The sequence below is a fragment of the Microcaecilia unicolor genome, chromosome 1 (genome assembly GCF_901765095.1).
Source record: "Microcaecilia unicolor chromosome 1, aMicUni1.1, whole genome shotgun sequence".
NCBI classification, from domain to species: domain Eukaryota; kingdom Metazoa; phylum Chordata; class Amphibia; order Gymnophiona; family Siphonopidae; genus Microcaecilia; species Microcaecilia unicolor.
Genome location: NC_044031.1, coordinates 470,449,885 through 471,603,317, shown reverse-complemented (window position 1 = coordinate 471,603,317; position 1,153,433 = coordinate 470,449,885). Strand labels below are relative to the sequence as shown.

At 42.2% G+C, this 1,153,433-nt stretch overlaps 1 protein-coding gene across 1 annotated transcript; it reads left to right on the top strand.

Annotated features, from left to right (window-relative positions):
• The first annotated feature begins 283,768 nt into the window (after window positions 1-283,768).
• On the top strand, window positions 283,769-1,048,937 carry ZNF521 (zinc finger protein 521). The gene is given in 23 exon segments (XM_030213661.1): window positions 283,769-283,954; window positions 284,641-284,681; window positions 321,468-321,527; window positions 350,960-351,139; window positions 584,952-586,491; window positions 586,493-586,817; window positions 586,819-586,971; window positions 586,973-587,035; window positions 587,037-587,084; window positions 587,086-587,217; window positions 587,220-587,293; window positions 587,295-587,331; window positions 587,334-587,363; window positions 587,365-587,425; window positions 587,428-587,465; window positions 587,467-587,775; window positions 587,777-587,807; window positions 587,810-588,145; window positions 588,148-588,305; window positions 643,405-643,489; window positions 911,614-911,745; window positions 953,034-953,149; window positions 1,048,129-1,048,937. Coding segments are annotated over 22 exon segments (3,978 nt in total). The 5' UTR covers window positions 283,769-283,954; window position 284,641; the 3' UTR covers window positions 1,048,159-1,048,937.
• Window positions 1,048,938-1,153,433: the final 104,496 nt, after the last annotated feature.

Sequence of the window (1,153,433 nt, the reverse complement as noted above, 5' to 3'; positions counted from 1 at the left end):
GCACAATCAAAATTGATTTAATATACATAAACCTGAATTAAAGTGTGTTAAGCTGATTTGTACATAGAAAAAATTTCTAAAGCATGTTTCAAATATTTTTTTTGAACCAACTGTTTAGAAACACTTGAAAATAAAAAAAATCTTTCTAAATAATTGTGAAGTGAAATATGTTGCATGTGTACATCACTAGCTTTTCAAAAAGTACTCTGATGAGATTAAAAGTTGATTAATTGAGTTGAATGTATGTCAACATTAGACTGTTTTTACAAATCTAGCAGTCCTGTGCACAAACTCTGAAAGAATGCTATATAATGGAGAAATAATTCCAACTTCTCCTCCATGCAGCCTTTTACTGTTATCAAGCAGACACACTGCACTTGAAAGTAGCTCTGGAGGTAAACATATAGGTAAAGATATAGTCACTGAGTGGCACACCACTCGTAAACCTAGAAGCAAATATTGAACACGGCATTATCCATGTACCTTTACCTGGGTAAGATAGCTGAATAGTGATAACATATATTCAGAAATGGTATACCTGTAAGGGCTGCTGTTAAATAAGAAGGTATACAAAGTGGCAAGAGAAAGGGTGAAACAGTACACAAGTCCAGACAATCAAAGAAAAAAAGCACAGCTGGACCTTCAAGACTGAGACAACAGGAGTCCTTTATTTCTGAAATACCCAACACGGGCCGTGTTTCAGCACATAAAACGCCTGCCTCAGGGGTCTATTAATAAACTAGTATAAAAGGCCCGTTTCGGTAGGCAATGAAACGGGCGCTAGCAAGGTAATCCCCCCCCCCCCCACAGCGTCCTTCCTGTCTCCCCTGCCCTCCCTGCAGCCCCCATCTGGTCTCAGGACCCCCTCCCCACCAACCCTCCTCTGCCCCTGCAGCCACGCATGTGCAGCGGCCCTCCTCTCTCCCCTGCTCCCCCTGCAGCCACCCATGTCCAACGACTCTCCTCTCCCCCTGCCTCCCCTGCAGCCACCCATGTCCAGTGACCCTCCTCTCCCCTGCCCCCCTGCAGCCACCCATGTCCAATGACCCTCCTCTCCTTTCCCCTTGCCCCCCCTGTAGCCACCCATGTCCAGCGACCCACCTCTCTCCCCTGCCCCCCCTGCAGCCACCCATGTCCAGTGGCCCTCCTCTCCCCCTGCCCCCCCTGCAGCGTCCCTTCTGTCTCCCCTGCCCTCCCCTGCAGCCACCCATCTGGTCTCAGGACCCCCTCCCCACCTCCCTCTTCCCTGCCCCCCCGCAGCTATCCATGTCCAGCGACCCTCCTCTCCCTCTGCAGCCACCCATGTCCAGTGACCCTCCCCTCCCCCCTCGGCGCATCACCCAAACCCCTACCCCCCCAGCGCATCACCCAAGCCCCTACCCCCCCAGGCACATCAACCCCCTCGCCACCCACAGCCGCCAATACTAACGCTGTCCGGCCACTGCTGCGTCTCCTGTTGAGCAGCAGCGGCCGGTACAAAAAGAAACAAGCCAAAAAGATTTTAAACCTGAAACACGGCTCCGTGGACAGCCATCTGGCATTGGCTGTCATCTCTGCAGCCACTCCTCCTCTCCCCTCTGACGTCGCTGCGCTCCTCTGGGGTCTTCCTGCAGGGGCAGTGACGTGGAGGGGAGAGGAGGAGTGGCTGCAGTGATGACAGCCAATGCCAGATGGCTGTCTACGGAGCCGCGTTTCAGGTTAAAAATCTTTTTTTGGCTTTTTTCTTTTTGTACCGGCCACTGCTGCTCCACAGGAGAAGCAGCAGCGGTTGGACAGCGTTAGTATTGGCGGCTGTGGGTGGCGAGGGAGTTGATGTGCCCAAGAGGGGGGGTAGGGGCTTTGGTGATGCGCTGGGGGGAGGGTCTTGGGTGCTGCGCCAGGGCGGAGGGGCTTGGGTGTTGTGCCAGGGGGAGCACTGAGAGCTGATTGGTAGGCAGGGGGAGGCATAGGGAAACACGCGGTACTCCTCCCCCTGCCTGGCTCGCGGTTTTGCAGGGCAGGGGCTTGGGTGTTGCGCCAAGGGGGGGCACTGACAGCTGTTTCCCAGGCAGGGGGAGGAGTAGGGAAACACACTCCGCGTGTTTCCCTACTCCTCCCCTTGCCTTGGAATCAGCTGTCAGTGACATCACTGACGTCAGTGCATTATAAACTGCCTAGCAGACCACTTCTGAGGGAGCCACGGTACCAGGCACATTAGAACGTTGGAGGTGAGAATTATTATATAGGATGAAACAAACAAATTATACATTAAAATATAAAAGCATATAAAAAATTATTCTTTAAAGAACACATACATAGAAAAGGTGCACACAAATATTGCATATCATATATCCAATCGAGCCTGTAAATACAGAGTTTGATATTTCAAAAGAAACTGCATGTAGATCCTGGTGATATGTGCATGAGAAGAACCCTATATAAGTGTCAAGAGGATATGGATGTGAACAATAAAAGATTAATGAAAAATGTTGTGCAAGAAACTGATCCTATGCATGTTGTCTTGTGAAAGAAAAAAAAAAGCGAGGAGAATAAAATTGTACCTATCTTACCCAAATCGTATATAAAAAAAACATAAAAAGGAACACTGTTGTCAAGGAGGCTCCTTATTGTATACATGTAAAAGTGAAGGAAAGAACCATACATACCACAATAAGAAGGTATAAAAATCCCCCCCAACACACACACATAACTTATTCTGATAGTAGATGAATGTCTCCACTATCTCTATATGTTTTGTGCCTGTCCCCTGCCCACCAGAAATTCCACCCATAATAAAAATGGCTAGTTTTGGCCATATAAGTGATTTATATGGCTAAATGTTAACCATTTTTGAGAGAAATGTTTCAGAAAGAATTTAAGTGGGCAGCACCTAATGTCAGCTGCACACAACCTTTTGAATATCAGCACTTTATTGTTTTATGCTAAAGAACACATGATATTACATTCTCTAACTTTGATTTTCAATATATGATGCAACCACAGAAAGGTTATAGTTTGTTTCAGAAGTCACATATGACCTAAGTTGCTGGTATTCAAAGTTAGAACTCTAAACTCAGTGTAACAACACAGATAATCATGATATCCAGATTCACATCTAAGTCTCACCCCATCACAAAACAAAAATGGAGAGAACCTTCCTATGTCTTCTCTCTTCCCACTCCCAGCCTGTGTTCCCTCTAAGCTGTGCATAGGGGCAAAGATTGTCTCCTTAGATGGAAGGATGCCCCCCTGTTGGTAGATTGCTTCTGTCCCAGCCCACTATACCACCTCTGGGCAAATCCTAGAGGTATTGACCAGACTGGGAGTGTGTGGGCAGGGTTTCTATTGGTACTTGTGGGCGTGGCTTGGGTTCAGGGAGGGGCTGAATCAAATGATGGAATGTGGGAGGGGGAGTCAGAGTGTTGAGAGTTGACATTGGGGATATTGGGTGAGTTCAGGGTTGTGATCAGTGGTGACAGGGGTTTTCAGTATTGTGATTAGGGGTGTCAGGAAGGTTGTGATTAGGGGTGTCAAGGGGAATAAGATGTTGAGGAGAAGGCAAACCTCCACTATTTGGTCTGTGGCCACGTTAACACACTGCAGGTAAGTGAAGCTGCACTTTGTTCCCCCTCTTGAGATGGTATGTGCATCTGTGCTATTGGTATGTGCAGCTGTGTTATTGGCACTCTTGACGGCTAGCACATGGTACCAACCTAGCTCTCACAGCTGGCCACATCTTTGATCAGTTCATGTCACACATAGCTCTCTTCCCTAGCCACATTAAGCAGCTGGTGCAGGTTTTGTTACTGCTCTGCTGGCTTTAACCACATGGTAGATGTTAGTGCGGGTTCACGCTAATATCTAATGTGAGATCAAACCTGTGTTTGCTGCTTAACACTGCTTAGTAAAAGAACCCTTTAGTTTACCATATTCCTGCTTTATGATCATATATTTGGTAATTACATTTAAAACACTGAGGAGAGGATTTTGACAAATAATCCAAAATGACACCCAGATCCTTTTTGTGGAACCCAGCATCATGTAGTTATAGTTGGGGGTGTTCTTCCCTATGTGCATTACATTGCAGTTGTCCACATTAAATTTCATCTGCCATTATTTTTTTATTACATTTGTACCCCACGCTTTCCCACTCATAGCAGGTTCAATGTGGCTTACATATTATATACAGGTATTTATTTGTACCTGGGGCAATGGAGGGTTAAGTGACTTGCCCAGAGTCACAAGGAGCTGCCTGTGCTTGCAGTAGGAATTAAACCCAGTTCCCCAGGACCAAAGTTCACCACCTTAACCACTAGGCCACTCCTCACCCAGTCTCACAAAGTCCTCCTGCAATTTCTCACAATCAGCTTGAGATTTAACAACTTTGAATAATTTTTATCATTTGCAAATTTGATCAACAAATTTGACTTTTTGTTCCCGTTTCCAGTATTCATAAAAAGCGCTAGTCTGAGTACAGATCCACAGGGTACTACACTAGTCACCTTTCACCATTGATAAAGGTTTTTCAACTAGTTCTCAATCTGTAATAGGACATTGCCTCTTATCCCATGACTTTTTTTAATTCCTCAGCGGTATATCATGGGGGCTTGGTCAAAGGCTTTCTGAAAACCCAAGTATACTATGATCAACTGGCTCTCCTTTAGCTATATGTTTATTCATGCCTTCTGAAAAAATGTAACATATTGGTGAGGCAACGCTTCCCTTGGGTAAATTCATGTTGTCTTTGTCCCATTAAACCATGACTATTTATATGTTTAATAAATATTTTCTTTGTAAGAGTTTCTACCATTTTGTCTGGCACTAAGTTCAGGCTCACATGTCTGTAGTTTCCCAGATTACCCCTGGAACTCTTGTTAAAAATTAGAATTCCATTTTCAGGTATTATTGATAAGTTTAATTATAGATTACAAATTACTAATAGTAGGTCTGCACTTTTATTTTTTAATTATTTTGGCTCTCTGTATTTACCACCCTGTCCAGGTGATTTGTTATCTTAGCCTGTTTTTGTTCAAATTTTTATTTTTCACCTTAGATTTCTTTATCAATTTTGGAGCACTGAACAAAAATGGGATAGATTGAGGGGCATAATCTAACAGAAACGCCTATCTCCATGGGCGTTTATCTCTGAGAACGGGTCCGTGAAGGGGCGGACCCAAGCGTATTTTCGAAAAAATTAGACGTCCATGTTTTATTCGCCAAGTTGTGAGCTGGGCGTTTTTGCTTTTCAGCGATAATGGACAATGAAATCGCCCAGCTCAAAAACGAATAAATCCAAGGCATTTGTTCGTGGGAGGGGCCAGGAGTCGTAGTGCACTGGTCCCCCTAACATGCCAGGACACCAACCAGGCACCCTAGGGGGCACTTTTACAAAAACAGAACAAAAGGTAAAAGAGCTCCCAGGTGCATAGCACCCTTCCCTTGTGTGTAGAGCCCCCCAAATCCCCCTCAAAACCCACTGCCCACAAGTCTACACCATTACTATAGCCCTAAGGAGTGAAGGGGGGCACCTACATGTGGGTACAGTGGGTTCGGGGGGGGTTGGACGACTAAGCATTAAGCAGCACAATTGTAACAGGTAGGGGGGGATGGGCCTGGGTCCACCTGCCTGAAGTCCACTGCACCCCCTAACAACTGCTCCAGGGACCTGCATACTGCTGCCAGGGAGGTGGGTATGACATTTGAGGGTCAAAATAAAAAGTTGTGAAACATCATTTTTTGTGGTGGGAGGGGGTTTATGACCACTGGGGGAGTCAGGAGAGGTCATCCCCGATTCCCTCCAGTGGTCATCTGGTCATTTAGGGCACTTTTTGGGGCCTTATTCGTGAAAAAACAGGGTCCAGGAAAAGTGCCCTAAATTCTAGCTAAAAACGCATACTTTTGTCCCATTATCTGTGAAATGCGCCCATCTCTGTTCGGCAGATAACCACGCCCCAGTTCCGCCTTCGCCACACCTCTGACACGCCCCCATCAACTTTGTCCGCATCCGCGACGGAGTGCAGTTGAAAACGTCCAAAATCGGCTTTCAATTATACCGCTTTATTCGTTTTTGTGAGATAAACGCCCATCTCCCGATTTAGGTCGGAACTTGGGCGTTTTTCTCGTTCGATTATAAGCTGGATTGTCAATTTTCCCTCTTTCATCTCCCAGGTCACTGAGACTTGTTTCAATTCATCCTAATCATCAACATTAAATACCATTTGTGGCATGGGTATCACTTACATCTTTCAGGTTCAAGTGGGAGTATTGGGGGATGGGTAGCTGATATTGTGGGAGTTGAGGGGTGGTGTGGGGGAGTTCTTGGGAAATCAGGGGTTAGGGAAGTTCTTGATGACAGAGTGGAAGAAGATTGGTAGTACTTGTTGCTAGGGGGATTAAGGGGTGGTGGTTTGTTTTTTCTACCACAGATAGTGGGCTGACCCAATGTTCCTGGCAGCAGCAATGCAAAGCAACTTAATGCATGTTACTTTTTTAGTTCAATGTTGGAGATGGAGTTAGAATCACGTTACATGCTAAGGACCCCCATCTCCATACATTAAAGAATATTTATGTTCATATAATATTTGTTAGAACAATCAAACTTACAGACCTTTCCCTACCATAAGGTGCAGTGTAATCATTCAACTTCTGTTAGTCTGCTCTCCGAAAGAGTTGTTTTTGCCTCTGTTACAGTCATAAAAGCCTGCCATGTTCCTTGAGTGAAAACTCTTAACGGTACCGGATATTGCAATGCAAAACGAACTTTCTTGTTTATCAGAGCAGAGCAGAGAGGATGAAACCGTCGGCGTAATTCTTGAACAGCTGGGGAAAAATCCTGTAAAATCATTATTTGATACCCTTCATATTTCAGCAATTCTCTCTTTATTTTGAACCCGTGAAGAATCTCAAGTTTATGCCTATAATTCAGAATTTTTGCTACCACAACTCAAGGCCTGTTTTGGTCCTCCACTCTACGTCTGATGCGGTGCGCTCTCTCCACCACCACCTAGCCCATAGAATCTGTGAGGGCCAGTTCCTTAGCAAGCCAGCTTTCCAACCACGTTTCCAAGTTCCGTTCTGGAAGTTTCTCTGATAGCCCAACAATGCGTATATTATTCCTCCTGGAACGATTCTCAAGATCTTCTAACTTGCTCTCCTGTTCTTTTATACGTTCTTTTAATTGCGCTATGTCAGGCCCATATCCATGGGAATCATCCTACAAGGCAGACATCCTGGTTTCTAGATCTCCCATATGGGTCCCCAAGCCATCCAGCACTGTCTGAAAGGAATCCAACTTTCGGTCTAATGCTGACCACTTCGGTTCCCACACTTTCTCAATTGCTTTCGTTAGCAGCACCAATTGCGTGTCCATGAAGGCTGCTGGCTGCAAAGAGTGATTCTCCGCAATCTTGGCCTCTGTGTGTCCGGTCTTTATTTTTTCTTTTTTTAACAGCCTTATGCGTCATCTCAACCGGCGACTTACTCAAATATTTGTCCATAAAGCAGTTTTCACTACTATCCAGCCTCTGATGAACATAAAGTAGTGTTGATAAGCTGAAATGCAGACGAGGGTCCCAGAGCTGCTGCAAAATGCTGCTACTCAGCTCATAGCATCACGTGACTCCACGGTTATTCTGTATTTTAAAAAGAGGATTATTCCAAATAGTGACTGTGGTAGTAGAGAGCCAAGGGGTTTGGGTGCAGCTATTAACTTCCTTAAAAGCTGCCTGTGCAGATATTAATACTGCCTTAGTATCTTGTTCTGTTAGAGATGTCCAAGGAAACTATTGCAGTGGTGTGGTACTCTCAGCTTCCACAGCGGAGCATTAGACAGATCATTAGCAGTAATCTGTAGAGCATCTTGACGCATCAAAAGGCTATATGATACTCATAGAAACTTGGAAAATTAACTGTTCCATTGACGTTTATACTTTTCAATCATCTTAAAGCAATATGGGGAGTTATATTGGCCCGCAGGACAAACAATAAAATTTTCTCAAAAGCTTTATATGTCTTAGCATAAAGTAGGATAGATAACATATTAAGGGGTCCTTTTACCAAGATGTGGGAAAAGGGCCTCCTGCTAGTGGTAAGGGCCATTTTTCCCGTGTGCCAGGACCCTTTTTACCACAGCTGTTATAAAGACCCCAGGCACACACGGCCATGCGGTAAGAGAACTCTTACCGCATGGCTAGACAGTGAGCCCTTACCGCCACCCACTGGGTTATTGCCATGCAAGCCATTTCCGGGAGTTTTAAATCATCACAAAAGCCAGCACTGTAACATCATATTACCACACCCAACACCGACAAGATTAAAAAAAGGGCATTTCAACTTTCTGCCTGCTTCTGGAATATACAACGGGCCACCAGATCTCCTTCACGGGATTTTGTTATTGCAAACCTCATCACGCAAACAGTGGATCATCTCATCTTAAATTTTGCTGTTCAGTGAATATAGCCTATGAGAACAGTAGAGTTACCTGTGTTTGTTGAACTCGTTACTGGTCTCCAGCCACGAGAACAGTGATGAGTTGTGTCCTTTTAAACTAGATATGAAGCTTAAGCTAGTAGCAATTCTTGGTGAACAGATATATGTCTCTTCCACAATAGACTACTTGTCATCCCATAGGAAATTTTACATTGGAGTGACTGTCCACTGGATTGATAACAGTCTTTAGAAAGGAAGTTTGCTTGTCTGGCCTTAAGACTGAAAGGTTCCCACTTGACGTTCTTGCATCACTTCTTGAAGATATTCATACAGAGTTTGCCATCAGATGAAAAATTGTTAGAATGACACAATAATTCCAACTTTGTGAAAGCCTTCTCTGTAACTGGACAGCATGATGATGATGATAACAAACATAAAGATGAAGATGCAAGTGATGAATTAACTGATGCTGATGATAATGACAATAATAGTGATAAGATACTCTTTGCTATATAGAAATCAAGTGTTTCAGAGATTCCTTTGATCATAACCTGCAGATCCAGTCAGAAGACATCAGTAATATTGTAACCTGACCTGATTTGAAGGAACTTTTTATCAGACTGAACAATCCACTTTCTGCTACTACAGTTGTTGAACCTTTTTAGCTGTGCTGGATTAATGACTCACAAGCACACTCACATGACTGACGGTCATTTGAAAAATTTAGTTTTACTAAAAGCAAAGTGGATTGAATTGTAAAGCAATAAAGTTGTTGGGATAAAAACATTAACAATAGTGGCATTCGTTGTAGTTGTGGTACTTCTTTTACTCATGCACTTAGGTATTCATGCTTATGCCAGCTTTATGGCTGGTGCAAGTGTCAGTGTGTAAATGTTAGATGCATCGATACTGGGTTATGCTAGTATTCTATTCTACTCCATGCACTCGGGATGCCTAAATGAAGGCTCTCAGTGAATTGCCCTGTTAATGTGGTCATTGCACTGGCCCTATCTACTTAGTTTAGGACTAGCTTAATTCAGTTTAGTTTAGGCCTCAGTTTAGTTCAACAGGCCTAAATTAAATGGATAAGTTATTTGAATAGTGGCTAAATATCACTTCTTTCCAGATCATTTTAAAATTCTCCCTCCCTCTACTCCAAACCAGGCCCCATATTATACAGATAGTATCGTGACATTCAGCCCACTGCTATGCATATAATGTTTGAAAATATATGGATAATGAAGTTATATATATTTACCAGCCCTGGTAGATGAATAATTTAATTTGAATATCAGCCTGTCAGTTTATTCCCAGTGTAAACCAGTGAAGTTTAAAGTTGTTGGTTTTTTTTAAAGAAAGCGCTTGCTGCAATGAGTGTGGTGCTGAAAGGGGTTAAGTTTGAGCCCAACCTGCAGCTAGGTGCTGGGGGTCATGGCAATGTTGTGGAGCTTGTGCAGAGTGAGTTATCAGGGATAAAAGCAAAATTTTAAGTTTATTCATAGTTTATTTTGTGCTTGTAGTGAATGGTGTTGAGTTAGAGAGAGGAATATATGTACGTATTATTAAAGGGGGACTTAAAAGTTTATTTTCAGCTTATTGTTGGAAAGCCTACTACTACTACTACTACTACTACTTATCATTTCTATAGTGCTACTAGATGTAAGCAGCGCTGTACACTTGAACATGAGGAGACAGTCCCTGCTCGACAGAGCTTACAATCTAATTAGGCCAGACAACAGGACAAACAAGAGATAAGGGAATATTAAAGTGAGGATGATAAAATAAGGGTTCTGAACAAGTGAATAAGGGTTAGGAGTTAAAAGCAGCATCAAAAAGGTGGGCTTTTAGCTTAGATTTGAAGACGGTCAGAGATGGAGCTTGACGTACCGGCTCAGGAAGTCTATTCCAGGCATATGGTGCAGCAAGATAAAAGGAAGGGAGTCTGGAGTTAGAAGTGGAGGAGAAGGGTGCAGATAGGAGAGATTTACCCAGTGAATGGAGTTCCCGGGGAGGAATGTAGGGAGAGATGAGAGTGGAGAGGTACTGAGGAGCTGCAGAGTGAATGCACTTATAGGTCAATAAGAGGAGTTTGAAATGTATGCGGAAACGGATAGGAAGCCAGTGAAGTGACTTGAGGAGAGGGCTAATATGAGCATAATGACACTGGCGGAATATTAGTCATGCAGCAGAATTTTGAACAGATTGAAGAGGAGAGAGATGGCTAAGTGGGAGACCTGTGAGAAGCAATTTACAATAGTCTAAGCGAGAGGTGATAAGAGCGTGGATGAGGGTTCTAGTAGTGTGCTCAGAAAGGAAAGGGCGAATTTTGCTGGTATTATAGAGAAAGAAATGACAGGTTTTAGCAGTCTGTTGAAAGCCTGAAGGTTGGAACTCCGTGATGTCAGAGGAATATGATTTGTAGAGAGACAGGGGGTCTTTTACTAAAGATTAGCTCAAGTTGTTTGCAGCAGGGCCCATTATATTCCTATGGGCCTGTTGCAGATAACTCAAGCTAACCTTTAGTAAAAGACCCCCACAGTTAGAAACAGTGATTGAGAAAGATCAGAGGTTAGAGTAGGATGTTACTGTCTGAATGGGGTCTTGGAGAATTTGCCTCAAAAGTAATTAAATTTGTGAAAGTTGCTGAAATGGGTGATTAAATATTTATAGGGGACATCAGAGAAGGAGGGTGTTCAATTGTGTTCAATTCTGGTCACTGCATCTCAAAAAATATATAGTGCAATTAGAAAACATACAGAAAAGGGCGATGAAAATGATAAAGGGGATAGGACGACTTCCCTATAAGGAAAGGCTAAAGTGGCTAGGGCTCTTTAGCTTGGAGAAAAGATAGCTGAGAGGAGATATAATAGAGGTCTACAAAATAATGAGTGGAGTGGAATGAGTAAACATGAATCATTTGTTTACTCTTTCCAAAAATACTAGGACTAGGGGGCATGCGATTAAGCTACAAAGTAGTAAATTTAATACGAATCAGAGAAAATTATTTTTCACTCAATGTTTGTTTATTTATTTTACATTTGTACCCCACACTTTCCCACTCATGGCAGGCTCAATGCAGCAGGCAATGGAGGGTTAAGTGATTTGCCCAGAGTCACAAGGAGCTGCCTATGCCGGGAATTGAACTCAGTTCCTCAGGACCAAAGTCCACCACCCTAACCACTAGGCCACTCCTCCACTAATTAAACTCTGGAATTCATTGCCAGGAATGTGGTAAAGGTGGTTAGCTTAGCCCCTTTGGACAGCTTACTAAAGTAAATGTCCATATTAAAATGACTTGGGGAAAATCCACTGCTTATTTCTGGGATATGCATCATAAAATGTATTGAACTTTTTCTGGGATCTTGCCAGGTATTTGTGACCTGGATTGGCCACTGTTGGAAACAGGATTCTGGGCTTGATGGACCTTTGGTTGGTCCCAGTGTAGCACTACTTATGTACTTATGTGTTTCTGAAAGGAATCCTACTTTAACTACAGAGGCTGGTAGGAATGGGTTTTAAAACTGTGTAAATTGAAACAGCTTTGACAGCTTTAATAGCTGATGAAAACAAAAGCTAATTTTTAAGTAGAAGTTCTGAATTGGACAAAGACCACTCTCTAGTGAATTGTGGTAGTAAGTAGGGACTGTAGCTCCTCTAAAAAGAGAATTTATACTGCCATCTCTTATGAGAGAGAGTGCTTAAAGTGCTGAAAAATGAAGAATTTACTAGTTTGAGGAGGGGAACTATGTTGGTGGTTTCAAACCCTTAAAAAAAGTTGACTTTGGTGGAAAGCTGGCTAACTCAGTAAAGGGTGAGAAGTTATAATCTAACAGGGGGGGGGGGGGAAACTCATACGGGAAAATATTCTCTGTTGTAAAGCTTGGAATAGTGATATATCTGTAAGTAATAGAAGTCTACTGGTCACATTTCTCTTTTGAATTTTTGAAGTAATTAATATTCTTTAAACAATATTGTGTAATAAAAATACATCCATTTAACATTTATTACCATTGTAAATCTCCTTCCCTTATCCTTGAGCGCAACTGAGGATAACACACACCTGGCAAGTTTTTATCGATAAGGCGCTTCAAGTTACTTGGGTGAACATGAACCACTTTCTAGGGGAAATATCTGCCACTTGTCCATTGTGATAACAGAACTTCTGTTTATCATAGATAACACCCAGCAACACAGCACAACCAATGATCGTACTGGACAATATACAATCTTCATTCCCTTCGACCTTCACGGTGCCTGACACACACCTACCTCATTCGACCACAATACAACCTTGTATTTGTTATCAACCGACTGGCGAACGCTTTTACAGTATTATGTAAGCCACATTGAGCCTGCAAATAGGTGGGGAAATGTGGGGTACAAATGTAACAAATAAATAAATAAAAATAGTGGTCTCACTGCAGCCGTAAAGGGTCGCTACACCAGCATTTGGCTCCAGAAACCAAAGCAATTCTGGGGTGAATCAGATCTGTTTTAATAACTCTAAAAATCACTTACATTATGATTTTTAACACATTCTTTTAAATGCTACACCAATTGTATTTTTCAGCTTTCATGAGAATCTTCTGCTCCTTTCTGATGTAGGTGCCACTATATCACCGTATTATCAAAAGAAAGCTTTTGAAGATAAAATGGAAAAATCTTAGCTGCAATATTTGACCACATCCATGATGAGGTATACAGAATAAAGACACTTTCTGTCTGATTGGGGTGATGAAGGTCAGAAGATAGTTTTAAAGCTAGTGTTTTTATGTCGAGCAATAGTCTGTGCCCTTTGCTGGGTAGCACAGATAGCAGCAAGTAGCTAAAATAATTCCTTCCTGAATGAATGGAGAAGGTGTGAACATGAATTCCAGAAACTCATAGCTGAAGGAAATATGAAATCTCATACCTGGTGAGTTACAAATGACTTATGACAGTGCCTCTTAAAAAAGTTAGCAGTTCTGGGAAACCCCCTGCATGTTAAAGCTTTTACAAGGGCAAACTTCAGCAAACATATTTGTATCAAACATCCTTTTTTATTTTCTCCTTCAAATGGCCTATCTCGTTTAACACATGTGAATATCTGAGCTTTCTGACTACTAATAGAAATCCACAGTGCTAGTAATCCATTTTACACAACTAACAGAATATTCTTATATCTTTTTCTATATAAAATAATCATTTATGTTGTGCTGTCTGATGCATGTTGTCTGTGCTGCTGATACTAGAGGGAAGCTTTGCCCCACATGTTCAGTGTCACCAAAATTCATCCCTTCCTTTCTGAGCACACTACCAAAACCCTTATCTACACTCTTATCACCTCTCGCTTAGACTACTACAACTTGCACCTCACAGGTCTCCCACTAAGCCATCTCTCTGTTCAAAATTCTGCTGCACGATTTATATTCCACCAGTGTCGCTATGCTCATATTAGCCCTTTCCTCAAGTCACTTCATTGGCTCCCTATCCATTTTCGCATACAGTTCAAACTCCTCTTAATGACTTACAAGTGCATTCATTTTGCAGCTCCTCAGTATCTCTCCACTCTTATCTCTCCTTACACTCCTCCCCAGGAAGTCCATTCATTGGATAAATCTCTCTTATCTGTACCCTTCTCTTCTATTCCATTTCCTTTATCTTGCTGCACCATACACCTAGAATAGACTTCCTGAGTCAGTACGACAAGCTGCATCTCTAGCTAACTTCAAATCTAGGCTAAAAGCCCACCTTTTTGAGGCTGCTTTTAACTCCTAACCCCTATTCATTTGTTCAGTACCTACGTTTGTTTTATCATTCCCACCTTAAGTATTTTCCTTATCCCTTATTTGGTCCTGTTTGTCTGTCCTGATTAGATTGTAAGCTCTGTCAAGCAGGGACTGTCTCTTCATGTTCAGTGTACAGCTCTGCGTATGTCTAGTAATGCTATAGAAATGATAAGTAGTAGTAGTAGTGGCACAATGATCACATGGGACCTGTAGCAAGTTTTCATTTGAGCCACCCAACACACACCCCTATTCTGTGCCCCTATGTCTAGTGAACCATCACCTCCTATTCTCCCTATACCCAGTGCTCTCACACATGTTGCCCCTTTGCCCAGTGATCACATCCCAAACTCCCTCCTCTATACAATGCTCTCACTTTTCCTCTCCCTGACCACAGCGCTAATCCTCTCCCCTTATCCAGTGCTCTCTTCTTCGCCCTACTTTGTGCTTTCTCTCCCATAAGGACTCTTACTATTCTCCACTCCATACATTTACCCCTCTCCGGAAAATGTAAATACACTACATCAACCAGCTCACCTCTATCCACATGTTTATTCATGCCTTCAAAGAAATGAAGCAAATTGATGAGGAAGTCTCCCCTTGGCTGAACCCATGATGACTGTCCCATTAAATCATGTTTGTCTATGTGTTCTATAATTTTATTATTTATAATAGTTTCCACTATTTTGCCCAGCACTGAAGTCAGGCTTACATATCTGTAATTTCCAGGATCACCCCTAGACCCTTTTGTAAAAATCGGCATTATATTGGCCCCCTCCAACAGATGATTTTAACAACAGGTTACAGATCACTAACAGCTGATCCTCAATTTCATCCTCAATTTCATATTTGAGTTCTTTCAATACCCTGGAGTGATTTAACACTCTTTAACTTGTCAATTTGGCTCAGTACGTCATCCAGGTATAAAGAGATTTCTTTCAATTCCTCCGCATCTTCACCCTTGAAAACCATTTCCAGTATAGGTATCTCACTTACATCTTCTTCTTCCATAAAGACCAAAGCAAAGAATTTATTCAATCTCTTCACTTTGGCCTTGTCTTCCTTCAGTGCCCCTTTTGCTCCTTCATGACTTAGCAGTCACATGGATTTCCTCACAGGCTTTCTGCTTCTGATGTACCTGAAAAAGGTGTTACTATGAGTTTTTGTCTCCGCATCAAGTTTTTCTTCATATTCTCTTTTAGCCTTCTTTATTAATGCTTTGCATGTAGCTTGACTGTGCTTATGTTACTTCTTATTTTCATCATTTGAATCCTTTTTCCATTCTTTGAAAGATGTTCTTGGCTCTAATAGTCTCTTTCATTTCACCTTTTGGCCATGCTGGCTGTTGTTTGCTCTTTTTTCCACCTTTAATAAATGGAACAAATCTAGGAATTTTACCTCCCTAGCACTCCCTCATATAACATTTATTCAGTCACCACACCAACCCTCCCAGATACCAAAATACACCTCTAACACTACCCTATCCATTACTTTCTTCTCTAATTCCTCATCCAATCTCTGCTTATCACTGATTGTATCTAAGATCCTGTCATGACTATGTCATAACAACACTCTGTAAGCCACATTGAGCCTGCAAATAGGTGGGATAATGTGGGGTATAAATGCAATAAATAATAATAATAATAATAATATTGGAGTAGTTGAAATCACACGTCAAAAAAATACTAATTCTACAAAAATGATCTGTATCAGAAGGAACATCCATATCTTTAAAAGTAGAGAAAAAAGACCTCAGTGAACCAAAGGAGACACTCCTATCTGTAAGGCAAGCCTTCAAACTATAGGTGGCTCAGAATAATCATCAGTCATAAAAAAACTCCACTGTTATATCTGGATCAAAGTCATCCTTGTAAGGCAATTACTCTTACTGATACAGTATCTAATTTGCAAACAGTACATAATCATCAGTTGCACGTATACATATATTCTACAACACTTATCTTGGTAAAGTCCACCAAAATGTCTCTTTAATCCTGACAGGAGGTCCCTGTTTCACAATCCAAGCTGCTTCAGGAGGAAAAAGAAGACTTTAAACAGTCCAAGATAGTGAAAAAAATGATTGCAGGTAGTAATAAATGAAATACAGGCACTCACAAAATGGCAGTAGGATGCTACTGCCTCACCCCATGCTTGGAATAAACTCCCTGAGCCCATACGCCAGGCCCCCTCCCTGCCCATCTTCAAATCCTTGCTCAAAACCCACCTCTTCAATGTCGCTTTCGGCACCTAACCACTACACCTCTATTCAGGAAATCTTGACTGCCCCAACTTGACATTTCATCCTTTAGATTGTAAGCTCCTTTGAACAGGGACTGTCCTTCTTTGTTAAACTGTACAGCGCTGCGTAACCCTAGTAGCACTCTAGAAATGTTAAGTAGTAGTAGTAGCACAAGGACGCCCCAATTTAAAAACCGGCATCTCCCATCCACATGCTCAACGTATTGACATCACACAGCAAAAGATCACATGTGTTTGTAGCTATTAGATGTGTGGTGCTGGAGCAATTGCATTTGACAGAACGGAGAGGTGATATCAGATGCTTACTTAGGCAACATGAACAGTGCTGGATATTGTTTTTGTGCAATCTATGGCCCATAGAGGGCTGAATACTGCTCTGGAATGGAAAACATTTTGTGATAAACTAGAGGAGAGGGCTAGGGTAACAGAGCAGAAGATGACTGGGAATTGGTGATTGAGTTGGGGAGTGTTTGGAGAGACACGGATGGGAGAGATAGAGACTTGAAGGGTGAAGATCTGGCAATTAGAAGGTAAGAGTGGGAATGTATTGATGGGTTGGGAGAATGAGTAAGGGTGTGAAATAGGAGAGGGGTAAGAGAGAGGGGATGAAATGAGAGAGGGGTAAGAGAGAGGGGATGAAGTGTGGGGAAGGCTGGGGGAGATACATAATTTGAATGACCTGATAGACTGGAGAGAGGATGAGAAGCACTGAAAAGTGATGGGGGTCCTGCGGAGAGGTATTGGAAGAAGGGGATGGGTCTCTGAGGGGGTGGAGTGAAGGTGGAAATTAGGCTAAAAAGGAGTTGAAAGAGAGGCAGTATGAATGGGGTACAGAGTAAGAAATTAAAAGAATAGCCTGGAGGCATGGGAAGAAAGGAAAGGCATGGATGGAGCTGGGACTGGTGAGGGAATGAGATGCAGGGTAGGTGAGGGCTGAGAGGGACAGTACAGAGGATACTGAGCAGACTGGATGGACTGTTCAGGTCTTTATCTGCTGTCATCCACTATATTACTATGAAATGGAGGACTAGGGAAAGAGACAGAGGGAGCAAGGGGAGTGCTGGAGAGGGGATGTGAGGGAGATGGAAAAAGCTGGTAGGTAGAAGAGAGGTAAAAAGGAGGAGACTAAAAAGAGGGTCAGAGAAAGGAAGAATTAGGATATAAAAAGGAAGAGAAGAGAAAAGTAGAAAAAAAACATACATCAGTGGCATCAGAAGTAGAGAAGACAAGATAAGAGAGAAGAAATGGAAAAGCAAACTTGGGAAATAATTTAGGAGAAGACTGACACAAGGAAAGCAGAAGAGAGACTGGGTCCATCCCAATTAGAAATAAAATGCCAGACAGCAAAGGTACAAAATAAAAATATTTTTAAATACTTTTTAAAGATTGGAATGTGTCCACTTTGGGAAATGTACAACTCTTCTAGTTCTGTATACTGCAGAGTACAGGAGAAAATGCATTTCTGTTTCTCTTTTACCAGTATTGTATTGCTTATAGAATTTGGGTTTTTTGGACAGAGGGACGAGGGAGGTCTCCATTTCAGTTTTTGTGGTCCCCTGTTTTGTATCAGGTAGGTCTGTCCATGTTCTGCATGTGCGATGGCAGTGAAAGATTCTGCTAGCATGTAATGTCTGGGTAGGAATCTGTAACAATACAGCTTGTTTTAGTTGCCCAGAAGTAGGTTTATTGGTGCTCTAGGACCCAGTGTAATATTTACAGTACTGTTTAGTGGGTTAGGCCTGTTATTGTTTGGTAAGTTTGCTGTCTAGGTTTTGAATGTATTTTGCAGGGCTTTGTGTTATTTTGCAAAGCGTCGAGTTCTATTTCAAAGGAGGTCCTTGGCACTCAAAATTAAAATGTTGAAAACTAGTGGTTTCTACATCCTGTAGAGTACCACACAAACAAAAACTCATCTGCTTTAAACAAAGTGTCTGGTAGTGGAAGGAATGTGTGCTGTTCCTGAGATGACAATCACAATAGAGGCTGACCGAATTTCAGTTTCAATTTTGGTTACAGTGCCAAAACTGACCCCAAATCCTTTTTTCTGCCTGGTTTCGATTTTGGTTTTGGCTGAAAGGCTATATCAATAGTTTCATTTTTGGATGAAACTGACAGTGTGTTTTCAGTGGAAGCCAAAAATTTGTGTTTTGTCCTGTTTGTCTCCCTTCTTCCAACTCCCTCCCCTCCAAACAAGACGGGCCTATCTTACAATCTCTGATGTTCTAGTGGTATAATCAGGGTAGGAGTGATCCCCAGTCGCTCCTGCCTATACTGGCTCTGCTCTCAAAATGGCAGATAAGACCTCTAGTGGCAAGATCATAAGACTGCTGCAAGAGGTCACAGCAGTAATTTTGAGAGTAGTGCACACATGGTAGGGTTACCATATGGCTCCAGAAAAAGGAGGACAGATTGAGCCAGCCGGGTTTTACTTCCATTGCTTTGAAAGGAATGGAAGTAAAACCCGGCTGGCTCAATTACTTCCATTGAAAGCAATTGCTTTCCATTGAAAGCAATGGAAGTAAAACCCGGCTGGCTCAATCCGTCCTCCTTTTTCTGGAGCCATATGGTAAAGGTAACCCTACACATGGGTAAAAGTGACTGAGGATCACTCCTGTCCTGAATATACCAGTAGACCACCAGGGATTGTAGGGTAGTCTTGGGGTGGGGTGGGGTGGGGGGGCTACTTTGCATTCTTGTGTGTGTGTGTGTGTGTGTGTGTGTGTGTGTGTGTGTGTGTGTGTGTGTGTGTGTGTGTGTGTGTGTGTGTAATGTGATTGCAAGTAATGCAGCTATGATCTTGCATAGTAGTTTATATGGTATATAGAGTGCTCCAAATAAATGCTTTTGATAAAAAAAAAGTTTAGCAGGAATTTAAGTCTGTAAATTTGGAATAATAAAACTACCAGAAAGCTCTATGTGTTAGGCTTTCCTACTGTTTGTAAATTAAACGCATTATGACCCTCACAATCTTTCTTAACATACCAAGCAGACTCTAGTTAGAATTCTTTACCTTCTTCCCTTAGGCCAGTGGTTCCCAATCTTGGTCCTGGAGGAACTCCAGTCAGGTTTTCAGTATATCCACAATGAATATTCATGAGATCGATTTGCAACCAGTGGAGACAGTGCATGCAAATCTCTCTCATGAATATTCATTGTGATTGTGGGTATCCTGAAAACCTGACTGGCTGGGGTGCCTCCAGGACCAGGTTTGGGAACCACTGGCTTAGGCAAATAGGTACTATTTCCAGTTTAGGAAGCTATTAAAGGCTTTCCTTTTCTGGAAATACCTTTCTTAATTTACAGATTTTGTACTTTTGAGTCTGTGACTATCTATTGTATAATTGTCTGGAGAACGCTTCTTCTCTTGATTGTTATCCGCTTTGACCTTGTTAGTTGTAATGTACAAGATTCCAATGTAATGTAATACAATCAACTGTCACTCCAAATGCAGTACAAAGTCAGCCATTATAAAAGCACTGTGGGTTTTGGTTTCAGTTTTCACTCACAGAGGTCCATGTGTGCAAAGGCTGTTTTGCTTGGAGGTAAAATATGGTTTTTCATTGTTTAAATTATACACTGTGTCCAGAAAACAGTGACCCCTAAACATTTTGCAGTAACAACCGCAAACCGGCAATGAATAAACATTTTACGTGCACAAAGTGACATGTATTTCAAACAATGTTGTGTGGTTTCATAGAAATCCACATTAGCATTACTGAGATGACACATTTTAAATAACACTACCCAAAAGTTAGAGTTTCTAACACAGTTAATGTCCATCTGAACCTGAAATATTTAAATCTGATCTTTTAGCGCCATATCCTTTTTCAACTCTGAGCATTTTAATTAAAACTCGATCTTCTTTTGACAACATTTTGTTTGTTTACCAATGCACAATATCATCATGGATGACATCATCGAGTAAGCAACCCCCCTGTCATGCTAGTGGCTGCCGCGTGGCAATGCCCACATAGCCCATTCAAAGTGAATGGGTTGTGTCAGCATTAGCGCCAGGCAGCCACTAGCGTGGCTTAGTAAGCAAGGGGTAAGTAATTAAGTCGTGTCAGAAAATGAGATTTATGACAGCAGTTTATAAAAGTTAAAAATTTCTTAAACGGGACAAGAGATTCCTATGTAATATGGCATTGGTGGCACATAGAACTTTAATTAATTTGGTGCAGGTTTAGGAGGCTCATTTTTGTTTCCAGACACAGTGTACATGTCCAGGCTTGGATACTATTTGGGTGATTCTAAAGAATTTCCAGGCTCCCTTGAGTATAATGAAGATGCAGCATTTTAATCAAACTTGTGGCGTGCAGAAGCTAGACTCTAAGAAAAAGGATCCTGCAGTGATTGTTTTGAAGTACAGTACAAGTACTGGTCAGCTTATGATGTTAGTAGAGAAATGATATTTATTTGTTACATTTGTATCCCACATTTTCCCACCTATTTGTAGGCTCAATGTGGCTTACATAGTACCGGAGAGGTGTTTGCGGACTCTGGTGTGAACAAACACAAAGTGATGTTGAGGTAAGATAAAGTTCATGTGGCACAGCCACATTAGGGAATTGTATAATGGAAGAGTTGTGTCACGTCCATTATGTTCTTTAGTTTTGTTGTGTAGCTGAGATTGGGCATTTAAGTTGGATCAGTAGGGTATGCCTTTTTGAACAGGTTGGTTTTTAGTGCTTTACGGAATTTTAGATGGTCATGTGTCATTTTCAAGGCTTTTGGTAATGCTTTCCACAGTTGTGTGCTTAAGTAGGAGAAGCTGGATGCGTAAGTTGTTTTGTATTTAAGACCTTTGCAGCTTGGGTAGTGCAGATTCAGATAGGTTCATGCTGATTCGGATGTGTTTCTCATTGGTAAGTCAATCAAGTCTGTCATGTATCCCGGGGCCTAGTGGTTAGGATGGTGGACTTTGGTCCTGAGGAACTGAGTTCAATTCCCTCTTCAGGTACAGGCAGCTCCTTGTGACTGTGGGCAAGTCACTTAACCCTCCATTGCCCCATGTAAGCTGCCATGAGTGGGAAAGTGCAGGGTACAAATGTAATAAAAATAAATAGATAATTTTGTGAACCATGGTGCAAAGTTTGAAAGCAATGTGTTCTTTGATTGGGAGCCAGTGTAATTTTTGCCGGAGGAGTTTTGAGCTGTCGCGTTTTATCAAATATAAGTCTAGCTGCCATGTTTTGAGCGGTCTGAAGTTTCTTTAAGATTGAAATGAAATGAAATGAAGTTTTTATATTAGAAAATAATTCTTTTATCCAGATATTTTATTGAAAAATTTTAAATATAATAACAATAAGAGTACAACTGTATTGACCATCAGAAAAACTGTGTCAACAGGATGCAAAGTAAAGTGAAGCAAGACAAATGTATCACAAAAGGAGGTTCTTGAATAGATTCATGAGTTAATTGAATTTTGCACATTGGAGCCTAAGGGAGACCATAGTTTCTTTTTACTTGGAATTGTGCCATATTTTTGTGCTAAAGCCAATTCCAGTTTTGATGTAAAAGAACAGCTTGCTACAAAAAATGAACATTCAACAAATTAAAGGATTTCCAATTAGAAAGGATTGCTTTGTGTGCAATAGTAAGTAGAATATCAAATAATTTTCTGAGAGTCTTGAAGATGTACGCTTGGTGATAAAGATTTGAAGATAACAATGGAAGGCGATATATCACAGTCAATGTGAAAACTTTTCTTAATAATTACTACTACTACTACTATTTAGCATTTCTATAGCGCTACAAAGTGTACGCAGCGCTGCACAAACATAGAAGAAAGACAGTCCCTGCTCAAAGAGCTTACAATCTAGTAGACAAAAAATAAAGCAAACAAATCAATTAATGTGTAGAGGAAAGAGGAGAGGAGGGTAGGTGGAGGCGAGTGGATACAAGTGGTTACGAGTCAAAAGCAATGTTAAAAAGGTGGGCTTTCAATCTAGATTTAAAGATGGTCAAGGATGGGGCAAGACGTAGGGGCTCAGGAAGTCTATTCCAGGCATAGGGCACAGCAAGACAGACGGAGCGAAGTCTGGAGTTGGCAGTAGCGGAGAAGGGAACAGATAAGAAGGATTTATCCAGGGAATGGAGTGCACGGGAAGGGGTGTAGGGAAGGACGAGTGTGGAGAGATACTGGGGAGCAGCAGAGTGAGTACATTTATAGGTTAGTAGAAGAATGAACCATACATATGTCCTTCCAGTAGGCCAACACTGCCTCGCATTCATGGAGCATGTGGAGAAAAGTTCCAATTTGTATATTACAATTCCAGCACTTATTAGTCGATGTTAGGCCTGCAGTAAAAAGCTTTCGTGGTGTCCAAGACGTTTTATGGTAGAAGAAATACATGGATTGAAGAGTAGAGGCTGAGGCCAATGATTTTATTGTTTATATCCAAAAATAAGACCACTGATTTTTCTGTAATACTGTGACCAGCGTCCACTTGTTGCGATGCTTGAAGTCCATGTACTTCATTGTAAATGTTAGCAATTAATAGCTTATAGAGAGCAGAGGCAGTATGACCAGAGATAAGAAGAGACTGAACTAATTATCAGTAGGTAGGTCAGTAGTTAATTAGTAGCCAGGCAGTGTTGAAGTTGAAGCTATCTATACTGAATAGCGGAAGTTAACAGATAACGTTGTTGTGAATCAGACAATGCGAGTAATTTATTAGAAAATAATTTCAGAAATTTATTGCCCTTGATAGTAATTTTTCTAAACAAACTCCTTGCATGCAGTAACATTTATGTGCTTTTTATTCTGCATTATGCATCAGGCTGGTATAACATCCACAGTGTAGGCCAGTGCCCAGACTCTTTTACCATATCTTAGTAAAAATTTATATCATTCTTGTCCTTAATCAGTTTTATAACTAAATCAAAATGGGAAACATCGCAATGCTACTCATTACTTGTGCACAGTTTGGGTAAGCATAAAAAGCTGACAATCATGAGTTTTTTATGCATTCTCAAAAAGTTCTTCTCTCAGAATTTATTTAACTACATCTGCATTGACTTGGAAACCTAAACATGCCAGACTTGTTGAGAAGTCCTTGTTAAAATGGCTCTCCCAGTTGTCAGCCTGTGCTTGCAGGTCCTGGGACTGGAGGGTAAGATTTTCTGTGGGTTTAACAGAAGGCTTCTGACTGCAAGCTCTGACAGCTCCCAGTGAGCTCATTGGTTCATATTCACACAACCAATCTTTGGTTTTTGATTTTGGTTTCGGCATCGGCTGAAACCAGGTACGTTTTGGCTGCAGTTTCGGTGTCGGGCAAAAGTGTTTAGACAATTTTGGTAGCAGTTTCAGTCGGCCTCTAAATCACATTGAATATTTTTTGTATAGCATGTTGTAAGAGGGATAGATCCATTGTTGGGGGAATATGGAATTTGTGATACAGAATTGGATGTTCAAGGAGTGGAAGAGTGGCCTAGTGGTTAGGGTGGTGGACTTTGGTCCTGAAGAGCTGAGTTCAATTCCCAGCACAGGCAGCTCCTTGTGACTCTGGGCAAGTCACTTAACTCTCCATTGCCCATGTAAGCCACATTGAGCCTACCATTAGTGGGAAAGTGTGGGGTACAAATGTAACAAAAAAAAAAAAAATATTGAGACCCTGAGCAATCCTACACAGAAGAATTTGTTGAATGATGCTATATATTATAATGGGATCTGAAACTAGCTGGAGGGGGAGAGTTTCTTTATGCATAGAAGTTCATGGTGTCTTACATTGCAAATTTTAAAAAGGGGGTTGGGATAGGAGTGTGTGATGTGGTGGATTGCATGGTATGTAGAAATGTTGTTCTGACTTGTCCCCCTCCATATCTAGCTTGGCCCCCTGTTGCCACCCCAAATATTTCTGTCTAGAGACACCACTGACACTATCACCTCCTTTTTCTTGCTGGCCATTACTCTCTCTATGCACCCACATTTAATTTAAGTTAATTTAATGTCAGCGTTTATATCCCACTAAACCCTAAAGTTCAAAGCCAGATGAGGAGAATAAAACTTGGGACATTTGCTGTTTATTCTGAGAGCTGATGAAACTTAGTATTGATAGTGAAAATTGAAAAAAGTGAATCTTAGAAAGTGCCAATGGTGCATATCATTTGCAATTTGGGTGCAGGCTTCTTTTATATCAAAAGAGATTGTCTCCTCTCTATAAAAATTATGGGTAGAGAAGTAGTCTAATGGATAGTGCGGTCAAGCTCCTTCTGACCTTGGGCAAGGCACTAGCCCTCCATTGCCCCAGGTACAAAAACAGATTGTGAGCCCTCTAGGGACAGAGAAAGTATCTACATATAATGTATAAAGTGTTGCATACATCTAATAGCACTAGAGAAATTATTAGTAGTAGTAGTATGTCCTAGGCAAGGATTGTCCACAAGATGGTTGTGTAGGACTTCTAGAAGTCCTGAGCCATGCTATTGTTCCTGCAGCAATGGCTGCTGCTGTGTGAGAGGCAATATTGTAAGTAGCATAAGTACATAAGCATTGCCATATTGGGTCAGACCGAAGGTCCCTCAAGCCCAGCATCCTGTTTCCAACAGTGGCCAATCCAGGTTACAAGTACCTGGCAAGATCCCAAAATAGTAAATACATTTTATGCTGCTTATCCTAGAAATAAGCAGTGGAATTTTCCCAAGTCTTTTATAGGCTTTATTTAAGGAAGCTATCCAAGGGGGTCTTTTACTAAAACTTAGCTCAAGTTATCTGCAGCAGGGCCTATAAGAATAAAATGGGTCCTGCTGCAGATGACTCGAGCTAAGCTTTAGTAAAAGACCCCTCCCCCCAAACCTTTGTGAATAAGATGGCAAGTGCTATGGTATTGAGGATCCACAGATGAAGCAAATTGAGTTCTCATAATCTGTTGGAGGAGTGAATGATGGTAGTGCAGTATCTGGAGCTGGGATACTGGCACTTCATTGCGAGCTTTGCTTCTTTGTAAACCCTCTTTCCTAAATGTCTAAATTTTGTGGCCTTTCCTGACAGGGTTAGCACGTAAGACTTGGATGACTTGTTTCTGGGGCAGCAACTTTGGTCATGGCCCGGAACAGAATGAACCTTATAAATCAATTTGAAACATCTGGATACTGTCTAAATTGAAATTAGGGTATTCCAGTTGTTGAGCTGAAGGTCCTGAAAGACTTGATGAATTGTAAAAGCAATTATTTCTTTTGGATCACCTAGTAACAGTAGGACGGCCTGGATGCTGGTGAAGTTCCTACCTGTAATGCTTTGGAGATCTTAAGCAGGAACTATGGATAAGAATGGTCCTCATTCCGGTCTTTAAATGTAGGGCTGTCAGTTATTATTTGATACAGTTTTTGATTTGCAGTAGGTTCTGACTCCATATTGTCACAGTCACAGGAACATGGGAGACTGTAGATGGATTCGGCAGTATCTGAGTCAGGAAAGTTTTAATCCTGAAATGAGTATTTCTAGGGGACATGAAAAGACAATGAGACTGTTGTAGGAAACATTGAGGAAGATACTGACCCATGTTGGTGAATTCTGCTGGAGAAATAATGTTCTGCAGAAGCACAGAGCCATTCTTCAATGCAGTCCACTGTGAGGAGGCCATTGGCCTGTAGAGGGAGCTGGTGCTACCAGCAGTGCAATCAGCAGAGGCATTAGTTGTTCAGTTCTGATGCATTTGAACTAAGTGAAGGAGATAGGGGTCACCAGACCACCATGAAGCCATTCAGAGTTGGGGGGGATGCTTGGGAGGTGGTCCACTGGACCATCAGGAAACTTTGGTTTGGGGGGCATCGGGGGCATTGGGAGGGGTCCACTGGACTTCCAGAGTTTTTGGGGGAGCTCTGGAGTGGTCCATTAGACCACCAGAGATTTTTTTCTGGGGAAAGTGCAGCAAAGTAGCGAGCACAAGCAGGCAGCCTTTGCAGCTCCCTTTGTTCCCCTTTACCTGATGAGTTCCTTTCTGACAGCTCCAGAACTGCCATAAAATCTAGGTCATTAAAGTTAGGTGCACCTTTCTGTGAATGGCATGGAATGCTCATTATAATAGTAATGAGCTCATTGTTATATATTTGCATAGGATTCTCGGTAGCTGCTAGGGTATTATTATTATTATTATTATTATTATTATTATTATTATTATTATTATTATTATTACACTTGTACCCCACACTTTCCCACATAATGCAGGCTCAATGCGGCTTACATAGTAATTTGAAATACAAAGTTAATAGAATTTTAATAAAACAGTAGAAAACAATGTAAAGTTGGGCTTAGTAGTGTATGATAAGTTGAGCTAGATAATATATGACTAGGATAAAAGAGGGAAGACAGAATAGGATAGTGTAATTTGGGAGAAAGGGTAAGGAGGGATAAAATTAAGGAGAGATGGAAAGAGAAGGATGGGAGGTTGGTATTTAAGTCAGAACAGAATTGGGGGTGGAAGTTGGCGAGATTAGGTTGGGGCATTTAGGTAGGCTTGCTTAAAGAGATGAGCTTTCAGCATTTTTCTAAAGGGCAAGAAGTCGTTTATTAATCGGGTAGCATGGTTAATCTATCTGCCCCGTACAAATCATTTGTGAGGCCACATTTAGAGTATTATGTCGAGTTTTGGAAGCCATATCTTCCTAAAGACAACAAAAGACTTGAGGCAGTTCAGAGGAAGGTGACAAAAATAATATGGGACTTTTGACAAAAGACGTAAGAAAAGAGTCTTGATTGTCTGAATATGTATACCCTAGAGAAGGAATGGAAAGACATGATACAGATGTTTAAATACATAAAAGGTATTATTAATATGCAAACTAATATTTTTCAGAGACAGGGACGTGATAGAAATAGAGGTCAGGAGTTGAAGTTGCAGGGTGGAAGACTTAAGAGCAACATCAGGAAATACTTTTTCATGGAAAGTGTGGTAGATGCCTGGAATGCCCTCCAAGGGGAGGTTGTGAAAACAAAAATGGTAATGGAGTTCAAGAATGCATGGGATAAACACAGAGAATCTCTACGCAGAAAAAGGATGGAATCTAATTAAAGCAAAATTTCAGAGGTTGGGAAGTAAAACCAATATTGGACAGACCTCTACAGTCCGAATCCTGTAAATGGCAAAGACAGATCGAGGCTGGAATGGGCTTTAATGGCAACTTCATTGGTTGGAAAGTAGGACCAATGCCAGGCAGACATCTATGGTTTGTGCCTCAGAATATGTAGGGAGAGAGAGATTAAGTATGCCAGTGTTTAATAATGAAGAAATGCAACCTGTGCAGAGTGCCAGATAAAATTCTGGCCACCTTTTTGGGCCAATTGGGTGGACCATGCAGGTTTATCTGCTGACATTTGCTATGTTACTATGTTATTATCACAAAGCCAACAAAGGACATAGACCTTGGACAAGCAGTACTGCATAACCTTTTTGCTCACCCCCCCCCCCCCCCCCCACACACACACACCCTTTTACAAAGCCATGCTAGCGGCTGCTGGTACAGTAATGCTGGCACAGCCCATTCAAAGTGAATGGGCTATGTCGGGATTACCACATGGCTTTATAAAAAGGAGAGGGGTTAATATTAATAATAATAATAATAATAACATGACAATATTTTTTTTCTACTACCAACGTATTCTTTCTGGGTCACCTGCAGACATTCATCCAGTTCACCTTAGTTCTGAGATGATCCTCAGCTTTGCAACTGCCATTCAGTGTGCCTGCATCTTCCCTGCCAGTTTGCTTACCTGTAATGGGGGTGCTCCATAGACAGCAGGGGAATGCAGTCACAATTACCCTCCCTCCATCCCCTCTAAAGAAATCCAATTAAAATCTTCTCAGAGGAGGGGGAGTGAATCCTATCTAGAGCCAAAAAGGCTTCCTGGAGCTAGAGGAGAGCTTCTCACACTTGCTCGTCAGGAGGACATCGCCATTCAGTGTGACAAAAGATGAATGAGAGCAGTTTGGAAGACCTGAATGTGTATACCCTAGAGCTGGCTTGTCCAAGTTCAGTCCTCAAGGGCTGCAAACAGGCCAGGTTTTCAGGATATCCCTAATGAATATGCATACTAACCTTACTCTGAGTTATCTAGATTTCACTCTGATTATACCAATAGCATAAATTTCACAATAATCACTATAATATATTCCAATTTTTATTATTGTTAATATCACAACTTCAATTCAAAACTGTTTCAATGCTTGATACAATATTTCTTACTCTCATTCATACCCACACTCACTCACAAGCTACGTTTATTGACTGTACTTTTTTCAACCATATTAATAAAGTTTTTTCTATAATTCAGCTTCCTTTGGAATGTTCAATATTTATACAACAGATTTTTCTAGTTCACAAGATGTCTTCTTGAATTCAAACCAATCCTAGACTGTAACTGGACCCTATCATTCGCCGTTTGTCTCCTGATCCCAGAAGAGAAAACCTCTCTAGGCAAACCTGTAAGATAAAGAAAAACTAAACATATGTCACTACCCCTGATGACGCTACACGGTGAAACACAATTGTGTAGGGAATGACAGAGGCAAAAATAAAAAATGAAACAGGCATGCAGAGGACTTTTGGAATTAGAGACTTAAAAGATGAAGTTATAGAAAACACACCATATTAAGGTTGTGTTTCAAGACAAGCTTTGGATTTGGCAGTACAGCGAAATATAAGAATGAACAACAAACAAGAGACTTTTTAATTAAAGAAAGTCTATAAAGAGAAGAGTAAATGCAACAGAAGTAAAGGAGGACCCGAATGATAGGGTCCAGTTACAGTCTAGGATTGATTTGAATTCAAGAAGACATCTTGTGAACTAGAAAAATCTGTTGTATAAATACTGAACATTCAAAAGGAAGCTGAATTATAGAAAAAAACTTTATTCATATGGTTGAAAAAAAGTACAGTCAATAAACATAGCTTGTGAGTGAGTGTGGGTCTGAATGAGAGTAAGGAATATTGTATCAAGCATTGAAACAGTTTTGCATTGAAGTTGTGATATTAACAATAATAAAAAATTGGAATATATTATAGTGATTACTGTGAAATTAATGAATATGCATGAGATAGATTTGCAAGCCCACTACATCCATTGTACGCAGATTTTTCTTATGCATATTCATTAAGGATACCCTGAAAACCTGGTCTGCTTGTAGCCCTTGATGACTGAACTTGGACAAGCCTGCCCTAGAGGAAAGCAGGGGCAGAGAAAATATAATTCACATGTTTAAATACTTTAAACATATTAAATGCAAAGATCTTTTTCAGAGCTGGGGAAATGGTAGAACTTGGAGACATGAATTGAGGTTGCAGGGTAGTAAACTTAGATGTAACATCAGGAAGTATTTTTCACAAAGAGAGTGGTGGATGATTAGAATACCCTGGTGCCAGTACGGCAAAAGTTTCTGCAAGTCATTCTGTAGAGAAGTCTTCATTGAGCGGACTTATCGCCAAACTTACGATTCTGCTTTAACATACACTTCAAGTGCTGTTTTTTAGATTGACCCTTGACGCAAGCACTGTGACACCGAAACACAGCCTGTGTAGGGTCTCTGAATAAAGCATACCTGTCTGCTCCAGTCTTGAAGCCCTTTGTGCTGTTTTTTTTGCTAACACTTATCTATAACAGCTCCCTTGTGTCTACGAAAGAGAAAGACAGTATTCTACCATTGCTGCATAATTAAAATAGAGGTATCCTTCCAATGAACAATAATAAGATTCATAGCAACAGTTAACAAGAATCCAACAATCTCTCATCCCCCTGAGAGATAGGGTTATTGCATCCCATGGACTTCCAAATTACATTAGAAGTAAGCGGCTCCGAAATTCCTAAGTCTATAGAAATCTGGAACCACACCATGTCCCAATATTCCACAAGGGAGCCACATTCATACAACATATGTGTCAGAGTCCCATCTGTACTTTACAAATCCAGCAACGATTTCCTGCATCAACCCATTTCGCCTGCTTCTTTGGTGTCCAATAACTTACGTGGAGCAAGAAATAAGATGGTTGAGTAGGAGAAGCAGACCTATAGATTTTGAACACCAACTTCCATAATTTGTCCCAGCAAAATGGACTCCCAGAGTATCTAAGGTCCTCCTCCCACAATTTCTCTACTCCAAGCAAAGGAGAGCTTTTGGGAAAATGCAAATATTTATATAACACAGATCCAGAATGAGGGAGTGATGTGACTTTGGAGTAGCCTAGTGGTTAGTGCAGTGGATTTTGATCCTGGAGAACTGAGTTCAAGTCCCACTACAGCTCCTTGTGCCTCTGGGCAAGTCACTTAACCCTCCATTGCCCCTGGTACAAAATAAGTAGCTGAATATGTGTAAACTGCTTTGAATGTTGTTGCAAAAACCTCAGAAAGGCTGTATATCAAGTCCCATTTCCCTTTAATAATGATGCTGCATACAGGCCAGATCTCTTGCAGCTCCTGTTAGATATAGCCCACTATGTAATAAGGAATGTTGTAGCTAAAACCAGCAAAAATATTGCATAGTAGGGAGGTTAAATTAAATTTCTCTTGCAGTACTGGAAACTCTGCACCTCTGCACGTGCATACCTACAGAAAAGCACATAGTTGGATTGTTATTTATGTGTGTCTGTGTTCACATGCATGCGAATACTGGTACTTATGTATGCAGTTGCTACTTAAACCTAAGCTGTTCCTCTTGAGAATTATCTCCATTGCCCGTCAAAAATTAGAGGGAGGATTGCCTTTTACAAATCCATTTTACTTCAGTATTTGCAAACTCTTCCCAGCTGAATAAAACACCCTCACTCTCCTCCCTGTTTACCAAGCCATGCTAGCGGCTGCTGTGAGCTAATGCTGACACAGCCCATTCTCTTTGACTAACAGGGGGGTCTCTGTTCACATTTTATTTTTGTTACATTTGTACCCCGCACTTTCCCACTCATGGCAGGCTCAATGCAGCTTACATGGGGCAATGGAGGGTTAAGTGACTTGCCCAGAGTCACAAGGAGCTGCCTGTGCCTGAAGTGGGAATTGAAATCACTTCCTCAGTTCCCCAGGACCAAAGTCCACCACCCTAACCACTAGGCCACACCTCCACTCCACTTCTAAGGTCAAGTCTAAAAACAGAGGGGTCCTTTTACTAAGCTGCGGTAAAAGGGGGCCTGTACTAGCGTAAGGCCCCCTTTTACCACAGTGGGTAAAAGGCTGTCTTTTCTTCAGGAAAAGAAATGGCTGTGCAGTAAGTGAACCAGGGGTGTAGCTAGGTGGGGCCAAGGGGGCAGGGGCCACCACAGATTAAGCCCCGGCCCCCTCTACTTTGGACCCCTCTCCCGCCGCCAACCCCCCCCCCCCCCCGCCACCGCCAACCCTCCCCCATCGCTGCCGACCCTCCCCCGTCACCACCGCTGCCAGGTACCTTTGCTGGTGGAGGTCCCCAACCCTCGCCAGCCAAAGTCTTCTTCAGCGCCAGTCGACTCCGGCACCTTCACTGATGATCTGTTTCTGAATCCTGACGTCCTGCATGCATGTCCTGCAAGGGGCTACATACAGGACATGCACGGAGGACGTCAGGAGTCAGAAACAGATCAACAGCGAAGGCGCCGGAGTCAACCAGTGCTGAAGAACACTTCAGCTGGCGGGGATCGGGGACCTCCACCAGCAAAGGTACCTGGCGGCAGCGACGGGGGACGGGCAGCGACGGGAGAAGGGCGGCGGAGGGAGGGGGTCCAAAGTAGAGGGGACCAGGGCTTAATCTGTGGGGGGGGGGGTCAGCGGCTGGGGGAGGCGGGCTAAACTGTACCCCCCCACACACCTCAGGCTCTGGAACCCCCTCCCGCCGAGGTCTGGCTACGCCCCTGAAGTGAACCACTTGCCGTGCGGCCATATTGAGGGGGAGCACTTACCCGTTCAGGTGGAAATAAGGGCTCCCACACTAACCCAGTAGTAACCGGGCAGCACGTGGCACTGCCTGATTACTGCCAGGCAAGCATTACAAAAAAAATATTTTTGTAGCACCAGAAATGGTGCGAGCTGGGGGTGGGAACTACTGCCGGGATCCTGCAGAAGCCCGGCAGTAGTTCCGGATTGGCATGTGGCAAGCCTGTTGCCGCACACCAACCCTTTAGTAACAGGGCCCCAAAATGCCATACAATCCTTTCCTTGTTGCTGTAAAGTATGCATATGAATGATACCTTCCCCAGCTGTACTGACTTTAACTGTAGACATATGTTTTTCCTTCTGGCAGTAGTTTAATATCACAGTTCTAGATGATATGATGATAATTTCTCCTTGAGAGCACAAAACTAACTTTCAGCTCTGCTGTTTTGAACAAACAGTACTGAACCTTAGTCCTAACAATTCTCCTCATTACTGCACGACACCCTCAGGGTTGCTGATCCTAACACCATTTCAAAGGTGAATATGTAACTCATGACATGTTGGCAGCTGTACTCAACACCTTCTCCTGAAAGCTTATTCTGTAAAGAGAACAGCTCCAATGTATAAATAAATACAGCTCACCACACATTCCCCCTATGCCAATTTAATGGTGGCTAGATTGCATTTCCCAGCTAGATTGCCTTTCCCTACACATTTATTAAATACATTTATACAGGAGACAGATTGTCTTATCATAGCCGCAAAAGTATGTGCTCATTTCGTTTGCTAAGTGGTGCATACATGGCTTAGTATAAAAAAAATATATTAGAGAACAATGACCTTCAATGATTCCTCTTTAAAGCACTGTGTGGGCTCACCAACAAGATCAAAGAGTAAATCTGCAGTTCTTTCCTTCTACCTTTCTTTCTTAACTTTTACATTGTGATCTAAGGTTAGGATTGAAGGATAATCAGGATGAAGTTTGTTTTTGGGTTGGGCTGGATTTCTTGTGAATGATTTTCTTGTCCTAATTTGACATGCTGTAAGCTTTATTATTATTATTATTATTAATTATTATTATTATTATCCATCTCGGGTGTGGTTTCAAAAGGGCAGAATGTGTTAGCAAATTAAGAATGCAAATTTTTAGAGTGCATTTAATCCATTAGGATGCCTAAAAAAATTTGGATTCAATATTTCAAAGCCATTTATATTTTAACTGGCCCCAGATATCAAGTTAGCGCACCCAGGGGTCCTTTTATTAAGGTGCGCTGAAAAATGGCCTGCGTCGGTGTAAATGCTTGCATTGGACGCGCACAGGTCCATTTTTCAGCATGCCTGCAAAAAAGACCTTTTTGTTGGCCGAAAATGAACGTGCGGCAAAATAAAAATTGGTGCGCGTCCATTTTGGGTCTGAGACCTTACTGCCACCCATTGACCTAGCAGTAACTTATAAAGGTGACTTACAGTAGGCCAGTAGCATTACCAGAAGGCAATTTTTGGGTGAGTCAACAGGTAGGATGAGTAGGTTCCATTTACTCTTCCTACCCCCCCACACACCTGCCCCACTCCCATACCAAATTTAAAATTTGAATTAATTAGCTGGCAAGGATCCTCAAGCCCCACCAGTTGAACACATCAGCAGCCTGCTGAACCCCCATCAGAAAACAACAGCAGTCAGCAACAGTGCTCTGAACCACCAATGCCAGCACCCCTGGCATGCTCAGTTCTCGAATGTGAAATGAACGAGCATGAAAGCTGAGCATGCCCGCAGTGCCAGCATTGATGGCTTGGGGCTCTGACCAGGGGTGTAGTCAGACTTCTGTGGGACGGGGGTCCAGAGCCCGAGGTGAGGGGGCACATTTTAGCCCCCTCCCCGGCACCGCTGACCCCCTTTTGCCATTTTTGACCCCCCCCCACCGCCACCACCACCTTTGACCCCCCCCCCCCCCCATGGCGCCAACCCTGGGAGGGGAGGACCCAGGGAGAGAGGAGAAATTGCTGGAAATGGATATAGAGCAAGAAATGAAGAAGAAAGGAGAAAAGTAAAGAAATAAATGGAAAGGAAGCCCTGGAAATGGAGTTAAGAGGACAGATAGCAGCAGAATCAGATACTGGACCAGCATGATTGAAAAGAAAGTCACCAGACAACAAAGGTAGAAAAAAATTATTTTATTTTAATTTTAGCGTTTGGAATATGTCCACTTTGAGAATTTACATCTGCTATCTTATTTTGCAATGTATATCAATTTGTTTCTAAGAATATTGCTGACAATTCCTTTCAGTGTGGCAAGTGGTGAGTGATCATTTTCATGGGGGGGGGGGGTGTGATCATTTTCACGGGGGGGGGGGGGGGCGCCAACTGATAGTCTGCAGGGGGGCGCCAGAGACCCTAGGCATGGCCCTGCTTCAGTGTGTCATTGCTGGGTGGGCGTAAGGCAAAAGAGGATGGGCTGAGGACCACCTATGCTACACCCCTGCAATAGATGCCTAAAAATGGTTTAAAACTAGGTGCCCCTATAAAATTACCATCTTAGATTTCCCTGTAAATGCACTGTACTGTGTCAGTCTAGTACATATATAGGGTCCCTTTTATTAAGCCTTGGTAAAAAGTGGCCTGCGGTAGTGCGAGCGCATCTTTTGGGCGCACACTGGGAGGGACCAGAAAATGGACATGCACTAAAATTGAAACCGTTGCTCACCCATTCTTGGCCTGAGACCTTACCACTACCCATTGGCCTAGTGGTAAAGTCTCACACGCTACCCGCACGATAAGCATGCAGTGCACGCCAACTGCTGTAGTGACCAGCAGTATAAAATAGAAAATTAATTTCTACCGCGGGATTTGGTGCACACCAAATTCTGAATTACCTCCCGACTCACGTGCTAGTCGGGCGGTAGTGCCAATTTGGAGCGTGCTGAACACGCCTAGGCTCTGACACAGCTTAGTAAAAGGGCCTCATAGTTTGGGAACCATCACATCTAACTTCTTTTTTGGCTTCTAAAAGATCTTCACAGCTGATTCCCTGTGCTGCGATTACGGAAGGTATATAGAATATTTTGCTCACTGCAACTGTCAGTGTAAGGCTTTTTTTCTTTCTTTAATTAATTTTATTTTCTTTATATATATCCTCCTATTGTATTGAATTTCCCCAGTTTAATTGTGGACTTTAGCTGTAAAGATATTAGATTGTAAGCTCTTTGAGCAGGGACTGTCTTTCTTCTATGTTTGTGCAGCGCTGCGTATGCCTTGTAGCGCTATAGAAATGCTAAATAGTAGTAGTAGTAGTAGTATATATTCTTTTCCCTTACTTTATGAGAATGAATAAAGTTTCTTATTTAGGTTTACTTGTTGTCTTGAATATTACAGCTTTTCTGTACAAGTATTATTGCTTGATTATGTTTTTGTTGAAGCTTACAAATGTTTTTTTTTTTTTTATTATTATCATCTTAGAGCCTAGTCACACTCTTGAATTAACTCTGGGCTCGGCTTTCTTAGCAAATGTTGTGCTTGCCTACCTCTAATCTGTAAGTTCTTGTTTACTTTCTTCAGCTCCTTCACTTGTAGTTTTATCTTTCACTTCTCCGTGTGCCAGAGAGAAAAAAAAATGAACAATAAAATTGTGCTTGTTATTTTTATCTCATTCAGTATTAGGTGTTTTTTTTTTTCCTTCACAGCAGAAATAAAGATGTCAATGCACTTTAATTATACCCACATCTTTTCAGACTGTCAGCACGGCTTTCCTAATTGCTCTTCCTTTCTCACTAAACAGTGACCTTTTTGCGTAAACAATATGTTCTTATTTCTTACTGATATCATTTATTCTAAGCTCTCTCTTACCATCTTATCTTGCACAAATATCTCACTGTATTTTCTCTAAGAACTTTAAATTCTCCTTCTTTTCGTTTTCTTAAGCAATTAAGGGCCCTTTTACCAAGCAGCGGTTAAAAGGGGCCCTGCGGTGGCATCGGTATGTGGATTTGCCATGAGGCTCCTTTTACTGTAGCGGATGTTTTTTTTTTTTTTTTTTTTTTTAAGAACTGCTCTGCAGTAAGTACAAACTTGGAACACAGCCATTTCCTGGGGAAGCCCTTATCACCTCCTACTTAGGAGCCGGTAAGGACTCTTGTTCAGAACCCTTACTTTATCATCCTCACTTTAATATTTTTCCTACATGAGTTCGCAGTTGATGAATGGATTACCATTTGATGTGAAAACAATAAGCGATCTAATCAACTTTTGGAAATCACTGAAGACTTATCTCTTCAACAAAGCATACTACAACGATCCATCATAAGAACTGTAACGCATTAACGCTTTTTCTATTATTCCGAATGTGACCTCTTCATACTGATTGCTTAATTCTATTATGTCACCCATGTTCTTTATGTAATACTAATTGTATCTTTTACTCTGGAATGGTGACTGCCATGACAGAACAATGTAAGCCACATTGCACCTGCAAATTGGTGGGAAAATGTGGGATACAAATGCAACAAATACATAAATAAATATTCCTTTATCTCTTGTTTGTCCTGTTTGTCTGTCCTAATTAGATTGTAAGCTCTGTCGAGCAGGGACTGTCCCTTCATGTTCAAGTGTACAGTACTCCGTACGTCTAGTAGCAATATAGAAATGATAAGTAGTAGACTCCCATGCTAACCCGGTGGCACGGCCGAAAAGCCCCTGGCAGTAAAAATAAAAAATATTTACAGTTGCACCAGAAATGGTGTGCATCGGGGGCAGCACCACCACTGGCTCCTCTAGTGGGCTGGCAGTAGTGCCAGATTGGCACGCTCCAGCACCACTGTAGGTCTACTGCAGCATTGTAAAAGGGCCTCTAAATGATGAAAGATAGCCAATATTTGTCTTCTCTCATACAGCTGGACTTAAATTCTACTTTTCACATGTTTAGGCGGTGAGAAAGTACACACTAAGGGGTAAATTTTATATGTGGCAGCAAAACATCTGTGCCAAGAAAAAGCACTGTTCTATAAACCGAGCTTAAAGTTGGGTGCGGTTTAAAGAACAGTAGTTATGCCTGGGAATCGCAGCTAACTTTAAGCGTGACCATTTGCACCCACTGAAACAAGGTGCAAATGCATATGCCTAAATTAGGTGCATATCCCCCTCATTCTATAACAATGCGCGTAAATGTTAGGGACAACCCCGTTCTGCCCATAATCCTCCCATTTCTGCGCCCCCTTTTTGAACTCACATGCAAAAATTTACACATGGATCCCATGCCTAAATTTATGCACATGTATTTCAATTAAATCTAACTAGTGTCATTAATTAGTTAACAAGCCATTTATCAGTGCTAATTAGCTTGTTATTAAATTAAACTGTGCGTGCCGATTGGGCGCATGCACAAATTTGCACATGTCATTTTTTGCAACTTTGATAGAATACAAGGGTAAGCAGTTATTCAATAAGTATATGTGCACTTTCTGTTAAAGAATAACAAATAAATCTGCATTTACCTGGGCCCACTTATGCAGCTCAAAGGCTGGTATAAATGCAGGCACCTAAATGTGTCAGATGCATGCCTAAATGCAGGTATTCTATAACCTATGCACATATATTCTAGGCATGCCCCTGACCCGCCCATGCTCCTCCCACATTGACACCCCCACCCTTTGAAGATGTGCACCCTAGAATTTACGTGCGTAGGTTATAGAATAACAACTATGAGCAGTTGAGTGCGCAAAGGCACATAACTGTTTTATCTCACTTTATAGAATTATCCCCCCCACCCCCACCATGGGCTAGATTTAAGTTCCAGACAAAAGTATGTGGGATAGGAGCTGCAAATCAGTTTGCTTATAGTATAGAAATTGTGAATCTTTTGACTGATAATTTAATTCCCTGCAAAGATCTGAAAGGGTTAAAATTTACCCAGAAAAAATATGGCAGCAATTCTATAAATTGGCACTTCAGTTTAGGTGCCCCAAGGCCATGCATTTAGTGCCAATTCTATAATGGCATCTCAGTGCCAAGATTCCACTATAGAACACTGGTGAAAGTTGAGATTGTCTGTTCTTTACTTTTGTTTTCTATTTAAATTGTTGTTTCTTTCCTGTGTGTTATATGTTTTATTTTTACATTTGTACATCGCTTTGAACTATATATTAGCAAAGGCAGTATAGCAAGTCTAAGTAAATAAATAAACTGCAAATTGATGCCAATTGGCACCAATTAATTCCAATTATTAACTCTAATCAAGTCCAATTAACTGCCAATTATTATATCACATTGCACACACAACTGACTTTATTCTATAACAGCTTGCAGAAATTTGGGTTGCTAATAAGTGTCAATTTGTGTGCACTTTTTTTTTATAGAGTCTGGGGGGGAAGTGACTCAAACTGGTCATGATACAAGGAGATTTTGAAATGATTGTGGACTTGGACTGCATGATCAGTGTCTCTACTGTCTTTTCATCTCATACTGTGTAATAGCTCTATTAACCCTAAAGAGACTGATCTCCTCTGCTAGGTTAGGCATAAATACTCACAAAGAGACGTATGCAATAAAATTCATTCTAAGCCTATTTTATTGCGGGCTCACAAAAATGTAAAAACTTTGTGAGAAAACCATCCAATGATTGATACACAAAAACTAGTGGTAAGATTGATGCTAAGAGGGGCGGAAGCAGGGTAATTGCTCTGAGTTCCCTGCCACAGGGGGATCTAAGCCTGCCTGAAACTGATGGAAGACAAACCAGCAGATCAGTATAATATCCAAAAAACTTTATTGAAGATACCGTATGTGAGACAATAAAGCTTTTTGGATATTATACTGATCTGCTGGTTTGTTTTCCACGTTGGATTTTGCAGATCGTCTGCCTTGTTTTCTGAAACTGATGGAAGTACAGCCTATTGATGGACTTTGGTGTCCTCTCCTAAGTTTCTGCCCTTGGTCCCAGCGTGGCTAACACGAACTTTGAGTGAAGCAGGTCACAAATATTATCTTGTGGTGCAAAGCCCAAACCATTTTTGTCATTTTTCTATGAACCGCTTCAAGTCTTTTTACTCCTTAGCAATATATGGCCTCCAAAACTGAACACAGTACTCCAAGTGGGGCCTCACCAATGACTTGTACAGGGGTGTCAACACCTGCTGGTTATACCCTTCTCTAGGCAGCCCAGCATCCTTCTGGGCATAGCCACCACCTTGTCACATTGTTTTGTCTCCTTAAGATCCTCAGACACCATCATCCCAAGGTACCTCTCCTGAGCTGTGCTTATCAATCACTTACCTCCTATAGTGTACATCTTCTTTGGATTTCTATGCCCTAACTGTATCACTCTGCAGTTCTTCATGTTGAATTTTAACTTACAGATGTTTGGCCATTCTTCTAATTTTTGGAGATCTCTTCTCATGGTTTCTACTCTCTCCACTCTTTTGGTGATCTTTGTGTCATCCACAAAAATGCAAACTTTTCCTTCTAACCCTTCAGCAATGTCTTTCCCAAATATATTAAACATAATCTGCCCTAGTACTGACCCCCTGAGGCACTCCACTACTCACTTTCCTTTCCTTGAATGAATTCCATTTACCACCAACCTCTGTTGCCTGTTGGTCAACCAGTTTCCAATCCAGTTCACCACTTTGGGTCTTAAATTCAGCCCTCTCAGCTTATTCATGAGTCTTCTGTGAGGAACCATATCATAACCTCACTTTCTGAGCTCTGGTATGTTCTCTTAAGCTCCTTCTGTACAGCTAGTATCAAGCTATCCAACTCATCACAATATGCACAAAGAGAAACACCCATCTAATAATGTCAACATTACAAAGAATAAGAGGAATATATTTCTCATACAAGAAAAAATATCATCTTTTGCTTTCAGGACTCTGGAAATTGTAGCTTCCATTATCATGTTATTACAAGAATATATTAACCTTGTAGTGTGATCTCATTTCAAATTCTTCTTTACACCTGAATTCTGCAATAAGCATTGAGAGTTCATATCTACAGCAAAATCTGCTTGTAGCTTATAATTTTGTAATTTTGTAATTACAGACTCTGTATATGTGACAAATACCAAGTAATTAGTAGATACTATTATTGTTTTCTGTAGCTACACAATTGCCCAGGTGTTTCTTTACTGTCCATTCAATTTATTTTGTTCAAAATGTAGTATATAATTTTGCCACCTGTTATCTGTGGAAAATCAAGTAGCATTTGTCTTCCCCCTCCCGAACCTGCAGTACATTTGTTAATGCAGTTCAGTATTGCTAATAGCTCCAGTAATTGTAGCAATAATACACATACATTCCCATTTGTATTGCGTTTTATTCTACATGTGTTCCTATAGCTTAGGCTAAACAGAGCACTTAGGGTCCCCTGAAGGAAACAACTGGTATTGCTCTGGAGTTGTTAACTGTACTAATCTGACTGACTGCTTGGTTGAGTTCCTGAAGGACCTTTATCCTACCTTGCAAGATACCAGAATTTGTTGGAATTCCTGCTGCTATGATAAGGTAGAAATTGGAGAAAGAGAGAAAATCTGTAGGTTGACTCGTAAGAACTAAGAGGTTGAAATTTGCCATAGAGCACCTGTCTATTGCCTTTTATTTATTGATTGATTGATTGATTGATTGATCTAAAATTTTATAAACCACATGATCTGCATTTCTCGGTGGCTAACAGTAAAACTGTATAATACATGGGCCAGTATAATACAATTGGTCAGCCCAGGCTGAGTGGAAGATGAATGTGGGCTGAGACAGGTAGTAATTAAAATAAATAATGAATACATCTATGAGATTCCCTGCTATTAATTCACTCTCAATCAATCAATACAAACAAAAACTACTATGATTCCTTAGTAGTATATGTGTGTCATTCTACAAAGAGCATAATTGCAATGTAGATAGTTGGAATGGTTTGTTAGGGAATCCCTTTGTGAGATTACTGGAATGGATTATTATTGCCATGGTATGCAGAGATTGCTAGAATTTTCTAGAGACATGGATGTTGAGGAATTCAAAGTTGTATTGAAAAGAAAGAAATCAATTTTCTCTCTTCCCCTTGCAGTGACCTGCAAAAGACATATAGCACAGGAGCTGTTTATGAAGAGCAGAAGCTAAGACCCAATGAAAGGTGCTTGCTGACCTTTCCCTATTTTTTTTTCAAATTTTGAAAATTACATTTCAAAAAAATCAGGAAAAAGCCTTTAAGGATTACAAATATATACGAACTATCAATCAAGAATACTAAATCCTCCAGCTACAGGCCCACATAATTAAGGCGACATCAGTTCTGCCTTTTTTTTTTTTTTTTTAGCAAAGAAGGGGCAGCAATCTGAAGCTTTGCATTCTTAGTTTTCTGTAAATCCTAAGGTCTGGGACAGAAGGCAAGAGCTGAGGGTTTCCCAATGTAGTGGAAGAAAGCTCTCACTCTTAGAGTTTTCTTAGAGAATCCCATCTCTGACATGTAATAAGTTCTATTTTTCAGAGTGGTCAGTTGAGATGTGGGTGGAATGGGTAGACGTGAATCACTTGTTTACTCTTTCCAAAAATACTAGGACTAGGGGGCATGCGATGAAGCAAAAAGTAGTAAATTTAATACGAATCCGAGAAAACATTTCTTCACTCAACGTGTAATTAAACTCTGGAATTCGTTGCCAGAGAATGTGGTAAAGGCGGTTAGTTTAGCAGGGTTTTAAAAGGGTCTGGATGGCTTCCTAAAAGAAAAGTCCATAGACCATTATTAAATTGACTTGGGGAAAATCCACTGCTTATTTCTGGGATATGCAGCATAAAATGTATTGAGCATTTCTGGGATCTTGCCAGGTATTTGTGACCTGGATTGGCCACTGTTGAAAACAGGATACTGGGCTTGATGGACCTTTGGTCTGTCCCAGTGTGGTTTTCACTCTGAGGGTCCTTTTACTAAGCCACATAAGTGCCTATGTGCGCCCAACGTGAGCCAATTCTGAGTTACCACCCGGCTACCACATGGCCCAGGCAGTAATTTCATTTTTTACATGCATCCACTATGCGTTCTGGAAAATATTTTTATTTTCTTGAGCGCAGGCGGTAATCAGCATTTGAACGCACATTGACCATTACTGCCCAGTCAAGATGAGCATGTAAAATAGTCCTTTATGTTGAATATTTTTCCTTCCACCCTTCACATACAAAAAGATCCATTATTTACAGCCAAGCCACAAGATACCACCGTATCTGCTGGGACCCAGAGGATAGAGACAGACACCTTGAAACCCTGACTGCATCCTTCAAACAGAAAGGCTACAACCCCAAAATAATCTCCAAGAATATTGCCTCCTCCCTCAAAACACCCAGGGAAAATCTGCTACAGTACAAAGAAAAATAAGCCACAGACAGAATTCCCCTTGTAGTGACATACAACCCAGAGCTGGAAAAACTGAGGAAAATCATAAGAGAACTACAGCCACTACTCCAGAAAGATGAATTACTGAAAGAGATATTCCCATCCCCACCAGTGCTGGCCTTCCGACAGCCACCAAATTTAAAACACAAGCTGATCAGAAGTAAACTTCCAACACAGACGGAAAAAGAAAAGGGCACGTTTCCGTGTAACACAGCCAGCTGCAAACTATGCCAAAACATTTCACAAGACCCCACAGTCATTCACAAAGGAAAAATATTCAACATAAAGGACTATTTTACATGATCATCTTCCAATGTGGTATATATCATTCAGTGTAAAAAATGTAACGAAGGATGCTATATTGGAGAAACAGGCCAGATGCTTAAGACAAGATTTAATCTGCACAGACATCACATGAAAATAGCCGTGCCAGTCAAGCCCCCACCCCTGTGGGCCAACACTTCACAAGACCAGAACACTGCACCAGTGATTTCACAGTAAGAATACTGAAAGGTAATTTTAAAACAATACAGGAACGTAAGACCTTTGAAATAAGAATGATTGAATATTTTGACACACAACAAACAGGACTTAATAAGGATCTGGGTTTTCTAACCCATTATAAACCATAAGCTGTATTTCTGTTTATTTCTCTGTTTATTACCCTCCTCTCACCTACCAACACCCATTCTGTTAGAATATCAATGAAATGCTTTGATGTCCCCATGCATACCCCCACCCTCCCACTCTGTCAGACTGTCAAAGTAAGGCTTTGATGTTTCTCTTATATATACTATCTGCTACCACATTTGCTTATTTCCGATCTGATGAAGAAAGGCAACCTTCAAAAACTAATCAAGAAATGTATTAAGTTATGTCCAATAAAAAAAGGTATCATCTTATTTTCTTTTCCATGTTTTATTTTGTTTGATTTATATTGATAACCAGTGAGAAGTAGGAAAGGAAATGAACTAAAAATATAATAAGAAAAGGCAACTGACCAGATACCACATTCAAATGCAAAAAGAATAATTACATATTTCCTTCAAAATTGTTCTTCTAAAGACCACAGATGGATGCAGTAGGCTTCACCACCCATTAGGCCTCCCACAATCCACCAATGGCAACACTGAAGAAACATGTTGTTAAGTTCATCCTAAATTACTTACAGGAGGGTTCTGAATGTAAGTATAAGTATAAGGGGAAGGGTGTTCCAAAGGGTAAAGATTGAACGGGCCCCAAGTGGAAAAATTAAGATTTCCTCTTCCCCCTGCCCCCCCCTCCCCCATAATGCCATCTCTCCCAAGGCAGTGGGAACTGAAAGCGGGTGGAGCAGGAGAGACTCCTTCAAAGCTGCAGTAAACAAATTCTGCAAAAAAGCAAACACGTTCTGCACCTATATTGAAACCCTATCATAGTAATAGAAAATAGAAACTGAAATGCAAGATATTAGAGATGCACATTTCCTAAAGCTGATACATTTCAGTTAATACATTCAGGGGAAAAAAGACACTTTTTTAACCTTGTTTCTCTTTTCTGCTTTTCTCTGTTTTTTTCTTAACTCTTTCCAGCATCTCCTTTCATTTTGATTGTTTTTCTCTTTCTCTGTCTACTGTTCATCCGTAGTCCCTAGCCCTATTCTCCCCGCATGTTCAGAACCTGCCCTCTTAGTGTCCCTATCTCTTCCTTGTGTCCAACATCTCTTCTCTGTGTTCCTGTCCGTCCTCTTATCCAACTTGTCACCTCTCTCTTCCCCTCCTTCCACACTGCCCATCCCAGGCCCAGCATCTCTCCCTGTCTCTCCCCTCCCCCCTTTACAGACTGGCATCACTGTCTCCCTCCACTAGTTCAGCATTTCTCCCGCTCAGGATCTCTCTCTTTTTTTCCCTCCACTTATCCAAGGGTCTGCTCTCTCTCTCTCTCTCTCTCTTCCCTGTACCTCTGGATGGTGCTGCCAGAGCCTTCCCATTGTCATGTCCCACACATAGGAAGTTACATCAGAGAAGTAGGACACAGCAGCTTGACGGCTGCTTGTCATGGAGAGGGGGGATAATGGACCTATGAGGGGGTAGAGAGAGAGGGATAGAAATGACAGGTCCTGCGGTGGGGGGGGGGGGGGGGGCAACAGTAGGTGGCCTCTAATATTGGCAGCCCTGGACATTTTGCTGGGTTCCCCTGGACTAGTCTATGATCATTTATGGAACAAGGACAGATTGTAGGAACATAGGGGATAGCATGAGAGGCCAGATAATCAGGGGTACCATCAGGAACTGTTCTATGGATTAAAACTAATACTTTAAATGTAATCCTATTTTCGATGGGCAACCAATGTAGATGCAAAACAATGATATGATCCCAAATCTTTGCCCAACATAAAAGATGGGCTGCCATATTTTGTAGAGTTTGTAATCTCTTCAAATTGGTTTTTGGAGATACCCACATAGACAGCATTAAAATAATCATAATAGGATCCCACAAAAGTGGGAAAAATAGAATGTACTGCATTATCATCCAGGTAACCGCATTCTGATCTTATTTGAAGGAGGGCTAAAAAGCATGATTTTGGAACTGAAGATATTTGTTTCGAGAAAGAGCTGAGAGTCCAAAATCACTCCAAGGTATCTAATGCATAGAATGGTAGTAACAGGCAATCCATAAATCCGTGTGGGAGATGGAAAAAATATGGCCAGTGATCCAGCAGGCAGTGGTTTTTGTGGTTTTCAGCATTATGGAGCCAGGTTGAGAAGGCATCCCTTTTTCTTCCTCCTGGTCTCTTGGTAAGGGACCATCAGGCAACCAAAAAAACTGACCTCATGGGCATAATTCCACTCCCCATCAGCTGGGCTTCCTCCCACTCAGGGCCACCCTATCATTCCGGCCCTCTAGCAGGGACCTCTCTCCCCCCACGGCTCTGGAAAAATCTATCACTTTAGTAATACCCATTCCACAGGGTATTACACATGTAAGCCTAAAAGTTTATCTTTCCCTCTATTCAACAATCAAGCTGTGCCACTGTAAACCACCCTTCAGAGCAAGAACACAGAAAAGATGTTACATCACCTTGAAGTATATATAGTTATAAGGAAGGAAAAAGTGAATTAGCATCACCACTGAATTAATTAATACCCATATTGTACAAAGGGTATTTCTTCAAATAAATTCCTATGGAAACGTTTGTGCAGAATCTGGTTGTATGGTTTAATAGGCAATTGCTCTTTGATACTCATATTTTAAAATTGGTGTAGGTACCAATTTTAAAATATGAGTATCAAAGAGCAATTCCCTATTCAACCATGCACCCAGATTTCTTGAAAGAAGATAAAATGAGGGTATTACTTCATGTCTAAGTCTGGTCTAGATTGGATTAAGTGATTGTGTTGTTGGTGTGTCCACCAAAGAAATCACCATAATGATTACATTTCCTTTAAGGAGATTTGGAGATGAGGGACCATGTGTCCCCTTTGCTACAGAGAATATCAATTAGTTTTTAAGATCTTGATGTTAGCAATTAAGGCAAATAATGGTTTGTGCCTACATGATTTCATGGATTGTTTAATTCTCTATCATCTGGGGTGTAACTTACACTTCTCACAGGAGTTTTTTTTGCTTGAGCCTTCAGTTAAAGTGATACATTTGAGGTGGACAAGAAAGAAGGCTTTTTTGTGCTGGGGCCCAGTTTAAAGAATAAATTTCCAGGTCATCTCTGAGAAAAACACATTTTCTTTGTTTCTACAAAGAGGTCAAGACATGTTGGAAAATGTTAAATGAGGGAGTGAGGGATTGGTTTCATTTAATATTATGAATTAATGATTATGTAATCAGGACTGAAAGTTGGTGGTTGAGTGATTTTACATGTATGATTTTATATATGCATTTTAATTGTGTATTGTAAATCGCACCTAGCATATTTGTAAAGGCAATTAATAAATTATTTATTTAATAAACAAATAAATACACTTGGGAACAATTCTGTAAAGGGTGCCAAGATGCAGCACGCTGAGTGCCCAGATTCCATTATACAATACTAGAGCATTGGCATTTATGTGCTGATATTTAGGTGTATCTACTTACGCCATGTCAATAGCTGGCATAAATGCATGTGCCTAAATGCAGCACTTTAGAGCATAATTTAACAATATTCTATATGTTACATGTATAATTGTTAGACATTATTATAACAAAAGGGGTGGTTCTCAGAGTACAAGCATTTCTTGAACAGGGAATACTTCAGTTTGCCTCAGGACAAGACTAGAACCCAGGGGAGTAAGGAAAATCTGGCCTGGCACTAGGAAGGCAGTAGTTTGTAGCATAAAGGGTCTTCCTAGGAGGCAGCCGCCAGTCTTCAGGCAGTGGGAGGAGTTTGGATGAAGGTCAGTTTCCCTGGGTAACAAAGCAATATGTGTTAGAACCAAAAAGAGTATCTGAAGCCTTTTCCCCCAGATTCTAAAAAGTGCACCCAAATTTGTGTGCTCAAATTTGGGCGTGATCCTGAGATGCATGTGCAAAGTGCCAATTAACAACAATAATTAAGTGCTAACAATCAATTATTGATGTAAATTGCTACCAATCTGGATTTGCATGCACATCTTGTTATTTTAACACTCGATGCCCAAATCCCATAGTATGCACCCCAAAAGTGGGTGTGGCTATGGGATGGGTATGGCAGATCAAGTGTGTTCTAAAAATTTGTGCACAGTGTTATAGAATACCATGGATGTGTGCCCAAATTGGGCATCAGGAATCACACCTGGTTTCAGCTGGCAAAAGTCCTGGTGCCCAAATATGGGTCGGTGAATCAGCACTATGCACTATATTCTATGAAGGGTGCTCAACCCTGATTGCTCTTGAAAGAATAGTGCTGGGCACCAATTTTTTCCAGTGCCCAAATTTGGGTTTCATTTATTGAATCTAGCCCTTTTTGCATTCCAGCCATGGTATTCCAAAAAGTATCCAAAGTTATATAAGAAGGTCTTACCAAGAAAAGGGAGGCCCTTAAAGCTGCTATGCCATCTCTCCCCCCCCCCCCCCCCCCTGCCTCTGGTGAGAGATCTCCCAAACTCTTACCTGTAGAATACTGTTGAAATGTGATTGTATCAATGACCATCTCCTCTGATTCCTTTCTTCCTGCAAATATTGTCACATTAACTTCTTGATCATCAGAAATAAAACTTCCCATGGGAATAAGCTCATCAGCACCATCCACAGCAGCTCCTTCTGAATGAATTCTTTCACTCCCCAAGACAAACCACGTTCTGGAGGTATTGGGGAACAGGGCCATTAGGAGTCAAAGAGGTTTCATTTTCCAGCTGGTCCCTCACCCCCCAGTCAGCAACCCTTTGGATATTTCTATGTCCAGGTGAATTTGAATAACTCTCATGGGATCCTAATTAAGAATATATAAGCAACACAATGGGGTAATTTCATACAGAAGTTTCCTAATATAATGCACATGTTTATAAATTGCTCCTGTAAATTATCCCTTTAATTATCAGGTCTTCATTGATTGGTAGACAAAGTTGGTGTTCGTTTAAAACCGGGCGCCATTTTGACTGCAAGTAGTCTCGCTGAAAGAACCAGCCAGACATATCAAGGTAGGCAAAAATTCAGAAAAAATGCTATATGGCTGTTTCCAACCTGTCTATTCGCTCTCAAACAGCTAAATGTGCAATTTCTTCCTAGGGCATATCCAGCGATCGAGGGCATAGCTCCTGACGAAGCACTCGGGAAACAGAGGCTCTCTGTCGAGCACCCCTTTTCGATGATGCTACAGCCCAGATAAGTGAAATCAAACTTTACAAGTTTGATAGAATCGAGAATTTAAAAGACACTATAGGGAAGAAGCACAAAATTAATTAAAATGGAGGTTTTTTGACTAATGAGGAGCCTTTACCATAGTCTCTCATAGGAAAAGTCTATGTAATGAGATATGTGGCAGTCTGTCATTCACGATATTTAAGACTGTGAATACAGAGCTTCTGAAGTCTTCCTAGGGCTCATTTTTCAGTTCTATCAGTACTCTGGGATGAATACCATCCGGTCCAGGAGATTTGCTACTCTTCAGTTTGTAGAACTGCCCCATTACATCCTCCAGGTTTACAGAGAATTCATTAAGTTTCTCCAACTCGTCAGATTCGAATACCATTTCCGGCACCGGTATCCCACCCAAATCTTCCTCGGTGAAGACCGAAGCAAAGAATTCATTTAATCTCTCCGCTACGGCTTTGTCTTCCCTGATCGCCCCTTTTACTCCTCGGTCATCTAGCAGTCCAACCGATTCTTTTACCGGCTTCCTGCTTTTAATATACCTAAAAAAAATTTTTACTATGTGTTTTTGCCTCCAACGCAATCTTTTTTCGAAGTCCCTCTTAGCCTTCTTTATCAGCGCTTTGCATTTGACTTGACATTTCTTATGCTGTTTCTTATTATTTTCAGTCAGTTCCTTCTTCAATTTTCTGAAGGATTTTCTTTCAGCTCTTATAGCTTCCTTCATCTCACTTTTTAACCACGCCGGCTGTCGTTTGGTCTTCCGTCCTCCTTTTTTAATACGCGGAATATATTTGGCCTGGGCTTCTAGGATGATGTTTTTGAACAGCATCCATGCTTGATGTAAATTTTTGACCCTCGCAGTTGCTCCTCTAAGTTTTTTTTTCACCGTCCTTCTCATTTTATCATAGTCTCCTTTTTTAAAGTTAAACGTTAACTTATTTGATTTCCTATGTGTACTTACTTCAAAGCTAATATCAAATCTGATCATATTATGATCACTGTTATCCAGCAGCCCCAGCACCATTACCTCCCGCACCAGATCATGCGCTCCACTAAGGACTAGGTCTAGAATTTTTCCTTCTCTCGTCGGCTCCTGTACCAGCTGTTCCATAAAGCAGTCCTTGATTACATCAAGGAATTTTACTTCCCTAGCTTGCCCTGATGTTACATTTACCCAGTCAATATCGGGGTAATTGAAATCACCCATTATTATTGTGTTGCCCAGTTTGTTTGCGTCCCTAATTTCCTTTAATATTTCTGCATCCGTCTGTTCATCCTGGCCAGGTGGACGGTATTACACACCTATCACTATCCTTTTCCCCTTTACACATGGAATTTCAATCCACAGTGATTCCAAGAAGTATTTTTTGTTTCTTGCAGCATTTTCAATCTATTTGATTCAAGCCTCTCTTTAATATACAATGCTACCCCTCCACCAATTCGATCCATCCTATCACTACGATATAATTTGTACCCCAGTATGACAGTGTCCCACTGGTTATCCTCCTTCCACCAGGTCTCAGAGATGCCTATTATGTCTAATTTTTCTTTTAGTGCAATATATTCTAACTCTCCCATCTTATTTCTTAGGCTCCTGGCATTCGCATATAGACATTTCAAACTATGTTTGTTGTTCCTATTTACATCATGCTCAGTACTTGACAGTATTAATTTGCAATCTTTTGTCTGATTTTTATTTTTATTTAGGATAACTGATCTACTACGGTCTCTTTTGCAACCTCAATATCAGGATACCCTATCTTCCCTGTTTTGGTGATATCTATGGAAGATACCTTATCCCGAACCATGTGCTTTTGAGCGACTGTCGGTCTTCCCCCTGTTTCTAGTTTAAAAGCTGCTCTATCTCCTTTTTAATTGCCGAGGAAAAGTCCATAGTCTGCTATTGAGACAGATATGGGAAGCAACTGCTTGCCCTGGGATTTGTAGTATGGACTGTTGCCACAATTTGGGTTTCTGCCAGGTACTTATGACCTGACTTGGCCACTGTTTGGAAAACAAGATACTGGACTAGAAGGACCACTAGTCTGACCCAGTAATGCTACTCTTATGTTCTTATGTGGTGTGATATATGTGAATATTTTATAAAATCTTAAATGATATGACATGTTGCTTATATACTGCCAACTCCCATCTAATGGTGCTTCAAAGTAGTTAACAAAAATAGGGCTTCTTTCACAAAGCCATGCTAGCAATTCCCACAGCAAATGAGGGGAAGCCCATAGGAATTCAATGGGCTTCCTCTTATTTGCCGCACGGGGAATCAGTAGCGTGGCTTTGTAAAAGAGGGCCTTAAAGCATTATTGGAAAAGAACTAAGCATGACATTTCTTGAACAAGATCTTTAGTTCTTTTCTAAATATTATCAATAGAAATCAAACAAAATAAAACATGGAAAAGAAAATAAGTTGATGCCTTTTTTAATTGGACATAACTTAATACATTTCTTGATTAGCTGTCGAAGGTTGCCCTTCTTCGTCAGATCGGAAATAAGCAAATGTGCTAGCTGACAGTGTATATATGTGAAAACATTCAAGCATTACTATGACAGTCTGACAGGGTGGGAGGATGGGGGTGGGTCGGAGGTATGCATGGGGACATCAAAGCATATCATTGATATTCTAACAGGATGGGTGTGGATAGGTGAGGGGTGGGGTGTTCAACAGAGACATACAGCTTTATGGTTTATAATGGGCTAGTAACCCCAGATCCTTGTTAAGTCCTTTCTGTTGGGTGTTAAAATATTCAATCATTCTGACTTCAAAGGTCTTACGTTCTTGTATGGTTTTAAAGTTACCTCACCTATCCACACCCATCCTGTTAGAATATTCCTGGGCGGGGGTTGGGGTGGGTCCACAAAGGACAAGGTGGGTGTACCCATGTGATGTTGAGTATATGAAAAAAGCAAACTAGGAACCGTCTAAAAATACTTGATATAAAGGTAGTGCATATGACATATATTGCAGACTGACATCTTTTTAACTTAACTACATATGGAGAATAAGGATAAAATATGCATTCATCACCGGGCCTGCCTGCAAAACATATTTTTCCCAATTACTGCAGAAGAAATGAAAAGTGCTAGCAGTACAACTACGACCTGTAATCATACGATAGAGTAGTTACTTTGAAACTGTCCATTTTCCTAGCAATCACTGACAGGATTATGTGTCTTTTTTTTTTGAGGATGCATGAGAATGAAATTGCACTTGTGCTGAAGATGTGGCAACTTCGTATAAATCAACAGAAGTAAAAGCAGATGTTGCAGCCATAGAAGTCTTTTCAGCAAGAGTAATGGCAACTCTCAATGCTTTCAAAAGAGCAGAAGTCTGGGACTGCTGACAACATGCTAGCCAAGGCAGCCCTTGAAGAAATTTGTGCTGAAATCAAGTCCTACAGGATTGGCTCTCAATAGTGTCGGAGCAAATTCTTTTAAAACATGCAGGGGATTTGATCCCACTCAAGCCAAACAGCTCAACCCGATATCAATTAGTATTATTTAGGTCTACTCCCATTTTTGAAAATCAGGCCTTGGTGAAAGCCAAGATTTCTAACTATTGCAGTGCACTTATTAAACTGAAGTGCCTGGTGCAACCTGAATGATCACTTTCCATATTTGGTTATAACTGTAACAACATGTACTGTACATCCTCTCAGGGAACAGTGAGGTCTGGGAGAGATGCTTTTCCTTACAAAAAAAAAAATGTATTGAGTGATGACAGATGCACAGTCAAAACTAACAACCTGGAGATATACAATATGTCGATTCAGAACTGTGGCAACCAGCTATAGGAAAGTAAGTAAGTATTTTTGAACTGCAAGTAATCTTGAATACAATTTTGCAAGCTGATATTTTCTTCTAGCTGAAATGACAGATGCACAATATAAAGTAACAACCAGTAAAAGAACTTTTGCTGCTAACAATGATGTACTGAGAGGCCCAATTTGGCAAGCTGCAATATGACAGCATGTGCAAAAGAACAATGTGGTGTTTACAACAATATTCATTGCACAATAAGCACTCCAAGCATAACAAATAACAAATTCAGAAATAAATAATTCAATTGATTCAAAAGCCACATACAATAAATAACATTATCAAAAAATGCACCACATTTCTTACATTAAAATTCTATAAAACCAAATACATATTAGTTTAGAGACCTCGCTGTTCTTTTGGTTTCTCTGTTTTGTGTCTGCTGTTTTGTATGTAGTAAACATATTAAAATATTAGCAAAATGAATAACATAGGGGCCCGTTTACTAAAGGGTTGCAACCCGGAGCTACTGCTGGCCCAACATGGGTTCTAGCGGTAGTTCCACCCACAGTACACGCCATTTCTGGTGTTAGCAGCAATATTGCAAAAATATTTCCGTAGGGGGTTATTGGTGGTAATCGAGCAGCGTCGCATGCTGCCCAGTTACCACCGGGTTAGCACGGGAACACTTACCGCCACCTCAATGGGTGGTGGTAAGTGTTCCCTCTGAAGTGGCCCCATGTCAAGTGTGAACTTACCGCACGGGCATTTATTTTGTTGGGCTTTTTACGCGCTGCAGTGAAAGGGGCCCACCATTAGCACAGGGCCACTTTTACTGCAGCTTAGTAAAAGGACCCCATAGCAAATGATGGCACATGAAGATTTGTTTGGTCCATCCAGTCTACCTAACAAGGTAACCTGAGTTGTAACTGCTATTCCATGCAGATAATTCCCCTATATTCTCTGTTTAAAGTGTGATGGTCATTTAGAGGGGAATTCATCAAGTACCATTAGGGACTTAAGTTGTGTTATTTGGCCTTTAAATGGTCCTAAAGCTTCCTGACTAAAAATAGTGCAGCGATATTTAATTCGCCGTCAGTTAATCAGTAATGAGATGCAAAACCCATTTTGGGTTACATGCTATGGGTTTTGGGCGACCTGTGCTACAGAACAGTGTGCAGCTAGTCCAAGAAAACATCAGGGCAGTCTATCTGCAAGGTCGAAGACGGCGACACAAAAAGCAGAACAAAGAAATCTATATGAAGATGAATTTATTCAACCAACAATGCCCGACACAGGCCATGTTTCGCCCACACATGGGCTGCCTCAGGGGCAAGGGAATCCACACGATGGCTCTGTGAATCCTCCAGTGTCATTGCTAAAACAGCTGGATGTGGGCGAAACATGGCCTCTGTCGGGCATTGATGTTTGAATACGTTTATCTTCATATAGATTTATTCGTCTGTTCTGCTTTTTGTGTCACTGTAGTGCACAGCTAGTTACATGCACAAATCTCAGTTGACTTGCTTGTTAACCAATTAGGTTGTGTGCACAACTCTGAATTGCATCTAATTTTGGGTGCACAACTTTCTGCAACCATTATAGAATCCAAAGGAGAGTGAATATATTATCAGCTTCATCAATATTATTGCTCCATACTACAGGAATAAGCAAGTCGGAACAAACGTATCTTTAAGTACTTTCTAAATTCCATCATATTAGGAATCAGATTCAATGGTACAGTGTTCCACAATGTTAGCACTGCTACAGAAAAAAAATTTGTTTGAGTCTTGCATAATCGGACTCTTTTACTAAATGGTTTTAAGCCCTTATCCCTAGATTCTACATAGCGAGAACTTAAGTTGTGTGCACAAATCCAGTCATATTATGGATTTGCATGTGCAACTTAATTAGTTATCAAGCCAATCAGTGCCAATAATTGCCAATTAACAAGCAATTATTGACATTAATTGGCATTAATTAGAATTTGCGCGCACAACTGTCTAAGCATATTCTGTAACATGACGCAAGTACATTTTAAGTTGCATAGTTGAAAAGGGAGTGTGACCATGGGCGTGGAATGGGCAGGTCGTGGGCTTTGCTAGAATCTATGCGCATTGTTATAGAATACACCCGGTCCATGCCTAAATTAGGCATCTGTCAAATATATTAGGCACTTCTCTACTGTTGCTATCCTGTATACAAAACTAAATGCAGTAGAGCACTCCTTGGAATAATTTTACAAACACTTGATAACACTTATCTGTATCCACCAGTGTGCTCATATTCCTTGACAGGTGCCTGTTTTGCTGTACAAGCTTTGTCAAGGGGGAGTCATAGCACCGGACTGTCTTGTTGCCTTCCTATGCCTTCACACATGTCAATAGGAAGGCAACAAGACAGTCCGGTGCTATGACTCCCCCTTGACAAAGCTTGCAGAGCAAAACAGGCACCTGTCAGGGAATATGAGCACACCGGCGGATACAGATAAGTGTTATCAAGTGTTTGTAAAATTACTCCAAGGAGCGCTCTACTGAATATAGTTTTGTATATAAATTAGACATCAGCATTTATATCAAGTTTAACTTGGTGTAACTGCCCGTGACTAAATTTAGTTGCGCAGATGGGAGCTTGGTATATTCTATAAACCATGCAGAAATTTAGGCTTATAAAGTATGCTTAAATGTAGGTGTACTATATAAAATATGCCTAGGTGTATTTTATTTTCAGCGCCAATTCTTTAGGCATGATATGTAGAATCTAGTCCTTAATGCAAGGTTAGTGTGTGTGAACAGGCTACCACAGAAGTATTTCACCTGTTTGCATGCATTAATACACATGCTGCAGATTTTTAAAAAATAGTTTTGGAGGCAGCTTGTAAAGGGCAGAGAGTGGATATGGAAGTGTTAACCAGCTAGGTATTTTATTAACACATGTTAACTGACTAATAAAATGTTAATGCAGGAACAATTAGTGCCACCTAAATTCTGCATGCTAATAACAACATTAGCACACAACCTGCAATATATATATAAACTAATATTGTAACCAGGTACCTCTCTTGTGCAGCCAAGGATAGAACAATCTCCTCCAGCCACAGGCTCCCGGGTACAATGAAGAAATAGATGTCCACCAGTAACTTCAATCTTAAGGACTTTTATTCCATGCAGGTTTCTAGTACACAGTTCCAACAGCAGCATAGCACATACCAGGATTCAATACAGGCTTACAGGCTCCAGTCTGGGCTCTTTATCCAGTGCACAATAAACAGTAATTCAATTCCCAAGACAAACAGTTCTTTCAGTTCATCATCACAGTTCAGTCACCCAGCAGCATTTTCTACCTTCCATCCTCTTTACCTTCAGGAGAGTTCAATATTTTAGGGACTCCTTCTACCCAAGGGTTTTCCCCTGCATCAGCTTCACAGTGAATTCAATACTTTTGATTCTCAATACTTGCTCTCACCCAAGGAATCTCAGCCTGCTTCAGTACTTTAGGGACCTCCCTGCCCAAGGATTTTCAACCTGCAAATACTTCTCTCCTTCTGCTTCTCTCTCCTGAACTGAACTTCTGGGACTCCTTCCCACCTGCCTAATCAATCCCTGGCTTCAGCTACCACCACCACCAATCATTCTCCTTCCATTAGCTTCCTCACACCCAAACCAGCTGAGTTAAGCATTAGACTACTGAGACCAACGATGAGCTCCTGCGCACAGGGTTTCCTAACTCTCTTTCCGCCTAGTGGCAGCCACTCTACACAACCTGCCAGCTTACACCCATGTCTTCCCCGATTGCAGCTAGGAGTCCAGTCCGGGTTCTTCATGGCTCCTTGCCTGCAATGCATTCTGGGACTTGTATTTCAGACTGAAACTGCCTTAACCCAACTATCCTGGAGGTGACTTTATCACAATATATAACCCATAGCAAAAATCAAAATGGAAAACTGCATAGATTTTTAAAGCTCGAATAAGGCTTCAAATGGCATAAAGTCAACAACTTATTTAAAAAAAATAAAACTTTCTAACAGTGATATGGTGATATGGTCCTTCATTGTTAACTGAGAAATCTATAAATCTTAAGTTCCTAAAAAAGAGTAATATAGTGGCGATTAATCATAACAGATTCAGGAAACTGAGAGATGGAGGTTTCTTGTGAAAACATAGAGGGGCATTAAAAATAAAATCTAAGGAAAAAAAAAACCATTCTGCTCATAATGTCCAAAATAACCATCCATCTCACAGCCACAATTAAACAGAAGATGGCTGTGAGAGGGACCTTTTTTGCACAGAAATGTCCAAAACGAATAGCCATTTTCCAAAGTGAAACATCCAACTTTTAAATGACAAAAAACCGGGGACATGAACATTTGTCTGCTATCATTTTCAAGAATATGACCATACAGATGTCCCTGCAGAACAGAGGAGTAGCCTAGAGCAATGGTTCCCAAACCTAATCATGGAGGCACCCCAGCCAGTCAGGCTTTCAGGTTATCCACAATGAATGTTTATAAGAGAGATATGAATGCAGTAGAGGCACTGCATGCAAATCTCTCTCATGATTATTCATTGTGGATATCTTGAAAACCTATCTGGATGGGGTGCCTCCAGAACTGGGGGGGGGGGGGTTACTAAAGAATATAATGGGTGTCTTGGCGTTTACCGCCAGCTGATTTATACTGCAAGCTAAAAACACTACCACGGCTTGGTAAAAGACCCCCCCCCCCCTAGGTTTCAAAGCCAGTGGCCTAGAGATTAGTACAGTAGACTAACCTGTTAATTCTTAGTAACCTATAGAATTAGATTGTAAGCTCCTTTGAGCAGGGACTGTCCTTCTTTGTTAAACTGTACAGCGCTGCGTAACCCTAGTAGCGCTTTAGAAATGTTAAGTAGTAGTAGTAGTAAGTCTAAATGCTTTGAAAATGAGCCCCTTAGTAACATAGAAACACAGAAACAGAAAAATGTAGGTGGATAAAAACCATATGGCCTTTCCAGTCTGCCCATTCATACCATCTACTCTCCCTATCCCTCCCTTAGAGATCCTACGTACTTGTCCCAAGCTCTCTTGAATTCAGATACTGTTTTCATCTCCACCACTTCCACCAGGAGGCAGTTCCACAAATTCACCACCCTTTCTGTGCTCTTCTCCTGCCTCCAACTTCAAAAGGGCTTCCTGTGCAGTTCGAATTCCTCTCTCCTCCTCCCTTGCTCCTCCCCTTCTTTCCTGCCCCTCCCTTTTGCTACCTCTTGTTTCCCTCCCACTACTACCTCTGCTCTCTAGCTGGCCCTCCGTGTACCCTCCCCCACACTTCTGTCTTCGCTGGCCTTCAGCCCGGTTGTGGTCGGCCCCCCTTTAATGGGTGTGCCTGGTTCTTTCCTCAGGTTATTTCTCAGTCTTTCTCCTTTCACCTTCATCTTATGCCCCCTCGTTCGGCTCCTGTGCATCTCTGCCATGTAAGTATTTAAATGTCTATATCATATTTCCCCTCTCCTACCTACTTTGAGAGTGAAGCGTTTTAGAGGCCGACCAAATTTCAGTTTTGGTTTTGGTACTGGGCCGAAACTGGCCCAGAATCCTTTTTCTGCCTGGTTTCAGTTTCAGGCAAAAGGCTATAGCCATAGTTTCAGCCAAAACTGACTATCCTGCTTATTTTCGAAGGAGACGAGCAGCCATCTTCCGACACAAATCGGGAGATAGCCGGCCTTCTCCTAAAGCCTGCCAAATCGGTATAATCGAAAGCCGATTATGGCCAGCTTCAACTGCTTTCCATCGCAGGGCGTGTCGGCAGTGTACCGAAGGCGGGACGGGGGCGTGGTTAAGAGATGGCTGGCTTCGGCCGATAATGGAAAAAAGAAGGCCGGCCATGACGAGTATTTGACCGGTTTTACTTGGTCCCTTTTTGTTCACGACCAAGCCTCAAAAAGGTGCCTGAACTGACCAGATGACCACTGGAGGGAATCAGGGATCACCTCCCCTTACTCCCCCAGTGGTCACCAACCCCATCCCACCCAAAAAAAAAAATTTAAATACATTTTTTTGCCAGCCTCTATGCCAGCCTCAAATGTCATACCCAGCTCCATCACAGCACTATGCAGGTCCCTGGAGCAGTTTTTACTGGGTACTGCAGTGCACTTCAGGCAGGTGGACCCAGGCCCATCCCCCCCCCTACCTTTTACACTTGTGGTGGTAAATGGGAGCCCTCCAACCCCCACCCCAAAACCCACTGTACCCACATATAGGTGCCCCCCTTCATCCCTAAGGGCTATGGTAGTGGTGTACAGTTGTGGGTAGTGGGTTTTGGGTGGGATTTGGGGGGCTCAGCACCCAAGGTAAGGGAGCTATGCAGCTGAGAGCAATTTGTGATGTCCACTGCAGTGCCCCCTAGGGTGCCCGATTGGTGTCTTGGCATGTGAGGGGGACCAGTGCACTACAAATGCTGGCTCCTCCCATGACCAAATGCCTTGGATTTGGCCAGGTTTGAGATGGCCACCATTAGTTTCCATTATCGGTGAAAACCAATGGCGGCCATCTCTAAGGCCGACCCAAATGTTGAGATTTGGCCGGCCCCGACCGTATTATCGAAACAAAAGATTGCCGGCCATCTTGTTTCGATAATACGGTCGGGTACGCCGCTTTACAGGGCTGTCATTACAGATAGCCGCCCTTATAGATGGCCGGTCCTGTTCAATTATGCCCCTCTATGTGTTTTTGGTGGAAGTCAAAGATTTGTGCTTTGTCCTGTCTGTTTGTTTGTTTGTTTGTTTGTTTGTTTGTGTCTCTCTCTCTCTTCTCTTCCTCTCTGAACAGGAGTTGCCTCTCCCCCTGCCCTACTATAGATGCTCCCCTCAAGCACATCTTACAATCCCTGGTGGTCTAGGGGTATAGTCAGGACAGGAATGATGCCCAGTTGCTCCTGCTCATGCTGGCTCTGAATTCTCAAGGCAAACTTGCGAGACTGCTGTAAGTGGTCAAGCAGCCATTTTGAGAGTAGAGCTGACATGGGCAAGAGTGATTGGGGGTCACTCCTACCCTGACTAAACCATCAGGATTGTAAGGTAGTCGGGAGGGGGAGGAGGAGAGGCTACTCTTTGCATTCTTAGAACATAAGAGCAAAAGAGTAGCCATACTGGGTCAGATCAATGGTCTATCTAGCCCAGTATCCTGTTTCCAACAGTGACCAAGCCAGGTCACAAGCACCTGGCAGAAACCCAAACTATGGCAACATTCCATGCTACAAATCCCAGGGCAAGCAGTTGCTTTCCCATGACTGTTTCAATAGCAGACTATGGACTTTTCTTTGTGTGTGTGTGTGTGTGTGTTTCCTGATTGCAAGTAATGCAGTTATGAACTTGCATAGTATGTATGTATGCATTTATTTGGATTTATTAACCACCTTTAGAAAGAGATGTACAGTAGGTAGAGTTTAACATCACACTTACAATTTTGTTAGCAGCATAACAAAAGTAAAATGTACGTGTAAACATAAATGCAATAAATACAGCAAATTGAAACCTCATAATAGGACTACCATGAAACAGGATAAAAAATGTACACATTTAACAGCACTGAAATTCAAAATAAAGAGATATAATATGATGTAAGCATAATAATGATGGAATATCTAAAAAGCTCACAATTGGAACATTCAAATAACATTGCAAAGGCACTAATGTTTTTCTACAATACAGCTTACCATATAGCTGAAGGACCAAATGCAGATATATAGATGGGGACAAGATGGGTGGTACAGAGTCAGTTGGGATAAATAAATGGGTGGCTAAACTAAAGGCAAGTTCTTCGTATAGTAATTTATATGGTAAATAGAGTGCTCCAAGTAAATGCTTTTGATACAAAAGTTAAGCAGGAATTTAAATCTGTAAATTTGGGGTGATAAGTTCTTTAGGAATTAGCCTCTCTCTGGAGATATGACATCAGCTGTCACTCCAAATGTGGCGCAAAGTCAGCCATTGTAAAAGCCCTGTGGCTTTTAGTTTGTTTCATTCACTGAGGTCCATGTGTACAGAGGCTATTTTACTCGGAGGTAAATTATGGTATTTAATAATTTAAATTATTATGGAGTCCTTTTGCAAAGGCGCGCTGAAAAATGGCTTGCAGTACCATAGGCGCAGATTTTGGGCACGCGACGATCCATTTTTTAGCGTGTCTGTGAAAAAGACCTTTTTTTACATTTTTGCCAAAAATGGACATGTGGCAAAATGAAAATTGCCGCACGTCCATTTGGGGTCTGAGACCTTACCACCAGCCACTGACCTAGCGGTACAGACTCACGCGCTAATCGGGCGGTAATGACTTTCATGCACCAAATGCCACTTAGCTGTGACTCCATTTTGACGTATGTTGGACATGCCTAGACACTTACACGGCTTAGTAAAAGGACCCCTATATATATTCTACCTTGGATACTGTTTGGGTAATTCTAAAGAATTTCTAGGCTCTGCTGGGTATGCTGAAGATGCAGCATTTTAATCAAATTTGTGTGGTGCACAAGCAAGATTCTATGAGGAAGGAGCCTGCAGTAATTGTTTCCAAGAACAAGTACTGGTCAACTTATAGGGGCTCTTTTATGAAAGTGTGATAAAAAGTGGCCTGCTCTATCACTAGCGTGGGGTTTTCCAAATTGCTGAGGCCACTGTTTGTGCAACTGTAAAATGGCCACATTTTCCATTTCCTCTATTAATGGCCATGGGCTAATTCCCTCATTAGCACATGACCATTAGCGCAGGAACACTTACCGACACCTATTTTCTCGGTAGTAAGAGCTCCCATGTTTAACAGTAACTGATTAGCACAGAACATGCCTACTCTCTGCCCTCAAACCTGCCCCCAGCATTAAAAAATAAAAAGTTTTTTTTTAGCGCATGGCAAGCACCCACCAATCCAAATACAGCCGCAGGATGCCTGCGTATGCTCTGTGATATTGGTTTTTAGCTTGTGATAAGCACACATTAGTGCTTATCACAGCTTAGTAAAAGGGTCCAATAGTGATATAGGGAAATGATATTTACAATGAAAATGAAATTTATATATTAGAAAATAATTTGAGAAATTTATTGCTCTAGATCAGTGATGGCGAACCTTTCAGAGACCGAGTGCCCAAACAGCAACCCAAAATCGAATTATTTATCGCAAAGTGCCGGTACTCATTATGGGCGGGGTCACCACATATGACTCCGCCCCTATGATAGCCACACCCCTTACACCAGCCATGGCGCATATAAACAGACATCATTGAAAATATTATACTAGGAGAAAAAAATAACATGATTTTCTTCCATTATAAATCATTTCTGTAAGCTGTTACAGCTCCAGTATACCCAGTGCAAAATAAGACAGCAGATGTAAATTCTCAAATTCGACATATTCCAAACACTAAAATGAAAATAAAATGATTTTTCCTACCTTTGTTGTCTGGTGATTTTGTTTTTCTATCCATATTGGTTGTAGTCGCTGATTCTGCTGCTCTCTATCTGTTCTCTTAACTCCGTTTCCAGGGCTTTCTTTCCATTTATTTCTTTACTTTCCTCCTTTCTTCTTCATTTCTTGCCCTCCATCCATGTCCAGCAACCATCCTCTCCCCTCCAGCCACAAATGTCCAGCAACCCTCCTCTCCCCTCCAGCCACAAATGTCCAGCCACCCTCCTCTCCCCCCTGCCCTCCCTCCCAGCACCTGGCAGCACCCAGCACCAGGCCTCCCTCCCACCCAGCACCCACCATCAGGCTTCCCTCCCACCCAGCACCCAACATCAGGCCTCCCTCCCACCCAGCACCTAGCATCAGGCTTCCCTCCCTCCCAGCACCCAGCATCAGGCTTCCCTCCCACCCAGCACCCACCATCAGCCTTCTTCTGACGTGTTTCCGCAAGGGCGGAGCCATGCGAGGGAACGCTGGAGCCTGCTGCTGCTTGCAATGCCGGCGCCACCCGCTCGAGGAGGATTACACTATTTTAAGGTAGGGCGAGGGCAGGATGGGAACGAGGGCCATCAGGCAGACATCAGATGATTGACGAAGGCGACAGGGGGGAGCGGGGATCGGAGGGCTGGAAGAAGGCAGGAAATGGCAGCTGAGGGCAGACGGGGAAGTCTGCAGCTCGCGGGGTTGGGGCAGTGGTTGGGCTGGGGAGGCTTAGCCTCCCCAAGCCTCTTATACCAGGTGCCTATGGTGTAGACCAGTGCCTGGACTCCTTTACCTTATTTTAGGAAGAATCTATATCATGCTTGTCCTTAATGAGTTTTATAACTAAATACAAAATGGGAAACATCTCAATGCTACTTGTTACTTGTGCACAATTTGGATAAGCATAAAATGTTCCTGTCTCAGAGGACATTTAACTACATCTGCGTTGACTTGGGAACCTAAACATGCCAGACTTGTGGAGAAGTCCTTGTTAAAATGTCTCTCCCAGTTGTCAGCCTGTGCTTGCAATTCCCGGGACTGAAGAGTAATAATCTCCTGTGTGTTTAGCAGAGAGCTGCTGACTGCAAGCTTTGACAATCCCTAGTGGCAGTAAGCCTCATCGGTTCACATTCACACAACCACACTTTAGTTTTTGGTTTCAGATTCGGATTCAGCCGAAAACAGACAATACATTTTGGCTGCAGTTTCAGATTCAACCGAAAGTGTTTAGATAGTTTCGGTAACAGTTTTGGTTTCGGCCGAAACTGAAAGAAACAGTTTTGGTTGGCCTCTAAAGAGCTTTTCAGTACCTGGCAAATGTACAAAGGCAACCTTCTTTGTCAGAAAATTAGCAGAACAGGAAAATATCTCTGATTAAAGAATGTCACTTAGAGGAATTTGAGTGGGAAGGTGCATATATTATAAATATCTTGGAGGAGAAGAAAGTGCAACAATCCAACACAAATTCTCAAGAGAAAAGATCAGCAAAGAGTATCACAGGAGACTGAAACTGATATTGAAACGTGTTTTAACAACATGCAATAAGACACAAGCCAACAATTAATTTACAAACCCCATACACTCGTACAAACAGTTGAGTATAAGAGCAAGAAAAATCCTCCATACCTACAATGTAACCTACAGGAAATAGTGTATACAAAGATTGTACTTCATAAGAGCTGAAGATAGTACAGGTTGTATATAAATTAATTATATATTTACTGTATAAAGCTGCTATTCGTTTCTCCTGAGCAAAGGAGATTAGCACTGATGCTTTACCTCACTCTTTCGGAGTATCTGATTTTGTTTTGTTACCCTTGTCTTTATATAGTGCATCGGTTCACGTATGCACGTCTTTTTAAAGACTACTATTCTCACCTAGCAGTACAATCTTATCGTCATCTTCACATTGTCAGACTCCTGAGGCAGGTACGTTTTATGCAGAAACACAGAGCTGTGTCGAGTCTTGAGTACTGATTTTATGTTATTGTATACTGTTTTAATTTATACATGCCATAGCAATAAAATTTTAATCTCATCGATCCTGAGGTTTGTCTAGCCTTCCTCCATTCCCACTCATTGGTACACTACTATTGTTCTCGTGGGACTTTTCTGTTCGATTACCTTTTCGTTTCAGAGCGTAACACCATAAGCGGGTCCAAATACTCAACAATTCTTAAAGTGATCCAAATCTGTTGTCGTTCTTAAATTTGGATAAGCATTCAAGTGAGTGAGAGTCTAAAAGTACACAAGGGGAGAAAGTAACAACATTTGCAAAATAAGATTTAAAAAATCTTGAACGAGTTAGGCCAGCAAAGAAAGATAAACAATTAACTAAAGAAAATATAGAGGGAAACACAGAGAGGGCTACATTCTGTAAATGACACTCAAAGATAGTGTAATATCTATGCATAAATTTAGAGCTAATAGAGTATCCCACTGTTTCCAATAACTCATTGATGAATTAGATCTCTATTCATATAACATCCGATGTGGTACGTTCATGTTAGATGGAGGAAAAGCCTCAAATACAGATAGACACTCCTTTGTTGATTAGCTACTCAACCTAAGGGAGCTCCATCTAATCATCACCAGCTGAAAAACCTCCTTAATTCTAAGTATGTAATCCCAAAGACACTTAATTCTACTGTTTAATAGTGTTGTGTGGATCACTTATCTCTCCAGCTGTTCAGTCTTCTTATCACCTTCCACGGCCCAACTTCGGCCCGAGTTTCGACTCCTGCATCAGGGTCCATGGTGCCCATCGACTGTTGTCTGTAAGAGAGCAGATTAATCTTACCACATAAATTCTCAAAATATGACCTCTCCCTTAGTAACAGATAGTGTTACTCAAAGATAGTGCCCATAATGTCAATGCCTAAACTAGAATTCTGTAAAGGGCTGTCTGTGCAGATGCAGAATGACCTGTGATGTTTGTGAGCGCTTGGCCCATAGGCGGCTGTGTGAGGATCATTCAACCACCTCTGGGTAGACGGAGTCCCAAGAGTATCCCAAAGAACTAGACTGAATTGCAAGTGGAGGTGAACTAAGGTAGCTTTAATGGCAGCAAAAGAACACAAGTCAAAAAGGCAAACAAACAGCTCAGCTATAATGTAAGAGAAGAAAGGACAATAAGCAGCCTAGCTGCAAGTCAGGACTATCATGTAAGCCGCGGGACCTCCGCAGTAAGCTCTCTCAGTAGCAGGAGAAGAGCAGCAGCAAAGCAAAGGAATTCAAAATAGTCTCTTGTAGAAATAAACAGTCTCTGAAACACCTGAGCCAAATGCTCCCAAAGCAAAAAAACACACACAGGCACAGCGCAGCAAACAAGAACCAGGAACAGCTCATGTGGATCTCTCCACAATCCAAGCACAGCCACCTCATCCAGGGATACTTCTCATCCCAGCACACACGATCCAAAACACAGCACAGGGCCTACTCAGTGCAGCCAGCAACCAGGGACTCACTGTGGACAACTGGGGACTCAGCTTAAGGGCAAGAAGCTCTCAGGATTCCAAGGCTAGGAAGCAGGCTTCACTGGAACTGAGCTCTCAGGACTCCAAGGCTTGGAAGCAGGCCACTGGGATAGATCAAGAAGGTGAAAGCTGCAGCAAAGCTTCAGGCCATGCCCTGACCGGGAAACAACAGTTGGCACTAGCAGAGCCTCAGGCAGACCTGAGCTCAATCAGGAGTTATTGCCAGAACACTCAGTGCACACAGAAGCCAGCTTAAGAAGAGCCTAGCACTGATGACATCACCAGCTTGGCTTTCACCACTCTACAGTGACCCCACAGGTCACTGGCTAGAACTGCAGGTAAAACTAATGAGTCTAGGTGGAATAGGGCACTGATGAGCAAGGACGGACATCGACGACTGTGACATGACCTTTACAAAATACTAGCTTAGTGCGCATTTTGGGCTAGATTTTATATATCACACCTAAAAAATTGGCACAGAAAAAAAATACACCTAGGCGTATTCTGTAAACTGTACCTAAATCTAGACGTAGTTTATAGAATACTAGCCGTTGAGCCCGTAAAAACGAGCTAGTATAGGAAAGGGGGGGTTGAAAGCCCCTTCCCGTCACCGCTGCAAGGCCCCCCTCCCCGAGTCGCCGCCACCCCTCCATCCGGGCCGGGCCCTCGCTCCGCTATTGAAACAGCGAGGGAACGCAGCACACAGCTCTGCTCTGCTGAGCTGCCGTTGGCCTTCCTTCTTCTTCTCTGCCTGTGTCCCGCCCTCGTGTGATGTAACATCATCGAGGGCGGGACACAGGCAGAGAAGAAAAAGGAAGGACGGCAGCTCAGCAGAGCAGAGCTGTGTGCTGCGTTCCCTCACTGTTTCAATAGCGGAGCGAGGGCCCGGCCGGGTGGAGGGTGGGGGAGCGTTAGCGACGGCGGTTTCATCCCTCGCAAATGCGCAATACAGACTCTCTCTGTTCCGCCCCATCATCACGTATTGACGCAGGGCGGGGCAGAGAGGGTCTCTACTGCGCATTTGCGAGTGAATACAAACTCGCCATTTATATGTTTGATGCCCAACACCCATTTTCTGTGACTATATATAGTCACAGCCATTTACGCCAATTAAAACCTGGTTTAAATACTGATACCTTAAATTATGCACAGAACAGGCATATTCTATAACAGTAAGTGTAAATTCTAGGAATGCCTATGATCCGCATCTTAGAATTTGTGCACATTATAGAATATACTGAGACATTTGTGCACATAAATTATAATTAATGCCAATTAGTTTTAATAATTGCTTGTTAAGTTCAATTATCAGTGCTGATTGACTTATTAAACTAATTATGTTTTGTGTGCAAATCCAGAATACAACTGGATTTGCGCACACAACTGAAGTCGCACTATATGGAATTTGGGGGTTTGCACCTAACTTTGGGCATGAGAATTTATGCCTGCCAAAGGCTGGTGTAAATGCTCGTACCAAACTGATGCGCCTAATTTCTGGGAATGACCTGACTCGCCCATGCCCCTCCCATGTCTACGCCCCCTTTGGAGTTATGTGCATGTCATAGAATAGGGCAAAGGGCAGATCTTCACATAACTCCTGATTACTACCAATTAAGTGCTTTTTAATGTCAATAATTGATTGCTATCACCTAATTAACTAATTAATTTAAATGAAGACCCAACTTTGAGCAACCTATACAGAATCTAGAAAAGAGTTACTTCAGCAACCAAGAGTATAGCAAAAACTGGCCCAGGAATGATTAAGAAGAAGTGAACTTAAACCTAAAGATGGGAAATTAATAATTGAAGCTGGAAAACTGACAATAGTTCACTACCAGCATAGAAAAAAACTAGCAAACAGAGACAATATCAAATTCCATAGGACTGAAATGGAAACAATTATCATTCAATGTCATGTGCTGAGTGACTAATATCTTGTACGATACTTTATGGGTAGAGCAGTAGATATTACAGCTATAAAGGTACCACTTGCTAAGCATCCCTATTTTCTTATTTTGAGCCATACTATATTTTTATTTGCCCATCTTGCATACTTCCTGAGTAACCCGTCTTACAGTTGATACTCAGCAAAACTCAAATTTCTGAAGATATTTACCCTCTAGAACTCACCATGAGCCAAAGATGACTAGACCTTTGTTAGAAAGCACAAACACTTTGCCGCATTTAGAGCAGAGGGAGTTCTAGCAATCTGTGACTCCTACTGGATATACACTGAGAAAGCTAAGAGGTGGAATGCTTGGAGGCAGGGGGGAGGGGTAGTCAAGAGGGGAAATGAACAAATAAACTCTACATGCACATTTTGTTTGTTCTTTTCCACAGTTTGGCTCCTGATTGTCACTTTTGTGCCTATGAGCTGCTCAGGAGGTGAATGTGAGGTGGTTTCATTATATAGGCTTCTATTAACAGGGATCTCTCTCTCTCTCTCTCTCTCTCTCTCTCTCTCTCTCTCTCAGTTGAATCCATCAAACTAAGTTCCGCACATCCTGAGCTACAGTTGATTATGAAACCAATTTATTGGTTGTGCTTTCCCTTTGGCAATGTATTCTTGGTCTTAGATACATGTACTTATCTACTTGCGAAAGATCAGCATTATAGCATGGTTTATATTTTACAGAGTAACATTGTATGTAAAACAATTTTTAAAGAAAAATCTCTGAAAATAATGAACATTTCTAAGGCATTAATTCACCTGAGGGATCATCCTCCAATAACTTATACCCATCAGCAGAACCCTCCAAGGTATAGCTGCTGTTTCTGCACAAGAATAAATAGACAAGTACTCTATATATCATTTTAAGTAAGACAAATAAAGCTGTGTTTCCACCTTTGGTGATGTCATTGTCAGTTATGTAAGAATAAATCTGTGAGGTTTTACTGGAGTCTTTGGCTGTGCAGGAACTACAATGGCCTAATTTTATAGGGTGCATGTTATCAATAAATGTCCTTTTGCAGCACCCAATAGTCGAGGCACGGTTAACTCAACTTGACCATATGTTGGGAGGTGTTAATTTTGCATAGCTCTTACATTTTCCCTATGTTCTCTTCTGAAATTATTTTAAGTGCCAGTTCACCTGGGAAAAGCAGGGTACATTCTGAACAAAGGTGGTTCTTTTTTAGTCAAGTTTGAAAAATGGTTCCTGTAGACCTCATGGGGCAGATTAATAGTGATTCTTCGTGAAGTCTTTTTTTTTTCCAGAGTCAGAGGCTACATATCACTAAGGAACATGAAGAGTAACTCAACTGTGCTTCTAAAAGCCAAATAACCTATGATTTCCAAGAAGCAAAGAAACAAAGCACTGTAACCTACTTAATTGTCATTTTCTCTTCTGAGGATTGGGTAAAAGCTTTAATTTTCTCTATTTCTCCTGTTGTTTAATCATATATACTAGGCTGAGAACTTATAAGGTTTCTGCTGTCATAAATTACAGGTAAACAGCCCCATTAGTCATAGCAACGATTTTAAAAAATGTTTTAGCCTAGGTGTCTTAAATAAGAGACTGTAAACCCTTCCTATAGATATACAATGGCAGCCAATATTAAAAGAGAACTTTAGATAGTAAACATTTCCATTCAGCAAATATTAATAGTTTATGGCTTAATTAAGCTATTGATTGAATCATAGCTCACCTTGTATTGGTGAGGCATGTGGATCAAGTGTGTGAAATATATAATATCATATTGCGAAACAATGATGTCATTAGTGATGCTAATTGAAATAGAAATATTTAACATATTTATTGTACATATTTATTTCTGGAAAGCCACATGAGGAAAAATAAAACCATCTACAGAGGTAAAAGAATACATTGTCATTGATGACATCACACGTTTTTAAATCATTTCATATTTTTATTGAGGATAAAATGCATTTGCATCAGAGTTGGTCTGTTATGACTTCAATTACAGTCAAAGGCTTGAAAGTCCTACAACTGAGGTTAAGGAAGGTTTCAAATCTTGAAAGTATTTAACCTACTTACCATAAAGTTTTAACGAACAATAGTATACAGCTTACTTCACTTTCCGCCTGGCTCAAAAACAAGATTACAGCAGTTCACAATCCTAAAACATTAAAAGCAAAAATGAAAGCAAAGGAACTCCAAATTAAAATAGAAAAGACACAACCATCCAAGACCACAGGAAAAACAGAGGAGGGGGGGGGGGGGTTAGTGGAGGAAGCCCACAAATTTCCTTAGTTGTCTGCAAGAGGACTAATGGCCCAATTTACCAAATACTGCATTTTAAATTTTGCAGTTACCAAACATAAATGGCTGGAATTAATATATGGTAAATGTAAAGCCTCTGCATAAATGCAGCATCTTCCCATATAGTCAACACAAAGACAGTTCACATGATTGCATATTATCTGCATTGCAGATTTGGGTTTTCACTTCTTTTTTTTCTTTTTTTCTTTTTATATTTATTTATTGAAAAGCTTCTATATTGCTCTTACAAATAATAATCATGGTTCACTGGATTAAAAAAAAACACAGACTCAACACACAACAACCTACACATACACATATCCCAGAAAACAACACCACCACCACCACCAATAAATCACTCCAACACACACTGGCCCAAATGCACAAACCTTACTAGGCTGGTAACGATCGTTTTCAACCAGTTCCAGCTGGTTTAGCGATCATGTCGTCACTTACTATATTACTATGTTATGTTATGGTGTGGTATTGAGCCGTGAATGAGCTAAAGCCTACAGTAACCTATTTACCACACTCACAAGCACACAACAAAAATGTAATGCGAATGTATGCCAATTAGCTGTTTCTAATTCAAATTATGTCAACACACGATGCACAGCCATTTACGGGCGATACACACAAAGGACCGCACACCTTTAACATGATAATTTTACGGGTGCTCAGGAGCTGCCGGTAACTTCATGAGCTGTAATCTGCCATCAACATAAGCACGTCCATAAAGTGTGTGCTTAAGTGCTGTCATCAACGTGTTATTTGTGCGTGCATGCGTGCGTGCACATTAGTGTAGGAGAAAGCATGGCTGCACAGCTTGGTCCCCGCAGCCGAAAGCCCAACTTCTCTGATATGGATGTGCTGTGGCTGGCACAGCTTATTGTAACAAATAAGAAGCGCCTCTTCCCCAGCAGGAGAAGAGGAGAAATATTAAAAAGATGGACGAGAGCTGGGAACTGGTGCAGTGCCTGTTTAACAGAACATCATCATACCCAAGATCTGTGAGTATTTCTGCCATTTCTCTCTGTGCACCTCCCACTCTCCCTCTTGCCTCCATTATCAAATAATTGGATGCCTGTCAGCATATCATATGGTATTATATACATTCATAATGTGGGTGTAAAAAAAATTGTATTTTGCTGTTATGTTAATTCCCTTTCCTATGTTTTATTATTGCCTCTACTTGTTTTGTCCACCTCAGGATGATAATGACACCTGCAGGCCTCTTGTTTTCCAGGTGGAAGAACTGAAGAAACATGCTAGGGCGCTCTGAAAAAATAATAGACCCTGGCTCCTGGAGGTTAAAGTGTACCGTGATAACAGCCCAGGTACTCATTGGTTGGCCATGGGGTTAACTACAATGAGTAACCTGAATGCTCAGGGGTTGTGACAGTTTCCCTCTTGCCTCTCTGCAAAAGTGTCTTCAGAAGAGGAGAATGCAGATGATGATGAGGAGGAGAATGAGGAGGGGTCCCTGGCAGGTGTCGCTCCTCCCCCTTTCTGGTCTTGCCCCTGATTGCCATCCCTGTCCTTATTCCCTCCTCCATCCTGAACCTTCTTCCAGTCTCCATCCCCCCAAGAGACTCCTGAAAACCACCCACCCCCTTGTGAGACTGCTCGCTCCCAAACCCAGCCACACACAACTAACCTCTCCCCCTCCCCACCCTGAGATGAGCCCCCTGCCTCCCCCCCCCACTGCAGAGCCACACACTCCTGCTTCCCACCCTCCTTCACCGCAGCCCGCCACCCCTACTTCCTCCCGGTCCACCACCCCTACTGACATTCCTCCTGGCATCTCCTCTCCAACCCATGCTACCCCCTCCCAAGCTCCATGTCAGACTTCCCCCTTCCCCAGATGGAACCACTCTTCCACCCATGCGCCTTTGCCGGGGGGCCCTCCGAAGGTCCCTCTGAAGAATTAACCCCCCCCCTCCTGGAGTGTTTTAGGTCATACTTGTCCATGATGAGTTGCATAGATACACTGGTGTGTGCGTGTCTGAGACAGTCTGTGTGGAAGCTGTCTAACATGTTTTCTCTTTACTTGCAGGTGGCATGGTGGACCTCTCAGGAGAAGACATCCACTCTCACCCCTGTCAGGATTTCTTGAAGTCAAAATTATTGCTGGACATACTCATATTAATATGAAACCAGCTTGACATAATATTAAACCAGCTTCTGACCTCTGAGAACTCTCCCCCCTCCCTCAGGAACCACTGAGGATGAAATGGTACAAATTGTGTTGAGGGCCTGCTAGCCCTGTGTTTAATTGCTCTTGATCAGCATACCTTTTGTTCCATTTGAGAGCAGGGCTCTCTCTAAGAACAAAGGAGGCCAGACATAGAGGCTCCATGACTAGTGACTTCAAAAAGGACAACCTGTGAAATTGCTCACCTCTCCTGGCTTCAAAGAAAGCAAATTGAGTTTTGGCTAGGAAGAAAGATAAGTTTTGATCTCTTTCTGTTCTTGAGGTATAAATGCAAAGCACATGACATCCGCCTCCCTAAGAAAACTTTGCTGTAAAGTTTGAACTATTTACAGAACAGTACTTGGTGCAGTCATACACCGCTGGTGTCCATCACCATTAATGAGACAACATATTCTGCACCTCTGGTTACCAATTACTCTATTGACATTCCAGATTTTATTCCATACGCTGTACATCCACTCCCTCTGGGCATGGGAGAAGAGACTTTACACAAACTACTGAACTTTACTAAACTTCATGCCTATATGGACCATTTGAAAACAACCTCCACAGAAGTGAATCATACCATCACTTATGAGAATGGACAAATTAGACAAACTGTTCAAAATTTGGTACAAGACTCCCATGTCTCAGTTTGGGAACTATTCTTTGGATATTCACCTACTGCTGATCATGTCTTTAATGTTTTAATTCACCCTATCATTATTGTAACTGGTGTACAAGTATTGCTATGCATTGGTATGATTTCATGTGTTGTAAACTTAGACATATGTACAACTCTGTGCAAAGTTTAACCTATAAAATACCCTCACCCCTATAAGGCAGCTATACACACACACACACTACTTTCCTTCCCATCTAAAAAAATTTTTAACTACTTTCTTCCCAGCATTTACATTTTTAATCTGGCATGATAATTTGGTTTTTTTTAACAGTCCCATCATCTACTTTGGAGCCACTCTAGTCTGGCAGGATAATTTGAGCTTTGTATAATGGGCATCCTGGTACCAGTAGGCCTTAACCTCCCAAATGCCTGCATCCCTTTTGCACTGTCCATTCTGCTCTAAGACGAGTAAGGTGGCATATTAAGGACTGCCCAACCTAAGACATGAGGCTTGGACTCATATTGGGATTTAAACATCTCACTACTGTGGAGATATGAATTAGCAGGAACAATATAACTGGAGGTATGGGAATAGTCTGTCATTACAGTGACAGATCAGGTACCCAGGTTTGCTTCCATCTTGCCTCCATGAAAAAAAAAGGGGGTGGAGATGTCAGGATTGCTGGAAGTCAAAATTATTGCTGGACATACTTATATTAATATGAAACCAGCTTGACATAATATTAAACCAGCTTCTGACCTCTGAGAACTCTCCCCCTTCCCTCAGGAACCACTGAGGATGAAATGGAAGAAACTGTGTTGAGGGCCTGCTAGCCCTGTGTTTAATTGCTCTTGATCAGCATACCTTTTGTTCCATTTGAGAGCAGGGCTCTCTCTAAGAACAAAGGAGGCCAGACATAGAGGCTCCATGACTAGTGACTTCAAAAAGGACAACCTGTGAAATTGCTCACCTCTCCTGGCTTCAAAGAAAGCAAATGGAGTTTTGGCTAGGAAGAAAGATAAGTTTTGATCTTTTTCTGTTCTTGAGGTATAAATGCAGAGCACATGCTTAGGGCACTTCTCTTTCTGTCCAGGGCACTTCTCTGTGTCCAGGGCACTACGTCTCTCTCTTTCTTTCCCTCTGCCCACCACCATCTTGAGCCCCAGAGTACAGGGCTCTGGGGGGCTGGCAGCTTCTCTCTCTTCATTTCTCTCTGCACACCTCCATCTTTAGCCACCACAGCACATGGCTCTGCTGGCTTAACTGTTCTTTCTCTTTCTCTAAACACACACACAGAGACAGTCTTGTACCCTTTGTGATCCTATACCTATATGCAAATATAATATACTTTACATATCCAAACCCGTGTGGATTGTGCATTCTTTGAGAACCCACTGCCTCTGCGAACTGGATCCGGGACCAACCCTAGACAACGATTGCTGACAACCCCCCCTGCCCTAGTCGACCACAGCACCTCCCCCATTCCTTCCACACCCATGCTTGTCCACAGATCCACCTCCCCTATCCCTCCTACTCCCATCCTTGTAGATCATGCATCCTCCCCCATACCTCTCCCCATCCCGACCATAGCGGAGAGGAGTTGATGGAGGCAGCACAGCTGATGCTCATGGGAGGGGAAACACTCGAACACCTTTCCCAGGTATTCGAGTATCTCTCTCCCACCTAGGCCCCGCTGTGTTGCACCCATGACCTTCTCTCCTCCCCATGGCTCCCATCTACAACCCCCATGCTTCTTCCCCACCACTGTCTATATATTGCATATATTCCCCTCCTTATATATATTCCCCCAATCTTTTTTTGTAGAAGTAAAATTTTTCTTAGAAACCTTATGTGTGTTCTTCTTGTGATTTATGGTAATCCGTTGTTGAAGTAGCGAGGAAATTGTTTACAACTGGCTCATGTAATGCTGAGGGATGGGGATGGTTTTCAATGACAACGCAGACAGCCTCTGGATAAAAATTCTGCATGAAGGAAGCCCCAACCTTATTATTCAATACATATATGTGAAATAGTTGTAAAAAAAAAAAAAAGCTGTTAAACTTTCAACCAAAATGTTTTTTTTCTAAATTGTGGTTATAAATAGTATGGCTGATTCTCAAGTACCTGATTCTCATAATTTCTCTGTCTTGGTGGACCCAGGTAAAGACATCTCTGCACGAATACAGGGGATCCCTATAGCCAGCCCACCAGATTTAAAATGTTGAACAAATGAGAACTCTAACTGATGAAACCAATCCTCCGTGTACAACAGTATGCTGCACACGCCAGCATGTTTGAAAATATAACTGAGATATGAAAATACCAGCAATGATAAATAATGACGAGGAAACATGTCAAAGGTTTGCTTGATTTGTGAGTGTACTACATGACGATTGTGTGGGAGAGGGAAAACATAGACTAGCCAATCAACTTCAACTTTTTGATGTCATCACGTCTCTTTGCATTGGCCGTGTGGGTGCATGCATATGACATGGCAATAGAGGTTGTGCCAATGAAGACTGGGAAGGTTTCACATCATAGAAAAGCGACATACAAACCTGAGCGTGCTACTTGTGCGTTTGTCTTATACGTGGCTCGCTGCGACTGGGAAATAGATGGTGGATTCTACCTGGTGCAGCTGGACTTTGTAGACGAGAGGCAAGCTTACAAACCAAGTTGGAAGCCAATGTGTCCTGTGCTTGCACCCCTGCCTGTCCCTGCCACTGGCCTCATCCCTGGCCCATCCCCATATGTGTTCTGTCCTTGAGTGGCATTGGAACACATGTCGGACAGGAAAATCGTGGATGATTACCACCTGACCCGAATGACTGTATATGAGCTACATGTGGAGATACGAGCCGATATTGACCCACCTACGTCAAGATCTCATGCAGTACCTGACCTGTTGAAGCTGCTGGTTGTTCTGCAGTTCCTTGCCACAGGGACATTCCAGCACGTGATAGGGGGTAACAGCAGTGTGGACCAAGCTACAGTTTCAAGACATCTAGCACAGGTAGTAGTTATCTGTCCCCCCTCTCATATCCTCTCTCTCCTTTCTTCTTACCTTTCCACTCTTTGGTGGCCATCCCCTCCCCAATCCATTCTTTCACTTCTTTTTCTTATTTCCATTGTTGTGTTATGCACTTGTATTTATTTTTGGAACTGTAGACCTTCCTGGCTGTGGTTGACAATAGAGAGTTTAGAAAGTGGAAGAAAGAAAGACAGAATAGATCACATATATTAAGACCCCCCCCCCCCCCCCAATACACACACACACCCTTTGCTCTACATTTGAACTTCTGACTGGCAGTGGTACCCAGAGAACAGTGACTTTGGAGGCCCATGTAAATGGTTTTGCACCATCACCAATTCTATGGTGACATATATTTCACATGCCTTGTACGCATGTCTATGATGTGACCTTTTTAGACATGCATGCAACAGCTGCAGTGCTTGCCATGTGTTTAGCGAATGGCTATTGTGTGCATGTGTTTGCAACCTTGCTACCATGGATTTCCACAGATTAGCAGGACTTTCATGCATCAACCTTTGAATTACCATGAGGCTCATTTGCATTCAATTTCTTTTGAACATCGGTTGTTTTTTTCAAAATCGGTAACTTCTAACATAGTAACATAGCTTAGGAAAATGGAGAAAGTACTTTTTAGTAACATGTATTCTCATCTTAATTAGTTGGTTAGAGTATTTCAATAAAAAGGTGACAAGCATTAAAATATGTAGCAGTTAGGTTGATTTTTGGAACAGGTAAATTTGAGAGAGTCACTCCTTTATTGACTAGTCTAAACTGGCTTCATATTCAGGCACAATGCTATTTTAAAATGTGTGTTTTTGTTTTTAAGATTTTATGGAATCAGACTCCAGAATATTTAACTGCATTTGTAGAATTATCTTCCCTTTAAAAATCTGATCTCGAAGGACTTTTTGATTCTCCATTACCCATCGGCAAAAAACTTAAAATCTAAAAGATTATGGGGCTCATTTTCAAAAGAAAAGAACATGGAAAAAGTGGCACAAGGAGCAGATGAATGTGTTTCTAACATGAACATGATTACGTTTGATATTCTCCAAAAGAAAAATGTTTTGAGAGTGGGGGTTTCAGGGGCAGCAAAATGATTTCCATGTGCCTGACTGAAAGATTAACATTGTGAATTAGACCTGCTTTAAAAGTGGCTAGCTCAATATCAGACATATCTTTAGACCCATTTGTGATTTTACTGAGTTGGAGAATGGAGAGGTGGAATTGTTGGTTTGTGCAAAGAGTGAAGAGCTGCTGAGTGGTCTGCTACCTTTGTTTGCCCCTGTCAGAAATTTTGGACCCTCACATTTCCTGCCTTACCTTCTCTGTGTCTCACCTCCTCAAGTCTTTGCCCACACCTGCTAGCCCCCCAGCCATACCCGTCCCTTCCTCTGTACCTTACCCCTTTCCTCCACCAAACCCTCACTGTCTCCAAACTCCCACAACTCAGGGTCATCTTCGACTCCTCCCTCTCCTTCTCTGCACATATTCAGCAGACTGCTAAAACCTGTTGTTTCTTTCACTATAATATCAGCAAAATTCACCCTTTCCTTTCTGAGCACACTACCAGAACCCTCATCCACACTCTTATCACCTCTCACTTAGACTATTGCAACTTGCTTCTTACAGGTCTCCCACTTAGCCATCTCTCTCCTCTTCAATCTGTTCAAACTTCTGCTGCACAACTAATATTCCGCCAGTGTCGTTATGCTCATATTAGCCCTCTCCTCAAGTCACTTCACTGGCTTCCTATCCATTTGCGCATACAGTTCAAACTCCTCTTATTGACCTATAAGTGCATTCACTCTGCAGCTCCTCAGTACCTCTCCACTCTCATCTCTCCCTACATTCCTCCCCGGGAACTCCGTTCACTGGGTAAATCTCTCTTATCTGCACCCTTCTCCTCCACTGCTAACTCCAGACTCCGTTCCTTTTATCTTGCTGCACCGTATGCCTGGAATAGACTTCCTGAGCCGGTACGTCAAGCTCCATCTCTGGCCGTCTTCAAATCTAGGCTAAAATTCCATCTTTTTGATGCTGCTTTTAACTCCTAACCCTTACTCACTTGTTCAGAACCCTTATTTTATCAACCTCACTTTAATATTCCCTTATCTCTTGTTTGCCCTGTTTGTCTGTCCTAATTAGATTGTAAGCTCTGTTGAGCAAGGACTGTCTCTTCATGTTCAAGTGTACAGCGCTGCGTACGTCTAGTAGCGCTTTAGAAATGATAAGTAGTAGTAGTAGTAGTCTTCTGTTCCTCTGTTTATCCACTCCCAGTTAGTCACTGTGCTTTTTGTTGCAGCCAGGGTAACGAAGATGCAGTCTATTGTACAGTGGAGACAATCCTTGGCATAGCAGTTTTGCGAAACATGAGTTCATGTCGGTACGAGAAGTCGCCTCCAATCTAATATGGGGAAACTAAGAATTGAGAGGCTTTTAAGCTAAGTACTTGAAGTTTGAAAAATAAGTCTTTTGATAACAGATAGATTAAAAATAAAAAAAAAGTTTAAAAAATACTAAAATTTGGATCAGTGAAGAATACATGCCCACTCTAAGCAATGCTTGGCTTGATAGATTGAATCATAGTAGTGGTGACATGCGCATCCGATAGATCCAGTAGTACTACTAGACATAAATGTTATTTATGAGAAGAATTTGTAATTGGTCTGCAGCTGGGCGTTGTTAATGGAAGATATAGGAGCCCCCTCCACTGAGAGATGTCACGGATACTGTTAATTTTGAGCATAGAAATATATGGGCATCTCTAACGCTTAGCGCATGCTTATTTTAGCGCACACTAAAAACGCTAGTGCACCTTTGTAAAAGGACCCCTAAGTGCTACTACTACTACTACTATTTAGCATTTCTATATCGCTACAAGGCGTACGCAGCGCTGCACAAACATAGAAGAAAGACAGTCCCTGCTCAAAGAGCTTACAATCTAATAGACAAAAAAAAAGTAATCAAATCAATTAATGTGTACAGGACGGAGGAGAGGAGGGTAGGTGGAGGCGAGTGGTTACAAGTGGTTATGAGTCAAAAGCAATGTCAAAGAGGTGGGCTTTCAGTCTAGATTTAAAGGTGGCCAAGGACGGGGCAAGACGTAGGGGCTCAGGAAGTTTATTCCAGGCGTAGGGTGCAGCGAAACAGAAGGCGCGAAGTCTGGAGTTGGCAGTAGTGGAAAAGGGAACGCTAGTGCACCTTTGTAAAAGGACCCCTAAGTGACTAGTTAGACCTGCTAAACAGAGGACCTGAACCAAATGTATTGTGGGAGCGGTGGTTGCTGCACTGCAAATATATTCAATGCCACTGACTATGTCTACGGTAGCACTGAATAAATGGATTAATTTAAATGCCATGGCCTACGTTTAAATTAAGATGGTGACTGCTATCACTGAATATTTCCCCCATGGAAATTAGAAACCAACATTTCAGATAAGTGCACAAAGGAAGGTTGTTTTTTTTTTTTTTACTGATATCATCTCTGCCTTTTCTGTATATTCAGTATTCAGAACATTGCAAAGCTCTATCTACAAAAAGAATTCAAGTCACCCTGTAACAGATTTAAATAACATTCAGTACTACAGGCATCTCTTTTTGTTTCACACGAGTAGCTCCAGTCTAGTAAACAAAATAATACAAACATGTCTTTGATTTCAAAATGTCTGGGAGAAACTGAAAACAAAAAAGTAATACCGGTGAATACACTGTAATGAAAGAGAGAGCCAGGCGATGGGGACACGGTTGAGTTTGCAAGGGAATTGCCTGCTGAGATCTGTTGAAAGTAACTCATGTAAGAATCAGGAAACAAAGAAAAGAAGATAGAAAAACAAAACAAATATGGAAGAGACCAGAAAAGAAGATTCAGACTAAAAGAAGGAGAGCAAGAGAGATTCTTAAAAAAAAAAAAAATGGAGAAAAGCGAGGAAAAGTTTTAGTGTTACCTGGTAATCACTGGAAATTTTAAGGGCAATTGATACTGAGCCAGTCGCTCTGGGGCATATCACAGCTATGAGAACTTTGGCAGTTGATTCAATACTGTGTCAATAAATACGCGATTTCTTATTTATTTATTTATTTATTTACATTGTTTATATCCCACTCAATTTTGCCATTCTCAGCAGGTATCAAAATTAACCATACATAATTAAAATTACTTTAAAATAAATGACAAAACTATTTACCAAAAACAAAACAAATTATTTGCTTTCTACGTCTTTTGCATTGAGTGTCACATGTATGATTATCTCCCAGTTGGTGAGATGTCATATGTGTGTGCCCGATGTAAAGAGCTCCCAGCTCTCAGACAACGTGTCCGTTCTCTTGAGGCTAAAGTAGCAGACTTGGTGGAGCTGAGGGAGACAGAGAGGTACATAGAGGAGACCTACAGGGATGTTGTAGAGAAGTCCCACCTCCAGTCTGGTAGCCCCTGTGCTACCTTGGAGGAGGGAGGTCTCCTAGAAGGAGAGCATCACCCTGGTGAAGTTAGGAAGTACTCCTGTAGCCAGGACCTACCCACCAGGGGATGTACTATCCTCTCACACCGAGGATAAGTCTCCAAGTGCTGACCAGGAGGGAAAGGTTAGGACAGCTGTTGTAGTTGGTGATTCGATCATTAGGCATATAAATAGCTGGGTGGCTGGTGGACGTGAGGATCGCCTGGTGACTTGCCTGCCTGGTGCGAAGGTGGCGGATCTCACGCGTCACCTAGATAGGATTTTAGATAGTGCTGGGGAGGAGCCGGCTGTCTTAGTACATGTGGGTACAAATGACATAGGAAAATGTGGGAGAGAGGTTCTGGAAGCCAAATTTTGGCTCTTAGGTAGAAAGCTCAAATCCAGATCCTCTAGGGTAGCATTTTCTGAAATGCTACCCATTCCACGTGCAGGGCCCAAGACAGGCAGAGCTCCGGCGTCTCAATGTGTGGATGAGACAATGGTGCAGGAAGGAGGGTTTTAGATTTGTTAGGAACTGGGCAACATTCTGGGTAAGGGGGAGCCTATTCCGAAAGGATGGGCTCCAACTTAACCAGGGTGGGACAAGGCTGCTGGCATCGGTATTTAAAAAGGGGATAGAGCAGCTTTTAAACTAGAAATGGGGGGAAGGCCGACAGTCGCTCAAAAGTGCATGGTTCAGGATAAGGTATCTTTCAAAGATATCACCAAAACAGGGAAGATAGGGTATCCTGATAGTGAGGTTGCAAAAGAGACCGTAGTAGATCAGGCGTCCTTAAATAAAAATAAAAATCAGACAAAAGATTGCAAATTAATACTGTCAAGTACTAAGCATCATGTAAAAAGGAATAACAAATATAGTTTGAAATGTCTATATGCGAATGCCAGGAGCATAAGAAATAAGATGGGAGAGTTAGAATATATTGCACTAAATGAAAAATTTGATATAATAGGCATCTCTGAGACCTGGTGGAAGGAGCCTAACCAGTTGGACACTGTCATACCGGGGTACAAATTATATCGTAGTGATAGGGTAGATTGAATTGGTGGAGGGGTAGCATTGTATATTAACGAGAGCCTTGAATCAAATAGATTGAAAATTCTGCAGGAGACAAAACACTGCTTGGAATCACTGTGGATTGAAATTCCATGTGTAAAGGGGAAAAGGATAGTGATAGGAGTGTACTACCGTCCGCATGGCCAGGTTCAACAGACGGATGCAGAAATGTTAAAGGAAATTAGGGACGCAAACAAACTGGGCAACACAATAATAATGGGTGATTTCAATTACCCCGATATTGACTGGGTAAATGTAACCTCGGGGCACGCTAGGGAGGTAAAATTCCTTGATGAAATCAAGGACTGCTTTATGGAGCAGCTGGTACAGGTGCCAATGAGAGAAGGAAAGATTCTAGACCTAGACCTTAGTGGAGCGCATGATCTGGTGCTGGGGCCGCTTGATTACAGTGATCATAATATGATCGGATTTGATATTAGCTTTGAAGTAAGTATACACAAGAAATCAAATACATTAGCATTTAACTTTAAAAAAGGAGACTATGATAAAATGAGGAGAACAGTGCTGGGACCGCTGCTTTTAAACATATTTATAAATGAGCTAGAGATGGGAGTAACTAGTGAAGTAATTAAAGTTGCTGATGACACAAAGTTATTCAAAGTCGTTAAATCGTGGGAGGATTGTGAAAAATTACAAGAAGACCTTATGAGACTGGGAGACTGGGCATCTAAATGGCAGATGACATTTAATGTGAGCAAGTGCAAAGTGATGCATGTGGGAAAGAGGAAACCAAATTATAGCTACGTCATGCAAGGCTACACGTTAGGAGTCACAGACCAAGAAAGGGATCTAGGTGTCATCGTTGATGATACATTGAAACCTTCTGCTCAGTGTGCTGCTGTGGCTAAGAAAGCAAATAGAATGTTAGGTATTATTAGGAAAGGAATGGAAAACAAAAATGAGGCTGTTATAATGCCTTTGTATCCCACCATGGTGCGACCGCACCTCGAATAAGGTGCAGAGAAGGGCGACAAAAATGATAAAGGGAATGGGAAGACTTTCCTATGAGGAAAGGCTAAAGCGGCTAGGGCTCTTCAGCTTGGAGAAAAGGTGGCTGAGCGAAGATATGATAGAGGTCTATAAAATAATGAGTGGAGTTGAATGGGTAGATGTGAAGCGTCTGTTTACGCTTTCCAAAAATACTAGGACTAGGGGGCATGCAATGAAGCTACAATGTAGTAAATTTAAAATGAATCTGAGAAAATATTTCTTCACTCAACATGTAATTAAACTCTGGAATTCGCTGCCAGAGAATGTGGTAAAGGCGGTTAGCTTAGCGGAGTTTTAAAAAGGTTTGGACGGCTTCCTAAAGAAAAAGTCCATAGACCATTATTAAATGGACTTGGGAAAATCCACTATTTCTGGGATAAGCAGTATAAAATGTTTTGTACTTTTTTGGGATCTTGCCAGGTATTTGTGACCTGGATTGGCCACTGTTGGAAACAGGATGCTGGGCTTGATGGACCTTTGGTCTTTCCTAGTATGGCAATACTTATGTATTATGTAACAGTCTTTATAGTGTCTTCCATTTTAACCTGTATCTCTTCAGTCATAAATTGTACCATATGCTTACTCAAACAAAAAGGTCTTCAGATCCTTTTTTTTTTTTAAAGATAAGCTTTCAACACATCTTAATCGTAAAGGTAAATCATTCCACATTTTTGGACCTATCACTTTGAACATAGGCTTACAATATTCTTCCAACCTGTTCTCCTTAAAGGAATTTCTAGTAAAGATCTGGTAGCAGATCACAGAGAACAAGGGATTGATATATCCTCAAGCTAGCTGCAATCACTGGAGATACTAAAGTTATAAACAACTTTAAAAACTACGGGGCCCTTTTACAAAGGCGCACTAAAAAATGGCCTGTGGTAGTGTAGATGCATGTTTTGAGTGCACAAAGAATCATTTTTCAGCACACCTGTAAAAAATGGGGGGTTTTACATTTTTTCCGAAAATGGACATGTGGCAAAATGAAAATTGCTGCAAGTCTATTTTGAGTCTGAGACCTTACTGCCAGCCATTGACCTAGTGGTAAAGTCTCATGTGATAACCGGTCGGTAATGACCTACATGCATCAATTGCCACTTGGAACATGTCCAATGTGCGCATCCGAAAATAAAAATTATTTTTATACACGCGTATCGGACACGCCCCAAAAATGAAACTACCACAAGAGCCATGCCGTAGCCATACAGTAACTCCATTTTGGCGCTTGTTGGGTGAGCGTAGACATTTACACAGTTTAGTAAAAGGGCCCCATGCCTAAAAAAAGAACTTTAAAAACAACCCTTTGCTCAACAGGTAGCCTATGCCTATATAAACTCTTGAGAATTGGTGAAATGTGAATAAAACATTGACTACCACACAAAACTCTAGCTATGTTCAGCATCCACGATGAATTGTAAGCCACATTGAGCCTGCAAAAAGGTGGGATAATGTGGGAGACAAATGCTATAAATAATAAATAATAATTAAATAAACTGCTCTTAAAGTTAGATGCGGTTAATAGAATAATGCTGATGCCCAGGAAGCGCACTTAACTTTAGGTGGGGTTATTTGCACCAACTAAACGTGGTGCAAATCCCCATGCCTAAATTAGGCGTGTATCCCCTTTATGCTATAACTATTGGGCTCATTTTCAAAAGAGAAGGACACTCATCTTTCGACATAAATCGGAAGATGGACATCTTTCTCACAGGGTCATCCAAATCGGTATAATCGAAAGCCGATTTTGGACGTCCCCAACTTCTTTTTGTCGCAGGGACGGCCAAAGTTCAAGGGAGTGTATCGGAGGCGTAGCGAAGGCGGGACTTGGGCGTGCCTAACACATGTACGTCCTCCACCCATAATCGAAACAAAAACAAGGACGTCCCTGACGAACACTTGGGCGACTTTACTTGGTCGTGTTTTTCTTACAACTAAGGCACAAAAAGTTACCCGAAATGACCAGATGACCACCGGAGAGAATCAGGGATGACCTCCCCTTACTCCTTCAGTGGTCACTAACCCCTCCCACCCTCAAAAAATATCTTTTAAAATATTGATTGCCAGCCTCTATGCCAGCCTCAGATGTCATACTCAACTCCATGACTGCAGTATGCAGGTCCCTGGAGCAGTTTTAATGAGTACAGTGCACTTCAGGCAGGCAAGCGGACCCAGGCCCATCCTCCCCCACCTGTTACATTTGTGGAGAAAACAGCGAGCCCTCCAAAACCAACCACAAATCCAATGTACCCACATCAAGGTGCCCCCCCCTTCACCCGTAAGGGCTATGGTAGTGGTGTACAGTTGGGGGTAGTGGGTTTTGGGGGGATTTTGTGGGGCTCAGCACACAAGGTAAGGAGGGAGCTATGTACCTGGAAGCAATTTCTGAAGTCCACTGCAGTGCCCCTAGGGTGCCCGGTTGGTGTGCTGGCATGTCAGGGGGACCAGTGCAGTACAAATGTTGGCTCCTCCCACGACCAAATGGCTTGCATTTGGTCGTTTCTGAGATGGACGTCCTTGGTTTCCATTATCGCCAAAAATCAGAAACGACCAAGTGTAGGGACGACCATCTCTAAGGACGACCAGATTTCATGATTTGGGCGTCCCTGACCGTATTATCGAAACGAAAGATGGACGTCCATCTTGTTTTGAAAATACAGGTTTCCCCGCCCCTGGATAGGGACGTTTTGCGAGGACGTCCTCATCAAAATTTGGAAGTCCCTTTCGAAAATGCCCCTCTATGTGTGTATAATTCTAGTAATGCCCCTGATTCACCCCTGACCTGCCCATTTCCATGTTCCCTTTTCAGATTCACATGTAAAATTTAAATGCCGTTCTGGTGCCTAAATTTACACATGTAACTGCTAATTAAATCCAATTAGCACTAATAATTGTTTGTTAGGATGCCAATTAGTGCTAATTTATTTATTTATTTATTTATTTATTTATTTATTTATTGCATTTGTATCCCACATTTTCCCACCTCTTTGCGGGTTCAGTGTGGCTTACAATAAGATATGAATAATGGAAATACATTTGTTACAACTTGGTTATAGGTTACATTGTGCAAGTTTTATGAATTGACTCGTTATTCAATTAAGTTGCAAGTGCAAATGGGGCCCACACCCAAATCTGCATGCACATCTCAAAGTACCATATATAGAATCCAGGGGAATAGGGTCAATATTCAGCCGGTGCAGTCACAGCATTAATTTAAGCACTGGCACTATCCAGTTAGGTAGCAGTATTGAATATAGGTATGGTGTGATGCCATGTTAGAATTCTGCATATTGGAACTATGGTTTACCTTAAGTATCCATGTAAATGAATAGTGAGGTACAATAGCTAACTCTTTTTGTTATAAGATAAACCTTTTGTCATTGTTTCTGCTTCCACCCCACTTCCAGAGGTAACCCCAAGACAGGTGTGATAAAAGCTATCTAGTATTTTGTTCAATCCATCTTGAGACAGTTTCGGTTTTCCTTCTCTGAAATTGTTTTTTCTCTTTAGTAACGACCTCTTTATTTAATGGATTACTATTGCCCAGTATTGTGGACTATAGTGTATCATGGGGTAATAGGATTTTTGTTTTTCGTTTAATTTTTCTGTTTTTGTTATCATGATATACTCCTTGACTGTGATAAAGATTTGTTCTTGAATTTTTCTATCAAATTCTATAAATAAAATTTTTTTAAAAGCTGGAGGGATGGAAGATTTTCACTGGTGACCAAATTCTGTTGCTATGAGGACATAGGATTGCATTTTTCTAGAACACAAGAACAAAAGAATAGCCATACTGGGTCAGACCAATGGTCTATCTAGCCCAGTATCCTGTTTTAAAACAATGGCCAATCCAGGTCACAAGTACCTGACAGAATCCCAAATAGTAGCAAGATTCATGCTACTGAACCCAAGGACAAGCAGTAGCTTTCCCCACGTCTCTCTCAATAACAAACTATAGAGGCTGGCAATCAATATTTTTAAAGATGTTTTTTTAGGGTGGGAGGGGGTTAGTGACCACGGGGGGGGAGTAAAGAGAGGTCATCCCCAATTCTCTCCAGTGGTTGTCTGGCAACTTTTTGTGCCTTGATCCTAAGAAAAACACGGCCAAGTAAAGTTGGCCAAGTGTTCAACAGGGACATCCTTGTTTCTTTCGATTATGGGTCGAGGGCATCCTAGTGTTAGGCACACCCAAGTCCTGCCTTCGCTACACCTCCAATATGGCCCCTTGAACTTTGGCCATCCCTGAAACAGAAAGCAGATGGGGACGTCCAAAATTGGCTTTCGATTATACCGATTTGGACGACCTTGTGAGAAGGACGCCCATCTTCCGATTTATGTCAAAAGATGGGCGTCCTCTTTTGAAAATGAGCCCATAAGTGCACCATTCAAGATAAGACTATTTAAAGTGCTAAAAATATCATCTTCTACAATAAGGCCTTTTTGAGCACCTTCAACTGGGGTCAGAAGATGTTAACATGTATATCTTAAATTAGCATATCAAACCATGTAAATAAAGGCACATCAAATGAGAGTTAGGATTCAGCATGTGAACAGTGTTTTATGCTTTTCTCTGCTCACTATTTAGCAAGTATTTACTAAGGGCTAAAATTGCATGTTAACTTTGTACCAGCTGCCAGCAGGCATTGCACCTTCCACAATGTAGACTGGAGAGTAGTTTTACTGAATCTAATAAAGCACCAATCCACTATTTTCTATCAAATGGCACGGCTGCGATGAAAGCCTTTTGACTTTCATACCACTCACTAGGACCTTTGGGTTTTTTATAATCTCCTTTAATACCACCTGCTTTTCATACTGAAATCAAGCATAGGGTTTGTGCTGTGAGCTTAGAATGGTTTCTTTTTAGCAGTTTGTCTGAGTCCTTCCCTTTACCCTGCAGTTCCCTTAGAATGCGAGTTGTGTGGTGCACAAAATCCAGTACTGTTTTTAAAGTCTCTTGAGAAAACACTGTTCTGGCTTTTCATTTTCACCCTTGGACTGCTGACCTAGCTTCACCTTCTCCCAATGGCTTGCAAGTAAATTCTAGTACAGAAGAGTTTTTGCAGCATATTTATTGCCACAGCTGTTGTCTTTTATGATGACCTTCCCTGTGTTTCAGGGAAATATGCAATTATGGGAGTTTATTCTCAAAAGGTCACCTAAAGTTAGGCACCAGGATGATGCACTAAACACAGATTCTATAACGGCAGTTGGGCACGCAAATACTATTATTAGGGTTACCATATATCCAGTTTTACCCAGACAAGTCCTCTTTTTGAGGACACTGTGGGACATCTGAGTGGGTTTTGCCAGTCTGCCTGTTTGTCCGGGTTTGTGGGTGGATGGACAAGTTGGCTTGCGGGTGGGCGGGGGGCAAGCGAGCGGGCCTCAGGGTGTTCTGTCCTCCCCTCCCCTCCTGTACCTTATTGTCATGCTCCGATGGTCTAGTGACCTCCTTGGGGCAAAATACAGCCCCGCTCTTACCTGCCCAGTACTGCCACAGACCTCTCACTCCCAGAACCACTTCAAAATGGCTGCCGAGAATTCAAGCAGCTGCCTCGTGAAACTTCCCAGGAGAAGGGGGATAGGAATGGGGGCTGTTCCAGGGCAAATGGGAGGGGATCTGAAGGGGGGGCTGTTCTAACAGGTGGGAGGGAGATTGGAAGGTGGACAGCCTCAATCCTTCCCTGCTGCTACCCAGAGGTTAACCATACTGGAACCCTTATGTTTCCAAAATGGGTTTTAGCAAATAATTCTATAGCCATTTCATAATATAGACATTCATATACTGCCACAGATGTGTTTATGTTCCTGTGTTGCCTGTTGATATTTTACATGTCTATTTTTCTAGAATGAATGTTCTTGCTGCATGTCACCAGCACACGAAAATCCATTTCACCATAAATTTTACAACAGGCTCTATGTTAGCAGATCCTATTCTAATATACTAGCGGAACTTCATACATCCCATCTTGGATGACTAAATTCTGATTTGGACATCCTTTCCAAAATGCTTCTCCACATGTGGACTCATTAATTATGTGCAAAATTCTGTAGCCACATAGGACTAGATTCTATATAGGGCACTGAAAAAAGCGCTATTCTATAAACCGCGCTTAAAGTTAGGCACAGTTTATAGAACAGCTCTTACACCTGGAAATCGTGCGTAACCTTAGGCATGGCCATTTGCACCAACTGAAACACGGTGCACATGTATGTGCCTAAATTAAGTGCATATCCCCCGTATTCTATAACAACATGTGTAAATGCTAAGAATGCCCCCATTTCGCCCATGACCCTCCCATTTCCATGCCCTTTTTTTTACTTGTATCTAAATTTACACACGCAAGTTCCAATTAAATCTAATTAGTGCCAATAATTTCTTGTTAAGAAGTCAATTATTGGTGCTAATTAGCTCATTATTAAATGTATTTATTTATTTATTTATTACTTATTAGGATTTATTTACCACCTTTTTGAAGGAATTCACCCAAGGCGGTGTACAGTAAGAATAGATCAAACATGAGCAATAGGCAATTACAGCAGTAAAAATAGTCAAATAACAATACAAATTATGGCATAGTATACTACTTACAATGTCAACACAATACGTAATAGAGCATTACAATTGATAGTGAAGGGTAAAGCAAAGATGAAACATATGGATAAGAGTTAGAAAGTAAGGTGACTAGTTTAAAGAAAGTTGCACATGATGGTTAAATATTATCTCAGCTAGGGTAGGAGTGGATAAAAATGTCCTGCTGCAGTATGTGCAGCCCGTTCCACTCCTTGTGTGTGTGAGTGAGACTAACAAGTTAGTTAACTCTTCCATTAAAGATAGTATACACAATTTTTGGTGACTTTTATAAAATTAGGGGGATAATGGTGTAATTGCCCCAGGTGTAAACATTTTAACACACTAAACATTTTAACACTCACTAAAATGAAATGATAATAAGATGCACTTCCCTATTCATAGTACATTGCCAGCGTTCAGAGCATTGATCCAAAGCAGCGTCGATACCAGCAATGTTCTTGTTTGACTGCAAAGCCTTTTTTTTTCAGTAAGATTTGGAGTCCTCCCAGACTATGCCCTCTAATTTATATTAGCATTGTAAAATAGAAGTGGCAGCAGAAAAAGACCAACTGAATTATTTTGTCTGCCAACTATTCCAGTTCATACTGCCAAGCCGATATGCTAACTGCCAGTTGCCAGCTATTCAGCATAAACCATTTGGGAGGTAATTTTGTAATACCACAGTAACGTTTATACACTGATTATGAGTGTAAACTCTCTAGAATCATGGCATTTATGAATGTATATGTGCATATGTGTGTGTGTGCCTAAAAACTATTCTGTAAATATCCGCTTAACTTGCATATCATGTATTTACAAGGGAGGAATACACAAAGGCGTAGCTTTGGCAGGGCTCAAACTTATGTGCATAACTTATAGAGTACAGTAAGTTAAGTGCTTATCTGCAGCACTTAGGTACTAACATACCAGCTCTACAGCTCATGTTAAATGCTCACATGCTTACACCTAAATGTTAAATGAGTAAAATAACTGGTTAGGCTATTATTCTATAAAACAAAGTAGAAGCCTACATTCCTTTATAGGTTAGTTGCCTGCCAGATGCTCTATTCTAGAATTGCCATCTTGTGGATTCCCTTCTTTTCAAGGCAGCTGTTTGTGATCTTCTTTTAAGTTCCCTTTCTGGGTAACCAATTGTAAGGTTTCTTTGAGAATTCTTTCTACCCAGTTTCTGAACCCAATCAGAGAGAATACTATTACTAATCATTTCTATAGCGCTGTACACATTATATACAGGTACTTTCTCTCTCCCTAGAGGGCTCACGATCTAAGTTTTTTGTACCTACGGCAATGGAGGGTTAAGTGACTTGCCCAAGGTCACAAGGAGTTGTAGTGGGAATTGAACCCAGTTTGCCAGGATTGAAGCCCACTGCACTAACCATTAGCCTACTCCTCCTGTGAAAAAGGAGGTGTATACTCTTCTGCTACAGCATCCACTGCTAGGATAGCTGCAATGGTTCTTCTTGCCTTTATATAAGCCAGAGGACAGAATGTAGTGGATTTGCATTGAGAAGTAGCATGTGTTTAAGGTTGAGCTTTCAGGCTTAGTTAATTAATATCCAGTGTGAAACTTCTCTTAAGTTAGTGTCTTGCGTGAAGTGCATGTTAAGGTCAGAGGCTTTATCTACCCCTCTGCCTGACTGCTGAAGCAAGGAGTGAATGTGAGAGCTTGAGAGACACAAGCACAAGGAAACAAGAGAGAAACATCAATCAGGAGCTTAACTGTTGCCAGGTGGCGTAAAAGTTTCCAGCCCAACTAATGCCCAAAAGGTAACCCAAAAATAGCAACATGAAGTGAGGTGAGGGTGGGGAGGTCCGTCTGTCCTATGTACTCTGCCTTCTCCTCCTTGATCCGTCAGTCCATCCCCTCCTCCATGTGTACTGCTCAGCTGGCTAGCTCTCGTTCTACATCCCCCCCTCCTCCGTGCCTGCCTAAAATGGTGATGATGACTTCACATGAAAAAATGGTGATGCTGAATTCACATGACTCACCTACAACAGTCTCTCCTGTTGCTTGGAGCCCCAGAATGACATTGGACAATGAAAGAAGCTATTGGAGCCCCAGAATGAGGCTTGAAATGCAAATAGAGCTGGAACCGGAAATAATAGCCTTGTTTGAATACCACCCCCCAAAAAATGCACAGCAGGCTAAAGTAGCCCAAAAAACAGCAACCACTGGAAAATTGCCTGCTACCAACTATAAAAATCAGCCCAATTAGGCATGAAATTAGCTGAATTGCCAACTGGTATTATGCAGAAAGATTCTTTTTTAAGAGAGTGTGTAGAGAGGATCCCAGAAAGGTCAGACTATAATTATTATGTTCAGAAGGGAATAGGTTTGCTCGGTGCCAAAGAAACCTCTGACCTCAAAGAGACTGATATTTACTGAAAGGGATCACATTCACAGATGAAGGAGACATATATATGCTTATACATTGTTTACTTAATGCTGTACAACCTCAGACCAGTAGACTACCTGAAAGCAAAAATTGTTTTGCGCCAGTAATCTGTAAAATTAGAGTACCCTATATTTGACTCTAATTATTTGAGTGGAGAATAGGGAAATGTATCCCTAGGTTATGAAAGGAAATCCCTTCCTCCTTGAGAAGACTGTGCATGTTCTGAGTGAAGGGGGTGGAGAGGACCAAGATAAAATAAATGTTCTTTGGGGTCCTCAAATAAAAGGACTCCCCCCCTCCCCACACATACACACAAAGTTCCCATGTTTTGTTCACATCAAGTACCTGTCTCCTCCCTTTTCATATCTAATCATAAACAGTGTGAATCTTGTCTAAATGTTTGGCTGCTTAGCTCCCCATTGCCTTCCTAGGCATTGCACACAGTCCACCAGAAGGACCTGGCTATATAAGTGCCTGTATATCGGTCCGATTTTACTCAATTTACAGCCTGCCAGAAAAACCCACTTGATAATTCTTTTGCTATCTCTACATTTTTTGCAGCTAAGGATTGTCTGTGCTTACTCCATATTCTCTTGAAGTCAACAAATGGGCAAGAGGGCATGAGATCGATCAGCACAAGGAATCTTTTGTTGCAAAAAGATGAAGAGATAACAGAAGAATTAGTAGAGGACCCTGACTTGCAGGATGAACTTTCCTCCACATCTCCCTCTACATTCTCTGCCTCCTTGGAAATCATCTTGGTCTGCCTTTTCTTCTCTTCTTTTACATTTTCTTCCTATGCCCAGATGTTCTCTCACTTCAACCATAAACAAAGAAACACAGCTCTATGTGTCAGGCTTTGATTTGTGCAGTTCTGCAGCAAGGAGACAGAGAGGAGAGAAAAAGAACTAGTACAGTCAACTTATCATGTGCACGCTATTTTCTTTTCCCAGTACTAAGTGATATGTTCACACTATTTAGATAGTACTTTATCAGGTTAAAGTGTCTGATAATAATGTGGACACATGGGGAAACGAGGCCATCCCAGACAATGGCCCACCTGCTGCATATATAGATTTGGTTAGGGCCAGATTTAAAATGTTAGTACCCATAATCAAATCAGACAGCAGATCCTAGAGAGTGGGGTGGAAGAGTTGGAGTGGGTGGTGGTGGTGGCAGGGAGCTGTCAGAGATCCCAATGATTTGAAAGCTAAAAGAGGAGCAGAAGAAGTCAGTAATATCATAGTGGGGAACTCTTTTTTTATTTTATTTGTACCCCGCGCTTTCCCACTCATGGCAGGCTCAATGCGGCTTAAATGGGGCAATGGAGGGTTAAGTGACTTGCCCAGAGTCACAAGGAGCTGCCTGTGCCTGCAGTGGGAATCGAACCCAGTTCCCCAGGACCAAAGTCCAACACTTTTGAAGCAACACTTGCAAATAACCCTAAAGTAAGCAGAAGCAGGCTCCAATTTGGCCTGGGTATTTAAGCCTTTAGAAATTTGGCACCCTAGGTAGTTGACTATGTTGTCTGTCCCTAAATTGGGGTCTGGATTTAGCAAAAACTTTAAAAGGGGTAACTGTGTTAGTCTGGTGCAACAAAATTAACAGAGGCAGGTAGAACATTATAGACCAGTGATCTTCATTCATTTTTAAGCTGGGGTCAATTTGGATTCTAATCAGCTGAAGGAAAGCCACCAAATATCTTCCCATATGAAGCCCTGACACTGCTGACCAGTATGTGTCAGTGACATCCATCCCCTCCAGCCCATCTTAAAACTTCATTTGTGGGTATGCTGAAGGTTGTGAGCATTTCCAAATGTCTGTTGAGAAATGCCCTGTCCTTCAATCATGCAGTTCTTTCCTCCATCCATTTTCCCCTTTCTGTCTTGAGCCTGGGTAGAAAGGCAGAGTAGCAGAAAAACCCAGAAGGCTAATGGGGGCTGCTCCAGAGGTCTCCAGGGGCCACCATTGGCCCCCCGGATCTTGCATTGAAGAACACTGCTATAGACTAACCAGTTTATTGAGGTATGAGCTTTCAAGGACCATAGTCCACTTCATCAGATACATGAAGTTCGGGACATGAATACATATACTGGAAAATGTTCAGGGGGATAGAGAGGGGTGCAAAAATAAATTACTGAAAAATGCAGGGCAGAGGATGGAAAGGGACAGAAAATGACTGCATAGTTTAGTTAACTGACAGCTGTGGTGGGTGATAAAGAGGACAAATGATCTCAGAGTAATTAAGTCCATTCACACCTGTGGTGTGCCAGGAATCCAGCGTAGCACTATATAAATGACTAGTAAAAAAGGCCCGTTTCTGACACAAATGAAACGGGCGCTAGCAAGGTTTTCCTCGGAGTGTGTATGTTTGGGAGAGTGTATGTGAGAGTGACTGTTTGAGAGTCAGAGTGAAAGTGTGATTGTGTGAGAGAGAGCGTGAGTCTGGGTGTGAGTGTGTTTGTGAGAGAGTGTGTGTGTGAGAATGAGAGTGTGTGCAAGTGTGTATGTGAGACACAGTGTGAGTGAGAGTGTGTGTGTGTGGGCGAGAGAGAGAGTGTGTGTGAGACACAGATTCTCTGTTTGAGTGAGTGTATGAGACCAAGCGAGTGTGTGAGTGACTGTGTGGCACATAGAGAGTGAATGTGATACAGTGTGAGACAGAGTGTGTGAGAGTGAGAGTCAGAAAGACATTGTATATGAGAGAGAGAGTGTGAGCCGTGCCCTCCCAATCCATGGCCATCTGTCCCCTGCCCCCTCCATTCATCCTTTTCCAGCAATTCCCCTCTGTCCCTGAGCCCTGCCCTCCCAATCCATGGCCATCCATGCTCCTCTGTCACCTGGCCCCTCCATTCATCCCTATCCAGCATTTCCCCTCTCTGCCTGAGACCTGTCCTGCAATCCATATCCATCCATGCCCATCTGTCCCCTCCATTCATCCCTATGCAGCAATTTCCCTCTCCCTGAGTCCTGCCCTTCCAATCCATGCTCCTCTGTCACCTGGCCCCTCCATTTTTCCCTATCCAGCATTTCCCCTCTCTGCCTGAGGCCTGCTCTGCAATCCATATCCATCCATGCCCATCTGTCCCCTCCATTCATCCCTATCCAGCAATTCCCCTCTCCCTGAGTCCTGCCCTTCCAATCCATGCCCATCCATGCTCATCTGTCACCTGGCCCCTCCATTTTTCCCTATCCAGCATTTCCCCTCTCTGCCTGAGGCCTGCTCTGCAATCCATATCCATCCATGCCCATCTGTCCCCTCCATTCATCCCTATCCAGCAATTCCCCTCTCCCTGAGTCCTGCCCTTCCAATCCATGCGCATCCATGCTCCTCTGTCACCTGGCCCCTCCATTTTTCCCTATCCAGCATTTCCCCTCTCTGCCTGAGGCCTGCTCTGCAATCCATATCCATCCATGCCCATCTGTCCCCTCCATTCATCCCTATGCAGCAATTCCCCTCTCCCTGAGTCCTGCCCTTCCAATCCATGCCCATCCATGCTCATCTGTCACCTGGCCCCTCCATTTTTCCCTATCCAGCATTTCCCCTCTCTGCCTGAGGCCTGCTCTGCAATCCATATCCATCCATGCCCATCTGTCCCCTCCATTCATCCCTATCCAGCAATTCCCCTCTCCCTGAGTCCTGCCCTTCCAATCCATGCGCATCCATGCTCCTCTGTCACCTGGCCCCTCCATTTTTCCCTATCCAGCATTTCCCCTCTCTGCCTGAGGCCTGCTCTGCAATCCATATCCATCCATGCCCATCTGTCCCCTCCATTCATCCCTATCCAGCAATTCCCCTATCCCTGAGTCCTGCCCTTCCAATCCATGCCCATCCATGCTCATCTGTCACCTGGCCCCTCCATTTTTCCCTATCCAGCATTTCCCCTCTCTGCCTGAGGCCTGCTCTGCAATCCAAATCCATCCATGCCCATCTGTCCCCTCCACTCATCCCTATCCAGCAATTCCCCTCTCCCTGAGTCCTGCCCTTCCAATCCATGCCCATCCATGCTCCTCTGTCACCTGGCCCCTCCATTTTTCCCTATCCAGCATTTCCCCTCTCTGCCTGAGGCCTGCTCTGCAATCCATGCCCATCCATGCTCCTCTGTCCCCTGCCCCCTCCATTCATCCATTTCCAGTAATTCCCCTCTCTCCCTGTGCCCTGCCCTCCTAATCCATACCCATCCATGCTCCTCTGTCCCCTGCCGCCTCCATTCATCCTTTTCCAGCAAGTCCCCTCTCGCCCTTCCATGACCCCCCCCCTTGCATCCATGCTACGCTCTCTCCCATGTCCCAGCCTGGCCCGCCCTCTTCTCCCCCCCCCCTTCGCATCCATGCCCCCCCTTCGCATCCATGCCTCGCATCCATGCCCCCCCCTCGCATCCATGCCCCCCCTTCGCATCCATGCATCCCTTTTTTTTTTTTTTATTCTTTTTAACTTTACCTCCGTGGCGGTTCGTGCAGCGAAGCGTCAGGGAAGGAGGCGGCGCTCCCGACGTCTAGCTTTCCCTTCGCTGTGTTCCGCCTTGTTTTGAAGGCGGAACACAGCGAAGGGAAGGCTAGACGTCGGGAGCGCCGCCTCCTTCCCTGACGTTTCGCTTCCGGATTTGTTTGTTTTGTCGTGAGGGCGGGGCAGAGACGGCTGGCTGGCTTGAAGGCTTCACACCACGAATCCACGAACCCTTCAGCCTCAGCCTGGGAGTGACGTCAGATGGCTTCAAGGCTTCAGGCTTCAAGCTTCAAGGCTTCAGGCTTCAGGCTTCAGGCTTCAAGGCTTCAGGCTTCAAGGCTTCACAGAACGTTGTCCTCAGAACGTTGAGGGTGCGTTTTATTATATTAGATAAGTAGTAGTAGTAGTAGTCTCTATTCAAGCCTAGGGTGATGGTGTCAAGCTTTTAGATGAGTTCCAATTCAGCAGTTGCACACTGGACTTTCCCTTTGAAGTTCCATTGTAGGAGTATGGCAACCTTAAGGTTAGTCAGAGAGTGTCACTGAAGGTTGAAATGTTCCCCTACTGATTTTTGAATGGTGCCACATCTAATATCAGATTTGTATCCATTTATCCTTTTTCTTAAGGACCGACCTGTTTGCCCAATGTAGACAGCAGATGACTCTTCTTGCAAACCTAGCAATATCTTTAGAGTGCTCATACAGGACACAGCCAAGACAAAATCTGCCACTTGTCCCTTTAATGTAACTGTTAAGTGGCATAGTCGCATGCAAATTGCATTTTTATTGGTTTACATTTTAAAAATTAATTGCTTTGCACGACTTCTGGTCTTTACTATAATTTTCATCAAATAATTTGGTGAAAAGAAAGTTGTTAGAAATGCATCTTATGTTTCAGCAAAACTGTATTTTCTATTTATTTATTTTGCTCATATTTTAAGGTTTTTTCATGTGAATTGCAATTATCAACCGGGGGTCACAAACAGACCTAGGGAATGGTCTGCCTATGTGGAGGGGCATAATTGAACGAAAACGTCTATCTCCATGGGCGTTTATCTCCGAGAACGGGTCCATGAAGGGGCGGACCGAACCGTATTTTAGAAAAAAATAGACGTCCATGTTTTATTCGACAATTTGTGAGCTGGGCGTTTTTGTTTTTCAGCGATAATGGAAAATGAAAGCGCCCAGCTCAAAAACGAATAAATCCAAGGCATTTGTTTGTGGGAGGGGCCAGGATTCGTAGTGCACTGTCCCTCCTCACATGCCAGGACATCAACCGGGCACCCTAGGGGGCACTTTTACAAAAACAAAAAAAAAGGTAAAAGAGCTCCCAGGTGCATAGCACCCTTCCCTTGTGTGTTGAGTCCCCCAAATCCCCCTCAAAACCCACTGCCCACAAGTCTACACCATTACTATAGCCCTAAGGGGTGAAGGGGGGCACCTACATGTGGGTACAGTGGGTTTGGGGGGGTTGGACGACTAATAAGCATTAAGCAGCACAATTGTAACAGGTAGGGGAGGGATGGGCCTGGGTCCACCTGCCTGAAGTCCACTGCACCCCCTAATAACTGCTCCAGTGACCTGCATACTGCTGCCAGGGAGGTGGGTATGACATTTGAGGGTGAAAATAAACAGTTGTGAAAAGGCATATTTTGTGGTGGGAGGGGGTTTGTGACCACTGGGGGAGTCAGGGGTGGTCATCCCCGATTCCCTCCAGTGGTTATCTGGTCATTTAGGGCACTTTTTGGGGCCTTATTCGTGGAAAAACAGGGTCCAGGAAAAGTGCCCTAAATTCTCGCTAAAAACGCATATTTTTTTCCCATTATCGGCGAAAGGCGCCCATCTCTGATCGGTCGATAACCACGCCCCAGTTCCGCCTTCACCATGCCTTCGACACGCCCCCGTCAACTTTGTACACTTCCGCGATGGAGTGCAGTTGAAAACGTCCAAGTTCGGTTTTCAATTATACCGCGTTATTCGTTTTTGGGAGATAAACGCCTATCTCCCGATTTAGGTCGCAATATAGGCGTTTTTGTCTTTCGATTATAAGCTGGATAGTAACATAGTAGATGACGGCAGAAAAAGACCTGCACGGTCCATCCAGTCTGCCCAACAAGACAAACTCATATGTGCTAGTTTTTGTGTATATCTTACCTTGATTTGTAACTGTCATTTTCAGGGCACAGACTGTACAAGTCTGCCCAGCACTATCCCCGCCTCCCAACCACCAGTCCCACCTCCCACCACCAGCTCTGCCACCCAATCTCGGCTAAGCTCCTGAGGATCCATTTCTTCTGAACAGGATTCCTTTATGTTTATCCCACGCATGTTTGAATTCCGTTACCGTTTTCCTCTCCACCATCTCCCGCGGGAGGGCATTCCAAGCATCCACCACTCTCTCCGTGAAAAAATACTTCCTGACATTTTTCTTGAGTCTGCCCCCCTTCAATCTCGTATCGTGCCCTCTAGTTCTGCCGCCTTCCCCTCTCCGGAAAAGGTTCGTTTGCAGATTAATACCTTTCAAATATTTGAACGTCTGTATCATATCACCTCGGTTTCTCCTTTCCTCCAGGGTATACATGTTCAGGTTCGCAAGTCTCTCTTCATACGTCTTGTAACGCAAATCCCATACCATCCTCGTAGCTTTTCTTTGCACCGCTTCAATTCTTTTTACATCCTTAGCAAGATACGGCCTAGGGAGTTGTACATGGAACCGTCCCATACTGCACTAGAAACTCATGAAAGTCAGCTCGTACAATATATTTATTTTGGTTGATGTGTAAGACACAGAGAAGGGAATTGTTTTGCATCTCTCTTTGGCAATGCAGAAGCAAATCCAAGGCAGGGGAGCACCTCAAATCAGTTGTAAATTGTCAGTCATGTTACATTTTTTGAAATCTGCAGTGTCGAGGCAGAGAGAGGCTATCTTTGCTATAACACAGCAGTTCTTTAAAAAAAAATCCATTTAATTTAGTTTTTGGGAAGAACTGGTGGAGTTGCCTTTGGGACCTGAGCAACATCCCTGTGTGTTCTTAGCAAATTTCCTTTAGCTGGAGGTGGATGAAAAGTTATGTGACATGAAAAAAGAGCAGGTAACTACTCCTCAATTTCTTCTGCCTGAGGGAGAGTTGAAGCTTTTGCTTACCCCTTGATTGGTGAATTCTTCACCTCTCCTGACCTATAAAGGTAAGGAGGAAAAACTCCTAAGGCAAATAGCAACCATTTCTTTCACTGTAAAACTGTTTCTTTATATTTCTTAAAGACACAGACAACAGCATAAGGTTCATTTTGAAAGGAGCTCAAACTGAATAAAGCCAAGATTTTTGTAATTTGAATTATGATTTTTTAAGATACCTCTCTTTGCAAATCCCATAGACATAATAGTTTAATTATATATTTTAATGTGTTATTAATGGGCCCTGATTTGACAGTCTGCCACAATTAATGATAAGATCCATTTTTGTTCTTTAAGGATATGAAAGTGCTGAAATGAAAGTGCTGTCTTAACTATCCCCCCCTGTTTACTAAGCCATGCTAGTTGTTGCCGTGTGCTACTACCGATGCAGCCCAATCCTCATGAAAGACTCACAGGAAATTGGAGAGTCATGGGATAGGAGGTAATGTTCTATTGTGGATTAAAAACTGGTTAAAAGATAGAAAACAGAGAGTAGGGTTAAATGGTTTCTCAATGGAGAAGGGTAGATAGTGGGGTTCACCAGGGGTCTGAGCTGAGACCATTGCTTTTTAGCATATTTATAAATGTTCTAGAGTTGGGAGTAACTAGTGAGGTAATGAAATTTGCTGAATGCACAAAGTTGTTCAAAGTTGTTAAATCACATGAGGATTGTGAAAAATTACAAGAGGACCTTAAGAGACTGGGAGACTGGGCATCCAAATGGTAGATGACGCTTAATGTGAGCAAGTGCAAAGTGATGGATGTGGGAACGAGGAACCCGAACTATAGCTATGTAATGCAAGGTTCCACATTAAGAGTCACTGACCAGGAAAAGGATCTAGGCGTCATCATTGATGATACATTGACAAGATATACCACAGAGATCAACACATGTGAAACTCCCCACATATATCCAGAAATGTTTAATAATGCCTTCTGTTATATTACTAAACAAAAAAAACAGCACCACGGGCCTTTAAAAATGGAACACAGTTCTTTAATGAATGAGCCTTGACACAGAAAGTGAAGTGCCTTGGTGCTTTGTAGCTTTTACTACATGAGACGTGGGGTAAGGAATAATATATTGTAGAGGAATATATTCAAGTTATTCCCCAAGTTTTCCACGTCATCACTGTGACCCCTGACGCAGGTGCTAGTCACCGAAACACGGCCCGTGTCGGGTCTTTTTGTCAAGGCTCATTCATTAAAGAACTGTGTTCCATTTTTAAAGGCCCGTGGTGCTGTTTTTTTTTGTTTGGACTTTAGTTTGTATTTCTGTTATATTACTATCATGTATTCCATTACCATGCAACCCAAAATCCATCTGTAATACCAAATATCTATTCTCTTCTTACTTCCACTATCCATGATGTATTGTAAGCCACATTGAGCCTGCAAAGATGTGGGAAAATGTGGGATACAAATGCAATAAATAAATAAATAAACCCTCTGCTCAGTGTTTGGCAGTGGCTAAGAAAGCAAATAGAAAGTTAGATATTATTAGGAAAGAAATAGAAAACAAAAATGAGGATGTTATAAAGCCTTTGTATCGCTCCATAGTGTGATCGCACCTTGAATATTGTGTGCAATTCTGGTCACTGCATCACAAGAAAGATAGAGTTGAATTAGAAAAGGTACAGAGAAAGGTGACAAAAATGATATAAAGGGATGGGACAACTTCCCTATGTAGAAAGGCTAAAGCAGCTAGGGCTCTTCAACTTGGAGAAAAGACAGCTGAGGGGAGATATGATAGAGGTCTATAAAATAATGAGTGGAGTGGAACGGGTAGAACTGAATCACTTGTTTACTCCTTCCAAAAATACTAGAACTAGAGGGCATGAAATGAAGCTACAAAGTAGTAAATTTAAAATGAATCAGAGAAAATATTTCTTCACTCAACGTGTAATTAAACTCTGGAATTCATTGCCAGAGAATGTAATAAAAGCAGTTAGCTTAGCAAGATTTAAAAAATGTTTGGATAGCTTCCTAAAAGAAAAGTCCATAGGACATTATTAGAATGTAGATGAGGAAAATACACTGCTTATTTCTAGGATAAGCAGCATAAAGTGTATTGTACTGTTTTGGGATCTTGCCAGGTACTTGTAACCTGGATTGGCCACTGTTGGAAATAGGATACTGGGCTTGATGGACCTTCTGTCTGTCCCAGTATGGCAATACTTAAGTACTTTTGATGTATGAACTCCTGCTTATGGAGTGTTACACGGTTGATATAAGAGGACCTCGAGCAAAAAAAAAGATTCCTTAAAGTATAGACAGCGTACTTGGCCACTTTGTCAATGAGAGTGCATTCCACCTTTTTGAATGCACTGGAGATGTAAATTTCCACTGACTATTTATACTAGGTATTATTGTTATCAGGGAGTGTGGGGCACCAGGGATGCTGGGATGGGAGGTGGGGGTTAGGTTGGAGTGGGAGTGGTAGAGGGTTGGGGCAGTTAGCTTGGGGGAAGTATACTTTGACAGGGGGGGTGATTATCTTGTCACATGGCTTGATGTCATTGCTTATGAAAGTGAAATTGCTGTTCATTTTTTGTGCTTGGTGACTTAAATAAAATATATTCAAACATAAATTACATAAATCTCCAGGCCCAGATGGGAACTGCGGAGAATTGTTTTAAATGTTACAAAGCCATATTATGGGACCCCTGGAGGCATACTATATACAAGCTATTTCCATGGGCAGTTTCCCAGCTCACTCGAACCATGCATTAATTACTGTTTTACCAAAGCCTAGAAAAGATTATCTACTCCCAGAATCATATAGGCCTATTTCTCTTATTAATGTCAACCTGAAAATATTAGCACATATTTTGGCTGAAAGACTAGTAAAGAGAATGCCTAGGTTGGTTGGAGAGGAGCAGGTTGGAGTTGTCAAAGGAAGACAAGCAGTGGTAAATGTGAGAAAATTTCTGTTAGCTTTAGAATGGTGTCTGCAACACTCTTTACCTACATTGGCCATAAGCTTTGCTTCCTAAAAAGCTTTCGATAGAGTGGCCTTTTTTTGTTTCCTCTTATGAAAAGGATAGGTTTTGAGGGCTTTTTCTTGGCAGTTCTACATACATTATACAACTCCCCAACGGCAGCAGTTTTAGTTAATAGACATTCATACCAGGCACTCCCTCTCTGCTGAGTACATAAGTACATAAGTAATGCCACACTGGGAAAAGACCAAGGGTCCATCATCGAGCCCAGCATCCTGTCCACGACAGCGGCCAACCCAGTTCACAGGCACCTGGCAAGCTTCCCAAACGTACAAAACATTCTATACATGTTATTCCTGGAATTGTGGATTTTCCCAAGTTCATTTAGTAGCGGTTTATGGACTTGTCCTTTAGGAAACCGTCTAACCCCCTTTTAAACTCTGCCAAGCTAACCGCCTTCACCACCTTCTTCACCATGTTCTCTGGCAACGAATTCCAGAGTTTAATTACGCGTTGGGTGAAGAAACATTGTCTCTGATTTGTTTTAAATTTACTACACTGTAGTTTCATCGCGTGCCCCCTAGTCCTAGTATTTTTGGAAAGCGTGAGCAGACGCTTCACATCCACCTGTTCCACTCCACTCATTATTTTATATACCTCTATCATGTCTCCCCTCAGCCATCTCTTCTCCAAGCTGAAAAGCCCTAGCCTCCTTAGTCTTTCTTCATAGGGAAGTCGTCCCATCCCTGCTATCATTTTAGTCGCCCTTCACTGCACCTTTTCCAATTCCACTATATCTTTCTTGAGATGTGGCGACCAGAATTGAACACAATATTCAAGGTGTGGTTGCACCATGGAGCGATACAACGGCATTATAACATCCTCACACCTGTTTTCCATACCTTTCCTAATAATACCCAACCAGACAGGGTTGCCTTCTGTCGTCTCTTTTCTATCCTTTATTTCTGGAACCTTTATTGACACGATTGAAAGAAGGTTAGGCTACCCTGGGAATCCCTATTAAGGCTGCTAGTATCAAATGCACGACATCAGCTGATGATATGTTAATGCTGACTCAGCCTGTTTCCACTTTTGCCCCAACATTAAGGACACTTGTGGAATTTGATACAGCTCTGGACATAAGCTTAATGTTTGCAAGTCTAAGGCTCTGCCCTTGAATATTTCCATATCCCAACTGTGGATTGACTTTCCACTTAAAGAGGGGCAGAGGCAATTCATTATTTGGGTTTGAGAAATTACATGTGTGGGAGGTTTTACCAATTTCTCTCTCAGGCCATATATTCCTGTATAATACTCTCCTTGTGCCAAGGTGGTTATTTAAATACAATCTCTCCCTAGGTGGTCATGGCCCAGCTGTTTGGGGATGCTAAAGGGCTCAGGGCCAGGGACAGAGCTTACATCCATAATTGTCTGTTTCCTGGATCATCAGAGCAGCGCCTTGGCTTCAACTCTCTCTCTCTCTCTCTCTCTCTCTCTCTCTCTCTCTCTCTCTCTCTCTCTCTCTTTCTCTCTCTCTCTCTCTCTCTCTCCCACAGGTTCAGCAAGCTCTCTTCTGCCCCTTCACCCCCCCCCCCCCATTTATAACTTGTCTCCCCTTCCAGGGTCCTGCATATTTTCCTCCTCCTGCCTGCCTGTCCTCCTTCCCCACCCCACCCAGGACCATCAAAGCAGCATCTTCAGCTCTCTCTTCCAAAGGTTCAGCAAGCAAGTTCTTTTCCAACCCCACCCCCCACCCAGGACAATCAGAGCAGCACCTTCAGGCTTCTCTCCCATTTCAGCCAGCAAGATCTTCCACCACCCCCTATGCCCTCAGTCCATATCTATAATTTGTCTCCCCCTCTAGGGTCCTGCATATTTTCCTCCTCCTGCCTGCCTGTGCTCTTTCCTCACCCAGGACCATCAGAGCACCTTCAGCTCTCTCTCCCAAAGGTTCAGCAAGCAAGTTGTTTTGCACACCCATCCTGAAACATCAGAGCATCACCTTCAGGTCTCTTCCACTTAAGCCAGCCAGCAAGCAAGCAAGCTGTCTTCTGCCCCAGCCCATGTCCCCCATTTCAGTCTCTTCCTCTTAGTCCCACTTCTTCCCTTTCTCTGCTTCCAGTTTCTGCCTTAGTCCTGCTCCTTTCCTCCTCCCTCAGTTCTAGTCTCTCGCTTTTAGTCCCACTTCTCCATCCCCCCCCCCCCCCCAGTTTCAGTCTCTCCCTCTTAGTCCCAGTCCTCCCCTCCCTCTCTACCAAAGAAGCAGTTGGACTCAGACACTTGCCTTCTTTTCCTAGATGAAGTGGATCAGTCTGCGGTGTGCCATGCTGCCAGTAGTGGTCTCCATCCTAGCGATTGCATCAGGCCTGCCTCAGGGACTCAGCCTTCTCCCTGTGATGCGTCCTACCCTCGCAGAAGCAGGAAGTCACATCAAAGGAGGAGGGTTGCATGCATCATAGGGGGAAAGCCAAGTTCCCAAGGCAGACCTGCTGTAATCGCTAGGGTGGAGACCACTTCAGGCAGCAGTGTGAGTTAGGGGGAGGGGGAACAGGAGTCTTGAGTACTCCTACTATCATTGCAGCAGAAGGTGGTGCACTGCAGAAGTGGAAGGTCCCATGGCCGCAGGTTGCATCTGTTCTAATGGGCTCTTCTTGCTCTTTGTGTGCTGTTGTGCTGTGCTGTATGGTGCTCTTGCTACCTTTGGGGAGGCTTGTTGGGTCAGTTTGTGGCTGGGGAGGCTTAACCTCACCAAGGTTCTTATACTGGGCAGCTATGAATCTCTCCCACTCTATAAAAAAAATACAGAAAGTAAAGAAAATACAAAAAGCTCTTCAAACTTTCCGTGGGCAGGAAAGCGCCCAAGAATTCCTTTACAAATATTGATGTTACCACGTGATAAAGGTGGATTGGGTCTATTAGATTTAAAGCTATAGAATTTGGCTTGTGGGCTTCATTTAGTGAGAGATTGATTCTATAATACTTCATACTTTACTCCTGCCAGGTTGGAATCTCTTATCTTACATCCAATAACTGGTTTGATGACTATTTTCCTCAACATGTGATATGGTCGTATATGAGAGGAAGCTGGCAGAGACCACGTTATCGCTTGCACAGCAATTCTTCTGTTTCACCCTTACTTTCACTAATCTGCAATGAAGATTTTAGACCTGGTCTTGATTCAGCAGCTTTTCAGGGATGGTACCATAAAGGGTTAAAATGGGTGGGACATATGTTTGATGGGCAAGGAAAAATTCATACTTTTGCTGATTTGCAATTGTTATTGATCTCTCACCCACCTCTCTATTTTTCTATCTTCAGGCATGTCACTATCTTGCCGGTTTGAGGGGACCAGGACTAAATGTACATAATGCAAAAGTCCTTGATCAGTGCTTTCAACTTCAGGAAGAGCAAGAAGTTTGGTTGGCTTGGCAGTAGCCTTGAGTGGGGAATTGGGTTGCTCCATTATGATAGAGTTTCTGAAACAGAATCTGTTGCATATCCCAAGTCCAGTGCTGTGCTGGAGCTGGCTCACACCAGCTCACAAGAGCCAGTTGTTAATTTTTTAAAGATCTTGCGAGCCGGTTCTTCAGCACAGTGAGCCGGCTCCGGTAAACGAGGCAAGCATGGCAGGAGGGCGCCACAAGCCATGCTTACCCCGTTTACCTCACCTACCACCACTGCCTTCATTTGCCTGTGCCGCCCTCATTTTCCTGCACTACCCAGCGATTCTCCTCTCTCCCCTCTCCCCTGATTACCTCCATTGAAGTGGCCACATCATTGAAAGCCCTGCCCGTCTCTAGCCTTCCCTTTGAGTTCGTTCCCTCAGTCCCGCCTTCTGACATCATTTCACCTTTCCGTGAGGGGGGGGACTCTGAGGGAACGAACTCGAAGGGAAGGCTAGAGATGGGCAGGGCTTTCAATAACACGGCCGCTTCGACGGAGGTAATCAGGGGAGAGAGGAGAATCGCTGGGTATGGGTGGCTGGAGGGGGGGCAGGGGAGAGAAGAGAATCGTTGGGTATGGAGGGGGGGGCAGAGGAGAGAAGAGAATCACTGGGTATGGGTGGCTGGAGGGAGAGCAGGGGAGAGGATAGTTGCTGGACATGGGTGGATGGAGGGGAGGGGAGGGGAGAGGAGAGGAGAGTTGCTGGACATGGGTGGATGGAGGGGAGGGCAGGAGGAGGGTTGCTGGACATGGGTGGATGAGGGGAGGGGAGAGGAGAAGAGGGTTGCTGGACATGGGTGGATGGAGGGGAGGGCAGGGGAGAGGAGGGTTGCTGGACATGGATGGAGGAGAGGGAAGGGAGAGAGAAGAAATGCTGGGCATGGATGGAGGGGAGGGAAGAGTGAGGAAGGAGATGAGATGAGGGAAAAGGAGGAGAGGAGAAAAAGTGCACATAGATGAAGAAAATAGGCAGAAGCTGGATCCACTGGACAGTCAAGTCTGTGGAGGACCCAGCTTTTACTTACAGATGTAGGGCAAGAAATGAAGAAAAAAGGCGGAAAGTAAAGAAATAAATGGAAAGGAAGCCCTGGAAACGGAGTTAAGAGGACAGATAGCAGCAGAATTGGATACTGGACCAGCATGATCAGAAAAACAAAGTCACCAGACAACAACGGTAGTAAAAATCGTTTTATTTTCATTATAGTGTTTGGAATATGTCCACTTTGAGAATCAGGTGCTCAACATTAAAAGTTTATATTTATTTACTTATTTATGGTATTTTATCCCACATTAAACATGAATTAGATTGGAACCTGGGATCATTTAATTTTTTTTCCTGGAGTAGTGCATTGCCCCCCACTCCCCCCCCCAAAGCTCTCTCCCCAGCTATAGCCAGCTCTGCAATTTGGGGGGGGGGGGGCGCAGAGGTGGACCGGGGAGAGAGCCTGTTGTTAAACATTAACAAGCACACCACTGCCCAAGTCTATCGGTTCACATATTACTCAGGGAGCTTGAATATAAATTTATACTTAGAATTTATGTTTCACCATGGATGGCTTTTGAGGTACACCTGTCCATTGATGGGAACAGTCCCAAAAGTGATTCAACAAAAGTCAATTTAGGCCAAATATTTTGAAATTGTACTTTAGTAGAAGGACTATGGAAACAGATCTGGACTTACTGCTGTCAGTCTCTACACACTGAATTTTTTTTCCTTTTCTTCCTCCAATATACTCTTTCAGGGAGAGGCAGATTTTGTTCTACTTATGGAGAATCATAGATTCTTCCTGGAAAATATTTTGTTACTTGGGGGGGGGGGGGGGGGGGGAACTATTTTGTGTTTTTGGAGAGAAAAACATCTCCCGGGATTTACCCATTGGAAAACTCCTTGTTTGATTTAGTGCTTATGGAATGTAAAGATGTAGAAAATAGGAATGAAATGAGATGGACACATTTTCATAATATATGGGAACCTTATTGGATGGCACGCCCACATGAAGATTGCAGTATACTATTTATAGATAATTTTCTCTACTCTCTATGTTCTATTAAACATATGTTTTGACATATTGTTTTCATATCTCTTATATTTTCAGCTGTTCAACTACAGTTTTACAATGTATTTTACCAGACCACTGTTTGGGGTGGGTAGATGGAAAGGGGGAATTATTGTTATTCGCTATCTGTTCTTTGTCCTTAGTCAAAACTGTTAGCTGGGGAATATAAAAGAAAATTACTTTATTTTGGCATGATCTTTCACAATGCATACTGTCCAGAGAACTCTGACACTCCTCAAACTATGCCTCACACACGTGGCTAAGAGTACACCACATGTGGTGTTAGTCTTTTTGTTGAATGTATAATGTGCAGAGTTGTTTCCTGCTGTTTGATAGACTTCTTGTTTGTACTTCTTTTGGATGTATGCCAAGAAAAATGATTTATTTTAAAAAAATTGTGGGTAGCAGCTATCATTTGCAAAATTTAGCTATGGAATCGAAATAATACTCCTGGACCATTTGCTACATGCAGGTAAATTTTGTAAGAAAAAAAAAAAAATATATATATATATATATTTTTTTTTTGCATTCCTTGTCATAGCAATGCACCAAAATGTTCATTATATTTATTCAAATTTGATTATTTGCTTTAAACCCAGAGGAGTGCTCCCTTATTTAGCATAATGACTGTTAAGCGGTACATTTCAAGACACCAGCAGAGGTTAAGTGCTACCAATTTGTAACACACTGGCACAGATTCATTCCTACCCACTTTAGGATTGTGCACATTTGGGGTGAGTCATGGCTTGGGTAGCAGAGGTGTGGCTGGTCAAGTGCCCAAAGCAATGGTTTATTTTTTTTAGAAGGGCAAAGGACTTGTTGGAGAGAGGGACAGGGGCTCAGAAAAGGCGGGGAGGAGCACTAGATTGCCAAGGAATCAAGGCCTCATTCCAGTGGACCCTTAGACCTACTGACCCACTAGGAATGCGAGACTTCCTGTAGAGTGGCCTATAAATTGGAATCAACAGAAAGTCCTTAAAAGGGGCTGCTTGCTCCAATTTAGAGACCACCCCACAGAGGGCCTCATAGTCCCCTCAACTGTACTCCTTACAGGACTTTTGATTCCTTGCTGGCCTAGTGCCCCTCCCCTCCCCTCCCTTCCCTTTGAGCAGATTCTTTCAGCGTCCTTACTCTCAGTAAGCATTTGCAGCACATTTCATTTACTCTCTTGGAAAAGTCTTGGTCTTTTGTCACAGACATTATTATACCCTCAACTTAATACAACACTTACTTTCCTATCATAGAGTTTATGGGTTCATATCATTTCCCTGGTTTATTTTTAATTTTATTTGTTTATTTGGAATTTGAAATACCACCACATGACATAGGCTTTGAGGTGGTTTTCAACCTTAAATATGAACAGGTAAAAATGGAGAGACATGAATATCATAACAATAGCACATTAATTGACTGGAAATCAGTGGAAATGAATAGCACAACAATAAAATACCTTAGCCATTAGACATATAACTATGCCATACTAGAGATCTGGATAAAAGAGGAACAGGGTAAGCCAGAAACCCATTGTAGTATTATTAAGACACAAGCAAAGGAATCTTTTAAAAACAAAAGGTAACCTTCATAATCCTTTTAACAAAGCCAAAACTACTTTAACGTATATTCAGAATCCTTGCATGCCATGAAAGAACATTAAGCTCTCCTATTTTTCTCATTTCCTTGCATGTTGTGTATGCACAGGGGAGCTTCCCTTCCAACAAGCCTGAGAATGATTCCGGAATGGCAGCCTTCTTGTCTACAGGGAGGTAATATAGATTGCACTGCTCTTGATCATTAACTGTTACCAAACTGTGGAACCAGTGCCAGATTTTCAGCCTGGAGTGCCAGCTAAAGCAAAGACTGTCAATGTCTCAGCTGCTGTTACCATTGTTCATTCCTAAAAGGTTGACAGTGACACACTGACATGCTTAGGATTGACAAGGGAGTCACTTCTAAAAAGATAGTAAATGTGCCTCCTAGGCTAACCTCATTTACAGAAAGCATCACTATCTCAATGAAGAGAGATTCCCCCTTGGCATGTGCCATTGTACAGAAAGGCAGGCAAAAGGCAACCCACATGTACAACAGTGTGATAGCAGAGCTGATCAAACTCAAATTTCAGAGCAAGTCTGATAATAGCACACGAGAAAAGATTATTTTGGATGTGGAAGCCAGGCACAAAGCTATACAGCACTTCAGCAGGACAACTCACAATAGCTGGAAAATATTGAGTACAAACGCTCACATTCTAAGACACAAAACTCTAGAGCTGCAAGCTCTAATGTTGGAAGACGTGGAGGGGCATAATTGAAAGGGGCACCCAAGTTTTCCTGAGGACGTCCTCGCAGGACGTCCCGGCGAAGGGGTGGGGAAACCCGTATTATCAAAACAAGATGGGCGTCCATCTTTCGTTTCAATATTACGGTCTGGGATGCCCAAATCGCGAAATTTTAGGTCATCCTTAGAGATGGTCGTTCCCGATTTTCGACGATAATGGAAACCGAGGATGCCCATCTCAGAAACAACCAAATCCAAGCCATTTGGTCTTGGGAGGAGCCAGCATGCGTAGTGCACTGGTCCTCCTGAAATGCCAAGACACCAACCGGGAACCCTAGGGGGCACTGAAGTGGACTTCACAAATTGCTCCCAGGTGCATAGCTCCCTTACCTTGTGTGCTGAGCCCCCCAAACCTCCCCAAACCCCACTCCGCACAACTGTACACCATACCATAGCCCTAAGGGATGAAGGGGGGCACCTACATGTGGGTACAGTGGGTTTCTGGTGGGTTTTGAAAGGCTCATATATACCACCACAAGTGTAACAGGTAGGGGGGGATGGGCCTGGCTCCGCCTGCCTGAAGTGCACTGCACCCACTAAAACTGCTCCAGGGACCTGCATACCACTGTCAGGGAGCTGGGTATGACATTTGAGGCTGACATAGAGGCTGGCAACAAATATTTTAAAAGTTTTATTAAGGGTGGGAGGGGGTTAGTGACCACTGTGGTAGTAAGGGAAGGTGATCCCCGATTCCCTCCGGTGGTCAACTGGTCAGTTCGGGTACCTTTTTGATGCTTGGTCATAAAAAAATGGACCAAGTAAAGTCACCCAAGTGCCCGTCAGGGATGCCCTTCTTTTTTCCATTATTGGTCGAGGACGCCCATGTGTTAGGCACGCCCCAATCCCGCCTTCGCTATGCTTCCAACACGCCCCCATGAACTTTGGTCGACCCCACGATGGAAAGCAGTTGAGGACGACCAAAATCGGCTTTCAATTATGCCGATTTGGGTGACCCTGGGAGAAGGACGCCCATCTCCCAATTTGTGTCGAAAGATGGGCGCCCTTCTCTTTCAAAAATAAGCCTGAAAGTCACTATTTCAGTAGTAAAACAATCACAAAAAAGTGAAGAAACACCAATCCATGCGATTCGGCTTTGTCTGATGCTCTTTTTTGAGATTGCATGTGAGTGAATTCACAAGTTTTAACTGTTTATTATATTTCAACACATCTACTTTCGAACTCGTGAGGCAGGCACCTTGAGCACTGAAACACAGCTGCTGTGTCGAGTCTTTTGAGGTGCTTTTAATAAACACCATTGAATTGGACTGACATATCTTCCCTGTGGTTTTTGGAAGTTTCAACTCTTCACCTTACTCCTTGGTTTGTCATCACTATTTCAGGGCATGGTTCAATGAGTCAGGTGAATGGCATTCAGCCATAAATGGCAGCTTGCATGTATGGGTCCCTTGTGCACATAAATATTTAGAATAGTAGCATTTATATGCAAAGAGGTAGATTCAAGAAAGTACGCCAAAAATTAAGCATGAAAAATATGGACACTAAGTGCCAATTCTATAATGGCATTTGCATGCAAACTTGCCATTGTAAAATAGAGCATAAGTCAGCATGTACTTGCCTAACTTTAGGTGCAAGCACTTACGCCATGTCAAAGGCTGGTATAAATGGTTGATTGTAAGGTAGGCAGTTGCTTACATAAGTGATAGTATTCTATAAGTTACTGATGCACACAACTGCAAGATATGCCCCTGATCCACCCATGTACCCACCCCCTTTGTAATTGCATGCTATGGTGTTTAGGTGCAAAGTGTAAGAACATAAAAATAGACATACTGGGTCAGACCAATGGTCCATCTAGCCCAGTATCCTGCTTCCAACAGTGGCCAATCCAGGTCGCAAGTACTTGGCAGAAACCCAAATACTGTAGTAGCAACTTTCCATGCTACAAATCCCAGGGCAAGCAGTGGCTTCCCCATGTCCATCTCAACAACAGATCACGGATGGTTCCTACAGGAACCCGTCCAAACCTTCTCCAAACCCAGATACACCAACCACTGTCACCACATCCTCCAGCAATGAGTTCCAGAGCTCAGCCACTCCATGAGTGAAAAGTATGTCCTCCTACTTGTTCCAAAAGTATTTCCATGTAATTTCATTGAGTGTCCCCTGGTCCCCGTACCAAAACATATGGCCTAAATTGGCTTTTGTTGAACCACTTTTGGAACAGTTTCCATCAATGGCCAGGTGTGTCTTAAAGGCCCTCCATGGCGAAGCATAAGTTCTAAGTATAAATTTATATTCAAGCTCCCTGAGTAACATGTGAACCAATAGCCTTGGGATATGTAGCAGATTCTGTTTTAGAATCTCTGTCATAATAGAGCAACCCAGTTCCTCACTCAAGGCTCCTGCCAAGCCATTGAAATAGTATTCAGGAAGGAGATCCAGCATACATTTATGAAAATGTGTCAAAGATAGTTTTTCCTCTTCCTGAAGTTGAAAGCACTGATCAAGGACTTGTGCATTAATTTGTAGTGCTGGGACAGTATGCTGCTGTGGGGACCCCCATTGATATCATGGGCATTGATGCTTGTAAAATGGATGCTCTTGCCACACATAACCAGTGCATGCATATCCATTCCTGGATGTATTTTAGAACAGGCTCTACATCAGCAGACCCTGTGGTGTTTTGGGTTCCTTGCGGCACTTATCTGCTGCTGGGAAGAAGAAAGGAACAATGTTATTGCTCTGCATGCAAATATATCTCATGCATATTCATTGAGGAATATCTAGAAAAACCAGGTTGGCTTGGGGTTCCCCAAGGACTGGGTTAAGAAATCTGCTGTATAGTCTATGATTAATTCTTCTTCCCAGCAGTTATATAGCATATAAATGATACAGCATTTGGCATGTGTATTTGGTCATGAATACATGTAAGAAGCCAATACCAATTGAGTGCATGTGCCAGTGGCGTAGCCAGACGGCCAATTTTGGGTGGGCCTGAGCCCAAAGTGGGTGGGCACAAAATTTTCTCTCTGTCTCAGCCCCCTGCACTCTCCTCATCTCCCCTGGCACCTCCCAATTCAAAATATAATTTAGCTCATAAAGATCCCCAAGTTCTGTCAGCTGAAAACTTCCTTCGAAGACAGCCACAAATCCCTTTTACCAAACTTGGCAGGCAGCAATAGCAACAATGCCTTGAGTCACCGATGCTGGCACCCCATGCGTGCTTAGTTATCGGTGGCTCAAGGATGTTGCCGCCATCTGTCAAGCTTAGTAGAAGGGAGTTTTAGCTGCTTTTAGAGGAGGTCCTCAGCTGATGTAGGTTAGGGATCCCCACCAGCTACAGCAAGGGTCGGGACTAGTGTTAGACATGCTAGGGCCCAGACTCTCACCAAATACAGAACAAGGGATCACAAATTAGAAATAAAAATATGTAGACAAAAATTGAACTCGGAACCTCGGTATGTTACAGTGGAGAAATAAAATCAGAAATATATTTCTTTTATTCTTCTGAACACAATAAAATGATATCCGCTGTGCACATTTCTCAAGCTAACAAATTTCAGTTAATAAATTCAAAATAAAATGTCTTTCCTACCTTTGTTGTCTGGTCATTTTATTTTTCCATTATGTTGGTTCAAATTTCTCTTTTCCACTTCCCTGTCTTTCTGTTAATTCTCCTTCAAGCAGCTGCTATTCATTTGTCTTTTCTCCACTCTCATTCCATTCCCTCACTACACTGACATATTGATGTTTGTTTCATTTTAGCTCTTTCCTATCTTCCTGCTCTCTGTCCACTCAAATTTCATCTTCTAATCCTTTTCCTTATTACTTTTCAGATACCTGATTTCCATTTCCTTCTTTCACCCACTAGCTCTCCTATTCCCCATCTCACTCCTTCTCCAGCCTTCATCTTCAGTCTACTCCCCGTAATCACTATCATCCTCTCGTTCATTTCCTTACCACCCCCTTGGCCTTCCACATGGTTCCACCATCCCAGTGTCTGCCTCCTTCCAACCCTTCTAGCCCAGCATCTGCTCCCTCTTTCTCCTCTCTCCACCCTCTATCCCCTCCTAGCATCTTCCTGTCCTTTCTCTCTTTCCTCTTGCCCCTTCCCCCAGGGGCCAGCATTTCTCCCCCTCTTCCCTCCCACCCGCATTCCAGCATTTCTCCCTCACTGTCTTCTACCCCTGGATCCTACATCTCCCTCCTTCTTCCCCCTCCTCCGCCCTCATGTTCAACATTGTTCCCTCTTTTCCTCTTCTCTCTCACCCTTGCATCCCAAGTCTAACATCTGTTTCCCCCCTTGCAGCATCTCTTCCACCACCATGAAACATTTCTCCTTCATCCCTCTCTCCCCTGTGCAGTACATTTTCCTCCCCTCCCTCCCAGGTCCAACATTTCTCCTTCTTTTGTCATTCATCCCTCCTTCCCTCCCCACCCTACCCTACATCCAGCAATTATCCCTCTCTCTCCCCAATAATGATCCCATTTCTTCTACTCTCCCATGCATGTCTCCCTCTCCTACACACCCCTGCATCTCTCCCTCCCCTCCCTAACAATTTCCCTCACTCCTACACCCCCTGTGTAGCATCTCTTTTCTTTCCCTCCCCTCCACTCCAATGCCCAAGCAGCCCAACAATTTTATCCTCGCCAACCCCCCCCCCCCCTCCATGCAGCATCAGGAGCATCACGGCACCGCAGCACGTTTCAAAGGGTTGCTGGCAGCATGTAAGAGAGAATTGCTGCAGTGCTGCTGATGACCCAGAAGCCTTCCCTCTGTTGCGCGGATTTCAGGTCAGACTCAGCCAGCAGCAGTGATTCTTACACGCTGCCAGCAACCCTTTGAACCGGCACAGCAGAAGAAGGAAGGCAGCTTCAGTCCCTGCATTTTTTTTCTTCGATCGTCGCCGGCAGCGCTGCCATTCACACAGGCAGCTTCGCTCCCTTCTGCCGCGTCCATCCGGCCCATTCTGATGCACTTCCTGTGTACGTAGGGCCAGATGGACGCAGCAAAGGGGGGCGGAGCTGCCTGTGTGAATGGCAGCGCTGCCGGCGACGATCGAAGGAAAGAATGCAGCGCTGGCGGGGAGGAGAACGAATTTACGCGATCGACGCGGGCGGGCCTGGACGGAAAGTGGGTGGGCCTGGGCCCACCCAGGCCCACCCGTGGCTACGCCCCTGGCATGTGCTATACAAACCCTAGAAAGAAAGGCTTAACTTACTCAAAAAGTACTTATTGAAGGAGAGAAGGGAAAGTGGGGATATGATAGAAACAATCAAATATTTGACAAATTTCAAGGTGATTTTTTGTTTGTTTTGTTTTGTGTATGTGTGTTTGTTTTTGAGTGGGGAAAGTTCAGAGAAAATAGGAGGAAATATTTCATTACTAACAAGGAGAGTAGAAATTGCCTAGGATAGCTACCCAGCAGAGGTATTGAAAACCAAAACTGTGACAGAATTCAAGCATGTTTGGGACAGATGTAGCAGCCAAGCTTGGAAGTTGCAGTATTTCAAACACCTCAAACCTTCTTTCCCAGAGAACTGAGGCAAGGAGAGAGGTGACAGTGATAAAAACAAGGGAAAGGAGAGATAAAGGATGCACAAGTTAGTAACAGTATAACAGGGTAGTCAGGTGACAGCTAGCAAGCTACAACTGCCCAGAAAAGAACCAGTTGCGTACAGGCATGTTATGTATGGTTGGGTACCCTTTAGCAAGGTAAAAGAGGTAGAAAAAAGGGACAGATGAAAGAAGCATGACCTAGCAATGTCATAGGTGGGATCAGCCATGTTTGGTTTTGGTTTAGGCATGTTGTTACTAAGTAGCTCAGAAGCAATAGGAAACCAGTTGAGATAGCACTAGCAGGTTGGTGGTGGCAAGGTACCCCTTCATTCAGTGCTACTTATTCTAACTCTTCCATCTATTTTTTTAGACTCCTAGTATTAGTATACAGATATCACAAAGTAGGGATTTTTTTTTTTGGTTGTACTGTAGTTTAGGGATGGGCATTCATTTGCAGTGATAGGGTAATATCAATGTTATCCTATGCTGTTGCTTGTCATTATCAAATGAAAATGAGTAGAAAAAAACAAGCTTGGCTCAGGAGAGGGACCTTGGGGTGATGGTGTCTGAAGATCTCAAGGTGACAAAACAGTGCGACAAGGTGGTGGCTGTGGCCAGAAGGATGCTAGGTTGCATAGAGAGGCATATATCTAACAGAAGAAAAGAGATGTTGATGCCCCTGTGCAAGTCATTGGTGAAGCCCCACTTAGAGTATTGTGTTCAGTTTTGGAGGCCTTATCTTGCTAAAGATGTTAAAAGACTTGAAGTAGTTCAGAGAAAAGTGACGAAAATGGTAGGGTGTTTACGTAGCAAGACGTGTGTGAAGAGACTTACTGACCTGGAGGAAAGGAGAAACAGGGGTGATGTGATACAGACGTTTAAATATTTGAAAGGTATTAATCCACAAACAAACCTTTTCCAGAGACGGGAAGGCAGTAGAACTAGAGGGAATGAATTGAAGTTGAAAGGGGGCCAACTCAGGAATAAAGTCAGGAAGTATTTTTTCACTGAGAGGGTGGTGGATACCTGGAATGCCCTCTCATGGGAGGTGGTAGAGATGAAAATTGTAACAGAATTCAAAAATGGGTGGGACAAACACAAAGGAATCCTGTTTAGAAGGATCAGATCCAAAGAAGCTTAGGTGAGATTAGGTAGGAAAGCCAGTGCTGTGCAGACTTCTACAGTCTGTGCCTTCATCGAGGCTGAATCGGTGGGCTTGGATGTGCTGGAGTGGAGTTTTTCAGGGGCTATGACAACAACTTCAGAAATTTTACAACAATGACAGTGCCAGGCAGACTTCTACGGTCTATGCCCTAAAAAAGGCAAGGATAAATCAAGATCAGGTATACATATTATGAATCACTTCATAACATATGTAATGAGTTCACATGGTATCACGTCATACTGTATACAATGGGCAGACTGGATGGACCATACTGGTCTTTATCTGCTGCCATCTACTATGTTGCTATGTTGATGTTTTATCATTTGATAAGGACAGTGCACACTCTTTCAAGAGAGTGTGCACTATTTGCAGAGGTTGCCCATTGCACATTCATGAACCACTGAACATGTATGCATAGTGCCCACTCTTTCAGAAAGAATGCACCCATTTTGCACATAATGCACCCTCTTACAAAAAAAATGAGTGTGCGCTCAATGACTTTGCTCCCATGGCAAAAACATAGCCAAAGAAAAATAAATAAAATGAACATTCCCAGAAATGAAACAGGAAATGACATGCTGCCCACCCCCTAAGAGGGAGAATTTGAAATTTTTCAACTCTGCCCGCTCTTTACTTAAAGTACAATCTATTAGCAGAGTGAAAATCCTTTCTCTCTCTATCCTCAAGTTTTACCACACTCTCAACAATTCATTATTAAATACTTCATATAAAGGATCATCAGACTTCACAGCATCCACATTGCTTATCAAGTTTTCAAAAGCAGCGATGTGCAAATCTTCATCGATCCATTTTTTTTTTTTTTCATTTTTCACTTTTCTTTTTTTCATTTAACCTTTTGTAACTTCATAAGCAATGTTGATGCTGTGAAGTCTGACTTTAAGAATAGTCCAAACTTTTTAAAAAATCGCATTAGCGCTGCTAAGCAACGCTGATAAGCAACGTTGATGCTGTGAAGTCTGGTGATCCTTTATATAAAGTACTTGATAATGAATTGTTGAGAGTGTGGTAAAACTTGAGGATAGAGAGAGAGAGAAGGAATTTTCATTCTGCTAATAGATTGTACTTTAAGAAATAATTGCCTGGGACTCATTACTATTTCAGTATTAGATACGTCCCTGCATAAAAAGATCTTTTGTCCTATCTATTGGATTTATCAGGTACTGGACTTGACTTAAAGGCACTTGGACACTTTTTGGCTTTATTGCAATCTCTCTATTGGAATAAAGGGAAAGGAATTTGGATTTAACTCACACCTTTCTCAGTAGTTCAAAGTGAGTTACATTTAAGTTGTGATGGGTTGTTCTGTCCGTTGTGTAAATCTTTATGATCTATCTAGGAAGTGCAGGGTGTACCTGAATAGAATATATCACTTCCTGTTGTTGCTGTGAGTTATAATAAAGCAAGTAGCTGAAACTGTTTATCTACATGGTTTCAGTAGTAAATTACAAAGAACAAAAAAAGGAGAAACTCCAAACCTGAACATATGCGTAAAAAGCCAACAGTCAGGATTGAGGAAACATAAAAAGAGGAAACCAAAGCTAATCCAAAGCTAATCATACTATAAAACTAAAATAGGGCCAAATTACAAAGACGCAAAGAAACTATACAAACTCGTGACCAAATTACTAGACACTACCTTGGTTACCACAACCAAGGTTCCAGAGGAGATCCAGAAGGGTTCCAGAGGAGATCCGGGAAATTATAGACCGGTGAGTCTGACGTCGGTGCCGGGCAAGATGGTGGAGGCTATTATTAAGAATAAAATTGCAGAGCATATACAAAAACATGGACTGATGAGACAAAGTCAGCACGGATTTAGTGAAGGGAAGTCTTGCCTCACCAATCTAATGCATTTTTTTGAGGGGGTAAGCAAACATGTGGACAATGGGGAGCCGGTTGATATTGTATATCTGGATTTTCAGAAGGCGTTTGACAAAGTGCCGCACGAAAGACTCCTGAAGAAATTGCAGAGTCATGGAATCGGAGGTAGGGTATTATTATGGATTAAGAACTGGTTGAAAGATAGGAAGCAGAGAGTAGGATTGCGTGGCCAGTATTCTCAGTGGAGGAGGGTAGTTAGTGGGGTCCCGCAGGGGTCTGTGCTGGGTCCGTTGCTTTTTAATGTATTTATAAATGACCTAGAGATGGGAATAACTAGTGAGGTAATTAAATTCGCCGATGACACAAAATTATTCAGGGTCGTCAAGTCGCAGGAGGAATGTGAACGATTACAGGAGGACCTTGCGAGACTGGGAGAATGGGCGTGCAAGTGGCAGATGAAGTTCAATGTTGACAAGTGCAAAGTGATGCATGTGGGTAAGAGGAACCCGAATTATAGCTACGTCTTGCAAGGTTCCGCGTTAGGAGTTACGGATCAAGAAAGGGATCTGGGTGTCGTCGTCGATGATACGCTGAAACCTTCTGCTCAGTGTGCTGCTGCGGCTAGGAAAGCGAATAGAATGTTGGGTGTTATTAAGAAGGGTATGGAGTCCAGGTGTGCGGATGTTATAATGCCGTTGTATCGCTCCATGGTGCGACCGCACCTGGAGTATTGTGTTCAGTACTGGTCTCCGTATCTCAAAAAAGATATAGTAGAATTGGAAAAGGTACAGCGAAGGGCGACGAAAATGATAGTGGGGATGGGACGACTTTCCTATGAAGAGAGGCTGAGAAGGCTAGGGCTTTTCAGCTTGGAGAAGAGACGGCTGAGGGGAGATATGATAGAAGTGTATAAAATAATGAGTGGAATGGATCGGGTGGAGGTGAAGCGACTGTTCACGCTATCCAAAAATACTAGGACTAGAGGGCATGAGTTGAAGCTACAGTGTGGTAAATTTAAAACGAATCGGAGAAAATTTTTCTTCACCCAACGTGTAATTAGACTCTGGAATTCATTGCCGGAGAACGTGGTACGGGCGGTTAGCTTGACGGAGTTTAAAAAGGGGTTAGATAGATTCCTAAAGGACAAGTCCATAGACCGCTATTAAATGGACTGGAAAAATTCCTCATTTTTAGGTACAACTTGTCTGGAATGTTTTTACGTTTGGGGAGCGTGCCAGGTGCCCTTGACCTGGATTGGCCACTGTCGGTGACAGGATGCTGGGCTAGATGGACCTTTGGTCTTTCCCAGTATGGCACTACTTATGTACTTATGTACTTATGTACCAACACAGATATCCCATCGGCAGACAAACTTGCCAAATACTTTTATGAAAAAATTGCAAAACTACGCAACACGCTACCTCAGAACACCAGTAATATTGAATACTTCATCTATGGCTTTGGATCCAACCCCAGGAGAATACCCAGCGGACCGAACCTGGTCCAACTTTGCCCTCCTCACTGCCGAAACAGTTACCCAGGCAATTAAAAGGTTCACCGACACTCACTGTAGACTGGACACCTGCCCCAGCTACTTATCAAAATCCGCTCCCGAATGCTTCATAGTCGATCTCACATCACAACTAAACCACATGCTCCAAGAAGGTCTCTTCCCTAAGGAAAATGGCAATATCCTACTCACCCCAATACCAAAAGACACCAAGAAGAAAACAAACTAAATCTCAAACTACCGTCCAGTAGCATCTATCCCATTGGTAGTTAAACTGAAGGAAAGTATGGTAACCAAACAACTCTGATTATATAAACAAATTCACAATACTACATGAGTCACAATCAGGATTTCACCCCCACCACAGCACTGAAACAGTATTAATCACTCTCCTAGCCAAATTCAAGCAGGAAATAGCAACAGGAAAAAGCTTACTCCTCCTCCAATTCGACATGTCTAGTGGATTCGACATGGTGGACCACAATATATTGCTAGGACTTCTCGATTACTTCGGGATCAGCGGAAACATAATTAAGTGGATCAAAGGTTTCCTTACCACCAGAACATATTAAGTGAAATCAAATACAAACATATCCTTACCGTGGAAACCTGACTGCAGAGTACCTCAAGGATCACCACCAATCCTCTTCAATTTAATGATGAAGCCACTAGCCAAATCCTTAGCCAACAAAGGCCTCAACCCTTTCATCTATGCCGACGATGTCACAATATACATTCCTTACACACACGATCTGACAGAAATAACCAACTAAATCAATCTAAGTTTGAACATCATGGACTCATGAGCAAGCACATTTCAATTAAAACTCAATACGGAAAAAACACACTGACTCATCCTCTCATCCCAATACAACGTGAGAAAACCCACAAATATAATCACCCCAGACCACACTCTCCCTATCTCAGATAGCCTGAAAATCCTCAGCGTGACAATCGACCGAGACCTCACCCTAGAGACCCAAGTAAAAACTACAACAAAGAAAATGTTCCATTCAATGTGGAAACTCAAACATCTGAAACCATTCTTCTCGTGAGAAACATTCCGCAACTTGATACAATCAATGGTACTAAGCCACGTAGACTACTGCAACAGCATCTATACAGAATGCAAAGAACAACTTAAAAGAAACTACAGACCGCCCAAAACACTGTGGAATGCACTTCCAAAACCCGTGAAAACAACATACGGCCATCTAAACTTCAGGAAATCACTAAAAACCTACCTATTCAAAAAAGCATACCTTACTGAAATAACCTAAAAGCCTGAACCCTGCTACACAACTAACTAAAGATAGTAATGGGCTCGACGCAACTCCTCTCTACGATTCCCAAATGTGTCTGTAACACATGTATCTTATTCTTCCATAATACCACTTTGTATTTGTTCTTTACCGGCTTGGAGTACGCCTACGGTATTATGTAAGCCACATTGAGCCTGCAAATAGATGGGAAAATGTGGGATACAAATGTAACAAATAAATTAAATAAATAAATAAATCCAATAAAGCAGGTCTTTACTGCCTCAAAAGTAATGTAAGTCAGTTGTCGAAAGGCTCAACATGGCCGTGTTTCAGCAGACCTGCCTTCATCAGGAGACTTATCTTATTGACCACATAAACAAAAGTGTAAAAATGAAGATTAGTACAAATGTAGTACACATTAGACTTAAATGCATCAAGCATGCTTGACGCATTTAACTCTAATGTGTACTAATTTTGTACCAGTCCTTGTCAGCAGTAAATTAGCCATGAAAAGTCACACATCTATTCCGCTTCTACTATCACTGGGTCTGGCAGGAGATTTCTCTAAGAGACCCTTTGAGAATGAGGCAGACATGACTGATGTGAGCAAAACTCTGGACACTTTCAAAATTTTCTGTGACAGAAAAACTAATGTGACTTCTGAAAGGCATATCCCGAATAACAGGCTACAGGAATCCAATGAATCTTGTGATGCATATCTCACAGAAGTTAAGTGTCTAATAAAGTTGTGTAAGTAAGACAATTTAGAGGACTCGGTCATATGTGACAGAATTGTTATTGACATCAGGGATGATGCTATGTGGTGGAAACTCCTCCAGATGAAAAGGGTAACGTAAATGATGCCATCACAATGTTATGCAAATAAAGTTGCCTCTAAGCACTTGAAAGATGTGATCGGTGAGGAAAAAGTGCAGGAGCTATCCCAGCCCAAGTCAGGACACAGGTGGTCACAAGCATGCTGGGACTTCAGGTGGTAGACACCAGCCATAAGGGCACTACTACTGTTATGGTAGCCATGAAGTGAAGAAGGAAGGGGGAAAGGTAAATGGAATGGAACTTGATATACCACCTTTCTGTGGGTTTTGCAACTACACTCAAAGCAGATTACATAGTATATTCAGGTACTTATTTGTACCTGGAGCAATGGAGAGTTAAGGTGCCCTTTTACTAAGGTGCGCCGAAAAATGACCTGCGCTGGTATAGGCACATGTATTGGACGGCGCAGGTGCATTTTTCAGCGTGCCTGCAAAAAAGGCCTTTTTGGGGGGCCGAAAATGGACATACAACCAAATAAAAATTGGTGCAAGTCCATTTTGAGCCTGAGACCTTACCGCCACCCATTCACTTAGCAGTAAGGTCTCACGCGTTAACTGGGTGGTAATCATCAGTGCACGTACACTGCCAGTTACCACCTGGTTAGCGCCATGCATATTTTCTGCCGCGCATATTGGACGCACATAAAAATTAGAATTACCGCCCGGGGCACAGGGTAGCTGGGCAGTAGTTCTAATTTGACACACGTAGGGGCCTATGTGCCTTAGTAAAAGGGCCCCTAAGTGATTTGCCCAGAGTCACATGGAACTGCAGTGTGAATCGAAGCATGCCCGACATATGGAAAACTCTGCAAGCTTTGCATGAAAAAAAAATTACTTTGCCAGTGCATGCAGAAGTCAGCTTAATGTACACTCCCTGGCTGATGGCAATGATGACAGAAAAAGCCTTTTAGCCTTAAGAAGAAGCAAAAACAAAACCCAGAGAAAGTGGTATACATGCTTGCAGATTGGAAACAAGCTGGTAAGGTTCCAGATGGACACAGGGACCATCATAAATGTCTTGCCAGAAGAAATGGCCAGAGAAGCTCTTGGATTGGAATATGTTCCTCAGTCTCCTGAAGCTAATGACTGACTGATGTCTCTTTGAAAATGTTCTACTTAGTGCTCGCAGTTAAAGTAGTCAGGGCCGTGCCTAGGGTCTCTGGCGCCCCCCTGCAGACTATCAGTTGGCGCCCCCCCCCCCCCCCCATGAAAATGATCACCCCCCCCCCCTCATGAAAATGATTGCTCACCACTTGCCACACTGAAAGGAATTGTCAGCAATATTCTTAGAAACAAATTGCTATACATTGCAAAATAAGATAGCAGATGTAAATTCTCAAAGTGGACATATTCCAAACGCTAAAATGAAAATAAAATAATTTTTTTCTACCTTTGTTGTCTGGTGACTTTCTTTTTTCAATCATGCTGGTCCAGTATCTGATTCTGCTGCTATCTGTCCTCTTAGCTCCATTTCCAGGGCTTCCTTTCCATTTATTTCTTTACTTTTCTCCTTTCTTCTTCATTTCTTGCTCTATATCCATTTCCAGCAATTTCTCCTCTCTCCCTGGGTCCTGCCCTCCCATCCATGTCCATTCTTGTCCCTCTCTGCCCTTCCCTCCTCCATCCATAGCCAGCAATCCTCCTCTCTCCCCTCCCCTCCATTTCCAGCAATTTGTCCTCTCCCTGGGCCCCCATGTCCATCCTTGTCCCTCTCTGCCCTTCCCTCCTCCATCCATAGCCAGCAATCCTCTCTCCTCTCCCCTTTCAGCAATTTGTCCTCTCCCTGGGCCCTGCCCTCCCATCCATGCCTCTCTGCCCTCCCATCCATGCCTCTCTGCCCTTCCCTCCGCACCCTGGGGCCTTTAAATCTTTTACTTCCGGTCGCAGCAGCGTCAGTGAAAGCGGAGCGCTGCCGATGTCTCCCTTCCCTTTGCGCTCTTGGTTCCCTCAGTGTCCGCCTTCTTCTTCAGAAGAAGGCGGGACACTGAGGGAACCAACGAGTGCAAGGGAAGGGAGACGTCGGCAGCAGTGGCGTAGCTAGGGTAGTTGACACCAGGGGCCAGTCATTGTTTAACACCCCCCCCCCCCAAAATCCAGTACTAGGCATACCGAGAATATAAAACACTCACGACCTATAGAGCAATTTTACCATACCATAAGCAGTCGTTTCTACGAGTCACACAAGGAAAAGGAAAGCATCTTAAGCACTACAGTGAGCACTAGAACATCAATTCACCTATTGTAAAACGAAACCAGACAGAATAGTACAGATCGTCAATCCTGCACAGTCAATGCCAACTGAAAGCCATGTCTTTTTCACAAACACAGATACACCCTAATCCACTATAGAATAGTTAATCATAAACTTTCTATTTAAACAAAAATTAAACTGAAACCCTGATGCCAGACTCTGCATACAATGCAACACCACAGAAACAGAAAATGTCTCCTAGTACTCTGCAAAATATAAAGACAGCAGATGTAAATTTGAAAAAACTAACAAATACCAATCACCACTTTACAAATTAACAAATAGAAATAAAACAAATACAGAAAATAAAATAATACCATTTTATTGGACTAATACATTTAGCTTCCAGAGGCCAAAATCTCCTTCCTCAGGTCAATACAGTATAGTGCTATTACAGTATTCTATCCTGATCTGAGGAAGGGGGTTTTGTTCTCTGAAAGTTAAGTCAAAATGTATTAAAATTAGTCCAATAAAAAGATTACCTTATTTACATGTTCTATTTATAAACATTTATTAACACAGCTAAAATACTATATCCTAAAGCAAAATAATAAAAATATATATTTACAGTTTGTCTTTGGTTTCTGCTTTCCTCATCTTCTTTTCACCGTCTTCCTTCCATCCAGCATCTGTCTTCGCTCTCTCTCTCTGCCATCCAGTGTCTGCCCTCTCTAATGTCTCTTCCATCCACATCTGCCCTCTATTTCTGCCCCTTCCATCCACCATCTGCCCCAGTCTGCCATCTCTCTCTCCCCCTTCCATCCACCATCTGCCCTCTCTCTCTCCTTTCCCTCTAGCATTTGCCCTCTATCTCTGCCCCCTTCCATCCACTGTCTGCTCTTTCACTCCCTTCTATCCACTTTCTGCCCTTTCTCTCTGCTCCTTCGATTCACCATTTGCCCTCTCTCTTTCCCTCTCCCATCCATTCAGGGTCTGCCCTCCCTCTCACTCCCCATTCCATCCAGGATCTATCCCCCCTCTCTCACTGCCCCCTCTTTTCGGCTCCCAGTTCCCACCTGCGGCTGCCCCTAGTTCCAGATCCATTGATTCTCCCATCCACCCCTGCCCCAGGCATGACCCCATTCTCCCTCCTGCTCACTTTTCAGACCCCAGTTCCAGCTCCATGCCCCTTCTCCCATCTGTCTCCCACCCAGTCCCTTCTGCCCATCCGAGTCCCCCTCACCCCATCTGTCTCCCATCCAGTCCCTTCTGCTATCCAAGTGCCCCCCACCCTCACCCCATCTGTCTCCCACCCAGTACCTTCTGCCCATCCGAGTCCCCCTCACCGCATCTGTCTCCCACCCAGTCCCTTCTGCTATCCGAGTCCCCCCCACCTTCACGGTCACCCCATCTGTCCCCCACCCTCACCCTGCCTCGTCTTCTCCCTGCCACCCGTCTTTAAAAAGAAATTGCCGACGCGATAGCAAGCGCAGCACCTCGTGTGCAAGTAAAAGAAGCGAATCCGATCATCTCATTGGGCCTTCCTTCACTGTCCCGCCCTAGAGGAAATAGGAAGTTGCGTCAGAGGAGGGCGGGACAGTGAGGGAAGGCCCAATGAGATGATCGGATCCACTTCTTTTACTTGCACACGAGGTGCTGGCTGCGCTCGCTCAGCAAATAAATTTAAAGGGCTGGTGCGGGAGGGGGGGTGCCAGGATGAAGAGCAGCGGGAGCGGCGGCACCCCCCTCTCTGGTGCCAAAAGATTTAACGTCCTCGGCGGCGCGGGGCGAGGGTAAGCACCGCGGCGGCGCCCTCCAGAGGTGGGCGCCCCCCTGCGGCGCTTACCTCGCTTACCGCATCGGCACGGCCCTGAAAGTAGTCATGCATTTTGAAATTACATGCTGTAGGTTGTTTGAACACTAACCCCTTGATAGGCATAATTGTAAATACTTTTGTTTTTTGTTGCCTGATAGTAACTCAGTTGAAAGTATAATCACTTGCAAATTTTTACTCGTTAAAAGAACAACCAGCACCAGAAGAAAACAAAAGAGCTTATTTTTGCAAAGAAAACATAGGTGGCCTCACCCACTGGAGCAATCTGCTTAGTAGGTTTTCAAAATATTTTAAAACTTAAGCTTTTAATGTTCCCTAGTTATGGTTTATAGACTGAAAAAAAGTCTTGTTACGTTTATGCTCACCCTTCTAGGGAGCCTATTGTAACCAATCATGCCAAAAGATCACCTCCATTTCAGGTCAATATTTAAAAGCAGTTATGCGACTAGCAGTGGTGCTGTTAAATTATCTGTTCAGCAGTGTAATCAAGCTGCTGAATGGGTAACATATGCATTCAACTCTGAATTCAACTAGGAATACCAAATATAACTTTAAATAGAGAAAAAGTCCACTTAAAGTTATACATGGATTATCAGCAGTGGCACATACATGCTTAAAATGATTTTTTTCCTTTAATGTTATGCAGTGAACCCACCACTTGATAGTTACCTCTATATCTTTTATACTTATATGCACATTAGTAATGATTCTTTATAAAACAAAAATGTGCAGTGCCGATAGAGATAACATTATGTCTGTCAACAAATTCCATCATCGGATTGCCCTGACGTTGGAAACAGTTCCTTTCACTACTTCTACACTACAGACATTCAAAGGTTGATACTTTGCTGCATTGTCCTTTAGTGACATCAGCAAATGAAGTAAGTTTATAGCTGGCTGTTCCTCACTACTAATTATGTAAATCTGAATTCCTAAACGGTCCACACAGTGCTCCTGTTGGGATCCCACTCATCCCATCTGTAGTGTGTGACATTGTATCTCTTCCCACAGCTCAGCGGTTCTGCTTTTCAGCTGTGCATTTTTATCTTCTCCCCTGCTCTGTTCTGAGCTCCTGCTGCTTTTAGCTTCTGCAGTAGACTGTCATGTGGTATTTTATCACAAGTTGTCCAAAAACTCATATTAACTGTGTCATACTGTTCATTGAGCCTGTCAGCCTACCTGCAACCTACTCAGAAAGTTTTGGTGGTTTGCCAGCAGTTATCTTCTGTTTTTTATTGTAATGATTGTCCCTATCTAGATGTGCATGTCCAAATAGGTAGATTATTGTGTCTAGTAGAGTTTTCCATTCAAGTCACTGTATTTTACAGTGGTCTTGTCTTCCGTGACTGTGCCTTTCACAACTAGAAAATTCTCTGTAATCATCAGCACATGGCACAGATTTCTTTTTTTCCATTATCAATTAGAGGGTTATTCCCAGAGGACACCTATGTGGTTCCTACACTATAAAGAAAAGTTGGGGCTCTTATGCAGCCACAGAGCTGGTGTAAGTACTTACACTGCAAGGACTGCAAAAGCCAGTGGAACCGTGCCTACGTATGGTGCATTTCTGGAACTAACAAAGTTTATTTTAAACAGCTCTGCCGCAGGTGCCAAAAGACTTACAATCCTTATCGTGTAGAAGCAATCCAGTGCCAGACTTGCTCAAAGACACGCTGCACCTGTCCCCAGAAGAAAAGGCACATTGACCTGAAGAGATCTCACCGCCAGGAGTTGTGTAGTCGCTGCAGAGACACCTAAATGCTGGAGATACGTACATAACCTTAGAAGATTCTATAACTTATGTGCATAAAACCACCCATGCTCCACCCAGACTCCACTTTTGATTACGCTTACCTATAAATACAAACTATGGAATATCCCCCAAATTCTATATATGGTGCCATTAAATTGGATGTTTTTGAGGTGTTCCCAAAATTTATGCACATAAATATAGAATCGCATCTAAATGTAGGTGTCTGCATTTAGGCCTGCTCAGAGCTCCAAACAAAGTTTATTCGGACCCTACACGGTCCATGTTTCGGCAAAAAGCCTTCTTCAGCGGTCAATAAAACCTCTGCTGGATGTCAAGTCCACCCTGTGTTTGGTTTGCTTGCGTTACTGTGAAAGGAGTGGACCCCCCTTGTCCTTGGTTGCCCTTGCAATCTAATATACATTGGCAGAAGTAGACACTTGATCAAGTTCAGACTATCCAGCTCATTTTCGAAAGTGATTGCCGGCCATCTTCCGACACAAATCGGGAGATGGCCGGCGATCTCCTGAACCCGAAAGCCAATTTTGGCTGGGTTCCACTGCTTTCCGTCGTGGAGCCAGCGTGTCGGTAGGGTAGTGAAGGCAGGATGGGGGCGGGACGGGGGCATGCTCACGAGATGGCCGGCTTCGCCCGATAATGGAAAAAAAAGCCAGGCTTGACGAGCATTTCGCCGGCTTTACTTGGTCCCTTTTTTTCATGACTGTCACATTCTCAAAGCAGGAACTAGGTTTGTGAACCCTTTGGCCACTGTCGAGGAGCGGCAGCAGCAGGCAAATCACCCAAGCAGAAAGCAGTGCTGAACACAACAGGCAGGAACCACAGAATATAACTAGAAGAGGCTTTAATAGTAGACAGTAAACATTATCCAGTAGCACAGCAAGGTCAAAGGGGCCGGTAGCAAACACGGGTAATCCATAAACTAACCAGAGTCTATAGGCAGGCGAAAAGCAAAGTCCAGGTCCAGGTCCAGGCCAAGGGTCACAGGCACAGGAAGTAAGCAAAGTCAAAGTCCAGGAACAGGCAGGGTCCAACACAAAGGAAACTTTCAGAGGAACTCCAACAAACCACCAGGAACTCATGGATGACCTTTGATACCAAGGCCAGGCAAGCAAGGCTCACAGAAGCTAATAAGCCCCTCAGCAGCTGACCCACAGCTGCAGTAAATCACCAGCCAAGTAAGGGTGCTGTTCCAGAACAACCCAGCAGAGCAAGTCTGGCAACCTGGAAAATCCGGACCGGACTCACTGAAGTCTGGAACATGGAAGACAGCAGAAAACAGTCCATAGCAGCCACCAGTTCTGGCCACCAGAGGGCAAGGAGAGCACCCACATGGAAAGCAGTCACAAACGTGACAACGACTAAGCTTCAAAAAGGAGCCCCAACTGACCAAATGACCACCAGAGGGAATCGGGGATGACCTCCCCTTACTCCCCCATTGGTCACCAACCCCCTCCCACCCAAAAAAAAAACCAAAAAAAACCTTTTTTGCCAGCCTCTATGCCAGCCTCAAATGTCATACCCAGCTCCCTGATAGCAGTATGCAAGTCCCTGGAGCAGTTTTTAGTGGGTGCAGTGCACTTCAAACAGGTGGACCCAGGCCCATCCCCCCCTACCTGTTACACTTGTGGTGATAAATGTTGAGCCCTCCAAAACCCCCCAAAACCCACTGTACCCACATCTAGGTGCCCCCTTCACCCCTTAGGGCTATGGTAATGGTGTAGAGTTGTGGGGAGTGGGTTTTGGGGGGGACTTGGGGGGCTAAACAACCAAGGGAAGGGAGCTATGCACCTAGGAGCTTTTTTTTTTTATTATTTTTAGAAGTGCCCCCTAGGGTGCCCGGTTGGTGTCCTGGCATGTCAGGGGGGCCAGTGCACTACAAATGCTGGCTCCTCCCACGACCAAATACCTTGCATTTCGCCAGGTTTGAGATCGCCGGCATTTTTTTCCATTATGACCAAAAACCGATGCCGGCCATCTGAAACCCGGCGAACTCTGACATTTGGCCGGGCCCAACCGTATTAGCAAAGAAAAAGATGGCCGACCATCTTTTTTGAAAATACGGTTGGCTCCGCCCGCTTGCCTAGATGTAGACATGTTCCCCCCAAATTCTACTCCTCCCATGGTCGTGTCCCCTTTTCAGCTATGCACGTTGGAATTTATGCGCACCTCTTTTTAGAATACGCCTAAAAAGAAACGTGTAAATTCCAACTATTGCCAATTAGTGATGATAATTGATTGCTATTGACCAATTATCATCACTGGTTGGCTCATTATTCAATTGAGTAGTGTGTGTACATTGGCTGTATGCACAATTTAATGCACGCTACTTGCTGCGCCTTTTGTAGTCCACTAATCTGCAAAAAGACTGTCCTAACTTTATCCAACAAGCTACTCAGGCATCCAATGCCTAGACAACTTCTGGGTATCCGCAATCATCTGGCTATTCAATGATGGTGCTGGCATTGAATATATAGGCTTAATTCAGCCAGTGTTGTCTGCAGCTTAAAATCCACTGGCTGCCACAGGATGAGTATCAGCCAGAAAGGATTTTAGACAATGATATACAAACACAGATCATGGTTCCAGTGGCAACCTTGCCTGATACAACAGGGTCTTGGTCTTCACTCCCAGATCTCTATGACCACTAACATGTCATAATTTCAGGATACTCCAAATGAATATGTATGAAAAAGATTTGCATAGAATGGAGATAGTAGACCTGCAGATCTCTCTTATGCATATTTATTAAGGCTATCATGAAAACTTCACCTATTTGTGGCCCTCAGGGTCTTAGAGTGAAGACAAAAGCAAAGTGCATTGTCCTATGGAGATTTCATTGTCACATGAATTTTGTGCATTGTGTAAATTACTGCAACTCAAGGAGGCTATACAATCAAAATTGACATTTCTATCTTGGTGAGAAAATCTACCACATGTGCCTTGAAAACTACATCATGAGCCTTCTGTTGTATCTTAGCTGTCAAGTCACCTGGGATTTTCAGATATCTTGTTATGTTATGTTACACTTGCAGACGCTGCTAATTAACATTTGATTTCAGTCACATATTGAATGTGGGTTTGGATCAAAATGCCATCTCCTTTATTCACAGGCTTTATGACACATTTACTCTTGGGAGACCTACTTCCCTAATGCTTCGGTCTCAGACTTTCATAAGCTGAAATAAGTTTTATGTGATTTGTTTTCCGTTGCCAAAACTTCCTTCAGTAGCAGTTTGCTAAATGCCACTATACTGGATCCATCAGCCATGGAGGGTCCCAACATAACTTAGGTTTTACTACTGAACAATATTAACAAAAAAAATGTTAATCCAAAGCTATCTAATAAAATCTATGTAGGCCAATTGAAACATTGAAACAAATCATGCAAAACAGTGGGAACAAACAATAAATCTTTATCTAACACTGTTCCCTGGTCCACCTTGAGTAATTCAATACTATTGCTTCATTCAGAATTTTGATGAGTTCCATTTCTAGGACATTAGATGGGCGATCAGAGTCGCTAACATTGAGATATTCTGCATGTGAAACAGGATCAGCAATTAGGCAATGCTAATAGTAGTACAGATTTGGTGGACTGTTCACAGTGGTGGAAATTTTATATCAGGGCATCTGTTAAGCAGTTGAGAAGTGCATCTCTGTTTTACCTGTTTTATTAAAACAATAACCATACACTGATCCAAAATTGTGAAACATAAAAAAAAAAAAGAAGGAAAAATCAAGAAAATATAAATCATCTAGCTCAATGTATGTATTATACCAGGACATCACATATGGGAAAATAATGATCATTTTGGGGCCCATTTACTAAGCCATGGTAGGCACTAGTGCATGCCTATCACATGCCAGAAAGCACTGCCACGGAATGCGCTGAGGCATCACACAGTAGTGTACCTATCGCCATGGGCTAATCCCGCACTAAAAAACAGGTTCTGTTTTTTAGCATGGGAGAAATGTCTATGGGTGGATAGTAGACATACCCTGCACTAATTGGGTGGCATGGGTACATTGCCACTCACTGCCAATTGGTGCTGGATTAGCGCAGGAGCCCTTACACCTAGTAAATAGGTGGCGATAAGGTGTTCTGCACTAATAGCCACTTGCTAATTGGGAAAAATACAAATGTGGCCACTTTACCACCAAGCTTCAAAAGGCTGCAGTACACATTAAACCCATGAGCTACAAACAGCGCCAGCCACTTTTTAGCATGGCTTTAGTGTTAAAAACCTCATCTCGAACACCCATATAGAACCAACTACTGTCCATTTTTTTCCATATTTTCTCAGTGCTCTAACAATTTTTTTTAATACATATAAAGAAGTGAAAATTATGACTTATCTTTTACACAAAGTTCCTTTTTCTCTTATATATTAGATATCCCAACATGAATTCATGTTTTGAGCTTCTGCTCCGTCTTAAGGGAATGTCAAGGGAGTAAAACTGACAGAGGGCAGATGAAATTTAATGTGGACAAGTGTAAAGTGATGAACAATTGAAAGAATAAACCATATTATAGATACGTGATGCTAACTTCCACATTAGGAGTCATCACACCCAGGAAATAAATCCTAGGTGTCGCTGTGGACAATAAGTTGAAATACTAGTTGCGAGTCTGCTTGCCCCATCTGAAAAAATATAGCAGAATTATAAAAGGTACAAAGAAGGGCCACTAAAATGATAAAGGAGATGGACCTCCTATCATATGAGGAAAGGCTAAAGTGGTTAAACTCTTCAGATTGGAGAAGAGAGTGGGAGATATGATACAGGTCTATAAAATCCTGAATGGGGTGGAACAGATAAATATGAATCCATTGTTTGCTCTTTCAAAAAATAGAGAGACTAGGGGGCACTCCACAAAGTTGCTTGGTAGTATATTTAAAACAAAAAGAAGAACATATTTTTTCACTGGAGATAAAGTCCAGAAACCGCTAGTAAGCTAGACCTAAGGTAAGCCACTGTTTATCCCTGGGGTAAATAGCAAGGAATCCTCCTGTTTGGTGGGATTCTGCCAGATACTTGTGACCTGGATTGGCCACTGTTAGAAACAGGATACTTGGCTAGATGGATCTTTGGTCTGAACCAGTATGACATCTCTTATATTCTTTTGTTCTTATCAACCCCTTTAGCCCCTTCATTTTGCCCTTATTTGGAAGTCTGCCCACTAGTGATAATACCACAAGATTACTGCTATGGGGCACAGTGGCATCTTGTGAACCTGGAGCCAATGAAAGGGGAATGACTGTGGGTCCCTTCTGCTCCCAGTAGACACCAGGGACTCCTATTAAAGCTAGGGGATGGGATTGAGGTGTGGTGGGTGTTGAAGAGGAACCATCAGAGTGTTGTTTATAACACACGAGAGTCCAGTGTATGGGGAGGGGCCTTTATAGGGAAATCATGGATGTCAAGGGAGTGATCAGAAGAGGGATCACCATCAGGGAGTGATCGCTGTCGGGTGGGTGATCAGAGAAGGGAAAACCTTGGCCTTTACAGCTGCCTCTTCAAACAGGCACTTATTTGTGCCAATCTGCATATGTAAGTACTGCTATATGCACATGGAAATGCTTCCTGAATAATCCCCATTGTCTCCTGTCTAATGACTTTTTAATATTCTGACAACTTTCTTGTGAGATACTGGGGCTCATTTTCAAAAGAGAAAAATGCCTAAAAAGTGGCGTAAAGCCGTACTTGGACATTTTTCTCACAAAAACATCCAAATTGGTATTTTCCAAATCTTAGTCCATCAAAAGTGTGTTCAATTCACAATGGGACATGTTGGGGGTGTTTTGAAGGTGAGATTAGGGTTTGCCTAACACTTCTATGTTTTATAGCCATAATGGAACAAAACAAAAACATCCAGGACTAAAACCAAGATGTTTTGGTCTAGACCTGTTTTCAGAACAAATAAGGCACAAAAAAGTGCCCTAAATGACCACTGGAGGGAATCAGGGGTGACCCCCCCCCCCCCCAATACCCCCCAGTGGTCACTGATTCCCCTCCCATCCTCCAAAAAGGTGAATACAAATCTGACTTAACAGCCTCAGATGTTAAAGTAAGGTCTATTAGAGCAGTATGCAGGTCCCTGAAGTAGTGGTCAGTGCAGTGCACAGTGGGAGACCCAGGTTTCTATCTCCCTCTACCTGTCACACTTGTGGTGGAAACTGTGACCCCCCTCCCCCCAAAAGTCACCAAAACCCTACTGTGCCACATATAGGTGCTCCCTTCACCTATAAGGGCTATTGTAGTGGTGTACAGTGGGGGGACAGTGTGTTGTGGGTGGGTTTTGGAGGTCTCAGGGACAAGATAAGGGAGCAAAGGTGAGATGTATACTTGAGAGCATTTTCATGGAATGCACAGAAGTGCCCTCTAGGGTGCCCCATTGCTCTCCTGAAATGTCCGGGGACCAGCCTACTAAAAATGCTGTCTCCTGCTACATCCCAATGCCATGAATCTGTATGTTTTGCAATTATTTGTTTGTGTTTTTTCAAAAATGGACCAAAAAAATGGCCAAAGCACAAAACCTTGTTCGATACAGTATTTCTGAAAAAAAAGAAAGACATTTTTCTTTTTTGAAAATGACCTTCTTTCCTATTCGGATTTTGGACGTTTTATGCAAACATAAAATATCGGACCTAGATATCATATCGAAAATGCTCCTCACTATCAGATGCCTTCTGAAACTTCAGCTAAAATATATCCACTGACTCACCCTTGTTCATATATTTCTTAACCCTTTCAAAAAAAAAATCTAACAGGTTAGTAAGACCTTCCTTTTACTAAATCCCTGTTGGCTCTTCTCCACTATTCTTAGCCTATTCAGATGGTCAGTAAATTGGCTTTTAGAATAACTTCCACCATTTTACCCAATGTCAGCCTCACTGGTCTGTAGTTTTCTGGATCGCCCCTGTAGTCTTTTTAATGGGTGTTATGTTGACCACCCTCCAATCCTCAGGTGTTTACCATGCATTTTTGCCTCCAACGCAATCTTCTTTTCAAAGTCTCTCTTTGCCTTCCTTATCAGCGCTTTGCATTTGATTTGCCATTCTTTATGTAGTTTCCTTTTTTCAGTTGGATCCTTCTTCCATATTCTGAAGAATTTTCTTTTAGCTGGATTTCCAGTATGAACAGTCTTATGGGTTAAACATAGGATCTTTAATTAGATTCTATTGGACAGGAAGCCAGTGTAAGTTTTGAGAATAGGAGACTTATAGTTATTTCTGTGAACATTACAGAGGAACTGATCAGCAGCATTTTGAAATGGCTGGTCTCTTGGGCTGGCATTTAGCAATCCCTGAAAAGGCTAATTTAATCTAAATATTGAACAAAATATATATTTATTTATTTATTTGTGACACATATCCCATATTATCCCAAACAAGTTTGAGTTCAATGTGGCTTACAGTAAACAGTATAGGATACATAACAAAGAATAATGCATAAGAAAGTAATTTGTTGTAAGAATCCAATTTTACAATACAATATCATAAAATACTGGGATAGCTATGGATGTTTAACATTTAGAAAATCTATTATGAATGAAAAATTGTACATGAAGCAAAGAGAAAGTTAATGGTAAGTAGAGTAATAACCAATTCAAGTAATAATTAATTGTTTGAGATATGGTCATTTTTTATGAGAGTTTGTTTGAATAGGAACGATTTGAGGATTTTGCGGAATCCAGCATATTCCTGTATATTTCTTATTTTGGATGGTAAGGAGTTCCACCATTTGGTTCCAAAGTAAGTGAAGGCTGCAGAGTGTACAGTTTTGTAGATCACTTTTTTGCAGTTTGGGAGGTGTAGTCTGAGATAGTTTCTTGCCTCATATTTAGTGTTTCTTTGATGTAAGTTTATTAATGGTACCATATAGTCTAGAGCTGTGCCATTTAGTATTTGAAAGAAAAGTACATAATTTGAAGGTGATTCTTGCTTTGATGGGAAGCCAGTGTAATTTGATTAATAAAAGGAAATCACTTTCAAAATGAGAGGTTTTATAAATGAACCAGGCTGCAGTGTTTTGAGCTGTTTGGAGTTTTTTCAACAGGTACTCCTTACAGCCAGCATATATGGCATTACAATAATCAAATTGGGATCATGTTAATGATTGTGCCAATAGTCTGAATGTTTCTGATGAGAAATAGGGTCTGATCTCTTTTAGTTTCCAAAGAGACCTGAAAGATTTTGTGATTACTGAGGAAACTTGAGTATCAAATGTTAAATATTTGTCTATCATTATACCTAGTATTTTCAGATTATTGTCAATGGGGAATGAAGTGTTGTCAATTGTGAAACTGTTGTAGTTGTTTTGGTCAAATAGGTTGGTAATGACCATGAATTTGGTTTTCTCTTTATCTAGCTTTAGTTTGAATTCTGAGGCCTAGGTTTCCATCAAATTTAAGCCAAGTTTTGCCTTTTTAAAGATGTCTTTAATGTTCTTTTTGAAGGTTATGTATATGGTAACATCATATACATAACCTTCATATACATAATGGAGAACCCTGAGGGATGCCACAGTCCGGTGACCAAGGAGAAACCTCTAACATATATTTCAGCAAGTATAACCAATTCTACTTCTCTTTCAACAAGGAGGAAAAGGCTTCAGATGCTCAGCTATTCTTTATGGATTTTTCAATTTGCCGTGTGAACTTCGTCATTAGCCAAAAAACCTCCTGTCACTCACATTTTTCATGTTTATCCTCTTTCTTTTTATTTTTTAAAATGTTATTAAATTTTCTCCTATATGCAGTCTATTATTATATGCCTTTCATATCAGACCTCTAATTCAAAGCATAAGGACAACAAAGCCACTTATCTTAGTTTAAATTCTCTTGTCGTTGGTTTGCTCAACAGAGCGCCTCCGTTTCACTGCTTGCTTCTTCAGGAGACAAACCACCTGGCATATATTCTTTGTGTCCAACCCTGGAGCAGGAGAATCCTGGAGGCAGGGGAATAGAAAAGTCTCATGGTATGGTACAAAAGAAGCACTAGAATGACTCAGGATTGCCTGGCATTGAAACATCCCTAGTGAGGAGGGCATATCAGTAATGGCCATAGACACATCAATCTGGAACCACATCTGCTCAGACAGAATTGTCCTCATTGTAGATAGGAACCATAGAGAAGTCAAGGGTACAGACATGCTATGTGGAAAGGGTCTGCTGGAGGCCAGATAGGGAAGGCAAAAGGGCCTGCTGAATCCATTTATATGGCAATGGGTGGGCCCATGAGAATCAATCAGAAATTGTCAACACAGGGGAAATTAGAATCCCTCTTTAGCCTGAAGAGGCATGGCTCATCAGAGATGTACAGTGGCATCTGATTTCAAACTGAAAGCAGCAAATGCCATTAAGGCCAGATACTTTGTAAAGAGGCATAAATCCACAGTCTACTATTAAGTGACTAGAAAATGAGCACTTGTTGATTGAACATATACACACATGATTGCTGCTACTTAACACATATCCTTATAAAATAGGCATTTGTACATATGAAGGCTGTATTCAGACCGCAGGAGTTAGCCCAGCTTACTCCCGCAGTCCATAGTGATGCTGGATATCCAATACCAGGCCGTTTCCAGTGACTGTCATTGAATATCTGATTTATTTTTGGCCGGTGTGAACTTAACTGGCCAAGCCAATAGGTATGCACTCGGCCAAACATGGTCGCCAAACTCACACTGAAAATCACATGATATAACCAGCTAGCCACCAATTTTCAGTGGGTCATGGTCTGCCATGTCATGCTGAAAATTTGTGGATAGCCAGCTGAATACCATTTAACCAGCCAGGTGCCATTCCTGAACAGTTTTAAATGGTTTTACATATCGGAGGCTTTCCTCTTATCCAGCAACATGTCACAGTGAAGGGGAGCTGGTCTGAGGAAACCTAGTTTCAGCCAGGGTGAACTGAGACTTCTTATGTGGGAGGTAAGGAGGCACTATGGTGCTGCATGGGGCTGCTAGGTCCAGGGGCAGCACCAACCAAAAGATTTCCATGTGGAGAGGCATATGCCAATGCATCAACACGGTTTATCATCAAAACCACGAAGTCGAGGAACTGAGTTAAAAATGGAGAGAGAAAAAATATCCGCCAGAAGGCGGAGAACTCTAGACGCCCCATGGACAACAACAAGAAATGAAATAAAAGTGGGAGGGCGACCAAGGATTCCAAAGACTGAAAGGATATATAATAATAAAGATGTTTATTGAGGTATTCTATACAAGCGTTGTGTCAGAGGAGACACAACGAAGCACGCTCACCTTCACAACGGTCTTTCTAAAGACCTCCCTTTGTTGAGGATTTGCCTTCATCAAATAGTTCTCAAAAGCATTTGGCATTAAGACTCCTGATGCAGGCCTAACGGCCGAAACACGATGTTGTGTCGAGTCTTTATACCTCAATAAACATCTTTATTATTATATATCCTTTCAGTCTTTGGAATCCTTGGTCGCCCTCCCACTTTTATTTCATTTCTTAAAAATGGAGAGACCTGCAAGACAGTGTCTGCAAGAAGCAGGGTACCCAATATTGCAAGGGCCCTGGCAGCAACATATCTCTCACCCCCACTGAGAGAGATATACTGGCCACCTGTGACCATGACACCATCATAGGGGTCAGCCAGCACTATACCACATGGAGATCAGATGAGAGATGTTCTGTGCTATCCTCTACTGTGCACCTGTGAATTATGCATTTGCCTACCCTCTATAGTTGTAGTCCATGGTTGTGTATTCCTTCCCTCCCTAAGCTCACATCTCCCTCCACAGATAGAGCCTTATTTTGAGTCATAAAGACAACATTGACACTTATCTCATAGATTTACCAACCAGAAACACAAAAAGGTCAGCATGCACATACTTAAATCTCCACTACCCAAGCTGCAAAGGATTAAAATATAAATCAACATATGCATCCAGCTTCTCCTACATAAGCATGCAACTATGGAATGCACTACCAAACGTCATGAAAACAATGCACGACCTAACAAACTTCCGGAAATCATTAAAAACCAATTTGTTTGAAAAGGCATACCATAACAATCCAAACTAGTCACCTGAACCCTACAACACAGCGAAACTTATACCAGATCTGGACAAAACTTAATTCTCCCTCCTTGACTATCTAATTCACTCTGAGGGGCATAATCGAACGTTGCAGGAGAAATAATTCGCCAGCGATCTATTTTGGCGGCGGCGCAACAGCTGGCTGGAATCGTATTATCGAAAAAGATGGCCGGCCATCTTTTTTTCGATAATAATGTTTAGCCCAGCCAAATGCCAGAGTTTGCCGGGTTTGAGATCGCCGGTTTTGTTTTTCAGTCTTCTTTTCAAAGTCTCTCTTTGCCTTCCTTATCGGTGCTTTGCATTTGATTTGCCATTATTTATGTAGTTTCCTATTACTTTCAGTTGGATCCTTCAAATTAGAAGGCATATCTCCAATAAGGGATCAAAAAACTACTGAACTCAACTTAAAATAAGATCTTGCCATAATAGGTAGCCAATAACGCTTGCAAAAATAAGGTGATTTATGATCATTCCTTTTCAGCAGAGGTTATCAGTGGAAATCAGACGGGATAGAACATGGAGAGGAAAGTGGGCTACCTTTTTTGTTGGACATAACTTGATACATTTCTTGATTAGGGGTGTGTTGAGTTGTGTCCAGTAGGGGAGGTGTCTTGTTTTTTTTCCATGTTTTGTTTTGTTTGATTTCTATTGATAACCTTTAAGAGTAGACTAACACGGCTACCACACCTCTCTAATTTTCAGCAGAAAAATAATTTGTACAGCAAGATTTTGAATAGTCTGAAGTTTTCTCAACACTTTCTTTGGCCAGCTAACATAAACCAAGATTACAGTAATCCAATTTAGATAACAGTAAGGCTTTCACTATTAATCTAAAGCAAGATATTTTAAAATTCCTGCGAATAGCTCTTAACTTTCTTAACAAACCAATGGAACCTTGAACTACATAAAATAGTGGTGTGGAATGAGTAGAAGTGAATTGATTATTTAACTCTTTCAAAAAGTACAAAGAGCAGGTGACACAATAAAATTATGTGGAAATATTTAACAAATGGGAGGAAATGTTTTTTCTCTCAAAGAATAGTTAAGTTCTGGAACAGTTGGCAAATCTGGGTTTAAAAAAAAGGTTTGGACGGGTCACTGGAGGAAAAGTCTATAGTCTGCTATTGAGACAGACATGGGGAATACACTGCTTGCCCTGGGATTGATAGCATGGAATGTTGCTGTATGGGTTTCTGCCGGGTGCGTCTGGCCTGGATTGGCCATTGTTGGAAGCGGGATGTGGGCTGGATGGACCATTGATCTGACCTAATATGGCTATTCTTATCTTGTAAATACAGAGCCTTTAGATATGATGGATGTGGGGAAAAAAGAACCCGAATTATAGCTACATCATGCAAGGTTCCACGTTAGGAGTTACGGACCAAGAAAGGGATCTGGGTGTAGTCGTCGATAATACACTGAAACCTTCTGCTCAGTGTGCTGCTGCGGCTAGGAAAGCGAAATAGAATGTTGGGTATTATTAGGAAAGGTATGGAAAACAGGTGTGAGGATGTTATAATGCCGTTGTATCGCTCCATGGTGCGACCACACCTTGAGTATTGTGTTCAATTCTGGTCGCCGCATCTCAAGAAAGATATAGTAGAATTGGAAAAGGTGCAGAGAAGGGTGACTAAAATGATAGCGGGGATGGGACGACTTCCCTATGAAGAAAGATTAAGGAGGCTAGGGCTATTCAGCTTGGAGAAGAGACGGCTGAGGGGAGACATGATAGAGGTATATAAAATAATGAGTGGAGTGGAACAGGTGGATATGAAGCGTCTGTTCACGCTTTCCAAAAATACTAGGACTAGGGGGCATGCGATGAAACTACAGTGTAGTAAATTTAAAACAAATCGGAGAAAATGTTTCTTCACCCAATGTATAATTAAACTCTGGAATTCGTTGCCAGAGAAAGTGGTGAAGGCGGTTAGCTTAGCAGAGTTTAAAAAGGGGTTGGACGGTTTCCTAAAGGACAAGTCCATAACCGCTACTAAATGGACTTGGGAAAAATCCACAATTCCAGGAATAACATGTACAGAATGTTTGTACGTTTGGGAAGCTTGCCAGGTGCCCTTGGCCTGGATTGGCCGCTGTCGTGGACAGGATGCTGGGCTCGATGGACCCTTGGTCTTTTCCCAGTATGGGGCATTACTTATGTACTTACTTATGTAATGCCGGCCATCTCAAACCCAACGAAATCCAAGGCATTTGGTCATGGGAGGAGCCAGCATTTGTAGTGCACTGGTCCCCCTCACATGCCAGGACATCAACTGGGCACCCTAGGGGGCACTTCTAAAAATGTTTAAAAAATACACAAATAGCTCCCAGGTGCATAGCTCCCTTACCTTGGATGCTGAGCCCCCCCAAATCCCCCCAAACCCACTCCCCACAACTCTACACCATTACCATAGCCCTTATGGGTGAATGAGGGCACCTATATGTGGGTATGGTGGGTTTTGGGGGGGTTTGGAGGGCTCAACACTTAGCATCACAAATGTAACAGGTAGGGGGGGATGGACCTGGGACTGCCTGCCTGAGGTGCACTGCACCCATTAAAAACTGCTCCAGGGACTTGCATACTGCTGTCAGGGACCTGGGTATGACATTTGAGGCTAGCATACAGGCTGGTAAAAAAAAAAGGGTTTATTAAACATTTTTTTAGTGTGGGAGGGGGTTGGTGACCACTGGGGGACTACGGGTAGGTTATCCCCCATTCCCTCCGGTGGTCATCTGGTCAGTTGGGGCACCTTTTTGAGACTTGGTCGTGAAAAATAAAAGGACCAAGTAAACCTGGCAAAATACTGCTTAACGCCACTTTTTTTTTTCCATTATCCACGAAAGCTGGTCATCTGGTAGCCACGCCCATGCCTGCCCATGTCCCGCATTCACTATGCTGCCGACACACCCCCTTGAACTTTCACCGGCCCGGCGACAGGAAAGCACCAATGCTATCAAAAAAGCCGCTTTTGATTATACCGATTTCACCGCTTTTGAGAGATCGCCGGCCATCTCCTGATTTATGTCGGAAGATGGCCGGCGATCACTTTCGAAAATAAGCCTGTCTGTCACTTATGCAATACCACTCTATATTTCTCAAACCGGAATTGGCAATCGCCAATATGGTACTATGTAAGCCACATTGAGCCTGCAAATAGGTGGGAAAATGTGGGCTACAAATGCAACAAATAAATAAATAAATATGGCTTTGTAAAATAGGCATCCAGAACCAACTCCATTAACACACAAATCCTCACACACAAATTTACAGCTGCTCCAAAGACGGTGTACATTTATATGTATATTCTATACTTCTGCTTTGCACACTCTATAAAATACATGCATACATCACAACTTTGTCGCCATTCTACACAAACTGCACCCCCAGGAATGCCTACACACAGCACTTATTTACATATTTATCCATGCAATTTCATAAGAGACATTTTCTGCAGGTAAAACATGTCACACATGTAGAATAATGCTTCATAAACTTTACACCTAAATATGAACAAATGCAGAAACACCTTCATAAACAATTGCTAAGTTAATTGGAATTAGTGGTCACTCCCATTTGCCACTGTCAGGGATACTACAAGGAAAGGCTGCTCCTTTCTCTAATGTTTTTTTTTTCTCTTGTTGAAGATCATGTTAAGTTTACCTCAGCCAGCCTTTTATCCCTACCTTTTGCCTTTGGGATCCAGTTAATAATTATAGTTCCATGGCATTTCCTGCAGAGTTTCCTGTGGAAGGCCCTTGTGGAATTTCTTCAGTTCTCAGAACTTAGCAGCATCCCTTTCCTTTTCCTTTGCCATGCTGAGCAATGAATAATGCACCACTTGCTTAGTTATCTACAGGGTAAGAATGTTTATGCTTGTTGTCATTTGATATGTCACTTTTCTTGGGGACAAAACAAAGTGGTTTACAAATAAAGTAAATACAACAGAAAGGAACACCAATTCATTGGACAGGAAGGCTGAAAGAAAAGGAGTACTAAGGGATTGGAAAAAATGGAACGGAGGTAGGGGAGAGGCAGAGACATCTTTGTACATGCTTGAAATGTTATCAATTCATCTTTTACTCACTGCCAATGCAATTTTGATCAATACTGAGTTCTTGATCAAAATGGAGGGAAGGGTATGCTTAAATAATGATTTTTAGGGTCAGTTTGATGACATCCCCTAAATCATAATTCAGTGTTCTGACTACTAAAACACTCTTCTTTTAGGGGGTCTTTTTCAAAGCCGTGCTAGTGATTTTAGCTCATGGTAAAAATCAGCTGGCAGTAAATACTGATGCCCATTATATTCCTATGAGTGTCTTAACATTTAATACCAGCTGATTTTTACTGCAAAATAAAAATGCTAGCACACCTGTGTAAAAGGCACCCCTAGTTAGTTCTCTATAATGGCCGAATTACACCACATACCAACTATTTATGAAATACATGGCAGGATGTTCAAGGGACCATTTACCCCTGATGCAGGCAAATGAAACATGATTCATGTTGGCTGGTTCTCCTGTATTTTTTGCTCAGATAAGTGAATTATTTTCTATCTTTAGTGATTAGTTAAAGATGATGACATTGAAGATAAAGTTGAGGTTTTAAATAAATTTGAAAAAATGGATTGATGAAGAAATGGCTGATTCTCTTGAGATATATATAAAAGTATAATATAAGAGTATTATTATTATTTCTTTTTCTTGCTAAGATAAATGAATTATTTTATATCTGGAAGTGAGTAAGTGAAGATAGTGTGATAAGCATCTCCCCAAGGTGATATGACACAGCCTGCTGAATATAACAAGCAGAGCCATCCACACACAGTAGGCGTTTTCCCTTCTCTGTGGTCTTTATTTCATGTTCCTATTTAACTTAAGGGGAAAAGTAGATTAAAGTCCTATCCACCAAGCTTAACATAAACACAAAACGGTTCACATCTACCTGTTCCCCCAACTAACATATAAAGTTTGGATTTCCTCTTCCAGGGTATAAAAAACAGAAAAAGAGTCAGATAAAGTAGATTAGAAGTTCTATGCAAATGAGCCTGCAAGCTCCACTGGTGACTTCTAAACCAAACCCTCCAGAAGTCTTTTCCAGCTTCTGTCTCTAAGAAGCTCTTCAGGCAATTAAGGATAATTCTCCTTTTCCCAGAAACAGTTTATTTAATATCTGTTCATGTTTCAGCAGTCCCTCAGTGTCTGAGGAAAAGGCTGGGTTGCAACAGTTTGGAAGTCAACCAGACTTCACAGCTCCTGCCCTAGGATAGTAAAAAGCAACAAAACAAACATTACTATCCTCCTTCTCCATGGCTGTTTTACACTGAAAAAAAATATCAGAAGAAAATGATTCACCTGGTTTCACTGCTTTGGGTAAGAATCCTTACTTAGTACTGTGCCATTGTCCCAATTCCTTCCCTTTGACTCCTTTCCTTGAGCTGTACAAAAAAAATAAATCACAAAGCTATCCAGACACATCAGTTTTGTCTTTCATTCTAGAGTTCCTGCAGAGTTCACTCAAGTGAGAAGGGCTATATGTACCTCCCCTAACTATCCCTGATAGGAAGTTATAGAGGTTTGGGGAAAACATAGGATCCCCCTCTTTTTCCTGATTGGGGTATTGTCAGTCCCTGGGTGGAGTAATGAACCCAGTTTCCTAAGGTTTCAGGATCTTGCTGGTGTGCTCCCCTCTCCCAGCTTTTAAAGGGCAAGACTCCGTTGGGTTTTCTGAACTCCCAGAGTTGCCTGGCCAATCCTTGTTTACATGGATAGAGACAATACAAACTTCTAATTTAACAAGGGAGCACTGCCTTTTGCCATTATAGGGTCCTTTCTCTTGTAACATCTCCTCCTCCTTCTCAGAGTCAACAGGAATATACTGTAGTTCCCCCATCCATTTCTTGTGAGTTCTGTGGGGATTTTCTCTCCTACCCTTAGATGTATTCCACTAATCTCCCCTTCCCCTCCAAAGTCTCTGACATTTCCTTTCAGGTAGGGAAGAAACACTGCTCAGCAGGAAGGGGATGCTGACTGGTAGGGAAGGAAAAGAAAGAGATAGGGAGGAGATGCTGACTGTGAGATGAAGGGACGAGAGAGTTAAAGAGAGAAAAGCTGCACAGTAGGTAGGAAGGGAAGGAACAGAGGGGTGCTAGGCTATAAATGTAGGGGGATAGAAAGAAGATGTTGGGCTATGTGAGGAGTTGGAAAGAAGAAGATGTTGGGCTGTGGAGAGGAGAGAGGAAATGCTTAGCTACAAAGTAGAGGGAGAAGAGATACTAAACATAATGGAACCATGTGGGAGAAGCCAAGGAGGGTTGTCAAGGAGACGAGTAAGAAGAAAATGGTGAGTGCATTGGTAAAATGTAATAGAGAGTGGGCAACAGAAAAAATAGGAGACTTGGGAAGGAGCGAGAGTGGAAATGGGAGATCTAAGGACTGAGAGAAGGAGATGGAAAATTGATAGGTAGGTGAAAAATAAAAAGAAGGAGGTGGAGAACTGGAGGGTGAACATAAGAATAGCCATGCTGAGTCATACCATTGGTACATCTAGCCCAGTATCCTGTTTCCAACAGTGGCCAATCCAGGTTACAAGTACTTGGCAGAAACCCAAATAGTAGCAAGATTCCATGCTACCAATCACCGGGTGAGAAAGAAGGTGGAATTTGAGTGGATAGAAAGGCAGAAAACAAAGTGAAGAAAGAGCTAAAATGGAAAGATCAATATGTCAGAGACAGATATGAGGAAATAGAAGAAAACAGGAAGAGCACAGAGAAAGGACAAATGGACAGCAGCCACTGGAAAGAATTAGCAGAAGACAGACAGGAAAGCAGAAGAGAGAAACTCACTGGTACCAACATGGTTGGAAAAATAAAATGCCCAGACAGCAAAGGTTAAAAAAAAAACACCCTGTTTTTATTCTGTCTTTGTATTGTGCTCAGTACAAGGGAAAATTAATTTGTTTTCTCAGTTTCTCCCCAGTGTTGTGGTAAACCACTTGAATTGTTGCTTTTATTTTTTTTTTTCTAATTTGTGATCTGTATTTGGTGAGGATCTATTTGTGCATAGGAATCAATGTTTCAAATGATTGGGAGTGTCAGATACAATGCAAATAACCCCTCCTCGGGACACAGTGTAGACGCTTACTCAATATTAGGGACACTCAGCACCCACTGGATTCACAGGGCTGGCTCCTATGTGGCTGTTTTGTCTGTGATCAAGATGTGGTATTCTGTTTGCATCTACTTTATACACAGATCTATGGCAGTCCCACTCATTCTGTTTTACCAGTAGTAGGTGTATTGGTGTTCTAGGGCACAGTGTAATATTTGTAGTGCTGCCTATTCAGTAAGATTCTTGTTGTACGAATCATATGAATTAGTGCTACTGTTGTATGTCAGGTTTCTATATGTATGTTGAGTTGGAATTTGTTTTCAGGTTTTGTATTTCACAGTGTACCTTGTAGTGGAGAGATTTAAGGCCCTGTTTACTAAGCCATGCTGAAGGCACACAAACTTTTTAGTATGTGCTAATATTAGAGACACCCATAGGGATATAATGAGGGGCATAATCAAAAGGGGCGCCCAGGTTTTCCTGAGGACGTCTTCGCAGGACGTCCCGGCGAAGGGGCGGGAAAACCCGTATTATCAAAACATGATGGGCGTCCATCTGTTGTTTCGATAATACGGTCGGGGATGCCCAAATCACGAAATTTAGGTCGACCTTAGAGATGGCCGTCTTTAGAGATGGTTGTCCCCAATTTTCGGCGATAATGGAAACCGAGGACACCCATCTCAGAAATGACCAAATCCAAGCCATTTGGTCATGAGAGGAGCCAGCATTTGTCGTGCACTGGTCCTCCTGACATGCCAAGACACCAACCAGGAACCCTAGGAGGCACTGCAGTGGACTTCAGAAATTGCTCCCAGGTGCATAGCTCCCTTACCTTGTGTGCTGAGCCCCCCAACCCCGCCCCCCCCAAAAAAAAACCCACTCCCCACAACTGTACTCCACTACCATAGCCCTAAGGGGTGAAGGGGGGCACCTACATGTGGGTACAGTGGGTTTCTGGTGGGTTTTGAAGGGCTCACATTTACCACCACAAGTGTAACAGGTAGGGGGGGATGGGCCTGGTTCCGCCTGCCTGAAGTGCACTGCAGTACCCACTAAAACTGCCCCAGGGACCTGCATACTGCTGTTATGGAGCTGGGTATGACATTTGAGGCTGGCAAAAAATATTTTAAAAGATTTTTTGAGGGTGGGAGGGGGTTAGTGACCACTAGGGGAGTAAGGGAAGGTCATCCCCGATTCCCTCCCGTGGTCATCTGGTCAGTTCGGGCACCTTTTGAGGCTTGGTCATAGCAAAAAATGGACCAAGTAAAGTCGCCCAAGTCTCGTCAGGGACGCCTTTCTTTTTTCCATTATCAGTCGAGGACGCCCATGTGTTAGGCATGCCCCAGTCCCGCCTTCGCTACGCTTCCGACACGCCCCCGTGAGTTTGGTCATCCCCGCGACAGAAAGCAGTTGAGGACGCACAAAATCGGCTTTTGATTATGCCGATTTGGGCGACCCTGGGAGAATGACGGCCATCTCCCAATTTGTGTCGAAAGATTGGTGCCCTTCTCTTTCGAAAATAAGCCTGAATGTGTGTCTCTATCGTTAAAGCACACTAATTTCTAGCAAATGCTAAAAAGTTAGCACGCCTATAGCGCAGCTTAGTAAACAGGGCCCTTAGGTTGCTCTTGCTCAGATGACACAAGAATTAGCATACATTTAACACATAAGAACTGCTATACTGTGTCAGATCAAAGGTCTTTGAAACATTTAAGTTATGTTTATAGTATAAAAAATGTTCTTATTGTTTTTATGATGTAGATGTCATTAGCATTAAATCAGTTAATGGTAAATTACAAAATTTTTGCCCTGAATTATAAATTTACTTTAAATATATATGTGTTTGAAGAAAGTGTGGGTGCATTTATTAATAACAGAAAATTTTAGAATACCATGCGGTATTCCTCCATTCCCACACAGCTTTCTATTTTATGCTACCAGGCTGCCATAAATTTCTGGGGAGAACACTGTGGTTATAAAAAGTATAAATGTTGAGAAACATTAGTCCAAGTTCATAATGTTGCAATTTTGTACTACAGTTGGTGATAACTTTTTTTTAATTATCAAATATGAGTTTTTGAAGTTTATGTATATACCAACTTCCTTTCTATCCACAAATGAAGTATTGTGTATGAGTAAATTCAATCCCAGACCTGGCCCCACTCCCATTCCACAGGTGGCACTCTGCCCTCCCTCCTCAATCCTTTACCTTGTTTTTTTCCAAAAGGTGACACCGGCCCCTTCTTCCACTGCTCCCCACCTCTTGACATAACTTCCTGTTTCCTCAGAGACAGGATGCAGTAGCAAAAAGGCCAGTGAAAATTGCTGCCGCTGCTGCCTTTTGAAAAAAAAAATAAAGTAAGCGCAGGGAAGGGGAAAGATGCTAGTCCGGGAACAGGCATAGGTGAGGGGACTGGCATCATATCATCCCTGCATCGGGTGGCAGATTGCCTTGGACCACCCCTGGCTACTAATGCCATCTTGGGTCCCATCCTGACAAACACAAAAGTCAAGTATTCTGAATACAATTCAAGGTATCTCCTACCTTGTCCATCTTCCTTACGCGTACATAAAATCTTTAGAGGGTGAGAATTAAACAGTTTCCTACCTCAAGGAAACTACTGAGCTCTGGCCACTTCTTTTTCCTGTCACTTTCCTCAGGTACTGTAGCTTCAGTTGCCACTTCCTTGGAGACCTCTTGCCTTAAGGCCTCCCCCTTGGAGGCTTCTTGAGTTGAGGCCTTCCTGAGCTGTTCTACCTCAGGGCATTTAACCACCTCCCTGCCTGAACCCGCCCCTCTGACCCAGCAGATGTAACTCCACCTACCCTAAGTTGGCTCAGTCTCAGTTTTAGTGAGGGAATGATCCTAGGGGAATCTGACCATGTACCACATAATTCCTCACACACTGCTAGTAATATACTTGTATTACCAACCATAGTAAAACCATCTTAACATAATAGTTTTCGTCCAAGATTTACACCAGGGAAGATGATTTTCTTATATTTTTCCTTTTTATAATGTAAGATTTTTTATGAGCCTTTTCTTTCTCTTGAGATGTAGACTAGTATGCTTCTTAAGTGCACTTTTTAGTTATTTGTTAAAATTTCAATTTAAAAAATACATAGTAGTTTTCAGACAATAAGATACATGGAGAGCGGAAGGCTGTACCTGTCAGGAACAGAGGAAGTTTTGAACTAGGATTCCAGGTAGGGCTAGTCATTTAAGTCTAAGCTGTAACAAATATATGTCAACCCTGTTTTTTTTTTAACACATGTTTAATTTTGGAAACGTACTGGTATAAATAACTTTGAAAGAAAATTTGAACAAGCATTGATTCATCTCTTCCTTATCATCTGATATTAGCAAGGAGATCCATTGAAGTAGGTTAATTCTAGCATGAGATTTTATAAGGAGAGGAATAAAGAAAGAGAGATAGATCTAGATAGAAACTAATGAGACAACATAAAGGTTAGAAAAGACTGAGGTCTGTGTGGAACCATTGGAGCTAATTTTTCAAAAGTATTGGGGGTGCTAAACCCAATGAAAATTATCTCTCCCTGGACAAGGTCAAGGAGTTTATTCAATTGTGGGAGTGCTCAAGCACTCACAGAGCTGGCTCCTATGTGTGGAGCATTACTTTCCAAAGAAACTAGAACTTAACCACTCAAAAAATAAAAATTAATCCCAATCAGCAGTGGTTACCTTTTGGTACTGTGTAGCTCAATAAACAGTTTGGCTTATTTTTTGTTTTTTGATAGCTTAATTTTTTAAATTTTTTCGACAGCTGATTGAGAAAGAAGAAGCTATGACACAAAGCTATCAGAAGTATAGCTTTGATAGTACAGAAAAGAAATGTTAAAAAGTCATAAGAGAATAACAACAACATATATAAGGATTTCCCTGATGAAGCCCAATGAAACTAATAGGCGAAACAGGACTCGTTGGTGGTTGAAACCATTGAGAGACAAAGAATTAAAGATAAGTTCATTATATATGCTTGATTTATGAAGCTGATTTATTCTATTATTTAAGCTATACTTGTTAGAAAATATATATAGAGAGAAGAGAAAGAGATACACTGAACTATAAAGAGAAACGACATCTATGAAAATAGAGGGGTTTTGCCAGTGAAGAGTGGCTGTTCAGCGTGTCTGTTAATACAAAAAGATTCAGACCGCTGACATACAGAGGCATTTTCCCTCTTTCAAATCTCATCTCTTAACAATATAAACAAAACAATTAAATCTCATCTTTTAATAATATCAAACAAAATGCTGAAATTAAGAGACTGGATATATGAAAAAATAAGAAAAATTAAAAAAAATTAAAAATTAAGCTATCAAAAACAAAAAATAAGCCAAATTGTTTATTGAGCTATGCAGTACCATAAAGCAACCACTGCTGATTGGGATTAATCCTATGTGTGGAGCACAATAGAGGGAAAAAATGAAGGGACCTCCAATAAAATGTGATGTTATGAGAGGGGAGAAATCAGTATTAAAATAATGTATAAATGGGACTTCGCAGCTTTCTCTAAGACCATATAGATGGTGGTGCAAAACATAACTTGCCTTGAACTTCTATCAAAAAGGTGTGAGCTAAATTTTCAAATAAATAGGTGGAACTTAACCTCTTGGGAGTGATCACAGCAGTGGTAACCCAGGGACTTGGATCTCGAAGTAAGTGAACCCCTAGTACCCAGAAGAGAAATTACATACAAATGCAATTTCACACTCTGCATTACCTACGCCATAACCTGAAACATTTTACTCATCTTATCTGTTTGCCTTGATGGGATTGCAAGTTCCCCAGAGTAGGGACTGCCTTTCATGTGTATGTGTATAGTGCTGTGTACATCGAGTAGTGCTATACAAATAGTAAGTAGTAATAGCAGCACAAGTAAAGATATAGAAAGAACCCAAAATAACAGTTCTCAAAACCTGAACAGAAATATAGCTTAATAGATCATTATTGAGATTGGTGCTAAAAATTCAGTGCTCCACAAATTAGTTTAATTTAAATATGCTTCCCTCACACTGGGGGACTGTCTTCTTTCAGTGTGCTTCATTAGTCTAGTTTACTACCACAAAAACTGGCTGTATTGAGAAAGATTGCACCATTATCAAATAATTAAGAAGAGCCTAAGCAGGTGCACATACTTACCTTGGTAATTAAATCCTTGTTAAAAACACCAAAACCCAGAGACTTAAATGCTTACCATTTCCCAGAGGAAACAGCCCAGAAAAGTATTCTATGAGGGAGCTGTCATTTGGGAGCAGTGGTACTGAGTGGAGAATCCGTCTCCTCATGGGACATTTTCAAAACACATCAGTGTACATCATGAGATGCAATGCAAATTGCACTGACATTACTAGGCAAACACCTAACAGACATTAATCTCAGCAAGCTAGACATGAGTTAGTACAGAATCAGATGTTGTTCAGCTCTGCTGTAAAAATTCTATTTCTTTTGACTGATTATTATTACTGTTATACAACAGCAACAAAAAAAAATTGCCAAGCGTTTTTTTTTTTTTGTTCTTTACTATTTGCTTCCATAAATTACATGGAATCTTTCCATTAGGGCTGAGCCCTAGCATTTTGCTTACCTAAATGGATAAACATGAGCTAATTTTAATTCAAAACCAAATATCTTAGAAGAAAGGAAGCTGAGTCACTGAGTCAAATGTCTATGTACGAAAGTCAATGCATTCGGGCTGGCGGAGTTTAATTCTTAAAAACACATCACAGCTAGATGAACTTTTAACCGTATTTTTACTCACCTTGTATATGTTAGTTAGGAACCCTGTTACTAAAAGGCATTAAGGGCCAGATTATATATATGGCGCCTGAAAAATCTGTGTGGTAAACATTTCCGCCTAAGTGTATTCTATAAGCTGCGCCTAGATTTAGGTGCGGTGTACAGAATATGCTTAGTTCATATCCCAATGCCTAAAACTACGTGACTCCGTTTACACCAGCGAAAACATGGTGTAAATACCTGTGCATAGATATATGACACTGGCCTATATTCTATAACTACACGTATAAATTTTGGAATGCTCATAAAACACCCATTTCCCTGCGCCCTAACCATGCCCCTTTTGAACTGCACACATTAGAATTTAGGCACAGTTCATTACAGAATATGCTTAGCAAGCTGTGCGTGTAGATTCTAATTATTGCCAATAGTGCTCATTATTGCTTGTTAAGTGCTATTATCAAGCTTGTTAAGCCAATTAAGTTACGCACATTGTTTCAACGCGGAACCCTAGGCGCACTATATAGAATCCAGCAGTAATCCCTTAATGCAGTGGTTCCCAAACCTGGTCCTCGAGGCACCTCAGCCAGTCAGGTTTTCAGGATACCCACAAAGAATATTCATGAGAGAGATTTGCACGCACTGCCTCCACTGCATGCAAATCTATCTCATGAATATTTATTGTGGATATACAGAAAACCTGACTGGCTGGGGTGCCTCGAGGACCAGGTTTGGGAACCACTGCCTTAATGCATTGTTAGTGCATGCAAACAGCCTACCACACAAATGTGTTCGAGTGTTTGAGGTATTTTGCTTGTTTGCGCGCTAATCTGCGTGTTACTGATTTTTCAAAAGATGTGTCACTGGTGGAGAGTGGCTAGTGCATTATGATTAGCAAGCACTAACTGAATAATGCAGAGTTAACATGAGAGTATTTAGCACTTCCTGCCTAACTCTTGTGTTAATTTTCTGCAGGTACCATGTGCTAATAGGAACATTAGCGCACAACCTGTACATTTTTTTAAAAGCCCTAAAAACATGCCATGTTAAATCTGGGCTTAGCACATGGGGAAAGTCCTACCTTAAAAACACTTTAGAGGCAGAGTTTAGTAAAAAGGACCCCTAGGGGTTCTTTTATGAAGCTGTGGCAAAAGGGGGCCTGAGCTGGTGGCATGTGTTTTTGACATGTGCCAAGGCCCCCTTTTACCACATACTTCTCGATACCCTGTCCTCACTTGGATTCCAGGGCTCTGTCCTTTCCTGGTTCTCTTCCTACCTCTCCCTCCGCACCTTTAGTGTTCACTCTGGTGGATCCTCTTCTACTTCTATCCCTCTACCTGTCGGCGTACCTCAGGGTTCTGTTATTGGTCCCCTCCTCTTTTCTATCTACACTTCTTCCCTTGGTTCATTAATCACATCCCATGGCTTTTCCTACCATCTCTATGCTGATGACTCCCAAATCTACCTTTCTACCCCTGATATCTCACCTTGCATCCAAACCAAAGTTTCAGCATGCTTGTCTGACATTGCTGTCTGGATGTCTCAACGCCACCTGAAATTAAATATGACCAAAACCGAGCTTCTCATTTTCCCCCCCAAACCCACCTCCCCGCTCCCCCCGTTTTCTATTTCTGTTGATGGCTCTCTCATTCTCCCTGTCTCCTCAGCTCGTAACCTTGGGGCCATCTTTGACTCTTCTCTCTCCTTCTCTGCTCATATCCAGCAGATTGCCAAGACCTGTCGTTTCTTTCTTTACAACATCCGTAAAATCCGCCCCTTTCTTTCCGAGCACTCTACCAAAACCCTCATCCACACCTCTCGTTTAGACTACTGCAATCTGCTTCTTGCTGGCCTCCCACTTAGTCACCTCTCCCCCCTCCAGTCGGTTCAAAACTCTGCTGCCCGTCTCGTCTTCCGCCAGGGTCGCTTTACTCATACTACCCCTCTCCTCAAGACCCTTCACTGGCTCCCTATCCGTTTTTGCATCCTGTTCAAACTTCTTCTACTAACCTATAAATGTACTCACTCTGCTGCTCCCCAGTATCTCTCCACACTCGTCCATCCCTACACCCCTTCCCGTGCACTCCGCTCCATGGATAAATCCTTCTTATCTGTTCCCTTCTCCACTACTGCCAACTCCAGATTTCGCGCCTTCTGTCTCGCTGCACCCTACGCCTGGAATAAACTTCCTGAGCCCCTACGTCTTGCCCCATCCTTGGCCACCTTTAATCTAGACTGAAAGCCCACCTCTTTAACATTGCTTTTGACTCGTAACCACTTGTAACCACTCGCCTCCACCTACCCTCCTCTCTTCCTTCCCGTTCACATTAATTGATTTGATTTGCTTACTTTATTTATTTTTTTGTCTATTAGATTGTAAGCTCTTTGAGCAGGGACTGTCTTTCTTCTATGTTTGTGCAGTGCTGCGTACGCCTTGTAGCGCTATAGAAATGCTAAATAGTAGTAGTAGTAGTGGGTAAAAGGCTTGGGTTTTTTTTTAAAGAAATGGACATGCAGCAAGTAAAGCACTTGCCATGTACCCATTTCGGGTGGGAGCCCTGTAAGGGTTCTCATGCTACCCTGGCAGTAACCGAGCAGCGTACAGCGCTGCCCGATTACTGCCAGGTACATGCTGGCACTACAAAAATAAAAATATTTTTGTAGCACCAGAAATGGCACACACTGGGAGTGGGAACTAGCACCAGGCTGCTTCGGTAGCCCAGCGGTACTTTCCTTTTAGCAAGCAGAAGCTCGCGTTGGGCTTACTGCCGCTTTATAAAAGGGCCCCTTAGGACTCCTTTTACAAAGCCACAATAGTGCGCTAAATGTGACGAAGCCCATAGTAATTGAATAGGCTTCTTCATATTTGCCATGCCAGAATCATGTTATGACTCTGTTAGAATTCTGCTAGTCAGGCAGGGGAATGCTTGGAACCGCTCCTGACTGGCCGTCAGGGGCTGAGCTGATGTCAATCTGATCTCCTTAAGCTTACCTTTCCCTACAACCCCTGCTTTGACGTTATTCCTAATATGCTGAAGCCTTACCTTTGCTCTGTCTGAGTTACTAGCTCTGTGCTTGCGTGGAGTTTGATTACTCCTTTCCTTGCTTGCAGTTTCTGTTGCTCTGTCTCTGTCTGCCAGCTGCTGCCTGCGTGTGTCTAATTACCTCTCTACACTGCACCTGGGATTCTCTCTGTTTGGCTGTGGTGCTGTGTGGTGAGTTCCTTCCTTGTCCCGTTCCAGTTTGTTTGTTTTGCTTCACCTTCCTTCGGAGTTCCCTTTATGCTGTGTTTGTTTTCTGCTTTGCAGGTCCTGCCCTTGTAGCAGTCTCGGGACCCTTTGTTTCTCTCCGTAGGGGTTGTTTGTTTGCTCTCTCATTGTACTCCTGATTAACCCCTTGTCTGCAGTGTTCCCTGCCTCTGGTTGCTGTGTGTGTGTTGAGCTTGGTTTAACCCTTTGCCTGCAGAGTTTCTTTGCTTCTGGCAGTTGTCTGTTTACTGCAGTCTTCCCTTTGTGACCATTTCAGTCCTTTCTTTGCTGTAGCTACCTCCTGTATTACACAGCACTGTCCCTTTCTATGCTGGGTGTGTGTTAGGCTCCGCGCTCCATTTTGCGGACTTTGCCCTTCCCTGTCTGCTGAGGGTCTCTGCCTACAGTATCTTTATTTTGCAGTCCCTCACTTTCTTTGTGTGTGGTGGGGTACTGGTTGACGTGTTTCTGTGTATGCTTCCCTTTCTCCTTGATTGCCAGCACCAAGGGTGTTGCTGGTGCTCCGGTCCCCATGGGGGACCCCTCATTTAGTCTCTTTCTCCCCTCCCTACATATGAGTCAGTTCCGGTTAGGCCGTGAGGCCCGTATGCTTGAATTCTGAGTAAATGGGTTCCCAATAGGCCTTGAGGCCCGCCTGATTGCCCTATCTTCCCTTTTCTGGAGGTGCAAGTTGGTTGCTGCGTGTGTGTACAGGGCTTGGTAGTGGGGTAGTGTGTAGTGCCTGCTCGGCCCACCCTCGGCCTTGGCATAACAGCCTTGGCCTGGGCTCAAGGGCTCACAACCAGACTAACAAATCATTAGTATGGCTTTGCAAAAGGAGTCCTTAGGTATGGGACCTTCTAATAAAATGTGTTAAGTAATGCAAAAAGAAGCTAATGCACAACCCCATTAAAGCATTTTGCGGTAGTTTGCTTGTTATCCTGGGGTAAACAGTACGTTATTGCATTTTTTAGAAATTTTCTCTGAGGTACTGTGGCATTTATGGGCAGACAATAGGCGTAGAAGTCTTAGCCAGCTAGACGGTAAGTGCTCCCTTGTTAAAGCTCTGCAGGTACTCTGTGCAGGCGGTAATGGTAACATTAACACATGATCTGCAATTTAAAAAATAGAGGCAACACCCCCTAAGTTGCCATATTAAATCTGAGTTTAGTGTGTAGTAAAATCCTACATTGCCACACATTAAACCCAGATTCTAGAGCACTTTAACCCATTAGTGCCCAATGTTCCCATAATAAGCTATATGGGAACAAATTGATTTGTTGGGCACTAATGAGTTAATAGAAAGGCCCCTTAGTTAATAGTTAGGATTTATTTACCATCTTTTTGAAGAAATTCATCCAAGGCAGTATTTTTAGTAGTGTGTCTGCCTATACTGATAAACTGAGAATGAAGGGAAATCATTTTCAGAGCCTTGAGTTAACTTTTTAATCTTAAATGAAACTGATTATTTTACTCACTAACCCAAAAATAACATTGTCTACAAATTTCAGTAGACTGAAGAGTACTCTGCAGGCATGTCTTTTAGTGAATCACACATACCAAGTTCTTATGAAATAGTAATCACAATTTCTAAAGTGTCAAAATAAATCAATAACAAGTATTGTATGGTACCAAAAATATTACCCTTAATTGAAACGCTAGGTTACAAACAACAAAGAAAATTGATTTCAACAGCTTATGAAACAAAAGCACTTGCTACTAAAACACTACCCCCAACAACGGTCATTGAAATATGGTCACTGTATCTCAAAAAAAGATATAGCGGAATTTAAAAAGGTTCAAAGAAGACCAACCCGAATGATAAAGGGGATGGAACACCTCTCAAATGAGAAAAGGCTAAAGAGGTTAGGGCTCTTCAGCTTAGAAAAGAGATGGCTGAGGGGGCATATACTTGAGGTCTACAAAACCCTGAGTATTGTAGAATGGGTAAAAGTGAATCGTTTTTTTTACTTTTTTAAAAAGTACAAAGACTAGAGGACACTCAATGAAGTTACATGGAAATACTTTTAAAGAAAAAAGGAGGAAATATTTTTTCACACAACAATTAGTTAAGTTTTGGAACTTGTGGTAACAGAGATTAGCGTATCTGGGTTTTAAAAAGGTTTGGACAAGTTCCTGGAGGAAAAGTCCATAGTCTGCTATTGAGACAGACATAGGGAAGCCACTGCTTGCCCTGGGATTGGTAGCATGCAATGTTTCTACTATTTGGGTTTCTGCCAGGTACTCATGACCATAGGAGTCAACTTTCAAAATTATTGGGGGTGCTAAGCCCAATGGAAATAACCCCTCCCTGGACATATTCAAGGTATTTTCTCAATATTGGGGGTGCTCAAGCACCCACAGCACCCACAAAGTCGGCTCCAATGCTCATGACCTGGATTGGGTCCAAATAAAGTTTGTTTCTGGAGCATCTCACCCTGGTGCCTCGGATTGATCTCTTGAAGTTGTGTTTTCCACTTCCTTTGGTGTTGTTGAATTTTTTGTGGAAACTGCGAACCCCATTTGTTTCTGCATGACCTGGATTGGCCACTGTTGGAAACAGGATACTAGGCTAATTGGACATATCAAATCTCTGTAAAGAAAACAAGATTACAGCATTGCACATTAAACATTATTTTCATCAATATGTTTGCAGAAAAAAGTAGTTCTAATCAAAAGTACTGTTTTTAAAAGTAAAGTACAGTGCAGTGCTGTATTTCTTGTACATACTGTATATACACTACTGTACACTAAAAAAAAGGAAGTCATTCTTAATTGCTTCAAGGCCGATTTTCATTTCTCTGCTGCACGATCACGTAGTCTTTTCAGAAAAAGGAGCTGGATTGCACTGCTTTCTTCCTGCTTTTCCAGCCAAGCCCTTGCTGTATTCAAAAGTTTCTGCATGTGTTGGTCCTGCATCAACATCAACCACAATATCAAGTTTCTCTATTAATAACAAAATGTGCTTTTTTCGCTTTTTTTCCATTTCCAAGCAGCAATAGCAAGGCTATTTCCTCTGCCATGTCCCCATAAGCAGCGATAGCAAGACTGTGTCCTCTTCCACTTCCCCGCAAGAGCAAGGCAGAAAGGGCTTTTCTTCTGCTACATATGGGTCAGGAAAGGGCAGGACTTTTCTCTGCGTGGATCCTGAAGATTGGCAGGGAAGGTATTGGCGGATAATGGGTCTGGATAATTGGAAATCTGGATAATCAGCGTTCGGATAATCGGCGTTCTACTGTATATTAATTTAGCAGCCACATTTTGCAATATTTATAAGTATGAGATATGTGAATTTTAGAAGGGTTAGGTGGCCTTTTCATGTGTATCCTATACTAACAGACAAAATCACAACTAATGAAATTTTTGCCAGCCCCTGAATCAATTAGGACTACTGTCTCCACATAATCAGCAGATCAACAAAGGTTGACTGAAATAGAAAGGCATTAAGCCTCCTATATTCAGAGTATACCCATGTCCAGTATCAGACTCAGACTTGCAGTTGTGGGAATATGTCGTATTCAGGGTAAGAAGAGACTAAGGGCCCTGTTTACTAAGGTGCGCTAGCATTTTTAGCATGTGCTAATGCTACAGACACCCATATATTCCTATGGGTGTCTCTAGCATTAGCGCACACTAATGTTTTATTCAACTGTACATGTAATTTGCCATCTATTTAGCCCTCTGATTTTCAGAAAGCTTTGAAAACCACTTGTTTAAGAAGGCATATGGAGTTCTGCTTGAATAGGAACTTTGGCTTTTAAGTTGTCAGTTACAGAAGGCTGATCCCTAATGGGGATTGTTTTAATATTGTGCTCAGTGGTTGTTGCATTGGTTCTTTGTTTAATGTTTTATGTATTTTTTTTTTATTTTGTATGTTTTTTTGTACTCTGCCTTGGATAAAAGCAGAATGCCAGAAATAAACCATAAACTGTAAACCATATCCATCTTGTCTCATCTACAGTATATATCTCAATTGCACTTGCCCCCTAGGTTATCTATTAAGATGTTTCATTGTACTGTGTATGTTATTTGAATGTTCTAACGTGTCTATTAGATGTTTCATTTGTAATATGCTGACATTGTGAGTATAATATCTATAGTATATGAATTTTCTTCCATGCTATTATTGTATCATTTATATTCTGCTGACATTTATCATATTTCTGTTATATCATTGTTTTTACAATGATATTAAATATTTATAATTCTGATACTGTACCAACTCCTAACCCTTATTCACTTGTTCAGAACTCTTATTTTATCATCCTCACTTTAATATTCCCTTATCTCTTGTTTGTCCTGTTTGTCTGTCCTAATTAGATTGTAAGCTCTGTCAAGCAGGGACTGTCTCTTCATGTTCAAGTGTACAGCGCTGCGTACGTCTAGTGGCGCTATAGAAATGATAAGTAGTAGTAGTAATTTCTAGGATTCAATTTGCCATCTCCAAATTTACCTCTTTGATTGTATCTATTTACTGTATATGAGAGCTTTTATTTGGTTATTTTACTATTGTTATGCTGTTAACAAAATTGTAAGTTTGGGGCACTTTTACAAAGGTTACCAAAGGTTAGGTATTAAGATGCAGCATGCTAAGCACCAGTAGCACAGCCACTGCGGGGCTCAGGACCCTCTCCAAATGTGTAGCTCCCTTTAAATGGCTGGAAGGGATGCTGATGCCCTGCCAGCCAAAGAAACTTGTTGCCAAGCTGCTCCCCTTTTCCTCGTGCTGCTGCAATACAAATGTTGGTGACATGCTTCCAGCTGCTGACACGGAACTCCTCACACATGCTCAGTTCGCACAAGAATAAATATACTTAGTGAGTCCCGGCATCAGAGGCTCGAGGCATGGTGGCGACTTCTGAACTGAAGCAGCATGAGGACGAGGTTTGGCTGGCAGGGCTTCAGTTTCCCCCTTCAGGATAGGTATTATTTTTAATATTGGCAGGACTAATTCTATAACAGCAAATGGGCACCTATATTCTTTTACTAAGCATAACTCATCATTTATGTGCCAATATTTAGTCATGTCCACTTATGCCATGTCAATAGCAGTCGTGAATACGTGTGCCTAAATACGGCACTTTAGCAGGTAACTTATGACACCTTAGCAGGTAATTTATGTGCTTAAGTGTGGGACCTGCCCATGTGCCCCCTACACCATGTATGCCCCTTACATTTATGCAGTAAGCGAGTTGTGCCACAGGGATCTGTACTGGGACTGGTGCTATTTAACATATTTAAAAATGATCTGGAAATCGGAACAACGCTTGAGGTGACTAAATTTGCAGATTACAGAAAACTATTCAAAGTTGTCAAAACACATGCAGATTGTGAAAAATTGCAGGAAGACCTTAGGAAACTGGAAGACTAGGCATCCAAATGGCAGATGAAATTCAACGTGGGCAAATGCAAAGTGATGCACATTGGAAAGAATAATCTGAATCATAGTTACCTGATGCCAGGGTCCACCTTAGGAGTCAGCACTCATGAAAAAGATCTAGATGTCATTGTAGACAATATGCTGAAATCTTCTGCCCAGTGTCTGGCATCGGCCAAAGAAGTAAACAGGATGCTAGGAATTATTAGGAAAGGGATGGTAAATAAGACTGAAAATACTATAATGCCTCTGTATTGCTCCATGGTGCTACCTCACCTTGACTGTTGCGTTCAGTTCTGGTCACTGTATCTCAAAAAAGATATAGCAGAATTAGAAAAGGTTCAAAGAACAGCGACCAAAATGATAACAGGGATGGAACTCCTCTCATATGAGGAAAGACTAAAGAGGTTAGGGCTCTTCAGCTTGGAAAAGAGACAGATGAGGGGAGATAAGATTGAGGTTTAAAAAGAGACAAGATAGATGCCTAGTTGCTGGCTAGAGAAGGGGACAAGAGGGAGAGATGCTGGATGATTTTGGTGGGAGTGGGGGAAGATAAGGTAGATGTTGTACTATTTTGTGAGGGGGGAGGAAAGGTAAAATGCTGGACTCTTTGTGAGGGGGTGTGCCTTTATAATTTTAGTGCTGTATTGGTGTGCCGTGAGGTGAAAAATGTTTAAAATCTCTGATCTAAGGGGTCCTTTTACTAAACCATGGTAAAAAGTGGCCTGCAGTAGTATGGGCATGTGTTCTTTTTTGATGCACACTGGACCATTTTTTTATCGTGGCTAGGAAAAGGGGCTTTTTTTTTAATAGGCCTGGAAATGGGTGTGTGATGTGGGGTACAAATGTATCAAATAAATTAATTAATTATACCACTTAGCTATACAAATAGGGCCAGATTCTATATAAAGCAGGGGAGTAGCTAGGTGGGGCCACGGGGGCATGGACCCCTGCAGATTTGGCCCTAACCCCCCTGCTTTCAATCCCCCGCTGCCGACCCTCCCCACCACATTTGACCTCCCCCTCCCGCCACTGCCAACCCTCCCCCCACCCGCCGCCGTCAGGTACCTTTGCTGGCGAGGGTCCCCAACCCCCTGCCAGCCAAAGTCCTCTTCAGCGCCAGTCTCCGGTGCGTTGCTGATCTAGATTCTGTTTCTGTGAGTCCTGACATCCTGCACGTTCCTACATGCAGGACGTCAGGACTCACAGAAACAGAATCCAGATCAGCGAACGCGCTGGACTCGGAGACCGGCGCTGAAGGGACTTCAGCTGGCGGGGGTTGGGGACCCCCGCCAGCAAAGGTACCTGACGGTGGCGGGGGAAGATTGGCGGCGGCGGGAGGGGGTCGAATGGGATGGGGAGGGGTGGCGGTGCCAGGGGGATCAAAAGTGTGGGGGGGTCGGCGGCACCCTTATAATCTATTTGTTCACACCAGAGTCTGTAACCACCTCTCTGGAACCATATAAGCCACTTTGAGCCTACTAATAAGTGGGAAAAGGTGGGATACAAATGTAACAAATAAATTCTAGTTATTGTCAATTAGTGCTCATTATTGCTTAAGTGCAGTTATCAGTGTTGATTAGCCTGTTAAGCCAATTAAGTTATGCATGTTGTTATGGAATACTCTTAGATTTTTTTTTTTTAGTTACATTTGTACCCTGTGCTTTCCCACTCATGGCAGGCTCAATGCGGCTTACATATACAGGTACTTATTTGTACCTGGGGCAATGGAGGGTTAAGTGACTTGCCCAGAGTCACAAGGAGCTGTGCCTAAAGTGGGAATTGAGCTCAGTTCCTCAGGACCAGAGTCCATCACCCTAACCACTAGGCCACTCTAGGCGCGCTATATAGAATCCAGCAGATAGTGAATGAATATCACTGCTGACCATTGAGCTGGTGACTGTTAACAATCTATACACATATTCACACTCCTGACTGTCTAGATATCAATACTGAACACACCAATTTTCTTACATGCCATGGTCAGTGTTAAAAAAATACACTTTCCACATCAGCACATCAGCTGAACATTGACTCAATGTTTTTTTAAATATAGTTTCATGATCATAGGCGTAGTTTGACTGTTTCATTTGGGGAGGCAAAGGATGGGGCGGAGCATATTAGCATATTCATTTGCATATATACATATGCAAATGATATGCTAATATGGAGGGAGGAAGGAAGGGAAAAAGAGCTGGCTTTTTTTGGGAATAACCATAATGAATATGTATGAGATATCAAGCCAGCTCTTTCTCCTTTCCTTCTTACCCAGCACTCCCTTTTCCACTCCAGTAGTATTTCCCCACCCCCTTTCCCATACCATGCCAGTGTTGACCTGTTAAACAGGAAGTGCATCAGAGAGAGCCGGAGGAGTGGACGCGGCAAAGGGGAGCGGGAACGAGGCTGCCTGTGAGAGAATGAATGGCAGAGCTGACGGCGACGGGTACAGGACGGGTGAAGACAAAAATGCTGCAGGGAGTCAGGGACCGAGGCAGCGCCAGCGGGGAAGACACATTTAAGCCCCGCCAGTTCGCCGGTGCGACTTGTTTGGGGGGCAATGCCCCCCTCGCCCCCCCAATCTACGCCCATGTTCATGATTTGCATTTCTTATTTCCTTTATACCCATTATTTCATATAGGAGTTTATTAATTTTCATTTATTTCTCATCTGACATTCAGGTGCTTCCAGCAACCTAACAAGTATATTTTATGCCACTTAATGAGTCAGTAGGATGAATGAAGTGTAGGCAAGCATTTTGACTTCTCTCATTGCTTTTTTGGTGACATCACAGTGGGAGCATGGGGGTTACCTCAGTGGCATAGCCAAGGGTGGGCCTGGGTGGGCCCAGGCCCATCCACTTTGGGCTGAGGCCCACCTAGTAGCAGAACACCTGTGATGTGGCTGGCAGAGATTCCCAAGCCCCACCAGCTGAAAACTCCCAACAACTTTCCCTCCTGCATACCTTGAAAAATAGCAGATCTTTGCCTGCAGTGAGCAGTGACTGATACATACTACTTGCACCAGCCCCATAGCCTTCCCTCTGACATATTCCCACCTATGTGGAAACAGGAAGTTGTGTCAGTGGGAAGGCTGTGAGGCCAACATGAGCAATGTGTATTAGTTGCTGCTAGCTGCTGGTGAAAATCTGCTATTTAAAAGGTATGCGGGACAGGGGGGATGTTTGAGAGGCCGTATGGCATGCAGGTAAGAGAAGGAGAGACCAAATTACCTGGGGGATGGGGCGGGGTTCTTCTGCCCACCCATCTTGGGCCCTGGCCCACCCAAAATTGGGTGTCTGGCTACGCCCCTGGGTTACCCAGTTCCTGATTCTGATGATGTCATGAGAGCAGATATTATGATGAAGCTAATAATATGTTGCAAGTTTGTAAGCCTAAAAAAAACATTAAGGGGTTATATTTTTTTCTTCCTTACAGGTCCTCTGAGTTGCATAATTATGATATGATTTTATTTTTATTCTCCACTTTCATTCAATATCTTTCTTGGGCAAATCAGGCACAAAATAAGTATCAGAGTCCTCCTCTAAGAGCAAACACAGCACAGATTGTAATCTTCCCACTTCACTGAGCTTTGGTGCACTGAGCTTTGTGTCTCTCCACATACTAGATTCCTCAGTGGCTTGTCAGCCCAAAGAAAGAGAGAGCTGCCCAGTGCAATAATAATTATTTCTCCAACCATATTATTGGAAGTTTTCACATTCTGGAGATCTTTGCTTCTTTGTAAAAAAAATATATAGATATATTTTTACTATTGCATTGTTTGATCTCACAAATGTTTTTCTTTTCTCATGTAATTTACCTTGGGCATTTTCATAAAGACATGCAAAATACTGAAATAGGTTAAATTAACAAGTCCCCTTAACCACTGTTCCCTCTAAGCGGAGTGAGAGTCCTCCATCTATAGCCCTGCCAGTGGGGGATGCTGTTTCACTATCATATTTTCAATAGTGAGGGACAGCCTGTCCCTAGCAATTGAAAATACAATATTGAAGCAGCAACCCCTACTGGTAGCAATGCAGTTGGAGGACCCCCCGCTCGGCTTTGAAGGAACAGCGCCCTTAACCCCGAGAAATAGACTATAAGGCTGTAATTCAACTGCATGACTTTTGTACATAATGTAATATGGTTCTTGTGTCCCACCAAATCCCAGTAGTAGTGTTTCAAAGCAGGTAACAAAGAAAAAGAGAAATAAAATCACTGAAAAATATGTAACAATCACTTAACCAACATTTGTTTTTAATATAAGTTTTATATTTCAAAAAACATGTTATGGAAAGAAAAATAAGAAAAAGATGAGCAAAAACAAGAGGGAGGAATAACCAAAAATGATGAACTTGATAACAGAAAGAATCCTCTAAAATACTTTCAAGTTTGGCACCCAAGAAAGAGGGCAGAAATAATTGAAATGGATCTCTAGCTTGTGAAATACAACAGAGGGGAAACAAAACAAATTAAAAAGATAAATGGAGGCCAAAGCATTGAACATTTTTAAAACTATGCAGGCCAATTTGAACAAAACACGGGCCTGGACTGGTAGCCAGAGAAGAGAAATAAGCGCAGTCGTGGCACTATCGGATCTCTTAAGACCATAGATGTTTTTATCTATGATGTTCTTTAGGATCTGAAGCTTAGAACAGAGTTTAGTCATAAGAGACAAATAAAGAACATTACAATACTCTACTTGGGCTAAAACAACCAAAATCCAGGAGTGCAATATTCAGATGACGGTGGTCAGTGTTTTTCACGTGTTGGCTGCAATAGACCTGGACATAAGAAGAACAATTGTTTAACTAGGTAACTGTGGTTACGCACCCCTTGCATGCATAAATGCACAGAAAGGTAGCACATGTGCTAGTGCGCCAAGCGCACAACCACAGCAAAGGTGACAATGAATGGACAGATGACACTGTAAAATCCAATTCTTTATTATATCCACTGACTCAATATGGGCCTGTGTTTTGGCCAAAGGCCTGCCTCAGGGGTCTAAAAGAATATACAATGTATAACACATCATATTGTTAAAAAATACTAGTGTGCCAAGACAAAGCCATAGCAGAGAGATTAAATGAATTCTTTGCTTTGGTCTTCACCAAGAAAGATTTGGGAGAGATACCAGTGCCAGAAATGGTATTCAAAGCTGACGAGTCAGAGAAACTGAATGAAATCTCTATAAACCTGGAGGATGTAATGGTGCAATTTGACAAATTGGAGAGTAGTAAATCTCCTGGACCAGATGGTATTCATCCCAAAATACTGATAGAATTGAAAAATGTAATTGCGGAAGTATTGTTAGTACTAAGTAATTTATCTTTAAAATCAAGCATGGTACCGGAAAATTGGAGGGTGGCCTATGTAACACTGATTTTCAAAAAAAAGGTTCCAGAAGAGATCTGGGAAATTATAGACTGGTGAATCTGATGTTGGTTCTGGTCAAAATGGTAGAGACTATTATAAAGAACAAAATTACAGAGCATATTCAAAAGCATGGATTAATGAGACATGGAGGGGCATTTTCGAAAGGGACGTCCAAGTTGCGATTTGGACGTCCTTGCATAACGGCAAAATCCAGGGGCAGGGAAACCTGTATTTTCGAAACAAGATGGACGTCCATCTTTCGTTTCGAAAATACCATCAGGGGCATCCAAATCCTTAAATTTGGACATCCCTAGATTTGGTCATCCCTAGACATGGACATTTCTGACTTTTGGTGATTTTCGAAACCAAAGATGTCCATGTCAAAAACAGCCAAATGCAAGCCATTTGGTCATGGGAGGAGCCAGCATTTCTAGTGCACTGGTCCCCCTGACATACGAGACACCAGCCAGGCACCCTAGGGGGCACGGCAGTGGACTTCATAAATTGCTCCCAGGAACATAGTTCCCTTACCTTGTGTGCTGAGCCCCCCAAAACCCACTACCCACAACTGTACACCACTATCATAGCCCTTACGGGTGAAGGGGGCACCTATATATGGGTATAGTGGGTTTGTGGTGGGTTTTGGAGCACTCGCTGTTTCCTCCACAAATGTAACAGGTGGGGGGGGGGGGTTTGGGCCTGGGTCTGCCTGCCTGAAGTGCACTGCAGTACCCACTAAAACTGCTCCAGGGACCTGCATGCGCTGTCATGGACCTGACTATGACATCTGAGGCTGCCATACAGGCTGGCACAACATATTTTGAAAGATGTTTTATGACGGTGGTAGGGGGTTAATGGTCATCCCTGATTCTCTCCAGTGGTCATCTGGTCATTTCAGGCACCTTTTTGTGCCTTAGTCATATGAAAAACAGGTCTGGGTGAAAATGTCCAAGTGTTCATCAGGGACGTCCTTGTTTTTTTCGATTATGGATCAAGGACATCCAAATGTTAGGCAAGCCCAAGTTTCACCTTCGCTTCGCCTCTGACGCGCCCCCTTGAACTCTGGCCATCCTTGCGACGGAGTGTAGTTGGAGACGTCCTAAATCGGATTTCGATTATACCGATTTGGACGTCCCTGGGAGAAGAACGTCCATCTTCCGATTTATGTCGAAAGATGGACGTCTTTCTCTTTCAAAAATGAGCCCCAAAGCCAACATTGTTTTAGTGAAGGGAAATCTTGCCTCACCAATCTATTACATTTCTTTGAAGGGGTGAACAAACATGTAGATAAAGGTGAGCTGGTCAATATTGTGTTTGACAAAGTAAATCATGAAAGACTCCAGAGGAAATTGGAGAGTCATGGGGTAGGAGGTAATGTTCTATTGTGGATTAAAAACTGGTTAAAAGAAAACAGAGCGTAGGGTTAAATGGTTAGTATTCTCAATGGAGAAGGGTAGATAGTGGGGTTCCCCAGGATCTATGCTGGGACCACTGCGTTTTAACATATTTATAAACGATCTAGAGATGGGAGCATCTAGCGAGGTAATTGAATTTGCTGACGACACAAAGTTATTCAAAGTTGTTAAATCACAAGAGGATTGTGAAAAACCACAAGAGGACTTTACAAGACTGGGAGACTGGGCAACTAAATGGCAGTTTAATGTGAGCAAGTGCAAAGTGATGCATGTGGGAAAGAAGAACCCAAATTATAGCTATGTAATGCAAGGATCTAGATTAGGAGTCACCGACCAGAAAAGGGATCTCGGCGTCATCATTAATGATATGTTGAAAACCTCTGCTCAATGTGCAGTGGCAGCTAAGAAAGCAAATAGAATGTTAGGTATTATAAGGAAAGAAATGGAAAACAAAAATGAAAACATTATAATGCCTTTGTATCACTCCATGGTGCGACCACACCACGAATTCTATGTTCAATTCTGGTCACCGCATCTCAAAAAAGATACAGTGGAATTAGAAAAGATAGAGAGAAGGGCAACGAAAATGATAACGGGGATGGGACGACTTCCCTATGAAGAAAGGCTAAAGCGGCTAGGTCTCTTCAGCTTGGAGAAAAGAAGGCTGAGGGGAGATATAGAGGTCTCTAAAATAATGAGTGGAGTGGAATGGGTAGACGAGAATTGCATGTTTACGCTTTCAAAATATACTAGGACTAGGGAGCACACAATGAAGCTAAATTTACAATGAATCAAAGAAAATATTTCTTCACTCAATGTCTAACTGAATTCGTTGCCAGAGAATGTAGTAAAAGCAGTTAGCTTAGTGGAGTTTTAAAAAGGTTTGTATGGTGTCCTAAAGGAAAAGTCCATAGACCATTATTAAAATGGACTTGGGGAAAATCCACTGCTTAGTTCTAAGATAAGCAGCATAAAATGTACTCTTTTTGGATCTTGCCAGGTACTTGTAACCTGGATTGGCCACTGTTGGAAACAGGATGCTGGGCTTGATGGACCTTCAGTCTGTCCCAGTATGGCAATAATTATCTACTTATGCACTATTCTGTAAGGACATGCATGCTGTAGCATGTAAATGCAAGGGGCATACATGAGAGACGCATGAGTGGAGCATGGTCAGGGCTCCCAGTTATGCATATAACTTACAGAACACTGTGAGTTATTCCCATCCCTGCTGCATTACACAACTGCAGTTACTCTGGTTTAACTGCAGTTGTTTGAACCAATGCTGGGTTACTCAAGTAGTCTATAACAACATCTGTGTGCTCAGAAGCTGTTATAGACAGGCACTTACCATGCTGCATTGGGGCACCTAACAGCAAGTGCCCAGTTATAGAATTTTCCCATCAGTACCAGCCCATCTCCAGGTACCAACACTGAGTATCTGGGTCTAAGGCAGCAGCTGGGATTTACCTGGATATGCTGGGTAGCTACCTGGCTAATTTAGGACAGCCGTTTTGTTGTCCAAAGTTAACTGGATATCTAACTGGGTACCAGTGGCATAGCTAGGTGGGGCACCAGGGGAGCGGCCACTCCCCCAAACGCAGTTCTGTCGGCGCTGGCACCTATTTTTTCTCATCGTGCTGCACTGAAAATGTGCGCCGGCGCCAGCTCCACCCGTGCCATCAACCTGGCTCAACTTGGCTCTGCTTCTGCTGGGTACTGCCTCTGAATATTGCAGGAGCCTGGATGACTCTCAGCTGTGCCCTGACTCAGATCCCTGGACCACACCGGAACTAACCAGAAAGTGCCATGTCAGTGCAGATATTGAGTAGCACCCTCCAGTTAAGTGCTGTTGAATATCTGCTTCCAGCTCAGTCAGTGTGCTTGAACCATGCCGAATATCGACCCCCCAGTTTTATATTTCTTATAGGAACTCTAATTCACTCGCTACATCAGAGACACACATACATCAAAGAAGAAATCACCACAGTGACCTGCGTTGCAGAGCTTCTTTGATTTCTCCAAGACTTTTAAAGGTATTTTGCCATCATTTCTTCTTCTTGGTAGACGTATCTGACTTGCAATTATGTACTTGTCACTGCTCATGGAGGCATATTTTCAAAGCACTTAGACTTACAAAGTTACGTGGAGGGGCATTTTAAGTCGGACTTTGAACATTTTGCGCTAAACATCTCAAATCCAAATAGGAAATATGGCCATTTTTGAAATAGCAAAACATTTATCTTTTTTTTTTTTCAGAAATGGGCAAATACAAGATGTTTTTATGCTCTATGCGTTTATCTTTTGGGGCCATTTTTGAAAAAAGGTCCAAGTGAAAAACACAAAATCAAGCCATTGGGATGTAGGAGGAGCAGCACACTTAGTAGACTGACCACACAGACATACCAGGAGAGTAATGGTGCACCCTAGGGGACACTGCAGTGGACTCCAGATAAAAGCTCCCAGGTACACATCTCACCATTACCCCTTATACTGTATGCTGAGCCCTCCAAATCCCACCACTTTCCACCACAAGTGTAACAGGTAGAGTGAGATATGGGCCTGGGTCCTCCCCTCTCTATACTGAACTCCACTGACCACTACACTACTCCAGGGACCTGCTTGCTGCTCTAACAGACCTGGCTATAACATCTGAAGCTGCCGTAGAGGCTGGTAAATAATATTTTTAATCACATCTTTGGGCAGTGTGAGGGGGTGAGTGACCACTGGAGGAGTAAGGGGGGTCATTCCTGATTCCATCCAGTAGTTATCTGGTCATTTAGGGCACCATTTTGTGCCTTATTGATTCCAAAAACAGGTCTAGACCAAAACATTGATGTTTCAGTCCTAAACATTTTCGATTTGTTCCATTATAGCTGTAAAACATCGCCCCTGAAATACCCCAACATGCTCCCTTGTGACATGGACACACTGAAGATGAATTACATAGATAAAAGTCTGCAAAATAGGTTTGGAAACTACTGATTTGGACCTTTTGAGAAGAAATTTGTCCAAATGCTGCTTTATGACACTTTTTGGATGTTTTTATCTTATGAAAATGAGCCCCATTGAGGGGCATAATCGAACGGCGCCAGGCAAATAGATGGCCGGCTATCTTCGGGGCTGGCTCCGCAAAGGGGCAGAAGCAACCGTATTTTCAAAATACAGTTGGGGCCGGCTAAATCAATCGCCGGGTTTAGAGGAGATGGCCGGCTTCGTTTTTCAGCCATAATGGAAACTGGGCCTGGCCATCTCAAACCTGGTGAAATGCAAGACATTTGGTCATGGGAGGAGCCAGCATTTGTAGTGCACTGGCCCCCCTCACATGCCAGGGCACCCTAGGGGGCATTCTAAAAATTAAAAAAATAAATATAAATAGCTCCCAGGTGCATAGCTCCCTTACCTTGGGTACTGACCCCCCCAAATCCCCCCAAAACCCACTCCCCACAACTCTACACCATTACCATAGCCCTAAGGGGTGAAGGGGGCACCTACATGTGGGTACAGTGGGTTTTGGGGGGTTTTGGAGGGCTCAACATATACCACCACAAGTGTAACAGGTAGGGGGGTGGGCCTGGGTCCACCTGCCTGAAGTGCACTGCACCCACTAAATACTGCTCCAGGGACCTAAATACTGCTGTCATTTGGGTATGACATTTGAGGCTGGTATAGAGGCTGGCAAAAACAATTTTTTTGTGGGTGGGAGGGGGTTGGTGACCACTGGGGGTGTAAGGGGAGGTGATCCCCGATTCCCTCCGGTGGTCATCTGGTCAATTGGGGCACTTTTTTGTGACTTGGACCTAAAAATAAATGGTCCAAGTGCAGCCGGCGAAATGCTTGTCTGAGCCGGCCATCTTTTTTCCATTATGGGGTGAAGCCGGCCATCTCTTAACCATGCCCCTGCCCCGCCCCGCCCATCCCGCTTTCTGTACTCTCCCTTGAAGGTTGGCCGGCTCCGCGACGAAAAGCAGTTGGGGCCAGCCAAAATCAGCTTTCGATGATACTGATTTGGCCGGGATCAGTAGATCGCCGGCGATCTCTTTCGAAAATAAGCTCAATAGTAACCTATGGAACTTTGTAAGTCTAAGTACATGGAAAATGAGCCCCAAAGTCCCTTTTTTTTGTACTCTGCAATTTTCATCTGTGTACTTTTCTTCTGTTTCAACATATTATCTGTTTTAATCCACATCTGGTTGCTGAAAACTGACTTTCATTCTGGGAACAGCATTTTCAGGAGTTTGGTTAACAAAGAGCTCACATCAGTGTTACTCTGAAAATCCAGATGAATTATTATCTCTACAGTTTAATGCACATCACGTAACAGAAGAAGCACAGACACTGAAAACAGTGTTTATTCAACAAAATAGAGAGGCAGTAGAAATTTTCTAGCTTGCTGCAAGTTCTCCCATACACTATGGGGTCAATTCACCCAGTTCACTGTCACAAAGCAGCCAGAGGCAAAACACTGTTCAGACATCTTAGAAAATAGAAATATTTACTCTGCAAAGCTGGAGCCAGGATTATGTGTAAGACCAAACAGCAGGTAACCGAAGGGGTCTGTGTCAAGCAGAAAGAAGATGGTGTCAAAATCATACATAGAATCTATGTAGAGGGGTGAGAACAGTTTAGAGCAGAGGAAAATCAGACTACAATTAGAGGAAAGCAAGACACAGAATAAGGGTGGTTGGAAGACCACAACTGGCATTGGGGAGCAGAGAAAAGACAGGAAATGAAGAGTGAAGAGGGATAGAAGGAAGACCAAAGATGGAAGAAGAAAAGAGAGAAAATCTAAGGTAAATATCTAATCTAATCAAAGGTACTTTTAGACTGCTAGCTCCCTAAAAAGGTCCAAAGTGGTTTACATTAAGATATACTTATTGAACTATGATAACAAAGACAATTTACATACAATAAATATTTCTGAAACAGATGAGTTTTCAGATTTTTACAGAAAAGCATATAGATGGGCAAGTCTGAGCCGGGATGGTAGAGAGTTCCAAGTTCCATGTGTTTCAAACCTCGTCAGCCACTATCTAAGTCTGTCAATGAGGCTGTCTCTTCCTATAATACTATTCGCTCCTCTGCTATAGATACACTCCTCCCATTCCCCATTCTGTAAGGCGTACCAAACCCTAGCTTTGGCTGGCCTCTAGAATCCACTACCTACGTAGTGGATTCCAGAGACCCGATCTGCTGAATGCCTTTGGCTGAAATCCCGTGCCCATGCTAACTTCATTCATTTCAAATTTTTGCTAACTTCTTTCTAGTCTGCTCTTTCCCTTGCCAAACAGGACTACTACATACAGTTGACAAACTCTCTTGGCTCAAAGCCTCAACATCTCTTTGCCACACTGAACTCTCTCCTCAAAGTGCCTTCACCTCCAACTCTCCCTTTACTTTCTCCCCAGACTCTGGCTGAGTACTTTCATGATAAGGTTCTCAAGATTAACCTTGAATTCTCAACCAAGTCACCTCCACCCCTCCTTCCCTAATTCCATTTTCTCAACCCTCCTTCAACCCCTGCCTCATTTTCTTCCTTTTCTGAAATCACTGAAGAGGAAGCTGCAAATTTTCTTTCCTCCTCAATCTGACTACCTGTTCCTCTGATCTTATTCTTACCTATCTACTTAGCACTATCTCTCCTACTGTCATTTCTTCTGTCATATCCTCAATATTTCACTTTCCACTGCAACTGTTCCGGATGCCTTCAAATATGCCATAGTCACAAATAACCTTCATTGGCCCCACCCTATCCTTCCAACTATCACCCCATCTCCTTCCTCCTTTTCCTATCCAAGATACTGGAACGTGCTGTTCACTGCCATTGTTTTGGCTTTCTATCATCTCAAGCTATTCTTGATCCACTTCAATCAGGCTTTTGCCCTCTTGATTCAAATAAAACAAGCCCTTGCTAAAGTCCCCAATGACTTGTTCCTGGCCAGATCCAAAGGTCTCTATCCTATCCTCATCCTTCTTTATCTATCTGCTGCTTTTGACACTCTTGAACACCACCTACTCCTTGGTCCTCACATGGATTTCAGGGCTCTGTTCTCTCCCATCACACTTTTATTTATTTGGATTTTGCTCACACCGTATTCAGTAGTAGCTCAAGTGAGCTACATTCAGGTACATTGGGTATTTCTCTGTCCCTGGAGGGCTCACAATCTAATTTTGTATCTGAGGCAATGGAGGGTTAAGTGACTTGCCCAAGATCACAAGGAGCAGCAGTTGAATTTGAACTGGCCACCTCTGGATGTCAAGACTGGTGCTCTAACCACTAGGCAACTCCTCCACTTCCATCCCACTATCAGTTGGTGTATCTCAGGGCTCTGTCTTGGGACCTCTTCCCCACTTCTTCCCTTGGTGCTCTGATTTCATCCCATGATTTTCAGTATTACCTTTATGCTGATGACTCTGAGATCTACCTCTCCAAACCAGAAATTTCAGCAGGAATCCAGGACCAAGTATCAGCCTGCCTGTCTGACATTTCTGCCTAGAAGTCTCACTGCCATCTGCAACTAAACATGACCAAGACTGAGCTTCTTATCTTTCCCCCTAAACCCAACTCTCCTCTCCCCCCATTCTCTATCTCTGTAGATAACACTCTCATCCTTCCTGTCTCATCAGCTCATAACCTTGGGGTCATTTTTGACTCATCTCTTTCTCTGCCCATATTCAACAGACTGCTAAAACCTGTCATTTCTTTCTCTATAATATCACCAAAATTCACCCTTTCCTTTCTGAGCACACTACCAAAAGCCTTATTCACACTCTTTTCACCTCTTGCTTAGACTATTGCAACATGCTTCTCACAGGTCTCCCACTAAGCCATCTTTCTCCCCTTCAATCTGTTCAAAATTCTGCTGCATGACATATATTCCACCAGTGTCGCAATGCTCATATTAGCCCTCTGAGTCACTTCATTGGCTCCCTATCCATTTCTGCATACAGTTCAAACTCCTCTTTTTGACTTACAAGTGCATTCACCCTGCAGCTCCTCAATACCTTTCCACTCTTATCTCTTCCTACACTCATCCCTGGGAACTCCATTCATTGGGTAAATCTCTTATCTGTATCCTTCTCCTCCACTGCCAACTCCAGACTCTGTTCCTTTTATCTTGCTGCACCATATGCCTTGAATAGACTTCCTGAGCCGGTACATCAAGCTCCATCTCTGGCTATCTTCAAATCTAGGCTGAATGTCCACCTTTTTGATGCTGCTTTTAACTCCTAACCCCTATTCACTTCTACAATACCCATGTATGTTTTATTTATTTATTTATTTATTTGTTACATTTCTACCCCACATTTTCCCACCTATTTGCAGGCTCAATGTGGCTTACATAATACGGTGAGGTGGTATCTACTTCCGGTGATGAAACAAATACAGAGTAATGTTATAGTCAGTAAAATAAATATGTTACAAACACTGTAGGGAATCATAGAGAAGAGGGGTTATAATGTGTTCATTATAAGTTTTTGTTTGTTGTATTGCTGAGTTAAGCATTTAAGTTCGATCAGAAAGGTATGTCTTTTCGAATAAGTTGGTCTTTAGTGATTTCCGGAAGCTGAGGTGGTTGTACGTTGTCTTAACGGCTTTTGGTAGTGCATTCCAGAGTTGCGTACTTATATAGGAGAAGCTGGATCCATAAATTGATTTGTACTTAAGACCTTTGCAGCTAGGGTGGTGAAGATTTAAGTATGTTCGTGATGATCTAGTTGAGTTTCTGGTTGGCAGGTCTATGAGGTCATACATATATCCCGGGACATCGCCATAGATAATCTTGTGGACCAGAGTGCAGACTTTGAAAGTAATACGTTCTTTAATTGGGAACCAATGTAGCTTTTCTCGAAGGGGTTTGGCACTTTCGAATCGCGATTTTCCAAATATAAGTCTGGCTGCTGTATTTTGGGTGGTCTGTAACTTTCTTATGAGTTGGTCTTTGCATCCCTAGTAAATTCCATTGCAGTAGTCGGCATGGCTTAGTACCATTCATTGTATCAGGTTGTGGAACATTGCCCTTGGGAAGAATGGTTTTATGTGTTTGAGTTTCCACATTGAGTGGAACATTTTCTTGATTGTAGAGTTAACTTGGCTTTCGAGTGTAAGGTTCCTGTCGATTGTGACACCAAGGATTTTCAGATTATCTGAGATAGGGAGGGTATAATCTGGAGTGATTAAGTTTGTAGGTAGGCTTGTGTAGTATTGAGATGAAAGGATAAGGCAATGTGTTTTTTCTGTATTGAGTTTTAGTTGGAATGCATTTGCCCATGAGTTCATGGTGTGCAAGCCAAGGTTGATTTCATTGGTGATTTCTGCCAAATCATGTTTGAAAGGGATATATATTGTAACATCGTCTGCATAAATAAATGGATTGAGGCCCTGGGTAGATAAGGACTTGGCTAGTGGGGTCATCATTAGGTTGAAAAGGATTGGTGAAAGTGGTGATCCTTGAGGTACTCCACAGTCTGCTTTCCATGGCGATGATATAGTTGCATTTGATTTCACTTGGTATGTTCTGGTGGTTAGAAAGCCCTTGATCCACCTGAGTATATTTCCACCAATCCTGAAGTAGTCTAGGAGTCTTAGTAGTATATTATGGTTTACCATGTTGAATGCACTAGACATGTCAAATTGAAGGAGAAGTATGTTATTGCCTGCTGCTATTTCCTGTTTGAATTTGGCCAAGAGAGTGATTAACACTGTTTCGGTGATGTGGTGAGGGCAAAATCTCGATTGTGATTCATGAAGTATAGAAAATGTATCCTTTATTTTTCCTGTTTGTCTGTCCTGATTAGATTGTAAGCTCTCTCTGTCTCCTCATATTCATAAGTACATAAGTATTGCCACACTGGGACAGATCATAGGTTCATCAAGCCCAGCATCCTGTTTCCAACAGTGGCCAATCCAGGTCACAAATACCTGGCAAGATCCCCAAAAGGTTCAATACATTTTATGCTGCATATCCCAGAAATAAGCAGTAGATTTTCCCTAATTTAATTTAATAATGGTCTTTGGACTTTTCCTTTAGGAAGCCTTCCAACCCTCTTTTAAACTCCACTAAGCTAATTGCCTTTACCACATTCACTGGCAACGAATTCCAGAGTTTAATTACACGTTGAGTGAAGAAAACGTTTCTCTGATTCGTATTGTAGCTTCATCGCATGCCCCCTAGCCCTAGTAATTTTGGAAAGAGTAAACAAATGATTCACATCTACCCATTCCACTCCATTCATTATTTTATAGACCTCTTTCATACTACCCCTCAGCTGTCTTTTCTCCAAGCTGAAGAGCCCTACACGCTTCATTCAGCCTTTCCTCATAAGGAAGTCATCCCATCCCCTTTATCATTTTCGTCGCCCTTCTCTGTACCTTTTCTAATTCCACTATATTTTAGATGCGGTGACCAGAATTGAACACAATATTCAAGGTGCGGTCGCACCATGAATTGATACAAAGACATTATAACATCCTCATTTTTGTTTTACATTCCTTTCCTAATAACACCTAACATTCTATTTGCTTTCTTAGCCACTGCAGCACAATGAGCAGAGAATTTCAACGTATCATCATCAACAACGAAGCCAAGATCCCTTTCTTGGTCAGTGACTTCTAATGTGGAACCTTGCATTAAGTAACTATAGTTTGGGTTCCTCTTTCCCACGTGCATCACTTTGCACTTGCTCACATTAAATGTCATCTGCCATTTAGACACCCAGTCTTCCAGTCTCCTAGTCTCGTCCTCTTGTAATTTTTCACAATCGTCTTGCGATTTAACAACTTTGAATAACTTTGTGTCGTCAGCAAATTTAATTACCTCACTAGTTACTCCCATTTCTAGATCATTTATAAATATGTTAAAAAGCAGTGGTCCCAGCACAGACCCCTGGGGAACCCCACTATCTACCCTTATCCACCGAGAATACTGACCATTTAACCCTACTCTCTGTTTTCTATCCTTTAACCAGTTTTTAATCCACAATAGAACACTACCTTCTATCCCATGACTCTCCAATTTCTTCTGGAGTCTTTCATGAGATACTGTGTCAAACTCCTTTTGAAAATCCAGATACACAATATCAACCGGCTCACCTGTATCCACATGTTTGCTCACCCCTTCAAAGAAATGTAATAGATTGGTGAGGCAAGATTTCCCTTCTCTAAATCCATGTTGGCCTTGTCTCATTAATCCATGCTTTTCAATGCGCTCTGTAATTTTATTTATTTATTTGTTACATTTGTATCCCACATTTTCCCACCTATTTGTAGGCTCAATGTGGCTTACATAGTACCGGAGAAGCCTTTACAGGCTCCGGTGTGAACAAATACAGGGTGATATTGTGGTAAGATCAAGTTCATGTGGCACAGCCACATTAGGGAATCCGAGAACGGAAGAGTTGAGTTATGTTCATTACGTGCTTTAGTTTGGTTGTGTTGCAGAAATTAGGCATTTAAGTTGGATCGGTAGGGTATGCCTTTTTAAACAGGTTGGTTTTTACTGATTTCCGGAAGTTTAGGTGGTCGTACGTCGTTTTCAAGGCTTTTGGCAATGCATTCCACAGTTGGGTGCTTATGTAGGAAAAACTAGATGCGTAAGTTGTTTTGTATTTAAGTCCTTTGCAGCTTGGGTAGTGCAGATTTAGATAAGATTGTGTTGATTTGGATGTATTTCTAATTGGTAAGTCGATCAAGTCTGTCATGTAACTCGGGGCTTCTCCGTAGATGATTTTGTGAACCAGGGTGCAGATTTTGAAGGCGATGCGTTCTTTGATTGGGAGCCAGTGTAGTTTTTTGCAGATGGGTTTTGCGCTTTCAAATCGTGTTTTACCAAATATAAGCCTAGCTGCCGTGTTTTGAGTGGTCTGAAGTTTCTTTAAGATTTATTCTTTACATCCCGCATAAATTCCATTGCAGTAATCTAAGTGGCTTTTTACCATTGATTGTATCAAGTTGCAAAATGTTTTCCACAGGAAGAATTGCTTCACGCGTTTGAGTTTCCACATCGAGTAGAACATTTTCTTTGTTGTGGATGCCACTTGGCTCTCTAGTCTTAAGTTACGGTCCATTGTAACGCCGAGGATTTTCAAGCTGTCTGAGATAGGAAGGGTTTGATCTGGGGTGTTGATACTTGTGGGGATGTCTGCTCTGTGTTGGGATGAGAGGATGAGACAATGAGTTTTTTCTTTACTGAGTTTTAGTTGAAATGACCAAGGAGATTAAGGAAAAGGGAACAAATACTAAATCTACAGTGTGAGGGAGGAAGGGAGGGCAGGGCGGGGCGGGTGGGCGGACAGGGAATCAAGCAACCAAACCAGATGCTGGAAAGGGAGGGAGTGAGAGGGTGAGAAGCTGGATGGGGTAAGGTCAGAGAGGGTAGAGATATATTGGCACTGGGGATGAAGAGAGGGGAGAAGCTGGACAGAGAAATATAGGGACACAGGGAAAGGGAGATACTAAACATGGAGGAAGACAGAGGTACAGAGATGGAAGAAGATGGATAGTGGACATGGAGAGAGAGAGTAGAACTATCAAATGGACATGAGACCTTGGTGAGTGAGTTAAGAGAAGGATGTAGAAACCAGAACCTGAGACCAACATGAGCAGACAACAAAAGATAGAAAAAAGAATTTTATTTTTCTATTTTGTGACTAGAATATGTCAGATTTGAAAAGTACATCCTACTAGATATGGCTGGGGCCCATGGCAGAAATTTGGGAGGGGACACAAAAGCTTACTAACAGGCTCCACCTTCTTCAGCTTCCAGCTGCCTGGGGTTCTCTCTGGCTAGGGGGCCAAACGCAGTTGCCCTAGTTGTACCTCCCCTAACACTGTCTCTTGCATGTGATTTTGCACAGTATAGGAGAAAATGCATCTCTTTGTATTTCTCTGTGCTGTGCTAAATGCAAGGTCTGGCCTCTTGGGATTTTGATTTAATTTGTTTATGGTTTGTGGTCACTTATTCTGTATTTGTATTCTGTGTGTGGGACCAAAGTATTCTGTGAGCATCAATTTTCTATGTAGTATTCTATAGTACTTTGGCTTCTTCAGTTTTCTTGATAGATGCATTAATATTTTAGGGCCCCACTGTAATAGTTAGGTCATATTTAAGGGAAGACTATCCACCTTATAATCGAAAGAGAAAAATGCCTATATTCCGACCTAAATCGGGAGATGGACGTCTTTCTCTCGCGGGTGCCCAAATCGGTATAATCGAATAAAGTTGATGGGGGCATGTCGGAGGTGTGGTGAAGGCGGGACTGGGGCGTGGTTATCAGCTGAACAGAGATGGGTGTCTTTAGCTGATAATCGGAAAAAAAAAAGCGTTTTTACCGCGATTTTGGGTCACTTTTTTTGGACCCTTTTTTTTCACGAACAAGTCCCAAAAAAGTGCCCCAACTGACCAGATGACCACTGGAGGGAATCGGGGATCACCTGCCCTGACTCCCCCAGTGGTCACTAACCCCCTCCCACCAAACGAAACCCACTTTACAAACTTTTTTTGCCAGCCTGTATGCCAGCCTCAAATTCCGTACCCACCTCCATGACAGCAGAATGTGTTCTATCCTCTGACAGCCTTTCCCTGGTTCTGATGTGGGTCTCAGGTGAGTGTGACACCTTTTCTGTTAAGGGCACTGCAGAGTCACATCAGCAATGCATTGTGGTGGGTGTAGGGTATTGGGCTCCGTGATTCCACTAGCTTGTGTTAAATGCTCATGATGTTGGTAGGTGGTAGGCTGTACTCCCATGGTGCTTTTCCCTCTGCTTACTGGGTCAGAGTGTGCCCTGTTGTGTTTCTGGTAGTCCATGAGGTAGTGGCCATTTTTGTAAGCCAGTTTTAGATCCCTTTCATGTGTTAGCCACGTTACAGCACTTAGTTCTTACCTTGAATGTTGCTGAAAGAGGGCATTGTACACCATTCTGCCAGCTCAGACCTACTGCTAATCTCAGTACCAGCGAGACTCGTTGCCAGTGGGGCACAACCTGTGATCTGCAGTTAACTGTGAGTAAAGGTGCTTATTCAAATAAAGGACGTTTTCAGCAAGATTAGTCTTCAGGTGTCAACTGTTGTGCCAAGGTTATACACCAGCAACAAGTCCTGTCCCTGGAGCACTTTTAGTGGGTACTGCAGTGCACTTCAGGCAGGCAGACCCAGGCCCATCCCCCCTACACCTGTACCACTTGTGGTGGTAAATGGGAGGCCTCTGAAACCCACTGTACCCACATCTAGTTGCCCCCTTCACCCCTAAGAGCTATGGCAGTGTTGTACATTTGTCCCTCCCACGACCAAATGGCTTGGATTAGGACATTTCTGAGCTGGGCATTTTTATTTTCCATTATCGCAAAAAAAAAAAAGCCGCCCAGCTCAGAAAGGACCAAATCCATAGGCATTTGGTCCGGTCAAAAAGTATTTTCGAAACAAAAGATGGACGCCCATTTTTTTCAAAAATACGGTCTGTCCCGCTTCTTCACGTACCTGTTTTCGGACATAGACGCCCATGGAGATGGGCGTTCCCGTTCGATTATGCCCCTCCACGTGTGTTGGTGGACCGTGGCTCAGTGGAGGACGAAGAGTGCACCCTCTTATATTTCCCCTAGCTCTCAATGTGGCCTGCAGCCACAGAGGCCAGCACTGCTACTCCCATTGAAGTTATTGGGAGTGGGGTAGGTGTGTGGTAGGAGTAGGGGCATGGGCAGGGCATATCAGGTGGCAGGTGTTTCTCTGGTGCCCATCCACCCAACCTGTTGGCCCACCCAAAAATTGCCATCTGGCTATGCCACTGGTCCTGGCATGTGAGGGGGACCAGTGCACTACGAATGCTGGCTCCTCCCACGACCAAATGGCTTGGATTTGGTTGTTTTTGAGATGGGCGTCCTCGGTTTCCATTATCGCCGAAAACCGGGGATGACCATCTCAAAATCGACCTAAGGATGACCATCTCTAAGGTCGACCTAAATTTCATGATTTGGGCGTCCCCGACCTTTTTATCGAAATGAAAGATGGACGCCCATCTTGTTTCGATAATATGGGTTGCCCCGCCCCTTTAGGAGGCTGTCCTGCGAGGACACCCTCATGAAAACTTGGGCGCCCCATTCGATTATGCCCCTCCATGTAAACCTTCCTTCACCAGGACTTTCAAACCTATTGTTTCTGGCAGTCCCTTTCAAATTTCAGAGATTGTAGAGGAACAGAATCTGTTAAGAATGGAGGAACACAGGGGCAGTGGAATATTTTGGTTGGAGAGGCCAAATAAACCAATCTCCAGCCCTGCCCCTAAGCACTCTAATTGCTGATGGGCAAAATATTAGTGGGGCAATGACTCTCTGTGGCCTACCCATTCCATTGCCTATGGAGGAGCAGAAAAAGTCATAACTGCATAAAGAAGAAAATAATTGCTTTTAATAGGGTTTACAGCACAGTATAACATACGAGTACTGTATAATTTTTGTGATTGCTCACTGTTACATATTACAAGTGACTTTAAGTTGGCAATGTTTAACTGATGCTTTAAAAGTAAATAAAAGTTCAGCTTTTCAAATCTTCTTCAGCACCATGTCTCCCAAGCTCCCAACCTGACTGACATCCCTGCTTTAGCTTCTGATGTTTCAATATGCTGCAGTCCCTACGGTACTGTGCAACTGAAGTTCTACCTGCAAGCCAGAAAAGTAAAGATGCAGTGGCTAAAGGGGAAATAAAACAAAACACAAAGGAAATAAAACACAAAGGTTTTACAGGAAAACGTATCTTTCTCAAAACCTACATTTCTTGAATTTAAATTGCCATGTTTCTTGTCTGTCTTTTCCTTTTCTACCTTTACTTATGTGTCTCTCTCTTCATTGCATCTGTTAGTGACCACATCTGTGTTGCATGATATACAGTGGGGGAAATAAGTATTTGATCCCTTGCTGATTTTGTAAGTTTGCCCACTGACAAAGACATGAGCAGCCCATAATTGAAGGGTAGGTTATTGGTAACAGTGAGAGATAGCACATCACAAATTAAATCCGGAAAATCACATTGTGGAAAGTATATGAATTTATTTGCATTCTGCAGAGGGAAATAAGTATTTGATCCCCCACCAACCAGTAAGAGATCTGGCCCCTACAGACCAGGTAGATGCTCCAAATCAACTCGTTACCTGCATGACAGACAGCTGTCGGCAATGGTCACCTGTATGAAAGACACCTGTCCACAGACTCAGTGAATCAGTCAGACTCTAACCTCTACAAAATGGCCAAGAGCAAGGAGCTGTCTAAGGATGTCAGGGACAAGATCATACACCTGCACAAGGCTGGAATGGGCTACAAAACCATCAGTAAGACGCTGGGCGAGAAGGAGACAACTGTTGGTGCCATAGTAAGAAAATGGAAGAAGTACAAAATGACTGTCAATCGACAAAGATCTGGGGCTCCACGCAAAATCTCACCTCGTGGGGTATCCTTGATCATGAGGAAGGTTAGAAATCAGCCTACAACTACAAGGGGGGAACTTGTCAATGATCTCAAGGCAGCTGGGACCACTGTCACCACGAAAACCATTGGTAACACATTACGACATAACGGATTGCAATCCTGCAGTGCCCGCAAGGTCCCCCTGCTCCGGAAGGCACATGTGACGGCCCGTCTGAAGTTTGCCAGTGAACACCTGGATGATGCCGAGAGTGATTGGGAGAAGGTGCTGTGGTCAGATGAGACAAAAATTGAGCTCTTTGGCATGAACTCAACTCGCCGTGTTTGGAGGAAGAGAAATGCTGCCTATGACCCAAAGAACACCGTCCCCACTGTCAAGCATGGAGGTGGAAATGTTATGTTTTGGGGGTGTTTCTCTGCTAAGGGCACAGGACTACTTCACCGCATCAATGGGAGAATGGATGGGGCCATGTACCGTACAATTCTGAGTGACAACCTCCTTCCCTCCGCCAGGGCCTTAAAAATGGGTCGTGGCTGGGTCTTCCAGCACGACAATGACCCAAAACATACAGCCAAGGCAACAAAGGAGTGGCTCAGGAAGAAGCACATTAGGGTCATGGAGTGGCCTAGCCAGTCACCAGACCTTAATCCCATTGAAAACTTATGGAGGGAGCTGAAGCTGCGAGTTGCCAAGCGACAGCCCAGAACTCTTAATGATTTAGAGATGATCTGCAAAGAGGAGTGGACCAAAATTCCTCCTGACATGTGTGCAAACCTCATCATCAACTACAGAAGACGTCTGACCGCTGTGCTTGCCAACAAGGGTTTTGCCACCAAGTATTAGGTCTTGTTTGCCAGAGGGATTAAATACTTATTTCCCTCTGCAGAATGCAAATAAATTCATATACTTTCCACAATGTGATTTTCCGGATTTAATTTGTGATGTGCTATCTCTCACTGTTACCAATAACCTACCCTTCAATTATGGGCTGCTCATGTCTTTGTCAGTGGGCAAACTTACAAAATCAGCAAGGGATCAAATACTTATTTCCCCCACTGTAGACTGTCCCTTAAATGTCATATACAGACAAGGAAGGCAAGTCCCCACAGGAGGCAGGGCAAGGGGCCAGGTTTATTACTATAAAACATAGGTTCCCAACATGTGGTACACGTACCCTAAGGAGGTACGTGGTGCCTGTGCTGAACCACTCCCTTCCTTACTATGCTGCCCATCTGTTCACTTACCTGCAGCCTCCACAAATCTGGGGCCACAAAGAAACTAAAATGAGGCACAAGTCCATAGCTTTGTGTGTACCATTGAAAGCTCTTGCCAGTCCTCCCCCTTCAAAACAGAAAGTTACATCATAGAGTTGCATCTGTTTCTGCAAGTCTGACATCCTGCACTTAGAACAGAACGAAGCCTTGCGCTGGAAGAAGAGGACCTCGGCTGACGGGGGTTGGGGTCCCCAGCCAGCAAAGGTAAGCAACGGCGGCGGCAGGGGAGGGTTGGCAGCGGGAGGGGGTCGAGAGGGTCAGCGGCGGGGGGGGGGGGCAAAGTTGGGGGGGGAAAGTTGGTGGGGGGGCGCCGGCGCCAGGGGGGGCTAAAATGTGCCCCTTCACCTCGGGCTCTGGACCCCCCCTCCTGCTGAAGTCTGGCTACGCCCCCTACCACACCCTCTTTTTTAGGAAGGAATCCTGAGCATATATTTGTGTCTTGGTCCCAATTAAATCTAATTAGTGTCAATAATTGCTTGTTAAACACTAATTGGCTCATTATGCTATTAAATTGCATGTGCAAATCAGGGGCATGCCTAAATTTGTGCAATTTTTGGCAACTTTTATAGAATCATGGGGTTAGTGCATTTTAACATGGGACTTTCCCGCACTAAAGCCCATATTTAAGGTGCCAGTATTTTAAGGATTTTCTTTCTTCCTTTCTTTTTTTTTTTTTTTTTGCAGGTCCAGTGCTAATTTTCACATTAGCATGTGAGACTTGCAAAAAATTAACACAAGAGCACTTACCAAAGCGCTCACACATTAATCTTGCATTATCCAGTTCTCACATGCTAATCTGAATGCACTTGCTGGATAATGCTTCCACACCCTTGACACGCCCTCTCCCCCCCAAAATTACCAAAAAAATACATAGGAGTCCTTTTACTACAGTGCACTAATGGATTTAGCCAGCGTTAACAAATTAGTGTGCGTTAAATGCCATGCAGCCCACAGGTATACAATGGGCTGCACAGCATTTAACTGACACTAATCATTAGCATGCATTAAATCCATTAGCAGCCTTAGTAAAAGCACTCTACAATGTGCAATGAGCACAAACTAACAGACAAATCACTTTAACAGAGTGGAGGAGTGGACTAATGATTAGTGCAGCAGGCTGTGAACCTGGCAATCCTGGGTTCAATTCCCACTATAGTTCTTTGTAACCTTGGGCAATTCACTTAACTCTCCATCGGCCCAGGAACAAAACTTAGATTGTGATCCCTCTAGGGACAGAAAAAGTAAGCACATAAGCACTGCCACGCTGGGAAAAGACCAAAGGTCCATCAAGCCCAGCACTCTGTCTCCGACAGCGGCCAATCCAGGCCCCAAGAACCTGGCAAAAACCCAAAATTTAATAACGATCAATGGACTTTTCCTTCAGGAATCTGTCCAGACCCCCTTTGAACTCAGCAAGGCCAGCTGTCGTCACTACCTTCTCCGGCAGTGAGTTCCAGAGTCTAACTAAGTGCTGAGTAAAGAAAAACTTTCTCCAATTTGTTTTAAACCTACCACATTCTAATTTCATCTTGTGTCCCCTGGTTCTATTATTGTTAGAAAGTGTAAACAAATGCTTCACATCTGTCCGCTCTACCCCACTCATTATTTTGTAGACCTCTATCATATCACCCCTCAGCCGCCTTTTCTCCAGGCTAAAGACTCCTAGCCGTCTTAACCTCTCCTCATAGGATAGTCATCCCATCATCCCTTTTATCATTTTTGTCGCCCTTCTCTGCACCTTCTCCAATTCCTTTATATCTTTTATAAGCAGTACCTGCATATAACGTGTGGCTAGTAGCACTATAGAAATTATTAGTAGTAGTAATTCACTTTTCAGTAAGCTTCTTTTCCCACGTTAGTGCTTAACATGTTTTAGTAAAAAGATCCCTTAATAAGGACTGGTGTCACATGATAAAATTTTGCCAATCTAATATAATAAAACTCACCCTCAACGTTCTGAGGACACGGACGTCACTTCCGTATATAAAACTCACCCTCAACGTTCTGAGGACACTGACGTCACTTCCGAAATGAAGGGTTCGTGGTGGTGAAGCCACCGAAAGCACCATGTCGCTGGGCCCCGCCCTCGCGTCAAACGTGATGACGTCGAGGACGGATCAATCGCGTCACGCATCGAGGGCGGAGCAATGGCGTCAGTGGATTCACAACCAAGAAGCTGATGAAGGTGCGTTCACGAGGTGCGGACCTATGGCGTCAGTGGCTTCAGAACGACGAACCGGTGGGTAGGGAGGGAGGGGGTGTTGGGGAGGAAAACCTTGCTAGCGCCCGTTTCATTTGATCCAGAAACGGGCCTTTTTTACTAGTCTTTCTATAAAGGCAGGCTGTAGTATTTTGTATCAACGGTAAAAGAACCCACATTACAGTAATCTAAACACAGTAATAGTAAATGCCCTTGTGGCATTTATCAAATCTGCATACAAGAAATAAGAATATAATAGATGGATCATATGTAACACAAAAAACACAGACTGAAGCATCCTAAAGTTGTGCTCTCAGCCACAATTGAGGGTCTTCCAAAAATACCAGCAGAGCTGTAGGAAAACAAACCTATCATGATAGAGACTTTGTACTTCATAGTAGATCTATTTCAAAATCTAATTTGTTTATGTTTTCACCTCTACTATTACATTTCAACATATTTTGAATATGCTTATTTAGTTGAAGGAAGGCTGGGTTGTAATATTATCTGGAACGTTGCCCATATATACCATTGCATGCTTACATATGTTGTTAGTGATTTGGCAACTGTCAGGCAATGGGAAAAAAAAAAGTTTCTGTAGCTGCCTGCATGCCAATCTTCTGATTGATTCAGGTTTCAAATATTTTGCTTTAACAAGTAGTCAAAAGAACAGACAAGAGTGATAAGCAGCAAATCCCAGACAGGCTGTTATAGGTGACTGGTAGAAATGGAGAACAGAAGAAAAGATGTAATGCACAGTACTTTCTAACCCTCTATCATCATGTCTTTATCACAAGTCAGTCATGAGGTGTGCAACAGAATTCACACATTCGTAGGAATCTGACAGAAACTGGGGTATGAATGTTTCAGTGACCATTCCCCTGAGCCATCCAGCCCCCATTCTAAACTGTCTTAGCACAGTACTTGCCAAGTTTAGCAAAGGTATAGGAAATGCATCTTCACAGAAAGGTGGCAAATACATGGAATAGCTTCCTAACTGAAGTGGTGGAAACATCTACAGTAACAGAATTTAAGAAAGCATGAGAGAGGGGATTGGATGTGCTCCATAACTAAGGATCCTTGGAGTTGACTCGGAGTCAAATGTATTTATTTATTTATTTATTTGTTGCATTTGTATCCCACATTTTCCCACGTATTTGCAGGCTCAATGTGGCTTACATAGTACCGTGATGGCGATCGCCAATTCCGGTAAGAGAAATACAGAGTGGTCTAGTGTTGATGTTCATAGATGACAGAGTATTTTAAGTGATCAAGGAGAGAGAGTTAAATTTTGTCCAGTTCTGGTAAGAGTTTATTTATTTATTTATTTATTTGTTTGTTTGTTTGTTTGTTGCATTTGTATCCCACATTTTCCCACCTATTTGCAGGCTCAATGTGGCTTACATTGTTCCGTAATGGTGATCGCCATTTCCGGAATGAGAAATACAGAGTTATATTGCATTAAGGTTCATAGGTGACAAAGAGGGGCGTAATCAAACGGCGCCGGCGAAATCGATCGCCGGTGATCTATTTTGGCGGCGCCGCAACAGCTGGCCGGAACCGTATTATCGAAAAAGATGGCCGGCCAACTTTTGTTTCGATAATACGGTTGGGGCCGGCCAAATGCCACAGATCGCCGGGTTTGAGATGGCCGACTTTGTTTTTCAGCGATAATGGAAACTGGAACCGGCTATCTCAAACCCGGCCAAATCCAAGGCATTTGGCCATGGGAGGGGCCAGCATTCGTAGTGCACTGGTACTTCTGGATCTTTAGATCTTGCTGATCAGTTATGTTATGACTTACTTGTTCAGGAGTGCTGTATTTTGTGATACTGTTTTGAGAAATGTTCAAGAAAGACTTCATACAAATGAAAAAAGTCCCTGCCGTGCACTTCCCTTAATAGCCGTCTTTCTCTTGATGGCCGTCTTTCTCCCTGAACAGGGAAATCAAAAGTCTTTGCACACTGCTTTTTTTGTAGTAACAGTGGGATTTGAACTAGCCACCTCTGCATTACAAGACCAGTGATGTAACCACTTGGCCACAGCTCCACTTAATTGGGTGTCCCTCCCTTTTGATTATACCCCTCCAGGTCTCTCTCAGCCACTCACAGGCAGCTTAACGCACTGTGATTGGCTGAGAGAGACCTGAAGGGGTATAATCAAAAGGGAGGGACAGCCAAGTAAGTGGAGCTGTGGCCAAGTGGTTGCATCACGGCTCTTGTAATGCAGAGGTGGCTGGTTCAAATTCCACTGTTACTACTAAAAAAAAAAAACCTGTGAGTAAAAACTGTTTTGATTTCCCTGTTTGGGGAGAAAGCCGGCCATTAAGAGAAGTGCACTTTCGGAGAAAAAGACGGCTATTAAGGGAAAATGAAAGGCAGGGATTTTTTTAATTTGTATGAAGTCTTTCTTGAACATTTCTCAAAACAGTATCACAAAATACAGCACTCCAGAACAAGTAAGTCATAACATAACTGATCAGCAAGATCCTTTTTTTTTTTTTTTACGAGCTGGCCGACTGGCTTCCCCTCCTAGGAAGGAAATGTTTTAAAGGTTTTTTTTTGGGTGGGAGGTGGTTGGTGACCACTGGAGGAGTATGGGGAGGTGATCCCCGATTCCTTCTGGTGGTCATCTGGTCAGTTTGGGCATCTTTTTGAGACTTGGTCGTGAAAATAAATAGACCAAGTAAAACCGGCCAAATGCTCGTCATCACCGGTTTTCTTTTTTCCATTATCAGCTGAAGCCGGTCATCTCGTAAGCATGCCCAGATCCCGCCTTCACTACCCTGCCGACACGCCCCCTTAAAGTTTAGCCGCCTCCGCGACGGAATGCCAGCGAGTGTGTCCAAAAATCGGCTTTCGATTATACCAATTTGGCTGGTTTTAGGAGATGGCCGGCAATCTCCCGATTTGTGTCGGAAGATGGCCAGCTATCACTTTCGAAAATAAGCTGGAAAGTAGATTAGGCAATCAAGTTTCGATTGTGTTGCAGAGTTTAGGAGTTTAGGTTGGTTCATTCTGGTATGCCTTTGTGAACAGGTTGGTTTTTAACAATTTCCAGAAGTTTGTTAGGTCGTGCATTGTTTTCATGATGTTTGGAAGTGCATTCCACAGTTGCGTGCTTATATAAGAGAAGCTGGATACATATGTTGTTTTATATAATCCAAGGATCCTTAGTTATGGAGCACATCCAATTCCCTCTCCCATCTCCCACCCCCCTGGAGCACTTCTGATCCTCATTCCTGCCCCAAAGACCACTAGACCACCAGAGCCAGTAAGTAACATGAGTAACATAGTAGATGACGGCAGAGAAAGACCTGTACGGTCCATCCAGTCTGCCCACAAGATAAACTCATATGTGCTACTTTATGTGTATACCTGACCTTGATTTGTATCTGCCATTTTCAGGGCACAGACTTTAGAAGGCCTGAGGGTGCCTTCTGAGACTTTGTGGGGAGGGGGGCAGGGGCCGGGGATCATAAGTGCCCTGTGGGGCCAAGAAGGGAAATTGGATGTGCTATGCAGGGAGAGGAGAGGAGTGATGATCCTCGGGCCATGACTGACAGCTATGTGAGCACTGTCCGATATTCAGTGCCTGGTTAGCTATGTGGGTGGGTACTGGCTCTGTGTATTGCCAGCACCCGCATAACTCCTGGCTCTGCCCCCTGTAAGGCCCCTGGCTTGGAACATGGCCAATGAGTGCCGATATTCAGTGGCACTCTCCGGTTAAGTACCACTGAATATCAGTGGCTAGGCAGGTACAAATGATTTAAATGGGCAGGAGACTTTCCTGCCCATTTAAATCACTTTGAATAGCAACTGGTAAATTCGTAAATATAAAAAGTGGGTGGCAACAGGGATGGATTTAGGGTGGGGAAAATAGTTGCTTAGCACTGATTTTCATATTTCACATTTCAATTTATTTTATATATGGTAAATAAAAGAATATATAAGCGGTCTGAAATAAAATAAAAAAATTAAGGGAGAAAAATGGATAACACTTGAGGAGGCCAACAATACAATTAAAATTAAATAGGATCAATAAAATAGATAGAGTATGTTACATTTACCACAAGACACAACAGGAAGCCACTAACCAGGATATTCAGCAGGAGGTAACCCTTTGGGTGCTTAAACACTATTTAACTGGCCAGAAGCTATTCCTGGCCAGTTAAATAGTTTTGAATATCGGGGGAGTTAGGGTATAAGTATTAGGCACACCGCAGACCTGTTCATGCTCCTCCCATGTCCACACACCCCTAGCAGTTGCATCCTAAAGGAATTACATGCTAAGGTTATAGAATTGTGACTAAGAGGGGAAGTTATCAACATGGGCTACAATGAATACTGTGTCCAAATTGCACAACTTGTGGTAAAATAACCCGTCTTAATGGTAGCCCACGTTGATAACTTCTCACTAAGTACAGTTACATGTGTAACTGCAAATTAGAGTCAATTAACTCTAATTATATGCAATTATTGATTATTAAAATCAATTAAGTTACATACGTAACTTTAAAGTATTCTATAACCCGAGCATGCAATTTTGTGTACTAAGCATGCAAGTTTATAAAATGAGAGGGTTGGTATGCAAAAATAAGGACCTTAAAAGAGATCTGAAAAGATATGGGAAGCCAATGCTTTCCTATGAACAGTGGGGTAACATGACCAAATTTCTTTGCACCATTTATTGGTTTCACGGCAGTGTTCAGTAATAGTTGTAATCTCCTGAACTGATACTCAGGCAAATCTGGTAAGAGAGAGTTGTAGCCATCGAATCTTGGTGTCAAGGAACAAGCAGGCAACCCAAAGCTGCCAGAATGTAAACGAGGTTTTCCAAATCAAATTTGAGATGTGATGAAAAGATCAAATCAGTATCAAATGTGATGCCAAGAATTTTTAGAGTCCTTCAAGAGGATCTTAGTTCCTTGTATCTCATTGGTAAAGTGGGCAAGGTCAGAGAGCCAGACCAAGGAAAGAGTAATGCCACAAATTTAGAAACATTTACAGGACTAGGCTCATAAATCTAGGCAAATGAATAGTGGGCCTGCATGTTGAGCTGGCAGTTCGACAGAGTTATTCCCGGATATTCAAAGCCAGGTCCTGTCTGGGCTTCTGCTTTGAATATCCAGTTATTTTTTTGCTGGCTAACACATAGGTAGAAAAAGCAATGGTGAAAGCTAGAAGAATGCTTGGGTGCATAGGAAGAGGAACGAACAAGAACCTCACGTAAGCTTAACTCGTTACCATGGTTCAACGATGTTCTGAAAAAGCTAAAAATGCAAACCAGGAAACTCGAACAAGCATGGAAAAAATTAAAAGATGAACACTCACTCAACATATGGAAACAAACCCAAAGAAAATACAAATACGTAATAAGACAGGCCAAAAGATCATACTATAAAACTAAAATAGGAATAGACTACAAGGACCCGAAGAAATTCTACAACTTGAGAGCAAACTCCTGGACTCCACCTCGGTCACTACAACAAATACAGACATCCAATCCGCAGACGAACTTGCTAAATACTTCAATGAAAAAATTGTAAACCTACGCAAGGCACTTCCTCAGGACAGCGCTGACATCGAAAACTTCCTTAATGAGTTAGACCCTACCTCTGGAGAATACCCAGCCGACCGAATCTGGTCAAACTTCACTCTCCTTACTGTAGAAAGTTACCCAGGCGATTACTAGGTTCTCCAACACTCACTGTAAGCTTGATACTTGTCCCAACTACCTAATAAAATCTGCCCCTGACCACTACATCACAGACCTCACATCCCACTTAAATTACATGGACTCTTCCCTAAAGAAAATGGCAATATCCTACTCACCCCAATACCAAAAGATGCCAAGAAAAAAACCAAATGAAATCACTAACTACTGTCCAGAAGCATCTATCCCGCTGGTAACCAAACTGATGGAAAGCTCGATAACCAAACAACTAACTGACTACATAAACAAATTCTCAATATTATAAGAATCACAATCAGGATTCCGCCCCCTCCATAGCAATGAAACAGTACTCATTACCCTCCTAGCCAAATTTAAGCAGAAAATAGCAATAGGCAAAAGCATCCTTCTCCTCCAATTCGACATGTCTAGTGCATTCGACATGGTAAACCATGATATACTACTTAGACTACTCGACTACTTCAGGATCTGTGGAAACATACTTAGCTGGATCAAAGGTTTCCTAACCACGAGAACAAATCAAGTGAAATCAAACTCAAAGTTATCATCATTGTGGAAAGCTGACTGCAGAGTACCCCAAAGATCACCGCTATCACCAATCCTTTTCAACCTAATGATGACCACACTAGCCAAGTCCTTATCCAACCAAGGCCTCAACCCATTCATCTATGCAGACGATATCACCATATACATTCCCTACAAACATGATCTGACAGAAATCAACAACAAAATCAAACTCAGCTTCAACATCATGGATTCATGGGCAAATGCATTTCAACTAAAACTCAACAAAGAAAAAACATTCTGTCTCATCCTCTCCTCCCAATACAGTGTGGATAACTCCACAAGTATCAACACCCCAGACCACACCCTCCCTATCTCAGACAGCCTGAAAATCCTCGGCGTCACATTAGACTGCAACTTAACATTAGAGAGCCAAGTGGCATCCACAACAAAGAAAATGTTCCATGCAATGTGGAAACTCAAACGCGTGAAATCATTCTTCCCGAGGGAAATATTCCGCAACCTGATACAATCAATGGTACTAAGTCATGTAGACTACTGCAACGGAATTTACGCAGGATGCAAAGAACAAATCCTAAAGAAGCTTCAGACTGCCCAAAACACGGCAGCCAGGCTGATATTTGGCAAAGCATGATTTGAAAGCGCAAAACCCCTCTGTGAAAAACTACACTGGCTCCCAATTAAAGAACATATTGCCTTCAAAATCTGTGCCATGGTCCACAAACTTCTCTACGGAGAAGACCCAGGATACATGACAGACCTCATCAACCTACCAACCAGAAACATATCTAAGTCATCACGAACATATCTAAATCTGCACTACCCTAGCTGCAAAGGCCTCAAATACAAATCAACTTATGCATCCAGCTTTTCCTACATAAGTACACAACTGTGGAATACATTACTGAAAGCCCTGAAAACAACATACGACCACCTAAATTTCCGGAAAACACTAAAGACCAACCTGTTTGAAAAAGCATACCCTACCGACCCAACCTAATAGCCTGATCTCTGCAACACAATAAAAGCAAAGTACGTAATGGACATAACACAACTCTTCCGTTGACTGCTTCACACGAACTCTTATTCCCACAACACCACTTGTATTTGTTCACACCGGAGTCTACGAACGCATTTCCGGCACTATGTAAGCCACATTAAGCCTGCAAATAGGTGGAAAATGTGGGATACAAATGTAACAAATAAAATAAATAAATGCATAGGAGGCGAGTCTCTTTCAATTGAAAGGGAGCTCTGGAATGAGGAAGCATATGATGAAGGTGAAAGGGGATAAACTCAGAAGTAACTCGAGGAAATAATTATTCATGGAAAGTGAGGTGAATTAGTGGAACAGCCTCCCGGTGGAAGTGGTGGAGGCGAAAACAGTGTCTGAATTCAAGAGAGCTTGGGACAACTACATAGAATCTCAAAGGGATTGACAGGAAGAGTAGATGGCATGGATGGGCAGACTGGATAGGTCCTATGGTCTTTATCTGCCTACATTTTTCTACTTAAGCGGCCATGGGTTAATACATAAAGATAGGACAGACTTTTATGCAGTCTCATATATGTACTGAACCTGCCTGCTTAAGGGCTGAATATCAGCACTTAAGTGGCCAAGTGCTGACTCCATGCCCAGTACACCCCCAACAATTGAGTTAGGCTTTGAGTTAGGCGCTAATCGTGAATTTCTGCAACACTTAGATGGGCATTTTCGAAAGAAACGTCTAAGTTGAAACTTGGACATCTTTGTAATATGTCCAAATTCAGAGGCGGGGAAAAGGTCATTTTCGAAAAAAGATGGACGTCCATCTTTCATTTAGAAAATACCAAGGACGTCCTTAGATTTGGATGTCCTAAGATTTGGACGTCTTTGATTTTTGGCGATTTTTGAAACCAAAGATGTCCAAGTCTAAAACGTCCAAATGAAAGCCATTTGGACGTGGGAGGAGCCAGCATTTGTAGTACACTGGTCCTCCTGACATGCCAGGACAGCAATTGGGCACCCTAGGGGGCACTGCAGTGGACTTCATAAAATGCTCCCAGGTACATAGCTCCCTTACCTTGTGTGCTGAGCCCCCCAAAACCCACTACCCCCAACTGTACACCACTACCATAGCCCTTACGAATGAAGAGGGGCACCTATATATGGGTACAGAAGGTTTCTGGTGGGTTTTGGAGGGCTCGCTGTTTCCTCCATAAATGTAACAGGTAGGGGGAGAATGGGCCTGGGTCCACCTGTCTGTAATGCACTGCACCCTCTAAAGCTGCTCCAGGGACCTGCATGCGCTGTCATGGACCTGAGTATGACATCTGAGGCTGGCAATCAATATTTTTAATAATGTTTTTGAGGGTGGGAGGGGGTTAGTGACCACCAGGGGAGTAAGGGGAGGTCATCCCCAATTCCCTCCGGTGGTCATCTGGTCATTTCGGGCACCTTTTTGTGCCTTATTCGCAATAAAAACAGGTCCAGGTGAAAACGTCCAAGTTTTAGTCTTGGACGTCTCTGCTTTTTGCCATTATGGCTCAAAGACGTCCAAGTCTTAGGAATGCCCAAGTCCCGCCTTCACCACGCCTCCGATACGTCCCCCTCAGATTTGGACGTCCTTGCGACGGACTTTCTCTAGAGACGACCAAAATCGGGTTTTGATTATACCGATTGGGACATCTCTGAGAGATGGGCGTCCAAGTGCCGATTTATGTCGGAAGATGAATATCCATCTCTTTCGAAAATGAGCCTGTTAGCCAGTTAAGTGTCACTGAAAATTAGCAGCTAGCCCCAACCAAGCGATTTAACTGGTCAATGGCCAGCTAAATCACTTTAAATATTGACTGGATAACTTTTAAGCTCCTAAATTATTTTCAGATAAAAACATGGAGGGGCATTTCTGAAAGAACGTTCAAGACAGAATTGGAGATGCCTGCTCATAACAGTTTTTTAAAAACAGTGCATCTCATAGCCATTTTTGAACAAGAAAAATGTCAGGATTTCCTGTTCAAAAATTCATGACAAGGACATTCTTGCACTGAAAATGTCCAAAATGAATAGCCATTTTTCAAAATGAAACATCCAAAATATGAAAGCCAAAAAAAGCGGATTTGTACAAAAATGGCCCCATAGACGTCCCTGCAGAGCAGATGGGGAAGCCTAGAGGTCAGTGAAATTCCGGATGTTCCTCCAAGTCCTGCAAAATCTCCTCCCAAAAGAAGCATTTTTTCAAGAGTGACTTTTTCAATAAAGACATTTGTATTATTATTATTTCTGGACCCGCTTTGTGTGTTTTTCTGTTTTTTGTTGCAGATCCAAAGAGCCTCTTTGTTTTGTACAGCTGTTTTTGTTGAGGCCATGTCTTTTTCCCCTTGAAGAAACATCCTGAACTTCAGTGAGGAAGTCTTGCAAGATCTCCTCCCCAAAAGAAGCATTTTTTTCAAGGGTGATTTTTTTCAATAAAGCCATTTGTATTAATATTATTTCTGGACCCGCTTTGTGTATTTTTCCACATCTGAGTCATATCCCCTTCTTCCCCTTACTCATTCTGATTCCAACCAAAGAAAACAAAAGCTGCGACCACATACCCACCCCAACTCTACCCCCCAAACCCAGACACGAACAGATGAACAATCCCAATGGGAGGGAGGGCGAGAGAATTCCTCTCAACTTGACACCCACAGCCCTCCAATTCCCCAGCTCCCTCACCTCTCCCTCTAATCAGCTTCTCTCCTCCTTTTACCCAATCAATTCCAATCCTTACCTCCTTTCCTCCCAATAACATCCCATTTTGCTACCTAAATCTAAGCTCCTCTTCCTAACTAGCATCTCTTCATCTTCATTTCCTTCCCTCTCCCCCCCCCCCCCCCCCCCCACTTTATCCTACCAAGTCTTTCCAGATTCAGCACAATCGATCTTATTAGCCCCCAGCCTAGCGCCAAGGGATCCCTATATAGTAGGCTTCAGTTTAAACCAGTGCATTTTTCTAGCAAAAAAGGTGCCGGTACTCAAATGCCAGGCCATTCTTCAGGGGTGGGGTGATCACTGAGGGACCCACCCCACAATAGCCAGGCCCCCTGCAACCAGTCACAGAATCCATGACAAGGCAAAATTTGTGTGTAGAGCCTACACTCTTTCATTAAAACTTGGGGACCATGGGTCAATTTTAGCAGACAATGGAAAAGGTGCCGGTACTCAGTACCTCCAAGTACCCCCTCAAAAAAAAGCCCTGGTTTAAACAAGCAACAGCTATGTTAAATCACTATTCAATGGTATAGCAATTTGTTTCATTATAAGTTATAGCAAATGCTGCATTTATTCCCATCATATCCACTAATGTTATCCTATTTAACAGTGTTTATTTCAAACAAGTAGGAATAGTACGTCATTACTGTATTACACAGAAATCTTAAGTAGAACTGCATTTCGATTAAAATTTTTAATCACATGGTTAAAAGTGGGGCATGGCTAGCAGGCCACTTGGGAGGCATACAAATGGACTGGGGGGGGGGGCATGCATTTCCTCTCCCTCCCCACCCCCCACATTAGATATCATACCTTCACTGATAGGGATGCCAAAGCCCCACCAGTGGTCCCCTTCGTCCTTGTGCTGCCTCAGAAGCAAGGAAGTCAGCGGGGGTGCCTCCAGCCGCTGATTCCAGTGCTCCCTGAGCATGCTCAATTCATGCATGACTGAGTATGCTTGAGGAGCCTAAGTGTTGGTGGCTGCGGGCACAACTCTGACTTCCTTGCTCCTGAGGCAGTACAAGGAAGAAGGTGGTGACTCAGGCAGCAGATTTCTTTGGCTGGCGGGGCTTCAGCTACCCCACCATCCATTGAACAGGTACTGCAGCTTTGGAGGGGGCCTGAGCTCATTCTCTCTCATATGTACACCCCACTGTCACCCGTTATGTCTCTCATATTTGCTCCCTGTGCCTTCATCCATCTCTCTCACTCTCAAATGTGTCTGCCATGTAGTCCCCTATTCTCTTTCTCATATGTGCCCCCGTGCCTTCACACTTCATCCATTCGTTCTCTCTCATATGTGTCCCCATGCCTTCCCCATTCTCTCTCATATGTGCCCCCGTGCCTTCACAGTTCACCCATTCTCTCTCTCTCTCTCTCTCTCTCTCTTTCTCCCCCTCTCTCTCTCCCTCACATACACACATGTCTCCCTGCCTTCACTCATTCTCTCTCTCTCAAATGTGCCTCCTCCCCTCTCCCATAATTTTCTCTCCCTTAGTTCTTTCTCAATGCCCTCCCGTCTGCATTATCAGATTGGCATCTCTCCTTCACCTCCCAGACTGCTGGTGGCTTTCTCTCCCCTCCTTTCCCCTCCTGATTTACCTTTTCATTTGCAGTAAGTCTTTGCCCTGCAGTGGCAGCTGCACTGAACACTGCCTTAGCCTGCATTGGACCTTCCCTTCTGACCCATCCCACCCCTTCTGAAAACAAGAAGTTGCATCAGAAGGGGGCAGGACAGGTCAGAATGAAAGGCCTGGTGCAGGCCGAGGCAGTGTTATAATATGGCTGCCACTGCAGGGCAAAGATTTACTGCAAATGAAAAGGTAAACCAGGAGAGGGGAGGAGAGGGGAGAGAGAGCTGCCAGTGATCCGGGAGGGGAGGGAAGGGAAGGGAGAGATGCTGGACCAACTGTGCGGGCGAGTGGGGGAGGGAGGGTGGTTAATTAATAATGCTAAAAAATGTTAATCACGATTAATAATTTACATATTAATCACTGCGTTAATCATGATTAACATACAGCCCTAATCTTAACATTTCAGCCCAAACTCAGTAGTTAATTTTCAAGATTAGATACCTTGTGAAATGTAAATATAACAAAACACACACAAGATTAAAGAAATTCCCCATAATTAATCTGAATAAGGATTTAAAAGCAGGTGGATGTTCAAACGTTTTGGCTGGTTCACTTTGAGGGGAATAATCGAACAGCGCCAGTGAAATAGATTACCAGTGATCTATTTTGGCGGCACCGCAAACAGCTGGCCGAACCGTATTATCGAAAAAGATGGCCGGCCATCTTTTTTTTCGATAATACGGTTTGACCTGGCCAAATGCCAGAGTTTGCCGGGTTTGAGATGGCAGGTTTTGTTTTTCAGCGATAATAGAAACAAAAAGCGGCCATCTCAACCCCGGCTAAATCCAAGGCATTTGCTCGTGGGAGGAGCCAGCATTCGTAGTGCACTGGTCCCCCTGACATGCCAGGACACCAACCGGGCACCCTAGGGGGCACTTCTAAATATATATATATACAAATACCTCCCAGGTGCGTAGCTCCCTTACCTTGGGTGCTGAGCCCCCTAAAACCCACTCCCCACAACTCTACACCATTACCATAGCCCTTATGGGTGAAGGGGGCACCTACATGTGGGTAGAGTGGGTTTTGGGGGGGTTTGCAGGGCTCAACACTTACCACCACAAGTGTAACAGGTAGGGGGGGATGGGCCTGGGTCCGCCTGCCTGAAGTCCACTGCAACCAACAAAAACTGTTCCAGGGACCTGCATACTGCTGTCAGGGAGCTGGGTATGACATTTGAGGCTGGCATACAGGCTGGCATAAAAGATTTTTATTTTTATTTTTTTAGTGTGGGAGGGGGTTGGTGACCACTGGGGGAGTACGGGGAGGTCATCCCCCATTCCCTCCGGTGGTCATCTGGTCAGTTCGGGCACCTTTTTGAGGCTTGGTCGTGAAAAAAAAAGGACCAAGTAAAAGCAGCGAAATACTCATTAACACCGCTTTTTTTTTCCATTATCCACGAAAGCCGGCCATCTGGTAGCCATGCCCATGCCCACCCATGTCCCGCCTTCGCTACGCCACCGACACACCCCCTTGAACTTTCGCCAGCTCGGCGACAGGAAACCGGCGAAGGTGTCAAAAAAGCACCTTTTGATTATACCGATTTTGCCGCTTTTGAGAGATCGCCGGCCATCTCCCAATTTGTGTCGGAAAATGGCCAACGATCACTTTCGAAAATGAGCTGGTTTGGCAGTTACCTAGACAGAGTTTAACTTTTACTTTCCTTCTGCGCAGACAATTTGTCTCTGCTACAGGTTATTTGGTTAATTATGGGAATGCCAGGGGGCACAGTGACAATTCAACCAGAAACTGTAGATATTCAATACTATCCTGTATCATATACTAGTTAAGTCTGCCCAGAAATTACCTGTTATAAAGTCAACTGGGTAACTTTTCCAGTTGCCTTTAACCATATATCCCAAGGCTGAAAATTGGTCCTCTTAAGTAGAACAAAAAATGTGGATAATTCTTATGTTGCCCTATTAAAAAGGCATCATAATCCAGTTTTGACTTGGCCCAATATAACTCTATTAAAGTCATATAGCTTTTTCACTATAGTGCTTTTGGTTTAGAGGACCTAACAAAGAAATCATCAGCTGAACTTATGCAAAAGGCAGTTTGCCCTCCTGCCTTAATGTAACACAAAACCTAATTCTATGGCTTCATGAATGTAAAACCTTTTTTGGAAAATAAAATTTCATTTAAGCTGACAATGTGCCTACTGAGGTTCCACTCAATGTTATTCTGAAAGTCAAGATATATTAGGCCCCCCCTAAAATCAGGGGTTGTAATGTAAATTCTGGCAGACCCTGAAAAGTGGCAATTTAACAATAAATATGTAATGCATTAAATACCCATTAGAGCTCATGGAATAATGTAGATGTAGAAGGAAGAAGCCCTGAAAGGAATATATTTTCTGTGCAGTAAACCAAAACATATAGGGTAATATAACAAATTCCTTTCAGATAAGCACTTATTATAAAAAAATAATCCTAACATAAACCTACATTTTCAATGCAGACTTTGGATGCACTTGATGGGTTTCAAATATATTTGCTCCTGGGTTACCACGAACATCGAATCAGATAATGAGAATTCATCTAACTCATCTTTATAGTGCCTTAGAAAAGAGTAATCACATGGCCTTATTGTGAGGCAAAACTGAGACAGTTATGAGTAAAACAGGGCAAGTGTTAATGCAATGGAGACCCACATTCATTTGATATAGTATAAAGGGAAAATGCTTTTCAGCCATCACATGTGAAACGTACTCCGCTTCCTTCTGGCAAGGTGCTCCCTGAGACCCAACTGCTCACCTTCTTCAGCATATAATGAATGTTATTCCACTAGCAAGTTATGACATTCAAGATTTAATAACTCTTCAGAGAAAAGTCGAGGGCAGATACTTTGAGCAATGCTGATTTAGTGGTCTGCCTTGAGTTTTGGCTTGGCTTCCACAAATGCTCAGTTGTTGATGTTAAGTTTGGACTCTCAGGCCATTCCTATGAAACACAGCTTAGTCTGGTCTTGGAAAACCATCTCATCAGGTTTCCTTTGGGACTTCTGGAAAGCAATTTATGTTACTTGCAGTGATACTTTGGTTCAATCCTGCAAACAGACTGGATGACAAGATTTGTATTATGGTTTGGATGCTAAACAACAGAATAAAACATTGCGAACTATAGAGCCTTTTTACTAATGGAATTAATGCGCGTGAAATACTAAGAAGCCCATAGGTATAAATTCGGCTTCTTAGCATTTAGCGTATGCTAATTCTGTTAGTAAAAGGGTCGCTATGTTTGATAAATTATATATTTCTGTCATTCGTGTTTTCACAGTACAAGTCATGCAGACTCCCTATTTCTCTTTTCCATACTATGAAGCCTATATAGCAGGGCTGTTTTTGAGGGGGTACTGAGTACCGGCACCTTTTCCATTGTCTGCTAAAATTGACCCACGGACCTCAAGTTTTAATGAAAGAGCTCAGGCTCTACACATCAATTCTGCCTTGTCATGGATTCTGTGATTGGTTGCAGGGATCCTGGCTATTGTGGAGTGGGTTCCTCAGTGATCACTCCACCCCTGAAGGGTGGCCTGGCATTTTTGGAAAATCCTGTCTTGGCTATTGACCCTTCTATTACGCTCTTCGAGTATTGCTGCAGACTTTTCTTGGATCCAGTTCTGCGGACTACTCCCGAAGCCAATGCTGAAAGAAGGCGTTTTAGAAGTCCCGAGTTCTTGGCTCACCTGTCGCCTTCTTGGAGTTCCAGCCAAGATGCTGAGTCCAAGCCGAGTTCCAGCTCCAGCCAAGAGTCTGAGTCCAGTCTGAGTTCCAGTTCCAGCCGAGATGCTGAGTCCTCTTCGAGTTCCAGATCCAGCCGAGATGCTGAGTCCAAGCTGAGTTCCAGTTCCAGCCCAGATGCTGAGTCCAGTCCGAGTTCCAGATCCAGCCCAGATGCTGAGTCCACTCTGAGTTCCAGTTCCAGCCAAGGTGATGAGTCGTCCTTGAGTTCCAATTCCAACCAAGATGCTGAGTCCAAGCCGAGTTCCAGCTCCAGCCAAGAGGCTGAGTCCAGTCTGAGTTCCAGTTCCAGCCAAGATGCCGAGTCCATCCTGAGTTCCAGTTCCGGCCAAGATGCTGAGTTCAAGCCGAGTTCCAGCTCCAGCCAAGAGGCTGAGTCCAGTCCAAGTTCCAGATCCAGCCAAGATGCTGAGTCCACTCCGAGTTCTAGTTCCAGCCAAGATGCTGAGTCTACTCCAAGTTCCAGATCCAGCCAAGATGCTGAGTCCACTCTCAGTTCCAGTTCCAGCCAAGGTGCTGAGTCGTTTTTGAGTTCCAGTTCCAGCCAAGATGCTGAGTTCACTCCGAGTTCTAGTTCCAGCCAAGATGCTGAGTCCACGCTGAGTTCCAGTTTCAGCCAAGATGCTGAGTCCACTCCGAGTTCTAGTTCCAGCCAAGATGCTGTCTACTCCAAGTTCCAGATCCAGCCAAGATGCTGAGTCCACTCTCAGTTCCAGTTCCAGCCAAGGTGCTGAGTCATTTTTGAGTTCCAGTTCCAGCCAAGATGCTGAGTTCACTCCGAGTTCTAGTTCCAGCCAAGATGCTGAGTCCACGCTGAGTTCCAGTTTCAGCCAAGATGCTGAGTCCAGGCTGAGGTCTAGTTCCAGCCAAGATGCTAAGTCCAAGCCAAGTTCCGGTTCTGGCCAAGATGCTGAGTCCAGTGCGAGTTCCAGTGCCAGCCAAGATGCTGATTCCAGTCCTATACTCCAGGCTCATGTTTTGAAACCCATCAGTAGGTTTCACCATAGCTACCCGTGGAAACCTGAATCTTCTGTGGAGACTGGAGTGCCCTTGAGAGGGAGGTACTGTCACGATTGTGACTATATTCCCTGTCGGACTTGCTTTGGGGTTCTTCCAGCCAAGCCAAGTCTGTGTGTAAATCCTGAAGCCTGTGTGAAAATCCTGAAATCTGTTCCAGTCCAGTCTAGTCCATTCCGGGATCCTGTTCAGCTAAGCTGTGCTCTGCTGTTGTGTTGCTAAGTCCCACCCTGCTGGTGACCTCACCTGTAGTGCCTTTATTACCAGCTGGGAACTTCCTAAGTTTGCCTTTGCATCGCTATAGGTCAGTCGGTGTGCTGTTGCACTTCTGCTTGGTTCTGTCTGTGGGTATTTCTGCCTTCTGCTTCAGTGTGTCTGTTTGTGGGCATTTCTGCCTTCTGTTTCAGTGTCTGTTTGGGTCAGTGGTGTTTGTTATATTCCTTTTACTTGTAGTTCTTGCTCTGTCTTCTTATGCTGGCTGCTGCCAGTGGGTGTGTAATTAGCCCTCACCATACTACACCTGGGATTGTTCTCTCCAGTTGCAGTATTCTGTGGTGAACCTGTTTCTCTCTAGGGTTTCTCTGTATGTTTTGTGGCTGCCTTGTGTTCAGCCTTCTGGTAATGCTCTGGTTTTAGTTTGTAGTTGTAGCCTAGTTTTGTGTTCTGCCTTGTCTGTCTTATTCTGTGTCTCTAGTTCCTCTCTGCCTTTCCCTCAGTCCCTGTTTGTGCAAGCTTGTTATTGTATCCTGTTACCTGAGGAAGTACCCTCAGTTCTGAGTCCTGATTCCTAGGTCCTGTTTAGTCAAGCTTGCTTTGGAGTCCTATTCCCTGTATGAGTTCCTGTATCCTGTAAGTCCTGCCATCTGCCCGCACCTAGGGGCTCAACCCCTGGGGAACGGCAGTCAAGTGCAGGTGAAGTCTTGTTCCAGTTCAAGTGTTCTAGTCCAGTGTGTCTGCTTTGCTTATCTACATCTGCAGTCCCTCTCTTGTTGGTGTTTTGCCCAGTTCTGGTTGGGGGGTTCTGCCTCCCACTACCACTCTACGGCTGTGGTCCAAGGGCTCACAAATCCAGTTTTTCCCTTGAGAGGCCTGACATGTACATTGGAAAGAATAATCTGAATCATAGTTACCTGATGCTAGGGTCCACCATGGGGGTCAGCACTCAACAAAAAGATCTAGGTGTATCACCCCCGAAACCCAACATGTAGTGGAGTGGAGGAGTGGCCTAGTGGTTAGGGTGGTGGACTTTGGTCCTGGGGAACTGTGGAACTGAGTTCAATTCCCAGCACAGGCAGCTCCTTGTGACTCTGGGCAAGACACTTAACCCTCCATTGCCCCACGTAAGCTGCATTGAGCCTGCCATGAGTGGGAAAGCGTGGGGTACAAATATAGCAAAAAAAAAAAAAAAAAAAATACACTAAAATCTTCTGCTCAGTGTGCAGTGTCAGCCAAAATAGCAAGCATGATGCCAGGAATTATTAGGAAAGGGATGGTGAATAAGACCACAAATACTATAATGTCTTTTTATCACTCCATGATGCAACCGCACCTTGAGTATTGCATTCAGATCTGGTCGCCACATCTCAAAAAGTCAGGGCTTTTTTTGAGGGGGTACTGAGTACCGGCACCTTTTCCATTGTCTGCTAAAATTGACCCATGTCCCCCAAGTTTTAATGAAAGAGCTCAGGCTCTACACAACAATTCTGCCTTGTCATAGATTCTGTAACTGGTTGCAGGAGGCCTGGCTGTTGCGGGGTGGGTCCCTCAGTGATCACTCCACCCCAGAAGGGTGGCCCGGCATTTGAGTACCAGCACCTTTTTCGCTAGAAAAAATGCACTACAAAAAACATATTTAGCGGAATGAGAAAAGCTTCAAAGAAGAGTGACCAAAATGATAAAGGGGATGGAACTCCTCTTGTATGAGGAAAGGCTAAAGAGGCTAGGGCTCTTCAGCTTGAAAAAGTGACAGATAAGGGGAGATATGATTGAGGTCTACAAAATCCTGAGTGGTGTAGAACGAGCAGAAGTAAATTGATTTTTTACCTATTCCAAAAGTACAAAGACTAGGGGACATATGAAGAAGTCACATGGAAATACTTTTAAAACAAATAGGAGGAAATATGTTTACACTCAATGAATAGTTAAGCTCTGGAACTCTTTGCCAGATGATGTAGTAACAGTGGATAGCTTATCTGGGTTTTTTTTTATTTTTGTTACATTTGTACCCCGCACTTTTCCACTCATAGCAGGTTCAATGCAGCTTACATATTATATACAGGTACTTATTTGTACCTGGGGCAATGGAGGGTTAAGTTACTTGCCCAGAGTCACAAGGAGCTGCCTGTGCCTGCAGTGGGAATTGAACCCAGTTCCCCAGGACCAAAGTCCACCATGCTAACCACTAGGCCACTCCTCCATTTTAAAAAGGTTTGGACAAATTCCTGGAGGAAAAGTCCATAGTCTGCTATTGAGACAGACATGGGGAAGCAACTGCTTGCCCTGAGATTGACAGCATGGAATGTTGCTGCTAATTGGGTTTCTGTCAGGTCCTTGTGACCTGGCTTGGCCACTGTTTGGAAAACAGGATACTGGACTAGATGGACCATTGGTCTGACCCAGTATGACTACTCGTTTGTTCTTATGGGAGTGACTCTCCAAATCTTCTACATGCTCCTGTTGAGTTTGAATGAGGTGTTCCAGCCAGGTGAGGTCTGAGGCCTGGGTCTGTTGGATGTCCTCCACTTCTACTATCTGTGCTTCCAGCTCACCCATCTGGCGAGTAAGCTCAGAGGGAAGTGCAGTTATACCAGATAATTGCTGAGAAAATTGAGTGAACCGTGAATCCAATGCCTTTACTACCGATTCTGTTAGCTCTGTGATTAGAGCTGCAAACAGTAGAAATGGTTGCATAGTTGGAGGAGAAGCCACCATGTTGCCATCCAGAGCCCAACCGCGTTCTTCCTTTCTTTTTGGCAGTTTTGAGGCCAATGCCATTTGTGATCTCGTTAAATATTTGTCCATGTATTAATAATGCTCTCCAGCAAAATACATTTTTGTTCTGTTGTTGATTGGCACTTGTAAACGATGATTTAGAGATGGGGACCCGAGCAGCTCACAGATGCGGTGAAGCTGTTCACCATATCACATGACTCTCTTCAAGTAATTTTAAAAGGATAACTATTCTTCAAGCAATCCTAGTATCCAGGTTTTAAAATAATCACAAAACTGCAGACATTTTAATCAGTGCAGAGGTCGGTGTGTAATAACATGATTCATGGGCCTTGACAGCAATGCTTCTGAAAATCCCACAGGACTACAAAACACAAAACTCTGCATGTGTTCAAATTCTACTGCCCACAGCTGTAAAAGAGGGGACAAATTAAAAAAAAACAACAACATTGAAATCTTTAGCTTTAAAAGCCTTAAGAGATACTCCCTGGTGAATTAATCAAATTGCAATGTGCAACATGTTTTTGGTTTTTGTTTTTAAGCCAGTTAATACGTATGCAGAATAATATGGCTGCCTTTGATTATTGTGATAATGCAAACAATGGGAATAAATCCACTAGTTTGCAGCAATTTTCTAATTTTCTAAATTCTTAACTAAATTCCAGCCCCATATTTCTGAAGCTACCCAACACAACCTATACAATCAACAACTCTAAACAAATATCAGTTCCACAGTGCCAGCGAGTAACTGTTGTGTTGTTTGCCAGTATCAGTTAATATATAAATCATCATGATAAAATAACAAGCAGACTGTTTAAAAAGGGAAAAATGTGACAAAATGTAGTCATGATCTTTGGACACAAATATTATAATGCAGAGATGCAATCTGAGGCCTGTAGGAAGAGTTAGTGGGTACTTCAGAAGTGTAGGTGGGAAAAGAAGTGACTGGGTTGTGCCCAAAGTTTAATTTTTGACGTAAGAGTGGTAGAGAAGAGATGTTGGGGGTACAGAGGCCTTATGCTTTTGTGTCAGAGGTGTGGGAGTGTGGGGAGGATCCTTGTGCTAACTGGACCCTGCTCTCCAGGCTGGTTGAGTCAGAGAAGTCCGGTGGTTAGAGCAATGGGCTGTAGACCAAAGAGGTCAGGACCCAAACCCCACTGATATTTCTTGTGACTTTAAACAAACCCTTTAACCCTCCATTGCCTCAAGTAAAACCTGAAGCCTCAATTAAGTCATGTGAGGTACTACAGGTAGTGAATCTCACAGTAAAATCTGGGTTCAATCCCTACTGCAGCTCCCTATGACTGTGGGCAAGTCACTTAATCTTTCATTGCCCCAGGAACAAAACTGATTGTGAGCCCATCAAAGACAGAAAAAGTGCCTGCATATAATAAATATAAAACACTTTGATTGTACCATAGAAAGACAGTATATCAAATCCCATTACTTCTAGATTATACCTGAATCTAGTTTGCTTTCAGCTACCAGAGTTGAACTAAATCTAAAATAATAATTACATAGAGAATCTCAAGAGGAAGAGCATGTACCCTTTCAGGGCATGATTTTACAAAACCTTTTCTATCTGTTTTACATGAGAAACAGTGCTTTTATACAATTGCATGGTTTCATACATGCATAAAAAGTAGGTGTACAGAAAGAGTGCACCTACCTTTATGTGATCTCTCTGTGTAGGCAACCAGAGAACATAGATTAGTAGGTGCAGAAGTATAGTTACGATGTACATGTATATTTTATAAAATATGTGAGTAGGCCCATAGAATACATGTACTAATTTACACCATCTTTAGAACAGGTGTAAATTTGTGTGCATGAATCCGCACACTACTGGAACTGGTGTAGGGAAATTGATATACTGCCTTTCTTGGCAAGCATATCAAGGCGGAGCACACTACAATACAATTGAGAAAGAAAAGAAATCCATCATTGAACAGGAAAGTACTTTATTTTATTTATTTATTTGTTACATTTGTATCCCACATTTTCCCACCTATTTGCAGGCTCAATGTGGCTTACATAGTACCGTAAAGGTGTCCGCCCATTCCGGTATGAACAAATACAAAGTGATATTGTGGTAGAATAAGGTTCATGTGTAACAGACATATTAGGGAATTGTGGAGAGGAAGAGGTATTTTATGTCCATTACAATCTTTGGTTTCGTTGTGTTGCAGGGTTCAGGCATTTAAGTTGGGTCGGTAGGGTATGCCTTTTTAAACAGGTTAGTTTTTAGTGATTTCTGGAAGTTTAGGTGGTCATACGTTGTTTTCACTGCTATTGGTAGTGCGTTCCATAGTTGTGTGCTTATGTATGAAAAGCTGGATGCATAAGTTGATTTGTATTTGAGTCCTTTGCAGTTTGGGTAGTGGAGATTTAGGTATGTTCGTGTTGATCCTGTTGTGTTTCTGGTTGGTAGGTCTATGAGGTCTGTCATGTATCCCGGGGCTTCGCCGTAGATAATTTTATGAACCATGGTGCAGATTTTGAAAGCAATACGTTCTTTGATTGGGAGCCAATGCAGTTTTTCTCGGAAGGGTTTGGCGCTTTTGAATCGCGTTTTTCCAAATATGAGCCTGGCTGCATCCATAACACAACAAAGAGACACGGACAAGGTTCAGGTGCTAACTAAGGGATCCTTTTACAAAGGCGCGCTGAAAAATGGCCTGTGGTAGTGTTGCCGCAGGTTTTGGGCATGCGCCAATCCATTTTTCAGCTCGCCTGTAAAAAAGGGAAGTGGAGCTGGCTAGAATAATTTGTTGAATGGACTGATTTGGTTTTAACAGCACTTATGCGAGCATGATATATCCTCCAAGTGAAGTGGTAAAACAGGTCTGTTTATTTGGGTATGATTTGTTTTGGGAGACTCTTAAGAACTGTATGTGGGTTATATATGCAATGTTATCAAGTGCACTGTACCTCTTTTTGAACATGCTAGGTAGTTATAGCATGTAGATTTGAAGGTTACATTTGTTTGAGCTCATTAGTCCAGTAGTGAGGAGACTTATGTATATTTTGAATTTAGGGCATTGTGAATATGTTCTTTTAATATATTGAATATATGCTATATACAGAGAGTTCTTTGGTTTAATCTATGCTATATGCGTAAGAGTTCAGAATCAACCTAGATGTATGTACATACACGGTAAGGAGGTGGAACACCAAATGTGCAATGATGGTTCCATCTGTGACATCACCACATACTCCCTTTGGGGATATAATGGTTGGAATGGGTATGGTCTGAGCACATTCAAACACTTTATAATTGCATTATAAAAAATTAAAAAGTATAGTGTTTATCCAAGGTAGTGAGGTTGCAGACTTGGTATTGTATATTTTGTGGTCTTCCGTTGATATTATTTTATGATTTACTTTTTTTATTTTTGCCAAAAATGGATGTACGTCAAAATGAAAATTGCTGTGCATCCATTTTAGGTCTGAGACTTTACCACCAGCCATTGAAATAGCGGTAAAGACTCACAAGGTAACCAGGTGACAATGACCTACGCATGCCAAATGCCACTTGGCGTGCGTCCGATATGCTCGTCTGAAAATAAAAATTATTTTTCAGATGTGCATATCAGACGCACGCCAAAAATGAAATTACCACAAGAGGCACGTGGTAGCTGGATGGTAACTCCATTTTGGCGTGCATTGGGTGCGCAAAGACGCTTACGCAGCTTAGTAAAAGGGCCTCTAACTCAACTAGTAGGCTCCTGATGACATCAAAATGCAAATGAAGTTCATGATGTCAAGGAAAAGGATGCTATCAGTGGTGTGTCACAGGGTTTGGTCTTTGGACTGGCTCTTTTTAACATTTTTGTGATTCAAATTGCAAAAGGTCTGTCTAGTAAAGTTTGCCTCGTTACAGATGACACTAAAATTTGCAATAGGTGTGGATACTAATACTAATACAATGCTTATATCCCACATGTACCTAAGCAAGTTCAATGCGTATAACAAATTACAAGAATTCAGGCATGCCGAGGGAATATACAAAATAAAATGACTCAATAATAATAATCTATCCAATACAAATTTCTGAACTAGCGAAGTCTTTAAGGGGGTCTAGCATTTTTAGTTTGTGCTATAAATCAGCTGACACTAAATGCTGAGATGCCCACAGGAATATAATGGGTGTCTCAGTGTTTAGCGCCAGCTGAATTTTAGCATGAGCTAAAAATGCTAGTGCACCTTAGTAAAAGACCCCCTAAATGTTTCCTAAATTGCAAATAATCATCAGATGTTCTAATATTCAAAGGAAGATCATTCCACATCTTACTGGCTTGATAAAGAAAGGTAGCTATAAAAAATTGTTTATACCTAACTCTTTTCCCATGTACAGCATAAAAAGAGACCTGGCAAGGCTTGAAGAATGGTCCAGGCAGGGGCGTAGCCAGCTACAGATTTTGGGTGGGCCTAGGCAAGAAGTGGGTGGGCACCAAGTGCTCTCTCCCACCCCGCTCCCACCACCAAAAAAATATCTCAGCAGGTGAGAAAATGCTAATTTCTACCTTTTCACTCTGCAGCAGGCATGTGCAGAAAACTGAACATGAGCAGGTGCTGGTATCGTGGAGAGCACTGTTTTCGTTACCATCAAGGGGAAGTCTTCAGCTGGCTGAGCTTGGGATCCCCACCAGCTACAACCAAACGTGTGCTACTGTTGGTGGGCCTGAGCCCTAAGTGGGTGGGCCCTGGCCCACCCAGGCATACGTGTGGCTACACCACTGGGTCCAGGATTTAGCAGCTAAGATTTAATGCTAAAAAATGCAGAGCCAAGCCAAGCCTGGAGAAAAGGCGGCTGAGGGGTGATATGATAGAGGTCTACAAAATAATGAGTGGGATAGAGCGGACAGATGTGAAGCATTTGTTTACACTTTCTAACAATAATAGAACCAGGGGACACAAGATGAAATTAGAATGTGGTAGGTTTAAAACAAATCGGAGAAAGTTTTTCTTTACTCAGCGTGTGGTTAGACTCTGGAACTCATTGCCGGAGAAGGTAGTGACGGCAGCTGGCCTTGCTGAGTTTAAAGGGGGTCTGGACAGATTCCTGAAGGAAAAGTCCATTGATCGTTATTAAATTTTGGGGTTTTGCCAGGTTCTTGGGGCCTGGATTGGCTGCTGTCGGAGATGGAGTGCTGGGCTTGATGGACCTTTGGTCTTTTCCCAGCGTGGCAGTGCTTATGTACTTACATACTTATGTACTAAATCCCAAAGGAGAAGTACTTCTGTGCATGAAAAAGAGCAGGACTTAGGGATGATCATATCTGATGATCTTAACATAGCCTAACAGGTAGAAAAGGTGACAGTAAAAGCCAGGAGGATGTTTGGGTGCATAGGAAGTTGAATGGCCAGCTGGAAATGGAGGTGATGATGCCTCTTATAAGTCTCTCTAGTGAGACCTCATTTGGAGTATTGTGTGCAATTCTGGAGACCACATCATCAAAAAGATATAAACAGGATGGAGCCAGTCCAGAGGGCAGCTACTAAAATGGTCAGTGGTCTTCATCATAAAGTATATAGGGACAGACATATAGATCTCAGTATGTATACTTTGGAAGAAAGGTGAGAGCAGGGGCGTAGCTACGGGTGGGCCTGGCTGGGCCCAGGCCCACCCAATTTCAGCCCAGGCCCACCCAGCGCCAGCCCCAGCTCCCATTGCCGGCCACTGCTGCTTTTCCTGTTGAGCAGCAGGGCAGTAACGTAAGAGACGGGAGGAGCCTGCGAGCCAGCAGCCAATGCCTCAAGGCTGCCAAGACAGTGCCTGCCGGTGCCGCGCTTTTTTTTAAAAACATTTTTCGTCCTTAGCGCCGTTAGCGCTTCTTCTTTTTGTAGCGCCGGCCCTGCTGCTCAAAAAGCACGACACCGGCAGGCACTGTCTTGGCAGCCTTGAGGCATTGGCTGCTGGCTCGCAGGCTCCTCCCGTCTCCTACGTCACTTCCCCTGGAGCGACGCAGGGGCAGTAACGTAAGAGACGGGAGGAGCCTGCGAGCCAGCAGCCAATGCCTCAAGGCTGCCAAGACAGTGCCTGCCGGTGCCGCGCTTTTTTTTTTAAACATTTTTCATCCTTAGCACCGTTAGCGTTTCTTCTTTTTGTAGCGCCGGCCCTGCTGCTCAACAGGAAAAGCAGCAGTGGCCGGCAATGGGGGCTGGCGCTGGCATGCAGGGCGGGCCTCGTCGAAGAAAAGAGGGAAAACATGGAAGGATGGGGAGAAAAAGAGGGAAAACAGATGGAAGGATGGGGAGAAAAAGAGGGGAAACAGATGGAAGGATGGCAGAGAAAGGGAAAACAGATGGAAGGATGGCAGAGAATGAGGGAAAACATGGAAGGATGGGGAGAAAGAGGGAAAACATGGAAGGATGGGGAGAAAAGAGGGAAAACAGATGGAAGGATGGCAGAGAAAGAGGGAAACAGATGGAAGGATGGCAGAGAAAGAGGGAAAACATGGAAGGATGGGAGAAAAGAGGGAAAACAGATGGAAGGATGGCAGAGAAAGAGGGAAACAGATGGAAGGATGGCAGAGAAAGAGGGAAAACATGGAAGGATGGCAGAGAATGAGGGAAAACATGGAAGGATGGGGAGAAAGAGGGAAACATGGAAGGATGGGGAGAAAGAGGGAAAACAGATGGAAGGATGGCAGAGAAAGAGGGAAACAGATGGAAGGATGGCAGAGAAAGAGGGAAAACATGGAAGGATGGCAGAGAATGAGGGAAAACATGGAAGGATGGGGAGAAAAGAGGGAAAACAGATGGAAGGATGGCAGAGAAAGAGGGAAACAGATGGAAGGATGGCAAAGAAAGAGGGAAAACATGGAAGGATGGCAGAGAATGAGGGAAAACATGGAAGGATGGGGAGAAAGAGGGAAAACATGGAAGGATGGGGAGAAAGAGGGAAAACAGATGGAAGGATGGGGAGAGAAAGAGGGAAAACGGATGGATGGGAAGAGAGACTCTGGATGGAAGGATGGGGAGAGAAAGGGGAGAGACTGGAAGGATGCAGAGAGAAAGGGGAGAGACTGGAAGGATGTGAAGAGAGAAGGGACACTGAACAGAAAAGGGTAGAGTGATACAGAGACACTGGTTAGAAAGAGGGAGAGAGAGACATTAGATGGAAGGATCAGGAGAGAGGGAAGATGGATGGAAGGATGGGGAGAGAAAGAGGGAAGACGCTGGATGGAAGGGTAGGGAGAAAGAGGTGACACTGGACGGAAGGATGCAGAAAGAAAGAGGGGAGACTACTGGAAGGATGGGGAGAGAGAGGGGAGACTTGAAGGATGGGGAGAGAGAGGGGAGACTGGAAGGATGGGGAGAGAAAGAAGAGAGCTGCAGGATGGAAAAGGAGAGTAGTGAAAGACTGGAGAATAAGAGGAAGGGGCATGGGGAGAACAAGGGTGAGAAAAAGATGAAAAGCCATAAGTAGATAAAGGAAATTAAAGAATGGATAGTAAGAATGAATTAAATCAGGACAGAGAGAGAGAGAGAGAGAGAGGCAGAAAAATATTGAAGAAAGCAAAGAAAAAGGAGAAAAAAATGAGAAATGGCCAGGAAACCGTGGCAGAAGAGTTAAGCGAAAACGAAGGAAAGCAGAATCTAGAGACTGGGAGCGACACAATGAGAAAAAGTAAATGGCCATACAAGAAAGGTAAAGAAAATAATTTTATTTTTAATTTAAGATAAAGTAATATGGTACCTGTGTTAATGAAGTTTCAGAGACCAATACTTCCTTCCTTAGGTCAGGCGAGGATACCGTAACAGCATTTTACTGACCTGAGGCAGGAGGTTTTGGCCTCTGAAAGCTCACTGAAAAGGGTGTTAGGCTATTAAATAAATTTTCTGAAATCTTATGCACTGAAAAGCAGCACTTTACCCTGTGTGACTAATGCATCTGATTAGCGTGACTAAATTTTTGCTGGGGGAGGGGGGTAGAGAGAAAATTTTGTGCCCACCCACTTTGGGTTCAGGCCCATCCAAAATTGGCAGTCTGGCTACGCCACTGGGTGAGAGAGGGATTATTTGTTACATTTGTATCCCACATTTTGCCACCTATTTGCAGGCTCAATGTGGCTTACATAGTACCGGAGGTGTGTTACAGTCTCCGGTGTGAACAAATACAGAGTGATTTGTGGTAATAAGAAGTTCATGTAGGACAGTCAATGGACTGGATGTGTTCTGGCCATTACTTGCTTTGCTTTGTTGTGTTGCCCAGATCAGTCATTTAGGTTGGATCAGTGGGGTATGCCTTCTCGAACAGATTAGTCTTTAATAGTTTATGGAAGTTAAGGTGGTTGTATGTTGTTTTCACAGTTGCTGGTAGTGCATTCCACAGTTGTGTGCTTATGTAGGAAAAGCTGGATGCGTAAGTGGATTTGTATTTAAGACCTTTGCAGCTAGGGTAATGCAGATTCAGGTATGTTCGTGTTGAATTAGATGTGTTTCTAGTTGGTAGGTCAATAAGGTCTATCATATATCCCGGGACTTCACCATAGATAATTTTGTGGACCATGGTACAGATTTTGAAGGCAATACGTTCTTTAATTGGAAGCCAATGTAGCTTTTTACGGAGAGGCTTTGCGCTTTCAAATTGTGTTTTTCCAAATATAAGTCTGGCTGCTGTGTTTTGTGCTGTCTGAAGTTTCTTTAAGATTTGTTCTTTGTTAGAGACATTTAAATACCTATGTGGCATAAATGCACAGGAGGTGAGTCTCTTTCAATTATAATGTTCTAGTACATATTGTGTAATCATTGCAAGTAGTATACCATGCCAAACTTTGTATTGTTGTTCGAATATTTTTACTGCTCTAATTGCCTCCTGTTCATGTTTGATCTATTCTTACTGTACACCGCCTTGAGTGAATTCCTTCAAAAAGGCAGTAAATAAATCCTAATAAATAAATAAATAAAGGAAACTCTGGAATGAGGGGGCATAGGGTGAATTGGAAAGTGAATAGACTCAGATGTAACCTGAGGAAATACTTCTTCACGGAAAGGATGATGAATTTATGGAACAGCTTCCTGGTTGAGGTGGTGGAGACGAAGACAGTACCTGAATTCAAAAAAGAAAGCGCTGGAATAAGGAGGCATATGATTAAGGCGAAAGGGGATAGATTCAAGAGTAATCTAAGGAAATACTTCTTTACTGAAAGAGTGATCAATGCAGCCTTCCATGGAGGTGATGGAGATGAAGACTGTATATGAATTCAAGAAAGCATGGAACAAGAACGTAGGGTCTTTAGGGGGGAGGAAAGGATAGTATACATATGGATGGACAAACTGGATATGCCTTATGATCTTTATCTGCTGTTATTTTTCTATCTTTCACATTCAGAACTTTCCTGCATTCCTTAAGCCATATGTAGACTCAAACAGATGAATTTTCACACCTGCCTTGAATTTCTTGTAACAGGTTTCAACTCGCAGAAACAGGGAAAGAGCATGCCAAAGACTAGGAGCAATGAAAAAAAGTATAAGGACATAAGAATAGCCATACTGGGTCATCAAGCCCAGCATCCTGTTTCCAGCAGTGGCCAATCCAGGTCACAAGTACCTGGCAAGCTCCCAAAACTATACAATACATTTTATTTCCCCAAGTCCATCTGAATAATGGTCTATAGATTTTTCCTTCAGGAAGCCATCCAAACCTTTTTTAAACCCCACTAAGCTACATTCTCTGGCAACGAATTCCAGAGTTTAAGTATCTTGTAGGCAATTGCAATCTCTCTACTTTAAGGAACCAGGAATAGGTTTTCTGAAATAGACGTTCTCCTTTATTGTTGAATGAAGGGTTTATAGGGAAGGCCAGTGGATTGCTCATGATCAGAGAATACTTCTTACCTGTAGACGTAACCTCAGGACCTTTTATAATGAGTCATAATAGTACTAAATTGGAGAAGTCTGAATAGAGCATGATCAGCAAGCAAAGCCTCTGTGAGGACTTCTCTTACTCATTGAGATTTAGAGCCTAATGCTTTCCATTTTGTTGGAGAAGTTTCCTCATTCAGTGCACTAGAAACTGACATCAGAGTTGCCTGCATCAACATTGAGACCCTTTGATATCTTAGCTTCAGCATTGTACATCCAGGTTACTTGCTGTCTCCAGTACATACTCAACCTTCTTCTGTACTGGCTTTGATACAGTGTACATTGCCCTCTCAACATGGATGAATCCTCAGCATTCATTGCAGCTCTATGTTTTATCAGGTCAATACAGTACATCTAATTGCAATACATATGCAATTAGGTTGGACTTAGAACTGCCAAAAGGTGTTTCCTCATACTCTGTGAAGGCACGTGTATAATTGAGTGCTTCCAATTAGACATCCTGGGAATGTGTAGTGATAGTCTATTCTATAATGTCATCTGGGTGCCAGATTCAACTATGGAATACTAGCATAACCTGGTATCAGCACACATGTAGATAGAAGCCCTGCCCATTGTCCACCCATGCGCTGTACGTATGCATGCCCCCTTGTATTTATACTCTGTGCCACTTAAGAACCCTGCTAGCACTTACATAGGTAAGTGTTCGCTTACATGTGTAAGCATTAGTATTCTTTAAATTTATGCATGCAAGAGGTACATCTATGCGGGCACCTAGATATAGAATTGCTCTTAACATGAAGACCTGTATGGTCCACATTGAAATCTCATGATTGGGCACGACTGGAGAGATACAAATAACAGGTGTCCATGTCCATCATTATGTTATGGCACCCTTTGCATTTTTTAAGCCACTGAGATTTGTTTTCTTATGGACAATGGTCTAAAAAAAGACAGCTGCTGCAAAATCAAACATCTCAACAGTGAAAGCTCCATCCAACGCCACTCAATGCACTGACATTGGTACAGACTGTAGCTGTGGCAAAAAAAAAAAAAAACAATAAAACTGATTTGCAAAATTATCTGATTAGGGGTAGCTGTGAAAAATGGGTAGGTTTTTTTTTTAGAGGTTGCCACACAATGAACAGTGAAAATATACAACCACAGTAATATTCCACTGCAGAAGAGTGGCAGAAATATATCCTTTGGGCCACCAGAAAAAGTGAAGCTGAAGTGGCTCCACACACTGATGCCAGCACAGGAACTTGCAAACTAAACAGTGGCAATGGAAGATAATTATAGAGAAAAAGTTGACCTGAAGGCGAAACATATTTAATGAGAGAAAAGAAATGGTTTTCAGTAGCACTTTATCCCTGTATCTGGAATCTTAGTACAGCTAATCTAACTGTATCCCAGTGTCTGACAACCTCTTGACAGTTCCAAATATTAACACAGTTAGGGGCTCAATTCACTCCAAATTTGATGCTTAGGAACTTTTTAGCAGATAGTTATTTGATGACAAATGAATAACAAAGATAACATTATATTTTTGGAAAATGAGACCAAATGGTCATGCATATCTAGAGGGAAATTCTACGTAGTTTTTTAGACAAATCCATCTAGAAATATACAATACACATAGAACAGTTTTAAAAAGAATGTTTATGCAAAGATATGAATATGGAAAGTGGAGGCATCATTTCACAAAAGCAGCTATAGGCGTGGAGGCTGTTTGTAAAATATACATATCTCCACCCCCTGACAACAATGAGCAGCAAGATCCACATGCAACTATTTCAAAATGCCAGCAGATACACGTGAAGCAGGGGCGGCCCAAAGCAATTTGTCGCCTGAGGCGAGAGATGAGATGCTGCCTACCCCCACCCCTCAAGTCCAAATTTCTCCATTCACACTCTCATTTTCTCTCCCAACTCTTTCCCCCTCCCCCTCACAGCCATGGTCTGGCATCCCCCCCCCCCCTTTACTTCCTCAACCCCCCCTCCCTGAATCTACCTTGTTTTCTTGTTTTACAAAAGTCAGCAGTGGCAGTGATTCCCATAGGGTGTCCTGCCACCGGCAACAGCTTCCTCTCTCTAGTGCGGCTCATGGCAGGCAACAGCAGAATGAAGAGGCCAGTGCCAGCGGCAGGGCAACCTATAGGAATCACTTCTGCTGCTGACTTTTGGAAAACAAGAAAAGAAGGTAGATTCAGGGAAGGGGATTGAGGGAGGAAGGGCAGGGGGAGATGCCAGATCGTGGCTGTTGTGGGGGGATGCCGCTCCATGAAAAGTGCCACCTGAGGCCCCCACCTCAGTTGACCTAATGGTAGGAACACCACTGTTGTGAAGCACAATTCTATAAGTTATAGGCCCTTGCACATATAACTGCACCCTAATTGGCACTTATGTGCACAAGTGCACTAAGCACTATTCTGTAACAGACGATTAAGTACTATACTGCGTAACTGCAAGGGGAGTGTGCACATGACTGGAGCTTGGGCATGTCTCCTACTTATGTATGAATATTATAACTGCACAATCTGCATGGCATACATGCCAACTTATGACATACTTATTTCTGTATTTATTTATTTATTATTTATTAGGATTTTTTTTATAGCCGTTTTGAAGGAATTCACTCAAGGCGATGTAAAGTAAGAATAAATCAAACATAACATAGTAACATAGTAGATGACGGCAGAAAAAGACCTGCATGGTCCATCCAGTCTGCCCAACAAGATAAACTCATATGTGCTACTTTTTGTGTATACCTTACCTTGATTTGTACCTATCCTCGCCTCCCAACCACCAGCCCCGCTTCCCACCACCGGTTGAGTTGGTTGTCTGTTGAGCACTGTGTCTCTGTAAAGAATCACCGAGTGCAGCAGACTATTGAGGTCTTTTCCTCCACAATTTTGGATTTTTTTGAGCTTTTGAAAGCAATAGACAATTACAGCAGTAAAAATATTCAAATAGCAATACAAAGTATGGCATAGTATACCACTTACAAAGTCAACACAATACATAATAAAACATTTTCATAGACAGCGTAGGATATAAGCAAAGATGGAACATATAGGTAAGAGGAGTTAGAAAATAAGGGGACTAATTTAAAGAAAGTTGCACATGAAGTCAGAGAGGTGATTAAATATTATCTCAGCTAGAGTAGGAGTGGATAAACATTTAGGTGTAAGTAGGCACACCTAAACATAGGTGTATTGATATCAACTTACGGGAGTATTCTATATTTGAATCTTGGCTCCAAGATGCTGCTATAGAATTTGGGCTCAGCATGCAGCATCAAGGTGCCTAACTCGAAGCATCAAGTTATAGAATTGCCCCTGTAGAGTGTCCTTGAACAACAGCTGTGGCAACATGCACAAGCTGAAGGAAGATCAGGATATAATTGGATCCCAAGTTACAGGGTAGTCTAAACATGAAAAACAGATGGTGGGTAAATGGCAATATCCACATATGAGTGGCATCATTTTGCACCAGTTCAATATGTAACATACATATGTAGATAGCATTGTGTCCCTGCCATTTACATGGCACATAGGCACCATGATGGCTTGTTTCTAGTCCTGGATTCTGCAGTGGCTCCTAGTGAACCTTCTTCATAGAGCATGAACATGGCCGCCAGGAGCAAGCACAATTTCTCTGTGGCTGTCAGAAATCAAAGAAGGTGAGACCCTTGAGCCGCAGCCGTGTTGGCGCTACCTGGTCAACCTGAAGGTTGGCCAGGCCCTGGCTTGCAGCAGACAAGTCACCCAGACTATGCAAGGTGGGCTGGACTAGAGACAGGCAAGGCAGGCTCAGACTGGAGACACATAAGGCAAGCGAGGCTGGGCAGGAGACAAGGCATGCAAAGTTGGGCTGGCGACAAGACTAGCAAGACTGGGCTGGAGGCAAGGCTGAGCTGGTGGCAAGGCTAGGCTAGAGACAAGGCAGGCTAGGCAAGACTGAGGGAAAAGCAGGCACGGTGGAGGTCAGACGAGGCAAGACAGAAGATCAGGTAAGACTGTGACTTACAAGGACAAGTGACCTGTTGCAAAGGCCCCTAGGAAATGCCAGGGCCTTCCTTAAATTCTATGGGGCAAGAAGTGACATCCCCCGTGGGGTTTCCCAGCATCGCCACAGCAGGGAATAAGGAAGGATTCTTCGGTGCATGCATGCCATAAGAGGCCAATGGCTGCCAGTGCACAGCTGCAGGAGGAAGGCGGGCTGTAGCCCAGAGATGCGTCGCAGAAACAGCTCACCCTGAGATTATGGTGAGTCAGGGTGTGGGGCATGGCGATGACCATGACAGTACCTCCTCCTCAAAGTTCCCACCTGCGCCTTGATCCAAGTCGAGCACTGCTGGAACTATAAATTGAGTACTAGGAATCGCGGGATGTGGGTTCAGCACTGTACCAACTTGGTTTAAGGGTCCAGGCTTGTTAGGGCATTTAGGAGCATAATGTGCTTTTTCACCACAATAGAGACATAAATTCAATTTCCTGCACCTCTGCTTCTCCTGAACAGAGAGAGAGGAGTGGTCCACCTGCATAGGCTCTTCAAGATCAGGGGGTGAGGCTCTTCAAGATCAGGAAGTGGTTCCTCCCTCTGACTGGAAGTGCATTGAAGGTACTGGTAGCTAGGCACCTTCAACGTCGTCTCCTCCGAGGAGCACAGTTCCTGGGTTCACTCCTGGATCTGGATATCTATCATATTACAGAGACTGATAAGGTCATCCAGAGTAGTAAGAAGGTCTTGCCCAGCCAGCTTATTCTAGATTTGGGGTGCCAAACCCTGCCAAATGGCTGAAATAAGGCTCTTGTTATTCCAACTTAATTCAGAAGCTAGAGTGCAGAACTGTATAGCATAATTGCCCGGGTCCATGTCCCCTGCTTCAATCTAAGAAGCTCAGAAGCTGCTGATGTGACTTTCCCAGGTTCTTCAAAGACCCACTTGAACTGTCCTAAAAAACTATGGATGTCATTGAGCACTGGGGCCTGTCAGAGGAGAAATCCGTAGCTTGGAGTTCAAAAATTATCCGACACTGTTAATAAATCCTCTGTAGTCTTTGAGGTTCCCATCATATCTTGGTGGGGCCACAAGCCAGATACCTGGAGTTACTGGGGCAGCCGTGGGAACTGGGTCAGGGCCTGAAGGAGCTGGAGCCTGTTGCACCACAAGCACTTTGAAATGGTCCATCCAGGCGGACAGGTCCTGGACTAAACCAGCGAGCTGCTGGACCTGAATAGTCAATTGCTGGAGAAACTGCAAGGCAGATGGAGTGACTCATCGGAGCTCATGGCCTTCACAATCTGTCACAACTCAGGGAAGCCACATTGCCACTACCTGGTCAACCCAGTGGTTAGCCGGGTCCTGGCTGGTGGCAGACAAGTCACCTGGACTAGGCAAGGTGGCCTGGACTGGAGATAGGCAAAGCAGGTTCAAACTGGAGACAGGCAAGGCAGGCTCGGACTGGATACAGGCAAGGCAGGTGAGGCTGGGCAGGAGACAAAGCAAGCAAGACTAGGCTGGAGGCAAGGCTGGAAAGGCTGGACTGGAGAAAAGGTAGGCAAGGCAAGACTGAGGACATAGCAGGCACGGTGGAGGTCAGGCAAGGCAAGACAGAAGACCAGGCAAGGCTGCAACTTACAAGGACAAGCAACCTGTTGTGAAGGCCCTGAGGAAACGCCAGAGCCTTCCTTAAATTCCACGGGGCAGGAAATGACACCCCCACAGAGTTTCCCATTGTCATCATAGCAGGGATTAAGGAGGGGCTCTTCAGTATGTGAGTGCCCTAAAAGGCCGGTGTCTGCTGGTACAGCAGCAGGAGGAAGGCGGGTTGCCAGACAGAGGAGTGCTATAGGACCTGTTCACCCTGAGAGGACGGTGAGTCAGAATGCGGGGCACCACGATGGCCATGACATTGGCTGAGAGCAATTTTTGATATACTGTGTGCCCTTTTCTGGCCTTGGGGGAGTGGGAGGGGAGCAAGAAGCCAGTCCATGCTGCAGCAAGAAAGGTCTGGAAAGGAATCCAGATGACCCTGGCCCGGTAAGCAAACACATGTGCCTCCTATGAACCCACATCCAAACCTTCCAGATACCCATATAGCTGAGGGGTGCCACATATAGGGATGTCACATCTAACCAGCAAAAATGTACTGCTCCCTGCATCATAACCCCTTTTGAAAAATACAGTACCATGGTGTTGCAAGCAATGAAAATCAAAAGAAGGATTCAGCCACAAAATATAGGTGTTACCTAATTTATATTTTGGAGTAGGTGATACAAACAATGAAACACATCTGGCTGCCTGAGTTGCACATGAAAATCATATAGTCAGAAAACCAGAAAAATACAGGTGTGGTGCATATGTAGACAACAGCCACAGTGAAACTGTATTATGTTTGAACAATTTTATAAAAGGATCAAAGGAACGATCTGAGCAATCATTAGCAAAGAAATGCCTCTTTCCTGAGCTGCAGGATCTAAGAAAGTGAAACCAGCTCAATTGCTCCTTTGATCCTTTTATAACCATGTTCATAAATAAGACAACCTCACTAGGACTCCTGATGAAGGCTTTGATGCTAAAACACAGCCCTGTGTTCAGTCCCATTGTATCTCTACAATATATTATCCTGAACATATGTGAATTGTGCACCACCGCTGAATAAAGGACATCTCTTGATGGATTCCTGGTTCACTCATTTGGTCATTCCTACTGTATTCTCTCTGTGTTGGTTCGTGTGGGATTATTTTGGTTTTCTCCTTCCCTTGTACTGAGATAAAACATTCCATATCTAAATAGCAGATGATAAAGCAAGGGCCAGGAGTGCTAGGCACCATTTTCCAAAACAAATACCATCATGGGTTGTCAGTAGCAGGACTCAAACACAGGCCATCTAAGTGCCAGAGTTCTCACTCTATTAACTACACCAACACATATCCTTCCTGTGCCCTGACTCTGTAGATGACCATGCAGGTCTTTATCTGCTGTCATTTACTATGATCACCCAATCGTGATCTGAGGGTGGCAGAGAGCAGCCATTGGGAGGTGGATGTAAACATATGATATTTCTCTCTTCTGCTGTAGACGCTTTAAGATCATAAGGGAACTTGAGGGCCTCAAAACAAGGTTCCAGGCCATCTGGAGAACCCAGCCCTTCCTGCTGCAGCAGATACACCAACAGCTGGTAACTGAAGAAGGTATATAGCAGCCATACCTGCATCATAACAACCAAGTGGGTGTCTTCTTGTCAATCATGATAGCAAAATAGGAAGACCCAATTCAGGACCAGGATATTTATTTATTTATTTGTTGCATTTGTATCCCACATTTTCCCACCTATTTGCAGGCTCAATGTGGCTTACATAGTTCCGTTAAGGCATTCGCCAAGTCCGGTAGAGAAACAAATACATGGTGATGTGGTTGATTAAGGTTCAGGCACAATGGGGATCGAAGAGAGGAGAGGTTATATAGATGCACACCCATACCATGAAGCTAGGGCAATGACCATTTCAAAGGTATGCACACAGTTACAACCATGTCCCACAATTAATAAGCTGCCAGTGTAGCTTCACTCAGACAGTTACATGTTTGATGACACACATGCACTAACAACACCTATTCAGGGGTATAAAATGATACCATCATGCCATGACATTTGTGGTCTTCTACGTGATCTTCCACTTCCATGTTTAGGGACTGAAAGGATTTTCTGCTGCAGTAGGTCTCTCCCTCCTTGTGGTGGGCAGATGGCCACATGCATGCAGTCAATGATCACAGCACAGATGGAAGATGAGCTACATCATAAAACTGCATCATAGCGCGTGAGATGTGGGTGAGAAATGCCTCAAGAAACTGTATGATGAAGACTGAGGTTGCAGACTAGCTGAGGCCCACAGTGACTGCCAACACAGTCTGAAAGCTGCCAGAGGCTAGAAAGGCAAGGACTGTGGTGACCTTCTGGTGAATGGCATGGGCTGTCCCCTCTGTGTGGTGCAGTGGAAAAGGGGTTCAAAATATGCTGACAGAGATGGTAGCTTGCACCCTTATCACAAAGAAACCTGCTGAGATACTGCTAATCTGTGAGATCCAGAAACTGGCCTATATTTGCTCTCATAGGGCTGACTCCTCCTTGCCCTTCTCTAGAAACACAGAAAAATGTAGGCAGATAAAGACCATATGGCCTATCCAATCTGCCCATCCATGCCATCTACTTTCCCTATCACTCCTTTATAGATCCTATGTACTTGTCCCAAGCTCTCTAGAATTCACACTTCCACTTTGAGGCCGTTCCACGAATTCACCATCCATTCCGTGAAGAAGTATTTCCTCTGGTTACTTCTGAGGCTACCTTCTTTCACCTACATCCTATGCCCACTCATTCCAAAGTGTCCTTTCAGTCCAAAGAGACTCACCTCCTGTGCATTTATGCTGCATAGGTATTTAAATGTCTACACCTCTTCTCTAGGCTCCCTGATTTCTTCTCATGGTTTCCACTATCATCTTTATGCCGACGACACCCAGCTTTATCTCTCCACACCACAAATCACTGCGGATACCCAGGCCAAAGTCTCGGCCTGCTTATCCGACATTGCTGCCTGGATGTCCAACCGCCACCTGAAACTGAATATGTCTAAGACTGAACTTATTGTTTTCCCACCCAAACCCACTTCCCCTCTCCCTTCACTCTCTATCTCAGTTGATAACACCGTCATCGTCCCCGTCTCATCTGCCCGCAACCTCGGTGTCATCTTCGACTCCTCCCTCTCCTTTCTGCGCACATCCAGCAGATAGCCAAGACCTGTCGCTTCTTCCTCTACAACATTAGCAAAATTCGCCCCTTCCTCTCTGAGCACACCACCCGAACTCTCATCCACTCTCTCATTACCTCTCGCCTTGACTACTGCAACCTACTCCTGACCGGCCTCCCACGTAGCCATCTATCTCCCCTTCAGTCCATCCAGAACTCTGCCGCACGTCTTATCTTCCGCCTTAACCGATATACTCATGTCACCCCTCTCCTCAAGTCACTTCACTGGCTCCCAATCGGATACCGCATACAGTTCAAGCTTCTCTTACTCACCTACAAATGCACTCGATCTGCGGCCCCTCCGTACCTCTCTACCCTCATCTCCCCTTACGTCCCTACCCGTAACCTCCGCTCTCAAGACAAATCCCTCCTTTCAGTACCCTTCTCCACCACCTCCAACTCCAGGCTCCGCCCCTTCTGTCTCGCCTCACCCCACGCCTGGAACAAACTCCCTGAGCCCATACGCCGTGCCCCCTCCCTACCCATCTTCAAATCAATGCTCAAAGTCCACCTCTTCAATATCGCCTTCGGCACCTAACCACTTCACCTCTTCTCAGGAAAACTTATCTACCCCAACTTGACATTTCGTCCTTTAGATTGTAAGCTCTTCCGAGCAGGGACCGTCCTTAATTGTTAATTTGTACAGCGCTGCGTAACCCTAGTAGCGCTCTAGAAATGTTAAGTAGTAGTAGTAGTAGTAGTAGTATCACATCTCCCCTCGCCCACCTTTCTTCCAAGTATACATACTGAGATCTTTAAGTCCATCTCCATACGCTTTATGATGAAGACCACTGACCATTTTAGTAGCCACCCTCTGGACCAACTTCATCCTGTTTATATCTTTTTGAAGGTCCGGTCTGTAGAATTGTACACAATATTCTTAGGGCCCCTTTTATGAAGCTGCAGCAAAAGGGGGCCTGCGCTGGCATCATTACATGTTTTTGATGCATGCCAAGGCCCCCTTTTACCACAGTCTATATTTTTTTCAGGAAATGGCCATGTGGCACGTGAAGCACTTGCCGTGTGGCCATTGTTTGGGGGGACACATACCGCCACCCATTGAGGTGCTGGTAAGGGCTCCTGCGCTAACCCGTCAGTAACCGGGAAGCGTGTGGCAGCGCCTGATTACCTCTGGGTACACACCGGTGCTACAAAAATAAAAACATTTTTGTAGCGCAGGATTTGATGTACCCTGGGGGTGGGAACTACCGCCAGGCTGCTGCGGTGGCCCAGCGGAACTTCCCTTTTAGACAGCGGTCAGCCTGCGTTGGGCTTACTGCCACTTTGTAAAAGGGGCCCTAAATGAGGTCTCACCAGAGTCTTATACAAGGGCATCATCATCTCCTTTTTCCTACTGGTCATTCCTTTTCTTTTTCATGAGTGTCTGCAGCAGCGTGGCTTGCACAGTCCAGCTATTGAGGTCACTAATATTGACTCCTCTGTTCCACTACCAGCACTCTGTGTGACTCTCCACCAGCACCCACCTGTGTTGAACAATGGCCGCCCATGCATACTGATACACTCAGGAACACTCACTGTGTGACAGGTAAGCACAGAAACAAGCATAGACACACATATACACGTATCCACACACAGAGTTATCTAGTCTCTCACTCAGCATGACAGCCACAGACAGAGCCGATGACAAGATGGCAAACACTAGACATTTGAGAACCTGGCAAGGAGAAGAAGGGGAGACTCAGAGTTGGAATGAAGGGGCTTCAAAGACAATGAGAATGGGCTAGGAATAGAGCAGAGATATGAAAGGTAGCCAAAGACACAATCGAATGGACACAAATGTATGTGTATGTATGTATGTATGTATGTATGTATTTATTTATTTATTTATTTATTTATTTATTTATTTTCAGCACTTGATATACCGCAAGTGATCCCTGAGGCGACTATGCGGTTTACAATTTCTATTACAGGTACTTTGCACTGTCCCTAATGGGCTCACAATCTAAGTTATATAATGTACCTGACAATGATAATCAGGGCCTTTCCCACAACACATTAACATGTAAATTGTGGCTAGTACAGTTTCCATGTGGATGTATTTTCACATTTAAATGCAAGCATTTCCAAGTAAAAATCATGCATAGGGCTTCTAAAATGACTACCCAACTTCATTGGAGGCATACCCTAATAATTGAGCAGTGGGCTAACAACCAGGGAAACCATAGTTCAATTCCCTCTTCTGCTCCTTGTCATCTTGGGCAAGTTACTTAACCCTCCAGATTGCATGCACTCCAGGAAGAGGGAAATGCCTACATTAGTTAAATGTAACTTGCCTTGAGCTAGTACTAAAAAGGTGTATCCTAAAGCCAAATCTCTTCCCTTATAGTTATAATTAATTTGGATTTGCTATACCGCCATTAACAAACTAACAGATCACAGCGATGTACAACACTAAAAACAAAACAGAAGGCAGAAAGGAATTAAAATAATTAATAGGGCAGATTCAAGAAACTCAATCACACAAGAAACAATCAAATATACAATGAAGGAAGTGGGGAAGGAGAGGGAGAGAGAATATTGCAGGAACAAAGGTGAGAGATAGCATTCTTAGGTGAGATTGAATGTTTGATGAAACAGCTATGTCTGAAGGCCACTTTGAATTTTTTGATTTACAATTTTACATACTACGCAGAAGACATGTTCCTTGGATTCTATATATGGCAACTAAATTTTTGCATGCAAATAGCACGCATTGCCAATTTCCGCATGCAAATTGCTTGATTAATGAGCCAATCAGTGCCAATAATTGACTGCTAACAACCAATTATTGGCGTTAATTGGCCTAAATTAGGATTTACACATGCAGCATATTCTATAACTATGTCTGTGGAAATCCTATAGCATGTAAATTCAAGACGGCGTGGCCGTGGACATTTCGAGGACGTTCCAGGGGTGTTCCCAGAATTTACGCAAATTGTTACAGAATAGACCTGATCGGCGCCTAATTTACACCTGCTTTTCAGCAGGCATAATTGCCGGCACCTTAAGTTATATGCCATTTATGCACTTAGCCGCTATCCTATAAAGGGTGTGGATCCTTTATAGAATAGTGCTCAGCGTTTACATTTTTCAGCACTATTGATAAAATCTAGTCTAGTATCTCTTTTTTGATGTGCAGTTACTCTCCTGAATTTGCCAACATCTGACATTTGAATGGCAAGATCTGAGCATGCTCCTGCTGTGATGTCAGCTTGGACTAAGGACAAAGAGGCCAAGCACCCTTGCCCACATTTCAGTCACTACAATGACTCGTTTCAATATGCTCAAAACGGCTTACTTGCTTCTACTCTCTAGGAAGCAATAGGGAGAAATGAAATGTAAAAGAGAACGAGAAATCTATCATTCCTGGTGGAAAAGTGCTATCATAATCAGAAGGAAGTTAAACAGAGTACCATACAGGGATTCGGGTAGGCTTTCATATATGCAGAAAAATAAAATGTTTCATCCCCTTTGTACACTCTGTCTTGCTTTTATTGCCTTATCAGCAGTACGGCACATCAAGGAAGAACAATCTCTTTACAAGTAACACATGGTTGTTTTTTAACTATTCTTTTTTTAATAACTTTTTTATTGAACAAGTCAATGGAGACAAATCTAACATCAGACAAAAGGGAAAGAAAAAAGATAGAATATAAAATAAAATCTTAAACATTATGATATTAAATGATTCTTAAATCATAATATTCATTCCGTATTGACCACATCTAATAACTCACATTTCCTTTATGCTTTTTTTCTTCCCTCACAGGCATACTCCAGATATACCAATATTCACACCATTCTTTCAGGGGCCTTTTACAAAGCAGCGGTAGGACTACCACGCATGCGGGGCACACCAAATCGACACTACCACCCGGTTAGCGTGCCCATCTGGTGGTAATTTCTAAGTTGGTGCACGCTGTTTCCCGCGGTAGAAAATATTTGTCTATTTTCTTCCACAGGGGGGTGTTCTTGGCGGTAATCAGCTGCACGGCCTTATTGGCGTGTGCTGCATGAATACCGCACATGTTGTGCATGAGCCCTTATGTTATGTCAGTGGGTGGCGGTAAGGACTCGGGCAGTAAGTATCCACGTGCTACTTTTAATTTTAGCAAATGGCCATTTACTGGCCACATTTTTAAAAGAAACTTTTTTCCCATCCACGGTAAAAAATGGCCCAGCGCATGCCAAAAACAAGCGCCCACACTATCGCAGGCCACTTTTTACCGCAGCGTAATAAAAGGACTCCTCAGTTTTTGAATTCTAAGTGCATCTTTAGTCCAAGATTCTAAAAATTAATACAGGGTCTTTTTGCCAAGCTGCAGTAAGCAGTAGTGCGTGTTTACCACAGTTTTAAAGGGATTACTGTGGGGCATGCTTATTATTATTATTATTATTTATTGCATTTGTATCCCACATTTTCCCACCTTTTTGCGGGCTCAGTGTGGCTTACAATATGATATGAATGATGGAAGTACAATTTGTTACAACTTGGTTATGGATTACATTGTGAAGAGTTATGCGAGACAATCCTGCGGTAAGTTCCGGATTAGCACACGTACACATTGTGGTAAAATTATTTTAATTTTTACCTCAGAGGCTGCGGCTCTGCAGGCAGAGAGTGGGCATGTCTGTGGTAATCAGTGCAGCTGCATTGCAGCATGCTAACTGGTTAGCGCATGAGCCCTTACTGCCTACAAAATAGGTGGGGTTAGGGCTCACACACTCATCCTTTTTCATGGCAACTTTAGCACATGGCTATTAATACAAAAATTTAAAAAATTGGCCATTTTGCTGCTGCACTAAAAATGACCTTAGTGTTTCGGAAACACTCAAGTAAGGGTGTGCTAAGGACACCTTTTAGTGCTGCTTCATAAAAGGACCCCTAAAGGAGCTATCTGTGAGCCAAAGTCAAAGTATCAAAGGCTGCCTTTGCTTTCAGGAATAAACTGTTAGTGAAGTGTCCCCAAATTCTCATAAAATTAACAAATTCCTAAATAAACTGACTTTCTTTTAATTTGTAAAATACTAAGGGGGTCTTTTACTAAAGCTTAGCTCAAGTTATCTGCAGCAGGGCTCATACGAATAACTCTAGCTAGATAACTCTAGCTAAGCTTTAGTAAAAGACCCCCTAAGCATTAATCCTTTCTACAAGCCAATCTTCTGAAATTCATTTGATCAAAATACACTTCGTGATGCAAAGAGCAACAGAGGCAAAAAAATTGTGTGATATATGTTTTACTTATCACTAAGGGCCACGTCTCAAATATATGATGGGCAGGACTGAGAGGACAAGGGAGAGAGGTACTAACTGTTTCCCCCCGGCTGGTGAGAGGTCACCTATCCCCCACACTGCCTCTTCCTCTAGGGTCTGGAGGACCTGCTGCTCTATAGCACTCAGTGTCTCATTGCGGAATTGGGAGCTACCACTTGCTTTCAGCTTGGCATTCCTATGGAGTTCCCTCCACTTACACTTCAGGTCCTCCACTTCCTTTCTTTGATGTTTTAGAAAACCTCTCCACTTCCTCTGATACAGGGAAAATGAAAGGGGATGGGATTTGATATACCACCTTTCCGTGGTTAAAATCAAAAAGTGGTTTACTTATTACGTATTGGTACTTATTTTGTACCTGGGGCAGTGGAGGGTTAAGTGACTTGCCCAGAATTACAAGGAGCTGCAGTGGGAATCGAAGCCAGTCTCCCTGGTTCTCAACCCACTGCACTAGCCATTAGGCTACCTGTTGTTTAGGAACCATTCCCTGTAGCACAAGATTCAGAGATTTTAAACTGGCAATATGCACGTTTATATCTGCATCAGAAAAACTTTGAAGTTAGAGAGCTGAAAACAATAATCAACACATGGATATTTCTAAAATTGCCTGCAGCTGTGAATGGTTACAGCCCCAAAATGTGCATGCCTGCCATTTTACAATTAGCGTCTAAACATTGAAATTGAATGCATGTGTGTACCGTTATTATGCTTGGATGCTTTGTATTATGCTTGGATGCTTTGACCCATGCCTTTCAATTATTAGCCTATAGGTTCACACCAACTATTGGATGTCCAAATTAGCACTGTCAGCAACATTCTGTAGATCTGAGGACTGTGGGCTGGGCACCCTACTAGACTACCAGGAATCTACTTTAGGAGGCAGCCAAGGGAGATATGATTTTCTCAACTGCAGATTTGGCCTACAGATGTGGCAGCACTTTCTAGAGGAAAATGCTTAAAGGCATATGTATGTGTTTTAATAATAGTGCCTTCGTGTCCATTTCTTTTCTGACCCTCAGACTGCACACCAGGAAGTACAGCGGAGTATCTCTAGAAAGACATCTGAATATAATACTAAACAGCTTGAGAATATCTCCATTATGTGGGCTTATTGGTTGGGGGAGAGGGAAGCAAAGGGATAGATTTCGGGTGGAGAATGTGTTTAACCCTTTGTACATAGTTTTAGTTCTTTGGTGAGGGGTACGCTGTTGCATTTCGGTAGATGTATGTAAAGGGGTGTGAGGGAATAAGTGACATAGGGGCAGGCATCCCTGACAACACTCCATCACTGAGGTTGCAGTTCAGCCATTTAATGGCAGGTGGCACTAAACCTGCCAGGTCAGAGACTGAACTGCAGAAACAAGGTAGTATAGAGAGTAAAGTTGCCAATTCTGCAGAATTGGGCTATTTCCCACTTCTCCCCATGGCTTTGTTTGAACACCTGTGGGTCATGGCTTTTTGGGCTATTTTTGGCAGCTTTGGGTGATTTTTAATTGCCACAGCCCACAGGTTGGCTGCTCCTTTACAGCTCGCCTTCCTATTGGTCCTAATTGGACCAATAGGAGATGAGATCTGGCCCTGTTTAAGCTGAACCATCTGCAGCACAGTGCGTGCCGCACGCCTTTTTTCTCGTTCACATGGCCGCCTGTGGCTGTGCACGAATGGAGCAGAGGCAACTGCAAGGCCCGAGGCAGGCTGCATCAGTCAGGACGGTCGGTGTTGGCTCTGGTGGTGGGTCCCCTCCTGGTCTGATCTCTGAGCCAGAGAGCAGATCATCAGGAGAGGGGACCAGCGGCCGCCACCAGAGAGGAGGACAGAGGCAGAAGTCAACAGCAGTGCAGTGAGTCCAGGAGGAGGAGGAGGAAGTTGGAGAGAGCTAGAGTACAGGGGGGTCCAAGGGAGGGAGGCCCAGCTATTAGCTGCAACTGATGCTACTGCTACTGCATCCATATGGTCGTGCTTTATTGCTGGTAGCATTTTTATTTAATCTGATATTTTCAAACATGCCAGCTTGCAGCATACGGATGTTCACATAGGATGTATAGTAACGGAATAACTTTTCATAGGTAGAGTAGTAATTTGTTATAAATCGTAATCAGTGTATCATTTGGAAGGGCTGGTTATAGGGACACCCTAGCATGTGTTATATCGTGAAAATATGTTTTTTCTCCTGGTAAAGTTTTCACAAAAACAGGCATCATGTTATGAGAATCAAGTGCTCAACATTCAGATTTTCTATCTATTTATTTACTTATTTATAACATTTACAGTGGTGGAAATAAGTATTTGATCCCTTGCTGATTTTGTAAGTTTGCCCACTGACAAAGACATGAGCAGCCCATAATTGAAGGGTAGGTTATTGGTAACAGTGAGAGATAGCACATCACAAATTAAATCCGGAAAATCACATTGTGGAAAGTATATGAATTTATTTGCATTCTGCAGAGGGAAATAAGTATTTGATCCCCCACCAACCAGTAAGAGATCTGGCCCCTACAGACCAGGTAGATGCTCCAAATCAACTCGTTACCTGCATGACAGACAGCTGTCGGCAATGGTCACCTGTATGAAAGACACCTGTCCACAGACTCAGTGAATCAGTCAGACTCTAACCTCTACAAAATGGCCAAGAGCAAGGAGCTGTCTAAGGATGTCAGGGACAAGATCATACACCTGCACAAGGCTGGAATGGGCTACAAAACCATCAGTAAGACGCTGGGCGAGAAGGAGACAACTGTTGGTGCCATAGTAAGAAAATGGAAGAAGTACAAAATGACTGTCAATCGACAAAGATCTGGGGCTCCACGCAAAATCTCACCTCGTGGGGTATCCTTGATCATGAGGAAGGTTAGAAATCAGCCTACAACTACAAGGGGGGAACTTGTCAATGATCTCAAGGCAGCTGGGACCACTGTCACCATGAAAACCATTGGTAACACATTACGACATAACGGATTGCAATCCTGCAGTGCCCGCAAGGTCCCCTGCTCCGGAAGGCACATGTGACGGCCCGTCTGAAGTTTGCCAGTGAACACCTGGATGATGCCGAGAGTGATTGGGAGAAGGTGCTGTGGTCAGATGAGACAAAAAGTGAGCTCTTTGGCATGAACTCAACTCGCCGTGTTTGGAGGAAGAGAAATGCTGCCTATGACCCAAAGAACACCGTCCCCACTGTCAAGCATGGAGGTGGAAATGTTATGTTTTGGGGGTGTTTCTCTGCTAAGGGCACAGGACTACTTCACCGCATCAATGGGAGAATGGATGGGGCCATGTACCGTACAATTCTGAGTGACAACCTCCTTCCCTCCGCCAGGGCCTTAAAAATGGGTCGTGGCTGGGTCTTCCAGCACGACAATGACCCAAAACATACAGCCAAGGCAACAAAGGAGTGGCTCAGGAAGAAGCACATTAGGGTCATGGAGTGGCCTAGCCAGTCACCAGACCTTAATCCCATTGAAAACTTATGGAGGGAGCTGAAGCTGCGAGTTGCCAAGCGACAGCCCAGAACTCTTAATGATTTAGAGATGATCTGCAAAGAGGAGTGGACCAAAATTCCTCCTGACATGTGTGCAAACCTCATCATCAACTACAGAAGACGTCTGACCGCTGTGCTTGCCAACAAGGGTTTTGCCACCAAGTATTAGGTCTTGTTTGCCAGAGGGATTAAATACTTATTTCCCTCTGCAGAATGCAAATAAATTCATATACTTTCCACAATGTGATTTTCCGGATTTAATTTGTGATGTGCTATCTCTCACTGTTACTAATAACCTACCCTTCAATTATGGGCTGCTCATGTCTTTGTCAGTGGGCAAACTTACAAAATCAGCAAGGGATCAAATACTTATTTCCACCACTGTATATCCCACATTAAACATGATTTAGGATGAAACCTGGGAACGTAAAATCTTATTTTTCCTGTGACTAGATCAAAAGAGAAAGATGGTTTGTGGTTGAAGCTTGCTCCTTTTGTTTTGTGGGTGAGTGGATGGATGGATTATGAATTTGTACTAATTATGATTATGATGATGATGATGATTATGGTGCTAATTATGCTAATTATACTGATGCTGATTATGATTATGCTGATTCTAATTCTGATGATTATGATTACAATTACCTTATCAATATTCATATTGACCTTATTACTATTAATATTGGCCTTATTAATATTTATATTAATATTGAGCTATTTTGGGGCTACTTTTGTGCTGGAAAAGTTTTAGAGAGGTTAGACTGATTGGTCAGGAGAGCAGGGCTTCACAGTGAGCCAGATGTAAAAGCCCTGAAGCAGGACAGAACAGGGAGTCTCTGGGAGAAGAGAAGCCACCCTGGAGTGTGGGTCTCCACAGCTTGTATGTATGCTACCCAAACCTGATATAAGGTAGGCTAAGCTCGACTTTAAGCTTCATAAGGATCCTGTTCTTGACGTCTGGCTGGAGGCAGACCTGTGTGGTAAAACCTGGCAAGTAGATGTGCATATACTGTGGGTTTTAAGCTGAGAATCGAAAGCCTGTGTAAAGTTGCCTCTGAAGTAAAGAGACTATCAGGCTCATTTTCAAAAGAGAAAAACGTCTAAAAACTGACATAAGTCTGCATCTGGACGTTTTTCTCACAAAAACATCCAAATCAGTATTTTCAAAACCTATTTTTAGACATTTTTCTATGAAGTCCGTCAGAAGTACATCCAAATCTCAAGGGGGCATTTCAGGGGCGTGTTCAGGGCAGGACTTGTTAATGGCTTGTTAATTAATTAATGTGCATGCGTATCTGCCCTGCATGCCTATATTTGGGTGACCTATATAGAATCCAGAGGACAATGTGTGCAAAAACCACAAATGTGTGAAAATACTTGGAAAACCATGAACATTGCTGAAACTTTGTTTAAACACATTCTAACTAACCATGCTTCAAAATTACGTGGAGGAGCATAACCAAATGGGGCGCCCAAGTTTCCTGAGGGCGTCCTCGCAGGATGTCCCCGCAAAGGGGCGGGGAAACCCATATTATTGAAACAAGATGGGTGGCCATCTTTCGTTTCGATAATGCGGTTGGGGACGCCCAAATCTCAACATTTAGGTTGACCTTAGAAATGGTCGTCCCCGATTTTCAGCAATAATGGAAACCGAGGACGTCCATCTCAGAAACAATCAAATCCAAGCCATTTGGTCATGGGAGGAGCCAGCAGTCGTTGTGCACTGGACCCCTGACATGCCAGGACACCAACCAGGCACCCTAGGGATCACTGCAGTGGACTTCAGAAAAAGCTCCCAGGTGCATAGCTCCCTTACCTTGTGTGCTGAGCCCCCCAACCCCCCCCCCCAAACCCACTCCCCACAACTGTACACCACTACCATAGCCCTTAGGGATGAAGGGGGGTACCTAGATGTGGGTACAGTGGGTTTGTGGTGGGTTTTGGAGGGCTCCCATTTACCACCACAAGTTTAACAGGTAGGGGGGGATGGGCCTGGGTCCGCCTGCCTGAAGTGCACTGCAGTACCCACTAAAACTGCTCCAGGGACCTGCATACTGCTGTCATGGAGCTGGGTATGATATTTGAGGCTGGCACAGAGGCTGAAAAAAATATTTTAAATTTTTTTTTGTTAGGGTGGGAGGGGGTTAGTGGTCACTGGGGGAGTAAGGGGAGGTCATCCCCGATTCCCTCCGGTGGTCATCTGGTCATTTAGGGCATATTTTTGTGGCTTGGTCGTAAAAAAAAAAAAGAACCAAGTAAAGTCGGCCAAGTGTTCATCAGGGACGCCCTTCTTTTTTCCATTATCGGCCGAGGACACCCATGTGTTAAACACGCCCCATTCCCGCCTTCACTATGCTTCTGACACGCCCCCATGAACTTTGTTCATCCCCACGACAGAAAGCAGCTGAGGGCGCCCAAAATCGGCTTTCGATTATGCCGATTTGGGTGAGAACCTGGGAGAAGGACGCCCATCTCCCGATTTGTGTCGAAAGATGGGCGCCCTTCTATTTCGAAAATAAGCCTGTCTAGATAACGACCGAGTCATATAATGCCTTTTCCTAACATAGGTGCGTATGAGAAAGAAATATGCACCCATTGCACAGGACCATAGAGGTGAGAATGGTTCAGTGGCACAGGGCATATTTCTGACAGGGGCATAGACTGTGTGTGTTATAAGAAATGGTATGTAGTGGCAGCACTGTTATTGCTGCCCACCTGGTAAAGGGCAGGAGGGGGGATGCTGCTTCTTCTTCTTCTTTTAGTATAAATCAGTTATTCTCTAACTATGGCACTGCCAGCTCACATGGACCAGATTATTTCTATCCAGTGGTAGCTGTTGTAGTGTTTGTTGGTTATGCACTGTGGACAGGAGCACAAGTAACCAGGAAATTAATTGCAAGGAGTCTGAATTATATATGAGCAGAGTAGTATGCAGTCCTCCGCTCCTCCAGAGTAGAGACAATTTTACCAAATGGCTTCCATTTCCACAAACTACACTTTATTTTTTCTTCCCGTTAGCTACTTTTGTCTGCTTCTGTTCCCTGGGGTTCTGAAGATTGCTTCACTGTCTTCTTCTAGAATCTCAAAACCTATACATTTCATTTAAAACCCAGCTTTAGGAAAAAACCTGGGAGACATCTAGTGAAAGTCTGAAGCTATCATGAGTGTTTATTTCTGCAGGTTCTAGAAATTGCCTATTACTAACGTTTTATATATATTTTTTGTTTGTTTGTATTTTTTTCATTCTCAGTTGCTTTACAGTAGTATTTCATTTTGCCCCCTTTGTGGTTTTTTTTTTTAATTATTATTTTGGTTTGGTTATAGTTTGAGCAAAACTAGTGTGACACTTGCAGAAGCTGCACAACATAGCATTTATGACCTATTAAAAACTGAAAACGCATCGTGGAACAAAAGTCTCAGGACACAATAGAGAGCAGATCGGTCTACATTCTTTCACTCCTTTCAATGAATACTGAAACTTATCAGCCTTTGAAAACAGAAAAAGGAGGATTATAGTTTCTTGAGTAGGGATAAATTGATAAATTGCCCCCCCTGTTTACTAAGCCGTGCTAGCAGCTGCCGGGTGGCAATGTCGACACAGCTCATTCAGCAGCCGCTAGCGCAGCTTAGTAAACAAGGGGGTTGGTATTGTTTCATTTTTATTTTAATTTGTTTCAAACATACATCAAAAAGAACTCTGAAAATGAAACATAAATTCTTCACAAAAATACACTTAAAAAATTTAACTAAATAGTTAACATTAAGAATAGAAAAACATAGAACCTATGAAAACAGCCCACCAGCCTGGGAAGCCCAAGATGCATAACAACAGTAAGCTTGAAATTAAAAGAATAATAAATAAAAAGAAAAGCAAGACAATCACTATTCTTAAAGTCTCAAGAATGCAGTGCCCCAGATATAAAATGCTTGAACTGACTGCCACTTTAGGTTCCAGAACAAAAACTGAAGCTGTAATGGTTCATAAAACATAGAGGTCTTAGGGGTCCTTTTACTAAGTTGTGAATTTGCCATGTGCTGAGGCCCCTTTTACCACAGTGGGTAAAAATCACCAAAAAAGAAAATGGCTGAGCGGTAAGTAAACACTTGCCGTGCGGCTATTTCTGGAGGTGCCCTTACTGCCACCCATTGCGGAGGTGGTAAGGGCTCCCACGCTAATCCAGTGGTAGTTCCAAGGCAGTAAAAATAAGAAAAAATTTCCAGGCCCGCCGGAAATGGCTCACATTGAGGGTGGAACTACCACTGGCATCCGCATTATGCTGGTGGTAGTTCCAATTTGCCGCAAGGTAAGCCCACTGCTGCGTGGCAACCCTTGCCCTTGAACAGTACCAAACCCCCTCGCCACTCCCCCTCCCCAGGAGCATGTGCTCCTTCCCGACCATCCCACAAGAGCATTTGCCCTCCCCAGCAGCCACCACACGGACTCCTCTGATATGCCTCAAACCTCCTGAAGGGCCACATCCAACTCTAGGCCACCCAGGCCTACCTTAGTATCCCTGGTGGTCTAGAGTGGGCCAGACAGGAACAAATTCATGCCATCTCTCATTGCAAAAAGAGACTTACAAGGAAAATGTAACAGAAACTTAGCCCACATAGATGTTACCTACTGATGAAATGCTTTCCTCCTGTGAGACATCAGGAAAAATCTATAACTTGCCTCCCAAAAGAGAAACTTCTACAGATCTAAAAATATAAATGTAATAAAACTTATTTATCCTGAAGAAAAACAAAAGACATTAATAAAGTAGCTCTACAAACAATCTCATCCGCAGAACTCTGAAGGAAATCTGCCATATCCAAAAGGCTCAATATTTAAAATTAGCTGAACTCCCAAATTCATGCTACTAAATTAGGCTCTTATTTGTGCTCTTTTTTCAGCCAAACTTAGGGTTTGTTTGTTTTTTTACAAAGGTAACCTAGCGGTTTTAGTGTGCGCTAATGATGCCCATAGAAATATATGGGTGTCTCTAATGTTTAGCGCATGCTTATTTTTAGCGCACGCGAAAAACACTAGCATGCCTTTGTAAAAGGACCTCTTAGAAGTTTAAGGGGTCACTTTTCAATGCAATTTAATCAGGCAGGAGTGGCCCTGCCCAGTTAAATTACACTTAGTGGGTCAACTACCAATATTCAGTGACACATAACCAGGCATTGCCGCTGAATGTAGGCTAAAACCACACAAAACAAATCTGGGCAGTGGAAGATCCAAGAGGTATGCAGATACCATCAATATTTAGTGCCAGTGCCTGCATAGCTAAGTGTCTAATTAGGACCACACAAAAGGCTGTTCTAACTTTGGGTGTTTAACTATGTAGCTGCCATCCACATAACTTCTGGGTAGTAGCCTGATTCCTCCTCTGGTCTCCCTACCCTTGCCCTTGAACAGTACCAAACCCCCTCGCCATTCCCCCTCCCCAGGAGCATGTGCTCCTTCCTGACCATCCCACTAGAGCATTTGCCCTCCCCAGCAACCACCACACGGACTCCTCTGATATGCCTCACCCCTCCTGAAGGGCCACATCCAACTGTAGGCCACTCAGGCCCATTGGAGCCGACTCTGTGGGTGCTGTGAGTGCTTGAGCACCCCCAGTATTGGAAAAATTCCTTGTATGTGTCCAGGGAGGGATTATTTCCATTGGGCTTAGCACCCCCAATAATTTTGAAAAGTTGGCTCCTATGCTCAGGCCTACCTTAGTATTCCTGGTGGTCTAGAGTGGGCCAGACAGGAATAAATTCATGCCATCTCTCATTGCAAAATGGCGGCCCGTGACCTCTAGACCCCCTATCACAACCCACCTCCAGAAGACTGCCCCATCACAAACCTTCCTAAACAGCCCTCCCTTTCCCAAGAAAGAACCATCCACTTTCTGATAGGGCTCCCTCACCTGGGCCTACCTGTTGAAATCCCTTTAACTCATTGACTGTCTAGCAATTCTCTCTCTCTCCCCCGTCCTCTCCAACCCTTTCCCTGCCCCCCCCCCCCCCCCCCGGCTGTCTAGTCTTTCTTTCTCTTTCTCTCCCCCTCCTTCTGTCCCCTCCCCCCATCACACCTACAGAACCTTGGATATGGGTAAAAGCAACAGACTCTATATTGAACAAGGCCAATGCGAAAATGCCAGGGTTGGGAGAAGTGAAAGGCTACAAATACAGGATAGAAGAGAGTAAAACTGGGTAAAGTGATTGTATCATTCTGGTGATATTTCTTTGTGAAGGGTAGATAGTGAGGGTCCAGAGAGGATGAGGTTGATGTAGCAAGCACATGAGAGCTTTACAAGGTGATGTCACACAAACCATTCATAAATCATCCTGTGTAGGACAGTGAGTGAGCATATAAGCAGCAGCAGGTTCAGATGTACAGGGGAAAAGTTTGCAGTTCTTACACCTGCCCCAGGGCAGTATGCTTGCAATATATGCACAATTTACATCACTTACATTAGTACTTTATAAAAAGTACTTGTCTTTATAAAACTGACCTAATATTGGCGCCTGGAAACATGCTTACATTAGGCATCCCCTTATAAAATTACCCTCTTAACAGCCATCCCTAGCAGCCGAACCACAAAGAGCATGAGAGAGACCTCCTCAATAATAATTCACACCTAGCACTTGTACCTACCACAGGACAAACTTCTTTTTTGTCTACAATCGTGACTTGATTTAGACAAATTATCAACATCTAATTTGGTAACTGAGCTAATTATAAAGTCTATACCCGTTTATGTTCCATCTTATTCCCCTTCCCCCTTAATCCCTTCCCCTATTCCCACCTCACCTAACCTGATCAAAGAAATACTTATCTGGTCTTTAAAAGAGCACCTGCCCCAAATGCTCTATTTGCTCAGTTTCCTGTATGGCTGTGAATCAGGAGTTTAGAATCCTGATCCTTCAGAATCACAACAATTCAAACTAACCTGGGTCTCAGACCAAATGTATGCGAATTTGCTTCATCACTATTCATTGTGGATCTCCTGAAAATCAGACTTGCCTGGGGCCCTTAAGGGCTAGTTTCAAACACTAGCAGGCTGATGCTCAAAACTCCAGTGCTGTACAAAACAGGGCCAGAAAACACTGCCAAAACAGCACCAAAAAAAACTTCCCAATGCTCAGCATTAATGGCATGCAAATTTTATGCAAGCTGTTAGCGCTGAGCATTGGGAAGTAAGGAGGGGGTAACATGCCTAGCACATGTGCACAAGAGCTGTGTGGTAAGCACAGCTCTTGTGCTCATATGCAAACTAGGAAGCAGAGAGCCCTGCATGGCAAAAGTGCAGCAGAGGTTATGGATTCTGGATTTAAATAATGCAACAATCCAGCTCACTGTACACAGCTCGGGAATTAACGCGTGCTTTTAATATGGAGGATGGAAGAAAAACTACCCCAAGATGTGGTCAGTATATCACAGAAAATGCCCAGAAACTTTTCTCCTGATCTTTTTGAGATTCCAATTCATTGACTCTGGAGCTGTTTAGCGGTAGCATTTGCACTAGTGTCTGACTGGCACAGTGGTCCCTGTGAGTTACTTTTTACTTGGGAGATAAACAGAACATAAAGAATGCCTCTCCAGACACCTTAAAACCAGCTCCAAGCTGGCATTAGGTTTCCAGTGGTAAGGGTGCCCTTGCTTGCTGTGCTGTTCACTGAGCATCGGAGTCAATATGAAATGACCTCATGTAAATATATTTTGACTATATCAGCGTTTTTCAACAAGTGTGCCATGGCACATTGGTGTTCCGCAGGAGTTGAGGGTCTGAGGGTCAATAGTAGGGCCAGTTTAATTTGTGCCAGAAAAGAGTATACCTTTTAAAAGATTTCTTGTCTCTAGCGGTCGGTGCCAGTGAGCAGCGATTCATACAGACTGCTTGCGCCAAACATGGAACTTTCTCTCTGATGTAACTTCCTGTTTCTACATAAGTAGGAAGTTACATCAGAGAGAAGGCTCCGAGGTTTGCATGAACAGGCTGTATGAATCGCTGATCGCTGCCTCTGACCACTGGAGTCTAGAAAACTATTAAACGGTACATGGGGGGAGGGGGTCACTAGAGACAAGGGAAGATGCCTGTTCACTGGCTGAAGAGGGAACAGGAAGGAGAGATACTGGACTATTTGTGAGGATGGAGGAGCGGAAGAGAAGGTAAATGCTGGACCATTTGTGGGGGGGGGGGAAGAGAAGGTAAAATGTTGGACCATGTGTGGGGGTGCAGGTGAGGGGGAGAAGGGAAATGTTGGACCATGTGTGGATGGGGGGTAGGGGTAGAAGAAAAATGCTGGACCATTTGTGGAGGTGTGCCTTGACAATTTTAACGCCATGTCAGTGTGCCTTGAGACAAAAAAGTTTGAAAATCTCTGGACTATATTACTATGCGACTACTGCTGATCGTTTGCAAGCTCCTTGTTTCCCGTGGTAAGGGTGTCTGATCATCGTGTGCTGGCAAATGTGGGTCTAGACCAACACTAATGGCCTCTAGTGCCCACATTTGCTTCTGAGCATAGGGGCATAACTTCTTTGTAAACAAATCCCTTTTGTGTGCTTGAGTGACCTTTAGTAGACATGAAAAGGAGTTCCTTCTGTCTATATAATGATTCTACATATGGCACCTTAAAATTCCATGCAGAAAAATGTACACCTAAATGTTATAAAATATGCCTAAATTTCTGCATGGTATATAGAATACACCGAGTACCAGTCCACGCGACTAAATTTAGTCATGGTCAATTACGCCAACTAAACCCTGGTGTAAATCCTGACGCCTAAATTAGGCACAGGGCAGATGTATTCTATAGCATTGCTGCTTGGATGTCTCAACGCCATCTGAAGCTAAACATGACTAAAACTGAACTTCTCATTTTCCCCCCTAAATCCACCTCCCCTCTTCCCCCATTCTCTATCTCTGTTAATGGCTCTCACATCCTCCCTGTCTCCTCAGCTCGTAACCTTGGAGTCATCTTTGATTCCTCTCTCTTCTCCTCTACGCATATTCAACAGATTGCCAAAACCTGTCGTTTCTTTATCTACAACATTAGCAAAATCCGCCCCTTCCTTTCTGAATACGCTACCAGAACCCTTGTCCAAACCCTTGTCACCTCTCGTTTGGATTATTGCAATTTACTTCTCACTGGTCTTCCTCAGCCATCTCTCTCCTCTCCAGTCTGTCCAAAATTCTGCAGCACGACTTATTTTCCACCAAAATCGCTATACCCACACTAGCCTACTCCTCAAGTCACTTCACTGGCTTCCTGTCCGCTTCCGCACACAATTCAAACTTCTCTTACTGACCTTTAAATGCATCCATTCTGCAGCTCCCCATTACCTCTCCACTCTCATCTCTCCCTACATTCCTACCCGTGAACTCCGCTCACTGGACAAATCTCTCTTGTCATCCCCCTTCTCCTCCACTGCTAACTCCAGACTTCGTTCCTTTTCCCTCACGGCACCTTATGCCTGGAATAGACTTCCTGAGCCTGTACATCTAGCTCCATCTCTACCTGTTTTCAAATCTATGCTGAAAACCCACCTTTTCACCACTGCTTTTGGCTCCTAGCTACTACTCAATTGCCTCCCCTTGTTCCTTCTCACCCAGTACTTCCCCTTGCCCTTAATTGTCTTGTCTGTCTGTATTATTTTTAGATTGTAAGCTCTATGGAGCAGGGACTGTCTCTCTATGTCAGGTGTTCAGCGCTGCGTGCGTCTGGTAGCGCTATACAAATGTTAATAATAATAATAATAATAATAATAACAATGCCCATAGATTTTAGAAACACCCATAACCATGCCTACTTTTCAACTATGCGACTTAGAATTTATGCGCACCACATTACAGGTTACGCTTCGACAGTAGTGCGCATAAATGGAATTATCGGCGCTGATTAGCTTGTTAACTAATTAAATTATGCACATTGTTATGGAACACACTTTGATTTCTATGTGGAAATCTCGGTGTGATATATAGAACCCTGGGGTGTATGTTTTAGTATTCTGTTAGAATATCAGTATTATAGGCTAACAATGCATTTATTTTAACTTTTATGGGAATGAAAGAATTGTTTATAGCAAGGCCAATGTTCTTTGTTATTAAACAACCACATTTCTCATCACTACCAGCATAAGGCAGTGGAAAGTGAAGTCCATATCTCCCTGCCATTTCCCTTTCTCTTCCCCCTCTTTTACTTTTAATTGGTAAAGAATTCTTCTAAACTTTGCTATAGACAGGGCTACACTGTGAGACGCAGCAAAGGAGATTTCTCGAACACTTGTCCATGATGTAATCATCAGATTGATTTGCTGGTTTTCTACCTTTCTTCTCAGTGATTTCATATCTACTGCACTACAGCAGAAACCTGAAAGCTTAGGTACATACATTTTTTTAAAAAAAAAAAAGCACTAAAATAGCGTATTTGGATTTGTCCATCTGATTTTTTTAATATATAAAACATTATGAAGAGGGCTGGCTTCTGTAGTCTGAGGCAGTGTGCAAGAACTTTGTTTAATTTCCAGGTCAGGTATTTTACTCCCTGCAATGGGGGGTGTTTGAGAGGCTGTAGAAGCAGCATTCGCAGCACCTGCTAGAGGAAAAGTCACAGTCATCATATAATGTGATATCTAGGGTATAATAGGCCAATTGAATTTCAGTTTTGATTTCAGCTTCAATGCTGAAAGTGGCCTGAAATTCCGATTTGGACATGTTTCGGTTTCAGCTGAAAATGTCTGTTCAGCTGAAACTGAAACTCCCCTCCCCCCCTCCGACCAATCTGCAGTCGCTCCTGTTCCTGCCATCTCCACTGTCAAAATGGCTGCAGAGACCTTCAGCTGCAGTTTCGCAAGAGTGCCACTAAAGGGCTCGACAGCCATTTTGATAGCAGAGAACGCAGGGGCAGGAGTGACTGGGGATTGCTCCTGCCCTGGTTAGAGCCTCCTTCCCCTTCCCCCCCATGACCAGACAAATCCCCCTTTTGGACCCACCCTTGAGTCCCTCCCACAGGCCTACCTTAAACCCTGGTGATTAAACAGAGCCTCCTTCCCCTTCCCCCCCCCCCCCCCCCGTGACCAGACAAATCCCCCTTTTGGACCCACCCATGAATCCCTCCCCCAGGCCTACCTTAAGGGGAGGGACTCATGGGTGGGTCCAAAAGGGGGATTTGTCTGGTCACGGGGGGGGGGGGGAGGGGAAGGAGGCCTTGTTTAGTTATGGGAGAAGGGAGTGGGTGCTGTTCAGGAGGTAGGGTGGGGTGGGCCAGTTTTGGTTTTAGCTTTGGTTTTATCCAAAACCAAGCAGCAAATTTCAGCCACTAATTTGGTTTTGGCCGAAATTGGAAAAACCTGGTTTCAGCCAGCCTCTAGCCTAGGCCCCATGTTTGCAAGGTTTTGGAAGGAGATACCTGGGGCATGGTCCCAAGCTGAAGATCATAGTCTCAAGGACAGGACTACATGAGTGGGGAAGGCATATAAAGCAAACAGAAAAGCTTATGGAACCGGATCTCATTCTCATTTTCAGTTGGAGTTGGAAGCCTAAAGAGTTGGAAGCCTAAAGGAGAAGGAGAACACAGACATGCCCCCTCCCAAAAAATAATCAAAATATTACGAGAAAATAAAGCCTAGCATTGCTGCTTTAAGTTATCAGAAAATCCATTTAGTAGCCAAAGCAAATAAAAGTGAGGGGCACGTACTTTTTCAATTTATACTTCCCACTAAAGGACAGATACTGATGATAGTTATGGGTGACTAGAACACAAAAGCTAGGAAAAAAGAAGGCCAAGTGGATGGAAATATGGGCTGGGCAACAGGAACAAAGCTGGAGAACGTTTGATAGAATTCTGCATGACCAACAATCTGTTCATTTCAAACACCTTATTCCAGCAACACAAGTGGCAACTGCATACATGGACTTCACCCAAATGAATTGTACAAAAATCAGACTGACTAAATCTATGGATGTCAGTAGTGGAAAAGCTTAAGAACATTAACAAAGACAAAACCTGGAGCTTACTGTGGTACAGAACACTAGCTACTAGTATACAAACTCAAGCTATAGCTGAAAATGAGGAAGCCTGTTGTAAATGTGTGATCTTGAAAGTATACCATCAGAATTTAAAGACTGCCTGCAAAACTGATACAAACTCCACACCTCTCGACTCCCGGCAAAAAAACCAGTGGAAATAACAAGTGAAACACCACAGCAACCAATGATACAGTATTCACTTTATTGGTGTCCTCAATATTGACTTGTCATAGGCCTTGTTTCAGCTGAATGGCCTGCATCAGGAGTCTGACATCAATAGTTGTAGAAATTATGGTAACTGTGATACACTAGTAAATCCAAACAATAAAGTACTATTGTGGCCGTAAGGTCAATGGATATCAAATATATAGTTTCGTAGAATTGTCGCGCTCTGTTCACTGCCGCGTCAGCAGTTCTATCTATGTTTGTCAGAATAGGAAATGCCGCAAGTGTTCAGTCTTTTCATCCTCCTAGGGTCGTGATCTCTGTGGGGGGTTTTTTCAGTTACACTGCATTTGGAGATTTACAACTTTTATTTTACAAAGTGGGTTAATATAAAATAGGGCAAAATTCAAAGGTGATCTAGTAATTGAACCCACAGAAGATACAACAGATCTTAGAAACCTGGTAGCACTGCAGCAAAAGCAAAAGCAAAAAAAACCCAGTAAAAACTGTTGTGGAAAAATTCAGAAAGATAGTAGGCCTGGGCTGGCTTTAGGAAGGTTCCGATGTGCATTTACACAGGATGCTGTTATTCCCAGTTGTGTCAGAAGATCACTGTCACTGACCACTAACCCCATTTGGGAGGACAGCCCCAGAGACTGGGGTGTTGCTGCTTCAGAGGTGCAGTAACATCTTCAAAAGGTCACCAAGTGCACAGTTATCCTCATTCAGAAGGTGCTTTTTTGTTTCTTGCAAAAGGCACCATCTATATAAATAAAACCCACCTCAAACATTCTGAAGCTCACTCCGTGGCAGTAAAGCACTGAACTCCTGCACTCTTGGTAGGACTCTTGGTAGGCTAGGGTATCAGGAACACTCACCCTCACTCATAGGTCCGCCCTCAGCCACGCCCCATCTGTACATAAAACGCACCCTCAACGTTCTAAGGCACACTTTGTGGCTTCAGGGTTCGTAAGTTCGAAGCTCTGTAGCCACTTTTAAAGTGCCCCACCCTCGCGTCAAAACGCAGTGACGTCGTGCTGACGTCGTGCCCGCCCACAGTCAGCTTCACAACGTTCAGGTCGTCTCCTACACAGACTACAACGCACTGACATTTGTGACAGCTGATTCCAAACCAAAGGGGAGGAGGTTTCCCTACTCCTCCTCCTATGTCGACATCAGCTGTCACTGCACCGGACCAAGTATCAGGGAGCCGCCAAACACAGACCCCCCCCCCCCCCCCACTAGCCGCATCAACACACGAAACTCCCCACCCGACGAACATGCACATCCCCTGTCCCCTCACGGCCCTGCCACCGACTTCCTGGCTGACACTTGCCTCCATTTTCAAAACCTCCGCCCTGCACGTTACGGCCCCCTCTACCCCCCTTCCGCCACCCTGTCCGACAGTTATCTTCCACAGCCCGCCCTGCACCCTGTGCCATACACCTTTTAGCTATACCCGTCAATAACGGACAACTCCCCGCCCTCAGCTCCGTTCCTCACTCTAAAGATAGCCAATAAGAACGGACCTCTTCAACTCTAGGCCACTCCCCACTCCTCAATTCAGCCAATAACAGTGCAGCTTCTTCAACCCCCTGCTCCGCCTCAATTTCTTTTATCAGCCAATGTTCCTTTTACATCATTCTACAACAGAGCCTGCCAGTTCCCTCCCGCTCCGCTATTGAAGTTGTGGACCGAGGCTTCTCTCTGGCGACGAGGTGGGCGCGTTGCAGCTTTACATGCTGCAGCTCCGGTAAGGGGGTTTCACTGAGCTCTGCACCACTTGCCACTTATTTTCATACAGCTTTATGGAAGTCCTTCAGGTTTTGGAGGGGGGGAGGCGCGATGGCACCCTGTTGGGGGGGGGGAGAGGTCAGCGGTTGTGACTTCGGCAGGGGCGTGGCGGCAGGGGCCGGACCTCAGACTACAGAGGCGGAAGGGGTCCTCAGGCCACAGGGGACGGGGGTCCTCCCACCACACAGGAGGGGGAAAATAAACATGAGAGGGAGTGGCCATACGGAGGATGAGGTCCACAACGGCTCTTCACACCACAGATGGGGGGGGGAGCGGGTCCTGAGACCAAAGACGAACGGCGGATCAAGACACCTGACAGGAGGGGTGGAGGGAGACCTGTGAGCACGGCGACTGACAGCATGGGGGAGGGGTCCTGCGACCACACAGCGGAAGAGGCAGGGGGAGCGGGTCTACCCAACACAGAGAGGCAGGGGGGAGGTATCTCTGTCACACACACAATCTCTCTCTCTCTCTCTCTCTCTCACTCACTCACAGTCAGTGTCTCTCTCACTCTTATACACTGTCTACAACACACGCTATGTCTCACACTGTATCACATTCACTCTCTCTGTCACACAGTCACTCTCAAACACTCTCAATCTCATACACTCGATCTCACAGACAGTATGTGTATCGTACACGTACTCTCTCACACTGTCTCACATACACAGTCTCTCAAACACTGTATCTGTGTGAAACACTCTCTCACACTCACTGTGCCTCACATACGCACTCGCACACACTCTCAATGTCACACACACATACTCTGTAACACACACACTCTCACTCACACAGACACTCTCACACACACTCTATGAAACATACACACTCCCAGGAAAACCTTGCTAGCGCCCGTTTCATTTGTGTCAGAAACGGGCCATTTTTACTAGTCAATAATAAAACCAGCCTTGAGTCTATTTCCAATATATATATTTTTTAACAATATGCTTAAATTTCACACTTTGCCCTGCAATCAGTACATCTCTCTCTCTCCTTTTCAAAACAGCAAAACACTGTAGACATATTTTTATTATTTAGGGGGGAAGTTATCAACCTGTGTTGATACCCAAACGACTCAACCTAAATGCCTAACCCCGCAACACAACAGTATAATTGTTCATTCTGGACATAACCTAACCTACTTTTCCCCTAGACCCCCAATACGTCCATCAATTCTGATCATTAGTCTGTCATAACCTCACTTTGTATCTGTTCTTGCCGGTATTGGCGACTGCCACTACTGCACTGTGTAAGCCACATTGAGCCTGCAAATAGGTGGGGAAAATGCAACAAACAAATAAATATATAAAACCTGGACTACCAGTTATTTTACCACTAACTCCTGCTATTTTAAGAGGTCCCATTTTCTGCAGTGTGACCTATTTACTGTGTTAACTGCAATCCACATTGATAACTCTCCCCACCCCGATTAATGACTTTTGCATTGATATTATCCCTTTAAAACCTGCAACAAGTAAACTGGCAAAATGTAGAAAATACTCTGGAAAATATTTGTGCAATGGAAATTGTGCCTCTGAGCAAATTCCAAAACCATCTTCTATGATCATTTCAAAAGCTGTCTTTATTGGAGCTAGTTTCCACCGTTCCATAACAGGCACTGAATAAGATACACAAGGCCCCTGCGTGTCCGTTCTGTTCTCTAGGAATAAAAAGCTAATCATATTTACAGCTCAGATCTCACTGTAAAGGATCCCGTGGATCCTAAAACCAAGCATGCCTGAAGGAGTTATTGTGAACACAATTGTTTGCCGGCCTGGTGTTTGCCAGCTCGGTGGGAGGTGTACGATGCACCCATCTTTCTAAAAACAGTGAGATTTCCTGCTGCTATTTTTCAACACTGACCTAGAAGGAGGTTAATGATTCCAAAGAATGAACTTTCCCTTAGGGAAAACTTAATCTTCTGACCTTTTTCCCCTATCTGTCCGTTCCTTTCAAGTCACGGGAGCTCCCTTCATTTAGCTCATATCAAGCTGTTCTTTTGGGGGGAAAAAAAAACCTGGTTGGAGGCACTGCTTTTTTTTTTAACCCTTGAATGCTGAACTTTCCAGTCATCGTCTTCCGTCCCTCCTTCTTCCCTCCCCCTCCACCCCACCTTTTAAATGAGATTACCAACAATCAAAGTGGCATTAGCAAACCAATGATTATGAAGTACAAGTTGTTCTTTGCAGCATTTTCTTAGAAATTTGCTTTAAAAAAAAAAAAGGCTGTTCAGCACTGCAGTTGCACAAGGAAATTCAGTAAAAATCGCAGTAATAGGAATTATTTTCTCATTCTTTCCAAATTATCTTTAAATAATGAAATCATTTTAAAACAATGCCATTGCTCATTGCTGCATGTTTCGAGCTTTGTATTTTGATTGAACTACGCTGACATTAATGGCTTGGGTACAGCATGAAATACTAGTACAACAAAATCGTAATTACCTTCCTATTCTCTGGGGGAAAGAGCTGCGGGTGCACGGAGTCCTTGAGGGCAAGTGAAAACAGAACCCTCGTTGTGCCTGAAACTAGCAGTTTTCTGTGCTCTCCAGCAGCCCTAGGTACTTTTGTGTATTGTTACATTGCATGGTCTTATTGGCAAAACTTGAAATGAATATTTCCGTCATTTATTTTGTTGTGTACTTAATGCTTGATGTCGACAGAATGACAAACTATTTTAGCTCTGCAGCAGAAATCTTCAGGGATTCTGTTGCTAAACAAGAGACTGAAATAATGCAACACAATTTTTTGTCCATTGAAATAATTAAATATTCTATTGATAGTTTGCAAAGCAATAATGTCATACTATCTATTTAAAAAAAAAAAAAAAAAAAAAAATATATATATATATATATATATATATATATATATATATATATATATATATATATATATATATATATATAATGGCCCTTATTTTGGAAGCATCCCCAAGTGTAAATAGCAGCTTTTACACATGTAGATTGAAAAATGGTTTTCCTGTATGCCAAAGGATGTTCACCACGTACACATTGCCAGGAGGCGTGCTGGGGTGGGAAAGGAGTCATTTAGGCATGTCTGACATATGTGGATTTCTATTTCACAAGAGAAATCCATGTCAATCTCAAATAAATAGACATTGGCATTTGCACCTGCCTCCAGGCATGAATAAGGGTCTGCTGTAAGTGCCTGCTGAGGTTCAACCCCACCCTCTCACCTTTCAAGTATCTGAAACCCTCCACCTGCATCTGTCAAAGCACTGCTTAGAAAAAAGATTGGCAGCATGAATCCACCCCTCCCCCGAGGTTCCCTCCTGTCTTGTGCCCTACTCCCATCCCCAGCTCTTACTGGGGATTCCTGGTGGTAGTCAGAGTGGGATGATTGAAAGCCCTGTGCTGTTTCAAATAGTGCTCTAAAAATAGCGCTGGAAAAATGCAGGGCTTTACCACCTTTATGATCAAAGATAATAGCATGCAAATTTATGCACAATCCTCCCGCAGATGTTTGACTGGTCTGGGCTGTCAAACACAGGGGCTGGATGTCCATAGGACCACCAGACCCCAAACAGTATGGCCCAGGTGGCCTAGTACTCCCACCCCGAGCCAAGCGACACAGGGGCTGGAGGTCCGGCGTAGCATCCCCTCACTGGTGGCCCAGTGGGCTGCGAATCAACCCCTCCAACTTGGTGGTCTAGCAGCCCTCTTCCCCACCCCCTACCTTTGTTGGAGGAGGGAGGTGGCCTCCCTCTTCCATTGGCGTCACCTTGAAAATGGCGGCACCCAGCCCTGCCCAGTGCATATAAGGTGTTCCAGTGCTATTTTTAGAGTGCTGTTTGGAACAGCACAGGGCTTTCAATCATCTGCACTTATATGGTGGTGGAAAAAGAGGGAGGCCACCTCCCTCTTCCAACAAGGTAGGGGGTGGGGAAGAGGGCCGCTAGACCACCAAGTTGGAGGGGTTGATTTCCAGCCCACTGGGCCACCAGGGCTCTTTGAGGGGATGCTGTGGGGATTAGGGGGGGGCTGGAAACCCACAAGATCTTCAGTCCCCCCTGATCTTGTGTCGGGGGGGGTCAGGGGGACTGGAGGTCTGCCGAACATCCAGCCCCCATGTCGTTGGGGAGGGAGTCGGGTCGGGATTCCTGCTCCTGTGGTGGGGGCTGCTGCATTGAGGGGAATGGGGGGGGGGCCTGCTAGCATACAAATGCATTCTGGACAGGGCTCACCATTCCTCCCCAATGGTCTGCAAACCCTAATGCCAGCTCTGAGCACTGCTCACTGATCATTGGGGAGGGATACATTTAGCATGTGTTTACATGCTACTTGAGCAAAGAGCCCTGTTTTGCATGTGTTTGCATACTAGTTGCATGCAGAGCCCACGAGTGCATTTCACGCACTCAGGGGCTCTGATCATGGGCCAGTAGCAAACGCAGATCCTAGTATGGCCCTAACAGCCTCTAACACCTGCGATTGCTTCTGATCATCGGCCCATAATACCCTGAGAGGACAAACCTTTGCTGTATAGTTGCAGTGCAATCCAAAGCAAAGATGACAAAGCAAAGAGCAAATTTATTGACTCAGAACAATACAAAGGGGTATAAAAAAAAGGCCCAATAGTAGTTGTGTTTCTGCATCAGGGATCATACATGAATATCATCCCAATTACTGCAAGGTGTAATTGAAAGAAATGGATAACGATGGTCCAATTATATTGGCCAATGAATTTGATGATCCTATCTCCTTGAACTTTCCCCTAGAAAATGTTTTCTTTTGGTGCATTATTGACATACTACTACTACTACTAACTAACATTTCTAAAGCGCTACTAGGGTTACGCAGCGCTGTACAATTTAAACATAGAAGGACAGTCCCTGCTCAAAGAGCTTACAATCTAAAAGACAAGAGAACAATCTAAAGACAAGTGTACAATCTAGAGGACGAGTGAACAGTTAATCTGATAGGGTGGATAGATTGGGGCATTCTATATTTCTCAAGCGGTTAGGCGCCGAAGGCAGCATTGAAGAGGTGAGTTTTAAGCAGAGATTTGAAGATGGGTAGGGAGGGGACATGGCATATGGGTAAAGGAAGATTGTTCCAGGCATAGGGTGAGGCAAGGCAGAATGAGCGGAGCCTGGAGTTGGCAGTGGTGGAGAAGGGTACTGAGAGAAGGGATTTGTCCTGTGAGCGGAGGTTACGGGCGGGAACATAGGGGGAGATGAGGGTGGAGAGGTAGTGAGGAGCCGCAGACTGAGTGCATTTGTAGGTAAGGAGGAGGAGCTTGAATTGCATGCAATATCTGATTGATATTTGCATGTTTTACATGATATCCCCCTTTTCACTCTTTGAAATACATCTTTAGCTCCTTTAAGATAGATAAATAATTTACCCAAGTAAATTGACTGTCTTAATACTGCACTCCATCAATCCCCCTAAAAGTTTACATATAACAGCATTTAGGGGAGGTGATATTGGGATGTTCGGGGCACGACTGGAAAATAGCACATGGACATTGGATTTTCATGTCTATGAATGCTGTTTTCCCTGAAAAATCTGTCTGTATAAAAAGCGGGCACAAACATTTTGGGCACTTTCCCTTGAATTCTACAAAAAGAGCTAAAAATTGCACACACAAATTTTGGTATGTGCCTAATTTGTGCATTCATTTTAATTGAATATTGAGCCAATTAGCACTGATAATTAAGATCTTAACAAACAATTATTGGTGCTAATTGGAATTAATTAAAATTTACATAGTAACATAGTAACATAGTAACATAGTAGATGACGGCAGAAAAAGACCTGCACGGTCCATCCAGTCTGCCCAACGAGAAACCTATAAGTGTATACCTTACCTTGAATTTGTACCTGTCCCCTTCAGGGCACAGACCATACAAGTCTGCCCAGCCCAACCACCAGTCCCGCCTCCCATCAGCGGCTCTGGTACAGACCGTATAAGTCTGCCCTCCCCTATCCTCGCCTCCCAACCACCTCCCCCTCTTCCCCCCAACATGCGCAAATTTTACACTCGGGTCCAAAAAGAGAGCATGGCCATGGGCAGATCAGGGATGTTCCTTTAATTTATGTGCATTATTATAGAATAAAGGGGATCCATGGCTAATTTAGGCATGAGGATTTCCACCAAGATTTCATTGGTGTAAATGGTCGCACCTAAATGTAGTTGCAATCTCTAAACAGCACCTAAATTTGAGCACTGCTTATAGAATACCACTAAGCGCTATTTTTTCAGCACCAGTTTTTTAGATGCCATTTATACAATTTAGTCCTTTGTACCCAAATTAATTTTCAAAGAAAAAATGAATATGTATATTTCCTTTTGCAATCTGAAGTCCATCAGTAAAAATGTCCATGAACTTTGCAGTTAGTTAGAAAACTGCTCCCTCTTTCCACTAGCAATATATTTTTATAAGCATCAGGTCTAGGATTGACTTTCTCCTCTGCTAGTCATACTAACGGGCTACTTTGAAGTCATCAGAGATGATGACCATCAGGTCTCTTTTCTTCTTGATGACTGTCAGTTCTTCCCCTCCAAACAGCTATTTCACATGAGATTTCTGCTTTCGTAATGCATGATTATGTTTTTTTGGTCTGTTGGTTTGACCATTCTCCAAAGTTTTTAATTCATCTCACTGGAATGTCTAATGTGTTGCAGATTTGTAGTTAATCTAAAAACAGCCACATTTTTGTTTACATACTTATTTATATATTCATTGCTTATATTTATCGATTGCAACTACATCTCTGCTGGATGCAATTTACACTAGTTTCCAAGTTTATTTAAAACTTACTACCACACCCTGCTTTTTGCTTGGAACATCAAACTTTTCACAAACACAGAAATATATCAATACATAGTTACTGAATCAGCATCTGACTCAGTGAAAAAATATTAGCCCACAAACAGACAAACACACACATTGGTGGATTTCAGTGCTGTGCTATATGCCTTTATTTTTTTCTTATGATGACTAAATAAAGATATTTCTATATAAAAAGAAAAAAATAAAGGCATATAGCACAGCACTGAAATCCACCATACAGCTTTGCAAATAACAAAGCAAGCTCTAGAGCGCAGACAAATACATTTTGAATATAACCTTCCTCCCTTCACAGACCTCTCAAAAACTCCCCCCCCCCAACTCCCCTTACATCCTCCTAACAGAGAGAATGCAAAACCTATGAGGTTTAATAAACCTCACAAGTTTGTTACTGTTTTCAATAGCAATAGCAATTGTTTTGTTCTGGCCAATATGGTGCTTCAACTTTTTTACATCATATGCACTCTTGTCATTAAATGTCCTTGGTGCTACTCAGTCAGTCCATCTGATTATCCTATCGGCTCATTGGACTCTGTATAAGGCACCTTCTGATTGGCTCCCTGTATCTATATAACCCTAGAACTCCCAATCCTCTCTGCCCTCCTTGTGGATACTCTGAGTACCTTATTACAAACCTGTTGTGTCTGTCCCAACTTCTACCTGTTCCTGGATGCTGTCTCTGCCTGTTGTTTGTTTTTGATTCTATACCCAGTTCTTCCCCTGCCTCCTCCTTCTTGTGCCCAGTGTCCATTCTGCTCTGCTGGAACACCTATGCTTCAAGACTTGAGTATCAGAAGGTGCAACCCAAGAGAAAAGAGAGCTGTTGTGGTTGAAGCTGCACTTCCTAAGTCCCCAGTGTTCCCCTAGAGTGGACCTGGCCATGACACAGATAGATAACAAATCCAATAAGAGCATTTCATTTCCTCCATCCAAAAATCTGGACATCATTCAAAAGATAAACTAAACCTGTGTTGATGCCATTTTAATCTCTAAACCCCAACCACCAGTCATGAAAGCCAAAAATTGCCCCAACTACCCTCTTCCCCAGATAAGGGAAGATTTGTGATAAATCTAAAATGGTCCATTAATTGCAGGTCAAGACATGACTTCTTTGATAGTGGACAGGTCGGATGTTCCTTTTACCAGATCAGAAAATAAATATTCAGAGATCAGTTTGAATGTTCAGGGTCGTCAAGTCGCAGGAGGAATGTGAACGATTACAGGAGGACCTTGCGAGACTGGGAGAATGGGCGTGCAAGTGGCAGATGAAGTTCAATGTTGACAAGTGCAAAGTGATGCATGTGGGTAAGAGGAACCCGAATTATAGCTACGTCTTGCAAGGTTCCGCGTTAGGAGTTACGGATCAAGAAAGGGATCTGGGTGTCGTCGTCGATGATACGCTGAAACCTTCTGCTCAGTGTGCTGCTGCGGCTAGGAAAGCAAAAAGAATGTTGGGTGTTATTAGGAAGGGTATGGAGTCCAGGTGTGCGGATGTTATAATGCCGTTGTATCGCTCCATGGTGCGACCGCACCTGGAGTATTGTGTTCAGTACTGGTCTCCGTATCTCAAAAAAGATATAGTAGAATTGGAAAAGGTACAGCGAAGGGCGACGAAAATGATAGTGGGGATGGGACGACTTTCCTATGAAGAGAGGCTGAGAAGGCTAGGGCTTTTCAGCTTGGAGAAGAGACGGCTGAGGGGAGATATGATAGAAGTGTATAAAATAATGAGTGGAATGGATCGGGTGGATGTGAAGCGACTGTTCACGCTATCCAAAAATACTAGGACTAGAGGGCATGAGTTGAAGCTACAGTGTGGTAAATTTAAAACGAATCGGAGAAAATTTTTCTTCACCCAACGTGTAATTAGACTCTGGAATTCGTTGCCGGAGAACGTGGTACGGGCGGTTAGCTTGACGGAGTTTAAAAAGGGGTTAGATAGATTCCTAAAGGACAAGTCCATAGACCGCTATTAAATGGACTTGGAAAAATTCCGCATTTTTAGGTATAACTTGTCTGGAATGTTTTTACGTTTGGGGAGCGTGCCAGGTGCCCTTGACCTGGATTGGCCACTGTCGGTGACAGGATGCTGGGCTAGATGGATCTTTGGTCTTTCCCAGTATGGCACTACTTATGTACTTATGTACTTATGTACAGTTAACAACACAGAGAAGTTGTTCACATAATTCTTCTCCTGCTCCTTGGAATAAAAATAAGTGTAAGGATCTCTTTTTTACTGTCCCACAAGTTCACCTAACATTTGCAGGTTAACCAAGGAAAAACTAGTCCAAAATTCAAAGAATGTTTGTGGTTTCAATTCATTATCCTTGATGTATGCTTTTGAATGATATTGAGGGTTCCTTTTTTGTTGCTAACCTGATATTATGTAATGTCTGACATGCCATTTCTTTTGATGACGTGAAATGTTTTGATTATGAGAAATATTAGACTTCATAAAATGTAATTTAAAAGACGGAAGTATATGAAAAAAAAACCTGTAACCACCCTATAACAAGGTACTGGTTTTACTAGCCATAGACAAATGCCGCAGTTCAATGCCAGGTTTTATAACAGGAGTCTAGATTCCATTATAAAATACTAACAAAACTCGGCTTCGGCATGTCTAATCTTTACATGTACACGATGTAAGTTTCCCTGCAGCACCGCCCATGCCCTTCCCTTCACTCTGTGAGCACCCTCTTGCATTTGCGCACCCTGGGCCCCTTTTATTAAGGCAAGCTTTTTTAGCACACTAAATGCTAAGATGCTCATTATATTCCTATGGGTGTCAGCATTTAGCATGTGCTATTTGTTAGCGCATGGCTGCTAAATCTGCTAGCAGGCCTTAGTAAAAGAGGCCTTATGCCAGTTACAGCATAGCACTTAGTCGTTTTGCTGCCACTTTACTCGTAGAAGTGTATGTTAACCCACAAACATGCCAGTATTATGTACATTTATATACTCAAGTGGCACATGAATGTGGGCTGAAACAGTCACAGGAGTGGAAGAGAATAAGCATCAAAACGGTCCTGTCTTGTAAAACACGTAGGTTTATTCTGCATTCAACTTAAACAAAGTCCCAGCCAAGTGAACTCAACTCAGGCCGTGTTTCAGCTCAACAGCCTTCATCAGGAGTAACCTGCTGATTCTTTTCTGAATATGAATCTTCGAGAAAGTATTGTGCAAGAAGAATAAACCTTGTGACCAGCATCTGGTGAATTATTTAAAAACATTTTTCCATAAAACCGCTGTATAGAAACCGCCAGTGTTCCCGCCAACAATAATTCACCAGATGCTGGTCACAAGATTTATTCTTCTTGCACAATACTTTCTCTGAAGATTCATATTCAGAAAAGACTCAGCAGGTTACTCCTGATGAAGGCTGTTGAGCCGAAGCACCGCCTGTGTTAAGTTCACTTGGCTGGGACTTGTTTAAGTTGAATGCAGAATAAACCTACGTGTTTTACAAGACAGAACCATTTTGATGCTTAATTCTCATCCACTCCTGTGACTGTTTTGTTTGACGTTTTTGTGCAAGCTTTTGGTTTTCTCTTCTTTTGGACATGAATGTGGGTGCCCTGTTATATAACTGCCCTTTTAACCCTCCATTGCTTAACTGCAAAGTTAGGGCTAAATGTACTAAAGGGTATTACCATATTACCACACATTATTTACAGCAGGTTACAGTTTATGGGCTGTACGAAGTGTTAATGGTGCTAGGTAGCACAAATTAGTAACTCTAGCTGTTAGACTGTAAGCCCCCTGGAGAAATGGAAAATACCTGAATGTAACTTGTCTTGAACTACTACTGAAATGGCATGAACTAATACAAATAATGATAAGTACGTCTGTCCCTGTGTCTGATAAGTGTAAACCATTCTGCCTATACAACTCCTTATATTAAGTCCCTATTCATTTGTGCCTGATAGCGAAGCTTCCAAGCTCGATATGAACGCTCCGGTTTAAATATTTATGCTCTTCCTAGTTATGTACGGTGAAGCACCTTCCCAGATTCTGATAAAAATGATATTGGACCAGAATTGCCACACTGTTAAATATTGCCAGCATTTATATCATATTCTATTCTAGTTTCTGAATTAAATCTACAGTCCTTATTTTCCTAAGGACAGTATGCCCCAGGTGGATTGTTATAATGTGCTGCAGGGCATGAGATTTCCTCACTTGAAAAATAAATGGAATTAATTGGTCCCACGTTGCATTCCTCTGAGTCCCAACCAATGTATGCAAACACATGAGATGACCAGACCTAGCTGTTCTTTGTGATGTTTAGGTAATGACCTCTTCTGCTCTCAAAATATGAGCAAATGGCAGGCAAACATTGACTTCTTAATCAGTGTAACCTGTGTGGGAATTCACCAGTTAAAACTTAGACATAATTATTTTAAGTGATTTACTTGCTTCCCTTCAGATCCATTCTATTCTTTTAACTTCTCTGTTCTCGTACAGATCTTGTGAGCTTCTAGGAGCTTCAACATCCCAAACTGCTACTTTTGCTCTCTGGCCTTGCTAACATGGCTGCTGAAATTGTTATACTGTGCAAAAAGAATGCCCCAAAATTATAATCATTTTATTATTTATTAGGATTTATTCACCACCTTTTTGAAGGAATTCACTCATTTTAGAAGCAAATACACATGTAAATACTAGCCCTTATATGTGTATATAGCACATAGGTATAAAACACAATTTTTGAAAGCTCAGTATTTACCTGTGTATGTCTTGTCTATGTTTATGCCAAAAAGGGGTGTGGATTGGACAGTCCATAGATGGGATCAGGGCAGGACTGAATATTACATGTGTCTTCCCTATCTCAGAAGGGGAATGGACATGTATGCCCCAACACCCCAACATCCAGATTTATACCTGTTCCCACCCATGCACACGTTGTGGCAAGGTGCCAGTTTGAGCAGGAAGTAAGGCTGCCTTGCGTCCTGCCCAAACAAGCACCAAGACATAACATATTTGCTTGCCAATTTGACCCTCTTCCCCGTCATCAGATTCACCTGCCAACCCCCGATCAGCATTTCCTCTTTCCTGAGCATTTCCCTCAGACCAGTCATCCCCAATCCTTTCTTGAACCCCCTCCCATGAGAAGCCCCTGCCCCCCACACACACCTACCTATCCCCAGGGCTTAACTGGAGGGGATCCTGATGGTATAGGGGTGGGGACTGGGAACAACCCCCTCCATTCCTGCCCTGTCAAGTTCTTGGGGGAAAATGGTTCCCATGACCCTTAGTGGTAGTCTTGTGGTACTATCACTAGGGGGTCAACTTTTCATATAAGGGCGAAAGACCCAGTCTGCCCAATAAGAGTTGTGCCTGCTGCTTGGTGGGGGTTACAATCTTCTATGCCTTTTGTGAGTATAAGTCATTAAGTTTTGCTTTGGTCCATCCTCTTAGGGGCAATATCTCCAAATGGATTAGCTCTGCATATATTATGACAGTAATTAAGCTCAATCTTAAGGGAGGAGTTTACTAAAAATAAAAAAAATCTACAAAACATGATTTGGTTTAGATTTTGTTACATAGGTTTTGGATTAATTGAGTCTTGGATGTGTGTTATATCTGTCTTATCTGAAGTTAATGAAGTTCCTTTTCTGTTATTTTATTATTATTTTTTAAATTGTAAACTACTGTGTACTGTGAAGATGTAGTGGTATATCAAGTTTTAATAAAACATATGTGGTAATGTGAACAAAGGTGGTCCCAGAGCCTGGATAAAACAGAGCCACACTACTGTTTAAGGTGAACAGAAATAATATTTATTAAAGGTGTCAGGTAGCTGTTCAGTTCACGGGTGGGGAGAAAGTAAAGGGCCACAGCATGCACTGCTGTCTCTCAGCAAGGCAGCACACTCTGCTTGACTCTGGTCTGGATCCCCTGTGTTACTGTTACAATCTTTAGCAAATAACATAGGCTGGCCTGTGTCTGGCCAGGTCAAAGATACAAGTCTCAAGGTCCCAAGTTGAACTTGGCTTACTTGACCGTCGCAGTTGATGTTCACACATACCTGGTGAAGACTTATGCACTCAGGAGTCACTGCTCCCCTTTGGATCCCCTTAACCTTGCGGTGCCATGAGCCTTTATATTTCCTGGACCATGCCTTACTGGCTCTGTCCCTCCCATGTCACCTCCCCACCAGGCAGGACTGTGAGTTTTAAGGTGGTTCTGCCACTGTGAGGGAGTATCATTAAGGAGGAGTGATAACATCCTACAGACTCCTTTACATACTGCCTTTCTGTGGTACAACCAAAGTGATTTACATGTGTATTATATGCAGGTGCTTTTTCTGTCCCTAATGGGCTCACATTCTAAATTTTGTACCTGGGGCAATAGAGTGTTAAATGACTTACCAAGGTCACAAGGAGCTGCAGTGGGAATTGAGCCCAGTTCTCTTAGTTCTCAGCCCACTGTACTAACCATTAGGCTAGTGGAAGCAGGCAACCTCATAGAATTGGGTCATAGTTTCCTCATGAAAGACTTCAGAGGAAATTGGAGAGTCATGAGATATGAGGTAGTGTTCTATTGTGGATTAAAAACTGGTTAAAATATAGAAAACAGAGAGTAGGGTTAAATGGTCAGTATTCTCAATGGAGAAGGGTAGTTAGTGGGGTTCCTCAGGTGTCTGTGCTGGGACCGCTGCTTTTTAACATATTTATAAATTATCTAGACATGGGAGTAACTAGTGAGGTAATTAGATTTGCTGACAACACAAAAATACTCAAAGTTTCAAGAGGATTGTGAAAAATTACAAGAGGGCCTTATGAGACTGGGAGACTGGGCATCTAAATGGCAGATGACATTGAATGTGAGCAAGTGCAAAGTGATTGATGCATGTGGGAAAGAGGAACCCGAATTATAGCTACATGATGCAAGGCTCCATGTTAGGAGTCACTGACTAGGAAAGGGATCTAGATGTCATCGTTGATGATATGTTGAAACTCTCTGCTCAGTGTGCATCGGCAGCAGCTAAGAAAGCGAACAGAATGTTAGGTATTATTAGGAAAGGAATGGAAAACAAAAATGAGGACATTATAATGCCTTTGTATTACTCCACGGTGTGACCGCACCTCAAGTATTGTGTGCAATTCTGGTCACTTCATCTCAAAAAAGATATAGTGGAATTAGAAAAGGTACAGAGAAGGGCAACAAAAATGATAGACGATGGGACGACTTCCCTATGAGAAAAGGCTAAAGTGGCTAGGGCTCTTCAGCTTGGAGAAAAGACAACTGAGGGGAGATATGATAGAGGTCTATAAAATAATGAGTGGAGTGAAACAGGTAGACATGAATCACTTTACTCTTTCCAAAAATACTAGAACTAGGGAGCACGCAATGAAGCAACAAAGTAGTAAATTTAAAATGAATCAGAGAAAATATTTCTTCACTCAACATATAATTAAACTCTAGAATTCGTTGCCAGAGAATATAGTAAAAGCGGTTAGTTTAGTGGGGTTTAAAAATGTTTTGGATGCTAAAGGAAAAGTCCATAGACCATTATTAAAATGGACTTTGGGAAAATCCACTGCTTATTTCTAGGATAAGCAGCATAAAATGTATTGTACTGTTTTGGGATCTTGCCAAGTATTTGTGACCTGGATTGGCCACTGTTGGAAACGGGATGCTGGGTTTGATGGACCTTCAGTCTGTCCCAGAATGGCAATATTTATGTACTTATGTAGTCATAATGTGTTATCTCTGCTGCTGGATCTGGGGAATGGAAAGTACTCAGTGGTATGTGAGAGAAGGGTTATGAGGAACTGTGTGATGAACTAGGAGATGGCTGACTGGCTAAGGCCTGTGGTGACTGCCAGGATGGTCTGGAAAATGCCAGTGTCATGAAAGTCAAGTGCAGATCTGATATTCAAGTGGACAGGCACAGGTTGTCCCCTGTGACTGATGAGGTGGAGGAGGTTCTCCAGTTGTTGGCAGAGATGGTGAATGGCTTCCTTATCAAACAGAAGCACCCTATGAACTGCTGTTCAGTGAGATCAAGGAACTGTGTCCTGGGTCTATATATCCTGTGATAAGGATGTGTGACCTGTTGGCTTTGCTCTCCTCCTGGTGTGCCTCATGCAGGATGGCCTCAAGAGCCCAGATGTTCTGGCAGCTCATGGTCAACAACTCCTACCACCAATCCAAGAGTGCTCGCTTTTGTCAACACCAAGAGTGCTCCCCTCCAACAACACCTGCCACTAACACCCAGAGTGCTGTCCTCCACTCCAACCCAGAATGTGGCATAGTGAAGCAACACAGGTACTGACAGCAACAGGTCACAACTCTGACACCACCTCATTTGCCACACAGAGAAGCACAGACACTGACTGCCGATGGGGTTAGGAAGTGGGAGGCAGCATACACAGACAGAGAGGGTCTTTGATGGGACAGAGTCAAGGTGGGATGTGGAAGGTGGGTATGGGAAAGGGTGGAGGGGTGTGTTTGTTGGGGCAGGCAGAGCAGAGGGGTAAGAGCTGGGTTGCAGAGTGCAGGTGGCACAGGTGGTCCCAAGAGAGGTTCTAGATGACAGTCCTGGGTAGACAGAGATGGCAATTCTTTTATTATTTATTTATTAAGATTTATTTACCACCCTTTTAAAGAAATTCACTCAAGGCGGTGTACAGCAATAATAAGTCAAATATAAGCAATAGACAATTACAGCAGTAAAAATATTCAAGCAACAATACAAAGTATGGCATATTGCATGCTACATTACAATTGCAACACAATACATAAAACATTTTCATAGACAGCCTACAGTATAAGCAAATATGAAACATATAGATAGATAAGATAGAGTAACAGGAATAAGAAAATAATAGGATTAATTTACTGAAAGTTGCAAATGAGGTCAGAAATGTGCTTGAACATTATCTTAGCTAGGGTAGGGTAAACATGTCCTGCTCCAGTAAATTCAGCCAGTGTCATTTACATCTTCCATTAAAGACCTGGTTGAAGATCCAATCTTTCACCTGCTTCCTGAAGTAGAGATACTCTTGTCTTAAGTAAAGCCTTTCAGGGAGTGCATTCCAGAGTGTGGGGGCTGCTCCGGAGAAGGCTTGCTTGCGGGTATCACACTGTGTGATGTCCTTTGGAGAGGGTGTGGTTAGGGACACTCCTTGGGAGGACCTTAGCTCCATTTTCAAATTTTCAAGTTTATGGAGAACTAAATTGGCTCCTTGCAGCAACTAAGTTTCCACCTCCTTTACTTGGGAGATTAAAGATTCAACCACCTTAAGCTCAGGGCCGTGCCAATGCAGTAAGCAGGGTAAGCAAGGCAGGGGGCGCCTGCCTTCGAGGGGCGCCGCTGCCCTGCCGTCCCTGCCTTCTGCTCACTTGCAAAATCTTAGACTCCACCAAATCACAGATTTAAAGTCTAAATATCACATTTCAATTTAGTTAATCTAGACATTTAGGCCGGTGTCTGTTTTCTACACATTGGAATCTATCAGCAAGAAAAAACTGTTATCAAGCAATTGGAAAAATCTCTACATAAAAGACAGATAGCCTTTCTATGGCTTGGATCGAGTTATTTGTGTTTTATCAGAAAAAACAAATTGGTCTCTGTAATTTCCATATATATTCTGACAACTACAATATACTATTTTACATAAAACATAATTCAGAAAATCAGTAACTGATTCATGTACCTTTGTGTATGTCATCAAAGTTTGCTTCGGTAAAACTGACATTTTTAGAAAAATACAATTATAACCACCACCACAAAAATCAATAAACTACAGAAACAGTTTCTTTAAGTATAATATAGAATATCTTATAGCAACAGTAATTTCTTCTGAAATTCCATTGTTTTCTTTAAACATTCTGGAGCTTAGTCAACACTTTATAATTTTGGTTCTTATATAGAAATGTTGACAAACTTCTATCAGACTTTTTTGAATAAAGGAGCAGGAAATGATAGAGGGAGCATACTAAAGTAGTAATTTATCCTTGGGGTAATTATCATTTTGATGGCCTCCAGTCTTGCCATCCATAACTTATAACTTTTCTCTGTGTTGTTGGAAGAAAGAGGTATGTTGCAATTTACGCAAAAATCGTGAGAAGACCACGCACAAGGGATGAATTTCAAAGGAGTATAACAAAATAAGAGCTGTCTAAGATCCCTTGTTTGTTAGTGATTCCACTTTTTGCAGATTATCCCTCCCTGTTTACTAAGCTGCGCTGTGTCGGCATTGCTGTGCGGCTTAGTAAACAGGGGGAGTACGTCTGGTCTTTAGTATTTAACTTAAAATATTATGGAGAATATAAAATAAAATAAAAAGCATCTGCACATTCAAATATTTAAAATAGGATTTTGAGTTCAATTAAAGGTGAGGAAAATTCTTTCTGTATTTGAACCCTATTGCTTTTGACCTTTAGTATTAGGCAAGAAGGTTCACAATTTTGTTTTCCTCATTTTAGTACTGAGTTTTGAGTAAACAAGGCACACCCAGCTTCCTGACTTGATAGCAAATTATGGGTCCCTTTTATTAAGCTGAAGTAAGTGCTAGTATGCGTTTACCGCAGGTTAAAATGGCTTCCTGTGGGGAGCACTCAGGTATCCAGTGATAAGTTTCAAATCAGCATGCACTAACCACACAGAAGAAAATATCTATGGGGTCCTTTTACACAGCTGCGGGAAACAGGGCCCTGCGCTAGTGATGGGGGCCAATTTTCTTGTGCGCCAGGGCCCTTTTTACCGCAGCGGGTAAAAAGCCCCCAGACACACATGGCTATGCGGTAAAAGAACTCTTACCTGATGGCCATGCTGCGGGAAGCCCTTACTGCCGCCCATTGAGGTGGCGATAAGGGCTACCTCGCAAACGTGGCGGTAACCAGGCAGCACGTTGCAATGCCCAATTACCACCAGGATACTGCAGTGCAAGCAATTTCCTGGGGTTTTCTTTTTTCCCCCGGAAATGGTGCACGCTCAGGGCAGGACTACCTCTGGCAGCCATGTTGGGCCAGTGGTAGTCCTGGAAGAGTGAACAGTAAGCCCTCATTGGGCTTACCGCCGCTCTGTAAAAGGGCCCTAATATTTTTTGTTGGAGGGGCATATCTAGGGTCAGAGAGAGAGAGAATTCCTGCGCTAATCAGTTAGTGTACCCGTACTACCACAGCCTAACTGGTTAGCGCAGAATTACCATGTGAGTCCTTACCATGTTGATAGGTGTTGGTAAGTGCTCATGAAGTGATTGCTAATGGCAACATTAGTACATGTTCAATTCAAATATAGAGGGAAAACTCAATTTATTGTAAACAAACCCCAAAAAAAGGGGGAGTAGATAAACAAAGGAGGAAAAAGCCTCAAGAAGCTCCCTTCCATACACAAATGTATTGTAGGAGCTAGGATGCTTCATCACTGGCAAAAGAACCTCCTTTATAGTAAACAGCCCGCCTTAACTAGACTTTCAATATTAATTTAAATGTTCACTTAGCTTAGTCTGTGAAGTCACTCTTCTTCTCTCAGATTGTTTGAACTATTCAATGACCGTGGTTACATTGGCCATCGTTTCACCAGGGCTGCATCAGAACTATTAGTCAATATCGGAGTCCATTCAAACTGCCAACGGTAGGAAAGGCTAAAGAGGTTATGACTCTTAAGCTTGGAAAAGAGATGGTTGAGGGGGGATATGATAGAGGTCTACAAAATAGCGAGTATTGTAGAACGGGTAAACGTAAATCAATTTTTTACTTCTTCAAAAAAATACAAAGACTAGGGAACACTAATATGCATATTTTCAAAGCACTTAGCCTCCCAAAGTTCCATAGAAAACTATGGAACTTAGCCTCCCAAAGTGCTTTGAAAATATGCCTCTAAGGAGGTTACATGGTACTATTTGTAAGGAGAATAAACAAAAGGAGAAGGTAATCGTCCTGCGATCAGTAGCACGAATCTTGCTACTATTTGGGATTCTGTCAGGTACTTGTGACCTGAATTTGCCACTGTTGAAAGCAGGGTACTTGGCTAGCTGGACCATTGGTCTGACCCAGTATGGCTATTTCTTATGTTCTTAGTGGAGCTGGCTGGGGGTGGGGGGGGGTGGGAAGGAAGCTGCTAGACCAGGAGAAACAAGAGAAGGAAAATGCTGGACCAAAGTGGGCCCTGTGCTCTGGATCGCTTTTACCTATGGACCCTCTGTTAAACTGAGCCTAGGGCAGCTACCATTTTTGCCATAGGTAAAAGCAGCAAAGGGCCTAGAGAGGTGCAGCAGTAGGCGGTTTCTCATCTCCCCTTTTCCTTGCCCTTCTGCCATTGTTGTTGCCCCACCTCTTCCTGGTCACTCCAAAGCTACTTAGAACCAGAGTGAGACATTTCAGTAGATGCCCATGCTCAATTGCTGCTGTGTCCCTCTGTCCCAGGTGCAGCAGGATGGTACTGGGAAGAGGTAAGCTGACAGTGGCAGGATCAGAAAGGGCAAAAGTAGGGGGAGGGGAAGGGGAGATGCTGTATTCAGGTGCAGCGGGGTGGTGTAGGGAGTTATTGAATCCGGGAGAATATGGAGGGTAAGGAAAAATGTTAGACTTAAGAGGGGATGGTGCACCTCAGGAGTGGGGGTTGGGAGATGCTGGATGGGGGGGAGGGAGAGGAAGGAGAGATGCTGGCTACCTGGGGACATGGGGAGGGCCTTGAACTGCCATGGAGGTGGGGGCACATGGCTGAGTGTTCCTGGGTCATGCCTGCTCTCCCACATATTTCCACTACCATTTAGCTCTACCCTCGATCCACCTGTATGTTAGGGACCTAGGAACACCTCTCCCCCCTTAATCCATTACTGGTGTCAGCTATAAATGTTTGAATCAAACCACGTTTTTCATCATGGCACAGGCTGATTCCTGTAAACTTAATAGGCATATTCCAATCTGTAAAGGGCAGTACATCACCTCATACAGTCTCTAGTAAATTGGATCCTAAATCAATACATTCCTGCTCTATGTCACTGTGATTTGCCTGGCTATTAAGAAAATAAAATGCATGCAAACTCAAAAAGCAAGGGTCTACAAATAACATGTATTTAGGTGATACCTTTTTATTATGTATCCTTAAGAGCTAATGTCAACTGCCCAACTTTATTAAAGCTGGGAGATAGAGATTCTAATCTATTCTTAGGTGTTTGCAAATTGTACATTTAGGTGTTAATTTCCCAGCTAATTAGGGGATCTTTGAGGGCATATACAACTGATGTTTATTGATGTTTTGCAGTACAGTTACAATTGTTGGGTACCCTTTCTGGGAGAACGAAATGCATACATACAGTTGTGCAGCCGAGATGTAACACATGGAGCTAGGTCTTGTCACCCCTCAGTTCAGTATCCCCCCCCCCCCCCCCCCTTTTAAAATCTTTTTATTGACAAGTTAAACACAACATATCAATAATACAAAACCACCAATGCCTGTACACAGCGAAAAGTACAAAGAATTAATAATCCGGAATGCAAAAATGCTAGCACATCCTTATGTCACACCAAATATCTGAGAAGTGCTCCACCTGTACTTCTCTATTTTATTTTTATTAAAAAAAAAAAAGGAAATAAAATATCCCCTCTACCCACCCCCTCCCCTCCCAAACTTATCCCATGTCTCACACTTAAGTACCAACAACCTTAGACAACTACAACAATCGTTCCTGGCAGCACTGCCATAGGCTACTATATGCATGTGCACGCTTTTGGGTGGGTTCAAAAATCCCTCTGATCTCCCATTCTGCCATCTGTGCCATACTAGCATATCCCCCTTTAAAACCCATTTCTACCCCCTCCCCCTGCCCCCAATATTTACAAAAACAGCACAATACAACAGCAAGAATGGTAAATAGGCTGCAGCTTTGCTTTTTTAAGTTTAACATTCCAGAATTCCAAACACCAACTTCCCCAAGCTACCTTAAAATATTTAATAATTTACTAACCTTTCACTCTTTCCAGCCAGACATGACAGCTAGGGCAAGGGTACAGCATGGTCTTCTGTGCCTTACCTAATCCAGGTCACCTGACCCTCCTTCACTTATCTTAATGCTAAGTGCTCATCACCTGATGAGCTGCAGCCCCATAGCTCAGGCATCCCCCCTTAGGGAATGGAGGGGAATCAGCAAATACTTGAACCGACTCCCCCCCTTCCTCTCAAGACACAAAGCTGCGGCCCTGCATTATGAAACAGACAAAACTCTCTATCACCTCCTGAAAGGCATTCAGCAGCACATCTAGATGTATGTCAGAAAGGTGGACTCTATCTTTCCCAAAGAGTCCGACACAGTCTGTGTCCACCCAATCATGCAATATCTGCACCCTCCCCCCGGGCTGTCAACCAGAGCCCAATCTGGCAGTTGACCTTAACCAGGCCCTGCATCCATTTTCGGTTTGGAAGACAAAGGGGCTTGGGGATTATGTCCGACCACAGTGTGGTTGGGAACCATGCCAGAATCAAGTGCATATCATCCCATACAGTGTCAATCAATTGCTTGCCCATCCAGGCATTAATTTCATTCCGTCCCAAGAGCACAATCGGCAGTGTTGGGTGTCTAGGCCTGGACCTCAGAGTACAGCAGCAGTGTGAGCTATGTCCACTCCATGCAGCATCCCCACTAGGAGGAGAATTAAGAATAGATACCACATACCAGAGTCAGTGCTGCCTACACCACTGCTAACCATAACAGACTGTGCACCGCCACACCCACCTGGGCTTGCTAACTCCACCTTGAGCTACAAGTCCGGCAAGCAGACATAACCCTTGTAAGCATTCGATGACCATCTGTCTAACCGCTTGATGACATTGATCCCCAAGCTCGCTGCTGTTGCACTAGTCGCTCCCCCAATCTGGAAGGAATGAGTAGTAACCACTACTCCCAGCAGGAGGGCCAATCTCTCATGAATAATTGGCAACCTAGAATCTGAGTGCGCCGGCACCTATCTCCCCCATCCCACAAACATCTTGCGCACATGGAAACCCAAGGAAGTGCTACCTCAGCCCAAAGCATGGCTAAAGAATGTAAATCCTGCCATGTGTCTGGATAAGCCCATAGCCTTCGCCTCTGCAATATATTCTGCCATCAGACCACCCTTTGTCCTTTAAAAGCATCTGTATTGTCTTGCAACCATTCATATAACGTTCCCACATGCAGGCACCAAGGATCTCTTTAATAATGACCACATTGCTGTGTGCCCAGGTCTCACAAGTAGCCTGGCATCTTCTCTCCTTCCACTGCCACAGTAGGTGTCAACATTGAAAATCTGGCAAACTGTAACCCAGACAGTCAACTACTCCAGGCACATGCCGTGCCCTAATGCACAAGTGAAGCCGCAAGCAGTGCAACACCAGCTCCCTCATCAACACATTGACTTGCAAGCACTGTGCCACATGACGACTAACCACCTCTATCATCCCTTTGTTATCACACCAGAACAGGATGCATTTATTGCACAGCCTACCCGGCCAGAGGACACAGGCCATCACCAGTGGAAATAACTTCAGGAAGGTGATGTTCCTGGTGAGCCCACTCTGAACCCAGTCATCCAGCCAGGTGGCAGAACACCAGTAATCCTGGCAATAAATGCCAAAACTCACCCCCCAGTTGCATTTGAGTATAACTCCAATTCTGCATTAGACACCTCCCCCCTTGTATGGCCTGCATGCCATTGAAGCCTTTCAAAAAACGATGCCTCATGCATAAGTCGGCACGCACCCCAGCGGGCAATTGGATAAAATGATGTTGTTGGCATATCCCCGCCATGACGACCACCAACCTCCTGGAGAAGGCCCTTCTCATTGGAAGAATCCTACTGCCAGTAAGAGTTTGAACCTCAGGCAAAGTAACTTTCTTGGCTCCTAAGGCCGAGTCAGAGCCAAGAAAGCCTGGGAGCCTTTTACCATAGCAACCAAATTAATCTCTATGCCCAGAAATTTAAAGACTGAGGCCAGGCCCTCCATTTTTCCCTCTGCCAGGGGAACCCCAAGTCTTGAGCCATGTCCATGAATGCTACCATGTGGTCACAGCAAGCATCACAATCAGGCGGGCCGACGAAGAATAAATCATCCAAATGATGGACTAAAGTGTCCCTGCTGGCTTTGGAAGCCGTCACCCATTGTAGGAAAGTGATGAAAACTTTGAAGGAGCACGAGATCAAGCATCCTATCGGTAGGCATTTATCAAAATAGAATATCCCATTGAAGTGAAAACCCAGAAGATGGAAAGAGGTAGCATGTATCGACTTTCACCATAAGGACCCCCGTACTGGCACTATGCACGAAGTGGATCAAGCAAATCGCCTTGGGGATGCCCTCATTCACTGAAGTACCAGGAGGGTAAGAAAGGTTATGAATTAACCAGAACTTCCCTGGTTCCTTTTTGGAAATTGTAGCCAAAGGGTGAGCACCAGAAACGATTTGTCCCGGAAAGGCCCCACTATCTGCCCCCTCATGATTTCCTTCTGCAGCTTCCCATGAACCACCACCTTAAAGTGATTAGCTGAGGCAGAATTCACAAGCACAGAATCCTGAAAGTAGCCCTAACAAGGAATAAGAAACCTCTGCTTCTTTCCAGCATCTCTGCTGTGCCCTGATCCCTGTACTCCCTCAACCAAGGGAATATGACCTACAGATGCACCGGGATGGGTGCTCTGGCAAAGACCACCTCACTTTCCTGCCGAAGGAGCAACTGCCCCTTCTTTCTTGGGGCACTTGGCCGTTGGGTGTCTCTGTTCACAATGGGAGTAGGTGTGCCAGAATTTAAAGTCTGGGAAGGGGTGTGAGGACTTATTGTACCTCCAGCAAACGACAATACCCCCGCCTGCTCCAGGAGCAGTGGCTGCCCAAAAGGGCCAGCCCACCCTTGCACCCAAGGGAACACCCTACTCGCCCCCTAGCCAGAGATACCACAGGCCAGGATGCCATGTGGGTCAACCACAAGTTGATGTCTTGGGTGCCCCAGGACATGTGGAGGTTCTCCTCCATCTTATCTCAAAAGACCTCATTGTAATTGAGCCAGGCCCCCCCACCCCCCAAAATGCTGGTACACATCAAGCACTGAATCGGCATAAGACAAAACAAGGCAGTATTGGTGAGGGGTGCTATTACCCCAAATAATGACCAATCTCAGAAAAGATCAAACCCAGTTAATGATATTCCAGGGTACTTTATTAAGCCTATCCTCTGCCACATCCTGTTTTGCCTTTTTCTTGTCCTTTCTCTGCACCATGCCCTCCATAAGCTTGAAGATATCAATGCACTTCCGCTTCCTGATCTTTTTGAACAAGGCACGTGGTACCTTGTCCCAAAGCTTGGATAGGGCCACTAACTCAGGTGACCTCCTGTCCCCACTAGTCTCTGTCCCTCGAGCCCCACCAGGACCAGCAGACTCACCATCATCAATGGAAGAAGCAGAGGAGGGGGAAGAGCTAGAAGAGGAAGAAGTAGAATATAAGTCTTTATGCCTCTTGCCCTTGCCCTTTTTCTTTTTCTATGCTGTCCCCAAAGCCCCTGCACTGCCAGCTGCATCATTACCACTAGCTCTGGGTCCTCCACCCGCTGTTCCAGTGCTTGATGACAAAGCAGCACCCTTCTTAGCTGCTGCCCCGTCATCACTCGCATCCACTGGAGCTGATGCATCTGCCTGTTCTCCTGCCCCCCATTGTGTACAGGCTGCTCGAACAGACCAAAAGGAGTCCTGCAGGTACCAAAGTCACAGGTGCCCTCTGCATGCTACTTGTAGTTGGCTGCTCTCCTGATGCGTCTCCGCATGCCTCCATCTGGAAGAGTCAGCAGCACCCAGACCAAAACCTTTGGGCAATAGCTCAGGTAGCACCATAGTATTGCCCAAACCAAGCTCCCACTTGCCAGGGGAAACCCTGCCAACCCAGCCCAGTGGGCCACAAAGAACAGAGTCTCGTGTGTGTACCCACCTTTGGCAGGAAATCCACTCCCACAGGTGAACCGCCCGGTCCTGCTGGAAAGTCCCCTCCAGTCCGCACCCCCACTCCACAGAAGTGCCTGCCAACCAGACTGCCAGCCCCAACTCGAGAATGTGCCGGCACTTTAAGCCCTCAGCCCCAGCTTCCTCCTCATGCCAAGCAAGCCCCTGCCAGCCTCCCCCCCACAGAATGTCAGGTTCCCGCACCATGACCAGGCCCCAAGGACCCTACTGAAACCAGCCTTCAGGCCCCATAAATCCAGCAGGAATATCAGGCTGCCCCTGCACTGGGAAACCCTGTGCAGCTGTATCTGCCCCTGCAGTGGGAAACCCTGGGGAGTAGCTCTGCCTTCGACCACTGATCTGACCCAAGGAGGAAAGCTTAATGCCTGAACCTGCACTGCTCTACTGCAAAGCATGACTCTCACTCTCAGCAAGGGGTGCTATCCAACCAGAGGGATCCGCTACAATCCCGATTATGCCACACCCACCTGCCGTAACTAGAGGCCCTCCAAGGGGGCCTGCCTGCTCCTTGCAGTTCCAGTCTGCCTGGGCCTCACCGCCTGCATAAGAGTAGCCATACTGGGTGAGACCAATGGTCCATCTAGCCCAGTATCCTGTTTTCCAAACAGTGGCCAAGCCAGGTCACAGGTACCTGGCAGAAACTCAAATTGTGGCAACACTCCATACTAAAATTCTAGTTGCTTCCCATGTCTGTCTCAATAGCAGACTATGGACTTTTCTCCAGTAATTTGTCCAAACCTTTTTAAAACCCAGATAAGCTAACCGCTGTTGACACATTCTCCGGCAAAGAGTTTCAGAGCTTAACTATTCGTTGAGTGAAAATATATTTCCTCCTATTTGTTTTAAAAGTATTTCCATGTAACTTCCTTGAGTGTCCCCTAGTCTTTGTACTTTTGGAACGAGTAAAAAAATCGATTTACTTCTACTCGTTCTACACCACTCAGAATTTTGTAGACCTCAATCATATCTCCCCTCATCCGTCTCTTTTCCAAGCTGAAGAGCCCTATCCTCTTTAGCCTTTCCTCATACAAGAGGAGTTCCATCCCTTTATCGTTTTGGTTGATCATTTTTTAACCTTTTCTAATTCCGCTATATCTTTTTTGAGATACGGCGACCAGAACCGAATGCAATACTCAAGGTGCGGATGCACCATGGAGTGGTACAAAGGCATTCTAGTATTTTCAGTCTTATTCACCATCTGTCAGACCTGTGAGTTCTTGTACCAAGTGCAGCGCTGCCGAGCCCGGTACTCAGACCAGGTTCTGCTTGGTGGACGGACAACCCCGGGTTTCACCTGCGCTGACAGCCGTTCCCCAGAGGTTGAGCCCCTAGGTGCGTGCGGCCTGCAAGGCTTACAAGATGGAGCAGGAAGCGGGGTGATGAATGTGATGGCCAGACAGGCAGCAGACAAGAGAGTGATCCAGGTACAGGCAGAGTCAGTTGGCAGGCAGCAGGTATAAGAGTAATCCAGGTACAGGCAAGGTCAGTAGGCAGGCAGCAGACACAAGAGTATTTCCAGGTACAGGCAAGGTCAGTAGGCAGGCAGCAGACACAAGAGTAATCTAGGTACAGGCAAGGTCAGTAGGCAAGCAGCAGACACAAGAGTAATCCAGGTACAGGCAAGGTCAGTAGGCAGGCAGCAGACACAAGAGTAATCCAGGTACAGGCAAGGTCAGTAGGCAGGCAGCAGACACAAGAGTAATCTAGGTACAGGCAAGGTCAGTAGGCAGGCAGCAGACACAAGAGTAATCCAGGTACAGGCAAGGGCAGTAGGCAGGCAGCAGACACAACAGTAATCCAGGTACAGGCAGAGTCAGCAACGAAGAACAAAGTAGAGGAGAAGCACACTACTGAGCAAGTAACACCTACCAAAGTAGAAGCCAAAGCAAGGAGTCTAGGGAGAGCTCAGCTGATAAAGTGCTGGCGTCTGACATCAACAGGGAGAAGGGGCACAGCCATAGGACAAGAGAAAGAGGAAGGAGGAACCGGAAGACAAATAGGAGAGAAGCAAGGGAAGCCAGGCAGAGGAAGAGCAGACCCAGGTGGATGGAAGCAAAGCAATCATGGAGCCTGGAAGCCAGGCAGAGAGAGAGAGCAGAGCCAGGTGCATGGAAGCAAAGCAATCAAGTAGCCTGCATCCAGAGAAAAACTACACACACATGGTTCAGGGCTATGCCACTCAAGTGTCTGTGTCAACGGGACCCTGCGCAGCCCAAGGACACCCTTTGCGTTGAGGTAGGGAACATGAGAGTACCTTAAGGACCCCCCTCTGCCTAGGTCCGGGTTTAGATGGGTAACGGGTATGGAACTCCCAGATCAATTCAGGTGCATGGACGCTGGCAGCGGGCTCCCAGGAATTATCCTCGGGACCAAAGTGCTTCCAGGATAGCAAATAGAACATCAATTCCCTTTGATGTTTGGAGTTCAGAACCTCATCTACCTCAAATTCAGGATCCGGCTTGGAATCAGGAACGATGAACTTCTTTGGCTCTGGGTGCCATTTTGAGGTAAAGAATGGCTTTAGCAAGGACACATGGAAAGCGTTGTGGACCTTGAGATTACCTGGTAACTGGAGATGATAAGTGACGGCTCCCACCTGAGATCGTACTGAAAAGGGTCCAATGTATCGGGGAGCAAACTTGGAGGGTAATCCGATTCAAGTATTTGGTACTAAGCCAAACTTTTTGTCCAGGTTGAAAGGTCGGAGCAGACTGCCTCTTACGATCTGCGAAAAGCTTGTAACTATCAGTGGCTCGCTGAAGATGTTGTTGGACCCTGCTCCAAATGTCTCGGATATCAGTGAGGGTCTGTTGGAGCTGAGGCGAGGCTTGGGTCTGAGGGATTGGAAGTGGTAGTCATGGGTGGCGCCCATATACTGTAAAAAATGGTGACGTACGGCAGTGGAGACCGTTGTTATAGGCAAATTCTGCCCAGGGGAGTAATGTGGACCAATCATCCTGTCGGTTACTAGTATACATTCGCAGGAAGGTCTTGAGAGTTTGATTGACCCGTTCCACCATTCCATTGGTCTATGGGTTGTATGCGGATGAAAAATGGGTGATGATGCCAAAAGCAGAACACAGTACTCTCCAGAACTTAGAAGTGAAATGAGATCCCCGATCACTTATGATCCGGAGAGGTAGACCATGAAGCTTATTTTCAAAGCACTTAGCCTCCCAAAGTTCCATAGAAACATATGGAACTTAGCCTCCCAAAGTGCTTTGAAAATATGCCTCCATGTAAACAAAAAATATGCTGGATGGAATTCTTGGCAAGAGTAGCGGCCGAGGGGAGAGATTTCATGGGAATGAAATAGGTCATACGGGAGAATCGATCCACCACTACCCAAATGACTGTGTGACCTTGGGACAGTGGTAAATCAGTAACAAAGTCCATGGATACTTCCTGCCAAGGGAGCTGTGGAACTGGCAGTGGCTGTAAGAATCCCCACGGCTTGACAGGAGAGGATTTGTTTCGTGCACAGATGGGACAGGTGGAAACAAAATGTAAGACATTCTGAGCCATGCATGGCCACCAATAGTACTGAGAGATTAAATGAAAAGTCTTGCGGAATCCGGAGTGACCAGCAAACGTGGAGGAGTGTCCCCATTTGAGAACCTTCTTCCTGGACTGGGGTGGAACAGAGGTCTTCGTGCTGACGGAAGAAACTACGGTCATGGAGGCAACACAGACAGGATTAAGCATGGGGTAGGATTCCTTGGGAGGGTTGAAGGCCCTGGATAGCACATCAGCCTGAATATTCTTTTTAGCAGGTCGAAATACCAGGCGGAAGTTAAAACGGGCAAAGAAAAGAGACCAGCGAGGAGATTCTTGTGGTCGATGATTACTGTGATGGGGTGCAAGGCCCCCTCCAGGAGATATCGCCATTCCTGGAGAGCCAATTTAAGGGCCAACAATTCCCGGTCGCCAATGGTGTAGTTATGCTCTGCCGGAGAAAATATTTTGGAAAAAAAGAAACAGGGATGACGCTTGCCAGAGTCTGAGGTTTCAGACAGAACGGCCCCTGCCCCCAGCGAAGAGGCATCCACCTCTAAAATGAATGTTTTTTTGATATCCGGGCTTCGAAGCACAGGAGCAGAGAGAAAGGCTTGCTTTAAGGTGGCGAAAGCCTCCTGGGCCTCCGGTGTCCAGTTCCACACATCAGCACCCTTCCTGGTCAGTGCGGTAAGAGGGGCAGTGATAAGGGAGTATTGATGGATGAACTGCCGGTAGTAGTTAGCGAACCCCCAAAAACGTTGCAAGGCCCGGAGACCCTGGGGCATGGGCCAATCCCGGATGGCTCAGAGTTTGGTGGGGTCCATTTGGAGCCCCTCTGAAGAGACGATATATCCCAAGAATGGAATAGACCGTTGATAAAGCGAACACTTCTCTAGTTTGGCGAAGAGACGGTAGTCCCGGAGGAGTTGGAGAACGGTGTGGACATGATGAGGGTGGTCTTGAAGAGAAGCAGAAAAAAAACCAAAATATCATCCAGGTAAACTATGACTGAGGAATACAGGAGATCTTAAAAAATGAAGTTAATGAATTCCTGAAAGACCGCAGGTGCATTACAAAGGCCAAATGGCATGACTAGATATTTGAAATGTCCTTCATGGGTATAAAGGCGGTCTTCCATTCATCCCCATGTCAGATTTGGACCAGATTGTAGGCGCCTCGGAGATCCAGCTTGGTAAAGATAGATGCTCCCTGGAGACGGTCGAAAAGTTCTGGAATCAGAGGGAGTGGATACCGGTTCTTAATGGTTATTTCATTAAGACCCCGGTAGTCTATATGAGGTCGCAGAGAGCCGTCCTTCTTGGTTACAAAGAAGAAACCTGCCCCCACCGAAGAGGAGGGGGAGGGTCTGATGAAGCCCTTTTGGAGGTTTTCTTGAATGTATTCCCGCATGACTTTAGATTCCTCCCGGGACAGGGTATACAGCTGACCCCGAGGTGGTGTCTTGCCCGGAAGTAATTCGATAGGGCAGTCAAAATGACGATGCGGAGGAAGGGAATCAGCCTCCCGGGCATTGAAAACATCTTGGAAATCTCAATATTCCACAGGAAGGGAAGCATCGCAGGAAAGCAGGCCCACGGGGGAGGCAGAAATAGTCCTCGGAGGAACCACCGGCGTGAGACAGGAAGCAAAACATTGGGAACCCCAACTGTCGATATCGCTAGTGGTCCAGTTGATACTTGGTGTGTGTTGTCGTAACCAAGGCAAGCCTAAAATAACAGGATGGATGGCCCGGGGAAGAACCAGAAGCTGAATCTCTTCCTTATGTAAAATTCCTACTTGCATCGGCAACGGCCGAGTGACATGGGTAATGGGGTAGGGTAGAGTCAATCCCTGAATGGAAGTCACTTGTAATGTAGGTTTACAGGCCATTGAGGGAGTTCCAAGCTGGACTAGGAGACTGGCATCAATAAAATTTCCTCCAGCCCCTGAATCGATCAAAGCCATGGTAGTAATACAAAGTTCCTTCCAGCGCAGGAAAATAGGGACGGAGACAAGATTATCCGTAAGAGGTGAGAATCGACCCAGGGCCATCCCCTTCAGAGGCCCTGGGTCAACGCATTTCCTGGTTTATTCGGGCAATATCTCAGGAAATGGCCAGCCTGTCCACAATAGAGGCATAGAGGCAGAGTTGATTGTCCTGTCGGTGAGCCCTTTCCTTCTCAGAGAGGCGATGCCGCCCGATAACCATCGGCTCTTCGGAGATTCCAGAAGTGGTGCCAGTAGCTCCTTTAGGAGAAGAAGGATGCAACAACCGAGGAGATGGTCTCTGTGATTGACGCTGAGCAGAACGTTCCTGTGTCCTCTCTTGAAACCGAACGTCGATACAGATGCAGAGAGTAATCAGGGCATCCAATGTGGTCGGAAGTTCATGGCCTGCCAACCCATCTTTGATTCAGCCCATTAACCCCTGCCAGAAGATGGCCGTGAGGGCCTCCTGGTTCCATCTCACCTCGGAGGCTAGGGTTCGAAAGCGTATGGCATATGCCCCTACAGTGCAATTGCCTTGTTGAATCCGTAGAAGTTCTCCGGCTACCGAGGAGGGATGTCCAGGCACATCGAAAACTAACCTAAAGTGGCAAAGAAATTCCCCAAGATCAGTGAGTAGAGGGTCCCGCTGCTAAGGAGAGTAAATAAAAGCAAGAGAAAAAGGAAACCGATATGATTCTCCAAGCAAGTGGCTGAGAAAATAGAGGCTAAAGAGTTGGCGTTCCTGAAATACAGAAAAACTCAAGAAGAGGAACACGGAGAGGAATACCGGATGAAACTAAAAGACACCAAGAGAAGAACAAATGGCTAGAAAGGTAAGGAGAGGTGACAAAAATTTCTTCAGGTATATTAGTGAAAGGAGGAAGACTAAAAAGGAAATTGTGAGACTGAAAGATGCTATGAACCGCTATGTAGATATTGATGAAGAAAAAGCAAATTTGCTAAACAGATACTTTTGTTCTGTTTTCACAGAAGAAAATCCTTGAGAAGGACCGCGATTGACTTGCAAAAGTACATATGAGAATGGAGTGGATATAGCACCGTTCACGGAAGAGAGTGTGTATGAACAACTTAAAAATCTAAAGGTGGACAAAGCCATGGGACCGGACAGGATCCACCCCAGGATATTGAGGGAGCTCAGAGAGGTTCTGGCGGGTCCTCTTAAAGATTTGTTTAATAAATCCTTGGAGACGGGAGAGGTTCCGTGGGAGTGGAGAACAGCGGATGTAGTCCCTCTTCACAAAAGTGGTGATAAGGAAGAAGCTGGAAACTACAGGCCGGTATGCCTCACTTCGGTTATTGGAAAAATAATGGAAGTGATGCTGAAGGAAAGGATAGTGAATTTCCTGGAAGCCAATAAGTTGCAAGATCCGAGACAACATGGCTTTACCAAAGGTAAATCGTGCCAAACAAATCTCATTGAATTCTTTGACTGGGTGACCAGAGAATTGAATCATGGATGTGCTATAGACGTAATCTACTTAGATTTCAGCAACGCTTTTGATACGGTTCCCCACAGGAGGCTCTTGAATAAACTAGACAGGCTAAAGATAGGACCCGAAGTGGTGAACTGGATTAGGAACTGGTTGACGGACAGTCACCAGAGGGTGATGGTAAATGGAATTTGATCGGATGAGGGAAAAGTGAGCAGTGGAGTGCCTCAGGGATCGGTGCTGGGGCCGATTCTGTTCAATATATTTGTGAGTGACATTGTCGAAGGGTTATAAGGTAAAGTTTGCCTTTTTGCAGACGATACTAAGATTTGTAACAGAGTGGTCATCCGGGAGGGAGTGGAAAACATGAAAAAGGATCTGCGGAAACTAGAAGAATGGTCTAATGTTTGGCAATTTAAATTCAATGCGAAGAAATGCAAAGTGATGCACTTAGGGAGTAGAAATCCACGGGAGACGTATGTGTTAGGCGGTGAGAGTCTGATATGTACAGACGAAGAGAGGGATCTTGGGGTGATAGTATCTGAGGATCTAAAGGCGACAAAACAGTGTGACAAGGTGGTTGCCATAGCTAGAAGGTTGCTAGGCTGTATAGAGAGAGGTGTGACCAGCAGAAGAAAGGAGATGTTGATGCCCCTGTATAAGTCGTTGGTGAGACCCCACCTGGAGTATTGTGTTCAATTTTGGAGGATGTATCTTGCTAAGGATGTAAAAAGAATTGAATCGGTGCAAAGAAAAGCTACAAAAAAGGTATGAGATTTGCGTTACAAGACGTATGAGGAGAGACTTGCTAACCTGAACATGTATACCCTGGAGGAAAGGAGAAACGGGTGATATGATACAGACGTTCAAATATTTGAAAGGTATTAATCCACAAATGAACCTTTTCCGGAGATGGGAAGGCGGTAGAACTAGAGGACATGAAATGAGATTGAAGGGGGGGCAGACTCAAGAAAAATGTCAGGAATTATTTTTTCATGGAGAGAGTGGTGGATGCTTGGAATGCCCTCCCGCGGGAGGTGATGGAGATGAAAACGGTAACGGAATTAAAAAATGCATGCGATAAACATAAGGGAATCCTGTTCAGAAGGAATGGATCCTCAGAAGCTTAGCGGAGATTGGGTGGCAGAGCTGGTGGGAGGAGGCAGGGCTAGTGGTTGGGAGGCGGGGCTAGTGCTGGGCAGACTTCTACAGCCTGTGCCCTGAAAATGGCAGATACAAATCAAAGTCAGGTATACACATAAAGTAGCACATATGAGTTTATCTTGTTGGGCAGAATGGATGGACCATACAGGTCTTTCTGTGTTGTCATCTACTATGTTACTATCCTGCTTATTTTCGAAAGAGATCGCCGGCCATCTTTCGACACAAATCGGAAGATGGCCGGCCATCTCCCAAACCCGGCCAAATCGGAATAATGGAAAGCCGATTTTGGCTGGCTCCAACTGCTTTCCGTCACGGAGCTGGCCAAAGTTAAAGGGGGCGTTTCGGAAGGGTAGTGGAGGCGGGATGGGGGCGTGGTTATCAGATGGCCGACTTTGGCCGATAATGGAAAAAAGATGGCCGGCTCTGATGAGCATTTTGCCGGCTTCACTTGGTCCATTTATTTTTAGGACCAAGCCTCAAAAATGTGCCCCAGTTGACCAGATGACCACCGGAGGGAATCGGGGACCACCTCCCCTTACTCCCCCAGTGGTCACCAACCCCCTCCCACCCCCCACCCCCAAAATTAAAAAAACATTTGTTTGCCAGCCTCTATGCCAGCCTCAAATGTCATACCCAGCTCCATGACAGCAGTATGCAGGTCCCTGGAGCAGTTTTTAGTGGGTGCAGTGCACGTTAGCCAGGTGGACCCAGGCCCATCCCCCCCTACCTGTTATAATTGTGGTGGTAAATGTTGAGCCCTCCAACCCCCCCAAAAACCCACTGTACCCACATGTAGGTGCCCCCCTTCATCCCTAAGGGCTATGGTAGTGGTGTAGAGTTGTGGGGAGTGGGTTTGAGGGGGGTTGGGGGGCTCAGCACCCAAGGTAAGGGAGATATGCACCTGGGACCAATTTTTGAAGTCCACTGCAGTACCCCCTAGGGTGCCCAGTTGGTGCCCTGGCATGTGAAGGGGACCAGTGCACTACAAATGCTGGCCCCTCCCATGACCAAATGCCTTGGATTTGGCCGGGTTTGAGATTACTGGCATCGGTTTCCATTATTGGCAAAAACTGATGTCGGCCATCTCAAACCCGGCCATCTCTGACATTTGACCGGCCCCGACCGTATTATCGAAACGAAAGATGGCCGGCCATCTTTTTCGATAATAAGGTTCGGGACCCCTCCACGTTACTAAGTTACAGAGAGGAGAGGCCCAAGCCAGGGCTGGTCCGGAGAGTAGGGAGATTATATAAGTGATCTTTAGTTTATCGGAGGAAAAGACTCCAGGTTGCATTTCAAAAAATGTAAGACATTGGTTGAGGAACCCTTGACAAGCGGAAGGGGTACTGTCAAACCGGGGAGGCTCAGGGAGCCTTAACCCAGGAGTGGGTAAAACTGGTCCTGACGATGCAGCCGGAACTTGCCGTTAGGATTGAAAAGTAGACAACTGGGAAGAAACGTCCTGCACGACTTTGGACAGACGATTCAGCTGGGCCTGTTGTTGCTGAAGAACCTGGGCCAAATTCGCCATGTCGGGTTTGTCCGGCGAACTCATGGCTTCGGCTTACTGTCAGACCTGTGAGTTCTTGTACCAAGTAGAGCGCTATCGAGCCTGGTACCCGGTTCTGCTTGGCGGACGGACAACCCCGGGTTTAACCTGTGCTGACTGCCGTTCCCCAGAGGTTGAGCCCCTAGGTGCATACGGCCTGCAGGGCTTACGAGATGGAGCAGGAAGCGGGGTGATGAATGTGACGGCCAGACAGGTAGCAGGCAAGAGAGTGATCCAGGTACAGGCAGAGTCAGTAGGCAGGCAGTAGGTACGAGAGTAATCCAGGTACAGGCAAGGTCAGTAGGCAGGCAGCAGACAAAACACAAGAGTAATCCAGGTACAGGCAGAGTCAGCAACGAAGAACAAAGTAGAGGAGAAGCACACTACTGAGCAAGTAACACCTACCAAAGTAGAAGCCGAAGCAAGGAGTCTAGGGAGAGCTCAGCTGATAAAGTGCTGGCGTCTGACATCAGCAGGGAGAAGGGGCACAGCCATAGGACAAGAGCAGAGGAAGGAGGAACCGGAAGACCAATAGGAGAGAAGCAAGGGAAGCCAGGCAGAGGAAGAGCAGACCCAGGTGTGTGGAAGCAAAGCAATCAAGGAGCCTGCAGCCAGAGAAGAACTACACACACATGGCTCAGGGCTGTGCCAGTCCAGTGTGTGTGTCAACGGGACCCTGCACAGCCCGAGGACGCCGCTTGCGTTGAGGTAGGGGACATGACACCATCCCTTTCCTAATAATTCCTAGCATCCTGTTTGCTTTTTTGGCTGCCGCCGCACACTGAACAGAAGATTTCAGCGTATTATCTACAACAACACTCAGATCTTTTTCTTGAGCACTGACCCCCAAGGTGGACCCTAGCATCAGGTAACTATGATTCGGATTATTCGTTCCAATGTACATCACCTTGCATTTGTCCGCATTAAATTTCAGCTGCCATTTGGACACCCAGTCTTCCAATTTTCTAAGGTCTTCCTGCAATATTTCACAGTCCGCACGTGTTTTAACAACCTTTAATAGTTTTGTATCATCTGCAAATTTGATCACCTCACTCATTGTTACGATTTCCATATCATTTATAAATATGTTAAATAGTACCGGTCCCAGTACAGATCCCTGCGGCACTCCACTGTTCACCCTCCTCCATTGAAAGAAATGACCATTTAACCCTACCCTCTGTTTTCTGTCCAATAACCAATTCCTAATCCACACCAGAACCTTGCCTCCTATCCCATGACTGTTTAATTTTCTCAGGAGTCTCTCATGAGGAATTTAGCAAAAGCTTTCTGAAAATCTAGATACACTACATCAATCGGCTCACCTTTATCCACATGTTTATTCACTCCTTCAATGAAATGAAGCAAGTTGGTGAGGCAAGACTTCCCTTGGCTGAACCCGCTCTGTCCCATTAAACCATGTTTGTCTACGAGTTCTGTAGTCTATAATTTCCCGGATAACCCCTGGAACCCTTTTAAAAAATCGGCATGACATTGGCCACCCTCCAATCTTCAGGTACTACGCATTCCACCTAACTTTTTAGCCCTTTTCCCTTCTCTCAAGTCTGGAGCTTCCAGGGCCAAGGCTGTGAGAGCTGCACATTAGATTTTCACACCAGGAATGGGGAGGTGGCAGGTGTCACCTGGTCTGGGCTGAGATCATCATCCAAGGAGTCCCTCACTTTCAGCGACACCTCTTCCTCAAAGTCATCTGCTGAGGCGCTGTATGGGCAATCCACTGAAGTCTGAAGACACATCTCTTCAAAAAAGCCTACTAAGGACATCCTCACTAACTATTCCCCAAATTACTCAGATGCATCTAAAACACCTCTCACAACACCTACCTAGCACCTACATCTAAATTACCTACCTTTGCTTATTATCGACTGTATCTAAGATCATGTAATGACTGCATCATAACAACACTCTGTAAGCCACATTGAGCCTGCAAAAAGGTGGTATAATGTGGGATACAAATGCAATAAATAATAATATTAGCTGCCTTGCACTAAGGTAAGCCGAAAGCTTCCTGAAATCTACACACTGCCGTGAAGGAGAAGGAAAGGGCTCTGCTTCCCCAGAGGTGGGACCTTAAGTATTAGCCCCAAGTCCAGCCCCCCCCCCCCCCCAGGGCTCCTTGCCCAATCCTGGGGAAGAGCCCAGGCAAGAAACACTTTATTTTAAATTTACTTCCCTTCCCAAACCTTCCTTCCTTTCTTCTCCCCCCTCCCTCTCCACCCATGCTTGTCCATCTGACCCTGAGTGCCATTCTCATTAGCCACTAGAGGTTCGCACAGTCCAAGGTTATAATTGCCCATTGAGACGCTCTCTGGAGCACAGATTTCTCAGGGCAGAAAATACACAAAAGCAAAGTGGAGAATCCAAAGCAGGGGAGGAGAGTGCTATTTATCCAAGACTTGCTAAAAGCTTGCTTGCCTGCACTTGGGTGCTGTATTAGTATGAAATGTTACAGCCTAAAGACAAGAGCCTTGAAGATTCTGCACAGAGCAAACTCTAAAAACTACTTAAAAGGTGTCACATGCAGGTGATTTTAAAAAAAAAAAAAAGGGTCAGACAGGTTTTTGGAGCAAAGGTTTATTATCAATTTCTAGTCAAGTAGACTTGAGGACTGCAGCATGGAATGGACCTCCCCATTAGAAAATGCTAAGTACTTCCAACTGACCTGGACTAGTCATAGAGACAGAACATTGGGCTGCATGAATCATTGGATTGACCCAGCATGGCACTTTTTATGTTCATCTTATCCTGTGCATTTAAGTGGACTAGCACAGCATTTAGACAACTTTCTGTATGCAAATTAAAATTAATAAATGTAACAATAACAGCAGCAGTCAAATATCAATAAAGTACAGAAAATGTCTTCCAGTTGAAGATACACTCGGTATTATAGCTTTCATTATCACTGAATTTAGCACATTGTACATACTCCTAATAGGAACTTTTTTCAGTCTGAAACATTTTCTTTTTGTTTTATTTTGAATTAAAACATTAAACTTTTTCCAAGTTAATTTACCAACATGCAAAATAATAGCATACATAGATACCGCATATCAGAGGCAAATTGATATGCCATTTCTGTTTTTCTTTTTCTTCCTGAGAACACTTCACTTGACTTTTTTTCATCAGTCCTACCAGAAGAGGGACCTTTTCACTCTCAGATGCCTCAGCTTTAATTTCATGAAGGGGGGTGGTGGAGGAGAGAGCACAGATCTCTTTGCAGTGATGTAGCTCTAATAACGTTTAGCTGCAGGGGTGGTGAGTATGTGCGTGTGAGTAGGAGGGAGCAAAGGAAAAAGGCAAGTGTGGGGGGGGGGGGGGGATCTCGGTGGTGCTGTTGTTACTCTTTCCTTTTGCTTTCTTTTCTTTTTTTTCCCCCACCTTTTTTTTTATCATGTTTCTTCTGCAGCGGCTCCCGATCCAGTTCCTGAGGCACGTCTCCTCCAGTCCAGATCTTGGTGGAGGCCCCTTGGCTTTTAATCATGCCCCTCTGTCTGTGTGTGAGTGCAGGCAGGCTGACAATGATTTCCTCAGTGATTACGTACAGAGCGAGTCCCTGCGGGTTAGGGGCCCCCTCTGGAGCTATCCTGATGGCTTTGGGGGCCTTGCTTCTATTTTCCATTATTATGTGGACTACCGGAGCGACAGCGCAGTCCAAGACCTTGCAGGTTTGTGTTGAGGAGGGAGCACACAGCAGCGCACAGCTTCTCCTGCTCTTGCCGAGCCAGGCGTAGACTTTAGAGAGCAAGAAAGAAGCGCATCCAGCTCCCAAAGCCGGGGCTCCAGCAAGCGGCAAGAGAAAAGAACCAAAACAATTATTATAATAACCCCAACAACGAAAAACAAAAACAACAAAAATCAAAGCGGGCGCAATTTTTTTTTTAAATTTTAATTTAGCTTTTGTTACCTAGAGGAATGTACATTTTCCCCATTTTTTAGTTACTGTAAATGCAACTCGATGGGTGATTGCTGATTTTTTTTTTTACTTATTTTTTAAGCATTGCCCAACTGTCCAAAGAGCATAATCGTTTTGTTGTATAGCAAGACACCAAAAGTGTGTTTTTGTTTTATTTGTTTTTTTAATTACAACAGAAAAGCAGTATATTTTTAGTGTTATTGTACAGTTATGTAGATTTCTAGGAGAACGACAAAAAGCAATTAAGGGGTTTTCCCTTTAATAAAGTATGTTTTGTTTTTTTTTTCAAAGTTTTTTTTTGTTTTCGTAGAAAGAGAAAACCCTCAAGCAGCTGCCAGGGAAAGGGAGGGAGCAGAGTGTATTTTTTAGAAACCCATCGGTAAATAGTGTTAGCTTTTACAGGTCTGAAATTCAACAACTCCAGCTCTTTGCTTTTAGGATGTCTCGCCGCAAGCAAGCTAAACCAAGATCACTGAAAGGTAAGAAAAATATATTGACTCTTGCTTTTTGCTTTTGCACGCTAACTCGTCTAAGGTGTAAACCAGCATCAGCCTATTATTCAGATCAAGCTAGACCAAGCAGACTGAAAGGATCAGGAAGCATCCGAAGAAATAAACAAGAGAGAGAGGTGAACAATGAAAAGTTTCACCCCCACCCGCACTACATGTGGTGTTTTCAAAGAAATGCAAAAACGTGTTTTATGGCTCTTCTTCTTTTGTTAGTTTTCTCCCCCTTTTAACAAATATAAAGGTTACAAGCTAACTGAAATTTGGCCAAGCATGGCCGTGGGCACTGATCAACATGGAGGAATTTAAAGCGAACCACCGGAATCCCCTTCTCCTGTTTCATATTAGGTGGCCCCATGGAAGACAGCAATCAAAAAATGATGCACATTTCATAGCGGGTAGCTACTTTTAATGCAACCCTTAACCTATTCCTCCCCCCCCCATCCCCATCCTATGTGGTTAAGTTGCATACTTTGAAAGAAATATTGAAAAGTTGGCTTCTTTGATTATTGGAAGTGCATGCCGACGTATTTCTCGATTTAGTGCTGTTGTGGTGGGTTGTTGCTGCCGCTGCTCGGAGCAGCGGTCGGGACGGGGGTTAATATTGATCTGGAGTTGCAGCTTAAGAAACTGTGTGTTGGAATGTTAGTTTTGGAGCGTCGCGTCACGTGACACCGCGCCCGCCACAGTCTGAGAGACTCGGAGGGGGTAGGGGTTCCAGCAGTGGCGGTTGTGCTGGTTCCGTGAGGGGAGGGGGAGGGGGGACGGAGTGGGTCAGGAAGCTCGCGGTGTGTAGGAAGCTTGAAACAAGGGAGGAGCGGGGGAAAAGAAATTCTGGACCGGGAGTCTGATGAAGGGGTGGGTGGGGAGACTGGAAGGCGGGAAAAGCGGAAAATAGCGTTAACGGTGTTCTTCTTTCTCCTCTCTCTCTGTATCCCGGGGGAATCTAAAGAGAGGGCTGCGCGCGGGGTCAGGAGGAATTAAAACGGATGGATTCCACTTGCCACGTGAAGGCTCTTCCCCTCCCCCCTCATAATCATTATTATTAAGCTTGACGTCTCTCGCCTAATGAGGGAGTTTTCCCGATACATTTTAATAGTATGTAACCACCTCCCTTCCCCCTCCCCCGAAAAGTGCTGCTTGGGCAATGGGCAGTGCAAGGCTAGACAATGGTGGAGGAGCGGCTGGAAGAGACAGACAGCTAGAGCTAACTTCAGAGCCTTGACCGTGAGCTGCGTGGGGGCTTCATTGACAGCCACACAGTGAAGTTGCTTTCAGCAATCTCTGGTGTTAGACGAAAACTTTTTTTGTTTGTAATTGTTTCCTCTCCTCCCCCCCCCCCCACCATATTAAACTGCTGTCTGAGCTGGCCTTTTCCGCTTGAAATAAAGGATGTTAGAAATTTAGGATTGAGGATACACGTTATGCTCGATGTAAGCAAAATGGGAATAGGATGGGTGTAAATCGTTCTGGGGAAAACGATTTGGAGAAATCGTTTATTGCAAGAGCAGAACGTATCACTCTGACTCTTAAAAATGAAGTTGTCTTCAGGAATTCACATTGTAATCCCCCCTCTGCAAACTCAACAAAAGGGAGGGGAAGGGAGCTAGTGCATTCATCTGAGTCCGATGGAGTCTCTCGTTTCAGCATAAATGACGTTTGTTTATATCTTTGTATTGCTGGTCTACAGCCTATGTAAAAAGCCACCTTTTACATTTGCTTTTTGTAGTAAACCCGTAGGAAAAGCTTTTTTTTCCTCTCCCCCCCCTCTCCCAGCCTACTACCTGCTAACCCATCCTTACAACGTTTTCAATTGGTTTATAAAGAGTGACTATTAAGTATCGTATAGAGAAAAAGAGTAAAATAATCACTGTAGTGGATCAGTGAACCTTTTAATGACAGCTGCTCACGAATGTAGTAATTAATTGCCTATCCTTTCCCCTATTAAACCAGCATGGCGGTGTGACTTGCATACTTTTTCAAGTTTATAAAACCTTCATAGGAAGGAAAATGTGGTACTTAAAATTATCTCTGATACCAGGCATAAAATTACAACTATCCATTTGCCTGCTCTTGTCTCATCTAGAAAACAGAAATCTTTAATTTTGTTACTTGAGTAGTATCCATCTTATTAATGGTCTTGGTAATGGACCGAGTTCCTGGTAAAGATATCCAGAATAGGCTGGCCACATGGTTTAGCTGGGCATTTGAGCGCCTCAAATAATTTTATCTAAACCTTTACAGTTCTTGTATGTAAACACATTTAATTTCTCATTCTAAGGTCTAGCTTTTAAAAACCCTTTGCTAGAACTAGATCAGGGCTCCTTTTGATATGTTCAGATCATTCTTTCACTAGGTCAATTATTTGAAATAAATCACCTCAAAGATAAAATGACCAAGTTCACAAGAAGGGCACTTTCAAGGGAAAAAGTTTCAAACTGTGACATAGTTGGCACTTATGGAGACACAATTTAAATCTAAAGTCTTGTAGGAGTGGCAGTGTGAAACAGGTATATGGTGAATCAGTATGACAGCATATTGTTGGAGAAATTCCAGGAATTTAAGTAAATACAAAGGATTTCATCACTGTATATTAACAGAATATTGACCATAGTTATTCCTGCTGTTTTTTTTTTTTTTTGTGGAGCTGAAACCTGGCCTATGCTTTTCAATTTTGTAGCCCTTGTTGCTTGTCTAAGTCTGGACACTGGCATCCACTAGCACATGCAAAGTAGCAGGTTCTTTAACCACAATGACCTAGGTGTCATCTTGTACATTGTGCTCCCCTTAAACCAATTTCTAAAGGATCAGCTGTTTGTTTTTTTTCTTGATAATATACTTGGCAGTTTTTACTTGTGCGGTTTGTGAAAGCAAAAGTGGGGATTTCTTCAGTAAAATGCAATCTCCTCCCTATTTTAATATGAACAGATTTTTCCCTTCTGTTTGGCAGTTTTTAAAAGCTTACAACTTTTAACTGACAGAATGAAAAGTTTTTTTTTTGTTGACATCATAACAGCTGTGATCTGATTAGCTCAGGAAAGATAGGAGATATTTTCATGTAGTTCAATGTAAAAAGTATTATATACATAAACTTTTTTTCTTTTAATTCTGACATTGACATACTTGGGTCCCTGTACAAAGGCAGCTGTAAAACCAAGTCACAAACAGCGACCAGTGCAGAGGTGATCACATTCAGATGAGATGCAGAAATCCCCCTTTGTGCATTGGTCGCTGTTTGCGACTTGAAACTGTGAAATGCATTTGACAGCTTTCACAAAAATCCCTGGTGGACTGTCTCTCCCCTCCCCCCCCCCCCCCCAACAATTCCACCCCTTCCTTCAGTAAAGATTTACCCTGGTGGTTTAGTGACCTCCTGCCCATACCTTTAAAAAGTTGGGGGCAGGAGCAACACCTCTTCCCTTGGGTCCTGCTGCTTCCAAAATGGCAGTGCCCAGCCCCTGTCTGGTGCATTCTGGGATGCACTGGGCAGGGCTAACACCATATTGCTTAGCCCTGCCTAATCAAGGGGGTTTGATTGAGAACAGGAGACGGTATGACATCAAAAAGTTGAAGCCTCACTAAGGTTAGTCTGTTTCCCCTTCCCCTTGTAGCTGTCATTCTGTGTACACTCAAAACAAAGCAAACAAACCTATGAGCAGCTGCATCCACATTGTTGTTCTTTATTCTTGGAAGCATTTTTCTTTAACTTATATTTTCAAACATGCCAGCTTGTGCAGCATAAGGATGTATACAGAGGAAGTATAATAACGGAATAACCTTTCATAGGTAGCATAGTAATTTGTTATAAATTGTAATCGGTGTGTCATTTGGAGGGGACACCCTAGCATGTTTTCTATTCTTGCAGAGATTTTGTTTTCTCCTGGTAATGGGCCACAAAAACGGACATCATGTTATGAGAATAAGGCGCTCAACATTCAGGGCCCTGTATACTTAGACGTGTTAACCAAGTAGGCACCTACAATATCCCTATGGGCGCCTACATGGTTAACGTGCGTGCTAATTGTAGGCATGTTAAAAATGCTAACGCGCCTTAGTAAACGGGGCCCTCTGAGTTTCTGTCTTTATTTACTTATTTATGGCAGTTATATCCCACATTTAAACATGAATTAAGTTAAAACCTGGGAGCATTTAAAATCTTTTTTTTTTTTTTTTTTCCTGTGCCTAGATCAAAAGAGAAAGATGGTTTGTGGGATCTTTCTCTTTTTGTTTTGTGGAATGCAGTGGTATAAAAAATGCACTTAATATTGTTTATTACTACTATTTAAAAGAAATATATTAAATAATGAGGGCAGAGGTGCCGTCACGCAGAAGTCCAGAGTCAGTCTAAATGTACCAGCATTTTCCAGTTCTGTGATATATATTTCTTCAAGTCATTTTTCAAAAGCATTTTCTCACTTATTATCCAAATGTGAGCACAATTTGGATGTTACTGAATTTATATTTTCTTACTGTATTTCCAGTTTTGGCACAGTATAAATCATCACAAGGACAAAATATAAGAAAACCAATGGACTGCGTTAGGGGCTTATAGTCCATTTAGTTAAACAAATGAAAGATCTGCATGAAAGAAAATATCTATTATTTTGACTTAAGAAAAACGTGCTCAAAACAGAATAATTCATTTGTACAAAAAAGATGAGTTGAAGATGTGATTCCATGTGCCCAATTGAAAGGAGAGTTTTAATTTTACTTCAATCTTTGTAATACCAGGCTTCCCAAGGCAGATTTCAACAACAGTTCATCTTAACAGGATATCCTCGCTGAAATTTGGCCATGTATTACAGTATAGAACAGTGTAGAAAAATGAGCACAAAATACAACCTTTATTAGTGCTGTTTCTGTCAGCTACAATAATTTTTCAAGCTGTTGTAGTGATATTAAGTTTTGATTTCATGATATTTATATCTGCATATGGGACGCTTTCAAATTAAAAAGCTGTCAAATAAAAAAAAATCTTTTGTCCTCCACCTTTTAAGTCACTGCCTATCCAACTGGAACAACTTTTGAATTTTTACAGGTGGACCAAGCATAGGCAATCCATTATTTCTAATAATCTTTTACTATTGCTTTCAATAGCATTTGTTGTTCTTCTGGGTGTTCTTGTGACTCCATCTACTGCCAGCAAGCTATGCCTACTGGCTTCGACCCCATATAATGGGCTAGATAGCCTTGTACCATCTCCTGTTTTCAATCTAACCTCCTTGCACCTAATGCATCACAGAATGCACTGGGCAGGGGCTGGGTGCCACCATTTTGCAAGTGGCGGGGCCCATGGGAGGAGTTTTCTCCTGCCCGCCTTCCTCCGCCTTTTTTAAAGTACGGGTAGGGGATGGCGGCGGGTCACCAGACCACCAAGGTAAATGTCTGCTGGGGTGTGGGAGGCCAAGTCCACTTGACCATCAGAGAATTGTTTCAGGGAGGTCAGGAGTCATGAGGGGCACCATAGGGATTGGGAGACATGGGAGGGGGGTGTGTGGGAGGCCAGGTCCACTGAACCACCAGGGAATTGGAGGCCCCAGGGAGGGTCAGGGAGCACCTGGGCGATCAGGAGGCATGAGGGTGGTTGGGGTCCACTGCTGCCCCAGGGAATTTTTTCAGGGGGGGTCACCGGAAGGGAAGAGGTAGGGATCACAAGCAGGCAGCCTTTGTAACTCTCTTCTCTCCAGTAGCTCCAGATCAGCTGTAAAATTTGCTCATTAGAGCTAGGTGCTCTGGAGCTGTGCATCACTTGGAATGCTCATGAGAATACATTTGCATGGGGTTCTCGTTGGCTAACGGCACATGTTAGAGCCATGAAAACCCCCTTTGTGCATTACTCACTAAATAACGTTTGCTTTAGACTGGCTACATCCAGTCTAAAGCAAATGTTCCAGCATGGTAACCTTTGTGCATTGGGGCCTTGGTTTTCTTTGTTGGCTTTATGACTTCGTTTTCAATGATCACAATGCAAAACTAACAGTTTAAGTGTGTATGACAGTTTTGATGGGTACATTTCTAATGTACTCTTGAATTTAACTAAGAAGGAATATTTACACGCATTACTGGTTTTATGGTTTTGAAGCAAACAGATGAAAGTTGTGTAGTAGAGAAAATGGTAATGAAAAAGCAAGTTTATTAGTGAAGTTGGTCCGAACCCTATTCATTTTTATTTTTTTACATAGTCCCAAAATGAGAAGCTGCAGGAAAAAGGGCACTGTGATAACCTGGTGGTAGCCAGGTAGCGTTCAGCAATGCCCGATTTACCACCGGGTTATCATCGATCAAGCCATTTCCGGGGGTTTTCTTTTTACCCCGGAAATGGCGTGTGTTCGGGGTGGGACTACCTCCAGTGGCCGTGTTGGGCCGGCGGTAGTCCTGGAAGAGTGAGCAGTAAGCCCTTGTGCTTACCGCAGCTCTGTAAAAGGGCCACTGATGATTAAAGTGTTGGGCAAATTTCATGTAGCTGTCAAAAATCCATACCGATAATCTTGTAGTTTTAAACTTGATACCTTTTTTTATGTTCAAACTAGTTTTTGTTTTTAAATAGAATAGTATAATCGCTGAAGTCATTGAGATGATTAAGAGTAAACAATAAGCGTGTGTCTCTGGACTCGCATGAAAACAAGCAAACAAACAAAAACCCTGCTTGACTAGTGTGGTTGATTTCAGGATCTCAACAGCACTGACATCTTAAAGGATGCAGACAGGGACAGTTGTAGGATTTTCAATAGCCTTAAAAGTAAAACATCTGGTGAACGCATGAGTGGATAGCTGCGTTTCTGTTAGGCAGTAAAAAGGGACATAAATAGATGGAAAATCAAAAGCACAAATGAACTCGTGACTTAGGTGTGCTTCTAGTCAGGCTGTTTCTGACTTGTTAGATAGTCCCACATCCTTTAAAAGCTGCTAAATCTATTACGGTGATTAGTAATCATGTCTGATGATTATAATAGAACTTAGCAACTTTAAGCTTCTAGCATGGACTTTTAAACTGACTCCCCTCTCTGTATCATTGCAAAATTATGTTTTGTCTCCCAGTCCGCAGCCTAGAAAGAGTTCCATACATAGAGAATCTGCAATAGTTGTCCATTGCTTATGTCGCTTTACTTACTAGATTATTGTCTGTGACGCTTTTGTGTGTGTGCGTGCATATTTTGGTGTAACCATGTTACTAATTTCCTAAAAACCTTTTTCTGCCCATTTTCTGCGTGTCCTATTTTCTATTCAGTTTCATGGATGTCTGCATGCTTATTTTTGTGTTGGCATGTTTCCATATGACATAAACCTCCACAACTGGTCTACAGGAACTTTTGTTGTGAAATACATCTTACATCAGTAGAACTAAAGAGAAGCAGAGTCATGGAACCTCATCCACAGTCCTTGGATTCACAGTTTATTTTTTTTTAATTAACTGAAGTATATCTGCCAATGTCAATTAAAAAGTATTTTTGCATCAATGTTTACTGTACTAGTGCCTCCTCATAAGGGAGTGATAGGTTGTCTGTGATCCATATAAATAATATCCTGTTTTTTTTTTTTAAGGAAATAAAAATCTATTGACTTCAACTCAATGTACAGCCAATTATTTGTTTCAGTTGAAAATACCAGCAGTATTAATTTTGAGTTGTTTTGACTTACAAAATGAGTTGTGTATCTTTTAATTTTTTTTCTGTATCCTTCTTCCCAATTACTGCTTCTATAAGTATAATGTATCTTATATAGCTTCTTGTAATGGTAGAATTACATTTTATGAGTGGAATATATTTTTTTATAAGAAGTGCTTCAGTAGAATATGGTGGAGAATGATTTCAGACTGAAAGCGTTTGTTCAAGATTCTGAATGTCTTGGCAGGCAAGACTAACCTCTGGCAAATGCTTTTTCCCCAGACATATTTGGATTTTTCCATTGGCTTCTGTGGTGCTGTCAGAGGTCAAAATTAGTCCCACTGGGAAAAATGCAACTTTCTAATCCCATTTCAATTAAATCAGAAATGTGGCCTTGTGTATTTCTTGCTTAGGGACTATGTAGGTACAGAAGGGAGGGAACTTGCCTTTGTTGCTGTAGAAATGTAGCTTTGGATTGACTTACATTGGTAAGAATAATAGAAAATTAACATCACTGCATTTCAGTTTTAGTTCTAGCGCTAATAAGAATATAGATATAGAATGCCGGATGTGAAAATCGGACCACAGACAAAGTAAGAACAGCAGGCTGAGAACCTAGGAAGCCAGGGTTCATATCCTACTGATGCCTCTCATGTTCAAACTTAAAGCTATTGAGTTACGAGTGTACATTACTGTATTTATGGCAAATTGGCATTAATCTGCTCTGTTTTGTGCAAATAGATGCAATTAGTAATAACGTGTTAATGGTGGTAGCACATGCTAGTGTAGCAGCACTCATTAGTAACTCTGGCACTTAAATTGTAAGCATACTGAAGGCAGGGAAATACTCTTTAGTAGTAGACCAAGCCAAGCTACATTAAAAGTACAGTAAAGGTAGCTAAATCCAGATAAGAATTTAGCAGGCACCACAATTTTATCTTGAAAGGTCAACTCTACTAGTTGAGTTAGAAGAAATCTAGACAAGGTAGTGTGTTGTTTTGTTTTTTTGCTAACAATGGTAAAAAGATGGGGTTGGTTATGGGGAGACTGCAGACCAGGAAGGTAGTACAAGCTGTATAGAACTGTTAACATGGAACTTTGACTCCTCATTGGACTCCAGTCAATGAGGTTCTCATTGTGACTCTCGTATTGCAAAATAGAGAAAACCACCATTTGAGGCCTATTCTGTGAGTTTTTCACTTGTATAGTACAAGATATATATTTTTTTGACTCGGAGCTACTGATTTGCTCTAGAGTTGATAAGATTGGTGAAGCAGTTGATCAGTTGCCCAGTCACCCATTCACAAAGTTTTATCTGACAGAGCCCTTCCACTTCCACAGTCCTCAGGTAGGGAATGTACTTGATACAATCTCAGACACTTAGTAGCAATCAAAACAGAATTGCCAGAAATTCTACCGAATTTCAAAATATCTTGAATGATTTAGGAATAATAATAATCTGATTCTGTCTTAATTATTTCCCTGCATGATCCAAAATTGATATTAATGTATGCAAGGCAAGAATTCTGCATGGCTTGGTGCAGCCATACAAAGATCAAGGGATATAGAAAAAAATGGTAAGGATCAGTTGTTGACAGCACAGATTGACTTGAGCCTCCTTCGGGAAGGAAGAAGTTGAAACTTGGTCCCCCAGGACAAGAGAGATCAGACAGTGTGAATAAGGTGGGAGCTGTGGAGAACACATACAAGTTGTCATGACAACAGTAATTAACTGGGAATGAATAAAAAATCAAATAGAATTGATATTGGTTCTGGCCTCTAGCCTAACAGTTCATAAATGGGACAGTTTTTCTGCTTTGTCACCTTTACTAATCCATAATATACTTTTTTTCCTTTCTCAATTTACTGAATATAATCTTAATTTCAAAGAAAATGCAGTACAGTCTGAGCCATAAGATCTTGCTACTTATGTCAAGGTGCAATTTATTTATTTATTATGACATTTATATCCTACATTATCTCAAACAGAATTTAAGTTCAGTGTGACACACAATGTAACAATATAGACCCAGAAAATAAAACCAATTCCAAAAGTTTTATATTTCATGATGAAGTTAACTTAATGAACAATAGTGTCTTGATGATTTTTTTTCCCGTTTCTGTTTGATTAATGTAGACTTGCAAATGAGCATACAGCTTCTTTCAAATGATGGACTAGTGAACCATGGGCAGACTTGGAATCTGTTGTGATCAGCACAGAGACGATATTGCTCAACCATTTTATTGGTTGAGATTATGCCATTGTATTATGTTTCCTTCTGAGATAAAAGCCATGTATTAATGTTCTTGTACAATATTGGTTGAGATTTTGGTAGTGTTACTGTGTCTTCTTTCCCTACCTGCCAACCATATCCTTTGCTGTCTTCCTTATTATGCTTTTTATAACTCTGATATTTTTTTTTTGTTACATTTGTACCCCGCACTTTCCCACTCATGGCAGGCTCAATGCAGCTTACATGGGGCAATGGAGGGTTAAGTGACTTGCCCAGAGTCACAAGGAGCTGCCTGTTCCCCAGGACCAAAGTCCACCACCCTACCCACTAGGCCACTCCTCCAATCATCCCAAGATACTGGAGGTTTCAGATCATATTGTAGATTTAATGTTTTGCCATGTTCTTAGACTAGGTAGAGGAGAAGTTTGTTACCAATATGTTAGCCAGGTTAAGAGAGAATTACCTGAAAGGGTAGGATATTGAAAATATATGAAAATTGAGGGAAGTGGACATGAAGAGCATCCCCTCTCCTTTATAGGTAGATTTGAAAAAAAATGAAGGTGGGGTACAGTGCAGGTAACTCAACTTCCACAAATAGCTCTGCAAACTTCTTGCACTGCTCTGCAAGTGTATCCCAGCTCTGTTGAGGGAGAAGCTACCACTGAGACTCTGAGGTGGATTTTAGAAAGGATGTATGGATTGGAATTGACAGGGACATCTTAAGTTCTACTAGAGCCTATTCTAAATTACATGGCAAGAGCATCCATTTTAGAATCATAAGCATCTAGAATATCAATGGATCAACATGGGCACATAAATATACTGGTACATATTTATGTTATGAAATTGCAATATAAATGTTTATGTACTGGAACATAAACAGTTATGTCAAGCCATTTCAGGAACCTAAAAGTTTATTTTTTACAAAGCTGTCAGTCGGGTATGCCTTGCTATCTTTGTTTTCGGTGGGGGGGGGGGGGGGGGGAAGGAGAGGAGACAAGATGGGGAGATGGACATCAAACACTGGGCGATTAAGGGGGCAACGTCCCTTAATTCCTCCAGTGGTATAGTGCTCAATAGGAACACTTTTCTGAAATGTAGACATTCCCAGTAGCAGATGTTTATTTTTCTGAACATCAACATGCATTCCTCTTCTGAAACTGCAAATATTTTTAGGTCCACCATAGTCCTGCCCACACCGTGCTGCCTATAGTTTGATGTTTAAATGTTGGCTTTGTAAAATTGCGATATAGACAGTTTATATGGCTTAAAGATCTAAATGATAGTTTATGCACATCTAAAACCAGAATAGCAACTCTAAAACAAGTACCTTAATGAAGGCAGATTGTGCCAAATTGTGATGGTGGCTTTAGTGGATACTTGAGACAATCCATTTCACATGGGAAATTCTTTTTTTCTTTAGGAGTATGTTGCTTTGCCTGAAGATCTTTTGGTCATATTTAGCATTGCAGCACTTGTGCCTTTGTAGGAGATCAGATAAGTAAATGAACCAATAAATTTAATCCAAAGATAAGATGAAGGAAGAAAAGGAGAGGAGTCCAAATAAGGATGTTTGCATATATATATATATATATATATATATATATATATATATAGTCAGCAATACTGAATTTATGACAAATGCTAAAGGAGAAATTGTTAAATGAAAATGCTTATCTTAAAGGTGACAGGTGATAGAACATTAGAAGTAAAATGCTGATTCCTTTTTTTTTCATCTTAATCGGACCAGCAGTGTATTCTGTTTTGGCTTTAAATCAATTTTTCACTGATTTTTCTAGGCAGTAATAGTTGCCATAGGACAGGCTAATCTGCCTTTTAAGTGTGCTGCAGTTGAGATTTTGCCTTGGTAGCACAATATAGCTGGAGTGGCTGTACTGATAAGAACAGAGGCTTGGCTTCAATGAGCTGTCTCTGCTAATTTATTTTAGTTGGAATTTAGTTTGAACTGTGGAGCAGTTTAGACAGCATAGTCAAATAACAAACAAAAAGGTCATGATTTCAGAAATGCTCAAATTAAGAGACTGATTTTGCAAAATTGGGCTCAATGGAAAATTGCACAAAATTTCAGCATTCTGTGAAAAGTTGTGTTACAGAAGTGGACTGTGTGGAAGTAAACTTTCATGCATAGTATACTATGGGGGCACCTTTTCTAAAGTACTAACTGTGCATGAGCGTATGCTAATTCAGGTGTTTAAGTGCACGCTGTGTTGCAGGTGGGAACTGGACAGGTTATGGGTAGAGAATGGGCATTGAATACACATTGCAGTTAGCGCACATACCAACATCTCCCCTTCTCAAGAGGAGACGGTATGTGCAGAACTACCTGAATTTTTAGAAGATGTTGAAAACACCTTTTTGAATAAGGGATAATTTCCTTTTGATTTACTATGCAAAAATAAGTGTGAAATTTTTATTGCATTTGTGTGCTCTGTAATACTACTTTTTAAACTGTAAATCACATTGAACACTTTTTCAGGGGAAACAGCAGTTTAGAAGTATCACATTGACATTGTCTCTTTCTGTGTGATAACTTTAGGGGACAAATGGGGAGAATTGTATAAATTCCATTTAAAAATTGGCCCTGGAAGATATTTGTGTTTAGTATTTATATAAACGCATCCATTGTAGAATAGCTCTTAGAGCAGATTCCTGTTCCAACTCTGGGTGCCAGACTTACGCCTTCGGGAACCTGGTGTTAATCCAGGGGTCCATTCTGTAACACTGCGCAATGTTTTGGAATTCCCATGCCCCTCCCATGGCTATGCCCCCTTTTGGGTTATGTGATGTGGGATTTAGGCACCCAGCGTTATAGATTAAACACATGCCTATCCTATTTAACATCATTTGTTTTTAGCATCCATTTGCTCAGCCAACAGCTCAGCCAATTACATGCATCTCGAAAGTGTGCCCAAATTTGGGCACCATATATAGAATCTGGAGGCTACTGGACACACTTCATTACCTCAAATCCTCTATTTACTCTGTGATTCTATATAGCGTGACTTAATTTGCACACGCAAATCCAGTCATATTCTGGATTTTTGCATTATGCATGTGATTATAGAATGTATCCAGTCCATGCCTAATTTAGGCATCAGCATTTACATTGTTTTACTTGGCATAACTGCCTGTGAGTAAATTTAGTTGCGCGAATGGGTACTCTGCACATTCTATAAACTGCACAGACATTTAGGCTTATTATATAAAGTACACCCTTGACTACACCCCTTTTCTAACTAGGTGCCTTAGAATTTATGTGCATTACTTTCCAGAATAGAATTGTGCATCAGTTCTAATTAATGCCAATTAGTGTCAATTGCTTTGGCAACTATTGATGCTGATTGGCTCATTATTCAGTTAAGTTGTGCACTGTATAGAATCCAGGGGTTAATTTTTCTTTTTTTTTTTTTTTCATTGTAGTACATAAGGTAGTTACCATTTATAGGTTGTAGTTTAATTGCATTTATGCTATTGCCTCAGACACTTATTTTTAGAAGGGGTCGATTTTACTTGGGGTGGAGATGAGATCCTATATATATTTTAGTTATTTTACTTTGAACCATGAGGTTGGAAAGGGGAGGACAGTGGACAACCAGTGATCTGAGGTTTTCCGGGAAGGGGGGTGGGGATGCTGATATGATCCTTCAGAGAAATGCACTGTACAAAGAGGGTATATTCTGCTAAATTAGCCATTGATGCAGGTGAGTCAATGGCTTATTTTCATTTATGGCTAAATTGGCTGAAACGGGCTACTAACCCATAATAATTTTCATAGGTTAGTATGTTCATGATTTAATGTCAATTTTGTGCACTTTTTATTGGTGTTTGAATATTTGCTTTTGTTTTGTTTGGATTTAGCTTATGCCTTTTCAGTAGCAGCTCAAAACAAATTATATTCAGGTATGTTCAGTATTTTCTTGTTGCCTGAGGGCTTACAAGCTAAGGGGGCAGTTCTGTAAAGTGGCACCCATACAGTGGTTATGACAAGCTCTAAATTCTATAAAGGCATTAAGGTGTGCCTAATAGTATTGTAAAGCCATTTTAGCATGCTAAAACTTAGGCACGACAGTTTACACCAGGTAAATGGCATACATAAGCTGGCAGACCTAGGTGCACCTTGCAATATATGCACATGATAATATTTTATAAGGTGTGCACATTGCTAGGTGGAATTCCTATTCTCAGCCTACCGGTACAGCCTATGTGTTGCATGCCATGTGACTAGTCTACCAGTCTTACAGAATAGTGCCTAGCACATGCATGCGTAAATGCCAATTTGTGATGCCATTCACACTTAAGTGTGCCTATTCTATAAATTTGCATGCAATTGGCACTTCAATTTGGTGCCTTTTATAGAACTGCCTTTTAAATTTATACCCGAGGCAATAGAGGGTTTAAGTGACTTGCTCAAAATCACAAGGAGCCGCAGTGCGATCTGAACCAGTCTTCCCTGATTCTCAATCCACTGTTCTAAGTATTAGGCTACTCCTTTACTTTTGTAAGATAGTGATAATAGTGAATCTACTGTTGCTGAACTCTTGCATAATATATATATTTTTAAAAAAGTAAGATTACTATGACTGTATCTCACAGTGCACGCTCCTCTTTTTAGCTTTACTTTGTGAGCTGTGCGTTAATGGATATTGCCTTGGGTGACATTGAGGCATATTTTCAAAGCACTTAGCCTTCCAAAGTTCCATAGGTTTCTATGGAACTTTGGAAGGCTAAGTGCTTTGAAAATATGCCTGATTGTTTCTTTATGCATCTTAGCTCATGGGTCTTTGTACCTTATGCTTATAGCACTAGAGTTGCAGCCCTCGGGGGATCAGATTTCTTTTATATTCTGGGAAATTTTTAGTTTCCCCATCCTGGAGCAAATAACAGAATACACAATCCTGCAGGTAGTGGAAAGTGTTGTCCTTGAGTAGGGAAGCCTGGATGCTTGCAAGAGGAAGGCATGCTAGAGTCATGAGAAGCCTTAAGCAGTACACAGGCAGAACATTACTGGTGCTAGTGGTGCCCTGGGGTCCACGTACTGAAAGCTGTCAGTACTGGGACCTAATGGTGGTAGTTAGACTGTGGTGAGGGAAGTGAGATGTCTGTAGTTGAGGAGATTTGAGAGACTGCATGAGGTAGAGACTTAGCAGTGTCAGGGGAGTCTTGAAGACTGCTGGAGAGAACTACCAGTGTCTGGGGAGTCTGCCATTTGGAATGGATAAAGCTGCCAACATCTGGGGTGGAGTTGAGAGACTGGGAATAAGGAGGTGTCAGTGTAGAGCAGCTGGCAGAAAGACATGCTGGGTGAGTCTGGGACTGTGAAAGAAAACAGATGTTAGTGCTGGGGTGAGTGAGGTTGTGCAGAGGAAAAAAGAGAGAGAGACCCCATTATTCTCTTTGTGGTTAATATAGCAGTGGAAAAAAACAGCACCTCAAAATGATTGCATTCTTGGTCAAATGCTTTCAGCTTGCCAGAGCGCTGTGTTTTGCATTTAGGGATTGCTCAACATTAATGGCAATTGTCCTGTGTTAGCCAGAGTTCTCTGGGATAGTCTCCTTGTGTTTAATTCTAGCTTCATTTAGATTGAGGATGGGGCCATTTTTATGCTGCTCATTTTGGGAAGGTTTCGTTGCAGTGCAGTTAATATTAAATTGAAGTATTGTAAGCGAATATGGCTACATTGTTCAAAGACCATACATAATGTGTGAAATATCTGCTTCAGAAGTTTTTTGTAGTGTACGTAAGCATTACCATATTGGGTCAGTTTGAAGGTCCAACAAGCCTATAATCCTGTTTCCAATAAATCTAGGTTGCAAGTACATGGCAGGATCCCAAAAGAGTAAATAGATTCCATGCTGTTTATCCCAAGAGTTAAGTGGTGGATTTTCCCCAAGTCCTCCTGACCTATTTATTGAATCTTCTACCAGGAACTTATACAAATGTTGTAAAAACCCTGCCATGCATGCTAACGCTTTTACCATATTTTCTAGCAATTAATTCCAGAGCTTAATTATTTGAGGAGTGGAGAAAATTTTTTTTCTGTGATTTTTGTTTTAAATTTACTACTTAGTAATTTAACTTCTCTGAGTGCCTCCTCCCCCTAGTCCTTGTAGTTTTGGAAAGAGTAAACAAGTGATTCATGTCTATCTGTTCTGCTCCACTTATTTTATGGACGTCTTATCATATGTCCCCTCAACCATCTCTTCTTTAAGCTGAAGAGCCCTAACCTCTTTAGCCTTTCCTCATAGGGAATCCTCTTTATCATTTTGACTGCCCTTCTCTACTTTTTCAATTCAGCTATTCCTTTTTTGAGATGTGGTGACCAGAATTGGACACAATATTCAAGATGAGGTTGCATCATGGAGTGATATAAAGGCATTAACTTTCCTAATAATTTCTAATATGCTGTTTCCTTTCTTGGCTGACAATGCATATTGAGCATATTGATTGCCTGGATCCTTTTCCTGTGTGGTGACTCTTAATCAAACCTAACAGAAATATCTGATAGAATATCCATGGGCATGAACATCTTAACCTCCTGGGCCAACGCCTTTAGGATGAAATTGAACAAAGAAAAAACACAGTGCCTAATCCTTTCATCTCAGCACGCCACAATTCCCCCATCTAATCTCACCGTCTCCGGCACTACAATCCCCATTTCTGAAAACCTGAAAATCCTTGGAGTGACACTAGACAGCCACCTCTCCCTCGACAATCATGCCACATCCACCACAAAGAAAATGTTCACAATGATGTGGATATTGAAACGCGTAAAACCATATCTACCCCAGAAAACATTCCAGAATTTAGTGCAATCCAAGGTACTTACCCATGCTGATTATTGCAACAGTATTTTCTTAGGCTGCAAAGCCTATATCCTAAAAAAACTTCAGACCGCCCAAAATACAGCAGCAAGACTCATCTTTGGCAGATCACGTTTTGAGAGTGCAACTCCTCTTCGTGCAAGACTACACTGGCTTCCAATCAAAGAACGTATCAATTTCAAAGCCCAGACTTTAATCCACAAGATAATACACGGAGAATCTCCGAACTATATGATAAATCTGGTCGACCTTCCAGCAAGAAACATGTCTGTATCCTCACGAAGGTACCTCAACCTGCACTACCCCAGCTGTAAAGGTCTCAAGTACAAAACTTATTATGGATCCAATTTCTCCTTCCTGGGCAGCCGTCTATGGAACGCTCTCCCTAGACCTATCCGAGCAATCCATGACCACCTACCATTCAGAAAAGCACTAAAAACCCATCTATTCAAACAAGCCTACCCAAAAGACCCAGATTAATCTCATGAACCCATCTACCTTACATATTCTGAAGAGAAAACAACATTGACCCAGAATCTATCTCCCACCTTACCCTCCTCTCTCTATCACCTGTCTCTACCTACCTACCCATCCTATTACTACCCATCCATCCTTCTATTATGTTATACATTTCCTACTTTACATAACAAAATTCTGTGTTACCTATTACTATGTAAGCCGCATTGAGCCTGCTTTTAGTGGGAAAGTGCGGGATACAAATATAATAAATAAATTAATGTGGAACCCTACATCATGTAGCTGTAGTTTATTGGTTGCTCTTTCCTATGTACATCATTTTGTACTTGCAAACATTACATTTGCCGTTTGGATAGCCAGTCTCAGCCTTGTGAGGTCTTCTTGCAATTTCTCACAATTCTCTAGTGATTTAATAAATTTAACTTTGGGCCTCTCTTATCAAGCCATGCTAGCGGCTCCCGGTGTGGTAATGCCAACAAAGCCCATTCACTTTGAATGTGCTGCCCCGGCATTGCTGTAGGAGAACTGCTAGCGCGGCTTGATAAGAGGCCTGTTGTTTCATCGGCAAATATGATTACCTCACTTATTCTTATTTCCAGGATATTTTTAAAATATGTTAAAAATCAATAGCCCCAGCACCAATCTCAGGGGAACTTTACTGTTCACCCTTCTTCATTGAGAATATTGGCCATTTAACTCTGCTTTTTAAAAATCTTTTAATCAGTTTTCAGTTCACAATAGAATATTGTTTTCTATCCTATGACTTTAATTTCATCAGGAGCCTCTCATGAGGTACTTTTGTCAAATGCTTTCTGAAAATCCAGATACACTGTCAACTAGCTCACCTTTCTCCATGTTTAATTCTTTAATAAATATATTGCAGATTGGTAAGGCAAGACTTCCTTGGCTAAATTCATGTTGGCTTTGTTCCAGTAACCTAGGCCTATGTATAATTTTGTTCTTTATAATAATAATCTTTATAATTTTGTCTGGCACCAACATCAAGCGCACTAGTCAATAGTTTCCCTGTCACCCCTGGAGCCCTTCTTAAAAATTGGCATTACATTCACCACCCTCCAATTTTCAGGTACCATGCTTGATTTTAAAAGTAGACCTGCAATTTCATTTTAGTTCTTTTGGTAATTTGTAACCTGTCAATATCCTGGGTGTATATAGAGGCCAACTGAATTTCTATATCGGTGCCAAAAGTGGCGCGAAATTCATATTTGGCCTTTTTTCAGTTTTGACTGAAAATGCTGGTGCATTGTTGGCTGGAACTGGAAGTTTATGCTGGATCCCCTAGCTGTCTCTCTCTCCCTTGTGAATAGAAGCCCTCTCCCCACACATAGACTAGAGATCATAGCATCCATTTTGACAGCTGAAAGGGCATGGGCAGGAGTGACTTTTTGGATTGTTTGTTTCTGCCCTGACTAACCACTAGACCACCAAGGGATGTATGGTAGGTCTGGGAGGGGGCTCATGAGGGTGGGGGAAGGAGGGAGTAGGGAGCTTGCTCTGTTCGTGGGGAGGGAGGGGGAGTAGGGAGCCAGGCCGGCTTCGGTTTCTGCTGAAACTGAGTGGCAAACTTCGGCTTGAAACTGAGTGGCAAACATGGTTTCAGTCTCTCTCTAGGTATACACCATCTGGTCTAGGTGATTTGCTACTGTTTTTTTTTCCAGTTTGCCCTATTATATCTTGTCGATTTAGCAGAGATTTGTTTTGGTTCCCTTGACCCATCACCATTAAGTACTATTTCTGGCATGGGGATCTCTCCTACATGTTCCTCTTTGAATACAAAAGCAAAGAATTCATTTAAATTTCTCTGCTATGACCTTGTCCTCCCTGAGTGCCCCTTTTACCCTTCAGTTATCTAATGGTTCAACTGATTCTTTTACTGGCTTTTTGCTTTGAATGTACCTAAAAGTGTGTTTGTGTGGTTTTTTTAATTCTAAGACAAATCTCTTTCGATTTCTTGCTTTGCATCTAACTTGCCATTTTGTATGCTGTTTCCTATTATCTTCATTTGGATCGTTTTTCCATTTCCTGAAGGATGTTTTATTGTAACCTGCCTAGGAACAGGTGGGTTAGAAATGTTTTAAATCAATTAAAAATAGCTTCTTTCATCTCACTTTTTAACTATGCTGGCTGTCGTTTGGCCTTTTTTTAATAAATGGAATATATCTGGTCTGGACTTCTAGAATGGTATTTTTAAACATCCATATTTAGGGCCCTTTTTACAAAGGTGCGCTAACCATGTAGATGCCTATAATATTCCTATAAGCATCTATACAGCACATGCTAATTTTTAGCACACGCTAAAAACGCCAGCGTGGCTTTGTAAACAGGACCCTTAATCTTTTCATTTGCAGCTGTTCCTTTTTAGCTTTTACTATTTTCCTCACTTTATCACAGTCTCATTTTTGAAAGTTAAATGCTAATATAGTGGATCTCCTGCATGTATTCCCTCCAGTTATTAAATCAGATTTGATCATATTATGATCACATCGCCAAATTCTATGTTCCACTAAGGACTAGATCTGAAATAACTCTCCTTGTTTGTTCCTGATCCAGACGTTTCATAAAGTAGTCATTTTGTTCATCTAGGAACTTTACCACCCTAGCATGCCCTGATATACGCTGCCTTGATCTGATGAATCTCCACTTCCCCAGCTGCAAAAGATTAAAATATAAACTGACACAGCTTCTCCTACATAGGTACGCAGCTATGGAATGCACTACCAACTGCTATGAAAAAAATGCAAGACCTACTTAACTTTCGGAAATCCTTGAAGACTCGCCTCTTTAATAGAATATACCATAACGATCCATCATTTGAACATTAATACATTGCCGCGTTACCTGTTATTCCGATAATGTTATCTATATATATGATGCTTTTATACACTGTTTCCCATGTTCTTATGAAATTAATAATTGTATATGCTATTCTGTCGTGGTGACACCACGGCGGAACAATGTAAGCCACATCCTACTTCAATGTTTTTTTTTTTTGGGGGGGGGAGGGGCAGTAGGCCACCAGGGCAGGTGGGGGGGGGGGGTCCCAGTGGGCCACCTTTTGGTCCCAGGGTAATCCTTTTGCATGGGAGGTGGGCAGGAGATCCACCAGACCTCCAGCCCCCTTGTGTCCGGGTGGTGGTTGTGGGGTAGGAATGGAGGTCCACTGGACCTCCTGTCCCTTGCTTCCTGTGGGGTGGAGGCTTGTAAGTGTGCAAATTCATGCTGGACAGGGCTCCCCAATGCTCTGCAAACCCTAATGCCAGCTACGAGCTTGCTGGGCATTGGGGAGGAATACCTATTGCCCTGTTTAGCATGCATTTGAAAGCTACTTGTGCTCAGAGCCAGCATTGTTACACATGCTTGCCGGCTCTGATCATAGGGCATAGGCTAACATGGGCGCTAGGCCGGCACTAATAGCCTCTAGCGCCTGTGTTTGCCTTTGATCATCTGCCCATTAGTGCTGCATTTCTAACTTTCCTCTCTTGGGGTTTTTTTTTGGTTTTGTTTTGTTTTTTAAGTCTTCAAGTGTTTTGTTTATAGACACTTCAAACAATGTTCTTTTTGTTTCTATTAACTTGCTCAGCAGTTGTCAGTAATAATTTGCAATCGCTCATGTTTTTCTGCTCTTTATTTAAAGGCACCTGATCTGCTTTTGACTTAGGGCATCCCATTAGAGGTTGCAATAAACTTCACTTTTGATGATATCCTTCAGATACCTCATTCTGAACTATGTGCACTTGAATGGCTGTTGGCTTTGCCCCCAGAATCTAGTTTACTTCAGAAATAGGCATTCTTTTCTGGGGGCTTTTTTGTGTGTAAGTGGTAAGGATTCCAATGTCTTGATTTTTGCATTTTAAACTTCATGATTGCATTATTGTATATATTTTTATTTTGATTATATCCTCTGATTTGTATTGAAGTAGGCAGTAATTGAAATCCACCTTGAAACTTGTTTTAGTAAAAGGTGCGCTGAAAAATGGCTTGCGGTAGTGTAGGTGCTGGTTCTGGGTGTGTGACGATCGATTTTTTTCAGCATGCCTGTAAAAAAAAAAAAAAAAAAAAAAAAAAAAAAAGCCTTTTTTTATTTTTGCTGAAAATGGACATGTGGAAGTGTCGCAAAATCAAAATTGCTGCGCGTCCATTTTGGGTCTGCGACCTTACCGCCAGTTAGTCTCTCACGGTAACCGGATGGTAATGACCTATGTGCGTCAAATGCCACTTGGTGCATGTCTGAAAATAAACATTTTTTGGCTGCGCGTATCAGACGTGCACCAAGAATGAAATTACCCCAAGAGCCACACGGTAGCCGGGCGGTAACTCCATTTTGGAGTGCGTAGACGCTTACGCAGCTTAGTAAAAGGGCCCCTAAATGTTACTTTTATGAAGCTGCATATTAGGACTTTATTTACCAGGAAGCAGAATTGATCATTGTTACAAGCAGACCAGAGAGCCTCTTACATATTCAGATAGTGCAGGCCTTGACAAACTCAAGATGCCAGTGCACCCTGGTGACTACAAAATAAGACCACACTTTGGGGTAGATTCAATAAATGGCTCCCAAAGTTAGTCGCTGAGATAATCCATGCTAAGATTAGTATACTGTAAAGGATGTTCTGTGCCAAATGACCTTTACAGAATATCGAGTGGAGGAGTAGCCTAATTGTTAGTGCAGCGGACTTTGATCCTGCGGAACTGGGTTTGATTGCCACTGCAGCTCCTTGTGACTGTAGGCAAGTCATTTAACCCTCCATTGCCCCAGGTACAAAATAAGTACGTGTATATATGTAAACCGCTTTGAATGTAATTGCAAAATACCACAGAAAGGTGGTATATCAAGTCCTATTTCCATTCCATTTCCATTAATCGTAGGTTGGGCACGAGCAATTACACCTGCCATAAACTGATCCAGTTAGGCATGCAAATGCAGGTATTCTGTAACATTGGGGGAGATCTATATATGGTGCCTAAGAATTCTATGCCGACTAAGTGTATTCTATAATTGGCGCCAACGAAAAAATGGTGTAAATCCCGGCTCATAGATTTATGCGCACTGGGCCATATTCTACACTGTGTGTAAATTTTTGAAAACCCTTGAAATGCCCATTTCCCCATCTATAATCACGCCTCTTTTTGCCTGTGCATTAGAAGTTCGGCAGACTTCATTGTAGAATATGCTTAGTGAGTTGTGCGTGTAAATTCTAATCGGTGCCAGTTAGTGCTCATTATCGCTTGTTAAGTGTTGTTAGTGCTCATGAGCTTGTTAAGTTACATGACCTCTAGGCGTGCTAAATAGAATCTGCGGGATTGTTCCTAACTTGTGGGAATGCTCCTGACCTGACCACACCCCTCCGGTGGCCACATCCCCTTTGGAGTTGCACGCTACAAAATTTTGGCATGCATGTTATAGGGTGTAGGCAGATCCATTTGTAAGGCCTAATTACTGCCAATTGTTTGCTAAATGCTAATAATTGATTATTGACTGACTAGCTCACATACAGACCTGCAATCTGTGCCCAACTTTGGGTGACCTGTACAGAAACTGGTGATGTAGGCCTGCGTATCAAATAAATGTGAGCAGATTTGGAGCCCATGTAGGCCATAGAAGTTAATGCAACATCAATAATTCACATATGCAAAAGAGGTATGTTACTGGGCTGGTGATGTCTGAAGATGAGACAATGGCATTATGGAGCAAAATGCAGCCATCTGAAGAGAGAGGGGTTTTATCAGTCTTGCAGTTGTCCAAGAAGAGTAGGAGACGGCCAAGACAGTGAAATATGCATCCATTTGACTGCAAGCAGAGGCCTACATAAAGCAGAATCAGGCCAAAAAGTAGCTGCCTGAGGATATGAACCAGTGAGAGAACTGAGGAGGAAATGTTTGAGAAACATCTACTGGGATATGGCTGGGGATGGTGAGGTGAGTTGCTTAAACTGCCGTTGTTGAAGACAGAGATTGGTGAGAATCTGAGGCATGGCAGTAGGTGAATTGGAGGCAGTTTATTCTGGTGTATTTATTGTGTGTTTGGGGGGGGGGGGGGGGAAGGATGATGCAGTTATGCTTGTAGGGTACCTCCAAGAGCTGTGGCAGATCTAAGAGGGGTGAACTTAACATTGGAGGGTGTCCCCAACCCTCTGCTGACTTCAGTGGGGAGGGGGATTGAGAGACTTCAGACACTAGCCCCTAAATTTTAGGGTGGCTCCTAAATCTAAAGATAACTTGTCAAAGCCTGATATAGTAGGATGCATACAAATGCCTATCGCTTATGGAGCCCTGTATTCCTTTGGTTTTAAGAGAACAAGTTTTATTCCCTGTTCACAGTTCCATTTTCTAAGCAACAAGCTTAGCAGCTGCAGCTTTTACAGTCAGACACAAAATTGTTTATAATCATTGTCTGCTTTTCTTCTAGGCAATGGGAAGGCTTAGGGTGCAGAAAATCAGATCTTTCTGAGCTGCAGAAATACCCTTCACTTTTTTTATGCTTCAGTCTTTGCTAACATGAAAATAATAACCCAGTCAAGAGTTTTGTTGGTCAGATTTTCTGTTTATCTGTTTAAAAGCTTCTTTTTATAAAGTTAGGATTTGACACTTTTTAGCTTTGGCCTGCTAACTCTTCTCAGCTATATTGATGTGCTTTTATAATGTAGTGGGTCATCTTTAGATCATGGGTCACCACTGTAGTAGAATGAGCCTCAGGATCAGAAGACTGAGAGAGAAAAACATTTTAAATGCTTTTTTTTTGGGGGGGGGGGCATCGATCAATAGAGTTTTACCATACAATTTCCTATTCCAGATTCCCACAGATGCCAAATTGTTATAATTCCTTGCATAGATGCAGATTCTGAATATTTTAAATACAGTTGCAGGCTCAGTGTGTGTGGGCTTTCTGCTTAGAAATATACAGAAAAAGCCATGTCATCTGAGGTGATCTGTGTAAATTTATTAGTTACATCTTTCATCCCTTATTGTGTGAAGCTGGGATTTAATTTAAGTCAAGGTCGTCTTCACGGGCATAAATTCCTTTAAGGTCACACTTGTGTGTATTGTTCTAGTGCTGGCTACTCCTTTTGAAAATTAACAAATAAAGCAGAGAGAGCGAGTGTGGGGAAACACTGCACCCAGAAATCGCTGTGGCTTGTGAAATCACATACATTCCACTTTCTGTTCTGTCTGGATAGCTTTGCAAATTGTATATTGATTATGCTAATACAGATGGTGTCTTATTACCACTGTTGCAGGTATTATTGAAACACATGGACTGATCCTGTATCTTGCAAAGTTGTCCCAGTGCAGTTAAAAAAAAAAATTAAAATAAAATATCCTGCTATGTGAACTAGAGCAGGAAAAAAAAAAATACCAATGAAGTAGTTATTTGAACTTACAAAATAATTAATTCCCAGACTGAATTTTTGTGTTTCAGAAAACACCATTTACAATTAAAAACAGAAATTGAGTAATAGAAGCCCTGTTATTGCTCTGTCAGGTTAGCTTTCTTTTTTTTTTAATGCAAGCTTTAAGCAAGGCAGGGTGAGCATTTATGCTGAATTGATAACAATCTATTTATTGGCTAGTATGGTGCTTGAGACTTACTCTGACTTACTGAATAAAGAGAGTAAGCTGTTTTAATAGTGTGCTAGCATTTTTGTTTTATCTTTGTTTACTATTTCATTCAGTTTTCCACAGTTTACCTCCTGGTTTTGGTAAAGAAAGTCTCTTTCAAATAAAGATGTACATATTTGCAGCTTTGTTGTAGGTGATGAACTTAGCAGCACTTCATGTTTAGACATCTCTCAGAATCCAGTTTTACATAATGGAGTAAATTGGTTACCCAAGAAAAAAGTTGACAAAAGTTTACAAGCTCCTTGGATCTATAGAAGGTATACATCAATAGGAAGAATAAATAACTTTCAAATTAAAAGGCAGTTTCTCTGTGATTCAGGGCCTGCTGTGCCAAACGAACTCTGTTCTTGATCTGGCAGTGCTCCAGATTCACACTATGCTTTCCATAGCCTGAAAAGACTGCCATATACGCAGCACCCAAAAGCAGTCTTGAAATGAGAAAGTAACTTGGTGGGTGTGGTTTGAATGCAGAGTTTCCAAAATGCAGCCACCAACGTGTAATTGTAATTTATTTTTATAGTTACTGTGTATGAAAGAATCAAATAATGTTGGTTGACCATTTTGCTTACTGATACTCAATGTGGCCTCTAGGTTTGCTTGTTCAAGTTTCATTTTAGTATTATATTTTGATCTGGAACTTGCTGACGTTTTGTTGTTGTTTTTTGCACAGTCTGTGCCGACTAAGCATATTCTATAATCGGCGCCTAGATTTAGGTACTGATTATAGAATATGCTTAGCTGATGTTTCTGCACCTGAAACTACACACATACATTGACACCAGTGAAAACGTGGCGTAAATCCCAGTGCATAGATTTATGCTCACTGGGCCATATTCTATAACTACGCTCATAAATTTCAGAACGCCCACAAAACACTCATTTCCCTGCCCATAACCACACCCTTTTTTGCCTGTGCACGTTAGAATTTTGGCACACTTAATTACAGAATATGCTTAGCCAGTTCACGTAAATTCTAATTAGTGCCAATTAGTCCTGATTATTGCTTAAGTTCTGTTATCAGTGTTCATTGGCTTGTTAAGTTACGTACATTATTATAGAATCCGCTTGGATTTCGGCATGGATCTCTGGGCCTTCTATATAGAATCTGGGGGTATGCCAATTGATCCAAACACATCAGGAAAAAAAGTAGCCAGTATGGAACAGTACAGTGTCTTTGGATCTGTACATGCTTCTACGGTGGCAAAACTAAGCTTCTGACCCTGCTGATTATACTGCAGAGTTTGTGACAGCATTGGAAGGTTTTCCATTTGTGTACCACCTTGGCTCTGTTCTTGTGACACATAAGCAATTGGCCAAGCCTGGTATATCACTTCTGTTTTGTTAATTTTAATGACAAGTGGTCTTACTGTGTGACCTGTCTGCCCCATGTGCACCTTGCCGTTCTATAAGAGCTGTAGCAGTAACTTTGGTTAAGAATGATGATGAACATGAATACATGTTTAGGTCAAAGTATTTCAGTTTTGTCCAGGGGGCCTTATTTCCATTTCATATTTCTTTTTGATCTGAAAGACTTCGAGTCTTAAGGAGGCCTAGAATTGCTTCTGGTTTAGAATGATGATGACTCCAAAGTTTTTCCTGTTTAGGAGGAGGTCAAAAATGCCTCATCTTGTTTTCAGGATGTCAGAAGGGCTCTTGTCTATAGTGGATTCTTGACAGTCTTCATATTTTGTGGTGGTTGCTGAATAATGTGCTGTGTTGAGAATGATGCTAAAATGGAATTTTTTTTCCATCAGAGGAATTGAATTATTTATTAATCACATTTAGCTCATGCCTTGTTCATTGGTAAATCAAGGTGAGTTTCAGGCAGGTACAATAATTAGGTATTTCCCTTTCCAGAGGGCTTACAATCTAAAGTCCTCATTGACTGGTATGCTTTAATGGATATAAATTTACTTGTTTTGTCATGAAGACGGTGGAGGATTATGTGACTTGAGGTCACAAGGAGCATCATTGGCAGTTATAGGATTTGAATCCTAGCTTCCTTGCTTCTTGAAACTGCTGCTTTAGCCACTGTGCTGCTCCTTCTCTGCTGTAGTTTGATTTTTCAGTTTCATATACAATGGGATTTTTTTTATTCCGTTTTACACATATAAGCTTTTATTCTACAAGACAGCAGCTTAAAAGTCATGAGGTTAATATCGGCCATTTGTAATGGGCATTTCCATATCATCAAGCTGATCAATCCATAGACTGGTGGGTTGTGTCCATCTACCAGCAGGTGGAGATAGAGAGCAAACTTTTGCCTCCCTATATGTGGTCATGTGCTGCCGGAAACTCCTCAGTATGTTCTCTATCTCAGCAGGTGGTGGTCACACACAGCAGCAGCTCTGGCTAGGCCTCCAAGCCTAATTTTTAGGTTTTGTTGAGTGCCTGGGGTTGAGGGCTCTTTTGAGCAAGTGCAAACCTGGTGGTGCCAGGTCCCTCCTTTTCTCCCCCCTCCCGCTGGCTCCGTTAAAAAAAAAAAAAAAAAAAAAAAAAAAAAAAATTTTGAACGGCCTTAAAGGCGTTTATTTCGACGTTTATTTAAGCGTCTATTGCAGCTACTCACTGAGACACCAGGTCGTTACAACTCGGAGCGGACAGCAGGTAATTTTACCTTTTTATAGCGGGCGGGGGTTCCCCGATTCTTCTCCTCGTGGCTCATGGCGTCGGAGGGCGAGGGCGCAAAGGGTCGCTCCCCGGGTCGCTCGAGCGCTTCTAGAGGGGATGCGGGGGTCTTCAAGCCGGATTCGCCCTTGGTGGGTGACAGTTTCGCGACCGATGCATGTCCCGGTCCTTCCTCCGGCGTGGCGGTTTTTCCCGCCATAAACGCCCATCCCCCGCTCCTCGCCTCCGCCATCTTGGCCGGCCACGCGGCTCGGACGGCTTCTTCTTGGGCCACCCTTGAGGTTGGAGACATTAATGCCATGAACGCCCTTAATTTGGGCGACGGCACAGAAGCGGCTAAAGTTAAGAGCCGTTCTTCCCGCGCGGCTCCTTCGCGGAGTTTCGCGCCGGACGCCATTTTGGATGCGCAGCATGTCTCTCCCCCGCTATTGCGAGCGCCGGTTGAGAGCGCGCCTAGGGCTGTTGCCCAGGCTGCGGAGGTGCACAGTCTGGGGGGTTTCTCCCCCGAGTTTGTTTTGCTGCTGCATCGGGCCTTCCTCATGCACAACGCTGCCCCCGCTCCCTCCTCTGGTAAAGAGGTTGAGGTTCCCAGAGGTAAACGCCCTCGGGTTGATTCCCAGGCCTTGGAGGAATTTGTCTCCTCCGATGTAGATGAGGGCAGCGTGTCTGAGGTCTCCCAACGGTCCTTTGCGGATTCCTTGGTGGAGACGGATCCCCGCTCGGATGGAGCGGATGACCCCTCTGCAGCGCGGCTTTTTCGCCCGGAGGATTTGCCCAACCTGTTGTTACAGGCCATGGACACTTTGAAGATATCCTCTCCGGAGGACGTCTCTCCCTCAGCCCCTGTTGGCTCTGCCATTATGCTGGGGACTAAGCGCCCGCCTAGAACCTTCCACGTGCATGATGCCATGCACACCTTAATTTCGGCTCAATGGGATGTCCCAGAAGCGAGCCTTAAAGTGGCTAGGGCTATGTCCCGCCTCTATCCTTTGGCTGTGAGTGAACGTGAGGCCTATCTGTGGCCTACCGTGGATTCTTTAATCACTGCGGTGACTAAGAAAACGGCATTGCCGGTGGAAGGTGGCACGGCCCTAAAGGACGCCCAAGACAGGAGATTGGAGGCGGCTTTAAGGTCGTCCTTTGAGGCGGCTGCTTTAAGTTTGCAGGCCTCAGTTTGCGGCTCCTATGTGGCCAGGGCGTGCCTGACTATGGTGCAGCGGGCTTCCCCCTCGGATCATTTCTTGAGGAATGATTGGCCAGCCCTGGAATCGGGCTTAGCCTATTTGGCAGACTTGCTGTATGATGTCTTGAGAGCCTCAGCTAAAGGCATGGCTCAGACTGTCTCTGCGCGGCGGTGGCTTTGGCTGAAACATTGGTCTGCTGACCACGCCTCAAAATCCCGCCTGGCTAGATTGCCTTTTAAAGGCAAGCTGCTCTTTGGGGTCGAGCTGGACAAAATCGTGACTGATCTCGGCACGTCTAAGGGCAAGAAGTTGCCGGAGGTCAGGGCTCGGGCGAGTGCTCGTCCCGGTACCTCCAGAGGACGGTTTCAGGAAGCCCGTCGGTACCGCCCGGGCAGGTCGGGTGCTTCTGCCCCCACTTCCTTTAAGAGGAATTTCTCCCCCAAGCAGCATTCCTTTCGCAGAGACCGCCGTCCCGGAGGTGCTCCCTCCGGTCCTCCCCCAGGGTCTCGTACCCAATGACGGGGTATTGGTCCACGCCCCAGTGCAGATTGGAGGACGGCTGTCCTCGTTTCTGGGCGAGTGGACCACAATAACTTCAGACGCTTGGGTGCTGGAAGTCATCAGAGACGGCTACAAGCTGGAGTTCTGCCGACCCTTAAGAGACGGGTTTGTACTCTCTCCCTGCAAGTCTCCGGTCAAAGCTGTGGCAGTGCAGCAGACTTTGGACAATCTGATCCGCCTGGGTGCGGTCGTTCCGGTGCCAGAAAGTCAGCTTGGCAAGGGGCGTTACTCCATTTACTTTGTGGTACCAAAGAAAGGAGGTTCGGTCCGGCCTATCCTCGACCTCAAAGGGGTCAATCGGGCCTTGAAAGTGCGGCACTTTCGCATGGAGACTCTCCGCTCTGTTATAGCGGCAGTGAAGGCAGGGGAGTACCTGGCATCCTTGGACATCAAGGAAGCGTACCTGCATATTCCCATCTGGCCTCCTCATCAACGCTTTCTGCGTTTTGCAGTCCTGGGCCGACACTTCCAGTTCAGAGCCCTCCCGTTCGGGTTGGCTACTGCTCCGCGGACCTTTTCCAAGGTAATGGTGGTCATAGCGGCCTTCCTGCGAAAGGAAGGAGTACAAGTCCATCCTTATCTGGACGACTGGTTGATCCGAGCCCCCTCTTATGCAGAGTGCGGCAAAGCTGTGGACCGGGTAGTTGCTCTTTTGAGCTCCCTGGGATGGATCATCAACTGGGAGAAGAGCCAGCTGCGCCCGACTCAGTCCCTGGAGTATCTGGGAGTTCGATTCGACACCCAAGTGGGCAGAGTGTTCCTGCCAGACAATCGGATTGTCAAGCTTCAGGCTCAGGTGGACCAGTTCCTAGTAGCCTCTCCTCTTCGGGCTTGGGACTATGTGCAGCTGTTGGGCTCTATGACGGCCACGATGGAAGTAGTGCCCTGGGCCAGGGCTCATATGAGACCACTACAACACTCTCTGCTGCAGCGCTGGACTCCGATGTCGGAGGATTATGCTGTGCGTCTTCCCTTGGATCCAGCAGTGCGCAAGGCGCTGAGCTGGTGGATGCAGACAGACAAGTTGTCTGCGGGAATGCCTCTGGTGTCCCCAGAGTGGATTGTCGTCACGACGGACGCCTCGTTATCGGGCTGGGGAGCCCACTGCTTGGGAAGGACAGCGCAGGGGCTCTGGTCTCCTGCAGAGGCAAAGTGGTCTATCAACCTCCTGGAACTCAGAGCCATTCGGTTGGCGCTTTTGGAGTTCATCCCGGTACTGGTGTTCAAGCCTGTACGGGTCCTGTCGGACAATGCCACGGCTGTGGCCTATGTCAACCGCCAGGGAGGTACCAAGAGCGCCCCTCTAGCCAGGGAAGCTATGAGTCTATGCCAGTGGGCGGAAGCGAACCTGGAACAGCTGTCAGCGGCCCACATTGCCGGAGTCATGAATGTCAAGGCGGACTTTCTCAGTCGCCATACCTTGGAGCCCGGAGAGTGGCAGCTATCTGCTCAGGCGTTCTTGGACATCACGAAGCGCTGGGGCCAGCCGAGCCTAGATCTGATGGCGTCATCGGCCAATTGCCAAGTGCCGCGCTTCTTCAGCAGAGGACGGGACCCTCGATCCCTGGGAGTAGATGCTCTTCTCCAACAATGGCCGACACAAGAGCTTCTCTATGTGTTCCCGCCCTGGCCCATGTTGGGCAGGGTACTAGACCGGGTGGCAAAGCATCCCGGCAGGATAATCCTGGTGGGTCCGGATTGGCCCAGGCGTCCCTGGTATGCGGACTTGATCAGGCTCTCAGTCGACGATCCTCTGCGGTTGCCAGTGGAGCAGGGCCTGTTACATCAGGGTCCCGTGGTGATGGAGGATCCCTCCCCCTTTGGTCTTACGGCCTGGCTATTGAGCGGCAGCGTCTGAGGAAGAAGGGCTTCTCAGACAAGGTCATCGCCACTATGCTGAGAGCGAGGAAACGCTCTACTTCTACTGCTTACGCCAGGGTTTGGCGTATCTTTGCAGCGTGGTGTGAAGCAGGCTCTCTTTCTCCTTTCACTGCTCCAATTTCTTCAGTGTTGACGTTCCTGCAAGAAGGTCTGGACAAAGGCCTGTCGCTCAGTTCCCTTAAGGTCCAGGTAGCGGCTCTGGCTTGCTTCAGGGGCCGCCTGAAGGGTGCTTCCCTGGCTTCGCAGCCAGATGTGGTGCGCTTTCTCAAGGGGGTTAATCACCTGTGCCCTCCTCTGCACTCAGTGGTGCCTGCGTGGAATCTCAACCTGGTGCTAAGAGCATTGCAGAAGCCGCCGTTTGAACCCTTGTCAAGGGCATCTCTGAAAGACCTGACGTTGAAAGCAGTCTTTTTGGTGGCTATCACTTCAGCCAGAAGAGTTTCCGAGCTCCAGGCGCTCTCGTGTCGAGAGCCTTTTCTACAGTTCACTGAGGCAGGAGTGACTATTCGCACAGTGCCTTCCTTCCTGCCCAAGATTGTTTCTCGCTTCCATGTGAATCAGCAGCTATGTCTCCCTTCCTTTCGTAGGGAGGACTACCCAGAGGAGTACTCTGCTCTTAAATATCTGGATGTGAGACGAGTCATCATCAGATACTTGGAAGTGACCAATGATTTCCGGAAATCGGATCATCTGTTTGTCCTGTATACAGGTCCTCGTAGGGGTCTGCAGGCTGCTAAGCCTACAGTGGCAAGATGGGTCAAGGAAGCCATTGCAGCGGCTTATGTGGCCGCGGGGAAGGTGCCGCCTATCCAGCTGAAGGCTCACTCTACAAGAGCTCAGGCGGCCTCGATGGCAGAGGCCGGTTCCGTCTCCTTGGAAGAGATATGCAAGGCGGCAACTTGGGCTTCGGCCCATACATTCTCCAAGCATTACCGCTTGACTGTGGCTGCTCGGGCGGAGGCCCGGTTTGGAGCTTCAGTGTTGCGGTCAGGGATTTCTATGTCCCGCCCTGGGTGAGTACTGCTTCGGTACATCCCACCAGTCTATGGATTGATCAGCTTGATGATATGGAAGGTAAAATTATGTATAATCATACCTGATAATTTTCTTTCCATTAATCATAGCTGATCAATCCATAGCCCCTCCCAGATATCTGTATTATTTTTATTCTGGTTGCATTTCAGGTTCAAGTTTAGTCTTCAGTTACTTCAGAAAGACTTCGTGTTCAAGTTTTTTCACTTGGATTCTTCAAGAGTTAAGACGAGTTTGTGTTACAGTGAGCTGCTGCATTCCTCTCCCCTCCGTTTTACGGGGCTGGATTGAGACTTAAAATTCTGCCGGCACTCCCTCCCGCTTCGTGCGGCTGTAGGGCAGTTTTGTACCCCTCCCGCTTCGGCGGTGTTAGGGTCAGTCAGCTCCTCCCGCGGTTGCGGTTGCAGGATAAGCCAGATCCCCCCGCATCGGCGGGTGTGGTGTCCCTCCCCCGCTCCGCGGGGATGAGCTGGACGGATTCCCCTCCCCCGTTTCGGCGGTGGTGAGCTGGGCAGAGTGTCCCTTCGTGGGTGTAATTCTCTAAGTGCTGAGTCCTGCGGATGGAGCTTTGATATCGACATACTGAGGAGTTTCCGGCAGCACATGACCACATATAGGGAGGCAAAAGTTTGCTCTCTATCTCCACCTGCTGGTAGATGGACACAACCCACCAGTCTATGGATTGATCAGCTATGATTAATGGAAAGAAAATTATCAGGTATGATTATACATAATTTTACCTTGTCTCCCTTAAACAGGTGAGCGTGCATGCTGGAAAAAACCTAAATGACTGACTGTTGTCCTCATGTTATCCGCTTTTTAAGTAGAAGAGCTATGCTAGCTTTAGGGATGTGCACAGGCATAGAGGTTTCACGTCATTTGCAGACTTCAGATGTTTCTTTTTGGTTCATTTTATTCATTTATCTTAAGATCTGAAAAAAAAGTATTAGAGCTTCTTAATGCATTCAAATCAATTAGGGCTCCTTTTACTAAGCCACCCTAGTGATTTCCACATGCCAAATACAATGAAGCGCATTCAATTCCTATGGGTTTGTCGCATTTGCCGCACTGGGAATCACTAATGTGGCTTAGTAAAAGGGACTCTTAGTGCGCAAAATCAAATTAATGTGTGTAATCTATATATATATAAAACTCACCCTCAACGTTCTATTGTCTGACGTCACTGAAGCTAAGGTTCGTAAGTTCGAAGCTTTGAAGCCACGAAAATCACAGTCTCGGGGCCCCGCCCTTGCGTCAAACGTTATGACATTGAGGGCGGAGCAATTCACTCACATTGATGGCGGCCAGGGCGGCGCAATGGGCCACCCGCTGACGACGAAGGTGCGTTGGGTGGGGGGGGCCAGAGTCACACATCGACGGCGGCCACGGCGGCGCAATGCCGTCACTAACAACGGAGGTGCGTTGGGTGGGGGGGGCCAGAGGAAAGCCTTGCTAGCGCCCGTTTCATTGGCTCCAGAAACGGGCCTTTTTTTACTAGTTTTTATTAAGGTATACTAACAAACTTGAATACACGCGCTCAAATGCACATCTATAGCCAGCTTCAAGAGGTGTTAAATCGGGCACCTTTCCTGTTTTTTTAAATAGTAGGTAACAGGCATACTCCATGAGTAAATGTCAGTACTGTGCACAGTCCTGTAAGAGGCCTACATTCAATTCTTATATCTTACTCCTCGAGCTGGAAGGAAAGGTTGCGAGTGCTCTAAAAGTGAGAGTTGCTGCTGTTGTGCAATGATTGGGATATCGCTCCATGCTGGGATCTAGAAGTAGCAGTTAGGCTCATGGGATAAATCTGCTATAAACAAACACAAAATGGGTGTAGATTACACAAACATATGAATGAAAGAAGAGTGGATAGATGATGAATGCTGTGCCTAAAGTATCCTGCCGCCGTGGACCCTGTGGAAGTATAGCAAAACGCTGGCCATCATTAGCAGCTGTCGGTTTTCAGCTGGGCTTTAATCGTGAGCTCTGGACACGAACATGTTTTTGGACCCTTAGTGTCTGTCAGTTTACTCTCTATAGATACTGATATATCTATTTGATGAGTATTCATAAGTGACCATACATTTTTTTTATGGGAGGTTTTTATGCCGATGATGAAAGAGTAAGAGGTCTTTTTGGATCCTTCTAGCTCATTGGATCATTTATGATTTTGGAGCTCTTTGAGGGTTTTCCTTCCATTTTTTTGTTGCAGTGGTCATTTTTTGATATTAGTGGGTTTTCTTGGTGATCTTTAGTGAGCCATGATCTATTCTCCCTTGCCAAAAGGACACTTTTTTCCTGCGTGGACTGAGCTATAAGTTAAGCTGTAGGAGGACATAGTGTAGCAATATAACCTTTATTTTCTAGAAAAATATATTCAGTGCTTGCCCTTTATACAATGTATTTATTGAATTATTTCTTTTTCTCTTGAGTTTTCCTTTCATTACTTAGAGCAATGTTTCCCAAATGTGGTCATTGAAAACTCTAGACTTGAGGGTTATGCTATCCACAGCAAATAGTCATGAAAATGGATTCATACATTTGCTTTAAAAATCTGCCTAGTTAATTGGTTATTCTCCGAGGACAAGCAGGCTGCTTGTTCTCACTGATGGGTGACGTCCACGGCAGCCCCTCCAATCGGAATCTTCACTAGCAAAGTCCTTTGCTAGCCCTCGCGCGCCCGCGCGCACCGCGCATGCGCGGCCGTCTTCCCGCCCGAAACCGGCTCGAGCCGGCCAGTCTTCTTTCGTCCGCACTCGGTACGGTCGTGTTTTCGCCGTGTCGAGCCCCGGAAAGTCGACCTCGCGCGTCCTTTTTCGACGTGTTTTCTTCGGAAAATCCAAACTGCTTGGGAAGTGCTCCGGAAGCCCTCTCGGGTTTCGTTTGCCCCTTCCCATATTTTTCAGATTTTGCCCCGGTAAGTTTTCTTTCGTCGTCGGGGTAGGCCTCTTTTCGGCCTCGGTCGAGATTTTTTCTCCCTTAAAGTTTTGGTGCTCACTTTCGTCATTTCGGATTTTGATTTCGCCGGCGTGATTAAAAAGGAATTCAGGTGAACAGTGAAAAGAATGTTTAAAAGTTGCTTCACTTTTACATCTGGTCACAGAAGGTTTTCACATCAGACTTATCATGTAATCAGGAGCTGTACCTAAAGGGCCTGCTTTTTTCTTTTTTTTTAGAAAACCAAATTGTGTTAGGTGGTGGCATCATTCATTTTCAAGAGGTTTAAATTGGGGGCGTTTTCATTCAGCAGTTTGCCATGATATGGCTCGTTAGTGATCCCTGAAAATTTTGTGTTTGCGGCTCTGCCCTGATCCCCCGAAGCAGGTTGGGTTAGACCGAAATGCCTCCTTTCAATGTGTAGGACGTAGGGAGCCTTTTGAAGATTTCTACAGCGTTGTCACCATGGTTTGCGGTTTGATATAAGTAGCCACTGGTACTTTATCATATTTTGCTTTTCTTTGGTGCTTTTATATTACATCACAATTAATTTTGAATAAAAAAAATTTGTAAAAATGTAAAAATCTTATAATAAGCGCTGAAAACTTTGAGGCAAGTGATTGATGCATCTGAGAGGAGCTAGGATCTGAAATAACTGGGGCTATAAGAGGTCCGATAGCCTATTACATATTCATCTGATGCCTCTTTGTCTTTTAGTGTCCTTTTTTTGGGTTATTTAATTGTTACTAGTTTTTTTGCATTTCCACTTATACTTGTGTTCTCCTTCCTTTTTCCTTTTACATTGTTCATTGAAACAATATAGTTGTTGCATGTTTAGCTCTCTGGGTACTCAAGCAGATGATGAAGGGTCATGTTGTGAAAGTTTATTGTATTAGCAATTAACTTTTCAGACAAGCCCCCAAATTCCATAAGTTGCCCAAAATTGTGCATACAAATTTGGATGTGTCCAATTGCGTGTGCAATTTAATTGAATAAGCCAATTAGTGCCAATAGTTGGCTTTTTAAGAAGCAATTATTGGTGCTAATTGAGATGAATTAACATGTGCATAAATTTAGGCGTGTGATCATGCCTAAATTTTATGCACATCCTGGAAAAGGGGGTATGGAAATGTGAGTGTTGTGGGTGTTAGGGTAGAAATTGGGTGTGGATTTCAGTTGTGTGCACAAATATAGAATAAGGAGGTTCTGCATCTAAATTTAGGCAAGGTCATTGGTGCAAATGGATGTTCCTAAACTCACTCATAACCCCTGCACTTAAATGCTATTTTATAAATTGTGCCTAACTTTAGGCACAGCTTAGAGAATAGCACTTAAGCAATTTTTCTGCGCTGTGTTTTGTTTTTCTTTTGGAAGGAATGATTTATACAAATCGCACAACCATTATAAAAAAAAAACAACAAAAACTTTGCCTGCCTATAAATCTGTTTTACTCTTAAGTCATAACCAAATTGGTTTATCACTCCTATCACCAAACATTTTTACTATTTTAAAAGTATTTTTTTAGAAATGAAGCTCAAAGTACAGTTGTCTTTTATCTTGCATTTATTTATAAACTAAAATGTGCAATATATGTTAGGATTAAGGGTTCAGGATGAAGAAGCGCTTTTGTTAATGAGGCACTGTTACTCCTTTTTATAAATGACAGCATAGAGTTGATGATGATTCATTCTGGTCGCCCACCTAACTTTTTTTTCTTTTATCTTTTTATGTTGACAGTAGAAGAAAATGAGACAGAGGACCAGCAAGCAAGTGTAGGACAGACGACCGTGCACCCTGGTAACGTTGCATTTCTTCATTAGTGTTCACTTCATTATAGCAGTGAGATCGTTGTGTTGCCTCTAGCCCCCCAAACTATATTCAGGTAAATTCTGGGATATACGACAGCTCAACAAAAATCTGCTGATGTAACATGCCTCCCTTTTTCATTTTGGATTTTTATCATTGGTAAAAGTTGTTTTTCTTTGTGCATTTGATACTTTAGCCTTTACTGTCAGATTACTCAGTGGTGATTTTCTGCCAGGTTGCCGATAGTAACCTTTTTTAAAAATTTCCCTCCATTGCATATGTAGTCCCTTGCTGTCCCCAACTTTTTTTAATTTAAAGAAAATGGCTATTATTTCTGGTGAATAGTGAGAAGTAAACATGTTACCAAACGTTAGGACTGATGTGCATTAAATTAAAGGACTGGGGGAGGAGTGTTTGGGTAAAAAAATTGCATCTTGTCATCTCCTTTATGGTGTTAGAATATTGAGGGAAAGTTAGTGTTGAAAATGTGCTTATATTCCTGATGCCGAAATTTCAGTGTATGTTTTTATATTTATTTATTTATTTGTTGCATTTGTATCCCACATTTTCCCACCTCGTCTTTTCTTTTTTTGCTTTTTTATAGAAGTTTTATAAATGTTTAATATTTTTTCTAAAGAAGGAAGCCTAGTATGAAAACAACCTTGTTTTTTTGCATATTGCTTACTTTTATGTCAGGATACATATATTCTGACATAAAAGTAAAGACAGTGCTAGCACTTATCAACATGTGATGCAGAAACTGTTTCAATAATGGCACTGGTATATCTCTCCAGCTAACTAATTTAATTTAGGGGCCCTTGTACTAAAAGATGGTAAGCCCTTAACCACGTCAAAACATTTTGCAGTATTTTAGCATGCGGTATCCTGTGTGTTATGTATTTTTTTTGAAAATATTTTTGGGAGGGACATGTCATGGGCAGAAAGTGGGCGTTCCTATATTATCCAGCTAGCGCATTAGGGTTAGTGCACGCTAACTGGTTAACGCAGTAGTACTTGGTGCCTTCTAAACAGGAAGCGGTAAGTGATCCTGCGTACATTTTTTGCAGGTAATGTGCGCTCATGACAGCACATGTCCTGCAAAATAAATAAAAGACATGCCTTACAAAGTTTCACATTAAGAGGTCTTTTTACCAAGCTGCGGTAAAAAGGGTCCTGCAGTAGCGGCGGGGGCCGTTTTTGCTGCGTGCCAGGGCCCTTTTTATCGCAGCGGGTGAAAAGCCTCTAAAACGACATGGCCATGCGGTAACATTATTCTTATCACGTGGCCATGTGAGGGGGGACTCAACACAGCCCATTGGGGTGGTGGTAAGGGCGCCTGCGGTAACCCAGCAGTAACTGATTACTGCCGGTGTTAGCGCCATGCTAGAAATTGCGGAATTATTTTCCATAGCACCAGAAATGGCACGCTCACATTGGGCTGGCAGTAGTTCCGGGTTGCCGTGCAGTAAAAGGGCCTCTAAATCTGGGCTCAGCATGCAGGAAAATAATGTGTTAGAAGTGCTAAGGTCAGATTTGTCCACATTGCAGTAAAATGACTCCTTAGTGATGTCTCAGTTATTTAGTGTTTAGTGACAGTAACTTCCATGGTACTAGACTTGATCTTATAAATGGGATGATCACTTTTTTGGAAGCATTTCTTCCATTATGTGCCTTTTGGTGAAAATCATTGAGGACAGATGAGTTTTGAATGTCTTTAATGGGAGGGTAATTCAGAGAAGACAATGGAAGTTTTCACTAAAACTTTTCATTATTTGACTGATTGTGCTTTTCAAATCCCACTTTCTTTTTTTAGCTAGTGTTAGAAAAAATATTGTTACTACTTACACTTCCTTTCACTAGGAATATTGCTGTTACACTGGCTCTTCTAAATGCAAAACCATTAAGTCAGCTTTAAGCTAAAGACAACTTTGCCAGACGTGAATTTTTTTTTCCATTTTCTGCGTTTATTCCAAGAAATTACTTTTTCTGTAGCCACTCTGTCTAATCTAGGGGCGATCTCTCTTGTTGGTTGTGGTGAGTTGGAGGCTGTAATTTCATCCAGTCTTGGTGGTAGTAATGATTTTTTTTTTTTCCTGAGTAAAGTAAGATGCTGGCTTGGTACTGAAATGAATCGTAGTGGGCAGCAAGGTCATTTGAAAAGTAAGTGCATCCTTTCACTTACATTACAAATGCATCTATTCCTGCCTGGTCAGATCAGATGTGCTTGTAGCTGACCTAGAACAAGGGTTTTTGTTCATCTTTTTTTTCTATGCATACTGTTCATGTGCACATTCTCATTTGCTTTAGCAATCAGGTGGATAGGTGCCACTTTTATCTAAATGTTTGGCTGTTTTGTTTTTAACCTTCTGGCATCAGGTTGATTTTTCTTTCTTGCATCGTTTTTTAAGCAGGCTTGATAGCTTTTGGGAAATTTTTACAGCAAACAAAATAGCCTGCCCGCCCCCAACCCCACACCCACCTTTACAAACTCCTTAAACTACCATCAGTTGGTTAGTAGGAGAATATTGACTTTTTTTTCCCTGGAAAGTTTCTTGAGTAAAGCTTAAGAATTAGTGGGCTCCTTTTTACAAAGCTGCACTACCGATTACTGGTGCGCTGAATGCGAATAAGCCTATTCTATTCACATAGACGTTTTTACATTCAATGCGCCGCTAATCGGTAGTGTAGCTTTGCAAAAGGAGCCCAGAGACTGCTATATACCTCCTTAAAAACCTAATTTTAAATGTAGAATAAGGAAATGCCAGAAAGCTTTTTATTTTTTTGTCCGATAATATTTTATGAGTTCAAGGGACTTCTTAAAAATGCTTTTCCTATATCCTTTGTGTGTTGTGCGTGGATGGCTCCACTGTAGGACACAAGGCAACTAAGCTAGAGTTTTGTTCATAGTATTACAAAAGTATGATCCATTTCCTTAAAACTGTTCAGCAGGGTCTCTGCATTGCTGTACCCTGCCAAATTGATTTTATAGTTTTTCTTCTGTATATAAGCTTTGTCCTTTTATTACCATTAAATATGCGTTTTTATAGAGTAGCATGTTGGAAATGCAGTGCTGCTGTGGAATATTAATCTTAGTGTGGAGATTTAATGAGGCAGTTGTTTTGCAGTGGACACTGTTGGGAGTGGAGAGTGATAGTTTTATTTCTGCCAATGAGCTACAGAAATATTTCTTGTCTGTTCATAATTATGATGACTTCTCCATTTTCCATTTCTTCTGCCAGCACTTTTCCATGGAGAAGTGACTGGAAGGAGTTCCATTAGAAAGTGAGGAGGTGGAATGGAAACTGGACTGTTCTTTTTGTTGTCCCCAGTTTTAATGGTCAGAGTGCTGGTCGAGCTGGATCTTTTGGGTAAAGAGAAACATGCAGGCAGTCTTTGCCAGTTCACTGAGATGGCTCTTAGGTATTTGTTACTTTTTAGTTGTATATTAGTTACACAAAATAATTAAACCTGTTTTTCTTCACTTTTAAAGATTAGTATTTGGTTGGTTGAACCTGCCCCTTGCATAAAATTAATTGATGTGTACAGGAGTTATTGCCTCCAGTCCTGCAATCAGCAGAGTTTTTCATTTCTTGTTAAAAATGCAGACAGTTTTATTAGAATATAGAATAGCAATGTACTGTTTCTCACCGGAAGTCATCTGCTAGAGACGTGTGTATTGGAACAATTGTAGGGCTGCTAATTTGCAGGTGTAAGTAATGCTATCGGAAATGAGGGAAAAATCTGATGTTTACTTGCTGCTGTTTGAATCCATTCCGACTCTAACCTTTTGTTCTTTTTAAAGAAATTTTAAGCATGTACATGTAATAGAGGGATGCAGTATTTGTGATGCATGTTGTTGCAGACATGAAGGTGATGTAGTATGTATACAATACAGTACAAAATAGTCTTGTAGTCTGCATATACCACAAGGTTCGATGTGGCTAACAATATAGAAGAAGCAGAACAATCATTGGGAATTTCAATGCATGTGTGCTTTCTTAAACGGGAGATACAGATAGGGGGCGCGTGCGCAACACGCACCAAATTTGAGTTACCACCCAGTTACTGTGTGGCCCTTGCGCTAATTTCAGTTTTGGCGTGTGTCTGCTACGTGCGCCTGAAAACTATTTTTTATTTTCTGGTGCGCGGCAGCTTCGTGCGTAGACCATTACTGCCCTGTTACCACGTGAGACCTTACCGCTAGGTCATTGGCTTGCAGTAAGGTCTCAGAACCAAAATGGATGCGCGACAATCTTCATTTTGCCGCACGTCCTTTTTCGGCAAAAAAAAAAAAAGGAATTTTTTGTAGGTGCGCTAAAAAATAATTCTGCGCGCACCCCAAACACGGGTCTACACTACCGCTGGCCATTTTTCAGCACACCTTAGTGAAAGGACCCAGCTGTAGGATATCGTTTGAGAGTCAGTGTATGTGTATGGTGGGGGGGGGGGGGGGGGGGTGGAGTGGGGCTGCCAGGTTTCTTTGATGATGAGGAGAGAAAGGGGTATTTTGGTGCACTAAGAGGCCTGTTTAAGTGTGATAGGATTTTTTGCATTATCCACCACTTGGGAGCAAAGTTCTTTGTCCAGTTATTTTTTCAAGGGTACTCAGCATCTGCCCTGCAGTTACTGCTTAGGGCAGGCACTTAGTACAGTAAAAATGTTAGTACATGACAGTGCATCCACGCTATCCAGATAAACTTATAATTGTTTTGCCTTCTGCTGTAGCAAAAATAAAGATATAAAAAAAATCCCCAAAAGAATGGGTCCCAGAGAGAGAGAAAAAAAAATGTAATAGAGGGATAATAGGCCTCTAATACCATGGTAGTGGAGGCCAGTCATTCGTCCCTATCAGAGTTCTAGTTACAGAGCAGAAGAGGGAAATCTCTGGGGAAATAGAGGCATCTGTGGATGGATATCAAGGATGGGAGTGTGCATGGATCTGGAGTTTTAGGGAGGGTGGGTGGGTGGGTGGAAGGGATTACTGGTGGGATATATGCTGTGGGTGAGATATCTAAGGTGTGGGAATAAGAGCTTCTTTATGTTGGTGCTGCCATGGAAGTATGTATATGACATGTCAATGTGGGATGTCTGGGGCTGTGGTGCAACAGGGGGTTGAGGCAGGGTGTATGTGTGTAAGGGACCAAGGAGAGGGCTGTCAGGTGCAGAGTGAGGGCATAGGGTGGTGATGTAATGTATTGAGCTAGGTCTGCAGGGAGGATGTCGTGGATGTGGTAGAGAGGAGCTATCTGCAGGGAGGGTGTGGGGTGCAGCGGAGGAGAGGTGTCCCAGGTGGAGAGGTGGAGAGGTGGAAGTTTTTAGGGAACCCTATCCACCTCTTCTCCCTTCCTGTGAGGCATATAAGAATTATTTTTTAAAGACTGGAGGCTGGAAGAAAGTGAGCACAGTACACACACTGCACTTACCACCTAACTGTGCTGCATTTGCCAAGCTCCCTTCCAGTCTCGTCAAACTATTACCAATGCAGCCCATCAGCAAGTAAAGCTCTGAAGCTCTCTCAAACTCTGATTGCAACTTCCTGTTTACGCTTGGGTGGGCTGCAGTAGAGGGAAGAACAGCAATAAGCCCACTCTGATCTTTCTCCTGAACTCAGTCCCTCCATTCCTCCCCTCAAAAAAAAAAGAAATGCACACCCTGTCACCTGCTGACCTTCCCTGGTCGCTTATCCACACATTCCCTGGTAGGAAGTATATGTGCAGGGATGTCCCCCCCTCCCCACTCCTTCCCCAGTCAAGCCCTGGGTTAAGAGTGGAGGGGGACCGTTCCTGCCACATGCATTAGATACCATGGATTGTGTGATTGTGTAACCAGGGTGAAGGTGGGGAGTTCCGGTCATGGGCAGTTAGAGGGGGGAATCTTGAGTGTGTGTGTGTGTGTGTGGGGGGGGGAAGGGTTATGATCAGAACGGAGCCTGTCAGGAATTAACCTTCCCAGGGATGTGGCTGTACCTACTGGGCTTCTGGTACTGTAACTGCACTTTAATCTCACTTTGAGATGGCATTAACTGCAGCCACACTGTAGACAGTCATGACAGCTAGTGCACAACACCAGCCCATGCATTAGCTGTTAGTCAGCCACTCTTCTGCTCTGCCCACAATTCACCCCAATTCACATTGAGGAGCTAGTGCAGGTCTTTTACCATGCTGGCTTGTTTTAGCCATTAGTGTATGTCTATGCTAACACACTTACCACATGGTAAAACCTATTCTAGCTGCTTTAGTGCAGCTTAGTAGAAGGATCCCTAAATTTTATTTATTTTGGCATTTGATATACCGCCTTTATAGCACAAGGATGTAAGTGGTGAACAAACCCAGCAATGAAAACGAGGAAGGGAAGGTGAATAGGACAACAAAAATATCCAAAAGTCAAGCTGAAAGGCAGGACGCATCAGAGCGAATTGGAAGGGGTAACTAACCCAACAGAGAGAGAAAAAGGAAAGTAAGAGCAGAATGCACAGAACTGGAACTTCAGGAGAAACCTCTGTTGAAAAACCATGTTTTCGATGCCACCTTAAGTTTCTGCAAAGAGGACTCAGTATGAAGAGTAGGAGAAAGCTGATTCCACAGGTAAGGGGCAATAAAACTAAAAGCCAGGAAATGAGAAGAAGCTAACTAGCAAAGTGTGTGGAGGAAAAGCACATAGGCTGGCATTGGAAGAACACAGTGCCCAACCTGGTGTATAAGGCACAAACAGTGAGCAGAAGTAAAATGACAAGCCTGTAGTGTAAAGTTTGTGAGACAAAATCAGAATTTTGTAATGAACACGATAAGTGGGAGCCAGTGTTGGACATGCAAGAGAGGAGTAACATGGTTTCATCACCATAAATCAGTTTCACAGCTGTATTTTGAACAAACTGAAGCCTGCAAGTAGCATACAATGGACAGTGTGACAAGAATTGCAGTATTCAAGTTGGTTCAATATTAAATCATGAAAAGAGTATCTTTAATACTTTCTCATCTAAAGAACATAAGTATTGCCATACTAGGACAGACCAAAGGTTCATCAAGCCCAGCATCCTGTTTCCAACAGTGGCCAATCCAGGTTACATGTACCTGGCAAGATCCCAAAACAGTACAATACATTTTATGCTGCTTTATGCTAGAAAAAAGCAGTGGATTTTCTCCAAGTCCATTTTAATAATGGCTTATGGACTTTTCTTTCAGGAAGCTATCTAAACATTTTTTAAACCCCACTAAGCTAACTGCTTTTACTACATTCTCTGGCAACAAATTCCAGAGTTTAATTACATGTTGAGTGAACAAATATTTTCTCGGATTTGTTTCAAATTTACTACTTTGTAGCTTCATTGCGTGCCTCCTAGTATTTTTGGAAAGAGTAAACAAGTGATTCACGTCTACCCATTCACTCATTATTTTATAGACCTCTATCATATCTCTCCTCAGCCGCTTTTTCTCCAAGCTGAAGAGCCCTAGCCGCTTTAGCCTTTCCTCATAAGGAAGTTATCCCATCCCCTTTAACGTTTTTGTCACCCTTCTCTCTATAACTTTTCTAATTCCACTAACTGGCTCATTTTCAAAGCACTTAGCCTTCCAAAGTTCCATAGAAACCTATGGATCTTTGGGAGGCTAAGTGCTTTGAAAATATGCCTCTATGTCTTTTTTGAGATGCGGCAACCAGAATTGCACACAGTATTCGAGGTGAGCTTGCACCATGGAGTGATACAAAGGCATTATAGTGTCCTCATTTTTGTTTTTCATTTCTTTCCTTATAATGCCTAACGTTCTATTTGTTTTCTTAGCTGCCGCCACACACTGAGTAGAGGGTTTTAACATATCATCAATAATGACACCTAGATCCCTGTCCTGGTCGGTGACTCCTACTATAAAACCTTGCATTTCGTAGCTATAATTTGGGTTCCTCTTTCCCACATGCATCACTTTGCACTTGCTCACATTAAACATCATCTGCCATTTGGATGCCCAGTCTCATAAGATCCTCTTGTAATTTTTCACAATCCTCTTGCAATTTAAGAACTTTGACTAACTTTGTGTCATCAGCAAATTTAATTACCTCACTAGTTGCTCCCATGTCTAGATCATTTATAAATATGTTAAAAAGCATCAGCCCCAGCACAGACCCTGGGAACAACATTATCTACCCTTCCATTAGGAATACTGACCATTTAACCCTACTCTGTTTTCTCTCTCTTAATCAGTTTTTAATCCACAATATAACTCTGCCTTCTATCCCATGACTCTACAATTTCCTCTGGAGTCTTTTATGAGGTACTTTGTCAAATGGCTTTTGAAAATCCAGATACACAATATCGACCAGCTCACTTTTATCCACGTTTGTTCACTTCTTCAAGGACCATGTAATAGATTGGTGAGGCAAGATTTCCCTTCACTAAATCCATGTTTGCTTTGTCTCATTAATCCAAGCGTTTGAATATGTTCTGTAATTTTGTTCTTTATAATAGCCCTCAAAGATGTAATTTTCTTAAGGACAACAAATGATCTCTGTATCATGCATGAGATGAACACATAAAAAGATAGAGGGTTGTCACTGAGAACCACCAGGAAGTAACCAGCATCCTTGAAGGAGATTGAGATGGAGTTCATCACTAGGTGAAATCAGGGCAGGGCAGACCAAGAGAAGTAAAACGCCTCTGCTTTCTTTGGGTTATGGACCAGTTTGTGCTGAGCCTCCAAGAAGAAATCTGCTGAAGACTGAGATAAGTTATCTTGACATTCAACTCATTATTGCCCATGATATCTGGTATCTCAAATTTCATCTGCTTAAATAAATTGACTGATTCTCAGTTTCTCCTCTTGCTGACCTCCATAGAGCAAGGAAAGCAAATAAAAAGAGTGGGGGCAAGAACAGAACCATAGGGGACTACACAAGAAAGGGGGATCCGAACAGACTTAGAGGTGCCATGTGCTACCTGGTTGGTGTGTGTAAAAGTTAAAATAGGAATGAAACCAGTTCAAAGCAAAGCTATGTAGACCAATTTCATGAAGGTAAAGTAACAGAAATGAATGGGCCACCAAATCAAAGGCAGAACTCCAATCTAGTTGAATAAGCAACATAGTCCTACCTAAGCCCAAACAATATCATCTCAGAATTATGTCCTTCCTGAAACCCAGATTAACCTAGGGTGAAAAACACCTTGTAAGGTCCAGAATTCAATAACCTGCTGGTAGGCTGCCTTTTCCGTAAGCTTAGCCAGAAAAGGCAAATTGGCAGTCAGACAAAAATAGCAGGGAGAGAAGGGTCACGACCAAGCTTTTTTAGATATGGCTTAATAATAAATTGCTCCCAAGACAGAGGGACTGTATCTTTAGACAGACTGTTATTGATGATGTCGAGGAGAATTGGAGATAAAGAAGAGGAACTATTCTTGATGAGCCAGAAGACTTCACAAAGGACAATAAGTTCTCTGAGGACACATATGGGTGATGTTATACAACAGAACCCAGTGTTGATACTATCCAGCGTTCTTTAATTTTACTGTAAGAAACCTTTGGCAGCATCGCACGGCACATGCACGAGTGAGCATACGGAACCAGCAGTTTTGTTTTTCCATGCAGCAGAGAAGTCACGTTCTGTGTGAGCTCCTCAGCATGTCAAACTTCAAAAAAAATTTTTTTAGCATGCCTTCCCTCGTGGTATATGGATTTTTTTTCTTCACAATTTTTACTTCTTTGTCATTCTCCATATCCTCTTTTATTTGCTTACGGTTTTTGACAGTTTGTTTTTTGTGCATCTCCTGAGGCCTGCTTAGGCCTGAGCACCAGTCAGGCTAGTTTTTTCTTTTACTTCAGAGATCTCTTCTTCTCTTATGATTGAGCCATTTTATTTTGTAGTGGCTGTTTTTCCCACAATGTCACAAAAATCATTGTGATTTTTAAGCAGTGTTCTAGGTGCAATAGAGTCATTTCTGGGTCTGACCCCCATAATTAGTGTTTGTCATGCCTAAGCCTCTAATTGTGTTGTCTGTTTGAAAAGGACTAAAAAAAAGCAGAGAGCCCAGTGTGAGAAACTTTGGCGCTTCTAAGACAGTTTGCACCGAGGTCATGTGTCAAGTGAAGGTGAAGAATTGCCAACATTGGTGCCTTTCAAAACACGATGCAGGGAGCCCTGGGTCATCGGCACTGCTGATACTCGAGAAGTGTTTGTGCTACAAGTGGCTCCAGAAAAAAGAGAACAGATTGAACCAGTCCGGGTTTTACTTCCATTGGAAGTAAAATCCAGACTGGCTCAATCTGTTACCTTTTTTTTTTTTTTTTCTGGAGCCATTTGATAACTCTGTACGAGGGCTGCTCCCTTTCTATGGCATCAGTGCTGATTCCAGCTGTGGGGGAGAGAGCGGAGGGAAGAGAGGGGGAGAGATGCTAGAGACCAAGGAAAGGGCCATACTAAACTGGGGGGGGGGGGGGGAGAGGAGAGAGATACTAGCCCCAGGATGGGGTGCATGGGAAGAAGAGGGGGACAGGAAAAAGAACACAAATCTTAGGTGTGGAAGGAGAAAGGATAAGGAAATGTTTTTACGTTTGGGGAGCGTGCCAGGTGCCCTTGACCTGGATTGGCCACTGTCGGTGACAGGATGCTGGGCTAGATGGACCTTTGGTCTTTCCCAGTATGGCACTACTTATGTACTTATGAAATGGGGGGGGGGGGGGATGCAGGACAGGGCAAGATAAAGACACACAGAGGAAATGTTGAATATAAGGGCTGGATTGGGACACAGAGGGAAGATGCTGAAACTGGAGGAAGGATAGTAGCAGGGATACAGAGGGAAGATGGACAGGATGGATGAGGACTCAGGAGGAGTATGGTGGACATGTAGAGAGAAGAAATGTCAGGAGACATTCTGAAGACGAGAAAAAAAGAGAAATGCAGAAAAGACACTGGGACCAAAGCTGCTGCTACTACTACTACTACTATTTAGCATTTCTATAGCTCTACAAGGCATACGCAGCGCTGCACAAACATAGAAGAAAGTCCCTGCTCAAAGAGCTTACAATCTAATAGACAAAAAATAAAGTAATCAAATCAATTAATGTGTACAGGAAGGAGGAGAGGAGGGTAGGTGGAGGCGAGTGGTTACGAGTCAAAAGCAATGTTAAAGAGGTGGGCTTTCAGTCTAGATTTAAAGGTGGCCAAGGATGGGGCAAGACGTAGGGGCTCAGGAAGTTTATTCCAGGCGTAGGGTGCAGCAAGACAGAAGGCAGGAAGTCTGGAGTTGGCAGTAGTGGAGAAGGGAACAGATAAGAAGGATTTATCCATGGAGCGGAGTTCACGGGAAGGGGTGTAGGGAAGGACGAGTGTGGAGAGATACTGGGGAGCAGCAGAGTGAGTACATTTATAGATTAATAGAAGAAGTTTGAACAGGATGCAAAAACGGATAGGGAGCCAGTGAAGTGACTTGAGGAGAGGGGTAGTATGAGTAAAGCGACCCTGGCTGAAGACGAGACGGGCAGCAGAGTTTTGAACCGAGGGGAGAGGTGACTAAGTGGGAGGCCAGCAAGAAGCAGATTGCAGTAGTCTAAGCGAGAGGTGACAAGGGTGTGGATGAGGGTTTTGGTAGAGTGCTCGGAAAGAAAGGGGCGGATTTTACGGATGTTGTAAAGAAAGAAACGACAGGTCTTGGCGATCTGCTGGATATGAGCAGAGAAGGAGAGAGAAGAGTCAAAGATGACCCCAAGGTTTCGAGCTGAGGAGACAGGGCGAATGAGAGAGCCATCAACAGAAATAGAAAACGGAGGGAGTGGGGAGGTGGGTGTGGGGGGAAAATGAGAAGCTCGGTTTTGGTCATGTTTAATTTCAGGTGGCGTTGAGACATCCAAACAGCAATGACAGACAAGCACGCTGAAACTTTGGTTTGGATGCAAGGTGAGATATCAGGGGATGATTTGAGAGTCATCAGCATAGAGATGATAGGAAAAGCCCATGGGATGAGATTAATGAACCAAGGGAAGAAGTGTAGATAGAAAAGAGGAGGGGACCAAGAACAGAACCCTGTGGTACGCCGACAGGCAGAGGGATAGAAGTAGAAGAGGATCCACCAGAGTGAACACTGAAGGTGCAGAGGGAGAGGTAGGAAGAGAACCAGGAAAGGACAGAGCCCTGGAATCCAAGTGAGGACAGGGTATCGAGGAGTATGCTGTGATCGACAGAAAAAATAAAATACTCAAGATAAAGGTAGAAAAAAAAAGCATTTTATTCTGAATTTATAAATTGGAATATGTTGGTCTTTGAAAATGAGCATCTCTGATGTTTTTTCCATTTGTTTCAATTTTTCTAGTATTGCTGTATGCAGAGTCTGACAATTTGAGGTTTCTAGTTCAGTTTTTTGCCTTCATCTCTCTTATTGATCTCTGGTCCCTTGTGTCATATTTGTTGTGTCATGTGTTTTCCATATGTAACCCCCTGGTTGATGTGGTCTATGCAGCTGTCTAGATAACGGGTGCACACTATTATTTATTTGTTGGGACCAGGGCAGCACCAGACTTCACACAGTGGTGGAGGTTCTTTTGCTGAAACCAGAGATTTTACTGTCCTTAAATTGATGAGGGTACAGTTTCCAACATTTCAACACAGCTGGCCAACTATATACAGTAGATATACTCCTCTCCGCCAGTACTACAAAATTGCATACTTATTCTCCTTGTTACGTCAACCTACTCACCAGATAGGTGAGGACTGGGCTTGGCTTGCACAGTTCACTTGATGGAATAATTAATATGGTTAATAGTTATCAAAATTCAATTAGTTGGTAACACAGGCTCCTTGGTATCTAGATGACACACTGTGGCTCTGCTTCAAAGGATGTTAGGGAATAGTTCTTTTTTTTTTTCTCCTCCTGCCTGCTAAGGAGTTGCAGGATTTGACTGGATGACACAGCAGATACCCAGAATAAATCCTTTCTCCTTTTCCTGGACTAAACAGGGGTGAGAGAGTTCCCCATATCTTCCCATTAAAACAAGCCAGCAACCGGGTTTCGGGTCTGTTACTTGTCCCTTGTTCCTTGCTTCTTTAGTAATTGCCTTTTAGTGCCAGCTCCGAGTACAGCAGGCTGATTCTGCATTCAGAATTTCAGGCTGGACAGGAGGGATCTCCCTCTTTGCATGGGTCAAAGGCAGCAGATGGAACCCAAGACAAATTTGGTAGGCAAGAAGGGAACTTATAACACATGGGGGGAGGTAACTGCTGCCTCCAGACCCACAAAACCGCTCCTATCCTTCCTTAATTTTTCAGAGGATTCTACACTATTCCCCTTAGTGCTGTTCCTCTCTGGAAATTTCTAGTGGGAACATGTGATTCCCCGGCAGGTGCAGATAACAGGAAAAAAACAACAGGTTCACAGAAAGGCCACAACAGAAATTGGCTCCAAGTTGTCTATCAAGTCAAGGATAGAGGCCTAGAGATGAGTGCTGGAATAGAATGCAGGCAACCTCCCCTAATGGCTTTCAGAGCTGCATAGGCCAGTAATGGAAGGCACTAACTTGAACTGTGCACAGACTTGCTGCAGAAATTCTCATGATGTTACACAGGCATGACCAAGTTGCGGTATTCTGCTAGTGTAACCTTGGTCTCATCACACAGTTCTGGGCACCAGCTAGCTGTTTGGCTCAGGGCCACAAACAAAAGTTTTATTTTACTGAGCTGGGCTCAGGCTGGGGCCGGTCTTGATCTCAGTAGGCCATAGGGTTTTAAGCCGCACTTTATTTCCCTTTATCAGTCTGAGAGTAAAGTAACTTTACTTGCACTCCAAAGAAACTCTCCACTCCAGGGTTTATAACAAAATGCAGTAATTTTACTGGAATGCTTAAACAGGCAGATACCCAAACTTCATACTTTTCTTGTAAAAAAAAAAAAAAAAGTTTCTTTTATATCAAAATAGTTCACTTTGCTAAAAGAAGTTTTTGTTCCAAACCAAGACTTTTGGTATAAAGTTCCAACTACTAAATTAAATAAGTCTATCTACAAATCCTAAGGTATTTACATATTTACACTTCCAACCAGTCCTCCAACCTTTGAGACAGAATAATCCAAGGCTGTAGCTTCCCATTTCTTCTATGGCAAGCTGGTTCACTGGGCATTTACCCACTGGACTCACTCAGGACCAGACCTCCCTCTCTATCCTTTCTCCAGAGGTGCACTTCCATGAGCTGCTACCTCTGGCAACAAACAGGCTCCAGTGTTGCCAATTAACCAGTTCCAAAACCCGCCCAAACTTTCACACCCCTGCTGTCAGCTCCACCCCCGCCATCACCAGCCCCTCCCCTGGCATCATTAACCACTTCCCCAACGTCACTAACCACCCCCCCCCCCCAAACAAACCACAGCCAGCGGAGAAAAAAAAAACGCTCGGCAAAAAAAAAGCAGCCCAAAAAAACACAACCCGCAGCGGTCAGAAATTTCCCGCAGCGGGTCGCGGAAAACCGCCCATCTGGCAACCTTGACAGGCTCTCCTGTTCTGCTCCTGGGCAGGAAGGGGGAGGGTTTAACCCTTTCTACCCACTCACCTGGACCACTCCTCACAGTTACAGCTTTTAGCAGCTACCTCTTTGATCAGCTTTAGGTTATTGGGCCTGATAAGGATACCCCCCTCTCCTCATGGGTCCTGGAGAGGATGAAGGCAACCAAAGACCATATGCTCCCTAATCCTATTCCTTTTATAACCTATCAACTGTACCCCAAGTATGACACCCATTGTCACATACTCTTTGCTATTTCTTTCTCTGGGCTGGGCTGTTCTTTCTCCTCTCCCCCTCCCCCACCTGTGAAGCTAGATACCCTGTTTCCCCGAAAATAAGACATCCCCTGAAAATAAGACCTAGTAGAGGTTTTGCTGAATTGCTAAATATAAGGCCTCCCCCGAAAGTAAGACCTAGCTCCAAATTGTATCTTCCGCCTCCCGGCTGAGCCCACCCTCAACTCCCTGACATATTACCTTCCATTCCGTTCTGGACACGCCGCCCTGCGTTTAAAGCTCAGCTGTTATTTTAAGTCACTGCGGCAGCTCGAGTCCAGCCTCTCCCGTCAGTGTCCCGCCTTCCTCTGATGAGGTATTTCCTGTTTCCGCGAGGGCGGGACATTGAAGGGAAAGGCTGAAGTCAAGCCGCCGCTGCCCTTCCCCACAGACGTTCGGCAGCCTCCTGACATCTTTAAAACTGGGTGAGTGTCCCAACAGAAGGTACATGGGGAGAAGGGGGTATTAGGAACCCTAAGGACTAAGCTTACTTAGAATGCTGTACTTATCTTACGGTAGGTAAATGGAGATTCTGTGCACTGTATTGCTCAGTCTCCTTCTTTTTCATTGTAGGGGGATTGTTGTGCCAACTCATGTTTCACCAAGCTGTATCAAGGCTTCCCCTTAATTTACTTAATGCTGACTTCTTGTCCTGCTGCTGTGAAATTAAAAAGGCTGCTGAAATTCTAGGAAGCTACTGCTAAAAGTTGCAGTGGCATTTTCTCTAAGAAGCTGCAATTTTACTGTAGTACGGTATTTTGAATAGCTTGTAGCCTCTGCAGCTGATATTGAGGTAAGCTTTGGAGTAAAGAACTGCAATATTCCAATCTTGTTACCGTGTTTCCCCGAAAATAAGACCTAGCGCATCTTTGGGAGCAAAACTTAATATAAGACACTGTCTGTCTTATTTTCGGGGAAACAACCCTGAGGAAATTCTCAAACCCATTTTACCAGAGGATTATACTAGCATGTGGTATCTGTGTAGAGATCTTGATAGAATTTTCTTCTTCCTCTTCCCACTAGATAGTGAATAGGTATTTTTAGGGCCTAGTGTAATATTTACAGTTCTGCCTTTTCACGTATGAGGTTGTAGATCTTTGAGTCCTGACAGTTAGTGCTATTATAATGTGGTAAGGTTCTTGGTATATTTTTGCACAAGTTTGTTTATAGAGTTTTGCAATGGAGGGATTGTGTATAGGCCTTACTGAAGTGATGTCAAAACTAATAGAATTTTAGTTTCTCAATACATCAGACAGGGTTTTAGGGTTTAAATTATGAGACACTGCCTCTAGAGGGATATTTAAATACAGTTGAATTGTTTTCATAGGTGGAGGACAAGTGGTACTTAGAAGAGAGGCACCCAAATGCAAAGCTTCCTGTCGCATAGACAGAAACTTCTTCCTTCTTCCCTGTGTCCATATGGAAACATCAGGAAATATTTATTTATTTAACACATTAGTACCCCACATTTTCCTACCAATTTGCAGGCTCAATGTGGCTAACATCAAAACGTAAAGGCAGTCACCAATCCGGTAACTATACAAATAACAAAGTGTAGAGGACAGGGAGATTAAAAAAAAAAACAGGGTATAAGGGTAAAAGTGGTCAATACGGTCCATTAATTTGCTGTGTTGCAGAATATAGGGACTTGCGTTGGATCCTTGGGGTAGGCCTTTCCGAATAAGCTGGTCTTGAGTGATTTCCTGAAATTAAGATGTTAGTGGATTGTTTTCACAGCTTTTTTGTTTTCCCAAATATCTGAATCTTTTCTCCCATAAAAGTAACTGAAGCAGATTGTTTCAAATAAAGTCTTAGCAAAGCTTCTTTATGTTGAAGAAATACAAAGAGACCAGTACGGTGGCACAAAAATCCACCTCTTCTTGTGATCTCTCTAAAAGGATTAGTCTTCTCTGTATGGTGGTCTAATACAAGAGGGCAAAAGATTTTCCTACGTATATTGTAATCAATATTACTTGTTCCATATCATCAAGCTGATCAATCCATAGACTGGTGGGTTGTGTCCATCTACCAGCAGGTGGAGATAGAGAGCAAACTTTTGCCTCCCTATATGTGGTCATGTGCTGCCGGAAACTCCTCAGTATGTTCTCTATCTCAGCAGGTGGTGGTCACACACAGCAGCAGCTCTGGCTAGGCCTCCAAGCCTAATCCTTAGGTTTTGTTGAGGCCTGGGGTTGAGGGCTCTTTTGAGCAAGTGCAAACCTGGTGGTGCCAGGTCCCTCCTTTTCTCCCCCCTCCCGCTGGCTCCGTTTAAAAAAAAAAAAAAAAATATTTTTAAACGTCTTTAAAGGCGTTTAATTCGACGTTTCTTTAAACGTTCATTGCAGCTACTCACTGGGACACCAGTTCGTTACAGCTCGGAGCGGCAAGCAGGTAATTTTACCTTTTTATAGCGGGCAGGGGGTTCCCCGATTCTTCTCCTCGTGGCAATGGCGTCGGAGGGCGAGGGCGCAAAGGGTCGCTCCCCGGATCGCTGGAGCGCTTCTAGAGGGGATGCGGGGGTTTTACAACCTGATTCGCCCTTGATGGGTGATAGTTTAGTGACCGATGAATGTCCCGGTCGTTCCTCCGGCGTGGCGGTTTTTTCCCGCCATAAACGCCCATCCCCCGCTCCTCGCCTCCGCCATCTTGGCCGGCCACGCGGCTCGGACAGCTTCTTCGGGGCCGCCCTTGAGGTTGGAGACATTAATGCCATGAACGCCCTTAATTTGGGCGACGGCACAAAAGCGGCTAAAGTTAAGCGCCGTTCTTCCCGCGCGGCTCCTTCACGGAGTTTCGCGCCGGACGCCATTTTGGATGCGCAGCATGTCTCTCCCCCGCTATTCGAGCGCCGGTTGAGAGTGCTTCTAGGGCTGTTGCCCAGGCTGCGGAAGTGCACAGTCTGGGGGGTTTCTCCCCCGAGTTTGTTTTGCTGCTGCATCAGGCTTTCCTCATGCAAAACGCTGCCCCTGCTCCCTCTTCTGATAAAGAGGTTGAGGTTCCCAGAGGTTAACGCCCTCGGGTTGATTTCCAGGCCTTGGAGGACTTTTGTCTCCTCCGATGTAGATGAGGGCAGCGTGTCTGAGGTCTCCCAACGATCCTTTGCGGATTCCTTGGAGGAGATAGATCCCCGCTCGGATGGAGCGGATGACCCCTCTGCAGCGCGGCTTTTTAGCCCAGAGGATTTGCCCAACCTGTTGTTACAGGCCATGGACACTTTGAAGATTTCCTCTCCGGAGGACGTCTCTCCCTCAGCCCCTGTTGGCTCTGCCATTATGCTGGGGACGAAGCGCCCGCCTAGAACCTTCCACGTGCATGATGCCATGCACACCTTAATTGCGGCTCAATGGGATGTCCCGGAAACGAGCCTTAAAGTGGCTAGGGCTATGTCCCGCCTCTATCCTTTGGCTGTGAGTGAACGTGAGGCCTATCTGTGGCCTACCGTGGATTCTTTAATCACTGCGGTGACTAAGAAAACGGCGTTGCCGGTGGAAGGTGGCACGGCCCTAAAGGACGCCCAAGACAGAAGATTGGAGGCGGCCTTAAGGTCGTCCTTGGAGGCAGCTGCTTTAAGTTTGCAGGCCTCAGTTTGCGGCTCCTATGTGGCCAGGGCGTGCCGGACTATGGTGCAGCGGGCTTCCCCCTCGGATCATTCCTTGAGGGCTGATTGGCCGGCCCTGGAATCGGGCTTAGCCTATTTGGCAGACTTGCTGTATGATGTCTGGAGAGCCTCAGCTAAAGGCATGGCTCAGACAGTCTCTGCGCGGCGGTGGCTTTGGCTGAAACATTGGTCTGCTGACCACGCCTCTAAATCCCGCCTGGCTAGATTGCCTTTTAAAGGCAAGCTGCTCTTTGGGGTCGAGCTGGACAAAATCGTGACCGATCTCGGCACGTGTAAGGGCAAGAAATTACCAGAGGTCAGGGCTCGGGTTAGTACTCGTCCCGATACCTCCATACCGCCCGGGCAAGTCGGGTTCCTCTGCCCCCTCTTCCTTCAAGAGGAATTTCTCCCCCAAGCAGCATTCCTTTCGCAGAGACCGCCGTCCCGGAGGTGCTCCCTCCGGTCCTCCCCCAGGGTCTCGTACCCAATGATGGGGCCTTGGTCCACGCCCCAGTGCAGATTGGAGGACGGCTGTCCTCGTTTCTGGGCGAGTGGACCACTATAACTTCAGACGCGTGGGTGCTGGAAGTCATCAGAGACGGCTACAAGCTAGAGTTCTGCCAACCCTTAAGAGACGGGTTTGTACTCTCTCCCTGCAAGTCTCCGGTCAAGCTGTGGTAGTGCAGCAGACCTTGGACAACCTGATCCGCCTGGGTGCGGTCGTTCCGGTGCCAAAAAATCAGATTGGCAAGGGACGTTACTCCATTTACTTTGTGGTTCCAAAGAAAGGAGGTTCTGTCCGGTCTATCCTCGACCTCAAAGGGGTCAATCGGGCCTGGAAAGTGAGGCACTTTCGCATGGAGACTCTCCGCTCTGTTATAGCGGCAGTGAAGGCAGGAGAGTTCTTGGCTTCCTTGGACATCAAGGAAGCGTACCTGCATATTCCCATCTGGCCTCCTCTCCAACGCTTTCTGCGTTTTACAGTCCTGAGACGACACTTCCAGTTCAGAGCCCTCCCTTTCGGGTTGGCTACTGCTCCGCGGACCTTTTCCAAAGTAATGGGGGTCATAGCGGCCTTCCTGCTAAAGGAAGGAGTACAAGTCCATCCTTATCTGGACGACTGGTTGATCCGAGCCCCCTCTTATGCAGAGTGCGGCAAAGCTATGGACCGGGTAGTTGCTCTTTTGAGCTCCCTGGGATGGATCATCAACTGGAAGAAGAGCCAGCTGCGCCCGACTCAGTCCCTGGTGTATCTGGGAGTTCGATTCGACACCCAAGTGGGCAGAGTGTTCCTGCCAGACAATCGGATTGTCAAGCTTCAGGCTCAGGTGGACTAGTTCCTAGTAGCCTCTCCTATTCGGGCTTGGGACTACGTGCAGCTGTTGGGCTCTATGACGGCCGCGATGGAAGTAGTGCCCTGGGCCAGGGCTCATATGAGACCACTACAGCTATCTCTGCTGCTACGCTGGACTCCGATGTCGGAGGATTATGCTGTGCGCCTTCCCGTGGACCCAGCAGTGCGCAAGGCGCTGAGCTGGTGGACGCAGACAGACAAGTTGTCTGCAGGATTGCCTCTGGTGACCCCGGAGTGGATTGTCGTCACGACAGACGCCTATTTGATGGGCTGGGGAGCCCACTGCTTGGGAAGGACAGCGCAGGGGCTCTAGTCTCCTGCAGAGGCAAGTGGTCTATCAACCTCCTGGAACTCAGAGCCATTCGCTTGGTGTTATTGGAGTTCATCCCGGTACTCGTGTTGAAGCCTGTACGGGTCCTGTCGGACAATGCCACGGCTGTGGCCTATATCAACCGCCAGGGAGGTACCAGAGCGCCCCTCTAGCCAAGGAGGCTATGAGTCTTTGCCAGTGGGCGGAAGCGAACCTGGAGCAGCTTTCAGCGGCCCACATTGCCGGAGTCATGAATGTCAAGGCGGACTTTCTCAGTCGCCATACCTTGGAGCCCGGAGAGTGGCAACTATCTGCTCAGGCGTTCTTGGACATCACGAAGCGCTGGGGCCAGCCGAGCCTAGATCTGATGGCGTCATCGGCCAATGGCCAAGTGCCGCGCTTTTTCAGCAGAGGACGGGACCCTCGATCCCTGGGAGTAGATGCTCTTCTCCAACAGTGGCCGACACAAGAGCTCCTCTATGTGTTCCCGCCCTGGCCCATGTTGGGCAGGGTGCTAGACCGGGTGGCAAAGCATCCCGGCAGGGTAATCCTGGTGGGTCCGGATTGGCCCAGACGTCCCTGGTATGCGGACTTGTTCAGGCTCTCAGTCGACGATCCTCTGCGGCTGTCAGTGGAGCAGGGCCTGTTACATCAGGGTCCCGTGGTGATGGAGGATCCCTCTCCCTTTGGTCTTACGGCCTGGCTATTGAGCGGCAGCGTCTGAGGAAGAAGGGCTTCTCAGACAAGGTCATCGCCACTATGCTGAGAGCGAGGAAGCGCTCTACTTCTACTGCTTACGCCAGGGTTTGGCGTATCTTTGCAGCATGGTGTGAAGCAGGCTCACTTTCTCCCTTCACTGCTCCAATTTCTTCAGTGTTGGCGTTCCTGCAAGAAGGTCTGGAGAAAGGCCTGTCGCTCAGTTCCCTTAAAGTCCAGGTAGCGGCTCTGGCTTGCTTCAGGGGCCGCCTGAAGGGTGCTTCCCTGGCTTCGCAGCCAGATGTGGTGCGCTTTCTCAAGGGAGTTAATCACCTGCGCCCTCCTCTGCACTCAGTGGTGCCTGCGTGGAATCTCAACCTGGTGCTAAGAGCATTGCAGAAGCCGCCTTTGGAACCCTTGTCGAGGGCATCTCTGAAAGACCTGACGTTGAAAGCAGTCTTTTTGGTGGCTATCACTTCAGACAGAAGAGTTTCCGAGCTCCAGGCGCTCTCATGTCGAGAGCCTTTTCTGCAGTGCACTGAGGCAGGAGTGACTATTCGCACAGTGCCTTCCTTCCTGCCCAAGATTGGTTCTCGCTTCCATGTGAATCAGCAGCTCTGTCTCCCTTCCTTTCGTAGGGAGGACTACCCAGAGGAGTACTCCGCTCTTGAATATCTGGATGTGAGACGAGTCATCATCAGATACTTGGAAGTGACCAATGATTTCCGGAAATCGGATCATCTGTTTGTCCTGTTTGCAGGTCCTCGTAAGGGTCTGCAGGCTGCTAAGCCTACAGTGGCAAGATGGGTCCAGGAAGCCATTGCAGCGGCTTATGTGGCCGCGGGGAAGGTGCCGCCTATCCAGCTGAAGGCTCACTCCACGAGAGCTCAGGCGGCCTCGATGGCAGAGGCCGGATCCGTCTCCTTGGAAGAGATATGCAAGGCGGCAACGTGGGCTTCGGCTCATACATTCTCCAAGCATTACCGTTTGACTGTGGCTGCACGGGCGGAGGCCCGGTTTGGAGCTTCAGTGTTGAGGTCAGGGATTTCTATGTCCCGCCCTGGGTGAGTACTGCTTCGGTACATCCCACCAGTCTATGGATTGATCAGCTTGATGATATGGAAGGTAAAATTATGTATAATCATACCTGATAATTTTCTTTCCATTAATCATAGCTGATCAATCCATAGCCCCTCCCAGATATCTGTACTGTTTATATTCTGGTTGAATTTTAGGTTCAAGTTTAGCCTTCAGTTACTTCAGGAGGACTTCGTGTTCAAGTTCTTCTTTCACTTGGATTCTTCAAGAGTTGAGACGACTTTGTGTTACAGTGAGCTGCTGCATTCCTCTCCCCTCCGTTTTACGAGGCTGGATTGAGACATAAATTCTGCCGGCACTCCCTCCCGCTTCGTGCGGCTGTAGGGCAGCTTTGTACCCCTCCCGCTTCGGCGGTGTTAGGGTCAGTCAGCTCCTCCCGCGGTTGCGGTTGCAGGATAAGCCAGATCCCCCCGCATCGGCGGGTGTGGTGTCCCTCCCCCGCTCCGCGGGGATGAGCTGGACGGATTCCCCTCCCCCACTTGTGTGGGGATGAGCTGGGTTAATTCCCCTCCCCCGTTTCGGCGGTGGTGAGCTGGGCAGAGTGTCCCTTCGTGGGTGTAATTCTCTAAGTGCTGAGTCCTGCGGATGGAGCTTTGATATCGACATACTGAGGAGTTTCCGGCAGCACATGACCACATATAGGGAGGCAAAAGTTTGCTCTCTATCTCCACCTGCTGGTAGATGGACACAACCCACCAGTCTATGGATTGATCAGCTATGATTAATGGAAAGAAAATTATCAGGTATGATTATACATAATTTTACCTTATTACCTGCTACTGTGTAATCTGTTTTTTTCCGTTTTAAGCTTGTAAAATTTGAAAATTTAATAAATAAAATAATAAAAAAAAGAACAACAAAATCTCCTGGAGCTCGGCATAGCACGTCTGACCTTGAAGCCATCTTGGTCAGTCCCTGCCCTTTGAAGCTTCTGCCTAAAAGGAGGGCAGGAGTGTACCAGGGTTGAGGCCTAAGTAGGGTTACCATATGGCTCCAGAAAAAGGAGGACGGATTGAGCCAGCCAGGTTTTACTTCCATGGCTTTCCATTGAAAGCCATGGAAGTAAAACCCAGCTGGCTTAATCCGTCCTCCTTTTTCTGGAGCCATATTGTAACCCTAGGCCTAAGCTAACTGAGACAAGACTCAAAAAGGCACAAGATGATCAAGAACAGCAGAAACATGTGAAGTGAATGAACATAAGCGTTGCCATACTGGGACAGACTGAAAGTCCATCAAGCCCAATATCCTGTTGTCAACAGTACCCAATCCAGGTCACAATACTTGGCAAGATCCCAGAAAAACAAACAGAAAAACCCCAGCAGATTTTATGCTGCTTATCCTAAAAACAAGCAGTGGATTTTTCCCAAGTCCATCCTAATAATGGTTTATGGACTTTTTCTTTTAGGAAATTATCCAAACATTTTTAAACCCTGCTAAGCTAACTGCTTTTACCACACTCTATGGCAGCAAATTCCATTGTTTAATTACATATTGAGTGAAGAAATATTTTCTATGGTTTGTTTTAAATTTACTACTTAGAAGCTTCATTGCATGCCCCCTAATCCTAGTATTTTTGGAAAGAGTAAACAAGTGAGTCACACTGTACTTTATAGACCTCTATCATATCTCCTCTCGGCTGTCTCTTCTCTAAGCTGAAGAACCCTATTGCTTTAACCTTTCCTCAAAGGGAAGTCATCCCATCCCCTTTTCCACTTTCATCACTCTTCTCTGTACTTTTTCCAATTCCACTATTTTTTTGCGATGCAGTGATCAGAATGGCACATAGTATTTGAGGTGCAGTTGCACTATGGAGCGATACAAAGGTATTATAACATTCTCATTTTTGTTTTCCATTCCTTTCCTAATATTCCAAAGGTTCTACTTGCTTTCTTAGCAACCACTGAGCAGAGAGTTTCAACATGTATCATCAACGGTGACACCTAGAACCTTTTCCTGGGTGATGACTTCTAATGTGGAATCTTACATCACATGCCTATAGTTTGGGGTTCCTCTTTCCCATATGCATCATTTTGCACTTGTTCACATTAAATGTCAAATGCCATTTGGATGCCCAGTCTCCCACTTTCGTAAAATCCTCTTGCAATTTAAGAACTTTGAATTACTTTGTGTCATCAGCAAATTGTAATACTTCACTAGTTATTCCCATCTCTAGATCATTTATAAGCAGTGGTCCCAGCACAGACCCCTGGGGAACCCCACTATCTACCCTTATCCATTGAGAATACTGACCATTTAACCCTACTCTCTCTGTTCTGTCTTTTTAACCAGTTTTTAATCCACAATAGGGCATTACCTCCTATCCCATGACTTTCTAATTTCCTCAAGGGAAAGGGCAGAGAGGGAGGGCAGGATAGAACGAAACTGCTCCAAGAAAATATACTGCTGTAAAGTACTAAAATTCTGGTGTTGATGGGGCTCAGGAGGGGCACAGGACAGTGCAGAGAAACTATAACAGTTGAATATGATTAAGTAATGATCAGACCAGGACAGGGTTCTGTAAAAAGAACCTGGAAGGATATTGAGATCACGAGTGGCTGTAACGTCCAGGCAACGCCCAGCACGGTGTGTGGGAGAGGAGGGGAAAATCTCGAAATCAAGCTCATGGAACAAACATAGGCAGTCACGCTGCAATCAGGATTTTGGGCAGTCAAAGTGAATATTAAGATTGCCCAGTAAGAGAAGAGGCCAGCATGAAGAGCAAAGTCAGCCAAATGAGAACCAAGTTCCTCAAAAAACAGAGGATGGAGGGTCAACATACAGAAGACAAGGGAGGGGATGGAAGATCAAGATGCATTAGCAAAGAGTCGAGCTGAGAGATGAAACATCTCTGAAGCTGAGAGGTGAAACAAACTGTGCCACCCTGCCACCACGACTGATACTCGAAAAGCAAGAATAATTCAGAGAAGCTCATTGTGTAAGGTAGAAAGAATCCCTGTTCTTCAACCAAGTTTGTCACTGCAAATACCAACGGCTTACCTGTTTGTACTAAGATCAGTTACCAGGGAGGATTTATGTCGAAGAGAGCACACATTAACAATGCTCACATGGCACTTGGGGGGGGGGGGGGGGGGAGCTCAGGGGGAGGGGAGGAGGAGCAGCAGCACAGCTGGACTAAGCATCTATCTGGGCGGTAACAAGGCCAAAAAGCATGAGGAGTGATACAAACCAGAAAATCCAAAGGTGAAGTGGGAAGTGTAGCTAGAGATTGGGAAAACTTTAACAGAAACACAAAGAATACAATTTCAAAGCAGAGCATATAAGCGTCAATGGTAGTAAGTTAAATTTTGTTTAAAGGAGCACTAATGAACCAACTGCACATCCCTACTGCGGAGGGATGTGCAGTTCTAGTTAGTCATTCCTGTTAATTAAGAACTTGGCCGAAAGATCATGTAACTCATTGTGCTTTGATTCTTACAGGAAACAAAACAATTACAATCTTGTAATTAACTATTCCATCTTCTGTTCCCCCCTCCATGCACAGTCAGTATTCCTTACAAACCTTCTTGTGGCCCATAATCAATGCATGTTTGTTTATTTTTATATCCTCTGTATGCAGAACTGTAGGCGTATACAAAATACAGTTTTAAATCTTTATGTACCTTGCAGGCTTCCATTCTGTCAAGGAAAGAAATTCATGCACCTTTGCTACTTTTTCTTTAACTGGGTTGAAAAGCTCTTTCCTCATTTGTGCTCTCATACAATCATGATGTAAATTGGGCTTTAATAGTAACTTAGTAAATGATGGCAGTTCAAGACCTTTATGGTCCATCCAGTCTGCCCAACAAGGCAACTAGAGTTGTACTCACTGCTCTATGCAGGCATTGCTTAAAGTGTTTTGATTTCCTACCCCTCACCTTTCTAAATGGAGATCTGCTGTATTTATCCCACATGTTTTTGAATGTCACCGTTTTTGCCCCCGATACCTGTATCAGGATGGCATTTCAGGCATCTACCACTCTTTCCATGAAAGTCTTTTCTAATGTTACTTTAAAGTCTACCACCCTGCAACTGCAATTCTTGCTCTCTATTTCTTCCACTTCCCTGTCTCTGAAGAAGATTTTTGCTCATATAAATCTTCTGCATCCTTTTTCTTCTAATTGTCAAGTTCATTATTCTCCCTTTATAGATAAACTTTCACTTGAAGGCTGTGAGCAAAGCAAGCAGTAAGCGAGCTTTTACTGCATCTTGAATTATCATGGGAGTTGCCAACATGCAGCATCATGGTACTGCGGGTTGCTGACTACCATGGTAAATGCTGCTTGCAAACTGTCAAAATACCCTCAAAAGCATAAAACATGTCGTTTGCCAACAAAATGGCTAACACAGACTATGGGGGGGGGGGGGGGGGGGGGGGGGCTACATACATCTCAAAAGTTAAATAAGTAAGACCTCAAAGCTCACAGAGTATTGTTCTGACCAAATGTGTCCGTTTTCCCAAAGGAATTCCCAGATATTATCATTGGACTCAATAAATCATCAAACTCCAGAAAAAAAAGAGAGCAACCAAAAAACTCCCCAAAAAATGGAGAAAAATAGCCAAAACTCGCACATTCTGTTTTAGTCATCAAAAAAACAAAAATGTCCACATCAAATCCCCATTAGTCCCAATAAACATCACTGGTAATTCACAAACTATATCAAGATACAGTTCCACATATACTTAGCTTGACCGAAGAGGCATCCTGTCCACATACCAGATTGTCGAAACGACCATTGCTCCGGTGCATAAGAGAGAGCTCTTCCAGTGCTGTAACACATAAACATATTCTTGCTGTCCAAGACCTCGACAAGGGCCACTTGTTTCATGAACCTGCTTCAGGAGGTGGAACCAAGATTCAAAAAGTGTGCCCTTTGCCACATTAAAAGGAAAATAATGTGGGTTATTGCTCTAATGCAGCTTGATACCTTCCCCTCTTAATCCATTATGTAACTCAAGTAGATTTTTAAGATGGCAACTTTCAAAGGACTATCCATGCAAAAATGTTTCATTTTTTTGAAAATTTCCCACTATTGTGCGCATGTAGTCAATACATATGTAGTTATACCAACACAGTGGGAAGCATTCCCAGGGATAGGGTTGAATTTTATGGAAAGATACCTCTACAGACTACAGATTTGTTTTTTGAACCAATTTTCAAAGGGAAGTTTGAAAGTTGATGTAAATTTTGTGGATAAACAATACCCATGGACTCTTACAAATAGTTACATTGTTTTGAAAGTTGCCTAATTTTAGATCATGGAATCTCTTACATTATGTAATAAACTACTGTATTTGAATACAGATAGACTTTTCATGAAAAGTCCTTTTGGATAAAGAGGAATGAAAGTCATAATCAAATTGACCTGAAGAGGAGTGAAAGTCACAATCAAATTGTCTACTTATGTCATACTTATATTTTGATGTCCATTGGTGACACACAATCTTTAAAAATGAGCTTTAAGTAAAAAAAAAAAAAAAAAGAGCTTCAGCTTTTGTTTTTATATGTAACCTTGGAGCATGTATTTGACTTAAGCTATCCCTTTCTTATACAAAGAAAGGAAAAGGATATAGTTGCAGTATGGTGGTTTTTTTTTTTTAAATCACAGCATAAATATAGATATATTTTTAAAGACCCTGTCAGCAAGTTGGGAGGGATGAATTTGGAAACTGAACATCAAAGGGCAATTTTGTATAGCAATGCTAGTATGAACACACTTGATATTTGGAGGTCAAAAAATGCTGTAAGACGCTTATTCCTTCCTTTCACACACCCTTTCGCTACCAAATACAGTAATTTCAGTAGCCTATTGGTTGCTTGACTTGGGGGTCCTTTTATTAAGCTGGGTAAAAATACGCCTTACTGCTCTGTGCGAGACTTTCACACATGCTAAGGCCATTTTTACTGTGGTAAAAAACCCCAATTTGCCATTTCCATTAATATAAACTATATAAAAAGAAACTTTAAGTGCAACTACAAAATTAACAGATATAAATACAAGATTGCAGTATACGAATTGAAGATTTATTAAATCCACCATCCCACGTTACATAAAAAGTACTATATATAATACACATGTTAAATAACTCATAAAAGCTGAAGAGTTCTTCCATGGTGAACCTTGATTAACCCTCACCTGGTTTTGCAAATACAGTTACCATATAATGGCATCAAAGCGCTAGTATTTTTTCTGAATCGGACAGAGGAAAGGAAGGTTTGGAGAGTCTTCGGCTATGTCTCGCTATAAATAATGATTGATTGTCGTTTGGTTGACAGTTCCTGATGACGCCCTTGTGGCGAAACACAAATTTGTGTCGGGCTGGAGAATGCTTTTAAGATCGGAGATATTTTCAGAGCTGAAACACACGCCATAAATTGAGAATGTGCTAAAAATTTAATAAGAATGACTGAAGAGTAACTTTATGGACTTCCATGTGTGAAGATTGGATTACCTCAATGGACTGAATGATTGGCTTTGGTGTATTTGCAAAACCAGGTGAAGGTTCATCATAGAAGAACTCTTCAGCTTTTAAGAGTTATTTAACATGTGTATTATATGAGTGGCCTAGTGGTTAGGGTGGTGGACTTTGGTCCTGAGGACCTGAGTTCGATTCCCACTTCAGGTACAGGCAGCTCCTTGTGACTCTAGGCAAGTCACTTAACCCTCCATTGCCCCATGTAAGCTGCATTGAGCCTGCCATGAGTGGGAAAGTGCGGGGTACAAATGTAACAAAAATAAATACATAAATAAAAAAGGGGTAATGCTTAATGCACTTTTTATGTAATGTGGGATGGTGGATTTAATAGATGTTCATTTGGTATACTGTAATCTTGTATTTATATTAATTTTGTAGTTGCACTTAAACTTTTTTTTAATATAGTTTGAATTCTTTCGTGAAGGTTATTTGTGGTGGTTAAATTCCTAGGTTTGTATTTTTTGATATTCATTTCCATTAATGGCCATGTGCTAAAGTGTTAATTTTCAAAATTACCTTGGGAGCACTTTACCGCTACCTATTTTGTGGGTGGTAAGGACACCTGTGTTATCTGTAAACTAATCAGTGAGCATGTGATAACGTAGATTTGCTAACTGGTTAGTGCCCACTCTCTGCACCTGAAAGGCCCCCTCAAAAAAAAAAAAAAAGTTAGCCTGCAGTTAGTGCACACAGATTGCAGATAATACTGCAGGACATCTGAGCGCATGGTACTCATTTTTTTTTCTACTTTACTGTCAATGAAGCTTAGTAAAAAGACCCCTTAATGCCTTATTAGACAACTGAAATGTAAATTTTAATTCGCTCATTGTGCATTTGAAGCTAGTTGTATACCTTCTGGTGATGTGCCAATGTAGAGAATATCTTATTCCCAATATTATTCAACATGCTTAAAAAGGATCACTCATGGCAACTATTGAAAGGAAATAGCACATAGTAGTGGTACATATTCCTTATATCCCATGTTACTCTTCAGGTTGGGAAGGGTATAACCCTCTGCTTTTTTACCTGGATGCTGCACACATTTATAAAGAATATTTTTTTCACTACTACTAATGAGACAATTGGATTTTATTTATTTTTTATGGCTCTGTTGTAGAAGCCACCAAGGTCACACTCTTGATCTTCTTTCAGATCCAAATTCTAAACTAGATGATAAGACAGAAGATGGAGAAGCGACAGATTGCAAGAAAAGGCAGGAAGAGGGGGACGAGCTAGAGGAAGAAGCTGTGCACAGCTGTGACAGCTGCCTCCAGGTGTTTGAGTCACTAAGCGATATCACGGAACACAAGATTAATCAATGTCAGCTGACAGGTAAACAATACTTATCACTTTGTGGCTTATTTCTCTGTTCTATTTCTGATTCCACTTTTTTTGTCATGTCTGCTTTTATATCAATGTGAATATTTGGAGGAGGGCATTCACGAAAAGATTTACAACATGGTACTGATTTTTAAATTGTATTACAACTGTGTTGGGGCATCATGAAAATCATTATTCTAAGAAAGTTGAGTTATTTGAAACAGATATATTTTGACAAATTTTGCAACTGAAGTTTTATTTGGCACCTGATAAAAACTTTTGTGTGTCGCTTTTGAAGTAATATCCTCTTATATCAGTGTGGGAGGGGGTGGCTGCTCAGATTTTATATTTAATAATTTCATTCTATGTGTTAAGAATAGAACATAATATGGCTGAAAGAAAATTTGTATGAGGCCTAACTGTACCATATAATCCAAGGCATTGAAAAGTTTAGAATAAAATGTAAGGATTTATTACAAAAAGGAAATCCTGGTTTAATGCTATAAATAGAATTATAAAATTCATTAAAAAACCCAAATAAATGGAGGGAATCATAAACCTCCAGCAGTAATCAGCAGTGCGGCCACATTGCTGTGCATTGCCCAATTACTGTGAGGCTAGTGCATTAGCCCTTACTGTCTACTAAATAGGTGGCAGTAAGGGTTCAGGCAGTAAATAGCTGCACACTAATTTTACTGCCTCATTTAAAAAAGAAAAAAAAAAGGCTTTTTTTCCCGTCATGGTAAAAAGTGGCTCAGCACGTTCGCCAAAACTAGCGCAAACCACTTTTTACAGCGGCTTAGTAAAAGGGACTTAGTCCCATGCATATTTGCATACCTCCCAACTTTTTGTGGAATAAAGCCTTTGGAGGAGGCCAGTTTTAAAAAGCATTTCCATGTTTCAATAGTGGTTTCTTCACATGTAGACTGACTACACACAACTGGCAATTTCAGAAAGCCACTATTTACACATTGAGATTACTGTGACGCAAGATTTCAAGGGGGTGTAATATGGGCATGGTTTGTGTGGGCCAAAAACTTACACACACATTCTCTAAATTAGAGACATAGTTATCAAATGTGGGTTTCCGTTAAGACGCGTTTCAGTTATAACTATTGGGCTCATTTTCGAAAGAGAAGGACGTCCATCTTTCGACATATATCGGAAGATGGACGTCCTTCTCCCAGAGACGTCCAAATCGGTATAATTGAAACCCAATTTTGGACGTTCCACCTGCAGTTGTCGCAAGGACGGACAAAGTTCAAGGGGCATGTCGGAAGCGTAGCGAAGGCGGGACTTGGGAGTGCTTAACACTTGGACATCCTTGACCCATAATCAAAAAAAACAAGAACGTCCCTGACAAACACTTGGACGTTTTCACCCAGACGTGTTTTTATTACGACTAAGGCACAAAAAGGTGCCCGAATTGACCATATGACCTCCTGTTACTCCCCCAGTGGTCACTAACCCCCTCCCACCCTCAAAATAAATCTTTAAAAATATGTCGTGCCAGCCTCTATGACAGCCTCAGATGTCATACTCAGGTTCATGACAGCGCATGCAGGTCCCTGGAGCAGTTTTAGTGGGTGCAGTGCATATCAGACAGGCGGACTCAGCCCCCCCCCCCCCACCTGTTATGTTTGTGGAGGAAATGGCGTGCCCTCCAAAACCCACCAGAAACTCACTGTACCCACATATAGGTGCCCCCCTTCACCCGTAAGGGCTATGGTAGTGGTGTACAGTTGGGGGTAGTGGGTTTTGAGGGAGTTTTGGGAGGGCTCAACACACAAGGTAAGGGAGCTGTGTACCTGGGAGTATTTTATGAAGTCTACTGCAGTGCCCTCTAGGGTGCCCGATTGCTGTCCTGGCATGTCAGGGGGACCAGTGTACTACAAATGCTGGCTCCTCCCACGTCCAAATGGCTTGAATTTGGATGTTTTAGACTTGGATGTTTTTGGTTTCGAAAATGGCCGAAAATCAAAGACGTTCAAATCCATGGACGTCCATAATATTTTCGAACACAAAGATGGACGTCTATCTTTTTTTTGAAAATGACCTTTTCCGCGCCTCTGAATTTGGATGTTTTACAAAGACGTCCAAATTCCAACTTGGATGTTTCTTTCGAAAATGCCCCTCTTTTGCCTACTATAAATTCAGGAGGACCACAGTGTTAACTGCAGCCAGTCATACAGTGTGCCCTAAATCTGAGAGGATGTGCTATCACGGGGAGTACTTTCTCTAGCCCTTAGAAAAGTCACTGAGCCGTATGGGGTCAAAGAACATAGAAAAATTACCCCACAAATGTACAACACACAGACGAGGAAATGTAAGGAAAAAGCTTGTGCCAAGGGCCAGGACCCATGGTTTAGAAACCAAAAAGTCCTGCCTCTTCAATTATTAGATTTAACAGTGTTTTTACAGTTCTCATTGGAGATGATTAAGTCATTGACATGATTTGTTTATGGGGGCTAAGATTCGTGTATTTCCTGATCTGTTGAGGGCTACACAGAAGAGGCAGACTTTGTTTTATTAATGCATTTTGATATATATGTCATTTAGAATTCTGTATGGTAAGCGGTCGTGAAGAAATCATATACTCATATTTTTGTTTTCTGAATCTGAGCAAAAGGTTATACATCAGCTACAAGAATTGTACATGAAATAATTTTGTAGAAGGTTTTTTTTTACCTGTTTTTTTAAATGTGCTTTCAGATATTGCCCAGTGCATCAGCAGTGTAGTAGACATTTTTGTTACCTTTTGAAGAGAGTGAACTAAATGAAACAGTTTTTTTGTCTAAAAGAATGAGTTTGTATGAAAGCACAAGAATTACAAGAAAACCAGAGTGCAGAACAAAACCAGAATGCAGAACACTATAACATATTACAGTGGGTGTATTTCGTTCCAGTCGTCACTGTAGTGAATGAGAATTATCTACGTGAAGATGTGTTTTAAAATTTGCATTATAATACATTTTACGCCAAGTTTCACGTGCAGATCGATGTAGAGTGGGTGCACTGCTTTGACTTGAAAAGCATGGCTTTGTATAAGTGTCCTGGATGTAGGTTTGGCCTTGGAATGCTTGCTTTTAGGTCTTGGAGAAAAAACTGGAATGTTTTCCTCTCTGAGGTACTTTAATAGGGCGTGTGGGGGGGGGGGGGGGGAGTCATAGTGGGCTTTGATGTTTGATGTGAAGAGATCTTGTCTCTAGAATGTGAAATTTCAGTTGTGAAAGTTTTTATATTCACTGCAGACTTCAGCAGCTTAATGGCTTCTTGGTCAGTGTTGATGGCTGCGTTTATAGCTGCACCATCATTTAACTTTAACAGTGAATATCTAAACCACATTTGAGTCCATTTAAAACCACAGTATGACTTGTTCCAGCCATTTTACAGTGTGGAATGCTATAGTGCACTTTTAGGGAGAAAGTTTCAAACAGCCTGCGTAATTGCAACGAACTAAGGAAGTTTAGTGTGCATACTTCATGTAATTTGTCTTTGAAAAATGTCCATACAACTAGCAAATATGCGTATTTAAGTGTCTTCTGTTTGTATGAGGGTGGTGATGGGGTTAAGCAATGTGCATACTTCTGGAAATCGCTGTGTTCTCACCTTACCTAACATGCCCAACGAAATGCCTCTTTCTTACAACTAAAAGTGCATATGTAATGCTACCTGTGAGTATATCTACATTTGAACAATTTTCAGTTAGGCCACTTTGCCTGGGTAAGTATGTTGTTGATGGTCGCCCTTCTAACTTCCTCTCATTATCCATTTTCAGATACATTCCATTTCAGATGCAAACACATTTTCTCAATAACAACCTTTGTTTTTGTTTTTTAGTGGTGGTGGTGAGAAATAATACTGAAATGGATTTGAATGACAAATGTATAACATTGCGGTGACTGCCAGATGGGCATTAAAACGCACACACCCTGAGCAACTTTGCCTCTCTACGATTCCCTAATGTGTCTGTACACATGAACCTTATTCTACCACAACATTACTGTATTTGTTCATACTGGAATTGGCGAACGCCTTTACAGTACTATGTAAGCCACATTGAGCCTGCAAATACGTGGGAAAATGTGGGATACAAATGTAACAAAAAAAAAAAAAAATAGCCAACTTGCTTTATTTATTTATACAATCTTTAGACTGCTTATCCAGTTTAAAGCAAAACAAAAAAAAACTGATCTCTAGAAGCATTAAACAATACATTCATAAAAATAAAACAAACATACAATAAAGGCAATGGATGATACCTTAAAAGTACTATTTTCTCTTAAATAGAAAAAGCATCAAGTGCTACCCATAAACCAATGTAAACAATTCGGCTTTTAGCAGGTTACATAAGTACATAAGTATTGCCATACTGGGACAGACCAAAGGTCCATCAAGCCCAGGTTGCAAAATCTCAATCTTCTTTTGAATTCAAACTTCAGCTTCTGCAATATACCATAAAATGACATGTTAACATGATCTCTTTTTTTAGTATCCCAAGTGTTTTAGAAAACACACATCAATGCAAATCCTGGCATTTGTTGGTCACTTTTTACTAGGTGTGTGTGTGTGTGTGATCCTGTGCAGTAAGGAATACAGAGCTGCGCTTTTGCATAAAGGATTGATTTTTTTTCCATATTGAAATATTACATTTTGCTTAAACTTGTATGTACTGTGATATTTGCTTGATGGGCACTGTATCTTTAATAACAGAGGAAATGAGCATGAGGAAATGCTTAGTGGTTCAGTTTTTCTTTATGAATAGTGTCTAAAGCAGTTTTTTTTCTTCATTGGTTTTCTTGCCATGTGGTATCACTTTATTAATCAAAATCCCATATTCCTTGCTCTGTCTGCTTTTTTTTTCTCCAAGAAGACATTAAGAGCTAGTTGGCAAAGAAGAGCTTTGCAGACCCTATTGTTTTTAGCTATTCTTTTTGTCCGTTTTACTCTCGAGATTGCAACTCACTTCATCATGATGGAAGAAACGAACTTGCTTCATCAAATCTCTGTCCCTCTCCTGTCTTTTGTTCAGTGCCTTATGATCAAAGTGGGACTAGCACTTGCGATCCATCAAGGGTGTTGACTCATTATTCTATTAATGTCCTGAGCTGCCATTCTTTCTTTTCTTTATCTAAAAAGAAAACCCAGGGAAAGGAAGATGTAGCCGTCTCTCCCCACTCCCCCTCCGCCCCAATCCTTATGTACTGTTGGCAGAGTGAGTTGCTCAGATAGAGTAGGGCCTTCGATGCACGTGGTGGTATCTGATACAGATATTGCTATTAGCTATAATACATTTTACTTTTATTGAAGCAGTCTGGCCAATATTAAGAATTAAGAGGCATTGACCTGTTCTGTTTTTTTTTTTCTGGTTTCCATTTTGTTTAGGGCAATTAACCCTTTAGTGTCCAATGTTCCTGTAATAAGCCATATGGGAACAGATTGATGGCAGCATTGGACACTAAAGAGTTAAATGCTAATACACATGGTGGTTCCAGGAAAATGTGGATTTGTTTTGGCTGAGCTTCTTATCTTTCCCCCTAAACCAACCTCTCCTCCTCCCCCATTCTCTATTTCTGTGGATAACACTCTCATCCTTCCTGTCTCATCAGCTCGTAACCTTGGGGTCATCTTCGGCTCCTCCCTCTCCTTCTCTGCACATATTCAACAGACTGCTAAAACCTGTCGTTTCTTTCTCTATAATATCAGCAAAATTCGCCCTTTCCTTTCTGAGCACACTACCAGAACCCTCATCCATACTCTTATCACCTCTCGCTTAGACTATTGCAACTTGCTTCTCACAGGTCTCCCACTTAGCCATCTCTCTCTTCAGTCTGTTCAAAATTCTGCTGCACGACTAATATTCCGCCAGTGTCGTTATGCTCATATTAGCCCGCTCCTCAAGTCACTTCACTGGCTTACTATCCGATTCCGCATACAGTTCAAACTCCTCTTATTGACCTATAAGTGCATTCACTCTGCAGCTCTTCAGTACCTGTCCACTCTCATCTCTCCCTACATTCCTCCCCGGGAACTCAGTTTACTGGGTAAATCTCTCTTATCTGCACCCTTCTCCTCCACTGCTAACTCCAGACTTCGTTCCTTTTATCTTGCTGCAGCATATGCCTGGAATAGACTTCCTGAGCCGGTACGTCAAGCTCCATCTCCGACCGTCTTCAAATCTAAGCCAAAAGCCCGCCTTTTTGATGCTGCTTTTAACTCCTAACCCTTGTTCACTTGTTCAGAACCCTTATTTTATCATCCTCACTTTAATATTCCCTTATCTTTTGTTTGTCCTAATTAGCGTGTAAGCTCTGTCGAGCAGGGACTCTCTCTTCATGTTGAAGTGTACAGCGCTGCGTATGTACAGTAGCGCTATAGAAATGATAAGTAGTAGTAGTAGGATGTGGTAGAATTTATTGAACCAATACAAATAAATGATACTTGTGTTGTAAAATTAAGTTCTCCGAGGACAAACAGGCCAGTTGTGTTATCACATGTGGGTGACGTCATGTGAATGCTGGCTAGTGTATATAGATATTTCAAGAAAATTCTACCAGTGCCTCACCACATATGTGCAGCTGTTTTCCTGTCTCGTTTTGCGAGTGCAGGTCCCTCAGTTTTTCCATGGAGTAGGGAGGATGCGTCTTTGTGGGCTCCCCTTAGAGCTTTTTTTTTTCTCTGCATTTGCAGTGCCTTCCCATGTGGGTATTTTCCCCCCTCATTTCTTCATTTTTATCTTTATTTTTTTTTCTACCCTTCCATTTTTTGTCTTTTTTTTTTTTTTTTTTTTTTTGTGGCTCCATAGGCCTGCTTAGGCCTGAGCATTGACCTCGATTTGGGCTCTGCCCCTTTTTTGTAGTCCAAAACTGAGAAATTCAATTTGGCCACGATTCTTTTTTTGGTGTCCCCCCCCCCCCCCCCCCCCAATGACTTTGAGAGGTGTGCCCAATATAATTGGGTGATTTTGGTGACGGACCCGCACGCTGAGTGCATCGGGTGCCTTGGGCCTCTACCCATGACCCTAATTCCTGTTTTTTCTTTTTGAAAATGCAGTTGAGCACACAGAGGTTGCATTGGGTCCAGCAGGAGAGACGTTTTGGCTCCTCAAATGCTGATCTATTGACATGATGCTAGGGTTCACCTTAGCAGTCAGCACTCAAGAAAAAGATCTAGGTGTCATTGTAGACAGTGTTGAAATCTTCTATCCAGTGTGTGGCGGTGGCCAACATAGCAAACAGGATCCTAGGAATTATTAGGAAAGGGATACAAAATAAGACCAAGAATATTATAATGCCTCGGTATCACTCCATGGTGTGACCTCGACTTGAGTATTGCTTTCAATTCTGGTCACTGTATCTCAAAAATTAGAAAAGGTTCAAAGAAGAGTGACCCAAATGATATAAGGGGATGGAAAGGCTAAAGAGGTTATCCTTCATCTTGGAAAAGAGATGGCTTGGGGGAGGGGAGGATATGATAGAGGTCTACAAAATCCTGAGTGATGTAGAATGGGTAGAAGTGAATCGATTTTTTTTCCATTCTTTCAAAAAGTACAACGACCAGGGAACAGTCAATGAAATTACATGGCAATACTTATTAAAACAAATAGGAGGAAAAGGTTTTACCAAAGGTAAATCGTGCCAAACGAATCTCATTGACTTCTTTGACTGGGTGACCGGAGAATTGAATCAAGGACGTGCTATAGATGTAATCTACTTAGATTTAGCAAAGCTTTCGACATGATTCCCCACGAGGCTCTTGAATAAACTTGACAGGCTGAAGATAGGACCTGACATGGTGAACTGGTTGACAGACAGACGCCAGAGGGTGGTGGTTAATGGAGTTCACTCAGATGAGGGAAAGGTGAGTAGTGGAGTGCCTCAGGGATCGGTGCTAGGGCTGATTCTATTCAATATATTTGTGAATGACATTGCTGAAGGGTTAGAAGGTAAAGTTTGCCTTTTTGCGAAAGATACCAAGATTTGTAACAGAGTGGACACCCCGGAAGGAGTGGAAAACATGAAAAAGGATCTGCAGAAGCTAGAAGAATGGTCTAATGTTTGGCAATTAAAATTCAATGCGAAGAAATGCAAAATGATGCACTGAAGGAGTAGAAATCCACTGGAGACGTATGTGTAAGGCGGTGAGAGTCTATGTTCAGGCAAGGAGAGGGATCTTGGGGTGATAGTATCTGAGGATCTGAAGGCGACGAAACAGTGTGACAAAGTGGTAGCCGTAGCCAGAAGGTTGCTAGGCTGTATAGAGAGAGGTGTGACCAGCAGAAGAAAGGAGGTGTTGATACCCCTGTACAAGTCATTGGTGAGGGCCCACCTGGAGTATTGTGTTCAGTTTTGGAGGCTGTATCTTGCTAAGGATGTAAAAAGAATTGGAGCGGTGCAAAGAAAAGCTACAAAAATGGTTTGGGATTTGCGTTACAAGACGTATGAGGAGAGACTTACTGATGTGAACATGTATACCCTGGAGGAAAGGAGAAACAGGGGTGATATGATAGACGTTCAAATATTTGAAAGGTATTAATTCGCAAACAAACCTTTTCTGGAGACTGGAAGGCGGTAGAACTAGAGGACGTGAAATGAGGTTGAAGGGTGGCAAACTCAAGAAAAATGTCAGGAAGTATTTTTTCATGGACAGAGTGGTGGATACTTGGAATGCCCTCCCAAGGGAGGTGGTGGAGATGAAAGCGGTAACGGAATTCAAAAATGCGGGGGATAAACATAAAGGAAATCCTGTTCAGAAGAAATTGATCCTCAGAAGCTTAGCAAAGATTGGGTGGCAGCACCGGTGGATGGGAGGCGGGGCTAGTGGTGGGCAGACTTCTACGGTCTGTGCCCTGAAAATGGCAGATACAAATCAAGGTCAGGTATACATATAAAGTATCACATAGGAGTTTATCTTGTTGGGCAGACTGGATGGACCTTACAGGTCTTTTTCTGCCGTCACTATGTTACTATGTATTCTCACATACCCTCCCACCTCCCCTAAGAGTTGTTTTCCTTTAGCTACATTACCTGACTGAGTGATCCGAGTGGAAAGGCACATGCGTGGTGGGACGTTGCTAGAATTTTCTTGAAACATCAATACGCTAGCCAGTGTCCGCACCAGGCTCCATCGGATGATGACATCCACATGTGATAATACTTATTTGTCATATTGGTATTATATGATTGATCTACTGTGCTGATACTTTTGATACTATGGGGCGCATTTTTAAAAAGGAGAAAGTCTAAAAATTGGCATAAAGCATCATTTGGATGTTTTTCTCACCAAAACATCCAAATTGGTGTTTTCAAAACCCATTTTCCAGATGTCTTTCTATGCAGTGCATCCATATCTCAAGGGGTCATGTTGGGAGTGTGTGTTAACGGTGGGATTTGGGTTTTAAGACCTGGACATTTTTCAGCCATAATGGAACAAAACGAAAACGTCCATGACAAAAAACTAAAGTGTTTTGAGCTAGACCTGTTTTAATAATGACTAAGCTACAAAAAAGTGCCCCAACTGACCAGATGACCACTGGAGGAATAAAGGAATGACCCCTCCTTACTCCCCCAGTGGTCGCTGACCCCTTCCCATCACCCAAAGAGCTAAAAGAAATTCCTTCAGAAAATGGAAGAAGGATCAGATTGAAAATAGTAAGAAACAGCATAAGGAATGGCGAATCAAATGCAAAACACTGATAAGGAAGGCAAAGAGGGACTTTGAAAAAGAGATTGCGCTGGAGGCAAAAACACATAATAAAAACTTGATAGCAAGAAGCTGGCAAAATAATCAGTTGGACCACTAGATGACCGAGGGGTAAAAGGGACACTCGGGGAAGACAAAGCCATAGCAGAGAGATTAAATTAATTCTTTGCTTCAGTTTTAACTGAGGAAGATTTGGGAGAGATACCTGTTCCAGAAATGGTATTCAAAGCAGACGAGTCAGAGAAACTGAATCAAATCTCTATAAACCTGGAAGATGTAATGGTGCTATTTGACAAACTGAAGAATATCAAATTGCCTGGACCGTATGATATTAATCCCAGAGTACTGATAGAATTGAAAAATGAACTTGCAGAACTATTGCTAGTAATAATTTACCTTTAAAATGAAGCATGGTACCAGAAGATTGCAGGGTGGCCAATATGTTCAATAATGCAACATTACAGCCACTCTGAATTCTCATCCCCCGTAATCTCACCACACTCATACCTTTACTTACAGAAAATGTATACCAGATGCTTTCCTGTCATTATATATTGCCCCTTTTAGTTTCCCGTTGTTTCCTTTCCAATGTTTCAATGATCTTTCCATTGTTATATTCCTTAATGATACTTGACTTTGTCTCGCATAACTCCTCACAATGTAATCCATAACCGAGTTGTAACAAACTGTATTTCCATCTTTCATAACGTATTGTAAGCCACACTGAACCCGCAAAAAGGTGGGAAAATGTGGGATACAAATGCAATAAATAAATATAACGCTGATTTTTAAAAAAGGTTCCAGAGGTGGTGTGGAGAATTATAGACCGGTGAGCTTGATGTCGGTACCAGGCAAAAGGTAGTTAATCCTAATTAATAAAAATGAATATTATCTGGCCACCACAAACCTACTGACTGAGTCAAGTTGGTTTCTGAGTAGTTGCCTGCTGGTACCAACCCAGCTTACCCCATAGTCTAGAGGTTCTCAACCCAGTCCTTGGGACACACCAAGCTATTCTGCTTGTAAGCATATCTGTCTCGTGCATTCATTGTGTGTTTCTTGAAGTCCTGGCAGCTGAGGACTGACTTGAGAACCCTTGCCACAGTCTGATGTCACTGTTTAATCAACCTCTCAGCCCTGTTCCTACCACAGCCTTTTGTAACTGACCTCAGCATGTCCAGGTTCCAAGTCCTGGGCTACCTCACCCCCACTGATATAGTATTGTGTTCATTGATCCTTACATTTAAGCATTTAGACCTACTTCATTACTTACTATCAGTCACCAAAACTAGTTAAGTAGTTGTCCGAAACATCTGATTTCCCTCTTCTCATTGACTGGCCTTTAACTATGGTTTCTTTTTTCTGATTGTTCCACTTGCTTGCAAATCTGATTGTGCCACTCTGTTGGAGTTTGACTGCTGCTTTATGCTGGCTACCACTCAAATATAAGTTTTTGAAGTTAAAATCTTCAGATAGTTTGGAATGGATGAGGGAGGAGTGAATAAACATCTGGACTTCTTAATTCAATACAACTCAAATCAGATTCTACTGCTTGTCACTTTCTGATCACCTATCAACTTCTTCCCCTCACCCCTACTCTTATCTTTCAGACTATCATTGAAATGTATTCTGTGATTTTTTTAAAAATAAGATTTTAATATAATTACACAAGAAAATAAAAGAACATTACAGAATGCAATTCAAACAATATTACAAATAAGTAAAAAAAAATCCAGCCGATATCATGGGGAACCTCCCCCCCCCCCCCAACACACACACAATTAAGGAGAATAACACATTAACCAAGAAAAAGAAAACACAAATATCAAATGTAAGCAGAATAATTATTTAGAACTTTTTAACTATCCTAGCCAGTCCACATAACAAAAAAGAACTACTTCCTTAACATTAAGATTCTAACTGTAGGAGGTCTAAAAAGATATACTGGTTACTCTTATACTCAGCTAAATATTTCCACGCACACTTAAGGAAAAAAAAAAGGTAACTCCAATTGCAATTACTTTGGATTTAAGTTGTAAGTAAGATTTCTCTCTTAACTGCGTAACACAATAGACATGAGGAAATAACAGAATAACCTGACCACAGAACAACAATTATTTCTTAGGAAAATAAGCCTTCATAACCAAAAACTTCTGGTCTTTATTTTGTGAAGAGACTAACAAGGTTAGCATACTTATAACATCATGTAAGGACTCTGGGAAATGAGATGAATCAAGACTATCGGATGCATTCAAAACATCCATCCCCCCTCCTCCCTAGTCTCCTTAGTACTTCTAGGTAAATAGTAAGCTTAATCCCATTAGAAATATCAAAATCTACTAATTGCAGGGTATCTTTAAAATACATCTTTAGAAGTTCTGTAGGAGAAAGGAAATGGGTCTTCAGGAAGTTGAAAAATCTCAAATTTTGTATCCTGTTTAAAATTTCCATAGATTCCAGTTGCATAAGGAGCAATAGGTTATCCTTAGCCACTATGGCTACAGCTGATGGAGTCTCCTTAAACTGTGAATCACATTTATAAACCTGTTTTTCCAGTGCATTAAGTCAACTATCTTGCTCAGTCAACTTTTGAGAAGCTTCAGTTGAAAAATTGAGAACTTATCCAAGTTCTCGTAATGACTTCTCCATTCTAAGTAATGCAATACCAATAAGAAAAGGTACAGAGAAGGGTGACGAAAATGATAAAGAGGATGGGACGACTTTCCTATGAGGAAAGGCTGAAGCGTCTAGGGCTCTTCAGCTTGGAGAAAAGACTGCTGAGGGGAGATATGATAGCGGTCTATAAAATGAGTGGAGTGGAACGGTAGATGTGAATCATTTGTTTACTCTTTCCAAAAATACTAGGACTAGGGGGCATGCAATGAAGATACAAAGTAGTAAATTTAATACGAATCGGAGAGAATTTTTCTTCACTCAACGTGTAATTAAACTCTGGAATTCGTTGCCAGAGAATACGGTAAAGGCAGTTAGCTAGCTTAGCAGGGTTTAAAAAGGGTCTGGACAGCTTCCTAAAGGAAAAGTCCATAGACCATTATTAAATTGACTTGGGGAAAATCCACTGCTTATTTCTGGAATAAGCATCATAAAATGTATTGAGTTTTCTGGGATCTTGCCAGGTATTTGTGACCTGGATTGGCCACTGTTGGAAACAGGATGCTGGGCTTGATGGACATTTGGTCTGTCCCAATTTGGCAATACTTATGTAATGTCTTTTAAGGTAAAATCAAAGTCAGATTTTTCATCAGATTTCGCAAACGCAAGAGGTACCAGAAATCTAAACTGAGGCAGGAGCAGGTAAAACATTACCGGAACTAGTCCCTCATAAAGGGGATCTCAGCTCTCCGAATGAAGACTGAGACACTCTCGATCCAGTCGGCTAAGGAGGTGGAGTTCGATCACCCAATCAAAGTGAAACTAGTGAAGAACAATCAGTACTCACTGTTGCAGATGTAAATCCATTGGCCCTATAATTTTAGGTGGTTCAGGGTTCAAGGACTTCACTCCTTTTCACTTCCCCATCAATGCTGGAACAAATGGACAGAGTTCCTGGAGGGGAGGAGTGGCCTAATGGTTATTGCAGTAGGTTGCAGACCTGGGGAACCAGGTTCAGTTCCCACTGCAGTTCTATGTGACCCTGGGCAAGTTACTTAGCCCTCCATTGCCCCAGGTACAATAAATAACTTAGATTGTGAGCCCATTAGGGACAGTACAAAAGTACTTGTAATAGAAATTGTAAACCACATAGTCATCTCAGGGATCACTTACAGTATATCAAGCACTAAATTATAAATATATTCTGGTACTGAAATTTTTTTGATCATTTTGTTTTACCATTGAGGATGGGAGTGTTTGCTCAGGAAATCTAGACAGGAAGGGGGTAAACCTATAAAGTGACCACTAACATGCTAAATATATATGTAAATGAGCAGAATATTGGCATATACTTGCATGATTGCCAAAATTCTTGCTATATGGTCTTCTTTAAAAAGGTGCCTAAATGCAATATATAGTATCAGTGATTCCCAAACCTGTCCTGAGGGAACCCTAGCCAGTCAAGTTTTTAGGATATCCACAGTGTGGACTTTTGTGGGATCGATTTGCATACACTGCCTCCTTGTTATGCAAATCTATCTCATGAATATTTATCATGGATATCCTGAATAGCTGGGATTACCCTAGGACAGGTTAGCGATTTACTGTTGTATAGTTTTGAAGTTGGGTGTACACATTTGCAGAGTCTGGACAGGGACACACAGTTACACAAATTATTGAATACTGTAATTTACATGTGTTTTAATAATTTAGGCACAAGCATTTACACTAACTTTATAGCTGGCAAAAGTTCTTGTACTTAAATTATAGGCATGTGTTTTATCTGTGAGGCTAGTATTAGGAAAGTAAGTGCCTAAATATAGATGCACTGTTATAGATTTTCCCTCGAAATGTGTTAAATTTGTCCAATAAGAACGCACGAGTAGCCATACTGGGTCAGACCAATGATCCATCTAACCCAGTATCCTGCTTCCAGCAGTGGCCAATCTAGGTCACAAGTACCTGGCAGAAACTCAATTAGTAGCAACATTCCATGCTACCAATCCCAGGGCGAGCAATGGCTTCCCCCATGCCTGTCTCAATAGCAGACTATGGACTTTTCCTCCAGTAACTTGTCCAAACCTTTTTTTTAATTTCTGATATGCTAACCATAGTTGCTACATCCTCCAGCAAAGAGTTCCAGAGCATAAAGAGGTGTCTCTGTGGGTTTTTGTAGTTGACTGGACTAACATGGCAACCACACTATTTAATCTAGTCTCTTTCAGAAGCCTGATGCAGTTGTACTGCTGAAGCTATGGCTATAAACACCACTTCCTGAAAGTTACCCCAGGGTAGTTATGGTTTTAACTAGGACAGCCCTATCATTGCTGTTAAGATTTAACCAAGCCTGGTACAGTTTTGCCTCTACTTTCTGACCAATGACTTGTATTTTTCCTCTTGGATAATCAAATTGTCATATGCATGAGCAAACTCATTTCTTCCACTTGTTTCTAGTTGTGTTGCAGATTACCTTCTCGTACTCTGCATCCTGCTCTATATCTGTCCGAAACATATTTAAATTTTCAAAGCTTTTGTTGCTACTAACGTGCTTAAAAAGTCCAGCACAAATCTTTTGATCATAGTACTTCTCGCTAGCTGAAGGCTAGACAGTTTGTTGCTTTGTAGTTTAATGACTCGGTCTTGTAGATCACTTGCAGGCTGTCGCTGGGAGAGAGAAATCTTGCATATAAAAAAAAAAAAGTACTGTGCACTTTTGACTGTTGAATTTTACTTGGACAGTTTTTCTCCAGGCTAGATTGCTGTTTTAAATTACATTTAGTAACAGTGGCTTCTGGACTCAAAGTTGTGCTTTTGTTTGAGACCAGAAGTATTCATAATTTGCTTAACCTATGCTCTCTGTGTAGCTGTGAGGCCATGTACTAGCTGTTAAGATGAAGAAGAAATGAAGATTTTTTTTTTTTGTCTGAAAGTTGGAAATAGCAGTTCACTTTAGCTATCAGGGGTTTTTTTTTTCTTTCAGCTGAAGTTGTCAGTAAGTTGCATTTTATATGAACAGCAAACCCTTTGCACTAATTCAAACCAAATGGCAACCAACTTGTTTGTAGCTATTGTGATTATAGGTCATCCAACTGATAATATCAACAATCATGTTTTTGGCATCTTGCCATACAGCAGAAACACGTAGAATATGGCTATAGGAGAGATGCCACAACACCCATCTTCTGACCATTGTCCCTACAGTGCCAGAGACTTTGATTTTTGCTTTTAAACTCTCTCTCCCATTACGATGGATTCAGTGTATTATATGTTCTTGATTTCTTATGCTATTTTTTTTGTTTGTTCACTTGGCAGATAGAACAAGTAAATGCATGAAGAAGTTGCCTTCATTTAATTTTTGTTTTTTATCTTTGTTCTTGAGGACACATTTATAGTCAAAATTATAGAAATTTATTATTTGTTGCATTTGTATCCCACATTTTCCCACCTATTTGCAGGCTCAATGTGGCTTACGTTATTCCGTAATGGCAATTGCCATTTACAGAATGAGAAAAACAAAGTGGTATTGTATTAAAGTTCATAAGTGATAAAGTAGATTAAGCAGTCAGGTATGGAGAGTTCATTGCTGGAATGAGAAATCACCTCAGGTACATAATTGTGGGTGTAGCTACATAATAAAGCTCTTTAAAATTGTACATTATCATTTTCATGTATGTGAAATCTAAATTAGGTAATCAGTGCGTTGTAGAAGGCTTCACACCCTTGTTTTTTTTTTTTTTTCCAGATTCTGCTGTCTAATGCATTTTGACTTGTATTTTGAGCTTTATAGTTCAATGATCTACAGAACATAATATACATTTTCTATGTGAGAATAATTATATAAAAATTCAAAAAGCTTTGATTGATCAAGTCTTCACAATCCTTGACTTAGTGGAATTCAGTTTTACAGTGATTACGGCTTTGAGCTGTTTAGAATAAGTGTCTATAAACCTTGTACAATAGAATTGTGCAGTTCTTGCTCTCTCTTTTTGGCAGAATAGCTGAAGCTTTAGGAAGTTGCCTGGGGATAATCTATGGACCACAGTTCTCAAGTCATGCCACAGATTCTTTTTATTAAAATATTTGTTTACCACCTATCTGCTGTTCTGGCTGCCTTACAATTGACACAAGAAATAATAAAATACAATCAGCACATTGACCGTACAAACAAACCTTCATAAGTCCTAATATGCAATAAACACGTCATATAGAATTTATGGCACTATCATTCTCCTATAATGAAATCAAATCCTGGGCAAACAAAAATGTTTGAAGCTACTTAAACACCATCAGATTGACTTCCAGTTGAAGCTCCAAAGGTAATGCATTCCAGTGCAATGGTCCTGTAATGATGAATGTAAGGGATAAAACTGAAGCACTCTAAGATCACTTAATGAAGGTAGTGCCAATAAAGCTTGATTAGTTCAGTGCAGTAACCATCTAGGATAATATATATTTTTTCTGTTTTCAGGTCTGGGCTTTGGGCCATTCAGGAACATTTATTTTCTTCTTGAGCCACGTCCTTGTTGTTTTTGCATTGTGTTCATTGCTTTGTTGAAAAGTGAGTCTTTTCCCTATTTCCAGATCTGTTCCAGACTGAAGCAGGTTTTCCTCCAGGGCCTGCATGTTTTTTTTTTCTTATTTAACCAAACAATTTTATTTCAGTCACAATATCTTCAAAACACAATGCTGTCACTTCTATGATTTTCTATAAGGTGGTAGTAGTAAAATGATTTTTCTGTATGGGGTTTAAAAAAATATATTTTCCAACACACATTGTTTAACGTTGAGACCAGGTTGTTTCACTTTAGTCCGAGTGCTACAAAATATTTCTACTACTACCACTAATCATTTCTGTAGCACTACTAGATGTACGCAGTGCTGTACACATTATATGCAGGTACTTTATCTGTCCCTAGAGGGCTCACAATCTAAGTTTTTGTACCTGGGGCAATGGGAGGGTTAAGTGACTTGCCCAAGGACACAAGGAGCTGCAGTAGGAATTGAACCAAGGTCGCCATTCTTCCACATCCATGCAGTGTCCCATAACTGTTTCTTTAGAAATGATACTATATTTGGTAAATCGGCTTTTCTTTAGCAGTGGTTTTCTTGCTATCCTTCATTTGGACCATGTTTGTGGAGTAATCTTGTCAAAATGTTCCCCTGTTTTATCCAGAGCCCTCTGTATTTCTTCTAAAATAATCTTAGGGCTCAGTGAGCTTCCTCAATAGTTTACTTACCTCATGGCCACTGACTTTGGAAGGGCAGCCTAGTGGGTACCATCAAGACACTACCTCAAACCATTTCCATTTTACAGTGATGGACAGCTCCCCAAGGATGTTCATGCACATTGAAATTTTCTTATAGCTGTCCCCTTTCAGTAACTTTATTGATTTTCTTTCTGCAGCTTCAATTTCAGCATGTATGTTTAGATTGTTATGCCCAGTTGGCTTCATACAACAGACAAAGCTTTATTCTTCAAACAGGAATATTTTAAGGGGGGAATTTATTAAGGTGTGGCAAAGTTGGGCTTTTACTGCACCATAACTTACCACAGAAGTGACTAATCTGCGGTAGAAGAATATCACTGCTTGCAATCAACCTTGAAAGTGTTGTTTTTCTGATCTGAAAGCATCAGGCTGCAGGGCCCCTGGGCCACGTATTAAAGGATCTGGGCTAAAGTATTTTCTTCCATGGACTTACCTGCCAAATATATCCCTAGTCACTCTTGCCCCCTCTGATGCTGGTTCAGAATGGTACTTGTTGATCCCTAGTGATCGTTTAATTGGACTATTGCTAGGGATCAATCAGTACCAGTTTAAACTCTGTGCTGGAAGGGGCAGGAGTGACAGAGGATCATTCCCCCTCCCCCCAAGTATGTCCCAGATGAGGGCTTGATTGGGGAGGTCCACACACAAATACCTTTGCAATGGATCCTTTAATAATGCTCTCTGGAGCATCAGGTCATGTGTTAGTGACCCCATGCTCTGAGATGGAAAAATGCCAGCCCAAAACAGGCTTCAGTGTTCCACAAAAAAAAAAAAAGGTTTGTAAAGTTGAATGCAAGCTGCGTTATTTGAGTTACTTCATAATGAGGTACTTTGCGTGTTTTGCTTTTCATTATTATGCACCATGTGTTACGGTAAAATAACACAGGATTATGTCATTTAACATGTTATGGCAAATATCATGCATTATTCCCTTTAAACTAGGTTAGTAGCTACCCTCTAAATGCCCTTCCAGCTATTTTGATTTCTCTCAACAGAGATTTTTCTGCCTTTCCTATTGTTTTTTGTTGTTGTTATTTTTGTTACATTTGTACCCCGCGCTTTCCCACTCATGGCAGGCTCAATGCGGCTTACATGGGGCAATGGAGGGTTAAGTGACTTGGAGGCATATTTTCAAAGCCATTAGCCTTCCAAAGTTCCATAGGTTTCTATGGAACTTTGGAAGGCTAAGTGCTTTGAAAATATGCCTCTTGGCCAGAGTCACAAGGAGCTGCCTGTGCCTGAAGTCGGAATCAAACTCAGTTCCCCAGAACCAAAGTCCACCACCCTAACCACTAGGCCACTCCTAGTTATCTATTTATTTTTGTTACATTTGTATCCCACATTTTCCCACCTATTTGCAGGCTCAATGTGGCTTACATAGTTCCGTATCGGCAATCGCCAGTCCCGATATGAACAAATACAAGGTGTGAATAAGCACAGGTGTGGTTGTGGTAGAATAAGGTTCATGTATGGTAAATACATTGGGGGAACATTAAGGAGGAGGAGGGGGGATCGGGGTGTGTTCGTAACGTTCTTGGTTTTGTTGTGTAGCAGGTACTCTGGTGCTTATGTTGGGTCGGTGGGATATGCCTTTCTGAACAAGTTTGTTTTTAGTTTTTTTCCAGAAATTTAGGTGGTCATACATTGTTTTTACTATTTTTGGCAGTGCGTTCCATAGTTGTGCACTTACGTAGGAGAAGCTGGATGCATGCGTTGATTTATATTTGAGTCCTTTGTTGTTTGGGTAGTGGAGATTTAGGTATGATCGTGCTGATCTTGTTGTGTTTCTGATTGGCAGGTCTATGAGGTCTGTCATATATCCCGGGGCTTCGCCGTAAATAATTTTATGGAACAGGGAGCAGATTTTGAAAGCAATACGTTTTTTGATTGGGAGCCAGTGCAATTTTTCTCAGAGGGGTTTGGCGCTTTCAAAACACGTTTTTCTGAATATAAGCCTGGCTGCTTTGTTTTGAACGGTCTGAAGTTTCTTTATAATTTGTTCTTTGCAGCTTGCATAGATACCATTGATGAATCAAGTTGCAAAATATTTCTCTCGGGAAGAATGGTTTCACACGTTTAAGTTTCCACATTGAGTAAAACATTTTCTTTATGGTGGATTTCGCTTGGTTCTCTAGTGAGAGGTTCCAGTCGATTGTTACTCTGAGGATTTTCAATCTGTCTGTGATCAGAAGGGTATAACCTGGGGTGTTTGTTTGTGGGTTTATATGTGTTGTATTGGGATGAGATGATGAGACAGTTTGTTTTTTCTATGTTGAGTTTTTTGGAATGCGATATCTGGAACTCCAGATATTCCTGGTAGAAATGGGTGGCATATAAAGTAGGGATATATATATATATATATATATATATATATAACCACACTGCAAGCAAGGGAAACTATATATATATATATATATATATATATAGTTTCCCTTGCTTGCAGTGTTATGGCAGGAAATAATGAAATATCTTATGTAGTCTGTAATCCCCCCTGATGCAGGTGGAGTTTTGTCTTCTAAGTTCCCCCCCCCCCCCCCCCCCCATACTTGTGCAGAGATTGTTTGGGAGGAGTTCTTGCCTAGTGAGAGAGGGGTCCACCCTCCTAAGTGTAATTGTGTTCTTTATAGTAGTCTCTACCATTTTGCCTGGCACTGATGTCATCGGACTCACTAGTCTATAATTTCCCGGATCACCTCTGGAACATTTTCTAAAACTTAGCTTTACGTTGGCCACCCTCCAGTCTTCGGGTACCATGCTTGACTTTAAAGATAAATTACATATTACTAACAATAGCTCTGCAAGTTCATTTCCCAATTGTATCAGTACTTTGGGATGTATACCATCCGATCCAGGTGTTTTGGTACTCTTCAATTTGTCAGATTGCCCTATTACATTTTCCAGGTTTAGAGATTTTTTTTTTCAGTTTCTCTGACTCATCAGCATTGAATACCAATTCTTGCACTGGTATCTCACCTACATCTTCCTTGGTGAAAACCGAAGCAAAGAATTCATTTAATCTTTCTGCTATGGCCTTGTCTTCGCTGAGTGCCCCTTTTACTTGTCAGTCATCTAGTGGTCTAACTGATTCTAGTACCAGCTTCTTTTAATATAAAAGGTTTTACTATGTGTTTTTGTCTACTGTAACTTATTCACTATTAAGGATATTCTTTTCATCTCTCGGCTCCTTGGTCATACTTGGAAGTGTCCTGTTGAGCATTCTACTCCCTCGTCTCTGCATTTGGCGGATCCCGTTTCTCTACTTCTGTGATTGCTTGCTTTCTTGACTCTTACACAGTCTTCTTTTCAAAGTCTTTGTGTTTCTTATCAGCGCTTTGCATTTGACTTGTCATCCCTTAAGCTGTTTCCTATTATTTTCAGATGGATCCTTCCACTAGAATTATTCTCCCTCTTGTTGGTTTCTGAACCAGCTGCTCCATAAAGCCGTCCTTGATTTCATGAAGGAATTTTACCTCCCTAGCATGCCCTGATGTTACATTTACCCAGTCAATATTAGGATAAAAATTGCCCATTATTATTGTGTTTCCCAGTTTTACCCCTTTAATTTCTGATTATTTCTGCATTTTTGTTAATCCTGGCCAGGTGGATGGTAGTACACTCCTATCACTATTCTTTTCCCATTTACACATGGAATTTCTATCCATATTGATTTCAAGAAGTTTTGTGTCCTGCAGAATTTTTATGCCCTGCAGAATTTTTAGTCTGTTTGATTCAAGGCCCTCCTTAATGTATAATATTACCCCTCCACCAATTCAATCCACTCTATCACTGTGATATAATTTTTAGCTATGGGTTTTGACTTGTTGTTTGAGTCTTGTTAATCTGTTGTTCACACTGCTTGTCTAGATAAATACTGAAGGGCTGGCGGGATCCAAGATGGCGCTGTAAAGAGACATTGCAACAGCTGCTCCCAAATCCTACCTTGTATCATTGTCTGTAGCCGATCTTTGTTCCCTTGATCATGGGGAAAAGGAGAGGGAAGGTGCGGGAGTTTCCCTTGACCCCCACCGGGACCCAGGCTCCGAAAGAGATGACCCTGAAAAGATTTGGGTTGACGGTTGGATCCATGCAGGTGTCCTCTCCTTCTATCGGTGCTGCCGCATCGGCGTCAGCTAGCATTTTCGACGGGGCTTCATTCAATCCTGTTCTGCAAGCGGCTCCCCCATAACCAGGAGAAAATGCTGTTCTGGGAAGTCCTGCCCTTGGATCCTTTCAGATTTAGGTACCGGGTGAGCAGGGAGGGAACATAACCACAGCAATGGAGAATTTGGTATCTGGTGAAGAAGAATTTCAAAATGCAGCACAAATTTTACCTCATCAAACAGTGAGTACTCTACACCAGATTTCCAATATGCCTTCTCCTGGTATACTTTTAGGGGCTTTTAAGAAACCTGCCGTTGTGACATTGGAGTCACTTTGGGACCTAACATTTGATATGGTGGGTGACATCACTAACTGTATTGTTATTTGAGTGTGTGCTGCCTTCTGAGCTCTTCACCTGCTTCAAGTCCTCTGCTCCTTTGTTTCCAGTACTCAGAACAAGGAGAAAGCGGCCTCTGTAAAGCAGATACTATATATCTGATAGTGCTGGGGCATATATCTGGTTTACAGACAACTGACTGCTCCCAGTTAAGGAAGCAATGTATATATGAAGGCAATAGATGTGGAAATATCTTGAATGTATTTGAAGACTCCTGTAATATTACAGTGTTCCAGTAAGTTGAGTCTGCATTTCATATAGAAAGAGGAGAGGAGCCCCCATCATCCTAACACTTGCAGGATTGTCCAAGTTGCAATTGGAGCCTATGACCTTGGACCTACGAGCAAAGTCCACGCCTGACTGTCCTCGAATCACATCAACACTCCAACATACACGCACGTTCATACATTCACACACTAAACGGCACAATTACCAGTCGACTGGATACACCCTTGAGAAAAAGAAGCAGAGTATAACTGGGTACCATATCATAAAACACCCACGAATTCATATACCCTCTTCCTTCATCATTCTTATACTTTTACATGCACACTCCTTTGCTTCACGAACTTAGTCCAGATAAACCTCACTTCATAAAAAACATTACCCCTACCAGCACTCCACTCTCCCCCATGAGTTCATACTTAGAAGTCATTTAACACGCAACAGATCACATAGGATCCCCAGAGAAAGTGCAAAACCAAAAGCACTCGCTATTACACAAAGGAGCCAGAATGAACGTAATGAAATTACTCCTAGGAATCTACACCTTAACATTGGTCCAAATACTGTTAGCCACGCCTCTCAATGATTATAACACCATACCAATACTACACAGCCGATTCAGGATTACCAGACACATCAACCTCAACCAAACCGGCAACAGAACTTAAATTAGTAAATCATTATCCCACAAACAAACTGCACAACCAACACAAAAAAGTTCTAATAAATCCAAATCAACATACAAACAACAACTAATAAATGTTCACACTTTCACCATTACGGAAGATCCATACCTTACAATTCAAATAGGTTACATCAATGCCAGATCAACAGTAAACAAAACAGAAATTATAAAAGATTGGATCACATCGGAAACCTTAGATTTACTCTTCATTAGTGAAACCTGGATCCATGACCAAAAAGATCCCATAATATTGGACCTTTGCCCTCTGGGATACAACATTACACACTGGACCAGAATAGGTAAAAGAGGCGGAGGCATTGCCATAATCTACAGATCCCATCTCACTTTAGAAACCACTGCTGAATCAATCACACCTCAACTAGAAATTGCCTCAATCAAGCAATCAATCAATTAGGTTGTGCCCCACACTTTAGTGTTTTCTTTCTTTTGTTTCTCTTCCCTTGAGATATAGTGTTATTTTAGCAATTCTATCCTATCATTTTTACAGACCATTACTGTACAGACTGCATTTTCCAGCATTGCTAACTCTGGATCATTGTCATTGTTCTCTTCTCAAGTATTTAGGTTTGTCCCCTTTTTGTCTGTGGATAGTTTTGATTTGTGCATGCTTATTTTTTCAGAAAATGCCAGTGTTTATAATATTATATCATTTTTTTATTAAAACTGTTATATACATGTTTTAGTAATTGTCATATACAGGTTTTGCTTCATGCCATATACATGTTTTAGAGATTTATAAATTATCATGTTTTTGCTGTTCTTTATATTATTCAGTTTTTATATTTTATTTTTTATGAAATTACATTTGTATAGTATTCAAATTATATATGTATTCTTTTGCTTGTTATCTTTTTCATATATTATATATATATATATATAGTTTTTATTTGTAGACTCCTGATGTAGGCCTCTTGGCCAAAACACAACGTTGTGTCGAGTCAATATACTATTTAATAAAATTTGGTTCATCTTCACTGTGATCCATTCTCTGGGACTCCTGGCTTTTTACCCACTTCTTTGTTTGTTTCAATCAGATTGCAACAAAAAAGTGTAGCCGGCAATCTAAATTGAGTCCTATTCTACAGACCGCGAGGCACTTGGAGCGAAGCATATATAACCCTAATGGATTTCATATCGGCCACTTGTACATCTAACTCAAACATACTAGTCATTGGGGACATAAACCTTCATTTAGAAGATCCAAACTCAACTGGTGTCCAAGATTGTAAGGAGTTCTTCCAACTATGGGATTTCGAATGGCCACATCCAAATGCCACCCACAGAAAAGGCCACACACTTGACCTGCTAACCCATAAATTCACATCAGACCAAATCATTAAAGTCATTGACCATAAATAGATGGAAATTCCATGGTCAGATCACTTCAAATTAAATCTGACCCTACATTGGCTGAAGAATGGGCATGTCAAAGCTGATGAAAAAAAATCTTACCAAACCAGAGGTAAAGTGGACACAACTGCATTCTGGCAATCAATTTACGACAACAATTGGTCTAGTCCATCTGATTCCATCAACTATCTTGCAGATTGGGAATCGAGATGTATCACCGATCTAAATGAATTAGCTCCTTTACGAACAAAAACCATTCACAAACCAATCAGGACCCCATGGTTCAATGAAATTGTGAAACAATTAAAATCTAGAACCAGACAACTCGAACGAGCTTGGAGAAAAAACAAAACCGATCAAAATCTAAACGCTTGGAAAGAATCACATAGAAAATATGAAATAAAAAAAATCCAAACGGAACTACTATAATGAACAACTAGGTTCTGACTACAAAGACATGAAAAAGTTATACAAGCTACTGGATAAATTACTACACACAAAATCAGGAATCCCAACAGTGGACGATCTTGCTAAGTACTTCAAAGGCAAAATTGTCGATCTACGCAAAAATATGTCACAGGACTACACCAACCTTGATACCTTCCTTAATGAGCTAGACCCACGATCAAAAGAATACCCAGCCGACCGAACTTGGACAAATTTTGCCCAGATCACACAAGAAACAATAGCACTAGCAACCAATAAGATCTCTACAGCCTACTGTCAATTGGACACCTGCCCCAATTATCTAATGAACCCCACCCCCCCGCTTGATTCATCACTGAACTTACCTCCCACCTCAACTTCGTGTTCCAGCATGGCATATTCCCCAAAGACAACGGTAATATACTACTCACACCATTACCAAAAGACACCAAAAAGAAAACTAACGATATCACCAACTACCGACCTGTGGCATCCATCCCACTTACAACAAAACTGATGGAAAGCATTGCAGCTAAACAGCTTACTGAATACATCATCAGTTTCTGAATCCTTCATGAATCACAGTCGGGCATCAGATCTCTCCACAGTACGGAAACCGTCCTAGTAACTCTCCTAGCAAGTTCAAAATGGAAATCGCATTAGGTTAAAACATACTCCTCTTGCAATTCGATTTGTCAAGCGCATTCAATTTGGTTGACCACTATATACTATTAAGAATACTCGACAAGATACGCATAGGAGGGAATATACTCAAATGGATCAAGGGTTTCCTAACCACGAGATCTTATCAAGTAAAAGCAAACTCAAACATATCACCATCATGGAGTACCGATTGCGGAGTACCCCAGGGTTCACCTCTCCCACCCATATTATTTATGTTTAACTCATTTTTATTAATTCAAACGTACAATACAGGTCTTTACTTCAACTTTCTCAACGAAAAATTCCATTGACATAACAATCAAAGAACCATAGTCCTTTTCTTTATCTCCCCACCCTGTACCCAAACACCTACTCCCCATCCCTTCCCTTTCTAATTATTCTCATCGCAACATATCTGTACTTCACCATTGTTCAGTCGCTTAATAATTATCTATTCAGAAGGTGACTTCGTGCAACCGAAGTTAAAGTATTTAAGAATGAGCTCCAGCATTGCAACCAGCTCTCTCCTGTTATTGAAGTGAAATTTTGAATACCCATTCGTTCCATCCACATCAGGGTAATCATACGCAGTCTTCAACCTTGTAGAGTCGGATATCTATTTGTAATCCATTGGGCCAGTATGCATTGCTTGGCTGTTATAACCGTTTTCTTCAAGAAGGCCATCAGTCCTTTCACATTACGCCTTGGGACCAAATAATAGTCAAATAACAGGCGGGCATCTAGTTTCCAGCGTACCTTCCACATCACCGATACTTGGTGTACAATGGCCCTCCAAATTTTCACCCATATTATTTAATCTGATGATGATCCTCCTTGCTCATGCCCTATACAAGCATAATCTTAATCCTTTTCTGTATTCGGATGATGTCACCATTTACATGCTGTTCAACTCTAATCCAACAGAAATCACTATTGCAATAAAGACTAGTTTAAGCTTAATGGATACCTGGGCATCTACACTCAAACTCAACAAGGAAAATACTCACTGCCTTATTCTCTCTTCTCACCACAAAACAAACCTCCCTTCATCCATAAAAACCTTGGAACATACTCTTCCAATGTCCGACAAACTGAAGATCCTTGGAATTACTATTGACACCAACCTAACCCTGGAGAGCCAAGCCTCTGCTACCATGAAGAAAATGTTCCATGTAATGTGGAAACCCAAACGGACTAAACAATTCTTCCGAAGGGAAACTTTCCATAACATAATTAAAACAATAGTACTATCACATGTTGACTACTGTAACACCGTATATGCAGGATGCAAAGAGCAGATCTTTAGGAAAATTCAGATCATGCAGAACACAGCAGCTAGACTCATTTTCGGAAAGACAAGATTCGAAAGTGCTAAACTCCTACACGAAATACTGCACTGGCTACCAATCAAGCAACGAATAGCCTTCAAAATTTGCCCTCCGGTCCACAAAATGATCCATGGCCTGGCCCCAACCTACATGACCGAACTTATCGACTTACCAACTAGAAACATCATTGAATCATCAAGAACGTTTCTAAACCTGCATTACCCAAACTGTAAAGGACTAAAATACAAATCAACATATGCATCCAGCTTTTCCTACATTTGCACCCAGCTCTGGAACGTTTTACCTAGAAACATTAGTACTGTGAACACCCATCTAAAATTTCGAAAAGACCTCAAGACTCACCTCTTCCGGAAAGCCTACCCAGCAGACCCGAACTAATTCATGAACAATGCATCGCATCCTTTGATCTAAGAAATGAACAGTACCCCTTCCACATAATCCTATTACTTCAAACTGTACGAATTTTACCGCTTCAATTATAATTAAGTGTACTTCTACTCTGTATTGCTCACTAGAAGCTGTAGTCCCATCCCCCGAGACTTATCAGCCTCATTGGGATTACTTCTCCTATATATTCGTCACAGAGTTGTATTCTCTTTTCCGGAACCTTATCAGCTTCCATGCATCTACTGTTACTCTATTTTCCACTCTGTATATATTACCAGAGTTGGTACTGTCCTCTACAGAACCTGTAAGCCCCATTGAGCCTACTGCTATGCGGGAAAATGTGGGATACAAATGTAATAAATAAATATGCGCTTTTCTTTACAATCCTTGACTTTTAAAAATACTAATGATATGAAAGTTCTGTCCGAAGCTGCCCTTCTTCAAGCACAGGAGACTGCTCAACAGTCCACTAAAGTAAAACTTCTAGAATCAAAAATTCAGGCTTTGGAATCATTGGGAACAGTCTCAAGGATAAGAATTTCACTCATTGTCTATTGGAATATTTGAAAAATCAAGTTAGGAGGCTTAATTTGAGACTAACCAATTTTCCTAGGTCACTTTTAATTATGCCTATAGATATGGTTAAGAAATATTTAATTGAAATTTTGGGGATGTCGGGTAACTCACTTCCTCCAATAACTCGAGCTCAGTATCTACTGATGCCAAAAAAAAAAAAATCTGTTGGTAAGAATTCTCAAAATCAGGTTGGAGATGGTATCAACCTAACATCTTTTTGGAGTCTTCACTGTAAGTGATTATGTGGAGAACTACTAGGGTGGTATCTTTTGCCTTGGAGATGGATCACAGTGCTGTATTGAAACTTTCATTAAGACATTTGGACACAGTTTATGGTATCTAAAGTTAGAATATTTCCTGATCTTTCTAGAGAAACACAGAAAAGGTGTAAGGCCTTTTTGGCCTTTCGTCGGGTTACCACAGCCACCTGGTGATAATTCCACCCCCAGCGCACACCATTTCCAGTGTTATGGAAATTTATTTCATATTTTTAATGCTGGGGTTAGTGTGGGAGCCCTCACTGCCACTTTAATGGGTGGCGGTAAGTGCTTCCCCCTGAAATGACTGTGCAGCCATTTCTTTTCTTTTTTTTCAGCCTTTTTATCCTCTGTGGTAAAATGGGCCTTGGTGCCTGGCAAAAACTTGAGCTGCTGCTAGCGCAGGGCCCCTCTTATAGCAGCTTGGTAAAAGGGCCCCTAGAAAAGGTTGAAGAAAGACCAAGCCAGAGTGTTTAGAAAGTACCCTGAAAAAATGTTAAAGGTTTAAAAAAAAAACAAAAAAAAACAACAACCTTTTTTTTAAAATGGAAAGCAGGATGTAATAATGGAAATAAGAAGGCACGAAAATACTGACAAATTTGGGTGTAAAATGTTAATGCAGACCAAGAGATAATTTGATGAGGGATTTAATAGCATAAACCTTTTCAAATTAAGAATAAGAAATTTGTGAGGTAGTCAGTTGTTCTATTAGAAGATCAGGCACTTAGGAGGGTAAGGCCATAGCTGGAAAACTAAAGTTCTTTGTTTCAGTTTTTATGGTGGATAATCTTTGAAAGCAGTGAATCAAAAGAGCTGAAATTTAATGTGGACAATTGAAAAGAGATGCACATAGAGGAAAAACAGTCCTAATTGTACAATGCTAGGTGTCAGTTTAGGTGTATCTACTCAGGAAAAGAATCTTGGAGCCATTGTGAAAAATGTGTTGAGATCCTCATCTCATTGTGTGGCTGTGATCAGGAATGAATAATAAAACAGGATATTATAATATTCTATATAGATCCATGGTGCAAATGCATCTTCAATATCATGCAGTTCTTGTTGGCTCATCAAAACTGCAAAAATCATAAAGTGGATGAAAATATTTATCATGAAAAGCTGAACAGTAGAGCTTGGAGATGAGTGGGGTGGAATATGATAGACTTACAAAATCATGAATGGAGTGGAGCAGGTAAATAAGGAACTGGTTATTTATGCCTTCAAGCTAGCAAACAGGGGACATTCAACGTACAGGTAGCGAATATAAAATAATGTGGAAGTATTTTTCACTAGTGAAGAATCAAGTTGTGGATGAAAATATTGCCAGAGAATGTGATCAAGGTCTCAAATATAGCTGAGTTCAGAAGTATTTGGAGAAACTCCTAGAGGGGCAATCTATAAACAATTAGTGAAGTAGATCTTGCTGGAAAGGACCTGTAAGAAATGCTGGTTCTGCTGGGTATTTCCTAGTGACCTGGATTGACTGGTTAGAGACAGGATGCTGGCCTTGTTGGACCTTGGCCTTACCCTGCATGATATATCTTTTATATTCTTAATTCAGCTACAACATGTGAATGTTGTTGATCTTTCTCCAGTCTGAGTTGTCTGTTTCCCCACAGGGTTATCTAGGCTTAGCTGTCCATCACTGCCTTTTGAAGTTGCCTCTTTGAGGAATCTTGATTACATAGTATGACTTATGTTAGTCCACTTGAATTCTCAGAAATAAAGTTTAAAACATAAAAGCAAAGGAACAAAATATAAAACATGATATATTTTCATTGGACTAATTATATTAAACATTTGAATCCATTTTTTAAAAATCAGGTTCAAGGCAGAGTCCAAAATAGTAAATACGCAAAGCCGGTTTTGTACAATGATTACCTAAAGCCCCTTTCCTTTGCCCTCTCATCATTGCTACTTGTTCCTTCTTTTCCTGAAAAATGCCCCTTCAAAAAAAAAAATCTCTCTTCAGAATGTGTCTTCTTGATTCTTTGCTCTTCCTGTTTAATATATTGACAATGAGTTGTTTGAAGTAGGAAAAAGAAATATATTTTAAGCTTTTCCTGCAAAGGCATGTGTTTGGCCAGGGATTAGAAGCTAGCAATCAGGTCAGAACACAATGAGCAACAGCTGACATCACTAGAAAATACCTGTATAAATGAACCATAAGAACATAAGAATAGCCATACTGGGTAAGACTGATGGCCCATCTAGCTCAGTATCCTGCTTCCAAAAGTGACCAAGTCAAAGGTACCTGGCAGAATCCCAAAAGGAATCATCAGAACCTTTCCAAGGATTGTCTGAGGTGGTGGTAAGGGCTCCCTCGCTAACCCAATGCATAATTAAACTCTGGAATTTGTTGCCGGAGAATGTGGTGAAGGCGGTTAGCTTGGCAGAGTTTAAAAAGGGGTTAGACGTTTCCTAAAGGACAAGTTCATAAACCACTACTAAATGGACTTGGGAAAAATCCACAATTCCAGGAATAACATGTATAGAACATTTGTACGTTTTGGAAGCTTGCCAGGTGCCCTTGGCCTGGATTGGCCGCTGTCGTGGACTGGATGCTGGGCTCGATGGACCCTTGGTCTTTTCCCAGTGTGGCATTACTTATGTACTTATATAACCTGCTCTTGCCCAGCTGCATAGGCAGCCTTTGGCTTGTGCCTGCGCTTGCACTTTGGGGCATGTCAGTCATCAGGGCATGACCACCCTAAGACGGCAATCCCTTGCGGTGTCGGGAGCTTTAGACTTCCAGTTATCTGACCTGATTTTCGGTCTCTTGCGGCATTGTCAGCCTTCAGCTCCTGACTGCATTCATGGATTTTGACTACAGTATATGGCGGCATTTCCACCTCGCAGCTCTCTGCACCTTTAGCCACCCCCTCTAAGTAGCAACGAGAAAGATAATTTGAGCTTTAGGTGGTCACGGGGAGTTCAGCCTGGCCAGAGGGAGGTCCATGCCAGAGGGCTGGAGTGTGTGTTAGGAGGCTTGCCCCGGGGAGGGGGGGGGGGGGGGGGTTTGGCAAACAGATTGCAGAAATGGTTACCCTGTAAAAAGTGACAGCAGGGGTGAAGTTTAAAAAGTCATGAGTCTAAGGGCAAGGCCTTAGAGTGAGGTACACAAGGTCTTTGGTTGCCTGTACCCTCTCTAGGACCATTGGGAGTGTTGGGGGACCCTGGAGTGAAAGAAGTACATAGTGGGTGGATTTTGGAGGAGTTGCTATCCCTCTAAGTAGCAACGAGAAAGATAATTTGAGCTTTAGGTGCCTGCAAGAATTTGGGTCCATACCAGGAAGAATAGAAACAGCCTTGGATTTACTCCTCAGGATTGGCAAAGGACAAGAGAGTAAATTATATACAGTTGTGAACTATCCTGAGTGGGAGAACTGAAAGAATGAATATACCCAGAAGGGTCTTGAACAAAATGGTGTTTATGAAGAGTTGAAATGTTTCTTTGTTAGTTGCAGAAGTTCCAGTAAAGTTGGTTTTGCATTTGATAAAATGAATAGTGTACAGCTGGTTACTGGTAAGAAAGTGAGAGTGGGTGCTCCCAGACTGAGAGAAGCAACAACCTAAATGTTCTCGCTGGTACTCTGATTTCTGTTCTGGAACATTGACCCACTCCCCAAGCTCGGTAGTGGAACCTGTGACTGCATGAATGGTGAGCTGAATGGAGAAAGAATAGAGCATTGTGAGAAATAAGTTTTCCCTGTGACCCGGGCCAGACTTAAGTTGAGCCGCTTTGGAGTGTGAGACCTGGGTTACACAAGCAAGAATTCAAAATGGTCAATGTTAACAGTCGACACCTAATTTAAAGTTGGTGTCAAAAAGCCAGGTTTTCAAAACGTCCCAAAACCCATGATTCTTTAGATTGTGAGCCCATTATGGACTCAAAGAACTTGCAAAAATAGCATATGTAAATCACTTTGTATCTACAGAAAGGCAGTAGGTATATCAAGTATGGGATAAAAAATATTAGTAACTGTAGCAGGAAGTGAATTTCACAGTTGAGGTCCCACATAGCTAATTTCTCTTTCTAGTAGAAGTCAACTTCATCACTTGAAATGAAGGAAATTGCATTAAACTTTGCTGTGATGAGCGAAGAAAAAAATCATTGTTGTTCATGCTGAACCAGAATATCTGAGACTTTAGAGAATGCAAGAAAAGAACTTTGAAAACAAGACATAAAATTCTGAAAACAAGTCTAGCCGAATCAAGCAACCAGTGCAAATTCTTTAGGATCAGTATTATGTGGTTGGTTCTCCCCCCCCCCCCCCCCCCCCCCAAACTACTAGACATGCAGCAGTATTCTGTACAAGCTGTAACCTTCAAACCCTGGTACAAGGAATTACAACAATACTACTTGTAAAGAATGCCTGAACTAGTTTGATCAAATCAGACTGAGCCAAGAGAGGCTTAAGCTGTAGAAGTTGCCTCATTTGAAAATAACGTCTTAACAATCAAATGAATTTGCTTGCAAATTTTAAAGCATTATCACTGTGTTCTGCCATTTGGCCTCGCGTCAGCAACCAGGGTATTTACCAAGTGTCTAGTAGTAGTTGCGGTGTATTTGCACAGACAGGGGAAAAACATATACACCAAATCTGGACAATTGGCTGGTCAAGAGCACATCACAGGAGGGGATGTTGGAGTTGGTGTTGGAGCTCCTAGAGTTTGTCATAAAGTGCACCAAATCCCACCTTCTTTTTGTCCAGTGATTAGAGTACATAGGAGCCCTGCTTAATACATTGCAAGCTCAGCCTTTTCTTCCACAAGTGAGAGCAGAGACCTTATCAACATTTGCATCACAAGTCCAAAGCAGCAAGCTAGTCACAGTTTGCAAATGTTGAGATTGAAGGGCCACATGGCCTCAACAGTGTATGTCAGTCCCTTGGCATGTCTCCATTTGAGAGAGGTGCAGTGTTCTCAAGCATTTAGGAATCTAGCAGATATCATCCACATTCTTCCAGAGATGACTCATGGCCTTCTCTGGTGGACAATTTGAATGAATTGGACACTGGGACTACTATTCCAAGTGCCACCTCCTCAGAAGGTGCTAACAACGGATGCATCCAACCTGGGATGTGGAGGGCTTCATACGTAGGGAACTTGGTCTGCTTAGGAAACACGCCAGTGGCGTAACCAGACCTGACATTTTGGGTGGGACCAGAGCTAATATGCGTGGGCACTAGGTGTGAGAAGTGTTTCTTGGGATACTCCTTAATAATGCCTTAGAGCAGAGGCGTATCTGGACTCCGGCCAGAGGGAGGGGCACATTTTAGCCCCCCCTCCCCCCCGCTGCCATTCCCAGACCCCCCCGCCACCAACGACTCTCTCCACCCCCCCTCCTGCCAGCAACCCTCCCCCCCTGCCGTCGCTTGCCTTTGCTGGCAGGGGACCACAACCCCCCGCCAGCCGAGGTCCTCTCTTCCGTTGCAGGACGTCAGACTCAGAAGAGTAGGAAGCTTTGCAACTTGCAGCCTGCTGCAACGGAAGAGAGGACTTCGGCTGGCGGGGGTTGGGGTTCCCCGCCAGCAAAGATCGGCGACCGGTTGGCGGCGGTAGGGGAGTCCAGGCCAAAATCTGCGGGGGCCCAGGCCCCTGTGGCCCCACGCAAATACGCCCCTGCCTTAGAGTACACTTGATGATGGATTTCTAAGTAAGCAGTCTGTGCAACAGCTCTCCTGCATTAACACAAACTACATACCTGGTTCATGGAACACCGATATTTTTAAATATAGTGATTTTATCCCATATCTTAAACTTGACCAAATATGACTGCTATAAGGCAAACATGTCAATGGCACATATCCTTCAAACTTTGCTTTGTAACAAATGCAAATGCCTGATTAAGCTGTATTCATAAAACAGGTAAATTCTGAAACTGACATTCCCATTTTAAAAGCCAGAGAAGTCACTCGTATAGATCCCCACGCGAACTACATGCACACAGAATCTTTTACATCGGTCATGTACAGAACACAGACCACCCCTTACAAATTGCAGAATAAAACACAAAAAATTAGAAATCACAGAGATGGCAAATCACCCGGTTCCAGGCTTGAGATTTTGAGCAGTCCTGACTTAAACTTTATAACCCAAATCAGTGTGAGATTTGTAGTGCCTGATTCTGCCCATGGGAGTCAGTGCTGCAAGTCCCATAACAATGGGGTAGTCAGAAATGCAGGACTGTCCCAAAATCTCCAGCCTGGAACTGTAGCCCGGCATCAACCCTGCCCTTCCCCCTCCCCCATAGTTTGGCATCAGCCACGGGAGAAAAGACAGCGATCAAAGCAGTGGCGTACCTAGGGTAGTTGACACCCGGGGCTGGTCATTTTTTAACACCCCCCTCCAAAATCCAGTACTAGGCATACCGAGAATACAAAATACTCAGGACCTATAGAGCAATTCTAGCATACCATAAGCAGTCATTTCTACAAATCACACAAGGAAAAGGAAAGCATCTTAAACACTACAGTGAGCACTAGAACATCAATTCACCTATTGTAAACTGAAACCAGACAGTCGATCCTGCACAGTCAATGCCAACTGAAAGCCATGTCTTTCTCACAAACACAGAAACACCCTAATCCACTATAGAATAAGTAATCATAAACTTTCTATTTAGACAAAAATTAAACTGAACCCTCAAGATGCCAGACTCTGCATACAAGGCAACACCACAGAAACAGAAAATGTTCCCTAGTACTGTGCAAAATATAAAGACAGCAGATGTAAATTTGAAAAAAAAAGTAACAAATACCAATCACCACTTTACAAATTAACAAATAGAAATAAAACAAATATAGAAAATAAAATAATACCATTTTATTAGACTAATACGTTTAGCTTTCAGAGGCCAAAACCTCCTTTCTCAGGTCAATACAGTATAGTGCTGTTACAGTATCCTATCCTGACCTGAGGAATGGGGTTTTGTTCTCTGAAAGTTAGTCAAAATGTATTAAAATTAGTCCAATAAAAAGATTACCTTATTTACATGTTCTATTTATAAACATTTATTAACACATCTACATTACTACTTTATCCTAAAGCAAAAAAATAGAAATATATATTTTATTTAGTTTGTTGTCTCTGGTTTCTGCTTTCCTCATCTTCTTTTCACCGTCTTCCTTCCATCCAGCATCTGTCTTTGCTCTCTCTCTGCCATCCAGTGTCTGCCCTCTCTGCCGTCCCTTCCATCCACTGTCTGCCCTTTCTCTCTGCCCCTTCAATCCACCATTTGCCCTCTCTCTCCCATCCATCCAGGGTCTGTCCTCCCTCTCGCTGCCCCTTCTTTTCGGTCCCCAGTTCAAGCCCCAGCCCACATCTCCCACCTGCCCCTCCTTTTCAGCCCCAACCCTTTTCTCCCACCAGTCCTGAGCTTCAGCCCCAGCCACTTCTCCCTGTCCCCTTTTCAGCCCCCTTATCCCACCTACCCTCCTTTTCAGCCCCCAGTTCCCTTCATCCACATGCCTTGCATTAGGGGCCCCCCTCCCCGACCCAGTCCCCACCTGCCTACCAGCTCCATCGTCGGACAGACGACCCTCTTCTCCTGCCACCTGGCACCCAACCTTAAAAAAAAAAAAAGCGGTGAAGCGTCTGCTCTGCTCTGCTGTAAAGCAAGCAGATCGCCTTGTCGCGTCGGCCCTTCCCTCGCTGTGTCCTGCCCTCATGGAAATAGGAAGTTATATCAGAGGGCGGGACACAGTGAAGGAAGGGCCGACGTGACGACGCGATTTGCTTCCTTTACAGCAGAGGAGAGCAGACGCAAGGCGCTTAATAGTTTTTTTTTTTTTTTTTAAGGCTGGGTGCCGGGTGGCAGGAGAAGAGGGTCATCTGTCTGTCAATGGAGCTGGTAGGCAGGTGGGGACTGCGGCACCAGCGGAGCACCCCCCACCAGCTGACACCTGGGGCGGACCGCCCTGCCATTGGTACGAGGATGATGGCTGGGCGGGCCTGGAGGGAAAGTGGCTGGGCCTGGGCCCGTCCAGGCCCGCCCGTGGCTACACCCCTGGAACACGCCCTAAAGGCTTTCAGAGATCTGCTACAGAACCAAATTATTCTCATTCAAACAGACAATCAGGTTGCAATGTTCTATATAAATAAGCAGGGGGGTATGGGATCTTACCCCTTGTGTCAGGAAGCAGTGAGACTCTGGCAGTGGACCCTCCTTCACAGAATGGTCTTCTGAGCCACATAACTACCAGGAAAGGACAACTGCTTGGCGGACAGACAGCAGGGTTTTGCAACTGCACGAGTGGTCTCTGAAAATGGGCCTAACCCGCAAGATCTTCCAAGAATGGGCACCCCCTTGCTGGATCTTTTTGCCACTCATCTCAACAACAAAGTCCGCCAGTTCTGTTCCAGTCTTGGGTCACACAGCAGTTTAGTGTTGGATGCCTTTCTCCTACATAGGGGGGAGGGATGTCTGTATGTATGTGCATCCTCCAATTCCTCTCATTTTGCTGAAACTGAAGCAAGATCGAGGGGCTATGACCCTAATCGTGCCTTACAGGCTGAGGCAGATCTGGTTTCCTCTTCTTTTGGATTTGTCCTCTGAAGATCTGTGGGGACTGGAATATTTTCCAACCCTCATCATGCAGAACGAGGGATATCTTCTGCATCCTAACCTCCAATCCCAGGCCTTCATATCTTTGGATGTTGAGAGCATAGAATTTGAATCCTTAGATGTGCCTGAGGGAGTCTCCCGTATCTTGCTGGCTTCCAGGAAAGACTTCACTAAGAGGTGTTACTTATTTAAGTGGAAGAGGTTTGCTGTCTGGTGTGAGGGCAAGGCCTTAGATCGTTTCCCATGTCCTACACAAAAACTGCTTGAATTCCTTTTGCACCTCTCTCTTGAGTCTGGGTTGAGAACCACAGATCAATAGTTTGATCAGAAAAGCTTAGTTTAAACTAAAACAATTGTGTTTAAGAAGGTTGTTTTAAGATCATAGTGCAGCTAACAATTTTATCATTACTGGACTATGGTAACTCACTATATTTGAGTCTCTCTTTTTTTTTTTTTTTTTTTTAAACAGCTTTCCAAAATTCGGATGATTCAGAATTCAGTCGCTAGGTTTAATATTAAACTCAGCTGGATCGTATAAGTCCTTTATTCTACATAATGCATTGGTTGCCTGTGAAATTTCGGGTTATTTTTAAGGTACTTTGTTTAGGGCCCTGTTTACTAAGCTGCGCTGTAGGTGTGCTAATGCTAGAGACACCCATAGGAATATATGGGTGTGTCTAGCATTAGCGCATGCTATTTTTTACCATGTACTAAAAAGTTGGCATACCTACAGCATGGATTAGTAAACAGGGCCCTAAGCGTTTAACTTTTTAAATGGCTTGTGTCCTGAAAGTGCATCCCAATTGGTGAATATGTTGAAATCAAAGATGGTTTCTGCAAGATGTAATTATTCTTTGTTAGCTTTCCCTTCAATTAAGAATATTCGGTTTAAGGCTATTTATGCTTAATTATTTTTCTTTTTGCTGTTTGTTATTGAAATAATCTTCCATGTGAATTACGTTTAATGAGGAATTATTTTATGTTTCATAAAGCTTTGAAAACATTTGTTTACTAGACCTGGGGGGTTTTAATTTTCTTTACAATGTTAATGATTTATGGGTTTTTTTCTATGCATTTGTGTAATTTCTGATGTTCTGTTGTTCTGTTATCAGCTTATTTTATACTAGTTGTAACTCGCCTTGAATCAGCATCGGAGAATTGATGAGAGAGACATCCTTGATAACATAATATAACAACATCTTAATGCGATTAGTGCTTATCACCGTGTAAGAGAGAAGACCATATCTGTACAGCCTCTAGTTGTTTGCTTCATGTGAGGTTTGTATTAAAAGCCCCCTGTCAAACCTCCAACTGTATTTTGGGATCTCAACATTGTCCTCACCCAGCTGATGATGAAAGCTCTTTTTGAGGTGCTGGATTCCTGTCATCTGAAGTATTTGACCTAGAAAATTGTGTTTTTAGTGGTGGTCACTTCAGCTCATAGTCAGTGAGCTTCAGGCCCTAGTAGCTGATCCACCTTACACTAAGTTTCACCACAGTAGAGTAGTTCTCTGCACATACCATAAGTTCCTTCCTAAGGTAGTGGCAGAGTTCCATCTTAATCAGTCAATTGTTCTATCCACATTTTTCCCCAAATCACATGCCCATCCTGGCAAGAGTGTATTGCATACCTTGGATTGCAAGCAATCTTTAGCCTTCTCTCAGGAGTGGAGGAGTGGCCTAGTGGTTAGGGTGGTGGACTTTGGTCCTGGGGAACTGAGGAACTGAGTTCGATTCCCACCTCAGGCAGCTCCTTGTGACTCTGGGCAAGCCACTTAACCCTCAGTTGCCCCATGTAAGCCGCATTGAGCCTGCCATGAGTGGGAAAGTTCGGGGTACAAATGTAGCGCAAAAAAACAACAAAAAAAAACTAAAGCCCAGCTTTTTGTGTCTTTTAACCCAAACCTGATGGGGGGGGGGGGGGGTAGCCATCCTCAAACACACAATTTTTAAATGGCTAGCAGATTGCATCTCCTTTAATTTAATGCCCAGGCTGGCCTGATTCTGGAGGGTCATATCAAGGCTCTCATAATGTCTGTGCCATGGCTATATCAGTAGCCCCCACGTGAGGCCAGCCTCTATAGAGATGATCTGCAAAGCTGTGATGTAGTTATCTCTCCACACATTCACTTCTCATTATTGCTTTGAGCAGGATACCTGTCGTGATAGCCAGTTCGGGCAGGCAGTCCTGAAGAATTAGTTTGGTGTCTAAAATCAAACTTCACCCCCCTAGACCCAGTTTTCTTCGGTTGCAGGCTGCACCTTCACAACTAGTAATATATAAATAGTGTTAGGTTAATTGACTTTCAGGCCTTGACGTTTTGAGTCCCTATTATCCTAGCATTGATGTTTTTGGTGAGCCTGGTATCTAGGGACTGTCCCAGCTGTGAGAATACAATGGTTTGCTTGTCCTCAGAGAAAGCAAAGTTTACTCACCTATAGCAGATGTTCTCCGACAGGCCAAGTATTCTCACATACCCTTTCACTCCCCTCGGAATTGTATTCTTTAGCTTTATTAAAATGACTGAGGCACTCATGCTCACGTGGTGGGCAAGAAGGCACCAGCACATGTGCAGTGGGACACTGCTAGAAAGTTCTAAGTTAATCTCGTTTGCCAGTGTCTGCACTGGCCGCTATCAGATGATGTCACTCAGCTATAAGAATACTTGGCTTGCTGTTCTTGGAGAACACCTGCTACGGATGAGTAAACTTTCCTTTTCTTTAGTCACAGCAGACGAATCCAGAGTCCCACCCTTTCACGAAGTTGACACTATCAGTTCAGTCTTTCTTCTTAGGGGCCCTGTTTACTAAGGTGACCTAGCATTTTTAGCAAGTGCTCAAATTTAGCACGCGCTGTGTAGACGACCATAGGAATATTGTAGGTACCTACCCAGTGTGCGCTAAAAGCACTAACGCGCCTCTAGCGCGGCTTAGTAAATGGGGCCCCTGGTTTCTTGTGATTGCTTGTGAATAGTTCTGCTAGTTGACAAGTTTATGCCTTATTTCTGTGAGTTGGGAGACATGTTTGCCACCTATTCCTTCTGATTTATGAGAAATACTGACTGAACAAAGGCGATCTCTATCTCCACCTGCTGGTAGTTGGTCATAACCCATAAGTCTCTGGATTCATCTGCTGTTACTAAAGGAAAGAAAATTGTCAAGTAAGACATAATTTTTCTTATGTGTTTGCTACTTCCATATATAAATGCTATTTTACATATGTAGATACTGCACAGCTGTTTTAAAATGAACTTTTTAATGTACACTGTATGTATGTGGAAGAAGGTTTTATGGTCAGATGAGTAAAGGGGAGCATTGGGTCCAAAAAAGAGAGGCAGTATGATCCAGAGAAAGGATGAACCACAAAAATGAACAGATCACAAGTTGAGATCAAACAGCAAGACTTTATTAAGAAAAAAATCACAAAAATGAAAACCAAAAGATAATACTTGTATATATGACAAATAGATGTGAGGACATGCAAAGATAAAAGGTAAAACATTTTTTTTGTGCTCTGTGTAAAGCAAGTGCTATATACTCACGATATAAACCAAGTTTCATTTATGCATACAGATACATATACAGCAAGTGCTTAAGAGCATAAAATAAGAATATAAAATAGGAAATGTTTTAACATTTTGTAATTTTGTTTTATTTTTGGTTTATATGTTTTGATTTTATGTATTTGAGCCTGCAAAGAGGTGGCAAATGTGGGATACAAGTGCAATAAATAAATGTGTGGTTTAAAATTTTTATTTCGTATGCTTTGTAGTATTGCCCCGACACACCCTTTGGGTGAAAAGTAGCCATGTTGGGCCTTTCTTAATAAAGGGAAACTTTTGGTCTCAATCCTAGGTAATATGTGTGGAGTAGAAATGTCATTGATATTTGGCATTTTGTTTCATATGAATACAGCAACAACACAGCGAAGGAGATACACCCACAACAGACTATGTTCTTTGTGTTAAAAAAAATCCTTTAGTCTCAAAATTTAAGAATCGACACGGGCTCTGTTTCAGCCACTAGACCTGCATCAGGAGTCTGAATGTGTTATATATGTCAAATAGATATCAGAACTCCAAATGATCAGCAAAAAAACTCATCTAGCAATAATAAACTGGCTAACAGCATGAAATTCTTCACATACAAATAATAGTGTAACTCTTCACCTTAACAAAGTCAACGTTTAAACAAGTTTCATATGAATGCACATTTCTGATGTCATTTCATGTCTTTGTTTTCCCTGAAATGAAAGAATTCCTCCCCCACCCCCCAAAAAATGTTTTGGGATTTTTTTCATATATTGTTAACAGCGTGCACACATGTACACGCGTGCTCGCACTATTGGGAAATAGTGTGCACTTTCTGATAGTGTGAGCATTCTTTCAGTATTTGAAATGCATATTAATTCATGCATGTGTTCATTGTCCAAAAAGTGCACTCTATTACTGAAATATAAAATGATATTGCTTCTTTTAATGAAAAAAAAATAGGGGAAAAAACACTTGGACAAAATGAAAATTCCAATGAATGACATGGGAAACAATGCAAAATGAAAATTTTGGGGCTGGGGCACTCCTAGTGTGAAATAAAACACAGCACACATTTGTTCTGTACTTTCTATGTTACCCTTCAGCAGGTTATTACAGCAGTTTGCACCCAACTACAGTTTAAAAAAAAAAAAATCTTTGGAGAAGTCTAGGGTTTTCCAGGCTAAGGTAGAAATACAGGGTGTTTAGATCTACTCGGTTAGTAACCTTTTGCTCTGGAACTGGATAGAAATTCAGGGTCCTGTTTACTAAGGTGCGCTAGTGTTTTTAGTGCATGCTAACTCTAGAGACACTCATACTATGTAAGCCACATTGAGCCTGCAAATATGTGGGAAAATGCGGGATACAAATGTAACAAATAAATAGATTCCTATGGGTGTCTCTAGCGTTCGTTAAATTTTAGCATGCGCTAAAAACAATAGTACGCCTATAGCGTGGCTTAGTAAACAGGGCCCTTGGTGTTATATAATTACTTCAGATATATGTATGAACAATTTCTAGGTTCTAATATTCATATGCTTTCCTGATTTTTCTTTGGTGGCCCCAAGGTGCTTAAGGACGTTTTGGGGGATTTTGCCCAAGGATCATGGCAACGGGGGCATCATACTTGTTAAAACTTTCCTGTTATATGTCATGTAAAAATGTAATGGTGGTGATTTGTTTCTTGAATCTAAGCAATTGTTGGGATTTTTGGTGGACTGGGGAGGGTGGTCCGACTGTGATGGTAGTTCCCATTGGCTAGCACGTAATCTGGCTGTCACTGTATAGGATTCCTCTGCTTTGGGTTATGGTTTTATTTCTTTTTCTATGTTTGTATTTCTTGCTTGACTTCAACAATATTGTGGACTAATGAATGATGTTTATTTCCTCTATTAAGAGGGTTTTCTGTATCTGTCTTTTTTTTCTGATTTCTTTTTCAAGTATATGCTTGACTGTTACATTGAAATTCTAAAATTAATAAAATAATAAGTACTTTAACAGTGTCTCATATTTAGAAAGCTTGTAAAGCTTTTGTAGAATGAATGTAGTTTTCCCCCCTATTTTTATGGCGTTCCTTTTAATTGTTAACATTTTAAATTTTGTTATGGTAAACCCCTTTGATCTTGCCTGAAGTAATGGTGGTATATCAAGTCTGAATAAACATACAACATTTCTTAGTAGAACCAGGGCTGAAAAGGAAAGAAGAAACAGAGGAGTACATCTTCTACTAGTATGTTTTATTGTGGAGTAGTGTTGACAGCATTATATTGTGGATATGCTTTGCAGCTGTGAGGGCTCGGATGTTCCTGAAGAAAGATGAATTGTGAAAAGTATACACAAATCCTGGAGGAAAATGTGTTCAGTCTACCACCTTGCAACTGAACATTAATCCTAAGCACAAAGCAAAAATAACAATGGAGTGAATATCCTTGAATGGCCTCTGTATCCATACACATATTTGCTCTCTATTTAGTTTTATTTTTGCAGCTTGCGAGTTCTTTTCTCCAGGACTGTGGAACACGTATCTGTGTTGAAGTATTAGAGTGGAGGACCAGCCTAGTGCTTAGAGCAATGGACTGAGAAGCAGGGAAACCAGGGTTCAAATCCTGCTTGTGCCTTTTGTGTGACTTTGAACAAAGCATTCAACTCTTTGCTTTCAAGTAGAAACCAAAGGGACTATTTACTATTCAGCATTGTGGCAATAACAGTTATTATTATTATGTTATCTGTTTTATTTTCTTGGGAGATCTAATTTTGTATTGTTGTGTATACTTGTGATGTTATTTTGAAATATAATAAATGATTAAAAAAAATACCCGGCAAACAATTGTACCCAAGATTAAGCTATTACGGGCCCTCTTTTGCTAAACTGTGTTAGACCAACCTTAGGCCATGCTAAGCCCATTTACTTTCTCACATGCTAAGCCCATTTCTAGCGCAGCCGTAAGTCATTTTATTATTTGTTGACTATCTGGTTATGTGCTAATGTTAGCATTTAGTGCACTGCCATTTAAAAAATTAATGCAGGAACATCTGGTTGTACTTTGGTATGAAAATTCAGCATTATGGATAGTTTTATATTTGATTTTATTACATTGAGGGAAGTGTAATACAGGAAAGTCTCTGGATGGTTTTTTAGCATTACGTGTTGATAGCTCTATAAGATTCTGCATGTAAGATGGGGATGAGCTATAAATTATTTGGTGGGTGAATGCGCATCATTTGAAAGTAATGCATGAACTCCTAGGTAGCTAGTGCAGTTTGAGTAGAAGCTGGGTTGCTTTATTTGGAGTATCAGGGTAGCTTTAAGTACAAGTCGAGCTGCTGTGTTTAGACAGTTTGTAATTTTTTGATTAGTGAGGCCATATGGATGTGCTAACCAGTTAGTGTGGTGGTGGTAATGCCAGTGCACTAGGGGGTCCTTGTTTCAGCGCTGGATTGAACAATCTGCAGAATCCCATGGAAAAAGAATACGCTGCTTGCAAGCCACCTTGCAAGCAGCGTTAGTCTATGTGCCTGGGAGTATTGGGCCACAAAGCCACATCCTGTTGCTCCTAGGATCCAAGAGCAGGGTCTCATGCGACCCCCCCCCCCCCCCCCAGGTTAAGCTTCCCCCAACACAAGCCCCACTTATCCCCTTCAAGGTCAAGTCCCCCACTCTTCCACCCCCACGTAGTCCTTGCCCCTCAAAGGGCTACCTAGATATTAGAAGGGCTCCAGGAGTTCTTTGGGCAGAAGCGATGACCAGTCGCTCCTGCCAGTCCAGTGCTGAATCCAAAATGATGCAATTACCACTAGGGGTGCCATTTTGGCTCAGCGCTGGACTGGGCAGAAGTGCCTGGTCATCGCTTTTACCCAAAGATCATCCAGAATCCCTCAGACCACCATTGATATCAAGGTTGCCCTTTGAGGAAGCAAGGGCTACGTGGGTGATGGGGATTGACCTTGAAGGGGAAGAGTGAGGCTTTTGTTGGATGGTTAAGCCAGGGAGTGCCCTGGAGCTGTGGGAAGGACCCTGCTGTAGCATCTCAGAAGCGTCAGGATGTGGCTTTGCAGCCTAATGCTCCCAGATGGTGAAATAACCCCAGCAAAAAGCTGGGGTTATTTTACTATGCTTTTCTGGCCCCAAGGCGACTTGCAGTACATAAGTATTGCCATACCGGGAAACACCAAAGGTCCATCATACCCAGCATCCTGTTTCCAACAGTGGCCAATCCAGGTCACAAATACCTGGCAAGATCCCAGAAGAGTACAAAACATTCTATACTGCTAATCCCAGAAATAGTGGATTCTCCCCAAGTCCATTTAATAATGGTCTATAGACTTTTTCTTTAGGAAGCTGTCCAAACCTTTTTTTAAACTCCGCTAAGCTAACTACCTTTACCACATTCTCTGGCAACAAATTCCAGAGTGTAATTACACGTTGAGTAAAGAAATACTTTCTCCGATTCATTTTACCATAAGTTGTGTTAGGGAATTTGCATAGTAATGAGCTGCAAAATATGCATTTGTGTGTGTTGCATTTCTTTACTGCCTAACCCATGGGTACTTAAATATTGCTGTGGTATTTTATGTCAAGTGGCGTTAGGGCTACTTAAGTTGTGTTAAAGGCCAAATAACACAACTTAAGGCCCTAATGCAGCTTGATAAATTCTTCTCTTAATACAGCTTAGTAAAAGGCCCCTTAATTTCTAGAAGTTAAAGGTTCTTCTCTAAATTTGGGCCATGGCTTTCAGTACTTACTACATTTTCAGCTAAAGACAATCACTGTAAATAAATAAAATCAATTATCTATAATGAGTGATGCATGCTTTCTGGTATATAAAGTCCAGACACTGGTGGATGCTTTTATTGACTAACCATACAGCCTCCTGATTTCTTTCCCCAATATAGTTTCCCAAACTTTCTATCAAGACCTGCATTACAGCTGTTGTTTTTTTTTTTTTTTTTTTTTTTTTTTTTTTAACTTGTATCACACAACTCTCAGTGAGTTTAAGTTTTTATAGATGCTTAAATGCCCTCACCATTCTCACCAAACAGTGCATAAGTTCAGGCATGGTACGAAAGGCACCAGAAGAAAATGGATTAGCTGTTCCACGTTCCAAAGGTGATGATGCAAATAAGCCTCTGGAGAAGGTATGGGAGTAAAATAAAATAAACTGGTGGAGTACTGGTGTACTGATTAAGAGGTGCTTTGAATGCATCTAGACAGCTCTGCCATCTGCATCATTGAAGGCGGAGTGTGTCACTGGAAGATTTCCCCTGCTAACCAGGTGGATGGCCACTTTGTCCAACAGACTTGGCTCTCATATTGAAGTGGTTTTTTTTAAATGTCAAATTGATCCTGCTTGAAAAATATAAATGATCACTGACACACATAAGCTTTATGTAAACTTCTAGTTTATAGTTGGGCTGGTGAGTTTTCTAACACTTGACACTAGAGTCTGTTTTAATTGTAAAAATGCAGTAACTTTTCCTGTATAATGTGTGGAGCTTGCCAGTATTGCATGTTATTTATTGATTCTGCAGCTTAGTACCAAATACATAAACTGGGTGCAGCAACAAGTAAAAAAGAAAAACAAAACAAAAAAGTAGTGAGCTCCGTGTCATATAAAGCAAGCATTGCAGCTTATTACTTTGCCAACAAAATAGTACTGCTTGTGTAAAAACTTAGCAGGTATGATTCACTGAAAAAGTTATTTATTGGGATTTAATAACTGCCTTTTTGAAGATATTCACCCAAAGCAGTATACAGAAGGTACAGTCAAACATACAATTTACAATTTTGTTAACAGCATAACAATAGGAAAAATGGCTAAATGTAAACATAAATACAATAAATGAGGTAAACTTGACAACAGCAAATTAAAACCTAATAATAGGACTACCATGGAACAGTATCAAAAATATACACATTTAACAGCACTGAAATTCAAATAACAGAGATATATTACAATGCCATCATAATGCTAATGAAACATCTAATAAGCATGCATTAGAAAATTCAGCTGACATAGATATGATGCTAATGCTTTTCTACAATACAGTTTTACCATGTAGCCAAGGGGCCAAGTGTAGATATATAGATGGGACAAGATGGGTGGTACAGAATGAGTTAAGATAAATAGATGGGTGGCTAAACTCAAGGCAAGTTCTTTGTACAGTTTATCAAGATATAAGGAACTGGTCTAATTTACAGTATATGTAGCAAGCTAATCCAGGTGCAGAGTGGTGTATAGTCAGTCACTCTGTGTACTAAAGGCTTGGGAGAAGAGCCAGGCTTTCACCTGCTTCCTTAAGAGGTATAGCTAAATTCCATATTGGGTCAGATCAAAACTCCATCAAGTCCAGCAACTCCAGACTCCGTTCCTTTTATCTTGCTGCATCATATACCTGGAATAGACTTCCTGAGCAGTATGTCAAGCTCTATCTTTGGTCATCTTCAAATCTAGGCTAAAAGCCCACCTTTTTGATGCTGCTTTTAACTCCTAACCCTTACTCACTTGTTCAGTACCCATGTTTTATCATTCCCACCTTTAGTAATTCCCTTATTTCTTATTTGTTCTATTTGTTTGTCCTAATTAGAGTGTAAACTCTGTCGAGCAGGGACTCTCTCTTCATGTCCAGTGTACATCGCTGCCGTATGTCTAGTAGTGCTATAGAAATGATCACTAGTAAACAGGGCCTTGAGACACCCATAGGAATATAATAGGCATCTTAGGGTTTAGTGTACCCTAATTTTTAGTGTGTGCTAAAAATGCTAGCGTACCTTTGTAAAAGGGGCCCTTATTTTTTTTTTCTGTTACTGGCTCTTTCTCATTTGACTTGACGGTGATATCGGTACCCTGCATTTCCTTTCCGTTATATGCTATAGCATCTCTATAGTTAAGATACTGCTATCTTAAAAGTGCAGTTTCACACATGACAAAATGGTGTCATCATCTAGAAATTTGCTGCGCATGTCAGTCCCTGTCTGAATATACAAAAAAAAAAAAAAATTTGGTTTATTCTGTATTTTTAATGACCTCTTTAATTTCAACATTCAAAGGAATCGCTAATACAACATAAAAGTTATCTATTATTCCATTTACCAATGAGGTCAATACGGAGTTTGAAGCTAGATTTATTTCATTATGAGGGTAATTTATAACAGTACTTGTTGTAAGAGGACATGGAGATACCTACTGAGGTATTGGGCCTCTATGTGTCTTCATAAAATAACTTGCATAAGCGGCAGAAATTGTATCTGTCTTGAAGGCATAGATATTTACACTTGGTCTGAAGCAGATGTAAATGTCTGAACCTGGATGCTGCAAGTATGCACGTAGATTAGCATATTTTATAATCTCTGTGCATTCTTGTAAACTCTTCCCATGCTCTAGTCGCTTCCGCTCTTGCACACATCTACTGGCAAAGAACATGCCATCATATTGTTGCACATACTTCACACCAGTTGACCAGTTGATATGTAAGTTAGTATGTCATGCATGAAAATAGTTTAGTCAGTTACCTTCCACATGTTGAACAGGGATGAATGACTAATTTTAGCCCCTTAAAAAGTAGGTGGTTCTAGAGTTTGATTAGGTTCTGGGATAAAAACAATAGGCACTTAGCACTGATTTACAGTTGTAGGTGCTGAGAAAGTAAATTTTTGGCTGCAACCTAGCTTATTGGATTCAGCTGAAAATTCACCAAGACCTAGCAGGTAAAATTAGGCTTCCTAGGTCAGGTTCCCAGTTAAGGTCCAATAATGGATTTGGATTTGATCTGCACAGACTGTTTGCTTTTCATAAGTAATTCACATTCTACCAAATTTCTCTTTCTCATTTTATGTTTTGCTCTGATATTCATATAAGGGCTAGATTCTATATATGGCGTCTGAAAATTCCACATGGAAAAAAAATACACCTAGGTGTATTCGATAAAGTATGCTTTCATTTTATAGAATAGACTTAAATTTCCATGAGGTATATAGAATAATGCCGAGCACTTCTCCACGTGACCAAATGTAGTCGCAGCCATTTATGTCATGTTTTACTCTGCGTAAATCCCAATGTCTAAATTAGGCACAGGGATGGGTGCACATAGATTTTACAAATGCCCACGCCCCACCTGTGGCCATGCCCTCTTTTCAACTATATGACTTAGAATTTAGGCGCACCACGTTACAGAATATGCTTGTGTTCATAAATCTTAATTAAAGCCAATTAGTGCTGATTGCTTAAAATCTAATTAACAGTGCTGATTAGCTAGATTACCAATTAAGTTATATGCATCGTTACAGAGTACGCTTTGATTTTCACGCAGAAATTAAGGCGCCATATATAGAATCCTGGGGATTGTGTCTCAAGAGGTGATCAAGGTTTTTCAGTTTTCCTCAGAAATTATCCCTATAGACACTGGTGTTTTGAGGTGGACAGGGCCAAATAATAATTAACTGCAATTAATTTTGAAGTATTTTATATACTTATGCTCAGTAAGAACTTAGTATTGAAAAAAAAATATGTATTCCATTAGGGGTAAATGGAAAGTAGCTATATTTTTTAGTATTTCAGAGGTTAATATTTAACATGGTTTAAACAGGCAGGAAAGGATCCTGCATGCTTAAATGACACTGAACTGGCCAGGTGCTGATATTCAGCGGCACTTAACTGGGCAGTGCCATTAAATATCGGTTCTGACCAGCCAGTTAAAATCCAGACAATTCTGGGGTGGTCTGGGGGCAGAGTCAGGGAGGAGCTGGCATGGGCACTGTTCAGTGTCAGTGCCCACACAGCTAAGCAGCCAGAGAGGATCACATAAAAGGCTGTCCTACCTTTTATGCCTAGTTATGTGGTTGAAGGTATTGAATATTCTGGGACATGTATAACTTCTGAGTCGTGACTTGATTATCTTTTTCTTCTCCCCTCCTGAATGTCTTTCTCACTTGCCCACCTGTAGCCCCTCCCCCAGGCCTACCTTTGGGACCCTTTTACTAAGTCACGGTAAAAAGCGGCCTGTGCTAGTTTCGGCACGTGAGATTGGCGTACATTGGTCCACTTTTTACTGTGGCGGGAAAAGGCTGTTTAAAAAAATAGGGCAGCAAATGGCCATGCACTAATATTGAAATTAGCATGTGGCTATTTACTGCCTGAGCCCTAGCGACCACCTGTTTAGTAGATTGTAAGTGCTCATGCTCGAAACCCACGGTAATTGAGCAGCTCACTGCAATGTGGTTGCGCTGCCAATTACCTCTGGGAATGCCTCTGCGGTAGAAAATAGAACATTTATTTTCTACCGTGGGGAAACTGTATGCACCAACTTCACAACTACTGCCAGTTTTCCACGCTACCCTGGTGGTAGGGCTTATTTGGTGCGTGCTACTGGCACAGTAACTCTACCGCACCTTTGTAAAAGTCCCTGATGGTCTAAGGGGGTAGATCAGGTAGGAGCAAACCTTAATTGCTCCTGCCCATGCTGTCTCCAGAAGCAAAACGGCAGCCAGAGCCTCTAGTGGTAGCCTCGCGGCAAAGTTAAAAAAACAAAACATATACATAGTAACATACATAGTAACATAGTAGATGACGGCAGAAAAAGACCTGCACGGTCCATCTAGTCTGCCCAACAAGATAAACACATATGTGCTACTTCTTGTGTATACCTTACCTTGATTTGTATCTGCCATTTTCAGGACACAGACCGTAGAAGTCTTGCCCAGAACTAGCCCCACCACCCAAACACCAGCCCCGCCTCCCAATTTCGGCTAAGCTTCTGAGGATCCATTCCTTCTGCACAGGATTCCTTTGTTTATCCCATGCATGCTTGAATTCCGCTACCGTTTTCATCTCCTGACCATCACCAGCTAGGTATTGACCAATTAGTGGAGTTTTTTTTTTGTATTTGCAGTAATTTAAAAATTAGGATTTTTAGATCAGCAAACCTTGGTTTTTACAGCAGCATGTTAGCAAGTTGTATCCCTGAATGTCTGTATGATAGGTATCCATATGGCTGTGGATGTTTGTTTTATAAGGATGCAGTATTGCTGTGAGGAGAGGCAATAGGAGGGAAATAAACAAAGGGTTGCTAACTGTATTAGGAATTTAGTAGTCCTGAAGACGTTTTTGTGCAATATATTGCCATGTGTTTTATTGGACCAGAACAAAACGTATCCATGGATGATACTGTGCATAAGCTTTTCAGACCACAAAGAACTTACCTTCAGATATAATTACATTCAAAGAAGGGACCTCTTCATCTTTGGATTAGAATCGCAATCTGGAAAGAAACCAGAGTGCTGTTTCTACATTGAAACACCAGATCTAATCTTCTGCATATCACATAGATACACACAATCGTGGGATGTATGAAAGGAGTATTGTGCTGTTCTTGAAATATAACATTCATAGCAAGCTAAATGTATCCAGTATTTGGAAGGCTAAAGCAAGATACAAGGGAGCAATGAGAATGTTTCCTCAGGCTATATACTGCAAATTGATTAGAGGATTCTTGGAAGGGGGAGAAGTTTATCATTACTGGACTATCCATTCTTTTTCATTTGCATATTCACGAAGGATTTACAAATGTAAATAGAAAACATGTGATATGAGGAAAGCCAACTTAAAACCTTTTCCTTTATTCTACACTACCTGCCAAAACTCTCCAGATTAGATTGTCATACAATTGTCATTGTCATGCTGGGACCTTTTCTCTACAAATATTAGATGTAAAATCTGTTTACACTGTGTGAATGTTTGACATAATAATGACAGCTACTAAGAGGGATAGCCATGTTACTCTGGAGTCTGGAGCAGTTCTCAACCTTTGTTCTGCTATGACACACTGAACACTAAAATTCACGGCTGAACAACAACAACAAAAAACCCCTCCTAAATATTTTATTGTTAAAAATGATGAAAGGGAAATATAAATATAAAATATTCTTAAACAGAATTTACTTTAATTTTAAAAGTTTATAAAACAGAGTTATTACATTTTTTTCAAAGAAGTTTCGATCTTCACTCGTCAGTGAGAAATCTGGGACGGATGAGTTGCATGCAGTATTTCCATATGTGATTGTATACTAGGCAAATTCATAATAACCTTATTTTCAAGTCAAGAAACTTTTATCCATTCTCATACAGCTTATTTTCAAAGTCTGGTGCCATCTCAGTAACAGCAACACAAAATCCCTCTACTGAGCCAGTTATTGTGAAGTAACATAAAACCCTGCAAATACGCTGAAACTATGTAGCAAAGAGAACATATGAACAGCAGACCCGCAGCGTTTGTTTGGGATTGATAGCAGGGTAGTCAAGAAGCAGAAAAATGGACCAGTTATGCATGTTTGAAGGGTCACACCTCCCACCTCTTGGGGACACACCAGGGTGTCCCAACACACTGGTTGAGAACCACTGCTCTGGAGTGACAAAAATGACCTAGGCTGTTGGCATCTTTTAGGCTAACTAGTTTGAGGTATGAATTTTCATGGCAAGGATGTACTTTATCAAAGGCAAGAAATGTAATTCATGAGGTGGGTAAAAATACATGGAGATAGCACAGATTGGGAATGGGGTGCATACAGTGTACAGTGGAACTAGATGTGAAACAGTGTAGAAACCAGTGATGTTAATGGCTTAATTAAGCTAACTGACAACTGTGATGGGTGAAAGAAATCAGTGACAGGATGATTAGAATAGTTAAGTCCATTCACACCTATGGTGTCTCTATTCATGCATAGGTGATGGTGCCAATCTTTTCAATGAGTTCTAATTCAGCAGTTTCATGCTTAAGTTTAATTTTGAAGGTGTTTGTAGGACTACTGCAACCTTGAGGTCAGATAGTGCATTTTGAAAGTGCGATAGGTTTTTAGTTTGTTTCTGATTCAGATGTCAGATTTGTACCAGCTTATTCTTTTTTTCTTACTGACTGGCCTGCTTCTCCTATTTAGACATTGCTGAATATTTTACATTAGAAGAAGAGTAAGCATATGAGCCCCGTACGTTGTAGATAGTAGTGTTGGATATTTAATAGTGTTATCTGAGTAATCGTGGGGACAGTTGGCGTCTGAGTTTGTGGCAGGGCTGTTCCCTGGGTTGATTGCAGTACAGTTTGTAATTACTGGTTAGTATACATTTTGTAAACTGCCTAGGTTATAGGCAATATATAAATTTTAAAAATAAATTTCAGGTTAGAAGAAGAGGGAAAGGGGATGGGACTTGATATACTGCCTTTCTGTGGTTATAGTCAAAGTGGTTTACAAATTATATACAGGTACTATTTTGTACCTGGGGCAACAGAGACCGCTGCACTAACCACTAGGCAACTCCTCCACTTCAGAGCCTAACTGAATCTGTGACCGAAATTGGTCACTCAGTCAGTGGCGTAGCTAGGGTATTTGACACCCGGGGCCGGTTATTTTTTTAACATTCCCCTCAAAAATCCTGTACTAGGCATACTGAGAATACAAAACACTCGTGGACCTATGGAGCAATTCTACCATTCCATAAGCAGCAATTTCTATGAGTCACACAAGGAAAAGGAAAGCATCTTAAACACAACCGTGAGCACTAGAACATCAATTCACCTGTTGTAAAATGAAACCAGGTAGAATAGTACAGATCCTCAATCCTGCACAGTCAATGCCAACAAAAGCCCTGTCTTTTTCACAGCCACACCCTAATCCACTATAGAATAAGTAATCATCATAAACTTTCTATTTAAACAAAAATTAAACTGAACCCCCAAGATGCCAGATTCTGCAACATAAACTGAAAATGTCCCCTAGTACTGTGCAAAATATAAAGATAGCAAATGCAAATTTGAAAAAAACTAACAAATACCAATAACCACTTTACAAAATTAACAAATAGAAATAAAACAAATATAGAAAATAAAATACCATTTTATTGAACTAATACATTTAGCTTTCAGAGGCCAAAACCTCCTTCCTCAGGTCAATACAGTATACTGCTGTTACAGTATCCTATCCTGACCTGAGGAAGGGGGTTTTGTTCTGCAAAAGTTAGTCAAAATGTATTTAAAATTAGTCCAATAAAAAGATTACCTTATTTCCATGTTCTATTTATAAATTTTATTAACACAGCTACAATACTACTTTATCCTAAAGCAAAAAAAGAAAAAATATATATTTTATTTAGTTTGTTGTCTCTGTTTTCTGCTTTCCTCATCTTCATTTCACGTCTCCCTTCCATCCAGTATCTGTCTTCGCTCTCTCCCTGCCCCTGCCATCCACTGTCTGCCCTCTCACACCTATCCCCTCCATCTACCAGCTCCCCTTTCTCTCCCTCTGCCCCTTCCATCTAGCGTCTGCCCTCTCTCTCTCCCCCTTCCATCTACTGTCGGCCCTTTCTCTCTGCCCCTTCGATCCACCATTTGCCCTCCCTCTCCCATCCATCCAGGGTCTGCCCTCCCTCTTGCTCCCCCTTCCATCCAGGATCTGTCCCCTCTCTCTTTCTCTGCCCCCTCTTGTCAGCCTCCATTTCCAGCCCCATTATCCCACCTGTCCCTAGTTTTTTTTTTTTTTGTTACATTTGTACCCCGCGCTTTCCCACTCATGGCAGGCTCAATGCAGCTTACATGGGGCAATGGAGGGTTAAGTGACTTGCCCAGAGTCACAAGGAGCTGCCTGTGCCTGAAGTGGGAATCGAACTCAGTTCCTCAGTGCCCCAGCCACTTCTCCGTCCCCTTTTTAGCCCCCAGTTCCAGTACTAGCCCCCTTATCCCACCTATCCTTTTCAGCCCCCAGTTCTAGTTCCCTTAATCCACCTGCCTTGCATTAGGGCCCCCCTTTTCAGCTCCAGCCCCATTCTCTCACCTGCCCTCCTTTTATTTATTTATTTTATTTATTTATTGTATTTGTACCCCACATTTTTGCAGGCTCAATGTGGCTTACAGAGTATAGATATGATAACGTTGTTGCATGATTTAAAAACAGTCGATCATAAGCAGAGGTGAAAGAAGATTTAGATGGAAGGTGTTAGGTAAGGTCATGTGAGAGGTGTTTTATGGTGTACTTGGGTGGTTTAAGGAGTGATTTCAGCCCCAGACCCATTGTTCCACCTGCCCCTGTCCCAGGAATGGCCCCATTCTCCCTCCTGCCCCCTTCTTAGACCCCAGTTCCAGCTCCAGCCCGTCTCCCATTTGAGCCCCCCCAACCCAGTCCCCACCTGCCTACCGTCAGTTCCCTCAACAGCCCCCTTCTCTTTGCCACCTGACCGGCTGCGCTGCAGTTTAAAAATCGCTGAAACGGCGGCGCCCCGAGTGTATGAGCGAGGGGGGGGTGCTCCGCTCCCACTGCGCCTGATCGAAAGGCTGCTGGCACTGCAGTCAGCTCCTTCGACAGCCCCCCCGACCCGCTTCAGTTTAAAGATCGCTGAATCGGCGGCAGCTCTAGCGTGCAGTGAACGCGCCTCTGCCTGTAAAAGAAGCGGATCGCCTCATCGGGCCTTCTCTCACTGTGTCCCGCCCTCGCGGAAATAGGAAGTTACATCAGAGGAGGGTGGGACACAGTGAGAGAAGGCCCGACGAGGCGATTCGCTTCTTTTACAGGCAGAGGCGCGTTCACTGCATGCTAGAGCTGCCGCCGATTCAGCGATTTTTAAACTGCAGCGGGTCAGGGGAGGGGCTGTTGAAAGAGCTGACTGCGGTGCCAGCAGCCTTTTGGTCAGGCACAGCGGGAGCAGAGCACCCCCCTCGCTCTTACACTCGGGGTGGACCGCCCCGCCCTTGCTACGCCACTGCACTCAGTTCCAGCAGAAACTGAAAACAAAACTGCCCACCCCAACCAAAAAAGTCTCTTGCCCCCTCCTGCCCCATGCTGCTGCTGTGTCAAAATGTCTGCCAAGACTTTTCGTGGCAGCCTTGTGAGATTGTCGCAGAAGGTCCCAGCACCCATTTCGACAGAGCAGTGACATGGGGCAGGAACAAGTGAGGTTTGTTCCTGCCTCTGAAGAGGCCACTCCTAAGGTAGGCCCAGATAGGATGGCAGAGCAGAGAGTGATCGCAGGGAGTGGGGAGAGTATCAGTCAAAAATGCACATGTATTTCTGGCCGAATTCCAAACCCAGATTTTGGGTCAGTTTCAGTGTGGAATTCAAAACAGAAATTCACTCAGCCTCTAGTTATAAAGTTGCCAGGATTGAGCCACCCCTCTCTTTCATTCCACTCCCCCTCCAGCATCATCTTTATGTGTATTTTCTCACCTCCTGAGCTATACTTCTTTATGCATCTGAATTGGACTCTTGTTTTCAAAGTTAATGCCTCAGATTGGTTAGTTTAAAGGTGCCATCGATCATTGTCTTGATATAATAATCATACTACACAGGAAGCAGGACAATTAGAAATAAGTTTATTCTTTGCAGCTCTGTACTTCTATTTACCTAATTATGCATATGAAGCAGCACAGACACTTCTTCCAATACATTGGTTTCCAAACTGTGACTTAGTAGATGGGGGTCACAGAAATAGGACTGCTCTTCCTCTCTCTAGTCTTCCACTGTGACCTATACCCAGTAGTAGCAGTAGGCTCCTGTGAGTCGGTGAACATTCACAGGCCCTACCCTCTCCTCCTGTGTAGGCTTTGATAGGAAACTCATGCAGAAAGTACTGACTTGTGAGTGAACAGTGACACACAGGGCCCGGTGGTGACCGCTGCTGCTCGTTATCATTACCACTACTGCTGCTGCTACTGTCTTTGTGCTTTGAATTGTAGGAGCCAGCTTCTGTGAGTGTCAGTTGGTTCTGAGCAACCCAATATTGGGCAAACTCCTTCATTGTGTACAGAAAAGGTTAATTTGTATTGGGTTTAGCACCCCCAGTCATTTTGAAATGTTTATCTGTACTTTGAATAAGTGTGGGGAGAGAGGGAGGAAGAAGAGGAAGTAGACAGGTCACGGATGAAGGGCTGGGAGTGTGGGCCGCAGAAAGCTAATGGAAATGGATGTTGGTAGACCAGGACAGATTCTCAGAAGACTCTGTTCGTGAGGAGCTAGCTAAACTAAAAGTAGAGAAAGTGATGGGGCCTGATGGGATACATCTGAGGGCACTCAAGGAACTTGGAGAAGGTCTGGTGACTCCGTTGTTTGAACTTTCAATGTCTCTTAAAAGTCTGGTGTGGTCCTGGAGGACTGGAGAAGGGTGAATATGGTTCCTCTGCACAATAAATAAGCGAAAATAAGGAGGAGGTTGGGAATTACAAATCTGTTAGCCTGACCTCAGTGGTTATTAGACTAATGGAATCACTTCTTAAGAAGATAATCCTGAGGTTTCTAGAATCAAATGGACTGCAGGACCCATGGCAGCAGGGTTGTACTAGAGGCAGGTCTTGTCAGACAAATTTGATAATTTCTTTGACTGGATGACCAGAGTTAGGGGAGCCCTAAATTTGGTGTATTTAGATTTTTGCACATCCTTTGATACGGTTCCACATAGACAGCTTATAAATAAACTGAGTGCTCTTGGTATGGGCCCTAAAGTGACTGACTGGGTTAAAAACTGGTTAAGTGGTAGGAGACGGAGGTAGTGGTAAATTGAGTTTGCTCTGAATAAAATGATGTTATCAGTGGTGTGCAGCAGGGATCTGTTCTTGGGCTAGCTCTTTTTAACATCTTTGTGAGTAATATTGCAGAAGGACTGTCTGGTAAAGTTTCTTTTTTTGCAGATGATGACAAACTCTGTAATAGGGTAGACACCGCAGAGGGTGTGGATAGCATGAGGAGGGATCAAGCAAATCTAGAAGAAGAAATTGGCAACTAAGCTTCAGTGCAAAAAAATGCAGGGTCATGCACTTGGGCTGCAAAAATCCAAGGGAACGGTGTAGTATAGGGATGGAGTATTTCTGGGCTTGAAAGAAGAGCGGGACTTGGGGGTGAGTGATCCTGCTCTTAAGGTGGCAAAACAGGTGGAAAAAGCGACGGTCAAAGCTGGAAGGATGCTCGGGTGAATAGGGAGAGGAACGGTCTCTGTCATAAAGTGTTTGGGGACAGACGTAGAGTCCTCAATATGTATACTATGGAAGAAGGGCGGGAGACAGGGGATAAAATAGAGCTGTTTAAATATCTTTGTGTCATTAATGTACAAGGAGTGAGCCTTTTTCAAATGAAGGAAAACTCCAAAATGAGAGGGCATAGGATGAAGTAAAGAGGGGCAGACTGGATGGGCCATTTGGATTTTATCTGTCACCCTGTTTCTACAAAGAAAAGAAGGGAATGTAACATAGTAACATAATAGATGAAGGCAGAAAAAGACCTGTACGGTCCATCCAGTCTGCCCAGGAAGATAAATTCATGTGCTACTTTTTTATTTGTACTGTCCTCTTCAGGGCACAGACTGTATAAGTCTGGCCAGCCCTATCCCCGCCTCCCACCACCAGCTCTGGCACAGACCGTATAAGTCTGCCCAGCACTATCCCCGCCTCCCAACTACCAGTCCCGCCTCCCACCACCAGCTCTGGTACAGACCGTATAAGTCTGCCCAGCACTATCCCCGCCTCCCAACCACCAGCCCCGGCACAGACCGTATAAGTCTGCCCAGCACTAGCCCCGCCTCCCAACCACCAGCTCTGCCATCCATTCTAGGCTAAGCTCCTGAGGATCCCTTCCTTCTGCACAGGATTCCTTTATGTTTATCCCAAGCATGTTTGAATTCCGTTACCGTTTTCTTCTCCACCACCTTCCGCGGGAGGGCATTCCAAGCATCCACCACCCTCTCCGTGAAAAAATACTTCCTGACATTCTTCTTGAGTCTGCCCCCCTTCAATCTCATTTCATGCCCTCTCGTTCTACCGCCTTCCCATCTCCGGAAAAGGTTCGTTTGTGGATTAATACCTTTCAAATATTTGAATGTCTGTATCATATCACCCCTGTTTCTCCTTTCCTCCAGGGTATACATGTTCAGGTCAGCAAGTCTCTCCTCATATGTCTTGTAACGCAATTCCCATACCATCCTCGTAGCTTTTCTTTGCACCGCTTCAATTCTTTTTACATCCTTAGCAAGATACGGCCTCCAAAACTGAACACAATACTCCAGGTGGGGCCTCACCAACGACTTGTACAGGGGCATCAACATCTCTTTTCTTCTGCTGGTCACACCTCTCTCTATACAGCCTAGTAACCTTCTAGCTACGGCCACCGTAGTAGGTCTACTAGTTTTCATCATTGCCTAGAGTTATTTGAATTTTTAAGTAATCAAATGAATTAAAGTTTGGGAACCACTGGTTTAGAGAGTTTGAGGGTGGGAAGTGAAGAAAGGGAAATGGGACTTGATATACCGCCTTTCTGAGGCTTTTGCAACTACATTCAAAGCGGTTTACATATATTCAGGTACTTATTTTGTACCAGGGGCAATGGAGGGTTAAGTGATTTGCCCAGAGTCAAAAGGAGCTGCAGTGGGAATCAAACTCAGTTCCCCAGGATCAAAGTCCACTGCACTGGCCACTAGGCTACTCTTCCACTCCAAATTTGAACATCTTAAGCTTATGTCAGGCAATGAACTGCTCTAGGCACGTGCTGCTAAATACCATCACCACAAGAGGCTATATTCTGGAGTTTAATAATAAACAATGATGGGTCAATATTCAGCCATTGGGGTCAGTGTTTTTATAAACAGCCATTGCGGTTAAAAATAAAATCTGGATATTCAGCACTGCCCCCAAGATAATGAGCAGAGCTAAATATCCAGACAGATCGGCAACCACCAGTGTTAAGCCTTTTATGCTGTCCTAAATTATCTGGATAGAGAACTGGCTAGTGCTAATACCCAGATAATTCCTGAAACCACCCATACTCAGTCTGGGTCTCTCCGGACATTGCTAGGGTAGTCTAATAATTTTCAGTGCACTCTTCAGATAGTGCCGCTGAAATTCAACAGATAGACCCAGACAGTGGCACTTATCCAGGTGTCATATAGAATCTAACCTGAAATGACAGGAATAAACTACAAAATGACGGGTTTCTTTCCAGTATCTTTACATTTTAGCATTTTTTTCCCCACTGTAAATAGCTGTCAGTCACCAGCCAGCCTTGAACCTGTGAGCTTCTGTTGGAAGGCAAGTGCCTTCCAGGAAGAGAAATTATGCCTCTTGAGAGAGGGCCATAACCAAAGCTGCCAATTCTGTGTTTTTACAGATTATTGGGTTGTTCCGACGCCCCCCGTGGGGTTTTTTGAACGTCACGGGCCTATTGGGCGGTTTTGATCACCGTGGCTGCAGGTTGGGTGCTTTTCCTGTGGTGACTTCTATTGGTCCAGTTAGACCAATAGAAGCCCTGCGGAGGCGGGCTCCAGGCTTCCTTAAATGCCTGCATCGCTCTGGATAAAAACGTCTTTTTGAATCACGTCACCAGCCCATACTTAGCAGTGTCTTGTACTTTGGTAATCTTAGTTCTAAACATTTAAGACATACATGTGATAAGTAGGGGGGATCATACTGACAATGCATGGGATAGGGATCTTTGTTGTTGCACTGTCAGTAACTGAATTCTTTGAAATCTGTTTATAGCAAACTTTTCAAAAGTATGGTTGATGCCAGTGAAATTAGATGAGGGTTTGAGGATTAGAAAAGTATTTACATTAGAAACACCAATTCACTCATTAAGATCGAAGGATCCTTGTTTATTACAATTTCCGTCTGTAAAGAAAAATGTGAGGTATAAATCTTACCATAGTTCCAGTCTTGTTTACTGTTCAGTACAATGTTGGAATTCTCATTCTTTGGCGTTAAGTGTGTTACCCTTTTATTTGAGATTTTGTAAATTGTTGAAAGCTCATTTATTTTCTACATATGTCATCTAAATTCTGATCAATTTATCGATATGGTATGGTTTGGGTTAATAAGATATTTGTATGATTGTTGTACTTTTCTTAGTGATGGCCTAATTTTGTTTTACTTACATTGTAATCTGCATTGATCTTTTGTGAATAGATGGCAGAATATACATTTTTATTGTACTGAAGTAACTTAGTAGTTAGATGTTTCATTAGCATCCATAGAATTAGATCTATTTGAGCTTTTTTTGGACTTTCAAGTGCTGACAGTTTTGGTACACGTTTTTAGAGCACTTACCTCCCTGTTTACTAAGCCTCACTAGTGACGACACAGCCCACTCACTTTGTAAATGGGGGGGGGGGGGGGGGGGGGCTATATCTGGGGTCTCCAAACTCAACCCTCACCAGGTCAGGTTTTCAGGATTTCCACAATGAATATGCATATAATGGAGGCAGTTCTTGCAAATAGATCTCATGCATATTCATTGGGGAAATCCTAAAAACCTGACTGGATTATGGCCCTCAAGGATCGAAGTTGTACATTCCTGCCCTATATAATGGGCTTGGTATTGGTTCTTTGAAATGCTTCCAGTTAGTTTAATATACAGCCGTTAGGCAAATTTATGGTACTAAATTCTTTGTCGCACCTTTGGCTGCCTATTAGTGGAGGTTGAAATTTAAACGTCATTTATTCATTTTACATAAGTACATAAGTAATGCCATACTGGGAAAAGACCAAGGGTCCATCGAGCCCAGCATCCTGTCCACGACAGCAGCCAATCCAGGCCAAGGGCACCTGGCAAGCTTCCCAAACGTACAAACATTCTATACATGTTATTCCTGGAATTTTGGATTTTTCCCAAGTCCGTTTAGTAGCGGTTTATGGACTTGTCCTTTAGGAAACCGTCCAACCCCTTTTTAAACTCTGCTAAGCTAACCGCCTTCACCACTTTCTCCGGCAACGAATTCCAGAATTTAATTACACGTTGGGTGAAGAAAAATTTTCTCCGATTTGTTTTACATTTACTACACTGTAGTTTCATCGCATGCCCCCTAGTCCTAGTATTTTTGGAAAGCGTGAACAGACGCTTCACATCCACCTGTTCCACGCCACTCATTATTTTATATACCTCTATCATGTCTCCCCTCAGCCGTCTCTTCTCCACATATAGTCCACATTCTCCGAGGACAAGCAGGCTTATATATTCTCACAAGTGGGTGACGCTGATCCGCGTCTTCTGGTCTTTCATTTTGCTATAGCTAAAAGAAAGCTGTGTGACGCGCGAGTGCCTTCCTACCCATCTCGTGAACGTGGTCTCTTCAGTTGTTCTTTTTCCACATGAGGAGAAGGTGTCATGTTTTCAATGCAGGAACTGGGTTGTGAGCCCTTGGGCCACTGCCGAGGAGCGGCAGTAGCAGGCAAAACCACCCCACACCGGAGACTAGGCAAATCTCAGGCAAGCAGTTAGGCTTCACCTGCACTTCGCCACTTTTCACCCAGAGTTGAGCTCTGGGCTTCAGGTGGCCGGCAGGACTTGCTGGACAGGGCAGGACTGGATAACAGCAAGGCAGCACAGGGACTGAGGGTCAGAGGGGAGAGGGAGGAACATGGGCAGCAAGGCAGGAGACTGGGCAAGGAAGGGAAAGCTAAAGGGCAGAACAGAAAGCTGCAGAACAGCCACTAAACAGGGAACAAACACTGACTAACAAGACACAGAACTAAGAGCTGCAAGCAGCCCCAAAGCCAGGACATAGACAAACAGAAACTAAACACAGAATTACAAACAAGAAACCAGGCAAGGAAAGTCGTCATCGGGCTGTTTTTAGGCCTTGACTTTGGCCGGGTATTTCTCTTTTCTTTTTACAGTGCTTTGCTCCTTTTTCAGGCACCATCAAGTCGTTTAATCTAGCCGAAGTATTTGTCTGTGTCCATGAAGATTCACAGTATCCGGTACAATCGGAACATCTCAGGAAAGGACACCCATTCTTGGTGTCTGCAGTGTCTAGGGTCCAATCATAGCCCTTCTAACTGTGTTCTGTCTTCGCATGAAGAAGAGGACCCAGATTTCCTGAGAGGCTCAATGAGCGAGGAGTTTTGGAGCCAAGTCCGGTTCCTCATCGTCGGCATTGAGGTTTGAGGCATCAATCAGCATCCAACGTTGAGCATCGGTAAGCATGGCTGCTACAAGACTTCTAGACACTGGGAGCAGTGAAGCATTGAGTGGGTCTCCACCTGTCTTGAGGCCTCCTGTTGTGCAGACCCCACCAGGACTGTCCATCGGACCCGACCCCCGAGGCGATGTGAGGATTCGATGTCGTCCTCGTTGGCACAGAGGAGCCTTGGTGGCACGCTTTAGGTGAAGGCCAAGAAGCATCATCATCAGTCACCCTTGACACAGGGTGCTGGGAGCTCCGGGATGTCAAAGGATTCGGCACCTGAGAAGCATCAGCGCTGGGAGGACTGCTGACCCTCCATATAGTAGATGCTGATGCACCTGTCTCCTAGCGGCCAAGATCCTGCTTGTGTGTCTACCCCAGTGGTTCTGCAACCTACGCCTCAGCCAGCACCCCAGCTTTTCCTGGTGTCTGCTCTTGATGAGCTCATCCGGGTCTTGCTCCGTGAGCTGCTGAATCATGCAATGGTGTGCATCTGTATCGGGGGTGCTTGCGACTATCCTACCGCCCGTTGCAGCTCTGCCTAGCCCCGGTGTCTACTGCCATCCAAGCCGGCACTCCCTCAACGTTGATGGTGGAAGCTTCGCTGGAGTCAAGGTGGGAGTTGACTTCTCAACGCCACTCTCGAGGACATGGTTCCTCGGCACCGAGACAGGTACAGTCTTGGAAATCCCATAGGGAGATACTGTCTGACACTGAAGAGGAGTGCTCGTGGGATTCAAAGGAGGATCCTAGATACTTTTCCTCAGATAAGTCTTATGGGATTCCTTATGAATCCTCCCCTCCACCTGAAAGGAGAAGGTCTCCACTGGAGAGCCTTTCATTTCCATCTTTTGTAAAGGAAATGGCTAAGGCCATTCCATTTCCTTTGTAAGTGGAGGATGAGCCCAGGGCCTTGATGCTCAAGGTCATGGACTATACATCTCCTCCAAAGGAGGCTGTGACTGCAACTCCCCATAAGGTACTCCACAAAGTCCTGATCAGGAACTGGGAGTCCCTTCGGTCGGTCCCTCTCATGCTCAAGAAGATTGACACCTGGTATCGGATACATTGGACACCTGGTTTTGATAGGCCTCAGTTGCCTCACAATTACATATTGGTGGAATCTATTCTCAAAAAAAAGCCAGGAGTTCCAGGGACTATTCCTCGATGCCCCCAGGCAGAGAAGCAAGAACCTTGGATTCTTATCGGAGGAAGATGTACCAGTCTTCAATACTCATCTCCCGAATACAATCTACCCGCTCTTCATGAGCGTCTACTTGAGAAACTTGCAGTGACAGCTGTCAGACTTGGTTGACATTCTCCCTCCAGAGCATGCTGAGCCTTTTCGCCAGTTGGTCAAGCAGCAGAAGGTGTGTCTAAAGTTCTTGGCCAGAGTCACTTTTGACACTTTTGATGCGGCATCCAGGATATTTGTTCAAAGTATAGTGATGCACGGATTCTCTTGGCTGCGTGTTTCTGACTTGGAACATGCTGTTCAGCAGCAGTTGGTGGATGCCCCTTGCTGGGGGATAACCTTTTTGGAGAACAGGTTGAGGGGGTCACAGATTAAATCGAGAAACACATCGGTAAAATCTCTTCCCTCTCCTGCCGGGCCCTTTCTGCATCAGCCTCCTTAGCTAGGAGGTCTTTTGGTAAACCAAGGAGGTATTCCTATTACTATCCTAGGTGTAGGTACACCCCTTCGCCTTACCTGCCTACTCAGGCTCAGCCCCAGCACACTCATTCATGTCAACAGCGTGCTCCTAAGGGCCCTGCTGCTCCCCTGGCAAAGCAGGGGATGAGTTTTTGAGTGGCTCCAGAAGAGCATAGCCGCAGTAAAAGTGTCCATCCCGGATGACTTGCCGGTCAGGGGAGGCTGAAATGTTTTCACCAAAGGTGGCCTCTTATAACTTCTGACTGGTGGGTTCTTCAAATAGTCTGTCTCAGATATGCCCTCAATTGGCATCTCAAAACTTCAAATCGGCCACTGAGAGCTCATTCATTCAGCTCTCAGCACAGGCAGGTACTTGACAGAGGAACTCCCCTCCCTTCTAAAGGCCTTTACAGTTGAACCCGTTCCACCAGGGGAAGAAGGGCAGGGATTCTGTTCCAGGTACTTTCTTGTGCAGAAGAAGACAGGGGGGATGCGTTCCATCCTAGACCTAAGGCCCCTGAACAAATTCTTAGTCTGAAAAAAGTTCTGGATGGCTTCCCTGGGCACCCTTCTCCCAATGATTCAGAAAAACAATTGGCTATGCTCTCTGGACTTAAAGGATGCATATACTCACATCCCGATACTTCCAGCCCACTGGAAGTGTCTTCAATTTGGGAACACATCACTTTCAGTACCACGTGTTGCCTTTTGGTCTTAATGTCAGCTCCCAGGGTCTTCACCAAATGTCTAACGATAGTTGCAGCATTGCTGCGCAGACTGAGAGTGCATGTGTTCCCTTATCTCGATGATTGGCTGATGAAAAGCACTTCAGTGGACAGTGCTCAGGAATCCATGTGGATGACTATTTGGGTTCTTGAGCTACTAGGGTTCATTTTAAACTACCCCAAGTCCCAACTCCTCCCTGTCTGGCAATTGGAGTTCATGGGAGCCCTGCTTGACACACAGAGGGTTTGAGCCTACCTCCCGGAGATGAGAGCAGACAACCTTGTCTTGTCTGGGTCCAAGGTTCGTGCCTCTCAGCAGGTCACAGCTCGGCAGATATTGAAATTGTTGGGCCACATAGCTTTCACAATGTACGTTACACCCATGACACGTCTTCACATGAGATCAGCTCAATGGACCTTGGCTTCTCACTGGAATCAAGCCTCGGGGGGGGGGGGGGGGGGTCTAGAAGATGTCATCCAAGTGTCCCCAGAGCTTGTAGGCTCTCTTTAGTGGTGGACAATTTGATCCTTTTTGACTCTGGCACTTCAATTCTAAATTCATCAGCCTCAAAAAGTGCTGACTGATGCATCTCTCCTGGGATGGGGAGCTCATGTAGATGGGCATCACACTCAAAGGGCTTGGTGCACCCAGGAAAAAAATCTTCAATCTCTTGGAGCTCTGGGTGATCTGGAACGCTCTAAAGGCTTTCAGAGATCGGCTATCTCACCAAATTGTTCTCATCCAAACAGACAATCAGGTTGGAATGTAATTCACCAATAAGCAGTGGGGCACCGGGACTAAGAGACTGGCGTCAATAAAATTTCCTCTGGCCCCTGAATCGATCAAAGCCATGGTGCTAATACAAAGTTCCTTCCAGCGCAGGAAAATAGGGACGGAGACAAGATTATCCGGAAGAGGTGAAAATCGACCCAGGGCCACCCCCTTCAGAGGGCCTGGGTCAATGCATTTCCCAGTTTATTTGGGCAATATCTCAGGAAATGGCCAGCCTGCCCACAATAGAGGCAGAGTTGATTGTCCCGACGGTGAGCCCTTTCCTTCTCAGAGAGGCGATGCCGCCCAATAATTATCGGCTCTTCTGAGATTCCAGAAGTGGTGCCAGTAGCTCCTTTAGGAGAAGGATGCAACACCCGAGGAGATGGTCTCTGTGATTGACGCTGAGCAGAAAGTTCCTCTGTCCTCTCTTGAAACCAAACGTTGATACGGATGCAGAGAGTAATCAGGGCATCCAATGTGGTCGGAAGTTCCCGGCCTGCCAACTTGTCTTTGATTCGGCCCGTTAACCCCTGCCAGAAGATGGCCGTGAGGGCCTCCTGGTTCCATCTCATCTCATAGGCTAGGGTTCGAAAGTGTACAGCATAAGCCCCTACAGAGCAATTGCCTTGTTGAATCTGTAGAAGTTCTCCTGCTGTCGAAGAGGGACGTCCAGGCATGTCGAAAAGTAACCTAAAGTGGTGAAGAAATTCCCCAAGATCAGTGAGTAGAGGATCCTGCTGCTCCCAGAGAGGAGAGGCCCAAGTCAGGGCTGGTCCAGAGAGCAGGGAAATTATATAACTGATCTTGAGTTTATCGGAGGAAAAGACTCCAGGTTGCATTTCAAAAAACATAAGACATTGGTTGAGGAACCCTTGACAAGCGGAAGGGGTACCGTCAAACCGGGGAGACTCAGGGAGCTTTAACCCAGGAGTCAGTAAAACTGGTCCGGACGGTGCAGCAGGAACTTGCCGTTGGGATTGAAGAGTAGACAACTGGGAACAAACGTCTTGCAGGACTCAGAACAGACGATTCAGCTGGGCCTGTTGCTGCTGAAGAACCTAGGCCAAATTTGCCAAGTTGGGTTTGTCCAGTGAACTCATGGCTTCGGCTTACTGACAGACCTGTGAGTTCTTGTACCAAGTAGAGTGCTGCCGAACCTGGTACTCGGACCAGGTTCTGCTTGTCAGCTGGACAACCCCGGGTTTCACCTGCGCTGACTGCCATTCCCCAGAGGTTGAGCCCCTAGGTGTGGGCGGCCTGCAGGGCTTACGAAATGGAGCAGGAAGCGGGGTGATGAACGTGACGGCCAGACAGGCAGCAGGCAAGAGAGTGATCCAGGTACAGGCAGAGTCAGTAGGCAGGCAGCAGGTCAAGAGAGTAATCCAGGTACAGGCAGGGCCAGTAGGTAGGCAGCAGACACAAGAGTAATCCAGGTACAGGCTAAGTCAGCAGTGAATAACAAAGTAGAGGAGAGGCACACTACTGAGCATGTAACACCTACCAAAGTAGAAGCCGAAGCAAGGAGTCTAGGGAGAGCTCAGCTGATAAAGTGCTGGCGTCTGACATCAGCAGGGAGAAGGGGCACAGCCATAGGACAAGAGCAGGGGAAGGAGGAACTGGAAGACCAATAGGAGAGAAGCAAGGGAAGCCAGGCAGAAGAAGAGCAGACCCAGGTGGGTGGAAGGAAAGCAATCAAGGAGGAGGCAGAGATAGAGCAGAGCCAGGTACATGGAAGCAAAGCAATCAATGAGCCTGCAGCCAGAGAAGAACTACACACACATGGCTCAGGGTTGTGCCAGTCAAGTGTGAGTGTCGACAGGACCCTGTGCAGCCCGAGGACGCCGCTTGCGTTGAGGTAGGGGACATGACAGATCAAGGTTCAAATCCCACTGCTAGTCCTTATGATTTTAGAGAAGACATTTAACCCGCTGTTGCCTCATGTAAATCATAAGCCCTCTGGTGACAGGAAAATGCTGTACTTTTAAGATTACTTGCCTTGAGCTGCCAATGAAAATGCATGAGCTAAATCCAAATCTCTCTATATAAAAGGCAACACCAACGTTCTATGAAGCCTCCAGCCGGAAGTGTGAAGGGGGCGAGATATCCGGTTTCCGTATGAGTGTCTGCCCCGCCCTCTCTGTAACACAGTCAGTGAAGGAAACAGCAGAGCACAAAATCAAATCGCTGGCTCTGTAATAGTGAAGGACTCAGAGGGGGGAGGGGAGAGAGGCCAGAGGGCAGGAACTCCCACATGCACACAGAAGAAAACATTTCTAACCCCCGTTTCATTTGCATCAGAAACGGGGCTTTTTTACTAGTAAATAATAATGATGTAGTTGTCCAGCTGGGATGCTTTCACGGAAGTATATTTTATGTTTTTTGAACTATCCTTGATAATACTAAAGCATTCTGAACTTAGATGGCTACTGAAGTTCCAAGTGCTTTGCATTTCTCAATAAAACCTCCAGCTTTCTTGGTAATTATTTAGCAGCAGACACTGATTCATTTTAAGGAGACATCCTTTTTTTTTTTTTTTTCCAAGTTTCAAATCTCTGCTCTTTTTGAATGATCTCTACATACTGATGAGCCAAGAGAAAAGAGTGAAAGGGAATACAATTTTGATCAATGAAATGTCATGCATTCAGTTTAACACCAGTCACCATGTGATTCTTATGGGCTCTCATCAGTATCTGGTTTTCTGTAGAATATCTGATGACTTTCAGTGAAGAGTCATGCACCCACCTCTTACTGTTAAAAGATTGGGAGCAGGAAGAATTTTTCTTCCACAGGAACTTCTTTTTAACTCTTGGCTCTTAAAAATAAGAAAATAGAATGCATCTCTAAGGATTTTTAAAGTACCATCCATTAGGCACATCTGTTTGTATTTTTGTACATCACGGGGATTATTTGAAAACAGGCATGCATAAAATGTAGCTAACTTCAAGTTTGCTGGTTATAATGCACTACTTATTGGAACACTGTTGTGCGTTACAAATGGATCTCCAATTTAAGTAATTTTGCAGCCACACAAAATGTCTGCTATGTGAGCAATGAGAGAGGGCTAAGAAATCCGTTTTGTATGCAGATAGTAGTGTAAGCATCAACTGTTAAAAACCAAAATTGCTGAATTGATTTTTTTTTCAGTCAAACCTGTATCATTATGTTCAGCCGTGGAATTCAGTATTAAAAGGGAGCAATAATCCAGAAAATGTTGAAGTAATACATCTTTTACAAAAGAGAGATCTGATTTGATGGTTCCAATTAACATACTAAGAGGTGTAACTTCCAGCCACCTTCTAGTGTTAACATGTTTATGTCAAAGAAATGTGACCCCATGAAGGTTCATAAAAAAAGTTTAAACATCCTCTTGGAAATGCACACACACAAAGCAATGGCAAAACACAAACAACCTTCACCTGCCATAAACTTTACTACTTTTGCAAATTTTCCTTGACTTTTTCACTTTACCCTTGCTTTCCAACATCCTAAGAATTATCTGAGTTTGTTCTTTTGCTATTTTTGAATTTTGTTAGCAATTTTTTTTTATCCCACCTCCACTATCAGATTGCTATATATGGTTTACAGAGACCAAAGTTCATGACAATAAATGATGTTATTGCCCATCAGAAACATTTTGCTTTTGGAAAGAAAAGTAACTGATAATGATGTACAACTTGTTCTCTGAGGACCAGCAGAACAGTATGTCCTCATATCTGGGTGACATCATCTACGGAGCCCCAGTGCAAATGTTGCCCAGCATTCATAAGAATTTTGAAGCTTTTGGCAGGCCTGACCATGCATACGTGCGTGCTTTCCCACCTGCCTGACTTATGCGGGACTCGCAGTTCTTTTTCATCCGCAGAGCAGTGAAGATGTATCTTCTCTTCACTCTCAAGGTCACTGGTTTGCTCAGGATTCTTAGCTTCACATTAGTCTTTGAACTGCAGGTAGTATGGGATGCTCCAAAGGCTTTCAGAGATCACCTGTTGAACCAATTGTTCAAATCACCATGTACTATCTCAACAGAGGTGGGGGTGGGGGTAAGGGTTATTTTCCATTTTGTCAGGAAGCAGCTGAGATGTGGCAGTAGACCACAAGAGATGGCATTGTGTTCAGAGCCACGTATTTGGCAGGAAAAGACAATAGTCTGACAGGCTGAGCAGGTGATGCAACCATATGAGTGGTCTCTCAGTATGACCATTGCCCGCAGGATCATCTGAGAGTGGGGCACTGCCTCGGTGGATCTGTTTGCCATTCATCTAAATGCCAAGTTTCTCAGTGCTGCTTCAGACTCAGATTACACAGCAGGCTAACACTGGATACCTTCCTCCTTGATTTGGGGGAGGGCCATCTGTATCCTCCAACCCTTCTAATAGAGAAGATTCTGCTGAAACTCAAGTAGGACTGGGGATCCATGATCCTCATCACGCCTTATTGGCCAAGGCGGATTTGGTTCCTTCTTTTTCTGGAGTTGTCTTCTGAAGAACCTTTGAGATTGGCATGTTTTCTGACCATCATCACTTAGAACAAGGGGTCTCTTCTGCACCCCAACCTCTAGTCCCTGGCCCTCACAACTTAGATGTTGAGAGCTTAGAATTTGCAGCCATTCAGCTGCCTGAGGGTGTCACTTGGTAAAATGTTATAAATGGTATTTGAAGCCTGGCTTTCATGGTTCACAGCTGGCTGTTCTAACTACTAAGCTACTCTATTTGAGGTGTTTGTTTTTCAGTCATAGTTGGAATCTGCTATATCATTCTCTTTAACCCTGTATATTTAGGCACATTTTTCAATGTGTGTATCCATGTTTGTTTTGGAAAATATTTCATCAAAGCTGCCTACATGAACAGAAGTTGACACAACTTCTTCATCATACAAAGTTAAATGTAACTTCTTTCTGCAAAGTTTAATACATGACTACTGTTTAGCTGCTGGGTTTAACAGATTGATGATAATAAATGAATGTGGCAAATGAAATGTGGATACTCTTCCAGCTGGTTAATCACTATCTCTTATTGATTACAAAGCCCCCAAAGTTCAGTGACTCTTAGGGCTTCAGTTAGTCAGGTGAAGACAATATACATTCTGACCCTTTTAACCTGTCATCTTATGATTGGTCTCTTCTAAGCAGTTGTCTGTATATGTGAAAATTAAGATAATTCACTCTCAGAAAAAGCACTAGAAGGCTACAGAAATCTCTGGCAACAAGCTGTTTTAACCATTAAAACTATTGTAAATAAATGTTACATGGAACTGTTGAAGTCAAGGCAAAATCTGGAAGACCAAGAAACCATATGTGATAGAATGGTCTGAAAGCCAGTCAGATTTGCAAAACGGGAGGGGGGAGGGGTTAAGATGGTGATGTTGCTCTGAGAATTGCTGTGTTAGCTAACTGAATTTCCTCTACTATGGTGCTGAAAAGAAAGGGAAAAGTATAGAGTTACCTTGCAGTTTCTTCACTTCCAGCTGCAGCACAGCCTTGGATAGACTCTTAAACTCAGAATCTTCCTTCAACAATTGGGAGTTTGTCCCCTACTACTGGAAGTGGAAACTTGGAGCAGCTTAGGGGCGAGGTTTTCCTTGGCCAGCTTGGTCTCATCCTCCAGGATGGGCAGGCTTCTTTGCAGGGGAGATCGACGTTGAATACAACTGAAGTAGAAACTGTGGAGGGCTTAGCACGGGGTCAGAATATCTCCGTTGGTATCGGCATTCCAGAGGGTACACCGATGGAGTCTCCTCAAGGGTCTTACCCACAAGTGAAACAGCTTGGAACTTCGAGTGTAGCTGATACAACAACCCAAAGTGGAGTTCTCGAGGTAATAGTTGGATTTTCAGTAGAGACGCCCTTAACGACGAATGGTGTTACTAAATTATCCCTTGAAGGTATTTGGGTAATGCTTGTGAAAATGAATTCAGCAATTTCTAAATGTTCATTAGACTGAAGCTCTCTGGTGAACACTGTCTCAGATTTGGTGCAGAGGCAGGAGGCCCTAGAAATAGATTTCAAAGGCTTGAAGAGCTAGAAAAAGACACAAAGGGCCCTGTTTACTAAGATGTGCTAGAGTTTTTAGCACACACCTAAAATTAGCGTGCACTAAACACTAGAGACACCCATATATTTCTATGGGTGTCTTTAGCATTTAGTGTGCTAAAAATGCTAGCACGCCCTTAGCGCCCAAAGGAAGTGAAATCTGTTATTTAGTTCCACAGGAAAATGGAACTTGAAAATCCTTCTAGATGATTGAACTTAAGGGTTCTGAATTTTCCCAGGTCTTGGGCCAGACCCCCCCTTGGAGACCTGGAAAAATTATCTTGTTGAGATTCTGACTTTGCCTGATGCCAATTTGCCCCCCTTTCAATAAAGTATATTATCTTCCATTAAGAAGGAATTGAGAATCTCAAGGGAATGGGGTACTAGATGTGACTGCTATACTAGAATCATCTAGTTAAGAGGTCCAGGAAAGAGTAACATTATTTCGTGAGTTGTGTATTTGAACAGGACCTTAACATGTGCCTGTACTTCAGGAAATCTATAAGTTTGTACCTGGGACAAAGGATTTGGTTATGCCTTGTTGCTTCCCATTCAATGCAGGAGAGATGCAACCTTTTCCGTTCTATGAGGCGCGAAGTGTTGTCCTTGGGGCTAAATATTTTCTTCGATACCCTTACAGGTGTTTGATTTATTTTGCTGGGGTTAAATATCTTTTCTGTGTTCCAGAACAGCTAAGGTCCTGATTTGGAAAGATCACCAGTTTTGCAGGCAGATCCCATACCTCCTTTAGAGACTGGTAGTTAAAACGGAAGAGTGTAATACTAAGACTTATTACTGAATTTCTTTTTTTATACTTCTGCAAAGTTTTGGGTTTCCCCCCCCCCCCCCCTTTTCTTTTCTTTCAGGATTTTGGTCTAAAGAGACTGTTTTTTTTTTGGGGGGGGGGGGATGTTGAATATTATTTTCCTAAATTAGGTTAAAATTTTAATATTTTTGTAATATGACTTTTTTTCTCCCTTGTCAGAATTTCTTTATGCAAGTGGATAATTGTAAATAATTTAAACATTTCAATAAATATTAAAAGTATTTGAAAAAAAATCTGCATAACAGAATTCACAGATTGCTCTGCAATGACCTGGTGAAACGTTTAGCTGACACTGGAGTAGTTTTATGCAGGTTCAGTGATCTGCATTGGAGAGTTGTCAATAGGAAACCTTTCCTATGATCTGATAGTAATTTGCTTGCACTTTGCAAAACAAACAAAAAAAAAACACCCCTTGATATGCTTGAAACATTTTGGAGCAAAGTGGTTTGGATTGATGAAATGAAAACTGAAATGTTGGATAAAAAACACAGACACACTTGGAGAAAAAGGGTGATGCATTTGAAAAAAAAAAAATCACATAGTAACATAGTAGATGACAGCAGAAAAAGACCTGCATGGTCCATCCAGTCTGCCCAAAAAGATGAACTCATGTGTGCTACTTTTTGTGTATACCCTACCTTGATTTGTACCTGTCCTCTTCAGGGCACAGACCGTATAAGTCTGCCCAGCACTATCCCCGCCTCCCAACCACTAGTCCCGCCTCCCACCACTGGCTCTAGCACAGACCGTATAAGTCTGCCCAGCACTATCCCTGCCTCCAAACCACCAGCCCCACCTCCCAGCACCAGCTCTGCCACCCAATCTCGTCTAAGCTCCCGAGAATCCATTCCTTCTGAACATGATTCCTTTATGTTTATCCCATGCATGTTTGAATTCCGTTACCGTTTTCTTTTCCACCACCTCCCGCGGGAGGGCATTCCAAGCATCCACTACTCCGTGAAAAAATACTTCCTGACATTTTTCTTGAGTCTGCCCCCCTTCAATCTCATTTCATGTCCTCTCGTTCTACCGCCTTCGCATTTCCGGAAAAAGGTTCGTTTGCGGATTAATACCTTTCAAATATTTGAACGTCTGTATCATATCACCCCTGTTTCTCCTTTCCTCCAGAGTATACATGTTTAGGTCAGCAAGTCTCTCCTCATACGTAACTCCGGAAACCGTGAGACCTTGGTATCCCCAAGACCACTCATCAGTTTATCCAAGTCCTCTCCAAACAACATAGAACCTTTGAAAGGTAGAGAACACAACTTTGCTTTAGAGGCCGCATCTGCCACCCAGCCCCTTAGCCAAAGAGCTCTGCGAGCCATCACCGCCAGAGCCATATTCTTAGCCGAAGCCCTTAGCAAATCATAAAGGGTGTCCTCCAAAAACGAAGACCCCATCTCCAATTTGGCCAGCTCCTGAACCAAGCCAATCACCTTTCAAACCATTAAGCATAGAGATGGATCTATTATGCCTTGGCACTGTGTGATTACCTATGGCACAGAAAATATTTGTTGGTGGAAGGAAGAATGGATTTAACTAAATGCCAACTTGCTCTAGAAGCTAATTATCTACAGTCTGTGAAGAAACTGAAAAGAGTTGGATATTTCAGCAAGACAATGATCCAAATATACTTAAATTGACCATTTATTTACTTTATACATTTTTATCCTGCCTAGCGCCTAAGCAGGTTACAAGTAAACATACATATGTAAAAACACAAACATATTATATTTATCAGTCCCCAGCATAGAATGTTACTGAAAATCTGTTGGGAGATCTCTCATATGGAGTGGGTAATTCTTTAAAGGAGATACTTAACATTTATACATGTAATTTAGATTACTAGCATATTCTCACTGAAATGCCACTTAAGCACTATTTTATAAAGTATGCACATATCTTAGTGTGTAGAATGCAGGTGGGTGTACACATAGGTGGCATGGGGATGCAGTTTAGAAGGTCCTGAGTCAGGCCAGCTATCTTTTAAAGGAGCTGGAGGTAATATAATTCTCATGCCAACCTCCCTTATCCCACCACCTGGAAAAGACTCCCAATCTCCATGAAGACACCCCTCCCACCACCCCAGACCTTTCGGGGGTTATCTCGGGTACTTAGCAGTGGGGGTTCCTGTGATCTTCAGTTGGTCCTTCCACATAGGTTGCCCTCAACAAAATGGCACCTCTGACCCTTATCATTAGTACTATAAGAGAATTGCTAAGGGTCAGAGGCATCGTTATAATGCCTGAATCCTATGGGGAGGAGCCACTAGGGAATGGTTCCTATCCCCCACCACTAGACACTAGGGCTAGCCCGGTGTAGGTGGGTTGTCTTTGCCTGGGCATTGGAAGTCGTTCATTGTTCTCTTAATGTGTGTTAATCACTACCCCCTCCCCTTAGATGGCTACAGGAAATGTTTGGAAACTTCTATTTTTTTTACCAAAGAAGGTGATGATAAAGTCTTAAGTGAGTGTTCACACTTTTGGACTTGCCATACTCAGTTTCCTTATTTTAAATCTGTAAAGATCTGAAATAAATAGTAATTATGCATTAAAATTTGCAGACAGTGTCATGTTTAAGAATGTAGAGGTTCTGTTAGCTTCTGTTCACTTAGGAGTTAATTGTCACAAAGAATTTGACCAAGGATGCCTAAATCTTTGCACACAACTGTAAGTAGCAGGTCTGCATTAACCATATTAACGTGTCTGGTTCATTTCAGGTTTCAGTGCTGACATAACTTGATATTAATGCTATTTGTTTAGCACTACCGGCAGCACTTTATAGATGCACATAGACAATCTGATTGAACATTTGGTTGAAAATAACCTGATAAATTCTCTGGTTATCCTCGGCCAGATATTAACACATTGAATATTGACTTTTTTGTGTTTTGCTCTAGGACATTTAAAAGAAAGGTGGCTCCTGAGCAAAACTTATTTCAACACTGCAATTTAGGAAAAACTTGAAAGCGCACTTGTTTTTACAAGCATTTGCTGGCATATAACCGACTGCTGTGACTCCCTGAACTTTTAGCACGGCTGCTATATGCAGCATAAGTTTTTATTTTATTGTGACTGCTCTTTATCTTGTTTTATGGGCTTTGTTTTAGATAATGCCTTTTAATGCTTTAATATGTACATTCTTATGTAAACCACCTGGAACTGTAGGATAGTTTGGTCTACAAATTTTTAAAATAAATAAGTACAGTGCACTCCATTTAAGTGCATGTCAGATATGCGCATGCTCTGTTTAACTGCATGCTGTACTTCGGTCCCGTTTTTGGCACCATCAATTTCTAGGGGGACAAACTTCGGTTTAGCGCACCACTGATAAGTGCAAGATTTGCTTATATGCATGGTTTAAGACTGCTCCTCTGCAGGAAAGACTCCGCATAAGTGCATGCACGGAATATGGAAGCCGATTGGCACGCGACAAAGGGGCTGTAAATTTGAAATCTCGTTGGTTAACTGCCACAGGCAGAATAAACGAAAGAATGTTGTTAGAGTGTACACTGGAGTCATCGTCACGCAACTGTAAGACTTTAACACTGGCTGAATGAATAGAAGTTCTTAAAAAATTAGAAAACTATACAAAGTCAAGCATCTATTGCTAAGGAATATGGTGTCAATCCCAGTCAAATTTCACATATCTTGAAGCAGAAAGACCAGCTTCTGGAAGACTGGCAAAACAATACAAATCCACACCAGAAATGTAAATGGGCAGGAAAAGCTGAGGATGTAGAAGATGCTCTTCTTCGGTGGTTTCTCAAGTCGGGAGCAGACAGTTTCCTGTCGGTGGTCCACTGCTTATGGAGAAAGCTAATCAGCTAGCTGAAAGTCTTGGACTAACTGAATTCAAAGCCACTGCTGGGTGGTTGGAAAGTTGGAAGGAGAGGAACAATATAAAATTCAAGAAACAGCATGGTGAGAAACAAGACGCTGATGACTTTGGTGCTGAAAATTGGGTTGTTTCAGTTCTTCCTAACATCTTGAACGAGTTTGCACCTCGTGACATTTTCAATGCTGATGAAAACGGTCTCTACTGGCGAGTGATTCCTGATGGAACACTTGCATTCAAACAAGCCAAAACTACAGGAAGTAAAATGTCGAAGGACCAACTGACGATCCTCCTTTGCTGCAATATGGATGAGAGTGAGAAGTTGGAACCACTTGTCATTGGAAAGCGCAAACAGCCCCGTTGCTTCAAGAATGTTAAGCGACTTCTTGTGTCATATGAGGCTAACACAAATTCATGGATGACTGGGGAAATTTGGAAGCAGTGGCTAAAGAAGTTAGACACTAGAATACGGGCACAAAAGCGTCAGATTTTGTTGCTTTGTGATAATTGTGCTGCACACAGTGATGATGTCAGGCTGTCTAACGTCAAGGCGGTCTTTCTGCCACCAAACACTTCCTCTCTGATCCAACCTCTGGATCAGGACATAATAGCCAATTTCAAAAATCATTATCGGGCTCTTGTGCTACGTCGTCTGATGAGCGTTATGGATGACCAGACTGGCAAGGATAAACGTGCTGTTGAACTGGTTCGTAATCTATCATTTGGATTCCCTACATATGCAGAAAGAAGCCTGGAATCATGTTACACAGGCAACCATTGTGAACTGCTACAAGCGGGCAAGCTTTGTTAGGGATGTGGAGAGGGATGAAACAGATGCAGCTGTTGCAAACGCGTCAGATGAACAGGCTATTGACATCCCAGCTGTTGTTACTGAAGAGGAGTTTCATCACTACGTAGCTGTTGATTACGATCTACACGATCAGCACTGATGTTGAGATATGTGCCTTCACGCAGGCAACGGCTGATGATGAAACAGATAATGAAATGAGCATCAAGGCACATGCAAACGAAATTCAACAACCTCCTGTCACATTTGCAAGAGCGCTGGAGAGTCTCAACACCGTGCGGGCCTATCTGGAGGCCACTGGATGTCAGTGACAGTTTTTACTGTCTGGCAGACGTAGTCTATGGAACTCTGACACAATAGTGTACAGAGTACTGTGACTGATTACTTCAAGTAAGCCTAATGACAGTTAATGGAGACTGTATACTGTACATATAATAAACAGTACTGTACATATGTTTATCAGATGTCAAGCTTCTTTGGGTCACAACGGTTAAGTGCACGCTGCGGTTAACTGCATGTATTTCTTTGGTCTCAGACCCTTGTTCTTAAGCGGATCACACTGTATATGAAAATGCAGTTAAATCTAAAGTATGGCTCTGTAATCTGAAACCAACTTTCCTGATTTGTTTTTCAGTCACCAACAGAAAGTTTAACCTAGTATCAATCAGTTATAATTGGTTCTTAATAACAAAGATTGGGCATGACCCTTATGAAGTCGATTATTTTCAGTGTTAATATCTTCACGATCATTTTAGATGGCTTGAAACATAAACAGGATAACATTAAGGAACATTACCCCGAGTGCTGTAGCTTTTTTGTAAAAATTGATTGGTTGTATGCTTGCATAACAGACCCTTGTGATCTAATCTCCTGTCTTGTATTTGCTGTAGTAAACAGTTTTTAGGTAAGCAATTAACCAGATAGCTAAGAAGGCCTAAAATGAGAAGTCAACTAATAAATTCAATTTATTAAATTGTATGGATAGTGATTTTTTTTAATTATTATTTTGTTTGAAAACTAAGTAGTTCATTAGCAAATCTCCAATGTAATCATGTTAAGAAAATAAGAATAGCCATATTCGGTCAGACCGATGGTCTATTTGCCCAGTATCCTGTTTCCAGTGGTGGCCAAACCCAAATAGTGGCAACATTCCATGCTACCAATCTCGGGGCAAGCAGTGGCTTCCCCCATGTCCACCTGAATAACAGACTCTAGGGATTTTTCCTTCAGGAAGTTGTCTAAACCTTTTTTAAACCTAGATACTGGGCAGATAGACCATTGGTCTGACCCAATATGGCTATTCTTATGTTCTTAACATGATTATATTGGGGATTTGCTAATGAACTACTTAGTTGTCAAACAATTTTGGAACAGTGAACAAAAAAGGGTTACGTCTTGAATTTACCAGTTTAACTTTAATGAACTGGTTTTTATATTTTTGGCTAAGATGCCTGCATAGAGGGAAGTACTGGTCAAAGTTAAACTGGTAAATTCAAGATTTAACCGTTTTTTGTTCAGTGTTCCAAAATTGTTTTACTATCTAGGGTAAAAATAAAAATTTGAGCAAAAATGGGTTAAGGTCACTGTACTACTACTACTGATCATTTCTATAGCGCTACTAGACGTATGCAGCGCTGTACACTTGAACATGAAGAGACAGTCCCTGCTCGACAGAGCTTACAATCTAATTAGGACAGACAATCAGAACAAACAAGAGATAGGGGAATATTAAAGTGATGGTGATAAAATAAGGGCTCTGAACAAGTGAATAAGGGTTAGGAGTTAAAAGCAGCATCAAAAAGGTTGGCTTTTAGCTTAGATTTCAAGACGGCCAGAGATGGAGCTTGACGTACTGGCTCAGGAAGTCTATTCCAGGCATATGGTGCAGCAAGATAAAAGGAACGGAGTCAGGAGTTAGCAGTGGAGGAGAAGGGTGCAGATAAGAGAAATTTACCCAGTGAACGGAGTTCCCGGGGAGGAATGTAGGGAGATAAGAGTGGCAAGGTACTGAGGAGCTGCAGAGTGAATGCACTTATAGGTCAATAAGAGGAGTTTGAACTGTATGCGGTAACGGATAGGAAGCCAGTGAAGTGACTGGATTTCCTAGTAGTATGGAACAGTGATTTTCAACCCTGTCCTCCCGGACGACCTGGCCAATTGGGTTTTCATGATATTAGAATGCGCTTCCTCCTTCGCATGCAACTACCTCTCATGCATATTCATTGTCGGTATCCTGAAAACCCAACTGGCCAGGTGGTCCCTGAGGACTGGGTTGAAAATCATTGGTGTAGAATGCTTTTGTTCAGTTTCAGTGCTTGTTTACCACAATTGAACTATAATATGACTGTAGAGACAGAAGCAGAGAGAATCCCCTGGTGGTAGTGATAGTGGTGGTGAACCACCTACTGATTATCTGCCTGTAGCAGTGATATCTGTGTATTTGCCCTAAGGGTGCAGAGCCAATTTACCATACTTTCCTGTCTTCTGTGTCAGATGGCTCTCTGACACAGATATAGTAAATGGATTGGAAAAGCTGAATTTTCTTGCTAAAAGCTGATCCATATCTTATAATGCATGATTTCCAGTGCACATTTAACTTTTTAAAAAAAATAGGTTTAGCATTTAGTATTCTCGGAGGATAAGCAGGGCAAGCATATTACCACAGATGGGTGATGTCATCTGACGGAGTCCTGGTACGGATACTGCCCAACATTCAAGAGTCCAGAAGCCTTTGTTGGCACTGATGTGCACACGCTTTCCTGTCCTCCATCGCCATATGGGACCAAGCAGTCATTCATTTTCCACAGAGCTAGGAGAGCACTCGTTTGCCTTTTTGTCAGCTTGCCTGTTCAGTAAGTTGGTACGGGACATTTCTTCCTGCCCTATCTCCTTTAGTTTTTTTTTTCTGACATTTTTAAGTTTTCTTGGATTTCTGTGGCTCTTCGGCCCACTTAGGCCTGACCTCTCTGGTTGGGATGTTATCCCTTTTTTATCATTGAGCCATTTGATTTTGCTGCAGCTGTTTTTCCTCCTATGTCCTCACAAAAAAGTGCTCTAGGTCTGGCAAAGTCATCTCTATGTCTGACCCTCATAACTGATGCTAGCCGTACCTAGAGCCTGGCCATGGTACTTCTCTCTGTAAACTCTGTCCACAGATGAAGAAGAGGACCCTTAAGAGTAGAGAATAACATTGCAACATTATTTTTTGGCATTCACAACTTTGTTCCATGGACGTGGGCATTTGCCCCATGGTTCCTGGAGCTGCATTGGACACAGGGAGACACACTGGCATTGAGAAGGTCTCCATCTCCCATGTCATTGGGTGTCGGTAGCACCCATTAGGACCAAGTGTCTTTGGATCCCATGGTGAGGACATGGAAAGATTTGACATCATCCTCATCAGCAATGAAGGACCCCAATGTTGAACACAGACTATGAAGCACTAACATTGGTCCTCCTTGGAGCTCGATGCCAGGAGCTCTGGGACCTGGTACCAGAGAAGGGTCAATGCCAAGTGAGTCGCTCCCCCTCTGAGGACCAGGCCTCCAATTTGGCCCTAATACCTTCTCAGGCTGTCCCTATCCTGGCATTTGCCCATATCCTGGCATTTGCCCTGCCATGAGTGGTTCCGGGCCTTGTTGCAGGAGGCGCTGGCTCAACGCAGCACCAAGGCATCAAGGACATTGATGTCAACCTTAGTAGTACTATTGCCCAGCGTGGAGGTCCATGCCCTGCCTGTTAACTGAGCCTTGATGCCAGTGCCCTTCTGGGCATCTGAACTGGTGCTGACTGAGACAGCTTTTTCCCTTGATGGACTGCAGAGGGACACTATCTCAGAGTGCAGGAGAAGACTTGTTCCTCGGCACCCCCACCCAGAGTCTGGACGTGGGAGTGCTGAGGTGGCTCCAGGAAAGCATAGCTGCCATTAAAGTGACTATCTCAGACAGTAGTTCGAGGCAGATGCAGACTCGGACATCTCACGAAGAGTACTTTGCCGAGTCTAATACAGACTGCTTGTGGGAGTCTGAGCCGGGGCCAGGGGACCTCTCTGAAGAGGGATCATTTAATCTCCTTTCAGATCCTACTCTGCCTCTTGAAAGGAGAAAGTTTTCTCTGGAACAGCTTTCCTTTATCATATTTTTACAGGACATGGCTCAGTTTGTCCCATTTCAGTTAGAGGTCGAGTATGAACCCAGGGCTGAGATGTTAGACATCTATGACTATGATGCTCCTTCAAAGGTAACTCTGACAGTGCCCGTGCACAGCATCCTTCAAGCTGTGCAGATGAAGCACTGGGAAACTCAGCTCTTTATGCAGTCTGTTCACTAGAAGGCTGGCTCTATGCATAGAGTCCAGAAGGCTCCCAGATTCGAGAAGCTGTGATCCTTTCTGGCAAAGCAGTATGTCAAATTTTAAATAAACTAAACTTCCACACTATTCCATGTTGTTCAAATCTGCTCTCAAAACAGTTAAGCACTTCAAGTCTTATGCCTTGGCCTCCCTGGGGATGGAAGGTTAGACTCTGGAATCTTTTGGAAGGAAAGTTTACTAGGGTGCTGCGCTCATTTTCTGCATATAGTCCTGTCAGCTGTACATGAGCAAGCACTTGCGGAACCTAATGTGTAGTGTGGCAGAGCTTGTAGGCCATTGAGTTCTGCCATCTAGTAGCCAAGTAGAAGGTGGGGGGCAGAAAGCATATAGCCTGGGCTACCTATGATGTTTTTGATGTGGCATCCAGGGTTTCTGCCATAGATATTGGCATGCATGGACTTGTTTAGATGCGTGTTTCAGACCTTGAACAAGTGGTTCAGGAGAAACTGGCAGACCTCTTGTGGTGAGGATACAATATTTTTGGTCACTGACCTTATCAAGAAATGAACTGATTTCATCAAGTCACTGTCTTTTTTTTTTTTTTACATTTGTACCCCGCGCTTTCCCACTCATAGCAGGTTCATTGCGGCTTACATATTATATACAGGTACTTATTTGTACCTGGGGCAATGGAGGGTTAAGTGACTTGCCCAGAGTCATAAGGAGCTGCCTGTGCCTGCAGTGAGAATCGAACCCAGTTCCCCAGGACCAAAGTCCACCAGGACCAAAGTCCACCACGCTAACCCCTAGGCCACTCCTCCATTCTTGGCTCACCCCTTCTGCAGCCTCCACATCTTGGAGGTTTTTAGGCTGTAGTCAGGAGGACCTACTACTCTCAAAGGTGCAGGTTCCCCCTTCTTCCTGTATTTCTCAGCCCCATCAGAGCTCTCACACAATGCACATGTATATGCTACTACCTTGGTTATAGAATTGCCCTTCAAAGGGCACCTGAGGCAGCAATGAACCCACAAGCCCGAACTGGCTCCACAGTCTAAGCAAAGGATGAACTTTTGCGTGGCTCCAGGAAAGCATAGCAGCCATTAAAGTGACTATCTCAGACAGCCTACTGATAGCAGGGAAGCTGAATATTTTCCAAGAAAGGTAGCCCCAACTGATGGGTTCTTATTAATAGAAATTATCTTCAAATTCTCTTCTGATAGTCTCAAAATTAAGTTCTCAGCACCAGGAACTGCTTACAGAGAAACTCTCTTCCCTCCTTCTGCAGGCCCATGTGCTGAAACCCATAACACCAGGGAAAATATGGGAAGGAATTTTATTCAAAATATTTTCTTATCCAGAAAGCAGGAGAATTTTATCTTTTCCTAGACCTAAAGGCCCTGAACAAGTATCTGGTAAAAGAGAAGTTCAGGATGGTTTCCTTGGGTACCTTACTCTCCATGATTCAAGCAAATTATTGTCTGTTCTCTGGACTTAATGGATGCTTATATCAACATTCAAATACACCCCAGTCACAGAATGTATCTCAGATTCCAAGTAATCACACTCTATATACTCTTGGGTTTCAGCGGTTATAATAACTGTATTGGATTGTACTATATTAATCTCAACAGTTATACTAAATTTTACTAAATATAGTTCTTTTATTTTCCAAATGCTTAATACGTTAACAGACTTATAAACATCCTAGATCATTCAACCACACTCACTCGTACTTACACATATACATTTACCAACCCTATCTAATACATCTGATGTAGACTACGTTTGAACACTTCTGAACAACCCACCAATCTCAACAGTTCTTAATATTTCAATCTGTGCCAACCACAATAATTTTAGAGCAGAAGACTTGCCCAATGCAATCGTCAAATTTTATCCTCAGTCCTCCTAGTTTCAACTGCTCAACTCCCAAATCAGGTGCTTTTCCATTGTACAAATCTTTCAACAAAGTATTCTACTCATTTGTAATCCTTAAGATCAGATTATTCCATAGACATTCTCAAGTTCGTTGTTCAAACAACGAATGTGAAGAACGAACTTGAGAACGTCTATGGAATAATCTGATCTTAAGGATTACAAATGAGTAGAAGACTTTATGTTGAAAGATTTGTACAATGGAAAAGCACCTGGTTTGGGAGTTGAGCAGTTGAAACTAGGAGGACTGAGGATAAAATTTGACGATTACGTTGGGCAAGTCTTCTGCTCTAAAATTATTGTGGTTGGCACAGATTGAAATATTAAGAACTGTTGAGGTTGGTGGGTTGTTCAGAAGTGTTCAAACTTAGTCTACATCAGATGTATTAGATAGGGTTGGTATATGTGTAAGTATGAGTGAGTGTGGTTGAATGATCTAGACATTAGACACATTTTTTTGAGTGTGGTGTATTCATATCACATGCTATGAGGGTATCTCAGAGAGGGAGGGGAAACACCTTAAGGTTGATAGCAAGGAAAATGTTGTCAGTTTGCAACGTTGTTGGATTACTGGTTTAATCAAGTATTGGCAATGAATGCGACTTACGTTGAAACCAAAATTGTAAAACGTCTCATCCATCTTGTGTGACTACCCTATTTGTGGTGCCAGTATTTGATCATGATGGATCTAGGATGTTTATAAGTCAGATTCCAAGTAGGGAAACATCATTACTTGTACCTTATTTTGCTTTTTGGTCTTGTGCCTAATCCCAGGGTCTTTACAAAGTGGCTTGCAATAGTCCCTGCATCGCTACACAGACTGGGAGTGCATGTGTTTACCTACCTGAACAATTGGCTGGTAAAGAGCACATAAGTACACAAGTAATGCCAAACTGGGAAAAGACCAAGGGTCCATAGAGCCCAGCATCCTGTCCACGACAGCGGCCAATGCAGGCCAAGGGCACCTGGCAAGCTTCCCAACGTACAAACATTCTATACATGTTATTCCCGGAATTGTGGAGTTTTCCCAAGTCCATTTAGTAGCGGTTTATGGGCTTGTCCTTTAGGAAACCGTCCAACCCCTTTTTAAACTCTGCTAAGCTAACCGCCTTCACCACTTTCTCCGGCAACGAATTCCAGAGTTTAATTATACGTTGGGTGAAGAAATATTTTCTCCAATTTCTTTTAAATTTACTACACTGTAGTTTCATCGCATGCCCCCTAGTCCTAGTATTTTTGGAAAGTGTGAACAGACGCTTCACATCCACCTGTTCCACTCCACTCATTATTTTATATACCTCTATCATGTCTCCCCTCAGCCGTCTCTTCTCCAAGCTGAATAGCCCTAACCTCCTTAATCTTTCTTCATAGGGAAGTCGTCCCATCCCCGCTATAATTTTAGTCGCCCTTCGCTGCACCTTTTCCAATTCTACTATATCTTTCTTGAGATGCGGCGACCAGAATTAAACACAATACTCAAGGTGCGGTCGCACCATGGAGCGATACAACGGCATTATAACATCCTCACACCTGTTTTCCATACCTTTCCTAATAATACCCAACATTCTATTCGCTTTCCTAGCCGCAGCAGCACACTGAGCAGAAGGTTTCAGTGTATTATCGACGATGACACCCAGATCCCTTTCTTGGTCCATAACTCCTAACGTGGAACCTTGCATGACGTAGCTATAATTCGGGTTCTTTTTTCCCACATGCATCACCTTGCACTTGCTCACATTAAACGTCATCTGCCATTTAGCCGCCCAGTCTCCCAGTCTCGTAAGGTCCTCTTGTAATTTTTCACAATCCTGTCGCGATTTAACAACTTTGAATAACTTTGCGTCATCAGCAAATTTAATTACTTCGCTAGTTACTCCTATCTCCAAATCATTTATAAATATATTAAAAAGCAGCGGTCCTAGCACAGACCCCTGAGGAACCCCACTAACTACCCTTCTCCATTGTGAATACTGCCCATTTAACCCCACTCTCTGTTTCCTATCCTTCAACCAGTTTTTAATCCACAATAGGACATTTCCTCCTATCCCATGACCCTCCAATTTCCTCTGTAGCCTTTCATGAGGTACCTTGTCAAACGCCTTTTGAAAATCCAGATACACAATATCAACCGGTTCCCCTTTATCCACATGTTTGTTTACTCCTTCAAAGAATTGAAGTAAATTGGTCAGGCAAGATTTCCCCACACAAAAGCCGTGCTGACTTGGTCTCAGTAATTCTTGTCCTCGGATGTGCTCAAGAATTAATGCAAATAATTATTTGGGTTCTAGAGTTTCTAGGGTTCATTATCAGCGACCCAAAGTTTCAACTCCCTCCAATTGAACAACTGGAATTCACATGAGCCCTGATAGACATGGTTCCAGCTTCAGTCATCTTACCAGCCCAATGTGTGGATGCCTTGGTCAGCATTGCCTGTCAAGTTCGGCAGAGCCAGCAGACCACAGCTCGACAGATGTTGAGATTGATAGGTTATATGGCCTCCACTATGCATGTCACATCCATGGCACATCTCCATTTGAGAATGGCCGAATGGAATCTAGCTTCCCAGTGGCTCCAGGCAACAAGGAACCTAGTGGATATCATCATTGTCACTATGGATTTCGGGGAATTCTCCTCCACATAAGACACTGACAGTGATGCATTTATCCTCAGCTGGAGGGCTCATGTAGATGAGCTTTACACTCAGGGTCTGTGGTCTGCCCAGGAGAGCTTGTCAACCTCTTGGAGCTGTGAGCCATTTGGAATGCTATAAAGACTTTCAGAGATCAGCTGTTAAATCAAATCATCCCCATCCAAATGGATAATAAGGTTGCAATGTACTATGTCAACAAGCAGGGAGATGTGTCGGGAAGCAGTTTGAAATGTGGTATTAGGTGTCCAGCCATGGGATGGTGCTCAGGGCCACATCCCTTGCAGGCAGAAACAGTCTGGTGGACTGAACAGAGTGATGCAACAACACAAATGGTCTCAACATGGTCAATGGCTGGAAAAATTTCCGAGAATGGGGCACCCCGTTGGTGGATCTCTTCACCACTCATCTCAACAACAAAGTCCCTCAGTTCTTCTCCAGACTGCTATCACATGGCAGACTAGAGTCGGATATCTTTCTCCTCCATTGGGGGGAAGGCCTTCTGTATGGGTATTGTCTCATACCTCTGGTGGGGAAAATTTTACTGAAACTCAAGCAGGACTGGGGGACCATAATTCTCATTGCTCCCTATTGTCCAAGACAGATCTGATTCCCTCTACTTCCAGATTTGGCCTTTGACGATCTGTGGAGACTGGAATGTTTTCCAACCCTCATTACTTAGAATGAGCAGTCTCTTCTGCATTCCATTCTCCAATCTCTGGCCCTCCCTTCAACTGCATGAAGGTGATTCTAAGGTCCTGTTTGCTTCTAGGAGTCATTCCACTAAAAGGTCATATCATTTTAAATGGAAGAGTTTTTCCATCTGGTGTGAGGGAAAGGACCTAGATCCTTTCTCCTGCCCTACACAAATACTGCTTGAGTGCCTTCTGCATCTTTCTGAGTCTAGTCTCAAGACCAAATCCATAAGGGTTCACTTCAGTTCGAATGGGGCTTACCTTCACTGTGTGGAAGGTAAGCCCATCTCTGTACAGCCCCTAGTTGTTCACGTCATGAGATATTTGCTTTTGCTGAGAACCCCAGACAAACCTCCAACAGAGTCATGAGACCTCAACCAGATGATGAAAGCTTCTTTTGAGCTGCTTTTGCAATCTGAAGTGCCAGATCTAGAAGTCTTGTTTTTGGTGGTGGTCAGTCAGCACACAGGGTCCAGTGACTTCAGACCCTAGGAGCTGATCTACCTTACTCAGTTTTATCGCAACGCAGTAGCTCTCCACACACACCCTAAGTTCCTTTCTAAAGTAGTGTCGGAATTCCACTTTAACCAGGGAACTGTTCTGCCAACATTATTCCCAAAATCTCATGCCCATGCTGGTGAAAGCACACTGCACACTTTGGACTGCAAGTGAGACTTGACATTCTGTTTGGAATGAACTAAAGCCCATAGACAGGCCACCCAGCATTTTGTTTCTTTTGACCCAAACAAGATGGGGGGGCAGCCATTGGTAAATGGTTAGCAGATTGTATCGCCTTCTGTTAAACTCAGGCTGGGCTTACAATATCAGAGCTATGGCTGTATCGGTAGCCCACTTGAGGTCAGCCTCCATTGTGGAGATTTGCAAAGCTGCAACTTGATCAACAGTCCACTTATTCACACCTCATTACTGCGTAGAACAAGATTCCCAGTGTGACAACTGGTTTGGTTAGATAGTTCTGCAGAATTTATTTGGGGTGTAAAATCCAACTGCACTCTTCTAGGCCCTTTTTTATATTTTGTTCCATGCTAATCTATTAAAAAAAAAAAAGTCAATTGGAGGCCTCCTACAAGCAAGGCCAATAAGCCTTGGTAATATGGTTGTCCTGCTTGTCCTTAGAGAAAGTGAAGTTGCTCTCCTGTTGCAGATGTTCTCCGAGGACAACAGGACATATATTACCACATTCGTTCCTACCACCTCACCTTGGAGTTACATTCTATCAGCTCTTCTGTTCTGCTGCCTCGTTCCATGCTGTGACAGTGTGTAGGAAGGTGCATGCGTATGCATGGTCAGTGCTACCAAAGGTTCTGGAACCCTTGATTGCTGGCCAGCATCTGTACTGAGACTCTGTCAGATGATGTTACCCATGTGTGTGGTAAGATATGTCCTGCTGTCCTCGGAGAACATCTGCTACAGGTGAGTAACTCTTACTGTCTTGGTTATTTAAGTGCACCACATCTTCCAGTAGATACTTGGCAATAAACAATAAAGAAGGGCACAATGATTTGTTTTAAATTTAAAATAAAAATAAAAACTAGTACTTAACATTTTTGGTTAGGGGATACATTGTACAATGTTTCAGTTCCTTTTGTTTTTTAATATATATGTAGCTATATTTTATTATACACAGGGTTTGTCATACAGATGTACATTTTTATTCTATAGTTTTAGGTACTAATTATTTTTTTAATTCAGTCATTTTTACTGTGAAATGTGTATGCATTGTCTGCAAATCTACATGTTCCAACTAGAAGCAAAGTGTGTATGCTCTCATTATGTAGAAAAAAATGGTAACAATATGGTATGAAATGAATTTATTTTTATTATGTGCTTGCTGGGTTTTCATATTGGGCTCAAGCAGTGAAAAGTGAACAGTGAAACCTGCCGTAAAAACTGAGCAGACATGATACCTGTTATTCATCGTTGTCTTTATTGTAGGAAGTTTTGTTTAAAGATCCACTGGAGGTTGGATCTTTTTGCCTAGCAGGATGCCTCGTATCTTAATTTGAAAATATTTGAGGGTGGAGGGGGAAGAACGTTTGTGTCATGTTTTTCATTTGTAGCTTTTCCTTAAAATAATTATTATATAGTTGATTTTATTTTGGAAGATTTTGGAAGGTCTGATGGCAAGGATGATTCATTGAAGCCCTGTTTTCCTCTGGGATCAGCTTCTACCATGGAATTTTTTCTTGTTTACCTATTTAGCTTAGTAACTACATTTCTTCATTCATTTTTGTCATCTAATAAAATACAAGTTTAACAAAGAAGCTCAGGGTATAATGAGTAAAACGGAGTAAATAGAAGGCATATGTTGATACAGATTTGCAAGGCTATTAGTTAGGATACATTGGTGATTTCTGTTCTGAATATTTAAATGGATGAACAGAAGTATATTTGGTGGATTATTTATTTATTTATTTATTTGCAGCTTGTTTATTTTTTTAATGGCAGTTTGGAGAACATAGGCTATCCAAAGTGTTACACGTAAGGCTGATGTCTGGCAGCACTTCATTTCTTCTGTACAACTGTAAAGTTATTAATGCAAGTCAGGTTATGTGCAAAGATTCAGGAAAATTCTTTATTCCTCATTGACTCCTGACAGTTATTGTACCAAGGAACTGGGTAACGTGTTCTGAAGTGAGCAATTATGGAAATATTTACTTCACTGGCTGCATGTAAATGTGTGCCGAGAATGTACCAGAATTTTTCTTGGGGGTATTTAATTCTCTCCAGGGCAATGAAAATCAAATAATTTCTTTTTTTCCCACCTGAAAGCTGGGCGTGTTTTTTCTTTTTCTTTATGTGCTGTAATGCAACTGAATAATGATGAATGCAGCAGAAGATAGAGTGTGAGAGAAAACTACCAAATTGGTATGGAAAATTTATTCTAAGGTGGCTGAAGCTGAAAACCAAGATTGGGGAGGTGGTAATATCAGTAAAGGAAAAAAAAAAGTATTGTGTGACAAGTTTGATTTACAAAAATGATCATAAAATGCACCAGGTTAATATTCTGACATATTGATTCAGTATTGTTCAAATCGAAGACAATCATATTTGCTTGTTTAATGCAGCTTCAGCCTTTTCTGTCCATGAATAGCATTGATAGAGGGAATTCGGAGGGTGAGAGAGACAAGAAGAGGGTCTGACATGAAATTTATATAGCTTCAAGTGAATCATACTGTATTCTAGTTTTACCTTGCTTGTCATTTTGGTTTCCGGCTTGCTTTCTTATAAAACCTATGGGAAAGCATTCTGTCCAGAGACTGATTAGAATGCTTCAACATGCTGTTTGGTTTAGTAGTTCAGAAGGGACATTTCCTGTAATAGGGGATACATCAGGAACTCCCTGTTTAGAAGACTTCATGTGAGTATGTTCTTCCTTTTCTGCAGTGTAAATCTATGGCTGTTGAGTTCCTTTACAAAGTCCATTTGATTTGGTAAGACATCAAGAGGGCAATTCTATAAGTGCGCACCTCTATTTAGGCACCCCGAGGGTGTGCTGTAGGAGCCTATTCTGTAACAGAACTAGGTTCCATTATAGAACACTAGCTTATGATATTTAGACCCTGTACTTACACCAGTCGTATAGGAATGCGCTTAACTTACAGTATTCTATAAGCTATTCCCCAAATTCTATATAGCGCGCCTTAATTTCTGCGTGGAAATCAAAGCGTATTCTATAACAATGCATGCAACTTAATTGGTTGACTAGCTAATCAGCACTGTCAATTGGATGTTAACAAGCAATTAGCACTAATTGGCATTAATTACAATTTACGTGCACAACTCACTAAGTGTATTCTGTAATGTGATGCGCATAAATTCTAAGTCGCACAGTTGAAAAAGGGACGTAATTATGGATATGGAATGGGCGTTTCTACAATCTGTGCTCATTATTATAGAATACACCCGCTCTGTGCCTAATATAGGCTTCGGGATTTGTGCCAAGTAAAACATGGCCTAAATGCCCCCAAATTTGGTTAAGTGGAGAGGCACTCGGCATTATTCTATACACTGCGTGGAAATTTAAGCCCATTCTATAAAATTTAGGCATACTTTAGAGAATACACCTAGGCGTATTTTTTTTACCATGCGGATTTTTCAAGTGCCATATATAGAATCTGGGCCTATTTGTATAAGTGGAAGCCCTGCCTATGTCTCTCACATGCTTTACCCCGACTATGCCTCCTTGCAAATATGCCCTATTTAAGTTAGCACTTATATAGCTATATGTACACAAACACATCTAAGTGCTAGTATTCAAAACATTTACATATGTAGGACTAGATTCAGTACATGGTGCCCAAATTTGGATGCTGAGAAAAATCCGCATGGAACAGTGTTCTATAGACAGCGCTCTTGAGTTGCACGCTCTTTACAGCTGATTTCAGCACCAAACTTTGGGCACGAGGATTTACAACAACGGAAACCTGGTGTAAATCCTGGCACATAAGTTAGGCGCGGATCCCCAGTATTAATTAATACTGCACACATCTTTAGTGAACACCCCCCCCCTTTTCAGTTGTGCACTGAAAATTTGCATGCGGATCTTTACAGGATAGCGCTTAGCAAGATGTGCACGCAAATCCAAATTGTTGCCAGTTAGTGCCAATAATTTTTAGCACCCAGTTATTGGCACTAATTGGCTCATGAGGCAATTTAGTTGCATGACATTTTTTTATTTGTACCCCGCGCTTTCCCACTCATGGCAGGCTCAATGCAGCTTAGGTACTTATTTGTACCTGGGGCAATGGAGGGTTAAGTGACTTGCCCAGAGTCACAAGGAGCTGCCTATGCCTGCAGTGGGAATCGAACCCAGTTCCCCAGGACCAAAGTCCACCACTCTAACCACTAGGCCACTCCTCCACATTTCAGAATAGCATGCAGTTTTGCTTGTGTAAATTTGCATGCCATTTATAGAATCTGGGGGGTAATGCATTGGCTAGTGTTGGAAGCAGGATATTGGACTAGATGGACCATTGGTCTCTGCCAGTATGGCTATTCTTAGTTCTTACGTACATGTATATTGGCACCTTGGATATAGAATTGTCCTTCAAAGATCTTTCTAGAAAATGCTCTTTTCCTGTTTTGTCCCTATGGCAAAAATAATTTATAAATCAGACCTTTAAAGTATTGTAATTGGCTATATACTTCTGTTTGGAAATAATTCGCTGCCTACAAGCTAGCTGAGGACTGGGTTTGGCACGGCTTCCAAATGGATCACCGTTTTAATGCTGTTGGTAGTTGCCCATTAGAAAGAGAGGAGTTATATAATTTTTATGGCGCCTTCTGTGAGGCCCATACTTGCCTTCTGCACTATCATTGATGGGCAGGGGTTGAGGGAGCAGATAGTTGGTCCAAGGTCTCTTAGGATTTAGCAAGGCTGTCCTCTGACATTGGCTTAAAAGTGTCCCGTCTGTCTCTGTCAGGAGGGGGCGAGTTTGTGTACTCCTGGTTAACTGATTTGAAGACTGGGTGGAATTACCTGTAAATCCTAGCGGAGACTTTGAATTTTGTTGGCAAAGTATGCAGCAAAATCATTGCAGTTCAGTTTTGGGCAGGCTGGTTCGGTAGTGGGGGTTGCATTAGGCTATTTACTATACTGAACAACTGCTTGGTTGAATTGGCAGCCTGTGCAATGCATTGAGAGAAATGTTTTTTTGGTTGCTGTTAAGACTTGGCGGTACTTTTTTGTGTGCTCCCTGTAGTTTAGCCTGTTATCCAGGTGAGATTTACGCCATCTGCTTTCCAATTTCCTTAATTCGTGTTTAAGGATCCGAAGTTCTGGAGAAAACCAAGGTGAGCGTTTGTTAGTGGGGCATGAGAGTAATTCCATAAAGATTCACCTCGTTTTAGGCCAAAAGAATGCACATAAATGCCAGGATTCTAGGCATTTACACATAAACACATGGGCCTGTAAATGAGCAGTTTCTAGCTAAGCTGTATACTGTAAGTATGCAGCTAGATGGCGATGGCACGTACATTGATGGCACGTACATTGTGGGTGAGCATTGATATTGTTGGAGCATTGGCAGGGCACATATTTATGCATATATATAGATTATAAAATCTTATAATCTATGCGTGAGCATTTACACAAGCTCTATGGCTGGAGTAAGTGTTCGTACCTTAAATAAAGGTGTGTTTTCAGCCACATAAACTACTATTCTAGGCATCCCTTACATGATATTGCTAAACTATAACAGCACAATTTCAAGTGGGTTGGAAACTTTTTCATGAGGAGTAGTACACTTTTGGAAAGTCACTTTGCAAACATAAATTTTTGGATGGATTCTACTTAAAAATGTATGCAAATGTGGTATGTATTAGCTGCTATGATGCAAAATCATACAAAACAGCTCATTAATGGATACAACTGGGAAAAGGCTTTGCAAACCTGCCTCACTGAAAAAATAACTTTAGTTCAAGATTACCCTTTTTATGGTGGCACTCAAAAAAAAAAAAAAAATTAAAGGCGCTCTGGCCTGAATTGAAGATTCCCCCTGCCTCCAGCTCCTATGCTATACAGGCATTTATAGGTGCCTATATTGTCTTTCTTGAAAATTTCATATAGGTGTCCTTTCATGAAATTACTCCCATGTGACCAAGATTAGGATAACTTGCTTTTGGTTTTATAGGTGGAGCTGTTGCCTGTAGACCAGATGGTTGCTTGGGTTCTAGTCTCAGGTAATCCATAGAAGTAGTCTATAGAACTATCCAAAAATCAAAGTCAGGTTATTTATAAACATTTGTTGTGTATTATTCTGTTGACTTGCTTTTTAAGGGCTTTCGGGATGTTAACACAAAGAACTACTGAAAAAGATTAGGGAGATAGGCATAATGATATGCAGTGGAAAGACACAGGTATATTATGTGGAAGTTGTATATATAAATGCTGGTAGATGACTAATATAATTCCAAACTCAGAAGTCCTAATACAGGAGATAAACTCAGATATTGTTGGTGTGGAAGAGAGGTAGTGTAATGAATTCCTTGAGCAGAACATCACTTCTTCATCCAAGTCGGTTTACATTGTCTTACTCAGTTTCTCTGCCATACTGGGTAGATGAGTACATAAAGTTTTCACACATAATCCAACACCCATTCAGTATCCCCTATCCTTCCTCACTCCATCAATATCTGATATCAAAGTTATTTGATATAAACTGCTTCAAAACGTTGCGAGATTGATAATGAAACCTAGATTAGAGAATGACTCAGGGGCGGGGATTCGCAGTAACCATGGAGATGGGGACAGATCCTATGGGGGCAGGATGGGGTGGGGATGGGACAGGGACAGAACCTGCAGGGATGGAGTGGGGACGGAGAAAGAACCCAAGTGGATGGGATGGGGACAGGGACAAACTCTGTCCCCAAGTCATTCTCTAACCCTTTGGCTTTTTCGGACAGTACCCTAATAAAGAAAGTGACAGCAGACAAAGACTATATGATCTATCTAGCTACCCATCTACACAGACTACTAAGGTCAACAATACTTCTTCCTCCCTTATAGATCCTCTTTACTTTACTACCTTGACTGGGATGCTGATTCTCACATCCATCAGATATTCATTAGGTGTATCCTGTAAACGAGACCACATCCAATACATTCCCTTGATCTAGTTCTCTGGCCACCTAGTCAACAAAACCAATCACATTTGTTTGACACAGTCTTCCCTTTGTTAAAACCATGTTGCCTTGGGATCTTGCAACCCATTAGATTCTAGAAAGTTCACTGTCCTTCCTTCAGCAGTGTCTACATAACGTTTACCACCTCTGAGGTAAGATTTACTGGCTTGTAGATTCCTGCATATTTTCTGTTACATCTTTTGTGAAGAGGGACCACATCAGCCCTCCTCCAATCTTGTGGAACCTCTCCTGTCTCCAAGGATGTGTTAAATGCGTCCTTTAGAAGACCCGCCAGAACCTTTTGGTGCGCTCTCAGTATTCTAGGATGTATCTTATATGGCCCATGGCTTTGTTCACTTTTAGTTTTACAAGTTCATAAACACCTTCTTGAAGGATGTGGTATCTACTTCATTCCACATGTGTCTCAGTGAATCATTTGAGGTTCTTCTCCAGGATTTTCTTCTGTGCACACTAAACGGAAGTATTTGTATAGTGTTTTCACATTTTTTCATTTCGCTTTCCACACATTAATCAGAATCTTTGAGTCTTGCAATTCCACCTCTGGTCTTCCTCTTCTGCCTAATATATCTGAAAAGAGTCTTCTCGCTTTGCTTTACATTTGTAGCCATTTTTTTTTCTTTTGTGTATGCCTTTTCCATCCTGATTTCTCTTTGTCTCTGAAGTTTGTTTGGCATTCTTTTCTGTGATCTTCTATATATTGTGTATGTTATATGTCTGGTCTTTATTTTTGCTGCCACTCCTTTGGAGAACCATATCTGTTTCCTTTTCCTCTTGCTTTTATTTATGTTTCTTAGATAAAGACCCATTGCCCTCTTTAAAGCCCTTTTAGTTTAGTCCACAGATTTCCCACTTCTCTTATTTCCTCCCACCCTGCCAGCAAATCCTTCAGGTATTTCTCCATTTTGCAAAAGTCAGCATGTTTGAAATTTAGAACTTTCAGTTTGGTGTGACTGGACATTGCCTTAGTTTGTATATCAAACCACACCATGTGATTAATCTCTGCCCCCCCCCCCCCCCCCAGACATTAGACACATTTTTTTGTGTGTGTTGTATTCATATCACATGCTATGAGGGTATCTCAGAGAGGGTGGGGAAACACCTTAAGGTTGATAGCAAGGAAAATGTTGTCAGTTTGCAACGTTGTTGGATTACTGGTTTAATCAAGTATTGGCAATGAATGCGACTTCCATTGAAACCAAAATTGTAAAACATCTCATCCATCTTGTGCGACTACCCTATTTGTGGTGCCAGTATTTGATCATGATGGAGTGTAACCTGCACGAAGTTGCAGATGCGGCTTTGGCTCCCTTATTGTGCAGACTAGATGGACCATGCGGGTCTTTATCTGCCATTATATACTGTGGTACCATGGTGTCTTAAAAAAGGCATTTCTGTGTTTGTGGTGTGTGTTGGCGCTTAGGGGTGCTTATTTATAGTTGTTGGGGCACACAGCTCTGAATCTCATGAATTTTGTGTTGGACCCATGACTGTTAACTTGGTAGTTAGTATGCACCAATTCCTGCTGGTAACAGTTAATGTGGAAGGGGGCATGGAACGCACAGAGATTACACCTTACAATTAATGTGGATGTAGTTACCAGGCATCAATTGTCAAAAAGACAGATAATGTGGCCAGGTTAGCATTGGCTGAACTGCTAACTGTATTGTATTTTCTGCAATACAGTTTTAACATGTAGTAATGACATTTTCACTTGTGTTAACCAGGGGCGTATCTGAACTGCGGCGGTAGGGGGGGCCAGGGCCAGAGAGGGGGGGCACATTATAGCCCCCCCCCCCCCGCCGCCGCCGCCATTGCCGATCCCCCTCCCCCCAGCCGCTGCCATTGCTAACCCTCCCCCTCCGTTGCTCGCCTACCTTCGCTGGCGGGGGACCCCAACCCCCGCCAGCCGAGGTCCGCGTCCTCCTGCCGCTGCCGGCTGCCTTTGGTCCTTTCATTCTTCCATTGAAGCTGGCGCCGACGAAAAAGTTTCTTTTGAATCTGACGTCGCTGCACGTTGCACGTTGTACGTGCAGGACGTCAGACTCAGAAACAATTTCTGACGTCCTGCACGTACAACGTGCAGCGACGTCAGACTCAAAAGAAACTTTCGTCGGCGCCAGCTTCAATGGAAGAATTAAAGGACCAAAGGCAGCCGGCAGCGGCAGGAGGACGCGGACCTCGGCTGGCGGGGGTTGGGGTCCCCCGCCAGCGAAGGTAGGCGAGCAACGGAGGGGGAGGGTTGGCAGCGGTAGGGGGGTCCAGGGCGAAATCTGCGGGGGCCCAGGCCCCTGAGGCCCCACGCAGATACGCCCCTGAGTGTTAACAAAATGTGAAACTGTTGGGGACACCTTCAATAGTTATCACAGATTCTGGCAATTACTGTGCTGTAACTGCCAAATCTTACCACATTTCAGTTAATAGGGCCTACAGTGTTCCTTAACAATGCTATTTAAATACCAAAATATAAACTATGGGTAATTCTCTGTGGATTGCCTAAAGGTAGGGTCCGGGATGAGGTGCTCTAAGTATGAATTCTGTATCGGGAACTGCATGTGCAACTGCTGTTAGAGAACATTAGCAAGCATTTATGTTAGCTCAGTGGCTGGTGTAAATGCGTTTGCCTAACTGCTGGTATTATGGTATTCTGTAATTTGTACGTGGAAGTGCTGGGCACACTCCTGACTCCCCCACGCGAGTCAGCTGATAGGATATGAAAATTGCTGCTGCTGTGTGCCGCTCTCTATTGAAACTTAGTAGATGCATGCCAAGGTATGGGTTGAGGTGGATTCCGAGAGCTGTAAACCTTTTAAACTGACAAATTATGGTTTATGGTGGCGGGGGCAGGCACGGGGGGGGGGGGGGGGGGGGGGGAACTGTACTGGTCTGCACGGGGGGGGGGGGGGTGGAGGGAACTATACTGGTCTGCACAGGGCCCTGCCAGTAATTGGTTGTTAATGCCAATTACCTCATTAATCAAGTCACGCATATAGCTGACAGTATTCTATAACTCGTGTGCACAACTTTGTGCACTAAGCATAAAGTTGTATGCGCAGGATTATAGAATTAGGGAGTATCCCTGGGATTCTATGTAGCACGACTTAAGCTGCATGCACAAATCTAGCCTTATCATGGATTAGTGCATGCAACTTAGTTAACGAGCCAATCAGCAACAATAATTGCCGCGTAAGCAATTAGTGACACTAATTGACAATTCAAATTTACGCGCAGAACTGTCTAAGCATATTCTATAACATGATGTACGTAAATTCTAAGTCACATAGTTGAAAAGGGGGTGTGGCCATGGGCGAGTTTTCTAACATCTGTGCGTGTTATAGAATACACCTGATCCATGCCAAATTTAGGTGTCTGCATTTATACCAAGTTTTACTTTGCATAACTGCCTGTGACTATATTTAGTCTGCGGACGTGTGCACGGTGTATTCTATGTTCTTTTCCATTGATATATTCCTTAACGATACTTTGATTTGATTTGCTTTGTATAACTCTTCACAATGTAATCCATAACCGAATTGGAACAAAATGTAATTTCCATTATTCATAATGTATTGTAAGCCACTTTGAGCCCGCAAAAAGGTGGGAAAATGTGGGATACAAATGCAATAAATAAATAAATAAATAAAATAAATAAATGCAGGCTTATTCTATAAAGTATGCCTATATGCTTTAATTTAACATGAGTTATATCCATGCATATGTGTGATGTGTATTTTTCAAATTTGTCTTCAAACAGTAGTCTTAAGTTGGATTTGATGACATGATTTTGGAAAAGAATCAAATTTCAAAAATAAAAATAGTTGCTGACCTTTTTGATATAACTTTATTATGATTATTTTTTTTTCTGAATTTCTTAAAGAAGGGCTCCATAAAAAAAAATGTGTGTTTATGTCTTGTAGAAAATAGTTTTGTAGACATTACCTAACTCTTGATTTGTCACACTGGGATCAATAACGTTTCGCTGCTCTTAAATACACAAAATCACAGGGGACACATAATGTTTTTTTATAAGTGCAGTAAAGTTTACATGTTGTTGAAACAAAAACTCCTCTGACAGTCCTGTAATAAGTACACTCTGAAAGTAGCAAATTATCTGTAATACCAGGGAAAGTAGGGAGTGTGAGAGTACTTTATGTACATTGTTGGCACTAAGCCCTGTGTGAATACAAAACTGGAATTTTAAAGTTTGTCTCATTGCTGATTGAAGGTATTGTACTCATAGAAACATAAAAAATGTAGGCAGATAAAGACCATATGGCCTATCCAGTCTGACCATCCATGCCGTCTACTCTTCCTGTCACTCCCTTAGAGATCCTATGTACTTGTTCCATGCTCTCTTGAATTCAAATACTATTTTTGTGTCCACCACTTCCATCAGGAGGCCGTTCCACGAATTCACCTTCTTTTCCATGAAGAAATATTTCCTCAGGTTACTTCTGACTATAGTCTTCTTTCAGTCTACACAGCATGGTTTGTGGCTGCCCTGCACGTTTTCTGTGGTACTGACCACTGTTACTCCCCTGTTTGCAAAGCCGCACAAAACCTATTTAAAGTGAATGGGCTGTGTCGTCATTACTGCATTGGCAGTCACTGGTGCGGCTTTGTAAACAGGGGGGGGGGGGGGTAGTGTTAATTTTCATTTTGTTAAAGTTTTGATAGACAATCCAATTTCTGACAGTAAATGCACATTTGGATCATTAGAACACTTTAAACTTAGCCCATGGTAAATCAATTTACATAGTAACATAGTAGATGACGGCAGAGAAAGACCTGTATGGTTCATCCAGTCTGCCCAACAAGATAAACTCATATGTGCTGCTTTATGTGTATACCCGACTTTGATTTGTATCTGCCATTTTCAGGGCACAGACCCGTAGAAGTCTGCCCGAAGTCTGCCCAGCACTAGCCCCGCCTCCCACCACCGGCTCTGCCACCCAATCTCCGCTAAGCTTCTGTGGATCCATTGCTTCTGAACAGGATTTAATGTGCATTAACCTATTTAAGGGGGTTCTCAACCCAGTCCTCAAGACACACCATGCCAGTCTGCTTTTCAGGATATCCATAATGAATATCCATGAGAGAAATTTGCATATGCTGCCTTCTACTACTACTACTACTACTACTTAACATTTCTAGAGCGCTACTAGGGTTACGCAGCGCTGTACAATTTAACAAAGAGAGACAGTCCCTGCTCAAAGAGCTTACAATCTAATAGTTCATTTATATCTATCTGAAGCATATTAATTATTGGTATCCTGAAAAATTGAATTGACTGGGTGTGTCCTGAGGACTGGGTCAAGACCTCCTGACTTATTGAATTAATGATATAATGTATTTTAGTTTTTGGGTCTTTTTTTTAAATTAAAATTGAGTGACTGAACCAAAAAGGTCTGAAAATGTATTTATTTATTTATTTATTTATTTATTTATTTAGGCATTTATATCCCACACTTTCCCGCCCATGGGCAGGCTCAATGTATGGCTCAAAATCAGGAAAAATGTCCAAAAATAACCCAAACATGAACCAAAAATGTTTTCCATCTCTATATAGGGAGCCTATAGCCCTACTAAGGGAAACTAATAGAGACATCTAGAGACTTCCCTAAATAATAGACTTTTACATAGCTATAACATCAATGATTAAGCTTCCACAATATCCATTATTATAATGAGGGAAGGAGACTTGTTGTTGGAGGGAGGTTCCCTGGTGTATAAAATCCTGTGCTTAATTCAAATCTCTGTCTTTGGCTCTTTGCCTCACCGGTTGAATGCTTGCATTTGAGGGGAAAGTCATCCAGTCCAAATGCCCTAGCTATGTAAGCCTGAGCAGTTATAGTAGATTGAGATAACCTGGCTACCTAGTCAGGACAGTCTGTAAGGAGAAGTCTAGGAGCATTTACAGTGACAGTAGCTACTTGAGTTCAGAGCTGTGATTGGGACAATTGGAATGAGAATCCTGCAGTAGGGCGGCCAGGACCACCTATCATCTACACAGCTTCCTAGAACAGCTTCAGAGACTGAAGAAGAAACTGCAAACCAATTACAGCAATGTCTCCTGGGACCATCACGCATCCCAACAAGGCTAAACTATCTAAAGCCAATTGATAAAACTGTCTAATGTCTTTTCTTAACAGGCTCAGAGGCAGAGTCTGCAGTAAGTATAGCCATCTAGGGAGTATCACTATTCTAACAAGACATAAGCGCCCAATCAGTAGCACTGGCAACGCACGCTACTTCTCCAACTGCTGTTCAGTCTGGGCCAGCATCTGTTTACTATTAAGCTGATGGAAATCTACCACCTTCGGTGTGAGGAGAACTCCCAAATACCTAAATGAGCTTTCTGCCCAATGGAGGGGAAACCTCCCGGGCTAAGAGAGGCGAACGTCCGGCGAGGTGGCCAGAGCCTCAGATTTATCTAAGTTTAGGCAAAAAACAGAATGATCTCCAAACTCCTTGAAGACCTCCAGTAAGGCTTGCAGCAAATCCCAGAGGTCCGTAAGCATCACTAGAAGGTCATCAACAAAAGCAGCTAATTTAAAATTAACCCTCCCTAATGTAACCCCATGTATAGCAGCGTTCGAATAGATATCACGTACCAGTGGATCAAGATATAAAACAAAAAGTAATGGCGATAAGGGGCATCCTTGACGAGTCCCACGGCCAATCTCAAATTCATCTGAAACTTGACGGTTTACCATTACCCTGGTTCGTGGCTCCCATAAACCAACCCTCAAAACCGCCGGACTTCGGGAGGGTTTTAATGCGGGATTTGTGAGGAGGTGGCAGGAGCAGAGCAGCTAGTGACTGCTCCCGTTCATAGCATCACGTGACCCCTCCCAAATAAATTCTTTTTGTGATATTTTTCCAATAGGGCTACCCTTCTGGTTATATTCCTCAATGAAAGTGACAAGATTGATATATTGAATGGCTGTTTCCTTAAATCTGTTCCTTTTTGTAGTCAAAAAATGTTTGTATTTTCTGATGTTTGTAAAACTACACAGGCTTGTAGGAAGGTTTCTTTAAATTGGAGGTCCAGTTGTTTATAGCTGGGATATTTTCTTCTGAAAATTCACCTGTAAATGTTTGGCAACTTACCAGGGAGGTTAAACTTGTTTTGTTGGGCGATTTGCAGCTTGAGATTTTGTCTAAAGATACATGAGAATACATTCTTCTATTTGGTTTCCTATAAATTAACTTTGGGTTCTTTGTCTTTTTATCAGAGTTTTTTTTTTCTTGTTATTTATATATTTTTCCTGAACTGTTTGTTTTATGTCCTGTAATAGATATGGTATGTGATCTATATTTTATTATAAGGTTTGCTGATAGTGTTTACTTGATGTATATTTTTGAAATTTAAATAGTAATACTCTGGAACCTCCTGACATCTAAGAGAAGCATTCTAACTACATCATCTCTGACTGCTGGGCCAAAACTTGTGATAAGTTATGAATTATGAGTTTTTTATTGTGAAGATTCACCAGGTAGCAGGAGATGATGCACTTCCCTACTCCCCCCTCTCCCCCAAGAATTTGATAATTAACTAATTGATGATCACGTGGTAGTGATAGCTTTTGCATAATGCCCCTTCATTTAATTGAAGACTCCAGTACAACAGCCCTTCTTTGCCATCCTAGGATGGACCAAAGGTTGACAAGCCCAATATCCTGTTTCCAACAGTGCCCAATTCAGGTCACAAATACCTGGCAAGATCCAAAAGAATAAAACAGATTTAATCCTACTTATCCCAGGCATAAGCATTGGATTTTCTCAAGACCATCTTAATAATGGCTTATGGACTTTTTTTTGTTTTTAAGGAACTTGGCCAAACCTTTTTTTAAAACCCTGCTATGCTAACTGCTTTTACCAGATTCTCTGGCAACAAATTTCAGAGTTTCATTACACATTGAGGGCCCCTTTTACAAAGGCATGCTAGTGTTTTTAGGTCACCTTTGTAAAAGACCCCCTGAGTAAAGAAATATTTTCTCTGATTTGTTTTAAATTTACTACTTAGTTTCATTGTGTGCCTCCTAGTCCTTGCATTTTTGGAAAGAGCAAACAAGCAATCCATGCTTGCCTGTCCCACTCCACTCAGGATTTTTTAGATCTCTATCATATCTGCTCTCAGCCGTCTCTTCTCAAAACTGAAAAGCCCTAGCCTTTTTAGTCTTTCCTCATTTTTATTGCCCTTCTCTGTACCTTTTCTAATTCTGTTATATCTTTTTTGAGATGTGGTGACCGAAATTGCACGCAGTGTTCTAGATGCGGTAGCACTATGGAGTGATACAAAGACATTAGAATAATCTTCATTTTTGTTGTCCATTTCTTTCATAATAATTCCTAAAATTCTGTTTGCTTCTACAGTTGCCACTACACAAGTAAGGGCGCACTAAGTCCATTTCTTACTACAGTTTAGTAAAAGGACACCATGATATTCTGTGACACATTCTCTGTTTCTTTTCTTCTAATTCCTAGCATTCTGTTTGCTTGTTTGGCTGCTGCCCCATACTGAGCAGAAAATTTCAATGTATTGTCCACAATGACACCTAAATCCTTTTTCTTGATGGTGACTCCTAATGTGGAACCTAGCATCATGTAGCTATAATTTGGGTTGTTATTCTCAATACACATCACTTTGCACTTGTTCATGTTAGATTTCATCTGCCATTTGGATGGCTACTCTTCCAGCCTCCCAAGGTCCGCCTGCAATTTTTTGCAGTCTGCATGCAGTTTAACAACTTTGAATAGTTTTGTGTCATCTGCAAATTTGATTACCTTGTTCCCATTTCGAGATCATTTATAAGTATGTTAGAAAGCACCTTCCCAGTAGGGATTCTTGTGGCACATCTCTATTTGCTTTCCTCCATGTAGAGAATTAACCTTTTATTCCTACTCTCTGCTTTCGGTCTTCTAAGCAGTTTCCAATCACGTACAGAACATTGCCTCCTATCTCGTGGCTTTTTAATTTTGTCTGGGGTCTCTTATGAGAGACTTTGTCAAAAGCTTTTTGAAAATCTAGTTATATTACATCAGCTGGCTCATGTCCACAGATTTATTCCTGCCTTCAAAAAAAGTAGCAGATTGGCAGACTTCCTTTGGCTGAATCCATGTTGACTTTGCCCCATTAAACCATGGTTATATATGTATTCAGCAATTTTTGTTCTTTATAATAGTTTACAGTTTTGCCCAGCACTGACATCCAGGCTTACTGGTCTGTAGTTTTTTGGATTACACCTGGAACCATTTTTAAAAATTGGCATTACGTTGGCCACCTTCCAGTCTTCAGGTATGGTGGACCATTTTAATGCAGAGTACCAATAATAGGTCTGCATTTTCATATTTTAGTTCTTTCACTATCTTGAGGTATATGCCATCTGGTCCTGGTGATTTGCTGCTCTTTAACTTGTCAGTTTGGCTTATTGCATTTTCAGGTTCACCAAGATTTGTTTCAGTTCTTCTATATCATCACCCTTCAATATCATTTCCGGCACAGGTAGATCTTTTACATCTTCCTCAGTAAAGACTGAAGCAAAGAATTAATTTTGTCTGTCCACTGCGGCCTTGTCCTCCATGAATACAATTCCACTAATCATACAAGTAAACTAACGTGATCAGGACATAATGAAAACAGGTTATGTACTAAAACAAAATAGGGAGCACACATTCAATTGTTTGTGTGCACAAAATAAAATTAATACATGGTAACCTACAAATTAATGCAAATAAAATTGATCTGCTTGCATTTAAATATTCAGAGGAGTTTATAATTTTTTTAAATGTGTGAAATTGATAAAAAGCCAGAGATAAGGAAAAAGTCTAAAAACAGTCCAATTTTTGTTGCCTCTGCATATCTTATATTAAAACCACCAAAGTGACCACATTTCCAAACTGAAGAACACAACCTTACCACTACACCAGGGGTTTCCAAACCTGTCAGCTCCCCTGGGAAATGGCCACGTGGGAAGTATATACTTACTGCACAGTCATTTCGTTTTTTAAACAAAAACCCCACTGTGGTAAAAGGGGCCTCAGTACACGGCAAATCCATGCGCTGAGGACACCGCAGGGCCCTTTTTACCACAGTACAGTAAAAGGGCCCCTATGTGCGATACTGAATATCAAAACAAATATATCATTGTTCCATATTGTGTATCAAATTTCAAAAGTAGAACACCTGCAGTTTCAAGGCATAGAAAGTTCAATCAAGTAAAAAGGGCTGGCACTTACCTGAAGTCCAAGCAATAATACGGTGGCTGCTCGATAGAGGCTCCCATTTTGAGATGTCTTCTTCAGTAGCAGTCACCAAAATCAGAACTTCTCATCTTTTCAGCAGCCCATAATCCATAGGGTTCTCCACCAAACAATTTAAAGCAGGTTGGCGCCAGAAACATAACTCTGTTTTCTGTGGTCTCCAGCAGCATTCCGTGCCAGAAGAGCCACCGTTATGCTGCTTGGACTTACAAATAACTGCCACCCCTTTTTACTTTCTATGTCTTGAAATTGCAGGTGTTCTACTTTTGAAATGTTATTGCTTTCATATATAACTAGTGAAAAAGGCCCGTTTCTGACTGGGTGCGAGTGTGTCCGTGAGAGAGTGTGTGTGTGAGAATCAGAGTGTGTGCCAGGGGCCCCTCCCTCCTCCGTCCCAGTTCCAGGGTCCCCCCTCCATCCCGCCGAGTTCCAGGGTCATCCCCCTCCCTCCCTCCGAGTTCCAGGGTCATCCCCCCCTCCCTCCGAGTTCCAGGGTCCCTTCCAGTTTCAGGGTCCCCCCCACCCTCCCTCAGAGTTTCAGGGTCACCTTCCCTCCCTCCCTCCCAGTTCAAGGGTCCCCCTACCAGTTCAAGGGTCCCTCTCCTTCCCTCCCCCTCCCTCCCAGTTCCATGGTCCTGTCCCCTCCCTTCCACCCTCCCTCTGAGGTGCTTGGTGGGGGGGGGGTTGCTATTTGTGGTCAACCTAAGGAGACACTGCTTCTGGTGTCCAGCAGCTAAGTCCTGTCGTGACCCACAGGCAGCTGGAGCTCCCTCATACTCTTTCAGTGACACACATTGACAGGGAACGGCTGGATAAACTGTTTTAGTGAGATGTAGTTTAGATTTCATGATATTGATATGTACAGATGTGTAGCTTTCAAATAAATGAAAAAGGTGTGCAGTAAGAAACCAAAAAACAAAACCCTTTTGTCCTTCACCTGTAAAGGCGCAGTTTATCCAGTAGAAAGAGCTTTAGACGTGTTTCAGATGGAAGAAGGGAAAAAAACCGACAATGTGTATCAGCAGCTCATAGGTGTGCTTGGTTTTGAGTGCATGGGAGTGGAAATAGAGATTAACCAATGGGCCTCCTTGCTTACATTGTAGTTGATTGAGTCAGTTCCACTCGTGTGTAGTAATCGTCGTGCTGCATGGTCAGAGTTGGAGAGGAGAGGGGGGTGCGGCGGAACAGTGAGGGAGCGGCTGCGGGAGGGTGGATGAGGGGGAGTGTGGGCGGGGGGGACGGGGTGCAGTGGCGATTTTGTTTGGTTTTCAGTGTATGGGAATGACAGCTGCGTTGGGGAGTGGAAACAGAGATTAACCAATGGGCTTCCTTGATTTGTTGAGTGTGTTTGCTCCGCCCTCGTCGTCATCACGTTGTGACGCAAGGGCGGGGCAGACACTCATGGCCAAACCGGATATCTCGGCCGCCTAAAGTTTCCGGCTTGAGGCTTCATTTGAACGTTGGAGGTGCCTTTTATATGTAGAGATGTGGGATGGTGATATATTTATAATTTTGATATACAGTATCACACATAGTATTTAAATGCTAATTGGAAGGTCCTGTGATGCAAACAAGAGCCGTTCTTGAATTATCCTACTAAATAGTGGGTTTTGCTATATTCAGTGGATCCAGTGAATAGAATTAGTCCTGGCTGATGACCTTCCTGCCTTCACAAAAATATTTTTTGAGTTTTTTAATAAATTCCCTGGCCTATATTGCAGGGCAGTTTCTCTTTTTTGTTGTTGGGATTCCCCCGGGACAGGTTTGGGAATCATTGCAGTACACACAAGAAAATATCGGGTAGCATCAACAGTTGTCGTCTATCCTAGATACTAACATTTCCACAGAATATTTAAAACTCCTGCAAACAAAATATCTTTTGATGAGATGGGAGGACTGGAGCTATTTAAAATTGCTCTTAGAAAAGTTGTTGAAAGAGCTATGATTTATTCTTTTTTTTTTAATTTTTTTTTACTGCAGTTTCAAAATATTTTACATGACACGACTCCTGTAACTAGAAGCACAAGCAGAAAAAGATTCGAAGAAAGCAAAACTTAATTTCGCATGACAAATATTAAGCTTTTCTTAGACCCCAATAATGGGGAAGAGTAGCATACAGGAACCAAGGAGAATGTAAAGCATAATAACTTCAGAAGGACCTAATATCTCATTCATAACATCCTATATTGTCCAACAATTTCAAACCAACTTCTTTAAATCAAGAAATGCTTTTAACTGTTCAGGAGAATAAAAAACATATTTGGATCCCCCAAACCCAACCAAGCATTTACACAGATAACCAACAAAAAAGTAGCACAGAGCTTCAAAGTTTCTTGTCTCATAAAAACTTTTATCCGTTCTCCGGTTATTTTTGTAATGTCAGGATAAGCTCAGACCTTTTAACAGACTCAACCACCTCCTCCAACTCTTGAAATTTATTAAAAATCAATGTTGCCTCTCCAGAAGATTTAGTTATAGCCAAGTCCATCCTTTGCAGCATAGACCACAACATTTGCAGTGTCACCTCTATTGGTACAGTGGACTGAATCGCTGCTCCTGTGATCTCCTCTTTTGGCGTCTCCACCTTCGACGTAGAGCCCTCACCAGGAGCCATGTCTGCATCACTTCTGGCTGCCTGTGCCTCTCCACTACATGCTACTGAGGACACTGGGCACGGAGGGATGTTGGACGTCGGGGACAATGGTGAGATCTTGTGCTCCAAAGAGGATGATGCTCCCTCACCAATCCTCAATTGGTCGAGCCTCTGTTGGACAGGGGATGAGGTTGAAGTTGGCTGGGGTACAAATTTCACCACCCCTTCCTCTTTGTGTGCGGCATGAGCAAAGAAGAAAAAGTTCACAGAGAAAACACTGAACCACAGTTCCCAACACTGAGTCCTGCTGCCATCCTGACCACTCCCCCTCTCTGATTTATTGATCTTGTGAAAAGCTATGTAGTTGACTGCAGCTATTTGGGCCTTGAATTCTACAATTAGGGTACCATCCAGGTAAAGTATCTCCCTCTAGCTGTACTTAGAAAGAACATGAAGTGACAATGTTCACTAGAATGTGATGGATGAATTGTTAAGTACCACTCAATTTTCTGAGGCCTACAATGTCGATAAGCCTACCATGTGTACGTTTGACCTACAGCCTTCCTCCCGGCTGCATTCAGGCAGACTGTGGTGTTGAGGTCATGTGAGATAGCGAATACATCTTTGCAGGTTTTTCCTTCAGTTTTAAAGAGATCTGTTATTATACCATTTTTGAAGGGCGGATCTGCAGATCCTGCCAGTCCTGGGGTTATCAGCCAGTGTCTAATGTGGCTTTTTAATAAAAGGTTATTGAAGACCATGGCCCATCTGCTGTTGGATTTTCTGGGACTAAACCAGGTGTTGATGAGAATCAAGCTGACTTTGTGTTTCCACAGTATTGAGAAAATTGCAAATTGTCTTGGCAGATGATGTACATAGTTTATTGAATATATATGTTTAGTAGAGGTGTTGAGTATTGCTGGGTATGTTGGCCCTGTGTGACAAAGGTCATTACGAGTTATTTCTGAAAAACCTGGCTATGGGGGTTATTGTGGGAGGAGTGTTATAATGGTCTGATTCTTTCCAGAAGGATAAGAATCCATCAGTCCATCTAGGCCAACAGCTTTGTCCCCATTTTCTCTGAGGACAAGCAGGACATAGTTTTTCTCAAATGTGGGTGGCGTCATTTATTTTTTTTTTATTTTGATTTTGCTCACACCTTTTTCAGTAGTAGCTCAAGGTGAGTTACATTCAAGTACACTGGATATTTCTCTGTCCCAGGAGGGCTCACAATCTAAGTTTGTACCTGAGGCAATGGAGGGTTAAGTGACTTGCCCAAGATCAAAAGGAGCAGCAGTGAGATTTGAATCGGCCACCTCTGGATTGCAAGACCGGTGCTCTAACCACTAGGCCATGCCTCCACTCCATTTATGACAGAGGCATAGCTAGGTGGGGTGCAAAGGAAGCAGGTGTTCTCCCAAAGGGGCTTTGAATAAAATGACACCTATGCGGATCTACCCTTCAGCTTCACACTGACACCTATTTTACAAAAGGTCTCCTTCCCCAGATATCAAAACCTGGCTAAGCTTCTGATCTATGGAGCTCCGATATAGATGCTGTTTAGCGTACCAATGATTCCTGAAGGCTTTGGCAGGCCTGACTGCATGTGTGTATGCCTTTCCACTGACCTGACTTATGCAGAGTCTGCAGTTTCTCTTCTTCTACAGAATGGTACAGACATTGTCGCCCTATTTTGCCTCCGATTTCTTTTTCTTTTTGCCTTCCTGCTTGTTTTTTATGAGTGGTGTGGGGCCATTTTTTTCTTGTATTTCCTTTCCTTTTTTCCTTTAGTTTTTGTCGGACCTTTTCAAGTTTTTAGTTATTGTTTTCCATGGCTCGCAGCCTCCTTAGGCCTGAACTCCTGACTGAGTTTGATTTAAAAAAAATAAATAAATAAAAAAAATAAAAACAAAGTATTTTTAACAATTGAGCCATTTGATTTCACTGCAGCTTTTCCCCATCATGACCTAGAAATGACAGCTGTTTTCCCCATCATTTCCCAGAAATGTTCTAGTGGGTTCAGGTAGGACCATGTCTGTGACTGAGCAGAGTGATACAACCACACGAGTGTTCCCTCAGTACAATTGCCTGCAAGGTCTTACAAGAGTGGGGCACACTCTTGGTGAATCTTTTTGTCACTCATCTCAACAGCAAGGTTCCTCAGTACTGTTCCAGACTCAGGTCACACGACAGACTAGCATCAGATGCCTTTCTGTTGGATTGGGGGAATGGACTCCTGTACATGTACCCTCCCATTCCTCTAATTAGAAAAAAACTTTGCTGAAACTCAAGCAGGACTGAGAAACCATGATCCTAATTGCACCTTACTGGCCAAGACAGATATAGTTCCCTTTTCTTCTGGAGCTATCTTCTGAAGGTCTTGGAGATTGAAGTGTGTTCCTACCCTAATCATGCAGAATAAGGGGTATCTTCTGCATCCCAGTCTCAAGTCCCTGGCCCTCAAAGCCTGGATGTTGTGAGTGTAGAGTTTGCATCCCTTCAACTGCCTGAGGGTGTCTCCATAATTCTGCTGGCTTCCAGGAAAGATTCCACCAATTGGTGCTGTACTTTTAAGCGGAAGAGGTTTGCCATCTGATGTGAGTGCAAGGACCTAGATCCTCTCTTGTCCTTCTCAAAAACTGTTTGCGTACTTTCTACACCTTTCTGAATCTGGTCTATAAAAACAACTGTGTAAGGGTCTGTGAAATTAGTGCTTAACCATCACCTTGTAGTAAGTAAGCCCAGTACTGTACAGTTTCTAGTTGCTTTCTTCATAAGAGGTTTGCTGTTGACAAAACCACCATCAAACCTCCAGCTATTATCATGGGATTGCAATGTCATCCTCATCCTACTGATGAAAGCTCCTTTTGAACTACTTGATTTGTCTCATGCAAAGTACCTCTCTGGAAAGTCTTGTTTTTGGTGGCTGTCACTTCAGCTCACAAAGTTAGTAGGCTTCAGGCCCTATTAACTGTTCCACCTTACACTGTTTCATCATAACAGAGTAGCTCTTACCACACATCATAAGTTCTTTCCTAAGATGGTGTCGGAGTTCCATCTTAACCAATCGTCCTGCCAACATTTTTCCCAAAACCTCATGCATGTCCTGGTGGAAGTTCATTGCACACCTTGGACTGCAAGCAAACCTTGGGCTTCTATTTGGGGCAGACTAAAGCACGTAGACCACCCACTCAGCTTTTTGTTTCTTTTGACCAAAAAAAGATGGGGTCAGCCATCGGCTCACATACTTTATCCCATTGGCTAGCAGACTGCATCTCTTTCACTTATGCTCAGGCTAGGCTGGCTCTGAAAGGTCATGTCACGGCTCACAATATCAGAGCCATTGCTTTTTCAGTAGCCCGGTCAGCCTCTATTGAAGAGATTTGCAAAGCTTCAACATGGTCTTCAGTCCACACATTCAAATCTCATTTTTGTCTTGAGCAGAATAACTGATGCAACAGCTGTTTTGTTCAGACAGTTCTGCAGAATTTGTTTGGAGTCTAGAATCCAACTCTACTCTCCTAGTCCCATTCTTTTCTGTTCCAGGCTGCACCTTCACAACCGGATTGGTTTTTGTTATTAGAATTATTGGTTCCTGTCTGCCTTGCCATTGCAAATCCCCCTATTCACTGTTTTTGGTGAGCCTAGTAGCTAGGGATTCTCACATATAAAAAAAACTATGTCCTACTTGTACCTGAGCAGATATTTATTTATGTATTTATTTATTGCATTTGTATCCCACATTTTCCCACCTCTTTGCAGGCTCAATGTGGCTTACAATGTGTCGTTCCTGGTGATATATAGATTATAATGTAATCACTTATATTGTTACATAGAGATTTTGAGTATCAAAGTAGAAGTTTAAAACGAGTATATGTTATACAAACAGTTCTGAATATAGGTATGGGAGATGTATGCAATTACATTTGTTGCTCTGTATGGTATGCCTTGTTAAAGAGATGAGTCTTTAATGATATACGAAAGCTTGTTAGATCGTAGATTATTTTTAGGTTCCGCGGCAGCATGTTCCATAACTTGGCACTCAGTAGGAAAAATTTGATGCATGCGTAAGTTTGTATTTTAAACCTTTGCAGTTTGGGAGATGAAGATTAAGGAATGTGCGGGCTGATCTTTTGGCGTTCCTGGTTGGTAAGTCTATCAGGTCTGACATATAGGCTGGGGCATCTCCGTGGATTATTCTGTGAACTAAGATGCAGATCTTGAACGTGATGCGTTCTTTAAGTGGGAGCCAGTGTAACTTTTCTCGTAGGGGTTTCGCACTTTCATATTTTGTTTTTCTGAATGAGTCTAGCTGCGGTGTTCTGGGCTATCTGGAGTTTCTTGATTATTTGTTCTTTACAGCCAGCGTATAGTGCGTTACAATGGTCTAGGTGGCTGAGTACCATTGATTGTACTAAGTTACGGAAGATTGTCCTTGGGAAGAAAGGTCTTACTCTTTTTAATTTCCACATTGAGTGGAACATCTTCTTGGTTGTATTTTCCGAGGACAGCAGGACATATATTCTTACGTACCCTCCCACCTCCCCTAGGATTTGAATTCTTAATGCTTTTTATCCAATTGTGGGTTCTGCGTGAGTTGGATGGGTTGGAAAGTACACAAGGAACGGGCCTGCCAAAGGCTTCTGGAATCATCGGTATGCTGGGCAACATCTGAACCAGGGCTCTGTAGATATGAGAATATATATCCTGCTGTCCTCTGAGAACACCTGCTACATGTGAGTAACATCGCTATATGGCAACCTGACCCCTAGCATTAGTTCCATGAGACTACAGGTAGGGATTGCAAGTACCATTTTGAACCCAGGACTTTGATTGATCAGGAGCAACTGGTGATAGCTCCCGCTCCAAATTACATATCAGGGTCTACTACTACTTAACATTTCTAAAGCGCTACTAGGGTTACGCAGCGCTGTACAATTTAACATAAAAGGACAGGCCCTGCTCAAAGAGCTTACAATCTAAAGGACAAATGAGTAGACGATACGATGGGGGCAGTCAATTTGGGGCAGTCCGGATATCCTGAAGGTAAGAGTTAGGTGCCGAAGGCAGCATTGAAGAGGTGGGCTTTAAGCAGAGACTTGAAGATGGGCAGGGAGGGGGCTTGACGTAGGGGCTCAGGAAGGTTGTTCCAGGCATAGGGTGAGGCGAGGCGAGGCAGAATGGGTGGCTCCTGGAGTTGGCAGTGGTGGAGAAGGGTACTGAGAGGAGGGATTTGTCCTAATTAACTTATGCTTTGTGGAGGAGTGGCCTAGTGGTTAGGGTGGTGGACTTTGGTCCTGGGGAACTGAGGAACTGAGTTCAATTCCCAGCACAAGCAGCTCCTTGTGACTCTGGGCAAGTCACTTAACCCTTCATTGCCTACCACATTGAGCCTGCCATGAGTGGGAAAGCGCGGGGTACAAATGCAACAAAAAATAAAAATTATGTGACTGTCGCCAGTAAGAGCTTATAGAGGGGAGGGGTTGAATCAAGAGGCTGGTGATGGGGTCCTTCCAAGGAGGAGACTGGATGAGGGTTTGGATGTTATGGGGGATTGGATGAAGGTTTGGTGTGTGTGTGTGTGTCGTGGAGCAGGGAAGTGGTAGAAATTAGATGTGGCTTTGTTGTTTGGGGTGGTATGGAAGGAGGAATTTTGCCCTTGGCTTTTGCAGATGACCTTCCAGCAGGTACTTATGTGTGCCTCAGAGCAGGTGTAAACGCTGACGTGGATATTTTTTCATTTCCACATATATTCCCCTTTGTAAAGTTGGGAATACATGTCTGTGTTTGGCCTGCCCTATTTACTCCCCTCTCCATGCCTATCCATGCCTTCTTGCAATGTAGACATGGTGAGCTGCCCCATGTATTTATAGTTCCTATCCAAAATGGCTTTCACACGTGTGTAAAAGCTGCTATTTACTCATTGGAGCACTTCTAAAATAAGGGTCTATGTGCCTGAGAGCTAGGGCAGGCCTAAAACCCTGCACAAAGGGGCGGGATACCAGCCTTTTCAAAACATAAGATACAGTAACACTTATTGCCTGAGCATGAATGAATCAAGCTCCTAGTAGACATTTTTTTGATTCATTATCTTACACAGAGTAATGGATTGGTATAAGTATTGGGGTAGAAATATCATAATCTAAATGTATTTCCTTTTTTCCTTCTCCCTGAACAAAAATAATCAAGGTTTTCATGTTATGACAAAATAGAACAGATTTTATCAATGTGATGACCATTATGTTACAAGACGTAGGTTGTGAGCTACTGAAAAGTGTGGCTTGCTGAGTTTTAACCTGGTTTTCATCCATGACAGAGACAGCTGAAATAGAGGTTGGAAAGCTATCTATTGTTAAAAGAAATCAGGCAGTTGTTCTTTTATTTGCCGTGTATATGCTGGAAGATAGGTTGCAGCTTGCTGTACAGAATCTTGTCACTTTTTCCAGCCAGTGCTATCCACCCTCCAGTGCTTTTGCAAAGAATGTAGTTTTATGCTCATTTAATAATTACCCATTTTGGCTGTACTTGTCGGCGAGATCTTCTTTGAGCCCTATCAGGATTTTTTTTTTCCTTCAGAGAAGCACCACTCAAGCTCTTCTGCTGAGAATGTTTTCCCTTCCCTCCTCCCTTCATTTCATTCTGCTCTTCCTTCCCCTTATCGACGCACTCATCAGTGCTGGAGCTCTTCAGTATTCCACTCCTGTCCTTTGTGAAGTGATTTTGCCCAGACACGTCTGGCTCAGGGTGAAGTGCCCTCCCCTGAGAGCACGCACTGCAGCCCCAGGTCGCCAGCACCATGAATACATTATTATCCCAATTTCCATCCTGTTGCCACGGCAGCACTTTTGGAGCTGCTAGGTTATTAAGTCGTACATCACTAATACCCTGATATGAGCAGAAGTTGGATTTAATATTGGCCTTTGATCAGATTACCTCCCAACAGTCAGCTGTCATTAGAAAATTCCTTTGCTCATTATACCCTCAGAGCTCCTGGCCTGTGCAAGGAAGGGGTGGCATGCCTGATACATGGAGGCAATTTCAAGCCTAGGCCTCATTCAATACAGTTAATTTATTTCTGACTTTCCTAAGATTTGGACATTCAGCTTGTGTGTGTATATGTGAATGTATGTATATATCTATTATATCTACAGATGCTCACACCACAGGGTTTTTTTTTTCTTACTCTGTATTTTCCCTTTTGTGTTGCCAAGTGATAGGTTTGTTGGAAAACGTCTGTTTTTCTGCCTGTCCTCAGGTTATGTATAAAACATAGTGCTTCAGGTAGAGATGAAGGGTAAACTGATGTCCCCTTAAATGGTCAGCCTATGTATGCACCTAACACTTCACTGAGCAATCTGTCAACATGTCAGCAACACATGTTTTATAAAAAGCCTCCAGTGGGAGCAAAGGCTCCTGCCAGGGCTTAGGAAATGCTTTGAATTCAGCAGATTTCTATTGCCAGAGTCCCCCGAGGTTCCTTTTACAATGCCTACATTTCAGAAATTTGAACTCGGGACCCTTAGGGGGTTCTTTCCGAACGCCTGAAAATGTAGAGTTATATTGTTGCCTGTCCCCAAGCGGTCTTTACTAATACCTGAATTCGAAGAAGCTGGAAATTACAGAGCTCCCCAGGGGGAGCTTTATCCACACCAGGAAGAAGAGAATAACTCTGCAGGGAGATTGTTTAATGCATTGCTGAAATAAAAGAATTTGAGAGAGATGTGTTGAAGTGTTTTTTTTCTCCTTTCTGGCCACTCCTTCGGCTTAGCTGAGTCCTTAAAGACAAAGTCAGGGTAAAGAAGCAGCTGGGCTCTTTTTAATGAAATTTTAGATATGGCTTTTGAAACAGCCAGTTGCTTGATGCCCATGTGTATTTTTTTTTGTCTGTATGAAAGAAATCTTTTAAAAAATAAATTTATATGGAAAAGTATGTTGTTTTTTTTCACAGTGTATCATTACCTTGCATTACTGGCCAAGAAGCTCAAATTTTTGTTTACACCTTGGTAGCTCAGAAGCATTTTCTTTTCCGTAGGATCATTTTATTGACTTTGCCTTTTGTCTCTAGCATATTATGCCTCTTAGCTGCTTTGTTTTCTAGTTTACTCCCTCCATCATTTCATCCTAGACTGCTATTATGATTATGATTATTACTATTATTATTTTCTTTTCTTTGGCCTTTCCTTCATGCTTTCATTGCACTTTTTGCTACAGAGGCTTGTGCTGACTTAGCGTCATTTAAAATTATCTTAAAAATTAAATCCGGTTCCCAGAGTATAAAAAAAGCTTGGTTTTATTTTTTATTGAGACCTGTAACAGATGAAAATGAGTGCCTTCAACTTTCCAAGTTGATAGGTCCATAAGAATTATACATTTTACTTCTGGTCTTTTAGTTTAAGCCAATGTCTTCACTGTTTAGGGCTTTCTGGATCTTTCTTTGGCTGTCTTTTGACACTCCGTCACTTGACCCAGTCAAGAGGGAGTTGAGGCCCAGGCTCATGTTTAGCTCCTGGGACAGAAAACATACCTTTTGAGTCCGGATTCTTTCAGTTCTACAGACAAAGAGAATGTTTTCACAGAACTTGGTCCTCTCTCACAAAATAGTTCCAGCTGTTGCTGCTCATGAATTTGAAGGGGGGGGGGGGGGGGGGGGGGGGAGAGCAGAGAAGTACTGGCTTCTATTTTAGGTGTGGCTGTATGCATTGAGCTGTCTGTAGACATCGATTTTAACTGACTCATTTGGGAGGGGGAAGCATGGAAAGAAATATCTCTCAGCTTTCAGTTCAATAACCTGTAGACGAGCATTTTAAAAGCCATACAGCCTTTGCGGGTAGGACTACATTTATATTTATTTCTTTAATTCTGTACCAAAACACAGTTATAATTGTTTCCTCATCCCGAAAGTATCACGTAATCTTATGCAAAGTATGCTTTCCTATTGCTGTTCTGGAAGTACAATACAAAATGTTCTTTTCTTTTTAATCTGAGGCAGACTTTACATTAAAGAATTTATGATACAGGGTATGTTACTGGAGGATTCATACTCGCACATCTTCCTTTCTCTCTTACTTTCAGTATACTGTATATGAAAAGGCTGAAGTTGTTTAGCTGAAATACATGTGTGAATAAGAAACACATTTTTTTTGTTTGTTTTTGTGAATCGAACAGTTTCCTTGTCCTTCTTTTTGGGCTTCTGGTGCGCAGTCAGGGTTGGCCCTTAACTAGCACAGTGGTGCCATGAGCCTCCTGTTATAAAAACTGATAAATAATCCTCTTTCTTTTTTTTTTATGTGTTTATATGTATTAATTTTTTTCTGAATATTATAAACTGCCTCACAACCATACGGAATGCTCACATAAATTTGATAAATTAAAAACTACTTATGGGATTCTTATCACCTATTTCTGTCGCGTCCAGAGTTTGATAATCCTTTGTTTGACTGCAGCTCTCTCCATAGTTCGTACATGTGCATCCTGGGCCAGAACCTTTAGTGTCTTCATTGTGCAATGGGAGGAATTTCTCCTCCTTGGGACGATTGCTGCCCCTCTGGTCAACCCCAGGGAGCAGACACTACAGCTGGAAATTGAACCCTGGTCTTTTAAATGGCACTGATAGTACTGCCACTGTGCCCTCAGACAGTGCCTACAAAAATACGTTCTAATACAATAAGAGTGGTATTTTAAAGCTTTAAATTGAACTGTTAGCCTGTGAAACTTATCAGTGTTGCATGTAATATATAAGGGGCTGTGGGAATTCGAGATCAACTTGAGATTTTATTGCCCACAGATATTGGGCTGGAAAGGAGAGGGGAACATTTGCTCGGTGCTGCAGTGCCCATACAAAACACACACATGTTGTTCTAGTGCTGCTCATTGTCAAAATCTTGTTAGAGTTCACTCTTTTTTTTTTTTTCTATTTTGACATCTGATATTTGTATCTGTATCTAGCTTGATCCTCCATTCATATGTTGGCATTTTTTTCTGTGGAGGGAGTGTTGCCCTACTCATTATAAAAGTGATGCCAACCACCTGTTTGATGGTGCAAGCATGATCTAGAGAAAGCAGATTGAGTGCTGGAAGATATGTATCGATGAAATTTTGTGTTGAAGTACTTTACACAGACTTTCAAATTTTGGGTTGGGTATGTTTTCTTTTGTCGTTATCTATGCAGTATTTTGTTGTGACTCTTGCTGCAATACTTCTGTGCTCCTTTGCAATACTTACATGTTTCCATTATTCGTTTTTTTTTTTCATTTGCCTGGGATCAGAATAGGCATAAAATTTTCTTTTTTTTTTTTTTTAAATTCTACTACTGCACTTTTCAGTGGCGTAGCTATGGGGGCCACAGGGGGCCTGCCCCCCCCCCAATTGGCTCTGGGGCCTCCGGTTTGGCTGGCAGGGGTCCCCACCCCCCACCAGCTGAAGTGTTGGTCTGTCCCGCACTGGTCTCGTTTTGCCTCTCCTATTTTCAGTGGCGTAGAGCATGCTCTCATTTCAGTACTTTCGCAGCGGTGGGGGGAGGGGGTGGAATTGGGGGAGGCGGGCTAGAATGTGCCCCCCCATCTTGGGCTCTACCCCCCCCCACCCCGCTCCCGTCGAGGTCTAGCTATGCCCCTCAACAAACAGGATTGAGGGAGAGTCATCAACATGGGCTGCTGTTAAGATGTGTTATTTTACTGTTAACCACAGTTATTAGTACCTAGGATTCCTGTGCTAAAATAACACGTCTAAACAGTAGCCCACATTGCCTGAGTCAAGTACACAAGTGGGTGACATCATCTGACAGCACTGAGGATGGAGCATTTCTCCAAGAGATCAAAACTAGCATAAAGCTTTGTGCATGCTCAGCATCTCCCATGCACAGCAGTCTCCTCAGTTCCTCAATTTTGTTTTGTTCTACCTTGCTAAATTGATGTATAAACAAAGCTCTCCTATATTCAAGTGTTTGTCTTTACCTCTGTGTGGGTCAGACATTGTTTTTTTTCTTTCTTTTTTAAATTTTAATTTAAAATAATAATCATGAAATCAAACACAGTCACATAAACAATACCATTAATATATTCCAACAAAAACAATAAAAATTAAAACCATAAGATAAACAACTTACTAACATATCTGATAAAATAGACATTCAATAGCATGTCAGACATTCCTGGCTTCTTACTGTCTAACATTGGTGATATAACCAAAGTCACAGATGCTCAAATCATAGTACACTGCATATTCAGTAACATATTATATCCTATTTGCTGTCCAACAAGCATCGTAATGTCACAGGATATACAAAGTCATCAAAAATATTCTTGAATAAATAAGGCCCTCCAACTGCTTCCTAAAAATACTAGGGGTCCTTTTACTAAGGTGCACTGAAAAATGGCTTGCGCTAGTTTAGGCGCAGGTTTTGGGTGCATCAATCTATTTTTCAGCGTGCCTGTGAAAAAGGCCTTCTTTTTTTTTTTTTTGCTGAAAATGGACATGCAGCAAAATCAAAATTGCCATGCGCCCATTTTGAGTCTGAGACCTTACCGTAAGCCATTGACCTAGCGGTAAAGAATCCGGGCGGTAATGACCTACACGCATCAAATGCCACTGGGCACTCGTCCGTTACGTGTGTCCAAAAATAAAAAATATTTTTCAGACGTATGTATGAGACGCATGCCAAAAATGAAATTACTGCAAGAGCCATGCAGTAGTTGGGGAGTAACTCCATTTTCGCGCACGTTGGGCACCCATAGACTCTTACATGGCTTATTAAAAGGGCCCTCTAGTGTCAGTCATTAGTTTGTTTTGCTAGATTTTTGTTTTCTTCTGTGGAGATGTCCCAGAGGAAGTTACTGTTCAGCTCTTGCCCAGAGTGTGAGAGAGAGATTCAGAACTTTGACACCCATTCCAGGGGCCTAATTTTGTAATTGGGGAAAATCTGCCTCCAAGTCAATTAGTGTGCATTAAAAGTTTTGTCATGGGCAAAAATGTTTCTATTAAAAAGAATATGTGAAATGAATTAAAATCAGAAGAAAAGGCAAAGGACCTGAAAACAAACCAAACAATTTAGCCCTACACATCATTAGAAAATACCTTCACAGTGCACGCGCATTGAAACAGAAAGTTCCATCAGAGGGGGTAGGATGTGGCAGAGGGAAAGCTCAGGAACTGGCTGCAGCCAGAATATCTGAATCACTGCAGGTGACCCCTGTGATGAAAGATACGATTTAAGTGCATGTCTTCACTTTCTTCCCTGCACAGACCATTATCAGTATAAAGTCCTTCCTGTCAGCCTCTCATCAGCCCCTGGAATATTCACCAAGGGGGTCCTTTTACTAAAGCTTTGGTGCGACAGTCCGGGGCTACTGCACAGCCCGGCGGTAATTCCGCCCCCAGTGTGTGCCATTTCTGGCACTACAGAAATTTATTTTTATATTTTTACCACCAGGTTAGTGCAGGAGCCCTTACCGTCACCCCTATGGGTGGCGATAAGTGCTCCCCCCCCCCCCCCCCCTGAAATGACTGCATGGCATGTGTGAACTTACCTCACGGCCATTTCTTTATTCGGCCTTTTTACCCTCTGCAATAAAAGGGGTCTCGATGCATGGCAAAACACGTACTGTCGCTAGTTGAGGGCCCCCTTTACCACAACTTGGCAAAAGGGCCCCCAAGTGTCTGCTAATTTTAGTTGCACAGGCATCATCTAGTGTTTCCATACCTTGATGACTCTCTTCTAGCAGCTTCCTCAGTAAACCTGTCTCTGATCCTTGATGAGAAAATAATAGACCTTCTTCAAAGACTGGGATTCAGCCGTCTTCAGGAAATCAATACTCAAACTGATAAGCAAAATTTTGTTCATCAGAGCTAATTTTGACACAGTTAAGGTTAAAAAAATCTGCCAGTGGACAGGTTGTAAAATTTGGGTTTAAAAAAGATTTGGACGAATTCCTGGAGGAAAAGTCCATAGTCTGCTATTGAGACATACTTGGGAAGCAACTGCTTGCCCTGGGATTTGTAGTATGGAGTGTTGCCATGATTTGGGTTTCTGCCAGATACTTGTGACTTAGCTTGGCCACTGTTTGGAAAATAGGATACTGGGCTAGATGGACCATTGGTCTGACCCAGTATATGGCTACTCTTATGTTCTTATACTTAACTGGTTAATCATATTTTGACAGTTCTTCTGCATCTATTTATTCGCTGTAGCCCCAATTCTGTAATTTTTTATTTTATAACTGTTATTAAATGGTGTTTAGCTTTTAACCTTCATCATAGCCAATGCTTATGACAAAGCATTTTTTCGGAGAAATGAGACAGTGCCTGTCGATCACAGTTTTTGCACCAATGTACCTTACAAACCTCAGCAGAGCATGTGTCACATTCATTTTTGCTGAAAGTTGTTTGATGTGGACTAGTACTCCCACACTCTGATTTTAACTTGGTAAGTTCTTAATATACCTTTTAACTTTACCGGACACTTTTTTGCTGGTTTTAACCACATACTCAGTTATTAATAATAGTCTTTCAACCGGCTTTATGTAAAATGCATAGATTTTAAGCGTCCATATTGTTTATGTATACATTTTTAAAAATATACATTTCTTATCCGGACATTTTATTTTGATCACATTTTTTACACATTTTTTTCAATGGCTTTTACGTTCCTTCTAGGTATTTTGATTTCCTCTTTCACTTCAGTTTTCATGGTGCTCAATCCAGGTGTTATACAGGTCTTAAGGTAAGAAGCTGAATCCCATTATGTGCTATTTTTGACTTGTTTAAAAAAAAAATTTTATTCAAATTCCTATAAATACCACACCCTCTGGTATTTACACCTTCTTTCTCCTACACAACGTAAGTCCTTTAGTGTGAAGAGATCATTGTCTACATTCTAGTGCTTTCACTTCCTTGTATTTTAAGTAGTGCAGTCTGTGTTTCTGTTCTACATTGTACATTTCAAAATATCATTACTCTCCATATATTCCCTATAAATATAATGTGACTGATCCCTGACTACTACCCACTCGTAATTGTCATCTTACAAATTGCCACATAATATACTATTGGTTTTCTGATTTAATTCTTGTTCTCAAATTCATTTAGACAGACTTGTTTCACTGCTGACACACACAGTTGCCGAAACACGGCCATGCTGAGTTCTTCCAGTCCCTTTATTATACTCTGCTTTGGTTGCGACTAATAATATCCTGGGTATTGCCCGCTCATTGGAGCTCACTTTCATGACTCTTTTTGACCCATGAGATGCACCTGTTTTTCAGTTGAGCACTGTCTTCATGTTTAAACTAACTTGTTGCTCCTTGTTAATAGCATGCTGGTACTGTAGACTACTGTGCTCAAACTTAAGGCCTCATTAACATGAATAAACATGTTAGCTTTTGTGCATTAAATCACATTTACTATGTACTTCAATTAATATGCATTAACTAAAGGGTTGCCGCGCGGCAACCTGGAACTACCACCAGCCCAACGCAGGTGCCACCCCCAGCGCACACTATTTTCATCGCTAGTGGAAATATTTAAACAATATTTCCACAGGGTTTACTCGGTGATAGATGCTGCCCAGTTCCCGCCGGGTTAGCGCAGGAGCCCTTATCGCCACCTCAGTGGGTGGTGGTAAATTCTCCCCTCCCCGAAATGGCCATGTGGCAAGTGTGAACTTACCACATGGCCATTTCTTTTTATGGCCTCTTTACCCATTACGGTAAAAGGGGCCCTGGCGCGTGGCAAAAATGACCACTGCTGCTAGCACAGGGCCTTTTTTACTGCAGCTTAGTAAAAGGGGCCCTTAAATGAGACCTTTGGACTGTAAGCTTTTCGGGGCAAAAATATTAGACTCGTGTGGAATTTTTAGTACATAAATGTGTATGCTGATGGTGCAGCTTAAATAGTAGCAATAACTATGCTCAGTTGTTCTACCTCATTGTTCTCTGCTCATCTTAGGAATCTGAAAGTCTCTTGGTCTATCGTCTGCTAGCAAGATGTACTGAACCTGTGCTAAGTTCACTTTGGACTAGCACTTCTCCTCTCCCATACCTGCCCACACTTTCAGCTATCTACTTAATATGTTTGTTTCTCTCTTATTCCCTTTGTGATTTAAATATCTTATATAGCCATGGGTAGAATAGTAATAGTGTGATTTAAACTTTTGCTACAGTTCTTAAAAATATTGATGGCATTACTGAGAAAAATATTATACCACTCTAACTGGTGAGCAGAGTGGTGTACAAACTAAAAAAAAAAAACAGATGAAAGGAAGACAGGAACTACAATTTTATGATAGGGTAGTAAATACAACAAAGTAAAGTGAGACAGACTGAGGGGCAGGGAAACATCAATGATAAAAAAAAAAACAAAAAACTGGCTGTTGCTGGGGGCTCTAATCAAATACCCTCAAGGTAGGCTTTAAAAAAGTCAGGATTTTAATGGGATTCAGCTTCTTATTTTAAAAAATGTATTTCATAAGGTATGACCAACTGTGTGTAAGGATGTGATCTAATCAAAAAATCTAAAAATATGAATGGCATGTTTTAAGTGTTGGCACATCTGCAACTGATTACCTTGATTATTAACAGTGCCAATGTTTGGGGGAGGGGGCCCTCCTTAATTTTTGTCCTGGATCCCCTTCTCCAATCTTCATCTCCCTGCCTTTCTCCCCAAGCTCCCCATCTGCCGTTACTATCAAACATAAAACAACTTTAAGTGACTTCTTTACATGCAAAACACAGACAGACCCTCACCAAATAGAGAACAAGAGATCCCAAATTAAACATAGAACTATGAAGACAAAAATTGATCTGGGAACCCCAAGATGTTAAACTTGGCAAATATTGCAACATTGGAGAAATAAAGAGAAATATATTTCCTTTTGTACTGAACACAGTACAAAAAGACATCTGTGATGCACATTTCCTAAAACTAACCCTTTTCAGTTAACAAAAAAAAAAAAATCAAACTAAAACACTTTCTACTTTTTTTGTCTGGACTCTATTTTCCCTACATATATTGGTCCCAGTTTCTGTTTTCTCATTTCCTGTCTTCTAATTCTCTTTCTAGTGGCTGCTGTCCATTTGTCTTCTATCTCCTCTTGTCTTGTTCAATTCCCCCTTCATACCTGTCTCTGATATATTGATCTTTTCCCTTTTTAACTCTTTCCTCCCTTTTGCATTTTCTGCCGCCTTCCACTCCAATTCACACGGTTACCCTTCTCTTTCTTTTTACTTTCAGCTGTTTCCATCTCATTCTCTTATGGCCTAGTTTCCCCATTTTCCTTCTCTTTCCTCAGCCTCCTGTTCCCTTCCATCTTTCATTTGAGCCCCATTACCACATTTCTACTCTCTTTATTCACTAATCTACTCTCTCATCTCCTTGCCACCTATTTCCCCCTTGACCTCTCCCACATGGTTCCACCATTTCCAGTATGTCCTCTTCTTCCTCCCTCTCTCTTCCTGTCTCTTCCCCACCATCCCCAGCATCTTTCAGAGTCCATCTCTCTCTTCTATCCTGCCCTCTCCTTGTGGTCCAGCATCTCTATGATCCCTTGGTCCAAAATCTCGATCTCCCATCCATCATCTTGCCCAGCCGTCACTTTGCCCCTGAGCTCATCATCTTTCCCCACTACCCTTCCTCCTGCCTTCTGTATGACATCTCCCTCTCTCTCTTAATCGCCCCCCCCCCCCCTTCAGGTCTACCTTAAAATGCATTTTTCTTCACAGGGTCACCGGCAGCAGCAGCAGCAATTTTACGCTACCTGCAGCTAACTCAGGAGTTTTGCTCTGCTGTGTTCTGCCCAGGCAGAAATAAGAAGTTCCATCAGAGGGGGTAGGATGTGGCAGAGGGAAAGCTCCAGGACTGGCTGAAGCCAGAATATCTGAATCACTGCAGGTGACCCCTGTGAAGAAAGATATGATTTAAGATAGTGGGGAAAAAGGGGGAGATGTTGGACAGGAGAAGGGATGAGGTGCCAGGCCACAGGATGCCCCCTGTATTTGTGGGGCCAAGGATAGTTGCCCTGTTTGCCTCCCACTACTGTTCGCCCTGTTTATTAATGCATATTCATTTCTAGTTCAGAATATCCATTTCGACTGATGCCAAATTAAGAGTACAAGTTGTTTTGTAATTATTCGTATTTTAAGAATAAAAACTGCTGTAACTGTAGTAATTCTCTTTAGCTGTCAATACATCACTGCAATTAACTCAACACTTTTTATAGAATACTTAACATGTTTCTTAATATTTTTAATGTTTTCCCCCAGCCCTTCAACACCTTCTCCTAAGTCTTGGAACAAATGTTTGTGTTTGCTTTTAGCTTTTTGGATATTACCCATTTTCATTCAGATGTGCCATATGGGAAATTCTATAACTGTATGCTTATAAATAGGTCCCTAGAGGGCACCTGATAAGAGTATATACTATAAAGGAAAGTAGGTGCCTACTTTCTTTTTTATATAGAATACTAGCAGAACGAGATACATATGAACAAGCACTTACACCAGGCATACAGCTGGTGTAAGTTGTCAAACAGAATGTCCACTGGAGAATGACAACAGTCAATTATGGGCTCCACTGTCCACTGGAGAATGACAACAGTCAATTATGGGCTCCACTTTTAATATTTGGAAGAATCTATCACTGCAGGTATGCCAGCTGGGGTGGTCTCTCTTTTTAGTCCCTTTCATGCTCGGGGTGAATTCCCTTTAAAGTTCAACAAGACTTCTTTTGAAAAATTTGCTCCTATTACTACAGTTTAAAACATTCTCTTCATTTAAATCAAATTCTTAAGATCTTCATTTCTCAAGATGAAAACAGAAATCAAGATAGTTTGGCAGAAGTCAAAGAATATGCAAAGTTGTAGTAATCAAAGCTGTAGCTTCAGTAGCCCAGTAATTCAAGGGGGGGGGGGGGGGGATATCTTTAACAATTAGTTAATGCCTTTCAAAGTTTTGCCTCCTGGCAAAACCTTAGAACATGGTCCTGGCTTTTAGCAGGAAACTGAAGACTTCTCCCTCTTCTCTTTATCCATAAACAGCAAAATTTAAAAAAGAAATTTTCCCCCAACAGAAATCTCCAACACAGTATCTGCAAACCCTAAACTTCTCTAAAGCACTTTGGACTTAATTCAGTTCCATTTCTTCTTGACCTGGATTTTTCTGGTCTACTTCCCAGTCCATTATGGTATCCAAAGCATGGATTTTTTTTGACTCGCAGTGCATAAGTTCTTCCTGAGTAGCTTCTTGACCCAGCAATCTTCTTTCCAGCAGTAAAAGCTTTTGGTAGGAATCGAATGTATTTATTATTTTTAAAATCTTGCTTAAAAAATTAATATATCTCTATGTGAGTGTATGTAGCCAGTCACCAACATATGTCCTCTGTCATTACAATGAGGACATTTATTTGTGGTTCAGTATATTGGAACTGAAAGCAGTTAGGGATGCAAAAGGTTTAGATCCCAGCACTTGGGGTTTAGGAGTGTTCAGGAAGGCGCATCAAAAGGCAGCAGCCTCAGTGCCTAAATTAATGTGTCTCCTGGAACATTATGGCAAATTATTGGGGTACAGGTTAAGTAATTTGAAATCTCAGGTTCTGCAGATGGGACATCCGGATGCAATTCCCCGATGCTTGAATGACTTTGAGTTTGTACCTTTGGGGTTTGGTTATTTAGGAGTACAGATCCCTGTCCTCTCATCTTATTTATGTAAGAGGAATTCTCCTCCTCTCCTGGCTAGGATTAAATTATTGTTAGAACAGTGGATGGATCTGTGAAAATGGTAGTGTTACTACAGTTGCTTTATTTGGTCCAACGTCTGTCATGCACAGGGTCCATGGGTTCCCTCTATCCTGATGCATAAATTGTTGCATAGATCTTATAGATACCCAGTCTTTTTTTCTCTGTTTTGTATATCCAAGCTCAGTTGCTGGAGAGGATGTGGGCAATATGGATTGCATGCATTTGTGGTGGGGTTATACCAAGGTACAATCTTTCTGAATTGTGGTCCAGGACAAAATTAGAACTGTTTTGTATGGCCACCTTGTCCTTACCCCCTGTCTTTACCTCCTGGGAAATGGTTGATGAACCTGTGACTTCCATTCAAAAATGTTGGAGTATACATTGTCTCAATACTGCAAGACAGAGAATTGCATACTTCTGGAAAAGCAGTCTTGAGGTAGTGGTTTGGAAGTCCAAGCTTAGAGACCTTTGCCATTTGGAAGTTGATTATGAATAAGTGATAAGGAAAGGGAGTATAATAAGGTTTGGTCTTGATATTGGTTCTGGAGGCACACTGTGGCCTAGATTATTACCTATTAGGATTGGTGGTTTGGATTGACAGAGACCTTGGGTATATTTTTGTTTGCTGCTGGATGATCATTGATGTTCTGTTCAGTTCTTTTTATTTATTTTTTTTTAATTGGAACATATCATTGTTGTTGTTAAGTTTGTGTTGCTCAGCCTAGTTAAATAATTATTTAAAAAAAAAGTGAGGGGTTGCCTCTCTGGATAGCCTGAAGGAAGGAGAGGGCAATATTTATAGGCTGGCTAGGTCTAACCAATGGAGCAGAATTGAATAGATACAGACCTAAAGGGAGGGTCTAGAGAGAAGCTAATACATTTTTTGAGTATTACTCAGGAGAAGAGTGGGACCAACACGTATATTTCAACCACTGGGAAGACCAGTCTAAGGGTCCGGGCCCTGTTTACTAAGGTGTGCTAATGTTTTTACTGTGAGCTAACCATGTAACATAGATGCCCATAAGAATAATATGAGTATTTACATGGTTATCATGTGCTAATGCTTAGCGCTTGCTAAAAACCCTAGCACACCTCTAGCACGGCTTAGTAAACAGGGCCCTAAGTTTTAGGAATGAACCCTGCTTAGTTAAACTCTATCACTCAAAGAAAAGTTTGAGTGGCTTTTGACATTTTTGTCCTTTGGGAAGAAGTAATTTTTCTCATCTTGTATTCCCCAGAGAATTAATTTGGGATTTTTCTTACTGAAGGTCCATAAGCACTAGCACTAAAAAGTACTTGTCTCATGAGCTATTATGGTTTTTGAAAACTGTTTCTGTAAGAGTGCTTTTCAGAAACCTCGAGGAACAGAAAAACATGGGTACAAAGTCAGACACCTGGAAGAGTAAAGTAAAGGGTTTTGCAGAAGAGGGGTCTGTCTGGGATAAAGTCAGTGAGAGAGAGAAAGGAAACGGCATTTTGCATAAATTGTCTTGCTATTTTTTTTTCATTGAATATTTTTATTTTAAAGATAAATAAACAACTTGCACATTTTCATTACAAAATAAGCAAAAAATAAATAAATGAGGAAATTACAAACCACAAATCTCCCCCCACAAACCTCAACTTATGAATACATAAATTCCCCCTATCACAAATCAACATCCTTCCAGATAGAGCCCTCCTCCACTCCTTCCTCCCCACTGCTCACACCCTGACCCCCACTATGAGATTGTCCAGTGAACACTTCAGGACAATCTCCCAATCTCCCACCCCTGTCTTGCTATTTTTGCTTTCCCTTTTGCTACACTGTAAATATATTATTTTAGGGATATGCCTTATAAAGGGTATCCTTGGTAGTGAGTGGTTTTATAGAGTATTCTCTCTATTCCTTTTATGAAATCCACTTTTTTTGTTCTTCCACTATTGTTTGTGTAGTCTCTGGGGCAACCGTCACCCAACTGTAAAGGGGGTTACAAGTATATAATATATAGGGGCCCTTTTACTAGAGGGTGTTAAGTCCTAAAGGGAAGTTAGTGTGCAAAAAAGGCTTACCGCAAAAAGAATTAGCGTTTAATTTGCCTGTTAGCGAGTGCATTCTGTTTACTTTACACTAACTGTGGATAACGTGGACTTAATGCAGGAGCAAGTGCTTCCACATTAATTTTTGGCAAGTCCTGTGCACTAATGGTAAAAGTAGCACAGGACTTGCAAAAAAAAAAAAAAAAAGTAAAATAAATTAATAAATAAATAAAAGAAGAAAATGCCTTTAAAATATTGGTGCTAAAAATATGGGATTAGTGCATGGGAAACTCCTATGTTAAAATATGCTAAGCCCATATTTTAGTGCATGTTAATAAAAAGGCCCATAGATACATTTATTTATTTTATTTATTTGAAAAATGTATATTCTGCTCATTTCACTGTTCATAGTGGAGTACAATCAAACATACACAATTAGGAAAAATAGCATTAAATATAACTTAAAACATTATGGCCTGTACTACTTTTAGCATGTGAGTTTCCTGCATTCTCAGGCCACCTCTTAGCATGTCTGCATAAATGCCAAAATTCTATTTACTTAACAATATGCTCAGCTTCTTCACATTAACTCGTATCTTGCAGAGGTCACTAGGATCGGGAGATCATAGTAGGATCTATCAGATCAGCGCACCTGCCCCTATTTTGGCTAAATGAGCCAAGCATACTTTTTAGGGGTAGTATCGCAATCCTCATCAATCCTGTTATATTACTATTCTTTAAGTAATTTTTTCATTGTTTTTTACTTTTGATTCTTATTATTAAGCCAAAGCAGTTTATGCATATATATCAATTTCAGATTTCTTTATGCTATACATATGTAGCGATTTCGGAATAATACTTAGCTTTCACAAAGTTCTCAATGCTGGAGACCAAATGTCACCGACATAGATCTAAGTTTCGTGTTTCCACGCTGTTTCAAGGTAGTCTCCTATAAAAAGATATAATTCTTACCGTATTTTTCGGACTATAAGATGCACCGGACCATAAGACGCACCTAGGTTTTAGAGGAGGGAAATAGGAAAAAAAATTTTTTCCTTTTTCCCTCCTCTAAAACCTAGGTGCTCCGGTGCGTCTTGTCCGAGTTTTGGACCGCCGTCCCGTACTTACACGATTCCATGTTCCCTGGTGGTCTAGTGACGTCGGGGCAGGAAAGAGCCCCCTCTTTCCTGCCCATCGCGCTGCTCTCCGTGCTCCTCACTGCTTTCTGACGGTCTCGGCCATTTTGAATCTCGCCGAGACCGTCAGAAAAGCAGTGAGGAGCACGGAGAGCAGCGCGATGGGCAGGAAAGAGGGGGCTCTTTCCTGCCCCGACGTCACTAGACCACCAGGGAACATGGAATCGTGTAAGTACGGGACGGCGGTCCAAAAACGCTACCTTCGGACTATAAGATGCACCCCCCATTTTCCTCCCAAATTTTGGGGGAAAAAAGTGCGTCTTATAGTCCGAAAAATACGGTAATTAATGACAGTATTTCTATGTCCCAATACACATCTTGACTGTTACTACGAGTGTTTCTAACAGGCGGCGTCTATTTTCGCAGAAGGCTTTATAGCCAATCAGTTCTCATATGACGAAAGGCACCAATCCCAACTCCAAGATCGAACAGCTGACTAGTATTAAATAAATGAGACAGTTAAGAGCCACTCATTTAATTACGTAAAGTTCTCAGATGAGTGTTTGCCATTCAATTTTGCGATTAAACCCATATGGTTCTACTGTATAACGTGAAAATCCAAAATTGTTCTTTGAAATTTAGCATTTTTTTCAACATTGCCTCCCTCCCACCCTTCTTTTATCTGATCTATAATTTGCCATTGTAAGTCTGATATTAGGTGTTGACAATCTACCCAATGTTGTACTAGCAGGGCCTCTAATTTATTAGTAAGGATCCTAGATTTATTTTCAGTAAGCCGTGTTTTTATAGGTCTCATACTTCTCCCTACATAAATTTTCTTGCAAGGACATTGAATAATATGTACCACCATTTTGGTGGTGCAATCCGAATCAGTAGATGTAATTCTACGATGCAGTTGAGGGTTAGTCTATATTGGTCCAGTTATCGAAGTTTGACACCACTGGCAGTGCTCGCATCTGATATGAGATGATATTTGTTGTCTGACAGCCCAATAATGCTTTTTCCAAGTTAGTATCTCTCCTATATTCTTAGTTCATGTAAAGGCTATAAGGGGCTTTTCTCCAAACACCGCATCCATTTTCATGATGTGCCAGTGAGACAAGATAATTTGCACAATATATTTAGCCAGCGAGGAGTATGGTAAAATGCAAACAAGCCGATTTTGTTCTTCACGATTTCTGTAGTTAAAAAGCAATTCCCGCTGAGAGTACCGTGCTCTCAAGTAAGCTTTCCGAACAGTCTTTGTAGGATACCCATGTTCCAGAAATTTATTGGTGAGGCTCTTAGCATGATATTTATAATCTTCCAATGATGAACAGAGCCTTATCAATTGTAAGAATTGACCTACTGGCAGATTGTTTTTCAGGTGATAAGGATGAAAACTATTACAATGTAGGTAATTATTACCATCTGTCTGCTTACAGTATAGAGATTTAACAATCACTCCTTCTTGTTTTATTATATGAATATCAAGAAAATTAATATATGTAGCTGTAAATGTTAAATTTACATTCAAAGAGTTAATCCATGCTAATCCATGAACTCAAGTAACTTTTCCTGAGTTCTTGTCCAGATGAAGAATATATCATCTAGGTACCTTTTCCAGATCAATATGAACGATGGAAAGATACTGAAGGGGCTAAAGTCGCACCCATCGCAACTTTTTACGGCTATTTACGGCATTAATGGCCAGGCACTAAGTTCCAAATTAGCACCTGGCCATTTACTGCCTCCTATTTACTGCTCACTTGCTAACAATCGGGCAGCTGTCGGCAATGTGGCCGTGCTGCCGATTACCACCGGGAAACTACATGCGCCAGCTTCAGAACTACTGCCGGATTCCTGTGCTACCCCTACAGTAGGGCCAATTTGGCGTGCACTACCCATGCAGTGGCCCTATCGTGCCTTTGTAAAAGGGCTTCTAAATAAAACAGCATGTGCTTTAGCCAGACTTCATAACCAGGATCATAAACTGTCATGATTATGCTTTCTGAAACAGTAGGTCTTGATGTTTTCTAAACTGCAATAGTGTGTCTATTTTATGTAAACTAAAGGTAATGAATTCCATAATTTTGGGCTATTAACTTGAAAGATGGATGAGTGAAGGCCAAGAAGACTCATTGTTTGAAAACTGGGAACGTCAAGTAAATATTTTTCCATTGACAGGAGATTTTGCGTTGGCTTATACAACCTAAGGGATGCAGATAAGACAGCAGGTGCTTCATTCTTAATGGCTTTAGATACAAGTCAGTATTTTAAATTGAATCCTCATCTCATTCTGAAGCCAGTGAAGAGATATCAATACTGAGGATATATGGTCAAATTACATATTGTGTAGGACTGCAAACAGGGAATGATTACAGAAAATAGGTCAATGTTAGGTTATATGGTATAGCAATATAGTTTATATACTGTATATAAAAACATAGTTCTTGATGCAGTAAGTGGTGCATTAGGGAACATTGCAAACCCTGCCGGAGGATGTGGTAACGCCGGTTAGCATATCTGGGTTTATAAAAGATTTGGACAAGTTCCTAAAGGAAAAGTCTATAGAGACTTGGGGGAAGCCACTGCTTGCCCTGGGATTGGTAGCATGGAATGTTGCTACTAATTGGGTTTCTGCCAGGTACTTGTGACCTAGATTGACATCTGTTGGAAGCAAGATACTAGGCTAGATGGACCATGTCTGACCCAGTATGGCTATTCTTATGTTAAACTTTAGTGCACTGTGTTCTAATGCATGCACTAAAAAAAATAAAACCAAAGCTTTTACTCCCAAAGCAGTAAACTAATAAAATGCAGTTGATCTCATCATTAAAAACTACTTGTCACAAAAAGAAAAACAGTTTACATTGTCATGGTATTACGCAATCGTTTGATGCATTGAGAGTAAAATGTGTCCATGTCAATACACGGAGTCAGCCACTAACGTAAGGGGAGACATTAAAAAAAAAAAAAAAACCTCCTGATCCGAATTCCTAACCCCATGTTGCAAAATTTCACTAGTGACCCAGTGGGCTATGTCCCTCTATCCCCCCGGACTCTTTTTCTCCCCACTTCCCTAACCCCTCAAAAATAGTCTCTGGTTACTCAAGTGGGCCTCTGACCCCAAATAAATAGTCCTGTGCCCAAGTGGGCCCCCCAAAGCTCTATGTCCTCCTCCAAAATCACAAAAATAGTCCCTGATGGTCTAAGTGGACTTCCGGACCCACCCACCCACCTCTAAAAGATGGGAGGCATGAACAACTCTCAGTCTCTCCTGCCTCCAGTGTCATCATCTTCTCTGGTGGTACCTGACCCTAGCAGTGCATCAGTACGCATTACTAGGGGGTCAGTGTGCCAAATAAGGGAGTGCTTCAGCATAGTCTTTTTTGGTAGACTTGATCCTTTGTGGTATATGCCGATGCTAGTGGTAGTAGCATGAGACTACTGCAAGGGGTTGCTGTGCCATTTTGAACCTGGTGGTGTAATTGGCAGGAGTGACTGTGAGCAGAAGCAAGAAGTAGGAAAGGTAGGCTCTTCTAAAAACCGGAGGAGACGTCAATAAAGAAACAATTCTTTATTGCAAGCGAAGTGACAACGACTCAACACAGCTGTGTTTCAGCGCTAGCTCGCGCCTTCTTCAGGAGTCTTATGATGTATAGCTGATTGTGTAAAGTCGATAGTTTGTTGCAAAAAAACTTTCATATAAGGTATAAACTTCCACTGTTAGAACAAAGAAGTGCATTGTAGTGTAGCAATAGCTTCAATGGGGTGGTTTTCTTTGCAGGAGTGACTGTGAAATGCTCCTTTCTGAGATCCCTAGATACCAGGGATTCATATAGGTAGAGCTGGGAGAGGGTGCACCATTTTTTTTTGCATTTTGATGCTCCAACCCCTTTAAGATGGTGCCCAGGAACATCACACCGCATATTGTTTTTCCATGAATAATGTAGCTGCATTATTTGATTTACATTATAATGTGGTTTTTTGGGGGGCTCTTTTACAAAGGCATACTAGCATTTTAATGCGCCCTATGAAGGGTGCGCCAAATGCCAAAACATCCATAAAAATATAATGGGCGTCTTAGTATTTAGCGCATGCTAAAAATGCTAGTGTGCTTTTGCAAAAGACCCCCTTAATGCATTTTAATGCTTTGCATCTCATTATTATGCAACCTGCAATGGCTTACACTAAAGTGCTTTATGGTAATGTAACAAATAATTCTGCCATTTAATAGGCATTGAGGGATAAAAATTGTGCACTATATCATTAACACATTAGTAACTACCTTCCTAAGAAGTCCTTTTACTAAGGAGCACTAACAGATTTAGCACACACTAATGAACTTGTGTTTATTACGTGCCATGCAGCCCGTTGGTATACAGTGATGGGCTGCATGATATTTAGCGTGCACTAAATCCATTAGCACACCTTAGTTAAAGGACCCCTAAAACTGTACAAATAGATGCCTTAAATGCAGCTGCACAGATTTTGTGAATCAGCTGCAACTTCAACTGACTAGCTGTGGCCGATTACCTGGATGAAGTTAACTATGTATTTCACCATTCAGTGATACTATGAAGGTCTACCCCCCCCCCCCCCCCCCCCCCCCCCGGGTTTTATCATAAAACATATAAAGTATAAAATACTGTGCTTCAGTGTTTTTTTTTTTTTGTTTGTTTCGGTTTTCTTTTCTTGAAAATAAGGTGCTGCTTCTCCCATGTGGGAATGCTGTGTGTGTGCTCAGGGTGCACAGGGCTCGCACTCTGTCATTAATACAAGGGGACTGGGTCAATTTTAGGAAGCAACAGAAAAGATGCTGGTACTCAGTACCCCCTGAAAATGAGCTTTGCTGTGCTTCCAAGCAGCTCCTCCACATAGAGAACTGGAACTGTTTCTCATCAGTGAAATTGTGTATTTGGCAAATCTGGTCTCACAGAAATTTAGAGCACTAGTATGGGTAAATGATGGTTAAAGCTGGATTAGAGGATTGGGGAGAAGGATGTACTGCGAGAACTCACCTTTATTAAAAAATCTAAAAGTAGGTTATCTAGAACAGAAGGACAATCTGTCTCTGAAGAACAAAGTGTGATCTCTCAGAACAACTTCTGTGTAGCCCCTGAAAGGAAGTAGTCAGCAGTTTATCATGGACAAATTTAGAAATTCATTTTTTTCTACTCATCTGGTTTTGAAATGCTTGTATCTTTTAGTGAAAATTTTGTGTGAGCATTTACCTGTTTGTTTTATCTTATAACTTTCAGTTGAATTATGAAAAATTGAGAGCATCTTCTACATTATACACGTAGACAATTTGAGGCAGCAGTCTGTGGTCTGAGTGCAGTGGTTAGCTGTGCTGTTCATAAATCCACATCCAGTATCATTATTGAGTCCTGGAGTATTTGAATATGTGTGAAACCCATATCTATCACTAAAGGGAAAACACCCCTCAAGTATGTCAGGTCCATTTTAACGAGTGATATTCCAAAATGTCTTCTCCCATTAACGTGTTAGTGTCCACCTTAATGAATTTTCACTTCTACTAAATTTGTATAAATAATACAATATTCATTATTTAGCACAAATACTCATCAATAATTTTTTTTTTTTGGGGGGGTGGGGGTGGGCAAGACGATGCCTTGAAGGAAGCCTTGAGCAATCTGTTGGTGGTTGGCCCTTCTTTTTATGCTATAATATTTTTCCTTATTAGTTTCTTATTGTAAAGGGGAAAAGCAAACGCACACTCATCTCACTGTGCTGATTGGAAATTTGGAAAATTCTGTGACCAGCCCTATGGAACATTTACTACTCAATCAGCATTCATCTCTCATGGTTTAATAGTTTTCACTATAAACTGCTCCTCTCCTGTTTGCTATCACTTGTTGAATCGCATGCCAACATAGATACTTGTGCTTATGTTGAACAGTGATCAACTATTGGAGAGTTTACTGTTTTAGTCCTTAGATGACTCTAATGTTCAATCAAGTCTACTCGAAATGAATTCTTGATTCTATCCACATATGAGAGGATACAGGCATTTTATCAAATATTCTACATAATCAGGTTTATAAGTTGTTTATATCGTTTGTTTATTCTTAAATTTGATTTATCACACAATTTGAAATTACCAAGTCTAGACGATTTTCAATAAAAAAACCACAAATGCAATTTGAAAATATAGGAGTATGGGGGCTACTCCGGAGAAGACTTGCTTACGGGTATCACATCGTGTAATGTCTTTTGGAGACGGTGTGGTTAGTGAAAGTCCTTGGGAGGACCTTAGTGTCCTTGGCGGTGTGTGGGGGATCGTCTTATTCTTCAGATACTCAAGGCCATTTCCTTTTAGGACCATGAAGATCAGACCTAGAGTTTTAAATTTAGCCCTGTATTGTACTGGTAGCCAGTGAAGTTTTTTCAAAAATGGTGTGATGTGGTCATGTCGCTTGCAAACTTCTATGAGTCTTGCTGCTGCATTCTGAATCAATTGGAGCTGGTGCAGGCCCTTTGTAGTCAGACCATTGTATAGTGCATTGCAGTAATCCAGTCTTGATGTTACCATGACATGCACAACTGGGATAAGATTTACCTTCTCAATGTAAGGAGAGAGGCAGCGTAGCTGTCACAAATAGTAGAAGCAGCCCTTGAAGGTTGCTTGGATTTGGGGAATCAGAGTAAGTGTTGTTTCTAACTGAATTCCAAAGTTCCTGACTTGTGGTTTGAAGGGTTACTTGGGTTCAGGCAAAGTTTGTTGTGTTTAGCCCATTCTTGAATTGATGTTAGACAGGTAATCAGTTTATTCAGGACCGTAGGTAATTCAGGTTCAGTGGGTATGAGTAGCGGCACATGATCCGCATAGATGTAGAACTGAGTGTTCATTGGCCGAATCAGCTCAGCTAGTGGCTTGAGCTAGATATTGAACAGAATAGGTGACAGTATTGATCCTTGTGGTACGCCGCAGGTCAGTGTCCATGGTGGTGATGAGTTGCTGCCAAACATTATTGATTGTTGCCTGTCTGACAGGTTCTGAACCAGGCAAGTACTGTACCATTGTTACCTGTTTCTGTCAGTTGTGCTAGCAAGATATCATGATCCACGGTGTCAAAAGCTGCTGAGAAATGTAGCAGTACTAACATAGAGGCAAATCCCTTGTCTTGGTTTCTGTGAAGATCATCTAGCAGGGATACGAGGACAGTTTCTGTTTCATAACTGGGTCTGAATCCAGATTAACATGGATTTAGCCAGTTACATTTTTCTAGCCATTCATTAAGTTGAACACAGACTGTTCTAAGAGTTTCCCTAGAAACGGGATGCTGGATACTGGCCTGTAACTTTCAAGTTTGTCCTGGTCAAGGTTGTTTTTCTTTAGCAGAGGGCGAACCACTGCCCTATTTAATGCTGTTGGTAATTGCCCATTAGAAAGAGAGGTGTTCACAATTTTTGTGGCGCCTTCTATAAGGTCCATACTTGCCTGGTGCACTATCTTTGGTGTCACGTCTCTCGCGGAACCTCAGGGTTAGTAAGCCCTTGGGCCACTGCAGCGGCAGGAGAATCACCCAAACACAGACAAGGCAACCAGACGTACCAGCAAATCCAGGACTGGAACTACCAGGCGTAGACTGCAGCCGAGGCAACTCAAGCTGGAGCAAGCAGGACAGGAATTCAGCCAAACTTCACCTGTGCTTAGCCACCGTTCCTCAGGAGTTGAGCCCCTGAATGCAGGCGGCCGACATCTCGGACAGGGTGGAAGGCAGAACTGCAGGAAACAGCAGCTGGCTGGCGAACAGCAGGAAACTTCCAGAAAACACACCGGGGTTCCAGGCAGGCAGCAAGCAGCAGAATAAATCAGAAAACAAGCCGGGTCAGGGCGGGCAGCAGTCAGAAGAATAAACCAGGGGACAAGCAGGGTCAAAGCCAGAATCAGGAAATATCACAACAGCACTGCAACAAACTCTCACCAAAGGAAACTCCTCTGAGGACCTCTGTTGCAAGGCAAACTAGAGACCTTCCCAGGTGGTTAATAAAGGCAGCATACAAGGGAGTTCACCAGGTATGGGTACTGCTTAGTTCCAAAAAATTCCCAAAACAATATGGAAGGCTGGAAGATCGGGACCGGACCCGCATATCTTCTGGAACATGGGAAACGGTAAACCATCAGTTCACAGAAGCTACCAGGTCTGACCACCGGGGGCCGAGGTGACTGAGAGCCAGGAACCTGGGCACCACCGTAATAGATGGGCAGGGATCAAGGGAGCAGGTAGTTGATCGAAGATCTCTTAGGATTTTGTCAAGGCTCTCCTCTGTCATTAGGTTAAAGATGTTCCATCTGTCTCTGTTAGGAGGGGGCAAGTTTGTGCACCCCTGGTTGACTGGTTGGGGACTGGGTGGTATTGCCTGTAAATCCTGGTGGAGTCTTTAAATTTTGTTGGCAAAGTATGCAGCAAAATCACTGCAGTTCAGTTTAGACTGGGCGGTTTGGTTCTGTTGTGGGGGCCTTTCCTGCAGTTTAGCCTGTCTTCTTCTAGGTGAGATTTGCTCCATCTCCTTTCCAGTTTTCGTCCTTTGCGTTTAAGGATCCGAAGTTCTGGAGAAAACCAAGGTGAGCGTTTGCGAGTGGGGCATAAGACGTTTTTTTAGTGATGCTGTTTTCTCTAAGGTCTTGGCTAAGTGTGTGTTCCAGATGTCAACTTGTTCTGACACTGTTGCTGTCTTTTCATCTACATGTGGATAGTCCAAGGCCTCTAGGAAATTCTCAGCGGTCAGCTTTTTTTTTGCTTCTGATCGCCTTCCAAATTCTGGGAGGTGCCATTTGTTTCAGGTGGTTACTTAGGGAGAATTTAATTAGAAAATGGTCTGACCATGATGGTGTTATTTTAATACTCTTATCCCAGAATTCTGGGATATCCACCCCTTTGTAGAATACCAGGTCTAGTGGTCATAGTGGAGTCAGAGTCAAATGTCTACCACTGTCATTCATTTGCCCACACTAGCCAGTATCAAAGGTCAGAGTTTCCACAGAAATGTTGCCAAAAAGAAAGGCACAATTTCTTGTGGAATCTCAGCGAGCTTTCTTCGTTTGTGGAAGAACCAATCAAGAGTCATTAAGAGAAGTTAGCATGCAGGATGCAATGTATGGTATAGTTAGGTTAGCTAAGTAGTCTGGAGTCCCATCATAAAAGGCGTTAAAAGCTAGAACCAAGATTTTAAACTGAATTTAAGACAGGACAGGCAGCCGGTGAAGAAGACAAAAGAGGGGAGTGATGTGATCCTACTGTATGGCCATACAAAGTAAACGGGCAGCTGTATTCTGTAGTGTTTGCAGTCTTCTCAAGTTAGACTGAGACATACCTACATAGACCACATTACAGTACCCCAACTGGCACATTACAAGAGCCTGGTATAAGATGTATAAGGCATCATTCTAATAATTACAAATTGATGTACAGTGAAGAAACCAGAACATAAAATGGAAGAGACTTGGGGGGGGGGGGGGTGAAAAGTGTGAATCCAAAATAACACCCAGATAATGGAAGGAATCGACAGGGACTAAAGATTTATTCAGGAGAAATGGAATAGTGGAAGGTATAGCAGAATGGTCTGTGATCCAACATGTTGTTTTGGCCGCATTCAGAATCAGTCTATTATCCCATGGCCAATCTGAGATGTTGTCTAAGCATAGTGGAAAGGGACTAAGGTCAGTAGACACAGGATTAGCATAGAAGGCCAGAATGATACCATCTGCATAAAAATATGTGGCGATACCAAAGAACTGGATCAGAGTTGCTAGAGGCCTTAGAAAAAATGTTGAAATAGAGAAGTAAAAGAATAGACCCCTGAAGAACCCCACAGGATAGTGAGAGAGAGGAAGAGGTGACACTTGCTTTTGTGACTGAGAATGAGTGACCCTGGAGAATAGAGGACAACCAGTTAAGAGCAGTACCCAAAATATCCCGATAATAGCCTTTGTAGAAGGAGAGTGATTAACTAGGTCAAATGCAGCAGATAAGTCCAGAGAAACGATAAGAATAATAGAGCCACTCTCTAGGTTACTATGAATTTCACTGAGCAAAGTGACCATCAGAGTTTCAATGCCGTACCCAATATGAAACCCTGACTGCCTGGGATGTAAAACATGTCACCTCTACATGTGAGAGGAGCTGGTTGCAAACAATCTTCTTATGAACTTTGACAAGAAAAGGTAAAGTTGAAAACTGGTAAAGAAGGATCAAGGGTAGCTTTCTTTAAAATAGGGTGAATGATTGTGGTTTTGCAGAGAGATGACAAAGGACCTAATTCTAAACTATGTAAAACAAGTTGATGCATATAGGGAAAAAGTCCTAAGGTTTTAACCAACTGGAGGGAATAGGATAGAGAATTGAGGCAGACTGATTCATTGAAGAAGGTATATTTTTCAATGCATCAAGAGAAGAAGGATTAAAATGACACCATTAAGCCAAACACCCAGATAAATGAGATGAAGATGAAATAGTCTTCAATGGGGGTAATTTTGTCCTAAATTATCAGCTGTTGGAGAAAGGCCTTGAGGTGAAGCAAACCTTGAAGATAGAGAACAATTGTCTAGATGAATACAGAGATTTTTTTAAATTAACCTTGAAAGATGATCCTGTTTTGCTTTAAAGATTTGTTGAAACTTTCTGTAACATAATTCAAACAATGGTACTATCACATGTTGACTACTGTAACGCTGTATATGCGGGATGTAACAACAGATCTTAAGGAAACTCCAGACCGTGCAGAACACGGCAGCTAGACTCATTTTCGGAAGATTCGAAAGTTTTAAACCCCTACGTGAAATACTGCACTGGCTACCAATCAAGGAATGAATAGCTTTCAAAATTTGCACTGTGGTCCACAAAATAATCCATGGTCTGTCCCCAACCTACATGACCGAACTTATCGACTTACCAACTAGAAACATCATCGAATCATCAAGAACGTTTCTAAACCTGCATTACCCAAACTGTAAAGGACTAAAATACAAATCAACATATGCATCCAGCTTTGCCTACATTTGCACCCAGCTCTGGAACGCTTTACCTAGAAACATTAGAACTGCGAACACCCATCTAAAATTTTGAAAGACCTCAAGACTCACCTCTTCTGGGAAGCCTACCCAGCAGACCCGAAGTAATTCATGAGCAGTGCATCACATCTTTCGATCTAAGAAATGAACAATACCCCTTCCACATAATCCTATTACTTCAAACTGCATGAATTTTACCACTCCAGTTATAATTAAGTGTACTTCTACCCTTATCCTACTCTGTATTGCTCACTATAAGCTGTAGTCCCACATCCCCGGAGACTTATCAGCCTCATTGGGATTACTTCTCTCTATATGCTACTATATATTTGTCCCAGAGTTGTATTCTCTTTTCCGGAACCTTTTCAGTTTCCTTGCACCTACTGTTACTCTATTTTCCACTCTGTATATATTCCTGGAGTTGATACTCTCCTCTCCAGAACCTGTAAGCCACATTGAGCCTACAGGGATGTGGGATACAAATGTAATAAATAAAATTTGTGTTTTAGTTTATAATTATGAAATGAATCAGGGAGGGAGGGAGGAACAGAGAGGAAAACTAATTTCTGTATGCAGGGCCGCCGAGAGGGGGGGGGCAGGAGGGACAAAATTCCCCACGCTCGGACCTCCAAGGGGGGGCCTGGCACCACAGTCCCCTCAACCCGCCCCCCTCTGTCCACCACCGGGCCGGGCCCCCTGAATTAAACTCATAGTGCCCCACCTCGACCTCGCTCCATGTGAAAGAAGCGCAGCAGCGGCTGTCTGCATTTCGCCTCCCTTCGGGCCTTCCCTCCCTGTGTCCCGCCACCGTCTGATGTAACTTGCGCGAGGGCGGGACACAGGGAAGGCCCGAAGGGAGGCGAAATGCAGACTGCCGCTGCTGCGCTTCTTTTACACGGAGTGAGGTCGAGGTGAGGCGCTATGATTTTAATTAAGGGGGCCCGGCCCGGTGGTGGGGGGGGGGGGGGCGGCCCAGTTTTTCGGCGGCCCTGTCTATATGTGGGTCCTGGCAGAATATTGACTTGGGACCTGTATAAATCTCTGTGGTAAACTCTTGGCCAGTGAGCCCCAGATATCCAATGGTGGTAAGAAATGAGCCCTGGAAGATATTTGGTGTGGTGAAGAGGTTGTTAGGTGATGATAAGATGGTTGAGGTATCGGGGAAGGAGAAGATCATTGTAGACATTATGGTAGATTTCTTTCTTACCAAAATAGTCTTGATAGAGGAACTGAAAAAGAGTTAGATGGGGAAGTTATTGGAATGAGATATAAAGAGAGAGCAAAGTTTGGAGGGTTTTGTTCCAACTACAAAAGCCCAACTTCAGGAACTTAAGGCTGATTTTAAGGATTATTTACTTCCTTTTGAATCCTGTCCCTATAGAGTTATTTAAAAGATGTCTAGAAGGTATGAAGGGTTGGAAGGGCAATGAAAATGATAAAGGGAATGGGACAACTTCCAAGTGAGGAAAGGCTAAAGCACCTAGGGCTTTTCAGCTTGGAGAAGCGATAACTGAAAGCAGATATAATAGAGGTCTATAAAATACAGAGTGGAGTAGAATGGGTAGACAGGAATCGCTTGTTACTCTCCAAAAATATTAGGACTAGGGGAAATGCAATGAAGCTACTAAGTAGTAAAGTTAAAACAAACCGGAATAAACTCGGGAATTCATTAGAAGAGAATGTGGTAAAAGCAGTTTAGCTTTGCAGGATTTAAAAAAAGATTTGAATAATTTCCTAAAAGAAAAATCCATAAGCCATTATTAAAATGGACTTGTGAAAATCCACTTCTTATTTCTAGGACAAGCAGCATAAAATCTGTTTTTAGATCTTACAAGTTACTTTTGACTTGGATTGGCCACTATTGGAAACAGGATAAGTGTTCTTGATGGACCTTCAGTCTGTCCCAGTAAGGCAACTCTTATGTTCTTTGATGAGGTATTTGGCTAATGGTGTATTGCAGCAGGGTGAGGTGCCTGCTGTCTTGAAGGACACTGCGGTGACCCCTGTGTTAAAAATAAATAAATAAATAAAAATAACCAAGAGAGGACTAATAAATCAAAATGTCAGATTTACAGACTGAACTCCAGCCTGCCCATGGTGGCCAAATTAAACAAGAGATGGTCTTACAGGTTGAGTTCCTTAGAGGACTATTCTTTTAGATGTTGGCCAGGTAGGGTTTGGAGTAGGAAGCAGGACTCGGGGGTATTTTTGGTGGCCATGTTAAAAATTTGGTGTGTCTGTATTTGGATGAGGGAGTTTCTCTACTAATATCATTAGATTTAATGGCCACCTTAGACACAATAGAGCTTGTGATGTTAATAGAGAGATATGGAGAGCTGAGACTGGATGCTACAGTATTAACTTGGATACATTCATTTATAAGAAGTAGGTATTTCAGAGTAATGGGGAGAAGTTTATCACTGGATTTGAGGCATGCCTCAGGGCTCCTCCTCTATCCCCCCTGCTATTTAATATTTATATTCAACCATTAGAACTGGTATTCTCATATAGAGTAAACGTATCATATAGCTAAAATAAAAAGTATTGGTACTGTAGCGAAGCAAGAAGCAATTTTATCATTATAATAAAAATAAAAAACCCAACAAGGTACTTACCCTCTTCTGACACTCTGTCACCAGGCTAGCTCACTCATCTCCACCCGTGCAAGACATCACTATCCCCTTCATCCACCGAGTGCACTAACAGTTGATTCTGGTGGCATCTCCTGGCTCCAAGTTGTTGTGATGTTATATCACCCCCTAGTGACTCATGGCTAGCTCGCTAAGTTGTAGTGAAGCAGGGGTCTGAGAGAACCAGCTCCCTGTCTCCTACACTCACAGTTGGAGGATGACCTTCGCCTATTTTCACTCATGTGGGGGATAACCTTGCAATAGTACACTCACTCCAGAGGTTTCCTCACAGTTCTTCTCAGGCTTATTTAGCAAGCAGAGAAACACAAAATGACATCTGTAATTACAAAAGGACAGGGTTAGGGGATGGAGAGGATGAAACGGGCTGACTCCTCAGCCAGATGCACCTACTCCCCACCCCAGTTGGCAACAGTATGAGATATATCCATCCTGTGCATACATGACATGTTCTCGGACCCAGACCGGAAAGTCCCACCTCTAAACTACCACCCCTTAGCACAAATCTGCTAGTTTACAAGAAATAGCCCAAATAAAAAAGAGAACTGAAATCAGTTTGTGCAACCAGCTAATGCCCCAGACCAAACTGTTACAACCAGTAAAAATAATGTGCAGCCCTCAGGCCAAGTAAAATTCCTATGCCTCTTTAACCCTTTATGCTCTGGTTCTTCTTTATATCTTATATTGTTTATTGATCATTGCTGTTATCTTCTATAACATTCTTCCCCTGAGTAGGCGATAATGATGAAATCATTCCAAGCAAGGTCATAGGTGTTCCTAGAGTGCAATAAAGGGCGTGAGAGGTCACTACCATTGGAGGGAAAATTGAGGAGGCTATTGTCTTGTTGAATAAATGTTTATGTAGCGTGAGGGATTGACTTTTGAGCAGTGGTCTAGTTTTGAATGTGTAGAAGACAGTTTGCAGTTCAGAGATTTGAACAAGCCTAAGTTACTGGTATGCCCCATGATTAGTAATGTGGTGATGTCATGGAAGGAGAAGAGTAGGGAATGGTAAATGGGACTTGATATACCGCCTTTCTGAGGTTTTTGCAACTATGTTCAGTTACTTATTTTGTACCAGGGGCAATGGAGGGTTAAGTGACTTGCCCAGAGTCACAAGGAGCTGCAGTGGGAATCGAACTCAGTTCCCCAGGATCAAAGTCCACTGCACTAACCACTAGGCTACTCCCATTTAGGGATGTCTTTGGGAGCTATGGCATCAGAAACATATATTACAAATGTAATGAGAGATACTTATTTTAAACTATGTTTAATTCATCAAATTCAACCATCGTTGGAGGAAAAGGCATTAAATATGGTGGTTTGATATAGTGATTAGTACCTTAGATTACTGCAATGCATTCTATGTAGGCCTGTCAAACAAATCAACTAGGAAATTGAGTGTTACAAAATGCCGCTGTCAGATTGGTGTTAGGGGAAGGGCAGCGAGTAAGTGCCAGGCTGTTTCTAATGTAGCTACATTGGCTTCCAGGTAGAAAGTGTGTAAGCATTGTTGATGACTAAGTTGTTAAAGAATTGAAGACCTGATTGTTTGCAGTGCTATGTGCCTGATAAAAAGGTTATGGCCTATGCAGCATGATTCAGTAGTAGTGCCTAGTGTAAAGGTCATGAAGAAGGCAGTGTGGTGTACTTGGTCATTATGGGTGGTGGTACCAGAAGAATGGAATGGACTCCTGGCTGTTGTGAGGAGTCTAAAGTTAGTTAGAATTTTGATAGCTTTTAAGAACATATCTATTTTGTGGAGGATAGTAGAGAAGGGAGAGGGATAATGATGAGTTTTTTTTATGATGATATGGGCTTTATGATGCAGTAACTTTATGGTTATTTTATGTAGTTGTTTTAACCTTCTTGAATGAATTTTTAGGAAGATGGTAATAGAACAAAAAAAAAAAGATGACACTTTTTTATTGGACTAAACACACATTTTGATTAGCTTTTCTGAAGAAGGTAGTATTGCCTTTGAAAGCTAATCAAAAAATGTATTGTTAGTCCAATAAAAAAGGTATATATTTTCTTTTTTGTTGCTGTTCTGCTTAGTTCTATTTATTACTTTTAAAAGTGAACTAACACTGCTATCATATCATTTTTTCTAGGAAGATGGTAAACATCTTTTATTTAAAAAAACAAAAACAAAGCTAGACAAGATCATACAGTTTTGTGTGTTGTTTTTCAGAAAGCGAATGAGCTGTTGATTAATTTATTTAACAAAGTTTGTATACCATATTTCTGGTAAGCATTCAAGATAGTTTAAAATAGACATACATAATAAATACATTTAAAACAAAATCATTTTTTTAAATAGCACATCAGTTCCACAATATCTTTGTAAGATAATTTACCTTTAAATGTGTGGTCTAAAGGAATAATATATATTTTGTAAGTGTTTTTTTTCTTCTGATTCATTTGTTTCTGATTTCATTCAGGTTTCTTGAGTATATTATGAATAAATGCTTAATAACAAAAGTCTTTAAGGGTCCCTTTTACTAAATAGTGCTAAAAAGTGGCCTGTCTATTTGTAGCATGTAGGTTTCCCACGTACTGAGGCCACTTAGGCCTCTTTTATCAAATTGTGCTTGCGGTCCCTGTTGGGCTTTGTTGGCATTGCCGCACAGGAACTGCTAGCACGGCTTGATAGTAGAGACGCTTAGTGCAGCTGTAAAATGGCCACAATTTCTTTTTTTTCCATTAATGGCCACGCACTAATTTCCCTTACCACAACCTATTTTGTAGGTGGTAAGGGCTCCTGCACTAAGGGGCCCTTTTACTAAGCCATGCTAAAAAGTGGTCTGCACTAGGTTTGTCATGTGAAATTGGCGCACGCCTAGACCTCTTTCTACTGTGGTGGGAAAAGGCCTTTTTTTTTGAATGAAGCAGTAAATGGCCGTGTGCTAATAATAAAATTAACGTGTGGCCATTTACTGCTTGAGCCTACTTACTATCTCCTATTTTTTATGCATTAAAGGCTCACACATTAATTGTGCAGTAATCGGTTAGTGAACTGGCAATGTGGGTGCACTACTGAATACCACCGGGAATGCCTTCCGCAGTAGAAAATTTTCTAACGAGGGAAGCTGCATGTGCCAAACTCAGAATTACCACTGGGCACCTGCGGAAGCCCGGCAGTAGGGCCAATGTGGCGCATGCTACCCACGTGGAAGCGCTAGCGTACTTTTGTAAAATGGCCACTAATCCTGCACTAATTGGCCAATGCGCAGCAATTTACCTGCAGTACCCAGTTAGTACAGTGCATGCCTACTCTCCGCCTCCAAACATGCCCCATGGCATGCGCTGATCCCAGAACTATGTAGTGCCTTTTTAGCATACAGTAAGCATGCGTTAGTGCTTACTGCTGCTTAGTAAAAGGGCCCCTAAATAACACATCAATTAACAGAATATAAAGCATACAGATTCCACTCCTAGATTCTGATATCTCCAAATATTCTTCTCACAGAGGAAAAAGAAAAACTTTCAATTTTACCCTAAAGGGGAGAGAATTTAATTCATACCAAACCTCTGTAGGAATATTATTCCAAGCAAGTTAGAGCTTCTACAGACAACTAACCTTCCTGATCGCCTCTAGAGAGAAATTAAGCAGATAATCTTGACTTGAATGCATTGGTCTAGCTGGCAAGTACCAGTGTAATTTTTTTCCCCTAGATATACACTGGCTTTAAACTGTACTAATTTTTTAAATAGAAAACCAGTGCAGTGTCTTCAAAATTAGATGAACACTTTTCCATCTATCTACACCAGTCAGCAAGTTCTGGAGTACTTACAGTTGTCTCAAAACTTTACTTGGAAGCTCAATATACAATATATTATAGTAGCCAATTGCATTATTTAATACCATTGCATGCATTACTGAAGAAAAGGCATATGAAAAATAAGTTTTCCTTTGTTTTACAAATTATAATGTATAGTAGGTATTCTGGCCATTCTGTACTTGCTGTTGTAATGTGTATGCAATAAAACTCCCAAATTTCTCATTAGATCACTGTTGGGGATAATCTCTTTACCAATCCAGGGTCTCAATAGAGGATCAATAAAAACAGTAGTTTTTTTTTTTTTTTGGGGGGGGGGGGGGGGGGGGGGTTGTGTTAAAAACCAATCTACTGTCTTTGACCCAGTATTTAACTGTTCAGTAAACATTCATTTAGCTAAAATTGCCCAATGGGACTAGAAGTTGGATATCATCTGCATATGAAGCAAAATGCAAGTTAAAAATATGAACTAATTGTCCCAATGGCTGAAAATAGATGTTGAGTAAGAGCCATGAAAGGGACAAATCTTTCTGACCTTTTCTCTGATGACATATCATTAAATTTTACTCTGAATTCTTTTTGTAGCAAAGGTATATTATCTAGGTCAACATTCATCCTGACATACCCAGCCTTTTACAATGCAGAATTAAAATTTCTAGGTCTACTAAATGAAATGCTGACACTAAATCCAGTGATACCAGCAAAACAGATTCATTTTTGTTTACATAATAATACACTAGAATCTATATATGGCGCTTCAAAAATCTGCATGGAAAAAGATTATGCATAGGCGTTTTCTCTGAAGTATGCCTAAATTTTATAGAATAGACATAAATTCCTGCGCTGTATATAGAATATGCCTATCAGATTTGGTTGTGTCCATTCAGGCCACGTTTTACTTGGTGTAAATTCTGATGCCTAAATTAGGCACAGATTGGGTGTATTCTATAATAATGCGCATAGATTTTAGAAACACCCATGCCCCGCCCATAGCCATGCCCCCTTTTCAACTACGAGTCTTAGAATTTAGGTGTACCACGTTATAGTGCTGATAATTGCTTAACATCCAATTAACAGTGCTGATTAGCTTGTTAACCAGTTAAGTGCATTGTTATAAGTACACTTTGGTTTCTGTGCAAATTTTCATGTATATAATCTGGGAAAATATCCATAACTCCAGCTAGGAGAGACTCACAAGCAGATGATCAAAAGCCCTCTAAAAATAGCGCTGGGACAGCGTGGAGCATTATTGGACCTATGATCTGAGATAATGACATGCAAATTTTAGCAAGCAATTCTCTCTGATCATGGAGAGAAATGCGGGAGGATTGTGCCTGAGCATGCACTCAGGCACAATCCTCCTGCACTTGTTTGACAGGTCTGGGCTGTCAAAAGTCCCCCCCCTCCTCCCCCTAACACAGGTTCAGGGAGAGCTGGAGATTCGGTGGGTCTCCAGTCCCCCTAACCCTCCCTCCCCTGCATTAGCAAGAAGTCCCTGGTGGTCCAGTGGGCTGCTGTCAATCCCCCCCACCCCCCCAACCTTGAGTTGGAGGAGTGAGGCGGCCTCCCTCATCACCATTTTGCAGGCAGCGTCGAAGGAGGGGGGCAGGCCACCTCCCTCCTCCAACTCAAGGTAGGGGGTGGGGGGATTGAGAGTGGCCCACTGGACCACTAGGGACTTCTTCCTAATGTGGGGGGGAGAGGGTTCGGGGGGGGGGGATGGAGACCCGAATCTGTAGCTCTCCCTGAACCTGGGTCGGGGGCACCAGATTTCTGCTGGACCTCCAACCCCCTGTCGCTGGGGGGGTGGGGGTGGGGTCGTCGGTCGCCCACTGGGCCACCAGGGACTTCTTAGAAATGCTGAGGGGGGGGGCTGGAGACCCACCGGATCCCCAGCCCTCCCTGAACCTGTCGGGGGGGGGGGGGTCAGGGAGACCCCCCCCCCCTTTTGCCTGGGGAGTTGTTGGTTCCTGGGGGGCTTGCTTCATTGGGGGGGAATAGGGGCCTGCTAACCTGCAAATGCATGCTGGACAGGGCTCACCATTCCTCCCCAGTAGTCTGCAAACCTTAACGTCAGCTCCAGCCAGTGAGCCAATCTTTCGTGCATTGGTTGCTGATCATTGGGGATGAATAGGTTTAGCATATATTTGCATGCTATTTGCGCTAAGAGCCCTGCTTTGCAAGCAATTGCATGCTAGTTGCGTTCAGAGCCTGCAAGCGCATTGTTTCACATGCTCGGTGGTTCTGATCATATGGCGGTGGCAAACACAGGCGCTAGTATGACGCTAACAGCCTCTAGCGTCTGCATTGCTTCTGATCATCGGGGCATCAGTACCTAATACTACTCTAAGGGGCCATTTTACAACATGGTAGAGCTACCACAGTGTTGTCACATGCCAATCTGGTACTACCTCAGGCCCACCTTGGGAGCAGACAGTGCTGCCCCTAGCATCTGCCAGTTCTGGCAAGACTGGAAATATTTTTTATTTTTACTGCTGGAGCTTACCCAACAGTAATCGGGTAGTGCCGCACACTGCCCAGTTACTGTTGGTTATCACGGAAGCTGTTACCGCCTCCTATAGGGATCCCCCAGGAAATGGCCATGCGGTAAAAAGGGCCTCAGTGCACAGCAAATCCATACGCCAACACTATCGCAGGGCCCCTTTTACCACAGCTTTGTAAAAGGGACCCTAAATCCAGCATGTCCTTTGTCATACTTTCCATTATCTTTAAGAAAAAAACAGAGAGAGAGTGATGGAGAAAGATGGGGTGATACTGGATAAAGGGGGGAAGAGACAGAGGCTATGGGCTGGGGACAGTGTGAGAAATTGGGTAAGATTGGATGGGTGGGGGCATTGGAGCCAACTTTTCAAAATGATTGGGTTGCTAAACCCAAAACAATTTACCCCTTGCTGGACACAGTCAAAGTATTGGGGGTGTTCAACACTGGAACAGATCAGTGTTGGAGTTGTTTATAGAAGAGGTGAAGAAGCATATAAAAAAATGACACATGGACAGGAGACCCGTGGATAGAGAGTTAAAAGAAGACAGGAAACAGTAACCAGAGACTTGGACCAACACAATTAGACAGCAAAGGTACAAAAAAAACTTTTTTTTAGGATGTGGTAGCCATGTTATTAAGTTAAAACTTAATAAATATAAACAAAAGAAAAAAATGACACCTTTATATTGGACTATATGCGTTTTTTTTTACTAACGTTCGGAGACTAAATCCTAGTTTTTCAGGTTGGGACAGTATACTGCTGTAATAGTATGCTTGTCCTGACTTAAGCAATTAAGTTTTGACCACTAAAAACTAGTCAAAAAATGTAAAAAGTTAGTCCAATAAAAAGGCATCATTTTATTTACTGCTTTTTATTTGTTAATTTTAATGTAGCAATTGAATATGAAACTTTTTGAAATTTCCAACTGTCCGCCTTATATTTTGCATGGTACAAAGGGATGTGTCACTGTTTCGGTTTCTTTGGTTTTGCACTGTATGCAGAGTATGGTTTCTTGGGGGTTCAGTTTAATTTGTGTTTACATATTTCTATGTTTACTTTATGGTTACTCTATATGATTGATGTGAAACAGAAGAAACAAGTCTCTGCAAGGATATATAATGTGTGACCAGACAGCGAAGATGACTCAAAAAGTGGACGATGCTCCAGATAAAAATAGATGTTTATTGATGTGTGAACAAGAATCAACACAGCTGTGTTTCAGCCTATAGGGCTTGCATCAGGAGTCTTTTGTGTTCAATAATTATGTCCACTTGTAGTATTTGACAACAAAAGTTTGTCTGAATGGAAACTGCTGCGCCCTATGTGCCGGAATAAAATAAAGCTAAAGTCCTCAATAAAACTTTGAGGATGAGCTTGTAGTTAAAAAGTATTATAGAGTAAAACTGGATGGTAACTTATCAGAGGTGGAGTAATCCTAGTGGTGTCCCGTAAGGTTCTCCACTATCTCCACTTCTCTTTTTTTTTTTTAATTTGTAGAAGCCTTTATTAAGATTTGAGAGATATAACAGAGGCAGATAAGTCACAATCAACAACATCGGCAAATACAACGCAGATGTAAAACAATACAAAGGCCAAAGTACACTAGAGACTAATAAACAGTGTAATAATCTCTCAAGGCTAAGGTAACTGTTTACCATATATTCCTTATGTTTTTTAACAAGAGTTTACAAATTACCTCTCCCCCCCCCAAAGAAAGCAAAAAAAAGGGGGGGGGGAAAGAAAAATTATATCCCCCCTCTCCCCCCCCCCCACCTTCCAACCACAGACTCTCAACACGAACAGTGTGACACAAGGGGTTCCCAAATAGCTTCCCACTTGGACAATGTTTTGCGACGTATGGCCCAAAGCCTCTCCGTTTCACAAATATACCACAGCTTGTTTAACCATTTTACCAAAGAAGGAACATGAGGATACTTCCAATGAGCAGCCAGAGTGACCCTGGCCGCCGACATAGCATGATGAACCAATAAGGTCTGGGATGTACCACTTTATAGGCTTAGAGAGCCAGCTCTGGAGTCTATGTTGAACTGCTTTCCAGAAAGCCCAAACCTTAACACATGACCACCAGAGATGACCCATGGTACCTTTCTGCCCACACTCCCTCCAGCACAATGGGGATACCTTCGGAAACATGTGATGAAGGCGCGCTAGAGTCAGATACCACCTATATAAAACTTTTATAGCATTTTCATGCATTAGAGAAGTTGGTGGTCTATTTCTATAGTTTTTTTGATGACCTTACAAAACACAGCAATTCGCCTACTCTAATGCACACTGTTATGACCATACCTCTCCCTTATTAAAACAGTTTCACTGCCTACTGGGTTGACAGCTTATCACATATAAAATTGCCATTCTTGCTTTTAAGACTGCCCATTATGGCTTTCCAGATTTATTTGTTGCATTTGTATCCCACCTATTTCTCACATTGCTCACAATGCCTTACTCCCCAGCATGAGTCCTCCAGTCAGTTAATGACCATCCTTTGATTGTCCCAAGTCCAAAACTGGCACACTATGAATCCACTAGACAATCTGCATTTTTCTTTGTCACCCTATGTATGGAATAATCTCCAGTTGTCTCTCCGTAGCACCACATCACTAAAACAATTTAAATCTCAACTCAAGACCCATCTATTTTTCCAACCCTTTGGAGTTCCAGATAAATGAGATTTGCCTACATACTCTACTTATTTTATTTCTATCATAAGTACATAAGTATTGCCATACAGGAACAGACTGAAGGTCCATCAAGCCCAGCATCTTGTTTCCAAAGGTCACAAGTACCTGGCAAGATCCAAAAAAAGTACAATACATTTTATGCTGCCTATCCTAGAAATAACCACTGGATTTTCCCCAAGTCCATTTTAATAATGGCTTATGGACTTTTAGTAAGCTATACAAACCTTTTTTAAACTCCACTAAGTTAACTGCTTTTACTACATTATCTGGCAACAAATTCAATAGTTTAATTACAAATTGAGTGAAGAAAAATTTTAAATTTACTTTGATCTTCATTGTGTGCCCCCTAGTCCTGGTAGTTTTGGAAAGAGTAAACAATCGATTCACATCTACCCATTCCACTCCACTCATTATTTTGTAGACCTCTATCGTATCTCCCCTCAGCTGTCTTTTCTCCGAGCTGAAGAGCCCTAGCCGCCTTAGCCTTTCCTCGTCCCCTTTATCATTTTTGTCGCCCTTCTCTGTACCTTTTGTAATTCCACTATATCTTTTTTGAGATGCGAACCACTTTTCTCCAACCGGTATATCTCTTGATAATTAGTTGTATTAGATCTTACATTCCATCTATCAAACAACTGTTAATTTCTTATCATCAATCTTTATTATTTTCCATTTTAATCATTATTACCACAAATATCGTTCCTTTCAATGCTATTATCTTTTAAATCATCCACACACATCCTCATTCATATCACATTCATTCTTTCCCATTTATTCTTTTTATAAAATGTTTTTTTTTTTCAAATACAAGCAACAGTCCTTGTTGTTAATAACATCTTTCAATCAATGCACAAAGATGTCATATGTGTAATGCTGTAATGCTTAGTTATATACTTTCAGTCCATAGATCTTTGCTCTCTCTGTTTGGAGCTAGCACTGTTTAGTTGAATTTATCATAAAGTCAGCTCTTCGTCTTTACATTAAGTGCATTGTTCCACCTTTCAACTCCGTAGCATTAACATAATCTTCTTTTAGTTCTCATACTATGTGCATAAAATTCTTCAATGGCATCCAAAAGCATCAACAGGTGACTGTGCATTCATATTCTCCTTAAGTATCCATACTTATGATGTCGCTGCTACTCATAAATGCTTTCTGTGACCCTACACATACATGTTTCACCTATACAGTGTCTTCAGGGGTCAGTCATTCGGCTACAAAAGGCCATTGGGTCTCCATACCACACCAATCTCGTGGAACCGTCACAACCACGCCCACGCATTTTTTGAGATGCGGTGACCAGAATTGAACACAATATTAGAGGTGCAGCCGCACCATGGAGCAATACAAAGGCATTATAACATCCTCAGTTTTGTTTTCCATTCCCATACCTAACATTCTATTTGCTTTCTTTGCTGCCACCGCACAATGAGCAGAGGGTTTCAACGTATCATCATCAGTGATGATGCCTAGGTCCTTTTCCTGGGCGACGACTCCTAATGTGGAATCTTGCATCACGTAGCTATAGTTTGGGTTCCTCTTTCCCATATTCATCACTTCGCACTTGCTTACATTATGCGTCATTTGCCATTTGGTTACCCAGTCTTGTAAGGTCCTCTTGCAGCTTTTCACAATCCTCTTGTGATTTAACAACTGAATTGATGGGTGTGTCCCAAGGATTAGGTTGTTTTTATTTGGAGTCTCAAATAGAGAAGGTGAAAATGGATAGACTCAGGTGTAAACGAAGGAAATATTTGTTTACAGAAAGGATAGTGGATACATGGAGTGGCCTCCCAATGGAATTGGTAATGGGGAAAACTGTATCTGAATTCAAGAAAGCATGGGGTAAGCACAGAGTATCTATAGGGGAGAGGAAAGGATTGTAGAGTTCAGTAGTCGGTATGGATAGGAAGACTGGATAGACTGTCTTTATTTGCCATCATTTTCTTTGTTTCTCTGTTTCTATTTGGATTTTCTAACTTTTTGCATTTTGCAGTATCTCTTGAAGGTACCTTACTCCATACCATTCCTGCCTGAGTGACTTCTGGCATTTCCCAGGTTCTAGTTTAAAAGTTGATCTATGTCCTTTTAAAAGGTTAGTGCCAGCAACCTTTTTCCACCTTGATTACGGTGGATTCTTTCCTTTCAGTCTAGACTCCCCCTTCTCCAAATCTAAATATCTCCTCGGTGCACAGTCATCTTATCCATGCACCGAGACTCCAGAGTTCTGCCCATCTCATCACTACTGTGTATGGAACAGCGAACGTTTCTCAGAATACTAGTCTGGAGGTTCTGGATTTCGGCTTTCTACCTAAAAGCCTAAATTTGGCTTCTCGAATCTCCCTGCATGTTCTTATGTTGTGCATAAAGACACCTGGCTCCTTCATAGTGCTGTATGAATTCCTATCTAGGTGATGCATAAAGTCCACCACTTTCCCTCCAGGCATGCAGGTTATCAAGTGATCTTCAAGTCCACCCACAACCCAGCGATGTAGATTTATAGTGACTGAATCACCAATTGTAGTGGTCACCTTGATACTTTTTTGTTCTGGGCACATGCTTCTAAAGACAAATATTCAGAGAAGATGATAGTGTATCATCCAGAGTGCAAATCCATCTATAGGATCATTTTTCTGCCACACCAAAGTGATGCTGTCCTTCAGATGACCTTTTTCTTCCAAGGGACCACAGAGACATCCAGACTGGAGTTGGAACGGCTGTGTAATGTTTCCGAAGGTGGCCTCTACTTTTTGTCTTCAACTCCTCTAAGACTGCTGTTCTAGTCTCTTCAGATCCTGAGAACCAAGAGCTTGTTGCATCAAGAACACACAGATGATCTTTCAAAACTGGGAAAGAATCATACATGTGCACTCAGTGCTAAAGACTATATAGCCCCATCATGCTGCTAAGCTGATTTCTGCATCTTACTGTTGGTGAGTTCAGTTATTTAAAACTGCTAAGGGAGTAGGGATGCTTAAACTATTATATACTGCTTTAAATTTATTAGGTATATCTTACATCATTTTATGTATGCTTCTCAATGAACTGTAAAGGATCTACTCAGAGTTGCTCACTTTGCTGATAAAAATCCCCAATTAAGCATTGTAATGAGGAATTTCCTTCCTAATGTAATTGACTTAGAAGTCAATAATCGCGGAATGAGCCGGAGGTTGTGGGAAAGGGATAGAGAATGAACGTGGATAGCAGCTTGACCACTAGCGGTAGTACCGCGAGAATAGTGCTAAGAGTCCAAACTTGCCAACAGGGCAGGAGCTTCTGAGGATAACTCTTTCCTTGCCGATGAACCTCTGGGGACACTCCCTGATAAGTATGGGAATGATCGAGGTGGGTTTGGAATGTTGCGCAGAGTGGGGAGGTTTAAAGCTGTGATACTATGGTGCATAGATGCACTTACTTCACTATCTGCCAGTGCATTTACCATGTGGTAAGTGTCTGCCCTGTGTGGTAACTGTAGAGCAGATGCTAGGCACACACCCAGGAATTATCACACAGGCTTTGCATTTCCCATGCATTACTTGTAGCACCTAACGTGGAAATTGCAAAACCTTAGAAACACTTTAGTAAGCAGGCCCTTTGAGATTTGCAAAGCTACAATCTGATTTTTAAGATTTTATAAATTGTCAAGCAACATACTTTCAGTCCTCTGTGGGTGGTTCTCAACCCAGTATTCAGGACATACCCAATCAGGCAGGCTTTCAGGACATCCACAATGAATACAACGGAAATAGTGCATGCAAGTTTACTGCATGCATATTCATAGTGGATATCTGAATTGATGGGTGTGTCCCAAGGATTAGGTTGAGAACCCCTGCTCGTCTTCACACTTTATTTTCATGGTTGATATAAATCTGAAGGTGCTTAATATTTTTATTTGGAATCTCAAATAGGGATGTGCATTCATTATAAAACATGGGAAATCTCATGTTGCTTCATGTCATTTTTAAGCTGAAATGATAGGGGAAAACTTGAAAAACCTGTCTTTCGATAGTGCACTATTTCATAATTGTGAACACTTGTAGAAAAGGGCACATTATTTTGCACTAGTGAGTACTAATTTGCAATAGAACTCACTACTGCAAAAACGTGTGCACTATTGAGCACATTACCGCAAAAACAAATTTTTTTTTTTAAATATACAAAATTAAAAATCCAATAAACATAGTGGGAAGTTTAAAAAAAAATATTGCCTTGCATACCCTTAGGCTCAAACTTTTAGCTCAGTTGTAGACACAAATGCTTGTTTGGCCACTTGCTTGTTTGGCGTCACTTGCTAATTTTCCAACTTCCATGTACTATGAGTATTTGGTTTCTACACATATGTAATACTTTCTATTTCTTTTCTATAACTTCATTGTGGAATAGTCTACCATTTGGATATGATTGGAATCCTCTTATTTGGCTTTTCTGAAAAATTGTAAAACTTTTCTGTTTGATAAGGGTTGTTGACTTGAGTTTGGTGGGACAGTATGATTTAATATATTAATATATTTTATCTGTATGGTAGGACACTATGATTTGTTAGTCTGATGTGTTTTACTTGTTACTGCTTTTTAGATATCTTTGTAAACCACGTTGAACCTGAAAGGGGCTTTTGCAGCATATAAATCTTTATTGATATTGTGCTGATAGGAATGGAGACTTGCTTCACAGTAGTATTGCCTTGTGCCATCTCATTTTCATTACCGATATTTTATTTTATTCATTCAGATTTTTTTATTGACTTCTCAAGTGTATCTGGCTTGCATTTTTTGTTTTGTTTTGTTTTATTTTTCAGGATATAAATTCAATTTCTTTTTAATTGATACCCAATAGACTTTGGTTTGGGTATACGAGTCACAACTGAAAAGATTTCATTGACCTCTGTGTCTTTCACTGAGGTCAATGTTATATTATAAAACTTAGAACACGACTTATTATAGTTGATAGCTTGCTTAAAAGCTGACAGAATCAAAATGATTTCCTGAGGGGTTCTGTTTATTTTTGTATTTTGGAAGTCAAGCATATTCCCTGGATTTCAGTTTAGAAATGCTCTTAAGCCAAATTATGTATCTCAATTTTCAAGAAAATGTGTATTTGTTGATTTTCCTCTCATCTGTGTTTTTGTGAAAACAATTATACATTTTTAGTGTAAAAATATTTTAAATATTTAACTGAGACTTTTTAACCTATGTAGTAAATTAAGTAGAACAACTATTCAAGTATATTATGTAAACTTAAATATCTTTATAAAGGCAGTGCTCTTAATTTATGTATGTATAATAGCCATATAAATTGTAGCAAGAGGCTTTATTTAAGTTCCTTTTATATGATGGAAGTCATAGAATTGGTGAACATATAGGGCATTGTTTATTCAAGGTTTTTGGCCATGGCAAACATTCTCAGATCCCTATTCAGGGTTTTTTGCATAACAATATGGTTTGATAGGCCATGGAGGCAATTCTATAGCAGGGTGCTTCCATTTTGTATAGACACCTGGTGCCCAAGTGTTCATATAGAATCCTACTGTACATTTGGGTGCCCAATATTAGTATGCATTTAGGTGACTTCCATTTACAGCTGCCATAGACCTGTGGTAAAAAGGGGGCATCTATGCTGTGCCTATGGCCCACCCATATATATGCCCCCTTGCAAATATGTGCTAGGCCATTTGAGCGCCTATTTGTGGAATACCACTTAGACACCCAAATGACATTTTCTTGGATGACTAAGGGGCTCATTCTCAAAAGAGAAGAACATTTAAAAAGCGTCATAAAGAACCATTTGAATGGATTTATTTGCAAAATGCCCAAATCTGTATTTTGGAAACCTATTTTGCAGATCTTCACTATGCATTTTGTCTGCAGTGCGTCCAAATCACAAAGGGGCATGTTGGGGATGTTTCAAAGGTGGCATGTCTAATACTTAAATGTTTTACAGCCATAATGAAACAAAATCAAAATATCCAGGGTGAAAATCTAAACGGTTTGGTCTAGACCTGTTTTCAGAATGAATAAGGCACAAAAAGGTGCCCTAAATGACCAGATGACCCCCCTCCCACCCCCACAAAATGTGAATAAAAATAGTACTCACCAGCCACTATGACAGCCTCAGATGTTATAGCCAGGTCCATTAAAGCACCATGCAGATCCCTGGAGTAGTCTAGTGGTGGGTGCAGTGCACTGCAGACAGGTGGACACAGGTCCATACCTCCCCCTATCTGTTACACTTGTGGTGGAAACAGAGCCCTCCAAAATTCACCAGAAACCCACTGTACCGACACATAGGTGCCCCCGTCGCCCATAAGGGCAATTGTAGTGGTGTACAGTTAGGGGCAGTGAGTGGGTTTTGGGTGTATATTTGAGGGCTCAGCAGATGAGATAAGGGGGCAGTGGTGAGATGTATACCTGGGACAATTTATATAAGTCCACAACAGTGCCTCCTAGGTACCCCATTGTGCTCCTGGGATATCTGAGGGACCAATCTACTAAAATTGCTGGCCCCTCCTACATCTCAATGGCTTGCTTTTGTACGGTTTGTTTACTTGTACTTTTTTATTGTTTTTCAGAAATGGCCTGAAAAGATAAATGCACAGAGCTCAAAAACCTTGTTGCAAATGGTATTTTTGAAAACAAAAATAGACATTTTGCTTTTTAAAAAATGGCTATATTTCCTATTTGGATTTGGTACGTTTAGCGTAAAATGTCCAAAGTCAGACATGATATCGAAAATGCCCCTCCACGTGTCAGTATTCTGTATATTTGTCAGCACATAAATGTAAGTGCTTTGGTATAGAATTGCTGTTACAGTCTTTCTCCTTTCTCCCTATGATTCTCTTATGTGGTCAAAAAGTTTAATTTGAAAACGTATTTTTCAGCTTGAGCAAAAATATTCAACCCTGCCTTGATAAACAGCTGCCGAGGGGGTGTGTGTACTTTTAATTCTGCATTTTAAGATGGCTTTAATAGGAACTGTTGACAGTAATATCAGACTATTTTAACTTACCTCCCCTCCATTATCCCTGTATGCGTATGTCTCCCTTGCCCTCTGTCAAGATGATATTAGCATATTTAGAACAGGGGTGGAAATATCTCACTGGGAACATTCAAGCCATGATGTCAATAAAGTGGTAGAAAATGAATGCAAAAACAGATGCCTGCATTGCAACCAAAAACATAGCTTCTTTGAAAAAGACATTTACAGCTGTATAACCTGCTAGGAAAGAATAGGCAATGGGGAGTTTTGCTTTGTTAACAATGCACTCTGTTCATATTCAAAAATACTAGTGTTAAATTGGTCACAAAATAACTCCACCAATTTTTTAATGACACATTGAAATCTAAAAAGTTGCAGTTAAAGACAAAAGGTGACAATATTTGGCTGCTATATCCTGCCTTACTATCTACTTAGGCTAAACATACTCAATATAACAGACAAATACCAGTATAGACACAGATCCTTTATATTTATTGATACCTTGTTTTCTCTTCCGAGGACTTAGGGATGCTCTTATGTAGTAGTAGTAGTAGTAGTAGTAGTAGTAGTAGTAGTAGTAGACTCTGCAGAAGATGAATAGGGGATTACCTGCCAATCAAGTTGGGAAAAGAATACATTTTGTATTTCATTCTTAGTGTGCTACCAACCGATACATGAGCTTTCGTGATTGTTGTTTTGGCACCCGCATTTTTGCGCTGCTGTTGTGGCGTAGAAATTTTGACTTTGCTGGAATTTTGGAAATGACCAAATTGCTCCTCTCACCTCAAGACCCCAGTGCCATGCACTGCCTCTCACCACTGACCTCTGGTTCTCAGGAGCAGGGCCCACGCCACTTCGCTAGTGTGCAGCTGAGGCGGTTCTTGGAAGCAGCCAGGGGTCATTCAGCAGAAGGGAAATGTGGGCTGCCACAGGTGGTGCCTGTGAGGAAGGATGGTTATTCAGGAAGCCTGTTCTCTCCCTCACAGGCAACGCCTGGGGAAACCCACATTTCCCTTCTGCTCAAGGCCCCATGTCTGCTCCCGAGAACTGCTCTGTCTACACAGCAGCAAGCAGGCGTGGGCCCTGCTCCCAAGAACTTAGAGGTCAGAGGCAGGAGAGGAGCAGCCAGCCAGGGTCTGCCCCCATTGCACACTGTCCCTAAGAAAACACAAATAAGGAGCAGGTAAGGTGAAACACCCCTCCCCTGAAAAGATTATTGTGCTACAGGAGCAGGTAAGCGGTGTGAGAGCACAGGTGGATTGGATTGGAGGAGTAGTATGTGGGTTGGTAGAGTAGTTGTATGGAGTAAGTTTTGGCGGTAGTGGGATAGTTGCATGGGCAATTTTGAGGGTGGGCAGCTGGGTAGTTTTTTGGAAAGAGGCAGTTTGAATGGGGTAGTTTTAGGGGATGAGGAAGTTTGTGGATAGTGTGGCAGTTGCAGTGCGTAGTTTTGGGAGGTATAACTTTTTATGAGGAGATGGGCAATTGTAGGTGGGTAGTTTTGGGGCTGTGGTGCAAGTTGGGGGTTTGGAAGATTGATTTCCACCTTTAAACAGCCTTGCTCTGTTCTCTAACTTCTACATTTAACTCTAAGTTACTGTGCTGCAGGAGATAGAACTTCTTTAGTCATAGAAAGGCATTGGGCCATTCTTTGTGGGAGGAGGGGGCTTGTTTCTCTGGAACCCCAAGTCTGATTGGACTCATTTTCAAACTGTATATGGACTTTCTTTTCCTGGTTTTTCCTACATGCCAAATTTTATTCTACTCATTAATATGTCTAAGTTACGGAAGTTGGGACTCCTCTCATAGAAATACATTGGGCTATTTTTTTTTTTTGGGGGGGAGGAGAGGGTTAATGGCTTTTTTTTCTCTGTAACCCACAGTCCAACTTGGTCAGCTTTTGAACTTATTTGTACCATCCCCCCCTCATGCCATGTTTTATCCCATTATATTAAAATTTCAGCAAGTTATTTTGCCTCCAAAGAGATGGATCAATAAGACCAATACATGGACAGGCATTCTTGGTCCCTTTTGTGCTATACTTTCCAATTTCCATTGGGTTGGAACGAATAAAAATGAGTGCAGTATGGTCAAATTATAATGTTTTATTGTTTTTATATGCATCCATCTTATTTATATAGCTACAATTTAGAGTGATGCATTTTTTAAACCAAGTTCTCAAATATCAGCCAAAAAACACTTGTACAGAACAGTGAATCTAGTTGGTCAAATCCAGAAAATAAGATTTAAGATAGAAACACTCTAGTCCAGAATTTGAAGGACTCCGATACTATATTAAATGAAAAATAAAGAGAAATATCAAAAGAAAATAATGTAAGCATGCTAAGGGCTCAAGATTCCTATAAGCGTGCTCAGGAACTAATGAATTCCTCACAAAGAGGAAATGGTCTTAATTGCGAGTCATTTAGTAGCAATAAACGCAGCGAGATGCAAAAGAAAAAAAAACATATTTCACTGATTTAAATCTAGCAATACATTTACGTAGAAACCGAAGAAGGAAGGAAGTCCCCAACTGAAGCACCCCAGGTCACATAAATAGACACCGTTTCTATCCTCTCGCTGTTCTTCTAGATACATCTGGGAAAACTAATATTATATTTGAGAAAACACTTTCCATGATTTGTAAAATACAACTAAAGAAGCCAATTCTTGTCGGAGTTCGGAGCCAATGTAACCATCAGAGTACTAGGAACCATAATTTTAGAATTTGGCAGTTTAAATTGCCGAGACATCCAGTACATCCATTGTAGGAGAAGTTTCCTCTGGAATCATAGCTTCACTTTTCTTGGCTGCAGAAATGTAGTGGACATGTATACAAGGAAGAAGATTCTCTAAAGAAATTCCAAGTATCTGTCAATCATCTTAACATATTTTGAGAAGAAACCACGGAAAGACATGGAAAGTTCATAAAATGCAGATTATTATTTCTTATGTAGTTTTTAAAAAGATTCAGCCTTTCTTCTTAAATTAGTAAGATCTTTGATCACGGTAACCTGAACTGGTTGTAATGTGCTCGATCAAGTTCTTCAAATCCTGAGAATTCTTCATAACCTTGCTTTCCAGTACTTTAACTGTGAGTGTTGTATTTTTAAGTGTGTTAGTATCCTGGGGGTTGTGCAGAGAGTGCCAACAAAGGTACAGATGATATTAAGCACAAGCAATGTAAGAGGCATTGTCAGTGCTGTGGTCCTGATAACCTCTGTCACACAAAATCCTTTTGAAGACATAAGAGTCAAGACCAACATAACTGAAAGAAGATAGTTGATTTTATTATGGCCACAACAATTAATTTTCTCAATGCATTTCAACAGCGAATCTTAATGAACATATATTGGCAATCCTGTAGATTATATATTCTTATTTTTCCATCAGTGGTCAGCCTAGTTTCACAAGTCCCCTTAATATGCTGTATAAAAAAAAATATACCATGCAGCTTAATTCACAGATAAGCACTACTCCATCACCGCTTCCAAACAGTCCTTAATACATTCTCCATATAGCGATGCAAACCACCTCCCAAGCTCCAGTCCCACTTATTTGCTAGCATAAATCTCAGCTTCAGACATGTATTCTAGTTGGGGAGCTCCCTGCCACTGTTCTGAAGCCATTCCTGTGTAGGGTTACCATATGGCTCCAGAAAAAGGACGACAGATTGAGCCAGTCCAGGTTTTACTTCCATAAACGTCTAGACTGACTCAATCTGTCCTCTTTTTTTTTTTTTTTCCTTTCTGGAACCATATGGGTAACCCTGTTCTATGTGCACTCAAGAATGTCAGCCATGTCCCCTTGATCCTTTTATCGTCCTACCATGCCTGCTCCTAGTTGTCATTTTCCTGACCAACTTGTCCCCTCCTCTTCCTTTTTCACCTGAACACCCCTTCTTCCTCTTTTCTTTTAACAGTTCCCTGGCTACCATAATTCTATTTTTGCTGCTGGCTTGCCTCCTTTACCCTCTCTTCCATCTCCTCTCAGGCATGTGTTTTCAGAGTCTGCATGTTTGAGCTTGATTTTCTCTCCATGTGATTGCAACTGTCTTCTTACCTAGAGATTTCAGACCCACCTGATATCTGGCTGGGTCTATCAAACAAATAGTGGCAGTTTCAGGATAGTGCAGATGGAATAATTACTTACTGCCCTGTCAGTATTGTATGCTGTTGCGTTACGGTGTAGGTGGAGCACGGGGGATCCCAGGATTTATCCAGATAGTGGCTGTGTTCAGTGCTGTGCATTAGCTGGGTAGTGGTTCTGAATATCTGGATTTTTTTTTTTTTTAAACTGCCACATCCGGTGTTTTAAAATAATGCTGACTGTGGTGGCTGAGTATCAACCAATTGATTTATACTGCTGCTTTTTTATTTTTTATTATTTTGTGTGTCGTAGTTTAGTTTGCAGGGCAAATTTCAGTTGGAATAACTGAACTGTGATTGGCTGAAACTAGGTTTCGAACTGCCAGTGTATCTGATATACTGCTTACCCACACCTGTGAAATCTGGTTATACATGTGAGTTAATATCGTATTCATGTGCAATTTCGCCATCTCAAAGAATCCTTTTAGTAACGTGAGTCTTGATATAGATGTGCATGTTTAAGCCATTCAGCTGTACACAGTTTCTAGCTGGCTGCTGGCACAGCCTGCTGATACCTTAGATTGAAGTGGTGAGCTCTATATATGCACTTCATGCTGCTAGGGATGCTGGGACAGAGTTGCTATAATGTCATCACTAACGTATTGCATTTGTATTGATTCTCTCTGATGCTTTGGGCATGCGGATGATTGAGTCTGAGCAAACTACTTAGAGTTTCAAAGGATTTGGATAATGTTACACCATAGGGTTGGAAATCTCTTTCAATAGTGTGTTGCAAAGGGACAGATACATACTTTCAATGCATTTATTAGGCCCCTGCTGTAGAAGCGAGGAACAATAAACCATCTTTTTAAAGTTAAGAGATCTTGGAACAGGCTGCTCTAATAAATCCTGGGTTTTAAGAAGAGTGGTACATATGCAGCAGCACTGAAATTGTTTATTCATCTGGAATATATTAGAGTTTTGATTAATGATAAGAGGATGTCTGCAATTTTATATTAAATAAAAAAAAAACAGTTTTGGAAGTTGTAAATGGAAACTGGGGGGAAAAGCCAATGCTGCATAAGGTATTTGTCTGTTTCTAGCTCATTTTCACTAATTATTAATGAGTAAGATGAGACATGATGCAAATGTACAACCAAAAGAAACTTGGTATTTTGGCAATTCTAGAAGGGTATGTTCTATAAATATTAAAAATGGGTCAGTGATACAGATTAAAAAAAACCTCTTTTTACTATGTTAAAAAAACATACTGGAAATATTTGGTTTATGAACATAATTCTAGACCTCATTTCAGAAAAGCAATACAAAAGTGGAAGTTAGCTAAAGAGAAAAGATGGTGGGGAGCAGCACTTAGCTCTGCTTAAATAGAAGGTGGTAAGTGTTCCCATGTTGTTTTTTTTTTTTTAATGGTATGTCTGGATATAGAGTGCATGCGAAAGTCCCGTGTTAGAATGTGCTAAGCCCAGGTTTCACTGTACCTTTGTAAAAGGTAAGTTTTGGTCTTCGCTTCCAATCCTCAAGGGCCACCAACAGGTTAGGCTTTCAGGATACCCCTAAGTAATACACATGAGAGAAACCGTGATGATCAGCTGCCATCTTGGACCACTATGCTGCTAACCACAAAGCCTCCTACTGTGCACCAGCTATAGTCCAGTGGTATCCACATTAATCACAAGGATTTAGCTCATAAAGCAGCATGTACTTTAACAGAACTCAGGTAAGCTCATTTTCCTAAAATCTTCTGTTCAGCTTTCAATCCATATAAGTCCTCTGTTTTGTCACAACAAAAGTTGCTTCACGCCTAATGGAGCTAGTATTGCCAGATGGAAAAATTTGTCACGCCCAAAGCTAGCCCAAAACCGCACAAAGTCAATTTGCATGTGAATGACATCAATAAATATTAATGGGGCCATTTCCATACAAATGAGGTCATTAAGCCCGCCTCCGTGGGGCTTCTGCTGGCCACGGCTGTGGGAAAACCAGCCAGCCAGCGGCTGCAGGGAAAAAAACTGCGGTGGGCGAAAAAACCACCGGCGGGGCTTAAAGAAGCCGCCCAAAATCCTGCAACCCACACGTGGCGTGAAAAAGCTGCAGCGGCTCGCGGAAAGGAGCCCAATTGGGCGAGAAACCCACAGCCCTGGCAACACTGACTGGAGCTAGGAGTTAGTATCTATACCACCAGTACAGTTACTCCCCCTCTCCTAAATTTGCTCACAGGCTGTTGGCTGCTTGGGAGCATTACCTGCCCCTTTATAGAGCAAACCTAAGCAAGCAGTGCTAATAGACACTGTTTCCTTCTTTTCCTGTTAGGCAGCAGAGTTTCTCCCCTCCCCCTTCTCTCATTTGGAAGCTTGGAGTACAGCAGCCAAACTAATCTAGGCCCACTTTAAAACTTCTCTGCCGTTTCTCCTAAGGAACTGCATCAGGTAGCCAACTAAGCCAAGCAGATTTAGCCCCCCCCCCCCCCCCTTTTCCCGACTGTTCTGCAGCACAATGACAACCAAAAGTCTTGTAGGCTAATAAAAGCTTCCCATCTGTCTTGCTTTTCCTGCTCTTGTGAGTCAGTACCTGGGGAAAGAAAAGCTATGTGAAGTTCCTCTTGGCTTCCTTTGGCTTAGGAACTGTAGTACCTCGGCATACTGGCTGAGAGGATCTGCCCTCTCACCCTGTTCCCTTTTGCCTTTATTCCTTCTCCTCCTCTCCCATCTGTTGGGAGGGCCTTGCAATATATATGGGCAGTAGTGTCAGAGGAACTGCCTGAGCTCCCATTTCTCTCAGCTGTCTGGTAGCTTGGATGAATTAGGCTGATGGTGCAGTAATCAGAATTTGTAGTTTCTAGAAGCCTTTGGCAGGCCTCGACTGCATGTGTGAGTGCTTTCCCGCCTGCCTGAGATGCATGGGACTCAGTTTCACTTTTTCCACAGAGCAGTGAAGATATGTCTTCAATCACTGTACTGAGGCTTTTTTTCCTCTTCCGAGAGATTTTTGCCTTCCTATCTCTTTCTCTGTGAGTAGCACTTTTGTTTAGTTTTGTATTTCTCCCATTTTTTTTTTTTTACCTTTACCTTAGGATTTTCAGCCTTTTTTTCCAATTTCTTTATTTTTCCATGGCTCGTGGCTTCTTTTGTCTGGAGTTCCCAACCAAGACTTCTTAAAAAAAAAAAAAGCAACAATCCTTTACAACTGATCCATTTAATTTTGCTGTGGCTATTTTCCCCTGTGATGTCCCCAAAAATGCCAGTGGTTTTAAATGGTGTGCAGACTCTTAGGACCACGTCTGTGGCTGACCCACATGATGTGTACCTGACCTATCTGGGCCCTGACCATAAGTCCTCTAATTGTTCTGTTTATGCTCAAATGCAGAAGGAAACTGGAAAAAAAAAAGATGGGAGGCCCTGTGTGAGAGAATTTTCAGTATTCAGAAACCCGGTCCATCGAGATTGGCATTGAAAGCATCAGTATCCATGGCTTCAGGAGCTGCACTGGATACAGGAAACACATCGACATCATGGAAGTCTCCCCCTGCCGCGAGATCGGGCATTGGTAGCGCTTGATAGAGCTAAGCATCTTCAGACCAGACACCAAGGATTCGTGTGAATTCCACATCATCCTGGTCAGCACCAAAGGACTCCGATGCTGGGCATCGAGCAAAGGCAAAGAATCACAGCATCAGTCCTTTCAAATTATGGTGCCATGAGCTTTGGGGCACCAGTGTTATAAGTACCTGAGAAGCATCGGTGCTGAGAGTACTGCTGCTCTCTGTCCCTCTGTAGAAGCAGTGCCGATGCACCAGTATTCCTGAAGACAGGACCCTACCTGTGATTCAGCACTGATATTTTCACAGACTGCCTCGATATCAGCACAGGCCCAGCCTTTACCAATGCCTGCCTTTGAGGAAAGGCTCCGTTACAGGAGGAGCTGGGGTGCATCCTGGATCTGTGTGACACCGAGGCATCAAGGGCACTTGTGCCAACTTTGGTGTCAATTCCAGCCCATCCTGGAGACCCATGCCTTGTCTGTTGGCTATTCATTGACACCGGTGTTTCCTTTTAAGCCCGTCAGGGGAGGAAGTGACCCCAGAGTCCAGGAGAGGACCTGCAACTCGTGCTCTCACCCAGTGCCTGACCCTGTGCCCAATAGACTATGGCAGTTGCAGACTTGGACTTCCGACAAGGAGTATTTTGCCGAGTTCAAGCTCCCATATTCAGCAGTAGTAGCCCCGGAAGTTCCAGCCAGCTCCCTAGTGTAAACAGAGCATAGCCATAGTAAAAGTATCAGTCCCAGACTACCTACCAGTAGGAGGGAGACTGAATGCTTTCCCAAGAAAAGTGGCTTCTTATAACCTCAGACTGCTGGGTTCTCCAAATAGTTCTGGAGGGTTACACCCTCAGTTGGCATCTATCTCCTCCAAATTGCCCACCAAGAGTATCAAACCGCAACTGTCACCATCGGGGAAGTGCCCATAGAGGAACTCAATTCCCATCTAAAGGCTCATGTAGTTGAACCCATTCCACCAGGGGAAGAAAGAAAGCGATTCTATTCCTTGTGCCCAAAACATAGGGGGGGTGGGGGGGGGGGGAGGATTTTGTGCCATTCTAGACCTAAGGGCCCTGAACAAATATCTGGTCAAAGAATGTTCAGGATGATCTCCCTAGGCATCCTTCTTCCCATGATTCAGAAGAATGATTGGCTATGTTCTCTGGACTTATATGTCCCAGTCACATTAATATCATGTTCTGCCATTTGGCCTCTCGTCCACTCCCAGAATGTTTATCACTGAAGTTGCAGCTTTGCTATGTAGATTGGAAGTTCATGTGTTTCCCTAGCTGGACGATTGGCTGGACAAGAGCACATTAAAGAAGATGCTTAAGAATCAATGCACAGAACTGTTTGGGTGTTGGAATTGCTAGGGTTTATCATCAGCCATCCTAAGTCCCACCTCCCAGTACAGCAATTGGGATACATTGGTGCTTTATTGGAAATGTTTCAGGCTAGAGTCTACCTGCCTCAGGTGCAGGTGGATGCTCTCATTTACATCACCACTCCAGATTCAGCACAGCCAGCAGATGTTGATGGGCCATAGCCTACACAGTGCATGTCACACCCATGGTATGCCTCCATTTGCAAGACAACCAGTGGATCCTAGCTTCCCAGTGGTGTCAGTCCATGGGGAACCTTGCAGATATAATGTCAGTCACCCTAGAGTTGGCACAGTTGCTTCTCTAGTGGACAATTTAAACCAATTTGACTCTGGAACTTCCATTCCAAATTCCTCCTCACCAGAAGATACTGACTACATATATATCTAACCTGGGATGGGGTGCTCATGTAGATGGGCTTCACCCCCAGGGTCACTGGTCCACTTAGGAGACCCAGCTTCACATCAGTCTCCTTGAGCTCCAGGCAATTTGGGGTGTGCTAAACGCTTTTATAGATTGGCTGATGAACAGAATTGTTTTCCTTCAAACAGGTTGCCGTGCACTGTGTCAGAAAGCAGGGGTATGGGTTCTTACTCTGGTATCAGGAAGCCATCGGGTTGAGGCAATGGGCATCCCGCCAAGGGATGGTGCTCAGGCCCACATACCTGGTAGGACAACAGTCTAGTAGACAGGCTGAGCAGGGTGATGCTAACACATGAGTGGTCTTTTCAGCGTGGGTGGTGGCTCTCAGATCTGTTGAGAGTGGGGCACCCCCTTGATGGATCTCTTTGCCTCTCATCTCAACACAAGGTACGTCCGTACTATTCTAGGTTCGAATTACATGACAGGCTAGCATTGGGTGCCTTTCTCCTCAATTGGGGGAGGGCCTTCTGTATTCATATTCTCCAGTCCCTCTAATAGGGAAGACACTGCTGATACCCAAGCAGGACAATGGAACCGTGATACTAATTGCACGTAGTTGGCTGAAGCAGATCTGGTTTCCTCTTCTTCTGGAGTTGTCCTCTGAAGAACCTTGGAGACTGGATTGTTTTCAGACCCTCAACACACAGAATGAGGGATCTCCAGGTTCCCAACCTCCATTTCCTGGCCCTTACAACTTTGATGTTGAGCGCATAAAATTTGTATCCTTTCAACTTCTGAGGGTGTCTCCATAATCTTGCTGACTTCCAGGAAAGATTTCACCAAGAGGTGCTACTCTTTTATGTGGAAGAGTTTTGCTGCCTAGTGAGGGCAAGGCCCTAGATCCTTTCTTGGCCTACAGAAGAAACTGTGTGAATACCTTCTACACCTCTCTGAGTCTGGTTTGAAAACCAACTCTGTAAGGATTCACCTCAGTGCATTTAGTGCTTACCATCACCATGTAGAAAGTAAGCCCATCTCTGTAAAGCTTCTGTTTGTTTGCTTCATGAGAGTTTTGCTGTTGAGAACCCCCCCCCCCGGTTAGTCCTTAATTGTGTCATGGGAACTCAACGTCATTCTCATCCAGCTGATGAAAGCACCTTTAGAACCACTTAATTCTTATCATCTGAAGTACCTGACCTGGAAGGTCTTGTTTTTGGTGGCAGTCAGTGAGCTTCAGGCCATAGTAGCGGATCTACTTTATGCAAAGTTTCATCATAACAGAGTTTTCCGCACGCATCCTAAGTTCCTTGCTAAGGTGCTGTTGGAGTTCCATCTTAACCAGACAATCATCCTTTCAACACTGTTCCCAAATCTTCATGTCACCATGGACTGCAAGAAAGACTTGATCTTCTTCCTGGAGTGGACTAAAACCCATAGACAGTCCACCCAGCTTATTGTTTTTTATGTCCTATACAAGATGGGGGGGCAGCCATCTATAAACAGACTTTGTCCAGTTGGCTTGCAGACTGCATGACCTTCACTTATACCTAAGCTGTGCTGACTTTGGAGAGTAATACCACAGCTCACAATGTCTGAGCCATGGCTTCAACAGTAGCTCACTTACGGTCAGCTTCCATTGAGATTTGCAGAGCTGTGATGTCTTCACACATTTGCATCTTTCTTCTGTCTTGAGTAGAATATCTGACATGATGGCTGGTTTGGTCAGACAGTTCTGCAGAATTTGTTTGGAGACTAGGATCCAACTTCATCATTCTAGGCCCATCCTTTCCTGTTCCAGGCTGCACTTTCACAAAAGGGCTGTTTTTGTTGTTAGAGTTGTTCGTTCTGATAGGCTTTGCTATTGCAAGTCCCTATTGACTGTTTGTTGTTTTAGGTGAGCCTGGTAGCTAGAGATCTCCAACTGTGAGAATCCTACTTTTCCCTCCTACCTCCTCTAGGAGTTGTATTATTTATGTTTGTTTATCCAACTGCAAATCTTGCACGACTTAGGCAGGAAGGCACTTGCACATGCATGCTGGGGGCCTGACAAAGTCTTCCAGGAATTACAGAACGCTGGGCAGCATCCACACTGGAGCTTCTTTGCTGGCATCACTTACATGTGAGAATACTTGTCCTGCTGTCCTCAGGGAATATCCACTACAAGTAACTTTTCTATTTATGCACTCAAGTGATGTGTAAATATGGGTGCCGAGTTATAAAATTCATAAGAACATAAGCGTTGCCGTACTGGGACAGACCAAAGATCCATCACACCCGGTATCCTGTTTCCAGTAGTGGCCAATCCAGGTCACAAATACCTGGCAAGATCCCAGAAAAATAAAACAGATTTTTTGCTGCTTATCCTAAAAATAAGCAGTGGATTTTCCCAAGTCCATCTTAATAATGGCTTATGGACTTTTCATTTAGGAAATTATCTAAACCTTTTTTAAACCCTGCTAAGCTAACTGCTTTTACCACATTCTCTGGCAATGAATTCCAGAATTTAATTACATGTTGAGTAAAGAAATATTTTCTCCGGTTTGTTTTAAATTTACTGCTTGGTAGTTTCATTGTGTGTCCCCTAGTCCTAGTATTTTTGAAAAGAGTAAATGAGTGAGTGATGTCTACCCATTCCACTCCTTGCAGTATTTTATAGACCTCTATCGTATCTCCCTAGCCATTTTAGCCTTTCCTCATATTGGAGGTCATCCCATCCCCTTTATCATTTGTCGCCCTTATCTGTATCTTTTCTAATTCCGCTGTATCTTTTTTGAGATGCGGTGACAAGACTTGCACACAGTATTTGAGGTGTGGTTGCATCATGGAATGATACAAAGGCATTATAACATTCTCATTTTTGTTTTCCATTTCTTTCCCCTTACAGTTCCAACCCTTGCCCATATCAGCCAAAGGAATTCTTCCCAAATAGCGGGTAAAAGTACATACAGAAGGCATGTTGAGTTCATTTTTTCCTGCATATAGGGTGAGCAGTTTTATTAATACAGATTTACATGAATAAAGCATGTTTTACCCATGGAAATAGCTTTTTCAGGCATAAGAAGCAAAAGAATTGTAGAAAAGGACAGCAAAGATGGACTTGGTTAGAATTGAACTGCTGCCGATACTTGATACAAATAACAATCCTCACTGAGATGTGGTTTTAGTTGGTTCTAATTCCTCCAAATTGCTCCTGGAATAACCAGTGACAGATTGGACATAACAGGTTGCAACTATTATGTCTAATTTTACCATACTGAGAAATAAAATTGCCTAAACATAAACATCGATCACTGATGCAGTAAATTAATTTGTACACTTATTTACTTGTTTAAGAGCACAGCTTAACTTTCACTCTCTCCTCTTCAGAAGAGCAATTTACCTCGCTAAGAGGAAGAGGGGCATATTAAAAAACTAGATCTATCCCAGCCACCGTGTGTGGTTTCTGATGCAAGAATTCAGTGTGTCAACTGTACAGTGTGTGAGCTATCACACTTCTAGAAGGTAGAAATTTCATTCAGAATTGCCAACTGGAACAACTAACAGCAAATGCTTGATTGAAGCTTTGCATGCATGATTGTACTATTGATGCTAGATAGGAGTAGACAGTACATAATGTAATGAACATTGGAATCCTTATGGAGAAAATACTCAGAAGTGTGGTTTCTGATCCTTGATTTTCTTTTCTTTTTTTTTTTTAAAGCTGAGGTGGGAGAGAAATGTAAATTGACTCAGATGAACCATTTATAGGCAGGTCAGTTATGATTATGGGGTCTTTTACTAAAGCCTAGCGTGCGCTAAATGCTATGCATCCTATTTTATACCTATGGGTCATGTAACATTTAGCGTACACTAATATCCATTAGCATGTGCTAAGCTTTAGTAAAAGGGCCCTTCTGTTTCTTGAAAACATCTTGCAACCATTGTTCTTCAGAAATGTTTTAGTGCATTTTCATTTTAACAAGTATAGGGTATGTCAATAGACCTGTATTGTGGATTTCTTTTAATGAATCCAATAACAGAAATGTAATTGAATAAACCTCATAGTGAGTTTAAAAATGTAATCCCAGCAATTCTAGCTAAGTATGCACTCTTAACTTTATAAACCTTTACTAATATTAAATCAGTGATTTCATGTTAACCTTCACCGAAAGGAGTCCTATTTCTCTGTCCAGCTTGGGATTCTAGTGCCAAAATAAAAAAGTTTTCCATAGGTATGGATTGCATTGGATTGGATTTATTCTAATCCACCCTTATCCAGAGTGGCAAACAAACATACATACATATGAGACAACATTCCTTTTCTAAATGGGATGATTTGACAAGATTATAAAGAGCTTAAAAAGTTTGTTTTTCTTAGGGGCCCTTTTACTAAGCTGCAGCAAAAAGTGGTCTTAATGTGCCCTTGCGCATATTTTTTTTTTCTACACATGCTAAAGCCATTTCTGCCACAGCCACAAAATGGCTGATTTTCTTTGGGTTTTTTTTTGTTTTTGTTTTTTCTTTTTTGTATTAATGGCCATACGCTAATGGTGCCAGTAATAAAAACAATTACCATGTGAGCACTTATTGCCACCCTTTTTGTTGGCAGAAGGCACATGTAACAATACTGTGCCAACCAGTTAGCATGCTATAATGTAGATGTACTAACTGATTAGTAAAGGAATGCCCCCTGACACGCTCCCCCCCCCCCCAAAATAGAATTTTTTTTTTAGTGTGGATTAGCGCATGCTGGATTAGCATTTCTGCAGGATGACCAAGCACATCCTGCAGGCTATTTTAAGTTGTTTCAGACATGCATTAATGCCTAATGCAGCTTAGTAAATTTTGCAGAACAAACTGTGCATTTTTTTTCTAGTGAAAAAGGTGACAGTACTCAAATGCCAGACCACCCTTCAAGGGTGGGGTGATCACTGACCAGCTCATTTTCGAAAGAGATCCCCGGCCATCTTCCGACACAAATCAGGAGATGGCCGGCGACCTCGTGAATCCGGCCAAATCGGTATAATCGAAAGCCGATTTTGGCCGGCGCCAACTGCTTTCTGTTGCGGAGCCGGTGAAACTTCAAGAGGGCGTGTGGGTAGGGTAGTGAAGGCAGGACGGGGGTGGGACAGGGGCGTGCTCACGAGATGGCCAGCTTCGCCCGATAATGGAAAAAAAAAGCCAGGCTAGACGACCATTTTGCCAGCTTTACTTGGTCCCTTTTTGTTCACGACCAGGCTTCACAAAGGAGTCCCAACTGACCAAATAACCACCGGAGGGAATCGGGGATCACCTCTACTTACTCCCCTAGTGGTCACCTACCACCCAAAAAAAAAAAGAAAAACTTTTTTGCCAGCCTCTATGACAGCTTGAAATGTCATACCTAGCTCCCTGACAGCAGTATGCAAGTCCCTGGAGCAGTTTTTAGTGGGTGCTGTGCACTTCAGGCAGATGGGCCCAGGCCCATCCCCCCCTACCTTTTACACTTGTGGTGGTAAATGGGAGCCCTCCAACCCCCCCCCCCAAAACCCACTGTACCCACATGTAGGTGCCCCCCTTCACCCCTTAGGGCTATGGTAGTGTACAGTTGTGGGTAGTGGGTTTTGGGGGGGATTTGGGGGGCTCAGCACACAAGGTAAGGGAGCTATGTACCTGGGAGCTATTTTTATTTTTAATTTTTAGAAGTGCCCGGTCGGTGTCCTGGCATGTGAGGGGGGCCAGTGCACTACAAATACTGGCTCCTCCCACGACCAAATGCCTTGCATTTCGCCGGGTTTCAGATGGCTGGGCCCGGTTTCCATTATGGCTGAAAAACGAAGCCGGTCATCTCCTCTACACCCTGCGATCAATTTAGCCGGCCCCAACCGTATTTCGAAAATAGTTGGCTCCGCCCCCTTGCGGCGCCGGCCCCAAAGATGGCCAGCCAGCTATTTGGCCAGCGCCGTTCGATTATGCCCCTCTGAGGGACCCACCCTACAATAGCCAGGCCCCCTGCAACCAGTCACAGAATCTATGACAAGGCAGAATTGGTGTGTAGAGCCTCAGCTCTTTCATTAAAACTTGGGCTCCATGGGTCAATTTTAGCAGACAATGGAAAAGGTGCCGGTACTCAGTACCCCCAAGTACTCCCTCAAAAAAAACCCTGAGAACAAGCATTCTGTTTAGTGAAACATTTTTTCTGACTGCATTTTTTTTAGTTTTCTCGCAGTCTTTCTTAACTAATTGCATTAATGGCAGTTGTAGATTTAGTTTTGCCACAGTTTCTGCCAATATAATGCTAACACAGCTGTGATTAGCAGGTTTGGCAGCACTACATCCAGAGCCTACTGCTGACTTCAAGGACAGTGGCAGGTGTGTTTCAGATACAGCACTCTGATAAATGGCAGGTTTTCATGTCTTAATGCCCTGACAAGGGCACTGCTATCAAGAGAGGGAGAAAAAAAAGTAAGCAAATGATTCCTCTCCTTATTTCTCTGTGTTGACATGCTAAAATAACTCCTTGCAAGGGTTGTACACTAATTGCCTCTTATTTCTTATACTAAGGAGTCGGTATTTTGTGATGATAGGATGCGATGCAGTACTGCAGAGGTTTGTACTCGTTCAGAAAAAAGTCTGTGCAAGTTTTGGTTCTGCTCAAAGAAATCAGTCATGGCATGCTGGGAATTTGCTGAGTCTAGTGTATATATGTGTTTTGGAATTTCTTTAATTTCTGTTAACTGAGGATGGTACAGAATTGCATTGGTCAATAATTTTGTCAGAAACATATCCTGGTTAACATGCGAGGTACATTTATGTCATGGTATAGCAAACTAAATCCATTTAGAGACGGTAGCCTCCAGGAGAAACAGTATTATGACTGGCAATTAGTGAGCTGCTGGAAACTTTATGGTAGCAACACTATAAAAAAAATGTTTCTAGATAGTTCAGTTGTTTTTAACAAGTAAAATCATAAAGTTGCTCCTTATTTTCCTTTCATATATGTCTTAAATACAAATTAAATTTAATTGCTGAGGTAAAATATCCATTTTTTTAGTCTTTTTAATTCTTCTTGTGTTTTACATCTATTGCCTGTCAATAGGAGAGTAAACAAATGGAGTACTGATACTAATACAAAGTTGTATCACAAGGATACATCTAGAATTTAAATAAAGTAGATACAGTCAAGAGAACTAAGTTTAAGGAAATTGTATATGTAACCTGATTCCTTGAATATGTGGGAACAGCTAGGAGCTGTGAGAATTCCCACAAGTTCTGAAAATGAGAAAATTACTTATAGGGTCATATGGCTCCATATCTTCTACCTCATGCACAAATCTCATAGCCATGCTGGTCTGGGGTTCTTTCAAAAACAAAACTTTTACTAAGGAACTTGTGAAATGGTGGTCTATGGGTGTCCTTTGACACCAGAATACAAACTGATGATTCCTCTCCCTCCTCCTCCATCGAAATGATGGCAGGTCAGTTTCCTACCTCAAAATACAGTCCTCTTTCATTCTTATAGTTTCTCCTCTGTAAATTCTGCTGACATAGATAAAAGAAGAAAACTCTGCCCACCTTTGTCCTGGGTAAAGAACTTCAACAACAGAACACTTACTCCCTGGAGCTTGGACTACTTCTAGGAGAAATCTAATTGTTTTAATGGGGGGAGGATATGGGGAATGCTGCCCTTTACTAGGAATCTATACCAGATTCCAACTTGGAGACCCTTGCAGCTACTCCAGTTCTGGGTGCTCCATCCTTGAAATCTGGATTGTTTACTAAGGAGAGCCAGCAAGAGAAGAATAAAGAACCACCTAGACTCCATCGCTGTATGGAGGCAGGATATTACTAAGCTGCAATAAAAAAAAATAATGACTTAGTTTACTTTGGGAGTCACTAACCTGTGGTAATGCAACACTGCATGTTAGTGATTTCTGTGTTACAGGTCAAAGCTAGCATTATCTTTTTCTGCAAGGGGAGCATTGGGTTACTAACCCGTGGCCTGATGCTCCTGGAGAACCTCTTTTAAATGGTTAAACAATAGGAATGGTCCAGCAGTCCTCCCTCCCCTCTACCCCCTTTCTGTTCCCAGAGGATAACCCTACTCCCCGAGGCACATAACATGTGGTCAGTGCAAGCCCCCTCCCCCTGGACCTACCTAAACTAGTGATTGGTTGTCCAAAAACTTCAATAAGGAGTCGGCTACTGCCATTTTGAACCCAGCACTGACATGGGCAAGAGCGACTAAGGATTGCTTCTGCCTGTCCTTCCCTAGACTGTCAATAACTAGTTGAGGTAGTCCTAGAGGATTTTGGGTGGAGGTCTGGGTCTTAGGGGTTCTGGAGGAGGGCATAGGGCTTGTATTGACCTCATGTAATTTGGCTTTGGGGAGACACTGGTATGTTGAGGAGAAGGGGGAGGAACCCCAACAAAACAGTTGCTTTTATTGTTTTTTTTCAACTCTCTAGTGATGTATTTGCAGTATTGTGTGGTAGAGTACATGTGTTTAAAGTACTTCATATTAGGACCCCTGATGAAGACAATTTCTTGCTGAAACACTGCAGTGTTTTGTTTTCTTCATTTTGAACTACATTCTGTACACTACTTTTTATGTATACTCACATTGGATACTGTTACAGCGCTGCGTAACCCTAGTAGCGCTCTAGAAATGTTAAGTAGTAGTAGTAGTAGTTCCTAGAAGACTGTTTTTGTTTCTTTTTTCAGTCAGTAAATTGAGCCATTTTGTATCATCCTAACTTGTGGGTTTGGCACCTTCTGTTCCTTTTTTCCTCTTGTACTGTTTTATGGGAGGACTTAGTTCCTCTTTGTGTTTGACTTAGAGGCAAATGGCATAACATTATTGACTTAACATGCATTGGTAATTATCCTCCTAAATCTTTCAAAACTTAGTCACCCCCAAATTGGGGGGGGGGGGGTGCGATTACCTGTTGTCTATGAAAAGGGAAAGGGGATAGGATTTACCACCTTTCTGTGGTTACAATCAAAGCAGTTTACGTATTTTGTGCCTGGGACAATGGAGGGTTAAGTGACTTGTCCAGAGTCACAAGAAGCTGTAATGGGAATCGAACTTGGTTCCCCTGATTCTCAGGCCACTGCACTAACTATTAGACCAGTCTTCCACATCACTGTTAAGGGACATTTTTGGTAGCCCCCTTTGCTTATAAAAGAAGGGCCATGGCCAAGTTTCCACTAGGGGACTTAATAACAGTGACGCTTGTTATTGTAAATTTGTCTTTGTCTGTTTTGCATGAATTTAATATCAAAAGGGAATGATGCTATAAAAGGGGACTTGTGTGAAATGTCTAAAAAAGTGCTTGTTATGCTTTTATTATATAGTAGCAAATATTATGAGTTTATCATGGACATAGTTTTTAAAGATTGTACATCTCCAACCTGAGAGGTTTTTCAAAGAAACAAGAGTTGCTTAAGAATGGTCTCAGGAAGTGGAAAAATGTGAAAAAGGAAGTAAGAAAAAGAGGTACACTCATAAACCATTCAAATAACATATGTTCATGTGTGTTTGCATTTTCTCATATAATCATTGTGTACTCAAAAACACTTCCCACTCTACAACAAGCAGAATTCAAATTACATCTTGTTCAACTCACAAGAAGCATCTGGACTCCGCTACAGTGCTACTAGAATAAACAAGATAAGTGATTTGAATTTTGTATGTTGAACAGTGGGGATTGTTTTTTTGGGGAATATCCAATGAATATATGAAGAAAAAAAAGCACACTTGAACTTGTGCTAATTGATTGCTTTGTGTGTATTATCTTTTCTTTTTAGTTTTTTTTTCTCTCCTTTTATTCTACTTTCTGAGCTCACATTTAAGTCCAAAAAACTTCTCAAGGTAATGGGATACAATTGTGACTATCTCTGGGAAACCATACCTAAAGTCATCAGAAACAAAACAAAACCAAAACAAAAAAAAGTTTTAATGAATTCTATTAGAGCAAACAATTTGTAATGCAAGAGTCCAAATACCACCCTTTTATGTAAAATAAAGTTACAGAAGTTCAAACATGTGACTTTTTTTGGACCCATGATGTGAAACTCGGTCAATGTTGGTGGAGATGAAAACAGTAATGGAATTCAAACATGCGTGGGATAAACACAAAGGAATCCTGTTTAGAAGGAATGATTCCATGGAATCTTAGCAGAGATTGGGTGGCGACGCCACTAATTAAGAAACAGAATGGGAGCTGGGCAGACTTCTATGGTCTATGCCCTGATTGTGACTTAATAGATAGGGATGGACTGGAGTGTAAAATTTAAGGGGCTTCGACGTTAGCTTCAGAACTTAGTATAAGAACAGTGCTGGGCAGACTTCTACGGTCTATGCCCTGAGAAAGGCAAGGACAAATCAAACTCAGGTATACATATAAAGTATAAGAACAGCAAAAAAGTAGCGAGATCAATACGACACTCCCAAGACACCGTGGGTACGAGTAATAAAATGTTTAATTAAATGAAGGTTAAAAAAAGACTCGACATGGAGCTGTGTTTCGGTGAAAAACGCCTGCTTTGGGAGTCTACAAGTCAAGAGAGGTATACAATTATAATACATTGAAATAAATAGAACCTAGAACAGTTATATAGTTATATATATATATATTTTTATATATTTTTGTGTACTGCTATTTATATAACTGTTCTAGGTTCTATTTATTTTATTACTCGTACCCACGGTGTCTTGGGAGTGTCGTGTTGATCTCGCTACTTTTTTGCTGTTCTTTTATTTTTATCCATGTAGCAGATCCTGTTTCTCCACTCTTTGTTGGTTTATCTTGTTGGGCAGACTGGATGGACCGTACAGGTCTTTATCTGCCGTCATTTACTATATTACTACTACTATGTATTTTGGATCCACAATTTTTGTCGTGTTTTCCCAGAGACGGTCAACATTTCAAAGAAATTGTCTCCATGGTAAATTTGTCATAATATTTACTCTTTCACCTAGGATTTGAATTTTGCCTCCCCCTTTTACTATTTTATAGAGGCAACAAGCCACAGTAGTGCACAAATGCACATACACAAATTTACTCTTCCTTTCTACACACTTTATAAATTAAGCATAAAGATTGCAAATCTGCGCTCACTCTGCCCAAACTATACTGCAGAGAATGTATATGTATGACACATATACCGTATTTTTCGGACTATAAGACGCACTTTTTTCCCCAAAAATTTGGGAGGAAAATGGGGGGTGCGTCTTATAGTCCGAAGGTAGAGTTTTTGGACCGCCGTCCCGTACTTACACGATTCCATGTTCCCTGGTGGTCTAGTGACGTTGGGGCAGGAAAGAGCCCCCTCTTTCCTGCCCATCGCGCTGCTCTCCGTGCTCCTCACTGCTTTCTGACGGTCTCGGCGAGATTCAAAATGGCCGCCGAGATTATTTTCTACTGCGGGATTCGGCACGCGCCAGATTCAGAATTACTGCCCGTTGAGTGTGCTTGCTTGGTGGTAGTGCTGATTTGGCCTGCGCTGTATGCACATAGGCCCTTATGCAGCTTAGTAAAAGGGCTCCTGAGAGAGGTGTAATTCTGTCAGTAAGGAGTTTTACAAAATAGGACAAGCAACATAGAATATAGCTGAATGATATTCTTCAAGTCATATCTGTTCCAATGGTAGAACTTCAAGCAAGCCCTTGTTCACTGAACGCAAGGATCTGGATGAACAATAAGGGGCCCTTTTACTAAGCTGCGGTTAAAAGTGGCTTGCAGTAGTGTGGATGCGTGAAATTGGCATGTGCTGGGCCATTTTTTTACCGTGGCTGGGGCAAAAAAACTTTTTTTAATGGGGCAGTAAATGGCCATGTGCTAAAATTAAAAGTAGCGTGCGGCTATTTGCTATCTGAGCCCTTACTACCACCTATTGACCTAGTGGTAAGGGCTCACATGCTACTCGCAAGATAATCATACAGCACGCACCAATGTGGACTCGCTGTTGATTACCGCTGGAAACACCCCCCCATGGTAGAATATTTTCTACCATGGGAAATAGCATGCGCCAACTTCAGAATTACCATGGGTGCCTGCGCTTCCCCGGCGGTAATACCAGTTTGGCACATGCTACCTGCACATTAGCCCTACCGCTGCTTAGTAAAAGGGACCCTAAATGTATAATGAAGTCATAACTGATCATGAAAGTCACTATGCAAAGGCATTATGGATATTTATTTATTGCCTCTGAAGGAATTCACTCAAGGTGGAGTACAGTAAAAATAAATCAAACATGAGCAGTAGACAATTACAGCAGTAAAATTATTCAAATAACAATACAAAGTATGGCATAGTATACTACTTTCAATGCCAACACAATATGTAATAGAACATTTTCATTGACAGTGTAGGGTATACGCAAAGATGGAACATATAGATGGGTAAGAGGAGTTAGAAAGTAAGGTGACTAAAGCAAGGTGCACATGAGGTCAAAGAGATGGTTAAATATTATCTCAGCTAGGGTAGGAGTGGATAAACATGTCCTGCTGCAGTATGTGCAGCCCGTGTCACTCCTTGTGTGTGCGAGTGGGACTAAGAAGTTACTTCTTCCATTATAGGCCTAGTTGAAGAGCCAAGCTTTCACCTGCTTCCTGAAGTAGCCTAGTGATTAGTGCAGTGGACTTTGATCCTGGGGAACTGAGTTCGATTCCCACTACAGCTCCTTGTGACTCTGAACAAGTCACTTAACCATCCATTGCCCCTGGTACAAATAAGTACCTAAATATACTATATAAACCGTTTTGAATGTAGTTGCAAACACCACAGAAAGGCGGTAGATATATCAAGTCCCATTTCCCTTTCCCTTGTGTTAAGTGGAACCTTTCAGGGAGTGTTTTCCAGATTGTGGGGGCTACTCTGGAGAAGGCTTGCTTGCGGCTGTCACATCGTGATATGAACACATGCACTCTTATACGCCTATTCTGCTATGCAGTTTTATAAGGGCCATTTTCTGCAAGCAAACATGCTTTATATATCTTATATAATGTTATCTTTATTATAGGAGGGAAAGTTATCGCATTTGAGAAAATTATATGTGAGCTTAGAAATTGGCGAATTAAGGAGGTGGAGAGAAAGTGAGAGACTGATACATAAAATTGAGACATAGAAATATAGTGTGGAGCAGATGAGCAAGATGAGGAAGAGTTAGGAAGCAGGAAAATAAAGAGAGAAAAAAAAAACTACTTGTGGATCCAGTGACAGACTGCAGTCTACTTTGCCTCTGGCAAAGACTTTTATATTAGTTTGCTTTGCCAAAAGAAATAGTTCTCAGATGTGTGCGTGCATCCTCTACTATTCCTCCTCTCTTTAACCCTACTCCCTATCTGTCTGTACTCTTCCTTTCTTGCTTTGCTCATTCCCTTCCTAACCCTAAATTCCCAGCTTTCTCTCTGTGCTTCTGTTTTATTCTGCTAGAAGGAGTTTGGGAAACAGCATGGATTGGCAAGGCAGGCACTGCTTTCAGCCAATTTGTATTCCTTTCTTTCATTTGAATTTCTTCCCATTTCCTCTCACAAATCCAGTTTTTTTTAATTGAGTTTCTTGGCCTTCAGCCTATTTGGAATATATTTTAATCCCACTCACTAGCATTTATGCCAGGGTGGGGTCACAAGCTGAAATGCCATTGGCTTTATCATGATAACCAATTACATAGTGCTTCCAATTAAGTTAGTGGCTGGCCTAGTTGGTGATGTTGCTTGATGGCTGAGAGTTCCACCTAGGAGATGCAATCTCTATCTGTTGAGCAGTAGTCAAGTTCAAGATTTTACTCGGGAGTGTTAAGCACAAACAAGGCCATTTTGTCGGATACAGAAGAGATGGTCCCTGCTCCGTGAAGCTTGCAATCTAGTCAACAGACATTGAAGACGAATGAACACTAAGGAGGAAACATGGATCTCAAAGTGTTGTCAAAATGTTATGTCATCGCTTCCCCCCCCCCCCCCTTTCATCCAATAACAGATGACTAAGTCACAGCTTAGTCTATTATAGGAAATTTTTATTAGAGGACAATAGAACAAAACAGCTGCAGTTAAGAAAGGCAATGACTACTACCATAAAAGTCATCCTTCAACCTGTAGAGATAGGTTAAATGCAATGAATGAGACAAGGAATCCATCCTCCAGTATCCTACATAAGAAAAGCAACATGTTCCATGGGGGTTTGAGAGAGAAATGTAACTGTTCATGATAGGTGATATACGTTGCTTCCATGCTGAATTTAAATGCTGATATTAATATAAAGAAAAGCAGCATCAAGATATGGAAATATATTTTCTTTGGATATGGCTCTCTGTCTAGGGAAAATCATCATGCATCTCTTAAGCTCAAGTCAGTCTTTGAGCTAGAAATGAAGGGGTTGAAATTTAGCTTGGTTTTTAAGTAGGTAGGAAAAGCTCCTGTCTGCTTAAACTATTCTAAGTGGGCCGATTGCTGCAGAATATCAACACTAGTCAGCCATTTTGGAAGGAACTTTCAGGTATGCAGGTACTAGCAATATTCAGTGCGGTGCATGCATAGCTAAGTTGGGCAGGTAGAACTGCACAAAAGGCAGGCCTAACTTTGCCTGCTTAGCTACGCAGATACAGGCACTGAATATCAGCCATCATCCACATAACTTCTGGGTACTGGTAGTCAAAAGTACATAAGTATTGCCATACTAGGACAGACCAAAGGTCCATCAAGCCCAGCATCCTGTTTCCAACAGTAGCCAATCCAGGTCACAAGTACCTGGCAAGATCCCAAAAAAGTACAGTACATTTTGTGCTTATTATCCTAGAAATAAGCAGTGGATTTTCCCCAAGTCCATTTTAATAATGGTCTATGGACTTTTCCTTTAGGAAGCCATCCAAACCTTTTTTAAACCCTATTAAGCTAATTGCTTTTACTACATTCTCTGGCAATGAATTCCAGAGTTTACTTAGGGCGGAGAAAGAAAGAAGAGTTTGGAAGGTGTGAGTGAGGTTGCTATATGTTTGCATACAGGATCTGGCTTCTGTGAATATCCATGTCAGTGTTTGCTTCCATGTTTCTATTTATAATTTGTCATACTTTATTCTATATTTAGTGAGAGTTTGTCTGTATTGCATGTAAAGCTGAGATAGAGGAGGTTCTGCTAGTGTATGGATCCCATGCAAGGATCTATAGTATTCTTCGAGGACAAGTAGGCTGCTTGTTCTCACATGTGGGTCGGCGTCCATGGTGGCCCAGGAAACGGCAAATTTTTCTACAGCAAATTTTAAAAAGTTTTGCCAGAGCCTTCTGGCGCGTGAATCGCACGCACGACTTCCCACCCATCGCGTGAGTGTTCCCGCTCAGTTTTTTCTTATCCGCAGTGAGGTGAGGTTTTTCCCTGTTCGCTTCGCTGGCCCAGGACAGAGTCTTTGACGATTCTTTTTATATTTCTTGTTTTCTTTTATCAAGTTATTCGTTCTTCTTTAAAAAAAAAAAAAAAAAGCCCCAGTATTTTTTCTTAGTATTTGGCACTTTCTAAGTTTTCTTTCTTTTTGACGCGGCCGGGATTTTACCCTTTTGTGCCCTTTACTTTTTTGGCACGATCGCGTTGTTTAATTTTGCCGAAGCCGTTTTTCTTTCCATGTCATTGAAAACACACAGCGGCTTCAAACGTTGTACTCGGTGCAACCGGACCATCTCGGGTACCGACACCCACGCTTGGTGTATTCAGTGCCTTGGGCCCGACCATAGCCCAGCTGCTGCAGACTGTGTCTTTGCATGAAGGAACAGACCCAAGCGTCTCGAGAAGCCCAACGAGAGAAGCTTTATGGGGCTCAGTCTGGTCCTTCAACGTCGACATCGAGGGACGCATCGACGTCGGGAGCGAAGGTAATGTCTGCGGAATGACCATCTCGTGCTGGGAGTAGTGAGGCATTGAGTGGGTCTCCACCTGTTTCGCGGCCTCCTGTTATGCAGGCCACCCGGGACCGACCTTCATCGGACCCGGCCCTGAGGAGGGAGATGTGAGGATTCCACGTCTTCCTCATCGGTACCGAGGAGTCTCGATGACGGGCGTCGAGCGAAGGCGAAGAAGCACCGTCATCGTTCTCCTTCGACATACAGTGCCGGGAGCTCCGGGGCATCGAGGGATTCAGCACCCAAGAAGCGCCAGTGTTGAGAGGATCACTCTCCCTCTATTCAGGAGGTGCCAGTGTGTCAGTCTAGCAGCCCGGTACCTGCTCCTGAGCCTCGACAGATTCTGCCACTGGCTCCTTTACTGACCCTGCAGCCTTGTCCAACGGCGGCTCTCGACAAGCGCATCAGGGCCCTGCTTCCAGAGCTTCTGGAAGGGTTGCACCAGTCTGATTTCGCCTGTGGTAGGGTTTCCGGCCTCGGTGCCACCTGCGGCATCGGCATCGGCTGCCACCCAGGTCAACTCCCCTTTGACGTTGGTGGAGGAAGCTTCACCGGAGTCCAGGTGGGGGTCGAATTCTCGGCACCACCATCGAGGACGTTGTTCCTCGGCATCGAGGCAGGCTCAGTTTTGGACTGCTCTAAAGGATATCTTGTCTAATACTGAAGATGAGCGTTCGTGGGAGGAAGAGGAGGATCCCAGGTACTTTTCTTCTGACGAGTCCTATGGGATTCCTTCTGAACCTTCCACTCCACTAGAAAGGAGACTTTCTCCACCAGAGAGTCTATCCTTCACCTTCTTTCTCTGGGAAATGGCTGCGGCTATTCCCTTCCCTATGGAGGTTGAGGATGAGCCCAGGGCCGTGATGCTCGAGGTCCTGGATTACCCTGCTCTGCCTAGAGAGGCTACAACGACTCCTTTGCATAATGTACTGAAGGAAGTCCTTATACGAAACTGGTAGTTCCCTCTGTCTAATCCCATGATCCCGAAAAAGACAATCCCAATATCGGATCCACGGGGAGCCTGAATTGATGAAGTCTCAGCTACCTCACAATTCCATGGTGGTGGACTCCACTCTCAAAAGAGCCAAGTGTACTAGGGTCTATGCCTTGGGTCCCCCATGCAGAGAATCTAGAACCTTGGACTCTTTTGGGAGAAAGGTATATCAGGCCGCTATGCTCACTGCCAAAATCCAAACATACCAGCTCTTCATGAGCATCCACTTGCGGAACTCGGTGAGGCAGCTGTCTAGCTTGGTTGATGCACTCCCTTCAGAGCAGACTGAGCCTTTTCGCCAGGTTGTCAGGCACCAGAAAGCGTGTCAGAAATTCCTGGCCAGGGGTACGTTTGACACTTTTGACATAGCAATGACATAGAAATGTTAAATAGTAGTAGTAGTAGTAGCATCCAGGATCGCTGTCCAAGGTATAGTGATGCATAGACTCTCATGGCTGCGTGTCTCTGACCTGGATCATTCGGTCCAGCAGCGGATGGCGGATGTTCCTTGCCGGGGGGGGGGGGGGGGGGGGGGGAATAACATTTTCATTGAGAAAGTAGAGGATCTGGTTGACAAGCTCAAGAAGCACAATGATGCTATTGATTCTCTCTACCGCCGGGCGTCTTCTGCTTCTACCTCCTCATCTTGAATAGTAGGGGAAAGCATTTTTTATTTACCGCTTTTTGTGGTTACAATCAAAGCGGTTTGCATATTATATACAGGTATTTATTTCATACCTGGGGCAATGGAATGTTAAGTTACAAGGAGCTGCAGTGGAAATTGAACCGGGTTCCCCTGGTTCTCATTCTGCTGTACTAACCATTAGGCTACTACTCCATTCAGTAAAATGTAAGTATTGAATTAGCAGATCTAACATTTGTTGGCCTTAGTTTGAATTCTTTCCCACTCATCCCAGGCACATCTCTTAATTTATAGTCAATTATCCCATTTAAGATGACAAGAGGGAAATTTGTCACAGGGTATTTTTATTAAGTGATTCACCCTAAATAAAAATGTATTTGCCATTCAGTGAGAAGCAAACACAAAATAAAAGCATAAAATACACCAAATAATCTTATAGCCCTAGTCACTTAACAACTTTAATAACTAAAGCACTCACCAATACTACGGTGCAGACAGCAGTTCAGCAGTGAGATGGGTGTTATTAATTCTTTGGCATTGAGTGCTGCGTGTACTATTTTCTCCCAGTAGGTGAGCAGTTGTATGTGTGCACTTAATGCAAAGACCTCCTAGCTCTCAGAGAACAAGTCCAATCTCTTGTAGCAAATTTGGAGGAGCTAAGGGAAATAGTAGAGAAGTCCCATCTATAGTTTGCCAGCCTCTGTGTTGCCTTAGAGAGGAGAGGTCACCTGAAAGGATAGCATCACCTTGGTGAAGGAGGACGTGATCCTGTAGCCAGGACCTGCTCTCTAGTGGATGCAGTATACTCTTGCACTAAGGATGTGTCTCGAGGGACTTCTGCCCAGAAGGAGAAGGGTTAGAATGACCATTTTAGTTGAAGGTTCAATTGTTAGGTTGATGGATGTGAGGATTGCTTGATCACTTGCCTGCCTGATGCAAAGCTGACCAGACCTCACAAATCACATGGATACGATTTAGACAGTGCTGAGGAGGAGCCAGTAATTTTGGTACGTGTGGGACCAGCAAACAAAGGAGGATTTAGATTTGATAGAAGCTCGTCAACATTCTGCGGAAGAGGGAGTCTATTCTGAAAAGATGGGCTCTATTTTAGCTAGTGTGGACCCAGACTACTTATCATTTCTACAGTGCTACTAGACATATTCAGTGCTGTAGACTGCTGGTGCTAACGTTTAAACAGAAGATAGAGTTGCTTTTACACTAGAATCTAGGGAAAAGCCAACAGTCACTTAGGAGTGTATGGTTTAGAGTGAAGCATCTTAGGATGCTAATATGTAAGTTCATGGGATATTCCCTTGTACTACTTGAAAGAGCAAACAATCAATTCATGTTGACTTGTTCTACTCTAGGATTTTAAAGACCTTTATCATACCCCCCCCCACATCCATCCACTTTCCAAGCTGAAGAAGCGTAACTGATTTGTATAATTCATTATGTTTCAATTTTGTTTGATTTTGTGTTTTACCTTGTATGTATTTGTTTTATTGGATTGAGTGCAATTTTTTTGCAGAGGAGAGTGATCGAAACTGAAACTGGTATTTTGTTATTGCTTAACATGCCAATTGAAAGAGGGAGTTTTTAAGGGAAGCATTGTAGTTCAGCCTGGCCATTTCAGAGGTTATCTTTAGCAAACTCAATATGATTTTTGCATATAAAACCCATTTTGCATTCGGAAAAATGATCTTATAATATTGTGCAGGCACCAATATTTGCATATACTTTGAGATCTGTGTCTTGGCATTCCTGAGGCTGTAGTTTGGGTGGAGTTGCGATGTTCATGCGTATATTGTAAAATACCCAATTATATGCCTAGAGTATACATATAAATTTATGCTATCTTTGGAGCAGATATAACTGCACATTATTGGGGCTGGTTCTGAGACCTGTTTTAGAAAGGCACATAATCACTTAATATAAGCCTTTTTATTTTTTTTTATAAAGGTAACATAAGTTGTTTTTTTGACTATTCCTTTAAAAGTCTGTTATAAATTTATTTTATATATATATATATATATATATATATTTATGTATTTTTTGTTGTCCCCAGAAACAGGTCTGCAGCCCAATTCAAGGGACTGTAGTGCTTGAGCCAACTTTTGCATCAGTGCCCCCCACCGCCACCCATGATCTAGTAGCTCACCTCCTGTAGTTTTTTTTTTGTTTTTTTTTGTTACCTGCTTTGGGTAAAGGCGGGATACAAATAAAATAAATATCTATATAGCTAAGTGGTAGACTGAAATTAAATCACATAACTGTGTATGGATAGTGGCTGATCATTGCAACTTGTTATAGAATTGCCTTTATAGTGGCAAACTGTGCACCTAAATATACAGAATACTGACATTTAAGTGCCTATGGGGTATGTTTAATAAGGTGCGTTAGTGTTTTTAATGCACCTTAAATTTAAGGCGTGTTAAATGCTAACGCGCTTATACATTTCTATGGGCGCATTAGTGTTTAATGCCCGTACACCATTTAAGCATGTTAAAAACGCTAACACGCCCATTGCGCTGCTTAGTAAACATAGCCCTAAATGTATACTTACCCTTCAAAATGTCATTTGGGTGGTTACAAATAGGCCTTCCAATGGTGTAGCATGTATTTTTTTTTTGGGGGGGGGGGGGGGGTTCACATAGAGCATAGGTGAACCATAGGCGGACAGGCATTTAAGTGGCAACTTATAGACTACTGTAAGATGCCTGTGTGCCTACTGGGCACCCTCATTTACCTCTGCTGTTTGGCAGGTGTAAATGGGGGCCCCTAAATGTACACTGATATTGGGTGCCCACGTGTCTACAGAAAGCTCTCATCCTGCATTACCATGGTGCCTAAATGCCCCCTATAGATATAGCTTGAGGGTAAAACAAACATTCAGCACTATGGACTATACTTGAAGCAGTGTTGAATATATGGGAATGAAAACCCAGTGTTTTAAAAAGTAAATATTGACCCAATAACTTATTTTTTATACTTACTATATGCTTATAAGAAAGGTGAGCTGCAATACACAAAGCAAAGCAAATAACACAACCATGAATGCATTTATAGCCCATGTTCTTAATTTCTTCTAATTGAAGATGGGACAGAGATTTTCTGCAAGTTGAACGGTCTAGGTATGAGGCAGGTTGAACAGATTTGCTGTTCCTATGTTACCTTAGTTTTTCATTTGTCTTGAGCTGTACAAATTGTCCTTGAAGCATAGGATTTCTGATAAATATTGGTTCTCAGCCTGAAAAGATCTGATAAGTCCTTAAAAAAAAAAAAGAAAGAAAAAAGTAGCAAGCTTAACTGCTTTGACTGCAAAATGCCCCCCTGGTAACAAGAGATAAGACACCTTGAACTGCTCAGAAGACCTCAGACAGGATGTAAATGAAGCCAGTAATAAAAGAAGAAATTATATCCAGGAACCCTGTCTCTGAATTTTGCCTTGCAGTTGACACAGCAGAAGACTTAATTTACAGCCTTTCACACAAGATGAGGAAGTTGCAGGATGTGCTATGGTCAGAGGGCTGATAGAAAAGCAGAGCTAAGCTTTTGGAAAGGGACCTTGATTTCAGGCAGTCGGTTATGAGTTCCAGTAAGCCTTCCTGAATGGAAACTGTAAGTCAGAGACAGAAAATGTTGGCTGATAACATTCACTTTTCAGGGTTGCAGAAGCTTACTTGCTTTCTTACTTTTAGATTTAACAATTTGTTCATTTAAATTCTGAAAAAAAACCCCAAAAATGTTTATATTAAGCAAAGCTACTACCATTTTTTGGTTTGAAAAGTTTGCTTAAGTTCATTTTTTTTCCCACCAGGGTAAGTAAGATATGTGTATGAAACGTTTTTGACATAGTAACATTAGATGATGATACACTTTATCCCATTCAGTCTGTTCAGTTGTCTTCTCTCTGATCTTTGCAACTTTGGGTAAACAAACATAAATTATCCAACAATTGAGTAGGGAAGCTGGTGTTCTTTGTTTTTTACCCAGCCTCTCCAGCTGGTTTTCCCCATTCCCTCTATTATATTTCCCAAGTGTAACTCCTTTTTTCTCTTTTTATATGCACACTCCAGGTGCCCTCAAACTGGATGCTATTACTGGGCAAAAAGGAGAGGGGGGGGGGGGGGGGAAGTTGTGTTGCTGCTGCTACCGCTCCAGGTCACAGCGTCAGGCTTCAAAGAGTGTAGCAATAAGTGTCTTATGCAGGTTCTGGAGAAAGGTTCTTTGGTGGTAGAACCAACAGATGGTGGAAAGGCCTTCACAAAAATCTGTTTAGTTCAGGTTTTTGGTCTAAACCAGAGAAGTGAAAGTCTAAAACCTAAACAACAGAATGGTACAGAAACACTGAATCTGTAAAGTCTACAGTTCAAGGTTTCAGGGAAAATTTACTACTGAAGCAGTAAATTATGCACAATTCACAGAAAACCCACTTCAAGTACCTTGGAATTGGAAACATGGACCTCCCACTGGCCCTTCTTAAATTTGTTCTCTAAGCCAAAGAAAACCAAAGAAAGTGTCTTCTTTTTAATCAAAAACTAAAATTAAGAGAATACAGTCAAGAGTAGGATTCTGGGTTCATCTCTTAGGTAGAGCCTTTCCACCTGGAAAGAAGAAGCGTTCTCTTCCCTTCCAAAGGATGTACCCATGAGCACAGTCTCCTGACTACCTCCTATGGGCTCATGATATTTTAGGACTCCTTTAATCCTGCATTTATCAATTCCCACCTCCCAATTTGGAAAGAAAAGATGCCTTTCTCTCTCTTTTAGTTCACTGTACTGGAACTCTGCCATTAACAGGGCTGGATTTAAGATGTTTGTAGGCAGAACTAGAGCGCAATGGGAAGGTGAGGTTTCTCTCCCAGAGATGAGAAAATACAGGCCTAAAGCAAGTGAAACTATATTCCTCTTTAGACCAGTTATTTGTTGCCTTCAAAATTTCGTGCCCTAAGCACATGCCTAGGTAGCCCATGCCTAAATAACGGTCGTCCATTACTATAAACTGCTTCATATAGCAGATAGATTAGAAAAATACTACCTTGGGGCCCTAGCTGTTTCTAAACAAGCATATTTAAATTCTGTTACAGTGCTGGTCTCCATTTGCAGGCTTTTCCAGGTCTTATCTTCCTTTTTGCTTCTTACTTAGCCCAACACCCAGGCATCCTCAAATGTCTTGTCATTACTAATACTTATCATTTCTATAGCGCTACTAGATGTACACAGCACTATTCACTTTGCAGATAACAACCACCAAAATTAGTATGAAGCTTTTTTTCCCCCAAATTGCCATGTACCCCATACATTTGATACAAGGATCATGGCTGCTTCTTATGAGATGCCCAGCCTTCTTAGAAACTTGGTACTGCTCATGTCTGCTACAGATGCAACCAAAGTTTAAGGAAACATGCACTCCATTAGTAGAAAGAAATGCCTGCCCACTGGAAGAGCCCATAGGACCAACATAAAGTGTGTGTAATCAGTGTAGATATATGATTTATAATTTTTATTAATTTTATAAACTTAACACAGACATAAACTGTTCAAGTGAAATACAGCCTCAGGTATAACAATAAAGTTATTACAGAAGTATTATCATAACATAATTTAAACATTGGCTTCATTAGACCTCAATTGTTAAGGAGAAAAGAGGGGGGCAGGAATTAAGTGAAGATTATTTTAATGCAAACAATAATAAAGAAATTATGGCGTCGTTTTCTCATATTTATGTCTCTAATGTTGTCTAGCTTCTAGGAAGGTCTTAAGCTGATCAGGTATATAGTAAACATATTTTATCTGATTTAACCTTATGACACATTTACACGGATATGCAAGAAGGAAAGAACCTCCTAAATCCAAAATTTTAGACCTCATAGAAAGTTTTTCCTCTTTTCTTGAGTAGTCTTGGTCACATCAGGGTATAGCCAAATTGTTTGGCCCCCAAACATGTGGTTAGCTGATCTAAAATAAAGTCTCACTATTGAGTTTAAGTCTTGTTGGAAAATCAGTGTAGATGTATATAAGAAGAGCAAAGCACATATGCTCTTGCTGGTTCAACTGTGCTTTGTGCCTAGTTCCTGCTTCAAGCCTGGTTTCTGATTCACACCTACTTCCTCCTAATTGCTTGGTTCCTGTGTCATGCTAGCACTACTTCACCCTGCCTTGGGCCTAGCCTCAACTCCATCTACACTACTGCCCATAGTCCCGACAGCTTGTACCAGCTCATAAGGTTAAAACTGAGTCTGTCACAGAGACTTTGAAAAGCCTCACAGTAGCTTTGCAAGAACTGCAGGGACATTTTCAGAATCTTCAGTAGAGGGTGGAAGCCCTCATGACAGGATCAGGGAAACCAGGCTGCCTTGCCCCACACACTTGCATATGCCATTACTAGAGAAGTTTGATGGCACCCAGGATGAACTGCTTGGTTTCCTTCAACAGTGCAGGCTTTGGTTCCAATTTCGTCTGTATATATACCCATCTGACTCCCTCAAATTAAACTTCATGATCAGCTTACTAAAAAGGCCCTGGCATGGCTCACCCCCTTGCAAGAACAAAACAGTACTGGGCTGAACACTCTGGAAAGCTTTCTGGCTGCTGTTTCTCAGGCTCTGGGGGAACCTGATCAAGCTAGGATGATTAATAACCAAATAACAACCCTTTGCTAGGGCCTTCAAACTGTAACAGAATATGCCACAGAATTCCGGTACTGGGCTAATGATGTGGATTGGAACAAGCCAGTCTTCTGGGTCCACTTTCCAATGAGGTTTTGCTGCTCCTATTAAGGAGGAACTGGCATATTTTGATCCTCTGGTCCACTTAAAGATGCTATTCCAGTTCTGTATAGAAAGATGCTGATCAGAATATGTCCTAGAAAGATGTTCCTACAAAGACCACAAACTCCAGACAAGCCCATAGTAATGGGTACAGTGAGGCGTTGGTTAGCAGCAAAGGAGACGGATAGATTATGCTGGGAATTCTTCTGTCTCTACTGCAGCCTCTCTGAGCACACACAAAGTGATTTCAGAGCAGGCTGCAGAATCATGAGCAGTTGCAGGAAGGAGCAGGTCAGGAGTAAATACAATTTGACCTGCTAAGATTCAGATTCATGATGAGTACCTGAACTGCACATTGGTCACTCCCATCTCCATTTTCTGGAAAGACGAGGCATTCACAGCATATACTATGACTACTTCATGGAATTTACCTGTGCCCAGCAATAACAAGTTCCGGTATGAGAAAAAGGGAATAAGCATATCTGTGGAAGCTAATGATGACTTGCCCTTGTTATTGGGCCTTGTAACCCTAGATGCTGAATCTCCCATAGTGACTATGAGCCACAATCACTAGGAGGTGATAATGCTTTGGTTTGAAACATGCACCAAACTTCACTATAATCCCAGAATGGCATGAACCTCATGTATTCTGCTTAATATGACTACCCAGGGGATGCTGCTGTAGAAATCCAGAAATATGCACCAATCAAGGAGGAAACAGGGCATCTACTGGAGAAATGCTCAGAATACTGGGAAGTTTTTGATAAGGGGCTGCAGATAGCTTATGCCCTACTAGACCCTAGGGTTGTCTGATAGACTTGCAACCTGGAGTAACAGTCCGATTTTGCAGAATTTACTCCCTCTAGGAACCAGAACTCAAGTCACCAAGACAGTGGCTCTCAACTCTTTTTGAGTCAGGACATACCGGATGTTGCTCACATTTGTGGCATACTGCATACATGACCCTTGCGGACCTTTGATCTGATATAGTATGACAATTCTTATGAATTAAATGTAAACATGCTCTGCATCCACAAAAACCCTATCTCGCCCCAACAATAGGTACAGATTATAAGTAGCATATTTTCTCCATGGAAGTTACCAAACAAAAGTAAGTAAATATTTTTCTGATTCTCATGTCATCTGATTATGATAGCAACATAAATATCTGTACTATCAAGCACATTGTGAAATACAAAACCTGAAAAAATCTTAACTCAAAATACATGTAGCAAATCTACCATACAACAGTAGCACTAATTCCTATGATTTAAACACATGAATCCTACCTAAGAACAGTCAGCACTACGTGTGCTGTCCTTCAAGGACCTGAACCACAATACTGCTAAGTTCTTTATGATTTTTATTCTTAATATCTCAACTGTCTGGCTATAGGTTTAGCTACCTATCTATTCTCTAGACTTTAATTGTTTAGTTACGTTGTACTGACTGTGTATCTACATTGTGGTGTACTGCTCTGTCTTCTAACCTAGACCAAAAAAACCCACACTTTTCTCTCCCTCTCTGCCTCCTTCCCAACACCTCTCTGACCCCGTTTCTCCCTCCACCTCCCCATGTTATAGGTCCAGCACCTGTCCCAATTCTCTCAGCCCCCCTCTCTCAAGCCAAGAGGCAGCACCTCTCCCTCATCTTCCCTCAGCCCCACCACAAGTTCACTTTCTTTCTTTTGCCATCAGCACCCCCCCCCCCCATGCTTCAGCACCTCTCCTTCTTCTGCCTTCAGCCACCCTCTACAAATTCAAAACGACAAACATGGAAACAACAAAATAGCTTTTCAGCTAACAGACTGCCCAGAAGCCTGTTTAAAAAGAAACATCTTCACTAAAGAGTAATTTACCCACTGGTAAGCTGGAGCAAGTACATCCCTTACCAAACTGAGTACAACTCCCAGCTATCCTTTGTATCCACCCATTGTCCCAAGTGGCTTTGATACTGTCATCTTGAGTATGTTATACAGAATATCCTTGACTCAATGCACAGTTGCAACTGGCTCCTCTATTTGGTGGACTGAAAAGGATATGGCCTTGGTATCCTTCTGTACTTGGTATCCTTCTGCAAACATCCGTATAAGACCCTGTTGGTCCAGTCCCATAAAGATCACCAAGATAAGCCTATGGCCACAGGAGGGGGGGAGGGAGATATCTTGGGAGGTATTCTGGGATTCCAACTCAAGATCCTATGTACCAAAGACTAAAGACTTGTGGGTAAACCTCAGAGTTCACTTACCTGCAATCTAAGTTCAAGGAAACATAAACTTCAGTAGTAGAAAGAAATGCCTGTCCTTTGGAAGTCCTATTGGACTAGCAAGAGGTACACTTATTGTTCATTAAGGCTTGACATACCACCTTTCAGGTTGTGGAGGAGTGGCCTAGTGGTTAGGGTGGTGGACTTTGGTCCTGGGGAACTGAGGAACTGAGTTCGATTCCCACTTCAGGCACAGGCAGCTCCTTGTGACTCTGGGCAAGTCACTTAACCCTCCATTGCCCCATGTAAGCCGCATTGAGCCTGCCATGAGTGGGAAAGCGCGGGGTATAAATGTAACAAAAAAAAAAATCAAAATAGTATACAATTAAAACTAGACATAAAATAATGCAAAATAAAGAAAGGAACTACAAATCCAATAATAGGACAGAAAAAAGGAAGGATAAAAGCGGCGTCAGTGCTGCCAAGCATAGAGAATACAATCAGCCACTGAATAAACTGAGCTACTGCCTCACCTGTAATGCCAAAGTGAAAAAATGAGTCTTAAGAGCTGCCCTAAATTTGGGCTAAGATTGTTCAGAGCAGATATGGTGAGGAAGAGAGTTCTATAATGAAGGGGCAATGTAAAATAAGACCGAATGGTATGTCTACTCCAGCTATGAGCAGAAGACAAGGGGGATAGTGAGAAGATGTTGAGAAGCAGAACAAAGGGTTCAGAAAGGTATGTAGGGGGCAGTATATGCCCTTGCTGATACAACAGTTCTCGGCAGGCTTGCCCTGCTTTTACTGCTGCCCATAGAGTTCTACTCTATTTTGTGACTGGTTTCTGCTTCACGCCTAGTTTATGCTCTATGGGTTTCTTTTACTAAGCCACGTAAGCATCTATGCGTGCCCAACGTGCGCGAAAATGGAGTTACCACCTGACTACCGCATGGCTCTTGTGGTAATTTCATTTTTGGCGTGTGTCCGGTACGCGTGTCTGAAAGATATTTTTATTTTTGGGTGCGCATAACAGATGGCGCGTGAGTCTTTACCGCTAAGTCAATGGCTGGGTGGTAAGGTCTCAGACCCAAAATGGGCGTGTGACAATTTTTGTTTTGCTGCACATCCATCTTCGGCAATGTTAAAAAAGGCCTTTTTCACAGGCGCGCCGAAAGATGGATCAGTGTGTGCCCAAAACCTGCGCCTACACTACCACAAACCATTTTTCAGCACACCTTTGTAAAAGGACTCCTATGTTTTGCTCCTGTGCCATGTCGGCACTCTGTTTACCCTGCCTTGAGCCTAGCTGCTCCATCTATACTTCTGCTGGGGGAAAGCCCTGGCATGCCTTCCCAAATATATCTAAATTCCCTCATGGATTTGTTTGTAACTATCACTTTTAGTATGCTTTTTTGCAGGCACCACCTGCCCTTCTGTAAAGAAATATTTTCTCATACTTCCTCTTTACTTCCTTTCCCTTCAACTTTATCTTATGGCTTCTTGTTCTTGAATTTCCTTTTCTGTAGATAGTTTCACAATTCTGTACTTTGAAGTCTATCAAATATTTGAATGTTTCTGTCATGTCCCCCCCCCCCCCCCCCCCCAATCCTGTTTGTTCATCCCGGAGTATATCTTGAGTGTCTTAAGTCTTTCATTATTGCTTTTCCTTTTTGCAGACCTTGTATCATTTTAGTAGCTCTTTACTGAACTGTTTCCACCTCGTCTTTATGAAGGTACTAGTAAAAAAGGCCCGTTTCTGACACAAATGAAACGGGCGCTAGCAAGGTTTTCCTTGGAGTGTGTATGTTTGGGAGAGTGTATGTGAGAGTGAGTGTTTGAGAGTCAGAGTGAAAGTGTGAGTATGTGAGAGAGAGAGTGAGTCTGGGTGTGAGTGTGTTTGTGAGAGAGTGTGTGTGAGAATGAGAGTGTGTGCAAGTGTGTATGTGAGACACAGTGTGAGAGAGAGTGTGTGTGTGTGTGGGCAAGAGACAGAGTGTGTGTGAGACACAGATTCTCTGTGAGAGTGAGTGTATGACACCAAGCGAGTGTGTGAGTGACTGTGTGGCACATAGAGAGTGAATGTGATACTGTGTGAGACAGAGTGTGTGAGAGTGAGAGTCAGAAAGACATTGTATATGAGAGAGACAGTGTGAGCCGTGCCCTCCCAATCCATGGTCATCTGTCCCCTGCCCCCTCCATTCATCCTTTTCCAGCAATTCCCCTCTGTCCCTGAGCCCTGCCCTCCCAATCCATGGCCATCCATGTTTGTCTGTCACCTGCCCCCTCCATTCATCCCTATCCAGCATTTCCCCTCTCTGCCTGAGGCCTGCCCTGCAATCCATATCCATCCATGCCCATCTGTCCCCGCCATTCATCCCTATGCAGCAATTCCCCTCTCCCTGAGTCCTGCCCTTCCAATCCATGCCCATCCATGCTCCTCTGTCACCTGGCCCCTCCATTTTTCCCTATCCAGCATTTCCCCTCTCTGCCTGAGGCCTGCTCTGCAATCCATATCCATCCATGCCCATCGGTCCCCTCCATTCATCCCTATCCAGCAATTCCCCTCTCCCTGAGTCCTGCCCTTCCAATCCATGCCCATCCATGCTCCTCTGTCACCTGGCCCCTCCATTTTTCCCTATCCAGCATTTCCCCTCTCTGCCTGAGGCCTGCTCTGCAATCCATATCCATCCATGCCCATCTGTCCCCTCCATTCATCCCTATCCAGCAATTCCCCTCTCCCTGAGTCCTGCCCTTCCAATCCATGCCCATCCATGCTCATCTGTCACCTGGCCCCTCCATTTTTCCCTATCCAGCATTTCCCCTCTCTGCCTGAGGCCTGCTCTGCAATCCATATCCATCCATGCCCATCTGTCCCCTCCATTCATCCCTATCCAGCAATTCCCCTCTCCCTGAGTCCTGCCCTTCCAATCCATGCCCATCCATGCTCCTCTGTCACCTGGCCCCTCCATTTTTCCCTATCCAGCATTTCCCCTCTCTGCCTGAGGCCTGCTCTGCAATCCATATCCATCCATGCCCATCTGTCCCCTCCATTCATCCCTATCCAGCAATTCCCCTCTCCCTGAGTCCTGCCCTTCCAATCCATGCCCATCCATGCTCATCTGTCACCTGGCCCCTCCATTTTTCCCTATCCAGCAATTTTCCTCTCTCCCTGAGTCCTGCCCTCCCAATCCATGCCCATCCATGCTCCTCTGTCCCCTGCCCCCTCCATTCATCCATTTCCAGTAATTCCCCTCTCTCCCTGTGCCCTGCCCTCCTAATCCATACCCATCCATGCTCCTCTGTCCCCTGCCGTCTCCATTCATCCTTTTCCAGCAAGTCCCCTCTCGCCCTTCCATGACCCCCCCTCGCATCCATGCTACTCTCTCTCCCATGTCCCAGCCTGGCCCGCCCTCTTCTCCCCCCCCCCCTCGCATCCATGCCCCCCCCTTCGCATCCATGCCCCCCACCCCTTCGCATCCATGCATCCCTTTTTTTTTTTTTTTATTCTTTTTAACTTTACCTCCGTGGCGGTTCGTGCAGCGAAGCGTCAGGGAAGGAGGCGGCGCTCCCGACGTCTAGCTTTCCCTTCGCTGTGTTCCTCCTTGTTTTGAAGGCGGAACACAGCGAAGGGAAGGCTAGACGTCGGGAGCGCCGCCTCCTTCCCTGACGCTTCGCTTCCGGATTTGTTTGTTTAGACGCGAGGGCGGGGCAGAGACGGCTGGATGGCTTCACACCACGAACACCACGAACGCCACGAACTCCACGAACCCTACAGCCAGGGACTCAGGGAGTGACGTCAGATGGCTTCAGAACGTTGTCCTCATTAGAACGTTCACGGTGCGTTTTATTATATTAGATGTCTCTTTAACTGAAGCCAGTGCCGAATACAGCATCTCACTAGTGATCTATATAGAATGGCAATTTAACCTTTTTTTCTGCTGATGGTATCTTACTTACACAACCAAGCATACATTGTTTTTTTAATTTCTTGATTAAACACTGGTTTCTTGATTACACACTGGCTATTTTCAGGTCATTTGAGATGATTACTATTAGATCTCTTTCTAGGGATCTCTATGGCCAAAATAACTTTTGGTTGTTTTTCAATTGTTTTTGTTGTTGTTCATTTAACATACTCATTTTAGTAACTTTTTTCTTGTTGTATTAGAACTTAACAATTCGGTTCAATATACTGTTCTGAAGTGGTTCTTTCTTGAAATAACCACGTTTACTCACAGTTAACTGCAGATCAAAGGTTGTGCCCCACTGGCAAAGAGTCCCCTGGTACTAAGATTAGCAGTAGGTCAGAGCTGGCACAATGGTGTACAATGCCCTCTTTCAGCACCATTCAAGGTAAGAACTACGTTCTCTAACGTGGGTAACACAGGAAAGGGAACTAAAACTGGCTTACAAAAATGGCCACTACCGCATGGACTACAACAGGAAACAAAACAGGGCGCACTCTGACCCAGTTAGCAGGGGGGAAAAGCACCATGGGAGTAGAGCCCAGTACCCTACACCCACCACAATGCATTGCTAATGTGACTCTGCTGGGCACCTAACAGAAAAGGTGTCACACTCACCCGAGAGCCACATCGCAACCAGGGAAAGGCTGTCGGAGGATATAACACATTCTGCTGTCATGGAGGTGGGTACGGCATTTGAGGCTGGCAAAAAAGGTTTTTAGTTTTATTTTTTTAGTTTGGAAGGGGATTGGTGACCACTGGGGGAGTATGGGGAGGTCATCCCCCCATTCCCTCCAGTGGTCATCTGGTCAGTTGGGGCACCTTTTTGAGGCTTGGTCGTGAAAATAAAAGGACCAAGTAAAGCCGGCGAAATACTGCTTAACGCCGCTTTTTTTTGCCCATTATCGGCGAAAGCCGGCCATCTGGTAGCCACGCCCATGTCCCGCCTTCACTAATCTACCGATACGCCCCCTTGAACTTTCGCTGGCGAAGTGACGGGAAAGCGGCGATCCTGTCAAAAATGCCACTTTCCATTATACCGATTTCGCCGCTTTTCCGAAATCGCTGGCCATCTCCCGATTTATTTCGGGAATTGGCCGGCGATCACTTTCGAAAATAAGCTGGATAATGTCAGAAATAATGGAAAATGTTCATAGCTGGAGCTCATTTTATGGCATCACTCAAGGTTCAACTTTTTTGCTGATTTTATTTAATGTTTTTAAAAGTTCTCTAGGTAATTTCTTAATATCTTCATTATTTTATGCTGCTGCTTATGCAGCTGATATTTTTATGTTGGTATTTTTGTTAAATGGTACTACAGATATAGATGATTTAATTTCAGACACATCACTGGGTGCCAATGAATTTATTAGAGCAATTTAATCTTAGCAGTATTAAGCTTTATTTTGATACATCTTTAAGCAGAGTACCTTAAAATCTATTTCTCAACACTGGAGAATCTCTCCCTTTTGATACATCTTCTAGAGTGCTAGGCTTTATTCTAGACACACAATTAACTTTGAAACATCAAGGTTATAATCAGTCCAAAACAGTCTTTGTAAAATTACGATAGTTTAAATAAGATCCTCTTTTCATTTGATACAATTTAGATTGTTGGTCCAGACCATAGTAATACCTCAGCTAGATTTTTGCAGTTCCTCTGTATGCTGGGATTAATCAGCTTGGGAGAATGTGCGATATAAATACCATAAATAAATAAACACATGCAGATTAAGTATGCACATATTAACTCATAGGTTTATGCACGTGCAGTTGGTCTTGTGTGCTCTAAAATTAAGGTGTCTAAACATGCACTAACAAATGTGCATCCTGATGTCTTGTCCTCCTACTTGATATCTGGCTGGTTTTAGCATAAAAAGTACACTTTAAGTGTGAAGCTCAAATGTGACACATGTGATCTTTAAATAGTACAAAAAACACATATAAACAAATCAGTACTGTAGTGGTCACATGATATCACATTTCAGCTTCATTCTTAAGTTGCATTTTTATGCAGTATATATGCTTCCTGTGTTACACAGAGATGCTCTTAAATTGTTGTGTTTCTTTTCAAGCATTTAAACAAATGTCCATTTTACTCTGTTTACTTTACCTTCCATGTCAATTTTCATTTTTTTGAATTTTTTAGTTATTTTTAGTCTTCATTATGAAGGTATAAATTGTGAATGTCTCCATGTATGTATCTGTATCTTTTAGACTCCTGAGGCAGGCCAGGTGGCCGAAACACAGGCCCGTGTTGAGTCTTAACTTGATTGGATTGAAGTTTTATCAGCACCAATAGAGACTGTCATGTTTTCGTTGTCATCTTCGCTGTGTTTGACTGCGATCTGTGATATCTGCACGGCTTGGTTCTTCTGTTCCATTACTATGTAGTACCTTTTGAAAATGTACTTGAGAGGTGTTTTACAGTATTCTCATACAGACACTTTCACTTGAGAATATATATTATGTACCTAAGAGTTCTAGAGTGTCCCAGGAGGAGAGCGGTTTAGATCAAATTTCCTCTCTGGACAGCCTCGATTTATCTCAGTTCTTAGAAACTGCTCAAGAATTTAGTAATAATTGTGCCACTATGGTGGTGATATTTTCTTCTGAAGCAGTTGAGAAGAAAAATGTGAAATTATATTTTTCAAAAAGACAAGTTCCTTTTTGTGATCTGCAGATGTGGCCACACAAACTCAGAATCGTAGAAGAGAGTTCTTGAAACTAAAGTCTAAGGTTTTAGCTGTTGGAGCTACATTTTCCCTTAGATTCCCTTGTAAATGCCTGATCACGTTTGAGAATAACGGATTTTTTTTTCAGACTGTACTCATTTAGGGAGTCTTTTACTAAGGTACACTACTGTTTTTAGCTTGTGCTAAAAATGAGCTGGCGCTAAATGCTGACACACTCATTATAGTCCTATGGATGCCTTAGCATTTAGTGCCAGCTAAAAACGCTAGAGCACCTTAATAAAAGACCCTCTTAGCTACTTTCCTCCAGGACAAACCTGTTTTGCAGGGAAGTCCTAAAGTAAAACTTGGACGTTTTCACCCGGACGTATTTTGTTTTTACGAATAAGGCACAAAAAAGTGCCCCAAATGACCAGATGGCCACCAGAGGGAATTGGGGATGACCTCTGGTTACTCCCCCATTGGTCACTAACCCCCTCCCACCCTCAAAAACATCTTTAAAAATATTTTGTGCCAGCCTGTATGCCAGCCTCAGATGTCATACTCAGGTCAATGACAGAGCATGCAGGTTCCTGGAGCCCTGGAGCAGTTTTAGTTGGGTGCAGTGCATTTCAGACAGGCGGACCCAGGCCCATACCCCCCAGTACATGTTAACATTTGTGGAGGAAACAGCGAGCCTTCCAAAACCCACCACAAACCCATCGTACCCACATCTAGGTGCCCCCCTTCACCCGTAAGGGCTATGGTAGTGGTGTACAGTTGGGGTAGTGGTTTTTTTTTTTGGGGGGGGGGGGGCTCAGCACACATGGTAAGGGAGCTATATACCTGGGAGAAATTTATGAAGTCCACTGCAGTGCCCCCTAGGGTACCCGATTGGTGTCCTGGCATGTCAGGGGGACCAGTGCACTACAAATGCTGGCTCCTCCCATGTCCAAATGGCTTGCATTTGGATGTTTTTGACATGGACGTCTTTGGTTTTGAAAATCACCGAAAGTCAAAGACGCCCATGTCTAAGGACGTCCTTGGTATTTTCAAAACGAAAGATGGACTTCCATCTTTTTTCGAAAATACGGTTTTCCCCACCCCGGATTTGGGCATTTTATAAAGATGTCCAAATCCCAACTTGGAGTTTCTTTCAAAAATGCCCCTCTATGTCATTTAATATACATATATTTGTATACACACACACTTCTCCACTTTTAAACTTTTCTGCAACCTTATTTGATTTCCTTCTTTCCCCTTATTCCTTAACCTACAGTATACAGAGATTTGTTCTCTTTTCAATGTTTTCTTTTATACAGCTCTTTGGATTCCCAGTTGGGTCTTCTGCACACTATCTCTCGTCATCTTGAAGTGTGTTGTCCTGAAGTCCAGGACCCTAGCCTTAGTATAGTCTAGATCATGCCAAAGTTTAATACCGAACCATATAGTACAGTGATTGCTAGACCCTAAATTTTCCTATACCACAAGGGCAGAGATATGGTCTTTCTGTCAGTAAAATATAAAATTGTCAGTAGATGCCACACACACAGAGCTCATGGCTCAAGGAAATCTGTTCCTCAGTACATTTTTCAATCTGCTACTTTTTATGATCTTACAAGAAGGGTTTGACTATTTGCATTGCTTACCAGTGTTTGGGTAAGTAATTAAAGAAAGATATTCCTTTCACTTCTCTCTATTAGAAAATTAAAGGCAATATAACATGATTAATTTTAATTTTCAAATTTTTTTTATCAGCAGCACTAGGTAGCAGCAATGCTGTGTTAGGCTATGATGAGTGTTGGTGCAATTTCAATCATTTGTTTGCTGTATGCGCCTTGTATAGCTGTTGGTTGAAAGTTGGCTGTGAAAAAATGAGGGAAATTTGTGTATGCTTGACCTTTGAAACTACTGAGGGATTTTTCATTCTGTTGATCCCAGGTAGAAAAGGTTATGAAGATAGCTTTGCATGATCCGTTGCTGATATAGTATGAGAAGGTGGTGGTGGTCCTACTCTTGCATAAGAGTTAAAACTGCCACCATATTTTGTGTGAAACGCCATTTTAGATGAAGTGTAGAAATAGCAGTTGAGATATCCAGGTCAGGATATGTCAGTTTTTATTAGTATTAAAGAAAAGGATCTGACTATGTAGGTCCTTTTCTAAACTATTTATGTATTTATTTATTGGGATTTATTAACCACCTTTATGATGAGCTTCACTCAAGGTGGTGTACAGCAGGTACAGTTTAACATAAAATCTATAATTTTTTTTAACAGCATAACAATAGTAAAATAACCACGAATTAACATAAATATAATAAATGAGGTAAACTTGAAAACAGTAAATTGAAACCTAATAACAGAACTATCGTGAAACAGTATGAAAAATGTACACATTTAACAGCACTGGAATTCAAATACCAGAGATAGAATACAATATTAGCATAATACTAATGATATACCTAATAAGCATGCATTAAAATTTGCAGGAATGGACATGTATGAGCTGGCTACACGTGGTGGGAACATCCATTTTGCAAGTGTCAACACCTAAAATATCAGGGCCAATATGGCAACACGTTCCTATATATGCTGGCACATGCACAGGTCTGTCTGCCATTTTAAACGCCTATACATTTGTCCAGACTGTCTGTCACAGAGCCTGATAGCTCCCCTAATCCTTTCAGTAAACTACTGCACAAAACTAATATCTTCAGATAACCTAGTGTTCCTCAGGTGCAGCTGTAAATCTGGATGTTGATCTTGGCTGACAGAACTGTGCATTCCCTTTCTGAAATGAGGAATACACAAGTGTATATTAGTCCCACCCCAAACCCACCTAGACCACGTCCCCATTCTGTAAGCATGTATTCACGATTTGGATCTGTATATCCTGGCTTTCTAAACTTGGGGTTTAGACATGTATACAATTATATACATCTAAATGCCAGTTTTTGCGTGCCAAAATCATGAACAGGACTTATAAAATAACCACCTAAATGAATAATTAGAGTTTTAAAACAAAACTACAGGTTTCAGTTCAGTGGCATTAGCACACTTTTTAAGGACAGTTTTCAGAGCTGTTGTTTGATCCAGATTCTGTTCGTTGTTTTACCTGCAGCTTTTATGCTAGTTTTTAATTTTAATTTTTCAAAGGTATAGTCCCCTGGATTCTATATAGCATGACTTAAGTTTTGTGTGCAAATCCAGTTGTATTCTGGATTTGCATGCACAACGTAATTAGTTAAGCCAATCAATGCTGATTGCCAATTAACAAGCAATTATTGACAGTAATTGACATTAATTAGAATTTATATGCACAGTTGTCTAAGCGTATTCTGTAACATGATGCATGTAAATTCTAAGTTGCATAGTTGAAAAGGGGGTGTGGGTATGGAATGAGCGGGCCATGGGGTTTTCTAAAATCTGTCAGAAACCCAAATAGTAGCAACATTCCATGCTACCAATCCCAGGGCAAGCAGTGGCTTTCCTATGTTGTGAGTATTTAGAGGCCCTTGTTATAGAATGAGGCGGTTTGTGACAGAAAATGAACTATAGAAACTGATGGCAGATAAAGACCATATTGCCTATCCAGTCTCCCCATCCATACCAATTATTAAGCTTTACAATCCTTTATTTCTCTTAAGGGCCTTCTGTGCTTGTTCTCTGCTTTCTTGAATTCAGATACAGTCCTTGTATCCACCACTTCTGTTGGGGAGGCAGTATCAGGAGTTCTTACTAATGCCTTGTTCATAGCTTATGCTGTGACTTGGGCCCCCTATTCCACATGGATGTGTTCAAGAACCTCCAGACCAGCGCCCTTCCTTCATGTGAGTTGTAGAGTGCATGTAGGCCAAGTCTCTTCCTGCATAAGATGTACAAAACTGTACCTTTCAAAAACTGATCTCTTGTCATACCTCCAAGGAATCAAGAGATGGATTAATATATACAGCAATGGATAAAACAAGGGACAGATCGTTTGCTCCTACTATTTCCCTCTTAATTGGCCCGCTCTGCACCACTGTGAGGCAATAGTATGAATGAGAAGAGTTGGGGAAAGATATCAGCACAAGATTCACTAATAAGCTGAAAAGAACTAGGGTTCCATTGAGCGGTACAATAATAGATTCATCCTGGTCAGATGTAATATTGCTTTGTAAACATCTGGATATAGAAGGTTAAGATTTTGAGATAGATTCTGCCTAGCTCATCCTGCCAACTAAGATTAGTTGGCAAGACAGATCATGCTCAATATGAGGGGGTTTTCCATGAAGCAGCAGTGATGAAACGTGGCACATGTCAGAAGTGTTCCCCCAAGCTGACAGTTACAAAAGATATACATAGTTAACAAGCCAATCATCACAGATAATTGCTAATACAAGCAATTACTGACACTAATTGGCATTAATTATAATTTACGTGCCCAACTGTCTAAGCGTATTCTGTAAAGTGATGCACATAACTTCTGATGCGCATAGCTGAAAAAGGGGCATGGCCATGGGCATGGAATGGACAGGTAGTGGGCATTTCTGAAATCTATATGCGTTGTTATAGAATACACCCGGTCTGCGCTTAATTTAGGTTTCGGCATTTATACCAAGTTTTTCTTGGTGTAAATGCCCGTGACTAAATTTAGTCGTGTGGTTGGTTGCTCAATGTATTCTATAAAGTACACTTAAATCTAAGCATACTTTATAGAATACGCATTAGGTCTATCTTTTTTTCGGAGTGGACTTTTTAGGCATGATATATAGAATCTAGCCCATATTGTGGATAGCAGCATCAGGTGGTGTTTAACTGTTATTGCAAGGGTTGTTGGAATACACCTGATATATAGTAATATTGCCAAACAAGATCTAGTCATTTTATAATATGGACATTATGCTGTGTTTTGGACAGTGGTAAATGTTTGGTCTGTTGGAAGAAGCATGAACTGAGATATGGAACTAATTATTTTAGTTTTTATAATTTGTTATAATAAAATGATGAATATTTCAGAATTTTTTGTATAGCAGTGGCGTAGCAAGGGCGGGGCGGTGGGGGCGGTCCGCCCCGGGTGTCAACGGGTGGGGGGTGCATCTGTCCACCCCCCCGGCGCAGCGCCACCCCCCGACACCGTCCCCACCTGCCTAGGAGCTCCATTCATCTGCAGCGCTGCTGTAAAGAAGAAATCGCTTCGTCGGCCCTTCCCTCACTCACCCTGTCCCGCCCTTGAGGAAATAGGAAGTTACGTCAGAGGGCGGGACACAGTGAGTGAGGGAAGGGCCGACGAATCGATTTCTTCTTTACAGCAGCGCTGCAGATGGATGGAGCTCGTAGGCAGGTGGGGACCGTGTCGGGGTGGCGCTATGCCGGTGGGGGGGTGTCGTGTTGGTGTGCACCCGGGGGGGGGGGGGGGGTGCAGCGGCGATCTGCCCCGGGTGGCAGCCACCCCCGCTACGCCACTGTTGTATAGTAATGTTCTCTTTAAATATTGGGCACTATCCTGTGCTGCCAGAAAGACGTCCATGTCCCTTGTTTTTACCTTATTCATAGTTTAGACGTTTCGGTTTGCAAAATGGATGTTCTTGCTGGGTGTAGCCAGCACTTGGGTGTCTATTTCACATGTATTTTAGAACGGACTGTATATCAGCAGATCTTTTTCTAAAATACATGTTTGTTTATTCAAGAATTTGATTCATCGCCAAATCACGGAAAACCAAATCTTAGCAATTTACAAAATTGTTTAAAAAAAGGGGGGGGGGGAGGAGGAATACCAAAATAAAATAGGACAGAACACAATTGTTCAGCCCTGCACTATCAAATCTATGCAAGTAAAACAGAGTTAAAAAAAAAATCATCTATACAAATTGGCATTTCTGGCCACTGTTGCTGCCATGTCCGACAATACTAACACATATTAAAAGCAAGAGTAAAAAATTAAAAAGTGAAAAAGAGGATTCATTCATTTCCAATGAAATGGTTCTAGAAAGAAAGAAAGCAGAAGATCTTGTAGATTATCTGTGAGCTCAGGAAGGGAAAGGAAGTATTATCCTACGATCATTAATAGATCGCAACAACTGAGTAGGAACACAAAGATACGTAATCTGGAGTTCTGTCATGGAGGGCCCTAAAAGTCGGAACTAAATTTTTGAATGGAATTCAAGCTTGCACAGGAAGCCAGTGTAGGTGAAGAAAGAGAGGCATAACAGAGTCCTGATGCCTTGCTCTACATAGAAAATGAGCAGCAGTGTACTGTAGAGACTGTAACTGGTATAAATGATGTTACAGTAGTCCAATCTAGTGAAACTAGTAAAGCTTTAAGTCCCTTGGCCAAATTATAGTGTAATTCACTAAGTAATGAAGTGACAATAGTTTCAGTAGTGTGACCAATGTGAAATCCTGATTGCCTTGGAAGTAAAATTTGAGCCGATTCAGCATGAGAAAGAAGTTGGTCAAACACTACCTTTTTAGTCAGTTTTGAAATAATGGTAAGGTTGAAATTGGATGACAGAACAGTTGGATCTAATGAGGGTTTTTTTTTAGAATTGGATGGACAGCTGCAGTTTTCCAGGAGGAAGGTAGTAATCCAGTAGTTAAACTATGGGAAACTATTTGATGGACCAGAGGAAAAAGACACAGATTGGTGAGAAATGGATGTCCATATCTAACGTATAGACTTGAACGTTCATATTCTGAGTTAAACATCCTTTCTAAAATTCCGTTCCACATTACTCTGTTACTATGATTTTATTAAAGATATTAGAGTTATTGATTATATCAGGGAGGTGATTCCAATATTTATTTCAGAGCAAAATGCTTTATTTTATTCTATTTCTATTGATTACCTAGAGGAAAAATGGATATTTTTACTAAAGATCATATAGGCTATATTATTAAATGTTATGATTGAATGGCATTATTTTTATTGCAAGCCAATTTTAGTTTTAGCAACCTTTGCAACTCAGGATTTAAGTGATTTTGATTGAAAGAACCTTATTTGTTTTTGATTGGTTACTTTGAGTCATGTAATTTTGATGGCAACTTTTTGAAGTCGAGCATTATTTTCTAACTGCTTGCTAAGCCAGCAATTGCTTCTGCCATTAATGATATGGAAGTGAAGAGCTTTTTGTTTGTTGTAATGTTGGAAATGAATTATTTTATTTTATCTTCACTAGCTGATTTTTTTAAATCACAGATATCCTAAAGCAGACAGCAGTGGCAAAGCAATGGCCATTATTGCTGACGTGGTGACATTGTATGTCAAACTTATGAAGATTAAGTTTTTGCACTACAGATATGTGAAAACAAAAATGGTTCATTAAGATAAGTTTTCTCAATAATTAGAATATACAAAAGGAGGGTTTTTGAGACCATTGATGTGATAATAGATACATAACACCAGATAGCACCTCCCACAATAGGCAGCTTGCTTCTGAGGCTCTACTTCTATCAGAACTGCTGAGCTCCCACTCTCACTGTAAGGCTGCACTTACTTTAGAATTGTTAAGCTCCCACTTTTACAGCAGTCTACACATTTATTAGACCTGCTGAGCTCCCGTTTTTACAGTATTCTACACTCTTATTAGAGCTGCTGAGCGCCAACCTTTATTGTAGCCTGCTCTTGGGGAAGGCTTTCCTCAGCCATCATTTTTCACAATGCCATCATCTTTCACAAATGCAGTAAATTATCTGCATTTATTAAATAAAAGAAACTTCAGATAAGAAAGAGACTTCAGGTGTGTACTCCAAGATACTGAGACCTTACAGAGAAGCAACTAGCTGATAGGAGACAAATTAAAGAAGAATCCTATCCCAGAACTATTCCCCCCCTCCCACCTCCTATACTCACTAACATAATACTGGACCCGGAGCCACTACTGATCTCAATAGCTCAAAGGCAAACCGAAAATGCATAAAACATAAAAGACCAGAACACAAGATTCCATACCAAAGAACAAAGTCCTATCACGCACCCTATCAAACACGGCCTACTAGCAGCCCAAAGTGAACTAATGCCAAAATGAATACCATCAAATTACTCCTAACAATCTACTCCTTATCACTGATCCACCTAACACTAACCACCCCACTCGTAGAAAGTAACATCATCCCCATACTACATAATTATTGAAGACTGACCAAATACACCCCACCTCATCAAACTGACAATAACCAAAGCAAAGGAAGAACTCCTACTGATGTGGACAACCCCAACATAAGGGAAAGAAACTTTATAACAAAGAAACAACAACTAACAAAAATCCACATAACACCAAACATAGAAGACCCATACAAAAAAATTCAAGTGGGTTACATCAACGCTAGATCCGTAGTAAACAAATCAACAGTAGTAACAGACTGGATCACGTCAGAAAACCTTGATCTACTTTTCATCAACGAAACCTGGATCCATGATCAAAAGGACCCTATAATCCTAGACCTTTTCCTTTCTGGTCCAGTGAGGAATTTTGTATCTTGGAGGGCAAAGAGAGACGGAGGCATAGCACTAATCTATCGAGCCCACTTTACCACTGAAACTACTGCTGAGTCCATAACAACCCAACTTGAAATTGCCTCAGTCAGAATCCACAACAAAACCCTGCTTGATCACCTGAACTATGTCTTGTTTTATAGACCACCAGGTAATTGGAACGAAGGCCAGACAAAATTCACTGACTTCATTTCAAACACTTATGCAACCAACTCCAATATACTAGTATTAGGAGACATTAACTTTCACCTAGATGACCCAAACTCTACCAACACATGAGAATGTAAGGAATTCCTCCACTTATGGGATCTCAAATGGCCACAAATGCAAGCAACCCATGTCAAAGGATACACACTCAACCTTATCTCATGTAAACTGTTAACAGACCAGAACCTAATGATAACAGATATGAAATGAACAGAAACACCATGGACCGATCACTACAAACTAAACCTATCCCTAAAATGGCGGAAGAAGGGTTCAAACTGCACACAAGAACACTCAACCTACAGCACAAGAGGCCAAATAGACTCGAAAACATTCTGGCAACAGATATCCAATTACGAATGGGCAGCACAAACGGATTCCACATACTACCTCACAGAATGGGATAAAAGATGCAGAAGCATACTAGACGAAATAGCACCTTTACAAACAAGAACCTCATATAGGCATAACTCCATACCATGGTTCAACGATGAACTGAAAACACTAAAAACACAATCCAGGAAACTCGAATGAGCATGGAAAAAAATAAAAGATGAACACACACTCAATGCATGGAAACAAATACAAAGAAAATACAAATACGCAATAAGACAGACCAAAAGTTCATACTATAAAACTAAAATAGGGACAGATTACAAAGACACGAAGAAACTATACCAACTCGTGAACAAACTACTGGACATCATAGTGGTCACTACAACCAATACAGACATCCCATCTGCAGACAAACTTGCTAAATACATCAGTGAAAAAATTGCAAACCTGCACAACACTCTACCTCAGGACAATACCGATATCGAAAACTTCATCAATGGCTTGGACCCAACCCTTGGAGAATACCCAGCTGACTGAACTTGGTCAAACTTCGCTCTCCTCACCGCCAAAACAGTTACCTAGGCGATCAAAAGGTTCTCCAACACCCACTGTAAATTGGATACCTGCCCTGCTACCTAATAAAATCCGCCCCTGACCCCTTCATAGCAGACCCCACATCCCACCTAAACTACATGCTTCAACAAGGTCTCTTCCCTAAGGAAAATGGCAACATCCTACTCACCCCAATACCAAAAGATACCAAGAAACATACAAACAAAATCACCAACTACCGCCCAGTAGCATCTATCCCACTAGTAATCAAATTGATGGAAAGCATGGTAACCAAACAACTTACTGATTATATAAACAAATTCTCAATATTACATAAATCACAATCAGGATTCCGCCCCCTCCATAGCACTGAAACAGTACTAATTACTCTCCAAGCCAATTTCAAACAGGAAATAGCTACAGGTAAAAGCACACTTCTCCAATTTGACATGTCTAGTGTATTCGAAATGGTAAACCATAATATACTACTAAGACTCCTAGATTACTTTGGGATCGGAGGAAATATACTTAGTTGAATCAAGGGTTTCCTAACCACTAGAACATATCAAGTGAAATCAAATTCAAACATATCATCACCGTGGAAAGCAGACTGCGGAGTACCTCAAGGATCACCACTATCACCGATCCTTTTCAACCTAATGATGACCCCACTAGCCAAGTCCTTATCTGACCAAGGCCTTAACCCTTTCATCTGTGTGGATGATGTCACAATATACATTCCTTACAAACATGATCTGACAGAGATCACCAACGAAATTAAGCTCAGCTTGAACATCATGAACTCATGGGCAAATGCATTTCAACGAAAACTCAATACAGAAAGAAAACACTGTCTCATCCTCTCATCCCAATACAACGTGAACAACCCCTCAAATATAAACACCCCAGATTACACCCTCCCCATCTCAGAGACCCTGAAAATCCTCGGCGTTACAATCGACCACAACCTTACACTAGAGAGCCATGTGAAATCTACAACAAAGAAAATGTTCCACTCAATGTGGAAACTCAAATGCGTGAAACCATTCTTCCCGAGGGAAACATTTCACAACCTGATACAATCAATGGTTCTAAGCCATATAGACTACTGCAATGGAATTTATGTGGTATGCAAAGAACAACTCATAAAGAAACTTCAGACTACTCAAAACATGGCAGCCAGGCTTATATTTGGAAAAATGCGATTCGAAAGTGCCAAACCCCTCCGAGAAATATTGCACTGACTCACAATCAAAGAACGTATTGCTTTCAAAATCTGCACCCTGATTCATAAAATTATCTATGGCGAGGCCCCGGGATACATGACAGACCTCATCGACCTAATGGGGTCGACCATCTCAAAAATGACCTAAGGATGACCATCTCTAAGGTCGACCTAAATTTCATGATTTGGCCATCCCCGACCATATTATCGAAATGAAAGATGGACCGCCCATCTTGTTTTGATAATATGGGTTGCCCCGCTCCTTTACGGGGCTGTCCTGCGAGGACGCCCTCATGAAAGCTTGGGCGCCCCGTTCGATTATGCCCCTCCACATCTTTTTTGAGATGCGGTGACCAGAATGGCACACAATATTTGAGGTGTAGTCGCACCATGGAGCGATGCAGAGGCATTGTAGCATTCTCATTTTTGTTTTCCATTCCTTTCCTAATGATGGCTAGCAGTCTATTTGCTTTCTTGGCCGCCACAGCACACTGATTAGAGGGTTTCAACGTATTATCGACGACAAAGCTAGATCCCTTTCCTGGTTGATGACTCCTAATGTAGAACCTTGCATTATTTCACCTGCATTGAGAGTGGGTAATTATCAGGAAGACCAGAGATGGCGAACACCATTATGGTACTATGTAAGCCACATTGAGCCTGCAAATAGGTGGGAAAATGTGGGATACAAATGTAACAAATCAGAAATACAACCGGATCAATACGAACATATCTAAACCTCCACTACCCAAGCTGCAAAGGACTGAAATACAAATCAACTCATGTATCCAGCTTTTCCTACATAAGCACACAACTATGGAACGCATTACCAAAAGCCGTGAAAACAAAGTATAACCACCTAAACTTTCGGAAATCACTAAAAACTTACCTGTTCAAAAAGGCATACCCTACCGATCCAGCTTGAATGCCTGAACCCTGCAACACTACGAACCAAAGCACGTAATGGACATAACGTAACTCTTCCTCTATACGATTCCCTAATATGTCTGTTCCATATGAACCTCATTCTACCACAACATCACTGTGTAACTGTTTATACCGGAATTGGCAAACGCCTTTACGGTACTATGTAAGCCACATTGAGCCTGCAAATAGGTGGGAAAATATGGGATACAAATGTAACAAACAAATAAAAACATTTTTATTTAAATGTGAACTGATACGAGATCGTTTTCTTGTGATCCCAAGCATATCTAGGTTTGTTTGTATACAGGTTTAAGAAACCTAGGGGGCAATTCTGTAACTTGGTGTCAGGATGTAGGCATCACAATGGGGGCTCTTAGAGTCAATTATATAATGGCACTTGGATGTGCCCTAAACCATTATACAATACAAGGGCAAAGCCATGTTGAAGTGCGAAAATGTAGGCATGCCTGCTAATGACAGGTTAATGGTTGGTGTAAGTTGGCATGCTTAAGCACACCATACAAGTCCCATGACCCATCCATACGCCACTTATGTGTCAATTATTGGCGCCTCAGATGCACATAAGTGCTAGCACTCTATAAACTACATCTGTATTTGTGGCTTAATAGTAGGTGCCAAGTTATAGAAAGATGGAGCTAATGCATCACGTCGTGCATTCTTTTTTTCTTTTTAATTTTAAAGAGTGATGTGGCTTTCCCCTCTCTGTCTTCTAATTTGTTTTGGTAGTCCTTTGGAGTCTAGTGAAATTTCAAGTGCTTAAGATGGAATCAGGCAAACTTAATGTTTGAGAAGTACTGATATATACCCTAAAGGATAGTCATGGGACATGAGAGAGGTATTTAGATAGCTTAAAGGGATATATAATTTATAAGAAACAGACCTTTTTCAGAGGTAGGAATGCACAAACCAAAGGTCGCAGATAGAGACTCCAAGGAGAGAGATTTAGGAGCAACAAACATTAAGTAAAAAAAAAAATTGCTTGAGAGAAAGGGTGAACGCATAAAATGGTCTCCATTTAAAGATGGAGGTAAAAATAGTAATAGAATTCAGGCATGAGATAAGCACAGAGGATATGTGAAGGCCCAGTTTAGATAGGGTGTTGAAATCAGAATTGAGACATCCAGTTCAAAACATGCTCAGGTCACCCTGTAGTTTACAAATGTCTCTGTCAAAAGTGGATCCTTTTGTAAAATATATATGTGGGCACTGTAACAACTTGTGTTTGCTAGGACTCCAAGCAAAGGAGCAATTTTACAACCTACATTTGGTGAAAACCAATGTTTTCACTTGGGGCTTTACCTGGGTAGGTGCCAGTATGTGCCAACTTTATACTATCTGCTGGATTTTACATGTCATGCCTAATGTTCTGTACCTACCTCTAAGCATATTCCATAACAATGCAAGTAAGTTAATTGGCTTAAGCCAATCAGCGTTAACAGCACTTAAGCAATAATGAGCACTAATTGGCAATAATTAGAATTTACATGTATAGCTCGTTAACCATATGTTGTAATGAACTGCACCTAAATTCTAAATGGAACAGTTCAAGAGGGGCAGGCTATGGGTGGGGAAATAGATGTTTCATGGTTTCGCCCAAATTTACATGTGTTGTTATAGAATATGGTCCAGTTTGCGTAAGTCTACGTGCAGGGATTTACACCACATTTTTGTTGGTTAAATTCTTGCACGTAGTTTTAGGCCCTGGGATATCAACTAAGCATATTCTATATACTTCGCCTAGATCTTATAGAATATGCTTAGGTGAAAATTATTTCTGTGCCGATTTTCCAGGCACCATATATAATCTCCCCCTATTTTTGTACTTGCCAGCAACTACATGCATGGGTAGCAAATTTTAGACACCTACACATTCAAGCAGAGCCACAAGGAGAAGTATGAAATAACTCTTTCTTTACAGTTTCTTGAGGTGATGGTAGACACCTCAGAGGTTTATGCTACTGCCCACTGATTCACTGGTTGAGACCCCATGTCTAAATGAGTAGGTAGTTGGCACTTGCTTGTGTCTCAAAGCAGGCGGTAATTCTGAAACAGAAAATTCTAAAAGTTGACATGTATTTGTATTGTGAATTAGGCGTTACATGCATGTCAATTGTCAGATTGCCCAAACCACCTTGAACACGCCCACTTGAAATCTCTGCATCCTGGAGTTTGCCATGCAGAAATAATGAATTTCTAAAATTGCCATATACATATGTATTCAATCTATTTGTGTAAATGCTATTTCCAAGTGGAGATGCTTCGAAAATGAAAGCTAGAGATCGACTGATGTCTTTCATATTGTACCAGGAATTAAATTGGTCTTATAGGGCCAGATGCACTAAACTTAACGAGCCATTAACGAGCAAGTAGTAAACCCTGGCATGCACTAAAGACTTTTTTCCGGCTAAACGCGTTGTGATTGGCTCAGAGACTTCCAGGTCTCTCAGCTGAGTGAAGCACTGCCAAAAAAAGAAGTTTTTATTATTGCAGGGGGGGGATGACGGCCAAAATGGCTGTTTTTTTTATGGATGGGCGACCTCAACTGCACTGTCCTCTGAATCGAGCCGCATCGGAGGGGGTGAGCAGCGCGGCGTCTTCGGGCAGCACAGGGAGGCGTATTTGGCATGTGCAGAGCAGCCAGCATAACGCTTGGCTGCTCTGCGCATGCTCGACCGGCCGATTGGCCGACTGTTTAACGATGGAATAGAGAATGCAAGTGAGCTACAACGAGCAGCTCATTTGCATTCCCTTTCCTTGATGCATGCCCGTTCCTTACCGATTCGCTAAGGGAATCGGTAAGGGAAGGGCTCTAACAATTAATTAGTTCATCTGGCCCATACTCCTAATCTGTCATCATAGGTTGCATTTCTGTGACTAAACTAATCCCTAGACTATATCCTCTACTTCTGTGGTCACAGTCAAAGATCCCTGATAACCAGCTATAGAATACTGGTCTCAGTTCCTGAAGGTAGTAGAAAAACAATCAAGTCTCATGCTTATCCTGAGATGTTGGAAAGGTTTCAGTTTTATTTTGAAGACCAGAAACAACCTTCTCCTTGCTTTTTGGAGCAGGTTTGTTAAACTGTACTTTTTGCATTATGGAGAAATTACAGATGTATTTTGTGCAGATGTGATGTCATGGTTGGATGCACCTTAAATTGCTTTAAATCTCTTCTTCAACTAGTTCCATGAATAGGTCCATCTGTTTCATTCTTTCACTCTGCTAGAATTTGACTTATGTGCAGAGCAGTTGGATGGACACTGTCTCCCCTTAATGTTTTCTTTGCTGCTCCCACAAAGAATATACAAAAATACCATGACTTTGTTTTTCTAAATGAGCTGGGCAACAATTTGGTTTTTAGTTGGTTTTGTATCAGCTTTTCTCTCTGATTTGAGAGCTGCAGTTAAAACGCGAGCTGCTTATGAATGCATGGTTTTTCTGTTTAATTTGGCTGTGGAAGATGGAATTCATTGAGCTCCGTCTGTTCAAGTGAACCTTAAGCAACAGCAAGCAAAACATTTGTGTTCCTTTGTATATGCCTAATGGCAATGCATCTGCCAGAAGAGGCATGATAGTGTCGGAGGCTTCTGTTGTCCCAAGAGGGCAGTGTAGGAATGCTAGCCACTTATAAAAAAGTTCATCCTACTGCTGCCACTTCCAAATAAAAACAATTTTGTATTTTTCCTAGACTGCTAAAACACTTACTTAGAATATTTGAAAAGCTGCACCTGAGCTCTGTTCTTAAGTTTTATAATGGTGAACCATTCCCAACTTTAGCTGCTGTTGATTCACAAATCCTTCAAGTTTCTCCCTTTCTTCTTCCGCTTCCCAGGGTCCGATTTCTCTCTTGGGCATCCATAGGCACCCTCTTTTGTGACCCTGCCTGGGACCACCCCCTTCAGCACCCTCTCTAATGATCTGTTCCTGGGTTTTCTCCTTCCCTTCTTTAGCTGGTGATAGTCCTGGTCCACATTGCAAACCTTACCTGCCTGCAAGAAATAAAAGTTAGGGTTGGCCCTGTTGGCTAAAGCATTCTCACTAGCTCTGAACAGGTTTCCTGCCTGGATTTCATTCAATTAAGGAAACATGTGAGGACCAGGACTCTCATGGGGCCTACGAGGGTGTGCTGGTTCACAGGCTCTGCAACCCTTTGATGCCTGCTAGTGAACGCCGAGCTTGAGGCTCAGTTTGATATCAGGACAGGACTGTACTTTCAAAATTTGGCAGTATGGCTTTCCTATATGGAAATCCAGGCTTACACCTCCAAAATAACTGTTAAAATGCATTTAATTAGCTCTCCTTGAGCTGTTTTAAAATATTGGTTGATTTCTAAAACTGTAAATAATTTTTTTCCTAAATTTCAAATTCCTCATTTGCATGGCAGTTACATAGAATTAGCTTTCAAGCCGTTGAATAAGTTAAGATGGAGTGTGACCATTAATGCATATAACACAAAAAAAATAGGATTGGTGTTCAAATTGCAGGTTTTTGAAAACCATTATTTTTGTAAAGAATAAATTTAGGGCCCTGTTTACTAAGCCGCGCTGTATGCACGCAAACGTTTTAGTGTGCGCTAAAAATTAGCACACGCTAACACTAGAGATACCCATAGGAATCTAATGGGTGTCTCTTATCTTTAGCACGCGCTAAAAAGTTAGCGCACCTACAGTGTGGCTTAGTAAACAGGGCCCCTAGGATGTTGTGTAAAGATGCATAATCTTCTGTTTAAAGGGGAGTGGGAAAGCAAAGATTTCCTCATGATTGTATCAAAAGAAAAAAAAAAATGGAAAGTAGTCAAATTTGTGGGAATGTGGAATCAAGTCATTTCTCAGTTTTCTTTTTCAGTACGTTCTGCACTATGGCTTCACTGAGCACAATGAAGGTTTTGTTCTGACAGGCTAATTCAGGTATAGAAAAAAAAAGGGATCTTTTACCCACAGGTTAGGAAGACTTAATCTACATTATGAACCACATTGTGTCATGAAACTACCACTAAAAGAAATGTGATATAATAAAGACCAAACTGTCTAGCTCTTGATTCAGTAATGCCCAGAGTCTCCATGATATACACACGTGTGTGTAGGTAACATTTTTACACCAGAATATTCCCATAAGGTTTTATAGCTCATTTGCCAGATTGTCCTGCAGTCTGCAAATGGGAACTACTGAATATTTACCATACTTTGTTTTAAAATATAAAATAGTTATTACAGGTAATCTGTGTGACATACCTCCTAAGCATTATTACTGCATTCTCACTAAAGTATGAAGGATTAAAACAATGAAAATCTATGATGATCTTGTTCATTATATGTTGTAAGATTATTTGGCTGATAGGACATATTCTGTCACTATGAAACAAATTTTTATGTCCAGCTTCTTTCAGCTAATGTAGATTTATTTAAATGAAGCATCAACAAGATGTTTTTACTTTTTTCCTGTTTTCTGTTTTGCAAGGAAAGTAAACAAAAAAGAAAATTGAGAATTATTTCTGGTTTGCCTGGCAGCATTTGATCAAGGGCTGTTTTGCAAACCTCATTGTAGCTTCCCCAGCAGAATTGTGCCAATAGCAGGGTGTGGGAGTCTGACTCCACCCTCTTTAGGGGATGTCATTTATCAGTAGGTAGATGCCGCTTTGTGGTGCACTGCTGATGGTGTGGCAAAGTGGTTCGCTCCTTTGTAAGCCCCTTCACAATCACTGAATAGTTTTTAATTAGACCATGGTTTTTTGTTTTGTTTTTTTACTTTCCTGGTAGTTTGGCCCATTAGTTTTTAATATGGACATGCTTGATTATGTGGACGTTGAAATGTTCATGCTGTCTCATTTGTGGTTGGTCAGGGACATTATGTTTGGTATAACCCAATATATAACACCACCTTGCTGGACTTCTGTTCTCTGACATATGTCCAAACCTGTGCTCAAAGTATGGGTGGGTGATAGGGTTGGTCAACAGTTGAAGATACTTCTAATGAATGCGTGTTCAGTTCATTAGAAAATGTAAGTTTTGAATGATGTTTTGTGAGCTTAATGCCCTGATATATTTTTTTTTTTTGTTATCACCAAGTAATGGTTGTATTCTACTGATTCTGTATTAGGGCCTCTTTTACAAAGCTCCACTACCGATTCTCGGTGCGGCAAATGAGAGGAAGCCCATTCAATTTATATAGACTTCCTCTTATTTGCCGCATGGGAATCTCTAACACGCCTTTGTAAAAGAAGCCCTTAATGACTCAGTTTCAGAGGGCTGATTTTGATATATTCTTTTATTTTAGAGGTGGGGTGAGGGTGCTAAAATTTGAAAAAATCCTTGAGGATAGCATCCCTTGAAATTAGTGTTGCTATTGAATTTCAAACTCTAACAATAGTGAATGCTAATTGAACAATCTTTTTAGTATATGGACCTCTGACTGGGAAATGTATTGATTATTTCTCTTCTCTACATTTGTAGTAGCAAAGATGGATTTAGCTAAGACATGTATTAGGTGATATTAATTTGCATCTTAATGATTCACTTAAAGGTGAAGCACATGGGGCCCTTTTACTAAGTTGCGTAGGCGCCTACGAGCACCCAACGCACACCAATTCAGAACTACCACCCAGCTACTGCGTGGCCTGGGTGGTAATTTCATTTTTTTTTTTTTTTTACACACACCCATTACGTGCACCAGAAAATTTCTGGCGTGCAGCGATAACCAGGTGGTAATCGGTATTGTATGTACTCTGATTATTACCACCCAGTTAACGCTTGAGACCTGACTGCTAAGTCAATGGGTGATGGTAAGGTCTCAGGCCTAAAATGGATGCGCACCAATTTTCATTTTGCCGCACGTCCATTTTTGGCCAAAAAAGGCCTTTTTTGCAGGTTCGCTGGAAAATTAACCTATGTGCGAACAATACACGCATCTACATCAGCTCAGGCCACTTTTGGCACACCTTAGTAAAAGGACCCAATATATATTTAGCAGCGATGCATAGGTTGAGATTTCAACAAATATGATCTGCTGAGCAAAAAGGTACCGACAGTGGGGTATGTGACTTATTTATACCACAAGATAGAGGGATATCAACTGCATAATCCTGCAAAAAGAGGCTATAGTCCTAGATCAGTCGGCATGTTAATACACTGTTTATAAAAGGGGGGGTATCCTTGATAAAGCCGCTTGATTCATGTTGGACCAAAAACCCTCTGAAGTCGACACTATCCTTGCGGATTAAGCTAAGTATTATACTATTGACTTAATAAGTTTAAAGATGAAAGTAAAAAACGCTATAAAGGATTCTAAATTATGAAAATTCAAGCGGACCAGTGACAAGCTGGGGTCACTTAAGCAACATTAGAAGAAACTGTTTTGCTTAATACCCAAACTGAGGTCCCAAAAAAAGACATTTATTAATATCTCAACATTAGCTAAAGGGATCGCAAACCTGGTAGATTTTCCTATATTATATGGAGTATCATTTTGAGTCATCTGCCTGAAAGCTTATAAGTCTGTACACTAGATAGACATATTTAAGAAATGAGAAACATTCATCACCCATGCTCTGCCTGGGTATCCATCAGGGATTCCCGCTCTAATTCTGTTTAATTTTTTTGGGTCTGTACAACTGGGGTTAGGTGAACTTACATTATCTTATGCCAATGATATTATGCTTCTTCTACCAATATCCTCTTTATATCCAGATATGATTCAGTCTGTAACAGCTGGCATGAATGCAACTCAGAATTGGGCTTTGATAAAGCCCGTTTACTAAGCCATGCGCTAGTGCTGACAGTCTATTCACTTTGAATTGGCTGGGTTAAGATTTTGTGGTTTAGAAATCAGGGGGTTGATATTCCATCTCCACTAACGTTTAATGATAAAATCTTTGCAGTTGAATCTGAAGCTAGAGTGTTAGGGGTGTTCCTGGATTCTTCTTTAACTTGTTCCTCCCATATTAATTATGGGGAAAAAAACCCTGTTTAAAATGAGGCAGTTACGATTAGGTCATTTTTTTTGACTAGAAGGCTCATTGTTGGTTCAGTTGTTAATCTTGCCACATTTAGACTACCGTAATGTTTTGTTTGGTATTAAGAAACAATATCAGAGAAAATTGCAGCTAATATAAGACACAGCAGTAAAATTGATTTTTAAATTGAATACATATAGTAGTGTTTCATTATATCTTCTTATATTACATTGGTTTCCAATAGATGAATCAAGTTTAAAGCTGCTTGTCTGTTTTTTCACATTTATATGTGGTTTTACATCTGAATTGTTGATTACTTTAACATCATTATATACGGTTCGATCTGAAAGACTGCAAGAACAAATGACTCTGTTCTCCATTTTGTAAGGGAATTCAATTTCAAAAGGCATTTAACACTTTATTTAGGAGGTTCTTTATAGAATTCCTTACCACTTATTATTATGGGCTCCGTTTACTAAACGGCAGTAAGCACAACGCGGGCTTACCTTTCGCTATACAGGAAGTACCGCCAGGGAGGTGTTTCCCACTCCTAGCACGCTGTCATTTCCGGCACTACAAAAAATTTATTTATTTTTGTAGCAGTGGAGTGTAGCCGGCAGTAATCGTGCAGTGCCGCACACTGCCCAGTTACAGCTGAATTAATGCGGGAGCCCTTACCGCCACCTCAGTTGGTGGTGGTAAGGGCACCCCCCCTCCAAAATGGCCGTGTGGCAAATGTTTTACTTGCTGCCTAGCCATTTCCTGTAGGAAGGCGAGACTTCCCTTTTACCATCTGTGGCTTATTAAATTAAAGTGTACTTTATAGAATGCGCTTAGGTGAAGGCATAATATATAGAATCTAGTTCTAAAGGGGGACGTTATCAATGTGGGCTACTGTTAAGTCAGGTTATTTTACTACAAGGCAGGTTATTGTAGCACAGGGTCTCACTGCATAAAATGACATGCTGTGCTAAAATAACATGACTTAACAGTAGTCCACGTTGATAACTTCCCCTCTAAATCTAAACTTGGAACTGGCACTTCCATGTGCCTCAGGACAGGTACAAAAGCTGACGGGGCCTTTTTTTTTAAATTATAGATATGTCTTCCTATTGTAAAATGAGAAGTACATGTCTGTTTTTGTAGCAAGCCATGCCCAGCCCACATCCCTTTAATCTCTGCGTCCCTGGGGATGTAGACTTGAAAATAGTTGCCTCCTGAATTCGCTGTTTGCATGTATATGCAATTTAGATGTGTGAATGTTGTTGTTTTATACATTTAGCTGCTTCTAAAATAACCTCCAATGTATATGAACAAGTTGATATGAAAGAATATTTGGTGGGAGCAAGAGAAGATTAAGGATGGAAAGAGAGAGGGGCTAGCAAGTGTGTGGGTAGTAGATAGTGTTGGGGCAGCCCAGGGGTGAAGATACAAGCTATCTGGATAGAGGTGATTTATAGTGTTTTATCTGAATAATTATCTGGACCACAACAAAATATTTCCTACTGCATTACATCAGTTTTTCTTATCTTAGTGAGCACTTTTTCTCATAAATATGACTGAGCAGGTGTTGCTCTGCTACTAACCGAGTTTCCAGCTGTCATCCTCTAGCACTGAATCTGTTACTGAGTCTTAGGAATCAGAGTAGAAACCTATTGAGGCCCAAGATGGAGGTCGTCTTAGCAGGATATGGCAGTTTTGTTTCCAGAAGATGGTCAGGAAAACCTGGCTGGCTAACAAAGACAACCCTTCAGCTGCTGGGTGTAGTTCCAGTTTTGTATCCCTTTTGGCAGCGGCACAGAGGCTGCTGCAGTGTGACCAGCCAGAAAAATTAGGAAATAAGGACCTCTTTTATTTACTCAGGCTGCTGAATCATGGGCATTCCTGTCTGCTTGGACAGGAGTCAGGCAGTTTACTTTCCACTGGAAGTCTCAGGAGTGTTTTGGCGCTTTCATCTCCGTGTTCACACACTTGTTTTAGTGTCCTTTATGAAACTGAGCAAGTACAGTGGCTGTACAAAACACATCTGCACAAACTGTTCACATACTTCTGTACCTTTAAATAGCCTTTTAAAAATCTTCCAGTCAATTTTGAGAAAAGAGAAATATAAACTTTTGACTTAATAGCACTGTCTCAGAATAAGCTAGTGTAAAGTAGCTGGTCCCAAAAAATTAACATGGACATGTTAAGTGCATGAAATGCAGAAAGCTTATAACATATAAAGGGCATTTACAGGAATTAACACTTGATGATGATGGAATAAGGATCTTTTTAAATTTTAAATATTTTTCTTATTTGCAAAAAAAAAATCAAACATACAAGGACAGCTTCAAGTCAAATACAAACTGTCTACTCCAACCCCTTCCCCACCCCAACTCCTCCCCCCTATAAAAGGTTCACCTACATCATCCAAGCACCCCCTTGTACCACCACCCCTCCCTGCCTCCCACGCTCTGTGCTCTACAGAGTCCAAAATGTTGGTAAGATGAGTCCATTCCTCTTAATCCGGATCATAATGGCCATGGAGACGATCCGTAAGAATCTCAAGTTCTTGTAACTGTGCCACATGCACTAGCCAATCATTCACAGTGGGTCCAGTGGTTCTCTTCCAGTGATCCGCTATCTCACACTTAGCTGCTGGCAAGCATAAGCGTGTCAACCGGACTTGCCTACACTATTCACTCTGGTTATATGGCCCATGCTTTAGGATGCTTTAGGATGTAATGGAAACACTTTGCCCAAACCCTACCCCAAGCACTGCACCACTGAAGCTCAATATGATTGAATCTTCCCATACTCCCACCAATCCATTTAGCTTCCAGGCATTGCCAACATACATCAAGAGTAACATTTGGAAATATAGCTCTCAATTTGACAGGAGTGTAATACCATCTTATAACCAACCACCTTATATGCATTTTCTTTAATCAATACACAAATAGAAGCTTTGTGCTTCTCCTGAAACACCCATCTCCATTCACTTCGCTCAAGCTCTCCCACCACCCCCACCCAAGATCAGCCTCCCATTGCTACATGAAGATATACTTTTGGAAACTCCTACCCCTCAAAAATTTATATAACAAAGAAATGGGGGCACCTAAGTTTACCCAAAACCATCCAGAGATTTTCAAAGTGCTGTGTCTCATCCAGGTCTGACTGTAACCAACCCTGCCCCATCATACAATATTTGACCTATAGGTAGGGAAAAATATGCCCCAATCGTAGCTTATATGTATTTTGCATTTCCTCAAATGAGAAATCCCCCACAGAAGGAATAAGGATTATGTCTGCACAAAAAAAACCTCAAAACAAAACATAGTATATGTGCAAACTATGGACATTTTTAATATCAGGAACACAAAGCAACAGTTTTACAAATGAGAATTTGTTTATGTAGAGGGGCTCATGTTTGATAGCATTTTGAAGAAACTTTACTGCTTAAGGCACAAAATAAAATAAGAGCATCAGAAGAAATCTGGTCTTATGCAATTTATTTTGATGTTGGAAGCATGTTTGAAATCAAGTTGAGACTTGCTAGCAAAAGGGAGTCATTTAATGAGTACTTGGGCAAGCAGTGGTCACTAAAGTTGATTTAGCATAGTGTCACTCCTCCATTATTTATAGCTCTTCATTACTTCTCTGCATATGTGTGCATATGTAATTAATCACACACCCCAGTGAGGAACAAAAAAATAACTTTTTTTTCTTTTTCTTGTGGACAACACACAACCTTCATCCCTTCAGACCCCCACATGTACCTCATTCGATTACTATACAACTTTGTATTTGTTATCAACCGACTGGGCAAATAGGTGTGAAAATGTGGGATACAAATGCAACAAATAAAAAAAATAAATACCATGAGGCCCTGAAAACCTGGCTGGCTAGGAGTGTCCTGGGAATCCTTACCTTAGTACACTGATGATTTCTTTCCTGAAATATGCTGAAGGTCAACTGAAGAACACCGATTCACTTTAAGGGGCATATCTACAATATCCCCTTTACTTTCTGTAAATGCAAATTTAAGTGCATTATCTGCAGCACTTGCTTTGATACGTAGTGAAGACAGGAAGTTCTGATAATGTGACAAGGTGATCAACAGGAATCAGACTACAAATATTGCAAAAAGTGAGCATACTCTGATGGGGTTTCTACATGCAAGGAGCTTGATGAATAAAGACTGACATTGTTTTCTTATTAAAAATAAATTGGAATGGAATTGTGAAAAACGTTGAAAAGTTTTCAAGGACAGCTTAAAAAATTTTTTTTCCAGAAAGTTTCTGAAGTTAAACACAGGAATTTCTGTAAATTTCTAGCAAGAAAGGTGCTATTATCAGCACAAAAGTTAGGACAGGCACACACCACATAAACAAATTCCAAGTTTGCTTTCCTTAAGGTATCACAATTTTACTAGACTTTCAAACTTTTGCTTATCCACAGGAAACAGATGAGGATTCTTTTCTTTCCTGTGCTTAGAAACTGATGACTACATCATCTCACTATCGGTGCCAGATGGCAATCAAACTTTGTTAAAAGAACCAAATACCATTTCTGGATTTCTGCCCATGGCAATAATGCTCTTTAAAACTAGCTGAAAACTCTATGATTAAATGGTTACAAGCTTATACAACAAAATTCTTAGGTATTCAGATATTTACTACAAGAACATAAATACATTTAAGAGATCTTTTACTAAGATGCGGTACAGTTTTTAGCTCACACTAAAAATCAGCTGCACACTGAGCAGAAGGTTTCAGTGTATTATCGACGACGACACCCAGATCCCTTTCTTGGGCCGTAACTCCTAACGTGGAACCTTGCATGACGTAGCTATATAATTCGGGTTCTTTTTTCCCACATGCATCACCTTGCATTTGCTCACATTAAACGTCATCTGCCATTTAGCCGCCCAGTCTCGTAAGGTCCTTCTGTAATTTTTCACAATCCTGTCGTGAGTTAACGACTTTGAATAACTTTGTGTCATCAGCAAATCATCGCTAGTTACTCCCATCTCTAAATCACTTATAAATATATTAAAAAGCAGCAGTCCTAGCACGGACCCCTGAGGAGCCCCACTAACTACCCTTCTCCATTGTGAATACTGCCCATTTAACCCCACTCTCTGTTTCCTATCCTTCAACCAGTTTTTAATCCACAATAGGACTTTTCCTCCTATCCCATGACCCTCCAATTTCCTCTGTAGCCTTTCATGAGGTACCTTGTCAAACGCCTTTTGAAAATCAGATACACGATATCAACCGTCTAGCACAGGGGCAACACTCCTTCCAAACAACAACAAACTTTTTCTGTGGTAGGGTCATAATGCATTCACCAGCCCGCCTGAACAGACAGAAGAATCACACACATACCCTACCGATTGGGCTGTTACCTCAAGAACAACACTGTGAAATGCTGATTCAGAAGCTGGTGGTGGCAACAGTGATAAAACGCCCTATGGAAGCTCCCAAGCCTGACCAATGGCTACAGCTCACAAGAACAGGTATGTGTTGAAGCTGTCCCATCATGTCAAGGAGTATGACGCTGAGTTTTCTGGGCTATTTCAAATTTGGCCATTGCCTGTTACTCCACCCTCTTCCATCTGCTATTGATCTATCTTACCCCATCTGACTCGGTTTTCCCCACCTCTCCTCCCCTCTCTTTTGCTCGTGTCATTCCCTCCCCTATTTTCCCTACCCCTTTTCCTTACTCTCCTTCCTTCCCATCTGTCCTTCTCTGCCCTCCTATTTGTGAGGGCCTCTGCTGATCCCCATGGTCCCCCTCCTTTTGGAGAACAATAGGCAGAGATGTAAGGCCCAGATCAGGACTTGGAGAAGAAATTATGAAGATAATAGGGACTATTTGCATGCCAAGTTGGATCTTTCCTTAAGTAGGCCTAAAGGTCTTTTTCAGATCTTGAATCATCTCTTGGAGCCTAGATGTTCAAGGTTTTCTTCAGCACCATCATCTCAAGTGTTGAATGATTATTTTTAGGCAAAGATTACTGAGATTCATCAGTCATTTCTACCTGGTTCACCATTATCAGTTGGTAAGGATGAGGTGAGTCTTTCTCAATGCAGGGCATTGGTAGACTGTCCGGAAGATGAAATATTTTTATCCATATCGATTGTCTCTGAATGTTTAGATTTAGTTTTCTGATTTGGGGAGGACCTAGACACTTTTAATTGGGTGTATTTTTGCAGTTTTTTCCAGTGTCATGATCAGGAAACGTAGGGGGAATAAAAATCCTCTTACTGTGCTCTGGATTGAAATTTTATTATGTTTTGTAAGAAACTATTGTGCTATGTTTACATCAGATCATAAATCCATCACTGGGCATTTCATAAAAATATATGATTGTTAATTTCATGTTAAAAAAGAAAAAAAAAGGGATTGGGGTTTGATGTAAATTTTCCATCTTGTGATAGGCTGGTTTCAAAATTGGCATTTGTTGGCAACCTTGTTGAGAAATGTGTCCATTGATAGTATTTAGATTTTTGTGACGTCACATTGGGGTTCTACATCCTCTGAATTCAGAGATGGTCATGGGACGGAAACAGTCTTGAGTTTGACTGTTAATGGTGGTCTGTTACCTGCTGAAAAATGGTTTGATACTTTGTTGATTATTCCAGATCTTACAGCAACATTTGGTATAGTTGATCATTACTTAATACAATGTTTACAAGTTAGAGGCATGGTGGATTCTACCCCTGTCTGTTTTAGATCATATTTGTTGGATTGTTCCAGTCTGTAGTACAGAATGAAGAGTCTGCTGTCTGTCCAAGCAGAGGATTACCTCAGGGATTGATCCTTTCGCCTCTCCTTTTTAATATCTTTTTGACTCCACTGTTTACCTTAGTCGATAGTTTAGTTTTAAGTGCCACATAGTTGCCAATCATATATAGTTAGTAATTCCTTTAGATGAGGATGTAGCGGATAGGCTAATGGCTATTAATTCATTCTTAATGGTGAATTAAATCTGGGGAAATGGGAGGTTTGTGATTAAGTTGGAAAGAAGATGATTTGGAGATCCCTCTCTTAATAGTAACATAGTAAATGACAGCAGATAAAGACCTGTACGGTCCATCCAGTCTGCACATGGTATGTGATACTTTATATGTATACTCGAGTTTGATTTGTCATTGCCGTTCTCAGGGCACAGACCGTAGAAGTCTGCCCAACACTCTTCTTGTACTAAGTTCTGAAGCTAACATCAAAGCCCCTTAAAATTTACATTCCAGCCCATCCCTCTCCAGTCACGATCATGGCATAGACCGTAGAAGTCTGCCCAGCACCGGTTTTGTTTCCCAATTACCAGCATCACCACCTGATTCCGCAGATCCATTCCTTCAAAACAGGATTCCTTTGTGTTTATTCCACGCATGTTTGAATTCCGTTACCGTTTTCATCTCCACCACCTCCTGCGGGAGGGCATTCCACATATCCACCACCCTCTCTGTGAAAAAATACTTCCTGACATTACTCCTGATTCTGCCCCCCTTCAACCTCAATTCATGTCCTCTAGTTCTACCGCCTTCTCATCTCCAGAAAAGGTTTATTTTTGGATTAGTACCTTTCAAATATTTAAATGTCTGTATCATGTCACCCCTGTTTCTCCTTTCTTCCAAGGTATACATGTTCGGGTCAGCAAGTCTCTCCTTGTACGGTTTGCAACACAAATCCCATACCATTTTTGTAGCTTTTCTTTGCACCACTTCCAGTATTTTTACATCTTTAGCAAGATATGGCCTCCAAAACTGAACACAATACTCCAAATGGGGCCTCACCAATGACTTGTAGAGGGGCATCAACACCTCCTTTCTTCTGCTGGTTATGCCCCTCTCTATGCAGCCTATCATCCTTCTGACCACGGCCATTGCCTTGTCACATTGTTTCTTCACTTTCAGATCCTCAGACACCAACACCCCAAGGTCTCTCGCCTGAGTCGAGCATACTAATCTCTCCCCTCTTATTCGGTATCTCTCTTTTGGGTTTCTGCACCCCAAGTGCATCACTCTACACTTCTTGGCATTAACTGCCAGACCCTCAACCATTCTAAGGTTCGGAGAGCCCTTCTCATAGTTTCTGCTTCCTCCAGGGTATCCACTCTATTGACTATTTTTGTGTCATCCAACCCTTCAGCAATATCTCCCACAAATATATTAAACAGAATAGGCCCCAGCACCGAAACCAGAAGAACTCCATTGCTCACCTTCCTTTCCTCCGAGCGGATTCCATTTACCACCACCCTCTGCCACCTGTCGATCAACCAGTTTCCTAGCTGCACCCTATGCCTGGAATAAACTTCCTGAGCCCCTACGTCTTGCCACCTTTAAATCTAGACTGAAAGCCCACCTCTTTAACATTGCTTTTGACTCGTAACCACTTGTAACCACTCGCCTCCACTTACCCTCCTCTCTTCCTTCCCGTTCACATTAATTGATTTGATTTGCTTACTTTATTTATTTTTTGTCTATTAGATTGTAAGCTCTTTGAGCAGGGACTGTCTTTCTTCTATGTTTGTGCAGCGCTGCGTATGCCTTGTAGCGCTATAGAAATGCTAAATAGTAGTAGTAGTAGTAGTATCTAGGTCACCACTTTCAGTCCTAATTTCAACCCTTTCAGCATATTCACGAGTCTTCTGTGGGGGGCCGTATCAAAGGCTTTGCTGAAATCCAAGTAGATTACATAAGGTGCATGTCCTTCATCCAGTTCTTTGGTCACTTAGTCAAAGAAGTCAATAAGATTGACTTAATAGCTGAGACCCTGCTGAAATTGACTGCCATGGTGCATAGTTTGAGTGTTTGTTTGGATTCAGAGTTCACCTTTGATGAACATATTTTGAAACTGGTACTCCTGCTTTGCCAGTTTGCAGTTACTCTGGTGGTTGAAACCCTTTTCTCAAAATGATTTTGCCTCAGTGATCCATGCTTCTATTACTAGCAAGTTATATTATTGTAATGGTTTGTACTTGGAATGCCTAAGAAACTATTATATCAATTTAAAATTAATACAAAATATGGCTGTTCATTTCTTGTCAGGAAGGGTCTGTCAGTGATCAATCATTTCTATTCTTTCCTGTTTGTATTGGAACTCAATTGATGATAGATTGAAATTTAAAACTCGTTGGTTTTCAAAGTTAGTCAACAAAGAAGGCCTCAGTATATTAAGGCATAGTTTAAGATCTTATGAGTTTTCAATAGCCTTTCAAGCCTCCCAGCAGTTATTGAGGAATGTGCCCTTTCTTGTCAAATTAGGCAACAGGTTTTTGCATATGTAAGCCCCCAGTTGTGCTATGCACTTCCTTTGACAAAAATATAAGCCATCAGAGATTGGTAAAGTTATGGCTCCTTAGGTAGTAGTGACCACTGGTTTTATATGATCATAGCTGAGATGAGAGGGATTGGGGGGGGGGTAGAATAAATGTTTTTATGGTTGAGTTTGGTTTATGCTTGGATGGATGATTAAAAAGGAATACCAGATTTTTTTTTGTATTCAAAATTGTACCATACTTTTAGTCCCATAAAGCCATTTAATTAAATCATAGTGCTCAACTTTTATGAACCATAAAATAGCCATACAAGGTCAGACCAATGGTCCCTGCAGAACCCCAAATAGTAGCAACATTCCATAATACCAATCCCAGGGACACAGTGGCTTCCCCATGTTTGTCTCAATAGCAGACTATGGACTTTTCCTCCAGGAACCTGTTCAAACCTTTTTTTAAACCCAGATATGTTAATTGCTGTTAGCACATCCTGTGGCAATGAGTTCTAGAGCTTATCTATTCCATGTGTGAAAAAATAATTCCTCCTATTTGTTTTATAAGTATTTCCATATAACATCATTGAATGTCCCCTAGTCATTGTACTTTTAGAAAGAGTAATAAATCGATTCACTTTTACCTGCTCTACACCACTCAGAATTCTGTAGACCTCAATCATATTCACCCCTCAGCCATCTGTTTGCCAAGCTGAAGAGCCCTAACCTCTTGTTTCTTCATATGAGAGCCGTTCCATTCCCTTTATCATTTTGGTGGTGGTTCTTTTAACTTTTTCTAATTTCACTATATCTTTTTTGAGATACGATGACTGGACTTGAACGAAGTACTCAAAATGAGGTCACTCCATGGAGCGATACAGAAGCATTATAATATTCTGTGTCTTATTTTCCATCCCTTTCCTAACAATTCCTAGCATCCTGTTTGGTTTTGTTTTTTTTGACTGTGGTTGCACGCTCAGCAAAAGGTTTCAGTGTATTGTCTTCAATGACACCTAGATCTTTTTCTTGGGTGCTGACTCCTAAGGTGGACCTTAGCATCAGGTAACTGATTTGGATCATTCTTCCCAATGTGCATCACTTTGCATGTGTCCACATTAAATTTCATCTGCCATTTGGATGCCCAGCTTTCCCATTTCCTAAGGTCTTCCTGCAATTTTTCACAGTCTACATGTGTTTTGACAACTTTGAATATTTTTGTCATCTTCAAATTTAGTTATCTTACTTGTCATTCCGATTTCCAGATCATTTATAAATATGTTAAATAGCACCGATATCCCTGTGGCACTCCAGTATTTGCCCTCCTCCATTGAGAAAATGGCCATTTAACACTGCCCTCTGTTTTCTGTCCAACAACTAATTCCTAATCTACAACAGAACATTGCTTTCCATACCATGACTTTTTAATTTTCTGAGGAGTCTCTCATAAGGAACATTGTCAAAAGCTTTCTGAAAATCTAGATATACTACATGAACCAGCTCAGCTTTATCAACTTGTTTATTCATGCCTTCAAAGAAATTAAGCCAGTTGGTGAAGCAAGGGTTCTCTTGGCTGAATCAATGATGACTCTGTCCCATTAAACCATGCTTGTCTGTGTTCAGTAATATTGTTCTTTGTAATAGTTTCCTCTATTTTGCCTGGCACTGAAGTCAGGCTTACTGGTCTGTAATTTTCTGGATCACCCTTGGAATCCTTTTTAAAAATTGGCATTATATTGGCCACCCTCCAATCTTCAGGTACTATGGTTGATTTTAACAACAGATTACAGATCACTAACATCAGCAATTTTAAGTTTTGAGTTGTTTCAGTACCCTAGGGTTCATGCCATCCAGTCAAGGTGATTTACTACTTTTTATTTTGTCGATTTGGCTCAGTATGTCTTCCTGGTTCACCGAGATTTCTTTCAGTTACTCTGCACTGTCACCCTTGAAAACCATTTCTGGTACAGGTAGATCTCTTACATCTTCTTCCATAAAGACCAAAGCAAAGAATCCATTCAGACTGTCCACTATGGCTTTTGGCATCCCTGAGTGCCCCTTTTGCCCCTTGAAGATCTAACAGTTCCATGGATTTCCACATAGGCTTTCTGCTTCTGATGTACCTGAAAAAGTTGTTACTATGAGTTATTGCCTCAGTGGCAAGTTTCTCATTATATGCTCTTTTAGCCTTCTTTATCACTTCTTGTGAATGTATAGCACATATCCAAGTACGTAGATGCATGCATGCATTATAGTTGTAGATATCATAATAGTAACTGCTTCCATTCAGTCAATATTAGTCAGCATCCAGTATTGAACGGGCTCAGTGCTGGGTTGAAAAATTAGCTTAGTTTTCTGCTGGCTTAAGATTCTGTTTATCTTTTCTTTTGTCATTCATAAATCATTCAGCTGCTACCACGATTGTTTATCATTTTCCTGTTTTCATGAGTTGCTTTGTCTATGATCACCAAAAAGTGCTGGTGATGTTTAACTGAGAAAGTTCAGCTGACTGAATCATTTTTTATATATATATATAAAGGAAGACATGGCCAGCAACCTCTTGAACTTATTTGTTTCCCTTTTTCTAACCCCACACAAGACTGCTATTTTCATTGGACCATTTGCATGGTGCATATAACATTTCATTTTGTGGCAACTAAGTTGATTTCTAATTTTGTTTGGATGTTGCAGAATTCTTGTTTTCTGCTATAACAAAACCAAAACTACCCTCCTCCCTCCACAAAAAAAAAAAAAAACTGTCCTCACCGAAGAAGGAGGTTTAGCTTTTGAAAACTAATCAAAAAATAATTAAATTATTTCATTAAAATGGTAGCACCTAATTTTTTCCATTTTGTTTTATTTCTATAGTAAACAATCTTTAATTGTATATTGTCAAGTTTTATGTTGGTCTTTTAAGAATATTTTGAAAGCATTAAAGCTTATGTAAATATTAAATTCACAGAAGATTTATGTTTTGTCAGAACAAACCATATTATAGGAAATGAACAAACTATGAAAACACATTATTTATTAAATGTTAGACATCTACATTTGCTGCTTTCATTTTGTCTGTAACATTTCATCTTTTCATTTGATTCTTCAGATGTTCCCACATTATGCAAATCATGTTATACCAAAGAAACATTGAATATATTCAAATTTTCATTTTAATAAAGTTGTCAATGTATAATACATGATGTACAGCTATGGAAGACTTACAAAGAGGTTAAAAAAGGGGTACTTTAGACAGAACTAGTAAATAGCTTTTGATATTTCACAGTCTAATAAAGTGAATGTGTAGAAACATTTAGGATTTCAAAAGGGTTAATTTTTTAAAAAACTTTTTGTACTTTTGCTTCAACACTAGGAATATTATCAGGGAAAACAATTTACATAAGAGTGTTCATTCAATGTAAGCTTCTTGAAGTGGAAAAAATATAAGATAACGAACTACAGGCTCAGGTTCTGAAGCACTTCTTCTCATTGCTCACTACATTCATGATCCAAAAAGTGGTGGTCTTGGTGAGCTATGGTGAATCAAGTCAGAACTTATCTAGTTGAAGTATCCCTTAATTTAGGGGCCCTTCACCCAGTCGTTGATGCACACTCAGCCAATCAGGTTTTCAGGATACCCACAATGAGTGTGCATGAGATAGATTTGCATACAATGGAGACAGTGCATGCAAATTTATAGCATTCATATTCTGGATATCTTGAAAGCTAGACTGGATAGGTGAGTCCCGAGGACTGGATTGAGAACCTTTGCTTTAATTCCTAAGCACAACAAATATACCCAGTTCAAGAAACCGCACTACCTCCCAAGATATGCTAAATGACCACTCAAACTCTATTCTCCCTCTTCACATACCCCTGATCTGAGTTGTATATCTGACCTCTATTTGTATATCTGAGTGAACTTAATGTAAGCCACACAGAACTGAGTCCCCAACTCAGACATGTGTGGGGTATAAATCCAATAAAGTAAAGTAAATTTGTCTGTTATAGGTGTCTTCTTTAAATGGCAATAGAAAAAGTAGCTTTACACAATTATATCCTTTCTTTTTCAGATGGAGTAGATCTTGAGGATGATCCTACCTGTTCATGGCCAGCTTCTTCACCTTCTAGCAAAGATCAGACTTCGCCAAGTCATGGAGAAGGTTGTGACTTTGGTGAAGAAGAAGGTGGTCCAGGACTGCCCTACCCGTGCCAATTTTGTGATAAGTCATTCAGTCGCCTCAGCTACTTAAAACATCATGAGCAAAGTCATAGTGATAAGCTGCCTTTTAAATGTACATACTGCAGTAGACTTTTCAAGCATAAGCGTAGTAGAGACCGCCACATAAAACTCCATACAGGAGACAAGAAATACCATTGTAGTGAGTGTGATGCAGCATTTTCAAGAAGTGACCACCTTAAGATTCACTTGAAGACTCATACTTCCAACAAGCCATATAAATGTGCCATTTGTAGACGGGGATTCCTTTCATCTAGTTCTCTGCATGGTCACATGCAAGTTCATGAGAGAAACAAAGATGGCTCTCATTCAGGCTCTAGGCTGGAGGAATGGAAAATGAAAGACACCCAGAAGTGTAGCCAGTGTGAGGAAGGCTTTGAATTTTCCTGAAGATCTGCAGAACATATAGCTGAATGCCACCCTGAATGTTCACCTAATGAAGATAGGGCTGCACTGCAGTGTGTCTACTGCCATGAGCTTTTTGTTGAAGAAAGTTCCCTTCTAAATCATATAGAACAAGCCCATGGCAATGAAAAGAAGAACTCTTGCAACATTTGCTCTGAAAATTTCCATACTGTTGAAGAACTGTATAGCCACATGGATAGTCACCAGCAACCGGAATCATGCAATCACAGCAACAGCCCATCTTTGGTTACTGTTGGTTACACTTCAGTGTCTAGTACCACTCCCGATTCAAACCTTTCTGTAGACAGTTCAACTATGGTAGAAGTAGCTCCCCCTTTGACAAAGAGTCGTGGAAGAAAGCGGGCTGCTCAGCAAGTGAGCGACATTACTGCTCCATCAAATAAACAAGCAAAAGTTACCTACAGTTGCATTTATTGCAGCAAACAGTTGTTTTCAAGCCTTGCAGTTTTACAGATACACCTGAAAACTATGCATTTAGATAAACCAGAGCAAGCCCATATTTGTCAGTATTGCTTAGAAGTGTTGCCTTCACTCTACAATCTGAATGAACATCTCAAACAGGTGCATGAATCTCAGGATCCAGCACTGATCGTTTCTTCCATGCCTGCCATGGTCTACCAGTGCAATTTCTGTGCTGAAGTATTTAATGACCTCAATGCCCTTCAGGAACATATCAGATATTCTCATGGATTTGTAAACCCTGCTGCTAAAGACAGTAATGCTTTCTTTTGCCCACATTGTTATATGGGGTTTCTAACAGATTCTTCCCTGGAAGAGCACATTCGACAAGTTCATTGTGAACTCAGCAATTCACGGTTTGGTTCCCCTGTGTTAGGAACACCAAAAGATCCTGTAGTTGAAGTATATTCTTGTTCATATTGTACAAATTCACCAATATTCAATACTGTCCTCAAACTGAACAAGCATATCAAGGAAACCATAAGAACATCCACTGGCGCTGAATTACATTCACAATGGTAAGAAATCCAGAGCCTTGAGCCCTTTGTCTCCTGTTTCCATAGAGCAGACTTCTCTGAAGATGATACAGACAGGCGGTGTGCCAGCACGCCCTGCAGGTGAATATATTTGCAATCAGTGTGGTGCTAAGTATACTTCCCTTGATGGTTTTCAGACTCATTTAAAAACTCACCTTGACACTGTTTTGCCAAAATTGACATGTCCACAGTGTAACAAGGAGTTTCCAAACCAAGAGTCCCTACTGAAGCATGTCACAATTCATTTCATGATAACATCTACATACTATATCTGTGAAAGGTTGCGATAAACAGTTTACTTCAGTGGATGACTTACAGAAACACCTACTGGACATGCATACTTTTGTCTTTTTCCGATGTACGTTGTTTCAGGAGGTGTTTGACTCCAAAGTCTCCATTCAGCTGCACCTTGCCGTGAAGCATAGCAATGAAAAAGAAGGTATACCGGTGTACATCCTGTAACTGGGACTTTCGCAATGAAACTGATCTACAACTTTCATGTGAAACACAACCATCTAGAGAACCAAGGGAAAATTCATAAATGCCATTTTCTGTGGTGAATCTTTCGGTACAGAAGTGGAATTGCAGTGCCATATCACTACTCATAGCAAAAAATACAACTGCAAGTTCTGTAGCAAAGCTTTTCATGCCATCATTTTACTAGAGAAAACACTTAAGGGGAAAAACATTGTGTCTTTGAAGCAAAGACCCCAAGCTGTGGAACCAATGGAGCTTCTGAGAAAGTTCAGAAGGTAAGTTGAATTACAGACCCTTGTGACAAATAGCCAAGAGATACACATAATAGTCATGATGGCAGTGAAGAGGTACATTGAAACAGCTGAGCCAATGTATGGCTGTGACATTTGTGGTGCTGCCTACACCATGGATCCCTTCTACAGAATCATCAGTTGCGAGATCACAATATCCAGACCTGGAGAGGAGTGCCATAATCAAAAAGAAAGCAGAGTTTATAAAGGGAATTACAAGTGCAATGTGTGCTCTCGAACATTCTTTTCTGAAGGTGGTCTTCGAGAGCACATGCAGACCCACTTAGGACCAGTGAAGCATTACATGTGTCCAATTTGTGGAGAGCGATTTCCTTCACTTTTAACTCTAACTGAACATAAAGTCACACATAGTAAAAGCTTGGACACTGGAACTTGCAGAATCTGCAAATTGCCCCTCCAGTGTGAGGAGGAGTTTTTAGAGCATTGTCAAATGCATCCTGATCTTAGAAAATTCACTTACGGGTTTCCGCTGTGTGGTATGTAGCAGACAGTGACTTCTACTTTGGAGCTTAAAATCCATGGGACATTCCATATGCAGAAAACAGGCAATGGTTCTGCAGTGCAGAACGTAGGCCGTGTGCAACATCTACAGAAACTGTACAAATGTGCCTCTTGCCTGAAGGAGTTCCGTTCAAAGCAGGATTTAGTGAAACTTGATATCAATGGTTTGCCGTATGGTCTGTGTGCTAGCTGTGTTAATCTCAGCAAAAGTGCTAGTCCAAGTGTCAACATTGCTCTGGGCAGTAATAGGCAAGGCCTGAGCCAAAATGAGGTATTTACTTCTGCTGAGAACAAAAGTAAATCATCTGTGCTAAAGACTCGTGTTCTACTTGCAACGTAAAGATTGAATCAGAAAGTGAACTTCAGAATCATATTCAGTCAATCCACAGAGATCTTGTTCCTGATAGCAACACCGCACAACTGAAAACACCACAAGTATCTCCCATGCCCAGAATCAGCCCCTCTCAGTCTGATGAGGTAATTTTTTTTTCGTTGTTGTTGGCTATTGGCACTTTTGATGAACTATATCCATTGTATGTTCTGTTATTTTATGGTATATTACTTGACTTTAATAACTGCAACAATGTGGTTTTTTCATAGTCATTGGAGCAATCAAGTTAGTTCAGAAAATAGAAACTATAGGTCACCCTACGACAAGGATAGCTAATTTCAGGTCTGAGAGCTACAGTAGCCATTTTGGGATACTCTTATCCGTATGAATTAGATGTATTTTACATATGGAACAGAGAGTATACTAATTGGTTTATCAGAATGCTTGTAGCCCTTACGAAAAGGATTTTCATGCCAGAAAGTTTGACATACAATCTGTGCATGTTTACATTATGAGCTAATTGTAGTATCAAATAAGTAAAATACATTGATGATCCTTGAATAGTGTTTCCAAAAACAGCACAAACTAGCAAGCTTTTTAATAAAAATATTTCCCCTCTCTAGAAATGTTATTCTTTGCAATTTGTTTAAAAATAATAATTAAATACCATTATTTAATGTTTCAGACATTGTACATGAGGGATTTTATTTTAAATCTGAAAAGGGCCTCCAACAGTGGGTCGTAATATGAGAGTGAGAAGGGTGTGATTCTAGAAGTAAGCTAATAGGCTGGTGAGTGTCTAGAAATGAAATTTTGTGGAGATGATGTAAAAAACAAATCTGAAATTCAAAATGCACAAGGCACAAAGGGAGGAAAAGACAAATATCAAGTAGGATTTGCAATCTTGCAGTAAGTAGAGTAAATAGGATGTGCCCAGTGTCTCTTATTGCTCTCATTTTGTCCATTTCTAGGAAACTATTTTGTAATATATAAGAACAAGTTGAAATAATCCATTACAAGTTACCCATAGCAAAAATGATTGGGATTATTTTGTGTCTTGCTTTGAGCTTGTGATGAACTATATAAGCAGGGGGAACTAACTTCTTTCCTGAACAAACTAAACATAGTTTTACCTTTGCAGAACATTTTTCCAAATCTCAGTCCTTCCACTTTCCATCTCAGATGCAAAATCAGCAACATAACACACACATTAAGCCTACGCTGAAGAGCACTTGCCAATCTCCCTTTTCATTTGCAAAAAAAGTAAGTGACGGCAGACAAGAACCAAAATGGCCTATTCAGTCTGATGAGCAAGGTGTTTAGGTTTGTTACTGCTCCATAAAATTACCACTGTGATTTTCATTTTATGGTAGCTCATTTTTTTATTTGATTTTTGTCCTCTACTTCAGGGTGAACGTTCTCAGCATCAATCCATGAATTCCATGGTTGTTTCTTAAGCAGGGTTATAACACAGGTAGCAACACCATCCGTCAGATAATTATTTTGCAGTTTGCTGTAAACCAGGCTTCTTACAAGCCTAAATGGATAGCCTCCATCCTCTCTGTGGTTGACTCTACCATAGTTGCTGTGCAAAAGGGTCAGAATAGTAATGGGTGTTGTCTACTAACACACACATTACCTTTCTTCTAAAAACCATCCACCAGTGGTATTTTCGAAACCTATTTTGCAGACGTTATCTATGCATTCATCTGCAGTGTGACCAAATCACAAGGGGTGTGTGCCGGGAAATTTCAAGGCGGGATTAGTTAGTGCCTAACACTTTTACAGCCATAATGGGAACAAAACAGGACTAAAAACTAAAACATTTTGACACTAGATCTGTTTTCAGTATGAATAAGGCACAAAAAGGTGCCCTAAATGACCAGATGACCACTGGAGGAGTCAAGGGTGACCCTGAAGTGGTCACTGACTCCTCTCCTACCCCCCAAAATGTAAATACAAATATGACTTACCAGCTTCTATGACAACCTCAATGTTAAAGGCAGGTATATTAGAGCAGCATGCAGGTCCCTAGAGTAGTGTAGTGGTCGGTGCAGTACATAGTGAGGGACCCAGGCACACTATCTTGTGGTGGAACTGTGACCTCTCCCAAACTCACCAAAACCCTACTGTACCTACATATAGATGCCCTCTTCACTTATAAGGGTTATTGCAGTGGTGTACAGTGGGTGACAGTGTGTTTTGGGTGGGTTTTTGGAGGGCTCAGGGGATAAGATAAGGACGCAAAGGTGAGATATACCTGGGAGTATTTTCATGAAGTGCACAGAGGTGTCCTCTAGAGGGCCCCCATTGCTCTCCTGGGATGTCTGGGGACCAGTCTACTAAAAATGCTGACTTCTCCTACATTCCATGACATGAATCTCTACTTTTGAACTTTCATTTTTTTTTTCCAAAAGTGACCAAAAAAAAAAAATCCAAGCACAAAACCTTGTTCAAAATAGTATTTTTCGGGGAAAAAAAAAAAAAAGACATTTTTCTTTTTCAAAAATGGCCTTCTTATTTGGATTTTGGACATTTTGTGCAAAACATCCAAAAGCTGAATTAGATGTCATATCGAAAATGCCCCTCCACATTAATTTTGGTGTTAATTCCTAAATATTTCACCCATTAGATAAAATATTGAGTCATCAGCCTCTTAACCCTCTGTTATCTGGGCAACTGAAACTGAATCTCTGGGCCTGCAATCCCCTACTATCATGCCCCAAAGGAAGCATTTGGCATCTCTGACCCATTCAACCCACCTTCTCCTCTAGTTATGATAGTGGTTCTCTAGGATCACAAGCCCTCCCCCCCCCCCCCCCCCAAAAAAAAAAAATCTGTCCATAAATTTCTCTTGGAAAATTACACATGTAGTTTTGAAAATATAAAACAATGCCCACTGTTGCCTCCCCTGAGCTAGCCTTCTCCTGGTAATGATTCCACATAATTTTATTTATTTATTGGGATTTATTGACCGCCTTTATGAAGAGATTCACTCAAAGCAGTGTACAGCAGGTACAGTTTAACATAGAACTTACAATTTTGTTAACAGCATCACAATAGTAAAATAACTAAGAATAAACATAAATACAATAAATGAGAAACTTGAAAACAGTAAATTGAAACTTAATAATAGAACTACCATGAAACAGTATCAAAAAATATACACATTTAACAACACTGGAAATCAAATACCAGAGATATATTGCAATGTTAGCATAATACTAATGATACACATAATAAACATACATTAGAACATTCAACTAATATAAATACGATGCTAAAGATTTTCTACAATATGGCTTACCATATAGCTGAGGGACCAAGAGCAGATGGGAACAAGATGCATGGTACAGAGTCAGTTGGGATAATTTGATGATTAGCTTTAGCCAAAGAAACATGTTTTATTGAGGCCATTAGGGTGCTGTGAAGAACATGATATCTGACCTCTTAGGAATTTTATGTACACTCTTTGCTATGAGTGGGATGGGAGGATAAGTGTAGAGCAGAAACCAATCCCAGGATATAGCAAAAGCATCAGTCACTATTTTCAGATCAACTAGACTGGCTGCTTTGCATTTTTGATGCAGATCAGCAGATTTATTTGAAGGGCCCCCAAATTCATAGAACAGGCTGCAGGACCTTATTTTGAAGTACTTACTCATGGGTTGAATTAATCTGCTGAGTGTCAGTCATTTGATCCTGTATGCCGGGGAGCCAAAGAGATCCTGTCCCTTCCTTCTTCTTGACATAAAACAGGACCAGTTGTTTGTGTATCAGAGCTAAGACCTAGAAGCATATTTTCAAAGCACTTAGACTTACACAGTTCCATAGTAACCAATGGAACTTTGTAAGTCTAAGTGCTTTGAAAATGAGCCCCCAAACGGCCTTGAGAAAGATTGACAAAGACTCAAAGGGCATAAAATATAGCTTAGAGCTCCTGGTGAGTGATGTGGAGGATTTTCAAGTGAGATGAGTGTCTTATGTATGTTCTTCTCCTGCTGTGTTGATTGTTGTTCAAGAAGAGATTCTGAACTCTGTGGATTGGGGGGAGGGGGTTAGGCCCTTCTGGTTGTTTTTGATCTTACCCCCCCTTTTTTTCAAATTAATGGACCAAGAGTTGTTTTTATCAAAATACATGGATTTTGAACTAAGTGGTAAAGCACTTCAGTGGCTTCAGTCATTTTTGAAGGCCCAGGTGTTGGGGTAGGGGATGGGGGTTGAGGGTTGTGTGGGAGGGGGGGATGTTAAGGTGGCTCCATCCACCAGGTTGAACTGTGGTATTCCCCAGGATTCCTATCTTTCATTGTATTGCTTAATACTTGTCTTCATCCTTTGGGTAGATTGACAACACAGTTGAGGTCTCAATGGTTATACTTGTGCAGTCATGGATTTGATAATACTGCAATACTGCCTTTCTGTGGTACAATCAAAGCAGTTTACATATTATATTTGGGTACTTTTTCTGCCCCGAGTAGGCTCACATTCAGCTGTTTCTTTCCCTGTGTGGAGGAGAAGTCTAATGGTTAGAGCACTGGGTTGAGAACCAGGGGAAGTTGGTTTGAATCCCACTCCCGCTCCTTCTGATCTTGGGCAAATCATTTAACCCTTCATTGCCTCACATACAAACTTAGACTGTAAGCCTTCCAGAGACAAGAAAATACTTGAGCTACAACTGAAGAAGGTATGAACTAAATCTGAAATCCATTCCCCTTCCCTTGAACAGAACAGATGCAATAGTGTATCTTAATGCAGGGAGTTTTTTTTTAAATCTCTGGTGGGCTGCTGGCTATTAAGTTGGCAATACATGCTGATAAGACTGAGAGTTTGTGGTGGAATTAGAGAATTCTGCTCGAGCTCCTGTAGAGCTGAAATTAGATTTTGAGGCCTTGTCCTCCATATAAGAGGTTAGAGATTTTGGGTTTTATTTGTATTTGTGTAGTAAACAAGGAAGGTTTATGTGTCTACGATCCATAGTCACAAGCATATGACTCCTCATCTAGGAGAAATTTGTCAGCATATGAGATTATCTTAAACCCAGATTTATACAAAAGATGGCAAAGGAAGTACCTATCCCACTGCAATAAGAAGCTCAGCCAAGACTAGTTGTCTTTGCATTCTTGAAGTTTATGAAATTTCCCAGAGATGTGGCAGGACATTTTCAAAAGGACTTCCAACTACAGGCATACTAAAACATTGTTCGATAACAGAAATAGAGCAATGAGCATTCCCGTGTGTTCCAAAATCCGTCACGGAAACATTCATAATTTGGATGTTCCTGAAACGGACCTTATTATCTGAAGATAGATGTCCATGCTGTCTAAAATAACCTTCCATAGCCATACAGAGTAAGGAGGTCAGCCGTATTTGCTAACCCAATGGGAGGAAAAGTTGGAGCTCTTGTTGGGATCTGCATCTGCAGAGAGGAGCCTGGAAGAGGATCAGGATATTCGTAAGGTTTTGCAGAGACTTAAGGGAGTACACTACTGCCTTGACCTCTACCCTGCCAACACAGCCTACAGGTTCCTCAGCTTGTGATGCCAGAGATGGCAGCAATCTGAGCCGCAATACAGACTGTACTACAAATGCCGGGATGGTGGGACCTGCCAAGAGATTTCAGCTAGGTCATATTGGAGCAAGGGCCAGTGGAGCCCCTGTGGTGAAAAGAACTTCATTGTTGAGTGGAGTGATCAACCGTTATGATTCCCTTGGACCAGTGTTGTTCCCCAACTTTGCAGGGGTTGCTTGGGCATCAGAGTGCCTGGATGAGGAGGACCAGATGGAGGCCTCCATGGGGGATAGTAAGGACACTCCATCCACTCCTGAGAGACCACCTTCATCAGCTGTGGCCAGTGGGAGAGGTGGATAGGGGAGGGAAGGGGTGGTTAATTATAGCACCAATAAAGGGTGTGTTATGAGCCACATGTACATGAGGTTGGTGGTATTGGGGAGGAGAGTCCTATGTAGATGTGATATGTTGGGGAGGCAGTAGGCTAGTACAGCTAGGGTGAGGTTGGCTGGTATTTGACTGGGGGATGTGAGGAGTGGGGCTAGGAGGGACTATGGCCATTAATTTGAGGGGAAGAGCCTTGTGTTTTGCAGGATGTTGAGGTGAAAAGTTGTTGGGGGGGGGGGGGGGGGTGGTTTGACTGGGCCAGAAGGTTTCACAATGTGTGTTGAAAATAAACGCACTTACTTTCAATGAAAATGTTGGTGTGTCAGATCTTGGTTACAGAGGCCAAGCTGGTGTGGTCCAGTGTCGGATCTGCTGGGTGGAAAGAGGGGGCAGATGGCCATCATCCTCATCTGTGTCTATTGGTGGCTGCTGTTGTGGCATTGGCAGGGCTGCCTTAGTCATTGAGCAAAGTTATGCAGTATGAGTAGTTCACCACCAGAATGGTAAAGACGTCAGAATCTGTTCTTCAAATTTCCAAGGGTATGTTCAGTTATGGAATGTGTGGTGTGATGTGCTGCATTGTAGTGCGCCTCAGACCTCTTTTTAGGGGGTGCACAATGGGTGTCATGAGCCAAGTGTGTTGGGGGTTACTTCTGTCACCTGTGAAGGAGGGATCAAAGGATACATGCACAAGGGACAGGTTAGAAGCTACAGTGGGACATTAACAATGTTAGGGACAAGGAGGGGAGGGTAGGGGCTGAACACACCAAAAAGGGAAAGCAAGGAGGGAGAGTGGGTTACAGGTTCAGGAGAGACAAATCCAACAAATCGAACATAATATATGGACTTCAAAAGGTTCACACTGGGGCACACAGAGACAGCAAGTAAACAAACCACAATCCTTCTGTCCAATTTCCATTACTCAGCAACAACACAGATGAGTCATAAAAAAAAGTTACAGCTTCATTTGATCATTTTATATCATGTCTAAATATAGACCCTCACATTCCTGCCCCTGGATGTTGGCCTACTCTGTTATTTATTTATTTATGACATTTATATCCCACAATATTCTGCCCAAGGGCAGGCTCGATATGGCGTACAATAGTTAATAAGCAAACAAAAGTACAATAGTACAAAGTACAGTAGACAAGGTCACTGGTGGGAGAGGAGGAGAGAGGGTAGTGATAAATTATCACAGAGCGAGCTATGGGCTAAAAGGGCGTGGCTCCTGTAGGGCTTGTGGCATATGCTCTGCCAAAAAGGAAGGTCTTGAGACGCTTCTTGAAGGTCCGGGTGATCTGAAGTGAATTTGATCTCTCGAAGCAGCCCATTCCACAGTTGAGTGCTGAGATAAGGGAAAGAGGAGCCATAGATGGTCTTATACTTGAGGCTACGGGGTGCAGGGTAATGGAAATTGAGGTACGAGCGGGCCGATCTTCGGGAGTTCCTTGGCGATAGGTCAACGAGAGTGTCCATATAGGAAGGGGCATCTCCATAGATGATTTTGTGCACCAATGCGCAGGTCTTGAACGCAGTGCGGTCCTTCACAGGGAGCCAGTGCAGCCGTTCACGTAACGGTCTCGAGCTTTCAAATCAAGACATGCCAAAGATGAGTCGGGCAGCTGTATTCTGAGCCGTTTGCAATTTTCTTAGGAGCATACCCGTGCATCCCCCGTAGATACTATTGCAATAGTCAAGACGGCTAATCACCAGGGACTGGACTAGATTGTCCAAATCGTAACACCGCCCTTGACACGCTCCTGGAACGCCCATTCTGGGAATGTCCACATTGGGATTCTTAGCTATAGTTCAGTGGTACTTGGATCAGCATTGAAAGAAAAAAAAATGTATTGAAATTACTCTAGTACCCCTTGGAAAATCCAGAAATTCCTAGACTATATGGGAAAGAAAACTTCCATGACTGTGCTCTCTGAAAAATAGTTTTTCACTAACTATATGAACCATTGCACGTCTAGTTTTATATTCTGACTTTATGATGCTGAGCACCTAGGAATCTGTTATATTCCTGCATTCCATGAGAAAGACTTGAGCCTGTTCACCTTACAGTTAGGGCAACATTCAGATTTGAAATTGAACTGATGGCTTTCAGAGGATTTAGTATAGAAGGTGAAGGTTGCCTGGGCTGAGTCATAGTTATCTGGTTGGACTGCCTCCTCTCTTTATGAGGGGACCGAACCTAAGTCTGACACTGAGCCTTTTGAGCCTCATAAGAAGAACAAATCTTTGTTTCCTGAAAAAAAAAAATCTTCATATTGAGTTATATTTATTTGTCTAGAGCAGGGGTTCTCAACACAGTCCATGGACACACCAAGCCAGGCTGTTTTTTAAGATATCCACAATGAATATACATGAGATAGATTTGCATACAATGGAGGCAGTGCATGCACAGTTATCTTATGCACATTCATTGTGGGTATCCTGAAAACCTAACTGGGTTGGTGTGTCCCAAGGTCTGGATTGAGAACCCCTGGTCTAGAGTGTGACATGGGTTCAGAGGCCAGCACAGAGATGCTGAAGAGAGGCCCAATTCTTTCTGATGGTATCAACTGTTTCTTAACTTTCTGCCTCCCCCCTCCCCAAATATTATGATATGCACCATGGATATCAGCCAACATGGCATGGACTTTCTTTCCATGCAATTCTTCTGGCAGTGATTACCAAGGCAGAAATTCATGAGGCAGAGTCAGAAGTTTAACATGGATAATGAAAAATGTGAGTACCACATTCATCAGCTTCATTTCAAAAGATTCATGTACTGAATCTTTCTACAGAAGCCTAACCTAAGTTGAATTTGAGTTTTTCCGAAAAAGATGAATGGTGGTATTCAGAGAATTCATTATGCACCTTAAACTCAGATCAGACTCAGCAAGGGAAAGAGCATATTAAATCCATATGAATCTATAATCTGACCAAAAAAGCATGAGAAAATTACTAAGCAGACGAGGAAAGATACTTTTCTAATCTGAACAGGCTTTGGTATAAAGTAGAATATGGGCAAGGCTTCAAAAACCTCTGCCAATATTGACGACCATATCAGCCAACTGCAGTCTAGTTTAAATGTTATCAGCTCATGTCTGAAGAATTTCAACTTCTTAATAATTAGCACTATGGAGAGCCTTTAAGAAAAAAAAAAAAACCTTCAAGAAAAGATTGCCCAGGAGCATGAGGTCCATTAGTGACAGACATCATGAGGGAGGCAAAGAACCAGAACTCCAGCCCCTCAGGCACAATCCGAGTCTTCAAGGTCACTAAAGTCAATGTATTCTACTACTACTACTACTTATTTCTATAGCGCTGCTGGATGTACACAGTGCTGTACGTTGGACATGAAGAGACAGTCTGTGCTCAAAAGAGCTTACAATCTAACTCGGACAGACAAACAGGACAAATAAGGGATAAGGGAATTACTAAGGTGGGAAGGATAAAAAGAAAATGGGTGCTGAGCTGAGCAAGTGAGTAAGGGTTAGGAGTTAAAAGCAGCATCAAAAAGGTGGGGTTTTAGCTACATTTGAAGACAGCCAGAGATGGAACTTGACGTACTGGCTCAGGAAGTCTATTCCAGGCATATGGTGCAGCAAGATAAAAGGAACAGAGTCTGGAGTTAGCAGTGGAGGAGAAGGGTACAGATAAGAGAGATTTACCTAGTGAATGGAGTTCCCCGGGAAAAAGTGTAGGGAGAGATAGGGTGGAGAGGTATTTAGGAGCTGCAGAGTGAATGTACTTGTAAGTCAATAAGAGGAGTTTGAACTGTTTATGGAAATGGATAGGGAGCCCAAGGGAAGTGACTTAGAGGGCTAATATGAGCATAGCAACACTGGCAGAATATGTCATTCAGTAGAATTTTGAACAGATTGAAGGGGAGAGAGATGACTTAGTGGGAGACCTGTGAGAAACAAGTTGCAATAGTCTAAGAGAGAGGTGATAAGAGTGTAGTTAAGGGTTCTGGTATCGTGCTCAGAAGGAAAGGACACATTTTTGTGATATTATAGAGAAAGAAATGACAGTTTTTAGCAATCTGTTGAATACGATGTGCAGAGAAGGAGAGGATGAGTCAAAGATGATCCCAAGATTGCAAGCTGATGAGATTGTTATCCAGAGAGACAGAGAATGGGGGAAGAGGAGAGGTTGTTTAGGGGGAAAGATAAGAAGCTCAGTCTTGGTCAGGTTTAGTTTTAGATGGCGGTGAGACATCCAGGCAGCAGTGTCAGACAGGCAGGCTGATACTTTGGTATGGATTCCTGCTGAAATTTCTGGGTGTGGAGAGGTAGATCAGGAAGGCATCAGCGTAAAGGTGATACTGAAAACCATGGGATGAGATCAGAGTACCGAGGGAAGAAGTATAGATGGAGAAAAGAAGTCCCAAGACATATCCCTGAGGTACACCAACTGATGTGGGATAGAAGTAGAGGAGGATCCAAACTAGAGAGTTGAATGGGGGACAGAAATTTCCCATCCCCACTGGAATCTAACCTGATCCTGCCTGTCCCCACTTGAATCTCCTCTATTCTCACCCATTCTGCAAGTAATCTTCTCTATCCCCGCCCATCCCCTGTTCTAAAATAATCCGACTTGTGGTAAAATAACTCAATTATAGTAAACTAGTAAAAAAGCCCCATTTCTGATGCAAATGAAACGGGGGCTAGCAAGGTTTCTTCTGTGTGCATGTGGGAGTGTGTGTGTCCCTGCCCTCTGCCCTCTCTCCCCTCCCCCCTCTGAGTCCTTCACTGCTTTGCTGTGTTTTCCTTCACTGACTGTTTGTGTTACAGAGAGGACGGGGCAGACACTCATGGGGAACCGGATATCTCTCCCCCTTCACACTTCCGGCTGGAGGCTTCATAGAACGTTGGTGTTGCCTTTTATATAGAGAGATAAGAGGCTGCCTTGAAACTTGAAAAGCTTAAAATGGCAAGTAAAGAAGCTAAATTAGAGTTTAATGTGGATCTGCTACACCAAAAGGAGGCAACTGCCACCAAAGCCCAGGCCAAGATTATTGAAACAGCTGCAAAGCAAGGGAATGAAGAAAGCCAGACTAGTCAAATTTCCATAGAGGATCATACTCAGAACACTAGAGACTTTCTCGTAGCTCATATCTTAGAAAATGCCAATACACATATGCAGTCTGACCCAGAAGGGTCCATAGACTCTGAGGAAATACATACAACTTCAAAAGTAGCTACTAGGACAGAGAGAAGTAAATCTAATGCATGCTGTACCATAGATGCTAAAGGGCACTATGGTGATCCATATGAATGCATGCATGTGGATATACTACAAATAACTCATCATCTAGGTATATGCACCAAAGAAGACACTTCACTTTATTTGCATATTCCAGAACCCTAAAGGGATTGGATGCAAGATGGATCTGGGAAGTTGCCATCAGTAAGAGTATTTACCACATACCCCTTGCATACAATGAGTGTACCCAAGTAGTCTCAATCCACACCACTGTACAAGTATGGCAAAATGGGCAACCAGAGATGGAACAAGCCTCACCACAGCCACGTGCAAATGACCCTCAATATTCAGAGTGAGACATCAGACAGATCTGAGCTGGCCAAGTACTTGATTTTTCGATAGTCCTTATGTATAAGAGTCACAAGTTTGATGACCATCCTGAGAACTACAAAGTATGAAAAGTTGATTTCAAGAATGGAATTGTAGATGCTGAGATGGCTGGGGAGTGGATCTGGAGAATGTATGAAGATTTTCGTCTTTATTTATGTATTTATTTGGGGTTTTTTGTACTTTGTGTTATATGAGTGCCACTTCTCTCATAAAGAGTATGGCAGCTTTTCTACAATTGGCTTCCCCCCCCTCCTCCCCCCCCCCCCCCCAGGAGTAGGTCTGCAGAATTTTTTTCTATTCAATTCAAAGCCCTGCTTAATGTATTATGCATCCCCTCCACCAATTTGATCTACCTTATCACTGTGATGTAATTTGTACCCTGGTATTATCTTCCTTCCACCAAGAGGGGCATAATCAAAAGGGACGCCCAAGTTTCGTTGAGGACGTCCTCGCAAAACTTCCTGATGGAGGGGCGGGGGAAACCCGTATTATGGAAACAAGATGGACGTCATCTTTCGTTTCGAATATTACGGTCGGGGACGGCCAAATCTTGAAATTTTGGTCGTCCTTAGAGATGGTCATCCCTAGACTTGGGTCGTTTCTGATTTTCGGCGATAATGGAAACCAAGGACGCCATCTCAGAAATGACCAAATTCAAGCCCTTTGGTCGTGGGAGGAGCCAGCATTTGTAGTGCAACTGGTCCCCCTCACATGCCAGGACACCAACCGGGCACCCTAGGGGGCACTTTAGTGGACTTCATAAAATGCTCCCAGGAACATAGCTCCCTTAACTTGTGTGCTGAGCCCCCCAAACCCCCCTAAAAACCCACTACCCACAATTGAACACCACTACCCATAGCCCTTACAGGTGAAAGGGGGCAGCTAGATGTGGGTACAGTGGATATGTGGTGGGTTTTGGAGGGCTCGCTGTTTCCTTCACAAACGTAACAGGTTGGGAGGGGGATGGGCCTGGGTTCGCCTGCCTGAAGTGCACTGCACCCACTAAACCTGCTCCAGGTACCTGCATACTGGTGTGATGGAGCTGAGTATGACATTATTATTATTATTAACATTTGTATAGCGCTACCAGATGCACGCAGCGCTGAACACCTGACACAGAGAGACAGTCCCTGCTCGATAGAGCTTACATCTAAAATCTGAGGCTGGCATAGAGGCTGGCAAAAAATATTTTAAAAGATGTTTTTTGAGGGTGAGAGGGGTTTAGTGACCACTGGAGGAGAAAGGGGAGGTCATCCCCAATTCTCTCCGGTGGTCATCTGGTCATTTCGGCCACCTTTTTGTGCCTTGGTTGTAAGAAAAACAGGATCAGGTAAAGTCATCCAAGTGCTCTTCAGGGATTCCCTTTTTATTTTTCCCCATTATGAGTCGGGGACGTTCATGTGTTAGGCATGCCCAAGTCCCGCCTTCGCTATGCCTCTGATATGCCACCTTGAACTTTGGCCGTTCCTGCGACGGAAAGCAGTTGTGGATGTCCAAAATCGCTTTCGATTATACCGATTTGGATGACCCTAGGAGAAGGACGCCCATCTTTCGATTTGTGTCGAAAGATGGGTGTCCTCTTTTGAAAAATGAGCCTACAAGTCTCAGAAATATCTTTTCATTTAGTACAATATATTCTGACTACCATCTTAATTCTTAGGCTTCTGATATTTGCATTCAGATATTTCAAACAATGTTTGTTATTCCTATTTACAACTTGCTCATCAGTTGACAGTGATAATTTGCAGTCTTTAAAATCTGTCTGCTCTGTATTTAAAGACACCTGGTCTACTATGGTCTCTATTGCAACCTCACTATTGGGATACATATCTTCCCTGTTTTGGTTATATCTTTAAAGATACCTTGTCTTGCTCCTAAAGTTTTGTGGACTAAGTAATAATAATATAGTGTGGTATTGTATTTTGATTTTTGTATAGTCATATTTCTAATCTTTTCAGGTTTATGAATAATGTATGCTTGATTGTATTGACCAAAACATTAAAAAAAAAAATAAAGATACCTTGTTCTTACCATTCGCTTTTGAGTGACTGTCCGCCCTCCCCCAGTTTCTAATTTAAAAGTTGCTCTGTCTCCTTTTTAAATGTTAATGCCAGTAGCCTGGTTCTACCCTGGTTAAGGTGGGACCCCATCTTTCTGGAATAGGCTCCCCTATCCTATAATGTTGCTCAGTTCCTAACAAATCTAAAGCTTTCCTCCCTGCACCATCGCCTCATCAACGCATTGAGAACCTGGAGCTCTGCCTGTCTCTTGTGTCTTGCATGTGGAATGGGGAGCACTCCTGAAAATGCTACCCTGGAGATTCTGGATTTCAGCTTTCTACCTAGAGCCTAAATTTGGTTTCCAGAACCTCCTTCCCACATTTTCATATATCATTGGTACCCTCATATAGCAAATTCCAAATTAACAGAATCGAACGCACCAGGAAACATCCAGGGATACTAGACAATAACACATATTATTATCCATGTTTCGCTTTAGATAATCTACAGTAGAAATCAACAATGTCTCAACACTATGAGCGTGCCTAAATCCAGATCTTACTGGGGAGTAACTGCTGGAACTGAGCTTTCCAGGTGAAGGTGAACTCCTGATTAACTGTCATTGCTGAATGATTAGTTAATCACAAGTTGAGGTTGAACCCGTTAAAATCTGAAGCAATTTGGTTTACCCAAACAATAGTCTTCCCTGTATTTAGACTGTATATTGCTGGCAAGTCTGTGCCTATTAAAAATGCAATCAATTCACTTGGAGTTTTAATTGATTTTGAGCTTTCTCTTGTGCCCTACGTTTCATCTCTTATGAAGAAATCATTTTTTGTTTTAATGAAGATTCATTCCCTTAGGTCATCCTTAGACACCTCAGCTTTTAAAATTGTAATTCATTTACTTATTACTAATAGACTTGACTATTCTAACTCTGTACTGGCTGGTGCCCCCTCATTTTCAAACTCTTGCAGAATACTGCAGTTAAAAAAATGTTATATAACGCCAAATGTTCCAACCATTTTACTCCTCTCTTGAAGGAACATCAAAGACCGACAATAGCAAGTAGAATCAAATTTGAAAGCCTGTGGTTGGCTTTTCACAATTTACTTAGACTTCCTTCTCATTCCCTATACCCCTGTTTGTACCGAGATATTCTCATGGAACTCTGTCCATTCCTTCCTTTAGTGTGTTGAGATTTGATTAGTCCTGCCATGTTTTTACTGTCTTGCATCAAGGCTTGAAAATACTTTTTTGCTGTTCTTTATTTTTATCCACGTAGCGGACCCTGTTTCTCCACTCTTCGTTGTTTTAATCTTTTTTGGGCAGACTGGATGGGACCGTTCAGGTCTTTATCTGCCGTCATTTACTATATTACTATACTATATCTGCATGTAGTGTTGTTTTTCCAGTCAAACCTGCTCTTAAAACCTGGTTCTGAACTTTTGTTACAAATTTTGCCATTTCTGGGGTTTAATTGCTGTTTACTTATTGTTTTGCACTTTTGCTTACTATATTTTGGACACATTTTCTGTTGTGCAGTCTTTCACCTTCCCGTTCATCTTGTATTCCTTGTGTTTTTGTATGTTATTTTAAGTACCACTTGTTTGTCATGATCTGGACAGCATATTGCTTTGATTCTATTTTGCACAGTGAAAGGCAGTATACCAAATACTGCGTAAATAACTGAAAATCAAGAAAAGTGTGTATTTTAAAGCATTTATATCCCACATTTACCCACCCATGGGCAGGCCCAAGGTGGCTAACAGTAATCTACAGAAATCATACAACAGTTCTACAACAAACAATCAACAACATGGAAGTGAAAGAGACAAGGGAGTAATAGCAAAGGTGGGGAAATGTGGAAAGAGTAAGTTAATTCAATAGGTAGAGATGCGGGGCAGGTCTGGAGTGTAAGTTTTCCAAATAGAAGGTCTTAAAATATTTTTTGAAGGTCGGTTGATCATGGGTAATTTTACAAATGTAGGTAGACCATTCCACATTTGTGCGCTAATATAGGAAAAGGTGGAGGCGTAGGTGGTTTTATACTTGAGGCCACTATAGATTGGTTAATGCAGATTTAAGTACAAGCGAGCAGATCTGTGTGAGTTTCGAGGTGGCAAGCTGACAAGAGTGTCCATATACGCAGGGCTTCACCATAGAGGATCTTATGCACTAGAGCGCAAATTTTAAATGTGATTCGGTCCTTAACCGGGAGCCAGTGCAGTTTCTCACGTAGTGGTCTCGAACTTTCAAACCTCGATTTGCCATAGATAAGCCTGGCTGCTGTGTTCTGGGCAGTTTGTAGTGTCTGCAGAAGCATGTCTTTGCACCCTGCATATATCCCATTACAGTAATCAAGGTGGCTAAGGACTAGTTAGTGACTGAATGAGACTTCATCTTTTTTGATTTTAAACCAACTTGATACTCCTGCAGTTACTCACAACTGGCTTCCCGTCTCATTTTAATTCTGTTACATCAAGCTGGTACTTCCCCCTCCCGGCAGTCAAATCTCACCAAATTCGAGCCACTGTTTCAGTGCTCTCTCGCTATAAAAGGGTGATCAGTGCAGTTTGGTCTGGGGAAGTGAAATGATAGCGAGGTGCCTCAAGATTTGGTCCTCTAGCAAATTTTTGTATTTTTTTCTCCTTAAAAAAAAAACAACAAGATTAATCAGTCACACAAGTGGCTGTGATATTATGGGATAAGAAAAACAGGCCCCTGTCCAAAACACAGTACTGTGTTGCGTTTTCAATCACCAATAAACAATGTTTCATTGAATTCTTGAAGTTTTCTCCATTTGTCCTTGGAAGGTCATAGTCCTTTTCCCACTGTTTTCTTATCCTTGTATTCTTCGTGGGATTTCAGTGTGCTTCCACTATGGTGGACTTTTTTGGTGATATTATAGTATGACACTAGGAAGGATCAGGTTTCCTAAAACTGAAAACTACTTTAATGCCCTGAGTATATATGGCCCTTCCTGTGCTCCTCACTCTCAGTTCTGTGTTTTCATTGCTGCCCAATTGACTGTTATCAAATCTGTGTCATTTAATTGAGCCGGAAGCCCATTGGAACAAGAGAAAATTGTGAGGTTAAATTTAAAAACAAATTCTACCTGGAACCAATCTATATTAATAATTCTCACCTCAAACATTCTGAAGCTCACTCTGTGGAAGGGAAACCCTGGAGCCCTGCACTTAGGCTCTCACCACTCACTGTCACTCATGCACCACTCTCACTGATAGACCCACCCACAGCCACGCCCCTTCCACACATCATTGCCTACCTCAACGTTCTAATGAAGCTCCAACTTCCGGTTTGTGAGGTGCCAGAGATCGGAATTTTGCCCCATTACTATATGCCCTGCCCTCGCGTCAAACGTGATGACGTTGAGGGCGGAGCTATGACACTTGACCAATCGCATCGCTCCGCCCTCAATGTCATCACGTTTGACGCGAGGGCGGGGCATACATCGACCTACTACGCGACGAAGATTGCAGGGAGTGAGCCAGGCAGGCTGTACGTCACAGGCAGCAAGGGAGCCAGCCAGCCACTTTCTATGTCACGGGGCGGGTCGCCGGCCGGGGCGGGCGCCCACGACCACCCTGAAGCATGGAGGGTAAGTCCACCCATCAAGGGGAGGGGGATGGGAACGAAAGCGCCTTGCTAGCGCCCGTTTCATTGGCCTCAGAAACGGGCCTTTCTTACTAGTTACATTACATTACATCTAAGTCTTCTAGCCTGCGTGTACCTACATAGTTCAATGCGGGTAACAAAAGAAGAATTAGAGCATCTTCTAGGAAGTCACAAAGTAATAGGCAAAATCCAAGAATACTAGAATACACACCTCATTAATATTGAGTTACAAATTTAGTAAATAAAAATGTCTTCAGATGTTTCCTAAACCGATAATGATCTCCAACTGATCTAATTGACAATGGTCATGTATTCCATAACAAGGCGGTCTGGTATGACAAAGGTGCATTGAACTTCTTCTTAGACTTCAGATGCCTAACTGATGGAAAGTTAATAACAGGTGGTTCCTAAGACTATGCACAGCATTTCCAGTTAAAACATGGAAAATAAGACTATACAGTGCCTTGTGAGTTAAATTGCAAATCTTAAAATATAATCTAGCATCTATAGGAAGCCAGTGCAGTTCTAAAAACAGTGGTGTTGGTGAGTTAAATTTAAAGAATAAACGAGCCAAACAGCTGCATTCTGTACCAAGTTCAACCTGTGTTTCAAACATTTTGAGCAGCCGACATAGGCTGAATTACAGTAATCTAGCAGTGATGGCACTAAAGATTGAACAAGTAATCTGAACATTGGCTGGTCAACATATTTTCAAACAGTTCTTAGCTTCTTAACCCATTTGCACTTACATTTTTATTTTCACCCTAGATTTTTAAACCAGTTTTGGGACACTGAGCAAAAATGGGTTAAGCAGCAGCAGCAGATTGGAGTGGAGGAGTGGCTGGCCTAGAGGTTAGGGTGGTGGACTTTGGTCCTGGGGAACTGAGGAACTGCGTTCAATTCCCACTTCAGGCACAGGCAGCTCCTTGTGACTCTGGGCAAGTCACTTAACCCTCCATTGCCCCAGGTACAAATAAGTACCTGTATACGATATGTAAGCCACATTGAGCCTGCCATGAGTGGGAAAGCGTGGGGTACAAATGTAACAAAAAAAAAAGAATTTCTTTATACTTTGTTCACCTGAAATATCATAGCAAATTGATTATCTACCTCGATTCCCAGTATCTGAGATGATTCCTCAAGCCTAATTTTAACATCTTTCAACTCAAAAAAGGGATAGCTCTGTGGAATAGCTGGTGCTCCACCCATAGAAATGTAGTTTTTTCTTTGTTCAATGTTAACCAGTGAGAGGAGACCCATGACTCAATCTGCAACAAACAGCTGTTATATTTTTGTAGTGTTTTCTGTGCAAACCAGCCCTAATGAATGAAAAGTTAAACCATGGGAACATATTGTCATAAGGGATATAAGATTGAGGTTTTAATTGACACAGGTGCATAAGGAAATGTTATAGGCTCAGCAAATGTTTTGTTATATTATACTTATAAACTGCTTTCCTCATACAAAAGCCTAACCCAAGTGGTTTACACAAGAAAAATAATCATAATGATCTGACCATCAATAAAATGCAATAATGCATCAAAAGATAATTTCTAAAATACGTTAACAGTCTAGAACTGTGATTTAAAACCATCCCATGGTCTGTAAGGATATTGGTCAAATGCAATATCATATCATTGTTGTACATTAAATTGGTTTGCTATACTGTTTATGCCTAGGGGAATATTGTGCATCTCTACAATGCAGAATTTGATAATTTTGCTGCAAATTCAGTGTTCACATAGATGAAAGGGAACAGAAGCCACATGAGTCCTCACCAACTAGTTGCTCCCACTTTTCTCTCTGCTATTGCAGTCCTTTTGCATTACCTCCAGCACATCTTATAGGTTTTGGCACTGCATTTTTCGCAGTATGCTTGAGCCACTTGGTGCTTGTATTCTGGTGTTGAACTCTCAATTGAAGTCTCACAAGAACAGTGTGAGTACAGATACAACTTAGATCAAAAACTCTGAGCTGGGCAGCACCTGAATGAATCTGTAATGGAGTAGTACAGGAACACTGCCACAAAACAGAGCAAAGTGAGAACAACTACCTGTGTGCTGCTTTGGTTGGGGGAGGGGAGCAAATTAGCTTGTGCTTGGGGTGGGGATGCAAACTGGCCGCCTGCTCTGAATAGAGGGCAGGCTTGCCTAGAAGAAGTTAACATTAGAGAGAGAGAGTGGAGGATCTCATGGGAGTCCCCAGTAATAGTTAATCATGAAAACAACCCATAAAAATGTGTGTGTGTGTGTGTATATATATATATATATATATATATATATATATATATATATAATACCAAATTATACCTTTAAATATGAATGACATCATTGCCGATCTGAATAGAGAACAGATGTTTTTCAAAATTTGACCTGTGTGGGTAGAACTTGTGATTCAATCTGATTCATGGTATATGTTTGTAACTCATGGCCTATGCCCATACAAATGCAAAAATATTCTTGTATTCCACATCTACCTCATGGTTCAGTGTGGATTTCAAAAAAATTAAGAGACCAGACATTCACTGGGAAGTACAAAAAATTAATAAACCATATTCTAACATGATGATTTCTTAAAAAGAAAAGCCTTTAAAAAGTTTATGAACTGAAAAATAATCTCTCAAGATCTGAAACTGGTTCAGACTTTGATTCCACAGTTGGGCGAATATCCCTAGGACTTGGAAACTGTAACCTAATAGAATTCAGTAATATGTTGTTTTGTTCTACTTAAAGGGGTATTTTACTAAGCTGTGGTAGTGATTTTAGCTCATGGTAGAAATCAGCTAGCGGTAAACACTGAGATGTCTCATAGGAATATAATGGACATCTTGCCATTTACCGCCAGCTGATTTCTAGCACGATCTAAAAACACTACCGTGGCTTAAGAGACCTAACATAGAGGACAGGTATTGCGATGCCTGACCATGAATTATATGGACAACCACAATGCACAATTTAAAATACACCTGTGCCTCCATAGGCAACTGGTGCAGCTTTATCAACAAAGGGGAGGACCCTATCCCTGACATGTGCTGAATAGATTAGACGGATTGCCACATTTGAATAGTTTGCATCTTTTAAAAAGAGACCTTGAACAGCCCATGTAGACTGTATTACAGTATATTCCAACTGAGACAGCACAAAGAACTGCACTAAGGGGGTCTTTAACTAAAGCGTAGCTCGAGTTATCTGCAGCAGGGCCCATAGGAATAAAATGTGCCCTGCTGCAGATGACTCAAGCTAAGCTTTAGTAAAAGATCCCCTAAATTTAAAATACAGATTGCTCAAACAGTCCCCTAAGTCTAAGTTTGTTTTTGTTTGTTTTTGTATTTTTTAAAGAAAAGAAGCTCTCTTCACTACATTAACTTGCACATCAGGAGAAAGGGAACCCATTAATGTGAATCCAAAAAAATATTAAACTATTTTCAAATTTAAACTCAGAATTATATACCTTTTAAGATGTTATCATTCCAGATGTGGTCTTCAGTGACCCAACATTAAAATTTGTTTTATCTTTGTTCAATTTTAAAATGATGATCTTGTATCCAACCTTCAGTCAATTCAAGCAATCTGATACCCTTGCAGAAGTTGCCTCTACTGAAAAAAGGCCTGTAATATCATCTGCATAGACGTAGGTCTTAAAAAAAGTACTGGTTAAATTTTAAAACCCAAGGAACTCAGCAATAACTTGAATAAGGTCAGTGAAAGGGGTGAACCCAGAGGCCCCCACAGTTCAGTTTCCAGAATGCAGTGTTCACCCTGAAATTCGACATTATCTCCAGGAGTCTATATATCGCACCTTAATTTCCATGACAAAATCAAAGCATATTCTATAACACTGCATGTAATTTAATTGGTTAACTAGCAAATCACAGCTGTCAATTGGATGTTAACAATCAATTATCAGCAATAATTGGCATTAAGATTTACGCGCACAATTCGCTAAATATACCCTGTGGGCGTTTCTAAAATCTGTGCACTCTGTTATAGAATACACCGACTTTGCACCTTATTTAGGCATTGGGATTTACACCAAGTAAAACATGGCGTAAATGGCCATGACTAAAATTGGTCCTGTGGAGAGGTGCTCGGTGTATTCCATATACCGCGTGGAAATTTAAGCCTATTCTATAAAATATAGGCAAGCTTTAGAGAATACGCCTAGTTGTAATTTTTATCCGTGCAGAATTTTCAGGCACCATATATAGAATCTAGCCGTATATGTTTGCATCAGGTCAACAGTGGTAACACCATAGGAAGTAAACTTCCTGTGTTTGGGTAGGACTGGCATGCACAGGCAAATGGTCTGGCAGGCCTTTCCTGCTATTGCTGCCACTCACATGGGGGGGGGGGGAGGGGAAGGTCATGCTTTAGCTGGGGAGGCTTAGCAACAACATTAAAACATGACTAGTATTTGATATGCGGATGACACAGAACTTATTATATTTGAGATGAACAGCCCACCAGAGATGATATAACCTATAATGTCTCGGAAATTAACTTGAATATTTTGATAAATGGCTATCAAAATATTTGCTGAAGAAATGAAAATGGAACAAATCAAATAATTCAAATTCTAGATGTTTGAACAAGAATTCTAATTGCAATTAATTACCCAATTAAAAATTTTGATCACAGTCACTATCGTTGCCTGGATAGTTCCACTAAATATCTCCTCTAATCACTGTGGCACTATTCGGTCAGTTTAACTGGATGGTGGTGATACTGAGCCTGCTAAACAGCAAATGATAGTAGGCTGAATCTCGGGGGGGGGGGGGGGGGGTAAGTTTTCCCAATCCATTCACAAAGGGCCCCCCCCCCCAAGAGAACCCCCCTCTCAAATCTCCTCCCTAAAAGCATCCACCTGCTGCCAAAGATCCCCCTGAAAGAAAACTCTCCAGAGCTGCTACCTCTTCTGAAAGCTCCCCAGAGCATCTACCACCCTCCCAAATAGCATTCTCCCTCCCCCTTGATGTCCCCTTGGGCCTACCTAGAGGTCTAATGTAGGACGGGCAGGAGTGATCCATTGACTTCCACTGGGGGCCCACTTCCAATTTAAATTGTATACTTTATTGTGCAAGATACTTTATGGCTTTGCCCCAGATTACCTGATAGATTTGCTTATTATTGGGAAATCAGATCAATCACTCAGATTGTGAGATCAAGGCCTATTTAAGTTCCCTGTTCCCAAAGGGGTTAGATATTAATTGATTCATGTAATTTTTTTTTTTTTTACAGTTCAGTACAATGTTGGAACTCATTACCCTTGGAATTGAGATTGATTTGTAATCATCTGCACTTAAAGCTGTTAAAAACACATTTATTTTGTTTATATTTTTAGTCTTTGAAAATTTTGTTGATGATGTTACTTTCTAGGGTAGAGTTGCCTAGTCTCTTTTATATATTATAATCTACATGGATCAAGTAATAGTAAGTAGCGGAATATAAATTTATTGTATTGTGTCCTCAGTTGCTCCTTCTCTTGCTGGCTGTGGGTTCAAAATGGTGGCTGCAACCTGCCATATTTTCTTGGTCTCTTGACTGTATTTCTTGGTAATTGTAGATCTTCTTCTCTACATGATACACAGCAGAATCACTTGGCATTGACACCTCTATTATCAATGCCTTTCTCTGTTTTTCTCTTTTACTATATCCACTTTCTTTACATCAAGTTTTTAATTGATTAGAATGGGAAGGTTCTGGGTGACCATAAAATTTCCCATTATTCTCTTAGGATCATAATTTTAGTGCTTTTCTAGAACAGTGATACTTTGCTTACATAGGGGCCCTTTTACTAAGGCATGGGAGGGCTAACACATGCCAAATTGGCACTAGTCCGCCAGGCTAGTACATGCCAAAATCCCACGGTAGAAAATAATTTTCAATTTTCTAATGTGGGGGTGTTCCTGGCGGTAATCAACAGTTGGTGCATGCTACGTGGTTACCACGCGGGTAGCACATGAGCCCTTACTTGCTAGGTCAATGGGTGGTGGTAAAGACTTAGGCCTTAAATAGGCGCATGCTAGTTTTCAGCGCAAGCCCATTTCCTGTCCCATTAAAACAAGTTCTTTTCCCAGCCATGGTAGAAAAAAAAAAAGACCCAGCGTGCGCCCAAAACACGTGCCCATTCTACCGCAGGCCACTTTATACTGCGCTTAGTAAAATGACTTATTTTGCCTTTTGTATATAAATGTTCTCCCGTCAGAACTTCTCAGCCAGCTAGATGATGAGTAACCATTTTTAGCTCTTCCTGAGAAGTTCTTACATATGTCTGTTTTGCCATTTTTTTCTGTGCTTGCTGTGACCCATTTCATCCATCATAATCTATCCAGGGCTACATCTACCAAACGCTCACCTCTCCTCAAACTATTCATATGTCTGGTGCTGATCCGTTTATGATTCCTAGAGTAACACATTGCCTGCCGTCATCTACTATATGTTACTATTGCATTTTCATAGAAACATAGAAAAATGACAACAGATAAAGACCATATGGTCTATCCAGTTTGCCCATCCGTGCCATCTACTCTCCCTATCACTCCCTTACAGATTGCCCACTGATTTTATTCATTTTCCACTTTTTTTGTTGTTTGATCTAAATCTGTAAAATGTTTTTTTTCTCTGATTCTGCAATTTCTGTTGTTTCATTTCTTATATATACTGGTGCCTTCTCTCTTATCTTTCTATTCATTGGAATGCTTGTCCTTATACAGTAATTGAGCTGGATTGTGGACATTTACTGTAACATTTTTTGCATATTTGGGTCTGTTGATACTCAAGTAGGCCTGGAGGTCTGTGATACTAGATTTATATGTATAATCTTTCTATGAGGATCATCCCTCCTTCAGCTCTAGGAATGTATAGTTTTGGCATATACTGATTCTTATAAATTATATCAAGGGTATGGAGGCATTTTCTTATTCATTCACCCAGTTTTTCAAGATATTTAAGAAGGCAATCCACAGTTCCAAAGTTTTATGAGAGTACTGGGACTGCATGATGATTAATTGCTTGTCTCTTCTTCCAATGACGTTAAAGCACTTTTCAATATCAATTTTAATCTTCTGTAGTATTTCATGATGATCCTTTCTCTCAGTAATTTATGCTAGATTGTTGTTCCTTCTTCTTCTTCTATATATTCATATATATACCTTCCCATTCAAATTCCTTTATCTCATAGTCATTAGTCTGAAAGATGTTTTCAGTTTTGTACAATTGTCCACTAAGGTACGTCATGGTAGCACATTTGTCCAGGTAAAAGTTATCCTGATACCAATTGAAATGGTTTTTACTAAACTAAGTTCTTCTGCTAAATTTTGATCTCACAGACTATAGGACTTCTTGTTATCTACAGATATGTGTGATGCTACCTCTGGATCGTTACCAGGCTTAGGCTAAATTTGTAACTCAAAATATCATTAAGCATTCCCAAAGGATTGCACCACAAAACAAGCGTGATGACAGGGAATCGCCCTAATTTTTTTTTTTTTTTTTTGCTAGATCTTGATCTGCTGCTCATCTTCATACAGAGTGCAGTTTGCTACATTATCATGGTGAACCTGACGTACTCAGTCAATGTAGAGTTTGTTGTACATTTCAATGTGATTTATCCAGGATTATGGGATGCAGTCAAAACCTTACCTATAATCAATCCATGCTATACTGAGATTTAGCATTATCTTAATGTTATTGGAATGTATATGATTGTATATTCTGTTAGGATCTATTGCAGTGGACTGTTATATTTATTTATTGGGATTTATTAACCGCCTTTACGAACAAATTCACCCAAGGCGGTGTTATAGTATTGTATCTCTGATAACTTGAATTACTACTACTTATCATTTCTATAGCGCTACTAGACGTACGCAGCGCTGTACACTTGAACATGAAGAGACAGTCCCTGCGCGACAGAGCTTACAATCTAATTAGGTCAGACAAACAGGACAAACAAGAGATAAGGGAATATAAAAGTGAGGATGGTAAAATAAGGGTTCTCAACAAGTGAACAAGAGTTAGGAGTTAAAAGCAGCATCAAAAAGGTGGGCTTTTAGCTTAGATTTGAAGACGGCCAGTGATGGAGCTTGACATACCGGCTCAGGACGTCTATTCCAGGCATATATTGTGCAGCAAGATAAAGGAACAGAGTCTGGAGTTAGCAGTGGAGGAGAAGGGTGCAGATAAGAGAGATTTACCCAGTGAACGGAGTTCCCGGGGAGGAATGTAGGGAGAGATGAGAGTGGAGAGGTACTGAGGAGCTGCAGAGTGAATGCACTTATAGGTCAATAAGAGGAATTTGTACTGTATGCGGAAACGGATAGGAAGCCAGTGAAGTGACTTGAGGAGAGGGCTAATATGAGCATAACGACCCTGGCGGAATATTAGACATGCAGCAGAATTTTGAACAGATTGAAGAGGAGAGAGAGTGCTGTTAAGTGTGTAGATTTTTGACACTTTCACGGTAGCTCTATTATTAGGTTTCAATTTACTGTTTTCAAGTTTCTCATTTATTGTATTTGTTTATTCTTGGTTATTTTACTATTATTATGCTGGTCACAAAATTGTAAGTTTTAAACTATACCGGCTGTACACCACCTTGCAGTTAATAAATCCCAATAAATAAATAAATTGGTCTTTGAAAGTGTTCTTTCTGTTATTATGTATTTTATTTATTTATTATATTTGTATCCCACATTTTCCCGCATAGCAGTAGGCTCAATGTGGCTTACAGGTTCCAGAGAGGAGAGTACCAACTCTGGTAATATATACAGAGTGGAAAATAGAGTAACAGTAGGTGCAAGGAAGCTGATAAGGTTCCGGAAAAGAGAATACAACTCTGGGACGAATATATACGAGAAGTAATCCCAATGAGGCTGATAAGTCTCCGGGGATGGGACTACAGCTTCTAGTGAGCAATACAGAGTAGGAAAGGGTAGAAGTACACTTAATTATAACTGGAGTGGTAAAATTCGTACAGTTTAAAGTAATAGGATTATGTGGAAGGGGTGTATTGTTCATTTCTTAGATCGAAAGATATGATGCATTGTTCATGAATTAGTTCGGGTCTGCTGGGTAGGCTTTCTGGAAGAGGTGAGTCGAGGTCTTTTCGAAAGTTTAGATGGGTGTACACAGTTCTAATGTTTCTAGGTAAAGCGTTCCAGAGCTGGGTGCAAATGTAGGCAAAGCTTTCTGTTATTAGTCATTGTGGTGTTAAGTCTGGCTGCATAATAATTGATTTTTATTACTTTGCCAAGTCATGATGTTAATTGTTTGATCACTCCATCTGGGCCTGGAGTCTTCCAGATTTCAGGCTCTTTATGACCTGCTTTCTAACTCTTTTTGAGGTTATCCCAGAGGATTTTATAGCTTTAATATTTGCCTTTTTCAAATTTAGTTATATGCCGGGCAGTCATTTTTCTTGCTGGTTGTACTTTATAAGATCCTCATACAGATTTATTCCAGTCCTTGGTTTTTGTTTTAGTTGGTTGTATTTGTATCATACAGATACTTTCCCAGCTCCTGGTAGAACTGTTTTGGGTTCTCTTTAGTTTATTTTGATATCTCTTTTTGTTCTCTTCAGATTGTGGTTTTGTTCCTTTGAAATATTTGTCTATCAGGGACACTTCTGTATGCAGTGATTTTTGTAAAACATTTTTCTATACAAAGTTGAGGCCCACTAAGAATGGATAATCAACAACTATTTCCTTTTGATGATGTATTTTTCCTAGATATGCCTAGCCTCTTGCTTGTAAACAGCATCAAACTCCTTTGGGGTTATTGTGGGATAGAAATGTGAAATTGTATTGTATTACTTAAGGATGTTTTGGATATCTTTCTCTTAAACCATACCGTATTTGGGTATATCCAAATAGTAGCTGCAGCTGCTAAAGGAGACTCTGCATAAAAGTGAAATATAAATATTTTAAAATAAAAATAGTGTCAATAGTCTCTTGAAATTATTATTAAAATTATCTTGCACAGCATCAGAAGTAAATCAGTTTGTAGAATCCTGAGGAGTGAACAGATGCCCACACATTCGTAACCTGACTCTCAGCTGTCACACCTACAATGTGATATATGTGTTTTGTTTATGGATGCATTTCCAGAACTACACTTTACCCAATAGTCCTATCTTGGTTCAGTGCTTTTCAACCCTGTCCTGGAGGCACATCTAGCTAGTGAGGTTTCCAGAATCCACAAAATGAATATGCATGAGATAAGATTTGCATTCAATGAGTCTTCGATATATGAAAATCTTATTTCATGCATATTCCTTGTAGTAATCCTGAAAACCTGACTGGCTAGATGTGTCTACAGTAGAGACCTGAGAAGCATGGTCTTTGATGGATATCGTATCTTAGCACAGGGGTGGACAACCTTATTCCTTGAGGGCCGCAACCAAGTTGTGTTTTCTGTATTTCCATGCAATTTCATTGAGGGTCCCTGGTCTTTGTATTTTTGAATGAATGAAAAATCGATTCACCTCTACCCCCTCTACACCATTTCGGAACTTGTTGCCAGAGGTTGTGGTAACGGCAGTTAGCATATTTGAGTGTAAAACGTTTTGTACATATTCCTGGAGGAAAAGTCCATAGTCTGTTATTGAGATGGACATGGGGGAAGTCACTGTTTGCCTTGAGATTGGTATCATGGAATGCTATTAATTGGGTTTCTGTCAGGTACTTGTGACCTGGATTGGCCACTGCTGGAAACAGGATACTGGGATTGATGGACCATTGGTCTGACCCAATATGGTTGTTCTTATGAACACCGAGTTATACAATTGCCCTAAAAGTCTGCCTTTAAAGATGATATAACAGTGTGAAATTTCTGAGTTAACCAAAGATAAGGCAGAGCTCCAGAAATAAGATGCTGAGTAGGTTCAAGCCTAATTTTGGTTGGTGGTGAGATCACCACTAGTAGAGAGAGTTTGGCAAGATCTCTGGTTATGAACTGGAATGTAATAAAGGAGATCAGCAAGATCTTGAGGAAAATCTATGTGAAAAGCCCTAATACAAGATTAAAAAATGTATGTATGTATTGATTCCAATTTACTGTTTTCCTTACAAAAAGCAATTTACAATATAAAATACCCACTACCCCTCCCACCCAACTCACTACAAAAAAGGCACATTCTAACGTCCATATACTCTTACTAGCTCATGGCTAATAGTTCCACTCCATCAACACATAGTTCCCTTCCTTTACAGAATATATAACAAACTAGACAGTGACCCTACTCACAGAGGGAATGCTAGCCTAAACAATCAAGATTTCACTAAAGATAGACAAATAGCCTTAGGGGGATGCATTCCACCAAGAAAGCCTGAAAATGAAAAAAAAGCTCATCCTCCAATCGAGCCCAGTCAAACCTAGAATCACCAATAAATCTCTGCCAATTCAATGCAGCCAGCAACTTGGCACATACTTTTGAAGTTTATTACCCAAATAAGTTACGGTAATTCCTCCTAGTATATTAAAAATAGCTGTGAACCATTTAAAACAACACAAAATCCATAGTCAACTAATGTAATTGCTTAGGCATAGGAGAGACATGGTCATAATCCACCAATACTAGCAGCAGTATTTTGTAGAATAAAGACCTTTGTGGAAGACCTACTTATTTGAAAGACACAAAAGTTCTTAATTGTTCTAATGTGCAGTATTGTACAAACATGATTGACTTACAACAGAGACATTTGACACACATTTAAAGAAGAGTCAAGACACACCACAAGATCCTTAATCTGTTATACTCATGGAATTGTTATACTCATGGAATATAAATATCCAACCAGATATTCATATCTTGTCCCTTGCCCCGAATCCATAAGCGATTGGAAGTCAATGATATTTTTTTCAAAAGAGGGGGTGACGGTCATAGTTCTTCTCAGTTCTTCATGCCAAAAGTAAATTTTGCTGTGTCATTTTAAACAAGTTGAAGATGTTTATGTTATAGCTGAAATAACTATCAAGAGCATTACAGTAATCAAGCCTCTTAAAAGTTAGAACATGAACAAGTGTGTGTAACCCATTCTGTTCCAGAAATGGATGTAGCATTCACATTTGCTGGAAGAAGAAAATGATTTTGTTATTCACAACAAATATTATATCTAAAATAAAGTTTTGAGTCATACATGACACCAAGTATGTAATTATTACTAAGAGGACTGTTCTACAAAAGGGCTCTATTGTATAAAAGGCACCTTCTTTCCTTCAGACAAGACTAATGTAACAAGGTATATATACGCATGTGTTGAGGCACAAGAACTTATGCTATTCATAGAGCTGGTGTAAATGCTTTCACTTAGATTGGGGAGATATGCATGCAACTGTGAACTCTACCCAAGCCCTGTCCAGACTGCCCATGTGAATACCTCCTTGTAATGTACACACCATCAGAGATAGGTGCATACTTACAGATTAGGTCCAAGAAAACAGGTAGGCAGGCGACTTACAAAATCCACAGGACAAAAAAGGAAGCAAATCGCCACAAAAGTTTCATAAAAAGCAAATATATTCACCACATGAAAATAAAATTTTAAGTAACCGTCAGCCCGAAATGCTGTTATTGCTACTACTTTTTCAAGAGATAAACTGTTTTAAACCTAGTAGGTGGGACTAAGCTGCACCACTGGGTTGGTTCTTTCAAGCCCCTGATGCAGCCCTGTAATAGGGGTGAATCGCGGCCCTGTCGGGCTGATTACTTATTTTATTTTCATGTGGTGAATAAATTTGCTTTTTATAAAACTTTTGTAGCGATTTGTTTCCTTTTTGCCCCATACTTACAGAATAGTGCATTGTTGGATTGTCATTTATGTACATACTTGCCACCTAAGTCTAGTAATTCTGCAAGGAGCCACCTAGATTTATATGGCAAGTATGTGCTTAAATGAATGCATTCTAGTTATGTGTATACGAGAACACATGCACATACATAACAGTATTCTAGCTATACGCCATTTTGTAAGTACATGCCAATTTTTGATGGTGTGTACTTTGCAGGTGGGCATTCACATGGGTTTAATTTGGGTGGAATGTGGACAGGGTGCACTATTATGCACATAAAGAATACTATAACTTGCATATATTATTTGACAATCTACTATTGGCTTGTGTAAGTGCTCATTTTGTTGCTTTCTTGTGTTTTTTTTGCGGGAGATTTGGACTCTTTGTTGTTCATGTCCAAAACATACATGCATATTTGACCTGTTACACTAGTATTCTCTAAAGAAAAGTAGGCACCTACTCTTCTTTATAGAATAGGCTCTAAATAGGTGCATCCTTGGTCCATAAAAATAGACGTCCTCTTATAGATTTACCCTCCACATGCAATGGAAGAACCAAAACATAGACAGTCAGGAAGAGGGACTCTGTCCACTAGAAATCCACATGGCTTCAGACATGTTAGGATTTAACTCTAACCTGTGGTCCTCTAGCTATTAAAGTTAGATATCTATGAAATAAGGTAACTAGATGTCATTCGTGTATAGATAACAACTAATATCAAAATCTTGTATTAAAAATAGCAAAGAGAGTTTAAATAAGTGTCAGAATAGATCCCTAAGAGAACCCCCCCCCCCCCCCCAAAAAAAAAAAGGACGTAAGTTACTAAGGGACTGATTGGTTAAGATAAGATGAAAACCAGTCATGCTAGAAGGCATGAACGATCAACTAAATTGAAAGCTGCTGACATATCCAAAGATATAATTTTTCCTCTAAGTTTGTTGCAGTTTCATTGGTCATAGTATGAGGGTTGATCTCAAATGAGACCAATGCGAATGAAGGCCGTTTATTTTATTGATGAAACTGAAAAGTTGAAAAAAATAACTTAGATACAAAGGGCAGATTAGATATAGGTCTATGATGCATAGCCCTGTAGGGACCCAAATTTCTTCCTTTAAGCAGGGGACATATTCTAGCTACCTTCTAGTTTTCTGGCATTGTTACTTTTAAGAGATTGGTATTTACAAGAAAGTGAAGGTAGGGTAAGACTTCAAATCCAAATAAGGGAAAAGAGTGATAAAGATATAATCATGAAGATAGGATGCTTTCCCATGGAAGGCAATAACACACCATAAAACTTCTGGAGTTGGTTACTGAAATTATTTGTGCAGTTTATAGTCTCTGTATTAATCTTTAAAGGAAGAAAATCCAAAAGATAAAATACTTTATTGGATAAAACACTGAGAAAGATCTCAGAGGTAAGGGAAGAGATTGGCAGGTTCTCTGGGGATGATACAAAAGTATTAAAATTGGCCATAAAATTTTGCCATCAAAGAGAAGTGCTGTTTAGGCTGTTAGGAATGCTTGTTTTGAAGCTGAGAAAAACAATCATTTTTAGCAGATGCTATTGCATACTTATAGTCCTGAAATTCCTGGCTAATGTATAAAATGGGAAAGCGATTTTATTTAATGCCTTCACCTTTCAGCATGTTGCATTTGGTGCTTAAGAAGGTGAAGACCTTCGTGAAACCTTGGTGCATCTCAAGATGAGGAGGGTGGATGTTCTTTTAAGGGGAATGAGTATTTTATGGTCTTCTAATAACTTTATCTCAGTTATTTGCCTGTTTCTGTAATGAACAGGATAGATAAGGTTAGGGAGGAAATTGCTTCCCTCTCTGTTGTTTGTCTATGAGATACATTTGTGTGTTGACCACTAAGGGTACTATGGTGTGTGAGGTAAAAAAAACTACGCTGCCAGTCAGATTGACCTTAAAACAGTGATTTATTTTAGGAGTGTGCAAGGAAAAACATTTTTGTTTAGTTTCCTGTGTCCTTTTTTGAATTTTCTGAATTTTGTTTTCACGGTTTCCGAAGATTGCATACCGTACATGTATTCACTTACTATCTCTCTATATAAAAGGCACCGCCAACGTTCTAAATGAAGCCTCCAGCCGGAAGTGTGAAGGGGGAGAGATATCCGGTTTCCCCATGAGCGTCTGCCCCGCCCTCGCTCTCTCTGTAACACGAACAGTGAAGGAAAACACAGCAAAGCACAAAATCAAATCGCTCTCTCTGTAACAGTGAAGGACTCAGAGGGGAGAGAGGGCAAAAGCCCTCACTATCTCTGTAACACAAACACAGCACAGCAGGAAACTTAACACTGAAGGACTCGACTCCGAGGGGGGAGGGGACAGAGAGCACAGGGGACAGACAGCACAGGGGAAGGGAGAGAGGGCAGAGGGCAGGGACACACACACTCCCACATACACAGAAGAAAACCTTGCTAGCCCCCGTTTCATTTGCATCAGAAACGGGGCTTTTTTACTAGTAGAAAACTAATGCACAATCTTTACAAATAATGTACACACTTAACCGTGCAAACAACCTGAAATTCCTGTGTTTCAGGCTAAAAATGATTTGGAAAATATCATTTCAAACATGCGCATTCCTAGATTTTTTTTTTTCAATGCATGGTCCATACAGTGTTTCAGGAGACTCCTCGGAATGAAACAGTGAGCTGGGTTACCCTAGCTGCCTACCCTAAAGAAGTAAAAACCTTTCAAAAGACTAGTTGTAGCATCCTATGATTTCCCTTTATCATGAACATGCACAACACAATCAACGATAAAGGATGGTATAAAAATAATGGAATCATGGGCAGCGACATTCAAGCTCAGATTGAACAAGGAGAAAACACACTTCCTGATACATCACCACACAACACAATCACTTCTCAAACATCACTGTCATGGACACATCACTTCCAATAATGGACAATCTAAAAATCTTAGGAGTCACCATAGACCGCAACCTATCCTTTGATAAACAAACCTCAGACACCACAAAGAAAGTGTTCCAAACCTTGTGGAAACTAAAACGCATAAAAAAACTACTTCCTAAAAAATGTATTCCATTCACTAGTGCAATCCATGGTCCTCTCGCACGCCGATTATTGCAATGGAATTTATGCCGGATGCAGGGAACAATTACTGAAGAAAATGCAAACAGCACAAAACACAGCCTCAAGACTAATATTTGAAACAAATCGATTTGAGAGCACGAAACCACTGCTTCAAAACCTATGCTGGCTACCCATTAAATCACATTTTTCCTTCAAGATATGCTTACTGGCCTACAGAATAATTTTCGGCTTAGCACCAAGATACATGTCCAATTTAATAGAATTACCCATATGTAACACAGTCAAGGGAACAAGAACCTACCTTTGCCCTACACTTTCCCAAGTTTCAAGGATTAAAATACAAATCCTCATATTCAACCATCTTCACATGCGTCTGTCCCAAGATTTGGAACACAATACCAAAAGCTCTAAAGTGCACAAATGACTACAAAACCTTCCAGAAACACCTGAGAGCTGACCTCTTCAGAAAATTCTTCTTCGATGAACCCACATAGTTGATCTGAACCACAAGCAACACACCTAGTTAACCATTAACAGATTCTAAGGACTCATCTACTCCAAAACATTGTAACCTGTCCATCTGAAACAAACTGTAAGTCACATTAAACCAACTACTAGACTGGAAAATGTGGGGTACAAATACAGAAATGTTTTTGACATTGCAGCACCCATCCTCTACTCAGAGAACTTAAGTGGGCTTCAAACTGTGCTTGTGTGCTGTTCAGGTAACAAGAGATAGGGATTTTTGAAGAAAGTCTAATGTGACAAAGTTCTTCTGGCACAGCTGCATCCTATATGTTTGTTCCAGATGCCAGCTCTATTAGGTGCTTAAAAAATTTGGATATTAGCGGGGACACTTAAAACATCCACAAATTCCCAGCTAAATACTATATCTTCTATAGCGCACAAGCAACTTTTTCCATTTTCTTCATAAGTATTTATTCAAAAGATGTCTAAAATAACCTTTTAAAACATCATCATCATTTCTTCACATACTAAAGGACTCTTTCAATGGTAAAACAAGTTTAGCTTTTAACCGCTGTTGGTTTAATTTTGGCACAACAGAATCATTATGAAGCAGACATTGACGCAATACATGCAGTTTATGCAAGCTATGTTTTTTCGGACTACACCTTGAGGCAGCATTTGGGAAACATACCGCATGTTGATGGTGGTGTTCGTGTCTTGCTAAGCTTGAAAAGATAAGTGTCAAAATTAAACCAACGGTGACTGAAATTGACAGGATTAGATGGGTTCAATGAAGATTTCTTCAAAGTAGGGCAGACATGCTTTCTCCCAAAGTAGGGGAACTGCACCAGAGGATAAACTATGGCAGACCATGATGAAGGCAAGTTGGAGAAGATCCTGCTTGGAGGAATTGAACCAGTGAGTCAGGGTGGGATCAAAGGGACAAGAGTGGAAGAGTAGCCTAATGGTTAGTGCAGCGGGCTTTGATCTGGGTTCAGTTCTCACTGCCACTACTTGTGACTTTGGGCAAGTCACTTAACCCTCCATTGCCCCAAGTACAAAATCTTAGACTGTGAGCACTCTAGGGACAAAGAAAGTTTGGGTACAGCACTGTGTACATCTAGGAGCTCTATAGAAATGATGATTAGTATTCATAAGTTTTCTGACTTGAAGGAAGATACAGAAAAGCAATAATTGTACCTTCTGATAGTCTAGAGCAGTTGTTCCCAAACCTGGTTCTGTAGGCACCCCAGCCAGTCAGGTTGTGAGGATACCTACAATAAATATTCATGAGATAGATTAGCATGCACTACCTCCACTGCATGCAAATCTCTCTCATGAATATTAATTGTGGATATCCTGAACACTTGACTGGGTAGGGTGCCTCCAGGACTAGGTCTGGGAACCACTGGTCTAGAGAACTGCCACACAAATATTTTTAGGGCCCTTTTACTAAAGAGCATTAAGAAATGGGGTAAGCCCATTTTTAACATGGTCCAAAAATAGGGCTTTTTTTCCTTTTCGTTTTTGCTGGTCCCACACAAATTTTCCCATTAGGATTCAAGACCTTCAGAAATATTAACACAGAAGCACTTCCTATTCGGGGGGGGGGGGGGGGTGCAAAGTGCTCTCACGTTAGGTCTGCATTATCCAGTTAGTGCATGCTAGTGTGAACTTTCTCACTGGACAATGCTTCTATACCCATGGCACACCCCCTCTCGAAAGAATAACAAAAAAATATAGTGTACAGTTAGCATGCACTTTTTGCAGTAAGCCTTTTTTTCTTGCTTTAAGCACGTGTAATCCCTTAATGTGGTTTTGTAAAAGGACTCCTTTGTGAGCTAAAGTTCATGAAAGTATTGCTTGATTATCATACCAATGTATACGTTTCCTGCTGCATAGTGTATCTCTCCAGATGGCTACAGCAGTGATTATGAGAAAAAGCTTCAGGAAGTCATAGACTTATCTACCTTTTCAATCATCAGGCTTTAAAAAGTGGATTACACATAAAGCACAGTTTGACAGTTAATATAAAATATGCTGTAGAAATGTATATCCATAGAAAACGCAACATAAATATACACCTATAAAACAAATACAGTGCAATCCGCTTAAGTGCAAGGGTCTGGGAACAAAGAAATACATGCAGTTAACCGGAGCTTGCAATTAACCATTATGACCCAAAGAAGCTTGACATCTGATAAACATATGTACAGTACTGTTTATTATACGTACAGTATACAGTCTCCGTTAACTGACGTTATACAGTCTCCTTTAACTGACGTTAGGCTTAGTTGAAGTAATCAGTCATAGTCCTCTGTACACTATTGTGTCTGTGAGTTCCATAGACTACGTCTGCCAGACGGTAAAAACTGTCATAGCATTGACATCCAGTGGCCTCCAGATAGGCTCGCACGGTGTTGAGACTCTCCAGCGCTTTTGCAAAAGTGACAGGAGCTTGTTGAATTTCGTCAGCATGTGCCTCGCTGCTCAATCTGTTTCATCATCAGCCGTTGCCTGCATGTAGGCACATATCTCGACATCAGTGCTGTCGTCAGCTGTTTGTAGATCGTAATCAACAGCTACGTAGTGATGAAACTCCTCTTCAGTAACACTGGCTGGGATGTCAATAGCCTGTTCATCTGACGCGTTTGCCACAGCTGCATCTGTTTCGTCCCTCTCCACATCCCTAACAAAGCTTGCCCGCTTGTAGCAGTTCACAATGGTTGCCTGTGTAACATGATTCCAGGCTTCTTTCTGCATATATAGGGAATCCAACAGTGATAGATTACGAACCAGTTCAACAGCACGTTTATCCTTGCCAGTCTGGTCATCCATAATGCTCATCAGATGACGTAGCACAAGAGCTCGATAATGTTGTTTGAAATTGGCTATTATGCCCTGATCCATAGGTTGGATCAGAGAAGTAGTGTTTGGTGGGAGGAAGACCACCTTGATGTTAGACAGCCTGACATCATCAATGTGTGCAGCACAGTTATCTCAAAGCAACAAAATCTGACGCTTTTGTGCTCACATTCTAGTGTCTAACTTCTTTAGCCACTGCTTCCAAATTTCCCCAGTCATCCATGAATTTGTGTTAGCCTCGTATGACACAGGAAGTTGCTTAACTTTCTTGAAGCAATGGGGCTGTTTGCTCTTTCCAATGACAAGAGGTTCCAACTTCTCACTCCCATCCATATTGCAGCAAAGGAGGATCGTCAGTCGGTCCTTCGACATTTTACTTCCTGTAGTTTCGGCTTGTTTGAATGCAAGTGTTCCATCATGAATCGCTCGCCAGTAGAGACCGTTTTCATCAGCATTGAAAATGTCACGAGGTGCAAACTTGTTCAAGATGGTAGGAAGAACTGAAATAACCCAATTTTCAGCACCAAAGTCATCAGCGTCTTGTTTTTCACCATGCTGTTTCTTGAATTTTATGTTGTTCCTCTCCTTCCATCTTTCCAACCACCCAGCATTGGCTTTGAATTCAGTTAGTTTAAGACTTTCAACTAGCTGATTAGCTTTCTCCATAAGCAGTGGACCACTGACAGGAAACTGCTCCTGACTTGAGAAAACCACCGAAGAAGAGCATCTTCTACATCCTCAGCTTTTCCCGCCCATTTTCGTTTCCTGTGTGGATTTGTATTGTTTTGCCAGTCTTCCAGAAGCTGATCTTTCTGCTTCAAGATATGTGAAATTTGACTGGGATTGACACCATATTCTTTAGCAACAGATGCTTGACTTTGTTTCCTAATTTTTTAAGAACTTCTATTCGTTCAGCCAGTGTTAAAGTCTTATAGTTGCGCGATGACGACGACGACTCCAGTGTACACTCTAACAACTTTCTTTCGCTTGTTCTGCCTGTGACAGTTAACCAATGAGATTTCAAATTTATCGCCCCTTTGTCACGTGCCAATCGTCTTCCATATTTCGTACGTGCACTTATGTGGAGTGTTTCCTGCAGAGAAATGGTCTTAAACCATGCATATAAGCGAATCTTGCACTTATCAGTGGTGCGCTAAACCGAAGTTTGTCCCCATAGAAATTGATGGTGCCAAAAACGGGACCGAAGTACAGCATGCAGTTAAACAGAGCATACTCTTATCCGATGTGCACTTAAATGGAGTGCGCTGTATATTCATGATGATGCTCATTGTTACCCAGACATTTGGACATCTGGTTGCAGTATGAGGGCAATTCCATGAAGGACTGCCTATTTTTAGACTCCCAAAAGACACCTATTTGGTGGCCATTTTGTTAAAGAAAGTAAGTCCACTCTCCTTTGTAGAACCCTAGCGTGGTAGTGCAAATATGCATGTATATGCCATAGAGCTGGTGTAAATGCTCAAACCTAGATTGCTGAAATAAATAAATAAATTACTATATTCTACAATATAGATCATATGTGATGTGTTTTTCCACATTCATTAATTATGAAGGCTTAAGATGTCTGCACAGCACAGGTCACTTCTCCGAAGCTTATGTTAGAGTTGTACCCGCTGTGTAGGGTAGCTTACTTCCCCATGACTTCTTAGAAGTGCAAAAGTCATTGTATAGGTTTTATGAGCTGAATTGCTCTATACTTGGTTTATGTCTTCTTACCCTTTAGAGATCCACTGTATATATTCCATATCTTTCTGATTACCATTTTTACTTTCATCACCTCTTTCAGGAGGGCATTCCAGTCATCCACAACCCTTTTATGAAAAATACTTCCTGATGTTACTTTTGACTCACCCTTTGAAGGTCTGTATCATATCCCTTCTGTCCTCCTCCTCTGGGGTTATACAGTGGGGGAAATAAGTATTTGATCCCTTGCTGATTTTGTAAGTTTGCCCACTGACAAAGACATGAGCAGCCCATAATTGAAGGGTAGGTTATTGGTAACAGTGAGAGATAGCACATCACAAATTAAATCCGGAAAATCACATTGTGGAAAGTATATGAATTTATTTGCATTCTGCAGAGGGAAATAAGTATTTGATCCCCCACCAACCAGTAAGAGATCTGGCCCCTACAGACCAGGTAGATGCTCCAAATCAACTCGTTACCTGCATGACAGACAGCTGTCGGCAATGGTCACCTGTATGAAAGACACCTGTCCACAGACTCAGTGAATCAGTCAGACTCTAACCTCTACAAAATGGCCAAGAGCAAGGAGCTGTCTAAGGATGTCAGGGACAAGATCATACACCTGCACAAGGCTGGAATGGGCTACAAAACCATCAGTAAGACGCTGGGCGAGAAGGAGACAACTGTTGGTGCCATAGTAAGAAAATGGAAGAAGTACAAAATGACTGTCAATCGACAAAGATCTGGGGCTCCACGCAAAATCTCACCTCGTGGGGTATCCTTGATCATGAGGAAGGTTAGAAATCAGCCTACAACTACAAGGGGGGAACTTGTCAATGATCTCAAGGCAGCTGGGACCACTGTCACCACGAAAACCATTGGTAACACATTACGACATAACGGATTGCAATCCTGCAGTGCCCGCAAGGTCCCCCTGCTCCGGAAGGCACATGTGACGGCCCGTCTGAAGTTTGCCAGTGAACACCTGGATGATGCCGAGAGTGATTGGGAGAAGGTGCTGTGGTCAGATGAGACAAAAATTGAGCTCTTTGGCATGAACTCAACTCGCCGTGTTTGGAGGAAGAGAAATGCTGCCTATGACCCAAAGAACACCGTCCCCACTGTCAAGCATGGAGGTGGAAATGTTATGTTTTGGGGGTGTTTCTCTGCTAAGGGCACAGGACTACTTCACCGCATCAATGGGAGAATGGATGGGGCCATGTACCGTACAATTCTGAGTGACAACCTCCTTCCCTCCGCCAGGGCCTTAAAAATGGGTCGTGGCTGGGTCTTCCAGCACGACAATGACCCAAAACATACAGCCAAGGCAACAAAGGAGTGGCTCAGGAAGAAGCACATTAGGGTCATGGAGTGGCCTAGCCAGTCACCAGACCTTAATCCCATTGAAAACTTATGGAGGGAGCTGAAGCTGCGAGTTGCCAAGTGACAGCCCAGAACTCTTAATGATTTAGAGATGATCTGCAAAGAGGAGTGGACCAAAATTCCTCCTGACGTGTGCAAACCTCATCATCAACTACAGAAGACGTCTGACCGCTGTGCTTGCCAACAAGGGTTTTGCCACCAAGTATTAGGTCTTGTTTGCCAGAGGGATTAAATACTTATTTCCCTCTGCAGAATGCAAATAAATTCATATACTTTCCACAATGTGATTTTCCGGATTTAATTTGTGATGTGCTATCTCTCACTGTTACCAATAACCTACCCTTCAATTATGGGCTGCTCATGTCTTTGTCAGTGGGCAAACTTACAAAATCAGCAAGGGATCAAATACTTATTTCCCCCACTGTACGTATTTGGGACCTCCAATCTCTTCTTATATATCTTCTGATGGAGACCTTGTACCATTTTAGTTGATTTCTTCTGTACCAACTTCAACCTTTTGTATGTCCTTAGTGAGATATGGCCTCCAAAACTGAACACAGTCCTCAAAGTGAGGCCTCACCAATGTTCTGTATATGAGCATTACCACCTCCTCCTTTCTGCTCTTTATGTCCCTTGCTAACACAGTGGATGTGTAAATGTTAGCACCAAGTTTATGGAATTGCCCTTTTACTATTCAGCAACTCTTAGAAATAATTCCATGGTCCAGGAAGCTGAAACACTCTAGATGACACCATCTACATAGTCATGCATTCATCTCCAAAATGTGAGCTTCTCTACTTTGTTCTTTACCCTTGACATGAAGGATCGATGAGATCACCACCTATCTTCTTCACCCTCTCTCCCAAAACCATGCAGTCACTTTTGGAGGGATACCTAGCAGATATCACATCTCCAGAGATGGTATATTTGGTTGGTAGAAAGACACCTCTGTACCCCTCAGAATGGAATCATAAACCACTACAGCCCTTCACTTCCTGGTAGTCAGTGATCTAGCATCTTTGGGGTATTCTTGCTTCTTCCACTTCCAAGGCTGTCTACAAATTCTTTAAGGCTTTGGGGATTCACTTGAGTTCTGTCCCACAAAGTTTGATTGAAAATGTCCTCAGGTAATCTATAGTGTACCATACTTTGTAAGCCGCACTGAACCTGCTATCGAGCGGGAAAGAGTGGGGTATAAATACCACAAATAAATAAAACTAAATAAAAAAAAATAGTGCAGGGGTGGGCAACCAAGATCCTTGAAGACCGCAATCAAGTTGAGTTTCAAGATTTCTTCAATGAATATGCATGAGATCTATCTGCATACAGTGGAGGCAGTGCATGCAAACAAATCCCTTGCATATTCATTGGGGAAATCCTGAAAACCTGAATGGGTTGTGACCCTAGAGGACCCTTGCTATAGTGTATACTAACCAAGGACCTAAAAGATAAAGTGTATTCAGTATTTCCTCAAATCCCCTGCATATCATGAAACCCCTTTCTCTTCTTGGCTTGGACTCTTCTTTACCCTTGTCTCCTGCTTAGGCCTACTAGACTATGAAAGCTCCTCCCTTTGTTCCATCCCATGGTAACATGAGCTTTCGTACTGTGCCTTCAGCAGTAAACTCCAGGCCTTTAGTACATATGTATTGCCACACTGGGACAGACCATAGGGCCTTCAAACCCAGTATCCAACAGTGTCACAAATACCTGGCAAGATCCCAGAAAAGCTCAATACATTTTATGCTGCTTATCCCAGAAATAAGCAGTGGATTTTCCCAAGTCAATTTAATAATGGTCTATGGACTTTTCCTTTAGGAAACTGTCCAGACCCTTTTTAAACCCCACTAAGCTAACTGCCTTTACCACATTCTCTGGCAACGAATTCCAGAGTTTAATTACACATTGAGTGAAGAAAAGTTTCTCCGATACGTATTAAATTTACTACTTTGTAGCTTCATCGCATGCCCTCTAGTCCTAGTATTTTTGGAAAGAATAAACAAACAATTCACTTCTACCCGTTCCACTCCACTTATTATTTTATAGACCTCTATCATATTTCCCCTCAGCCATCTCTTCTCCAAGCTGAAGAGCCTTAGACGCTTCAGCCTTTCCTCATAGGGAAGTCATCCCATCCCCTTTATCATTTTCGTCACTCTTCTCTGTACCCTTTCCAATTACACTATATATTTTTTGAGACGTGGCGACCAAAGCAGTACCAGAAAGGAATACCCACTCCCTCTCCCATCCCCATTACATTACTCTGACCTGATATTTAGTGGGTATTAAGAATTGTATAGTAACATTTTCTTCCAGTTGAAGATTGTTAAAAATCAGTTGGACTGGTGCTAGGAAGGAAGTGGAGGCATCCTTAAAGAAGATGGAAGAAAGGAGCTGTAAAAATTCCCAGAAAAGTTGCTGATCTCACACCAGAAAGTGGCACTGCATGCAATTGTGTGAGACTAATCAGGAATGAGTCATCAGTAACGTTCTGTGATAGCATGGTGTGTATACTTGATAGAAATTTATAGAATAAATCCTTCATTCCAAAGTTGTTTGTATTGCAGAAGAGAACATTACTTAATATCCCAGGGGAGAATGAAAAATAAAAGGAAGACAGAAGTGGCTTAAAGTTAATTGTAAATAATTTGCAAAGTCAGTGGAAGATGAAACCAATGGAGAAAAAAAGGGTATAGAAGAGAATGCTCTTTATTGCTAGTTTTGTGGATTAGGTCAGCTTAAGGTATTAAACTGTTCTAACAAAAATAGAAATGCACATAAAATCATATAACTGCCCTGTTCATATCCCTGACTCATGCTCAGCTTTGTTTTAACTTTGTGAAAACTGCAGTATGCCTACAGGGCCAATGATAATGCTGACTTATGTTTGTTCAGACTCTTCACCCGGTGGCAAAAAAGTGGTTTACAAAATAAAATTAACAAAGCACATGTGATAGCAAATAACTAGATTGCTTAATGACATCATAGGGAAAGGTAGAGAAAAAAAAATGATGTGCAGAGCAAGAAAGAAAATGATGCTATGGTCATCACTGTGCTGCAGGGCCCAGCATGGCTTGTCCATCAAACTGAGCTGCCTTAAAAATAGTCATTTTTTATAGGCTTGTCCAAAGAAGTGGGCTTTTAAGCCTGCTTTAAAATATTTGTAAGATGACTCAATATAGAGTGAAAAAGGCAGGGAGTTCCACAAAGTAGGGGGCAGAAAGAAGGCAGCAGAATGTCTGTTAGTCTATTCTTGAGTGAGGGTGTGAGCCACAGAGAGGATGGCAAGACAATTGTCATGTTGTGATCTGAGGGGATTAGACATAGGTAGGGAGATAAGCAACCTAGGCAAGTAAGTCAGAAAATAAGTTTAGAGAGCAAAACAGGCAAGGAGGAGAATCTTAAACCTGATTCTGAAAGTGACAGGGAGCCAGCGGTGATGGGGATGGGCAGCCTGCAAAAAATTTTGATTGTGTTATTTCCTGTGTTGTTATTTTTATTTGGCCATTTTTTCATCATGGGAGCAAAGTCATATAGGGCTAGATTCTATATATCACTCCTATAAAATCGGCACTGAACACAATATGCCTAGACATATTCTATAAAGTACGCACAAACTTAGGCGTACTTTTTAGAATACGCCTACATTTCTGCGTGGTTTATGCAGAGCACCGGTTTATCCAACTAAGTTTAGTTGCGTGCAGTTACACCAAGTAAAACATGGCAATTCCTCCATGTACTGCAATTACCATACAGGGTAGACATTTACTGCATGGTAAATTAATCAGTAGATAACACAGCGAGTGCATCCACATTATTTGCAGATGGATTTACTGCGACATGCTGCAGTAAAACAAAAATGATCTCTTCTGCTCAGTATCATATACCTCCCTTTTGTGGCCAACATCCTTAGCCATCTTGCACTCCTCCCCTGGTCGTCACCCCCCCCCAAACCCAATCATCATGTAGGAAAGTCAATAGCCCCCCCCCCCCCCCCAACAACATCCTCAACCTGTCCTACCCCTCTCCCTCTCTCCCTCCCCCTCCGGTGGTATCTCTGGTGGGTTATTGGGGGGGCAGGAGCTATTCTCAGTCACTCCTTCCTGGGTTCAGAATGGCAGCTCTGATTTCTAACAGCTGCAGCACTTTAGTATACATGCTCATTAGGCTTTGGGTATCTGTTTTTTTCTTTTAATACATTTTTCATTGATATCTAGTTCTGTAATAAGAACAAAAGCGTTGCCATACTGGGACAGTCTGAAGGTCCATCAAGCCTAGTATTCTGTTTCCAACAGTGGCCAATCCAGATCAAAAGCACCTGGTAAGATCCCAAAAGAGTAAAAAAGATTTTAAGCTGCTAATCCTAGAAATGAGCAGTGGATTTTCCCAAATCCATCTTAATAATGGCTTATGGACTTTTATTTTAGGAAATTATCCAAACCTTTTTAAAACCCTGCTATGCTAACTTTTACCACAATCTCTTGGAACAAATTCCAGAGTTAATTGCATGCTGAGTGAAGAAATATTTTCTCCAATTTGTTTTAAATTACTTAGTATCTTAGTAGATCCGTTTCCTGGGCAGAGACTCCTAATATGAAACCTTAGCTACAGTTTGGGTTCCTCTTTCTTACGTACATCATTTTGCACTTGATCACATTAAACGTCATCAGCCATTTGGATGCCAGTCTCCCAGTCTTGTAAGGTCCTCGCAATTTTTCACAATCCTCTTGTGATTTAACAACTTTGAATAACTTACACCCCTGTTTACTAAAGATTAGCTTGAGTAATCTGCAGCAGGGCCCATTTTATTCCTATGGGACCTGCTGCAGATAACTCAAGCTAAGCTTTTGAAAACAACCCACGTTGTGTCATCAGCATATTTAATTATGTCACTAGTTACTTCCATCTCTAGATCATTTATAAATATGTTAAAAATCAGTGGTTCGTGCATAGACCCCAGGGGAACTCCACTATCTACCCTTCTTTATTGAGAATAGTAACATAGTAGATGATGGCAGAAAAAGACCTGCACGGTCCATCCAGTCTGCCCAAGAAATGTGCCACTTTTTTGTGTATAGAGAGAATCCACAAAAAGTGGAGAACTCAATAGATCCCACGAGGCGTGAAATGAAAAATAAAAAGGGTGGGAATATAAGCCAGGCTATCCAAAGAATGGAACCAAATTATCTTTAAAAAACCAAAATTTAATAATTTTCAAACAAATAATAATATAACAATCACACATTAAAAATGACTCGACACAACGTTGTGTTTCGGCCGGATAGGCCTACATCAGGAATCTATAAACATAAACAAACAATAAATAAACAAATTAAGCATAAAAATAATATACAGCAAAAAATATACTGAAAGAGGAACATATATAGATTATCAAAAAGATCAAAAAAATCACCATATAAATGCAAAAAGTAAAATTCTATTAACATAAAGCCAATTAAAAACTATATATGCCAAATAATATGTTAAACTAACATACTAAAGAAAAGGAACATTAAATAAGAAAAGGAACAAAAAAATGAAACCAAAAAGCAAATTAAAATATACATACATGGGGATATTTTCTTTTTTTTTCTTTTTTTCTTTTTATTTTTTTATTATTACATTTCAGCCATTTTTTGGTTTATCATTTCACCCAATTTGCATCTTTTATATATTTCTTTACATTCAATTTGTATAGTCTGTTTCTAACATACATTTTTTATATACATGTACCACTTCATTGCCATGGAACATATATTTTATTAGCATCAACAGTACTTAATTAATATAACTTCTTTACATCTTTATACAGTGGGGGAAATAAGTATTTGATCCCTTGCTGATTTTGTAAGTTTGCCCACTGACAAAGACATGAGCAGCCCATAATTGAAGGGTAGGTTATTGGTAACAGTGAGAGATAGCACATCACAAATTAAATCCGGAAAATCACATTGTGGAAAGTATATGAATTTATTTGCATTCTGCAGAGGGAAATAAGTATTTAATCCCTCTGGCAAACAAGACCTAATACTTGGTGGCAAAACCCTTGTTGGCAAGCACAGCGGTCAGACGTCTTCTGTAGTTGATGATGAGGTTTGCACACATGTCAGGAGGAATTTTGGTCCACTCCTCTTTGCAGATCATCTCTAAATCATTAAGAGTTCTGGGCTGTCGCTTGGCAACTCGCAGCTTCAGCTCCCTCCATAAGTTTTCAATGGGATTAAGGTCTGGTGACTGGCTAGGCCACTCCATGACCCTAATGTGCTTCTTCCTGAGCCACTCCTTTGTTGCCTTGGCTGTATGTTTTGGGTCATTGTCGTGCTGGAAGACCCAGCCACGACCCATTTTTAAGGCCCTGGCGGAGGGAAGGAGGTTGTCACTCAGAATTGTACGGTACATGGCCCCATCCATTCTCCCATTGATGCGGTGAAGTAGTCCTGTGCCCTTAGCAGAGAAACACCCCCAAAACATAACATTTCCACCTCCATGCTTGACAGTGGGGACGGTGTTCTTTGGGTCATAGGCAGCATTTCTCTTCCTCCAAACACGGCGAGTTGAGTTCATGCCAAAGAGCTCAATTTTTGTCTCATCTGACCACAGCACCTTCTCCCAATCACTCTCGGCATCATCCAGGTGTTCACTGGCAAACTTCAGACGGGCCGTCACATGTGCCTTCCGGAGCAGGGGGACCTTGCGGGCACTGCAGGATTGCAATCCGTTATGTCGTAATGTGTTACCAATGGTTTTCGTGGTGACAGTGGTCCCAGCTGCCTTGAGATCATTGACAAGTTCCCCCCTTGTAGTTGTAGGCTGATTTCTAACCTTCCTCATGATCAAGGATACCCCACGAGGTGAGATTTTGCGTGGAGCCCCAGATCTTTGTCGATTGACAGTCATTTTGTACTTCTTCCATTTTCTTACTATGGCACCAACAGTTGTCTCCTTCTCGCCCAGCGTCTTACTGATGGTTTTGTAGCCCATTCCAGCCTTGTGCAGGTGTATGATCTTGTCCCTGACATCCTTAGACAGCTCCTTGCTCTTGGCCATTTTGTAGAGGTTAGAGTCTGACTGATTCACTGAGTCTGTGGACAGGTGTCTTTCATACAGGTGACCATTGCCGACAGCTGTCTGTCATGCAGGTAACGAGTTGATTTGGAGCATCTACCTGGTCTGTAGGGGCCAGATCTCTTACTGGTTGGTGGGGGATCAAATACTTATTTCCCTCTGCAGAATGCAAATAAATTCATATACTTTCCACAATGTGATTTTCCGGATTTAATTTGTGATGTGCTATCTCTCACTGTTACCAATAACCTACCCTTCAATTATGGGCTGCTCATGTCTTTGTCAGTGGGCAAACTTACAAAATCAGCAAGGGATCAAATACTTATTTCCCCCACTGTATATTCCTTGTGCCACGTTGTGTCGAGTCATTTTTAATGTGTGATTGTTATATTATTATTTGTTTGAAAATTATTAAATTTGGTTTTTTAAAGATAATTTGGTTCCATTCTTTGGATAGCTTGGCTTATATTCCCACCTTTTTTATTTTTATTTTTACTTTTACTTTTTTGTGTATACCTTACCTTGATTTGTACCTGTCTTTTTCAGGGCACAGACCGTACAAGTCTGCCCAGCAATATCCCCGCCTCCCACCATCGGCTCTGGCACAGACCGTATAAGTCTGCCCAGCACTATCCCCGCCTCCCAACCACCAGCCCCGCCTCCCACTACCGGCTCTGTTATCCAATCTCGGCTAAGCTCCTGGGGATCCATTTCTTCTGAACAGGATTCCTTTATGTTTATCCCACGCATGTTTGAATTCCGTTACCGTTTTCATCTCCACCACCTCCCGTGGGAGGGCATTCCAAGCATCCACCACTCTCTCCGTGAAAAAATACTTCCTGACATTTTTCTTGAGTCTGCCCCCCTTCAATCTCATTTCATGTTCTCTCGTTCTTCCGCCTTTGTATCTCCGAAAAAGGTTCGTTTGCGGATTAATACCTTTCAAATATTTGAACGTCTGTATCGTATCACCCCTGTTTCTCCTTTCCTCCAGGGTATACATGTTCAGGTCAGCAAGTCACTCCTCGTACGTCTTGTAACGCAAATCCCATACCATTCTCGTAGCTTTTCTTTGCACCGCTTCGATTCTTTTTACATCCTTAGCAAGATACAGCCTCCAAAACTGAACACAATACTCCAGATGGGGCCTCGCCAACGACTTATACAGGGGCATCAACACTCCCTTTCTTCTGCTGGTCACACCTCTCTCTATACAGCCCAACAACCTTCTAGATACAGCCACCGCCTTGTCACACTATTTCGTCACCTTCAAATCCTCAGATACTATCACCCCAAGATCTCTCTCCCCGTCCGACCTATCAGACTCTCGCCGCCTAACACATACATCTCCCATGGATTTCTATTCCCTAAGTGCATCACTTTGCATTTCTTCGCATTGAATTTTAATTGCCAAACCTTAGACCATTCTTCTAGCTTCTTCAGATCCTTTTTCATGTTTTCCACTCCCTCCCGGGTGTCCACTCTGTTACAGATCTTAGTATCATCCGCAAATAGGCAAACTTTACCTTCTAACCCTTCGGCAAGGTCACTCACAAATATATTGAATAGAATCGGCCCCAGCACCGATCCCTGAGGCACTCCACTACTCACCTTTCTCTCCTCCGAGCGAACTCCATTCACCACCACCCTCTGGCGTCTGTCCGTCAACCAGTTCCTAATCCAGTTCACCACTTTGGGTCCTATCTTCAGCCCATCCAGTTTATCTACTCTGTTCTCTATCTTTTAAACCATAATGGCTGTCATTTGGCCTTCCTCCCACTTGTTTTAATATATGGAATATATCTGGTCTGAGCTTCGAGGATGGTATTTTTGAATAACATCCACGCCTGACGTACCTTTCAGCTTTGCAACTACTCTTCTTTTTTTTTTTCACCATTCTCATTTTATAATAGTCTCCTTTTTGAAAGTTAAACACTAACATATTGGATTTTCTTTGTATCTTTACTCTCGATATTATATTAAATCTGATCATGTTGTGATCACTGTTATCAAGCGGCCCCAGCACCATTACCTCCTGCACCAGATCATGCGTTCCACTAAGGACTAGATCTAGAATTTTTCCTCCTCTTGTTGGTTCCTGAACCAGCGGCTCCATAATGCAGTCCTTTATTTCATCTAGGAATTTTACCTCCCTAGCATGCTCCTATGTTACATTTACCTAGTCAATATCGGGGTAATTGAAATCTGGGGCGTATCTGGACTCCGGCGGTAGGGGGGGCCACAGCCAGAGGGAGGGGCACATTTTAGCCCCCCCCCCTCGCCATTGCCAGTCCCCCCCCCCCCCAGCCACCAACAACCCTCCCCCGCTGCCGTTGCTTACCTTTGCTGGCGGGGGACCCCAACCCCTGCCAGCCGAGGTCCGCTTCCACCTGCCGCTGCCTTTAAAAATATTTCTTCAGGTGGCGGGGTACCCCAACTCCCGCCAGCCTACCCGAGGTCTTTAAAGTTCTTCTTCGTCCTCCGTGGCCGTGCTGCTGTTGAAAGCTGTTGAATCCAGTTCGGAGTCTGACGTCGCAGCACGTTGTACTAGTGTGTGTTTTACTAAGGTGTGCTAGCGTTTTTAACTGACACTGAAAGTCAGCTGGCTCCAAATTCTGAGATGCCCAAAAGAATATAATGGGCATCTCAGCATTTAGCGCCAGCTGATTTATAGCACAAGCTAAAAACATCACACCTTAGTAAAAGATCCCTTTAATTTGTAAATCCTGGATGTTCCAGTTTTTTCATTTGTTGTGAACTGCTTAGAACCTTTTTGGTTATGACAGTATATAAACGCTTTATTATGCTATTTCTAAAATACTACTGGAATTGGACGTATCCTTACCTGACTGTCACAATTTCTATTTCTTTGTTCTATCTAAAATAGGGCTGAATATGTTTGTTTAAATTAAAAATTACAGGCTATTTGAAATGCAAATAACTAAACGGAGATAAATAGAACATGTCAATGTGTTGAAACTAGGAATGTGAATTTGAAATTTGATGTCATTTCCCACGCAATTTTGTCATTTATTGCCTAAAACAACAGGAAAAAGCAAAATTTCATTTTTTTCATGTCGTTTTTAGTGTGCATTCTTTTAAAAGAGTGCACAATATTTGTGAAGAGTGCTAACTCTTTCTTGTTAGCACATATATGCTCTTGGCGAATAGTGCACGCTCTTTTTGAAAGAGTGTACACTATTAATGATAATGCTTTCATCATATAAAACTAATTTTAAAAAACAGAACAAAAGAAAACAACATGGGAAATGAAACAAAAGAAACTTATTTAGGCTGCACACCCCTAATTGAAATGTCATGAGTTGTAGCCACAAAACATAAATAGAATCTTATTCTCTACTTGACCAATGTTACTGGTCTTCATCAGAATGGTTTAAATTGTATTAATTTCATAAAACAGTTTGATAGCCTCTGGTTCTCTATTTATTTGTTGTTTTCAATGAAAATCAGAAGTAAAATTTTCCTGTTAGCCCTCAGTTTATCACCCATGCATTTCTTATACCAAATTTGCCAACACTGCTGAGCGATGGATACAGAAATGTTAAAGGAAATTAGCATGCATACAAACTGGGTAACACAATAATTACGGGTGATTTCAATTACCTCAATACTGTCTGGGTAAATATAACAGTGGGGCATTCTAGTGTGGTAAAATTCCTTGACGAAATCAAGGACTGCTTTATGGAGCAGCTGGTATAGGAGCCAACAAGAGGAGGAAAAATTCTAGACGTAGTTGTTAGTGGAGCGCATGATCTGATACAGAAAGTAATTTTGATCGGGTAGCTTGAAAACAGTGATCATAGTATGATCAGATTTGATATTGGCTTTGGAGTAAATACACACAGGAAATCCATTAGCATTTACTTTCAAAAAGGAGACTAAGTTTTTTGTTTCACTGTTCTTCTCATTTTATCATAGAGGGGCAGCTGCGAAGGTCAAAAATTTATATTGGGCGTGAATGCTGTCAAAAATACCATCCTGGAAGCCCAGTCCAAATATTTTCTGTGTATTAAAAAAGGAGTAAGGAACACCAAATGACAACTGGCATGGTTAAAAAGCAAGTTGAAGGAAGCTATTAGAGCTAAAAGAAAATACTTCAGAAAGTGAAAGAATGATGGACTGAAAATAATAAGAAACAGCATAGGGAATGGCACGTCAAATGTAAAACACTGATAAGGAAGGCAAAGAGGGACTTTGAAATAAAATTGCATTGGATGCAAAAACACATAGTAAAAATTAAAAGCAAGGAGCCGGCAAAGAATCAGTTGGACTGCTAGATGTCTGAGAGGTAAAAGGAGCACTCAGGGAAGACAAAACCATAGCGAATAGATTGAATCAATTCTTTGGCCTTCACCGAGGAAGATTTTGGAGAGATACCGGTGCCAGAAAAGATATTCAAAGCTGATGAGTCAGAGACACTAAATGAAATATCTATAAACCTGGAATATGTAATGGTGCAATTTGACAAATTAAAGAGTAGCAAATCACCTGGACCAGATGGTATTCATCCCAGAGTACTGACAGAATTGAAAAATGAACTTGCAGAACAATTGTTAGTAATAAGTAATTTATCTTTAAATTCAAGCATGGTACTGGAAAATTGGAGGGTAGCCCGTGTAACACCAGTTTTTTTTAAAAAGGTTCCAGAGGTGATCTGGGAAATTATAGACCAATCTGTTACATTGCTTTGAAGGGGTGAACAAACATGTGGATAAAGGTTAGCCAGTCGATATTGTTTATCTGGATTTTAAAAAGACATTTGACAAAGTACCTCATGATAGACTCCAGATGAAATTGGAGAGTCATGGGATAGAGGTAGTGTGCTATTGTGGATTAAGAACTGGTTAAAAGATAGAAAACAGAGTAGGGTTAAATGGTCAGTATTCCCAATGGAAAGGGTAGATAGTGGGGTTTCCCAGGGGTCTTTGCTGGGACCGCTGCTTTTTAATATATTTATAAATGACCTAGAGATGGAAGTAACTAGTGAGGTAATTAAATTTGCTGACAACACAAAGTTATTCAAAGTTGTTAAATTGTGAGAGGATTGCAAAAAATTACAAGAGGACTTTATGAGACTGGAAAACTGGGTATCTAAATGGCAGATGACGTTTAATGTGAGCAAGTTCAAAGTGATGCATGTGGGAAAGAGGAACCCATACTATAGCTACGTAATGCAAGGTTCCACATTAAGAGTCACCGGCCAGGAAAGGAATCTAGGTGTTATCGTTGATGATACGTTGAAACCCTCTGCTCAGTGTGCTGCGGCGGCTAAGAAAGCAAATAGAATGTTAGGTATTATTAGGAAAGGAATGGAAAATAAAAATGAAGATGTTATAATGCCTTTGTATCGCTTCATGGTGCGACTGCACCTCAAATATAGTAGAACTATAAAAGATACAGAGAAGGGCGACGAAAATACTAAAGGGGATGGGATGACTTCCTTATGAGGAAAGGCTAAAGCGGCTAGGGCTCTTCAGCTTCGAGAAAAGGCGGCTGAGGGGAGATATGATAGAGGTCTATTAAATGAGTGGAATCAAATGGGTAGATGTGAATCACTTGTTTACTCTTTCCAAAAATACTAGGACTAGGGGGCACGTAATGAAGCTACAAAATAGTAAATTTAAAATGAATTGGAGAAAATATTTCTTTGTTCAACGAGTAATTTAACACTGGAATTTGTTGCCAGTGAGTGTATTAATAGCATTTAGCTTAGCGGGGTTTTAAAAAGTTTTGGACAGCTTCCTAAAAGAAAAGTCGATAAGCCATTATTAAAATAAACTTGGGGAAACTCCACTGCTTATTTGTAGGATAAGCAGTACTGTTTTGGGATCTTGCCAGGTACTTGTGACCTGAATTGGCCACTGTTAGAAACAGGATGCTGCGCTTGATGGACCTTCAGTCTGTCCCAGTATGGCAATGCTTTATGTACTTATGTAACATGACCTATCCCAGTAAGAGGCCCTTTTACTAATGTTGTTTCTACCCCAGTGTAGGCTGAATGCCAAAATGTAGCCACTTTGGGTTTTTAATTTGATGTGTTGATGTTTTAGGCAAAATTTATAAGCATTACATTTTTGAATATCATTGTTATTCGTTCTCTTGCTTTTGTGTTCTGCTGTCCATTCTTCTGTAACTGTTAGCCAGACAAACCCTTTAAATATAGACCGCAAAGCGATCATAGCTTTTTTTGGAGGGAGAATACCATAAGCTGAGGAACACCTATAGCAGAGAGAAATGACATGAATCAAGTGGTCCTATGTACGAACCTCGTTTGGAAGTACAGTGCACACCATTTAAGTGCACGTCGGATAAGAGCATGCTCTGTTTAACTGCATGCCGTATTTTGGTCCCGTTTTTGTCACCATCAATTTCTATGGGGACAAACTTTGTTTTAACGCACCACTGATAAGTGCAAGATTCGCTTATATGCATGGTTCAAGACTGCTCCTCTGCAGGAAAGACTCCGCATAAGCGCGTGCATGGAATATGGAAGCCGATTAGCGCGTGACAACCGAGATTTCAAATTTACCGCCTCTTTAACTGCCCCAGGCAGATAAGGAGAAAGAATGTTGTTGGAGCATGGACCAAGGTAGTAGTTGCGGTGGCAGCGGTGGCGGAACTTTAAGACTTTAACACTGGCTGAACGAATAGAAGTTCTTAAAAAATTAGAAAACAAAGACAGGCAAGCATCTATTGCTAAAGAATATGGTGTCAATAGCAGTCAAATTTCACGTGTCTTGAAGCAGAAAAACCAGCTTCTGGAAGACTGGCAAAACAATACAAATCCACAACGGAAACGAAAACATGTGGGAAAAGCTGAGGAGGTAGAATATGCTCTTCTTCGGTGGTTTTCTTGAGTCAGGAGCAGACAGTTTCCTGTCAGTGGTCCACTGCTTATGGAGAAAGCTAACCAGGTAGCAGAAAGTCTTGGACTGACTGAATTCAAAGCCACTGTTGGATGGTTGGAAAGATGGAAGGAAAGGAACAGAATAAAATTCAAGAAACAGCATGGTGAAAAACAAGACGCTGATGACTTTGGTGCTGAAAATTGGATTGTTTCAGTTCTTCCTACCACCTTGAACAAGTTTGCACCTCGTGACCTTTTCAGTGCTGATGAAAATGGTCTCTACTGGCGAGCGATTCCTGATGGAACACTTGCATTCAAACATACCGAAACTACTGGAGGTAAAACATCGAAGGACCGACTGACAATCCTCCTTTGCTGCAATATGGATGGGAGTGAGAAGTTGGAACCCCTTGTCATTGGAAAGAGCAAACAGCCCCGTTGCTTCAAGAAAGTTAAGCGACTTCCTGTGTCATACAAGGCTAGTGCAAATTCATGGATGACTGGGGAAATTTGGAAGCAGTGGCTAAAGAAGTTACTAGAATGTGGGCACAAAAGCGTCAGATTTTGCTGCTTTGTGAACTGTGCTGCACACAGGGATGATGTCAGACTATCTAACGTCAAGGTGGTCTTCCTCCCACCAAACACTACTTCTCTGATCCAACCTCTGGATCAGGGCATAATAGCCAATTTCAAACAACATTATTGGGCTCTTGTGCTACGTCATCTGATGAGCGTTATGGATGACCAGACTGGGAAGGATAAACGTGCTGTTGAACTGGTTCGTAATCTATCACTGTTGGATTCCCTACATATGCAGAAAGAAGCCTGGAATCATGTTAAACAAGCAACCATTGTGAACTGCTACAAGCGGGCAAGCTTTGTTAAGGAAATGGAGAGGGATGAAGCAGGTGCAGCTGTTGCAAACGCGTCAGATGAAGTGGTTATTGACATCACAGCCTGTTTTACCGAAGATGAGTTCCATCGCTACGTAGCTGTTGATTATTTTTTTATTTTTATTTTTGTTACATTTGTACCCCGCGCTTTCCCACTCATGGCAGGCTCAATGCGGCTTACATGAGGCAATGTAGGGTTAAGTGACTTGCCCAGAGTCACAAGGAGCTGCCTGTGGCTGAAGTGGGAATCAAACTCAGTTCCCCAGGACCAAAGTCCACCACCCTAACCACTAGGCCACCACCCTAACCACTAGGCCAATCTACAAACAGCTGAAGACAGCACTGATGTTGAGATATGCTCCTACATGCAGGCAACAATGGCTGATGATGGAACAGATGAAGAAATGAGCAGCGAGGCACATGCTGATGAAATTCAACAACCTCCTCCTCTCACTTTTGCAAGAGCGCTGGAGAGTCTCAACACCATGCGGGTCTATCTGGAGGCCACTGGTTGTCAGTGCTATGACAGTTTTTACCGTCTGGCAGACGTAGTCTATGGAACTCACAGACCCAAGAGTGTACAGAGGACTATAACTGATTACTTCAAGCCAGCCTAATGTCAGTTAACTGAGACTGTATACTGTACATATAATAATAAACAGTACTGTACATATGTTTATCAGATGTCAAGCTTCTTTGGGTCACAACAGTTAAGTGCACGCTCTGGTTAACTGCATGCATTTCTTTGGTCCCAGACCCTTGCACTTAAGCGGATTGCACTGTATATATGCTTAGAAAAGATTCATAATGGTTAGTTTCTGGGAAAATATTACCAACAGACAATGGTCCCTGTTTACTAAGGCACATTAGCGTTTTTAACACGCCTACAATTAGCGTGCTAACCGTAGTAAACAGGGCCCGATATTTTCAAGAGGACAAAACCTTTGTTTAATTTTGGGGTTAATAAATAACTTCTTCATTTTTTTTCTGTTTCTTATTTAGAAGAAGACATATCAATGCATCAAGTGCCAGATGGTTTTCTACAATGAATGGGATATTCAGGTTCATGTTGCAAATCACATGATTGGTAAGTGATGTTTTAAATCTTTTATCTTACCCGAGTTAAAAATGACTATCTTATTAACCAGCACTAAGACATTTATTATGCACCTGTCAGTGCTTGACCCTGGCAGGAGTGATTTCTTCTATTCATATTATTAGACTCTGCAGTGCATTAGTGCATTTCATTCTCTGCAAGGGCCAGTTTAGACTTCTGTAGAGAATTATATGTATTGCCAATCAAAACACAGATGATTAACAAATTAAAACTCCTAGTCATTTTTGCATTATTGAAAGCAAGATAGCAGGAATGGTTAATGAATTGGATGTTAGCTTTTTAAGCAGACTTTTAGACAGGCTTTAATTTCAAGTTATTATAGTAATGGCACTATTGTGCACTGCTCCAGCACCTTGATACCAGAATCCAGACTGGTGAGTTTCCATCATTAGGAAACACGGGTAATGCAAATGGCTATTAAAGAGAGAAAAAAAAGAAGAAGAATATTCTGCTATCACATGTTCAACTTATGACATCTGATTAGCAAAATTGTATATGAGCTCTTTTCTGCACAGTTTAATAATGGACATTTTTTATATTTAAACAGATGTTTTTTTTAATAATTTAACTTGCCTCTATAAAAGTGCATTTCTGAAATGTCTTTACCAGGATTGAGTACATGTAATGCTCTCCTGTCCGTAGAATAGAACTACAGCAGCAGTAGTGATGTCTATCTTTTACTGTCAGATGGGTTATTTCCCTAGGGCTGCCCATTCTGTATGAAATAGCCCTGATAGTGGTATCATCCAATTACACTTCACCAAGAAGCTCCTTTAAGGGTTATAAAGGTCACTTTGCAAGTGCAGGGTCCTCAAACTTTGTTCTCGAGGTCCACAGTCCTTTTCAGGATTTCCACAGTGAATATGAATGAGATCTATTTGCATACAGGGGAGGCAGAGAATGCAAATACATCACATACATAGAGGACCAGGCTTAGGGACCCCTAATATAGTGAGACAGGTCCTCACTATTTTTTTCCTTTTATTTCCCCCCCCCACACACACATTTCTTTGGACAAACTGTGAAGCAAAAATTTCACATTAGAGTGCACAGTTCGACAAAATCCTTTAGCTTATTGCTAATGCACTGTAGATCTCTCGTTACTATTTTGTTTCTCAATGGTTTTGCATCTCAGCCAGTTTTTAACTGTGGAGGTCATAAGTCCTTGAAACAAACAAGCCAAGACACAATTTTCAAATTGATTGGATAAACATGCACTTTAACTTGTAATGATACACTTATTTATTTCATTGCCATACTATTTATTTATTTATTTATTTTTAGCCCTTTTGCTCTTTTGGATTTCTACTCCAATCAGAATTTGCTTAATATTTATTTATGTACTTATTACTTTATATACCACAATCCCAGTGCAAAGAATAACTGAAGTGGTTCAGAAGTCTGTAACATAATAAAACCAAAACATATAATAAGTTATGAATAAATCATACAACCAACCATATATAAGCTTTTCTGATAAACAAAGACCCATTGGTATCACCCTCAAATTAGGTTTTGGCATGCTGTGCCCTATTTTCCAGATACCTGGGGTTTTCCCTCCTTTTTTTTTTCCCACTCAGCCCTCCTGTAACCTGTCACAGCAACATTCCTAGTGCCAGTATATAGCTTTGAACCCACAGGTGCTAAATTTTAGAAATGCCAGTTTCTTACTAAAACTGATTAATTATATTTTTCAAATTCATATACCTAATAATGTTCAACTTTTATTACAAGTTAAGATCACATGCTAGGCAAGCTATGGAGGTAAAATTCCTTGATGAAATCAAGGACTGCTTTATGGAGCACTAGAAAATAAAAAGGTGTTTTATAGCACTGGCAATAATGCACAGGAGACCCAGAGTTACCACGGGGCTCCTGGGCAAGCCTGGGGTAGGACCAATAAATTCTGTATGGCCTGCTCCACCATATTTGTTGTCTTATATTCAACTACATTCCCCAAGCAGGGCTTGAGATCTTCACAGGATATGAGATTTGCAGGCCCCTCTTGTACAACCTGTAGACTTTCAACAGGGCAACTGTGGGAAAAGGTGCAGAGATTTGGGACTCTTTACTTCTTATCAGGCGTATGTCTGATTATATGATTTTTCCGATGATTGGCAAAAACCTAGTTATTTTATAAATATTTTAAATAGGAATTTTATTTTAATGGCATTATAATTTTTAATTCAATCCCCCCAATATTCAAAAGCATTTAACTGGCCAAGATCGGCACCTGGCTGGTTAAATGCCCCATAATGGCTATCCACAAATTTTCAGCAGGGCATGGCCTGCCATGACCCGCTGAAAATTCACGGTTGGTGGCTAACGGGTATCCAGTTATATCGTGCGATGTATCCGGCTGTCCGTCGATTTTCAACGTGTTTGGTGGCTATATTTGACCGCGTCAATACCTGGAATATGTTTGGCCGGTTCAAACTTAACCAGCCAGCGCTGGGTATCAGCTTGGCCAGTTAAGTTTGAACTGGCCAAAAATATACCAGATATTCAGTGCTACCACCAGAAATGGCCCAACATTGAATATTCAAAGTAGTGAAAATACTGTAAGGAACGGCAGAGGAAAAAGCTGGAGAACAGCACATCTCAGTGGTAGGTGAGATTTAAAGGCTCATTTTATATAGAACATAGAGATCAGAACTAAGACTTCTAGGTGCTGTATTCCAGTAGAGTTTTAGACAAGGTTCTGCTGACACAGAGCTTTCCTAAAATGCCTTCAGGAGTGTGTGTATTTGCTGGCTTGCATAGTAGAGGCAGCCACTGTAGCAATATTCACATGGATAAAATGAGTGGCATGAGCTCAACACTTCAATGTGGAAGTGGTACCATTTCCATGTGTAGCCATCCCATTTTACAAATCTATATACATAAGTGCTGCTAGTAAGGCCATAATTTTAATTTAGATTTAATTTGGAAATAAACAATGGGGGATTAAGGAGAATAACTCCCTTAGGGGGGGTCTTTTACTAAAGATTAGCTTGAGTTAACTGCAGCAGGGCCCATTTTATTCCTGTGGGCCCCGCTGCAGATAACTCAATCTAACCTTTTGTAAATGACCCCCTTAATTCCTTCTATAAAGCCCTGGCCAAAACAAATACTTTTTCAAATTCAGTGCATTGCTGTGAGCTGGTGTATAACTCCATGGGGATATTTTTTCCCCTTGATGTATATTCCCTTTTTGAAACGGGAATTTAGATTTTCCCCCCACCCAAGCCATGCTCAAACTACTTACCTTGACACACAAAGTCCTTCACGCAGGCGTACCGTATTATCTAGCTTCAGCCATTTCACACTACACCCCTTCTAGGGCTCTGCCAAGGAACATTATCTCGCCATCTCCCCTGTTTTCTGATCGTATTTCGCGTATACCAGACCCATTGTTTCTTCTACCACTCGGCATCCTTATGGAATGCTTTTCCACTCTACTCTGAATTATCCTACCCTAAAAATTAAATCTGTCTTGAAATCTCACCTCTACTCTTTGGCCTTCTTGGGAATGGCGGGTTAGTGATAGGGTCCAGCAGCAGCCAATGGTACCTACTTACTCCTAAGACTGCTCTCTCCTTTCCTCTGTCCCTGTTCTGTTTTGATTGTGGTTCCTATATGTTTCTAGATTGTAAACTGCTCTTGACTATGCCCACGGAAGGACGGTATGGCAAGTGATGAATAAACATAAGCACAAACCTCCACCATACCCCCTGAAATCTCTGCGTGGTGTAGATCTCTGTGTAAATAGCGGCTTTCTGAAATCACTTTTTACATGTGTATGCAATCTGCGTGTGTAAATGCTGTTAATTTGTATGTGGAGATTCTCCTAAAATAAGGGTCTTAATGTGGATGCATACAAAGTGATACATATGGGAACAAATAATCCTAAAATAAATAAACACACACACACACCATGGGGTTCCATATTAGGAGTTACCACTTAGAAAAATGACCTTGGCTTTTTTTGTGGATAATATGTTGAAATCCTCAGCACAGTGTGTGGCAGCAAATTTGAAGTCAAGTGGTTTTATATGTAAAAATAATGCAACTAGAATGTTTTTTTCTAAACTCTGAGAGTGGGGTATCCTTATACTGTTCTCTATTTGGCCTTTCTGCTCAATTGTTACCAGTCTCTGAGCTGTTACCTTGAGCCTTTATTTGCATCTCCAGCAAGGGTTTTTGCACCTGTTTGATAACTCCTTGTAAGGGAGTATGTGTTTCATATGACTGGAAGGGTTAAGCCCTAGAGAGAGTAGAAGGAAAGATGTTATATGGCCACAAAAGAGAAAAGTTAATATTCCTAAGAAGTTGTGCAGCTTAGGAGCTAATGGGGCTTAACCCAAGGACTTTCTCCAGACACGCATAGGGCAAGGATGGAAAAAGCATAGCCAAGCCAGCTACAGTACAAGAGAAAGAAGAGGTTTTCCCTTTCTGCAGGACCTGAATGTAAAGCATCTTGTCAAGTACTAGAGAAAACCTTTTGAATTATGCAAGGAGGGTGGAGACTTTCACCAAGGGCAAAGGTTGAAGAAGCAAGACTGGACCTTAAGCCCAGAAGGGAAAGAAGCAAGGGCTATATCTTTTATTTAAAGGAAATTTTTGCATAACCAATTCTGTTTCAAGCATTACTGTATTTTTCCCTGTGTATAAAGTCAGTAAAAGTTAGTTGCCCGTATCAATCCCTATGTTCCATATATTGTGTTGAAAAAGGAGAGGCACTGTCAGGTAGACATGTTACACTGCCCCCCCCCCCCCCCCCACACACACACACACAGACACATGTACACACATCTAGATCAGCAATTGAACTGACAATTTTTGATCAGGGGCCAAAGATCATAGCATGCTCAGGAATACGTACACACTGTATCACTGCTAAATAATGACCGGGTATTTCTCCCCTCTTCCTACCAAGGGCTATAAAAGCTACCTCCACAGCATTCCCAACCCTAACCAGAAACAGCTGAGTTACCAGTCCAGCCCATTTTAAAATCTAATTTTGTTCCAATGGCTATAAAGCTGCAGATTCTTATAATAACATAGTAGATCGTAGTAGATAAAGACCAGTATGGTCCATCCAGTTTTCCCAACAAGATAAACTCATATCTGTTATGAAGTGATAACATCATATGTATACCTGATCTTGATTTTATCCTTGCCTTTTTTAGGGCATAGGCCGTAGAAGTCTGCATAGCACTATCCTTGTTCTAAAATTTCTGAAGTTGTCATTAGCCCCCTGAAAAACTCCACTCCAGCCCATCCAAGTCTATTCAGCCTCAATTGGGGTATAGACCGTAGAAGTCTGCCCAGCACTGGCTTTCCTACCTAATCTCCCCTAAGCTTCTTTGGATCCAATCCTTCTAAACAAGATTCCTTTGTGTTTGTCCCACCCATTTTTTAATTCCATTACCATTTTCATCTCTACCACCTCCCATGGGAGGGCATTCCAGGTATCTACCACCCTCTCAGTGAAAAAAATGCTTCCTGACATTATTCCTGAATTGGCCCCCTTTCAACTTCAATTCATGTCCTCTAGTTCTACCACCCTTCTGTCTCTGGAAAAGGTTTGTTTGCAGATTAATACCTTTCAAATATTTGAATGTCTGTATCATCACCCCTGTTTCTTCTTTCCTCCAGGGTATATATGTTTAGGTCAGCAAGTCTCTCCATGTATGTCTTGCTATGTAATCCCCCCACCAATTTGTTGCTTTCTCTGAACCGCTTCAAGTCTTTTAACATCCTTAGCAGGATAAGGCCTCCAAAACTGTACACAATACTCCAAGTGGGGCCTCACCAATGACTTGTAGAGGGGTATCAACACCTGTTGGTTATACCCCTCTCTATGCAGCCTAGCATTCTTCTTGCTTTGGCCACTGCTTTGTTGCACTGTTTTGTCCCCTTGAAATCTTCAGACAACATCACCTCAAGGTCCCTCTCCTGAGCCAAACTTACCAATCTCTCACCTCCTGTCCGGTACATCTCTTTTGTATTTCTGCATCCCAAGTGCATCACTCTACACTTAATGGCATTAAGTTTCAACTTCCAGACCCTTGACCGTTCTTCTAGCATTTGGAGATCCTTTCTCATGGTTTCCACTCCTTCCAGGGTATCCACTCTATTGGCTATCTTTGTGTCATCTGCAAAATGGCAAACCTTTCCTTCTATAATGTCTCTCACAAATATATTAAACAGAATTGGCCCCAGCACCAACTTCTGAGGCACTCCACTACTCACATTCCTTTCCTCAGAGCTGATTCCATTTACCATCACCCTCTGCTACCTATCGGTCAACCAGTTTCCAATCCAGTTCATCATTTTGGTCCTAAGTTCAGCCCTTTCAGCTTATTCATGAGTCTTCTGTGAGGGACCGTGTCAAAGACTTTGCTGCAAGCCACATAGATTACATCTAGCGCATGCCCTTCATCCAGTTCTTTGGACACCCAGTCAAAGAAGTCAATCAGATTTGTTTGGCAGGATTTTCCTTTGGTAAAGCCATGCTGCTTCGGATCTTGTAATCCATTTGCTTCTGGAAAGTCAAAAAAACTCAATGCCTAGTACTCACCTCCCAGTATAACACAAGCAACTACTCCACCATAACCACACCATACTGCACTCTTCACGTCTCAGAAAATCTGAAGATTCTTGGAGTCACTATGGATCGAAACCTCACACTTGATACCCACGTGAAGAACACGACGAAAAAGATGTTTTCCTCGATGTGGAAACTCAAAAGAGTGAAACCTTTCTTCCCGAGAAACATTTTCCGCACCCTGGTACAGTCAATGGTAATAAGTCATCTGGACTACTGTAACACGTTGTACGCTGGCTGCAAAGAGCAGACTATTAAAAAACTCCAAACAGCTGAGAATACCGCAGCCAGACTCATATTTGGAAAAACTAAATACGAAAGTGCGAAACCCTTAAGAGAGAAACTACACTGGCTCCCTCTCAAGGAACGCATTGAGTTTAAAATCTGCACGACTGTGCACAAAATCATACACGCAGATGCCCCACTCTACATGTTAAACCTAGTGGACCTGCCACCCAGAAATGCCAAAAGATCAGCCCGCAAATTCCTCAATATGAACTTCCCCAGCTGCAAAGGACTTAAATATAAGCAGGCATACGCCACTTCCTTCTCTTACAGAAGTACACAGCTATGGAATGCACTACCCACAACCTTGAAAACCATGGATAATCTAACCAATTTTCGCAAATCTTTGAAGACACATCTCTTCAACAAAGCTTACAAAAAGAACCCTTAATGACTTAATCCCACCCAACCCACTTAAGGATTAAAATACACCTCTTACACCACCCTACCTAATCACTTACCTCTCTAATCCCTCATACATCTTCTGAATACTACCGATTGTATCTTAGATCCTGTCATGACTATGTCATAACAACACTCTGTAAGCCACATTGAGCCTGCAAATAGGTGGGCTAATGTGGGGTACAAATGCAATAAATAATAATAATAATAATAATAACTATCCTTTCCTTCAGTACCGATTCCATTATTTTTCCTACCACCACTTCTTCCCTGTCACTGCTTTTGTGAAGAAGGGACCACATCAGCCTGTCTCTAATCCCTCAGAGCTTCTTCCATCTCTAAAGAACTATTAAATAAATTAAGACGGCCCTCCAGTATCCTGGGAAGTATCCCATCCGGCCCCATAGCTTTGTCCACTTTCAGATTTACAAAGCTGTTTATAAATGTTTTCTTCTGTGAATGGCGCGATATCCACTCCATTCTCAAATATTCCCTCTACAACCAACCATGGTCCTTCTCCAGGATTTTCTTCCGTGAACACCGAAGAGAAGTATTTGTTTAGCACATTTGCTTTATCCTCATCACTCTCCACATAGCTATCCTCAGTAACTTTCAGTCTTGCAATTCCCATTCCTATTTTTCTCCTTTCCCCGATACACGTAAAAAATGGTCTAGTCACCTCTCTTTATATCCTTAGCTATTTTTTCTTCTGCCCGCACTTTCGCTAGCCGTATTTCCCTCTTCGCTTCTTTGAGCTTAATCCTGTAATCTTTTCTGTGATCCTCTCATTACATTATTCTGTATTTCTTGAATGAAGCCTCTTTTGCCCTTTATTTTTTCAGCCACTTGTTTGGAGAACCATATAGGCTTCCTGTTTCTGTTGTTTTGTTTATAGATAATTTCCAAGCAACCTACAGGTGATCATGAGCAACCACATCACTTTGCATGTGTCTGTCCTTCAGATTGCACCCAGACATGCATATCACCCTGCAGCTTTTTGGCAGTTTGCAGTTTCTGTGAAACATTTGTCATTTCACTCCATTTCTAAGGCTTTTATGATCTGTTACACTGCAAAAGCTGACGTGTTCTTTCTAAATTTAAACTGTTCAGAACTACTGTGACTATAAAACTCTGATTATGACTCGGATTAAGATCTGATTGACTTTCACTGTTCAGAGCTGAAAATCTTTTCTTGTTAAAATGTATCTTCGACAATACGGGGATAATTCATATTGGTATGTGAACATTTTATTTAGTTTTTATTTAGAGGAGGCTTGAGGTGGGGAAACTTTAGAAGATTTCTTCAATCCCCTAAGGAATTCTTTAAAACAGTAATGTTGACAATCAGGTATATTTTTATGATTCTGCTGCCAGTTTATAAATTTAAATTATTTTCCCGCCCCATGTCAAATAAGAAAATTTCCTTCCATTCTAGAATATAAAAAAAAAGGTTGTGGTTTTCAGATTGTCAGAAACATATGCTAAGGTCACTTAAAAACATTTCTAAATTAATGGTGACACTTTCAGTCCTGTGGGTATTTGAAGCATTGGGATTGCACATTTTCAAAGGGATATCTACCCTTAGTACAGATATAGCACGACCGAAGTCAACTTACAAATAAGCAATCAACTTAACAGTGAAAAATTAGACTTCTAGTTCACTACAAATTTGATGTGCGGGGGGGGGGGGGGGGGGGGGGGGAAAGGTCTCATACTGTCTCAGGGAACTGACTCTTAACACCCAATATGTGGATGGAACTCTCTTGTGACCGGTATAATCATTGACAAAAACTTCCCCACCTACCAAATGTATATCTGTGCAAAACATTTAACTGAATTTATCGTTTTTGAAATATATGCTTTTATGGGTTTTAAAAAAAATTTTAAATAGAAAAATTTTAAATGAAAACTTATATTTGTCTATAAAGTGACAGGCAATAGGCAGTAGACATTAAACGAAAATAATCGGGTCACTTATCTACACAATATGCATGCTCATCATACCCCGACAGGCTCCTATTTCGCTAATGCTTTCTCAAGGAATAGGAACTGGTGCAAACATAGTGTTGACCCTTTGCATATCGCTGCCGCCATGTACCCTTAGTACAGAGCACACAGTCTGAACATTGTTAGGCTTTGTTTCAAAAAATACTTCACATTGGTGACCCTACCCATAGGCACTTCCCCTGGATTCTATATAGCGCACCTAGAGGGGCATAATCAAACGGGGTGTCCAAGTTTTCCTGGGGCCGTCCTCGCAGGACAGCTCCATGAAGGAGTGGGCAAACCTGTATTATCGAAACAAGATGGGCCTCCATCTTTCGTTTGTTTCGATAATGCGGTCGGGGACGCCCAAATCTCAACATTTAGGTCGATCTTAGAGATGGTCGTCCTTAGAGATAGTCAGCCCCGGCTTTCGGCGATAATGGAAACCAAGGATACCCATCTCAAAAACGACCAAATCCAAGCCCTTTGATTGTGGGAGGAGCCAGAATTCATAGTGCACTGGTCCCCCTAACATGCCAGGACAGCAACCGGGCACCCTAGGGGCCACTGCAGTGGACTTCATAAATTTCTCCCAGGTGCATAGCTTCCTTACCTTGGGAGCTGAGCCCCCCAACCCCCTCCCCCAAAACCCACTCCCCACAACTGTATACCACTACCATAGCCCTAAGGGGTGAAGGGGGGCACTTACATTTGGGTACAGTGGGTTTCTGGTGGGTTTTGAAGGGCTCACATTTCCCACCACAAGTGTAACAGGTGGGGGGGGGGGGTGGTTGGGCCTGGGTCTGCCTGCCTGAAGTGCACTGCACCCACTAAAACTGCTCCAGGGACCTGCATACTGCTGTGATGGAGCTGGGTATGACATTTGAGGCTGGCATAGAGGCTGGAAAAAATTATTTAAAGTTTTTTTTTTTAGGGTGGGAGGGGGTTGGTATCTGGGGTTTTGATGTGTAGATTGAAGTCTCCCATGATCACCAGCCTAGGATAATTCAGGGTCACTTGAGTAATCAAGACTAGGAGTGCTTGCGCAGATAATGTGTTGTTACGAGGTGCTCTGTAAATCATGAGCAGCCAGATTGGTTTCTCCTCTTCAAGTTGTATTAAAAGAGTTTCAGATTCATGTAGCTGGGGGATGGATATTCTGCGCAGTTTGATTGTATTCCAAACCAAGACTGCTACCCCTGTTTTCCGTGTGGCTTTTTTAGGCACCATGAATAGAATCCCCCCCCCCCCCCCCCCCCCATTTGTGGGTAATTAATAGGTACATGCATTTGCACCTGCTTTGAATCCTGTGCATATATTCACATCTATGGGACTTTTCAAATGAAAACCTTGTGTGTACCTTACCTCCCATGATCTAACCTTGCCCTTTCTGTGGCCTTTTATTGACCTAAGCAAAATACCCATGCCCAGACCTTTCACCCATAACACACTCACTCTCCCTCCCATTCACTCCTCACCTCTCTGTCTCTCTAAGTCATATTGCTCTCCCCATGGTGAGGGGTGTGTAATTTTCAGTGTACTTTTATTTGTACTGGTAAACAGCTCTTGCACTAAAAGCTTTGTAAACTGTCTTCCTAAAAAATGAGTACAGCATGTACAGCTAAAGAGTGATTTCAAAGAAATGTTTTGAAGCACAAAGACTGGCCAATGTTCAGAATAATCGGGTAGATTCTTTACAGGTTATACACCTTTTATTTGAACAATGAAAGAATTAGTCAAATACAGGAAACTTGGGGTATGCATTCATTTGAAATGACACAGGAAATGTCCACAACATTTGTCATGTCTTCGGCAAATGAAAATGAGCAGGAAAAAACAAAATTTTGTGAGTTTTTTTTTTTTTTTTTAAATGTGCCTTCAATTCTGCATACTCTTCCAAAAGAGTGCACACTGGCTATGAAAATTGTGCACTGAGAGTGCCTGCATGTATGAACCATTGCTCCTGCATACATTATCAGGAAAGAATGTGCAGTCTTCATTAACAGTTTATACTTGGTCAAAAGAATCTGCACTCTTTTCGAAAGAGCGTGCACTTTTTATGACATTGCTCCTGTGATGACAAAAAAAAAAAAATGTCCCAGAGATGGCACAGGAAACAAAACAATTCATGCTGCATGCTCCTGAACTGAACCAGCCCAGAGAGCCTCATGGGTCTCAGACCTCTATCAATATGGTGGGCCTGCTCGACTTTTATTTCTAGAGTGTGTGTACTCCTGTTTCATTTGGCACTTTGCCTCCATGTTGGAGGAAACAGGAAGCAGATGTGTAACTCTGGAAGCACTATAAGCTCACTGAATGAACTGGCAGGCAACCCATTTTTGTAACGCATTCCTTCTGAAGTGGGTAAGATCCTAACTTAAACCTTGAATTTTAATTTTAGGAAAACAGCTGGGTATGAGTTCTATGAAAATCAGAAATTATTAAAGAATTCTAACCCTGAAGTGAAACCATAATGTTTGATCTCCTCCTCCTCCTCCTGAATTCTTAAACATTAATGAAATCTCACATTGCAAGTATTACTATGATCCAGTTATTAGTATTTTTGAAATAAGATTTAAGAGGCATATGATTTGTAAGAGAGCTTGTGAGGAGGAGGAGCAAGTTGAGGCAATGGGACAGTGCTGAGAAAAAGTTTACAAGCTGTATAGGATGGTATGTATTTTAGCACAATTTATAATTAATTCAGACAAAAAGGATATATTTTTATTATTCAACCAAAAGTAAATATCCTTATATGGAAAAGTATGTGAATCCTTCATTCAGCACTTAATTAAGCAGCAGCAACTAAACAGTAACTGTTAATCAGCTTCTCACATCAACTTTGAGGAATTCTGGCCTATTCTTTCGTTCAAACCTGTTTCAGCTCTTTTACAGTTGGGGCTTCCTTGCATGAAGAGCTCAGTTTGGGTCTTGCCTCATTTCAGTAGGGTTTAGGTAGGGACTTTGAATGTTTAGAGTCTGTCTGACAGATGACTTGATATAATGCTCTACAATTTTCTGATTATAAAACGGAATTCATGGTTCCATCAAGATGGCAAACCATCCAGATCCTGAGGCAACATAGAAGAGGTTGTCAGATTGTTGATCAGGAGGCTGTGTTGTGTTCAGGGGGTGTCGAATTCTTGATCGGGGATTCTATGAGGTCTGGAGGTATCGAGTACCTGATTGCTTGGGGAATATTGCCACACTAGCAGTGACAGTACACTGTGCTACTGGACTGCACTTGTCACTTTCTCTTGAGGTGATAGTAAGTTCATCTTCACTATTGGCAGTCATGACAGGTAGCACGTGGTACTGACCTGTACACTAGCTGTCACACCTGGCCACATGTCTGACTACACATGTGATTCCCCAGATCTTGCCAACTCTCGTGTTAGGCAGCTGACATAAGGTTTTTAACATAAATGCTCCCTTTTTAGCACATTGGACAGTAGTGCGAGCCAGTGCTGCTGTCTGCCTTGCAGAAAACCCTGTATTAGCTGCTTAAGGCATCTTAGTAAAAGGGCCCCATATTTACTCTGAGGACTAAATTGTGATGAAGATTTTGCCTGTGCTTCTAACGCAGCATATGAGAACAATTATTTTTTTTGATATATGGGATACTCAGCACTGATTTCTGAAAGTAGAATACGTCTTGGGAAACACAAGACAACTCTATAGACTTATTTTGAAGTACAGAGGTATGGCACCATTGTTCCCCCACCAATAGGGCCTTGAAGCCTTGACAGGAATTCTATGGGAGTCTGCCACATTTCCATCTAAGAGCAAAAGGACTACACCTGGTAATCATTATATGGAAGTCACTCCTTCCTTTCTCTCATCCAAGAAAACAAACCTGCAAACAAAATGAGCAGAATATAGCAGCACACTTTATTTTATAGATTTATCAACTCATCAAAATAGCAGAGTACAACCAAGCTGTTCAAAAAAATAACTTGATCAGTGGTTTATACACTTTATAAAAAGCAACCTATCTCAGATTTGGTACTTGAAATGGGGCAGGAACATTATTGGGGGCTGTTATATTGCTGGATGACCCCAATTGGTACTACCATGAGGTTACTACTAAGAGTTATAGCCACTATTTTGAAATCTAGTAGCTCAGAGGCAGGAGTGGGGAAGGATCCCCCAAGTAAGTCCTAGGGGTGGGGGGGGGGCAAAGATGGGGGAAGGTTTGGGTATGATGGCTGTGGGATTAATTGTTGTGGGGGGGGGGTTCTTGGAGAGGGGTGATTAAGAGAGTTCTGTGGGTAGCCTTGATCTGGGGAGGAGGGGATGATTATGGGTGTGGTATTGCTGAGGGAGGGTTTGGAGGGGTGGTGTTCTGAACTTCTGGTAGTGCAGCTTTACTTAAGTATAATTCTAATTTTAGAGGACAGACTTGCATGGAAATGGTAGTATTCTTGTTAATTATACAGTAAATGGCCTCTTATACAATACTGACTAGCAGCAAGGTATGTACCGTGGTTTAATGGTGAGCATACATATAAGCGGAGTTTAGGTGGAGCGCACAGTGTTCATTATAAAATGTTCTCATTTATGTGCATACATGCCAACAGCTAGGCATTTACATCAGCTATAGTGCTGGTGCAAGTGATCATGCCTTAATGTGTGTGTTTTTGCCATTTTCACAGGTCAAATAATTTGTAGCTAAGATTTAATGCTAACAATTGCAGGGTCATGTACTTCGGTTACAAAAATCTGAGGGAACGGTACAATATAGGGGGTGAAGTGCTTCTGTGTACGAAAGAAGAGCGGGACTTGAGGGTCATTGTGTCTGATGATCTTAAGGTGGCCAAACAGGTAGAAAAGACGATGCTCAAAGCCAGAAGAATGCTTGGGTGCATAAGGTGAGGGATGACCAGCAGAAAAAAAGAAGTGATAGTGCCCTTGTATAAGTCTGTGGTGAGGCCCCATTTAGAGTACTGTGTGCAGTTTTGGAGACCGCACCTACAGAAAGATTAAACAGGATGGAGTCGGTCCAGAGGGCGGCTACAAAATTAGTGAGCGATCTCTGTAAAAAACATATATAGGGACAGGCTTATGAACCTCAACATGTATACACTGGAAGGGAGGTGGGAGAGAGGGGTACGATAGAGCTGCTTAAATACCTCAGTGATACTAATATGCAGGAGGTGAGCCTTTTTGAATTGAAGGAAAACGCAGGAATAAGAGGGCATAGGATGAAGTTAAGAGGAAGTAGGTTTAGGAGGAATATAAGGTAATACAATGTTTTTTGATTAGCTTTCAAAGATAACCCTTCTTCTTCAGGTCAGAAATAAGCAAATTTTGATAACAGTATATATAAGTGAAGCATCAAAGCATTGCAATGACAGTCTTCACAGGAAGAGGGTGGTTTGGGTAAGGTGTGAAACATGGGAGCTGGGTGGATGAGAGACAAGGAGGAGATGCATGGTAGATAAGAGGGCGACAAAGCAGTAGAATTTTTATGGTTTATAATGAATCATTCTGACTTCAAGGGTCTTATGTTCCTGGATTGTCTTAGTTTCCTTTTAGTATTCTCACCATAAAATCATTGATACAAAGATCTGGGTTTTGTAGCCCATTATAAACCATAAAATTCTACTACTTTGTCACCCTCTTACCTGCCATGCATATCTCCCTGTCTTTCATCCACCCAGCTCCCATGTTTCACACCTTAACCACTCCACCCTTTTACTGTGAAGACTGCCATTGGAATGCTTGGATGTTTCACTTATACTGTTTTTTTTCTTATTTATGATCTGAAAAAGAAAGGTTACCTTCGAATGCTAATAAAAAAAAATGTATTTAGTCCAATAAAAAGGTACCATCTTATTTTCTTTTCTATGATTTGTTTTATTTATATTTATTACTTTTAAAAGTGGACTAACATGGCTACCACATCACTCTGAGGAATATAAGAAAATACTCTTTCATGGAAAGGGTGGTGGATGCATGGAATGACCTCCCAGTGGAGGTCATGGAGACGAGGACTGTGTCAGAATTTAAGAAAGTGTGGGACAGACATGAGAGATCTCTTAGGAAAAGGAGGCGTTAGTGGTTACTGAGGATGGGCTGACTGGCTCATTCAGCCCTTATCTACCGTCATGTCAGAGACCCTGTTCCACCTTCTATACACTGCCTCTTTAGTTGACAGTTGTGATAGCTAGTATGTAACATCCCATGTGCTAGTTAGTGCTGACCATACCCAGTGGCCCACCCGGATCCCGTACTAAGCAGCTAGTGCAGGATTTCTACTATGCTGACTGGTTTTAGCATGCATTGCCTGTTAATACAGGTCCAACTAACTATATAATTTATTTATATAATTCTGTATTTAGCCTGTCCTCTCAGTAAAGCCCAGAACAGGTTACATGAAAACATTCATAATCGGTTAAAACAAAGACAATAAAAATCAAATATCCGTAAGTAATAAAAGTAATGAAAAATCTTACAGCTTAGAAAAAATTAACCTCATCACAATCAGATGGTCTTCCCTTAACCTTTCCTTGTGGGGGCACATGGAAACTATTAAAATGATGATTGTGCCATTGGTTAATTACTCATTCTTTCATCTCTAGCACCTTCTGGGTTCTATTCTCAGCTGGAATATGAATTAAGTCAATTCCGCTGGCGTAAGAAGATACCATGGATTGCATTAAAGTAACTGAAAGCTCTTTGCACCAGAGGGGAAGTTGGCTTCCCAGACTTTCATATGTATCGCCTCACATTCATTTATCAGCAGGGCTTCAAGTGGTTCAGAAAGGATAATGCAGAGATACCCCCTCGATGGATCCTTATTAAGGAATAGCTGTTTTCTCTATTACAACCTGGGTTGTTCATTTCCTGCTAGACTCTCTAATCAGCCGATATTGAACTCTGCTATTCAGACCCTGACTATGGTTGAATGGTTGATGCACTAACTCGGCAGCATTGGTTATCTTCTTGTTCATAATCCATCTGGTTCAACCCAGGTGTAAAGATTAATAAAGTACATGCTTACTGGCCTAAGTGGGTCTCCCAAGCAGGCTGCGTGTGGCCACAGGGGTCTGGGCCCCCGCAGATTTTGCCCTGGACCTCCCCTACCGCCGTCAACCCTCCCCCACCGTCGCCGTCACCAACCTTTGCTGGCGGGGGACCCCAACCCCCGCCAGCCGAGGTCCGCTTCCTCCTGCCGCTGCCTTTAAAAATATTCCTTCAGCTGGCGGGGGACCCCAACCCCTGCCAGCCAAGCCGAGGTCTTTGAAGTTCTTCTTCGTCCTCGTGCTGGTCAAAGCTGCATCCAGTTTTGGAGTCTGACGTCGCAGCAGATTTCTTTCTGGAGGGTATTACTAAGGCATTGCTTTATGTGATTAACTCTTTCCCATTATAGTTTAATGGTTCAGGTGTAATTGGTTTTTGTTGTTTTATCATTTTTAAGAGTTCTATCATACACCGATCATTAACATAGTGTACTTTGTTTTTTCTTTTTCATAGATTTGACAGTGAATTACCGTATTTTTCAGACTATAAGACGCACCTAGGTTTTACAGGAGGAAAATGGGAAAAACATTTTTGAAGCAAAATGTGTGGCGGAGATCTGCTGGAGGACCACAGGTTGTGCAACACTCTTGTATGGGGACAGCAGTTTTGCACAACCTGTGTGGCTCTGCAGTGGAATTTGTCTTCCCCTGCCATCCATGTTCAGCAATTCTCCTCCCTATGTCCAGCGATTTGTTCAAACCCCTGTCCGCCCGCCCGCCTGCCTGTCCGTCCTCAGCTCCCCGACTTTCCGTTCATGCAACCATGCTCCCTGCCTTGAAATCTTTAATTTACATACCCAAAGTCGCGACAAACCAGCAGTAAGTAAAAGCAGCAGGCAGACTCGCGTTTTCGTCGCTTCCCTTCCCTCTCAGCGCATCCCGCCCTCGCGGAAAGGAAGTTACATCAGAGGAAGGCAGGACGCGCTGAGAGGGAAGGGAAGCGACGAAAAGGCAAGCCTGCCTGCTGCTTTTACTGCTGGTTCGCCGCAACTTCGGGTAAATTAAAGATTTCAAAACAGGGAGCACAGGTGCATGAACGGAAGGGAGCGGGCAGGTGAGCCGGACCTCACAAAAAAAGCACTGGGCGGAGTTGAGGTGCGCCGCAGGGGGCCCCTTTGAGCGCGAGGCCCTATGCAGTCACAAAGCTCGCCTCGGCCTAAGACCGGCCCTGGCTGCCTCCCCCCCCCCCCCCACAGCAAGCAGGTACGCTACATTCGGACTATAAGACGCACCCACATTTTCCTTCCAAATTTGGGGGGAAAAAGTGCATCTTATAGTCCAAAAAATATGGTATGTTCCTTGTATTTCACTTATGAAACTAATAAAAAATATTGAACTTAAAAATATTACAGCTCTCAATTAAACAATCTTTTAACAGCTTTCATAAATCCCAAAAGATTATCATTAGACCTGCAGAAAGAAGGGATTTCCAGGAAAAAAAAATCGAATAAGAATAAACATAAGAACATGATTGTTCAAGGCGCAGTAATCTAGCTGGAGGAATACAGAAAAGTTTGCTTTTGAACGCAAGGAATGACTAGGCATATAAGTCAAAACCTTGTTCAAAAAATATCGAGGAGCAATCCCATGAAAAATCTTAAAAGTAAAACTAATAACTTACAGAGAACATCTCAATAGGAAACCAGACTAAGGCAACAAGATTTGGTGTAATAAATGTGCCCCTAAATCTTTTTTTTTAAACATATAAACCTATGAATTAACATATCATTAGAGATCTAATGGATGTTAGTTTAGTGAAACAAATATGTAAAACAAACCTAAAAATGTCTGAAAATTGGGGAAAATATTAGAAATGAACAAATATTTGTAAAATTATTTTTGTGAACATCCTTTCTGATTATAAAGGGTTCCTTTTTACAAAGCTGCACTAGCGATTCCAGCATGGCAAATGTGACAAAGCCCATTCAATTCCTATGGTCTTTGTTGCATTTGCTGTGCCAGAATCGTTAGCGTAGCTTTGTAAAAGGAGCCCAAAGAATTGTCAGCTAATGCATTCTATTATTAGTGCGAATACAAAATGCTGTTTCTACCTGAATTCTTCCTTTCTTTTTGTTTTTTTTTTGGCTGTACTCATGTTAGATGAGTTGAACGTAGTAGAAAGTACAGCTGAACCGAATAGCATATTTTACTGTTTGGCCAAATACGAATACCGAAATTGAATAATAGGCATTGAGCTTTTACATAGCAAATAATAAAAGAAGCAACATGAAATCATAGATCAAGTGTTTATTTCAGTAGGATTTAGCACAGTAGAGCCCAGATTACTCGTATTCAAATTTAAATCACTATTTGGCCAAATACGAATGGACAAGTTACTGGAGGAAAAGTCCATAGTCTGCTATTGAGACAGACATGGGGAAGCAACTGCTTGCCCTGGGTTTTGTAGCATGGAATGTTGCCATAATTTGGGTTTCTGTCAGGTACTTGTAACCTGGCTTTGGCCACTGTTGGAAACAGGATACTGGGCTAGATAGACCATTGGTCTGAACCAGTATGGCTACTCTTATGTTCTTATGAATACCACTGGATTCTATATAGCGAAACTAGAGATCCGTGCTGAAATCTAAGCGTATTCTGTAACAATGCGCTTAACAGCTAATCAGCATTGATAGCTGTTTACAGACAATAGTGAGCACTAATTGGCAATAACTAGAATTTATATGCACAGCTCACTAAGTACATTACGTAATGCAGTGCGCCTTAACTTCTAATGTTTACAGTCAAAAAGGGGCATGATTATAGGCAGGGAAACAGGCATTTTGTGGGAATTCTGAAATTTACAGGCATAGTCATAGAATATGGCCCAGTGCACCTAAATCTAGGTGCCAGGATTTATACTATGTTTTCATTGGTGTAAATGAAGACACATTGTTGTAGGCACTGAGGTATCAACTAAGCATATTCTATATACTGTGCCTAAATCTAGTCACTACTGATAGAATACGCTTAGTCGGCATTGGTATCCACACCGATTTTTTTTTCTTTATGTACCATATATAGAATCTCCCTTATAATGTATCGGTGGCACTATTTGAGGCTGAATCAAATACAAATATTTGGTACAGCCCTAGTAGAAAGATCAATTAACTGTAGAATGCATGTGCACTTATGAGACTGACCAGTAATTCTCTAAATTTCAAAGGTTAGTAACCAACTTTTATTCTTTCAGGCATGAGATGAGATTTTTATAAAGAGTATTACTGCAAGAAGTATTTATGATAAGAACAGCTACACTGGGTCAGACCAATGGTCCATCTAGCCCAGTAACCTGCTTCCAACAGTGGCCAATCCTGGTCACAAGTACCTGGCAGAAACCCAAATAGTAGTAACATTCCATGCTACCAGTCCTGGGGCAAGTATTGACTTCCCCTATGTTCATCTCAATAACAAATTATGGACTTTTCCTCCAGGAACTTGTACAAACCTTTTTTTTAAGCCTGGCAGTGAGTTCAAGAACTTAACTATTCTTTGAGTGAAAAAATATTTCCTCATATTTGTGTTAAAAGTATTTCCATGTAATTTCATTGAATGTCCCCTGGTTGTTGTACTTTTTGAAAGAGTGAAAAATAATTCACTTTTACCCATTCTATACTTCTCAGGATTTTTATAGACCTCAATCATGTCCCCATTCAGCCATCTCTTTTCCAAGCTGAAAAGCCCTAATCTCTTTAGCGTTTCCTCATATGAGAGGAGTTTTTTTTTTTTCTTACATTTGTACCCCGTGCTTTCCCACTCATAGCAGGTTCAATGCGGCTTACATATTATATACAGGTACTTATTTGTACCTGGGGCAATGGAGGGTTAAGTGACTTGCCCAGAGTCACAAGGAGCTGCCTTGTGCCTGCAGTTCCATCCCTTTTATCATTTTGGTCACTCTTCTTTGAACCTTTTCTAATTCCGCTTTATCTTTTTTTGAGATGCGGTGACCAGAACCGAACGCAGTTCTCGAGGTGAGGCCGCACCATGAAGTGATTCAGAAGCATTATAATAATCTTGGTCTTATTTTGCATTCTCTTCCTAATAATTTCTAGCATTCTATTTGCTTTTTTGGCCACCACCGCACACAGGGCAAGGATTTCAGTGTATTGTCTACAATGACACCTAGATCTTTTTCTTGAGTGCTGACTCCTAAGGTGGACTCTAGCATCAGGTAACTATGATTTGAATTATTCTTCCCAATGTTTATCACTTTACATTTGTCCACATTAAATTCCATCTGTTTTTTGGATGTCCAGCCTTCCAGTTTCCTAAGATCTTCCTGCAATTTTTCACAATCTGCATGTGTTTTGACAACTTTGAATAGTTTTGTGTCATCTGCAAATTTAATAACCTCACTTGTCATACCGATTTCCAGATCATTTATAAATATGTTAAACAGCACTGGTCCTAGTAGAGAACCCTATGCCACTCCATTATTCACCCTCCTCCATGGAGGTAAGCTTACTGTTTTTACTTGATGATCTTTTTTGGGCAATAATTATGAGCTGCTAATTATCTATTTTATTTATAATGAAATCTCTTCCCATAGTACTGTTGGCACTGCAAGTACAGTATGCATTCCAAAGAGGAAAATGTGCTCCAAACAGCCGCCAACAACTGTCTTGCGAAACAGTGGCGAGCAAATTGTGAGTCACTGGCTGTGTACAACAGAGCACGCATTTACTACTGAGATCAGGCTGACAAAGAGAATGATTAAAGAAAAAAAAGGTTTTCATAGTTCACTGCTGCTAAAATTGACCATGAAAAGCGCACAGCATGCTTATATAGGAATAACTGCTCCTTTTGCAATAATAAAAAAAATGTATTTTGCCATTGCCTCTGGATAGTCACTAATCTGCAGAACAGTGCCTGATATCTAATTTTATGATCAATTTTGTGCCATTTTCTGAGATCTTCTTATAAAGTATATGCATAGTGTTTTTGGCTACATGATGAAAAAATATCTTGACTTGAAAGTAAAATGATATTTCAGCCTGCTGAAAAGAGCAATTGAGGATAGAGGTCTTTCTGTGGTAGACTGCTTCGGAATTGCTAACAATGATATACTGCTGTTTAGGAGCTGTAATATAGTTTAAGGTAATGCAACAATTTACCAAGGGATTAGTTCACTTTTGGTGTTTTGGGGTCCTTAAAAAAGTTTATCTGTAGGACAAAATAAAACATATTTAGCATGACCCAAAAACATATTGATTTGGTGGCATATAGGAGGTGAATTCATCACAGATGCTCCCTCCACTTTGCCCATATACTGGAGTAGAATAACATTCACTCTCAAACTCACACCCTTTTCATATAGTACCTTGATCCCATGAATCTGAATATAATGTTGTGTAGAAGTATTTTGGGCATCGCTTTTGCCTGAAGAGCCCCCCCTCCCCCCGACCATCAATGATCACTTAAGGTAGCCAGTATGTGAGGTGGGTTGGCCTTGAAGGGGACCTTACGTTTGGAGGGGGGAGGGGGGTTAAGTCATGGGAGACCCAGGGCTGCAGTCCGAGAGCATCAGGCTGCGGCTTTGTGCAGCCCAGTGTTCCAGGACCACAGGAATAATGCTGCTTGTGAGGTGGTTCGCATGCAGCAGTATTCTCATGGCCCAGGATTCAGTAACCTATGGTACCAGGATCCTTCAGGTTGCTGCATTCTACAGGGCATCAAGGTGCAGTAAAGGTTGAACGTTTCCACACCTTGATGAATCCCCCCTTACCTTATCAAAGATGAAGGAAAAAAGAGATATTGAATATCCTAGTTACTTTGAACATTATCAATAGCATCTTAAATTTTTTATAAGATAATGGGTAACCAATATAGAGCAAGCAATAGGGAAATGCGCTATTGGTTAATAACTCTAGAAAAATGATAGCAGCTGCATTTAACACCAGTCATAGTGCATTCATGGATGCCACTGAAAGCCCCATATATAATGCATATTCAAACAGCATTTGAATGCCATTTGCAGTCTGACACATGGATGCTTCACTAGCCTTTTGCCACCATGCCCAAGCAACATGTTGAACATGCTGATTTTCTTTAGCAGTTACTGGAGTATGATAGTTTAGCTTGTGGTTTATGAAGAGCTCTCACAATTTTATCATGTCTTTTCTCAAGATCCAGCAACTGCTTCAGGTACTTGGCGATCTCCTCCTACAGAAACTTCTCTGGAATAGTCCATAGTTGCAATGTGGCAGAAAACAAAGCCGTTTTCTTGTGCCAGCCTACGGTATCTCCAAATCATCATTTGCACTAACTTTGTTAGAGATAGACTTCCCTTGACCTCATATATGTAATTCTTTCATCCATTACTTGCGTATAGGGATATAAGGGCTATGTAGGGGACAGCCCTTATATAGCTGAGAACTGACTAGGAAATAATGAATGTGATGGGGAATATAAGAGTAATCTTTCCATCAACTTAAGTGATATCTACTGTGTTCTTACTTGACTGCTTGGGCATTGCTGTGACCTACAAAATTTCAGCTTGTTGGCAATATCCAGAAAATACGCTTATCTATAAACCAACATGTCCAATTCCTCTTAATCATCTCACACTATATAAATGTATTAAAATTTGCAATTTATATCCTGCTAAACCAGTTTTAGGGACCCTTTTACTAAAGCACACTCGGTTTTGTGCACTTAACGAGCCTTAACACCAAAAATTAACATGTCTTATGTGCAATGGCTGTGCAGTAATTGTTGAAGGCATGCCCAATGTGTCCTCAAGAATTACTGCAGTGAAATGTCAGTTGCCTTGCAATTAGTGCAGATACTACCTCCCATTGAGGTAGTAAGTACCTGCACCCATACCCTGCCTAGTTCCTACCCCCTAACACAGTTGGTGTACATTATCAATTCTTGATAATGTGTGACTGTTGGGCAGACTTGATGGACCGTTCAGGTCTTTATCTGCCGTCACTTACTATGTTACTATGTTAAACAAAAGCTCCAGCTATTTCTGTAAATGGGCACAAACTTAATACTAAATTGATGAAAAAACTAGATTTTGAGCTTTATATGAAAATTACAACCTCAGATCCATAGATGATTATTCCAGTATGGTGGGGCCTGACCTTCTCATATTGTCTCTTGTAACTCTGTCTGCAATCTTGCTTAAAAGGGAGCATCAGCCTGCAATTCCCCAGAGACTGCAGACAGCCAGTTGGACAATGAACCTCAATTCTCTCAGATGAACTAGGACCATTTCATGTACTGTATTACTTTACAAGATAATTGTTAGCATTTTCAATAACAACTGAAAGAGGGTGTACTCTTAATGACATTGCTCCCATAATATAAAAAACTGCCAAAACCTCAGAATAAAATAAAAATTCCTGTTAAGACATGTAAAATGATACAACATGAACATTTTCAGGCTGCACACTCCCAAAAGCTGTGAAAACAATCCATGACCATCTAAACTTCAGGAAATCACTAAAAACCAACCTCTTCAAAAAAGCTTACCCCACCGATCCACCATAAATCCCTACACCCACCAACACAGCATAACCAATGATCTTACTGGACAATATACAATCTACATTCCCTTTGATCATCATGTTACCTGATACACACCTACTTCATTAGACCACAACATAACCTGTATTTGTTATCAACCGAATTGGCGAATGCCATTACGGTACTACGTAAGCCGCATTGAGCCTGCAAGTAGGTGGGAAAATAAGTACATAAGTAGTGCCATACTGGGAAAGACCAAAGGTCCATCTAGCCCAGCATCCTGTCACCGACAGTGGCCAATCCAGGTCAAGGGCACCTGGCACGCTCCCCAAACGTAAAAACATTCCAGACAAGTTATACCTAAAAATGCGGAATTTTTCCAAGTCCATTTAATAGCGGTCTATGGACTTGTCCTTTAGGAATCTATCTAACCCCTTTTTAAACTCCGTCAAGCTAACCGCCCGTACCACGTTCTCCGGCAACGAATTCCAGAGTCTAATTACACGTTGGGTGAAGAAAAATTTTCTCCGATTCGTTTTAAATTTACCACACTGTAGCTTCAACTCATGCCCTCTAGTCCTAGTATTTTTGGATAGCGTGAACAGTCGCTTCACATCCACCCGATCCATTCCACTCATTATTTTATACACTTCTATCATATCTCCCCTCAGCCGTCTCTTCTCCAAGCTGAAAAGCCCTAGCCTTCTCAGCCTCTCTTCGTAGGAAAGTCGTCCCATCCCCACTATCATTTTCGTCGCCCTTCGCTGTACCTTTTCCAATTCTACTATATCTTTTTTGAGATACGGAGACCAGTACTGAACACAATACTCCAGGTGCGGTCGCACCATGGAGCGATACAACGGCATTATAACATCCGCACACCTGGACTCCATACCCTTCCTAATAACACCCAACATTCTATTCGCTTTCCTAGCCGCAGCAGCACACTGAGCAGAAGGTTTCAGCGTATCATCGACGACGACACCCAGATCCCTTTCTTGATCCGTAACTCCTAACGCGGAACCTTGCAAGACGTAGCTATAATTGGGGTACAAATGTAACAAATAAATAAAAATAAATATTTGCCACCCCTGTTGAATTCCAGATGTTACTGACATCAGCAGACATAATAAGCCTCATGCATATTTTAATAGATAATAATGTAGTACATTCCATCAGAGTGAGGAATAACTCTACATAAAGAGGACTTAACCTGAGTTTTCTAAATGACCAAGAATCTCAGAAAAAAGTATTACACATTTTTTTTTTTAATATGGCACTTTTTTTAAATTCTCCTTTGGAAGTCAGCTCAGTTGCAAACAGGACTTGAGTCTGTCACCATATGCCTTCATTTGCAACTACAAGAAATAGTTTTCCCCATTATTTTTCTCTCCAAGCTTAATTTAGTTCAGTCATTTCAGCAATAGTCTTCATTTGGGCACCATGTACTAAGGCTCCTTTTACAACCTGGCAATCCTCAGGTTCTAAAACCAGCCACTAGGTATAACCATTGTGCATAAGTAGACTCGCTGTCCTCGCAGGGGCTGTGAACGCTGTCTCTGCTGCATCCCCAACTCTATCTGATCCAGGGACTGGACGATCTGTGCTGGAAAGGTAACCTAGATTAGATTCTTCTTCATAGTAGTGTGTAGCACTTCCATTGAGCCACTGGCGAGGCTAGTGTGTTATCATTTTTATGTGCTTGTGGCATCGCATGCATATTTTCAGAATTGTATATATGGAAAACATTCTGTACTTACATGTGGCAAGTAGGCTGCCAACATTGACAAATGAAAAACATTTGATGCTGTTTTATGCTTTGTGAATAGTTAAGTGGTAGGTTTTTAGGGGGTGGGGGTGGAATCTTTAGGAACATGCATTATACTGCATTACATGCGATTGACAGCTAAGATTCTAAGGCAACAGAATGTGTCAATCAGCTTTGTACAGACCAATAGAAATCTTAACTTGGATATAATTCCATATGACATATTCATGTCTGGCAGTTTGCCTAATGCTTTCGGTAGCAAATAAATATTAGACTTTTCTTTCAAGTTTATGTGGTGCTATGTGACCACTCCTCTTTGCATTCCATGAAACTCAACATCCTCACTTCAGAATTTTAATACATGGACTACACACGGCATCTGATAACTTAAAGTGAACATTATCAGGATATGTTGTACTGGATTCTGTTTTTTTTGCAGTCCTAGGAGAAGAATCCAAAAATATAGACATCTAGATCTCTTTTAAATTAATATATTTTATCTAGTGCCTCTCATTTCCATTTTGGTAAAGAGAGAGACTGTTATGACAGAAAACATAATCATTTTTTCACCTTCACAAAGCTGCAGTCTTTACTATAACAGGAGCTTTCTCACAATACTAACTCTTGGCATCCATGCAGACGAGGATTATCAGGTTGCTACCCAGTACAGACAGAAAAATGAGACAAGACAAACGTGTCTGTGTATTGTATTAAAAATGTTGGAAACTCTGGTCTGGTTTCATGAGTTGGACGGAAAAATGATGAAATCTGGGCAGTTTAATACTAACAGAAAGCTACCCTCGTGTGGCCAATACTGGCTTATTTGAAAAGCCCATAAAGGGTTTCAGCACGGACCATACAAAAGGGATACTTTTTCTTTAATAGCCATCTGTACAGGAGAGATGAGATGTGGGCCAGGTCATCTCTTCTCAGCTGTCATGATATTAACGTAGGTAATGGAGCAAGCTCTCCGTTCTGCTGGGTGTTGTTTTTCATAGATGTTCATCGATTTACACAGATAATTCTATTTATTTCATACACTTGGTCCAAGCAAACCAGGCAGAATAACAAATAATAAAGCATTTTGAATTACTTTATCTTGGTTGTTTTGTAATGTAACTTTTGTCTAAAACTGGTGTCACACCTACTGTGCAGATGGCTGCATGATTTGTAAACCAGCCAAAACATTTAAACAAATGTGTGGTCTGGGGATAGATTAAATAAAGGACAAAATGGAGTGTGGACCACAAATTCTAATAATCAGATGATTTTAAGTTGTGGGTAGTGTAGAGAGACGGTGACAGCGATAACAGGGAAAGCTTGCCAATGCCAGCAAGGTGCCTCACAGATCTCAGGATGGAGTCGCAGGCCTGGTAGGCCTTACTTTGAGAGCTACACATTTGCTGTACAGCTGGCAGCTCTCTGTGGGGACATCAGATAAAAACTTATGTAAAATGAGGTAGTATTGCTTAATATGAAATTGTTTGGCGAGATCTATAGAGACAGCAGCTGAAAACAGAATTCACGACACCAGTAAAGCAGACTGTAAAGAGGGTATAATTATCTAAAGTTATCTGGGTAAACAACAATTTCGAAATGTATTTCGACAAAGCGGGGAGGAAAAGAAGGCTACTCATAATTATGCTACTCCCAAACAAATCAAGATTACCAGAGAAAATATAACACTATGCTTTCTTTATTTGCTTGTACCAGCTGTCAAGCTACCGCCCCAATGCCTGCCCCCCCCCCCCCCCCCCAAAAAAAAATATGGAGAAAATTTTGTTTCAACTCAGTAATTGTTAACGGAATTTAACAGCAGCAACAACAACAACAATGCAAATAGTGAGAGTGGGTGTCAAATTTTGCTTCTCCTGTTGTGCTTTTGGGGAACTGATGAGTTTTCATAGGTCACCTTTAGATTTATGCCTATGATAGCAGTAGCTACCTGCCAAGATTGCAAGATATCTTACAGCTCTCAGGATGGAGTCTTTGGCCTGGTAGGCCTCAGTTGGAGGGGTAGACATTTGCTGTACAGCTTGCAGCACTGTATGGGGCAGCAGTGTGGGCTGTTAGGGAGCTGGAAAGGAGACAAGCATGAAATTTCCTCTGACCCTAACTCTGTTTTTCTGTGCTTTTGGCTGCTGCTCAGTTTCTTAATAATAATAAAAAAAGAAGTAACAATCAGGCACCCTTTAATCTGTGTGCGATTACCAGTGGTATAAAAAGAGAAGCATAATGAGGAAAAATGCCTCGTTTTGTTGCCTTCAAAAGCCAACAAATTGGAGTTAACTTGACAGGAAGTGGCTTAATAATTAGATTATTTATTTATTCCTGACACATATCCCCCTGTTACTAGTCTCAAGAGACCCTGTAGATGATCCGATTTTCAAGCTGCCGTTATTTTGCTGTCTTCCATGAACAAAGAAACTACTGTCTATCAGTCAATTAAATGCACTCTTTACGCAGAGCCTGAGAAGTCCTCAATGGAGAGAGCCCTGGGACACTGTGGCTGATGATTCTTTTCTCTGTACTGTACATCACACTCTCAACTGCAGTCCCCACAGAGCTGGAATAAAGTCATGCATTAAAATATCACTTGTTGATTTGTTTGCTAATGAAGAGCCATTGAAATGCTGGTCTGTTTCAGTGGCAAAATAATTTTAAAAGGGCTACTTGTTTGCATACCACAGTTCGTTGGTGCTAAGTGCTTTATTTAGGATTTACAAAATCTAAGTCAACAAATTAAAGAAAGAATCAGAGGTGCCTGATTGTATTAGTTTATTTGCAAATCACAGCAAATACTAGAGCAAACACAATGGAAAGAGGAGATTAAGCTCTCCTCAGCCCATACTGAACTAACAGTTCTAAGCTGAATCTCTTCATTTTCTCTGTTAGCAGCAGCAGATTGCTTTTTTACGTAGTTATGGTGTAACATTGAACATGTTTTTCTTATTTAGACTTTACTCCAGTATGCAGTGTTTATATCTATTAATGCAGCATTGTATGGTAGCTTGCCTCAGCCATGTAGAGAGATGCGGGGGAGTGCTAGCTTGGCTCCGTGTTCTGGCACAGCAGCAGCTGTTTTGCAGGAGGAGGACCGGGGTTAAGTACTGCGTGTGGCGTGTGGTACTTGGCGTGTGAACTCCCGTCTGTCCCGCGGCACCCCTGTGAGTTCGCCACAGCGCACTGGGGTGCCGCTTGACTATGCATTGCAGTTAGCACACAGTACTTTAATGGAAGGCAGAAAGGATATCCACTCTGTAAGTATACTTACCGCATGATAAAGCACTTTCTGTGCAGTAGCTGTATGAGGACATGCTGAGAATGCCTCCAACCGCTAGTGCCCCGGGTTTGCGCTCACCACTTGGTAAGTGCAAAATTTTACCGCACTGTAGGAAAAGGATCCTTTAGTCTTACCGTGGTTAATTAGATCTTTAGTGAGTAGCTAAATATATACCTTCCTCTGGAAGGTCACCCAAATCAGTTTTTGTCTGTCCTGGATTGTGATTTTTGGCAGCCAAAGATAAGCTTACTTCTACAAAATATATTAGTGAGAAAGGTAAAGTTTAAAAAAAAAAAAAGAAAAATATATAATACAAAATAAATTTCTGCCTGTGGAATATCTAAAGTGGATTTTAATATATAATTTCTTCTCATTTTTTCCATTTCCAAATTTACAGGAGTAAAATAATAGAACCCCTGATCTGGACTAGGGGCTTTAGATCCCCAAGAAATCATAGAAAAAAATAATCAGGGAAATATGATCCTAAAACAGTTCGTACTAATGTTCATTGGCCATGTTACCCACTTTGTTGATGCAGTTGATGAGATTATGGATTGGCTTAACCACATGTAAAGATTTTTCTCCGAGGACAAGCAGGCTGCTTGTTCTCACTGATGGGTGACGTCCACGGCAGCCCCTCCAATCGGAACACTTTACTAGCAAAGGCCTTTGCTAGTCCTCGCGCGCTGATGCGCACCGCGCATGCGTGGCTGTCTTCCCGCCCGAACCGGCTCGTGTTCGTCAGTCTTCTTTTGTCCGCGCTCGGGACGGTCGTATTTGTGCCGTTCGCGCCCCTTAAGTTGACCCTCGCGCGTTGTTGAGCTTTTTGCTTAAAAGAAAAAAAAAAAAAAAGGGATATTGGAGAAAGACCTTTTCGGTCTTTTCCCCTTCCTGTATTTCCAGTTTTTTGCCCTGCTAAGTTTACTTTCGTTTTCGGGGTAGGCCCTTTTGAGGCCTCGGTTCGAGTTTTTCTCTCCCTCTTAGATTTTTGTGTGTGTGTGGGTTGGGGGTAGAAATAAATAGAAAGAACAATCTATTGTCAACTAAACTCCTCACAGTTTTCAAAGCTATATGGACATGAATAGTCCCCCCCCCCCCCAAAAAAAAAAAAATAAAACACACAAACATATTTGAGTGGAGGAATGGCCTAGTGGTTAGGGTGGTGGACTTTGGTCCTGGGGAACTGAGGAACTGAGTTCGATTCCCACTTCAGGCACAGGCAGCTCCTTGTGACTCTGGGCAAGTCACTTAACCCTCCATTGCCCCATGTAAGCCGCATTGAGCCTGCCATGAGTGGGAAAGCGTGGGGTACAAATGTAACAAAAAAACAAAAAACCTTTCTATACATTTTTTAAGTGGGTAGTTTTATAAACATTTTTTTGTAATGCAAATCCCATTTTATACTTGGAAAAGGGCTTTTATTACATGGCACAACCAGAAATGCTTATAAAAAGCATATGCATTCTGGTACACACACCTTTTTTGGAGTAAGTGTACATTTGGCATTCATCCACCACTGAGGCCTGGCTCACTGCCTTATTTTTATAAAGGTACATAGGAGCTTATGTTGCCATTATAAAATAGGCTTAAATTAGGCATCATTTTGGATTTCACACACAGGTATACCCCAGGCCTGTGGAGGGCAATTCTATAACATGCACCCAGAGGGTGCTTATGTGTCATCTGTTCTTCTCTAGAGGAAAGTAGGTACCTATTTTCCCTTGTAAAATACTAGCATAACAGGATAGCATGAACACTTATGTTAGCCACAGAACTGGTGTAAATAGTTGTGCTTAAATAGCTGAAATACACTTGTAACCGTGTGACCTGCCCAGACTCTACCCATATGGACATCCACCATGCAACTACGCACCAACCCATTTAGCACTATGGTATAGAATAGTGCATAGCTGAAATATTGGCACTTCCGGATTCTATACATCGCACCTAGCATTCCACGCCTAACTCTAAACGTATTCTATAACAATGCACATAACTTAATTGGCTTAACAAGCCAACCATCATTTTTAACATCACTTAGCAAGCAATAATGAACAGTAATTAGAATTTACATGCATAACTTGCTAAGCGTATTCTGTAATGAACTATGCCTAAATTCTAAGGCACATAGGTCAAAAACGGCATGGCCATGGGTGGAGAATGGGTATTTTGTGGATGTTCCCAAATTTACACACGTTGTTATAGAATATGACCCAGTCCACATAAATCAACGAGCAGAAATTTACACCATATTTTTGTTGTTGTAAATAGAGGCGCTTTTTTTAGGTGCTGGGATATCAACTAATTGTATTCTATATGCTGTACCTAAATTTTATAGAATACGCTTAGACGGTAATGTTTTCCGTGTGGATTTTTTTAAGAGCCATATATAGAATCTGGCCCATAGTGCTCATATGTGGGAGATTGCTTAATTAATTAATTATGTCAATATTTAGCCTGTCCTCCCAATAGAGCCCAAAACTGACTTGAAGTGGTCTAGAGGAAGGTGACAAAAATGATATGGGACTTGCACCAAAAGACAGATGAGAAGAGACTGGAAAACCTGAATATGTACACTGTAGAGGAGAAGAGGGACAGGGGAGATATGATACAGACGTTTAAATACTTGAAAGGTATTAATATAGAAACAAATCTCTTCCAGAGAAGGGGAAGTGGTAACTAGAGGTAGAGGACACGAACCTTGGTTATTAAGTTATGAGATCTTACCAAGGACATAATTTTTTTTTTTACTTACTTTCTTTGTACCATTGTATTGTATGAGTACTTTTTTTTTCTCTGTATAACCATCAATTTTATTTATTTATTTATTTGTTGCATATGTATCCCACTTTTCCCACCTCTTTGCAGGCTCAATGTGGCTTACAATACATCATGAATAGTGGAAATGAGAAGAGAATAGACAATTGGTATTATAGAAGGATTTTGGGTTTAATGATAATGATAAAGCATAATAGTGAAATAACAAGAAAACATTTTAAGATAATTCTGGGTACATGTGGGGGATTTCACATGTGATGATCTTAGTGATATGTCTTGTTGAAGAAATGAGTCTTCAGTAGTTTGCGGAAGCTAGTTAGTTCGTAGGTTGTTTTTTAGGTTGCGCGGCAGCGCATTCCAGAATTGTGTGCTCATATAGGAAAAGGTTGATGCGTGCATTAGTTTATATTTTAGACCTTTACAGTTGGGGAAATGAAGATTAAGGAATGTGTGAGATGATTTTTTAGCATTCCTGGGTGGTAGGTCTATCAGGTCTGACAGGTAGGCTGGGGCATCACCATGGATAATTTTGTGAACTAGGGTGCACACCTTGAACGCGATGCATTCTTTGAGTGGGAGTCAGTGTAGTTTCTCTTGTAGGGGTTTAGCACTTTCATATTTTGATTTCCCGAATATGAGTCTAGCTGCAGTGTTCTGGGCTGTCTGGAGTATTTGCTCTTTGCAGCCAGCGGCATTACAATAATCTAGATGACTGAGTACCAATGATTGAACCAAATTACGGAAGACGGTCCTTGGGAAGAATGGTCTTACTCTTTTTAATTTCCACATTGAGTGGAACATCTTTTTGGTTGTGTTTTTCGCTTGATTTTCTAGTGTTAGGTGTCGATCAATGGTAACTCCAAGAATTTTTAGGGTGTCCAAGATTGGTAGGTGCAGTTTTGGTGTGTTAATGGTGGTAAATTTGTTCGAGTTGTGTTGAGAGGTGAGTATTAGACATTGGGTTTTTTCTGCATTAAGTTTCAGCTGGAATGCACCTGCCCATGAATGCATGATATGTAGACTTTGGTTGGTGTCGTTTGAAATTTCCTTTAAGTCTTGTTTAAATGGGATGTAGATCGTTACGTCAGCATATATGTATGGGTTGAGGTTTTTGTTTGATAGTAGTTTGGCCAAGGGTATCATCATTAGGTTGAATAAGGTTGGTGAAAGGGGGGGATTCCTGTGGAACTCCGCATCCAGGTGTCCATGTGGCAGATGTAATTGAATTTGATGTCACTTGATATGAGTGTGTGGTTAGGAACCCCTTGAACCAATTGAGAACATTACCTCCGATTCCGAAGTATTCGAGGATGTGTAGTAGAATTCCATGATCAACCATGTCAAAGGCGCTAGACATGTCGAATTGTAGAAGTAGTATGTTCTTCCCGGTTGCAATCATTTGTTTGAAATTAGTCATGAGCATAACTAGTACTGTTTCAGTACTGTGGTTAGAACGAAATCCTGACTGGGAGTCGTGTAGTATTGAGAACTTGTTTAGATAATTAGTGAGTTTGTTTGTTTCAAGAATTGTTGTATTGAATAAATAAACTTGGACTAAAAAAAAGAGGACATGAACTAAGGTTGCTGGGTGGTAGACTTAGGAGTAATGTCAGGAAATTCTTTTTCATACAGAGGGTGGTGAATGCCCTCCCGAGACAAAAATGATGAGGGAATTCAAAAAGGCATGGGATAAACACAGAGTATCTCAAATTAGAAAATGGATGGTATAAAAAAACAAAACAAAACTGACATGACTGCATTTGTGTGGATGTGTCAGGTGGTAATTAGATGGTGACTCCAGCTGTGAAGAACTAAAGTTGGTGCCAGGCAGACTTGTACAGTTTGTGTTCCATATATGGCAGTTTGGTTTAGGATGGACTGGAAAGGGCTTCAACAGCAACTTCAGTAGCTGGAACATGAAGATAGTGCCGGGCAGACTTTTACAGTCTGTGTCCCGCAAATGACAAGATGGATTCGGATAGGCTGAAGTGGGCTTTGATGGCAACTCCAGTAGTTGAAACGTAAGAACAATGCCAAGCAGACATCTACGGTCTATGTCTCAGAAATATCAAAAAAGACAGTGGTCATATTCATTGTTGCTTCAATCATGAAATGATAATGAGTGTGACTGTTGGGCCGACTGGATGAACCATTCAGGTCCAAGTTTCCAAGTTTATTATTTCATATACCACTCAAGCAGATTCTAGGCAGTGTACAACAATACAATACTATAAAATAAGAAAAGAACACCAGAGTGAACAGGAAAGAACAGGAAGGTCTTTATTTGCTGTCATTTACTTTGTTACTATGTAACAGATCACAAAATCATATATAATCAAATAACAAAACAACAAACAACATCTATGAACAATATAAAATCCTAAGAATAAAAGATAAAAAATACAACCATATAACCTTAATAAAATTTAAATAATTTCATAAAAATCACATTATTGAAAAATATAGAATCACCAGTTTTCCTTGCACTCAAAACCCTTAATTAAAAAGTACAGTTTTAACAACTTTTTTAAACACCCCAATAAATCAGTATTCTGGTCTTTTATGAGTATGTGGGGGTGCCTAAATCTTGCTGCCCATTTTATAGAATTACCCCTAAATGGCTTACTTGCATCATGAACAAGTTTAAGAGATTAATTCAAAGTAGTATCAGATTGGAATCTGTGTCTTATTCCTGTGGTGGTTTTCTTAGAAAAAGCTTAGAGGTGCTCAGTAATAGAAAATGAACTTGAAACTCATTCATTAATTGGTGATTAATACACTTCAGGATTAGTTTAAACAAGACCCTGCCTCCTGCCCAGTCAAGTATGCTCTGGTTAATATCTAATTATCTGCACCTCTGTAGTTATTATATCTTAATATTTTGGATATGATAACCAGAAACCTGAATGTAATGTTAATGAGATAAGACATGTAGCAGGAATTAATCAGTGACCTTCTGAATAATGTTTTTACTTGCAGCATTTTTGAGCTTGGAACAGTATATTGGTATTTCATAATACAAAAAAGGCTTTGCTTTTTAATGTGTGGGTGATTTGTCTGGTCTTGCATAGGTGATCAGTGGATTCCATTTTGGAGAGAATGGGGAGAAAGTAATGAGAAAATTTCTGTACTTTAACTGGACCATTTATACATTCTAAAAAATTACCTTCCATGAGGACAATCTGTAGAGTATGCGTGATCAGTTAAGCACTGATTATGCACACATGGGTGTATATACTTATGTACATATGCTTAGGTGAGATTTTGGCATTAGCACATGTATATATAATAAATAGAAAAAATACACAAGGGTTAGCAAACTTTCAAAATATTCTCACAAAGCATGAAACATGCAGTTTGCTAACAAAATGAGATGTTTGTAGCCCCCTATAGTTTGTGTTAGACATTTTGTTAGCAATATGCATGTTTCAAACTTTTGAGCATATCTTACTTAGCACATATTTTACAGGTAGGCGTACACATGGGTGAAATCTGGGAGGGACTCCCACTTATCTGCTTACTGGGAAGCTTGACTTATTTCTGAGATGTTCAAGTTTGAACATATTTCTCCTGCATTACAAAATCTTCACTGGTTACCTGTAATGGAGAATACAGTTTAAGATATTGAGTTTGAATTTTAGGACTGTAAATGGGGAGGTTCCCCTTCCCTTAGCTACTGCTTTAAGGGGCCCTTTACTAAGCTGCGGTGAAAGGGGTCATGTACTAGTGGCGGCAGACATTTTTGCTGTGCGCCAGGGCCCCTTTTACCACAGCAGGTTAGAAGGCCCAAAAAAGAAATGGCCATGTGGTCATTTCTCACTTGTCATGTGGCCATTTTGGTGGTGGGTGGGGGGGACCACTTACCGTCACCCATTGAGGTGGCGGTAAGGGGCAACATGCAACGCTGCCCGATTATCGCCAGGTAACTCCCCGCGGAAATGGTGTGCGCTGGGGCTGGAACCAGCACCGGCACCCATGTTAGCCCTTTAGTAAAAGAGCCCCTAAGAGTTTACTGTCCATCTTGGCCGCTAAGATCAGCTGACATTGAAAAAATAGCGCTATCACCGTAAAAAAAAATGAGAGAACGGGACAAAGTGTGCGGAAACGAAAAACGCTGTACAGTGAACGTAGGCAAACATATCAACTCAGAGGAACAGCGCTGTGCAGCAAAAGAAACTCATGAAGAGCAGTGATGCATCTTAAATGTGGGCAAACAAAACGACTAAATTTGAAAGTCAAGTAAGACAGAATAGCGGATTTACCAATTCAACTGCTTGCTCAACACGGATATAGTGATAAACTATCTGTTAACAAAAGAGAATGGCTCCCTCTTCCTATCCAATTTAAATAACGTCATTAGGAGTGACATCACTAAACTTGTGCGCCAAAAAAATAAAAATAAAAACTCATATCTAATGAAGATGTAAACACAAAATCTAAAGGTAAAAGCATATATAAGAAAAATAAAATAATGAAATAACATAAGAGAAACTAAAACAAGATGTGAGTTAATGAAAAATGCAAATGCAAACTGCATATATAAAAATAGGGGTAAAAGTCACACAAATTAGTATACATGAATATAATACAAATAGAAAATATATTCAAAATAAAAAATTAAATATAAAAATAAAAAAATCACCATGAGTGAAAATGGAGTTAAAAAGGAGTGTCATATAAGAAAACATGTTGACAACAAAATATAAAGGAAAATCACCAGAAATGGAATATGTTTACAAAAATGGTGTAAAATCAATCTGTGTTCAAGCCACCAGGTGCAAGAGTGCCCAAGCCCATGTAGTACAGCATTCTCTGTTCTTCATGTAATAATCTAATATCTCCTCTATGTCAAGTAGTTGGTATTTTCTTAGCTACAAAAAACTTCGTCATCAGTGGTACGGTCTTTCTCGTCCCAATGTGTAACCAATGGGGCACTTTGAATGTTTCTTCCAATACAGCTTCTATGTTCAATAATTCTAGTTTTAATGGCTCACATAGAGAAGTTTACACGGACACATAATTATATATATATATATATATATATATAACGCCAATCGTGTTACAAGCTGAGAAATGGTTTAATTGAAGAATCTTGTTGGTATTAGGGCATATGAAAGATGTTAGAGTCAGCGAATGTCTATATACTGAACAGCGGACACATGATATATGTCCACCACTAGATTGTTGTTGTTTAAGGTAGACTTGCAAATATTCTTCACACATTTTTGTGGATATTTTGGACTTTGATTTTAAAGGTTAAGTAGTTGATTATAAGATGCTGCTACTGAACAAGTGATTGCCAACTGTAGTCCTCATTCATATGAAGAAGGAGGTCAAAAAGATACATTTCATTAGGGATGTATGCAGATAAAAAATTATATATATTTTAATTTGTGTTCACATTTTCCAAAGTATCTTACACTACGTACCGTATCTGGTCTACATTCAATCTACTCACCACTGAATCAGTCACTCAAGCGACTCATAGATTTGCCAACACCCACTGCAAACTGGACATATGTCCCAGTCATCTACTTAAATCCGCCCCCAGCCAATTCATAGAAGACCTTACTTCCCACCTAAACTTCATGCTACAACAAGGTTTCTTCCCCGAGGGCTATGGCAACATCCTACTTACCCCAATACCAAAAGACACTAAGAAAAAAACAAATGACCTTACCAACTACCGCCCAGTTGCGTCCATTCCTCTAGTAGTAAAATTGATGGAGAGCCTGGTGACCAAACAGCTTATGGAATACCTGGACAAGCACTCAATACTACACGACTCACAATCAGGATTTTGCTCCCACTATAGTACCGAAACTGTTCTAGTCACTCTCCTGGCCAAATTCAAACAGGAAATAGCCATAGGTAAAAGTATACTTCTCCTTCAATTCGACGTGTTGAGCGCATTCGACATGGTAAACCAGAACATACTACTAAGACTCCTTGGCCACTTAGGGATTGTTGGAAACGTACTCAATTGGATCAAGGGCTTTCTAACCACCAGAACATACCAAGTAAAATCAAATTTAAACATATCATCACCATGGAAAGCAGACTGTGGAGTACCTCAAGGATCACCATTATCATCAATACTGTTCAACATGATGATGATCCCACTGGCCAAAGTCCTTATCCAATTGAGGCCTTAACCCATTCATCTATGCAGATGATGTTACAATCATCATTCCCTTCAGACATGACTTGATTGAAATAACTAATGAAATCAATGATGGCCTAAACATCATGGACTCTTGGGCAAACTCATTCCAACTGAAACTGAACACTGAAAAAACACATTGCCTTACCCTCTCATCTCAACATAACAACTACAAACCCACAACCATAAACACCCCAGGACATGCACTCCCTATCTCAGACAGCCTAAAAATACTCGGAGTCACAATCGACCGCAACCTCACTCTCGAGAGCCAAGTAAAAATCCGTAATGAAGAAAATGTTCTACTCAATGTAGAAACTCAAACGACTAAAACTAATACAATCAATGGTCCTCAGCCATGCAGATTACTGCAATGGAATCTATGCGGGATGTAAAGAACAACTCACAAAAAAACTCCAGACCGCCCAAAACACAGCAGCCAGACTGATATGGCAAAACACGATTCGAAAGCACTAAACTCCTAAGAGAAAAGCTGCACTGGCTCCCAATCAAAGAACGGATCATCTTCAAAATCTGCACATTGGTCCACAAAATCATCTATGGCGTAGTCCCAGGATACATGACAGACCTAATAGATCTACCAACTAGAAATAAACTCGGATCAGCACAATCATATCTAAACCTACACTACTCAAGCTGCAAAGGCCTAAAATACAAAACAACTTATGCTTCTAGCTTCTCCTACATAAGCACACAACTATGGAATGAACTCCCGTATGCATTGAAAACAATACATGACCACCTAAATTTCAGGAAATCATTAAGTAGAGAGGTGTGGTAGCCGTGTTAGTCCACTTTTAAAGGTAATAAATAGAAATAAAACATGGAAAAGAAAATAAGATAATACTTTTTTTATTGGCCATAACGTAATACATTTCTTGATTAGCTTTATATGCAGTTTCTAAGATCTTAGATCTTAGAAACCGCATATAAAGAAAAACAAAGGAGACTACCTTGAAACAGCAGCTTGCGAAACATGGATCTATGTCGGTGATATTGGGTCTCCATCGTATACTATCTACTGTGGCTGAAAAGCTAAGTACTAACTTGGAATCTAAAAATAATAAGAACTATGGAAAAATCAAGATAAATGGGATAAATTATATAAATAAATGTTATGAAGAAAAAATAAGTAAAAACTTAAAAATTGGGATTGATGAGGATTGCGATACCGTCTCTTTAAAAAATTCTTGGCTCATAATATTTTTAGCCATTATAGAGACAGGTACGCTGGTCTGTTGATCCTGTTAAAGCACCTCTGATTGCTAAATTGTAATAAGGATGTAATTGATGTGAAGCTGAGTATTCTGAAAGTGATTGACTATACACTCCCTTCACCACTCTAATTGGATGTATGCCTGAGTACTATTGCAAACTTTTACTATGGCAGAACTGTTCATACTAACAGATTCTACAATTTAATTTCTTGAAGAACCCTAGGATTCCATGGAACCCAGTTTGGGAATCACTGCTCTGTAGTCATGCATACTTCCTTTTGCAGGCTAATTGCTCTGATTTTTTTTTCTTTTTTTAGCTGCCATTTTGAACACACACACAAAAACACTGTAGAACTGAAAATTTAGACCTCAATCCACTAGGCAATTCAATTAATTTTTAATGTGTGTTAATACTAATTGAGGTAGCCTGAATTTAGTAAGTCACCATAAGACCTGATCAAAAGTAGGAACATTCGCAGAGATCTAGGAGGACAATTATCCTTCTAATGTTGACAGATTAAGTGCATTCCCTGTAGGCTATTCAGTAAAGGCACATTTCTTTCTTTTTGTTAATGGAATGGCATACAGTATGGCATTCACCTTGTTCTTATATGGATTTAATGCTTTTTAACACACATTTATCTTTCCTTCAGTTCCTTGCAGTTATATGTGGTCATCCCAGAATCTAAGCAAGGGTGTATGGGGGAAGGACTGCTAACTCTAAGACAAAAGCACTAGAACTCAGAAAGGTGGAACTAAATTTTTGCCAAAGCCCTTGATGTGAGCAGCCCTTTTCCACAGATTTGCACCCTAACTGTATGCTATCTCAAAATCTGGGGCATCTCCACACATTTGAAGATATCCAGATCCAATATAATGTTCACTGACCAAGAAAGGATGAGACGGCCTTCTTCCATAGCAAAAAGGAGCAACACTGGGCCTTCAAGACTGAGACAACAGGAGTATTTTATTGATAAATGACCCGACACGAGCCGTGTTTCGGCGTTAAAGAACGCCTGCCTCAGGGGTCAGAGATTGGATGTAAACAATGTATGAATCCAATACCTCCGAAAGGGAACGGAGAGAATCTTTAAAGCCAAGTGTGCCTTGTGGAAATAGCAACCGCAATAAAGGAAAAAACTCCTGCATATAGCCTTGTATTTTGCAGTCTTGAAGGCCCAGTGTTGCTCCTTTTTGTTTGTATACTTTCTATGTATGCTGGTTACCCTCTCTGTTTGGCTTCTTCCATTGCACAAATCTGTTCTACTTTTCCTGGTGGGCTGGTTGAACATGTGACTGAAATTAGCACTGCTAGACTTAAATGATCAGGGTGCAACAGACTATATTCATTCTTCTGTCTTTTTCTCTACCATGGTATTACTGAGCTGCTTAGATACATCATTAAGGAGAAATTTTATCAAGGTGCAGTAAAGATTGCCTTTTATTGCACCTTGATTTACCACGAGATTCAGTAATCTGTCATACACTAGTCCCGCAGGTTGCTAAATACCTGGCTAAGAGAATAATGATGCTCCTGGGACTGCAGAGCAGGTTTTCTCCAGCTCAATCCCAACCCAACCCCTACAAGTTCAAGCCCCCTCATGTATAGAAATATGACCACTAGTGGTAGTTACCTGAGTCAGCCACTAGGGGTGCAATTTTTTTTAGCCAGCACTGGACTGGGCAGGAATGATTAGACTGCTCCTGCCCGAAGATCCCCCCCCCCCCTTGACACCACAGCACTTTGAGGGGGCAAGGGCTACCTTTGGAGTGGGGGGAGGCTTGAATTTGAAGGGGGGGGAACTCTCCTCTGCTGTTCCAGGAGCTTTGGGGTGTGGCTTTGTGGCCCGATGGTCCTGGGCAGTAAAATATCCCCAGCAAAGAGCTGGGGTTATTTTACTGTTATTTTTAGGTCCTAACGCAACTTGCAGTACATCACCACAAGTCGTGTTAGGGCATTTATTAGTAATGAGAGGCAAAACATGTATTTGCATGTTTTGCATTAACCTGCAGCGACTTAATATCACTATGATATTTTTTGTCAGATAGTGTTAGAGCCATTTAAGTTACGCCTCTAAATCTTTCTGAGCTCGCTTATCCAATCAGAAAGATCTGAGCGGTTTACAGACTAATTTGAGTTTCAGAAAAAACAACAGTTTCTTTGATAGGAGAGTAGTTAACCATACATACCAGATTTTCATACGAAAGAACATTAAAATTCATAAAATGAGAAAAAATAAATTTAAATCAAATTAAAACAAGTCACTCCTGTATATTGGGAATCAGGCCCCAGTCCACATTGATCATTTGGTTTTCTGCTCCACATGCTAACCTAAAATGGGTCTCAAATTTCTTAAATGAAAAATGCAAGTTCACTGTGTAAATGTAGTGGAAGATCATTCCATAACCACGGAACTAAAACATACAAGGCAGAATATAAGGCAAACTTAAATATTCCTGAAGTCAAGTCACATGGTTTCATGGAAAACCCTCATTAGGCTTTCGATAAAGGATAACTAGATTGCACTCTGTGATGCCACACCCTTCCTTGGATTAAGGTTGGACTCATACCTCAAAGATCAAATTGTATTGGCTGTCAGAGCATCATTTTACACTTCACATAAAATTCTCACAATTAGATCTTTCCTGGGTCTTAATGATATTAAGCTTTTGATACTTATTTAGGTTATCAACAGTCTTGATTACTGCAATTCACTCTATCTTGGTTTGCCACTTAGTAACCTGAAATGTCTTCAGCTTCTTGAAAATATGGCATCAGTTTGCTGAATTGCCTCTCAAGGTTCACTCAGGTCTTCCCTTCTGGCGTAATCTTACTGGTTTCCAGTTGCTTCAGAATCAAATTCATACTGATCGGCCAAACTACCTAGCACACTGCTTGTCTCCTTACCTCCTATTGCACTTTTTATGTTCCAGTCGACATCTATTGTCTGCTGCCTCATTTGAATGCCAGTACCAGGCTGCATTTGTTTTTTGTTGTGTTTTTTCTGGCCCAAAACTATGGAACCAGTTTTCTCTGCCCCTGCAAAGAGAAACCTCTCAAGTTAGATTTAAGTCTGTCCTTAAGGTGTGACTATTTCCTCAGGACTATAGCAGATAAATGAGGAAGGAGGGGCTCCCTGTACTGGACTTAGCCCATTGTCTGCTTCTTTTATCCAGTATCTCTTTGGATTGATTAATCTGTGTTTATTGTTGGAACTCTACACTTCTTTCATGTGAACTTAGCGTTCGAAGAGTGCTATACCAAGTTCTGTAGATAGACTGCATTATTTATGAGGTACAATGATAGGGCTAGACTATTGACTCTAACATTAATTCCATAGAAAATGATGAAAGTTACTATTGAGAACAAAATTACTGATTATATGGATAAAAGTGCTTAATGGGGAAGAGCCAGCATGGATATAGAAAGAAGAGGCCAGGCCTAACTAATCTAGTTTCATTGTATTTGTTTATACTTGTACATTTTACTATCATGCTATCAACAAAATTGTAAAGTTTCATGTTAAACTGTACCTATTGTATACCACCTTGGGTGAATCTCTTCATAAAGGTGGTTAATAAATCCCAATAAACAAACGTTAAAGGCAGAATAACGTGGCTAAGGGCCCTAACACTGCTTGATGAATTTTCTCCTAAATGAAACATTTAACGTTAACAAAATGATTTCCTTAACGGTTTGTTGAATCTTAATGAATCAGAATATTTATGCAATCTATACCACTGACGTTTAAGAAATTGCAACATATTGAATATTTTAATAAATATAAGCAATTTAAACATCAGAGAAATGTGAATGTAATCCAGATCCTGCTGAGGGTGGGATTTTGACTTGCCAACCTCAGAGGGTAAACAAAGAAGTTATATAAGGGGTTCATGTGGGCAGAGTGGGACAGATGCTCCAAGATCCTGATCACACTGGATGGAAAAACTCTATGTGGTTCCACACTTTAAAGAAAATTATCTAATCCGGAGAATATTTTTAAAGCACAAAGTATTTAGAAAAGAACAGTGGAATGAATTGCATTCATGATTTTAATGATTTTCTAAAAACAGAAACAGGAATAGTATTATTGTGTTTCATGGGATGACAGACTAAAGCAAAAATTAAAAAATGAGTTAGCATTACAAAACCAATGAAGCTTAATTATTAATCCATGAGAAATAAGACATTTTTGCACGATTTACTGCGAGAAAACTATCACGGATTGGTGAGTCCTGTGCAGTGGTTTTTATGTAGAAAAAAAGGTGCCGTTACTCATTATGGGCGGGGTCACCACATATGGCTCCACCCCTATGATAGCCACACCCCTTATACCAGCCATGCTGCATATAAACAGACATCATTGAAAATATACTAGTATAGGCGAAAAACAATTACTTGTGATTTTTTTTCATTATAAATCATTTCTGTAAGATGTTACAGCTCCAGTATACCCAGTGCAAAATAAGACAGCAGAAGTAAATTCTCAAATTGGACAAATTCCAAACACTAAAATGAAAATAAAATGATTTTTTCTACCTTTGTTGTCTGGTGACTGTTTTCTATCCATACTGGTCCAAGTGTCTGATTCTGCTGCTCTCTATCTGTTCTCTTAACTCCGTTTCCAGAGCTTCCTTTCCATTTATTTCTTACTTTCCATCCTTCTTCTTCCATGTTCAGCATTTCTCCTCTCTCCCCGCCAACCCCTCCATCCATCCATGTCCAGCAATTCTCGTCTATCTCCTGCTCTGCTCTCCTCTCCATCCATTTCCAGCATTCTCCTTCCTCCCCTGCCATCCCATCCATGTGCATCTCCTTCCTATCTTCCCTCCCCTCCATTCATGTCCAGCATGTCTCCTCTCTCCCCTGCCCTCCCTCCCATGTCCAGTGATTCTCCTCTCTCCCCTGCCCTCCCTTCCTCTCCTATCCAAGTCCAGCATTTCTCTCTTCCCTGTCTTCCCCTTCCAACCATGTCCAGCAATTCTCCATTCTCCTCTCTCCTCTGCCCAGCAATTCTCCATTCTCCTCTCTCCCCTGCCCTGCCATCCCATCCAATCCATGTCCAGAATGTTTCTCCTCCCTCCCCTCCCCTCCATGTCCAGCGATTCTCTTTTGCCCCCTATCCTTCCCCTCCTTTCCATGTCCAGTGACTCGCCCCAGCCTCCACCTGCCCCCGAGATCATTCAAACCCCAACCCCATTTGCCCAGCCCCACTTACCCACCCTCCCCTGCCCGCTTCCTTCCGTTTGCTCCTGGCTGTGTTCCCTGCCTTACAAAACTTGTCTTTTTTACCGAAGTCGCGAACTGGCAGCCTGAAGACTGAAGAAAGCAAACAGCAGGCAGGCTCGCCTCCTTGCATCGCATCACTTTGTTTCCCTGCATTCTCAGCGCGTCCTGCCCTTGAGGAAAGGAAATGACACCAGAGGAGGGCGGGACATGCTGAGAATGCAGGGAAACGAAGCGACGCGATGCAAGGAAGCGAGCCTGCTGCTGTTTACTGTCTTCAGGCTGCCGGTTTTGAGACTTCGGTAAAAAGAAAGTTTTACAAGGCAGGGATCACGGATGGGTGCAAACAGCAGGGAGCGGGCAGGTGAGCCCCCGGACCCAGAAAAAAGGTTGCCAGTACGCCGTACCAGTGTGTACCGGCACAAAAAAGCACTGCCAACATGTCTCCTCTCTCCCCAGTCCATGTGTCAGCCCTCAGCCTCCTTCTCCCAGCCCCAGCATCAGACCCTTCTCCAAGATCAGCCCCAAACCTCAGAGTCTGTCCTTGGTCCCTTTTTCTCCCAGCCCCAGAGTCATCTTCTCCCTAAATCAGCCCCCTTCTCCCAGCCCCAAGCAAAAGACCTTCTCTATCCTCAACCCCTAGCGTCCAGCATGTGCCCTGTTCTCCCATCCCCAGTCTGCCATTCATCCAGACCAGCCCCTACATCACACCCTCTCCCAACCCCCATCGAGATCCAGCGCCCCAGCCCCACCTGCCCGCACCGCCCTTTGCTTCCCGACAGCCCTGCATTCCGTTCCACACCCAGCCCCAGCGCCCCCCCCCCCCCCCCGCGATGCATTTCAATCTTTTATTTTTTTTTTACGTGCAGTCAAAACACTGGCATCGGTAAGAGGACCAGGCTCGCCTTCTCCTGCCTTCCCTGCTTCGTTCCCTCTCAGTGCCCTGCCTTCCTGTGACGTATTTCCTGTTCCCGCGGGGGCGGGACACTGAGAGAATGAAGAAGCAATGAAGGCAGGAGGAGGCGAGTCTGGTCCTCTTACCGATGCTGGTGTTTCCACTGCACGTAAAAAAAATAATAAAAGATTGAAACGTGTCACGGGGGGAGGGGGGGGAGCGCTGGGGCTGGGTGTGGAACGGAATGCAGGGCTGTCGGGAAGCAACGGGCGGGCCGGCCAGGTGGGGCTGGAGAGCTGGAACTCAACGGGCAGCAGGAACAGAAAGCAGGGCTGGGGAACCTCGGGGAAAAGGTGCCAGTACGCCGTACCGGCGCGTACCGGCACAAAAAAAGCACTGGTCCTGTGGCAACTTTTTTTTTTTTTTTTTTGCATTGTGACTTGGAACATCATATGTTTCTAGCCATAGGAATGTGTGATATCAGGCATCAACTGGCCCACTGTATTTATAAGAGGTTAACATAGCACGAAAAAGGCCCAGGTCCTCATCCGTTGTTAGGTGAAATCAGTAGTGTAACAGTGAGGGGCTTGCTCTGCCCTTTAGTTGAAAAAAATTAGAATTCAAGTAGAAGCAGCATTGATGCCTGGTCACAATTGGCTTGTCAGCTATATTTTAAAAATGGCACTGTCTGAGCCCCTAGTCGTAGTCACTCAGTACTACTATTAGGCTGACCCCTAGCAGAAGCACTATGAGACTACCACTGGGATCTTAGATAGCACCATTTTTGAAAATGAAGCTGCTGATGCAGGACTAAGCAGGGATTACTGCTGCCTCCATATGACCCACTAGTATAGTCAGTGGGTGCAGGGATTGGGCGATGGAGAACGGGGAGGGAACACTTGAGGGCCTGTAATTTCTTTGAATGAAAAGTGTGGAATTTGGGAATAACAATTTAAAGTTATGATGGAAGTACAGGAGAAGGTAGCATGACTCTTACTACTATCCATCATCAATTTTGCCTGGGGGAAAGAGCATTTTTAGTACAAGTGGCCAGCTTCCCCAAGGAAAGTTAACACCACTTTGGGGGGGGAAGGGGGGGGATGTTAGCATGAATAAATGAACTTGTGAAGTTTACCACAAGCTGTGTTGTTCAATTTGAATAATAATGAGCATTCAAAATACTCATCATTTAATGCACATTGAGGTAGATTTTCTCAGGTCATGGTTACTTTAGACTAGATTCTATATATCATGCCCATGACTCGCCTATCCCACGCCTGTGGCCATGCCCACTTTTCATCTACGCGGCTTAGAATTTACATGCATCACGTTACAGAATACGCGTACAGTTCTGCACGCAAATTCTAATTAATGCGAATTAGTGCTAATTGGTTAACATCCAATTATCAATGCTGATTAGCTGTTAACCAATTCGCTTATGCACATTCTTATGAAATACACTTTGATTTCTGCTTAGAAATTTTAGCACAATATATAGAATCCCAGGAATAATGTGTTAGGTTCAATTAATGTGTGTTATAGGATTTTAGTAAATATTTCTATGGGATGTGGATGGAAATATGTTTATTTTTCTGGTCATATTCAATTTTTCTTGCTGAACTTAAGACGCATTTTTATTTAATTGCAAAGTTTTGTGTTAATAAAAATGCTTTAAACACACACAACTTTTTTTTTTAACATGTGGAAAGCAGCTGTATGCATCTTGTGTGGATGAATATTTTATGGCGTGCTAACAGATGTACATACCTGGGCCCAACTGTTTGTTAAATGAAAAATAAGGTTATCAAGTAGAGCCAATATTACTAGATTGACAATAACGTCATGATGTAAGAGTAGAAAGGAAGTGTGTTACTCCTTCAAGGTTGAGCTCTCAAATTGTAATAATAAAGCATACCTTCCAGTAGATCATGACATTATCGTTTCTTTATTTGGATTGCATTTTGTACAGCAAAACAAGCAAACAATGTCATTAATTTGTGACAGGTTATTACTTTGTGGGATTCTATGATTTGGTGACCTAATTTTATTGTTCATAATTAAAATAGCACTTGGAAAGCATATTCAGAGTAATGAGCTACTAATTTAGATTAAGGAGAGTCACTTCCACACTATTTATAAAGAAGCCTGCGTGCCTAGTATTTACTTCCATGGGGGAGATGGAAACAGAAACAGAAAGCATTGGAAAAAGACCGTGCTCATTTAATTTGAGGACCTAATGTTTTTAGCATACCTAAGCTAGGCACTAAAATCTTTTGAGTGTCCTTACAAATGAGGGGGTCTTTACTAAGGTGTGCTCACGTTTTTAGCACGCTTTAAAATTGGGCATGCGCTAACATTAGAGATGCCCATACGAATGCCATAGGCGTCTCTAACGTTTAGTTCACACCCAATTTTAGCACATGCTAAAAACACGAGTGCACCTTAGTAAAAAGGGGGTCTGAGAGAGAGAAAATAAGGATCTTCCCTAGCCCAGCACGTTTTAACATAGTTCCTTCAAAATGTGCTGATATCCAATAATCAGACTATGTGCTACAAAATGTATTCTTGTTCTTATCCAACTAGTGATCCGTAATATTACCCTTAACATAAAAGCAAACGGCACCTTCAGCTTTTTCAGAGATTGATAGAAGAGGATGTTAGAAAAACTGTAGGCGGCATAAAAAGATACCCTGAATGTCTCAGAGCAGTAGGCAGGGACAGCTCAACCATCAGGCAAAAACTAGGCGGTCGCCTAGATCAGTAGCTTGTGGAGGTGCCAAAGAGAAGTTCCTGCAAGAGCAAAATAATTGGCCCTGACACCCCACAAACTGAAAGAAATAATAAGGGGTTAATTTTACAGCAGGGAGGATGAACAGTTTTCAAAGTGCCTGTTTATCCAGATTATTCTGGGAGGGGTGATGTTGGCCTGATCATAATTACTGAGGGAAGGGCCTGAAAGTTATTGGGCGGGATGGGGGGAACAGAGGGGGGATGCAAGGCTGAAGTTTTGCCCAGGGCCCTTAATATCCTTTCACCAGCTCTAGCAGTAGTTCTGTTCTCCAGTGCCTAACTACGATCTAGCTTGAAAACTGTTGTACTTGGGCTTGGTGCATTATCTGTCCATCTGTCTATCTTAATATGCAGAACTTGATGCAAGTTGACCTCAAGTTGGGGGGGAGTAGAAATCCTATTTTCCAATTTGCTTCAAATGTTGTAAAAATGCTGCTTCAGTTGCTTTATGCTACTCACATTGGGAAAGGTGCTTATACTGTGATAATTATCATCAAGGATATTAATGTGTTCAGCATTTGTAACCCAAAAACTCATTATAGCTTAAGCTGTGCATCATCTGTGAAGAGAGAAGTTTGCCAGGATTTGCTCTTCACAGGGGTTGCCTCCTGCTTGCAGTGGAGTGGTCAGAGTATTGTAAGAGGTCACTTAGGCTATTTGGAAAGCCAAAGTTTTGCAGTTTTTTTGAAATGCTGCCTTCTGTCTAAAATAGCTTACCGTGGTAACTCCAAAGTGCATCCCATCTAATTAGGCCCTGATGAAGTGCACAAGAATAAAGCTTAATGTAATAATTATATTCCAAGAAACAAAGAGTTTAAGTGCATAGATGATATGACTATCCCCTGACTTTTTGTGCAAAAAGGTTTATACAGTAGCTCTGTAATTGACCCTGATTGTGAGCATTACCATTACTACTAAACTACTGCCTTGCAACAGCAGCTGACTTTGGAGATTGGTTCTTCACCAGTAATTTTCCTGTTATTTTGAGCAAAATACCATTACTGATATTGTTATCAAGGGGTTACATTATTTTGGCATCCTACACACCAAATATTTAATGAGCATATGTATTAATAAAAGACTTAAAAAAAAATTTTGGTGAAATTAAAACTGACCATTTTCATGAACTGTAATGAAATGTTTGATTTTCAAATTTCTCATTTTAAAAAAGTGAGTCTTCCATCTCTGGTAATTTAGATGGCCAGAGAGATGAATTTGGGTTGCGTGATGCTGTTCCTCTAAGTTGTCAAATCCTGTTCATTTTTTTAAGTTGATAAATTAACTTTCCATAGTCTATGTGCAAGAGTGATATCTTTTGGATAACGTATATGCCATCTTTTCTGCTTTGTTGAGTGCTGATTGCTTTTGGAACTGCTCCTGTTTGTAAAAATGGGAAATCAGGACCCTATGTTACTTGCGTTACAGGCTGTTTTGCTGTTGCTAGATGTGTTCTTGGTCTTTTATCATTTTTTGTATTTGTAATTTACCAAGAGCACTATGAGGACAAGGTAGGATAAAAATATAATGAAATAAATGTTAGGGCTAGATTTACTAGTGTCTGTTAAACTGGTTGATGTGAATTGATGCAGTTGAACATATATTAAATAACACGAGCCCCATTATTTTCAATAGGCTTATTTACTAACAGTAGGAATGGTTTTACAAAGGTTTTTTTCATGGCGTATAGGCAAGTTTATATTCATCAAGTAATGTCAAGACACGTTACTTTTACCAGAACTCGAGAGTGAGCATTGTCGGATACGAATCACAAAACTAAAGTGAACAGATATCCAACACAGTAAACTACCTGTTTAAGATCTAACACATCAGGAAGAAAAAAGCCTCAAAGAGCTCTAGGTCGCAAGACTTACAGAGCCATATCGATCAAACTGATCTCTTCCATCATCGCCCCAGATGAAGAAGGAGATCATCAGTTCAATCGATATGGCTCTGTAAGTCTGCAACTTGGATCTCTTGAGGATTTTCCTTCATGTTTTTTTTTTAGATCTTAAATAGTAGATTCACTGTTTGAGATATCTGGCCTCTTTAGTGAGTGAGTGGAACATGTTGTTTTGGAGTTCTGGAATTTTTGTGTCTTTTTCACACCCATTTTTATTTTTTGTAATTAATTCCAGAGTTGCAGTTTACACATGTACTTTTTAAATTACTCATGTTTGTTCCTAAATTATGTTTGAACATTTACAAGCAGGCATAAAGGTCTACAGCTTCACTCTAACCATGATGTCTGCAAGTTTTATGGAGCGTTTTTTATAAAGAGACAGGGGTTAATTTAGAAGCATTTTCACAGGTAAATAGCAGCATGTACATGTGTAGATCGGCTGCACATGGACATAGTGATTCTAGAAATTGGCAGTTTATCCACGGAGAGCCATACTTTGCAGAGATTGCAAGGGAGAATATGGTTTGGATGGGCCGAAAATGTAAACGTGTACTCACTGTTGTACAAGGGGAGTATATGTGTTGTCCAAAAATTTTAAACAACTTTTATACCTGTTCCAAGCCATGTACAAGCATCAGCGTTGAATGGGCAAGTTCAAAGACCAACAGTACCCCTGAACCCACCCCCTCCCTAGAGAGGTAAGACAACTGGTAGATCTTCCCACCTATAGCACTCCTCAGCAGTCAAGAACCCCCTATCCTACCCTAGTACCTACCCAGGGCTTTCCTTAGAAATATAGAGGGAAGCAGACTCCAGTCCTAAGTCTCTTGTGTTACATTCTATACCCATGTCAAAATGGCACCTATGACCCCTAGGAGTAGGTTCTTGCAACTTCTGCTGGGCTCAAGCTGACAACATAAGGCCTTACACTGTTTTGAAAGGAAGTTTGGGGTCTTGTCTACTTTATGGGGTTGAGAGGTTCTTCACTGGCTTTAGGGACTCCTGGGTATTGAACTGCTTTGGGTAGGTTTGGGTGTCTAGATTGCTATGGTGGGGGGAGGATGAAGATGAGAGGGTGTGGGTGTTGGGAGTAGCAATTTTATAAAACTGTTCCACACACACAATTAGGGGAGAGTAGGATACTATTTTTTTTCTCATGCAGTTTTTTTTTTTTTTTTTTTTGTAATTTGCTGCCCCCTCTGGATGTACTGGTAATGACCATCTAGGAATTTACAAAAGACTTCACATTTAGCAGAGCCTTTGTAAATACAGGGGCAATTGCGCACATTAGTCTGGACCTTCTAAATTCCCTCTTTTTGTGTATTATAAAGTAGGTCCAAATAGGCAACCAGTTAGCCTCCCAACCTTGCAATTTGTTATAAAATTATCCTGCTTATTCTTAAACTCAAGATAACACCTCAATAGAGCCCTCCAGTTTGTAATTTTCACTATACTAAAGCAATAGACCAAGTTTTGTAGCAGCTTGGAAGCTTGAGACTGAGAAAGAAGGCCCCTTTTACCAAACTGTGGTAAAAGGGGCCCTGGGGTAGCTTGGCACGTGGATTGCCATGCGCCGAGGGCCCTTTTACTGCAACAAGTAAAAGGCAAAAATAAAATGGCCTTTTCCAGGGGAGCCCTTACCACCAACCTATTTAGGAGGCGGTAAGGGCTCCCAGCTAACCCCAGTGGTAAACCCCCTCCCCCCCCCCTGAAATTGCACACACTGGTGGCAGACCTACGGGAAGCTGCTGCTGAAGGGCAGCAGTAATGCCAGATTAGCATGCTACAATGCCGTGGTAACTCTACCGCGCAGTTGTAAAAGAGCCCCAAAGGTTAAAGCTTTCCTAACCAAAACGTTTTGGGCAAGATTTACTAAAATGAACAAGTGTATTTGTGGGTGCTAACCCTGTTAATGGACATTAGTAAACCGATCCCACTGCATAAATTGGGACCTTTGGTAAACAGCAAATGCTAATGAATGCTAGTGTGTGCTGATAGATGGTGTGTTTATCACATGTAGCCTTCATGTTTATTAATTTGTTTCTAATTATTGATTTGGTTGACCACCTTTCGATAATAGTATAGCAAGATGATGCAGAAAAGAATTAACAATGACTGTTGTACTAAAAAAAGTTAGAAGGGGGTGGGGGTGATAATCGAATAGCCTGAAAAGAACATAAAAATAAACTCGAGCTTATTAAACTAAATAAGAAGAGATACATTTAATATTTTTGAACTTCTATTGGAGGAGTAAGGGAGTTTCTCTAATGGGGATGGATCTTAGCTTTCAGAAGGCAAGAAACCTTCAGGAAGCAAGTGAAAGCTTCCTCTCCTCCCAAGCCTTTAATGGAAGAAGCAACTAACTAGGTAGTTACATACACTCAAGGACTAACACCAGATGCACATATTGAAGCAGGACCTGCTTATCTACTCCTACTCGAGCTGAAATCATTTTCCTGCACCTTTGTGTTTCAATGTGCAATGTTTCTTTAGACACCCTTATTTCTATCCACTGTAATTCCTGTTGTCTTATTTATTTATTTATTTATTTATCTATCCATGACATTTATACCCCATGTTAGCCAGAAATAGACTAAAGTTCAATGTGACTTACAAACAAGAAAGTGAATAAAACATATTAATGTACAGAATGTAACACAAATTACAATAACTTCAAGAAGCAAATTAATAGATGTCTGTATTATCTATATGTTCTACTTCTATGCTGTCTATTAAGATTTTTAAATTTGGGATTGTGTTGACATGATAAGTAGCATACTGTGCCACAATGTGTATTGTTGTTTGAATATTTTTACTGCTAATAATTGGTCTATTAGCTATGCTTGGCCAATTCTCACTATACATTTCTTCAAAAAGGCGATAAATTAATTAATTGCTGGTACTTCAAAGTGAGGAGGGAACAGGAACAAATCTGCATTGTGACCAAACCACCAGTAAAGTTTATGAACTTTCAGCAAGTTACTCATATCCTGGCTTTCCTCCCCTCTGTCTCCGGTACAAAAATATAAAGTTTGCCTCAAAGTATTTCAGTTTTGGTCCATGTCTGTGATAGATGCCTTATTTCTGCCCTGAGGTGCTGGAGGTATTTGCATGCTTGTTGCAAGGGATAAGGTTGTTGCTAGACCTTGGAGGGAGAACTGAAATTTCAAGTGACGTATTATCTTGATAGCTAGCTTTCTCAATATCAAAGATTTAGGCAATATTTTACAGAATTATACCTACATCTGATCTTCTTATATTATACATACTGCTAATTACTACTTGTAATAAACAGTGCTAAAAAGGAGTGCGCAGCCCCCAAATTATTTGGGGGCCCTTTTACAAAGGCGCACTAAAAGGTGGCCTGCGCTACTTTTAGCAGATGACTTTCCCACATGCTCAGGCCACTTCTTAGCGCATCTGGCAAAAAAGCTAAATTTCTATTTTTGGCAATAATGCCAGGTGCGGCAACGTGACTGTACTGCTGATTACCGCCAGGAATGCCCCCCACGGTAGAAACTAGAAAATAATTTTCTACCGTGGGAAATTGCGCACATCAGCTTCGGAACTACAGCCAGGCTCCTGCGCTTCCCCGGTAGTAGAGCTGAGTTGGTGCATGCTACCCGTGCGGTAGCCCTACCATGCCTTTGTAAAAGGGGCCCCCTTTTTGATTTCCCCCGTCTTTTACAGGAACTTTTATTTTATTTGGTTTTCCCTGATCAATATCTTAGGCAGTGTGCATTCTTTTGGAAAGAGTGTATAGCTTTTGCAGAGAGAGTTCACCCTCTTTCAGAAGATTACCCGCTCTTTTTGAAAGACGGTGTACTCTTGTCTGATAATGCACATATATACGCTTTTCATGCATGGCTGCATTATCAGGAAAGAGGGCACAGTCTTCTGAAAGAGGGTGCACTCTTCACAAACAGTGTGCTCTCTGAAAAAATTACTCTCAAAAGAGGGTGTGCTCTTTAGAAGAGTATGCACTAATGAACAATACATTAAAAAACAAACAACATTTTGGGCTTTCCTGTTGACAACAAAATAACATGAGAATGTTATTTGAAGCAAATGCATATCCCAAGTGCTAAATGTGGTGAAACACGTGTTTTGCCATAATTCGTGCTGAACCTAATTTGCATGCTGCACTATATAGTTCTCTTTACACATGTTTAAAGGGAATTTGAGCTAACTCCGCTTTGCTTCATGATTGGAAGTGTTTCTTCTAATAAGTTTGCTTTGACTTGCACAGAATTCCAAGCCCATTGTGAATGCTTTTATTCTTCTTCTTTTCAAAGCTGTGGAAAATCTGCAGTTCATAAACTGTGTTGCAAAAAGAGAAATCTCTTCAATCACGTATGCCTTTCATGTGTACTGTTAGAAAGAATTCAGATGGAGTTTAAAAACTATTTTATCAGAAACTACTGAAGGCATTTTTGACTCGACTTAATTCAATTATTATTTGTTGGGTTTTTACCAGTTCTTTTCTTTGAACTTGTCTGACATCTGTTATATATGATGGTAATTTGCTGTGCTCAGTAATATACAATGTGTGCTACAGTTTATTGGTAATAGAAATCTGAAGCAAAATGTATGTGCCAGGGCAAAGTGGAGATGCTCCCTATTTTTTGATGCTTATTACTTAAGCGAGATTAGAATGGTAGATGTGTTGGCTTGGCTCCCTTTTCAGATGGTAATTGCTTCTTCATTACTGCTTGGAAGAGTTTTCTGTGGTTAAATTTAATCAAATGGTTTAGAATGGGCATGCTTGTGCAGTTAAAATTCCAATATGGTCCAGAATTTTTAACTAGAATTTACTTTCTGTGGAATTTTTATTTCTGTTATAATAGAAATAGTTGAAGGTGAACAAAATATATGACTTAGGGTCTTGTCAGACATGACTGATCAATTAAGTGGGCCGATGCAAATTTTAGCAAAGGACTGGAAGACACGAGTTTCATTCTCAGTTCACGTATACGTAAGGGCCCCTTTTACAAGCAGCAGTAAAATTTACAGTTACCGTGGCTTAAATCTAAATTTTACCATGCAGTAGCTGCAAATTAAATGTGGTAACCGTTAGGGATGTTCCTGGCATTTGCAGTTATAGGTGCCGTATAAAATTTGCAGATAGCACACAGTACTGCGTTGGAGTTAGGGGCCCTTATACAATGCCACAGTAGAGCTACCATGACATTGTCACGTGCCAAATGAGGACTAACGCTGGGCTACTGCAGAAGCTTATTGGAATTTAGGCACTTAATCGAATGAATGAGTAAATAAAATAAATACAGGCATACATGTGCAGGCAAATTTTAGATAGTATGTGGGAAGTGGAGTTCACACATCCAAGTCAGATGTGCAGAGTTTCAACGCTACTTTACAAAAGGATCTGTCAAACATAGAGCTTCTTGTAAAATAGGTATAGATCTACACATTTAAGTCCCTTCACATACAGAGAAAGCAGCATGTAAGAAAACGAAACATTGAAATTCCTCCACACAGACATGGGAATAGCTTTCTAAAATTGTTGCTGCCTCTGTAAATGGTCCTAAGACCATTATTGGTGACCCTCTGCTCCCTTCATCGTGCCCCCCTCCCCCGGCAGCACAACTCCCTGATGCCCACCTCTCCCTATGGCACCCACCAACCCCCGAATACCATAATATTACTGCTGGGGCTCTGAGCCCCTGGTTGGCTGGCGGGGTCCCCCACCCCTGCCAGCTGAAGGACTTCATCTACTACTACTATTTAGCATTTCTATAGCGCTACAAGGCATACGCAGTGCTGCACAAACATAGAAGAAGACAGTCCCTGCTCAAGAGCTTACAATCTATAGACAAAAATAAATAAAGTAAGCAAATCAAATCAATTATGTGAACGGGAAGGAAGAGAGGAGGGTAGGTGGAGGCGAGTGGTTACGAGTCAAAAGCAATGTTAAAGAGGTTGGGCTTTCAGTTTAGATTTAAAGGTGGCCAAGGATGGGGCAAGACGTAGGGGCTCAGGAAGTTTATTCCAGGCGTAGGGTGCAGCGGAGACAGAAGGCCGCGAAGTCTGGAGTTGGCAGTAGTGGAGAAGGGGACAGATAAGAAGGATTTATCCATGGAGCGGAGTGCACGGAAGGGTGTGTAGGAGGACGAGTGTGGAGAGATACTGGGGAGCAGCAGGTGAGTACATTTATAGGTTAGTAGAAGAAGTTTGAACAGGATGCGAAAACGGATAGGGAGCCAGTGAAGGGTCTTGAGGAGAGGGAAGTATGATAAAGCGACCCTGGCGTAAGATGAGACCGGGCAGCAGAGTTTGAACCGGACTGGAGAGGGGAGAGGTGACTAAGTGGGAGGCCAGCAAGAAGCAGATTGCAGTAGTCTAAACGAGAGGTGACAAGGGTGTGGACGAGGGTTTTGGTAGAGTGCTCGGCAAGAAAGGGGCAGATTTTACGGATGTTGTAAAGGGCTGGTGTGCGGCTGTGCCGCCACATTGCCTGCCCTGCTCTCTCTGAAAGGAGAGAGCATGACAGGCAATGTGACAATGCCGGAGGACCAACGCTGGATGAAGTATTCAGCTGGTGGGGTTGGGGACTCCCGCCAGCCAAGTATTTGCAGTGGCAGCAGTGCCTCAGCTGGTGGGGGTTGGGGACCCCCGCCAGTCAAGATGTACAGTGGCAGCAGAGGAGGGGGCGGCAGCAGCGGAGAGGTGACCAAAATGTGCCCCCCCCCCACCTTGGGTTCTGGCCCCCTCCCACCTCAAAGTCTGGCTACGCCCCTGGGACATTCGCATAGGAGTTAGTGGTTACAGAGGATGGGCAGACTGGATGGGCCATTTGGTCCTTATCTGCCGTCATGTTTCTAGGGAATAATTCTCTTTAATTCACTGTTATTTCCACCTCCAAAAATGAATAAAATAAAATTGTTGCCTTACAACTTATTGGCAACGTTTACATATGTAGCTTTCTAAATGGGGACAGCTACATATGCAGGTAGTATCACTTAACATTGAAGTTACAACATTGCCTCTTTCATATAGAGGTACTGGATTCATTGTGCTTTTATTTTTCAATGTGTATATTTGTAAAATGTCTGCTCGCACTGTACTACTGGCAAATACACATTCACGCCTGCCTTTTGCAAAATACCACCAGAACTGATCACATCTCAACCTGAACATCTGAATTCCAGTCTCAGCAGTCTATGAAAAATGGGCATTCACTTGTACTAACTTGAAATTTATAAAGGGAACATTTTAGAGAAGTAATTAGAAGATACAAGTGAGTTGCATTAAGTATCAGTAGTGTAGCCAGGCCTCCAATTTGGTTGGGCCTACTGTAAACATGGGTGGTCACAATGTCCTCCTCGGCAGCCTGCACTCCCACCCCGCAACTCCCTCCCCACCCCACACTCCACTCAAATATTAAATATTTGAGCTGGAGGGGATCCCTAAGTTCTGCCAGCTAAAGAGCTCCTCTAAGTTATCCTGAACTTTCTTTCCCTCAGCTTAGCAGTTGGTGGCAGCTTTAATGAGCCACCTAATGCAGCATCTACAGGCGCAAAACTGAGCATTGATCTAGCATTGAGTGTCTACCATTGATATCCAAACTTTGGGGGAAGAAAGTTCAGGATGCCTTCAAGGAGCTCTTTAGCAAACAGGACTTCGTGATCCCCTCCATGTGCAGGAAGAGTACACCTCTGCTGGGTGTGCCTGAGCCCAAAGTGGGTGGGCGCAACCCACTCATGGACACAACACTGGCAATTATGGTCAAGGAGTGGAAAATGTGCAAAAGACATGTTTATCCATCCTACCCTAGTTGAGATAATATTTAACCATCTCTTCATCCTCATGTGCAACTTTCTTTAAATCAGTCACCTTACTTTCTAACTCTTCTGACGGTCTTACCTATCTATATGTTCCATCTTACTTTACCCTTCACTATCATTTAAAATGTTCTATTATGTAGTGCAACAGAGTGGACACCCAGGAGGGAGTGGAAAACATGAAAAGGATCTGCAGAAGCTAGAAGAATGGTCTAATGTTTGGCAATTAAAATTCAATGCGAGGAAATGCAAAGTGATGCACGAGGGAGTAGAAATCCACGGTAAGACGTATGTGTTAGGCGGTGAGAGTCTATGTACAGGCAGGGAAAGGGATCTTGGGGTGATAGTATCTAAGGATCTGAAGGCGACAAAACAGTGTGACAAGGCGGTGGCCGTAGCCGTAGGCAGAAGGTTGCTAGGCTGTATAGAGAGAGGTGTGACCAGCAGAAGAAAGGAGGTGTTGATGCCCCTGTACAAGTCGTTGGTGAGGCCCCACCTGGAGTATTGTGTTCGTTTTGGAGGCCATATCTTGCTAAGGATGTAAAAAGAATTGAAGCGGTCCAAGAAAAGCTACAAAAATGGTATGGGATTTGCATTACAGACGTATGACGAGAGACTTGCTTACCTGAACATGTATACCTGGAGGGAAAGGAGAAACAGGGGTGATATGATACAGACATTCAAATATTTGAAGGTATTAATCCACAAACAAACCTTTTCCGTAGATGGGAAGGCGGTAGAACTAGAGGACATGAAATGAGGTTGAAGGGTGGCAAACTCAAGAAAAATGTCAGGAAGTATTTTTTTCATGGAGAGAGTGGGTGGATACTTGGAATGCCCTCTCGCGGGAGATGGTGGCGATGAAAACGGTAATGGAATTCAAAAAAGCATGGGATAAACATAAAGGAATCCTGTTCCGAAGAATTGATCCTCAGAAGCTTAGCAGAGGTTGGGTGGTAGCACCAGTGGTTAGAAGGTGGGGCTAGTGCTGGGCAGACTTCTACGGTCGTGCCTTGAAAATGGCAGATACAAATCAAGGTCAGGTATCCATATAAAGTAGCACATATTAGTTTATTTTGTTGGGGCAGACTGGATGGACCGTAAGTTCTTTTTCTGCCGTCACTTACTATGTTACTATGTGTTGACATTGTAAGTAGTATACCATACCATACTTTGTATTGTTATTTGAATATTTTTACCGCTGTAATTGCCCATTGCTCATGTTTGCCCTATTCTTACTGTACACCGCCTTGACTGAATGCCTTCAAAAAGGCAGTAAATAAATCCTAATAAATAAAATGAAAAGCTTAAGAAATCCCTGATGAATACTGCACTGGAACACCTATCTACTGAAGACCAATAATGTGCTGATAATTAGTAACACATGTTATGGGTGGTTTTTACTGCAGCTTAGTAAATCATCATCTAATGTATATTTCTTCATAATTTCTGAGATACCCATAGTATTTTTCAATAAATATTCTTCTATTTTTAGCATGCATATGTATACACTGTCTTTGATTTCAAAGTTGGACCTAAGATTTGTTTAGCAGAAATCGCTTAAATGTTCACTTGGCGAACATTAGGGCTTGAAGATGACCTGGAGTATTAACTAAGCATATTTGTGAAGGAGGAGAGAGCACAGCTCTGAAAGTACATGAAAGCACGTGGAAGGATATCAGCGCCTGAGGGGAACTTAGGCAAGTACATCAGAATCTCTAGGGAAATAAGCCAGTGACAGTTTCTAATAGGAAACATGGTGATATACCCATGTCCCTTCACGTGGAAATATAACAGATTTAATGACAATTTAAGACATTCAGTGATTTCTTTGGAATGGAAAATATGGTGCATTAATGCGTTGAAAGAGGTAGTAATAAATTCCATATGGAGGGCTCTTAATATTTTGGTTTATTCCCTACGAATAAATAGCGAAAGAGGAGAAAAGGCCCAGTATAGGTATGGAACTGGGTGAGAAAGTAGCAGATATACCCTTGGATATCAATAGTTCTTGACTTCATCTGTATACTTTTTAAAAAATTGGTGAGAATATTAAAAATACTTGTCACAAGGAGTTGCAGTTGAACCCAGATTGCCAGGATCAAAGCCCGCTGCACTAACCATTGGGCTACTCTTTTAGGCATTTATGTTCTAGAATAGGCTATAGGACAGATTTGTGCTTAACTCCTAATTAGTGCCAAATAAGTCCCAATTACTCCAGTAATTGTTAATGCATAATTGACTAATTAGTGTAGGCATGCAACTTTGATCTGTGCCCAAATATAGATGACATATACAGAATCTGGGGTATATAGCTTCACAATACAAAAAGAGACAAACCCAATTCAATTTAAATAATACACTTGTGTGTGCACGTGTGGCATTCTTATGACTATAATTGCAATATCTGGAGAATGTGTTGCTTGCACCTTTAGTTAAAAACTTGTTCAGTGGTGATTAGAACACATTTCTGCACCGTTGTGTCACATGTGAACTATAATGATCATATATTAAAAGCATGGTATTTCTTAATATTGGGGAGGTGACTTTCACTTTTGCTTTCAGGTTGTGCTTGTCTAAACAGACATTAAATGAGAGAGACAGTTTGACTAGTTTGATCACTGACTATAAACCCTATACTCTAGCTCCACTTGCGCCCTCCTGATGGTTGGGAGAGGGTTTGTATAATTGGTTAATAAAGTTGCAGCCCCTGTTTATTCCAAATTCGTGTGTTCAGTGTAAGAACTGTGGGCCAGATTCAGTAAACAGCGTCTAAATTTAGGTGTCGTTATGATCTGTGCAAAAAATAGTATTCTGTAACAGGCACTCCACACAGAGTGCCCTTCACAGAAAAGTAGCTTGGTGCACTTCCTGTGGTACTAGCACTTATGCCTCTCAAAACCTGGTGTAAACTTGTTCCCAACCGATGGCAGTTGGGTGTGCAAATCCAAATATTCTGTAACGTTGCACCTAATTTCTGAGAATGCCTCTCCCATGGTCACATCCCCTTTTTGTGTTGCATCCTATGAAATTTACTACTACTAATCATTTCTATAGCACTACTAGATGTACGAAACACTGTACACATTATATGCAGGTGTACTTTCTCTGTCCCTAAAGGGCTCACAATCTTAAGGTTTTTTTTTTGGGGGGGGGGGGGGGGTTGTACCTGGTGCAATGGAGGGTTAAGTTACTTGCCTAAGGTCACAAGTAGTTGCAGTGGGAATTGAACCCAGGTTGCCAGGATCAAAGCCCGCTACACTAACCATTGGGCTACTCCTTTAGGCATTCATGTTCTAGAATAGGCCGTAGGGCAGATGCATGCTTAACTTCTAATTAGTGCCAATTAAGTTTTAATTAACTCCAGTAATTAGCGCCTAATTGACTAATTAGTGTAGGCGTGCAACTGCGATCTGTATCCAAACATAGACGACCTATACAGAATCCTGGGGTATATAGCTCCACAATGCAAAAAGAGACAAACCCAAATCAATTTGAATAATACACTCACATGGGAATCTGGGTTACCAAAACATCAAATATATAGCAGTGATTTATTATTCAGTTTTTCAACTTTGCAAATTCCTGTACTGAACATTAATTTGCAAAGTTGAGAAATTGAATAATAAATCATTGTTACATATTTGATGTTTTGGTAACTCAAGATTCCCATGTGAGGGTATACAACTCCACCCCACTGGTGTGATCTAACATGGCTGAGCTGCCTGGGAGGAAAAGGAAGCAGTTGTTGTGGAGGGTTGATGTTACTAGGGAAAGCGGATTGGTTGAGAAGGCTGAGAAGTGAGAACCAATAAGGGAAAGGAAGAATAAAATACAGGGAGAATTTTGAGTGGGCTCGCAGTTTGTTCATGAGCCCAAGCAGGTGGAAGGTATTTTTGGCTGACCCACACAGCCCAGCCCTTTCCTTTATGGGGTTTGAGAGGTGTTATTGTGGGGGTTTGTTAAGGTTGGGGATAGGTGGCTGATTTGTCACAGTGGGGGGTCTGAACGATCAATTTCTTTATCAGTGTAAATTCAGTAGTAAACAGTTGAGGAGTGTATTGAAAGGGAATTAGGGGGTTCATGTGCTGTACCACCATGGACTTGGGGTCAGTGAAAATTTGAAATGTTGGTACGAGACCGTCTGACAAAGAACAGTTTATTGCATTATTGTTGAATTTACCATTTAAGTGTTAAGTAATTAAAGGAAATTTGAATTTGGTAAATAAAGCTGCGGATGATTTAATCCACAGATTGAAGTGTTTTTCTGTATTTAAGGATGTGAATGTTGTTGATGTAAGAGGGCGTGCGAATGCCTATGTTAGTGCAGGCAGACATGATAATCTGCATTCAGGGGTTGTGGTATCTTTTACACAATACAAATGCGTATGCATAGATGTTATACATTAAGGGGCACATTTTTGCATGTATATGACAGCATATGGATAGAAAATTACCCCATGTAAAATATGCATAGTGACAAGGATACATGTATTTTTACACAGCTCGGAAGTAAGCATGCTTGGAGTTATGGCACAGGTGAAGCTGCATGTATAATAGCCGTCAATAAATTGCCGGGCATTTTGTGCAGCAGAGGGAGAAGTGGGAGAGAAAATCGGGGATCGGGACCTGTGAGGACACCCAAATCAAAACTATTTGGACATCCCTTTTGAATATGCCTCTCCAGGTCTCTCTCAGCCAATCACAGCACGTTTAGCTGACACCTTTTTTTTGGGGGGGGGGGGGGAAGGACGTCCAAGTAGGCACTTGAAAAGACGTCCCTGATGGGCACTTGGACTTTTTTTTTCTTCCGATTTTTTGCGATGGGTGTCCTCCTCTGCATGAGTCCCGCTCATAGCAGCCTCAACGAGAGGTGCAAACCTCCCGTTAGGTTTTCCACGGTGCATGGGGTAGGAAACGGTAGTGCATTGCATTCACATTATAATAGTAGCTCATTTGCATTCCATTTTTGTTAGCTGCTACCGTGACAGGAAAATGGCTCGGAGAACCCGTTTGTGCATGTCCTGGTTTACTACTTGCACGCTAAACTGGCTAGAACCAGTTTAAAAACCACGTTGCTGGCTCATTAAGTTTAGTGCATCTGGCCCTGAGTGGAGTGGAGCAGGTAGAAATGAATCGCTTATTTACTCTTTTCAAAATTACAAGGACTAGGGGACATGCAATGAAGCTACTAAATAGTAAATTTAAAACAAATTGGAGAAATTATTTCTTCACTCAGTGTTAAATTAAACTCTGGAATTTGTTGTCAGAGAATATGGTAAAAGTTAGCTTAGCAGGGTTTAAAAAAGGTTTGATAATGTCCTACAAGGAATGTCCAAAAGCCATTATTAAGATGACTTTGGAAAATCCACTGCTTATTTCTAGGATAAGTAGTGTAAAATCTGTTTTATTCTTTTAGGATCTTGCCAGGTACTTATGACCTGGATTGGCCACTGTTGGAAGTAGGATACTGGCTCTTCATGGGACAATTGGTCCTGTTCCTGTATGACACCACTTATGTTGTTATGCTCTTATGTACATTTTGAAAAATATTGTTTCAATGGTAGAATGAGTAGACTGTTGATGGTGACTTGTTTGAGATAAAAAGTTCCATTCTAATTGTCATTTTTTTTTAGAGCACATTGCTCTGCAAAAATACTTTTAAAAGTTTGAGCTTGTGAGCAATTGTTTTGGGGAACACACACGAGTTCTTTGATGTGGAATGAAAAGATACATGGCTTATAAATTATGCTATATGTGACACTGAAGTTATTTTCCTATTTACTTGCTAAGGTTTGTTTCCTTCGTGTGAAAGTTCATATACCCCTAGTTTAGTGAAGAAAAAATTAAGAACAGCATTGCTATAGAGTTTGTACATCTAAGTAGAACTACGTGTGTGTATAAGTGTTGATTTTGCTAGTTATACGTGCAAATGGAGGATTTTAGAAGCTGTACATCTGCAGGGAACTGATTAACCAACAGACTTCAAAGTGATTCTGGACCTTAAAGAGGTGAAACGATTCTCCCTCCAAGCTTTTCTGCTAAAGCCTAGGTCCAAGCAATAAGTTAGCAGCTGCTTATGTTTGACTGGAAGCAGTTATAAACGCCGACAGGAAAATCTTCGAGGATGTATAATATTTGCTGTTCTGAAATATGGACTACGTGTGCACTTTAAATTCTGCATGCTGCCACGTATTATGTATAAATAGTGCCTCTTGTAACATCCTTACTTTTGTATACATTCCAGTTTACATACAGAACTATGCTTTTTTTTTTTACGCATTTATTTGTTACATCTGTATCCCACATTTTCCCACCTATTTGCAGGCTCATAGTACCGGAGAGGCGTTTACAGATTCCGGTGTGAACAAATACCAACGTGATGTAGTGGTAAAGATAAGTTCATATGGCAGAGCCACGATAAGAATCGTAGAGTGGAAGAGTAGGGTTACGTTCATTACGTGCTTTAGTTTTCTTGTGTAGCCGAGGTCAGGCAAACAGTTCATATCTTTTGTAAAATCACTACTTTGGTTTTCTTTATTTGTCCAAACCTTTTTTTTTTCTCTATAGAGGCTGCTGGAAAAAAAAGCAGGTTCTAGATGAAAACCAAAAAGCCATGGTAAAAGAGTGCAGGTTTACTTTCAACGATGACATATTGTGGTCAACGGAATGACCGTGGCATCTGGGTATATGACGGATGCCACTGCCAGGTTTTCACTGATTATGTGAGGAAGCTTAAACTCATGATGATTCATTCATTCATTCATGTTTTATGAGCAGTGTTTTTCTTTTATTTCCATTGCAAATCTGATTTGAATTTTTTATTGCAGATGGCACTTTGGCCTTATTAAAGCCTGACCATTTAGACTCCATTGACGTTTTGTAGGGTTTTTTTTTTTCCATTTCATCTACTCAGAAATAATTTTATCTACCAGATTAGGAAACAAATGATAAATCGTATGTTTAAAAAAAAAGAAAGAAAGAAGAGAAATGATGTGTGAACCTACTAAGGAAGTCTTTGGCTTTTTTTTTCTTTTTTTTAGAATTAATATGGAACCTACATTTGGTATCATTTTTGTTCTGCCTGTAGATTTTGATTGATGTAACACTGTAATCAGACTAAAATTTAACTCTTTGTGTGACAAATGTAATGTTTACTTTGTTACTGGTTTAAAAAATACTTTAAAAAGCTATTGATCAGTAATAGATTTTGATCTTCTCAGCTCATCAGAGCAAATCCTCAATAATTTTTATTGCAGTTCATTTTAGTACCTCCAGCTTTCAGACAAGTATTCATAAAAATGAAAGTTTAACATACGCCATAAAACATGAGCAGTAAAAGAAAAAAAAAAAAAGCACTGTGAGTGGCACACAAAATTGAGCAGGCAAGAGGTTAAAAGTGCTTGCTGTGTGTAAAGAATTTACATAGCGAGGTCCTCAGATGCAGAACAGATGTAGGCAGGAGGGGAAGGAGACTGGTAATCACTCAGGTCGCACTGTGCATTGGGAGCAGAGCACCAGATTTTCCAGCCAGCTCCAAATGTAACCAGCCAGTGAAAGTATGTGTGTGTGTCTAGAATTTTCCAATAGCAATCTCGTCTTTGTGTGTGTGTTTTAACTTGCACTAGCCGATATAATCTGCTGTACGGTTTTGCCATCCCTGTGAGCCCCCGTAGGCTCCGCTGCCAGTTGTTTGCCTTCCTCTCCTAGTGGAATTCATTCAAATTAAAGCAGTGGAATGAGGCCTGAGTCCCAAAATGCTGAGTCCCTCTCCTTCATCAGCATTCCAGCGAAGAGAGTAATTAAAGCAAAAATTAATTCTGGTGTAAGCAGAGGAGGCACAGAATAACTGATATTAGAGGCTAGATGATGAATGCCTAGCATCAAGGGAGGTCTCCTGGGAGGATAAAAGATTTCACAGAGTTTTTGCATATCACAGTTTTCTCATTATGAGACCCGATGAAGATTGCTCAGTGGCATGCATGATATGTTAAAAAGTAGGGTGAAAAGCCAGACACTTGTTCACCAGATACATCTTAATTAGAGCGCTCTTTAGCAGACATGCTTGCAAACTCTGGTGCTAAATAGACTTTCGAAGGGGAGATGTAAATTTAGAGCGTTGGGGTTCTGGGAGACTTCCTGTTGTTTGTGTTGCATTATGGGGTTTATTGTGGCTCTAATTGCTGCCAGTTTATTACAGATGACACTAGGACATTGACAGTAAATGGAGCCATAAAAGACTCACACGGCTATTGAAAATATGCCTGTATATAATGGAAAGCTGCATACTCATTTTGCCTTTCCTAACTGCTCCTTACAAATAAAGTCATAGCTGTATGCAGCAGTTAATCATTGTAAAACTGAGCTGTGCTGTGGTTTCTAGCTGTATTGTATACAAGTCATGGGCCTCATTATTTACAGGAATGGTGTCATAAATGTGTAAGTCATAGATCCTGATTTATAAACAATTCATATTTTTATAAAGATAGTGGGATTTTTTTTTGAATGATGCAAAACTAAGAGACCAGCCTATTAGAGGCCTTGAATTGCTTTATAAAACAGCAGTGAGGCTGTTGCTCCAAAAAGGTGCTTGCATGATAAATGGCAATTTGATTGTGTGACAGTATGGTCAATTGGTGGGGAGGGAGGTCATCTTACTACTTAAGTCAAAGAATTTGTAGTCTATTAAAAGTGACATGTAGGTCTAACCACCAGCAAGCTATTCAACTTCAACAAATACCAGGCACCTAGCTGTTTGGTTTCAGAGGGCAGAATTCCAATTTACTTTATGGTGTTTGAGCCTAATACTTCAGAAGCTGCGTAGCTGCTGATTGACTTCACTGGGTTTTTCTCCCTTTCTGTAGATTTCAGCACTGAGGAAATGTAACCTCCAGCAATCTGATTCTACATTTGATCTCTGAAGGAAATCCCTTAGCTCTGTAATTTCCCCATTGTTCAAATGAATTTTTGCCCATGATTTGAACTTGACAGCTCAAGGCACCAAGGATTAAAAATGAGCTCACTGTCATGCAGGTATCTTGCCATGCTCCCTTGCATTTCTCTCTCTTCCCTGTCTTCTGCCTCTATAGAAAATATAGCATTATCGAGTATCTGTCCACGCCTCTCGCTGAGACTCGTACAGAAACAGGTTGCTTACATTGATTACTAATCTGGTACCCAAGCAGTAATATCATTACTGGAGGTGTTTGGTGCTTTTCTATATAGGACCTCAAACTAAACTAAAATCCATGGCTTTTAATGCAGCAGAGTCTACACTTGGGATGGGTGGAGGCTCAGAGCTACTTCCAAGTTTACATTTGGTTTTAGCATATTATACAATGCAACTTCATTGCAGCTCACCAGAGAATTGTCCTGTAAGGGGGTCTTTACTAACAGTGCATGTTATCTGCAGCAAGACCCACGGGAATAAAATGAGTCCTGTGGCAGATAGCATGTTAATCTTTAGTAAAAGACCCCATAAATGTGTTGATGGAACTGGATCCATTTACATTACTGAAAAAGGACATTAAAAATGTCGGAGTACATTATATAGATAAAATCAATGGACCCTACAGGAAGGGAACAGATTTTGAAATTACCTTATACCTTTTTTCAGTAGTAGCTCAAGGTGAGTTACATTCAGGTACAGTAGGTATTTTCCCATCACCAGAAGGCTTACAAGTTAGTACTTGAGGCAAGGGAGAATTGTGACTTGCCAAAATTACAAGGAGCATCATTAGTGGGATTTGAACCCTGAGTTCCCTCACTCCCCAACCCACTTCTCTTTTAGGATACATGCAAATGATCTTTTTACTCAATCAGCTATGAATGAACAAAGGGGTATCCTCTTGAGATTAAGGGATAATAATTTCATCCCCCTTCAAAGAAAGGAGTTTTCATGCAACTGGCAAAATTGTGCAACAATTTGCCAACAGAAGAATGGCTACAGCATGAAATCAATTGAAAAATAATTAGGCTAACTTGGGGGAGAAACTAGGGATCCTGCGAAGCAGAGGCAGCAGTAGAACGAAAAATCCCCTAGGGACTTTCAGGTCTTTCTATGATGACAGATCTGGAGTGGATGATTTCATTCTGTTTATCAACAGAGAACTATATCAACATATCTACCAATATCTTCTCCTTGGCGAGTCTTCGTTGAAAGGAAGCTCTGGAACGAGGGGGGCATAGGATGAAGGTGAAAGGGATAGACTCAAAAGTAACCTGAGGAAATACTTCTTTACGGAAATGGGTGGTGAATTTGTGGAATGGCCTCCTGATAGATGGAGACAAAAACATTATCTGAATTCAAGAGAGCTTGGAGCAAGTACATAGGATCTCTAAGGGAGTAATAGAGAAAACAGATGCATGGCTGGGCAGACTGGATGTGCCATATGGTCTTTATCTGGTTACAGTTTTCTATGTTACTATGTAATTCCCAGGAATGAGACATCTTCCAGAGAAGCAGAGGGGAAAGCTTACCATAGGAAGCAAGACCCAAAATAGGTAAAAATTGGCTAGCACTCTGCTGTTCTTGATGCGGGAACCACTCATGTTTTTTATACTCCTGTTCATTTAGTCCATTGTATCCTAAGGAAAAATATATAGGCTAGATCACCTCCAGCACAGGGCTCAGCACCAAAGTAGCCCAGCAGCCTCTGTTCCTAAGATCTCAGCACTCAGTATGGTGAAGTGCATGGGATCAGTTCTAAACTGTAAGATCCCTTGCACATGGTGCCCAGTCCTTTGAACTAAGAGCCTTGGAGTAGGCAATGATTATCCTGGTACCAAAACAGAAAGTGCTTTACTGGATTTGCCTTTTGCTACTGCTGCCAAGGGACCAATATTCTTAGAGAGCTACAAGCTTTTTTTGCTGTTCAGAAAGTTCTTCCAGGATTTGCCATTCAGGCATTTGGAGACACTGACAGAATCAGTCCTAGTGGCTCTTTGATCAATCATCATCCATTTCATTCAGTTTTGTACTTCAGTAGGTTCAAATTGGACTGTGAGACGCATAACCTTCCAAAACACTGTCCTACAAATATCTAAGGAAAATAGGAGCCTGAGAGCAAGGCACCCTTTTGACTCTATGAAGGTCAACATTTGCCCTGGGTTTCCAATTCACATATCTGAGGCAGGCCTCGAATGTCTCACTAGAATAATCAGAGGGAAAAGGGTCTACTGTACTGTAGTTGAACCTTTGCTTGCATTACTATGCAGCACCTCACTTCCAGAGGATTTAAACCCTTTAGTGTCCAGTGTTCCCATCAATCTGTTCCCATATGGCTTATTACGGGAACACTGGACACTAAGGGTTAAATTAGAAGAAGTTTGTATAAAAAATAGCAATTGTCCTGCTTCTCATTTTTTACAAGATACTAAGGCAGATTTCATTCATCATACTCATTGATCAACTGAGAGAAGTAGTGGTAGTCCTTGTTCACAAACTCCTGCCAGATCATCAATGCCGGATGTTGCAGAAGCCTATCTTCTGCTTGCTGGTTGCCAAGAAACTGTACCACAAATATAAAGATCATCCCAGTTCTGAACTGACAGAATGCAGCTATGATAGAACCTTGTGATGGTTGAGTTGGTGCTGAAAATAGCAAAGTGATCCAAAGTTCATGCATTTGCTCTGCCAGGAAACAGCTGAGGACCCTTCTGAACTTAGTAGAAAGGAAGTCTCCCGGAGTGCTACATTCAGTTCCAAAATAGTGGCACATCATTTAGTCATTGCGCAATAGATACACAAATAGCATATGACGGACTGGCAGGCGTACCAAGTATAGAACACAGTCTAGCAGCAAAATAAGGAATATGGATGATCTTAAAGACCACTGCTCTGATGAATTCTTGTTATCCTCAGTAGAACCATCCCCCTTCTCATGCAGAAGCAGCCCTACACTACTTACCGGAGACTATTGGGGTTTTTTAAACCAGTGTACTGACTTTCTAAGGCAAAGATTGCATCAGTAACGGGAAATAACAGCTGTGAAGGTTTAACTAGAGGGACAGACACAGCCTAAACAGCCAGCAGGACAAGAAACATAACCTTTCTTTCTACCTTAAAAGAAATACAGGTAGGAGGAGAGTTCTGTTTGTGGAGGCCTGGAATTAAATAATGGTGGAAGAGTGTGAGTGTTAGATTGTGAATGTGTATCAACTACGTTTTCTGAAAGTTCTACTAGATCATCCCATACCTGCTTCAGGTATAGGTATCCCATCATCATCCGTATGCTTCAGGGCAGCAGGATTATCCTACAGGACAAGTGTGGTGGTGGTGGTGGGGCTAAAAAAAACTTCTATCCAGATATTTCAGATATTTCTTAGTTCTGAAGAAATAAAGAGGATTTGGGCCAGTACTGGATCCGAGAGGACTGAAATTCATATTGAAGGAAAAATTCTATGACTTTGCTTCAAACTATACTTTCCTTAATAGATATGAAAGGTTGGTCATGCTCCCTGAACCTGAAGAATATGTAGACACACATTACAATCCACCCTATGCATAAAAGTATCTTAAGATTTATACTAAATGGAACTCATTATCTACCAAATATTGCCATTTGGCCTTTTAGCAGCTACAAGAATCTTGACAGTAGGAGTTTTACCCCTCAGGAATCAGGATAATTGTGTTTCCCTGTCTAGATGACTAACTGGCAAAGAACTCTTTGCCTGTAAAGGCCAAGCAATTGCTCTGAAAGGGATCAATTTCCTGCAAACCTTATGGCATTTCATGAGCTCTGTAAAATCCGTCGCAGAGGATTCTTTTCAGAAGTACCTTGATAGACATTCTAGCAGGGAAATCCTTCCTTCCCCAGCTGAGAGCATATTTAATAGAAAAGATGCTTGAGGGCCTATTGCCAATAGGAAATTGGTACATTTTCTTTAAGCTGCTTCTCGGGCAAATGGTGATAACAACCCAAGTCACTTCAGGAACCTTTGCAAGTGCTGGAGCCAGTGGGTGCTCAAGTTCCATTGGGTGATCTTTTTCAATACTTAAGGGCAATTCTGTAGCAAAACATTTATAAATGCACAAAAATTAGCACATGTGCATAAGCACCATAAGCTCTATTCTGTAAGTGGTATAATGTATAAGTGCAAGGGGGTTGTATACATGATGGAGCATCAGCAGGAGGTGACACAAAAAGCAAAACAGATGAAACCTATATGAAGATGAATGTATTCAACCAACAATGCCCGACACAGGGCGTGTTTTGCCCACACATGGGCTGCCTCAGGGGCAAATTATGTTGAGAACTGGATATCTCTTCACACATGTGTTGTGACTCATATGACTGCAATCATATTGCAAGGGAATCCACACGATGGTTCTGTGAATCCTCCAGCATCGTTGCTAAAACAGGACATGGGTGTACCTCCCAGAAGCAGAGCCAAGTTGACGGTGCTTGGGGAGCGAAAGCAGCGCGAGAGCGGACTTCCACCGATGCACATTTTCAATGCAACATGATGAGAAAAAATAGGCGCCGGCAGAACTCTGTTTGGGGGAGTGGCTGCTCCCCTGGCACCCCACCTAGCTACACCACTGGTGCCTCCAAGTTATGCATATCTCTTATAGAATACTATGTTACTTACATCCTTGTTGCATTTAGGTATATGGCTGGTGTAACTGCATTAGCCTAGATGTAAGGTGCATCGATGCAAAGTTAGACTAGTATTCTACAGTGGAAACTGGATGCCCAGATGCTGTTAAATACACTTTCACCATATACCATTGGGGCACCTAAAGAAAGGGGCATCCTTTTATAGAATTGCCCCAACTGTGCAAAGGCTTTCTCCTTTGTAGTCCATGTGGTTTTCTTCTTATCTCTCCCAGCGTACCTTTAGTGTATACTCTAGTGGCTCCTCCTACTTCTATCCCACTGTCAGTTGGTGTACCTCAGGGATCTGTCCTGGGACCTCTTCTTTTCTCCATCTATACTTCTTCCCTTGGTACTCTGATCTCATCCCATGGTTTTCAGTATCATATTTGTGCTGATGACTCCCAGATCTACCTCTCCACACCAGAAATCTCAGCCGAAATCCAGGCCAAAGTATCAGCCTGCCTGTCTGACATTGCTGCCTGGATGTCTCAGCGCCATCTGAAATTAAACATGACCAAGACTGAGCTTCTTATCTTTCCCCCTAAGCCAGGGTAGGCAACTCCGGTCCTCAAGAGCCGCAGGCAGGTCAGGTTTTCAGGATATCCATAATGAATATGCATGAGATAGATTTGCATACCATGGAAGCAGTGCTTGCAAATCTATCTCCTGCATATTCATTGTGGATATCCTGAAAACCTGACCTGCCTGCGGCTCTCGAGGACTGGAGTTGCCTACCCCTGCCCTAAACCAACCTCTCCTCCTCCCCCATTCTCTGTTTCTGTGGATAACACTCTCATCCTTCCTGTCTCATCAGCTCGTAACTTTGGGGTCAACTTCGACTCCTCCCTCTCCTTCTCTGCACATATTCAGCAGACTGCTAAAACCTGTCATTTCTTTCTCTATAATATCACCAAAATTCACCCTTTCCTTTCTGAGCACACTATCAGAACCTTCATCCACTCTCTTATCACCTCTCACTTAGACTATTGCAACTTGCTTCTCACAGGTCTCCCACTTAGCCATCTCTCTCCTCTTCAATCTGTTAAAAATTCTGCTGCACGACTAATATTCCACCAGTGTAATTATGCTCATATTAGCCCTATCCTCAAGTCACTTCACTGGCTTCCTATCCGTTTCAGCATACAGTTCAAACTCCTCTTCTTGACCTATAAGTGCATTCACTCTGCAGCTCCTCAGTACCTCTCCACTCTCATCTCTCCCTACATTCCTCCCCGGGAACTCCGTTCACTGGGTAAATCTCTCTCATCTGCACCCTTCTCCTCCACTACTAACTCCAGACTCCATTCCTTTTACCTTGCTGCACCATATGCCTGGAATAGACTTCCTGAGCCAGTACGTCAAGCTCCATCTCTGGCTGTCTTCAAATCTAAGCTAAAAGCCCACCTTTTTGATGCTGCTTTTAATTCTTAACCCTTATTTACTTGTTCAGAACCCTTATTTTATCATCCTCACTTTAATATTCCCTTATCTCTTGTTTGTTCTGTTTGTCCTAATTAGATTGTAAGCTCTGTTGAGCAGGAACTGTCTCTTCATGTTCAAGTGTACAGCGCTGCGTACGTCTAGTAGCGCTTTAGAAATTATAAGTAGTAGTAGTATCTCCAAAACCTTGCTTGCTTCCAGAAAATATTCCACTAAGAGGTGTTATTCTTTTAAATGGAGAAGATTTGCTGTCTGGTTTGAGTGGAAAGCCCTAGATCCTCTCTCTTGCCCTACACAAAAACTTCTTGAATTCCTCCTGCCCATCTCTGTGCAGCCTCTAGTTGTTGATTCATGAGAGGTCTGATGTTGACAACGCTCCTACCTCCTACTGTGTCATGGGATCTCTACATTGTTCTAACCCAGCTGATGAGAGCTCCTTTTGTGCCTTTTGACTCCTGTCATCTGAAGTATCTGACCTGGAAAGTTTGGTGGCAGTTGCTTCAGCTCTCAATCTGTGAGCTTCAGACCCTAGTAGCTGATCCACCTTACACAAAGTTTCATCATAACAGGGTAATTCTTCACACATACACCCTAAGTTCCTTCCTAAGATAGTGTTGGAGTTCCATCATAGTGAAAATAATAAAGAGAAAACAAGCTGAAACTCTATATATTTTTATATTATTATTGGATTCTTCATTATACTGCTAGTTACCGTAAGATATTTAGTCACTATTATACAATACAGCACGAGGAAAAAGACCTCAACACACCCAAACGCTTACTATGATTTCAGTGTCTTTCACTGGGGTTGTATCATTCATCATTGGTCTAAAAAGTCCTCATGATATTTTAATTTTCAAGCTTGACTTTTCTTGTTTCATATATGAAAACAATACAGTTTGAAGAAACAAGAATGTAGCTGATTTATTGTTGTGCTGTGAAATGTGCTATCTTTGAACAGAAATTTAAAATTAAAAAAAAATTTCTTATAAAAGAAGGATTAAAAAGGAATAAAGGAAATTAAAATATCATGAGGTTTGTTTTTTTTTAGAACAATGATGAATGATACAACCCCAGTGAAAGATGCAGAAATATCATATTAAGTGTTTGGGTGTGTTGAGATCTTTTTCCTCATGCTGTATTGTATAATACTGACCATATATTTTTGTATTATTACTGGGCTCTTCATTATACTGGGAGTTCTGTCATAACCAGTCAATTGTTCTGCCAACGTTTTTCCCAAAGCCTCATGCCCATTCTGGCAAAAATGTACTGCATACCATGGACTGTAAACAAGCTTTAGCCTTCTATGTGGAGCAGGCTAAAGCCCATAGACTGTCCACCCAGCTTTTTGTTTCTTTTGACCCAAACAGGATGGAGGTAGCCATCGACAAATGCACTATTTCCAATTGGCTAGCGGATTGCATTTCCTTCACGTGCCCAGGCTGAGTTGACTCAGTCTAGAGGGTCATGTTAAGGTTTATAATGTCAGTGTCATGGCTACGTCAGTTCCATCGAGATTTGCAAGGCAGCGACGTGGTCTTCAGTCCATACATTCACATCTCACTACTTCCTTGAGCAGGATATCTGATGTGACAGCCGGTTTGGTCAGACAGTTCTGTAGAATTTGTTTGGTATCTAGAATCCAATTCCACCCTCTTAGGCCCGGTTTTGTTCTCTTCCAGTCTGCACCTTCACAACTAGATTGTATATAGTTTAAAGTTGATTCTCCGAGGACAAGCAGGCTGCTTGTTCTCACATATGGGTGACGTCCACAGCAGCCCCTCCGATCGGAGATCTTCACTAGCAAAAGGCTTGGCCTGCTCAGAAGGGAGCTTGTCCACCAAGTCCGCCAACTGCCGCACATTGTTCCGCATATGAATGCTCGTATAGAGCTGGTATGACTGGATTTTTGAAATGAGCATCGCAGAATGGTAGGCCTTCCACCCCAAAGAATCCAAGGTTCTAGAGTCTCGGCCCTGGGCGCCGAAGCCTACTCCCTATAACTCTTGACCTTCTTAAGGGCCAGATCCACCACACCAGAGTCATGGGGCAACTGGGTCCTCATTAACTCTAGATCCCCATGGATCCGATACTGGCATTCGATTTTCTTGGGAATGTGGGGATTAGATAAGGGCTTTGCCCAGTTCGCCAGCAATGTCTTCTTGAGGACATGATGCATGGGTACAGTGGACGATTCCTTAGGTGGCGAAGGATAGTCCAAAAGTTCAAACATTTCGGCTCTTGGCTCATCCTCTATAACCACAGGGAAGGGAATGGCCGTAGACATTTCCCGGACAAAGGCCACGAAAGACAAACTCTCAGAAGGAGAAAGCTGCCTTTCAGGAGAGTGAGTAGGATCAGAGGGAAGACCACCAGACTCCTCGTCAGAGAAATATCTCGGGTCTTCCTCTGCTTCCCACGAGGCCTCACCCTCGGTGTCGGGCACCAGTTCGTGGACTACGGTCCGAAGCCGGGCCCCGTCTCGACTCCATGGAAACATGGCCACGGTGGGGACGTTGAGAGGAAGACTCCCGCAGCGGCGGCGATGAAGCTCCCTCCATCAATGTCGTTGGGGAGTCAGCCTGGGAGGCTGCCGATGCAGGTACTGCAAGTGGTACCGGGACCGGAGACCTCACGACGGGCGAGGGGCCAGCCGGCACCTCACTCAACGATACCCGTGACACAAACACCCCCGGTACCGGAGGAAAAGGGCGCAACAGCTCCTCCAGAATCCCTGGAAGGATGGCCCTGAGGCTCTCATTCAGAACGGCTGTCGAGGAAGGCAAGGAGTCCGGTACCGGCAACGAGCTCAGAAACTGTCCGGGACATGGAGGCGGTACCGGGCTGTCCACAGTGGAGCGCATCGACACCTCCTGTATGGAGGGTGAGCGGTCCTCCCGGCATCAATGCTTAGCGGGTGCCAGTGCCAAACGGCGACCCAGAGTTCTCGGTACCGTGTCTGGAAGGCGACCGATGACGATGCTTCTTTGCCTTCGCACGAAGCATGTCACTGGTACCGAAGAGGAGGACGTCGAATCCAAACGTCTCCTGTGGGCCGGGTCCGAAAGCACCGGACGAGGCCCCGAACAAAAGGTTCCACTGGGCCAATCTCGCCGCCTGAGTTCTCTTCTTCAACAGAAGGCAGAGCATACAGGCCTGGGGACGATGCCCGGCCCCCAGATACTGAAGACACGAAACATGCCTATCAGTAAGCGATATAGTCTGGCTGCACTGGGTGCACTTTTTGAAGCCGCTGGTAGGCTTCGATGACATGGGCGGAAAAATCACGCCGGCGAAGTCAAAATTCGCAATGATGGCAAATGGCACCAAAACAAGTTAGAAAAAACCCGTACGGGCGGCCAAAAATGCCGCGACCGACAACGAAAGAAAACTTAACGGGAAAACACTCGAAATAAAGGAATTTTTTTTTTTAAAGACGAAGAACACGACAGAACGAAGATTCCGGACACTTCCGAACGGAAGAACATGGCGAAAAGACGCGAGGGGTCTCCTTGGGGCGCAGACCGACTGAAAAAACTGCCGTCCTGAGCCGCGGAAAAAAGAAGACTGACGAGCACGCTCGCGTTCGGGTGGGAAGACGGTCACGCATGCGCAATGTGCATGCGCACGCGAGGGTAGCAAACGCTTTTGCTAGTGAAGATCTCTGATCGGAGGGGCTGCCGTGGACGTCGCCCAAATTTGAGAACAATCAGCCTGCTGTCCTCGGGGAATACCTTCTACAGGTATGTAGCTTTCACTTTTCAAGGTGTTGACATTTTGCGTCCCTATTGGCCTAGCATGTTTTCGGTGAGTCTGGTAGCTAAGGATTCACAGATGCGAGAATACTAATGGCCTGCATGTCCTCGGAGAAAGTGAAGCTGCTCACCTGTAACAGATGTTCTCTGAGGACAGCAGGCCAAATATTCTCACGTACCCTCACACCTCATGTAGGAGTTATTTCTTCAGTTATTTTATTCTGCTGAGGAACCTGCGCTTATACGTTGGGTGGCAAGGTGCATGTGTGGTAGGATGCTGCTAGAATTTTCTACTTGCTGTATACGCTAAACAGCATCCACACTGGGCTCTATTGCATGACATCACCTAGATATGAGAATACTTTGTCTGCTGTCCTTGGACAACACCTGCTATAAGTGAGTATCTTCGCTATAGTTTAGCAAAATCTCTGAGGATTACAGCAAGGCTCTTTGCTGTCTCTGATTTTAATATCTTTTTTGCCCCACTAGCTTTTATAGCTGATCATTTTGGAGTTGGAACTTTGTTTTTGCTGATGGATACTCAGTTACTAGGCATTGTGACTGAGATCCAGGCAGTAATGATCCGCAGATTGTTTTACCCATCACGGGTTGGTGTTGAATCCCCAGAAGTCTTCTATGTTGTGCCTCTTCAAGCAGGGGAGCTGTTTGTGAGTACAGCCCAGAGTGAATGGAGAGGCACTACAATTGGTAGATACTGTTTAGGAGTACAGTTTGATTCCCTCTGTCTATGCATTTACAGATTGGGCCATAGTGATAGTTGTTGTGTCCTATGATTCATCAACCATGGACATATCTGACTTGAAAATTGGCCCAGACACTAGTGATCATCAGGCTTGACTATTGGAACTATCTTTATGTGTGGCTGCCATACTTAGAGCTTTGGAGGTTGTAGCTAGTGCAGAACACTGCTGCTTTCTTAGTAGTTGGGTTCATATAACTCCCCGCCTTTTAGGGTATGCTACATTCTTTGGCTGGGTGAATCAGTGAGGGATCTATGACGCAACAATAGCACAGAAGCTCCTGCATGCGCTTAGAAGGATCTTTTAATGTCTTTCTAGGCTCTGAGGGAGCTGAGTCTGTGTTCTTCCATCTGTCTATAAAAGAACCCCTGTTAGGGGTAAACAACTTCACTGTACATTCCAGGGGAAAGTGTAATCCAATGATTCTGAGCCCCTTATTTGAGGACATTTTTTTCTCTGCTGCAAAACTAGCTAGAGATTCAATTAATTCTGGCATTTATAATCCACTTAACCATCAAGGTGGAGAACAACTAAGAGCAGGTACTTTCTCTGTCCTAGAGGACTCACAATTAGAGAGTTGCACGGGGACAGAAATCCAACCCATCCCCGCCCGTCCCTGCTGGAATCTTACCCGTCCCCACCCATCCCCACTGGAATCTTACCCATCCCCGCAAAAATTTAAACCATCCCAACCCGTCCCCGTAAGAATTTAACCCATCCCCGTAAGAATTTAATAGTACATAAAAGAAAGTTCCAGTCAGCTCCCTCAGTCTCTTTCTGGATTTGAGCCACAGCACTGTAGGCAAGGAAGGAATGGAAGCTGGAACTTGGAACACTCTGGTGCACACATGTAAGATTTGTCTCTGATTCACTGGCAGTGTGTGCTGAGAGGCCTCCACATGCACGCGCCAGTAGGTCAGGTGACATCTGATTCTTGTGCCTGTGTCAGAGCTGAGGTCTGTGCACCAGCCTGGGAGCAAAGAGGATTAATAGTAACATAGTAAGTGACAGCAAATAGACCTGAACGGTCCATCCACTCTGCCAATATTCACACTCATGATCAATTCATCATTAAATCAACGAGTGTGATATTATATACTTGATTATGGTCTTTCTTTCGTGTTTCTGGAACAAAGACCACAGAAGTCTATCTGGCCCCATCCTTATGTTCCAACTGCTGGAGTTGCCATCGAAGCCCACTCCAGCCTATTCATGTTCTCATTTGTGGGACGCAGACCGTAAAAGTCTGTCCAGCACTGTCCTCATGTTCCAGCCACTGAAGTTGCTGTCTAAGCCCTTTCCAGCCCATCCTACACCAGATTGCCATGTATGAGACACAGAACATACAAGTCTGCCAGGTATCAGCTCTAATTCATCACAGCCAGAGTCACCATCTAAGTGTCACTTGACACATCCACACACATGCAGCCATTTAAGGTTAGCTTTTATATAACTTCCATTTTCTAATTAGGGATCCTCTGTGTTCATCCCACGCCTTTTTGAATTCCGTCATCATTTGTGACTCTACCACCTCCTTAATGGAAGACTTTCCACATTTATGCTGTTAAAGCAAGGAAGAAGAGGAGGAGGAGGAGGAGACAGCACTCAAATAAATTGGAATTCGGTAGATGAGAGGCTGGTGCAGGTGCAGCTTACACTTCCACGGGAAGCCCACAGAACTGGTTCCATCCCCACGGGAACCCCGCAGGAACTGCCTCCGTCCCCGCGGGAATCCCGCGGGGACGGAAGCCGTGCAGCTCTCTACTCACAATCTAAGTTTTTGTACCTGATGCAATGGAGGGTTAAGTGACCTGCCCAAGATCACAAGGAGCTATAGTAGGAATTGAACCCAGGATGCTGGGATCAAAGCCCACTGCACTACCATTAGGCCACTCCTCTACTCCTATAACATAAGCATAGCCATGCTAGGGACAGATCTAAGGTTCATCAAGCCCAGTATCCTATTTCCAACAGTGGCCAATCCTGGTCATAAGTACCTGGCAAGATCCAGAAAGAGTAAGATAGATTTACAGATTATATGCTTCTTATCCTAGAAATAAGAAGTGGATTTTCCCAAGTCCTTCTTAATAATGGCTTATAGATTTATTTTTCAGGAAATTATCAAAAAATTTTTAAACCCTGCTAAGTGCTTTTACCACATTTTTGGCAATGAATTCCAGAGTTTAATTACATGTTGAGTGAAGAAATATTTTCTCCGGTTTGTTTTAAATTTACTGCTTAGTAGCTTCATTGCATGTCCCCTAGTCCTGGTATTTTTGGAAAGAGTAAACAAATGATTCATGTCTCCCCATTCCACTCCACTTAGTACTTTATAGACTTCCATCCTATCTCCCCTCAGCTGTCTCTTCTCTAAGATTGAAGAGCTCTAGTCGCTTTAACCTTTCCTCATAGAGAAGTTGTCCCATCCCCTTTATCATGTTCATCACCCTTGTCTGTACCTTTTCTAATTCCACTTCCTTGGATGAGGTTCCAGATCTGTATTTTCTTCTTTCAACCTAACACACTGTAATGATAGTAAATTAACTAGAAATGCTCTGAGGAACTTGTTCAGGAAAGAGAAACCCTCTCATTATTTTTCTCCCCTCCACCTCCGATAAAGGTGTTATGGGAAAATAAGTCAACGTCTGCTAACATTTTTACATTTTTTATAAATCATTGGTAAATTGCTATAGTGCTGTATTATCTGTATTTTCATCCCGTTTTAACAGTAACCTTGCTCATGTTAATGTGGTAAGTATTTTAGGAAAAATGTGAAGGCTTGTAAGTGCTTAACATTTTATTGAAATTTAATTGAATAGTTAAGGGGTGATTAAAAATCTGAAATTAACGCTGTTTAGGAATTAATGACAGTCATTAAGAGGTAATGGGGCTGCTCACCAACAGAAAGGGTCTGGGGATTCAAGATTGCATGGGGGTCAAAACAGTAAGAGGCAGTGTTTGTCTCTTGTGCCCCAAATGCAATTTAGAAATTGGAACAAAGGTCCCATTTTGATTTGAAGTGCAACTATAGCTAATGCAGTATATTTTTGTTGGGGGAGTGGTAGATGACTATGTGAACATAAGTTGAGGGAGAAATAAGGTGCTGTTACCTGCACCTGGAACTTCTTGCCGTCGTGTCCCTTGATGAATTCCATCACTGATCCATTTTCTCAGTAAAAGTGAGAGACAGTTTAATATACTAGCACAGTTCTAGAAATTCTTATCAAAACTGAGTAAAATAATGTGTATTTTATATTTTTTTAATATGGACTTCTGGTCACTATAGACTGAGCTAAGACCCCAAAATGCCATGAGGTTGCATCTCATGTCAGCTTGACAAGAGTATGCAGAGTAAAAGGTCATCATTTTATTTGCCAAGGCAATCCTATACCAGGAGTTTATGCAACTGGAAGTAAAGCACGCAACAGTGCAGTTTGTATTATCAGTGCTTATATTTACTAAGCTTAAAACTCAGTTGATGCTGTCCTTTATAATGCCTGTTTCTTTTAAAGTTGCATTGATATACATATTCAAAAATGCAAACATGATTATAGAGCTTACAGATACTGTAACAGAATATTTTAAAAGTGTGTGTTGGAGGGGGGAGTAAATAGCAAGCAGATTGCCCAGTGTTTAGAGTCTGACATTTGAGCCTGTGCCTGCTCAGAGCACTTGGGACTATTGAGGATAGGAATGTGGCAGGAGTTAGTGCTAGCAGCAGGCCCTTGGGAAAAGGGAGAGGTAGGGCTGATGCAATCTGATCCAATACTGATTTCACTGAAACAATCAGGGAATTCATAGTATCATTTTCTTGGATTATTTTTAATGTAATAGGCCAGGAAACTGGCTGACTGGCTTGCAGGAAGTACCCTGATTTTTGTGTGAGGTTAATGGTCAACAGTCATGGGATTTTGGCAAGTTTATTGTACATACACTGACTTTAACTGTACAAGAGAGACAGATCTATATAAGGGAAATCCAGTGGTTTCCCAGTGGGAATGCAAGTGTAAATCGAGAAGCCAATAACGGCAATTCTATAAGTTGGTGCCCCATTTTGAGTGCCACAAAAGGACATGCTTAATGCATGTTCTGTAATGGCTTAAGAGCCTCCTAAGCCATTATAGAATACTAGTGCAAAGGTGTAATGGTGTGCCAAAAGGTAGATGTTCCCATTTATCACAGGTCAGTGGCTGGTATAAATGGACATTCCTCAGTGCACCATGCAATGTTTGCAACTGATAGTATTCTATAAGTTGTGTGCATCACTTGGCAACATGCCGATGACCCACCCATGCTCCTCCCACATGTATGCTTCCTGACAGTTCAGAGCTAAGCGATTTAGGTGCCCTGTTTATAGCAGGGTGGAAAAACCACAATCCTTGAGGGCCACGAGGACCAGAACCCAGTCGGGTTTTCAAGCTTTCCACAATGAACGTGCATGAGATTGAGTTGCATGTACTGCTTCCATTGTATGCCACAACACTGACAGCATGCATTGATCAACATATACAAAACATGACATGCACTCATACATATTCCTACATACTAATGATAAACTTTCTTATATTATCAATAAGTAGCAGATCACAGAATTAACTTTTTTTTTCAGGCAGACCTCTTTGGACTTCATCTTTTAGATTATTATATTTTTTAAACTCAGATTTAATTTTCTACCTTCTCTAAGGCAGTGAATGGCAAAGTGACTTGCCCAAAGTCACAAAAAGCATCAGTAGGAGAAACTGGATTTGAACCCTTGTTTCCCTGGCTCTCAGCCTAATGCTCCTCTACTCTAAAGATTGCAACACATGACAGAACACTTTAGACCAGGGGCTCTCAACCCAGTCCTCGGGACACAGCTATACACTCAGGTTTTCAGGATATCCACAATGAATATGTATGAAATAAATGTGCATACCATGGAGGTATGGCATGGAAATTTACCTCATGCATATTCATTGTGGGTATCCTGAAAACCTGACTGGCTAGGTGTGTACCAAGGACTGGGTTGAGAACCCCTGCTTTAGGCAGTACTGGAGAATGCTATTTGCTGCTGATTCAAGTTTTTTCTTCCAAGCTTTCCACACTATAAAATTCATATTATAATATTAGTCTATTCTGTGGGGTCAATATCCAGCCGGCAACGTTCAGCATTTTGATGACCACCGCCGGCATTATACTCAGAAATTCAATGCTGGGCCATGTCAGGGTTCCAGTATTGAATTTCCAGGTTTACAGAGCCAGCTAAACCATAGCCGGTTAAGTGCGATATTCATCTCTTAAGCAGCTGTGGGGCATCACTTAAAGATAGGACTGACTTTTATGCGGTCCTATTTATGCAGGTACCTTGGCCGGTTATGTGCTGAATATCGGCACTTAAATGGCCAAGTCCTGACTCCACTCCCAGAATGCACCAAAATGGCTGGGTTTTAGTTAGGCACTAACCAGTTAAGTGTCGCTGAAAATGAGCGATTAGCCGTCAACAAGCAATTTAATAAAGCCAGGTGCTATTTCTGGCTGGTTAAATCACTTTGCATATTGACTCCTATGTTATTAATCTATACATTTCAAATTATAAAATAAGTTTCTACCAAGAAATTCTAGCATTTTGAAGGACTTAGTTCTGGCTTTATGCAAACATGTCTGATCATTAATAATGAATCTCAAGGACCTTGCATATGACACTAAAACCATATAAATCTTGCTTTCTTGGGGCCCGATATTCAGCTCATGGCTCCTAATCTAGAAACCATCACAGGCTAATTAACCCCAGATATTCAATGCCAGGGCATGTCTGAGTACCAGCATTTGAATATCCAAGGCCATACTGGCATGTGCTGGCTGCCAGAGCTTATGTGGATCCCGGCTGATATTCATCTGGGACCCATATAACACTTATGGTAGACCCAACTGAATATCACTGAGACCCACAAAGTTGAAACAGCTTTCCTCACCCCCTCTGATTCTTGCTCTCCCCCTCCTCCCACCCCTGATGACAGAACGCTGTGAACCGTGCTCACCACATTGCATGGGCTTCGTCGGTATTGCCGCAATGGAACCACTAGCACGGTTTTATAAAAGCAGCCCATAACCAGCAGACTGAGGCCCAGATACACAAAACCTAACAATCCAGCGGTTTTTACACTGGTTCTAGCTGGTTTAGTGAGCAAGATGTACAGCGAGACATGCACAAAAGGGGTCTTCGAGCTCTTGTCACGAAAATGGAGTGCAAAGTTATTATAGTGAGCTAATTAATATACAAATGTGCATGCAAAGTGATGCACAGCTGTTTTCTGAGCAATGCAAAAAAGCAGCTCCTACCTTTATCGTGGAAAATTTAACGGGAGGTCTGGAGCTGTTGGTAATGCCTGGCTGGGGGCTGTTGAGAGAGCTGCAGACCGTCTGTTGCTATAGTGCTGGTGAAAGGAAGCTCCGTCATCTGTCGTCTCTTGCTCCTCCGATGGACAGATTACAGGAGACGGGACTTTTCAGTGGCTGCCTGCAGCTTGCAGGTCTTTGAGCTGAGAGAACTGAACATCTGACAGCACCTGCAGATCCACCAAAGTCTGGTCCATGTCTTCAGGCAAGAAACCATCCCTACTCCCCATTGGGAAAGCATAGTATAATCAGCTGGTGTGCTGCAGGCACGGATCACCTACCCTCCTCTCTTCCTTCCCATTCACATTAATTGATTTGATTTGCTTACTTTATTTATTTTTTGTCTATTAGATTGTAAGCTCTTTGAGCAGGGACTGTCTTTCTTCTATGTTTGTGCAGCGCTGCGTATGCCTTGTAGCGCTATAGAAATGCTAAATAGTAGTAGTAGTAGTAATCAACTTCAACAAGCAAGGAAAAAAAACAGGAGGAAAAAACATGCAATCAAGAAGCCCTGGAAGAAAGAAATCTGCGCCGGTTCAAACCACCAGTGTCCGCTGCTACTTCTGCATGGGGATGAACAACTCGATTGAAGGGAATCCCAACAGTGGGTTGTTTAGCTATCTGCCAGGCCATGGGAGCAAGAACAGGCTTGTGCTTATAATACATTTTTTTTAAGTTACCTCTACTGCTTTCATGCACGCAGCTTGTCTGCATGTATGAAAGCTGTCTGTAGCATGCACAGAGCAGCCATGCTTAGCGATTTGGCTGTTCTATGCATTCTCAGCTGACTGCTTCCCCCTCCCCCATATTGCATGTAAATGAGCGGTTCGCAAAAGCAGTGATCAGCTCATTTGCATACGATTCGCTTTGGGAACCCCTCTGTATTTCCAAATTGGTAAATTTTACCAAGGTGGAAATAGCTATTCTTTACGGGGACTTTAGTGCATCTGGCTCTATGCTTTGCCACTGACCGGCTAAGTAGCAGCTCTGCCCTGATTCTGTCCATGAACTGCCACAGCCTAGCTGGTTTCACAGTGACCAGTTAGAGCTCATGTTCATTGGCAGTACCCAGTTAAGTGCCTCTAAATATCAGTGTCTGGCTGCTCAGCGGGGATTAACCAGACAGGAGCCTCTCTTGCCTTGTTAAAAAAAACCCTTTGAATATGGACTCCTTGGATTTTGAAATCAGCCCCTCATTCTGGATCATGTAATATATTATCAGCCTTTCTGAAGTATGTTTCAGTCTCATTGTATCTTCCTTGATATGAATCACCCTAAATTAATGCCACTAACATCTGAAACTGAGGAGAGGGAGCTTATTTGCTTAGGCCAAGAAATTAAAAACACTTGTCCACACTTTAGTCCTGAAACTATCATATTTAAATGAATATCAAACTAGCCTTACTGCACATAATTGGGGGGGCGGGGGGATCAATAAAAGATAAATAGAAATATATCACTACCAAAGAGAAGTTTGAGTATTTCTGAGGAAGTTAGAGAATGTGATACACGTGTTTGAGAAATGTGATACTTATGAATACAGTATATATGTGCAGTTAACCAATGAGATTTCAAATTTATCACCCCTTTGTCACGTGCCAATCAGCTTCTATATTCCGTGCGTGTGTTTATGCGGAGTCTTTCCTGCAGAGGAGCGGTCTTAAACCATGCATATAAGCGAATCTTGCACTTACCTGTGGTGTGCTAAACCGAAGTTTGTCCCCATAGAAATTGATGGCGCAAAAAATGGGACTGAAGTACAGCATGCAGTTAAACAGAGCATGCGCTTATCCGACGTGCACTTAAATGGAGTGCACTGTGTATGTATTTGTGTGTGTGTATATATATATATATATATATATATATATATATATTATCAAGATAATTAAACCAGCAGGCCAACATCTACAAGGAAGATTGTTTTTCTTGAATTTCAACTGCTTATTACAAGAATAAGCAAACCATAACATTGCATGCAGTAGGTGGAACTCAAACTCATTCTGGGAGAGTCTTTGAACTGGATATTCACAATTGCTGCCAGTCTGACAATATTGTAGAAAGGTGGATAGGAAGTGTCTGAAGAATGGGTTGAAGTTTGTAGAGATCAAATGATGTAGAGAATAAAATTGAGGAAGCTGAGACATTAGGCAAAAAGTTTGGATGTTGAATTTGAAAGTAAGATGTGGTGAAAAGAGTCTATTTTCTAAGGGAGGAAAAAGAGTAGAGCCACATGCTTGTGAGCCAAAATGGAGACTTGAGCCTTGCAGGGTGGAGGGGACAAAAAGATCCACAAGGAAAGGGACCAGTAAGGATAGTGCCTGAGGATAGGGTACAGTTCATGTCACTGAGGGGCCCTTTTACTAAGCCATGTAAGCATCTACATACGCCAAAATGAAATTACTGCATTACTTGCGGTAATTTCATTTTTGGCACGCGTCCGCAAGATATTTTTTTATTTTCTTTTGCACATCAGCTACACGCGCCAAGTGGCATTTGGTGCGCATAGGTCATTACCACCTGAGATTTTACCGCTAGGTCAATGGCTGACAGTAAGGTCTCAGACCCAAAATGGACGTACAGCAATTTTCTTGCCGCACGTCCATTTTCAGCAAAAATTTTAAAAAAGGCATTTTTTTTGCAGGTGCGCTGAAAAATGATTCTGCGTGTGCCCATTTTTCAGCGCCCCTTAGTAGAAGGACCCGTAAGGGTGCTGAAGCAATCATTTGCCTGAACTCCAATGACTGGAGGGAGAGGGTCACATGACCTGTGAAAGCACAGATTGTAAGGAACCTTGGACAGTGACAGCCATTCTAGGAAATAAGTTGGAACTACAAATATAGAAACAGACGGGGAACGTGCAAAATGCTGTCACTCTTTGCCCTTATCAGGAACAACAGCAAAGAGGACCATTTCCTTCATAAATAACACGTCATTTATTAGTACAAAGTTTTATTCCCTCCATCTCTATATTCGGAGGGATAGTGGAGAGTAGAGAAGTAGCTCTAACTACAAAATAATCATTGTTAAAAGTAAGTAAAAACAACCAACAAAAAGAAATCTCATTGCATGCGCTTCCTAATTGACAGTGTTTCCTTACTGTCAATAATAGATGATGACCAATTAGGTATCTGAATTGCTGTGCTTTTCAGAAGGTCTCTTTCAGTAATTCATTTCTGCTACTCTTGTGGTATGTAACAGACTGTAAAGTATAGCATCCTGTAATTTCAGCTTTTGCCAACTGACCATGGCAGAAGCTGAATTTTAAACCTAACACTTTGCAAGCATCTGGTCTTTGGAGGAAACCGGGTTTGATTTCTGGAAAGTTAATGAATTATTTTTGTTGTTACTGGCTCTTTTTTCCTGGAAAGAGAGTGAATGTGAATCTTTATCTGAGTGTTGAATACTGTGTGTTGTTTTGTTATATATGCTGATTATTTTGTGAGGAGCTGATGGTGTAGCTTCATGAGAGGGGACAGAATAATGTAGCTCAAAGAGAATACAAGCCATACTCTGATGAAAAGGGGAAGCTTTGGCAGATCAGCTTACTTCTCAGTAATATTTTTCAGCAAGCCATAGATCTTGCAGATTAACAATAGTGTATTCAATTTTGTTTTGAATTCATAGACTAAATTCCCATACAATACATATAACAAGTAAGTGGGAGAAGGAACGCTAACTGGTAATTCTCATTTCCTAAACCCAGTGCGTTTTTTTCTAGCAAAAAAGGTGCTGGTACTCAAATGCTAGGCCACCCTTCAGGGGCGGGGTGATCACTGAGGGACCCACCCAACAATAGCCAGGTTCCCTGCAACCAGTCACAGAATCTATGACAAGGCAGAATTGGTGTGTAGAGCCTGAGATCTTTCTTTAAAACTTGGGGACCCTGGGTCAATTTTAGCAGACAATAGAAAAGGTGCCGGTACTCAGTACCCCCAAGTACCCCCTCAAAAAAAGCCCTGCCTAAACCATAGGAAATAATTCACAAACCACCCCAAATTTAATAAGATGCAAGGAGTAGACCAGCAGCATTTCAAGGGCAACTCCATTTATTGTATTGTGCATAATCCCTCTCATTCTATAATGTTGTTCCCACATTTTCATACTCGGCGTGCAAAATTGTGCACTCAAATTATAGAATAATGCCACACACCCCCTGCCCAATGCACTCACTCCATACCCCTGTCCAAATTGCTCTCACTTCTCTCCTCTCACTCCAGGCAGTGCACTCACCCCTGTCTCCTTCCACATTATGGCAGTGTTTCTATCACTTGTTGATAGTTGACATGTTAATCCATAAGTTAACTTTATATTAATGTTGTCACAGGCTCTGTTTTGACATTCAAAGAATCTTCATGTTTACAGATGATTGTCACAGAAAGACAGGAATACAATGATCTTCAGAAAAAAATGAAAATCCCTGGTTTTTAAATTCAACTTAAGAGTCGTGCTGCATTATAATTATGGATAAATCATTAACGTCATTGGATGCAAAGAGTGGATCAGTTTTTATTTTGCTATTGCATTTATAAGATCTTATTTTGACTACGTTTTATAGTATTTTTATTCAATTGTTCACCACCATGATCTGTCTTTGGACAGATAAGTGGCATAGGCTTTTTTTTTTTCCAAATCATCATCTATAAGTAAATACATACGGGGTCTTTTTCATTAAGGTATGGTGAAATCTGTGTTTAGCGAGTTCTAATGGGGGATTTTCCCGCACGCTAAGCCCAGATTTACTGCAGCATTAAACTCAGGCATTTTTTCTTTCTTTTTTTTTTTTCACGTTTTTGCGGGTTGTGTGCTAATATTTTTAGTGTGCTGCAACTGCAAAAAAATAATGTGGGAGTACTTACCAGCTGCTATATAAGAACATAAGCGTTGCTATACTGGGACAGACCAAAGATCCATCAAACCCAATATCCTGTTTTGAGCAGTGGCCAATCCAGGTCACAAGTACCTGGCAAGATCCTAGGGTTATCCAGTTAGGGCTATATATGGCACCTGAAAATTCCTCAATTGAAAAAGATACGCCTAGGCGTAAAGTAGGCCTAAATTTTTTAGAATAGGCTTAAATTTCTGCACAGTACAGTGGGGGAAATAAGTATTTGATCCCTTGCTGATTTTGTAAGTGTGCCCACTGACAAAGACATGAGCAGCCCATAATTGAAGGGTAGGTTATTGGTAACAGTGAGAGATAGCACATCACAAATTAAATCCGGAAAATCACATTGTGGAAAGTATATGAATTTATTTGCATTCTGCAGAGGGAAATAAGTATTTGATCCCTCTGGCAAACAAGACCTAATACTTGGTGGCAAAACCCTTGTTGGCAAGCACAGCGGTCAGACGTCTTCTGTAGTTGATGATGAGGTTTGCACACATGTCAGGAGGAATTTTGGTCCACTCCTCTTTGCAGATCATCTCTAAATCATTAAGAGTTCTGGGCTGTCGCTTGGCAACTCGCAGCTTCAGCTCCCTCCATAAGTTTTCAATGGGATTAAGGTCTGGTGACTGGCTAGGCCACTCCATGACCCTAATGTGCTTCTTCCTGAGCCACTCCTTTGTTGCCTTGGCTGTATGTTTTGGGTCATTGTCGTGCTGGAAGACCCAGCCACGACCCATTTTTAAGGCCCTGGAGGAGGGAAGGAGGTTGTCACTCAGAATTGTACGGTACATGGCCCCATCCATTCTCCCATTGATGCGGTGAAGTAGTCCTGTGCCCTTAGCAGAGAAACACCCCCAAAACATAACATTTCCACCTCCATGCTTGACAGTGGGGACGGTGTTCTTTGGGTCATAGGCAGCATTTCTCTTCCTCCAAACACGGCGAGTTGAGTTCATGCCAAAGAGCTCAATTTTTGTCTCATCTGACCACAGCACCTTCTCCCAATCACTCTCGGCATCATCCAGGTGTTCACTGGCAAACTTCAGACGGGCCGTCACATGTGCCTTCCGGAGCAGGGGGACCTTGCGGGCACTGCAGGATTGCAATCCGTTATGTCGTAATGTGTTACCAATGGTTTTCGTGGTGACAGTGGTCCCAGCTGCCTTGAGATCATTGACAAGTTCCCCCCTTGTAGTTGTAGGCTGATTTCTAACCTTCCTCATGATCAAGGATACCCCACGAGGTGAGATTTTGCGTGGAGCCCCAGATCTTTGTCGATTGACAGTCATTTTGTACTTCTTCCATTTTCTTACTATGGCACCAACAGTTGTCTCCTTCTCGCCCAGCGTCTTACTGATGGTTTTGTAGCCCATTCCAGCCTTGTGCAGGTGTATGATCTTGTCCCTGACATCCTTAGACAGCTCCTTGCTCTTGGCCATTTTGTAGAGGTTAGAGTCTGACTGATTCACTGAGTCTGTGGACAGGTGTCTTTCATACAGGTGACCATTGCCGACAGCTGTCTGTCATGCAGGTAACGAGTTGATTTGGAGCATCTACCTGGTCTGTAGGGGCCAGATCTCTTACTGGTTGGTGGGGGATCAAATACTTATTTCCCTCTGCAGAATGCAAATAAATTCATATACTTTCCACAATGTGATTTTCCGGATTTAATTTGTGATGTGCTATCTCTCACTGTTACCAATAACCTACCCTTCAATTATGGGCTGCTCATGTCTTTGTCAGTGGGCACACTTACAAAATCAGCAAGGGATCAAATACTTATTTCCCCCACTGTATATAAAATAACACCAAGCACTTCTCTACGTGGCCAAATATAGTCATGGACATTTTATGCCATATCTAAATTAGGTGCAGAGCCGGGTGTATTCTATATTTTAGAAACGCCCATGCCCCTCCCATGACTATGCCTCCTTTTCAACTATATGACTTAGAATTTAGGCACACCATATTACAGAATACGCTTAGTGAGTTGTGCATGTAAATCTTAATGCCAATTAGTGCTGATAATTGCTTGTTAACATCCAATTAATAGCGCTTATTAGCTAGTTAACCAATTAAGGGCCCTGTGTACTAAGGTTTGTTAGCGTTTTTAGTGCACGCTAATGCTAGACAAGCCCATGTATTCCTATGGGTGTCTCTTGCATTAGCGCATGCTAAAAATGCTAGTACGCCTATAGCACAAATTAGTAAACAGGGCCCTAAGTTATGCACATTATTATAGAATATGTTTCGATTTCTGCATGGAAATTAAGGCGCCATATGTAGAATCCTGGGGTTAGCGTGTAGTAATCCTAATGCACTAGGGGCCCTGTTTACTATGCAGTGTTATAGGCGCATTAATGTTTTTAACGCGTGTTAACCATGTACATTCCTACAATATCCCTATAGGTGCCTACATGGTTAGTGCACGATCTAAGTGTAGGCGTGCTAAAAACACTAACACACCTTAGTAAACAGGACCCTAGCTTTATAAAGCGAGACTTGCCCCCTCAAAAAATATGTTTTTAAAATAGTTAATGTTTGTTTAGCACACAAAAACAGGGACATTATCGCAAAATATTTGAATGTGTTTTGTAGTAAGCCTTTTCTCACACACTAACCATGTGTTAGGTCTTAATGCCCTTCAGTAAAAGGGCCCCAAAATTAATAGAGTGTAGGCAGAAATTAAGGTTTGAAAGATGGTGTGCATGCTGTAGAGAAGGAGATCTGAACCCAGTTCTCCGGACACATCAAGTCTGGCTGGTTTTCAAGATAATCTGCAATGAATATGTAAGACATACGTATGTATGTTCATTTTAGGTATCCTTATATCGGCTAGGTGTGACCCGAGGACTGGGTTGAGTACCCCTGCTGTAAAGTAAAGGTCATTCTAAGTCTTAGGGTGTGCTGAAGCAATTTTTTAAAGGTGACTGCTATTATCCTGAGTAGGAAAAGCAGCTCTGGCCCTTTCAAATTGTAACTACTGTTGAAAATTATTGCTGGCATCTTTGGGGATTATTATACAGAAGAGTAACAAAATACAGTTTCTTTGAACTAGGCTTCCTATTTTTATGCTTACTTGAAAGTAATAGTAAGAAATGAAATCTGCATGTCTGCAGTAGGGTTTATATTTGTAGACTGAACTTAGATGCTGGCCTCAAGCAGAAATTAATACATTTGGGTCTGAATTAAAGGTGACTGGTTTTTTTCAGGTACAAAACTTAGATTGTGAGCCCACTAGGGACTGAGAAAGTATAATATATTTATATAAACTGCTTTGTTTGAACTACAGAAAGGCAATATGTCAATTCCATGACTCCTTTATCCATATTTCAGAATATTTTGATCACTTTGGATGATTTGCCACCAAAAGAGCATAGAAAGAGTAACTGTATTCCATGCAAAAAGTACCAAAATAGTGTTTTTCTATCTAGGCACAGCTGATTCCCCCCCCCCCCCCCCCCCCCCCATGCTTTCTAGTAATTCTAAACAACAGGCTTTTAAGAAGGACACAAAGAACAAGTGACAGCAGTTGCTTTTTCTCCTCTTGATGTTTTCATTTGTTGATATGGCTATCTCCAAGAGTACAGGCATATGCATCCCATTTCAGAGCAATGACAACAGAAAGTATTCAGGACATCCTTCTTTAGAAGACACTGGGAGTCAATGTAAATGAAGGTGGCAGGGTGCTTAAAGAAGCTGAGTGTATGAAGGCAAAGCTCTCCTTGTTATGAAATTACTTTGATGATGCAGGTTAGGTGATACAGGGATAGAGCCTTGTATGGTGGAGAGGAGGGTTTAGTGGTCAGTGGCCTTAGCCTTGCTGGCTTTTGTAGAAGGGTTTTGCATGACTATGAGCTCATGACAACAGTGGTTGGGGTTCTCCTTACTGTTGGATATTGAGCTGGGTGAATAAGTGCTCCAGAAAATTACATGAATAAGGTGGACTATAGTTAGATAATTTGAGTAGGCATTCTAGATTTAGGGACAAAGTTATCAATGTGGGATATTGTTAATTTGGGTTATTTTACCACAGGTTCTCATTGCATAAACTGGGACCCTTTGCTGTAATAACACGACTTAACAATAGCCCACATTGATAATCCCCCCCCCCCTTGTTGTCCTTCAGTTGCCCTAAGATCACAACTCAGTTGAGCATGGTCTCTGTGCCTTTTTCTATAGAGATATCAAAAGAGCACCTTCATATCTGATACAATAATGTAGTAACTAATACATTCTTCGTTTTGGAACATGCATCTTTGCATAAACATTTTCACCCTATTTAGCCTCTCGCCCGCAGTCTCTGTTCCAGCTTGAAATAGCAAATATTTTTATATGTCAACCTGTTTTGAACATCTACTGCATGTTTTTTGAGAACTTTTGTAGCATTTCAACATTTAATTCGGTTACATGGCCAAAGTGGTATTTTTGCTGGTGATTTAGGTGTCTCTGTTTAGAAGGGAATCTACTGAAATTTTTACCTATTGTGTTTTGTGTAGCATTTTTGTTTGTTTGTTTTGCTGTTGTATTTGCTCCGCAATGTGGGCAATCTTTTTAAACCAGGAAAGTGATATAACACCTATGAAATATATATTTTGACTGTCAGTGTTGATTGCAGGGTGGGGGGGGGGTGTATTAATATCGGGTGGAGGGGTAATAAGATGTTTTCAGATGTTCTGAAAGTACAAATTGCGTACTAAATGCATGCTGTGATTACATTGTTCTTATTTCAAATAAAATGAATATTTCAACTTGTATTCTTGTTGCTTTTTATGAGCTTTAAATATGCAAGCAGGCATACACAGAATTGACAAGACGTTGCACCCAGAACTAGAAGTTTTTCTGGTGGTGATGATAAATTCTAACTCGTACAGAAGTACCAAAATATTATTTATTTATTTTATCGTCAGACTTATGTTATTTTGCTTGCAATACCAGTCATTCATTCCTAGAACAGTGAATTAAATCTGAATCTGTCAGTCCAAGCCTTATGTTTTCCCCATTTTATTATAATCATACATGTGTTAGTCTGAAATGAAACACGCCTTCCCCGTGATATGTTTTGAAAATTGTGTGGATAGGGCAAGAAATGAGACAAAAGTTAGTAGGGGAATATGTAGGCCTACTGATTTCATAAGCTGCCTTTTCTTTTGAAAAGTAGTCTAAAATAAATTGAAATGGATTTCATAAAACACATGTGATTTTGATTGGTCCCATTTTTTGAGACTAACTGAAGTGGGATTTTTCAAATTTCTTATCCTGAAGTGAGTTAATGGAGGCCATAGTTGACTCGGGGAGTCTTGTGACTCTGGGCAAGTCACTTAACCCTCCATTGCCCCTGGTACAAAATAAGTACCTGAATATATGTAAACCGCTTTGAATGTAGTTGCAAAAACCTCAGAAAGGCAGTATATCAAGTCCCATTTTCCTTCCCTTCCCTTTTACTAAGGTGTGCTAGCGTTTTTTGCTCATGCTAAAAATCAGCTGGTGCTAAACGCCGATATGCCCATTATATTCCTATGGGTGTCTCAGCGTTTAGCACCAGTTTTTTTTTTGTGCTAGCTAAAAAAAAACTATTGCACCTTAATAAAAGACACCCCTTTATTAGGGAACAGAATTATGATCTCTGTGCATATTAAAATATATAATAACATGTTTTAAATAACATGATTATTTTAGTTGCCCTAGGTAGGTCAAATTTCCTTCCACATCAGACACACAGTAGGTGACATTGTAATCCATCTAGTTAATTTTTGATAGTACAGAATATAATAGGATATAAAATACATGAACTGAAATTGAAGTAGTAGAGTTACAGGCAGCTGAGGGAATATGGTACCTACTTTCAGATATGTCTTTCTGTGCATTGGGATGCATTGGGTGCTTGAGCACCTCCCAAAATCATGGAAACTCCTTTACTTTGTCCAGTAAGAAACAAAATTTGTCTTGATTTTTATCACGCAGTCTTTCTGAAAAATTAGCTCCTGTGGATTCAGCATCAGTATTTCCTCCTCAAACGAAAGTAATTTCATTCTTCTTTGTGTCATTTACACTTATTAATTTTTAGAGAAAGCAAAGAAGATAATTTATTACATTTCTATACTATGTCGGTGACAAGACAGTGTGCAACAGAACAGTACAGCTTTTAAAAAAATCCAACAAAAACAATACAGATACCCAAAGTCAGGGGGAGAGAGAGTGAATAGTTAATATCCAAGCCCCCCAAATCGTCACCCGGTTTATGATCATCTAATACTAATCAGGCTCATTCCAGGACACCAAAATAGAGTTTAGAGCAGAGGCATAAGTTGTCTGATTTGAGAGAGAATTTCTTATTGTATGACACAACAAACTGATCTTCAATGATTTGGAGTCGATTCAGTTATTTAACAAGAGTTGAGTGAACGTGAATTGATTTAATGCCAGAAAAAAAATTAAATTGGAATAAGTAACCAGTTGAGGAGTAGCCTAGTGGTTAGAGCACCAGTCTTGACATCCAGAGGTGCCTGGTTCAAATCCCACTGCTGCTTCTTGTGATCTTGGGTAACTCACGTAACCCTCCATTGCCTCAGGTGCAAAATTAGATTGTGAGCCCTCCAGTGACAGGGAAATACCCAGTGTATCTGAATGTAATTCACCTTGAGCTACTACTGAAAAGGTGTGAACAGATACAAATAAATAAATCCAAATAAATATATAGGTCATTCTTAGGGGTCCTTTTGCTAAAGCGTGCTAATCAGCTATATGGCAGTTCCGCAAAGGGGTATCCAGTAGGAGTTTATGTATATGTGCATGTGTAGTTATTAGGCATCAGCACTTATGCCAGCCACACAGCTGGTGTGTTTGCTCAGGCTAGTTACATGCATAGTGAGTCCTGCCCAGATTTCACCCATGTGTGTGTCCAGCTATAACATACGTGCTATTAAAGGTATGCACGTATTTCCAGAATAATATGTACACACATATGCATGTATATACCAGTATTCTTGTCATTTATATGTGTAAATTACTGTGTTGTAAGTAAACGAACAGGAATGGTAACCATTCATTAGCTGATATGACACACTATTCATACACAAAACCCCTAAGAGAAAACTTACACTGGCTTCCTCGTAAAGAATGTATAACTTTCAAAATATGTATTCTAGTGTATAAAATAATTCACGGTGATGCCCCGACGTACATGTTAGACCTCATTGACCTACCACCCAGGAATGCTATAGGATCAGCATGCACATTCCTAAATCTTCATTTCCCTAGCTGTAAAGGTCTAAAATATAAAATAATGCATGCGTCTAGCTTTTCATACTTGAGTTCGCAAATGTGGATTGCTTTACCTCTTGATCTGAAAATTATTCAAAACCTAATTAACTTCCGAAAAGCACTGAAGACACATCTCTTTAACATGACATACCATAATGATTCATAATTGGACTGTAATTCTCCACCATATACTTAACAATTAGATTATTTTCTCCCTATATAGTATTGCCTAATTTATTATGTATTCCATGTTCAATATGTAATACCAGTTGCATGTTCTCCTCTTTTGTACCTAATTGTTCATTATATCATCCATGTTTCTATCTATATTACCAATTGTATCTGTACTCTGAAATGACATATGTCATGACGGAAATTGTAAGCCACATTGAGCCTGAAAATAGGTGGGAAAATGTGGGATACAAATGCAACAAATAAATTCTATAAATGGCAATTGGGCACACAGTAACAGAATAGGGCCAGTTGCATGCATAACATAATTAACTAATTGGCACTAAATTTGCGATAATTACCAATAACTGGCATTACCAAACAATAATTGATGCTTATTTGCCATTGCATGTGACATGGGAGAGGCATGATTGCCCCAGAGGTGTTCTGACTATTCCTGCACACACTTTATAAGATAGTTGCATTTATGTGCTCAACTGCTGCATTTAGGTGCCACCATTTATTACAGCTGTAGACATGGTACGTAGGTGCACCTAAAGTTTGGCATGCAAACTCGGACATAATGCTAGTATTCCACAACAAATGTGGCACACAATCCTGCCATTGTAGAACACTAGCTTAGCACCCAGATTTTTGGTGCCTGACTTTTAGCAACTTTTATTGAATTTAACCCTATTTGCATAGCCTGTTGCAGGGCAGGGAATGGGCATGGTTATTTACTGGTGGCTGTTACTGATTCAGATAGCTCAGATGCAATGACCACATCCTGAATAGGATGGTCACGCCCTTCACCTAGCAGCATTCCATGTCAAGAAGGATCTGTTTACTTCCTGGAATCCTAGCACTTCATTTATAGCTCTACATGAGGGCACTGGCTGATATCATCACTTTCTATTTAGGAAGTTCCTCTCTCTCCCAGCCAGTGCCTTTGCAACAGGTCTCCTAGAGTTATCTAATGTGTATTGTAGCCTTGTCCAGTTTATCTTCTGTTCCTGCCTGTGTCTTGCTTTAGGCGTGCACCATTTTCCAGCCTTGTTCCTGCCTTGCTCTCCAGCCTTATCTTCAGCCCAGCCTTGACCAGGTGTCTCGCCAGCTGCAGCCCAAGGGGTCGAAACAGTTTGCAAAGGCCATGAGCTTGGGCAAGACACCTGCCTTGCAGCTTCTCCAGCAGCTGGCCCTCCAGCTTCTGCAACTTTCTGATTCTGTTTAGGACCTGACCAGACGCATTGACCAGCTCCAGAGACCATGCCCAGGAGGTCCAGCAGCAACGGACTCAACTTCAGCAGATTACGGAAACCCTTCAGGGGGTCTGTGCTGAGCTTGCGGTGATGCAAATCACAGGTCTTTTGGGTCCAAACCTGCCTCCAGGATCCACTCCAGTGGTGCCTCCTCCGGCTTACCCGGTATCTCAGCCTCAACTCTTGGCACCACCATGCTTTGATGGGAATCCCAAGGCATGCTGATGATTTATTATCCAGCCCTCTAGCTTTCCTTCAGATCAAGTCAAGATTAACTTTATTTCCTTTCTCCTTTCTGGGCAAGCACTGGCTTGGGCTGCACACTTTTGGCAGGTATTTGATGAGCTGGGGCATCTTTCCTTGGTAGCTTCCGAGCTCCTGTGTCTATGACAAGGGGCTATCACTGTGGGCTAGTATGCCATTTGATTCTGAATCCTAGTTTCTGAACTGCAATGGAATCAGGAGTCCCAGGTGACCATCTTTTGGCAGGGCCTGGCGGGCCACATTAAGGATGAACTAGTGGGATGGAATCTCCCCACCAGTTTAGATGACCTGGTTTCCCTATACATCAGAGTGGACATCCACTTTCAAGAGAGGGCTAAGGAATGTGAAGGTAAATACCGTTCTACACAGTCAATGCCCCTGTGAAGGATCTCACTGATTCATAGATACCAGCTTCTCCTGCCCCCCTAGAGGAAGAAGTCCTCAAGCAGATAGGACATTCTCGACTTTCAGAGGAAGAGAAAAGGTGTCCAAGAGTGCAAAACCTCTGTCTCTACTGTGCAAACTTGAGACATTATGCTAAGTGATGTTCCAGGAAACTGGGAACACTTACAGACCTAGGAGTTGAGGGGGAGATGTCCCTAGGTCCTTACTGAGTTGTTCCAACCTCTCTCTATATTCTCCCTGTCACCCTTCTGTGGAACAAAAAATAGATCATAGTCCAAGCTCTTTTTGATTCTGGCGCAGCTGGAAACTTTGTGAACAAACGACTGATACACCAGTGTGACATTTCTGTGAATTGTCCTTTGGATTTCCTCAATTTATGGAGACCCACTACCAGGGCATCTGCGGGCTCTCAACCTATTTCCCTTCAGGTAGGTTCTCAGCATCAAGAGAGGATAGAGTTTCATGTGCTCCCCAGATTTATCCAGCAGGTCATTTTGGGGCTTCCTTGGTTACAGAAACCTGAACCTCATATTGCTTACACTCTGATATTTTAGCCTGGGGTCCCATCTGTCCTCAGTCTTGCTTAATGTCTGTTGAACTTCAGCTAACCCTGCCCCCGTTGGATTCACCTCAGGGCAAACCTTCCATCTTGGAATCCCAACCCAACATGAACCCTGAAAAGATTCTTGCTGTCTCCCAGATCATTGTACCCCTGGAAAGAACTCTGGACCCCAAGAGGTCAAGGAAGCGGACCTTGCACAGAAAATGCAACTTCAAGTCTACAGGTTACTCAAGATATTCTAGATGTAAGGAGGATAATACATTGAAACCTACTATCAGTGTTCATGCCCCTGCGCTTATAAGACATTGTCACATCTCTATTTTCTCAACCTGGATCTATGGGGAGATGGGCTTCAGGGAGAGGGTACTGTCATGCCCCTCACCTGTTCTCTGTGGTCTCCAACAGCATCCCATGCCAAGGATATGTTTACTTCCTGGAAACCCAGCACTACCTTTATAGCTCTGCAAGAGGGTGCTGACTTGATGTCATTGCTTTCTGTTTGGTAGTAGGAAGTTCCTGTCTCCCAGACAGTGCCTTTGCAACAGGTCTCCTAGAGTTGTCTAGTGTGTGTGTTGCAGCCTTGTTCCAGTTTGTCTTTGTTCCTGCCTGTGTCTTATTCTTCTAGCTGTCTCTGTGTTCTAGCCTTGTTCCTGCCCTTCTTCCTGCCTTGCTCCAGCCCTATCTTTCAGCTCCAGCGTTGTCTTCAGTCCAGCCTTGCCCAGGTGTCTTGCCCATCGCCAGTCAGGGCCTAGCCAGCCCTTGGGTTGGCTAGGTAGCATCAACCTGGCTGCAGCCCATTGGCTCACGTGGGTTGTGACAAGGACACAGTAAGTGCATACTCATAATAAAGGGTTTTTCTGCTTAGTAACTGTATAGGGGGCATGCTGGGAATGATGCAACTGCACTCTAGTAACACATCATACCTTATGTAATGAGCTTATCTTGTTGGGCAGACTGGATGGACCATACAGGTGTTTATCTGCTGCCATCTACTATGTTACTATGTTACAGGCTTTGCAATTACCAGATGGCTCACCTATCCACCCTTAATTATTTCTTTGTACTTGAGATAGTCTAAATCCCTGGTTAATTACTGCACATGTATTAATTTCCTTCTTGAAATTATTGCAATTTGTGTTCTTTATATTATTATGTTTTATTCACTTTATTTTCTGTCTGTAAGCCACATTGAACTTGAGTCTATTTCAGGCTAATGTGGGGTATAAATGTCATAAATAAATAAATAAATAAGGGCCCCATTGATTCATTTCTCTCTATATTATATGCCCATGTGAGATGTCTTAGCTTACTGCATATACTAAAAGCAGAATGACGTTACTCAGAGAAGAAATATAAAGACAAATGCATTAGAAAAGATGGACAAAAATTAGGTTTCCAATCTGTGTAACTTTTAGAGTTCAGAATAGTAACCTGCTACAGCAGTGAACTTTAGACCACAAATGGGAAAGGCAATTGTATAAATTGGTGTCTAAATATAAGCGAAGGAAGGTTGGACAAACCAGAGGATCAACAGATAAAATTTATTACTGTGATGTGTATAGGACAATGCACAATAACAAAACATGCTTGCCCTAGTTGAGGGATATTTGAACTTAAGCTTTACCAGGTTTTTGGACCTTTTTTGAATCTGCATTGCCATATATGTTTCATGCACGCACCTTTTTTTTTAAAGACCATTCTATCTACTTTACTCAGCTGCACAATCTTGCAATTACCCCATATTATCAGACTCCTGAGGCAGGCACGTTTGTCCCGAAACATGGTGCCATGTTGAGTCTTGAGTATTGATTTTTATGGTGTTGTGGTGTTGTGCATTGTTCTATACACATCGCAGTAATATATTTTATCTGTTGATCCTGTGGTTTGTCCAGCCTTCCTTCGCTCCCTGCTCTTTGGTGTTTTGGAATGCATGGTTAACTAATAGAATACTATAAATTACATGCACTTCAGTTACAACTGCCATTGACTTGGGCATAACAGTTGCTGCCTAACATTCAGTGCGCTATGCACATGTTTCACTTCTTCATGATGAAATACTAGTATACTTTGAGGGGCATAATCGACCGCAAACGCCCATCTCCATGGACGTCTATGTCCGAGAATGGATATGTGAAGGGGCAGGACAGACCGTATTTTTGAAAAAAATGGGCGCCCATCTTTTTTTTCGATAATACGGTTTGTGCCCGGCAAATGCATCGGATTTGTGCGGATTTGAGCTGGGCGGTTTTGTTTTTCAGCGATAATGGAAACCGAAAGCGCCCAGCTCAAAAACGAACAAATCCTCATGGGAGGGGCCGGGTTTCGTAGTGCACTGGTCCCCCTCACATGCCAGGACACCAACCGGGCACCCTAGGGGGCACTTGTAACAATTAAAAAAAAAAGTTAAATACCTCCCAAGTCCATAGCTCCCATCCCTTGGGTGCTGAGCCCCTCAAACCCCCCCCCCCCAAAACCCACTGCCCACAACTCTACACCATTACCATAACCCTTATGGCTGAAAGGGGGCACCTACATGTGGGTACAGTGGGTTTTGGGGGCGGTTTGGAGAGCTCCCATTTACCACCACAAGTGTAACAGGTAGGGGGAGGATGGGCCTGGTTCCACCTGGGTGAAGTCCACTGCACCCACTAACAACTGCTCCAGGGACCTGCATACTGCTGTGATGGAGCCGGGTATGGCATTTGAGGCTGGCATACAGGCTGGGAAAAAAGTTCTTAAAGTTGTTGGGTTTTTTGGTGGGAAGGGGTTAGTGACCACTGGGGGAGTCAGGGGTGGTCATCCCCGATTCCCTCCAGTGGTCATCTGGTCATTTAGGGCACTTTTTTTGGGACTTGTTCGTGAAATAAAGGGTCTAAAAAAGTGACCCAAATTCGCGCTAAAATGCCTTTCTTTTTTGGATTATCGGCCGAAGGCGCCCATCTCCCTCGGCCGATAAACACGCCCCAGTCCTGCCTTCACCACGCCTCCGACACGCCCCCGTGAATTTTGCCCGTTTCCGCGACAGATTGCAGTTGAAGATGCTTTTGATGGCTTTCAATTATACCGATTTGGGCGCCTTTGCGAGATGGGCACCCATCTCCCGATTTGGGTCGAAATATGGGCGCCCATCACTTTCGAAAATAAGGCTGTTTGTATCTCCCTGCCAGTTTTATGGCATAGACCATAAAAATCTGCCCGGCACTTCCCAACTTCTGGAGTTGCCATTGAAGCCCACTGCAACCTTAATCCTGATCTGTTTTTTGCCATTTATGGGATCCAGACCATAGATGTCTATCCGGCATTGGTCTGTCTTCCTGGCATCATAAAGCCATTATAGAAATGGCGCTACATGCATGGCATTAGGGTACCTAAATCTTGACTCCACTTGATAGAATTGACACCATAGATAATAACATGAAAGAAGAAACCCTACTGGAAAACATTTGTGTTTGAAGTAACATAAAATTGCCTGAACAATATTTTGCAGCAGTAGAACATATTGAAATTTGTTGTGCTGTTAGAGAAAACACAATGATTATAATGAGGGAGGGGACAGTTTTCCAATTAAAAAAAAATTCAGTGTAAGTAATGTAGAGAATAAGTCTGCCTCTGAGTAAGTCAAAAATAGGAATGGGAGATGTGCACTTTTGGTATAAAGACACTAGTGAGATCATGGGCCCTGTTTACTAAGCTGCACTAGCGTTTTTAGCGTGCTTGCTAACCATGTAGATGCTCATTGGAATATTATGGGCATTTACATAGCGTGCACTAAAAACACTAACACGCTTCTCTCACGGCTTAGTAAAAAGGGCCCCAGTTTTGATTACAATGTCAATGGGCAGGCTTATTTTATTTTTCCCTGGGTTTTATTAAATCAAGCCTGAGCAGATTTATAGTCATATACTAAACATATCCCCTAATATTTCTAGACTATTAAATCTACTAGCTCTCCCAGATTCCAGACCATGGGGTCCAATAGCAGTAGGCAAATTTTAAATAGTGTATTTCCAGCTCCTCAGTTATCATACATAGAAAGTATACAGTATCTGTGTTACACGATAGAAATTATATTTTTTTGGCTCTAAGCATGTAAGGGCAACATCAGACAACTTGATGATGAATTCCAAGTCATGCACAAGTACCAGAATATTCTTTATTCATTTTAACGTTAGGCTTATGTTATTTTGCTTGCAATACCAGTCAGTCATTCCTAGGAACAGTGAATTAAATTTGAAGCTCTGTCAGTCAAAAGCCTTATGGTTCCCCATTTTATTATAACCATGAAACAAAGACTAAAATTGCACCTATTAAGATTTCATAGTGAAGTCAAACTACAAAAGATGCAAGAACAATGTCCTTGTATGGATAAGAAAATAGAAGCCAATAACATGCAGCCAAATAATGTCATTGAGTATGGTACCAGTAATGGTTTTTAGCCTTTTTTTCTAGAAAACATAAATATCTTGGAAGAGATTATAAATGGGTTGCTAGTAATCAAATATTTACAGATATCTTGCTTTGTAACTAGTTAGTGAATAATGTAGATCATTATTTTTTTTTTGCCTTCATTACTATCATCATACATTTTATATTCCATGTCCTCCTTTTGTTCCAGTGGCAAATGCTGTCTAAAGAGTGTACCATTAATAAATAGAGACGTAATGAATGTGTCTAATTGATTTTGGCAGTCAAAAACTGGCATACTTTCGTACAATGGGGAATCTGTTCAAAGAAGCTTAACAGCTATTGAGTTTGAGCCTTAAATCTAATAATGGGTCCTAATCTGGATCTTAGTACACGAGGTGAGCAAAATGGAATAATCTAATGCTATGAATTTTAATAGGGAGCGTACTTGATTAGTCATTATGCTGTTTTTTTCTAATAGCAACTTATTAATGTGTGTGTAGTGTATAAGGTATAGAAAATAGGACTTGTACAGTGGTGGTTAATTTAGATGCATTATTTATGTTTTAGATGTCCGTAAACTGAGATTTATATTACATAAACATATAAGTGCTGGTTTTACAAAGCTGGGATATAGACGTTCAAAACTGGAGAATGTCCTTGTGGCAAGAGAGTGTGGTCTGGGAATGTTTTGGATGGGACTAGGGCAAGGCCTCAAAAAATAGATGTTTATTCCCCATTACAGAAGGGGGAATAAATGTGTTCAGAAAGATGGATATTGGGATTTAGACCTGCAACCTGGGATATCTAGGTTTCCGAAAAGTTCTCCTATTGAGTAATGTTCCACTGGAGGGGTTAGAGGAGGCCATCTTCTTAATCCCCTGATGGTTGCTCCCCCCCCCCCCCCCCCAACACACACACACAAGTGAAACTGGAAAGGGATACCATTAACTGTTTATAAAATGGCTGACATAACCATATATATTTCTGTTTAGCCCCATTGATATTTTAGATGTTCATTTTTCAAAGGTGGATGTTCCTGTTTCATGTAGCTGATACATGAGCGTCCATTTCTCCATGCATTTTAGAACAGGCTCTACATTGGCAAATACTAGTGGAACTTTAGACACAGCAATCTGGACATCTCAATTCCAATTTGTAAGTGCTTTCTAAAATGCCTCTCAATTTTGTACCTTTCAATATTAGGTTTATATTTTGTCTAGGTGTTGCTGTGGTACTATAGAATAGTGGAATGATTAGCCTTCAGCTCTTAAACTGTGCACCTGTTTGTGGTAGTAAGATTTCAGAAGCTCCTTAATAAATGTGAAGAAGGTTAAGTGCTCACTGGATACTCTGTACTCCAACTAGATCTTGAGATACGAGGCTGCAACCTTTGGATCAAAGTTAAGGGCGCTTCCAATGAGCTAAATTTGCAGTTCCCTTTAAATTTAAAAACAAAAAACAACTTAGTTGTGGAACAGACCTTTCCAGACTCCCCTATAGCCAAAGGACTTTTAGGATTTATTTTGAATATCCTGAAAACTCGTGTAGCTGTGGGGTCACCCGGGCAGATTTAGGAAGGCTGATGGTTGAGTCCCCTGGTTTGAAGCTAGAACATTGTGGGCTATTGGTAGTAGGCTATTTGTCATACAAGTTTTATATTGAATAGGTTAGTGTATCTAGGCTTAAAAAGGTTTGGACAAGTTCCTGGAGGAAAAGTCCTTATGCCAGTGGTTCCCAAACCTGGTCCTGGAGGCACCCCAGCCAGTCAGGTTTTCAGGATACCCTTGATGAATAATCATGAGAAAGATGTGCATGCACTGCCTCCAGTGCATGCAAATCTATCTCATGAATATTCATTGTGGACTTACTGAAAACCTGACTGGCTGGGGTGCCTCCAGGACCAGGTTTGGGAACCACTGCCATATGCTGTTATTGAGATAGATATGGGGGAAGCCACTACTGTCCCTGGGATTGCTACTAATTGGGATTCTGCCAGGTATTTGTGACCTGGATTGGCCACTGTTGGAAACTGGATACTGGGCTAGGTGGACCATTGGTCTGACTCAGTATGGCTATTCTTATGTTCTTATATATGTTTCCTGTAGAGCAGAACACAGTGCTGTCACTAAACTATTGGGCAACACCATCCCTAGGGGATTTGGTAGCCTGGGCATATAGGGTACTGTTACTGCCTCCTGCTGCCTCATGTCACTTATCCTCTCAGTCTGTGTGAATCCCATGGTCTACCTTCATGTTGGAGCAAACTGGACTGTTGTTGGCAAACTCTGGGAATGCATGAGCCCATCCAAGATGAGGGGAAAAATACAGAAGGAAGGAGGTAAAGTACTTGTAGAAATTGGCAGCTGCTTTTCTGCGATCACTTTCTCTGCCCAAAACAATGAGTGTAGTTTTTAAATTAACAAACCTAAGGGGCCCTTTTTCGATAGTGCTATGAGTACATAAGATGTGGAATTGGGCTGCGCTCTAAACCCAAAACTGCAGTAACAGTTATGGGAGGTGCTTTGACAGCCCAGAAGCTTAATTCCATTAATACCATTACAAAGCTCTGTAAGCCACATTGAGCCTGCAAATAGGTGGGGAAATGTGGGATACAAATGCAATAAATAAAATAAATAAATTCACTTTCTTTTCCTTCATTACTATCAACCATGTAAGCCACATTGAACCTAACGTGGGAAAATGGATACAAATGCAATAAATAAATAAACACGTATGTTGAGTGCATAGCATGGAAAAGGATGGGAAATGGGTGTGTTTAATGTATAGTAATCATCATACACTGTTACCATAAAAGATAGAGATTACGTAAGGAAGCCCTCACAGTTAAGCTGTGAGGGTGTTAACATTGACTGAAGCCAGGCAGCCAGAAGAAGAAAGGAAAGGGGGGGGGGGGGTTGCAGGAGGGAGTTAGTTTGGAAGTAGTTAGTGTTTAGGTTAGCAACAGGAAAGGGAGAAAGGGGATTGGGTAGGAATTAAGGGATAGGATTGGCTGGAAGGGAAGTGCTAGGATAGGGAAGATTTGGGCGCTCAGAATTAGTTTTTAGTTAGGTAGGAGAGGGTTAGGGTGAATAGGAGGGAGTGAAAGAGAAGTTGGGGGGGGGGGGTTTAAAGTGGAAAAAACGAAACAAATTCTTATGTCTAATCAGTGGAGCACTGGCTAGAGCACTGAGCTTGTAATCAGAAGGTTGCTGGTTCGATTCCCCTTTAAAGATTACTTGAGGTGGGGGAGGCTGGTGTTTGGCAGTGGCGTCGTAGAAAACATCGCGACGGCACTTCCGGTTTCGCGGAGGTGAGGAGTACGGAGGGGAATTTGGGTTGGTTTTTTTGATTGCTGGGCGGACAAACGGAGTTTTTTGAAGTGTGTGTTACGTTGGGAGGGGGTGGGTGAGTTAAAGTGTGTTGGGAAGGCACTTCCGGTTTGCGAGGTGTTAGGGGTAGAATTTTTTATTGTGGCTGCTGTGGCCTAGTGGTTAGAGCACCAGCCTTATAATCATAAGGTTGCTGGTTCAAATCCCACCTAAGGCAAGTCACTTCAGGGACAAAGTTTGACACAGACCCAGAATACTTGAATGTAACACACCTTGATCGACTTCTGGAGAAAGTGTGATCACAGCTGCAAATAATGAGCACCATTTTTATTAGGTGTATGTCACATGGCAAAAGCAGGAAGCTAAGCAGGTGCAACCCTGGTCAGGAACTGGATGGGCAAATTAGGGGACCTAAATCAGCAGTGTAACCTTTTTAAAAGGAGAGATTAAGGGACTCAAAATTGAAGGGGTGTTTGCTTGGGAGTGGGGAGAGTGAGTGATTGTGGGTAATTGATTATATTAAATAAATAAATAATTATATATATATATATATATATATATATATATATATATAATAATAAATAAATAAAAATACTGTTTAATGGGGCCAAAGAAGATTGTGAAAAGTGGGGATAAAGTGAGTGGAAAAAAGAAACATGGGATGAATGTGTCTGGAGGGGGGAGTGCTAAAGGGGGTATGGGGAATATAGGGAGAGATGCTGATGTTGCAGAAGGGGTGAATAGTGGACAAGGTGTGGAAATGGGGTGTCAGGTGGGATTGAATATCGAGCAGGAGAGGGGTAGCAGGATGCAATGTGGGACGGCAACCAGTGCGATGGCAGGTGGTATGCGGACCCGTGGTGATGTTCCTTTGCAGGATGCTGCGGCGGAGGATCCGTTGGAGGGGCCTTCTTCTGGGAGAGCAATGGGTGAGTTGGAATTGTGTGTAACTGGATATAGAAGGGGGCGGGGGGGAGGGGAAGTACGGGAGGGGGTTAGAGATCGGGGTAGTTGGGAAAAAGGGGTGTCGGGAAAAGGTTTGAGAAAGAAGCTGCGGAATAAAAAATTTTTGCGGAATTTGTGTCGTGGTAAGGCGGTTGGATAGTGAAAAAAGGCAGAGGAGGGGTGGAACAGGTGATCCTAGGCAGGTATGGGAATCTTCAGACTCCTGGGATTCATCAGGGTCGTCTTCATCTTCTTCGGATGAAGTAGAGGTGGAAAGGGGGAATGTTGTAAGTGGGATGCGGGAGAATCAAAGGGCAGGTATATTTATGGGTTCGAGGATGGGTCATACATTATGTAATATTGCCCCTCTGGATTGTTATATAACGTTAAAATGGAAGCAGAGAATTTTAAAAGGAAAATATATAGATTTATTTGCCTTGTTAGTGCGTGATAGGGATGTTAATGGGGGGAAGGATGGGGTAAGGAAGAAGGAAAGAAGAAAAGAGGGAGGGTACCAAAGACAATCATGAATTGGTTGTTAAGTTTTCATGTTTTTGCGAGTGTGTTGGGAGGTCAGAAACCTGCTCTTTATCCGGGTTTATGGAATTACTGTGATTTAATTTTGAGAGCTTATAAAATGTATGGAGGTTGGGCTTGGGTAAATTATGATGAGCAGTTTAGGCGGAGTTTGGCGAAGGACAAATCTGAGAATTGGGATGTGAGAGATGTGGATTTGTGGATTGCTAATTTTACTCCTTCGGTTAATCCTCCCTTTCGTTCGGGAGCCTCTGCTGGATTTCCCGGGTATGGTAGTGGCTCAGTTGGAAATACCGGGGGAATGGGCGTTGGTCGAACAGGGAGTTTCGGAATGGCAGGAGGAGGAAGTGTGGGGACAAGCGGATTGGGGGGGGAAGGGGAGTAGCCCCGGTAATGCTTGTTTCCAATTTAATGCGGGACGATGTAATAGGCCTGCCTGCAGATTCAGACACTGTTGCAGTGTCTGTCAGGGATTCCACCCTGTGTTTAAATGTCCAAGAGGGGGATTGGGAGGTCGGGGAAGGGAGGGGAGGAGCTATGGGCGGCCCAGGTGTGGGCTTTCAAGGCCCCTTCTCCTATTAAGGTAGCGGCGTTACAAAATTGGTTGGGTCTGTATCCGTGTGGTGGTGATGCATATTTGCTGTGGGTAGGTTTTTCGGAAGGTTTCCCGATCCCGTTTGAGGGACCGGTGTTGGATCATAAGTGTAAGAATTCAGTATCTGTGATTCAGCATGCGGAGGTGGTTCGGAAGAAGTTGATGAAGGAGTTGAGTCTTGGGCGGATAGCAGGACCGTTTGCTGACCCGCCGCTTAAAAATTTGGTAGTGTCTCCATTGGGTGTGATACCGAAAAAAGAGCCGGGTACATACAGGTTGATTCATAATTTGTCCTATCCTGAAGGTTCTGGTGTAAATAGTTTTATTGATCCGGATTTGTGTACAGTGCAATATGCTAGTTTTGAACAAGCGGTGGATTTGTTGAGGAATTTGGGAAAAGGTGCATTGATGGGAAAAGCGGACATTGAAGCAGCTTTCCTTTTATTGCCAGTGCACCCTACAGCTTTTAGGTTGCTTGGATTTAAGTTTGAAGGTAAATTTTATTTTGATAAATGTATGCCTATGGGTTGTTCTATTTCTTGTAATTATTTTGAAGCATTTGCTACATTTTTACATTGGGTAGTGGAACAGGTTAGTGGTTGGGATTCTATTGTTCATTATTTGGATGATTTTTTGTTTGGGGGTCCAGAAAATTCATTGCAGTGTGCTTCCTTGATGTCAGCATTTAGAACGGTGGCAAAGGAGTTGGGTGTGCCTTTGGCTAAGGAAAAAAGTGAGGGCCCGGTTACCAAATTGGTGTTTTTGGGGATAGAGTTGGATTCAGTGAGAATGGAGTCTCGTCTGCCTAAAGAAAAGATTGTGGTTTTGCGTCAGGAGATTGATAGGGTATGCATCAAGAAAAAGGTGACGTTGAAGGAGATTCAGTCGTTGTTGGGGCATTTTAATTTTGCAACGAGAGTGATTCCTATGGGACGAGTTTTTTCGAGACGTTTAGCACTGTTAACAGTTGGTTTGCGGAAGGCGCATTTTAGAGTGCGTGTGACACAGGCAGTTCGAGCGGATTTGCAAATCTGGAGAGAATTTTTGTCGGTGTTTAATGGAACTTGTGTTTGGCAAGATGTATTGGTTTCAAGTGTGGATTTACAATTATTCACGGAATGCTTCGGGAGAAATTGGATTTGGGATTTATTTTGGAGGGGCATGGTGTGCAGAAGAGTGGCCTCAATGGTGGAGAGAGATGGGTTTGTGCAAGAATATAGCTTTGTTGGAATTATTTCCAATTTGGGTGGCTTTGTGGCTATGGGAACGGAGGTTGTGTAACAGGAGGATTGCCTTGTATTCTGATAACATGTCAGTAGTATGGGCAATCAATAAGCAGTATTCGCGTTGTCCGCTGTTAGTGGAGCTGTTGAGATTGATTGTGTTAAAATGTCTGCAATTAAATTTATGGCTAACAGCGAGACATGTGCCTGGTGTTTGTAATGAGATTGCTGATGCGTTATCTCGTTTACAGTTACATCGCTTCAGAGCTTTGGCTCCGTCAGCAGATTGGGAGCCTACATGGATGTCCGAAGATTTGTGGCACAATTTTCAGGAGGTTGTGAGGCGCTGTTGATGAGAGCATTAGCTCCTAATGCTTGGAAGGCTTATGGAGTTGGATGGAGGCGATTCCTATCATTTCTGGCTGACAGAGGTTGGGATTTGGTTTTCCCAATTTGTGAAGAGAGAGTGGTCCGACTTATTGCTTTTGCAGTGGATAATAAATGGTCGTTTGGGATGGTATCTCAGACGATGGCTGCAATAGCATTTGTGTCTAAATTGCTGGGTTGGGGAGATCCAGCTGGGAAATATTAGATTCATAAGTTATTGTGTGGTTTTTCCAGAGAACATGGGAAATCACGAATGGAGAGGGTGAGGAGGCCGCTATTTTATGCACAGGTAGTGCAATTGTGCAAGGTATTAACCAATATTTGTTTTTCAAAATATGAAATATTGTTATTTCAGGTGGCTTTTGTGGTAGCCTTCTTTTCAGCTTGCAGGGTGGGGAGTTGGTAGCTTCATCAACGCGAGCTATGGATGATGAAGGTTTGAGAAGAAGGGATGTGGTGGTGGAAAAGGGGGTGTTGCGTATATATTTAAGGAAGTCTAAACGGACCAAGATGGAAAAGGCATTTGGATTAGTCTGCGAGCGGCTAAGACTTTGGAATTTTGTCCAGTGCAATGTGCAGTGGAGTTCAATGGTGTAAGACCGGTGGGTGGTGAGGTTTGGTTGGTGCATAGCAATGGTATGCCTTTAACGAGGTATCAATTTGCAGCAGTGCTTAAGAAAGGTTTGAGATATATGGGTTTGGAGCCGAAGGAGTATGGGACACATTCCTTTCGAATTGGTGCTGCTTCCAATGTAGCCCAAGAAGGGGGTTCAGTGGCTTTAATTCAGCGGGTGGGAAGATGGAGGTCTAATAGATATAAAGGGTATGTTCGGGATGAGAAGTGATTAGGTTTATGCTAATTGTTCTAGTTTCTTTTACAGATGTATTGCCTCTGGACATATGTGTATGGATCTGCGGACATTCATATGTCTTTTGGGCACACAAGCATGCTCTGGAATCAAAGTGGGGATCCAACCTGGGATTGGTGGAATTCGGTATTCGAATCCGCTGGTTGGCCATACGAGGAATGACTTGGAAGCAGTTGTTGCCAGCATTACTGCAAGCTCGGCGATTTTCTTCTCCAGTTCTAATTTGTATTCATTTGGGGGGGAAATGATTTATGTGCTGTAAAAGGAGTTCAGTTAATTCGTTTAATGAAAGCAGAATTATTGGAGGTGATGAGTTATTTTCCAGGAGCAGTGATTGTATGGTCACAGATTATTCCCAGAAGAGTGTGGAGGGGGGCAGTTAATCCAAAAGGTATTGAGCGGTTGAGGCGCAGGGTGAATTGGGAAGTGTCAAAATTTATGGGGCGAATGGGGGGTTTGGTGTTAGCACATGATTTGATCTCGTCAGATTGTGCAGGTTTGTATAGGCAGGATGGAGTTCATCTGTCCGATATTGGAACTGATATCTTTTTGAGTGCACTCCAAGATTTGTTGGAGGATTGCTTAAAGAAGGATTTGGCGGCAGCTTTGGTTATGGGGGAGCGGTGACAAGATGGAGTCTGTCACCGCTTGTGGCCTGGATGAGGGGTTTAAGAGGCACCAGAAGCGGTTAAAGGAATTGTATGAAATATATGAAATGGAAATGAACTCGTGGGCGGAACCGCCATGAGTAAGAGGTGGCTTGACGGTACCGTAAGTCACCTGGGGGGAGGGGGGTAAGGGGGGAAGAAAGTGAGCCAGTTCGTTACCGAATGGATTAACATTATTATTAATCACACTGTGAAGTGGGGAGAAAGTGAGCCAGTTCGTTACCGAAGGGCTTAACATTATTATTAATCACACTGTGAAGTGGGGAGAAAGTGAGCCAGTTCGTTACCGAAGGGCTTAACATTATTAACCGCATTCTGAAGTTAACCTGGTGGAAAATTATATGTTACTAAGTTGATGTTAAGTAAATGAATTTATTAATATTTGGAAATAAAGCTGCAGCCAAATTTTATTCCAAAAAAGAAATTGTTTGAATTATTTAAAAAATTTTAAGTATGTGTTAAGGGCTGCCTGAAGTGTGAATGTCAATGTTAGGAAGCCCTCACAGTTAAGCTGTGAGGGTGTTAACATTGACTGAAGCCAGGCAGCCAGAAGAAGAAAGGAAAGGGGGGGGGGAGTTGCAGGAGGGAGTTAGTTTGGAAGTAGTTAGTGTTTAGGTTAGCAACAGGAAAGGGAGAAAGGGGATTGGGTAGGAATTAAGGGATAGGATTGGCTGGAAGGGAAGTGCTAGGATAGGGAAGATTTGGGCGCTCAGAATTAGTTTTTAGTTAGGTAGGAGAGGGTTAGGGTGAATAGGAGGGAGTGAAAGACCCATCCCAGCCCGCCCTTGGTGGGGGGGTGTGGGTGGGGACAAAATTTTGAGATGGTTAAGGAAAGTGGAGGATTTGGGGGTAAAGGGTAGCAGCTTTTAAATGGAAAGGGGTGCCTGGATGAGGGGTTTAAGAGGCACCAGAAGCGGTTAAAGGAATTGTATGAAATATATGAAATGGAAATGAACTCGTGGGCGGAACCGCCATGAGTAAGAGGTGGCTTGACGGTACCGTAAGTCACCTGGGGGGAGGGGGGTAAGGGGGGAAGAAAGTGCGCCAGTTCGTTACCGAATGGATTAACATTATTATTAATCACACTGTGAAGTGGGGAGAAAGTGAGCCAGTTCGTTACCGAAGGGCTTAACATTATTATTAATCACATTGTGAAGTGGGGAGAAAGTGAGCCAGTTCGTTACCGAAGGGCTTAACATTATTAACCGCATTCTGAAGTTAACCTGGTGGAAAATTATATGTTACTAAGTTGATGTTAAGTAAATGAATTTATTAATATTTGGAAATAAAGCTGCAGCCAAATTTTATTCCAAAAAAGAAATTGTTGTTTGAATTATTTAAAAAATTTTAAGTATGTGTTAAGGGCTGCCTGAAGTGTGAATGTCAATGTTATGCCATTTCAGATAGTTCTGTTACGTGCATTTACATTATCTGTTGTGCATTTTGGAGTAATTCTATAAGGAGCCACCTAGTTTTAGGCAGTACAAAGGCGCATACATAGCAGTCATCTAGTCATACACAATTCGTTATTCGGGAGAGTTGGTGGATGCAAAGGTGCATTTTGAGCAGCAAGTATCTCGGCAGTTTGAGCTGGGTTTTGTGCTTTGAGGATGCTACGTCAGGTTAAACCGTTTTTTTTTAATGAAGCAACTTTATATCTTTTCTTACATTTGTTAGTGGTTTCTAAACTGGATTATGGTAATGTGGTGTATTTAGGCCTTCCCTGTTATTTGGTTAAAAGGCTGATAATTTCACAAAATGCTGGTATTCGATTGTTGGGAGGAGTGCATTGTTTTGAACATGTGACCCTTTTATTTTACTGGTTGCTGATAGAGTTTCATCATTCATATAAGGTTTTTGTATTCTTAAAGCTATTCATCAGGGAACTGCTGATGAGTGGAGGAGTGGCCTAGTGGTTAGGGTGGTGGACTTTGGTCCTGGGGAACTGAGGAACTGAGTTCGATTCCCGGCACAGGCAGCTCCTTGTGAGTGTGGGCAAGTCACTTAACCCTCCATTGCCCACCGCATTGAGCCTGCCATGAGTGGGAAAGTGCGGGGTACAAATGTAACAAAAAAAACCAAAAAAACTCCTGCTTACTTGAAAGCCATGATTTGTTCTTATGAATTAGGAAGGGAGCTCAGATGATCTTTCCTTATTGTCTGTCCCCAGATCTTGACGAGCACCAAGGTTATGGAACCAATTACCGTTGGACTTAAGGAAAGAGAATTTGTTGCAACAATTTAAAAAGAAATTGAAAACATTTTTTGAGCAGGCTTTTGGGGTATCTAGTTGTTGGGGGTACTAGGGGAACCTGCAGAGATAAGGAGAATGTTAATGTATGTGATATGATTTGTAATTTGTTGTAAATGTCTTTTGAGTGTGTTGTTTTCTGTTATATTACGGTGTTCTTTTTTACATTTTTTTGTTGTTTTTATACATTTTAACCACTCTGACCTTTTAATTAATAAGGGTGGCATATCAAGTACTATTAATCTATAAGTAGCCTAATAGAATACCGATTAGTGGAAAAGGACGTGCCACAGTGTGTGTGTGTGGGCAAATCACACAGGCACACACTCAAATTATAGAATTCTATCATTTACTTGTGTACTGTATGTGATAATATCTAGGTATGGGAATCTTCACCAGCTAATTGCACCTTACTATATGGATGTTTTCACTAATTTGCACTACTATTCTATAAAGAAATGTAGGCGCCCAGTTTGCTTTATAAAATAGGCTTAAAATAGTTCCCATAACCAGCACCTTTAGTAAGTGTCCTGTTACAGAATTTTCCTCTTAATGCATGGTAAATGTTTTTGCTCTGCTTTAACTGTATGCGAAAATGCTAGGGACATTCCCAAGATAGTGCAGAGGCTCTGCAGTTACTACACATTGAGGGGTCCTTTTACAAAGCGGCGGTAAGCCCAGTGTGGGCTTACCACTCGCTAAAAGGGAAGTACTGCCGGGCTACCACAGCAGCTGGGCGGTAGTTCCCACCCCCAGTGTGTGTCATATCCAGCGCTTCAAAAATATTTGAATTTTTTTAGCACCAGTGTGTACCTGGCGGTAATCGGGCAGTGCCATGCACTACCTGGTTTCCACCGGGTTGACGCGGGAGCCCTTACCACACCTGAATGGTTGGTGGTAAGTTCTCTCCTCTCCCCCCCCCCCCGAAATTGCCGCGTGGCAAGTGCTTCATTTGCCGCATGGCCATTTCCTGCGGTAAAAGGGGGCCTCGGTGTGAATCAAAAACACATGCAGATGCCAGTTCAGGTCCCCTTTTGCCACAGCTTCATGAAAGGGGCCCAAAGTTTTGCAAACGGATGGGCAGTAACTGCAGATATTTACTTCACTTTAGTAAAAGGGCCCCTGTTTGCAAAAAATGCTTCTCCAGTGCAGGCAGATGTGTAAATATTGCGGAATAAAGCACATACTTTACCCAGAAACAGGGTGGACAGTTGTCACATAGTCTAGTTACTTGTACAAATAACCATTTACAGATAGGCTAGATATATGGAGAAATGGATTTTGAAAATTTCTGCCCATCTGAGAAAGGGGCATTAAGTGATGTTTTTCACTGGCTTATGCCTATAGCTCAGTCTTCTAGAGCCAAACACACATTTAAACTGCTATCTGCCTCTTCATTTTGTTCATCTTGGAAGTCATTGTTTTTGAATATGAATACAATTAGAAAGCAGTTCTGATAGAAAGTCAGACATTTCCAGGCAATTTCCAACTGATTTTTCTCAGGTTGAAACAGCCAATGAGATTCTCCAGATATTTTTATTGCATAATTCATGAGTTCAGATTAAAAACCATTAATTCTCCTCTTATAGGTGAGTGAATATTCTCTGGTTGCTGAGACAAGAATACACATATATTTAGCAAGCTGTTAATATTTTGTATTTAGGACCCTGAATTCTCCTTGCAATGATATTACCATATTTCAGTGCATCCAAACGTTTGATACTATTTTGAAAGAGATGATCATATAAAAAAAGAATATTCTAATTTCAGTTGTGTACTGGAAATTACCAAAATAATTCTTGTTATAAATCACAGAATAGCTACTTACACATACATTTTGCAAGACTAGTAGTGACGCAAAGTTTGGTTTTGTCTACGTGCATGTTTGTGGAGTTTGGGTATTCAGCCTACTAAGATTACTTTGAAGGTCAGGGGTTTTTTTTCCCCTAAGCACTGTAAATTGTTTGTATTTTTAGCTGTCCACTGTGAGTTGTTTTCATTTTACAGAAATTGAATCCCATATTTTGCAAAACTGAAATTGCAAGTTTGACCATTATTTCTCTCTTCATTTCATATGCTTTTGGAAGTTGAAACAAAAGTTTCCCAAATTGACCAACCCACTCTCTAGCAGATGCGAGTAAATTTTACATTTGTAAGTCTCACTGGATTCTATTGACTCCCTTTTTTCTGAAGACAGTTTAAACTATGGCATTACTCAAAACAGGATAAATTTGCTGTGTGCTTTGTTTAGGCGGGAATAACAGGAAAGCTTTTTTTAGCTCAAAACCAAATACTGGGCTGGATGACAAAATTCCCTAAATCTATAAAAGTTATCTCTTTAAAAATATAGAAACCTTTGCCCCATGGCTTGATATCTTTGCAAAGTCTGATCTTCAGCGCACACAGTTAATGAAAATCTTTCTAATATATGCACTGTGCTTTCTGTGAATCAGAACAAGCCGTTTTACATGGCTACTGGTTGCATGTGTGAATACATAATACAGAACCTGTAAAGTACCCAAACCCATATCAAGGCAATATTTTATGAGGTGATGTGGTGCACCACTGAACAAATCACAGAGGAGAAATTTGGGGTGATAGGTCCTTCCAACTGTGCTTGAAAGCGTTGCATGTGGCTTGAGCAAAATCTTAAGCAATTGGTTTTTGTTTGTATACATTATTGTATGCAATAGAGGCCATTTCAGATTGCTAGTATCACATAAAGGTTTACCAGTTTGGCTTTGTTGCAGGGACTTAATATTTAACAAATATTTATTTTAAATCACCTCTTTTTTTTTTCCTTGGTTTTAAAATACACTTTTTCTGTTGCTGACTAGATTTTTGTCCGTGTGGCAGTGCCTCTTTTGGTATGTGCTTGGGACCGGGTGCATGCTACACCTTTTCAGTTCCACAGGGATAGGACCAGATGGAAGAATTTGATTATCCAGCAGTAGAGGACCAACTGTTCAGTTGGATACAGAACCGGGAGAAAAGGGTTGAAGAGAGCTAAAATGGCTGTCGTATGTGAAGCCAACAGTTTCCGAAGGGAACCGAACAGGCACTGAGGTGTAGTAATGCAGAATCTCTTCCAAGTACCAGCTGGGGCTTTCAGGAGCTGCTATCCCCACAGCAGACACTCGGCAGGCTCCAAGCAGCTTGACTTTACCATATGTGGAACTTTTTATTCTCCACCTCATTCCCCAGAGAGATAGGCCACAGGGACACCAGAGGCAGGTGAATTGCTCTTAATGCAGAGCAGTAAATCACTGTATTAACATGAGAAGCCTGGAGAGAAGAAATGGATCTACAGAAGACTGACTCGGATTCTCTTAACCTTGGAGCTATTCTGAGTACCAAAAACGATACTGCATAATGTTTCATTAGTGGCTTTCTCCTTGGGCGTACCCTGTTTTATGCAAGTGACCTTTTCATCCTTGAACATGATTTTTGCATGCCTTTAAAAGCCATCTAATACTGCTGAATGCTAACTGTACATTACTTTTCCCACAAATGTATATTGGAGAAATGAGGAGTTGAATTACAAAGCAGTTTGTAATTTGGACAGTAGATATTTAGCTGAGTGTGTGTGTGCACGTGTGTGCTGACACGCAAGTCTGACAAATGAGACACAAAGCCACAGAGCAATCCATAATTCCAGTATGTATTGTAAATCTGTAGCTCTTTGCCCTCATATGTTTGCTTAATGGCAGGTAGAGTTCATAGGTAACAGTACTGGCCCGTGCTTGGATTAGTATTATATGAGGAAATACTTTCTCCTGCCCATAAACAGAAGGTGCAGCGCAGAACCATCACACCAAAGAGGTTATGATCATTTTTGTTTCATATAGCAAAGAAAGCCAGGAGTTCACATTTTTTAAATTTTTTCCCCCATTGAAAGAAAACAAGGAGTTCAGATCTGAATAAATAAAACATTTGTTTTGTAGTGACCTCTAACAATGGTCTCTTTCTTTACCATTTAATGGCTCAGTGTGACACGTTCTCTAAGTGACGTTAACACAGCTAGTGAGTAGCCCTCTAAATCTTCCTATATGAGAACTGTCTAGCGTTTAAGGATTTTTGAATGCTTCCCTTCCCTTGCCTCAAATCAATCTAATATTTGCCCACAGTGAGGGTTACTTAAGTTATTTGTATATGTGGTTGGGGTGGCAAGCACTTCTGCCTAGTATCACAGTGTTTAGAGTATCCTCATTTTTTCTTTCTAGAATGGCTTCCTCTGAATGCCTGAATTTTAAAGCCGAAGTGTCATCAATACAAAATGATAATATTTTGAAACGTTTTGTGTCGCACACGCAGAAATGTTTTATGGCAAATCAGAAATATCTTGCTAGGGGTCCTTATGGAGGAGGTATTCTTTGTCTTCTCATTGTGTTTTTTAATTTTTTTTTTTTCAAATACACTAGACTATTTTTGTTTAGAAACAAATAGCTGTGAATGCATTTTATGTTTACCGCAGGCCATGGAAAAGCATCTTGGAAGCCAATGTTTGTATGCTGTCATCAAGTCCGAGCTACGGTGACTAGAATTTGGTATCCCTTTAGACCTTTCCTTAGTGCTGTGTAATATGAAATTAGCATAAGGATGCTTGTGTTGTGAGAGCCAAAATAATAATAGTTGAGAGGTGCCTCAGAAACCCTGTTCTACTAGGGCTTGCATGCAGGGGAATGCTGCCTAAAATAAGTTATCCACAAGAAATAATAGCTTTAATATTTTTATATTTTTGATGGGCAGATTGCCACAGCTGTGTGGGATGAATAAACCTCTTAATTCTCAGTTTTATAAGAAATATATATGTACTAGGAAAAAAGGCCCATTTCTGAACGCAATGAAACGGGCGCTAGCAAGGTTGTCTTAGTGAGTGTAGTGTGTCCTGTGCCGTGGTGTCCCCTTGTGTCCAGATCGAGCAATGTGTTGTCTCCCCCTGGTCTCCCCTCCATATGTGTCTGTATGTTTTCTTTCACCCATATAAAGTGTCCCCCTCCATGTCTGTGTGCCCTGTGAGTTGTAGGCGTCCCCTCCCTCCCTTTCTCTCCCTCTGCCTTTGATTTCCAGGGCCCCTCCCTCCCTCTCCCTCTGTGTCCTGTGATTTGCAAGCCCTCTCCCTCCGTCCCTCCAAGAACAGCACCCCCTTCCCCCCCCCCAGGTTGGTGGTAGCTCACTCCCCCCCCCCCCACCCCGAGGTCAGTACTCAGCACAATCCCTCAATGTTTGGAGAAGCGCGCCAACTGGAACCCGTCCCACCCAGCGAAAGACAGGGTTGAGGGGCAGGCGTTCCCCCCCCCCCCCCGCCAGGGTCGTTGTTCAACATTCCTCCCCCCCCCGGGCCGTCGCTCACTTGCCCCCCCCCCCCCCCCCGGAGGCCGCCACTCAGCCCCCGAGGTCGACGGAGCCAGCGCTTTAAAGTTATGCGAGCTGACAGCAAGAGAAGCACAGTACAGCAGCGTCGCGTTCAGCTTTCCCCTTCTCTGTGAGTGAAACAGGAAATGAGGGTGGGACGCAGAGAGAGAAGGGGAAAATTGAACGCGACGCTGCTGTACTGTGCTTCTCTTGTTGTCAGCTCGCATAACTTTAAAGCACTGGCTCCATCAACCTCGGGGGATGAGTGGCGGCCTCCGGCGGGGGGGAGAAGCAAGTGAGCGACGGCTGTTGCTGTGAGGTCGCAGAAGTTTTAAGCACTGCCTCCATCGACCTCGGGGGATGAGTGGCGGCCTCCGGGGAGGGGGGAGAAGTGAGTGAGCGACGGCTATTGCTGTGAGGTCACAGAAGTTTTATGCACTGCCTCCGTGCACCTCGGGGGGTGAGTGGTGTCCTCCGGGGGGGGGGGGAGAATGCGAGTGTGCGACGGCCGTGGGGGGACTCGGGAGAGGGGAGTGAGAGAGTAGCGGATGAAGTGGCGAGTGGGAGGGAGTTGATAGGGTGGTGTGCACCATTGAATGGGGGTGCAGGTGAGGGAGGGTGGACGGTGAGTGCAGGCAGCCGCAGCGGGGAGTCGGTTCCTCCGTGGCTCCGCCCTCGACGTCATGACGTTTGATGCGAGGGCAGGGCAGACAGTCATGGTGCCAGCTCGATCTACACCATGACGGAAGTTGGAGGGGAAAAATGTGGCTTCATTAGAACGTTGGGGTTGAGAATTATGTCCGGAAGGGGCGTGGCTGAGGGCAGGTCTATGAGTGAGGGTGAGTGGTCCTGACAGCCTACCCTAGGAACAGTACATTCAGTGCTTCACTGAACGTTGGAGGTGAGAATTATTTATATAGATGTGTGTATGTATGTATATATATATGTATAAGTACATAAGTATTGCCACATTGGGACAGACCAAAGGTCCATCAAGCCCAGCATCCTGTTTCCTACAGTGGCCAATCCAGATCACAAATTCCTTGCAAGGTCCCGAAAAAGTTCAATACATTTTATGCTGCTTATCCCAGAAATAGCAGTGGATTTTCCCCAAGACAATTTAATAATGGTCTGTGGACTTTTCCTTTAGGAAGCTGTCCAGACCTTTTTTAAACCCCACTAAGCTAACTGCCTTTACCACATTCTCTGGCAACGAATTCCAGAGTTTAATTACATATTGATATATAGATATAGATATCATATATCAATCTTTAATTTTGTAGCACTGAGCATACAGAATTTTGATTTTATCCTGTAGAATCTGTACCTGTTTCATAGTCCCCCACTACCAAGTACTTGTTACCCCTCTTGCTCCCCCACACTTCACAACACCACAGCTGAAATTGGTAGAGAAGCTGCTGAATCAGGTGCAGCTCATCCTCTACTGTGGAGGAGGGCAGGGCAGTGGCAATGATGATGGTGTTCATAGGGGGGAGAGAGAAGGAGAACTTTGGAATGGAGCAGGGGCGTTTATATGTCCACCAAAATAAATACCAGTAGTTATTTACATTGATTTTTTTTCTCTTTTGCTTGTTTTGTTTTTCACTCAGTCAATTTTCCCCCTCTTCCTCATTTGTACTTCTATCTTAAGCATGGCTGAAATATGCTATCCTAAGCTTTCATTTGAAATTACCTAGGGAGGCTATAGTTTTCTTTCCCCCCCCCCCCCCCCCTTTCCCCAGTTGTCTACTAACATACTTACTCTGGTGGTCTGGTCATTGCCCTGACAGTTCTGGGCTGGAGAGCTATGGAACAAAGCCCCTTCCATAATCCTACAATAACAGACTCTGAACCCAGCCACTAGGGAAGACATTTATAAGTGGGCACCTCTATTTAGGTGCCCCGATGCCATTTGGTGGAGAGCATATTCTATAGGCATCCAGATTCTATTCTAGGAACAGCGTCTGTTGCCACCTTTGTTTTAAAGTAGCCAAATATTTGTTTCCTTGTGTGAGCTGTATTGGAATTTGATCAGAAAGCTTATCAATAAGGCTTTTTCTAGTGTAGGAGTGACCCTGATGCAGGCATTGTGCCGAAACATGGCCGTGTCGGGTCAGCTAATAAAAATCTTGCTATGTCTCCGTTCTTTGCCATCTCCTCTTTGGATTTTTGCGGAAGTCATTTCTTCCCTGTTTTGCTGCTCAGAGTCCATGAGCCATTATTAAGATGGACTTGGGAAAATCCACTGCTTATTTCTAGGATAAGGAGCATAAAATATTTTTACTCTTTTGTGATCCTGCCAACTTGTGACCCGGATTGGCAACTATAGGAAATATGATACTGGGCTTGATGGACCTTTGGTCTGTCCCAGTATGGCAACACTTACGTTCTTATGTTCTAAGGGCACATAAATGCAGATAGTTACAGAATTGCCCCTTAGGTGTCACCATTAAGATATAACCATGACTCCCTTTCCCCCAGGGATTCTGAACACTGCCTCTGTAGCATGCCAAGCCTCCGACAAACTGGGAAGCAGAAGATCCAGTGAGCATTGAACCGGGTACCTTCTGCACAGCACCTTCCAGCTGAGCCAGCTTGCATTTTTAATAAACTTGTTTGCTAAATTACCATAAAAATGTTTAAAATAATAGAAATGAAAGACCTTGATGATGGGTACAATTGACGTTAGATTTTCTTTAAAACCAAAGCTTTTTTTTTTTTTTTTTTGCCCAAAGAAAGGATTCTGATTGGGTTTTTTGCCACCAAATGACAGAGGGCTGTTCCTCATTGTTAAAGGAGAGGAAACTAGTTATCAGTGTGCAGAAACGTTCATCTGAGTCATTGTAAACTTTAGAAATGAAGCAGAATATGCCATGCATTTTATGGTATGTAGAGCTCTGTGCAGTGTCATGTCTGTGTGATATGATGAATTGTGATAAGACATAAAGCTAGAATTGTGGCTGTACTATCTGACAGGCATAGCCATTAAACCAAATGGGTTATTATTAGATCCTGGACTGGTATTCGTGAGGGGGGAGATGTCCTAAGTTGTAATTAGGCTGTCTGGTCAGGTGTTTGTGTGTGGTGTTCTCAGGAGTGTACCAGTTCTGCTTGGAATAACCTTTAAAGCCTATGTTTGGCACATTCCCTATCCAAACGGAATTGTTGGCTGGGGGGGAAAAAAAGCAGCATTTCGTTTTGTATTGTCATTTGTAATCTCCTTTCTCTCTTTCTCCCTTCCTCCAATATGGGGGAAAGACTAGCGCACTTTTGTGGAAACTGTTTACACTTTTGATTTTTGAGATGTGTGTTTACATGAAATTGTTGAACGTAGCTATGGCTGTTGAAATCAGAGCTTGTAAAATTACACTTGATATACAAATGAAAAGCAAAGCTAGGGTGCTGGTCTGTAAAGTTTGAGCTTGGCAGTATCTCGGTGCAAGGCTGACTTCATTGTGGGCTGAATACTTTTCCTTTGTTGTTCTCTCTTCTGTCACTTCACTTTGGAATAAGGTGCTAGATAAATACTCTCTAAGTTCAATTTCAATTTTATTTGATATATTGTCTATAAAACAGAGTGTCTGCACAGTTTGCATAGTTTAAATATAGGGGAGGGGGTAGAGTTAGGGAAGAAATTATATACCCAACCAGCAAATTAACCATAAAATAAAACACAGTTGGAGGGAAGAAACAAAAGGGGGAAATGCAAAATTGCAAAAGGGAAAGATTGGGGAGGAGGCACACAGTAGGAGGATTGAATTCATACTCCTACCTCTAGGGAGGAGGAAAAGGGGGTTCAGTTTGATATAAAGTCTGGAAAGGCCAGCGAGAAAATCTCTGCAAATGGTTCAGTGTGTAAAACTTTGGTAAAGGGGTTGTCTGTCATACAGTGGTGGAAATAAGTATTTGATCCCTTGCTGATTTTGTAAGTTTGCCCACTGACAAAGACATGAGCAGCCCATAATTGTAGGGTAGGTTATTGGTAACAGTGAGAGATAGCACATCACAAATTAAATCCGGAAAATCACATTGTGGAAAGTATATGAATTTATTTGCATTCTGCAGAGGGAAATAAGTATTTAATCCCTCTGGCAAACAAGACCTAATACTTGGTGGCAAAACCCTTGTTGGCAAGCACAGCGGTCAGACGTCTTCTGTAGTTGATGATGAGGTTTGCACACATGTCAGGAGGAATTTTGGTCCACTCCTCTTTGCAGATCATCTCTAAATCATTAAGAGTTCTGGGCTGTCGCTTGGCAACTCGCAGCTTCAGCTCCCTCCATAAGTTTTCAATGGGATTAAGGTCTGGTGACTGGCTAGGCCACTCCATGACCCTAATGTGCTTCTTCCTGAGCCACTCCTTTGTTGCCTTGGCTGTATGTTTTGGGTCATTGTCGTGCTGGAAGACCCAGCCACTACCCATTTTTAAGGCCCTGGCGGAGGGAAGGAGGTTGTCACTCAGAATTGTACGGTACATGGCCCCATCCATTCTCCCATTGATGCGGTGAAGTAGTCCTGTGCCCTTAGCAGAGAAACACCCCCAAAACATAACATTTCCACCTCCATGCTTGACAGTGGGGACGGTGTTCTTTGGGTCATAGGCAGCATTTCTCTTCCTCCAAACAAGGCGAGTTGAGTTCATGCCAAAGAGCTCAATTTTTGTCTCATCTGACCACAGCACCTTCTCCCAATCACTCTCGGCATCATCCAGGTGTTCACTGGCAAACTTCAGACGGGCCGTCACATGTGCCTTCCGGAGCAGGGGGACCTTGCGGGCACTGCAGGATTGCAATCCGTTATGTCGTAATGTGTTACCAATGGTTTTCGTGGTGACAGTGGTCCCAGCTGCCTTGAGATCATTGACAAGTTCCCCCCTTGTAGTTGTAGGCTGATTTCTAACCTTCCTCATGATCAAGGATACCCCACGAGGTGAGATTTTGCGTGGAGCCCCAGATCTTTGTCGATTGACAGTCATTTTGTACTTCTTCCATTTTCTTACTATGGCACCAACAGTTGTCTCCTTCTCGCCCAGCGTCTTACTGATGGTTTTGTAGCCCATTCCAGCCTTGTGCAGGTGTATGATCTTGTCCCTGACATCCTTAGACAGCTCCTTGCTCTTGGCCATTTTGTAGAGGTTAGAGTCTGACTGATTCACTGAGTCTGTGGACAGGTGTCTTTCATACAGGTGACCATTGCCGACAGCTGTCTGTCATGCAGGTAACGAGTTGATTTGGAGCATCTACCTGGTCTGTAGGGGCCAGATCTCTTACTGGTTGGTGGGGGATCAAATACTTATTTCCCTCTGCAGAATGCAAATAAATTCATATACTTTCCACAATGTGATTTTCCGGATTTAATTTGTGATGTGCTATCTCTCACTGTTACCAATAACCTACCCTTCAATTATGGGCTGCTCATGTCTTTGTCAGTGGGCAAACTTACAAAATCAGCAAGGGATCAAATACTTATTTCCACCACTGTATATGTCTGCCTATTGGTCGCTAACAGGCAGATGATCAAAAGCCCCACGCTGTTCCAAACAGCACTCTAAACTAGCGCTGGAACAGCGCGGGGCGCTATTAGACCTATGATCATAGATAATGCATGCAAATTTAAGCAGCGCAATTATCTCTGATCATAGGGTAGAAGTGCAGGCGAATTGTGCCTGTGCTCAGCACAATCCTCCCGCACTTGTTTGACAGGTCTGGGCTGTCAAAAGCTCAAACCTGTCAAACACAGGGGGCTGGAGGTCCATGGGACCACTAGGCCCTGAGTACCCCTGCCCTGAGCAACGGGGGCTGGAGGTCCGGCGGACCTCCGGTCCCCCTGACGATCCCATCCCCCCAGGTTCAGGGAGGGCTGGCGATCCGGTGGGCCTCCAGCTCCCCAAAACCCCAGAAAATGGTCCCTGGTGGTCCAGTGGCCGCCAGCCAAACTTCCTCCCTCCCTCCCTCCCAGCGAGTGACGGGGGGGCTGGAGGTCCGGCGGACCTCCAGTCCCCCCCGACGATCCCATCCCCCCAGGTTCGGGGAGGGCTGGAGATCCGGTGGGTCTCCAGCCCCCCCAAACCCCCAGAAAACGGTCCCTGATTTTCCAGTGGCCACTTAAAAAGTGGCAGTTAAAAAGAACCTCCTCCCGGCCCCCCACCCACCTTAGTTTGTTGGAGGGAAGTAGCCTGCCTCCCTCCTCTTCCTTGGGTTGACGCCGCCGCAAAATGGCGGCGCTCAGCCCCTCCCAGTGTATCCTGGGATGCACTGGGCGGGGCTATCCCCTTATATGGTCTGTAGCCCCGCCCAGCACATCCCAGGATGCACTGGGAGGGGCTGGGCACCGCCATTTTGCGGCGGCGTCATCCCAAGGAAGAGGAGGGAGGCAGGCTACCTCCCTCCTCCAACTAAGGTATGGGGGCCGGGAGGGGGTTCTTTTTAAGCGGCCACTGGACCACCAGGGACCGTTTTCTGGGGGTTTGGGGAGCTGGAGACCCACCGGATCTCCAGCCCTCCCTTAACCTGCGGGGGGGGGGGCGTCAGGGGGGACCGGAGGTCCAACGGACCTCCAGCCCCCTGTTGGCAGGTTTGCTTTGGGGGGGGGGGAACGGGGGCCTGCCAGCTTGCAACTACATGCTGGACAGGGCTCACCATTCCTCTCCAATGATCTGCAAACCCTAACGCCAGCTCGGAGCTGGCGTAGGGTTTGCCGCAGCCAGCAACCCAAATTTTGGTGTTCTGACCGTTGATCATTGGCGATGAATGCGCTAAGCCCTGTTTAGCATGCATTTGCATGCTACTTGCACAAAGAGCCCTCGAGCGCATTGTTTCACGCGCTTGAGGGCTCTGATCATGGGGCGGTAGCAAACGCCGGCGCTAGTATGGCGCTAACAGCCTCTAGCGCCGGCGTTTGCTTTTGATCATCTGCCTGCAAGAGAGTAATTTTGTAACAGGTCACCTGAGTTAGTAGGCCAAGTAAGTACATATTTTATCCCTAGTTTATAAAAGTGCTTCAAAAGCTGCCTAAATGCAGCAGTATACATTGGCACTTCAAATAGGAACTGAACAGAAAATTGCGTCCAAGATGTTATACAAACCATCATTCAAATCATTGAATAAAAAAAAAAACCCACATGATCAGAAACTCACCAATCACAACAAAATTAACCATTTTACTGCTTCATTCAGCCCAGCAGGTTGCATGGTTTTTAATTTTTGAATCCAGTACTGCTCCCAATAGGCCAGTAACTGTACCCGGTTCCCTCTCAGATGGTGAGGAGGTTCAGAGTCAATAATTCATCATCTCAAATCTTGAAATGAATGGGTTGCCACATGCTAATGAGTAACTAGTGGGGGCTGATTCAGTAAGAGTACATATCTGGCTTACCTGTAGTCCCTCTCCAGACCTACCTTAGAAGACAAAGAGGCATATTTTCAAAGCACTTAGCCTCCCAAAGTTCCATAGAAACCTATGGAACTTAGCCTCCCAAAGTGCTTTGAAAATATGCCTCCTAGTGGTCTAATAGTCTCATTGGGGCAGGAACAATTCCCAGTCACTCCTGTCGATGCCAGCTCCATGTTCAAAATGGCTGCTGTTGCCTCCTGTGGCTATCTTGTGAGACTGCTGTGGGAGGTCACAGCATGGGCAGGAGCAATCGCCAGTCTCTGCTGCCCATGCTGGCTCCAGTCTCAAAATGGCTGCAATGACCTGCAGGAGTCTCACGAGGCTGCCTGAGGAAGTCACAACAGCCATTAGGACTACATAGCTATCATGGGCAGGAGCAACTGAGGATTGCTGCTGTCCATATGAAGTCAATAAACTACCACCAGCTCTGCTATGGTAGACCCAAAGAGGGCCAACATGTGGTGTGAGGGCAGCGGCTTTCAGGGAGAGGCACCAGGGGCAATGCAGCCTGCTTTGGTTGAGGTGAGTTTTGGTATAGCCAACATGAGCTGAAACTGAAACATAGCTGAATGTGGATTTTGGGCTTGTTTTGATGCCGAAACTGAAACCAAAATTTGGTCAGCCTCTAATGTAGTGCATGGGTCTTAAGGGGGTGGAATTTGATTTGGGTGGAAGGGGATGAGGAAGCTCTAGCTTTGAAGCATTGACCCCTTTAAGAAGTGACCGAGAGCATCAGGCTGTGGCTTTGTGGCCTGATGAACCTGGCAAGGAAAAATGATGCCAGGTTTTTACTGGCATTAGTTTTCCAGGAATAATGCAGCTTGCAGTACTCACCACAAGTTGTGTTTTTCAGTTTACATAGTAATGAGGTGTTTTGCATGCTTTGCATCTCATTACTATGTGTCCCTTAGTAACTTGTGTACATGCTTTATGGTAATATAACACACATTATTGCACTTTAACACGTGCTAAGGGGCAAATAATATACATTAGGGCCATAATGCACCTTAATAACTACCCCCTAAATCATTTAGTTTAATATAGTCTGATGTTGAAACAACCACCCCCTTCACAGAGTATCATTACATAATAAAGGAAAGACTGAAGGCACATGTGGTAGAATCACAGTAACTCATAAATTCAACTCACTTTTTAAAGCACACCATGACTCATTTACTCATTAACCATATGGAAAATGGCACTATGAATTTTTCTAGTATATTTTCACAGAAAGAATCCAGTTGCACAGACATTCTTTACTGCAGTGTTTATGCAGCTGTACTTGTGATTAAATTACAGCAACCGAGGCCTGCATGTAGCCACAGATCCTATTAGTTATAAGAGTATGAGAACACTCATCCCGTGATATTTTTTTGGCCTCTTGGCCACTGTATCAAGCAAGCATCAAAAGTCATGTATATGCTTTAAGGTCTCAGGAGAAGGTGCAGTGGGACAAAGTAATACTACTCATACTGCAGGAGCAACTTTGACAGCCTACCAGGAGGGATTCTGGGATTGCTGCTGTCAGCAGTTCCAACAGTGCAAACAGTGTGAAGAAGCTTCCACAGGGATTGAATTACTGAAGACTTCTGCTCCGTGTTTTTTGGTATAATTGAGAGCACAGAGGGAGCTTGATTTCTCTGTCTTATGATTTGAAGGTGAAGACAAGCGCCTGCAGGGCTCTGTCAGAGTTATGGGCATGCTCAACACAGACTTTAGAAAAAAAAAAAAAAAAAGAAAACACCTAATTCCCATAAAACCTTACAAGGCTGAATTACTTACCTGGATATGAACGATTTTACTTTCACTGAATGATTTAATACACAACTCGTTTTTAAATTACACTTTCAGATTGAACATAAAACATAGGATGCATTTAAGCACTTGAACCATCTTAAATATATCTGGGTATACCTACCTGCTTATACGTTGCACGGGCTATATAATATCTTGCATAAATTATAACTAAATTGACCCAGTTGTAAAAGCCCTTGTAATTAATGGAGCAAAAAAACAAAGCAAATCTTGGGACTTATGGGAGACAGTTGTTTCTGCTTGCAGCACATTTCCCTTTAATAATTGTTTATGAAAAGAAGCTTTTAAGTAAAGGTCCTGTTGCATGTCAGGTTGTTTGTTAAATTGCTTGCTCTGATTTAAGGCTAATAAATCCTAGTCAAGAAACATATTAAGTCTAAGCTCAGCCATTGGTTTAGGAAACGGATGCAGCTGCTGCAGGGAAAACTACATGCAAGTGAGTTTGCATATGAAACAACCTTAGAGGAAGTAAGATATTACTACTACTACTACTACTACTATTTAGCATTTCTATAGCGCTACAAGGCATACGCAGCGCTGTACAAACATAGAAGAAAGACAGTCCCTGCTCAAAGAGCTTACAATCTAATAGACAAAAAATAAATAAAGTAAGCAAATCAAATCAATTAATGTGAACGGGAAGGAAGAGAGGAGGGTAGGTGGAGGCGAGTGGTTACGAGTCAAAAGCAATGTTAAAGAGGTGGGTTTTCAGTCTAGATTTAAAGGTGGCCAAGGATGGGGCAAGACGTAGGGGCTCAGGAAGTTTATTCCAGGCGAAGGGTGCAGCGAGACAGAAGGCGCGAAGTCTGGAGTTGGCAGTAGTGGAGAAGGGAACAGATAAGAAGGATTTATCCATGGAGCGGAGTGCACGGGAAGGGGTGTAGGGAAGGACGAGTGTGGAGAGATACTGGGGAGCAGCAGAGTGAATACATTTATAGGTTAATAGAAGAAGTTTGAACAGGATGCGAAAACGGATAGGGAGCCAGTGAAGGGTCTTGAGGAGAGGGGTAGTATGAGTAAAGCGACCCTGGCGGAAGATGAGACGGGCAGCAGAGTTTTGAACCGACTGGAGAGGGGAGAGGTGACTAAGTGGGAGGCCAGCAAGAAGCAGATTGCAGTAGTCTAAACGAGAGGTGACAAGGGTGTGGATGAGGGTTTTGGTAGAGTGCTCGGAAAGAAAGGGGCGGATTTTACGGATGTTGTAAAGAAAGAAACGACAGGTCTTGGCGGTCTACTGGATATGAGCAGAGAAGGAGAGAGAAGAGTCAAAGATGACCCCAAGGTTTCGAGCTGAGGAGACAGGGAGAATGAGAGAGCCATCAACAGAAATAGAAAACGGGGGGAGCGGGGAGGTGGGTTTGGGGGGGAAAATGAGAAGCTCGGTTTTGGTCATATTTAATTTCAGGTGGCGTTGAGACATCCAGGCAGCAATGTCAGACAAGCACGCTGAAACTTTGGTTTGGATGCAAGGTGAGATATCAGGGGTAGAAAGGTAGATTTGGGAGTCATCAGCATAGAGGTGGTAGGAAAAGCCATGGGATGAGATTAATGAACCAAGGGAAGAAGTGTAGATAGAAAAGAGGAGGGGACCAAGAACAGAACCCTGAGGTACACCGACAGGCAGAGGGATAGAAGTAGAAGAGGATCCACCAGAGTGAACACTAAAGGTGCGGAGGGAGAGGTAGGAAGAGAACCAGGAAAGGACAGAGCCCTGGAATCCAAGTGAGGACAGGGTATCGAGAAGTATGCTGTGATCGACAGTGTCAAAAGCAGCGGAAAGATCACGAAGAATGAGGATGGAATATTGACCTCTGGATTTAGCCAGTAATAGGTCATTGGAGACTTTAGTAAGCGCAGTTTCGGTTGAGTGGAGAGGGCGAAAACCAGATTGTAATGGGTCAAGAATAGCATGTGAGGAGAGAAAATCAAGGCAGCGGCGGTGAACAGCACGCTCAAGTAATTTGGAGAGAAAAGGAAGGAGGGAGATGGGTCGGTAATTAGAGGGACAAGTAGGGTCAAGTGAAGGCTTCTTAAGGAGAGGTGTGACCACAGCATGTTTAAAGGCAGCAGGGACAGTCGCAGTGGAAAGTGAGAGGTTGAGAATGTGACAGATAAAAGGAAGAAGAGTAGGAGAGATGGCATTAAGAAGGTGGGTGGGAATGGGATCAGAGGAACAGGTGGTACATTTTGAGGAAGAAAGGAGAAGTGTAGTTTCCTCAATAGTAACTTCAGGAAAGGAGGAAAGGGAATGAGGGGAAGGAGAGAGAGGGGAACGGACTAGTGGAGGGAGAGCTGGTGAGGTAGAGAAAGCAAGGTTTATCTTTTGAACCTTGTTGTGAAAGAATTCAGCAAGGGTCTGAGGAGATAATGAAGGTGGAGTTGGGGGAGGGGGCACCTTGAGGAGAGAGTTCAATGTGGTGAAGAGAAGTCGAGGATTAGAGCCAAGAGAGTTGGTCAGTTGGATATAATAATCCTGTTTGGCACGTAAAAGAGCAGATTGGAAGGAGGTCAGCATGAACTTAAAGTGTAAGAAATCAGCAAGGGCCCGAGATTTCCGCCAGAGGCGTTCGGCGGAGCGGGTACAGGAACATAGGTAGCGGATATTAGAAGTCAGCCAAGGTTGGGGTTTTGTACGCCTTACAGGGCGGGTCATCAAAGGTGCAAGAGTGTCTAAGGCAGAGGATAGAGTATTGTTGTAAGAAGAAACAGCCTCGTTGACAGACGTGGATGGTGCCACAGTAGAGAGGAGGTTTGAAACATGGGAGGATAGAGATGAAGGGTCAATGTCGTGAAGATTCCTAGATAAATTAGATAGGATAGGACGGGACTGGGAGGGAGGAGATATGTATTTTATTCCTTTCCATTTGTTTTGCTCAAGGCTTCCATAGCCCAGCTCTAGTTTATTTGGCTTCTATGGTAGACTGTGATCTCGGTTCAATAATTCAAACATGCCTTTCTCGTCCCAGCGCGTGTACGAAGCTAAGTGAAATCATGTGCCCTCCATTAGTGGCTGTAACATTGAAATCAAGTGGCCAAGAAAATAAACTTATTTTGCAGAAGCTTTGGAAGTGTTAAGATGACCAGTCTATTTCGAAACCTTTCTTTTTCAAGCGCACCAAAGTTTGGAATTTTCACCTGACAGTGTCTGTAATTCTTTATGGAGACTACTGCTCCATGGTTTCCCAGGGTTTGGACCAGAAAACAGAATAAATATTTAGGACCTGATATTCAAGGATTTATGTTCCTAAATTTGGAGCCTTTTTGCAAAACTGCATTAGGTGCTAACACACACCGTAAATGACCTGACGCAGAATGCACTAAAGCATCTTGCATTAGTTTTGCCATCTGTACACACTAAGGACTAAATTCTGTAAATGGCGCCCAAATTTGGACACCAAAAAATGCATGCTAAGTGCTGTTTTATAAACGGTGCTCCAAGTTGTGCACTGTTTATAGAATAGCGCTTAGTGCCGGGATCCGCATCCAATTTTGGGCACAAGGATTTATAGCAACTGAACACTTAGCATCATAGATCCTATTTTACAGTACAAAATTACAGAGCATATTCAAATGCATGGATTAATGAGAGAAAGCCAACATGGATTTAGTGAAGGGGGAAATCTTGCCTCGCCAATCTATTACATTTCTTTGAAGGGATGAACAAACATGTGGATAAAGGTGACCCAGTCGATATGTGTATCTAAACTTTCAAAAGACATTTGACAAAGTACCTCATGAAAGACTCCAAAGGAAATTAAAGACTCGTGGGATAGGAGGTAGTGTCCTATTGTGGATTAAAAACTGGTTAAAAGAAAACAGAGTAGGGTTAAATGGTGAGTATTCTCAATGGAGAAGGGTAGGTAGTGGAGTTCCCCTGGATCTGTGCTGGGACCGCTGCTTTTAAACATATTTATAAATGATCTAGATATGGGAATAACTAGTGAGGTAATTAAATTTGCTGACATCACAAAGTTATTGAAAGTTGTTAAATTGCAAGAGGAAGCCCAGTCTCCCTTACGAGTCTGGAAGACTGGGCATCCAAATGGCAGATGACCTTTAATGTAAGCAAGTGCAAAGTGATGAATTTGGGAAAGAGGAACCCGAAGTATAGCTACGTAAAGCAAGGTTCCACATTAAGAGTCACTGACCAGGAAAGAGATCTAGGTGTCATGATACGTTGAAACCCTTGGCTCAGTGTTCAGCGGCGTCTACGAAATGTTAGGTATTATTAGGAAAGGAATGGAAAACAAAAATGTGGACATTATAATGCCTTTGTATCTGTCCATGCTGCGACTGCATCTCGAATATTATGTTCAATTCTGGTCACCGCATCTCAAAAAAGATATAGTAGAATTAGAAAAGGTACAGAGAAGGATGACGAAAATGATAGAGGATGGAATGACTTCCTAATGAGGAAAGGCTAAAGCAGTTAAGGCTCTAAAGCTTGGAGAAAAGACGGCTGAGGGGAGATATGATAGTGGTCTATAAAATAATGAGTGGAGTGGAACGGGGTAGACGCAAATTGCTTGTTTACTCTTTCCAAAAATACTAGGACAAGGGTGCAGGCAATGAAGCTACAAAGTAGTAAATTTAAAACGAATTGGAGAAAATATTTCTTCACTTGGGGTGTAATTAAACTCTGGAATTCATTGCCAGAGAATGTAGTAAAAAAGTTAGCTTAGTTGGGTTTAAAAAAAGGTTTGGATAGCTTCCGAAAAGAAAAGTCAGTAAGATATTATTAAAATGGACTTGGTGAAAATCCACTGCTTATTTCTAGGATAAGGAGCATAAAATTTATTGTACTGTTTTGGGATCCTGCCATATACTTGTAACCTGGATTGGTCACTGTTGGAAACAGGATACTGGGCTTGATGGACCTTCGGTCTGTCCCAGTATAGCAATACTTATGTTCTTATGTTAACCCCCTTGCATAAATTAGGCGCAGATCCCCCAAATTCTATAACACTGTGCGCAAATTCTAGAAATGCCCCTGACCCTCCCATGGCGATGCCCCCTTTTCGGATCAACGTGGAAAAGTTTGTGCACATCTTTATAGAATAGCGACTATAAAGATGTGTACATAAATTCCAATTATTGCCAGTTAGCACCAGAAATTGTTAGAGCCAAATTATCGGCACTGATTGACTCATTAAGCAATTAAATAGTGCATATAGTTAAGGTACATGTCCAAATTTGCATGCACAATTTTGAGCACTTTATATAGAATTACATAGTAATTTGTTTGAATTTTGGGTGTTATTTTGGAGAGGGCATTTCAGGGGTGGAGAATGGGTATGGATGCGCTAATCTGCTGACATTACACAGGAGCCCTTAATGCCTCCTAAATAGGAGGCAGGTGATAAGTGATCCCATGGTAATTCTTTTATATGGCCACACGCTTATGCCTACATTAGCGTATGGCCAGAAAAATATACAATTAAAAAAAAACCCTCTCTTTTATGGCCATGCTATAAATATGCTTAACACATGGGAAAGACCTCCATGAGGGCACACTAAACCAATTTGCCAGCAGAGTTATGCTTTTAACTTGTCCCTTGTTTACAAAGCCACACTAGTGTCTGATGGTGCGATAATGCTGACACAGCCCATTCACTTTGAATGGGCTGTGTCGACATTGCCGCACAGCTTTGTAAATGGAGAGGTTGGTCTCTATGAAAATTTTCAAGGGTTGAGTGCATAACTTTACACTCAAAATTTAGGTGCATAAAAGTAGGTGACTACAGGGACAGATTTTAGGCAGGGAAAAAGGTTATTTGTATTGTGAGCATAAAAAGATGATAAAATTACCCCAGCCAAAAGCTGTAGAAGGAAACATGACCCCTAACAATAGTAGTGCGAGGCTACTACTATGGGCACTGTTTTAGGGATGGTGCCAGCAGGACAGGAGCAACTGTGATCTCTCCTTCCAAAAGAACATTAGACCACCAGGTACTGGGCTGATAGGCCCAAAATGTTATTGGTTAGGCCCTTTGGGGGGTAGGGGGATGTAATCAGAGGATGGGGGGAGAACCACACCGGCCCAGGAGCATCAGGCCACGGCCTTTGAGACCCAATGCTCCCAGGCCTTTGGAATAACACTACAAGTGAGTTATTTCACAAGCAGCCTTAATCATTTACCATGGTAGTCAGCAACCTGCAGAACTGCTGTATTGCAGATTGGTGACTCCCATGGTAAATCAAGGTGTGATAAAAGCTTACCTTTTACCACATCTTGATAACTTCCTCCCTGAGTGCTGCTCACCAAGCCCATAGTGTCCGAGTAGTGGTGAGGTAGTCCAGGACCAGTGCCAAAGCAGAGCTAGAAGTTATCCAGGTATCACTGATATTCAGCTAGAGTACCTGGATAAATATATGGGCAAGTTAAGGACAGCAAACTAGCTGAATATCAGTAGGAGTAAGGATAAGAGTAATGCATTTGATAGATTTTTGTGGTACAGCCAAAGCAGTTTAATTATTACATACATGCACTTTCTCTGTTCCTAGAGTGGCTGCCTTATACCTGGTGTCACAAAAGTCAAGTTGGGCCAAAAGGCACACTTCTCAATTTTAAATTGTATGTGTGTCATGTTATGATGTTTCCAATATTTTGTCTTTAAAAAAAACAAACAAGCCAAGAGTGGGATTTGGGGAAATGAAAAATAAATTCTCACACATAGAGGTACTATTTAAAAGAAGCATTAAAAAAAAACCAGTATAGGTCAACCCAATTAACTGACAGAAATGGATAGGCTTATATGATAATAAAATGATGAGGTGAAGGAACAGAGACCCATGAAGACCCCACATTTCAGTGCCTATCTCATTTGATTGCTCTCTCTCTCTTCCCAATATCCTTCTGAATCCTACTGGACAAATTCAAAGCTATTCCATGCACTCCTGTATTCTTCAACCTCTTAAGCACTAAGACATCGTCAACTATATCAAAAACTCTGATAAGTTCAGGAAAACCGATAAGGAATCCCAATGCTCATCAGCAGCGACCTGAATATTGTTCACTATTATTAACATAGGGCCCTGTTTACTAAGATTTGCTGTAGGCACGCAAACTTTTTAGCACATGCTAATTTTTGCTAGAGATGCCCATAGGAATATAATGGGTGTTTCTATTGTTAGCATGCCTACAGCGTCACTTAGTAAACAGGGCCCCATAGTCTCAATTACATGTCTATTCCAAAGTCCTGATTGAAATAATGAATACTTTTACTGCCTTTTCAAAAATAAAAAAACTGAATACCATGTTTCCATGACCATAACCTCAAACAGAAAATTTGACACAGGCCAATAAGAATGAACATCATCAACTTTCAATGCAAACATTTTCATTTCACTCCTAAGGGAAAAATCCCTGGAGGACTGTCATCTCTTTACAGCTTCTTAATAAATTTAGTGGAGCATTAAGTCCTGCATTGCATTGAGTTTTCATCATTGAGAATTTAGTCACCACGAATGTCATTATCGGCATTTATGACTTTATTATCTAGTGGGGATTTTTATATTGGACTTTTGAAGAAATTCTGTCTTCTCAGTGTGCGATGATGTGAATGGTGGTCGTGACCTTTCGGGTTAGCACAAAGTTCTGAGCGCACTTCACTTATTTAAATTTATTTTTATATTAGATAAATTTTACTATATTTAATTAGACACTTTGATCTTTTTTGTGTGTGTATTGTTGTTTTCAGTGTTGATCAGGTATGTTTATATTAAGGTTTAGCCCCAATTATATTTTATTTGATGTCAGCATCCATAGAGACAACTGATTGGTGAATGAAGCTTGAATTGATTCAGACTTCGATGTAAAAGAATTAATTTTTTTTTAAACGTGTTGATATTGTGGAAGTCCTTTAAGACAGGGGCAGAAACTTGAGCTCAGAAAAATCTCCTAAGTATCTGAAATGCTTTCTTTGCCTTATTTAGACGTCTTCAACTGACCAGAAATTAAGTCCCATTTCACCTTATAAAACTTTGCAGATATCTACTTCTAACTTCTTTAGATTGGTTCTTTCTCCAACTATGAATTGATGTCACTATTACTTTAATAAACTCAATCCTTTGAGGGAACTGTGATGCTTTTCGTTTTGATACTTGTAACTTCACGGGCCTTTTCAGAACAGTAATACCTAGGGCCCCAGAAAATAATGAAAGTCCAATGGTTTCCTTACTCACTGAATGAATATGCAGTGTATAAGTTAGGCTTGTAAAGGCCAATATTCTGTCAAAGTACCATTCTGCAAACACATGCTTATCACCTAAATGGTCAGTAATGTTTTATACCAATAGTAACTAAATTTATATCATGCTTAAGTATTTCACAAAACTCTAATTTAGCCCCCCTTTGCCTAGCCATAGCTAGCTAGTTATTAAAAAAAGATTGGACCAAGAAACGGGAAACACTCAGTGTATCATCGAGAAATTAGTGTTCCTAGAAAAAAGGCCAACTCTAACATATTGCCTTTCTGCTGTAGCCACTATTTGAAAAAGGGACTGAACCTTCATAGATTTAAAAAAGCCACCCTCATCCCCATCCAATGCAATACCAAAACGTACATTAAAATTGCTTAATAGATAAAACTTACGTAACCTCACCTCCAAAACATAATCTATTAGACAATGTAGAATAGTAGCCTGTTAGATCAGCATCAAACTTCAATGAGGCTGACATATAAGTATCCTAATATATAAAGGCCACTCCTTCTCCCCTCTTTTCAATTCTTGAATCATGAAATAAGAGGTATACCTGGGGAGGAGACAAGCCAGAGTCAAAGAAACCACATCACCATCTACCACCCAGGTTTTAGTCATACCAGTGGTCCCCGAACCTCTCCTGGAGGCCGGCCTCTCAGCCAGTCAGGTTTTCAGGCTATTCACAATGAATATTCATGAGAGAGATTTGCATATAGTAGAGGCAGTGCATGCAAATTTCTCATGCTTACTCATTATGAATATCCTGAAAACCTGACTGACTGGGGAGCCCCCAGGACTAATCCATATTCCTGGATAAGATCAATTATTAAGCAGGGTTTATTAACCAAAAAGTGTATGTTGGAACAGAATCAGCATGGATTCAGCCAAGGGAAGTGTTGCCTCATCAATATGCTTCATTTCTTTGAAGGCATGAATAAACATGTTGATGAAAGTGAGCCAGTTGATGTAGCGTATAGATTTTCAGAAAGCTTTTAACAAAGTTCCTCATGAGAGGCTCTTAAGAAAATTAGAGTCATGGGATAGGAGACAACTACTACTACTACTATTTAACATTTCTAGAGCGCTACTAGGGTTACGCAGCGCTGTACAGTTTCACAAAGGACGACAGTCCATGCTCGAAGGAGCTTACAATCTAAAGGCGTTCTGTTGTAGATTAGGAATTGGTTATTAGACAGAAAAGAGAGGGTAGAGTGAAATGGCCATTTTTCTCAATGGAGGAGGGTGAATAGTGGAGTGCCACAGGGATCTGTACTGGTACTGATGCTATTTTTAACATATTTATAAATTATCTGGGAATTGAAATAAGTGAGAAGATTAAACTTGCAGATGTGGGCTGTGAAAAATTGCAAGAAAACCTTAGGAAATTAGAAGACTGGGCATCCAAATGGCAGATGATATTTATATGGACAAATGCAAAATGATGTACCTTGGGAAGAATAATCCAAATCATAGTTACCTGATGCTAGAGTCCACCGTGGGAGTCAGCTCCCAAGAAAAAGATTTAGGTGTCATTGTAGACAATATGCTGAAATCTTCTGCCCAATGTGTGGCGGCCAAAAAAGCAAACAGGATGCTAGGAATTATTAGGGAAGGGATGGTAAATAAGACCAAAAATAGTACAATGCCTCTATATCACTCCATGGTGCAATCTCACCTTGAGTATTGCAGTCAGTTCTGGTCACCATATCTCATAAAAGATATCGCAGAATTAGAAAAGGTTCAAAGAAGAACAACCAAAATGATAAAGGGGATGGAACTCCTCTCATATGAGTAAAGGCTGAAAAGGATAGGGCTCTTCAGATTGGAAAACACATGGCTGAAGGAAGATATGATTGAAGTCTGCAAAAACCTGAGTGATGTGGAATGGGTAAAAGTGAATCGATTTTTATACACAGAGTTTCCCTAAATGGCAAGGTGACAGATACCAAGCATTGAGCGCCTCAGCTCAAACAATTGAAATTACTCATAAGAAAAAATTTGGGAGATGGGAGATAACCTGAATGGAGTGGCAGTTGAACCCTAATCGCTTGACTATCAGACTGGATAACTACATCTAATTCTTTAGTGCTTACTAATGTCTTTAATTTAGCCAACTCTCAATATTGTCTCAATATTGTGAGCCTATATTAAACCACTTAGCTGTATTGACAGGTTTGACTATTACCGCTATTCCTCCTAATTCATTACATCACTAAAAAGTGTATACATAAATTGGGCGCATTCCCTATTAGTGTATGCAATTGAATTAAATAATGAGCTAATTAGCACCAGTAATTGGCTTGTTAACCATTTATTGGCACTAATTAGATTTATTTGGAATATACGCATATAACAGGTTGAGTTCAAGAAGGGTGTGGAAATGGGAGGGTCATGGGTGGAACCAGGGGCACTCTAACATTTATATACATTGTTATAGAATGAGGTAGGATGCACAACTAATTTAGGTGCGTACATTTGCACCACATTTCAAATGGCTGCACCTTAAGTTAGGCATGATTCCCAGGTATAAGCGCTATTCTGTAAACTGTGTCTAACTTTAAGTGTGGCTTATAGAATAGCACTTTTTTCAGTGCTGATTTTTTTCGGTGCCATATATAGGATTCACCCTATATGTATAGCTAATAGTATTATCCAGAGAATGCTGAGGTGGGTCGAAGGATTTTCACCCCCACTCTCTGGATAATGCCATTGAAAATTCACAGATAAAGGATGTACACTTTGAATGGTAGCCATTAATGGGGTAATTCTATAACTGGGTGCCTCCATTTAGGTGCTCCAAGGCCAAGTGATAGGAACCTGGTATTGGTGTGGTTTTTTTTAACATGTCGGCATCTGCATCCAGCCATTGAGTTGCTGTAAGTGTGGTCATCTAAGGATGCCGGGGACTTCTGTAAGTTACAAGCATAAGTGGTAACTCTGCCTAGGTCCTGCCCATACTCCATTTGCAGATATGCTTATGTAAGTTAAGTGGGTATTTGCAGAAAGTGCTTAGGCAGAATATTGGCATTTACATGCATATATGCACACGTATACCTGTAAATGTGAATGCCTAGTTTACAGAATTGCCCTTCACACGTTTAAGTCCATTAGTATACTGGGCTCCATGCTTTCATACATATGCACTGAAAAACACCAGCTCAGTAACTAATCAGAAATGTACATTTTCTACAGTCTCATCCACTGCAAAATGTTTTATTAATCCCTGGTTTATTACGCAAGGGATGTTGTAGGGAGGTTTTACTTTCTAGCTCAGGCTTGAAAAAGAAAAGTGCCTGAAAATGGAACACCTATGACCTGCTTTTTCTTTCAGCTCCATTTTCCATGACCTGGCAAGAGATTAGGTGGCAGTTGCCTACGATGCGGCACTTCCGTGGTAATCTGACTAGAACAATAAAATGAATAGTTAAAATGCTTGCTGGACATTATTGATAGAATTTTTTTTTCTCTGTGAGAGTGATCGTTGCAGAGCTATATCTGGAGATAAATTTGTTTTAATTTGGCATTGATGTCATTGATAGCTGGTAGGATCAAAGAAAGCAGAATCAAAGAGAGAAGATGCACAAGCAGCCCTGCTACTCCGCATATTGGCCTCTTTTCTGCATGTAAAATCTCAGGACCCGAGTGCTCAAATGTATTTGTAGTGATGTTTGTTTAAAGATCAATATTAAATAAATTGGTCTAGAAGCCGTAGCCATAAAGCAGCTGTCGGACTAATGTAATCCCACAATGCTATTTTATCTGCTGCATGAAACCTGGTTAGCTGTGTACTTCTAATATGTGGAAATCTGGTGAAAAATGAAATTGCTGAAATGGATTCTCGCATGGCCGGATTAACCCATAATAAGGCATGTTCTTCCAGAGGCTTCTCAGGTGGGACCACAAATGGCTGCCTTGTGACCGACTAATTGTAAGCATTTCAGATGGTGATTCTTTAATTTTAACACAGCTAATACCAAGTAGGTTCTTAACAATACATTTACTTTGTGTTATCAAGTTGGGATAGGAAAAATGGGAAATTCCCTTATCCTTGTTTGTTAAATTTATAGTTTATGCCATCAATTCAGACTCACATGGGGTAATTTTAAAGAGCATTTTCCTTGCGTAAAAGCCTGTTTTACATGCAGAAAATTGCTGTTATAAAACACTATTTTATCCACACCTTGCAAGTAAAATGTCTCTCTCTGTTTTCTTCCAAACTACGAGGGAAAGAATTCAGGTACTCGGTACACCCTGATATTTCTTGCACAGTGGACCACTCTGCTCGGCTGCTTATTGTAGAGATTTGGCGTTCCCTCTTATAGAACAGCCGGCGAGCATCCTTATGAGTCAAAACCCCGTTATTTTTCTAATTTTTATTTAACGTGTTTCATCTTATATAATGAAAACTAAACTGGCAATTAGCTGCTATTGCTCTGGAATTAATGAGTACGCCCGACAGCGAGCTCCTTTTTCGCTGGTGCTTCCTAAGGAGCTGCACCCTTAGTTTTCTACAACGCCCTGCAAACAAATGAACAGTTTTCGTTTTAAATCTTTTCCTGAGAGATTAGTAAGTAAGGTAATTTTGAAGTCCAGGAACACTTGATTACAAAGGCAAGTCCCCTTTAAATTATCGGATGAATCCGATTGGTCTGTACCATCTGCGTCCAATTAAAATGCGGCCGCCATCTTAAGAAAAGATGGTGGTTAAGATAGACGCCGACATGCATGCCAGGTACGGATAAAGAGTTAAAGAAATACTTTTCCACGACCTCTCTAATCTCTCAGTGAAATAGGAGCTCGCTGTCGGGCGTACCTATTAATTCCAGAGCAACAAGCAGCTAAGTGTCAGTTTGCTTTTCATTATATAAGATGAAACACGTTAGGAAAAAATTAGAAAAATAAATAACGGGGTTTTGACTCATGAGGATGCTCGCTGGCTGTTCTATAAGAGGAAAAGCCAAATCTCTAAAGTAAGCAGCAGAGCGGTCCACTGTGTAAGATACATCAGGTTGTACCGAGTATCTGAAGTCTTTCCCTCGTAGTTTCGAAGAAAACATAGAGAGACATTTTACTTGCAACGTGTGGATATAATAGTAGTTTGGTCGAGCAAGTACCAGGTAGAAAGTGAATGTGAACATTTAATATTATAAAACACTGCAGCCAAAAACGCATGCAATACTATATTGAGTCTATTTATATGTGCCCCGTACTTACGTGTTAATGGGGGAAAAGTATAGCTGGACTTGGGTGAACTTGTAATGTACCTGCATGCATATATGTATGTAAATGGAAGCATAGGGGTTTTTTTTAGTAATGCCTTTTCTGCATGTAAAACTGGCTTTAAATGTGGAAACCCTTTGATAAAATCTCCCCTTGTTATTAGTGGTTCCCAAAATAAGCATATACAGGGTAAAAAAAAAAAACCAAACAAACAGAAGAACAATGATGGACAAAGCAAAAGGGTAAAAGTAAATCAAAGTTCAGTAGAGCGAGTCCTTTTAGGTACATTCATCTCGCCTTCCTTCTCTTGTGGTGTTTCCCTTGAGGGTCACAAGCAGCACACCTGAGGCTCTTTTCAAATACACTCAAAGATCACTCTTCTTCACCTCACAATTCCTGGAACAGTATTTCATTCAAATGCTGCCAGTGTCAAATGTCCTTGAACTTTAAGAGAAGGAAATCCAAAATTAAATAAATAAGTAAATAAAAACCCACTAGCGCTTAGTAGGTCTCCTAGAGAAAGATGGAAAATGAGGGGCTAAAAAAAACCTAGAAATTCTGTTAAGCAAAAATTCAAAATTTTCTGTCTGTATGGCCAGCATGCACCAGGAAGACTATTACCTCACACTGCTGTACTGAGATGCTCAGGGGTAGAGTTGATACCCAACTGGATCCCACTCAACGTCCTGAGGGGATCAAACTTTCTTGCAGCTTGACTCCTCTGGGACCCTTTTTCTGAGCTCTTGATGTCTTGATTTCTCTCTGCTTCCCGTCTAGTACACCTAGGACAGGGGTAGGCAAGTCCGGTCCTCGAGAGCCACAGGCAGGTCAGGTTTTCAGGATATCCACAATGAATATGCAGGAGATAGATTTGCAAGCACTGCCTCCATGGTATGCAAATCTATCTCCTGCATATTCATTGTGGATATCCTGAAAACCTGACCTGCCTGCATCTCTTGAGGACCGGAGTTGCCTACCCCTGACCTAGGGTAATGGAGGATTAAGTGACTTGTCCAGAGGCACAAGGGGATGCAGTGGGAATTGAACCAGATTCCCTTGGTTCTTAGCCCACTGCATTAACCATTAAGTACTCCTCTACTCTAAGGACACAGCTGGCTGGACCGCAGGAGATCTGTACTAGACGGTAAGCAGAGATCTCCTGCGATCCAGCCAGCTGTGTCCTTAGAGTAGAGGAGTACTTAATGGTTAATGCAGTGGGCTAAGAACCAAGGGAATCTGGTTCAATTCCCACTGCATCCCCTTGTGCCTCTGGACAAGTCACTTAATCCTCCAATGCCCTAGGTGTAAAATAAGTGCCCATATATAAGTAAGCTGCTTTGATTATAACCACAGAGAGGCAGTATATAAACGCCCTTTCCCTTTCTTCTTTCTCTCCTTTTAGCTGGCTTAGGGCAAGGCCGCCGGTCCTGGGGCCGCTGCCGCCGCCCCCCCCAATCACCTTCCTTTCCTCCGTGTGAAAGCGGCAGATCACCTCCCTTCGGGCCTTCCCTCACCGTGTCCCACCCTCGTCTGATGTAACTTCCTGTTTCCGTGAGGGCGCGACACGGTGAGGAAAGGCCCGAAGGGAGGCGATCTGCCGCTTTCACACAGAGGTGAGGCGCTGCCGATTTTAATGCGGTGGTGGCGGACGGAGGGGGGCTGTCGATGGAGCCGAGGGCAGGCAGGTGAGACCAGGGACTGCAGCGCCAGCGGCCTGGGAGCAGGAGAAAGAGAGAGACCCTGGCGCTGGGCCCCCCTTGGACGCCTGGGGAATTTTCTCCCCCCTGCCCAACTCTTGGCGGCCCTGGCTTAGGGGCAGCTGTCCTCCTGTCTGGACGACTTAGCTGGCTATCAAGGAGGCTGGTTCCTAGCGTTTGACTGCTGAGCTTCCCAGGCTCTTGCATCTATCCTTTCATGTGACCTCCCACAGAGAGAAGACATTTTACCTCATATTTCCTTTCAGGAGGTGACACCCCCTGCCCACTGATGGACAGACAGGCCCAACCTTCATTACCTTACTCTTCAGGGCAAGATCGGAATAGGAGCAGAAACTCCTGAACCTTTCTCTTTATAGCAAAAAGAGAAGATTTGGATATCCTGCTATATAAAGTACATTATCAAAATAACAGGAAACACCATTCATGAAATATCTGATTTTATCACATTCTTCAGCCATAGTACAAGATAAGCCTGTGATCTTCACTACTTTTGTAGCAGGGACCATGTCGGCAACAAGATAAAAATGAAAACAAACCCCCACCCCCCAAAAAAACTTCATTGTTTGAGCTGATTATTGCTGGACAAAGCAGATGGCACACTGGATGTGTGTGTGTGGGGGGGGGGGGGGTCCTCCTCCAGTGACATTCCTGTTTTGAGGGGTTGTCTTCTGATATGGTTGACTGGCTGCTCCAGAGGATTCTGAGTAATTTTTGTAACTAAAGTCTAAGCCCCCCCCCCCCAATACCACCACCGCCACACTCTTTCTGTTTCCCTAAACCATCTCCCCTCACACAATCTCTATTCCTATTCCACAATTCCTCTGCCTAGCACGCTCTCCTCCAGCTCTGTTCCAGCTAGTCCCAATTTCCACTCCATCCAGCATTCACCAGTCAGTCTTCGCCATAGTAACATAGTAGATGATGGCAGAAAAAGACCTGCACGGTCCATCCAGTCTGCCCAACAAGATAACTCATATTTGCTGCTTTTTGTGTATACCCTACTTTGATTTGTACCTATGCTCTTCAGGGCACAGACCGTATAAGTCTGCCCCGCACTATCCCCGCCTCCCAACCACCAGCCCCACCTCCCAACCACCGGCTCTGGCACAGGCACAGACCGTATAAGTCTGCCCAGCACTATCCTCACCTCCCCAGCCCTGCCTCCCAACCCCGGCTCTGGCACAGACCGTACAAGTCTGTCCAGCACTATCCCCGCCTCCCAACCACCAGTCCTGCTTCCCACCACCGGCTCTGGCACAGACCGTATAAGTCTGCCCAGCCCTATCCCCACCTCCCAACCTCCAGCCCCGCCTCCCGATCTTGACTAAGCTCCTGAGGATCCATTCCTTCGGCACAGGATTCCTTTATGCTTTATGCCATCCTGTCTCCATTTCCAACCCCTTCATGCAGGCTCTCCCCTTAATTTCTAATCCTCCAGTATGTACTCCACAGGCTTGTTTGAAATAGCTACCTCTGAAACAGCTATTCTGTTTTTTTTTTTTTTTTATTCTGGCACCACATTACTCTCAGCAAGTTTGATCTGCTCAGTGCCCAGTCTCCCACACTGCTTTCTGTCTTACAAGAACAGCAAAGGAGTTTAGGCAACACACAGCTCAAACTTACGGAAAGCTGAACTTTGGAGATAGAAAACATAATCAAAATGAATGTAGTGCCAGTATCAAGACTTTGGGGTTGGGGGGGAGAGCATCAGAGGGCCATACTTAGGTTGATGGAAACTGCCACTGGCTCCCAGTCCATGCAATAAAGAACACCGCGATAAGGCCATGTATGTCTCCTGAAAAATTCACATAATGAGTGGCATTCCTTTGCTCCAGACCAATTATTGCATGCTTTCTTTGCATATCACTTTCTATAGCAGGGAGACTAAGAGAAGTAAAAATAATTTGAACCCCGAGGAATGAGGAAATTGAAAACAAAAATCACAAGAACTAAGAAGGATAAATTGAAGACAAAATCAACTATACCTTAATGTGTGTGTATCTTCTGCTTACAATAAAAGGTAGATGATAACAGATGGGCTATGTCACTTCTTGAATAATAAAAAGGAAATAAATTACAAACTATTATTGGACTAACTTTGAAATACCATTCTTTAGGGCTTAAGTACATTTTGCCCCATTTTAGACATGTCGTAAAAGTAGGAATTGAGAGGAGTGGAGGTGTGGCCTAATGGTTAGTGCTGTGGGTTGCTGACCTGGGGAGCCAGGTTTGATTCTCGCTGCTGCCAAACGGTCAGCAGTGGGTTGAGATTTTAAGGAACTAGATTCAATTCCCACTGCAGCTCTGTGTGACCATGGACAAGTCACTTATCCCTCCATTTCCCCAGGTACAATACAATACTATATTTTGAGCTTATTAGGTACAGTACCAGTACCTGAGAAGAAAATTGTAAACTGCTTAGGTCTAGGCAGTATATAAATACTGAAAATAAATTAAATAGCAGGTTAGTATCCTGACTTATTTTCTTGCCAGTTTTGCATTTGGGTGGAACAAACCACTACTGGGGAATTAAAGGGGAAATGGAGTGGTGCTGAAGAGCAGCTGTTTACCAAATCCTAAATGTGCTTGGTAGAAAGTGTAACTCCCCAAAGCCAATCTACTAGACCCCTTCTGAAATGGGGAATAACTATGAACTTGTCTCGCCTTTGTCCCAACTAGAACACAACCAGACCACAACCCACCCCCTTGTCATTTTCATGTATATCCCAAATTTTAAAAAATGGGGACATTGGCATATATATATATATATATATATATATATATATATATATATATATATATATATATATATATATATATATATATATATATATATATATAATGAGATATCTTTGGTTTTGCCTTTTGATGTTTCCTTGGCCGATATTAAACATCTAATTATAAAAGCATAGGCATCTGCTTTTAGACTAAAATTTGTAGACCAAAATCAAATAATGAAAAGACTATTTACCCCCCCCCCCCCCCTGTTTACTAAGACAGCTTAATTCTGAACAAACCTTTTTGATTAATAATGTCATATTCAAGAGAGAAAAACAAACTTTTGGGAGTTATGTTTGATGAACATTTATCTTGAATCCAATGTAAATCCAGTAATCAAAATGGTATTCTACACAATGAAAAAGTTAAGGGTCAGAGCTAATTCTAATCTTAATGCTTTTAGGATTATTGCTCAGTCGTTAGTTTTAGCTCATATTGACTATTGTAATTCTGCATTAGTGGTGTTATCTGAAGGTTTGATAAAAAAAAAAAAAGCTACAGACTTTACAAAATACTGTGGCCTATCTGATTTATGGCTGGTCCAGTTCTGAACCAGCGACTCCATTGTTAAAAAAATCTTTACTGGTGTCCAGTTAAAGCTAGGATTATTTTCAAGTTATGTAAAATGACTTTTTTTCATTTTACATAGGTTGTCCCCAGAGCATTTGCCTAATTTGGTTCACCTTGCCCATAGAAATAGGGCTTTCCTCTTCGTACTTGTAAACCACATTGAACTCGAATGGGATTTTCAGGGGTATAAACATTTTTATTGTATTTATGCAAAACAAATGTTTGTGTCAGTTTATGCATGTATTAAACACAAATAGTGCTTGTAAAATGAGGGCCATCTTTTAGTAAATAATTTTGTAGACTTTTGAAAAGAGGCAGCATTTGACTAATTTGCTTTATGTGACGTATTAAATTGATGAGTCTTCATGTTTGTGCAACACCAGATTTGCGTCATGTACATTTCTGGGCACCACCTTATTCAACCCTAAATCTCTTAAGGATGTGCATTCTGTAGTGCACATTCAGTTCATTAGTGTGCCTTTAAAAATATAGAGCCAGTTTCTATATATGGTGCGTAGATTCCGTGCCGAGATACACGGGCAACTTAATTAGTGTAACAAGGTAGTCAGCATTTTTAACAGCACTAAACAAGCAATAATGAGCACTAATTGGCAATTATCATAATTTATGCGCAGAAATCACTAAGCGTATTCTATAAAGAACTGTGCTTAAATTGCAAAGCGCACAGTTCAAAATAAACACACGTAGCTTAAATGTGTTTATGGGGGTTATGTGGGTCAGTGCGCCTAAATCTATGCCCATGGATTTACACCAGGTTTTTATTGGCATAAATGGGTGCACATAGATTTAGGCGCTATGGTATCGACTAAATGTATTCTATACACCGCACCTAAATCTTATAGAATACGCTTAATTCTGTGCTGATTTTTTTAAATGCCATATATAGAATCCTGGGGATAGTATGCTGATTTAACATGCATTAACCTACATGTTAAAAGTGCATTACCCACTATTCTATAAGGGAGCGCATAACTGCACGGGGGTGTACACGTGAGTGGAACATGGGAGGGACATGGATGTATCTCCCACTTTTGCATAAAACTTACAGAATCCTGTGAGCTATGTGCACTAACATGTTATAGAAACATGACGGCAGATAAGGGTCAAATGCCCATCCTAAGTAACCACTAACTTCTCCTTTTCCTAAGAGATAACATGTGCCTATCCCACGCTTATTTAAATTCTGATAGTTCTTGTCTCCATGACCTCCACTGGGAGGCTGTTCCATGCATCCACCATCCTTTCTGTGAAAGAGTATTTTCTTTGATTCCTCCTAAGCCTAATTTCTCTTAACTTCATCCTCTGCCTTCTCATTCCAAAAACTTCCTTCATTTGAAAGAGGCTCACCTCCTGCACATTAATGCCACTGAGGTATTTAAAGATCTCTATCATATCCCCTCTCTCCCACCTCTCTTCCAGTGTATACATGTTGAGATTCATAAGCCTGTCCCTATATGTTTAATGATAGTGACCACTTAATAATTTTGTAGCCGCCTTCTAGACCGACTCCATCTTGTTTATATCTTTCTGTAGGTACGGTCTCCAGAATTGCACACAGTACTATAAATGGGGCCTCACCAGAGACTTACACAAGGGCACTATCACCACTTTTTTTCTTGCTGGTCATCCTTCTCCTTATGCACCCAAGCATCCTTCTGGCTTTGACCAACACCTTTTCTACCCGTTTGGCCACCTTAAGATCATCAGACACAATCCACCCCCAAGTCCCGCTTTTGTTTCATACGCAGAAGCGCTTCACCCCCTTATGTTCCTTTGGATTTTTGAACTCAAGTTGCCCTTAGGTGTGCCCATGTACACCTGCAATTCATTTGGCATAAGTGGGCATGCCTAACTTTAGAGGTACCAGTGCTAGTTTATGCCCGTATTCCGTAATGGAATGTGGGTGCCCAGATGATGCTATGGGCTAGGCTGTCTCTGCACAGCATTGAGGTGCCCATTTATAGACTTGCTCCCTTAGTGTTAAATAGTTTTAACACATATTAAAATATTTGTATTAAAACTTGTGTGAAATGAACCAAAAATGTCTGAAAATCTGTTTGCCCTATGCACAGTCTTAGATCCTTCCCCTCCTGCCTGCCTCTTTCCCTCTTCCTCCCACCAGCAAGAGGCTAAGGGTAAAGGATTTGATATACTGTCTTTCTATGGTACAATCAAAGCGGTTGACATTTATTATATGCAGACATTTTCTGGAGAACAGTGCTTTGTACCTCCAGTGTCCTTCTTTTAGGCCAGTTTCAATCTGAAGTCCAAACACATGATGCCATTGGGCTCATACAGTTCATGCATAAGATGGAAGCTGCAAGAGGAAGAGGCAGATATGTGTAATGAGCACTGTTTTCTTCCTGCTAGAGGATGAGTGGGAGAAAGAAAGGAGATTTCATGTCACCAGCACTCTGAGCAGTGCAGGCACCTCTGTGCCTATTGGCAAATCTAGCCCCGTTTATGTTTTTTTTGTTGTTGGTTTTTTTTTTTGTTTTTTGTTTTTACTACAAACAACTACACCTTGTTTTGGAAACCTTTTAGTGTAATGATAGCTACCATGCAAATGCAGTGGCCTTTTTTTTTTTTCTTCATATTTTTCACTGTTTTCAATTTTGTGTAATAAAGATGTAAAACTTAAACCAGAAATGTGGCTGATTGCACTGAATTATTACCTCAAGATAGATTCATCAAACCTCCCAGCTGTATAAGACAGGGTTTACTAATGAAGTTCCCTATCAAAAAGAAAAGCCTAATTTTGATTTGGCTTAGGTAATGGACTTCTTTTTCCTGGTGTGATTATCTGCATGGGGTGGCTAAAAGAGTAACAAGAGAGAGAGAGTGCTCACAGAAGCATTATGCAAAATGTCTCTTGTCTCTTTTTTGCTTGGATATATTAAATTTGCAATGTACTGTATGTAATATAAAATTATGATAATGACTTTTGGCCTACTGTGAAGGCAGCTTGCTGGTCCTGAGCATGTGTGTCTGGCTTGAGCACTAGGATACACCGTGGGAGTTGCCTTTTCTATTAAGAAACCTCTAGATACCTAATGATGAATTTTCTTTCACCAAATGTTCTCCTTTTGTCTAAAATACAAGCATTTTCTAAATTGCTTTTGAGAAAAACAAGAGCAGCAGAGAGGTCTGTGGCACTAACAAGGGATACTTAGACAAAGCAAGGGATTCATTTAGCATCATTCTTGTAATTATAAGCTAACAAAAATGCTGCTTCATGCAATAGTGAAAATATTTACTAGCTTACCGATATAAATTATTGCATTACATTAGTTAAAGAACACATTGAACATTTTGCTCATAAAATGTCAAAAGTGAAAAGCATGAGAGCTGACAGCTGGATTTATTGCAGATAATTTACAACAACTGTAAGTGTCTGCAGTCTCCTTAGTTATTGGAAATTCTTCCATTTTTATACTGCTTTCTTCTTCCTCGGGAGAACTGTCTCTGAAAAGCTAAAAGTTCATTCTTTTCCAGCTAGGAGTAGTTTGTTTTGAGCCAATACAAGGGGAGACAGAGAAATGTTTTCTAATATTAAGATCTTTTTAAGGTTAGCACTCTAGAATAAAGATATTTTATGGGCAGATTTGTAAGCAAACTGCACATGTGGGATATAATGACACTCTAGGGCTCATTTTTGGAAAAGAAAAAGGTCCAAAAAGTGTCATAAAACAGCATTTAGATGAATTTCTTCTCAAAACATCCAAATCGGTATTTTCGAAACCTATTTTGCAGACGTTTTATCTATGTGATTCGTCTGCAATATGCCAAAATCACAAGGGGGTGTGTTGGGGACATTTCGAAGGTGGGATTAGGGTGTGCCTAACACTTGGGATGTTTTACAGCCATAATGGAACAAAACCAAAATGTCTAGGGTGAAAATTTCAGTATTTTGGTCTAGACATGTTTTTATAATGAATAAGACACAAAAAGGTGCCCTAAATGACCAAATGACCACTGGAGGGATTCAGGGATGGACCCTTCTTACTCCCCCAGCGATCATTGACCCTCTCCCACCTCTCCAAAAATGTGAATAAAAATAGTACTCACCAGCCTCTATGATATCTCAGATGTTATAGCCAAGTCCATTAGAGCAGCATGCAGGTCCCCAGAGTAATGTGGGTAGTGGTTGCAGTGCACTGTAGATAGGTGGACCCAAGCCCATACCCCCCCCCCTACTTATTACTCCAAAACACAATAAAACCCCACTGTACCCACATATAGGTGCCCCCTTCACCCATAAAGGCTATTGCAGTGGTGTACAGTTGGGGGTAGTGAGTCTGGGATGTGTTTTTGAGAGCTCAGCAAACAAGATAATGGGAGCAGGGGTGAGATGTGTACCTGGGAGTATTTATATGACGTTCACAGCAGTGCCCCCTATTGTGCCTCACTGCTCTCCTGGGAAGTCTGGGAGAGTAGTCTGCTAAAAATGCCGGCACCTCCTACATCCCAATAGCTTGATTTTCTATGTTTTTCACTTGTGCATTTTTTTTTTTTTTCAAAAATGGTCAAAAAACGTACAAAGCACAAAACCTTGTTCGAGAAGTTTTTCTTTTTTCGAAAATAGTTAAATTTAGCGCAAAACATCCAAAGTCCAACTTAGACGACATATCAAAAATGCCCCTCCAAACTGGTAGTAATGTATTACTAAATGTAATATTTTGTATTCTTGTTGTAACATCAGTCGAGTATTTCCCAACATCTGTTTTTGAACATTTCAGTGAAAGCCATCATACTGTTAGAATTGTCAGTATTGTGGTAGTTTATAGTACACAGGGTATCTAGTAATGCAATACTGTTAACCTAGAGCCTAAGTAGAACAGTCCAGTCAATGTTGCTCACAAAATTAGAGCTTCCACTGGGAGGACTTTATATAAATATTCTTCTGCAGTCAGACTTCATGTAAGTGTTGTACAAATGGGTTTCACTTTATCTACATTTAGTAGGTCTATAGGAAGAGCAACAATAGTAGCAGTCATTTGATCAGCTTTCTTACTGTGATAGGTTCTCTATCAACAGCATCCATTTTTTTAAACATAGTACAGTACATATCTACAATATTCAGTAACTGGTCAATGTTCAGCCAGCAGCAGTCAGTTTGTTTTTTTTTTTTACATGCTGACTGCCATTAGGCCCCAATTTCAATGCCGGGCTGTGTCTGGGTGCTGGCATTAAATATCAGCATCTGACCAGATGTGGGTAGACTGTCGACTCTTATGCAAGTCTTGACCTTTGACACTTATGCAGGTTATGGCTGAATATCAGCTGGGATCTGCATAAGTAGAGTGTGCATGTCCCTCCCTTGTACCCCCCGCACCTGACATAAGGATCAGCTCTCCTCCCTTGCACCCCTCCACCTGACATAAGGATCAGCTCGCCTCCCAATTCCCCCCCCCCCCCCCCCGCTTCAGCTAGAGGAAGCTACCCTGACCCTATGTTTTTGGAAGTCCAGTGGCGCAATGGGAGCAGGAGTGAATCGCACTCACTCTTCCCTCTAGTGGCTCAATAGTAGAAATGGCTGGTGTAACCTCTAGCGGGAGTCTACTCTGCTAGAGGTCATGGTGGCTATTTATATTATGGAGCCATTAGGGTCAGGAGCAAGTAGGGTTCATTCATTCCCCCATCTACCCCACTGGACCACCAGGTAGGCGGGGGTGGGGGGGTGGGAGGGGGATTATATAGCTTGTGTCAATGGGGCAAGTTGGGAAGGGGATTGGACCTTGCCAGGTTGGGAGAGAAGGAGGACAGGACACTGTATGTTGCAGGCCAGTACCTGGATATTATGTGAACGTTGGCCAATATTCAGTGCTGGCACCCGCATAGCTAACCATGCTAAGTTAAGACTGCTTTTTATGCGGTCCTACTTTTATCTTCTGTGCTTTTGTCAGCACAGAGATAAATGGAAGCATAGGGTAGGAAGAAGAGAGTGGAATAGGGGAAGAAGTGAGAGGAGAGAGCATAGGGAGCAGTGGATGGTATGAAAGAACTTGGATGAGTGGACTGGGGAGGAGAGAGAGTGTATAAAAGTGCTTAACCTTCTATAATATGCCCACTCACATCTAAACCGATGCCCACATTCTTCTTAACAATGTACACATTCTTCCCCTGCCCCTATATTATTTTTCTACCTCCTCCCCCCCCCCCCCCCCCCCCCCCCACACACACACATACTCTTTCTTTGTCACCTCTGAGTGGGGCTTTAGAATCGTGGAGTCAGAGTACATAAGTGCATAAGTATTGCCATACTGGGAAAGACCAAAGGTCCATCAAGCCCAGCATCCTGTTTCCAACAGTGGCCAATCCAGGTCACAAATACCTGGCAAGATCCCAAAAAAGTACAAAACATTTTACACTGCTTATCCCAGAAATAGTGGATTTTCCCCAAGTCCATTTAATAACGGTCTATGGACTTTTCCTTTAGGAAGCCGTCCAAACCTTTTTTAAACTCCGCTAAGCTAACCACCTTTACCACATTCTCTGGCAACGAATTCCAGAGTTTGATTACACGTTGAGTGAAGAAAAAGTTTATCCGATTCGTTTTAAATTTACTACATTGTAGCTTCATCGTATGCCCCCTAGTCCTAGTATTTTTGGAAAGCGTAAGCAGACGCTTCACATCTACCCGTACAACTCCACTCATCATTTTATAGACCTCTATCATATCTCCCCTCAACCGCCTTTTCTCCACACTGAAGAGCCCTAGCCACTTTAGCCTTTCCTCATAGGGAAGTCATCCCATCCCCTTTATCATTTTCGTCTGAAGCAACTTTGGGTAGAGTCAGAGTCAGTAAAAATGTACCAACTTCAACTCGGCTTCAAAATAAAAGCTTAAAACATTATAATAATATATAATAAATGTATCATTTTATACTTATATATTCGTTTTGTTCAGAATCTGTGTTCAAAATTCAAATAAATGTATTTTGTGTTCTTTTAATCCTAATTTTGTACATATAAAAATACTCATTACTCTATTTTTCTGTAATTAATCTCATTTTGCTTAGATTTACTATATATAGTAGCAGTTGGAGTCAAGGTCAGACAGCAGAAAAATAGGCAGATGACACAAAACTATTCAAAGTTGTCAAAACACCTGCAGATTGTGAAAAATTGCAGGAAGACCAGGCATCAAGGAATAGTTAAGCTCTGGAACTTGTTGCTGGAAGATGTGGTAACAGTGGTTAGCGTATCTGGGGAGGTTTGGATAAGTTCCTTGAGGAAATGTCCATAGTCTCTTACTGAGATAGATTTGGGGGAAGCCACTGCTTGTCCTGGGATTGATAGCATGGAATGTTGCTACTATTTGGGTTTCTACCAGGTACTTGCGACCTAGATTGGACACCGTTGGAAATAGAATACTGTGCTAGATGGACCATCGGTCAGACCCAGTATGGCTATTCTTATGTTCGTAAGGTTGGTGTACTGACTTGACAGTGTTGTCTCTGAGTACTAACGTTTTGTTTTGATCAAAGGCACTTGCAATGTATATTTTTAAAAAAATCTCTTTTATTAAGCTAGAAAAGGTTACCTACATCTTTGGCTGGTAGTACTAGATAGATGGTTACAACCCAGAACCTTCTGAATGCTGATCCAAAACTCTGTTTACTATATTGTATGATGCTGCTGTTAGTAGAACATGACACTATTTTCCAATTGCATGAAAAGCCTAATTTTGCTTAGGACACTCAAACTTTGCAAGGTATTCTACAGAAGGCTGTCTAAAAGTGGACTCTTTTGTAAAATAGCTATAAAGCCATGGGGGAAACTCTAGTTGACAGCATGTCCAGTGAGCTTTGAACTGATTTTGCAGCTAGACAGCATATAGAAATTGGAATTGAGACACACAGGTTGGGATGTGTCCAGTTTTGGTGATATTTTAGAAAAGGATTTGCCAACATAAAACCTTTTCTAAAATATATACAGGAACGCCCATGCATTACTAGCAACATGCAGCAGGAGCAATCATTTTATATATGTCAATGTCTAACACATCAACGGAGGCAACACAGCAACTTACATGTCTAAGTGTCGGCACTTATATGTATAGGTTGGTATTTCAGAAAATAGATATATAAGTGCTGTTATTTTATACACACACACACACACACACATATATATATATATATATATATATATATATATATATATATATATATATATATATGCCATTTTGGAAACCTACACACCTAAATGCTCTTAATTTAGTACAGAAGCTGTAATCTTTCTGCACCATCAATGTTGAGGTGTTAAATGTAGGGGTTTGAGGAAATCTCCCTTAATCCCTCCTGTAAAGATCTGGCTAAAACGTGCAGTGTTATAACAGTATCTGAATTTCCAGATTCTGTTATAGGCTATTTGTGAAACCCAGCATCAGTGTGCTTAAAATGTAGGTGCATGGGGTTACCAATGCAAACACAGAAGAACCAAACCCTTCGCAGATGTGAAGACACACAGGAAACAACGAAGGGTGACTCAAATGATACACAGATGATGCTTCAAGTCCAATGGTCAAGACTCGGCATGGCTGTGTTTCAGCCTATCTGGCCCGCATCAAGAGTCTCCAAAAGATCATATGTGGCACATACGGTTAGACCAGCCATAGACCTGACGTAACTGTGTGCACCTAAATGTGACAAGGCATGCATAACGTACACTATTATGTAAGCTCCGCGTGTGCCTGGGGAGACATGCCCATGTCCCACCGATGCTCCACCTACATGTATGCATCTGTTGCAATTATGTGCGATAGCATCTGTGCACACCCTTACAGAATAATGGTTAAGGCACTTGCGCATATAAGTATTCATTATTCCTGCAGATGCACAGTTTTAGAATTGCCCTCAATATGCAAAAGGTTTATGCATTACTGTTTTGTGTGTGCTGCTGGGTAGAGTTATTTTGCAAGCCAGAAAATATGGTTCTTTTGGTCAACCCCCAATTGTCCATATGTTATTTAAATAAAGGCAGTACTTGGATAACAATATGCTGTACTATCCAAGATTATAATTGTGTAACAGAAAACACTTGGCAATAACTTTCTTTCTGTTTAATATTGTACGTGTCTGTGGTTTTATGAGTTGGACTGGACAAAAGTAGATGAACAAGAACAATATATATATACAAGGAAAAAAGGCCCGTTTCTGACACAAATGAAACGGGCGCTAGCAAGGTTTTCCTCGGAGTGTGTATATTTTACAGAGTGTGTGTGTGTGTGTGACAGAGTGAGACTGGGTGCGAGTGTGTGTGTGAGAATGAGAGTGTGTGCCAGGGGCCCCCCCTCCCTCTCAGTTCCAGGGTCGGCCCCCCTCCCTCTCTCCCAGTTCCAGGGTCAGCCCTCCTCCCTCCCTCCCAGTTCCAGGGTCGCCCCCCCCTCCCTCCCAGTTCTAGGACCTCCCTCCCTCCCAGTTCTAGGGCCTCCGTCCGAGTTTCAGGGTCTCCCTCCCTCCGTCGGGCGCTGAGAGCCAGCGTGCTGTAGCAGCAAAGGCCACCTGGGAAATGCTTCCTTTTCTCCTTCAACAAAGTTACCTTATTACATTTGTAAAGGTGAACAATCCATATTATTGAAACGAAGCTCGTTTTGGAAAAACGTTTTTTTTCTCCCACTCTTTTAAGATGTCGTCTAAACCCTTCAGTGAAGCCACAGTCAGCTTCAGAACGTTGGAGGTGTCCACTCCTGCCGTCTGATTACCCGCCCTTGACGTCATCACGTTTAGACGCGAGGGCGGGGCAGAGAGACATGGGCAGAGAGAGGTGGGTACACAGTTGCGAACTTACGAACCCTTCAGTGAAGCCACGGAGTCAGCTTCAGAACGTTGGAGGTGCTTTTTATTATAGTAGATAAGCAGAGCTATGCTTTAGTTTGTTATATTTAATTATTGGATGCTAAGAGGTTTTTTATGAGCCAGAACAGCATGCATTAACCCTGGGATTCTATATATCGTGCCGAAATTTCCATGTAAAAATTGAAACGTATTCCATAACAATGCACGTAAGCTAATTGGTTAATAAGCTAATCAGTGTTGATAATTAGATGTTACCAACCAATTATCAGCATGAATTGGCATTAATTAGAATTTACATGTAGAACTGTCTAAGCGTGTTCAATAATGTGCGCGTAAATTCTAAGTCATGTTGAAAAGTGGACATGGAATGGGTGGGTTATGGGTGTTTCTAAATGTGCGCATAGAATACACTTGGTCCGCGCTTAATTTAGGCATCAGGATGTACACCAAGTTTTTCTTGGTGTAACTGCCCATGACTAAATTTAGTTGCACGGAGCAACGCTCGGTGTATTCTATATACCATATGGAAATTTAGGCTGTTCTATAAAGTATGCCTAAATTAAGACATACTTTATAGAATGCGCTTAGGCGAATTTCATTTCTGCACCGATTTTTTTTTTTTTTTGGCGTGATATATAGAACCTAGTCCTAAATGGTTTTCTTACACACACAGGTAATTTTATAAGCACATTGCACGTGCACTATTTCTTCCTCGCACTGACATGAATGAGATTACTTCTCCCTGTACAGCAAAATGAAAAAAAAATCTATATAAAACTAAGGGCTCCTTTTACTAAGTTATGGTAATGATTCCCACACAGCAAATGTGACAAAGCCCCATAGGAATTGAATGGGCTCTTTCGCATTTGCCATGCCAGAAATCACTACTGCGGCTTAGTAAAAGGAGCCTGAAATGAGAGAGAGAGAACATTTTCCCCTACATATTTGATTGTAAATAGTCTGAGAACTGGACTTGACTACGTTGTTCAGAAGCTGTTTTTGAGAATCTTTCATCTTAGAATATATTACTTGAACAAATCAAAGAGCAGGACTAGCTTTATGGGTATGTGACCAGTTTGGCTACACAGAGTACCTCCCATTTACCCCTTCAGGGGTGCTGCAGTGATTTCTAAAGGGGGCACCATGGCTGCGTTCTGGAGACGCGACTCTCCCTCCTGGCCATGGAAGTCCATTGTGCTGCAACTTGAAGGCAACCTTCATCCATAGTTTTTTAGGGTGGGATTCCTGGCCATGGAGAGCAGAGCAGTACTGCTACAGAGATGCAGTGACTTTAAAATAGGAGTTCTCAACCCAACCCTCTGGATACACCTAGCCAGTCAAGTTTTCAAGATACCCACAATAAATATGCATGAGATAGATTTGCATAGAATGGAGGTAGCTCATTCAAATTTATCTCTTGGATATTCATTCTATATATTGTGAAAACCTCATTGGTTAGGTGTGTCCCAGGGACTGGTTTGAGAACCCCTGCTTTCAAGCAATAGTTTCATTCACAGTGCTCTAGGTGAAACACTTCTGGATACACATGGTACTGCTTGTATAGGATGCCTCTGGCATTAAGGAACAGCAGCTGATCAAAGTAGCTATATATTTTTAACAGGTTTGTTCATTCACTGGCTCGTCATTAAGGGGCTGTTTTACAAAGGCATGGTAAAAAGTGTCCTGCGCTACTTTTAGCGGGTGATTTTCCTGCGCGCTTAGGCCACCTCTTAATTCGTCTGCCAGAAAGCTAGATTTCTATTTTCAGCAAAAATGGCCAGGCATTAAGTCAAATATTAAGGCCTGGCCATTTACCACGTGATACCTTATTGCCTCCTATTTATTTGACTCATGTACTAACCCCGCGGTAATTGGGCAGTACGTGGCAATATGGCCGCACTGCCAATTAGCACTGGGAACGCCCCTCACAGTAGAACATAGAAAATTCTAGTAGCTTCCCACCGCACATTCATGGGTGCCTTCCTGCCCGATGTATGAGCGCGGGTCCCTCAGTCTTCCTTTTTCCAAGGAGCAGAGAGGACGCATCTTCATGGTCTCCCCCCAGTGCTTTTTTTCTCTGCTTTTGCAGTGCCTTTCCATGTGGATATTTTTTTCCATTTCTTACTGTTGTCTTTAATTTAGTTTTTGTTATTTTCCCTCTTAGTTCTTAGTGTTTTTGGCCTTTCAAATTTTCTTTCCATTTTGCAGCTCGATAGGCCAACTTAGACCTGAGCACCAACCTTGATTTGGGCTCTGCCCCTTTTTGTAGTCCAAAATTGAGGAACATGCGTAGGATAAACACAAAGGAATCCTGTTCAGAAGGAATGGATCCATGGAATCTTAGCGGAGATTGGGTGGCAACACCAGTAATTGGGAAGCAAAACCAGTCCTGGGCGGACTTCTATAGTCTGTGTCCTAATCGAGTCTGAATAGATATGGATGGGCTGGAGTGTAAATTTTAAGGGGCTTCGACGTTAGCTTCAGAACTTTTAATACAAGAACAGTGCTGGGCAGACTTCTACAGTCTGCCCTGAAAATGACAAGGACAGATCAAACTCGGGTATACATATAAAATATCACATACCATGTAAAATGAGTTTATCTTGTAGGGCAGACTGGATAGACCATACAGGTCTTTATCTGCTGTCAATTTACTACTATGTTACCGTGGGAAACTGCGCACACCAACTTCAGAGCTACCACTGGGCTCCTGCGCTACCCCAGCGGCAGTCCTCCTGCGCCTTTGTAAACGCGACCCTAAATGCAGACTTCACCATCTACATTTATGAAACTTGGTTTCAGATTCCATATTTGCGCTTCAGTGCTAATGTATTTATACAAATTTATCTAACTGTAAAAGTAAATGGGTTATCTTTATTTTTGTTGAGCAACATAATGATGTGAAATTTAGATCTGTTTTAAAACTGAATGTTCTTCAAGAATTTATGACCCTTTACACTGAACAAGTTGCTTAAAAATGGTTTAATCTGGTTTCCTTTTAGAAGATGCAAGCTTTGAACCAACATTACCAAAATATTGTTTCTGCTTTTGTAGAAAATATAGCATTTGCAGTATTTCACCAGCTTTATGCATCTTCCAGATGATTGAACTGAACTTATGCTGTGGAGGATATGCTGACTGGCACTTTTCCCATTCTTAATGTGTTAACAAAAGCCAATAGTGTCAGTTTTAACAGTTTTAGCTTAATTCCCTTGATGCTCTTAACAAACGTTGAAACCTCTGCCATGTCTTACCCTGACAGATTCCTTGCTATCATAGCACACTTAAAATAAAATGTCATCTCCAGTCAAAAAGTTCTTTTTCTTCTGACAGTATAATCTTTTTTTTTTTCTTAAAAAGAAAACCTGATCCTTAAATTACTTTTCTTTTTACATAGAGACATAGGAATTGAGAGCAGGTAAGAAGTATAGAACATGATAGCAGCAAAAAGCAATAAGGCCTGTGAAGTCTCCCAGCTCCATAATCGCTTCCACCTCTCTCTTCTTGTCCCATGCTTTCTTGAGTTCAGCTACTGGCTTGTCTCCCTCACCTCCACTGGGAAGCTGTTCTATTCTTCCGCCACCATTTCTTTAAGTAAATATTTCCTTAATTATTCCTGAGCCTTTCTCCTTCCACCATCATCCTACAACCCCTCATTACAAAGCTTCTTTACAATTGAAAGAGACTTGTCTCAATAAAAAGGAAGCAAAAGGAGAGCCTGCTGACTAGGACTTGTCATACCCATGCCAAATAGTTAGGCAGAGTGGGACCAGTGCTTTGGTAACATCATCTAGCTGAGACTTTAAAAGATCTGTGTCATTCTGGTACACAGTCAAACGTGCATTCCCAAATGGGCATGCCTTACGCCCTTTGGAGCCCCTTCAGAGCACTGAGTAGTGTTGGGATGCTGGAACAAATTTGAGCATCTTGAAGAAGGAAGTCAGGAATGTTGGATCTTTACAGAACTGTATTTTGGAATTTGAAATAGACAAGGGGAAGATGAAGGCCCATGGTGCTCCCCCACCAATGACAACTGGTCCTATGGACAGGTGAATGCAGGGGACCCGCTGAGGAAAGTTCCTCTTTAAGCTCGGGTCAATCAACCCATCATCTACAACCCATTGATTCTATGATGCTTATATTCCATTTTCTCCTGGTTTTTTTCTCAGGTCAACCAGTGTCATCTAGTCCATTTCTTTCAAGGCTGCTGCTTCTCTCCTTGCTTAGGCTGTTATTATTAGGCTCATTTTCAAAAGAGATGGACATCCAAAAAGTGACATAAATCGGCACTTGGACGTCCATATCTCAGAGACATCCAAATCGGTATAATTGAAACTCGATTTTGGACATCTTTAACTGAAGTGCGTCGCAAGACCGTCCAAATTTCAAGGGGGCATATCGGAGGTGTGGTGAAGGCGGGACTTGGGCGTTCCTAAGACTTGGACGTCTTTGACCCATAATCGAAAAAAGCAGAGACATCCAGGACTACAACTTGGACGTTTTCACCCGGACATATTTTTATTATGAATAAGGCACAAAAAGGTGCCCGGAATGACCACTGGAGGGAATCGGGGTTGACCTCCCCTTACTCCCCCAGTGGTCACTAACTCCCTCCCACCCTCAAAAAACATCTTTAAAAATATTATTTGCCAGCCTCTATTCCAGCCTCAGATGTCATACTCAGGTCTATGACAGCACATGCAGGTCCCTGAAGCAGTTTTAATGGGTGCAGTGCACTTCGGACAGGTGGACCCAGGCTCATACCCCCCCTACTGGTTACATTTGTGGAGGAAACAGCGAGCCCTTGAAATTCACAAGAAACCCTCTGTACCCACATCTAGGTGCCCCCCTTCACCCGCAAGGGCTATGGTAGTGGTTTACAGTTGGGGGTAGTGGGTTTGGGGGGCTCAGCACACAAGGTAAGGGAGCTATGTACCTTGGAGCATTTTATGAAGTTCACTGCAGTGCCCCCTAGGGTGCCCGATTGCTGTCCTGGCATGTCAGGGGGACCAGTGCACTACAAATGCTGACTCCTCCCATGTCAAAATGGCTTGCATTTGGACGTTTTTGACTTGGACGTCTTTGGTTTCGAAAATCACTGAAAGTCAGAAACATCCATGTCTAGGGATGACCAAAGAGACATTTTTAGAGGAGTAATTAGAGGCCATAAAGGACTAGATTCTGTATATGACACCTAAAAAGTAAGCTCCTAGGTTTATTTTATAAAGTACACCTAAATTTAGGCATACTTTATAGAATAAGACTGAATTTCCATACAATTTATAGAATATGCTGAGCGCCCATCCACGTGACTAAATTTAGTCACAGTCTGTTATGCCAAACTTGATATAAATGCCGATGTCTAAATTAGGCTTGGACCGGGTGTATTCTGTAATTACGTACATAAATTTTAGAAATGCCCGTGACCTGCCTATTCCATGCCCATGGATAACATATACAGAATAAGTAACTCCTACTGCTAAATGAAGAATGTATGATATAGTGGTCATACAGCGTGACCAGTCTTATAATGTTTGAAAATTTAAGGGGGGGAAAAAAGCTTCAAGGTGCTTAGGATCAGCGTGACCTCTTAAGCATCAGTCGATCCTGGTGACCAATTACTCGGTCTTAGGAGGATCTGTTCCTCATCATAGGCTAAAACAACCACCCCAAGATTCTTATTAAAGAGCTGAAGAAGAATGAAGCACTTTAGAATCCAAATGCTGGAAAACGTACTGGTTAACATCAAACACAATTTGTGTAATCCAAAAAGAAGATATTCAATAAATGACTTAGCTTCTTAGTTGGTCTGTTATCCAAACAGTTGCCACAGCCTGCTCTTCCTTGACCGACGTTGGCCAGCGTTTCGCTATATTAGCTGCTGATTCTAGGTGCGTCAGGGTCCACTTAGGAAGAAAGATGGCTCAGCTGTGGAAAAATTCAACATATATCTGTCAACACATAATTCTCCAAGTCTACCCAGAAAATCATTCACACTTCTTACATGAATGGCAATTGCTCCAGCCCGGCTAGCAAGCTGGCCATGCCCCCTTTTCAGCTATGTGATTTAGAATTTACACGCATCACATTATACAGTAAGCTTAGACAGTTCTGCCTGTAAATTCTAATTAATGCCAATTAGTGTCAGTTGCTTGTTAAGCGGCAATTATCAGCACTGATTGGCTTCTTAACTAAGTTGTATGTGGAAATGAGAATATGACTGGATTTGTACGCACACCTAATTCTATATATAGCGCTCAAAATTGCATGTGCAAATTTGGGTGTACACCCAAATTGTATGCATAATTTAATTGCTTAATGAGCCAATTTGTGCTAAAAATTGGACACTGGCACTAATTGGAATTTACGCATGCTATTCTATAAAGATGTGCACATACATTTTTCCACGTGGATCCAAAAAGGGAGTGTGGTCATGGATGGAGTATGGGCGGGTCAGGGCATTTCTAGGAGTTGCCTGTAGTGTTAAAGAATGTGGGGGATCCAAGCCTAATTTAGGCATGCGTATTTACACCAGAGTTCATTTAGTGTAAATTCTCGCACCCAAAATAGGGTGCAGATCCCGGTACTAAGTGCTAGTCTATAAATGGCGCCCAACTTTGAGTCCTGTTTGTAGAAGTGGAAGTTAATGCTATTTCTCGTTAATGTGGTCTTTGTTTATTCTTGTATTTCTGTTTAGAAATATAAATTTAAAATTAAAAATTAATAATCCAGGCAAAAGTCGCTGCAATAGAAGACATTCAAGACCTAATTGATGTAAGCCAGCCATTTTCAATGATGGGCAAAGAAATAACCCTTGTTGAGTAGATCTTAGCTTGTGTAATATTTTTTATTTTTGTTACATTTGTACCCCGCGCTTTCCCACTCATGGCAGGCTCAATGCGAATATGTTCTTCCAAATGAGATATCGCACATTCCAGTCATCCAGCTTTGGACTATTTCTACCTGTTCAACTACCTTCCCCTCCCCCTGCAATACAACTACCTCTCTTCAGATCTCCACCTCCCACAACCTCCAGATTAAGAAGTCTCTGTATCCTGAACATCTATCTGTGAGTAAATTATCTGTGATTTATTCAATAAAAGAGACTTCATAAAATAATAGAGACTCCAGGTGATTGCTGTGCCAGGGTTATGCTCCATGATATTGGGGCTTCTAATTACCAAGCTCCAAGAGTCATGACATCCTAGTAATTACAGTCAATATGCCTTGCGCACGCACTTCAAAGCTAAACATAATAAACTGTACCCAATAAAATACTGGCAAGCAATGTAATTTTTTAATGACAGGGAAATAAGATCCCTAACCGGGGACCCAGTAATAAACAAAAACCAAGTTCTGTAGTAACTCTAAAGATCGCTCAGCAGCCATAGGTAAACCCTCCTTGGGAGGGCATTCAAGGCATCAACAACCCTTTCTGTGAAAAAGTTTTCCTGACATACTCCTAAGTCTATCACTCTGCAACCTCAATTCATGTACTCTAGTTTTATGATTTCCCCTTCTCTGGAAAATATTTGTTTCTATATTAATATCTTTCAAGTATTTAGATGTCTGTATCATATCTCCCCTGTCCCTCCTCTCCTCTCCTCTAGGGTATACGTATTCACAGTGTGTTTTTTCTAGCGAAAAGGGTGCCGGTACTCAAATGCTAGGCCACCCTTCAGGAGTGGGGTGGTCACTGAGGGACCCACCCCACAATAGCCAGGCCCTCTGCAACCAGTCACAGAATCTGACAAGGCAGAATTGGTGTATAGACCCTGAGCTCTTTCATTAGAACTTAGAGGTCCATGGGTCAATTTTAGCAAACAATGGAAAAGGTGCCGGTACTCAGTTCCCCCAAGTACCCCCTCAAAAAAAGCCCTGCATATTCACGTCTTTCAGTCTCTTCTCATACATCTTTTGGTGTAAGGCCCATACCATTTCTGTTGCCTTCCTCTGGACTGCTTCAGATCTTTTTAAATCCTTAGCAAGATATGGACTCCAAAACTGAATTACAGTGTTCCAAGTGGGGCCTTGCCAACAACTTGTACAGGGGCATCAACACCTCCTTTCTGCTGGTTATACCTCCCTCTATACACTACTACTACTACTTATTATTTTTATAGCGCTACTAGATGTATGCAGCGTTGTACACTTGAACATGTAAGAGACGGTCCCTGCTTGACTGAGCTTACAATCTAATCAGGACAGACAAACAGGACAAATAAGGGATAAGGGACCTACTTAAGGTGGGAATGATAAACAGACATGGGTACTGAACAAGTGAATAGAAGTTAAAAGCAGCTTCAAAAAGGTGGGCTTTTAGCCTAGATCTAAAGATGGACAAAGATAGAGCTTGACTTACTGACTCAGGAAGTTTATTCCAGGCGCTGCAAGATAAAAGGAACACAGTCTGGAGTTGGCAGTGGAGGAGAAGGGTAGATATAAGAGAGATTTACCCAATGAACAGAGTTCCTGGGGAGGAGTTTATTGAGAGATAAGAGTGGAGAGGTACTGAGGAGCTGCAGAATGAATGCACTTGTAAGTCAGTAAGAGGAGTTTGAGCTGTATGCCGACATGGATAGAGAGCCAATGAAGTGACTTGAGGAGAGGGCTAATATGAACATAGTGACACTGGCAGAATATAAGTTATGCAGCGGAATTTTAAACAGATTGAAGGATAGAGAGATAGCTTAGTGGGAGACCTGTGAGAAGCAAGTTGCAGTAGTCTAAGCAAGATGTGCTAAGGGCTTTGCTATTGTTCTCAGAAAGGAAGGGATGGATTTGGTGATGATATATAGAGAAAATCAACAGGTTTTAGCAGTCTGTTGGATATGTGCAGAAAAAGAGAGGAGTCAAAGATGACCCCAAGTTTACGAGCTGATGAGACAGGGAGGATGAGTGTTATCCACAGAGATAGAGAATGGAGGTAGAGGAGAAGTGGGTTTAGCGGGAAAGATAAGAAGCTCAGTCTTGGTCATGTTTAGTTTCAGATGGTGGTAAGACATCCAGGCAGCAATGTCAGGTAGGCTTATACTGGATTCCTGCTGAAATTTCTGGTGTGGAGTGGTAGATCTGAGAGTCATCAGCATAAAGGTGATACTGAAACCATGGGATGAGATCAGAGCACCAGCGGAAGAAGTGTAGATGGAGAAAAGAAGAGGTCTCAAGATAGAGCTCTGAGGTACACCTAGCTTATTTCTGGCTACGGCCACCGCCTTGTCACACCATTTTGTTGCCTTCAGATCCTCAGATACTATCATCCTAAGGTCCCTGTCTCTTTCTGTGCATATCAGCCTCTCACCTCCTAGAAGATATGGTTCCCTTGGATTTCTACTCAAGTGCATCACTCTGCACTTCTTTGCATTGAATTTTATTTGCCAAACAGACCATTCTTCTAACTTTTGCAGATCCTGTTTCATGTTTTCCACTCTCTCCAGGGTGTCCACTCTGTTACAAATCTTGGTATCATTTGCAAAAAGGCAGCCTTACTTTCTAACCCTTTGGCAATGTCGCGCACAAACATTGAACAAAATCAGTCCCAACACTGATCCTTGAGGCACTCCGCTACTTACTTTTCCTTCCTCTGAGTGAATTCCATTAACCACTACCCTCTGGTGTCTGTCTGTCAACCACTTCCTTATCCAGTTCACCACTCTGGGTCCTAACTTCAGCCTGTCAAGTTTATTCAAGATCCTCCTATGAGGAACCATGTCAAAGACTTTGCCAAAATCTAAGTAGATTGCATCTAGCACACATTCTTGATCCAGTTCTGTGGTCACCCAAAGAATTCATTCAGATTCATTTGACACAATTTATGTTTGGTAAAACATGTTGTCTTTGATCTTGTAACCTATTGGAGTCCAGAAAATTCACTATCCTTTCTTTCAGCAACACTTCCGTTACTTTTCCAATAACCAAAGTGTACTTCTAGCCTGTATGTCCAACTTCTTCTCTGTCACAACATTTGTGAATAGGGACCACATCCACTCTTCTCCAATCCCATGGAGCCTCTCCTGTCTCCAAGGATTTATTAAACAAGTCTTTAAGAGGGCCCGCCAGAACCTCTCAGAACTCCGTCAATATCCTGGGATGGATCCCGTCCGGTCCCATGGCTTTGTCCACCTTCAAATTTATATCCACTCCATTCTCATGTGTACATTTGCTAGCCAATTATGGTCCTTCTCCAGGACTTTCATGTAACTGTAGGTATTCTATAACAAGTGTACGCAAGTCCTGGGCATTCCCCTGACACACCAGTACTCATCCCTGGTCCTCACCCCCTTCTATTGCACACTATGGATTTTGCACACACATTTTATAGAACACTAAGGTCAGTTGAACTCGTAATTGATAATTTGTGCCAATTAACATTTGGTGACAATCATTGCTAGTTAACAGAACTTACCCACTCATTATATTGTTTTATGCACAACTTAACTTATTCTATAACTTGCATGCACAACTTTGCACACCCAACTTTAGAGAATTTGGGGGTTGTGCCTCAACACTGAGAAGTTTTCATGATGAAAGAACTTGTTAGATTAGAGCCATGAATTGTATCAAATAATAGGTAGGTATTGTTTAAGATTTTGTTTCATTGATTCAGTTGATTGGTTGTTGTCTCTCTATTTCTCTCTCCCTCAATCAAAGTAGATCTCACAGCAGCTGGTTAATTTCTCTGGCTTCACACTTCTGTTTAATGACCGCATCTCATGTGCCACTTTTCTTGTATATTAAAATTTTCTATTTTCTACCACGAGGGGAGTTCCTGGTGGTAATCGGCAGTTGGTGCATTCTGCATGGTTAGCACGCAGGTAGAGCGTGAGCAATTACCGCCAGGTCAATGAGTGGTGGTAAGGGTTCAGGCCATACATAGGCACGCGTTAGTTTTAATTTCAGTGCACACTCATTTCCCAGCCCATTTTTAAAAAAGCCCTTTTTCCTAGCCGCGGAAAAATTGGCCGAGTGTGCACCCAAAACACACTACTGCAGGCCACTTCTTTTACCATGGCTTAGTAAAATGACCCCTTAGTGAGCAAAGTGACTGAGCTATATGATCTGTTAATTGATTACAAACTAGATTAGTTATGCATCACTACGTCATAGACCACCAGTCAGGATATTTGTAATATTTAATATGGTATGTCCAACTGGGTATATTGGTTGTGAAGTTCTTCATTTCCATTCATGATGCAAGCCATTTGGGAATCTGATGGAACAGACTGACTATGGTCACGTGTGTAAGCCATGTGGAGTAAATCTAGCTGTAAACTGTAATTATGAATCAGAAGAGCTCAATGAGTTGCTAGATTTGGAGAGCAATTTTAGAAGATTTAAGATTTAATTACACACACACACACACACACATATATAATGACAATTTTAGAAAGGGAAAATGTACATAATTTCTCTTGCTGCTTACATGTTTCAGACATGTATATTTATTAAGGATGCAAGTTAATTGCAGTTAATGCTGCAATTAATGCATTAATTAATCACAATTGAAAATCTGGAAGTCTAGGAGTTTGGCTAGATTCAATGCTGGAGAAGGATTTTCAAATTCGCTCGTGTCATCACCCTTCGTGAATTTAGATTTTTTTAAATATCATATCAGGTGTTATTTTCCAGTGGACGATTTACAGAGGATGATAAGATACATTTGTACTATTAAAATTGGATTATTGCAATTCAACGTATCTAAGCATCTTTCAAATAGCAATACGGAGGTTGCAATTAATTGAAAACACTTATGCAAAAATTGTATTAGGGAAACAAAAATGGAAAAGAGTATCCTCTTTGTTAGAATCATTATATTGGCTTCCTGTAGCCACACAACTTGATTTTAAAATTTTGGGCTCTGTTTACTAAGCCGAGCTGTAGACTCGCACACTTTTTAGTAGGCGCTAACTCTAGAGACACCCATAGAAATATAATGGGTGCCTCTATCATTAACGCGCTTTAAAAAGTGTGAGCGCCTACTATGCAGCTTAGTAAACAGGGCCCTTTGTGTCTAACATTCAAGATATTGTATAGTGAAAGGTCCTTTTTATTTGGAAAAATATCGAATTACAAAAATTGGCTTAACATTTAAAAAGGCATTGCATCTAAATACATTTGAAATGTCATCCGTTTCTACTTTTAGAAGTCAAATTTTGTGAAAAGGATTTGTAGATGCTGTAATACCAGACTTATGGAACTCTGCCATGCAAATTGAGATGTGAATTAGATTACCTGAAATTTAGGAAACAAGCTGAAAACTAGGGACCCTGTTTACTAAGCCATGCTGTAGGCGTGCTTGCTAACGATAGAGACACCCATTATATTCCTATGGATGTCTCTATCATTAGCGTGCACTAATTTTTAGCGTGCGCTAAAAAGTGAGCGTACCTACATCGTGGCTTAGTAACATAGTAGATGACGGCAGATAAAGACCTGTGTGGTCCACCCAGCCTGTCCAACAAGATAAACTCATTGTATGAGCTACTTTATATGTATACCTGATCTTGATTTGTCCTTGCCATTTTCAGGGCACAGACTGTAGAAGTCTGCCCAGCACTAGCTTTGCCTCCCAATGACTGGTGTTGCCACTACGTTATTTGGGAAATATATGCAGGTATTTAGGCCTGGTAGTTAGGCTGCTAAACATATGACTAAATTCTGTAAATGGCACCAAAACAGTGGAAGTTGAGTGCTATTTATAGAACAGCACTTAGTGCTGGGATCTGCTCCCAGTTTTGGGCATGAGGACCCAACTGAACCCTGGTATAAATCCCTTCACCTAAATTAGGCGCAGATCCCCCAAATTGTATATCACTTTGTGGAAATTCTATAAATGCCCCTAACCCTCCTATGTCTCTCCCATTGTCATGCCCCTTTTTTATCTGCAGAGAAGAATCTACATGCACATCTTTATAGAATGGCGACTATAAAAGTGCGTGCATAAATTCCAATTAGTGCCAATAATTGGAGGAGTGGCCTAGTGGTTAGGGTGGTGGACTTGGTCCTGGGGAACTGAGGAACTGAGTTCGATTCCCACTTCAGGTACAGGCAGCTCCTTGTGACTCTGGGCAAGTCACTTAGCCCTCCATTGCCCCATGTAAGCCGTATTGAGCCTGCCAAGAGTGGGAAAGCGCGGGGTACAAATGTAACAAAAAAAAATTTGGCTTATTAAGCAGTTAAATTTCGCACACAATTTGGGTGCACACCCAAATTTGCTCATGCAATTTTGAGCACTATGTATAGAATTAGGGGGATAATACATATTGACTCGCATATGTAGGATGGATGGACAAACGAAGACACACATTTATTTATTTATAGTACATTTCTACCCCACATTTTCCCACGCATGCAGGCACAATGTGGCACATGAACAGACCATCACCAATAGGCACTATTACGCAAGCAAAATTGTATCTTAACACAGAAAGATAACTTCATAGCTTTCTCTTGTTCTCTTATTCTGATTTTTACAGTAATTTTATGCTAGCCTCATTGTTTTGTGATATGTTGGCAGCAAAGTATGCCTCTACATTTAGCCTTTTTACTCTAGTAAAACTATGCTATCTTGAATTCTAAAATAGGCTAGGTGATGGTATTCTGTTTTCACAGTTATTTCCTTTAAAATTGACTTCATTCATTTGTCCACCAGAGAAATTATACTGATTGGCCTGTAGTTACCAGTGCCTTCCTTAATTTTGCTTAAATGTAAAGGCTAATGTCTCTCTTCAGTACTCTAAAACCATACCTGTCTTCAAAGAATGATTAAACAGGACTGTACGTGGAATTTATTTATTTGTTACATTTGTATCCCACATTTTCCCACCTATTTGTAGGCTCAAGGTGGCTTATATAGTACCGGGGAGGCCTTTGCAGGCTCCGGTGTGAACAAATACAGGGTGATGTTGTGGTAAGATCAAGTTCATGTGGCATAGCCACATTAGGGAATCGGAGAATGGAAGAGTTGTGTTATGTCCATTACGTGCTTTAGTTTGGTTGTGTTGCAGAGATTAGGCATTTAAGTTGGATCGGTAGGGTATGTCTTTTTAAACAGGTTGGTTTTTAGTGATTTCCGGAAGTTTAGGTGGTCGTAGGTCGTTTTCAAGGAATAGCCCAAACTCTCTAACTTCCATCAATGTCTAGAGATGTCAGGGGTGGACCTTCCCAAAAATGGAGACTGAAGGCCAGATAGTAAGATTTTTTTCAGTTACAAATAGAGGGGGCAATTCTATACTTGTCTCCAGTTAGGCGTATGCTGATGCCGCGCGCTGAGTATCAGTTCTATAACTGCATCTATGTGCTAAGATACTGTTACAGAATGCTAGCATGAACCCAATTTGTTGTAAGTTACAAGCCTAAGTTAAAAACACACCCATGCAGGAGTGGCCCAAGGCAAGATGCCGTCTAAGGCAGGGATGAAATGTCACCCCAGATCACGGTGTGGCATCCTCCTCCACCCCCCTTCCCTGAGTTTACCTTCTTTTTCCATTTTCCAAAAGGTGGTGGTGGTTGTGATGCGGGCGCCGGCATCTTCTCTACTGCGGTCTGCCGCTGAGGAAACAGGAAGTTACATCAGAGAGGCGGGCCACAGTAAAAAGAAGAGACCGGTGGCAGGGCAGTGTATGGGAATCGCTGCTGCAGCCGCCTTTTAAGAAATGGAAAAAGAAGGTAAACTCGGGGAAGGGGGTGGAGGAAGGAAGGAAGGGAGATGCTCCAGGAAGAGTGCCGCCTGAGGCCTCTGCATCAGTTGACCTAATGGTAGAGCCACCACTGCACCCATGCCCCTCTCATGCTTCACCCAAGTATATACCCCCTGATATAAAAGTGCATGGTGCAGTTAGGCATGTAACTGCAGGCACCTAGTTATTCAATTGCCCTGATAGAAATTGGTTCATACCTACTATAAATCTCTACTATCCTTTCCTCTGGCTTAGAGATCCTCCATGCTTTCTTGAATTCGGGTACATTCCTGGTGCTGTATTCTTTTTCAAATGAAACAAACAAAACAAATGATGTTTAGTTTTCTTTAGGGCTTGTGAAAAGATTTAGAGTGAATGAAGATGATATGAGAAAATGTTTCAAAGGAATATGCCAAGAACTTCACTAGCTGTTTTTTAGAGGAAAACTAGGTTGGATATTCAGAAGCAATGACTGATGCTATTCAGATATATGTGGTGACTGGAGCTATCTGTGGAAATTTAGCAACACTGCACAGATAGTGCTGCTAAATATCCTTCCAGACCACCTCTGTGTCAAGGTGGCACAGGGCTGATAGTTGTACTGAATATACATGTTTTATTTAACTGCCACATCCTGCGTTGACTAGAGTAGCTAAATATGGACCCATTTGTTTAGATGACAGTGTCTCCACCAAAAGGAGACAGAAAAACACATACATACCGAGAGGGAGAGACAAACACACACACACACAGATGGAGGTACAGAGAGACGCCCACTCAGATATAGGAGGAGAGAGACGAACAGATAGAAAGGGACACAAGCAGATGCAGATGGAAAGAAAAACAAACAAATAGAGATACTCATGCATATACAGAGAAAGGGGGAGAGATACACAGAGAATGGGGAGGGGATAAAAGTAGGTGTGTGCACAGAAAAAAAAAAAGAGGGCTTGTGGCCACACAAAAAAAAAGCCACTGGTTCCCAGACTGGTAAGGGTTTTAATATTTCTCTGTTGTCAGTTTTCTCTGAATGTTTTTGAACCCCAGTGAAACCTGAATAAAAATGTCTTCTGCTTTTTCATATCACTCTCCACACATTCTTCTTTTTCACATGCCCTTTAGTCCTATATCTGCGGTACTGCTTTGTCACGGGATTAGAAGGTGAGCCCTTGGGCTGCCACTGAGCCCCACTTGAAGGATCAGCAGGGGCCCAAGTCGATGATGGCCGAGTCCAGGGAAATTCTGGTGGCAGGAACTCGTGGGTGAAAGGCAAAGATGTTGAGCTGGACTGGAGACTGAGGTGTAGTGCAGAGCTGGGGATTGGGGTGCTGAGCAGAGACTGGAGTGCTGAGCAGAACCTGGGGACTCTAGACAGAAGGCAGGCAGGTCCGAGGAGAGGACAAGGCAAAGAATGCCGGCAGCAACACTCACATAGAAGCACTAGGCGACCTGTTGCAGAGGCAAGGCAGAGGGGAATCTGAGTGTTTAAATACCACCCCCACGAGTGGACATCCTTGAGGAGCGCCAGAAACCTCTTCAGACTGCCAGGCCTTTAAATCTAGCGCTGTGGCATGTGTGTGCACCTACAGAGAGCCAGCATTGCAGCTCTTGGTGGTGAGGCTGGAGAGCATCAGGCCCATCTAAGATGGCACACGCTGACGGGGGCAGTGAAGACATCCCTTGGTGAGTCGGGGGCCTAGGGCCAGCCAGGACTGTAATATGCTTTCAGTGTCATTTTCTGAAAAAGTTCTTCATTCTGTTTTATTGCTGTAGCTTTATTTTTAAAACTGTATAACTACCTTTGTTGTCCTAACTACTTTTCCTTTTTTTCCTTAGTAAGTATTTCCTTCCCCCCACCCCCACACACACACTTCTTGTTTCTGAGATCAGGTGTAGTTTTTGTAAGCTGTCCTTTATGCCCTTGCATTCCAGCTACCTCTTCCAAAAATAATGCCGCTCGTTTTCCTCTCTTTTATTTGGTTTCCAAATATAAGTATGTGCCCTCCTTGCACTGGTTCCCTTTGGCCTGCCTGTTCTGCTGCTGCACCTAGATCTTCTCACTCATTAAGATAATCCTCTGTTGTAAAGAGTTGGCACTTGCGAAGTCTGAATCTCCTCATGACTTTTATGTACCTCTTATACTCTTATATTAAACCACATTGCCGGTTATCGTTGCATCTTAGGTGACCACATACTGTGACATTAGCATCATATTTCTAATTTATAAGAAACAGGCCTAGTATTGCTCCTCCACCCCCCCCCCCCCCCCCCCCCTCCTTTTATGGACTTTGTTACCCATTTAGAGAAACACATCTTCATTTCAGTCTTCTATATATATTTGATAAAATCTAACTTTGTGGTCTGCCCTGGGAAGGCAATTCTATAAAGGAACATAGGCACCTATTCACTTAATAAGGGTATATGTGCATATATATCTTACATATCAAGCATTTACGTGAGTTGTATAGCTGATGTAAATGTTCGCACCTAAGTCAAGCTGATAGGTGTGTGTAAACTTACAGTATTGTGTAAGTTACACATGTAATCGAGTGCCCAGCCCACACTGCACCCAAACCCTGCCCATGTAAACAGCTACCTACAAACTGCGGGCTCTCAAAGATACATGTGTAGTTACAGCATACTGGCACATACATGTATGTGTATACATATGTGCATGTATGCTCATTAATGCTTACTATAGACAGAGATAAATAAAAGCGTGCTAGTAGTCTAAACATTTGTACTTGCAAATGGCTGGTAAATGTTAGTCCCTGCTTTATAGAATTACCCCTGGATGTCTATAAATTGCAGCATTAGCACAAATAATCCAGTGTCTCCTCCCTTCCTAATACCTCTTGCACTTTCAGTGCTTTCAGGTAATTTCTTTTATATAAAGGGGTAATTTTATAAAGCCTTTTCCACCTGTACATCTTATTTTAGAACCTCACATAGATGCCTTTTACCTTCACAAAATAAGACATCTTTTTCAACTTCTCGCATAAGCCTCCTATTAGACAATTAGTCCCAAAATAAACAGATAATATGTAGCCATATCTCAGTTATGGGATTCACTATATCATGTGACTCTGACAGCTGCAAACTTCAGATTGGTATCTGCTGTTATTGCCTCCAAAATTGGTATTTTATTACCCAAACAATCATTTGTGGTCATTCAACCAATGTCCAGCTGAAACTCCCTTCCTCAACCCCTCCATTGCCCCAGGTACAAATAAGTATCTGTATATACTATGTAAACTGCTTTCTCAGTGTTTGATCTAAAAAGTTAATCCAAGCCTGTGGTTCACCTGAGACAAATGCAAGCCACCAATTTTATAAATTATATTATCCCTTCCCTTGGAGCCCCAGTCCCTAAGACATTCAAAAACCTTTTTCCTTAGACTATTTCTTAAGCCATGCCTCAGTTTCATATATAAATATACTATCTGCCTGTCTATATGTTTGTATATGCATTCATTTTTGAGGGAGAATAAAAGAATAAATGATGTTGCTTTTGAATTTTTTTTTTGGTTAAGAAAAAATGATATAATAACTGCAAAAACACGTGTAATAACTGCCTTTCCCCATTACTAATTCTGCAGAGAAACAGGAAATGTAATTTCTCTGCACCTTTCCTGTGGATCTCCAATCAACATGGTCCTTTGAGGGTTCCCTACAGTATATTCCTTCATCAACATGGTATTACTCAAGAGGCCCACACACACCATTAAAACTACCTGTGTTTCACATTAGTGACAGAAGCTGCCTTTCCCTCCAAGGAGTACACAGTTGTCTGAGGCAGCTTCCTATTTTAGCAAAATCATATCTTTAATTGCAAAGAAAATTTTTTTCATTACCCGTTAATTGATAAATCATGCTGTTTCAAGGCTGTGAAATGAACCTCATCACCTGAGCTCTCCTAGTCCCCCCCCCCCCTCCTTTAAAAGGAATCGAGGAATAACACTGTAATAATGAAAAGGTTGGGCATCTATTCATCACATCCTCCAAAGTTAAGAAACATAAAAGCAGATTAATATTTGTGTTGCTTTGTTATTTCAGGGTTTTTTTTTCTTTGCATATGTTGTTAGTTTAACTAAGTGGTTTCTGTCTTGCATTGCTGAATTATTTTTCTTTACTTAGGGATTTTCTTTAAGTGTGCAGTGTTCTTTGTATTTTTTATGGCTGACCTTGAGTGCTTCCATCAGGTTGCTAAGGCATATTCAGCAGGATTCCTCCTGTTTTGCTCTTCTGTTTTTGATAAGTATTACAGTAGGGCATTTACACATTCTTTGAGAGCTGGGGAAGAGGGGGTGGGGGGTGCGTACTTCTTACCTTGAAATGTCAAAGTTTGAGTTTCAGAGCTCAGCTCCTTAATCAGTTCCCCACAAACATAAGAACATAAAAATTCCCATACTTGGTCAGACCGAAGGTCCATCTAGCCCAGTATCCTGCTTCTAACAGTGGCCAATCCAGGTCACAAGTACCTGGTTGAATCCCAAGGTACTGAATAGATAGCTTAGGTTGAGAGGGTAAGAAGGTGCCTATTTGTATCCTATTTAAAAAAAAAAAACATCACATGTATTTTACAAAAATTGCTATTTGCACACATGAGACCAGATTCTACATAAGGCGACTAAAAATCTGTGCAGTAAACATTTCTGGCTAAGCATATCCTATAAGCGGCACCTAGATTTAGGCGCGGTATATAGAATACACTTGGTTGATATTCCAGTGCCTAATTCTATTTGCCTTCATTTATACCAATGAAAATGTGGCGTAAATCCCTGTGCATAGATTTACACACACTGGACCATATTCTATAACTATGCGTGCAAATTTTAGAATGCCCACGAAATGCCCATTTCCCCACCCATAGCCATGCCCCTTTTGAACTGTGCGCATTAGAATTTAGGTGCAGTGGATTACAGAATACGCTTAGTGAGTTGTGCGTGTAAATTCTAATTGTTGCCAATTAGTGTACATTGTTTCTTGTTAGGTGCTGTTATCAACACCTAACAAGCAGTAATGAGCACTAATTAAACCAATTAAGTTTTCATTGTTATGGAGTATGCTTAGATTTCAGCATGGAATACTAGACGTGATATATAGAATCCAGCAGATGAAGGTCAATTCTATAACTAGATGCTCATGGGTGAGTGTATACTTACACAAATAATTGACCTGAGTACTGTTATATAAGGACACATAGAAGTGGCATAGTGCACAATTTCAAGGGGCTATACACCTGAGCGGAACATAGGTAGTACGTGGGTGGAGGGTTCCAGTTACATGTGTAACTTTAAGCTGTACATGCCCTTGCTGCATTTAATCACCCACAGTTATGCTAGGTCCATGGGTGGTATAACTGTGCATGCCGAAATGTAAGTTGCACCAATACCAGGTCTGTAACAGCATCATGGCGTACAGATGCTGGTACAGAACAGGCTTTCACTGTGCCAGATTGGGGCACCTAACAGAAAGCACCCAGTTACAGAATTGCTCCCTTAGAAGATACTTTTATAACACAGCCTAGGTTCAAAGAGGAAGAAAGCACCTATCTTATAAAGGCACATAGGCATCTGTGTGTTAATGAAATGACCCCACCAAACCCACAGACATTGGGGCTAAAATTAAGGTGTGGGCATTAGGTCCATCTAATGCCCACAGCTTAATTTTATATACATATATATTTCTGTATATTATATAAACAACAGACACGAAATGTAAGTCCGCCCAAACTAAGACCCTACACCCAAGTCGTAACAGTTTGCGTGTTCTTTTTCACCATGTGTACTTTCACACTCACTATCTGTGGTTAATTTTGTAAGAGACTTCTTAAGCATGTAAAGCAGGGTTCATTCACAAAAAAAATCTTTAATAAATTTACCTTCCTAACTAGCGAAATCACTGCTTAGATGTACAAGTAGTGCTACTTAAATATAGAAAATCCCAAATGATGCCATTCTTTTTCTGAGCATTTTCTTATAGAAGAGGCTTTTTCTGATGTGCATCCTGCCAAATGCATGCGCTTCCTTGGCAGTACTACATGTATTTTACAAAAGGCTGTCCGCTATAAAACACCGCGCTGTGCGTGGCCATGGGAGGGGCAAAGACAGGTCATAGGCATTTCCAAAACCTGTGCGCAGTGTTACAGAACTGGGGGGATGCGCGGCCAACTTGCACGCCAGGATCTACACCTGGTTTCAGCAGGCATAAGTCGTGTCGCCTTATTTTAGTCATGGGAATCGGCACTACATGCTATTCTGTAAAGGGTGCTCATCCTGGAGTGCCCCTTATAGAATAATGCTAAGCACCAATTTTTCCAGAGCCCAAATTTGGGAGTCATTTAAAGGCCCTTTTACTAAGCTTCAGTAAAAAGGGCCCTGCGCTAGCAGCGGTGGCTGTTTTTGCTGTACACCAGGACTCCTTTTACCGCAGTGGATGAAGAGAATCACAAATGAAATGGCTGTGCAGTAAGTTCGCACTTGCCGCGCAGCCATTTTGGTAGGGAGCACCACCACCCATTGAGATGACGATTAAGGGCTCCCACTCTAACTCTGCGGCACTGCCTGATTACCCACCGGAAATGGTGCACACTGGGGGGTGGAACTACCACCAGTACCCATGTTGGGCCAGCGGTAGTTCCGGGTTGCCACACGGCAACCCTTTAGTATAAGAGCCCCTTACTGAATTTAGCTCTCTGTGACACTTAGTTTTTTCTAAAATGCTAGGGAATTTTTAAGTATATGAACCTAAATATATGTTTTTCTACCTAGGTTGTCGTCATGAGGCAGAATTATTTTGTCAGCCAATGAAACCACTCTGTCCCTTCCTGCCTTTCTTTAAATGTTTGTGTAAGGGAGGGGGCCTTTAGTTCAGGGCAGTCCACAAACAGTTTCACATCCCAGGGCCCCAGTGCGTTTATGTTGTTTTATTTTACATATTTATTTATTTACAAAATTAAATATCTTGCACTATCTCTAATTCTAGGTGAGGAACAAAGAAACAAATGTACCTCCCCCCCTTTTTACAAAGCCACTTTAGTGACTGCTGGTGTGGTAATGCCAACACAGCCCATTCAAAGTGAATAGGCTGTATCGACATTGCCGCAAGGCTTTGTGACCACACCCTCCAGCAACAGATTCCACAGCTTAATTATGCGCTGTGTGAAAAAAAGTTTCTATGATTTTGTTTTACTCTGATGGCCATTAGTTTTGTGGATTGTCCTCTTGTGGTGGTGGTGTTTGAACAGTATTAATTGCCACATAAGGCAGCTTAGTAAATATGCCCTTTTTTTTGTCCAAATTGTATTTGAGTGATTGTAGGATATTGATCTAGCCATGTTCAAACTTTTGTATGTTGTATAGGGGCAATCGTATAAGTGGGTGTCCCCTTTTAGGCACCTCAGCGCGCATGGTGAGAGACTATTTTATAAGAGCATCTAGGCATCCAGGTTCCATTATAGAGTACTAGCATCGATGCACCTTAACACTTATGTGTCCACAGTTACACTACCCTGAAATCTTTCTTAAATTGTAGTATGTGGTAAGGGCATATCTTATAGTATTCTGTAAGTGGTTTGCATATATAGAAGCTCCACGAATGCACCCTGGGGCAGCCCAAGGCAAGATGCCGCCTGAGGAATGGCTGAGATGCCCGCCCCCCCCCCCCCCCCCCCTTCTGGCATCTCCCCAATTCCTCCTTCTACCCCGTTCTCCAAGTTTACCTTCTTTCTTCATGTTCCAAAAGCTTGCGGCAGCAGCGATTCCCATATGCTGCTCTGGCACCGGCCTCTTCTCTACTGTGGCCGCCTCTGAGAAAATAGGAAGTTACATCAGAGAGGCGACAGCAGTAAAGAGAAGAGGCGGGTGCCGGTGGCAGGGTTGTGTATGGGAATCGCTGCTGCCGCCAGCTTTTGGAACAAGAAGAAAGAAGGTAAACTCGGTGAACGGGATGGAGGAAAGAAGGGGGAAATGCCGCTCCCAAACGAGTGTCACCTGAGGCCCCTCTGCTGCTCCCCAGTATCTCTCCACACTCGTCCTTCCCTACACCCCTTCCCGTGCACTCCGCTCCATGGATAAATCCTTCTTATCTGTTCCCTTCTCCACTACTGCCAACTCCAGACTTCGCGCCTTCTGTCTCGCTGCACCCTACGCCTGGAATAAACTTCCTGAGCCCCTACGTCTTGCCCCATCCTTGGCCACCTTTAAATCTAGACTGAAAGCCCACCTCTTTAACATTGCTGTTGACTCGTAACCACTTGCCTCCACCTACCCTCCTCCCTTCCTTCCCGTTCACATTAATTGATTTGATTTGCTTACTTTATTTATTTTTTTGTCTATTAGATTGTAAGCTCTTTGAGCAGGGACTGTCTTTCTTCTATGTTTGTGCAGCGCTGCGTATGCCTTGTAGCGCTATAGAAATGCTAAATAGTAGTAGTAGGCCCCCAACTCAGGTGGACTAATGGTCAGGCCGCCCCTGCACGCCCCCCCATGTCAGTTCCCTTTTCATTCACGCACTATGCCATGCATGCACACCCTTAAAGAATAATGCTTTGTTGCCACTTACGGTCATAAGTGTACGTTTGCCAGTGGAAGTGCCAATAATCTGTGCGTTTTAACATGCAAGTTGTACATAAGTGCAGACCTTTGGTTATAGAATTTCTCTTTATGTTCCTTGCTACCTCAATTACAGCTGGCGCATTGAGTCATCACAGTCCTACCAAAACACATCCATTCTTAATGCCTTTGGTTGCTGAATAAACAATGAACAATGGTTTACTGTATCTGTAGAGAGCTTTTGCATGTTCGATTTTACTATTATTTTGTGAAACGTGGGCAAAAGCTATTTTCCTATTCGTTGCAGTTGGGTGTAGTCTAATAGCATTACAACAAGAACTGCATCAGCTGGTACATCTTGTGTCTCAGCTGTCTCAAGAAGAGTGCAGTAATAATCCTGATTAAATGTCATTACACTTTGCCAAAGGGAAAGGAAAAAAAAAAAGAGAATGCTGGCATCATTTGGGGTATGATCCTGTTAAAATTCAGGAATAACAAATTGTGTGGTATAAATTAAACACCCATTTTTTTTATATTCATTCTTTTTCATGCCCTAGAATATGTATCGGTGTTTTCAATTAATAGTATTAGATTCCCTAAGGCCTTCTGAGCAAAAAGTCCTAATTCACCGTGTTCAAACGCTTGAAGCCATTGTTCCAGCATCAGATTGTTGATATTTTAAAACAAACTGCCCCATGTATTTATTTAATAAGACATAAAGCATCTTATGCTAAACATTCTGCGAAGTTGGTGAAGTATTTCATAAATGCAAAGCTGTGGTGCTGTGTATGTGAGTCGGGAATCGCAGGTGAAACTTCAAAGGTTTCACTACTGCCTCTTTATGTAAAAGAAGTTTTGAAAAGTTAGAGAAGATAAAGTCCGTACTTATATTTAGGGGCCCTTGTGCTAAGCTGCGTTGAGAGCTAATGGTGCTTAACACAGCAAAACTAGCCTAACGGGGGACACGCTGAAGCATTTTACATTAGTTGTGGCATCCGTGGAGGCCAAACATGTGATAATTATTTTTGTCTTTTTTTTTTTCAGGGGCAGAAAGTGTTGACCAGTTAGCACATCTCCATTACTGCGTTCTAACTGGTCAGGCCACAGTTAACATGGGCACAGTAGTTTTTTTGGGGTTTTTTAATGGCCACATATCTAATGCTAACATTAGCGCATGGCCATAAATGAAACTAAGCTTTTAATGACTTCAATAAAAATAGCCTTAGTATGTGAGAAAGACCTTTGTAAAAGGTGTACTAAGGCCGGTTCTTACCACAGCTTTTTTTTTTTTTTTTTTACATTTGTACCCCGCGCTTTCCCACTCATGGCAGGCTCAATGCGGCTTACATGGGGCAATGGAGGGTTAAGTGACTTGCCCAGAGTCACAAGGATCTGCCTGTGCCTGAAGTGGGAATCGAACTCAGTTCCTCAGTTCCCCAGGACCAAAGTCCACCACCCTAACCACTAGGCCACTCCTCCACAAAATGACCCCTTAAATATTAAAATGAAGGTAACTACAGAGTGAGGCTCTTTGAAATTCACTTGGTGTCAAAGTGGCTCATTAAGGGCTTCTTTTACAAAGCTGTGCTAGCGATTCCTATGTGGCAAATGAGAAGAAGCCTATAGGAACTGAGGGGCCCTTTAACAAAGCGGCAGTAAGCCCATTGCGGGCTTACTGCACGCTATTCCGGAACTACCTCTGTCCCAATGTGACTGCCGGTGGTAGTTCTGGCTTGAGTGTGTGCCATTTCTGGTGTGCCAGAAAATATTTTAAAATTTTAATAGCACTAACCCAGCAGTAATCGGGCATCACCGTGTGCCGACTGGTTACCATGGGAGCCCTTACCGCACCTCAATAGGTGGTGGTAAGTGCTTCCTCCCACATGGCCACGCAGTAAGAATACTCATACTGCATGGCTATTTTAATAGGGTTTTTTTTTTTTACCTGTTGCGGTAAAAAGGGCCCTGGTGCGCAGGAAAAATGGCCCCCGCTGCTACCACAGGGACCTCTTTCCCGCAGCTTAGTAAAAGGACCCCTGAATGGGCTTTCTCTCATTTGCTGCGCCAGGAATCACTAGTGTTCTAATGACTGGTAATGTTCAAGAATTAGATCACAAGGTACTTAAAAATCAAGCTGATATAAAAACTATCTCTGAAACGGTGGTAAAAGTGGAAGAATCTTTGACTACTGTGAAATCTGTTTAATCTACTATAATTAAGGAAAATATTCTTAAAGCTAAGGTGGAAGCTTTGGAAAATGCTACAAGAAATTGCTGTGTATGAGTACTTAATATCCTACATTTATTGTCTATCTCAGTTAAGGAACTGTTTGTTTGATACCCTAAAGAGATTTTACAATTATCATCTGAACTTATATCGCTGTTGGCACGGTGCTACAGAATACCAGGGTTATGTGCCCAACTTGATGCCAGAATTTACAACAGTGTGGGTGCGGGAATCTGCTTTCAACGCATAGAATAGCGCTTCAGTAAATGCCATTTACTGAATCTGGCCTCTTGTGTATAATGCTAAATATTGCGCAACTTTTTGATCTTCAAGATAGGGGAGCGAATACTAAGCACTTGCAAGCAGTATCTTTAATAGCATGCACTGTTGCTCAAATAGTGCACCAGTCCTAGATAACGTGGCGATTGATAAATAGTGCACACTATTGAGCAATTAAAATGCTTTGATTAAGAAGATGAGCTAGTCTTCTCAACCTCTGCAGTAAATGAACCAATCTGCCTTATAAAAGCTCCAGCTTAAAAATAATGTTGTTGATACAGCAGAAATTGTGACCCACAACATGACTAATAATTAACCTATGTTGGCTACATGGAAAGTCCGGACTCCGGAAGAACCGTTTAGGCAAAAACAAAGGAACCCTTTTGTAATTTAACAAAGAATAAGATCAGGATTGTATTCACTAGGGATGTACATTCTTCTGAAACATTCCCCAACTCATCTTGATCACTTTAAATTTGAAATGAAAAACCCTGAAATTTTGTTGTTTTTTCCTGCATTGACAACAGTGCACACTATAAATATATAACTGCTCATTGGAGCTGCTAAGAAGAATGCCCCTCAAGGTTTTAAGGAACAGAAAATTCCTTTTTGGTGCCTGATTGTAAAACACTTCTTTCATCAATCCCAACAATCTGGTGACCTAGCAACAGCCACAGCACTACTTAAATCTTTAGATACATGCAGACAACAAAACTGTCTTGACTGTGAAATTCATAGACTATACTCATTTAGATCATGGGATGTAGGGCCTTGTGCAAAATTTGTAACATCGCCTGCAGCAAAATATGTGTATTTAATTTGATTTCTTAAACTATATATTCTACCTTTTAACAGCATTAAAACAATTATATCAATAAAACATCTTAAACAAGTATACCAAGTACCGTTACAGTAGGGGATAATATGATAATATTTATCATTTGCAAAATATAACAGGCATTAACATATGAATTAATGCAAACATATGAAGTTCTAATACATGCTAACCATTGTTCATTGAAATGAATGTGTAAACTGAACCCAAAAATACACCTGAAAATCAACAGAAAGTCTGAAAAACTTTTGGCTGTGCATATCCCTACATTGTAGCTAAATTGATGGATAAATCAAAAGGATTCATGGGTGAACAATATAAACCAAAGGTATAAACGTAGAGGCTTTGCAGGGTGTCTGGAGTCTTTCAGATTATCAGATCATTTTATCCTTGTAGAACTGAACGTTATCCTTGAACTCACAAAGGAGCCCTTTCCCTCTAGAACTGAACGTTATCCTTGAACTCACAAAGGAGCCCTTTCCCTCAGGGAGTCTTTTACTAAGTCGCGGTAGCATTCTACCGCAAGGTAAAAACGCTACTGTGGCTTAATAAAAGACTCCCTAAGGGGCCTTTTTACTAAGCCGCGTAGGCACCTACACGCACCCAACGTGCACCAATTTGGAACTACCGCCTGGTTACTGCATGGCCCGGGTGGCAATTTCATTTTATACACGTATCCAGTAGGCGCACTGGAAATTTTCCACTACATGGTGCATCTGGACGGTAATTGGCATTGTACATACACTGATGATTACTGCCCAGGTAATGCCTGATACCTTACCAGTAAATGGGTGGCAGTAAGGTCTCAGGCCCAAAATGGACGCGCGCCAATTTTCATTTTACCACATGTCCATTTCCGGCCAAAAAAAAAGGCTTTTTTTTTCAGGCTCACTGAAAAATGGACCTGTGCGCATCCAATACACACGTCTACAAAAGCGCAGGCCATTTTTTGTCACACCTTAGTAAAAGGACCCCTAAGTGTGTTAAGCAGTTACAGGGGAATTCTATAAACTGCACTTAATTGAGCTTATAAATTTGTGCATGTGCCCAATTTGCATGCACAATTTAATTGAGTAACGGGCCTATTAGCGCCAATAATTGGGCACTTACAATCAATTATTGGTGTTAATTGGCAATAGTTTGGATTTATGCACAGATCTAGCGCTATTCTATAAAGATGCGCATGCAAATCCTTTAGGTGCAACTGAAAGGGGGTGTGACCATAGGAGGGGCATGGGCAGGTCAGGGGTGTTCATTCAAGATGCATGAACTATTATAGAATTTGGGGTCATCCGAGCCTAATTTAGACACGGGGATTTACACCAGGGTTCAGTTGGTGTAAATCCTCATGCCCTTAAAAGTTGGGCGTGAATGCTGAAGCTACGTGCTATTCTACAAACAGCACCCAACTTGGGGGCCCTTTTAGTAAGGCGTGTAGGTGCCTATATGTGTCCAGCACATGTCAAATTGGAATTACCGCCCAGCTACCGCACGCCCCAGGTGGTAATTTCATTTTTGACATGAGTCCAAAACATAAAGTAGAAATTTTCTACCACGCGGTAATCAGCAGTGTATATGCACTGACAGTTACCGCTAGGTTAACGTGTGAGACCCCACCACTAAGTCAATGGGTGGCGTGGCGGTAAGGTCTCAGGCCGAAAATACATGCGCGCTGATTTAAATTTTGCTGCATGTCCATTTTCAGCCACAACAAAAGGCCTTTTTTGCAGGCACACTGAAAAATGGACCTGCGCGCATCCAAAACATGCACCTACACCAGCGCAGACCCTTTTTCAGCACACCTTAGTAAAAGGGCCTCTTGGTGGGACTGTTTATAGAATGGTGCTCAGCGTGCATTTTTTTTCAGTGCTGAAATGTGAGCACCGTTTACTGAATTTATTTATTTCAGAGATTTACATCCCACTTTAACATCAAAGCGGGTTACAAAAGTAACACCCACAATATCAAAACCTATATTAAAATCACATAACATCACAAATCTGAACTATCAAAAATAAAATGCCATAGACTTGTCCTTATGCAATAAATGCTTTTACAAAATAAAAAGTTTTTAACAAGTTCTTAAATTGTTGATATTCCTTAACGTGCAAAATAACTGTTACTGCACTGGCATGACAGTTGTGCACTAATGTGTTAACTGCATGCCATCTTAAGGGGTGGGAACTGGGTGATTTATAGATGGAGAGAGGAAATGGACTGCACATTGCAGTTAAAACATGCTACTCACCATGATGTCACTTGTGTAGCTAGTGTGGGTGCACCTTCTGAAGAAGAGGTGTTAAATTCATTTATGCTGAAGGTAAAGAGTCCTAACATATGTTACATAATTCTTTTGTGCAGTAAATGCAGAGGACATGCTGGGCACACCCCCACCAGTTGCTCCACAGCCTTTGCATTTACTGCATGTTAAGTTTTGCTGTTAAGGCATGGTGCAAAAACGTATGGGCCCTTTCACCAAGCATCAGTGTGAGTCCAAAACTACTGCATGCTAACCCAAAACTAACATTGGCCCAATGTGGTCGCCAGCAGTAGTTAAGCCTCAAATGCTTTCTATTTTCAGGGTACCATAAAAAAATTTATTTTATAGCACAGCGCTAACCCGGTGGTAATCAGGCATCGCCACGCACTGCCCGGTTACCGTGGGAGTCCTTACTGACACCTCAATGGGTGGTGGTAAATGCTCTCTCCAAATGGCCAGGCAGTAAGTGTAATCTTACCGCATTGCCATTTTTTTGGGAGGGGGGCTTTTTACCCGCTGCGGTAAAAAGGGCCCTGGTGCGCAGGAAAAATGGCTCGTGGCGCTACTGCTGTGCCCTTTTTCCCTGCAGCTTAATAAAAGGAACCCCTTAATGCTTTTCAGTATCTCTTACTTCTGGAAGCAGGTGGAAGCTTGGCTTGTGCTCACATACAAGGGCTAACACTGTCCGCAAGACTTGCTTACCCACTCCTTCTCTAGTTTAGATTATATTCATGTCCCTCTTCTGATTTCACATACAATTTTCTTTTAATTAGTCCCCTGTTACTCTTTCTTATCTATGTGCTCCACCTTTGCTTACATCGTATGCCATCTGTTAAGATATTGTATTGCGTTATTGTGTTGACAATTTAAGTAGTATGCTATGCTATGCTATGTACTGTTATTTGAATATTTTTACTAATGTAGTTGCCTGTGTCCAACTTATTCTTGCTTTACACTGCCTTGGGTGAATTTTTCAAAAAGGCAGTAGCTAAAATCCTAAAAAATGAAGGGCCTGATATTCAGCCAGCAGCAATCAGCGTTTTGCTGCCACTGGTATTATCCCCAGAAATTCAGTTCCAAGCCATGTCCAGGCTCTGTCATTAAATTTCTGGGTTTATGGAGCCAATGGAAATGTAGCCGGTTAAATTGGATATTCACCACTATAGGGCACCACATAAAGATAGCACTGACTTTCATGCAGGTGCCTTATCTGTCCAAGTGTTGACTCCGCCCTAAAATGCTCCCAAAATAACCTATTTTAAATTGGGTGCTAACTGGACATTTTCAGTGGCACTAACTGGTTAAGTACCACTGAATGCGACCAGTTATCCTTATACAAGCAATCCCCCCCCCCCCCCCTGTTTTTTTATAAAGGCACGGTAGGGGCTGCCGCACAGCAATGCCAACACAGCCTATTCACTTTGAATGGGCTGTGTCAGCATCACCGCTAGCACGGCTTTGTAAAAGGTAGGGTTAAGTGGCCAGGAACCATTTCTGTCTAGTTAAATCACTTTGATTATTGATCCCAAAATAAATGTTAAAAGGGCCCTAAAGAAAGGTAAAGTTCCATGGATAGAGATTATTCTATCAGAACTACTTCACCATCTTGGCCTCTTGACCAAACAATGGCTTCTGGCTTTCTTCTCCTGTATAACAGGGACTGGCCTTAAATCTAATGTGAGGCAATGGTGATATCCCTGCTAAAACCTGGAAAGCCAACATAAGGATAATTTGATAGTCATTTTTGTATGTATGTGGCCTATTATACAATTCCAGCTAGTGTGAAAGTACACATGTTGACATGAGAGTGCATAGCTTTCAGTATTTAAATAATCTAAGCATGGACATCTACACCTACTACTACTACTACTACTTATCATTTCTATAGCGCTACAAGGCATACGCAGCGCTGTACACCATACACAAAAAAAGACAGTCCCTGCTCAAAGAGCTTACAATCTAGATAAGACAGGCAGATAAACAGGACAATTAAGGGTAAGGGAATAAAGAGGTGAGGATAAAAGGATAGGGCAAGTGAGCAGTGGTTAGGAGTCAAAAGCAGTGGTAAAGAGGGGGGCTTTAAGTTTGGACTTGAAAAGGGCCAAAGTGGGGGCTAGGCGTACAGGCTCGGGAAGTCTATTCCAGGCATGAGGTGCAGCAAGATAAAAGGAACGGAGTCTGGAATTAGCAGTAGAGGAGAAGGGGACAGATAAGAGATATTTATCAACTGAACGGAGTACCCAAGGGGGGGCGTAGGGAGAGTCAAGAGTGGAGAGGTACTGGGTATGCACTTATAGGTCAATAAGTGAAGTTTGAATTGAATGCGGAAACGGATAGGGAGCCAGTGAAGTGACTTAAGGAGAGGGCTAATGTGAGCATAGCGACTTTGGCGTAAAATGAGTCACTCTTGCCCTCTATTTATTTATCTGGGGATTAAAGACCTAACTCTTTGCCTTGCATATATAGGGTCTTTGAGTATCTAATCTTTTTTAGAATTAGGCATATTATTAGTCCATCTCTTCCTTTTTAGAACACATTGTAGCTGCTTTAGAAAAGTCCTTGACATTTTATACATTGAAGTTGGTTTTCATGACATACCCAATATCGGGGCCACTATTTTTTTTTTATCTCTCTTTGCCCTATGCTACTATCTATAAATATGTTCTGATGCTTAAACTATTCTTATGGTGTCGTCTGCCAAATTGCTTTGGCTTCTGTGAACATTTATGAGCAATAGGAGAATGAAAGTGTATTTATAAGATCAGGTCAGTTCTCCAAGAATGTTTAATAGCTGCCAGGTATTTGACTTGGTTCTACTTCAATGATTTATAAACAAACTGAATGCCCTAGGCATGGCCATAAACTGACAGACTTGCTTGATGATAGCAGGACCAGCCCAAAGGTATAGATGCCATAGGCAAACCAAATGTTGGCCCCCAGGTGGCTCAAGGCTGTACCCTCCCCCACATCCCTAATCTCCTCAGGGGTCCAGCATCTCACCTTTTCTCTCCTAAGCTACTTCCCTACCCCATCCCAAATGTTCAGCATCTCTCCCCTTCTCTGCTACCCCAAAGCTGTGCAGTATTGCCCCCTGTTCTTCCATCCCACTGCCACCACGCTACATCCTCTAGCAGAGAAGCCCAAGCTAACTTAAGCCAAACCTTTACTACACCAAATTAAAAGCAGTATGGGAGCGGGCCTTTGTCACTGCACATACTCATGGCCTGCCAGATCCTGCCTGCACAAGCGTCATGTGAAAGGGAGAGGAAGATGGCACACAGATGCTGACACCTTGAGCCAAAACAGACTGTGTTTCGGCAATCCTGCCATCATCGGGGGTCCATAACAATCAGTACTAAATCTGTAAATTCTGTGGAAATTAGTCACAGTTTCAGAACAATTAGATACAGAGCTTTAAACAATTAGCCACAATCTCTGTAGAGACAGCAGACAGACGCCATTCTTTAAACGCGTAAACATAGCGTCTGTCTGCTGTCTCTACAGAGATCATGATTAACTGTTTAAAGCTCTGTGTCTATTTGTTCTGAAACTGTGACTCATTTCCACAAAATTTAAAGATACTATTACAGCAGTATACTGTCCCGACCTAACAAAGTAGGGTCTGGTCTCTGAAAATTAGTTTAAAAAAAAAGTCCAATATAGAGGTGTCACTTTTTTGTTGTTGTATTTTTCTTTTATTTATATTTGCAAACTTTTAAAGTGGACTACCATGGCTACCGCATCCTAAAATAATTCTTTTTTCTACCTTTGCTGTCTGTCCATTTAATTTTTCTAATTGTGTTGGACCAAGTTTCTGGTTACTGCTTTCCTATCTTCTTTTAACTCTCTATCCAAAGGTCTCCTATCCATGTGTTTGTTTTGTTTGTGGAATAAAACTTTATCTTTCTAAAATCAAATTGCCAGCAGTCATCAGGTTTTTGAAGAACATGTTTGCCTTGCTCCAGTTTACATTGGGTATATAAGTATATGAGTACTTAAGTATTGCCACACTGGGACAGACCAAAGGTCCATCAAGCCCAGCATCCTGTTTCCAACAGTGGCCAATCCAGGTCACAAATACCTGGCAAGATCCCGAAAATGTTCAATACATTTTATGCTGCTTATCCCAGAAATAGTATTGTTTTTTCCCCAAGTCAATTTAATAATGGTCTATGGACGTTTCCTTTAGGAAGCTATCCAGACCTTTTTTAAATCCCGCTAAGCTAACTGTCTTTACCACATTCTTTGGCAACAAATTCCAGAGTTTAATTACACATTGAGTGAAGAAAAAGTTTCTCTGATTCATATTAAATTTACTACTTTGTAGCTTCATCGCATGCCCCCTAGTCCTAGTATTTTTGGAAAGAGTGAACAAGCAATTCACGTCCACCCATTCCAGTCCACTTATTATTTTATAGACCTCTATCAAATCTCCCCTCAGCCGTCTTTTCTCCAATCTGAAGAACCCTAGACGCTTCAGCCTTTCCTCATAGGGAAGTCGTCCCACCCCCTTTATCATTTTCGTCGCCCTTCTCTGTACCTTTTCTAATTCCACTATATCTTTTTTGAGATACGGTGACCAGAATAGAACATAAATTCGAGGTGTGGGTGTATGGCATCTTTTACTTTTGTGGTGTTGCTGTTTTCTTTGTGGAACATTGTTTCCTTTTTTTTTTTTTTTTTGGATTGTCATCAGCTCTCAACCCAGACCATCAGAGAAATCATTCTGACATCACAGGACATTTCCTTGTGAATGTTTAACTATGGCATTTTTAAATTCATAATTCTAAAAGTGTGATTTATGTTGTACAATGCTCCTATAATCTTTATATTGACAAGACCAAACAGAAATTGTGAATGAGAGCTGGAGCCTTTTTGAGTGAGGAGCCTGAATTGTGGGATCAGCTGAATCGAAACAGGAGTTTTTGGAAGAGACAGAAGACATAGGCAGGTTTGAAATCTGTATTGCTTGTTGTATGGAATTTTATTCAGCATGAGGTGGAGTGGGAGAGGTTTGTTAGTAGTTTATAAAGTGCCTCTAATTGCTTGTAGGAGGAGGAAGAGGGGATTCTTTTTTAAGTTGATTTATATTTGCTGTTTTTGTGGTGCTTATTTTTGAAGCATATAGATGTCTCGAAAGGCTAAAATTGTCATCCATGTGCTTGAGTATAACAAAAGAGAGGGAACAAAGTACAAACTAAAGTCCAAACAAAAAAACAGCACCACGGGCCTTTAAAATGGAACAAAGTTCTTTAATGAATGAGCCTTGACCCGACACGGGCCGTGTTTCGGTGACTAGCACCTGCGTCAGGGGTCTACATAAAATACAAAACATAGAAATAATATATTTTTAAAAATTGTTAACATATAATGAATAAAACCAAGAATTAAAAATAATATTTAGACTCATCAAGCATACATATATAAGCCTATATAAACACCTAAAGCATTTAATATTTTAACATTGCATTTAATAATTTAACATTCTCATATATATAATAATAAATGAGAATGTTAAATTATTAAATGCAATGTTAAAATATTAAATGCTTTAGGTGTTTATATAGGCTTATATATGTATGCTTGATGAGTCTAAATATTATTTTTAATTCTTGGTTTTATTCATTATATGTTAACAATTTTTAAAAATATATTATTTCTATGTTTTGTATTTTATGTAGACCCCTGACGCAGGTGCTAGTCACCGAAACACGGCCCGTGTCGGGTCAAGGCTCATTCATTAAAGAACTTTGTTCCATTTTAAAGGCCCGTGGTGCTGTTTTTTTGTTCATCCATGTGCTTGAAACATCCAAATCCCGATTTTGCAAAGGCAGGATTTGGATATCTGACACTGGCCATGTTTTGGGCAGGACTAGGGAGGGCCTAAAATCAGGATGGCGAACAGCAATTACCAAAGGGAAGGAAATGTCCAAGTGTAAGTTGGACCTGTGTGAGTCACATCTAGGGTAGAGAAAGGTGCTCTACTTGAGCAGCTGACCACTGGAGGAGAGTAAGGTATGACACCTCCTTAATTCCCTAGTGGTTGCTGTCTCCCTTCCCCTTCCCTGAAATTGAAACTGGCAGAGATGGGTTCATTATTTTTTAAAAGAACTTAAGTAAAAAAATAAAAGTACTGGCTTTAAAAGTAGTGAAGTAAAAGTATGTTTCTTAATATGTTTGTTTGTTAATATACTATCATCTTTTATCATTATCATGCTACCCAAAATCCTTCAGTTATCACTAAATGTATACTTTTTCATGTATTTCTGTTACTCATGATGTATTGTAAGCCACATTGAGCCTGCAAAGAGGTGGGAAAACGTGGGATACAAATGCAACAAATAATAATAATAGAAAGTCTTATCCCAAAAAATTACTCCAGTATAAGTAATAAAGTACAGCTCTTAAAGCTACTTTTTACTACAAAGTGAAAAAGTATACTTAAAAAGTTGGATGACAGAACCTAGTATGTTTACAAGCTAACTTCCAGGGGGTCACACAATGTCTTTCCTAGAAAAAAAAAGCAACACCCTGAACATTGCAGCGGGCAGAAAAATATTAATACACCTATTGGAAAAGTAAACAAACTTGATTGGTACAGATTAGTCCTACACAGACACTGGATGTCAACAGAATACCGGGCCTTTTTCACACATGAACAGAGGTAGCCCCTCATGAAGTATAGAATAAGCAACCACAAAGCAAACATAGAAATATGTAGACACTAGACACAAATTAAACTGAACCCCCAAGAAGCCATACTCTGCATACAGTGCAAAACTTAATAAACAGAGACAGTGCCATGTATCTTTGTACCATGCAGAATGAGAGCAGATGTACATTTTAAAAACTTCTACAAGTTTCTATAAGTGAAGCGCGAGAGACAGAATAATCGCCTGAGTGAAGGCAACATAGCAACTCGTAGCTTCCAAAGATAAAGAGATAAGTTGAATATATACTTGTCCTTATATTGCCTTGTTGAACTACAACAATATTATAAGTTTTTTTAAATAGAAGACTTTAAACCCCGTGAATGCACAGAAGAAAAAAATCACACTAAAAAAGAGTGATGATCACAACAAAATATTTAAGTATACTCACTTAGTATTGATTATAAGGTAATTCACAAAACGCAATTTCCGTGCATCACAGGTGGTTGGGGGCAGTCCATGATTACATCTCGTCACGAATATATTGGCCCAATACAAGCCAGACACGCACAAGTGTCTATGTGACTGTATGAGACGCCCCTTTATTCTGTTGTATCAACTAGCTCTCCTTTTTTGTCTATTTATGTATCCTAGAAATAAGCAGTGGATTTTCTCCAAATCCATCTTAATAATGGCCTATCGACGTCTTTTCTTTTAGGAAGCTATCCAAATCTTTTTTAAATCCCGCTAAGCTAAGTGCTTTTACCACATTCTTGTTACTGAATTCCAGAGTTTAATTACACGTTGAGTGAAGAAATATTTTCTTCAATTCATTTTAAATTTACTACTTTATAACTTCATTATGTGCCCCCTAGTCCTAGTATTTTTGGAAAGAGTAAACAGGCGATTCACATCTACCCGTTACACTCCACTCATTATTTTATAGACCTCTATCATATCTCTCTTCAGCCGTCTTTTCTCCAAGCTGAAGAGCCCTAGCCGCTTTAGCCTTTCTTCATAGGGAAGTCGTCCCATCCCCTTTATCATTTTTGTTGCCCTTATCTGTACCTTTTCTAATTCCACTTTATCTTTTTTGAGATGCTGTGACAAGAAAAGCATTATAATCCTCGTTTTTGTTTTCCGTTCCTTTTCTGATAATACGTAACATTCTATTTGCTTTCTTAGCTGCCGCCACACACTGAGCAAATGATTTCAACGTATCATCAACGATGATACCTTGATCCCTTTCCTGGTCAATGACTACTAATGTGGAACCATAGTTCGGGTTCCTCTTTCCCACACGCATCACTTTGCACTTGCTCACACCTTAACTCTTTTTTTGTAATTATTTTATTTAATTGTTTGCTCTCCAGGAACAGAAAAATGCCTACTTTACCTAACTATGGGGTCCTTTTACTAAGCCGCGATAAAAAGTGGCTTGCAATAGTGTAGGCGTGGGTTTTGGGCATGCACAGAAATATTTTCTGCGCAGTACCAAAAATGTCTTCCCCCCCCCCCCCCCCCCCCCCCGAAAATGAACGTGCGGCAAAATCAAAATTGCCGCTCATGCATTTTGGGTGTCTGACCTTAATGCTAGCCATAGACCTAGCGGTAAGAAATCTGCGCAGTAAGGACCTATGCGCATTAGATGCCACTTGGCGTGCATCCGATAAACGCATCCAAAAATTAAAAAAATATTTTCCAGATGCGCATAGCGGACATGCACCAAAAATGAAATTACCACAAGAGACATGCGGTAGTCATCGGTAAGTTCATTTTGGCGTGTGTTGGGTGCACGTAGAGCCTAATGCAGCTTAGTAAAAGGGGCCCTGAATAACCATTTGCAAGATTGAAGGCTGTTGAAGTGGTGTACAGTCAGACAAAAAATGATAATGAAATTCAAGAAGAGCTTGAGGCAAGCACAGGTAAAAGCCAGAGATCAACTGGGGTCTTTCATTCTGCAGCAGGAAGCCTCATGGTTATTATCTGCCGTCATAAGCTCTGTTTCTGTGTCATCTCATTTTAAGCAGAAAATTGCATGGCACAACAAAGGTTTTAAATGATCAATTTTCTTCAACAATAATAGGGCTCCTGAGATCTATACATACAGCATAGCCCTCATTTACCTTTTGTTCAAATGAGAGAAATACAGTGCATTTGTGTTTTTAGCTCATACCTTTGAGATTCAAATGGACTGTGTTTCAAACTCAGAAGAGGGAAACTTAAATCACGACTGCACTCCACACGGCACCTTTTATACCCTGGATTTGTGTGTGTTTGTGTGTCTCACTGGAATTTTGAAACCATCTACAGAAATCTTTAGATGCTGCGAGACTAGTGAAATACTGCACTAGGCAAAATTGACCATTAAGGTATTAAAGCAGTTTAGGTAGCATTTTCTGAGGCTTGTATACCATTTTCTGCTCAATGTGTGGCAGTGGGCAAAAACATCAAACAAGAGGGGTCCTTTTACAAAGCTGTGGTAAAAGGCATGTTTTTGATGCGCTCTGAGGCCCCCTTTTACCGCAATGGGTAAAAAGCGGTCCTTTCTTTAAAAAAAAAAAGAAATGACTGTGCGGCAAGTGAACCACTTGTCACGCTGCCATTTTGGGTGGGAGCACTTACTACCACCCATTGAGGTGGCGATAAGGGCTTCTACGCTAACCCAGCAGTAACTGGACATCGTGTGGCACTGCCCAATTACCGCTGGGTGAACACCAGCGCTACAAAAATAAAAATATTTTTGTATCGCTGTTAGTGGCAAGCGCTGGGAGTGGGAACTACTGCCAGGCTGTTGCAGTAACCCAGTGATAGTTCCGGATTAACGAGCTGTAAGCCCACGTCGGGCTTACCGCCGCTTTGTAAAAGACCCCAGAATGTTAGGAGTCATTGGGAAAGGTATAGAGAATAAAGCAAGCAATTCTATAATGCCTCTGTATCAGTCCATGGTGGGACCACACCTTGAGTTTTGTGTGCAGTTCTGGTCACCACATCTCTAAAATGATATTGTGGAATTAATAAACGGTAAGACGGGAAATCAAAATGATAAAAGGGATGGGATGGCTCTCACGAGGAAAGACTAAAGAGGTTATGGCTGAAGAGACAGCTGAGGGAAGATATGATTGAAGTCTAAAATCCTGAGTGGAGTGGAACAGGTAAACACAAATCGATTGCTTACTCTTTCTGATAGTACAAAGACTATAGGACGCATCATAAATTTATACAGTAGTATATTTAAAAGAAATAGAGGAAATATTTCTTCAGTCAGTGCATAGTTAAGTGCTGGGACTTGTTGTCAGGATGTGGTAAAAGCAGTTAGTGTAGCCTTGTGTAAAAAACGCTTTGGACAAAATCCTGGAAGCAAAGTTCATAACCCATTATTAAGGTAGACCTTTGGGAATGCTACTACTTTTCCGTTGGGGCATGTAGCTAATTTTTGCAGTTCTGCCAGGTTCTTGTGACTTGGTTTGGCCACTGTTAGAAACAAGATACTTTAGACTGATCCAGTATGGCAGTTGTAATGTTCTTATGTTCGGTTGCAAGATTGAATCATGAGCTCAATTGAGCAGGCCTATGGATTGATTGAATGAAGACAGCAGGAAGTGGTCATTGTCTCTCTTCTGTTCTCTGCTCCTTGGACACCCCTTTATCTTCTCCTTATCCCTTATTATGTTTTTAGGTTGGACCATACAGTCCCATTTTGATGATTTGCTATTGATAGGGTTACCATATTTTGTCCTCTCAAAAAGAGGACACGTCCCGCCCCCATGCCCTGCCCATGCCCCGCCCCTTTCACATCCTCAGCTCGCCCCCTGTCACATATTCCCCTCCCCCCAGGTCACATATTCCCTCCCCTGCCCCCCCCTGTCACCTCCCCTCCCCTTACTTACTATCTACTGCCCTGGTGGTCTAATGACCTCTTCGGGGCAGGAAAGAGCCCCGTCTTTCCTGCCCAGAGCTCTGTCCTTGCCCTGCATCCTGTTGCTGTGACGGACTCGGGATTCAAAATGGCCACCGAGAGTTGAATTCTCGCGAGGCCGCTTCAACTCTCGGCAGCCATTTTGAGTCCAGAGACCATCACAGCAACAGGATGCAGGGCAAGGGCAGCGCTCCGGGCAGGAAAGAGGGGGCTCTTTCCTTCCCCGAAGAGGTCACTAGACCACCAGGGCAGTACATAGTAAGGGGAGGGGAGGCTAGGATAGGCCCGCCGCCCGCCCGTTTGTCCAGAAATCTGGACAAATGGGCGGACTGGCAAAACCCGTCCGGACGCCCGGACATGTCCGGGTAAATCTGGACATATGGTAACCCTAGCTATTGAAAAGCTGTTAGGCAAATGCCAAAAAATTAAACTGAACAGGCTGGAATCTTGGCCTGATTCAGCAGTGTACATTTTATGGTCACAAATAATTTCCACAATTGAATCAATATATATTATTTCACTTCTCCAATGTTTATGAACCTTATTTGGGCAAATTTTCTGTTCTCTAATAGAAACCTTTGGTAAACTTGAAAAACAATGTTCTTAGGAGTCGATAATATACAAACTTCTTGTCTTTTAAGAAATTAGAACAGGAGTGGGCAACCTCAGTCCTTGAGGGCTGCAACCCAGTCAAATTTTCAGGATTTCCCCATTGAATATACATGAGATTCATTTGCATACACTGCCTCCATTGTATGCAAATAGATCTCATACATTTTCTTTGCTACTCCCTATTATGAGCTCACGTTATTTTTCTCTAGTCACAATATATGCATAAAATAACAATCTAGTGACTATTCATTTATAAATTTTCATTCACTTTATATCTGCAACAAAATAATATAAATTTTAAACTCTTCTAGTTCCTTATGGTTTACTTGCATCCATCCATTCAATTACTATCATTCTACTACTTCACCCTCACTTCTCATTCAACTCCACCTCTTATTCACTAGATCTAAGGGGACCGTAAAATACCAAGAATCCTGTTTGTTATTGGGACTATTTTCTTATATCATCACCAGAATCACCAACAAAACTTCCTTTAGTGTGTATGGAGTAAAAACATTGGATCAAAAGACATAGTACTCCTCGACTATTCTTTGGGGAAATCCTGAAAATCCAAATGGGTTATGGCCCTCGAGGACAGGTTGCCAACCCTTGGTTTACAAGAATTACATTAAATCATTTGTGCATGTTCTGATTTTTTTTAAAGAAATATTACAAAGGAAGGTACATATGGGGCCAGGTATAATAAATGAAACCGCCCACAAAGTTAGGTGAGCACAACTGCAATTCTCTGTGACTGATTAGCATGCCAAAAAATACAAATATCACCAAATTGCAAGATGTGTTAGATGTTTTCACTGAATATAATGATCACAATTTTCAGAACTATATTGGTATGTGGAGGAATACGACTTCAGTTTTCTACCAGTGCTATTTTTACGAAAAGAACCCTGGATTTATACCATCATAAGTCTAATTCACCTCCACCTTTTTTGTTTTAAATTCTTATATCCAAAATTTCTTTTTCAAAAAAAATGTTTACTTTCATTTTATCTTAATTAAAATTTCCATTCCCTTCCAATATTATTTAGAAAGGGTCACACTGGTAACTTAGCTTTTATATTGGCAAACACCCAAAAGGAAGTGTGGGGTTAGGTATATTTAAACCAAACAAAACAAAAATTAAACTCCACTGGATTCATGTTCAGAACCATGACTCCCTTTAGTAGAAACAATTTGTCATGCAAGAAAAGAAAACCAATTTCTTATAACAGGAAGGAAAAAGACTCAGATATACACAGGTTTCCTATATTTCTACCTGCTATTCTCAATCACTGGCTTAAAAAACCTTTCTTATTTTATATAGTGTCACAATCACACATAAATTAAAACAAATTCCAAACTGGGCTCCTTCAAAAACTTGTTACAATAATATATAATGAGGCAAATTTTCAAATTACATAGACTTGCAAAGTTACATAGGTTACTATGGGGCCCTTTTAGAAAGGTGCGTAAGGGCCTATGCGTGTGCAGCGCACATCAAATCGGCATTACCGCCTGGCTAGCGCATGCACCTGGTGGTAATTCCAAGTTTGGTGCACGCCAAAAACATGCAGTAGAAAATAATCTTCTATTTTCTACTGCGGGGGTGGTAATCAGCAGTTGGCATGCGCTGTACAGTTAATGCGCGGGTAATGTGTGAGCCCTTACCACTAAGTCAATGGGTGGCGTTAAGGGCTCAGGCCGTAAATAGAAGTGCACTTTTTTCTTTTTGCTGCACCTCCATTTCCCGGCCCAACTCCCCCCCCCCCTTTTTTTTTTTCCAAGTGCTCACACTGTGCTTTGAAAATGAGCACCAATATCACTTAACTTCCACTGGCTCAGATATGCCAGACCTTGTTTAAAACTCTGTAAAATAAATAAATAGAGCTAGATTTCAATCATTTTATCAGCATAATAATAAAATCATTTTTTGATACATGCCATATAGTCACTATTACTTCTGCTTTCATTAGCCTCTCTGAGCACTTTTAAAATGGCAACTCGGTGTTTTAAGGGTGGTATTTAAAACATAGCCAATCAAATCCATGCTGACTCAACTTGTCATTAATAAAATGGTGCCATTCAATGCAAGAATTTAATCCCTTCAGTTGCACTGTAATTTAAAAATCCAACGCTGTCCTCTTCTCAATAATTGCAGATAGTGATCACCTCCTCTCACATTATGGAGAACCCGATCTATCGCAAAACATTTAAGATTACCTAAAGCATGCCTGCAAGTCTTGCGATGCTTCACTATGGGCGCCTCTCTCATATTTCTATGTAAAGCACTGCAGAGTTTGATTAATCTTATTTTTAATTTCCTCGACATCTGCCCAACATATAACTTTGGACAAGGACACTGTATACTAACCCCAGATATTCAGTGCTATTTAACTGTCCAAGAATGGCTCCTGGCCAGTTAAATAGGATTTAGCTGGCTAACCGCTAATATTCAGTGGGAGATAGCTGGTTATCTCCCACTGAATATCCAGGTCAGTGACTAGCTGTTAACTGGCTATATTGTGCGACATAGCTGGTTAGGCATAGATATTCAGCTCCAAACTGGCAATGTTGAGTGGTCAAAATAGGCCTCTTAAATAGCAGGCCTGTCTTTGACCATTAAAAAGTTAACTGGCTAGTGCTGAATATTGACATAGCAACTTTGTAGCAGCCAAAATAAATCCGGATAGTCAATGCCGGTCGCTGGATATGACCTGGCATTGAATATCCAGGTTTAACGCTGGCAGTGGACAGCAAACGTGCCTCCTGATGCCGGCTGAATATTGGGCCCGGTATATCACATGTAGTGGCATATCTCAAAGCATACTCTTGTTGATCACTTGGATGTAGGTGCCATTACGATCCACGCTTAGTGCTAAGTGACCTTTATAGAATATTACTTAGAGTGGATTCTTGCACCCAACTTAGGTTTCATCAGGCATAAGTCCTCGCACCCAAATATAAATCCTTACACCCAAATGATAGCAGTTCAGTGCACAAATCCAAGTATTCTATAACATCGTGCCTAATTTCTGGGAATGCCCCTGACCCACCCATGTCCCTCTCATGGCCACATCCCCTGTTGAGTTGTATGCAATGAAATTTAGGAGTATATGTTGTAGAATGGTGAATAGGCAAGATGCGCATGCAAATCCAAATTGATTCCAATGAATTCCAATTATTGTTGACACTTTGTTACCTCATTAATTTGCACACACATGTGATCTGTGTGCCCAAATTTGTGTGACCTAGATAGAATCAGGGGATGGTGTGTTTCTGTTCCCAAATATTAGCTTGAGGGTAAGAACCCCTAGGAATTTATTTCTTGGCATATAGTTAAGAACATAATACATAATTGCCATATAGGGTGAGACCAAAAGTACCTCTAGCCCAGTATTCTGTTTTCCAGTAATGGCCAGTTCAGGTCATCTGACAGGATTCCAAAGACTAGGTAGACTCCATTCTGCTTATGCTCAGCATAAGCTGTGCCGTTCCCTAAGTCCACCTTTAGTAGTGGTTTATTGAATTTTCCTCCAGGAATTTGTCCAACCCTTTTAAAACCTATCAATGCTAACTGCTTTTATCACATTGTCTGAGAAAGAATTCAAGATGTTAATCGTGCATTGAATGAAAAAATATTTCCTCAATTTAACTGTGCTACTTCATAACTTCGTGGTGTGAACTTTTGCCTTTGTATATTTTTGAGAGAGTAAACAGCTGATTTGTGTTGTGTTCCACTCCACTCATTATTTTATAGACCTCCATCATATCTCCCCTTAGCTGTTTCCTCTCCAAGCTAAACAGCCCTCATTTCTTTAGCTTTTCCTCATAGAGCAGTCATTTATTCTTATCATTTTGTTCACACCTCTCTCTACCTTTCTAGTTTTTTTCTCTTTTTTTTGTTAAGAAATGACAATCAGAACTGCATATAGCACTCAAGATGCAATTGTACATAGATCCTTATGATCCATTTTCTTTTCTTCATAGTTCCTAAACTTCCATGTCCAACAGCAGCATATGAATCCAGAAAACGATGGCTTATGTCCATCTACCAGTAGGTGGAGACAGAGAGCACAACTGAACTCTGTGTTATAGGATGTTAAGGCTTCTAGTCAGTATCTCTTTATCTCCAGCAAGCAGTGGATGGTGTCCCATCAACTTCTGGTCTCTTCAAAATTTATGGTATCTGTTCTGACCCTAGTTCAAGTTGAGCCTGAGGGTATTTTAGGCTGCTGCTGGTGCCTTATTGGGGTATATCTGGTGGTGCCAGGTCCCTCCCCCCCCCCCCCCCCCCCCCCCACTCCCCTCCTTCTGCTGCCTTTCCTTCCCCACAGGATTTTTTTTTTTAACATGAAAAGAAAAGAGGCTGTCTGAAGGAAAATAGACACGCTTGGTTTCTGTAGCCCAGTGAATTCGCTGTGTGTGGCTTTTTTGTTTGGAGGGGGTTGAGTTTTCAGTCAGAAAATCAAGCATTCTGAGCATAGAAACTTGATCCCTTCTTGAGCCAGCTGCAGGTGAGTATGCCTATAAATTCTTAATTATTGTCAGCTCCTCGTCTGCTGCGGCTCATTTTCTACTGCCGTTCTCTTCCCGTACAGGCATCCTGTAGTGGCGGTTTTAATGCTAGTAGCTTTTTTTGGCAGCAGGATTTCTACGGACACTTTTTTCCTCACATTATCAGTGAGAATCATGATGGGCGCATCGAGTTCCCACACAGGGCTTCAGTCTGAATCTTTAGCTGAGCAGGCTCCTGTGGCTATTTTAAACCTCTGCGTTTCCGCTTTATAATTCTAATATTTCTCCAGCCATACCTTCTCAGGTCCCTTTTTCTCCTACCTTTGTTTTTCTCATGCACCTGGCATTTCTACTGAAACAATCTCTCCCTAATACCAGTTCCCAGCAACGTGCTCCTTTTGCCTCTCTAACCATAGGTGCTAAGAAAAGAAGAATAGATTCTATTCTAGATATGGACCCTGTTTCTCCTTCATCTCCTTCTGTTTCTGAAGGGGGCCTTTCCACAATATCTGTTCCCTCTGCCTTACCAGAAATGCTGGAGGAAGGGGAAATCCCTTTGGATGCGTCTGATGATCCCACTGCTACTGTACGCATGTTCCCTTCAAGCAGAATTACCTTCCTTTATAAGTAAAGCTCTAGAATTATTGATCATTTCTTCTCCTGCTTCTCAAGCACCTTCTACTTCTAATCCTATGATGGCTTCTACTAAAAGACCCCCTAGGCCCTTCCCTATTCATGAAACTATGCAAGAGTTAATCTCAGCTCAGTGGGAACCCCCCCCCCCGGTGCCAGCCTCAGGGTAGAAAGGGCTATGGTCCCTGTTTATCCTTTATCCCAGGATGAGCTGGACAAGCTGAAGTTACCTAAAGTAGATATCTTATTGGCACCTGTGACAAAGAAAACAACCCTCCTTTTTGAGGTGCGGTATTGCACTTAAAGATGTTCAGGATAGGAAACTTGAATCCTCTGTAAAGCTCTTTTGAAGTTACTGCCTTGTCCCTGCAAGTTGTGCTGCTAGGGCTTGCTTATCTTGGGTTCAGTGCACTGCTGACACTCACTTGGAGCCAGTTTCTCATGCCTCCCTTGAAATTCCTAGTATTGAAACAGGTTTGTCATAATTAGCAGTTTCCTTATATGATCTTATTTGGAAGCAGAGTGCCTTATCTGTTATGGCCAGGTGCCTATTGTGGCTTCGCCATTGGTCTGCTGATGCAGCCTCTAAGCAGCTGCTTACAAGCTTCCCTTTAAAGGCAAATTACTCTTTGGAGAAGACTTAGAGAAGGAAGTTAAGGATTTAGGGGACTCTAAGTTGCACCATCTGCCTGAGGATAAGCCAAGGCAGTCCTTCAGATCCTCTCAATCTTGGCCTCGAATTAAAGATGTGAAAAGGTACAGACCTAGGCATTCTCAGTCTTAATATCAGCCCAAACAATCCTGTCATGGGGACAGAAGACGCTCCCAATAGTCCTCCAGATCTTCTCCAACCTCTTGGACTCCACAATGATGGGGTTCAGGTCCACTCTTTGCAGCCAATGATAGGAGGCTGTCTGTCCAACTTTTATGGATCAAGATAACGTCAGACCAGTGAGTACTGGACATTATCAAAGAAGGTTACAAATTAGATCTCACCTATGCCATTGCAGATTCTTTCTTGGAATCCCTGTACAAAGCCTTGCACAAGAGAAAAGCAGTTCTTTCCACCCTGCACAGCCTGTGCACCTTGGAGGCTATTCTTCCAGATTCTCCTCAAGAACAAGTTCAGGGCCTTTATTTCATGTATTTAGCGGTCCCAAAGAAAGAAGGTTCCTGTTGTCCATTTCTCAATCTCAAAATGGTGAACAGGGGAATGTCTTATGTCTTTAGACCTCAGGGATGCATAGTTCCATATTCCAACTTGGCCTCCTCATCAATGTTTCTTGAGGTTTGCAGTCCTGGGGAGACACTACCAGTTTCAGGCAATGCCAGTTAATCTTTCCACAGCTCCCAGAACCTTCTCTAAGATAATGGTAGTAGTGGTGGTATTTGTACGGAATGAGGGAATATGAATTCATCCTTACCTGGACATCTGCTCATCAGAGCCTCTTCTTTTCAGGTGAGACTGACTGTCACCTCTGAGATAATCAGTCTTTTTTAATTGCTAGGGTGGGTCATCAATTTTTCCAAGAGCCACTTACAGCTCTCTGAGTCTGGAGTACTTGGGAGTTCGATTCAGCACTTTACAGGGCAAGGTCTTCTTTCTGGATCAATGAAGGCTCAAATTCCAATCCTAGATTCACATTTTACTATAGCTTCAGTATCCCCGGGTCTGGGATTATGTCCAAGTTCTGGGGTCCATGGCAGTGACTCTAGATGTAGTTCCCTGGGCAAGAGCTCATCTGAGACCCTTACAATAGTGCCTCTTGTTCCAATGGTCCCCTGTTCCTTGGATATATAATTACTGTCTTCAGTGGCATGCCGTCAGGACCTTCAGGGGATTTAGTGAATTTCCAGCCCTACAGCCATGCTTTTTCTTGTTTACTTTTTGCTTGATGCAGTTTGATTGGTTGAGCAGGCTGCAGGAGGTGTGGCGTGAAGGAAGTTTGGGGAAAGAAGAGAACACAAAGGAAAAGGCAGAGAGTGGGGAATGTGTCAATTTCAGCTCCTCTTGTGGTTTCTTTGAGGGTGGGACAGGAAGTTTAGATGCTGGGGCCACTGAGCCCTTTTTGATGTGCCTCTGGGGAGTGGGATCTTTTCAGCCGCAGAAAAACTGCAAGAGGGAATTGGTTGCCCCAAAATATCACCTCCCACTCCTGTTGTTGCTTTGGGTTTGAGAGGTAATATATTGGAGCTGCCAAGTCCCTCTTGCTGTTCCTCTTGGTGTAGGAGCAACCCAAACTCAGAAAAATAAGAGGGGCTTGTCAGTCCCAACCTATCACCTCCCACTGAGAGATGATGTGATGGAGCTGCCAAGCATCTCTTGCTGTTTCTCTGGGGGTGGGGGTGATATATTTGGGCCACTGAGCCTCTCTTACTGTTTTCTCTGGGAATGAGAGGTGATACGTTGGGGCCACTGAGCTCCCTCTTGCTGTTTTCTCTGGGAGTGAGAAGTAATATGCTTAGGCTGCCAAGCCCCTCTTGCTGTCTTTTCTGGGGGTGACAGGTGATATATTGGGGCTGCTGAGCTCCCCTTGCTGTTTTTGTTTTAGGATGGGAGCATCCCAGACTTAGAAAAACAAGAGGGGCTTGTCAGTCTCATCCTATCACCTCTGATTGAGAGATCATATGATGGAGCCACCAAGCCTCTCTTGCCATTTCTCTGGGGGTGAGAGATGATATGCTTTGGTCAATGAACCCCTCTTGGGATGGGACCATCCCAGCCTCAGAAAAAACAAGAGAGGGTTGGCAGTCCCAACTTATCACCTCCAGTTTAGACATGATGTGATGGAGCTGCTGAGCTCCCTTTGCTGTTTCTCTGGGGGGGTGGAAAGCAAGATGATATGGCTGCCAAGCTCCTCTTTTTGTTTATCTAGGGGTGTTATATGTTGAGATCATGTTAACTGAGGTGTTAAGGAACTTTTCATGGATGTTGAAGGCAGCTGTACCATCAGTTCAGCCCAAAGCCACAGTGTTTGCAATCTTGTAAACTGGTTCTGTTTCCAGTGTTAAGGACATCTTCATGGATGTTTCAGGTAGCTGTACTATCAGTTTGACCCTTAGTGGCAATGACTTTGCATTGTCTACTGTCATTCCAATATATTTGAGTTTGACTTGAAGAAGGAATGGGTGACAATGCAAAACTTATTTTATTTTGTTGCATACACCCTAGAGGTCTTGTCTGCTGTTATCTACTTTTGCTTCTTGTTTGTTGGTACACAATAACATGCTGCTCCATCCTCATAATATCACAGAAAGTCTGTATTGCTCAAAAGTATTTTTAGATGGAATTTGCAGTTCTACACCATATAATGTCAGTCTGTGTATAACTCTGAATGATAGATTTCAGAAAGGTGGTGGTGATACAGAACTTAAGTTTCTTCACAGAAGTCAAAAAGAGGAGTGGCAAACGTTATAGGTGACTCTCAGAAGGGTCCCAAGTCATGACATTGTTCAGCACAAACAGAGAGTGCATTAACCTTAGTTAAGGGTACTCATTGCACTAATATTTAGCATAGAGTGTCCAACCTCGGTCCTCGGGGGCTGCAATCTAGTTGGGTTTTCAGGATTTCCCCACTGAATATGCAAGAGAGTTTTTGCATGCACTCCCTCCATTGTATGAAAATAGATCTCATGCATATTCAATATGGAAATCCTGAAAACCTGACCTGGTGAGGGGCCGAGGTTGTTCACCCTGATTTAGCACATTTGCTGAATTCCCTGGCCATCGTCCTTGGACACCACAGGCACGGCTCAGTAAGGACTGGTGGCTTCAAGCCCACAGTCTCAGCAGAAGCACCTCATTAGTGAACCCTTATTGGATGATGGTGACAACAGATACCTGCCTGACTTGTTGGGGAGCTCATTGTCTCCATCACACTGCTCAAGGCCTGTGGTCCAGGGCAGAAGCCCTCTGACCAATCAATTGCCTAGAGCTCAGGGCTGTTTGTCTGGCTCTGAAAGTCTTTCACAGCATTCTCCAGGGGCACCCAGTAAGGATTTCATCAGACAGTGTCACCATGGTGGCATACATAAACAAGCAAGGCGGTACCCACAGTGCCACTCTAGCTCAGAAGACTCACCTTTTGATTCAGTGGGTAGAAAAGGATGTTGTTAGTGGCCCACATTGCTGGGAGTCTCAGTGTTCAAGCAGACTATCTCAGCAGGAATGCTATGGATTCTGGAGAGTAGGAGTTGTCACAGAAAGTGTTTTGCATCATCTCACAGAAGTAAGATCTCATGGCATCCAGGTGCAATGAGAAAGTTCCCAGATTTTTAAGCTGAAGAAGAGAGTTCAGATTGGAAGGCCTGGATGCAAGTCTTCAAAAATAGCAGGTGCAGGAATTACTTTACATATCCCCACCCTGGCCAATAATAGGAAGAGTCCGCCAAAAGATCCTTCTTCATCAGGGCCTGGTGATCCTCATTGGTCCAGATTGGCCCAGAAGACCATGGTATGCAGATCTGATACAACTCCTGGTTGACATTCCATCCCAGCTTCCCCTTCTTTCAGCCCTGCTGTCTCAGGGACCCATTCAGATAGAGGATCTACCCCTCTTTGTTCTTACAGCCCGGCTATTGAGAGGTCAAAGTTGAGGAAGAAGTGGTATACAGAGAATTGCTACCTTGCTGCAAACGCACAAGTGTTCTACTTCTTCAGCTTTCCTGTTCATCTTGTCCTTCTTGGAATTTAAATCTGGTGCTCTGAGCTCTCTAAAAGGCCCCTTTTGAACCCTTAAAGTATACCACTCTTAAAGACCTTACCTTAAAGGCAGATGGATTTCAGAGCTGCAGGCCCTATCCTGTAGGGACATTTTCTTTCCTTTCGGAATCTGGGTCTCTATTAGGACAGTTCCTCTATTTTTACCTAAGGTCATTTCTGCCTTTCATCTTAACCAACCTCTGTTTCTGCCTTCCTTTGGGAAAGAGGACTGTGACAAGGAGTACAAGATCCTGTTTTCTCTTGATGTGCGGCACATTTTACTTCATTGTTTAACTTGCACTAATGATTTCTGCTCTCTGATCATCTTTTTGCTCTTTTGAGGGATCAAAACAAGGGCCACACAGCTTCTAAAGCTACAGTTACTAGGTGGATTAAGGAATCCATTTCCTCCTCTTATGTTCTTGTGAATAAAGTCTCTTGTCATTGAAAGCTCATTCTACTAGAGGGCTTTCTGCCTCCTGGATGGAGTCTCATGCTTTTTCACTTGAAGAAATTTGTAGGTCAACTACTTGGGTTTCTTTGCACACATTTTGAAGTACTAACAGGTGGATGTCGCGGCTCGATCAAATGCATTGTTTGGGTCCTCAGTCTTCTCTGTCACTGTCTCTGCTTCCCACCCTATTTAAGAGACTGCTTTGCTACATCCCATCTGTTTTTGGATTCATTTGCTGTTGATGACAAGGAAGGAAAAATTAACTTCTTACCTGATAATTTTCTTTCCTTTAGTTGTCGCATGCGAGTCCAGAAGTCCACCCTGTTTGTTCCTCAGCTTTTCTCTTTTCATGTTTCCAGTTTACTCTGTTAATGATGTGGTACGTTTAACCCCTGTGGAGCAGGAGAATGTGTGGTGGATTGTTTAATTATTCCTTCTGCATTGTTATGAGAAATACTAACTGACCAGAAGTCTCGCCGTCGTATTAGACAGAGTTCAGTAGTGCTTTCAATCTCCACTTGCTGGTAGTTGGTCATAACACATCATTTTCTGGATTCATATGCTATGAGTGAAGGAAAGAAAATTATCAAAAAGAGCATAATTTTTCTGTTTTGACTTTTTTTTTTAGCCGTTACTGCACAATGAGTTGATGATTTCAATACACTGTTTATAATGATGCCTAGATCCATTTCTAGGTGGTGACTAATATGGACCTAGCACCTTGTAGCTATAATTTGGATTGCTTTTCCCTATATGAGCAAAAAAGAAAGAAAGAACTAAAACTGGACCAGAATCAATCACATAGAAAACCCAGAACACTTGACCCCCCCCCCCCCCCCCCCCAAGAAAACACGTCATCTTTTCCATCTACGCCTTTGAAGCTCCTCTTTCTAACTGTAAACCACATTGAACCGTCCACTAGGAGGGAAAATGTGGGGTACAAATGCAATAAATGCATCACTTTGCACATGTCCATATTAAATTTCTTCTGCTATTTGGATGCCCAGTTTTCTAGTATCAAAAGTTTCTTCTGCAATTTCCCACAATCTGCTTATGATTAAAGAACTTTACATAATTCTGTCTCATCTACAAATTTAATCATTTGTCTTTCTCATTTCCAACTCATTTACAAAAATGCTGAAAACACCAGTCCCAGTACAATTCCTGGGTTACTCTTCTATTTTGGACTCCTTTATCTCTACTCTTTTTCTTTCTCTCTACTCTGATTACTTATCTATTTAATATTGTATTTGTATGTTCACTGGATTGGCACTAGCCTTTTCAGTCACTTGTATGCCACTTTGAGCCTGCATCTTGTGGGAAAAGGTGGGGTACAAATACGATAAATAAATAAATTTTCCTTCTTATATTGAGAAAACTGGCCATTTAATCCCACTCCTATTTTATAACCATTTCCTTATCCAAAATAGAACATCACTTTTCCCTGACTTTTTAATTTTCTTAGGAGTACACCATACCTGCAAATGCTTAGTCCGAGGGGACGTAGTCTGCTTGTTAATGCCTGATAAATAGTAGAATAATGGAGAATACGGATAGCCTGGAGTAGATAATTTAATCTAAAGTGGAATTCTGCTTGCAAGGGGGGGAGGTATTGGGGGGGGAGGGTTTGGAGGGGTTGAGTGAGACGTAAATGGCTAAGCTTGGCAGTGATCTAGAGTTTTGATGTTTAGTTACTGATATTCTGTGATAAGCACTATTTTACCTAATGAAGTATTCGAGAGTATGATATTAGGAACAAGAGCCACTCAAAACCTAATGTTAGCATGGGACAAGGAATTATCAAAAGGGGAGGGGGAAGGGGGGGAAAAAATTGGGGATGAAAAGTGTTTGGCGAAGTTGAATATGTTGTAAAAATGCTGTTTTATATATCAAACAATGCTATATGCATATTCTACATCACTTTGTATTGTGAGAATTGTTAATAAAACAGTTTAAACATAATTTTCTTAGGAGTTTGTCACAAGGGATTTTTGTCAAAAGCTTTCTGAGAATCCAGACATACTGTCTCAACTTGCACACATCACTATGCTTATTAGTACCTTCAAAATAATGTGTCAGATTGGTGCAGCAAGACTTCCCTCTGTTAAATCCATGTTGGCTCTGATTCATTGAACCCTAGTAGATTTTCGGTCTTTATGGACTAAGAGGTGTAGTTAGGAAGGTGTGGTACAAATTGGCTTAGTAAGGGAGGGTGTCTATGAAGGGGGGGGGGGGGTGGCAGGGATCTTGGGAGGAAGAGGGAAGCAAGTTCCACTTCAGGCCATTTAAGATGCCACCTGGGAGCATTGAACTGGCATTATTTTTCCTGGAATAACGCAGCATGCAGTGTTCATTGTGTGCTGCAGTGTACATAATAATATGTTTTGCTTGCATTTATGTGGTTTGTCTCTCATTTATTATGTTTCCTGTGGTAACTTAAACTAACATGCATTATGGTAATATACCTTATTTATTTATTTTAAAAATTTATGTATCGCCTTTACAAATCAAACATACATAATAAAAAACAAAACTTAAAAACAACCACAACATACCCTATATCACAAAACCAACCACAAACTGCAAGTACTGCTGTTCATCAATAATATAAAGACCAGTTGCTCCTATATAAAAACTTTGACAAACAACTGCATTTTTAACAATTTCTTAAAGTGAACCACATTGCTGTATATACAAAGTTGTCCATAAACAAACCACAGCATTAGCGAAGGCATTTAAGCTTGTATCAACATAACAAACGTTTACTACTGTGTCCAAAAATAAATGCATTACTCAAACTGTTCGTGCATATTGCGCTTTCAGGCAATATGCACGAACAGCTTGAGTAAAATAAAGCAGAGCTGCTGAATACAAGGCTTGAATCAAAACTAGTGCCTTAAAGTGAATTTAAAAAAGCACTAGCAGCCAGTGCAGCTGCTTCAACACAGGTGTTACGTGTACAGACCTAGGAATCCCAACTACAAGTTTTGCTGCCGCTTTTCGAACCAACAGTAATGCCCTGCACTTCTCACTAAACAGCCCGAGCTACAGAGCGTTGTAGTAATCCAATCTAGGAAGAACTATACTCTGTAATACATCCTGAAAGTCACCTAGTGACAACATAGGCTTCAATCTAAACAACATATGGAGCTGTGTAAAAGAAAGTTGAATGACCTTCATAACCTGATTCTGCATCAACAGCCTACAGCCTGATTCTGCATTGAGAGCTCCACCTCTCTTCCTAGAGCAACAAGCTACTCCTACTTATAACCAGCAGGGCAACACTGTCTAACCCCATCTACATCCAATTTAAGCAGCCATGATTCAGACACACACAACACATCATACTGATCCACATTCAACAAATCATAAATAACTGGTAACTTATTCCGAATGAATCGAGCATTAATATCCAAATTTCAACTCAAACTCTCTAATCCCTTGCTGACCCGATAATTGTATCTGCCTCAAAAAAGAGGTTACACCATGCATCTCACTCTTACAACAATTAAGACGCCAACGAGCCATACCTTCCATTACCCATAACCACCGATAACACAGCCGTCATACCAATCCCCCTCCCACGCTCTCCTGCCCACACTCAGTCAAAGTCCGCCCTAAGCAGAGCCCTAAGGTTGCTGTTTAAAACATGTTAAGAGGCAAATAACATGTATTATTGCCTTAACACACCTTAGTAACTAACCCCTTAAGAGCATAAAACAGATTATCTCTAGCAACCAGATATAACTCCCATTTAAATTTTGTTTTAAAGACCAATTAATTAAATAAAGCATCTGCAGATCTTAGGTTCTGATTAAAAATGTGGTAGAAAGGGTACACTTCCCAAACAAATGGGAAATAATAAGAAGAGACACCATCAAGCTCATTTTCAAAGCACTTAGCCTCCCAAAGTTCCATAGAAACCTATGGAACTTAGCCTCCCAAAGTGCTTTGAAAATATGCCTCCATGTCAGTCAATACTTCTTTATGCTGTAGAATGAGTAGTGGATGCATAAAGGACTAGATTCTATATATGGCACCTGAAAAGTCTGTGCAGAAACAAAATACACCTAGGTGTATTCTCTAAAGTACGCCTACATTTTATAGAATAGGCTTAAATTTCTGTGCGGTATATAGAATACGCCAAGCACCGGTCTAAAACCTGGTGTAAAAAATCCCGATGCCTAGATTAGGTATGGAGCAGGTATATTCTATAACAACGCGCACAGATTTTAAAAATGCCCATGACTCGCCCATTCCACATCTACTTTTCAACTGTGACTTAGAATTTACACACACCACATTACAGAATCCGCTTACTGTAGGGTGTGTAAATTCTAATTAATGCCAATTAGTGTTGATAATTGCTTGTTAACATCTAATTGTCAGTTGATTAGCTTGTTAACTAAGTTACGCGCATTTTTACGAATACGCTTTGATTTCTGCACAGAAATGTTGATGGGGTATATAGAATCCCACGGAAAACTGTTTCCCGTTAATTAAGGCAGTGGAGGCAAAACAGTGATGGAATTGAAGAAAGCCTGGGGTAAACAAAGAGGATCCCTAGATAAAGATAATTAAGGGAGAACCCAAATGGATCTCTGGCACTTCATCAGGAGTAGTTATGGAAAGACTAGCTGAGCCTTAAGGTTCTTACATGACTCTGTATCCCCTATTTCTAATGAAACTGGCCAACTGCATAGTTTATGGCACAAGTCTCCCATTTAACTGGGGGTTACATTTTTGAAAGAACCCATTTAGCCATTTTCATCACTATGGATCTTAGCAAATCAAGATGCTGATACTTTTTGGAAGTGTATTTAAACACCAGAGTAATTTATATATAGGTTATAGCTTGTAGTTTATAGTTCCCAGATTTCTTTCTGGTTATCTTGGTTCTGTGATCCACATTGAACTTATTTTGATATTTGTGGAATATAAGCGTTGTATAACATATAACATACAAAGCATGAGCAAAAACAGATGAATTATGGGTTTGGGGATGGATATTTAGAATAAAAAAAAAAAACAGCCTAAGATGCCATAATTAAAAGTTCACAAATTTTCTTTTGAAAAAAATAAGATATGTTAAAACTAATGAGGAAGAAATCCTAAGAGAAGGATTCAAGAAACAGTAATTCTAAGAAAATCAAGTTTATATTCCTAAGAAACTATCTATTACCGTTCCTTTAATGCTGTCCAAACGTCTTACAGGTATTCTCTTTTATTTATTTATTTGCACTTAGAATGTAGCATGGTCTCATGATGTCTAGTATCCTGCGATGGCCTTTGCTAAGCTCATTTGATAAACTACAACTAATCAGTAGACTTAGAATAGAGGGAGCTTTATTTGTGGCTAATGTACTGACTGAAGGCGTCAGTGATTCCAGACAGGATGTTAAGTGCTAGTAGATATCCTGTCCAGAAAAGACTGCTGCAGTTATGAGCCAGCATATATTTTTACAGGTTTCGTTTGTTTACATTTAATGTATTAGTGCAGGAAGCATCAAGCAAAGATATTCCTAGTGGCCATATCAGGAAAAATGTTTTTTTGGGGGGGAGGATAATAAGGATTGTGTTGCAACCAGTCAAAATCCCTACATTATAACTAGATTGTCAGCTGTTTTCCTTCCTTGTTATATGCTGACATCAATGTTGTTGAAGTCTTCTGCACCAATTTTACTTTTCAATTTGAACTGTTGTCTTTCTGTTAAATGTGTCCTGGTCTTAACTGTTTCTTGGGGAAGTAGTAGGCTATGCTGCTTGCAGGTGAGTTTAACAGGCTGCACAGACTGAAATACATGGGGTAGAATGAGTGCCTTACCAAACACAGGAACACCCAGATTAACCTGAGCCTTTGTTCCTAGGGCCGAATGCTTCGACTTGCTGTTATTCTCAAACTATGAACCATAAAGGTAAACATATTGGCAAAATGGGATGCATATTCTATGAAAGTTTTACATCTGTTCTGCTTTTTTTTTAAACCTGTTTAATAGCAGCTGTGTATATCTGTATGTATGAGACCAGTTTTGTTGACAGCCTGTTGTATTGTACCTCAGAGACACAGAATGCATGTACCTTAAAACACAAACACACATACCGCACTAAGCATAAATGTTCCCTGAACTTTCATATTCCTTATGTTGCTTCCACAGGAATTTTAAAAAAAAATGGTTACCTTCAGATTAGCCATTTCCTTCAGAGTTTAAATCTTGAGTCTATGATTCTTGTTGCTCTTTTGAAAATGAGCAGGTTCCAACTGGCAGGCAATTAAGGTGTTGGAGGAAGAGGGATTCAGGTTTAAGAAGAGGGCCAAGATAGTTAATTTTATGTGTGTATTTTGTGATGACAACACAGAGGTACAGATTGAGAGAGACTGCATGGCAGACTTAACTGAGGGGGTCATTTATGTAAGCGTGCTGGCGTTTTTAGCGCGCGTTAAAAATAGGCGCGCGCTAAACGCTAAAGATGCCAATGTATTCCTATGGGCGTCATTAGAATTTAGCGCGTGCCTATTTTTAACATGCGCTAAAAATGCCAGCTCACCTACATAAAAAAAAAACCCTATGTTGATTCTACTCCTAACAAACCAGTGTTTAATATTATTCAGGGCACAGTCTTTCACTATTTACAACTAGTTGCTAACCTATGCTACCCCATTAATGCCTGTTGGTTTTCTGCAACTCCAATTTTATATAGTGGAACCTAGTTACCAATAACAAGCATTAACATGGCAGGAGCAACTTAGTAACTCTAGCTGTTAATTTACTAAATCACTGATTTTGAGTCCACAGATTCATTTTGAAATCATGCACAGAGCTCTAGGGCTGTCCTTGGAAAGGCACTTGAGAACAGTTGGTTCCTTGTGGAGATCAGTAAGTCCATCTTGGTAAAGGATAAATAAAGGGCAAGTTTGTGTAACAGGGAACATACAAGTATGCCCCTCCCGCCTTCAAAAGTGCTCCCCCCCCCCCCCCTCCCCACATCTCCCGTTTTGTTTTGTTCTCATTTCTTAGAGCCAAGAATGAACAATTAAATGCAGGGCTTCCCTGTGGTCTGTGAATAAGGCTGCACAGTGCTCAAGCATTACAGCACAGGCAGAGAGCAGAACAATAGAGCACTTTTTTTTTTCATTATTATCTTTTCATTTACCCTTCAGGACACTGTTTACCTTTTACAGAAGGAGAGGTTACCTCATTCCTTTCAGAAATGTACTGGGGTTGATGCTTTACCTCTGGGTCTCAGACTGACCAGTGATAAAGTGGGTATTGTCAGCCTGAGGTTAGGAAAGCTACACACCCCTAGAGCCTCTCTCTCTCTCTCTCTCTCTCTCTCTCTCTCTCTCTCTCTCTCTCTCTCGCCTTCTGTCAGGGGTTGTGTTTCTCTTTTTTTTTTTTTGCTTAATATTTTTTTATTTTGCTTTTTTTTTCACTCTAAATTTAGTTCACAGCAGATTGTCTTGTAGTAAATCACCAAAAACCCAAATAGCACTAAAGCATTCCAATACAACATTAGCATTTGCTTAACAAGCACAAGATAAACATTAAACAAAGAACTGCATTTCTTTATTAGAGGCTGCAAGATACATAATCCATGAGCACAAGAAACATGGGACCCAGTGGATATGCAGATGCGTGTTATTTCATTGGCGCTGGGCGGCCTTGTTAGAAAAGGTTTTCATCTGAAGGCTTGAGGGTGGATAGTTGACTGTCCCTGATGGGCCTGTAACTAGATACAGAGACTGTTGCAAGCTAGGCCAGGCTCCCTGGTGAATGTGCTGATTGGATAGCCTGAGGAAAACTTGGGAAGCATCAGGAAGTGAACTCAATCACCTTGGGAGCCATAGGGTAGAACCAGATGAAGGCATTTGACTTCTTTTGTAACTCCCACTAAGGACAGATTGCCAGTGTGATCCAACCTCTATTACTGCAAATCAGACCCTTTCCCCTATGCCGATTTCATTAGAATGGCCAGCATGGTGCAAGCGAAAAAAGGTTAGACACAGTCATTTTACAGGCAGACGGGTACAAAAAAATGCATAATTAAGCAGTCAAGGCTGCTAATAGGGGAGTTTATATGCTCTGGGACTAGGCAAGGGCAGCACATATGGATATAGCACTGGATATTAAATCTACAGCATGCAGACTTACTTTGGGGCCCACAGGGAGAAAGGCTAATTATAAAGAGAGGAATTGTGTTTACTGGTCTGTCTTGGGCAAAGATGGTGAAAAAGTGTAACCAAGTTTTCCTACTTAAAAGAAAAACTGAGGTAGCTGTTAATAGAGAGATCAAAATATATCTACGCTGTACAGTTTGTGCTGCTTGTATTTAGTAAACAGGAAATTAGGGATTCCCAAGGTCTCCCTCTTCCTCCTTAGGAGAACAAAAAAAGCACATTGCAGCTGCTGAATTCTGGATGCAAATGCATGTGTTATTAAATTGCAGGAATTTTAGATTAAACCAGTCCTTTTCACCACCAACAAATTATTACTTTAGCAGGTTATCCTTAGTATAGCTGTGTTGTGTTTAAAAACATCAGCACTTCTGGTTTTCATACTTGTCATTTAAATAGAAATGGAGTATAGTTTGAATAGATACTGCAGTGTGTCGAGCTCAATGGTTAGCAGAAGAGAAGTATGTTTGCGTAGTGAATCTGGAAGTGGTGGATGGATACTGAAGCCCACAAAAGTCCTGAGCGAAGGGGCCACTATTAATTTCCTTCTGTGAGCTACAAGAGAAGCCCTGCAAATTTGAGAAAAGTACAGAAAATGGGTTAGTTTTGAGAACTTTTCTACCCCATTATGACCTAATAAATACACTGCAAGATTGCTAATGGCTGTTACAATACCTACAAGACCCTCCCTACTACATAAGGTCTAACACAGATTTGTTGTGTGATAGAGAACACGTTTAATTGTCTAACAAAAATAATGCATAGTTATTCGCTAGATCTGTTTAAATTTCTGATATCAAAAGAACTTGGTACCTTTTAAGTGCCATTTTTGACAACATTAATGTTTTATTTATTTATTGGGGAATTTATTTATGTTGTTGTTGTTGTTACATTTGTACCCCGCGCTTTCCCACTCATGGCAGGCTCAGTGCGGCTTACATGGGACACTGGAGGGTTAAGTGACTTGCCCAGAGTCACAAGGAGCTGCCTGTGCCGGGAATCGAACTCAGTTCCTCAGGACCAAAGTCCACCACCCTAACCACTAGGCCACTCCTCCACTCCATTTTTCCTTAGCATAGGTAAAAGGTTTTAAAACAAGGTGCAGAAGGTGACACCATGGGGGTTGCTTAATGCTCTTTGTTGACAGTGACTGGAAGATTAGGCTGTGCCACTAGAAAGCCATAAATAAACTGCAAAGACAATTTGCTGCAACCCCTATAAAAGATATTTTGTACCACTCCGCTCTAAAACTCTTTCTTTTTTTTTTTTTCTTTTTTTTAACCATAGAGTAGCATCTGTGTCTCTGCTGGCAAAGAGACAGTGAAAGAGCTGAGAGACTTTTAAGTGTTACATTTTTTATTGGAAATATTTACTAGGGATGAACACTCGGTTTTGGATAAATGATAAACTGCAATGAATAAGTGCATTTTCAATTCTTAAGCCTTAAAAGCAAACTGAATGACTCTAGGGGTTGAATAAACCAAATTCTCATTCATCCACATTTGTTTTTATAACTATTGCGATATAGCCTATGGAGCCAAACAGAGCAGAGCTGTTATGGGAGTAGGGGAAGGCAGACATACGAGTCATTTCACCAATCATATTGAAACATTTTGAAAGCAGCTAGAGGATCTTACACCTGCTTTACTTCTCCCAAATTCTATGTCAGCAACTTAGCATGAAACTTAAGAAAAGTATGAACAGAGTATTTTCAAGTTTCAAGTTTATTTGTATTTTCTGTACCGCCCATTGGTATTCCATCTGGGTGGATTACAATTCAATTAATAGTAGAGAGGAAAAAGAAAAGAAATACATCCACATTATTTTTCCAGCATCTAAAGAGACAAGGTCAAGTTATCTATTTCCTTTACCCAATGGTGTACAAGAAAGCAGAAGTAGGGGGGAGGGGGACAAAACCATAAAGAAGTAGCAGAAGGTAAGGACATTGCCAACAGAGCACAGTAGGAGGCAGAGTGTAAGCAGCAGGTTTTGGCAGGTACAGAATACAATGAATCACCATGCAAGGGACTTCCAGAAACCTCAGACTGAAGTTTTATAGCTGGGGACTGAGGATGGACTGGAAAATTTAGCTGTTAGCATGCTAAGGGGGGTGGGGGGGTGGGGGTCATCAAGTGGCACTGGGTCATAATTCACATTATTTGGCCCTAACCCTATTTGACTTAAAATACCATGTCATAATTTGTCACCACAGGTTAGGGAGTAATGAGATGCAGAATATGTAAATGCATATTTTACAGCTCATTATTATGCGAATGCCCTAACATGACTTGCATTAGGGCCAAAAAAGTACAATAAAATAACTCCAGCTTTTCGTTGGGATTATTTTACCACCCAAGAGCATCCCGGCCTGATACTCGTAGGTCAACAGGACTGGGTCCCCCTCCCCCCAATCAAGTCCCCACCAAATTAGACCTTCCCTCTGGCATCAAAACTCCCTAAGCAAGACTCCCCCTGCTGCCAACCCCCACAGGGGCTATGTTTCACAGCATTGGCAGTCCACTGGATGGGTTGTCTGGGGGTGCAAGGGGTCTTCCGGCAGGAGTGACTTGCCGGATGGGGGGAGGTTGATATTTTTTCACCAAAGGTGGCCTCTCATAACCTCCGACTGGTGGGTTCTTCAAATAGTCCGGTCAGGATACACCCTTAATCTGAAATCCAAACCTCCAAATTGTCCACCAGGAGCTCATTCTTAAAGTTCCCAGCACAAACAGGTACTTGCAGAGGAACTCTCCGCCCTTCTACAGGCCCAAGCGGTCGAACCCATTCCAACAGGGGAAGAAGGGCTGGGATTCTATTCCAGGTACTTCCTTGTGCAAAAGAAAAGAGGAGGGATACGTCCCATCCTAGACCTAAGGGCCCTGAACAAATTTCTAGCCGAGAAAAGTTCAGGATGGTTTCCCTGGGCACCCTTCTTCCCATGATTCAAGAAAACGATTGGCTGTGCTCTCTGGACTTAAAGGATGCTTACACTCACATCTCGATACTTCCAGCTCACAGGAAGTATCTTCGATTTTGGCTGGGAACACAGCACTTTCAGTACCATGTACTGCCTTTTGGCCTGGTGTCTGCGCCCACAGTGTTTACCAAATGCCTAACTGTAGTCCCAGCATCGCTACGCAGACTGGGAGTGCATGTGCTTCCTTATCTCAATGATTGGCTGGTGAAGAGCACCTTGAAGGAGGGTGCTCTGGAGTACATGCAAATGACTATTCGGGTGCTAGAGCTACAGGGGTTCGTCATAAATTATCCCAAGTCCCATCTCACCCCAGTCCAAAAATTGGAGCTCTGTTGAACACTCAGACAGCTCGAGGTTATCTTCCCGAGGCAAGGACGGACAGCCTTCTGTCCCTGGTGTCCATGGTTCGAGCGTCTCAGCAGGTCATGGCTCAGCAGATATTGAGACTTATGGGGCACATGGCCTCCACAGTTCATGTAACACCCATGGCATGTCTACATATGAGATCAGCTCACTGGACCCTAGCTTCCCAGTGGTTTCAAGCTGCGGGGGATCTAGAGGATGTAGTCCAACTGTCCACCAGCTTTCGGAATTATCTTCAGTGGTGGACGATTCGATCCAATTTGACCATTCCAAATTCCTCAACCAGAGAAAGTGCTGACGACAGATGCATCTCTACTTGGGTGGGGAGCTCATGTAGATGGGCTCCACACTCAGGGAGCCTGGTCCTTTCAGGAAAAAGGTCTGCAGATCAACCTCCTGGAATTAAGAGCTTTCTGGAACACTCTAAAGGCTTTCAGAGATAGGCTGTCCAAATTCAGACAGGTTGCCATGAACTACACCAACAAGTAGGGGGGCACCGGATCTCGCCCTCTGTGTCAGGAAGCCGTCCAGATGTGGCTTTGGGCACGCCGTCACGGCATGTTTCTCCAAGCTACTTATCTGGCAGGCATAAACAACAGTCTGGCCGACAGGTTGAGCAGGATAATGCAACCTCATGAGTGATCACTGAATATGGGCGTAGTCCGCAAGATCTTCCGAGCATGGGGCACCCCTTCGGTAGATCATTTTGCCGCTCAGATCAATCACAAGGTCCCTCAGTTCTGTTCCAGGCTTCAGGGCCACGACAGACTACCGTCAGATGCTTTTCTCCTACATTGGGGGACAGGCCTTCTGTATGCTATCCTCCCATACCTCTAGTAGGGAAGACATTGCTGAAGCTCAAGCCAGACTGCAGAACCATGATCCTGATTGCACCCTTCTAGCCACGTCAGATCTGGTTCCCTCTTCTTGTGGAGTTGTCCTCCGAAGAACCGTGGAGATTGGACTGTTTTCCAACACTCAGAACGAGGGGTCGCTTCTACATCCCAACCTCCAGTCTCTGGCTCTCATGGCTTAGAATTCGCCTCCTTGGGTCTTTCAGAGGGTGTCTCCCGAGTCTTGCTTGCTTCTAGGAAAGATTCCACAAAGAGGTATTACTCTTTTAAATGGAGGAGGTTTTCCATCTGGTGTGACAGCAAGGCCCAAGATCCTCTTTCTTGTCCTACACAGACCCTGCTTGAATACCTTCTACACTTGTCAGAGTCTGGTCTAAAGACCAACTGCATAAGAGTTCACTTTAGTGCGATTAGTGCTTATCACTCCCGTGTAGAGGGTAGGCCTATCTCTGGACAGCCTTTAGTAGTTCGCTTCATGATAGGTTTGCTTTTGTCAAAACCCCCTGTCAAACCTCCACCAGTGTAATGGGATCTCAACGTCGTTCTCACCCAGCTGATGAAAGATCATTTTGAGTCACTGAATTCCTGCCATCTGAAGTACTTGACCTGGAAGGTCGTTTTCTTGGTGGCTGTTACTTCAGCTCGTAGAATCAGTGGGTTTCAGGCCTTGGTAGTGCATGCACTTTATATCAAGTTTCATTACAACAGAGTAGTCCTCCGGACGTACCCTAAGTTCCTGCCAAAGGTGGTGTCGGAGTTCCATCTTAACCAGTCAATTGTCTTGCCAACAATTTATTCCCCGTCCTCATACCCGCCCTGGCGAAAGCAGTTTGCACACCTTGGACTGCAAGAGAGCATTGGCCTTTTACGTGGAGCTGACAAAGCCCTTTAGACAGTCCGCCTAGTTGTTTGTTTCTTTTCATCTCAACAGGAGGGGAGTCGCCATCGGAAAACGCACAATCTCCAATTAGCTAGCAGATTGCATATCCTTCACTTACGCCTCCATTGAGGAGATTTGCAAGGTTGCAACGTGGTCATCAGTCCACACATTCATATCTCACTACTGCCTCCAGCAAGATACCTGACGTGACAGTCAGTTTGGGCAGTCGGTGCTGCAGAATCTGTTTGGGGTTTAGAATCCAACTCCACCCCCCTAGGTCCATTTTTGTTCTGTTCCAGGCTGCACTCTCAATTAGTTGTTTATGGTTTCAGGTCAATCTATGTTATGTCCTCGCCGTTGCGAGGCCCAATTGACCAATGTTTATTATTTTGAGTGAACTTGGTTGCTAGGGATATCCCACATATGAGAACAAGCAGCCTGCTTGTCCTCGGAGAAAGCGAAGATACATACCTGTCTGCGGACAGCAGGCTGATTGTTCTCACAAACCCGCCCACCTCCCCTTTGGAGTTGTTGTTCGTTTATTATTTACTTTTTGATTAAACTGAGCGGGAACACTCACGTGACGGGTGAGAAGTTGTCCACGCATGTGCGGTTCGCGCACCAGAAGGTTCTGGCAAACTTTTTAATTTTTTGCTTGCAAAATTGCTGATTCCTGGGCCGACGCGGACTTCGACCCACATGTGAGAACAATCAGCCTGCTGTCCTCAGAGAATACCTGCTACAGGTATGTATCTTTGCTTTTCCTCAGAATGAGCTCCATTTACCTCACTACCCTCTGTCGCCTTCCATTCAACCAGTTCCTAACGCAGTCAGACACATTAGGGCCCATACCAAGGGCACTCAGTTTATTTATTAGTCGCCTATTCGGAACTGTGTCAAAGGCTTTGCTAAAATCTATATACATCACATCTAGCACTCACCCTTGATCCAACTCTCTGGTCACCCAGTCAAAGAAATTAAACAGATTTATCGACAAGACCTGCCTCTAGTGAAACCATGTTGCCTCAGGTCCTGTAAAAACTTTACTGTTCTCTGTTTTAAAAGCTTTTCAATTTCATGTTTTGAGTTCCTTGCAGTTTGTTGCTCTTAAGTTTGTCAAATTGATCTTTTGCATCTTGTAGATTTACAGTAATGTGCTTCAGTTACTCCAAATCATCAAAGATTACTGGTTTGAGTGTGACTCCAACATCCTCCTCAGTAAAGACCAAGGCATATAAACTGTTTATTTTTTATCCTCTTTATCTTTTTATCCTTTGATTGTCTAGTAGTCCAACTGCCTGCTTATTGCTTTTGCTTTGGATATGCTTGAAAACATTTTTATTGTTAGTTTTTATCTTTACAGCATACTTCTTTTCAAAGTATATCTTAAGGTGCTTTCGTAGTCTTTTTCATTTAACTTGTCAGTGTTTGTTTCCCTGTTTATTTTGTTAGGGTCTGTTTCAATTTCTGAAAGATGCTTTTTTGGCTTTCTTCACCTTGCCCACCCCTCTATTAAACCATGCTGATCGTTTTTAATGTGTGGAATATATTGCATCTGGGCTTCCAAAATGGTCTTTTTAAATAAGATTTGTGCATCATCCAAACATTGGACCCTTGCAACTACTTCTTCTACTTTTTCTCCCCTCCCAAACATGTTCTCCTGCTTGTCATAGGCTCCTGTGCAATATCTTATTCACAGAGTTTCTTTTGAAAGTAAAAAAAGATAGCCTGTTAAATCTTCCTGCACTTTTGGGATATCACTCTTTTCTGTCACAGCACCTCTCTGTTCATGTTGCACTTTTGGGATATCACTCTTTTCTGTCACAGCACCTCTCTGTTCATGTTGCCCTTCTTCTGAGTTGTTGTGCTAAGGGTCCACACTCCACAGGACCTGAGACTTTGGCTTTTTAAACCTCAGCTTGATTTTCGGAGGCAGGGAAATGCTGACCTTGGAACAACCCTTGTTTACTTTGGTCCTGGACCTAATCCAGTACACCACAAATTAGGGAATTTGGTACCCTATCTCATCAGCTTGACAGAAAGTAGGTGAGACAAGTTTCCATCCCTCAAACTTCTAATTATTATCTCTGTACCGCCACAGGTCCTGTGGCTTTCCATGTAAGGAGCCTTCTAGAGAAATCATTAGAATACTCTTTTATCATGCTGATGAGCCAGTAGGGTCCCCAACATTCCACTTTGTGAACATACCATATCACATATTTAAGGGTATCTCAAAACCCAGAGGTTATATATTTTTCTGCCAGCATTTATAATACATTTTTAATGTACATGTTTTAAAAACAATATGGCCACTGTTTTCTTAGTTGTTATGTGTTTTGCATGAATAGCACTACAAATACAACTTCAGCATTCTTGCTAAAAAAAATGTGAAGACTCATTTTACAAAGAAAGTAGAGATTGTAATTGATACTTCCAGGTCAAAATGTGTTCAGTTGGACTTCCAGGTCGAAATGTACTCAGTTGCAGTGGTATTTTAGAAAAAGCTCTGCTCATATATTCACTTGCTCCATTTTATAGACCTACACGTGTACATGCTGCCAGTTAAGAGGGGAAGTTATCAACATGGGCTACTGTTAATATGTATTATTTTACAGTTAACCCCAGTTATTTATAACTAGGTCACATTGCATAAAATGGGACTTGTGCTAAAATAGCATGAGTTAGTTGTAAAATGACACGTCTTAGCAGCAGCCAGTGTTGATAACTACATCCTTAAGTAATGAGGCTGTTATTTTCAATTCTGATTTCATTCTGGAGGCAGAAATAAACACCAGGGAATTAAGGGGAATGACTGCCTTATAATCTCTCATGTAAAGCCCTATCTGAAACAAGCATTTTATTTTAAAAAAAAAAAAAAGCTATGCATGGCTATGACGTGGTGTAAAATCTGCCTGGGATATTTTCGCCCATTCCCTTTTTGAAATGGGAAATACATTTGTAGATTTTTGCTTCACCCAAGTCCCACCCCACCACAGTGGAGTAGCATTTGGGTTTTGGCCCCCAAAAGTATTATGGTTTGCCTGGTTAAGTCCCGCCCTCAGAAGATTTCCTGTGCTGATATTTACCACCATTCTACCTGCCCTGCTTCCCTCTCCCTCGGACACATGCTCAGTTTTAATGAAATAGAACATGCATGAACTTTGCATGTGCTCAATTTCTCTAAAACCGAGCATGCGCGTCAGGGCGGAATGCAGAGCACGCAGTGTGATGCCGAATATTACCACAGGAAGGCTTCTCAGGTATGTGGGGTTGTGGGAACAGAGAGCAGCAGGATGGCAAGGCAAAATATGCCCTCCCACTTTGGGCTCAGCACCCCCCCCCCCCCTCCCCCTCAAATCAAGGTCTGGCTACACCTCTGCCCCACCACACTTTCTTGAAATTTCTACTTGGCTGAATCTCCACTTGTAAATAACAGCTTCCTAAAATTTACTATTTACACATTTATGCAATCTCCATATGTAAATTCTTTCAAAATAGAGTGCCTACATGCTAAACTTATTTGTGTGAATTTTGGTACATTGATCCTAGTGGTCTTGCTCTACTAACATTTCAAATGAAATTGCTAATTTTGGCCCTTATTTTGGAAGCTGTTTTCATGTTTTAGAGATCCATGTATGGTCATTTAGATGTCCATATTGCATGGACATCTAAATCCCAATTTTATAAAGCCAGGATATGAATGTCTAAAACTGCAATGCATCCATATGGCAAGGAGGCATGGTCTGGGTGTCTTGTAGCAGGACTAGGGAGAGGCCAAAATATAGATGTCTATTCCCTGATTCAGAAGGGGAATGAACATCTTTGTCTGCAAAGAGACTTCATTTAGACCAGCTACCCAGGATGTCTAGGTTACAGAAAAGTGCTCTTATTAAGCAACACTCCACTAGAAAGGAATTAAAGGTTGACCGCCCCCCACCCTCCTAAAAAAAAAGTAAAACTGGCAAGCGATACCGGGCTCTGTGACAGCTTTGGGAAATATGGGTATTCATGTTATTAAATGGGTGATACAAACATTCATGTCGTAGCACATGAATGTTGCCATTTGATAACATGGATGTTCGTGTGCTGCTACATTGTTGAGCAGAAAAAAGTAGAGCAACGGAACCTCTCGCAGATGGTGTTCAGAATAATGTTCTTCATTGGAGCAATTTGCCTTCGGTTTGCGACTGCCACATTATTGTCCATGTCCCTGTTCTGTCCCATTCATATTTTAGACATTTCATTTTCTAAAATGGCCGTCCATTTTGCTGAGCCTGTTCTGAAATTCAGATACCACTTGTGGTGTACTAACCTTGACATCTGTATTCCAACTTGGATGTCCTTTATAAATGCTGTTCTTTTCTAGTAGAACATAGAAGATTTGCATAATAACTAGAGAAATCTGCAAGGCTATTTTGGTTTCAGGACATAAGCATAGTAAAGATAGCAAAAATGTGAAATTGGGTGTATATATAACATCCTTTTAAAACTAAGCTGGCAAAAACAGAAATGGATTTTAAACATGATCTCTCTTATAAAAGTGTCCACTCTTATGTTTTGGTCAGCTAACTTGGTATATTGTAGAAATGCAGTCCATTGTGTGTTAAATGATGTTGAGTCATTTCTTGGATGTTGAAAGCTCTTGTCCTTTCAGCATGCCCAGGCTATTTATCAAAATCCTTCCATACATACTCTGTCGTGTATCATTGCCTCCAGAGTGTCTGTCAGTGATGGCAATGCCCTGCCAGAAATAGCTTAGCCACAAGCATGCGAATGTTGCTTGCCCTTATGTCGCCAGCATGCAGTGCACATTTCCACTTAAAGGTGCATTATTGCTCTTGGGTAACATTAATAAAAGAAGAATTAAGTATTTTGTGTTTGCAGAGCTCTGAACAGTAGTATTGAAAACAAGTTGCCATGACAATAAGCTATAGCAAGCATTCTACACTCTAATGCTTGCTGCAATATCCAATCACAATACGGTATTATTGTTTTAATATTCCACAGCCTATGGCATGTGTTTACAATGTGATTATGTCTTGAAGTGGTAGAATGTTTAAACGAGCTTGCTATATACTATTCATATCTGACAGAAAATGGATAATACAGTAATACAAATGACAAACAAGAAGTCTTGGATTCTGCTCTGTATTACTAATTATTCCTAGTAGGCATTGCTTGGGCGCTAGTCCTTACTGAATGTTGTGAATGTTTAATAGATTATTTGAATACCTATGTATTTCAGCATTAGCCACTGATGCAGTCACATGGACTCGGGAGTTCTAACAATCATAGAAAAATAGGGCTCGAAGAAACATCAGGAGGTCACAGATGTGCAGAAGACATGAAAGGCAATTCTATAATTTGGCATCTGATGTTAACATCAAGGAGGTTTTATGACAAGAGATGGCCTGTTGAAGTTGTCTCCTCTGTGCAGCTGCCATATTGTGTGACCCCAAACATTTGCAGACGCTATTGAAAACAGTATCAGACTTGTGAGGTTTATGACTGGCTATGTATTTTGTTTTGTTTTTTTTATTTCAACACTTTTTTATTTATTTGAAAGATTCCCATATGTAACCCAATTGTTTTTTGATTTTTTTTAACCTCTTGGTGGTGGTGGGGGGTTCCCCATGACTCAGCCCTAAGGCTTAGGCAGAGCTGGTGCCTTTCTTAAAGCTGCCCCCTACATATAGGCAGTCGGTGGCCCAACTGTTTGGGGAGGCTAAAGGGGGCGGGGTTAGGGTGGGGCCAGGGGTGGAGCTTAAATTCATAATTGTCTAACACACAGAAAAAATAAATAAATAAAAATAAAAGTCGCAATTAATACCATTTATTAAATTTAGATATTAGATATGTATCATATGTCAAAGAATAAAGTGGTTGCTCAAAGCATATTCTAACCACAATCGCTCAACTGCAAAACACTATGCACAACTTTGTGCAAAAACACACTCAGAACCTTACTGTACCATAAATATTACACTGGGCAGAACCTAATACACCAATATACCACCCATACAGAAAATGCAGACCGTCCACAATATGAAACAAGGGATCATATCATCACAATTCTCATGTAGAGCCACAAAACACCCTAATTCATGTTTAATGTGGGATAAAATGCCATAAATAAGTTAATATAAACTTTTAATGTTGAGCACCTAATTCTCAAAGTGGACATATTCCAAACACTATAATGAAAATAAAATGATCTTTTCTACCTTTGTTGTTTGGTGACTTTTTCTGATCATGCTGGCCCAGTATCCGATCTGTCCTCAATGCAGGTCAGGAAGTCATCCTCGTTAAATATCTCCCTGGCAACCTAGGACACCTCCAGCCAACCCCCCCGCTCTCCCAGCAGTAAGGTAAACAAATTAAGCCATAAACCAATTTCTACAACTGGTTACACAAGGCTAAAGACGGGCTTTCACTGCAGCTCCTGCTGTGAGGATGGAGGTAAATCAACAGTTTAAACCCCCCAGAGCAGCGGGACTCCACAGCTGATCCATCCTGCTGCAGCAGGGGAGGCATAGCCTCCCCAAGCCTCTTATACCGGGCGCCCATGCCCCTACAACAGTTGAGCGTCCCTGTTTCCTGCGCTACTGTCTGCTTTGCTTGGCAGAGTTTTGAAAGGATAACTACAATTTGCCACCATTTGTACTTGGTTTTGAAAATACTATCTACCTTTTCATAACATACATCATAAGACTCCTGAAGCAGGCGCTTTTGTGGCGAAACACGGCAGCTGTGTCGCATCATTTGGTGATTTTTAATAAAGATTTATACTTTTGAACAAGCTTCTTTCCCTTGCGGTTTTTTGGATGAGCCAGCCTACCCTACTTTTGGACTCTTTTGTAAGTGCTATACGCCAGTGTTTCCCAAGTCCAGTCCTGGAGTACCCCTTGCCAGTCATGTTTTCAGGATATCCACAATGAATTTGCATGAAAGAGATTTGTGTATAATGGAGGCAGTATATGCAAATCAAGTTCATGAATATTTATTGTGGATTTCCTGAAAACCTGACTGGCAATGGGTGCTCCTGGACTGGACTTGAGAAACACTGCTACACGCTATTCTACAATGTATGCACCAGAGTTGATTAGCATGTAATTGCGAGGGGGCATACAACTGGGCAAAGCATGGGTGGGTCATGGGCATGTTGCCAAGTGACGTGCTAAGGTGTGCCAACTTACACAAGCCATTGACATACATGTAGCTGTGCCTTTATTTTGGGGGCACCAATGCGGCTTTTATGCAAACACCTATGTGCATATATGCCAGTATCCAAATCAGCAAGAAAAAGTTAGTGCCCACTTATAGAATGACCACAATAATATAGGCTTCCAAATGCAATCAGTAGTGAAATTGTATTGCCCCCTCATCAGGGAAGAGTGACTTCATATTAGTCTTGGCTTTGATTTATGTAACCCTCTTCCAGTCATTCTCTTACTCTCTAGCATTCCTTTTCACCATAGACCTCTGTATTGATGTTGCAATTACACTCATTACTGCTTCTTATGATCAGCCCTGTTAACTTACTTAAATGTATGTAATGGTTGCTTTTAAATAGTGTTGTATATCTATTCTTAGTTTGACGCTGTTCAAATTAGTGAAGAAAGTATGAGATTCCAGATTAGTGTCATAACTTGCTAGCATGCTAACTGTGCTAGAAAAAATAGACCCCCTAACTCTATAAAAGTCACCAAAAATTGTGCGTGCACAATTTAATTGAATAATGAGCTATTTAGCACCAATAATTGGCTTTTTAATAAGCAGTTATTGGCACTAATTAAATATAATTGGTATTTACCTGTGTAAATTTTATGTTCGAGTTGTGAAAGGGACAAAGAAATGGGAGGGTTATGGGTGGGATGGGGCGTTCCTAACATTTACATGTGTTGTTAAAGGGGAATACGTGCCTAATGGAGGCATGTACATTTGCACCACGTTTCGGTTGCGCGGGCATAAGTGCTATTCTATAAACCACACCTAACTTTAAGCACAGCTTATAGAATAGCATTTTTTAGCAACATATATAGAATTCACCCCATAGTGTATATAGATAACACTAATACGCAGAAAAAAATGGTGATACGGTAATAGTAATTAACGTAGGTTTTCTACTTCGAAGTGTTATTAAGGCTTGAATTCTTCTCACTCTGTAGTTGCTCATCTCTCATAAACATTCAGGTCCCATGAAAGCAAACCACAAAATAACTACTAGAGGAGGGAGAGACTGTTTTAAAGGTAAGGCCCCTTGCCTTAAGGAAGAGAATTTAAATTTCAGTAGAGGGCTGTTAACGTTCAGTATGGTGGAGGGAAACTAGAGCAGGGATCCTGTGCTCAAATGTGGGAGACGGTGAATGGAAAGAGGAATGGATGAAAGCTCACTTTGGGCTTCCAAAATTGTCCAACTTTTGTTAAATATATTTACAGTGATACAGACAGATGATAGCTTGTACCAAAAGGGGCTCATATTCTTTGATCTGCAGAGTGTCTTTTGTAAATATGCTAACTATGCTTAACTGTAATTACCAAGAAAAGTGTACCACATCTGTTTGGACACAAAGTAGAACATAGAAAGCAGGTTAAATTAGCATAGAGTTGAAGCTTGTCAGCAGTAACATAATCATCAAGGCTTCAACACATGTTCCAGTAGAAATGATATAGCTTTTAAAGAGCAAAAGAATGAGATTCTGGAACTGGTCTGTAGTAGTCTCTTGTTTGATCTTTTGTGTATCTCTGTCTTTAGGTAGTATACACTCTACACACACAGACACACATATATAGGGGCTCTTTTACTAAAGTGTGTTGAGCAATTAACACACAAATTAGTGTGTAATGTTAGGGTACAAGTGCAGTAACTATTATTGGGCTGGTACGACAGCATGAGCTAATTCATGCATTAACCTGCATACTGTGTTGGGGGTGGGAACTGGACAGGCTAAAAGTAGAGAGTGGGCATGGATAGCACATTGTAGTTAGCATGTGGTACTTACTGTGCTCTGTCACTTGTACACCGGTACATTTGCTGTTTTCTCAAGAAGAGGCATCAACTGCATCCCTACTAACTTTGAACTATGTATGTTAATATTTTAGATCTTGCATGGGGTTTCCCCCATTGTATTTGATCAAGCATGTTCATCTTTCAAAAGGCAGTACTAGATATGCTTTTTGAAATCAAATGTTACTATCTTAAGAACATAAGTGTCGCCATACTGGGACAGATTGAAGGTCCATCAAGCCCAGTATCCTGTTTCCAACAGTGGCCAATCCAGGTCACAAGTACCTGGCAAGATCCCAGAAGAGTAAAACAGATGTTATGCTGCTTATCCTAGAAATAAGCAGTGGATTTTCCTGAGTCCATCTTAATAATGGCGTATGGACTTTTAGGAAATTATTCAAACTGTTTTAAAACCCCGCTAAGCTAACTGCTTTTTACCACATTCTCTGGCAACAAATTTCAGAGTTTAATTACAAGTTGAGTGAAGAAATATTTTCTCCAATTTGTTTTAAATTTACTACTTAGTAACTTCATTGCATGCCCCCTAGTCCTTGTATTTTTGGAAAGATTAAACAAGCAGTTCACGTCTACCCATTCTACTACTACTATTTAGCATTTCTATAGCGCTACAAGGCATACGCAGCGCTGCACAAACATAGAAGAAAGACAGTCCCGGCTCAAAGAACTTACAATCTAATAGACAATTAATGTGTACAGGAAGGAGGAGAGGAGGGTAGGTGGAGGCGAGTGGTTACAAGTGGTTACGAGTCAAAAGCAATGTTAAAGAGGTGGGCTTTCAGTCTAGATTTAAAGGTGGCCAAGGATGGGGCAAGACGTAGGGACTCAGGAAGTTTATTCCAGGCGTAGGGTGCAGCGAGACAGAAGGCGCGAAGTCTGGATTTGGCAGTAGTGGAGAAGGGAACAGATAAGAAGGATTTATCCATGGAGCGGAGTGCACGGGAAGGGGTGTAGGGAAGGACGAGTGTGGAGAGATACTGGGGAGCAGCAGAATGAGTACATTTATAGGTTAGTAGAAGAAGTTTGAACAGGATGCGAAAACGGATAGGGAGCCAGTGAAGCGACTTGAGGAGAGGGGTAGTACTACTACTACTACTACTTAACATTTCTAAAGCGCTACTAGGGTTACGCAGCGCTGTACAATTTAACATGGAAGGACAGTCCCTGCTCAAAGAGTTTACAATCTAAAAAGACAAATGTACAGTTAATCAGATAGGTCAGACAGATTGGGGCAACCTATATGTTCGAAAGGTTAGGTTCCGAATGCAGCATTGAAGAGGTGAGCTTTAAGCAAAGATTTGAAGATGGGTAGGGAGGGGGCTTGGCGTAGGGATTCAGGAAGACTGTTCCAGGCATAGGGTGAGGCAAGGCAAAATGAGCGGAGCCTGAAGTTGGCAATGGTGGAGAAGGGTACTGAGAGGAGGGATTTGTCATGTGAGCGGAGGTTACGGGCAGGAACGTAGGGGGAGAGGAGGGTAGAGAGGTAGGGTGGAGCAGCAATGGGGGAGATGAGGGTAGAGAGGTAGGGTGGAGCAGCAGAGTGAGTGCATTTGTAAGTAAGGAGGAGAAGCTTGAATGGGATGCGGTATCTGATCGGAAGCCAGTGAAGCGACTTGAGGAGAGGGGTGATATGAGTATATCGGTTCTGGCGGAATATGAGACGTGTGGCAGATTTCTGAATGGATTGAAGGGGGGATAGATGGCTGAGTGGGAGGCCAATGAGGAGCAAGTTGCAGTAGTCGAGACGAGAGGTAATGAGAGCGTGGACGAGAATTCGGGTGGTGTGCTCAGAGAGGAAAGGGCGAATTTTGTTGATGTTGAAAAGGAAGAAGTGACAGGTTTTGGCAGTCTGCTGGATATGCGCAGAGAAGGAGAGGGAGGAGTTGAAGATGACCCCGAGGTTGCGGGCAGATGAGACGGGGAGGATGAGGGTGCCATCAACTGAGATAGAGAGTGGGGGAAGAGGAGAAGTGGGCTTAGGTGGAAAGACGAGGAGCTCGGTCTTAGACATGTTCAGCTTCAGGTGGCGGTTGGACATCCAGGCAGCAATGTCGGATAGGCAGGCCGATACCTTGGCCTGGGTCTCTGCGGTGATGTCTGGTGTGGAGAGATAGAGCTGGGTGTCATCAGCGTAAAGATGATACTGGAAGCCATGAGATGAGATCAGTGAGCCTAGGGAAGAGGTGTAGATAGAGAAGAGAAGGGGTCCAAGAACAGATCCCTGGGGAACTCCAACAGATAGCGGGATGGGAGTGGAGGAAGATCCATGGCAGTGCACCCTGAATGTGCGGTGGGAGAGATAGGAGGAGAACCAGGAGAGGACAGAGCCCTGGAACCCAAATGAGGCCAGTGTGGCGAGAAGTAAATTGTGATTGACAGTGTCAAAAGCGGCAGAAAGATCAAGGAGGATGAGGATGGAGTAGTGGCCTCTGGATTTGGCAGGTCATTGCAGACTTTAGAGAGTGCTGTTTCTGTCAAGTGGAGAGGGCGGAAACCGGACTGGAGTGGGTCGAGGATGGCATGAGAGAAGAGAAAATCAAGACAGCGGCTGTGAACGGCGCGCTCAAATATTTTGGAGAGGAAGGGTAGGAGAGAGATGGGGAGATAGTTGGAGGGGCAGGTAGGGTCGAGTGATGGGTTTTTGAGGAGAGGTGTGACTACGGCATGCTTGAAGGTGTCGGGGACAGTTGCAGTGGAGAGAGAGAGGTTAAGGATGCAACAGATGGAGGGGTTGACAGTATGGGCGATGGTGTTAAGTAGGTTGGTGGGGATGGGATCAGAGGAGCAGGTGGTGCATTTCGAGGAGGAAAGAAGGCGGGAGGTTTCATCCTCGGTGATCTCAGGAAAGGAGGAGAAGGCGGCCTGGGTTGGTTGGTTGAGGGAGAGGGTTAATGGGTGAAGAGGGGGGGTGGGGGGTGATGGCTTGGTAGTGAATTCAAGGTTGATCTTTTGCACTTTGTCGTGGAAGTAATCAGCCAGTGATTGAGGAGAGAGCCATCAACAGAAATAGAAAACGGGGGGAGTGGGGAGGTGGGTTTGGGGGGAAAAATGAGAAGCTCGGTTTTGGTCATGTTTAATTTCAGGTGGCATTGAGACATCCAGACAGCAATGTCAGACAAGCACGCTGAAACTTTGGTTTGGATGCAAGGTGAGATATCAGGGGTAGAAAGGTAGATTTGGGAGTCATCAGCATGGGATGAGATTAATGAACCAAGGGAAGAAGTGTAGATAGAAAAGAGGAGGGGACCAAGAACAGAACCCTGAGGTACGCCGACAGGCAGAGGGATAGAAGTAGAAGAGGATCCACCAGAGTGAACACTAAAGGTGCGGAGGGAGAGGTAGGAAGAGAACCAGGAAAGGACAGAGCCTTGGAATCCAAGTGAGGACAGGGTATCGAGAAGTATGCTGTGATCGACAGTGTCAAAAGCAGCGGAAAGATCAAGAAGAATGAGGATGGAATATTGACCTCTGGATTTAGCCAGTAATAGGTCATTGGAGACTGTAGTAAGCGCAGTTTCGGTTGAGTGGAGAGGGCGAAAACCAGATTGTAGTGGGTCAAGAATAGCATTTATAGACTTCTATCATATTTCCCCTTAGCCATCTCTTCTCTAACAGAATAGCCATAGCTTGCCTTTTCTCATAGGGAAGTCATCCCTTCCCTCTTACTATTTTTGTCACCCTACTCTGTTCCTTTTCAAATTCCGCCATATCTTTTTTGAGATGCAGTGACTAGAATTGCACACAGTATTCGAGGTGTCACACCATGGAACGATACAAAGGCATTATTCTCATTTTTGTTTTCCATTCCTTTCCTAATAGTACCTAACATTCTATTTGCTTTCTTAGCCGCCACTGCACACTGAGCAGAGGCTTTCAACGTATCATCAATGATGACACCTAGATCCTTTTCCTGGGTAGTGATTCCTAATGTGGAACCTTGCATTATGTAGTTATAGTAACATAACATAGTAGATGACGGCAGAAAAAGACCTGCATGGTCCAGCCAGTCTGCCCAACAAGATAAACTCATATGTGCTACTTTTTGTGTATACCTTACCTTGATTTGTACCTGCCCTTTTCAGGACACAGACCGTGTAAGTCTGCCCAGCACTATCCCCGCCTCCCGCCACCGGCTCTGCCACCCAATCTCGGCTAAGCTCCTTAGGATCCATTCCTTCTGAACAGGATTCCTTTATGATTGTCCCACGTGTGTTTGAATTCTGTTACCGTTTGCATTATGTAGTTATCACTTTGCACTTGCTCACCTTGAATGTCATCAGCCATTTAGATGCCCCATCTCCCAGTCTCGTAAGGTACTCTTGCAATTTTTCATAATCCTCTTGTGATTTAAGAACTTTGAATAACCCTATGTCATCTGCAAATACCCCCTTATAACCTAAAGGCATAGAGGAGATACTATCAACCTCACTATTTGTCTTTAATGATCAGAAAACTGAAAGCTAATTTTTTTTCCTGAAAATCAAAAGATTAGGTTCCCAACAGATCTCATATGTTAATTTGTTCAACATTGTTGAGACCACTCCCAACAAAACTGACCCTCCAACATGCAATGGCCTGTTTGTTCTAAACCATTGTGACCAGTTTCTGAAACATGCCAGATGACTACTATGCAGCAATTTATAGGCCAATAATAAAATTTTAAATTTAGCTCACTAAACAACTGGAAAATAATACAACTGAGCCAACAAAGGGCATGCATTCTCCCTTTTCCCTTGATCCATCACTATCCATGCAACAGTGTTCTGAATTGCTTGAAGTTTTCCACGCATATTTCTTTGGATGACCAACATAAATGGAATCACAGTAATCCAGAACATCAATGTTAAGGCCTTGATGGCTGAGCGAAGTGACAATTGTTCTTCAGATGGTTTCAGTTACTGTAATATATGAAGTTTATAATATGCTTGCTGAGCCCCTGCTGAAATTTGGGGTTTAGAACAGGCCTCTGCAACCAAGAGCACACTCACATTTTATAGTTTATAATGGGATACTTACATCTTTCACAGTTGGGGTGAAGGCAGATTTTAGATAAAATGTATAAACTGGCATTGACATGTCCACATTGGGACATGTCAAATTCCGATAGTATTTTGGATGGATTTGCTGACAGAGCCATTTCTAAAATGGATGCAGGAATGAACATGAATGTGCCGGCTACATGAGGCGAGAGCAGCCACTTTACAACTGTCAGTGTCTAAATCACCAACAGAGGAAATGTTCTCTGCAGTTACATACATGTATGTTGGAATTTCAGAACAAAGATGTGTAAGTGCCAACAAATAGACATGTATGTCAGCAATTTTGGACACTTACATGTTTACGTTTCCCCATTTAGGTCCAGGTTGCACAATCATTTTTCACTATCAGTTTTGGGCTGTGTTGTGGAGCACAAGGATATTAAGGGGGTGACCTCCCCTAATTCCTCCAATATAGCGCTGTCCAAAACAAGCACTTGGATATTTCGGGGGTAGCTGTAAATCCCAAAGTTGATCTTGGTGAGCAGAGATGTGCATTCCACTTTTGAAATAGGGAATATAGGTGGGGTTTTTTTGGTCCCACCTATATCCCACCCAATCACACACCTTTACCATGTGCATGCCCCAGATTTCTCAGGTTTTCTATGAGTACGCAAGATACATGTGTAAATATCCTTGCAAAAGATCAAGCACTGTACTCATCTTTTTTATATGAATATAATCCTTCAAAAGTATAGTCCTCCTAATTTTAAACTGTGATTGTTGTCCAACCATATACTCCACATGAATCCATTCTTCAAAGGCAGTGTTTGCTCCCTATGGGGCCCTTTTACTAAAGGGTTGCTGTGTGGCAACCCAGAACTACCAGCGGCCCAATACGGGCACCTATGTTAATTCCAACCCCAGTGGCGGCATTTCTGGCACTAGCGAAAATATTGTGAAAATATTTCTGAAGGGCAGTGCCGCATGCTGCCCGGTTACCACTGGGTTAGCGCAGGAGCCCTTACCACCACCTCAGGCGGTAAGTGCTCCCTCCGAAATGACTTACCGCAGGGCCATTTCTTTTTTTGTGGGGGGGAGGGCTTTTTACCTGCTGCGGTGGCCCTGCCATGTTGCAAAAATGGCCACTGCCGTTAATTCAGGGCCCCTTTTACTGCAGTTTAGTAAAAGGGCCCCTATGTCCAATAGAGGGGCACCTCAGCAGAAATAAGTGCATTGAATTTATCTAGTATGCACAGGGTGCCTTAGTCAAATTGACAGTTTTGGCACAATTTGATTTCTGAACATATTCGCATTTTTGAAAATAATCTCTGCGTATCTCAAATTTAATATGATTAAATATTTATGAGAGAATTAGAAAGATAACAAATTATAATCTGGACCATAATAATTGAATGGCATACTTATAAGGGCCTGATTCTATATATGGTGCCTAAAGTTATCGCATATTAGGCAATTACACCTAAGTGTATTCTAGATACTGTGTGTAAATCTACGCACAGTATTTAGAATACGCTGAGTTGTAGTTCATGCAACAAAATCTACGCGTGTGCATTTATTCCAACAAAAAGCTAGTGTAAATCCCTGCATGTAGATTTACGTGCACTGGCCCATATTTATAACGACGTGCACATTTCCATGTCCCTAAGCATGCGCTTTTTTGCCTGTGTGCATTAAAATTTAGGTGCAGTGCCTTACAGAATACGCTTAACAATATATGCATGTAAATTCTAATTTTTGCCAATTAGTGCTCATTATTGCTTATTAAGAGATGTTAACAATGCTTAACAGCTAGTTAAAACAATCTATGCATGTAGTTATAGAATATGCCTAGATTTATGCACGGGAACATGCGTAACTCTGGGTGCGCTAAATAGAATCTGGAACATATTGTAACATGCACATATAAATGACTTTATAAAATTACCCCCCAAAAGAGAAACCTATAAGATCAATCAATTTTCCCAGAGACTGAAGGGAAATAAAGGAGCGGTGATAATGGGGAATACTATGGGACCCTACACTTCATATGTCACACCCGTTACAGTTGAGAATGTATTCTCATGCTTTAGCTCTTAGAATGGAATTAGTCCAGTCTAACACCTTACCTACCAATCCCACTTGCATAAACCATGAGACTAAAATATCTGAATCCAACAAATCAAAGGCTCTGGATAAGTGTAGGATAACTATCAATACCAACTCATTTTCATCCAAATGCTGGTAAACTGCATTTGTCCCAGCAGTCAGCAGAGATTCTACCACAGAACTCACTCTGAATCCTGCTTGCCTAATATCTAAGGCCTCTGTAGGTTCTAAGAATTCACCTATTTTGCTTCTCTATTTGATTTTCTACAATTTTTAACACAAAAAAAAAAAAACCTTGTAGCTGGCACATTTATTAGGATCCAGTGAACCTTTCTGTAAGGTAGGGTAACAATAGACTTTCTCAATTATCTCAATGATCTGAGGATCAATTATCTCAATGATCTGAGGATCAATTATCTAGGCAACTGATCCTTTGTTAAGGAGACATTCATTGTATCTAGCATCCACCTCCGAACGTCTTTGTGATACATTAGTAACAATGGGATCTAATAATCAAGTAGTGGCATGGCTTGATTTTAATAGTTACTGTAGATCTTTTTAGGGCAAAAAGATCAAAGATTTCTAAAAAAAATAAATAAATAAAAATACTACTTTAACTGTCTTCTGCTCCGTCAACATTTTCTTCCTATTAGTGCATTCACATGTTGTTTGAACCAATCTGTTAGTTTCACACACATCCTGAATTTTATTTAGATAAAATACTCTTCTTTTGACTCAGTGTCTGGGGCTTCCATTTGATCATCATCTGCTTTTCCTCCCAACCTAACCATCTTTATTCTACTCCTAACATCTCCCTTGGCTTATTAGTTGATGTTTCAATAGGTAGGCAATAAAATTTCTTCTTAGCATCTCTAATGGTGTTTAAAAATATCATTTCTTGCTTTATCTAACAGCCTGGATCTTACGTCAATGAATTCCAAGCATCTTAGTTGTCATTTAACATCTTTAAGGAGCTCAGAAACCCATCTGTGGCATGACTTCAATCCATTAAATACTCTTTACAATAAGGCCATCATTTCCAGTGTGTCTCCTGGCATCTTCACTTCCAGTCATCAACCTGTATAGATGCATCGCTTCCTGCTACCTGACTTGTTACAGCTTCTTTCCACAGCTGCTCTGTATCTACACATCTTCTACTCAATTTATCTGTTAGCTGTCCAACAGATTTACAGTTTAATAAATGGTTGTTGGGGGTTTTTTCTTTGTAAAAATCAAATAGCACTATTTTTGAATTTTCAACGATTCAATCTGTTTTTCAGTTATAACATACTGTACTTCAGAGCCTATGGCTTCTAGCCACAATTTGCACACTTTTATTTCAATTTAGGGATTCTGTCAACTACCTTTCAGCAAATACACATCAAAAGCGTCTTTACACTTAAGTACTGGTGTTCAACTGGTATTCAGAGAGGGGATAAATTAAGCAATTAAAATTTTACATTTATATCTCTCCAAGTACTATATGTTGCTGTTTTACCCTTGTTTACATTTTGATGTCTTATGGTTGTAACCTGCTGTTCCCTTAATTGCTAATTGTTACTAATTGGATACTGGTAGCTGTATAGTTGATGCCTTCTTTAAACCATTTTGCTCTTTGAATCTGTGTACTATTGTTAGCATTTAAGAATAGCTGGAGCTGAAGCAAATTACACCCGTTCTGAACTGAGAAGATCATGCCATGCTTTCTAACAATAAAAACTGAGTAATGGCCAAGTCATTAAATTTTTTTACTGTTTGACTTCATTTTTGATGCCCTTGAAAATTATAGATTTCACAATCTTGGTAAGCCCTTTCTTTTTTCAAACTAGTATTGATTCTCTGTCATTAGTATTGTTGGGTAGGGGTGTGGTGGTTTGTTTCATACATTTGTTAGAATAAAAATATTTTAATGTGCATTAATTAGGTTAATGGGTTAAATTGATTTAGGATGCACCAAATATGTATTTATTTATTAATATATTTCAACATTTCACTATATACTGTAAATATGCAATCGGCATTACACTCAGGGAATCCATAATAAAATTAAGAAAAAAATCTTTAAGGCCTATTTGTCCACAATTAAAGGAAAATTAGATTCCAAGAATACAGAAACTTAAATAGCATAAAACATTTAAAGAAATAATATAATGGTTGCTACCTCGGGTTACCAACCCTAGCCTGCTAATTAGGGAGGACATATAACATTCATATCTGCTCTAGCATCAAGAAATTCTTTTAACTGTTTTGGGTCTACAAACTGAAAGTGTTTACCCTCAAGCAGTAAATTACATGTACAAGGAAATCGTAATACAAAGTTTATTCCCAATGCCAACGCTCTAGGGCGCTGCTCCAAAAAAGCCCTGCGCCTAACTTGTGTAGGCTTTGAGAGATCTGGAAAAATACGGACCTTTGAGCCCAAAAACAAGTTTTCTAAATGTCTTAGGGAAAGTCTTAAAACAGCATTGCAATCAGGCTCCAGCACAAAAGTGACCAGCATAGTTGACCTCTGAGTGATAATTTCCAGTGAACTCTCCAGGAATGAAGTCAGATTCATTCCATCCCCCACTGCTGGGAGGTTTCCATCAACCCCCTTCGGGTTCCAGATGTAATAGGCCCGTGTTATGGTGGGTAGCGAATCCTTATTCATTCCAAGAATGTCTACCATATACTTTTTTACCATTTCCACAGGAGGAATTAGAGGAGATTTGGGAAAGTTAAGAAACCTAAGATTAAGTCTCCTAGCCTGATTCTCCAAGTACTCCATTTGTTTATGCAGAAAATTATTGTTCTTAACCAATACAGTTTCTAAAGTTCCCATTTCTTGCAATGTAATAGTCACATTTTCCAATTTCAAGGATTGCTGTGCAGTCACTTGCGCTTGGAGTAGCGCAGCTTCAGAAAGGATTTTTATATCATCAGTATTTTCTTTTAATGTAGTTTGCATAGAGGTTTGAATGTTATAAACCATGTCCCATAGTGACTCTAATGTCACAATTGCTGGTCTAACCACACCACTAGCAACAGGGAGGGATTGAGGTTGAGCCTCAGCACGAGACAATCTAGAAACAATATCCTGAGGTAATACCTGTAGAGCTGTTTGAATGAATAATTCTCGTGGTTGAGGTCCGTTCTCAGTCGCTGCAGACCTTCCCTCGAACAGGTTAGGTTGAACCCCTTCGGTTTCCGTCGCTGCTCGGGCTGCTAGCAAATCCCTCCAAGGCTGAGGCGGAGCAATACGCTCCACAGGGCTCAGGGAAGCCCCGTTAGCGCTCTCAATCGACGCCGACGCATCGAGAGTTGCAGTAGGGGTCGAAGTTCCCTGAGGACCCGGTTTTTGCTTCGGAAATTGCAGAGTCGTCTGCCTCCACGCTGAAGATGTTTCAGGAACCGAGGGATGTTCCTTAACCTTTCCCCTCTGTTTCCCCATTGGAAAAGACAAGGCTACAGGGGCAGCGAAGAAGCTGATCAGCGGAGCAACCTCAGGAGCCAACACAGGTGCATCCATTCACAACGCCATCTTGAAGTCGGCACTTGCACCAAATATTTTAAGGCACACTGAAAGTGCCCTTTTACAAGGCCACGGTAGAGCTACCACGACATTATCATGTGCCAATTTGACACTACCGCCGGCATATCATGGGAGGTGGCAGTACAGCTGCTCCCACCACACACCTTTTCCAGCACAACAGGAAATCATTTTTATTTTTAGCGTTGGGGACTTACTTGGAAGTAATTAGGCAGCACTGTGTGCTGCCCAGTTAGCACAGTAGCCCTTGCCACCTCCTACATAGGGCTTCCCCCAGAAATGGCCGTATGGCAAGTTGCACTTACTGCACAGTGATTTCCTTTTTTTTTTTTGCCTTTTACCCACTGCAGTAATAGGGGCCTTAGCGCAGGGCAAATCCACGCACTGATGCTACCACAGGGCCCCTTTTCCCGCAGCTTGGTAAAAGGGACCCTAAGAGTACATATTCCCATTTAGTTCTCTTAAACATTGCAAAGTCTCTGAGTTAATTTATCTTACCATTTTACACATTAATTTGTTTTCCTTTCTTTTTCATCGAACAAAGTAAAAGCAGATCACATGCAAAATACCAAAACAAGTAAATAAAAAGAAGTGGTTTATTAAATATTTACCCAACGTGGCCACGTTTTGCCCTCAGGCTGCATCAGGGGTAAAAACACGGTATACCCCTAATAGTAAAAATCAAACCATCTGTTCCACTTCTTCACACAAACAGATTCACTTGTCTCAATGAACTGGCATCATTAGGGGAATTAGGGGTATACACATATAAGTGTTCACTTTTACAGTGTCACTATTAACCGTGTAGATTCTAAGGGGACATGTTCTGGACATGGTTTGAGCAGTATAAAAACCATACATTTTTCCTAATTTTACATGGGAGTACATGTATATTTTTACAAAAATATCCCTGTAGGCTTTTGCATCGCCTTCATTTTGGCTAGGGATTTTAGAAGAGTGATGTAGGGAGCAATTGCTGGGGAAGCACATAGCCAAATAATTTTAGGTTTGACTTTGGATTTTTCAGATGTTTCCCAATTTTCAAGTGATTTCACAAATTTGTTTTCATATCTTTTTTTCTGCGCATGTTAAATCTTTTTAACTTATGCAAATCCACTCTATGCATATTAACTCATAGCTGTATGCACGTACTAACATTTTTTAAAGTGTCCAAACGAACTGAATGTGTGCTGACAAATATAAACCACTAGCAATTTTATCTAATATTCAGGTGTTGAAAATATACTTTGGAAATGCCTTTTAGGAGCTTGGCTTCTTAATTGACTCTTTTCTGTATAGAATTTTGTTCAACACAGTGCTTATTTATTGCAAAAACAATTTATCCTTCCTATCTAAAGTTCTAAGTGGGTTACAATAAAAACAAGCACAAAATTAAACAGCCAAACATAAATTCAAAATAATAAGGCAACTAAACAAAATAAGATAAAATATTCACAAATATTTTTTTAGGGGCCCCATTTACTCAAGTGTGGTGAAATCTGGGCTTGACTCTTTTAACACACGACTTTCTCACACTCTAAGCCCAAACTTAACATGATATTTATGAAGAGATTTTATAAATATTTCAACACAGGTTATGCACTAATGTAATTAGCTTGAGGCACCTGCATACAGTTAACATGGGAATGCTTAAGGCCTCATATTTAGGAGGTGCTAGGTGCTTTTGCATTCTCTGTGCTATCTGGTTAGAGCATACTAATCAGAACACACTAGCTAGATAATGCGGGAACGCTCATTCTCCACCCCAACATGCCCCTCCAAAAATATTTCTAAAACATAGGTAATGCACTGATTTGCACATGCAAACAAGCAAATTACTGCAAAACACTAGCATGTTCTGCATTAACCTGTTAGCATGCACTAATTGCACATCAAGGGAGAATTCTATAAATGTCACCTAAAAAAATCGATGCTAAAAAAAAGCACATAGCAGTATTCTATAAACCACTCCTAAAGTTAGGTGCAGTTTATAGAATAGCACTTATGCCCAGGGATCATGCCTGTATTTAGGTCCAGCCATTTGTGCCAATGAAAATCTAGTGCAACTGCTCATACCTAAACCCCTTATTCTGTAATTACGCGCATAACTAAGATTTCACCCCCGATCTGCCCATGACCCTCCCATTTCTGTTCTCCCTTTTCCAACTTGCATGTAAAATTTAGGTACTTAAATGTTAATTGAGTCTAATTAGTGCTTGTTAAGCCAATTGGTGCTAATTAGCTCATTCAATTAAAATGCACACATGCATTTTTTAACACTTTTTACAGAGGGCTCCTTTTACCAAACAGTGGTAAAAGGAGCCCTGCGGTGGCATTGACACATGGGTTTGCCGTTCACTGAGGCCTCCTTTTACTGTCACCTGCAAAAGGCGTTTATTTTTTTTAAATAAGGAAATGGCTGTCTGGTTAGTTAAACATGTCCCACACAGCTATTTTCTGGGGGAGCCCTTACCACCTCCTGTTTGGGAGGCAGTACGGGCTCTGTAGGTAGCTGAGCATTAACTAGGCAGCGTGCGGTGCTGGTCGATTACCGCCGGGCACACTCCCAGTGCTAGAAAGTTAAAAATATATATTTTCTAGTGCTGGAATTGGCATTCGACAAGTCAAAAATACTATCAGGCTTCCCCAGAAGCCCAGCGGTATGGCCAAATCACCGCTTTCTTAAGGTGCAAGTCAGCACTACCACAACTGTCCTTTTGTAAAAGGGCCCCAGAATTTGATCATGCATTTTTAGCACTTTTTATAGAATTAGGGGGTAAGGGCTTAATGTCCATTAATAAAAGGGCCCCTTAGTTATATACAATGTCACCAATGCCAATCGTTACCTCTTTCCCACGTGCATCACTTTGCACTTGCTTACATTAAACACCATCTGCCATTTGAATGCTTAGTCTTCCAGACCAGCCTGTCAGGGTTAATCTAGGCCAGGTATCAACCCAGGTGTATTTCATTACAGATATATGCAAGAAGCATAAATTATCTGTGTGTATGTCATAACATGCTTTATAATCTACCAAATGAGGCATATTTTAAACATGGAGCATAAATTATCAAAATTGAGGGGTGTTTACTAAGGTGCATTAGCATTTTTAACGCGCCTGTAAAGGCGTGTTAAACGCTAATGCGCCTATACATTTCTATGGGCACGTTAGCATTTAATGCGCGTACACCATTTACGCATGTTAAAAACGCCAATGCGCCCATAGTGCCGCTTAGTAAACCTAGCCCTGACTGTTTCATTTTTTTAAATAGAAAACATTGTATTAGACTTCCGCAATTCAGAGATTTCGAATTACCAAATAGCACATTCAAATGATAAAATATCATATAAACAGACTTAAATTGCTGCTGTATTCTTTTCAGGAGCATGAGTAGAATACAAAGTTCTATATTAAAAGAGGAAAACTCCCATGGAAACAAATGGATTTTTCTAGTCTAGTCTTTACCTCCTTCCACTTATACCTCTGACACTTTTTAATGTTGTTATATCTCTAAAATCAAATACAGTTATAAGCAGACATTCCAACTGTTGCCAATTTACATTTTGATAGTCTTAAATGTAACCCATTGAGCAATTTTGTCAACTCTCTGTAAAGCTTTTACAGCAGTTTCTGACTTTGAAGAAATTTGCCAACTGGCTTCCATCTTTTTTTTATACCATGTCGTTTAGCAGAAAGGAGTTTGCTTGCTTGCCGTGGTGCCTTGCAGGAGTACAGTATGCAGCCTAGTTCAGCAACTTCTTTGCCTCTTTGTCATATCACTAATGAAGTTCTAATTTCTCTTTCAATTTACTTCAATTTTATTTATATGTAAACCGCTCGTAGAATTGCACTAATGGGCGGTATATCAAATCCTAATAAACTTGAAACTTAAGGAAAGTCCCCGACCCCTAGTATTCACTCAGAACAAAAGTATCTGATAAGTGTGGTCTGTAGTTCAGAGCCCTTACTACTGGTTCACTTAGGCATGAGATATCAAGGAGAAGAGTCAACTTCATCAGATATGTGTATACTCTATTTAAGATATAGCTATTTCATATTACAATTGTAAAGATGTGGTCTCACTAACTAAAAACATAAGAATAGCCATTATTACCATGTACTTTCATTGCATGTCCCCTGGTCTTTGTACTTTTTAAAAGAGTGAAAAATCAATTCACTTTTACCCATTCTATACCTCTCAGGATTTTTATAGGCCTCAATGTCCCCCTGCAGCCTTCTTTTTTCCAAGCTGAAAAGCCTTAACCTCTTTAACCTTTCCTCATATGGGAGGAGTTTCATCCCTTTTATCATTTTGGTTGCTCTTCTCATTTTATCTTAGGTATATACTTTCATATTTTAAAAGTACACACACAGGTCCAACTGGGTGGAAATGCCTTCACCCAGTTTGGATAAGGTATAGATCAGTGGTTCCCAAACCTGTCCTTGGAGAATTCCAGCCAGTCAGGTTTTCAGAGTATCCGCAATGAATATGCTTCAGATTGTCCGTGCAGAATGCATGGAAGTAGGCCATGTGAATGAACTAGTGCATTCAAGCAGGAAAATGAACAGTGGTTGAAGTGAATTGTAGGAGAGTTAAAACGTGTAGTAGATTGTGGTCTATAAATCTTAGTTTTGAACAAAGATTTTTCTTTTTGAATTCAACATTTAGTTAGAAATTTAAGCTGCAATAACAACACATAGCAAATAACACAGTGGTCCTTTTACTAAGCTGCGGTAAAAGGGGGCCTGCGCTGGCATCAGTGCAGGTTTTGGTGACACGCTGAGACTCCCTTTTACCGCCACGGGTAAAAGACTGTCTTTTCCTGAAGAAAAGAAACGGCTGTGGTAAGTGAAACACTTACCACACAGCCATTTCGGTGAGAGCCCTTACCACCACCCATTAAGATGGTGGTAAGGGCTCTTGCGCTAACACAGCTGTAACCGGGCAGCACACCGCTGCTTAAGTTCCAGCGCTACAACAATAGGACGTATTTTTGTAGCACTGGAAACGGTGCGCACTAGCAATGGGAGCTACTGCCGGGCTCCTGTGGTAGCAAGGCAGTAGTTTTAGATTGGTGTGCAGTAAACCTGCGGTGGGCTTAACACTGCTTAGTAAAAGGACCCCACAGTGTGCACAGAAATCACAAATTACATTACATTGTTACCACTCTCCTGGTGACTTCCTCTGAGAGGTGTTGATAACTCAAGAGGCAGGTGTGGTCTTCAGAATAAGGTATGCACATAGCCTAAAATTCTATAAATGGTACCGAGAGCTAGGTGATTAGTTGGGTGTGCAGTTAAAAAAAAAAAAAAAGGTCAGTTACACGCATAACATAATTAATTGTTACTAAATTGGAAATAATTACTTGTAATTGGTTTAAACAAGCACTATTGGTGCTAAATTGCAGTTGCACACATAACAGACATGCCCCTACCACCATGCCTAACTTTTCTCATGCCTACATTTATGTGAGAGGGGCGTGTCAGGGGCATTCTGACTATTCTTGCATGTAATTTATAGAATAGTTGCAGCTGCCACAGACCCCCACCAATTACACCGAGTTAAAAATGAATTGATTTTTTTTTTTTTAACTCTTTTTCAAAAAGTAGAAAATCCAGGGGACAATATATTTTTTCACTCAAGGAATAGTTAAGCTCTGGAACTCATTGTCAGAGGATGTGGTAACAGTGGTTAGAGTATCTGGGTTTTTAAAAAGTTTGGACACGTTCCTGGAGGAAAACTGCATAGTCTGCTATTCAAATAAACGTATGTATGTAAGCCACTGCTAGCCTGGGGATCGGTAGCATGGAATGCTGCTCCGATTTGGGTTTCTGTCAGGTATTTGTGACTTGGATTGGCCACTGTTGGTAGCAGGATATTACTACTAATAATAATAATCATTTATATAGCGCTACTAAACGTACGTAGCGCTGTACACATCATATGCAGGATATTGGGCTAGATGGACCATTGATCTGACCCAGCATGGCTATTCTTAATTTCTTAAGGTGCAACCACTAATTTCCTTAGTGGTTGCAGCTAAAGTTTGGTGCATACAGGGCCGACATTAGGGGGGTAGCAAACAAGTCATTTGCCCTAGGTCCCCATACAATGAGGGGGCCCCAAATCTGCCTCGAGCTAAAGGAGGCGTAGGCTCAAGGCCAGCTTTTGGGCCTCCTCCCTGGTTTCTGCCCTGGGCCCCTGAATGTCTAACACCAGCCCTGGATGCATAACACTGCACTTTAAAAGGGGGGGGGGGGAGGGATGGAACTTGATATACTGCCTTTCTGTGGTTACAATCAAAGTAGTTTACATATTATATAAAGATACATATTTTGTACCTAGGACAATGGGAGGGTTAAGTGATTTTCCCTGAGTCACATGGAGTTGCATTAACCATTAGGCTCCTCTTCTGTAGCAAATATAGATTATAGCTCTGCCATTATAGAATGCTAGCTTAGTGCCCAGTTTTTTTGATGCCTAACTTTTAGCATCCCTTATAGAATTTACCCCTGTAAAAAATAAGGACGCTTTCTCTTGAGATATTGAAAGCTCATCAGTTGCTATGCTGTTGTATTAAACTTTTAGCAACTGTACCTTTTGTTCTCCCTCCATGTTTTCATTGTTATTTTGGAACTTCAGTGGCCTATTTTCTAAACTGCATTTAAAGGGGATAATAATTCCCAGTTTTACCATGGGGGTTAATTCCTGTGATATTCACTCAGCTGTGGTACGTGAATGCTGCAGTAGGGAGTTGTTCTTCTGGCAGGAGACTACATGTATTACTGCCCTTGGGAATGCACAATCTCAGCCAACCCCTTCTTCCACTGATGCCTAAATGTAGAATTCTTCCAAAACAGAAACAACTCCTACACCAAACACCGCTCCCAAAAGGTCCCCTCCTGCAAAAGAAAACCTCTGGTCGACCAGTGATATTTTGAATGATGGCACCAGCAGGGCAATGACTGAAACTCACTCCTGCCCCAACAAAGAATTAAGGGCTTCTATCGGTAAGAAAAGGTTTGTGGGAGCCTCTATCGGGTGGGGGTGGTTTAAGATATTTTTAGGTATAAATGTTCAAAAAGGGACATGGTTAACAATTATCCTTTTTTTTGCGGGGGGGGGGGGGGGACATGTAGATCTTTTTAGGAGGATGGTTGGTGTGGAGGCATACTTCTGTGGTAGGGATTTCTAATTAACCTACGTGCAACTTAATTGGCTAACAAGCAATAATTGGATTCTAAGCCAATTATTGGTGATACTTGGCACCAATTGGAATTTTTATGCACATCTGGCTGTGCGCTATTCTATAATTCCAGGTACCTAAATCCCATAAAAAGTGTCTCCAAATGAGGGGGCATTCAAAAAGTTGCATGTGTTGTTACTGAATAATGAGCCACTGCGTCCATTGTGTACCAGGATTTACATCAGGTTTCAGCAGGTGTAAATCTGGCACCCAAAGTTAGGACATGGGAGACTGTGCTAAGCGCGATTCTATGCAGGGTGCACGCCTTTTATTGAATTACGCTTAGCACTGATCTTTGTCAGTGCCTATTTTTGAGCGTCATTTATAGAATCTGACCCTAACCTTTTCTGGAGTGTCAACACAACTGATTTCTCAAGCAACAATTTTATTGTATTTAGATTATTTCAATATTACATTATTGTACTCATCAGAAAGGCACTTACACAGAATTCAGGTTTTACAGAATGCAGCAGTGAAGCTGGTGCAGGGCGGGGGGGGGGGGGGGAATCACAGAACATGTGACTCCATATTTGGTTAAACTCTCCTTCTAGGGTTCTTTAAATTATTAATTTAGTTTTTAAAATATTGCATGATCTTTTCCTGAATATTTTATTTGCTTTATTTTTTTTTACACAATTCGATGTGAGGTCTACATTTGACTTATGACTTTTAAAACTTTCAGTGCCAAGTGTAAAAAGATGTTATTCCAGAGAAAAAGAAATTGGTCCATAATGAGCAAAGGTCCTGTGGCTTGGAATGCCTTCTCAACAGAATTATTATTATTATTATTCCAAATTTTCTATACTGCTTTAACTGACTAGCAGTGCAAAATGGTTTACAAATTAAAATCATAGATAACAGAAAAGGAACTACAAAAATAGGGGAAAAACATACCAATTAAACAAGGATACCAAACAATGAATTCATAACCTCTGTGCAATTGGTGCCAAAGACCACTCTGGCCAATACTCACCGATTCATAATGTTATAAGCTGTTCAAACTAGCAAGCCTTGAGCAGGGATTTAAACTTTTTCAAGGAGAGTTCACCATGCACTGACATAGGCATCGAGTTCCACATTGATGGAACAAGAAAAAATAAAGCACTATGCCGAGTGCTCGCCAACTGGGCTGCATGGGGCCCAGGCAAAACCAAACTGTGATTGGTAGTGATCTCAAAACTCACATAGAGGAGTAGAGAAGAATGAAAGTAGAAAGATAGGATGGAGTATCCTGATGGAAAAGCTTGAAATGCCATTAGAAGATTCTTAAATTGAACACAGAAAGGAACTGGAAGCCAACGATGATCTTTTAAATATTGATCAGTTTTTCGAAGATGAAACAAAAGTTGCATAGCCTTATTCTGAAGTGTTTGAAGTCGCTTGAGCACAGTTTGCGATATTCCTAGATAAATGCAGTTACAATAATCAAGCCTGAATAAGGCTAAAATTAGAGAATGAAAGGCGACATGGGTAAAGAATGGACACACAGTGTGTAGTTGCCGCAGAAGAAAAAAATCCAGCCTTACGTAATGATGATACCTGGGGCTCAAAAGTAAGATGAGAATCTAATATTATGCACAGATAATGAAAACTAAGTATAGGCGTGATCATTGTTGCTAACAAAGAAAGAGATTCTAAAGAGGGTGTCAAGTGACCAGTTAGCCCAACAGGCCATGGTTTACTGGTGTTTCAATACAGTCAATGGTCAAACAGCTATTGAGCACTGAAAACTATCTGTAGTTATCTTGCCTTTAGGCATGGTTTAAACACTTGGCTTTTTCACAAACATCCTATATAATAATTTGCACCTCCAACATTCTACGTCTGGATGCCTGGGTTTGTAACATCCATTCCCACTCATTGCCCCGCCCTCGTGTCAAAACGTAATGACATCAGAGAGCGGAACAATGAGGGGGAAGGGAACGCTGGAGGTGAGATGTCGGAGAGAATCGCGGGACATCAAGGGGAGGGAGGAAGGGGAGGGCAGGGCAGAGGAGAATTGATGGACATGGATGGGAGGACAGTCATAGGCACCCCGTATAAGAAGCTTGGGGAGGCTAAGCCTCCTCAGCCCAACCGTAACATTCCCCTGGCTGCTGCCCCCCTCCCAAATGCAGGGCTGCCTGGCATAGCAGCGCTGCAGCCAGGCAGCTCTCAAACGGTCCCTCTGCTCCTTCCTGCTGTCAGCTCCCCGATCGACAGCCCTCCTCTCCGTTCCTCCCCCCTTGCGCGTGTTTAACCCTTTTACTTTCAGGCGCAGTGATGGCAGTGAAGAGGACAACACAGCGGGCTCGTGTCCAGCTTCTCCCTTCCCTCACACAGTGTCCCGCCTTCTGCGATGATGCATTTCCTGTTTCCTCAAGAGCGGGACACTGTGTGAGGGAAGGGAGAAGCTGTGTTGTCCTCTTCACTGCGCCTGAAAGTGAAAGGGTTAAACGCGCGTGGGGGTGGGAGGAACAGAGAGGAGGGCTGTCAGGGAGCTGAAGGAGGGCAGGGAGAATCGCTGGACATGGATGGGAGGGCAGGGGGAGAGAAGAGATGGCTAGAATTGGAGAGGAGGGCAGGGGGAGAAGAGATCACTGGAGAGGAGAGGAGGGCAGGGGAGAGAAGAGATCACTGGACAGAAGGGGAGGGCAGGGGAGAGAGGAGAATTGCTGGAGATGGATGGATGAATGGGGGCAGGGGAGAGAGGAAATTTGCTGTATATGGGTGGATGGAGGAGAGGGCAAGGGAGAATGGAGAGTTCCTGGACATGGATGGAGGGGAGGGCAGGGGAGAGAGGAGCATTGCTGAACATGGATGGATGAATGAAGAGGGCAGGGGAGAGAGGAAATTTGCTGGATATGGGTGGATGGAGAAAAGGTCAGGGGAGAATGGAGAGTTGCTGGACATGGATGGATGGAGGGGAGGGAAGTCAAGAAGGAGATGCACATGGATGGAGGGGAAGGAAGAGAGGAGAAATGCTGGACATGGATTTAAGGGAGGGAAGAGAGGAGAAATGCTGGACATGGATGAAGTCTGCATACTCTTTATCTTTTAAAAAAATACTATAAATAAAAATCACAAAAAAAGAAAGATTAAAACAAAAAAACCATAGATAAAACAATCCGTATCTCATACCCCTGGAGCATATTACTCATTATACACCCTTCCCAATTATTACTTATCATGACAGAACATTTCTCCTAACAGTTCCCTTAAAAACATAATCACCATTACATGATAACCTTGCTAGCGCCTGTTTCATTTGTGTGAGAAACGGGCCTTTTTTACTAGTTTGTATTAATATTTTTTGTAGTAGAAACTCTTACTGAATTTATGTTATGATGAGTCTATACAGATTACATCAAAAGGGAAGAGGCAAAAAATGCAAAGCTGAATAAACGTGTAATGTCAAGTCAACTCTGGAAGTAGGGAGGAATAGTGAATAAAAATGCTTGAGTGGAATACAGCTTATGGTTGGAAACATAAAGAGCGAGATAATCAGCTAGTTAGCTGGATCAGAATGTAGAGCATAGTAAGTAACATTTTAAATTTAATGTGAAAGGAGATCAAGAGTCAGTGATCTACAGCCAATCATGGAGACATATGGTCAAAGCCCCATTAAGAAGCTTCAGTGCAGTGCTTTAAATCAATTGCATCTATTTAAGATTTGAAATTGGAAGACTGTTCTTCAGAACAGTTTGTTGTGTGTATGTGTCTATGTATGATTTGGGTGGTTCTAGAAGATATATATATATCTACTATAATAAAACTCACCCTCAACGTTCTGAAGACAACATTCTGAAGTCACCCAGTCACTCACTGAAGGGTTCATGGATTCATGGTGGTGAAGCCACAACACTGACCATGTCTCTCTGCCCCGCCCTCGCATGACGGACCAATCAGAAAAAACACCCTCAACATTCTGAAACACAAAGGACCATCACAACACCGTTCCCAGGCAACACTAGGCAACGTAAGACGGACCAATCAAAGGAAACTACGTGACAATAAGGGAGGAGCATTCCCCAGCAGAATGGCTCATTATCCTGTGCAGCACGGAGAGCACAGAACCACCGCTGGAACGAGAGAAGAATATTCCTGCTGTGGGTATGTGCAAAAATAGACCGGGGGAGGGGGGGAGAAATTTTTAAATGCCTAATGCCAGTACTGAAGAGTGCCAGAGGGCCTATAGCACAGACTATATTTGGGATCGCTTGACATGGAGTCAGAGGAACCGGAAAACAACGTGCCCATCACCATCTGGGACGTGGGCGAACAGGACAAGCTGCGGCCCAGCTGGAAGGATTACCCGCGATCCAGCCAGCAGCAAACAGCGACCAAGGAAGGGGGAGGAGTACTCCTTCCCTGCCTAGGAATCGCTGGAGACTGGCTGCCAAACTAACGAAACAACCGCACACCGACGCACCACCTCCATCATTCGAAAGGCATCCACTCTTTCTTCAACAGAAATGCAAACTAATAATACAAAACAAACAAAGAATACCCGGTTTCTCAGGCGGCTGCAGGTAACTCCCCACACCCTTCCTCTTCCCCTTTTGCCGAAGCAGCCAAGGACGTGCCCAACCATCCCCAGCCTCAGGCAAGCAGTCTCCCACCTCGGGGATTCCCCGAGCACCCGGAAAAAGACGGCGCTGATTCCTGCAGCGCATAAATGTTCCAGCATTCCCCTGCAGCCGGCCTGAAATGGACCAAACATACCGGATCACCCCCCGACGGCCCGAGACCGCGCTCTTCTCCCTTCCGCCAACTTAAAACAACCATCCCCGTCCTCAGGCAAGCCGTCACCCACCTCCAGGATGCCCAGAACCCCAGCCCAATGGAAAAGATGGCGCTGCTTCCAACAGCACATTTCTCTTCCAGCATTCCCCTACAGCAGCCCTGAAACGGCCAAAAAATACCAACAGACAAAGAACGTGCTCCTCAACCTTCCGCCCATCTAAAACAACACTGCTGCCTCAGCACAACACAAAAAAAAAAACATGGGAAAAAAAACACTCAACAAAGACTGACCCCCCCCTACAACCACATTTACATTTTACCAACAGAAAGACCCCCCCTCCACAAACCTCCTTGACAGACAAAACCACACACACACAATACAACAGAAACAAATCCTCAAAGCCACACACCAATCCAACCCACTTTGCCAGCACAGCACAGCACATCCCCCAACCCCCAAGCAAAAAACAAAACAAAAAAAGACACACATCAACAACCTGCACACACACCGCACCCTCACACACTCACACACACACACAAAATAACTCTGTGACACATATACACACACAAAAAAAAAAAACACATGTTAGCGCCCGTTCATTGGTTTCGGAAACGGGCCTTTTTTACTAGTATATATATAATATACACACACACACACACACTGGAGGGATCATTTTATTAAGTTATTCTTGCACATATGTTGACCAGTATAAAACGTTAACTTTAATGTTGCATACTTTGTTGCAGGGGCGGACTGACCATTCAGGCAACCGGCCAGTGCCCAAGGGTCCAGAGGCTCTACCTGCCACCACCTACACTAGAGCCCCCCTGAGCTTCAGTGCGCCCTCCCCGGTCCCACCATGAAGGGGCTTTAGTGTGTGGGAGGGGGTGGTGGCGGGCAGCAGCCGGGGTCCCAATGGCCTTTACAGCCCAGAGACCCAGATCACGGTCAGTCCACCCCTGCTTTGCTGGTAGGCATTTACAGGGATAAAACTTGGACAGTACAAGGGTGGAGTTTGCACATATATGCACAGATTATAAAATATACCAAGAGGCACTTTTGCTAAAGTGCACTAAGCCCTAATGCAGGCTTTGCAAGCAAGAAAAGGCTTACTGCAAAATGTGCTAAAGCGTTTTGCAGTAATTTGCCTATCGGCCTGCGCTAGTCATGCACTATTATTATTTTTTGTAATTGTTTTAGAAGTGGATGTGTCATGGGTGAGGAATGGGAGTGAAAGCATTATCCATTTAGTGCATTTGCACACGCACTAACTGGATAATGCAGACTTAACGTATGAGCACTTACTGCCTCCTAAATATTTTTGCAGGTCTTGCACACTAATGGAAATATTAGCACAGGAGCTGCAAAAAGAAAAAAAAAGCTCTATTTTAGAGACCCATTAGAACGGGCTTAACGTGCAGGAAAGTCCCCTATTAAAATGTGGTAAACCCATTTCTTAGCACTTCTTAGTTAAAGGGCCCTTAAGTTAAATGCATATTAGATTGTAAGCTCTTTGAGCAGGGACTGTCTTTCTTCTATGTTTGTGCAGCACTGCGTATGCCTTGTAGCGCTATAGAAATGCTAAATAGTAGTAGTAGTAGTAGTAGTAGTAGTAGTAGTAGCATATATAAATAATCTAGGTTCAGTTATTTACACCAGCTCTTGAGCAGGCATTAACTATCCATGCCTGCAATGTAAGTACAATTTCTGTTGCTAACACTAATATTTTATAAAGAGATATATGTGCCTGTGTCTTTATAAATTAATGCCTAAGTACCAGCCTTTTTAAACTCGCTGCCTACTTATAAAATAGCCTTCTGTAGGCAGGAAGTCTATAACTGGGCACCTCCTTTTTGGTGCTTATTCTATAAGGGAACTGGGGTGCCTAGATTCCATCATAGTAACATAGTACATAACGGCAGAAAAAGACCTGCACGGTCCATCCAGTCTGCCCAACAAGATAACTCATATGTGCTACTTTTTGTGTATACCCTACTTTGATTTGTACCTGTGCTCTTCAGGACACAGACCGTATAGGTCTGCCCAGCACTATCCCTGCCTCCCAACCACCAGTCCCGCTTCCCACCACCGGCTCTGGCACAGACCGTATAAGTCTGCCCAGCACTATCCCTGCCTCCCAACCACCAGCCCTGCCTCCCACCACCGGCTCTGCCACCCGATCTCGACTAAGCTCCTGAGGATCCATTCCTTCTGCAGGCATAGAATACTTGTGTAACCTGGTATCAGCACGTCTAACATTTGGACACCTGCAGTTACACCAGCCATAGAGCTGGCATTATTGTGTGTGCCTAAATGTGGTAAGAGATGTGGGGATCCTACTTTGACCCATCCATGCTCCACCCATGTCTACACCCCCCCCCCCCCCCCCCCCCCTTGCAAATTGATACTAAACTAAGTGAATATTTGCAGAACAGTGCTTCAGCACCTCAACAGCTGTTAAGTGGGTATGCGCTAGCATTATAAACATTATCCCCCGGATTCTGTATAGAGCAACTTAAGTTATGCATGCAAATGCGGTCGTATTCTGGATTTGCACGCACAACTTAATTAGTTAAGCCAATCAGCACTGATCATTGCCACTTAAGCAATTATTGACAACTAGTAAAAAAGGCCTGTTTCTGGAACGAATAAAACGGGCGCTAGCAAGGTTTTCCTGGGAGTGTGTATGTTTGAGAGAGCCAGAGTGAATGTGCGGGTGTGTGACAGAGTGAGACTGTCTGTGTGACAGTGTGTGTGTGAGAATGAGAGTGTGTGACAGGGCCCCCTCCCCTGTTCCTAATGCCCCTCACCCCATTCCCTCCCCTCCTTTTCCTCCTCCTTCCCACACTTTGGGTTCCTTAAGGCTTTCAAAAGTCTATGTACCCCCGTGGCCCTAATGCCCAGTATCCGGATACCCCACCGCTTTCCTCCTCACCCGTCCCCCAAGATGTAATACTTTCACATCCTTCATTTAAAAAAACAATGAGGCATATTTTCAAAGCACTTAGCCTCCCAAAGTTCCATAGAAAGCTATGGAACTTAGCCTCCCAAAGTGCTTTGAAAATATGCCTCAAAGAGGCATATTTTCAAACCACTTTGGGAGGCTAAGTTCCATAGGTTTCTATGGAACTTTGGGAGGCTAAGTGCTTTGAAAATGAGCCTCCATGTGTCCTATCTACCCTGTGTACAAATGTCCGGCATTCAGATTGTGTTCCTCTCGTAAATTTTCATTTCTTTCATTCATTCAGAACTTGCCCCCCCCCCCCCCCCCCCCCCCCCCCTCCCTGAACACTTTTGGTTCCTTCAGTCTTTTAAAACTCTCCTATGTACCCTGTGTGCTAATGGCCAGCATTGAGATTGTTTTCTTGTCACAAATTTGCATGTCTTTCAGTCATTCACACCTCCTCCCCCCTTCTCCAGTTTAACACTTTCATTTCCTTCAGTCTTTTAAAACTCACCTATCTACCCTGTGTCCTAATGGCCAGCATTCAGATTGTTTTCCTTTCCCAAATGTTCATGTCTTTCAGTCGTTCAGAACTCCCCCCTCCCCCCATTTAACACTTTCGGTGCCTTCAGACTTTTAAAACTCTCCTATCAACCCTGTGTCCTAATGGCCAGCACTCAGATTGTTTTGCTTTGCCAAATTGTCTGTCACTGATGTCATGTGTGCCTGCCTAGCAGACCACTTCCGGCAGGCATGGTCCCAAGCACATCCTGTTGGAGGTGAGAATTATTATATAGGATTGGCATTAATTAGAATTTACATGCACAACTGTCTAAGCGTATTGTATAGCATGATGCATGGAAATTCTAAGTCACATAGTTGAAAAGGGGGCATGGCCAGGGGTGTGGAATGAGAGGCTCATGGGTGTTCATGTTGTTATAGAATTCACCCACTCCATGCCTAATTTACTTGTCATAACTGCCTGTGACTACATTTAGTCCTATGGATGGGCGCTCTGCATAGCCTGTAATCCATGTAAAAATGTAGGTGTATTCTATAAGGTACGCCTAAATTAGGTGTACTTTATAGAATGCGCCTAGGCTTTTTTTTTTTCAGTGTGAATTTTTCAGGTGCCATATCTAGAATCTAGCCCTATGTGCTCGCTGCACACAGAATTGTGGACACTAAAACTATACTATTGCCCGTTTTATTTACATTATATATGTGCCAGTAGGTGCCTTATGAAAACTCTGTAAATGAGGACTGCACTCTGTTAAAAATGGATATGTGCCTTTATACAGATATTTATTTTCCGTTATAGATATATAGTCTTTGTGTTTATTTTATGTGACTGTGGTGAACTCATTAGTGTCACAAGTTAACTTGGCTAATGCATTACAGTGAAACCCTGCTATAGCGTGATGATTGGGGTCCATAAAATATTATTGTGTAAGAAGCGGAGTCGCATTATAGCCCAAATTGTTTTTATGGAGGCGCAGGGTAACTCCCCCCCCCCCCCCCCCACACACACACATCATAGCCAAACATTGCCCAAGTGTTCTCCCCCCCCCCCCCCCCCCAGTGTAGTCAAACATTGCTCAGAGTGCCTTTCACGATGGGGGGGGGGGGGGGTGAACCAATATAGCAAGGTGTTGCCTGGAGTGTTTTTCATTCAGGTGTAGCCAGACTGAAATAGAGAGCTGATGGAGGAGTTGTATGTAAAAAAAAAAAAAAATGGGAGGGGGGAGGAGCCATGACATGATTGCGTTATAAGTGAGTTCATGTTATTTGTGAGTTCACGTTATTGCAGGATGCATTATAGCGAGGTTCCACTGTATTTTGTTTTTAATTTGCGGGCCAGTGAATGGGTAACTTTTAACCAGACATTTCAGTATCCAGTCAAAGGTAAGATATCCCTCTAAGATATAAGACTTGAGCCCGCCTTGACCAGGCACCTCAGGTCTCTAATCTCTGTGTTCTATTTAAAATGGGCCTTCTTATGTCTTTATACGGATACCTTAGGCTTGTAATATCTGTGGCTGAGATGTCTGGAAAGCTTTAACCTGATAGCAGAGGAATACAGCTGCTGTCTGGCTAAATTGAAAACCTGCCTGTTTAATGCCTCTAGCTCAGCCTAATTTTAAACAGATTACCCCTGGCTGGGCAATGAACTGTGTGGTTAAAAAAAAAAAAAAAAAAGCTATCCATTCAGTGGCTCACAAATTTAATAAATAATACATTAGTTGGTTAACTCTTGACACTAACGAGTTCACCACATACACATAAAATAAGCACACACATTACATGAAAATCTATATCTGTATATATGCATATATCTATCTTTAATATAATAGACTTTTATTTGAAACAATTTTTATTGATGACAATATAAAATAAACGATACAAGAATACATTCCAAATGTCCAGGATAACAGCATTACCAAACTCAAATTTGACGTTTGTATAGAGAAGATAAAACTAGATCGTCATTTCCTTATCAAACATATAAACGGGAAGTGACCGACTCACCTGCAAATGTGCATTAGAGTCGGAACGCTGAGAGTGTAGAAGTCCAAGCCCCGCCTCCACCAGCAGTACAGCCCAATAGGGAGGAGGGCTTGGACATGGGTGTGGAAATCGGAGGAGGAGGGAGCAGGGAGGGAAGGAGGGGGCGGAACTGAGGGAAACAGACCCTGGGGGGAGGGCAGGGGAGAGAGCAGGGGGAGGCATAGGAAAACAAAAAACTAGCCCGTTGTTACGGGCTTAACGGCTACTTAATATATAAAGAAACCCATCCCCCACTCCCCCAAAACATGACCAAGCCTAGATGATACCCAGACTTTTAATACAGATATTGAGCCGTTTCTCAAATAACTGCAGAATTTCTTGTATATTTGCCAGTATCCATTTTTAAAATATATACGTAGCTAAAATGAGCAGCACGAGCCCTTCAGTTTCCACTTGGAAATGGTGATTTTGCAACTTCCATATGTAAGTGGTGCCAATTTCATGGGTAGATACCCCAGTTTACAAACCAGCGCCTATATTTACAAAGGCGTGCTAAAGGTGCGTTAGCATTTTTAACGCTCGTTAAAATATAGGAATGTATTGGCGTGTTGGCGTCTAACGGCATGTTAAAAACGCTAACGCGCCTTAGTAAACATACCTCCTAGATTTGTAAGTGCTGTCAATAAAGTAATGAGGCTGCAATATTAATTTTGAATATTAGTTCATTTTGGAGACAAATTAAACCACAGCGTATTTAGAATAAAATGTGCTTAACTTAGCTCATCATGGTGTGCTGTGGGACATGCTCAGGCATCCTGTGATAAGTGCCAAATGTGTGCTCCCTAACAAATATTTTAAATTTTTCTCATGGGGGGCATGGTTGGGGGCAGAGAGTGGGTGTTCCTAGGTTAATCAGCACAGCTACATTACTGTGCACTTAAGTCCCAAATTCTATATATGGTACCTTAAGTTGTGTACACTAATTTAACCGCATGGCCAAATTGCATATACAGCTTAATTGATTTAACAAGCCAATCAGCACTGATAATTGGTACTTAACAGCCAATTAGCAGCTCTAATTGACTTTAATTAGAATTTATGTGCACAACTTTCTAGGCGTATTCTAAAACGCAGTGTGCGTAAATTCTATTGCACACAGTTGTAAAAGGGACATGGCCATAGGTGTGGAATGGGCAGGTTGTGGGGCGTTTCAAAAAACTATGCACATTATTATGGAATACACCCAATCTGCGCCTAACTTAGGTGCAGGTATTTAGGCCTGCTTTTAGGTGGCCTAAATTGGTGCACCTAAACTTTAGTCGCAAGAGTGGTGTATGAGCATATTCTGTAAACTTTGTCTAACTTTAGGCACAGTTTATAGGATCATGCTAACCGCGTGGTTTTACAGCGCCTATTTTTAAGACACCATATATAGAATTTCCCCCTAACTGATTAGCTCAGGAAGAGCATGTGATTCCTTACTGCCTACAAAATGGTTGGTGGTAAGTGCACACACGTCAATTTTTTATAATGGCAACATTAGCACATACAAAACAAAAATGGTAGTCACCAAAGCATAAATTTTCAAGACTGTAAATAAACATAAGCAGTCCAATAATAATAATGTTCATAATGTTTATTCATCCATAGTTGGTAGAACCTCAGTCCAATACACAGAAAAAGACCCAACACAGGCCTTGTTTCAACGTGGAAGCTGCCTTCCAGGGCCTTTCTATAACCCTTGCACAGACTGATAAAAAGAGGTTCATATGTTTTTCTGTGTTTTACTAGGCAACAAAGTCTTCATTTTTGGTATTAACCTCTTTTTGTCTGTCTGTGCAAGGTTTATAGCAAGACCCCTGAAGAAAGCTTCCACACCGAAACACAGCCCGTGTTGGGTATTTTTCTGTGTGTTGGATTGAGGTTCTACCAACTATGGATGAATAAACATTATGAACATTATTATTATTGAACTGTTTATGTTTATTTACAGTCTTGAACATTTATGCTTTGGTGACTTCCACTTTTGTTTGTCTTTTGACTTTTTGTGGAAGATTTTGGTTTTCCTCCTTGTTTTAGTAACAGCACATAGCCATTAACATAAAAAATAACAAAAGACCATTTTTACAGTTGCAGTAAAAATGCCCTTATTGTATGGAAAAATCCTGCACTAAGACCACTTTGCTACTAATTGGGTTTCTGCCAGGTACTTGTAACCTGCATTGGCTACTGTTGGAAGCAGGATACTGGGTTAAATGAACCATTAGTCTGACCCAGTGTGGCTACTCTTAACGCTTTGCTCAATCTCTCATCTAAAATGAGCACATTTTAAAAATCTGTGAATGGCTCTGAGCTGGTATAAAGCAGAAGAGGGATATTTTTCCTCATAGAAGTGTTCTTTGTATGAAATAAGGGATACAGGTGTAGATTTTTGTCCTGCCCAAACCACGCCCCTTGAAATCCCTGCGTCATATGAATCTCCACATGTAAATAGTGGCTTTCTAAAATCACCATTTTGCAGAGATATGCAATCAGTACATATAAATGTCTTTATTTACATATGGAGAGCCTTTTTTTCAAATAAAAACCAAAAATCAGGATATCGTGAAGCTGCAATATACGATATCACCTCAGTGAAAATTCACTCAAATATATCCAGATAAGTTGAAGTAACCTAAGCTGAACCTGGATGTCGGCACCATATGTATGCCTCTGTGTGTGAATGTATATGGCTATATAACATACATCTGCAAATGAAGTTGTAAAACGTTTACTTGTTCCTGAATGGTTTTTTTCAGCCAGCCTGAGTTACCTGCCATGCACAACCCATTGTACTGCTGTTAACTAGAGTGAACTCATCGCTGGCGGCATTATGTTTTTCATCCTTGGCACAACTTATTTTTTTCTTGGACCTCTAGGCTGCTGTGAAATTAACTCTGAGAATAATGAAAGGAAAGGGACAAAAAAAAACCCTGCTGTGGGGCAAAATTGTCTGTCTTTCAAACCAAAAAGGAATAGGTTGAATATCCTAATGGTGCACACTGGTTTGCAGGCAGTTTCTGTTCCTTACCTGGATATGGAGGCCGCGCTTACCCCAGCTCTGAACAGAGCTTTTACTATAGTTCTTGCTATATTGTGACTGATAGAGAGGGCGTTTAAAGTTCTGGTACTTAGCCTATGGGTATGTTCAGTGTCGAAGGCTAAAGGTCCTTCTGGACAGTCTCTTGGGTGGCTGCTAGAAAGAATTCTACTTACAAACTGTAACAAATTGGTCCTCAGAGCTGACTGTAGTGTGGATCAGACAATATAAGGGGGCCCCCAATGGCTGCAGACATAACAGCTTATTTATAACCACACTGGAGTTTATTATTATTGGACAGAGAAGAGCATAAACATAGGATCCACAGTGTAGAAGCTGGTTAGATTGTTTCTTTGTGTTGGAGCTATTTCTATTGAATTGACAATGTCCACTGTTTGACCAAATGCCACGTTGGAATATATACACGTCCCCCAAAAGGAATCTCCTCAGAGACATGGCAGTGAATTAAGAGGGATAGTTACTAAGGGGCCCTTTTACTAAACCACATAAGTGGCCACGCGCACCCAACGCGTGCCAAATGCAGTTACCGCACGGCTACCGTGTGGCTCTTGCGGTAATTTCATTTTTGGCACATTTCTGAGAAATAATTTTTAGTTTGTGCCACGCATATCGGACGTGTGCCAAATGGCATTTGGCGCACTTAGGTCATTACCACCCGGTTACTGTGTGAAACTTTACCGCTAGGTCAATGGCTGGTGGTAAGGTCTCAGATCCAAAATGGATGCGCGGCAGTTTTCATTTTGCCGCACATCCATTTTCGGCAAAAATTTTGGTGCGCTGAAAAATGATTCTGCGTGTGCCCAAAACCAGCACCTACACTACCACAGGCCATTATTCAGCTCACCTTACTAAAAGGAACCCCTAAGTCAATAACACACTTTATTTGCCTCATACATGTATTGTATTACTGTAACACATTATGTGCCCTGTTTACTAAGATGCACTAGAGTTTTTAGTGCGTTCTGATGCTAGAGACACCCATATATTCCTATGGGTGCCTAATTAGCACACGTGACTTAGTAAACAGGGCCCTAGTTTAGTCTAACACAGGAAAAATAGTAATGGTATGCAAAGCATGCAAATTCATATAGAATGCCTCATGTAAATTGAATAATACAGCTTTCAAAAATTACTGCAAGATACATTATTACAAGAAATTGGGCTGAAGTCCCAAGACAACATTTCTCAACCAAAATAGAAATAAGCAAGTACCTGTAAAAAAAGAATTCTAAACACACACCCATTTTATTGATAAATATTAATAAAATAGATGTGCTTTCTAATGATGTCTTGGTGGTAAAGGTCTATGGGTCTCAAAGTTTTGGTAACTTGTTCCAAATGTCTGGTCCTCTGCTCATTACTGATCTATGCTTTCTGACAACTAAACAATTAGAATTAGGTGAACAAACAATCAAATTTCATGAGAGGAACAAAGTTTTATTTGGTATATATAAAGAGGTCAGATTACTGAGATATTCTGGAACTAGGCTTCCACCATGCATGCAACATTTTAAAACTATAGTCAGGAGTTTAAAATCAATTCTTGCATTTATCGGGAACAACTGTGTGGGTAACATGATCTGAGGATTTACCTCCCAAAATCAATTTATCTGCAGCATTTTGTACAATCTGAAATCTGCATATTGTCCTATCCGGCAAACCTAATAATAAAATGTTGCAATAAGCTAAATTAGAATTGTAGCCTTCTTACTAATTGCAAATACTGTGGGTCCAAAAATGGTTTAATCCTTCCTGATAATTCCAAATTGACAAATGTTTTCTTAATAGTTCTATTAATTTACTTTTTCATTTTGTTGTAATGCCCAAGATTTCACTGTCTGAATGAAGTGAAATTTTTTTTAATTCTTTATTTATAGTTTTTAGAAACAATATACAAATCAACAACATTTATTTTCTCAGGATTAGGGAAAAAAGAAAGGGGGGGGGGAGAGGATGGGATTTTGATATACTGCCTTTCTGTGGTTACAATCAAAGCAGTTTACATATTCCCCCAGATTCTGTATAGTGCGACTTAAGTCACAAACGAAAATCTGGTCGTATCCTGGATTTGCACATGCAACTTATTACCTAACAAGCCAATCAGCATCAACAATTGCCAATTAAAAAGCAATTATTGATGCTAATTGGTATTAGAATTTATGCACACAACTGTCTTAAGCATATTCTGTAAAGTAATGCGCATAAATTCTAAGGCGCATAGTTGAAAAACAGATGTGGCCATGATCATGGAATGGGAGGATCATGGATGGATGTTACTAAAAACTAAGCGCGTTGTTATAGAATACACCCATTCCACACCTAATTTAGGTGTCTGCATTTATACCAAATTTTACATGGCATAACTGCCAGTGACTACGTTTAGTTGCGCCGACAGGTGCTAGGTGTATTCTATAAACTGCACCTAAATTTAGGCATAGTTTATAGAATACGCTTAGGTGTATTTTTTTTTAGCGCCGTTTTTTTTTAGGCGTGATAAATTTAGGCTATTATGTACAGGTAGGTGAAAGTATCAACTAAATAGTGTTCCACTGGAACACAACTTGCTACTCTGATCTCATCCCATGGTTTTCAGTATCACCTTTATGCTGATGACTCCCAGATCAACCTCTCCACACCAGAAATTTCAGCAGGAATCCAGGCCAAAGTATTATCCTGCCTGTCTGACATTGCCACCTGGATATCTTACCGCCATCTAAAACTAAACATGACTAAGACTGAACTTCTTTTCTTTCCCCCTAAACCAACCTTTCCTCTTCCTCCATTCTCTATCTTTGTGGATAACATTCTCATCCTCTCTGTCTCATCAGCTCATAACCTTGAGGTCATCTTCGATTCCTCTCTTTCCTTCTCTGCACGTATTCAGCAGACTGCTAAAATCTATCATTTCTTTCTCTACAATATCACCAAAATTCATCCTTTTCTTTATGAACACACTACCAAAGCCCTTATTCACACTCTTATCACCTCTCGCTTAGACAATTGCAATGCTTCTCACAGGTCTCCCAGTAAGCCATCTCTCTCCCCTTCAATCTGTTCAAAATTCTGCTGCATGACTTATATTCTACCAGTATCACTATGTTCATTTTAGCCCAATGCTCAAGTCACTCTATTGGCTCCCTATCCATTTCCACATACTGTTCAAACTTCTCTTATTGACTTACAAGTGCATTCACTCTGCATCTCCTCAGTACCTTTCCACTCTTAATCTCTCCCTACACCCCTCCCCGGGAACTCCGTTCAGTAGGTAAATCTCTCTTATCTGCACCCTTCTCTTCCACTGCTAACTCCAAACTCCGTTCCTTTTATCTTGCTGCTCCATATGCCTAGAATAGACTTCCTGAGCCGGTACGTCAAGCTCCATCTCTGGCCATCTTCAAATCTAGGCTAAAAGCCCACCTTTGTGATGCTGCTTTTAACTTCTAACCCTTACTCACTTTTTCAATATCCATGTTTTATCATTCCCACCTTAGTGATTCCCTTATCCCTTATTTGTTCTGTTTCTCTGTCTTAATTGGATTGTAAGCTCTGTCAAGCAGGGATGGTCTCTTCATGTCCAGTGTATAGCACTGCGTACGTCTAGTATTGCTATAGAAATAAGTAGTAGTAAACAACAGTAAGATGTCATCTGCTTAAGAATAATAGGAGATACTGAGGGGCCTCAACACTCTATCCAATCTCCTCAAGAAAAGGTTGAACAAGATTGACAAGAGAGAAGAACCCTGCAGGATCCCCTGAGACATATACAATGCTCCTGGGCAGCATCTTAAAAGGGCTGGAGCAAAGCTTGCTTCCCCTCTCCTCTTGGGATCCCCCTCTTCCTAGATTTCCCCCCCAAGATTGCCACCCTTTTGTAGGCCTCTATGGGCCTTCCTCATCTAATGCTTTGTGGTCTTGGGGGTTCCAGGACAAGAATAACCCCTAGTTGCTTTAGCTTCTGCCAACACCAGGTTCAAAATGGCTCCAGAGACCTCTAGCAGTAGTCTCATGGTATTATCACCTGGGTTCAAGGTGCTATATGAGGGCACCACGAGAGTAAAGTGGAGAGTGGGAGATTTTTGGGCAAGGTCCCTAAAATTTATCTTTTCGGAGGGTCTCTGGGTGAAGTGTTTGGAGGGTGGGTGGTTTATTTGGTGGGGGAAGCGGACCACAGTTTAGTTCCAGTCCCTTTAAGAATGCTCCCTAGGAGCACTGGGTCATGCAGGTTAGTGACTTCCACAGTAAACCAAGGTGTATGGCAAAATGCCAACTTTTACCACATTTTAGTAACTAACCCCTAAGTGTCATTTTTAAAATTCGCTTTAATTTATAATGCATCTTTGCATACTCCGGAATATACAAGGCAGACTCCAATCAAACAAATGCATCAAATATGAGTTTTATTGTATGGTGAACCCAGAATATATGAGATGGATTATAGTGGTACAGTCATAATTTCACTTTACTCACCTTAGCTTGTAATATATTCCATTTGATTCTGGAAGTCATTGAGCTCAGCCGTTCAGTCCTTTTCAGTAGTAGTTCAAGGTGAGTGAACATTTTACTGAAATGCATTTCATAACTATGCGAGGGGAAGTTGTTGATTACCCTGCAAGTGATGATAGAGGTAGGTTCAGCAGGCACTTACAATACCGGGGCTTCATTCTTTTTTCACCAGAATGAAAAATTTTAAGCATGAACTATGACTACATCGTAAAATTTAAGTCTTCTGTGTCAAAATAGGATACTGTTTTTGTTTTCAATATGAAAACATTTTCAGTGCTCATTCTGCCCAGGCTACGTACGAGGCTCATTTTGTCATTAAGATATCTCTTTTGCACTACAGCTCAGCTTCCTATTCCCTTATCAGATAATTGCTACTCTAACACCTGTTTTGCAAGTCATATTAGCAGGTATTCTAAGTACAAAGAAATGGTCTAAAATTCTAGGGGCATCACCTGTTTCTTAACTATAGCTTTTATTAGAAAAAAGGATGTGCCAACTTATTTCCTTAATTGAATATTATATAATGGCTATTAAATCAATGGGCTCTGAATTTCACTTTAATAAATGAGCCAGGTCGCTTTTTCCAATTACTGTCTGCTGGCAGTCACCACCTTTGTCAAGAACAGAAGATGATTATCTTGATTGGATTTTTAAGACTGTTCGGTGCTTTATTTGTCTCTCATTTTGCTCTTCTGAACAGTTGTTCACCATCAGGAGGATTAAGATGAGAAAATGAGGTGTCAAGGTTTAAAAATAATGCTGTTGTCATTTAAAAAAAAAGACATAATTATTGCTGGCTTCTCTAGATAAGAAGGGCAGTGTCAGTAGACCTTTGAGGGTAATTCTGTAACAATGCCCCAATTTGGAGCTTGTTCTATAAAGAATAGTCTGCTCCCTTTCTTTATAGAATACTAGGATATCGGAGAAAATGCATGCCTGTATTGTAGGTATGGGCACTTACACCAACCACAGAGTTGGTATTTATTTATTTATTTGAATTTTGCTCACACCTTTTTAGTAGTAGCTCAAGGTGAAATACATTGGGTATTTCCCTGTCCTTAGAGGGCTAACAGTCTAATTTTGTACCTGAGGCAATGGAGGGTTAAGTGACTTGCCCAAGATCACAAAGAGCAGCAGTGGGATTTGAACTGGCCACCTCTGGATGTCAAGACTGGTGCTCTAACCACTAGGCTACTCCTCCACTCATGCCTACCTAGATTGTTAAAAACAAATAGTAACTGTACACCCTGGCCATGCTCCACCCAGGCACATGCCCACCTTCAAACTATGCATTTTTGTATTTAGGCAACAATGTCTAGCCGGAATATTGGCATTTATGTACATTTGTGCACATAAGCATGTATATGCCAGTATACTGGTCATTTGCATGTAGTCCTGGTGGCTAAAAATAAATGCACAGTTACAGAATTACCCTCTTTCCCCGAGATTGTATACATCGCTCTGAGATATGTGCACAGAAATCGAAGTGTGTTCCACAACAATCCACATAAGCTAATTGGGTAACATGCTAATCAGTGCTGATAACTGGATATTAACAACCAATTATCAGCACTAATGGGTATTAATTAGAATTTATGCACACTACTTGCTAAGCATGCTCTGTAGCGTGGTGTTCGTAAATTCAAAGTTGCATAATTGAAAAGAGGGTACGGCCATGGGCATAGAATCGGCGGGACTTGGGCATATCTAAAATTTATGCTCGTTGATATAGAATACACTTGCTCTTGGCCGAATTTAGGCATTGGGATTTACACCAGGTTGTGGCAAAAGGGGGCCTGCGGTGGCACCAACGCCAACACATGTTTTTCACGTGTGCCGAGGTCCCCTGTTACTGCAGCGGGTAAAAGGGAAGTCTCTTTTTCAGGAAATGGCCATGTGGCAAGTAAAGCACTAGCCGCATGGCCATTTCAGGAGGGGAGCCCTTGCCACCACTTTGAGGTGGCGGTAAGGGCTCCCACGCTAACCCAGTGGTAACCGGGCAGCACATGGCACTGCCCAATTAATGCTGAGTACACTCCGGGCCTACAAAAATATATATAATTATATTATATTATAATTATATTATGTTTTATATATATATATATTTTTTTTTTTTTTTTTTTTTGTAGCACCAGATATGATGGCATGCTAGAGGTGGGAAGTACCGCCAGACTGCTGCGGTAGCCTGATGTACTTTCTGTTTAGCGAGTGGGTAAGCCTGTATTGGGCTTACCACCGCTTAGTAAAAGGGACCCCTCAGCTCCTTAATTGCCTCCTCTTAGATGTCCAGTTTAGAAAGATCAGATACTTGTATGAGTGCTGATATTTAAGGGTCCTTTTACAAAGGCACACTGAAAAATGATTTGCCGTAGTGTAGGTGCTGGTTTTGGGCGTGCGCCGATCCATTTTTTGCGCGCCTGTAAAAAGGGCTTTTTTTGCCGAAAATGGATGTGCGGCAAAATGAAAATTGCCACACGTCCATTTTGGGTCTGAGACCTTACTGCCTGCCATTGATCTAGAGGTAAAGACTTATTCAGTAACCGGACGGTAATGACCTGCATGCACCAAATGCCACTTGGCGTGCGTCCGTTACATGCGCCCGAAAATAAAAAATATTTTCAGATGTGCATATCGGACGCGCGCCAAAAATGAAATTACCGCAAGAGCCCAGGCCCCAAATGCATAAATAGGAAAATCAGCATTTACACTTGGCAGTAGTTACGCTTGTAAATGCCAGTACTGCAAGTTCAGAACCCTGAGTGATTATCTTCTCCTTCTGAATGTGTTTCTTTCTAAAATGGTCATTCTTGCTCTACAGGTTGCGATCTACAAATGTATTTCCTAGCATCCTTATACATATTTTACAAAAGGCTTTACATTGAGTGAGCCTTTTGTAAACTACTCAAGAGATTATGTTTGTCCTGACTTGAGTGTACCAATTCCTTCCTAGAAGCCTTATGGAAAATCAGGTTTCTGATGTGTCTATAAGTACAGTTGGTTATCTTGAGTTATGCAACATAGATAGTTCGGTATAATCACCTGTAGCAACTGTGAGCCATTGGAAGAGGTGGCTTTTTTGGCTTCATAGATTGTATAAAGTTCTATTTGTTTTGTCTGTTATATAGTATATGCATAGGAGGTATTGTTAACCACTGTACCTTGTTTTGGATCAACTTTAGGTGTATATTCTTCCTGACTATCTAGGAAGTCATCTTTAGATACATTTTTCTCCTGAAAAGTCTAGCTGATGTACATTCAGGTTTTCCACAGGCAGCTCCCAGGCAGTGACATTGATTGATAAAAACCAGATGCAATGCAATATTAGCACCATAAAATTTCCAAAAATTGTTCAGTTTATTAATGGCAGAATTCTCTTTATAAATGATTTAATTGACTCTGCCTTTTCCTTTGTTTTCTCTGCCAGATGAAGGGCTGAATCATGAATGCAAACTCTGCAGCCAGACATTTGACTCACCAGCCAAATTGCAGTGCCACTTGATAGAACACAGCTTTGAAGGAATGGGGGGCACTTTTAAATGCCCTGTCTGCTTTACAGGTAGGATTTGGATTGAGATTTTGTATTTAATTTCTCTCCTTTCCAAATCCGAGACGAGATACATTTTAGATGCAATAGGTAATTCCTTGCCTGAGAGAGATTACAACCTACAGGCGAGATTTACAAAACATGTTAAATACACACTATTCCACATTAACATGCATTAATGAGATTTAAAGTGTGATATTGAACACAAGCCTCATTATTTTCAAAGGAACCTATATGCATACGGACTTCCCATGTTCTCAGCTCACTGATCTAAGCTGCCTCAAATCAGGAGGAGCTGTATATGTTGGCACTTTCATGCAGAACTGCAGCTAACCTCACTGTGTGAATATTTATTTATTCCTAATGTATTCATTGTGGTTGTTTTATTAATCCTCTTAACTATATAGAAATAAAGGCCAAAAAATGAGCTGTGGGTCAAACCATTATATTGGACTTAATATATCTACAGTGCCGGTATTAGAGGGGGCCCATATAGAGCACTTGCCCTGGGTCCTCATGCCATAGGGTGCCCAAGCCTGCCCAGAACTGAAGGCAGCACACCCTGCTAGCAGACATTGGGGCTCCTTTGCAAATTTCTGCCCTGTGTCCTCCTATGCCTAACACCTGCTCTGTATATCTAGGACTAGCTTATTGCCAATAAAGGGAGTATGGCCCTGGAAAGCTAGTTACAGATAGATTGAGTCAGTCCAATAAAAAGGTCACATCAGCAGCTTGTTTGGCCCTTATTTCTGCAAATGCAGTGCTTTGTAAAAATCTTCACACCCTTCTACATTTTTTTTTTTTTTACATTCTGCTGTCTAATAAACAGGCACTGTTTTGGAAATGTTATATAGGCACACTAATGTGAGATTATGCCCCTAGTATTTCTTGTATTCAGAGTGTAAAATACAGTTCTTGGAAAATAAAACTATGTTTATTGTTAACAAAATTATTTACAATTACTAATTTCTCTGTGTACATGAAATTTTGTTCAGCAAAATTAAGCAGCCTGGAAATACTTTTTGGGACTCTGCCAGGTACTTGACCTGGACTTACCGCTTTTGGAAACAGGATACTGGGCTAGATGAACCCTTTTTCTGACTTTATACGGCAGCTCTTGTGTTCTATGTAACCTCTGTTCGTTTGGGCTATGAAGAGCTTAGTTCTGATCAGTTAGAGAAGTAGCCTTGGAAAGTTAGCACTGGAGAGGTTGAGAATTTTTTTTTTTTTGTTTGACTTGGTTGAACATTAATTTTATTACAGACTTGTACTTTATAGACTGGCATTTGCTCAGCCAATCATGCAGTGCTTGCTCCAAGCCCTGACAGAAGCCACTGAAGAGCGCTGTGTAGAACCAGTGAACACAGCAGCAAGCTCTACAGAGGTACGGGAGCAAGCCCTACCAATGAACACAGCAACAATCTTCCTAACACAGCTGGCCCAAGCAATGCAAGCTACCATAGCTCCACTTACCTCTCCACTTCTGGTAATACCCAAGCAGACCTCTGCTGAGGATACCAACTGCTTCCTAGTAAACTTTGAGAGGACTTCTCATGAGCAACAGCTATGCCAAAGTCAAGGCTACAATGTTTGACTGTGAAACATGCACGCAAGAAGTTTATAGGTATCAGTCCCAAGGAGAATCCCTCCACATAGATTAAATTCCACAAGGTGTCTTGTAGCTTTGAAAGATATAGGAAGGAAGTGGCTTCAATTAGAAGGGAAAACTGTAATCAAGATGGCCAAATTAGTTCTATTGGAATAGTCTCTAGGTGGTTTAAGTCCACCTATGTGGCAGTAGCTGGGCTAATATTCACAGTTTATAGGGGGCCCTGGGGAACTTGCCATTGTCTTCCACCAAACTCAATTAATGCCTGAACACCTTAGGCAGCGAGATATAAAATTATCCCAGAGTGAAAAAGTGGATCATCTAGAGTCAGCCTTAGAAAAAGAACAGTTTCCAGCCACATATTGGTCCCAGGACCCTGAATTGCCACCCTGCTTTGGTTGTGGAGAAATGCAGTTTTGACTAGGAATACCCAGGAACTGAAGAAGAGGCTATGGATGTTAACCTGATGAAACCCCACACCTGTAACATTGTTGATGCCCCACACTCTGCACTGGATAATTTTGTGATCCAGTGGAATCACCCAAGCTGTGGTAAACTCTGGTAGTGTCATGGCCCTTACTCAAAGAGAGTTGGTTAAAAGAGGTCAGATTCACTATGAACAGACAGAGACAGGTCTATGTCCATGGGGATCAATGGCAGTATCCCACTACTCAGGTCTCATTAAAAACAGTAATGGGACCAGCCTCAAAATGAGAGTTCTCCCTTATAATCCTGGGACAGTGCTTCCTAGACTTTTAGACTTTGTTAGCCTGGCTTAATGCTAGACCAGTTGACTCCAAGAAGGAGTCATTCCTGGAAGTCTTCCATCTGGAAGAACGAGACTTGTATGCTAGGGAAATTAAGATACTAAACTCCAGTGGCAATGATGTCAGAAGAAGGCCCAGTGTGCCAAAAATCTAGGGGTTTCTGTAGATAGAAGTCCAGAAAAGGATAGGGATAATGAAGTACTTCGGGAACCCTTAGATAGTCTACCCAAATGGGATGAGGATGGTAACCTGGTGGCCTTTAGAAGGATTTAGGCCAAGTTGATTCACTTAAGTTTACCTGGAAAGGAGACCAGAGGATAGATGAGAAGCCAGTCCATAACCTAGTTTAGTTGCTATACCACCTCATAATAACAATATCAGAGCAGTTTATATATTTATAAATTGTCCTATATTAAATTATTATATTTTATATATGGCTCACAATTGAAATAAAAATGACACATGTCCACAGTGATTTGCTCTTATTGAATACACTAAAAACGTAAGACATAAGATAACTAAAATTACTTTAGGTCCCTGCACAAAGAAACAGCAGGTAGACATATTAGACAAATTATAGTAACAACAGAGTTATCAGAAAATAAAAAGTATAGAGAACTGTCCCTCAATCTCCCTGAGCCCAACCTTCCTGAATGCTTTGGGGAATTAAAAGGTTTTTAATCCCCTTCTAAATTTGGAATAGCATGATCTTGTGTGGAGAGAGACAAGGTGTTAATTCCAAAGACAAGTAGGTAAAAGCAAAGAAATTTATTTATCTATTTATTGGGATTTAATAACCATCTTTATGAAGCAATTCACTCAAGATGACGTACAGCAGGTACAGTTTAACATAAAATTTACATTTTTTAACAGCATAACAATGCTGTTAAAATTACCAAATATAAGCATAAATTCAGTCAGAGGTAAACTTGGAAACAGTGAATTAAAACCTAGTAATAGGACTACCATGAAACAGTATCAGAAATATACATATTTAAAAGCACTGTAGAACAATCATATAACAGAAATATGATAACTATCAGTACAATACAAACAATACCATAATAGTATGAAGGAACATTCAGATAACATAGATATTAATACAATGTCAACATATTAACTAGCAATGGAACACTTAATAAGCACACTTTATAACATTCGAATCACAGATGATGATGATAACGCTGTTCATAAAATAAAATGAGACATCTTACTGTGTAGCCAGGGGCCAAGTGCAGATATAGATGGGGACAAGATGGGTAGTACAAAGTCAATTGGGATAAATAGATGGGTGACTAAACTCAAGGCATGGTTTAGGTACTAAACAAGATATAAGGAACTGATCTAAGTTATAGAGTGTGTAGCAAGCTTGTCCAGGTGTAGAGTGAATATATGGTCAGACACCACATGCATTCAAAACTTGGGAGAAGAGCCAGGCTTTCACTTGCTTTCTGAAGTAGAGGTAGTCTTGAGTTAGATGTAGCCCCTCTGGGAGTAAGTTCCAGAGTGTGGGGGGGAAACTGCTGAGAAGACTCACTGGTGGGTATCGCAACGTGCAGTTTCTTTTGATGAGGGTGCAGATAGCGATGTTCCTTGAGAGGACATTAGAGGTCTCAAAGGAGTGTTCTATTCATTTTGCCAGGAAAGGGATGTTAGAGACTGGTTGGTAGTTTTCGAGCTTGTCCTAGTGGAGGGAGCTCTCTTTCAGTACATTTGATGAGTTACTTCCTTATGAAGTACAAGTTACTGCCGAAAGATAACAGGTTTAAATTTTGGGACCATGTTAGCCTATTGGAATTAATGGGAATCTTAAAGTCAGACAACTATGAGGCCAGTGTTGTACTACTAGAAGAGATGTAGCAAGGTCATATTTGAAGGGGGGGTTGCTGAATGTCTAAATAATTTGTGATTTCTTGACAATGGCTTAGCTTGCACCATTGTAAAAAATGTTCCCATAATCCAATCAACTCAGTACAAGATAGTATAGCCTTTATTTATTTATTTATTTATTTTATTAATTACATTTGTATCCCACATTTTCCCACCTATTTGTAGGCTCAATGTGGCTTTTGCAGACTCCAGTGTGAACAAATACAAAGTGATATTGTGGTAAGATAAAGTTCATGTGGCACAGCCACATTAGGGAATCGTACAACGGAAGAGTTGTGTTATGTCCATTACGTACTTTGGTTTTGTTGTGTTGCAGAGATCAGGTATTTATGATGGATTGGAACCCCTGTGTGCTATCTAAGCATGACCAAAGACCAAGCAACTGGCAAAGAGCCAAATAATGCAACTTAACCACTGAAGAAACTTAGGTCTCAAATATTAATTTTCAATAAATGTAGCATTCTAGGATTTTTATGCTATCCACCAAAGAAAGAAGAGACCCTAAAAGAACTAGGAACTTTCTGGACCTGTGAAATGATCTTGAAGCTCAGACCTCATCTCTGCCTTTTTTTTGAAGTTAAGAAGGATCTAATATGAAAGGTAACTAGGAGAAATTTAGAGGGAGAAGTGAGTGCAGTTCTTAGTACCCTGACCTTACCACCAGTAAGTGCTTCAGTGGATTCATAGGCATCTCCTAACTGATAATTTAGAGAGAGAAAAATCACAGGAGCAAATTCTGATCCAATTCTATTGGTCAGAGCTACATAAAAAGTTCATATTTCTTTTCAGTTCTTCCCTATATATAAGTTAACTTGACTTGCTGGAGTCCAACCTGCTTCCTTAGTGCTGATACTTATTGTGGTGACCCCCTTCAACTTAGCAGGACCATTGGAAAAGACCATCTGGAGGTAGTGAAGACCCACTTTGACTTAGTTGACTCATTGGAGAGGATCATCTGGGAAACTGGTATATGCTTGGTATCCTGTATGGCACTTGAGTGCTGGAGGCTGTACCGTTAAATAATGCGAACACAGCAATACTCGCAATTGGCTTTATAAAGATTTTCTCATGAGTCAAATAGCCTAAGGAGATCTTAACTGACCAGGAGGACCCCATATTGTGTCTCAAGTAATACAGCAAGTTTATGCATTCCTGAAAGTGAAACCCTTTGCACTTAAGTTTATTGTCATACATGGATGGCCTTGGGGAATGCTCAACTCTCAAACAAATATTGGGCAAATTTGTCACAGAAGATAGCAAGAGCTGAGATTCCTTGTTGCATACATACTGTTTGCTACAATTCAACTAGTTTTTCTGCATTTCAGTTACTTTATGAAAGGAGACCTGGGGAATGCTGGATGTGGTCTGGAAGACCAGGGAAGAGAAGTCGATCCTGGAACAGAAACTAGTAGACTATAGATTATGGGGACAAATCAAACTCTGGTATTTGGACAAATCAAACTCGGATATACATATAAAGTATCACACACCATGTAAAATGAGTTTATCTCATTGGGCAGACTGGATGGACCGTACAGGTCTTTGTAAGCCTATGTGCTTTGAAAATGAGCACCATAGTAAAATAGTAAATGACAGCAGATAAAGTTATATGGAGGGGCATTTTCAATATGATGTCCAAGTTGGACTTCGGACATTTTGCGCTAAACATCCCAAATCTGAATAGAAAATATGGCCATTTTCAAAACAGCAAAATGTTTATTTATTTATTGCTAAAATGGCCACATGCAAGATGTTTTTGTGCTCTGTGCATTTATCTTTTTTGGGCCAATTTCGAAAAAAAAAAAAAAAGTCCAAGTGAAAAATGTAGAAAATCAATCTATTGGGATGTAGAAGGAGCCAGCATTCTTAGTAGACTGGCCACACAGACATCCCAGGAGAGCACTGGGGCATACTAGGGGTCACTGCAATGGACTTCATATGAAAGCTCCCAGGTACACATCTCACCGTTACCCCTTTATACTGTAAGTTGAGCCCTCCAAACACTTATTGTACCCAACTGTACACCACTACAATAGCCCTTATGGGTGAAAGGGTCACCTCTATAGGTTTGTGAGGGGATTATGAGGGGGTTCACACTTTCCACCACAAGTGTAACAGAGTGGGATATGGGCCTGGGTCCTCCTCTCTATATTGCACTCCACTGACCACTACACTACTCCAGGGACCTGCTTGCTGCTCTAATAGACCTGGCTATAACATCTGAAGCTGTCATAGAGGCTGGTAAGTAATATTTTAATCACATCTTTGGGGGGGGGGGGGGGGTAGGATGGGGTCAGTGACCACTGGTCATTTAGGGCAACTTTTTGTGACTTATTCATTCTAAAAACAGGTCTAGACCAAAACGTTGAAGTTTCAGCCCTAGTTAGTTTTGTTTTGTTCCATTATGGCTGCAAAATATAAGTGTTAGGAACACCCTAAGCCCTGCCCCCAACATACCCCCTTGTGATTTGAATGCACTGCAGACAAATTGCATGGATAAACATCCCTTAATGTTATATATTTAACTTCCTTTGGTTTGCTCAATCAGTTCTAATCTCTAATTCTGAAAACAATCAGAAGATATACTGGATGGAGCATGATATAAAGGGCAACATAGATGAAGGTTCAGCTCCTTATGAAGCTGTTGCGAAACAGGAGCACACTGTAGAGCGAACCGAGTAGAAAGACAAAACGCCCGAAGAAAAAGATAAGTGCAATGATCACGAATAGTATATATTGACAAAGAAAAATAAGTAGACTAGACATGAGAATTCCCGTATGTTACCGCATTGGGAAAGTTTGAACAAAAAACCCCCTGCGACATAGCGGAGTGGTGCTGTTCAAAAGAAAAAGAACAGCACCAGGGATCTGAAGTCACGTTTACTTTATAAATAAAAATTAAATGATACTGTGTTTAGGTGTATAGCTTGCTATAGGGTTTTTATGGATAAAAACCTTATAGTGTGGAGGAGTGGCCTAGTGGTTAGGGTGGTGGACTTTGGTCCTGGGGAACTGAGTTTGATTCCTGGCACAGGCAGCACCTTGTGACTGGGCAAGTCACTTAACCCTCCATTGCCTGCCGCATTGAGCCTGCCATGAGTGGGAAAGTGCGGGGTAGAAATGTAACAATAAAAACATCTGCAAAATAGGTTTCAAAAATACCAATTTGAATGTTTTGTGAAGAAATTTGTCCAAATGCTACTTTATAACACATTTTGGATGGTTTTTCTCTTTTAAAAAAAATGAGCCCCATAGTAACCTATGTAATTTTGTAAGTCTGTTTGCTTTGAAAATGGGCCTCTATATGATTCAGATGATGGAGCATCTGACAAAAGATGAGGCTTTATATTGAGAAATCTCAAACCCAGGAATATGCTTGCTCCACAGTCCAATGGATCTTTTAACCAGGAGACCATGTTTTAGTATTGTTTTCATTGGAGTGTAAGCTACTCTGTCATTGGCAAAATCTGTCGAGTTCATATACAAGAATACGGCCTGTGGATTACAAGCAGATAAAGGCCCAGATCTTCCAAATTCACCTCTTGAAGAAGTGTGTCACTACTGTCACACTAGCTTGTGCTTTAGTCAAGCAAGAAGATTTTGGGCTCAAAGTTTCATTGAACCCAGAACATCTACAAGTCTCTTTGAGGTATCAGCTGTTAACCGTGCAGATGGGTAATATAGAATGCTACTGAGTCAAAATGCAGACATCTCCAGCACTCCTGAAAGAATCCATCTGCTTGCCTTGATATTATTATAGTCCCAGATTCCAGAAAAATGACAGCAAGCAGTAGCCAAAGAAGTAAGGGAGATGCTCAGACTTGGCATGATCCCCAAAACCAGATCAGAGCCTCAGCTTATGTACTGATTTCAAGAAAGATAATAAGGTCTCACAATTGGAAGCTCCCTGTGCTTTGAGTCAAGGAAGTTATTGAATGACTAGGTCTAGCCAATTTATTTTCTACACTAGACCTAATAATAGCAGGTACCTCTTACTCCAGCAGCAAAAAAGAGAATGGCCATTACTACCTCTGAAGGGCTGTTACAGTTTACTGTCCTGCTATTTGGACTTCCTGGTTCTCCTGCTATGTTCAGCAGTTGATTAACCACCTCCTGTGGGCCTTTAACTGTTATAAAATGGCATAGCTTGATGATTTGGGGGACAGTTCTGTAAACTGACACCTCAGTCTAGGTGAAAAATTGCAGGAAGACCTTAGAAAATTGGGAAATTTATTGTAGTCAAATGCAAAGTGATGCACATTGGGAGGAATAATCCAAACCATAGTTACCAGATGTTAAGGTCCACCTTAAGAGTCAGCACCCAAGAAAAAGATCTTAGTGTCATTGAAGACAATGTATGCCACAAAGGCACTGTCTCTGTGTGTCTCATGTTCAGCGCTGCGTATGCCTGGTAGCGCTATACAAATGTTAGTAGTAGTAGTAAAGGCAAACAGAATGCTAGGAATTATTACGAAAAGGATGGTAAATAAGATCAAGAATACTATAATACCTCTATCTTGCTCCATGGTTCAACCACACCCTGAGTATTGCATTCAATTCTGGTCGCTCTATCTCAAAACAGATATAGCAGAATTAGAAAATGTTCAAAGTAGAGCAACAAAAATGAAGAATGGCTAAAGAGTTTAGGGCTCTTTAGCTTGGAAAAGAGATGGCTTAGGGGGATATGATTGATGTCTATAAAATCCTGAATGGTGTAAAACGAGTAGAAGTGAATCAATTTTTTACTCTTTCAAAAAGTACAAACACTAGGGGACACAATGTAGTTAACATTGAAATACTTTTAAAACAAATGGGAAGAAATATTTTTTCACTCAATGAATTGTTAAGCTCCGGGACTCATTTCCAGAGGATGTGCTAACAATGGTTAGCATATTTGGGTTTTAAAAAAGGCTTGGACAAGTTCCTGGAGGAATAGTCAGTAGTCTGCTATTGAGGTAGATATGGGGAAGCCACTGCTTGCCCGGGGATCAGTAGCATGAAATGTTGTTTCTATTTGGATTTCTGCCAATTATTCATGACCTGGATTGGCCACTGTTGGAAACAGGATGTTGGGCTGGATGGACCATTTGTCTGACCCAGTATGGCTATTCTTCTGTTCTTGTGCCTCAATGCCATGTGCATAGTGCTAAGTCTTTAACAGCATCTTGGTGCCAAGATTCTGTTGTATAATATTAGCATAAAGTCAGCATTGGTTCTCCAATGTTTAGATGTGCGCTCTTATACCACGTCAATGGCAGGCAGAAATTGTTGTGCCTTGGAGTGTCAAGTCACGCATGTAGTTTATAGTATTCTACACACATAGCTATAAAACATCCCCATGGCCTACCCATGCTCTGCCCACATGTATGTCTCCCTCAGAGTTATGCACTGTAGCACTTAGGTTCCTTATAGGATAGCGCCTAATGCATATGCACATGTCACTGCCGAGTATTGGCACCAATGCTGCACACAAGTGGCATGTACTTCTAGGTTCCCATTTAAAGAATTGCCCTGATTGTGAGTTATAGTGCAGACTGGGAGACACATTTAAAGTGAACTCAAGCAGTCCTTGCATGCCTGCAGAATGCCATCTTGATGGCAAATCCAGAGTACCTGCTTGGAGGACAAGAGTTTCATTCCCTGGGATATACCCACATATATAGAAGGTAGAGGCCAAAATACAAATGCCCATTCCCAAGAAAAGAACAGGTGAGAACCTTCTTTAGCCTCATTGGTTACACTTGCTGAAAATGCAGAACCACTAACCTGTCTGCTGTGAAAGAAGGCACCACAGATATGATGGTCAGAAGAATTGGAGAAAGTTTTCCTGGCGTTGAAGGAGGCTCTTTGAAGGATCATTCTAGGAACTGAAGGGGGTTCTGCTCAGAGCCAACACTTAGGAGCCCCAACTTCAATCACCCCTACATAATGCAGTTGGGTGCCTCAGTAGTAGTTTTGACCCAATAAGGATGGCCAGGAACATCCAGTGGTGTTTATAAGCTGGAAACTCTTCCCACATGAGACAACATATAGAGTAATTGAGAAGGTAACACTGGCTACAAAATGGCCATTGGAAGTCTTCTATTATTTACTTTTTATTCACTACATTTATATCCCTACTACTACCCTGATAACAGAATATGAGCTGCGTAAGTAGATTTCTTTCAACAAGGAGACCACTGCAAAGGCTATGCATTGATTCCTGAGCTTTTAACTTTTCATCTTTAGGGACAACATAGGGCAGACAAGGAGCATCAAAATGTGAACTTCCTTTCTCAGGAAGTAGCCCTAACAGAGGCCAGTGCTCAACCAAGAAAAGGTGAAATGAGGAGGAGGGTGGGTGAAGGGTTATGCAGAAAAGACCCCCAGATCACCAAAATACTTACAGCAAGTCCAGCCTAACTTTACAGGGACATAGCTAGAGAGCAGGACTCAGGGGAGGGGAGGAAGATAAAAAGCCCCTGCCCAGGGTAAAGCATGTAGGCTCAAACTAGAAGAAGGGAGGTCTCAAAAGTATGCCCACACTGATAATTGTGACCTGCTAATCGGTCATAGTGGTATATCAAATCCGAATAAACCATAAACTGTGTTGGATTGATTGTATGGACATCCATGTTTTAATGTAGGGTTAGTGTAATTTTATTATTTAAATAATTGTTAATCTAAATGTTAAAATATTGATTAGCCACCTTTGTGGATCTGTTTTATGCTTACAATCTATATATCTTTGGATCTACTGTACCTCTTCTTCTTCAGGGAACAAGAGGGACAGTGCAGACCCAGAACTCCAGTTGCCCACCTGTGCTATCATGGAAGCCTATTAGCCCTGTTCAACTCATTTGAATCTTATGGGCATAGAAGGCCATTTAGCAATTATCATAGAGGTCATGCACATTAAAGTATGCATGGTGCCAAGAAGGCATGTACCTTTACTCGACCAGCATGTAAATATGTCCTGGGGAAGAGCTTGGACAGAACACAGGCAGAGTTGTGAACTAAACATTGTTTATAAAATAGGTGTATATGCATGTACTTTATGCACTAACGTGTACTGCTGCTCTCTCTCTCAAGCAGGTGAAATGTCCGCATCTGCTTTGCAATTACCACACAGGCACTGTGTTACTTGCAGTGGCAGCTCAAGTGCAAGTAGAACATTGGGGGCAAGGTTGTTCCATCAGGGGATGAAGGTTTGACTGTCGGGGGGGGGGGGGGTGATTATATTTGAGGGTGTGCTGGAGGGGGATCTGAAGGGAAAATTAGATATCAGAAGAAGGAATTAGAAGGCTAGAGGGATGTACCACCGAGGCACTTCACAAGTCTGCAACCATGCTACTAGATTGCCAGTACGATATCTACACTTAACGCCTCCTCTTGAGGTGATTCTTAAGTGCAGCCGTGACAGCTAGCACATGTTAGTGACCTGTACACTAGCTATCGCAGCCGACCATGCTTCCAACCCACCCAAGGTACACCCAGTTCCTATCCTTACTGACATTAAACAGCTAGCGTGGAATTTTTACCACACTGGCTATTGTAATGTACATTAGATGTTATTACAGGTCTGTGCTGTTGTCTACTCTGTGGTAAAACCCACTCTAGCTACCTAATAGAGCTTACTAAAAGAACCCTGTAGACGGTTTTGTGTCTTTATAAAGTAGGCTAGAAATAAGCACCTTCTTACCTTCTCAACCTAGTCAGTCTGTTATAAAAATAACCTCCTAGTAGCTATACCTAGGTAATATCGGTAAGCAGCAATGTAAGAAGCAGTTACCTCAGTTCATAAAGAAATAAAAAAATGCTACTTGTGTTTTATCTTACTCTCTGAGAAGGGTCCCTGGGAAGGTACTCTTGCAAAGTTAGCTGTTATACATTAATTGTGAGACCAAACAATTCCTTGTTTCTACAGTGGTCATTAAATAGGATGTTCTTTCACAGAGTGATCAAACACTAATCCATGTTTTGTAGATAAAGTGAATAGGATGTTAGATCACATCTGTTGCCTTATTACAGCAGCTGCTGTGAAATCCTTTATCCTATTATTGGTGCCAGCCTTCTGAAATTGTCAGGAATCTTTAAATGCCTGTACATTGCTCCCCTTGTGGTCACACATGGAGCTATAATTATTCAACCCTCTTATGGTTTTCTTCATTGTATGGCTGATCCTAAAATAGCAGCTGTAGGACCTGCTTGAATTATTGTGAAGGTGCCAAGCCGTACCTCTTTTTTTTTTTCCAGCTGATGCTCCAGAACCAGTACTGGTATCTAGAAAAATGTAGTAATGAGTATCCTCCTGCCTACTTCTGTAAGTGATTTTTTTTGGTCTGTTTTCATGTTTGATGGTAGGTCAGAATAAATGCTAGCTACATTTGTATAGTTGATATGTCCTATCTGTACTAGTCTAGAAATACTAGCTGTAGTGCTCTAGGTGGGCCTTTTACTAAGGTGCACTAGTGTTTTTAACGCGCGCTAAATGCTGGAGATGCCCCTATAGTCCTATGGGCTTCTCTTATATTTAGCACGTGCTAATAACGCTACCGCGCCTTTGAATAAGACCTCCTAAGTGCATTATATACGTTTGTTCATTGACATTTATTTTTTATTTTACAGGTCAACACAGGAAAGGCCTAGATACTGTAGAGGAATTGCCAGAGCATCCTGCCACAAAGATTTAAAAAAACATAGCACCATCAGAGTGGCAGGTACACTGGTAACTTTGGGGGCTACGTAGTGTCAAAGGTGAAGCACTGGTGTTTGACTTGGGTAGTGAGTATACTTTTATTTTCCTCACTATTGAATGCTTGCATGGCTATGTAGGGTGTGGCTATATAAGCATTAATTCAAATGCTGTCTGCCTGGTGTTCTTGCCTGGCAGCTTTTCTGCTGTGCCTGTTTTATACATATGGGTCCAATCAATGTCAAATGCTTACATTGATTGTCTGTTGGCATACCATTTATGCCACATGTGATTGTCAATTATGGTCACTAATATTTTCTGTTTACTTTCAATTTTTTTTCCTTTCATCAGTTGTTTTTTCCTACGTTTCTAGGTATTTACTCATTGGGGAATTCTGTGCAGTACTGAATATATTCAGAATTCAGTTTTTTGTGCCAAAGTTTAATATTCTGTACAGAATTTTGGCATTGTGGATGATCTGACAACAAAGGAAAGGCAGTGGTCACATCATGGATCCACAGGAACAAGAACTAAATGTCAGTACCATTATATTGATCCTGCAAGAAGGTAGTGTCTGGACTGTACCACACCGATCAGAAGAAAAAGACGATTTTGACATAGGCTGACACAGGCCTGGATGAAGCCAGTACAATTTGTCTATATGTGGTGGGAATGAGGCTGAAGGGAAGAAGGAGAGAAAGTGCAGAGGCGTTGGACTTGTGGGAGGGAAAAAGTGAATGGGGATAGTCAAATGTGACAGGGAGAGCAAAAATATTGTGGAGGAGAGGAAAAGAATACTTGGAGGGATTAGGCTTGGGAAGAGAGGAGAGAGAGCGAGAGTAATGAGGGTTTAGGTCTGGCGGAGGGGGAGGAAGAGAGATAGGAAGAACACCTGGATGGTTTGGTTCTGGGGGAGAGAGAGACTGCAGATGCTGATCAATCGACTGCCAGACTGTAGGGGTAGATGTTAAGTAACCGGAGAGATGGATTCTGAATTACTGCAGTGAGAGAAGGATGTATGATTGGTGAAAGAAGAATGTTGGATATTTGGTAACGAGAAGATACTTTTTCGAGGTGGAAGAGAGGGACAGAGGCTATGAACAGCTTGCTCTTGAGCACATGAAGGAGAATTCTGGTCTTTAAGAAGGGGTGTAGACAGTGGTGTGCTGGTAAATTTTTAACAGGCTCTCTCCCCGGTCCACCTCGGCGCCCCCCCCCCCCCCCCCCCCGTCCACAACTGCGCCCCACCCACCCACCTCTGCGCCCCCCCCCCCCAAAAAAAAAAAAAATTTGCAGAGCTGGCTATACCCCGGGGGGGGGGGGGGGGCAACACATTACTCTCTCCAGGAAAAAAAAATTAAATGATCCCAGGTTCCAATCTAATTCATGTTTAATATGGGATAAAATGCCATAAATAAGTAAATAAATATAAACTTTTAACGTTCAGCACCTGATTCTCAAAGTGGACATATTCCAAACACTATAATAAAAATAAAATTATTTTTTTCTACCTTTGTTGTCTGGTGACTGTCTCTCTGATCATGCTGGTCCAGTATCTGATTCTGCTGCTCCCTATCTGTTCCCTTGACTCCGTTTCCAGGGCTTCCTTTCCATTTATTTCCTTTCTTTCCTCCTTTCTTCTTCATTTCTGGTCCTCCGCAGACTTAACTGTACAGTGGATCCAGCTTCTGCCTATTTTCTCCATCCATGTGCAGTTTCTCTCCTCACTTCCTTTCCCCTCATCTAATCTCCTTCCTCTATCTTCCCTCCATGTCCAGCATTTCTTCTCTCTCCTTTCCCTCCCCTCCATCCATGTCCAGAATTTCTCTTGCTCTCCCCTCCATCCATGGCCTGAAACTCTCCTCTCTCCCCTGCCCCTCTCTATCCATCCATACCCAGCAATTTTCTTCTCTCCCCTGCCCCCTCTACCCATCCATGCCCAGCAAGTCTCTCCCCTGCCCCCCTCTACCCACCCATGCCCAGCAAGTCTCTCCCCTGCCCCCTCTACCCACCCATGCTCAGCAAGTCTCTCCCCTGTCTCCCTCTACCCACCCATGCCCAGCAGGTCTCTCCCCTGCCCCCCTCTACCCAACCATGCCCAGCAAGTCTCTCCCCTGCCCCCCTCTACCCACCCATGCTCAGCAAGTCTCTCCACTGCCCCCCTCTACCCACCCATGCCCAGCAAGTCTCTCCCCGGCCCAGTGCCAAAAGATGTCGGAGAAGGTGCCTGCCCGAGCACCCCTTTGTCCTCTGCCTCAGATAGCTATCCCAATGGCCCGGGTGGTTATGGATATGATTGGTCCCATCGCCAAGAGCAAGCGGGGTTTCTCATATATACTGGTGATTGTGGATATGGCTACTAGGTTTCCCTGGGCGATTCCACTCCGCAACACCTCAGCAAAAGTCATAGCCTCCCATCTCATAGGGATTTTCTGTGAGGTGGGGTTTCCCAGGGAGGTATTAACAGATCGGGGTACAAATTTTCTGTCACGTACTCTGAACCAGGTATGGGAGGCATTTGAGATCCAGCACCTCCGAACAGCGGCCTACCACCCCCAGACTAATGGGTTGGTAGAGCGCTTCAATAAGACCTTGAAAATGCTGTTAAGAAAGGGACTCGGAATCCATCATGAACAGTGGGATTTGTTACTTCCCTTTGTGTTGTATGTGTGCCGGGAAAGTGTACAAGCCTCCCTAAAGGTCTCTCCGTTTGAGATGATGTATGGGAGAGTACCCAGGGGAGTGCTGGACATTCTAAAAGAGCAGTGGGTGCCACCCGAGGAGCAGGATAAGGAAGTTAATAGGTATTTGGTTGATCTAAAGGAGCGCTTGAGGAGGGTACAGGAGGGGGCGCAGCAGCAGCTAGCCAGAAGCCAGGTCACCCAAAAGACCTATTATGATAGGAAGAGTGCTAATCAGACATTTCAGGTGGGGCAAAAAGTGCTGGTATTGATATCTGACTCACCACATAAATTCACAAGCCAGTGGAAAGGGCCTGTAACGATAGAGAAACAGTTAGGTCCCACCACCTATGCCGTGAGACATGAGCAAGGCAGGATACAAACGTATCATGTGAACGTTCTGAAGCCCTGGTGGGGGAGAGAAAGGGGTTATTGAGTCGGGGGATACAGGAAGGGGAAGAAGACCTGGGGCCCCAGATTACAGAGTTCTCACAGAGGGGGGAACCCCAGATAGATCCAGGCCTTAGTGAACCCCAGCAGCAGGATCTGCGGGCACTCCTAGATGAGTTTCGGGATGTGTTGACCGCTCGTCCCGGGGAGACCACTCATAACTCATGATATTATATCAGAGCCAGGGAGAGTAGTGAGGCAGCGGCCCTATCGTCTCTCACCTCCCAAGCGGCAGGTTAAGGAGATGGTATCCTTTGGGGTAATTGAGGAGTGCTTCAGTCCCTGATCAAGCCCAGTGGTGCTCGTACGAAAAGCTGATGGTACCTGGCGGTTCTGCATTGACTTCCGCCAAGTCAATGCCCTGTCCACCCCGGATGCTTACCCAATGCCCCACATTGAGGAATTACTGGATCGTCTGGGAACCGCCAGGTATCTGTCTACCCTGGACTTGACCAAGGGCTATTGGCAGATACCCCTGACGGAGGGAGCACGGCCAAAAACTGATTTTGCTACCCTAGTAGGACTTTATCAGTTTAAAAGAATGCCATTCGGGTTGCACTCAGCAGCTGCGTCCTGCCAACGGTTGTTGGATCAAATATTACATCCGCATCAGGAGTATGCCGCAGCATACTTGGATGATGTGATCATCCATAGTGAGGACTGGGCCACCCATGTAGTCCGGCTCCGAGGGGTACTGGATACGTTCCGACAGGCAGGTTTAACCTTAAACACCCAGAAATGTCATTTCGGCCAGCGACGCGTGAAATATTTGGGGTACATGGTGGGGGGTGGACATATCACTCCCTTGTGCAACAAAGTGGCTGGCATTAGGGAGTTTCCGCGTCCGGGGAATAAGAAAGGGTTAAGGCGATTTTTGGGCATAGTGAGCTACTATCGGAGGTTTATTCCCCATTTCGCCTCAATAGCAGCCCCTTTCACAGATAAGTTGAAAAGTAAGAGCCCTAACACTCTTTAGTGGGATGGGGAAAGTCAAGAGGCCTTTGATAAGTTAAGGTCGATATTGTGTCAGGAGCCCGTACTAAGGGCAGTGGACTTTGATAAAACCTTCGTGCTCCAGGTGGACGCCTCTGGGGTGGGGTTGGGGGCAGTGTTATCCCAGCTACATGAGGGACAAGAGCATCCTCTCCTGTACCTGAGTCGCAAGTTATTACCACATGAGACGAGGTATTCCACCATTGAGAGGGAATGTTTGGCCATCAAGTGGGCCATACAGGCCTGTCATTTCTATTTGGATGGCCAAGCATTTACGTTGGTGACTGACCATGCTCCTCTCAAATGGTTGGGACATATGAAGAACAACAATGCCCGTCTTACCCGGTGGTACCTGGCCCTGCAACCCTACCGCTTCCGAGTGGAGCACCGGGCGGGTCGGCTGTTAACCAATGCCGATGTCCTGTCACGGATTGCTAGTGAAGAAATAGAAATCCCTAGCAATCAGTTGAGGATGGGGGTATGTGAGAGTGCAGGTGAAAGGGGATCCGGGAAGGTACGAAGAAAAGGGGTACAGGGAGCCGCGGAATCCCAACGGGGAAGATTTCATGTGCACAACACCCACATTCAGAAAGCTGGGCTACCGGAGGCAGAGAGGTTGGCTGTGTTAAGGAAGACGGGGAGGAACTACCAGTCCCAGAATCCTTCTCTTCCCCACCCGGCTGTGCAAGAGTTAGGGGAGGAGATAGAAGATTGGGAAATGGTCTCTGAAGAAGGTGAGGGCCAGCTGGAGAGATTGGGGGCAGGGGAAGTTGAAGAGGAGGATAAAATGGAGATTACTGAAGGGCTAGGGGAGGAACAGATGGAGATTGGAGCCCTGGCTAAAACCCAAAAAGCTGCTGTAAGAGGGTGGCTAGCTGTACCTTGGAGAGACTGGTGGAAGACCGGAGGAGAGAGGCTGAGGTACTGGGGGAAATCTCTACTAAAGAGGAAACAGGTGCAGCCTGTGGGCGAGAAAGAGAGCTGGGCACAATTGAAACCCCAGCCTGAACCAGGTGGGAATAAAGCTGTGTAACCGTGCTGTAAGAAGGTGCAAGAAAGACTGTTTAAACTGTTTCATACTAAAAGGTCTGGGCTGCAACCTACCAAGCTATTGGGTTTTTCCCTCTGATAATGTACTGTTCCCTAAGTGAAATAATTTGAGCTAAAGTGAAGTTATATGGACTGTGTTGAACCTGAGTTTGAAGTTATATGGACTGTTTTTGAACCTGAATTTGACTGTGTTGAACCTGAATGGGTGCTATGGGCTGCTAGCCTAAACAACCTGGAGTGAAGGGTGTTGTGTTGATTTGAAGCAAGAAAATAAAAACTCTTACTTATAAACATTGGGCTTTGAATGTGCCTCTGTGAAAGGAACGGAGGGAGGAGGAAGTCCTGGGAGTTCGCAGGGCCTGGAGCCCAGAGGAGCCAGACTGCTGTGGAGTGAAGGCAACAGTCGTGTGGAGGAAGAGGCAGCTAAGCAGGGTCGAGCCTGGCTGGGTCCTGGATGGGGGACCCAGCTACACCACCCATGCCCAGCAAGTCTCTCCCCTGCCCCCCCCTACCCATCCATGCCCAGCAGGTCTCTTCCCTGCTCCCCTCTACCCATCCATGCCCAGCAGGTCTCTTCCCTGCTCCCCTCTACCCACCCATGCTCAGCAAGTCTCTCCCCTGCCCCCTCTACCCACCCATGCCCAGCAACTCTCTCCCCTGCCCCCTCTACCCATCCATGCAATTCTCTTCCCTGCCCCCTCTACCCATCCATACCCAGTGATTCTCCTCCCTCCCCTCCCCTCCCACTCCCATCCGTCTTTTTTTAATTACCTCCGTCGAAGCGCACGCTATTTAAAGCCCTGCTGCGTGCTGGCCGTCTCCAGGCTTCCCCTGCTTGCTTCGGATGATGTTCGTGCCTTAGTCCCGGCTTCGCGAAAAAAGGAAATGATGTCAGAATGAAGGCGGGACTAAGGCACGAACATCATCCGAAGCAAGCAGGGGAAGCCTGGAGACGGCCAGCACGCATCAGGCCTTTAAATAGCGCGCGCTTCGACGGAGGTAATTAAAAAAAGACGGATGGGAGCGGGAGGGGAGGGTGGGGGCGAAGGACATCGTTGGACATGCTTCGGAGTGGCAGGGGAGGTAAGCATGGCCTGTGATGGCGCCCTCCTGCCATGCTTACCTCCCGCAATGGAGCCAGCTCGCCCCCAACAACAACCGGCTCGCAAGAGCTGTCAAAATTTAACAAGCGGCTCTTGCGAGCTGGACAGAGCCAGCTCCAGCACACCACTGGGTGTAGAGAATACCCTTAACAGGGCCGTGCCTAGGGTCTCTGGCGCCCCCCTGCAGACTATCAGTTGGCGGCGGCGGCCCTCCCCCCCCCCCCCCCCCCCGTGAAAATGAACGCTCACCACTTGCCACACTGACAGGAATTGTCAGCAATATTCTTAGAAACAAATTGCTATACATTGCACAATAAGATAGCAGATGTAAATTCTCAAAGTGGACATATTCCAAACACTAAAATGAAAATAAAATGATTTTTTTTTCTGCCTTTGTTGTCTGGTGACTTTCTTTTTCTGATCATGCTGGCCCAGTATCTGATTCTGCTGCTATCTGTCCTCTTAACTCCGTTTCCAGGGCTTCCTTTCCATTTATTTCTTTCCTTTCCTCCTTTCTTCTTCATTTCTGGTCCTCAGCTTCTGCCTATTTTCTTCATCCATGTGCAGTTTTTCTCCTCTCTTCCTTTTCCCTCATTTCATCTCCTTCATCTCTCTTCCGCCCCCTCTATGTCCAGCAATTTCTCCTCTCTCCCTGAGCCCTGCCCTCCCATCCATGCTCCTCTGTCCCCTGCCCCCCTCCATTTATCCTTTTCCAGCAATTCCCCTCTCTCCCTGAGCCCTGCCCTCCCAATCCATGCCCATCCGTGCTCCTCTGTCCCCTGCCTCTCCATTCATCCTTTTCCAGCAATTCCCCTCTCTCCCTGAGCCCTGCCTTCCCAATCCATGCCCATCCATGCTCCTCTGTCCCCTGCCCCCTCCATTCATCCCTATCCAGCAATTCCCCTCTCTCCCTGAGCCCTGCCCTCCCAATCCATGCCCATCCATGCTCCTCTGTCCCCTGCCCCCTCCATTCATCCCTTTCCAGCAATTCCCCTCTCTCCCTGAGCCCTGCCCTCCCAATCCATGCCCACCCATGCTCCTCTGTCCCCTGCCCCCTGCCCCCTCCATTCATCCTTTTCCAGCAATTCCCCTCTCTCCCTGAGCCCTGCCCTCCCAATCCATGTCCATCCATGCTCCTCTGTCCCCTGCCCCCTCCATCCCTATCCAGCAATTCCCCTCTCTCCCTGAGCCCTGCCCTCCCAATCCATGCCCATCCATGCTCCTCTGTCCCCTGCCCCTCCATTCATCCTTTTCTAGCAAGTCCCCTCTCTCCCTGAGCCCTGCCCTCCCAATCCATGCCCATCCATGCTCCTCTGTCCCCTGCCCCCTCCATTCATCCTTTTCCAGCAATTCCCCTCTCTCCCTGCGCCCTGCCCCTCCCATCCATGCTCCTCTCTCACCCTCCATTAATCCCTATCCAGCAATTCCCCTCTCTCCCTGAGCCCTGCCCTCCCAATCCATGCCCATCCATGCTCCTCTGTCCCCTGCCCCCTCCATTCATCCTTTTCCAGCAATTCCCCTCTCTCCCTTAGCCCTGCCCCTCCCATCCATGCTCCTCTGTCACCCTCCATTAATCCATATCCAGCAATTCCCCTCTCTTCCTTCCATGACCCCCCCTCGCATCCATGCTCCTCTCTCTCCTCTCGCTCCCATGTCCCATCATGTCCCAGTTGGCCTGGCCTGGCCCGCCCTCTTCTCCCCTCCCCCTTTGCATCCATGCTTTCGTCTCTCCCCTGCCCTCCCGCTCCCATTGTTCAACTGCCCGCCCTCTTCTCTCCCCCCAACATCCCTTTTCTTTTTTTTTTTCTTTTTAAATTTACCTCTGTGGTGGTTCCGGCAGCGCAGCGTCAGTGAAGAAGGCGGCGCTCCCGACGTCTCTAGCCTTCCCTTCGCTGTGTTCCGACTTCTTCTGACGTCAAGGAAATGACTTCAGAAGAAGGCGGAACACAGCGAAGGGAAGGCTAGAGACGTCGGGAGCGCCGCCTCCTTCACAGACCCTGCGCTGCCGGAACCGCCACAGAGGTAAATTTAAAAAGGAAAAAAAAAGAAAAGGGATGTTGGGGGGGGGGAGAAGAGGGCGGGCAGTTGAACAATGGGAGCGGGAGGGCGAGCAAGGTGAGCATGGTGTGGCGGCGCCCTGACCCTTAAGACTATGGGGCTGAGAAAATAACAAATAGGGTCAGAATGTATAGCTTGGACTGAAGCCTGAACCTCACAGATTTTGCAGTAATTGGAGGAAATGAGTCACATGCAAGGTGTGACTTATGAAAGCAGGTTACAAGTTCTAACAGGAAGTTACTGCTAGCTTGAATTACATGCTACAAACACAAGTACAGTAGCCTAGTGGTTAGAGCACCAGTCTTGACATCCAAAGGTGGCCATTTCAAATCCTACTGCTGCTGCTTGTGATCTCGGGCAAGTCACTTAACCTCCATTACCTCAGGTACAAAATTAGATTGTGAGCCCTCCAGGGACAGAGAAATACCCAGTGTACATGAATGTAACTCACCTTGAGCTACTACTGTAAAAATAAACATGGATACACACAACTGTTGGGGCAAACATTCTTTATGCTTATAAAGAATCAAACATATAGTAAATGACAACAAAGACCAGTATGGTCCATCTAGTCTGGCCAGTAAGGGGGTTAGAGTTGTACTTTTGCTACTCCATGTAGGTTGCATCCCTCTGTGTTCTTGTTTAAAGTGTGATGGTCATTTAAGTTTTGTTTTTATTCCATCCAGTTGCTTTGTAGGGATCCTCTGAATTCACACTTTTGACTTCCACCACCGTTTTTGTCCCTCACCACCTTTACCGGGAGAGCATCCATAATTGTTATGATTCTGCTGGATAGGCAGGGTAATGTTTGGGACTCGCTCCTGATTGGCTTGTCAGGGGGCTGAGCCAGCAGACGTCAGAAGCTTGATCCATTTTAGCTTGCCTTTCCCTGCAATCCTTGCTTTAGCGTTGATTGCTTTGTTTGCTCATCTGAAGCCAGCCTGTGCTTGGGCGCTTGTGTTCATGTTGGAGTTTAGCCTTTCTCCTCGGTGCTTGTTTATTCTGTGTGTGTGCTGGGTATTCCCAGCATGCGCTTGATTGCCTCATTCCCCTACACCTGGTCTGCTTTCTGCTGCTCTAACGTTGTTCTGTCTGTGGTAAGCTTGTGCCTTGTATTGTTCCAGTTTGTTTGTTTAGTTTTCTCTCTCTCTCTCTCTCTCTCTCTCTGTTCCCTTTGTTGTGCTGAGCTTTTGCTATGCTCCCTGTGATTCTGCCTCCATTTGGCAGTCCCTCTGTCCTTGTATATATTGCTCCTGTTTGTTGGTTTTAGTTCTCTTTGTTTGCTGAATCTGTCTCCTGTTTCCGGTGAGCAGTGCTTCTTTTCTGGTCTGTGTGTGTCAAGGCAGCGTCCTCTGTTTGATTACTGTTCCCTTTTCCCTTGTGTGTTGTGGGGCCAGCTTTGTGTACTCTTATAAGTAGTTTTCCTTTTTCTCTTGAGTGCTGTATAGTACAGCATAGAGCGTTCCCTTCTGGGGCTTCCTGTATTCTTGATCGCCCTGTGGCACAGCCTTCTGTATACCTTTAGAGATTCTATCTCTCACCCTTTTCCTTGTGTCTCTACCCTGCACAGTGTGCGCTGCTTGTGCTCAGTCCCTTGGGGACCCTTTGTTGTTCTTTCTTCCCTCCCAGAGTGTGACTGGGTTCCTGGTCGGCCGTGAGGTTCACTTGCTTGGACTTTGTGTGAGTAGGTTCCCGATCGGCCGTGAGGCCCACATGAATGTTCTATCTCCCATTTTCTGGTGGTGCCTGTTAGCTGTTATGTGTATGCGGGGCTTTGTGGCTGGGGTGGTGCATAGGGCCTGTTCGGTCTATCCTAGGCCTTGGCCAAAATCCTATACTAGGCCTCAGCATGTGCTCAAGGGCTCACGTCCAGAATAATAATATAGAATGAATGAGGATCTCTCAGTTGTCCAAAGTATTTCTTCTTCATTCCACAAGGTCTAAAATGAAACAAGACAACAACAACATAAAGAGAAAGTCTCTGAGTCCTTGGTCTTCTGGAGTGTACAGCAGTCCATAAAGTTTGTGTTTCTCCATGGTGCGCAAAGAATATTGGAAAAGGTCTTAAGTTAACAAGTCCTATAGGCCAGTTGTTACACTAAGCTTGGTTATTCTTAAGGTCAAGGATACTTTCATGGATCAGGTTTCCTAGACTGTCATTTACTGCAGCTTTGCAGGGTTAGAAACATAGAAACATGACAGGTTGGAAGATACTCGCACTTCTGTCAGCTTCAGAAGGTGTTAATGGGGTCTTGAACTTGTCTTCATTGTCATTTATAGAGATACTTTTTGTTGACATCCACATGCAGAATTGCTATCACTCCAGTCTTTTGTGTCAAAAGTATAGTTGGTGTTAGGATCAACAATGACTTAGGATCAGTGGATACTGGTACCAAAAGTCTTGTATTTTTAATGGTTGAGTGCAAGGAAAATAGTCTGGAGTTTGGGCTGACTCAAGTAGGCCCAGTTTCTGAGGGTATGGAATTGAGAATACATCAAGCAATCCCAATCATATGTTTTCAAGGCCCTCCCATGTGTGAAAAAAGTGCATATTTGGTCACAAAGGTATCTTTTGATGGTGGGACTGTAAATTTTCAGAGATAATGTTCAGTTCTCTGCAAGCACCCATAAAGGTGTATCAGTAGTTAAAGCAGATCTGCTTGTCTGTTCTTTTCATTGAAAAGAATCTTTGAAGTACATGTATGATGCTTGATGTGCCATAGATTTGATTACCTCAATATGAACAGCATGGATGTTCATACATTTTGTCACCACTAAGGGGCGCCCTAGGGTGCAAGTCAGGGTGACGACAGGTTAAGGTGAGTGAGCGGTCCCTGAGGGAGTCTCACACAGGTATAGCTGGTACTGAGAGGGAGCTGTAGCCTTCCTGCTGTTCCTACTTCCCCTAGAACTAGTTCAACCTAACCGTATGGAAGCCTTTTCATCAAATGACCACAATTCCCAGCATTTCCCAAAACCAATCATTCATTGCGGTTGTAACAAATGGAAAAGACAAGCCTTTATTCTTGGCATACACAAAAGCACCAGTAACAAAGTAATATTCCCCTTTCTTTACAGACAATAGCACATCAAACATATACCAGTGAGGATTTACTCCTACCAAAGCCCTTCTCTGGTTCCACACAGCAGTAATTTGTCATGGGCAGTCCCTCTCTTCCAGGTTCAGCCGGTCAGTGTTGTTTCTATTGTTTGCGGAGCACTGCACGAAAAGGTTTAAACTACCTTTCCATGCATGTAACATGTGCCACACCACCCTTTCCCAGTTTAACCCACCAGAACTGTTCCCTTGGGTTAAAAAGCTCAGCACACAGAGGTTTCTCTCTTCTTGACCAGCATAAAATGCTCTTAATTCTTAACACTGCTGTAATTTTTCACTGTGTGAATCAGTGGCGTTCCTAGGGGGGGGCGGTGGGTGTGGTCCGCCCCAGGTGCACGCCGCTGGGGGGGGGGGGGTGCCACGCACGCACCAGCCCTCCGTTCGTTCCATGCCTCTTCTCTGCCCCGGAACAGGTTACTTCCTGTTCCGGGGCAGAGAAGAAGCATGGAACGAACGGAGGACAGGCGCGTGCGGCACCCCCCAGCGGCATGCACTCGGAGGGGGGGTTCCTTCGCGGGTGGTGTCCTTTCACCGGGGGGTCGCGCTGCATCCGGGGGGCTCTGCACCTGGGAGGCAGGGCGCATCGGCGATCCGCCCCGGGTGTCAGCCCCCCTAGGAATGCCACTGGTGTGAATAGACCTAGTTGCACATAGTCCATTCCTAGGCTATGCTTCTGCTCAGCCTTTATTTATTTATTTATTTTCTGGGGATCTCTGTTCCCCAACTATAGCATTGTTTCCCCATATGTTGAGGCTTATGACCCTCAACATATGTACGCTGGAAGAGAGCCAAAAGAGAGGGAATATGATAGAGACATTTAAATACCTCAGTGGCATTAATGTAAAGGAGAGCCTTTTTCAAATGAAGGAAAACTCTGGAATGAGAGGGCATAGGATGAAGTTAAGAGGAAATAGGCTTAGGAGGAATCTAAGAAAATACTCTTTCATGGGAAGGGTGGTGCATGGCCTCCCGGTAGTGGTCATGGAAATGAAGACTGTGTCAGAATTTAAGAAAGCATGTGGGATCCCTTAGGAAAAGGAGGCGTTAGTGGTGAAGGACAGACTGTATGGGATATTTGGCCCTTATTGCCATCATGTTTCTATGTTTCTATAGCAACCATTAATAAAGCCTATTTGTTTTAGATGAATGACAGTGAGTATAATAATATGAGCACATAAAATGTTTGTAAATATTTTAATTGGTATTCAATAAAAAGATAGGTTACTGTGATGGAAGCCTCATAAAAAGAATCAGGGAGTTTTCTTTTCTTTGAAATACTGTTGAACAGCTCTGCTTGGTGTGGGGTAAAATGAGTTGAAATAACTCAATAGAGCTCTGCCAGTAAAAAATCTGGACCTGTTGCCTTATACAGTGCTTCAAAGATTTAATTGCCTATTGTACTTCCAATGTGGTAAATGGCCTGTCAGTAATCTCTCTAGTGTCTTCAGAAAGCATAGGTAATTGAAGGGAATCTAACCAATGTAAAATTATCTGTTCACCAGTTGTGATATTAGAAGAATACAGAGAAGAATAAAATTCAGCAAAGGATCCTCATTCTTAAGGCTAACAATCCACCTTTTCTCTTTAATTTTTTTGTAGCTGCTACATAAAAGTTTAGTGAGTGTATTTTCATATTTGTAAAAATGCCTTGAGTCAAAGATATGAAACTGTTCTAGAGCTTTCTAAGGAGTTAAGTTGACCTCTTACTGAGATTTTACGATAGTTCTATCCTGTGTGTGTTTGTGAGTCTCCTCCAAAGGACACAATTGTGTTTGGAGACAGAACTCTTAAGAATGAGAGACAAGTAAACTCAAATTGTCAGTCAAATATTATCAGCTCCTTTAGTTCAACACTGGTTAGATAGCATCATGATGTAAAGGATCTATGCAATTGTCTGTGGTATGCCTAAACTGTTGAAGGTGCCGAGTGAAGTGATCCATAGCCTCAACAAACTGTTAAGTTATTTTAATTCAAAAATTGTGATTTATATTATATTATGCCCTTGTCGACTTGTTTATGTTGGTTGTTATTCTTGACCTATCGAGGTGAGGCATACTGAGCATAAATCTCAAATTGTCAAACATAATCAGCTCCTTTAGTTCAACACTAGTTAGATAAACATCATGATGTAAAGAATCTACACAAATGCTAATGGTGTGGTTCAGCTGTTGAAGATACCATATCCTGGGTACATGTCACAATCCCGGGGTCACAGAGGTCGTTTGCGGTGCGTCCGGCCACAACAGCACTAGCGCACTTGGCCTGACATGCTGGCTTGTGGCTGACCTATCCCCTGGACCGCCCAGCCGCGATGGCGCTGATGCAGAACACTTGGCTCCTCCCTCTCTGCTGCGGCTTCCCGTGTGAGGGTACAGCTACCATTGACGGTCATCTGAGCCGGGTCGTGGTCCAGTGCCTTAGCTACTTTCCTGTTGGTTAAGCTGCTGTTTTTCTCCATTTGCCATTTTCTGCCCATTTCTGCTAGCCACCTGCCTGAACCTGATTCTGCTTTCTGCCAGCTGCTTGCCTGAACCTGTTAACCTGGACCTGACTCTGCTTTCTGCTAGCTGCCTGCCTGAACCTGTAAGTCCAAACCTTGCTCTGCTAGCTGCCTGCCTGAACCTGTAAGTCCAAACCTTGCTCTGCTTTCTGCTAGCCACCTGTCTGAACCTGTAGCCTGGACCTGACTCTGAATTCTGCTAGTCGCCTTTTCTGTACCTGTTAGCCTGGACGTGACTCTGCTTTCTGCTAGCCACCTACCTGAACCTATTGCCTGGACCTGACTTTACTGTCTGCTAGCCGCCGGTCTGCACCATTAGCCTGGGCCTGACCCTGCTTTCAGCTAGCCACCTGCCTGAATCTGTAAGCCTGAACTTGACTCTGCCTTCTGCTAGCTGCCTGCCTGAACCTGTAAGCCTGAACCTGACTCTGCTGTTGGCTAGCCAGCCTCCTGTCTGATCTTGTAGCCTGCTGTTGCTGCCTGCCTGTACCACAGCCTGTATCAGTATTTACCCTCTGGCTGAGGTCACTGCCCTGTCTCACTCCCTTGCTGCCTAGACTACTCGTGTTCCTGGTACCTTTCCAGGTAGTCTCTCCTGCTCAGACCCTCCTCACGTCCTGTCGGTCGCCAGCACCCAGATGCTCAACCGCTGGAGAACGGCGGCCATCGCAGGTGAAGAACTGGGCTTTCTGACTGCTATCCTGCAATACAATTCATGTCTACTGGCCTGGTACCTCTGATCTTGGAACAGCACAAGGGCTCACTACCGGTGGCTGTCACCGTGTCTATCGTGACAGACTGTGACAGTACAATTAAATTTTAAATACTCTTGCCAAGCTTGTACAAACAGTTCCACAAGCTTGGGGTGAGCAAGTTGTCACCTATTATAAGACCAATGCTGTCTATGAGGTGCTAAGTCTGCCTTTGTGAACAGAAGTACTGCTTTGCAGTTTTGGACTGATTTTTAACTATTAGGGAAGTGCTGGTTGCTTTATCCCCAATAGTTCTCCACCCCTATCGCAGCCATAGGGTGAAACATGGCCACATTGTGTATCTGTCTTAATACATTTGTTCAGCGCTTCTTTCTGGTCTGCTTCTTTCTTTACTGTTGCTGGTTTACGGATCATCTCCTCTTCTACTGGTTGTCAACTGTTGAAGATACCATATCCTGGGTACAATTGAATTTTAAATACTCTTGCCAAGCTTGTACAAATCTGTTATAAGATCATCTACTAGGAGGAATAAGGCGGGACCAATGTTAAACATTCTCAACTCATCCAAAACATCAGCAGAAACAAACCAGCAGTCAATTCTAAAATAGGTATCATAGCGAGGAATAAAATGTATAGCCAGATACATTCACACCTAGTGCCTTCCATGCATCCTAATGTTGTAATTGCTTAAGATGCATATGTAGGATATTAGGGTCACAATTGGCTACTGTTTTATTATGCAACATATTATCTGGGAAGAGAATAGAATTAAAATCTTCTCCCAAACATAATGCACCTTTGCTACTAACTTTAAGCGGCAAGAGAGAAAAATTGTGCAGCTCCAGTGTTTAGGGGCTTACAAGTTAGATAATGTAATAGGTTGGCCTTTATCTACTGTTGAAGTAGTAATTTGCATAGGACAATTTTTGCCAAATAGAGTAGCAACACCTCTCTTATTAGATTTAAAAGAAACAAAAATAACCCAAGTTAACATTTCCTATTGTAGCTTTTCATGTTCAAAGGGTAACAGGTGAGTTTCCTGCAGGAAGGCGATGGAAGACGCTATCTTCATTAAGGAGCTTAACATTCTCTTCCTCTTAATAGGTCTATAATCCCTCTGACATTCGAAGTATTAACCAACATTGAGATTCAAAGAAAAACAAAAATATAAAACAATTAAAAGAAAATCAACTCTCCACTTACTGCTTCCAGTATTGAAAGGTAAACATTTTTATCTTGAGCATGTTGAATCCTAATGACTCAAAGATCAACAATCCAAGTATATATCCCTTCATATAAACTGAAAGAAACCTCCTCCTCCCCTCCTCCCCCAACTCTACCCTACAGCTCTCATGCCCCCACCCTCAATCAGACATTTGGATACCAAACAATGGGAGTCTTTTACTAAAGCTTAGCTCGAGTTATGTGCAGCAGGGCCCATAGGAATAAGATGGGCCCTGCAGAAGATAACTCAAACTAAGCTTTAGTAAAAGACCCCCATTGTCTCCAAAACCATGAAAGAAACAACCACAAAATAAGAAAATTATACAAGCAGACAGGCAAATATGCCCAATAGGAATAGACCCTCCAGGCCATCGAGGTTGTACTCCAAGGAAAGAAGAAAAAAAGTAAGAAGAAAAGGCAAATAGCAAACAAGAAAGGCTCTTCCGGCTGTTCCTGCACACAAAACTATAGCATGTATGTGGTAGCCAAAGAAAAATAGAAAATGTAAAGTTTAAAAAAAGCTCAAGTTGTAGTTATTACAGCTAAGAAGAAAGAAACGTCCCCCCAAAAAAGCCAGTACTTATCCCTATTGTAACTTAACAGTATCAAATCCATTTCTTGTGGTATATTAGTAGTAGGCGGTATCTTTTTTTTTTATTATTTTTTTTTATTTATAACCATTTAAATTTTTACAAGCGATAAAGCAACTTGCTGGAAATACAGAGAAAGTAATATATAGGAATTATTTCAGTCAGGTAATTCTATTCTCTTCCTTAGACCACTAAATAGGGAGAGTGAAACAAGACAAGGAGATCAATTAAACAGTAAACAGAAAAAAAACCATGGTATTAACCTTATTATCCCGATATTACTTGTCTAATTCATTATTCCACATTGATCATCTGGTTGGTTTCTTCAAGGCCAATACGGTGTATAGTCAAATCATTTCATTGAAAACATACTTATTGTCCAATATTAGTTAGAAATAATACATCTGATTACATTCTTTATCTTTTAAAAACCAGAAGTTATTTAACAATACATATACTTAGGCCTCTAATTCAAATCCCACTGATTAAAGTAATCCCAGTTTTCACAGGCTTCACTCCTTTTAAAGTAATAATTGAGGAAATATTTCTGAGGAAAACTTTTGGAGTCATACCCGGAACTCTGGGAAAAACAATAATCTCGATGTTAATCATCTATAATAATATTCATTTTATTATTCAAAGTTTATGGTCTATCATTTTCAAAATCATAACCACTTCTTGCTCGTGTAGAATCATTTGTTATATCAATTTTTCACTCTCAAAGGGTTCAGTTAAATTGTCCATGCAACTCTCTAATAAAATTATATCTGAAACAAAATTATTTACTGCCACCGTTAGGTCCCGAAGTGCCTTCCCGGTGGTATTCAATGTAACCTCCACGGGAGCCAAAAACTTAAAGTTGATTTCTCTTAGGTGTTTAGGAGTGGTTCTGCCGATTCGGGTTCTGCTGTAAATGTCCTCCGTTTCAGCATATGCCTCTAACTCACTCCTCCACTCCTTTAGACATGGTGGTTGAATAATTCGGGAGCGATGGAGTTGTTTTTTCCAGGTCCAAGAGCGTCGACGCTCCTTCACTGGTGCTAATCAAAGGACTCGCCAACCCTTTCATCTGTGGGCAGTTCATCGCACAGCGGTCCCACACTTGCTGCTCAGGGGACAAAACGCTGGTCATCGGCGGCTGACCGCCGGATGGCCCCTTCCCCTCAGTTAAGGTAACTGCAATTGCAGAGAGGAAATTTACGTAAAGAAGACAAAACTTCAGACGGCAGCTGGGCCATTGGGCATACGAATTTCAGGTTGCCATCTTACCACTCTCCCAGTAGTAGGCGGTATCTTAAATTATTTACATCAAGTAGAAATCTTCAGGATCACGATTTTCCCCTCTGATTCATGAGTGATAAAGCAATCTAAACTTAAGTTGGATTTGTAATTCAGTTCTTAAGCAATTTCCAAAGCAGTATCCAAATCTTGAATCCTCCATTGTTGTCCCTTATATTCAAAAGTGAGTGTAATTGGAAAACCCCCATTTCTATTTGATATCATTTTCTTTAAGAGATTGAGTAAGTGGATGGAAATCTCTGTGACTCTGTAGTGTATATTTGGCTAAATCAGCAAAACTTTTGATTTCTGCACCACCAATATTTCTGAAAGTGTGTGCACTAATTGCTAATGTAATTAGCAATGTAATTAAAAAAAAAAATCCAACTTCCTTCCCCTGAACAAAAAGAACATTCCCCTAGACAGCATTCAAAGCAACACTACAAAAAAATGTTCTTGCTGCATACCCCTAGTGAATTGCTCTGGTTCACACAAGTTTTAGTTGGTGGGACCCTAGAACAGAACTGCTGCATTAAAAATAGACTTGAGGTGCCATCAATATGTAGTTTAATGACAATCCCCCCCCCCCCCCCAATACAATTTGTATTCTAGTAGATTAACACTGCAACAATGCTGGTTGGCAAAATTTCAGCAGAAGACCTTCAGGTGATTGTCGCTTTAACACTTGTTGCAAGATTCTCTCAATATCATACAACCTTTGATGACAAGGACGATGACAGTTCAGCATAGCCCACAAGATTATGGAAACATAGGGAATTATCCTCATATCCCCTACTAGATGATCTTCGTAGAAACCGAGGCAGGGGATTTGCCTCAGTGTTAGTACTGCTAGATTTCTCAGCAGCTTTTGACACTGTGGATCATGATATGCTAGCACAACTGGTAGAAACAGGTATCAATGGAACAGTACTTGCTTGTTTCAGATCCTGTCTATCAGACAGGCATTAGTCCATAATGTTTTGCAGCACCTCATCGCCACCATGGGCACTGACCTGTGAGGTACCACAAGGATCGATGCTGTCACTTATTCTGTTCAATATATTCCTGAAGCCACTAGCCAAGTTGATTCAGTTGATGGATACTCAGTTCTACATCTATGCGGATGATATGCAGCTACTCATACCCATTGAACCTGACTTACCTACAGCCTTGAATAAACTGATTACCCGTCTAACATCAATTCAAGAATGAGCTAAACACAACAAACTTTGCCTGAACCCAAGTAAAACTGAGCTTCTCTGTGTCCCTAACACAAGTGGACACATACCTGACATCAACACCTCTGTTTGGAAGCATGAACTCCCCCTCAAATCACAAGTCAGGAACCTTGGAATATAGTTAGATTCCCCAAATCCAAGCAACCTTCATGAGCTGCTTCTACTATTTGCATCACTACGCTGCTTCCCTCCTTACATTGAGAAGGCAAATCTTATCCCAGTTGTGCATGCCATGATAACATCAAGACTGGATTACTGTAGTGCACTCTACACTGGTCTGACTACAAAGGGTCTGTGATATAACAAAGAAAGCACCAAGAGCCTTCAGAAATGGGATACAGTTCCTTTAATTGTAAACATCAGTTTTCCAAGAGAGACCCGACATGGGCGTGTTTCGGCGCACAGCGCCTGCGTCAGGGGTCAAATATATTCTGATATGCAATGAGTACTGTGTACAGCAACCAAACTTCTTCCTTATGAAATAAGAAAGACTTCCAATCACTTAGTGGTTACTCAACAAGTTGAAAGCAATGGCCATGTGTAAAAAATAAAATTACCGCACAGGCCACACGGTAGCTGGGCGGTAACTCTGAATTGCTGCATGTTGGGTACTTGTAGGCGCTTACGCGGCTTAGTAAAAGGACCCCTCAAAGTCTTACATTGTGGTATTCTTTAAGAAAAAAAATGAAAAATCCTAATTAATTTTCATCAACTTCTGGTAATTTGTTGATGTGTGTGCAATTATCTTTTAAATAGTTCTAGCCTGAGGGTCACGTGATGCGGTGGAAGCAGTAACAGCGTTTTTGTGCTGCTCCGAGTGCCCCGCTCGCCCCCGACCGAAACCGCCGAAAGAAAACCCCCAAAAAACCGATCGGACTTTGTAAACGAACGGAGGAAGGTGCATGGAACAATATCTCGTTCCTATGCCGCCCGGAAGCACAAGGAAAAGCTCAAAAAGCGAAAAAGAAAAGCTGCTCGCGGCAAACAGCGATTCCAAGATGGCGACCGCATCCCCGCGAGGCGAGGCTGAATTTACCGCCCGACAGCTGGCACAGTTGGTAACAGCGGTAGGAACCGCACTGGAACCCCGTTTTACAGCATTAGAGAGCCGATTGGGGAAAATAGATGGCGCTTTGGCGGAAATAACAAGCAAAACGGCGGAGGTTGAAAAACGAGTATCAGACTTAGAGGACACATGGCAGCAACATGAGCCGGATATAGCTAACTTAAAGCAACAACTAACAATCCAAGCAGAGAAGCTAGACGAACTAGAGAACAGAACTAGGCGATGCAACCTCAGACTGGTGGGCCTACCTGAAACCATACCAGACAAAAATTTAAGCACAGTGCTGGAAACATGGCTCTCTAAAGAATTTGCCATATCAGACAGCAGAGGCCATCTTTGCATTGAACGGGCCCACAGACTGGGGAGACCGGGTCAACCGGGGTCTAGACCCAGAGTGGTCATAATAAAAGTTCTCAATTATCTCCATAAAGAAGAGATTCTACAGGGATACCGGCAGAAAAGAGACAATTTAAGATATGCGGACAGCCAAATAAGAATATTCCAGGACTACTCAGCTAGTGTACAGGAGAGGAGACGAAAATTCCACCCAATTTGCTCCTCACTCATTAATAAAAATACTCGGTTTATGCTCCTGTACCCAGCGACGTTGAAAATCATGAAAGATGGAAAATGGATATCCTTCACCTCAGAACAATCAGCGACACAATTTATTAACCAGGAGCTGCAAACACCTACAACACCAACATGAACTTGCTCCAAAACTGTGGTGAGCAGATTCTGTACTTGATAAGATCACTATGCCAGATTTGAGGACACTTTCTGAGAACTCAAATTGCCTAAGGTTAAAGGTAAAATGATATGTCTGGGGGGGAGCGGGGCACTCAGCACATTGTGACTAGGCCTTGATGGGAAAAGTCCTTTCAGGGCACCTCTTGGGAGAAGGGGAATGGGAAGAATGGGTAGATATGAGGATAAGGGGAGGGATAGGGGTGGGGGACGATATAATAAAGGGAACAAATGGAAAGATAATTAGTGGGGTAAAGGGAAAGGATATTACTGGTACCTATGATTACATGAGAGCTAATTTGAATCTTGGTCTCCAAATACAGCAGGTATGCTCCTGGGGAGAGGCTGGGCCCCCGGGGGTAAGTCAGGAAATACTACTGATAGTATCCCCAAAGCTAGAAAATCATTAATCAATCTGGAGTAAAGATCTTGTCATGGAATGTTTCAGGCATCACATCGCCAGTGAAGAGATATAAGATCCTATCTCAGATAAAGCGACATAATATAGACTTTGCATGTCTGCAAGAAACAAAATTATCAGATAATGAACATGGAAAACTTTGTCAACAGTGGGTGGGTGAGAGCCATTTCTCCTCCTCGGGCAACAGGAAGAGTGGGGTTGCAATACTAGTACGTAAAGGGTTACCTTGCACCAATACCCTAATATACAAAGACACAGAGGGACGTATAGTGCTACTTCGAGTTAATTATCAAGGTCAGAGCTTTTATTTGTGTGCGATATATGCTCCAAATTCCTATGACCCAAGATTCTTCCAGTCCTTAATAGCACTAGGGCTGCAATACACTGATGCTCCCTGGGTGTGGGCGGGAGATTTCAATCAGGTGCAGGACCCGTCCCTGGATAGGTCATCACCCGCGGCTGTACCAGGGGTGGGCAAGGGGAAGGGGATATCAGCACTCTGCAAACATTTGCATTTAACTGACCCGTGGCGCTCCCTCCACCCTACTACAAAAGACTATACCCATCAGTCAAAAGCCCACCAATCCTGGTCTAGAATCGACTATATTCTCATATCACAATCTTGGTTCTTTAAAGTTCAACAGGCAGTTATTGGCCCTATGGAAATTTCAGACCATAGTATGATATGGGTAGAACTCGACCTAAGGGAGAGGGGGAAAACAATCAACCACTGGAGATTCCCCGCTTACCTTTACAGTGACAAACAATTTCTAGATCACCTAATGGGGAAATGGAAACTGTATGAGGACACGAATCACCCTACATGCGACTCGCCTATATTATTCTGGGAAGCGTCCAAAGCGGTTATGAGAGGGGAAGTAATAGCGTTTCAGAGTGCTAGGAAAAAACGATTAGCTGCGGGCATTTTGCGATTAGAAGCAGACTATAGGAAAGCAAAGAGGAAATACATAACTCACCCCACTCCAGACAACAGGGATTCCATGTCAGCAACCCTGGTAGCACTCAACTCAATTATTCACGAACAAGCCACGAAGCAATTAATGTTTCGACGGCTGAACTTCCAACGCTTTGGGAATAAGTCAGGAAAACTATTAGCTAGAGTGGCTAAAACACAAACCTCCCAAAGGTTTATCTCAATGATAACGAACTCCAAGGGGGATAAGCTAACTAAATTACAAGATATAGTTAATACATTCCAGGAACACTTTAAGGAAACATATAGTGCCAAAGATAGGGTGCGGGGTCCCCTGACCCGAGACTACCTAGAAGATGCAAAAATGCCCCAACTAACAGAAATAGCCCGCCAAGCACTGCTAGCCCCTCTTGAAGCACAAGAGGTTTTTAAAGTATTGAAATCCCTAAATCTGGGCTCCGCCCCAGGTCTCGATGGCTTCTCTAATGAGTACTATAGGATGCTAGCCCCTCAATTGTGTGGAGCCTTGGTAGATTATTTTGAGGGAGTGGTGACTAGGGGATCCTTTTCATCAAGGGAGAACGAAGCCTTAATAACATTAATCCCCAAACCGGGTAAACCAAAAGATCTAGTAGACTCCTATAGACCCATTTCCCTCATCAATGTAGATGTTAAGATCTTATCTAGAGTGCTCACAAACCGACTGACAGCTCATATTCCATATCTAATAGGAGAGCACCAAGTGGGATTTGTTAAAGGCCGACAAGCGGTAAGGCAAGTTCGGAAAGCACTACTTACAGTGGCTTATGGACAGGTTACGGGTGACCCCCTCTTGTTAGTTAGCCTAGACGCGGCTAAAGCTTTTGATAAAGTTAATGGAGAATACCTGTTTCAAGTACTCGAGTATATTGGGCTGAGTGGTTGGTTTCTGAAAGCAATCCAGACACTCTATAATAACACCACAGCACAAATATTGATTAATGGCCCTAGATCTATGCCCTTCCGAATAGAACGGGGCACAAGGCAGGGATGTCCATTATCCCCCATACTGTTCCTTCTCTACCTGGAACCACTTCTACGCACGATTTTACTAGACCAGGATATACGGGGAGTAACACTGCATGGGCAACTGATAAAAGTGCTAGCCTTTGCAGACGACATGTTTCTTACACTCACACAACCAAGAACCTCAGTCCCACGGTTGCTTGAAGTTATAGAGGAATTTGGGTTCTATTCAGGATTACAATTAAACCTACATAAATCATTAGCCCTCCCGATTCAGGAGGAGGTGAAGGAGGGGTGGGTTGACCCATTCCCCTTCCAGTGGGCTGAAGACAACCTTAAGTATTTGGGGGTCATCATTCCAAAAGATTTAGCGAACTTATATAAGGAAAACATAGGCCCATTGAAAAATAGAACAAAGGAAACACTACATGGTTGGCAAGGTCTACCCTTATCCCTGAAAGGGAGAATCGCAATGTATAATATGTTCATCTTTCCGAGGTGGACGTACATCTTCCAGATGATCCCAGTCTCGCTGGGATACAGAGAGGAGAGATGGCTCAATAAAACCCTCACTATATTCCTGTGGCAGGGTAAACGGGCACGCACAGGTTTGAAAAATCTTATGAAGCCCTGCTCGGGAGGGGGACTGGGACTGCTTGATTTAAAACTCATAACGATAGCATGTGGCCTGAGGCATCTATCAGATTGGTTTCGAGCAAAAGAGTTTTTCTCGTGCACAAGTGTAGAAACCACATTGATAGCCCCAATGGATTTTGCTTACTGGCTCCACGCCCCAGCAAAGGAACTCCTACCGTTGGGTCAGTATGGGTACATCTTAAATCCCCTGCGTAAAACATGGAAATGGCTGGGTAAGATGTACAAATGGAATAAAGCAGCAACTCCACTGATTCCTCTTAAAGGCAATTTAGCATTCCCGGAGGGGGGAGGCTCCGCCTTGTTTAAAAAATGGGAGAACTGTGGCATCAAATATTTGTTTCAAGTGGTATCGGAAGATGGGAATATTAAATCCTTTAGAGCCCTGTGTGAAGAATTCGGACTGGGACAGAAAGACCACTTTCAGTACTTACAACTTAAACACTATGTTAGGTCAATACCTGCAACAGACCTTACACAGCAAATATGGGACTCTATGAATGATATACTAGGCCTAGAGGCCCAATTAAAAGTACCCCTCCGTTACTTCCATCGCCACCTTCGAGACTCGCAGGGGACTTCAGATTACACAAGCGTCTCACAGCAGTGGCACCAAGAACTGAGATGGAAACCCAATTCCGAGCAAATAAAACTGTGCCTGACAGGTGTATACCAGACGACAGAGAACGCGGCATGGCAGGAAATGCAATACAAATTTATTTTACGGCTTTATATCTCACCACATAGAGCCTTTAAAGCGACCATTAGAACTACAGATGATTGCCCAAAGTGTGGACAGGTGGGAGCCTCCTTGGGACATATGTTTTGGTTCTGCACAATGGTGTTTCAATTCTGGAAAACGCTGGGACATCATGTGTCTCAGATGTGGAAAATACAATGGCACCCATCACCAGGCCAACTCTTTGAAGTTTATAATATCCGAGGAAAGTCACCCGAGGGACTGAAAGCCTTTTTGAAAAGGGCGACCTTGATGGGCAAGCGGACAATTACACAATTATGGTTACAGCCAGAGCCCCCAGGAGTCCCGCAATGGAGAGGAGCTATGATGCAATGTTGCATGCTGGAAAAGAAAAGAGTGGGAGACTTGGCTTCAAAAAGGGGAGACCAATTTTGTAAAACATGGTCCCCGTTTTGGGACACCCTCACATCAGTTGGAAGAAGCAGGATTCTAAACTGTTAATAGGTCCAGTAGGGGAGGGTGGAGGGAGGGAGGATAGGGGGGGGAGGGGAATATAAAGGAAACGCATATGTTCACTGTATGATATTAATATAAAAATTTATTTTGTATAGTTACAAGTTGACCACTGTAAAGGGGGTCTTGTTCTTCTGTGTTACATAATTGTTGTAATGGGAGCAGGAAAGACTAGACACTATGAAGCAAGCAAATAGATGAAGGTGAAGATGCTAATCGGGGGGGAGGGGAGAAAAAGGGTGTATAAAATATTGATGATGCAGTTACAATGTATACATGCAACTGTGACCTGTTCATATGTTTACGAGATGTTTGATTATGTTCACAATGGTGATTATCATCAATAAAAACTGTTTATATGAAAAAATAGTTCTAGCCTGATATTCAAAGTGAGCTGTGCATTTGTGGACAGGCGGTAAATGCGCAGTCATTTATCTAGTTATTTTCAAAGGTTATATGAATAATATTGAGCCATCCAATTTGCTAAGTAGCCATAAAGAGGCGGAAGGGTACACAAAATAAAAGTATTTCAAAAGATCATATGAAGAAATGAAAACAATAACACAATGCAAAGAAAGCTATGCTCAAAATCAATTTGCCTACAAATATTTGCCAAATTTTGTTATTTGCACTGACAATTTAAAGTAAATGTTTGAAATGTTCATTGTTTGGTACAGAGCATGCACAGAGATAGTTATCGCTACTTAACATTTTTATTAATAACAGAGTGACCCAAATGCTCTCATCCTCCAGGATACGGTTATATTGATTTTGCAAATGTTTTTTTCTGTTCACTGAGTGACCATTGTTTTTCAGGAATCATTTTAAGAAGTGTTTTTGTTCATGTGTTTCAGAAATGTTATGTGCTTATCTTCCAGCAAAAAAAAAAAAAAAAGAATGTGGACCAACTGTAAATAATGCTAAAGAATATTCCAAGCTTCCTTTTCATATCAAGCAGCACAATTCTGGAACTCTCTTTCTCTTTTTCTTAGACACACATATGATTATTTTCAATTTAGAAGACTTTAGACGACATTTCTCTTTAAAAGATATTTTCCGGGCTTGGCCTCATCATTTACCTTTTTATTGTTTTTATTGTTTAATTTTTGTACTGTAATCCTTGAAGTATACTTCAGTTTGGTTATTGCTACTTGCATCGAACTTGATGGCTTTTGCGTGATATATGAGTTTTATGTAATGTAATAATTACATGATTTGCAAAGAATATGCATCACACTATGTACTTGTTACATCATCATTTTATAGCGCTATCACAGGCCTATTTGTGAGCCAAGTTTTATTTTAATGTACACCCAGCCATTTATTTTTTTATACAGAAAAATTGTCCTGTTCTGTTTTTTTTTCTTTTTTTTCAAACATGGTGTATATATGAAGAGAGAGAGAGAGCACACTATATAGTTAGCTAGTTAGACTTCAGTCTATATCTATCTATCTATCTATCTATCTATCTATCTATCTCTCTCTCTCTCTCTCTGTATGTATATATATATATAATATATATATATCTTTGCTGAGGAGTATAAGATAGAAAACCTATTAAATATCAAACCATAAATATATCTATTGTTTACTGCATTGATTCAAGTATCACGAGTAGAATTTTAACTTTTCCCACCCTCCTCCTCCCTGAGTGTGCCAAAAAAATATTAATAAAGCTGTACAGATTTCTTTCCTAATGAGAAATGCAACTAAAATGTGTAATTAACAAAATTATGTTCTGATATTTTCCAGTGGAATTGTAGTTAGAATAATTTTGGAGATAGCCATAATGGGGAGATTCTAAATATTCTGTATATATTCCCGGAGTTGGTACTCTCCTGTCCGGAACCTGTAAGCCACATTGAGCCTACTGCTATGCGGGAAAATGGGGGATACAAATGTAATAAATAAATATATGGTGCCCAAAAAATCAACACTGAAATCAGTGCTGATTAAGCGTATTCTATAATTGTCACCTAGATTTAGGCGCCAATTATAGAATATGCTTAGTTGATATCTCAGCACCTAAAACTATGTGCATCCATGTACACCAATGAAATCGTGGCGGAAATCCTGGTACGTAGATTTACATGCACTGGGCTATATTCTATAACTATGCGCATACATTTTGGAATGCTCATGAAATGACCATTTCCCCGCCCATAACATGCCCCTTTTTGCCTGCGCACGTTAGAAGTTCAGCACACTTCCTTACAGAATACACTTAGTGAGTTTTGCATGTAAAATGCCTATTGCTTGTTAAATGCTGTTATCCACGCTTGTTAAGTTACACGCATGGTTGTAGAATGTGATTGGATTCTGGCGCGGATCTCTAGGCACGCTATATAGAATCTGGGGGAAAGTCCAGTGCCAGCATCTTTAATCAATTGTCCTGCTTCTACAGATTAATTTTATAACAGCAAATCTTTTTAGGTCACTATACACAAGGCATCTATCAGAAGTCAGAGCTGCCAACCCAAACACTGCCTCTGGCATTTATTTATTTATTAATAGTATGTCTCCCTGGTAAACTGTTGCATAGTCTTAATGCCTTGTTTTCTAGTCATTAAAACCAAACATATTTGTATTATTGAAACCCTTACATTGTGTGTTGTAGGCACAGCTGATCTCACAAATATCCAGAGAGTGTTTCAATGTAGGTCTACTTGGCATCTATAACCATCAGTCCCCAATGTAGTTGGGGGGGGGGGGGTTACCATTTTTGAACATTAAGACACTTTAAAGAGGAAATGTTTTACTTACTGTTCACCCGAGGCAAATATAGAAGCAGGACTCTTGGTTGTTTGCAATTTGTGTTCATAATTCATTTTTCTGGAATATCAAAATTTAAATAATTTGTAGATTACTCATAGGGCAGTGGTTCCCAAACCTGGTCCTGGAGGCACCCCAGCCAGTCAGGTTTGGGAACCACTGTCATAAGGAATTGTGGTTTCTATTAATCTTTAAAGTGTAAACCACACTCTTGCAAGACATTTAGGGGGCCTTTTACAAAGGCGCGCTAGCGTTTTTGGCACACGCTAAACGCTAGAGGTGCCCATATATTCCTGTGGGGGTGTCTAGCATTTAGCACACACTAAAAATGCTACCGTGGCTTAGTAAAAGGCCCCCTAAATATTTTCATATACATACACACGAGTGTCGCTGTTCAGTAAGGGAAGGCTTGGATTTTGAAGATTTTCATTGAATTATATTGAAAAAGCAACTAAAGTATACTCTAGTTTACAGTATGGGACATTTACTTTTACATAGGACCATCATGATCCCAAATAAACTAACCACATTGTCGTTGTTTTGGCATTTCAGTGTTTGTTCAAGCAAACAAATTGCAGCAACATATCTTTTCGGCCCATGGACAAGAGGACAAGATTTATGACTGCACACAGTGTCCACAAAAGTTCTTCTTCCAAACAGAGCTGCAGGTATTGTATCCCTCAGAAAGATTTTAGTCTGTCTCTTGCTGTTTTGGCATGTATCGTCTAGCAGATTTTCCTGTATTATTTGCTTGGGTTTGACCTTAATATTGAGTACAAAAAAAAATTGAGCTGTGTCCCTTCACTGAAATGAGGACATAAATGGACTTGTCTTGGCTATCACATTATTTATTTGATTTTGCTCACACTTTTTTCAGTAGTAGCTCAAGGTGGGTATTATGGTGTTACTTTGAGACCTAACTCAAGGGGTACTTTTACTAAAGGGTGTTAAACTATTAACACGCGGTTAATGCATGGAAACAGGCTGCTGCTCAAGTACATTAAGTGGTTTTGCAGTAGTTTCCTGTTTCTGCAGATTAGACCGTGTCTTACAGATTTTTTTTCCCCTCGGGGGAATGTAGCATGAGTGGAGCGTGGACATGAAAGCGTTAGCCAGCTACCTCATTACACTTACTGTGCACTAATGGGAACATTAACACATGACCTGCAATAAAATTAGTGGAATCAACCCCCAAAAGATACCACATAAAACTTGTACTTCCCGCACAGTAAAATCCCAGTCGCTCCTGCCTTTCTGGCGCTCTCCCTCAAAATGACAGCTCTAGTGGTAGTCTTGTGCCACTACCACTAGTGATCATGTTTTCCTTATAAAAGACCCCTAGTGGTAGTAGAGCAAAACTACCGCTAGGGGTGTCAGTTTGAGAGACCAGCGCCAAAAGGGCAGGAGTGACTGGGATTGCTCCTTCCCAGGGACCACTATACCAACAGGGAATTAATGTATGGTACCGGGGTGAGGGGGGTTTCAAATTTAACAACAGTTTAACCATGTCTGTCTATTACAACATCTTCTATCTTAAGCAGTCATCCTATGCTAACTTTTGTATATATAACCCATGAGCTACTTCAATCATTCCCATCCCTGGGGGGCCATGCCTAAGCTCCACTACTATTAAGGCTACGATGTCCAACCCCAACCATTCAAGCATGGGTCACTCATGGTCTTCTTGCATCAGGTTGCCATCACAAGCATACCTGAGTCCACAGTACCTTCCCAGCCATTCAAAGTCTTTTGTGGCTCGTTTCCATCAGCTCGGGATCTCCCTCCTCCGTGCAAGAGTAGGGGGCCACCTTTTCTGTGCATGTGCCTCCCTCACTGTAGAAGGGCCCTTGCATGTACCTTAAAACAGCGCTGACTCCCCCTTCCCCACACCATTTTCTACTGGCTCCCTGGGTCTTTTTTGCCATGTCTCCCGACAGTGACTTCTCACTTGTCAAGGCCAGGAGTCACCTCCAGAATGGCGTGAGAGCCCCATCCTTGCCTTTTCTTCCCTTTGGCCCTTCCCCCCCCCCCCCCCCCCCCCCCCCCACACCTGATTGGAGCTTTCCTGTCTGTCTGGCGCTGCCTTCTCTATTGTGCAGGCCTACGATAACTTCTTGGCCTGCCTCTTTTCCTGTTGGTGTTGAAACAAACAGGTTCCAGGAATAACCTAATGGTTAGTGCAGTGGCCTGAGAACCAGGGGAAACTGGGTTCAATTCCCATTGCTGCTCTCTGTGACTCTGGGCAAGTCACTTAACCCTCCACTGGCCCAGGTACAAAATAAGTATCTGTATATAATGTATAAACTGTTTTGATTGTAACCACAGAAAGGTGGTTTATCAAATCCATTTCCCTTACTGGCATGATTCTCATGTTGTCTTTTCTTCTTCTTTTGCTAATGAGTATAACTTGCATTTAAATATCTGTTCATAAACAGAATGATTTTGGGGGACTGGGAGGAAAGGGCAGATTTAGCTCTACCTCTGTTTATAGGACCTCCTTCTAAAGCAAGTAACCAATCAGTGGACCCCCTTTCCATCACTTTTTCCAATGTGAAATGAAAATCTTCAAATGAAGAAACACATAAAGGAGGGGGAGAGGTTGACAGAAGTGATTCACTTGAGCCCTTCAAAAATGATGCTTGCTTTTTTTTTTTTTTTTTAACATATTGCAAATGCACCGTATTTCCAGGCAATGTGTTACCAGAGAACACATGTTTTTGTTATAGGGCTTAAATAATTCTATAACATATTAGTGCATAAATGATTAGAATAATGACATTTGTGTAGATATGTCCTCACATAACTGCCAAATATCTGCCTGAACGTCGTTCTCTAAATACTTGCAAGAGTGACGTAGTTCATATTTGCAAAGGGGCATACACAGGGGTGGAGCATGGGCAGGAGTCACACTTATGCATGTATCTTGTAGAATGCTACAACTTACATGCATATCTGGACAATGTAGGTGCTAACACAACAGCTCTATGGCTGGCATGTACTCACTCAAAACTTTTAAGCATGTACTGTATATACCCAGTATGCTAGTATTCTATTAAAGAAAGTAGGCACCTATGTTCTTTTATAGAATAGGCACCCTGTTATAGAATTGCCCTCTTAGAGACTTGAGATCAACTTAGTCTGATCCTCAAAAACTTCATTTCTGTGAGCTGTAAACCATCAACAGAGTGTGGTACAACCATTATGGTGCCTAGACTAAAAGGTAATTATAGAAGAGGTTGATCAGAAGACAGCTAGGTCACTAACGGTAATACTGAGAGACTACTGCTAAGGGTTAGAGGCTCAATTTGAATCTGGTCAGGTGATGGGGCAAGAGTAATAACTACTACTAATAATTTCTATAGCGCTACTAGACATACGCAGCGCTGTACACGTTATGTGCAGGTACTTTCTGTGTCCCTAGATGGCTCACAATCTAGGGCAATGGAGGGTTAAGTGACTTGCCCAAGGTCACAAGGAGCTGCAGTGGGAATTGAACCCAGATCGCCAGGATCGGTCTGCTGCACTAACCATTAGACCACTCCTCCACAATAATAATATTTGTTTATATTCCACATTATCTTCAAATTCTAAGCGAAGTACAAATCCACATACACAATAAAATAAAAACTAACAAAACCAGACAAAATAACAGACAAAATCATGTCATCAAAATTAACAAAAACAAATTATTCAGAACTTCATACTATGAAAACAGTATCTAGGGCTTGTTTCTGCCCAACCACTAGACACCCCTGGTAAGAGTCAGGGATGTTGAGGGGGGGTAGAGGTTACCGTGAAAAATGTTGGTGTGCCGTCGGGCAGATGAAGGATTCTTGTTTTCCACCTTTGTTCACTGCAGGCCACATTATTTGGTTTATATAATAATGAGGTGTTTTGCGTGCTTTAGAACATAAATGTTGCCATACTATGACAGACTGGAGGTCCATCGAGCCCAGTATCCTGTTTCCAACAGTGATCAATCCAGGTCACAAGCACCTGGCAAGATCCCAAAACAGTAAAACAGATTTTTATGCTGCTTGTCCTCGGAAAAAGCAGTGGACTTTCCCAAGTCCATTCTAATAATAGCTTGTGGACTTTTCGTTTAGGAAATTATCCAAAAATTTTAAACCCTGCTAAGCTAACTGCTTTTACCAGATTCTCTGGCAAGGAATTCCAGAGTTTAATTACTCGTTGAGTGAATAAATAATTTCTTCAATTTGTTTAAATTTACTACTTAGTAGCTTCATTGCATGCCCCCTAGTTCTAGAGTAAATAAGCAATTTCACGTCTACCCGTTCCACTCAAGTCAGTATTTTATAGACCTCTATCATATCTGCCCTCAGCCATCTCTTCTCCAAGCTGAAGAACCCTAGCCATTTATGAGTCAGTCCTCATAAGGACATCATCCCATCTCCTTTATCATTTCCATCGCCCTTTTCTGTACCTTTTCTAATTCCACTATATCTTTTTTGAGATGCTGTGACCAGAATTGCATATGGTATTTGAGGTACAAAGCCATTATGACATTCTTATTTTTATTTTCCATTCCTTTCCTAGTAATTCCTAACATTCAATTTGCTTTCTTAGCCGCTGCTGCACACTGAGGAGAGGGCTTCAACATATCATCAACAATGACACCTAGATCCTTTTCTTGGTCGGTGACTCCTAATGTGGAACTTTGCATCACGTTGCTATAGTTTAGGTTCCTCTTTCCCACATGCATCGCTTTGCACTTGCTCACATTAAACGTCATCTGTCATTTGGATGCCCAGTCTCACAAGGTCCTCTTGCAGTTTTTCACAGTCCTCTTTTGATTTAACAACTTTGAATAACTTTGTGTCATCAGCAAATTTAATTACCTCATTAGTTATTCCCATCTCTAGATCATTTATAAATATGTTAAAAAGCAGCGGTCCCAGCACAGACCCCTGGGGAACTCCACTATCTACACTTCTCCATTGAGAATACCATTTAACCCTACTTTTTGTGTTCTATCTTTTAACCGGTTTTTAATCCACACAAGGACATTACTTCCTATCCCATGACTTGCTAATGTCCTCAGGAGTCTTTCATGAGGTACTTCGTCAAATATCTTTTGAAAATCTGATACACAATATCGACTGGCTCACCTTTAAACACATGTCTATTCACCCCTTCAAGGAAATGTAGTAGATTAGTGAGGCTAGATTTCCCTTGACTAAATCCATATTGGCTTTGTCTCGTTAATCCATGCTTTTGAATATGCTCTGTAAATTTTTTTCTTTATAGTAGTCTCTACGATTTTGCCCGGCACCAAAGTCAGGCTCACAGGTCTATAATTTCCCGGATCACCTGTGGAACCTTTTTTAAAAAACAGTGTTACATTGGCCACCCTCAAATCTTCTTTTACCATGCTTGGTTTTAAAGATAACTTACAAAGTTCAGTTTTCAATTCTATCAGTATCCTATATTAACCTAAACTAACATGTATTATGGTATGTAAGGCCCACTATTTTGCTGTTTGTTGCAAAGTGTAGCCATGTTGGGCTTTTGTCATTTAGAGGGTCCTTTTACCAAGCTGCAGTAAAAGGACCACTGTGGTGGCATCAGCACATGGATTTGCCGCATGCAGAAGCCCCATTTTACTGCAGAGGGTAAAAGGCCTTTTTTTAAATTATTATTAAAGGAAATGGCCTTGCGGTAAGTTAACCACTTGCCACACGGCTATTTCCAGGAAGAGCCCTTACTGCCACCTGTTTAGGAGGCGGTAAGGGCCCCCGTGCTAACCTGGTGGTAAAAGGGCCCGATTATCACCAGGTAAGTCCCCGGCGCTAACTCCACAAAAACATTCCAGTGTGGTAGTGCCGGATCGCCATGTGGCTTATCATGCTTTAGTAAAAGGACCCCTTTTTCCTCAAAACTTGAACAATAACATTTTTTTTAACCTCTGTGTGTTGTTTGACTCTGATCTGCTGCTCCCACTCCCATTTCATCTGAGGGCCTTGAAAATCAGAGATAGATTTAATTCTGGCCCTGTAGGGTACAAGTATCCAATCTATTTTGTACTGAAAGGGTGTGATGAAGTCACGCCAGTTGCAGCCCTCTGGCGGTGGTGCTGCAGCACTCTGAATTGATTGGAGTTAGTGCAGGCTCTATAATCTGAGCACTATACAGGCTCTACAGTAGTCAAGCTGTGGTGTAATCAGTTCTGGCTCTTCATCCTTTTCCCCATTTCCAAATTCTCAGATTTTTGCTTTCCTTTCATTTCTTACTACCATTCTCTTTCTTCATTGTGCTTAGCCTGTCTCTCCAGTATTTCCCTCCTCCTCTTTCCTTCCTGTTTTCAGAGCAATCTTCAGCTGTCAAGGTGTATATCCAATGCTAGAAGTTTATGTAAAGATTCATCTGTCTCCTCCCCAGTTTTTTTTTAACATCCCATATTCCTATTACCTACCTTTTCACTTCCCTCCTCTTTCTCTCTCTTCCCATACCTCTATCTCCTTGTCTATTTCTTTTCCTTAAAGCCATCATCTGTCTTCTACCACCCAAAATTTAATTCACTCTTCTTGCCACTTATCCATTTGTTTTCCTTGGTGTTAATCATGCACACTATTGCTCAATAGCCCCTATTAAAGAGTAGTGTGTCTGTAGTGTTCAATAGGCACATAAGTACAGGCAGAATTGCCCTTTTAGTGACTCTGGGGTCACAACTATATGACTAGTTTTCCTTGCTGTTTAATTCAGCTCTCCTCTGTTGTTATCCCTTCGATTAAACCCATCACCTCTTCAGGTCACCCCAGGGAGATTAATTCTCTATTGACTTACTGATCAACTTCTGAATCTTGGTTTTCTGCATTGCTAGAGCCAAATACTGTAGCACCACAGGATCAGCCTGAGCTGTGGGCTTTTTTATTTCAGTGCAGAGCAAATACTGTTGCCAGCACAAACAATTAAGCTGATAAGTTTTGAGGAAAAGCAAAGGAGAACATTGATTATAGACACACGAAAAGGGAAAAGCATTAATTTCAGACAAGTCTTGATGCATTGATGTATTTGATCGTTTGGACAGCTGTATGAAATGGCTTGCTGCTGTGCATTTGCAGCAGGATTGATTGTTCGCCCTTGAGTTTGCTAAGGCAAGGCAGCTCTGGAGCTGAACTTGTATTTTATAAGAAATCCACATTGGCATCCTTTATTGTGATATTTGCAGCAAGTCTATAGCAAGTAGCAGCTTCTTTGCCCTGAAGCTACAAAGAGTACGGCTTCATCGTTAGAAAGTGAGGCGAGAGAGCAGTGTTCTGTGTGAAAGCCTGAAATCTTGTAGGCAAGATGAATAGTACTTAAAACCAATGCTGGCCGTGCTGTCGTTTAGTTGAGTTTATTAAAATTTGATAGACCGCCTTTTGTACCGTTCGTAGCAATGCAGTTTGCAAAAGAATAAAATCCGTTGGCACACCGACAGGTAGATAATTTAGCACATAGAGTAGAGGTTTTCAGTTAAAGTGAAAGACGAGGTAAATTAAGCCTTTAAAATCACTGAATGTTCAAAATACATGTCCTGATGCTCCACTAGGCTGACACCAAAAGATGTGTCATGGGAATCGGAAAATTCCTCAAGATGAGAAGCAAAGAAGGATTTAGAAAGGAAGCCATGAGAAAGATAAACCAAGGTGTTAAAAAAAATCACTGGAGCTTCTTGGGTGCAAACCTTATCCTCTACTAACAGCTGAAAGCAACTATCAGAGATAAAAGAAGCCTTCAGTAGAGCTTCAGTGGCCCATAACGTCCCTTAAATTTATTTCTCTGCAGTGACTGATAGTTGTTACAGTAACATAACCTGCCCCATTTATGTTTGTTGAATGAGTCTGGCACATCTAGAAAACTTGTGACAAGATTCAATATTATCAGTGTTGAGTTAGTAAAGGTGAAAAGTGATCATGCAGGAAAACTGGAAGAGTATATTCACTGTGAGACGCCCATACCCACTTATAATTCATGATTGTGTCCTAGTGTGGACCCCTTATTTTTCCATGGCTGTAAGGCACATGTACTGTAGCCTGCTGAGGACACCCTGTGTCCCATTCCCACCATCTGTGCATCAGTGTTCTCTGTCTCCTTTATGGAGTTTTGTTGTTGTGACAACTGCTGCCTTCTAAAAGTTATTTTATCCTGTATGTTCAATATATTATCAAGATACTGTAATTACACCACCAAGACAGTCTCATTTTCTGGGAGGTCACTTGACAAGTGAGTGGTTGCTGAGATTAAGAAATGTTCAGGTGCAGAGTTCATTAAAATGGGATCTCACATGTAAAAGGTAGTGATTATTGCTTTTGTTGAGCACCTGTTGATTGGTGAGCCGTGCTCCTCATTAGGTAGAATGTAAAAGGAATTATTAATGTTAGAGCTACCTTTCCTCACTTTTCTATTTTGTGATTGAATAACTGCGCTCAGAACGTTCATCATCTGACACAGTATACAGTTTACTTATTCATTCATTAATTGTTCTGTTGAGGCAGCTGTAACAAAAGCTTCTGCACTTGCAAATAGTTGACCTTTATAGTCATCAGACAACCCCTCCAATCCCTGGAGGGCATAGGGTTTGTTTGGAGACAATAAACTTTTAGCTTCAGGGTTCAGAGGTTTGCTCAGTAAATATATATTTGTGAAACATGCTTTCCTTATGCAGCTTTTTAATGTTCTTGAAATCACTTTAAACCCTGTTTCAAAATTATTCCCTGGGGCTCAAAGACACTTGAATCTACAGTTTCCAGCTGATTTAAACCATTTTTCAAATTATTTACTTAAGCAAATGAAATAAGGACTCTTAACTGTAGACTGCCTAGATTGGAGTTTAAGGATCAATTTCTTATCCAGGATTTGCTTGTAATATATATGCATGGCAAACAGAAACCGTAACACAGTTTCTAATAGGATGAATCTATAGAACTTCATGTGTTCCGCTGTCTGTGAAGAGTTAAAAATGGTAAATCAGATCCAGACCTGCATCACCAGTATGTGAGTATAACAGATGTGAAGCCATAAGGGACTAGCATTGTAAAACAGCAGAAAGTAGATTGTTCTGTGCTTTAGACATTAGCTTGTTTCTGAGGATTCAGAATCACTATAAAAAGGTTGATAGTCTGTGAATTAAGATGCTAGTTCTCTACTCTTCAGTGTTGTATGCAACTGTGGGTTTTTTTGTTTTGTTTAAATCTGATAAAACAGTAATAGCATTCTGCCAAGGCCCCCAAATATAAATGGAGGACAAGAATGGCTGGAGCTCTGTTTGCAGGTTTTTCTTAGGTGAAGAATCACTTAGAGATGACACAGCTTAGTAGGCAGGATGAAATCTTAGTTGGTATTTTATTAATTTTGCACAAAGATAAATCCTGGAAATTCTGACAGACTCCATGACAGGTGAAATTCCTTCTCACAGAATCCGCTCAGCAAGAGGCTGCTCGTTTTGTTCTTTTCCAAGGCAGGCAACAGGAGGGCAGCTTTATAATCAGCCCTCAAAGGACCCCCAGCTGCCCCTGAGTCTCGGGCTGATTGAATAACTCCTGGGCTTCTTCCCCTAGGCCTCCATCAACAGGGGTCCTGTGGAAAGCAATCTCCTGCAGACTGGCACTGAAGTGAGCTTTAAACTACTATTTTCTGCTCTCCAGAGGAGCCTGGAGTACTAAAAGATAGATGGACTGCTGATATTTTATGAGAAGCTGTCAGAAGAAGAGCAGAGTAAATGTTTTTTTTTCCTCTTCTGGTTTGCATCACGTGTTGTCTCAATCCCCCTCCCCCCCCCCCCCCCAAAAAAAATTATTGCATTTAAACAAGAAATTAGTTGGTAACCTTTAATTTTGTCTTCTTTCTCTCTTTTTTAATATTCACACTGAGGCCCTTTGCTTAGCCACAGTTGCACAAAATCAGTACTATTTGCACTGAAATATTTATGACGACAGAATGAAAAATTGGATTCATTTTCTGGCCTGTAGCCGAACAGTCTACAACTTTGTGGCTGCATTGTTTAGCATGTCTCATTACCACTTTTCACAGAGTCCTTTTTTCTTTTTTTTTTTTGAGACAGGCAATCCCTGCTTTAGGGAAATGCTTCCTCAGACTAGATTTTTCTGAAATAAATAGAAATGCCTTATTTTTAGCTTCTTGAACTTGTGGCTGGAGTAGTGGAGGAAACCATAAATGATCAGTATTGTAAAGAATTCTAAAATATGCTGTGCCGTATACTCTGTTTTGACTGTTACTGTGCATTATAGTCCATTCCAGTATTTTAGTCCATGGCACTAAACCTCTACTCATTGAAAGACCTTTGCATTTTTATATGGTTACTATGCTTAATGAAAAATTTGATCCATTTTTGGAGGGGGGGGGGGTCACAATAGTGCTTACTGTGATTCCTTTTCATAGATATTTTATTGCAGATGCCAGTAAACAACCATAGTCCATACCCCTCTAAAAAAAAGATAAGAGCAGTGATAAGATCAGTCATCTTTCCAGTTGCTTAAGGCATTTCCCCTTATTCAGTTGACAAAATATGTAACGTTTTTGAAAGCCTTGTCTACTTAGCCACACCGACTATTTTTGAATCTGGGTATATCGATGTACTAGTCTACTGATCCTTCCCAGAACCTAACCTTAATAATACACTTGATACCTATCAAGCACAAATAGCTGTGCAGATGCCCATCCATAGAGACATTTACCGCCAGATTCTATATAGCACGCCTAGAGATCCGTGCCAAAATCCAAGCGGATTCTGTAACAATGTGCATAACTTAACAAGCTGATGAGCACTGATGACAACACTTAACAAGCACTAATTGGCACAGATTAGAATTTACACGCACAACTCGCTAAGCGTATTCTGTAATGAACTGTGCCAACTTGTAATGCACGTAGGCAAAATGGGGTGTGGTTATGGGGAAATGACCATTTTGTGGGCGTTCTGAAATTTACACACGTAGTTATAGAATATGGCCCAGTGCACATAAATCTATGAGCTGGGATTTGTGCCATGTTTTCGTTGACGTAAATAGATGCACATAGTTTTAGGCACAAAGATATCAACTAAGTATATTCTATAATAGGCGCCAATTATAGAATACGCTTAGTTGGCATTGATTTCAGCACCAGTTTTTTTTTTAGACGCCACATATAGAATCTCCCTCTTAACAAATCAAAAGTACAAGTAGGTTGAACTTATTTCCAAAAGCTTACACAAAATCATACTCTTCTGCATATCCCAAATCCACTTTTTCAATGATGCAGAGGCAAAAGCGTTCCAATGTTTGTAGCCAATGCAGTGCATTAACACTAAAACCCCAATTCTTGTATTATACCCGTCACAAACAGCTATTATTTTCTTTCATTCTTAGATCAAAAAGTTGTATTTAGGATGGTTACGTATATTTTCCACAATAGGTATGCGCAGGAGGTCTGTAGATAACTCCCGTGTGAATACAGGTTCCATCTTCTCTTTCCAGAATGATCTATAAAGCTTCTTCTTTTCCCCAGGTTCCCCGCGTTTCAGCTGCTCTGATATATTTTCTCACATACAGAGCCACTTCTCCATCTCTTCGGCCCTCTCTGTCCTTCCTAAAAAGATTATAGCCCGGTACGGTCACATCCCATTCATGAGAATCGTTGAACCACGTCTCTGTAGTAGCAACAATATCCAAGTTTTCTTGAAACATCAGGGCTTGCAAGTCTTGAACCTTTTTACTTAGACTACGAGCATTTGTGCACATAGCTTTCCATGTGCTTAGTGAGTTTGGGTGTTTTTTTATATTTACATGACCTTTCCCTCTGCCATCGTGTTCATTCTGGGGGTGACTTTCCAAAATCCCCTTTTTCCTTTTGTCACCCCCACCCTCTAGTTTAAATGTCTAGAAACATACTGTCTGAATTTATCCCCAAGGATCCTTTTTCCCATCATAGAAAGATGTACCCCATCATTACAGTACAGCCTGTTATTTTTGCACATATTACCCCATTCTCCTGTGTATCTAAAACCTTCTTCTTTACACCAAGACTCAAGCCACTTACTGAATTCCTCTGTTTTGCGTAGTCTTTCCTCTCCCCTCCCCAACGTAGGAATTACTTCAGAAAAAGCCACAGTCCGAACCAAAGATTTCAGTCCCTCACCAAACTTCTGGAATGCTCTCTTTGCTGTAAACTTGCTATTGTTGGCTAGGTCATTTGTCCCCAGGTGAATTACAACATCAGCGTTAGAAGCCTCGCTCTCTGCTCGGATCACTTTCAGTATTTGGTCTGTACATCTTGTAGCTGAAAATCCTGGAAGACATTTCACTACGTTGGAACCCCTGAACTGTGCTCCTAAGTTAATGCATCTGATAATGGAGTCTCCAAGCAGTAATAATGTTCTGCTTTTCACAATTCTGTCATTAGTTGGGGGATGTTTCTGGGGTTGTGCTATTTTCATTGCCTCTGGTTCTTCCACAGTACTTCTTTTTTCGCTATCATAATGATGCAACGCTGCAAAAGAATTTGGCAGGGGCAAAGCTTGGAAGGGCGAGTGTTTCTGTGTCACAGATCTTAGTCTACCAGAGCCTACTGTGACCCATCTATTCCTCTGATGGTTCATTCTCTGAGGCAGTTGTGTTGGTAAATTAGCTGGGAAATGAGTAATCCTGGATGCTTCTTTAATTGTAGTTAATTTTTTCTTGAGTTTGTTGATCTCTTCTTTCAAGGCTGATGTTTGGAGACAGATAGGACAAGCTGTAAGGTTCCAGATAGTTTGCCTAAGGATTAAAGCAGAGCATATATTGCACTGAATGAAGGTCATAATGATGTGATTCACAAGTGTGAAAAGGTGAACTATGAGAGGGAATAACAAGAATTAGGATTGACCAATTAAGTGTAATGAAGATACTTGTCCCTTGATTGCCCTATATAAAGGGAGTTTACCTAGAGGTGGGTGGGTGGGACTAGGACACAGGTAACCTCAGTTACCAATCAAGCCAAGTCTGAAAATGCCCAGCGCAGCTCCCAGCTCACAAGGTAAACTTAGGTTCTACTACCCAGCTCAAAACAAAATTGCCTCTCCTCCAGAGCTATGAGTCACCAGATGCTATGTAGCCAAAATTGATTAAATTAAGTCTCTGGCAGTGTAGATTCAACACACAATTCTAATGAAAACAGACACCAGATTCAATGTCACCAGATTAAGTCACAGGTTTAAGACACCAGATTCAATGTCACCAGATTAAGTCACAGGTTTAAAACACTTGGCACAGGTTAAAACACAGTTCCAGTGAAAACACCTTGAAGACAATTCCAGCATAAAACACAATTCTCTAAAATCCCTTTAAGACAATACCAGCATAAAAAATATAAAATCACAGTGCAATATAGGCAATAGGATAGAGACAAATAAGGAACTTATAAAGGTCAGACCCTCTGCAAGTGAAAGGACAGTTTGGGTTTTTTTTTTGCTTTTTGTGTTAATAGGATAGAATAAAAAAGGGGGTGAAATAGAATAAATGAGCAATAGTTTATCAGGAAGATATTAAGAGAGATTAAGAGCAGGACACTGGTAACCTCAGTTACCAATCAAACCAAGTCTGAAAATGCCCAGCGCAGCTCCCAGCTCACAAGGTAAACTTGTGATTGTTGCACCCTGACATATTTATGTCCCCCTCAGCAACACCCTCAACATGAGCAGGTCTTGGAATATAGAAGCAAATCACATCTGAATTAGTCAGCTGTAGGATCTCCATGAATTATCTTGTAAACAATATGTGGCAATATTTCAGGACAAAATTGGTAAAATTAATGAACCTAACTTTATTGAATGCAGTTATGCTCTCTAAAGACTTCTTATTTTTTAATTATACATTTCATATATATATATATATATATATATATATATATATATATATATATATATATATATATATATATATATATATATATATATATATATATATATATATATATATATTCATACACACACACACAGTGGAAGAGTAGCCTAAATGGATAGTCTAGTAGCTCCTTGTGACCCTGGGCAAATCACTTAACCCTCCATTGCCCCAGGTACAAAACTTTTGATTATGAGCACAACATACAAAATTAAATGTAATGGTAATTAATAAAAATCATGCAGATGACAAATTCTTAAATAAGGAAACACATATTGTAACCAGTGGGTCAATAAATGAAATAGAAATATTTTACCTGGCTCTGGGGAAGGGGTTTCCTGGCTCCAGGGGCAGCAGAGGCCGCTCTATGGGCCAGTCGTAGGCATTGGTGGCCAGCAGTATGGCACGTGTAGGGCCTGTGGGCTGTTTTTCTGCCGGAAGCAAGTAAGAAAATGGCTGGTCTGGGCCTGGTCTGCTCTCCAGAGCATGTGTGACCTTTCATGCATGGGCAGTAAAACTCCGGAGCCGCAAAAGGGCCCAAACCAAAGCCAGGGCCTCAATTTCTGGGCCTGCCGGCTTTAGCTCCATGCCTTTGAAAATGTTTTGTACTGTGGTTTGATTGGCTAACAGAGGTCAGCTGATGACTCAGAATCACTGTCACACTTACCAACAGTTTCGCTAGCTGTTCTCAGAAAGGCTGAAGTTGTCAGAGAGGTTGGGTGGATGACAGAGAGCTCTGTGTGAGAGAGAACATTTTTGAACAAAACAGCTGATTGTTAGTTACAAAAATATTTTTAATACTGGGTTTAAGGGAGGGCTGACCTTAGCTGTAGAGGTGTTTTTTTTGTTTTGTTTTTTTAAGAAAAAAAAAGTAATTTTATATTTTGTGACTTTAGTGAAGTGCTGCATGAGAGAGGGAATGATTGAATTAAGTAATAGAATTGAGGTCTGAGAGTTTCAGGGGAAACAAGGATTTATTTTAATTGTAATTGTTCACAGCACAGCTATTTTGGAGGTGGGCCTGCAGGACATGAGTGTTTGGCCTACAGAGCCTGAGTGCTGGTTTACTTGCCTAAGTAATAAGGCAAGGCACGAGGGTCAGTTTGGTGCTGTATATGAACTGAAAAATACCTGTTCCATTCCCAGTTTAGGGACAAAGTAATAAAAGGCGCCTGAGTTAAGGACCATAATTAATTCTTTATTTTAAAAGTTAGCTGGCCCAAGTATTCCCTTCCCTCACAGAAAGAATAAATTGAAGGAAAGACAGGAAGAAAGAATCTCTTTTTGATTTATTGAAGTTGAGTAGTAGATCATGGTTCCAGAGTCTACATCCAGAGGATGACGTGAAGCACTGGGCCTCACCGTTCAAATAAGGTGAAAAGAGAAGATTCAAGAGACCAAAGCTTTCACAAATAAATGAACATGAACACCTGAGAGAGAAGGAAAAGATACTGAGACATATAGTACAGTGAAATACTTACCTGATAGAGAAGGTTCCAAGTCCCTTAGGGTCTGAAAGACAAAAATTAGACACAGAGTTATTTCTTGAGAGAAAAGGCATTTCTTTAAAATGTTTATAATAGTACAAGAAAAGTTATTTGTATAATAAAACTTATCTGATATCCTGATTCACCACTTAACATAGTTGCACCTGTAAAAGAGAAGTGTTAACATAAGAAATTGAAAGTGAACTGATTTAAAGAAATTATCAATTTGACCAATTTAATAATCCTAGACTTGGTAGTAGTAAACTTACATTTACTGTTGTAACACCAATTTGGTTCTTGACTCTTAGGGGCCCTTTGACTATGCTGCGGTAAAAGGGGCCCTGTGGTGTCCTCTCTACATGGATTTTCCCTGTGCCGAGGCCTCTTTTATGGCAGTGGGGGGTTTCTGAGAAAAAGGAAATGGCTATGCAGTAAATATATACTTGCTGCGTGGCCATTTCCTGGGGGAGCCCATACTGCCTCCTATTTAGTAGGTAGTAGGGGCTCGAGTGATAACCAGGCAGAGTGCGGTGCTGCCTGATTACCACCGGATAAGCCCCTGGTGGAACAAATAAAATATTCTGATGCACTGGAAATAGTGCATGGTGGAGGCAGCACTACCCCCGGCTGCCACGGTGAGCCAGCAGTAGTGCCAGATTGGCACATGGCAAAGCAGTGGTAGTTCTACCTCCACTTCGTAAAAGGGCCCCAGAATGTTTCCTTCTCTTTGTTTTGAACAAAGAGAACGAGGTTCGTTTAATGTACTCTGCTATTCAGGATTGTTTGATGACTTGAGGTAAGCGCCGACTGAAGCAGCAGTGATTTACATCATTACCAGGCAAATAGCCAACAAAAAGGACCAGACTATAGGAGGGTAATTGTATATAATGAATTTTTAATTGTATATAATGAATTTTACACATATGTGGCCACGTAGATGTGCCTCTTATAAAATACCAACTGGTGTAAAAGTATGCAGGATGACATGATGGCATATACTTTGCAGGTAGGCTTATACAGGGGTGAAGCTTGGATAGAGAGTGGGTAGCGTTCACAAGTACATAAAGTATTCTAATCTTTGCATATATTTGAGTAATCTAGATGCAGACATTTACACCTGCTTTCCAGTTACATTCACACCTCCTCTTGAGCAGGTATAAAATGTCCACACCAAAACAAATAGATTCCATTTCTACCACTTACGTTAGTGTTTTAGAAAGACACGTGGAGGGGCATTTTCGTTATAATGTCTAAGTTGGACTTTGGACATTTTGTGCTAAATGTCCCAAATCCGAGTAGGAAATATAGCCATTTTTGAAACAGCAAATCGTCTTTTTTTTTTTTTTTTCCGAAAATAGCCACATGCTAGATGTTTTGTGCTGTGTGCGTTTATCTTTTTGGTCCATTTTCAGAAAAAAAAGTCCAAGTGCAAAATGCACAAAATACTACTACTTATCATTTTTAAAGCACTACTAGACATACGCATTGCTGTACACTGGACATAAAGAGACAGTCCCTGCTCGACAGAGCTTACAATCTAATTGGGACAAACAGGACAAATAAGAAATAAAGGAATTACTAAGGTGGGAATGATAAAACATGGGTACTGAACAAGTGAGTAAGGGTTAGGAGTTAAAAGCAGCATCAAATAGGTGGGCTATTAGCCTAGATTTGAAGACGGCCAGAGATGGAGCTTGACATACCAGCTCAGGAAGTCTATTCCAGGCATATAGTGCAGCAAGATAAAAGAAACAGAGTCTGGAGTTAGCGATGGAGGAGAAGGGTACAGAGAAATTTATCCAGTCAAAGGAGTTCCCAGAGAGAAGTGGAGAGGTTCCGAGGAGCTGCAAAGTGAATGCACTTGTAAGTCAATAAGAGGAGTTTGAACTGTATGCGGAAATGAATATAGAGCCAGTGAAGTGACTTGAGGAGAGGGTTAATATGAGCATAGTGACACTGGCAGAATATAAGTTGTGCAGCAGAATTTTGAACAGATTGAAGAGGAGAGAGATGGCTATGTGGGAGACCTGTGAGAAGCAAGTTGCAGTAGACTAAGCAACAGGTGTAAGAGTGTGGATAAGGGTTCTGGTAGTGTGCTCAGAAAGGAATGGATGAATTTTGGTGATATTATAGAGAAAGAAATGACAGGTTTTAGCAGTCTGCACAGAAGGAGAGAGAGAGAGGTGTCAAAGATGACCCCAAGGATACGAGCTGATGAGACAGGGAGGATGAGACTGTTATCCATAGAGATTGAGAATGAGGGAAGAGGAGAGGTTGGTTTAGGGGGAAAGGTAAGAAACTCAGTCTTGGTCATGTTTAGTTTTAGATGGTAGTGAGACATCCAGGCAGCAATGTCAGACAGGCAGGCTGATACTTTGGCCTGGATTCCTGCTGAGATTTCTGGTGTGGGGTTGATCTGGGAGTCATCTTCGTAAAAGTGATACTGAAAACCATGGGACGAGATCAGAGTACCAAGGGAAGAAGTATAGAAAAAGAGGTCCCAAAACAGATCCCTCAGGTACACCAACTGATAGTGAGATAGAAGTGGAGGATACACTAAAAGTACGATGGGAGAGATAAGAAGAAAACCAGGAAAGAACAGAGCTCTGAAAGCCAAGTGAGGACAGTGTATCGAGGAGTAGGTGATGATGAACAGTATCAAAAGCAGCAGATAGATTGAGAAGGATGAGGATAGAATAGAGATCTTTGGATCTGGCCAGGAACAGGTCACTGGAGACTTTAGCAAGAGTTGTTTTAGTTTAATGAAGAGGGTGAAAGCCAGATTGAAGTGGATCAATAGCTTGAGATGATAGAAAGCCAGGACAACGACAGTGAACAGCTCGTTCAAGTATCTTGGATAGGAAAGGGAGATGGAACGATAGTTGGAAGGACAGGTAGGGTCCAACGAAGGATTTTTAAGGAGTGGTGTGATTATGGCATGTTAGAAGGCATCAGGATCAGTCACAGTGGAAAGTGAAAGATTGAGGATATGTCAAATAAAAGGGATGACAGTAGGAGAGATAGTGATTATTAGATGGGTGGGAATAGGATCAGAGGAACAGGTAGGTAGTTTTGAGGAGGAAAGAAAATAGCAGTTTCCTTTCAGTGATTTCAGAAAAGAAAGAAAAGGAGGCAGGGTTTGAAGGACGATTGATAGAATGGACTAAGGGAAGGGAGAGGTGGAGGTGACTTGGTTGAGAATTCAAGTTTAATCTTGTGAACCTTGTCATGAAAGTACTCAGCCAGAGTCTGGGGGGAAAGTGAAGGGGGAGTTGGAGGTGGAGGTGAAGGCACTTTGAGGAGAGAGTTCAGTGTGGCAAAGAGATGTCGAGGGTTTGAGCCAAGAGAATTTGTCAACTGGATGTAGTAGTCCTGTTTGGCAAGTAAAAGAACAGACTGGAAGGAGGTCAGCAAGAATTTGAAATGTATGAAGTCAGCATGGGCACAGGATTTCAGCCAAAGGCGTATGTCGCAAATTCTAGAGGTCAATCAAGGCTGGGATTTTGTACGCCTTACAGAATGGGGAATGGGAGGAGCGAGAGTATCCAGAGCTGAGGAGAGAATAGTATTGTAGGAAGAGACAGCCTCATTGACAGACTTAGATAACATTGTGGTTGAGAAGAGATTTGAAATATTGGAGGACATAATAGATGGGTCAATAGCCTGAATATTCCTAAATCATTGCATGGGAATGTAGGAGAAACCAGTAATCTTACAGACATCCCAGTAGAGCAGTGGGAGACCCTAGGCGGCACTACTGTGGACTTCATATAAAAGCTCCAAGGTACACCTCTCACTGTTACCCTAAAATAGGTAATTCTCAATTTCTATGAAACAGGTTTTTTTTTTTTTAACATTGTTGATACAGAGTTACCAACAGGTTGGCTCTCAAGATGATGATGTCCAGGAAGTCTCAAGGAAGGTAGACAGACCCATAGTTGGAATAACATCATTCCTATGAGTTTTCACTTCTACTAGCTGTAACCAGTGTAATTTAATGGTGAGAATAAAGGGGTGGTGAAGGCCAAAAGGACATTTTTTTTTTTTAAAAACTGGAAGGCAGACCTAATGAAGAAAATAGGGATGAGCACAAGCACTGGCAAATTAGATGTAAAAGATAATAAGGCAGGCCAAGAAAGATTTTGAAAAGAAACTTACTGAGGAGGCAAGAACTATTACTAAAATGTTTTTCAAATGCATCCTAAGCAAAAAGCCCATGATGGAGTTAGTTGGACTGTTGAATGACCAAGGGGTAAAAGGAGTGATCAGACAGGATATGGTCAATAGCAGAAAAACTTTAAAAAATAAAATTTGCCTCAGTCTTTATCAAGGAGGACATTAGGGCTATACCCACATTAGAAACCTTTCATGGTGGTGATTTAGAGCAAATGTGACTCAGCCTGGCTGATCACTTCCAATAAGAACTTAAAATTATGTAGACACAAATTCCTGCTCTTTTTGGTATCGTTTTGATGTAGCTCATGCCTTTTCATTATTAGTTCAATGCAAGTTACATTCAGGAACAGTGTTTTCAGAGCATTTGCATTCTAAGGGCCACTTTTATCAAGCAGCTCCCAGTGTGGTAATGCTGACAAAGCCCATTCACTTTGAACGGACTCTGTCGGCATTGCCGCGCAGGAACTGTTAGTTCCTGCGCGGCAATAAGCTGCACTAACAGTTCCTGCGCGGCAATAAGCTGCACTGTTAGTGCAGCTTGATTAAAAAAAAAAGGCCCTTAGTTTGTTCCAGAAGGAACAGTGGGTGAATTGACTTATCAAAGGTCACAAAGAGTTATCAATAGGATTTCATCCCTGTCTTCCCCTATTCTCAGTGATTGCTCTAACCACTAGGTCACTCATCCACTCTGTCTTTCCTCTTTTGCCTCCACTGAGAGTCTACTGCATATATCTGAAAATGGGGACCTCTGTCATCTCTAAAACAATTCTTGCATTGGTGTAGCAGCAGCTATCATACCTTGTAAAGTATTCAGTTTTCTCCCGGACTGGTACAGCTGAAACATACTGCATTATGTTTTTTAAGAGCCTTTTTCATTCCTTTTATGTTTATTTATGAGGCAGTAAGCCTGGTTTTGCATTGGTCATGTAAACAAAAAAAGGGATACCCAGTGAATGTATTTTGTTTTCCATTAAAACCTTGCTGACCACAGAGGCTTTTGTAAAACACCTATAAAGCCACAGAAAATATATAGGCATCACTCGGGGCTTTGTATGTCTAAGTAGTGGCAGTTACTCATGTAGCAGCAATTTGGCCACCTACAGATGTAAGTGCTGCCTGATTTTGCAAAACACAACTTCAAAAAAATTTTTTAACTTTCTTTTATATCATTGTTACCAGAAATTTAAACACAATCCTGCCTCAATCATTCCTTCAAATCCCATATTCAAACCAACAGCTGTTAGTTATGTATTTCTCGGAACAGGTGTAAATATCATACTCAAATTTTTTGATCTATATATGTATTTTGTTTATAAAGTAGGAAATACATATATACTTCTAATGGTATACTCAACCCATGCTGAGAACATGCCACCTTCAAATCTGTGCGTACTGGGGATACACATGTGTAAGTAGCTATTTAGACATGTATGCCTGCTTATGCATATGAATAAGCTTAACCCTTCTAAAATGACTCTTACTCCTACCTATCACTTCTTATAGATAAGATATTTATCCATATGGTATTTCATTGTTTGCACTATGTTTTGTCAACCATGTGGGACTGGTGAGATGATGTGAACAAGAAAGAACATGAACATGGCTTTGATTCTGAGCTACAGACTAATGGATGCACTCCTTGACTTCCTGGGCTAGCAATTGAAGGAAACTGTTCAGCATTAAATGCTATGAAATTCTGAATCACTTTTACCTCAAGTTCTTCCCAGTCTCAAATTTTCTTGATGGTTTCCTTTCTTTGCTGGTTTATACAATTGGGCAGTGAAGCACAACAGGACATGCATTGTATCATAATTGCATGCCATAGGTGCGTTGTATACCATGGTATGAGGCCGAAGGCGGTGTGCTTTCAACCATCTGAGAAGGGTGATTATGGTTCAGCAATGCATGCCTCAGAGAACCTCATTGTGACTATAAAATCAAACTCTGTTAAAAATGTTTCTTTTTTTTTTTTAATTTGGTGCCTGTGTTCTGATAGTTTAAATAGTTCAAAGCTTTTAGCGGTGAGCTGGTATTAAAGCAATAGCATTAGTAATGTAGTTTATTTTTAATAAATCACTTAACAATGAGCAAACCAAATTATTCCAGTTTCCATTTTACTTTCTGGTTTTACATGTAGCTCATTCCTGATGAGAAATAAGCATGTGCTGTTTGAAAGTCATTGTTACTTACTCACTGCTACTACTGTGAATCTTAAGTAAATCAGTGTTGATTCTTTAATCTTCATTAGAATCTTTGCTGTCACCACACTGATGCATCATAGACTTAAATACAGGATAAGCATATAAACAAAGAGTGGTTTATGGTTTATTAATGTACCACCTTTCCTATAGACATAACAAAGCAGTTTACAATGCAAAAAAAAAAAAAAAAAATTCAGAAAGAAATGTCATTTTGAGACTGAAAAGAGAAAATAATCTGAAAAACTAAGTATTATAATTTGAAGAACCCAGCACACAGTTGCCATCATCCACAAAGATAAACAGAGTGACAGGAAAATATTCAACTAATCTGCCTGTGTTATTGTAATGCTTTGTATATAGGTCTTCCAGGAAAGTCTCTTAGGGGTCCTTTTACTAAGATGCGCTGAAAAATGGGCTGAGCTAGTGTAGGCGCATGTTTTGGGCGCACGCAGATCCATTTTTCAGCGCACCTGTAAAATAGGCCTTTTTAAAATTTTTGCCAAAAATGGACATGCATCAAAATAAAAACTGGCGCATGTCCATTTTGGGTCTGAGATCTTACCGCCAGTCATTGACTTAGCAGTAAGGTCTCTCACTTTAACGGTGCGATAATCGCCTACGCTCGTCAAGTCGGAGTTACCGCCTGATTTTCACCATGCGTCAGAAAATAAAATATCTTTTCTGGCACACACAGCGGACACGTATCAAAGATGAAATTATCACACGGGCCACGTGGTAACTCTAAATTGGCACGAGTTGGATGCGCATAGGCACCTACGTGGCTTAGTAAAAGGGCCCCTAAGAAGACTGCAGGTAGTCCAGAATGCTGCAGTCCAGCTCATCACTTGCTGTAGTAAGAGTGGAAAGTTCTTGCCCATACTTGATTAGCCTGAGTTGGTAGCCAATAAAAGAACAGATTCAAGTTAAGATCCTGATGTTGGTCTTCAGAGTTCTCCAGACGAATAGACCTGTGTAGTTATACATAAGGCTTCAGATTTTAGGTTTTAACCAATAAACACAGATAAAGCAGACTGATGCAAAAATATTCAAAATAGGTGTTTGTTAGATAAATACCAGAAAAAAAAAACACTATCCTTAATTTCTCACCCCTTCCTTGGCTCATTTTATATCCTCCACCCAGTTTTTTGTGCCTTTTCTGCTCTGACAACTTATAAGTGACACAAATATACATATTTGATTCCACCAGAAAAGATACTTGGCAACAGCACCTGTGGCATGAAAACACCAATAAACACTGATATTTTGCACCCTCAAAGAACTCTTAATTAGCTTAAGGAGGTATTATCCAGACAGCATTAAGATCTAATGATGTCAGCTGATAGTCCCTTCTAGATTGCTGATTTGCAGGGTATGATAGAGATCCCAAGCCTTCTTGACAGCTGCTCCTCAATTGTGGAACAGTCTACCAATTCAACCGGATCACAAAACCAATTTGCTGACATTTAGAAAAATCCCGAATTCTTCATTCTCTTCTAAATGATTTTTTTTGTTTGACTGTATTCAGTTTTAGGTATGAACAAATATATTTACATTTTCATTTTTATGTTTTAATATAAATTAAGTTTTTGTATTGTAATTTTAGTTTTCTATTTTATGTATATATGTATATATTAGTTTATTAGGTTTTATTAACTGCCTTTATGAAGGTTCATTCAGGGCAGTGTATAACAGGTATAGCCTGACATTTAAAAAAAAATCTTACATTATATTAACAGTGAAACAATAGTAAAATGTGAAACAAAATGATAACCTAGTCAGTTCACTTAAAAGTAGCTAGAAGTAATCATTTAATCCACTATCCCGGTCATTCAATACCTTCGGAGCTGAAGCTTTCATTATCTGCATGAAAAGATCTTCCTTAACAGTCATGTTTAATGTCCATCACTTGATCCAAATTTCTTCAATCTCCACTTTTTCCAATTCTCCACTTTATCAATTTGTGTTTTAAATATCATAAAGCACACTTATTTTATAAAGTTCTTCTCTCACAATGATCTGGTATAGAGCCATCTCCCAGTTTCACTTGTGTGTCTCTGGTCCCACAATGACAGACCAACGATGGCTAGCATTTCACTATGCTGCTTCAGGATATTGCCATCTGGGACTAGGAACAAAACCAAAATATCAGACTCAATCTTTCAGCTCTGTAACAAAATCTAAATTAAACAGTTCATACTTCTTAATCGTAAGCTCGCTGCGTAATAATGGTTCTCACAAAACTGCAAACATGGCTCCTCTTTTTTATACCCTGAAGTCAGACATACGCGATCAAAATACAGAAACACAAAAAAAGCATTTGTTCAAAAAAAATGTTTTTCTAAAAAAGTCACACTATTCTATATGAGCATTTAAACCGGACGGTTCCAAATACATTTCTATTCTTGCTGTAATATCTTCCATCTATCGCTGCCTCTATTCAGAGGTGCTATCCACTGTAGAACAAGGCAACGCAAATAATCAAAATCATGGGCAAACTGAATACAGTGAGCAGCAAGGGATAAAGCTGTTTTATACGTAACAATCATGCTTCAGTGTTCGATTAACTTCACTGACAGTTTGCAAATAGTTTGTCCCACATACAGTTTGTCAAATGGACAAATCAAACAATAGACAACATGATCTGTTCCACATGTCGTGTCTGACTTCAATCAATATTTCTTCTTGCTGACCGGATCCTGTAGTTTCAATCATCACTTTGCAAACTGAACAATTACAGCAGCACTTATGTCCTTTAAGTGCTCTATTATCTCTCATTGATGCTTCTTGTATAGGTAAACTTGAGGAACATAGAACCTCCTTTAGATTCTTACCACACCTGAAAGCTAACCAGTTCCTAAACACTGGAACTGTCACAAGCACCTTCCAAAAATTTTTTTACAGCTCTCATAGTTTGTGGTGATAAGGGACAATATCTCAATACATATGTCAGAACTGATTGATCAATTTCATCATGTTCCCGTGATTGTAACAGCCACTCCCTGTTGTTATATTTTGCTCTCCTATAGGCTTGTTTTAAAACTCGGGAAGGATAACCTTGTTGCTGCAATCTATGAAATAGATCTCGGGATTGCTCTTTAAATATCTTCGTCCTACCTCCGACTATATCTATTATCCTCTCATGAATTTGTCATAATAACACTCTGTAAGCCACATTGAGCCTGCAAATAGGTGGGATAATGTGGGGTACAAATGTAATAAATAAAATAAATAAATAAATTCCTCATCTTGTATATATAACCGCCAGTACCTGATGAATTGTGAAAATGGTAAACTGTCTTTCAGTGTTGGTGGATGATAGCTCTCTCTAATCTAAAAATGTGTTACGATCTGTTTCCTTATGATGTACTATAGTACAAAAACCAGTTTCCATTTTTTTCACTTGCATATCTAAAAAAGACACACAGGATCCAAGTGAAGAATAAATTTTATCCTTTCATGACATGTATTAAGAAATTGTGTAAATTTAAGCAATTCTTCAATGTCACCTTCCCAAACAAAAAAGATGTCATCTATAAACCTACCCCAAAATGTAGCATATTTGTATGCTCTTGCAGTGTATATAAACTTTTCTTCAAATATCAGCATAAATAAATTAGCAACCTAGGGCGCCATCATTGCCCCCCATTGCTACCCCAGAGATTGTTGAAAAATCTAAGACTCAAATTGAAAAAAGTTATTTTCCATCACCAATGTTGCTTATTTTAGCAGAAAACTCGTGGATACCCGAGGAACCAAATCCTGTTCCAAAAACGTTTCTAATACCGGCAGTGCTTCTTTTTGAGGAATCACTGTATAAAGTGAAGTAACATCTAGAGTAGTGAATATGCAGTGTAGAAAATCACATTTCACTTTGTCCAACTTACACATGAAATCTGTAGAGTCTTTCAAATAATATTTACCTGCACCAAGAAAAGGTTGTAGAAAACAATCATGATTTTGTTGATTTGTTCGTTGATTTTGTTTCATGTTTATTCATTCCCTTCACTCTGTACAGTATATTGATATAGTGGACAACAATAAAATGACCAGATGTAAGCATAAATTACAACCAATGTGATGAACTTGGAGATATTCAAATTAGTAATAGTAATAACATGATACAGTGACAGAAATACACACATTAAAACAGGAACAATATAACATTATTACATTGTAGTGTATGTAGTATTTGGTTCTTATACATCACTTTAAATTAGCTTTAGTTACAAAAGCAGTATATAAATGAAATAAATAACATGCAGCACTGGACTCAGGTGTACACGGAAAAGGATGCATCCCAAAGCACTGCCATTGTCCTCCTACAGCCATGCTGAATGGGAGGGTGGTTGAAGGAGTGAAGGAGCAGGTGAGTGATGGGATTGGAGGGAAAAGGGAAGGAAAGGTGAGTGAATGAGGAAGTTAGAGGGAGAGTGAAAGGGTCATGGGAGAGGGAAAGAGAGCATAAAAGGAGGAGGGGATGGGACAACAGTGTAAGGGGATCAGAGAGACTGTGGAGTTCAAGTGATGAGAGAGAAGTCAGGGTGAGAAAAGTGAGTGGGAGAATTCGAAAGGCTGTGTGTTGTGAGGTGGAAGGAGGAGGGGTAGGGAAAACGTGAGTGCCAGCAGAGGGAAAAGATTAGAGGAACTTTGGAATGTGAATGAGGGGATTGTCCATTGCTCTCTCGGTCCTGAATCCATATCTTCCCCTCATCTCTCCTTGATTCCCCCTGTCCTCCCCTTTTCTCCACTTGTTCCCTTTGCGTCCTGATTCTCCTTCTCTGCGCTTCCATCCCCTTATCTCCTGAACCTTTACCTCTTCTGTCTGAGATCCCTTCTTGATTTCCCTCCTCTGACAGCCCCTTTCTCCTCATAGCCCAGTTCCCTCCTGTTCTTGTACTCTCTAATCCACCACCTCCCTTTCCTGCATTGATTGCTAAGGTCCTCCCCCCCCCCCAAAAAAAAAAAAAACCCCACCCAAATAGATTGGAGACACAAAGATTAGAAAAGTACTTTCTAAAGGATGGGAAAAGTTTAATATCTATATTAATAATTCTCACCTCCAATTCTGAAGCTCACAGTGTGGCACGGAAACACTAAAGCCCTGTACTGTTGTAGCCTGTCAGCCACCACTCACTCTCACTCTCACTCATACACTTGCCCTCAGCCACGCCCCCAGCCACGCCCTTTCCAGACATAATTCTCTACCTGACCGTTCTATTCAGGCCCCAAGCTCCAGCCACTTCTATCAAGGGTTCGTTAGTTCGTAGTGGTGAAGCCTCTCCACTCACCATGTCTGTCTGTCACGCCCTCGTGTCGAACGTCATGACATCGCGGGCGGAGCAATTTTGTGCAAACATGAACGGCAGGAACGCAACCGAAAGGGACTGTTTCCCTACTCCTCCTCCTGCCTCACAATCACCTGCCACTGCGCCGACGAAACAAATGGCGCCCAACACCAGCCTTCCAAAACGTGAGGGAACGCGACGTCAGACCCCAGAGGAGGAGCAGAGCGGCTTCAGCGTGCTCCTGCTACTCGCAGAAAAGGCATTTTACCACCATCGCCCCGAGGAACCAGCTCCGACCAATCGGCTGAACGTTCTCCTGAGTCAGGCAAGAGGTGGCGTCGACGGGGGCTGGCCTGTATATTTCAAATAACGCCAGCGGGCGCCACAAGCCTCTACGGGGAACAGAGGGTACACGAAAGACCCGGTGCTGCGGGGTATAACGAAATGTAATTACAAAACAAAACGCAGGGAAGCCGGGTCTATATTTCTACCAACATCGCGTCCTCTTGCTTTTCCTCCTAATGATTACCATGCGCATGTTGCACGTTTTTAGCTGCCTGGTGGGGCTGGGGGTTCTGTGTGCACAAAAGCTTTGTCCTGGGAAGGGTGCTCTGTACAGGGCTAAAAAAAAAATCACTGTTGCAGCCTAACATTCACACACACACACACACAATCTCTAAAACAAATACACAGACACTCGCACCCACCCTCCCACTTGCACCAACCTCTCTCACTTTCACAAACACACACAGACGAACTCTCTCTGTGACACACACACACACATTCTCTCTAAAAGAACAATTAAATACAGAAGTGGGGGTGAGGTTCTACAATACTCAATGCTCAACCACTAATTAAAAAAAAACACCCTTGCAGCCTGCCACGCTCTCTGAAAACTTTAACAAAAAAAGCATCTTTGCCTTTTTTTAAATCATATGTATCCCTTAATATCAAAAACAAACAAAAAAAAAAACATGCTAGCGCCCGTTTCATTTATTTCGGAAACGGGCTTTTTTTACTAGTTTTAACATAAAATTATATGTAGATGTATCACATAATTGCAGAATTTTCCACTCGTGCCACAGAACCCTAAAGCTACTGCAGAAAACTGGGGCCTGTGGTTACAGTACCACACTGCTTAGAGTTGGAAAGGGAAACCAAGCACAAATGTTTAGGTGTAAGAATTGATTTAGAAACTTTAAGATCAGGAAAATGGATGACTGGAGCTGCCTGCTGAGAAATTCGATAGTAAAGACAAGAAGGTACTATAATGTACAAGATTTTTCCATTAGTGTAGCCAACCAAAAATGGCATAAGACTATAACATCAGTTTAACAAATCTGATCCTAGTGTAGTCTGGTGCTTTTGTTCATGAGAATGCATCAGAACAGGTGTTAGAAAAGCAGGCATGGCTCTTCATAATCCCAATATGCCATAGATCAATAAGAAATCTGAAAAGTATTCCAATAATGAAGTCATATTTTAAACGTTTACATTTTTAAAAATGGGCACCTAACAGACATGCATCTTGTTATACATGCCAAAATGACACACAAAGGGAAATTGTATAACAGTGAGCCATCATTTACGTGCCACGTTCGCGGGTAGCTGTACACTTATGAACTTGGCAGCAAAATGCTTACGTGCAGTTCTGTAAGGATGTGCCTAAGTGTCATGGGGAGAGGGAGAGGCAGAGGCATGGGTGAGGTTTTCCCTTATGCACAACTTGCACATAACTGTTAAGTTACACATGCCTTTGCCATATCTGGGCACTCACAGTTACAGGTGGAGGGACATTTTCAGTATGACATCTAAGTCCAACTTTGGTCATGTTGCTAAAAACATCCAAACCTCAAGTGGGGAATATAGCCATTTTCAAAACAGAAAAAGTCTTATCTTTTTTTTTTTTAATGGCTATTTGCTAGATGTTTTTGTTCTCTGTGCGTTTATCATTTTGGTCCAAGTCCAAGTGAAAAGCACACAAAATCAAGCCATTGGGATGTAGGAGGTGGCAGCATTCTTAGTAGACTGGACACATAGGCATCCCAATAAAGCAATGGGGCACCCTAGGGGCCACTGAAGTGGACTTTAAATAAATGCTCCCAGGTACACATCTCACCGTTGCTCCCTTATCTTGGCCCCCCAAAACCCACTACCCTCAACTGTACACCACAACAATAATCCTTATGGGTGAAGGGGGCACCTATATGTGGGTACAGTGGGTTTACGGTGAGCTTTGTAGGGCTTAGTTTCCACCACAAGTGTAACAAGTAGGGGGAAGTATGGACCTGGATCCACCTGTCTGCAGCACACTGCACCCACCACTAGACTACTCCAGAGACTTTCTTGCTGCTCTAATAGGCCTGAGTATTTCATCTGAGGCTGGCATAGAGGCTGATAAGTAATGTTTTTAATCACATTTTTGGGGGTGGGAGAGGAATAAGGGCAATTTTTTGTGATTCTGTGGAAGGGTCCCTAAAACAAGCAGTCATATACCAGACATCACAATCCCTTATGAGACTGTGGTAACATGAGTGAGGGCAGGCTGTGGAGTCAGGTAAGACAAGACACACACACTCAGCAAGTTACAGTGCTGTTGTGGTTTCATACAAATGTTTTGCCTTTTGAGGGTGAAAATCTTTGTCAGCTCTGTGGTCTACACTGTCTGCTATCTCCTTTGTACCGCAACTGCAGCCCATCCCAGTCTCTTCTTCTGGAGAGTAGGAACCTCACCAGTACCTCATTTATTCTTCACCTCTCTCCTTTTTTCAGTTATCTGTTGCCCTATAAATCTCATGCTTTCTCTGTATGCATAGATTTGCACATGCACAAGAAAACCTATGTCTACTGAAAGACTGACAGATTGACTGGTCATTCCCAACTACTGCTATCACTTGAGTGAAACACACCTACAAATGTGATTACAACCTGTAGCAGATCATAAGAGAAATCTCAGACAAGTTTCATTTTGGTATGGTAGAAATGTTCTGGAAGGCATTTTGCCTTCTTGTTACAGATTTTCTATGGAGATTTTTTTTGTGAGGGGGGGAGAGAAGTGGGTAGTCACTTTAATGAAGCTATTCTTTCATAAATTTTATTTAGGTAAAGGGACTGTAAGAGCTTTAAATTAGAATAAGTGCCACTTCTTTATTACATGTTCCTTTGAGAACTGATTATATAGGAGTCCTCCTGTTACCTGCCTCTTTATTGTCTGGATGGATTGTTCTGTGTACATGTTTATAGCCTACCTTTAAATCTCTGCAAGTGTGTGCTGTGTCATGATGGATAGCCAGGACCTGCTTTTAGTTCAGGATCAAATTAAATGCTCCATTTTAAAGGGGCTTATTCCCTAATTATTCAGTTTTAATATAATGAATTAAAATTGACTTGTAGTGGCAAATTGTGAAAAGGCAAAGGATGTAGATTAGTCTCACCATAGCTACAGCACATCCATGTACGCAGAAATTAAAGTTATGTATTTGAAATGTCTGTCTTTGCCTGGGAGGGGGAAATCTAGCTACAAATCTTTTTTTTTTCTTTAATAGTTCATTTAAAGAAATGAGGACATTCGGGGTCAACACAAAAATCAACTGAATAATACCCTTTTAAAGGACTATGGTGCTATGAAACATGTTCTTATGCAAATAAGAACATGTTAATCCACCCACTTCACCTTTCTCTGGGTGCTGACTGTGCTATCTGAGGCTGAACTTGATGTCTAGTGTTCTCCCTCCTCCTGCAACTGAAGTCCCTTACGGACAATTCTATAACTGGGCACCCCATTTAGGTTCCCCAATTCCACATGATGAAAACCTGTTCTATAGCGACATGTGGGCATCCAGATTCCATTATAGAGTATTAGTGTAAACTGGTATAGGCATACCTTACAATTATGCACCCATAGTTATGCCATAAACCCAGTGTAACTTTTAAGTAATGCGCATAAGTGGCAGTGCTGCCCATTGTCCGCCCACGTATATGCCCCCTTGCATTTATGTGCTATGCCACATATGCACACCCTTACCAGAATAGCACCTTAGGTCCCCTACTAGCTCTACCATGGGTCAATGTGCACTTATACATGTGTTATTATTCAGTACATTTATGCATATAAGTGGAATGTAAATGCAGGTGCCCAGGTATAGAATTGGCCTCCATGTGTCTATCCCATGCATACTTAGGTTCTGCTACTATTTTGGGTCCTCCTGTCCCTGCTGAAAGTTTGTTTCTGGTGTCCCTTGTCCTCTCAATGAAAAAGTGTTTTTTTTTAATTCTTTTTGAGCCTTACATTTTAATGTCACATGATGAATTTTGGTATTTGTGATGCGGGGACAAAAGTTCATCCCCATTTCCTTCATTGACTAGCAGACTAAGGCGGCAAACACTTTAAAATTACAAACAATAGTGCAGAAAGGAACAACAGTACAATACCTGCTCCACGATCCTTCTGCTTCTGTTGATACACATAGGTTTTCTTATCCAACTGCAGATTGACAAGCACGTAGATGGACCTTTCCAGCAGATGCTAACATGCTATCATTTAGCAAAATGCACCTTTAGTGTTCACTCTGGTGGATCCTCTTCTACTTCTATCCCTCTGCCTGTCGGTGTACCTCAGGGTTCTGTTCTTGATCCCCTCCTCTTTTCTATCTACACTTCTTCCCTTGGTTCATTAATCTCATCCCATGGCTTTTCCTACCATCTCTATGCTGATGACTCCCAAATCTACCTTTCTACCCCTGATATCTCACCTTGCATCCAAACCAAAGTTTCAGCGTGCTTGTCTGACATTGCTGTCTGGATGTCTCAACGCCACCTGAAATTAAATATGACCAAAACCGAGCTTCTCATTTTCCCCCCCAAACCCACCTCCCCGCTCCCCCCGTTTTCTATTTCTGTTGATGGCTCTCTCATTCTCCCTGTCTCCTCAGCTCGAAACCTTGGGGTAATCTTTGAGTCTTCTCTCTCCTTCTCTGCTCATATCCAGCAGATTGCCAAGACCTGTCGTTTCTTTCTTTACAATATCCGTAAAATCCGCCCCTTTCTTTCCGAGCACTCTACCAAAACCCTCATCCACACCCTTGTCACCTCTCGTTTAGACTACTGCAATCTGCTTCTTGCTGGCCTCCCACTTAGTCACCTCTCCCCTCTCCAGTTGGTTCAAAACTCTGCTGCCCGTCTCGTCTTCAGCCAGGGTCGCTTTACTCATACTACCCCTCTCCTCAAGACCCTTCACTGGCTCCCTATCCGTTTTCGCATCCTGTTCAAACTTCTTCTACTAACCTATAAATGTACTCACTCTGCTGCTCCCCAGTATCTCTCCACACTCGTCCTTCCCTACACCCCTTCCCGTGCACTCCGCTCCATGGATAAATCCTTCTTATCTGTTCCCTTCTCCACTACTGCCAACTCCAGACTTTGCGCCTTCTGTCTCGCTGCACCCTACGCCTGGAATAAACTTCCTAAGCCCCTACGTCGTGCCCCATCCTTGGCCACCTTTAAATCTAGACTGAAAGCCCACCTCTTTAACATTGCTTTTGACTCGTAACCACTCGCCTCCACCTACCCTCCTCTCTTCCTTCCCGTTCACATTAATTGATTTGATTTGCTTACTTTATTTATTTTTTGTCTATTAGATTGTAAGCTCTTTGAGCAGGGACTGTCTTTCTTCTATGTTTGTACAGCGCTGCGTACGCCTTGTAGCGCTATAGAAATGCTAAATAGTAGTAGTAGTATTAAGCCGAGTTAAGAAGAATGATGGGAAGTATGTAGATGTGCAGTTTTAATGACAGATCATTAACGTGAATAATTTGCAAGAATAGGAATCTGACTAATATTTGTCCTCTTTCTCCTAACTTTACCAACTTCAGGGTCTGAATATTCCAAATTCTATTATGCAAATGACTCGTCGGTAAGCGGGCAGGCGGTTTGTTTGCTTTCTGTATTATTTGCAATGCACTATACAGCATTTGTTATCAAAGAAATTTTCAAGGGATAGTTTTATCTACTACTACGTCTAGATTAGAAACATTTCATTTGTCCCATGGTGAAACAATTGCATCTTATACTGTATACAGGTTCCCAACAGGAGTGAACCATGGGACACCACCGCCATATGTGCAATATCGTTCATACATCACTGCATCCCCTCTATCAGGTTGAAATGGATTGAGGGCACATTAATTTAGCTTTACTGATTAACATGTTATTTGTACAGAGTTGCATAGCTATTTTCTAGCAAGGTGGTAGAAGTGAGAAGATACCCATATCCTAACTCACTCTCCCAATCTATTTTTATATATATTTACTTTAAGATTAGCTAAATATAATCTGTCTGAAATTAGGCACTGAACTGCTTTTCTCTTATTCTGTTATGGTTTTTGTTGTTGTTGAAGATTTAATCACCATCTGATTTCTACAGTGATATACTTGTGTTTAAATAATAACTTACATTGTTCCCTTAAGTGTTCATAATACCGTATTTCTCCTTCGTGTGCACTTTTATCCATTTAGGGGTAAATTAGTGTGTCTGTGTTAGTCCACCTTGAAAATAATAAATAGACAAAACACAACAAAAAAATTATATCTTTTTTATTGGACTAACAATACATATTTTGACTACATTTTGAAGACAATACCTTCTTTGGGTTAGAAATGAGCAAAAGATGATAATGTATATTCTGGCAACATATATTCAGGAATTATAACGACTGAAACGGAGGGGCACAGATTTGAGTGTGAATCATTCATGGGTTTTTGTTATGCCTATGAAGAAATTGCCCATAAAGCCTTGCTAAAATTTACTGCTGGAGGTGGGGCTCCAAGGCTTTTTTCCTCCAGCTTAAGGCCTCTTTTATCAAGCTGCACTAGCGTCTCCTGGTGCAGTAATACTGACAAAGCCCATTCAATTTGAATAGGATCCGTCAGCATTGCTGCACAGCTTGATAAAAGAGGCCCTTAGTGTTTAATGTCCACCTTACATCTGTCTCTGCATTGTGATACTGGTAATAATGATTGTGGTTAAATTAATAGACCCTGTCTAGCTTGCTCTTGGAAGACATTGGGAGAGTTTTGTTGGTTGATATATTCTGATATTTGTCATCTTTTGCTCATTTCTGAGCTGGAGAAGAAGGTATTGCCTTCGAAAGTTAGTCCTATTTAAAAAAAAAAAAAGTATCTTCTTAACAGCTAGTTTTTTCCATAATCTGTTTGTTTCTCTGAAACCAAGGACTTGTTCTTAATCTATGCTCTGAATCCATAATTCGTAATCAGGGAGGGAAAATTTTTCTATCACTGTTATTAGGTAACAAGCACTCTAATAAAACTCAGTATTTTAAACTGCTTACTTTAGGTATATGCAAAATCTTTTAGAACTCCATCGGGCCTTCTTGTCCCAGAAAAACTCAAACATTCTCTTTTATATCCTTGTTAAGTACCCTCTTGAAAATCTGAACCGGGTCAAGTGCCACCAGCCTAGAGAGAAATGCAAGTTATCCTTCCCAGCTAAAAGCTTTGAGACAATGTTTTAATAGAGTGCCTAAAATAAAGTTATGTTCACATTCCTAAGCTCATGCACATCAAGAACAAGACCCCCATGTAAATTGTGTTTGAGCATGACATTACCCATTTCAGAACAACAGTGTTAGTTAATTGTGATATGCATGACAATTATTTGCATCCTTTAAAAAAAATTCAGTACACAAATACAGATTTATAATGCATCTTTGAAATGGCCCTGAAATGATTCTTTTTTTCATCCAACCAAATTCACATTTGTAGAGGGTAATTGTACAACAGGACACTTAGGCAATCAAGATATATCGGCTTGTATATAATGCCTGTTTTATAAACGCCAGATCCATAACACAATCTAAACTAGAGGTGCATATACAAACAAGTATTTGATTTTTTTTATTTTTATTTGAGGAGCTTTCTAAATGTGCCTTTTGTAAGATTACCCCAGCCAGAGAATGGCTCTGTATCTCTCCATGGTGCGACCTCACCTTGATTATTGCTTTCAATTTTGGTCGCTGTATCTCCAAAAAGATATAGCGGAATTAGAAAAGGTTCAAAGAAGAGCGACCAAAATGATAGAGGAGATGGAACTGCTCTCTTATGAGGAAAGGCTGAAGAGGTTCGGGCTCTTCTGCTTGGAAAAGAGACAGCTGAGGGGGGATATTTTTGAGGTCTACAAAATCCTGAGAGGTGTGGAGCCGGGTAAAAGTGAATCGATTTTTCACTCTTTCAAAAAGTACAAAGACCAGGGGACACTCAATTAAATTACATGGAAATACTTTTAAAACAAATAGGAGGAAATATTTTTTCACTCAAAAAATAGTTAAGCTCTGGAACTCGCTGCTGGAGGATGTGGTAACAGTAGTTAGTGTATCTAGGTTAAAAAAAAGGTTTGATCAAGTTCCTAGAGGCAAAGTCCATAGTCTGTTATTGAGATAGACATGGGGGAAGCCACTGCTTGCCCTGGGATTGGTAGCATGGGATATTGTTACTAATTGGGTTTCTGTCAGGTACTTGTGCCCTGGATTGGCCACGGTTGTAAGCAGGCTACTGGGCTAGATGGACCATTGGTCTGGCCCAGTATGGCTATTTTTATGTCTTATGACCTGTTTCCTCCAGAAAGGATGAAGGAAAACCATACTTCTTATCTTTTCTCCCAGTGACACACATTGATCCTGGTTCTTCCTTTTACTGCAGGCACAGAGTACATGGAAGAACACTTTCCTATCAGCTATCCCAATGGACTTCAAACATCATCAATCATAGGACCCCAGTACTCCCCTCCCATCTTCAGGATAGAAAGGGCCATAAAGGAGGCAAAGGCAGCTAATTCTTCTGTTTTAACTTGATCTCAGTCCTCCATAAGGCCTGAGACTCCTGTCTATTGAACCCCAGCTTGCTTATGAGTGGCAGAAAAGAGACAAATGACACATTTTCAATCCTATACCTCTCTTTTTGTAGTCTTAGTGACATCACTAAGAGGTTAGGGCTCTTCAACTTGGAAAAGAAATAGATGAGGGGAGATATGATTGAGGTCAACAAAATCCTGAGTGGTGTAGAATGAGTAGAAGTAAATCGTTCCAAAAGTGCAAAGACTAGGGGACGCTCGAGGAAGTTACATGGAAATACTTTTAAAACAAATAGGAGGAAATATTTTTTCACTCAACGAATAGTTAAGCTCTGGAACTCTTTGCCGATGTGGTATCAGCAGTTAGCATATCTGGGTTTAAAAAAGGTTTGGACAAATTCCTGGAGGAAAAGTCCATAGTCTGCTATTGAGACAGACGTGGGAAGCAACTGCTTGCCCTGGGATTTGTAGTATTGAGTGTTGCCACAATTTGGGTTTCAGCCAGGTACTTGAGACCTGGTTTGGCCACTGTTTGGAAAACAGGATACTGGGCTAGATGGACTACTGGTCTGACCATTATATAGCTGCTCTTATGTTCTTATCACTAACTTCTCCCATGGTCATTCCCAGTGGGCAAAGCCATCTGCATAATCAATCTCATACCATTACATTATGTATAGCCTAAAGCAAAGGGTATCCCTGCATCCTCAGTACATCAAGCCAAGAGTAATGGAAGTAATACTGAGGTAAATACATTGAATTTGGTGCAATTCAAGGCAAAGGTCACACTTACACTAACTCTCACAGACTGGATTGATTGGGAGGGCCCATTTGAAAGGAAAGGTCACCCTGGTCAGTTCTGTACTTCCTCTCAGTTAATGTGAAAAGCTTCAGATTTAACAAAAGCCTCAGACCTGACAAAAGGAATTTCTTACCAATATGTGGTATAGATATATGCATTTTAAATATTTTTAATAAAATACCTTATGTATATAGAAATATTGTGTTCCTTCTCCTACTAGGATTCTACCAGTTCTTTTGTTTATACTAAGCAAACTGGCAATCCTGCCATGTTTTCCTAATTAGATTGAAGTCATCAGAGAGCCAACATTAATTTTAATATTGTATGTAGGATACATAGAATTTTCTGAAAGATCTGTTGGTTAAGATATGTTTTGGACATAAGTTTTACTCCTGGATACATAAATTACAATGTGCCCTACTGCACAGATGCTTTCATAATATATAGTGAAAGAAGCATCAAAAGGGTAGAGCACAGTATGACCTGTGGGAGTAATTTTATAACTGTGCACACACATAAACCCCTGAATTCTATATAAAAAGCGCTAAAAATTACATGTGCTAATTTCGGCATGCTCACAGTTTGCACATGCAATTTAATTGAATAATGAGCCAATTAGCACTGATAATTGTGATCTTAAGCAATTATTAGTGCTAATTGGATTCAATTAAAATTTACATAAATTTTACGCACAGGTCTAAAACGGGAGCACAGCCATGGGTGGGTCGGGGCGTTCCTTTAATTTATGTTCATTGTTATAGAATAAAAGTGATCCGTGCCTAATTTAGGCATGGGGATTTACACCAAGGTTTCATTGGTGTAAATAGTCACACACTAAATGTAGTCATGGTTCCCGGCACTAAGTACTATTCTATAAACGACGCCTCTTCTTGTGACTTCTTTGATTTCTTCTTTTTAAGTCTCTCCTTCTTGCTGCACCCTTCTCCAGCAATCAGTCTGCAAAAATATCTTTTTACCGAATACACTCTCTCACACAGGGGAAACTCAAGACTGGGATGTCTTCCAAATCCTGCTCTTTGGTTTAGCTCCCAGCTGTTTTGGAATAACACCCTAGAGCATTCCACTTCTGGTCTTAGACCTTCAGATACAATATTCTGTGCCTCAATGAATCTCCAGGCTGGTTCTAGGCTATTTGCAAGCACCACTTCAACTTTATTTTGAAGCAAAAAGGAGGGAAAAAAATCCAAAACACACTCCGGACTTGATCAGCAAATAGAACTCTCAAGAGTTTTGTGCTCCACTTTCAGTGGCAAGATCTCATTTACAATAAAAAATATATGTAAGAGGGTAATTGTATGGTAAGACTCACTTTGGTGGTTGGAAAAGTAATGGAGCACTGCTAAAAAATAGGATAGTGAACTTCCTGAAATCCAGTGGGTTATAACCTCTGACGTGAGAAGTAACTTGTTTTTTACCAAGAGAAAATCATGTTAAATAAATATGTTTGATTTCTTTGACTGGGTAACCAGAGAATTAGGTTGAGGATATGCATTTGATGTATTCTACTTGGTTTTTGTGCCTCATGAATAAAGTGAGCAGACTGAAGTTAGGACTCAAAGTGGTGAACTGATTTAGAAACTTTTTAACTGACAGATGACAGAGGGTGGGGGTAAATGGAATCTATTGACAGGAAAATACAATGAGTAGCGGCGCACCTCAGGGATCGGTACTGGGGCCAATTCTATTCAACATATTTGTGAGCAACATTCTTTATGCAGATAACATGATGATTTGAAACTGAGTGGGCACGCTGGAAAGAGTGGACAGCATGAGACATCTACAAAAATTAGAAGAAAGGTCTAATGTTCAGCATTTAAAATGTAATACTAAGAACTGCAGAGTGATGCAGTTGGGGAGTAGAAATCCAAAGGCGATGTATGAGATAAGAGGGTGAGAAACTGATACGCATGGACCAGGAGAGGGACCTAGAGATGATAGTGTCTGAGGATTTCAAAGTGGTAAAAGAATTTGACAGGGCAGTGGCCATAGCCAGAAGGATGGTAGTCTGTAAAAAAAAAAAAAAAAAAAGGTGTTATTGCCCCTGTACATGTAATTAGTAAGGCCTCTCTTGGAGGATTGTGTTAAGTTTTGGAGTCCATATCTTGTTAAAGGTATAAAAACACTTGAAGCGATTCAGAGGAAGATGACAAAAAAAATTAAAAAGGAAGGAGTTTGTGCCAAAAGAGACTTGAAGACCTGGATAAAAGGAGGGATACGGGAGATGTGTTACAGATGTTTAAATACTTGAAAGGTATTAACATTCAAAGAAACATCTGCTTCGGAGATAGGGAAACTAAAGGACTTTGAGGTTGCAAGGAGGTAGGCTTAGGAGTAACATCAGGAAATACTTTTTCACAGACAAGGTGATGAATACCCGGAATACTCTCCTGGTGAAGGAGGTGGAGACAAAAACAGTGCCAGAATTTAAAATCATGTGGAATAAACACAGAAAATCCCAATATAGAAAGAGGATGGAATCAAAACTGAAATGACCTCATAGCAGTTGATGAGTTATATTGGGCAGGAGTGGTTCTTAAACGGCAACTCCAGTAGTTGGGAAGTAGGGCCAGCGCTGGACATATTTCTAATGGCAAAAGGTAGATCAAGATCTGGGGAAACTGGATGGACCATGCAGGTCTTTATCTGCCATCATTTACTATGTTACTGTAGCAAGATGTTGAAGCCCAGGGAGTTTGTGTACCTACTAGGTATACAAGTAAATAAGTATTGCCATACTGGGACAGACCAAAGGTCCATCAAACCCAGCATCCTGTTTCCAACAGTGGTTAATCCAGGTCACAAATACCTGGCAAGATCTCAAAAAAGTACAAAACATTCTATACTGCTTATTCCAGAAATAGTGGATTTTCCCCTAGTCTGTTTAATAATGGTCTATGGTCTTTTCCTTTAGGAAGCCGTCCAAACCTTTTTTAAACTCTGCTAAGCTAACCACCTTTACCACATTCTCTGGCAACGAATTCCAGAGTTTAATTACACATTGAAAGAAGAAAACTTTTCTCCAATTCGTTTTAAATTTACTACATTGTAGCTTCATCGCATGCCCCCTAGTCCTAGTATTTTTGGAAAGTGTAAACAGATGCTTCACATCTACCTGTTCCACTCCACTCATTATTTTATAGACCTCTATCATATCTCCCCTCAGCCGTCTTTTCTCCAAGCTGAAGAGCCCTAGCCGCTTTAGCCTTTCCTCATAGGGAATTCGTCCCATCCCCTTTATCATTTTTGTTGCACTTCTCTGCACCTTTTCTAATTCCACTATATCTTTTTTGAGATGCGGCGACCAGAATTGAACACACTATTTGAGGTGCAGTCGCACCATGGAGGTATACAAAGGCATTATAACATCCTCATTTTTGTTTTCCATTCCTTTCCTAATAATACCTAACATTCTATTTGCTTTCTTAGTCGCAGTAGCACATTGAGCAGAAGGTTTCAACGTATCATCAACGACGACACCTAGATCCCTTTCTTGGTCCGTGACTCCTAACCTTGCATGATGTAGCTATAATTCAGGTTCCTCTTTCCCACATGCATCATTTTACACTTACTCACATTAAATGTCATCTGCCATTTAGACGCCCAGTCTCCCAGTCTCATAAGGTCCTGTTGTAATTTTTCACAATCCTCCTGTGATTTAACGACTTTCTGTCATCAGCAAATTTAATTACCTCATGAGTTACTCCCAACTCTAAGTCATTTATAAATATGTTAAAAAGCAGCGGTCCCAGCACAGACCCCTGGGGAACCCCACTAACTACCCTTCTCCATTGAGAATACTGACCATTTAACCCTACTCTCTGCTTTCTATCTTTTAACCAGTTTTAATCCACAATAGAACACTACCTCCTATCCCATGACTCTCCAATTTCCTCTGGAGTCTTTCATGAGGTACTTTGTCAAATGCCTTCTGAAAATCCAGATACACTATCAACCGGCTCACCTTTATCCACATGTTTGTTCACCCCTTCAAAGAAATGTAGTAGATTGGTGAGGCAAGATTTCCCTTCACTAAATCCATGTTGACTTTGTCTCATTAATTCATGCTTTTGAATATGCTCTGTAATTTTGTTCTTTATAATAGTCTCTACCATTTTGCCCAGCACCGACGTCAGACTCACCGGTCTATAATTTCCCGGATCTCCTCTGGAACCTTTTTAAAAAGGCCACTCTCCAATCTTCCGTTACCACGCTCGATTTTAAGGATAGATTACATATTACTAACAATAGCTCTGCAAGTTCATTTTTCAGTCCTATCAGTACTCTGGGATGAATACCATCCAGTCCAGGAGATATGCTACTCTTCAGTTTGCAGAGCTGCCCCCATTACATCCTCCAGGTTTACAGAGAATTCATTAAGTTTCTCCGACTCATCAGCTTTGCATACCATTTCTGGCACCGGTATCCCACCCAAATCTTCCTCGGTGAAGACCTTAGCAAAGAATTAATTTAATCTCTCCGCTATGGCTTTGTCTTCCCTGATCGCCCCTTTTACTCGGTCATCTAGTGGTCCAACCGATTCTTTTGCCGGCTTCCTGCTTTTAATATCTAAAAAAAATATTACTATGTGTTTTTGCCTCCAACGCAGTCATTTTTTCAAAGTCCCTCTTAGCCTTCCTTATCAGCGCTATGAATTTGACTTGACATTCCGTATGCTGTTTCTTATTATTTTCAGTCGGTTCCTTCTTCCATTTTCTGAAGGATTTTCTTTTAGCTCTAATAGCTTCCTTCACCTCATTTTTTAACCACTCCAGCTGTTATTTGGTCTTCCATCCTCCTTTTTTAATACGCGGAATATATTTGGCCTGGGCTTCCAGGATGGTGTTTTTGAACAGCATCCAAGCCTGATGTAGATTTTTGACCCTCGCAGCCACTCCTTTAAGTTTTGTTTTCACCGTTCTTCTCATTTTATCATAGTCTCCTTTTTTTTTAAAGTTAAACGCTATCGTATTTGATTTCCTATGTATTCTTACTTCAAAACTAATATCAAATCTGATCATATTATGATCACTGTTATCAAGTGGCCCCAGCACCATTACCTCCCGCACCAGATCATGTGCTCCACTAAGGACTAGATGTCACGTTTTCCAGGCAGAAACTAGATTCGTGAGCCCCTGGGCCACTGCCGAGGAGCAGCAGCGGCAGGCAAAACCACCCCACACCAGAGACAAGGCAAAACTCTGACAGGGACAGCTAGACTTCACCTGCACTTGACCGCCCTTCCCCAGGCAGGAGTTGAGCCCCTGGGTGTAGGCGGCTGGCAGGACTTTAATGGACAGGGCAGGAACTGGATACCAACTAGGCTGAACAGGGACTGAGGGTCAGAGGGGAAAGGAATATACATGGACAGCAAGGCAGGAAGCTGGGCTAGGACTCACAGACAGACAATACTACACTAGGCAGGAAATAGACAGGCTTAAGGGTCAGGACTGAAAGCTGCCAAGCAGCCACTGAAACAGGGTACAAATACTGACAGACAAGAGACAGGACTGAAAGCTGCAGAGCAGCCACTAAGCAAGAGACACAGACAAACAGAAACTAGACCAAGAATACCAACCAGAAACAAGACTAAGAAATAAGCAATAAACCTAAGCTAAACTACACACAGACTAACTAGAATCAGACAAGGAACTATACAAGAAACCAGACTAGGCAGAAGTGCAACAAAGCACCAACAAACCCAGGGACCTTAGACGATGCAAAGGCAAACACAGAAGTTTCTAGATGATTAATAAAGCCCATCAGCACCTGAGGCTCACTGCAGCAATCTCAAGGCAACTACGGGTGCTGTTCAGGCACAAACAAGAAAGACAAGTCTGGCAGCCTGGAAGATCCGGACCGGACTGGGCTGAAGCCTGGAATGGGTAGGGACAGCAAGACAGTCTATGGCAGACACCGGTTCTGGCCACCAGAGGGCGAGGGGAGCACAAACCAAGAAGCAGGCAGAAAGCATACTGAAGCATAGCGAGGCTCAACATACACAGGTGCAGCACAGTGGAGCAATCAGAGCCATGCTGGAAGTAGCCAGCACACAGAGACAGAGCTAACTCAGGAAGAACAGACAAAAGCCAGCTTAGAAGCTGACTGCCAGAAATGTAGCACAGGGGCTACCAGACAGGAGATGGGACTTCTGTACAACATCCCTGTAGGTCTCCTCTATGTACCTCTCCATCTCCCTCAGCTCCACCAAGTCTGCTACTCTAGCCTCAAGAGAACAGACATGTTCTCTGAGAGCTAGGAGCTCTTTGCATCGGGCACACACATATGACATCTCACCAACTGGGAGATAATCATACATGTGACACTCAATGCAAAAGACTGGATAGCACCCCTCTCACTCCTGGACTGCTGACTCCAGTTTAGTGTTTTTGAGTTTTTCAATAATTTAAAACTTGCTACAGTATTAATGATATTAGCCTAATATAAAAATGTCTTTTAGTTTATATAGTATATTGTATGATTTATTTAGTGTTTCCTTCTTAGATGGTAATGAAATGTATTTAAAACTCTGTAAGAGCACTCCTTGCTTGTTACCCTAATTACACTGACTATAAATGAAGAGTTGTCCTAGGAGTGGGCGGGTGTTGGGGAGGGGGTGGGTGGGAAGACTAAACTAGATCCTGCAGTGCCTGCTAGATTCTGTTAATGCTGTGGTACAAAGTTTTTAAAACTAAGTGGAAAAGACTATGGAGATTAGTTGCTAAAACTTGCTTTTTATGTTTTTATTTTGCCTATCACTAACCTACAATTCCCCCTTTAACTAACCTACAATTCCTCCTTTAAACCCCAATCTTTAAGTTCCCAAAGCACAAAGCAAAATAGTGTTCACTTACCAGAGAAATGTCCTCTTCTCTCAGAACTTCTCAGAAATATGTATTTATTTGAAATGACTTGGGGTATATCAATAACATATAATGGTTTATGGAACAGTAAAAGGGGAAAGAAGGAGGGATCCTAAGTGAAAGATTCAACATAAACATTCACATTGACAGAAGTTTGAGCTAGAGAAGAGGGATAGCAGATTCCATATCATCATGCTGATCAATCCATAGACTGGGTTGTGTCCATCTACCAGCAGGTGGAGATAGAGAGCAATCCTTTTGTCTCCCTATATGTGGTCATGTGCTGCCGGAAACTCCTCAGTATGTTCTCTATCTCAGCAGGTGGTGGTCACACACAGCAGCAGCTCTGGCTAGGCCTCCAAGCCTAATTCTTAGGTTTTGTTGAGTGCCTGGGGTTGAGGGCTCTTCTTGAGCAAGTGCAAACCTGGTGGCGCCAGGTCCCTCCTTTTCTCCCCCCTCCCGCTGGCTCCGTTAAAAAAAAAAAATAAAAAATTTTTGAACGTCTTTAAGGGCGTTTATTTCGACGTTTATTTAAACGTTTATTGCAGCTACTCACTGGGACACCAGGTCGTTACAGCTCGGAGCGAGAAGCAGGTAATTTTTACCTTTTTATAGCGGGCAGGGGGTTCCCCGATTGATCTCCACGTGGCCTATGGCGTCGGAGGGCGAGGGCGCGAAGAATCGCTCCCCGGACCGCGTGTGCGCTCCTAACGGGGATGCGGGGGTTTTAAAATCTGATTCGCCCTTGTTGGGTGTCAGTTTGGAGGCCGGTCAGTGTCCCGGGTCTTCCTCCGGCGCGGCGGTTTTTCCCGCCATAAACGCCCATCCCCCGCTGCTCGCCTCCGCCATCTTGGCCGGCCACTCTGCTCGGACGGCTTCTTCTTGGGCCGCCCTTGAGCTGGGAGACGTTCATGCCATGGCCGCCCTTGATTTGGGCGACGGCAAAAAAGCGGCTAAATTTAAGCGCCGTTCTTCCCGCGCGGCTCCTTCGCGGAGTGTCGCGCCGGACGCCATCTTGGATGCGCAGCATGGTTCTCCCCCGCTCTTGCGAGCGCCGATTGAGGGTGCGTGTAGGGCTGTGGCCCAAGCTGCTGAAGTGCACAGTCTGGGGGGTTTCTCCCCCGAGTTTATTTTGCTGCTGCATCAGGCCTTTCTTATGCAAAACGCTGCCCCTTCTCCCTTGTCCGATAAAGGGGTTGAGGCCCCCGGAAGTAAACGCCCTCGGGTGGATGCCCAGGCCTTAGAGGACGCTGTTTCCTCTGATGTAGATGAGGGCAGCGTATCTGAGTTCTCCCAACGGTCCTTTGGGGATTCCTTGGAGGAGACGGATTCCCGCTCGGATGGAGCGGATGACACCTCTGCAGCACGGATCTTTCGCTCAGAGGATTTGCCCAACCTGTTAATGCAGGCCATGAGCATTTTGAAGATTTCCTCTCCGGAGGATGTCTCTCCCTCAGCCCCTGTTGGCTCCGCCATTATGCTGGGGACGAAGCGCCCGCCTAGAACCTTCCACGTGCATGATGCCATGCACACCTTAATTTTGGCTCAATGGGATGTCCCGGAAGCGAGCCTCAAAGTGGCTAGGGCTATGTCCCGCCTCTATCCTTTGCCTGAAAGTGAGCGTGAGGCCTTTGTTTGGCCTACCGTGGATTCTTTAATCACTGCGGTGACTAAGAAAACGGCGTTGCCGGTGGAAGGTGGCACGGCACTAAAGGACGCCAAAGACAGAAGATTGGAAGCGGCTTTAAGGTTGTCCTTCGAGGCGGCTGCCTTAAGTTTGCAGGCCTCAGTTTGCGGCTCCTATGTGGCCAGGGTGTGCCTGACGTTGGTGCAGCGGGCTTCCCCCTCGGATCCTTCCTTGAGGGTTGACTGGCCGGCCCTGGAATCGGGCTTGGCTTATTTGGCAGACTTACTGTATGATGTCTTGAGAGCCTCGGCTAAAGGCATGGCTCAGACAGTCTCTGCGCGGCGCTGGCTTTGGCTGAAACATTGGTCTGCGGACCACGCCTCTAAGTCCCGCCTGGCTAAGTTGCCTTTTAAAGGCAAGCTGCTCTTTGGGGTCGAGCTGGACAAAATTGTGACCGATCTCGGCACGTCTAAGGGCAAGAGGTTACCAGAGGTCAGGGCTCGGGCCAGTGCTCGCCCCGGGATCTCCAGAGGACGGTTTCAAGAAGCCCGTCGGTACCGCCCGGGCAAGTCGGGCTCCTCTGCCCCCTCTTCCTTCAAAAGGAACTTCTCCCCCAAGCAGCATTCCTTTCGCAGAGACCGCCGTCCCGGAGGTACGCCCTCCGGTCCTCCCCCAGGGTCTTGTACCCAATGACGGGGTCTTGGTCCATGGCCCAGTGCAGATTGGAGGACGGCTGTCCTCGTTTCTGGGCGAGTGGACCAAAGTAACTTCAGACGCTTGGGTGCTGGAAGTCATAAGAGACGGCTACAAGCTAGAGTTCTGCCGACCCTTAAGAGACGGGTTTGTACTCTCTCCCTGCAAGTCTCCGGTCAAAGCTGTGGCAGTGCAGCAGACCTTGGGCAACCTGATCCGCCTGGGTGCGGTCGTTCCGGTGCCAGAAAATCAGCTTGGCAAGGGACGTTACTCCATTTACTTTGTGGTACCAAAGAAAGGAGGTTCTGTCCGGCCTATCCTCGACCTCAAAGGGGTCAATCGGGCCTTGAAAGTGCGGCACTTTCGCATGGAGACTCTCCGCTCTGTTATAGCGGCAGTGAAGGCAGGAGAGTTCTTGGCTTCCTTGGACATCAAGGAAGCATACCTGCATATTCCCATCTGGCCTCCTCATCAACGCTTTCTGCGTTTTGCAGTCCTGGGACGACACTTCCAGTTCAGAGCCCTCCCTTTCGGGTTGGCTACTGCTCCGCGGACCTTTTCCAAAGTAATGGTGGTCATCGCGGCCTTCCTGCGAAAGGAAGGAGTACAAATCCATCCTTATCTGGACGACTGGTTGATCCGAGCCCCCTCTTATGCAGAGTGCGGCAAAACTGTGGACCGGGTAGTTGCTCTTTTGAGCTCCCTGGGATGGATCATCAACTGGGAGAAGAGCCAGCTGCGCCCGACTCAGTCCCTGGAGTATCTGGGAGTTCGATTCGACACCCAAGTGGGCAGAGTGTTCCTGCCAGACAATCGGATTGTCAAACTTCAGGCTCAGGTGGACCAGTTCCTAGTAGCCTCTCCTCTTCGGGCTTGGGACTATGTGCAGTTGTTGGGCTCTATGACGGCCACGATGGAAGTAGTGCCCTGGGCCAGGGCTCATATGAGACCACTACAACACTCTCTGCTGCAGCGCTGGACTCCGATGTCGGAGGATTATGCTGTGCGCCTTCCCTTGGACCCAGCAGTGCGCAAGGCGCTGAGCTGGTGGATGCAGACAGACAAGTTGTCTGCGGGAATGCCTCTGGTGACCCCGGAGTGGATTGTCGTTACGACGGACGCCTCTTTGTCGGGCTGGGGAGCCCACTGCTTGGGAAGGACAGCGCAGGGGCTCTGGTCTCCTGCAGAGGCAAAGTGGTCTATCAACCTCCTGGAACTCAGAGCCATTCGATTGGCGCTTTTGGAGTTCATCCCGGTACTGGCGTTGAAGCCAGTACGGGTCCTGTCGGACAATGCCACGGCTGTGGCCTATGTCAACCGCCAGGGAGGTACCAAGAGCGCCCCTCTAGCCAAGGAGGCCATGAATCTATGCCAGTGGGCGGAACGAACCTGGAACAGCTGTCAGCGGCCCACATTGCCGGAGTCATGAATGTCAAGGCGGACTTTCTCAGTCGCCATACCTTGGAGCCCGGAGAGTGGCAGCTATCTGCTCAGGCGTTCTTGGACATCACGAAGCGCTGGGGCCAGCCGAGCCTAGATCTGATGGCGTCATCGGCCAATTGCCAAGTGCCGCGCTTTTTCAGCAGAGGACGGGACCCTCGATCCCTGGGAGTAGATGCTCTTCTCCAACAGTGGCCGACACAAGAGCTTCTCTATGTGTTCCTGCCCTGGCCCATGCTGGGCAGGGTGCTAGACCGGGTGGCAAAGCATCCGGGCCGGATAATCCTGGTGGGTCCGGATTGGCCCAGACGTCCCTGGTATGCGGACTTGATCAGGCTCTCAGTCGACGATCCTCTGCGGCTGCCAGTGGAGCAGGGCCTGTTACATCAGGGTACCGTGGTGATGGAGGATCCCTCCCCCTTTGGTCTTACGGCCTGGCTATTGAACGGCAGCATCTGAGAAAGAAGGGCTTCTCAGACAAGGTCATCGCCACTATGCTGAGAGCGAGGAAGCGCTCTACTTCTACTGCTTACGCCAGGGTTTGGCATATCTTTGCAGCGTGGTGTGAAGCAGGCTCACTTTCTCCCTTCACTGCTCCAATTTCTTCAGTGTTGGCGTTCCTGCAAGAAGGTCTGGAGAAAGGCCTGTCGCTCAGTTCCCTTAAAGTCCAGGTAGCGGCTCTGGCTTGCTTCAGGGGCCGCCTGAAGGGTGTTTCCCTGGCTTCGCAGCCAGATGTGGTGCGCTTTCTCAAGGGAGTTAATCACCTGCGCCCTCCTCTGCACTCAGTGGTGCCTGCGTGGAATCTCAACCTGGTGCTAAGAGCATTGCAGAAGCCGCCTTTTGAACCCTTGTCGAGGGCATCTCTGAAAGACCTGACGTTGAAAGCAGTCTTTTTGGTGGCTATCACTTCAGCCAGAAGAGTTTCCGAGCTCCAGGCACTCTCATGTCAAGAGCCTTTTCTGCAGTTCACTGAGGCAGGAGTGACTATTCGCACAGTGCCTTCCTTCCTGCCCAAGATTGTTTCTCGCTTCCATGTGAATCAGCAGCTCTGTCTCCCTTCCTTTCGTAGGGAGGACTACCCAGAGGAATACTCTGCTCTCAAATATCTGGATGTGAGACGTGTCATCATCAGATACTTGGAAGTGACCAATGATTTCCGGAAATCGGATCATCTGTTTGTCCTGTTTGCAGGTCCGCGTAAGGGTCTGCAGGCTGCTAAGCCTACAGTGGCAAGATGGGTCAAGGAAGCCATTGCAGCGGCTTATGTGACCGCGGGGAAGGTGCCGCCTATCCAGCTGAAGGCTCACTCCACTAGAGCTCAGGCGGCCTCTATGGCAGAGGCCGGGTCCGTCTCCTTGGAAGAGATTTGCAAGGCGGCAACTTGGGCTTCGGCCCATACCTTCTCCAGGCATTACCGCTTGACTGTGGCTGCTCGGGCGGAGGCCCGGTTTGGAGCTTCAGTGTTGCAGTCAGGGATTTCAATGTCCCGCTCTGGGTGAGTACTGCTTCGGTACATCCCACCAGTCTATGGATTGATCAGCATGATGATATGGAAGGTAAAATTATGTATCATACCTGATAATTTTCTTTCCATTAATCATAGCTGATCAATCCATAGTCCCTCCCAGATATCTGTATTGGTTATATTCTGGTTGCATTTCAGGTTCAAGTTTAGTCTTCAGTTCCTGTTCAGGAGGACTTCGTGTTCAAGTTTTTCAATGGATTCTTCAAGAGTTGAGACGAATTTGTGTTACAGTGAGCTGCTGCATTCCTCTCCCCTCCGTTTTACGGGGCTGGATTGAGACTTAAATTCTGCCGGCGCTCCCTCCCGCTTCGTGCGGCAGTAGGGCAGCTTTGTACCCCTCTCGCTTCGGCGGTGTTAGGGTCAGTCGGCTCCTCCCGCGGTTGCGGTTGCAGGATAAGCCAGATCCCCCCGCATCGGCGGGTGTGGTGTCCCTCCCCCGCTCCGCGGGGATGAGCTGGACGGATTCCCCTCCCCCACTTGTGTGGGGATGAGCTGGGTTAATTCCCCTCCCCCGTTTCGGCGGTGGTGAGCTGGGCAGAGTGTCCCTTTGTGGGTGTAATTCTCTAAGTGCTGAGTCCTGCGGATGGAGCTTGGATATCGACATACTGAGGAGTTTCCGGCAGCACATGACCACATATAGGGAGGCAAAAGGATTGCTCTCTATCTCCACCTGCTGGTAGATGGACACAACCCAGTCTATGGATTGATCAGCTATGATTAATGGAAAGAAAATTATCAGGTATGATACATAATTTTACCTTGAGTTGACAAATGATCTTAGAAGAAGAAAGCCCAAAGGGGGGGTGGGGATCATGCAGGGCTTCCCTTGAGCAGTAGGATAGGTAAAGAGAACAGGCCTGAAGCAAACATTTGGACCTAGTCAATAAAACTCATAAAAAGAAAAAAAAAAGAAGCATACAATTAAGTCAAAATTTTAATGTGTGGGGTAATATACTTGTTAATGAGCTATGGAAAGAGTTCCATTTGTGCACACACTTTTTGCCATGTTTATGTGGCCATAGTAATAATATGCATAGTGACCAGCACATGTTAGCTGCAAGCCTGTGGGTTACGTGAAGCTATGCATACTAAGTTGGTAGATGCACCTTGCACTGGTCTTGGTGGATGAATGACAAGGTCAGAGACTTTCTGAATGAACACCCTCTTCTCTGTTCCACCCTATTTGATGAAAGGCAAATGGCTATGTTCACTCGACTTGTTTAACCCTACTGTCCCAGTCTCTGGAGTCATTGGTCCACTTCCCACTCCTACTTTTTTGTTCGTTCAACTTCAACACACATTCTGATTCATCCGACTTAGAGGATATGTTTCATTCTGCAAATCTGCTATTACAAATATAAGGTCTCTCCTTGACCTGCAGGGGTTTTACCAAATATCTTGTAATTGTGGCAGCTCACCTGTACAAACAAGGATATGTGTTTTTTCTATATCTCAATGAATAGCTGCTGAAAGCTTTATCGACATCTATGTTTCTCCCCCAGGAACATAACAATTCATCATCTTAAACCCTTGGTTTTCTCATCAGTTTCAGAAAGTCAATCTTGCTACAGAGAGACCATTTCCTTCATATAAGCTTTTGCTGGACATGGAATAAGCTAAAATGTTCCTTCTGCAAAACAGAATGCAGATACTATTGCACTGTCTCTGAAGGGTCAAATTTTCCCCACACATCACAGCTAGAATCTGTTTGTAAATGTTAGGCCATATGACTGCTGCCATGCATATCATACCATTTGCTCACCTCAAAATGATAAATCACAATGGGACCTCAAATTCCAGTGGAATATGTATTCACAACCTCTGTCTACTAGAGTTTGTCCATCAGCTTCATGTCAGACCATCCGAGCCAATGGCATCTTCTCACAAGTATCTAATGTTGCTAGAAAAATCAATGAGCTTAAAGCCCTAGTCACTTGTGATTCTTAAACTCCATTTCAACATAATAAATTACTACTAAATAGCAATCCTACTTTTCTGCCAAAACGGCCACACCCTTCTAGTGCAGACAAACATTCATGCGAGAAATTCTTCTACACTCGGGACTGCAAGTAGACTTTGACTTATTATCTTAAGAGAATCAATTAGAAAGTGTAAACAACTGTTCTCCTGGGACTCCAAGTGACTTGGCATTGTACTGGCAAAGTGAACCCATAGCTAATTGAATTCCTTCTCATATTCAATTTGTATGAGCAAACTGGTATTCCTCCAACCAGTAGATTCAAACCTAATAAATTCAGAACTATTGCTCTTTTGAACTCTGCTTCCTTGCCTCATACTTTCACATCACACCACTTGTTTATCAGAGACAGTATATTTGGTCAAGCAGTACTGCCCAACCTGTCCTTGTGATTTTTACAGCTCTTGCCTCATCATCTTATCAGAACATTCCTCAACAATGTAAAGCTGAGCAATCCGGAGTCTGGGTGTATGATTACACCCTGCTTGTTAGTGAAGAAAACAAAGTTGCATACTTATAAGAGATGCTCACCATAGTCAACAGGATTATTCAGGCACACCTTCCAAATATTCACATTCTTCCTTGAGCTATAATGAGAGGACTAAGGAGACCACTGTACATGGACAGGGCCTCATGCACAGAAATTTACATTAGTTCTGAGTTCAAGGAGAGCTGTTATATCCTGAGGCTGTACAATGACATTACTTGTACACCTGATCACCAATCTACTACATTTCTTTGAAGGGGTGAATAAACATGTGGCTAAAGGTGAGCCATCAATATTGTGTATCTGGATTTTCAAAAGGCATTTGACAAAGTACCTAATGAAGGACCCCTGATTTAATTAGAAAGTCATGGGATAGGAGGTAGTGTTTTATTGTGGATTAAGTAGTGGTTAAAAGATTGAAAACAGAGAGTAGGGTTAAATGGTCAGTATTCTCCAGAATCTGTGGGCACACTGGAGTGAAATCTGTACGAACCACTCCATATCATTAAAACATAAGGTAAAGACTTTTGTGGAGATAGGAGACTGAGACAGGGAGAAGTACTTGCCCTACCTACTGTTTGCATTCAGGGAAGCACCCCAGGAGTCTACAGGGTTCTCCCTATTTTGAGCTGCTTTATGGCCGGAGGGTGAGAGGACCCCTTGACCTAATAAGAGAACATTGGGAGGGGAAAGTTGACACCTCTGACACTCCTGTAATTGAATATGTACTTAATATGCAGCAGAGATTAGAAGACCTTTTGGATGTTGTCAGAGATAACTTACAGGCAGCCCAAACTAATCAGAAGACCTGGTATGATCGTAAGGTCCAAAATAGAGAGTTTTATGAGGGCCAGCAGGTACTTGGTTTAGTCCCAGTTCATCAGAACAAACTTCAGGCTAACTGAGTGGGACATTACAAGGTTATAAGGCACCTGAATGATACAAACTGTGTTATATCTATGGACTCTCAAGACAGAAAGCAGCGTACCTTTATGTAAATATGTTAAAGGCCTATGCAAATCACACATCCATGATACTGTGTGCAGCCTACCAGAAGAGTGTCAGGATAAGTGAACCCATACCTGACCTCCTAGCAGAGATATTACTAGAGGGATCTGACACTGAAGAGAGACCATCTAAATGTACAGACTGTGGGAAAGCATTTAGTCAAAAGGGAGAACTACAAGGACAACAGGAAATATGTATAAAGAGACACATTTTAAATGCTGTAAATATAAGAAAGATTTCAGTATGAAGAAAGAGCTAATGCAGCACCTGAAACATAATAAAGAAACTGGAATATGTACAAGTAAAGAATATGGAAAAAGCTGTATCAATAAAGCAAACATTACAGAATATCAGAAAAACACTGATGAGATAATATCTTCATGTCCTTGTTATGACAGTAGCTTCAACCAAGAAGAAAGCTCCACAAGAAATGTTAATTTTCACCTGGGAGAGAGACTAGTTTCAAGTACGGAATGTAAGTGTTATGATTCTGCCGGTCTGGCAGGGGAGGGGTGTGGACTCCATTCCTGATTTGCTGTCAGGGTTTGAGCTGACGTCAGTGGATAGTACTTAAGCCCACATGTTCCTGCTTTCCCTGCTTTGGTGTTACATTTATTGGCAGCCTAAAGCCTTTACAGTTCTCTGTCAGAACGTTACTCTGGTTGTGTTTCTGTGTTCCTTGTTCAGGGATTTCAATTACTTTCCCTTTGTTTGGGATATCTCGGGGCAGCGTGTGTGTGTCTGTATGTGTAGTCAGCCTGCTGTTTAGTTTGCTTTGTCTGGGCTCGTTTCTGTCAGTGTGCGGGTGTGGGTAATCAGTTCACTTGCCTCCTGCTGGGCTCTCCCCCGCTGCTTGCAGTTCTCTGTGGGAGGCCAGCTGCTTTGTTGTTCAGTGGGGGCTTTACTCCCGTTCGGCCGCAGACTCGGCAGGCTGCCGGTCTGCGAGCCTTCCCTCAGGTTGTTTGTTTACTTAGTGTTCTCTCCCCTCCGTGCTCCTGCCTCTGACTTCTGGCTCAGTAAGTTTAACCCCTTGTGTACTGTGTCTCTGTCTCTGTCCTCTGTGCAGTTAGGGGATTTACCTCATCCCTTTTGTGTCTTTCCTCTGACCTCTGGTTTGAGGGCTAGTTTTCCTTGGTTTCCTGTCCCGGTGTCTGGCTGCTGTGGTTCTAGTGTGTTCATTTTCCCTTCTGTGCTGGGGGGGTTCCTGGCTACGATGTTCGTGTGGCAGAGCAGTCTTCTTGTTGTTTTCTCCTTAGCCTCCTGTGGTTACAGGGTGCTTGCTGTGTTGTTTGCCCTTCCTGCGCTAGTCCCCTGGGAGGGTGTGGCACCCCGCTCAGGTTCCTTTGGTGTCTCTCTTTGTTAGTCGGGGGAGGAGGTTCTGTCCTGGGTCTGTGGAGTTTCCGTGGTTGGTTATTAAATGCGTGGCTGGCACCTCGGGTCCCGTGGGGACTCCGGTGTTCCTTTCTCCCATCCTTATGTGTGTATCGGTTCCGGTTCGGCCGTGAGGCCCGCTTGAATGCCTATTTCCCTTTCTTTCTGAGGTGCTGCGTGTGGGTAGGCTAGGGGTGTTGGATAGTTGGGGTGTGTAGCAGCGGGTCGGTCTCCCTAGGCCTTGGTCCCTACTATCAGCGGGCCTCGGCCTGGGCTCAAGGGCTCACGACCAACCCAGCAGATTACAGTAAGGAACATTTCAGTTGCCGGAACTTATCAACGCAGCATAGAATCCCTTCAGGGATGAAAACATTTACATGCAACGTAGAAAAAGCTTTATTCATAAATCACAGCTAACAAAGCACCAGAGAATCCACACAAGAGTAAACTATTTGCATGTGCTGAAAATGGTAAAAGCTTCTGTCAGAAGATACTCCTTATTATTCACAAAATGAAGCATACGGGATTCAAACCATTAGCATGTAATTAGTGTAGTAAAAGCTTCTGTTATAAGCACCGGAAGGGCAATGAACATGACAGTGCTGATGGACTCTCTAGAAAGGAAGAGCCAGAACCACCCTGACACTGAACTGTAGAGACCAGACCAACGATCTGTAGAGGCCGCAGTCCAGGGTCTCTCAAGGAGGGAGGTGTGACAAAACAATGGGTTTTTAAGCCTGTAAAACTGTATTATTTGTTGAAGTGTATTTTTTCTCTAGTTTGGCCAGCAGGTGGTGCACATTTATGTTTAAAGCTGTGACAAAGAACTGACTGTTCCCTCTTTAGTTAGCACAAATAAGAGGTGATCTGCAGTGATGTAGCTAGCTATTTTTAAAATGTGTTGTTCTGGGCTCTGATTGGCCCAGGAGCTCAAAATTCAGCTAGGATGTACTGGCTTTTTCTCCAGTCTTAGCCAGGGAGAAAAGAGAGAAGAATCTCCTGAGGCCCTGCGAACAGTTATATTTTATGACTTGTGAGCAGCTATATGTCCTGATCTCCCTAGGTACTATTTAGATAGTAAACAAATGTTTAGATAGTTTTATAAGCAATCCTTTTTCAGTTACCTGTTATTGTTTTGCTGATAATAGAGAATCCACAAAGCGTGGAGAACTCAAAGAAGACCCACGGATACTTTGTAAAACAAACAGAAAAGTGGGCACAAAACCAGGAGTCCCAGAGACTGGATCACAGTAAAGCTAAAACCAAATTTTATTAATTAGTATATTTGACTCGACACAACTGTTGTGTTTCGGCCAAAAGGCCTGCATCAGGAGTCTACAAATAAAAACAGTAAAAATAAACATTTGACATAACATAAAAATTAATTGATATATAAATCTAAATAAGACATGTATATAAAACAACATAAAAACATTATAATAATATGTAGAATATTAATAAAAATACAAATGCAAAATATATATCAAATGATCAGAACAACAGCAAAATCATAATAATAATAATACATGCATAGTAGGGAAATAATTCTTAAAACATTATGCAACAGTATAAAACAGAAGAAAAAGTAGAAAAAAAGAAAAAACAAAAAAGAAGAAAAATGGAAAAAATAAATCTCTCTATATAAAACGCACCTCCAACGTTCTAATAAAGCCTCTCTTAGCCAACAAAGTGAAGGGGGTGAGATCGCTTTGTGTCTGCCCCGCCCACGCGTCAAACGTGATGACGTCGAGGGCGGAGCAATGACACTCAACGAATCGCATCGCTCGGCAGCGAAGCGTCAGGGAAGGAGGCGGCGCTCTCGACGTCTAGCCTTCCCTTCCCTGTGTTCCGCCTTCTTCTGACGTCAAGGATGACGTCAAAAGAAGGCGGAACACAGCAAAGGGAAACCTAGACGTCGGGAGCACCGCCTCCTTCCCTGACGCTTCGCTGCCGGAACCGCCACGGAGGTAAATTTAACAAGAAGAAAAAAAAAAACGCATGTTGGGGGGACAGAAGAGGGTGGCCAGTAAAGTACAACAATGGGAGCGGGAGGGCAGGGGAGAAACGACAGCATGGATGCGAAGGGGGGGAGGGAGAAGAGGGCGGGCCAGGCTGGGACATGGGAGAGAGAGGAGCATGGATGCGAGGGGGGGTCATGGAAGGGAGAGAGGGGACTTGCTGGAAAAGGATGAATGGAGGCGGCAGGGGACAGAGGAGCATGGATGGCCATGGATTGGGAGGGCAGGGCTCAGGGAGAGAGGGGAATTGCTGGAAAGGGATGAATGGAGGGGGCAGGGGACAGAGGAGCATGGATGGGCATGGATTGGGAGGGCAGGACTCAGGGAGAGAGGGGAATTGCTGGATAGGAATGAATGGAGGGGCCAGGTGACAAAGGAGCATGGATGGGCATGGATTGGAAGGGCAGGACTCAGGGAGAGGGGAATTGCTGGATAGGGATGAATGGAGGGGACAGATGGGCATGGATGCATATGGATTGCAGGGCAGGCCTCAGGGAGAGAGGGGAATTGCTGGATAGGGATGAATGCAGGGGCCAGGTGACAGAGGAGCATGGATTGGAAGGGCAGGACTCAGGGAGAGGGGAATTGCTGGATAGGGATGAATGGAGGGGACAGATGGGCATGGATGGATATGGATTGCAGGCCAGGCCTCAGGGAGAGAGGGGAATTGCTGGATAGGGATGAATGGAGGGGGCAGGTGACAGAGGAACATGGATGGGCATGGATTGGGAGGGCAGGGCTCAGGGAGAGAGGGGAATTGCTGGAAAAGGATGAATGGAGGGGGCACGGCACAGATGGGCATGGATTGGGAGGGCAGGGCTCACACTCTCTTTCTCATATACAATGTCTTTCTGACTCTCACTCTCACACACTCTATCTCACACTGTATCACATTCACTCTCTATGTGCCACACAGTCACTCACACACTCGCTTGGTCTCATACACTCACTCTCACAGAGAATCTGTGTCTCACACACACTCTCTCTCTCGCCCACACACTCACACTGTGTCTCACATACACACTTGCACACACTCTCATTCTCACACACACACTCTCTCACAAACACACTCACACCCAGACTCACTCTCTCTCTCATGCACTCACACTTTCACTCTGACTCTCAAACAGTCACTCTCACATACACTCTCCCAAACATACACACTCCGAGGAAAACCTTGCTAGCGCCCGTTTCATTTGTGTCAGAAACGGGCCTTTTTTACTAGTGAATAAATAATTAGGGGAAAAAAAGAAAAAATATGTAAAGAAAAAATAAGTAAAGAAAAAATATATATATGTATGTGGCGTAATTTAAAAATACGAAAAAGGACTAACCTAAATACTAAGGTAGACAGCTAATGATGATCCAGAATAAGAAATACTGGCGAATAGTGTATAAATGGTCTGTGAAAAAGAAGAGATGTACAAATATTAACAAAGTATCCAATGCAAAAATGCATGTACAAAGTATCCAAGAGTTTATGTACAAAGAATCACATGATTTGAAGCTAGTAGGAATAAGGTGTATATGGTATTAAATACCAGACTGAGAAGTGACTAAAAAGAATATATATATATATATATATATATATATATATACATATATATATATATACATACAGTGGGGGAAATAAGTATTTGATCCCTTGCTGATTTTGTAAGTTTGCCCACTGACAAAGACATGAGCAGCCCATAATTGAAGGGTAGGTTATTGGTAACAGTGAGAGATAGCACATCACAAATTAAATCCGGAAAATCACATTGTGGAAAGTATATGAATTTATTTGCATTCTGCAGAGGGAAATAAGTATTTAATCCCTCTGGCAAACAAGACCTAATACTTGGTGGCAAAACCCTTGTTGGCAAGCACAGCGGTCAGACGTCTTCTGTAGTTGATGATGAGGTTTGCACACATGTCAGGAGGAATTTTGGTCCACTCCTCTTTGCAGATCATCTCTAAATCATTAAGAGTTCTGGGCTGTCGCTTGGCAACTCGCAGCTTCAGCTCCCTCCATAAGTTTTCAATGGGATTAAGGTCTGGTGACTGGCTAGGCCACTCCATGACCCTAATGTGCTTCTTCCTGAGCCACTCCTTTGTTGCCTTGGCTGTATGTTTTGGGTCATTGTCGTGCTGGAAGACCCAGCCACGACCCATTTTTAAGGCCCTGGCGGAGGGAAGGAGGTTGTCACTCAGAATTGTACGGTACATGGCCCCATCCATTCTCCCATTGATGTGGTGAAGTAGTCCTGTGCCCTTAGCAGAGAAACACCCCCAAAACATAACATTTCCACCTCCATGCTTGACAGTGGGGACGGTGTTCTTTGGGTCATAGGCAGCATTTCTCTTCCTCCAAACACGGCGAGTTGAGTTCATGCCAAAGAGCTCAATTTTTGTCTCATCTGACCACAGCACCTTCTCCCAATCACTCTCGGCATCATCCAGGTGTTCACTGGCAAACTTCAGACGGGCCGTCACATGTGCCTTCCGGAGCAGGGGGACCTTGCGGGCACTGCAGGATTGCAATCCGTTATGTCGTAATGTGTTACCAATGGTTTTCGTGGTGACAGTGGTCCCAGCTGCCTTGAGATCATTGACAAGTTCCCCCCTTGTAGTTGTAGGCTGATTTCTAACCTTCCTCATGATCAAGGATACCCCACGAGGTGAGATTTTGCGTGGAGCCCCAGATCTTTGTCGATTGACAGTCATTTTGTACTTCTTCCATTTTCTTACTATGGCACCAACAGTTGTCTCCTTCTCGCCCAGCATCTTACTGATGGTTTTGTAGCCCATTCCAGCCTTGTGCAGGTGTATGATCTTGTCCCTGACATCCTTAGACAGCTCCTTGCTCTTGGCCATTTTGTAGAGGTTAGAGTCTGACTGATTCACTGAGTCTGTGGACAGGTGTCTTTCATACAGGTGACCATTGCCGACAGCTGTCTGTCATGCAGGTAACGAGTTGATTTGGAGCATCTACCTGGTCTGTAGGGGCCAGATCTCTTACTGGTTGGTGGGGGATCAAATACTTATTTCCCTCTGCAGAATGCAAATAAATTCATATACTTTCCACAATGTGATTTTCCGGATTTAATTTGTGATGTGCTATCTCTCACTGTTACCAATAACCTACCCTTCAATTATGGGCTGCTCATGTCTTTGTCAGTGGGCAAACTTACAAAATCAGCAAGGGATCAAATACTTATTTCCCCCACTGTATATATATATATATATATACATACATACACACACACTAACACACATATACACATACATACATACATCCACATACATATTAATCTGTGGAAGGTAATAGAAGGATCTGGGGAAAATATTATGTCCGATAGATGAACTACCCAGATTGAAGGCATACAGGCTAATATGGCAAAGGTGAAAAACGAGAAACAGATATCTCAGAGAAAAAAAAGAAATAGCAAGGGTGAGAAACAGATGTCTCAGAGAAAAAATATACCTTAAAAAAGACCTTTGTATTGAATTGTGGAACGGATCACTTGCATGAAGGGTTCAGCAGTAAATTTGAAGAAACAGCTGACGGCAAATGACAGCCCTTATAAAAGAAGAGGAGAAAATAGCGGGAAAAACGGTTGAGATACGTAATCGATGACGTATAATCGCAATGGTCCAAGGGAACAACTGATGGTAATTGATAGCGGATGGTGATTGGTAGGGCGCTTACAGTCAAAGAAAAACAAAAGCATCTTTTCTGTTCATTGTTCTAATTTTTCATGACAATTAACATTTTTAGTTTATTACCTCTGCTTGTCTGGACTGACTAAATATGCACTGGGTGTGGCCTAGTGGCTAGGGCAATGGACTGAGAACTAGGGAAGCCAGGATTTAAATCTTGCTAACATTCCTTCTGACATTGAGTAAGTCACAGGAAGGGCAATTCTATGACTGGGCATCAGTGCCTTGTGTTCGTAAGGGCTGAGAAAATTGGCATTACATGCTTTTCAGTATGGTAGCCCATAAGTACCTTAGCTTGTACCTGCAAGGGGGGAGTGTACATGTGGGCAGACTATGGGAGGGGCACAGGCATAAATTCTATAAATGTGCCCAAAAAATTGGTGCCGAACAAAATAACACTTAGCGCTATTCTATAAACGGGGCTTAAAAGTTAGGCACCGTTTTTAGAATAGCTTAGTGCCAGGAACCACTACTACATTTAGGCATGACCATTTACACTAATGAAACCTTAAGTGTAAATCTCTGTATCTAAATTAGGCGCAGATCCCCGTTATTCTGTAACACGCATAAATTGTGGGAACACCCCCAATCTGCTTGTGACCCTCCCATGGCTGCACTCCCTTTTAAAACTCTCCTATTAAATTTCCACACGTAAATTTTAATTAAATCCAATTAGTGCCAATCATTTCTTGTTAAGCCAATTATCAGCACTCATTTGCTCGTTATTCAATTAAATTGAGCTTGCAAATTGGGCGTGTGCCTAATTTTTAGCAACTTTTATAGAATTTGGGGGATAATGTATAGAATAAGGTTTGTGCATTGTGGGGGCACACTTAGGCCATTGACGTAGCTGTTTGTTAATGTAGCAGCTCAGTAGAGTACAGGTGCAGCTAATGTGCTCACGATATGTATGTTTTAGTTTACAATTTCAAAGTTATGGATTTGATTTTATATGAGTTTTTTGTATTTTCTGGATGTGAGTTTATGTAGACCACTTTGAGCAGTATTGCTTGTAATGCTGTATATACAAATTTTAATATAGATGTAGGTGTGCCAATTTGGGTTTACCCTAGTATTCTATGGCAGCATCTTGGCACACAGGTGCCATAAGTACATAAGTATTGCCATACTGGGACAGACCAAAGGTCCATCAAGCCCAGGATCCTATTTCCAACAGTGGCCAATCCAGGTCACAAGTACCTGGCAGGATCCCAAACAAGTACAATACATTTTATGCTGCTTATCCTTGAAATAAACAGTGAATTTTCCTCAAATCCATTTTAATAATGGTCTATGGACTTTTCCTTTAGGAAGTCATCCAAACCTTTTTTAAACCCTACTAAGCTAACTGCTTTTACTACATTCTGTGGCAACGAATTCCAGAGTTTAATTACACGTTGAGTGAAGAAAAATTTCTCCAGTTCATTTTAAATGTACTAATTTGTAGCTTCATTGCATGCCCCATAGTCCTAGTATTTTTGGAAAGAGTAAACAAGCGATTCACATCTACCCATTCCACTCCACACCTCTCATTGTTTTATAGACCTCTATCATATCTCCCCTCAGCCATCTTTTCTCCAATTGTGCTCAGCATGCAGCATTGGTGCACCTGAGTGGAGTTGCCAAGTTATAGAATTACCCCCTCAACCCTCCGTTGCCTCAGGTACAAAAACCATGCTGTTCCCATTCGTTCAAAGGATCAAAGGTCCTATTGCATTAAATTGAAGCTGTGATAAATAATGCGTTAGCATGTAGTTAGCCCTTCTGTGCAAAGAACTACCTAACATACCTGAACTTAACTCACCTTGAGCTACCACTGGAAAGGCATGAGCTAAATCCAAATAAATAGATGGTAAGCTGTTGGGGCAGGGTTTTATTGCGCCTGCAAATGATGCTGTAGACTGTCTTGAGCATCATTTGAAAAGGCAGACTAAAAATCCCAAAGGTATTGTAATCTGTGTGAAAAAATGGCAAATGATGTAGCAAAAGCATGAAGTAGGTATTGAAGACAGATCTTGAATTGTTTTCCTTTTCTGTTTCAACATCCTACTTGTACCACTTTAAATTGCATTCTCCTCTTAATTTCCTTGATCCTCCCTTTTTAAAGTCTTATTCCTGACTTATTTACAGGCAGTCTGGAAAGGAAACAACCTGTATGTTCTTTAGTATTTCTTTTGTTTGCAGTCTTCTCTTTCCTGTGTAGTACAAGTCCAGCAGCGACCTCCTGTGGCTAAGAGAAGGATGTAGCATTTGACAAGCCCCGCTAGGTGTTGCCTGTGCAGCAGTACATGGTAGGGAAAGGGCCTATCCATCAGTGCTGTGTCTTCAACACCTTCAGCCTCATCCCACTCCAAGCAATGTTGCTAGGTAGTCATGGAAAAATAAGCACGTTCTGCTTAAAAAAAACAAGCACAAAAGAAGTGATATCGGTTCCTAAAAAGAAGCCCAATTTTTTGTGTGTCTTATGAAGTATGTCCCAGGTGTCAGAAGGCAGCCCTAGTACAGGGTCGGTGCATGTTGTAATTAACTTCTTCCATAGCCAACGAGGAAACGAGAGGACAGGAAAAGGCGGGACTGAGTGCTGGCTGACACACTTACTTGCAATGTTATCACGGCGACAATTGTGGGCAATCGGCAGTATATCAAGTCAAATAAAAGGAAAATAGAACAAGCCCAAAAACAACCTACCCATGAGTTCAGGAAGAAAACCCCCTTCAACTTCAAAAAATAACAAACCCAAACTCACGGGAATTAAGCTAGGTTACCAACACTGTGTACAATCCTTTTAGTTGCTGGAGATCAAACTCGGCATTTGACGTTTAAGGACATAGAGCTCCTCTAGTATGTTAATGGTCTAGCCTTGCCTATGCCATTCTTAGTTTATCTAATCATCGACATTAAGGCATGACGGGTGTCAGTGATGAGCTTTTCACTGCGCCACTGGTGCCAGCGTTCACAGGAGAGTGTGAAGTATTAAATCATGCTTTAAAGCTTACCAGTGGCGTGGGTAATTTCCACAGCAGCAGGTGAGCAGCACAGACAGAAACAGCACTGGCAGGCAGAGTGGTTTGTTAGGAGAGATTCAGTACTAACATCTGGGACACTGAGCATAATGGATGTTACCATACCCCTGTTGGCCTATCAGGGCCACACCAACATCTGTGCCACACTATAATTTCTCAGTATTTCACTGAAGACTTTTGACGGTTCATTTTTCTAGTGTGACATCATAGCAACCAGATCTCTGAGAGTTCATGGCACATTTGATTATATTGCTGACGATGTGTGCCAAATTTTTTCCAGTAACATAGCAGTACTTTTATGGCTTAACAGTATAACTAAGCTCTTAACTGCATTTGTCATCTTGACCCATGTTCTTCCTCGTGTGGGGGAGTCTAGAAAGTTGCCATTAGCTGTAATCAGTTCAGAGACTGTAATGTAAAAAAAAGTTTGGCACAGAGCTATAAAACCTTGATTAGAAAGTATAATTTAATAGAACATGTATTGAACCAAAAGTATTGACTAATGCAGAAGATATAGTACTTCTATTGATTCAAACCAGAAATTTAGTACTAAAAGCTGTAAGCCAAAAAGCCATTGCAGATGGCTAACAAAAGTCAGTTTAATGCCGTCCTTGAGAATGCCTTCACAAAGAAATTCTTCTAATGTTTGGGGAGTAGGTAGAATGCGGTATATGTCAGCTTGATCCCAAAGGGTTTTGTTTTGTACTCTAATAGCTGTTACGAGTCTACATTATATCCAAGGAGTAATTTTCCTTCGGGGTGCCCGGCTTGCTTTGTGTCAATATTCCAGCATTTTAAGTCACGTACAGTTTATGCTTCTGGGAACAGTGCAGGAGCCAGCCAGACTCATAATGGTCTGCATTCATTAATAAAGCCAGAAGCTTCTGTCCCTCTTTTGCCCACAACAGGGATGCCTCCCTGGTCTTGTGGGACCTGTGCAGACACATTTAAAGAGAGCTTTATTTTGAGTGGGCAGGAGATGACATGCAGGGCTTGCAGACATTTCCTAAGTCAGCTATATGCCTGAGCACAGGGGTGACCTTAATGGGTCAGAGAAGAATGCAGGTCAAAAGACTTATTATCTAGCCTGTTCAAAAACAATTGCTTTTGTTAAAAAAAAAACCCTGATGCCTTAAAGCTGCTATCAATGTACAAAGTTGTATTACAGCTCAGTGTGGATTAAGAGGCAAAGGGGCCGGGAGCTGTTACTGTACTTAAAACTATCTGCGGTGATTTACTGCTTCTGCTTCTATCGCAGGTAAAGGGTTCTTGGTAAATGACAAGTGTGGTCCCATAATTAGTCAATAGTGATGGACGGCTGATATTTGTGAGCTTGAACAAAGAGGGGAAAGGAACTCGGTAGTATGGCACCGCAACCATCTGCTGAAATAATTATCCGCTTTTAATCTTTAGATTTTTTTTGTACGTTGCTTACAGTTCATCTTAAGGCAGAAGTGCTCATTTATTCATCTTGTTAAAAGGTGTCTAATTTAAATCTGTGGGCAGTGCTCACTAAAGAATTTTGCCATAGGGCTTCATGCACACTGTGCATATCTGGCTCTTTGTTTAGAATCATTATAGAATGCTGAATAGGGTGTTTGACCTTTCTGACTAGACACTGCTAGTTTAAGGCAAATACTGTGTGCAATTTGTTGATCATCCAGAGGTGTAATCCTTTGGTGATCTGTTTAGTGCCTCACAATCGACACCTCCTGACCAACCTCGTGAACGAAAGGTAGGTAGCTCTGCTCACAGTTGTAGAGCAGTTTCTGCACACCCTTGGATGCTAAGACGTGATTTTCCTGAGGCTTGCTGGTCATGCGAAATATCTTTTGTAGCACCAAGTGTTGGGGAAATCCAGATGGTTAGAGCTGTAGAGTAAATACGAAAAAAGGAAACCTCATATGGAATATGTACTGAGCTCTGTGATTTTTCTTTTACTGTTATGCAATGGCAGTAGAAGAAGCGAAAAGAACAGCGATTAAAACGTGGGAGAAATATTTTACAATGTTTCAAGATTCAGTTTTATTAGTATAACGCATCAATTAATATATGTTTCCAGCACTAGATTTGAAGTTGAAATTGTTATTCTACACAGTCAGGCTTATAAAAATATTACTACATCTGAGATACAGTATGGTTAGCCAGGTTTGTAAATGCATTCTTATTACTTTAAACTTGAACTACAGATATTCATGGTCCTGTCTTTAATGTCTAAAAAAGCTGAGGGGTCCTTTTACTAAGGCACACTGAAAAATGGCTTGTGGTAGTGTAGGCGCATGGATTTTGGGCATGCGCTGATCCATTTTTTAGTGCGTCTGTAAAAAAAAAAAAAGGCCTTTTTTGCCGAAAATGGACATGGGGCAAAATCAAAATTGCTGCGCATCCATTTTGGGTCTGAGACCTTACTGCCAGCCATTGACCTGGCGGTAATGACCTACACATGTCAAATGCCACTTGGTGTGCGTCTGTTACGCGTGCCCAAAAATAAAAAATATTTTCAGACGTGCGTATCGGACACACGCCAAAAATGAAATTACCACAAGAGCCACTCAGTAGTCAGGTAGTAACTCCAATTTTGGCATGCGTAGACACTTATGCGGCTTAGTAAAAGGGCCCTTGAGTGCACATAGAAAAAAAATGTATTTCTAAAGAATTGTGAGGAGAAGGGTCAGTATTCAAAAGCATTTATCTGGTTTACCCAGGTAAATGTTTGGTCCATTAAATAGATCAACTTGTCCCATCACAAGTTATCTATCTAAAATTAGGAGTTGGAGGTGTGACAGTAGTGTAGTGTTTCCCCAAGTCCAGTCCTGGAGTGCCCCTTGCCAGTCAAGTTTTCAGGATAATCACAATGAATATGCATGAAAGAGATTTGCATATAATGGAGGCAGTGTATGCAAATCAAGTTCATGTATATTCATTGTGGATATCCTGAAAACCTGACTGGCAAGAGGTACTCCAGGACTGGACTTGGGAAACTCTGCAGTAGTGGATGTAAACTTTAACTAGAGAGTGGTGATATTCAACTGCTATTTGGCTGAGTAATCCAGATAACTCATCCACATATATAGCAGGCCTATGATAACTGGATATTTAACAAGCTGTATGAATGAGTCAGTGCTAATGAATATATCTGGGTAAAGTTATCTGATATCTTGCAGTTAAACATATTGGCCCTATGGTTAACCTGGATATTCAGTGCCAGTGCTCGAACATGGCCCAGCATTGAATATCTGGGTCTAACTTTGCCAAGGACGGTCAGCAATTTAAAAAAAAAAAAAAGCACTCCCCGCCACCAGCTGAATATTGACCCCTAGGGAACTGCTACTATTATTACACACCTTTTTATGTGGGGGTTTGTGGTTGCGCTATCACATACACAAAAAACTTGATAAAATTAGTCAAAAGGGTAATTTAAAGACACATTTCTATAGATAAAATATTTTAACACAATTTTTTTGCAATAAGATTGCCAGCCCAATAAGCAAGTAAGCTTACGCACATAAAGGCATGAGCTCATAACTTTGACTAGAGTGACCAGAAGCATTCCTAGGGATAAGGCTGATGAGGGTTTTCACATATATGCATACTTTTCAAAATTTTACTTGATATGAATAAATTAATCCAGAAAAATTGTGTGTGTGCTGTACAGCAGGTATAAATGTAAACATATAGTAGTGAGGAGGAACAATTCTAGACCTAGTCCTTAGTGGAGCGAATGATCTGGTACAGGAGGTAATGGTGCTGGGGCCTCTTGATAACACTGATCATAACATGATCAGATTTGATATAAGCTCTGGAGTAAGTACACACAGGAAATCCAATACATTAGCATTTAACTTTCAAAATGGAGATTATGATAAAATGAGAAGAACGATGAAAAAAAGAACTTGAGGAGGAGTAGTTGCAAAGGTCAAAAATGTACATCAGGTGTGGATGCTGTTCAAAAATATCATCCTGGAAGCCCAGGCCAAATATATTCCATGTATTCAAAAAGGAGGAAGGAAGACCAAACAGCTGGCATGGTTAAAAAGTGAGGTGAAGGAAGCTATTAGAGCTAAAAGAAAATCCTTCAGAACATGGAAGAAGGATGCAACTGAAAATAACAGGAAACTACATAAAGAATGACAAATCAAATGCAAGGCGCTGAAAAGGAAAGCAAAGAGAGACTTGAAAAAGAAGATTGCGTTGGAGGCATATTAAAAGCAAGACACCTGCAAAAGAATTGGTTAGACTGCTAGATGACCAAGTAGTAAAAGGGGCACTCGGGGAAGACAAGGCCATAGCGGAGAGATTAAATGAATTCTTTGCTTCAGTCTTCAGAAATGGTATTCAATGCTGATGAGTCAGAGAAACTGAATCACATCTCTAAACCTGGAAGACGTAATGGGGCAATTTGACAAACTGAAGAGTAGCAAATCGTGAGGACCAGATGGTATACATCCCAGAGTATTGATAGAATTGAAAAATGAACTTGCAGAACTATTGTTAGTGATAATGTAATTTATGTTTAAAATCAAGCATGGTAACAGAAGATTGGAGGGTGGCCAATGTAATGCCGATTTTTTAAAAGGGTTCCAGAGTTGATCTGGGAAATTACAGACTGGTGAGCCTGACGTCGGTCGGTGCCAGTAAAATGGTAGAGACTATTATAATTAACAAAATTACAGAGCATATTCAAAAGCATGGATTAATGAGACAAAGCCAACATGGATTTAGTGAAGGGAAATTTTGCCTCACCAATCTACTGCATGTCTTTGAAGGGGTGAACGAACATGTGGATAAAGGTGAGCCAGTCGATATTGTGTATCTGGATTTTCAAAAGGCATTTGTCAAAGTACCTTATGAAAGACTCCAGGGGAAATTGGAAAGTCATGGGATAGGAGGTAGTGTTCTATTGTGGATTAAAAACTGGTTAAAGAATAAAAAACAGAGAGTAGGGTTAAATGGTCAGTATTCTCAATGGAGAAGGGTAGATAGTGGGGTTCCGCAAGGGTCTATGTTGGGACCGGTTGTTTTTAATATATTTGTAAATGATCTAGATATAGGACTAACTAATGAGGTAATTAAATTTGCCGATGACACAAAGTTATTCAAAATTGTTAAATTGCAAGAGGATTGTGAAAAATTGCAAGATGAGCTTACACTAGGAGACTGGGCATCCAAATGGCAGATGATGTTTAATGTGAGCAAGTGCAAAGTGAGGCATGTGGGAAGGAGGAACCCAAACTATAGCTATGTGATTCAATGTTCCACGTTAGGAGTCACTGACCAGGAAAAGGATCTAGGAGTCATCATTGACGATATTTTGAAACCCTCTGCTTAGTGTGCTGCGGCAGCAAAGAAAGCAAATAGAATGTTAGGTATTATAATGCCTTTGTATCGCTTCATGGTGTGACTGCACCTTGAACACTGTGTGCAATTCTGGTCACGGCATCTCAAAAAAGATATAGTGGAATTAGAAAAGGTACAGAGAAGGACGACAACATAGTAACATAGTAGATGACGGCAGAAAAAGACCTGCACGGTCCATCCAGTCTGCCCAACAAGACAACTCATGTGTGCTACTTTTGTGTATACCCTACTTTGATTATGGATTAAGAACTGGTTGAAAGATAGGAAGCAGAGAGTAGGATTGCGTGGCCAGTATTCTCAGTGGAGGAGGGTAGTTAGTGGGGTCCCGCAGGGGTCTGTGCTGGGTCCGTTGCTTTTTAATGTATTTATAAATGACGTAGAGATGGGAATAACTAGTGAGGTAATTAAATTCGCCGATGACACAAAATTATTCAGGGTCGTCAAGTCGCAGGAGGAATGTGAACGATTACAGGAGGACCTTGCGAGACTGGGAGAATGGGCGTGCAAGTGGCAGATGAAGTTCAATGTTGACAAGTGCAAAGTGATGCATGTGGGTAAGAGGAACCCGAATTATAGCTACGTCTTGCAAGGTTCCGCGTTAGGAGTTACGGATCAAGAAAGGGATCTGGGTGTCGTCGTCGATGATACGCTGAAACCTTCTGCTCAGTGTGCTGCTGCGGCTAGGAAAGCGAATAGAATGTTGGGTGTTATTAGGAAGGGTATGGAGTCCAGGTGTGCGGATGTTATAATGCCGTTGTATCGCTCCATGGTGCGACCGCACCTGGAGTATTGTGTTCAGTACTGGTCTCCGTATCTCAAAAAAGATATAGTAGAATTGGAAAAGGTACAGCGAAGGGCGACGAAAATGATAGTGGGGATGGGACGACTTTCCTACGAAGAGAGGCTGAGAAGGCTAGGGCTTTTCAGCTTGGAGAAGAGACGGCTGAGGGGAGATATGATAGAAGTATATAAAATAATGAGTGGAATGGATCGGGTGGATGTGAAGCGACTGTTCACGCTATCCAAAAATACTAGGACTAGAGAGCATGAGTTGAAGCTACAGTGTGGTAAATTTAAAACGAATCGGAGAAAATTTTTCTTCACCCAACGTGTAATTAGACTCTGGAATTCGTTGCCGGAGAACGTGGTACGGGCGGTTAGCTTGACGGAGTTTAAAAAGGGGTTAGATAGATTCCTAAAGGACAAGTCCATAGACCGCTATTAAATGGACTTGGAAAAATTCCGCATTTTTAGGTATAACTTGTCTGGAATGTTTTTACGTTTGGGGAGCGTGCCAGGTGCCCTTGACCTGGATTGGCCACTGTCGGTGACAGGATGCTGGGCTAGATGGACCTTTGGTCTTTCCCAGTATGGCACTACTTATGTACTTATGTACTTATTTGTATCTGTGCTCTTCAGGGCACAGACCGTATAAGTCTGCCCAGCGCTAACCCTGCCTCCCAACCTCCAGTCCCGCCTCCCACCACTGGCTCTGGCACAGACCGTATAAGTCTGCCCCGCACTATCCCCGCCTCCCAACCTCCAGCCCCGCCTCCCACTACCGGCTCTGCTATCCAATCTCGGTTAAGCTCCTGAGGATCCTTTCCTTCTGAACAGGATTCCTTTATGTTTATCCCACGCATGTTTGAATTCCGTTACCGTTTTCCTCTCCACCACCTCCCACGGGAGGGCATTCCAAGCATCCACCACTCTCTCCGTGAAGAAATACTTCCTGACATTTTTCTTGAGTCTGCCCCCCTTCAATCTCATTTTATGTCCTCTCGTTCTACCGCCTTCGTATCTCCGGAAAAGGTTCATTTGCGGATTAATACCTTTCAAATATTTGAACGTCTGTATCATATCACCCCTGTTTCTCCTTTCCTCCAGGGTATACATGTTCAGGTCAGCAAGTCTCTCCTCATACGTCTTGTTACGCAAATCCCATACCATTCTCGTAGCTTTTCTTTGTACCGCTTCGATTCTTTTTACATCCTTAGCAAAATACGGCCTCCAAAACTGAACACAATACTCTAGATGGGGCCTCACCAATGAGTTATACAGAGGCATCAACACCCCCTTTCTTCTGCTGGTCAAAACTCTCTCTATACAGCCCAACAACTTTCTAGATACAGCCACCGCCTTGTCACACTGTTTCGTCACCTTCAAATCCTCAGATACTATCACCCCAAGGTCCCTCTCCCCGTCTGAACCTATCAGACTCTCGCCACCTAACACATACGTCTCCCGTGGATTTCTATTCCCTAAGTGCATCACTTTGCATTTCTTCGCATTGAATTTTAATTGCCAGACCTTAGACCATTGTTCTAGCTTCTTCAAATCCTTTTTCATGTTTTCCACTCCCTCCGGGGTGTCCACTCTGTTACAGATCTTAGTATCATCCGCAAATAGGCAAACTTTACCTTCTAACCCTTCGGCAAGGTCACTCACAAATATATTGAACAGAATCGGCCCCAGCACCAATCCTTCAGGCACTCCACTATTCACCTTTCCCTCCTCCGAGCTAACTCCATTCACCACCACCCTCTGGCATCTGTCCGTCAACCAGTTCCTAATCCAGTTCACCACTTTAGGTCCTATCTTCAGCCCATCCAGTTTATTTAAAAGCCTCCTGTGGGGAACCGTGTCAAAAGCTTTGCTGAAATCTAAGTAGATTACGTCCATAGCTAGTCCCTGATTCAATTCTCCTGTCACCCAATCAAAAAACTCAATGAGATTCGTTTGGCACGATTTCCCTTTGGTAAAACCATGTTGTCTCGGATCTTGCAACTTATTGGCTTCCAGGAAATTCACTATCCTTTCCTTCAGCATTGCTTCCATTACTTTTCCAATAACCGAAGTGAGGCTTACCGGCCTGTAGTTTCCAGCTACTTCCCTATCACCACTTTTGTGAAGAGGGACCACCTCCGCCGTTCTCCAATCCCTCGGAACATCTCCTGTCTCCAAGGATTTATTAAACAAATCTTTAAGAGGACCCGCCAGGACCTCTCTGAGCTCCCTTAATATCCTGGGGTGGATCCCGTCCGGTCCCATGGCTTTGTCCACCTTTAGCTTTACAAGTTGTTCATACACACTCTCTTCTGTAAATGATGCTGTATCCACTCCACTATCATTTGTACTTTTTCCAGTCCATCGCGGTCCTGCTCCAGGATTTTCTTCTGTGAAAACAGAACAAAAGTATCTATTTAGCAAATTTGCTTTTCCTTCATCACTATCTACATAGCGGTTCGCAGTATCTTTTAGTCTCACAATTCCCTTTTTAGTCATTCTCCTTTCACTAATATACCTGAAGAAACTTTTGTCACCCCTCCTTACATTTCTAGACATTTGTTCTTCCGCTTGCGCTTTTGCCAGACGTACCTCTCTCTTGGCTTCTTTCAGTTTCCTCCGGTATTCCTTCCCGTGTTCCTGTTCTTGAGTTTTTGTGTATTTCTGGAACACCAACTCTTTAGCCTTTATTTTCTCAGCCACTTGCTTGGAGAACCATATCGGTTTCCTTTTTCTCTTGCTTTTATTTACTTTCCTTACATAAAGGTTTGTAGCCCTATTTATAGCTTCTTTCAGCCTGGACCACTGTCCTTCCACTTCTTGTACTTCCTCCCAGCCCATCAGCTCCTTCCTCAGGTATTCCCCCATTTTAGTAAAGTCAGCACGCTTGAAATCCAGGACTTTGAGTTTTGAGTGGCTGCCCTCCACTACAGCAGTCATATCAAACCAAACCGTTTGATGGTCACTGCCGCCCAGGTGGGCACCCACTCGGACATTTGACACGCTATCCCCATTTGTGAGCCCCAGATCCAGCGTTGCTCCCTCCCTCGTAGGTTCCGTCACCATTTGTCTGAGCAAAACACTTTGGAAAGCATCCACGATCTGTCTACTTCTCTCCGATTTCGCCGACGGAACCTTCCAATCTACATCCGGCAGATTGAAATCTCCCAGCAACAGCACCTCCCTCTTCTTTCCTAACTTTTGAATATCCGCGATCAGATCCATATCTAGTTTTTCCAGTTGTGTCGGGGGTCTGTAGACAACACCCACATGGACTGAGGTTCTATCATCTCTTTTTAAGGTGATCCATATCGCTTCTTCTTTTCCCCAGGTCCCTGTCATTTCAGTCGCCGTGATATCATTTCTCACATACAGAGCTACTCCTCCACCTTTACGACCCTTTCTATCCTTCCTAAATAGATTATAGCCTGGTATGTTTGCATCCCATTCATGGGAACCATTTAGCCATGTCTCCGTGATTGCAACAATGTCTAAGTCTGCCTCCACCATCAGAGCTTGAAGGTCATGAACTTTATTGCTTAGACTGTGAGCATTTGCGGTCATTGCATTCCATCTACATTTCCTGGTATGTGTTTTAGTGATTTGGGGGTGTCTTAACCCTTTGGGTACCTTCCTATCTTTTTGTTCCACCTTCATTCCTTTTTCTTCTGCATCCGTTCTATTTTCAGGCATATCACAGTGCTGTAATGGCGCAAAAGAATTCTGTAGGGGCAAAACTTGTGAGGGCGGATGCTTGTGTGTCACATAACGAACTCTGCCTGAGCCTACTGTGAACCATCTATTTTTAGGTGGTTTTATCCTTTGAGGCAGTGGTGTGAATTTGGTTTGATTCTGAGCAGTATGATTTTGTGGAGTCTTTGAAGCTGCTTTAAGTGTATCTAAATGATAAAAGGGGATGGGATGGGTTCCCTATGAGAAAAGGCTGAAATGGCTAGGGCTCTTCAGCTTGGTAAAAAGATGGCTGAGGGAAGATATAATAGAGGTATATAAAATACTGAGTGGAGTGGAACGGGTAGGCGTGAATCGCTTTTTTACTCTTTCCGCAAATACTAGGACTAGGGGGCACACAATGAAGCTACAAAGTAGTAAATTTAAAACAAATCAGAGAAAATATTTCTTCACTCAACGTGTAATTAAACTCTGGAATTCATTGCCATAGAATGTAGTGAAAGCAATTAGCTTAGCAGGGTTTAAAAAAAGGTTTGACTAGCTTCCTAAAGGAAAAGTCCATATGCCATTATTAAACTGGACTTGGAAAATCCACTTCCTATTTCTGGGATAAGCAGCATAAAATGTATTGTACTGTTTTGGGACCTTTCCAAGTAATTGTGACCTGCATTGGCCACTCTTGGAAACAAAACACTGGGTTTGATGGACCTTTGGGCTGTCCCAGTATGGCAACACACATAATTCTATATATGATGCCAGAAAATTGGCGCTGAAGAAAGCACTATACTGTAAACCATGCTTAAAGGGGCCCTTTACTAAAGGGTTGCTGTGCTGGGTTAGCACAGGAGACCTTATCACCATGTGAACAGGTGGCAGTAGGCAAATGCGAACTTACCACGCGACGATTTCTTTTTCTACCTTCTTACCTGCTGCGGTAAAAGGGGACTCTGCACATGGCAAAAACTCATGCTGCAGCTAGCACAGGGCCCTTTTTACCACAGCTTATTAAAGTTAGGCACAGTTTATAGAATAGTTCTTATGCTTGGGAATCATGCCAAACTGGTACAAATCTTCATGCCTAAATTAGGTGTGTATTCCCATCATTCTAGAACTACCCATCTAAACTTTAGGAATGCCCCTGTTCCACCCATGACCCTCCCATTTTCACACCCCCTTTTTTAAAACTCGTGCAGAAAATTTAGGTGCAGAACCCGTGCCCAAATCTACATGTATGTATTTTAATTATATCTAATTAGTACCAATAATTGTTAATATGCCAATTATTGGCACTAGCTCATTATCCAATGAAATTGAACGCTTGAATTGAGCATGTATCCAAATTTGCACGTTCAATTTTTAGCAACTTTTATAGAATTTTGGGGTAGTTTTCCTGGAGCAATTTGAAAAACAAAATTTAATCGAATGTTTGGTACTTTAATTGTTTTTGGTGTATCAATCAATGTATTTTATTTTGTTTGCCTTTTGAATTATATTTGTCCTATTACCTATGTATGAGGACCCTTTGTGCTGTCATATGGCCCATAGGTATAAAATAGGATTTGCAGCATTTAGCATGTTATCAGTCTCTGTTAGTGCATGCTAAACTAATGTCTGTTAGTGCACACTAAGCTTTAGTAAAAGGGTCCCTATGTTTGTTGTACTTTATTACCTGCTGGTGATTTGGTGGCTTATAATTTTTTTTTTAAATAGATACATATTGGTGTTTGACAGGTCTGGGCTTTTTTTTTGACAGCCCAGACCTGTAAAACAAATTCTGTGGGAGGATTGTGCCTTGGGCGCATTCCCAGGCACAATCCTCCCACAGAAGTACCCCTATGATCAGAGCTAATAGCTTGCCTAAATTTGCAAGCTATTAGCTCTGATTATAGGGGCATTATTGCCCCGTGCTGCTCCGGCGCTAATTTTAGAGCGTTGTTTGGAACAGCGCAGGGCTTCCGATCATCGGGTTGTAAGTTAGGTGCCTAGTACTGAAAATTAATACTTAGTACCAAACATCTTTCCTGCTTTCACATTGTACTTGTAGCTGCTCTCATTTTAGGAGCCTAGTGACACTAGACTTCTAAATTTAAGAACTGAACCCTAGTCCGTTTTTAGCAAGGTCAAGATAGGAGTGGAGGAGTGGCCTAGTGGTTAGGGTGGTGGACTTTGGTCCTGGGGAACTGAGGACCTGAGTTCGATTCCCACCCAGGCAGCTCCTTGTGACTCTGGGCAAGTCACTTAACCCTCCATTGCCCCATGTAAGCCGCATTGAGCCTGCCATGAGTGGGAAAGCGTGGGGTACAAATGTAACAAAAAAAAAAAAACATTTTGAAAACTGGCCCCAGAGGAACTTAATTCCCAGCTTGTTACTAGACAGTTTCCTCTAGCTGTAAAGTATGCTCTTCCTTTCCCTCAGCTTTCTTATCACCTGTAAACACATCACCCCTTGCCCCATAAACCTTTTACTTTTGCAACTTTATGAAAACAAATAGCAGCATGTAATATACCAGTATATTAGGGCGCATCACCTTTAACTTCTCTTGCATTGAGCTGATGATGGAAGCACAGTTCCCAGAAGCTAGTCACAGACGTATTTATTCCAGCAGAAAGGTATCACCTAGAGCTTGTTTGTTGACCTCTATTTCCACTCTGCTTTCTTCAAAACTTCCAAAACTGGGTCTCTCCTGGGATTCACGCTGTGCTCCCAGGCTAATTTCCCTGCTTCATCCTTTCCTTCTGCTGAGTCCCAAACCTTCTGTTGTCTGATCTCTCCTCAGCACTGAGGAATGTGTGTTGGGGGGGGGGGGGGGGAGAGGAGAAGTGCTGCAGCTGTTGTGTTAACTCATTAAGGCCTGGACTGCCAGCTGCTGCTGTTCGTTTTATAAATCACAAGTCGACACACAGCACACCTCTGTTACTATGTATTCCCAGGACTGTGGATATACTGAAAACACATACCGTTCTATCATACTGCACTGCTACTTTGCCAGCGGGACTAATTCCTAATGACTGCCTACAGAACTGGTTAGCAGTATGACTTAGCTAGTGTAACAGTGAAATGACTAATATACCCACATATAACCCATACCCCTTATTCCCATTATGTATACATGTATATATGTACATACACACACACACCAGATAATTATCAGATTATTTGGTTCTGCCACGATGCTCAAGTTCAAATAGAGCCCCTTCCGTATGTAACTATTGTTACATCACAGAGCTAGGGCTTGAACAGGGATACGTGCAAGGTAACAGAGGGGCTCATTTTCAAAGCACTTAAGGGCCCTTTGACAAAGGCGTGAAGTCGATAATTCTGAATTTGGCGCACGCCGAAAACACACGGTAGAAAATAATTTTCTATTTTCTACCACAGGGGCGTGCCCAGCGATAATCGGCAGTTTGGAATGCAATGGGTAATGCATGAGCCCTTACCGCTAAGCCAATGGGTGGCGTTAAGGGCTCAGATTGTAAATAGACGCACACTGGTTTTCACTTTTCCGCACGTCCATTTCCGAGCCAAAAAAAAACCCAAAGTTTTTTTCCAGACACTCTGGAAATACACGTGCCCACGCTACCTCAGGCCTTGTAAAAAGGCCCCTTACAAAGTTACATAGGAACTTTATAAGTGTAAGTCTAAGTGCTTTGAAAATACGCCTCAGACTGTTTTACTAGCTATTCTGGGAGAGAAGTTGCTTTACCAGTAGGTGACACTGTGAAACTACACCTCTGGGTATTCTTGCAAGCCCCTGACATCCCTGGAGAGGACAAAACATGGCTTTTAAATATTTATGTATTTATTGTTTTAAGTGGTGAATAAACCAAACTTTTGATTTTTTATTTATCCTTCCCGATCTGCTGTGTTATTTTCTGTGCTGAATCTTGTGGATCATCTGCCTACCTGTTTTCTGGGACCAAGTTTCCATGGGACATCCTTTTGCTGTTGAGTGCTGATGTTCAGTTTCCATTCATGCCTCTTTCCCTGTTTTCAGTACTCTTGTGTTTATGTCTGTTGTAATTCCAGTATATCTCCATGTTTTTAGCACCCTCAGGGTGGCTTCAACCCAGATATTAAGAATGTGTCTGAAGAGTCCGTTTTTATGGTCTCTGCTATCCAGCCATGAAACCCTAACTTTCCCCACTTCTAAACACTGATCTGGTCTGTCCCTGATCATAAGCTGGCATTTCTGTTTCCAGTCTCTCTGGCATTACTATTTTCACTGTCTCCTGTCCGAACTCCTATTTCCAGTAGCTTTTCCATTTGCTTTACATTTCTTAAGCCTCTGTTTGACACTCTGGAATTCTGCCCATTGCATGATTTGACTTCTTTTCTTATTTATTCTGAGGCGTTGACCTTCCTTTGAGTAAATTTAGGAACTTGATAGCATTTATGGTTGGGATCTTCAGGATGATGTGCTACTTTGTAAGCGTAGATGAGAATAAGGTCCAGTGTATAGTGTTCTGAAATTAGTATGAAGTGAATATTGTAAGTGATCATTGAGATTATTTTTGAAGCATCTCCACATGTAAATAGCAACATTTACATATGTAGATTGCATACACATGTAAATGGTGATCTTTCCAAAAAACTGTTGTTTTACATGAGGAGATCCATACCATACAGGGATTTTGAGAGGATGAGATGAAAGTGTGGTTTGATCATGGCTAGGGCAGACAAACAAAACCAAAGGAAAGCAATCCTTCCACAGCCAATCAAGAGTCAGAAAAAGAGTGGAAGGTGCCAGGAAGGCCCAACAGGCTCAGTTTATTCTTACTAACCACAAAATCTGATCAAAAATGCAGTATCAAAATGCAGTGTACAATCAAAGCGCACCCTGTATACTGCATTTTAAGACTATTTTGATCAGATTTTGTGGTTATTAAGATTAAACTGAGACTTCCTGGAAACTAGCCTTGGTGCCTTCCACTCTTTTTCGGGGTTAGGGAAGGCCAAAAATCTCTATGTCAATTGCCCATTTTACAATGGGAATACACGTATGTAGTAAACATTTCCTCTTCGGCTTTTGAACCAGCTCAGAGGCGTGACAGATCTGAAAAAAAAGTGTTTGTTTTAACTAAGGTTTTACACAAATGATTTAAGGGAGTAATTCTTCTTAAACACCCCAGTGCTTATTTCTGCCTCTAAATTGTGGCCTCAGTACTTAATTGGCAGCCTTTATACATATTGGTTTGTCAAATGGACCAGCAACGTATACAAGCGGAGCCACTTACACGTAGAGTTAAAAAAATTGCTGCTTCTACATGAAAGTGCCAGGCTGAGAACCAAATAGCTACTGCTCAAATCTTGGGTCTCCCACTAATGATATTTGTGATCTTGGGTGTGTCCCTCAATTGCCAGTGCATATAAGACCTCTGTAGGACAGGGACTTACCTTCTGTTCCTTAATTGTAATGCACTTTGAGCAAATAGATCCATTCCATATGATCAAAGGGCATTGCAGCATCTGCCACAGCTGGAACCTCTGCTATTTTTAACTTTGAAAATAATAATGCATTGTAGACTGGCATGGTGTATTACGATCCTTGAAAAACACTTACTGGGTCTCAGAAGAAGTATTGCACATGCTCAGAAGATCTGAGTCAGCTCTTGGGTATGATCATCTGCTGTCTATGAGGATAGGGGATCCTTCATCAACTTTGGTATCCTTGAGGAGAGCAAATTCCAATCATCGCACATAATTCCTAGCCAAGATTTGTCACTAGATTCAGGATCAAAAATGAAATCTGATGATGCTAGATCCCAGCCATGCTTCTTACTGAGCTGGAAGCCCAAAAGATTAGAAAGAAACTGCCACCCTGTCAAAAAAAAATCCATGTGGCTCATTCCTCCTATAAGATCATAAAAAGACCTGCCCTACTGGATCAAATCAAAGGTCTATTTAGTCCCATTTCCTATTTCTAACAGTAGCCACTCCAGGTCACAAGTACCTGACAGAGTCTTAAGTATAAACGGTTTTTATTGATGGTCAAACGTCAATTCAAACATAGTAAATGCTTACAGTGTATAACTTATCAATATTTCTATAACAGCAACTTATCTGACAGCATGTCTATCCCATCACTTTTTTAACATTTACCCCTTCCCCTCCCCCCCCCCCCAAAAGAAAATGAAACATTACACTCTGGATTAAAGCTTCATACATCCTATTGACACTCTTGTACGACCTTGTCCAATCTTTATTCACTTACACGAGGGGCTCATAACTTCATTGTATCGGTCCTAATCTATTAAGTATAGCACTTCTGGCTCTGTGGGATATATTTTGCAAATAATGAGTCCAAACATTAAGAAATTTCTTTCTTTTCCTCAAATTATCATATGCATCCCTTGCCTCCCACAACATTAGCTCATGTAGCTTATTCCTCCACAGCCAAACAGAGGGTGGGTCTGCCTGCATCCAATGTCTCAGTATGCATTTTTTGCCCACTGCATATGCTTTACATAAAAATCCCTCCAAGTTTTTATCCGATATCCCATATGCATTATTTTTGTTCAAGAGTACTCCTCTCCAAGAGGGGTGCACCCTTTGCCTCAATACTTGTTCTAGGTATTCCTGTATCGCTTTCCAAAATGTTTTAATTTTATCACACCTCCAAAATGCATGCAAAAATGTGCTCCTCTCTCTTTGACATTTAAGGCATTGGGGATCAGAGCTCCATCCCGCCCTTGCAGCCTGGGATTGTGTTATGTAGCCTCGATGAATAACCCTAAATTGACTCTCTTGTAATTCTGCTCCCCCCACTTGCCCCGGTATACCTTTGATTAGTTTTGCAAAATCTATTCCCTTCAACTCATATCCCAAGTCCTTGCTCCATGTGTCTTTAAGCTTCTCATATGTTCTGGGAGGACCTAGCGGGACCAGGGCCTTATGTAAGCTCGATATTGATACCTGTCCATGTGCATCCCCCTCCAGGAATTCACGTATCTTCTGACCCAATTTTGTGCCCAGGGCTGCCTGATCTAAACTATGCCAGTAATGATGCAATTGTCTGTATGTATAATAGTCCTTCTGGGCCAACACCTGTCTCTGCTGCAGGCTCTGAAAGCTATGCAGGTTTCCCTCTTCATTCATTAAGTGTTCAAATAAAGTGATGCCCATTTCCGACCATCTAGCCATTATCCCTTTCTCTAACCCGGGGGGGAAATCCCTATTCCCCTGTATTGGAAGTTGATCACTAACATTCGGGTCTTGTCTCCAGCTGTGCATTAGGAACTGCCAGACACGTCGCAGTGGTTGCAACAGTATACTTCTTCTACAAGTAGTTGGCAAATTCTTTGTTTTTGCCTGCAGAAGAAAGTTCAAATGCCAGGGGTCGAATAGCGCTCGCTCCCAGTTCGTCGGTGTGTGTTGATGTGTATTAAGTGTCCAATCCCTGATATGTCTCAAAAGGCACGCCTGATTATATCGCTTAATACAGGGGAAACCTAGCCCACCCTGAGCCCATCCATCATATAAATATTCAAATCGCATTTTAGACTTCTTCCCCCCCCACACAAATTGCCTAGACATCCTATTTAATTTCCGTAAATCTTTACCTAATATATGGATTGGCAACACCTGCATGATATAGAGCCATCTCGGAAATATGATCATTTTGTAGAGATTTATTCTGCCTATTAGTGATAAAGGCAAGTGGTTCCATCTCTCCAGAACCCTTTTGGTATCCTGTAACAGCTTGTCAACATTTATCCTATACAGAGTGGTAGTATCCATAGTTAATCGCACCCCTAAATATCGAAAGGATTCCTCTGCCCATCTCAATGGAAGCTGTCGGTGCCACTCTCCCACTTGGGCCTCCTTCCTGCATAAGGCTTCTGATTTTTCCAGGTTTAGCTTAAAGCCAGAGAAGTCCCCATACTCTGCCATACATTCTAATAGCGCCTTCAGCGATGTTTCAGGAGAAGTCACATGTGCCAACAAATCATCAGCGAAAGCCGCTATTTTAAAGTTTTTTGTACCCACCCTGATTCCCTGCACATCAGGGTTACATTGGATATCTCTAAGCAGTGGGTCTAGCGTTAACACAAACAATAAGGGTGACAGGGGGCAACCCTGCCTGGTCCCCCTATGGATAGGGAACGAAGGGGACAGAATTCCATTAACCCACACCTGAGCCTGTGGGAGGTAATATAATGCTCTAATTGCATCCTGGAATGGTCCTCTTATGCCATACGCGTCTAGCGTGCCAAATAAAAAATCCCAGACCACCCTGTCGAACGCCTTTTCGGCGTCAAAACTGACTAATATTGATGGTGTGGCCTTTGTAGATACCTCCTCCAGTGTTACCAATATCTTCCTTACATTTTTAGTGATGGTTCTGCCCTGTACAAATCCTACCTGCGAGTCCTCTATAACATCTGGTAGTATTCGGGACAGGCGGTTTGCCAGGACTTTTGCAAACAATTTTGCTTCAAAATTTAATAACGAAATAGGTCTGTATGATTCAGGTTTTTGTACATCTCTCCCTGGCTTTGGAAGAACTATAATCTGCGCCGTTCGTAATGACATGGGCATTCGTTGTTCTTGCACTATCGTGTTAAACATTGCAGTAAGGGGTTCTACTACTTCCTCCTTCATCAATTTATATAATTCTCCCCTATATCCATCAGGGCCTGGGGCCTTTCCTAGGGGTGCTTGCTGTATTGCCCATAATACCTCCTCAACAGACTTGGGAGCATTCAGCATGGTTAGGCTCTGTGCGTCTATCTGCGGAAGATCCTGCCCTGACAGAGTCTTAAAAAGGTAGACAGATTCCATTCTACTTAACCCCAGGGATATGCTTTTGCCAGGTCTACCTTAATAACATTTTGTGGATTTTTCCTCCAGAAATTTGTGAAACCTTTTTTAAACCCAGCTACATTAACACTAAGATATATCTTCTGAAGAAACCCAGTGACTATTTCCATATGCAGCAGTTGATGTTTTTATAAACGCAGACCACCATGGCTAAGTTATACCCAGATTTTCACTGCTAGGCCATATCTGGTCATTGGCACTGAATAGGTGGATCAGCGGTGATACCAACCAATATTCAAAGCTATACCTGCATAGGTATCCAGGCAAAGATAGGACTGCTGTTTATGCACTGAAAGTTGTCGTACCTGCACTCCCCAGGCCCCCCTGGCACTGCCCGGACAGTGGCGTGGCAATCAAGGGGATGTTCAGCAGCACCGTCCAGTTAAGTGCATTGAATATCCCCTCCTGATTCACTTAGCATGATTTACCGGGGCAGGAGTCTCTCCTTCCCGGATGATTGCACGGATATAGTTCTCTTCCTACTTCTTTTAAGTATCGCACTAAAAAGGGAGCACTTTTGTTACTCTTCGAATAATACCTAGGTTTCTGGAAATACATTGAACTGCCAACTTGACGACTGCAAATGATGATAGGTTTGTATTTCAGCTTCACAAATTGCAACAGCAGTGTTACATTTGTTTATTAACATTTTAATATACCGCCGCTTCTAGAAAAAGATTGCAGCGGCACACAATAAAAATATTATTAAAACAGAAGGGAACGCCACAGTTTGATAGGACAGATTCATTTATACAAGAGCAAACAAACAAATTTAAACTTGCTTTTTATACATTGATTTTCTCTGTTTGATGCATCTTTCCAGGTTATGCCATCTGTGTATCTTTAGCGTATTCTTTCCTACACTAGAGTTTATAATTTGGTCCTAAGAATTGATTTAAAAGTGTCCCATCTAAGTGGATAAAAACCTCACATGAATCATTAAATGAAAAATGTTATACATTTGCCTTGTTAGATCTTGCTTCCCCACTGGCAGTTCTTGTAACCTTGGGCATGTCACATCACCCTCCATCATCTCAGGTACAAATTTAAGGATAGATTAATTAACCTGAGTTATTGCACTTTAATGGACATTTTAGTAAATAGACCCCATTGACAGTAATGGAGCTTGTGTTAAATAACCCGTGTTAAGTAGCAATAACATGCATTAAATAGCAATAATGTATAGTAATGCATTAACACAGATTAGTAAATTGAGTTCTTAGATTATAAGCCCTCTTGGGCAGAAAATACCAGCTGTACCTAATTGCAACTCACCTTGAGCTCAAACTTGGAAAGGCGAGTACTGAAATCAAAAATTGAAATCTAAATATGATCTACCAAATCTGGGTCTCTTAGAACACATTGTGAAGACTTTTTCCAGTTCTAACGAAATTTCAGCATAGTTGGATAATGTAATACTCCAGTGCTCATCCTAAAGTACGAAAGGCATAAGCCAGAGCTTCCCGAACTGAGTCGCAATCCCAAATGGGATCGCAAAACCTGCATTTGGGGCTGTGGCTTGGACAAGCATAAAACAAATATGTCATTGGCCACGCTTCCTGTTGAGCCGATGCTAGAATTAGGCCTGTGTGGGCTCCATGGAAGGCAGGGGGATGAAGGTAGCATTAGCTGCAATGCTGCAGGAGGGCCAGGAGCACAGCATGGAGAACAAGGTACACCCGGGGGTCATTAGCTTTCTTTGCCCTTGATAATGGGTTTATGGCAACAGAAAGTTTGACAAGTGCTGGTGTAAGCATTTGGGATATAAGGGAATGGGACTTGATATATACCACCTTTCTGTGGTTACAATCAAAGTGGTTTACATAATATATACATGTACTTATTTGTACCTGGGGCAATGGAGGGCTAAGTGACTTGCCCAGAGTCACAAGGAGCTGCAGTGGGAATTGAACCCAGTTCTTCAGGATCAAAGTTCACTGCACTAATCACTAGGGGTCTTTTACAAAGGCACGCTAGCATGTTCAGTGCACGCTAATGATTAGGGTACGTTAAAAACGCTAGTGCACCTTTGTAAAAGGACTCATAATGACCTATTCTGATCTATGTTAACTGAGGAAAGAAGAAAAAGGTACAGCATCTATCTTAACCCATTAGTGCCCGATGTTCCCATATGGGAACAAATCAATTTGTTGCCGTATGGCTTATTATGGGAACATTGGGCACTAATGGGTTAATAGCCTTTAGAGATTCATTATGTTTACCTTTATATTTAGACTGCCTGTCTGATACCTACTTATAGAAATGATGATTTGCAAAAGAGTTTCAGGGAATTGGGGCATATACACTTACTGGAAAAAAAAAAACATCATGCCCAGAGCTATGACAACTGTAACATACCTTTATTCCATATTCATTGTTTAAGAAATCAGTTTGAAGATTTTTTTTTTAACCAGGATAGATTCTTTTAACCTTCTGATAAAATGAGCATTCATTCTTCCTCTCCCCCATTCAATTACAAAATGTGTTTCCTCAGGATTTTCTTTATTAATATAAAATATGCTTACATTCACTTTCAGAGATGCTACCTTTAATTTAGGCCAGGGATTCTCAACCCAGTTCTCAGGACTCACCAAGCCAATCAGGTTTTCAGGATATCCACAATGACTATGCATGAAATAAATTTGCATGCACTACCTCCATTCTGTACAAATCTATCTCATGCATATTCCCTGACGGTATCCTGAAAACCTGACTCACTCAGTATTACTACTACTATTTAACATTTCTAAAGCGCTACCAGGGTTACGCAGCACTGTACAATATAACAAAGAAGGACAGTCCCTGCTCAAAGGAGCTTACAATGTAAAGGACAAAAAAGTGCAGTCAGTCAAATTGGGGGCAGTCTAGATTTCCTGGATAGAGGTACAATGGTTAGGTGCCGAAAGCAACATTGAAGAGGTGGGCTTTGAGCAAGGATTTGAAGATGGGCAGGGAGGGAGCTTGGCGTATGGGCTCAGGGAGTTTATTCCAAGCATAGGGTGAGGCGAGGCAGAAAGGGCGGAGCCTGGAGTTGGCGGTGGTGGAGAAGGGTACTGAGAGGAGGGATTTGTCCTGTGAGCGGAGGTTACAAGTATGTCTCAAGCACTGGGTTCAGAACCACTGTTAGGCACATGCAACATCATCATATCGTGCAGTTTGATGTCTCAAGTGCCTTCAACTTGATAGACTGCAGTTTAATGTTACAAACATTATATGGAATTGGAATAACAGGGAATGTATTGACGTGGTTTCATGGTTTTCTCACAAGTAGATCTTATGGGGTTAAAATGGATGGTGTACTATCTGACTCCTGGCAAGCTCCCCATGGAGTACTGCAAGGTTCTCCATTGTCACCCATCCTTTTCAGTGTATTTATGTGTTAATTGTGATCAAATCCCTCTCTTTCCAATTTTAAAGTTTTTCATCTATACAGGCATTATTAGTTACAGTATCTGTTCAATTTCTGTTCATATCTCTCCTGAGTTGACTAAGGGGTCCTTTTACCAAACGGTGCTAGAAGGTGGCATCAGCGCATGCGCACCGAGCAGGGGCGTAGCCAGAAAACAGATTTTGGGTGGGCCTAGGCAAGAACTGGGTGGGCACCAAGTGTTTCCCCCCACCCCCCCCAAAAATTATCTCACCTGGTGGGAAAACGCTTCTTTCCACCTTGGTAGTCTGCTGAAAACTGAGAATGTGCAGGTGCCGGTATCGTGGAAAGTAGCGTTTTCGTTACCATCAGGAGGAAGCCTTCAGCTGGCGGAGCTTGGGATCCCCACCAGCTACCACTAAATGTGTGCTACTGTTGGATGGGCCTGAGCCCTAAGTGGGTGGGCCACTGGCACCGAGGCCGTCTTTTACTGCTGTGGGTAAAAAGTAATATTCTTTAAAGGACCAGTAAATGGCCCTGTGCTAACAAAACACATTGGCACAAGGCCATTTGCCGAGGGAGCCCTTACCACCTATTTAGGAGGGCTCTGCTGGACCCGGGCTGCGCAATTACTGCCTGGCAATAGAAAACGTTTTTGAAAAATTCCTAGCGCCAGAAATCGCACACACCGAAAGCCAGAACTACCACCCAACTCCTGGGAAAGCCCAGAGGTAGGGATGATTTCCCTCACAAAAACCCTACCACCGGGTAGTAAAAAGGGCCATAAGTCTTAATACAAAATTGTATTAAGTCATTTGTTGAAATTAACCAGGAAAAAAAGTAAGCTCCTATTGGTGGGTTCTAACTCAAATCTATATTGTGATTATTCAATGTGTATACATTTTATTAATCCCTGAAAGTCTCAGGGATAACACTTGATAACAATATATCGCTTGAACCATCAAGTAGCTTCCACAATAGCAGGACTGATTTTTATTTTTAATCAAAGGGTTAAGATGAATTTGTAAATACGTCTGACTGGAACAATTTAGGGGGTCTTTTACTATAGATTAGATCGAGTTATCTGCTGCAGATAACTAAAGCTAACCTTTAGTAAGAGACCCCCTTAGACGTGTTGTCCAAGCCCTATTATCATCACAGCTAGACTATTGTAATATCATTTACTTAAGCTGTCTCAAATATTTGTGAAAAAAATGACAGACTATGCAAAATACTTCCATCTATCTAATATTCTCTTTGACTAAATATGAGTGTGTCTTCTCTATATCTTCAATTACAGTAGAGGCAAGGGGTTGGTTTTTTTTTGTTTGTTTTAAGCTTGATTGATTTTAGATTTTGCTCACACCTTTTTCAGTAGTAGCTCAAGGTGAGTTACATTCAGGTACACTGAGCATTTCTCTGTCCCTGGAGGGCTCACAATCTAAGTTTTGTACCTGAGGCAATGGAGGGTTAAGTGACTTGCCCAAGATCACAAGGAGCAGCGGTGGGATTTGAACCGGCCTCCTCTGGATTACAGGACCGGTGCTCTAACCACTAGGCCTCTCTTCCACGCCTGTATTATATTCCAGATCATTCATGGTGATGTGCCTTATTATCCCCCACCCCACCCCTTTTACAAAGACGCATGGCATTCCGAAACAGCCCATTCTCTTTCAACTGGCTTTGTTGGCATTACCGCACCGGCAGCTGCTAGCATGAATTTGCAAAAGGGGGGGGGGGGGTATATGCACAATTTATTGTATTTTCCCGCAGTCCACAATAGGTATTCTATGTGTTATAAATTAATGCTACACTTTCCAAATCCTGAGTGGATGAATGCAAAGAATGTTCTTGGTTTCTTCTTTTGAGTAACAGGCTAGAAATCATGGCGTGTACTGCTAGATAGCTTAAGATTCTTGACTAATGACAGGATTGTAGGAAATCTATAAAAACGTTTTTTTTTTTTTGTTGTTGTTCAGTAAATATGTTTTACTTAAATGAAATTGTATGACAGATTGTTATCTTCAGGTTTTGTTAACTAAGACCAGTTCCTACTGTTAGTTCCTAGGGGCCCCTTTTACCAAGCTGCAGCAAAAGGGGACCTGTGCTGGCATCAGTGCATGTTTTTGACACGCGCCGAGTCCCCCTATTACCGCAGCTGGTAAAAGGGTAGTCTTTCTTTTCTGCAGGAAATGGCCATGCGGCAAGTGGAGGAGTGGCCTAGTGGTTAGGGTGGTGGACTCTGGTCCTGGGGAACTGAGTTTGATTCCCACTTCAGGCACAGGCAGCTCCTTGTGACTCTGGGCAAGTCACTTAACCCTCCATTGCCCCAGGTACAAATAAATACCTGTACAGTGGTGGAAATAAGTATTTGATCCCTTGCTGATTTTGTAAGTTTGCCCACTGACAAAGACATGAGCAGCCCATAATTGAAGGGTAGGTTATTGGTAACAGTGAGAGATAGCACATCACAAATTAAATCCGGAAAATCACATTGTGGAAAGTATATGAATTTATTTGCATTCTGCAGAGGGAAATAAGTATTTAATCCCTCTGGCAAACAAGACCTAATACTTGGTGGCAAAACCCTTGTTGGCAAGCACAGCGGTCAGACGTCTTCTGTAGTTGATGATGAGGTTTGCACACATGTCAGGAGGAAGTTTGGTCCACTCCTCTTTGCAGATCATCTCTAAATCATTAAGAGTTCTGGGCTGTCGCTTGGCAACTCGCAGCTTCAGCTCCCTCCATAAGTTTTCAATGGGATTAAGGTCTGGTGACTGGCTAGGCCACTCCATGACCCTAATGTGCTTCTTCCTGAGCCACTCCTTTGTTGCCTTGGCTGTATGTTTTGGGTCATTGTCGTGCTGGAAGACCCAGCCACGACCCATTTTTAAGGCCCTGGCGGAGGAAAGGAGGTTGTCACTCAGAATTGTACGGTACATGGCCCCATCCATTCTCCCATTGATGCGGTGAAGTAGTCCTGTGCCCTTAGCAGAGAAACACCCCCAAAACATAACATTTCCACCTCCATGCTTGACAGTGGGGACGGTGTTCTTTGGGTCATAGGCAGCATTTCTCTTCCTCCAAACACGGCGAGTTGAGTTCATGCCAAAGAGCTCAATTTTTGTCTCATCTGACCACAGCACCTTCTCCCAATCACTCTCGGCATCATCCAGGTGTTCACTGGCAAACTTCAGACGGGCCGTCACATGTGCCTTCCGGAGCAGGGGGACCTTGCGGGCACTGCAGGATTGCAATCCGTTATGTCGTAATGTGTTACCAATGGTTTTCGTGGTGACAGTGGTCCCAGCTGCCTTGAGATCATTGACAAGTTCCCCCCTTGTAGTTGTAGGCTGATTTCTAACCTTCCTCATGATCAAGGATACCCCACGAGGTGAGATTTTGCGTGGAGCCCCAGATCTTTGTCGATTGACAGTCATTTTGTACTTCTTCCATTTTCTTACTATGGCACCAACAGTTGTCTCCTTCTCGCCCAGCGTCTTACTGATGGTTTTGTAGCCCATTCCAGCCTTGTGCAGGTGTATGATCTTGTCCCTGACATCCTTAGACAGCTCCTTGCTCTTGGCCATTTTGTAGAGGTTAGAGTCTGACTGATTCACTGAGTCTGTGGACAGGTGTCTTTCATACAGGTGACCATTGCCGACAGCTGTCTGTCATGCAGGTAACGAGTTGATTTGGAGCATCTACCTGGTCTGTAGGGGCCAGATCTCTTACTGGTTGGTGGGGGATCAAATACTTATTTCCCTCTGCAGAATGCAAATAAATTCATATACTTTCCACAATGTGATTTTCCGGATTTAATTTGTGATGTGCTATCTCTCACTGTTACCAATAACCTACCCTTCAATTATGGGCTGCTCATGTCTTTGTCAGTGGGCAAACTTACAAAATCAGCAAGGGATCAAATACTTATTTCCACCACTGTATATGTAAGCTGCACTGAGCCTGCCATGAGTGGGAAAGCGCGGGGTACAAATGTAACAAAAAAAAAAAAGTAAAGCACTTGCCGTATGGCCATTTGGGGGAGGAGCCCTTACCGCCACCCATTGAAGTGGCAGTAAGGGCTCCTGCGCTAACCCTTTGCGGCCGGGTACACGCCGGCACTAGAAAAATAAATATATTTTTGTAGCTCCAGATATGACGGTGTGCTTTGAGTGGGAAATACCACTGGGCTGCAGTAGCCCTGTGGTACTTCCTATCAGTGGCATACCTAGGGTATATAACACTTGAGGCCGGTCATTTTTTAACACCCCCCCTCCCTCCAAAATCCAGTACTAGGCATACCGAGAATACAAAGTACTTGGGACCTATAGAGCAATTCTACCATACCATAAGCAGTAAATTCTACAAGTCATACAAGGAAAAGGAAAGCATCTTAAACACTGCAGTGAGCACTAGAACATCAATTCACCTATTGTAAAACGAAACCAGACAGAATAGTACAGATCGTCGATCCTGCACAGTCAGTGCCTACTGAAAGCCATGTCTTTTTCAGAAACACAGATACATCCTAATCCACTATAGAATAAGGAATCATAAACTTTCTATTTAGACAAAATTTAAACTGAACCCCCCGATGCCAGACTCTGCATAAAATACAGAAACAGAAAATGTCCCCTAGTACTGTGCAACATATAAAGACAGCAGATGTAAATTTGAAAAAACAAACAAATACCAATCACCACTTTACAAATTAACAAATAGTCAAATAAAATGGTATTATGTTGTTTTCTATATTGGTTTATTTCTAATACATTTAGCTTTCAGAGGCCAAAACCTCCTTCCTCAGGTCAATACAGTATACAGCTGTTACAGTATCCTGTCCTGACTTGAGGAATGGGGTTTTGTTCTCTGAAAGTTAGTTAAAATGTATTTAAATTAGTCCAATTTCTATGTTCCATTTATAAACATTTATTAACATAGCTACAATACTACTTTATCCTAAAGCAAAAAAAGAAAAAATATATATTTTATTTAAAGTTTGTTGTCTCGGGTTTCTGCTTTCCTCATCTTCTCTTCACTCTCTCCCTTCCATCCAGTGTCTGCCTTCGCTCTCTCCCTGCCATCCAGTGTCCTCTCTCTCCTGTCCCCTTCATCCACCATCTGCCCTCTCTCTCCTGTCCCCTTCATCTACCGTCTGCCCTCTTTCTCCTGTCCCTTCCATCCACCGTCTGCCCTCTCTCTCTGCCCCTTCCAACCACCATCTGTCCCTGTCTGCCCTTTCTCTCTCCCCCTTCCAACCACTGTCTGCTCTCTCTCTCCCTTCTATCCTCTGTCTGCCCTTTCTCTCCTTTGCATCCACTGTCTGCCCTTTCTCTCCCATCCATCCAGCATCCAGGGTCTGCCCTCCCCCTCTCTCCCATACATCCAGGATCTGTCCTCCCACTATCCCACCAGTCCCCAGTTTCAGCCCCAGCCCTTTTCTCCCACCAGTCCCGAGCTTCAGTCCACCACTTTCTCCCTGTCCCCTTTTCAGCCCCTAGTCCCCACAGTTTCAGCCCCTGCCCCTTTTCAGCCCCCAGTTCCAATACTAGCCCTCATACCACCTACCCTCTTTTTAGCCCCCAGTTCCAATCCCCTTCATCCACCTGCCTTGCATCATGGCCCCTCTTTTCAGCCCCAGCCCATTATCTCATCTGCCCCCCTTTTCAGCCCCAGCCCCACCTGCCCCTGCCCAAGGCATGACCCCCATTCTCCCGCTTGCCCCCTTCTCAGACCCTAGTTCCAGCTCCAGCCCCCTTCTCCCATCTGAGCCCCCCCCCCCCCGACCCAGTCCCCACCTGCCTTACCCTAAGCTCCCTCCTCTCTGCCACCCAGCCCCCTTCATTTTAAAAACCTCGGAATCGGCGGTGCAGAGAGATTGCCTCATCAACGGGCCTTCCCTCACTGTGTCCTCCCCTCTGCTGATGTAACTTCCTGTTTCCGCGAGAGCAGGACACAGTGAGGGAAGGCCCGATGACAAGGCGATCTCTCTGCTTCTTTCACAATCACAGGCAGGCAGATGCAAGGCGCTGTACTGCCAATTCTGAGGTTTTTAAAATGCAGGGAGCCGAGTGTCAGAGAGGAGGGAGCGTAGGGTAGGATGGTGGGGACTGCGGCACCAGCGGTCTTTGAGGTGGGAGCGGAGCACTCCCCCCCCCCCCTTGTGCTGACACCTGGGGCGGACCGCCCCTACTGCCCCACCCTTGGTTCGCCACTGCTTCCTGTTTAGCGAGTGGTAAGCCCGCATTGGTCTTACTGCCGCTTTGTAAAAGGGGCCCTAGGTTAATTAGCCTAGCTTCTTTCAATTATCATCTGCTTAGAGCTACATAGGTATTAGTGGAATACAAGAAGCAAAATCAAATGGATTGTATTTATAGTTCATGATTTCTGTGTTCTTAAATTTAAATCCAGTGTTATTCCACATGAACATTTATAGAAGTTATTTCAGAAGACATGCATGGCATTTACACATGTAAGTGGCCAATAGTGTTTAAGTAGTGATTTTAGAAAAGTTGCTACATACACATTCATGTCCACAGGATGCACAGATTTCAAAGGGGCATATTCTTGGCATAGTCACAAAATTTCAACTTCAGCATTTACACCTGTCCCATGTCATGCATAAGTATGAGCTAAGTATGGGGGCAATTGTGCTAACTACTCTGGCATTACAAACCACCACACAACAATCCTAAAATTTGTGGCTTGTAGTTTGTCTTTTTAATTGGCTTCCCTCTGCACTTTTGCATTAAGTGGCACTTAGATGTTCAAAGCCCTAAGTGATGCCTCTATTTTTGAACATGTTTCTTTGTAAAATAGCTGTGGCTCCTGTACAGGCACCAAATACACTTGTGTTTCCCATGGCTGTATAGGTATTTTACAAAAAGCTCTGCATTAAGTGACTCATTTTTTGAAATACGTTTTCCTAAGGATGTATTTTGTGTATTGGTAGTTTTTCAATGTAATATCAACAATCCTACAATCCTAGTAGTCAGTGACCCACAGTCCATGAAGAATTTGCAGCTAAAAAAAAAAAAAAAAAAGATATGTTTCAGCAAGATTTACCTCCAAATCAAACATGAAGGACTTACAGGAAAGAAAGATGAAGGTTTTGGAATAGCCTTCACAGTCTAGCTTGTCTGCGGAGAGATCTGAAACGTGCTACAGATGCAAAGAGACCTAAGATAACACGAAGGAGTTAGCTATTCTATTTAGATGATGATAACTGCACTGTCTCATCTGCTGTATTAACGTAACATGTGTAACTGTCACTGCATTAACTATAAAGCACAGTTCCCACCCATTCTCTGCCCACTTTCACCCTTTTCCTACCATCTTCTATATTAACTATTAATTCCGAAATTAGCACGTTTTCTGCAAAGGAGATATACAAGGTGTTAATTAACTGTTGTATTAACAACTAATGTAGCTTGATAAATCAGTCAATTAGCTGGATATAGGAAGTATGTGGAATGTTGTTTCTAGCAAACTAGGACAACCTTTCAGTAAGTAATTTTTAACATCTGTACCTGCTATATTCAGTGTCTTCTGATTTTGACTCTGTAAAAAAACTGGAAAGAAATATTAATTATGCATTAAAATTGGCAGAAATATATCATGTTTACAATTGTTAGCCTGTATTTATTTTTCACAAAATTAAATTCCACTAATTGAACTAATAATCAGTAGAGAAAAAAATCAAGTATATTTGTTTTTAATTCATACAACAAATAACGGGGGTGATATTCAAAGGATTTATTCTCCTAAATTATGAGCATGTTTACTAAGGTGTGGTAAGCAGGGGCGTAGCCAGACTTCGGTGGGAGGGGGGTCTATGGCCCGAGATGAGGGGGCACATTTTAGCCGCCGCCACCACCACCACTTTTTTGACCCTCCCCCAGTGCCCCTCCCCTTTCGACCCCCCCCCCCCTTCCTGCCGCCGCTAACCCTCCACCGCCGCCCTCAGGTACCTATGCTGGCAGGGCTCCCCAACCCCCGCCAGCCGAAGTCCTCTTCAGCGCTGGTCTCCGAGCCGGCGCGTTGCTGCTGCAGCTGATGTGGAAGGATTCTGTTTCTCTGTGAATCGTCCTCACATCCTGCACGTTCCTAAGGTGCAGTACGTCAGGACGACTCACACAGAAACAGAATCCTTCCACATCAGCTGCAGCAGCAACGCGCCGGCTCGGAGACCAGCGCTGAAGAGGACTTCGGCTGGTGGGGGTTGGGAACCCTGCCAGCACAGGTACCTGATGGCGGCAGCGGGGCAGGATTTGCGGCCGCGGAGGGGGTCAAAAAGGTCGTCGGCGGGGGGGGAGGCCAGGGCCAAATCTGGGAGGCCCATGCCCCCACGTAGCTATGCCCCTGGTGGTAAGCAATTAGCATGGAGTTTAGTGTGTGCTAACAGTTAGTGCTAGCAGACACTAATTCCTAGCACACATTAAAACAGCCTTTGCATTAAGAATCTCGAGTACTAAGAGGTCCTCTTACAAAGCCGCGGTAAAAATTGGCATGTGGTGGTGTGGGCATGTCTTTTAGGGTCACACTGGGCCATTTTTTAACAAGGTTGGGGAAAAGGGTATTTTTTTTTTTTAGTTCCAATATTTTTATTGTGTTTTATAAATGATAACAAATGGCTAAAATAAAGCAATTAGCCAGCTTAACAAGTTAACAGTAACAAGCATCAGCATACATGTTCAAGTTAGGGCAAGTCCGGGATTATTTCGATAACAGATCATAATCATAAGTCACAGGAGTAATACATAATTTCAATTCTGACAAAGGTTATTACGTAGTGAGTTTAGTAAAGGAGACCATATTTTGTTGTACTTAACAAGTGAGTTATGTTTTTCAGCCGCAGCATATTCATATTTAGCTAAAATACACACAGAATTCCACCATGATAAATAAGTTACTTGAATATTCAATATGTTTTATCATATAATATAGTTATATGTGGATCACTAATGTTACAATCATCAATAGACAAATATCAAGCACAATTACTGGATTTAATGTTACATCAAGCCGTTAGAACACTTTTCTTTTGTTGGAAAGGGTATTTTTTTAATGGGCCAGGAAATAGGCCTGCGCAAAAATTTAAACTAGTGCGTGCCTATTTTATGGCCTGAGCCCTTACCACCGCCCATTGACCTAGTAGTAAAGGCTCATGTGTTACCCACGCAGTGACCGTTCAATTCGCCCCAACTTGAGCGTGCTGCTGGGTACTGCCAGGAATGTCCTCGTGATAGAACACAGAAAATTATTTTCTACTGTGGGATTTTGCATGCGCCAAACTCAGAATTACCACTGGGCACGTGTGCTACCCCGGCGGTAGTGCTGATGGGTGCACGCTACCCGGGCATTAGCCCTCCTTCCATGCTATGTAGTAAGGGGCCCTTTTACAAAGGTGAAGGAGGGATAATGCCCGGGTAGCGTGCACCCATCAGCCAGATTATTGTTATTACCTCGCATATGTTGCCATTTCTGCATGTACATGATTAGAATATCAGCAAATATGTGCATACGTGCAACCTAACTGTAAGTAGCTCCTTATAAAAAGTACCCCCAGTGGAGATAATTTCTATAGTATGGGTGCTAGCATTTACACATTTTATTTATTTATTTTTAATGTCATTTCTACCTATTATCCCAAACATACTCGAGCTCAATGTGGCTTACAATAAATAAAACGACAGGCAAGGTGTACAATACCATAAACAAAATATCAAGCAAGAGCAGAGTAGCACAAATAAGATACAAATAAGAACTAAATAATAAACCATTGATGGTCAGTTACATAGATTATGAATATAAACATTTAGAATAATGGTATAAACGTATGTATGTGTACACATACTCACTTAAATGCCAAAATTCCACCTAAGTGCTATTATGTAAATAAGCAGATATCTTACATAGCACATATTTTATAAGTAGATGGAAACATGGGCAGGACTCATTCTCATGGCTTACTATAGGTTATGGGCTAGATTCTGTATATGGCACCTGAAAATTCCACAAGGAAAAAAAATATGCCTAGGTGTATTCTCTAAAGTACACCTAAATTTCATAAAATAGGCTTACATTTCTGTGCCTCCACGTGACCAAATGTGGTCATGTCCATTTAGGCCATGTTTTACTTGGCATAAATCCTGAAGCCTATATTAGGCGCAGAGCAGGTGTATTCTTTAATAGTGTGCATAGATTTTACAAACACTCATTCCACACCCATAACCATGGCCCCTTTCCAACTATGTGACTTAGAATTTATGCGCACCATGTTACAGAATACATTTAGCAAGTTGTGCGCGTAAATTGTAATTAATGTATATTAGTGCTGATAATTGCTTGTTAACATTCAATTGACAGCACGGGTTTGCTAGTTAACCAATCAAGTTACGCATATTGTTATAGAATGCACTTCGATTTCCACATGGAAATTAAGGCACGATATATAGAATCCGGCAGTATTTGTATATCTCCAGCAATTAAGCATGAACACTTATACCAGTTCTATAGCTGGTGTAAATGCATGTGCCTAAATTATAGGTGCGTATGTCACCTGTTAAACTCTTGCCCTATAAAGGAAAGTGGGTGCTTAGAATAGGTATCCCACTTGAGGCATTGTTACAGAATTACCCAACAAAAGTACTAGGACTAGAGGGCATGCGATGAAGCTACAATGTAGTAAATTTAAAATGAATCGGAGAAAGGTTTCTTCACTCAACGTGTAATTAAACTCTGGAATTCGTTGCCAGAGAATGTGGTAAAGGTGGTTAGATTAGCGGAGTTTTAAAAACGTTTGGACAGCTTCCTAAAGGAAAAATCCATAAACCATTATTAAATGGACTTGGGGAAAATCCACTATTTCTGGGATAAGCAGTATAAAATGTTTTGGGGATCTTGCCAGGTATTTGTGATCTGGATTGGCCACTGTTGGAAACAGGATGCTGGGCTTGATGGACCTTTGGTGTTTCCCAGTATGGCAATACTTATGTACTTAAAAGTTCAGATGACCCATTTGGGAACAATATTTACTATAGTGGGGGGGGGGGGGGGGGATGGGGCATGGAAACTTCACAATGTCGATTCTGCTCTTTTTTTTTTTACTTGAACATTATGCACTGCAAGTATAATTGCTTAAACCTGTCTTGTCTTTTTTCTTTCTCATTATTACAGAACCATACGATGACCCAGCACAGTAGTTAATGCAACCATCACCCTTACTGAAAAACTGTTTGTGGCACAGAAAGGGATCATGTTTTACTCTTTGCACGAAACTTTTGTTGTTAATGTATATTATTCAGAAACATTGTATTGTACCATAAATCTGTATTATCAAAACTGTTGAATGTCCATGTGTTTGAACTTTTGAGCACCGGATAGACTTCCTGTATATAAAGGTGTTGCACATGTATTATGTTGTCTGATACTAAGATGGTCTTTTAAAGATGGTGGACTTGGGCCCTATTCAAAGAAGAAAAATTGTGTGAGGAAAAAGCTTAACTAACTTTATTTTGAAGGAAGAAGATTACAAAAAAAAAACAAAAGAGCTGCATTCAGATCAGCTGCATTTTTATCTTCCTTTTTATTTCATCTTAAGCCTAGAATCTCTCTCTTGGTATGCAAACTGTTGAATCCAAGACTCTCTTTTTTTTAAATTGCAGAAGATTCTTTAAAAAGAAGACTCACAAAGCAGAAACTCAGCCTTGAATAAAGCCCGTATATATATTTGTAAGCCTTGCAATTATGACAGCATTACCATATATGCAATAGTTGTTATGTAGATTGTCCGAGAAACCTTTTCTTCTGGAAACCGTTTGAAGCTTTGAGTGTTCAACTTTTCCTTAAAGGATTTCACACAGCCAAATTCTTGAAGCAGTTGAACTAACCTGTATGTTACTGTTATTAATGTTTACTCTGCGATCTGAACCTGGAGATTACTGGAATTGTTTTCCAAGAGGAAATAAATTCAATTTACCATTATATAGTTGACTGCATGTTTTTTGTTTTCTAGTTACAGCTAATAAAATGTTGTCTCCTGAACCCTTGCAAATGAAAAGTGCACAGAGATTACATAGTAAATGACGGCAGATAAAGACCTGTACGGTCCATCCAGTCTGCCCAACATTGTTCCAGCCGTTCCTTCTTTTTTTTTTTCTGCTACCCATTGCAGCCCTGATAAAATTACACTGCTGACACAATGTATTGAATTTTATCATGTGTCTCTATAAGTCTCAATTTGCCTGAAATTTCTGATAAGAGCAAAGTGTGCATCTCTTATGAATTGCATGCTGCTGGTGAATCAAAGCTGTCATCTTGACAGGAATAAAACTGACTGATTGACATGATGTTATATTAATTAGTGTCTTCTCAAGCTAAAAAAAAATTCGGTAAAAGTGCTCTAATTTTTATCAGCATTTCTTAAAGATCTTTAAATTCTAAATTTGCCTTGACATCACATGCCAATTTCTAGATCTTACGATAAATCCATTTGTACAATGCCTCCTTTGTCTGTAAGTGTATTGTAAGAAAGGTTTAGGAATATACAGCAAATGAAATACTGTACAGCAAAATGGAAAATGTCACAGGCAGTAACGCACAGTAAAAACATGTATAATGGACATTCTTTGCTCTGGTACAGAAGTCTTTATTTCCGATGCTACTAGTTTACACCCAGTTAGTTCCACTTAAAGAAAGGAGTGTTTAGCGGTAGGAAACTATACTGGAATGCAGAAATTCTGAGGCTTTCATTCCAGGTTTTCTATTCACTTTTTATGCTGGTTGCTATACCTTCTTTACCTAATCTACCATTAATGAATCATTCCAGAGTAATACTATATTTGTATTGTTAATTCCCATTCTTCCAGCTTCCGAAGCTGTGGTGCAGTTTTCTAGCTGGCTGAAAGGTTGCCATAGCATCTACCTGCATATGCATTTCTAGATTTCCCTGATTCTGAAGCACTTTTAGATGATGGTGTTCATGTATTGGATTTAGCATATGCCTTTTCGGTAGTAACGATGAGTAGAACAAGTAGATACGCTTGAGGAGGAACTTTCAAAATTGTCACAGTATATACTTGCATTAAAGCAGGCTCTCATGCAGCATAGGGTGCCCGAGGGTGGCAAATGGGAGGAAAGGGTGGGATTGGCACTTGTGTACATTTTATTAAATACATGCATATGATTAGATTTCTACTTGCAATCACAAATTCTATCCCACTGTCAAAATGTTTTAGAAAACCTCAGTGGTATACTTTGCCAGCTAAGTTTCACTGCTTTCTCTCAATGTCTGACATGATTGTGTTTCGCCCACCCAGGTTCTCTCAAGGACCGTCCCCTGCAAACACAAAAACACTGTATGAGGTTGTTGCCATTAACAACCCACACACACACAGTCGATTACTTATCCATAGTCTTACTTAAATGGCGTATAGCACCAGCTTAGCTCATCTATATCAAAAATTTCTCCCGCCAAGATGGCATCAGCGTTTTTTTCACAGAAGTTATATACTACTTTCTGTTAACATCATCCAACCTCAGCTCCCTGACTAGCTCCTACTAATGTAACTATTCAGAACCTAACTCCAAAATTATTAATATAGCATTTAAACAAAAATATTTTTAAATATTGTTGGATCCATCAGAAGTGCATCATTCAACCCTTAGGCAGTGATTTTAGCCATTCCAAGCTAAGGTAAAGATGTAGTCATCATCGATCCATGAACTGTAGGTCCTTATTATCGATAGTCAAAGAAGGAAAGAGTACTTCTATGGTTTGATGAGTCTCCTGATTTGAAAAAAAATTTTATATATGGTAAAATTGAAAAATGAAGAAATAAATACAAGATGAGTACTCTTTCCTTCTTTGACTATAGATAATAAGGACCTACAGTTCATGGATCGATGATGACTACATCTTTACCTTAGCTTGGAATGGCTAAAATCACTGCCTAAGGGTTGAATGATGCACTTCTGATGATGGATCCAACAATATTTAAATATATCTTTGTTTAAATTTGTTTATTAATAATTTTGGAGTTAGGTTCTGAATAGTTATATGATCTGTTTACCTCCTCCCTCCTTCTTGCCATAGAGTGATTTTGCATTGTTGGATTGGCTCATATTAAAGACATCCTCATACAGTGTTTTTGTGTTTGCAGAGGACAGTCCTTTGAGACAGCCTGGTTGGGCGAAACATGATTATGTCAGACGTTGAGTCCTCTGTCTAACAACATATATATTGTTTCTAGAAGAGTATTGAATTATATATATATATATATATATATATATATATACACACACACACACATATATATATATAAACATAAATATAGTATTGAAAAGAATTGATAAAATTGAGAGCCGATATCGAGATTGGTGTAAAGTCTTGCAGCAGTCAAAGTTAGCTGGGCTTTACCGCTTGCTAAACCGGAAGTACCACCATTTCTAGTGCTACAAAATAATTTAATTTTTGTAGCACTGGTGTTTACCCAGCAGTAATCGGGCAGTGCCACATGCTGCCCAGTTACTGCTGGATTAGCACAGGAGCCCTTACTGCCACCTCAGTGAGTGGTAGTAAGTGCTTCCCCCATGAAATGGTCTTACGGCAAGTGCTTCACTTGCCGCATGACCAGTTCTTTAAAAAAGAAAAATAAAAAACAGGCTTTTACCTGCTGTGGTAAAAGGGGGCCTCAGTGCTTGCCAAAAACACGTGCTGACGCCAACACAGGCCCCCTTTTGCTGCAGCTTAGTAAAAGGACCCCATAGTGATTTAAGTATATTTTATTGAGGTAATTCTACAAATTGACCAGTCGTTTGCATCATAGCTGCCAATAATTGGTAGCTAAACATGAATGTGCCGTAGACATTATTCTATAAGCGAGTGCCTAAGTAGTACATAACTATGGGAGGTTTACACTTGGATGGAGCATGGGTAGGCCATAAGCCATGTCTCCAAGTGATGCTCGTAACTTATGGAAAAATCTCAGTTGTGCATGTCACTTGGTTCATGTAAGATGTGCCCATTTCCATCTGCCATTGACAATGGTGACAATGGTGTAAATGGTTGTGCCTAAAGTTAGGTGTGCCCATGCTGACTTAGTGCTAGCATTCTAACATGGCATCTAAGATGCCATTAAAGAATTGGTGCCAGTACATAGTATTTGTGTGCCTACTGAAAGTGACAGTTTATAGAATTACCTCATAAATGTATAAGAATAACTGCCCCACTTTACATAGACTGTAGAGATCAAATTGAGACATAGAGGTCAGGACATTCAATTTTAATGATATGTAAGAAAAGGATCTGCCACTCTATGTGCATGAGTGCATATGTATTTGCCAGTACATGCCACAGGAGCATCCATTTTGCAGCTATACACCTTGAAAAATCAACAGCGGAAACACAGCAACTTACAGGTGTAAACTGTGAAATACAAGTGCATGTCAGCCATTTGCAAACCTACATGTATGATCTAATGCAGTGTTTCCAAAGTTGGTCCTGGAGTACCCCCTTGCCAGTCAGGATTTCAGGCTATCCTCAATGAATATGCATGAGATTGATTTGCATACACTACCTCCATTGTATACAAATCTGTCTCATGAATATTCATTGTGGATATCCAAATACCTGAATGACAAGGGGGTACTCCAGGACCAACTTAGGAAACACTGATCTAATGTAATCTGGTTATTTGTATTCCACTTAACCTTGGAGGCTGTCACAAAATGCCTAGCCACCCACCTGGTGACCCCACGGCCACTTACAGGGTCTCAGCTCAGATCCGCCTATACCTGCCACTTGTGCTCTACACTAGCACCCTCCTCCCACCGACTGGGTCACAACCGCCTCTGGGCGAGTATCCCACTCTCAAATTATCCCCAGTGATTTCTAGGTTACTGGGGCCACATTCGAAGTGAACCCACAGTTCCCAGAAAGCGCTCACAGACCACACAGTCCACCAGAATTCTTTCAGTCCAGACTGGCAGAGGCAACAAACTATCAGTGTTTACTGTCATAAAAATATTGAACTGTGAAAGTGCATTCAGCAGAACAATAACAGGTAACTAAAATATGGATCAATTATAATACTATCTAAACATTTGTTTACTATCTAAGTAGCATCTGGGAAGATCAGGACATATAACTGTTTACAGAGCCTCAGCAAAGAGATCCTACTCCCTTTTCTTCCTGGCTAAGACTGGGCAAAAGCCAGTACATTCCAAATGAAAATGGGCTCTCTGAGTCAACCAGAGCCCAGAACAACAGTCTTTGAAAGTATACTGCAGACTGCCTTTCCAAAAGGCTTAAACAAAGAAAACAGCCTTGGTTCTGCAGCAGCTGCAAAACATAAACATACCACCTGCTGGCCAAACTAGAGAAATACACTTCAGTAAATAAGGCAGTTTTACAGGCTTAAAACACACCATTCTGTCACAGAGGCTCAAAATGGATCCCAAAAAACAAAGAAAGTGTGGACAAATCCCATAGAATTACAATCGGTCTTTTACTTTTCCTTATATGTGGAAGGGGACAGAAACAATGGGGATTAAAGTGGGATAAACCTTAGTCCTTCCTATGAAGGGCTAGCCAAAACAAGAACCTTTTAAAAACCTAGAAGTGCTTTTGAGCATGGGTAGGTCCTGCCATGCAAAGTTGTCCACACACACATGTATTTCCTTTATAAATGGGGAATACCTGTATAGATTTTAGTCCTGCCCAAGGCCTTCCCATATCACTCAACCCATGCCCCTTAACTCTTATACCTACTGTGGATTTGCGCATGTAAGTATTGGCTTTCTGAAATCAGGTGTGACACATATAGGAGATATACATGTGTACATTCCAGTATTTACACATGCAAATTGTCTTTTTTAAAAGCTGCCGTAGACTTTTAGTGGTAAGGGCACAGACAATGATGTTATCATGTACAGTCTATCTGCCAGCAACAACAATTGAGAAGTTTGGTCTCATGTCTATCAAGAGAAGAAGGTTTATGATAGAACTCCTTGTAGCTCCTCAATGGGAAAAAAAGAGTAAAGGAGATCAAAAATCATAAGAAAGGAACAGGAGAAGGTAAGCCTTCCAAAAAATAAAATAAAAGCTTTGCTTTAATAAAAAAAAAAAAAAAAAGATTGAACAACTAAAAACCTAACATAGCCAGGTTTGGACACATTGCCTGCATCAGGGGTCATCAAATCAGCAAATTACAGTTCATCAATCCACCCTGTAAATTGAAAGAGTTAATTAGGAGCCCCCCAGCACCAACCCTTCATCTCCCTACTGAAGAGGCTTCTGACTCTTGCAGGATAGGGCAAGAGCAATCCCTGGTCTCTCCTGCCCCATAGCTGGCCTGGGTTCAGAATGCGAACTCTGACCCCTAGCAGTAGTCTTGCAGTAATACTGCTAAGGGTCAAGCTGCCAAATAAGAGCTTTTCAAAATAGGCGCAGCATCACTTGTTCAGTACATGGAAGTGCTAGCACATAAGAAACAAAACAGCAAAGATGACTAATAAAAACAAAAAATATAAAAATAAAAATAAAAAAATATATATATTAAAAATGTCAAAATTTAAAATTAATCATAAAATATGTATTTAAAAAATAAATACATCAAAATCAAAAATTCCATTAAAAAAACGACACTTTGGATGTAAAAATGAAGAATCAACTTTATTAGCCAAACTGTAGCAGGGAGAAAGGGACTCGACACAGCTGTGTTTCGGCCATACTGGCCTGCGTCAGGAGTCTTCTCTGCCATATGTTGATTATTAATTCTATCCAAATGTAAAAACAATATGTGTGTCTTACCAATAGACTGAAGCTGTAGCGCTCAATTGTACTCGAAACGAAGTTGAGCGGAGAACATATACATGCAGCGGCTGTTTTACAACTTATGTGCATAAGTATCAGAGTCTAGAGAGAGGCAATTAACGATCTGAGTGAAGTATGTTTTGTTGGATCTGTGAGCTGGTTTAAAGCACCAGACAGGCAAGTCCAAATTGCTCCCTCAATAAAGGGGGAAAGGGAAATGGGACTTGATATACCGCCTTTCTGAGTTTTTTTTGCAACTACATTCAAAGCGGTTTACATATATTCAGGTACTTATTTTGTACCAGGGGCAATGGAGGGTTAAGTGACTTGCCCAGAGTCACAAAGAGCTGCAGTGGGAATTGAGCTCAGTTCCCCAGGATCAAAGTCCACTGCACTAACCACTAGGCTACTCCTCCAATAAGTGGTGGAATCTCCACATCTGAACTAGCTGCCACTTACATCTGCCTCAAAGCAGCTGTAAATGCCTGATATCCAGATTTTTAAAGCCTGTTTATATTGCTATTGACAATCACAAATGCTTGCATACTTTTCTGGCCCACTTAAGCCATATCCACAACATGCCTCCTTCTGAGATGTGCTTGCTACATCTCTGTTAGATTCATGGTATGCTGCCTTTCTGTGATACAACCAAGGCAGCTTACAGAGAAAAAGGAAAGCAGATAAAGACCATATGGCCTATTCAGTCTGCCCATCGGTGCCATCTACTATCCCTTCTTCTCCCTTAGAGATCCAATGTACTTATCCCAAGCTTTCTTGAATTCAGATACAGTTTTCACCTCTACTGGGAGGCCGTTCCATGAATTCACTACCCTTTCCATTAAGAAGTATTTCCTCAGGTTACTTCTGAGTCTATCCCCTTTTGCCTTCATCCTATGCCCCCTCATTCCAGATCTTCCTTTCAATTGAAAAAGACTCGCCTCCTGTGCATTAATGCTATATAGGTATTTAAATGTCTCTTCTGATATCTCCCTTCTCCTGCCTTTCTTCCAAAGTATATGGTGGAGGGGCATTTTTAATATAAGTCCAACTGTGGACGTTTTGCTTGAAACAACCAAAATTCAAGTAGGGAACATAGCCATTTTCAAAGCAGAAAAAGCCTTTTTTTAATGACTATTTTGTGCTCAAAACTTTTATTTTTTGGTCCATTTTTGAACAAAAAAAAGTCTAAGTGAAAAATGCACAAAATCAGCCATTGGGATGTAGGAGAAGGCAGCATTCTTGTAGACTGGCCACACAAACATCCCAGCAGAGCTGTGAGTCACCCTAAGAGGCACTGAAGTGGACTTCACATAACAGGTCCCAGATACACATCTCACCAGTGCTCCCTTATATTGTCTGCTGAGCCCTCAAAAACCTACTTCTCCCAACTGTACATTACAATAGCCCTGATGGGTGAAGGATGCACCTATATGTGGCTATAGTAGGTTCCTGGTGAGTTTAGCAGGGCTCACAGTTTCCACAGCAGGTGTAACAGGTAGGGGGAGGTATGGGCCTGGGTCCATCTGTCCACAGTGCGCTGCACTGACCACTAGACATCTCCAGGGACCTGCATACTGCTCTAATAGACTTGGCTATAACTCTGAATCTGTCATAGAGGTTGGTAAATAATATTTTTATTCACAATTTTGGGGGTGGAAGGGGGGGGCATCCTAGATGCCCTGCAGTGGTCATCTGGTCAGTTAGGGCACCTTTTTGCGCCCTACTTGTTCTAAAAGCAGGTCTAGACCAAAATGTTGAAGTTTCAGCCTAGACATTTTCATTTTTTTCCATTATGGAGTGGCCTAGTGGTTAGGGTGGTGGACTCTGGTCCTGGGGAACTGAGGAACTGAGTTTGATTCCCACTTCAGGCACAGGCAGCTCCTTGTGACTCTGGGCAAGTCACTTAACCCTCCATTGCCCCATGTAAGCCGCATTGAGCCTGCCATGAGTGGGAAAGCGCGGGGTACAAATGTAACAAAACAAAAAAAAAGTCCAAGTGTTGGGGGCAGGATTAGAGTGTTCCTGACACACCCGCTTGTGATTTGGACAAACTGCAGATGAATTGCATAGATAAACATCTGCAAAACAGGTTTCAAAAGTACTGATTTGGATGGTTTTATGAGAACAATGTCCTAATGCTGGGTGGGTCTTCACACCATATAAGGTGCTCAGGCAGTATCCTCCTACACTTCACCCTACGATCAGATAATAGCGTGCTTAAATTTGCATGCTATTATCGCTGATCATAGGGGCAGTAAAGCCCCGCGCTGTTCCAGTGCTATTTATAGAGCACTGTTTGGAACAGCGCAGGGCTTTCGATCATCTGCCCATGAGGTCGCTTTTAGCACAGCTGTAAAATGGCTGCATTTTGTGTTTCTCTCATTAATGTCCACATGCTAACTTCCTAATTAGCGTGTGAGCCCTTACCATCACCTATTTTGTAGGTAGAAAGGGTTTACACGCTAACCATGCGCTAAACATTTGGCGCTGGGCAAACCTATTCACTCTCCAAACATGCCCCCCAGTGCTAAAACTAACAAGTATTTTTTAGCACATGGGAAGCACTGCAGATCCCAATACTACCATGGGGCGTGCTCAGGCACCCTGCAGTAGTGAATTTTACCACACAGGAAGCACACATTAGTTCTTACCGCCACATAGTAAACGGCCTCCATTGTTTCTAATTCTGCCTAATCCTCTACTGTCAAGGTCTTATTTTTATGTAACTAAGATCACCAATGAGTGTTATGACTAATAAGGATTAGTTGATACCAAATTGTTCATGTACATATCAAAGAAAAAAAAGATTGTACTATATACATATGTTATCGTTATAGTTTATTAGAACTTTCTATTCTGCCTGTTTGCAGAACAAGGCTAAGCAGTTCCCAAAATTACAAAATTTGTTAAAAGATAAAAAAATTATACTAGGTGGGAGGGAGGAGGTCAGTAACCACTGGGAAATTAAGGAGGGGGGGTCATGCTTCCATTCCTCCAGTGGTCAGCTGCTTAATCAGGGTACCCTGAACGCAACTGAAACAGGTTTTGTTAAAAACGTCCTTCTTTTTTGCTTTGGACCTTTCTTCCCTTTACATTATTGCTGAAAGATGTCCTAATTTTGGGTCCTCTCTAGTCCCAGCCAAAATATACTTCCAACTCACCCCCTTTGCTGTTTGGACAATCTGCAGTGTAAAAGGTCCAAATCCTGCCTTTGGACGTTTGTGGTAGATGGATATGTTTTTAGCCTTTTTGAGATGTCCATCTGCTTTGAAAATGAGCGCCATAGTGTTCCAGATCACTGTCTAAGCTGAAAGAGCTCAGGCTTCAAAATCTGAGGGAAGGGGTTTAACTGAACAAACAAAGGAGAAAAGAGTAGCCATACTGGGTCAGACCAATGGTCCATCTAGCCCAGTATCCTGTTTCCAACAGTTTCCAAGCCAGGTCACAAGTACCTGGCAGAAACCCAAATTGTGACAACATTCCATGCTACAAATCCCAGGGCAAGCAGTTGCTTCCTCATTTCTGTCTCAATAGCAGACTATGGACTTTTCCTCCAGGAACTTGTCCAAACCTTTTTTAAACCCAGATATGCTAACCGCCATCACCACATCCTCCAGCAGAGTTCCAAAGGTTAACTAACCACTAGACTACTCCTCTGACCTAACTGCTAGTAGTAACTCTGGGTCCAAATCCTTAAACTTTCTCATCATTCTAGTCCATTAGGAATTACCTTGTATATTATCTATGGAGGGAAAATCTAATTCAAACATAATCCTTTGGAAAGGAATATATATATAAACATCTTTAGGAAAAACTAAAGTTGAATCCAAAGAAAAAAAATCAAGGCTAGGGTATGATATGCTGAATGAGAGGGCTGATAAAATATTGTTGAAATCCATGAGAATGAGGAAACATCCCCCCCCCCCCCTGTTTACCAAGCCCTGCTAGCAGCTGGTGGTGCAGACCATTCACTTTGAATGGACTATGTTAGAATTGCCAAACGCTTAGTAAATGGGGGGGTTAATGGGTTTTGGTGGATTTTCTGTATGTATACCTAGTGCAAGTAAATTACTAGAAATGGGCTGTCATTTGAAATGAATGTCATCTGCAGTAATAGTGTGCCCTCCTCTTAAAGAGGCACATGCAGTATTGCTCGTGTGTCAACCAGTGCGCATGAAAGAGACTCTTTTGCTAAGTTTTGTTAGGCGCTAACGCACACTTCATGCAGCTTAAAATCACATACAATGGAACATGCTCTGGTGTCCTGCAGCAACTGTCACATTAGCATGTATTAGTTGGGTGCAAAAAAATGTTTGTTAATTTTTGAGGGGCATGTCCAACAAATGCTCACGTGATAACATTTTTTAATGACTGTGCACTAATGGCAACGTTACTGCATGGGCAAACAAGCAGTGGTGACCATCAAATGAAGGTGTGAAAACAGAAGAGTCATTCAAAAAAAATCTTTAATAAGAAGAGCAGGACCTGACACAGCTGTGTTTCGGCATGCATTAGGGGTCTGTAAAACATACAAAAATGTATGTACAGAGCAGTTTTTTCTTAACAGTGTATGGCTATTGATACAAAAATACAAAAAAAGACTATTTTTACTGCTGCGGTAAAAATGGTCTTCGTGCATGGGAAAATCCCATGTAAATGAATGCCAAGGTCACTTTTTGCCACAGCTTAATAAACAGACCTCTGTGTACACATAGTGGGGAAGATTCTATATATATATGGTGCCTAAAATATTCATGCAGAAAGCATTTCTGCCTAAGGGATATGTTTACTAAGGCGCACTATTAGGCACATTAGCATTTTAAACATGCCTTACTACTACTATTACTATTTATCATTTCTATAGCGCTACAAGACATACGCAGCGCTGTACACCATTCACAAAAAGGACAGTCCCTGCTCAAAGAGCTTACAATCTAGATAAGACAGGCAGACAGACAGATCAATTAAGGGTAAGGGAATAAAAGGTGAGGTTAAAGGACAGGGCAAGTGAGTAGTGGTTAGGAGTCAAAAGCAGTGGAAAAGAGGTGGGCTTTAAGTTTGGACTTGAAAACGGCCAAAGACGGGGCTAGACGCACAGGCTCGGGAAGTCTATTCCAGGCGTGAGGTGCTGCAAGACAAAAGGAACGGAGTCTAGAATTAGCAGTAGAGGAGAAGGGGACGGATAAGAGAGATTTATCTACAGAACGGAGTACCCGAGGGGAGGCGTAGGGAGAGACAAGAGTGGAGAGGTACTGGGGAGCGGCAGAGTGAATGCACATATAGGTCAATAAGAGAAATTTGAATTGAATGTGGAAACGGATAGGGAGCCAGTGAAGTGACTTAAGGAGAGGGCTAATGTGAGCATAGCGACTTTGGCGGAAAATGAGTCGCGCAGCAGAGTTTTGGATTGATTGAAGAGGAGAGAGATGGCTACCGGTGAGAAGCAGGTTACAATAATCAAGACGAGAGGTGATAAGAGTGTGGATAAGGGTTCTGGTAGAGTGCTCAGAGGGAGGCCTTAATGGTTGAAGCATGTAAAACGCTAATGCGCCCATAGGACTGTATAGGCACATCAGTGTTTAATGTGCCTTAAATTTCAAGGCACGTTAAAAACGCTAACGCATCTTAGTAAACATACCCCTAAGTGTATTCTGAGTGGCATCTAGATTTAGGTGCAGTATATAGAATACACTTAGTTGATATCCCAGTGGCTAAAACTACACAAGTCCATTTACACCAATGAAAACATGGCATAAATCCTGACATGTAGATTTAGGTGCACTGAGCCATATTCTATAACTATGCATGTAAATTTTAGAATGCCCACAAAATGCCCATTTCCACTCCCACAGCTCCGTCGCTTTTTGCCTGCATGCATTAAAAATTTAGGCACCCCGCATTACAGAATACGCTAAGCGATTTGTGTGCATAAATTCTAATTATTGTCAATTAGTGCTCATTATTGCTTGTTAAGTGCTGTTAATAATGCCGATTGGCTTGTTCAACCACTTAGGTTGCATGCGCTGTTATAGAATCCGCCTGGATTTCGTCTTGGAACAGTAGGCGCATTATATAGAATCCGGAGGTGTACGCACTCTTTAAGAAGAGGGCACCCTATTATTGACGTGTTCAGAATAACAACAAAAACAAGAAATTCAAACAAAAATGACATGAGCATTTTCTAGCTGCCCATCCCTATACCAAAATGATGGCAAGTTCAGAAAGAAGAATGAGTGTGGTCCCATAAAGGTATGGTCAGTTGAACGGGGAGAATAGATCAGCAATAAATTTAATCTTAGAAATACAACTTCAATAGAAGCAGGGAATGGACATTTCAATTCTGTTACTGAGTACTTATTAGAACTAATTATAGCTATTCCTTCACCTAACTGGGAATGTCTATTTTTATTGAAACAAGAGAAATTGAGAGGAGAATGTTACTTAAGAAAAGCAGTTTCTCTGTCTTTGAGCCATGTCTCAGTAATACAGAAAATATCAAGACAATGGGTAGCTATTAAATCTTGCATTAAATGTGTCTTACCTGTAAATAATTTTGTTTTACATAAACCAAACTACACAATAATATAGAACCCTCTGACACCCCCCACCCCTGCCCTTCCAACCTAATTCCATCTATTGAATGACCTTGATGGAATAAAAATGTTTTCAAACTGGAAGTCCTTATAAATCCTCTGGAGCCATGTTCCAGCCCTCCAGAAGTTCATGATCGTCATGCTATTTTTCATATTACCTTCATACTTGGAACCTCCAGCAAGTTGCAACCTTCTCCCTGGCACATATCACTGTAAATAGCCATTCAAGTTCTCTGACCTTTGATTCCATACAATTTTACAAATCTTCACTAACAATTTAAAGCAATATGAATTTGTACTTTTCTTTAACACAGGGGTATTCATTTACATCATGAACATTCATTGTGGGTATCTCGAAACTAAGACTGGCTTGGTGTATCCCAAGGACTGAACTGAGAATCCTTAATTTTAGACCAGGGGTTCTCAACCCAGTCCTCAGGACGCACCTAGCCAGTCAGGTTTTCAGGATATCCATCATGAAAATGCGTGAGAGAGATTTGCATAAAATGGAGGTGATGGATGCAAATTTATCTCATGCATATTCATTGTAGGTACCCTGAAAATCTGACTGGCTAGGTATGTACCAAGGATTGGGTTGAGAACCCCTGCTTTAGACCATTATCTCCTTAGTCATCAGCAAGGAAAACAGCTTCCTTATTGTAGACTGGAATTAATTAGATATTTATGTATTTTTTTATATTGAAGGCAAAATGTGTTTGAAATAATTAGCAAAACAAAACAAAATCAAGGACTATATAGAACTAAAATGTATAAGAAACATTATATTCTGTTGTTATAAAGGCTAATACACAGGCTGAATAGAGACAGATGGTGGTAGTGAAGGATGCAATCTTACAATCAAACATTAAAATATGTCAAAAATATGTTTGCAAGCAGACCCAGCATATTACGAGCTTTTCATATGCTGACAGCTTGCAAGACATGCTACCATGTTGAGATTATAGTTATGTAAATAGAGAAACAGTAAACAGAGCAGTAACAGATGTGATTGGTTATGCATTGTTTGCCTTTAGAGTTTAATGTCAAGGAAAAAAAAAGTCACATGGTCACTTTCAGCCCTGACAGCAGAGCGCAAGGCTTGCAGTAAAATATACCTTTCCTGAGTTATAAATTGCTCGTTGCATTAAAAAACAATGTAAATAATTTACAGAAGATATTCAAACTTCTCAGCGGGCACACAGAAAGTTTCATTGAGAATTATAATCCCAATTACAAAAAAGAAGGGGGTTCAAATCCCACCTTTCCCCAGGATTCTTCTTATGGCAAATCATTTAAACCCCTACTTATGGCAATAACATGCATTATTTGCCAATGACATAGCTTAACACAAACATTTTCTCCCCTACACATGATGAAAAATAATGAGGCATTATGCATGCAAAGCAGCTTAATACTATGTAAAATTAATAATAGCTTGGGTTAATCTTTGCAAGCTGCATTATTTGGGGAAAGTGATTATCACTAGAGGTGGTAAGTTTCTCCCAGGAACATAGGCTTACTAACATTTGGGTCAGTGCTTCTGAGGAGCAACTTCAAGGGAGCCGGAGAATATAAAAATATCTCTCTCCATCCCCTATCCCATTAAAATTAGTGCTCTCCAATTCCTTCCACTACAGATCCTTTTTTCTATTTTTTTTTTTTAATAGTACACCTTCTGGACCCTTTCCCAACTCCCTTAAAAAAAATAAATTTCCCCCAGCCATCCCCATAACCCTGATCCTTTATTACAAATTGTGGCTCCCTCTTGCCCCTCCACCTCCACGGTACCTAACAGGGTATACATGGAGTGTATCTAGGGGGCAGGTGTGATTCCCTGGCCACTCTCGCCCCAGCAATTCCTTCTTCAAAAATGGTGTCAGCAGGGGATCATGGCTCCAAATAACCAAGTAATCCCTTATTTGCCAGCCTGACCTTTAGTGGTAGTACTGCAAGACAGCAACTAGGGACCTGGTGGCACCATTTTTGAAGAGGGAGCAACCAGGCTAGAAGCAACTAGAGATTGTTCCTGGCCCACGCACCCCAACCCCCCACCTATTCTCAGCCCATGTATATATATTCCATCCTTGCACATATACACTATGCAAGATAATCACATACTTACAGTGTTTAGGCAATATACTGGCATACACATATTTATTTATTTAGAACATTTATATCCCACAGATTCCCACCATGGCGGGCTCCATGTGGCTAACAACATTTTTGAAAAGAACATCATACAAATTCAAGGTCGGAATAGAGGGGAGGGGAGCAAACAACAGGAGGTACAAACAAGGGCCGGTAGGAAGTTAAATAACAGAAGAGTATGATTTATCACATAGATAAGTCTTAAGGGACTTCTTGAACAGATGGTGGTCGGTAGTCTCCTGTAATATAGATGGTAGAGCATTCCAGTAGCGAGGACTCACAAAGCAAAAGGAGGAGGAGAAGAGCAATTTGTATCTCAGATTCCTGCAGCTAGGATAGTGGAGAGTGAGATAGGTGCGAGAAGGCTTTTTATAATTCCTGGAAGAGAGGTCAATCAGGCTGAACATATAAGCTGGAGCTTCCCCGTAAACAATCTTGTGGGTTAGAGCACAGATTTTGAATTCGATACGCTCTTTTATCGGGAGCCAGTGAAGTTTCTCTCTAAGGGGTTTTGCTGTTTCAAACCATCTGGAGTTTCTTTAGGATGTGTTCTTTGCAGCCGGTGTAAATCCCATTGCAGTAGTTAAAATGGCTCAATACTAGAGAGTGGATTAGAGTCCGGAATAGGTCACATGGTAGGAATTGCTTGACGCATTTAAGTGACCGCATGGAGAGGAACATTCTTTTCATAATAGATGTTACTTGAAGGTCGAGAGACAAGTGGGAATCCAGAATGACACCAAGCAACTTCAAGCTATCTGCGATAGGGAGGGCATAGTTCAGCACAGCAACCAAGCTAAGGATAGATTTATTAAACTGGGAGGAGAGAATGAGGCATTGGGTTTTTTCCTTGTTAAGCTTGAACTTAAATGCGTTCGCCCAATTGACCATGATTGCAAAACTGTTCTGAATTGCGTCTAAGATTTCGGTTAAGGAAGATCTGAAGGGAATGTAGATAGTTACATCATCTGCATAGATGTAAGGGTTCAGGCCATGGTTGGATAAGGCCGTTGCAGGTGGAGTCATCTTAATGTTAAATAGGGTTGGTGATAGGGGGGAGCCCTGAGGAACTCCACATTGAGATCTCCAAGGTGGCGAAATAGAATGTGTAAGCTAGTATTCTAAAAATTTGCACACATAAACATTAGTACCTAGCTTATAGCTCTTCCTTTGTATTACTGCTTTCTTTTTCATGTTACTTCTAGAAATGTTTAGCAGTTCTCACTTTTCGTTTACTAAAATCTGAAGAACACATTTCTAACCTTAGAATACCAGACGGTAGCAACTAAAACTGTGACATAATTTAAGCACACTCAGGGCAGAATATAATGGCGAGGGCAAATGAAGATGTAGTAGCCAGAAGAATTGTGATGCACCTGGATGCTGAAGTATGGAGCCCTGTATGCTCAATCATATGAAACTAAAGAAATGGCCTGCGCATAGCATTCAACTGCATCAAGCTTCCAAAAACAAGAGGCAAGGTAGCCCAGCATGAAAGTGTACTAAGCCTCTGATAGACTGGGCAGACTGGTGGTCAAATGCTAATTTTAAAAAAGCATGTCTGCAGATAAAACAGAAAAAGTCTTTTCTGCAATTGCCTGAAGTACTTAGACCAGTGATTGTTAACTGGGGTGTTGTGGTACACCAGTGCATCATGAGGACCCAGGAGATGTATCATGGGGCAGCGGATCTGCGGCGGCAGCAGCAAGAAGAAGAGTGGCAGGAGATATGACTGTACAAACCTCAGTAGTCTGCCATTTCTCCTTGGCTGTGTTCGTCTTCAGGTTGCAGCAGCAGTGTTTAAACTGAAATCAAATTAAGTGCTCTCCATACTGCTGTGATCTGAGGAAGGAGTGCAGCCGAGAACAAATTTAGGCAGATTGTACTTGTGTTGTTGCATCTCATGCCACAATGGAGCGGGGAGATGCTGCACTATTAGGGGACAGAAGAGGAGAGGGGGGATGCACTGTTGGGGGGGAAATGGAAAAGGGAGATGCTGTGCTGTTGGGAAGAGGGGAGATGCTTTTCTGTTGGGGACAAAAGAGAAGAGGGGAGATGAACTGTTGAGAAGGAAGGGGAGAGAGAAGATGCTGCGCTGTTTGGGGGAAGGAGAGATAGGGTGCAAGAAAATGCTGGATTTCAGGGGAGGGGAAGAGAGAGGGGACAGGGAGATGTTGGACTGAGAATCGGGGAGGGGAAAGATGCTACACCACAAGATTAAAAAGAATGGAGAGGGGCCAAGGAGATGCTGGACCATATATGTAGAAAGAAGGGATAGTAGACTAGGAAATGCTAGGATACCAGGGTGGGGAAAAGAGAGAGAGAAAGAGAAGAAAAGTTAGTTTACAAGGGTATGGAAAGAAAGGGATGATGTTGGGCATGGTGGAACTATCTAGGTAGAAACCATGGGGGTTGGTCAAGGAGGAGAGTGAGAGGAGGATGCTGAGTACAGAGGTTAGAAGTACGGTAATGGTGAAAAAGTGAAAGAAGGGAATAAGAAGCTGGAGAAGAAGTAAAACAGGGGAACTGGGCCAGGCAGGCGGTGAGAGATGGAAAGTTGATAGGTAAAAAGTAGAAAGTAGAGGACTGGAGGATGTAAAAGAGGGTGGAATCTGAGTGGACAGTTTAAAAAATAAAGAAAGGGAGGAAAGAGCTCAAAGGGAAATGTAGATATTTCAGAGACAAATGTAGTGAAGGAATAGAAAAAGACAGAGAGAGAGAGAGAGAGAGAGAAAAGGATAAATGGACAGCAGCCACTGAAAAGAGTTAGCAGAAGACATACAGGAAAGCAGAAGAGAAACTCAGGCCAATGTGATTGTAAAACTTAAATGCCCAGACAACAAATGTAGAAAAAATTATTTTAAATTTGTTAACTGGAATATGTTGGCTTTGGAAAATGTGCATTACAGATGTCTTTATACTTTGTTCGGTACAAGAAGAAACTTTCTATTTTTATTGCGGTGCATGTCAAGTGTAACTTCTTGGAGTTCCCAATGCAAGTTTTTTTTTTCATATTTCTATTTCTAATTTTGATCCCTTGTTTTGTATTTGGTTAGGGTCTGTCTATGCTTTGGATGTAATTGAAGTATGGTATTCTGTGTAGAAATCTATACCATTCCCAACTTGTTCTTTTTTTACCAATAGTAGGTGTATAGGCATTCAAGAGCCTAATGTAATATTTGTGGTGCTGCCTACTTATAGGTAGGGCTCTTGCTATTTGAATGATAGGAATTAGTGCTACTGTTATATGGTAGGTTTGCTACATGTATGTTGAGTTAGGATTTTGTTCAGGTTTTATATTAATTCGTAATATAAATGTCTCCACTACCAGGCATGTTTCTATTACTCAGATGACCTGAGAATCAGAATATTTTTTTTATGGTGACATCCATGGAGAAATGCACTTGTTCTGATGTGCACTTGTGGTTGAGGGGATGTATGATTTTTGTGGATGCAGGTCAAGGAGGGGAGTGGGTATACAAACCAGGGTTTCCAGATACAGGACCACAAATGATCTTGAGTGAAACAATGTTTATTGAAAATCAAAGTGACTCAACACAACGCTGTGTTTCGGCCAGAAGGCCTTCATCAAGAGTCTTTAAATACCGTGATGTATAATTGCAACTGGATGCTCAATCAAGCAGCCTGATTGAGCATCCAGTTGCAATTATACGTCACAGCGTTGTGTCGAGTCACTTTGATTTTCAATAAACATTGTTTCACTCAAGATTATTTGCGGTCCTGTTTCTGGAATCCCTGGTTTTTATTCCTACTCCCCTCCTTGACTTGAGTTTCTTTGTGGGATCTTTTGGTTCTCCACGCAAGTGGATTCTCTTTGGATTTTCTCCTTTTGTGGATGCAGAACATATTTATATTTAACTCATAAGACCTGCTATGCTGTGTCAGACCAAAGGTTCGGGAGTGTCAAGTTTGTGGTATGTCACACATGCGAGCATTGTCCATGTGGTATGGCCTAATTGAAAAATACTGGAGCACCACTGACTTAGAATGATGTACATGCCCACATAAGATTACCCAATCTGGGCCAAGGAATTCCAGAGGTAAGATTGGGTAAGAGTTTAGACTTATGAATATCTTTTTTAAAAAAATACACATGCATGCATGCAAAATAAACTTGCAAATTTTATTTAACAGTTACAGTACTAGAAAAATGACCTTAATTTCACATCCATTGTAGAATTCCACCAATGAACTGATTAAGGAACAAACTGATGGATTAATCCCTATATGTTCAGTCTATGCTAGAATATCAGGGTGTTCAAATGTGTAAATGTAGCTGCAGTGCATCTACAAATGTTTTGACTTGTTTACGAAGCATCATTTGTAACATCATTTTCGACAACACCACAGCACTGAAACAGCCCTATTAGGCACTACCACCTATATTTATCATCACCTTGACAAATTGTTCTTCTTCTGTTGCTAGATCTATCGGGGGCATTCAATTTAGTTGATCATTCAATCTTACTTCACCAGTTGCACCAGACTGGACTCAGAGACACAGTCCATGCCTGGTTCTTCTCTTACCTATACAACTGTTCCTATACAGTTTGCTCTGAGGTCTCTAATCCTTTCTCATCTGCCTCTGGGGTTCCACCGGGGTCCATTCTAGCCCTACTATTATTTAATATGCTTCTGGCACCAATTTTGACCTTAGCACAGTCCCTGGCTCTCACTATGTTTATATACACAGATGACATTCAAATCCTCTGCACCCTTGACCCTTCTAACCCACAAGCCAGCATTTATTAAGCTAAGTTGATGCATGCCATGCTGTAGCTTGAACAATTTTTGTTACTCAGTTAGCTTTAATATTTGTGCTCTATTATGGGCAATTTTGCATGACGCTCCTATATGGGCATTTTTGAATGAGTGGAGTAGGGCATATTTACCCCATGAAAGAAACTTGATCATGGGCACAAAGTCTTTTATAGACAATAGTGTCTTGTTGATTAGACCTCGGCAGAAGCCTTGGTTTCTGAGGGTATTTCCCACTTTCCTCATTTCTTTACATTCATTCCACACAACCCTTTGGATTGAGTTTGGCTGTTTTTCAGTTCTCTGGAGTCTCTAATCCTTTCTCATCTGCCTCTGGGGTTCCACAGGGGTCCATTCTAGCCCTACTATTATTTAATATGTTTCTGGCACCAATTTTGACCTTAGCACAGTCCCTGGATCTCACTATGTTTATATACACAGATGACATTCAAATCCTCTGCACCCTTGACCCTTCTAACCCACAAGAAACCTCTATTATTAACTCCAAACACACAAGTTACTGACTGGATTCAGGACATGTCAAGAAATTAGTCCTAAATCCAAACAAATCCAAAACCCTTCTCTTTACTTCCAGTGACACAACATCCCTTGCTTCTCCAGTACTTTTTTGCAATACCCCTGTTCCTTTAGGTAGTAGCACAAGAATTCTTTGCATAAATCATAACAAACTTACACACAGACCCCAATTATCATAGGTTATTTGATGCTAATTTTATAAACTTTAATTAATTCGCTCAATCCAATCTCTACTTTATCCGCTGGTTCTCAAAATACTTATACATTCCCTGGCCATCAGTGAGCTCAATTACTGCAACTCTCTGTATAAAGGACTTAAACAGTATAAAAATAAAATTACTCTGCCCACATAATTCCTCTTTTGAGGGCCTCTCACTGGTTGCCTCTCTCTCACCGTATCTATATAATAATTTGTAACTCTGCTTCCCTGGCTGGCTGGGTTCATAACAGCATGCTGATGTCAGCTCGCCTCCAACGTTCCCTTTCCTCTCAGTGTCCTGCCCTCGCATAAAGATGAAATGATGTCAGAGGAGGGCGGGACACTGAGAGGGAAGGTAAGGGAAGACTGGAGGCGACGCAAGCCCAGCCTTCCGCCACTGCGACCTCAGGTAAGATGGACGGCTTAAAGGCAGGGCAGCAGGAAGGACAGAGTCACTGGACATGGAGGGGAGGGGAGAAACACTGGACATGGGTGGGATGGGATGGGAGGGCAGGGCAGAAGAGAATCGCTGGATATGGAGGGGATGGGAGGCGAGGGGAGAATCACAGGACACGGATGGGAGGGCAGGGCAGAGGAGAATCGCTGGACATGGAGGGGAGGCCAGAATCACGGGACACTGACGGCAGGGCAGAGAAGAATCGCTGGACATGGAGGGGAGGCCAGAATCACAGGACACGGAGGGGAGAGCAGGGCAGAGGAGAATCGCTGGATATGGAGGGGAGGCCAGAATCGCGGGACACTGAGGGGACGGCAGGGCAGAGGAGAATCACTGGACATGGAGGGGAGGCCAGAATCACGGGACACTGAGGGGATGGCAGGGCAGAGGAGAATCGCTGGACATGGAGGGGAGGCCAGAATCCCGGGACACGGAGGGGACGACAGGGCAGAGGAGAATCGCCGGACATGGAGTGGAGGCCAGAATCGTGGGACATGGAGGGGACGGCAGGGCAGAGGAGAATCGCTGGACATGGAGGGGAGGCCAGAATCGCGGGACACTGAGGGGATGGCAGGGCAGAGGAGAATCGCTGGACATGGAGTGGAGGCCAGAATCGTGGGACATGGAGGGGACGGCAGGGCAGAGGAGAATCGCTGGACATGGAGGGGAGGGCAGGGGAGAGAGGAGAAATCGCTTAGACAAGAGCCTTCCTAGGGCCTGTTTCATTTTTAATGAAACGGGCTTTGTTGCTTGTATATTATAAGCTGCTACTCCTACTCCGTGGGGGAACTGGGCTTCCTTTACCAGCTGATGATGCCCTATATCCATTCATGATCACTCAGGAACTCAGCACAACATCGCTTCCTAGTCTCTACTTTCAGAGACCTCATCCATGACAAGATCAGACATTCCATTTTCCAAATACAGGGTCCTGAACTCTGGAATAAGTTACCTGAGCAACTAAGGCCACAAACGTCCCTAGATCAGTTTAAGACTAACCTAAAATCTTTTCTCTTTACAGATGCCTTCAGCTGAGCGCCAATTTACCTCCAGGGGTACTGGCTGCGAAATACCCCTTGTGTGTTTTCCTCTTCCCTCTGTCCTATCACAACTATTGTAGTCCCCCTCTTTCTGCTTTTGTCATGTCTGTCTTTCAACAATGCTCTCCTTATCTTTTAGCCTGTAAGTTGCCCAGATGGCACTACTGATGGGTGGGGTAGTAAGTTATAAATAAACTTGAAACTATCAGGAAGCCCTTTATACTCAGATGACACCTTTTGATGATGAACAGATGAACAATTATTTATTTATTTATTTATTTGCAATAACTTTCTATATCGCTCTAGCTGACGGGCAGAACAGAGTGGTGTACAGGATAAAAAGTATGAAATGGAGTTAATGTATAGGAAAGCAGAGTGTTAAGTTAAGAGACATAAACATTGCAAAAAGAGGGTAAAGCAAACGCACAAAAGAAGGACAGGGTCGAAGGGTAACACTGGTAATTTCAGCAAACTGTTTCATCAAAAGCTAAACAGAAAAGCCAGGTTTTCAATTCAGTTTTAAAATCCTTTAAAGAGGAATTACTACAGAGAGAAAGGGGGAGATGAAGAGCCAGGAAGAAGAATGTGTGTGCCATGACAGATTGATTCCAAATGGGCACGTTTTGGAGAAGGCAGAACTAAGTGGTGATCATTTAATGAACGGAGGGTTCTGGAGGGGCAATAAGGAATAGTTAAACAAGAGAGATAGGGATACCAAGTCTAAAGGCCTTGAAAGTGAGGGTGGCAATTGAGCTCCCCCCCCCCCCCCACTCGTCATATCGTTGAGATATCACTGGACTTTCGTAGGCTGCCAAAGAAAATACTTTACAATTTGACAACCGAGACACTTTAAGATGGATGAATCATAACTTATGGCAATTTGGAATGGTTGGAGGAGAAAATGGAAGATTATGTAAATCAAAGAGAATTAACCTGGAATCCTTTGAATCAGACTACATGAGAATTTGTCATCTTAACCCTGATTCCACTCTAATTCATTCGTTGACACACCACTGTTCAATTAATGTTGAAAGGTATGTACTGTTTAATGGTAATGTGCAATTCTCTTCAGAGCATTTGCTCCACTGAATCTGTAGAGGCACAAGGGCAAATTAAGCCCTTTACACAGCATGCTTATTAAAAAAAATTTTGTTTCCCAATCTAAGCCGCTTTGATTCCTTTTATGTCTATGTTTTTGTGATGTTAATAGTGAGGTGTGAACATCCTAAAAATAATAAATTCCCCATGGTTTACGGATGTCCCTGACCACCAACATGGACATTGCATACATATTTTCCCTTGGTTATGCCACTCAAAGCATGGCAGTGTCTCACTTATGTTTCAAACCTTCCCTTTCTTTTCTGAGCTATTTGTTATTGTCTCCACCATCACAAATTTAAAAAAGGAAAGTTAATTAAATATGGAACAAGACTGAGCAACATCTTTTAAACCATCATGTCATTAGAAGTGGATTCCTCAGAGAGCTGCTTAAAAGGGGTTTGAGAACAATGACTGTTCAATCAGATATTTATGGGCATAGTTATGTAAACACACACTTTATTGTCTATGTATATTTAATATAATTATCAGTTTTGTATTCAGACTCTCAGGAGACCCAACAAATCACAGTGTTGCTTTGAAAATGTCAGTAGAAAAGACAATTACATTGCCAGCAAATATTCATAAATTGTATTAAAAAGTCCTGCGAAAACAAATTCCTCATTACATGGAAACCTGTGCCACAGCTAAATAATCCCTCTCAATTCACGCAAGACCATACTTCCCTTGTACACATCTGAATTTCAGTTTCTTATTTTTGCACGAGCTGACTTCAGATCAGCACAAGATTAAATACTTGTAATGAGCATATGCAAAATATTTATGACTTATACTTCTGATATGGCAAATCAGAAATAAAACAGTTCAAATGATTTGTGATGTGTTATAATTTATATATTTTTTAATGTACCATGCTAAATTACTACTATATATACACTATCACAAAAAAACACACATCTGTATTTTCAACTATTGTGTTCTATAGCAAAAAGAAAAAAAATAATGACAAAAAAAATCTGCAGATGGCTTACTAAGGTTTCTGCAAAGGCTCAAGAGATTCACATGATCTCATGAAGATGCCAAAATAAATTTATAGTCTTATTATCTGCACTAATTATTATTCCTTATAGTTCATGCATTTTATTTTAAAACCTTATCTAACCAACTCTGAGAAAAACTTGAATGACCTTTTAGGGGTATGTAAAATTTGGCTGTACACAGGCACCACTTGATTCCATTCCATTCCTTCTTTGTTTCTTTTCTTTTTTTGCAATTTTCAGTTAATGTATGCATGCATGCTGTTTACGCATTTTCTTTAGGAGTTATTTCACATAAATAGTGTTTTATTCCCATGCTATAAAACTAGGAGACTTGCTTAAAATGGGTCCTGTAGCAGAAATGGAATAATGGCATTAACATGTGATAATGGGGAGTAAATGACCTTTATGTGGTTGTAGAGATGCACATTAAAATCATTTTATAAAATGGAAAAATGAAATGCCTGCCCCTTCCCTCAATAACTCTCAGCAAACAAAAAAAAAAAAAAAAAAGAAAAAAAGAAAAAGCTCTTTTTACTTTAATCACTATGGGCACAGCTTTCAAAAGAAAGTATGCCTCTAAGCATAATGCTCATAAAGTTGAAAACATTCATAAGAATTTAACATGCTGCATGAAAAAAATGGAATATTGGGTGACAGGGAGGCAACTCCCCAAAACACAACACAGTAACATTAAAAATGATGGCAGGTAAAGACAAGCTTGCCCAATTAGAAAGGTGACAAAGGTTTTGCTTTCCTCTCTGTGCAGGTTATCCCCCTCTCAGCCTTTGTTTAGGGTTGTAACTGCCACTCTGTGTAGATTATTCCCTCAATGCCTTTTTTGAAGTATGAAACTCATTTAAAGGTCAAGTCTACATACAATAGAAACAGTTTCTCTGATGGCAGATAGACCATTTGTCCTATCCAGTCTGCCCATCCTTACCATCTATTTTCTCTTTCTCTCCACCAGGGATTTTATGGTCTTCTCCCTTGCTTTCTTTCAGAAGGCAGTTCCATGCATCTACCACTCTTTCTCTATTTCATTACATTGCTCCTGAGTCTGTCCCCTTTCACCTTCATCCTATGCCCCCCTCATTCCAGAGATTACTTTCAGTGGAAAACGACTTACCTCCTGTGCATTATGGATACAGAGGTATGTCTTTATCATTTCTCCACTTTTCCTCCTCTCCTCCAAAGTATACATATCGAGGTCTTTAACTCTGTCCCCATATGCTATATGATGAAGACCACTGACCATTTCTGACCGAGTCTATCCTGTTCATCTCTTTTTGAAGGTGTGGTATCCAGAACTGTACACAGTACTCTAAGGGGACCTTTTACAAAGTGTCGATAAGCCCAACACAGGCTTACCACATGCTAACTCAGAATTACCACTGGCCCAACGCATCCACCATCGGGAGTTCTGCCTCGAGTGTGCACCATTTCCGGCATGCTGGAAAATGTTTTTATAGTGTGATGCTAACCCAGTGGTAATCGGGCATCGCCGCTCGCTGCCTGGTTAACACGGGAGCCCTTACCGCCATCTCAGTGAAGTAAGAATAATCTTACTGCATGGCCATTTTTAAGGGGCTTCTTACCTGCTATAGTAGAGAAAGACAGTCCCCACTGCTACTGCAGGGCCCTTTTTCCCGCAGTTTAGTAAAAGGACCCCTAAATGGGACCTTAACAGAGACTTACATAGAGGCACTATCAGCTTCTTTTTCCCACTGGCCATATCTCTTGCTATCTACCCAAGCATCCTTCTGGCTTTTGACATTGCCTTTTCAACCTGTTTGGCCAACTTAAGGTCATCAGATACAATCACCTCCAAATCTCGTTCTTCTTTTGTGCATAGTAGTACTTCACTCCCTATTCTTGGTTCTTGCAGCCCAAATGCATGACCCTCAAGCATTAACCTAGAGGGGCCTGGCGCCAGGGTCTGTCTCTCTCCTGCTCCTGTGTGTCAGGACATGGGTGATTGCATTAACGTGATAACTCAGGTCCCAGCACATAGGAGCAGTAGAATGACAGATCAAGGGAGGAGCAGACACAGGAAAGTAAGGGGGCTGAGGCGACAGACCAAGTGAGGTGGCGGAGGCCCAAGGGAGTGACGGTGTCCCTGCCCCGGGCCCAGCTATGTCTCTCAGCAGCCCTGCAATAAAGTATAATCAGTTTTCTGATTTCCCTCTTAGTGCTAGAGACTGAGCCTTCCTATACATACTTGTTGCAGGAAAGAAAGGTAATAATCAGGGCTAATTACTAGCTAAGGACTCAGCTGAAGGGACTGTCACTTCCATCCTGATAGTTCACTGTCACAGCTGGAGCTGTGAAGGAGACTCTGCTTCTACCCGGGATAGCCTGCAGCACATCTAAGGGTGAGAACAACTGTGTTGATTTCTACAGTTTGTAAAAGAAAGATTGTTCTTTATTTGGGGCTGGTCTAGAGTCTAGGGGAATGGTTATGTTGCCTGATATATTTGGATATAATTTGGATATAATTCTCTGCACTGTCACAGATATATATATACAGTGGTGGAAATAAGTATTTGATCCCTTGCTGATTTTGTAAGTTTGCCCACTGAGCAGCCCATAATTGAAGGGTAGGTTATTGGTAACAGTGAGAGATAGCACATCACAAATTAAATCCGGAAAATCACATTGTGGAAAGTATATGAATTTATTTGCATTCTGCAGAGGGAAATAAGTATTTGATCCCCCACCAACCAGTAAGAGATCTGGCCCCTACAGACCAGGTAGATGCTCCAAATCAACTCGTTACCTGCATGACAGACAGCTGTCGGCAATGGTCACCTGTATGAAAGACACCTGTCCACAGACTCAGTGAATCAGTCAGACTCTAACCTCTACAAAATGGCCAAGAGCAAGGAGCTGTCTAAGGATGTCAGGGACAAGATCATACACCTGCACAAGGCTGGAATGGGCTACAAAACCATCAGTAAGACGCTGGGCGAGAAGGAGACAACTGTTGGTGCCATAGTAAGAAAATGGAAGAAGTACAAAATGACTGTCAATCGACAAAGATCTGGGGCTCCACGCAAAATCTCACCTCGTGGGGTATCCTTGATCATGAGGAAGGTTAGAAATCAGCCTACAACTACAAGGGGGGAACTTGTCAATGATCTCAAGGCAGCTGGGACCACTGTCACCACGAAAACCATTGGTAACACATTACGACATAACGGATTGCAATCCTGCAGTGCCCGCAAGGTCCCCCTGCTCCGGAAGGCACATGTGACGGCCCGTCTGAAGTTTGCCAGTGAACACCTGGATGATGCCGAGAGTGATTGGGAGAAGGTGCTGTGGTCAGATGAGACAAAAATTGAGCTCTTTGGCATGAACTCAACTCGCCGTGTTTGGAGGAAGAGAAATGCTGCCTATGACCCAAAGAACACCGTCCCCACTGTCAAGCATGGAGGTGGAAATGTTATGTTTTGGGGGTGTTTCTCTGCTAAGGGCACAGGACTACTTCACCGCATCAATGGGAGAATGGATGGGGCCATGTACCGTACAATTCTGAGTGACAACCTCCTTCCCTCCGCCAGGGCCTTAAAAATGGGTCGTGGCTGGGTCTTCGAGCACGACAATGACCCAAAACATACAGCCAAGGCAACAAAGGAGTGGCTCAGGAAGAAGCACATTAGGGTCATGGAGTGGCCTAGCCAGTCACCAGACCTTAATCCCATTGAAAACTTATGGAGGGAGCTGAAGCTGCGAGTTGCCAAGCGACAGCCCAGAACTCTTAATGATTTAGAGATGATCTGCAAAGAGGAGTGGACCAAAATTCCTCCTGACATGTGTGCAAACCTCATCATCAACTACAGAAGACGTCTGACCGCTGTGCTTGCCAACAAGGGTTTTGCCACCAAGTATTAGGTCTTGTTTGCCAGAGGGATTAAATACTTATTTCCCTCTGCAGAATGCAAATAAATTCATATACTTTCCACAATGTGATTTTCCGGATTTAATTTGTGATGTGCTATCTCTCACTGTTACCAATAACCTACCCTTCAATTATGGGCTGCTCATGTCTTTGTCAGTGGGCAAACTTACAAAATCAGCAAGGGATCAAATACTTATTTCCACCACTGTATATATATATATATATATAAGCTCATGGTAATTACTGTGTGTGTTTGTTTGCTATTTCCACTGAATATTATATTTTATTACTATCTATATAATAAATAATATATTTCACACCTTGGCATAGTGTTTCTTGGAAAGTACCAGCTGAAAATGAACTTGGTTAGGTGCTGTTTTCTTACAGTAGTGAATAATTCCCTAGGCAATGACGAGTCTATATAATCGCAATATTAGGTGAACGTAGTCACTGGGCTTTGTTTGCCAATATGGTGATTAGTAGACAGCATTCCTACTACAGATTGATCATAGAATATTTACTACAAGAACTGGAAGAAATAGAATTTTAAGGTGGAATTTGTACCTGGCTCCTGTTGTTTCAAGTCCACTGCACTGACCACTAGTCCGCCCCTCTGCTCTGCAAGGATGTCTGTGTGGCCATTTTTGTACAAATGACGCCAGACAGATGTTTTTGTGCCTGGGTTTTTGGCATTCGTATTTTGGACGTTTCATTTTGAAAAAATGGCTGTTCATTTTGGACATTCTCAGCACAAGAACTACCTCATGTATTTTTGAACAGTAAATCCTGATGTAGTAAACTGTATTAAAAATTGGTTAACGGACAAGATGCCAATGGGTAGAATTCATTTGAAAGAAAGATAGGTGAATGGGATGCCTCGGGAATCAGTCCAAGGACCGATTCTATTCAACATCTATGTGAGCGATATTGCTGGTAAAATGCTTGGTAGTTTAGCTTTAATGGGAAGAAGAGCAGAGTGATGCATTTGTGGCAGAGAAGTATAAGGGGACTGTATGGGATAGGAGGGGGGGAAGCTGATATGCACAGAGCAGGAGAGAGAGACCTCAGGGAGATAGTGTCCAAGGATCTCAAGTTTGCAAAACAGTGTAACAAAGCCAGAAGTATGTTTGACTGCATAAACAGAGACATAACCAGCAGAAAGATGTTAATGCTTCTGTACAGATCATTAGTGAGACCTCTTTGGGGATACTGTATTCAGTTTTGGAGGCCATATCTCAGTAAGGAAGGAAATAAAGAGGTTGGAGGCAGTGCAAAAGAAAGCAACCAAAATGGTAAGAGCTTCGCATCAGAAAACAAATGAGAAGAGACTAGAGGTCCTGTTCATGCATACTCTAGAGGATAGGCGGGGTAGAGGAGACTCAGAAACTGTAGTGGGCTCTTTGATGGATAATATTCAATTATTGCTTAGTGATTCTTTGGCAAATTCTGGACAATATTGGGATATCGGGTCATATATACAGTTAGTTACAGGGGTTTATGAAACTGCATTCATAAAGGGTTAAAATGAAGATCTGTCTGTCGGACAGGTGGAGGAATCCCTGTGGGGTTCCCCCCTTATCCCCGCTCTTATTTCAAGTAGACATGCACTCTTTAGGCTATGAACTGGAGAAGCAAGAGGTATTATCTTAGCTATGCTGATGACATTACAGTTCTTATCCCTGTTCCATCCTCTGTCTTTTTAGAAAGTACTATGATTCATAAAGTTTATAATATAGAATGCTGGATGTATGTGCATAAATGAAAATTAAACACAGAGAAGGCAAAATGTTTATTTGTTAACAGCTTCCCTGGTATTAACAAGTTTGGAATTACTCAAAAACAATACCAATTGTCTTCTATTGTAAAACTTTTGAGTATACTTTTGGACTCTACGCTTTCATGACAACCACAAATCACTTTGGTGGTTCGAAAAGCATTTCTACTTAGCGTAAACTTTGCTGTATCCACAAATATTTTGAGGAAGAACAATTTCATCTAATTGTGCAGGCTTTGCTATTATATATTTGAGTTGCCCACTTCATTTGATGAAGAAACTACAAGCAGGAGCAGACTGACCATTCAGGCAACTGGGCAGAGACCGAGGGCCCAGAGGCTCTGCCCAGTTGCCTGCCGTGGCCACACACTACAACCCCCACCCCGGTCCTACCTTGAAGGGCCCTGGTGGTCTAGTGGCCTCTGTGTGGGTGGTGGGGGGGAGGGGGAGGAGCAGGAAAGAACAACACTCTTTCCTGCCCACTGCCGCTATTCTGCCCGGTATCACAGTGTTTTAAAAATGGCTGCTGAGACTCCCTGTGGCATTCTTGCGAGATTGTCAAGACCTGCGAGATTACTGTGGGGAGTCTCCGCTGCTATTTTGAAAACATGGCAGAGCTGGGAAGAATAACGGTGGTGGACAGGAAAGAGTTGGGGGGTTTCCTGCCCCCGAAGAAACCACTAGACCACTAAGGACCTTCATGGTAGAACTGGGAAGGGCCCACTGAGACTCGGGGGACTGCGAAGTGTGGGAGGAGGTGGCGGGCAGCGGCCCGGAGGTGGGTGCCCAGATCACCCTCACTGCCCGGGGACCCAGGTCACTGTCAGTCCACCCCTGACTATAAGAATTTTAGGTGTCAAAATTAAGACATTTGTTTTGGGAATTTCTAATGGTGAAGAATTAGATCTGTTTTATGAAATTAAAGATTGTATTTGTACTAGACTTGTATGTTGTATTTGTTTTATCACAATGTATTATTTTAAGTGATATATAATTCCTGGTTCTGTCTGTTTTTTTCCCACTGTTATCCTCATAGAACTGTAAGGCTGCGGAATATAAAATAAATAGTTATATTATGTAATATATGAAATGTATTAGTGAACAAATTGATCTTTTCCAAAGGAGATAAAGCTACATAGATTAGAGTAGGGATTCTTAACATTTATTGGTTCTCGCACCACTTTAACTGACCAATGAAACCCTTGTACCTCCTTCCTAAACCACAGGTCCTCTAATGCCTACTGACAGCTACATGTGTTACTGTTAGCCACTAACAGTGCTAACTGCTAACATTTTCAACCTCAGGAATTTTCTCAGCAAACTATTAAGTTACCTGGGCAAATTCCTATGAAAACTGTCTTAACTGTCTTCACTCTGTCTAGAAAGTTTCAATAAATTGCCACAGATTTCCAGACCCTTCTCTCTTGACCCGTGATGCACTGAGAAAACTCCTTCACTCATTTATTATAGGAAGCTTGGATTACTGTAATTCATTTTTTTATGGTCTCTGATTTCAGGACATTAAATGATTTAAACTTGTCTAAAACACAGCTGTAAAATTACTTTTTGGTGCTACTCGGCGGGATCATGTTACCCCTCTATTGAGGCAGAAATGTTGGCTCCTGATATTAGCAAGGACTCCTTATAAAATTCTTATGCTCATCCAGAAAATCTGGTCTTCTGAGACACCTTTATTTCTTTCCTAATATCTGGTACCCTATATCCCCTTGTGATCCCTATGATCCTCACAGTAGGAACTATAGTGGTGCCCTCATTTTGTCAAATTTGTCTTGAGCATACATGTTCCTCCATTTTCTGTAATTGCTGTATCACTATGGAGCAACCTTCCACTAGTTCTCTGAAAGGAAGCATCCATTTCATGATATAAAACTGATGTAGAAACTTACTTCTGATTGTTGGTTAAACTCAATACTCAATGCTGGCTGGCACAGAGAGGGACTCTCTCAAGTGGAGAATGGATGCCTTCTTTTCTAATTCGCCCTTTTCTTTCTGAGCACACTACCAGAACCCTCATCAACACTCTTATCACCTCTCACTTAGACTATTGCAACTTGCTTCTCACAGGTCTCCCACTTAGCCATCTCTCTCCTCTTCAATTTGTTCAAAATTCTGCTGCACGACTAATATTCCGCCAGTGTCATTATGCTCATATTAGTCCTCTACTCAAGTCACTTCACTGGCTCCCTATCTGGAGTTTAAACTCCTTTTATTGACCTATAAGTGCATTCACTCTGCAGCTCCTCAGTACCTCTCCACTCTCATCTCTCCCTACATTCCTCCCCGGGAACTCCATTTACTGGGTAAATCTCTCTTATCTGCACTCTTCTCCTCCACTGCTAACTCCAGACTCCGTTCCTTTTATCTTGCTGCACCATATGCCTGGAATAGACTTCCTGAGCCGGTACATCAAGCTCCATCTCTGGCCGTCTTCAAATCTAAGCTAAAAGCCCATCTTTTTGATGCTGCTTTTAACTCCTAACCCTTATTCACTTGTTCAGAACCCTTATTTTATCATCCTCACTTTAATATTCCCTTATCCCTTGTTTGTCCTGTTTGTCTGTCCTAATTAGATTGTAAGCTCTGTCGAGCAGGGACTGTCTCTTCATGTTCAAGTGTACAGCACTGCGTACATCTAGTAGTGCTTTAGAAATGATAAGTAGTAGTAGTAGTGTAATTCTTTTCTATCGTTTACAAAAATTTTATTGTAAACTGATTAGATGGTTATTTACCAATGGATGGTATATAAACGTGAAACTTGACCTCTTCCCACACCCCTCATGGGTGAGGGCACTACTAGTTTAGAACCCCCAGACTGGAGGACATGATATGAAGTTGCAGGAAGGTAGACTCAATATCAACCTCAGCACATATTTTTCCACAAAAATTGTGAGACTTCCTGGAATGCCCATCCAGGAGAGATGGAGGAGACAAAAATGATGATAGAATTTAAAAAGAAGTGGGATAAACACAGAGGATCTCTAAAGGACAAGAGGATGGAAATAAGGCATGGTGTACTTCAGCTCAAAGCAATAATTAAATGATTTGTTTGCAGTGCTAACAAAGTATGGAGGAAAAAACATACATGGAGCATTATTTGCAACCCCTTTCTGGGCAGAATGGATAGGTTGCATTGGTCCTTATCTGCCATCATTTAATATGTTACAAAGGGGTCCATTTACTAAGGTGTAGTAGGCCTAACATGGGCCTATCGTGTAGTAAAAGGCCACTACCATAGGACTCGCTGAGGTGTCTCATGGAAGTTTGGCTGACTGCATGCCCTATTCCTGCAGTACAGAAAGAAAATCCTGGAGAAGGTCCGCAGTTGGCTACCTAGGGAATATCTGGAAATGGATTGGATATTGCCTCATTCATAGGAGAAAAGCGTTTATAAACAGCTTGAAAATCTAAAAGTGGACAAAGCTATGGGGCCAGATGGGATATCCCATAATACTGAGGGAGCTCAGAGAAGTCCTGGCAGGACCTCTTAAGGATTTATTTAATAGATCTTTAGAGATGGGAGAGGCTCCGCAGGATTGGAGATGAGTGGATGTGGTCCCTCTTCACAAAAGCAGAGACACAGAAGAAGTGGGAAACTACAGGCCAGTAAGGCTCACATTGGTGTTATGAAAATAATGGTACTAAGCCAGGTAGACTACTGCAATGGAATTTATGCGGGATGTAAAGAACAAACATTAAAGAAACTTTAGACTGCCCAAAACACGGCAGCTAGGCTTGTCTTCAGAAAAACACGATTTGAAAGCGCAAAACCCCTCCGTGAAAAACTACACTGGCTCCCAATCAAAGAACGCATTGCTTTCAAAATCTGCACTCTAGTTCACAAAATTATCTACGGTGAAGCCCCAGGATACATGACAGACTTGATCGACCTACCAACTAGAAACACATGCAAATCAACATGAACGTACCTAAATCTGCACTACCCAAGCTGCAAAGGACTCAAATACAAATCAACCTATGCATCCAGTTTCTCCTACATAAGCACACAACTGTGGAACGCATTACCAAAAGCCATGAAAACTATATACGACCACCTAAGCTTCCGGAAAAAAAACTAAAAACTAACCTGTTTAAACAGGCATACCCTACCAATCCAACATAAATGCCTGATCTCTGCAACACAACAAAACTAAAGTACGTAATGGACATAACACAACTCTTCCGTTGTACTATTCCATAATGTGGCTGTGCCACATGAACTTTATCTAACCACAATATCACTTTGTATTTGTTTACACTGGAGTCTGCAAACGCTTCTCCGGTACTATGTAAGCCACATTGAGCTTACAAATAGGTGGGAAAATGTGGGATACAAATGTAACAAATAAATAAAATTAGCATGTGGCCATTAAAAAAGCCAACTGTGGCCAACTTTCAGCCACATTAGTAAGTGGTCAGAGCGTGTGGCAAACCCACATGGTAATTCAGCACTGACCACTTTCTAGCATACCATGGTAAAAGGACCCCCTAAGTCTGAAAGATCAAGTAAAGAATCAACAAGTCCTGACCAGGCAATATTTGTACCTCACAAACAATTGGCATCTATTGATAAAACATGCAAAGTTCCAATGTGCTTCTATCCACATCTTCACTTCACACTACAGAATAAACAACTCATCATTAAAAGATGGTGAATTTGGACTAAGGGGTATGTGATGTCCACTAAAGTCTACTAGTAAATGAGCTTGGCGTGTGCTAAGGTGAGACTTTCTTGCATGCTAAACCCATTTCTAGTGTGCCCAGGATATGGGGCAATTTCCAGTATTTCTCTTTCAGGTCGTGCGCTGTTTGCATTAGCACATGTAACCTGAAAACAGTTGGCGGGGGTACACTTACTGCCTCCTATTTAGGAAGCACTAAAGGCCCCATGTTACAGACATGCTAACTAGATAGCGTGCAGTAATGGAATACGCTAGCTGTATAGTGCATCCACGCCCATTCTCTGCCCCTGACAGGCTCCCTCTAGAAAATAAATACAAAAAAATAAATACTGCGTGTTTAGCGCATGCAAACATGCTACTTATGGCAAAACACTTTAATGCACTTTGCAGTACACATTTTCACACATGCAAAATGCGCATTAGGGTTTAACACCCTTTAGTAGACATACCGCAGAGATTCCTGCAAAGTTTGTTTAATGCTCAACTCCAACTTATCCTGCCTATTTGGGATGTGCACAAGAGAAACAAAATTTGGTTCGTTTTCAATTTTTTGGCCTTTCTTGGATTTTTACATAGGTTTTTTTTTTAAGTTCATTTCACACATTCACGTTAATAAACATTTTAATGCACACAAATAGATTTGACACATGTTAAATGATAGATTAACATGCATTAAATTGATTTTTAATGCACTACATTAATTAATGAGCACTGACAAGCTGCATGCATGTTAACAAATGTATATTTTTACATCATATTTTTCCTTTGTCGGGGTTGCTTAGAATTATGTATCCAGAAGTTTTTCAAGACAATTTGACTCCTCTTCTACATGGTATTGGAACCTCCACTGTATCCCACACAAATGCACAATATATACAATGCACACATCGAGTGTGCCGTCCTAAAGTGTCCATTGAATTGCTCCTATAAGGTGTTGTATAAGAATGCATCAAAAGATCCCCCAAATGTCTTCCTCTCTTATATGCAAATATTGGTGTATGATCCAATTGAGAGTGGTACTGTAACACAGGCCAATGCTTACAGATTAATTTTTAATATCAAAAACATTTGTTGAATATGGTAATAAACTAATCAATTTTCTGGTTCACACTCACATTGTAGTTTTGCAATATCAACCATGTCCTCTCTGCGTATAAAGCTCTCTTATATGCTTTCTTTACTATGCGTACCGGATAACCCTTGTTCAAAAAACGCTGGTACCAGTGACGTACCAAGGTGGGGGGGGCAGTGGGGGTGGTCCGCCCCGGGTGCACGCCGCTGGGGGGTGCCGCGGTGCGCGCCTGCTCCGAGTTCGCTAAACTTCATCGCTGTTCGCTGCGGCTCCCTCTGCCCCGGAACAGGTTACTTCCGGTTCTGGGGCAGAGGGAGCTGCAGCGAAACGAAGTTTAGCGAACTCGGAGCAGGCGCACGCTGCAGCACCCCGCAGTGGCGTGCACCCAGGGGGTGTCATTTCACCGGAGGTGGGGGAAGGTGTCATTTAGGGGGGGCGCTGCACCCGGGGGGGGGGGGGCGCATCGGCGCTCCACCCCGGGTGCCATCCAAGCCAGGAACGCCACTGGCTGGTACATCTCCTTCGCTTGTCTTTTAAAATTCAGAAGTACAAATCCTATGTAGCCTTAAAAATTGTCCCATTGAAATGTTATGTCTTAAGTGTTTAGGGTGAAAGCTATGAAAGTGTAGCAAAGAATTGCAATCTGTTTTCTTACGATATATAGTAGTGGTAAACTGGCCATGTTGATAATTGATTCTCACATCCAGTGCTTTTTTGTGCCGTTACGCGCTAGTATGGCGTACCGGCACCTTTTTTTTTTATGGCCGGCTCACCAACTTTCCGTTCTACCCCCTGCAAGCAAATCTAATATTTACCGAAGTTGCAGCGCGAACCGGCGCGGTAATGAAGACAGCAAGCAGGCAGGCTCGCCTGAGTCCTCGTTGCTTCCCTGCCCTCTCTGCACAGCTCAGGCTCAGTGTCCCACCTTCATCGCTTCCCTGCCCTCTCAGCACAGCTCAGGCTCAGCGTCCCGCCTTCATTGCTTCCCTGCACTCTTAGCGTCCGCCGTCTTCTGATGTAATTTCCTTTCCGCGAGGGTGGGACGCTGAGAGGGCAGGGAAGCGACAAAGGCGGGACACTGAGTCTGAGCTGTGCTGAGAGGGCAGGGACGCGACGAGGAATTGAGCCTGCCTGCTTCCTGTCTTCACGAACACCAGTTTGTGCTGCGACTTCGGTAAATATTAGATTTGCAGAGGGCAGAACAGAAAGTTGGTGAGCTGAGGGCCGGCAGGTGGGGATGGGGTTGGAATAATCTCAGGGGGCAGGTGGAGGCTGGGGCGAGTCACAGGACATGGAAGGGAGGGGAAGGATAGGGGGGAAGGGAGGGGGAGGATGGGGGAAGGGAGAATCGCTGGACATGGAGGGGAGGACAGAGAATCGGTGAACATGGATGGGAGGGAAGGATAGGGGCAAAGGAGAATCGCTGGACATGAATGGGAGAGGAGGGCAGAGGAGAATCCTGGACATGGATGGGAGGATAAGGCAGGGTAGAAAGGAGAATTGCTGGACATGGATGGATGGAGGGGTGGGCAGGAGAAATGTTGGACATCGATAGAGGAGAGGGAAGACAGGAAGAAGATGCACATGGATGGAGGGGAGAGAGGAGAAATGCTGGACATGGATGGGATGGGAGGGCAGGGGAGAGAGGAGAATCATTGGACATGGATGGGGAGGGAAGAATAGGGGCAAAGGAGAATCGCTGGGCATGGATGGGAGGGGAGGGCAGGGGAGAGAGGAGAGTTGCTGGACATGGATGGATGGAGGGGAGGACAGGAGAAATGCCGGACATGGATGGAGGAGAGGGAAGACAGGGAGGAGATGCATATGGATGGAGGGGAGGGGAGAGAGGAGAAATGCTGGACATGGATGGAGGGCAGCGAAGAGAAATGGAAGGAAGGAAAGACAGAGGAAGGAGATACACACGGATGGAGGGAGAGAGGAGAAATGCTGGACTTGGATGGAGGAGAGGGAAGACAGAGGAAGGAGATGTACATGGATGGTAGGGAGGGGAGAGAGTTGAAATGCTGGACATGGATGGAGAGGAGGAAAGAGAGAGGAAGTGAGATGAACATGGATGGGAGGGGAGGGGTGTGGGAGAGGAGAAATGCTGTACATGGATGGAGTGGAGGGAAGACAGAGGAGGAGATGCACATGGATTTAGGGGAGACAAGAAATTCTGGACACGGATGGAGGGGAGAGTTGAAATGCTGGATATGGATGGAGGAGAGGGAAGAGAGAGGAAGTGAGATGAACATGGATGTAGGGGAGGGAAGAGAGAGGAAGTGAGATGAACATGGATGGAGGAGAGGAGAGAGGAGAAATGCTGGACATGGATGGATGAGAGGGAAGAGAGAGGAAGGACAGGAGATGCATATGGATGGAGGGGAGGGAAGAATAGGAAGGAGATGCATACTGACAGAGATGAGGGAAAGGGAAAAGAGGAGAAAAACTGCACATGGATGGAGAAAATAGGCAAAAACTGGATCCACTCTATACCTCCTCCAGTCAAGGCTGCGGAGGACCGAGCTTTTACCTATGGATGTAGAGCAAGAAATGAAGCAGAAAGGAGGAAAGTAAAGAAATAAATGGAAAGGAATCCCTGGAAACGGAGTTAAGGGAACAGATAGCAGCAGAATCAGAGACTGGGACTGACATGATCAGAAAAACAAAGTCACCAGACAACAAAGGTAGAAAAAATCATTTTATTTTCATTTTAGTGTTTGGAATATGTCCAATTTGAGAATTTACATCTATCTTATTTTGCACTAGGTATACTGGAGCTGTAACATCTTATAGAAATTATTTATAATGAAAAAATTCAAGTTATTTTTTTTCTCCTATACTGGTATAATATTTTCAATGATACCTGTTTATATGCACCAAGGGGTGTAACTAACATGGGTGTGGCTATCATACGGGTGGAGCCATAGGTGGTGGCCCTGCCCATAATGAGTACAGGAACCTTTTTTCCTACAAAAAAAGCACTGCTCACATCCAAACATGAAATAGATGTAGAGTCTATCTCTGCGGTAAGCTTGATATCAGGATCACAAGTGTTAATCCATTGGATAAATTCACTCAACTTATCCCTGTCCAAACAAACAAAATATCATCTATAAACCGCTTCCAAAATGCAATATACCTGAAATAAGGTGACAGGTACACACAGAGCATTTCAAATCTATCTATAAACAGACAAGTTAATGTGGGAGCTAGTGTGGACCCCTTCGCTGTCCCACTACCTGTACATAGAATTGGTCCTGAAAAAGAAAGTAATTCTTCTGTAAAACCAATTGCTTCAAAGACATCAAAATATTAATCTTTTCCAAAGAAATATTAAGCTCCTGCAAACTGCTTAGTGTAACCTTCAACACCTTATCGTGAGAAATATTAGTATATTAAGCGGAGACATACATAGTTACCAAAAAAATCTCCTGTGTATCAGGTATATGGTATTCCTGTAACTAAGTTAATAAATGTGCTGAATCTCGAACATACGAGCAGGTATTTAATACTAAGGGTTGGAGAAAGGAGTCTAAATAACGTGACAACAGTTCCAGCAGTGAACCAATGCCTGATACTATCAGGTGCCCTGGTGGATCCTTTAATGTTTTACGTATCTTAGCCACAAAGTAGATACATGGTGTCTGAGGATGTTTATTATCTAGAAACAGAAGCTCTGTACTGGTGATGATCCCTTTCTCATTTGCCCTGTATAACACTTCCCTAATCTGGGATTGAAATAATACCGTTGGATCTTCCTGCAATTTACAATAATACCGGCTATCTGCTAATTGTCTCTCAGCTTTCCTCTCATATTGTGCCTTATCTTGCATGACCACCATCCCACCCTTTTTATGACAATGGATGAACCCCTCTGTAATTTCACCAAAGCTTGTTTTTGTACCCTAGTCAAATTCTGATGAAGGGGAGACCCACAAGTTTCAGCTGTCTCTAAATCCTGTAAAACTAATTTCTCAAAAGCTAATACCATAGGGGCCATTGGATCAGGTAGAATCCATGTGGATCTCATCCTAGGTAACTTCACTCCCCTATTTGTACTTCACTATCCCCAAAATGAACCCTCAATTGTAATTATCTAAAGAATCTATATACACATCTATGCATCTCAAAGAGATCATAACTTGATGCAGGGACAAAAGACATGCCCAATTGCAACGGTGTTTGTTGGTCTGGTGACAAGGATTTAGATGACAAATTGCAAACATTGATATTTTCTAGTTCCTAGGGCATGCATTCTGTCAGCTGTGTGTTGGTTTTTCCCCTGATGTATTCAATATGGCTTGCCCTATGTTTGCTTTAGGGGTCCCTGTGTCTACATCCCCAGAGCTTCCCCCTAAATTTTCATCCCCTGATGATTCAGTCAAGGATAAGGTAAAACCCACTGTCTTAGATTTTGATTTCCTATTTTGCTTTGATTTATCTTTCCAGGGGTCAACATACCCCCAAGTAGAGCCCATTTCATCTCTATAGTATTTTTTACATTTTATATGCTCGTTGTTCCTGTCTAAATGCTTCTATTTGTTTCAAAAAATCCTGATGTTGTTGTTCAAAAGTCACCGCATCCAGACTTAAAAAAAAAAATTTCAGTTCTATCATCTAGTTCTTTCTTTTGATGTTGTATCGTCTTATTTAATATATCAATATTTAGTAACATGATCCAAAGAGCATTTAGAGAGAACTGCATTCCACTGTTCTATATAGTCCTTCTTATGTTATGTTAATAGGTGGCGGCCATTTACTGTCCAGAGACAGGCATAAGGGGGGGGGGGGGGGGATGGAATTTCAAGGGATTGAGGTAAAGATCAATTTGGGTAGCTAGTTCTCTAGAAACCTGATCATGCTGGAGCCTTCAGATCCTTTTGGCACTCCCAATATTTGTATATTGTTCCTTCTATTGCAGTTACTAAGCTCTTCAGGGGCTTGCTGGAGTTGCAAGATGGCTTATTTATTCTTTTGAATCAGTGGGGCCTGTAGTTCTAGACATCCCATCCTAATCTCCAGAGCTTCAAGCCGGTTTTAAGAGTCTAGAAACTGGGCAGAAAGGTTCTCAAGGTCAGTTTGGATTTGTTTTGTGGCATCAAACTGAGTGGCCATTATTTCCCAGATGACTTGAATTTCTGCCAGCAAAATTGTAATTGTCTCTGTACCAGTGTGCTTCCCTATAGCCAACCATAATGATCACTTTCGGAAGGCTCCACATTTGCATGAAGAACCAATAAGACTGGAAAAGTGTGTTAAAAGGGACTACAAAACAAAGAAAGAGGTCCGAGCATGCTGTCTCTCTGAGCCTTAGGCTCTAATCTCTAAATCACCCTTTGCATACTGTCCATGTACGTTTTCTCATTAGATTCATCCCCTCTCACTGTGACTGCCTGCTATTAGGGAAATGAATCTGAATACCATGAATCTGAATGCTTTGTAAATCAAGCTACTGTTTTAGAACAAAGTCAGTCAAACTTTAACTTTGAAGGCAGTGATGAAAAGGATAGTCTAGTCTGTGGAAATAAGCCAGAGCTTTCCAGAGAGGAGTTCTTATTTCCCTCCTGGAAAAATATGATGGGAGGGGTAAGAGCTCTCCTGGAGCTGAAAGTTTATACCGCTTGTAGTCACAAGAGGGAGGTGAGAACAAAGGAAATTTTCACTTTCCTTGGCAGTAGAAACAGAGAACAAAGTTGCTCAGTTTTGCCATGATCAAGTAACGAAAAATCTAACCAGTCTTTTTGCAAAAGGCCAGGGCCGCACCATAAATAAGCATTTGGCCAAATTTTACATAGAGACCAATATTCAGCAGGACAGATAGTGTATAATTTGAAACCTCTAATGTAGACTCTTTCAAATTGTGCATAAATTCAGTGGTGCTATCCATTTAGGCAGTGTCGATGAATTTACAGATATAAATGGAAAATGTAACGTGGACGTTTCATTTATACCCACTTAGTAGATGAATATAGCAGCTTACATGTATAAATATACATGTGACTGGAACCACCTCCAGAACAGCCCAAATTCCATCGTCTTTTAGGCCTTCAATTCTGTAAGTATTACGATTATATATTCAGAATTATATTAGAGTAATTCTGCTGTAGGTGCTGGTTATAGCAAATACTTGTACAGAAAACTGAAAAGAAAAGAAATAATATCATTTCTTCAATATTAAAGAAATAAAAAATAAATCCAGCTCAGATCTACTAATAGGGAGAATCGAAGGAGGTCAGGGTCAGGGAAAGAACATAAGATATATTTATGAAATTTTGTGCTGGCGGTATTGCATTGGCTGTGGATTTAATGCCATCTATTGATCGTGTATATTATCTGCTTGCTCAAAAATGTCTGGAGTTTTCTGATGAAACTGATAATACAGCAGACTCTGGATAATAATGCAGACTTGGTGGACATATCTGATATTTTCCGAGCGACACTAGTGGTGACTTTGGCTAATAAGGCTGATAAAGACTTTACTCCCCTCATTCTTCTGCCTATGTGCTTGACCAAACCCAGCCCTGCTACATCTAAACATGGCAAGACAGCTTATTGTGTAATGAAAGTAAATTAAACACATTTCTTAATAGTAGTATTCCGTGCCCCTTAACATGACTTAAAGGGCACTAACACAGCTTGACTTATTTTACCACGGCATGTAAAGCAGCTCATTACTATGTAAAAAGCCTAACACGACTTGGGTGTATACTGGGTGCACATTGCAAATCACGTTATGGCCCATAAATCACAGTAAAATAACTCCAACTTTTAGCTGAGGTTAATTTGCCATCCAGGAACATCAGGCTACAACATCCCCTTGGGCTCAAGCCAAAAGACCAGACCCCTTAAAAGGGTATACATTTAGATCATTGATGGGGGTTATGGACCTGGGGGCTTTGGGGAGCATGGAGCCTTTTGGGGTGTGAGAGAGAGGGGGGGTCTGGACCCATTTTGGCAGCGTGGGTCTGGAGCTTTTGGGAGCATGTGGCGGGGCTTGAGGCAGAAGTTGCTCTGGTCTCTGGTGGCCCTGGAGCAGCAGGCTGTGGCTTTGCAGCCCGATGCTCCCAGGCCACTGAAATAACGCTGAGGATTTAGCAACCTGCAGGACTGAGATACCACCGGTTGCTGAATTCTGTGGTATATCAAGGTGCAGTAAAGGATCGCCTTTTACTGTACCTTAATCGCGTCTCCCTTAAAAATGCTATCTGGCCTTTCCTCCCAGTAATGATATTTTAAGTAGAATATACTGTGGCACTGGCCTGTGATTTGTTCCTTACAATTCTTTCATATCTTTTATCCAGAATGCTGAAACCTTACTGTAGGATCGTTGAGAGTAGAAAAAAAAGCCCTCCTACATGGTACATTAAAAACAAGTACGGGAACATTTTATGGCAGCCTAATATCCCCAGATGAGGGGAGGAAGATGCACTACATTGTGCTGCCTGTTCATGCAGCATTTCCCCCGGATTCTCTATAGCGCGCCTAGAGTTCTGTGCTGAAATCGGCACTGATTCTATAACAATGCGCACAACTTAATTGGCTTAATAAGCTAATGAGTGCTGATAACAGCACTTAACGAGCAATAATGAGCACTAATTGGCACTGATTAGAATTTAGGTGTACAACTCGCTAAGATTATTCTGTAACAATGTGCGCAGGCAAAAAGGGTTACAGTTATGGGCGGAGAAATGGCCATTCCAAAATTTCTGTGCCTACTTATAGAATATGGCCCTGTGTTCCTAAATCTATGCACCAGGATTTACGCCATGTTTTCATTGGTGTAAATGGACGTGCATAGATTTAGACGCTAAAATATCAACTAAGCGTGTTCTATAATCGGTGTCTAAATCTAGGCACCGATTATAGAATACACGTAGTCAGCACTGATTTCAGCGCTGATTTAATTAGGTGCCATGTATTAAATCTCCCCCTTTATGCTTGATTTTTCTATGTTAATCTTTCTCCCAATGACGGAAGAAAGATTAGCATGGGAAAATCAATGTTAAACCACTGCGCTAATGCAGTGCACATGCAAAACTCATGCAAATTGCTACATGAAGAATTGCTCCAGATATAAGAAAAATTTGCATGAAAATCTAGCACACTTTTTCTCTTTTGTAGTGCTGAATATTATGCCAGTACAGAATGATGTGAAGATGCAGCATGGAAACAGAGTGTGATCTGATGTGAAATGTGGCACCTCACCTGAGATCACTGAAGATTCCTCATGGCTCAAGTGGGCCCATGGATACCCCTATCTACTGACTCACAAAAAGTTCACTGGTGGTCCAAGTGTAGGGTTACCGTATTTGCTCCCCCGCCGTCGCCACTGCAGTGTTCACAGCTTACATTTATGGGCTGTCCGTGATTCACCCCCCCCCCCCCCCGGGGTCTTCCCAGTCTGCCGCGTCCAGCCTTCTCAGATGTAACTTTCTGTTGTGAGGGCCATTCGCGGCAGAGGGAAGTCCCCACAGTGCCTGTGTGAATCATGGACAGCCCGAAAATGTAAGCTGCAAGTACTGCAGCGGCAGTAGGGGAAGGGGGAAGAAGCAGGAAGCGGCAGATGCCGGACCTGTGGGAGGCGAAAGTAGGGAGCGATTTGCTGCGACGCACCAGGGTGTCACCATGCACAGTTTGGGAGCTGCTGGCATAAGAGAAATGTTTAATCTATTCTTAGGGCTTGCCATTTATAGGTATACTAGTAAAAAAAGGCCCGTTTCTGACACAAATGAAACGGGTGCTAGCAAGGTTTTCCTCGGAGTGTGTATGTTTGAGAGAGTGTATGTGAGAGTGACTGTGTGTGAGAGAGAGAGTGAATGTGCGAGTGTGTGTGTGTGTGAGAGAGAGAGTGAGTCTGGGTGCGAGTGTGTCTGTGAGAGAGAGAGAGAGTGTGTGTGAGAATGAGAGTGTGTGCAAGTGCATATGTGAGACACAGTGTGAGAGAGAGAGAATGTGTTTCACACAGATACAGTGTGTGCAAGAGAGAGAGTGTGTGTGAGACACAGACTCTCTGTGAGACTGAGTGTATGAGACCAAGAGAGTGTGTGAGTGACTGTGTGACACATAGAGAGTGAATGTGATACAGTGTGAGACATAGTGTGTGACAGTGTGTGAGAGTGAGAGAGAGAAAGACATTGACTATGAGAGAGAGCGTGTGACAGAGGTACCTCTCCCCTCTCTGGTGTCAGGCCCCCCCTCTCTCTCTCTGGTGCTGAGCGTTACTGTGCAGGACGCTGAGCTCTGGCTGTGCTTCAAGGAACTGACCAATCCTATTTAATAGAATGCACCTCCAACATTCTGAAGCCGAGAAACCTCGTGTGGTTGGTCACTTCTGCTTGTGACGAACCCGGAAGTACGTGATGTCAATTCAGGAGATGGATACAGAGAGCAGGAATGCCTCAGCCATGCAGTCAGCTTCAGAATGTTGGAGGTGCGTTTTATTATATAGGATTGTTTCTACAGGCCTAGAAGCATTTTTGCTAAATTAGGGCTCCTTTTACTAAGGTGCGCAAACAATTAGCATGCACTAAATGCTAAGCAGCCCATTTTATTCCTATTTTATTTTATTTACAGCATTTCTAGCCCACATTTTCCCAATTAGTGTTGTTTCAGTGTGGCTTACATGGAACTAAGAAATACAATATGATAGGGGATCTGAATCACATAGAATCGAAGTGGCTTGAAGAAGGATAGGGGGTGAAGTGAGGCAGGAGGAAATATGAAGGACAGGGGAAGGGCAGCAGGGTGGGGAGGTAGATTTATTAGCGGAAGCTAAGTTGGGGTCGTGACCAGGCAAGGGATGGAGGGGATGTTGTTGAGTAAGAGTGATGACTATTCATAGCTGATTCACAGTGGAGCATCATGGAAGGATTTTTTGAAGAAGTGGGCCTTGAGTTATTTACGAAAGATCAGATAAGTATCTAGGCTCCTCAATGCTTTAGGGAGTGCACTGGGCTTCTTAGCATTTAGTGCGTGCTAAATCCATTAGCACACCTTAGTAGAAGGAGCCCTTAGTAATTATCAAGATACCAAACTGAGGAGCCTTTTACTAAACTGTGTTCAGCGCAAATGTGCACTTAATGTGACCTTTTGCAATAATTTGCCTATCAGTGCACACTATTTCTTTTTTCAGGAGGGGTGTCATGGGCAGGGAATGGGCATAGAAGCCTTATCCAGCTAGCACATTCACATTACTGCATGCTCACTGGATAACGCAGACTTAAACACAGGAGCAATTACCACCTCCTATTTAGGTGGTGCTAAGTGCTCCCAAATTATTTATTTATTTGTTGCATTTGTATCCCACATTTTCCCTCCTATTTGCAGGCTCAATGTGGCTTACATAGTACTGTAAAGACATTCGCCAATTCCAGTATGAACAGTTTCACAGTGATGTTATGGTAGAATAAGGTTCGTGTGAACAACATGTTAGGGAATATTTTTGCACAGTGGCGATCCTACCAATAGGCCACTCGAGGCAGGGGCCTCAGGCAGCACACTCCAGAAGCGGCACTCTCTCCTTTCTTCCTCAATTCTTTACCTTCCAAAAGTTGATAGTGGCAGTGATTCCCATAGGCTGCCCTGCCACCAGCACTTGCCTCTTCTCCCATTGCGGTCCGCCTCTTGATGTAACTTACTGTTTCCTCAGAGGTGGGATGTAGTAGCAAAGAGGCCAGTGCCGGTGGCTGGGCAGCCTATGGGAATCGCTGCTGCTGCTGCCATTTGGAAAAAAATAAGGTAAACACAGGGAAGAGGTTTGAGGAGGGAAGAGGGGAGATGCTAGATCAAGGGCAGGTGTCATCTCATCCCTGCCTCGGGCGGCAGATTGCCTTGGGCTGCCCCTGTTTTTGAAGGTCTCAAGCAAAAATGGAAAAATTAGCATGGGACCTGCAAAAAGAAAAAAAAAAAGCCTTAATTTAGTGCTGTGTTAGAAATGGGCTTAGCATGTGGGAAGTCCTGCGTTAAAACACGCTAAACCCATTTCTTAACACTTTTTAGTAAAGGGGCCCCTAAATGTCACTGCTATCCAGATAACTCTTGAGAAAGCCCATTCTCAGCCTTGACACTTTGCAGATAAGGGGTAACCCACCAAGAAGAATAGTCCGAGTGGATCTGAAGTACAGGAGGAGAGTCTCAATTTAAAGGAAGCTCTGGAATAAGGAGGCATAGGATGAAGGAAATACTTCTTCATGGAAAGGGTGGTGAATTTGTGGAACAGCCTTGTGGAGAAGACAAAAACTGTATCTGAATTTAAGAAAGTTTGGGACAAGTACATAGGATCTCTAAGGGAGTGATAGGGAGAATAGATGGCATGGATGGGCAGACTGGATATGGCCATATGTTCTTTATCTGCCTTCATTTTTGTCTCTGTTTCTTTACCCTGAAAAAAAAAAAGTGTTCATCTAGTTCCCAAATGTCTGGCTTCCCCACATAGGAAGATACATTCGTTGCAAAAGTAAAAAAAAGCCATCTAAGCATATTTTAAAAGTTCTATCAAAAATCTATAAAATAAATAGAGTAGATATCAGATGTCAGCGGAAAGTTCAAAAGCCTTACATTTGAACTCCTGGTATAATTATCCAAATGTTCAGTTTCCCATATAAAATCATCCTCCCCTGTGACATAGATGCCTGGACCATCATAGGGGGATAGGGCAACCCGAGAAAACAGCCTTGTAACAAAATAGCCCATGACAAATCAGCCCCTAACAAAATAGCCCTAGACAAAATAGCCCCTCCCACAAAATAACCCTTGACAAAATAGCCCCCTAGAAAAAAATAACACATCACAAAAAAAGATGATAAAGCATATATAAATAAACAAAATTCTATAGCTACTAACTGACATTCATGATCTGTTCTGCAGTTTAAGGAAACTAATCTTCCATCAACATGTTAACTAAAAACAAAACAATATTGTCATCATTTTCATAGTCTTATCAACCTTATCCTGTTTGGCAAGGTAAGATTAGGAAAAAAAATGTGTTTATTTTGGGGTTTGTTGGGATTACACTAGTTTTTAATTGTTTATCATTATAGTACTGTTTTAATAGGAATATATATTTTATAGTACACCACTTTGAAGACTGATAGTGGAATGGTAGGCAATCAGATTAAACCAAGGCTTCTGGTTGGATAGGTTCACAGATTGGGGTGTACCAGAGATGTGTATTTATTAGTGCACACTCAGTTTTTTTTTTAATGCTCCTTAAATGTAGTGCATGCCAAATCAACTTAAAATGTGTTAACCTACAAATTAGCATCTATGAATTTTTTAAAGCTTATCAATTGCCTTGATCTGTAGAGCTAAAGCGATGTATGAAAACACCAGGAAAACACAATTGACCTCACCAAATGTAAGGGAAATCAGTAGCGAGGAAATTGAGGAAAGAACCAAATTTTAACATTATGCATTGCATATTACTGTATTAATGAAAGATGGTATCATGAGAAATATAGTTCTGATATTTAATTACACTAGCGAAAATGTAAGCCTTATTGCTCACATAAGCAACCACAATGCTTAGATCACTTTCTAAGGTTTTATTTCCTCAGACAACTGTGGCTACAGACAATGAGCTTATCTTAACAAAGGCATTTACCCAAATAGACTGTGTTGGAACTCTTAACCCAAAACTCTTAACCTAAAACTAATTTTATCATTATTACCTATAAAATTTAATATTAAAAACTTTAGCTCAAAGCAAAGACTTCAGCAGACTTCCTGTATTCGAGGAAAACTTATCACCAGCCAAACCCAGAACTCTTATCTCTACTGCTACTTCCTGTTACCATATAGGCGAGATGTGGCAGAGACAAGCCAGACACAAGACTTCCGGGGTCGGCTAGTGATCACTTCTCCTTGAATACAGGGATCCTCTACAAGTACATTTGGGCAGCTCCTCTTGCAGTGTGCGTACATTCTCCCCCTGTCTGGTACTGTTCAGGTTACTTTGTCAGCAACCATATTCTGGGTAGCCTGATCAGGCCCTTTTGTCGGAGGGCTAATTTGTCAGGGGCTATATTGTGGGCAGGACGATTTCACAGTGGCTGTTATGTCGGGAGCTTTTTTGTTTGGGGCTTTTTTTGTCAGGGCTATTTTGTGTGAGGGCTTTTTTTAATCGGAGCCATTTTGTCAGGGCTTTTTTGACGGGGCTATTTTGACCGGGTGCTGGGGGATAGTTACTAAAGTACAGTAAAAGCTGGCATTTTACCACACTTTAGTTTATCGCAGGAGCCACTAACCTATGACAAGTTTGTCAAGACTCCAGAAGCAGGCAGGAATGTCCTTCCGAAACGCTAGCAAAAAGACAACCGTTACTGCGGGGTGCTTGCACTGAATAGTGTTGGTGAGTGTCAAGTCAAAATACTTCATGAATGGACGGCTATTCTCTTGAATTAAGCTAAGAGCTATTTTTGATTGCTTGTAGTGTTCTGTAGCATTGTGCATTTAAATGTGTAGTTGAGTATTTTAAACTCATGAGAAGAGTAAATGATTGAATAAGCTGGGACTTAGGGTTGAGACCTGGAATGGGATGCACCACAAAAGCCCTAATAACCCAGTATAAAGTCCATGATTAGTGATGCTGATGAGATCAGTTATATTCCCAGCAGTGGGTGTTTATTTGAATGTAGTTCCAGTTTGACACTATTTTTTATTTTTTGGTTATTTGATCTGAAATTAGTGATTTGTGACTCTCTTTTGATTAGTTGTGGTCTCCATTATTGTTATTTTAAGCATAGGGAAGAACATTTTGTAAATAAAAAAAAATCTGGATTCATTTAAAAAACAATCTGGATTTATCCAGATGTCTCCTAGGAGACACACAAAAAAAAGAGGAAGCAATTTTTGCCACTCTGGCCAAGTGTTCTACAGCTGGAAGCATCTTTTTTAGTGACCTATCAGTCATCTAAATATAGATATATATATTTAAATCCTACTCATCTGACTGCATTCATTGCCCTCAAAAGAGCTAAGGTCCAGGCAACTTCTGAGGGGGTTTGATAGGGCCTAGGAATGTCTCTCTCAGGCTTCAGTTTAGTATGGTCAATTTTTACCTTTTGGTATCTAGGTGGAGATTTTCCAAAGGTTTCTATTTTGCTATGTTCTGTGGATTTATATTGACTGTGATGATTTGACTTTCTTCAGAACTAAAATAATTAATCCTCTCATTAGTTTTTTTTTTGGTTTGACTCACTTTCCTGATAGCAGCAATGTTCACTTGCTATCATATACCTTAGTCAGCTATAATTAACACAACTTTTTTTTGCTGTCCTAAGTTATACTAATAGTTGTCTGGGCAATGTCCCTGGGTAACTCTGGTATCTGATATCTGTTACCTGGTCAATGCCCTCCCCCCCCCCCCTGACTGCCCCAGCACTATCCAGTTAGTGCCTAGGTGTTAAGATATTCAACAGCAGAATCTGGACAGTGTCACTGCATATCTGGCTTGCTGTGGTTTATCTGGGTAGCAGGTACTGCTACCCAGATGAGTCCTTTAAATATCAGGCTGTGGCAGCATGGCTAGTGGACAGGCCTGGGACCTTAATAAAACTACAGCCACACAGAGGATTAAAAGTAAAATAAAATACTTTATTGATGTGCTTTTCACAGGTAAGGAGAAATAAACATGCAAAGAAAAGAAAGTCAATCTTTGTTCTCAGGAATTCTTTCCGTGGCCTGCTCTTGTAGGCATAGGAGCCAACTTTTCAAAATTATTGGGAGTGCTAAGCCCAGTGGAAATAACCCTTCCTTGGACACATACAAGGAATTTTCTCAATATTGGGGGTGCTCAAGTCTGTCTCTCAAAGCACACAGCATATAACTGCTGGTCTCTGGCCTGGAGTCCTAGAGTAAAGTTCTGTGCTTCAGTATTCAAACAATTGGGCCTAACTTGGCCCTGAAGTCCAAAATTATACTTATCAGCAGGATTCCAAGATAAACTTGGTCTACCTTAGTGCAGATTCTGCAGCTTACACTTCTGTGGTGGAGTCATAGGGCAGAGGACTTCTATCCTCATGGCCTTCTTCTTCTGTGCTGCCAGAGGCAGTGTTGCCAGATGGAAAAAATTTGTCACGCCCAAAGCCAGCCCAAAACCGCACAAAGTCAATTTGCATGTGAATGACACCATTAATAAATATTAATGAGGCCATTTGCATACAAATGACATCATTAAGCCCGCCTCCATGGGTCTTCTACTGGCTGCAGCCATGGGAAAACCAGCCAACCCGTGGACAGCGGCCACAGGGAAAAAAACTGTGGTGGGTGAAAAAACCGCCGGCAGGGCTTAAAAAAGCCGCCCAAAATCCCGCAACCCGCACGCGGTGTGAAAAAGCCGCAGCAGCTCGCGGAAAGGAACCCAATTGGGCGAGAAACCCGCAGTCCTGGCAACACTGGCCAGAGGGCTTTTAACTTCCTCTTCCCTCTGAGCCCCACCTTCCTGACTCAGCAAGCTATCTAAGCTATTTCCTGCCTTAGGGTAGCTTAGGTCCAGCCCCAGTGAGGGAGTGTCCTTAAGGAAACCCTGCCTTGTACCACCCAATCCTTCACACAGGCCCATTGCTTTTAACCACACACCCACAATGCTTCACCCAAATCTATGTAGATCAATTAGCTGAAAGAGATGTCCAACTAAAATGTGTTTGCTTTTTGTCAGCCTTGAAATTTCTGTAACAATAATTTATGCTGTTAACTCTGAACATATCTTTTTTAGTGGAGGAGTGACCCAATAGTTAGAGTTGTGGGCTGACAACCAGGGAAGCTTGATTCAAATCTTGCTGTTGCTCCTTGTGGCCTTGGGCAAATCGCATTTTGCCTCAGATATACATTTAGATTGTAAGCCCTCCGGGGACAGGAAAAGTACCTAGTGTACCTGAATGTAACTCTCCTTGAGCTACTACTGAAAAAGGTATAAGCTAAATCCAAATCAAAAATATAAATTATTCTAAATGTCAATCTCCTTATTGTTTTTTTTTCCAGAAGCTACAAGGGTGCATAGCATGTATATCTAGGTTTTCCCAAATAAAGACAATACTTGTTCTTATCTTTCTTGACAAGTGAACAGGATTCACACATATCTTGTACCCCATATCATCACTGTCCTTCACTGTACCTCTGATTTGCAGCTCCCAGTAATAATTTCCAGTGCATAAACCACATGGTTACATGTAGTTGGGAGGGACATAGAGTATTTATTATTCTAAGGCTCTAGAAGACTGAGGTCTGTCAGCAATAGTGGTAAAATTAATCTATGTGTAGAATAAACTCTGTGAAGTCACCTAAATGGTTTGATTTTCTAGATAACCATGATGAATACACTTAACAAGAGCTGCTTACACTGGGCTATTTAAGCAAATCTGTAACAAGCATTATTCATTTTGGATGCCCTGAAAATGGCACAAGTTAGACATACCTCCGGGACCTGGTTAGCAACCCTTCTTGTATATGGCTTGGGATTTGTCCTTCCTGGAGCACATTCTCTCCTATTGTACGTTGACAGCTTCAGCATACGATTGAGATCCGAGCCCCACTGAGTAGTTACATATGAAATGTAAAATAATGTTAAAAAGACTATCCTTTCTATTAGTCAGTTCAGTCCCATGTGGCAGCTCATGTGTGGAATTTCTGCTGTTTCTTATTCAAGAATAAATAATGAGATTAATGGGCATGAGGCACAGAACAGGATTCTGGCAAGAAATGGGCATGAGGACCTGATTTTACAACTTCTGAGCTGCCAAGTCTTGACAAGAAAACTACCTTTGAACAAAGCCAATCTTTCTCTGCATAGTTTCAAAGGCATATCCTTGCTGGGATGGAACATATCCAAAATAGTAATATGTAGCAACAGTGTAGAGACAGAAGTAAAAATAAGCCTACAAAGTGCCAAATGGAGGAACCATTGTGTGTCAGTGTACCATGTCTAACGCATTGCTTAGAAACAAAATCTAAGTGCTGCAAGGAGGTGAATGTCACCACACAAAAAGATCACCATACGTGATTATTAAACAACGCTTATTCTGGACTGTAGGGATAGTATTTCCATGAAACCATGATCAGGCTAAAATCAAACCTAAAAGAAAATGAAATACAGTATAAGGACAGTTTCCAGAAGGATCAATGTGACTACCCAAGGGCTTAATCACCTAGATCCCGAAGCATGAACATTGCTGCAATATATAGTTTCATAACGTGGCTACATTTAACTGTTTCTCAAGTAGGCCGTCCCAGGGGTGTGTTTTGGTCAAGGAAGAAAATTATTCAAATAGTTTCTTTGTAAAATTTGGCTAGAAGTACATACTGCTAGGCAAGTTACTCAAAACGTGTCTCCTGTAAGTTCAAGATTTATTTGGGCCGTGTAAAGTGCCAGCACAAAATATATCCACAAGGGGGTCAATTCATTCATTTTGAGGCAGGAGTGAAGGCAGAAATGAACAGCTATTTTGGTCTGCCAGTAAAATGAAAAGATTTGTGATTCACTTCTAGAAGGGGGCTTGTTCCAAAAGAGGTGAACTGCAGGCACATAAATGCGTAAAGAAGGAAATTGCTGCTCTGAACCATGGCATTCACTAACTGATCATTTCCCTATGTATGAGCCTCAATTTTTTTTTCTTCCTTTGATATGTGAAGTCCCCCATCTGAAGTCAGCAATAAATATAAATGGGTGGAAAATTGCACTAAAGCATGCATGGGCCATAACATCAGCATGATCTTAGGCTGAATAGCCCAAAATACCTACCTACTCTTCAGTTCTAACATTCCTCATTAGAATATCCTCTGAACACTGATTCTTCCTAGTTCCACAGGACTGAATATATAAAGTAACAGATTTAAACCCTTTACATAACTGCTTATTTTAGCTGTAGCCCCTTGGCTACATGGTATGCCGCAAAGACTTACCCCCATATACTAAGCCCATATGGTAGTATCCCAAATAAAGCTCCGAGTTTTCTACAGATGGAGATGCTCCACATTCAGCATCGAAGTTAATCCAGCATGTGACATCTGGGAAGCATAAGAAAATCAGATTCTCCATAGTGGATCATACCAAAGATCCATCAAGACCAAGGGCTATGTGGTGTATATACTGATTTTCATCACCAAAGGACTAATGCCCTTATGGATAAGGCACCATAATAGGTAAAAAAATAAATAAAAATAAAATGAACAGCACAGTCACTACACAGTGATCAAAATGCTCTCCAGGGGATGGCGGGGTGCTCACAGACACACATCAGTATCTCCTAGAGAGCGTTTTGATCACTGTGTAGTGACCGTGCTGTTTTTTTGTGTTTGTTTTTTTACCTACTATGGTGCCTTATCCATAAGGGCATTAATCCTTTGATGGTGAAGATCAGTATATACACCACATAGCCCCTGATGCAGCCCCTTTGTGGGCAAAACACAGCCTGTGTCAGGCATTGCATTAGATTTGTATCTACTATTGATCTGCTCTGTCTGTTTCCACATTGGAGTTTGCGGATCGGCTGCCTTGTTGCTTCTTGGGACCATCAAGTCCAAGGCCATCCTGACCACTAGGTGGACTAGATATCAGCATAGGAAGGCATAGTAGTCAGCATCTATAAACAAGACTTAGCACTACAGATGTAAGGCTCAAGGTCTGGTTTTTCCTGCTTCTCTAAAACAGGAAGTTAGGAGGGGGCAAGCCTTACGTAGTAAATGTCAGCAGATAAAGACCTGCATGGTCAAGCCAGTCTGCCCAACAAGGTGGCCAGAATTGAATCTGACACTCTGCACGGGTTCCACTTCATTATGACTAAGCACTGGTATACTTTAGAGGCATATTTTCAAAGCACTTAGCCTTCCAAAGTTCCATAGAAACCTATGGAACTTTGGAAGGCTAAGTGCTTTGAAAATATGCCTCTTTATCTCTCCCTGCCAATTTTGGGGTACAGACCATAGAAATCTGTCAGGCATCAGTCCTAATTTCCAACTGTTGGAGTTGCCATGGAAGCCCATTCCAGTCTTGATTCTGATCTAGTTTTGCCATTTATGGGACCCACACTGAAGTCTGCCCAGAATTGGCTGTACTTCCCAACCTCTGAAGCTGTCATTAAAACTCAGATATGAGGTCATTTAAGTTGGATTCCATCCGTTTTCTATATAGTGATCCTCTGTGTTTATCCCATGCGTTCTCAAATTCCATCATTGTTCAAGGTCCCATGGCAGCTGTGTTGTATCTTGTTTAGAGAAGCTGAATGCAGCAGTGTTGCCCACCAAACTGTGCCATAATGGAGGATACGGGAAAGGGAAGAGGCCAGACACTGGGGGAGGGGGGGGTGGAAGTAGGGAAGGAGTGAAGGTAGGTCTTACAGTGTTTTTGTTAGGGTGGGGGTGCACAGCTCAACGTTGCCTAAGGCATCAGATTAAACTCAGTATTCCGTTTCCAACCATGGCTAATCGAGGTCACAAGTACCTGGCAGGATTTCAAAAGGTAGATAGATTCCATGCTCCCTTTCCCAGGGATAAGCTGTGAATGTCTCAAAGTCTTTATTTTATTTATTTATTGCATTTGCATCCCACATTTTCCCACCTATTTGCAGGCTCAATGTGGCTTACAGAGGTCTGTTATGGCATTGCCATTCCAGGATGTCAGATACAATTGTTGATGCAAAGAGATTAAGGATGGAAAGAAGTATTAAGAAAGTAGGTATAGAAAGATGATTTTCGGATTCTAGTGGATTGTTGAGGTGGTATAGTCCATGTTAATAATGGTTTATGGACTTTTCTTGTAGGAATTTGTGCAAATCTTTTTTTTTAACCCAGCAACATTAACATGTTTTATCTCTGGAACTCTTTGCCGGAGGATGTGGTAATAGCGGTTAGCGTATCTGGGTTTTAAAAAGGTTTGTACAAGTTCCTGGAGGAAAAGTCCATAGTCTGCTTTTGAGACAGACATGGGAAACAACTGCTTGCCCTGGGATTTATAGTATGGAGTGTTGCCACGATTTGGGTTTCTACCAGGTACTTGTGACCTGGCTTGGCCACTGTTTGGAAAACAGGACACTGGGCTAGATGGACCATTGGTCAGACCCAGTATGTCTACTCTTATGTTCTCTTCCTCCAGTAATGAATTCCAGAGCTTAATTACGCAATGAGTGCAGAAAATATTTTCTTTGTTTTGTTTTAGTGAAAATTTTTATTAAACAATTATGCTGCATATTGGTCCAGAGGGGGAAAAAAGAAATGACACAATGTCAAATCACCTTTCCTACATTTGAATGTCCAGTCTCCCAGTTTTGCAGATCCTCTTGCAGCTTCTCATAGTCCTCTTGTTATTTAACAACTTTGAATAATTCTGTGTCATTTGAATGGTGAATAAAAAAATGCCAGGGCTTCTGTGAAGTTGTTAGGTCCTAGGAAGACTATGAAGCCCCAGTTATAACAAGTGTCCAGTCAGAAGACAACATTGCATTTTGGGTAGTAAAGGGGATAATTCTACATGATAAAATAGGGAACATGGTCTCCCACAATGAATTACCTTCAACATGAAAAACTTTTAGAACAGGAAAAAGAATCTCAAGGTTTATCTTTGAGAGAATAACTAGAAGTAAGAGATATTTCAATTTGAACCGTGAATGTTAAGCCGAAATGCTGAGGAGAGAACATTAAACCTGTGCATTTTCTGCAGGTAATCGATGTCGTGTAGAGAGAGCCTCTGCTATAAGGTTATTTGGTGCACTCAGATTTCATTACAGAATACTAGCAAAACCCAGTATAAGTGCACCTGATATAACTGGGGGCACCAAAATGCAGCAGGGATTGTGCCTTAAAGCATTCAGTCAGATTTATGTAAGTGGGACACCTGCCAATGCCCATCCATGCTCTGCCCATATGCATGCCCACCTTGCATGCATGCACTAGGCCACTTACATACAGAAAAGCACTTAGATACCATACTAGCACTTACAGGTAAGTGTACACTTACATCTGTAAGTGCTAGTATTCTGTACATTAACACATGCCAAGGATACATAAATATGGATGCCCAGATATACAATTACCTTTTCTATGCTTTTCTAAAAAAAATGGCATTTAAATACATTTCCTGTGAGTTTTTTTTTTCCAGTTGTAGCTCATCTCATGGTGAGTTACATTCGGGTACAGTAGGTATTTCGTGGCTTACAATCTAAGGGCCCTGTTTACAAAGCATTTTTAGCACGCGCTAACGCCAAGGGTGTAGCTATGTGGGGCCATGGGGCCTAGGCCCTGTAAATTTCATCCGGGCCCCTGGTTTGGCTGGCAGGGGTCCCCAACCCCCGCCAGCCGCAGCTGCATTTGCTGCCCTGCTCTTCTTTCTTCTTGCCTCCTCCTGTGCATGCTGATGCTCCTAGCATCAGTGTGCATAGGAGGAGCAAGAAGAAAGAAGAGCAGGGCAGCGAACGCTGGCTGCGCCAGAGACCGGCACTGAAGAAGGCTTCAGCTAGCAGGGTTGGGGACCCCCACCAGCAAAGGTATTTGTTTTTGCGGGGAAAGCGGCAAGGAGGTGAGGGGAAGCGGCAGGAGGCGAGCAGTGGCGGTGGGGGGCGGCAAGGCGGCATTCAAAATGTGCCCCCCAACCTCGGGCTCTGGCCCCCTCCCACCGTGAGGTCTGACTACGCTCCTGGCTACCGCTAGAGACACCCATATATTCCTATGGGTGTCTCTAGCATTAGTGTGCACTACATTTTAGTGCACGCTAAAAACGCTAGTGCACCTTAGTAAACAGGGCCTAGGTTTGTACCTGATACATGAGAGGGTAAGGGACTTGCCCCAAGATCAAAAATAGCAACTGTAGGGTTTGCCTTATGCTTCCCTGGTTCTCAGCACACTGTTCTAACCATTAGACTACTCCTCCACAATCAGACCTATGCTGGAGTCACAACTTGGGGGCAGTTCTTATGTTTTTAATTTGTAATTATTTCATGCCTCCTACCATGTCAGCTAGTATTCCAGGCAGTCTAGAAGCATGGCCAACCTTGGGAAGTGGAACCTCTCCAAGGACATGGGCAATGTGTTGGAGTGTCCCTTTGATGGCATGGCTGGGCATTAGAATGGCAACAAGGAGCAATCACATCCTTCTGTAACCTGCTCCTCTCACGTAGCTGGGTTAGGCTCATGGGTCTACTCCAAGAGCGTTCTTGGGGTTCGGGAGACTGGGTGTGCACTACTTACTTCAGATTCCCTTCAGATCCAACACAGGAACTACACAAAGGTCAGGGGAGTCAAGAAAATTAACTGAACTTATTTAACAACTGGAACTCAGCATTGATTGTCATGAAAGTCCTCAGCATACAGCTACGATGGTAACCAGGCTTGATCTTACAAAGTCACAAGAGAATATAACCTTCCTTCTTGGGTAATACACAATGCAAAACCCCTTTCGCCTGACCAGTAGCAGTTGACACCTCGCAATCAACTTCTTGATGTAGCAACATTACCAAAGGAAATTTGGATCAGCATTAACTGTCCAAGTCTTTCAGGTCAGCTGTGGGCAGACAGTGTCCTACCCTTGAGCCCGGTTTGCGGTGAGACTCCCCAATCTCAGTCCACAGGTCGGCTCCTCTATTTGACTCAGGAGATTAACAGCAATGCCCTGATCTTGCTCCTCTGTCAGGGTTGGATCAGATGGTTACTCCTCTCTTTTTCCATCGGGTCACTTGGCGGGGTTATAGAATTCTTAAACACAGGCTACCAAGGACAAATCTTACAATACTGTCCTTCCTTATAGTAATCATCAGCTCAACCCCCACACTGAGATTCCACAAATCAGGGCACTCCCAAGCATGAGATGGGCTCATGACTACTTCCATGTTGGGCTCCTCTCACCCAGGGGCTCCGATATAACAAAGGGTTACACTTCCACCTAATGAGGCCTAGTGACATCCCTTGGGCCTAGTGCTTTAGACAGCCATCTATTTCTATTGACAGCCCTGCTCAACTCAGTGAAATTGTGTTGCCACAAATTAGATTGGTCATCCTTAACACTGAGTGTTTTCACCTGTGGTCTACAACAATATATGATTTTGCTTAAAGTAAAAGAAAAGGTCTGTGGTAATGCTGAAGATTAATCATTGCTGTGCATTGGTAATGTGGAAATGATACTGTAACTTTCTTTCACCAGTTCTTGCTGAGTAGCTTCATGTTGTAACCATGCTATACAACATCTAGACCCAACATTGGAAAAGTGATATATGAAATTTTAAAAAATTCATATTGGATGGCACATTATCCATTATTAAAAGATGCCCACCCTTCATTTCAGCATTAGAGCTAATTATGGTGGTAACAATAATGTAAAATCTGTAACTACAGTTAACCTTTTTAATAAACTGAGTGCAGCAGACTATAGACCATAGAAGTTAATGAAAAATTAAGATGAATACAATATCAGTAAAACAGCCATCACTGCAAAGGGGCAAAAGTGGAGCCAGCATTTTTGCATGTACTTTTAGCAAAGACATTAAGTTAAATAGCAGGCCTCACTTAGATAGATAGCCAGAGCACTTGCCTGTCAGATGTATATTCAGTGGCACTGATTAAACAGATAATGCTACCCCTGAATATTAGGGATGTGCTGGCAACAAAAATAAATAAATAATGTTTTGTTTTAGTTTCCTTTGTCTTTTGCAGGCTTTTTGTTTTTGTTTCTTTTTTTTAAGAAGTATTTTTTAGGGCACTTCTGGACAGGAATACTAAAGCATATATACAAGACACAGCTACTACATGGACTGTCTATAACAGACTCTGACGAAGTAGACCAGCTGATATCTAACCCAAGGGTCACAGGTTCAAGACTGGCTTAGGCTGGTACTTATTAACACTGAAAAAAAAAGCTGAAATTTAATAACACTGGAAAGAAATCTGACTTTTCTGTTGCCTTCCAGCCAGCAGGTTACAGGTTTAACGTTGGCTGGTCCTGATAGTTATTAACAGTGGTAAAAAAGGCTGAAAGTTTTTCACACAGAAAAGAAATCTGTAGGGTTTACTCCAGTCCTTTGGGTTAGAAACAATATGAAATTACAAGGATATGTTGTTTTCCATGTCCTTCTGAAATGAATACACATCCCTACTGAATATGTGAATAAAGTAAATGCTGTTTCCAGTGTTTGACTTCATATGCTGGCTAAGCCTGCCTAATATTAAGCCCCTTAATTTTAAATCGAGAGGGTTCACAAAAACACCCAAAACCTTGGAGAAAAGAGGAATACCTATAACTATTCAGCATAACCCCCTAACCATGGAGCACCAAAAGTTGCTAGATGTATGATCAGCATATGTGCAAAAGTCAAACACACTTCTTCATATTCTATGCAATCTTTTGTCTACATTTTTCTATAATTGTATCATATATCCTCCTCTCCCTATACTATAGAAGATAGAAGAAAGGCTGTTATTATTCAACGCATTTCTGCAATTACCCTTATATTGTCTACAACACAACCATCACACACTATGGCAGGCTAATTTTCATCTAGCTCAGGAGGCCTTGCACACACATTAGGCTCTCAACAGGATTATATCTCCTATATACCAACTTCTCAGTTCCCCAACCACCCAAAGGGATTTATGACACTGGCCTTTTCCCCTCCTCTAAAACCTCTAGCTTACAATTGTCATAGAGGATGGAGTTGGTCCAGAGGGCGGCTACTAAATGGTCAGTGGTCTTTGCCATAAAGCGTATGGGGGCAGACTTAAAGATCTCAATATGTACACTTTGGAAGAAAGGCAGGAGAGGGGAGATATGATAGAGATATTAAATACCTATGTGACATAAATGCACAGGGTGTGAGTCTCTTTCAATTGAAAGGACACTCTGGAATGAGGGGGCTTAGGATGAAGGTTAAAGGGGATAGACTCAGAAGTAACCTGAGGAAATACTTCTTCATGGAAAGGGTGGTAAATTTGTGGAACATCCTCCCAGTGGAAGTGGCGGAGACAAAAACTATCTGAATTCAAGAGAGCTTAGAACAAGTTTATAGGTTCTCTAAGGGAATGATAGGGAGAGTAGATGGCATGAATAGGCAGACTGGATAGGCCATATGGTCTTTATCTGCCTACATTTTTCTGTTTCTATATAGCTTACAATAGCTTACTCAACACAAACGAGCATTGATCCTTTTATCGTTTTATCATCATCCATGATCTTGTTGTAACACCAACTGTATTGTCTCCTGCAATGGCGATGCCATAATAGGTTTTTTGTAAGCCTGCAAATAGGTGGGAAAATGTGGAATACAAATGCAATAAATAAATAAAATAAAAACATTAATTATGTGCATACTGTGAAAAGGTGGGCTTCATATGATCATAGCAATTATTGTTATCATGAACAAATATATCAGTATTGTTAATATTGTGGGCAAAGGGGAACCGGTTGATATTGTGTATCTGGATTTTCAAAAGGCGTTTTTGACAACGGTACCTCATGAAAGGCTACAGAGGAATTGGAGGGTCATGGGATAGGAGGAAATGTCCTATTGTGGATTAAAAACTGGTGAAGGATAGGAAACAGAGAGTGGGGTTAAGGGCAGTATTCACAATGGAGAAGGGTAGTTAGTGGGGTCCTCAGGGGTCTGTGCTAGGACCGCTGCTTTTTAATATATTTATAAATGATTTAGAGATGGAAGTAACTAGCGAGGTAATTAAATTTGCTGATGACACAAAGTTATTCAAAGTTGTTAAATCGCGACAGGATTGTGAAAAATTACAAGAGGACCTTACGAGACCGGGAGACTGGGCGGCTAAATGGCAGATGACGTTTAATGTGAGCAAGTGCAAGGTGATGCATGTAGGAAAAAAGAACCCGAATTATAGCTACGTCATGCAAAGTTCCACGTTAGGAGTTATGGACCAAGAAAGGGATCTGGGTGTCGTCGTCGATAATACGCTGAAATCTTCTGCTCAGTGTGCTGCTGCGACTAGGAAAGCAAATAGAATGTTGGCTATTATTAGGAAAGGTATGGAAAACAGGTGTGAGGATGTTATAATGCCGTTGTATCGCTCCATGGTGCGACCGCACCTTGAGTATTGTGTTCAATTCTGGTCGCCGCATCTCAAGAAAGATATAGTAGAATTGGAAAAGGTGCAGTGGAGGGCGACTAAAATGATAGCAGGGATGGGACGACTTCCCTATGAAGAAAGATTAAGGAGGCTAGAGCTATTCAGCTTGGAGAAGAGACGGCTGAGGGGAGACATGATAGAGGTATATAAAATAATGAGTGGAGTGGAACAGGTGGATGTGAAGCGTCTGTTCACACTTTCCAAAAATACTAGGACTAGGGGGCATGCGATGAAACTACAGTGTAGTAAATTTAAAACAAATCGGAGAAAATGTTTCTTCACCCAACGTATAATTAAACTCTGGAATTCGTTGCTGGAGAAAGTGGTGAAGGCGGTTAGCTTAGCAGAGTTTAAAAAGGGGTTGGACGGTTTCCTAAAGGACAAGTCCATAAACCGCTACTAAATGGACTTGGGAAACATCCACAACTCCAGGAATAACATGTATAGAATATTTGTACATTTGGGAAGCTTGCCAGGTGCCCTTGGCCTGGATTGGCCGCTGTCGTGGACAGGATGCTGGCTCGATGGACCCTTGGTCTTTTCCCCAGTATGGCATTACTTATGTACTTATGATGAAGTGTCTTTGTTTTATCTTGAGCCAGAACCTGTTCACACTGAGATGGAATACTAGATATGTTTTACGGACATGAAATCAATTTTACCCAAGAATTGAATTACTTGTTGGCTTATAAAGACTTTTACATTGTACAGCTGACCATTGACCATCTTGCTCAATGGTCAGCTGTACAATGTACTGATTGCTATTTTGATTTTGATAAGGACATTCTACACAACAATCTGCTTACCACATTCATCATTCCTTTCCTTACTGCCCTGTGACCCATACTGTTCATGATCGTTGTATACCAGTTGACATATATCTGTTCTCCATCATTGTCTTTCCACAGGGACCTATGTCTTTGTCCATGTCTCTGCATGAATTCTGAGAGCACACTACTGCCATACTGAATAAATACTCCTTAATGTCAAAAGAAGTTTGCCTATAAACTTTATTTCATTAGACTATACCAGGAATTCTCAACCCAATCCTCTGAACACACCAAGCCAGTCTGGTTTTCAAAATATCCACAATGACTATGCATAAGATAAAATTGTATGCACTGCCTCCATTGTATGCAAATCTATTTCATATATATTAATTGGAGGTATCATGAAAACCTGCCTGGTTGGGTATGTCTCAAGGATTGTGTTGAGAACACCTGGACTATACCAATGTTAACACTAATAACATTACGTATTAGTTGTATCATACTAACCCAGGTTATTATAATACATATGCTTTTATGTAACCTGAGACATGAAGTTAGAATGATTACTATTATTGATTTGACTTGCGTAATACCATTGCAGTATTACTCATCAGATTATTTACATACATTATTATTGTTAGTGAGTAAACATATTTACTCTGAAGTCATATTGATTTACCAGTATGACCACTTAGTCTTGACTGTTGTATCATTTGTATAGGTAGTTAGGTTTAAGTTGTGATATGCTCCCTTGTAGCATTCTCACCTTAAAGTGGGAGAGGGGATCTAGGGCATCACCTAACCAAAACTTTTTTGTGTGCATATGAGGCCTGAACCAAACTAAAATGGCTTCTGCTGCAAAGCACTATGGGCTTTTTACATAGCAGTTTCTGCCATTCAGCTGTATGTGTGAAAGATCAGGAACAGCATGTTTACTTCCATACTGTGTGCTGGCTCAAAATGGCCTGAGACTTCTTGCCTGAAGCTAGCCTTTAACTATGAAGAACTAATAGTGAAAGATAAAACATGGCATTCTTCAGCTACATTCAGTCCCTCTATGTTGATGGCACTGTATATCAGTCTCCGAAGTGGGAACACCTGTCTGATTAGTCCTGCAAGTATCAGCGAACTCCAATATAGCCAATCACAGAGTTTGTTGTCAATGCACAGGCAGGAATTGTATACAGCACTTATAACTAAAATTTACTACTTTCTCTGCAGAGAAAATGACTGATCTCTGCTATTTGGTTTACATGTTTGCTTTGTTTTATATTTCAGCCCTGCTGTTTGGCTTCTGCCCTGTTTGCTTCACAGGTGCCAGGCCCCGAGGGCTTACTATCATTGTTCCTTCTGTAAGTGACACCTTAAGAATTACCAACTGTGTTAGGCTTTGGGACCCTTAACCGCAGTCCTGTTCACCTTGGTAGCCCAGCTGTTGGCTTACACATGACTTGCTGTCTAAGAATCAAGGCAGCTTGTAATCTGTGTGAGGAGAAACATTCCAGTATCATCATGAATAAAGTATAGATAGCCAGTTAACAGTATGTTAAACTTCTAGAGGTCAGGGTCAGTAAGTAGGCAAAGTTCTTTAGTTTGTGAAGTGTGTGTGCCAGACAGCTACTTTGGTCTTTATTTCTAGAAGATAAGCATTTTAATTTTGAGAAGATACTGGAATTAATGCTGAGAAACATTGCTTGTGTTTGTTGCTTGTGTTATGCCAATAAATCACTCCGTGGACAGAATTATCTCAGTTTTTTTATTATCATCAAAAAGAGAGAACCGAGAGAGAGAGAGAGAGAGAGAGAGAGAGAGAGAGAAAAGTATAATTATTCCCCAGGCACAGCCATCACCACTTTAACCTACATACCTAGTCCTCTAAGACCACTATTGGTCACAAGATGGACTACCTATTCATTACCTAAATGCCTAATAACTCAGGTGAGTTTGACAATTCTAGTAGTCTATCTTTCTGCATCAGAAATGAAGGGTCTGTTCCTATTATTATGTCTAATGGATTCAGGTACAGTGACAATAAATCTGACTTAAAATCAAAATAGGAAGAACCAGTTCCCCACAGAACAATAAGGCAAGGAATGGAGTAGAGATGACCATGGAAAAAAAGAAACCAAGGAGACTTGGTTCTCAATGAAAAGTCTTTATTCTATGTCCGACAGAACAGGTTGCCGATCCCAGCCTCTCCTCTTAAATCTGTCCTTCATTGTCTCTGCTTGCTTCTCAAAGTCATAAAATTCTGAACATAGTCTCTATAACCACAAACATTGAAAGTATGGTAAATTAGTTTTGAGACTCTTATTATGGAAATTCATAAAATGAAGATATGTATTCCTGTCTGTTGGATTTTTTTTTAGATGGGTTGTGATAAATCGGTATCTTGTTTTTTTTATGAGAATGTGTAAATTAATAAATCTCTTGAAAATCATATTACATTTTGAATTTTAAATTCCCACGTCAGGTGTTAAACCATTGATAGAATTAATTGAGCCTATTCACATCTCCTGTCTAAAGAAGAAAAATATTATCAATGTAGTGCTGTTAAAACCTGACCTCCTCATTGAAAGGATGTTCTTTTCAAAACAGGCAATTTAAAGATTGGCAATATCCAGTGCCATTGAGACACCCATGATGGTGCCTTTAAATTGCTGGAAGAACTGTTTTTGAAAACAGAAGTAATTCTTGGTTAAGGCAATGGAAGCCAAAGAAAGGATGAAATGATTGGGGACACTACCATAGCCAGTTTTGTGTTGAAGTGTATTTTCTATTAAAGCTGACACTTCAATCTGTAAGAGACTCACTCTGCTCTTCCATGTGGGTCTTCAGGTCCTCCACCTGTGCGGCAGAAGCAACTCCAGCATTTTTATGTGCAGCACAAAATCAGTCAACTGAGATGGATTTCTGACTGTGATTTCACTGCTGAAGCCTTGGTTTGTGAAACACTGTGCTACTCTATTTATTCCAGCTTGAGACTTGATGCCATCAGACAGCCATTTTCTGAGCAGGACTACCAACCAAGCTAAAACATGACATTTCAAGATGGGATTTGTCTTGAAGATATTGGAGACATTGTCCCTTGGTGACCCATGTAAGAAGGACTTACTTGGGTTGGTTCTACTGGTGTGATGGAAGAACATGCTGCCAATTACAGAGATTGTTTACAGATGCCATGCAAGCAGCTAGGGGACTAACCCATACTAATGGTTGGTTGGAGATGGAAAATATGCACATGCTCTCTTCTCTCTCTCTCTCTCTCTCTCTCTCTCTGTGTCTCTCTCTCTGTCTGCTTGTCTCTCTTTGGAGAACCTTTCTAAACAACTTAATCTCTTGTTTTCACCTTTGCTTGCTCACCCTCTGGACTCTTTCAGGATGCCACTTCCACTTGGCTGGAGCAGAAAGAACGATATTGCCTTATGAGGGATCACAGCTGCATCTGGGACAAGGTTTCCTCCAGCAATAGCCACTGCACAAGATTGTAAGGTGTTTATAATTCTTCAATAAACTATAGGAACTGAATGCAAATCAATCTATCCACCACACAAAATTCAAATAATATAAATACAAGAACCAGGGACCACCATACCAAAGAAATAGTAAAACATACTCAAACAATATAACCAAAAAATACAGAGAAAAAAACCTCATTAAAACCCTGAACATAGAGCTTCAATAGCGGTTAATATCATGGGTCACGAAAACCCCATATTGGCTGCAAATTATATCATAACCCCTCAGGCAAAGTCTTTTAAACAAACTTTTAAAAAATTTTAAGCAGTTAAATATTGGAAAAAGAAAATACTTAGCTTTCTATAGGGAGCACCCCAGTGTAATAGTAATAGTTCATTCAAGTTGAAGGATCCTCAGATTCAAGTTCAGCAGATGAGCAGAGTAAATCAGAACTCTTGTTCTCATGACAGAGACCCTGTTTCGCTTGCGATGCCTTAGGGGAACCACAAAACATCTGGAAATTTTTCTACTGCTTGGGGCAGATAAGAAGTGTTCTATTTTTCTTATAAGTGTGAGCCGAGCCAATTGATGTTCTGACCAATCTTGTTAGAGGATAGTTGATATTCTGGTCTTTTTTGTTGCTTAGTGTTTATCTAGAGCAGTGATGGCGAACCTTTCAGAGACCGAGTGCCCAAACAGCAACCCAAAATCTAATTATTTATCGCGAAGTGCCAGTACTCATTATGGGCGGGGGTCACCACATATGACTCCACCCCTATGATAGCCACACCCCCTTACACCAGCCATGGCGCATATAAACAGACATCATTGAAAATATTATACTAGTATAGGAGAAAAAAAATAACATGATTTTCTTTCCTTATAAATCATTTCTGTAAGTTGTTACAGCTCCAGTATGCCCAATGCAAAATAAGACAGCAGATGTAAATTCTCAAATTGGACATATTCCAAACACTAAAATGAAAATAAAATGATTTTTTCTACCTTTGTTGCCTGGTGATTTTGTTTTTCTATCCATATTGGTCCTAGTCGCTGATTCTGCTGCTCTCTATCTGTTCTCTTAACTCCATTTCCAGGACTTCCTTTCCATTTATTTCTTTACTTTCCTCCTTTCTTCTTCATTTCTTGCCCTCCATCCATGTCCAGCAACCCTCTTCTCCCCTCTAGCCACAAATGTCCAGCCACCCTCCTCTCTCCCCTGCCCCTCCTCCCGCCACCCTCCTCTCCCCCTGCCCTCCCCTCCAGCCACCAATGTCCAGCCACCCTCCTCTCCCCCCTGCCCTCCCAACGGCAGGCCTCCCTCCCACCCAGCACCAGGCAGGCAGGCAGGCCTCCCTCCCACCCAGCACCAGGCCACCCAGCACCAAGCCTCCCTCCCTCCCAGCATCAGGCACCAGGCCACCCACCCAAGCATCAGGCAGGCCTCCCACCCAAGCACCAGGCAGGCCTCCCACCCAAGCACCAGGCAGGCCTCCCTCCCTCCCATCCACCCAAGCACCAGGCAGGCCACCCTGCCACCCACCCAAGCACCAGGCAGGCCTCCCACCCAAGCACCAGGCAGGCCTCCCTGCCACCCACCCAAGCACCAGGCAGGCCTCCCTCCCTCCCATCCATCCAAGCACCAGGCAGGCCTCCCACTCAAGCACCAGGCAGGCCTGCCTCCCACCCACCCACCCAAGCACCAGGCAGGCCTTCCTCCCTCCCACCCACCCAGCACTCCCACCCAAGCACCAGGCTTGGCTCCCTCCCTCCCACCCGGCATCAAGCATTCCTCCCTCCCTCCCACCCGGCACCAGCCCGCCATCCCTCCCTCCCTCCAAACCCGAAGAAATTTAAAAGTCTTCCCTTGTCCGAATAGGCGGCGTCAGCATCAGCAGTAGCAGCGAAAAGCGTGCTGCTGGTTCGGCGTGTCTTCAGCCTTCCGTCTCTCAAGCTCTCTGGTCCCGCCCTAACAGGAAATGAGGGCAGGACCAGAAAGCTTGAGAGACGGAAGGCTGAAGACGCGCCAAACCAGCAGCACGCTTTTCGCTGCTACTGCTGATGTTGACGCCGCCTACTTGGACAAGGGAAGACTTTTAAATTTCTTCGGGTTCGGAGGGAGGGATGGAGGCCGGGCGGGCTGGTGCCGGGTGGGAGGGAGGGAGGAATGCTTGATGCCGGGTGGGAGGGAGGGCTGAAAGTCTCGGTGAGGCGACCGGTGGCGCGCGTGCCAACAGAGAGGGCTCTGCGTGCCCTCTCTGGCACGCGTGCCATAGGTTCGCCATCACCAATCTAGAGCAAGGATATTAGTAATAGGAATTATAACTGAACCATTATTAGAAATCTGCATTGTATTAGTATTTACTAGCCAAGATAAATAAACTGCCGTGCTTTTCCAGATATTGGAAGTCAGTCTCTGTTTGCAGCATATCATGGAAGGCTAGTGAGACTGCAGCTGGGGATAGGTGTGAGAGAGTACCTCTGGATGTCCTGTGAGCCAGTCAGACCTATCTACCCTACACCCCCTAGTGCCCAGGTCATGCAAGTCTTTATGAAGGGTATCAATTTTTGCTGAGATATCATCTCACCTCTTTAAATTTACTGCACACAACTCCTGAAAACACTGTTTCACACTGTGGCTCAGGCTCTGCATATCAGTGTGCTTCTCATTCTTCTCACTAGCAGATCCATCTGCAGCTTCAAGGTCCACATCATCCCCCAGATTCTATATAGCACACCTAGAAATCTGCGCCAAAATCCAGGCGTATTCTATAGCAATGATTGTAACTTAATTGGCTTCACAAGCAAATTAGTGTTGATAACAGCATTTAACAAGCAATAATGAGCACTAATTGGCAATAATTTAAATTTATGTGCAAGACTCGTTAAGAGTATTCTCTAATGCAGTGTATCTAACTTCTAATGCATGTAAGCAAAAAGGGGTGTGGTTATGGGCAGGGAAATGTGTATTTTGTGGTCGTTCTGAAATGTTGCTTTTGGCACCTAACCTTTATACCTTTCAGGAAATCTAGACTGCCCCTATCTGACTGCCCCTACTTGAATGACTGTACATTTATCCTTTAGATTGTAAGCTCTTTGAGCAGGGACTGTCCTTCTATGTTAAATTGTACAGCGCTGCGTAACCCTAGTAGTGCTTTAGAAATGTTAAGTAGTAGTTATAGTATATGGCCCTCTTTGCCTAAATCTATGCACCAGGATTTATGCCACAATTTTGTTGGTGTAAATGGAGGCGCTTAGTTTTAGGCGCTGGGATATCAGCTAAATGTATTCTTTATACCATGCCAAAATCAAGCCACCGCTTATAGAATGCGTTTAGTCAGAAAATGTTTTCCATGTGAATTTTTTAGGCGCCATATATAGAATCAGGCCCCATGTAGGCGATCTGGAATGGAGTCAGCATTTAACTGGATTAAGTACCAATATTCATTTAAGTTAATCATCCAAATAGGACTGAATAAATAGCAGGCCTATCTTTGTCCTGTTTAACTTAACTGGTTAAAGGCTAAATATTGACACTTATCCAGTTAAGTGCTGTCCGTCCACACATACCCAGCTATTTAATGCCAGTACCTGGACATGGCCCAGCACTGAATATCTGGGCATAATTTCAGCAGCAGTAGTCAGTGTTTAAAAAAAAAAAAAAGCGCTGACAGCCACCATTGAATATTACCCCCATGGTTTCTAGCAACAAGAAAAGTGGAACAATAGAAAAGTCCTTTAATTGAAGAGAACTAACACAGGCCGTGTTTCGGCGCAAACTGCGCCTGCCTCAGGGATCAAACTAGCACACTCAGTAAAGGCTAATTGGATACCATGAGATCCTTCAGAACAACATGGCATTTAGCAGCAAGACAAACCAATTGTGCCCATGAAGGGTAAGGCAAATTTGTAACATATAGATGAGTAAGAAAGTAGGAAGAATTAGAAAGTAAGGTAATTGATTTGAAGAAAGTTGCACGTGAGGTCAGAGAGATGGTTAAACATTATCTCAGCTAGGGTAGGAGTGGATAAACATGTCCTGCTGCAGTATGTGCAGCCCGAGTCAATCCTTGTGTGTGCGAGTGAGACTAACAAGTTAGTTACTTCTTCCATTAAAGGCTTGGTTAAAGAGCCAAGCTTTCACCTGCTTCTTGAAGTAGAGGTAGTCTTCTGTTATGCGGAGCCTTTCAGGCAATGCATTCCAGAGTGTGGGGGCTACTCCAGAGAAGGCTCGCTTGCAGGTATCACATTGTGTAATGTCTTTTGGAGAGGGTGTAGTTAGTGAAAGTCCTTGGGAGGACTTTAGTGTCCTTGGTGGTGTGTGGAGGATCATCCTATTCTTCAAATACTCGGGGCCATTTCCTTTCAGGGCCTTGAAGATCAGACATAGAGTTTTAAATTTAGCCCTGTATTGTACTGGTAGCCAATGAAGTTTTTGCAAAAATGGTGTGATATGGTCACATTGCTTGCAACCTTTTATGAGTCTTGCTGCTGCATTCTGAATCAACTGGAGCTGGTGCAGGCCCTTTGTAGTCAGACCATTGTATAGTGCATTGCAGTAATCCAGTCTTGATGTTACCATGGCATGCACAACTGGGATAAGATTTACCTTCTCGATGTAAGGAGAGAGGCAGCATAGCTGTTGCAAATAGTAGAAGCAGCTCTTGGGAAATCAGAGTAAGTATTGAATCTAACTGTATTCCAAGGTTCCTGACTTGTGATTTGAGGGGGAGTTCATACTTCCCAAAAGGGATTTTGATGTCAGGTATGTATCCACTTGTGTTAGGGACCCAGAGAAGCTTGGTTTTACTTGGGTTCAGACAAAGTTTGTTGTGTTTAGTCCATTCTTGAATTGATGTTAGACAAGTGATCAGTTTATTCAAGGCTGTAGGTAAGTCAGGTTCAATGGGTATGAGTAGCTGCACATCATCCGCATAGATGTAGAACTGAGTGTCCATTGACCGAATCAGACCAGCTAGTGGCTTGAGGTAGATATTGAACAGAATAGATGACAGTATTGATCTTTGTGGTACCCCGCAGGTCAGTGTCCATGGTGGTGATGAGTTGCTGCCAAACATTATGGATTGTTGCCTGTCTGATAGGATCTGAACCAGGCAAGTACTGTTCCATTGATACCTGTTTCTGTCAGTTGTGCCAGCAAGATATCATGATCCACAGTGTCAAAAGCTGCTGAGAAATCTAGCAGTACTAACATTGAGGCAAATCCCTTGTCTCTGTTTCTGTGAAGATCATCTAGCAGGGATACGAGGATCGTTTCTGTTCCATAACCAGGTCTGAATCCAGATTGACATGGATCTAGCCAGTTACTCTTTTCTAGCCATTCATTAAGTTGAACACAGACTGTTTGTTCTATGAGTTTCCCCTAGAAATGGGATGTTGGATACTGGCCTGTAACTTTCAAGTTTGTCCTGGTCAAGGTTGTTTTTCTTCAGCAGAGGGCGAACCACTGCCCTTTTTAATGCTGTTGGTAATTGCCCATTAGAAAGAGAGGTGTTCACAATTTTTGTGGCACCTTCTATAAGGCCCATACTTGCCTACTGTCAACCCTCTTAAGACTTGTTGATTGTAAAGTCTCAATATCTTGAAGTATAACCTTGGCACACCAGCACACACCTGAAGTCTCTTTATTTTCTGAAGTTTCTTATATTGAATAAAAACAGATAATTTACTCACAGTCAGATGTTGGGAAGTGTTGCCCCAGGGCACAGAGACTCTGTAAATCTGAGAGCTGTATCAGTGGTTGGAGGTAGAAATCTGTAGAGAGGCAGCTTTATTGCAGAGGTGAGAAAATAGTTGAACAGGTAGAAGTAGCTCAGAGCTGTGTGACTGGAGAGTGCAATATCTCATTAGGAAGATATAACCCAAGCCCTTGGGTTACTATTGTTTTTTTATGAGCAATATTGGGTGTTATTAAATTATTATTTTATTGCTCTGCAGTTTTTTTGCTTTTTGAGTTTTCAAGTAGCATACTATGCTATACTTTGTATTGCTATTTGAATATTTTTACTACTGTAATTGTCTATTGCTCATGTTTAATAGACAATGTACACCGCCTTGAGTGAATTCCTTCAAAAAGGCAGTAAATAAATCCTAATAAATAAAATAAATATTAGGGTTGTGCATTCATCAGCATGTACACGGTTCATGCCTAAAAAATGTTGATGAGTCACAAATTGATTGTAAGGGTGTAATGACCCATGCATTTGACTGAATTGTGTGTGTAAAAAAAGTTCTAGCATGCATTAAAAATGAATGTATGAAACCAACTTTAAAAAGTCACGTAAATGTCAGGAAAAATTTTGGGAAAATGCAAACAAAACACATCCCTAATATTTACTCTTCATCAAACTTCTCATTTTCCTGCTCCATTATTATTATGTCCTATGTGAGAAAATGTGAAATTTACTGCATTTTTCTTGCATGCAAAATCATGGAAGATGTGCCATTTCAAATTCTGCCTGTTTACTGTTACATATTCTAGTCATGGTTGGAATATGAAAGGGGCATTAGGACAGAGAACCTAAAATGTACCATTTCTTCAACTTTGAAGGATCAATGCTTGCTGCAGGTAAATATTCTGAGGCTAACAATAAAAAAAATACTATGACCATTTTTACATTCCATAAAACAACTTCTATCAGGCTTATTTTCAAAAGTGATCGCCGGGCATCTTCCGATATAAATTGGGAGATGGCCGGCGATCTCTCAAAAGCGGCGAAATTGGTATAATCGAAAGCTGACACCATTGCCACTTTCCCGTCGCCAAGCCGGTGAAAGTTCAAGAGGGCGCATTGGCGGCGTAGTGAAGGCGGGACATGGGTGGGCATGGGCGTGGCTACCAGATGGCCGGCTTTCGTGGATAATGGAAAAAAAGCAGCGTTAATCAGTATTTCGCCAGGTTTACTTGGTCCTTTTATTTTCATGACCAAGCCTCAAAAAGGTGTCCCAACTGACCAGAAGACCACCGGAGGGAATGGGAGATGATCTCCCCATACACCCCCAGTGGTCACCAACCCCCTCCCACACTAAAAAAATAAAATTAAAACCTTTTTTGCCAGAGCCTCAAATGTCATACCCAGCTCTCTGACAGCAGTATGCAGGTCCCTGGAACAGTTTTTGTTGGTTGCAATGGACTTCAGGCAGGAGACCCAGGCCCATCCCCCCCTACCTGTTACACTTGTGGTGGTAAGTGTTGAGCCCTCCAACCCCCCCCCCCCAAACCCACTGTACCCACATGTAGGTGCCCCCCCCTTCACCCATAAGGACTATGGTAGTGGTGTACAGTTGTGGGGAGTGGGTTTTGGGGGGCTCAGCACCCAAGGTAAGGGAGCTATGCACCTGGAAGGTATTTGTATATATTTTTTTTAATTTTTAGAAGTGCCCCCTACGATGCCCGGTTGGTGTCCTGGCATGTCAGGGGGACCAGAGCACTAGAAATGCTGGCTCCTCCCACGACCAAATGCCTTGGATTTCACCGACATTTTTTTCCATTATTGCTGAAAAACAAAACCGGTCATCTCAAACCCGGCGAACACTGGCATTTGGCTGGGCCAAACGTATTATCGAAAGAAAAGATGGCCAGCCATCTTTTTCGATAATACGGTTACGGCCAGCTGTTGCACCGCCGCCAAAACAGATCGCCAGCGATCTATTTCGCCGGCGCCGTTTGATTATTCCCCTCCACACCACCCAATTTATATACTTACATAGGCACTTAATAAATGATAACAGATAAAGACAATCTATTAATATCTACACTGCCTTCCTCTCCCTTAGAGATTCTCTCTGTATCTGAATTTAAGAAAGCATGAGAAAAGCAGTCTTTATCTCCATCACCTCTACCAGGAGGCCTTTCCATGCACCCACTATTCTTTCCATAAAAAAATAGTTTCTTAGATTACTGTTGAGTCTATCCCCTTTCACTTTTATCCTATGCCCTCTCATTTCAGAACTTCCTTTCAATTGAACAAGGCCTGCCTCTTGAGGATTTAATCAAGTGTAGAAGTTTAAGTATCCCCCCTTCTTCCATACAATATCCACTAGCAGAGTGAGTTTCTTCCAAATATTCAACCAATTTGGGGAGTCATTTACTGACATCACTTGTGCATGTGATACATATTTTATGCAATGGGTCCTGTCATAAATGACGCACCATAACTGGTTGACAAATGAACTGGATTGAGAGCATGTGCTGGATGTGGTCTTCTTTGATTTAAGCAAAACCTTTGATATTGTTTCTCACAGGAGGCTCATAAATAAACTGAGTGGATTGGGGATGGGAGTAGAGGTGGCAAACTGGATCAGAAACTGATGGTAGAGGATGGTGGTAAATGGAACTCACTCAGAGTACAGAAAGATAAGTAGTGGAGTGCCTCAGGGTTCAACACTAGTGCTAATTCTGTTCAATATATTTGTGAGCGACATTGTTGAAGGGTTAAAAGGAAATGAGGGTTTGCATCAGAGTGGATACATCCAGGGATTAATTTGCAGACAAAAAAAGAAGTGGAACTGTGGAGACACAGAAGGTCAGTGGCAGAAGCAACAGGAGAAGAGGGGTTGGATTAGGGAGCAGAGTGACTGTGCTCTGCTCCAGGCTCACCGCCTCCTTTCATCCTCCACAGGGAAAGGAGGAGATGGAGGAGAACACCCTGTTGCTCTGGAGTCTGAAATGAAATGCTGGAACTGTATTCCAGACATTTTCCCCAGAAATTAGGCCCTGGATACTTCAGAGGGAGTTGACAACATGAGAAGTAGTCAACAAAAATTGGAAGATGGCCTAATGTTTGGCAGTTAAAGCTAAGAAGTGCAGGGCGATGCACTTGGTGTGTAGAAATCCAAAGGAACTTTATGTTATAGTGGGTGAGAGGCTGATATGCATGAACCAGGAGAGGGACCATGGGGAGATAATGTCTGAGATTCTGAAGGTGCTGAAACAATGAGACAAGGCAGTGGCCAAAGCCAAAAGGATGCTAGGCTGCATAGAGAGAAGCATAACCAGCAGAAGAAAGAAGGTGATAGTGCTGCTGTTTCAGATCTCGTGATGGGAGCTTGTGCTTTTTTCAATTGTTTCTCTTCATAGAGCTGGTCTGCAATGGCACTTATTGTGTTCCTGTGGTGTTCTGAGAGCACTTTGCTGGGTGCAGTTCTGCTGGTCCTATTTAGCTTTTTTGTCTGGGGGGTAGCTGGAAGGCCCTCCAGATTACTGTTCTATGGTGGCTTGTGCTTCCGCTATTATGTCAGCTGCACTGTGGGATTGGCAAACTTGACGGTTTTCTCCTTAAATGTGGATGGGGTCCACTTGCCTATTAAGAAGACCAGGATCCTCCAGGCCTTAAAAAGGAAGCGTGCTGACATAGATCTTTTCAGGAAACACACTTAAGACCGAACACTTGGTTGAAAAAGGATTTGTGAGAGAACTGTTCTATGCCTATAATAACAGACAAAGGGGGTAGCCATCTTAATAAAGAAAACTCTGTCCTTCACTCTAAATTTACTAAACCGAGATCCAGATGGGAGCTATATGGTAGTAGCAGGAACACTACAGGGGGCTCCAGTGGCTCTTTGCAGTGTCTATGCTCCTAACATTTACTCCCATAAATTTTTCACACATCTGGCTGCTAAGTTGGCAACATTCAATAAATGCCCTCTTATTATTTGGGGGGGGGGGGACTTTAATATTACTAGTGATCCCTTACTGGATTGCAAACCCCCTAAACAACCTACTAAAGACCACGGGGGGGGGGGGGGGGGGGGGGGGGGGGAGTGTAAATTTTTTTGTCAGGTAGCTGGGTGTTCTGGACATTTGGATACTGCCAGTGTTGCTATGCTCATATTAGCCCTCTCCTCAAATCATTTCATTGGCTCCCTATTCCTTTCTGTATACAGTTCAAACTCCTCTTATTGACTTATAAGTGCATTCACTCTGCAGCTCCTCAGTACCTCCACTCATATCTCTCCTTACACTTCTCCCCAGGAACTCTGTTCATTGATAAATCTCCTTTATCTGTACCCTTCTCCTTCATTGCCAACTCCAGACTCCGTTCCTTTTATGTTGCTGAACCATATGCCTGGAATAGACTTCCTGAGCCAGTACATCAAGCTGCATCTCTGGCTGTCTTCAAATTTAGGCTAAAAGCCCATCTTCTTGAAACTGCTTTTAACTCCTAACCCCTATTCACTTGTACAGTACCCATGTATGTTTTATCATTCCCACCTTAGTAATTCCCTTATGCCTTATTTGCCCTGTTTGCCTGTCCTGATTAGATTGTAAACTCTTTCGAGCAGGGACTGTCTCTTCATGTTCAAGTGTACAGTGCTATAGAAATGATAAGGAGTAATAGTACTAATAGTAGTAGATTGTTGCACATAGAGGCATTAGACTACACTTTCTACTGTCACCCTCATGGGGTCCACGCACGCTTGGATTATATTCTCATCTCCGAGTCCTTGCTTCGTAGGGTTGAGATAGCAGCAATAGGAGAGGAGGACCAGTCAGATCATTCCCTGGTAGATGTGGTCCTGTGGTGGTGGTGGTGGTGGTGAAGGAGGCTGCTTGGTCTCCGTGCTGGTACATTAACCCTACGCTGTATCAGAGTTCTGGGCGTTTTTACATCAGGCCTGGTTGGATTATGTAGCTGACAATAATGCTGACAGCATGGGGCCTTGAATATATTGGGAGGTTCTAAAGCCATCCTTCAGGGCAAGATTATTGCCTTTACCTCTAACCTTAATGCTAAGCAGATAAAAGAACTCTTAGATGTATCGGTGTAGCTAAGAGCAGATAGGAGACTATGTTCCGAAGGGTTAGACAAAAATTGTCGCAAAGACCACTTTGCTCTTAACAAACAAATGCAATCCCTGATGGACTAAATGGCATTATACAGTATCAAACTGTATAAATATTGCTTGTACAGGTAGGTGAACAAAACAGGCAAACTGCTAGCCTCTTTGATGAAGCCGCAGTCCTCTAAAAGTTATATCAGCCAGTTGAAAGATACCAGAGGAGAGATACAGACTCAGGAACTTGCAATACAGCATGAATTTGTTAATTTATTTGAGTCTTTGTATGATAAGGGCTCCTTTTCTCTGAAATCTTGCACTAATTTTGTTAGATCACCAGATCTCCCATCTCTTACCGAGGACCAATTGGGACAGTTAAATGCGCCTTTGAGTGGCTATAAAGTGCAGGGATCATTAAACAGCTCAAACTGGCTAAGGCACCTGGACCAAATGGCCTGGGCACGGAATTTTATAAAATTCTGCAAGATTTTATTGGTCAACCATTTATCTGCATGAGTGACTTGATCGGGGATAATCAGCATATGGGGTCCTCCTTGAACCATGTTTATATAGCGGTTCTCCCCAAGCCGGATAAAGACCTGAAATTGATTGGCTCCTAAAGCCATTTCCCTCCTTAATCAAGATCTAAAGATCATAGCAGCGGTGTTGGCATCTGGGCTGGGCCAATTCCTTCCCCAGTTCATTCATCCCAACCAAGTAGGTTTTGTCTCTGGTAGATTTGCCTCCGCTAATGTTCTCAAAGTCAGCCAAATATTGCAGGATGGCAAGCGGACCACTGGGAATGCGATACTGGCCAGCCTGGATGCAGAAAAGTTGTGTGAAAGTATTTGCTTTGGGTCCTACAGTGGTTTGGTATTTGAGGAGTGTTTCTGGACAGGATGAAGGTGCTCTATAGCAATTCAATCACGCAGCTTCTCGTTAATGACTTCCTTACCAGCACGATCAAACTATGCAGAGGGATGCGATAGGGGTTTCCATTATCCTTTCTTGAAGGCATTAGGGTTGGAAACATGGAATATTGCATTAATCTCTTCGTAGATGATATGCTGCTGCTTATCAATAATGCCTCCACTACTCTTCCTTTAATTAAGGGGATCATTTGGGATTTGGCTCCTTTGCTGGCTTGTGCATTAACTTCAGGAAGTCTGAGGATTTGCTGATCACACAGCCCTGTTTGAGTGTGAGTCTGCCTACATTTCCTTTAGCTTGGGTGAGAATGGGGATCAAATATTTAGGGGTCTATTTGAGTGCAGACAGCAAATGGCTGTACAAGCAGAATGTTATTGCAAAGTTAGATGCGGTGCGGCAATTGTGTTTCCATTGGGGAGATCTTCCTCTCGACTTCCTGGGATATGTAGCACTAGTTAAAGCGGTTATTTTACCCAAACTACTCTACCCACTGCAGGTGCCTCCAATCTGGGTAGCCAAACGGGAGAAAGGGTTGCATAAAAGTTTAGTCAGCTCATTTATCTGGCATTCTAAGAGGCCCAGAATTGACTTTAGGGCCAAGAGGGGTGTACAATGTGGCTGCCTTGATGAGATGGATTCATGAGCTTCACACAGGGACGAACTGACCATTCAGGCAACTGGGCAGTGCCTGAGGGCCCAGAAACTCCAGGGGGCCCAGAGGTGCTGCCTGGTTGCCCTGCCGCACACTTTAGCCGCCCTGGTGGTCTAGTGGCTGCTGTTGCCGCACACTACAGCCGCCCTGGGCCCCTGGCGAAGTGACGATCTTCCCCGCTGTGTCCTGTGCTGGCTCCGTGGTTTAAAATAGTGGCTGCAAACTCTCATGAGACTACCGTGAAAGGTCACAGATGCAATTTTTAACTATGGAGCCACCACGGGCAGCAGCAGTGGCACGCTCAGAAGCAGCATGGAAGAAGGTGGGAAAGGGGAGTTAAAGGGACACACTGGGCATGTGGAGGGTAGAAGGGGAGATCGGGGGACATGCTGGACATGGAGGAAGGTGGGAAGGGAGATTAGAGGGACACACACTGGGCAAGCAGGAAGGTGGGAATGGAGTTGGGGGGGGGGAGGAACATGCTGGATATGGTGGAAGGGAAGTTTGAGGGGGCATGCTGGGCACAGAGGAATGGGGGAGGAGAGATTGGGGAACATTCTGGCCTGGGTATGGAGGGGGTGGAAAGGGAGATCAGGGAATAGGCACAGCAAACAGGAAGAACCTCTACCTGTACAGTACAAGAAGAAAGGAGTAGAGGCTGGCTGAAGGACAATCCAACACAGTAGTTGGTGCTTTAAAAGATGCTTTATTGCTGTTTGGACACATAGGACCCGACACGGTCCATGTTTCAGCATCAAGGAAGGTCTGTCTCAGGGGTCACAATAGTGTTCAGAAAAAAACACTAAGAAAACAAGGAAGCCACAGGGCAATCAGCTCGGAAAAGTATGCTGACCAAACAGCACTGCTCAAGAGAGTCTTTGGACAATAAATTATTTTTAAATTCAATATTTTCCCCCTGGTCTCTTGAGTCCATGGTCTACTTCCCATTTTCTCTTAATGGAATTCTTTTCATTGATTTTATATTATAACTATTATACATATATGTAAACCGCTCAGAAAGATCACAAATAACAAATAATAAAGAAATGTGAAACTACAAGGCATGAACTGAGGTTGCAGGATGGTAGACATAGAAGTAACACCAAGAAATACTTTTCCAAGCAGAGGGTAGCAGATGCCTGGAATACCGTTCTGGAGGAGAAGATGAGGACAAAACCAATAATGAAAGACAAAAACATGTGGGATAAACCCAGAGGATCCTTCTATAGAAAGAGAATATAATCAAATCAAAATGTAAAGATGGCATAGAGGAGTGTAACCTGCACACAATGGCAGAAAAACTCTAGCAATTTTGTTGGGTAGACAGGATGGACCATATAAGTATCTGCCATCATTTACTATGCTACAATAACAGTATTAGCACATTAACTGTTGGTAAATGATCCCTTCACAAACTTCTTTAGAAAAAAAAACGCATAATACCAAGCATGACAAAGTAAAGAAAAACAATATAAAGGGGAAAAAAAGGACCAGCCACCCTCTACTTTCTAAAGGCGAAAACTGCAAAGCAAAAGAGAATTTCCTACTGCACTAAATATATCTACAAATAGTAGCATACAGGACAGATTATTTAACATCTGCTGCATATTGATATGTTGACTAATTATTAAACAGTGCACTCTAGTGATCATTAGCAAAATAAGCAACTGTTCTTTGCTACTGTCTGCTTTATATTTGCAGGTAGTTATTTAATAATAATTTTAAATGTTGGTATGCAAGACCGCTGCACAACAAAATACATTATATGTATATACAAATTCATATTGTACTACCAACATTTAAAATGTTTTAAAATGAAATATATATTTTCCACTGAATTTACTGATCAAGAAATGTGGCAAATTATCAAGCTATAGGCCTTAACCTTGCTCCGGTGGAACTACCTATATGATAAAGGGGCGATTCAGTCTCTAAGTCTGTTCAGTCTTTGGCCTGTTTGCTGAGACTGCCAACTGGGATGTAATCAGTATCAAACTGTGATGATGACTTCAGTGATCTTAAAACCTTCCCAGTAGATGGAATCCAGCATAGTGAACCGAAGAGGTGTCTGAAAAAGTACAGGCAAAAAGATTAGCATTCAAAAAGTACAGCACAGGGAAGAATGCCTGGCAAAGATGAAAGAGGTAAGGAAAGAGGTCATGATGACGTAGGGGTGTATGGAGGAAAAAAAAGAGCTAAAAAGATAAAGCAAGGGGATGACTTTTCAGGTATACCAGTGAAAGGAGAGCAAAGAGAGAATTTCAAGACTGAGAGCAGAAAAGGAAAATGCACGGAGAGAGAAATGAGGAAAAAGCAGACATATACTTCTATTTGGTGTTCACTATTAAATGGAGTGGAAAAGAACCAGTGTTGGTTGACAAGGGGTTCACAGACGGATGGTGGCATATAGGAGTATATGCAGTGGTGTGCTGGTAAATAGTCAGCCCTGAAATTTGAGAGGGGGGCAGGGGTGGACTAGGGGAGGCAACACATGCCCCTCTCTCTTCCTCCCCTCGTGTGGGCATGCTAGACATACCTTTGCTGGCAGAGATGCTGAGCCCCACCAGCCAAATAAGTAGACTGCCACTGCTCCCTAATGCTCATTTCTGGCTCTGAGCAGCATTCCAGGACATCTCACGCATGGTCAGACCATACGCGAGAAGTCTCGGCCTGCTGCTTAGAGCCGGAAACATGCAGTGGGGAGCAGTGACAGGCTATTTATTTGACTGGTGGGGCTGAGCAACCCTGCCAGAAAAGTAAAAGGGAGTTCAGGAGGGAGCCAGAGCCCACATTTTGGGAGCTGGCTGTTAAAGTAGCCACAGGGGGCCTACTTTAATATTCGGCTGAGTGTACATGTGTTGTGTGTAAGGTTTTTTTTTTTATATTGTTTATTGGCACAACATCATACAATACAAAATATCAAAACCACAAAAAACATTCCACAAAAAGCTGACAAAGAAGAGTGTCAGATCTGCACAAAACAAGTGCCAAACATAGAATTTTCATATTCCCCCTCCCCCCCTTTACTCCCATACAAACCCTCCACACCAATACCCCCCCCCCCCCCCCCGATCCTCTTCCCCCTCCCCTCCCTCCCCTAACAGTTCAGAATCCTGATTTTTGCTGTGGGAGTTAGCGAGTCCCAGAACGGGGACCAGGTCCTACAAAAGTGATCTCCCCTTATAGAGGCTAGGTCACGGGCCCTCTGCTTCTCCACCGAGCAGCATTGCATCATGGCACTATGCCAATACGATATGCAGGGGGCCTCGCGGGTGAGCCACTGCTGCAAGATGGTTCTTTTTCCCATCAACACAGATCTCTTTAAGAAGGCTCTCAATCCCTCCGGCAGAGGTCCCTGCACTGAGAAAACATCAAACAGTTGACCAGGGGTAGGCCTCCATCACACTTTCCACATGCCTGGCACCTGTCTGCCCATGGCCAACCAAAATGAGCGCACCATCGGACAGGACCAAAACATGTGGCCCAGGGAGGCACCCATTCCCGCACATTTAGGGCAATCATCTGTCTCTCTCAAAGTTGCTCTAAAAGCTCTGTGGGGCGAGATATGGAGGCGCAACAAAAACTTATAGTTCAACTCCCTCCATGCTGCGTTCTCAGTCACTCTCTGGGACGATTTCAAACAAAGCTCCATTTGTTGCGGCTCCAAGTACCAATGAAGCTCTTGGGTCCACCGGGTGCACATGGGAGTAGTATCAAGTGATTAAGGTTCAATTTTTATTTACATTTGATAGATCACACCTAGGAAGACCCATCAGAAATAGAAAGGAACTACATCTTCAGAGATGTCAGAGAAAATTAGGGTAAGAAAAGAAGAGACAATCTCAGGAAGAAGGGGAGGAAGGGAATATTCATAGCAGATTCATCAGCTATAGTGTGCCAATCCTGCTGGGCATAGTGACTAAAAATGAGAGTTAGTCATAAAAAGTATTTGTGAATAAGAAAGTTTTCAGATCGGTTTTGTGTGAGAATTCAAGGCGGAGGTGGAAAGGGAGAACATTTTATTTAATTTATGTTATTTATTTATGCATTCTTGTATCCCACTATTATCCAAAAACAAGTTTGGTTCAAAGTGGCTTACAATTTACATTTTGGTGGAGTTACAATAGTGTTGTGCAATGTTGAGAGGGCATCTATATAGAGAGGGCCTGTTAACAAAGCCTACCTGTCGAAAGGACAGCATGACAAGGTGGTTATGTTGTGATGATCAGAATGATAAGTACATACATAAGTACATAAGTGTTGCCATACTAGGACAGACCGAAGGTCGATCAAGCCCAGTATCCTGTTTCCAACAGTGGCCAATCCAGGTCACAAGTACCTGGATGGTATGTAAGGTCTAAAGAGACGCAAGAGGGGACCCAGAATGGTAAAGAAGTATTTTTTATATATAATACAATGGGATACAGTGTGCCAATATTTGGAAAGAAGTAGCATAATCAAATTTGCAAGAATTGATGACTAGTCTCATGGCTAAACTTTGAACAAGCTGTAGTCAATGGTGGTCATGAACCCTAGAGTCTTGGAGGAGAGAATTACAATAATCCAGATAAGAGATGATTAAGGAGAGGATGAGAATTCGAAGGGTGGAAGCAGAGAAGAGATATCATACAGGATAGATTAGCTTGAGTATATAGAAGCAAGTCTTGATAGCATTGGATATGTATTGTTGAAAGGACATGGTACTGTCAAGTGTCACTCCAAGTACTTTTGTCATTTGTGAGAAAGGTGTCCCAGCTTGAGGGAGAGAAGATTAGATAGAGAGAGATGCTAGCATCTCTTGATATCAAAAGAACTGCCTGGCAACCCAGCCTGTGTTGAAGTGTCCTAGCATCCAAGGCCATGGATGGAGGTCCTGGGAGGGACTTATTAAACCGCTTGCTCCACAGAAGTAAGGTTCTGAATGTCAGCCTCTTAAAGGTTGGCCACAGGCTTGGCCTTGAATTCCCTCTTCAGTGCCTCCATTTTCTTTTACAGTCTTCCACATCTCTACTCTTACTGTTTGGTGTATCCCCCAACAATTTGCCCTTTAGGGGAAAAGAGAGTGCCAATGTGTTCCACTTCCTTCTTCACTAGGAGTTCCACCTCTGCAGGACTAAAGTTTCCCTTCCCAGTAGGGGAATTCTTTGAGATGTCATGGCTTGTAAGGGATGTTGAGGTTTGAAAATCCTGGTATGGATGTTTTTAATAGGGTATTCAAGATGTCTCAGCTGTGGGCAGTTAGATGTTTTGGGTAAAGATTTGCAGAATTTGATAATGACCCACATATTTGAACATTTGGTGGAAAGCAACCTCTAAATGGAGAGATTTAGATGTCATTTTTGACCCTCATTGTTTCCCTAATGTTTCCAAGGGGGAGGTGACTTGTTATCATCATGGGATGTTACACACCTGTGAAACTAACTAATTGCCTCCCTATCCTGTCTCCCCAGCACAAGGCAACCGAAGAGGGGAGGCTAGGAACCATCACAACTCAACATGTGCTATTGTCTCCAGGTAAGCGTTGAGCTTAGAGCTCACCCTTCTCCTTCTTGCAGGGATATCACCAGACACCCTGTATGGCTGATTTGTTTGGTAACCCAGAATTTGTTGCATTTTATAGAAGCCGGCAGATGGACTGAATAGGGTGCAGGCAGTGGTCAGCATACAAACCAGGAACAGCTGTGGACTTTGTGTCACCTTTTAATGTTTTTTTGAATTGTTTTAATCTTGTGACAATGGTGCTGTGGGGATTTGTGCATATTGTGCTAGAATGAAGACAGATGCTTGTGTCTGCTCAAATCCCTCATACCTGGGCAACTGTGAGGAATGTGGTCCCTGGGAATGGGTCTCTGCGCCATCTGTTCCCCAAGGGTGAGGTTGGTGATGAACATCCTGTGTGTAACTGCCTGCCTGCCCTGGCCCTCATGGAACCTAGTTGTGGCTGCCCTTGAGTGATCTAATGGGCTTCCCAGCTCAGACCCCCACCTGCTGCCTGTGGTGGCATGCTCCTCTGTGGGTCACCTCTACAGCACTATTCTCTTGCCTCATGGTCAGCAAAACACAGAGCAAACAATCTGCATCCTGCCACCACACACTGGCAGCTTCATACCTGACTGGTTGTGGGGCTAGACAACATACCTTGCCTATGATCATCTATGTGCTGTCTACTAAACGAGTGTGGGCCTGCTGGGCTAATGGACCTTGTCTTCTGCTGCATGCTGGTTAGGTCAGACAGATATAGCTGAGTTGGCAGATTGAGCCCTGCATATTTACCTGCTGAGCCCTTACTGGGGCCCCATGCCAATCTCATGTATCAACCTTCTTTGTCATGGAATGCCCATGAAGGGAAGTTGGTCTCAGGCTCCTGTAGGGAACTGGACTGGGTGGGCAGCATACTTATTGTTACCACAGGGTTGTGTTAGATTCACCCAAACCACTGTTACCTTACCTGTGCTACAGTGCAAACATGTGTATCTAGCACAGGCCTAGTATGGACAAAGACAGTGAACCCCCCAGGCTACAGATTGCTACAGTGGTAATTCATGATGTAGGTGACCAGTCAGCCCTGTAGTGTGTCCCACAATGTGTTACTTTTGACCTGCTTTGACTCCAAATGTCCAGGTATGGGTACACACAACATGGTGTTTGTGGTATTCGTAAAGGGTCAGGCTCCCACCCATCTACAGAGGAAACCTGGCAGTGCTATGGCCATTGGACAGCTGTGAGTATGACCTTCCCTCAGGCTAGGCTTGCAGCCAGGGATGGCCTAACACGGTCCTGGGGTACCCTGGGCATTCAAGAAGTCGGGAGTTCCCCAAGGAACCTTGCACAGAAACATGTCTTTGCTAGACTCTTTGTGCATCCCCACCACTACCTGACTGACCATTGTGTCCCCGGGACCATATTGGGCTGTCCCTGGCCACAAGCCTAGCCTAGGGAAAGGCCACACTCACAGCTGCCCTACATCCATGCCCTGGGTGAGGGGAGTGGAAAAGGAGAATGCAGTGATGTATGCTCTGCCACATTATTGAACCTGATAGCACCTTCCAAATAGCTTGAATGTTTGTCAGGTTCTAAATTTGGAAAAACAAAATCAAGCTTACTAGTTGTTCTTGTTTACATTACATTTCTTGTTCCCCTAAGGACCAGCTGGAGGCATAACCTAATGGTTTCTGTAGTGGTCTGTGAACCTGCAGTGGCAGGTTCAACTCCCTCCCCTGTCAGTAAGGTGTATGAGGTATGGTTGTGTTAAACACATTCTCTTTGGACACAGTCTGTAGCCCCTAGCTCCCAACTCAAGCTCTGCAGTCTCTTTTTCCCATGGAAGTGCAATTACTATTTTGTACAAAGTGTCACAATGTCCAGGAATGGAGTGAGCCCTTGTGCCGATCCGAAGACAAGCAGTCAGAAATCTCCACACTTCAACTGCGGCGACCACTGTTCCCCAGCAGTTGAGCCCCTGGGTTCAGATGGCCAGCAGGACTTGGAAAGTGGGACGAGAGCAGGACTCAGGAAATGACAGAGACAGACAATAATCAGCAAAGTCAGGTCCAGGCACAGAGTCAGGGCAGGCAGCAATCCAGCAAAGGTCAGGTTTAAGCACAGAGTCAAAACCAGGCAAAACAGGAATAATCACAGCAGGAATGCACCAGATACCAGGAAGAAGTAGCTGAGGCAAAGAGAGGAGGGAAACTCCTAGTTTTAAAGTGAAGGCGTCTGACATCAGTGTAGGCGTGTCCAAAGTGTAGGCATGTCCAAAGTGTAGGTACGTCGAACCGGAACTGAAGAGAGAAGTGTATGCTAGCCTCTGCCTCCATGCCTGATGTTCCAGGTACATGTGACACAAAGCTGTTTTTATCATGGAACAATATATAAAATGTAACATGTTATTTACATAAAAATAAGTAAACTCTGAAAAAATAAACAATTGCAATATAGCCATTATTGGTACATTTCACTACTCCTTGGGGGGGCTGCTCCTTTTGGAGGAGCCTTACCACCTCCAGCAGGAGCAAGAATGTGTCCTGGATTGCAGCAAAGCCCTTCTGCAGGTCCTGCTGCAGAGTTTGTAGCAACCCACTCTGGTCATATATGAGGCCTGTATGGGCAGGGGGTGGGGATCTCAATAGCCACCATAGCTTGTGATATGGCCACAGTAGCAGAGGCCTGGTCCTCAGGCCCCTCTTTCTTCTCCAGTGGGGGAAAGTCAGCATAGGAAGCCTCCTCCTCCCTTTCCCCATGCTGTGTGGGATCCTATGCTGAGGTGAGTGGTATATCCCTGATACGTAGGTTCACCTCCACTACCTCTACCACCTCCACCTAAGCTAGGTCCATGTCTGCAGCTGTCTGTTCTGCTACTACTGCTGCTGCTGTTGGTAGCTGTGCTGGTGCCTTGGGTGCTGCTAGAGAGTAGCCTATGTGTGAAGAAAATTCACAGTTCAGATCACTGAATCCAATTATGATAGCATAGTGGGGTAGCTGTACAGTGAAATGTAGGTCCCAGGACCTACAGGAGTGCTTCCAGTTCTTCCCCCTGAGAGTAGTGTAGGTTCCCATGACTAGGGAGCCACCATCTGACTAGGGGTTGGCAGGATACCCTATGTGACCCTCCCTGCTTTCTGGCCACTTTCCAGGGATTTCTATGCCACAATCAGTGTACTACCTGCTAGGTGGAGAGACATATGTTTGGGGGGGGTTGAAGCTATGCTGTCATAATGCTATCCAGGTGCATCCACACTATCCTCTGACTCATGTGCATGCTCTTTGAGGGACTAAGAGAAGGGGAGCTATCTTTGTTGATGGTGCTGTGGTCCTGGAGCAGGTGTTGGAAATACATGATTTGGTGGGGGTTCAATGTCCACAGCAGTGGCAGTGATGGGCGTTGGATAGTACTATACAAAGAACTATGGGATTCACATTGTCATACCCATTGTGTGTGTGCTCTGAGGCATGAGGGGCCTGCTTTTTGGGTGGCAGCTGATGCAGTGACAGGTTTCTATGGTCACTGTGCTGTCTTTTCCTCTTGATCCTTTGTCAGGTATGTATGCCGTGTGGTGTGTTAGTTAGTGGTCAAAAACAGCGAAGATGACACAAAAAAAACGAAAAAAAGGAAAAGGAAAAAAACAAAAATAAACCAAAGAACAGTAGAAAAAAAGAAATTTATAAAAAATGAAAAATACAAAATGTGCAAAAGGAAGAAAAAAACTATGAAAAATAAAATTGTGAATAAATTGTAAAAATCAAAAAGAATAAGACGACACAAGCAAAATGAAAAAACTAAATAGATTTATTAAGGTGATATGACTCGACACAGCTGTGTTTCGGCCCAACTGGCCTGCGTCAGGAGTCTAAAATAAAACAAATTTAATTTGAATTTAAAACATATCGATTTTAACATCTTGAACTATAATCAAAGATTAATCAATATATAATAAAAGAAATGAACTACAATCATTGGTCCAGTGCTTTCTTTAAGTACTATTTTAAGAAAGAAACTAGCCACAGACAATCTAAAAGCTATGGAAAACAAACAGAATACATATTTTTGAATAAACTAATCATAAAATTAAGATCACTTATCTTTAAATTTATATTTATCGATGAATCACATATTGTTACTAAAAAATATATATCTTTTAAAACTTATTACAAATACTGAAATACAACAGAATTGTCAAAGCTTCTAAATTTCTAAAGGTCTTAATCATTCTATACACATATAGTTTAATGCTAATTATTAATCAAAAGTGTTAGTTAGTGGCATGGGTGCTGTACACTATGGGCAGATGTTCAATTCCCACAGATGCTTTTTCAGATAGCTTTTTTTTTTTTTTTTCTGGCTGCTATACCTGCTTCAATGTGTAAGGCAGCTTTATGTAACATAAAGCACACTTTTGATTTAGCTCACTGAGGTGTGCAGTCCCACAGCCTTCCTCCCCCTTCCCATGTCATCTCATAGTTTTGTTTGAATGTAACACATTGTTGTGGGTCTGGTGGTTATGGGCACACTGTGATGATGGTAGCTGCATGCTCAGGCCTTAAAAATATGGCTGTTCTGGGAATTCAATGTTATTGGTACTCGTTTTGGTCCCTGAGGTGCTTCCTCATGCACTGAATCAGGCCCGGATCTTCTCACCGTATTCATTGATATTGGCACTGGAACGCTTCCAGGTCCTGATGGATCCCAAAGTACATGTAACACACAATAGGACGGGGACAGGTTTCAGGTGATGGCACTTTTTGCCTTGACAGACCAACTTTCCCATTGACATGTTGTGCATTGCTCCACACATAGGCAGTGACAGGCAGGGGCAGCAAGGTGGGGGGGGGGGGGAGTCATATTGAATTGGGCGCCTCTAAATTTGAGAGCTGCTGCTAACACTGCACTTCTTGTGCAGGTGCAGCAGGCTGGGGGGTCATGTGCATCCCCTAATTTCTGCATACTATGGTTTGGGGGGCCCAAGGGAGGGGACATGTTCAGGGCTGTTCAGCAGATGTGGCACATAGGCACAGGGAGGGAGCCTGATGATCTTCCCTCCAGCAGTCACTGTATCTGTCCCTGACTATGTATAGTGCTTGCATATGCCTGATGCACAGACAGGTCCTTGGGACAGTGCTTCACATTCACCTTTCCAGGGATCTCCTTATACTTCTCCATACCCTCAGGAGACACTGTGAAGTGGCAGGTGATGGTGGTACTTGAAAATCTCCCTTCTGTGCCTGAGACATAGGGGGACCAAGTGCTCTGAGTCAGTCCTCTGGGGAGAAATTAGGTTCTCTCCTTAGAGATATTTCTGGGCAGACTGAGAAACACCCTTCCACATGCAGCACTATATATGGTCACTTTGCACATGGAGGGGACGTCTTGACGTCAGCCAAGAACATTTTTTCGACACTGGACCACTACTTCTGCATTTGGACGTTTGCCACTGGTTATTTCTATTGGCGGACACAACTATACTAATAAGTCTATCTCACTGGTATGTCTTTATTTTGGATGATTTGGAGGTGTATTTTTGAACTCCATTAGACTTTTCTTTAGGCCATCCATTATGGCGTCACTTTTTTGGCACGTTTTCCAACAGATGGGTTTTTTTTTGGCATTTTAACAACATATTGAAAATGTCCCTTCTCGTTTTTTTTTTTTTTCCATTTGTTTACTGCATTTTAAATGTACCTCACAGGCAGTATGTTTGCAAAGGATTTTGGGATACATTTGCATGACATGTGAAATAAATTGGATTGTATATGTGTATGACAAACCAAAAAAAGCTGACAGATCCATAGACTTACATTTTAACTTGACGTTGGATTCAAGATGCTATTTTAATAAGACAGCCTAGCATGCACAAAAAAGAAATTGTGTCTAAAACTGACAGTAATTGTGATTTGCAAACCTGTTGGTAGAGTACCTACTGCTGTTCTCAATTTTTGAAATGCAATTTTTTTTTTTTTGCAATGATTCAGTATATAGTGAGTTCTGAACTTCATCAGCTGTCAGAGGGCTTTAGTAAAGAAAGATGTTTCATATAGGTATAAAATATAGTCCTTTTTTAAACAGCACTTATAAAAAGAAACAAAATTCTTTTTTTCAAGAAAGATGATAATTTATGTCTTTCACTAAACCAAAAGCTGTTCTTTCATGAAAGGTTACTGAAGTTTTCTTAGGCTTTGCTTCTCATGACAATTGAGCTCTGCAATTAGGCTTGATAAATAATACTGTTCTTCTACTGCAGCTTATTAAATTCTAGACACTGTGTAGATTCCAATTTTACCTTTGAACAGTGCACAGTTACTCTCCCTGAATGAGTGAAAAGCAGGAAAATTGTAGGTGAATGATATATCATGGGTTAGTAGCATAATAACTTCCTTTTTTTATTGATATGCTGTCAATCGTGTGATAGCACATCAAGGCAGATTACAATAACATTAACTAAACGTAGGAAGGAGGTGGGGAGAAAAAGGGAGAAGGAGGAACGGAAGGTGATGGGATTAAAGAAAGAGTGTATGGGGAAGGGCTCATAAGCTCAAATGAAGTATGGTAAACATAGGCTGAGGAACAGAGAAGCACAGAGGAGGATTTAGCCAAAGGCCACTTGAAATAGTCAGATTTTAAGAGCTTGTTTGGATTTTTCCAGTGAAAGCTCGATGGATATATTCGAGAAGAGAATTCCACAGATGTGGTCCAAATTAGTTTAAGATGGAATTTCTAGTAACATTCTAAATACATGTGAGAAGGGGGTAGAAGAGTGAGCAAAGCAGCCTGGGAAGACTGAAGAGGATGGGTGAGAAGGTAATGAACTAGTTGATCAGCAAGATAGTGTGAGGTATGAGCAAACACTTTTTTATGTTCTAGCAAAATAATTTTAAATTTGACACGGGCAGAGACTGAGATCCAGTGTTCAGCCAGCAGCAAGTTAGAGACGTATCACGTGATTATACTGCTTGGGAACATCTGGAAAATTTAGAAAAGAAGTGGGCAAAACTGAAAGGAGCTATTTTAAGGACAACAAATCTTTTGGTAAGGAAAATAAAGAAAAAGAAAAAGAAAAGAAAGTACCTGAAAAGGTAATGAAAAAGAGGTCAGCCTTCATATACTACAAGAGATCGCAGAAAGATGAAAACAGACTAAAAAAAAAAAAAGAAAAAGCAAAGAGAAGCTGGTAAAGTAGTCAGAGAAGCAAAGATGAAAATGGAAGAAAAAAATAGCCAATACGGTAAAATGAGGGTCAAGACATTTTTTAGGTATGTTAGTGATAGGAGGAAGTGTGAAAGTGGCTTTGTGAGACTCAAAGGTAAAAGGAAAGAATACATAGAAGCTGATAAGGATAATGCAGAATTGCTTAACAAATGTTTCTGTTCTGTGTTCACAGATGAAGGGCCAGGAGTAGGACTTACAGAAGACAAATACAAATAGGGATGGAAATGTAATAGATCCTGAACAATTTTCTGAGGACTGCATTTATGAGGAGCTTGCTAAACTAAAGGTGGACAAAGAGATGGGGCCAGATGGCATAAATCTGAGGGTACTGAAGGAACTTAGGGAAGTTCTGCTGGCTCCGCTGTCTGACTTTTTCAGTGTTTCTCTAGAGTTTGGAGTAATCCTGGAGGACTGGAGATGGGTGGATGTGGTCCCTTTCTACAAAAGTGGAAATAATGAGAAGGTTGGGAACTGCAGGCCTGTTAGTCTGATCTCTGTGGTAAGTAAATTAATGGAAACGTTTCTAAAACAGAGAATAGCGAGGTTTCTGAAATCCAGTGGATTGCAGGACCAGAGGCAGCATGGTTTCACTAGTGGCAGGTTTTGTCAGACAGAGCTGATTAATGTCTTTGACTGGGTGACCAGAGTGTTGGATCGAGGAAGAGCGCTAGATGTGTGCTTAGATTTTATCAAACCATAGTTCCACATAGAAAACTTATAAATAAATTTAGTGCCCTTGGAATGGGCCAAAATGTGACTAATTGGGCTAGGAACTGATTGAGTGGAAGATGACAGAAAGTAGTGGTACATGGAGTTTGTTCTGAGGATAGGGATGTTACCAGTGGGGTACCTTAAGGTTTGGTTCTTGAGCATATACTTTTTAACATTTTTGTAAGCAATATTGCTAAAGGCCTGTCTGGTATCAAAAATTTGCAATAGGGCAGACACTCCTTATGGTTTAGATTACATGAGGAGGGTCTTACTGAAGATTGAAGCTAAGATTTAATGCTAAAAATTGCAGGGTCATGCATTTGGACTTCAAAAACCTGAGTGAGCAGTACAGGATGGTGTCAGTTAAGAGGGCAGCTACTAAAATGGTCAGTGATCTTCATTATAAAGCATATATGCACAGACTTAAAGATCTCAATATGTACAGTATATATGAGGGAATGAGTGATATAGTGCAGGCATCACTAGATACACTCCCTCACTGAGGTTACAGTTCAGTCACTTTACTGCAGGTGGTGCTAAACCTGCAGTGTGAGAGGCTGAACTGCAAAGCCAAAGTAGCATAGGGAGGCTAGGTTGCCTGGCTAGGAGGTATGGCTCAACAGTGAGCAGGAAGTAAAATGCTCTCTGGCAGAGCAGAATGGAGAGGAGCTGTGTGTAAGCTACCAGAACCTGGATAAGGTAGTAGGCTAAGCTTTGACTTTAGCTTTATAAGAATCCTGCTGACTACTGTTGTGAAACCCTGGAGCTGTTTGTACTGTGGGCTTGTGACCTGCTAGCTACAGGCCTGTGTAGAGTTTGTGTCTGAACCCAAAGAGACCTTATTTTTCACCTTACTGTTCCTATGAAGTAATAGGGTACTGTTTTTCTTTAATAAAAGGAGTTTTGTTTTCATTTTCCCCTTGTCTGGCTGTATTTTCATGAAGGCCTCCTGAACCAACTCAGCGCACATAATCACGTACGGTGACAGCTTGATGATTTTTGTGCCTCTGCAGAAGAGACAACCCACGGATCTCCAGGGCTGGGGGTTTCGGTACAACTTGAGGATGGGAGAGTTTTGTTCAAAAGGCTAAGGAGGGTAGCTCTGCCTTAGAGAGAGAGGAAAAACAAGCCGGTCAAGCATGGTTTTTTTTTCCCCCTACTCTGTGGGTACCAGAGAGCATTGCAGGGCTGAGATTGCTCTGCAGCAACAAAGAAAAACTGGCCTCGAGGGGTCAGAAGTAGAAGAAAAGAAGTTTTAAAAGTGAGAAAGCAAGTGAAACCCTGGAGACTGCTCCTGGTTGGAAGAGCAGTAGGCGAGTGTTTTGGCTTCAGAGAAGAAAGTTCCAAAGGCAGGGCTCTGACAAGCTGGGGTTGGATTAAGCTGCTGAATGCACCTGATGGAAAAGACACAGTAAGTGGAAGCGGTGTAATTAACTGAGAAGCAGCTTCTAAAGCAAGAGGTGCTCTGTGAAAGTGAAAAGCAAAACTAAGAATCCCTGTTGTTGCTGGAGCAGTCTGCAAAGCTGGTCCAGATTCTAGGAGGGGAGCTAGACTGAGAACTGCTATTTTTCTATTAAAAGCTGAGCTGCTGCCGTGGAACAGTTTAGGAACGTGGTCTGAAGTAGAAATACAGCCAGAGCTGAAGCTGGTTGTCCTGAGGAAGGCGCAGCAGACTAGAAAGAGAAAGACTTTAAGCTGGGGCCAGAGATTGAACTTGCTGCACTTCCAAGCTGTAACAGGAGAAGTGGAAAGCCTAGAGTGGAATAGCTGTTTTTGCCAAGGTTTCTGTATACACAGCTTTGAGGCCAGTGCTGTGCTCACCAAGGAGTAAGGATACAAGCTTTATGATGGGAGTTTGGGAGCAAGAATGGCAAGAAGCCTGGATAGCCCTATAACAGCGGCCGGTAAATGTAGAGAACTATAGGCCTTGGGAATGGGGTATTGCGGAAGAGAAAAGAAGTATGGATAAAACAAAAGCCAGAAAGCAGTCACAGTGAGTGATGAACAAAAAACTCCCTGGGGTATCCCAAGAGACCCCTGGAGGAAAGCAGTCACATAGCCTGACCCAGTTCAGGAGAGGACAAGAGAATAAATCAGAGCTGCCAAGTTACCTATTCCAGGAGGGAGACTTTTTGGACTGTCCTAGATGTCTGTCAACCTCAACTTAGTGTATTATGGGACCTACAGCACTAATTTCAATGGATAGAATCATAGACTACAAATACTACACTACTTTGGGATGTAAGTTTAAAACCAGGAGCAGCCAAAAAGTCTTCCTCCTGGAATGGGTAACTTGGCAGCTCTGGTAAATCCTCACCCTGTGGGCCATCAACCTGGTGGAAGGGCAGACACCATTAAGATAGAGCCTGGATGGAACACATCAAGGAAGTATCCCGTCATACTGCCCTGGAAAAGGAAAAAAAAAAAAGAATTGCCCTGGAAAAGGAAAAAAAAAAGAATTGCTGGAAGCCCTTGAGCAACAGGCCAAGGAAATAGGAATTGCGGGCCAACCTCTTGGCCAGTGATGCTGAAAGGGCTACCCAGCAGCCAGAAGCCAAGGAATTCCAGTCTGTGGGGGACTTTTTAGATTGTCACAACAACCGAGGAAAACCTCCATGGATCCTTGTGGATTTGGCAATCAGCCAGTGTTCTGTGCATGAGCTTCTTACTGTTTTATCAATTGGAGACCTTTGTTTTTTCACAATTCTTTTGGGAATATATACAACAATACCAATTCCTAGACCCCTGATGCAGGCCAGTAGGGCCGAAACACAAGTCGTGTCGGGTCTCTTTTAATGTTCCTGAAGATTTTTGAAATAAAATTCCTTAGACACCATCTGCGAGAGACTCCTCTTCTTTTTAAATCTACTGTTTTATATGTGGACGTTTTAGATTACCAGGAAGAGACTATCCAGTTACAAGCACAAGTAGCCCTGCTGGAATCCTCCCTTACCTTCTTGCGTAAGAAGGGGCCAGAGCAGCTTAAGGAATTGGAGGAAGCATAACAATTTACCCAGGTGGTTGTGAAGCAACGTGATTAAGCCTTGAAGAAAGGGAGCCAGCTATAGGAGGTCCTTAAGCAGCAGACCCTTCCCATGAAAGAAGGGCTCAAAAAGAATGATCAAGTCCTGTTTGGGGAGAAAAGTCATTATGAACACTTAAAAAAAGAAGATGATCTCTAGGCTACAAATTTTGGAACAGTAATTGGAGGAGGCATTGTTAGTTGACTACACGGAGCATAGAGAAGCGCGGCCGACCCTGGAGACCCCACAACAACAGGAATTAAAGGGGGTAATAGACTAGAATTGTCTATTGACGGCCCAGCGGAAGCTGGAAGCCAGACAGATGCAGTAGGCATAGCAGCCTCAGTACCCCTATGGCAGTATACAGCGCTGCAAGGGCAATTGATTGGAATTAGTTGGAGTCATAATGGGAAACTAGCACAATTTCATATGCTGGCAGGACTAAATAGTGTGCTCCAATATCAGATATAAAACTTGAGCCTTCGGGGGCAGGGAGCATGTGAGAGGCTAAGAATGGTCCAGGAAGAAAGTATAGTGCTGGTGGAGAGGAACAGACTGTTGACCCAGCAGCTAACCAAGTGCAACAAGGTCCCAGCACAGAGCATGGAAGGGTGCAGAAGTATCATAGGGAAGTAGTAGTACTAGACTGTAACATAAGAGTTGCCCTACATGAGCTAAATCCAAAATGGCTCCAATTACTGAGAAGTGTAAAGCCCAGCAGTGACGGTGTGTGGAGGAAGCTAAGCAGGGTCAGCCCTGGCCGGGTCCCTTAAGCAAGTTTAATTAAAAAAATGGATGTAAAACATAACTGTTTAGACTGCCAAATTGCTTGTTCCATTGACTTAAGTGAAGCAAATAATCTGAATCCTTCCTATCCCAAGCGACTAAGCTGTGGAATGATCTGTCTTTGCACTTAAGACATATTTTTTCTTACTTGAGTTTTTGTTGTGTTCTTAAAAATCTTGGGCCTGATATTCAGCTGCTGGCGGGCAGCGTGTTTCTGTACGCCACTGGCTTTAAACCTGGATATTCAATGCTGTCCTATATCCGGTGACTGGCATTGAATATTCCGGTTTATTATGGCCACTTATAAGTTAACCAACTATGCTGATATTCAGTGCTAACTGGTTAACTTTATAGCGTTCAAAGATAGGCCTGGTATTTACGCGGCCTATTTTGACCTCTCAGGGGGGTCCTGGACCAAATCTACGGGGACCCAGGCCCCCGAGGCCCCACGTAGCTACGCCCCTGGTGAAAAGGGCTGCAGCGTGTGGCAAGAGCAGCCCCCGCCTCATAGCGCAGGTCCCTTTTTACTGTAGCTTAGTAAAAGGACCCCACAGTAAATAGAAAAAGATTAGAACAGAATCTGAAAGAAAAAACCTGAAGTTGATTGATCCAAAAACGAACCAAACTGAAAATGTTTTCTCTGCACCTCCCAAACAATTATGTAGGCAAAGGGAACCTTGGTGTGAAATGAAGGGATAAAGAACAAATCTCTGAATTCCATATATGAGGCCTGAGATATATGTGCAAATTAATTGGCTAACGAGCTCTTAACCATCAATAACTGGGTACCAGCAACCAATTATTGATGATAATTGGCACTCATTAAAATTGGCACGCACATCTGACTTCATGCTGTTCTAAAAAGCAGGGCGCCTAACTCCCATACTGTGTATCTAAAAAGCACGTGGGTCCACCGGAGGGGCATGGGTTTGTCAGGGGCATTCTGAAAAGTTGCACGTGTAGTTATAAATTGCTGGGTAAGGGCAGGGGCGTAGCTAGGTGGGGCCATGGGCCCCCACAGACTTAGGCCCCCCTCTACTTTCAACCCCCCGCCGCTGACCCTACCTCATTGCTTTCAACCCCCATTCCCGCCACCGCCGCCGACCCTCCTTTGCCGCCGCTGCCGCCAGGTACCTTTGCTGGCAGGGGTCCCCACCCCCCACCAGCCGAAATCCTCTTAAGCGCCAGTCTCTGGCGTGTTCGCTGATCTGTTTCTGTGAGTCTTGACTCCTGACGTGCTGCACGGACGTGCAAGACATCAGGAGTCAAGGCTCACAGAAACAGATCAGCGAACGTGCCGGAGACCGGCGCTGAATGGGGTTGGGGACCCCCGCCATTAAAGGTACTTGGCGGCAGTGGTGGCGGGAGCAGCGGAGGTGGTCGATAGTGGTGGGGGAGGTTGAAAGTGGTGGGGGGGGTCGGTGGCACAGGGGGGCTAAAATGTGCCACCTCACCTTGGGCTCTGGACCCCCCCTCCCACCGAGGTCTGGCTACGCCCCTGGGTAAGGGTGCCTAACTGGTGCCAGCATTTACACCAGGTTTCTGCAGGTGTATGTCTAGTTCCTAAAGTTAGGATGGGAATCGGTGCTGAGTGTGATTCTATAAAGGGAAAGGGTTGACATTTGATATACCACCTCCTTTCTATGGTTACAATCAAAGTGGTTTACATATTATAAACAGCTGGGCAATGGAAGGTTAAGTGACTGGCTCACTGCAGTGAGAATTGAACCCAGTTCCGCTGGTTCTCAGGTTGATGTACTAACCATTAGGCTACTGCTCCAGTTCCCCTTTGTGTGTGTTTGATGCAAATTCAAGTTGTTTGCCACTGTCAATTTTTTAATAAAAATTGAATGAAACAAACAAACAAAAAAGAATTGTGCTTAGTGCCAGTTTTTTTCAGGTGCTGAATTTTGAGCACCAATTATAGAATTCCCTCCAAAATCAGGAAATCTGGCTCTATCTTTCTCATTAGGGGGGGTCCTTTTACTAAGGCGTTCTGAAAAATGGCTTGCTGTAGTATAGGTGCGGGTTTTGGGCGCACGCCGATCCATTTTTTAGCGCGCCTGTAAAAAAGGCCTTTTTTTGCTGAAAATGGACGTGCGGCAAAAATCAAAATTGCCGCGCATCCATTTTGGGTCTGAGACCTTTCCGCCAGCCATTGACCTAGTGGTAAAGACTCACACGGTAAGAAGGCGGTAATGACCTACGCGCGCCAAATGCCACTTGGCGCATGTCCGTTACGCACTCCCGAAAATAAAAAATATTTTTCAGGCGCGTGTATTGGACGTATGAAATTATCGCAAGAGCCATGCTGTAGTCGGGTGGTAACTCGATTTTGACACATGTTCGATGCGCGTAGACGCTTACGCGGCTTAGTAAAAGGGCCCTTAGGTGTTTTAAGGGTGTAGAGTACAATTTTAGGAGTCTCTTTCCACAGAATTTTAGTTAGCACCCAACCCATTGGAAAAAGAATAGCTCACACACCCAAAATATAGTTTATCTGGGGAGTAATAATAACTTCATGGACTCTATTCATACCTACCATGACAGAAAGAGATGTTTTGGCATGTTATTTAGCAAAGTAATAATCTTGTCAGCATTATTAGGTACTATATTCTATATATCACCATAGAATTCAATCCCTAGATATTTTACTTGAGAGAATACTCATTTAAATTTATGGACATCAACTTGCATGTTGTGACTAAGGACATTATAGGGCATAACTTTCAATTTCCTCCAATTAATAATATATCCAGGGAATACTGAGAATCTCTTTATTAAGGCCAACCATGCAGGAATGGATGATTCAGGGTTAGATATAAAAATTAATAAAATATCCACATAGGATACTAATTTGTAATCACAACCAAGCAAATTAACTCTCATGAAGTTTGGCTATAACTAGGGTTTCTGATTTTAGGTTTGAACTGATATATACATATGTGTCGATTGGATAAACACTGGAAAAACAACACTTCCCCTGTTACTTTCTCCTGGCATATTTTATATCCTCCGCTCAAGTTTTTGTGCTAACAATTCTTAGGTTTCAGAGACCTACATGTATTTGATTCCACTGCAAAGATACCCAGCAATAGTACCTGTGGTGTAAAAACACTGATAAACACAATTTATTTTGTACCTGCAAAGAACTCCTAATTAGCTTGAAAATAAACACCTAAATTTACAATTTCTCACCTAAAAATAGAGGACCTAGTTAAAGCTAAAGGTTCCGCTGCTAGATCAAACAAGAGAAGGGATAATAACAGTGGCATAGCCATACTTGGTGCGTATATTGCATACGCAACCCCTGTCAGCAACACTTAGAAAACAGGTGTTTCTTTTTCCTGTGCTGGTCATAGGCATCGGTACGGGGTGGCACAAGGTGGCAAGTGCCAACCCAAAAAACTGCCATGCTACCCCTCTGCCGCACCAGCTGAAGTCGATTTTCTTGTGCAAGGGCCCCTACTGTGGGACTCACTTCCCCCCACACCTCCATCTACAGACGTCTCTTGAACCATTTAAAACAGACCTGAAAACATACTTATTTAAGAATGCATTTTTCTAATACCCTTTTCCGCCACAGACCCCTCATCCTGAGCAATCACTGAACAGCACCGATACAACCTTCTGTCTAACCCCTCCCCCCCACACTTTCCTATCATATACTGTAGTTCTACCCTTCTTCCCTCACTGTGCTGTATTATACTTAACTCACACCCCTCTTTGTGTACTATTTGGATTGTAAGCCAACTAGAAGGCACGTTCATTGAGCAGGATAGCAAATATAAATAAAACTTAGTAACGTAGTAGATGATGGCAGATAAAGACCTGTACAGTCCATCCAGTCTGCCCAGCAAGATAAACTCATTGTATGTGCTACTTTATATATATACCTGAGCTTGATTTGTCCTTGCGATTTTCAGGGCACAGACTGTAGAAGTCTGACAAGTGATAGCTTTGCTTTTCTATTACTGGTGTCGCCACCCAATCTCGGTTAAGTTTCTGTGGATCCATTCCTTCTGAACAGGATTCCTTTGTGTTTATCCCAGGCATTTTCATCTGCACCACCTCCCGCGGGAGGGCATTCCAAGTATCCACCACCCTCTCCGTGAAAAAATACTTCCTGACATGAATGGGATGCAAACATACCAGGCTATAATCTATTTAGAACAGATTCTGTTCAATATATTTGTGAGTGACATTGCCAAAGGGTTAGAAGGTAAAGTTTGCCTTTTTGTGGATAATACCAAGATTTTAAATAGAGTGGACACCCCGGAGGGAGTGGAAAACTTGACAAAGGATCTGCAGAAGCCTCATCCATAGGGGCCAGCGCCATACTATCCCAGGCCAATGCCGATGGTAAACTGCTCCCATGTGCCTATTTTTCCTAGAAGTTCTGTTCATCTGAAAGGAACTATTCAATTGGAGACCAGGAACTATTGGTCATAAAGATGACACTGGAAGAGAGGCACCTCTTACTTGAGGGGGCCAAATATCCATTCATCATACTGATGGACCATAAAAACCTGTTGTATCTCCAGGAAGCACGCCAACTCAATCCATAGCAAGCATGGTGGTCCCTGTTCTTTTCTCGCTTCAATTTTCAGATGTTCTTTCAGCCTGCAGAGAAGAACGGCAAAGCGGATGCTCTGTCCCAAATGATGGAAACCTCAGAAGAGACGTATGACTTCCAGCATGTCATAGACTTCACTCAGATCCTGACCACTGTCATAGTGCTGGTTTCACCTGGTAAAATCATTCAGGCTGATTTTCGAAAGAGAAGGACGATGTCCTCGACCCATAATGAAAAAAAGGGCGTCCCTGACGAGCACTTGGATGACTTTACCTGGTCGTGTTTTTCTTACGACCAAGGCACAAAAAGGTGCCCGAACTGACCAGATAACCACTGGAGAGAATCGGGGATGACATCCCCTTACTCCCCCAGTGGTCACTAACCCCCTCCCACCCTAAAAAAATCTTTAAAAATATTTTGTGCCAGCCTCTATGCCAGCCTCAAATGTCATACTCAGGTCCATCACAGCAGTATGCAGGTCCATGGAGCAGTTTTAGTGGGTGCAGTGCACTTCAGGAAGACGGACATAGGCCCATCCCCCCTCCCCACCTGTTACACTTGTGGTGGTAAATGTGAGCCCTCCAAAACCCACCAGAAACCCACTATACCCACATCTAGGTGCCCCCTTCACCTGTAAGGGCTATGGTAGTGGTATACAGTTGTGGGTAGTGGGTTTAGGGGGGGTGTTGGGGGGCTCAGCACACAAGGTAAGGGAGCTATGTACCTGGGAGCAATTTATGAAGTCCACTGCAGTGCCCCCTAGGGTGCCTGGTTTGTGTCCTGGCATGCCAGGGGCACCAGTGCACTATGAATGCTGGCTCCTGCCACGACCAAAGGGCTTGCATTTTGTCGTTTCTGAGATGGGTTTCCTTGGTTTCCATTATCGCCGAAAATCAGAAACGACCAAGTCTAGGGATGACCATCTCTAAGGATGACATAAATTTCAAGATTTGGGCATCCCTAACCATATTATCGAAACAAAAGATGGACGTCCATCTTGTTATGATAATACGGGTTTCCCTGCCTCTCCATCAGGACGTTTTGCAAGAACGTCCTCAGCAAAACTTGGGCGTCCCTTTTGATTATGCCCCTCTGTGTGCCCAAACGTCTCTAGGAGGCCATACTTAAATGGGGTCATGACTCTAAAATCACTGGTCACTCTGAGGTTTGAGGTACCACTGAATTGATATCCCACTCGTATTGGTAGCCCAGCCTGAAGAAGGATGTAAAAGAATTTGTCATGGTCTGTCCAGTCTGTGCACTGCAGATGTCAACCTGTGTCCACCCTTGGGTTCTACTGAAACAATTCCCACCACCAAGAAACCTTGGAAACACCTTATGATGGGCTTCATCACAGATCTTTCTCTCTTTGATGGTCTCTCCACCATCTGGGTGGTAGTAGATAATTTCTCTAAGATGGCCCAGTTTGTGCCTCTTGCCGGACTAACATCAGTCTCTATGCTGGCCTAACATTTCCTGCAGGAGATTTTCCACGTTCATGGGCTGCCTGAGTCCATCGTCTCCAATCGGGAGTCCAATTTACCTCCAGGTTTTGGTGGAGACTCAATAGTTCACTTCAGGTTAAACTAGATTTCTCATCTGGATACCATCCACAGACTAATAGTCAAACCAAGAGAATCAATCAAATTTTGTAAGCCTTCTTGCAGGCCTATGTTTCTACCTTGCACAATGACTGGTCCCGGCTGCTACCCTGGGCAGAATTCTGTTACAATAACCATGTAAGCGAGTCCACTGGAGCCTCTCCCTTTTGGATAGTGTTTGTCAATACCCTTGAGTATCTATGCCAGCTCCGCTTTCCACAGAGGTCCCTGCGGTCAAGGAGACCATCAAGTCCCTCTCCCAGATATGGGAGATGATGCAGAACCTCTTAATCCAGTTGACCTAGAGGTACAAGCGGCAGGCTGACAAAAGAAGACGTCCAGCTCCCTGCTTCCATAGAGGAGAATTGGTCTGGCTTTCTACATTGAATCTATTCCTCAAATACCCATCTATCCAGTTTGCTGTCCGGTTCATAAGATCTTATCTGGTGATCTGCCAAGTGAGTCCAGTCACCTACCAACTGAAACTACCCGCTAACTTATAATTCACAACACTTTCCATGTGACAATAGCTACAGCACTCCCTACACCTCTACCAGTTGATGCTGACCCCGTTGACGAATACGAGGTTCAGAGCATCCTGGATTCCAGAAGGATGTGGGAACAGTTGCAATACTTCATCACCTGGAAAGGCTACAGACCAGAGGAAAATTCCTGGGAGCCAGTTCTGCCTTGTTCCTGCTTAGGTTCCAGTCCAGATTGGGGTAGTCCCAGTGTCCATCTCACTGTAGTTCCAGTGCAGCTCGCTGTGGTTCCAGTCTCCATCTCACTATGGTTCCAGTCCAGCTCACTGTGGTTCCAGTTTTCAGTTCCTGTCAAGCTTGGGGTGGTCCCAGTCTCTAGTTCCAGTCCTGCTCACTGTGGTTCCAGTCTTCAGTTTCAGTCCACCTCTCTGTGGTTCCAGCCTCCACTGTGACTCATCTGCTGTTGATCTGAGCCTCCTGGTCTTCGGTCAGGGACTCATCAATGGTCCAAGGGTTCACCCTGCAGGCCTGTAACAATGTGAAAGATCAGTGCCAAATATAGATCTAGAGCAGGAAGTGAAGAAGAAAGGAGGTGAGAAAATAAATAGCAAAAATGAACGGAGACTGGAAACAAAAGGGAAGCAGAACCAGAGACTGAGAACAAGATGATTAAAAAAATTAAATCACCAGACAATAAAGGTGAGAAAAATGATTTTATTTTTCAGTTTAGTGACTGAATTATGTCAGTATTGAGAATTTACATCTGTCGGCTTTTAATTTGCACTGTGCGTGCATTTCTTTCTTTTTCTGTGGAGGACATGTATTTCTTTCTTTTTCTGTGGTGTTGTACAACATGCAGAGTCTGGTATCTCTGCTTTCAGGTTTTGTCTCCATTCCAGTTTTTCTCTGCATGTTTTTTTTGTAGTTCCCTGATTTGTATCAGGTTAGAGGCATGTTCTGCATCTGCAACTGAGGTGAAGGATTCTGCTGGCATGTAGTGTCTGTGTTGGAATCTGTAATAGTCCATCTTGTTCCAGTTTTCCAGAAATAGGCATATTGTTGCTCTAGGGTCAGATGTAATATTTATAAGCACTGTCTTTTCATAGGTGGGTTAGGGCTATTATGGTTTGGTAAGTTTCCTATATAGGTGTGAGTGTCTTTTTGCAAGGTTGTGTGTTATTTTGCATAGTGTCTGGCATGTTTGAAAAACTGGCAATTGCAGCTATGCTATGAAAGTAAGTAATTAATGTAACACATAAGTATATTTTCAAAGCACATAGACTTGCAAAGTTCTGTAGTAATCTATGGAACTTTGTAAGTCTAAGTGCTTTGAAAATGAACCCCTATAGTAACATAGTAGATGATGGCAGATAAAGACCTGCATGGTCCATCCAGTCTGCCCAACAAGATCAACTCATTACGTATGGCATGTGTAGATGTAGGGTGGATATGCACAGATATACATGTGTAGATGTAGGTATGAAAGTATGGTTTATATATTTTTAGGCTATGACAATTATGCTTTGAATTTTTATTTGTTTTATATTTTTTATGTATATGTGCATGTATGTGTATGTAGGATTGTATATATTTATATCTTTTAAGATATATAAATGCTTTGAATTTTACATTTTTTATATGTATATGTGCATGTATGTTTATGTAGGATAGTATATGCATTTTAATTTTTAGATATGATTTTGATGTTGGTCCTCCATCATTATACTATAATTTTATATTTGACATATATTTTTATGTATTTTTATGTTGGACCCCTGATGCAGGCGTTTGTACGGCGAAACACGGCCCGTGTCGGGTCTTCATCATAAATAAAGGACTACATTTTTCTCAATCCTGAAGGCCCAGTGTTTGCTTTGTTTGTTTGGTTACTTCTGTATGCTGTATTCCCTCTCTTTTTGTGGCTATAAAGTTTAGCACCTCCAGTTTGTTTTGTATGCCTTACAGCAACAGCCTGTAAAGTACACAAGAACAATAATAGCATTGTGTGTGAGAGTGAGAGTCTAATGATTAGGAACTGTGCAATAACCTCAACCCAGCTAGAGACGCAACCCCTGTTGAAAAGTCCTGACTATGCCACTGGATAATGGGCATCTTTGTCTTGTTTACCTACTTAGTGGTGATGAGTGGAAGTCCTCAGGTATTGAAACTGAGTGGGTATCAGCTGAAACAAACAGGGACCATCAGGTGTGTAGATGACACACGAAGTCAAGAGGATAAACACACCTGATCATTGGTCCTGAAACTCAAAAACCCTGTTTATTCACTTATTTACTGAAAGCTAGTAGTTTATTTACAGAGAGAGAAAATAGCAAGCAGTAGTAAAGATTCTTATAATTTTTAATAATAAAATCTAAGGCTAACAAAAGCAAGCATGGTGCCCTCAATTTAACACACACTCCAAACTCTGGTAAAGGTAACTAACCCAGCAGCTACAAACGAGATCACAGAACTTAAACATATAACCTGTTGGTGTCTGTAGAGTCTTCTCCATGATGGTAGCTGGAGGCAAGATTGAATAGATCTGTTGCCTGGAGATGGAACTAGTTGGCTGTGTCCCTGCATGGTCGTTTATAAAGGATAAAGGGGTTATGGATTTGATATACCGCTTTTCTAAAGTTGGGACTATGTATGTAGCTTTAACGATAGGCACCTTAAAAGATGCTTTAACTAGGCAGCCCCTTATAAAATTCTCTTATGTGCATAGTGCTGGTGAAAAATCACACATAAGCGACTTACATAGTAAAATGCTATGCAAGTCACTTATATGTGAATTTTCATTTGCACTATGCACATAAGAGAA